At 60.8% G+C, this 815,704-nt stretch overlaps 323 protein-coding genes across 323 annotated transcripts; 155 read left to right on the top strand and 168 right to left on the bottom strand.

Annotated features, from left to right (window-relative positions):
* Window positions 1-2,687: 2,687 nt before the first annotated feature.
* Window positions 2,688-3,158, top strand: COLE_02241 (uncharacterized protein; the record flags this gene model as incomplete). Its single annotated transcript, XM_018426099.2, has 2 exons — window positions 2,688-2,923; window positions 2,978-3,158. 2 exons carry the CDS (start codon window positions 2,688-2,690, stop codon window positions 3,156-3,158), a joined length of 417 nt encoding a protein of 138 aa, XP_018275537.1.
* A 1,557-nt stretch (window positions 3,159-4,715) lies between these two features.
* COLE_02240 (uncharacterized protein) lies at window positions 4,716-5,847 on the bottom strand (the record flags this gene model as incomplete). Its single annotated transcript, XM_018419968.2, has 2 exons — window positions 4,716-5,573; window positions 5,677-5,847. 2 exons carry the CDS (start codon window positions 5,845-5,847, stop codon window positions 4,716-4,718), a joined length of 1,029 nt encoding a protein of 342 aa, XP_018275536.2.
* Window positions 5,848-17,891: 12,044 nt separating this feature from the next.
* On the top strand, window positions 17,892-20,308 carry COLE_02239 (uncharacterized protein; the record flags this gene model as incomplete). Its single annotated transcript, XM_018420338.1, has 3 exons — window positions 17,892-18,676; window positions 18,717-19,789; window positions 19,824-20,308. 3 exons carry the CDS (start codon window positions 17,892-17,894, stop codon window positions 20,306-20,308), a joined length of 2,343 nt encoding a protein of 780 aa, XP_018279453.1.
* A 191-nt stretch (window positions 20,309-20,499) lies between these two features.
* COLE_02238 (uncharacterized protein) lies at window positions 20,500-25,721 on the bottom strand (the record flags this gene model as incomplete). Its single annotated transcript, XM_065626199.1, has 7 exons — window positions 20,500-20,709; window positions 20,740-20,836; window positions 24,618-24,649; window positions 24,691-24,825; window positions 25,032-25,154; window positions 25,186-25,335; window positions 25,368-25,721. The coding sequence occupies 7 exons, from the start codon at window positions 25,719-25,721 to the stop codon at window positions 20,500-20,502; spliced, it is 1,101 nt and encodes a 366-aa protein (XP_065482468.1).
* A 628-nt stretch (window positions 25,722-26,349) lies between these two features.
* COLE_02237 (uncharacterized protein) lies at window positions 26,350-27,471 on the bottom strand (the record flags this gene model as incomplete). The annotated part of the gene is made up of 5 exons (XM_018422919.2): window positions 26,350-26,693; window positions 26,735-26,815; window positions 26,851-26,972; window positions 27,009-27,180; window positions 27,300-27,471. 5 exons carry the CDS (start codon window positions 27,469-27,471, stop codon window positions 26,350-26,352), a joined length of 891 nt encoding a protein of 296 aa, XP_018279455.1.
* Window positions 27,472-27,881: 410 nt separating this feature from the next.
* Window positions 27,882-29,146, top strand: COLE_02236 (uncharacterized protein; the record flags this gene model as incomplete). The annotated part of the gene is made up of 7 exons (XM_018426606.2): window positions 27,882-28,129; window positions 28,166-28,286; window positions 28,323-28,376; window positions 28,412-28,541; window positions 28,579-28,760; window positions 28,812-28,856; window positions 28,898-29,146. 7 exons carry the CDS (start codon window positions 27,882-27,884, stop codon window positions 29,144-29,146), a joined length of 1,029 nt encoding a protein of 342 aa, XP_018279456.1.
* Window positions 29,147-29,172: 26 nt separating this feature from the next.
* On the bottom strand, window positions 29,173-30,290 carry COLE_02235 (uncharacterized protein; the record flags this gene model as incomplete). Its single annotated transcript, XM_018422920.2, has 6 exons — window positions 29,173-29,408; window positions 29,448-29,530; window positions 29,584-29,734; window positions 29,968-30,077; window positions 30,162-30,235; window positions 30,267-30,290. The coding sequence occupies 6 exons, from the start codon at window positions 30,288-30,290 to the stop codon at window positions 29,173-29,175; spliced, it is 678 nt and encodes a 225-aa protein (XP_018279457.1).
* A 168-nt stretch (window positions 30,291-30,458) lies between these two features.
* Window positions 30,459-32,030, top strand: COLE_02234 (uncharacterized protein; the record flags this gene model as incomplete). The annotated part of the gene is made up of 5 exons (XM_018422921.2): window positions 30,459-30,760; window positions 30,871-30,922; window positions 30,993-31,162; window positions 31,217-31,294; window positions 31,334-32,030. 5 exons carry the CDS (start codon window positions 30,459-30,461, stop codon window positions 32,028-32,030), a joined length of 1,299 nt encoding a protein of 432 aa, XP_018279458.1.
* A 378-nt stretch (window positions 32,031-32,408) lies between these two features.
* On the bottom strand, window positions 32,409-33,091 carry COLE_02233 (uncharacterized protein; the record flags this gene model as incomplete). The annotated part of the gene is made up of 3 exons (XM_018425759.2): window positions 32,409-32,736; window positions 32,841-32,920; window positions 33,014-33,091. 3 exons carry the CDS (start codon window positions 33,089-33,091, stop codon window positions 32,409-32,411), a joined length of 486 nt encoding a protein of 161 aa, XP_018279459.1.
* Window positions 33,092-33,594: 503 nt separating this feature from the next.
* On the top strand, window positions 33,595-36,778 carry COLE_02232 (uncharacterized protein; the record flags this gene model as incomplete). Its single annotated transcript, XM_018422922.2, has 4 exons — window positions 33,595-34,194; window positions 34,227-35,445; window positions 35,479-36,435; window positions 36,477-36,778. The coding sequence occupies 4 exons, from the start codon at window positions 33,595-33,597 to the stop codon at window positions 36,776-36,778; spliced, it is 3,078 nt and encodes a 1,025-aa protein (XP_018279460.1).
* Window positions 36,779-39,007: 2,229 nt separating this feature from the next.
* COLE_02231 (uncharacterized protein) lies at window positions 39,008-41,340 on the top strand (the record flags this gene model as incomplete). Its single annotated transcript, XM_018425987.2, has 2 exons — window positions 39,008-39,677; window positions 39,713-41,340. 2 exons carry the CDS (start codon window positions 39,008-39,010, stop codon window positions 41,338-41,340), a joined length of 2,298 nt encoding a protein of 765 aa, XP_018279461.1.
* Window positions 41,341-41,777: 437 nt separating this feature from the next.
* COLE_02230 (uncharacterized protein) lies at window positions 41,778-43,135 on the top strand (the record flags this gene model as incomplete). The annotated part of the gene is made up of 4 exons (XM_065626198.1): window positions 41,778-41,823; window positions 41,912-42,385; window positions 42,418-42,673; window positions 42,724-43,135. The coding sequence occupies 4 exons, from the start codon at window positions 41,778-41,780 to the stop codon at window positions 43,133-43,135; spliced, it is 1,188 nt and encodes a 395-aa protein (XP_065482467.1).
* Window positions 43,136-43,160: 25 nt separating this feature from the next.
* COLE_02229 (uncharacterized protein) lies at window positions 43,161-45,417 on the bottom strand (the record flags this gene model as incomplete). Its single annotated transcript, XM_018422924.2, has 4 exons — window positions 43,161-43,442; window positions 43,477-44,057; window positions 44,104-45,317; window positions 45,395-45,417. The coding sequence occupies 4 exons, from the start codon at window positions 45,415-45,417 to the stop codon at window positions 43,161-43,163; spliced, it is 2,100 nt and encodes a 699-aa protein (XP_018279463.1).
* Window positions 45,418-45,664: 247 nt separating this feature from the next.
* COLE_02228 (uncharacterized protein) lies at window positions 45,665-48,477 on the top strand (the record flags this gene model as incomplete). Its single annotated transcript, XM_018421318.2, has 3 exons — window positions 45,665-45,759; window positions 45,794-47,996; window positions 48,070-48,477. 3 exons carry the CDS (start codon window positions 45,665-45,667, stop codon window positions 48,475-48,477), a joined length of 2,706 nt encoding a protein of 901 aa, XP_018279464.1.
* A 280-nt stretch (window positions 48,478-48,757) lies between these two features.
* Window positions 48,758-49,821, top strand: COLE_02227 (uncharacterized protein; the record flags this gene model as incomplete). Its single annotated transcript, XM_018422925.2, has 5 exons — window positions 48,758-48,851; window positions 49,044-49,133; window positions 49,200-49,277; window positions 49,343-49,445; window positions 49,503-49,821. The coding sequence occupies 5 exons, from the start codon at window positions 48,758-48,760 to the stop codon at window positions 49,819-49,821; spliced, it is 684 nt and encodes a 227-aa protein (XP_018279465.1).
* A 219-nt stretch (window positions 49,822-50,040) lies between these two features.
* On the bottom strand, window positions 50,041-50,559 carry COLE_02226 (uncharacterized protein; the record flags this gene model as incomplete). Its single annotated transcript, XM_018420800.2, has 2 exons — window positions 50,041-50,176; window positions 50,474-50,559. The coding sequence occupies 2 exons, from the start codon at window positions 50,557-50,559 to the stop codon at window positions 50,041-50,043; spliced, it is 222 nt and encodes a 73-aa protein (XP_018279466.1).
* Window positions 50,560-51,125: 566 nt separating this feature from the next.
* COLE_02225 (uncharacterized protein) lies at window positions 51,126-52,722 on the top strand (the record flags this gene model as incomplete). Its single annotated transcript, XM_018420336.1, has 2 exons — window positions 51,126-51,216; window positions 51,251-52,722. The coding sequence occupies 2 exons, from the start codon at window positions 51,126-51,128 to the stop codon at window positions 52,720-52,722; spliced, it is 1,563 nt and encodes a 520-aa protein (XP_018279467.1).
* A 94-nt stretch (window positions 52,723-52,816) lies between these two features.
* On the bottom strand, window positions 52,817-53,938 carry COLE_02224 (uncharacterized protein; the record flags this gene model as incomplete). Its single annotated transcript, XM_018421319.1, has 8 exons — window positions 52,817-52,957; window positions 52,996-53,026; window positions 53,096-53,130; window positions 53,166-53,233; window positions 53,287-53,438; window positions 53,699-53,759; window positions 53,794-53,815; window positions 53,864-53,938. The coding sequence occupies 8 exons, from the start codon at window positions 53,936-53,938 to the stop codon at window positions 52,817-52,819; spliced, it is 585 nt and encodes a 194-aa protein (XP_018279468.1).
* A 3,317-nt stretch (window positions 53,939-57,255) lies between these two features.
* Window positions 57,256-58,718, top strand: COLE_02223 (uncharacterized protein; the record flags this gene model as incomplete). Its single annotated transcript, XM_018426162.1, has 3 exons — window positions 57,256-57,621; window positions 57,667-57,790; window positions 57,826-58,718. 3 exons carry the CDS (start codon window positions 57,256-57,258, stop codon window positions 58,716-58,718), a joined length of 1,383 nt encoding a protein of 460 aa, XP_018279469.1.
* A 716-nt stretch (window positions 58,719-59,434) lies between these two features.
* Window positions 59,435-65,214, top strand: COLE_02222 (uncharacterized protein; the record flags this gene model as incomplete). Its single annotated transcript, XM_018427345.2, has 2 exons — window positions 59,435-60,062; window positions 60,095-65,214. The coding sequence occupies 2 exons, from the start codon at window positions 59,435-59,437 to the stop codon at window positions 65,212-65,214; spliced, it is 5,748 nt and encodes a 1,915-aa protein (XP_018279470.1).
* A 716-nt stretch (window positions 65,215-65,930) lies between these two features.
* COLE_02221 (uncharacterized protein) lies at window positions 65,931-66,488 on the top strand (the record flags this gene model as incomplete). Its single annotated transcript, XM_018427346.2, has 1 exon — window positions 65,931-66,488. The coding sequence occupies one exon, from the start codon at window positions 65,931-65,933 to the stop codon at window positions 66,486-66,488; it is 558 nt and encodes a 185-aa protein (XP_018279471.1).
* Window positions 66,489-66,923: 435 nt separating this feature from the next.
* Window positions 66,924-68,337, bottom strand: COLE_02220 (uncharacterized protein; the record flags this gene model as incomplete). Its single annotated transcript, XM_018420335.1, has 5 exons — window positions 66,924-67,101; window positions 67,134-67,229; window positions 67,267-68,096; window positions 68,145-68,182; window positions 68,214-68,337. 5 exons carry the CDS (start codon window positions 68,335-68,337, stop codon window positions 66,924-66,926), a joined length of 1,266 nt encoding a protein of 421 aa, XP_018279472.1.
* Window positions 68,338-68,816: 479 nt separating this feature from the next.
* On the bottom strand, window positions 68,817-70,596 carry COLE_02219 (uncharacterized protein; the record flags this gene model as incomplete). Its single annotated transcript, XM_018427347.2, has 2 exons — window positions 68,817-70,376; window positions 70,432-70,596. 2 exons carry the CDS (start codon window positions 70,594-70,596, stop codon window positions 68,817-68,819), a joined length of 1,725 nt encoding a protein of 574 aa, XP_018279473.1.
* A 1,799-nt stretch (window positions 70,597-72,395) lies between these two features.
* COLE_02218 (uncharacterized protein) lies at window positions 72,396-74,172 on the top strand (the record flags this gene model as incomplete). The annotated part of the gene is made up of 3 exons (XM_018425988.2): window positions 72,396-72,527; window positions 72,787-73,566; window positions 73,801-74,172. 3 exons carry the CDS (start codon window positions 72,396-72,398, stop codon window positions 74,170-74,172), a joined length of 1,284 nt encoding a protein of 427 aa, XP_018279474.1.
* A 95-nt stretch (window positions 74,173-74,267) lies between these two features.
* On the bottom strand, window positions 74,268-75,777 carry COLE_02217 (uncharacterized protein; the record flags this gene model as incomplete). The annotated part of the gene is made up of 4 exons (XM_018426607.2): window positions 74,268-74,882; window positions 74,965-74,991; window positions 75,138-75,384; window positions 75,743-75,777. The coding sequence occupies 4 exons, from the start codon at window positions 75,775-75,777 to the stop codon at window positions 74,268-74,270; spliced, it is 924 nt and encodes a 307-aa protein (XP_018279475.1).
* A 117-nt stretch (window positions 75,778-75,894) lies between these two features.
* COLE_02216 (uncharacterized protein) lies at window positions 75,895-77,938 on the bottom strand (the record flags this gene model as incomplete). The annotated part of the gene is made up of 5 exons (XM_018422926.2): window positions 75,895-76,586; window positions 76,804-77,275; window positions 77,408-77,570; window positions 77,783-77,800; window positions 77,847-77,938. The coding sequence occupies 5 exons, from the start codon at window positions 77,936-77,938 to the stop codon at window positions 75,895-75,897; spliced, it is 1,437 nt and encodes a 478-aa protein (XP_018279476.1).
* Window positions 77,939-78,222: 284 nt separating this feature from the next.
* COLE_02215 (uncharacterized protein) lies at window positions 78,223-81,004 on the bottom strand (the record flags this gene model as incomplete). Its single annotated transcript, XM_018422927.2, has 3 exons — window positions 78,223-79,562; window positions 79,607-80,171; window positions 80,207-81,004. The coding sequence occupies 3 exons, from the start codon at window positions 81,002-81,004 to the stop codon at window positions 78,223-78,225; spliced, it is 2,703 nt and encodes a 900-aa protein (XP_018279477.1).
* Window positions 81,005-81,604: 600 nt separating this feature from the next.
* COLE_02214 (uncharacterized protein) lies at window positions 81,605-82,640 on the bottom strand (the record flags this gene model as incomplete). The annotated part of the gene is made up of 5 exons (XM_018427348.2): window positions 81,605-81,756; window positions 81,791-82,028; window positions 82,061-82,204; window positions 82,242-82,577; window positions 82,617-82,640. 5 exons carry the CDS (start codon window positions 82,638-82,640, stop codon window positions 81,605-81,607), a joined length of 894 nt encoding a protein of 297 aa, XP_018279478.1.
* Window positions 82,641-84,386: 1,746 nt separating this feature from the next.
* Window positions 84,387-85,785, bottom strand: COLE_02213 (uncharacterized protein; the record flags this gene model as incomplete). Its single annotated transcript, XM_065626197.1, has 8 exons — window positions 84,387-84,653; window positions 84,689-84,796; window positions 84,830-84,930; window positions 85,007-85,128; window positions 85,184-85,459; window positions 85,497-85,604; window positions 85,675-85,717; window positions 85,749-85,785. 8 exons carry the CDS (start codon window positions 85,783-85,785, stop codon window positions 84,387-84,389), a joined length of 1,062 nt encoding a protein of 353 aa, XP_065482466.1.
* A 2,209-nt stretch (window positions 85,786-87,994) lies between these two features.
* On the bottom strand, window positions 87,995-88,678 carry COLE_02212 (uncharacterized protein; the record flags this gene model as incomplete). Its single annotated transcript, XM_018427350.2, has 1 exon — window positions 87,995-88,678. One exon carries the CDS (start codon window positions 88,676-88,678, stop codon window positions 87,995-87,997), a length of 684 nt encoding a protein of 227 aa, XP_018279481.1.
* An 808-nt stretch (window positions 88,679-89,486) lies between these two features.
* COLE_02211 (uncharacterized protein) lies at window positions 89,487-91,215 on the top strand (the record flags this gene model as incomplete). Its single annotated transcript, XM_018422929.2, has 5 exons — window positions 89,487-89,662; window positions 89,714-89,964; window positions 90,041-90,868; window positions 90,955-90,986; window positions 91,024-91,215. 5 exons carry the CDS (start codon window positions 89,487-89,489, stop codon window positions 91,213-91,215), a joined length of 1,479 nt encoding a protein of 492 aa, XP_018279482.1.
* A 973-nt stretch (window positions 91,216-92,188) lies between these two features.
* COLE_02210 (uncharacterized protein) lies at window positions 92,189-93,893 on the top strand (the record flags this gene model as incomplete). Its single annotated transcript, XM_018425326.1, has 2 exons — window positions 92,189-92,762; window positions 92,794-93,893. 2 exons carry the CDS (start codon window positions 92,189-92,191, stop codon window positions 93,891-93,893), a joined length of 1,674 nt encoding a protein of 557 aa, XP_018279483.1.
* Window positions 93,894-94,338: 445 nt separating this feature from the next.
* COLE_02209 (uncharacterized protein) lies at window positions 94,339-95,330 on the top strand (the record flags this gene model as incomplete). Its single annotated transcript, XM_018420337.1, has 3 exons — window positions 94,339-94,624; window positions 94,663-94,983; window positions 95,083-95,330. 3 exons carry the CDS (start codon window positions 94,339-94,341, stop codon window positions 95,328-95,330), a joined length of 855 nt encoding a protein of 284 aa, XP_018279484.1.
* Window positions 95,331-95,504: 174 nt separating this feature from the next.
* On the bottom strand, window positions 95,505-96,991 carry COLE_02208 (uncharacterized protein; the record flags this gene model as incomplete). The annotated part of the gene is made up of 3 exons (XM_018422930.2): window positions 95,505-95,690; window positions 95,730-96,252; window positions 96,291-96,991. The coding sequence occupies 3 exons, from the start codon at window positions 96,989-96,991 to the stop codon at window positions 95,505-95,507; spliced, it is 1,410 nt and encodes a 469-aa protein (XP_018279485.1).
* A 212-nt stretch (window positions 96,992-97,203) lies between these two features.
* On the top strand, window positions 97,204-97,757 carry COLE_02207 (uncharacterized protein; the record flags this gene model as incomplete). Its single annotated transcript, XM_018426608.2, has 2 exons — window positions 97,204-97,364; window positions 97,631-97,757. 2 exons carry the CDS (start codon window positions 97,204-97,206, stop codon window positions 97,755-97,757), a joined length of 288 nt encoding a protein of 95 aa, XP_018279486.2.
* Window positions 97,758-98,709: 952 nt separating this feature from the next.
* On the top strand, window positions 98,710-99,558 carry COLE_02206 (uncharacterized protein; the record flags this gene model as incomplete). The annotated part of the gene is made up of 3 exons (XM_065626196.1): window positions 98,710-98,842; window positions 99,013-99,082; window positions 99,276-99,558. The coding sequence occupies 3 exons, from the start codon at window positions 98,710-98,712 to the stop codon at window positions 99,556-99,558; spliced, it is 486 nt and encodes a 161-aa protein (XP_065482465.1).
* A 100-nt stretch (window positions 99,559-99,658) lies between these two features.
* Window positions 99,659-100,941, bottom strand: COLE_02205 (uncharacterized protein; the record flags this gene model as incomplete). The annotated part of the gene is made up of 5 exons (XM_018422931.2): window positions 99,659-99,813; window positions 99,857-99,983; window positions 100,023-100,162; window positions 100,201-100,541; window positions 100,658-100,941. The coding sequence occupies 5 exons, from the start codon at window positions 100,939-100,941 to the stop codon at window positions 99,659-99,661; spliced, it is 1,047 nt and encodes a 348-aa protein (XP_018279488.1).
* A 632-nt stretch (window positions 100,942-101,573) lies between these two features.
* Window positions 101,574-104,996, top strand: COLE_02204 (uncharacterized protein; the record flags this gene model as incomplete). The annotated part of the gene is made up of 5 exons (XM_018426610.2): window positions 101,574-101,613; window positions 101,688-101,825; window positions 101,866-101,962; window positions 101,998-102,118; window positions 102,153-104,996. The coding sequence occupies 5 exons, from the start codon at window positions 101,574-101,576 to the stop codon at window positions 104,994-104,996; spliced, it is 3,240 nt and encodes a 1,079-aa protein (XP_018279489.1).
* A 320-nt stretch (window positions 104,997-105,316) lies between these two features.
* Window positions 105,317-107,178, top strand: COLE_02203 (uncharacterized protein; the record flags this gene model as incomplete). The annotated part of the gene is made up of 2 exons (XM_018422932.2): window positions 105,317-106,774; window positions 106,822-107,178. 2 exons carry the CDS (start codon window positions 105,317-105,319, stop codon window positions 107,176-107,178), a joined length of 1,815 nt encoding a protein of 604 aa, XP_018279490.1.
* Window positions 107,179-107,622: 444 nt separating this feature from the next.
* Window positions 107,623-108,980, bottom strand: COLE_02202 (uncharacterized protein; the record flags this gene model as incomplete). Its single annotated transcript, XM_018422933.2, has 4 exons — window positions 107,623-108,258; window positions 108,294-108,628; window positions 108,661-108,802; window positions 108,837-108,980. The coding sequence occupies 4 exons, from the start codon at window positions 108,978-108,980 to the stop codon at window positions 107,623-107,625; spliced, it is 1,257 nt and encodes a 418-aa protein (XP_018279491.1).
* A 248-nt stretch (window positions 108,981-109,228) lies between these two features.
* COLE_02201 (uncharacterized protein) lies at window positions 109,229-111,890 on the top strand (the record flags this gene model as incomplete). The annotated part of the gene is made up of 9 exons (XM_018422934.2): window positions 109,229-109,404; window positions 109,440-110,104; window positions 110,153-110,379; window positions 110,413-110,739; window positions 110,774-110,879; window positions 110,922-110,983; window positions 111,184-111,262; window positions 111,441-111,526; window positions 111,567-111,890. The coding sequence occupies 9 exons, from the start codon at window positions 109,229-109,231 to the stop codon at window positions 111,888-111,890; spliced, it is 2,052 nt and encodes a 683-aa protein (XP_018279492.1).
* Window positions 111,891-112,583: 693 nt separating this feature from the next.
* COLE_02200 (uncharacterized protein) lies at window positions 112,584-114,095 on the top strand (the record flags this gene model as incomplete). The annotated part of the gene is made up of 3 exons (XM_065626195.1): window positions 112,584-112,716; window positions 112,858-113,045; window positions 113,079-114,095. The coding sequence occupies 3 exons, from the start codon at window positions 112,584-112,586 to the stop codon at window positions 114,093-114,095; spliced, it is 1,338 nt and encodes a 445-aa protein (XP_065482464.1).
* An 894-nt stretch (window positions 114,096-114,989) lies between these two features.
* COLE_02199 (uncharacterized protein) lies at window positions 114,990-117,041 on the bottom strand (the record flags this gene model as incomplete). The annotated part of the gene is made up of 2 exons (XM_018420801.2): window positions 114,990-116,793; window positions 116,827-117,041. The coding sequence occupies 2 exons, from the start codon at window positions 117,039-117,041 to the stop codon at window positions 114,990-114,992; spliced, it is 2,019 nt and encodes a 672-aa protein (XP_018279494.1).
* A 2,046-nt stretch (window positions 117,042-119,087) lies between these two features.
* COLE_02198 (uncharacterized protein) lies at window positions 119,088-120,704 on the top strand (the record flags this gene model as incomplete). The annotated part of the gene is made up of 3 exons (XM_018420340.1): window positions 119,088-119,853; window positions 119,889-120,303; window positions 120,413-120,704. The coding sequence occupies 3 exons, from the start codon at window positions 119,088-119,090 to the stop codon at window positions 120,702-120,704; spliced, it is 1,473 nt and encodes a 490-aa protein (XP_018279495.1).
* A 102-nt stretch (window positions 120,705-120,806) lies between these two features.
* Window positions 120,807-121,573, top strand: COLE_02197 (uncharacterized protein; the record flags this gene model as incomplete). Its single annotated transcript, XM_018427352.2, has 3 exons — window positions 120,807-121,032; window positions 121,068-121,275; window positions 121,522-121,573. 3 exons carry the CDS (start codon window positions 120,807-120,809, stop codon window positions 121,571-121,573), a joined length of 486 nt encoding a protein of 161 aa, XP_018279496.1.
* Window positions 121,574-122,475: 902 nt separating this feature from the next.
* On the top strand, window positions 122,476-127,296 carry COLE_02196 (uncharacterized protein; the record flags this gene model as incomplete). Its single annotated transcript, XM_065626194.1, has 12 exons — window positions 122,476-122,506; window positions 122,563-122,702; window positions 122,747-122,875; window positions 122,981-123,576; window positions 123,974-124,059; window positions 124,104-124,579; window positions 124,626-125,098; window positions 125,234-125,368; window positions 125,798-126,752; window positions 126,794-126,922; window positions 126,965-127,114; window positions 127,156-127,296. The coding sequence occupies 12 exons, from the start codon at window positions 122,476-122,478 to the stop codon at window positions 127,294-127,296; spliced, it is 3,441 nt and encodes a 1,146-aa protein (XP_065482463.1).
* Window positions 127,297-130,898: 3,602 nt separating this feature from the next.
* COLE_02195 (uncharacterized protein) lies at window positions 130,899-131,720 on the top strand (the record flags this gene model as incomplete). The annotated part of the gene is made up of 1 exon (XM_018422935.2): window positions 130,899-131,720. One exon carries the CDS (start codon window positions 130,899-130,901, stop codon window positions 131,718-131,720), a length of 822 nt encoding a protein of 273 aa, XP_018279499.1.
* A 7,952-nt stretch (window positions 131,721-139,672) lies between these two features.
* Window positions 139,673-141,429, bottom strand: COLE_02194 (uncharacterized protein; the record flags this gene model as incomplete). Its single annotated transcript, XM_018427354.2, has 4 exons — window positions 139,673-140,188; window positions 140,225-140,302; window positions 140,343-140,451; window positions 140,507-141,429. 4 exons carry the CDS (start codon window positions 141,427-141,429, stop codon window positions 139,673-139,675), a joined length of 1,626 nt encoding a protein of 541 aa, XP_018279502.1.
* Window positions 141,430-145,244: 3,815 nt separating this feature from the next.
* On the bottom strand, window positions 145,245-147,109 carry COLE_02193 (uncharacterized protein; the record flags this gene model as incomplete). The annotated part of the gene is made up of 3 exons (XM_018425991.1): window positions 145,245-146,319; window positions 146,359-146,843; window positions 146,975-147,109. The coding sequence occupies 3 exons, from the start codon at window positions 147,107-147,109 to the stop codon at window positions 145,245-145,247; spliced, it is 1,695 nt and encodes a 564-aa protein (XP_018279504.1).
* A 2,100-nt stretch (window positions 147,110-149,209) lies between these two features.
* On the top strand, window positions 149,210-150,206 carry COLE_02192 (60S ribosomal protein uL6; the record flags this gene model as incomplete). The annotated part of the gene is made up of 3 exons (XM_018421320.2): window positions 149,210-149,350; window positions 149,700-150,067; window positions 150,152-150,206. The coding sequence occupies 3 exons, from the start codon at window positions 149,210-149,212 to the stop codon at window positions 150,204-150,206; spliced, it is 564 nt and encodes a 187-aa protein (XP_018279505.1).
* Window positions 150,207-153,747: 3,541 nt separating this feature from the next.
* On the top strand, window positions 153,748-154,160 carry COLE_02191 (uncharacterized protein; the record flags this gene model as incomplete). Its single annotated transcript, XM_018425327.1, has 3 exons — window positions 153,748-153,940; window positions 153,989-154,072; window positions 154,120-154,160. 3 exons carry the CDS (start codon window positions 153,748-153,750, stop codon window positions 154,158-154,160), a joined length of 318 nt encoding a protein of 105 aa, XP_018279507.1.
* Window positions 154,161-155,892: 1,732 nt separating this feature from the next.
* Window positions 155,893-156,281, top strand: COLE_02190 (uncharacterized protein; the record flags this gene model as incomplete). The annotated part of the gene is made up of 2 exons (XM_018426611.2): window positions 155,893-156,100; window positions 156,133-156,281. 2 exons carry the CDS (start codon window positions 155,893-155,895, stop codon window positions 156,279-156,281), a joined length of 357 nt encoding a protein of 118 aa, XP_018279508.1.
* A 1,168-nt stretch (window positions 156,282-157,449) lies between these two features.
* Window positions 157,450-157,823, bottom strand: COLE_02189 (uncharacterized protein; the record flags this gene model as incomplete). Its single annotated transcript, XM_018426612.2, has 3 exons — window positions 157,450-157,487; window positions 157,519-157,599; window positions 157,646-157,823. 3 exons carry the CDS (start codon window positions 157,821-157,823, stop codon window positions 157,450-157,452), a joined length of 297 nt encoding a protein of 98 aa, XP_018279509.1.
* Window positions 157,824-158,401: 578 nt separating this feature from the next.
* Window positions 158,402-160,122, bottom strand: COLE_02188 (uncharacterized protein; the record flags this gene model as incomplete). The annotated part of the gene is made up of 3 exons (XM_018427355.2): window positions 158,402-159,435; window positions 159,611-159,743; window positions 159,862-160,122. 3 exons carry the CDS (start codon window positions 160,120-160,122, stop codon window positions 158,402-158,404), a joined length of 1,428 nt encoding a protein of 475 aa, XP_018279510.1.
* Window positions 160,123-160,289: 167 nt separating this feature from the next.
* COLE_02187 (mitochondrial 54S ribosomal protein bL34m) lies at window positions 160,290-160,649 on the top strand (the record flags this gene model as incomplete). The annotated part of the gene is made up of 1 exon (XM_018422938.2): window positions 160,290-160,649. One exon carries the CDS (start codon window positions 160,290-160,292, stop codon window positions 160,647-160,649), a length of 360 nt encoding a protein of 119 aa, XP_018279511.1.
* Window positions 160,650-161,072: 423 nt separating this feature from the next.
* On the bottom strand, window positions 161,073-163,073 carry COLE_02186 (uncharacterized protein; the record flags this gene model as incomplete). Its single annotated transcript, XM_018422939.2, has 5 exons — window positions 161,073-161,300; window positions 161,337-161,577; window positions 161,615-162,040; window positions 162,077-162,723; window positions 162,759-163,073. The coding sequence occupies 5 exons, from the start codon at window positions 163,071-163,073 to the stop codon at window positions 161,073-161,075; spliced, it is 1,857 nt and encodes a 618-aa protein (XP_018279512.1).
* Window positions 163,074-163,475: 402 nt separating this feature from the next.
* COLE_02185 (uncharacterized protein) lies at window positions 163,476-165,683 on the top strand (the record flags this gene model as incomplete). The annotated part of the gene is made up of 3 exons (XM_018425760.2): window positions 163,476-163,647; window positions 163,680-164,669; window positions 164,704-165,683. The coding sequence occupies 3 exons, from the start codon at window positions 163,476-163,478 to the stop codon at window positions 165,681-165,683; spliced, it is 2,142 nt and encodes a 713-aa protein (XP_018279513.1).
* A 653-nt stretch (window positions 165,684-166,336) lies between these two features.
* On the top strand, window positions 166,337-167,044 carry COLE_02184 (uncharacterized protein; the record flags this gene model as incomplete). Its single annotated transcript, XM_018422940.2, has 1 exon — window positions 166,337-167,044. The coding sequence occupies one exon, from the start codon at window positions 166,337-166,339 to the stop codon at window positions 167,042-167,044; it is 708 nt and encodes a 235-aa protein (XP_018279514.1).
* Window positions 167,045-167,260: 216 nt separating this feature from the next.
* Window positions 167,261-169,129, bottom strand: COLE_02183 (uncharacterized protein; the record flags this gene model as incomplete). Its single annotated transcript, XM_018425992.1, has 1 exon — window positions 167,261-169,129. The coding sequence occupies one exon, from the start codon at window positions 169,127-169,129 to the stop codon at window positions 167,261-167,263; it is 1,869 nt and encodes a 622-aa protein (XP_018279515.1).
* Window positions 169,130-171,407: 2,278 nt separating this feature from the next.
* COLE_02182 (uncharacterized protein) lies at window positions 171,408-174,479 on the bottom strand (the record flags this gene model as incomplete). Its single annotated transcript, XM_018427356.2, has 5 exons — window positions 171,408-171,640; window positions 171,683-171,916; window positions 171,952-172,259; window positions 172,295-173,737; window positions 173,791-174,479. 5 exons carry the CDS (start codon window positions 174,477-174,479, stop codon window positions 171,408-171,410), a joined length of 2,907 nt encoding a protein of 968 aa, XP_018279517.1.
* Window positions 174,480-176,184: 1,705 nt separating this feature from the next.
* Window positions 176,185-176,706, top strand: COLE_02181 (uncharacterized protein; the record flags this gene model as incomplete). Its single annotated transcript, XM_018426613.1, has 4 exons — window positions 176,185-176,220; window positions 176,255-176,291; window positions 176,348-176,416; window positions 176,603-176,706. The coding sequence occupies 4 exons, from the start codon at window positions 176,185-176,187 to the stop codon at window positions 176,704-176,706; spliced, it is 246 nt and encodes an 81-aa protein (XP_018279518.1).
* A 288-nt stretch (window positions 176,707-176,994) lies between these two features.
* Window positions 176,995-177,192, top strand: COLE_02180 (uncharacterized protein; the record flags this gene model as incomplete). The annotated part of the gene is made up of 1 exon (XM_018422941.2): window positions 176,995-177,192. One exon carries the CDS (start codon window positions 176,995-176,997, stop codon window positions 177,190-177,192), a length of 198 nt encoding a protein of 65 aa, XP_018279519.1.
* A 1,270-nt stretch (window positions 177,193-178,462) lies between these two features.
* Window positions 178,463-180,661, top strand: COLE_02179 (uncharacterized protein; the record flags this gene model as incomplete). Its single annotated transcript, XM_018422942.2, has 1 exon — window positions 178,463-180,661. The coding sequence occupies one exon, from the start codon at window positions 178,463-178,465 to the stop codon at window positions 180,659-180,661; it is 2,199 nt and encodes a 732-aa protein (XP_018279520.1).
* Window positions 180,662-184,089: 3,428 nt separating this feature from the next.
* On the top strand, window positions 184,090-184,842 carry COLE_02178 (uncharacterized protein; the record flags this gene model as incomplete). Its single annotated transcript, XM_018422943.2, has 1 exon — window positions 184,090-184,842. The coding sequence occupies one exon, from the start codon at window positions 184,090-184,092 to the stop codon at window positions 184,840-184,842; it is 753 nt and encodes a 250-aa protein (XP_018279521.1).
* Window positions 184,843-185,428: 586 nt separating this feature from the next.
* On the top strand, window positions 185,429-186,343 carry COLE_02177 (uncharacterized protein; the record flags this gene model as incomplete). The annotated part of the gene is made up of 1 exon (XM_018425328.1): window positions 185,429-186,343. The coding sequence occupies one exon, from the start codon at window positions 185,429-185,431 to the stop codon at window positions 186,341-186,343; it is 915 nt and encodes a 304-aa protein (XP_018279522.1).
* Window positions 186,344-186,610: 267 nt separating this feature from the next.
* On the top strand, window positions 186,611-189,460 carry COLE_02176 (uncharacterized protein; the record flags this gene model as incomplete). The annotated part of the gene is made up of 3 exons (XM_018422944.2): window positions 186,611-186,963; window positions 187,003-189,176; window positions 189,213-189,460. 3 exons carry the CDS (start codon window positions 186,611-186,613, stop codon window positions 189,458-189,460), a joined length of 2,775 nt encoding a protein of 924 aa, XP_018279523.1.
* A 204-nt stretch (window positions 189,461-189,664) lies between these two features.
* COLE_02175 (uncharacterized protein) lies at window positions 189,665-190,656 on the bottom strand (the record flags this gene model as incomplete). Its single annotated transcript, XM_018427357.2, has 2 exons — window positions 189,665-190,275; window positions 190,308-190,656. The coding sequence occupies 2 exons, from the start codon at window positions 190,654-190,656 to the stop codon at window positions 189,665-189,667; spliced, it is 960 nt and encodes a 319-aa protein (XP_018279524.1).
* Window positions 190,657-195,452: 4,796 nt separating this feature from the next.
* On the bottom strand, window positions 195,453-196,749 carry COLE_02174 (uncharacterized protein; the record flags this gene model as incomplete). Its single annotated transcript, XM_018424969.2, has 2 exons — window positions 195,453-195,647; window positions 195,886-196,749. The coding sequence occupies 2 exons, from the start codon at window positions 196,747-196,749 to the stop codon at window positions 195,453-195,455; spliced, it is 1,059 nt and encodes a 352-aa protein (XP_018279526.2).
* Window positions 196,750-203,918: 7,169 nt separating this feature from the next.
* On the top strand, window positions 203,919-205,141 carry COLE_02173 (uncharacterized protein; the record flags this gene model as incomplete). Its single annotated transcript, XM_018422946.2, has 3 exons — window positions 203,919-203,997; window positions 204,096-204,291; window positions 204,340-205,141. 3 exons carry the CDS (start codon window positions 203,919-203,921, stop codon window positions 205,139-205,141), a joined length of 1,077 nt encoding a protein of 358 aa, XP_018279527.1.
* A 104-nt stretch (window positions 205,142-205,245) lies between these two features.
* Window positions 205,246-206,013, bottom strand: COLE_02172 (uncharacterized protein; the record flags this gene model as incomplete). Its single annotated transcript, XM_018420013.3, has 2 exons — window positions 205,246-205,578; window positions 205,636-206,013. 2 exons carry the CDS (start codon window positions 206,011-206,013, stop codon window positions 205,246-205,248), a joined length of 711 nt encoding a protein of 236 aa, XP_018279528.2.
* Window positions 206,014-206,036: 23 nt separating this feature from the next.
* COLE_02171 (uncharacterized protein) lies at window positions 206,037-207,749 on the bottom strand (the record flags this gene model as incomplete). Its single annotated transcript, XM_018422947.2, has 1 exon — window positions 206,037-207,749. One exon carries the CDS (start codon window positions 207,747-207,749, stop codon window positions 206,037-206,039), a length of 1,713 nt encoding a protein of 570 aa, XP_018279529.1.
* A 798-nt stretch (window positions 207,750-208,547) lies between these two features.
* COLE_02170 (uncharacterized protein) lies at window positions 208,548-209,709 on the bottom strand (the record flags this gene model as incomplete). The annotated part of the gene is made up of 3 exons (XM_018422948.2): window positions 208,548-208,709; window positions 209,265-209,394; window positions 209,630-209,709. The coding sequence occupies 3 exons, from the start codon at window positions 209,707-209,709 to the stop codon at window positions 208,548-208,550; spliced, it is 372 nt and encodes a 123-aa protein (XP_018279530.1).
* Window positions 209,710-209,934: 225 nt separating this feature from the next.
* On the top strand, window positions 209,935-211,093 carry COLE_02169 (uncharacterized protein; the record flags this gene model as incomplete). The annotated part of the gene is made up of 4 exons (XM_018422949.2): window positions 209,935-210,222; window positions 210,315-210,476; window positions 210,515-210,821; window positions 210,858-211,093. 4 exons carry the CDS (start codon window positions 209,935-209,937, stop codon window positions 211,091-211,093), a joined length of 993 nt encoding a protein of 330 aa, XP_018279531.1.
* An 805-nt stretch (window positions 211,094-211,898) lies between these two features.
* On the bottom strand, window positions 211,899-212,507 carry COLE_02168 (uncharacterized protein; the record flags this gene model as incomplete). The annotated part of the gene is made up of 1 exon (XM_018427358.2): window positions 211,899-212,507. One exon carries the CDS (start codon window positions 212,505-212,507, stop codon window positions 211,899-211,901), a length of 609 nt encoding a protein of 202 aa, XP_018279532.1.
* A 283-nt stretch (window positions 212,508-212,790) lies between these two features.
* On the top strand, window positions 212,791-213,260 carry COLE_02167 (uncharacterized protein; the record flags this gene model as incomplete). The annotated part of the gene is made up of 3 exons (XM_018426614.2): window positions 212,791-212,882; window positions 212,926-213,179; window positions 213,214-213,260. 3 exons carry the CDS (start codon window positions 212,791-212,793, stop codon window positions 213,258-213,260), a joined length of 393 nt encoding a protein of 130 aa, XP_018279533.1.
* Window positions 213,261-213,423: 163 nt separating this feature from the next.
* On the bottom strand, window positions 213,424-216,173 carry COLE_02166 (uncharacterized protein; the record flags this gene model as incomplete). The annotated part of the gene is made up of 6 exons (XM_018426615.2): window positions 213,424-214,095; window positions 214,132-215,215; window positions 215,252-215,624; window positions 215,669-215,776; window positions 215,813-216,035; window positions 216,078-216,173. The coding sequence occupies 6 exons, from the start codon at window positions 216,171-216,173 to the stop codon at window positions 213,424-213,426; spliced, it is 2,556 nt and encodes an 851-aa protein (XP_018279534.1).
* Window positions 216,174-219,063: 2,890 nt separating this feature from the next.
* On the top strand, window positions 219,064-220,569 carry COLE_02165 (uncharacterized protein; the record flags this gene model as incomplete). The annotated part of the gene is made up of 7 exons (XM_018422950.2): window positions 219,064-219,204; window positions 219,236-219,375; window positions 219,411-219,583; window positions 219,616-219,967; window positions 220,000-220,045; window positions 220,078-220,152; window positions 220,192-220,569. The coding sequence occupies 7 exons, from the start codon at window positions 219,064-219,066 to the stop codon at window positions 220,567-220,569; spliced, it is 1,305 nt and encodes a 434-aa protein (XP_018279535.1).
* Window positions 220,570-220,774: 205 nt separating this feature from the next.
* On the top strand, window positions 220,775-222,668 carry COLE_02164 (uncharacterized protein; the record flags this gene model as incomplete). Its single annotated transcript, XM_065626193.1, has 9 exons — window positions 220,775-220,953; window positions 220,988-221,017; window positions 221,054-221,415; window positions 221,449-221,559; window positions 221,592-221,798; window positions 221,831-221,886; window positions 221,975-222,079; window positions 222,112-222,202; window positions 222,235-222,668. The coding sequence occupies 9 exons, from the start codon at window positions 220,775-220,777 to the stop codon at window positions 222,666-222,668; spliced, it is 1,575 nt and encodes a 524-aa protein (XP_065482462.1).
* A 178-nt stretch (window positions 222,669-222,846) lies between these two features.
* Window positions 222,847-223,776, top strand: COLE_02163 (uncharacterized protein; the record flags this gene model as incomplete). Its single annotated transcript, XM_018427360.2, has 4 exons — window positions 222,847-222,939; window positions 222,970-223,081; window positions 223,120-223,371; window positions 223,412-223,776. The coding sequence occupies 4 exons, from the start codon at window positions 222,847-222,849 to the stop codon at window positions 223,774-223,776; spliced, it is 822 nt and encodes a 273-aa protein (XP_018279537.1).
* A 197-nt stretch (window positions 223,777-223,973) lies between these two features.
* Window positions 223,974-225,562, bottom strand: COLE_02162 (uncharacterized protein; the record flags this gene model as incomplete). Its single annotated transcript, XM_018425329.1, has 5 exons — window positions 223,974-224,522; window positions 224,556-224,651; window positions 224,688-224,828; window positions 224,875-225,303; window positions 225,365-225,562. The coding sequence occupies 5 exons, from the start codon at window positions 225,560-225,562 to the stop codon at window positions 223,974-223,976; spliced, it is 1,413 nt and encodes a 470-aa protein (XP_018279538.1).
* A 2,024-nt stretch (window positions 225,563-227,586) lies between these two features.
* On the top strand, window positions 227,587-229,343 carry COLE_02161 (uncharacterized protein; the record flags this gene model as incomplete). Its single annotated transcript, XM_018426616.2, has 7 exons — window positions 227,587-227,690; window positions 227,959-228,003; window positions 228,053-228,141; window positions 228,197-228,376; window positions 228,412-228,807; window positions 228,843-228,945; window positions 228,980-229,343. The coding sequence occupies 7 exons, from the start codon at window positions 227,587-227,589 to the stop codon at window positions 229,341-229,343; spliced, it is 1,281 nt and encodes a 426-aa protein (XP_018279539.1).
* A 663-nt stretch (window positions 229,344-230,006) lies between these two features.
* Window positions 230,007-231,522, bottom strand: COLE_02160 (uncharacterized protein; the record flags this gene model as incomplete). Its single annotated transcript, XM_018426617.2, has 5 exons — window positions 230,007-230,291; window positions 230,324-230,592; window positions 230,642-231,228; window positions 231,269-231,330; window positions 231,364-231,522. The coding sequence occupies 5 exons, from the start codon at window positions 231,520-231,522 to the stop codon at window positions 230,007-230,009; spliced, it is 1,362 nt and encodes a 453-aa protein (XP_018279540.1).
* A 2,209-nt stretch (window positions 231,523-233,731) lies between these two features.
* COLE_02159 (uncharacterized protein) lies at window positions 233,732-234,211 on the bottom strand (the record flags this gene model as incomplete). Its single annotated transcript, XM_018427361.2, has 1 exon — window positions 233,732-234,211. The coding sequence occupies one exon, from the start codon at window positions 234,209-234,211 to the stop codon at window positions 233,732-233,734; it is 480 nt and encodes a 159-aa protein (XP_018279541.1).
* Window positions 234,212-238,095: 3,884 nt separating this feature from the next.
* On the top strand, window positions 238,096-238,883 carry COLE_02158 (uncharacterized protein; the record flags this gene model as incomplete). The annotated part of the gene is made up of 3 exons (XM_065626192.1): window positions 238,096-238,260; window positions 238,326-238,625; window positions 238,674-238,883. 3 exons carry the CDS (start codon window positions 238,096-238,098, stop codon window positions 238,881-238,883), a joined length of 675 nt encoding a protein of 224 aa, XP_065482461.1.
* A 142-nt stretch (window positions 238,884-239,025) lies between these two features.
* Window positions 239,026-239,721, top strand: COLE_02157 (uncharacterized protein; the record flags this gene model as incomplete). Its single annotated transcript, XM_018427362.2, has 1 exon — window positions 239,026-239,721. One exon carries the CDS (start codon window positions 239,026-239,028, stop codon window positions 239,719-239,721), a length of 696 nt encoding a protein of 231 aa, XP_018279543.1.
* Window positions 239,722-239,828: 107 nt separating this feature from the next.
* Window positions 239,829-240,743, bottom strand: COLE_02156 (uncharacterized protein; the record flags this gene model as incomplete). The annotated part of the gene is made up of 3 exons (XM_018421321.2): window positions 239,829-239,930; window positions 239,963-240,369; window positions 240,404-240,743. 3 exons carry the CDS (start codon window positions 240,741-240,743, stop codon window positions 239,829-239,831), a joined length of 849 nt encoding a protein of 282 aa, XP_018279544.1.
* Window positions 240,744-240,920: 177 nt separating this feature from the next.
* On the top strand, window positions 240,921-241,190 carry COLE_02155 (uncharacterized protein; the record flags this gene model as incomplete). Its single annotated transcript, XM_018427363.2, has 1 exon — window positions 240,921-241,190. The coding sequence occupies one exon, from the start codon at window positions 240,921-240,923 to the stop codon at window positions 241,188-241,190; it is 270 nt and encodes an 89-aa protein (XP_018279545.1).
* Window positions 241,191-243,276: 2,086 nt separating this feature from the next.
* Window positions 243,277-244,785, bottom strand: COLE_02154 (uncharacterized protein; the record flags this gene model as incomplete). Its single annotated transcript, XM_018423223.2, has 4 exons — window positions 243,277-243,510; window positions 243,549-243,765; window positions 243,874-244,275; window positions 244,358-244,785. The coding sequence occupies 4 exons, from the start codon at window positions 244,783-244,785 to the stop codon at window positions 243,277-243,279; spliced, it is 1,281 nt and encodes a 426-aa protein (XP_018278622.1).
* Window positions 244,786-246,222: 1,437 nt separating this feature from the next.
* Window positions 246,223-247,437, top strand: COLE_02153 (uncharacterized protein; the record flags this gene model as incomplete). Its single annotated transcript, XM_018425392.1, has 2 exons — window positions 246,223-246,504; window positions 246,553-247,437. 2 exons carry the CDS (start codon window positions 246,223-246,225, stop codon window positions 247,435-247,437), a joined length of 1,167 nt encoding a protein of 388 aa, XP_018278623.1.
* A 684-nt stretch (window positions 247,438-248,121) lies between these two features.
* On the bottom strand, window positions 248,122-249,560 carry COLE_02152 (uncharacterized protein; the record flags this gene model as incomplete). The annotated part of the gene is made up of 2 exons (XM_018427551.2): window positions 248,122-248,985; window positions 249,084-249,560. 2 exons carry the CDS (start codon window positions 249,558-249,560, stop codon window positions 248,122-248,124), a joined length of 1,341 nt encoding a protein of 446 aa, XP_018278624.1.
* Window positions 249,561-249,733: 173 nt separating this feature from the next.
* On the bottom strand, window positions 249,734-250,008 carry COLE_02151 (uncharacterized protein; the record flags this gene model as incomplete). Its single annotated transcript, XM_018423224.2, has 2 exons — window positions 249,734-249,810; window positions 249,846-250,008. 2 exons carry the CDS (start codon window positions 250,006-250,008, stop codon window positions 249,734-249,736), a joined length of 240 nt encoding a protein of 79 aa, XP_018278625.1.
* Window positions 250,009-250,986: 978 nt separating this feature from the next.
* COLE_02150 (uncharacterized protein) lies at window positions 250,987-252,983 on the bottom strand (the record flags this gene model as incomplete). The annotated part of the gene is made up of 9 exons (XM_018427550.2): window positions 250,987-251,293; window positions 251,330-251,348; window positions 251,388-251,558; window positions 251,609-251,831; window positions 252,121-252,272; window positions 252,305-252,386; window positions 252,462-252,577; window positions 252,643-252,813; window positions 252,863-252,983. The coding sequence occupies 9 exons, from the start codon at window positions 252,981-252,983 to the stop codon at window positions 250,987-250,989; spliced, it is 1,362 nt and encodes a 453-aa protein (XP_018278626.1).
* A 611-nt stretch (window positions 252,984-253,594) lies between these two features.
* COLE_02149 (uncharacterized protein) lies at window positions 253,595-254,713 on the top strand (the record flags this gene model as incomplete). The annotated part of the gene is made up of 1 exon (XM_018427552.2): window positions 253,595-254,713. One exon carries the CDS (start codon window positions 253,595-253,597, stop codon window positions 254,711-254,713), a length of 1,119 nt encoding a protein of 372 aa, XP_018278627.1.
* A 120-nt stretch (window positions 254,714-254,833) lies between these two features.
* On the bottom strand, window positions 254,834-257,247 carry COLE_02148 (uncharacterized protein; the record flags this gene model as incomplete). The annotated part of the gene is made up of 6 exons (XM_018420845.2): window positions 254,834-255,450; window positions 255,486-255,808; window positions 255,847-256,266; window positions 256,327-256,564; window positions 256,600-257,063; window positions 257,195-257,247. 6 exons carry the CDS (start codon window positions 257,245-257,247, stop codon window positions 254,834-254,836), a joined length of 2,115 nt encoding a protein of 704 aa, XP_018278628.1.
* Window positions 257,248-258,887: 1,640 nt separating this feature from the next.
* On the top strand, window positions 258,888-260,305 carry COLE_02147 (uncharacterized protein; the record flags this gene model as incomplete). Its single annotated transcript, XM_018420372.2, has 2 exons — window positions 258,888-259,203; window positions 259,239-260,305. 2 exons carry the CDS (start codon window positions 258,888-258,890, stop codon window positions 260,303-260,305), a joined length of 1,383 nt encoding a protein of 460 aa, XP_018278629.2.
* A 1,119-nt stretch (window positions 260,306-261,424) lies between these two features.
* On the top strand, window positions 261,425-261,670 carry COLE_02146 (uncharacterized protein; the record flags this gene model as incomplete). Its single annotated transcript, XM_018425393.2, has 1 exon — window positions 261,425-261,670. One exon carries the CDS (start codon window positions 261,425-261,427, stop codon window positions 261,668-261,670), a length of 246 nt encoding a protein of 81 aa, XP_018278630.2.
* Window positions 261,671-262,507: 837 nt separating this feature from the next.
* COLE_02145 (uncharacterized protein) lies at window positions 262,508-263,928 on the top strand (the record flags this gene model as incomplete). Its single annotated transcript, XM_065626191.1, has 5 exons — window positions 262,508-263,122; window positions 263,155-263,214; window positions 263,251-263,412; window positions 263,451-263,575; window positions 263,610-263,928. The coding sequence occupies 5 exons, from the start codon at window positions 262,508-262,510 to the stop codon at window positions 263,926-263,928; spliced, it is 1,281 nt and encodes a 426-aa protein (XP_065482460.1).
* Window positions 263,929-265,987: 2,059 nt separating this feature from the next.
* On the bottom strand, window positions 265,988-266,830 carry COLE_02144 (uncharacterized protein; the record flags this gene model as incomplete). Its single annotated transcript, XM_018420846.2, has 1 exon — window positions 265,988-266,830. One exon carries the CDS (start codon window positions 266,828-266,830, stop codon window positions 265,988-265,990), a length of 843 nt encoding a protein of 280 aa, XP_018278632.2.
* A 350-nt stretch (window positions 266,831-267,180) lies between these two features.
* Window positions 267,181-267,492, top strand: COLE_02143 (uncharacterized protein; the record flags this gene model as incomplete). The annotated part of the gene is made up of 1 exon (XM_018427553.2): window positions 267,181-267,492. One exon carries the CDS (start codon window positions 267,181-267,183, stop codon window positions 267,490-267,492), a length of 312 nt encoding a protein of 103 aa, XP_018278633.1.
* Window positions 267,493-268,642: 1,150 nt separating this feature from the next.
* Window positions 268,643-269,209, top strand: COLE_02142 (uncharacterized protein; the record flags this gene model as incomplete). Its single annotated transcript, XM_018427554.2, has 1 exon — window positions 268,643-269,209. The coding sequence occupies one exon, from the start codon at window positions 268,643-268,645 to the stop codon at window positions 269,207-269,209; it is 567 nt and encodes a 188-aa protein (XP_018278634.1).
* A 265-nt stretch (window positions 269,210-269,474) lies between these two features.
* Window positions 269,475-271,006, bottom strand: COLE_02141 (uncharacterized protein; the record flags this gene model as incomplete). The annotated part of the gene is made up of 5 exons (XM_018420374.1): window positions 269,475-269,764; window positions 269,809-270,203; window positions 270,246-270,426; window positions 270,471-270,881; window positions 270,913-271,006. 5 exons carry the CDS (start codon window positions 271,004-271,006, stop codon window positions 269,475-269,477), a joined length of 1,371 nt encoding a protein of 456 aa, XP_018278635.1.
* A 956-nt stretch (window positions 271,007-271,962) lies between these two features.
* COLE_02140 (uncharacterized protein) lies at window positions 271,963-272,226 on the bottom strand (the record flags this gene model as incomplete). Its single annotated transcript, XM_018423226.2, has 1 exon — window positions 271,963-272,226. The coding sequence occupies one exon, from the start codon at window positions 272,224-272,226 to the stop codon at window positions 271,963-271,965; it is 264 nt and encodes an 87-aa protein (XP_018278636.1).
* Window positions 272,227-272,285: 59 nt separating this feature from the next.
* COLE_02139 (uncharacterized protein) lies at window positions 272,286-274,117 on the bottom strand (the record flags this gene model as incomplete). The annotated part of the gene is made up of 3 exons (XM_018426178.2): window positions 272,286-273,386; window positions 273,419-273,847; window positions 274,010-274,117. The coding sequence occupies 3 exons, from the start codon at window positions 274,115-274,117 to the stop codon at window positions 272,286-272,288; spliced, it is 1,638 nt and encodes a 545-aa protein (XP_018278637.1).
* A 3,070-nt stretch (window positions 274,118-277,187) lies between these two features.
* On the bottom strand, window positions 277,188-277,739 carry COLE_02138 (uncharacterized protein; the record flags this gene model as incomplete). Its single annotated transcript, XM_018426011.2, has 1 exon — window positions 277,188-277,739. One exon carries the CDS (start codon window positions 277,737-277,739, stop codon window positions 277,188-277,190), a length of 552 nt encoding a protein of 183 aa, XP_018278638.1.
* Window positions 277,740-278,044: 305 nt separating this feature from the next.
* Window positions 278,045-278,305, bottom strand: COLE_02137 (uncharacterized protein; the record flags this gene model as incomplete). Its single annotated transcript, XM_018427555.2, has 1 exon — window positions 278,045-278,305. One exon carries the CDS (start codon window positions 278,303-278,305, stop codon window positions 278,045-278,047), a length of 261 nt encoding a protein of 86 aa, XP_018278639.1.
* Window positions 278,306-278,704: 399 nt separating this feature from the next.
* Window positions 278,705-279,622, bottom strand: COLE_02136 (uncharacterized protein; the record flags this gene model as incomplete). The annotated part of the gene is made up of 2 exons (XM_018423227.2): window positions 278,705-279,294; window positions 279,409-279,622. 2 exons carry the CDS (start codon window positions 279,620-279,622, stop codon window positions 278,705-278,707), a joined length of 804 nt encoding a protein of 267 aa, XP_018278640.1.
* Window positions 279,623-280,593: 971 nt separating this feature from the next.
* Window positions 280,594-281,377, top strand: COLE_02135 (uncharacterized protein; the record flags this gene model as incomplete). The annotated part of the gene is made up of 2 exons (XM_018425394.1): window positions 280,594-280,699; window positions 280,731-281,377. The coding sequence occupies 2 exons, from the start codon at window positions 280,594-280,596 to the stop codon at window positions 281,375-281,377; spliced, it is 753 nt and encodes a 250-aa protein (XP_018278641.1).
* An 81-nt stretch (window positions 281,378-281,458) lies between these two features.
* COLE_02134 (uncharacterized protein) lies at window positions 281,459-282,415 on the bottom strand (the record flags this gene model as incomplete). Its single annotated transcript, XM_018421382.2, has 1 exon — window positions 281,459-282,415. The coding sequence occupies one exon, from the start codon at window positions 282,413-282,415 to the stop codon at window positions 281,459-281,461; it is 957 nt and encodes a 318-aa protein (XP_018278642.1).
* Window positions 282,416-283,525: 1,110 nt separating this feature from the next.
* On the top strand, window positions 283,526-285,511 carry COLE_02133 (uncharacterized protein; the record flags this gene model as incomplete). The annotated part of the gene is made up of 1 exon (XM_018423228.2): window positions 283,526-285,511. The coding sequence occupies one exon, from the start codon at window positions 283,526-283,528 to the stop codon at window positions 285,509-285,511; it is 1,986 nt and encodes a 661-aa protein (XP_018278643.1).
* Window positions 285,512-285,857: 346 nt separating this feature from the next.
* COLE_02132 (uncharacterized protein) lies at window positions 285,858-288,035 on the top strand (the record flags this gene model as incomplete). Its single annotated transcript, XM_018420368.2, has 1 exon — window positions 285,858-288,035. One exon carries the CDS (start codon window positions 285,858-285,860, stop codon window positions 288,033-288,035), a length of 2,178 nt encoding a protein of 725 aa, XP_018278644.2.
* A 1,455-nt stretch (window positions 288,036-289,490) lies between these two features.
* On the bottom strand, window positions 289,491-291,150 carry COLE_02131 (uncharacterized protein; the record flags this gene model as incomplete). The annotated part of the gene is made up of 3 exons (XM_018421384.2): window positions 289,491-290,800; window positions 290,832-290,939; window positions 290,973-291,150. 3 exons carry the CDS (start codon window positions 291,148-291,150, stop codon window positions 289,491-289,493), a joined length of 1,596 nt encoding a protein of 531 aa, XP_018278646.1.
* Window positions 291,151-292,134: 984 nt separating this feature from the next.
* COLE_02130 (uncharacterized protein) lies at window positions 292,135-293,701 on the bottom strand (the record flags this gene model as incomplete). Its single annotated transcript, XM_018420847.2, has 2 exons — window positions 292,135-293,518; window positions 293,553-293,701. The coding sequence occupies 2 exons, from the start codon at window positions 293,699-293,701 to the stop codon at window positions 292,135-292,137; spliced, it is 1,533 nt and encodes a 510-aa protein (XP_018278647.2).
* A 1,042-nt stretch (window positions 293,702-294,743) lies between these two features.
* On the bottom strand, window positions 294,744-296,691 carry COLE_02129 (uncharacterized protein; the record flags this gene model as incomplete). The annotated part of the gene is made up of 5 exons (XM_018423229.2): window positions 294,744-295,053; window positions 295,084-295,901; window positions 295,937-296,181; window positions 296,371-296,538; window positions 296,586-296,691. 5 exons carry the CDS (start codon window positions 296,689-296,691, stop codon window positions 294,744-294,746), a joined length of 1,647 nt encoding a protein of 548 aa, XP_018278648.1.
* A 684-nt stretch (window positions 296,692-297,375) lies between these two features.
* On the bottom strand, window positions 297,376-299,460 carry COLE_02128 (uncharacterized protein; the record flags this gene model as incomplete). The annotated part of the gene is made up of 6 exons (XM_018423230.2): window positions 297,376-297,814; window positions 297,850-298,170; window positions 298,218-298,769; window positions 298,816-298,882; window positions 298,917-299,194; window positions 299,246-299,460. 6 exons carry the CDS (start codon window positions 299,458-299,460, stop codon window positions 297,376-297,378), a joined length of 1,872 nt encoding a protein of 623 aa, XP_018278649.1.
* Window positions 299,461-302,213: 2,753 nt separating this feature from the next.
* Window positions 302,214-303,174, top strand: COLE_02127 (uncharacterized protein; the record flags this gene model as incomplete). The annotated part of the gene is made up of 2 exons (XM_018423231.2): window positions 302,214-302,373; window positions 302,450-303,174. 2 exons carry the CDS (start codon window positions 302,214-302,216, stop codon window positions 303,172-303,174), a joined length of 885 nt encoding a protein of 294 aa, XP_018278650.1.
* A 574-nt stretch (window positions 303,175-303,748) lies between these two features.
* COLE_02126 (uncharacterized protein) lies at window positions 303,749-305,186 on the top strand (the record flags this gene model as incomplete). The annotated part of the gene is made up of 3 exons (XM_018426179.2): window positions 303,749-304,627; window positions 304,672-304,899; window positions 304,965-305,186. The coding sequence occupies 3 exons, from the start codon at window positions 303,749-303,751 to the stop codon at window positions 305,184-305,186; spliced, it is 1,329 nt and encodes a 442-aa protein (XP_018278651.1).
* A 364-nt stretch (window positions 305,187-305,550) lies between these two features.
* COLE_02125 (uncharacterized protein) lies at window positions 305,551-307,965 on the bottom strand (the record flags this gene model as incomplete). Its single annotated transcript, XM_018423232.2, has 1 exon — window positions 305,551-307,965. One exon carries the CDS (start codon window positions 307,963-307,965, stop codon window positions 305,551-305,553), a length of 2,415 nt encoding a protein of 804 aa, XP_018278652.1.
* Window positions 307,966-310,392: 2,427 nt separating this feature from the next.
* Window positions 310,393-311,443, bottom strand: COLE_02124 (uncharacterized protein; the record flags this gene model as incomplete). Its single annotated transcript, XM_018423233.2, has 4 exons — window positions 310,393-310,738; window positions 310,776-310,866; window positions 310,897-311,270; window positions 311,313-311,443. 4 exons carry the CDS (start codon window positions 311,441-311,443, stop codon window positions 310,393-310,395), a joined length of 942 nt encoding a protein of 313 aa, XP_018278654.1.
* Window positions 311,444-312,139: 696 nt separating this feature from the next.
* Window positions 312,140-315,382, top strand: COLE_02123 (uncharacterized protein; the record flags this gene model as incomplete). The annotated part of the gene is made up of 6 exons (XM_018425777.2): window positions 312,140-312,241; window positions 312,334-312,376; window positions 312,460-312,514; window positions 312,554-314,336; window positions 314,371-315,012; window positions 315,050-315,382. 6 exons carry the CDS (start codon window positions 312,140-312,142, stop codon window positions 315,380-315,382), a joined length of 2,958 nt encoding a protein of 985 aa, XP_018278655.1.
* Window positions 315,383-315,659: 277 nt separating this feature from the next.
* Window positions 315,660-316,973, bottom strand: COLE_02122 (uncharacterized protein; the record flags this gene model as incomplete). The annotated part of the gene is made up of 1 exon (XM_018423234.2): window positions 315,660-316,973. One exon carries the CDS (start codon window positions 316,971-316,973, stop codon window positions 315,660-315,662), a length of 1,314 nt encoding a protein of 437 aa, XP_018278656.1.
* A 560-nt stretch (window positions 316,974-317,533) lies between these two features.
* COLE_02121 (uncharacterized protein) lies at window positions 317,534-319,409 on the top strand (the record flags this gene model as incomplete). The annotated part of the gene is made up of 4 exons (XM_018423235.2): window positions 317,534-318,054; window positions 318,090-318,145; window positions 318,182-318,863; window positions 318,896-319,409. 4 exons carry the CDS (start codon window positions 317,534-317,536, stop codon window positions 319,407-319,409), a joined length of 1,773 nt encoding a protein of 590 aa, XP_018278657.1.
* A 228-nt stretch (window positions 319,410-319,637) lies between these two features.
* COLE_02120 (uncharacterized protein) lies at window positions 319,638-320,319 on the bottom strand (the record flags this gene model as incomplete). Its single annotated transcript, XM_018423236.2, has 3 exons — window positions 319,638-319,934; window positions 319,970-320,078; window positions 320,210-320,319. The coding sequence occupies 3 exons, from the start codon at window positions 320,317-320,319 to the stop codon at window positions 319,638-319,640; spliced, it is 516 nt and encodes a 171-aa protein (XP_018278658.1).
* A 353-nt stretch (window positions 320,320-320,672) lies between these two features.
* COLE_02119 (uncharacterized protein) lies at window positions 320,673-321,693 on the top strand (the record flags this gene model as incomplete). The annotated part of the gene is made up of 4 exons (XM_018423237.2): window positions 320,673-321,086; window positions 321,119-321,178; window positions 321,215-321,299; window positions 321,335-321,693. 4 exons carry the CDS (start codon window positions 320,673-320,675, stop codon window positions 321,691-321,693), a joined length of 918 nt encoding a protein of 305 aa, XP_018278659.1.
* Window positions 321,694-322,856: 1,163 nt separating this feature from the next.
* Window positions 322,857-323,925, top strand: COLE_02118 (uncharacterized protein; the record flags this gene model as incomplete). Its single annotated transcript, XM_018423238.2, has 2 exons — window positions 322,857-322,959; window positions 323,126-323,925. The coding sequence occupies 2 exons, from the start codon at window positions 322,857-322,859 to the stop codon at window positions 323,923-323,925; spliced, it is 903 nt and encodes a 300-aa protein (XP_018278660.1).
* A 796-nt stretch (window positions 323,926-324,721) lies between these two features.
* COLE_02117 (uncharacterized protein) lies at window positions 324,722-325,003 on the bottom strand (the record flags this gene model as incomplete). The annotated part of the gene is made up of 1 exon (XM_018423239.2): window positions 324,722-325,003. One exon carries the CDS (start codon window positions 325,001-325,003, stop codon window positions 324,722-324,724), a length of 282 nt encoding a protein of 93 aa, XP_018278661.1.
* Window positions 325,004-325,322: 319 nt separating this feature from the next.
* On the top strand, window positions 325,323-326,495 carry COLE_02116 (uncharacterized protein; the record flags this gene model as incomplete). The annotated part of the gene is made up of 3 exons (XM_018423240.2): window positions 325,323-325,560; window positions 326,193-326,410; window positions 326,445-326,495. 3 exons carry the CDS (start codon window positions 325,323-325,325, stop codon window positions 326,493-326,495), a joined length of 507 nt encoding a protein of 168 aa, XP_018278662.1.
* A 786-nt stretch (window positions 326,496-327,281) lies between these two features.
* COLE_02115 (uncharacterized protein) lies at window positions 327,282-328,676 on the bottom strand (the record flags this gene model as incomplete). Its single annotated transcript, XM_018426689.2, has 3 exons — window positions 327,282-328,509; window positions 328,545-328,593; window positions 328,631-328,676. The coding sequence occupies 3 exons, from the start codon at window positions 328,674-328,676 to the stop codon at window positions 327,282-327,284; spliced, it is 1,323 nt and encodes a 440-aa protein (XP_018278663.1).
* A 337-nt stretch (window positions 328,677-329,013) lies between these two features.
* On the top strand, window positions 329,014-332,333 carry COLE_02114 (uncharacterized protein; the record flags this gene model as incomplete). The annotated part of the gene is made up of 10 exons (XM_018427556.2): window positions 329,014-329,201; window positions 329,242-329,375; window positions 329,407-329,550; window positions 329,587-329,878; window positions 329,913-330,138; window positions 330,174-330,290; window positions 330,335-330,401; window positions 330,436-331,934; window positions 331,971-332,220; window positions 332,254-332,333. The coding sequence occupies 10 exons, from the start codon at window positions 329,014-329,016 to the stop codon at window positions 332,331-332,333; spliced, it is 2,997 nt and encodes a 998-aa protein (XP_018278664.1).
* Window positions 332,334-332,537: 204 nt separating this feature from the next.
* On the bottom strand, window positions 332,538-333,920 carry COLE_02113 (uncharacterized protein; the record flags this gene model as incomplete). Its single annotated transcript, XM_018423241.2, has 4 exons — window positions 332,538-333,477; window positions 333,521-333,607; window positions 333,660-333,760; window positions 333,804-333,920. The coding sequence occupies 4 exons, from the start codon at window positions 333,918-333,920 to the stop codon at window positions 332,538-332,540; spliced, it is 1,245 nt and encodes a 414-aa protein (XP_018278665.1).
* Window positions 333,921-334,563: 643 nt separating this feature from the next.
* On the bottom strand, window positions 334,564-335,331 carry COLE_02112 (uncharacterized protein; the record flags this gene model as incomplete). The annotated part of the gene is made up of 3 exons (XM_018421385.2): window positions 334,564-334,630; window positions 334,947-335,045; window positions 335,141-335,331. The coding sequence occupies 3 exons, from the start codon at window positions 335,329-335,331 to the stop codon at window positions 334,564-334,566; spliced, it is 357 nt and encodes a 118-aa protein (XP_018278666.1).
* A 2,125-nt stretch (window positions 335,332-337,456) lies between these two features.
* Window positions 337,457-338,547, top strand: COLE_02111 (uncharacterized protein; the record flags this gene model as incomplete). The annotated part of the gene is made up of 4 exons (XM_018426691.2): window positions 337,457-337,529; window positions 337,564-337,643; window positions 337,677-338,058; window positions 338,093-338,547. 4 exons carry the CDS (start codon window positions 337,457-337,459, stop codon window positions 338,545-338,547), a joined length of 990 nt encoding a protein of 329 aa, XP_018278669.1.
* Window positions 338,548-338,641: 94 nt separating this feature from the next.
* On the bottom strand, window positions 338,642-339,592 carry COLE_02110 (uncharacterized protein; the record flags this gene model as incomplete). Its single annotated transcript, XM_018423242.2, has 3 exons — window positions 338,642-338,971; window positions 339,005-339,124; window positions 339,173-339,592. The coding sequence occupies 3 exons, from the start codon at window positions 339,590-339,592 to the stop codon at window positions 338,642-338,644; spliced, it is 870 nt and encodes a 289-aa protein (XP_018278670.1).
* Window positions 339,593-340,197: 605 nt separating this feature from the next.
* COLE_02109 (uncharacterized protein) lies at window positions 340,198-341,643 on the top strand (the record flags this gene model as incomplete). Its single annotated transcript, XM_018420370.1, has 3 exons — window positions 340,198-340,529; window positions 340,569-341,374; window positions 341,423-341,643. The coding sequence occupies 3 exons, from the start codon at window positions 340,198-340,200 to the stop codon at window positions 341,641-341,643; spliced, it is 1,359 nt and encodes a 452-aa protein (XP_018278671.1).
* Window positions 341,644-341,724: 81 nt separating this feature from the next.
* COLE_02108 (uncharacterized protein) lies at window positions 341,725-345,940 on the bottom strand (the record flags this gene model as incomplete). Its single annotated transcript, XM_018426692.2, has 7 exons — window positions 341,725-342,693; window positions 342,727-342,917; window positions 342,954-343,427; window positions 343,463-343,788; window positions 343,822-344,682; window positions 344,718-344,911; window positions 344,945-345,940. The coding sequence occupies 7 exons, from the start codon at window positions 345,938-345,940 to the stop codon at window positions 341,725-341,727; spliced, it is 4,011 nt and encodes a 1,336-aa protein (XP_018278672.1).
* A 465-nt stretch (window positions 345,941-346,405) lies between these two features.
* Window positions 346,406-347,202, top strand: COLE_02107 (uncharacterized protein; the record flags this gene model as incomplete). The annotated part of the gene is made up of 2 exons (XM_018423243.2): window positions 346,406-346,836; window positions 346,869-347,202. The coding sequence occupies 2 exons, from the start codon at window positions 346,406-346,408 to the stop codon at window positions 347,200-347,202; spliced, it is 765 nt and encodes a 254-aa protein (XP_018278673.2).
* A 230-nt stretch (window positions 347,203-347,432) lies between these two features.
* Window positions 347,433-351,187, bottom strand: COLE_02106 (uncharacterized protein; the record flags this gene model as incomplete). The annotated part of the gene is made up of 5 exons (XM_065626190.1): window positions 347,433-347,644; window positions 347,687-348,026; window positions 348,059-350,611; window positions 350,665-350,755; window positions 350,799-351,187. 5 exons carry the CDS (start codon window positions 351,185-351,187, stop codon window positions 347,433-347,435), a joined length of 3,585 nt encoding a protein of 1,194 aa, XP_065482459.1.
* Window positions 351,188-351,457: 270 nt separating this feature from the next.
* Window positions 351,458-352,150, bottom strand: COLE_02105 (uncharacterized protein; the record flags this gene model as incomplete). Its single annotated transcript, XM_018423244.2, has 3 exons — window positions 351,458-351,856; window positions 351,893-351,944; window positions 351,996-352,150. 3 exons carry the CDS (start codon window positions 352,148-352,150, stop codon window positions 351,458-351,460), a joined length of 606 nt encoding a protein of 201 aa, XP_018278675.1.
* A 196-nt stretch (window positions 352,151-352,346) lies between these two features.
* Window positions 352,347-353,373, bottom strand: COLE_02104 (uncharacterized protein; the record flags this gene model as incomplete). The annotated part of the gene is made up of 3 exons (XM_018423245.2): window positions 352,347-352,568; window positions 352,603-353,016; window positions 353,062-353,373. 3 exons carry the CDS (start codon window positions 353,371-353,373, stop codon window positions 352,347-352,349), a joined length of 948 nt encoding a protein of 315 aa, XP_018278676.1.
* Window positions 353,374-356,946: 3,573 nt separating this feature from the next.
* Window positions 356,947-357,285, bottom strand: COLE_02103 (uncharacterized protein; the record flags this gene model as incomplete). Its single annotated transcript, XM_065626189.1, has 1 exon — window positions 356,947-357,285. One exon carries the CDS (start codon window positions 357,283-357,285, stop codon window positions 356,947-356,949), a length of 339 nt encoding a protein of 112 aa, XP_065482458.1.
* Window positions 357,286-358,057: 772 nt separating this feature from the next.
* Window positions 358,058-358,452, top strand: COLE_02102 (uncharacterized protein; the record flags this gene model as incomplete). The annotated part of the gene is made up of 2 exons (XM_018420369.1): window positions 358,058-358,273; window positions 358,318-358,452. The coding sequence occupies 2 exons, from the start codon at window positions 358,058-358,060 to the stop codon at window positions 358,450-358,452; spliced, it is 351 nt and encodes a 116-aa protein (XP_018278679.1).
* Window positions 358,453-358,663: 211 nt separating this feature from the next.
* On the bottom strand, window positions 358,664-359,443 carry COLE_02101 (40S ribosomal protein uS8; the record flags this gene model as incomplete). The annotated part of the gene is made up of 3 exons (XM_018423248.2): window positions 358,664-358,923; window positions 359,196-359,285; window positions 359,401-359,443. The coding sequence occupies 3 exons, from the start codon at window positions 359,441-359,443 to the stop codon at window positions 358,664-358,666; spliced, it is 393 nt and encodes a 130-aa protein (XP_018278680.1).
* Window positions 359,444-359,873: 430 nt separating this feature from the next.
* Window positions 359,874-361,122, top strand: COLE_02100 (uncharacterized protein; the record flags this gene model as incomplete). Its single annotated transcript, XM_018423249.2, has 2 exons — window positions 359,874-359,965; window positions 360,003-361,122. 2 exons carry the CDS (start codon window positions 359,874-359,876, stop codon window positions 361,120-361,122), a joined length of 1,212 nt encoding a protein of 403 aa, XP_018278681.1.
* Window positions 361,123-362,384: 1,262 nt separating this feature from the next.
* COLE_02099 (uncharacterized protein) lies at window positions 362,385-364,495 on the top strand (the record flags this gene model as incomplete). The annotated part of the gene is made up of 5 exons (XM_018426694.2): window positions 362,385-362,545; window positions 362,582-363,647; window positions 363,684-364,051; window positions 364,084-364,317; window positions 364,354-364,495. 5 exons carry the CDS (start codon window positions 362,385-362,387, stop codon window positions 364,493-364,495), a joined length of 1,971 nt encoding a protein of 656 aa, XP_018278683.1.
* Window positions 364,496-365,699: 1,204 nt separating this feature from the next.
* Window positions 365,700-366,398, bottom strand: COLE_02098 (uncharacterized protein; the record flags this gene model as incomplete). Its single annotated transcript, XM_018425397.1, has 1 exon — window positions 365,700-366,398. One exon carries the CDS (start codon window positions 366,396-366,398, stop codon window positions 365,700-365,702), a length of 699 nt encoding a protein of 232 aa, XP_018278684.1.
* A 514-nt stretch (window positions 366,399-366,912) lies between these two features.
* COLE_02097 (uncharacterized protein) lies at window positions 366,913-370,244 on the bottom strand (the record flags this gene model as incomplete). The annotated part of the gene is made up of 16 exons (XM_018427557.2): window positions 366,913-367,002; window positions 367,034-367,062; window positions 367,100-367,175; window positions 367,210-367,266; window positions 367,304-367,438; window positions 367,471-367,781; window positions 367,813-368,040; window positions 368,077-368,110; window positions 368,143-368,534; window positions 368,571-368,745; window positions 368,781-368,911; window positions 368,946-369,336; window positions 369,370-369,613; window positions 369,645-369,793; window positions 369,826-369,948; window positions 369,996-370,244. 16 exons carry the CDS (start codon window positions 370,242-370,244, stop codon window positions 366,913-366,915), a joined length of 2,814 nt encoding a protein of 937 aa, XP_018278685.1.
* Window positions 370,245-371,097: 853 nt separating this feature from the next.
* Window positions 371,098-371,439, bottom strand: COLE_02096 (uncharacterized protein; the record flags this gene model as incomplete). Its single annotated transcript, XM_018427558.2, has 1 exon — window positions 371,098-371,439. The coding sequence occupies one exon, from the start codon at window positions 371,437-371,439 to the stop codon at window positions 371,098-371,100; it is 342 nt and encodes a 113-aa protein (XP_018278686.1).
* Window positions 371,440-372,374: 935 nt separating this feature from the next.
* On the top strand, window positions 372,375-374,393 carry COLE_02095 (uncharacterized protein; the record flags this gene model as incomplete). The annotated part of the gene is made up of 7 exons (XM_018423250.2): window positions 372,375-372,500; window positions 372,621-372,679; window positions 372,729-372,746; window positions 372,804-373,141; window positions 373,180-373,341; window positions 373,383-373,638; window positions 373,679-374,393. The coding sequence occupies 7 exons, from the start codon at window positions 372,375-372,377 to the stop codon at window positions 374,391-374,393; spliced, it is 1,674 nt and encodes a 557-aa protein (XP_018278687.1).
* A 1,464-nt stretch (window positions 374,394-375,857) lies between these two features.
* Window positions 375,858-378,469, top strand: COLE_02094 (uncharacterized protein; the record flags this gene model as incomplete). Its single annotated transcript, XM_018423251.2, has 9 exons — window positions 375,858-376,214; window positions 376,333-376,406; window positions 376,530-376,561; window positions 376,597-376,675; window positions 376,742-376,793; window positions 376,828-376,877; window positions 376,914-376,982; window positions 377,026-377,313; window positions 377,347-378,469. The coding sequence occupies 9 exons, from the start codon at window positions 375,858-375,860 to the stop codon at window positions 378,467-378,469; spliced, it is 2,124 nt and encodes a 707-aa protein (XP_018278688.1).
* Window positions 378,470-378,778: 309 nt separating this feature from the next.
* On the bottom strand, window positions 378,779-380,236 carry COLE_02093 (uncharacterized protein; the record flags this gene model as incomplete). The annotated part of the gene is made up of 5 exons (XM_018419974.2): window positions 378,779-379,323; window positions 379,388-379,592; window positions 379,693-379,786; window positions 379,841-379,976; window positions 380,122-380,236. 5 exons carry the CDS (start codon window positions 380,234-380,236, stop codon window positions 378,779-378,781), a joined length of 1,095 nt encoding a protein of 364 aa, XP_018278689.2.
* Window positions 380,237-381,267: 1,031 nt separating this feature from the next.
* On the top strand, window positions 381,268-381,744 carry COLE_02092 (uncharacterized protein; the record flags this gene model as incomplete). Its single annotated transcript, XM_018427559.2, has 2 exons — window positions 381,268-381,472; window positions 381,527-381,744. The coding sequence occupies 2 exons, from the start codon at window positions 381,268-381,270 to the stop codon at window positions 381,742-381,744; spliced, it is 423 nt and encodes a 140-aa protein (XP_018278690.1).
* Window positions 381,745-382,917: 1,173 nt separating this feature from the next.
* On the top strand, window positions 382,918-388,835 carry COLE_02091 (uncharacterized protein; the record flags this gene model as incomplete). The annotated part of the gene is made up of 5 exons (XM_018420848.2): window positions 382,918-382,995; window positions 383,101-384,236; window positions 384,274-387,275; window positions 387,322-388,479; window positions 388,513-388,835. 5 exons carry the CDS (start codon window positions 382,918-382,920, stop codon window positions 388,833-388,835), a joined length of 5,697 nt encoding a protein of 1,898 aa, XP_018278691.1.
* Window positions 388,836-388,984: 149 nt separating this feature from the next.
* On the bottom strand, window positions 388,985-390,985 carry COLE_02090 (uncharacterized protein; the record flags this gene model as incomplete). The annotated part of the gene is made up of 4 exons (XM_018426695.2): window positions 388,985-390,110; window positions 390,161-390,317; window positions 390,350-390,371; window positions 390,407-390,985. The coding sequence occupies 4 exons, from the start codon at window positions 390,983-390,985 to the stop codon at window positions 388,985-388,987; spliced, it is 1,884 nt and encodes a 627-aa protein (XP_018278692.1).
* A 531-nt stretch (window positions 390,986-391,516) lies between these two features.
* Window positions 391,517-393,573, bottom strand: COLE_02089 (uncharacterized protein; the record flags this gene model as incomplete). The annotated part of the gene is made up of 6 exons (XM_018421386.2): window positions 391,517-391,710; window positions 391,748-393,106; window positions 393,143-393,295; window positions 393,337-393,376; window positions 393,409-393,487; window positions 393,521-393,573. 6 exons carry the CDS (start codon window positions 393,571-393,573, stop codon window positions 391,517-391,519), a joined length of 1,878 nt encoding a protein of 625 aa, XP_018278693.2.
* A 567-nt stretch (window positions 393,574-394,140) lies between these two features.
* COLE_02088 (uncharacterized protein) lies at window positions 394,141-395,440 on the top strand (the record flags this gene model as incomplete). Its single annotated transcript, XM_018425778.2, has 3 exons — window positions 394,141-394,225; window positions 394,462-394,610; window positions 394,652-395,440. The coding sequence occupies 3 exons, from the start codon at window positions 394,141-394,143 to the stop codon at window positions 395,438-395,440; spliced, it is 1,023 nt and encodes a 340-aa protein (XP_018278694.2).
* A 379-nt stretch (window positions 395,441-395,819) lies between these two features.
* COLE_02087 (uncharacterized protein) lies at window positions 395,820-397,146 on the bottom strand (the record flags this gene model as incomplete). The annotated part of the gene is made up of 4 exons (XM_018423252.2): window positions 395,820-396,336; window positions 396,374-396,712; window positions 396,762-396,851; window positions 397,118-397,146. The coding sequence occupies 4 exons, from the start codon at window positions 397,144-397,146 to the stop codon at window positions 395,820-395,822; spliced, it is 975 nt and encodes a 324-aa protein (XP_018278695.1).
* A 2,259-nt stretch (window positions 397,147-399,405) lies between these two features.
* Window positions 399,406-400,392, bottom strand: COLE_02086 (uncharacterized protein; the record flags this gene model as incomplete). The annotated part of the gene is made up of 3 exons (XM_018423253.2): window positions 399,406-399,749; window positions 399,788-399,895; window positions 399,927-400,392. The coding sequence occupies 3 exons, from the start codon at window positions 400,390-400,392 to the stop codon at window positions 399,406-399,408; spliced, it is 918 nt and encodes a 305-aa protein (XP_018278696.1).
* Window positions 400,393-400,633: 241 nt separating this feature from the next.
* On the top strand, window positions 400,634-402,283 carry COLE_02085 (uncharacterized protein; the record flags this gene model as incomplete). Its single annotated transcript, XM_018423254.2, has 3 exons — window positions 400,634-401,005; window positions 401,052-401,200; window positions 401,233-402,283. 3 exons carry the CDS (start codon window positions 400,634-400,636, stop codon window positions 402,281-402,283), a joined length of 1,572 nt encoding a protein of 523 aa, XP_018278697.1.
* An 84-nt stretch (window positions 402,284-402,367) lies between these two features.
* Window positions 402,368-402,984, bottom strand: COLE_02084 (uncharacterized protein; the record flags this gene model as incomplete). Its single annotated transcript, XM_018420021.2, has 2 exons — window positions 402,368-402,665; window positions 402,731-402,984. 2 exons carry the CDS (start codon window positions 402,982-402,984, stop codon window positions 402,368-402,370), a joined length of 552 nt encoding a protein of 183 aa, XP_018278698.2.
* Window positions 402,985-403,218: 234 nt separating this feature from the next.
* COLE_02083 (uncharacterized protein) lies at window positions 403,219-404,943 on the top strand (the record flags this gene model as incomplete). Its single annotated transcript, XM_018423255.2, has 2 exons — window positions 403,219-404,165; window positions 404,205-404,943. The coding sequence occupies 2 exons, from the start codon at window positions 403,219-403,221 to the stop codon at window positions 404,941-404,943; spliced, it is 1,686 nt and encodes a 561-aa protein (XP_018278699.1).
* A 796-nt stretch (window positions 404,944-405,739) lies between these two features.
* Window positions 405,740-406,851, top strand: COLE_02082 (uncharacterized protein; the record flags this gene model as incomplete). The annotated part of the gene is made up of 2 exons (XM_018423256.2): window positions 405,740-405,881; window positions 405,917-406,851. 2 exons carry the CDS (start codon window positions 405,740-405,742, stop codon window positions 406,849-406,851), a joined length of 1,077 nt encoding a protein of 358 aa, XP_018278700.1.
* A 703-nt stretch (window positions 406,852-407,554) lies between these two features.
* COLE_02081 (uncharacterized protein) lies at window positions 407,555-408,249 on the bottom strand (the record flags this gene model as incomplete). The annotated part of the gene is made up of 2 exons (XM_018427561.2): window positions 407,555-407,777; window positions 407,816-408,249. The coding sequence occupies 2 exons, from the start codon at window positions 408,247-408,249 to the stop codon at window positions 407,555-407,557; spliced, it is 657 nt and encodes a 218-aa protein (XP_018278701.1).
* Window positions 408,250-408,613: 364 nt separating this feature from the next.
* On the top strand, window positions 408,614-411,237 carry COLE_02080 (uncharacterized protein; the record flags this gene model as incomplete). The annotated part of the gene is made up of 3 exons (XM_018426696.2): window positions 408,614-409,076; window positions 409,112-411,152; window positions 411,195-411,237. The coding sequence occupies 3 exons, from the start codon at window positions 408,614-408,616 to the stop codon at window positions 411,235-411,237; spliced, it is 2,547 nt and encodes an 848-aa protein (XP_018278702.1).
* Window positions 411,238-411,613: 376 nt separating this feature from the next.
* Window positions 411,614-412,931, bottom strand: COLE_02079 (uncharacterized protein; the record flags this gene model as incomplete). The annotated part of the gene is made up of 2 exons (XM_018425398.1): window positions 411,614-412,179; window positions 412,217-412,931. 2 exons carry the CDS (start codon window positions 412,929-412,931, stop codon window positions 411,614-411,616), a joined length of 1,281 nt encoding a protein of 426 aa, XP_018278703.1.
* A 1,311-nt stretch (window positions 412,932-414,242) lies between these two features.
* On the top strand, window positions 414,243-414,497 carry COLE_02078 (uncharacterized protein; the record flags this gene model as incomplete). The annotated part of the gene is made up of 1 exon (XM_018423257.2): window positions 414,243-414,497. One exon carries the CDS (start codon window positions 414,243-414,245, stop codon window positions 414,495-414,497), a length of 255 nt encoding a protein of 84 aa, XP_018278705.1.
* A 150-nt stretch (window positions 414,498-414,647) lies between these two features.
* On the top strand, window positions 414,648-418,772 carry COLE_02077 (uncharacterized protein; the record flags this gene model as incomplete). Its single annotated transcript, XM_018427562.2, has 2 exons — window positions 414,648-418,242; window positions 418,276-418,772. 2 exons carry the CDS (start codon window positions 414,648-414,650, stop codon window positions 418,770-418,772), a joined length of 4,092 nt encoding a protein of 1,363 aa, XP_018278704.1.
* Window positions 418,773-419,065: 293 nt separating this feature from the next.
* On the bottom strand, window positions 419,066-422,348 carry COLE_02076 (uncharacterized protein; the record flags this gene model as incomplete). The annotated part of the gene is made up of 10 exons (XM_018426697.2): window positions 419,066-419,387; window positions 419,432-419,749; window positions 419,784-420,452; window positions 420,488-420,864; window positions 420,902-421,080; window positions 421,124-421,253; window positions 421,290-421,457; window positions 421,492-421,789; window positions 421,826-421,905; window positions 421,944-422,348. The coding sequence occupies 10 exons, from the start codon at window positions 422,346-422,348 to the stop codon at window positions 419,066-419,068; spliced, it is 2,946 nt and encodes a 981-aa protein (XP_018278706.2).
* Window positions 422,349-423,008: 660 nt separating this feature from the next.
* COLE_02075 (uncharacterized protein) lies at window positions 423,009-423,855 on the top strand (the record flags this gene model as incomplete). Its single annotated transcript, XM_018421387.2, has 5 exons — window positions 423,009-423,067; window positions 423,137-423,210; window positions 423,330-423,439; window positions 423,544-423,763; window positions 423,815-423,855. 5 exons carry the CDS (start codon window positions 423,009-423,011, stop codon window positions 423,853-423,855), a joined length of 504 nt encoding a protein of 167 aa, XP_018278707.1.
* Window positions 423,856-424,300: 445 nt separating this feature from the next.
* On the top strand, window positions 424,301-425,687 carry COLE_02074 (uncharacterized protein; the record flags this gene model as incomplete). Its single annotated transcript, XM_018423258.2, has 4 exons — window positions 424,301-424,625; window positions 424,660-425,232; window positions 425,270-425,372; window positions 425,408-425,687. The coding sequence occupies 4 exons, from the start codon at window positions 424,301-424,303 to the stop codon at window positions 425,685-425,687; spliced, it is 1,281 nt and encodes a 426-aa protein (XP_018278708.1).
* Window positions 425,688-425,792: 105 nt separating this feature from the next.
* On the bottom strand, window positions 425,793-426,870 carry COLE_02073 (uncharacterized protein; the record flags this gene model as incomplete). Its single annotated transcript, XM_018426012.2, has 3 exons — window positions 425,793-426,230; window positions 426,263-426,624; window positions 426,684-426,870. The coding sequence occupies 3 exons, from the start codon at window positions 426,868-426,870 to the stop codon at window positions 425,793-425,795; spliced, it is 987 nt and encodes a 328-aa protein (XP_018278709.1).
* Window positions 426,871-428,450: 1,580 nt separating this feature from the next.
* Window positions 428,451-430,457, top strand: COLE_02072 (uncharacterized protein; the record flags this gene model as incomplete). The annotated part of the gene is made up of 1 exon (XM_018423259.2): window positions 428,451-430,457. One exon carries the CDS (start codon window positions 428,451-428,453, stop codon window positions 430,455-430,457), a length of 2,007 nt encoding a protein of 668 aa, XP_018278710.1.
* Window positions 430,458-430,834: 377 nt separating this feature from the next.
* Window positions 430,835-432,033, bottom strand: COLE_02071 (uncharacterized protein; the record flags this gene model as incomplete). Its single annotated transcript, XM_018420373.1, has 5 exons — window positions 430,835-431,527; window positions 431,566-431,666; window positions 431,784-431,829; window positions 431,867-431,916; window positions 431,985-432,033. The coding sequence occupies 5 exons, from the start codon at window positions 432,031-432,033 to the stop codon at window positions 430,835-430,837; spliced, it is 939 nt and encodes a 312-aa protein (XP_018278711.1).
* A 4,460-nt stretch (window positions 432,034-436,493) lies between these two features.
* On the top strand, window positions 436,494-437,258 carry COLE_02070 (uncharacterized protein; the record flags this gene model as incomplete). The annotated part of the gene is made up of 5 exons (XM_018427563.2): window positions 436,494-436,559; window positions 436,614-436,691; window positions 436,762-436,792; window positions 436,846-436,935; window positions 437,152-437,258. The coding sequence occupies 5 exons, from the start codon at window positions 436,494-436,496 to the stop codon at window positions 437,256-437,258; spliced, it is 372 nt and encodes a 123-aa protein (XP_018278713.1).
* Window positions 437,259-437,681: 423 nt separating this feature from the next.
* Window positions 437,682-439,693, bottom strand: COLE_02069 (uncharacterized protein; the record flags this gene model as incomplete). The annotated part of the gene is made up of 5 exons (XM_018423261.2): window positions 437,682-438,367; window positions 438,399-438,928; window positions 438,963-439,279; window positions 439,311-439,450; window positions 439,507-439,693. 5 exons carry the CDS (start codon window positions 439,691-439,693, stop codon window positions 437,682-437,684), a joined length of 1,860 nt encoding a protein of 619 aa, XP_018278714.1.
* A 4,187-nt stretch (window positions 439,694-443,880) lies between these two features.
* On the top strand, window positions 443,881-444,873 carry COLE_02068 (uncharacterized protein; the record flags this gene model as incomplete). Its single annotated transcript, XM_018419988.2, has 1 exon — window positions 443,881-444,873. The coding sequence occupies one exon, from the start codon at window positions 443,881-443,883 to the stop codon at window positions 444,871-444,873; it is 993 nt and encodes a 330-aa protein (XP_018280662.1).
* Window positions 444,874-445,382: 509 nt separating this feature from the next.
* Window positions 445,383-447,578, bottom strand: COLE_02067 (uncharacterized protein; the record flags this gene model as incomplete). The annotated part of the gene is made up of 3 exons (XM_018422461.2): window positions 445,383-445,893; window positions 445,926-446,617; window positions 446,649-447,578. The coding sequence occupies 3 exons, from the start codon at window positions 447,576-447,578 to the stop codon at window positions 445,383-445,385; spliced, it is 2,133 nt and encodes a 710-aa protein (XP_018280663.1).
* A 1,166-nt stretch (window positions 447,579-448,744) lies between these two features.
* On the bottom strand, window positions 448,745-450,256 carry COLE_02066 (uncharacterized protein; the record flags this gene model as incomplete). The annotated part of the gene is made up of 6 exons (XM_065626188.1): window positions 448,745-449,035; window positions 449,217-449,505; window positions 449,538-449,584; window positions 449,616-449,850; window positions 449,937-449,956; window positions 449,990-450,256. The coding sequence occupies 6 exons, from the start codon at window positions 450,254-450,256 to the stop codon at window positions 448,745-448,747; spliced, it is 1,149 nt and encodes a 382-aa protein (XP_065482457.1).
* Window positions 450,257-451,591: 1,335 nt separating this feature from the next.
* On the bottom strand, window positions 451,592-452,788 carry COLE_02065 (uncharacterized protein; the record flags this gene model as incomplete). The annotated part of the gene is made up of 3 exons (XM_018424946.1): window positions 451,592-451,660; window positions 451,743-452,556; window positions 452,589-452,788. The coding sequence occupies 3 exons, from the start codon at window positions 452,786-452,788 to the stop codon at window positions 451,592-451,594; spliced, it is 1,083 nt and encodes a 360-aa protein (XP_018280665.1).
* Window positions 452,789-455,549: 2,761 nt separating this feature from the next.
* Window positions 455,550-457,007, bottom strand: COLE_02064 (uncharacterized protein; the record flags this gene model as incomplete). Its single annotated transcript, XM_018424947.1, has 7 exons — window positions 455,550-455,654; window positions 455,770-455,804; window positions 455,891-456,155; window positions 456,208-456,354; window positions 456,388-456,493; window positions 456,569-456,763; window positions 456,829-457,007. 7 exons carry the CDS (start codon window positions 457,005-457,007, stop codon window positions 455,550-455,552), a joined length of 1,032 nt encoding a protein of 343 aa, XP_018280667.1.
* A 393-nt stretch (window positions 457,008-457,400) lies between these two features.
* On the bottom strand, window positions 457,401-459,249 carry COLE_02063 (uncharacterized protein; the record flags this gene model as incomplete). Its single annotated transcript, XM_018421223.2, has 5 exons — window positions 457,401-457,633; window positions 457,668-458,402; window positions 458,441-458,691; window positions 458,758-458,870; window positions 458,977-459,249. The coding sequence occupies 5 exons, from the start codon at window positions 459,247-459,249 to the stop codon at window positions 457,401-457,403; spliced, it is 1,605 nt and encodes a 534-aa protein (XP_018280668.1).
* A 1,248-nt stretch (window positions 459,250-460,497) lies between these two features.
* COLE_02062 (uncharacterized protein) lies at window positions 460,498-461,478 on the bottom strand (the record flags this gene model as incomplete). The annotated part of the gene is made up of 3 exons (XM_018422463.2): window positions 460,498-460,842; window positions 460,895-461,032; window positions 461,167-461,478. The coding sequence occupies 3 exons, from the start codon at window positions 461,476-461,478 to the stop codon at window positions 460,498-460,500; spliced, it is 795 nt and encodes a 264-aa protein (XP_018280669.1).
* A 446-nt stretch (window positions 461,479-461,924) lies between these two features.
* COLE_02061 (uncharacterized protein) lies at window positions 461,925-463,658 on the top strand (the record flags this gene model as incomplete). Its single annotated transcript, XM_018422464.2, has 1 exon — window positions 461,925-463,658. The coding sequence occupies one exon, from the start codon at window positions 461,925-461,927 to the stop codon at window positions 463,656-463,658; it is 1,734 nt and encodes a 577-aa protein (XP_018280670.1).
* Window positions 463,659-463,813: 155 nt separating this feature from the next.
* On the bottom strand, window positions 463,814-465,242 carry COLE_02060 (uncharacterized protein; the record flags this gene model as incomplete). The annotated part of the gene is made up of 2 exons (XM_018420004.2): window positions 463,814-465,112; window positions 465,147-465,242. The coding sequence occupies 2 exons, from the start codon at window positions 465,240-465,242 to the stop codon at window positions 463,814-463,816; spliced, it is 1,395 nt and encodes a 464-aa protein (XP_018280671.1).
* A 2,549-nt stretch (window positions 465,243-467,791) lies between these two features.
* On the bottom strand, window positions 467,792-469,573 carry COLE_02059 (uncharacterized protein; the record flags this gene model as incomplete). Its single annotated transcript, XM_018421224.1, has 3 exons — window positions 467,792-468,744; window positions 468,777-469,361; window positions 469,405-469,573. The coding sequence occupies 3 exons, from the start codon at window positions 469,571-469,573 to the stop codon at window positions 467,792-467,794; spliced, it is 1,707 nt and encodes a 568-aa protein (XP_018280673.1).
* A 1,841-nt stretch (window positions 469,574-471,414) lies between these two features.
* On the bottom strand, window positions 471,415-472,566 carry COLE_02058 (uncharacterized protein; the record flags this gene model as incomplete). The annotated part of the gene is made up of 1 exon (XM_065626187.1): window positions 471,415-472,566. The coding sequence occupies one exon, from the start codon at window positions 472,564-472,566 to the stop codon at window positions 471,415-471,417; it is 1,152 nt and encodes a 383-aa protein (XP_065482456.1).
* A 1,509-nt stretch (window positions 472,567-474,075) lies between these two features.
* Window positions 474,076-474,294, top strand: COLE_02057 (uncharacterized protein; the record flags this gene model as incomplete). The annotated part of the gene is made up of 1 exon (XM_018422465.2): window positions 474,076-474,294. One exon carries the CDS (start codon window positions 474,076-474,078, stop codon window positions 474,292-474,294), a length of 219 nt encoding a protein of 72 aa, XP_018280675.1.
* Window positions 474,295-475,538: 1,244 nt separating this feature from the next.
* On the top strand, window positions 475,539-475,806 carry COLE_02056 (uncharacterized protein; the record flags this gene model as incomplete). The annotated part of the gene is made up of 2 exons (XM_018426482.2): window positions 475,539-475,566; window positions 475,601-475,806. 2 exons carry the CDS (start codon window positions 475,539-475,541, stop codon window positions 475,804-475,806), a joined length of 234 nt encoding a protein of 77 aa, XP_018280676.1.
* A 121-nt stretch (window positions 475,807-475,927) lies between these two features.
* COLE_02055 (uncharacterized protein) lies at window positions 475,928-476,579 on the bottom strand (the record flags this gene model as incomplete). Its single annotated transcript, XM_018425223.1, has 3 exons — window positions 475,928-476,028; window positions 476,062-476,488; window positions 476,520-476,579. The coding sequence occupies 3 exons, from the start codon at window positions 476,577-476,579 to the stop codon at window positions 475,928-475,930; spliced, it is 588 nt and encodes a 195-aa protein (XP_018280677.1).
* A 612-nt stretch (window positions 476,580-477,191) lies between these two features.
* COLE_02054 (uncharacterized protein) lies at window positions 477,192-478,283 on the top strand (the record flags this gene model as incomplete). Its single annotated transcript, XM_018422466.2, has 1 exon — window positions 477,192-478,283. The coding sequence occupies one exon, from the start codon at window positions 477,192-477,194 to the stop codon at window positions 478,281-478,283; it is 1,092 nt and encodes a 363-aa protein (XP_018280678.1).
* Window positions 478,284-481,751: 3,468 nt separating this feature from the next.
* On the top strand, window positions 481,752-484,906 carry COLE_02053 (uncharacterized protein; the record flags this gene model as incomplete). Its single annotated transcript, XM_018420734.2, has 7 exons — window positions 481,752-482,496; window positions 482,532-482,581; window positions 482,639-483,046; window positions 483,082-483,447; window positions 483,550-483,784; window positions 483,820-483,925; window positions 483,961-484,906. The coding sequence occupies 7 exons, from the start codon at window positions 481,752-481,754 to the stop codon at window positions 484,904-484,906; spliced, it is 2,856 nt and encodes a 951-aa protein (XP_018280679.2).
* A 257-nt stretch (window positions 484,907-485,163) lies between these two features.
* On the bottom strand, window positions 485,164-489,054 carry COLE_02052 (uncharacterized protein; the record flags this gene model as incomplete). Its single annotated transcript, XM_018420271.1, has 5 exons — window positions 485,164-485,193; window positions 485,230-487,572; window positions 487,614-488,312; window positions 488,351-488,557; window positions 488,701-489,054. The coding sequence occupies 5 exons, from the start codon at window positions 489,052-489,054 to the stop codon at window positions 485,164-485,166; spliced, it is 3,633 nt and encodes a 1,210-aa protein (XP_018280680.1).
* Window positions 489,055-490,397: 1,343 nt separating this feature from the next.
* Window positions 490,398-495,760, bottom strand: COLE_02051 (uncharacterized protein; the record flags this gene model as incomplete). Its single annotated transcript, XM_018422467.2, has 6 exons — window positions 490,398-491,276; window positions 491,313-493,130; window positions 493,167-495,060; window positions 495,205-495,326; window positions 495,358-495,467; window positions 495,574-495,760. The coding sequence occupies 6 exons, from the start codon at window positions 495,758-495,760 to the stop codon at window positions 490,398-490,400; spliced, it is 5,010 nt and encodes a 1,669-aa protein (XP_018280681.1).
* A 552-nt stretch (window positions 495,761-496,312) lies between these two features.
* Window positions 496,313-496,640, top strand: COLE_02050 (uncharacterized protein; the record flags this gene model as incomplete). The annotated part of the gene is made up of 2 exons (XM_018425224.1): window positions 496,313-496,538; window positions 496,582-496,640. 2 exons carry the CDS (start codon window positions 496,313-496,315, stop codon window positions 496,638-496,640), a joined length of 285 nt encoding a protein of 94 aa, XP_018280682.1.
* Window positions 496,641-496,723: 83 nt separating this feature from the next.
* On the bottom strand, window positions 496,724-499,098 carry COLE_02049 (uncharacterized protein; the record flags this gene model as incomplete). Its single annotated transcript, XM_018420061.2, has 3 exons — window positions 496,724-497,613; window positions 497,648-498,890; window positions 498,940-499,098. 3 exons carry the CDS (start codon window positions 499,096-499,098, stop codon window positions 496,724-496,726), a joined length of 2,292 nt encoding a protein of 763 aa, XP_018280683.1.
* A 127-nt stretch (window positions 499,099-499,225) lies between these two features.
* Window positions 499,226-500,025, top strand: COLE_02048 (uncharacterized protein; the record flags this gene model as incomplete). Its single annotated transcript, XM_065626186.1, has 4 exons — window positions 499,226-499,298; window positions 499,393-499,476; window positions 499,508-499,726; window positions 499,790-500,025. The coding sequence occupies 4 exons, from the start codon at window positions 499,226-499,228 to the stop codon at window positions 500,023-500,025; spliced, it is 612 nt and encodes a 203-aa protein (XP_065482455.1).
* A 251-nt stretch (window positions 500,026-500,276) lies between these two features.
* Window positions 500,277-501,221, bottom strand: COLE_02047 (40S ribosomal protein uS3; the record flags this gene model as incomplete). Its single annotated transcript, XM_018426483.2, has 3 exons — window positions 500,277-500,679; window positions 500,755-501,050; window positions 501,162-501,221. 3 exons carry the CDS (start codon window positions 501,219-501,221, stop codon window positions 500,277-500,279), a joined length of 759 nt encoding a protein of 252 aa, XP_018280685.1.
* A 681-nt stretch (window positions 501,222-501,902) lies between these two features.
* Window positions 501,903-503,086, top strand: COLE_02046 (uncharacterized protein; the record flags this gene model as incomplete). Its single annotated transcript, XM_018422468.2, has 4 exons — window positions 501,903-502,004; window positions 502,145-502,279; window positions 502,335-502,640; window positions 502,787-503,086. 4 exons carry the CDS (start codon window positions 501,903-501,905, stop codon window positions 503,084-503,086), a joined length of 843 nt encoding a protein of 280 aa, XP_018280686.1.
* A 247-nt stretch (window positions 503,087-503,333) lies between these two features.
* On the top strand, window positions 503,334-504,859 carry COLE_02045 (uncharacterized protein; the record flags this gene model as incomplete). Its single annotated transcript, XM_018422469.2, has 5 exons — window positions 503,334-503,372; window positions 503,461-503,634; window positions 503,672-504,034; window positions 504,124-504,422; window positions 504,454-504,859. 5 exons carry the CDS (start codon window positions 503,334-503,336, stop codon window positions 504,857-504,859), a joined length of 1,281 nt encoding a protein of 426 aa, XP_018280687.1.
* Window positions 504,860-504,938: 79 nt separating this feature from the next.
* On the bottom strand, window positions 504,939-506,709 carry COLE_02044 (uncharacterized protein; the record flags this gene model as incomplete). Its single annotated transcript, XM_018421225.2, has 6 exons — window positions 504,939-505,444; window positions 505,479-505,593; window positions 505,631-505,928; window positions 505,964-506,369; window positions 506,419-506,571; window positions 506,604-506,709. The coding sequence occupies 6 exons, from the start codon at window positions 506,707-506,709 to the stop codon at window positions 504,939-504,941; spliced, it is 1,584 nt and encodes a 527-aa protein (XP_018280688.1).
* Window positions 506,710-506,944: 235 nt separating this feature from the next.
* COLE_02043 (uncharacterized protein) lies at window positions 506,945-508,473 on the bottom strand (the record flags this gene model as incomplete). Its single annotated transcript, XM_065626185.1, has 7 exons — window positions 506,945-507,113; window positions 507,150-507,418; window positions 507,457-507,896; window positions 507,941-508,063; window positions 508,105-508,136; window positions 508,243-508,277; window positions 508,375-508,473. The coding sequence occupies 7 exons, from the start codon at window positions 508,471-508,473 to the stop codon at window positions 506,945-506,947; spliced, it is 1,167 nt and encodes a 388-aa protein (XP_065482454.1).
* A 474-nt stretch (window positions 508,474-508,947) lies between these two features.
* On the bottom strand, window positions 508,948-510,003 carry COLE_02042 (uncharacterized protein; the record flags this gene model as incomplete). Its single annotated transcript, XM_018422470.2, has 2 exons — window positions 508,948-509,579; window positions 509,652-510,003. The coding sequence occupies 2 exons, from the start codon at window positions 510,001-510,003 to the stop codon at window positions 508,948-508,950; spliced, it is 984 nt and encodes a 327-aa protein (XP_018280690.1).
* An 815-nt stretch (window positions 510,004-510,818) lies between these two features.
* COLE_02041 (uncharacterized protein) lies at window positions 510,819-511,484 on the bottom strand (the record flags this gene model as incomplete). Its single annotated transcript, XM_018420069.2, has 1 exon — window positions 510,819-511,484. One exon carries the CDS (start codon window positions 511,482-511,484, stop codon window positions 510,819-510,821), a length of 666 nt encoding a protein of 221 aa, XP_018280691.1.
* A 1,443-nt stretch (window positions 511,485-512,927) lies between these two features.
* Window positions 512,928-513,648, top strand: COLE_02040 (uncharacterized protein; the record flags this gene model as incomplete). The annotated part of the gene is made up of 3 exons (XM_018424762.1): window positions 512,928-513,270; window positions 513,332-513,476; window positions 513,510-513,648. The coding sequence occupies 3 exons, from the start codon at window positions 512,928-512,930 to the stop codon at window positions 513,646-513,648; spliced, it is 627 nt and encodes a 208-aa protein (XP_018280692.1).
* A 5,414-nt stretch (window positions 513,649-519,062) lies between these two features.
* Window positions 519,063-520,841, top strand: COLE_02039 (uncharacterized protein; the record flags this gene model as incomplete). Its single annotated transcript, XM_018422471.2, has 1 exon — window positions 519,063-520,841. The coding sequence occupies one exon, from the start codon at window positions 519,063-519,065 to the stop codon at window positions 520,839-520,841; it is 1,779 nt and encodes a 592-aa protein (XP_018280693.1).
* Window positions 520,842-521,091: 250 nt separating this feature from the next.
* On the bottom strand, window positions 521,092-521,784 carry COLE_02038 (uncharacterized protein; the record flags this gene model as incomplete). The annotated part of the gene is made up of 3 exons (XM_018422472.2): window positions 521,092-521,310; window positions 521,413-521,537; window positions 521,682-521,784. 3 exons carry the CDS (start codon window positions 521,782-521,784, stop codon window positions 521,092-521,094), a joined length of 447 nt encoding a protein of 148 aa, XP_018280694.1.
* A 440-nt stretch (window positions 521,785-522,224) lies between these two features.
* COLE_02037 (uncharacterized protein) lies at window positions 522,225-525,035 on the bottom strand (the record flags this gene model as incomplete). Its single annotated transcript, XM_018422473.2, has 1 exon — window positions 522,225-525,035. One exon carries the CDS (start codon window positions 525,033-525,035, stop codon window positions 522,225-522,227), a length of 2,811 nt encoding a protein of 936 aa, XP_018280695.1.
* A 315-nt stretch (window positions 525,036-525,350) lies between these two features.
* Window positions 525,351-526,335, top strand: COLE_02036 (uncharacterized protein; the record flags this gene model as incomplete). The annotated part of the gene is made up of 2 exons (XM_018420736.2): window positions 525,351-525,429; window positions 525,461-526,335. 2 exons carry the CDS (start codon window positions 525,351-525,353, stop codon window positions 526,333-526,335), a joined length of 954 nt encoding a protein of 317 aa, XP_018280696.1.
* Window positions 526,336-526,739: 404 nt separating this feature from the next.
* COLE_02035 (uncharacterized protein) lies at window positions 526,740-528,669 on the bottom strand (the record flags this gene model as incomplete). The annotated part of the gene is made up of 5 exons (XM_018422474.2): window positions 526,740-527,521; window positions 527,636-527,733; window positions 528,020-528,148; window positions 528,243-528,533; window positions 528,581-528,669. 5 exons carry the CDS (start codon window positions 528,667-528,669, stop codon window positions 526,740-526,742), a joined length of 1,389 nt encoding a protein of 462 aa, XP_018280697.1.
* Window positions 528,670-529,375: 706 nt separating this feature from the next.
* COLE_02034 (uncharacterized protein) lies at window positions 529,376-531,394 on the bottom strand (the record flags this gene model as incomplete). Its single annotated transcript, XM_018421226.2, has 6 exons — window positions 529,376-529,494; window positions 529,529-529,700; window positions 529,765-531,078; window positions 531,119-531,185; window positions 531,230-531,252; window positions 531,290-531,394. 6 exons carry the CDS (start codon window positions 531,392-531,394, stop codon window positions 529,376-529,378), a joined length of 1,800 nt encoding a protein of 599 aa, XP_018280698.1.
* Window positions 531,395-532,949: 1,555 nt separating this feature from the next.
* COLE_02033 (uncharacterized protein) lies at window positions 532,950-535,427 on the bottom strand (the record flags this gene model as incomplete). The annotated part of the gene is made up of 3 exons (XM_018422475.2): window positions 532,950-533,003; window positions 533,037-534,310; window positions 534,347-535,427. The coding sequence occupies 3 exons, from the start codon at window positions 535,425-535,427 to the stop codon at window positions 532,950-532,952; spliced, it is 2,409 nt and encodes an 802-aa protein (XP_018280699.1).
* Window positions 535,428-535,718: 291 nt separating this feature from the next.
* COLE_02032 (uncharacterized protein) lies at window positions 535,719-538,456 on the top strand (the record flags this gene model as incomplete). Its single annotated transcript, XM_018422476.2, has 5 exons — window positions 535,719-536,013; window positions 536,064-536,138; window positions 536,174-536,306; window positions 536,341-536,464; window positions 536,501-538,456. 5 exons carry the CDS (start codon window positions 535,719-535,721, stop codon window positions 538,454-538,456), a joined length of 2,583 nt encoding a protein of 860 aa, XP_018280700.1.
* An 803-nt stretch (window positions 538,457-539,259) lies between these two features.
* COLE_02031 (uncharacterized protein) lies at window positions 539,260-539,596 on the bottom strand (the record flags this gene model as incomplete). The annotated part of the gene is made up of 2 exons (XM_018420088.2): window positions 539,260-539,513; window positions 539,548-539,596. The coding sequence occupies 2 exons, from the start codon at window positions 539,594-539,596 to the stop codon at window positions 539,260-539,262; spliced, it is 303 nt and encodes a 100-aa protein (XP_018280701.1).
* A 664-nt stretch (window positions 539,597-540,260) lies between these two features.
* Window positions 540,261-541,327, top strand: COLE_02030 (uncharacterized protein; the record flags this gene model as incomplete). Its single annotated transcript, XM_018425225.1, has 3 exons — window positions 540,261-540,535; window positions 540,576-540,684; window positions 540,800-541,327. 3 exons carry the CDS (start codon window positions 540,261-540,263, stop codon window positions 541,325-541,327), a joined length of 912 nt encoding a protein of 303 aa, XP_018280702.1.
* A 1,945-nt stretch (window positions 541,328-543,272) lies between these two features.
* Window positions 543,273-545,259, top strand: COLE_02029 (uncharacterized protein; the record flags this gene model as incomplete). The annotated part of the gene is made up of 5 exons (XM_018422478.2): window positions 543,273-543,665; window positions 543,699-544,640; window positions 544,677-544,759; window positions 544,800-544,985; window positions 545,022-545,259. The coding sequence occupies 5 exons, from the start codon at window positions 543,273-543,275 to the stop codon at window positions 545,257-545,259; spliced, it is 1,842 nt and encodes a 613-aa protein (XP_018280704.1).
* A 111-nt stretch (window positions 545,260-545,370) lies between these two features.
* COLE_02028 (uncharacterized protein) lies at window positions 545,371-546,124 on the bottom strand (the record flags this gene model as incomplete). The annotated part of the gene is made up of 2 exons (XM_018420095.2): window positions 545,371-545,688; window positions 545,726-546,124. 2 exons carry the CDS (start codon window positions 546,122-546,124, stop codon window positions 545,371-545,373), a joined length of 717 nt encoding a protein of 238 aa, XP_018280705.1.
* Window positions 546,125-546,656: 532 nt separating this feature from the next.
* On the top strand, window positions 546,657-548,940 carry COLE_02027 (uncharacterized protein; the record flags this gene model as incomplete). Its single annotated transcript, XM_065626184.1, has 3 exons — window positions 546,657-547,561; window positions 547,596-548,141; window positions 548,178-548,940. 3 exons carry the CDS (start codon window positions 546,657-546,659, stop codon window positions 548,938-548,940), a joined length of 2,214 nt encoding a protein of 737 aa, XP_065482453.1.
* A 1,398-nt stretch (window positions 548,941-550,338) lies between these two features.
* On the top strand, window positions 550,339-551,129 carry COLE_02026 (uncharacterized protein; the record flags this gene model as incomplete). The annotated part of the gene is made up of 2 exons (XM_018420102.2): window positions 550,339-550,802; window positions 550,982-551,129. The coding sequence occupies 2 exons, from the start codon at window positions 550,339-550,341 to the stop codon at window positions 551,127-551,129; spliced, it is 612 nt and encodes a 203-aa protein (XP_018280707.1).
* Window positions 551,130-551,139: 10 nt separating this feature from the next.
* Window positions 551,140-552,784, bottom strand: COLE_02025 (uncharacterized protein; the record flags this gene model as incomplete). Its single annotated transcript, XM_018425226.1, has 2 exons — window positions 551,140-551,294; window positions 551,338-552,784. The coding sequence occupies 2 exons, from the start codon at window positions 552,782-552,784 to the stop codon at window positions 551,140-551,142; spliced, it is 1,602 nt and encodes a 533-aa protein (XP_018280708.1).
* Window positions 552,785-553,412: 628 nt separating this feature from the next.
* COLE_02024 (uncharacterized protein) lies at window positions 553,413-553,910 on the bottom strand (the record flags this gene model as incomplete). The annotated part of the gene is made up of 1 exon (XM_018420098.2): window positions 553,413-553,910. One exon carries the CDS (start codon window positions 553,908-553,910, stop codon window positions 553,413-553,415), a length of 498 nt encoding a protein of 165 aa, XP_018280709.1.
* Window positions 553,911-557,490: 3,580 nt separating this feature from the next.
* COLE_02023 (uncharacterized protein) lies at window positions 557,491-557,877 on the top strand (the record flags this gene model as incomplete). Its single annotated transcript, XM_018422480.2, has 1 exon — window positions 557,491-557,877. One exon carries the CDS (start codon window positions 557,491-557,493, stop codon window positions 557,875-557,877), a length of 387 nt encoding a protein of 128 aa, XP_018280710.1.
* A 720-nt stretch (window positions 557,878-558,597) lies between these two features.
* On the top strand, window positions 558,598-560,803 carry COLE_02022 (uncharacterized protein; the record flags this gene model as incomplete). The annotated part of the gene is made up of 4 exons (XM_018421227.2): window positions 558,598-558,720; window positions 558,818-558,934; window positions 559,280-559,944; window positions 560,107-560,803. 4 exons carry the CDS (start codon window positions 558,598-558,600, stop codon window positions 560,801-560,803), a joined length of 1,602 nt encoding a protein of 533 aa, XP_018280711.1.
* Window positions 560,804-561,440: 637 nt separating this feature from the next.
* COLE_02021 (uncharacterized protein) lies at window positions 561,441-563,114 on the top strand (the record flags this gene model as incomplete). The annotated part of the gene is made up of 1 exon (XM_018425227.1): window positions 561,441-563,114. One exon carries the CDS (start codon window positions 561,441-561,443, stop codon window positions 563,112-563,114), a length of 1,674 nt encoding a protein of 557 aa, XP_018280712.1.
* Window positions 563,115-565,493: 2,379 nt separating this feature from the next.
* COLE_02020 (uncharacterized protein) lies at window positions 565,494-567,749 on the top strand (the record flags this gene model as incomplete). The annotated part of the gene is made up of 5 exons (XM_018421228.2): window positions 565,494-565,565; window positions 565,609-565,700; window positions 565,903-567,233; window positions 567,276-567,667; window positions 567,708-567,749. The coding sequence occupies 5 exons, from the start codon at window positions 565,494-565,496 to the stop codon at window positions 567,747-567,749; spliced, it is 1,929 nt and encodes a 642-aa protein (XP_018280713.1).
* A 407-nt stretch (window positions 567,750-568,156) lies between these two features.
* On the top strand, window positions 568,157-568,739 carry COLE_02019 (uncharacterized protein; the record flags this gene model as incomplete). The annotated part of the gene is made up of 3 exons (XM_018421229.1): window positions 568,157-568,277; window positions 568,574-568,601; window positions 568,634-568,739. 3 exons carry the CDS (start codon window positions 568,157-568,159, stop codon window positions 568,737-568,739), a joined length of 255 nt encoding a protein of 84 aa, XP_018280714.1.
* A 130-nt stretch (window positions 568,740-568,869) lies between these two features.
* On the bottom strand, window positions 568,870-569,808 carry COLE_02018 (uncharacterized protein; the record flags this gene model as incomplete). Its single annotated transcript, XM_018420112.2, has 2 exons — window positions 568,870-569,062; window positions 569,189-569,808. The coding sequence occupies 2 exons, from the start codon at window positions 569,806-569,808 to the stop codon at window positions 568,870-568,872; spliced, it is 813 nt and encodes a 270-aa protein (XP_018280715.1).
* Window positions 569,809-570,033: 225 nt separating this feature from the next.
* On the top strand, window positions 570,034-573,706 carry COLE_02017 (uncharacterized protein; the record flags this gene model as incomplete). The annotated part of the gene is made up of 10 exons (XM_018420116.2): window positions 570,034-570,192; window positions 570,224-570,353; window positions 570,405-570,666; window positions 570,712-570,884; window positions 570,921-571,124; window positions 571,160-571,845; window positions 571,878-572,022; window positions 572,062-572,178; window positions 572,214-572,702; window positions 572,739-573,706. 10 exons carry the CDS (start codon window positions 570,034-570,036, stop codon window positions 573,704-573,706), a joined length of 3,333 nt encoding a protein of 1,110 aa, XP_018280716.2.
* A 236-nt stretch (window positions 573,707-573,942) lies between these two features.
* COLE_02016 (uncharacterized protein) lies at window positions 573,943-575,096 on the bottom strand (the record flags this gene model as incomplete). Its single annotated transcript, XM_018422481.2, has 4 exons — window positions 573,943-574,218; window positions 574,251-574,407; window positions 574,445-574,877; window positions 574,979-575,096. 4 exons carry the CDS (start codon window positions 575,094-575,096, stop codon window positions 573,943-573,945), a joined length of 984 nt encoding a protein of 327 aa, XP_018280717.1.
* Window positions 575,097-575,689: 593 nt separating this feature from the next.
* Window positions 575,690-577,695, bottom strand: COLE_02015 (uncharacterized protein; the record flags this gene model as incomplete). Its single annotated transcript, XM_018425228.1, has 4 exons — window positions 575,690-575,901; window positions 576,133-577,087; window positions 577,179-577,367; window positions 577,660-577,695. 4 exons carry the CDS (start codon window positions 577,693-577,695, stop codon window positions 575,690-575,692), a joined length of 1,392 nt encoding a protein of 463 aa, XP_018280718.1.
* A 795-nt stretch (window positions 577,696-578,490) lies between these two features.
* On the bottom strand, window positions 578,491-581,657 carry COLE_02014 (uncharacterized protein; the record flags this gene model as incomplete). Its single annotated transcript, XM_018422482.2, has 11 exons — window positions 578,491-578,621; window positions 578,776-578,956; window positions 579,030-579,167; window positions 579,669-579,975; window positions 580,203-580,544; window positions 580,899-580,966; window positions 580,998-581,128; window positions 581,170-581,370; window positions 581,418-581,442; window positions 581,477-581,548; window positions 581,598-581,657. The coding sequence occupies 11 exons, from the start codon at window positions 581,655-581,657 to the stop codon at window positions 578,491-578,493; spliced, it is 1,656 nt and encodes a 551-aa protein (XP_018280719.1).
* Window positions 581,658-581,969: 312 nt separating this feature from the next.
* On the top strand, window positions 581,970-582,687 carry COLE_02013 (uncharacterized protein; the record flags this gene model as incomplete). The annotated part of the gene is made up of 3 exons (XM_018422483.2): window positions 581,970-582,077; window positions 582,114-582,364; window positions 582,396-582,687. 3 exons carry the CDS (start codon window positions 581,970-581,972, stop codon window positions 582,685-582,687), a joined length of 651 nt encoding a protein of 216 aa, XP_018280720.1.
* A 240-nt stretch (window positions 582,688-582,927) lies between these two features.
* On the bottom strand, window positions 582,928-584,699 carry COLE_02012 (uncharacterized protein; the record flags this gene model as incomplete). Its single annotated transcript, XM_018426484.2, has 3 exons — window positions 582,928-584,318; window positions 584,386-584,567; window positions 584,605-584,699. The coding sequence occupies 3 exons, from the start codon at window positions 584,697-584,699 to the stop codon at window positions 582,928-582,930; spliced, it is 1,668 nt and encodes a 555-aa protein (XP_018280721.1).
* A 2,303-nt stretch (window positions 584,700-587,002) lies between these two features.
* Window positions 587,003-590,069, bottom strand: COLE_02011 (uncharacterized protein; the record flags this gene model as incomplete). The annotated part of the gene is made up of 3 exons (XM_018422484.2): window positions 587,003-587,058; window positions 587,091-587,522; window positions 587,564-590,069. 3 exons carry the CDS (start codon window positions 590,067-590,069, stop codon window positions 587,003-587,005), a joined length of 2,994 nt encoding a protein of 997 aa, XP_018280722.1.
* Window positions 590,070-590,360: 291 nt separating this feature from the next.
* Window positions 590,361-590,920, top strand: COLE_02010 (uncharacterized protein; the record flags this gene model as incomplete). Its single annotated transcript, XM_065626183.1, has 3 exons — window positions 590,361-590,394; window positions 590,439-590,590; window positions 590,645-590,920. The coding sequence occupies 3 exons, from the start codon at window positions 590,361-590,363 to the stop codon at window positions 590,918-590,920; spliced, it is 462 nt and encodes a 153-aa protein (XP_065482452.1).
* Window positions 590,921-591,757: 837 nt separating this feature from the next.
* COLE_02009 (uncharacterized protein) lies at window positions 591,758-595,125 on the bottom strand (the record flags this gene model as incomplete). Its single annotated transcript, XM_018421230.2, has 4 exons — window positions 591,758-593,145; window positions 593,181-594,678; window positions 594,713-595,054; window positions 595,090-595,125. 4 exons carry the CDS (start codon window positions 595,123-595,125, stop codon window positions 591,758-591,760), a joined length of 3,264 nt encoding a protein of 1,087 aa, XP_018280724.1.
* Window positions 595,126-595,811: 686 nt separating this feature from the next.
* COLE_02008 (uncharacterized protein) lies at window positions 595,812-596,757 on the bottom strand (the record flags this gene model as incomplete). Its single annotated transcript, XM_018420267.2, has 2 exons — window positions 595,812-596,469; window positions 596,603-596,757. 2 exons carry the CDS (start codon window positions 596,755-596,757, stop codon window positions 595,812-595,814), a joined length of 813 nt encoding a protein of 270 aa, XP_018280725.2.
* A 2,261-nt stretch (window positions 596,758-599,018) lies between these two features.
* COLE_02007 (uncharacterized protein) lies at window positions 599,019-599,207 on the bottom strand (the record flags this gene model as incomplete). Its single annotated transcript, XM_065626182.1, has 1 exon — window positions 599,019-599,207. The coding sequence occupies one exon, from the start codon at window positions 599,205-599,207 to the stop codon at window positions 599,019-599,021; it is 189 nt and encodes a 62-aa protein (XP_065482451.1).
* Window positions 599,208-601,525: 2,318 nt separating this feature from the next.
* On the bottom strand, window positions 601,526-601,810 carry COLE_02006 (uncharacterized protein; the record flags this gene model as incomplete). The annotated part of the gene is made up of 1 exon (XM_018420256.2): window positions 601,526-601,810. The coding sequence occupies one exon, from the start codon at window positions 601,808-601,810 to the stop codon at window positions 601,526-601,528; it is 285 nt and encodes a 94-aa protein (XP_018280727.1).
* A 674-nt stretch (window positions 601,811-602,484) lies between these two features.
* COLE_02005 (uncharacterized protein) lies at window positions 602,485-602,703 on the top strand (the record flags this gene model as incomplete). Its single annotated transcript, XM_018422486.2, has 1 exon — window positions 602,485-602,703. One exon carries the CDS (start codon window positions 602,485-602,487, stop codon window positions 602,701-602,703), a length of 219 nt encoding a protein of 72 aa, XP_018280728.1.
* Window positions 602,704-606,040: 3,337 nt separating this feature from the next.
* Window positions 606,041-607,487, bottom strand: COLE_02004 (uncharacterized protein; the record flags this gene model as incomplete). Its single annotated transcript, XM_065626181.1, has 4 exons — window positions 606,041-606,248; window positions 606,306-606,561; window positions 606,639-607,302; window positions 607,335-607,487. The coding sequence occupies 4 exons, from the start codon at window positions 607,485-607,487 to the stop codon at window positions 606,041-606,043; spliced, it is 1,281 nt and encodes a 426-aa protein (XP_065482450.1).
* Window positions 607,488-608,099: 612 nt separating this feature from the next.
* On the top strand, window positions 608,100-610,044 carry COLE_02003 (uncharacterized protein; the record flags this gene model as incomplete). The annotated part of the gene is made up of 4 exons (XM_018422487.2): window positions 608,100-608,342; window positions 608,376-609,265; window positions 609,302-609,707; window positions 609,742-610,044. 4 exons carry the CDS (start codon window positions 608,100-608,102, stop codon window positions 610,042-610,044), a joined length of 1,842 nt encoding a protein of 613 aa, XP_018280730.1.
* A 154-nt stretch (window positions 610,045-610,198) lies between these two features.
* On the bottom strand, window positions 610,199-610,986 carry COLE_02002 (uncharacterized protein; the record flags this gene model as incomplete). The annotated part of the gene is made up of 2 exons (XM_018422488.2): window positions 610,199-610,576; window positions 610,726-610,986. The coding sequence occupies 2 exons, from the start codon at window positions 610,984-610,986 to the stop codon at window positions 610,199-610,201; spliced, it is 639 nt and encodes a 212-aa protein (XP_018280731.1).
* Window positions 610,987-611,520: 534 nt separating this feature from the next.
* On the top strand, window positions 611,521-613,476 carry COLE_02001 (uncharacterized protein; the record flags this gene model as incomplete). Its single annotated transcript, XM_018422489.2, has 3 exons — window positions 611,521-612,625; window positions 612,675-612,959; window positions 612,998-613,476. 3 exons carry the CDS (start codon window positions 611,521-611,523, stop codon window positions 613,474-613,476), a joined length of 1,869 nt encoding a protein of 622 aa, XP_018280732.1.
* A 277-nt stretch (window positions 613,477-613,753) lies between these two features.
* Window positions 613,754-614,626, top strand: COLE_02000 (uncharacterized protein; the record flags this gene model as incomplete). The annotated part of the gene is made up of 1 exon (XM_018422490.2): window positions 613,754-614,626. One exon carries the CDS (start codon window positions 613,754-613,756, stop codon window positions 614,624-614,626), a length of 873 nt encoding a protein of 290 aa, XP_018280733.1.
* Window positions 614,627-616,177: 1,551 nt separating this feature from the next.
* On the top strand, window positions 616,178-617,017 carry COLE_01999 (uncharacterized protein; the record flags this gene model as incomplete). Its single annotated transcript, XM_018420269.1, has 2 exons — window positions 616,178-616,760; window positions 616,806-617,017. 2 exons carry the CDS (start codon window positions 616,178-616,180, stop codon window positions 617,015-617,017), a joined length of 795 nt encoding a protein of 264 aa, XP_018280734.1.
* Window positions 617,018-617,072: 55 nt separating this feature from the next.
* On the bottom strand, window positions 617,073-620,375 carry COLE_01998 (uncharacterized protein; the record flags this gene model as incomplete). Its single annotated transcript, XM_018422491.2, has 1 exon — window positions 617,073-620,375. The coding sequence occupies one exon, from the start codon at window positions 620,373-620,375 to the stop codon at window positions 617,073-617,075; it is 3,303 nt and encodes a 1,100-aa protein (XP_018280735.1).
* Window positions 620,376-621,302: 927 nt separating this feature from the next.
* On the bottom strand, window positions 621,303-622,510 carry COLE_01997 (uncharacterized protein; the record flags this gene model as incomplete). Its single annotated transcript, XM_018426485.2, has 5 exons — window positions 621,303-621,618; window positions 621,869-622,051; window positions 622,105-622,220; window positions 622,254-622,435; window positions 622,486-622,510. 5 exons carry the CDS (start codon window positions 622,508-622,510, stop codon window positions 621,303-621,305), a joined length of 822 nt encoding a protein of 273 aa, XP_018280736.1.
* A 172-nt stretch (window positions 622,511-622,682) lies between these two features.
* On the bottom strand, window positions 622,683-625,867 carry COLE_01996 (uncharacterized protein; the record flags this gene model as incomplete). Its single annotated transcript, XM_018420737.2, has 2 exons — window positions 622,683-625,501; window positions 625,534-625,867. The coding sequence occupies 2 exons, from the start codon at window positions 625,865-625,867 to the stop codon at window positions 622,683-622,685; spliced, it is 3,153 nt and encodes a 1,050-aa protein (XP_018280737.1).
* A 328-nt stretch (window positions 625,868-626,195) lies between these two features.
* COLE_01995 (uncharacterized protein) lies at window positions 626,196-627,609 on the top strand (the record flags this gene model as incomplete). Its single annotated transcript, XM_018426486.2, has 2 exons — window positions 626,196-626,912; window positions 626,944-627,609. The coding sequence occupies 2 exons, from the start codon at window positions 626,196-626,198 to the stop codon at window positions 627,607-627,609; spliced, it is 1,383 nt and encodes a 460-aa protein (XP_018280738.1).
* A 3,744-nt stretch (window positions 627,610-631,353) lies between these two features.
* On the top strand, window positions 631,354-631,847 carry COLE_01994 (uncharacterized protein; the record flags this gene model as incomplete). The annotated part of the gene is made up of 3 exons (XM_065626180.1): window positions 631,354-631,642; window positions 631,693-631,775; window positions 631,806-631,847. 3 exons carry the CDS (start codon window positions 631,354-631,356, stop codon window positions 631,845-631,847), a joined length of 414 nt encoding a protein of 137 aa, XP_065482449.1.
* A 240-nt stretch (window positions 631,848-632,087) lies between these two features.
* COLE_01993 (uncharacterized protein) lies at window positions 632,088-633,007 on the top strand (the record flags this gene model as incomplete). The annotated part of the gene is made up of 2 exons (XM_018420363.2): window positions 632,088-632,177; window positions 632,219-633,007. The coding sequence occupies 2 exons, from the start codon at window positions 632,088-632,090 to the stop codon at window positions 633,005-633,007; spliced, it is 879 nt and encodes a 292-aa protein (XP_018280740.1).
* Window positions 633,008-633,750: 743 nt separating this feature from the next.
* Window positions 633,751-637,462, bottom strand: COLE_01992 (uncharacterized protein; the record flags this gene model as incomplete). Its single annotated transcript, XM_018420274.1, has 2 exons — window positions 633,751-637,020; window positions 637,058-637,462. The coding sequence occupies 2 exons, from the start codon at window positions 637,460-637,462 to the stop codon at window positions 633,751-633,753; spliced, it is 3,675 nt and encodes a 1,224-aa protein (XP_018280741.1).
* Window positions 637,463-639,427: 1,965 nt separating this feature from the next.
* COLE_01991 (uncharacterized protein) lies at window positions 639,428-639,775 on the bottom strand (the record flags this gene model as incomplete). The annotated part of the gene is made up of 1 exon (XM_018420366.2): window positions 639,428-639,775. One exon carries the CDS (start codon window positions 639,773-639,775, stop codon window positions 639,428-639,430), a length of 348 nt encoding a protein of 115 aa, XP_018280742.1.
* A 1,747-nt stretch (window positions 639,776-641,522) lies between these two features.
* COLE_01990 (uncharacterized protein) lies at window positions 641,523-642,812 on the top strand (the record flags this gene model as incomplete). The annotated part of the gene is made up of 4 exons (XM_018424765.2): window positions 641,523-641,826; window positions 641,875-642,069; window positions 642,211-642,432; window positions 642,574-642,812. The coding sequence occupies 4 exons, from the start codon at window positions 641,523-641,525 to the stop codon at window positions 642,810-642,812; spliced, it is 960 nt and encodes a 319-aa protein (XP_018280743.2).
* Window positions 642,813-643,743: 931 nt separating this feature from the next.
* On the top strand, window positions 643,744-644,932 carry COLE_01989 (uncharacterized protein; the record flags this gene model as incomplete). Its single annotated transcript, XM_018420378.2, has 4 exons — window positions 643,744-644,329; window positions 644,402-644,564; window positions 644,666-644,721; window positions 644,754-644,932. The coding sequence occupies 4 exons, from the start codon at window positions 643,744-643,746 to the stop codon at window positions 644,930-644,932; spliced, it is 984 nt and encodes a 327-aa protein (XP_018280744.1).
* A 202-nt stretch (window positions 644,933-645,134) lies between these two features.
* On the top strand, window positions 645,135-645,308 carry COLE_01988 (uncharacterized protein; the record flags this gene model as incomplete). Its single annotated transcript, XM_018422492.2, has 1 exon — window positions 645,135-645,308. One exon carries the CDS (start codon window positions 645,135-645,137, stop codon window positions 645,306-645,308), a length of 174 nt encoding a protein of 57 aa, XP_018280745.1.
* A 302-nt stretch (window positions 645,309-645,610) lies between these two features.
* On the top strand, window positions 645,611-646,472 carry COLE_01987 (uncharacterized protein; the record flags this gene model as incomplete). The annotated part of the gene is made up of 3 exons (XM_018422493.2): window positions 645,611-645,698; window positions 645,808-645,930; window positions 646,150-646,472. 3 exons carry the CDS (start codon window positions 645,611-645,613, stop codon window positions 646,470-646,472), a joined length of 534 nt encoding a protein of 177 aa, XP_018280746.1.
* Window positions 646,473-646,876: 404 nt separating this feature from the next.
* Window positions 646,877-648,094, top strand: COLE_01986 (uncharacterized protein; the record flags this gene model as incomplete). The annotated part of the gene is made up of 3 exons (XM_018422494.2): window positions 646,877-646,903; window positions 646,950-647,733; window positions 647,871-648,094. 3 exons carry the CDS (start codon window positions 646,877-646,879, stop codon window positions 648,092-648,094), a joined length of 1,035 nt encoding a protein of 344 aa, XP_018280747.1.
* A 67-nt stretch (window positions 648,095-648,161) lies between these two features.
* Window positions 648,162-650,234, bottom strand: COLE_01985 (uncharacterized protein; the record flags this gene model as incomplete). The annotated part of the gene is made up of 3 exons (XM_018425229.1): window positions 648,162-649,472; window positions 649,526-650,168; window positions 650,209-650,234. The coding sequence occupies 3 exons, from the start codon at window positions 650,232-650,234 to the stop codon at window positions 648,162-648,164; spliced, it is 1,980 nt and encodes a 659-aa protein (XP_018280748.1).
* Window positions 650,235-650,468: 234 nt separating this feature from the next.
* COLE_01984 (uncharacterized protein) lies at window positions 650,469-652,094 on the bottom strand (the record flags this gene model as incomplete). The annotated part of the gene is made up of 6 exons (XM_018425733.2): window positions 650,469-650,617; window positions 650,670-651,172; window positions 651,343-651,624; window positions 651,680-651,737; window positions 651,783-651,857; window positions 652,052-652,094. 6 exons carry the CDS (start codon window positions 652,092-652,094, stop codon window positions 650,469-650,471), a joined length of 1,110 nt encoding a protein of 369 aa, XP_018280749.1.
* Window positions 652,095-654,037: 1,943 nt separating this feature from the next.
* COLE_01983 (uncharacterized protein) lies at window positions 654,038-654,775 on the top strand (the record flags this gene model as incomplete). The annotated part of the gene is made up of 1 exon (XM_018420449.2): window positions 654,038-654,775. The coding sequence occupies one exon, from the start codon at window positions 654,038-654,040 to the stop codon at window positions 654,773-654,775; it is 738 nt and encodes a 245-aa protein (XP_018280750.1).
* Window positions 654,776-655,112: 337 nt separating this feature from the next.
* Window positions 655,113-657,480, top strand: COLE_01982 (uncharacterized protein; the record flags this gene model as incomplete). The annotated part of the gene is made up of 3 exons (XM_018421231.2): window positions 655,113-655,910; window positions 655,943-657,334; window positions 657,367-657,480. 3 exons carry the CDS (start codon window positions 655,113-655,115, stop codon window positions 657,478-657,480), a joined length of 2,304 nt encoding a protein of 767 aa, XP_018280751.1.
* A 225-nt stretch (window positions 657,481-657,705) lies between these two features.
* On the bottom strand, window positions 657,706-659,994 carry COLE_01981 (uncharacterized protein; the record flags this gene model as incomplete). Its single annotated transcript, XM_018420738.2, has 2 exons — window positions 657,706-659,766; window positions 659,842-659,994. 2 exons carry the CDS (start codon window positions 659,992-659,994, stop codon window positions 657,706-657,708), a joined length of 2,214 nt encoding a protein of 737 aa, XP_018280752.1.
* A 1,013-nt stretch (window positions 659,995-661,007) lies between these two features.
* On the top strand, window positions 661,008-661,768 carry COLE_01980 (uncharacterized protein; the record flags this gene model as incomplete). Its single annotated transcript, XM_018422495.2, has 2 exons — window positions 661,008-661,183; window positions 661,342-661,768. 2 exons carry the CDS (start codon window positions 661,008-661,010, stop codon window positions 661,766-661,768), a joined length of 603 nt encoding a protein of 200 aa, XP_018280753.2.
* An 83-nt stretch (window positions 661,769-661,851) lies between these two features.
* COLE_01979 (uncharacterized protein) lies at window positions 661,852-662,804 on the bottom strand (the record flags this gene model as incomplete). Its single annotated transcript, XM_018422496.2, has 3 exons — window positions 661,852-662,018; window positions 662,123-662,391; window positions 662,488-662,804. 3 exons carry the CDS (start codon window positions 662,802-662,804, stop codon window positions 661,852-661,854), a joined length of 753 nt encoding a protein of 250 aa, XP_018280754.1.
* A 211-nt stretch (window positions 662,805-663,015) lies between these two features.
* On the top strand, window positions 663,016-664,214 carry COLE_01978 (uncharacterized protein; the record flags this gene model as incomplete). The annotated part of the gene is made up of 4 exons (XM_018422497.2): window positions 663,016-663,227; window positions 663,399-663,558; window positions 663,625-663,750; window positions 663,801-664,214. 4 exons carry the CDS (start codon window positions 663,016-663,018, stop codon window positions 664,212-664,214), a joined length of 912 nt encoding a protein of 303 aa, XP_018280755.1.
* A 383-nt stretch (window positions 664,215-664,597) lies between these two features.
* COLE_01977 (uncharacterized protein) lies at window positions 664,598-665,593 on the bottom strand (the record flags this gene model as incomplete). The annotated part of the gene is made up of 3 exons (XM_018424766.2): window positions 664,598-664,930; window positions 665,383-665,474; window positions 665,506-665,593. The coding sequence occupies 3 exons, from the start codon at window positions 665,591-665,593 to the stop codon at window positions 664,598-664,600; spliced, it is 513 nt and encodes a 170-aa protein (XP_018280756.2).
* Window positions 665,594-667,316: 1,723 nt separating this feature from the next.
* COLE_01976 (uncharacterized protein) lies at window positions 667,317-667,571 on the bottom strand (the record flags this gene model as incomplete). Its single annotated transcript, XM_018420273.1, has 2 exons — window positions 667,317-667,490; window positions 667,536-667,571. 2 exons carry the CDS (start codon window positions 667,569-667,571, stop codon window positions 667,317-667,319), a joined length of 210 nt encoding a protein of 69 aa, XP_018280757.1.
* Window positions 667,572-668,791: 1,220 nt separating this feature from the next.
* Window positions 668,792-670,525, bottom strand: COLE_01975 (uncharacterized protein; the record flags this gene model as incomplete). The annotated part of the gene is made up of 3 exons (XM_018422498.2): window positions 668,792-669,274; window positions 669,310-670,139; window positions 670,183-670,525. The coding sequence occupies 3 exons, from the start codon at window positions 670,523-670,525 to the stop codon at window positions 668,792-668,794; spliced, it is 1,656 nt and encodes a 551-aa protein (XP_018280758.1).
* Window positions 670,526-670,764: 239 nt separating this feature from the next.
* COLE_01974 (uncharacterized protein) lies at window positions 670,765-672,925 on the top strand (the record flags this gene model as incomplete). The annotated part of the gene is made up of 4 exons (XM_018422499.2): window positions 670,765-671,212; window positions 671,245-672,266; window positions 672,301-672,618; window positions 672,803-672,925. The coding sequence occupies 4 exons, from the start codon at window positions 670,765-670,767 to the stop codon at window positions 672,923-672,925; spliced, it is 1,911 nt and encodes a 636-aa protein (XP_018280759.1).
* Window positions 672,926-674,122: 1,197 nt separating this feature from the next.
* Window positions 674,123-675,828, top strand: COLE_01973 (uncharacterized protein; the record flags this gene model as incomplete). The annotated part of the gene is made up of 2 exons (XM_018420272.1): window positions 674,123-674,408; window positions 674,456-675,828. 2 exons carry the CDS (start codon window positions 674,123-674,125, stop codon window positions 675,826-675,828), a joined length of 1,659 nt encoding a protein of 552 aa, XP_018280760.1.
* Window positions 675,829-676,622: 794 nt separating this feature from the next.
* Window positions 676,623-678,044, top strand: COLE_01972 (uncharacterized protein; the record flags this gene model as incomplete). Its single annotated transcript, XM_018422500.2, has 3 exons — window positions 676,623-676,719; window positions 676,754-676,816; window positions 676,957-678,044. 3 exons carry the CDS (start codon window positions 676,623-676,625, stop codon window positions 678,042-678,044), a joined length of 1,248 nt encoding a protein of 415 aa, XP_018280761.1.
* A 278-nt stretch (window positions 678,045-678,322) lies between these two features.
* COLE_01971 (uncharacterized protein) lies at window positions 678,323-679,796 on the bottom strand (the record flags this gene model as incomplete). Its single annotated transcript, XM_018425230.1, has 4 exons — window positions 678,323-678,940; window positions 679,024-679,197; window positions 679,264-679,575; window positions 679,647-679,796. The coding sequence occupies 4 exons, from the start codon at window positions 679,794-679,796 to the stop codon at window positions 678,323-678,325; spliced, it is 1,254 nt and encodes a 417-aa protein (XP_018280762.1).
* A 773-nt stretch (window positions 679,797-680,569) lies between these two features.
* Window positions 680,570-684,139, bottom strand: COLE_01970 (uncharacterized protein; the record flags this gene model as incomplete). Its single annotated transcript, XM_018420739.2, has 2 exons — window positions 680,570-683,876; window positions 683,910-684,139. The coding sequence occupies 2 exons, from the start codon at window positions 684,137-684,139 to the stop codon at window positions 680,570-680,572; spliced, it is 3,537 nt and encodes a 1,178-aa protein (XP_018280763.1).
* Window positions 684,140-685,021: 882 nt separating this feature from the next.
* On the bottom strand, window positions 685,022-687,147 carry COLE_01969 (uncharacterized protein; the record flags this gene model as incomplete). The annotated part of the gene is made up of 6 exons (XM_018422501.2): window positions 685,022-685,639; window positions 685,674-685,859; window positions 685,927-686,052; window positions 686,086-686,652; window positions 686,905-686,979; window positions 687,091-687,147. 6 exons carry the CDS (start codon window positions 687,145-687,147, stop codon window positions 685,022-685,024), a joined length of 1,629 nt encoding a protein of 542 aa, XP_018280764.1.
* Window positions 687,148-687,691: 544 nt separating this feature from the next.
* COLE_01968 (uncharacterized protein) lies at window positions 687,692-688,545 on the top strand (the record flags this gene model as incomplete). The annotated part of the gene is made up of 3 exons (XM_018422502.2): window positions 687,692-687,788; window positions 687,889-688,138; window positions 688,275-688,545. 3 exons carry the CDS (start codon window positions 687,692-687,694, stop codon window positions 688,543-688,545), a joined length of 618 nt encoding a protein of 205 aa, XP_018280765.1.
* An 84-nt stretch (window positions 688,546-688,629) lies between these two features.
* COLE_01967 (uncharacterized protein) lies at window positions 688,630-690,315 on the bottom strand (the record flags this gene model as incomplete). Its single annotated transcript, XM_018421232.2, has 3 exons — window positions 688,630-689,964; window positions 690,186-690,219; window positions 690,251-690,315. 3 exons carry the CDS (start codon window positions 690,313-690,315, stop codon window positions 688,630-688,632), a joined length of 1,434 nt encoding a protein of 477 aa, XP_018280766.1.
* Window positions 690,316-690,648: 333 nt separating this feature from the next.
* COLE_01966 (uncharacterized protein) lies at window positions 690,649-691,317 on the bottom strand (the record flags this gene model as incomplete). Its single annotated transcript, XM_018422503.2, has 4 exons — window positions 690,649-690,710; window positions 690,747-690,819; window positions 690,852-691,103; window positions 691,228-691,317. The coding sequence occupies 4 exons, from the start codon at window positions 691,315-691,317 to the stop codon at window positions 690,649-690,651; spliced, it is 477 nt and encodes a 158-aa protein (XP_018280767.1).
* A 259-nt stretch (window positions 691,318-691,576) lies between these two features.
* Window positions 691,577-693,582, bottom strand: COLE_01965 (uncharacterized protein; the record flags this gene model as incomplete). Its single annotated transcript, XM_018426487.2, has 5 exons — window positions 691,577-691,614; window positions 691,646-691,721; window positions 691,760-691,966; window positions 691,999-692,139; window positions 692,179-693,582. 5 exons carry the CDS (start codon window positions 693,580-693,582, stop codon window positions 691,577-691,579), a joined length of 1,866 nt encoding a protein of 621 aa, XP_018280768.1.
* A 797-nt stretch (window positions 693,583-694,379) lies between these two features.
* Window positions 694,380-696,378, bottom strand: COLE_01964 (uncharacterized protein; the record flags this gene model as incomplete). The annotated part of the gene is made up of 2 exons (XM_018420270.2): window positions 694,380-695,645; window positions 695,707-696,378. The coding sequence occupies 2 exons, from the start codon at window positions 696,376-696,378 to the stop codon at window positions 694,380-694,382; spliced, it is 1,938 nt and encodes a 645-aa protein (XP_018280769.2).
* Window positions 696,379-700,029: 3,651 nt separating this feature from the next.
* COLE_01963 (uncharacterized protein) lies at window positions 700,030-701,351 on the top strand (the record flags this gene model as incomplete). Its single annotated transcript, XM_018425945.2, has 2 exons — window positions 700,030-700,672; window positions 700,708-701,351. 2 exons carry the CDS (start codon window positions 700,030-700,032, stop codon window positions 701,349-701,351), a joined length of 1,287 nt encoding a protein of 428 aa, XP_018280770.1.
* Window positions 701,352-702,215: 864 nt separating this feature from the next.
* On the bottom strand, window positions 702,216-704,107 carry COLE_01962 (uncharacterized protein; the record flags this gene model as incomplete). The annotated part of the gene is made up of 2 exons (XM_018421233.1): window positions 702,216-703,552; window positions 703,738-704,107. 2 exons carry the CDS (start codon window positions 704,105-704,107, stop codon window positions 702,216-702,218), a joined length of 1,707 nt encoding a protein of 568 aa, XP_018280771.1.
* A 1,209-nt stretch (window positions 704,108-705,316) lies between these two features.
* On the bottom strand, window positions 705,317-706,595 carry COLE_01961 (uncharacterized protein; the record flags this gene model as incomplete). Its single annotated transcript, XM_018422504.2, has 5 exons — window positions 705,317-705,337; window positions 705,416-705,517; window positions 705,654-705,840; window positions 705,885-706,025; window positions 706,186-706,595. The coding sequence occupies 5 exons, from the start codon at window positions 706,593-706,595 to the stop codon at window positions 705,317-705,319; spliced, it is 861 nt and encodes a 286-aa protein (XP_018280772.1).
* An 876-nt stretch (window positions 706,596-707,471) lies between these two features.
* Window positions 707,472-708,344, bottom strand: COLE_01960 (uncharacterized protein; the record flags this gene model as incomplete). Its single annotated transcript, XM_018421234.2, has 4 exons — window positions 707,472-707,693; window positions 707,749-707,926; window positions 707,964-708,013; window positions 708,228-708,344. 4 exons carry the CDS (start codon window positions 708,342-708,344, stop codon window positions 707,472-707,474), a joined length of 567 nt encoding a protein of 188 aa, XP_018280773.1.
* A 334-nt stretch (window positions 708,345-708,678) lies between these two features.
* COLE_01959 (uncharacterized protein) lies at window positions 708,679-710,094 on the top strand (the record flags this gene model as incomplete). Its single annotated transcript, XM_018420740.2, has 2 exons — window positions 708,679-709,935; window positions 709,975-710,094. The coding sequence occupies 2 exons, from the start codon at window positions 708,679-708,681 to the stop codon at window positions 710,092-710,094; spliced, it is 1,377 nt and encodes a 458-aa protein (XP_018280774.1).
* Window positions 710,095-711,044: 950 nt separating this feature from the next.
* COLE_01958 (uncharacterized protein) lies at window positions 711,045-712,669 on the top strand (the record flags this gene model as incomplete). The annotated part of the gene is made up of 3 exons (XM_065626179.1): window positions 711,045-711,403; window positions 711,436-711,824; window positions 711,855-712,669. The coding sequence occupies 3 exons, from the start codon at window positions 711,045-711,047 to the stop codon at window positions 712,667-712,669; spliced, it is 1,563 nt and encodes a 520-aa protein (XP_065482448.1).
* A 2,732-nt stretch (window positions 712,670-715,401) lies between these two features.
* On the top strand, window positions 715,402-717,234 carry COLE_01957 (uncharacterized protein; the record flags this gene model as incomplete). The annotated part of the gene is made up of 3 exons (XM_018426139.1): window positions 715,402-715,474; window positions 715,508-716,016; window positions 716,053-717,234. The coding sequence occupies 3 exons, from the start codon at window positions 715,402-715,404 to the stop codon at window positions 717,232-717,234; spliced, it is 1,764 nt and encodes a 587-aa protein (XP_018280777.1).
* A 292-nt stretch (window positions 717,235-717,526) lies between these two features.
* COLE_01956 (uncharacterized protein) lies at window positions 717,527-718,291 on the bottom strand (the record flags this gene model as incomplete). The annotated part of the gene is made up of 2 exons (XM_018420659.2): window positions 717,527-717,623; window positions 718,206-718,291. 2 exons carry the CDS (start codon window positions 718,289-718,291, stop codon window positions 717,527-717,529), a joined length of 183 nt encoding a protein of 60 aa, XP_018280778.1.
* Window positions 718,292-718,518: 227 nt separating this feature from the next.
* Window positions 718,519-720,019, top strand: COLE_01955 (uncharacterized protein; the record flags this gene model as incomplete). Its single annotated transcript, XM_018422505.2, has 3 exons — window positions 718,519-718,883; window positions 718,915-719,578; window positions 719,615-720,019. The coding sequence occupies 3 exons, from the start codon at window positions 718,519-718,521 to the stop codon at window positions 720,017-720,019; spliced, it is 1,434 nt and encodes a 477-aa protein (XP_018280779.2).
* A 126-nt stretch (window positions 720,020-720,145) lies between these two features.
* On the bottom strand, window positions 720,146-722,479 carry COLE_01954 (uncharacterized protein; the record flags this gene model as incomplete). The annotated part of the gene is made up of 3 exons (XM_018422506.2): window positions 720,146-721,333; window positions 721,639-721,820; window positions 722,239-722,479. 3 exons carry the CDS (start codon window positions 722,477-722,479, stop codon window positions 720,146-720,148), a joined length of 1,611 nt encoding a protein of 536 aa, XP_018280780.1.
* A 246-nt stretch (window positions 722,480-722,725) lies between these two features.
* On the bottom strand, window positions 722,726-724,025 carry COLE_01953 (uncharacterized protein; the record flags this gene model as incomplete). The annotated part of the gene is made up of 2 exons (XM_018422507.2): window positions 722,726-723,469; window positions 723,552-724,025. 2 exons carry the CDS (start codon window positions 724,023-724,025, stop codon window positions 722,726-722,728), a joined length of 1,218 nt encoding a protein of 405 aa, XP_018280781.1.
* Window positions 724,026-724,716: 691 nt separating this feature from the next.
* On the top strand, window positions 724,717-726,196 carry COLE_01952 (uncharacterized protein; the record flags this gene model as incomplete). The annotated part of the gene is made up of 3 exons (XM_018420741.2): window positions 724,717-724,834; window positions 724,890-725,209; window positions 725,255-726,196. 3 exons carry the CDS (start codon window positions 724,717-724,719, stop codon window positions 726,194-726,196), a joined length of 1,380 nt encoding a protein of 459 aa, XP_018280782.1.
* Window positions 726,197-726,429: 233 nt separating this feature from the next.
* COLE_01951 (uncharacterized protein) lies at window positions 726,430-726,747 on the bottom strand (the record flags this gene model as incomplete). The annotated part of the gene is made up of 2 exons (XM_018422508.2): window positions 726,430-726,611; window positions 726,669-726,747. 2 exons carry the CDS (start codon window positions 726,745-726,747, stop codon window positions 726,430-726,432), a joined length of 261 nt encoding a protein of 86 aa, XP_018280783.1.
* Window positions 726,748-729,351: 2,604 nt separating this feature from the next.
* COLE_01950 (uncharacterized protein) lies at window positions 729,352-729,823 on the top strand (the record flags this gene model as incomplete). The annotated part of the gene is made up of 4 exons (XM_018422510.2): window positions 729,352-729,490; window positions 729,521-729,617; window positions 729,658-729,741; window positions 729,772-729,823. 4 exons carry the CDS (start codon window positions 729,352-729,354, stop codon window positions 729,821-729,823), a joined length of 372 nt encoding a protein of 123 aa, XP_018280785.1.
* A 372-nt stretch (window positions 729,824-730,195) lies between these two features.
* On the bottom strand, window positions 730,196-730,750 carry COLE_01949 (uncharacterized protein; the record flags this gene model as incomplete). The annotated part of the gene is made up of 3 exons (XM_018422511.2): window positions 730,196-730,271; window positions 730,493-730,652; window positions 730,720-730,750. The coding sequence occupies 3 exons, from the start codon at window positions 730,748-730,750 to the stop codon at window positions 730,196-730,198; spliced, it is 267 nt and encodes an 88-aa protein (XP_018280786.1).
* Window positions 730,751-731,259: 509 nt separating this feature from the next.
* Window positions 731,260-731,848, bottom strand: COLE_01948 (uncharacterized protein; the record flags this gene model as incomplete). The annotated part of the gene is made up of 2 exons (XM_018420268.1): window positions 731,260-731,518; window positions 731,589-731,848. The coding sequence occupies 2 exons, from the start codon at window positions 731,846-731,848 to the stop codon at window positions 731,260-731,262; spliced, it is 519 nt and encodes a 172-aa protein (XP_018280787.1).
* Window positions 731,849-732,174: 326 nt separating this feature from the next.
* COLE_01947 (uncharacterized protein) lies at window positions 732,175-732,513 on the bottom strand (the record flags this gene model as incomplete). The annotated part of the gene is made up of 1 exon (XM_018420828.2): window positions 732,175-732,513. The coding sequence occupies one exon, from the start codon at window positions 732,511-732,513 to the stop codon at window positions 732,175-732,177; it is 339 nt and encodes a 112-aa protein (XP_018280788.1).
* A 614-nt stretch (window positions 732,514-733,127) lies between these two features.
* Window positions 733,128-734,537, top strand: COLE_01946 (uncharacterized protein; the record flags this gene model as incomplete). Its single annotated transcript, XM_018420818.2, has 3 exons — window positions 733,128-733,504; window positions 733,536-733,933; window positions 733,966-734,537. 3 exons carry the CDS (start codon window positions 733,128-733,130, stop codon window positions 734,535-734,537), a joined length of 1,347 nt encoding a protein of 448 aa, XP_018280789.1.
* A 35-nt stretch (window positions 734,538-734,572) lies between these two features.
* On the bottom strand, window positions 734,573-735,666 carry COLE_01945 (uncharacterized protein; the record flags this gene model as incomplete). The annotated part of the gene is made up of 4 exons (XM_018420742.2): window positions 734,573-734,672; window positions 734,791-735,038; window positions 735,266-735,429; window positions 735,588-735,666. The coding sequence occupies 4 exons, from the start codon at window positions 735,664-735,666 to the stop codon at window positions 734,573-734,575; spliced, it is 591 nt and encodes a 196-aa protein (XP_018280790.1).
* Window positions 735,667-736,045: 379 nt separating this feature from the next.
* Window positions 736,046-737,002, bottom strand: COLE_01944 (uncharacterized protein; the record flags this gene model as incomplete). The annotated part of the gene is made up of 1 exon (XM_018422512.2): window positions 736,046-737,002. One exon carries the CDS (start codon window positions 737,000-737,002, stop codon window positions 736,046-736,048), a length of 957 nt encoding a protein of 318 aa, XP_018280791.1.
* A 653-nt stretch (window positions 737,003-737,655) lies between these two features.
* Window positions 737,656-738,895, top strand: COLE_01943 (uncharacterized protein; the record flags this gene model as incomplete). Its single annotated transcript, XM_018422513.2, has 2 exons — window positions 737,656-737,921; window positions 737,956-738,895. 2 exons carry the CDS (start codon window positions 737,656-737,658, stop codon window positions 738,893-738,895), a joined length of 1,206 nt encoding a protein of 401 aa, XP_018280792.1.
* A 77-nt stretch (window positions 738,896-738,972) lies between these two features.
* COLE_01942 (uncharacterized protein) lies at window positions 738,973-740,262 on the bottom strand (the record flags this gene model as incomplete). Its single annotated transcript, XM_018422514.2, has 5 exons — window positions 738,973-739,455; window positions 739,490-739,726; window positions 739,761-739,912; window positions 739,997-740,074; window positions 740,115-740,262. The coding sequence occupies 5 exons, from the start codon at window positions 740,260-740,262 to the stop codon at window positions 738,973-738,975; spliced, it is 1,098 nt and encodes a 365-aa protein (XP_018280793.1).
* Window positions 740,263-740,548: 286 nt separating this feature from the next.
* On the top strand, window positions 740,549-742,091 carry COLE_01941 (uncharacterized protein; the record flags this gene model as incomplete). The annotated part of the gene is made up of 3 exons (XM_018426488.2): window positions 740,549-740,647; window positions 740,684-740,746; window positions 740,796-742,091. The coding sequence occupies 3 exons, from the start codon at window positions 740,549-740,551 to the stop codon at window positions 742,089-742,091; spliced, it is 1,458 nt and encodes a 485-aa protein (XP_018280794.1).
* A 284-nt stretch (window positions 742,092-742,375) lies between these two features.
* COLE_01940 (uncharacterized protein) lies at window positions 742,376-743,359 on the bottom strand (the record flags this gene model as incomplete). Its single annotated transcript, XM_018425232.1, has 3 exons — window positions 742,376-742,395; window positions 742,454-743,074; window positions 743,161-743,359. 3 exons carry the CDS (start codon window positions 743,357-743,359, stop codon window positions 742,376-742,378), a joined length of 840 nt encoding a protein of 279 aa, XP_018280795.1.
* Window positions 743,360-743,612: 253 nt separating this feature from the next.
* On the top strand, window positions 743,613-745,064 carry COLE_01939 (uncharacterized protein; the record flags this gene model as incomplete). The annotated part of the gene is made up of 3 exons (XM_018422515.2): window positions 743,613-743,688; window positions 743,740-744,345; window positions 744,376-745,064. 3 exons carry the CDS (start codon window positions 743,613-743,615, stop codon window positions 745,062-745,064), a joined length of 1,371 nt encoding a protein of 456 aa, XP_018280796.1.
* Window positions 745,065-745,319: 255 nt separating this feature from the next.
* On the bottom strand, window positions 745,320-752,100 carry COLE_01938 (uncharacterized protein; the record flags this gene model as incomplete). Its single annotated transcript, XM_018426489.2, has 11 exons — window positions 745,320-745,421; window positions 745,463-745,990; window positions 746,042-746,282; window positions 746,317-746,679; window positions 746,715-746,829; window positions 746,864-747,591; window positions 747,629-747,844; window positions 747,881-749,437; window positions 749,478-750,748; window positions 750,789-751,740; window positions 751,793-752,100. The coding sequence occupies 11 exons, from the start codon at window positions 752,098-752,100 to the stop codon at window positions 745,320-745,322; spliced, it is 6,381 nt and encodes a 2,126-aa protein (XP_018280797.1).
* Window positions 752,101-752,420: 320 nt separating this feature from the next.
* On the bottom strand, window positions 752,421-753,817 carry COLE_01937 (uncharacterized protein; the record flags this gene model as incomplete). The annotated part of the gene is made up of 2 exons (XM_018421235.2): window positions 752,421-753,458; window positions 753,566-753,817. The coding sequence occupies 2 exons, from the start codon at window positions 753,815-753,817 to the stop codon at window positions 752,421-752,423; spliced, it is 1,290 nt and encodes a 429-aa protein (XP_018280798.1).
* Window positions 753,818-760,476: 6,659 nt separating this feature from the next.
* COLE_01936 (uncharacterized protein) lies at window positions 760,477-762,506 on the top strand (the record flags this gene model as incomplete). Its single annotated transcript, XM_065626178.1, has 5 exons — window positions 760,477-761,372; window positions 761,442-761,767; window positions 761,867-762,055; window positions 762,089-762,136; window positions 762,169-762,506. 5 exons carry the CDS (start codon window positions 760,477-760,479, stop codon window positions 762,504-762,506), a joined length of 1,797 nt encoding a protein of 598 aa, XP_065482447.1.
* Window positions 762,507-763,411: 905 nt separating this feature from the next.
* On the top strand, window positions 763,412-764,065 carry COLE_01935 (uncharacterized protein; the record flags this gene model as incomplete). Its single annotated transcript, XM_018425860.2, has 2 exons — window positions 763,412-763,728; window positions 763,765-764,065. 2 exons carry the CDS (start codon window positions 763,412-763,414, stop codon window positions 764,063-764,065), a joined length of 618 nt encoding a protein of 205 aa, XP_018275253.1.
* A 3,132-nt stretch (window positions 764,066-767,197) lies between these two features.
* Window positions 767,198-769,819, top strand: COLE_01934 (uncharacterized protein; the record flags this gene model as incomplete). Its single annotated transcript, XM_018420569.1, has 7 exons — window positions 767,198-767,353; window positions 767,409-767,442; window positions 767,504-767,540; window positions 767,595-767,668; window positions 767,728-767,801; window positions 767,843-768,899; window positions 768,936-769,819. 7 exons carry the CDS (start codon window positions 767,198-767,200, stop codon window positions 769,817-769,819), a joined length of 2,316 nt encoding a protein of 771 aa, XP_018275252.1.
* Window positions 769,820-772,727: 2,908 nt separating this feature from the next.
* On the top strand, window positions 772,728-774,053 carry COLE_01933 (uncharacterized protein; the record flags this gene model as incomplete). Its single annotated transcript, XM_018420570.2, has 1 exon — window positions 772,728-774,053. One exon carries the CDS (start codon window positions 772,728-772,730, stop codon window positions 774,051-774,053), a length of 1,326 nt encoding a protein of 441 aa, XP_018275251.2.
* Window positions 774,054-774,385: 332 nt separating this feature from the next.
* Window positions 774,386-775,578, top strand: COLE_01932 (uncharacterized protein; the record flags this gene model as incomplete). Its single annotated transcript, XM_018419618.2, has 3 exons — window positions 774,386-775,007; window positions 775,114-775,265; window positions 775,348-775,578. The coding sequence occupies 3 exons, from the start codon at window positions 774,386-774,388 to the stop codon at window positions 775,576-775,578; spliced, it is 1,005 nt and encodes a 334-aa protein (XP_018275250.1).
* A 270-nt stretch (window positions 775,579-775,848) lies between these two features.
* On the bottom strand, window positions 775,849-778,226 carry COLE_01931 (uncharacterized protein; the record flags this gene model as incomplete). The annotated part of the gene is made up of 2 exons (XM_018426113.2): window positions 775,849-777,980; window positions 778,013-778,226. 2 exons carry the CDS (start codon window positions 778,224-778,226, stop codon window positions 775,849-775,851), a joined length of 2,346 nt encoding a protein of 781 aa, XP_018275249.1.
* Window positions 778,227-778,432: 206 nt separating this feature from the next.
* Window positions 778,433-779,576, top strand: COLE_01930 (uncharacterized protein; the record flags this gene model as incomplete). Its single annotated transcript, XM_018427041.2, has 8 exons — window positions 778,433-778,553; window positions 778,651-778,820; window positions 778,853-778,882; window positions 778,917-779,015; window positions 779,055-779,104; window positions 779,142-779,250; window positions 779,286-779,357; window positions 779,400-779,576. The coding sequence occupies 8 exons, from the start codon at window positions 778,433-778,435 to the stop codon at window positions 779,574-779,576; spliced, it is 828 nt and encodes a 275-aa protein (XP_018275248.1).
* A 34-nt stretch (window positions 779,577-779,610) lies between these two features.
* COLE_01929 (uncharacterized protein) lies at window positions 779,611-780,855 on the bottom strand (the record flags this gene model as incomplete). The annotated part of the gene is made up of 1 exon (XM_018424549.2): window positions 779,611-780,855. One exon carries the CDS (start codon window positions 780,853-780,855, stop codon window positions 779,611-779,613), a length of 1,245 nt encoding a protein of 414 aa, XP_018275247.1.
* Window positions 780,856-781,758: 903 nt separating this feature from the next.
* Window positions 781,759-783,219, bottom strand: COLE_01928 (uncharacterized protein; the record flags this gene model as incomplete). Its single annotated transcript, XM_018427040.2, has 5 exons — window positions 781,759-782,382; window positions 782,482-782,765; window positions 782,808-782,877; window positions 782,951-783,006; window positions 783,093-783,219. 5 exons carry the CDS (start codon window positions 783,217-783,219, stop codon window positions 781,759-781,761), a joined length of 1,161 nt encoding a protein of 386 aa, XP_018275246.1.
* An 866-nt stretch (window positions 783,220-784,085) lies between these two features.
* Window positions 784,086-785,553, top strand: COLE_01927 (uncharacterized protein; the record flags this gene model as incomplete). Its single annotated transcript, XM_018420571.1, has 2 exons — window positions 784,086-785,169; window positions 785,222-785,553. The coding sequence occupies 2 exons, from the start codon at window positions 784,086-784,088 to the stop codon at window positions 785,551-785,553; spliced, it is 1,416 nt and encodes a 471-aa protein (XP_018275245.1).
* Window positions 785,554-788,807: 3,254 nt separating this feature from the next.
* Window positions 788,808-790,357, bottom strand: COLE_01926 (uncharacterized protein; the record flags this gene model as incomplete). The annotated part of the gene is made up of 2 exons (XM_018427039.2): window positions 788,808-790,019; window positions 790,136-790,357. 2 exons carry the CDS (start codon window positions 790,355-790,357, stop codon window positions 788,808-788,810), a joined length of 1,434 nt encoding a protein of 477 aa, XP_018275244.1.
* Window positions 790,358-795,808: 5,451 nt separating this feature from the next.
* COLE_01925 (uncharacterized protein) lies at window positions 795,809-797,394 on the top strand (the record flags this gene model as incomplete). The annotated part of the gene is made up of 6 exons (XM_018421031.2): window positions 795,809-795,982; window positions 796,014-796,030; window positions 796,062-796,090; window positions 796,125-796,234; window positions 796,275-796,839; window positions 796,880-797,394. The coding sequence occupies 6 exons, from the start codon at window positions 795,809-795,811 to the stop codon at window positions 797,392-797,394; spliced, it is 1,410 nt and encodes a 469-aa protein (XP_018275243.1).
* Window positions 797,395-797,473: 79 nt separating this feature from the next.
* COLE_01924 (uncharacterized protein) lies at window positions 797,474-800,462 on the bottom strand (the record flags this gene model as incomplete). The annotated part of the gene is made up of 3 exons (XM_018419606.2): window positions 797,474-798,513; window positions 798,547-800,309; window positions 800,347-800,462. 3 exons carry the CDS (start codon window positions 800,460-800,462, stop codon window positions 797,474-797,476), a joined length of 2,919 nt encoding a protein of 972 aa, XP_018275242.1.
* Window positions 800,463-801,370: 908 nt separating this feature from the next.
* COLE_01923 (uncharacterized protein) lies at window positions 801,371-802,545 on the bottom strand (the record flags this gene model as incomplete). The annotated part of the gene is made up of 4 exons (XM_018424548.2): window positions 801,371-801,565; window positions 801,745-801,825; window positions 801,879-802,288; window positions 802,404-802,545. 4 exons carry the CDS (start codon window positions 802,543-802,545, stop codon window positions 801,371-801,373), a joined length of 828 nt encoding a protein of 275 aa, XP_018275241.1.
* Window positions 802,546-803,040: 495 nt separating this feature from the next.
* COLE_01922 (uncharacterized protein) lies at window positions 803,041-803,974 on the bottom strand (the record flags this gene model as incomplete). Its single annotated transcript, XM_018419595.2, has 4 exons — window positions 803,041-803,180; window positions 803,225-803,296; window positions 803,397-803,461; window positions 803,808-803,974. 4 exons carry the CDS (start codon window positions 803,972-803,974, stop codon window positions 803,041-803,043), a joined length of 444 nt encoding a protein of 147 aa, XP_018275240.1.
* Window positions 803,975-804,365: 391 nt separating this feature from the next.
* On the top strand, window positions 804,366-805,331 carry COLE_01921 (uncharacterized protein; the record flags this gene model as incomplete). Its single annotated transcript, XM_018424547.2, has 2 exons — window positions 804,366-804,856; window positions 804,998-805,331. The coding sequence occupies 2 exons, from the start codon at window positions 804,366-804,368 to the stop codon at window positions 805,329-805,331; spliced, it is 825 nt and encodes a 274-aa protein (XP_018275239.1).
* Window positions 805,332-805,665: 334 nt separating this feature from the next.
* On the bottom strand, window positions 805,666-809,328 carry COLE_01920 (uncharacterized protein; the record flags this gene model as incomplete). The annotated part of the gene is made up of 2 exons (XM_065626177.1): window positions 805,666-807,873; window positions 807,940-809,328. 2 exons carry the CDS (start codon window positions 809,326-809,328, stop codon window positions 805,666-805,668), a joined length of 3,597 nt encoding a protein of 1,198 aa, XP_065482446.1.
* Window positions 809,329-810,648: 1,320 nt separating this feature from the next.
* Window positions 810,649-813,726, bottom strand: COLE_01919 (uncharacterized protein; the record flags this gene model as incomplete). Its single annotated transcript, XM_065626176.1, has 1 exon — window positions 810,649-813,726. One exon carries the CDS (start codon window positions 813,724-813,726, stop codon window positions 810,649-810,651), a length of 3,078 nt encoding a protein of 1,025 aa, XP_065482445.1.
* Window positions 813,727-815,704: the final 1,978 nt, after the last annotated feature.

Below are 815,704 nucleotides of genomic sequence, written 5' to 3'. Positions count from 1 at the left end.
CCGGTCGGCTTTATCCGACACACCGAGATTCCCACGGCCCGGGCGCGCCGGGCGCCGTCCTCGATGGTAAGGACGAGTTCGTGATGATCAGAACGCACCGTGCTCCGACTTGGCCCGCAGATGCATTACAACTAGTGGCTCATGCGCAGGGACGCACGACAGATGGCGTGGGAATCCGTGCTTGTGACAAGAAGGAGGCGACCCCGCGACCCCCTGATAACGGGCGCGGGATGATGGCCGTGCTGGATATTCGGGGGAGTGGGTCAGTCATACCGTGATGGTCAGGGAGCCGGCAACTTGTTGACATGAACGGGATGAAGGAGTGGGCGATGTCGGGCCTATTGTGCAGTCAGTTGTTAGTCGGCCATCAGTGATAGTGTGAGAGCCACGTCTCGATCGCGTCGTGCATGATCGTCGTCTGCACTGCACAACGGCACGCTTCAGAGCTTCAGCGACGGGGTTTGCATAACTGTGCCTGTGGATGGCGAAGGGCATTGTGGCGCTAGCGATTGATCTGCACTGGAGTGCACACTGTGGGGTGCGGGGTGTGGTATGTGGCAGCGGTGGCAGCGCCAACGATCGTGGAGGGATTTGCGTGCGCCATGACTGGATGTGGCCCCAGCGTCGTGCAAGCGAGATTGACCCAGCATTCCTCCATGCGATCCATGCCAAGCGAACCGACGCTCGGTCAAGCTCGGTGTCAAGCGAGGTCACAGGTTTGCGTTGAGGTACCGCGAGGCATGTTGCGTCTAAGCGAAGGGGATCGCGGAATGCGCTGGGCAGAACAACAACAATCGGTGGCGTGCCGAGTTGCCACCCAGTCCGTGAGCACCGATATCCTGCATTTTGCATGCGTCACGCGCATGTCACGGAGAGAACAACAGCATTCACCAAGTCAGCTGTACAGCTGTGCCGCGGGCCAAATGATTCTGCCGATGCGCCGAGTCGGCTGTCTCAAGAGCCGTCACATCAGCTGCGCTATCTGAAGGCCCATTCACGAGATCCGGGCAGCTGGCCAGACCACCGAGATCCATGCCGATGGAGCGTAGTTGTGCCGAGACTATGGCCATCACAGGTGAAGCGATGAATTGGCCGGTGGCCACCGACTGTCGGCTGCGTTTTGCGCCTCGTTAACATCCGAGGCTGGTGCAGTGCGGGGGATCAACATGGCGATTTGCCGATCACCTGCCATCACCTGTGCCTGGGAATGATTTCGGCGCGCGCCCCCATTCAGTCGGCTACCAAGCTCGAAATGAGCTGTTCCCACGCTTTGCGATGCGAAGCCGCCATGGCCATGTATGCGGGCATGCCTAATGCCAAAAGCGTTCTTGGCGCTCTGCGTCGCACGATTGAAAGAGGGGTATGCTGCGCTTAGCTTAGCGATTGTATGCCTGCGCCCCGGGGACCGGGATGGGGCCCTCTGAAAGCGGCGTATACCCCGCAGCCCGGCGGTTAAACCACTGACTCTGCTCCACATGCGGTTGTTTTCAAGTGGGCGACATCCGCGGTCACGGGGCGCCCATCCGAGCCCGCCCCGCGTCACCGTCGCCGAACCTGTGGGGAGGGGAGTGGTGGAGGTGAGGGTGGGGGGTGGGCGGCGGGGTCGTTGACGAGACCACGAGACCGCTGAGAGTGACAGAAGTCGACGACGGTGGGGGAGACTTGACACGGGCAGACCATGCCTGCGACGCCTAACGTCATCGGCGTCTTAGTTTGCAGCTGGAACGTCGGCCCGCGCCGAATGCGAAGGCACCAAGAGGCACTGGGCCCATTCGCTGGGCCGTACCTGGCTTTGTGTTGCAGCCCAGTTGCCATCGCTAGCGGCGGCGCAGGAACGCGCCTGTGTTACATACATGTCGGGCTGATCGGGGACTGTTTGTAGTCGTGGCGGGATGTCTTGGCCAGCGTCGTAATACGGTGGCGGCTTGGAAGAGTGCGGGGGCGTGGGTGCGTACCACTACTTTGGGTTTCGGGGATCCGGATCATGGGAGGCAGCGCCCGACGCGGGTTGGAATCAGGAGGGGCAATCAAGTGGGTCGGGCGCCGGAAGGTTAAGCGGCAGAAGGTGTTGCTGGCACTTGGCGAAGGACAATGGTAGCGGTCGGTGTTGGTGACTCTGTGTTAGTCAAGTCCGTCGTTAGTCGTCGTTAGTCGTCGCTAGGCGTCGCGAGGCGATCGCGTGCTCGTGCTTGGGGATGATCGGCGTAGTGTCTCACTCAACACCGGCTTGTGCCGGTGATTGCGGCTGCGGCGCTGGGGTGCGGAGTGGCAGTGCGGCGAGCAGTGCCCGCTTGCCCGTTGGAGTGGGTTTGTAATGCATGATGAATGGAAAGCTTGGCCAAGAGTATCTGTCTCAAGCATTTGTGCAATATACAAGCGATAAGTGGAGAGATATTGTCGACTAATTGTGGTCTGTGCACAACACGAAAACAAGCATGTTTTCTGGCCTCTCCAGTGAATGTGGCAGCGGCGATCGTCTAGCCATCACCGCTCGCCGTGCGCGCCGCCATCGCCGAGCCATACAAGCGCGTGTGACGAATCCAGTAAGACGAAACGGCGGCCCGCGCCGCCTCTTATCAATGGATGCGGAATATCTCACGGAATGTCTCACATGAATGGCGGGAATGTCTCTCAGCGTCCACCTGTCTCAGTCGGTGTCTCGGACATGAATGGGATGAGTTGCGACAATGCCCTATTCCCGGAACTCTGAACTCTGTTCCAGCAGCCGGGCCGGCAAATGCTGGATCTCCGGTGCGCGGACCGGCGGCTCGCGCGGGTTGGGGTTGGGGTCGGGGTCGCGCGACGCGACGGATCGGAGCGCTTGTGCTGAGTCTGAGCGCTTGGCACCAATCTTCTCACGCACAACGCACGGAGCGCCGACGGCGCTGGCCGTCCGGCCCACGCGCGCCGAGCGTGCGAGCGTGTGAGTGCGAGCGTCCGCACGACATCCGCCTCGCACCATTGCTGACGAATACAGCCACCACGTCACCGACCCCGACTTGGACCCCGACCCCGACCCCGACCCGCCAGACCCCGGCCCCAATCTGAGTGCGCAGTTGCACGCTGCCGAGCCCGAGCTCGCGCGCGCCCGCCCGGGGCCGGTGCCAGTCCGCGTGGCGCCGTATATACGCCGAAATGGTAGTCGCCCGGGGTGGTGATGCGACATATGCTATGCATCCAACTTTGGGCTAGTGGTGACACACCGCCGATACAATGCCGAGGCACCAGCCACGGTGATGAAAAGAGCAGATCTACAGGTACCCATTGTTGGTCCATGGGCCGGCGGTCCAGGGTGGGCGCAGGGACAGGGATGCGTCATGGCATCCAGAGGTATCTGGTGCGTCATTCCTTTCACGTGGGGCATGCTGCGCTCGCCGCGGGCCGCGGGCCTCGTGCCGCCAGGCATGCAGATTGTAAGCATGGTCTGGGCTAGGCTGTGGCTGTGGCATATCGGCGTATGGGCGTATGTGCATATGGACAGATGGGCATGCTAAACAGCTGCGGCTACATGGGGATGCAGGGGCTGGGACTGCGCGCGCGTATGGAATTTCACGCAGGACCAGGACCCAGGTGAGGCGCCGGAATCAGTCGGCTCATTCACGGGCCGCAAGCCGCTAATGTCGCCTGTCGCCACTGCAAAGCTGCTGATCTGCAGTGGATGCTCTGGTGGCTCCGCTGGAGCTTGATACGACCTAAGACACTAAGAGAGTGGCCGACCCAGTGCCAATTGAGCCAGCCCCCCGCGCCGCAGCCCCAGCCCAGAAGCCCCAGAACCCAGAAGCGAGAAGCAGTCAGAGCCAAGCGCCAGACGATGCAACAATGCAAACGAAACCGAAAGCGAACCTGTTCCCGCCGCGCCCGCCGGTGTCCTCAGCCAACAGCCCAAGGTTCGGTCGCTCCACCGATGCGCCGACGCACATGCCCCCATTCCACGTCCTGCGTACCTCTCGTGCCAGACCCAGACCCAGCAGCTCGCACGCCCGCCGTGGCCCGCGTCATTCCTCGCCGATGCAAGGGCACCGGGCTCGACTACTGGGCACACATGCACATGCCGCATTGCGGCCTGCACCGCCCACCCCTGACAGCTCAATTCTGCCATTTCTGGCGGCATGTGCCACAGTTTGTACACACACGCTCTACCGAGGGGGGGGGGGGGGGGGGGACCCTACGACGAGCCCAAACCCCCCACTCTCCGACGTGCTTGTGCTTTGGGGGGTCGCTTTCCTAAGTGAAAGAGGCTACAAGACCAACCCTCTCCGTGTTTAGCGTGTGTCGCGCGAAACACAAGCGCGCGTGGCGCTAAACTAGCAAAATGATCAATCACCGTGTAAAGATCTCACCGGCCCGTGTGCCGTTTGAGGGGGCCTTGTTTCGCTTAGGCGGTTCGACACGGCTGTGGCTACACATCTGGGCCGAACGAACCCGTGCTCGCGGCATTCTCACGGCAAGTAGTGATAGTGGCGGCGAGCACCCAACAAGAGCCAACGAAATGGAGAGGGTTTGCAAGAGTTCATGTCATTATCGATTTGTGTGTGTCATGAATTTCACTATGTATGTCGATGCTGGAGATGTGGTAGTATGGAGAGATGAAAGGAGACCATGAAAGGGATGGACACGATATACAACTGTACAAGTCTGGTAGGCAGGGGATTATGCTCAAGAAAGGGGGGCGGGGGGAGGGGGGGTATCCCGGACGTGATGAAGGTGCGTCGCAGTTACCAGCCTCCGACGCTCAAGGGTGGTCCCCCAACGTGCATGGCGCGGACGTTTGATGCAAAGCCATGGTCAAAATCGGAGACCGACTTGGATGAGTGGCTGCGCATGGATGATGGCCGCTTTGGCTTTGAGACCATTGCCACTGGTGAAGGCGTCTTGCAGTCCTCTGAAGCGGGCGACGACGCAAGCGACGAAGAAGCCGAGGCTAGTGCTGGAGGCTGAGGGGAGACGTTGAGGTATGGGTTGCGTGCCGACGACGTTGGGGATGGAAAAGCATTGTGGGAGCGCTTGTACAATGGTGTTGGCACGGGGCGAATGGGCCGCGCAGCGGCAACATTTGGCGTAGCCTCGGGAGAGGGGTACGCGGCGGCAGCGGCCGCCGAGTGAGGAATGGACGCGACGCTCAGAGGTGCCTCGGGCACGGCAGAAGACAGACGCATGCTGGATCGTGGCCCGTGCTCAAGGCGAACCTCGCTCTCAAACTGAGCCACGTCCTCGCCGGATACGTTGAGGTTCCACTCGAGGTAGCCGCACATTTCGCGCTCCATCTGGTTGATCTCCTTGAGCTGGAACATCTTTTGTCCGACAATGCACCACGACTGGTTCGAGTACGTGTCGTCGCAAATGACCTTTGATGCGATCATAAATGCCGAGATGAAGAGACGGTGCCCTGATGACCCACGGGCGGCGGGGAAGCGAGTCTTGAGGCGCTGCAACAACAAGAGGGCCGCAAAGGTGACGACGGATGGAAGACGCGTGCGGTGAAGGGCGTATGCGACAAAGTGTGCCAACGAAGGCGTTGGCGCACCTGGGTGGGTAGCGCTGGGAATGTTGGGGCACTGGAACAGCGAGCTGATCTGAGAAGTGTCAGCGCATGACGATCAAGGCGGTGGGGGGGGGGGGGGGGTGGCGGGGGGGGGGGTTCGCGTAGGGAGAGGGAAGTAAAGTAGGACGACTTACAAAGCGTGCACACAACAGGGCGGTCTCCTCATGTCCGTAGTATGGGTCGACCGGCCGGGGCCGGGAGGAGGGCGCAGAGGAAGCAGAGGCTTTTGCCACCTTGCGCGACGACGCCGGAGATGGTGGGTTGGGGCGAGCGGCCGGGACGGCCGTGGAAGTGGATGCCGACATGGTAGGTTGATGTCTAGTAGGCTGGGCGGAGACTTGGGGTACTTGAGTGCGACGCAATGGAAACTGGAAAGAGTCAGCGAATGTTGATGGAGAAAGAAAGGGAGGGGGGGGGGGGGGGGGGGGGGGGGGGGGGGCGTAAACGAACAACCATTTTTGGGGGGTGACAATGACAGAGGCAGAGGAGATGGGTATGAGAGGGGGGATGGCGCGGAGGAGGGGGAGAGTTATGAGAGAAAGGAGATTTATGAGCGTGTATTGGTGGGATGGTACATTGGAGAGAAGGTGGGGAGCGCGAAGGGGAAGTGGGAATGGAGGATGCAAGAAGGGCGACAGTGTGTTTTTAAGTGGGGAGGGAGGGAGGGAGGATGTGAAGAAGACAAGAGCAACAGATGACGGAGACGAAGTGTTGAACAGATCGACTCTTTGTTGATTGTCTTTGCGACGAGGACGAGGAGGAGGAGATGGCGACGCGAGAGACAAGACAAGAAGGAGGAGGAGAAGGAGGGAGGGATGGAGCGAGTATGTATATGAGGCGAGGCGAACCCAACTCTAGGGACTAAGGAGGCAATAGGAATGGGTGAAATGCGGGTTGAAATAGGTTGCTGGCTGGCCATTGCTGGGCGTCGCGGTGGAATGCAACCCCATCTGGTGGCACAAAGCACGGTCGCTTGGCGCACCTCGCACTCCCATTGTCTACCACGCTACCACCACCCATCTCCCTGTTACCCCGCTTGTATCGACAACGGGGCCGTACGCCAGCCAGTACGCCAGCACGCCAGCATTTGATGCGACGTGCATGTTGCACAGACCTCGCTTCGTGGGAACCCATATCGAGGACGCGCGGACCACCGCTCGCCCCTCTCTCTTTCTCTTTCTCTCTTTCTCTCTCTCTCTCTCTCTCTGTCTCGCTTACACATCGTCACACGAGTGTGTGTGTGTGTGTGCACAAGAAAGAGAGGTGTGATGCCACAACACCAAACGCCAAGCATTCACGCATCACAAGAACAGATCACACGACGAAAACGAGACAAGACAAGGAGTGATGGAATAGAATGGTGGGAGGGTTACTCACTGTGTCGGACTGTTCGAAAGAGAGGAACAGAGGGGGGAGGAGGCTAGTTGTTGAGATTTGTGGGAACGGTGATTGATTAAACCGAGTGTGGCCGAGTGGTTGGCTCTGATGGGGGCAAGTTGTGGGAGAGTGCGACGTGCACGAGTAGTTTGTGCCTTTTTGCGTACAGTCGCTTTTTGGAGAGAGAGGAGATGGAGAGCTGGAGGAGAAGATTGCAGCTGGGTGGAGCGGCAGAGGGGAGGAGGGGGAGGGAGAGATGGATTAGAGGTGATAGCGTGAGGGGATGACGATTAAGCGGGTGGGCCGGAAGGGAGGTGAGCCTGGTGGAGCGGGTGGAGCTGTGTGTGGTGGGCTGGTGGGCTCGAGTGGAGGAAGGTGGGATTCGGGCGAGATTGTGTTGGGGGAGGGGTTGTCACTGTGGGAGATTGTCCTTTTGACTGATGTCGTGTGGTGGCAACTCGATCGATGAGGAGAAAGAGATCGTCGTCGAGAAGGATGTGTGTGAGGATGTGTGTGTGGGTGTGTGCGAGTTGTCGCCAGCAGATATGGGGGTTGATATAGATATAGAAGGGTGTGTGTGTCTCTCGGGATCGCGGAAGAAACGGAGGTCGGGTGGGGGGCTGTAGAACGAGCCGAAGGGAGTGTTTTATTAGTATGCACAGGCCAGCCAGGATGGACGAGTGAGGATCGGCTGGTTTGCGTCGGCAGCAGCGTTCTAACGTGAGCAGCAGCAGCAGCAGCGGCGAGAGACACAAGTGGACGGCGGAGTTGGCCCGGTTGTAGAGCGGGAGGGACGGACGGCGGTTGGAGCAAGGCAAAGTCGATGCAGTCAGCGGCGAGCGAGCGACCGGTGGCGGATGTTCCAAGGCTACTCCCCCTCCTTTCTCAGGGTTTACAGAAAGTGATGGGCGCGCGCGTGTGTACAGAATGTGTGTGTGTGTCTGTGTGTAGTACCGTGCACATGCTGCTGCTGCTGCGGGAGGAAGAGGAGAAGCGAACCGCTTTACTTCCCTAAACCCTGAACGTCTCTCTCTCTCTCTCCTCGAGTGCGATCAACTCGCATTTCGGCCCAACACTCAAAGTTGAGTGTCCTCAGGCACTGCTCATCCACTTGCCACAGCAAGCTGCCCCTGAGTCCATGAACCACCATCAACGCCCTGAGATGCTCATGCCCTTAATCAGGGAGTGCCTTCAAACCACCCCCCCCCTCCCCTTACCCTCCCTCCCCTCTGCTTCCACGGCCAAACTCCTTGCCACCCCTTCGGCTTTTGCTCGATATCCATCCGGCCCGATCCCACTCCCCTCCTCCCACTCGGCCCACTCCTCCTTCCCACACAATCCCACAACTAATCATCATCATCATCATCATCTCCGCCTCTTGCGCCCCTCTCCGGACTACGGCCGGCCGGCGGCCAAGATTGCGTACGTCTCTCCTCCTCCTCCCATCTCTCTCTCTCTCTCTCAACATCGGTGACTCACACCCTGAACCATCTCTTCCCATCCCCTCCCTCTCCTCGCTCTAGAGTCACCGTCCGGGCTTTTACTCCGTCCATCTTGCTTCAAGCCAATGTCATTTGGTTCACCCACCACTCCCTCCCTCGGCGTCTTGGCCATGTCCCATGCAACAAGTTTTATTTTCTCCCCCATGTCCCATGTACGCAAGCCCCCCTCCGTCCCCTGGGCTTCTTATGCCTCGATGAGCATGTGGCGTCTAAACCATCATGTAGCGAGATACCCCCGAGCCAACAGTCCCATACCCCATGCCATCACTTCTGACCCCTCCTCTCCTCCGGACTTCCGGATTACTACTTGACAGGTCTCCTGATCTCCTGCTCAACAGATCTACCGTCCCGCACCTTCATGTCATCACTTCAGCGGCCGCCATATCCGGATCATTATCCGGGTGTGACTCGGATGTAGCCTACCTCCCCCGCGGCCCCGTGAAAACTCTCTCGCCTTGGCTAGGAGCCTTGGCGATCTGTTCTGCCACAACTGCACTGTAGTACGCTTTCATCAGCCATCGCCGCCACTTGAAGCTTGCATGTCGTTCAGACGTCCACAGTCCAACCGAAAGTCTATTCACGTGCACGCCATCGCTACCGTCCCGGGTGCCACCCTCGCATGCATCCCGCATCTAACCCCGCCCCCTAATTGTTGCTTGCCACTCGCTTTGGGATCTCGCTAACTGATGCACAAGCCCGAGCGCCGGCTACTTTGACCCCCCCGTCATCGGACTGCACCGAAAACCGAGGCGCAACGCCGCTCGGCTGCATCCATCCCGACCCGTCGGCGGGGCACCCGTCGACATGGTGTGGAGATTCGCTGGGGCCGGCCGCCCAGACCCGCGCACCACACATGCACCCGCCATGACTTGGCCTGCAGCGCTTGTGTTGCGTTGGCGTCTGGCGTCTATGCGCCTGGGCGCCTAGGCGTGGCGGACGTTGCCAGCAAGAAAGAGGGGGCCACGCAGGCGACCAAGCCCGCGTGTCACGCTCCGTGGAAATAGTCAGCGACTCTTTGAGCTCGGGCCTACCGCACACTCGGCGTCTCTTGTCCGTCCGACGCCGCCGTAGCCAAGTCTGGGCCATCTCTTGGCATGCATGGCATTGCATGGCATGACACTACGGCATGGCATGGCTGGCATGGACGTGTCCAAGGCCTGCTCGCAGCACGGGCATCCGAGTCCTGATCGTCGCCGGAGCCTGTCCCTCGAGCTTTGGGCTCTCGGGCCTTGCATCTCTCGTCAGCATGGGCCGCATGGTGCTGGCCCATGGTGGCTGGCCAGCAGCTGACTGCGTCGACTGGCACGAACGGACCGTCGAAATTTCCATGCATGCATTCCGCTAGAACAACGACGCCTCATGCTGAAACGGGGGCACAGACCGCGTGCACCCTCGCGTCTTACTCGGCCTTGCGTCTGGTCGGCGTCCCCTCCTGAACTCATGCCACGACCCGACGATGCGCGGCCTGCCCACTCCGTGCTCCGTGCTCCGTGCTGCCCACTGCCACTCGCAAGCCCACCGCGAGAGCCGGCGGTACTACTTGAGGAGTACGCGGCCAGCTGCGTCCGCGTCCGCGTCCGCGCCCACGCCAGAGACGCGCGGTCGCGCGACCGGCATCCGCGCACATCCGAAAAATACCATAACAGGCCCTGCGTGCGGTGGGCATTGAGACGGGTCCATAAGCGCACGCCACGCCGCGTCGCCTGCGCCACGCACCCAGCTGCGTCTGCTGCCGCCCATGCTGCTCGACACGCCCGCCGCCACACCAGGGTGGAGGCGCAGAGGTATGATCATCGGACCGCCGCCTCGGTGCTTCAGAAGCTCGTTCCGGGTCATTCCGGGATCCAGAGCGCCACTGGCCTCGGACGCTATCATCAGTTGTTGCCGACACGGTGACTTGCAAGCCGGGCTTGTGACTCCCTAATAACCCATGCTCTGGCCCCCCAGTCGGCCCTATGCCCTAGCATGCATACAGCTCGCTCGGCGCCCGTTTTCGCGACTGCCGGACGCCTCCTCAGCCTCTGACAAACTTGGCCAGCTCCAATGTCAGCTCCACTCGATGGCTTGCCAAGTGATGCTTGAGGCTGATCACACCAGCCATCAGACGTTTGCGTCTAGTCCGAATAGTGAATTTTGGGGATAATCCTCTGCAGTGCGTCGTCTTGGATCATCCGTGCTAGGTCGCGCTTAGCTGCCACCAATCCCAGGAAAATGTCCAGGCGCCCTAGATGTTTCTGTGGACACGTGTACATTGAGTTGAGTTGCGAGCTGAACGAAAAGATGGACTGGATGAAAAGAATCAATGCCCGCTTCGGAAAGTTGGCACCTGCTGAGCTTGCTGAGTCGCAGAGCTTGAACTTGCGCCGATCTTCCCAGCCACCACCCGGCGCCTGGGTATGCCTTTTGAGCCCGGTCCCTGTGCCCTGTGCCCTGCGACCTCTACTTGTGCACACAACAGTCGACGCCCATGAGCCATAAACTATGAGCTCATAAGCTCACCCCCCCTGATGTCATAACACCCCTGGACCCGAACCCTGTAAACCCCGACATCACCGAGGTCGGGTGTCCCGATCCGACGTTCACCGCCACCCAAGACCAGAGTATCAACAAGGTCTTCGGGGGTCGGAGGATCCGAATCCTTGTCTCCTCGGTCGTGCCATTGGTGCCAAGCACATGTGCTCTCGTAAATGCTCGACGCCTTCAGTCAGGATTTACTGCTAATGTGGATAATTCGTATGCTTCTGCCTCATTGCACTGACTGCGCCTCAGGCGGCGGGTGCGTACTCCCCTGCATCCTTGTTCCGAGGCGATTTTCATTTTCGTATTCGTGCATGTCCATGTGTGTCGACGCCGTTGCGCGACTGTGGAGACGGAGTGGGGAAGGTGGCAGTGTGGGATCGGGTGGACGCAGTCGAGGCGTGACGTCCAGCGTGGCGCAGTGGCGGTCTACCCTGCTTCCAAAGTGGTAGTCACCTGTGGCTCACACTCCGTTAGTCATACGGAGGCCGATAAAGCGTGTCAGACTCCCCGGCGTCCGCGTGTGCGTGTTAGGCAGTCGACGCCGCGGACCGCGATTTCGGACGACGTGGCACAAGGCATGCATACCGCCCGAGGCATGAAGGCATGTCCGGTGCGTCGGCGACAGCGGCGGCAGCAATTCCTCCGGAGGGCCGCTCGGCCTCGTCTGAGCGTGCTTACATTGCCACCCACGCTCGATGTCCCCACGAATTTCAAGCTCATCCCGGACCCTCGTGCTCCTAGATCTGTGCGTCGTCGACGTCGACGACCCTGTGCACGCCGTCCGAGATCTCGGCACCCTCACGATTCGCACATCGTTCCACGTCGCCGTGCGCACAGGCTATGCCACCGCGTGCACGCCGGCAGAACGGCGCCCCTGTTCCATACCTGAGCTAGGGCGGCATCCCGTAAGATAGAGGAATATGCATCCCTGTGTCACAGACTACCGCGGCCGTAGTCGCGGTGGCGGTGGACATGTGAGTCGGATGCGTGGGAACGCAATGTCATGCACGGTGACCGACACATCTGGCGAGTCGAATGCCACATTGCCACACGCCAGCCACATCATGTGTGCATGTGAGCGGCGCTTGGGCCGCGATCTCCTCGATCCTCGCGCATGGGCACACACCGCCAATCCGATCTCCGGTGGGTGAAAACTTTGCGATTATCTCCGGCGTCCACCTGAGTCAGCTCGCCAGACCGTCAGGCCGTTGGGCATAGGCACTGCAGTCTCGCGGAGGTTTACCGACTTCTTGGATCTGTGCACAAGCGGCTTGGCGCGTCGAGCGCGCGCGCGTTTCTCACATGGCTATGTCAGCTCGCCGAAGCAAGACCGAGGAGCGGCCGCTGCTTGGCGTGCACAGACGAGATCGTGCCTGACCTTTTTTTGCGCGTCAACACTCCATTGTTTTGTGCGCCTGTGAAGCTCCGGCGCGCGCACTGTCCTCCCCAGATCTCGCGTCCCGCATCCTGCATCTCTCGCACCGCTGAGGGGCACCGTTCTCGCTCGCACTACAGAAACTTCCAACCCGAGCAATGCCGAGGTTTATCGAGATCGCGACCGGCCTGGCCGACGGGACCGACCAAGGAGGCAGGAGCGCAAGCTTCGCTTGCAGCCTCCGCATTGTTGAGTCGGACGGACCGGCCACGCTACCGAAACAGGCGAACGGCTTCCGCTCGCCGCGAGCGCTGCGTCCGACGCTGTTGGATGGGCCTCTCCCGGTGCCAAGACGGGGATAAACAACGCTCCGGTGGCACGCTCGCAGACAGATCTCGCTTGCGACCGTCTGTTCGGGATCGTGGGAATCGGGATGCCGTACCCCTCCGAGGTTATCCGGATCCCATCCCCGTCGTCCGCGAGTACGCATAACAGGTGTGCGACGCCAGTCGATCGCCGCCGCCCACTGCCCAGTGGCCAGTGGGTTTGGCGAAAAAAAAAAGGCCATCGGTGCCTGTGGATCAGCAGGTAAATGTGCCTGGCTGCGCCACACCTGACGAATTCGTACGCTCCTTCCCCCATCAGTGGCGCTCTTAGACTTTCACTCTCTCCCGGTTCCATGACGCCGGAACGCGCTGACGGAGGATCGGTGGCGCTGCGGCGTCATTTCTCGCCGCATGAATACGCATCATACTTTGGAGCAGCGCCGCATTGCGATGATCGAATCGATCCAGCCACATCATTCACCGCTGGCCCGTCACGTTGGCTGCAGCGGGCGCTAGCTGTGGCGCCGAAATGTCGGCGCCGCACCGCTGTCCGCAAGCAGATGAGGACACGACTGCTTCGGGTGTCCCGCTGACCGCACACTGATGGCTCCACACGTGACTGCCACTGGCATAGTGCAACCCCACGTCGGATGGCGACCTAGGTCATGCCCCACAGGTAATGATGCATGCATCGGGATGCAGTCTACCCGAATCACTCCACCGCAGGAGGTGACGACAAGAGTGCCCATCGGCAGAGTGGGGACCCGACGTGGGACCGTCAACGTCTATGGACGTGGGGAGAGTGCGGCCCGACTCGACAGCAGGTACAACTTGGATCTCCGGTGTTCTCGCACAGCGACTCGCCGACATCCGACGCACCACATGGGCCGAAAGCATCACGGGAAGCGTGGCGGAGGGTGTACGCAAGCCGCTGAGTCGCGCTGAAGTGGCGAGCTGAAGGCGTGCGTTCCGTGGCGCCCCGCCCGAGCTCGAGCGGTTGGGCACGCAATTGATGGCCAAGTAGTCGAACTCGACGGTGATCGCGTCCCGGCCATTGATGCCGGACCTGAGACTCGGGGCCACACACCAATCTCAGCTCCGGGTTGGACCTGCGGAAAGGTGGCTGGCGACGCGAATCTCGGTCCGCATTTCATCGAAATAGGCGAGCTTTGCCACACTGCCACAGTGGCACAGTGGCCAATGGAACTTGCCCCACCCAGCGCTTACGGAACTCACCCGAGGCCCCGCAGGTCTCTCCAGTCACATGATGTAGCGGATCACCAATTGGCTCGTATAATCTCGTGGCGCGTTAGAAACCCGAGGGGCAGATGTGGCGGCGTCGGACACGCCCTGCACTGGCCCTGCCGTGCCGCCACGAGTAACGAAGCTGGCATCAACGGAGATGAGATGAAGGCACTGATGCGGGAGATCTCCGCCATCAGGAGGTCGGCGTGATGTCCAATCGGTACGCCTGACATCCAAGCGCTGAGCATCGCCGCTACCCGACATACTGCTGCTGTTCCGATTACCACGTTACTACAGTGAATGAGAAGCTCCCGTCCGAATATCATGTTTCCCATGAAATCGCGAGCGCTCAACCCCCCCGCCCCCATTCCCTCCCGAGAGGCATGTGTCAATATCGCCATGTCCGCCAATCGCGGCAGAACTGCCAACAAGCTCGAGGAACGGACAGGGATGTCACCACGACGACGCCCTTTCCCACCCGCACGTCGTGGCTGTCATCCTCAGATCTAGGTCCGCTTCGGCGCGCGCTCGTCGAGATCAGCCTCCGACCCGTGTTGTATCCGTGACACGTCACAACCGTTCCGATGAGATCCGCTGTCCACGGCAGTACGCCTGGGCAGCGCGAACGTGCTTGACGGTTCCGCGTTCAATTCACGTCCCTCCGAGGCACTGCCACACATGGGTCGTTTTGGGATCTTGGGGTTGCGTGAGATAGTTAGACCTCTCCACACCTCGCCCCCAAATTCTGCAGAATGTTTCCGCACATCCCCTGGCGCTGATGGCGCGGAGCGGAAGCCTCCCGACACCGCTTACGCAGTCAGGTTACACGGTTCCCCGCGAGTCGCAGTCGCATGACCAGCACACGAGCTTCGGCAGCGAGCAGTGGCAGCACAGATCTGCGTTTCGGGTGTGAGACTTCCGTCTCCTTCGTCTGGCTCGTCTGTCGCGGACACTGAGCACGGCTATGGACCGTTGCGGCATCGGCGTCCACTCCTGATTTTCCGCTACATGCAGCCAATATCCAGCTCTATCCCCGGGTTTCCGCCGTCGGCTTTAAGCCTCGGTCAATTCCTCCTTCCACACTAATCAGGCCGTAACTCTCGCAGTGCCTGTTCCTCGAGGTGTGGGGCAATGCCGTAAACACTCAAGCATGTTCCCTGGCAAATGTGGGGGCCTGGTGACTTTGAGATGCACGCACTCTGTACGTATCGTCACTGCGCGTCACCGGCCGCGCGTCTAATAATTAACTGGCTGCCCGTGTTTCCCACTCCACAAGGAATGTCCCTGCGGCCAGTGCCGCATATCAGCCCATCTGCAGTCTCGCGACCTCGGCAGGCAGTCGGCACCGCGCTCCACGAGGGAACGATTATGCTAATGTTTCGATGAGGCGGAAGAACCCAGACCGTGTTGGAAGATCACGCGCTCAAGTTCGCGACCGACCGAGGCTTCGACTCCACTTCGAGACACCTGAAACAAGGCAGTGTTGATCTGCCGTCTTGCTCTCGCCGTTGCCCTTTCCCATGCTTCCCAGCTCCTGAGAACAGATCTCGTGAGCAACGAAGGTGAGGTAAGAATAGAGCGCCCCAAATGTGCGGGGAGGAGCGGATGACATGTCGTTACGTTCTGGTTGGTGGTCGATAGGACACACACATTCGAAGACGTCGGAACATCCGAAGGGCGGACCTGGTCTGGTAATTAAATGCCGACAATCCGAAGTGTGGACGGTGGGAAAGCTGCTCGCGTGGATGATAGCGGAGATGCCCCTCTTCTCCATCCATTCTGTTCAGAGCGGACATGGCCTTGTTGTCCGCTTGTTAGCTCGTGGGAACCACGATCCACATCTCTTCGCGACAACTCTGTTGCGACATCGTTGCTTCCAAAGCCTACCCCACGCAGAGCAACTGGCGGGGAGTGTGATATTCGGACCGCTGCTTCTCCATGATTGGGGAGCATCAAATTTCGTATGCATCTGAGATGCCATTCCGTCTCTAGCTTCTGCCCGGTCTGCCCAGATCGGCCCGAGGCCCGAGGAGAAGGATACCCAGTCAGCCCCAGTATCTGAATAATGCAGCGGCGCGACCATCGGCACCTTTCCTCGCTCCACTCCCTGCCTCCCCTCCGACACCTTCTCGATAATCACGGACTCTGCACACAATCGACGGTCACCGCTCAATCGGAGGGCGCGTCATGACAGACGGGCCGCCGCTCCTGCAACTCAGGACGACGGCCGCGGATGTCGCCAAGCGATGCGGTGCTTGACGCGTCTACTACTCAGCACAGAACATGGTTTAGAGCTTGCCAACGTGCACACCAGTGGAGTCAATGAGCGCTGGGCACGTAATAATGTGCCCACCGTAAAGCGGGCCGATTCCTTCAGTGCCGTTGGAATGAGTGCTTCCGTTGTTGTGGGTGGGGGGTGCAATTGCACTGCCACAGGAAGAGAGAACCAGCCAAGCCAGAGCCAAGCAGGACGTGCCAATCTCACGCGCTCACACGGGCCTCTGATGCGTCATTTGCGCACATGTTGAGTTGATAGACGGGCAGAGCGGGCAGAGCGAGCTGCATGGATGAAACGCTCGTTCGGTGACATACCTTGATTGTGGCACACGACCCGTGCGCGACCCTGCGACAAGCGACTGCGAGAGACGAAACCTTGTCTTGACGATTGAAACTTTTCTGTATTCCGTTCTAATCACGGTGGTAATGCTTTGAAACTCGCGCAGTTTTAGTGGAGAATCACGGGCCGATTCCTGCTGCGGACTGCCCTGGCACGCGCCATGTTAGGGTGGCTCCCTCGCGCTCTCGGATCTCTCGCCCTCCCAAACCTCCCAGGATCCGTCGGCATTGCCCAAATGCCCACAGTGCCTCCTTCTACACGACGCGCCGACCTGCGGCGTCGGCGCTCATCTTCCCCTGGCGGCGGGTTGTCCGGCACGCGTAGGCCGTCGCAACCCCCTCGGCGCGCGCAGCCAGAGTTCTTACTCTCGAACATGTGCGCAGTCGACCTTGGCCGCAGCGACCCTGCAAACGACGGAGAGCCAAGACTTCGGAGAGCGCGGCGAGGCTTCGAACCATCATGCAGACACCAGGCATTCAGCGCGCAGATTGCAGCCACCCCACAAGCCACCGCGCCCGCGCCCCCTGTATGACCTGCTCCTGCCCTCCTGGCCCTTGTCCTCTGCGAGACTCTCCCGCTCCATCACTCTATCGTCCACGGCCACGGACACCGAGCGACAACAATCCCTCTCACACGACTGGGTCGTGTGACGCTCGTACGCAACAACCACGTCGTCTTCACCACATTCCTTTCCTTCACGTCTACAGCTTTACTCTTGCCGACATCTTTGCGCCCGCCCTATAATCGCTCTAGCTGCTGGCAGCGCTTCGCAATCCCACCCTTGTGCATCCACACCTTTCCGGTTCGCCATAATACTGAGCGCTCAGCAGTCTACTGCGGCAGAGCCCGAATAACAACCTCTCAACACGCTGCAACGCTGCGGTGGCTGGCCACGCAACGCGCAGCATCTTAACACAGTCGTCTTGAGGACAGCGATAACACGGCACCAACAACTTGTCGAGATCGTCCACTACTTCAACACTCACGACAGTGTAGACAGCAGACGACGTCGCACCTCTCCCCTCGCCTCGTACTTGTCCTTTCCCTTCCCCTCCTCACCACTCGCATTCCACCTTCTCCCCCAACAACTCCGATGTGGCCGTGGACGTCGCGCGAACAACCATACCCCTACTCGCCGATCCGGCAGTCGAGCGGTGACGAGGCAGTGGGACCATCCCGAGGCTTCCGTGCCGACGATGGGGCCGACCTTGAAACGGGGTATGCCAAGGAGAGCACGTCGTCCACTTGGCGAAGCTATGCGGGGCACTATGTCGGACGAGCTCGCAGGCAGCGTCGACCACTGCTTGCTGTCAGCGCGCTCGGCGCGGTCCTGTGCTTCTGCGCCCTTATCGTCTTCTCCTTCACCGTCTACGACCGCTTCCTACCGATGCACGCCCCGGACTATGGCGACGTCGGTTTGATAGGGGTCGACGGAATAGGGGCAAACGACGCAACGTTCAACTCAAGCGACGGCATCCTCACCATACCCGACGACCCAACACACCTCCTTATTCCGACCAGGAGTCCAAGGCGCAAGCCTGTGTCCTTTCTCACGCCCTACGAGACGCGACCGCCGCTCGACATGCTTACCGAGTTCTTCATGACAGGCGAGATCAAGTACAACGACCCGTCTACACACCCAACGCCCAAGATGGATCTCGTGTACATGTTTGTCAATGCCAGCTCAGAATACTTCTTCGAGGGCAAGGACGCCAAGATGGCCGAGGAAGGTCTACCAAGGGCGACCAAGGGACACGGTCACCACTTCCGCGATAACGGCGAACTGCGTGGTGCGGTACGGTCTGGCGCACTGGCATTCGGCGACCGCATCCGTGATATACACCTTATCACAGGCTCGTTTGAGATCCCAGAGAAGAGCAGGCACATCATTCCAAGCAACGATGAGCTGGCACGGTTAGGTGTAAACACCTCCGACATCACCGGGTGGAAGGTCGGCCAGTTGCCCGAGTGGCTCGACTACGAGCACCGCGCAAACGTAAAGTACCACGTTCATGCCGACATCTACAATCTGCCGCGTGACGACGACGGACGTGTCCCGCCAGTGATCGCGGACGTGGACGAGGACAAATGGCGTGAGCTGTCTTTGCCGACATTCAACTCGTTTGAGATCGAGTGCCGCGTCAGCTGGGTGGAAGGGCTGGCAGAGAACTTGTGAGACACACGCTCGGTTGTTTCAGTTGCCTAACGCCAGCATCTTCAGCAATGACGACATGTTCTTCCTGGGCGGCCTGTCAACGTCAGACTTCCACCACCCGCTGTTGGGTCCTGTGTTACGCATCGAACCTGAGATGATGATCAAGCCTGAGGTTCTCCCCGACCTGCTGTCCGCCAGCGGCGAGTGGGGAGGCTTGCAGCACGCCGCCCTCGTCCTCGCGGACCGCTTCCCTTACAAGAGGCGCGAGTACCTCCACCACATGCCCAAGGCGTTCACCAAGACGATGGCACATGAGTCATCGATCATGTTCGCGGAGCAGATGACTACCGCGGCCACCCGAGCGTTCCGCGAGAGCAAGCGTGGGCGTGCCGACATCGAGATGGCTTTCGTCATGGCCCATCTTCAGATCGAGCGTTGGCGCGAGGGTTTGCTGTGGACGTACATCGTCGCCAAGCTGGGCGGACAAGACGGCCTACTGCGCGAGGATGCTCGCGACCAATTCCGCAAGACGCTTCGCGTTCCCAAGGGTAACGAGGGTGACGGGTTGATGTACCAAAAGCGCAAGCGCTCAACCCTACAGGATGTTGAAGACATGGCGTATGGCGCCGGGTGGGAGAATGCGCTGCATACGCGCATGTACTTCTCCTCTTTCGACGGACATATCCCAGCCTCGAAGAAAGTGTTGCACAACGGCGAGCCCAAGCACTGCATCTTCTCTGTCTCGCAATGCCTGCCCGAGAATTTCTTCTCGAGCGGCGAAGAGGTCAGCGCTGTCGACGTCTTCAAGACAATCGCCTTCGAGAAGCCTGGCTGCGGGGACTGCCTCATCGATGTGCTCGTCAACCAGAGTGGCGAGCGCGGCCTGTCAGCCTTCTTCCCCAGCGCCGACGCATTGTACTTCCCACCCAAGGACCAGCCACCGCGGATGTGGGAGCGGCCGGAACCTATTCTGCCTCTCACCCCGACGTGGAAGGAGGCCGACTTCAGCATGGCATACAATGTACGCACGGGACAGGACGCCTGGAAGGGCGTGCGCCCTCGCGCCGACGGCGCTGTCCGTATGCGCGAGTGGTGCGTCAAGCTGCTCTCACGCTACACATACACCTATGGTGAGTTTCACTGCACCCATCGCGCTAACTGTAGGCCGTACTCCCTCCCGCTTTTACATGGTGCACAATCCGCGCGAGTTTACACGCTACGCCAACGAGCTCTCGAAAAACGATGATGTCGTTTTCACGTGCATCAACGACGACCAGCCGGACGATGCAAATGGCGCCGTGCGCCAGCGCTTCCAGGCATGGATGGAGAAGCTCTTTGGCGGTGACAGTCGCTTCGTCCGGTACGAGCGTCCCGACGCCCCGTGGGGCGACGGGGAGGAGATCATTCCCGACCCCGTGGAGGAGGAGGACAAGAGCAAGGGGAAGGATAAGGACAAGGCGGCTGAGAAGGGGAAGGAGAAGGAGCCGGAGAAGGCGAAGGCGAAGCAGCAGGAGGGTATGGTGACGCAGGAGGTGGCGGAGGTTACGGAGAAGGTGCCAGAGGTGACGGAGAAGGTCACAGAGTTGGTGACAGAGACGGTGACGCGGACGGCGGATGACAAGGTGAAAGAGACCGGAAAGGTGGGATAATTTTGAGACAGCTGCAAGCCCGGACGCCTTCAATCTAGTCAGAGCACTGCAAGCGCACACGCGCTATATCCAGCATGCGATCGATACCCTTGTAGCACCAGCTGTACTGTCAAGCTGTAGACTTCATGCACATACACTTTTAATATCTACAGCACCGACCTGGACGCAGGCACATGGCGACACTGCTCTTATCACACACAGTTGCCACCGACACACCGCTTGCCTGTCCCACACTGGATCAGCATTGCTCGCGAGATGCAGCTCACCTCTGTGTCGCACACGCCGCAGTGCCGATTGTCGTTCTGCAGATTGATGCAGTCAATGCTGCACCGCACTTGGCCTGCAGGGCATCCAGCGTTGTCCTCGCAGCTTCTATTCACACAGTTGGAACCGGTGCGGCACTACCTCAGCGTTGTCTTTCTGGAACTCACTGTCTTGCCGCACATCCCGCAGTTCAGATTATCGTTTTGAGGATTGACGCAGCGACCGCCACAGAACAGCTGGCCGCCGGGACACCTGATGCACTTGCCGCCCACGCAACCCTCCACGGGCCCGTTCTCCCAGCGGAAGCACTATCGTCAGGACTACCTCCCGCAGCTCTTACTAAATTGTTACAGGCGCCGCACGCACGCGAGCTGTTGCTGAGATCTTCGCACAGCCGCTGGAAGCCGCCGGACTGGCACAGCGTTTTGCCAGAGGGACAGACGCACTCGCCCGCGATGCACCGCGCCTCACCGCACTGCCGTCAGGCCATCAGGGAGGAAACACGCACATGGTTGAAGCAGCTGCCGCAGCTGGCGCGGTCGTCCTGCAGATTGAGGCAACTTGCATCCCCGAACTCGTCGATACAGACCGTTTGGCCCGGTGCACAAGGCGTGCACTTGCTCGCGACGCATACCTGGCCCGCGGAACACTTCGTCAGCATACCCTGACTTCAGCATACCTTGTTTCCGCAACCGCCGCAGTTGTTCATGTCGCGCTCGAGATCAGGACACTCGGACGCGCAGCGAGGCCGGCCCGAGTTGAGACACAGACATCTGCCGCCCTCGCAGTATTCCCGGCGATAGAGGCATTCGGTGCCGCAGGCGCCGCAGTTCAGGATGTCGCGGTCGAGCTCTGCGCAGCCGTAGAAGCCACAGTCTGTTTGCGTGGGCGGGCACGCTGGTTCTTGAGGGTGCGCGGTGACGCGCAGTGCACGCCGGACTGGTTGTTAGCGATGCCACCGTGAGGTCGCACGAAGGAGGAGGCTGAGGGTAAGCCGGGGCATTGCTGACTGACTGGAGAGGATAGGATGGCGGCGTGAGGATGAAGTTGTGCGAAGGGCGGGAAACATGCGATCATGGTCAGCGGAGGGCTGGACACTGCTCCTGTGCCTTGGCTGCAGGCCCCGCTCGAGTACGCAGTCACGAGGTTGGCAGCATCGCGGATCCGCGGAATGTCTAGGCAGGATAAAGTTAAGCTTGATGTATATCGGTGCTGCATCTATCGAGTGCCTCAGTTCGATTGTAAGTCGCCGCCTACCTCTCGTGACGTGTCGCGGCGCAGCGTATGAATAATCTCGGTCCAAGGATGTGGGAGAGGCGGAGGGACACCGCAACCCACACTTTCGCTCGCAATCGCCTGTGAGAGGTTTGTGGCACTCTCGAATTGATTGGGGATTGCGGCAAATGATACGCCACAAACATGTTGCAGGCTCCAAGTGGCTGCATTGCATGTCTCCCGCTGTAACATTTACAAGCCTTCATTTCTGCGACGAGCTAGGGCAAGCGGGCTCGCGGATGCGCTTACTCGTTCTGAGTCGCATCGTGACGGTCAACGTTGTGTCCCAGACGTCGCTCTCGCCGCATAACTCAGGCAAACGCAGGCCAGTTCGCCTTTTCCCCGGGATTTCGATCAAGTGTGCCACGATTCTAGGGGTAGGAAGACTTGTTGATGTACCGCAAGCCATTGACGCCGCCAGGCTCACGGCACACCAGCAGCCCAGCGGCCCAGCGGAGCAAGCCGCAGACGTGGCTCATGCGTTCTTCGCGCGTCCTCGCGGCGGCGCAGCCCAGCAGATCCCGCGCCTCCTCGCCACGCAGGTTGTCATATCAATCTGTGTAGCACTCTGGACACCCTCGCAGCCCACTTCCGAACCTGGAGTACACCTTGTGGAAGGACGCGAGCTACACCCGCTCCATCGAGCTGAATCTCGGTCGATGGTCTCAAGCCCCTTTAGCTTGCCCAAAGGTAGCATGAGCCGACACACAAGCACGACAGGGGCCTGTTCCGTGCATTGTAGCGCCTCTGTAGGTTGCAGGGCGCGCTCCGCGGTGCAAAACGTGGCCATCGCTCTCGATATCATCGGCCGCTTAGCTCAGCTGGTTAGAGCATTGTACTAATACGCAGACGCGTATCAGCATATGCAAAGGTCGGCAGTTCGATCCTGTCAGTGGTCAGTCTTCTACTCTCGAGTCAAATCGAGAGTCGGGAACTCTTTTGCGAAGAGTGCCTTTTGAGGTTGCGAGGGTCCATCTGCGAGTGGAGGAGAGCAGCACCGGCGGAGGATCTCGTTGAAATTGCCTGTGCCTGAGGGAGTGGAGGCATATCAGGCTTAGTAAAAATGTGGTTCACTTGTCTTCCGAACCAGGCGGATCTCGCACCTGCATTTGCTGTGGTGAACAGGGAGGGTCCCCGATTCTGACAGTTTGTGCTGAAATGCGCTAAATTGTCCATGACCACTTGGGGGATACTGGTAAGGATGGAGTCTCCGATAGTCTGCTGGGCCAATTCGACGGGAGGGGAGGCTAGGGGGCCTGGGAAGGAGGGAATGGCATCACATACTGCGGGGAGTGGCAGGTGCACCTCAGCAACCCGGCGCGCCTCAATGCAAGCAGAACGACAGGTGAACAATGCGCTTAGACACGATGTCTCGTCGCATGTCAAGTTGGGAGTCTCGCCAAACCAGTCGACTGGGCGATTCGAAACCGCCTGAACTGCGGCTTCGGGATCCAGCGCTGCAAAGCTCTCCTCCCCTACTTTCACAGCCTGTCGCCTTGCCCGCCATGCCTGCCTGAGAAGGGTGTTCCTTGTCCGAGTGCTTGGACGTAAGAGGGAGAGCGTTTTCGAGAATCCTACGTCGTTGGGCCTATGGGGACGCCGATAATGGGACAAGCCGCACGTGGTACCCCGTGGGGCAGGCTATCGGCCGTCACCGTCGCGATCGATCGGTCCACCTCTTCGTGATGACTACCGCATCGCTTATCCTCATTCACCACATATCAGCAATGAGCGGCAACCTCGAATGGGCCTCGTCCCCATCATCGTTCTCTACATCGCGTGCCCCACGCAACGGGCAAAAGGGTGAGTCGACACGCCTGGAGCGGCTGATACCAGTGACCGCTCCTTTCACTCCTTCCGGGGCAGACTACACGCCGAGCAAGGGGTTTGCCGCACTGCCTACCTCCTTCCAGGGCGCGTCGACCGGTGTTGTCGAGACCGCGCGCCACTTTAGTGGAGGGGGCATAGAGGGCTGGGCGAGTTTAACCTATATAATGTAAGACTACGAGCGGCAGCGCTGACGGCAGCCTGCACTCGCTCACAGACCCATCGCGCACGACGTTCGCGGGGTTCATGAACTTCTCGGGCTCGGTGCTCGGAAAGCAGGGCGGGTTTTCCGCGCATGACGAGGGCACGTGCCAGCCGGACGGGACGATTGATGCGCGCTGGCGCATTGTAGATGGCTCAGGAACGGGTGCGCTTGTGGGAATTGCTGGCGCTGGCGCGTATCAGATCCTCAAGGCCAACCAGCCGGGGGAGGAAACCGTGCCGCACGCTGAGATGATTGTTCACTTGCCCAGTGAGGGCTACTTAGACTGATGTACACATACGCAATCTCATCCGAGCAAGGCCACAGACTGATTTAGCGATCACAGTCACCTGCTAAGACTCACTGCCATGTCGCCGGCGATACTCAAGGTCCTCACGCATCACGAGCAGAGACAATTAAGAAGACGAAGGTTCCGTCAAGGAATGACCTCTGAGCGATACTCTTCTCGTGCTTATCTTCCGTTGTGGAGCGGGCGCGGCGTTCCGTCGGCGTAGAGCTACAGCCCTCCCGCATTCCACGGGCCCCAGCGTATCCCAGAGACGAGTATGAGGTCGCATGTGCCCGCTCGTAAATGTCATAAAGCTACGACTGTCGTGATAGACTTTTGGGCAAACCTTGCAAGCAGTCACGTCCACGAAGTTACTCCGAGCGCAATTCATTTCATGCCGAGACCATACATGATTAAGCGACCGATTCTGGGCTTCAGAACCCTAAACGCACTTTCCGCTGATGCAGTTCTTGCCCACAACACACTTATGGGTCAGCTCTTCACGACGAGCGCTATGGAGCTCACTTTGTTGCCGCATTTCCCGCAGTGGCGGTTGTCGTTGCTTGTATTGATGCAATCTGAGCCACACCTCACTTGGCCCCAAGGGCAGCCGCTGTTCTGCTCGCAGCGGCCACCCACACAGTTCGACCCGGGCTGGCACTGAGGTCGGCACACTGCCTTTCACGTGACTCACCTTATTGCCACACCAACCACAGTTCTGGTTGTCATTCTTGAAATTGGTGCATCGGTTGCCGCAGAAATATTGGTTGTTGGAGCACTTGATGCAGATGCCTGCCACACACCCCTCAATGGGTCCTCCGTTCCAGCCGTTGCACTGCTCTCAGCTGGATCAATGCTCTACGTACAGTGTTTCCGCATTTGCCGCAGGAGTATCCACTTGTGTTGAGGTCGGCGCATGACTGTCCGCACAGGGTCTGTCCAGGGGGACAAATACACGCACCTGCGACGCAGGAAGCGCCGCTTGCGCACTTGATCAGCACAATCGGTAAAGCAACTTACATGGCGACTGCACTCGCCGCAGTTGTAGATATCAGTCTTCAGGTCGCGGCATACGAAGCCGGCCTGATCCCAATAGTCAGGGCATTTGGATAGTCCGTCTGAGCACGAGTTGATGCACTTTCCCTGTACGCATCCCTGGCCTTGCGCACACTGCGTTAGTCAACGCTAATGGCTTGAGTTACCTGAATGTTACATCCGCCACAGTGTCTCTCGTCGCTCGCATAATCAAAGCATTGATCCCCAACGCATGGCGGAAGGCCTGTGTAATCACACACGCATTTACCATTGGAACAGATAAAACCATCCGCACCGTGCCATCGTGGACAGGTGTGCGCACACTGGCCGCAGTTGAACACGTCCTTACGAAGATCGATGCAGCGACCGGCGTTCTCGCAGTAGGTCTCACCCGTTGGGCATGTTGGCGTGTCCCGGGGAAGCGTTGCGCCGCAACAGACGCCCGTGACTGTGGCTGTGAGCGAGGAAACGTGCCACTCACAAAGGGCTGCGATGAATGCGATTAAGGCGGAGAAATTCATGTTGGCAGGCGTGGATTGGGCGGATTGGGAGCAGATGACACGACAGCGAGAGTATCCCAGTCAGTGGGCGACCTTTAAGTCATGCCTTTGCGATCACTTGACAAGAGGAAACTTTGGAGTACGGCGCTCCACGCCTGAGAACGACGGGAGTGTGATTCCGTGATTTACGCTTCTGTTGCGTAACGAGTTGAGGAATGCTTCACGCGACTCAGCTGACATGACACGGTCTGCCCCATGCGCAAGTCAGTTGAGGGCTTGACGCACGTCGTTTGAGAGGCCAGTATACACGCGGACGTGATCGGCGGAAAACAAGAATCGTTGAGGTGTAGCCAGGTATCTGAGCCGTTGTAGATACATTGTCTCGCATGCGGCTTCAGATTGGTGAGGATCGTAACTGATGAGCAAAGCGATCTGACTATCTGTATAAAGTTGCCGTGAAACGTAGTTCTTCCACACCGCAGGTCGCACAGGTCAGATGCCCAGTTGCATTAGCCCCACGCATCACCTCCTCGACGAGTCGCACCGGTACCCGTTCTTCGCCGCCAGCGACGACGGCCGCTTTCCCTTGCGTCTAGAAATAGCTGCCGGGCCAGGGGCATGGCTGATGCATCGCACGAGTCGCGCATGCCTACTCCACTACCTTGGCGACTGAGGTGTCGACAAATGTCTCCAGATCCCACTGCTGTCCCTCCTTCGGGATGACTCCCGCCTCTTGGAGCATACCCAGCGTCTTGCGCACTACTGCCTCACTGACCTCACCAAGTCGGTGCTCCCATTTCACCGTCTTGAGCCATTCCTCGATGTCCGCGCGCTGCTGTCCAAATGTCTTCTCCACGAATTCAATGGCAGGGCCAGCACGGCTTGCCTCCGAGTCGAAGTCGATGACGTGTGGCTGCAACTCTGCGAGGAAGGTCTTGACAGCCTCCTTATCCGCGGCGGGCGCCGCTGCGATGGACCAGCACGGCCAAGGGGCTGTCATCAGCTTCGCGATCCAAGCCTCCGACAAGACTTACTGTATACAGAGCCAATAAAACGGACCTCACCCGAGTCCACGTACGGCTTGGTCGTGAACCACTCCCACAGGAAGACAGAGGCTATCGTCAGCTCATAAGGACTTTGAGGTGCGCACTGTCGCCAGCATTGACCGAATCCCGAAGCGGCTTGAATTGACCGTTGACCTTGAACTTGGGCTGCTCGTCCGGTCCCCAGCCCTGCTGCAGGCTGAGTACTGAAGCCATAACCTGCGATCCACTGCCATCAGTTCAATCGAGGATCGAGTGCACGTACGATCCGAGACGCGAGATGCCAAATGTCGTGCCTTTGAGCTGGTCCACCTCAGTGTACTTGGAATCCTTTCCAGTGATAATAGCCCAGCGTAGCGGCGAGGAAATGTAACGTCCTACGAGCTTGTAGTCCGTCTTGCCGTTCGCCAGGCCAGCAATGAGGGCATCCGTAAGAGCTGAGCGGGTGTAAGCGTGGGTGAAGGTGCCGCAGCGTAGGCCGGAAGGAGGTGGCGACGTCCATCGTACGCTGCATTGATCTCACAGAGCAAGGCATCGACTCTCTCGCATGACTTACCAATGCACACGTCAATTTCGCCATTCTTGAGCTTGACCTGCATCTCGCCGGTACCACCGGGGCATTCCACAAGCTGCAGAGATTTGCCAGCATCCTTGGCGACGAGCTGGAGGAGAGGCGAAAGGAAATGTTCGCGGTGCCACCCTACTCGAAGGAGGCGCGGGGCGGACATGGCGAGCGTTTGGCTGAGTGACGACGTCGAGATGGATCAGTCGACCAGCGCGACCAGGTGAACTCGGAATGCCAACGACTACTGGGTCGCGTGGGTCGCATTAGAGCGGAGGTATTTCCATTAGGGCATTAGCTTCTGCTATCTCTCCGCTGATTGCCGCTTTAACCGGCAATGCGGAAAGTGGAGGTCCGGATATGACCGCGGTTGGTGCGATCTCGACTCGGTTTCTCTTCTCATCATCTCTGATCCAATCTACCTCGCTGTCATCCACTCTTACTTGCTCGGCTTTGTTATCATAGCAGCTCAAACTGTGATCAGAGGCCTTTATTGTACACGGTCACCCATTGTCGTGCCTGCAACTTGGACGTCTGCCTCCACCATCTTCAACTGGGTAGTCACCAGCTACAACCATGGCACCCCCAATCTCTGCGACTGAGGATCTCGCGTCCGGTGCTTCCTCCGGCGTCGCGACCCCCACTCTTGCGCCGCTCAAGCGTACTGTTCTCCCGACGGACCTGGCGGCGTTTGTGGTTGACCCTTCCATGCCCAAGGAGTGGCCGATCGGCCTTCCTTCTCAAGACGCCCTGACCCACTTGAGTGCGGAGAGCCGGGCGTGCGTCGAGAACTTTGCCGCACACACCCCGGTGGAGCAGCCAGAGTAAGTTAATCTGTAGGATTTGAGAGCTGACAACAGGGTGGGGCAGGCGCGCCGCGCCGCCGTGCTCATTGCACTGTACCAACCAGAAGGGTCGGATGATCTGCGAGTGCTGCTAACCACGCGGGCAAAGCACCTCAGGAGGAACCCGGGACAGACGGTAACGTTGCATAGGAAATTAAGACGCTGACAAAAGGCTTTACCAGGAGGAAAGGTGGACGAGGATGATCCTTCACCTGTTTACACGGCGGTGCGCTTGCGGAAAGTCGATGGATCTGACGATAGCGCCGTGAAGCCTTTGAGGAGGCTGGTGTACCGCTTGCTAGTCCACACGTTCACGTTTTGACAGTTCTTGATCCTGTGCTCACTGTACTACCGATGAACGCTCACTTGAAGAATCATATTGTCGTCACGCGTACGTTCAGTCTCTCACTGCAAACGGCTGACATCAGCTGTCGTTGCGTTGATTTCGGACCCGGCACTTGTGACCACACTCCGACCCAACCCCGACGAGGTCGAGTGCATTTTCGATCACCCTCTTAAGGCGATTCACACAGGCATAGTGGAAGGCGAGCTTGCTGAGAACCTCAACCTGAGCGACACGAACTGGTGGCCTGGGCCCACCGAGTTCCATGTGAGTACACCCTGTAAAATAAAACAAGAACGACGCAGCAGCTAAGATCAGTCGCTTGAGGATGTCACCGGATCGACAGGGTCGTACAGGATGCACGTCAGTTCTTGGAGCTCGTTTCGGACGCCAGTTGACTTCAGCGCTTCCGCACCCGCCACACTCCCATTCGCGGGTTTACTTCGGACGTGCTGATTCGGGCGGCCGCCCTCGGCTTTGGTGGCGAGCCCGAGTACGGCCATTACGCGCCTGATCAACCAAGCTGGCCTGAGACAATTGATTGGGTGGTCCAAGGGCTACCAGCGGCACTCGAGGAGCCCGATACAGAAAAGCGACGTCTGGAGTGGCGCACGGCGACAGGCGTGCGGGCAAGCGGACAGCGCATCGAGTGATATCTAGATAATAAAGTACAGTACAGCTACTCGGCCTCCTCCTCATACTCATCGCCCGCTTCATCCCACCAGTTGGTCAGGCCGAGCCCCTGCTCACTGACGTTGGCGAGAATCACATACCCCGCCTTCTCCTTGGGGTCCTTCTCCTCATCTTCCTCGGTAGTCTGTGACCTGTCGACAGGCGGTCCGGGCTCGTGTTCGTGCCACTCGATTGTGTCGACGCGAAAGCGAATCGGCTCTCCTGGGTCATAGTAAAAGCGTTCTGACGTAAGCTGCAATCAGAAGCGGTGACTCGACATACCAGACTTGAGCGTATTTGCAAGAGCAGTCGCGTCCAAGTCCTGCTCCCCGCTATACCAAAAGAATCTGCGCTCGTTCTCGTCACTGGGGTGAGCTCATGGTGGGACGTGCTGCCGGCTGCCACTTTAGGCACTTACTACATGGAGTTGGGCGGTAGCAGTGACGGAGGCACATAGATGTCCTCGAAGAATCCCAGCGTGATACGGATGTAGCTTGGTGTGCACGAAAGCACCTTGCCGACGATAACTTCCCCGACAAAGGGTGCGAACAGCATGAGGCGGAAAGAGACTACTGTCAGCACAACTTGGCAAAAGGTGTGGTTGAACGCCGAAGAACCGGCGCCGCAAAGCGAATCCTCGTCAGCCGCCGCCGCCACAAACCACACTTTGTGAGGGCGAACCCGCGCCCCAAATTTAGGCATCTCAACCCCGCCCACCCAATGTATCTTTTAGACCTCGTCCACCTTCAGGCTCGTCTCCATGTCGGCCCAAGCATGCCGCGGGCATCGCAGATCCACTTACCCTTATAGTACATCTGACCGTTGCCCCAGGTGACGCGTCCGTCCTCGGCTGTCAAGATGTCGAACACGCTTAACCCCAGCCCGCGATCAGGTATGAGCTTGTTGGCAAATCTGTGATAAGTATGCCTCTTAATCCACACCAGAACTTCTACCTCTCGTCTCCTTCCCGTCTCGACACACATCCATTCTACTCACTTCTTGTTCAACGCATCTTGAATACACAGCGCCGGGTCAAGCCCAAACGCTTTGGGCGCAACGGGCACCGTGTCCTACAATTAGCCCCGCGTCATCAGAACGCACCTTGATGGCAATGAGGTTGAACATGCTATTGCATGCTCTGTTGTGGGTGATGACAGCTGACGAGGCCGCAACAACAACTCGGTCGCAGAAATCGTCCGACCTCCACCTTGTGGTAACATGATGATTTGAAAAGCCACGTCGTTTGCACGCGCGCTGCACGTGTACGTCATGTTGTCCAGAATTTCGGCCATCATGTTCCAGCGGCGGCGGAAGATCTTGTTTGCGTTTCACAAATCCTCGGTCTCACTCGCCGCCGCCGTCGCCGTCGCCGCGCACCGATTTATTGGGGTTCATCAATCTCCCCGACCTTTATCGGTAGCCTCCCCCTCCCACCCGCCTCGCACTCCACTGTCACCACCTCATCTCATGTCCTCCTCCACTGTGTCGGCCTCGACCTCGGGGCCATCACCACCCGGCGCGGGTGTGGGCAAAGCATTGCATCTCCCGAAGACGCACAAGCAGCTGCAGGGGTGGCAGCACTCATTCGCTGGATCGTGAGTTTGCTGGGGGCAGGTTGATGTGGTCGTGCGAGCCGGAGGTGGCGATGCCATACTTCTAGCGAGTCGTTCGAGAGGTGTGACGTGAAGAATGCGGCTAACCCCAGCCTTGGAGGCATGGCCGGCGCTATCGTGACCTCGCCCTTCGATGTCGTGAAGGTGAGCTTTGCCCTCAGACTCTATCCCACTCTTTCTTACTCCTACACCGCCAGGGCGCCGCTGACCTAAGACCCGTCTCCAGTCCGATCTGTTCAAAGGCCCGCATCCGGGGTCCGTCAACCAGGCTTCCGGGACAGGAGCGGCCGGCGTTATGCGCCACGAAGCCACTATGGCGGCGCAGAACTCGACCATGAAGCGCGGCTTTGTGTGGCAGTTTGTGGACACAATTCACCTCATCAGGTAAGTTGGTCACAATTTCACCAGCATCTCAGTTGTAGTTGCGGCTGACATCAGGCGGATACAGGTCGAAGAGGGATGGCGCGCACTTTACAAGGGCCTGGGGCCAAGCTTGGGAGGCATTATCCCTGCACGGTGAGTCATTTCTTGCAGACGGACCATTGCTGACCTCAGCGCGATCAATTTCTACTTCTACCCCACGTCCAAGGCTTTCCTTGCCAAGCAGTTTCCGAATGCGCCCACAGAAAAGGAGGGGCAGACTGCCGAGGACTCGCCGCTGATCCACCTTGGGGCGGCTGTCGTAGCTGGCGTCATGACGTCGACTGGCACGAACCCAATCTGGGTGGTGAAGACGCGTCTGCAACTGTCTGCGAAGCGTCGTGAGGAGACCCTCGGGCGGCGCGTGTCACCTTCTGCCTGGGCTGTAACGAAGGACATTTTGCGCACGGACGGCTTCCGTGGTCTGTACCGCGGTTTGTCGGCTTCCTACCTGGGTGTATCGGAGGGCGTCATCCAGTGGGTGCTGTACGAGCGGTTGAAGCGCATTGGGCGCTCCAAATCTGTCTCGCTGGACGACGAGAAGACTGGCATTTTGAGCTATGTTGGAAGCATCGTCGGCGCATCCGGAGGCGCCAAGGCGGTCGCTTCGCTCATCACGTATCCGCACGAGGTCATCCGCACGCGACTTCGTCAACCCCACAATGGTACGCCAAAGTACACCGGCCTTTTGCAGACGCTCAAGCTCGTGGTCAAGGAAGAGGGCGTGGCCAGCCTGTACGGCGGTCTTACAGCCCACATGTTCCGCGTCGTGCCCAACGCCGCGTGCATGTTCCTCATTTACGAGCTGGTCGCTGCAAAACTGGGATCGTAGACATTCATCTTACACACCCCTCATACACATACCCACTCTGCATGTATCACTAGCATCGCAAGGCGCTTCGGTGTTGGAGTCGACGTTTTGTGATGAGAGGAAGTGACGTCATTGTGCTGACTTTTTTGGCCTAGACGCTTCGTTGGATCGTCGGTATGGTATGCCGCCTCGTTTGATCGTCAGATCGCCAGGTCAAGCTGGTTTGTGTGCCACCTTCCGCACGCACTGAGTGCTGCAATGTGCATGCTGCATGGTATTACAACGGATTATTAGATATCCGATATCCTGCGTCTATCTATAATGCCTGACAGGCCGGGGTCCATGTTGGGACAGCCCGTCTCCTCATCTCTCTCCGCCCAACGCCAGTACGCCAGCCGCCTACTTCTTGGCCTTGGCTGCCTGCGCGTCCTCGTACACCTTGTCGTTGAGGCCATTGCGGTTGCGCACAATCTCGATGGCGACAAACTGGGCGCGGGTGACGAGCATGCTGTTCTCCTCCGAATAACCACGGTCCGCGTCCTTGCGCACAAGCGTGCCAAAGTTGTACTCGGTCAGGCTCTCCTGGTAGCCTTGGATAAATTCGCGCCACCGAACCTTGTTTGCGGGGCTCTTGAACTCGTCCTCGTTGATGTGGAGGAGTAGCCCGGGGTTCTCCTTGTACTCCGGGAAGCGGGTGTAGAGGTCGGCGACGATGTCATCGTCCATCCTGGAGTCAGCTGGTGCCCAGAGGCTCGAGAGAGGAGATGGGCAGCTGGCGGACTGCCATGGGACAGGACCGGAACAGCGCACGCGAAGGAGCCCGCAACTCACGAAGTAAGCTTGATCTTGCTTGGGGGAATGCCAGTGATAAGCTTCTCATATGCCTCGAGGTGCTCGACCGTCTTGACGGCCTTGGAGTCAGCACAAACAATGCTTCAGTTTCCTGCAAGGCTCCAGTGTTCAAGTAGTAGCAGCTCGCTAGCATGGCGCGCAAGGCAACTCACAAACTGCATCTCAATCTCCTGCATGTTGCCCGCCTCCTCGGGGTTGAACTCGTTGAGGTTCTCGATAGGGTGCGCCATGGTGTCTGTGTGCTTGGTGTGCTGTGCGGTGGGAGGGAGGTTGCTCGTGTGCTGCTTTTAAGCTACGCGTCTCGTTGCTGATGCGAGTGATGAGGAGAGCGAAGAGGGGAGGAGGTCGGCGGATCTGCGGCGGAGAGTGAGCTGGTACGCTGCAGTGCGTTGTGGAGGGTGCTGGCAAATCTCATGTTCTGCCACGCGACAATTTGATGCCGCTTCACACAGTGGCATTAGTAGCTGCCCCACTCCAATTGTGGAGGTGGAGGAGCGGAATCAGATGATGTTGTCGCCCTGGGATACGGAGTCGTGCCTGTTGTGATCAGTTGTTGTGGTGTGGTGAGAGGAGGGGAACGACACACGTCCACCTCATCCTCGATCTCACTCTCCCAAACTCTCATCACATTCATTGATCCATCTCCTCTCATCTCTCCTCATTCTTCCCAGCTATGCAGGGCCAACGCCCACTTCCAATACCTGCTCGCTCGTCCTCAAGAGACAATCCAGCCATGGCTGCACCACCCGCCACCCGAGCTGCCCCTTCCCCTGCCCTCTCCCATTCAGCATCCTTAGCTGCACCTGCGATCGTGCCCGAAGCCAGCGACGACGCAAGAAGCACATCATACTCGCGCTCGGACACGGCTTCCATCGCTGGCACTTCAGTATCAAGCAGAATGCCGTTTCCCCCCGAAGACGTGCCGCCAGTCCAGGCATACGCCGCGGCGTCCGTGCCCGCCGAGCCCCTGCCCGACTCGCTCCTATGCCGGTCTACCTTTACCGCGCTCGAGCATTCGGCAGGCACGCTCAAGCGCTTGGCCAAGCATGTGCTGGACCGTAGCAGTGAGGTGCTGAGCTTGCTCGAGCAGGTGGAGAAGGCGGAGGACGAGATGCTTGCGACTCTGGGCACGTTGGGGCGCTGGCTCGAGGGCGGCTACGGGGTGAAGGGAGAAGTCTGGGAGGACACAGTGGGGATGCGCAAAGTGGCGCGGGAGAAGCGCCGGCGCGAACGGGAAGAGCTCGAAGTCATGGTCGTACATTCCCTTGAGGCCGTCAAAGGCGAGATCAAGCGGCAAGGTCTCGCTGGGAACGGCGCACAGGCGCGTTTCGAGGTACGTCGAGATCTAGATCGCGCTCATGACAGAACACGGCCAAGCAATACTATGGTGCCACGGCCGCATATCTCAACGGCGAGCGTGACGCGACTGGAGGAGAACAAGCACAGGCTGCACGGCAAGCACAGTTCGACCTAATGCGGTACAACCACCACTCGACGCTGCTGTATGCTGTGCCGCCCAGTTCCGTCGGGTGTCTCGACCTCCTCGTGGGGTTGTACGGCTGGGTAGGGGCTGTGCTGAGCCAATCACCTGGCAAGCGCGCCGACACACACCCTCCATTGCTCGAGGAAGATTTTGCGCGGCGCGCCGCCAACGCGACCAGCGGCGCCGAGACGCCCACACAACGCGGGCGCGCGCTTGCGGTTAGCGAAACACCCGTTCGGTTGCTTTTACGCGATGACGATAGCGTGCGCGGATCGCACGAAGCGCTATCACGCACATTATCGCTCTCGCTTGCACACCTCGTCAACGTCCGCGGCGATCTGCTGCGCGGCTGGGCCGCGCGCGAAGAGCAAACGACGTTGCTTGAGGAGTCGGCGAGGCGCTTGCAGGGCGTGGCTAATGCCGCCCCAGTTCCGCAGCACCACCTGGCGCCTTCCTCCAGCTTCCCCGACCCACCTACCACGCCAGTGACGCCGACAGCCCGCGACAAGCCCAAGAAGCGGATCGGTGGCAAGATTCGCGGGCTGTTCTCGTCGGCATCGACGGTGACGATGCCATCTTTGGCCGAGCGAGCGCCGCCCGTCTCATCGTCCAACCTCGCGCAGATCGCCTCCAGAAAAAGCGTGGACCTTTCTAAGATTGCAGACGCTGGGATATCGCACATCAGCGATCCTCGTTTGATCTCTACGACCTCGTCGCAAGCCACGTCGTCGGCGCGGGCCGCAGAACAAGCGAGCATCCGCGACACGGCATCGGCCTTCCCCATGCCGCCCCCTCGACCCGCTAGAGCTGACGGACGTCAGTCAGTTGACGCGCGCCGCTCCTTCCCCATTCCTCCTGGACGGGGACCGTTCGTCGCCGTTGACGAGGCGATGCCGACACCATCCACCCCATCAAGTAGATCCAAGGTGTTGGCTGACACAGCCGCCAAGTTGAATGGCGTGCAGGTTGGCGGCGTCGGCGGACTCGACGGCACCGAAGACGAACAGCGCGAGCTGGTAGGGCGGAAAAAGGAGGGTGTGTTGTGGGGGACTGGCTCGTGGGAGGCGCTGGACCGTGATCCAGGACGGTCCAAGTGGGAGCGTAAGTTATGCAGCAGGGTATAGCTGACAGCAGGCTTCTGGGTTGTCTTGGCCAACTCGAGCTTGTACGAGCATCGTGATGCGACGCCTGGCAAACCCGAGGCATCTGCGACTATCATCGATCTGAAGTTCGCGAGCGTGCGCGAGGGACGTGGGACGGACCGTCGTTTCGTGTTCGAGGTGGTGACGCCGTCCCACGGACGCAGGATGTACCAGGCGACGTCTGAGGCTGAGATGCGCACGTGGATCTACACGCTCTGCAACGCGATCGAGTCGTGCATCAACGGAACGTCGACGATGCGCTCTTCTGATCGTCGCGCCATGGAGGAGAGCGGAGGCGGGAGTGTAAGCGTCGGGAATGTTGGCGCGGGCATCGGAGCGACCAGCACGAAGGACCGGCGCAAGAGCTCGGGGTCGAAGAAGAAGGCAGCCCGGCAAAGTCTTGGCGCGACGGCGATGGCGCCGCCGCCTCCGCCAGTTGAGGAACCGCGCAAGCGGCGCACGAGTTTCAAGAGTCGACTGAAGCAGGGCGCTGAGGCAGCGGGCGACAGACTGTCGACAGTGGTCGGTTCGAAGAGATCGTCCGTCGACCTTGAGCGCCCGGCCTTCCTAGCGCAGGGGGGGCGAATGCCGAGTTACAACACAAGCAGCGTCAACTCGACCTCGCGCAGAACGAGCTGGTACGAGGATGACGAGATTGAGCGGCGCGTCCTGGAGATGGCGGGAGTGGACGCGGCTTCGCAGAGATCGCGCTCGCGTAGACCTGGCACCGCACCGTCGGGCAGTAGAGCACGCTCGGATGACTCGGCAGGCAGAGGAGGCCGGTTGGCTGTTATAGAGCCAGGGCGCCGCCCGCCCCCCTCGCCGGCGCTGGATGTGGCTGAGCCACAGCTGAACATGGAGTACCTGCGTCATCTCGCGAGCATTGGCGCGAACGCGCGCTGCGCGGACTGCGGCCGAACAACCAAGACCAGCCGCTGGGCGACGATAAGTACGTTCAACGGTGGACATGACGGGACGAGCTAACGCCAGGCCTGCGCGAAGTGCCGATGGTCATGTTCTTGTGCATCCGCTGCGTGGGGTTGCACCGTGGACTGGGAACGCACATCTCGAAGCCGCGTAGTGTGGACCTGGACAACTGGACGCCGGACGCAGTGCAGTTGGCCCAACAGTGGGGCAACGAGCGTGCCAACGGGGTGTGGGAGGCGCTAAAGCCTGTGGGACACATGCCGGGCGATGATGACGTGGCCGAGTACATCCAGGCGAAATATGTTGAGGGGCGGTGGCTGGCGGATGAGAACCGCGCGCGGTTTGGTCTCGCGCCGAGGCATTGAGATGAGGATGGGTGGATGGCGGCATCCTGACAGGACGTCTAACTTATAATGTAGTTTAGCATGCCCACTCGGGCGATGTTGTGTCATAGCATATGCATGGGACATGGGGGTGTTGTGAGATGGCCTGGGGTGCGCCAGTAAGGGGTGCCGGGGTGCGAGGGCTGGATGATGCGTGCTGGCTGAAGGCTGAAAGTTGCACCCCCAACGATCTCCGTCATTGGTCGTGCCGCGTGCCGATGGCCGTCGGCGCCGAACCTGGGAGCGATTGTCCATATGACTGGAAACGAATCGAATCGGGCAGATCCATCGGCGAGCCGCGGAAAGTGGATGGATGGTATGGTGGAGTTGGGATGGGAGCTCACATCATGTAGCTCACATGAGATGGCAATGGCCGGCCCGCGGCATACTTGGTTGGCGCTTTACAGCCTGAGATGAGGGGCATGAGCGGGTCACGCTTAGCTCTTGAGCTCTTTAAGCTCTTTGCTCACACTTGCAGCCATGCAGTCATGTCTCGAGCGCCACCGTCACGCCCTGCTGCCTGCCATGGTCTCGCCAGCTCGCCACACCCTTTCTTGGCCGCGCGGCCTAGTTCCTACCCCTGCTGTACACCCTTTTGCCTTTGGCCTTTGACCTTTGGGCGTCTGCACGACCTGGGGCCTGCAACTGTAACCTGTGACCTGCGTTGGAACGAGCGTGAGCGTGAGCGTGGGCATGAGCATGAGCATGAGCATGAGCATGAGCATGAGCATGAGCATGAGCATAACGCAGGCCTGCGTTCGTCATCTACAGTGCGGCAGCGGATGAAACGAGCTGCGTCCCCAAGGCGGTGACGTAACGCGTCCAGGAGGGCGACGCACTTGCTGTCGGATTCAGCCGTTGACGGTCGACGGCTTGACGGCTCGACGGCTCGACGGGTGCAGGTGACAGGTGTCGCTACGGTCGCTACACGTTTCGAGTTGTACGCGCTGCCGAGCTACGGAGCGATGGAGCTATGGAGCTGGTCCCTCCTTGCCAATCGCAAATGGCGGCTGGACAGATCTAGCGCCGACATGTTTCGAGTGGGAGAAACTGTGCTTGGCCACTCCTAAGAATGCACGACTATGAATGTCTGTTGCAGACCTCCTACGTCGTTCACGACTCACTCTGAGACGAAGGCGTCTATATTCTCTACATTCTCATGCCTCTCTTTCATGATTTCATGAGAGCAGCAAGACCAGACATGACCAGTGCAGCGTTCCTGATGCAGGGAATGCCGCTCCCTTTCCCTGAGTCACGCGTCAACATTACATGACCAAATGACTCGACGCGGAATCAGAAACCCTTCTTGGCCAATCAGAGCGAACGATTAGCGTCCGCGTCTGACACGCGCGCCGTGTGTTGCTCAGGGCAGCGAGTCTGTTCAGGGAAGGATTACATGCCACGAACAGGTCTGTGCGACCAGGACTCAGCTGTCCGACATTTGCTGGTGCATTGCATTTATGAGATCCAAACTGCAGACTGCAAACTCAAGAGGACAACAAGAGATTGCGAGGGAGGACGAGGCCAGTAGCGGCCATAGGGGAATGCAAGCATTGGTTTGCGTTGCGCGCTGACCCGACATACTGCAAGTGGACTGCGGTGTGCTGGACGCGAGGCTGAGGCGAGTCTCATATGAGCCAGGCCCCAGGCCCATTGAATGCTGGCCCTAATAGTTTCCCTCAAGCCTGAATACAAATGTCCTTTGGTTTCCTATTAGTCCTGTCATCTGAGCCAACTCCGTCTACAGTATCCATCCTCGTCCTCTTGTTCATCTTGCTCTCCTCTCCATCTCTCCATCTCTCCATCTCTCATCTCTTCATTGTCGTCTTTACGTCCCCCATCACTGCCATCTGCAACGTCTCCTGTACCATTGTACAATCATTCAATCACTCTCTACACAGGCCGTGGTCACTGGCCCCTCCCTCCACCCTAGACGCGTCTTTGTTCCCTGCCCCACCACACCCTCGACAAGCCTTCATCTCGCACCCTCCCCATCATCCCATCCATTTACTCCATCCACTCCATCCACTCCATCCACTTCATCCACTCCATCCACTCTTAGCAGCTCTTGCTCCCGGTCGTCACGTAGCATCCCTCTTCTCGCGCTCTGTACACACCCGTCGCTTGTCGGTCCCAAATACCACACGCTTGATCGACGCCCAATCGCCCTTCCCCACCAATACCCACCCACCCACACACATCCCTCCTACCATGCCCGCCCCGAAGCGGACACGCTCTACTGCTACGGCTGGCGACCTTACAGACAACGAGGATGTCACCAACAACCACCGCTCCGACGCCGGTTCAACACGCGACCAGGAGTCTTCCCCGGCCACCACTCCCCGCGTCACGCGCAGCAACCCTCTCCGCCGCACCGCTTCGACTTTGCCACTGCGTAATGTTGACACCCCTCCTGGCCCAACCACGCCCACCCGCCCAACATTGCGCAGCGCCCGCACGACTCCTTCTACTTCTCCGGGCATATCGCGCTCGGCCTCCCTCTTTGGCACGGCCAGACCCCCAAACTACGCCATTCCCGTCCCACCATCCTTCGCTGGTCCGAGCACTCGCTCCGGGGGCGGCACATCCACTCTCGTACGCGCCGCGAGCACAAGTGCCATTCCTAGCCTCACTGGGCGGTCCAAGCAGATGGTCATGGGAGGAGGAAGTGGGCCTCCCTTGGTCAAGGGCAGTGCAGGGGGGGACGACTCATGTGGCGGAAACAGTGGTCGGCCTTACAAGGGCAAGGAAAACTACCGTCCAGGCGAGGACCCGCTTCTGCCGACCCCGCCCGCATCAGAGGCAAGTCGCAAGCGCGTGCGCATGACACCCTCCTCAAGCCGTACTCGAAGCCCCTCTACTGCCAGCGTGCGCAGTGAAAGTGAGTTGCGCAAGCGGCGTTCACTAACCCTTCAGGCATCGCACCCACCTTCGGCTCCGACTTGAGAACCTCGTCAAGTCTTCCATCGCCCTCGCCATCACCTTCGCTCGCTACATCCATCAGTACACTCGATGACAGTGCCACCGACGGCACCCCTACCAAGCAGAGAGCCAAGCAGGCTGTGCCTCTGACGCCGACGCCACCTTTGCCCGACGCGGCCGAGGTTGCTACCCACTTTGATGATATTTCCGCCTGGACGCGCGCAACTGTGCCATCCGAAACTGTCAAGCGCAGCGCTCCAAACGCGTACCGTGTGCTCAAGCACCGTCTCCGCCTGTCCCCATCACCAGACGATAGCGCCAACTTTGCCATCGTAGGACGCGACCACGAAAAGTCCGTCCTCGGCGCGTACCTCTCCCTTGTGTCGACTAGTGACGCCGGAATGTACGTTTCGGGACCCCCGGGTACTGGCAAGACGGCCCTCACGACCGCCGTCGGCCGCGAGCTTGCATCGCAGGGGTGGCAGGTCATCGAGGTCAGCGTGATGGGCCTCAAGGCGCAAGATGTTTGGACGCGTCTCGGAGCCGAGCTCGGCTGCAAGGGCTCTGAGAAGGACGTGACCGCGCACCTGAAAGCCAAGAAGACGCGTACCTTCATCATCCTTGACGAGATCGACTCGCTTCTTCCCCCGCCACCGGCGCTGCCTACGCCTGCGACCTCGCATGTTCTTTCAAAGTTGTTTTCGCTTCCCCTCCTCTCGTCGCAAGAGTCAACCATCAAGCTTGTAGCCATCTCCAACACTCTCGACCTCACTGTCCGCACCAGCATCGTGATCAAGGGCAATGCTATGCCCCAGGTCTTGCCCTTCAAGGCGTACATGGCGACTGACATGATTGCTATTGTCAACGCGCGTATTGCCGCTCTGGGTGACGGGCCTGAGGCGGTCAAGGTCGACGCAAAGGCAGTCGAACTGCTCTGTCGCAAGGTTGAGGTCCAGAACGGAGATCTGCGCATGTGTCTGGGCGTTCTCACTTCTGCGGCAGGGCTCGCCGAGGCTGACTGGGTCAAGAAGGGGTCGTCGCCCACGGCGCTCGTCAAGGTCTCACTCCCGCATATCCTCAAGGCGTTCTCTTCACACAACAAGCAGCTCCGCGCCGCTGCCGGTACCACCTCAACTGGTGCCTCTAACCCTACCGTCAACAAGATTCGCTCGGTACCTCTCAATGGCCGCCTTGTGCTCGTGTCGATGCTCGTCTGGTCCATGCGCACTAGGGTCGGTCTGGCCGGCTGCCCTGCCAAGGGCGCGAGCCTTGAGCTTCTAACCCCCTCTGCGCTGTACGCCACGTACTCGTACCTTCTCAACGACCCCTCGTCGCAGATCCAGCCGCTGCCCGAAAGCGACTATCACGATCTTCTCAATAATCTGGAGACTCTGGGGCTTGTGTCGCTCCCCAAGGTTCGCGGCAACATCCGGGTCGAGCTCTGTGCTCGCGAGAACGAGGTACACAGCGGCCTTTCACTCTCGGCGACTGTCAAGGCTGTGGGCGAGCAGGTTGTGGCGGAGGTTTATGCTCGTGAGGAAGCAAAAGTCGCGCGTGTCTGTGCGCGCGCCCAGGCGGCCGTTGAGCGCGCAGAGCACGGTCTGCCCATGGAGATGGAGTAGGGAGAGAAGATGAAAGGAAGACATTCAGCAGCCGTAAAATCGGAAGAGACGTCGTAGATAGCCTTCGTAGCTGTGCACACGGGCTTGGGCGCGTGTGGCAGTTTGACAACATGCATGCATTGCAGTAGCACTTTGCAGTACACACAAGAGGTCGCAACTGCGCCCTAAGTCCATCTTCCGCTGCGTTCCAGTCCGTTCCCTCTTCCTGCTCTTCATTGTTGTGGATCGGCACCACGACACAACTACGGGTGTTTGTCAAATAATGACGCGTCCAAACAGTCACGTGACAAAACGCGTCAACATTGCGTCCCTGAGATCAGTCGCGTAACCCCACACGGCCAAAGCCAAACATTATTTGTCACCTCGCACATCAATCAACCATCCCCTCGCAATCAATCCACATCCATCAACCACAATCATCCGCAACAGCAGACAGCATGACGACCTCCACAGAGACAAAAGAGCGCTCCAACCCCGAACATGGTGCGCACAACCCCGGTCAGACGATGGACGCCGCCGATGTCGACATCCACCACCCTCCCTCCCTCTCGTCGACCTCCACTAACGCCAGAGGAGTACCAGTACCTGGACTTGATCGCGCGGATCATCGCGACGGGCCAGCCCCGCCCCGACCGCACAGGGACGGGCACGCTCGCGCTCTTCGCGCCGCCCTCGTTGCGCTTCGACCTCACCCGCGGCTTCCCGCTGCTGACGACGAAACGCGTCTTCTGGCGCGGCGTCGTCGAAGAGCTCCTCTGGTTCGTCGCGGGCTGCACCGACGCGGCGGTGCTCCAAGCACGCGGCGTGCACATCTGGGACGGGAACGGGTCGCGCGAGTTCCTCGACCGCGTCGGGCTCGGCCACAGGCGCGAGGGCGACCTCGGGCCCGTGTACGGCTTCCAGTGGCGCCACTTCGGCGCTGCGTATGGCACGTGCGAAGACGACTACACCGGGAAAGGCGTGGACCAGCTCGCGGAAGTCGTGCGGAAGATCAGGGAAAACCCGACCGACCGGCGCATCATCATGAGCGCGTGGAACCCGAGTGGTGAGTCTCCGCAGGAGTGGAGCTCACCCCAGACCTTCCCCTCATGGCCCTCCCCCCCTGCCACATGTTCTGCCAGTTCTACGTCACGCTGCCGGAGACGCCCGAGGCGCGCCCCAAGCTCTCCTGCCTCATGTACCAGCGCAGCTGCGACGTCGGGCTCGGCGTGCCCTTCAACATTGCGTCGTACGCGCTGCTCACGCACATGATCGCGTTCGTGACGGGGTGCGCCGCGCACGAGTTCATCCTCCAGATGGGCGACGCGCACGTATATCGCGACCATGTTGAGCCGTGAGTAGCGAGCGGCCCGTCTCGTCGGCTGAAACTCGCACTGACGCCAGCCTCAAAACGCAGCTTGAGCGCGAGCCGCGGCCGTTCCCGACGCTCAAGATCGCGCGGTCACTCGAGGAGATCAAGGACATTGACGGCTTCCGCGCGGACGACTTTGTCGTCGAGGGATACAAGCCCATGGGCAAGATTGAGATGAAGATGTCGGTGAGTTGGCGTTTGAGGGGACGCCTCACAGGCATTCCAGGCGCGAAGCGCGCCCGCTCTCCCCGATCGCACATGACTAACACCAGGCGTAATACTAGAGCTACCCGTGGGGCAATTGTAAACTATGCATCATACATACAACGCGACATCTCTTCTAGTTCGTCGGCTTGCTCCGCGTGCTCGACTGCCGCAGCGGCACGAACATGCTGTTCCGCTCACGCTGATATGTGCGCATCCTGGGGTCAGCTAGCAGCTTGAAGTTAACCCGATCTCCAGCCTCCACTCACAGCGCTTCGATGCTCTCGACAATCTCCTGCGCCTGCTTGACGTTTTCCGCCTCAAACTCGTATCTCTTCCGACTCCCATCACGCCACACGTAGAGCTTGAACCCGCCCGCGCGCCCTGAAAGCTTGACGCCCGCCACGAGCGTGATATGTATCGACGTCGTCTTGAGGCTGTCGAAGAACGCGCGATTCTCGGACGGCATGATGTGGATATAGTCCCCGTCGATAGCGAGCTGCCGCTCGTGCCGCCCAATCGGTGTCTTACGCATAACCGTGTATTTCTGCCGTCAGCGTCTCCTCCTGCCGTTGACCCACCTTGTACGTCTGCCCCATCTCCCACTTCGCCGGCGGCTCGCTCGCGCGCTTGAATATGCTCGCGCTGGGATCCCCGCCGCGCATGTCCCCGCGCAACCCGTGCTCGGCCGCCCACTGCCCCCGAACCAGCGTGAGCTCATTCATGCCCTCGAGCGACGCGACGGTGCGGTCCGGCGGCAGCGCGAGGCTCAGATCAGCGAGGCAGAGCACCCAGTCGCTGGCCGGCTGCGGCAGGTTCTTGCGCGACACCAGCACCTCCGTCAGGTCGGCAATGTACATGTCTGACGGCGCAGAGATGGTCGTGTTGAACTGCACGTCGGCGCTGGCGCGCACGTACACGTGCAGAAGCACGGGGCGCGAGCCGGCGCTCAAGCCTTGCTTCAGCGGCGTGTCTTCCTCGGGGCTCATGACGGTCGGCATGGGCTGCGGGCGGCGCGGGCGCGTGTCCGCGATGATGCGCGACGGCCGCCGCTGGATCATCGGCGCCATCGCGGCGTTCTGCTTCTTTTGCGAGTCCGTTGCGCGCACCACGCCGAATTGGCCGTACGAGAACTTGGAGATGGCCGACTCGCGGTCGAGCGCTGTGGTTAGCTTTGCACCAAATGCGGACCTAGATTTTCAACTCACGAGGGAAATCCTCGTCCACTTCGCCGTCATCCTCGACGATCCGAAGCCCCCACCCGACGGTGGATTGCTCCGCATCGTCCAGCTCGAGATCCGGGCTTCGCCCCTCCTCGACGTACTTCCACAACCCGTGTCCAGTCACCTCCTCGACTGTCGCGTCCTTGCGGACGGTCGCGAGGATTGGGTTGCTAGGATCGTCTGAGTGAGGGAAGAACAGCTCAAGCTTGAGGCTCGGAATCGTCGGCGGCGCAGCTACGCTGGCATACAGCGATGCGAAAGGATTGGAGGCAGTCGGAGCCTCCCCATCAGGTGGTGCGCCGCCAGTTGACACGAGATGCGGCACGTGCTGGTTCAGCGTGGCTGTAAGTGCCGAAGTGTTGGGCACGCTGCCTGGGATAGTAGGAGGTATGGCGATGCGCCCGAACTCCAGCTTGGTCTCGAAGAAGGTATCTGTGGAGCTTCGGCGGTCCTCCTCATGGATGGTGGACGGTCGCCCGCCTTGAGCGGCCTCCAGCCGGATCTGACTAGGATGCCGTGCGTGCCCCGGCCTTCCCAAGACGGGCGGAGCCTCCGCGCCAGCCTCGTCGTCGTCGTCCCCTTCGTCGACATCCGGATCTCCCTCTGTGACCGTCATCGCCATGTCGCTTGGCAGCGCGCTTTCGGCCACGCCGATGCTGCTCCCGTCTGGGTCATAACCGATCGTGCCAGCTAGCGAGGGCTTGATGTCCTCATCTGGCGAGCGCACGTGGCTGGGCTCCGATGCTGTGCTCGACGCGCGCGGTCGCCCCTCCTCTGGCGGTGGCGGGATTGGTGGCCGTACCTCCATCGATGAGCTCTGACTGCGCTGCGCGCTGTGCCGCCTCCTCCCGCGAAAGGCCGCGCCGTCTCGTCCACTCACGCGCATGCCTGCGCCACCTATCCTCCCCGCCGGCATAATGGTCTGCGTATATCGCAGCCCCATCGCTCCGCCTCCGGAAGGAGCTGGTCGCCTCGACAGGTCCGGCAGCCCGTCGTCCGAGTCGATCGCTAGCGGCGACGGGTCGGGTGGGGGGCTGTCCAGCGCTCGCTTAAGCTCCGGCCACCGGTCGATGTCGCCCAGTCCCATCGCGTTCACGTAAGGGTTAGACGCAAACGCGTGGTCCATAGTTACTATCCGGGGCGTGACGCTGTCATCCGTCGTGCGCAGAGCGCTGAGCCGGATCGCGTGGAGCACGTAGCTGGGGTCAGCCAGAGGCGACGGGGAGCATCTCCGAGGATGCGAGAGCGCTGTTGCGCTCAGTACTGTGAAACGAACCTCGAATCCGATATCATCGCCATCTTGTAAATCGTTCTGTCATTGAGAGAAGTGGGAGAACGCGTCGAGAGCTTGTGGTAATGTCGAGGAAGGCACCGACGTTAGAGACCATGTTGTGGCATCTCCGCTCGATGCACCGCAGTCGCGGCCAAGCCGGGACCCCACACAAATTTCACACGTCATATGCCACGTGCCCCATATTTGCGTCTGGCCAGCCCAGGTCAATAATTTCAGAACCTCCACCCTCACGGCTGCATCACCCATCATATCATGGACGACGGCCTCGAACTCAACTTTGCCGCGCCGTCCGGCGACAGCCTTCGGAGACAGCTTGCGCCGAAGAAGGGCGGGCGCTGGACTGACCGGTATGACTACAAGGCACACATTGACTAACGGCAGCGTGAAGGCGAAGCAAGCCGCACGGCGGGTTGTCAAGGCGCACGAGAGCGGCAGGGAGCCACCAAGCCGGCCGCAGCAGCTGCAGACCTCTAAGCCATCAGTCGTAAGCAAGCCCGCACCTCGCTCCGAGGTCGTCACTCCGACATACGCCAAGACCAAGCCAGTCGTGCGACCTACCAAGCCGGCGCCGCATGCCCCCATCATCCCAGCCCCTAAGAAGGCAAAGGTGCAGGGCGACCCCCAGCCCGACTCGTCTCCAGAAGCCGGTCCGTCGCGTCTGCCCATGGAGGCTGCGTCTTCCATTCAGGCCGCTGTCGCGCCCAAGGGCTCGCAGATCATCTCCTCTCTCTTCACCGGCAACCCCCACCTTCCGCGGGTGAAGGCCTCCGAGGCTGCCGTCGGAGCCCCCTCCAACGCGCCGCTGGACACCACCACGTTCAAGGGTCTCGGTCTCGACCCTCTTCTTGTGCATCACCTCCAAAACAAGATGGGCATCAAGGCGCCGACCGGCATTCAAAAGGCCTGCCTGCCTTACATGCTCGCCCACCCTCTCGACATCGACGCGCGTGCCGAAGCCGACGACAACGACTATGAGTTACAAGGGCAAAAGGACGTTCCTGTGTCGACAGGGCCGCGCGATGTCTTCATCCAGTCGCAGACTGGTTCGGGTAAGACGCTGTCCTTTGTCCTCCCAATCATCCAGGCCCTACTCCCGCTCTCGAAGCTGTCCTACATTGACCGCTCGATTGGTACACTAGCGATTATCCTCGCGCCGACGCGCGAACTGGCGCAGCAGATCTCGAAAGTTGTTGAGAGCATTCTCACCATGTCGTTGTCATTGCGCGACGAGGAGGACAGGGGATACACGCGTTGGCTTGTCTCAGGGCTACTCGTCGGAGGGGGGACAAGGACGCACGACAAGGCGCGCTTGCGTAAGGGTGTCCCGATCCTGGTTGCGACACCCGGCCGTCTCCTCGACCACCTGCAGAACACGAGCTCTTTCCAGTGCGCCAAGACGATGTTCCTTGTACTCGATGAAGCAGATCGCCTCATGGACCTGGGTTTCGAGGAGACGATTCAGGGCATTCTCAAGGCATTGGATGGACGACGCCGGAACGAGATCAACGCTGAGCGCGAGGGCGAGGCAGGCATGATGCGCTGGCCTTACTGGAGCCGCGGGAGGCAAACTGTGCTCTGTTCCGCGACTGTGGACGCCAAGGTCGAGCGTCTTGCGGGCATGACCCTCCGCGACCCCGTCACGTTCCGTCCCAGCGAGAAGGAGAAGCGCCAGGACGTCGCCGTCATTAAGGCTCTGGAAGCAGCAGCCGAGATCGAGATTCCGGACGCCGACGAGAAGTTCACGCCTCCGTCGCAGCTAGCGCAGCGATACGTTGTCGCGCCAACAAAACTTCGACTAGTCACGCTCGTCGCACTGCTCCGCTCACTCGTGAGCAAGGCCAAGGTTGAGGCCAGTGAGGATGGAACCAAGGTCATTGTGTTCCTCAGCTCGACCGACGCAGTCGACTACCACTTCCGCCTGCTCGCAGGCGTGACGATGGGTGCACCGGCGCCGGCCGCCGCCGAAGATGAAGATGACGATGACGAGGAGCCAGAAAGTGCCGACGAGGATTCTGACGCCGGCACCGAGCAGCCCAAGCCCAAGCCCAAGAAGGCTAAAGCCAAAGCCAAAGCCAAGCCTGACTCTGACACCGTCACCCTCCACTCGGCACTGTTTCCAAAGACGACTGTTCACAGACTGCACGGCAGTCTGCCTCTCAAGACGCGTCTCGCCTCGCTCAAGGCGTTTGCGATGCCGTCTCCGGAGCCGTCTATTCTCCTCGCGACGTCGGTCGCGTCCCGTGGTCTTGACTTGCCTCTCGTCCGCGCTGTCGTCCAGTACGACCTGCCTACTGAGGGCGGCGCGAGCGAGTACGTGCATCGCGTTGGTCGTACGGCTCGTGCGGGTGCGGGAGGTGAGGCATGGGCGTTCGTCGCTCCCGCCGAAGCGGAGTGGGTGCCTTGGGTCGAAGGCAAGATGGGCACTGCGAGTGCATCCAAGGGCGAGGATGGAAACGTGCGGTTGCAGCAGGTCGGCGTGGAGGAGGTGTTGAGGAGAGGCTTCGGTGGGCGGGGACATGAGTACGAGGCTCGTGCCACCGACGTGCAGCTCGCTTTCGAACGATGGGTGCTAGGTGACGACAAGGTGAGTAACGGCTCTGAGCCAAGGCAAGCGAATATGATCAACGGCGGCGAATATGATCACGTGCTGACTCCAGAACGCGGCCATGGCTCGCAAAGCCTTCGCCTCTTTCGTGCGCGCTTACTCGACACATCCTCTGGAAGAGCGCCGTTTCTTCCATGTCAAGTCTTTGCACCTGGGCCATCTCGCGAAAGCTTTCGCGCTCCGTGAGGCGCCAGGCAGCATCGCGGCCACCTCTAAGCCCAAGAAGGAGAAGGCCAAGCTGCCGGGCGGGAAGCGCAAGCGCGCCGACTCGGACGACGAGGAGGAGCGCAAGGGCGGCAAGGAGCTGACAGCGCGCAACGAGACCGAGCGGCGCATGTACGAGGCTGTGCGAAAGCAGGGACGTCTCGTCAAGGCTGGTGGTGTGCTCGCGGCGACAGGCGGCGACTTCCAGGTGGCGGATACGCGTGCACTGGAGAAGATGGTGTCGAAGCGGCGCTAGCTAGTTCAGATGTATTGGTACTATTCGGCAGTGTCGGCTGGTGATGTCTCGCGAGCGAACTTGTCGAGCCCCTCGGTGAGATGTTCGAAATCAAGTTCGAAATCAGCAAATCTCGGACCGATCGGCCCACATGGTCCGCCCCGCACTGCCCAGCTGATCGGCGGTGTCCGGCGGTATCCAGGCCGAGACGGCCTCCACTTTGCCCCTGGAACCGGCCCGGCCCCATATAGCGCGCACATCTTGGCTCTCCACTCTTCGCTCCTCTCACATCCTCTCCATCATGTCTTCATTCTTCCGCACTGGGCGCAAGTGCATCGCTATTGGGCGCAACTACGTCGACCACGCCAAGGAGTTGGGCAATGCGGTTCCTAAGGGTGAGTGCGGAAACTGCGGGCCGGGGGTGCGAGTGGGCGGGTAGGACGGCGAAGGGCGGCCCAACGCGGATGTCGATGAGCTGAAGCTATGCCCACGGGTGTCGGTGTCATACCACTGCTGCTTGCGGAGCCTTCTTCAACTGATCTTTGCTTACAGCGCTCTGCCGCTACGAACGCGTGGACTGACTAAAGAACCCTTCTTCTTCCTCAAGCCCACATCGTCGTACATCGGCCCCGGCGACACTGTGGAGATCCCCAAGGGCGTGAACTGCCACCATGAGGGTGAGTTGGGTGTGCACCGTGGCCGTGCTCAATCAATGGGCAACTTGATGCGATGCTGACTACCAGTTGAGCTCGGCATCGTGATCGGCAAGAACGGCCGTAACATCCCCGAGTCGGAGGCTGAATCTTACATCGCGGGCTACAGTGAGTGGGATCAAGGGATCACAGACTACTATTCTTTTTATCGCCGTAGCCCTCGCTTACACCAGCCCTCGCCATCGACATGACCGCCCGCAACATGCAGGAGGCCGTGAAGAAGAAGGGTCTCCCCTGGTCGGCCGCCAAGGGCTTCGACACCTTCTGCCCCGTCGGGTGAGTCTCCACTTGCATAGCCCAATCTGGCCTCCCTCTGGCGCCAACTAATGCTAGCCCGTTCATTCCCAAGAACAAGATCGCCGACACGTCCAAGGTCGGCCTCAAGCTCAGCATCAACGGCAATGTCAAGCAGGCCGGAACGACTGCTGACATGATCTTCGATGTGCCCCGCCTCATCAGCTTCGTAAGCGGCATTATGAAGCTCGAGGAGGGTGACCTCATCCTCACTGGCACCCCGGCCGGCGTGTCTCAGGTTAAGCCGGGCGACACGGTCGATGTGAGCCTGAGCTACCCCGGGCTCGAGGGCGAGGTGCTGGACCAGTATGAGGTCAAGGCCGTGCAGCGCGAGGGCGGGCACGAGTTCAAGGAGTAGACTGGCCCAGCGACGGAAGGGCGATGTCGGCTGGAGGCAAATACAGAACCTCGCGGCTAGATCTATGCAGCAATGAACGGAAGAGGTGGCACACCTCAGTGAGTTACATACAAAGCCCAATACTACAAGCCGGGGTATGCACACGCCCCACCAGCGAGGCTCGTCGTGGGTAGGCGGTTAGAAGTCGCCGTGTCGTCTCGACGCCGCATTAGTCGCTGCCTAGTCGATCTGCCGGCGGAAGTATGAGCTTGACACCGCGAACCCGCAGCAGAATGCGAAGACGTTCTCGCCGATGCCAAGGTACGTGTCGAGGACGTTGCGCCACGTCGAGTCCTTCACGCGGCCCGTGTGGAGTCTGAAGTCAGCAATGTGCGCGCGACAGCGCCGGAAGGGAGCGAGAGAGGGCGGCCGGGGCGTGAGAGAGCACTAGCAAGGATGGAGTCAGAGGGACGTGGAGCAAAGGCAGGGCGAATATCGGAGAGGGAGGAGAGGCGAAGAGGAGGGGCGTGGGAAGGGCGGCAGTGAGTGGGAGATGTGTGATGAAGAGAGACCTGCGCCGAAGTGCGGGCTGTTGTCGCCGCCACCTACGTCTCGGGAGCGTGTAGAATGACAGGCCTCCCACGCTGTCCCAGATGGTTATCGCGCTACTCACGAATACCCCGTCGAGCGCTTGATGCCCGCAAGCAGGACGCTGACGGCAACCAAGTCGATGGCGAGACGGGTGAGTCTTCCGAACATGGCTGAGGGATGGTGGAGAAGGCAAGTGGACGAGGAGGATCGATGAAGCGCTCTACTTATATGCGAGGTTAAAGGGGCGCCGACGTGAGGGGCCAGGCTTATCGGGAGCGCGAGGCGAGATCAGAGTTGATATCGATGATGATGATATTGTTGTTGCGGGTCGATGAGGACACCTGCCAGCAGATCGGCATGGCACGCGCGGAAGCAAAGTGCGCGGAACGGCCTTTTGAAGATGAACCTAGATAACAATAGGACTGGGCGGAGGCAATAATTCGCTTGATTGCCTGACGGCCTGATTGCCTGGTGACACCCATCGCGCTGTGCCCATCATCAACACACCCATGGTCAAGAAGCGGCGTACATCAGGGTCGGCGTCGGCGTCGGCGTCCGGGCCGGCGTCACCGCACAAGTCCGCGTCCCCCGTCAAAGCCGAATCTGAGGGCGCGGGCATCGCCGTGCAGCTGCGTAACGGCCTTGGTGGGTTGGGGGAGGAAGCGACCGCCGTGGGGTCGAGCAGAGCTGCGAGCGCGAGCGCGACCCCGGCCCCATCAGGCGAGGAGCGACACATGAAAGCGCCTGTGCCGGCGCCGGGGAGCGGCGACGGCGGCCCTGCCGACGAGTGTTACAGCTACCCCGACCTGCCGATGAACAAGACTGGTGAGTCTCGGCCTCGCGCGCGGCCTGACGCCAGGCTACCGCTACTATGCGTGCACGCTGTCGCCGAACCCCGAAAGAGGACCCACAGGCCCGTTCTACCGCACGATACCAGGCCCGCCGTCGTGCGCGCCGGTCCACATCTCGTGGTTCGACCGCTCCGCCTTCCTCCGCATCTCGCCCGACGCCGCCACCGTCACCACCGACAAGGGGTACCGCTCTGGCCGCGCCAACGTCTCTGTCCGCGAGGGCTCGTGGTACTTCGAAGTAGTGATCGAACGGGGGGACGGCGCGGGCGGCGCCGGCGCAGGTACTGGCGGGGAAGCGGGGAATGCGCACGTCCGCGTCGGATGGGCGCGCCGCGAGGCCAACCTCGACGCGCCGGTCGGCGCGTGCGCATACTCGTACGGCGTGCGCGACGTCGGAGGGGAGAAGGTGCATATATCCCGGCCGAAACCGTATGGGCGGGGCTTCGCGACGGGCGACGTCGTCGGGTGCATGATCACGCTTCCGCCTCGGCCCCCGGTCGAGAGCGAAGACGAGCCAGGCTTCGTCAAGCGCTGGCGTATCCCGGTGCGATACAAGGGCGGGAACTACTTCGAGATGGACGAGTACCCCGTCGCGAAGGAGATGGAGGCGCTCGTGAATCGCGCGGGGGCGCCGGCGCCTGCCGCGCCCGTGGCCGAAGACCACGAGCCGAAGAAGAAGGTCATGAAGGGCGGGGACAAGCCGTCGGCCAAGAGAGCCGACAAGGCGGGTAAACCCGTTGCGCGCGAGCTGCGCACGCTGCCGGGCTCGTCTGTGCGGTTCTTCCTCAACGGCGAGGAGATGGCGGACGCACCAGCTTTCGAGGACCTGTACGACTTCCTGCCCCTCCCGCCAAACGAGGAGCATCGGTACGTTGGTCCGCGCCGGGGCCCCGTGAGCGTCGAGCGCGAGCGCGAGAGCTACCAGTACCACGACGATGGGACGCTGGGATACTTTCCCATGGTGTCGTGCTTTGGGCGCGGCAAGGCGCGCGTCAACTTCGGCCCGACATGGCTCAAGCCGCCCGCCGTGGAGGCGCGGCCGCTGATTGAGCGCTGGGACGAGTTTCGCGCAGAGGAGGTTGTGTATGATGAACGCGAGGAGGCGCGGCTCGCCCAGAGATACAAGGACATGGTGTCGGAGGCTGCACGTCCAAGAGAGCCGAAGCGGCCGGCGAAGAAGAGGCGCAAGACGCCGCACGATGGCGAGACGCCGACGAGCACGCCGCGCATGACCCCCGGAATCACGCCGGCGCCGTCGAGTCCCAAGTTTGCCAGCTCACCCGCAGCGGCCCCCTCAAGTCCGCCGAGCGAGCGAGCGCATAGCGAGGGACCGCAGCGCTTGCACCTCGAACAGCCGCTACTTGATCCCCGCGACCATCACGAGCCGGCGGAGATCAGTCCCGGTGAGGTCAAACCGGAGCCCACCGAGATCAAGATCGAACCAGGCGATGATCCTCATGAAGGTGTATCATGGTCATAGTGTTGTACGATATGCATGGTATAGGGGACCGGGGTAGCGTGTGTCTAATGGGGTATAGGATACGCTCGTATCTCTGGGGTCTGGGAGGTTATGATTAAGACATGGTGGCAAGCTCGGCCTTGCGCTGCGGCGCGGGCTCGCTGTCGTGACCCTTGGCATTCTGCAAAGAGAGGTACGTGTTGAAGAAGAGGTTGACGACGTTGACCATGACGAGGCGGTACTGAAGGGGAACAATCTGGTTGTCAGAAGTGATTGTTGGTACAGGCTACTAACGCTTTGGTTGATGGCCTGGACAGGAATGAAGCTGGTGTCAACACTCCCGCGGGGAGGAGGTGCGCAGGTGTACGACGTTCAGTGCATCCCTGCCACTCACATCGACCAGTTGGTGGTGAGCGTAGGTCGGATGTTCTGGTGTCAGTCTGGCAGATGACGACACGCCTCACCTTCTCCACCTTGTCCTTCGCCGCCGCCAAAGACTTGCCTTCCAGCAGGGTCATGACGGTGTAGAAACCTGGTGTCAGCTGGACGTGGCAGGTGAATAGGGGGAGACGAGGCGGGACTAACAAGAAAGGACAATCGGCGCTGCCACGAACTGATCCAGCCCGACACGGATGGCAGTGCCTTTGATCTTGTTGGTCATGGGGACCTTGTTGAGGACCTGGAACCAGGCGGTCGCCACTGGAGCGTAGAACGCGCCTCCCCATGTGACAGTGCGGCTGGAGGTTGAAGGTGGCAGGATGAGAAATGGTAAACAGCGGGGTGACAACGGAGTAACGGGAGAGCGCACGTGCCGACGCAGGCATGGGCAAGGAACAGATGTAGGTTGGAAGGTTGAGGGTGGAGAATGGTGCGCGTGTCGGTGCAGAGAAGGAAGGTGACGGAGAACGGAGGCCGGTGTCCCGCCATAGTTGAGTGCGTATAATCAAAGGTGAGTCACGCGTTAGCTTATCACAACATCGACATGGTAGATGCTCACCCAGTCCGCGCCCAGTCGTGCTTGTCCCATCCCTTCTTCTCGACGGCTTGTTGCGCGAGCACTGCAAGTCAGTACCACCACGCTAGCAGCTTTACTATCTCCAGCACCAAACAGCACCTGAGCGTCAGCGGCACGGCCATTCTCTACCGGATGTCAGATACGCACGATTGCGGACGCAATGTTGCCGAGAAAGGGCCTGCGGGTCATGAAGCCGCCATAGGAACGGAGGATGGAAGCCATGATGCGATGGAGCAGTGAGCGATGAAGAGAAAGAGAGAGAGAGAGAGAGAGAGAGAGAGAGAGAGAGAGAATGAGAAGACAGAAATGAGGATGCGCGAGATGCAGATGTCATTGTCAAGCTGTCAAGCTGTCAAGCTATGGCAGCATGGCAGACCGAGATCAACAAACCACCCCACGATTTTGCGCTCTTCCCCGCGTCATTCGACGCATCCACAGGCAGTTTAACAGTTCTACAGCGGCATCGGTCTCCCCGCTCCTCGCTACCTCTTTCGCCGCTGCCCTTCCGCCCTTCCGTCGCTTGAGGCCTCGGATCTCACTTCGGCACAACTGCTCATCTCATCTCTCTTTCACGCCGACACAAGCCAGTATGTAGACCGACACTCGTCCCCCATCACCGAAGCGCAGGACACAATCTAGCCCACCTCCCAGTCTGGCAGCTTGGCAGCTGGGGAGTATGGGCAGCATGGGCAGATGGGCAGATGGGCAACAGGTGATGCAGGGCGTATCGCTTGCACCCCCGAGGTATGTGACCCACACACCGCCGTCCGCCGGCCGCCGGGCCGCGAGCCGCCGTTCCTTATTAAATCGCTGGCTCCGTTCGCCGTGTCCAAGCACTGTCTCGAGTCGCGCTCAATCTGAACACACTAGAGCTTTCCACTCCGCAACTCGACTTGGAGCTTGGCAGTCGTCATCTTGAGCAGGACGATGACGAGCAATGGCGGCTTGGCAGATGTCCGCAGCTGAGGCGACCAAGCTGGAACCGCTCGCTTCCACCCATGCACCCGACTTTCCCAACGTCTACGGCCCTATCACACGTCATCATCCTCGACTCTTGTCGACAACTTGTCTTTCCGAACAGAACGCCTTGCACGAGGCGTGAGGCGCGTGAGGCATGCTACACCTGCATACCTTGGGCTGGCACTGGCACTGGATCTGGGGCCCGGCTGCGCGGCTGCGGGCGGGGGAGAGTGAGAACAGGCGAGGAGGAGGGCTGGACTCTTCATGTAGGCCCGACCAGAGCGCCCGCAAGGCACATTAAGAACGGCCTGCGCAATCCTCACAACAAGCATCCATCCGGTACCGAACAACATAACGGCGGTGCAGCAGCACGCACCCGAGGTTTCAGCAGGATTGAGCTCAGTTGTATCCTTCGCTGTGCACTGAGTGTCCTACGCAACCACAAGAGCGATGTGAAGAGATGCCAGACACCGAGATGGTAAGCTTTGGGAGACCAAGAACAGAGCCGTGACGCGTGTGGCGCGCGGAGAGGACATCCTTCGGCCTCCGGGACTCTTGCCCCGGCTTCAGGGTCAGGGTTAGAAGGCTAAAATTGGACCCTGTTGAACCATTTGTATTATGCAATGATAATGGAGCTATAGGGTTATTAGAGAGAGAATTGAAGGGGCCTTCGTCACCTCTCACCCGTCACTCACCATCACCGAACACGCCTTCCTCCCCATCCCATCTCGTCTCATCTCCTCTCTTCTCATCTCTCATTTATCCTTCACGCTCTCTTTCCTCTCGTCCCTCTCGATATCTTCTTCAAGAGTCTCCTCTTTGTTGCGCGGACACGCGCTGGACGATCGCACAAGTGGTTGATCGCGACATTGAAGCGGAGCGATCTGTGCGCGCCGAGCAACCCTACGCGCATCGTTTCGGACGTCTTTGCACCCAGACTGGGCGACACTAGATCCCATCGGATCCCCACACCTCCCCATCTCTCAACCCCGCCCCCGCCCCAGCCCTGTCGTCGTGCTCGTCACGTTGGGTGACGCCGGCCCTTCCACTCCGCTTTCCACTCTCCGCTGGAACCCATCGACCACCGGCCACCGGGTGGCTTGAGTACAGTAGAATCGCGGGCCCCAAGCACACCGTGCACTCCTTCCGATCACACCTCGCCTCCACCCTAGCCGCGACGCCTCTTACCACCCTCAGCACTGTAGACAACGATGGCGCCGACGCCTGCCGCTTGATTCTACCCCACCAGATTCATCTCGACATCAGTACTCCAGACTTCACCTCAAAACTCACCGCCCATCTGAATCTCAATCCTTCCCGTTTGTCGCGTTCACTGGACACCCATCTTCACACTCAAGTCAACTGGCGCCGAGCCGTCGGGCAACGGTCTGCCGTCCTTGTCCTCCGCACGCCCCAGTGACAGGTTCCGCGCACCTTCACTTTTGGCCTGGGATTTCACCAGCTTCTCACACGCCACATCTCGACGTCGTCCCACACTCCCACCCATAAACACTTCGGCCACTCGCTCAGCCTTCTGATCCAGCCGCCGTCTGCCTCCATTGGCCTCGGCGCGTCCTGGACACCCCTTTTCCTTTCCACCTCCCTCTCCACTTGCCACCTCGCCCAGCATGATGGCGAATCCCTCTGCGCTCCTCCTGGCGCCTCCAATCAAGGCGCCGTCAATGAGGAGCGGAACATCCACACCTCAACCTCCTCCACGGTCTGCCCCAGGAATAAGCCTTCCTCAGTCCAACGCCAAAGCTCTCAGCAGCCGCTTGCGCCATCTTGTGGACAATCCTTCGCGCACAGCGACATTCGCAGTCAATGTCACAATCCACGAGCTTAGCAATATCCCTCAACTGAACGGCAAGTTTGCTTGTCGGTGGAAATTTCGTGGTCACAAGCCCAGTAACGGCGACCGACTTCTCGAGAATCCTGAGCAGCGGATGCCGATCCCCTCTACGCGAAACGTCGTCAATCCCGCTCTGCGACATTCGAGTAGCATGATGTCTCTTCGCACACCGCATCCTCGCACCCCACAGCAGGCAGGGTCCGGAGCGTCGACGCCCTCTCTGCAGTCGGCCAGCGCGAAGCAGCGCTCGTTGAACGTCCTCGCACCGAGCGTGCCTTCTCCTTTTCCCATCCGCCCCCACTCTCAGCACACTTTACCTGCCTCTGTCGTCTCCCGGTCGGCCAAGTCGTCGACTTCACTTCCTCCCTCTGATAACAGTGCGATGGGCTCCGGGGCAACTGGCATTACCAGCTCCGCATCCACGTCTTCTGTTGCGCTCGACGATGCTGCCGAGCTTGACAACATTCAAGACGACGCTGGGTCACAGCCGCCATCCTCAACCCAGTCATCATACTCTCTCAATACCGCAATCACCAAACCGGGAGGACTGCCAGTACCAGGCGCACCGACCCGCCCACGCTCCTCATCTCGCTCGGGGACGGCCCCCCCGTCCTTTATTTCAGACGATCACCCATCTGCCTTCCCCTCTCGGGCGGCCAGCGTTTACTCGGTGGGGTCGACCGGGCCTCCCGCGTCCATCGACTCTGGCGCTCCATCAAACGCCCACATGCCAGACTCAACCGAGAGGAGGGGCATGACACCCATCGAGAAGATCCATGCACACACTGTGCAGTGGGAGTACGAGGTGCAATACGTGATCCGCATCCCCTTGGGGAAGCCTGTACCGGTGGCCAACAAGGGGCGGGCCGGCCAGTCCTCGCCAACTGGTCGCAATCGCACTTTGCCCATTCTCGGGGAGGGCCCTATGAGTCATTCCGGCCTGAAGCTGGAAATTGAGGAGCTGCACGATGGCAACGACGCCCACCCTCGGCCGTTTGGGTATGTCAACATCGACCTCGCACCTTTTGCCGAGCTGGGCCCGACTGCGCGAAAGTTTCTGCTCAAGGACAGCAAGACGAACGCGACTATTCGAGTGAGTAGCAGCCTTCACTGCCGCTTTGAAACGTTTTAACATCAGATCTCCATCGACATGCGCTTCATCGGCGGGCAACAGCACTGGGTGACGCCACAGTTGATTGAAGGCCACTTTGTCAACGACATTTCGCAGCTCACTGGTGATGATGGCAACTTGTTCAAAGAACGTGAGTTCAGCTCGACATACTAGGCTGACAAACAGTGCAGCTGCTCCCCACAGTGTCGCGGTCGTCCGACTCCGCAACTTCCTCATCAATGTCAGGGCGACCATCGACTCGTTCGGCAACCTCCGAGATCAGTTTGACGCGCCCTGTGTCGAACGCGAACGCTGTTGCATCGCAGCAAGCCAAGAATCGCTACAAGTCTTACGAGCACCACTTGAAGCCAGAGGCTCGGGCCGCTCGCCGTGACGACTCCATTCTGGGCGATGCGCACTCGCGTAGACTCCCTCCCAGTTCAACTTTCGGCATGTCCGAGACAGTGTCCACCATGGCGTCGACATGGACGGAGATGAGCTCTGCGTCAACCCGGGCAATATTAGCCACACAACCTTTGCACATGTCGCCCACTTCTTCCCCCATGGCAGAGCGGCCACCCGGGGGGTTCTTCGACGCGATCCCCGGCCGCGATGTCGCCTTGGAGTCGCCGGCGGCATTCATGCAAGAGATGAACATGACCGAAGAGCCACTTTCACCCAACGAGGTCTCGCTCACATCTCCCATCCTGCCTCCCCTCTCGCCCGACCAGTCCCCCCCTTCCATGGGCTTGTCGAAACATGCGAGACACCACAGCAGCCACAGACAATTCTTGCGGGACCAGCGAGGCCATTCAGATGACCTCCAACCCGATCTGGTGATTGAGCATGTCTTCAATCCGAGGGCAGCCGAAGAGGTGGGCCCTTTCACCTTTGTGCCGAACGAAGAGGATGAAGACATGCTGTTCGAGGACGAGCTCGACGGCTTACAACTTGAGGCTGAGCCCGAGATCCCGGTCCATCACCGTCGATGGTCCAGGATTCGCCGGCGCGTTATCAGTTCGACTCACCGTGGACGTACGACATTGGAAACGGGGGCCGTGCCGAGCACTGTTTATTAGATTTGGATAGCATTTCTCCAGAGAGTTCGCGGTTGTATAGCACAGCACTTGTATGCATGTAAAGACTTAACAGCCGTCCAGACGTGCAAGGCACAAACAACCATGCTCTTCTTGTTCATGAACGCAAAGCTGTGCTGACCAGTCGCTGCGGTCATTGCCCGATGCAACTACTAAACTTCCAAACGGTTGAAGCGGTTTGGGAAGTGTGGAGACTATTTGCTCTGTTGCACGCATGCATGCATGCATGCATGCATGCATGTCCTCTGAACCCAGGTGGTGTTTTGGAGCTGTGCTGCTTGACAACGGTGGGAAGAGTGGGAGGGGAAGCGAGAGCAGAGCGTGAGCGTGAGCGTGGGATGAGCCAAGTTGCAGGGCGAGGATGACGGCAGAGAGCGGAAGACGGCAGGAGTACAGGAGTATAGCAATATATCGGACGCGGTAATGACGCATCCACAAGAGATTACCACCCCTTCTTTCCAAGCTTCATAGCATGGCCTCCGCAGTTGTTCGGTAACTCGACATCTTCATCTTCATCTTCATCTCCATCTCCATCTCCCCCTTGCAATCTGGATCACAATCTCCATCGCTTCATACAATCTCTCCACCGGCAGCCAACTCTACTCCATTCCCATCTCATCCCTACTCCACACGACCACCTGCGCCGCCTGCTCCCCTGCGCTTGAACCCATGTGTACCCACCCTCGGCGCTAAAAGCGATGAACCCAGACGGTGAGGGCAGCCGTCCACGGGGTGCGCAAACCCCTTCCCGCCGCAAGCCCAAGAAGAAGCCCCGTCCAATTCCAGAGCCCTACATCGTCACCGCGCCTCCGAGCGCCCTGCGCGCCGCGGCGCCCGACGATGCCGGCCTCGTTCTCCCCTCCACTTATCTCCAGAGCATGCGCAATGCCCCTGCCTCGAGCAGCGGGAGGCCAAGCTATGCGGCCAACTTCATCTCCCCGCCGACCATCATGGCGACCCCGCAAGCTCCGAGACCCCCGCCCTCCCCAGGCCCGTCGCGGGGCTACGCGGCCAACCTCCTCTCGCCGCCGGCGATCATGCCTGGCGGCCGCGCAGGCGAGCCGCTCCAACAGGGGCAGGGGCGATCGACGCCCCAGCGTGGGCGTCTCGGATCGCATGCCCACGCTAGCCAGGCAAATCTACGCCCCGCCAGTCCCAATCTTCACCCAGAAAGGCCGACCACGCCAACGCGCCGGCCCAGGCGCCGCGTCGTTCAGGAGTCAATCCGACGGCGACAACGTTCTGACACCGTCAATTCGGTAGAGGAGGGGCGCGCGATCGGCCTCGCGCGCGGCGCGAGCATGAGGAGGGTCAACCTCTGGGACGGTAGGCTGTGTGACGGAGCAGGCTGATATCAGACCTTCCCTCTGAGGATGTGCAGGGCTTCGATCCGCCGCCACCATTTCCGTTTCCGACTGCATCTAATGTACGCTCGCCACCAACTTTTGATGGCCTGCCACCCATTCCGGACTCGCCCCCACCTTCCTTCGATGTTGCTCTCGCCGGGCCTCACGATGCGTCGGCCCAGCCAGCACCCAGACCCCCATCACCTCTCGCCCATCACCCAGCACCCGCAGGCATCCCAGCTGCGACATCCTCTACACCATCACACTTACCTCCAGAACCTCCTGCAGCCACAGGGTCAGCCTCGCGGCGCACTCTCCCCACGCCACCAGAAGTCGCCACCCCGTCATCGGAACACTCGTCAAGTTCTGATGAGGTAGAGGCGGACGACCGCGCGGATCGCCGCCAGTGGAACGCCGACATCCTCGCCGGGTATACCCTCGCCGAGCGAGTGGCGCGCGAAGCTGCGCGCTTGGAGGCACGCACGCCACGGCTCGACTCACCGCGAAACGAGGCTGATGCGCGACGGCGGGAGGCTGACGAGGAGCGGAGGCGTGAGGAGGAACAGCGAGAAGAGGAGAGGCGGAGAGAGGAAGGAAGACGGAGAGATGAGGAAAGGCGACGAGAGGAGGAGAGGAGACAAGAGGAAAGACGGAGGAGGGACGAAGAGGAGCGCAGGAGACAAGAGGATGCGCGAAGAGCTGCAGCTGAGATGGCTGAGCGCGAAACGCGTGAGGCTGATGCATGGCGGGCAGCGGAAGAAGCGGCCCGTAGGGAAGCGGAGGCCGTCGCGCGACGTGCTGAAGCTGAAGCGATACGTCAAGCAGAAGCAGAGGCCCAACGACGGCGACAAGAGGATATTGCCCGACAACGCAGGCAAGATGAGGAGGCTGCACGCCTTCGCCGGCGGCAAGAAGAGGATGATGCACGCCGAGCAGCTATGGCGGAGGAGGAGCGACGCGCCGCAATAGCAGCGACACTACGGCAGGCACAGGATGAGGCTCGACAGCGCGTCCTCCGAGCGGAGGAGGAGTTACGGCGGATCGCAGCTCATGAAGCAGCAGCGCGGGACAAACAGGAGGCCGAAGCGAAGGCTCGGCGTGCTGAGACAGCCGCGGCGGCCACACGACGACACGAGGTTGATGCGGCATTGCGCGAGGTTGCTAATACTCACCCTGTATCTGCGCCCGACTTTGACGCGGCCCGACACGAGGTGATGCAACGGCTTGGCGGTCGAGAGACTCCACGAGCGGAGATCGTCGCAGCTGCCAAGGAGGCGTTGACGAAGAAAGCACGCCTCGCCACTACGCAGCCAGAAGAGGGACTCCAGCCAACTCTGCCAGCGCAATGGTTCCATGGTGGCCTGATACGCAGCGAGGAGCCTGGTGTGGTGTACGACCTCGTACCCGCAGCTAGACCCAAATCGAGGTCCCCAGGCCATCCTGCAGCGAATCCGCCCATCACGACCACGCCACCACGCTCGGCGAGCACATCTCCGCGCGCCCTGGTCACGCCCACACGGCCGCTCTTCTCCTCTCCGGCCCAACCCTACACGCATCGTGTTCAGCCGTCGACCGAGATGCTTGAGAGTCCACCTCATAGCCAACGACCCAAGGAGGAGGGGCTGGCGCTCAGCGGCCTCGCGATGCCGAACCAGAGCGGTCATATCCCCCAGCAGGACCACCCTCCGTCCCTGCCGTCCCGCCCGCCAGAGGAGTACGTGAGCGAGTACCGCCCGCCCGTGGAGCCGACGCGCCTCAGCTCAACAGAGGCGGTGGCACCACCGGGACCGACTGAGTCGCCAAGACCTATCTTCACTCCCGTACTCTCAACCGCTCCGTCTGCCTTTTCGTCGTCCCCCGCCTCCCCATCTCTGGATGGCTATCCCAGAAGACGTACGACATCTTCATCCAGCTCGGGTCCACGACCGCAGATACAGTCTCGCTCCAGCTCCGGCTCGGCGGCGGTAAAGAGTGGGCGTCGACTGAGCGGGCCACGCTCTCAGCCGTCCCAGGAGAGAGTGCCTAGTATCCCACCGGTGCATGCCGCGTCGATGTCGCCGGCACTGCGTGCCGCCTCAACAGGAGCGTCGTCTTTGGACGTCATAGTTGCATCAGGGCCGCCGTCTCGAGTGACAACTCCTGTCCCGCCCCTGGCCGGGCAGCGAAGCGCGACCGCTCAGGAGGCCTCACCGGCTGCCGCATCGACAGCTATATCATCTTCCCGGGCGGACTCAGCTCCTGCACCTAGAGCTTCCTCTACGGCGGAGTCGGCCACCTCTCCTCGCCCTTATGAACGCAGACCTACGCAATCGCGGCGACAGAGCAGCATCGTCTCAACAGACAGTCACACGACACGCTCACGCTCAAGCTCAGTCTCCGGCCCCCGCGCCATGCCCAAGTCATGTAAGTCGTCTGGCTCCGACTCGATGACGAACAATATACCTCCTGTCCCTGCCATTCCGCCACAGCACACAACAGAATCAGGAGCGGCAGCAGCGCTTCAGGCGTATAAATTCCCTGCAGAACAGACAGAGCAGGCCCCGCAAACTCGCCATCCGCGCCTCCAACTTGGTTCGGAAGCAAACGTCTCTTCGCGACATGAAACGTCGCCAATACGGCCGCCAAAGCGGAGCGACAGCCTCTCAGCGTCGGACACATCGGGACACCTGCGCCGGTCATCCCAACCGTCGGGATGGATGCCGTCCAGGTCCCCTGGGCACAGGGCTCAGAGTAATCCTTCGCTCGACAGCCGCAGCACGTCCACTGTGCCGCCGCTGTCCTCTTCGTCGTCGCGCACGCAGTCGCCTGTCGTGTCGGTGTCACAAACGCCGCCTCTTCTGCAGCGTATGGAGCATGCGCACGCTCACACCAACAGTGATGAGGTGGGGCCACCAGTACCGCCGAAGGACGAGACATCCGTTGGCAATGGAAGACCCACTGCGAGCGCTCTCAGCTCCGCCCCAGGCGTGACGCACCAAAGTCAGTCTCAGTATGTGCGGAGAGAGACCAATGAACCGCGGGAAGAGTCGGGGCACTTCCAACGCCTGTCCGTTGCGCTGGGCCGTGACTCGCGCTACGACCTGCTCAAGCATGTGCTTGGCCCGACGGACGAGCAAGGGAGGGCATCTCAACGCAACCAAGCACCCCCTCATGCTGCTAGTGCGGAGATTCTGCAGGAGCTCGACCCGCTCGTGGACAAGGGGAAGCGCCCAGCGAACGGCGAGCGGCCCATGACCCAGGAGCTCAGCGGGCTCATGGCGTCGTCGTCGGCCCTCCTTGCTTTCCTAGAGGAGGGCGCAGAGTCGTCGTCGCAGGCTGCAGCGAAGGGACAAGCTCGCCGCGCTCTGGCAGCAGAGCTGGAGCAACAGCACGAGATCGAGCGCCGCATTCACGAGCGTTCAGCCCCAGACTTGGGCCTGGACCACGCAATCGCGCTGGCGCTGCAGGAGGCAGACCACCCGAATACTGTCAATGATGAGGCGCTCGCTGCCGCGCTGCAGGCGGATTCGGAGCAATCGCGCGAGCCGCAGGCCGCCCCACAGCCGCGGTGGAAGGAAGATTGGCCAACCCTCCCGTCCAAGGGCAAGGAGCGTGCACCGCCCCCTAAGCCGAAGCGTCCCCCTCCTCCGCCGCCGCCTCGTCACATGCAAGATGCTTCGGCCTCGGTCCAGAAGTCGTCTTTGGAGACAGGGAACGGTGGCGCTCTGCCCGAACCAGTCCAGTCAGAGCGCGAGCGTGTCCCGCCTCACAAGCGCGACACTCAGTACATGATCGCATCGTTCCCTATCCCCCCTGTGCCGAGCGGCTCAAACGTCCCGACACCACCAGCACCCCAGCTTCCGCCGATAACGCCGTCGCGCCCACTAAGCCAGTTTCCGCCAGCCCGACCGGAGAGCCAGTTTATCATCCCCTCAGATGCTCCGCCGCTCCCGAGCCAGCCTGTGCCGCCACTTCCAGCGCAGCTACCGACGCCAGTCGCTGCACAAGTGCCATGGCCGATGACCTTCACTCACCCGGCTCGACCTGCTTCCCGTCCCGTGCCTCCCCCGCCGCCGTCGGCACTCGCAAGTCGCCGCCCGCCACCTCCCCCGCCCGCGCGCCAGGGAGCAGAACAAGATCCCCCACAACCTCAAATCGCCCCCCTCATCGAGCTTGACGACAAGGCTATTTCGCAGAGGCCCTCGCATCTCCGCCACCAACCGCTGCATTCCATCTCCTCGTCGTCGTCCTCCCTCCTCGATGACCCGAGGCAGGATCAGGAGGTTAACGGTCCGGTGCTAGCGCCACTGCACGCTGCACATCGCCCTCGACCACGTGGACGCCGTGACCCTCCGCCCGTTCCGCCGCGGCCGTGGGCGCGGGTGGTTGGGGAGGAGTCATCGACGCAGGAGATGTCCACAGGTCCCGCCGTCACCTCTCGCCCTGAGGCCGAACAGGATTCACGACGCGGCTCTACTGCAGAGACTCACTTGCAAAGGAATTCCACTGCCGACCCCGATGCCCATCACACCTCCGCTGCCGCCGACCAGGGCCACAACCGCCTTAGTGTTCACCGGCCTTCCCTGCTCCGCACTGGATCGTCATCTTCGAGCATGTTTGCCGGCCTCAGACTGGACGCTCACGGTCGTCTCATCGAAGAGGACCGCCCTACCTCGAGACTCGCCGAGAATGCCGCGCCCCCCGCTGCGCAATCTGAATCCTCAGAAACTCGACGCGTCTCTGAGCCGTGGCTCGATGTTACCGACGTGGAGCTATACGCATCGCGTGTGATAGACGGTGCAAACGAGTACGAGGGTTTGAACCACATCATCGATTTCCTTGGGCCTGCTAAGGAGCCTGGCGCGACGCCTGATGAGCTCGCCACCCTGGTACCCGCGCCCGTGGTCGTGGATAGCCGTCGGGTCAACGCTGCTGGTAAAGTCAAGATCAAGCTGAGCGTGCTAGGTGTGCGGGTAACCAACTGCCCCGTCTGCCTCGCACAGTATCGCGGGGATGATGCGGCTGTCCTCCTTCCCTGTGGTCATATATCGCACGAGAGCTGCGCGCGGAGGTGGCTGAGGGAGAGTAACGCGTGCATGGTATGCCGAAAGAGGTTGATCGACGACGGCGGGTCTGGATCACGACAGGCATAGGGCATGTGCCAGGCAAGGCACGGTTATAATGAGTGTACCATTGTATAATTATTGCATGTACGCATAGTTGAGACAAGAGTGGAGCCCATAAACAGGAGACGGGCACTTTTTGCCGTACACGGGTGGTATTACCCCCACAGCAGAAGCACTGGTCTTGTTGTGGAAACGATTGGGGAACACCGCCTTGATCGCTGTGATCCACCGTCCCTGATCGTCGTGTATGAGATTCCGAGACAGGAGCCGTGTTCTGGTCGTAGAACATGAAGTTTCAGGAAGGCAAAAGATCGCCGCGGCATGAGTTTGGCCCCGCTCGCCCCAGACAAAACCCCCGGTAGGCCCATGGCCCCGCCTGCATTCCTCTCCATGACTGTGCCTTGGAGCCCTCCGAAACACGCGGTGCAGGAAGAACATCGCCACGCTCCTCCGAACCCCACCGGAAGCCGTAATGCCAGGCACGCATCTCATCATGTGCTCACTCGATCACCACCGGTGTAGAGCTGGGTGACGATCACTCTCCCGTGCCTCGCCGCCGCGTCGTCAAGCGATTAACTTTGACGCCGGAGGGACGCGGCCGGCCATCGCAGCCCGTTCACGCGTCTCTGCGAAGGTGAGCCGCAGCAATATCAGGCGCATGATGTCTCGAATCCCGAAACAAACAGAACCAAGCGAACCGAACCACGCCAAGCCAACTCAGCCTTCTACCTCTGAAGCCCGGCATGCCGCCCGCGCCCACGTCTGACACATACGCCCCGGTCGCGCGCCACGAACACGCGCACGCCGGTCGCTTGATCGGCGCGATCGCCTTCGGCCTCGTCGTCGGCGCGGGCCTCTTCACGCTCATCTACTTCCTGCGGCGGTGGCGCCGGCGGTCCCGCGTCCGCATCGACCACTTCCCGCTCCCGTACGACGCGGACCAAGGATATCCGCTCGAAGCCCTCGGCCTGTCCTCGGCCCCCTCCAGTCCCGTGGGCAACAAGTCGCCGCCGGCGCTCTATCCCTCTCTCTCACATCCCTCCCTCTCGCTACCGGATCTGCAGTACTCGGACCTCCGGCTGGATCCGACCCCAAGCGGGAGTGGAACCAGCGGAGGCGGGGGCGGAAGCGCGAGCGCGAGCGCGAGCGTCGAGCCCCCCTCGCCGTCGACCAAGCGGCCGAGACGAGAGCGCAGGCGGCGCTCGGAAGTCACAGTGCACGCCACGGACGCCGGGCCCGCAGACGCGCCGGGCGTCACCGTACTGCCGCCCATGTATGATCCGAGTTGGTCGCGCGATTAAGCGGGGAAGGGTGGGCGAGGAGCGCGCAAATCATAATAGTTACCGAGATCCATAGTGAGCGCGAGGAGGTCACGATAACCTGATGTCGGAAAGGACTGATGTCATGTCCATTGTACCTGAGATTAGATGTGATCAGGCAAAATTGTGCCCATTCACTGTACCCGAGGCTTGTCGCATTGTGTATCTCTGTTCGTATAGTGGCTAGTATGCTCGCTTGTCATTTGCGGTGACCGCGGGAGACCGGAGTTCAATTCTCCGACAGAGAGCATTACTCTTGTGTTTTTGGTGCCTGTTACTCTTGTGTGGATCACGGCAAATGCACCACACAAAACACACTGATTATCAGCATGCATCACACAAATGACGTCTCTGCCGGACTGCTGATGACTGCATGGGGCTAAAGTAGCGCGCTGGGACGGAGCACTCCCATCACACTCAGAATAGTGAGTATCCCCTCCTCGCGTCCCACATAGGCACCTTGCGGCGCGCGCCAAAGTCTAGCCCCCGTGTCTGGAGGTACTCGACAACCTGGACAGACGAGGAGAGCGCGTTGAAGTACGTTTTCTCTGGCTTGACGAAGTGGCTTTCCAACATGTACGCCAGATGGCGGTGGCTGGGGTCAGCTTCAGCCGGTGTAACACTCACAAAAGCGAAAAGATGAAGCCGTAATCCACCCCGAGGTTGACAAAGTTCTCGACGGCATGCACTGGCGTGCGGTCGTAGCCAGCGAAGAGCGCGGGGCTAGTGTCAGCGCGTTCAGGGCACCTCGGCGACATACTTGGCCAGCAACCCCCGCGCCGCCATGACGCCATGCACGCCGCACTGCGCCCTCATCCGCTGTGCGTCCGCGAGATCCCACAAATCGCCATTCGCGACCGTCGGCACTTCTCCACGCACACACTCGACCGCGAACGCGAGCTTGTCGAGGCTCACCGGCTCCGTGGACGCCTGGTGCCGCGTGCGGCCGTGCACGGTGACATGGCTCACGCCCGCCGCGAGGGCGGTGCGCACGAGCTGCTCTGTGCGCCGCAGGTCCGGGTCGACGCGGATCTTGATGCTCACGGGCCAGTCCCAGCCCATGCGGCCGTGCACGCACCGCACCATGTCCGCGACGAGCTCGGGGCGGCGCAGCAGCGCACACCCGATGCCCTCGGCGTACGCCCAGCGCTGCGGACACCCGCAGTTGATGTCGAGCCCGTCGACGTGCGGCGCGAGGAGCTCGGCGGCGTCCGCGAGACTCGCGCCGTTCGGGGACGCCATTTGCGCGACGAGCGCGCCGCGCACCAGCCTCGCGTCGGGGGACGGCGGAGTGGGAGACGGCGGCAGCCGCGAGGTGACGCGCGGCGCGTGCAGCGTTTTGGTGACGCGCACTGGCGTAGGTGCGGGATAGGAGGGCGGGCGCGGGTCGTCGCCGTCGTCGGGATCCCGGTCGGCGAGGCGCAGCGCCGCGAGCGCGTCGAGTGCGTCAGTGTCGGATACTCGTGGCGGGCGCCGCCGCGGCTCCATCCAGAACACGCCGCGCTCGTCCGCGCTCGTCGTGAGGTCGCTCACACGTGCCTGCTGGCTCCGGCTGAACTCCTCCGCGAGGATCATGGGGGTGTGGGTCACCTGGCGTCAGCGACGTAGTTTCTCCACCACCGAGTCCGAGTCCCTCACGTGCGTTTCGTACAGCGACACGAGGTGGCGGAAGGGCACTGGCGTCAGCTCCGCGCGGCCGTCGCGCACATTTCGAGCAGCGTACCAGCGGCGCTAGCACGTTTACGGTCTCAAACTCCTCCAGCATCGTGCGTACCGGCAGGCGCTCGGGTGTGGGCAGGTCCGCCCAGGCCGCGGCGACGTCCTCGGACATGTCAGCGGCGGCGGCGGACTCGGGAGACAACATGCTGGGCGAAGTGGCCAAAGTGGAGGTCACAACATTTTGCGGGATTGGCGGGGCCCATCCGACTTTGGAGACTACGCTGCCCCACGTCCAAATACTCCTCAATGTCGGAATGTGGCACCACCTTCCAGCGATTTCAGCGACGTGCAAAAAGCGTCTCAGAGACTCCAGAACCCCAATAAGGCAGTCAACAACACGCCGAAGGGCCCTGTCTCGGAAGACGGGAAATGCTGAGCGGAGCATGTCACTCGCGGTCTGCTTAAAGCAACTCTCGCCACCTCCATCTGCACCTCGATGCATTGACATGTACAACTATGCTGGTGGCGGATATCCCTGTGCTGTGGTGGGGCTGGGAAAGAAACTATGTTTTAAAGGCGCCAGTACGGCAGCCCGGTTCTACTATTACTCCTGGACACTCGTAATACTCGACAGCACATTCGCTCCCTCCATTACGCCTTCTCGTTAGGAGAGACACCCCGGGGCGTCACTGTGGCGGGAGAGGGGGTCAAGGAAGCGGGCTTCTCGTACACCTCGCTCATGCCCTTTTCACCATCGCTTGGCGATCCGGCAGTGACCTCGTCGTCGCGCTCGAGGTCGATGTGCACTTCGGGCATGGGGGCGAGGTGAGTGGGTCGGGAGGCGGAGCGGCCACGCGACTGCGAGCGCTCACGGTCGTGCTGCTGCTGGAGGCGATCGGCGATCTGGACACCGCTCATCGAGCGCCACATGGGCAAAGTCTCACCGCCCGAGTTGTTGCGGCGCCAGGTGTCGTACTCGGCGGTCATCTCGGCGTTGAACTCGAGGTCGCGGCGGAAGAAGGCGTAGTCGGCAATGTACTCGTCAAGCTCGACCTCGTCCATGCCGACAATCTCGGCCTCCTCGCTGGCGCGGAACTTGCAGCCGGGAATAAGGTTGATGACGAACATGATAGCGATAGTGACAACAAAGGTCCAGCCACAGCCGACGCAAACCCAGGCAAGCTGCTTGGCGAGCTGGATCCAGTTGCGGTCAAGCCAGCCACCGCCGATGGCGCTGAAACCGTCGTTGGCGGCAACTGAGCTCTGGGCGAACAGACCGGTCATAAGGGTGCCGACAATACCAGCCAAGGCGTGGACCGAGAAGATATCCATCGGGTCGTCGACGCGCATCGAGGCCTTGAGGCTAGTGCACAAGTTGGAAACGACGGCAGAGACGAGACCGATGAGCGCGGCGGCGGGGGCGCCGACAACACCGGCGGCGGGAGTAATAGCGACAAGGCCGGCAATGGCGCCAGTGCAGAAGCCGACCATGGACCACTTGCGCTCAAGACGGAAGTCCATGATCATCCAGGTCATGGCACCAACAGCGCCGGCGAGGTTGGTGTTGAAGACAGCGAAGGCGCCCTTGAGAGACGAAGCGAAGCCGGAGCCACCGTTGAAGCCCATCCAGCCGACCCAGAGCATGACAGTACCAAGGGTGATCTGGGAAACGTTCGAGGGCTTGAACATGACACGCTCAGTGCCGTAGCCGCGGCGCTTGCCGATGAAGTACGAGTAGGCAAGGCCACCGATACCGGAAGCAATCTCGACAGGGACACCACCAGCGTAGTCGATTACACCCCACTTTGCGGCCCAGCCGTTGATGCTCCAGATCCAGTGGGCAAGCACGTCGTAGACGAGGGTGGTCCAAGCAAAGATGAAGAGCATGGCGGGCAGAGTGCGGGAACGCTCAGCGGCGGCACCGAGCAGAATGGCAGGGACGAGGTTGGCGAACATCATCTGGTATGTGGCGAAGACGATCTCAGGGAGCTTGCCGTTGGACTCTGGAATGGGACGCTCGAGGACGCCGCGGAAACCGACGTTGCGACCATCACCGAAGAAGGAACCGCCGGTTTCGGAAAAGACGAGAGAATAGCCGATGAAGAACCACTGGAAGGAAACAATGGCGAGCGAGAGCATGGAAAGCAGCAAGAGCTGGAGGGCATTCTTGCGTCGCGCCAGACCGGAATACAGGTAACCCAGGCCGGGAATCTGAATGTTAGCCTGAATGTATATTTATAGGGTCACACGCCACAACTGAACTGACCATGAAAATGATGAGCACCGCGCTGGTCAGGACCCAGGCAATGTCTCCTGGGTCGTAGACGGACGTCTCTCCGTTGAGAGTGGAGACAATGTCCGTGCCAAGCTCATTGTAGGTGAAGGTCCCGTCCGGGTTGGGCGAGATGATACCATAGGTGAGGTTGACCATGGTGAATGAGTGTGGTGGGGGTAGTGGTGGGCGTTGGGAGAGGGGGGTCGACGGAGTCGATGGGGTCGGGCAACGGCGGGGAAGGCCGGAAGCGAGTGTAGGCTGGAGACAGGCGGTGGAAGGGGAGGTGAGCGACGTAGAACTAGCTCAAGGACTGCTTGGCAAGAGGAGCGGAGACAGCGAGGGGAGGGGAGGAAGTCGAGAGGGTTGAGGTGGGTGGATAGAGAGACAAGAGAGATACCGATAAGTGGGATAAGTGGGATAGTGGGATAGAGGAGAGGGGCCCTTGCTGTCGTGTGGCTTGCGAAGAACTAGTGGGCTATCGTCACGATCGTCGGCGAGCTGCGGACGATGATGTGAATGTGTGGTGTGTGAGGGATAAAAGATGATAACACGGCTGGAGATGTTTGATCCGTGGTGTTGGCCGCCTGCTTTAAAGCCTTGGTATCTCTTGTGATCTGGAGAGAGAGGAAAATGAGAAGAGCTGCGATTAAAGCACTTATCAGTGAGACGCCCAGCGCACCAACCTCTTCGCACCCCCGCGCCCCCGCCAAAGGCCGGCCAGCCAGCCAGCCAGCCAGCCAGCCGCAAGCCGCATACGCATCACGCGCACATTCTCCAACCCCCGCGCGCGCGGCCGGCCCGCTCGCCCGCTTGTACCCCTTGGAATCCCCCCCGACCCCGCATCGACGCGTACTGCGCCTGAGAGAGCTGAGAGGGCTGAGAGAGCAGAGTGAGCTGAGAGGCCCAGTGTGTCAGGAGAGAGGCCTGGGTGGGCTCGTGCTATCTATCTCGCGCAGATCCGTCCTGTTCCGAAATGGCGGTCCTCTGTCGCGCCAGCCACTGACAAGCGGGCATGCGATCCATCTCGTTGGTCGAGGGGTCGAGGGATCGAGGGTGACGTCTTGATAGTTCGGTCATCAATGAGCTCACGGCCTCACGGGGCCACGGGGGTGGCTTGAGGCCTTGTGAGTCGTGTGCCGGGTTCGGTTCGGCCCGCGCATGCATGGTGAGTGTGAGCTGTGCGGGCTGTGAGTGGCTCGTGGCACTCGTGGCGAGGACGGCTCTCGATCGCGTGGAGCAAGAGGCCAAGTGGAGCGGAGCCACCGGCCACCGGAGCGATAACGAGTGTAATTTCGCCACCCACTCTCTTTGCTTAGGGCCTGGGCGCACATCCGCGTGTATAGATTGCCCAATCAGCGTCAAGCAACCCAGATAAGAACTTTAGGTCCCGCCGACGGCCAATCTTGCCATCTTGACATAATTAGCATTGGCTCCTAATCCCTCCATTATACCATTAGTGTGGAGGTTAGTCGCTTGCAAGCCCCGATACAGAATACCAGAACGGGCCAAGAGGGGGCACAAGGGCCGAGTCTGGATCGAGTTGTGAGTGTGTATTCTTATCTCTCGTCCACATCCACCAATCCCATCACTCGAGATGTCCACCACCCCCCCCTCTCTCTTTCCGGCCAGTTCCGAAGTCCGCCCTCCTCTGTGCATGCAGTGCAGTCGATAACCGCCATTTCTCGGCATCGGCCACTCGGCGCGATATGGCCGATTCTACCCTGCCTCGCATCACTCCCACTGCCGTCGCCGCTCCGTCGCCCTCCACGGCCTCCACCTCCATTCTACCTCCGCCCTGGGGCCACCCAAGCAGATGGCAGTGATAAGCTCCCACCCCGGACACGTGACCGCCCTGGCCCATGGGCGACTGACTTCCCCGTACCTGTCTGTCTCTGCGCACACATGCCCTATTCTCCTTGGCATCGCACTTCCCCGCGACATCATCCCTCGCTATCATGTCCGACATGCCCGGTGAATCAAAGCTCGACGCGCGGTTGGGCAGCCTCTTATCTGCTCGCCAGAAGAAGGGGAGGTTTCGCTCCCTTAAAGAGTATGACACCTCGGCCTCGTCACGCCTCACCGACTTTGTAAGTCACCGCCAAGCGGGCTGTCCAGGTCGGAAGATCGCTTCATTTGCAAAGGTCCAACATTGGGCAAGTCACCCAAGCGTGCCAAGCAGCGATGAGAACTAGCACAGTGACGGTGAGAAGGACCTATGCTCAATTCTTCTTACGGCGCACCCTCGAGCACCCCCCGTCGCGGGCAGTGCATGCACGGCGCGGAGCACCGTTCACCTTCCTCGGCGACCAATTTGATTTCAACACGCGCACGCCCAACTGACAACAGTCGTCCAACGACTACCTCGGACTGACTACCGATGCGTCCCTGCGCGCGGCCTACATCGCGCGTCTCGAGGCCACTGAGACTGTCCTCGGCTCGACGGGCAGCCGCCTGCTGAGCGGGGGCACATGCGCCCACCGCGCGCTAGAGACGCGTCTTGCCGAGCACTTCGCGGCTCCAGCCGGCCTTCTTTTCAACAGCGGGTGGGACGCCAACGTCTCCTTCTTCAGCACGGTTCCGCAGCCCGGGGACGCTGTGATCTACGATGAACTAATCCACGCGTCGGTGCACGACGGGATGCGGGGAAGTCGCGTGCTGGCCTCACGCCGCGTGCCCTTCGCGCACAACGATCCAGCCGCCCTCACGGCGGTCCTGCAAACCCTCGACGTTGCGCCGGGTGCAACCGTCTTCCTCGCAATGGAGAGCCTCTACTCGATGGACGGGGACTTTGCGCCCCTACCCGCCCTGCTCGACGTGTTCGACGCCTTCGTCCCGCGTGAACAGCAGTGTGTCGTCGTCGACGAAGCGCACACCACAGGCGTGTACGGTTCGCGCGGCCGCGGCATCGTGCACGCGCTAGATGAAGGCAACCGGGTCACAGTCCGCCTCATGACGTTCGGCAAGGGCGCCGGCGCGTCCGGCGCCGTCCTTCTCTGCTCACCCATCCTCCGCAGCTTTCTCATCAACTTCGCGCGTCCGTTCATCTTCTCCACTGCGATGCCGCTCAGCACCGTAGTAGCCCTCGAGGCCGTCTGGGACTTGCTGGCCTCACGCCACGGCGACGCGGTAAGCGCTCTTCAGATCTCCCCAAAACTTTCGTCCCCACACGCAGCCTTTGCAGCTTTGGCGAGGAATGCGTGTCTCGGAACGCGATGAGCCGGTGTCCCGGCAGATTGAGGTGGAGGGCCGTTCCTGACTTCCGCTCCCTTCCGGGAGAGTTCCGTCCAACCGTCAGCATGTTTGACCCCGCTCATCCGGCCATCCCACCCTTCTGCATCCACTGTTCCGCACTGACACCAGAAACGCGCGGACCTCACCCGAGTCATCGCCAACCTCCATACGCACTTGGCGCCGCTGCTGGCGCGCACCCCGTCCTCGCTCCTCCGCCTGCCAGACCCAACGCCCGTTCCCTTCCCCGGCGCGACGGGACTTGATCCCTCCCCGCCCGCGCCCATTGTCGGCCTCCTCACCCCCACGCCCCACGCCCTGTCCGCGTACCTCCTCGAGCGTGGGTTCATTGTGCGCCCCGTCGTGCCCCCGACTGTTCCACCGGGTAGGGAGAGGGTACGCATCTGCCTCCGCGCCGGAGTCAGCGACGCGCGCGTTGCCGAGCTCGTCGGCGCCATTGGCGAGTGGGCCGAGCTGCAGCAAAATGAAAAGGCCCGGTTGTAGGGCCAGAATGTGATTAGAAACAGAAGAGCTGGAAGAACTACAGGTGTAACATTTTGTATGGAAATGTGAGACATCATGACAAGCGTGAACAACTACTATCGAGAAAACGTCCCGTACCCCTCACTCGTTTCGATGCTGCGCCCGAAGCGCGCACTTGCACTGCGTCGCACCACGCCAGCCGCTGCCTCGACTGCGCCCGCGAGCTCCGCCAGCCCCGAGTCCAGCGTGACGGGATGCAGCGGACGCGGCGGCGGAAGGTCAATGATGCTGCTGTCCGAGACCGTGGATGTGCTGTCCGAGCCGTCGGTCTCGTACCCCGTCTCGCCAGCCTCGACGTCATAGTAGTCTGCGTTGGTGCGGTATCCCTCCTCGTCCGTCTCCCAGGGCGCGGGGCTGCGCAATTCGCCACCATCCCACCGCGGCGAGCGCACCGTCGCGGGCCCGAAGGACGTGATGCTCGTCGCGATCGACATGGCGCCATAGCTCTGCCCCATGCCCTCGATGGGCGAGACAGCATCCGCAGCGCGCGGCGGCGAAGGGATGGGCGTCGTGAAGAGCGGAGCGAGGGGCGGGCGATCGCGCGCGCCGCGCCGTTGTGTTGGCAGAGGCGTGACGTGCGGCGTGAGGGGAAGGGAGGGGGTGCGGCCGGGCGGCGGGCGTAGCGTGTATGTCCGAATTGGGGAGAGGCGCAGGAGGAGGAGGAACAGTAGCTGGGGTCAGACTTGTGCGAGAATAGAGACAGGTCATTCTGGCACGGGAGAGCCCGATAGAAAAGCCCCAAAGCCGACTTACGAACTCGGAGATGGCGAACGAGGCGGTCTGGTGTCAGCCAAGGAAGAGGGTTGCCGCTGATGTCCCCTCATGGTCGTTCTGCTCTCCGCGTCTCTCCGGCACACAGAGCGCAAGTCAATCCCTTTGAGCGCCTTCCACCTCCCTTCTCTTCGTCTCTCGCCCTCGTCACTTACCACAATCAAGAACAAGCCCTCCACTTCCCGCCTCTGCCCATCACGGCTCAGCACACCGGCGCACACCTCCCACACACACGCAATGAGCGTGCCGCCCGTAAGCGCGAGAACCCATCCACCGCGCTGTCGCCACCGTGGATGGTGCAATGCGAGGAGGGCGGCGACGCGGGCGAGCGCGAGCGCGATGAAGGCTGGTGGAGGCGCGTCCGATGCGCCGAAATCTAGGCCAGCCCAGCGCCAATGCTTCCTTAATAGCAGCGAATTCGACGATAAAGGCAAGTTCGGGGACAACGAAGGAGGATGTGAGGATGCCGATGGGGAGGGGGAGGGGGAAGAAGGTGGTCCTGCCGATACACTCGCCACCGCCCACAGTGTGTAGGCTATGTCGGCCAGGGCTAGGGGTAGCAAGGGCCAGGGACGGGCGAGAGTAGGTCCGCGTCGCTGGAAAGGCGGGGCCGCGGGGAGCGGAGTTGGGCGCGACATCGCGCCGTGTCCGTCTCCGAACTGCAAGATGAGGAATTGGAGTGCAAATGAAGTTGTGGATGGAGGATTGATCCGAGGTCATGGGTCATTCATGTTGTTGCAGTCAGGCACAGGCCACCGACTTGGCACCGAGGGACGCGACGCGGCTAGGGTCCATTGCGATCCACAAACGGCAATCTGGGAGACGCGTCATGCCCTAAGTTTCATGTATTTTGCTTGCATTTATACATCTGGCGACCTATGCGCTCGATCCCAAACAGCCGCCAAACTTTCTCTAGTCCTTCTTCTCCGCGGCAAGCTCGTACAGGTACGAGCCCAACAGCTTGGTCCCATTGATGTAGTTGCTCTTGTCGATCTTCTCGTTGGTCGAGTGCGCGCCGTCATCTCCACGCCCCACAGGGAGGAGCAGGATGTTCAGGCCGAGAATGTTGGCAAAGTCCAGCGTGACGGGGATCGAGCCGCCCTCACGAGTGTAATCCGGTTCCTGCCCGTAGACGGCGACAGTCGCCTTGTGGGCCGCGCGGAAGTTGTAGTGGTTCGGGTCGGTGACCCAAGGCTCACCACCGTGCCCGAGGCTGACCTCGCAGCGGTTCTTCGAGCCAAGCTTCTTAAACTCATCGTTAATGTACTTCAGCACAAGCTCAGTCGTGTTCTCGACGCCGAGGTTGGGGGTCGTGCGGATGCTGAACTTGCCCTTCACCGAGCAAGGAATGACCGTCTTCGAGCCAGGTGCGGAGAATGCTCCCTCGATGCCGTGAAGTGACAACGAGGGGTTGCGCATGCGGCCCATTAGCGTCTTGATCGTGTCGTCCGTAAGGGTCTGGTCGCCACCAACAGCACCCTGGATGTCGCTCATCTGGAAGTGGATCTTCTCGAACTTCTCCTGCTCATCCTGGGTGACGGGCGCAATGAGCTCCTTGACGCCGGGGATAAGGATCTCGCCAGTGGGCGAAACGAGCTTGGACACTGGTGTGAGCTCAGGCGACGGTGCAACGCGAACGACGCAACCAGAGGGTGGGACCCGAGCAGCGGTCACCGCGCCAGCAAGGAATGCAGGTGGTCACCTAAATGTAGCCAGTGTGGATGAGAATCAAGAAACCCTCAAAGCACAGTCCACGGGGACTTCGTTCCAGTAGTCCGCTCATCGTGCCGCTGCAGAGGCCCACTCCTTCTACCAACTCACTGAGGAGGATCAGGTCAGTCATCGGCTCGTGGATGGTACCACCAAACACGCCCGAGTGAAGGTCACGGTCGGGGCCCGACACCTTAATCTCATAGTAGTTGACGCCACGCAGACCGTAGGTGAGGCACGGGGTCTTCGTGTCCAGCCAGTAGTTGTCCGAGATGCACATGCAGTCGAGGCCAGCGAAGAACTTGTCCTTCTCGCTCTCAATGAACTTGTCAAGGTTGACGGACCCGCTCTCTTCCATGCCCTCAAAGATCATCTTGAGGTTGACCGGCATCTCGAGGCCGAGGTCCTTGTGGGCCTCGAGCACGTTGAGCCAGCCCATCACAGGACCCTTGTCGTCTGTCGACCCACGGCCGTACAGCCGTCCAGTCTTGGGGTCGGGCGTGAGGGTGAAGGGCTCGTAGTCCCAGCCATCTTCCTTGAGGGCGGGCTGGACGTCGTAGTGACCGTAGACAAGAACGGTTTTCTGTTGTTAGCTGGAGTTGACAGGAAACGCTGAGTGCGGGCAGGAGAGCAGACGGAGGCAGGAGAGGACGAGACTCGGATGCAGGTGGGCACGACATGAAGCGAGAGCGAGGAGGCAGAAGGAGCTACTCACCTTGGCGGGGTCGTTGCCGATCGAGCCGATAACGACGGGAGGAAGGTCAACCTCTTTGCCATCGAGTGTGTGCTTGCCGATCCCACGCTTCTCTGCCTTGACGCCGAGGTCTGTGAGCTGGCCAACAAGCCAGTCGGCCATGCGCTCGACATCCTTGGCGTACCTGTGGTCAGCGGTGCAACAGAACAATGGCGGCGGTCGAAGAAATTGGGGGAGGCCAGACTGAACACGACAGGGAGGATGGCGGAGGGAGGGAGCGTTCCGAAGGAAGCGAGGGAGGTGAGAACCGCCAGGTAGCTACGAGAGGGCGGGCGATAAGGGGAAGTTGGAGCTACCCGTCCCGCTAAAGTCGCTCGTCAAGGTCTTTATACTCACTCGAGGTTACCCGACACGCTGCTGTCAGCTTGAGCCCGAAATAGCTGCTCGGCAGCTCACTCACGAAGGAATCTCGACGGCAGCCTTGAGGCGCGCGATGAACGCGTCCTCGTGCTCGTCGACGTACTTGAGGAACTTGGGGTCGGCAGCGGGCATGGTGATGAGGGATGAGCAAGTGTGAGGGATCGCGCGAGGAGGGAGTCGAGGAGAACGATGTGACGAGAACAAGAGCTACGTTCAGCCCGCGACCCGCATGGTTACCGCCGGCGCAGAGCGCGCGATGACGGGTGCGTCACGTGGGTGGAGGGGTGGGGCACCAATCGGCACGGACCTTCTCACGGCCATGGCCGAATGATATGAGCTGGAATTGGCTTTCCGCGCTCTCTGCTCTCAGGAGTCTGCATACAAGGCTACAAGCACGCGTCTCGACGCGCTGCACACTACGCAACACCAAACATCTTGAGCACGCGGTCAACCTGCGCGGGGCGCTTTGTGCCGGGCGCCTGCTTAACGCCAAAGAGGCGCACAGTCGTATCGCGCCACACGCCCGTCGCGATACCCGCGACGTAGATGTCACCCCACAGCAACGACGTGAGCCACACACAGGACTGGGGCGACCACGTGAATTTGCGGGGCACAAACGGAGGCGCAGGCGGCAGCACGTCGGTGAGATCGATCTCTTTGAGGAGGTTGAAGACCTTAGAGCTTGGGCCTGCGGCGCGCTGCGTGTCCTGGATTTTGGGAAGGAGCTCCGAAATGGCAACAAGCACCGGGTCCAGCGGCAGCCCCTTCTGCCAACTCGTCACCCACTCTTGCGTGGGAATGTAGCCGTTCGGCCCAATGCCCGCCTGGGCGACGCGCATCAGCTCTTCGTCATCCCCGGCGCTGCTGGATTCCTCGGGCGGTGGGGAAGTAGCGCGCATCTTGCCTCGTGCCTTCTCGGACATGTGGCCTGGCGGGGGAGATGTCATGCGCGCATGGCTGTCCTCAGACCCGCGGTGCGACTGGGACTGTGATGGGCGCCGCTCGTCATCAATCTCGTCCCCCTCAATCTCGCGCCCGAGAAGAGCTGCCTTCTCCGCGAGCATCGCCAGTTCAGAGTCCGTGCGCACAAGACCACGCGGCGGCGGCGTGTTGCGTTCCTCCTCCTTGGCGCGCAGCGCCTTCTTGCGCTGAATTTCGCGCAGTCCCGAAAGGAGCGTGAACGTCGCAAGGCGTTGGAAATCGGCGTGCGCGACAAGAATCGCGTACATCAGGTTCGGGTTCTCGTTGAGCTGGTGATAAATGACCGCGTTGAAAGTCTCAAGCAGATAGTAGACCAGCCGCGGGTGGCTATCATCCGCGAGAAGGAAGTTGGGCGCCGAGAATGCTTTGAACAACTGCATGAGCCGCGTCGACGCCTGCACGCCAATGTTACGCAAATGGGGTGCCGCGTTCGTGATGGAGATGGTCAGTGCGGGGAACAGCGTGTTGAGTCCAGGCGTCGTTGCGATGCTGTATATCGATACAATCATGAAATCCGAAGCGTTGCCCTGCACAGCCCACTTGGCAGGGACTGGTTGCCGAAGCGGCTGGTTGATGGCAGTCGCAAAGCCCGCGTCGGCTGAAAGTGTCTGCAAGAGGTACGCAAGAAGGCGCAACATGCCGTGCTGCGCGGGGTCGTTCTTGAACTCGAGGCAGCAGATGAGGATGTAGCCAATAAGGTCGATCGCCTTGCCGCTCTCAAAGACATACGCGCGGAATCGCTTGTTGAGATCAACAAGGCGCCACAGGAGCATGACTGGGGTAAGCAGGTGCACGCGGGTGCGCCCAACAGCCACTTACAGGCCTCCAATAGGTATGGCACGGGCTTCTTGCTTCCCGGGAGGTAGTTGTTGGTGTGAGCCATATGCTCCTCAAGGATGCCGATGATGCCCCCGAGCACGAACGCAAAGTCGTCCTTGCGATGCAGCTTGGAAATGAAGAAACGGAACGCGTTGTCGTCCTTCTCGGCAGCCAGCCCGCCAGGGGTACCGGGCGTGGGGGTGATGTTGTCAAATGAGCGGTAGTCGAGCGCGACGAGCAGCGTCATAAGACACATGCGGACCATGGTGCGGCGCTCCTCCGCAGCACGGAACACGAGATGGTTGTACGGCACGCCGCCAGCCTTGGGAGCGAGGGATGTATTCAGCAGCGAGCACAATAGCGACAGAACCAGGCGCCGCTCGAGCGCATGCGTCAAATGTTCCAGCGGAGCGTTGGTCGCTGTCGCGAGCGCGGTTGGCGGAGTGTACACTGTCTGCGAGAGGAGAATCACAAGGAATCGCAGCACCTCAATCTTGTTCCGGTCGAGCTCGGACGTGCTTCCGATGCTCACGGTCGAGCCCACGCCCTTCTCCCAGATGACGTACTGCCGTCAGCCAGTATCCCGACAGATGGGCTCACGTTGATCTTGTCGCCTTGCCCGTCCTCGCCGCGCACCGAGTCGGGAACGGTGAACCCCGCGCAGAACAACATGTCGATGACGCACGAGAACAGCCGGTCCGCGAGAGAGGGCAGTTCCTCACCTTCCTCCTCCGCCGGAGCAGGGTGCCCGTTGGTGGAGGGTCCTGCAAGAGGATGCTCCAGCTCGCCTTCGTCGACGGCGGCGGTCAGCACCGGATCCTCGTCCTTCTTCTCGTGGTCGTCGTCATCGTCGTCGTCCCCGAGCGAGAACTGCGCAGCGTCTTCTTCAATGCCGCCAACAGCGCTGCGCGGTGGCGCGCGACCCCGACTCCATAAGTACTTGTCGGCCCACGCCTTGCCAGCACCCTCTGCTTCACCCTCGTAAACGACAACCAGCACACGCCCAAGTACTCGCAGACAGTTGAGTGCCTGCGAGGATGGGCTGAGCCCGCCTGTCTCCGGGGCAGTAGAGGATGGGAACTCAGGCGACGGTAGGAGGGTGAAGAGGTGGTGCGCGAGGGCTTGGATAAGGTTGGCAACGTTGTCCGGATTCGAGCGAAGTGCCTGCCGTACGTCCTGCACGCTGAGAAGCGAGTAAACGTCAGCGGCCGAGTTGAAAACGCTCCAGTATTGGGACCAGTAGCTGGTTTCAGAGAGTGGAATAACGTCACCCTGCGAGAGGCGCTTCAGGCCATTGTCGCCGGCTTTGAACGCTAGTTGCGCGTCCTCAGAGGAGGAAAGAAAGGGGAGGCCGATTGCCTGCGGGAGCGATTTGAAGGTGGGAAGATTGCGAAACATGGTCTGTGATGGTGACGCGTCGTGACGCGGTCTAGAGGCGAGTCGGAAGAGACGGCGATGCCCACGAGGACAAGTCGAGTTGAAAGGCTGGTACGCGTAGAAGAGCGCGAGAGAATTGAGTGAGGAGAGCGAATGAGGAGTACTGGCGTACTGGCCACCGGCTGTAAGAGCGCGGGGATCTTTGGATGAAAGCGAAGTCAAGGAGGCGATGTTGGTGGTCACGTTCCATCTTGGCTGGGCACGGCCGGCTGGGTGGGTCTGGTCCACGTGGCCCAAGGAATCCGCCTGCCAATAACATGGCCCTGAGGTTGTCGAGGCCGAGAAGCCGAGAGCCTGTCAACACAAGGATAAAGGTGCTCGCGTTCGTCAAGAGCGTGGATGCATAGCCAACTACATGTACTGTTTGCGATGCGTACAACAATGAGTGACCCGAGGTCATGGGAGAAGGAACACGGACATTGGGAAACATGATACAGCCCACAAGCGGGCGAAGGGTCATGGTAGAGCGTCAAATATCTAAGAGACGTGGCGTCTGCTGGACCGAGACAGAGGACAGGGCACCTGATGTCCGACATGCTGAAGATCTGAAGAAGGGTGTGCTCAAAGCTGGATGGGACGCGCATGCTTACCGAAGCAGCTGTCAAACAGATCGAGGAGCTGAATTTTGAGGCGGAAGTCCGCGGCAAATATCGCAGAGTCCCCCTGGACCCGCAATGAGTCTGATAGAGCAATGAGAGCCCCCGACGCCACGTCTGCACGTTAGCTCCATTAGATGCGACCTCTCACGGAACAAGTCCCAGTAGGTAGGCGAGTTCTTGCCCTTCAATTTGCACAAGATACTCATCAATGCGTGATAGGGCGCCTGACGATACTTAATGTAGTGAATTTTGCCGTTGGTGCTGAGTACTGCTTGGAGGCGGCCGCGGCCCTTTGAGTCGATGCGCAGGGCGGGGGTGGGTGCAGTGAGGGTCGCCACACACAAGTCAAGAAGCGACACGAGTTCGGCCTTGCCGGTCGGGCGAAGCTGGTATCAGCTAGTCTTGCTTCAAGGCCTACTTCATTCAAGAGTTCTTCATGAGTGACGATAGAAATGGTCACAGCACGTTTGCGGCCACGAGTGACACGACCGCCGGACATGTATGTGTTCTGGCACTTCTGCAGTACCCGCCTGGCCGCCGCTCTGGACTGAACCTCGATGTACTGCGGTCAGGCTTGCAAGATGATGCAGCTTGCTCACCATGTAGTCCTTGGTCCGACCATCAAGACGATCAATGCAAATGTGGATTGGATGAGGGTGATCGGGAGGGAGTGAATTCGGCGGAAGGAAGGCCTCGACGATGTGAGGTTCAATATCCCAGGCGACATTGTCGATACGCATGACGATGGTGTGGCCAGGCTTGGAAGGCTCCTCCGCGATCTTGTTGCGCTTGAGAGGGCGGACACCGACGTGGCGACTGCCGTCGTACGGCTGAAAGGACGTTACAACCTCGAGGCACGCGGGGCACTTGGCCTGTCCACGGGACACGGAGACGGCGGCTACACTTGAAGAAAAGCACGACGGGCAGGCGAGGTCCTGATGTCAGTTGAGGTTCGAGAGCAGTGGTCAGCTCACCCCGCAAGGCAGAAGGTAAACCATGCGGCCGACAGTCGATTCACAGGCGGTGCACGATATGGTGAGCGTGTCTTCCTGGCGATGGTCCTCCGAGTGGGGTGTAGGACGCCGAGCGGGTTCGAACACAGGGATTGAAGCGGGCTTGAGCTTCAACTTTGGGGCGCCGGAGAAGGATTTGGGGGCTCGCCTGGGCTGGAAGGAAGAAACAGGGAGAGGAATGACCTTTGGCTTGAGAGACGGGCGTTTGGGCGACTGAGGAGTGTTCGGCTTGAAACGTTGCGGCTGGGAGACCGGGAGCTGGGATGAGCACAGCTTTGAGTTGATACCCACAAGAGAGCGGCTGTAGGTTTCCTGGCGGCTGGGGTGATAATTGGTACTACCTGCCTGTGACTGATTGAGCTGGGACTGCCGTATCTCGGACCCCTCGACGGGAGGCTCAGAGTCAGAGAAGGAAAGGCTACCCAAGTCGAGACCTTCCAGTTCCTCAGCGGGAAGGCCGTACTCGAGCCAATCTGGCTGGTCTGGCTCCGCGAAGTCGGGATTGAGCGAAGAGAGGTCGTGTCCGTGCCACGCATCTCGGGACATGCAGGAAGGCGTGATACCGGACGACGTGCCGAATGGTACGATGCCCGCTCCAGAGGCAGTACAGTCGGCGAGGGAAGGTCGGCCACCCGTCGACGAGCCGGACTCGCTGCTTGATGAGAAGTCGTAGACCTGAGTCTCAAAAGGTCCGACCACAACGATTCTCGAACGCTTCGCGGCATCCTGCGGCTTGGATGAGGAAGGTGCAGGGACGGAACTCACGAGGGGGGAGTGGACTATGGCAACCTGTTCTTGCAGCATCAGAGCTTCGCTGTGGGGGAGCTGGGGGCGGGGCTTGGAGCGATAAGAATCGCGTGGAGCCGGCATGGCGAGCGGGGAGGAGGGGTGTGCTGTGAGCAGAACCGTGCCAAACAAGAGGTGCTACTACTACGCTCCGGAGTGGCTGCTGCGTGTATGCGCTAGGGTTAGGGTAATAAGAGGAGAGGAAAGATTTCAGCGCTAATGACAGGCAGAGGAGGGAGTGAGAGGGGAGGAGGACGAGGAGGACGAGGAGGACGAGGAGGGAGTTGATCTGGAGCGTTGTGAGGAGGTGAGTGTGAAGAGAAGATGAGAATGTTGAAGAGAGAGAATGCGTGAAGATATAGTGATTGCTTGACTCAGAGGGGTAGAGGAAGGCGGGTGAGGCTTGACTCAGAGGGGTAGAGGAAGGCGGGTGAGCGCATGAGCGTTGAGAGAGCCGGTAGTTAGGGGGCGGCAAGCCTAGTCCACGCGACCGAGGAAGGTGTTGCACGAGGGAAGAGGTCGACACATCACCCACCGCTGTTGACGCCCTACAAGACATGGAGCTGAAGACTGCAACGCTGACATGGCCGGATCCAAAGATCAAACGTTACGTGCAGGTTGGACAATTGGACGGCAGGGATGATGCTTTGTTTGGTTCCACTGTCCAGACGTGCGCAAAAAGGTTGTTTTAGACTTCCGAGATGGAAGGGTTCTGTGAAAAATTCGAACAACGGAGATATCGGGGCGGGAACACTGATGCGCATAGTAAAAGGCGATGTGCATATAAGGTATGTGCTCACCCCCTCCGCTGATTATAAGCATGTTGAGCTCCATATATGCTGTCGGCACACAATGATGGGTAGCCAATGGGAGCGGTGAACGCAGTCACTCGCTCTTCGTCACACTATTGCATCCGCCGCTCTTCTCAGCTGCCTCTACATTGGCCTAGGTATGTCCGATAATCGCCTGCGGTACGTAGGGCTCGTCGATGTAAGCCTTCTCGTCAGGGGTGAGGCGCATGTCGACGGCATCGATGAGCTCGTCGAGCGCCTCCAGACGCGTGCTCCCAACGATCGGGGCGGTGACGAAGTCGCAGCTCAGCTGCCACGCCAGGGCAATCTGCGCCATGCTCACGCCCTTCTTCTTGGCCAGCTCGGCGACGCGCTCGTTGATCGTCTTCATGGCGTCCGTGTGGATGTGCAGCTTGCGCGCCTGGTATAAGCAGTGGTTACGGCTGGCCACTCCACCTTGAAGGCCGAGTCTGTCTTGGCGCGGATGCCCTCCTCAGCGGACCAAGGACGGGTGAGGAAGCCACGTGCGAGGGGCGACCAAGGGATCATCCCAGTGCCGAAGAGCTGCGGTTAGCCAGTACACAAGCGACTGTTCACCTTGAGGGTCGGCACCATCTCGCGCTCCTCCTCGCGGTACACGCCATTGTGGTAATTCTGCATCGAGATAAACGGCGTAAGACGATTGGCGATGGCGTAGTCTGTGGTTAGCCGCGGCAAAGGCCTAGCCAGCATGACAAAGCAGAAGCTTATTCTTCCGGTGACCCGTCAACTCACTCTGCATTTGGTGAAACTGATATGCGTGGCACGAGCTCATGCCGATGTACCGCGCGTAACCGGCCTGCACAACATCGTGGAGCGCCTGCATTGTCTCCTCAATGGGTGTGTCATAGTCGAAGCTTGCGTCAGCTGCCTGACCCAACTGAAGTCTCCTCTCAGTATGCCGCCACTCACCGGTGGCACTGCAGCACGTCAACATAGTCGAGCTGCAGCCGCTCCAGCGATGCCTTGATCGATCCAAAGATGTGCTTCCTGCTCAGTCCCGAGCCGTTCGCACCCTCGGGCGAGTTCTTGTCCCCCGATCCACCGACGCTGCCATTGTCGCCGGGCCGTCCGACCGGGAAGTAGCACTTGGTGAGCACTACCACGGCCTCCCGCGGGCAGCCGATCGCCTTGATCGCCTTGCCCAGAACGACCTCACTCGCGCCGTTCGCATAAACGTTGGCCGTGCTAGCGTCAGACGCGGGGATTAAAGGAGGCTACGCACTCGAAGGTGTTGATGCCGCGCGAGTACGCGTGCTTGATGTGCTCAATACCCGTCTTCTCGTCGAGGATCCAGGACTGGTAAGACGGCGTGCCATAGGCTGTCATCAGCCCAAGCTACCTTCGGAGTCGTACACATGCATCCCCTGCTGTCAGCTCAGCTCAAACCAGGGTGGACGCACAGGATGAGGCGGGAGACCTTGAGGCCCGAGTTGCCCAGGCGAACTAGAGTCAGCTCGTTCGATGTGATACGTACCGTACTGCATTTTGCTCGTAGCAGTGGAAGCGCTCATGGTTGAGAGTCTCTTGTATAATCGAGGGAGAGGTCCGAGCGCGCTGAGTGGAGAGTTGTAGAGACGGGTCGATGACACTTGTCAGACAGATGTGGGGGCTAGGAGGACACATGTGGAGGGAGGAATGCCGGAGTTCGGTAACCGAGGTGGCCCACAGGTGGGCACCCCGCATTCCAGCATCCCTGACGAGCCTGACTCATCGGAGCAACCTGAGTCGAATTTGAGTCACTACTAATACGCTGCAAGGGAGCCGGAGTCAAGTAGTTGGGCATACGCTACGATGAGCCATGGTTGGGTAGCAATGTCAAAGCCGAATCTTACAGAAGGCAGGTCGTTGGAAGCCCAGGAGAAGTGGGCAATTGTTGGTACGCTAGCGAGGCAGAGCAAGTCAAGTGAGCGTCGAGTATTGCCGCAACTGCGAGATCGCTTGCATCGTAGTGCACCGTAGTGGGAACGCCTAGCGTACATGTGGTCGATTGAGCTTCGCAACGATGAACTCGACAAGGTGGTTGGTAGTTCCCATTAAGTGGTCATTGTTTGCTCTGCATCCCGGCCAGCCGTCATCGGCTGATGCTAGCAGACCAGAGAGAATCTGGATCTCGGCTTTGCGGTTGAGATGGAGCATGTGAACGAGCTCTCGCCTGCCATTAGTGGGCGCACCCCCTTCCAAAGGTTGCACCCACCTCCAGGTAGGATTGACGTTTGCGAGGTCGGCGCACATCTTCTTCGCCTGCCAATCAGCTGCCACGTCGATGCCGCAGAAACACTCACTAGCCGCGCGTCACGGGGACTGAGTGGCAGAAGATCTTCATACCGAGCCACCCTGAAGATTAACCTCAATCGCCAGCAGGCAGCTTACGCAGACCACTCTGTTGCTTTAACTCCCAAATACTCAATGCGGTCGCCGAGGGGGAGCCCAGAATGCTGTTCGGAGTGGCGGTTCGCCTTTGAGCCGTACGCATAGGCGGATAAGATTGCAATGCCTGAGGGATCCGCGTCAACGAGGACGCCGATGCGAGCGGCAGGAAACTGATCAGCCAGTCGCCGGAGCAGCTGGAGCGAGGCCAGGTCTGGAAAGCCCTTCCCCTGATGTCAGTGAGGATGTGATGCGATAGCATACCGTCATAAGCACACCCGGTCCAAGTCGCTGGTCATCGAGTAAACGTGAACTGCAGAGAGTCTGCATCACAGCCTCGTCTGTCAGCTACGACCCGCCCAGGCATGTTCACGTCCTTCTCGACGACAAGGACCCAGTCCAGCCCATTAGCAGCCTCCAGGCCGCCGATAGCCTCTCCGCGAGGGATGAGTGTGGGCTATTCCAGTGAGCTGACGTAATGCCCCATCTACGCACTGTAGCAGACGATATAGACAGGCTGTCTCCGTTTGTCAAATTCACCTTGAGGGCGTTGGAGGCGATCAAGCCCTTCGCTGCAGCACACTGGCATCAGTCAGGCTTCAAACCTTGATGGGGCTCACGACATGGAAATCAGCGCGCCTCAGCCCAATGGTAGCGACGATGTCGTCAACGATCTGGAGATCAATCTACTTGGAAAGGGGCGAGGCTCACCCCATCGACAATTCCCTGGCGCCTGAAGAGTGCGACGTCACGGTAGAAGATTTCGCTGTCCTGTTAAGCCTTGCCACCGTGCCCACAGCCTTGTACACACCGGAGCGTCACTACACAGTTGTTGAGGATGGCTTCGTACAGAACTGATGCGACAAGGAGAATGCGAGCTATCGTCAGCTGGTGCTGGTCACCCGAGGTCACTCATTCGGAGTAGTACCGGCTGTTTGTAGGTGCGATGAGGCTCGTGAGGGTAGACGAGCTCGCGCAGAACACTGTGATGTCAGAGCCGAATGTGATGGAATCTCACCCCGTCTTACGGTTCAATATTTGCATCCTAACGCCATCCCGCTCACACGCATCCTTTTCCAGTGAGTGGCGCGGAATTCTGCCCCTCCAGCACCCGAGGTGGCCAGAGTGGCTGGGGCAGGCGTGCAATTGAGCGCAGAAGTCAGTCATCAGTGACTCGAGAAACAAGACGGCGCGACTCCTGATAATGAGTAAAGTCGGTGAAGGTGTAATGTACCGGGGGTCGTCCATGCTCTCGGCAGCCCTGTACGGTCAGAAATGCGCTGGCGTCGGTCATTGGCGCCACAGGATGGCCCTGTCTCCAACGCATTGCTCTCGTCACCGGAGGAACCTAACTTACTCTGAAACCGGGACAGCACTAGCGGAGTTCAGTTGGCAGCTAGCGATCTTGAAGTACAACCCTAGTGGGTCGTTGTGAAGCGGATTGTCAAGTAGCACAGCTGTCTCCCGGGCCGGCTCAGGCAGCGCGGGGAGAAGCTGGGCGTCGCGACGCTTCTCTCGCTGCTTCATGAGGAGCTTGAATACGGCAGCGTCATCATTCTCGTCGATGCCGGCTTCCGCGAGTGCTTGAACTGGTGAGGACGGCAACAACGGGTCAGGTGGGGTGAGAACGTCACCTGAAAATGAAGGCGGCGAGCGATATAGCGATTGGAGGGGAGTTTCGGCCTCGAAGCTCTCACATCGAGTGAAGGATTTGCTTGGCGCTGTGCAGGATGGCGGTCCTAATAGCACCTCCAACGACGGCAGTCCAAGAGTGTAGCCACCAGCGATGTTGTCGCTACCGTCCTGTCTGTGCGGCCTGTTGTTGTTATCTGCCCGGTTCATGTCAGGGGGAGCCTCAAGCGCGACTGGCGAAGAGGCAATAGTGAGACGACCAGAAGCGGAGAGGTAAGCGGAGCGTGATGATGCTTGGCAGGTTTGACGCTGGAGGAACTGTGTTCGAAGACAGCACCAACGGGCAACAGTTGAAATGAGAAGGAGATAAACTGGACGTGAGAGAGAGGTAGGAATAGAGGGCATCGCTTGCAAGGAAGGTTGGTATCATCGACCCTCTTGGCCACTTCCGCGGCATCTCACGCTCTGCATCCTCGTCTGCACCGTTTACACTCACTAGCTCATACGCGCCGTAAGATTACAGGCATTGCTCCGGCACCGCGTTGCGCCGCGGGTTCAAGCCGTCAGTCGGTGACAGTCATCCTTGCCTAGCTGCTCGAGGCAGAGCTGTGTCTGTACGCGCCGCGCGGCTTCTCTCTTTTCGGCGCTGCTAGTATGCAGCTCGTACTCAAGGCTTCTGCTCATCGCGGTCTTGCTGGTCGCGAGTTCGTGACTTTAGCGGGGACATGAAAGTGAAGTGGAGCGAGGAGCAATGCGACAGCGCGACAACACAGGCCAGTGCGTGATCAGCTGTCCTTTCGGCGTGGTGCATGTGAGCAAGGATTCCGCATCTCCACTTCGGCGGTCATCTCCGTATCCCCCTATTGAACACCGCGTCTCCACGCGCTCCACGGCCTCCACCCACAGCGCTTGGATCGCTTAAATCCCAGCCGTCGGACCAGCCCGTGGCTTCAAACCCGATGGCGACATGCATCGTAAGAAGTGGTAATCAGGACTTTGATCCCGCTAATCGCGGCGATGGTGGAGGGTAATCAGTTGCGAGTCGGAAATTGCCAGGGGTGGGCGAAGTCGGGTGGTCCCAAACCCGGGCAACGCGTTGCGGGCAATCTCTTCCACAAGCAGCCCACCGTACCACCGACTTTCTTCCACACTCTTACTCATCTCATTACCTCAGCTCGCCATCCTTTCTTGCCTGTCCCCCCGGCACTCTTACATGCTCTTCCGCCTCGCAAGAGCTTCCGCACGTCTCACTTCCTTCAACCGTCTCCCGCTTGTCCGTGCTATCAGCACTACTCCCATCATGGCTACCTCTCGCACCTCCGTGATCCCTCAGGCCGAGCGCATGTTCGATGGCGGCACCCACAAGCTCGATGTATGGACTATTTTCACGTGAGATCCTCTGACGCTCTCTCGGTAGGCTGGGCGTTGGCTGACTCGTAGCCCGGCCAACGTTCCTGCTGATTGCATCAACCTTGGGCAAGGTTTCATGAACTGGGCGCCTGCTGAGTGGATCCGCAAGGCAGCTCATAAGGCTATGGACGAGGACATTATGGTCAACCACTACGCACACCCCCGTGGCCGCCCCCGCCTTGTCAAGGCCATCAGCGACGTTTACTCGCCAACTTTCCCCAACCTTGAGGGCCGCAAGCTGAGGACGGAGGAGATTGTTGTGACTGCCGGTGCCAATGGAGGTGAGTAAGCTAAACGGGAAGCGGGATGCTTTGCGGGTCGAGTCCTGGTGGTGTAGACGTGGGCTGACAACCAAAGGCATGTACGCCGCGCTCACCGCCCACCTGGAGCCCGGGGACGAGGTTGTCCTTATCGAGCCGTTCTTCGACCAGTACTTTGCGACCATCGGTTTCCAGGGCGCCAAGCCCGTCTACGTGCCGCTTCACCCGCCCAAGGAGGGCGGCGGCAAGTCGAGCGGCGCGGACTGGACTCTCGACCTCGCCGAGCTCGAGGCGGCGTTCACTCCCAAGACGAAGGCGATCATCGTTAACACGCCCCACAACCCAGTTGGCAAGGTGTTCACCCAGGAAGAGCTTGAGGGGATCGCCAAGATCTGCATCAAGCACAACGTCCTCGTGATTGCGGACGAGGTCTATGACTGCATGATCTACGACGGGAAGAAGCACTTCCACATCGCCTCGCTCCCCGGCATGTGGGAGCGCACGCTCTCCGTTTTCTCTGGCGGCAAGTCGTTCGCGGCCACTGGCTGGCGTGTCGGATGGCTTGTCGGCCCCGAGGCACTCGTCTCGGCTACGCTCGCCGCTCAGTCCCGTATCGTGTTCTGCACCAACGGCCCCATGCAGGAGGCGATCGCCATTGCGCTTGAGGGTGCCGCCGAGCGCAAGTTCTTCGAGACCCAGGTTGCTGAGTACCAGGAGCGCCGCGACATCCTGTGCTCGTACTTTGACCAGCTCGGCCTGCCGTACACGCTCCCAGAGGGATCCTACTTTGTGCTCGTAGACATGAGCAGGCTCAAGATTCCCGTCGACTACCCCATTCCAGAGACGTGCAAGGGCCGCGGCAAGGACTTTGCCAAGTGCTGGTGGATGGCAAATGAGATCAAGGTCGTGTCCATCCCTCCTTCCGGTGAGTGTTCCGGCTCGGGAGCGAAGCCAGGCGCGTGCCCGAGGCCCTGACACTGCCACATGCTGACAACAGAATTCTACTGCGAGGACCACGTCGCCATCGGCGAGAACTTTGCTCGGTATGTGTCCTCCTTGACGGCATTTGCTGACCGTCAGCTTCGCGTTCTGCAAGGACCCCGAGCTCCTCCATGCTGCGGGCAAGCGCCTTCTCGAGCTCAAGCCCTACCTCCAGTAGACGCCGTCTCGGAGATGGGCTGCCTTGGGAATGTTGTACAAGAGTGGGGCTGTCATTTGGCGGACTGTGACTACGAGAAGGACATCTCGGCATTATTATCATGCATGATATAGAAGAACGGGCGCGAGGAGGGCACGAGGGCGGTGAATGTTTGGGGAAGTGGGGCAGAACGATATTCTGGGCCAGAAACCAAATCTTTGCTCTAGGAGTGGGGCGGCCACCGTATCGAAACAAGGTTGCATCCGTTATCTTTCGGGAAGGCTTCGAGCTCAGTATCGCCCAAATCCTCTGTTGATCTCCAGACGAGAAAAGCTCTCGACGTCTTCCTCGTTCTGCATTCACGGAGCGAGCTTACAGCAGGTCTCACGATGAGAGATAAAACTCCTGCACACCTGCACTGGCCAATGTCGACAACCGCAGTGGACTGGCTGAAAATCGGCGACAACCGTCATTCGGCCCGTTTTACATCCACCATTCCCTGCTCCAGTCCCACCGCAGACTGGCATGATATCAAGCCGTCAGCGCGCGCACAACATCGCCGCAGCATGGTAGAACACACTCGATTTACAGAGGTGCTCGGATTGCTTCGCGTATCAGACAGGAGACCGCGAAATCATAATCCCAGGCACCCAGCATCCGCCTGCTCTCTGCGCTCTATGACGCTGGAACGCTGGAACTCGTCCTACCTTGCAGAGCGCCAGAGCGATTGTTTGCTGGCCCTGCTCACAGGCCGACGACTTCTGGAACTTTGCACGTTTCATCCAACGGCAGATAGGGTCGTTGTCCAGAACACTTCCATCTGTTAGACGTTTCAGGGTAAAGCGGGGACTCTTAAGTGAAGAGATCGTGAACGTAACGTGCTCCATGAAGCACGTACTCCCGTCCTCTCTCCCCACCATCATTCACCTCCAAAGAGTCGTTGTCGCGTTGGTGAACACGGGAAGTGTGAGGCCCTGACGTTGCCTCGTCCAGGCCTGCTGGGAGCTGGGTGGAGACACATGCTCACTCGCCCTCGTAAACCTCGATTGAGTATGGCTGTGGAAGCGATACCGACTTATGTACTCACCACTCACTCCGCCGGCCACCATGCTGCCATTAATACCACCAATACTGGCGCTCCTTCTACCTCCAGCATTCGCGTTCGTTCTCGAGCTCTCCGACAGCTCCGCTGCGCTTGTCTACTCCCCCTCCGTCGTCACACCACTCGCCGAGCGCGCCGGAGAAACATGGGTTGACTGGTACACCAGTATGGACGGGAGCCCGCCACCCGGACCCTCAGACTTTGTATGGCCCAGGTATGGGAGCACGCACACGACGTCGCGCGCCGGCGCATCGGTTTTCATCTTTTTTGCTGGGACGCGTATTGAGTGGTGGGGCCGGGTCGGCGCTGGCACAGTCCTCTCCACGAACGGCGAACAGGTCTCGCCCCGGCCCACCAGGGAGAGCATTTCTCTCGCGGCGGCTGACTTTGAACTAAGCGTCCACAATGCGTCCCTCACCCTTGTGAACGGCAACGTCACGCTCACGAGTGTGCGCATCACTGTGCCCTCTACCGAAAAGTCGTGGACATCTGAAAACGCTCTTACAGAAGCCAGCGGCGCGGTGAACCCCTTCTTCAACGCGCCATTGTGGGAGACAGCACTCTCTCTGGCGGGGAATGGTGCGTATCCTACCAGGTCTTGCTGATACAGATTGGCCTAGCTTGAGAGGCCATGAGGTCAAGGGCGAAGCCCAGTGGTTGAACTTTAGTATCCCGGCTAATACGAGCCTCATGGTGTTGAACTGCGCCAGCGATCCGCGCGTGACGACGTTTGACCACTTCATCTCCCCGGGAGGGAGACTGCCTCGCGTCAATCTTCAGCGCTCTTTTGCCGCGCCCATCAACGCTACTGCGCTCTTCCTCGACCCCGCGGTCAAGTATGAGTACGCGTTGCTGCCCGTTAGCGAGAGCCTCATAAAGTTCAAGAGCGTGAGCTTCCTTACGGGCGACACTCCCGGATTGCCTGTCACTGCGACGAGCGGAGTTCCGGATGCTGCGTCGGCCGCCACTAATACCGACGCTGGTCCTGAGGCGGCTGGAGCAGGAGTGACAGAACACTCATCGCCTGAAGCGCCTCCGGTAGCGAAGACGGGCAACGTCGGGGCAATCGTGGGGGGTGTGGTCGGCGGGCTACTAGCTTTAGCCCTTCTGGCCTGCGGGTTATGGTTTTTTCGTCAACGCCTGATCCAGCGCCGCTCCCACATTGGAAAGAGGCTCGACCTCAACGACAGCAATATATCCGTGACGCCTTACGAAATGGAGGACAAACTCCCGGCGCTGAGTCTGCACCCCACGCTGGATCATTACCCGACGCCAGACGTAAGTCCGTTCCCGACGCTCAGTACGCACGAGAGCGCGGGATGGCACCCATCACAGTTCGCCCCGCCGCTCCCCATCCCCGCACAAGCTGTCGCCGAGACCGTGCACATCCGCACGCCTCCACCTGCACGACCAGCTATCAACACGTCGCTTGTCACCCGCCCACTATCCCCCACACTGGCGAGCAAGCGCGCAAGGCTGGCGCCCCTTAGCGCTGGACCGCTCAGCGCGGGACACGATCCTTTCAGCGCGACGTTCGACACCCCCGACGGCTCGGTGATTCCTAGCTCTGCGTCGAGTCTGGATTCAACTGACGGGCGTGAGATCACGGTGCATGCCACCGACGCCGGGCCGGTGCTTATAGATGTCCTCCCGCCCATGTACAACCCTGCGTGGACCGGGCCTGGCGCCTCCGAGAGGCCCAATGGATAGTTACATAGTTACATGCTGGTACCATGTATATTTCACTGTTACTGAGTGAGTCCCGACCTGCGCCACAGTTCTGTGCGTGTACTCTATGTCTGGTCTTGTTTTGCGGAGTGATCTGTGCCGCATCTCACATCAGCAGATGCCCACCCCGGAGCGGGCTTGATAATCACCCCTTGATTTCCGCGGCTAATCTCGGCTCCTGGCGACGATACGACTCACCCTCCATTCCTCTCATCCGACCCGACGCGCTCGGACGACATCTCCATCTCTGCATCTCCGCATCTTCCATCTCGCCACCCACTGCACTCTCGCAATGGCAGAACCAGCAGCAACGAACAGCGATGTGGCTGCGCTGAACGGTGCGCGCGCCGTCTCCTCCTCACCATCATCCTCGGCCTCGGCATCCACGGCATCTGCGGCGTCTGCGGCATCTTCGGCGACTCCGAGAATGCCCCCAGAACGCGTCCCGCCCCCTCCGCCCGGCGTCAAAGCCGCGCCGATCCTTAGCGCCGCCCCGCGCGAGGCCTTCCCGAAGCGCCTGCTCGCCCGATATCTGCGCGCCCTTGCGACGCGCCCGCTCCGCACCAAAATGATCACGAGCACATGTCTCTTCGCGACGGGGGACACGCTCGCGCAGTTCGGCATCGAGGGGCGGCGGCTGCCATGGCTTCGGGAAGAAGGGGGGGACAAGGATGAGGTGTGGGACCCGGTGCGGGCTGCGCGGCTCATGTTCTGTGCGTCAAGCTTGGGCTAGGAACGCCGCTAACGGCAGATGGCGGGTTCGTGTTTGCGCCGCTCGCGCATAACTGGATCAACTTGCTCGAGCGGGTACAATTCAGCTCGCGGTTGAAAACGCTGGCTGCACGCGTCGCGCTCGACCAGGTTGTGTGGGGGCCGTTTATCGTGTGCTTGTTTTGGACGACGAACGGGTTCCTCGAAGGCAAGAGCCCGTCCGAGGTCAAGGCCAAGCTCGAGATGGCCTTCGTGCCCGTCTACACCAAGTCGCTGATGGTGTTTGGCCCGACTGCGCTTATCAACTTTGCGTTCGTGCCGCTTCAGCACCGGCTGTTGGTTGGGCAGAGTGTGGGACTGGGTGAGTGGCAAGGAGGTGTTGCTGGTAGAGACTCTTGAGTCAGGCGCTGCGGAGGGCTGAGAAGCCACGACACCGGCTGGCTGGACGCGCTAACATCAGGCTGGAACACCTATCTCTCATATCTCAACCACGTCAACAACAAGCGCCTGGCAGCAGCTGCGGCCGCGCTGTCGAGCGCCGAGTTGCGCGAGGCGGAAAGCGTTGCTGCACACATCGATGCGTCAGCCGCACACGCCGACGTGGAGAAGCAGAAGGCAGCAGTGGAGGCGGCGCGCGCGCGCAAGGAGAAGCTGCTGGCTTCACAGGGCGGCGGCGCGACGGGTGTTGGGACACGCATGGGCGTGTAGCCGCACATTGCAGATGCTTCGCCCGTGACACCGTGCCCCACCGCATGACCGCAGCATCGCGCCGGCCGCACCAGCGCCGACATGCTCAGGAGTACCGATGCAACGTCGTGCCATGCAGTATTGTACATATCATATGGAGTGGTATTGTACACGCCCGGAGGCGTCTGTGATTTTCTATACGAGACGGGGAGCATCTTCCTCGAGCACGGGCGCCGACATCACCGGAGCTGGAGTTTGTTCAACGCGACGGACACGCGGGGCCGACGACGGCTGCGTCAGAGGCCCAAGGACCTCCTTGACCTGGCGCATGACGGGGTGCACGAGCTCCTCGTACAGCTCAGGTCCTTCACGGATAAGCAGCTGGTGTCAGTGTCACGTTCATCGGCACAGGATACCCACGAAAACAACCTCCACCGCGATGAGGAGGATAATGATAATCTCCATGCGGTGTCCGCTCGCCTCGGTAAGCAGCGCGCGCAATGTGTTCTGCACTTCCTGTGCATAGTCGATTTTCTTGTTGATCGTCTCCACGCGCTCCTTCATCTCGAACTCGTTTGCGATCGCGTCAAAGTACTTCTCGAGCTCGGGTTCGGACCAGTAGAACTCGGGCGTGTCCTCGAGGCCGCCGCCGCGCGTGTTGACAGCCATGCGTAGCGTCATGAGCTCGCCGATCTTGCGGATTACGTCGCGGCGGCCGAGGGGCTGCTCGCCGAAGCGCTCAAGGGCGCGGGGAAGAAGCGAGACGGCAGCAATGTGCTTGTCCAGCCGGTTCTCGAGAACGGAGAGGGAGGAGGAGCGCGTGAGCGACAGGCTGAGGGTGTAGCGAGCAAGGAGGGAGGCGAGTGCGGGCGAGCTGCTTGGGAACGTCGACAGCTCAGGTGGCCGACCCAAAAGAATCAGGTTGCCCATGATGTGTGTTTGGCTGGAGTCAGCTGATCTCGCCAGCTTAGCGAAACTTACGCTTCGGGGTCGACGACGAAGTCCACCTCCTCGACCTCACAGTCTGCGTCGGCGAGGCGGCCGTGCTCGACGCGGCTTCCCTTGCATCGGATAACGTCGCGGAGGAACGCGCGCCCCTCCTCCTCAGTCAGGCCCCAAGTAACGAAACTCCCCGAGTGGAAGACGAGGATCTCGCCTCGGTCACCATACTCGAACCCCATTTCGTCGCCTTCGTCCTCGGCCTCCGCGCGCACGTCCTTGCCACGGATAAGCCGCTCCGCACCCCCACGCCCCTTCCAAGGCCCAATCACGAACGCACGGTCCGGGTCGCCCTCCGGCACCTCGTCCCAGCGCACGCCCAAGCGGCGCAGAATCACCGCGAGTGCCGACAGGTCGTACTTCTCGGCCGTGGTGTGAGCGATGCACTGCAAGATCGGCCCGCGCGTTGGCGCTGTCTCGTTACGCAGTGGCAGGGACGCGGCCTCCATACGCCGCCTGGGCGGCTTGTGCGCCGCAGGCTTGGGTGGTGAAGCGCCGAGGCGGGCGCGCACCCGCTCCAGCGCCTGCTTAGGCTGCGTGGCAGCCGGCGCCTGCTTAGGCTGTGTTGAGGCGAGGCGGACGGGGTGGAAGTGGCGGCGGGGGATGGGGGGTACACGCAATGCCGAGAGCGTACACCGCGTGCTCGGCGTGCCCGTCACGCGCCAGAGGCGCGCTGTGAACATGTTAGCGAGGGACGAGGGTAAGGGTGGTGCTGGAAACAGCCAGAAATGAAGCTTGATAAAGCAGACCTCGGCCTCGGCAGAACTCTGCCGGAGACAGGTCCATCACGTGATGCACGGGAGCAATCCGCTCCGCCCCCCGTCCTCGGCATTCAGGCGAAAAGTCGAATCGCCACCCACCATTCCCCAGCACTCCAACACATCACTCAGTAATCATGTCCTCAGCAGTCGCCGTGGGTCTTGGCGCGCTCGGCGCCGCGTTCGCCGGTCGCGTTGCGTGGCAGATGATGCGCCGCGGCGCAACCGACAAGTGGATCAAGGGCGGCTTCAAGGCCAAGATGGACCGTTCCGAGGCGATGCAGATTCTTGCGCTGCGGTGAGTGCGGTTTTGGGTGCCAACGGGGCGCTCGGACATGGGAGAGATGGGATAGAGGCCGAGAGAGCGGGAAGTGCTAAGGACGGCGGGGACGACTGAGCGCGCACGAACGGAGTGCTCGGACTCGGTGCTTACCCCACCACTACCTGTACGCTGTTGCCACCGCTTCTCCCGGCGCCGCCTTCTCCTGTCCTGCCACTTTGGTCGCCTCCCCGTGTACTCGTGGTTATACCACCTATCCTTGCTGTAGCGATTGCTAACGACAGTGATCCCCTCACGGCCAATAAGCTCAAGGACGCGCACCGCCGACTCATGCTCGCAAACCACCCCGACAGGGGAGGGTCGCCTCTGCTGGCAGGGAAGATCAACGAAGCAAAAGCAATGCTTGAGTGAGTATGGCTTCGGAGTTGTCGCAAGTGCAAATGCTGACAGCGTAGCAAGCACGTGAGGAAGTAGATGGGTTTCTTGGATGATGCATTATGTATACCACTCCATGAGGCAGTGCGCCGCTAGCCTCGCTCAATCCCACTCACGTGATCCTGGTGTGAGATGGATCCGAATGTCCCAGCAAGAGATAACGCAACAGCGCAGGCCCGGGCTCGTGATCGAGATCGTGAACGTAAGTCCAGCGTTTCTCTGTCGCCTCACCCAGCCGATGTCGGATTCGATGACTCTGCGTACGGCCGCAGGGTCACGGCAATCTGAGGCCTGTTGAGGACGCCCCATTAGCTGACTGCGTGAATGGCAGCCATCGCTCGGGAATCCAGTGTTTGGTCGCTACCTCTGGCTGAGCGACGACCGAGCAACGAGGTTTGGAGTGACAGGCCAAGTTGAGGAGCTGGATTATGACTTTTGATATCCGAAGATCGTGGCGGATCCGAATGTTTCGATCGGGCGGCGCGTTATGTCGGACGATTCGAAGCAAGGAAAACATATTGAGATGTCAGCACAAAGTTATGGTATTGTCAGCTGCCAGAATCCATCGTCGCGCAGATGACTTGCACCATGTGAGGGCTGAAGACGAGGGGGACGTCTCGCCGCGTGCTTCACCAGGACATTAAGAATGAGGAGACCTCTCGACCTCATGTGCACACGATCTCACACATCGACAACACTGTCAAATGAGGCAGGTTGAAGGAAGGGGCGCGGAAGTGAAGTGGAGGTGGAGGTGGAGGTGAACGCTTCTTTAACATATGCCACATACACGTGGCAACTTGAAAACCCGAATACTCCGCCAAACGGACGGACACATTCCACCATCTCCGTGTGAATTCTCCCTCCCGGTCGTTGTCGCCATCGCCGTCGCCGTCTCTCACTCATCCGTCAAGGTCACATACAACTAAAAATGGCACCCACCAAGAAGTCCAAGTCCGCCAAGAGCTCGGAGAGCATCAACGCCCGCCTCCAGCTCGTCGTCAAGTCGGGTCGCTACACCCTCGGCTACAAGCAGGCGCTCAAGCAGCTGCGCAACGGCAAGTGTAAGTGAACCGGCGTCTGGAGCCTGGTCGAGAAGGCCTCGCGGTCCGGTGTGGTTCTACTACGGCTTGACCGCTGGAAGTAGGCCACACCGGAGAGACGCGAGTGTCCGGAGCCTGGCTGAGAAGGACGCCTTGCTGACGCATTTTCTTGGTCTGGATTCGTCCTGCAGCCAAGCTCATCCTTATCTCGCGCAACTGCCCCCCGCTCCGCAAGTCGGAGCTTGAGTACTACGCCATGCTGTGAGTAATTTGGACGGATGCCGGCGAGGAAGGCGAAGGCGGTGTGCGGATCAAAAGGGCGGACGAGGCTTCGTGTGCGCAACGAGTCGTGCGCGCCCAACTTTTCGCTGCCTCGTATCCTGCGCACCCCGCGCTTCTCCTCGACGGCTTCGTTTCTGCTTGTTTGGCCGTGGGAGCCTCGCTAACCCCACAGCTCGAAGACCTCGGTCCACCACTACGACGGCTCCAACGTCGACCTCGGCACCGCCGCTGGTCGCATGTACCGCGTCGGTGTCATGTCGATCCAGGACGCCGGTGACTCCGACCTCGTGAGTTCCCCGCTTACCCAGAAAGGAGCCTCGCTGACTTTCCGCAGCTCCAGGTCCAGGAGCAGTAAATCTTCTGATACTTGGGCTTCTTCCGTCTCGACGGTCATGCATTGTACTTTTACAGTCATGGCATGTTGCATGATGACCTACGATTGCGCGGCATGCTGATGGCGGATGGCAATGGCTGGAGTGCGCGGGGTGCGCGCGAACAACCAGGCGATGTGTGGGAGGATGGGTGCATGTTGGAGTCAGATGATATATGATGGGGCTATGTGGCCATGCTGGATGCTGTTGGAGGCCGGGATGGCGTCACGTGTACGATCTGTACACGCGTGCCCGCGTCGAGTGCAGTGTCCCAGAACGTTGGCGCAGAGGCATCCATCGGTGCGAGGCTGAGGAGCTGCGTACGCATGGCTCGAGAGGCTGGTGTCAGCATTGGTAGTTATGTGAGTTGTGTCAAACGGACCACATTCGTCAAGGAAGAGCTCAAATGTGTCCTCGTTCCGAACTGTGGCAGCCAGGACCGCGTGACTACCCTCCGCTAGCACGTCGATGGCGTCCACCAGGAGGGGAACCAGATCTGGATCGTATATCTGGCGTAAGTTATGTCCACATCTTGAGCTGCAACGTACAACATCAGCAGCCATGACAACTCGTCGCCTTCCCTCGACCGGCTCGAGTGCCTCTGCCCACGCGGGGGTGCGCTGGTCAGGCGACGCGGACGCATCTGCCCAATCTAAAGATCGCACCTTCGGTGGCTTGTGCAGCTCATCTGTTGTAAGTTGAGCACAGCGGTATACGGCTGCCTACTGAGAGAGATGTTGGCTTTCAGCCGCCCAAGGGGTGTGCGGAACGCCTGACCCTCGTCGTCACCATACTCGTCGCCGAGGTCTGTTGTGATCACGTCGGCGCCTAGTTGCGCCAGGAGAATGGAGAGGAAGCCTGTTCCTGCGCCGAGCTCGACCACTGGTGGAAGCGTAGCAGAGGAGAAGAGGGTTGATGAAGAGTGTAGGACGTGGTGGGCGAGATGGAGAGCAGCCGTCCACGTTCGCAGACCCGTGGTGCCCGCTTGTACAGCGACTTGTTCTTCACGGAGAGTGATCGCACGTTCCGGCTCGCCGTACAAAAAGGTCTTGAAAGACTGCGGTGGTCTGGAGTGAGCTCATGATGCCAAAAACCTACAGCCGCGCGAAGGTAAGGTGGTTAGTCCTAGTCGAGCTTGCGGAGGGCAGAAATTGTAGCAACCACCTTCCCTCGACAGACTTACTCTCCAAATCGAGGTGGTGTAGCCATGAGCTCGGCCACGACCTCGTAAACCCGCTCTTCTACACCGTCCTCGCCTGCCCCAGCCTCCAGAGCAGGAAGAGCTCGCTTCCAGAAGGAGCGTTGGTATCCTTCTTCCGGGGCTGGGAGTGGGCTGTCGACGAGGTTGTCTGCCAACCATTCTTGAGCAGCTGGAGGTAGATCGGGAATCAAGAGGAGATACGCAGGAACCAAAGCAAAGTACTGCCTTCGCAAGGTCTGGAGGGCTGGTAGATTGATGTCAGACATGTTCACTGAGGCGCCGCAGGTTACGCGTAGGTTGGCAGGTCGGCGGCGGTGGTTGAGAGCCAAGATGATCGAAAACAACGATTATGAGTTGGGGAAGTGGGGCAGTCTTTAAACCAGGGGCCGAATAACAAGGAATTGAGGGGTTATGATGGGATTGATGCACGCGAATGACTTTCCAGCTTGGAGGCTAAGTGGCCAGAAGTGCACCCTGAAATGGCAGGTCCAAGCTCCGCGGTCAACAACAACATCCCCCCCGTCACCCCCCATATCCCTCATCCCTCATCTCGCTCACTCCGTCCTCCCCACGCTCCTCTCGTCTCTATCATCCCCTCGTCCGCTCACTGCAACTGCACTCACTATCTCCTCCTCTCCTCCCTCTTTCCATTTCTCCTCATCGCTTCGCTTGTCAGTCTGGACACCTCCCTCCTCCAGCCTGTCGTCGCGGTGCCGCTGCCTCCTCGTCATCACCATCTGCAACGCTCCCCCTTCAGTCCCAATCGTCGCCCTTGCACGCAAAACCCCAAGACTGATCGGCTTTGAGCCTTTCTCGTGCCCTTCTACTCCTCCTTCCTCATCACTCGTCTTCACATATCTCCCTCGACCCCAACATCGCCCCCTCCTTACAATCCACCATGGCTTACCTTATGGACGATAATGCCATGCGCATCTGCGGTACGTTCATCAAGCGCTCTTCTTGGTCAACTGGCAGACCGAAGTCTCGTTCTGGATGCTGACGCACGGACCAGTGAGGCCACGGCCTTGGCATCCCACTAAAGAGGTGCCCTACCTCGCCCAAGATTGCGATCAGCCATTCTTCATAGGCAACGGCAACTTTGGACAGGCCAAGAAGCCAGCAGGGGGTGGCGCTATCCGTGAAATCGTCGGTGTGTCTTGTTGACTGGTGCAGTGATGACTTACCATCAGAGGTTATTGACAACCGATCACTCGACTTTGATCGCAAGCCAGATCGGACGGCGGCGCGGTACGGCGGGTTCAGCGGGAAGCGGCACAAGGACCGCCGGTGAGTTCTGTCGGCTTAGGGCGAGCTGACTTCAGATATGTGTTCGACCATGTGTTCAAGATGGCCGCCAGCCAGGAGGAGGTGTACGCGAGCACGGCTAAGCCGCTTTTGGACGGGGTACTGTCCGGATTCAACGCGACTGTCTTCGCATACGGGGCAAGTCCCGTCTCGCTTAAGATCTGACCATCAGGCTACCGGGTGCGGCAAAACACACACCATCAGCGGCACTCAGGAAGACCCCGGCATCATTGTCCGTACGATGAGAGACCTCTATGAGCGCATCTCAGAGTCTGAGGACCGCTACGATACCCATGTAGAGCTGTCCATGATCGAGCTATACAACGAGAACATCCGCGACCTTCTCTCCGACAACTTCCCACAGATGCCCACCGGAGGTCTGAAACTCCTCGAAAACGAGAAGGATCGGGTCACCATCGCCGATGTCACGATTCGGTCACCGAAAACGGCTGACGAAGTCATGGAGCTGGTGATGATCGGCAATGAACGGCGTAGCACTTCCTTCACCGCAGCCAACTCGGTATCTTCGCGATCACATGCCGTCCTCCAGATTAGCATCGCCCGCAAGAGTCGCAACCCAGACGTCAACGTGGAGCGCGAGGAGGTTCTTCTCGACACTTCATTCGCCACGCTATCAATTGTCGACTTGGCGGGAAGTGAGCGTGCGTCTGCCACTCGCAACCTCGGGGACCGTATGAAGGAAGGAGCGAAGATTAACCAGTCCCTCCTCGCTCTTAGCAGCTGCATCTCCGCTTTGTGCGATGCCCAGCGTAAGGGCGCGCGCCCACATGTACCTTACCGCAACTCCAAACTCACTCGTCTCCTCAAGTTCTCCCTCGGTGGCAATTGTCGAACAGTCATGATCGTGTGTGTATCGCCGAGCTCAAAGGACATCGAGGACACCGCCAATACCCTCACCTGGGCGGATCGCGCAAAACACGTCAAGACGACGGTCACACGCAACATCAACGGCACGCATGTCAGCGCGCGACAGTATGTCGAGAAGATCCAGCAGCTCAATGAGCGGGTCAAGATTCTCGAGGCTCAGCTGGACGCCAAGGATCAGGAGACGAGCAAGCTCATACAACTCAAGATTGAGGATGCCAAGAAGAGAATTGCTGAGCATGTGCAGTTCATCAACGCAGCGGTCGATGCGCAGTGTGAGGTAGTTCGCGAGGGCGCCGAGCATTGGGCCAAGTGGGACGTTGCAAACCTTGGAATCGAGAAGATCGAGAACCGCCGTAACGATCTCGAGGCCGACGAAGACACACAGGATTTGGCAAGAGAGACAGCCATGTGCAACTCGATCATCGATCAGTACAAGCACGAGTTTACTGAGTCGCGCCACCTGCAATCCAAGGTCAACCTCGGTAACGAAGCTGCCATCGCTCTCAGCAGACAGATCGAGGATCTGGAATCGAAGGTCTTCCCCGACGTTGATCCGGTATACGCGCAGAATCTTCGCCTCGAGATGGCTGCCGCCCGCGCCAAGATTAAGCAGGCAAACGCCAAGGGTTGCGAGATCGGGTACCGTGAGCGCCTTGCAAAACATGAGGACGCTCTTGCGCGGTCTGCCATTGCCTCGGTTCGTGTCGAGGCGCTATACACCAAGCACGCCGCTCGCATCGAGGCGCTGTGCGCACGAGGGCCTATTGATCCTTCCGTCCTTCGTCAAGAGATGAGGCTGCTCTCCAGCCTGCAGGCCCCTCTCTTCCGCGAAATGGGCAACATACACCAACTCATCCAGATGTCTGACGCACCAGCACCGGCCCCTGTGCCCACTCCAATCAAGGGCGCACAGCTTCGCCACAACATCTCCCCTGGTTCGCCCCATGTTAAACGTTTGTCGCAGCGCTACTCCATGGAGAAGAAGCATGTCGTCCACAAGCCCGGATCCCCTCGTCGATCCCTCCCTGGACGCGGTGCGATGCGCAGATCGAGCGCTGTGCCACCTGTTCCACGATCCGCGCGCTTTGCGGACGACGAAGGAGGAGAGCTTGCGGAAATTCGTCACTATAAGGCTCGCTCGTCGCAGTCGCCTGTCGCTGAGGCATCCACGGACGATGGCGCCGACTGGGAGGAAATTTCCAGCAGTGCAAAGCCTTTGCACGCGCCCGCTCCTCCCAAGTCCAAGCCAGGCGTCTCATTCAAACCCCACCCGCGTCTGAATGCGGCGTTGCGCGCCCCATCGTCGAACGGGTCTCCTACTGGACTCCCACGGTCCAAGCCTCCACCTTTGGCATTGACAACCGCATCTTCCCCACTCGCCACAGCCTCAGCAGCTGCATCCGAGATTCCGGCGTGGAAGGCGAATCGACTTGCCTTGGGTAAGCACGAGAAGGAGAAAGACAAGGAGCAGGTCAGTCCTGTCAAAGACACCAGTGTGACATCTACTGTTGCCGAAAGCTCGTTCTCAAAGATCACGATACCAATCGGCCTTGGCCGGCCGTCCCGGCCACCTTCGCGCACCACCTCGGTGCTTGGGGAACTGAGACAACTTCCTCCCTCACGACCCCCGTCCTCACTGGGAAGCTCTACCCTTCACCTCCCGACCGCTTCCAGCGCAGCACGCGCCAATGGCGACAAGTCACCCATCTCGTTCAACCACTCGCCCACCGTTCCAAACCCCCTCCGTGCTTCAGTCGCGCGGCGCCTGTCAGACCGGCACCAACGGAGAAAGCTGCATCAGGGTGCCGTCCCTTACCGACGCAAGCCGAGCCTCATTCCCTCCCCCAAGGGGTCGCCAAATGGATCGTCTCCGAGAGGTTCAACTGGCGGATTTGGGCTTGGGAAGAGCATCGGTCCAGGGGCGGGCAGCGCTGCCAGCAGTAGCGGCGGTGCCAGTTCAAGCACAGGGCCCAGCCGCTCCCCAATGGCTTTTACCATGAGTGTCGCCGGAACGAGCGGCGCAGGATTGCGCACTCGTCCCAGCCTCTTCTCGCTGAACGCTGGCGCCGTCACCAACGGCCACGACAACGGGGCCAACTCCTCCAGCGCGAAGCCGGCTTGGCGATGAAAGAACTTCTGTAAAATGTGTGCTTGTATTATAGCTTATGGGTGTCCACGATGCGAACGTCCTGTGTGCGAGGGGGTCGGCCTCGTCCCTGGCGAAACCATCTGCGTCATGCCAGCCTCAGCGAGGAATCGAACCGCCGCACAAGAACGGAAAAGAGCCCAGAGACACGTGGCCCGGTTGTGTGGGCCTGAGCGGTCTGACGTCGCCGTTGTGAGGTGCGGCTCGGCTACGCGTCGTCGCCCCCACATGCCTCACATTCGCCATCACTCTTTCTCATCACCGCTTCTTTCACCCACACACGCTCCTTCAACCTCGCCATCATGCCCGCAGGCGCGGCCGACCCCGTCCCGCCAGCCGGCCCGGCGCCCCTTCCACCTCCAGACCTTATGACATCGTTGCCCGCACCCGTCCTTCGCCTCCTGGTCGTCTTCGCTGGCCCTATCGCTGCCCTTCGCGCCGTGCTTGAGGTTCTTCTCTGGAAGCCTGAACGGCGTGTCCAGAGCTGGATGTTCCTCCTCGCGTGGTGGTTCGCCTGTCTCTCCGGCGGGTACATCTTCGCCTGGCTTGCGCCGCCACTACTTTTCGCACCACTCCTTCCTCTACAACGGCTGCGCCTTGGCGAGAGACGGATGCCCGTACAGACGACGCCAGCGCGCCCCGCGACCTCCGAGACGCTTCTTCAGACGCTCGGCGACGTGCACAAAATTCTTGCCCTCCTTCCGCCCTCTCCCCTTCCTCCCTTGTCGGCAATGTATGAGCGCTTCCGCGCTCTGGGGACACGTCGCTTGATTCGCGGCCTTGCTGTCCTCTGGGGCCTTTGGGTTGCGCTTGATCATGCGCTCGGCACCCGCGTTCTTGTTGCGCTTGTGGGTACTGCGCTCATTCTGGCCCCGTCCCCACCCCTTGCCCAAGTTGTGCACCTCGCCGGTAAGAGCCTAGCTGTACGTCGCACACTTGCCCTCACCTTTCTCCTCATCTTTGGGTCGCCGGACCGCGACTATCGCCTCGGTTCGCCTATTGGCTGGATAAAGAGCAAGTGGGCGAGCTCGCGACGCCCTTCCACCGTCCTCTCCTCGAGCCCCGTCAAGACCGCCGAGTCCGCCGCGCCCGCCGACCGCGCTGGCAACCCCATCTACTTCCGCTTCGAGCTCCACGAGAACCAGCGTTGGTGGATGGGTCTGGACTGGACGTCAGCCTTGCTGCCGCAAGAACGGCCCAGCTGGTGCGATTCCCATCTTCTTCCCGTCGCGCCGCCGCAGGCGTTTGCGCTTCCGGCTCCTTCCTCTATCGACCTTCCTGCGCACACACGCGCTGAGCCGCGCGGCATGGTGCGCCGTACCGCGACATGGCGCTGGCTTGACGATGACTGGAGCGTTGTCAAGAAGGTGAAGGGCGCGGCTGCGCCTGCCGATCCAGCCCCCATCCCAGCCCCGGCGCCGGCATCCCGTCCCACATCGGGCCTCTTCTCACCATCCGACTCACGTTCGCCTTCCATCGCTGAGACTGCGTTTGCCAAGGGGCTCGGGAAGCTCAAGAGCATGCCGCTCCCGGGCGCCCCAGCACCAGCGTCACCTGCTCAGGGGCGCGGGTCTCTGGACATGCGTCGCCAGCGCACGGGATCGGAGAGCACAGACGTATCACTGGAGGATGTGGTACCCCCGGTCACCGGACAGCCCGAGGGATCAATTCCCGAGGCGGACGACGAGACAGACGCAGATGGATGGGTGTATGGCGACAACAAGTGGGAGAACATGACAGCAAGGGGTGGGCTGGGCAAAGTACGTTGCGCGGCATCGACTGCTCCCGTGTCGTCGGCTAACATCAGTTCACTCGCAGGAGGCGGTGGACCCGCCGAGCTGTCTGCACTGAAAGCGTGCACCGCATTGTCGAGGCGCAGCCATCGAGCGAGGACATGGAGCCTGGGAGCGGCGCAGCCACGCCGATGGCGCGCCGGCGTTCGAGCGGCGGTGCGCCCCGAGCACCGTCGTCACCGGCGCCCAAAGCGGGAGCTGTAGTGGCGCCATCTGTCGCCAGCGACGAGCACTCCCACCGGGAACACCGGCCCGTTGTGGCCCCGGCGCCGGCACCGTCAACCATCGTGCCGCCGGCCCGCACCAGCCTCGACCGCGACCAACAGCTCAAGCAGCGCCTCAAGAAGGCCATGGGCAACATGGGCGCGTAGTGTACCAGTACTAGACATGCAACATAGATTCGAGCGCGTGGGCATTGGCCTGTCTGCCCTCCGTACCCCCCATATCTGCTTGCATTACAATCAGTCGAGGACTCCTGCCAGGGACAGTGGCTGCCGAATATTCATTGTGGCATTCCGCATCTCGGCGACTGCTCCGTCGTCGTTCCACTTGTTCGCATGCCGAGAGGCAGTGAGACTAGTCAACCTGACGACGAGATTCAATCCACATCCGCGCCGCGACTGACAATCGACGCGATCGGAAGTACGATATGTGCGGCAGCTCGAGAATTCTCCGAACCGCGCCCCGATGAGGGTCGACAGTGTGATGGAAGGCGAGGACCGGCAGCGTCGAAAGCACGGCCACGCATGCGGCACAAGCTCACTCCGAACCGTTGCGCACAATTCTCTCTCCACCAGATGTTGCATCTAGCTCTATCACACAGCCACCCACGAGTCCTCGGGGCCTGGCGCATGTCCCAGTGTCCTACCCTCGGTGGTGCCGCCCTTCTCGCTCTTCTGGCTCTCCTCGCTGCTCTCGTCGCTCTCCTCTGGTCGTTGCAGAGCACCAGGCTCGGCGCCGACGCGCCTTGCCTTCGACACGCTCCCCCCACATCGGAGACACTGCCACTTGGCGTCCTTGTCCGGGTGCTCGTGTGCGAACTGGGCCAGTTCGTCCGCTATGCAGTAGTAGCAGTAGCTACAGCCGCCCCAGCAGTCGGTCTGGGCGGGGAGGAAGATGCGGTCTTCGGGGTCGGCCTCGGGGTCGGCGTCCTCGAGTGGCGGCAGCTCGATGTCCGTTCCGCTCAATGCGACCGGGGCGCTCGTGCGTCGCAAGTAGCACACGGGGCACGTCTGCTGCGGGATACCGGCGCAGACGCCGGCGTGTGCCGCACTCGGGGCGGCCACGCCCGCCGCCTTGGCTGCGGAGATGCTCCCCTGCGCCGCGGAGAGCGCATCGTAATCGATCGTCGTCGGCTGGTTCAGGAACGCCTTCACGGGCCCCAGCACTGTGCCGGGGTTAACGATGGCCGGAAGGCTCGGGATGCGCGGAAGCGCGAACATGAGGAACTCCTGCCTGTCAGTGCGGATTAGGCGGTGGTTCGCACTGTCATGACTCCCCACACCAGCTGGCGGTTCATAAATTCGTAAGACACCATGCGCGCGAGATGTGGCGCGTCGGGGACGAGGCGTATTTTGAGGATACGCATCAGGAGAGACGGGTAGTGCCCGTCCCAGAGGAACCAGCCCCAGCCGGCAAGCTCCCATGCCTGCGCTAGCGCTTCGATGCGGGTGATGAGGCGCCACAGCTTACGCCGGATGTCGTGGGAGGGGAGGTCTGGCCACTGTCGCGACAGGGCTGTTGCGCGCGCACGCGTGAGCAAATACCGTGGGAGCAAAGGGGGGTGAAGAAGGATATAGAGAAGCAGTTTGTTTCGAGATGCTGCTGTCAGGTCTGAAAGCGGAAGGACGCACGCCGTGTGCCGCCGCTAGCTAAGCGGAGGTTTGAGAGGGCGAGGCCTGGGCTAGCTGTTGTGGGTCCGAGCACGCCGGCTGCAAACACGGCGAGCTTGAGGAACAGCTCGATCTCGGGCTTTGCGTCCGGTCCTATTGATGGCTGAGGTTAGCTCCGCATGTGGGGGGCAACGTACATGAAAGCGGGAAAAGGCGCGCTCAACGCCATCGCCGAGCAGCTGGGCAATGCCATCGTCGAGCTCCTCGGCATCGATCTGGTTAACGAGCGGTGCGCGTGGCACATATGGCCCGCTGTCGCTGGGGCCGGCTTCGGCGATCATGGTGGGATGAGTAAAGCGGAGAGGGTGGAGAGATGGGCAGCTCCGGCCCACATAGCCGGCACGCTCTCCGCCGAGATCTGGCCACTAATGCCAGAGCAAATAGCGGAAGCAGATCCGTATTAGCTTGCCAGGCTAATTTACACGTGGCCAGTCGCCACCGACCTCCACCTCCGCAAGGTGAGTGACGAGCATCGAGACGCGCCCAACGCCAGTTCATCTACCCACCTGCCAACTTTCAACTTCGCAAGATGCGCGCGGGCACACTCGCCCTCGTTCTTGCGTCTTTAATACCGGCCGTCCATGGAATATGGCCATTCAAACAGAAGCGCTTTACAGCGGAGGCGCTGTACAATGCCGGGCGCCTTGGATTGCCTGAAGATTCTGGGCGTGTCGTCGCGATCGGCGACGTCGACGGAGATCAGAAGTGAGATTTACTTATGGAATGGTGACTGACTTCAGCTCCGACCTTTTTGTTTTGAGTAAAGACAGGAAAACGATTCATGTCATGGTGTGGAAGCGTGACTCCTTCATGTACGAGGAGCGGGATAAGCTCGTTTTCGAGCACGAAATCACGAATGTCACACCAGCAGACTTCAACGGTGACGGGAGGATGGACCTTCTGGTGATGTGGGGGGGCAACAGTGGCGGTGGTTGGTGGGGGAACAGCGGCAAGATGTCGACAGACATGGAGATCGTAATGGGCCACAGGGACGGCTTGTCCAAGGGCGAGCGGTGGAAAATCCCCTCCGCCGCGATAGCACAGCCAATGCTCTTTGACGACGATCACAATCTTGCTCCTGCGCTGCTTGGGCTCGCGGAGACGCCCGACGGGCCCAAGATGAGGGCGTGGCGAAACACCGGCTCGACACTGCGCTTGTTCACCCCCATGTTCTCTCCACCCGACCAGGTGTGCCAGATTATTCACCCCCCTGTCGGAGCCCACTCGTCCGCATTTGTCGACATGGACGGTGACTGCGCGCCCGATGTTGTGTTACATTGTGGCGGAGCCAGAGCAAACCACCGCTCGCTCCAAATCTGGCTCAACCGAGGCGAGCAAGGGTACATCCTTAGCAACAGTTGGCCATTGCCAGTCGGGTCGCGATCAATCACGTATGCGGACATGAGTAAGTGCAGAGGAGACGTGCGTAAACACGATGGGCTGCTGATCGCAGATCGCAACGGCGCTATGGACCTAATCTTCTCGACATGTAGCAAGGCAAAAATTACCACGGGGTTGGGTGACAACTGCAAGATCCACGTTGCGTACAACAAGCAGGCGCGGTTGTGCGACACCAAGTCCTCGCAGTTTGCTGCGGGCGGCCGGTTGATATGCCGCGGCTACGAGGAGTTGTGCAGTGCGGACCCTCACTTCGACTTCCAATTCTGGGAAAACAGCCCGGTAAGGCTTATGTGGCGCCAATGCTGACCACAGGACTTCCCCACCGTGTCAATAGAGAAGCTATTCCCTGGCTTCAAGCTTATGATCACCGTCCCGGGTCAGAGCGACATCCCACTTCCGCTTCGGCCAGGCGACTTCGATGTCGATGGTTTCCCCGATCTCCTGATCACGATCAGTGACGGCAAGAAGTCTCTCGTCAAAGTACTACACAATGTCCCCTGCGGGAAGGGCGTGCCGGGCTGTGGCGAATACAGCGCATCGTACAGTCGCGGATTCCAGGTGCTCGGCGGAAAGGGGTGGGAGGCGCTCGAGGAGATTGAGGACGCCGTGGGCGCGAGCTGGATTGATCTTGACGATGATGTGAGTGGCGATCCAGAGACAATGCTCACTGCAGGGTTCGCTTGACATTTTGGTGCATCGCACAGGTGAACAGACTGGCGAGACTGTCACATTCATCCAAAACAACTTCTATCACGACGCCTTTTTCCTCAAGGGACAAGGTGCGTCCAGTTTACCGCCGCGTGCTGCGCTTACCCACGCAGTGCTCAACGGCGCGTGTGATAGGAGACAATGCGTCCCAGCAGATGGTGGCAAACCCTACTCCGTGAGTATTTTGTGACGTGCTATCTTGCACAACCCAATGATCCACTGGACTGTCGCGTGGTTTCACAGGTCTTTCGCACTTCAATGCTGTCCTTGTTTCAGTTGCGCCTCACGGGGTTCGAGATGATGCAGTTGCCGCGTTCGATGGCTTCTGGATGGGCCCATGACACACACTCTGCTCACCCCTATGGCTGACCACAGGCACTCGGTTGCAGCATTAGTGGGGCCACTTTCAAGTTCACGTCCTTTGATACACGAGGGAATCGACATGCCCAGAAAGGTGAGTATGTTGAAGCACTCGTGGGACTTGCTTTGCATGTTTTGCATTAGGGCCCATACGCTACGCGACAGAGGGGTGGATTGCTGTGTGCGATCACCTCCAGACGTTTCGGACGAATGCGTGTCAAGTGCCCTGACGACGGCCTGACGTTTTACCACAAACACGAGCTGATCATTAGTCGCACAGCTTCCCCAGACATGTTACCACTCGCTTCTATCGCCGCACACTTTCATGGGGCTGGGCCGTACGAACAACTACATCGAGGTGGGTCTGGACGCATGTTGCGGTGCCTATCTAACGTCAGAATCTCAAGGTCGGTACGTCACTCAAATCAGACGAGGATCGAGTAACGTCGCTGGACGGCGTGATTCCCAACTCGCAGGTGATACTCAACCCACCATGGGCTCGTGACCCGCGCAGCAATGAGTCAGTGCTGTACCGCTCCACGGAGTGGCGCACTGAGCTCTTCCTGCACCCGGGCGACTGGATCCCATGGGTCGGGGCGGCTGTTGTTGGGACGGTGGTGACCCTCGGCATGGTGGTGGTGTGGCTCGGCGAGCGCGAGAAGCGGGAAGACGAGAAGGAGCGGCGACGAGCGCTGCACGCGATTAACTTCCAAGCGTTGTAGCATACAGCTAGAAGATGAGGAAGAGTTGGGCCTCAAGGTGGAGCTTCTTCAAACATGCTTACAGTGCGGGGTAGGGCATCCGAGATGGTCCGGGATGTAGCCCAGACAAGCAGGAGAGTCTCCAAGGTGATGTGAGCGTGGCTGCACGACCACCATGCAATGAACGGAAGGTACACGTCATGCCGGCAGATTGGGTTGTCCGGGGTGTTGGACGCGTTTTTCACTGGCGGTAACGAGACACGAAACGCGTCCCCCTGGCCTCGCTAGTTGTGTGATTCACTATCTCCTCCCGTCAGTACGTCCGCAGGGTCACGACCCCAGTTTCGGTGCTGACCCGAACAAGAATGGCCGCTCCGTCGCGCCTTTGGTTTGGGGGTCTGCCGTACACATGTTCCGCAGGCCGAGTTCGACAGCGCTTTGGTAGTGAGGTGTCGACGCGGGCGCGACCTACAAAAGCACCACCCCCTCAACACTGCTCGCCCGTCACATATCGCCCTCTTGTCTCGTTTTTGTTCTCGTTCTCGTTACTCTTGTTGCGTTGGACTGCGTCCAACAGCTCATTCCTTTCACGCGCTACGCTCCTTACAGCTCCTTGGTTTTCGATCCGTTATACTCTTTCACGACACATACGCATCGTCTGGTACCATGCTCACAGCCCTTCTCCCCCTTCTGGCCGTCCCCGCGGCCGCCCACATGACGATGTGGCACCCGGCCATGTACGGTTTTGAGCCTGAGGACTTGCAGTACAGCAGGGCCTCGCAGCCTATCGCGCCTGGCTCATCTTTTAACACCTGGTGGTTCCGAGGTGACATTAACAAGCCCCCAGGTAAGTGTGAGCGACTTGAAGGGCGGGTGTGTTTTGGAAATGGCACGTCGAGCTTTGAATCACACCGAGGCAAATCTCATCGACGCTCCTGTCGATCCTACTCTAAGCCACAACCTGCCTGCCATTTGCTGACAACATCAGCCGAGGGCCAGTTTCTCGAGCTCCCCGCTGGCGGGGTGTTCACGGGCCAGATCTCAAATAACAAGGTGTTCACCGACTGGGGCAAAAAGCCCAAGCCCGATATTGGCAAGATGGCTTCCAGCGCCGAGGGCGTTGGGCTCCTCCACACCCGCGACATGCCCGGGATTCCCCCCGAGCAGACCAAGGAGGTCATGGGTTGTGGCCTGGGCATCGCCTATGAGTCGGACGTCCACAAGATTCAGCCTGAGGACTTTGCCATAATTTCCACCAACCGCTACTGTCCTTGGTACCGTGACGTTGACTTCGCTATCCCCAAGGACTTGCCCGCCTGCCCGCCAGGTGGCTGCCACTGCATGTGGGGCTGGATTCACAACGAACGCGGCGGCGGGCAGGAGATGTACTTCACTGGCTACCGCTGCAACGTTACGGGTGCGACGGGTGTCATCCCCATCCCCAAGCCGGCTATCGCGCGCAAGTGCCCGTACGACAAGAACAATTGCACCATTGGCGCCAAGCAGCCCCACTACTGGCTCATGGGTGAGCGCAACAACAACCATCAGGGATACTCGGACGCGCCCTTCTACAACGAAGCGTACGGATTCGCGCACGGCGCCCAGAACGATCTGTGGGACATCGACCTCGGCACCACATGGAACAACAATGCGTCTGAGCAGGCACCTATTCCGGACACGTACGGCAAATGGAACCTGCCGATCATTCAGCGCGACCCCAACGCATCTATTGGCAAGGCGACAGCAGCTGGTGCCGTCAACGCGCCAGACGCCAACGCCACTCCTGCCAACTCGTCGCCGTCTGCCTCAGCATCCAGCGTCGCCGCTTCCGGTTCCGTCGCTGCCACTAATTCCGTTACGTCTGCCTCCGGTTCCGTCTCCGCTGCCTCTGTCGCCTCTGCCTCTGGCACTGTTACCACTGAGCCTGCTCTCGTCGCGCCCGTCGTTGGTGGCGGCGACAGCAATCTGAAAGTCGACCCGGTCAACGGCACCATTCCGGAGTCTTCCACGGCGGGCGGCTCCGCTGGTGCGAGTGGCGGCTCGCCTATGGCCTCCCCCTCCGCCAACACGACCACTACCGGAGCTGGTGTTAGCAACTCGACTGCACCGGGCACTGGTAACTCCGCTGGCGTAACCGGCGCTGGCTACTCGGCGCCGCCTAGTGTGTCGTCCCACCCGAAGAAGTGCAAGCGTAGCCGCAAGCGCTTCGGCCGCCGTCGTCTGTAGTTCGCTGTTCACGTTTGTCTGCCACTGAGTGGCACTTAGTACCGGCCTGGTGTCGGATGCATCTGCCCATCATCCTGTTCCTTGGAAACCCATTCTCTCACAATTGCCCGCTCGATCTGCCATTCTGGATGGGCAACAATTTGGAGCTGCAGTCAGCTGCCAGGAACAAGCATCGCCGTTGACACCACCCTCACGTACATGTCAGTGCGAGGCACTACCGATCCCGGTGGTCGCACTCTAGCATACACACTACAGCTGGCGTTGTCGCTGTTGCTCAGCATCGACTAGATTGTGGCTGACCCAGCACGGGTTGCATCCGATATTTGCGGACCTGTCATTCCGTCCGTTGCCGTACCGCTGCCGTTATCCGGCAGCCTCTTCCCGTCTCCCCGTCCGATTGCCGTCGTATATCAACCTCGCGGATATGACGTGGTCCTCTCATGGTTGTTTAGGTTGTGACGGTTTTCCGAATAAGAGGACGATCTTCGTTTGCGAATGTCGGGGGCCTGCCGCATTCCGGACGTGCCCGCGCTGAGAAAGCTGACATCTTCCTTGACAACCAGAACTCATGCGCGTTGATCTCTGGCGGCGCGAATAATGCGCAAAACAGCAAGGAGGAGCCCTCGGAGACGGGTAGTACACCTTGTGGAGCGCGGGAAAGCTAGCGGATCCGGAGTAGACTGGAGCAGTTACCTGGCATACCGTGCAGCTGATGAGGATCGGCACTTCTGTCTCACTTCTCGACTCCCAATGTCTTACTTCCCCTCGTTTCGGGGCACAAACTAAGCACACTCTTGGTTGCTCTCCTCTTCTACGCTGACCCATGTCTTGCTAACTCTACAGCCTGCATGCAGTCGAGACTTCTAATGTCGCTGCAACCTGTGCTCGCTTTCTCTACAGCCGGGCCTGCTTCTTGCCCGAGTGCGCGGCTGTCCACGCCTCGTACCATGGGTACAGCTCGGGGTTTGACACTCCCGTGCGGTTGATCTTGGCGAGCGAGACCCCGTTGACAATCTTCTTGACGGACGGCTCGAGCTTCTTGCCGGTAGCAGTGACGGGAACGCCTGGGCACTGCGCAATGATCTCTGGAACGTGGCGGCGGGAAAGAGCAGTGGCAATGGCCTTCTTGAGGCGGTTGGTAACTTCAGGCGTAAGGGCCTTATCCCCGATCATCTTGACAAAGAGGATAACGCGCTCGTCGTCGCCCATCTTTTGACCAACGGCAATGGAATCCTCGATGTCGTTGCCGAAGTCCTTCTCGATGATGTAGTACAGCTCGCTGGAGCCGAATCGGACACCTGAAGGGTTGAGCACACCGTCCGCGCGACCGAGCACGTTCCAGCCCTTGGTTTGGGGGTTGACGTAGACACTGTCGTTCATGTTAAACATGGGTGGGTTCGTCCAGTCGGAGAAGTATGTCTCAACGTAACGCTCGCGCGAAGCCTTCCGTTCGCCGGCAAACTCATAGGGCATGTTCGGGAAGGGGGAGCGGAACACCATCGTACCCTCCTCGCCCTCCAATGCGCGCCCGTCTGGGGCGGCCGCGATCACGTCAACGCCGAGAACAGGGCCCATCAGCTCGCCCTTGTACATAGGCATGGTGTGGTTGGACTGGAGAGCGCTTCCGCCCAGCTCGGTACCGCCAGACGCATTGTTCAGGAACACCCACGGGATCTCGCGCTTGATGTATTCGTAAACGGTCGGAGTGACGGGTGCGCCTGTTGTGTAGATCTGCGCGAGCGAGGAGACGTCGCGTCCGCCGCTGGGCTTAAAGCCGTTCTTGTCCAGCGTCTGGAGGTAGCGGGGGGACGCGCCGAGCTGCGTCACCTTGTACTTCTCAATGAGGCGCCACAACACCTCCTCAGGGTAGAAAGGCGAGCCATCGTAGGCGACAACCGTGCCGCCGATCGTCGTCCACATGATGTGCATGTTCCAGACGATCCACCCCATGGTCGCGAATTGCAAGTAGCTGTCGCGGTGGTCCATGTTGAAATGCACCGTGTACACGAGCTTGCGCATGAGCATGACGCCGCCACCGGGGCCCATAATAGACTTAGGCTTGCCGGTCGTGCCGGACGAGAAGACGATCCACATAGGATGGTTGAAGGGCACACGGGCAAAGTCAATCTCCTTGGGCGCGTTGTTGCCCTGTCCCATAAAACCGTGCCAAGTGTGGATCGCTGGCCCGTCGGGATACCCCTTAAGCGCGTCGAGGGAGGGCTCGCGGCTCTCGTCCAGATGGCCAATGCAGATGACGTGCTCAATGCTGCCGAGACGGCGGACGACCTCGCGGGCGCGCTCCGTCACATCGTGCCTCTTGCCGTTGTAGCGGTACGCGTCGATCGTAAAGAGCACACGCGGCTTAATGATGTCGTAGCGGTCGAGAACGGCGTTGACACCGAACTCCGCAGGAGTGGACGAGAAAATGGCTCCAATCGCCACGGTCGCCATGAAAACGACGAGCATCTCACAGTTGGTCGCTGCAAAGCTCACGACGCTCTCTCCAGGCTTGACGCCCATCTTGCGCAGCGCGTGAGACGCCTTCCGCACCTCGTGGTACAGCTCGTAATACGAGATGCGGCGTGTCTCCTTTGGCTCCTTGCTGCCGGTTTCCGGGTCACCCTCAACAGTCGCAATCATCGCGTATTTGGTCTTGCTAAGCGCCGACTTGTGCCCAAGCAAAAGGTTCTCCGCGACGCTGATGTCAGCAGCGCGAGTCGCTCGAACTCACTTGATCCGCGCCGTGGGGAAGTAAGGCTGCTCCTGGTCCATGGGCGTCCCGGGAATGAAGGCGGGGCCATCGCCGCGCTCGCCAATGATGCCGAGGTAGTCCCATGCCAAGTCCATAAACTTGGCGTGCTCCTTGATGCTCCACGCGTGAAACTCCCAGTAGTCTTTCAGGTTCAGACCGTAGCGCTCGTTGGCCGCCTTGCGGAACTTGTTCATGAACGGCTCTTCGTCCTTGTCGTCAGCATCGCGCCCACAATGTCTGCCCTCGCCTCCCCCACACTTGGCACGCTCGCCGGAGCAGGTAGTCACCGCTGCATGCTTGCCGGTAGTAGCCGGTGGAGTTTATGTACTCCGCGCCCACTTTTAACCTCGACACGACTGTGCCAGTACCTCCCCTCGGATTCCTGTTCACAGATGGTGCACTCTAGCCCTTGTACTGCGCACACACCTGGTCGCGCGACTTCGTATTTCTGTTGCCCTTCTGACCCCAAGCTCCACACTCCCACCGATGCCTCCGCCGACGAGCGACTCACCGCATGGGGCCTTGCGTCCCCGGGCTTCCAGAACAGCTCAGCCGGCTTTCCGTTGTACGACATGCTGGTAGTATGTTAATGAGTAGTCGGACTTGTGCAAAGTAGAGAGGCTGATGAGTTATATTGAACGTTCCAGTCGTCTTGCACTGTGGAGAACGGAGACGAGAGCTCGGCATTCGGGAAGCCGGAAACGTTTCGGCGTTGACCGATGAACGATTCCGCCCGTCTAAATCCTCTGGTGTTACGGCCGAGTCTGCTTCTCGGAGCACCCGTTGCATGCGTGTATCGGGATTGGGTCAGCGCATGCATGGCCTGGGCGGACATCGGGGCTCCGAGGTCCATGGGGGGTAGGGGCGGGGTCGCGGCGTGCGGAGTCCCTCGCCCAGGCAAGGCTGGTATTCGAAACCTGAATCATTCACCTAACTGGCACGGACTTCGGAGGCGGGCGTTGCTCCGAGGTGCAGTGAGTTGGCAGTCAGTCTTGGGCACATCACACTCCCCAAGCTCTCGACCTCACGTCCTCACGATGCTGTTCCGATTGTCCCACGTGTTTCGCTGCTTGTGAAGCTGGGTGTATCCCGCAACTATACGGATATCAAACGGCATTTTGTACTCACCGAGAACCGCAAACCCCGAGCACGTTGTCGTCACGGCCGCTCGATAAGACAAGCTACCCCTGGCATGCTTGTCCAACTACCCACGCAGTATAACTGGCGAAGGATCTCTGATCAAAGCATGTCATCAGTAATCTCTTCAAACTCACCCCAGCGAGATAAAGCACATCGGCGCGGCGATGTGCGTGTCCCGAGAGAGCACGCCCCCCTCTGTCCCTGAGTCCATCTTGGAACTCCACTCTCCGCTCATCATAGCTAGTTCAAGTGGGTAATGCAATTTCACTTCGAAAGGCGGAGAGATGCTGATGTCCAGATCGAGTCTCAGGCTAGCACGGACCGTCTGACTTCCAAAACTGCGGGCAGCTTGGACACAATGCCGTCTCTTATGTCCCTACAGAGGGAAAGGAGATACATTTCCCAGCACAGCACCGGACGATGACTGAACAGGGATAAGGTCCTCTGTACCTTCCAGTCAGGCGGCGTCAAACAGAACTGCCGATTGAACTCGAGCTCCACAGTTGACTATTCCCAGAGTGTCCCAGCCAACGTGCCCAAGTTGTTAGTTAATCGCGAACACAATAATCATGGAAGCTTCCGTTGAGAAAACCCCATCTTGGTGCCACATCGGCTACTCCTTTCTCCCTATCCAAAGGCTCACATTGCGCCAATCTATGCTTTGACTTCCCGAACGGGTCAAAGACTGACGCTGGATGGGCGTCCTGTTCGAAGGGTGAATGGGGCAGTGAGATGTTGTATTTGCCACAAGTATCGTTAACATCAATCAGTTAAAGCTGTCTGACAACTCAGGTCGCTTCTCATAGCTGGATGCAGACTCGGGGTGGTTCTTCCAAGGCTGCAATCAGCTTTACAATTAGTCGAACGAAGTCATCGTCTGCCACAGCAGTTTGTGCTGCAGTTCATAACTCTCGAAACACAAACATGGAGAGGTGTTGGGGGTCACGTGACGTCCCACCCTATTGCTTCCGTGTGTGATCGCCATGTCGCGTATCGATGACGCGAGTGAAGCGTTCCTCCTTCTGACCCACGACACCAATCTATTCCGGTGCTGTAGCTCCCCTCTCTCGGACTGCTCTTGTTATAGATCCTGCTCAACCATGCTCACCGCGCTCGTCTGTCTCCTTCCCACCCTCGCCACCGCTCGCGCCCACTCGCTCCTCCTTACCCCCTCGGCACCCTCAGACGCGCTCCACGACTGTATCGCATCATCCTATCGGGGACACTATGCGGGCCAGCATGCTTATCTCATTACAAAGGGCTGCTCCTCCTCAGCATCGCTGGGCCTGCTCGACTCAGGCTCCTTGACGCCCTTGGAGTCAGAAGATCGCATCGTCTGGGTGGGTCCCTCCAACGTGCGCCCTTCCACCCCTTCCACTCTCCAAGACATGCTATCTGCATGGGAGATCATCGACAGCACGGCCAGCAGCCTCCTTTCCCAACATGGTGAGGACGTACAGACATCATTCTCCCACGACACGTATGAGGTTTTACTTGACCGTGTGCCCTCCCTCGTCCACGCAACGGAAACTGGCCTATTCCTCTCGGTTCCAAGCAGCATCCTTCCCGTGCTCGACACCCTTCTCCCGCCCCATCTCACACCCGTTGCGCTCCCGTCATACTCTTTGCCGCTACCGAGCTCCTACGGGAACCGGTGGGGAGTGCCAGAGGCGAAGGCGGCCCACCTCGCCAACATCACGAAGCATCTTCAGTTCAACACCAGGTTAGCGGCGATTGCGTCCACCATATCCGCAAAGGAGATCCTTGAGGATGTCCGCTACCTCACAGGTGAGAGGCAAGACAGCGACATTCAGTCGCGGCATTCGTTCCACCCCGACTATCTCAAAGCCTTCAGTTGGGTCCGCCGTGAGTGGATTCAACTGTCTAGAATCTTACCTCAGGTCAAATGGGTGCGTTGGGTATCGAGTGCTCTCCTTATCTGTACGAGGAGGGCTTCGGTCCCGGCCTTCTGTGCTCCATCTATCCTGAAACGGGCTCTGAGGATCACGTGATCATATCCGCGCATCTCGACTCCCGGGGGTCTTTTGGCAGCCTGCGTGCTCCTGGAGCCGATGACGACGGGAGCGGTAGTGCTCACCTCCTGGCTATAGCGCGGGCGATCTCGCAACACAACGTTACCTTTGAACACCCTGTCACTCTTGCCTTCTTCACTGGTGAGGAGCAAGGCCTCGTCATGTCAAGTCATTTCGCGCATACTCTCAAGAAGGAGAACGTCAGTGTGCAGCTGAACGTTCAAGCGGACATGCTGGGCTATCGAGTTCCCGGCGAGCCATTGCAGCTTGCTCTTCCCGCTACGTGAGTGAACAGACTTACATGGCGTTGCTTGGCCACAGAACTTATGTTTTGGCCAACCGTGACTCCAAAAGATCTACCCAATTGATACGGATGTATTTGCTGACAGCAGTATTGACCTTCCCGAAGCGTCATTCCTGGTCGCGAACCTCTCACAGCTATACGCGCCTGAGCTGGTAGTGGGACGTACGGCTGCGTGTTGCTCTGACCATCAGAGCTTCCTTCAGCTCGGGTTCCCTGCAACACAGGTCTTCGAGCGTAATGGGTGGATCGCGGACCCAATGTACCACAACAGTGGTGACTTGAGCGATCGTGAAGGTTACGACGCGGAGCAGATCAAGTCCATCGCCAAGGTCACCATGGCAACACTGTTTGAAGTTGCCGGATGGCAGCAGGGCAAGTAACTCTCACTCTGCTGCCGGGTGTTGTGGTGCACGACGAAGTGCGACTCGAGGGCGGGATAAACTTCAGCAGGCGGCGGGCAACGGCCGGGAGACGATGATCGCATGGATATGTTTGTGCACGACTTGAAAGAAGGCGGGCGGGCGGGTTGCATCTGCAGTAACCACAGGCTACAAGTCACAGGAACAATCCAGCTCACTCCAGCATACGTCGGCTGTGAAAGCGGGACGGCGTGCAAGGTCGTTACACCAGACCCCTACTGCTACAGTGGGCAATACGGACACCGAGTAACAGTTCAAGACAACGTCAAGGCAGAAGCTTTGAGCCAGGGTATGTGTTGCACGAGGTCGGATCCAATTCATTAGGCACCTCCCCGCCTTTGGGCTTCACGGCGGAAGATGGAGCATGGGTGAAGAGTGTGGAGACTCGAAATGCCGTGAGTCTCCAGTTGGTCATTCCAGCTGCAATCCCACGTCCCACCAGCGCAAGGTTGGCAGGCAACGGGGTGCCCAGTTACCACACTCGCGGGTGGACTTGGCTTCGCTTGTTACGAAAGGGGCGGAAGTGGGTGACGTGAGTTCGGAGATTTGCTGATGTCGGGCAAGAAAGGCGATGAGTGAGGCATGTGTTGTCAAGACGGCCCGCTCCGCATATCTCGCGCCTATCTCGGTCTCCCGAGTGCGCGGGATTCCGACCATCGGGTTCGCCACGCGGCAGCACCTGTTGCATCCAGGGGAACCTGAGGCGGGACCGTGTTTCGTTCCTCATCATCTCGAAATTACCCAAACAGGCAAGGCGAGGACTCAAGCTGAGACGTAGCGGCGCTGTGATCCACCAAACCTCCTGTCCAGCGGAAGCGGTCGTCACCTGACGTCGAATTGATCTAGGCGCTCACTATAGACGCTTCGGCTGTTGACAAGTTCATGAGCCAACGTCATCCACACTGGTATGTGGGCTACCGGTCCCGTAACCCAATCCATTTCCGGCACTTTCGGACCTCGCCCGTGGTCGGTCATGATCGCCTGCCTACCACCAGAGTACCTCGTACGATTGCTCGCGTCCGCGCCCATACTGTCGCGCCGTCATGAGACCAAACACCACCGTGCCCCTGATGATCCGGGACGCGGAACAGACGTTGTCAACGTACACACGGCATATGGCGGGCTGAGATAGCTTGCGCGGGTGCAATTGGTGCTGCGATCGCCAACTCATCCTTCCAGGCAGTGAGGTGAGTGCATTGCTTGTACGGATGTGTGAGAACCCAGCTACAGCTTGACGACAGTCGTTTTCGGCGTCATGGTGTTCCCGTCGATTACAGCCATCTCCGCTTCTGCATACCGTCGCGGGCCATCGCGAACTTCGTCCAACAGTCGCCATTGCATCTTCAAGGCCCAGCGCCGCGTTCTTACGCCCTCGCCCGCTGGTGCCTGTGCGGATCGTCTTCTGCAGCAACTGCTGTGTAAAGGCAGCAACCACAACATGGATCACCATTGCAGCCGTCGCCTTGCTCGCTCCAATAGGCACGAGCAATGCTCTCCCGATCCCTCTCTTGGCTGGACCGCCCTCCGAGGTTCACGACTGGCTCACGACTCTTAGACACAGCGCTCCTGGAGCGCTTCCCGTCGTTCCATTTGCAGTCTCCGTTTCCCCCCCCCCCCCCACCCACCCCGGCCTCGGCAGAGCTATAAGTAAGCTGACTCTCCTCGCCCCTGTTTGCTTCTTCTTTGGAAGCCCTTGTCTGACGGCCCCGCCTATTACTGAGTATCTGATATCATGAAGATCAGGACCATCCTGGTCGCCTTCGGTGAGTGGCTGAGCTCTCACTATATCAACAATCATACCACCACTGCTCACACCTAGCCACGGCGGCCACGGTCATGGCCAGCCCCACCTGGGGAGGAGAGGGAGGCAAGATCTGCCTGTGGGGTAAGACCTCTTGTGGAGGCTCCTGCGTAGACTGCAACAGCGACTACAGCCACTGTGGTGGCTGTGGCAACAAGGTACGTCAGGCAGCGAGCGTGCCTGTATACTAAACTGACTCCAGTGCCCGGACGGACAGGTCTGCAGGGGCGGCAGATGTGTCGTCGAGTGCCGGTGGGGCCAGACGCAGTGCGGCAACGACTGCGTTGACTGTAACGGCAACGACAATCACTGTGGCCTGTGCAACATCAAGGTAAGTCGCGCCCATTACTTTCCCACGGTGTATTTCGCAGACCACCATTCCAGAACGTGCCTGACAGAACAGTGTCCACCCGGTCAAACTTGCAAGCATGGCCAGTGTGTCGGCAGCTGCACCGACGGCCAGGTGCAGTGCAATGGTCAATGTGTGAACACCGGTACGGACAACAACAACTGCGGCGCGTGCGGTACCAAATGCAAGGACGGCGAGAAGTGCCAGAACGGCAAATGCATGCCGACCGGTCCCACTTGCAACGCCCCCGATATCGACTGCAACGGCAAATGCACCAACACTCAGACGGATGCTTCGAACTGCGGCGCGTGCGGTACCAAGTGCAAGGAAGGCGAGAAGTGCCAGGGCGGGAAGTGCACGCCAACTGGTCCGACATGTACGCCGCCACAGGTAGACTGCAGCGGCAAGTGTGTCGATACCTCCTCCGACGGCTCGAACTGCGGCTCGTGCGGGACCAAGTGCAAGGACGGCGAGAAGTGCAGCGGTGGAAAGTGCACACCAACTGGCCCGACCTGCACGCCGCCACAGGTAGACTGCAACGGCAAGTGTGTCGATACGTCGAGCGATTCGTCCAACTGCGGAGCCTGCGGCACCAAGTGCAAGGACGGCGAGAAGTGCAGCGGTGGAAAGTGCACACCAACTGGCCCGACCTGCACGCCGCCACAGGTAGACTGCAACGGCAAGTGCGTGGATACGTCGAGCGATTCGTCCAACTGCGGAGCCTGCGGCACCAAGTGCAAGGACGGCGAGAAGTGCAACGGCGGCAAATGCGAGCCCACGGGGCCGATTTGCAAGCCTCCTCAAGTGGACTGCAACGGAAAGTGCGTCGACACGTCAAGCGACTCGTCCAACTGTGGCGCTTGTGGCGCGAAGTGCAAGGATGGCGAGAAGTGCAACGGCGGCAAATGCGAGCCCACGGGGCCGATTTGCAAACCTCCTCAAGTGGACTGCAACGGAAAGTGCGTCGACACGTCAAGCGACTCGTCCAACTGTGGCGCTTGTGGCGCGAAGTGCAAGGACGGCGAGAAGTGCAACGGCGGCAAATGCGAGCCCACGGGGCCCGTCTGCAAACCTCCTCAGATCGATTGCAACGGCAAGTGCATTGACTCCTCCTCGGACGCCTCAAACTGTGGCGCTTGTGGTATCAAGTGCAAAGATGGCGAGAGGTGCGAGAGTGGGAAGTGCACCCCTGTCAATCCTTGCAAACCAGGTGAGACGCTGTGCAACGGCAAGTGCGTCAATGTTTCCACGGACACTGCAAACTGCGGGGCGTGCAACGCCAAGTGCAAGGACGGCGAGAAGTGCAACGGTGGCAAGTGTGAGCCCACGGGGCCTGTCTGCACGCCTCCTCAAATCGACTGCAACGGCAAGTGTGTTGATTCCTCCTCGGACGCCTCAAACTGTGGGGCCTGCGGCATCAAGTGCAAGGACGGGGAAAAGTGCGTGGGAGGCAAATGCACGCCGACCAACCCGTGCAAGCCCGGTGAAACGCTATGCAACGGCAAATGCGTCAACACCAGCAGCGATACTTCAAACTGTGGCGCCTGTGGCACCAAGTGCAAGAGCGGCGAGAAGTGCGAGGGAGGGAAGTGTCTGTCTCCTTGCCGCCCGGACCAGACCCTTTGCGGGGACAAGTGCGTAAGCACTGCCTCTGACCCGAGCAACTGCGGCGCCTGCGGAACAGTTGTGAGTATCGCTCGATACGTCCTGCGGATATCATGGCTGACGTCAGTGCCCCGCCGGTTTCATCTGCGAGAACGGCAGGTGCAAAGCCCGATGTGTTAACGGCCAAATTCAGTGCGGCGACACGTGCGTCAACCCTACCAATGATGAGGAGCACTGCGGCGGGTGCGGCAAGAAGTGTGAGGTGGGACAACACTGTGTCAACTCTCGCTGCGAGGGAACGGGCTGCCCCACTGGACAACTCAGGTGCGACGGCAAGTGTACCGACGTCTTCAACAACAACCAGAACTGCGGCAAGTGTGGAGAAGTGTGCCCACCCGGGCGGAACTGCCGGGGCGGGAAGTGCACGCTGGGCTGCCAGCCAGACCAGACGGAGTGTGGCGACCGCTGCGTGAGCACGGGCACCGACTCTAACAACTGTGGGGCTTGCGGTGTGCGCTGCAAAGATGGTGAGAAGTGCGAGGGTGGCAAGTGCACGCCCACGAACCCATGCGGACCCGGCCAGACTCAGTGCAGCGGCAAGTGCGTCAATACGAACACAGACGCCTCGAACTGCGGCGCCTGCGGCGTCAAGTGCAAGGCCAGCGAGAAGTGCGACGCCGGCAAGTGCACGCCTACAAACCCATGCGGACCCGGCCAGACTCAGTGCAGCGGCAAGTGCGTCAATACGAACACAGACGCCTTGAACTGCGGCGCCTGCGGCGTCAAGTGCAAGGACGGGGAGAAGTGTGAAGGCGGCAAGTGCATCCCCACGAACCCCTGCGGCCCCGGGCAGACGTACTGCGACGGCAAGTGCGTCAACGTCCAGTCCGACTCGTCAAACTGCGGCGCTTGCGGTGTCAAGTGCAAAGGCGGCGAGAAGTGCGACGGTGGAAAGTGCGTCCCGAGCGGTCCGCAATGTGAGCCGCCGAAGGTGAATTGCAATGGCCGCTGCGTCGACACATCAGCAGATGCGTCTAATTGCGGCTCATGCGGAATCAAGTGCAAGGATGATGAGAGCTGCAACGCGGGCAAGTGTACAACCACAAACCCCTGCGGCCCCGGGCAGACGTACTGCGACGGCAAGTGCGTCAACGTCCAGTCCGACTCGTCAAACTGCGGCGCTTGCGGTGTCAAGTGCAAAGGCGGCGAGAAGTGCGACGGTGGAAAGTGCGTCCCGAGCGGCCCGCAGTGCAACCCGCCCCAAGTGAACTGCAATGGCAAGTGTGTCGACACTTCCAGCGACAGCACGAACTGCGGCGCGTGTAACGTCAAGTGCAAGGATGGTGAAAAGTGTGACAAGGGCAAGTGCACTGTCTCAAACCCGTGCGGACCTGGCGAGACGCAGTGCAACGGCAAGTGCGTGAACACGCAGACTGACTCGCAAAACTGTGGATCGTGCGGTAACCCGTGCGCCAACGGCCAAAGCTGCAAGAACGGAAAGTGCGAAGTAACTACGCCCTGCGGACCAGGACAGATTGCGTGCAACGGGAAGTGCATCAATCCGCTGACCGACAACAATAACTGTGGGGCGTGCAACAACAAGTGCGGAAACGGCCAGACCTGCCAGTCGGGTACGTGCACCACGGCATGCGGGCCGGGTGAGACCCTTTGTAACGGCAAATGTGTCAACACATCTAGCGACGCTTCGAACTGTGGAGCTTGTGGAGTCAAGTGCAAGAGCGGCGAGAAGTGTGATGGCGGCAAGTGCACGTCATCATGCGGACCAGGCCAGACTCAGTGCAATGGCAAGTGCGTCGACACCTCGAGCGACGCTTTGAACTGCGGAGCGTGTGGAGTCAAGTGCAAGGATGGTGAACAGTGCAACGGCGGCAAGTGCACGCCATCATGCGGACCAGGCCAGACTCAGTGCGGCGGCAAGTGCGTCGATACCTCAAGCGACGCCTCGAACTGCGGAGCGTGTGGAGTCAAATGCAAGGGCGGTGAAAAGTGCAACGGCGGCAAGTGCACGTCATCGTGCGGACCAGGCCAGACTCAGTGCAATGGCAAGTGCGTGGACACAAGTACCGACGCCAACAACTGTGGCTCGTGCGGTGTGGTGTGCGGCAACGGAAAGACTTGCAAGAACGGCAAGTGCGAGACCTCCAGCCCATGCCGCCCCGGCCAAACGCTCTGCAACGGCAAGTGCGTTGACCTGAACTCTGACTCGCACAATTGTGGCTCCTGTGGCAACAAGGTGAGATACCCTGAAGTTATGCCCTGCGCTAACCGGACCAGTGCGCCTCTGACTGCGATTGCGTCGGTGGCAAATGTATCACCCAATGCAAGGACGGCAAGACGCTGTGCAATGGCAAGTGTGTCGACCTGAACTCCGACTCGCACAACTGTGGCTCGTGCGGTAATAAGGTATGTCTTCCCCTGACACTGGAGCCCTTGCTGATTCCACAGTGCGCTTGGGACTGCGCCTGTTCCAGCGGCAAGTGCACGCAGAAGAGCTCGCTCTGCTGCCCGCAGACGGACAAATGCGGCAAGAGCTTGAACAAGTCCTCCAACACCGTATGGGGCCACACGCTCACGTGCACCTATGGACACGGATGGGTAAGTTCCAAATCATGTACGACGGTCAGAACTGACCCCAGGGATGGCACCATAAGAAGGACCAGCTCGATGAGCGCACGTTCGGCAAGCTCAGCTCGTGCATCTACGACGCGAAGACTGGGAAGCTAAGTGCCAAGTCTTGGTGGAACCACTGTTGCCCGCAGACGCTTGCCCAGTGCTAAGCCCATCGGCAACCATCCCTCCGCCCGCCCTTCCGGTCTTGGGACCATGATGAAGCGGACAATGTTATAGTATCGCACATTGCGAGCGAGAGAAGAAATGTCAGAAGTTGTACAGCTGATATACGTTATGCACGCTGTCCGAAGTGTCGGTGGACCAAAGAGGGGTGCGCCAGCCTTACCTAACATAGTGATGGTGAGTGAGGTAGTTTCACGGACGGAATTAGCATGACCTTCCAGAGCCATCAACACTTCGTTGTCATTAATCCCGCCGGGAGAATCAACGGATCATCGTCCAGAAGTAGGATGCACAACTGTACTAACACGCACCCGGTGATGCCCCGGAACAGTATGTTGATAGTGACACGACACGCAGCAGGCGTCGCAGCAAGTGCCAGGCTCCAAACGCCTCGTGCTTCCTCAGACCACATGCGTTCTGTGTACCGGGTCTGATTCTGGACTCGACGACTAGGGTTAACGTTGCATAACTCAACTTACATAAGATGATCCGGGAGCTTGAAGACTTCGACTGTCCTCCGTGGGAAGCGTCCTGCTGGAAGCATCGCGAACCCTATTGGTATTAACGTCGTACATCAAGTCCCGCTCCTCCCTCCAAAGTGCAGCTTCGAGAGACGGGATCCTTTATACTCGTTCCTGCAGCACGCTTGACGAGATTGCGCTCAGCTCATAAGCATAGTGAATTAACTACAGATAAACTACGGTCATTCCACGAAGCCCTCTTCCCGCGTGCCGAGATCGCGGCTCCTCAGACGCATATTTCAGCATGATGACGTTTAGGAACTCTCAAATCAGCACAACTTTGCAGGAGGTCACGCGCCTTCTACAACCCTTACGGTAGAGAGTCGCACCTGTCGTTGCAGGATCATATGGGCTTTGAATCTGGCTTGGACCATTACTTCCGGTACTCTTGGTCTGTCGCCTCAACAACGTTCAAATGCTTATCGTCGTCGTCGCCCTCGCTGTCCTCTTCCATGGTGAGTAAAACGCCAGGCCGCTGGCGATGGAGAGCCGCTTGGTATTTCAGACATGCAGGCTGCTGACGTCTCGCAGCCATCCACGCCAATGCCGCTGTGGCGCTCTCGCGCCAGGTCGGTTTATCGTGCCCAGCCGGGAAGACTGCTTGCCCAGACGTGAACAATGTCTCAACGTGGACGTGTGTCGATATCACGACCGATAATGTCAACTGCGGCTATTGCAACGGCGTCTGTCCGCCTGACTCGAAATGCGTGGGCGGGAAGTGCATCTGCAACAACTCTGGTCGTCCTTGGTGCTGGTTGGGGTGCCCCGACTACAACACGGATAGCGTCAATTGTGGAACTTGTGGGAAGTCTGTAGGTTCCTTCCAGACGTCGCTGACTTAGTGCCAACTGTATGAAACTTGTCAGGGCGGTAGGTGCGTGGGATGCCCGCCCGGCATGCTGGGGTGCAGTGGAGGCTGCAAGGACCCGCAAAGCCACGTCGATCATTGTGGTTCATGTTTCTTCCAAGTAAGAGTCCTGCAGGCAAGTGCTTACCCAGTGTCCCCCAGGGGTTCCGTGCCGTAACGGCAAGTGCATCTGTCCAGCTCCCCTCACAATTTGCGGGTGGTACAGCCCAGGCTGCAAGGATCTGATGACTGATCCACTGAACTGTGGCGCGTGCGAGAGAGTGGTACGAGACTCGACTGACAAAAGCTCACGGCAGTGCAACTTCCAGGGCAAGACCAAGTGTCGAAATGGAGAGTGTATTGAGGATTGTCCCCCGGGTCAGATCGGATGTGGCGTGGGTGGGTGCGTAAACCCGTTGAACGATAATCAAAACTGCGGCAAATGTGCCAACAGCGTGGGTGACAAGTCTCGCGGTAGTGTACTGACGTAGTGCGCGGCGGGCATGACATGCCGAAACGGCAAGTGCGAGGGAAACGATGGGTGTGGACCGGGTCAGAAGCTGTGCAACGGCCTCTGCACCAATCCTTCCAACGACAACCGTCACTGTGGCGACTGCGGTGTCGCAGTAAGTATGCAAGGCGAGCTGGACTAATCATAGTGCCCGGTAGGCAAGAATTGCCGTAACGGGGCGTGTTCGTGACCGGTTCACTGAGCTTGAACGACTGCACAGGACTGAGAAGACATCTAAAGTGCAAATGTGATGAAGGAGTTATCGATATATTGTTTTCCACTCAATCTTGAATCAGTCGGGGCTGGTACGCCGTCAGTGCTTCTCGCCTCATGTGGGAGATAGTCAGATGAGGTCGCTTTGGGACAGTGCTTTCGGCTAATAGGGCACAGCGGTACTGCCTGCCGCATATTTCAGTGACAGCGCAGCCATCAGAGTCATGCACCGTGCGGAACGTGGTCCCTCCTGTCACATCTCCTTCCGCGAGCTCAAAGAACAGATCATCGCGCTCCAACTCTACCTACCAATGACAGCGCTGGTGTGTTGGACAGACACGAGGCGTGGTAAAGCGCGTTCACGCCTTGCCGGTCTCTTCGGCCTCTCCTCACCAAAGTTAGGTGTTTTCTCTTGTGGTTTCCGGAACGTCTTGCCGAGTTGTTAGGTTTTTCCGTGTAACCTAGAATGATAGGTATATTACCAGCAGTGTCGGAACGACCTTTCTAGTTGAACCAAGCTCAAAACAGAAGGGTGGGCGAAACGCTGACACCTCCAGCGTCGAGATTCGCGGAGTCCGATTCGCGAGTGAACCCCGTTCGTATCAGCATGGGGCCAGACGGGCGGAGTGCGAATCGACCGCGCGTTATATACTCGCCGCCGTGACCGAGGCTGACCAGAGCCAACAAAGTTGTGTTAGTCTTGACTGCCGATCTCCATTATCTGGCATGCGTTCTAATGTAGAGGTGACAGCTCCGCATGCAGCTGAATTCATGACACAGCTCCTTATTACCCTGCATGCAGATCACATCCGCAAGCCTTCAAGTTACCGACCGCTCCCGTGGCGCTCGCATCACTGGCAGAAGCATGAGCGAACGATCGGATGGGGCACGGCCCCCGGCCTGATAGCCTGGATCTGGTATGATAACGAAAGCGCCTTTTGCAGTGATATCGCATTGCGCCACAGGGCATGGCTTGATAAGTCTCAAAAGTTCGATGGGCGATATGGAATGTATCGAAGCGCAGCCACGTGTTTCAAGCTGAGCGTGTTATCAATTGGACCTTCAGCCCTATGTGTCCCGACACCCGGCGTGCAAGACTCGGCTGAGCGCCGGAGTGGGCGCCGTCACAGTCAGCGCTTTGGGCTGGGTGAGGGAGAGCAGGCAGGGGACAGCCTTGATATGAAACCGTTAGCTGATATGAAAGAGCTGATATGAAAGAGCTGATATGAAAGGATGATATGAAATGTACGTTCGCTGTCAACTGTACATGGTGAAAGTCAATGGTTGTCCGTCGTGATCGGGGAATGGGCACTGTTGAAAGCCGTGTTGATCGGACGCGGCATGCCGGTGCCTCGGCTTCCGCTCTGGATCGCACCCACATTGGCTCCCCCGCTTCCCCGCGAATGCCCACCCACCTCGAGACATTTAGTTATCACCGCGTCCACCTGAAGCGCGATCCCCATCTCGTTCCATTCACTGCATTTCACCATTATCATGCCCAACTCTTACTACGTTCCCAAGGGCGGTCTCCCTCCCCAGACCGACCTCACCACCGAGCGCGCCGTCTTCACTGAAGCGTATGCCGTCATCCCCCGTCGTGTGATGAGCGATATCGTCACCTCGCTCCTTCCGCACTGGCCCAAGACCCGGTTGTGGGTCATCGCCCGCCCTCTTTCTGGCTTTGCCGAGACTTTCTCACAGTACATCGTCGAGGTGCAGCCCGGAGGTGGAAGCGACACCCCGGAGGTGGATGCCGGGGCCGAGGGCGTTCTCTTCGTCGTCGGCGGCGAGCTGGAACTCACCCTCGAGGGCAAGGAGCACAAGCTGGCCGCGGGTGGATACGCATTCCTCTCCCCGGGCGCGAAGTGGAAGCTACACAACAAGGGTACGGAGAACGCGACGTTCCACTGGATCCGCAAGCGTTACCAGAAGGCCGAGGGCGTCGACGTTCCCGAGTCGTTCGTGACTAGCGAGGACCAGGTTAAGATGGCCGCCATGCCTGACACCAACGACACCTGGTGCACCCAGCGCTTTGTTGACCCTACCGACATCCGGCACGACATGCACGTAACCATCGTCACATTCCAGCCCGGCGGCTCGATTCCCTTCCCGGAAACCCACGTCATGGAGCATGGCCTCTACGTCCTCGAGGGCAAGGCTATGTATCTACTGAATAAGGACTGGGTCGAGGTTCAAGCCGGGGACTTCATGTGGCTTCGTGCCTTCTGTCCCCAGGCTTGCTATGCAGGCGGGCCCACACGCTTCCGCTACCTCCTTTACAAAGACGTCAACCGCCATGTGGGCCTAACCCTGTAGAAGCGCGCACGCCAGCGCAGCACGCCCTTGTAGGTTTGAGAGGATGATGACGACTCAACGATATCTTCCCGACTCTCCTGTCTGTAGCATTTGGTATGAATGGTATGTAGGTCAATTCGAACAAGATGGTGCGGCCATGTCATGCGTATATACTTCCGCTTTGCTCCCGCCCCAATGATTCAACACAGAGTCTCTGTCATGTCACACCAATTCCATCTCCCCACCCGGCCCGCACGATGTACTGACCGCTCTCATCAGCTGACGAAGAACTGTGTGCGACTCTTTACTCCCCAATAGGTGCTCGTCAGGGTAGTGCAGTTGCATCCGGAGCACTCGTTAAACTCAGCTCCAAATCCCTCCGACCCTTTGATGTCAAGTACGGCTGGCACATGATGCCTGCACTCTTCGTTGAGCACACGTTCCGAAGAGGCCCAAACCTGCTCGCAAGTATGGTAGCTTGGGGGAGGTGATAATGAAAGGCGAAGGGCGAATGGGTAACTTATGAGACTAGTCCTCACCATGACCTCTGCATCGGGTGTCTGGCTGTTCATGACATGATCGAAAGCGTTCTTCCCGTTGCCGTTCTAAACTCATCCAGGACTTGAGCGCCGATAAGCTCGCCACCACCAGCAAGCCAAGCCGGAATATGTGCCGCCCAGGGAATCAAGCTTCGAAACGGTTCTGCCATATATTAAGACACCTATCTCTGCGCATGAACTAACGCTCGGAATTGCGGCGGCATGCGCCTACTCGACCTATGACGATTGAAAAGCTGCTCGCTAGCTCAGACTCCGGGCGCGGTTACGAATGATGAGGCCGCTCGCCGAGGCATGCATTTGCAGCGTCACCCTGCCAAGCTTGGAGCGAGGCTCATAATCACATTACTGGTTCTCCTGTTGGTCGTTCTGACGTCGTTGGACTCATTTTAGGTCCATGGCCGCGAGTCTTGGGTTGATCGACGCACAGTAAGGTTCTGACCTGGCCCAGTTTCATCAGCTGACGCGTCGACCGGAGCTTCCTTTGACAGCATATAAATCATATTACAGCAAGGAACTCTCAGACCTGCTATCACCAACCTCTCAGCCATGCTTCGACTTTACCCTATCGACCTGCTCGTCCTTGGTGAGGCTCTTCGTCGGGTAGACTGATCGTAGCTACGCCAGCTTTTGGTGGCCTGATTCCTCGGGCTACGGAGAACTCACTTGTGGCGCGGCAGAACTTAACATGCGAGCCGGGCGAGACCGTCTGCCCCAACACACACTATTGCGTCAACCTGAACATTGATGCGGCCCACTGTGGCGCATGCGGCCGTGACTGTGGAACCCACTGGGCATATTGTACAGGCGGCGAGTGCATTTGCCGGAACACCATGGGCAGGCGCATGTGTTGGGACGACCCCCCATGCCGGGACTTCGACTTCGACGTCAACAACTGCGGAGCCTGCGACGTCAAGGTGGGTACAGGGTTGTATGCTGACGTTGACGCGGGGCAGTGCGCAAGCAACGAGATCTGTGAGGACTACAAATGTTCCACCTGCCCCGAGAACATGCAAATTTGTAATATCGGCAGCTTATACCACCCTGTGGCGGGGTGCGTAGACCAGAGCACCGATCCCTCGAACTGCGGCGGCTGCCGCTACCGGGTGAGGACAGAGCGAGAGCGCAGCTGATAATTGTGTGTTGAAAGCTCCGTGTGCGACAACGGCGTCTGCAAGTGCCCACCCGGCAAGGTTGCTTGCGGCAATGGGCTTGTCCACCATCCGGAAATCGGGTGGACGACTGGTTATTGCTCGGATTTGAAGAGCATATACAACTGCGGGGCCTGCAAGAAACAAGTGCGTCTTGTTCGAATTGGATTTGGCTTACTCAGTGCCAAGGCGATAGCGAGTGCGTCAATGGAGTCTGCCAGCAGTGTCCCAATAGCACAAAACAATGTGGCTCGGGATGCGTCAACACTCAAAACGACAACCAAAACTGCGGGTCCTGCGGGATCATAGTAAGTGTCGCAGCCGAAATGCTCACAGCAGTGCGTGGAAGGCTCCAACTGCGTTAATGGGAAGTGCGAGGAAAACGATGGCTGCCCGCCCGGTCAAGTTCGCTGCTATGGTGGACGTTGCATTAATCTTGGAAATGATAACCGTCACTGCGGCTCCTGCTCAAACGCAGTAAGCTGAATTACACGTGACAAAAGTCATGCTGATAAAAGTGTCCCCTCGAGACGAATTGTCGTAATGGGGTGTGTAGCTGAAAATGCGCCTAACGGCGCCAAGCCAAGATGATAGTGATAAGAAATCCAATAAAGTAGTGTTCTGAAAGATTCTGAACGGCCGACCCATGATACTGTGTCATCTTCACTCAACCCCTCACCTCTGTCTCAACACTGAAAGACGGAACAGTAGGAAGCGACAGACACTCAGACTTCTGAGACGGTTGATCATCATTGGAGGGCTGCGGAATGATGCCACTGTAATAGCGCCGGCCCTATCTCAGAATTCCCCTTGGGATGTTGTGCCGGTGGGATTTCACGGTATGCACGCCCATGGAGATCCTCATGAAGCTCTTGCTTCTTGCAACCGTAAACAGTGAGGGTTACCATCTGCACTTTCAGCGCGTGGAATTGCAACCTAATCAATGGACGCTAGAGTGTCAGCATGGCGAAACCAGCGTGACTGTCCTGTGTTACGTTCGCGCTAACATTTGGTTCCCACAGAGCACGCATCATCTCGTTATGCAGGTTTCATGCCTCCCAAACCCATTCATTGAGTTGAGGGAAATCACATGTGTTAAGCTCACCTTTCTCACGGAAGATGCCACTCGGGAGGCCTCCCAACCGTGGAACGCAGTCTGGCAGCATGCCAGGAGACACCCTCTCAAGGGATGAATACAGAACATTGCTTCCGCCCATTCTCAACCTCAAGCCTTCTCGTCCAACGCCTAAATAGGGCGGGAGAGCGGCAAAAGTGTAACCGACGTGAGGTGTGCGGGAGTGAGTACGGAAGCACTTTATGCTTCTGACCGTTTGCGTTTCCAAGGCAACTCGGTCATATTCCTCTACGACTGGATATAAAACGGAGGGATTGCGCGTCGAACTGGTGTTCAGCGATCTCCACTGTACATCTAAACACCGACACACCTTACTGCCAACATGTTTAAGGTCCTCCTGACTGCTGCAAGCTTCTTAGCACTGAGCGAGCGAGCCCAAGCGCTCCCGAGCGCCCTGGTTCAGCGCCAAAACACTACCTGCCCCCCCCGCGAAGCGCTATGCCCTTGGTTTGACGAGTACCGATGCCAAGACATATTAACAAGCATGAACCATTGCGGCGGCTGCGACCGGGCCTGTCCGTCGTGGGCTGAGGCGCGGTGTACCAACGGCGAGTGCCGCTGCCCTAACAGCGGAGCGATAGCGTGCGATAGCCTCGAAATGCCCTGTCCGCATATCAAGACCGACCGCGTCAATTGCGGCGGGTGCGGCATCAAGGTGAGTCCCAAGCGTGTCCCAGCTCATCCAGTGCGCTGCGAACCAGAATTGTGTCGATGGAAAATGCACAGACTGCCCGCCCTTCCAACTCGCATGTGACCAGGACCCCGACCCGTACAACCCGAACGCAAAGTGCCTCGATATACGCAGCGACAAGGACAATTGCGGGGGCTGCAACTACCTCGTACGTCACAGGTTGGCGGAGCTCTGACCCCAGTGTGCTTGGGGTGCGTCATGCAGCGACAGCACGTGCAAGTGTCCACCCGGCACGAGCGTGTGCGATAGCCGCATCGTTGCGCCGCCCGGGTGGTGGCGGGGCGCGTGCCAAGACCTCATGAGCGACAGATTCAACTGCGGCGGGTGTGGCAAGGTCGTAAGTGGCTCTCGACCATGTGGCGAGTCTGACCCAGTGCGACGGCAACTGTGTCAACGGTGTATGTGAGAAGTGCCCGCCCGGTCAGGTGCGGTGCAACAGCGGCTGTGTTCACCTGCAAAATGACAACTTCAACTGCGGGAGATGTTATGAATGGGTATGTCTGCATTTCTGGGCGCAACGCAGCTAACACTAGTGCTCTGAGGGTTCGAACTGCGTCAACGGTAAATGCGAAGACAACAACGGCTGTGGTCCCGGCCAGATCCGATGTGGGGTAGGATGCACGAACACAGACAACGACAATTCCCACTGTGGGGCGTGCGGGAAGACTGTGAGCCCACAACTTCTTGGCGCAGCTAATTTCAGTGTGCGCCGGGCAAGAATTGCCGCGGCGGCGTGTGTAGTTAGTTGGAGAGGTGTGGGCCAGGCCCAGCCACGGACACTCAAATGTAGAATTGGAAGTGCAGTCGCTTAAGGTCGATGTGAATGCTGTCAGCTCTCGCTGAGTAGGAGGAGCATGATACGGCATGAGAAAGGAGAAGGTTGTTCGGCTCGTCATAAGGCACGTCGCGGAAGCGGATGCTTAATGAAGCGGCGGGAAGTTGGCGGTCACGAGACACTGCCAAGGACGCAACCTAGAGCGCCGCTCGCTCTGCGGACTACCCCCGCACTCTTCAGTTGATCTGTTTGCGAAGGTTCGGCCTCACTGGGCAGGCCGCCAGGTATTTCAGGTCGACTTGGCGATGCCAAGCCAACAGTGTCCAACCTCGATTTATCCATGTCATGGGTCGACTCTCGTTTGTGTGCGCACAACGAATATGTGTCTAAAGCGGTCCGTTTTCAGTCAGCGGGACTCTCCTCAGCCTCCCGCTATGCTTCGACTGACACTAACACTGCTTCTGGGTTCGCCCTCCAACGGCCATGCTGACCCGCAGCACCTGCGCTGGCCTTGGTAGCCCGGCAAGAGGCCTGCCCGACGGGTGAGACCTCCTGCCGAATCTTCGGCAACTGGACCGGCGACCGGTACGCATGCACGGACGTAGCGACGGACAGCGACAACTGTGGGCGCTGCGAGCGCAGCTGTTACGCCGACAGGTTCAGCAGCATCTCCGTGTCGTGCGCCGGCGGCGAGTGCCTCTGCGACGGCGCCCCGGCATGCGATAATTTCTGCCCAAACTTTCAGACCAACATGCAGCACTGCGGCGCCTGCGACAACTGGGTGAGTGAAGACGAGAAGGCGCTCACTCAGTGCGGCGAGAATGGCATCTGCGTCAACGGGACATGTGAGGACTGCGGTCCTGGAAAGGCTATGTGCAACATCTACCCTGGGGATGTGACGCTGTGCGTCGACATTCTCAACGACCCCGCGCACTGCTCGGCATGCGAGAACGCCGTGAGTGCCCGCTGCGCGACAGCTCATCCAGTGTCCTGAGGGCGTGCCGTGCGTCAACGGGGCGTGCGCGTGCGCCGCCCCGCAGCTATGGTGCCCCAGCACGGGATGGTGCACGAATGCGACTACTGACCGGTCGCACTGCGGCGCGTGCGACAACCAGGTGAGTTATGGAGTGAATTAGTTGACTCCAGTGTCCTGGCCAGGGTGGGTACTGCCTTGACGGGAAGTGCACCAAGTGCCCCGGGAATCAGTGGCGTTGTTACACAGACGACCGTGGCGAGATCTGCGTCGACACGAAGACCGACAACAGCAACTGTGGCGGATGCGGGCCTGACGTGGGTCGTGGCTGGAAGGAGCTCACGTTAGTTTGAGTGTGGGTCCGGCACGTCGTGCAAGAACGGGATGTGTGTGGGCGATAATGGGTGTAAACAAGATGCTGTCAGGTGCAAGGGGGTGAGTGGGTTGAAAGCGCGGCTGATTCCAGAAATGTGTCTACCTCAACAGGTCGAAGGAGAACTGCGGGGCGTGCGGAAACAAGGTGAAGGCTGAGAGTGATGGTGCTGATGAAAGTGCTCTAAGGGCGAAGTTTGCCGCGACGCCCAGTGCATGGACAAGGATGCGCCTTGGCCGCCCGCGACGTCCATGACGCCCGAGCCTACGCCCGAACCTGTTCCCGAGCCCGCGCCTAGCACCGAGCCTTCGAAGCCTATCTCAGAGCCTAACTCCGAGGCTCCGCAGAACTCGTCACCCGCGAACTGCCGACGCAAGTAGATCGTCCCGCCGGAGGGCGATCGGACACTCCAAGCATAAGGCTGCATATCGATGAGTATTGTGAAGCTTAAATGTATGGCCGCGCTATGCAGTCCTGATGCTTGTATGTTCCGAAGGAAGTGCCTCCGTGCAGCACCGCCCTCGCGCTTGTCAGAGCTCGCCGCGGAATGTGGTTCATCACGTGCAAGGGTATATATGACTTTGGCAGCGTTCCGCCAAAGTCACAGCCGTAACGAGATCCGAGTGGATATCCCGCTCTTGTATTCTGCATCGTTGCGCCGACTTAGCGGCTCCACTGGGCGGAGGTGATCCCGTGAGCTCACCGAGGGGCGAAGCTTGTGGCTCCACTCTTGAACTGCCGACGTCGGCAAGCGCGCTACATAAGCCGACGTAGACGGGATGCACGCTCTCTCACCCTTGCCACTCCTACGATGCTAACTCTGTTCTTCGCCGCCGCTTTCTTCACCCACCTCAGTGAGTCGTGTCACAACATGCCTAACACCAGCGCCAGCCTTGGGCAACGCCGTACCCCGGGAGCTCACATGCCCACCTGGCGAGTCCTCCTGCTGGGAGTATCGCGGCAAGTACAATCGGGTCGAGGTCTGCGCAGACCTCCAGACTAGCGAACGCCACTGCGGCTCGTGCGGCAACTCGTGCTACGGCGTTACCGAGAACCCGGTGACGTGCGAGGCCGGCGCGTGCAAATGCAACTTCGGTGAGGTATGCTGGGGGAGCTACTGCCCCGACTTTAACAACGACAAATGGTACTGCGGCGGCTGCAGCACTTCTTGCTCCGACAACGAGATCTGCTCGGGGGGCAAGTGCGTGGGGTGCCCTTCCGGCCAGGATGGATGCTATGTCCCCGAGAGCAACAGATACGAGTGCCGCGACATTATGTCGGACCCGAAGCGCTGCGGCACGTGCTGGACCCAGTGCCCCGAGGGGGTGGCATGCGTCAACGGCGCCTGTGACTGCCCTGCCGGCAAGGTATGGTGCCCCAACATGTGGGACTGCATCGACGTCCAGAACGACGCCAACAACTGTGGCGCGTGCAGCAATTATGTGAGCGTGGCACATGTCTGCGCTAATGGCAGTGCGAGAGCGGCCCGTGCCGCAACGGCAAGTGCGTGGGGTGCGACGGTGGACAGACATGGTGCGGCTCGTGGTTGGGGTGCGTCAATACGCAAAACGACAACAACAACTGCGGCCAGTGCTGGAACTACTGCACTACCGGCTCCAACTGCGTCAATGGCGAGTGCTCGGGCGGCAATACTGGATGCCCCCCCGGCCAGATCAAGTGCAACTGGTGGGACCAGGATTGCGTCAACACGGCCAACGACAACCAGAACTGCGGTTCTTGCGGCGTTCAGTGCGACGTCGGTAAAAACTGTGTTAATGGCTCCTGTGTCTAGGCTGCATAACGACCATCGCGCGTTCGTGGCGCGGGGTCAATGGTCAATGTGGGATGCGTATGCGCACGACTCATAAATTGGACAATGAGCACCTTCAGTAGTGTGACGAATGTCAAAAGATCGGCAGCAGCAGCAGCGGGACGCCTGCTTCGTTGGATGTGGCCAGCAGCTCTCAACCTCTGGTTCAGGCCGCGCGGCATCATGCCGACGTAGTCTTCGGATCACCACGCACTGACTAGGGGGAGGGCCGGTGAGTTAGGTTCGCATGATCACAGGTCGCAGGCAGGCCGCGAGGCGGCGCACCGGTCTCGTTTGGCGTGCCGGTGTTTGACTGGGGCCTGAACGAGCGTCAACACTATGCAGGGGTATTGTCAGTATCTGCGTGAACGTATAATGAACATGGAAAGGTGGGCAAGGGGGATCAAATGACCGGACTGGCGCCATTGATACGAGGGCTCCTGCGGTGTATTCGCCCAGAAGTAGCACAATAACGTAACAATCGCGATGCGAGCTCAAAGCGCGACGATCACTTGACATGGGGAATCGTTGCATGGCTTGGCTCCACAGCCAAAACTGCCGGTGCGCGAGGTATGGGTGCTTGAGGCGAGGGGAATAATGACAGGGTATCGTCCACTGGAATCGAGACGGCGTTTTCGTATTGATATTGCATGCTCAAGATGGGGCGTCCATGACGATGTCCATCTGCGGTCAGTGCCGGGCCGCCTCTTACGCACGTCGCGTCGGCGCAACTCACAAACGAGATGTAGTCCATAGTCGCTTGGCCGACGTTGTTGGGGTCGAGGCGGCGGAACGCCTCGGTGTAGTGCTTGACCGTCACACACGCCATCAGGAAGCGGTCAAACGTAATGCCAGCCGACTGCCTCTCTCCTGGCTTCATCGGCGGAGAGAAGCGCTTCTCCAGTTTGGCCACCATGTCGGCAGGAAGCGAGAAGCCGAAGCCTTGCAATGCGGCCTGCAGCTCGCGGCGATCAATCAGGCCTGAGTTGTCTTGATCGAAGCGCTTGAAGATGCCGTGCCAATCCTGATGCAATCAGCGGATGCGGGAGGACAAACACACCTGGATGTAACGGTATAGGCCCTCAAACTCCATGAAGTTGATTGACCCACTGCGGTCGGTGTCGAAGATGTTCATAAGCTGATTTGTCAGAGACGGGTACTCGTCACTCAGCACTCACCATCTTGACGCAGTCCTCACGCGCCTCGACCGTGCCATCCTTGGCGAGGAGACGCTGAAGGTCAAGGTAGCTGAGCTGGCCCTGGCGGCCCGAGTCGAACTGCGCGAAGCTGAAGCGTCAACAAGGTCCGTGCAAAAGAGACGGGGGGGGGGGCCAACACTCACAGGTCGCGCAGCTCATCAACACCAGCCTGGGGAGGAGGTGCCTGGTAGCTCTCGCGGCGGTAGCTCTCGCGGTTCTGTGAACTCGTGGACTGGCGGTTCTGTTGCCGGAGGTCCTGCTGCCGTGGGTCCTGGTACTGTTGCTGCTGCTGCTGCTGCTGCTGCTGAGGCGGCGGCGGCGGCTGCTGCTGCTGCTGGCGAGGGGGCCCGTCGGTCAGCTGAACACCCTGGTGGCGCGGGGGTCCTTGCTGGTACTGCTGCTGCGGCTGCCCATAACCCTGCTGCTGCTGAGGAGGGGGAGGGGGCTGCTGCGGCGGACCGTAGCCATGCTGCTGAGAGTACTGCTGCTGATGGGGCGAGGCGGGGTGGTGCTGCGCCTGGTACTGCTGGGCATAGGCCTGGGCTGGGGAGGCGGGGGAGTGACTGACGGGTCGGTTGCTGCCTTGTGCCGAGGACGTTCTAGGCGGGGGCTGCGCATACGGAGCCTGTGGAGGAGCCTGCTGGTATGAGTCGCCGCGGGGGGGAGGGCGGGCGAACTGCGGTTGATGGTGAGGGGGAGGCTGGCCGTACGCCTGCTGGGGCTGACCAAGAGGGGGGGCAGGGGGAACGTAGCCGCCGTGCTGCTGCTGCTGATGCTGTTGCTGCGGAGGCGGGGGCGGCTGTTGAGCAGCGCGCGCCTCGGCTTCACGCTTTGCCTGATCCTCAGCGGCCTTCCTTGCGTAACGCTCTTCGTAGCGGCGGCGAGCCTCGTCGCTGACGCTGCCATAGGGACTGGGTGCGGCCATGGAGCCTGCTTGCGGACGGTAGGCCTGACGAGGAGTTGGGTTTCTCTGTTGAGGAGGCTGTGGAGATGAAGTGTCGCGCATGGCTCGGTCGGCGATGGCAAATGGAGATTCACCCTCTGAGGGACGACCGAGGTAGGCCATGATGGGAGCGGCGGTGTGGTTTTGAAGGCGTGGCCTGGGGCGAGGAGGGGGTGGCGCGTGCGTTGGGTGCGTGGAGTGCTGGGGGGGGCGCTGGAGGCGCTGGAGGCTCGAGGGCTGTGCGTTCCGATTCAATGGCTTCTCAAGCTAGGACCAATTCAGTCGACGCCCCAGGATAAGGGTACGGCTGCGGACTAGTAGTACTGGACAGTCGTCGCACTCGGTGATGGGTTGTCTCTCGGCTGACAGGCCTCGTGGGCTCGCGTGTGGCTGATATTTCTAGCTGATGGAACGACGTGACGGACCCGAAATCGCTGCGACTTGGGCTCCGATAGATACCAGCGGAATCTTGAGAGGTGGAGATGTTCGGTGCGACGGGGAATGTGGAGCAGTGAGGTCCGAGAGCGAGGAGTAACCTAGGGGAGAGAGGACTTTAGAGCTGGAGAGCTGGAGAGCTGATAATGAAGGGGAGAGGGAGGGATCAAAGCGGGTATGAGGACGCGTCGAGAGGGACTGTGATGGGAGCCCAAGCAGAGAGATGAGATGGAGATGGGCGATTGGAGATGAGAGAGATGGAGAAAGCGCGAAAGGAGACGCGTAGTCTGTCGATCGCCGATCGGTCTAGCTACTGCACTGGATGTAGCGAGAGCGGCACAATCTTTGATAAAGAGAAGAGGTGGCCCAGTAGGGAACGGGATGGAAGAAGCGCGACGGACGGGAAGAGCAAGGTGGAGGAGACTGTGGAAGAGCAGGCCGGACGGAACGAGGCTGCCACCGCCGACGGTGACAGAGATGCTGGCAGCTGGCCCGGGTGATGCCTCAGACGTGAGGGGCCGAGGGCCGACGGGGGCGCAAGAGGGACAGGACCGGAACTTTGCTCGGCTTCAACCCAAAGCTGTCCTCTGATGCACTGCCCTCTGCCCTTCATATCCTATCCTCCTCCCGTATCCCTGTAGCCGTCGCCCTGGCTTCCATCCTTTCCACCCACCCCCGCATCACGTGATAATGGCCGCGCGCCTATCTGTCAAGCCTAACACCCGAATGCCTATTTTGATCACTTAATCACGACGACACGTGGGAGGGTATAGGCGCATGTCAGCTCCGATCGCGCGGCTCTGCGGGATCAAATGACGCAAATGGTGGAGTGGAGTGACGCGAATGATCCCTGACGCCTGACGGCGCCGCCCCGCGCATATCTGCACCCAGGGCGCGTGGGGCAGCGGCGGCGTGGTGAGCCATGAGCAAGGGCGGGCTAATAAATCATGCCACGCCGATGTTCAGCCCGATTAGAGCTAATGAAATGCATTCTAATACAACCCCGTTACACTTTTGGGTCAATAACGCCTTGGAGCACCGAGCACACACACCGACCCGTGGCGTGGCCTGTGTTGCAACATCTCTGTCCACTTCGACTTGTCCTTCTTCCTGATCTCCGACTTGCATTTCTCTCGTCTCTCGATCTCGTCTCGACCGTCTACATCGATAATATAATCCCCAGCTTCTTCTTCCAGCACCCACCACACTCGTTGACCCCATCACATCGTCATGTCTGTAAGTCGCCGTCCCCATATCACAAATCCATCGCTTCCTCCAACGCGACACGACGCCACGCCCCCGGCACCCAGCCCTTTCAACTTGGACATTCCTCCACCTCTTTCCGCTGTTTCGGACTAACTTGTCTCACAGGCCCCCGCCGCCGCCGCCGCTACCAAGGACCCTCTCGCTGGTCACCCCGGTCACCTGTACGTTTGCTGGTTGTTCCCAAATTTGTCAACAATGTGTGCACACTTGCTGACATTGTTCGCGCTCTCGCTCTCTCTCTCACTCTCTCCGCCCCGCGACATCCCTCATCTTTCCGATGCACCTCCATCATTTGACCAACCATCGACCCACATGCCGATTGCCCCTGCCTTCGCCCCTGTGCCCACGCCATGGACAACGTTGAAACTGTGGTTTGTCACTCATCTTTGGCCTCCCGTCGTACTTTCGGCGGTTACCTCACCTTCCCTCGAGGCGTTTTGATCAAACAGCGATGAGCACCAGACGGAGGTCCTCGCGCAGTTCCGCAAGGAGCTCACCGAGGAGGGCTTGATCCCCGCCGACCGCGAGAAGACTGCCAACGAGATTGTCGGCTACGACCGTTACGATGACAAGACGCTTCTCCGCTTCCTTCGCGCGCGCAAGTTTGACCTCGCCAAGGCCAAGCTCATGTGGGAGACCAACGAGAAGTGGCGCAAGGAGTTTGGCACCGACGAGATCTCCAAGTGAGTTTGACGGGTTGCCGCGAAGTCACGGTGCGATCGAAGAGATGGTGGACAAGCCGAGGATAGGCGCCGGCCAGTGCCTTCTTCCGACCGACGCTGCCAGCATAGGCCAGTGTGAGAGCTTCACAGTGCGAGGCATCGGCGACTTCAGTCTGCTCGAGTCGGTAGAGGCACTCCATGGCGCTACCAACACTTTCCTGATCGTGATGCACTCACTCGGGAGGTCAATTTGTTTACCTGGCCTTCCTTCAGGCGCACACAGCCTTTCGTACTCATGAGACGCGCTGACAGCAGGAACGGCTTCCCCTACCCCGAGGCCGTCGAAGTCGACAAGTACTACCCTCAGTTCTACCACAAGACGGACCGGGATGGACGGCCTGTCTACATTGAGCAGATGGGCAAGCTCGACATTACGGCCCTTTACAAGATAACTACCCAGGACCGCCAGCTGCACCATCTTGTCGACGAGTACGAGCAGTTCCTGGGCAAGCGCCTCCCCGCATGCTCGGAACAGGCTGGCCACCTCATCGAGACGTCGTGCACCATCCTCGATCTCAAGAACGCCGGTATCTCGACTTTCTACAAGGGTGAGTTGAACCAGTGAAGGGGGGTCTGATTCGCAGTCAAGGACTATGTCTCGGCCGCATCGACGATCGGCCAGAACTACTACCCCGAGACCATGGGCTTCATGTTCATCATCAACGCCCCTTACCTCTTCTCTACCGCGTGGTCAATCATCAAGCCGTGGCTTGACGAGGCAACGCAGCGCAAGATCCACATTCTTGGCAAGAACTACAAGACCGAGCTTCAGCAGTACATTCCCGCTGAGAACCTCCCTGTCGACCTCGGAGGCACCTGCCAGTGCCCTGGTGGGTGCTCGCTGTCCAACGCGGGACCGTGGAACAAGACTCTTGCGTCGGCTTAGAACTGGGTATGATTTGTAGGCATGCAGACGATACTGCGTTAGCCGCTGTGTGGCATGTGGGTAGGTGTTGACATCGACTTCCACGATCCGCGATCCACTAACATCACTGAATCGCATCAACGCTCACCCTCCAACTCCAGTCCAAGCCATCACCTGACTTCCCGCGATCTCGCAATTATGTGGTTGCACAAGCTGTGTACATCTTATTGAGTTTATATGACCTGACATCTAATCAAACAATTCCACGCCGTATCCTGGCCGGACTCTACACCGGTGACTTAGCGCACAACAACAATAACGATACTACTCAACAATCATCGCTCAGGCTGGTACTCGTCGTCATCTCTGTCCTTGCGATTGCGGAACGCCCCCGGAAACGGCTTGTCACCATCACTCTTCCCCTCTTTGCGCTTCACGATGACGCCGCCGAACAAGGGGCGGGGGTTGAAGTGCAGGGCCGGCGAGACCGAGCGCTCCTTCTTGGATCCGCGCCCGCGCGACGTCATCATGATATTGTAAGTCTCCATCCGCAACTTGGGGTCGTAGCCCTTGCGCGCATCTCCAGGCCGGTGTGGCCGCGGCTGCTGGTGCGTGTGCTCGTATATTCCACACTTGTTACACAGCTGGAATCAGCGCTGTCGCTTCGGAGGGAGGAAACATACACTCGTGTCCTGTTGGATGTGGCTGCGGCGCCATGTCTTCGCGCCCGGCCGGTCGCAGTGGCACTGCGCGCAGATGCGGAGGCAGCGCATGTGCGTCTTAATCGTGCTGTCCCATGTCCAGAACGTGTCGTCCTCCCAGAACCCGCGCTTGTCGCGGTACTCGGGCGGGACGGGGGTCGCGGGGTCGATGACGACGGGTGCCCACTGCCGGATCGCGCCCGGGTACGACGGGTAGATGAGGTTGCTGGTCAGCTGCGCGAATTGGTTGAGCGCGACTCCCGTCGTGCTCCGCTTGCGCGGGACGGGCGTGTGCCGCGCACGCCCGTGCACGGTGCCCGGCCGCATGGGACCGGCGCTGGTGCCGGCAGAGGTGGATGTGCCAGACGGCCCGGCGTAGCTGGACGGCCCGGCGTAGGCGTACGCGTTGTCGTACAAGTGGGCGCGGGAGAGGGAGGGGCTCGGGTCCATGCTCCGCTCTGAGAACGCGGGCGACGCCGTGCGCGCGTGCCCCTCGCTCCATGGCGCAGCGAGGTTGTATCCCGCACTGCTCCACTGCTCGAACGTCGCGCCGGGCGGCACGGTGTGGTACAGCGCACGCTCGGGGCTGGGCGACGCGTACGGCGTCGGGATGTATGTGGGCGCCGAGTGGACGTAGGCCGGGAGCGCGCGCCGCTGGTTCGGCGGCGTGCATGGCGCACCGCCGGCCCAGGCATTTTGCACCGGCGGTGTTGGCGCCGGCGTCGGGAAGAAGCCGTCTTTGGGAGCCAGGAGCCGCGTGTAGTCGTCCGCAGGTGCGCGAGGGGCAAAGTAGCCTGTACGCGGCACGTCTGCGGGCGCCCAGGTGTTCGCCTGCGGCTCCAACTCCATGGGGCCTACGGGCTCGTCGTACACGCTCTCGGGCGCGGGGCTCGGCGAGCCACCGATCTGCCGCGGCGCGATACTTTGAGTGTCCCACCCGTTGTTCATTGTGCGGTACGGCCAGCTGCTTGGGGCCTGGGAGGAGTATGAGCGGCCGGGAGATGCATCGACGAGCACGTTACGACTGGGATTAGCCGTGTTCCATTATGGAATGCAAACTCACGCCGAGGATACATTGCCGCACCGCAGCGGGCTGCGGCCGGGAATGATGGCCATTGCGGGCAGAGGCATGTCGGGTGGCGTGTTGAGCGGGGTGGATGCCTCCGTTTCTGCGAGAGAGGGGTCGATCTCGAAGTCGTTGTTGACCAGCTGCTCTGTGGGCACGTATGTGGCGTCGGCGGTGGTGTTCTGGCCGGCCAAAGGGGTGGCGGGCTGAAGGGATAGACTGGGCACGCTGAGGGGCGAGCGGAGTGGGGGAAAGGGGGAGAGAGCGGGGAGGTCGCCGTTGAAGTGGTTACGCGCGAGGCGGGCGAAGGGGGAAAAAGGAGTCTTGATGTTGACGCCTTCGAACAGGTCACCGATGGATGGGAGGGGGGTGTCCTTGTGCTGAAGCTTGAGCGGAGCGGGCCGCTTGGACGGTGAGGGCGAGGCGACCGAGATCGCGGGGAGAGTGATTAAAGGCGAGGGACAGTCGTCGACGTCCATGGTCTAATGTAAGCCAGAGGGCGGAGGGGGAAAGGTGATGGTGCGACCGATGATGGGTCAGTCACGACTCAATCACCGCCACACATTCAGGACGATGGCCCATCGTTGTGGTGACCGCCGTGCGGTGTACTCACCATCTTGTTTGTGGGGTAAGGGCAGGGGCGCCGAGGGTATAGGTCTGAGCGGTAGTGGTAAATCGCTGGGTCTGTCAGCAAAACTACCGGACGAACGGGAATGCTTTTGCGCCGCCTGCGTAGACGGGGTAGCATGATGTGGTGATGGTATCCAGGTGCGTTGATGATGTATATAGCGACTGGTGGTACTGAGACAGGCGGGTGGGCGCATCATCGGACTCACAGAGTTACTGTCCGCGACGAGTGCGATTAGGTGAGCGCCACTTGTCGTGGGAAGGGTTCAAGTTGGCGCCAGTAACGATGCGAGAGGTGAGTGGCGTGGGAGGCGTGTGCGTTGGATCAATTCAGCAAGGTCCGACAGTGTTGGTGTCGGCGTCGGATAGTGTTCACACCAATTCGATCACAGAGAACAGACGTGTGCACAGTATGCGCAGGCGAGGTTGATGGGAAGCAACAAGAGACTGAAGGGCGGGGGTGATGGCCGATGATGATGCAGGATGGCGCTTTATACCTGTACCCATCCGGCTGGGCATCGCACAACGCACGTCCGGGCCAGCAAGCCACAATGGCCCCGCTGCGAGCCCCACGAAGCATGGTCAACACACTTTGTCCGGTCTGTGCATGGCCCCTTTGCGCCGCTGTCATTGTTCATCACGGGGCGAACGGGGTGTGGGGGTGGGTGGTCAGAGGCTGTCGCAGACTAGTGGCAGGCAGTCATAGCAGGGGGCAGGCAGCGGGCGAATGGCCCGCAAGCCCGGGCGCGACACACCGCTCCGCCTCCGCGTAACGCGGCATTGGGCCGAACCGGGGAGCCAGGCTGTCCAGTATAACCAGTTTGACCAGTTTCGTTCCCGAACAATTCTCCCTCGTCCGACGCACGGGCCGCTCACTGGGGTCTTGCGAGGGTCGCCGCAAGGATCTTGCGAGGCATGTGATGCGGCAATGGTCGAGGGGTGACCGTTCGAGTGGGCCGTGCTATGCTGAGACGGGGTTTAGTGTATCAATGGCGTTAGAGGTGCGAGTGTGTGATGATCATTCAGACGCAGGCGTCCCAGTCCGGTGCGAGAGCGAGTGCGAGAACACATGAATGGAGCGAGTGGGGGAGACACTGTGAATGGTAATGGTGGCGGGTCGCCTTGGCGTTGGCCGGCGGTAAACTAGTCCACGAGCCAGAGATCTGTGATCAGTGGCGGTGGCGTCGGCGACCCAACGGCTCACCAAAGGTGAGGTGGCCGAGCGCACGCCCAAGGCTGCCGCGTCCCCGCGACGCCCCGGCTGCCACTGCCGCTTTTCACTGTCCACTGTCCCACCATCCTTCATGCTGGGGCCGAGCGCGCAACGTGGCGGACGCGTCGAATGGACGTCATTATCGGGCACTCTCGTAAGAGCGTGCTTCTGTGGCGGTGGCGCTGATGGGTTGGCTTCTGTGTAGAGATTTGTATTTTTTCGCCCGGCACGGCGGCTGCGCGGATGTCAAGCTCAAGATGCAGGCCAGCAGGCCAAGATCAGCCGAGACGGGCGCTGCGGCTGCGGCATGTCTGGGCAGATTAAAGCAGATGAGCAGAGCAGCGGGGCAGAGTCGTAGAGCATCGGAGCAGCAGCAGCACAGAAAGAGATGCGTTTGAATGCTTCTGGGAGATGCATTGGCGAAGAATTAAGCGTTGCCGAGACAACAGAACCTCCAGTGCTCTCGGGTAGGAACGGAGAGGCAATTGATGTCTTGTAATAAGAGCTGCGCGCACAGGTAAGCCGCGCGACGCACTAGATGAATGGACGGAAATGCGCAGCACTCGATCTGAGAGACTGATACGCCAACCAAACAAACGCTGGTCAATAAATGTTGGGTTGTGCATGCCGCGGGCCGTGCCTCATTGAGAGACAACTCATGCTGCTCACGTGATGGCACTCCTCCGGAGTTATGGAATGCCGAGTTGTGGCGTGAATCGCCAAACGATATTGCTTCCGTCGAAATTTAGTCCCGTTCGTCGATCTGTGCCGCATGCTGCTGGTGACCTCGCCGTGTGCATTGAAGCCCTCTCCATCCATCAACAAAAGTCGTGCGTTCGCCGTCCCCGCCGTCGACAACCAGCTGACACAGCGCTCCCGTCGACCTTCTTCGCGTTTTCCCGCTCCTCGCTCGTCCCCGTCCCGCGATACCCGCTCCGCGATCCACCGCGGACTCCCTTCCCCCTTCCCTCGACTACCTCTTCCCACTCCGCGCACCATATACAGGCAATGAAGGACCTCACCTCCGTTGAGACCCTGGTCATCCCCACCGGCGTGAGCGTTGCCGTTAAGGCGCGCAAGATCACCGTCGAGGGCCCTCGTGGCACCCTTGTCAAGAACGTTCGCCACGTTGCGATGGACATCCAGGTCGTGAGTGGAACAAGGGCATTGAGGGCAGAGGCTGGATGACAGAGGAGGTAAAGAGGACGAGGGAAGCTGGATGGACCCAGCGCGCGTGTGTCGGTGACGCCCGCGCAGAAGAGACACGAAGGTTGGACACAGCGGAGGATGCAGGAAGAGGGGGGGCGAACTGTTGCGTGGAGATGTCCCGCGCTTCAAGACTGGCGGCGAGCGGAGACGCTGGCTTCTACCTTTCCAGTGTGCGCGTTTGCCCATTATTGGAGGCCCCTGTATCCATGTCGCCTGCACGACCTTTGAGCGCTCCCTCGCCTGTCTTGTGACGAAACAAACTTTTGCCCAAACCAGCGCTAACCTTCAGAACTCCGGCAAGGTTGTCTTCACCATCTTCCACGGTGGCCGCAAGCACGTTGCCTGCCTGCGCACCATCAAGTCGCTGGTCGAGAACATGATCACCGGCGTCACCAAGGGCTTCCAGTACAAGATGAAGCTCGTCTACGCCCATTTCCCCATCAACGCCATCCCCGCTGGCGACGGCTCCTCCATCCAGATCCGTAACTTCCTTGGCGAGAAGTTCGTGCGCGAGTGCCCCATGCTTGAGGGCACCACCGTCAAGCTCTCGGACGTCAAGGACGAGATCATCCTTGAGGGCAACGACATCGAGAAGGTGTCCCAGTCCGCCGCTTCGATCACCGACAAGTGCCGCGTGAAGAACAAGGATATCCGCAAGTGAGTGGCGCCCGGCGCAGGCAAACGGAACCCATTGCTTGCCTGCGGGCACACATTCAGATCCGGAGCTTTGCTGATTCTAAGGTTCCTTGACGGTATCTACATCTCGGAGCGCACCAACATTGTTCAGGAGGAGTAGAGGGCCTGGGACATGCTTGCCGGGAGTAGTGGCACGATGTACCATCATTCGCACTTCGAGCGGGGCAGGGAGAGCAGGCGCCGGGCAGAGGTAGAGGAAGTGGTGTGGGCGAACGAGAGGCGGGGCGGTGGGCTGCTGAAGTCTAAAATGAGGGGACGTTACTCAGTTCGGTCTCGTCGCTGGCGCTAACATGGATGTGTACCGCTGGGCGCGGGTTGACTGATGAAAACGAAAACACGAAGCTGTTGACGTTGGAGTGCAGAATGGAGACTCAAGAGGGCCGCAGGGAGGATCACCCGCAGCGTCTTGAACAAGGGCTTGGTGATCGAGTGGAGCCAAGTCACGGACTCGAGTGTAGTCAATGGCCCGTGCCGCTCTGTACACACTCCGCGGCCCGCTGTGGTGCGCGCTCACTCAATCACACCGCCACTGTGTAGTGCTGTCATGGGCGCCTTGTCATGCTCCCGCCGCTCGCGTCGGCCAAGCTCCAATCAGCAATCAGACCAGTCAACAACATCACCATGTCTAGCTATCTTTGGGGGGACCTTATGAGATGCGATTGTGCAGTCACTGATCACAGTGATCAACTATTATGCGCACAATGTTGTAAGTGACACCGCGGCATATTCTAATCGCTGCACGTAATAATTGCAGACGAACCCAGTTTATCGTGTCAAGGGCCGGGGCGGCCAACACTCAATCTAGGTGGCTGGCTTCACTTAGAGTCGGGGTGTGGAAGATTGGGAGTCCAGCCTTAGATTCCCAGATCTGTGGGCCGACGGCCGTGAATTGGCGAATTCGCTGCCGATGGGCCTGGCGGGGAGACCCATCGAAGTCTCGCGGTCAGCTCCAGGCAATAACTTTGAGTATCGTCAACATCCATACGCGTGTGCAGCGCTGACAGTATCTCTGACTGCCGCGCGCAAACATCGGAAGCTGTGCAATCCGCGCACTCCGATCCGGAGTGAGTGGACATCCTCCACTTTGAGGGATTCCACACTGGGCAGCCGCGAATTGGTGCCGCGCCTTGCCACGTGCAGCGGGAACGCACTGGAAGCACCTCCACCCAAACCTCCCTGGCCTCTCAAAAAATTGGCCCCGCTCACCCTGTGTGGGCATGACGCATGAATCAGCTCGTTGGCAGTACAAAAATCTCGGTGGCACCGCTCACCACCTCTCATTCACCCACCACCCCCTCCCATCATCAGTGAGTCCTTGTCTCCATCACCCGCTTCGCTTTCTTCATGATGTTCAATGTAATTTGCGTTTGAAGGCCTCGGCCATGAAACCAACCCTATGCCTAAACGACTGATTCCCATCCTTCCCTAGCTGTCTTGGGCAAGCCGCTGACAGTAGTGACTGAGCAGAAGGAGAATCTCTTCCCGACAATCAGCGACGTCGCTGCCCACACCGACAATGTCGAGGATGCCGACGAGGACACCAAGGCGATCCGCGAGGTTGAATCGCTCTGCATGCGTTGCCACGAGTCGGGCGTCACCCGCTTCCTTCTCACTACTATCCCGTACTTCAAGGAGATTGTCGTGTCGTCCTTCATGTGCGACAACTGCGGCTACCGAGACACTGAGGTGCAGCCGGCAGGCGAGATTCAGCGTAAGTGCACCATCGCCCCATGGGCCTCAGCTCGAGACTCCAAGCTGACAAGCAGCCAAGGGTTGCGCATACACCGTGCACATGCGCTCGCGGGCCGACCTCGACCGCCAGCTCGTCAAGTCAAATTGGGCGACCGTGACAATCCCGGACTTCCAGCTTACGATCCCTCCGGGGCGCGGCCAGCTCACCACCGTCGAAGGCATCATGCGCGACACCGTGCGCGACCTCGCGATGGAGCAGCCCGTGCGCCGCATCATGGACAAGGAGACGGCTGACAAGATCGACACGCTCCTTGCACCGCTGCGCGATGCACTTGGCATGGAGGAGGGAGACGAGGATGGTGAGGTTGGGCGCGACGGTCCCGCTGTTATGCACGAGAGCGAGCACGCCGACAAGCCGTTTAAGCCGTTCACCATCACCGTCGACGACCCCAGCGGTAACTCGTTCCTTGCCTTCAAGGACTCGACCAACGACCCGCAGTGGAACTTGCGCGCATACAACCGCACTTTCGAGCAGAACGTGCAGCTCGGCTTGGTCGCACCCAAGGAGGAGGGGACTGAGGAGACGACCAAGATTGCCAGTGCCGACGAGTTCTACCAGCGTCACCGTCCCAATGTTGTTGAGCACGACGTCCCGGTTCCTGAAGAGGTATTCTCCTTCCCCGCCACATGCAGCTCGTGCGGGCACGAGCTTGAGACGCGCATGAAGCAGATCAACATCCCCTACTTCGAGGAGGTCATCCTCATGTCTTCGACATGCCCCACCTGTGGTTACAAGGACAACGAGGTTAAGAGCGGCGGCAAGATCAAGCCGTTGGGCAAGAAGATTACTCTCAAAATCGAGGCGGGTGACGAGGACGCGCTCTCACGCGACATCCTTAAGAGCGACAGCTGTGGCTTGGAAATCCCCGAGATTGATCTCGTCCTCCAGCCCGGCACACTCGGCGGCCGCTTCACCACTGTTGAGGGCATTCTGAACGAAATTTACGACGAGCTTTCAACCAAGGTGTTCCGCACCGGCGACTCCGCCACGGCCGGTCACGGTCAAGGCGCGCTTGGCGAGGCGATTGTCGCCGGCGACCGCAACTTTGAGCAGTTCCTCCAGGGGCTCAAGGACGTCATGGCCGTCGCGCACGACTTTACTCTCATCCTCGACGACCCCCTGTCCAACTCGTACCTCCAGAACACAAATGCGCCCGACCCGGACCCGGACATGACTATCGTTGAGTACGAGCGCACCACGGAGCAGAACGACGATCTCGGCATCAGCGACATGAAGGTCGAAGGGTACAACCCCGAGATCAAGGACAAGCTCTGAGCGCCTTGACCGACGGTCATGTCCGCGCCGCATTGCCTCCTTTGTCATATTGTCAGCCAGTCAAGACTTCACTGCAAGTGCATTGCACATTAGGTATAATATAGAAACGCTAGACGCCTGTTGTATCATGCATGGATGCGTGTCATTATCTCAGTGGAGGCCCACCTCCCGGGTGCTCTCAGCGTCATTCATCGTCATTTTGTAAATCGGCATCAGTCAGTTCACTGCACATCGGCGGTGCGCTTGTGCCGGAACACACCTGGGCGAGGTTCAGGAGCCCACACAGTCTCCGGTCCTAGCCCTCCGGTCACTGTGTACTTGCGAAGACTCCTCCGTGCGTATTGTGCACGGGAATCCGGAAAGAGTAGAGAGGTGGGCAGCAATCTGAAATACTCAGTTATTCACACATATTGTGGCGAGCACCGCAGACCCGCCCCCCCCGGCTTTCATCAGACGAAATGGGGCGCAGCTTCAACCGGATCCGGTACCGCTCCCATGTCAACTGACCATCGCTTCGATTCTTGTCCGCACCCCCTCCTTCGATCGGCTCAAAAGGCGACCTGAAGCGAGAATTCCAGAAACCACAATCTCTCCATCGAAGACTACTGGAAACATGAAGCTCGTCCTCCTCCTCACCGCCTTCACCCTTGCCGTCGCCACACCTGTCCCCGAGGACCTCGACGTCCGAGCCCCGGACGCTGACGCCGACACCTCCATCCCATCGTCGCAGTGGCACGTCCGCCCCGTCCCCGGCAAATGCAGCCCAATCTATTGCATCCGCGCGCCGTGTCTTTCGAGCTGCTGCCGTGAGTTCATACAAAATCGCTCCCCCGACATGATAATGCTAACAGCAGCCAACCAAAAGCAGTACTGCCCGTGGGGCTTCAGCTGCTACGGCTCGCCGCCCAAGTGCTGCCCGCCCGGCTGGTGGTGCGACGGTGAGTGTAGCTGAGCCGGAAACAGAAGGGTCGTGGACTGACGACAGCGCCAAATGGCCCCATCAACTGCCGCGTGAATCAGTGCTAGGCGAACAAGGCACGATGGAACACCGCTCACAAGCTCAGTGTCAGCATAGTGTCGGCGCCAGACTATGCAATCGTTTATATGAATGGCGCGGCCTTAATTTGCGGCAGGTGGCGTTCCCATGACCATGCTCTTTATGCCTGGCGACACATTCCTTGGAGCTAAACCTTGTCCGTCTTCCGCCTTCCTATGCTTCTGTGCACGCCGCTGCCGACTCTGGGTGACGACTGTTCGGGACCGCTCATGAGATCGCGCACGTGAACTCGCTAGACGTGCCGCTACAGATGTGCCACGACAGGCTGTGCCGCGAAGCGTATTGTAGCCACATCGCCTCCGGATTGGAAGCTATATACCCCACCGCACTTGTGTGGCACCATCTCCTTGTCAACCGCCATGATGAAACTCGTCATTCTCACTCTACTCGCGCTCGCTACCGCTACTCCCCTCAAGGGCCAGGAGCAGGACCCATGGGTTCCAATCAACGGTGCTTGTGTCGTCGTCAACTGCCAGACAACTGGCTTCCCGTGTCTGCATGAGTGCTGCCGTGGGTATCCGTGCCCACCGCACAGCTTCGTGGCGCTAGCTGACGCCAGCAAATGGCCAGCAATTCTGCGCCGATGGACAGAGTTGCTACTATCAAAATGACCGGTACCGCTGTTGCCCTCCTGGGTGGTGGTGTGATGGTGAGCTGAACAGGAGGCAGGCAGCTGATAGTAGCTCCTGGCGGGCCGAGAGACTGTCGTATCCAGAGTTGTCGGACTGATGGTGCTGTGGAGATGTAAAGCAGGGGACTACGTACGTCGTATGCGGTCCGGACAGCGCTGTGGAGTCCTTAGTATGAGCATGACGTTCCCAGACACTGTCGCCAGGGGAGCGGCCAGCCGTGATGGAACACTGTTCTTCGGTGGAATCCACTGGCACTGCTGGGTTGTGGCCTCTCATGTGCTCGTGTACATATAAGATGTCGCCACGGCCAGCTTGTTCTACTTATCCACTGTCCGTCTCAGCCAATACACTGACTTAATCATTCTCAAGGCGCTTATGATCGCGATGCCCTGCATCGTGTCGGCAGTGTCCGCAGCCCAAAGCCCCGCCCTTTAAGCCCACTACAGTCAACCCACCCGACGCCGCAAGGCCCTCGAGGCCAGGCTCTACCTACTTGCCCTTCCCCAACTACGAATATGTCATACGCCGGTGTGAGCGCACGTACTGCCTCCATAGCTGGGGCCCATGTCTGCAGCGCTGTTGCCGTAAGTTAATCCGACGTTGAAGCTGACAGCAGCGAGCGGAAAGCGCAGCTGTCCGAAGGGGTGGCGCTGCGCCGCGGGCGAAATCTGTTGCCCGCCGGGATGGTGGTGCGATGGTCAGCTCTCACAGCGGAGCAGGCGCTCATGCAGCCCCCGGAGGACCGAGGGACTACAGAAAGGAGAATTGCGGGTACCGCGACGTATACAACAATGCGAAGTATGGGTCTAAGGCGTGTGGCTCACGCTCATCGTCCATTGGACATCAGTGACTGAAACGCACACTGAGATGGACATCAGATCAGTCAACCGCTCCCGTTTGTTCCTTGTAACGTTCTAGGCTTCTCGTAAACTTCTTAAACTCGTCCCGAAGCTTTACCCCATGAAACTGTGGGGTCAGATGCTCCCAAAACTCACGAGAATCGTTGCTGTTTGTGAAGATACTTAATGGTAAGCGCGAGCCGCTGGCCAACAGGCTCCTCATTCACATCATGAAGCTCCTCGCGTCCGTCCTCGCTCTTCTCTCCCTTGCAGCGGCTTCACCGCTCCCCAACGCCGACGCCGACGCAGCGCCCAGCCCTCTCACAGGCAACCCCCGCCCCACGACGCCCTTTGACAGCCCGCAGCTTCCCAAGCCCACGAAGGCCTACTGTCGGCCCGTTGTCTGTGTCCGGGCGCCATGCCTGGACAGCTGCTGCCGTGAGTACCCCGTCTAAAGAAACTGAAGCCAGCGTCCGGTAAGCGCTCCTGCCCAATGGGTTGGTACTGCACCAAGTCTGGAGGCGGCAGCGAGCGCTGCTGTCCGCCCAACATGTACTGCCCTCCTGACGGGCCGCCGCGTCCATGCGACCGCGAGGAGTGCGGCGGCGTGTACATGTAAAGGAGAAGAGGGCCATGCATCTGTCAATCTGACGAGAGAACCGTTGCTGCGCACATTAGAGTTTCGCATTTGCACTCTCGTTGTCACTTCCGCTGGAACAGTGCCTTTTATCTGCCGCAATAATGGCAGGGTGCCTTCATGATATGATTCCCACTAAAACCATCATACAGGCACGCTCCTCCTTATCGCCACTGTGGCAGCGTGCTCTTCATTCACGGGCTCCACGATCGTTTCCTGCCTCACCATTGGCGTTGCTTGCGCCCATCATACGACGAGGAGCCTATGAAGTTTCGATATGTCAGCTTATCTGAAGCTTAGTTATTTGTTAGGCGCCCAGTACGAATGTGTATGCCCTCTCCCCGAGCCAACCCCGACCAAACACAAGGTATGTACACCAACAAGCTTGTTAAACTCCCGCTTCACAACAACCATGAACAGCTGACCGAACCATCCGGCTCCGGTCGCTCAGCTTCACATACTTCCGCGGCACAAGTAATATTGTACATGCTCGAGCGACGACACTTGGAGGTGACAGCTGCTGATGGTGTGGGTGATTCACCTATCTCTAACCGTAGCTGCCAGCCTCGAGATGCCCCCAAGTTGTGGGTAAAAGACCAACTCGCCCGGCTCTATACTTGGCCATCATAACCTCGCGACTATGCGTTCGCTACCACTCACCGCCCTCATTTTGGCCGCCCTGGCCACCGCCAACCCCGAGCCCAATGTCACCGCGGAGCGCTCACTTCCCCCTACGCCGACGCCAGCCCGTTGCCCCATCTTCCGCTGCTCCAGCCCGTTCACCTGTGGCATTGCATGCTGTCGTGAGTACGACGTGCTATAGTTCCAGCTAAGTCTAGCTTGGGGCGGCAGGAAGTGCCCACAGGGGTGGATTTGCTACCGCAACAGTGATCAATTCCGGTGCTGCAAGAAGAACCACTGTCCCAAGTGGATTTGGGGGGACCGTGAGACTGCCGACTAAGGATAGTGCAGTACGGTATTTGTCGAATGTACAGTATGCCTACGCAGTGCAACAGAAATCGGCCAAATATGCCGCTCTCGGCATCTCTCTAATGCTGCGGCGTCCGCTTCTGACCATCCATCGACGTTGCTACATCGCCTGTTTGTTGTCCGCCCTAGCGACTCTCGCCCCTATAAACTGCACGCTCCATCAGTCGATAGGGGGCTTCGGGATCGTGTAGATTGGCCCTTGGGTCAGCCCCGATTTTGCGCCACCCACCTTTGATGCTGTGACACATGTATCCCTGTATACCCTTGTAGCAGGCGAAGCCTGGTGCCGGGCAGCCATGCAGCCCATCATCTGGGGTCAGTGCCGCCACCTTGCAGCGCTTGCTCCCACAACTCACCGCAGCAGCGGTAGCATGCGTCCTTGGCGCACGGTACGCGCTTCGTGTGGCAGCTCACACCCTTGGGGAGGAGTGGGGCGGGATAGTATTTGGCCACGTAGTCGTTGGGCGGCAGCGGGGCTGAGGGGGCCGCAAAGGCCATGGCAGCGAGAGTGGCGAGGAGTAGACGGGCGAGCATGGTGATGTGGAGACTACGGCTGGCGAAGTCGGATACAGGCAATACGATCACCAGATGTTCGTGACGCCTTTAACATTGCACAGCACTGACTTAGAGGCACTTGTCTCGGTGTGCGGGACCGAACTCATTGGGGTGCGATTACGACACGCATTAACCTTCTTCTGACGGGTCGTGCCTCTGATGTTCGAGAACGGCCTCTCGCTTCGCAGGGGTTAAGCGCCATACTTCCAAGTCTGTTGATCTTAATGACCTCGGGATACTAATTTTCCGAATACCCTTGGCGTACGCTGTGCTCCCCCAACCCGTTTATCATGTGAGCGCGCCACGCGCCCAAGCAATGTCGCTGTTCTTGCATTTCGGCTGAGGAGTTGGAACGAGACGACATGGACATTGCTTGGGCGCGGCGGACAGAGGGTGTTAGTAATTCCTGCCAAGTCAGTTGAGCCGTGGCAAGCGTTCTCGCCAACAGGCGCACATGGATCCTATACATGTGCGGTAAACGATATGCCGTCTGTCAAGGCGGCAGGCCATCTGCCTCGCACACCGCTCTTTCCCGCCAAATGACTCTCGCCTTCACTCTAGTACACCTTGGTGTTCGCGTCCAGGTCCTTCAGCACGTTTGTACTCCGCTTCGTGTCGAGGAACAACGAGCCGAGCTCATCGATGTCAGAAACGCCAACATCGGTGCGACCTGCAGTCTTGGCGAGGATGCTGGCGGGTGTGAGGAGCTGGAGAGCGTAGCGGAGTGAGCTCTTCTCGCCCTCGTCGGCCAAGCGGTCGAGCGCCTCAGGCGTCACAGCAATACCCTCAACGCGCGTGCGCGTGTCTACGACACTGCGCACCTCATCACGGCTGTAAGGCTCGGTCTTGACAATCATGCAGCGATCGAGGAGGTCAACGGGGATACCGTGAGGCGAGCGGATGCCAGCGCTAAAGCTACCATCGAACTCAGTGCCGCGAATCGTGCAGATGCCGCGGTTGCTCGCAAAGACGACGTATGGAGAGAGAGGCGACTCAAGCGCACGGTTGAGGTACGTGAAGCACTCCATGTCGAGCATGTGTACCTCATCGATGAAAAGCACGCCGGGGACAAGCTCGGCGACGCCCTGTTCGATGTACTTGTCGACAACCTTGTTGATCTCCCGACGCAACTTGTCCGTCACCTCCGTGCGACCACCCTTAACGAGCTGGCCCATTACACTCATGATGTCCTGCCCGCCTTGAGGACGCGCGTTCGCCATATCGAGGTCGTGAAGTGTCACATCCTGCACGAGCTCCTTGCGCTTGTGCACGTCGCCCTTTGGCAGAGGCACATACTCTTCCGCCTCGAGGTCGTACTCGGTGGCGTACGCATCCGAGCGGCCGACGCGCTTGACAGCTCCTGTGTTTGCCTCGATGTAGATGACGTCGCCGACCACCACGCGCTCCTTCTGAATCGCCTCGTATACGCTCGGGTCGAGGCGCAACTGCTTAGTACCCTTCACGGTCTTGAGGCCGACAATCACGTGCGAGATAGTTTTGCCGTAGCCGCTCAGAGGGTTTTCGGCCTCGGACGGGGTCAGCTCTGTGACCTCGCCCTCGTAGACCTCCTTGGTCTCCTTGATACGGAGGCCTGGGGTCAGCGCAGGTCTCAAACCCACACCAAATTAGTAAGGCAAGAGCTCAACCGCGCGCGGACGAAGAGCAGCGTTTCACTACGCTCATTGTACAGCAACGCTGCAGTACGCTTTGCTTGAGGAGGCCGCAGGCACCACGCATGCTTTCCTCCCACAACATTGATGACTTACCGATTGCTCGCCTGAAGCAGCTGCCCAGCACCTCAGTCTTCTTCACCTCGCCCGAAAACACCTCGGAGCCAACAACCGCACAGAAGGGGACCTTCGACCCGAGTTCTTGTGACAATGCCACGGCAAGGGCGGTCTGGAGTCAGCAATCCTAGTCGTACCCTCGCTTGTCGGCGCGCGACGACGTAGTCTTCTGCGGGAGTATGCCACCTCCCCTCCGAGGTATCCCGTGGATGCCTCATCCGCGCACTCACCTTGCCAGTCCCCGGTGGCCCGACAAGCAGCAGTGGCCGTCCCGAGTGCCGTCCTTGCCGCAGAAGCGCAAGATGCAGACCGAGTGCCTCGCGTGCGTTCCGCTGACCCACGAACCCCTGCGAGCTCTCCATCGCCGTTCCGTCATCCGCGAGACCCAATCCCTTAATGTGGGAGTGTGCCGCAATGCGGCTCTCGCGATTAGCCGCGGGGGGCGGGGGCTGGGTGATGATTGTGCCGGGCTGTGCGGAGGGTGCTGTCATGGCTGTGAGTGTGGTGTTGACCTCATCGATCACTGAGAGGTGACAATCGAACTTCGAGGTGGAGGTCGATTATTTTCGGCTTTTTCTTCCTTTCCTCCCGGACTCTCCGAGATGCAAAGTCCATCTCCGACCTCCGCCTCTACTTCGAACTCACAGCAACAGCGACCATGCCCCGCCTCCCCCGCGCCGCTCTCGCGCTCCGCGCCGCCACGCCCGCCGCGCCGCGCGCCCCCACACTTCTTCTCCGCCCCGCGACCGCGTCGCTCCGTGCTTCGCCGCGCCCCACCTCCCTCCTCGCCCGCCTGTCCCCCTCGGCACTCACGGCTGCACCCTCGCCCCTTGCGGCGCGCCTTTCTCCTGTGTTCGGCCAGATTCAGGCGCGCGGCGGCGCCATCGGCATGTCCTACCAGCCCTCGCAGCGCAAGCGCAAGCGCAAGCACGGTTTCCTTGCCCGTGCGCGCACTCGTCTCGGTCGCAAGATGCTCGCTCGGCGGAGGGCCAAGGGGCGCCGCTTCCTCTCGCATTAGGTTGATGGAAGTGAAGAGAGCACAGAAGGAGAAAGACGGGATATTGGGGGAAGACCTTACACGACATGTCGGCTCCAGGCGTCCCATCGCGGTGACAAGGTGCTCTGAGGAGCGCACATCGCGACTTACGACCGACAATAGACGACATACCAGCCAGACGGCCAACCACTCTGCATAGCATGCATCATATAGCGACTTCACCTGTGAAGACGCGTGACTAGTTTCTTAGTGGCGCCCATGGTGTGCTTTGGTTCACACGGGCTGCCTATCGCTCGGCGGACCTACTGTAGTCCACCCCTCATCTTCGTTTCTGGTACATGGGATCCATACTGCACAACTGGGATAGGCACGGCGAGGCATCTCCTGCCGCCAAATCCGTGAATGAGGGTCATATCTCATCTCGTACTTGCTGGGGCGAGAGCCTTAGCTGTGGTGTGCTCGCCGAGGGCTTCTACCAGGCGAGTCGAGGGTGAGGCGCGGAAGCCACTCGCTGGCACTGCGGTGCCGGCGCACTTCCTCCGGCGGCGGGCCGACGAGCTTGGAGATGATGTACGGGAGCTTGCCCGCATACGAGACGCGCATGATCTCGACGTAGCGTGCAAGCTCGAGGTGCAGCGTGGGATAATAAGTGGTTGATGCCCTGCGCATGGTCTGCGGCATTAGCTCTAATCAGACTCAGGTACGCACGATCAGGATGCGGTCCATGCCGCTCATCATCAGGTCCTGATGCAGTTGGTGTGCGTCTGCAGGATTCTCTTCAGCGAGGCTTGCCGCCAGTGAATTGATCAGCTTGAACTGGTTCGTGACGTAACCCATCGCCTCGAACTCGACGCCACCAGTCGCGCCGCCGGGGGCCACTGGCCGCTCGACGAGCTTCTCGTCCACCTCGCTCAGCTCCCACAGCGAGTTGTTTGCGTGACACATAATCCTGTGCGTAAGGCGTGAAAGAGCGAAGGGTGACTTACCAGAAGTAGTCGCGGGATATGTCGCTCAGCTCCTGAACCCAGGCTTTGAAGATGCGTGGACGATGAGCGACTTGCACAAAGTCGTGGTAATCTTTAGCCTTATTCTCCGCCTCAGGAAGAAGGAGCTGGCGCACAAAGTATGTCACGTTGAACGAAGTTGGAACTGGGGTTGCTGGGCGGCAGGTTGGCACAACAGGAGACGGCGGCTGCCTGTTATAAAGCTCAAACTGGAAAAGGAAGAGCTCGACAATGATCTGACGGCATGCGAGGTCACCAGGCTTCTTCTCCGAGAAGAGGAGTGCGGAGAGCGCAGGAAGTGGACGAGGATGGGCGGCCCGCAAGGCTTGCTTGCCGACCTCGGAGGTGCCGAGAGCCTTAACACAGCGCAGTAGCTCGTAAAGCATTTGATCATCGTGTTGCTCCTCGCTGAGGTCAGCAGACTCCTGTGACGTTCGAACTCACCGCCACTCCACATCAAGAAGATCTTGGAGACGGTCCAGGACACGAGCGTAGCCTCCTGCATCGAGGAATGCGGCAACCCAGCCGGTGGTCTCGTGGCGGAGAAGCATGCGCAGCTTCTTTGCCTTGTTGACATCCATGTTGATGTCGGTGCCCTTGAAGGCAGAGAGCCACTGAACATAGTCCCCAGGCTGCTCAGAGGGCCCGATGCTCTCACCCCGTCTCGAGGGGGACTGCGGCATGAAGATCGAACTGGGCCTCGACCGCGGGGTCGAGGGTCTACTGCCATATGGCGGGTTGGGAGATGGAAGATCAACACTGTACCCGCGCCCATGTTTGCCAGGCTGAGAGTTAAAGCCCCCAGCAACAATGACGAACTCCTCGCCCTGCACCTTGCAGGTGCTGCCCACTCCTCTGCGAGGACTGGGAGGTGGCGGCTGCTTGAGGGCGGTTGAGGACTTTGCCTTGCGTAGCTTGGCCGTCGAGGCCTTGTTTTTGGGCTGCTTCTTTCCGTTGGTGGGGGGAGGGAGACCCAAGGTGGCGAGCAGAGCAGGGTTGGACGTCATGCTCGAGGACAGGATCGATGCCTTGACACTCTTGTTGACCGTCGCGAACTTGATGCGCACCGAACTCGGCACCTCCAGTTGGTCCTGGCGTAAGCACGCATCGAGTAGTGGCTATTCACAAGGAGGTCCTCAAACTGAGTGTCTACGTCGACGTTGTCGGCACCCATGCTCTCCTGCAGCGGCGGCTTGGATCTCTCTTCGTAGCTCCCTGCCGGCGAGCGGCCGGAGTTGCGCGAGCCGTCGCTGGAGTGGCTTGGGCGCGCCGACGCCACAGGCATAGAGGGGGGCGGCATGCTCGAAGCACCGCGCTGCGGGGTGGTGGGGTGTAGGAACGCCTGCTTGACGGCCGTGGCACCCGCAGTGACGGGCAGCCCGGCAGGAAGGATTGGGGGTGGGCCCATCGGAGCTCCTGGTCTCGGAGTCACCAGCGGCATGTCGAGTGGAAATGAAAGAGTAGCGATATTGAAGCGTGACGGTGAGGAACAAATGTCAGATGGATGGGAATGGGGTTTGTCGAGTCCTCTTGAGAGGTGGAAGATGGAAGCGGAGAGGAGTGAGCATCCAATGTTTTGGTGTTGTTGCCATGTCCAGGCTCAGGGGCGGAGTCAAAAGTCATTCGCGTCTTTGAAGCTCCGCCCTGAGAATTCTATCATGGCGGCCGGGCCTAATAAACCTTTCGTCTGAATTAGGGAGGGATTAGGAACACTCCAACACGTGGCGACTGCCACGGAATCAAAGCGCCGAAAAATCCGCCCTGCGTCTCCACCGCGGCTCAACAACGAGTTTGACGTTGTTGGGTGGCAATCCCGTGCATAGTCGACTCCTCCATCCTCATCATGGCGCTCAACCTCCCAAAGCCCGTACACTCGTACGCAGGAGAGGATGACCTCAAAAACCTCAACGGCAAGGCCGCCGTCGAGGACGTCGAAGATGAGGGCGAATACCGCCCGCCCCGCATGTCCGACAAGTACCTCAAGGGCATCATCTATCCACCACCCGAAATGAGGAGTGAGTTACCTCCTAGGCGCCGCTGACAGCAGAAATCATCGACAAGACGGCTATGGCCGTCGCCAAGACGTCGAAGCCGCAGGTGCTCGAGGATAAGATTCGTGAGACGCAGACTACCGACCCGCGTTTCGCGTTCTTGAACGACGAGGACCCGTATCACCAGTACTACCGCTGGAAGCTCGAGTATTCGCGTGAAGAGCTTGAAGACCAGGCCAAGGGGCTCTCTACAGCCAACGGGACGCCCTCGGGCTCGACACCGGCGCCTGCTGCGGCGAAGCCCGTCCATCCGGACCTGATCGGATATGAGCCGAAGCAGTGGGAGTTCATGGTTGATATGCCTGGCGTGACGGCACAGGACCTCGACATTCTTCGGTTGACGGCGCTCTTTCACGCGCGCCGCGGGCGCTCCTTCCTGTCGGCTCTTTCAGTGCGGGAGGGTCGCAACTACCAATTTGACTTCCTTCGTCCTACCCACTCGCTGTACGGTTACTACAACCGCATGGTTGAGTCGTACCAGAAGATCATGCAACCCGCGCCGGGTCAGATTGAGGAGATTATCCGCGTAGACGCCGACCCAGAAGCCAAGTGGAAGACGCTTGAGGAGGCGGGTAAGCGCGCACTGTGGGAGGAGGGCAAGCGCGCACGCGACGACGTCAAGGCCGCCGAGAAGCAGGAGGAGGAGGAGGCCATGGCAGTCATCGATTGGCAGGACTTTGTGACCGTTGAGACCATCGAGTTCACGCAGGCCGACATGGAGCTTGACCTCCCTCCGCCAGCAAGCAACGACAAGCTCAAGGAGATGAGCATGGCGGAGCGCCGCATGGCTGCGATGATCATGGAGGAGCCCGCGGCGCAGGGTGCGGCCGAGGGTGAGGAGATGGAGCTGGAGGAGGATGAGGAGGACGAGGAGGCGCGCATCGAGCGTGTCAAGGCCGAGCGCGAGCAGCAGCGGACGCGTGACGTCCAACGCGCGGCGCTGGAGAAGAAGGGTGTCAAAATCAAGAAGGACTATGTGCCAAAGGGTAAGCACCCCGAGTGACAACAGGCTTACTTCAGGCATCCAACGCGGTGGCCCAGTGGCCCGCTCCACATGCCCGTACTGTGGGCAGTCGATTCCTGAGAACGAGTTGTCGGAACATATCCGCATTGAGCTTCTCGACCCCCGATGGAAGGACCAGAAACGCGAGCTCGAGGCGCGGCGGCAGCAGCAACAGCAACTGCAGGTGGGCGCGGACATTTCAACGTCGCTGCGCAACCTTGCGGCAGCGCGAACCGACTTGTTCGGTGATGAGGAGGATGAGGAGACACGCAAGCTGCGTGAGGAAGAGGCGGCGCGCAAGCGCAAGGAGCGCGAGAAGATTGTCTGGGACGGCCACACCGCATCGGCATCACGCGTGCAGGACACGTTCAAGGAGCGCTTCAGTGCCGAGGACCGGCGGCAGAAGGCACAGGAGGCAGCAGGAGTCGCTGACGGGCCCGTCAACACTGTTGGACCGCAAGTGGGTCCCGGGATCAAGGGTGGCAAGGCCTCTGCACCATTGTTGCCCAAGGCGCCAGCTACGGGCACGAGTGTGACGGGCGCTGCGCAGACGTACGCCACTGGGCCAGCCATGAACCCAGCGCGCGCTGCGATGATCTCAGGCGTTGGCGCCACCCGCCCCGCGCCGGATGCAGGCCTGCCTCCTCGCCCATTCAAGCGCGCTCGAGTTGAGAAGCTCCCAGGTGGTCAGCTGTACAGCGAGATCGACTGGATGAGCTTGCACCCCGCCCCGATTACGGTCGCGGTCCAGCTCCCCGCGATGGGTGATAAACCTGAGTGGCGGCTGGACGGGAGCGTTCTCGGTGTGCCCGGAGTGCCAGTGAACACCACCTTTGGAACGCTGCGCGAGCACATTAAGCGCACACTCGATGCCGACTTGCCGGTATCACGCCTGCAGCTGACATATGGCGGTCGGGTCATGAATAATTCGGCATCGCTGGCGAGCGTCAATTTGGGTGAGGGGGATGTTGTCGTCATGGCCGTTAAGAAGAAGTAGCTGCGCGGGGCCGGAGAAGGGTGAGGAGTCGTAGCATGGCTTGTACGGCATGTATCATTACGAACACTGGGCGCAGCTGAGGCGAGTTATATGTGTTCCAAAAGGAACTGTGGGGCAATTGTTTGCAACGGCGTCGCAGACTACTAACAAGATACCCCGTCTGAGAGGTCCGGCGTAGAGGTCACGTCGGCGCCACGACGCCATCGCTCAACGGATCCGATAACGTTAAAGTCAGCTGCCCTACACTCACTGCGCATCTTTGTCCAGTTATCTTTGCGTCTGCCTGAGCGGCCGGAGAGCCTGGAACAATTTCAACGGGTACGACACGCTCGGAGAGGTTAGATCACCTGAGGGCGGTGCTAGGCATGCTACATCCGGGTGGGCGGCGGAGGAATGCGGCCGCCGATCCCCTCCACCTCATCTCACTCCGCAGTCGTGGCACCCGCACCACCTTCCACGCAAACCGCAGTTCCAGCTCGTCACTGCCATCACTACTTAGCTGCGCGCCACGTCTTGCATCCTCTTTCTCGCCTCCCCAGCCCCGGCTGCTTCTGCACTGCTTGTCCACTCACAGGCTCCTCGCCGGTCCCGCAAGACTAAGTCCTGGCACCGCCGCCACCCAACGCTTCGCCAGCACCGCCCGCCAATCCACCATGGTCGCACTCGAGGACGACGTCCCCACCTGCTCGCTCTGGCCATTCCGGCGTCGCAGGCGTCTCGAGCAGACTGGCTGGGCGCGGCTCTCAGACAGCGACGAGAAAGTGGCCACCGCCACGCCGTCTCCACCAAGCTACTCTGACCTTCCTCCGCCCCACCCACCCCGCCCCGACGCATACGCGTCCCTTGCCCCCCTCCCCCTCCAGGCGGGACACACGGGGCGCTCGCACGCCTCCTCCGTCTCCAACACCTCGCTCCGCACCGCGTCGACAGGCGAGTATATGTCGCTGGACGCGGACCCGTTCGACGACCCCGAGAGCCCCGCCCGCGTAGCGTACCTCAGTTCGCGTCTCCAGAGCCTGCAGCACTACACGTCGAGCCGACCCATTGAGCCGCCCGCGCCCGCTGAGCAGCCACTCTCGCTGCTCGACATCCAGGACCCGAAGACGCGCGCACCCGTCCGCGTCGCTGCCACGCTGGGCGAGCGCAAACTCTCGGCCATGGCGCGGGACGAGCGCCGCCTCGTGCGAGCGCGCGCAGAAGCCGATGCATGGCGCCACGAAGCGAATCTCGTGTATCACCAGTTGTGTGCGGCGCGCATTCTCGCCCTCGAGCGCATGTACGAGCGCAATGCGTGGCGCGAGCGCTGCGAGGCCGTCGAGGAAGAGAGGCAAGAGGAGCGACGGAGGCAACAGAGGAGGTAGCTGACACGCGGAAGGAGCATGCCTGCTGAGCGGCAAAGTGAAAGATAGATCTCTCGGAGTCCATCTCTCGAGCTGGACTCCGCAATCTTTATTGTATTTCCTGTAAATAGTAAGCTAGAGCGCTGGACGCTAATGAATGTCACGTCAGAAGTTTACTCAAGCACAGGCTCACCGGACACAGTACAGTCAACATTGCATCACTACTACGTACATATTCTACGCTGTCCCGCTCCGCATAGCCTCGCGACTGGCCCCCCGGGGCGGGGTGAGCATCTCGCGCGCCCGCTCCCGTCCACTTTCGCTTGCAGGCCAGCCAACGGCTCTCGGGCGTGCATCGTGCTCGTGTTCCGGCACGCCGTTCGAGTGGTCGTGTGGCGCGGGGAAGCGGTGTGCGCCGGCATAGCTTGAGGTTCGGCTCTGGCGTCCCCAGCTACTCATGGGAGACACGGGGCCAGGCAGCCCCGGCGGGGGGAGAACGCCGGCGGGCGCCGCGCCCACGACGGCCATGGCGTCCGCGGCCGCCTCGGCAGCCCCGCTCGGCGCCCACTCGCGACTATGCTGCCTGCTGTGGCGCGAAGACGGCGCCCTATGCGCCGACGGGTGGCGCGGCTCGCCCTCGCGCCGCGTCAGCCCCGCCCAGTCGGACAGGCGCGCGGCCTCGCGCATCTCGATGTGCCGCTCGCGCGCGCGGCGTTCGCGCACGCGCCGGTCCAGCTCTCTCCGCTCGGCGGTTTCGCGTGCCTCGGCCCGACGCTCCGCTTCGCGCGCCGCGTGCTCGCGCCGCTCACGCTCAATGCTCGCGAGGTGCCACTCGCGCACCCGCTCCCGCCCTTTCTCGCGCTCGCGCTCCACCTCGCGCGTCCGCCGCTGCGCGTCGGATAGCGGCGCCGCTGCGGCCGGCAGAGTCTTGACGACGCACGGGGGCACTTGGACGCCGACGGCGAGCGCGACGCCGCGCCACCCGTCGCGCTCGCGGCCCCGCTCGAGCGCCTCCAGGCGCCAGTAGCACAGCTGGTCGTACAGAAGCAGCGCTTCGTGCCGCCACGCATCGCGTTCAGCCAGGAGCTGGACGGGGCTGGCGTTTGGCACGTCCTTGATGGTGACGGTGGGAGCTGGCTCGGGGGCGGAGGACTCGGGCGGAGTCTTGACGCTTTGGCTGTCGGACGAGAGGCCGAAGAGGTCGAAGTCGAGGTCCAGCGAGACGAGGCTCATGGTTGGTGACGGGAGCGAGTGCGATTTCTTCGGCTTGCTGGGAGAGATCGAGCTGCTCCGCTCCGGGAGGTGGGTGATTATTGTCGCCTCGGGCTTTGCTTTGGGGACGGGAAGGGAAGGGGCAGTCTCGGCCTCAAGCTTCGTTGGGACGGGCTTGACCTCAGCGCCCTCCTTGTCCCGTGTAAGGACCTCTTTGAGATTTTGCAGGCTCCAGCGGCGATTGCGTTTGAGCGGAGCTGGCGGCGCGGTTGCGTTCGCCCGGGCAGGCGTCATCTCGGAGGTGCTGCGCGTGTGGGTTGGAACGGAGGGAGGCTCATCCGGCACGATGCCAGGTACCGCGTCGCTCTTGATCACGCTCCAGCGTTTGAAGGCGCTGGGAGGACCGCGCTCCGCCTGCTTCTCCTTCTCGGGCTTGGGTGCCTCTTCCGCAGCGGACTTGAGGCTGAGCATGCTCCACCGCCGCCTATCCTTGAGCGTCTTGCCGGGTTTCACCGGCTCGTCCTCGCTCCGTTCACATTTCTCGTCCTTCTCGGCTTTCTGAGTCCCAGGCTCGTCTTTTACCGCCACGGGCACAGCCGCCGCCGGCGCGACATCGCGCATTACCTCCTCGACGCGCGCACGCACCCTCGCCCGCGGGTCGCGCCCGAACGGCAGGCTCGAGGGAACGGGCATCTCGGTGGGACCCCATGGTTTCTGGTCGTATGCCCAGCCGTCGATCTGCGCAAGGCGTTCGGCGAGATAAGCCTCACGGGCGGCGCTGGCCTGCGTCTCGACGATGTCGATGCGGACGGCGGGCTTCTTGGGCTTGTGCGGAGCTGGGACGAAGGAGGGGATGGCGGCGCGCAGCCGCGGGGGGGGTGGGACGTGGGCCATGGTAGAATGAGTAGGACAGAGATCAGATGTCAGTCTGAGATTAAAAGGGGACCTCTCAGATCCTCAATCGCTAGTAAATATCGACCAGCCTCGTTAAGGCTAGTCTGGCCGCGAAGTGCCTGGCAGACTGCCAGATGAGGTATCGTGCTATCTGCCAGATCCGCCAAGGTTTGGGGGTTGCTCGCGGCCTCGCAGACCACGACCTGGACGGTGCTCCGTTCCTGTCCTGGTGTCCTGGCGTTACGGCTTGTCAGAGGTCATTCTGCCCGTCGGTTTCCGGGAGTAGCTGAGGCTGGACGTTCTGATGCAGGGCGAGGAGAAGGCATGTTACGAGAGACAATATGGCAAAGACAGGAAACGACAGGGGTAACGCCGACGTCATGGATGCTGTGCTAGCCATCTCACTGCTGGCTGCTGCAAGGGCATGCAAGCGGCAGCTGGGCTTGGCGGTCGGCCGTGTCAGATTGTGCGGCCGCGGGACTGTGTGAAGGGATTGAGCTCATCTGTCGAGTGTGAGTGGCCTCCTGTGGAAAGATCAGAAGCGAGTTGCGTGGCAAATCTGCCGTCGCGTGCCACTTTGGCTTTCGCTTTGACTTTGACTCTGACTCAGTCGCGCTGGCCTTGGTGCCTTCACACGTGAATATTTTGACAGGGCGACAGTGCGTACGCGATGATATCGAAGCATACTGAGAGATGACATGTAGGTTGGGGATGTGGCAGACGCGTTTGTGATCAGAGAGGGTGTCCTACTTGGTACGGGAAGCCCAGTGACAAATGGCAACAACGTTCGGATGACCGAATACTTCATCGCCACGTCGCCAGAGTCATACAGAACCCATCTCCATGTCAGAGCGTTCAACGACATCATCCTGACCTCCGCCCCCTGCTGCGGTGAATACTGAGCGCGCCCAGAGGGCGAGACAACAAAAGAAGAAACTTCCTCCTAGCCGACTCGAACGACTGACCTCGACATGTTTCCTACGTGATCATTTCGTAATACTAGTGTCGCGCTCTACCAACTGAGCTAAGGAGGACGGTGTTGCACTGTATAAAATACGTGTATAAACCCAGCCTGAGTCACGAATCTTTCAAGCGAAAGTGGGGCAGCGGCTCGACGGGGAAGTGGAGGTGGAGGCGGGCAGGAAGTGGGCAAGAGTCGGCTCTTCACCGGAAGTCTCGTGAGCCGTCGTCCCGCACTAGATAAGGCCGCGGCCGCATCTCCCAGGTCCACCCCAACCATGTCGCAGCGCATCGCACACCACGCTGCCCAGCTCAGCATGTCCAAGTCACCCATCACCTGCCACAGTGAGTCGTGGTTTGGCGCACTCCTGCTCGAGCGTGAAGTCTCTGTCGCCATCACACTTGGGGTGCTCAATGCGATCTGCTTCTCCGCTCTCCTCTCCTCTCCGCTCGGCCTCACCTCGCTCTCTTCGCTCCTCCCTTTCGCACTCACTTCTTACTCCTTCTTCGTCCTACCGCACGATGTCTTCACTCCTATCTCCCCCTTCAATCCCCTCCGCTTGAGCCTCCCCGGCCTCCACTCGAAACCATACTTACACCAGTCCTCGACTCGTCCGTCGGCAAGCCCGCGCAGGGCGTCAAGGTCGAGCTGAGCCAGATCAACGGCACACAGGCGCAGGTACTTGCTACTGGGTGAGTGTGATGGGTCCGGTGTGGACGGAGCGTCCGCCGTGGTCGGCGCTAGTGCTTAAAGTCGATGGCTCAACTCCGACCGCATCGGGGTTCTGGTGTCTCAACCTCCACCTTCCTTCCCCGCCTCCACCCCCGCGTTTCCTTGTCGTCCGTGACCTCTTCGCTGACTCACAGATCCACGGACAGCGACGGCCGCGTCACCACCCTCCTCAACCCCACAACGCAGCTCCAGGCCGGCGTGTACAAGATGCGCTTTGAGGTCGGCGACTACTTTCAGTCTCAGAACGTGCAGGCCTTCTACCCCTATGTTGAGATCACATTCAACCTTGCAAACCCCGGGCAGCACTACCACATCCCCCTCCTCCTTGCGCCCTTCTCGTACAGCACCTACCGCGGAAGTTGAACCGCACATAATTCATAAACTCTAATGCCACGCCCGATGACAGGAAACATGGTAGGGGTTCTCTACTACAGGGGCAATACAATCTCTATGATACGAGCCGAAAATGTCCATTGAGCTGCTAGAACACTGCAATCGAATTGTCGTCGCTATTCGTGTGGCAGGGACAGAGAGGCGGCGGGTGCAAGTGACGCGTGTTGGAGAGGCGCACCCGCCGCGTCATCGCTATCCCTCTGCTTTGAGCACGTCCATGGGCTCGCGCTCATCTGCACTAACGTCGCCACTGACGCCGCCACTGCGTCGGCCTCCACGTGAAGATCCGCCCGCGGACGCGCCACCCTTATCCTTCATCTGCTGCAGTCGGTACGCTTTGTATTGCGATTCCGACATGGCAGAACCGTCCGGGTTTGTCGGGAGCGGGTGTGATATTGCACACTCCTGGCCTTGCTCAGATTTATCTACTGTCAGCGCAAGATGTCTCGCTTTCGACTTGGACTCACGGTGGCGGGTGAGAGCGTCGAGACGCGCAAACTTTTTCCCACACCCCTCGCACTCGAAAGGTCTGAGGCCTTCGTGTAGCAGCATGTGACGCTTGCAGTCATGCTGGCGGGCGAAGCCGACCGTCGCTTTTGGACAGCCATCGTACAAGCACTTGTAGGGTCGCTCGTCGTTGTGGCTACGCAAGTGGCCCTTGAGGTTGAAGTGGCGTGTAAAAGTCGACCCGCATCCCGGAACTGGTGTCAGTCAATCGCGCGGCAGATTCGCTCACTTGGACACTTGAAGATACCGTCCTGAGTGCGACGGTTCTGACTCGCCACCTCCGTGGCCAGACTCGTCACCCTCATCCTGGGAACGCTGCCTGCGGCAGCGAAAAGCTCGGACGGCACGCCATCGGGCATTTCCATGTGTGAGTGGTGGGAATAAGACGAGCCCTGTGACGAGATCGAGAGAGCAGGCGACGGCGACCGCACACTTGAGGCCGACGAATGACGTGAATGAGACATCGACCGGCCGCGGTTCATTGGAGGAAGAAGTGTTCCATCGTTGGGATTAGTCATCGCCTGCATGAAGGCAGCGCTTCTGTAAGCTTCAGTCTTTAAACATCAACTCACGTCGACGCCCCAGGCTGTCCAATGCCCCAGCCGCCCCGAGAGAAGTCCTCGCTTCGCACTTGACGATGGTGACCCATGTTGAAAGATCCGCCACGAATGCGGCCAGGAGGCGTGTTGACTCCAGGCATTGAAAACTCAACACCGTAACCAGGGGTGCCTGCGCCAGCCGCGGGGTGAGTGCCGTCGCCGAAAGACCGTCTGCGGATGCCGCCACTAGGAGCCTGAAGCGTCGAGCTTTGCGTGTGAACCGGCAAGGACGCGTAGAACGCCGCCGACGTGGGTGAGATCTCGTTGGGGTCGTACCGGAAAACTCCACCGCCGCTCATGTCGATGGTGTTGATTTGCTGAAGGCGGGCTCTCTGCTCAGCCTCTAAACTGCGCAACTGGTTTTGGAGATTGGCCGCTTCGTTTCCCGACAGATCGCGCGGATTCAACGTGGTGATGCCGGTGCCGGCTCGCCACGCGTTAATGTCGCCCCACTGGTCGCTGGTGCCCATACCCTCCTGTTGCTGCGGCTGCTGTAGGTGGTGCTGGAAGAACTGGGCCATGGGACCGCCCATGAGTTGAGTTGTGGCCTGGCGATCAAATGCTCCCCCATCAGTCATGTATGACTCAGACTTGGAGCGCGAGCGCATCTGCCCCTGGACAGCGAGACCACCAAAGTCTACGCCGTTCCACTGAGGGTCATTGGCGAACACTGCGTTGTCCTGCTCCAACGCGTGCTGGCTCATGCTGGGAGAGGGCATACCGTTCGAGACGGCAGACTGCTGATGGTGCTGCTGCTGCTGCTGATTCTGGAGTTGGTGCTGCTGCTGATGCTGATGCTGCTGCTGCTGCTGCTGCTGCTGCTGCTGTTGCTGTTGGTGCTGCTGCTGGTGAGTGGCCACGCTCTGATGCTGCTGGTTCTGTTGGTTTTGCTGCTGCCAGTTGGCACTGGCGCGACGGAGAGCATTGTCAAAGATGCTGGCATGCTGCTTGAGTGGAGAGATCGGAGTGCTGGGCTGAATCGTAATCATTGGGCCGTCGACGTTAGGAGCAATGGGGCTTATACCAGCCATTCCGGTGAGGTGTTCGAGCTGCGGGTTGACAGGAGGAAGGAGGGAGGTGCCAAACTTGGAACCGCCCCCAGAGTGCTGAGTCGGGTTTGTCGCCGCCGAGATTGACGGGAAGGAAGGTGAAGGAGCGGAATTGGGAATGATGAGCGCAGGTGGCGACTGCGGCTTCGAGAAGGAAGGCGATCCAGAGGCGCTCGTGGTTTGGAGCACGGGTGGCGAGGGCGCAGCCATGCTGCCGGGGGTGGCAAATGGAGAAGGAGAACGAGCGGCGCTGGATGTCGAGTCATGCCTGACGTGTCCGAGGTTTTGATGGTCGGGGGGAAGGAACGGCGACGCAACACGAGATCCAGGAGCGGGTGTGCCCGCGTGGGATGAGGCGTTCGATATGCTGAACGAGTCAGCACAGCTTACACACTCCACTGTGTGCGCGTTCTCACTCACATGCGCTGGATCTCGTCAAGCTGCTGCTGCTCGTCATAGCCCAGGTGCTGGCTCCCTCCCCACGAGGCCCGGCGGCTGTCCGAATCGGGGTCGCCGCCATTCTGCTGGAGAAAGTCGCTTGTGCCCGCCCACTCGTTTGTCTGTGTCGTACCAGCCATGCCCTGTGGGTCTTGGTAAAAGCCCTGGTTCTGAAACGAGAAATCTGGCTGCTGCGGTGGCGACACCATCTCTGACGGCTGGGGCGACATCGCGTGACTGTGCGGGGTGAAGCTTAACGATCCACCATTGTCAAACTGGCTGTAATGCTGCTGCTGGTGATGGTGTTGCTGATGAACGAACGACTTGGAGGGCGTGTTGGAAGCAGACGCAATGAGTGTGCTGCTCGACGTGGGGTCAAACGGTACGCTGTCCTTGCGCTCGACGTCAGCTCGTGGATCTCCCAGACCGTAGTGAGGCCGGAGGCCTTCGTGGCTCGAGCGGTGATTGAGCGTATGCGCCGACTCGTCAACGCCGAGGGATGCTGGTTCGTCTCCGAGCTGCTGGGCGTATATTGCACCAAATTGATGCTCGGCTCCAGACGCGGACGCGAAGGCGTTGGCCGTGTACTGGTCGAACGAGTTTTGTTGAGAGGGCATGTTTACGTCCCCTTGAGAGGTGTAGAACTGGTCAAAGGAAGGCGGTGTTGTCATAGTCCATGTGCGCTACGCGAGTCAAGCGTGCTGGGTTACTCTGCTAGCTTTGGGAGACTTTGATGGACGGCAAGCAAGGACTGCTTGCTGATTCAGGTCAGCAACGGAGAATGACGAGGAGCATGGTGAGAACTAAGCGAGCATGATGAGTCAGGGGGATGCGGAGGTGCATACACGCGCGTGCGGAGGAGGACATTGTCGGCAGTCCGAGTGGAAGGGGTAGGGAGAGGGGGGGGGGGGGGGGGGGGGGAGAGAGAGGAGGGGAATGGGAGGGGGTTTAGTCTACTCACGAGGGTTGTGTGGACGTGTCGAGACGTCTGGAGAGAATCAAGCACCGGAGGTGATGATAGCGCGGCAAGAGGAGGGATAGGATGTCGGGGGAGGGTGAGGGGGAGAGGGAGGGGGAAACAAAGGCCAAGGAGAGTGGATAGTGGGCGGACTGGATGATATGTAATGGGTAATGGAGATGAGGAAGAAACGAGCACTACTACTCGTGACGCCTGAAGGCTTGAAGACGCGCGACAAGCAATGGGCGTCTTGGGAGGTTGAGAGAAGAAGGGGGAGAGTCGGCAAGGTGCGTGTCTCGGACGCGGAGTCGAGGCAAGGGTGAATGCCGAGAGTGACCGAAGGGCCGAGGGGTGAGTCTGAGGGCTGAGGGCTGAGGGCTGAGGGAGAGTGGGGGTGTGTGAGAGTGGTGTTGAGGAGGAGATGAAAGATGGCGTCGGGAGGTGTAGAGGCGTGGTGGAGGAGGGAGTGGACGTGTGGATGGCCTGGATAGATGGTGTAATGGGTAAAGAGTAATGAGTAAAGTGGATGGATGGATGGAGGGGATGGAGGGGAGAAGGGGCCTGGGGGGGGGGAACGGCGGCAGGTGATCTGACGGACTGGACGCCTGGAGGGAGCTGGAGGGAGGGACGTGCGGTGCTGCTGGGTGGGCCGTGGGCGCGGTGGGAGGGAAGGTTGGTGACGGGTGACGGCAACTCGGTGCATGCATGCCTCCCCTAATGCCTACAAGTCCAGAGGGAGCTGGGTGGCGGATGCCTGACCTCCACTCTTCCTCTCTTCATCTCTCATTCGCCATCTTTCTCATGCTCAATCTCATGCTCTACCAGCGTCCCAACCGACCATGGGCAACTCGAGCATTAAACCACAACGTTGCCCGCTGACCGATTGACTGCCACAGTCCCTCCCGTTGAGTTGAGGCATGTGGCGATGGCCTGATCCGTGTCTCAGCGCACTATGCAATTGCATGCCGCCCATCTCCTATTTCGGTCTCAAGCTTACTTGTTACCCTCACCCTTGTCCATTCTCTTTTCGAGCTACTCCGTTCCTACCCAGCGATCAACCTACAGTTACTCTGGAGGGTTGCGGCATGCATGCCCCGACTATACCGATTAATCGTCTCCGAGGCTCAGCTCCAGAGGCCTCGGAGGGCGCGGAGGAAATAGCTCGGCTCCCGTGCCCCCGGCGCCAATCAGGGTGACACCTCTCTTCTCGGAGCCCTTGCTCGGCTGCTCGCGCGCCTGGGCCACGTGCCGACCCTGAATTCCTCAATTCCAGACCATCTGTCCGGCATTCTCGGGAATTTAAGATGGTGGCACTCTCTCGGAGTGGAGGTTCTCCATGTTGGTGATCTCTTGGCCGCTCAATCGCGCCCAGCTCCGAGCTCACTTGTCTCAGCCATTAGCCATCTCAAGCTTCAATCATGAACACCCCCCGATCAGTGGCTTACGGCTGGGGCGTGCGTTGCGAATCTTGACTGTGCTGATGGATAGGCTCTCATCGTCGCGACAGGCATCGGGTATTGGTATGGTAAGGCGAACCTTCCCCCTCCTCCCTCTTCCACTAGCTGCAGTCACTAACAGTAGCCAAGGGCGTGAATGAGCGGCGGTGGAACGACCAACGCGCGCGCGGACTTCGTGCCAATCCAACAGATTGTACGTTTTACTAACTCCTTCTCTGTGGTCAAGGGAGGAAGCCGCCGGCAGACGGCTTTGAGATGTACACCGTGTGACCAGTGGCACTGGTGCCCTTCTCGAGACCTCGGTGCGCGGGGCCCTGCCGAGCAGGCCGAGCATCGCCGCTGATCACTTTGCGCCACGCTTCGTAGCTGACTAGAATAGGGAAGGAGAAGGTTGCTGCCGAGGAGGCCGCCGCTGCGAACCCCGACGCTCCGGCAGAGGCAGGGGAAGCGGAGAAGAAGGGGAGAGGGAGGATCGTGTTGTAGCAGTAGCATTTAAAAGCACAATGTAACGACGAGGCGCATCCCTCTGTTTCCCCGCCTGCGGACCGAACCTCGGACTAGCTAAGGGGTGATGATGGCTGTGGCATGCATGACAGACGATACATCCGAGTTCCTAGAGTAGAGTCCAGAGCGAAGAGCGCAGCGGTCCTTGGCGGCGGAGGGTCAGGGTGCCAACCTTCATTATCACGGCCTCACCTCCACTTCGGCCACTTCCCTCTGCCGCGCCGACCGTTTCTCTTTGACATCCATCTCCGCGTCCCAGCCTCGACCATGCCGCCCCAGCCCCGCAAAGGCCCCAACATCCTCCTCATGCTCGGCCTCTTTGGCCTTTCCTCCGTAACCTTCCTCATCATGTCCGAACGCCGGCACCGGGATCCTCGAGTCTCGCGCAAAGAGTTCCCTGGCCCTCTTCTCGGCGACGGCGGCGTCAAGATCGACATCGAGCCGGGAAAGAAGGGTGTGTGGTAGTGCGCACCTGCGAGAGCGCGACGGCGCCGGCAGTGTCAACTTCGGTCTAGACGCGAGACGAGCTGGCGGCAGAGCTTCGTCCTCCCTCGGCGTCCACGTTCGCCCACATCCGCCTTCCAGTAAGCGTAGAACAGACATCAGTATGATCCTCCCACGAATCAGGATGTGCTGACATCAGTGTACACTATCAATGCATATCCTAGCCGTTTTTCCCGACGACTCTCGCGGTGTTACCCGCGGAGGAGCCACTACCCCTTCCGAGTTATGCCGCCTCTCTGACACCTCCCCACTCACGTCCGTCGCGGTAACATGTAGCCAGGCTGTAGCGCTCTCTGTCGAGGCCTTCGCCGCCAGGGCTGAGTGCATGCTTGTGGGTTTTTCTTCTCCATTGAAGAGGCTGACCTCTCGCCTGGCCCCACCCCTCTGCTGCATCCTAGCGATACCACGTGGACAGGCCAATGCACTCGCGGCTGACTTCTTTTTGCCTGACCCACTCCCACCCTTGACCCGATTGTTGACAATCGTCATGATCCGTGATGTCGCAAAGAACAATACACTCACTAGCTGTGCAGCCAACAGCCTTGGGTACTGTAAGGCGACACAGTGGGGGGCCAATCGCCCACTGCAGCCTGCGCATGGCGTCAGGGACGGATGCGGCGGTGTCGCTTGAAGAATGAAGCTGCAATCAATTAAATCAATGAATACACCCCAGCAGAGGAAAGGTACGATTCGAGTTCTATTGAATTGCGCTTTACACGCTAAGGAGGTGTTGCCTAACAGCATGCCTCCATTGTTGGTGATTTCGGACAAACACGAAAGGCATCGCCGTGACTTTACGTTGACAATACAGTAACTGTTGTCACACTGAATGTTACAGGTCTCTAGTATACGTCAGCTAGCCGCCCATGTGTACACCTTACCACTTCCTCGCCACCCATTCACGGACCAAAAGTCTGCGTCACGTGCATGACTCAACGCTCACCGCCTCTAACACCCGCAACACAGTGTCAGTAACTTTTCATCTTCACTCTCATCTCCTTCCAACATCCTCATCCTCATCGCATGCTCATTCCAATCGACTTTTGCACGTCTTGCTAGATTGTTTGCACCATTCCACCACTCTTCTACTCTCCCCACCAACTTGTCTCATCTTCGTACTCTGCCTCCTCTCTCTCTCTCCCTCCCCCTCCCCCCCCGCCCCCCCCCCTTCCATCCCACTTCCCCCCTTTTTCCACACCTTCCCTCCGCCCCCGCCACCCAACGGCCCACGATGTGCTTCGTTCACTTTATCAACACGTCGGGACCCCCCGACGAGTACTCTGAAGTGATGGGCAATGGCGCCGTCTCATATCTCCACAAGCCCCGCGCCCATGGACAGCCCGATGGCCATCGCCGTACACACATGATCCTCTTCCACATGACAAACGAGCCCACGTTCACAGTCACCCGCGCCGACATGCTCGAGGCGCATGACTCCCTCCAAATCATCAGGGACATGCTCCAGCCGTCTATCGACACCATCGGGAAGGCTATCACGGCTGCCACGACCGACAGCAGCACCCCCGCGGTACTCCTCGACCACCATCTCCTACTCGCGAGCACTATTGATGTCGCCTCCGAACGCCTCAAGGTTCTGCGTCACGGTCTCTCGTTCCTAGACGATTGCGAAATGATGGGTATCGTTCCTACACAGTTTGTCGATCGCCCTTCACAGCAGACAGTATTGTCTCGCGAATGCCCGCCGCGCGACACCACGCGCATCGCCCTTTGGCGCCGCGCTTTCGACATCGTGCATGCCATGACCCGCCCTGTCGCCGATCGCGGGCTCGCCAAGAGCGCGACTGCATTGGTGGCCCAGACGCACGGGTTATGCGCAATGTTCTCGTCTCCCATCGCGCGTAGCAAAGCGATTAGGCGTCCTGCGCGCAACCCACCTGCGACGAGAGGTAAAGAGAGGAGCGACAGCTCCTGTAGCGAGCAGAAGCGGCCCGATCTCAACTGGGGTGAAGAGCACCAGAGGACGGTCGACTTCGGGACTGCCGCCACCAAAGCCAGTCGATTTGTCGAGCAGCAGAGCTCCTCAGTGGTGGGCCACTCGGCTTCTGCCGCCAGCAACTTCGAGGCTCAGCATCTCGGCATCGCAAACAATGGCATCATCACGGACGCTTCGTGTGCCACACCTGTGGATGCGCAGGCGACCCTGGCTCCTGTCGCACAGGTCCTCCCTACATATGCCACTAAGGCCGCCCACGATGGGCGCAACAAGCGCCGGCACTCCTCTACCCAGCCGACCGAGCCTCACAAGCTTCCCCACGCCTCCAACTCCGTCCATATTCCGTCGGCCAGCAACTCCCTCCCTCCTTCGGAGGTGGGGCACAGTTCTCCTGCGAGCTCTTCGCACAGACACCGACGTCACCCCAGCGCTGCTTCCTCGGCGCATTTCTCTGACTCCACTGAGTCGCATGCATCAACGAGCACCATCAAAGCTAGCGCTTTCGAGCGGAACCGCGCTGAACGCGCTCCGCTAGCTTCCAGGGCCTCCGTGGTTTCAGAGGCGAGCTCCAACTCAAACTTTACCCAAGATGAGCGCAACCCCACGGTGGTCACGGGGACTCCCCACACTAATTCGCGCAACTCCAGCACCTGTGGGGCCAGTGATGGTTCCCGAGACTCTGAGGAGTATTACACGGCCTCAGCTCCTGGAAGCAGCTGCTCAGAGACCGGCCCTGCCTCAGGAAAACACGCAGTCCCATCGAGCGTTTCCACCCGCACTCAACGTTCTGAGGGATCCAGACACACCCACTACACGGTTTTCCCTCAGCCTACGACCGTTCTTCGGGGCACCACGGCTGCCAGCACCAGCCGCGCAGCACACGACCGGATGCTACCTCGCTCTGCTGTGGCAGTGCGCACTACACTGGACGGAGTTCGCCACACAGTCGAAGTCGAGGTCTCCAACATGGACACCGAGCCTCTCCGCCCTGCTCCTCGCCGCAACATCCGTCGCGGTCTCAAGGACGACCTTCCTTTGGGCAGCTCCCGTACACACGTTTTCACCAGCAGAGACGCCGCCCGCAAACCGGACAAGAACTTGAACGAAGGCGCAACCTCTCGTACTCGCTTCTCCCTCAGTGTCGAGACTGTCGACATGGACTCTAAGCAGCAGCTTGCTGGTGTCCACGTGACTGTCGACAACCACCTCCAGCGCAGCGACACTGTCCGCGCCGTGATCTCCAGCCATTACCCCCCGATCTCGAGTCGCAGCCCCAAGACTCCTATTGCAGCACCGGTCAAGACCAACTGCAGCCCATCCACCAAGCATGTGCCTCGCACCAGCGTTTCGGTTTGTACTGGGCACACCGGGCTCGACGCAGCCTCAAGCAGTTTTGACTCTCAGCTCGCTTGCTCCTTCGAGTCTGTCAGTTCGATGACGGCAGTCGTTGGAATGTGTGATGACGTGCGTCGGTAGCAACTTGATCCACGACGAGCGATCATATTTTGTAGTCTTGTATGCATCTTTCATGGTAGTGACGTCCAATGCATCAAACGGTGCGGCAAGTATCGGAGCTCTCTCAAATATCTCCCAGTACAGCTCAAGACTCTAGAAGAGCTTCCCCTTTCCCGGTCACGTGTATGGTTAGCCGCGGCTGTTTTCAATGGGACCACTGTGAATTGACTCAGTTGAATGTTTGGTGCCGCGTGTTTGTTCCATGCAACCACAACATATATATGAACCAGCGCTGATGCAAAACTCACTCTTACATTCTAACTCACTTTCATCCTACCTCTCACAACAGCAACCGCCATGATCACGGCTTCCACCTTTATCAAGGCCAAGCAGCCCCATCTTGGGGGGTTCAGAGGCAGCGGGGCCAGGACAGTGGTCACCGAAGCTGTCACTTACATTATCACTGCGCCAGGTACCCTCCTCGCCCCGCGCACTTTCATTACAGAGGTTCATTGCGGGGGAACGCACAGTCGCCAAGAGTTCATTGAGAGGTACACTGCGGCGTCCAGTCTTCTGGCTGAGCTCGAGGACAAGTTTGTAGAGTACGTCTCTTACAAAGGCTCTCCGTGGTATTCATCATTCTGGGAGTCCGTCGCGCCCAGGCACATTGGTCGGGGCCACGAGGCTCTCAACAAATTTGAGGCCGCGTTGACTGCCCTGGCACAGCTCGAAGCAGACGGCGTAATGCCATCGCGGTGGGCGACAGGTTCATTTCGCATGGAGGGAGATTTCCCCAAATCGATGGTCTATGACTTGGCATCGGAGTTGCGTTGCAACCTCGAGATCAAGAGTCTTCAACTCATCCTGAAGTACATAGACGAGGGCCTCGAGAGGATCGTACGTCGAACTCGCGTAGTTCCTCCACCTGCAGCGAACGCCGGTGGCAATCCCAAGCTTCCCCCGCCTGTAAAGCCTACCACTCCTCCGCCCCCTCAGCCGACCACGCCTCAGGCGACGCGCAAGCCTTCTCCGCCAGCGAACACCCCACCCCTGTCAACCCGCTCTACTCCGTCGACCGACAGCTCGCCGCGCACACCTACAACGCCGGACCTCCCGCCACCCCTGCCGCCCAAGGATGACAAGTACCTCGCGCCCGCCCCCGCCGAGTCGAAGCGCGCCTCCTACTGCAGCCTCCCCGAGGAAACATTGCCCGCGAGCACTCAGCCGCGCGTACTGTCTGCCAAGAGCAACATGAAGGCTGTTCTTGGCAATCTCTTCCCTCCGAAGCCGAGCTGCCAGCTGCCTGCCCGGCGCGCAGAGGCCCATGTGCCCGTTTCCGTTCCGCCTGGGATTTCCACTGCGAAAACCCCCAACCCTCCCCGCGGACCGAGGAAGGTACCGCCCCCCGCCAACCCCGCGGCATCCAAGCCCGCTACTTCCAAGCCCGTCAACATCTCTCGCACCGCCGGAGATTCGCACTTCGCCTCCAGTGCTCCTTCGAAGACTCCCGTCTACAAGCTCCCACCTCCCCCGCAGCCCCCTAAGCTCCGGGTGGCAGTCACGCCCCCCACCCCGAGCCATCTCCCCAACTCGACACCCTCCACACTGCACATGCCTGACCGCGATCGCCGCGGCGAGAACGCGCCAGTTTCCAGTCAGGTCCAGCAGGTCCCTCCCGTAAGTTTCCCAGCCTCTTCCACCACCGGGCTCAAACTGATGTCCAGAGCAACTCCGCTCCCGTCCGCCAGTCCGTTGCGTCGAGCCACGCTCCGCAGGAGAAGACGGAGCGCGCCCGCCCCACCTCGTACATTCACTCACAGCCCAAGCCCTCCACTCAAGCCGAGGCTCCGCCCCGTCCCGCCGCCAATGCGCGCACCCCTCCCGCCGCCAATGCGCGCACCCCTCCCGCCGCCAATGCGGATGCAAGGCCTGCACCTTCCGCCCGTGAGGAGAAGCAGTACACCCAGCCCGCCCCGGGTGCCGGCCCCTACTACGTCCCCCCTGCGCGGGAGTGGTACTGCCCCCGCTTCGACCCACACGCCGACCTGTCCCCCTCAGCCGCCATCTGGCTCTCTCCCCCGGCCGAGGACGAGAATCTCCCCCACTACACATCTGGCCACCCCGTCCAGAGCACCGATGGCGAGCCCCTCCAGCATGCGTATCCGCTGCGGAACGGAGTGACGTATATCACGGTCCCGCCCCTGCCGAACGGTAGGGCTCATGCTGGTATGCCGTCGTACACCTTCCGCGTGGCGGTGGAGCTCGTCGCGGCCGAGAACCCGGATGACCCGTCGCACGCGTGGCACCGCGACCAGCTCGCCTCACACTACCCTCCCCACTCATGGGCTCCCCAGCCGAACTTCTAGACGGCCCAAGGCAAGAAGCGAAGGTCACCTACCTGCATACTCTCAACACACAAAGACCACCCCGCATGCCCTCCCCCTCGTGACGGGCCAGTGGCAACTTGCATATTCCTCGATGTAGCACTCTCAGAAATAGTTCAATTACAATAGCATGAATCTTATGGGTCCTCCTAAACTGTGCCTTGCAATTGTCTCTATGTTTTCAGGTGGCGAAAGCTACCCAAACCTGAAAGGTGCTAGTTCTCAATGCGAAAGCGATGACCAAGATGCCTTGTGCGATGACTCCTGGGGCCCCGCATACCAGCTATCTGTGGCACAGTGTGCCTGGGCAGCGAGGACGGACAATGCACCACCAGAGATCAGAGGCTAGATCACTCGAAAGTTGTGGAGCGGCGATGAGTCGGGCCTCGCTGACGTCTGGAGCGAGCTCGCACACCAACTCCCATACCTAGTATACCCTTGTCCCACCAGCATCCCTGGCATTGGTACGTCTGCTCGCTTCACACACTGGCTTGCCCACCCCCGCCATGTTCACCCTGCTTGCGATACTAACCAGGTGGAGACGGTATCTTAGCTTCCAATACGTTACGTCTCATTCTCGTAAGAGGGGCTGGGACGCCTGCCCATCGTCCGCATGTATGCTCCTGATCGCTCTTTTGGGGGGTGGTGGCACCGTCACCGTAGAGGTGGTCTTTTACTGAATTGGTTGCATGCATGTAGTGTTCTTGAATAGCGTTTTGATGGGCCAATGTGAAATGTGGGGTGATGCCGAGGCGCTGAGAGGTAGTGCGGTGCTGATTGACGGACGGTTGGCGCGTGCTGTGTGCAGTGTGTCTCTCATTCTCAGCCTCCCACGGGGACCAACAATGGTAATTGGAGTGCAAAGCTCAAACATCAATTCAGACCAATCACAACAAACGTCCCTGAATCCCTTTATGAATGCCACTTGCGCTTAGTGCTTATGGCATTCACCACACGTCGCCTCGCTCCCTTCACGTTGCTCAACTGAACCCACATTTCGTATTGTCTATATTAATACCTACCGCAAAAGCATCTCCTCCCACACCATATTCCACCACCCTCAGCATGGTGTACGCCCTCGACCCCCTTCCCGTCTTCGTGGTCCCTTTCCCCTGGCCAGACCCACCGCCGACCCACAATGAATTCATCTACGCCACCAAGCCGACAAAGCGCTTCAAGCTCATCGAGACTCGGATCGCCACCTCCCTGCGCAGTGTCGAAGGTTCGTTTATAACCACCTTTAAGTTCGCCAGTGGCAAGACTCTCAAGCGAGAGGACCTCATCCAGACATACCTCCGTCTGGTAGACGTGTCCGATAGCGCCAATGCAGCATACGAGTGCATCTCTGAAGCAATCAAAGAATGCCCCCGACCCTCGTGCCAGGCGCGTTTGCTGCGCCGTCGGCTTCACTGTGTCATCGAAGACCTCGAGCCCCGCCGGGAGCAACTCCACGGTCTCCTCACCTGCCTCGCAAGCTGGGAGGCTGTCGCTCTCACGCCGACAGCGTTCATTTATCCGTGGGCCAGCCCCGACGACCCCCGTGGAGACCTCGACTACAGTTCCTTTATCGAGGTGACCTCCGCCCGGAGAGATCTTCTCCCCACAAGCTCATACATGGAAACCGTCAACGAAGGGACAAACCTCGCCAACATGCTCAAGGGCCACCGCACGCTCCCGGAACACCAGCAGCTAATGAATGTCCCACCCGCTCACACCCCGCAGGAGATCTTGGAGAACTACGGGATAATCTGGGGTTCATACACCGCTCCCAAGAGGACCATTTACGAGCGGATCGAAAGGGTTTTTCACCGACCATGAACTCCATCGCACGTGGAGCACTTATCCCGCAAAGCGGGGCTGATTTTGGGCCATCAACGTTGACAGCGGGACGAAGGTTGGGTTAGATTGGTGTGGACCCGACACGCAGTGGCAATAGCCGGCGCCGAGTGGAGAGGGTAGCGGTGGTCCCAGCCCCCACACCGAGTGGTGCGAATGGAACTGCCTTCGTGAAGAATCTGTGTGTGTCCTGGGACTGAGAAGAATCCGCTCTGTGTGTTTGTAGCATATGAGGTGCATCTATTTTCGGGGGTTTTGTGCTTTTGCCCACAGCTTCAGTACCAGCCACCCAAACAAACCGCACTGACATGTCCCACCCATCCCACCCCTCGCCGGCCGAACATGAATTACTGAGCACATCCATCTCATCTTTGACCCATGCTCTACGCCACTCGCAGACATCAATCTCGTCAACAACACCCCCTTGAGCACATTGAACCCGACAGGTCCCACCCATTCTACCATTCATTCTTCATCCCCAACACAACATTCTCTCCTCTCGGAACCTAACTCCATACCCCCGCCTCAATTCTCCCTCCAGAATCCGCATCGCCTTCTTCCTTTCGTGATGATCCTTGACGACCCGTACACCGAGCCAGAGTACGTAGACAGGCGCCCTGGTGGAGACGAGCGCGTGCGACGCATCTTTCGCTGGAGAGCGGAGCTCCCGCGCGGTACCACCACGCCATCACCCGCCCGGCGCATGCTGTTCAGCCCCATGGCCAAACAACACGAAGACTCCATCCACACCCCAACTCCCAACTCCTGGAGCAGGATCAACAGCCCTGGTGTCTCCGTCAAGGCCAAGACACACGAAGACTTCCTCAAGACGCCCAAACCTGCTGCCACCCACCGTACAGAGGTGTTCGATACAACTGTAACCTACGTCCTCTCGAAGCGCAGGGCCTATGTCACCTCCTTCAGGCTTCCCCACGGCACGATCTTCCGTGACGACATTGAAAACTCGTATCGCATGATCCAAGACCTCGCCGAGCGCTCGTCGCGCCTATACGACGCGCTTTCTCCTTTCGAAGAACACGACGACGCACGCCTCCTCACCGCCCAGCTCGGGAAGGAGATCGACAAGTGGGTGGCACACAAGTTCAGCCTCGAGCTCGCCATGGCCACCATTGCGCAGGCCGAGACGAGCGGCCATCCGCCTATTATTGGGGACTTCATGGACCTCCAGGCTTACAAGAGGAACGTCGCAAAGGTCGAGCGGGCGCCACTGGAGCTCGCGCTCCGCATCGCGCAGCACCGCCCCTCGACCTCGCACCCATTCATTTCCTACACCCAACTCAATAAGGTGGCCGAGATAATCGCCGCGGCTGAAGGGCTTGTGTTGGAACTCGCCCTCATGGGCATGGACGAGGCTCCCGCTTCAGGCAGCAGCCAGGTTGGCGATGGCGACAGCTTCTCCGACGACAGCGGTAAGAAGCACTCCCTTCTTCAACGGCTTTTGGGTTTCGGATGGGGTAATTAGAGCCGATGATAGGTATGAGAAAGAGGACGTTTTTACATGTTGTTATAGATATTGAGTACATGCATGTTTTGCAGCTCCTCCTCCGACATGATCGTCTTTTCGAAAGCGGCGCCATCCACTGACCTTGAAACTGTGGGCATGGAAGCATGCATCCGAAAGTATCAACGGAGGCAAACATCCGCCCTGCACTTGCTGCTCTCCTCGCATCCATGCTCCTCAACTGTCGCAGCATCCATCCCTCACTCTTCGGTCGTTTATGGATCCACCATGGGCCGACTTAAGCACTGTGAGGGCTCACCGAGTCTCACATCCTCGTTCTCAGCGCCCTCGCTTGACGCCCCATTTCATGCGGCGCGCAAGCCCCTCCCAACCTCACGGTGGGAAGCAGTCGGCCCCTTCCCCGCCGGCATGCGCGAGCATCCGCTCATGACCTCGCCTCTAGCCGCATTTTGCGGCCGCTTCTCTCCGTCGGGCCCACTCGCAGACCCCGATATTGCCTTCGCCCGAGCACCCTATGGCGAGGGCGACTGGCCGAGCGAGCTTCCCACGGGCGGACGCGCCGGTTGGGCGAATTTCGAGGAGAAGGAAGGCGTGGTCGAGATCATGTATCCCGACGTGCGGTGGGTTCTGCTCTGAGGCTCCGATGGAGCTGATGGCAGCTGGGGCCAGCTCCGCGCCGACCACGGCTGGGCTGCACTGCAGTATTCCGCTCAGCTGCGGACGCGGATCACAGTCCCCTCGGGCCATGGTGCGCTGACGCGTCTCCTCGTGGACGCGACACAGGTCGTCGAGTACGCGTTTGTGGCGGCTTCTCAACATGAGACGCCGAGGTGGTATAATGGCGACGTGTACGGCTTTGGCGGTACTCCCTCTGGTACGGCGTGTACCGAGGAGGGGGGGCCATCCAACTATGCCCGGTCAATCGCCTTGCCTCCCGGAGAGTACGTCTTTCTTGCGCGCGTCCTGTACGAGTGCCGCATGTTCGGTGATACAGGCAAGCATCCACCCGCCATCAAGCTCGGGCTGCATGTATATCTCGATCGCACCCCTCTCCGGCCCCATGCCACGGCCACCCTCCTACCTGGCCTCACCGTCGTTCCGGATATACTGAATGGTTGGGCGATGGGCCGCTGGATGAGCGTCACTGTGCGTGTGGCTCCACTCAACTCGTCCGCATCGACAGGTGCCCAAAACGGTACCGTTGAGGTGCAAGGAGCGGCGTTTGGCAACGGCCTGACCATTGGCACCAGGAGGAGTGTGCGCATTGTGCCCGGACAGACGCGCTCCATCCCGCTGCTGATTGCGCAGTTGGAGCCTTCGGACGCACGGGACATTGAAGTCATACTTACCTTCACCCAAGGCGAGAAGGAGTGGCAGATGGAGACCCGTGTGCCACTCAAGCACGTCTTGTTGCGCGACAGCGTGCCAGTGACGATGACGTTCCCTGTCTCCACTGATTCCCCATCTCTCGTCTCGGCCGCTGTCGTGCTCCCACCCGCATGTCACAACTCATCCTCCGAGGCCAACCTCCCGCCCGTTCTTCTCGCACTGCATGGTGCTGGCGTTCCCACGCCATCTGACGAATGGATTGATGCCATGCCCCGCCTGCCGGGGATGTGGGCCGTTCTGCCCTCCGGCCGCACGGAATGGGGGGAGGACTGGCATGGCGGCAGCATGAGCGATGCCTGGGTAGCGCGCAACGCGCTGAGCTCGTTGCTCAGCCTTGTCGGCCACACTGTGTCCGACGAAACAGTGCTGATCGGACATAGCAACGGCGGGCAAGGTGTGTGGCACCTGGCGGCGCGATATCCCGACCGCGTTCGTGGTGTCATCGCGGTGGCGGGCTATACCAAGATCCAAGACTATGTGCCCTACACGGAGTCCACGGGCGCGCACTACGCGGACCCAGCGCTGCAAGGTATTCTATCCGCCGCCCTCGCGCCATACAGCAACGACCTATATCTCTCCAACCTCGCGAGTATTCCTGTGCTCGCGGTACATGGCGCGGACGACGACAACGTTCCCCCGCGCCACGGCCGGGCACAGATGGCTATCCTGTCGGGGTTCCTTGGGGCGGCGTCCCCGACCGACGTGCGATTCGTGGAGGTACCGCACGTCGGGCACATGTGGGACGGCGTACTCCGCCATCCGGCAATCCTTGACTTCCTGAAGTGCCTCCCGCGCAGAAAGACCACCGAAGAGGTGCGTGCGGCTGGCTTCATCCTAGCCACAGCCAACCCCGACGAAACAGGTGCCAAGGCCGGCATCCGCATCGCCGAGCTCGCCGTTCCGGGCCGCCTCGCGCGACTTGAAGTGAACGTGAGGGAACGGCACCAATATGATCCGACACACTTCCAGCTGCACGGGACGAACGTGCGCAGCATCGATATTGCGTATCACGGCAGTGCAGTGACCCAAAGATTCAAGTGGTCCAAGAGAACCAAGACCTTCGTCCAACTCCAACAAGCGACTGCGCTACGACCGGCGAGCACGACCCGCGCTTACGGTCCCTTGATGCGGCTCCTCGACTCTCACGGCCCCCTGACTCTCGTCCTCGGAAGAGAGTGCAGTGAGCGCACGCGCGGCATCGCGCGAGCGTACGCGCACGATCTGCGCATGTATCACCGTCTGGACGCGGCGCTGATGGACGACGATGAGGCGCTGCGCGCCGTTGCGGATCGCTCGATCGGCGCGGGCAGCATCGTCATTCTCGGCGAGCCGACGGAGAACCGCTTCGCGGCATGGATGCTTGTCCAGGATCACATCCCCGTGTCGTTCCCTACAAGGGGGTTGCTGATGATCGAAGACCGCATCGTCTGGGAGAGCGGCACGGGTGGGCTTTTGTACAGACAAGCATGGCTGACGCCAGGCATCATCACACTGTGTCCGCACCCGACATATGCCGCTGCGCTGGCCTGCCTGGTTGCGGGTACTGATGAGCTCGGTCTCGAACTTGCAGCACGCCTCCTCCCCCTCCGCACGGGCGTGCCGGTGCCAGACTGGGCGGTTGTGTCGCCCCGCATGAGGTGGATGGCGGCCGGGGGCTTGATTGGTGCGGGATTCTGGGGGCCGGACTGGGGATGGAGTGAGAGCATGAGTTGGATGGACCGGGAGTAGGTTAAGACGGGTTAGAGAGTTGTACTATCTGAGGTGAACTGAAAGCGAGACTGTTAGTTCCGATGTTGTGTGGCATGACCTACCTGGGGTGTTCGGGAGGAGTAAGAGTGTAGGTCAGGCATGCTCTCAGCTTGTCAGACAGTCTCGGCCATCCTCGCGCTGAAGCCGAGTCACGAAACATGCATAATGAGTGGTGTTTTGTCGCTACCGCAGACGGATGCCGAAGAAGCGCGTGCGCTCGGGCACGGCGCCAGCCACCACACCGGCGTCCGACACGGCGCCGTCGACTGTGTCGGCCACGGCGTGTCCCGCAGCCTGCAGGTGGCCCTTGACGTCGCCTCCGGCCTTCTGGGCGTGGTGCACGACCGCGTCTCCCGCATCATGCACCTGCTGCGCGGCGGTGCCGAGCTTGCTCCTCACCTCGTTCTTGACGCTCTGCGCATCCGCACGCGCATGCTCGACGGCATCGACGACGGCCTCCACCACCCGCTCCTTGTCTTGCACGGCATCCGTGAGGACGCGGTTGACGCCACGCTCGGCGGCGGCCGCGACCGCGACTTCGGCGGCGCGCAGCGTCTCGGCTTCCTTAGCGGTAGCTGCCTCAAGCCCCTGCTTGAGGGGCGCGACGTCGTCGACGCGCAGCCCCTCCGAGCTGGCGGTGCGCGCGATCGCCGACGCCTTCGCCAGCCGCTCGCGCAGGTCGTCCGAGACCTCGAGCTCCTCCTCCTTCATCAGGAGGCTGTCGTACGCGTAGATCCCGAGGCCGAAGACGAAGAGCGTCGCGCCGATCAGGATGCGCTGGTTCGGCGAGAGCGCTGGTGTGAGTCCCGTCAGCCATCGCACTCACACCGGAAGCTGTCCATGAAGCCCTTACTCCGGTCTGTCTTGGGCCCGTTCGGCCCCGGCTGGGCGGCGGGGCGGGCGTCGGGCTCGCGCCGCCGGATGTCCTCCCATGCGCGCGCCTCGGATCCCGCGCCCGGCACCGCCTGCCAGTCCGTAGGGGGTACCTTGCCCGCAGGGCTTGACGGGGCCTCGGGGGCCGCGGAGGCCTCAGGCGCGTCGTCGTGCCCCGTCTCCGGCGCATTCGCCCACTGTTGCGGCGGGAGGCGGCCGGCCTTGGTGGGCTGCTTGGCCATGTGCTGCGCCCAGGTTGGGACGCCCTTGGGCGCGCGGAGGAGGCGGCGGGTGGCGTACATTGCGCGGAGGGAGGAGAAGACGGAAAGAAGGACGAAGCGGTCGAGCAGGTTGGCGGTAGGGTGGGAGGGAGAGGGCAGAGACTGGCGTTAGGTAAAGCCCGCGGCTGGAGAGACTGACTTGATGTTTGGGTTGAAGTCCGTTGAAGTGGTCGAAGTGATGGTGGCGAGATGGCGGTGGAGGGTGGTGCTGGCGGAGAAATGACGCACAGGCGGCCAGGCCAGTTGGATTGCGGGAGCTGACGTCGGTCAGGTCATTTTTGGACTGAACACGGCTTTCTCAAGGCCGTTAAAGACCACGGAGCGGAAAGCAAATGTGGCAGGCCCGCGGCGAGTGGCGTGACATGTACCCAACGTTCATGCCTAGCACTTGTACGGTCCATCGCCTTCATGGGTTTGCCTGCCTGCATTGTTCATGACGCTACGTGGATCGCCCATGACGTGCCCAACCCCCCTGCCACCTCTCAACCGAGCATTCCGCGACATTACTCTGGTGCGCGGTGCCTTGGTTGCGTTCACTATGAGCCTGCTGGCTCGAGCCTTTTTCTGTGCGACATCCACCGTCCTCACCAATCCCCCGCCTCTCGATGGATGCATCACATACACGAGACGGCCCAGTATAGTGTATATACGCGATAAAAGAAAACAAACCGGTAAGCCTCGCGAGACACTACGCATTATTCAATGTACAACCGACCTTTTAAAGAATCACGCAGCTGCCGCAGCAGCCCGGAGCATCATCCTCCTGAGGCCTCTCTGCGGGGCGGCCGCCAGCAATGCCAGTCTGGGTCTTGCCTGGGGCAGCGGGAATAGCACCCTGTTGGGGACCCGTCTCCTGCACGTCAGCAAACAAGTTCTGCACGCGCGCTCGACGACCGCAAGTCATCACCGCTTTCACTCACACGCTGGTACCGCCGGATGGCGCGAACAACGGCCACGAACGCGTCGTCAACATTGACACGCTGCTTTGCAGAGGTCTCAATGCACTGCGCACCGAAACGCGTGGCGAGCTCACGACCCTCATGCGGCTGAACTTGGCGCTCATACTCGAGGTCGCACTTGTTTGCGACAACCACGACGGGGAAGTAGTCTCTGTCCTTGACCTGGGAAATGTCAGCTTGCGAACCCTATGTCGCCAAGTCGATAAACACTCACGCGCAGGATCTGCTGGTGGAACGTCGACACTTCCTCAAACGACGAACGCGACGTGATCGAGTACACCAGAAGGAAGCCCTCGCCTGGAAGCGTCAGCTCTCATTCCTCGTACACTCAGCGATCAAAGCTCCAACTTACCCGTCCGCATGTACTGCTCCCTCATAGCGCCGTACTCCTCCTGGCCTGCAGTGTCGAGAACATCGAGGAGTGCGACCTCCTCGTCAATGATGCACTGCTTGCGGTAGGAGTCCTCAATGGTAGGGTCGTACCTAGAGTAAGCGGGTGGGCGCGCGCGACATGGCTCAGAGCGGCATGGAAACGTACTCGTCGACGAAATGTGACTGAATGAACTGGATGGTAAGAGCCGACTTGCCGACACCTGGGTGGCGTTAGTCATGTCAATGTGCGGGTGAAGGATGTCTCGGGGACGTGTGTCGGGGAAGGAAAGGAATGTACGAGGGAGCGGGTTCGTGCCATCGACACGGATCGCAAAGGGTGAAGTGGGTGGGGGGGGGGAGGTAAAGATGGCGCCTACGCTTGCCAGAGAGATCTCACGGCCATCGTGACCTATCGGATGCTCCGACTGGAGAGCCTCTGGGGACGCACGGGGATTGTGTATGCGATGCTCCCCTCCAACATGGCCAGAATCGCGTCACCTTCCCCGGGTTGCAGCCACCGGCGCGCTTGGTAGCACGCCGAGAACTGCCCGTCGCGCGCACCGAAAGCCCGCTCTGCAGCGGCCGCAAACATGCACGCCGAGACAACGCGGCTCGAGTAAGGTGCGCACGGACTCCTCGATGCGAAGGTGGAACAATCGCGCCTCCCAACCTTCTTCCCCACCTCACCCTGCGCCCTGCAGCGCCAACGGTTTCCCCAGCAGACAGCGCCGCCCACTCGTTTTGCCTTGATGACTTTGTCGGCTGGCATGTTCGGAAGAGATCGCGACACTCACCACCACCGCCGACGACGACGAGCCTGTACTCGCGAATAAACTGAGCCTGTTTGTGTGAGCGCGGGGCATTTCAAAGGGAAGGCGCATGTGGTGGTTGGAGAGGGTGCCAGCGACGACAGAAAGACATACCTTGGACATTGGAGAAAAGATGGGATGGAGAATGAGAGACGATGAGGAGGATGATCAGAGGAGCGAGTGTGGGTTTGTGGGTTGGGTGATTGGGAATGGGTGTAGGTGGGGGTGGTCGGACGAGGAAATCGAGGACCGTGCTGTAGCGCGCTGTGGGATGGATTAGAGGTGCACAGAAGCGATGTGCGATCGGGCGACGAGCGATGTAGTTGGGGAATGGCCGTCGAGGTTGAGCAAGGAGAGTGCTAGTGGAATGCGATGGCGCGATGACGAGCGAGTGAGTGGGGGGGAGGGGGAGTCTGAAGGTCGAAGACGAGTTGATGGAGCTCTTTGTTTGTAATAGAGTAAGTAAGAGATGATGCCAATGAGAGTGATGGCAGGAGGGGGAGGAGAGGGAAGGAGTGAGAGGAGGTTGACGATGTTGAAAGAGAAGGAAGGAGAGAGAGTGAGAGAGTGAGAGAGTGAGAGACACGCGGGAACAACTCACTTCCGCCCAGCACCTCCTTCCTGACTATGGCGTTTTCGTTGTTAGGGCCCGGTTCACCGTGCAGGGTATCCAGGGTGGACGAGTCTTGTTAGGTTTCTGGCAACGGCTTGACAGGCACAAAAGCCAAGGCCTGGCCTCCACCCAAAGTGGTTGGTCTTTGACTCCAATTTGATCCCGCTATAGCCTCGACCCTAACAAGCACAAACCTTTCCTTTTGATGCTTTCAACTGGCCAACCGGATGGTCATCTGTCGACTACTCAACTCGTTGCTGGTCTGTGCGTCCTTCTTCACTTGCTCCAATTCACTCTTTCCCATCTGAGATGTCGCTCTATGCCCTCCATGCCCTCCGCTCGACGCTCATCGTCGACTCAAGACGTCTTCGTATCATCTCTTTCTCTCTCAGTCTCATCTCTAACCTTGACAACTACTACTCTCGCATCCCAACTGACCCCATGGACCACCTCATCCCTCCAACCCCCCCCCACTTCCCTCCCCCCCCCCCCCCCCCCCCCCGCATCAAAGCTTCCTTCAACCGCTCACCCTGCACCTCTCCCATACTCGTACCTCAGTGGCGGTGGCGTCACGCCATGACCTGTTCCAACGTCTCGGGGCGTCGAGCGCACTGGTATCGACAGTCCGCAACACCAAAATGACGGATCTAGCACGATCGAGCGGAGCGGCAAGGAAAAGTGGCCCAGTGGACGGCACAGTAGCGGAGCGCGGCTAACCTTCCTCGCCTCAAGCCGCCACCCAGCCGCATCTACGCCTGACGGAGTTGGGATGCGGGACAATGCTTGCCGCCGGGCCTACCTTTGTGCACTATCTGCCAAGCGTTACAGGTGTGCGCCACCAGCCCCGGAAAGGGGATATCTATGTAGCCCACTGCATCCGCAAGAGTCAGCGGCCTACCACACTGAGATGGCGACACACTAGGGACGGGCTATCGCGGGCATGCTTCCCATTCCCCCCCACCCCACCCCCCGCCCGCGCCAGCATGCTCACCATTACAGTCTCTTTCGAAAGCTCCGAGGACAGCAGCATATTCTCAGGGTGAGAAGTGTTACGGCGCCACCCGACGCCACCTGACCCGGCCCAATTGTGTCCACATTCGACATGGACGCGTCGGGATCAGCCCCGTCATATCGGTAGCTCATTACCTCCCGTCCGAGGGCCGAGAGGCGTGAGGGCCCACCGCGGCCCTCGTGCCGTGGCTTCAGATGGCCCAGGTGTGGCGATGTGGCGATGACGCATGATCGGGTCTTGTGGATCTCGCCATCTTTGAGCCACGAGGTCGCGGAATGGCGCGGCGTGCAGTGGTTGGAAAGTAAAAAAAAAAATCGCGCATATCTGTTCGACTGACACCAACGCATTCCTCACGCATGCATGCCTGCAGGACGGGCGGCGTAACGCTCCCTGGCCAAACCTTCTCCGACGACGCGGTCTGCGCCGGCGCGCTGGACGCGCCGTCGCCGGTCAAACCTCGACATTCGCCGCGACGCCTCCATCGGCGCCTTCCCCGCCTTCCTTCATTGGGCGAGGAATTGGGGTGCGCAAAACTGGTGACTAACCATTCTCTACGGCCCCACACGACGCAAAGCTGCTGATGGCGGATGCTGGCGGCGGCATGGCATTCCCGCCGACAGTGGCTTTGGCGCTGGAGATCGGTTGAACGCCGTCATCGGCGTCGCCGATCGGCTCGGAGATGAGCCACCGACGCCGTGTGATCGGAAGATCAAGCGGGCGGTGCGTGGCGAGGCTGACACAAACGAGGGATGGAGGAGGTGAGTGGTGAGATCGGCGCCCAAAACTCTCCTCGCTGGCCCGCTAGACATCGGGCCTGTCGGGGGTGGCTCGGGCTGGCTGAACGGGCTTTCTCACGCCCACTTCACCACATGGTACCAAGCGCCGGAAGGAACGTGCTCAGGTATCAGGCATCGGCATGCAACATGCAAGCATGTACAATTGTCACGGATGAGACACGTCGTGAGTTGCGGACGTCAACGTGGGACACTCAGGAGAGGCCGCGATGAATTGTTTGGAGCGGCAAACGGAGCGCGGTGGGCTGCGGATGCGTGTTATGCCGGAGCTGGAACTTGACACGCTGACGAGTGTTTCATGCCCTGGCCTGCGGGTGGCGGATGGCGGATGCGGATCGCGGCTGTTCTAGGCTGATTCGACTGCGGTCGCAGCGCTCTCCACGCCATCGTGGGGCATCGTGGAGCGGCTGATGCAAGATGCAGTGCTGAACTACTTGAGCGATTGACGGTCTTCTTCTCTCAGCGCTCTCTTCTCTTCTTTCAGCGCTCACCTCATGACCAGCGCTCACCGGACCATCGTGGTCTCTTTTAGCGGTCATCGCAAACCGCTCAGGCAAGTTCATGATACATACACTGACTTCTACCAGTCTACAGGGTCAAGGCGCTACTTCTTCGGCGGTGTGGTGTGGCCTGGGCCGACGGTGTCGCGGCTGTTATCACTGACCAGCTGGTCCATCTTGAGACCCTCGACGCCCGGCTCCTCGTTCTTGCCGAGGAGCTTGGCCTGTGTCTGGCGCGCAAACTCTGCGCTCTCTTCACGCGTGAAGCCGGGCACGGAGCCGCGGATCTCGGGCGACGCCTCGGCGAGCGCAAACGGGTTGAAGTCGTACTTCTGGTCGAGGTTTGCCAGTGAGTGGTTCACGAAGCGGTGCGTCGCCTCGTCGGCGCGCACGGCGCGGATGACGTCGAGCAGCGTCGCGTCCGCTGGCATGCGCCAGTAGTCGATGGCGATCTGGGGCGCGGGCTTGTTCTTCCACTCGGGCACGAGCCCGCTCTCCACGTCCTGGATGCAGTGTGTGTATGTGCGCACGGCCTCTTCTTCGAGGGCGCCGACGAAGCGGTGCGCCGTCTTCGGGGCTACGAGGTAGGTGAGGAAGAAGACGTTCCAGAACACGCCTTGCGCCGCGAGGACGAGCGCGCGCGTGAGCCATGTCGGCTGCGACACGGTGAGGAAGGTGAGGAGGTGCATGCGCTCGTTCTCGGCCTCCTCCAGCAGCGTGTGGATCCAGCCCCCGTCGCGCCGCATCAGCCGCAGCGAGCGCAGGTGCCGCAGCGTGCCCGCCACCATGCCTGGCACGCCGGCGATGCTCTCGAGCAGGATGATGCGCAGGAGCCACTGCTTGTCCGTGAGGATATCCCGCTTCGCGCGCAGCTCAGCGACGGGGATGGGCTTCTGCTCCAGCACCTCCTTCGGGATCTCCTTGGCTACATAGCCGGTGAAGAAGTCGAAGGAACGGCGGAGGAGCTTGACGACGCCATGTGCGAGCTTGTCGCCCACCGTCTCGGGAGGCCGGTCCACGACCTTGACGCTGTCAAGCTCTTTGGCGCTGTACATGGGCTGAGTGAGCGTCCACGAGCCTTGGGACGAGGCGAGTGGGTCGGCTTGTGCGTCGCGCGCCGGGTCTGATGTCAGCGGCGTGGTGCGGTGTGAATGGGAACGGAGTGGAGACGGTGGGAACGAGGGTGGAGACTACGAAAAGGGTAGGCATGATGCTGATGATGATGACACCGGAGCATTCTAGTGCATCCGCTGATTATGATACTCACTGACGTGGAATCCGCCTTCGGTGCCAGGCCCGGCGCCGCCGACAACTATGGTCCCCTCTTCGCGCTGGGCGACATCGGGGCGCAGCGCATTGGTCGTCGGGAAGGAGGCAGAGTGGGCGGTGCGGAGGTCGGCGGGGCGCGCGCCGTGCTTGAGTCCCGTGTGCGTCTGGTCTGCGGGAGGAATAGCGAGGGTGTTCATGAGAGTTGAGTGTGCGCGGCCGGCAGCGACGGCCGCGAGGGTCGCACTCGTGCTCGCTGGGGCGAGGGGTGCGGGGCGCGGGCGCACTTCGATGGCGGAGGCGGACGTGGACTGCAGCGAGCGGATGGCGAGGGAGGGAGTGGGGATGGGGTGGGGGAGGGATGGGAGGCGCGCGCGCAGCGACGACGTCGCGCGCACGCTAGACGGTGCTAGGCGGGATGCTGAGAGGAGCGACATGTTGATTGTCTGTGGTTGGTGATCCGTGGCGAGGTCGCCGCGTCTTATAGCTCGAAGAACCCGGGAGGAGCCGGCGTCAGCCAAAGATGTCAGAGCATCAAAACATGACAGATGAGATGGAGGCTGACGCGCCCGCGCGAAGCAAGTCACCGGGTCGCACTCGCCGGCGTGCTCCGTGACTCACCGTAACGGAATGGCGATGACGTCTGTCGTGGTATTCGAGTTGGCCGGCCTTGCGACTCGGCCCCTGGCAAGTCCTTGCCGCCGGCATCCTCAGGTCCTCCATTCAGCCCTCTCCGCTTGCGTCCCCACTGCTATGCTATCGTCTCATTCATCGACTCATCCACCTCCATCCCCATCAATTGCATTGCATGCATCAACTCGTCGCGCAGGTTGCCGCTGTTCCGCGGTTTCCCGCCCCGCTGGACGCTGACCGCTGACCGCTGCAAGAAGCAAGCGCAGGCGGAGGCGCACGCGGAACCGAACCGAATCGGTCACGGGGGTCGGGAGGAAACGGATCGTCGTGCTCGGGAGTCCACGCTCATCTGGCACAGGCGGTAATCTGTAATGCCTATCTGGTATGCGGCATGCATGACTCAGGTTGCGCTTCGGAGACACATGTGGCGATGCATGCAGACACGATTTGGTTTGATTGTCGCAGAGGTGAAGGATGAACGAGTAGCACAGGCGTACGGGCGGTGGGGGAATTATCTAGAGTGGTTGTTGGGAGGAGTATGGCATCCGAGACCGCCACTCTTCGCCACAGTCCCCACAGACGTCCTAGCAAACCTCAGCGTTGCTGAGTGTACCCGCCGTCCGCATCGTGCTGAACGGCGAAGTGAGCCCAGTTCTGAACAGCATTCCCCTCTATTCGGAAGCTGCTCCGCTGATTACTGACGGCCAAAGTAATCGCCTGTTCCGTCACGGATAACAGATAGGCATTGCATCACAGATGCGGAGATACTCTCTGTGTCAGCCTCGGGGTATGAGCGGCGGTGTCTGCTCGGGGTCGGGGTCGGGGTCGGGGTCGGGGCCGGGTCAATGGTGCGCATCCGTCTCCTTCCGTAGCTCGAGAATCGGGCACAGTCTCTCTATCACGCTCGCTGGTGTGGTGTACAGAATGCATGTCCTTGCCATTCTTCCACCTCCCGCCTGCCTCCCTCTTGAAGTCAATGCACTACACCGGCCGCGCCCATCGCCCGCCACACATCACGCAGGCCACGGCCGCATCGAGCGCCATTTGTGTGAGCCCCTCGCTATCTCCTTCTCCCCAGGAAGCCGGCACGCGCGACACTGCCGGACACACTGTACAGACACGGTACTCGGGCGTAGTGATGAGCAGCTGTGTGACGCTGCATCTTTCTGGCCGTCAGCGAAAATTCTGGACCGGTGCCTATGCCGCATGCCGGCGGCAGTGGACACCCGCACGTGTTTGCTGCGGAATATCCCGCAACAACGTGTTCTTCGCGCGCCTTGCTAGTTCGCTTGATACTCACCCCAGTCGTGGCCTTTCGCGCACACCGCTGTGCCAGAGGTAAACTCAATCTTGTCGCCGCAGGCGGGACACTCGCCGGCGGCTACTGCGTCGTCGGCAAGTTGGGCGACGAACGTTGCGTCCGCCTCGCTCAACTCTGCGTCATCTGTACTAGCCCATGCAGCAGTCGCGTGCGCCAGTGCGCGCTGGATCGCGTCATGACACGCCTGCGCTGCGGCACGGAAGTCGGCAGCGAGGCCAGGCCACGCGCGCTGAAGTCAGCCAACCGACTACCAAACGAGGCGTGAGGAAACCCAAGCGAAAACATTCCGCGCCCACAGGGCGGCACGGGCAGCCGCCGAAATACGGCACGATAGCCGAGGCTTTCCACCTGTCACCGGGAAACCTCCACCCTCCACCTCCCCATAACCCCACAAGCTACCGCCGGCCCCAGAATTTGATAGCGATCGATCGACTCACCTCTCCCCACTGCGCCAGCACCATCGCCAGGCGGTGCGCGTCAAGCGCGCCTCCCCAGAAGATATGCATTAGCGCGCGCCGCCCGGTCCCGCTGGCGGCAATCTTCGGGACCTCGTGGGGAGACACGAGTGCCAGCACGGCACGTCCCATCCCTGCAAACTCGCGTAGAGCAATCAGCCCCAAGAGGTGGGGTACGAGAACAGCTAAAGGCGAGCGATGAAGCACTGCTGTCAGTTTCTTCAATGTATTCTCTCACGAAGCGTGTCACCATTGCTTTCGGGCGGACGGCCGCCCAGGCGGCCACCCAGCCCATGCCTATTGCTGCCCGCACCGGTCTCTCCACTGTGCTGCCCACCACAGCCACCACCACCACGGGCCTCGCTGCTTCCGCCGGACTTACAACTGGGGGGGTCCTCCAGCGCACGCTGCAGCCGCTCCATGCGCGCCTCCGCACCGTTCGCCGCCAGATCCGCTACTACAAAGTCGAAAGCGCGGTTCACCTCAGTCGCATTATCAAGGTTGTGGAAGTTGACGGGTCTGGATGGGTAAGCATATCATCTCTCAGATCACCACTCACTCAGCCATCCAAGCAGCAATCTCTCCAGGCGCATCTATGGCGGCGTAGCCCCCCGTGTTGGCCGTGAGCTCACGATCGGTCGGCGCGAGGAAAGTGCGGCGCCGCTTCTTCCGTCCATCGAGGAAGACGTCGCGCGCCGACAGCGTCAATCGCAGCGACTCGTCTGGAAGCAGGCGGGGAGTTGTAAAGATGTCCGTAAGAACGTGGTGTGTCAGGCTTGATAGCACAATGTGAAGGCTATGCGGAGCAACGAAGTGAATATCTGTTTGAGCGTTAGTCCCCCTCTGCTCGCTCACCCATTGCCTGGCCAAGGGCATTGCAGCCTGCCCAGTTGCCGACGCGCTCAAGGTGTATTGTCTTCACACCTTGGGACGAGGTCCAAATCGACACGCTCCCTGGCTTTGTCCACACAAGTGCGCTGTCCTGCTGTCAGCTCAACTGGTCCCACCACTCACCATGATCCATTTGAGAGCGTTGACTGTACGCTTGTCGGGCAATATGATGGTCTCAAAGGAGCCAACCGTGAGGTCCCATGTCCCACTCTCGGCGTCGGCCGTGCGCGTCACTGGCAATACACACACGCCGCCATCCGAAGTCGCGGCTGCGAGCTGTGCGACGCCTGCTGTCAGCCGCGTCGAGTTACGCCACTCACAAGTCTCGTCGTCGACCATGTCCCACGCTGACCACGTCAATTCCGTCGCGAATGGACGTGGCAGATATACCGTCGCAAGATGCGAGAACCTCGTGTCATATGCCCATAACTCGACACCACCAGCACGGTTGCCAAGGGCGAGGACGCTCCCATCAATTCCGAGCATTGATGGCAGCGAGGTCGGTCCCGACCACTCGAGCGCCGTCTTGCGCATTCGAAGCATGCCCGCAATTGTGGGACTGTCGTCCTCGATCTCGCCATCGCCTAGGATCTCGATGGTCTCACGGGAGAGATCGGCAATCTAGTCAGCGCCGTCTCAGAGTGCCTCACCTCGGTCCACGCCTGGTTGTATGCGTCCTCGGGTGCATGGACGCTCACAACGCCGTGGTTGCTCAGCGCGACAAGGAGCGCGCCACCTAGCGCGTTGAGGCCCGAGGGTGACCACACCGCAGCGCGCATTAATCTGTCGCGGTCCGCGATAAAGCCCGTGACTTCATCTGCGATCAGCACCTTCCCTCCGCCTCCGCTGCCTCAGCCTTCCGCAAACCCACCTCCGAGCCCTGTCCATCCGTATTCATCGTCGTTTCCCCGCTCCTTGGACACCGCAGCCGTTAGCCACCACCCTACGACGAAGTCGGAGCGCGCAATGACGTGCGTCGCCTCCTCCGGCAAGTCGACGTGGATCGCGTCGTCGTCCTCGTCTTCTTCTTCCTTTACGATGCGTGCGGCAGGATTTAGCGAGCGGTGAAGAGCGAGGTCGAGCTGAACCGACGGCGGGGCTAGAGTTGTAGTGAGGTATGGTGTCTGTCGTTAGCACGACTTCGGCGGGGTCGGGACAACGCACAGCGACAGTGATGGCCTGCCGTGTGACGAGGAGGAGCTGGCCGTCATTGTTCCACGCCATGTTGCGGCGCGAGTAAGCCGCGGCCACGCCGGCGAGGGAGCGCGAGCTGAGGATGCGCGGCAGCTTGCGGCTCTCCATGACCATGGTGGAAATTGTGTCAACAAAACAAGTCGCGAAGTGTCAAGAGCGGGGGTTCGAGCCATCCTCGCAGCGCATCGCGGGGACATTTGCGCTGACCACGTGTATGGAGCCTATGTGGGCCCTCCGTTTGTGAAAGTCGACGCGTGCAATCACAACTGCGGAAACAGCCGACGCCACTTACGCCCATCATCGTTCAGGTCGCCCTCGCTGCACAGCCTTGCCGTCTCATCGTGCACCGCACCGCGCACATGACTGGGCTGCAACCGCGGATGCACACAGACCTATGCATCCGTAACCGTGACATGCGACGCAGCCGACGTGCAAGGTGTGTGCGCTTGGATTGTTCGCCTTGACAGTCTAATTTGTAAGCTGTGTGGTTGGGAGGATTCGGCCCGATCACAACCAAACGGCCGCGCTCTCCGCGCCAGTGTCTGCGTCTGCACATTGCGTATGCTCGCTTGACGAAGATGACGATGAATCATCATGCCGTCGGGTCGGCGATGGCGAGCGGTCGCGGCGTGAGCGTACGCAGTGACGCCCTGCGACCTGCAGTCCCATAGCGCAGCGACGGCTGCGGGGATGAATACCATTGCCTTGGCACGCAGCCGGTTGATCGGTTGCGCAGGCCGCCCCTTGACCCCTCATAACTCTGTCCGGCTCCCCTCTAACTCTTTTATCTCTTCCAACTCGCCCACCTCTCTGATCACGTCGCCATGAAGCTCACCACCGCTGCCGCCGCCCTCGCCCTCGCCGCAGGGGCCAATGCGTAAGTAATTCGCTTCCCACGATCCGCACCCTCTGCCCTCCTTCACCCGTGTCCGCTGACCCACAGCCAGTTCTCCATCGCCGGCCTCTCGGCAGGCTGCACATCCACCTTTGCTGGCTTCATTCTCGGTGACCTCAGCTCGTGTCTTCAGATTACCGAGCTCTTGCCCGTCATCAACAGCGGCGGAAACAGCTCCGTCGTCGACCCCCTCAACGGCTACCTCACGTCGCTGTGCGCGAGCAGCACTCCGACCTGCTCCAACTCGTCTCTCACGAGTGCGGCGTCCTCTGTTCGGTCAGGTTGCCAGCAGGAGTTGGCCGACCAATCGAGCATCGCCAACTTGTTCCTCACTGTCGTGGAGAACTACACCCCAATCAAGACGGCGGCATGCTCGAAGAACGCCACGTGAGTGCAGCGGTTGAGGGGAGGCGAGATGGTCTTGTTTTCACGTGCTTCCATGCCGGGATGACGTTGCTTCTTGCTGTCAACGGTGCTCGGGCGCGTCGCAAGCCTGTGGTGCTTCTGTCGTCGCGTTGTTCAACTCCAACTGATCCGCTGACACCAGCAATAATGAATTTTGCGCCGCCGACGCCCTCAACACCATCCAGAACGTCTCGGGCGAGGTGACGTTCAACACCATCACCGCCTTGCTTGGCGGCGACGGTTCAGCCACTCAGCGGCTCCAGGATGCCTTGGGGACAGGCGAGCTCTGCACGGGCTGCGTTGCTGGGTGAGTAGCGCCTGCGATCTGTGCAACTAACATCAGCATCTACAACGCCGCGCTCCAGGTCAACGGCAGCATTGCCACCTCGTCTATCGGCCAGGCTGTGACGCAGCAGTGCGGCGCCAACTTTGCGTCGAACACCAGCGGCGTTGCCACTCCATCCGTCGCTACACCCAGCCCAAGTTCTAGCCAGGCCGCCCAGTCGACGACGAACAACAGCGGCGCGACCGCCATGTCGTGGAGCGCAGGGGCACTTGCAGCCGCTGTGCTGGCTGTCGCTGTACTCTAAGAGTGTCCGGTCGCGTTAGAGAGCCCGCATTGCCATGACTACATGTATTTCATCTAGTTTGACTTCTGCGTCAATATTGAGCATTTGAGAGTCGCAACGTCATCGAGGGGTGGAGTGATGCACTGAATCGATGACATGTGGGTGCTAATGGCGTCCATAAGACCTGTTACTGAGCGGCATCAGGCTGAGTTCCACGAGCTCTACATGTCAGCCTCGTTGGCGCGTGAACCGGGTGAACGACGCAGCTTGCGGTGCGTGGGTCACGCTAAGCCGAAGTACGACCCATTGGGGAAACTCATCGCTCTTGAGTGGTGTGTGGAAGTCTCCCGGATGAACAACTTACATCGCCAACGCGCCGTACTTATAACCAAGCACACCACCTAATAGCCAAGGATCGCGCATTCTCGCCAACACCCGCGTTGGCTATGCCACACCGAACCACCGCGCTCGCCCGTCAGCGGCGGCATCCGACGGCACCGGCCCGCCGGACCGGCATTACGCGGCATCGGCGCATCATCATTCCGTATATGTGCCCAGCTGCCCATGTTGATGTCGTTGCTCTTCGCCTCTTCCAATGTCCGACGCCTACCTCAACTACGACGCGCTTAAGCTGCCTGCGCACATCGAGACGGTGCTGCTCACAGGCGCCGGTGGTGAGTGGTGCTGAATACGGGTGCCTGCGGCGTCATATCCGACCCCATTGAAACCCTCTCTCCTCACGACCATTCACGCCCAACCTCGCTCACACCAGGCTTCGTCGGACGCGAGGTCACAAAGCTCATGCTCAACCTTTACCCTGCCCTCCGGATAATCACCACCGACATTGTCGAGCCGCCGCGCTTCACAGACGATGCGCGGCTGCGCGTCGTCAAGGCTGACCTGGGGGATGACGCGCAGATCGAGAGCCTGTTCAAGGGCGAGAAAGTGGGCGGCCTGATCGCGTTGCAGTGAGTTCGAGTCAGGTCTCTCTCGGAGGCAACAATCGCTCACACCAGCGGCATCATGTCCGGCGGTTCCGAGGCAAACTTCGAGCTGGGGTACGCCGTCAACGTCGACAGCCACGTCGCGCTGCTCAAAGCCGCACGGCGGCACGCGGATGGCATCCTGGGCCGTCCGATGACATACGTCTTCGTCTCAAGTCTGGCGGTGTATGGTGGGGACAAGTGCAAGCCGACAGACCGCGTGATTCCGCCAGACACCCCCATCATCCCCGGCACGAGCTACGGCGTGGAGAAGACCATCGTCGAGCTGTACGCGTACGACTACGGCCGGCGGGGATACCTCGACACGCGCTCGTGCCGCCTCCCAACGGTCGCGATCCGCACCGGCGCGCCGAGCACCGCCGCGTCGTCCTTCATCTCGGGGCTCATCCGCGAGCCGCTGCAGGGCATTCGCAGCGTCTGCCCCATCGCCGAGTCCGAGGACGACCCGATGCTCGACGGTATGCCCGTGTATCTCACGCGCGCCAAGACTGTTTTCCGCAATATCGTCTGGGGACTCTGCATGCCGGCGGAGAACTTCAACTTTGGGAAGGGCGACCGCAGCATCAATATCCCCGGCATCCGGGTCACGCCGAGGCAGATCCTCGCCGCGCTCAAGGAACATGCGGGCGAGGCGGGCATGCAGCTCGTCGAGTATAGGAAGGACCCCGCGGTCATTGCCATCTGCGAGACGTGGGCCGGGGACTACGACTCGAGCGCAGAGATCAAGCAGGGCTTTGTCGTCGACGACGTCGAGACCGGGTTCTCGGCCGCCGTGCAGGACTTCAAGGAGGAGCTGGCGGCGGAGAAGAAGTAGGACTGTATCTAGGAATGCATGGGTGCGGGCAGGGAAAGCGCTTGCGCTGGAGCGAGAGGTGGGGTGGATGAAGCTGCACCAAAGAGCGCGCACGAGCCCATCGACTACTTCCGCGCACCCCACCAGCCCTTCCCGTACGAAACGAGCACCTCGTCGCCCTTCTCGATCCGCCGCGTACTCCACACTTCCATGCGGGCCTCGCCCTCCTCTCCCCTCCCCAGACGGAACTCGGCATTAGGCGCGGCAGCCACTCCGCGAAAGTCATTGACGAAGCGCGCAGCGTTCCCAGCCTGAGCAGCATCGACGCCGATGGAGACGTGCAGCGCCTTCTCCTCCTCGCCTTGTAGAGCATGCGCGCCAAACGGGTTCCGCACATCGCTCGCGCTCAGCCGCATGAGGCTCAGGTCATAGTCGCTCCCCTCGTGCGCGCACGCCGTCTGCGCACCGTGCCTGTCCACGCGTTGCCCTGCCGCATCGCTGAAGTCGGCATGGACGATGCCAAGGTACGGTAGCAATAGGGATTTAGGCTCCAGGCGCTTACGGGCGACGAGTGATCGCTGCCCCAGCGCAGGATGGCCGGTCGTCGTGACGGTTTTGATGGATAGCGTGGAGGGGTGGGTGGAGGGGCGCGGGGCGAACTTCGATCCAGCGGAAAGGAGCGGCACGAGCTCCGGTGGGAAGGAGGGCGAGAGGCGCGGGCGCGTGAGGTACGCCACGTCCGCTGGCCAGTTCTGCGGCGGGGCTGCGTCGTTCTGTAGTCGTGGCAGCTTGATGAGTTGGTGTTGAAGAGACCAGATGTTAACTGATCGCGAGATTGTCGAAAGTGGAGGTGGGGTAGAATGCGGGGTGGAACGGCAGCTCGTAATGCACATCTCATCTATACATCTAGGATCTATTACAACAGGCTCTCCTCCTTCTGCTTGCCCTTGCCAGCAGCCTGGGCCTTGCGCCGCTCCTCCTCCCAGTGCTGCTCCCACTCGCGGCGCTCGCTCTCGCTCATCTCTCCCTGCGGCATGGTGCTCTGCTCCGCGATGGGGTGGGCCTTCTCTGGAACAAGTGCGGGCTGCAGCGCGTCCGCAGGACCAACCGCAGGGCTGGGCGCCAGTGGGGCAGGTGCGGAAGCGGGGCTAGTACCAACAGCCAAGTTGAATTGGTCCACGTCGTCGTCGTATGCACTATACGATGACGCAGGTGAGGCGACGGCAGGCGGCGCGAGGAGCGCCCCGGTCGGGGCGGGGGTGAGGTGGACGTTGGCGTCGAGCGGGAGGGCCTCGGCAACCTCGTAGCTCGGCGGCGCGTCCGAATGGTCCGCAGCCTTCTCGAAGTGTGCGACAGGGGACGTAGAAGTGGGTGAGGCGGAGAACGCGATCGCAGTCGGCGAGATGACCATGCTCTGGGGTCTGGTGGCAGCGCGGGGCGGGAGAGGGGGGGCGAGACGAGGGCTACCGTGGGGACTGGCTCCGACGCTCGCTGAGCCGAGGAGGTTCGGCTCCATTTCGCCTGAGCGCCGCGGGTGGCGTGGCGGCAGTGCGGGAGGCGCGCCGTCTCGGCGCGGAGGCAAGACGGGGGGACGCGAACGGCGAATGACCTCCTCCGTCTCCGGGTCCGACTCGTACTCGTGCCCATCGGTCTGGTCAGGCGTCGGTGGGAGCTTGAGCACCTCGCCATCCTCGAGGACGACAGTCTGCGCGAGCTCATCGACTGGCATATCCAGCTGCGAGCCTTTGCGCTGCTGGGCTCGCCCAGTCGCCGCGTCCACAAGTGCGGCTTGCAGGTTCGCGGCCTCGGGCGGCACCTTGACCCTGCCCGTGAGGATGTCGCCCGCCTTGATTCCTGGCCAGTGGTACATTTCGGCATTCTCGTCGAAGCGGCTCGCGAACACTTGTCCGACCACCTCAATGCCTGCGTATATCCCCTTACTCTTCACGTAGGAGAAGACGGGGGCAGCCTCGCGGCCCGCTTCCATGGCCGCACCGACACCGTATGGCCCAGCAGCCACGCCGATCTCAGTGCCCAGCGTGACCTTGTGCCCAAAGAAGGACTCGAGCGCTTTGCGCGTCCGGATGACGAGGATGCAATCATACACGTCGATGCCGATGAGGAAGCCCGTCGAGAGATTCTGCGGCGAGATGGACGCTGGCGCGGACCACGACCCGTCCTCGAGCCGCGCGACGACCACACCCGCGCCGCCCGCGCCGCCGAGCGGCGCGATGCCCGACCGCATGGAGGTGAAAATAGCCAGGCCCTGCGCGTCCTTCAGCACGGCTGGGGGCACCTTGCGCAGCACCTTGCGCTTAGTCTTCTTGTCGGTCGTCACGACGCCAGACACGGTGAACTCGCGCAGGATAGCGGCGGCCTTGTCCATCTCGGCGGGGAAGTCGCCAGAGGTCGGCCAGAATGCGTGCGTCCCGAACTTGTTCTCGGCGAACGAGTTAACCTTTGGCCCCACGTAGTCGTTCACCTTGATGGCGCGGTCGCTCGCCGCCTTGCCCCAACGCATGCCCGTCGCTTTCATCCGGCTCTTCCATGTTGGTTCTGGAGAGGCGGGAGCTGTGTGAGAGCCCGAGCCGGAGGCGGAGTGGCGAGGTGGTGGTTGCAAGGTAGTCATGGGGGAGGTGAGCAGAGGAAAAGAATGTGGAGTGGGCCAAGATGAAGAGGGGAGGAGGGAGATGGTTTCGTTCCTAGGAGCTAGCTCGCCGACGTGAACGAGGTGTGTGATATTGAGTTCTCGGATGCGGACTGCGGTGTCAACACCGCTTCGGCGCTAGTGCTGAGAAGGAAGCGAGGGGGACCGAGCGCTGTGCCAAGCCGTCCAAGATGTTGGCGTTTTGGAGTTTCACACGTTGGAAGTCCGACAAGGTGGGTGGAGAGGAGAGCGTGGCGAGAAACGTATGCACTCTTGAGATGTTGAGATGGGCGTCGTCGGCGGCGATAGTTGCTGATATTATCTAGGTTCAAGAATTATCAAAGGAATGGATGACGTCTGCCTGCGGCCTGCGCGAGAAGCGACAATCACCCTCGGCCTCGGACGCCCCCGTCGCGCCCCTCGGCGGCCGCCGGCCATCCCCGGCCACGGCCGCAGTGCTGACTACGCCGTCGTTCAGTGATCGCTGACTAGTTCCCGCGTCGTGCTGGCTCTGCAACTCTACAATCTACAAGAGGATACAGAGGACGTACAACAAGGCGAGAGGATTGCTCTATCTTCACTGATCTCATCAGGCACATAGTTGATTACCGCTGATCTCCGACCTGACGGCGGCGAACGGCGGTCAGGCTTGGATCACACCGCGGCAATCTTTGGTCATCATCAAGGGACACATCTCCGCACTTGGCATGCTAGTCCGCAGCCGCGCCGACGCCATCACGAGTGCTAACAGTGCCAACCTCTATGCATACAAACACGCCTTTACTTCTTCGAGTCGACCTTGTCCTCAATCGCGGCGAGCACTGGGTGCTCCTGGCGCCACTTGTAGATACGGCCGAGCTGCACAAGACCAGTGGTGCCGACGAAAAAGTTAACCGCGGCGAGCGCATAGTTAACGGGCGTGATGACCATGCAGTAGCGGACCTGGAGTCAGGAGAGATCACAAACTCGCGGCGGCAAAGTGGAGCAGAAGTGCGGACCGCCAGCCCTCCACCTCAGTGAGCGACTGGACATGCAGTGACTGCGGTCCGACTTCTCAAGAACAATGCGGGAACACGCATACACCTCCGTCGCCCCGCAGCGCAATCGAGATCTCGCTGCGCCGCGGAGCGAGGGGTCGCCGCGGCGTGCACTTGCGTCGCCTCCACGCCTGCCCTGCGGTCGTCTCCACGCCGGGTGAGGCAATTGCTTCCTGTTCATAACCTCGCTCTCGGACCAGAAGGCGTAATTACGCCAGGCCTCTCGCGCCTCGCACAGCTGCAGGCCGTACTCGCCACGCAACCGACACATGCGCCCTCCCACTGCCATATCCTTCCTGTCATGACGGCCTTGCCTCCGCCTCCATTCCCCCTCCATCACACACAAGCAAGCAACGTGCCCCGTGCGGCCAAGTATGATGTTCGTCGTGTTGTGGACAAGTCGTGGCGATGCCCTCTTCACGCCCCACCTTCCTCGCTACTCCCCTCTGTGTCGACTCACCCAGATAAATCCGGTCGCGGCAAGCGCGAGGTTCTGCGTCAGGGAGAGCTTGTCAGCGGGGCGCTGCAGGTCCTTGATGCCGGCGGCAACAAGGCCCCACTTGGCGACGGGGGCCCAGAAGAAGACGGTCCTGTCGCGTCAAGATCATAGGCGGAAACGAGGCGAATAGGAGGTAAGAGAGCGATAGTGTGTGATGAGGGTTGCGATGAAATCGAAGAACGCGCGGCCGATAGCCGAGGATATGCGAAAGCGTTGCAAATATCATCAGACAGAGCACAGCGATAGCGATGGAAGTGGTAAATGCAGACATAGGTGAGACGGGAGAAGGTGTCAGCACGCGCTCGCCACACAACGCCGAAACGTACTTTGGCCCGACTTCGTGGTTGAGGAACTTCTGCCACTTGGACATGCCCTGGTTGGCGGCTGCGCTCGCTGCTTGCGACATATTTGAGAGGTGAGTGATACCAAAGGTCGAGAGGTGGAGAACGACTCGGCCTCCTCTGGTGGGGAATGTCACCGAGCGGAGCGGCGCCCGTGACTGCCGCCGGTAAGTGTGCCACCCCCAAAACGCCGTATCTCCAGGGTGGGGACTGCGGCTGGTGGCGAGGTGGAGGTGCTCACATTCCGCCCATGCTGCCCACTCGTCCACCGCATCGGTTTAGCCGCCACCATGCTCATCGCGCAGCTGCTTCTGCTCGCCACGACGGCTGCTGGGGCGCCAGCGCCGGCGCAGGCCGTGCTCGGCTCAGCCGCGCCCAGCCCCGACTCCAGTGCCCCTCCTAGTCCCCGCCCAAATCCACGCCCGCTCGTCGTCTGGCATGGGCTGGGAGACACCGCGCACTCGAAGGGCATGGACCAGTTTGCAGATTATGTACGCAGCGAATTCCCGGGGATTTTCGTACACGCCGTCGTCGCGCCGACGGAGGGAAGTCCGAGCGACGAGCAGAAGGCTGGATGGGTGAGTTGGGCCAGGCTTGGATGCGGAGGGAAGACGTCGAGCGGGAGACCGAACGTGTTCTCATGGTGCCAAAACAGTATGGCTGACGGCAGTGGGGTGTAGCCGAGGAACTCGCACAAGGCGGCTGCGACCAGATCAAGGGCATCGCGGAGCTCGAGGGCGGCTTCGACGCAATCGGGTTCAGTCAGGGCGGCCTCTTCCTCCGCTGGTACGCGCAGTACTGCGACGGGCCTCCCATCAAGAACCTCATCACAGTGCGTCTTCCCTCCATGAGTCGCGCCTCTAACAGCAGTTTGGCACACCGCACTATGGCATCGCGGCCCTCATCCCCTGCCCCGAACCGCCTACGCTGACGTGCTCGCTCGCTGCGCGCGCCGCCAAGGCCGGCATCTACACACGATGGGCGCAGTCGCATCTCATCCAGGCGCAGTACTACCGCGACCCGGCGCGGATGCAGGAGTTCTTGGAACAGAACTCGTTCCTTCGTGACCTGAATGGCGAGGGGGGCGTGGACGAAGGGGGCGGCAGCGGGCGGGAGGATGGGGGTCGGGGGCTCGTGCGGCTCGAGAACATGGTCGCGATTGCGTTCCGGGACGACAGTGAGTTGAGAGGCGGTAAAGAGATGCTGACTGCAGCCACTGTCGTGCCAGGTCTCTCAGCGCACTGGGCCACAATTGACCCCCTGAACACGACGCACATCATTCCGCTCGAGGAGCAGGAGCTGTATCGCGGCGACTTTATCGGTCTCAAGCGCCTCAAGAAGGCGGGTCGCCTTCATCGCCTCTTCTGTCCCGGTCAGCACATGGACTTGGGTGGAGAGGGTGGCTGTGGCGACCGACTTGTACGCAAGTGGGTTGGCTGGGCAGCGTAGTGGCTTTTAGTTGTCTCTTCATGATATGTACAGTATTGTTTTGCGGCGCAAGCACTGAAGCCCGAACCTCGCGTTGAGCTTGCCTATCAAACTACCTACTCTTCAGACCAGTCGCTGCACTGCGATGCCCTCTCCGTCGTCTGGAGCGTTCACAGAAGTTCCAGACGGCACGAGACCAGCATGGCCCAATGGCCATCCATAGCCACGTCGGCAGTGACCTCTTTGAGGGCTGCCGTCCATCGGTCCGGTGAAGGACTTGTACCGCTCCGCCCCCGCCAGACAGTGGCCTTTTCTTCGGGGCAGCTGATATAGCTCATGGACGTCGCGCCCAAAGGTTCCGCAGCTAGACCATTACCTCATGTCCACTCCCACACCCATCCGCCCGTCTCCAGTTGCTCGCCCTCCTCACGCGGCGGACATGCGAATTCGGACTTGACGCCAGGCCGACAAGCAAAACGGTGCGTCTCGCCCGAAAGCACCAGCTCGTATCGGGTACCCGTGAGCTCTGCTGTGAGCTCTGCCCCACGCACGTATATTAACCCTCTTCAGCTTGAACAGGGCTTACCCGCCCTACGGTGAAGCCGAGGCGGCGCAGTCCGTCCGAGAGCTGCGCCGTTCGCGTCCGCTGGGTGGGAGGTACGGTCTCGTTGGCCGTCACAAGCAGGGGCAGCGCAATATCTCCGCCTGGTTCGAGGATCAGGATGGGGACATTGCCAGCGGCGCGGGCGAGGTCTAGCGCAGCAGCGACCAGCTCGAGGTAGCTCGCCAGTGTGACTCTGTGATCAGCTCATGTTTAGGTTATCGCTCACCCAGGACGTAGTACTCTGGCAAGCTCTGGCTGATCGGCCTCCGTTTCTTCTACATCAGGAGGCTTGTTCTCCTCGCGCTCCCCGGGCATGGTGAGCAGACCCAAAATGTCGTACAACACGACTAGGGATGGCGGAGCAACCTTAGCCCCCTCACTCCCTAGGACAGCGATGAGGAGTCTGAGATGCCCGAAGGAGGGCGCGTACCGAACATCAGTGCGGCGCAGGCGATCGAGCAAGTCATAAGAGTGGGAGCGGAGGAAGGGCGGATCCTGCTCCTCCAGTGCGAGATGGAGTTGTTCCCGCGGACCAGTAAGGACTAGCGCGTGCGGCCGAGGCTGGAGGGCATACAGCGCTGCGTATGTAGAAATAGCGGTGGAAGTATGCTCACTCGCCTCGAAGGCCGGGATGTCCGCAAGGGCGAGGAAGGCGTCTGCGGCGCTCAGCGGCGCGCTTGGGGGCAGAGGGCCGAGAATCGCGGTATGTTTCGGGAGCGGTGTCGACGGTGCATCGAAGCCGAGGAGGGCGCGTGCGGCTACCTCGCGCCCCTTCGTCGTGTCTGAAGGCGGTAGGAGCGCGGAGAGGGGGAGCGCGATGGCGCTGGCCATTGTTCCACTTGGGTGTTGTCGAGGAGATCGAATGAGGGGACGAGTGGAGGTTGACGAGGTGCGGGGTGGAATGCGGGGTAGGACATCGCCGGCGGTTTATCCGGCCCACCGCGGATTGGAAGCCGAGCTCCGCGAGCGGAGATGCCGGGGCCGAGCGGGCCGAGGGTTACTTCGAGCTTCGACGTCGGCTCGTCGCCTCTCATTCTCACAACGAACACTTCATCATGGGCAGTGAGTACTGGTGTGAGCGAGAAATGTGGCGGCCTCCCGGGCAAGCACGGCAATGTCGGGCGCCAAATCCTCGCCTCCCGCACCTGACGGGTGCTCTGCATCTGTCGCTATCCCCGCGATTCCGCTGACCGCAGAAATCATTCAGTGAGCCGCGCCATCGCCTACCCCACGCCGCCCCTAACGCCAGCATCGTCCTCTGGAAGCTCAAGCCGTGTGCCACGGACGCAGAGGCCGACGCGGCCAAGGAGTCGATCAAGCAGCTGCTCAAGGTGCCCGGCCCGCTGAGCATGCACATTGGCCCGCCTGAGATCGAGGCGAGGACGCAGGGCTGGAACTGGGGCCTGTACTCTGTGTTCGAGGACCGCGCCGCGCTCGACAAGTATGCCGTCAGTGACGCGCACATGGACTGCGTTCGCGACCACGTCCGCCCCCACATGGCTGGTGAGTGCCCGGCGAAGAGGTCTCTAATACATAGAGGTCATGGCGTACGACTGGGAGATCAGCGACAAGACAGGTTACTAGAAGAAGTATGCAGGCATTGCATGGTACAAGTGGAGCGCAGGCGGGTTGTGAGATGATTGACCGTCCTGACCACCGCCTTGCACCATTCCTCTGATTGACTGATTCCGCACCTTTTTGAACCGTTACGAAGCATATTGCATGTCATGATCTAGTACAGTCAAAATTACACCTTGTACACCGTGCCCTCAGTCTCCATCAACTCATTGAGGTCGGCCATCTTTCGCACGGCCGCCTTGCCCTCGTTCGTGCCGAACATGTCTTCGTTCGCCAGTCCCTCGTTGACGAGTGGGAGCATGTCGGTGAACGAAATATAGCCTTCAGCCATGGATTCGTGCTCGAATACCACGCCCAAGCGCTCCCGGAACAAGTTGAGGCGCTCTGGCGTGATGTTGCTCAGGTTGTCCGCCACAGCCTCTGCCTCCTCAGCCTCGGCCATCTCAATGTCACCGTCGGCCAGGGCCTCGGCGGCAGCAGCCTCGGCTTCATCCTCCGCATCCGCATGAGACTGGCCACGGCGTCGCTGGCTCCTCTCAAGACGCTCCGCCTTCTCTCGTGCACGCTGGCGGTCGATCTCAGTCGGCGCCGCAATCTCCTCCTCCAGGAGTTCCTCCTCGTCGTCGCTGTCCGATTCGTCATCGTCTCGCGCGCCGCCGCCGTTGAGCTTGCGACGCTTTCGGCGCTCATGGCGGACTACTTCCTTGAAAAGTGCGAAGCGGAGAAGTTCCTCAGCCGCGATAGCATCCCTCTCGTCCACCTCCCTTGATAGTCGTGCCTTGGCATGGGCTGTGGCCAGACGAATGAGAGTTTCGAGAGTACGAGCAGTCAAAGGCGATGTCTATGGTCAGTCTGTGCCACAAATGACGAGACTTACCCTTCGCTGGTTAGATGCAAGGTCGTCGTTGCGAAGACCCGCATACACGCCGACAATCCAGTCGGCGGCGCCCTTCGTGAGGGTAGGGTGAATGCGACTCTTGGCGTACTGGATGTACTTCTTCACAAAGGCGATCGAGAGCACCTCCTTCTTCTTGTTTGAGCCGCGACCGCGAGTGGTTGTCACACCACCGTGAAGGAGGGGGTTGTATCGCTCGTAAACCGGCGTCTCAGTGGTGGTCGTCTCGTGAACGTCACCACCGACGTCGAGGTGCTGCTGAATGTTCTCGACGGCAGGCGTGCCCTCCTGAACGCCAGGCTGGAGGTATCGGTGCATGCGAAGAACATGCTCCGAGATTTGGCGGTCGCGTTGTTCGTCCGAGTCGTCTGTGACAACAAACAGCAGATCGAAACGCGAGAGCAGGGAATCGGGCAGAGCAATGTTGCGGTGGGGGTCCTTGTGAACATCGTACTGGCCGTAAATGGGATTGGCAGCCGCGACGACGGAGCATCGAGCATTGAGGGTGGTGTGAATGCCAGCCTTGGCAATGGTGACGGTTTGTTGCTCCATGACTTCGTGAATAGCGACACGGTCCACATCGCTCATCTTGTCGAACTCGTCAATGCACACGACACCGCGGTCGGCCAAGACCATCGCACCGGCTTCGAGGCGACGCTCGCCTGTGTCCTTGTCAGTGGTCACAGCGGCCGTGAGACCAACTCCGGACGAGCCACGACCAGTGGTGGCAATTGCCAGCGGAGCCGTGTTCAGAACGAAGCGCAACATTTGCGACTTGGCGGTAGAAGGGTCACCGACCATCAGGATGTTGATGTCTCCACGGATATGGCCGCCGTTCTTGAGATTCTTCTCCTCACCGCCGAGCAGGAGCAGGAGAATGGCCTGTTTGATGTACTGGTAGCCATAAATGGATGGCGCTAAGCTCTCTGAAAGTAGCTTGAAGAGATTCTTCTTTCGTGACACGAGGTTGATGTTGCGGATGTCATCGTCGGTCAGAGGTGTGTGAGCGATACCGCCCCCCTGCTTGGACGACAGAAGAATGACGTTGTTGGCGATGAGTGCAGTGCTAGTGTCAGCTGGAGGTCAACGCACGGCAGCTCACTGAAATCCGCGGGACCCCTGACCCCCACCAGACGACTTGTATACGCCCACAAGCTGAATGCGGTCTCCCGGCTTGCAGACGTCTACCAGGTCGTCTGCAAGCACAACCTCGATACCTCGGGGCAGCTGACCTGGTGGTGCACGTTCCGGCATCTCCTGGATATTGATTGTCTGGCTGTCGCGGAAGGTGGAGAGACCATACTCCATCAATAGGGCGTGACCTTCGCCGTCGTCCGTGGGAATCACCGTGGTGGAGCCTGTGAGTGTTGAGGAAGGTGCGATCATAGTACCGTCGTGGTAAGATCGGCTGTGGAACTTCTTCGTTGGGGGGCAGTAGTGAATGGACTTGAGCATCTTGGGGCGAACAAGCGAGCCTGGTTATCAGCATCCGACTCATACTGGCAAGTGGACTGCTCACATCGGGTCACGATACCCTCAAGCGAAACCATCTTGCCGATCTGGTGACTCCTCAATGTTCGCGGGTTGCAGTGCTGCTGCCCAAACGACCCACGCAAGCCCACGTAATCTGGAGTCAGCCAAGGGCAAAGTATGGTAAGCTTACAGTCTTTGTCGCGGACGTTGTGGCGAGCCGGGTCGTGGAGCGCCTGGACCATTTGACGAACAGCAGCCTCGAGCGCAGGAAAGAAGGCGGTAGGCTGGAGCAGCAGCCCATCGGCGTACGTGCGGTCGTAATCGCGCAGGTCATCGAGGTTTACAATCAAACGCTGCTGTTCCATGTCGAGCATACGCTTGATATCGCCTCGGTAGTTGTAGTTCGCCTGATTCTACATGTTAGTGGCAGCCACAAATATGAGGTCCATGCTCACCTCATCATCGAGGAACTCGACAAACTGGCGCGCGCGGTCGCGCATAAGGTCGTCAGCCGCAACGAGCGCAGCATCCTGCGTGGGCGCCTCAGCCATACTGGATGGAGGTCAGAGGGGCGAGAGGAGGAGTATCGGTGGAGAAGAGAGGAGAGAAGACAATGAAATGATGTGGTTGGGTGAGAGCGACGCGTCAAATGACATTCAGGGTCCACACGCACACCTCACCCAGCGAGAATGAGACGCGTCGCGTGGATCGAGGTGCCAAGCTAAGTACACATAATACTTTGGGATTGATAACACCACGTGTACTGGAGTCCCCGCACTTACAGCTGGGTGCTTCTGGGAGGTTCCGCGTTCCTGACCACCAGCTCGTCCCTCGCCGTCATCACCCAAGTCGTCCTCGCCGCCGTCGTTGATTTCGCTCCTGCCGTACTTCACCTTCCATCTTACTCTTCACAACTCTTCACCCTACATCTCTTTTCAAAAATGTCTGAGGCAGAGCAGCTCAAGGCCCAGGCCAACAAGGCCTTCGCGGCGAAGAACTACCCCGACGCCATCAAGCTCTATTCCGACGCAATTGCTCTCGACCCCTCCAACCACGTCCTTTACTCCAACCGCGCAGCGGCCAAGTCTGGCAGTCGCGACTACCAGGGTGCTCTTGAGGATGCGGAAAAGGTGAGTCGCAATCTGTGCTCCCAGCATAGCAGCTCTTGTCACTGGAGTACACCGTTGACACCAGTGCATCGAGATCAACCCTCAGTTCTCCAAGGGCTTCCTGCGCAAGGGCGCGGCCCTGCACGGTCTCCGCCAGTACCCGGAGGCAGTCATGGCCTACGAGGAAGGTCTGCAGGTTGAGCCCGAGAGTGCACTTCTTAAGAAGGGCCTCGCTGAGGTCCAGAAGGTCATGGACCAGGAGATGGGCGGGCCGAACGATGGAATGGGCATGGGCCAGCTCTTTGGTGACCCGCAACTTAAGGCCAAGCTCGCGGCCAACCCCAAGACGGCGGAGATGATGCGGGACCCTTCGTTTGCGGCCAAGATCGACCAGATTGCCGCCTCGGGTGGCAAGACCGACATGACCCAGCTGTTTGGTGACCCGCGCATGCTTACCGTCCTGGGCGTCCTCATGGGCGTTGACATTGTGAGCAAACATACCGTGATGGGCTCGCGCTAATATCCAGTCCGCTATGGAGCGCCCAGAGGGCTCGAACGAGATGCCCCCGGGAGCGACACCTGCGCAGCCCTCGTTCCAGGAGCAGAAGGCGCCTTCCCCGCCCACGGCCCGCTCACCCTCGCCCGAGAAGAAGGCCAAGGAGGAGCCTAAGGAGGAACCCATGGATGTCGACGACGATGACGCCAAGGCTAAGAAGGAGGCCGATGAGATCAAGCTGCAGGGAAACGCCGCCTACAAGTCCAGGAAGTTCGACGAAGCGGTCTCGCTCTACAGCAAGGCGTGGGAGACATACCCCAAGGACGTCACCTACCTCCTCAACCTGAGCGCCGTGTACTTTGAGCAGGGCGACTTGGCAAAGTGCATTGAGACCGCTGAGAAGGTGATCGAGGAGGGCAGAGAGCTTCGCGCCGACTACAAGACGTACGCCAAGGCATACGGGCGCATCGGTAACGCCTACAACAAGCAGGGCGACCTGGTTAACGCCATCAAGTTCTACCAGAAGTCGCTGACCGAGCACCGGACGCCGGACATCCTGGGCAAGTTGCGCGAGGCTGAGAAGGCCAAGATCGAGGCGGACAAGCAGGCGTACATTGACCCCGCAAAGTCGGACGAGGCACGTGAGGTGGGGAACGCCGAGTTCAAGGCGGGCAAGTTCGCCGACGCTGTTAAGAGCTACACCGAGGCTATTAAGCGTTTGCCAAATGACCCTCGCGCGTACAACAACCGCGCAGCAGCATACCAGAAGCTGATGGCGCTCCCGGAGGCGCTTAAGGACGCCGAGGAGGCAATTAAATGTGACGCCACCTTTGTCAAGGCGTACATCCGCAAGGCGCTCGTGCAGCAGGCGATGCGGGACAACACCAAGGCTCTCGAGACGCTGCAGCGGGCCATGGACGCCGACACCGAGGGCAAGCACTCCAAGGAGATCAGCAGCAACATGAACCGCGTCATGCAGGAGCTCCAGGCGCAGCGCTCAACGGAGACAGACGAGGAGACGTACTCGCGTGCGATGCGCGACCCGGAGGTCGCCGAGATCATGGCCGACCCGATCATGCGCCAGATTCTGTCGGACGCGCAGCAGAACCCCTCGGCACTCATGGACCACATGAAGAACCCAATGATCTCTCAGAAGATCCAGAAGCTCATCAACGCTGGCATCATCCGCACGCGGTAAACGCATATGTAGAGGTAATAGGCTGTCGTCGTTCTTGTTCGTCGAGAGTAGAGTAGTGCATCATGTCATTAGTGTAGTCATTCCATGAGAGCGAGCTGCGGAGGCATTTTTCCATAGTGAACATGCGGGCCGGTGGAGGCGCGTTACTCGACTCTGATCACAACTTTGGTTTGGATCTCTAACCTCAACTAATCCCACGACGCGCCCGAGTGATCTTCTTTCTGATGCTCGGTGCGCATGTATGGAAACGAGCAAATTCCATTCGGACCTTGCCCATTGCTCGTTTCGCGCTCTCCCGTTCGGTCACCACGGCCCTCGGCTCGACCGATTCGATCAGCACGCAAAGCAGCTCTGAGCAACGACCAGTGGCGCCGAGCGGAGCTACGGAGTCCGTGTCTAGACTTCCTCTTGAATCTCCCGGCGGCGCATTAGAACCCTCCTCTTCTGGCCACACGAGGCCGCCCTCAGCAAGATGGTGGCTCTGCTCGTCCCTCCAGTCCATCCAGGCAACACATCCCCGTACGACTAGTTCTGTCACCTTCCTCACGCTAATGCCAGACTATCAGGAGATATTCATTCCCTCTCGCCTTCTCCTCGATGCGCTACTGGTCCCACTAAACAGCCGCGGCGGGGCGATAATGGCCGACGATCTGGCCAACGCAGTCGAGCGCGAGAACCCGGAGTATAGGAATGCGCGTGTGACGCTCGCGCAGCGTCTCCTTAAGGACGGCGACCGGCTGTTGACTCTTGGTGAAGTTGAGAACGCTATAGGCACGAAGGTGAGCCGGTACAGGAACGTGTTGACACCAGAACAACTTCGTGTGGACGACGATCTGGGCGCTTCTGCAGAAGTACAAGAGCCCGGGATTAGAAAGCCTCACAGAGGAGGAAATCTCGCGCGAGCTCTTCGACCGGTTACCAAGTCTGGGAATCAATAAGGCGCACGCACTGTAAGAGATTCTCGACCGCAAGTTGCTCATTTCAGCGCATATAGTGGACATCGGACGCTGGAGGACTTGTTGGAAGAACCGCGGGTCAAGCCAAAAGTCAAGAACTTCATCAAGCTTCTGAAAGTACAGGACCGTGCCATTTCGCGCGCCGAGGTAGAAGAATACCGAGAACGGCTAGGCCAGGCCCTCAGCAGCGCCGACACAAAGTGTGCGCCCGCATCGCGTGCGAGCTGACGGTAGACAACTTTGAACTGGTCGGGGCATACCGCCGCGGTGCTGCGTACTCGCAGTCGATCAACGTGCTTGTGTGGCACGACGCATTTGAGCGTCCAGAGCAGGAGTCGGGCATCCGGGACCTTTATCGCACTCTTGAGAAAGAGGGGATCTTCCGGCTAGACAATATGCTCATGAGCGGGCCGAATTCCCCCCCAACACACGTGCAGATGGGAGGATTTAGCTCGCTCGGAGAGGACCGTCCCCTTCGCCATCTGGAAATACGGATCGTGCCCATGGAGAGTGTCCCGTACCGACTGTTTTGGGACACTGGTGCGGAATGGCTTGTGAGGCACATGGTTTTGGAGGCGCGGAAGCGGTGAGTCTCTCGCATTTCTGCGCTGATAGCAGCGGCCTCAAGCTTTGGCCCGGCGGCATGCAGCCACTTGGACAAGGGGTGGGTCCGAGGTATGAACACAGCTGATATAGCGTCCCCCCAAGACGGCGATTCTTGTGGACGACGAACGCGAGCTCTTCCAGCTCCTCGACGTGCCATGGATCGAGGTGAGCTGAGCCGCGCCAAAGCGCCAAAGCTTACCGCAGCCCACACAACGTGGCTACAAGAACGTACAAGCGACGCTGCCCAAACTGCGCGCATGGTCGTCCGCGTCCCGCCCATCATCCGACTACCTCCGCCGCGTGCTCAGCCAGGCAACTGTCGTCAAGCCTGATCGCGTGCACCCCACCAACGTGTCTGAGATTGTCGCCGCCTCACGTCTCCCTGTCCCGAAGGAGCGGACGCACGACGTGCCTGCCTTCCCCAAGATCGATATCGAGGGCGCGACCGCCGACATTGAGATGGTGCAGAGACGTGCCGCTGCCAGCCTCTCTCGCGGGCGCTTCGAGAAGGGGAATCTCGCGCGTCTTCAGCGCCGGCATCGCAATGATGCGTCTGTGGATGAGTCTGGGTCGACGGAGTAGATCATCAGGTTGTTTTTAAGTCGTCACAGCATATGCATCATCCCCATCACAACGGATCATGACGGTGCCTCCACCTGCCAGGTCCAGACCCTGTCACAATCGATTGCCACCCAACCTGCATCCAAATCCGGACGTGAACTCGACTCCGCACTTTATTCCACTGCACACGCGCGTAGCAAGCCACGCTGTCAATATCTCTTTCACCATGACTGCGGGCTACGTCCCGCTGGCAACCTCGCCTCCGGGCGCAGTATCTGCATTAGCAGATGACCGACATGCTCCCGAAGTGGACGAGGCTGCTGTGGTCGTGGCGGGCGAGGACAGCGTCACGCCCTTCGTGTGGTGGCTCGTCAGCGCTGCAGCCATCTCCGGACTTCTATTTGGGTATGTATTACCCTCCCGTGCATGCTGACAGCAGCTACGATACCGGGGTCATCAGCGGGACGCTGTAAGCCTTACCGCACAGGAGCTAAGCTGACACCAGCGTTGTGATCGGGACCGACCTCGGCGCCAAGCTAACAATTATCCAGAAGGAGGCAATCACGAGCGCGACGACGCTGGGTGCACTCCTTGGTGGCTTGGGCGCCGGCGCGCTTTCGGACGCGCGCGGGCGCAAAGACATCCTCTTCCTCGCCAACATCGTCTTCATCGCCGGCGCGCTCCTGCAGGCCGCCGCGCACTCCGTCTCCATCATGGTGGCCGGGAGGTTCGTCGTCGGCCTCGGAGTGGGCCTTGCATCCTGCATCGCCCCGCTGTACATTGGCGAGCTGGCGCCGACACGCATGCGCGGCCGCCTCGTCACGGTCAATGCGGTCGTGTGCACATTCGGACAGGTCGTGGCGTACTGTACGTCTCTGGACGACGGGGAACTGACGGCAGCGATTGGTGCTCTATTCGCGCGCTCGCCCGCCGGATGGCGGTGGATGGTCGGCCTCGGCGCGCTGCCGGCTGCTGTGCAGCTTGTGGCTCTTGGCTTCCTCCCTGAGTCGCGTATGTCTGAACGAGAACCAAGCTGATGGCAGCCCGCATCCTACTCCTCCGCGGCGATACGCGCGCCGTCGAGCGCATCCTTTCGCGTGTATATCCCCTCGCGACGAAGGACGACGTGGTCCGCAAAGTCGAGATCATGACGCGCGCCGTTGCGCAGAGCGTCCAAGTCGAGCGGACGACGACAGTGCGCGAGCGGGCGGCAAGCTTGTTCCACGTCGGCGCGTACCGGAGGGCATTGAGTGCGTGGGCTTGGTTCAAGAGCTGACGACAGCGATCGGGTGTGGGCTGCAGGCATTGCAGCAAGCATGCGGCTTCAACACTTTGATGGTGAGCTGATAAAGGCGTTGGCATCTGACACGCAGTACTAGTATGTCTGAGACTTGAAGGCATGGGCGACATATGCATGCAGACTAACCATAGCTCGGCGTCCATCTTCGCTGCAATGGGTTTTAAGAACGCGACAGCGACAGGGCTGATTATCGCCGGTGTCAACTGCGCTTTTACACTCCTTGCTCTCAAGGTAGGTCTCTTGCTCATGCTATCTGACCGCAGATCATCGACCCCATCGGCCGCCGTCCAATCATGCTTTATACGGTGCCGCTCATGGCCTTCGCGCTGCTCGCCACGTCCTTCTTCTTCGGCCGTGCGTACTCCCCCCGTCGCCGCTAACCGCAGAGCTGACGCACGACACGGGCGGCATCCTCGTCCCCGGAACAGAGTACCCGCGCGCCCAGGCCCTCTTGGTGCTGGTGAGCATGATGCTCTTCGTTGCTGCATACGCGACCGGCAGCGGTAACATCCCATGGCAGCAGGGCGAGCTCTTCCCCCTCGAGGTCCGCGGGCTTGGCACGAGCCTGTGCACCGCCACGAACTGGTCCGCCAACTTGCTGGTGGCCGCGACGTTCCTTTCGCTCATGGAAGCGGCGACTCCCGCCGGCGCGTTTGCGCTGTACGCACTCGTGTGTGTGGCCGGGTGGGTATTCGTGTGGTGCTGCTATCCCGAGACCTCCGGGTTGAGTCTCGAGGAGGTGTCCGAGGTGTTCGCAGACGACTTTGGAATACGGAAGAGCGAGGCAATGCGGCGGGCCAAGCGAGGGGGTGTGGTATGATTGTCGAAGTGGTGTTATGTCCCACTATGTCATGGGTGCGGCCTACATCGCCAAATTTTGGGAGTGGGGCAGTCCGCGATGGTCGATCCCCGGGGATGAACGCCGAGATTCCGATCGGCCTACTCCGTCCGGCAACTAGCATTGGCGCGGTCTCAGCACCGCCCACTACCTTACTGCAATGGCAACACAGACACAGACACTGACCGCCACCGAGACTCGCCCGAGCGTCCTCCGCCTCCGCGGCGGCGACGAGGCGACCAAGCTCAAAATGGTGAACTGCCCTCTGGCGGGCTAACCCTAGCGCCAACACCTCAAAGAGCGCCTCGCGGGCGCCTTCCGCATCTTCGCTCTGCTGGGCTACGACGAGGGCGTCGCCGGCCACATCACGGTGCGCGACGTCGTCAACCCGCACGGTGGGTTTCGTCTCTGATCCACATCGAGCTGACCCCAGCCTTCTGGGTCAACCCCTACGGCGTCGCCTTCGGCCAGATGACCGCGTCCGACCTGCTGCTCATTGACCACGACGGGAACGTGCTCGGCGGCGGCCACCCGGGCGACGGACAGCTGTTCAATGCCGCCGGCTTCGCGATCCACGGGTCTATCCACCGCACGCGCCCGGATATCCATGCTGCCGCGCACTCGCACAGCTATTTCGGGAGAGCGTTTAGCTGTCTCGGCCGGAATATCGACTTGGCTTCTGTTGGTGCGTGCCGAAAGAGAGGCGTGGTGATGGCTGACCTCAGAGGGCGCGCAGTACGGCGACACCGTGCGGCTGTACGATGACTTTGGCGGTGTCGTCCTCGACGACGCCGAGGGGCAGGCGATTTGCAAGGCCCTCGGCCCGACCGGCAAGGGCGTCATTCTTCAAAACCACGGTATCCTCACAGCCGCGGGGACCGTCGACGCGGCCGTGGCATACTTTGTCCGTCTGGAGAAGCTCTGCCAGGCGCAGCTTGAGGCCGACGCCGCGGGCGGACCGCGTGTGCTCAACGACAGCGAAGTGCACGCAGTGTTTGCCGAGCAAGGCGGCGAGGAGGTGGCCTACGAGCAGGCGCAAGAGTTGTACGAATGGCTCGAGGCTGTCGACGGTGAGGACTATAAGCTATAGGGACGTAATCAGACCGTTGCACATGCGGCACATTTGTACATCAACGGGTGGAGTCTAATGAGCTTCTTACACACTGCTACTATCTCTCGTGTTCCATGCTGGACAGGCTCCTCCTCACTACTTTCTCACTACTTATTCACACGTCAAACTCCCAGCCGAAGCTACCCCAGGAAGGCGCACTGCAGCTCGAGATCGGGCTATATCGACTGACCTTCGAGGTACTCCGCAAGGCAGTCACAAGTGCACACAGCACCGTTAGGGAGGTGGCCGGAGTTGCACGTCCAGACGATGCGATCATACAAAACCTTGCTGAGTTTAGTACCCGGCAGCGACTTCTTGTTAGCCGACTGAAGAGCGGAAGCAAGCACCGGCGACACCCAATGCGGGGATGGCGAGGAAACCGCGACTTCGGGAGTCTTGCGTTTAACGCGACGCTTGGCCTTGAAAGGAAGTTTGGGTGCGTTGAGCCGCGGGCGAGCTTTCGATTTCGAGACGAGCCCGGCCGAGGTGCTTCCTGCCAGGTGATTGCCCTTGTCTAGTTTTCCCTCTACCTCATCCAAAGCTATGTTAAGGAGGTGATTGCAGTGCTCGTAGGTGAGATCCCTGTGAATGCTTTCGGACAAGAACCAAAGGCCTACCTCGACGCCGGCAAAGTTACCATGATTGAATGGACGCAGATTAACCAAGAGCTCGACTGCGCCGCAAACGAGGACAAGAGATCCAGAGGGATCAGTAGCGATATCGGGCTTGAGTTAGCTCGTTGAGCTGACAAGGCTTACAGCAATGATGAGGGTGTCAAGACTATCCGGAACATTTTTGCGGTCTGACCAACGACAGGCATCGCTGAGGAAGGCGTTGGCCACATGGTCCGCAAGCTGGCTCAATCAGTTCAACCTACAACAGACGCATACCTTCGAAACAACTTCAGGCTCCAGGCGCGAGTAGCCGGCAGGATCGTATACCACTAACAACTGGGGAGTGAAAAGCAGTACGAACCAGCGATTGTACATCTCGAAGACGAAAATGACGCGGTCGAGCTCGTGAACATTGAACTGTTTGTTGGGGTGAGCTCACGAATACTTATCCTTTCACACTCACGTTGGGGAGCCCAATAACCTCAAGAGCGATCCGCAGGAAGTCGTCCGCCTTGGCCTTGGAGTGACAAGTGCAGGCTGGATAGAGCGCGTTGGAGAACCGCGTCCCGCACAGGAGCACATAGCTAGGAGCGCAGATTGTACTGAGGAAGGTGTGGATGATGCGGGAGCCTGCGGCACGCACAGAGTCGACGTCGAAGCCGTGGCTGTGCGCAGTCACATCCGTCCAGAGTGAGCCGTCCCTGTCAGCCGTTATCGCGCGAGCAGAAGGGCTGGTGTGATCATCATTCTTGGTCTTGCCATCATCCTTGTGCTCTGACCTGGGGTTCGCCGAGCACAAGTCGCCTTCCTCGCGTTCTGCAAGAGACGCATGAACCGGGCCCTCCCAAACGCCGCTTGAGTACCATCTGTCAACAATCGACTGAGAAGTAGACTGCCGTTAGCATTACTCAACTATGAGCAACAATGTATCAATGCCTTCAAGGAACACTCACTTCAAGCGGAGGAAGAACGTCGAGGACGGTCTGGCGCCACATCTCAGCCGGAATTTCGGGCTCAGCCAACGATTCAGCCTGGACCGCTGCGCTCGTCTTGTCTGGATGGGGAGGTTTGATCTTGTTCTTGGCAAGCTTAGGCTTGGGAGGGGAAGGATGTGCTGATGACGAGGATGCTGCGCCCAACATATCCGACATTGTAGTGGAGGAAGAGGAGGTAGAAAAGAGGGTGCTAGGACCGGGTGAGTATGGAAGGGAAGAGGAAGAAGAGGAGGAGGTAAGGCTGGGGCCCGCCGAAGAGGTCCGCATCGTGAAGAGCAGAGATGTGATCGATACTTCAGAAGAGATGAAGAAGTGGTGGGGGATGATGAGAACGATGAGGATGATGAGGATGATGATGAGAAGAATGAGAAGAGGTCGGTGAAAAGGAAAGGAAGACTTTGTTCTGGGCGGTGACAAACAGCGTCTTGGGTGCTGGGTGGCGAGGCGCGAGGACGCGATCACACGAGTGATGTAATGTCACTCGCCCGCTCCTTAACGCCACGCGACGACGCGACACGCGACAGAGTGCGGATGTGTTGCCGCGCTCCGGAGTGCTGTATCAGTCTCCGCGTATGGCTGTGTGTGCGCGTGTGTGATGTGTGTCTGCCAGAGACCAGAGGCTAGAATTCGAAACGGGAGGGCCGTGCGGATTAACCTCCATTTGCGCCATCCTCGATTTGCTCGTGGCCCCTATCCGTTCGTGGCGCAGACACGCTGTCGGCGAGTCGGGTGGGGTGTACGAAGGTGACACGTGTATCGCCGTCTTCAAGAACTGTTTCATGCGGCTAGGCATACCGCCTGGATCAGCGGGCTCGATAGACCCACCGAAAGGAGTATCGACCTCAAAATCAGTCGCGTCTACCGACCCTCATTCCGCTCCTATGGTTTGGCACATGGACCGAGATACACCCGGAAGCATCAATTCATCATGGCTGGAGTGACGCCACCAACTCTGTCGGCCGCTGCCTCTGCCTCATAAACATAGTCTGCAAAGGCGGTGTATCGATTCTCGGGTCCCGCCTCAGCCCGAATAAAAAAATGGACGTGAAAGGCGCATCTGCGCTGATAGATACAACGGTGACGAAGTGCGAGGCTATCACTTGATAAGGTACCCCTGTCAAGCATACGCGATGTTGGAGTCTCGATCAGAGCAATGAGCAATAGGCGTGAGGCGTGATTCCCGGAGTTTCAACAAGGAGCACCGGCCACGATTATTGAGTCTGCGGAGTGTTGGTTCTGGGGTGCCCGGGATTGGTGCGATGCGAAGCTTCAGTCGCAAGCTCCCAAAAGCGGGCCGTGCATGCTTACTCGGTTGAGCACAGCTCCAAGGTGCGTGCGGTCAGCGCATTCCTTGAGGAATACCCTCTCTCAACGCCAGCGGCATTGCTGTACTTATCACCTCAGAGCAGGTCGTGGGAGATGGTGTAAACAGTGACCACAATGCTGTCTCCCAGCCTTCATGGAAGTGGACAGTCATCTATGGGATAGAGTAGGAGCGTGTCGGTGTGTGGGTGGTTTTGCATTGTTTAGCTCGCAACAAGGGGTAACGGAGCTGAGAGACACGGGAGTGAGCCCAGGTGTATTGAGTGAGATCCGTTGGCATGGAGGCGGCATGTCGCTTCGCCGGCTTGCCGGCTGCTTGGTGTTCGGGTTCTGGCGTTTTGGGCCGATGGCGTAAGGGCAGAAGAAGTGTGGCGCTCAGCGGTGGGACGTGCAGTTGTGAGATGTGAGGCGCATGAGATGGTAGCGGCATAATCCCGATAGCCGCTCTTCGCAACCAAATACGAGACCCCCTCAAACACGGGCTACAGACTTTGAATTTCTTAGTCCGCTCTAGCTCTACAGTGTTCGTGTTTTCCTCCTCCGCGCTGCACAGCCCAGGACAACTCTCACGTGCCGGCACGCAGACTGAACTGCTCACTCTCTGACCCACTACTCAAACCAGCGAGGGGAGGACGGACGGACACATCGCACACGCCTCAGCTTCCCTCGCACCCAGCCACCATGCACCCACCTCGCTCACAGCTCACAAAGGACGCCGTGCAGACCCCACTCCCTGCCGCGCCTCATCATCACATTCATTTATCGCGCTTCATATCTCCTTCTGCTCTCTAGAGCGCACTCTCACAACACTCTTTCGTCTGTTGTCTCCCCCCTTGTATCCAGAGTCAACAATTACCATGACCCCCTTCGCCCTCGCCCTCGCTGTTGCCGCCGCAGCGGCGCCCCTCGCCCGCGCCGGTGTCTACCCCATCGCCGAGTCCATGGCCGGCGACAACTTCCTGTAAGTGAGCGCTGAAGTGAAAGTGAAATGAACGGTGGTGGGCACCGAGACAGACGGTGCAGAGGTTGCTCGAGATGGCGTCGACATCGTATGAGACGGCGCCGGCATTGATCGAGCCGGCGTGGGTGGCGTGATGGCGCTAGCAACGGTTGGGATGGTTCCCACAAATTCACAGTCCGCACTGCTTTCAGGCCTGACGGTGCACCGTTCGCCGTGGCGTCGTCCATGCAATCCGACGGAAGTAGGCATCCGAAGCTAACCTCACCAGACAGGGGTGGAACTGGCCCGACAGCTTCTACGACAACACCACCAGGTGAGCACTCCGACGCGCACTACAGAGTGCCCGCGGCTGACGAGTGCAGCGGCGAGGTGTTCTGGTATGGTACCGCTGAGTGGAACAACTCGCAACCTCTTATTTATAAGACGGCGCGGAACACCACGATCATGAAGGGTACGCTGAGCCTTACCGATTCTCGGAGTGGCACCGGAGTCCTGGCTGACCGCAGTCGACGACACCTCGACTGTCGTCGCCAACCCGTGGCACACGACCAAGCGCTTCGCACCACGCCTTCTCAGCAAGCGCGCGTATGGGGTCGGCACCGTCTGGGTCCTAGACGCGATCCACATGCCTTACGGCTGCAGTGTGTGGCCCGCGTTCTGGACTGTCGGCCCAGACTGGCCCGTTGGTAAGTACCATCGCTCGTACGTTCCTGACGTATAGGCGGTGAGATCGACATCATGGAGGGTATCCACCACCAGGCTGTCAACCAGATGGCTCTCCACTCGGCAGAGGACGGCTGCTACGCCCCACAGACTAACCAGGCCCTTATGACGGGTAACTGGGGCTCGCACAACTGCTCCATTGGCTACTCGTACGGCTCGGGGTGCACGGCCCGCGACACCGACCCCGCGTCGTACGGTGCCGCCTTCGCCGCTGCCGGTGGTGGCGTCTACGTTGCCGAGTGGGCCGCGGATGCCATCAAGATCTGGTTCATCTCGCGCCCCAATGTGCCCGCGGCTCTGACTGCCAACGCCAAGACGATCGACACGAGCATTCTCGGCACCCCCACTGGCTACTGGGGCAACAAGGACTGCACCTTTACCCGTTACTTCGGCCGTGAGTTAGATTGCTGGCCTATCTGATCCTTCCAGCCCAGACCATGATTCTCCAGACAACTCTGTGCGGTGTCTGGGCTGGTCTTGCCAGCACACTCGCTTCGAACGGATGCCCTGCCTACCCTTCCGGCGAGGACTGGTATGTTTCTGTGTCTGCCTCACCCTGACTCCAGCTACACGACCTATGTCCATGGTGACGGCTCCAACTACCGCACCGCCTACTATGAGATTAACTACGTGAACATTTTCAGCGCAGAGGTTTCGACTACACCTGGTGTTGAAGGCGGTCTCCCCGCCGACGGCCCCGTCGCTGGTAACAACAACCTCGGCCGCCAGCAGACCACCGCGGTCACTTCTTCCATCATGACCAAGTCGGACGGCGCCACCTCCCTCGTCCCGGTTACCGTCACCCAGAACATCCCCGACGTGTCGGCTGCTCCTACTGCCGCCCAGAGCGCGCGCAGCCGTGCCGAGTCGCTCGTGGGTTCCGCCTTTGCCTTTGCTGCCTTTGCCAGCATTGTCGCGGCTCTCCTTTAGATTAGAAGCAAAGCTGCGAGCGCGGTGGTCTGATGTAGGGCTGGCGGCGAATCGCCAGCGGACGGACACGTTAATAGGACAATTGTCACGATCATGTGCGTATGGATATCTGTTGGGTTGTCTTGAGGATGTGCAGGACGATTGACATCGAGCCATCAGATTTCGAAGACATCGAACTATGTGTCTGTCTGTCGCCACTCGTCTCTCACAGTATGTGTAGTCTGTGGCCAAGCCTGTGAGGTGCAACAATGTTTAGGCTTATCGCTCTAACCAAAAGATTGGCTTTTAACTGCTTGTTCCCCGCCAGGGAGTTGAATCCTGCTCTTTCGCGGTGATTCCTGATCTGAGATCAGGCTCTCTCGGCTGAGAGGCGAATATACTAACCGATATACTAGCGAGGAGATGAAAGCAGGCGGTGCCGAGGGCCCTGTCGCGTGGAGCGCCTCTGCATGCATATCAACATTTTGAACGATTGTGATGAGGACAGAGACTGCTTTGGTGGTGTCGGCCATCGTTTCGGTGCCAAGGACTATGTTGCGGGTGGCGAGGACGTGGGCGCCCCTGTTCCTGAGAAGCGGCGATAGCCGAAACGGCTCACGTCATACCCCCTCGTAACCGAACCCCGGCAACATATGCTCACATCTCGCACATTGAATCTCACGTTTACTGTTTCTCGTTCTCAGCCAACACATCCGCAAACGCGCGGTCCATGATCGCGATTCCCTCGGCAATCTCCTCGGGCGTGATTGTGAGCGGCGGGGCAATGCGGAACGTGCCTCCCATGCCCTTCAGCTGCACGACATTGCAGCTGAGCCCGAGCTCCATGCATCGTGTGCTGACGCGTGTGCCGAGCTCGTCCGCCGGGGTCTTGTCGGCCTGCACAATCTCGATACCCATCATGAGCCCGCGGCCGCGCACATCGCCGATGCACGGGTATTTCTTTTGGAGCTGGTGTGAGCGGCGCAGGCGATTAGGCTTACACCAAGGAGCCCCTGCCTCAGGAGCTCGCCCTTCTTCGCGGCGTGCTTGTGCATCTCGTCACGCTTAATGATCTCGCACACCTTTGCGCCGACGGCCGCAACGAGCGGGTCGTTCAGGTGCGTCGTGTAGTAGAAGAAGCCGCGTTCGGCGCACACGCGCTCCACTTCCTCGGTGACGATTGTCGCGCCGAGTGGCAGCCCTGCGCCGAGCGTCTTGGACAACGTGAGCATATCTGGGACGACGCCCTCGTGCTCGAACGCAAACATGTCTGGCGTCAGCGGCCGCGCCTGCTCTCCGCTCTCGATGAGCCAACGCACCTCCGGTGCGTCCCATGCCCGTCTGTGCCTCGTCGACGATGAGCAGCATTCCTCGCTTCTCGCATCCCTTCTTGAGCTCCTTGAGGTATCCCTCGGGGAGGGTGATGATGCCGCCGGTGGACACGATCGGCTCGATCATGACGGCCGCGAGCGCGCCCGTGCTCTGTCGGTCGACGAGGTTCCACCCGTACTCGAGCTCAGTGCGCCAGTCGTAACTCCCGTCCGCGTGCCGGAAGGGAGAGCGATACGCGTACGGCACAGGAAGGATGAGGTTGCCAGGGAGCTGGGGGCCGTAGCCGCGGCGGCCGACCGAGAACGTCGCGGCACCTGCGCCGTGCGTCATCCCATGGTACGAGGCGCTGAGGGACACAATCTCGTGTCCGCCCGTGTACATTTTAGCCATCTTGAGCGCACACTCATTCGTTTCGCCGCCCGTAGATAGGAACATGCACTTGTTGAGCTGAGGCGGGAGCATGCTCGTGAGAGCCTCCGCGAGGTCCACAACTGGGTCGGAAATCATACCACTGAACAGGTGGTCGAGGTTGCGCATGTATCTGTCGACAACCGCCACGATCTCTGGGTGACCGCTGAGTGTTAGCTGGGCGGAGTGGTGCCATGTGAACTCACTGGCCGAGCACAGACGACATCTGTCCCGACGTCCAGTCCATCACGCGCTTGCCGTTCTCATCCTGCTGTCAGTTTTGCCGAGCGCAGATACTTACCCACATCACTGTACCCTTGGCGCGCACGATGCGGACGTCACTCCACTGCCCGCCATACCTGATAAGCTTAGAGTTGGCGACCTTCCAGAAGTCGGCGGTGGAGCGGGTGGGCTGTGGCAGCTCAGTTTCCGGGACATTTGGCTGTGTGTCGGCAGTCATTATCGCAGTAAATAACTTTGTGAGCAAGTAGAGTATGGGTTCCCACGTCGCTGAGAGTGGGCTCTGACCTCACGTCTATCGCTTAAGTACACTCATCTGCCTGAACAATACCACCACCCAAGTGACAGTGGAACGCGGGGATTGCCCGATAACGGGCAAGCGGGCAGCTTGCCCGCCCTACCGAGCTTGACGGGTCCACGGAGTTGAGCACAGCAACGACGTCAGGGCCATTCCAGGAGCGACCAGACCTCCTGACTGCCCGCAGTTGGCCGATATAACGTGGATAGAACCCGAGATGTCACACCGAGACGAGAACGAGGACATATATCGGGCAGGGCGGCGGGCAAGTGTGCTGGAGCCTGATAACGAACAGCCGTCTGCGCACCAAGTGTGTCGGTGCGGTACGACTGACAATGACATGTGCTGTGGCAATCACAGAGCACGGCAGGCTCGTTATATGCAGCCATTTGGCTCCGGCGAGAGCTCCTATCTGCAGCTCCTACCAGTCGCCACCCAGTTCCCTCTAATGGCTGAGAGCCCGTGTAAGGTTACATCGCGCTACCACCTGCTGTGGACTTATCGGGGCTTCTCACCGTTTTGGATACGGTTCCAACGGCACAAGCAAGCCTCGCAACGTGACAAACCGTTCCGCAAGCTATGCATGCTGGCAGTTATCGATAGAGGCTGTGAGCGGGACCTGAACCTGGGACCTTGCTTCATCTCGTTTCAGCGGCTGTTTCAGCTGCTGACGGCACTCGATCTCCTGCCTCATGATTTCCGTCGGCACCGCGGGGAGTGCGGAGTGCGGAGGACTCGATCGTCGTGCCCGACCCTCCGAGTCGGCTTGAAACAAGTTTCATTAGCTAGGTTCTCCTATCACATGGCTTTCTCCGAGATTTCCGGACCACGCTTTTGGGCCGACGCGGTCCTGTCAAGACAGGTCCGCCTTGACCGCCGGCCCAGCAGGGGCGGAGGGGCAGGACCTGATTGCGGTGACATTCATGAGGCCATGCGGGGCTAATCGGCGCCGCGTGTGATTTTTCTCATGAACAGCCTCAGCAGTAGGCCTTCCGCATACGCGATTCCCATGATTTTCGGGTGCGGATCTGATGTAGGTGCCTAAGTATGAGGAACACAGCAGGTGATGCCTCAGGCTGAAACGGTCGATAGTGGAAGGCTCAAGCCCTGAGACGGCTGTGGCTTGCCCGACAGTCCAGGTGGCTAAGTTACAGTCCGAATATCTCGGGATGTGGCAGATTGCCTTGTGGCACACTTCGGGCGCAAGTAGATTGGCGCTGAGTTCACAAAGAATAAGGTCATTCCGGGGATGCTGAGTGTCACTCCTTTTGAGGACAAGGTCCAACGCTTGGGACGCGCAAGTCTCGCTGATACGGCGCGGAGCGTGACTCACGCTGTGCATGAAAATCCCGTAACATCGTCATCATGCGGACAGAGTGTAGTCTGCTGGCTTGCAACGCGCTGCGGTGGGCATGCGGAAACTACCAATATCCTCGGAATGGACATGCAAGCGTACCCGTATGGATCGTCCACACGATGCGGTCGCGCAGGACCCGGCTCGCGAGTACGTTTTTAGTGTACAGTGCAGACTGGGCGGCGGCAGGGCGATCAAATGAGGGCGGGATAGCCAGAGTGATACCCTGCGCAAGAAGTTTACTCCAGAGCCCGAGATAGGCCGTCAGCGCGTAGTCCGCGGTAGATGCCGCAGATGAGCCGAACATTTCCAGTGCGGCGCAAGCAAGCAGGACAGTATGCCAATGTGGAACGCGGTCGGGCGGCTACGGTGTTAGCGAGGAAGATCGATCCGAACCTCATGCGTCTCGCCAACTCTCGTTCGGGCTGTGGGTGGCCTCGGGCTGCCACGTTTTGTGCTTACCCTAAGGTGTCTCGCCAAGACCCGCATGCGGTAGTCACTGGTCTCGTGCATGGCGCCCATGACTTCGTCCGCCACCTGAGATCAGCAGCGTCACAATACGGTACTCACAATATCCGCATCAGCAGCATCCAGCGCATGACCCGCGTCAAATATCAAGACCTCTCCGGTCGCAGTATTCGCGGCTGCGACGACCCAGTTCTGTCCAACAACAAGCGGCAATAAACCGATGACTGGGCCACCCTCGCGCTCTCGCCCTCGCTTGCGTGAGGGCGCAGCTCTTGCTTGTGTGAATTCGGGCGGCTCCCTAGCCTAGTATCAGTGTGTAAGCCCAGTAGCCGGTGATATGGTCTGTAGGACCCTTGAGGCTGTGGATAAACTGACGCTGTTCCTGGATGTATCCTCCCTCCGACGCTCCAAAGGGCCTCTTGCAGCGATGCGATCACCGATCTCTCGCCAGGAGGATACAAGATACGTGCACGGCATCGTGGAGTTGTACGGCGCCATCTGCGCTTGCAGTGCCTCGATGATGGCGTCGAGGCGGCGGACGAATGTCTCAACGATCACAATTTCAACGGCGATTTGAGCCTCAGAGTCCGACTTGGAACCCTCCGAGGCGGAGGTAGGCGCTCCTACGCGCAGATCGACGCCTTCCTTGGCCGAGCCCTTTTCGCTAGTCGCGCGGCTCGATGCGGCCTCTACGCGTTCGCCACTGTAAAACGCCATGATGCGTGCGTATGACGGCAGGTCGTTCGCGTGTCGTGACACTCCCCAAGTTTCCGCCGACTTCAGTGCCATCTCGAGTATTGTAGAGCACCATGACTGTCGTTAGCTTGCTTGCTGAGGTGAGGGCCACATCCGCGGCATGGAGCATAGGAATTAATTATCGGTCTGGCCATTGCGGGAGGCATAAACCAGATCACCCTTATTTGGTCTTGGTGTTGCACTTGGTGCCTTGGTTCCTTGTCGCTTCCGTAATGTCACAGATGGTTGTCCCTTCCTCACCTCTCCAGGCAGCAAGCAGCTGTGACGCTGCCACGCCGCATGCATGCATAATCCCAACCCCAGCCCCCTTCCACGTGTGGCTTGGACTCACGGACAGTGACGGTAAACGATGAATTGCGTGGTAGTACAACGTCGCGCTTTCCCAGCCATTGAACGCGCCCGGGGCAGGGCTGGCCGATGTCCCGGATACGCGCCCGGGCTGTGACCGATGTGAGCTGCTACGTTCGTTATCGTCGTCATCGTCGCGTTCAAGTCGTTCAGCCATCCGTACAGACTCGGCTCTCCCCTTGCCCTTGCCCAGTCTCTCCTCGCGCTCTCCTCGCTTGTGTGGCAACTCTTTGCCCCGACCGGGCGCATAGTTAAGCGGCGGGAGGCGGATTTCGTATTCTTCATAGTCCGGGGGGGCTCGGGAATTCCCAGAATCTCGCATCGGCTTTCCCGCCTCGTGACCAGGAGCGATTCGCTCTCCCTCGCGCACGCCGGGTAGCCTCTCTCTATCATATGATAGGCTACGTCCAGACCCATACTCGAGTGGAGGCTGCGCACCATACTTGCGGGGAGAACGATCACCATGATTTTGTGGCAAGGCCAGCCGATGCTCTCGAATTGACGCTCCTTCCGGATCCTTGACCTTGGCCGGGGGCGAGATAGGCGTGTAAGGCGGGCGATGGCACTGTTGTGCGTGCGCTGGTTGTGAGGTCTGCTGCGATTGTTGGACTGCCGACGCCCAAGCAGCTGACGTCGAGGTGGACGGCGTCGAGGCTGATACTGGGGTGGTGAGTACGGAGGCCGCGTGCTTCGTAACGTCGAGCCGATCTGGTGGAACGCGAGAGCTTTCGGTGCCTGCAGAAGGCGCCCACCAAGCACGACGGCGCGAGCTTGGGGGTGGGGATGTCATGCGGTCAAAGAGGTTGGAAGGAGGGATAGGGCGCTGGAAGATGGAAGATGGCGCAGAAGCGCCTCACCAATCCCGCGACCAGCCTAATGTGATCTTATAAATGGCGAGACAATCAAAACTTAGGCATTAGGCTGTGAAGAAGGCTGTGTCGCGGAGTGGGTGGTCAAGGGGAGGGCTTTGAGGGGTTCCGCAGGAGGGTTGGCAGATGTTGAGACGATGAAGTCGCTGAAGCGGAGGTTATCCGATCTTGAGTATGTTTTAGGTTATTGAGCAGCCAAGCGGGATGGAACAGGGAAGATAGGGTGGGGGAATGTGGTGGCGCATGCCCAAATGGGAGGGCAAAACGCGTCAATGATTGAGACGCGCAGATGAGGATGACGCGGTGGTCGACAGGCGAACTCCAGCTGAGTGTGATGTCGTTGTCGCAGGGGCGATTTCACTCGCTCGACGATCGCCACCAGAGCACAGACGAAAGGGCCAAATGCAGTTGATGTTATATCATAGCGCCAGACAGGTAGATGCATCGCCAGCGGTGGTTCGTTCTTGCTACAGCCGGCAGACACACCCGGAAGACCTGAGGCAGGCGGGGTCGAAGTTATTCAGTGGATTTTCTCTCACTCGCATGCCGCGCACAGAGGAACAGAGCCCCATATCGCGCTGTGTCAAGTGGTGCCAGCTACAATATATGCAGGAACGCTATGCGGCACGAGTCCATCAAGCCCCTTGACAAAGATCAGAAGGGCACGATTCCCAGGGCCTGGATCAGTGCCGTGTTGCTTGCTTGAGTCGGCAGACAAGCTGCAATCGACTACGCCATACATATCTTCTGCAGTCAGTACAGCAGAAAGCAGCCCAACACCTATTGAACGAATGAGTTTTACAATTGTAGTTCGTGGATCTCCGTTGGGCCTCTCCTCTGTTGATGGCCTCTGTAGATGGAGGGGCATGCATGCCGTTAAAATCGTATCGGACCCCTCTCGGGATCTCGCTTGCCCCTTCATATAGCCCTCGTGGAAGTTCCACAGCTGGAGTTTTGCGATACGAAGTAGCCTGGGACGACGGGAAAGCGCGCTGTGCCTGGCGTTCCTCAAAGCCGCATGAGGGGATTGCGTGAGTCACAACATCCAGACCAAAGTTCCTGTCTCCCTGTCAATAAGTCTTCGTTCAGGCCCCATCGCGTGAAAGGCTGACGGCTGAAGCCGTCCGATCGTTCGGAAGCATCTGTACCTCGAATGCACTTAACGCTACTCGGCCCTCCTGATGCGGTGCAGAAGGAACAACTCTTAGGCCCTACCTTTGGACCAAGCACCATCGCGTTTTGCACATGAGAGGTGTCCTGCGTGCACTCACATGTGAGGGAACGAGATGTGCTTCGCAGCCCTGACCTACGCCGCTGCGACTGCCGAAGATGTCGTAGACAGAGATGCTACGATCGTGTGTCACCTGATCTCCTCAGTTGGTCCCACGCACGCACACAAGTCGAATGAGCTGGGACAAAGTAACTGCTGTCCAACTGGACCCCGGAGCACTTTACCAGGGGTTGTGTTTATTGGTAGGCCTTGAATGCCACACTCTGGCGTTGTGGCGCTAGAGCCACGGATCGGCGGATTGTGCAGCCCCATTATGAACGTCCACTGTTGATGATCGTGGAGTGGTAACATACCACGCTTATTCTATGGGTCGATCGCACGACATCTAGCTACATGGACATTGAGTTTCAGAGTGATTGTGTGTTCAGACTCAAAACGCGAGTCTGCCCTTCTCCTCCGCACTTCACACAGCCATAATCAGCATCCGTCAGAAATGATCTAACGCCATCTTACAACAGATTGCCGTCAGATTCGATGCAAAAAGAAGGTCGACAACTGCATGATTCGAACATGCGCTCCCGAAGGAAATTTATTGAAGCCTATACTCGCTAGGACATTCGAGTCAATCGCGTTAACCACTCCGCCAAGTTGCCGCTTGAGAGTGAGGCGGAATGATCTGTACAGGACCCTTTATCTGAAAATTGCTTCCTACAAGTTTGCTTCCATTGGAACTCGAAATGTGAATCTGATGCACGATTGTCGAGCCTTCGGAGGCCCACTTGGATCCAACAATGCGCCGCTGGCCGAGAGCGAAGAACGACAGCGGCTGGTGAGCTTCCTCATTCTCCTCGCTAGTATATCGGTTAGTATATTCGCCTCTCAACAGAGAGTCAAGAAGGGCCTGGTCATGTAGGCCGGGAGTTATCGCGAAAGAGCAGGGTTCAACTCCCTGGCGGGGAACGATATCAACAGGAGCTGTTCTTTTGAAAGCGAAAGCGAAAGGAGTAGTGGGCTTGTCTGAGTCGGAGCGGAGGGCAGGCACAGCGGTGATTGATCGGCTTGACCTTACAGAACCGTACAATAGCAGTAGCTGTGAACTATCGGCTAGCTGGTCATTCAGACCTAATCTGCCGTAGTGGTGTTGAGACATGCTCGCGCCCGTGTGGCACTGATTGAGCCCAGACTCCGTCCTAGGACTGGCAGACATCATAAGTTAGCGAGCTCCACATCGCTAATGCACAGATGTAACACTTCGGTCTCTCTCACGCACGGCCTTCCGCACAGCACCTCGCCACTGGCTCTCTGACTACTCGTGCAGCGGCTGACGCACTGAACCTACCGCACGCTCACGTATCGCTGGTCGTCTCATCCTACTTCTCATCACACTTCCTGTATTCAAGCGGCTCATCCCACAACTGTATAGGGCCCTCACTACGTACTCCCTAACCAAGCGCAAAGTTGATATCACCATGCCCGCGTACAGCCCGTGCAGTGCGGCTCCGGGGCCGCAGCCGCGCAATTCGTTCGCCGACGAAGACGACGGGCACTCGGCATATCACACCCCGGCGGTGTGGAGCGACGACGGTGACGACCTGGCGGCCGCGATACTGTCCCACTGGTTAACGCCCCTCTCAGTACGTCCAACTGTCCGGAGAGCCAGATTATGCCCGTGTCCTGGGGTTCTTCTCACTGATACCAGGCGAAGCACACAGAGATGGTCGACCGTTGGCTCACCTCACAACAGGAGTGGAGCACAGCGCCTTTCGCTTTAAGCAGACGCTGGGCTACCGCGCGCAAATGGTACTACTCGCGCCATTCGCGATGGTACAACTACGTCCCTATCTTGCTAAACACGCACGTCCGTCGATTCGCGAAAGAGGCTGCTCGCCGACATGTTCTCCTGCTGGACTTCGAGTTCTGGGGTAATCTCTCGCGACATAGATTCAAGATCAACGAGTCGCGTGAGGCTCGTGTATCCAAGAGCTTCCACGGTATCATGGTGAGCAGAGTCTGGGTGGGGCTGACTCAGTACTCTGGCTCGCTGAAGGACTACGAGCATGTTGTTTTCCCAGTTTGGTGGCAGAATGCTTGGCTCACGATGGTAGTCGACCGCTCATCGGGGCAGCTTGCCGTATATGACCCATGCGGTGTCTCGGCGCGCGCACCCAAGCGGCTGGGCGTGAACTGGGGCCCGGATTGGCGCAAGGTGGGGGACAGTGTGAACTGGCTAATGCGCAGCTCCGAGAAATCTGTGTGAAGGTATTCGCCACGCCCGACCGCGTTCCCATCGACGAGGACAAGGTCCGAGTGTATGTGGTGAGTTGGGAGTCTGACCACGCTGAAGGCAGCCGAACCCAACCGCACGCTCGCGTGACTCGGTGGCGCTCACCGCTGCGGCGATGGAGGTTTTCGCGTACGGCGGACTTGACCCGGGGACCATTAAGGCATTCTTACACCTCACAGAGCGTATCACCCGCGGGTTTACCACCGCCGACGTCCTTTCGCATCTCCCGCAATCAGCCGGACGCCCGATGTCTTACCTTTCCGTTTACTCAGACTCCCCGCTCCTCTCCAATGCGTGGTCGCAGCCGGCCAGCGCCATTGCAGGGCCTGCGCTCGCATTTCCCCCCACCTCGTATCGCAAACGCATAACACCATCCACCAAAGGTCTGGCTCCAAGCCTTGCGAGCTCGCGGCGGCACAGTTCAGTATACGACGCTCGCTCGACGCGTGTAGGTAGCACTATGCCCAGCGAGCGCACCGCTGTTGAAAAAGGCGAGAGATGGGTGAGCTCGGACCTCGCGGACGAGCCCGTGAGCGAGACGGACAGCGAGAGCGAAGGTGGACTGTCCGCCACCAGAAACACAAAGGATCAGGGGAAGCAAAACGAGGGCGGAAATGTGGGGAAGAAGGGTAGCCGACGTTTCTGGTTGTTCAAAAAGAAGAAGGCTGAGCCAGCACTCAAGGTTCATGGCCCCATCAAGGACTTGCTGGACCGCGCAGTCTGGACAATGCAGACCGGCCACCGCGCGACGGGACTCGGGTGCTGCAGCCAGTGTTGCGATTGTGAGGACAGGGTTCGGGCCCATCAGTAGTCATCAAGAAGTCGTTGAGTGTGAAGATGTCATATTGGGAACTATCAGCGAATGTGGGCGTCCGATCCCGCCTGCTCTCATTGCTGACTGCCGACCACTTCATCCTTCTATATCACGAGCGCGCCCCCTGTGCGCTTATCCCAACGGGCATAGTACGGCATACCCATCATCCATGCGTGGTGCTCACTCCCAACGTTCTGCACTGTGAACTGACATCAGCTTGTGCAGCCAAATAGCGTACCTTGACTTCATCTTCGCCGACCTCAATCATCTTGCCCCCGCGCCCCTTGACGGCGGCCTCGACAAGCAACTGATTCCCGCACAGATTCTCTAGGCGGATGTACGTCGCGATGGCGCCTTCGATTGTCGCAGCCGTCATCAGAAGGCCCCGATTCTGCATGATCAGGCCTTTGCCGTCACCAAGACTGCTCGTCACACCCTCGGGATTCTTGGCGACATTCACGCCAGCAAGGAAAGGTAGGACGGGTACCCGGCCTGAAAAGAAGCACGAGTCCTGCCAGAGCATGCGGATGGTCTCACCACGTGCCGAGAACGTGCGTCCATGCGGTGTGTGGCCCGACACGATACCATTCACATCACGCCGCGCGCGATAGATTGCGAGGTGAAGGGGCACGTATTCGGGGTCATCTAGGATCAGAGTGTCTCCCCACCTGTCACTCACACTCGCGCAGCGTTTCGCTGGGCACAACGATGTTACCCTCGAGGTTGACGCCTATGAGGTCGGCGCTCACGATGGAGCACAACGGCTTGCGGCGCGGCAGCACCCACACAAGATCGGGATCAACCGCGTCACGCGCGGAGAGACCGCCCGAGCACCCAATGCCCCATCCTTGATCATCGAAGATGCGCGCCGCGATAGCCAGCCGACCCTTCTGGTACCGGGCGCGCTGCTCTTCACTGGAGAATGTGGGCGGGTTCGGCTTCCGGAACTTGCCGACGCGCGGGCGGTCCGCGCCCGTCTTATGCTCAACATTGGCGTCTAGATTCAAGAGCGTAGCCATGGTGATGTTGAGTAAGAGATGAGGGAAGTGCTGATGTGACGTGTACCGGAATCGTCATGCTTGGGTCGGAGATGACCGTGTCGGTTTCTTAGCCAGCCGGAATTGTGAGACACCGAGATCAGTCCTTCGCTGTTGGTCACGTTGGGGCCTACGATTTGGATATCAGGAACGGGGAACATGTGTCGATGTGCCGATGTGCCGATGCGCCACCCTCCCGCTGTCTTCTGCCTCTCCCATCCACTGTGTTATGGGAGTGGGAGTCAGGCTGCGTCGTTGTCCTTGCACGGGTTGAATCGTATAACGGTCAGTACACAAGATTCTGATGCAGGATCAGTTCTTGTAGCCTGGGTTCGACTCCCAGTTCGACCTGAGGTGCTGTACAAATGTTCAGCTAGCTTCGTTTTGCTACCGAGCCAGAGGGGTCGTGTCCCATCCAGTAGAGTCTGAATGTGACGCTGTTCGCCACACTTCTGGCCGTGAACAGGAAGTTTAGCTGTGCACAGTACCCCGCGTGTGACTGAGCATGGAACTTTCTGAAACCCAACTCAACCGGTGGGAAGGCCGTTGCTGTCAGCGACGGCATCCTGGATTCACAGCGTGGTTGCCCTTGTCATCTTTTATCCTCGTGATCACTGCCTCATGCCTCTGTTGATCTTACTGTGATGCTGTTCCAGTCTACGCAGCATAATAGACAGAATATGATCAGCAAAAGAGAAATGAAAGCTCTCTGTCGGAGAATTGAACTCCGGTCTCCCGCGGTCACAGAAAATGACAAGCGAGCATACTAGCCACTATACGAACAGAGACTGCGTTTTGTCAATGATGGATCATAGATATATCAGATTCCACACACCCCTCACCTACTGAGGTCGAAATCACCTGTTCTTCTCTCATGGTGTGCATATCTTACATAAAGCAGAGCTTCCAATTCGACATTCTCCGCGCGTTACAAGCCATACACACCGGTGGTGGCTACTCCTGATTCATGATGACCACCTTCATGTCGGTGCCCGTGGAAGTGCCGTTACGAGCGGCCTTGAAGGCGTCCTCGGCTTTGCAGAGGGGTACGGTCTTGGTGACGATGGGAGCGAGATTAACGAGACCACGCTCGACAAGATGGATGCCGTCCTCATAGCAACGCGACGTGTAGCGCAGCGAGCCGATGACATTGAGCTCCTTCGACGCGACCTCCAGCGTGGGGAAGCGGGTAAGGGGCCGACCCATACCTGCGAGGATAACTTCCGTCAGCACCTTTTAGCTTGCATAACTCACGCGTTCCGCCAGGCCGGAGCAGGGCTACGGCGAGCTGCATGCACGGCTCGGCGCCGGTGACGTCGATGACGACGTCGAGGCCGTGCTGGACGCCCCACTTGGGGAGGTGCTCTTCGACCCAGTTGTCGAGCCACGCCATCTCGTCGCCGACCAAGCGCAGCTTGCTCCCCCGTCCCTTTACAGCGACGCGCTGGCCGTCCGTCTCGGCCATCATGTCCTTCTCGGGGTTGACCGCCGAGTGCGTCGCAGCGTACTTGCGCGCAAAGGCTACGCGGCCGGGCACGCGGTCGATGCCGATGATCTCGCGGGCGCCGTAAGACTTGGCGACGGCCATGCATAGGAGGCCGAGAGGCCCGCAGCCCATAACTCCGACGGCAGCGTGGGCAAGCTGGCCCGCGCGGCGGGCAATTTGGACGGCAATCGCGAGAGGCTGGATGCAGCCTGCCTCGGGCCAAGAGAGGTTGGGTGGGAGCGGGACGCACGACGTCGCCGGGCAGGCGTAGTACTGGCACAGCGTGCCATCTGGTGTTAGCTGGAGGTGGGAGGCCGGGGAGGGGGGGGGGGGGGGGGGGGGGGGGGGGGCGCACCAGTCCCGGGTGTAGCGAAGTAATTGTCTCTCTCGCAGTAGTTCCACTGGCCTGAGCGGCAGAAGCGACAGGTGCGGCACGGAAGGGCCGGCTCGATTGCGACATGGTCCCCGACAGCAACACCGGTAACTTCGCTACCAACGGCGTGGATTATGCCGGCGCCCTCGTGTCCGAGGACAAGGGGCTGGCTCACGACACGCGAGCCAATACCCCCGCGAGTGTAGAAGGAGACGTCGGTGCCGCATCTGGAGTCAGCTTGACAGGGGCCAGAATACGCGCAAGCCGGTCGCCATGACCTTAACGAGGACCTCATGAGGCTTGATCAACGGCATAGGACGGTACTGCACCTCGATGTGCTCCTTGCCCATGAGCACGACGTGTTTGTTCGTGCCGGCGGGGTGAGTGTGTGGCATGGCTAGTGTCAATGAGTGAGGGGAGGAGTGGAGCGGCGAGGAGTGGGAGAACAACAGGTTAGTGCTTTTAGCGGGTCAGCTATAAGTTGGTCCCACCTTAGCGAGTGCGAGTCCACATACCCCGCGGTGCGCCACAAATCTCACGCCCCTCCTCATCAGGACACAGAAGGTCAGCTGCTCAAATGAGCGCCGCCGTCGATACCAAGCTTCCATAACCACAGTGATCCCAAATGTGAATGGTAACAAGACAATCTTAGCTCGCTAGAGCTTGGCGGAGCGCTTCGGCCCGAACCGGTGCGGCTCGAGTCCCGAGATGTCGGCGCTAAGCTGAGGCTTCTTATGCGCCAGATCAGCACGGATGAGCTCGGAGAGCACGATGCCCGACCCCGTTGCGAGTGTGATGCCCCACGGCCCATGCCCCGATGAAACATAGATGTCCTCTGCCCACTCGCCAATGATAGGGCACTTGTCGGGCGTGATGGGGCGGTAACACAGCTGTCGTCAGCACCAACACGGACAATGGTGGTACGCACGTCTGCTTCAACCAGCTGGGCACCCTTGTCGAGGTCCAGAGCGGGGGAGACCGCCTTGGAAGCCCGCACCATGCGTGCCACAAGTTCGTCATCGACGTGGGCGCGGCACCGGGCCGCTGTAGGCGGCAGACGGTTGAGGCGGGCGTCAGCTGCACGATCTCCAATCGTCTTGGGAATGGCATTCTCGCCAGCCACGTAGACATTGCCGTCGGCACGCCTGGCGTCAGTGGCGGTCCCCTATTTCCCATTCCTTCTCCAGTACCTCATTCCACGCCTCCCATTCCCACACGGAAACCAGCCTCCAGAATCACCTGTTCCAACTCACGGGAAGAACTCGACAGTCCGCGTCCACCCCTGGGTGCGCTCCCACGACCCAGGCTCGTAGTCCGGAATATCCGCCGCAATAGACTCAAGGATGTTCCCATCGCCGGCACCTACGCCGCAGAATAGCGACTCGTCCGGGATCACCTGCATGCCCTTTGGCATGGCAGGCTTGATCTGGATGTGGTGTCCGGGCAGTGACGACACCGGGACGCGGGGGAGGCCGAGCGTTTCACACAGGTCGGCGGTCCATGGTCCGGCAGCGAGAACAAGCTTATCGAACTTAAGCAGGCCCTCGGTCGTGCGCAGTGTCTTCCCGTCACGGCCCGTCGGCGTCGCGATAAGCGTCACAAGACCCTTGGCTGTGCACTCGGCCCAGAGGCGGGCACAGAACGCGCCGGGCAACCTGGCGTCAATCATCGTTGGTGGAACCTATTTCCCCGGATCTGCGGATCCGGCGGCTACCTCTGTCCTCCACCTCAACTCACAGTTGCCCACTGTCCTCGTTGATGAGCACGACCTTGTCGCCGTTGGCCCACCCGCCAATGCCCGACGTCGCCTCAAGCGCGCCCGCAACCGGCAGAGTTCGGTACCCGCTCATCTTGTCCTGGTTGCCGATCTTAACGCCGGTAGTGGTGACGCGGCGCCATCCAAAGCTCTCCGCGCCGTTCAACTTAGCCGCAAGGTCGGTGTAGGCGTCGAAGGAGAGCTTGGCAAGCTCGACGTTGGCTGGGGCATGCCAGCCCTTGTTGCCTGCAACGAAGCCAGCGGCCTTGCTCGACGCCGCGGCGGCGATGTGTGTGTTCTCGACGATCGTCACGCGCGGCGGCTCAGGCCCAGAGAGGAGGTAGTACGCCGTGTTAAGGCCGATGATGCCGCCGCCGACAATGACAATGTGGGGGCGCGAGGACGACATGGTGAGTGATGAGTGAGAGTGAGAAAGAAGAGTGGGAGATGATATTGCTGGGTCGAAGTCGGAGTGGCCGGGATTGCCGAGTGGCCGATTGGACTAGGGCAACTCCGAGATCGCCGGTGGCTCCGTACTAAGCGCCAGCCACTTAACGAGCCGAGGGATTTCTGTACGCGTTGCCTCTTATTATCAGAGACGACGTGTCGATGAGCTCAATCCAAAAGAAGTCGCGAGATACGCGTTCCCCGCAACACAGGCGCTGTCGGTATGCGCTCGATCTGTCGGTCAGCGCCGACATCTCATGGTGAGTGTTCACGTGACTAATCGCTCGGCAGAGCTCCGCTCTTGAGGATTACCCGGCTGCCGGCTGACGTCTCTCGACGTCGCGTCGACATCATGACAAGTCGATGTCTCTGCTGCCCGGACCGCCGTGACACGGCACCTGGCTATCTCCGGCCGTCCGATCGCCTCATCGTTTGCGAGTCCGCTAATAATCTGATTGTGAGAGTGATGATTGACCGACAGGAGGCACAAGGCAGGGTGGCAGATAGGCAAGGGCAGACAGTGAGGTTTGACTGATGGAAAGCGAAGTGGAGGTGTGCTCAGCGTCATACCACCTGCCGATGGCGCAACAAAGCGGCGGATTCATGATGATGCTGAGCATCCAGCATTTGTATAGGGCTTATCCACTGACGCCGACTATCAGAACGCGCCATCAGGCAAGGATGATAGCACAACGGGCAAGGCGGAGCCGTTGCCGGAATGTCGGGAGTTTGGCATGGCGTCCGCGATACCACGCATGACGTGGTGGTCAAATGCCTGGGCTCAATCACTCCACTGAGCGCGCGGATGGCGACACGCCAAGCCTCGGGTGTACTTTTGTGGGCTTTATTCATACTGACGCTGATGAGTCAGGCGTCACCATACCGCCAGAGTGGGGCCGAGGTCAAACAAGGCTGGCTGTGGTCCAATTTCGCAGGTGGTGGCAAATCCTGGGCTGGCTTTGGCAGATATTCTCACTTCCGCGGCCCAGGCCTGGATCGCGAGGCTGGTGCACGTCTCGACATGCACTGGAAGACGAATAGGTCGCCGGGGGGTTTGTATTAACAAGACTAATACCGAGGAGGGGTGATTACAACGCCTTTGTGGAGACCCCAGACACTTTGGCAAATCGGGGGCAAATGTGCCAATGTGGCGCCTGTCACCATCGCATCACGCCATCTTGATCCATCCATGGATCTGCCAACGTCGACTGTCTCCACCACTGACTCAGTCGACGCCATCGCTGGCGCTCTCGCCAGGTGGGGTGTACGTATTGGTTCCAGTGCCCATAAAGAGCGCGGGTCATGCATTCCGAACAACTCATCCCCTTCGTAAACTCACTGCGCACATCACCGCACTTCTGCCACTACCACTGCCACACCACTGACCGCCACATCCACCATGCCCGTCGCCGTCGCATCCATCCCTCCCCTCCCCGCGGCGCCCCTCAAGAGCTTCGACAAGGGCATTACACAGGGCATGCTCGAGCCCCTGCACGAGCTCGTGCAGCCGTACTCTGCCTTCCCCAAGAAGATCACTGGCAAGACTGTGTGGCGCCGCGAAGACTTCCTCAACGACGAGACGCTATGGAAGCGCTTCTGGACGCCTGAGAACGTCGCCTCGCTTGAAGCTTCTTACGACGCATGGGCCGCCAAGGGCCTCTCTCTGCCCGAGATTGACCGCGTGAGTCGCCCCGTCCTTATTGCAGCGCGAGCCACGCTGACGAAATAGGAGACCTTCCCGCTGTCAGAGGGCGTGCGTACTTTCCTCGCCGAGATCCGCGAGACGACGGTCCACGGCGCGGGCTTCATCCTGATCAAGGGCCTGCCGGTGCAGTCGTGGCCTGTGGAGAAGGCGTGCGCGGTCTACCTCGCCATCGGGGCGGCGATTGGTGTCGCGGTGTCGCAGAACCACAAGGGCCACATCCTGGGCCACGTCAAGGACTTGGGCAACGACCCGACTCAGATTGACAAGGTGCGGATCTACACGACGACGGCGCGCCAGTACTTCCACACGGACAACGCGGATATCGTAGGCCTCCTCTGCCTCCAGAAGGCCAAGGAGGGGGGCGAGTCGGACGTGTGCTCGGCCCACAACTTGTGGAACACGCTGCAAGCCGAGCGCCCGGATGTCGCCGAGCTCCTCGCCCGCCCAGACTGGTACTTTGACCGCAAGGGCGAGGTGAGCGCCGGCCAGAAGGAGTGGGTCCAGAAGGCCATCTTCTACTACCACGACGGCCGCGTCATCAGCCAGTACGACCCGTACTACGTCAAGAGCATCCAGCGGTTCATCGACGCCGGGCTCATTCCCGGCCACACGGACGCGCAGAAGGAGGCGATCGAAGTGCTCGAGCAGACGGCGCAGCGCCTCGCGCTCCACATGGTCCTCGACGTCGGAGACATCCAATTCGTCGGCGAGATGCACAACTTCCACGCCCGCACCGCCTACGTCGACCACGTCCCGCCCATCCCCCGCCGCCACCTCCTCCGCCTCTGGCTCTCCGTCCCCGAAGTCGAGGGCGGGTGGAAGCGTCCCTACCCCGACTCGGGCGCCTACAAGCGCTGCGGCATCCAGGTCAACTCGCAGAAGGAGACGTGCCCAATCGACGCCGAGTAGAGGCTCAAGGACGGCACTAGAACTCAGAAGGTCCACGTTGTTAGGGAGAATCCAGTTGTATAATAGCCGCATTTTATTTCATGGACATGTCACATAGATTTCATTTCGCGCAAGGAAAGGGGAAGTGCTGGGTGAGGAAAAAAAAAAGGGGGGGTGTTTGCAGAGTGAAGAGATGTAAGCCAAGCATCATCTCGTCACGCTCGCCTGCAAATGCACCAACCTGCCCACTTGCATTTGCCAACGTAATAAGACGCCATCGATGTCGAGTGCGGGAAGGGTCGGCTCGGCGAATACCCGCAAAGCCGCGATCTCGGCATCCATGATCGGCGTTTAAGGAAGGAAAGAATGCACGCTCGATCGGCCTGACCCGACGAAGACCAGCAAACGCGGATGCGGATGGTCGTGTACAGACTACTACTTGGGAGCAGCAAGTTATAACCTTGGCGGAGGCCTCTGGAAGTAATCTGGGGGCGGACGACGTGGGCGCATCCACGTCAGCGGCTCTCCTTCGTCCCCGTTACGCGCCGACGTCTTCCGGAGCGTGTATACACAGGTTGCTGCCCACCGGCGGTCTGCACGCCTGGCACTCGTACGCTACTCTCACCCAACAATAACATGCTCATGGGTATGATTGTCCTAAAATATAAAGTACACGATGGATAGTCATTGTTCGCCACGCCCCGCCTACGCAAAGTTGGCCGCGCGGCGACGCAGGCCGCCGGCGAGGTTCGAGGTCCAGATCTGGTTCTGGTTGGGGCCGTCGCATGCCCAGACCTGCACCTGGTTGCCGCTCTGGAGGTTGCCGTCGGTCACGTCCATGCAGAGACCGGGGCCATTGGCGATAGCCAGGTGGTTGTCGCCAGTGTACCACCAAGTCTGCTGGTAGAGGCCGCTGTAGCACGTCCAGATCTTGAGCTTGGCGCCATTGCCGGGGTTGACGCCGGCGTCGAGGCAGAAGTTGGTGCCGGGAACCTTGACCTGGCCGGCAGCGTTGCGGACAAACTCAAATTTCTGGCGGGCCGAGCCATTGCACTGCGCAACCTGGACCGGGGTGCCGTTGGCGTTGACGCCGCCACGAACCTCGAGACACCAGCCGGCATTGCCCTTGGCGTTGAGCTGGGTGCCACCGGTGCCGGTGGGAGGGTTGGGCGTCGTGGTCGTGGGAGGAGTGGTTGTCGGAGGCTGCGTGCCGCCGCCACCGACAAGTGTCGGGGGAGCGGTGACCTGGGGGTTGTTGGGGTTAATTCCGTTCGAGATGGTCGAGTAGCGGACGCAGTTGGACCGCCTGGGGAGGAAGGCGGGCTCAGCTGGAGTGGGCTCCATTCCCTGGTACCAGGTGTAATCGCCGTAGACACCGGGCGGGGCGGCGATGTCGCTGTCGCACGACTCGAACCCCTGCATGTTCCAGTAGTCGTCGATGGCCATAACAAACTGGCAGCCCTGCAGGTCGTAGATGTGGTTGCACTGTTTGGCAGTGGTCACTCCATTGACCTCTGCGGTGCAGATACGCACACAGAACTGGTCGTACGAGACGAACGACATCCACTCCTGTGGGGTCAGCACGGGGTACACATGGGTGACACGGTGCGCAAAGGGATGGTGGGAAGCTTGCGCCCCGCCCCGGTATCATCATGGCATCCACTTACCTCGTAGAAGACATCATTGCCGGTCGGGACGTTGGTAGTGACATTTCCGCCGACAGGGTTACCCTCGCCGGTTGGCCCGTGGGGGTCGAGCTCACCGCCATTGTCGCCGTTGGCAATGTTGACCTTTGTGCCGTCCCACCATCCCGAGACCTGGACGTACGACGGTGTGCGGAGGAACTGGGCGGCGCGGATGGTGCCGTCCGGGATGATGCGTGCGTTGTTGCGGGGCTTGGTGCACCATGCGACGACATTGTGCTCGTTGGGGCCGATGACAGAGTTGGGGTTAATGGGGCCGAAGAGACAAAAGTCGTCGATCGAGTTGACGGAGAGGAGGCGGGCGAGCGAGTTCTGGTCGACGGTGGTGCCGACCGCGGCGAAGCTTGGGCGGTCGGGGTTGGTGGGACCGTTGGGGCCGGTAGCGACGACCTGAGCTGAAGCGGGGGAGAGGAGGGAGGAGGCTACAAGGAGAGAGAACATGATGGGAAGAGGTTTGGGGGGGGAATAAAGAGAGAGGAGGTGGGAGTCTTGGAAGAGTTTATATTGAGAGCGACAAGAGAGGGAAGTGAAGGGCAGTTGAGGGAGACCCCGTGGGCAGAGGGCGACGAGGAGCGCCAAGCCGTTGCAGGTGAGCTTGATTTGGGACCTTTAGATCAGGGGAGGGAGTGTAGGAACTGACCCCTGGGACTGCGTTGTTTGGTCTCTGATGCAATTGAATCATAACAGGGTTCTGAATCAGTGACGTCCACGACACAGACGGCGTACCCTCGCAGACGACGACGGCTGTGCCGCTACAGTAGATGCTTGAGCGCTCGAGACAGCGTCGATGAACGGGCCAGACGGCAGAGACGCAGACAACTACTGTAAACAGAGTTGGAGCCGAGCGACGTGGATCTGGACTGATACTGACAAACTGGATTACCGGCATCCGTGATCTGCCTGGCTCACGTGCCTGCCTCCAACGCGTGTGACGCGTCCCCACCGATCTCTTACCTCGTTCCTGTGTCCCTCTGTCATCGGTTTGATTTTCAGTTGGCGGCCTGGCGTGTGTACGAATGTACGAGCTACAGTACCTCTCATGCCTCAAATCGAGGTCGAAGAGCTGAAGAGCCGAGGAAGAAGAGGACCCGAGATCCCGAGAATGACTTTGAGGCGCGATTGGGGCGTTGGGCTGAACAGAGTTCGAGACGCGCTCGCGCTCTGTGATCTGTGACCCAGGCACTCACCACCAGATGATCTCGAGTCAGGGGCAACCGGGACTGTCGGACGGAGCGCAGCGTGGGAACGCGTTTTCCACCGGAACGCGTCATGCGCTCATCTCAAGCGAACGCGCATCCCACCTCGCATCCTTGTTGTCTGCATTACGGCCGCGGTGCGAGGAGGTGGGCACAAGCAATTCGCAATCCGATCAACCCGAGAATCAAGCCTGGGTTGCGAGACAACGACCTACAACCCCGTTGCTGTATGTTCGGGCCGTCGGCCCGCCGGCCGGCAAAGCATGGCCCATGCCATCCAAGCTTGTTAACTGTGGAGATCTGAAAGGTTAGACGCCTGGGTTGGTCGAGACTTGAACCGCCGCTGCCTCACTTTCTCGCTTCGAGTGCACACGTGCCTAAGGGCAGGCCTCTCAAGCAGCGACGTTTGTCGATCTGCGTAGCGATTGTAGCACAACAGCTGATGCCGATAGAGTGTCCCCTACGTCGACCACGGCGCGCGAGGGGAGGCAAGAGTTCACTCGGAGGGTGATAAAAGCGGTGCGTAGCGTGGGCAAACACCCCCAACACGGCGTCTGTGACCGCAGTCTGATACCAATCGTCTGTAACGTGAGGATACTTGGCTGGGAGCCCAGTACATGCTCATCAAACATCGCCACTTATGCTGCTCCGTTGATCTGGGGCATTCCCAGCTACTCGGCATCTTCGACGCCCAGAACCACATCGAGGGCAACCTGGTCGGCCACCTGCTTCCTGGCAACAACAACTCGGCCGTCCTTCACGACACCCAGTATACCTCCTGGCGAGTCGAGGACGCGCACATCGTCCAGAGGGTTAGCCGCGAGCACCAGGAGATCGCCGTACGCGCCCGGCTTGAGCACGCCAATCCGTTCATCGTTCACATTCTTCGCCGCATTGGTAGTCGCGTGAGCGAGCACCTTGTGCGAAGGAAGGAGTTGTGCGCGCTGTGTGAACTCTTCGGACTGAAGATAACCCATTCTGTCGTCAGCTGAGCCCCTCGATCACCAAGCTGACCCTGCGGTGAGGTCCGTTCCTGCTGTCAGCTTTAACAGCACACGTGCACAGCACGCACCGTAGCAGATGCACACGCCCTCCTCGTCGGCAATCTGGATAGCTTTGCGGCCCGCGTCCCGGACCATGGCATTCTTCTCTCGGCTGTAATCTGGTAGTGTGTCGTTCCAAGGTGGTCGCCCTTTAGCCGTGGAGATCATAAGCGTTGGTGTGAGGAAAGCACCGGCCTTGGCTGAATGTCAGCTCTTGAAGTGTCCTCGGAGAGGAATGAGTGAGACTTACCCATCAGTTTGGCAGTGTCTCGATCCAGTAGGTTTCCATGCTCCACGCCGCGGACACCATTCTCCACCGCCCGCCGGATCGCTGCCGCTGTGTACGCATGGGTAGTGACACCCGTGCCGCCCATGTCACGGACCACTTCCACGATCGCGCGGATCTCCTCAGGCGACAATTGGATTCCATCGAGTTTGTCGGTGGGGGAAGAAACGCCTCCAGAGGTGGCGATCTGGAATCAGCAGAATCCCATCCCAAGCACGAGGCTGCAGGCGTGCACACTCCCCTCGGCCGATCGGCGCGAACATGGCCGAAGCTGGCATCCTCGGTCCCATCCGCGACCGAGCTACGCCTCGGCATCCACACCCCGAGGCTGGTGTATATGGCTGAATTGAAAGGGAAGGTCCCGAGATATCGCCGTCGGGCAGCGAGCACTGACTCTGACGTTCCGCACCACGATCGCGGCATGCGGAATAGCCAGACCAACGTCCCTCATTGTACGCTCTGGCAGACAAGCTCACCTTGATATGATCTGCGCCCTTGCGCATGAGGTTGCGGGCTTCGCGCGTGGCCTCCGTAACACCATCAACGAGCAGTCCGCCGAATCCCCCACCCGTGCAGCATCCGTCGTCCTCGCGAGCTCGCGAATCGCCGTGCCCACCAGTCTGCGACACTAGAGTGAGTAAGAGCGTATGAATGACCCACTCATCGGGCCTCCCTGGAACAGCCGTGGGCCGGGAGTCAGCCATTGCTCGATTGCCTGCTTCTGGAAGAAGGTCGCGCCGCCCTACTGTCAGCTGTGGCAACGAGTGAACACGCTTCAACGAGAGGCGCCAGCCTACTCCTACGGAGTAGTACTCACCACATCTCGCACTGTAGTAAACCCTCGAGCGAGCATACTCTTGAGTGTGTACGTAGCCCGCAGGTGTGGCTCAACATGTGGTTGCATACGACCATCTGACATATTAATGTGGACATCTGCTGTGAGCTTGCTCCCAACTACTTTGCGAATCCAAACCGTAAGGGCGCGGGAAGACACTCACGGCAGTCCACTAGCCCCGGGCACAGGTAGAGGCCGCTGCAGTCGACAACGCGATAGTCATCAGGCCACGAGGTGTGCGAGCTCTTCTCTACGCTCTTGATAGCGCCCTTGACGACGACAACGGTGTGATTGTAAAGCACGCGATTCGCATCAACATCCACAACGGACGCGTCTGCGGTCAGAGTGACTCGACGTCGGAGCGGGAGGGAAGGCGGAATCACTGGTGAAAGCGAGCGGGCGCGCATCGTCCAAGAGCCAGGGAATGGCGTTCACATCGCCCTTCGGCGGCGCGCGGGGAACATGCTTTGACGGTGGTGTCCACTTGTCTTTGAGGGCCGTCATTTTAGTGTAGCAGAGCGGAAAGAGCAGAGAGATGTTGAGGAGGGAGAGATGCGGAAGATGGACATCTCCGATCCGGCCAACGGCGATGACGCACGGCCACGCCGTCACCACGTGCGATTCCTAGTCGCCGCCCCCCGTCGTTCTCTTGCCGCCGACGGCCTATGCCGCCTGTTTCGGAAACGGAGGCACACATGGGGTGATGTGTACGATTGCAAGAACGCTGTACCGCTCTGATCGCTGTTAGGTGAAGAGCAGAGAAGAGTTGTGGGGAAGAAGCAACAGTCCCGAGTGACATCCGGGCGACATGTCTTTGGTTCTTCTGGAGAACCTCGTTGCATTTGGTTGGCCAATTGGCCGGGGAGTGGTATCCGGCCCGCAGGTGATGCCAGGCACGGCTGCGACAAAACATGCCCCTTCCAAGGATGCAAGTCACCTCGCACTTTGGCCACTTACTCCTTCTGTACTTGTCTTTGTACTCCCTCACATTGCCGTCGGGCTCGTCACTATCCACTCTCCTATACCCCATCATTCTCTTCTCCACTCTTCATCATTACACACGCCCGAAGCACAGTGAGCCAGCCTCCTCGCTTCGTTGCTCGACTAGAACGCAGATGACGCACGCAGGACCCTCCGCTGAGGTCGAGGACTTCAAGTCTGGCCACTGCCAGCGTATTCGCCTCGCGCCGGACTCAGCGACCATCACCGACGAGATGTACGGCGTGCATGAGATCATCGAGGCGCCGCTGCTTGCGCTTCTTTCGTCGGCGCCTGTGCGCCGCCTCGGCCGCGTCCACCAGCACGGCATGAGCGGCCTGCTGGGCCTCACGCCGCCCGTCACGCGTCTCGAGCACAGTGTGGGCGCCATGCTCCTTGTTCGCCGCGTCGGCGGCAGCGTGGAGGAGCAGGCTGCCGCGCTGCTGCACGACATCAGCCATACGGCGCTATCGCATGTTGCAGACGACATCTTCCCCTGCGACGGGTCCTACCACGAGATCCACAAGCATCGGTACGTCGCCACCACCTGCCTCCCCACGCTCCTGCCCAAGATTGGGCTGCCAGACAAGGTGCTGGACGAAGAGCTGTACGGGCTCGTCGAGCAAGACTCGCCACACCTCTGCGCCGACCGCCTCGATTACGGGCTTCGCGACGCCGTCGCGTTCAAGTTCCTCCCCCTCGAAACGGCGCAGGCTGTCTTCGCCGACCTCACCGCCTTCCCCTCCCCTTCGGCGCCTAAGCGCTGCCTAGCCCTCCACGACCCCAAGCTCGCCCTCGCCCTCGCCCGCGGGTACATCGCTACCGATTGCGCCGTGTGGGGCAATCCCGCCCATGCCGACATGTACATACGCGCCGCTGCGCTTATCCGCTCCCTCGTCGAGAACGGCCGCATGGCTGAGGACGACTTGTGGCTTGACGACGAGGTCTTCTGGGCCACCATGCGCGACGCATGTGACGAGGACGGACGTCGCGAGATGGACGCGCTTTACGCCATCCCCGATGAGCAGGGGCTGCGCCTGCGCCTGGAGGCCAAGGTTCGAACTTTGGACCCGGAGCTTGTGGTCGATGGCTCGCTCGCGCCCCTATCGCAGGTTACCCCGGAGTGGAAGGCAGAGAGGCAGGCGTATATTGCCTCGCGCCACATTCTATACCAGCCCCCCTCTCCCGTCCCCGGTGCCTCCACCCGAGCGAACGGCGTCGCAGGCGCGAACAGCGACGTCTGCCCTGGCGAATGAGGTAGGCGCACTTCGTACATCGAACGCATACAAATCTAACATTTTTGAGCACACCATCGACATCAGCATTACTGTCACTTATTAATGTACATGCATTGCCTATACAACCAAACATGCTACTCAACACACGCCTCCCGCGCCGCCCTGCAAACCGCTCGAGATGTCTCCAGTAAGCCAGTCGAACAAGGCAAGAATATCCACGTCCGGCTCCAAGTCCAGGACCGCCCCGAAGGCAGGCGGATCGGGCAAGAGAAGTGCCTGCACGCCTTCAATACCAGGAATGGCGGGCATGCTTTTAATAAGGCTGTTGATGCGGGGCATTGCCGAGCCAGCTACCTCCCACTGCGTGCTCACACCCTGGACCGCCGTTAAAACACGCTGCAACAGCGCAATCGTCTCCGCCAGTGCCGTGTCGATCGCTGCGTCTCGTATCGCTGGCAGAATGTTGGCAGGCACAGGTCCGCCATTCTGCACTACGTTGGCGCAGGTGTGCACTCGAATTGCCTGTTGCAGAAGCAATGTGATGGCATTGGTGAGCTGGTATGCCGACCACGGCGCCCAGAATGCGTCAAAGTCTTCTGGTCGGAGGCTTTCAATAAACACCGCCATGTGCTCGATGACGATCAACATCTGCTTGTTGGCGGCGATGAGATGGTGAGGATATTCAAATTCCTCCCTCTCGAGACCCAATCGACAGATCAGCAGCTCAACGCCCAAATGGGAGAGCTGGAGCGAGCCTGCCATCAGACGTGCGAAAGGAGGCTATACTCACGACTCCCAGGTCTTGGAGATGGCTGTGCAGGATCAAACAAAAGATCGTCCGGTAGGTCTCGATATAGCGTCTCAAGATCGCTGGCTCCGTGGCGCAGCAGAGATCGGTCAAGGTTGAGCCGCCGCGGATATGTGTCTCGGTCGAGCACAAGCGGGAGCAAACCCTCGAGGACGGAGCTCAACCTGCACATCGCCACAAAGACTGCAATCTCCGACTCTTTGGGCGTTGTGGCGCCGACACCGTCGCCATCTTCAAAGGACAGGGTTGGAATGGAGCTGCGCGTGGCCTCTATGTTGACCGGACGCCCATATGTGTACGCATTCCTGCTGTTAGCTGCTTCAGTAAATACATGCAGACCAACCACTTGTCCATCACGTAGAGATTCCACCACAGGCGCTTGCGCAGGGCGCGCTCCCACTTTGGCAGCTTCCATCGCGAGCAGTCGCGATGCAACCCAAGCAGCTGCAGAACACCCAGTGACCTGCAGATCCCCACATGATTCCCGCCCGGGTTCAAAATCGGCCGGCCAGCCAGGCATATGATCTCGAGCTGAAGTGTCTGCAAGCGAGCCTGGCGGTACTCGTTGTCAATGACGTGACAGCAAATGGACCACAACTGCTTCGAGTGGGGTCGCAGTGTGATTTCATGCACGGCCGCATGCGAGAAAATGCCAATGAGCAGCGCGTACGGGAAGGTCCCAGCACCTTGCCAGCCCTGAAGACACGCTTCGAACCGCTGCCTGTTCAGGATGGGGAGAGCGGGCAGAGTGCGGGTCATGAAGCTGCGAGTCAATGGCTGCATGGTCGCTTGGCATCGGCCGTTTGGGATAGGTGTGACTCACTGCTGAATAAGACGCTCGGGCAAAGTTGGGTCAACGCCATTGATGATCGCTAGGACATCCTGATAGGCTTTTTCTGCGACAAATGCGGCGTTCGAATGGCCATAGACACGCGACGGATTCTTGAGGAAGAACGCGGGATTACGTGGATCAGCAACCTGGCGATACGGCAGATCTGTTGCGCCGTTCTCGAGTCGTGAGTCCAGCGACACAGATGCAAGCTGGGCGACCGCTCCAGAGCCTGTGGATTAGCTAAGACGCACGGGCCTTTCCTACCGAGATAGTGAGACTCCTCCTCCTCGGTCACGTCCGCATCCAGGGACGAGTATCCAAGCGTATCTTCCTCCTCTTGCTGAGCAACACGCTCGTCCAGAGTATCGAGGAAAGCCCGCACCCCGCTACCAGGTTGTGGACGTGCCGATGAGAGGGTGCTGCGCTCGCCCATCCAGCATGACGGCGACTGGGACGGCCCACTTCCCAGGCCGGTCGTGCTTCCAAACCTCGAGGCGAGAGATGACGTGCCTGCCTCCGTCGACGACGGCCCATACCCATTGGTGGTCGAGGTCGGCGTTGTGCTAGACTTGCGGTGGCGGTTCAACGGAGGGGCTCGGAACGAACACTCACGACCGGCGCGGGCGCAATGCTCACATGCAGCTCCGCGGACGGTGATAAGGCATGAACGTTTGGATATGCGGCAGTGATCGCAAGGTCGATCCTTGCGCGAGCGCTTTGCGCGGAGACTGGGAGTCAGGTTGGATGGAGACGGCGGAGACTGGTTGGCCGAGGATGAGCTACGGTGCCCGATAAGGCGGGCAACTCTGGCATGTGGAGGGAAGGCGTAGGGCGAGAGGCCAGGCCGTGGATGACTCACTTGGAAGGCTTCTCAGACTTTTCATGGGTGGGCGACTGCTGGGCTGGGTCCATTGGACGCTGGGTGAGAAGGGAGGGAGGGACTGGGGAGTCAAGGATGGCGTGTGAGAGGATGTGGTTAGCGAGCACGACGAGTCATGGAATGGCTGAATGCAAAAGAGATGAGCAGAGGAGGGGGTGAATTGGGTGAGACACCATGTGCAGTGGAGTGGACGCATGGGCATGGAATGAGACTGAATATCATTTCACGATGGCGACAACTGATTGGTACGTGCTCTCCTCAAGGCCTCAATTCTCCTTCGCACTGCAAACCTCGCAGATAACGTTCAGCAACTGTCCTCTTGGCCTCTTGTCGCTCGTGGATCGCCCAAGCCGTCCACTCGTTGCTTAATCAGCACCTCCAGAGAGAACACGATTCACCTCTCATCCAACGCCGCGCTCCCTGTACTGTTAACATGACGTAGCATACCGCACCAGCACGGCATCACTCGCCGGAAGTCGATCAGCTCGCTTCCGGCGCGCGCCGTGGCACCATGCGTCGTCAGCGTTCCGCTTTGGTCTCCCGCCCTACGCATTACAACGCCGATATATCGATATAGCCTCCTCGGCTCGATATTGGTGCGCCCAAGTACACGGCCGCGCTCTTCGGAGCCTCCCAAAGCCTTAGCGAGGCGGACTGACATTCCGCAAGACGGCCACTGAGACGGCGAAGGTGCACAGCAACGTGCACAGTCCAGCTATTCGCGGCGTCCCGTTATCATTTCTTCCTCCGGCGGTGGGCCGAGGCAAGCGCAGCACCGAACTTGACGGGGTAGCGAGGACCGAGACCGAGGAGGGAGGCGGAGATCTGGCTGACCATTATTTGGCCCCTCCCTAACACGCACGCTGACTGAGGCCGACGGCCGCCAATACACACTTCCACGCCATCGCCCGCTACTGGCTTCATTATGCCGTCGTGCAATGGAGTCGTGTTCAAATTTGAGTACCCTGTTGCTCCCCCGGCCCAGCGCCCGACGGGCTCGCTCGTGCTTTCGCCTTCACTCCGATCGCGTCTTTGTCATGCCTGGGAGGCAGGGTGCAGTGTTCCGCATGCCTCATTCTTGACCGGCACGGACTCGGAAGCGAATCACCCCAGAAATCGCCAGCCCGGTCGCCGCTGCCACGCCGTCGGTCAAGGTGATGCTATGGACTGACGGTGGCTTCCGTTGGCGCTCACGAGTGGTACTTAAAGCACGGCAGAGGCAACCAACTCACATCAGCTCCTCCTCACTTCCACCTCCCCAGCCCTTCTCTACTCGTCGCCCTTGCCCACAGGTCCTCAGCTGCCATGAACTCCACCTCGGCTGATGTCACTGCCGCGTCGACGCCAGTACCTGGCTCCCCGGCGCTTCTTCCGCCCACGCTGGATGGCAAGACCGCTTCACGCTCTGGATCCTTTGCGTCCGCCTCTCAAACAATCACCGACTTTCAGAGTGTTGAGCTCGACAAGAAACTTTCGGATTCGGATGACACCGTCCAAGCCGACTCCATCGTCACAGCAGAAAAGGGTGGAGTCTCTCAAGACGTCGACGAGCGCACGCACAAGCCCAACGCTCTCTCCTCCCTTCCCCCAGTTAAGAAGAGCCTCTTGCTCCTATTCTTCGTGAGTCTGATTCCACAACTGCTCGCTCGCCTGCTGACCGCAGTGCACGGCCATGTTCATCGATGTCGCGGGCGTCTCTGCCACATTTCTCATGACCGCGCCCATCGCCCTGGACCTTGGTGTCTCGCAGGGCAACTTCGCCTGGGTTCTCGGAACATACTCGCTCGCGTTCGCTGCCACTCTCCTCTTTGCGGGCCGACTCTCGGACCTCTACCCTCCCAGCAAAGTGTACACAATTGGCTTCTTCGGCATGGGCGTCCTTTACCTCATCATCTCCTTCATGGAGAACCAATATGCCTTCTTCGTTCTACGGGCTGTCTCGGCACTGCTGGCCGTTCTCACGATCCCTTCTTCCATCAACATGATCGGTGAGTTATGACTCGCTTGGCACCACTGACTTTAGTTCAAATGTACCCCGAACCTACGGAGCAGGCGAAGAAGTTGACCCTCTTCGGCATGGCGGGAGCGCTTGCCAACACTCTGGGCTTGCTCCTTGCCGGCGTTTTCCTCCTCGCCTCGTGGCGCTGGTACTTCCGCTTCATCGCCATCGTCGTCCTCCCCTTTAGTGTTCTGTGCTGGTACATCATGCCGACCACCGAGGCCGTGGCCAGTGATCTCCCCGGCACTGAGAAGTGGAAGCGCATGGACCTCGCTGGTGTCCTTGGCTTGATGGCCATCCTCGTCCTCTTCATCCTCGCCTTTACCCAGGTCGAGCACGACGGCTGGAACTCGGCCATCTTCATCGCGCCTCTCGTCATTTCGGTCAGTCTCCTCCCAGCCTGGCTGTACTGGGAGCACCGTCTTCCGCGCGGATTCAGCCTCCTCCCGCACGACATCTGGTCGTACCCCAACATCTTCCCCCTCATTATCCAGGCCTCCTCCATCTTTATGTGGTTTGCGACTTACCAGCTCCGCCTCGCTACGTACTGGCAGGAGGTCGACCACGTCAGCTCAATCCTGGCCGCCGCTCGCCTCCTCCCCATGGGCGTCGTCGCACTGCTCGTCGGTGTCCTCACGCAGCCGTTCCCAGCGCTTATTCTGCGCCCGCGCTACATCCAGCCTGTCGGCTCTGCCCTCGCCTTCTGCGGCTCCATGCTCCTGGCCTTCTCCAACGGCGGCCGCGGCGCCGACTACTGGAAGTACGTCTTCACGGGCGAGATCATCGGGACAGCGGGCGGCATGATTGTCTTCATCGGTACCAACACGAACATCATCCAGTCGTTCCCCCTCGAGTTCGCCGGTGTCGGCGGCAGCTTTGCCCAGGTCATCTACCAGATTGGCGGCGTCGTCGGAATCGCGGTCCAGCAAGGCCTTCTTGGCACGGGTGAAGGCATCAGCGACTGGACGGGCTCGAAGAACGGCTATTTCTTCACCTCAGCGTACATCCTGTTCACAGGCATCGTCTTCGTCCTGTGGTACCGCCAGTCGAAGATGCCCGTCCGCGAGGGCGGTCCCGCCCCGGTCGCCTGAAAGCGGGCGAACAAAAGGTCTTCACACTGTATCATAGCTCGAAACGCCCCTCGAATTAATAGACTATATAGCTCTCAACAGTGACTGTAACTCTTAGATGAATCTAGGTCGTTGATCAGAGCCGCAGTAGCTTGCCTTCTCGTCAATCCGCCCCGTATCCGGGCTGAAGGAATCCCTCAAAGCAGCTCTTACGTAAGTCCTCGTGGTGTAGTGGTTATCATACTCTCTTAGGGTCTTGCTATGGGAGTGGCCCCGCGTTCGAATCGCGGCGAGGACCAGCCGGGCTTCAATGACCGGAACTTACGCCTTTTGCCAGGCGGCGGATTGGCTGACGTTTTGGCGAAACGACCAGGCAAAGAAGAGTTATGTGTGTGTACATGCTTGGGAGCGATATGCGGGTGAGCTCCAGTTAGAGAGTCAAGTCTGTTCGGAACCCTCCTCTGTGTCGAGGAATGGGAGGTGGGCCACTTTGAATGGAGGTCCGATCAAAGGAAGCCGGTCGAGATGTCGGGGAGATGGTCGACCCCGTCCTGGTTGTGCACATCTCACGGATGCGAAGACTACCGCACCGCTCACACGAGCCACACAATAGTGGGCGCAGCGCGTTCTCCGGGACAAGTAGCGTACACCCATGCGCCTTTCGTCTGCCAAGTGCGCGTCTGCGGATCCGCGCCGATGAGGGGGCGTGCACGTGCCGAGTTCTGGGCGGGCATCTCGACCTCCCACGCCGGTGTCATGACGGACGCGTTCGGCTTGATGCGCATAAGGAGTGTGGCTGCCTCCGGCGAAGAGAGATGGCGCATGTTGTGATATGGCAAAGGGTGAAAAGTTGTTCCTGGAGCGCTGCGTGCCTCCAGGCTCAGCGGCGTGGGTTATCTCCGGCTCCGCAGCTCCGCATCCATCCATACATGAGTGCCTCCCGACAGAGCTACGCAAGCCGCACGCCGCCCGCTCACTTGGCACAATTCACAGATCAGATCTCGTGGCGTGGTAGATTCCAGAGATCCGCGGGGATGACGACATCGCCGAGCCGTGGCAACAACATACCGGGGATGCCAGCTTGCCCAAGAGCGTGACCTCCGCTCAGGCGTATCACACATCGTCCATTTCGGCGTCACAATGGGCCTCGCCATCAGCAAGTTTCGCCGCCGGCACCGCGTCACGCGCACAATCTCGCCCGGCGTCGACGCGGACGCGCTGCGCGCGCGACTTGCCTCGCTTGAGCGTAGTACGCCGTCCCCGACGGCGGGATACGTCGCAGACCCCGACAGCAGGACCGGGGTATCTGAGCACGCGACGCCCACCTTCTCGGCCATGAGCTGCGTGACGCGGACTGCGCCCGACATTGCGCCGACAAAGGTGTGAGGCCGGAATTGGATCCCGACCGGAGACACTGCCGCGGGCGATCGCTACATCAGCCTGCTGTAGTACGGTCCTTTACGCTATACTCCCTGCCTTGGCGCAGTCCTCGCCACCCGACCCCGCACCCGACCGGTCGGTGGAGCGGGTGTACGTTAGTCCGCGTCGATCGTCAACTCAACTCGCACCGCGAACGCCAGCACCACTCATAGTGAGAACGGGTCCGCACACGATGGTGACAGCTCCCACGTCGACGTCTGCGCACCCAAGGACGATGTAGCCCCCTATCGTGCTGTTTCACTCTCTCCCCGACCTGCACGCACGCTTTCTGCGACCCTCACATGCCAGTTCGCCCAACACTTCCGAGTTGAGGTCCGGCTGAAAGCCTCGCAGAGCATGATAGTCGATCCCTTCAAGGACAATAGGCTCTGAACTTTACTTCGTCTCATATTGTCACAAGCTGTCAGCCAGAATGTTATTAAGGGTTTGTTTGACCTTGCGCGAACTGCCGGCTAATCCGCCGATTTAGTGACCTCCACATCGGTGTCTCAGGTCGATGCTGTCATAGCTCTGTGACCATTCGCCGCCTCGTGCCACTCTGGGCCACATCCGCCTCCGCAGCAGGTACTCTATCTCTCGACCTCACACTCCACCATGGAACACGCTCAAAGTCTTCTCAGTGCGCTCGATACGTGGCCCGTCCGCGTCGTGCTCGGCCTCACGCTATTCTACGTGTGTCTCCGCCTGGCGTTCTTGCCTCCCTATAGCCCCAAACAGACGCGCGAGGTGGCCAACCTCCCGGGTCCTCCGCCTGTGCCATACTTCGGCTGGTTGATTGGAAACATGGCCGACCTCGCAGAGTACCGCGACACCGTCATGCACCCCGACTGGGTAGCCATGGGCTGGACCGGACGATGCCAGCACATTATGGGGCAGGAGACGATCTGGACATACGACCCGGTGGCCATGGGCAGCATCCTGCAGAGCGCGGACGTGTGGGAGCGCGCGAAGAACACGGAGCGTCTGCTCCGCCGCATCACCGGTTCGGGGATGTTGACCGCCAAGGGCGCGGCTCACCGGCGGCAGCGGCGGATTGTGAACCCCGCATTTTCGACGACCGCCATCAAGGCCATGGTGCCCGCCATGTTTGAGAAGGCCGAACTGTGCGCCACGCTCTTGGGCCGGTGCGTTGACGACGACTCGCTCGAGAGCTTTGCCTCGAGATACCCACCTAAGCCTGAAGACCGCGTCCCAGGCGCCCGGAAGGTCGACATGCTTGCGCTCTGCTCCAAGCTCACGCAGGACGTTATCGGCGCCGCAGGCTTCAACACTGACCTTGAAAGCTTACGGCCTGCTGATAACCCACTGGACAACAGCATCCAGTACATGCTTAACACCATTTTTGACGACACGATTATCTCGATGGGTCAGAATTTGTACTGGTTGCTGGACAAGATCGTGAGGTGACTTGCTGGTGAAGCTGACCCAAGCCTACGCGCACTCGGCGAGCGATGAAGACTTGTCGTACCGAAATGGAGAGGGTCTCCGAGGTGATTCAATCCCATTCTTCCACGAGCTGATTTCAGCGTCTCATGACCGAACGTGCCGCCAAACAGGAAGGCTCGGTGGTTGATGCGGATGAAGACAAGGTGCCTGATATGCTGGACCTTCTCTTAAAGGCAAACTCAGCCGAACGCGAGGACCAGCGCCTCTCAGACGAGGAGGTCCGTTCGCAACTCTCGACTCTAGTGCGTCATTTCTGCTGTCGCGTGCTAGCTGACATCAGCTATTCGCCGGAAGCACGACGACTGCGGGCACAATATGCAGCCTGCTGCGCTTCCTGGCGCTGCATCCAGATATTCAGGCGCGCCTGCGCGAGGAGATTGAGGCCACGGAAGAGCGGCCTAGCTTGTGAGTGTACACGCGATTCTGTGGCTGACACCAGCGAAACGCTCAACGCACTGCCCCTCCTAGACGCTACGGTACGAGAGACGCTGCGGCTGGAGCCTGCCGCAACGTGCACCGTTCGCACAAATACGAAAGACACTGTCATTCCCCTCAGCGTGCCCGTGCGCGGACGCGACGGCACCATGATCGAAAAGGCGCTGCCGGTAGCCAAGGGCTCGTACGTCCTCCTCTGTGAGTTGGGTACGGATAGCGCTGATAAGCCATCTCCAGTCTCCAACGCCACCCGGATGTGTGGGGTCCCGACGCCGAGGAATTCAACCCTGACCGCTACAAGGACCCGAGTATTCCCAAGATGAACATCCCCGGCATGTGGGGCGGCCTGGCATCCTTCATCTCCGGCCCGCACCATTGCATGTGCGTACTTTACACCATCGTTTGCAGCTGACGACAGTGGGTGGCGCCTGGCGCTTGCTGAGATCAAGATCGTCACGTTCACGCTCTTGCGCCACTTTGCGTTCGAGGAGCTGCCCAGCAAGCCTGATATCTTCATCGTAATGAAGTGAGTTACTTGTTTCACTGACTATGTCAGACGCTGACAGCAGTGTGGCAAGCCGGCCTGAGGTCAAGGGTGAGAGCGGCGGTCAGATGCCGTTGCTCGTTCGCCGTATTGAGGCGTAAATAAAGCAGAGAATATATTCCGACATCAAAAGGCGCTTAAAAAACTGATATTCGAGTGATGTTGTGTGAAGACCATGCTATTTCTTGTGTACTTCCACAGCAAGCCGCATGGAGCGAAAACGAGCGCCTCGGGAACAGAATTCGGAGTCCCGCAACTGCCTCAGCTCAAGTGAGCAGAATTGGTTGTGATGGCAAATGTGCACCGCGTGTGTCAATCGCCAAAAATGCACGCTCAAGCATGCTGCATGGTGGATGCGGTTGTCTTCGTTGTTTTGGTATTGATCAAGGCCGCCCATCCGTGACGGTCACGCTTGCTCTCGTAATGACGCGAGGCCTCAAACGCGTCGGGACGTCTAGCGCGCTCTGAAACGCGGGCGCGGGTCGGGATACGCTGGCCGTTAGCTAAAACGAGCGACTTTGTACAGTGCGGCTGACACTAATGCATATACTCCCACGGGTTGTCTCACCATACTGTAGTTCGATGCGGGCTTCACTGACTCGGTCCCCGTGCGCACTCCGCTCCCGGGCTCCGTCACGGCGGTTCGGGACGGCACAGCAACTGAATTCCGTACTCCTGGTCCAGGCGGTCCAAGCGATGATGAGACTTCGGCGGAGAGATATTGCGAGATAAGAGTCAAGGCCAAAAGCTGAGGGTCTTTAGTTGCGGGGAGGCATGACTCCAGCCACCTGAGCGTGAGCGCTGTGTGTTCGGGTGGCTCGCATCCTCTCAGAACGTCCCCGGCTGCAAATCCAGCTGGACACATCTCTCGCATCGCTACTTGGCTCCGCTACAAACGTGCAGACACAGAGCTCTTGAGAGGGTGCGTTATCAGTTTCACGATGCCTGGGCATCATGCAGATCCGAGGAATGGCTCCGACCGCCACGGCACAGCGGCGCGCAATGTCTGCGCATTTTCAGGGATGGGGAGACGCCTGATCGGCGCAGCAAAGTTTGGGCGGCAACGGAAGAGGATCGGGTTGGTGCGGGAGCTCGGCGCATTGGGTGCCTCGGCCATGAAGGTCTAGCTAGCTTGGACGCGCCTGTGACTGGGAGGTAGAGCGGGTACGGCATGTCAGGTCGAGGTGTTCATTACGAGAGAGTTGCATTCCCTGAGCATACGAAACATATTGCTATCCCTCGAAGGAGGTGGGAAAACGAGAAGGACATGCACCCCAATCTCAGTCTTGCTAAAGTGAGACACTGAAGCCGACAATCACTCCCCGTTTGATGATGACGAGACGCCTCAAAACGGTGAAGAGGATGGTCCACAAGCCTGTGGAATGCGATACGACCTCTGACAATTTGTGTCGGGTTCGCTAACGTCAATACCACTGTCAGCAGTCGCTACCTGTCGTTGCGCATCCCCTATGCACGATATGTGTCTCTATCGGTTGCATTCCGCCGGCAACGACACATTGGCTGCCGAGTACTAACTCGAGGCTATGGCTACAACGGTGTCTGTACGAATCGCCAGCAGATGCTAGAGGCGGGCGGATTATACGATAGAAGGGGAGGGAAGGGGTGAACGTCCAAAAGGTCCGTGGAGATGGTGAGGGATAGGGGTCGGATGTTGAGTCTATGCCGAAACGATGATGCGGAAAGAAGATGATAGCGGCCGGCGCGCGGTAAGACGGGTCGACCGGGATCCAATGTTCTCGAAGACGTACACGCCGAAAAGGAGAGTGCTGATGCCCGATGGAGATGAGAAATCGGGGGACCGTGAGCGGCGAAGCTGCTTAAAGCTGGGCCGAGAGGCGCGGGAGGCACGACGAGGTCGAGTTCGCCTCGAAGCCTGGGAGGCACTTGGAGACAACGCACTGGCCAGCGACGCAAGCGACGTCGGCGGCGCCAGCAATAGCAGTGCAGTCACGGCCAGTGCCCTCAGATGCGCAGCCACCGCACGACTCAAGGTGAGACTGGGTGTCGAGGCACTCGTACTCGTTGGAGCCGTCGAAGAGGGGGCAGGCGGTCTGGGTGCCGCAAAGACCGTCACGCTTCCACTTCCACCAGTGGCCAGGCTTGCCAGGCTTGCCGCCGCCACCACCACCGCCATTGGTCGACTTGGAGGGGATAATGCACTGGCAGTTCTCGTCGATCTTGCCACCCTTCTTGCAGCAGGCCCACTGGTCCCAGCAGGTGCAGCGCTTGCGGCACGAGCAGTCCGAGTTGACAGCGAGACCCTTGCCGGCACACTTGCAGATAGCGTTGAGGTCGGTGCACTTCTCGACGACGGTAGGGGGCTTCTGGCACTGGCAGCGCTTGTCGCAGGTGTAGCCCTTCGACCAGCAGTTGGCGATGGCGTTCTGGTCACGGCACTCAGTCTCCTGCTCCCACCAGTTGTCGGGCTGCCATGGGCCGCCGACGCAGCGGCACGACGACTTGTCAAGGCGCTGGCGCTTGAGGCAGCACTCGACCGACTTGACGAGGAGACACTTCGACTTGCCCCAGAGGAGGAAGAGGAAGCGAGGGTCGATGTTCTCGCCACGGTTCTCCAGCTCAGTGACTGGCTGAATGTCCGGGCGGGCGGCGACCGAGGTGACCGCAGCGAGAGCCGCAGCCGCGAGGGCGAAGAACTTCATCGTGGTTAAGAGAATGGACGGGGAGAATGAAGGACGCGAGGGTTGGAGAGGCTAGGAAGAGAAGGGACTGGGGAGGGTTGGCGCCAGTCGCGTCTTCAGTTTGAGCGGCTCGAGGAGAGAGTTGAGGTTAGGAGGGACAAGAGCATCCTGTCGTCTCGGCGAGAGGATGTCCTTTTATGCATTCGTCGAGGACCTGATTGTCTTTGCAGAACCCCAGTGTGAATCATAGAGACTTCTTGCGTAAGAGGTGAGCCAAGCTACAACACCCCGCTCCAGTGCCGCCCGCGGGTATCCATGCGCACCACTTGACAACAGCGGGTCCCGGAATCTCGTACATTTCGTGGGCCGCAATGGCCCTGGGGACCTGCCCGCCCCTCGTCCTTGTCCTGGACAGGCCAGGCACATGCCTGCTTGGCCTCGTTGCGCCGCCGGCATCGAGAGGCAAGGTGACAGCTGGTGCAAGTTGTAGTGCCTTGCATGCCGGGAGCGCGCCGCGTGTCCTTGGCCGCGCTGGGGTGGGTATGTCCTTGATTGTGCCTGGAGGGCTGCGTTTGAGATGTAAGAAGTTAGAGTGGCCCGCTTGCAACCCGCACACTACTTGTCATCAGAAGGGAGTTGTCCAAGAGAGCTTGATGTCGCAGCCGGACGCACTGCTACTGTGAGTGGCGTTTCGTGTATGGCCTGGTTTTAGCCGCGAGGGGCAGGTGTCCCACCGTGGCCCGTCGGTTAAGCCATTCCAGAGCGGAGAGGCATTTCCCTACTCCGAAAAGAAACTACCGACCGCCTGACGGGGGGTCCGATCCAGCTCTAACAGGGGAGTTGGAACATGCCGTTAGAGAAACATGGGGAGGGAACATAGGGGGGAAAGGGGGGGAGGAAATGGGGGGGGGAGGTAATGCATGTACATGCTCAGTGCGATGTGGCTCCTCCCATGTCCTCATGCCAAAGATGTTGTGTTTGAATTGTTTCAAGTTAGGGAAGATTAACCTGTTTGCTATTCAATCATTATCCCAAACAATTCACCCCCTCGGGAAGCAATAGGTTTCGCCGTCCGGCCCGCAGACGAGTTTGGCTCGTTCTGCCGTAACCTAGCTGACCTCCAAAACCTACTCTACCTACTCTCATCCAAGGGGTGCCAACCGGAGTGCCTTGCCATGCCGCATCTCGTCGAACTTTGACAGCGCATTGTACAAGACGGGAGGCGACTCTCGACTTGAGCAGCGGCTGCACAGATTACCACGCGTTGGTGCCGCTCGCCTCTCATCTGTCAACTATGCGACTCCTCACACTCATGCAGGCTGGACGCCCCCATGTGAAGCGCAGGTTCGCGTCGCGTCCATGCTCGCTTTGACGGTGGTTTATCCTGTTGCGCGCGCAAGTGGACTCTCGCATCGCCGGAAACCCCGCGTGCTGAAACAGATAGATCCACCAGCCACAATAACACATGGCCGAGTGATAAGACGCGTAGTCGCCGATCCCGAGCGGGTACTGGGCCATAGTGTACAGCGAGGGGTAGTTGAACTGTCTCGGGCTGCCCATTGCTTCCCGCAGCCTTCTTCGCGACTCCTTGACGGTGGTGCAGAGGCAAAATGATCGGAAGACTCTGTCAACTCCACGATGGCTGGCTCGGGCTGGATTAGCGCGCGCTGACTAGTGCAGCCAAAGGCCGCTTGGCCACCCTCCGACTCAAGCTTAGGGACGTGCTCCGTCCCGTTCTCGTACATCCTCCCATGTGTACAGCCACACCTTGTGAAACGCGTCAAACGAACATGCAGGGTGCGTCAAGCCGCAGCCTCGAAACGTGGACTGTCGATGGTCTGGATAGTTGCTGATTTGCATGTTCGGTATGGGCGCCCCTCGTCACCAGGCCTGTCTGCCGTAGCAGAGCTGGCCGCGACGACATCCCCGCAATCGATAACTGGGTCATTTAAGCGCGTCCGTCGACTCTATGTTAAGTGCGGGCACCACTTCGAGGGGGAGGAGGGCCGATGGGAACTGGACGACCACCCGAGTCGAATTTGGTGCATTTCGTTGGACCACCTACTGTCCATGGCCAAGCTTGCCAAGGGGTGGGGAAAGAGGCGGCAGCCGTTCAATACACGCTTGCACTCTGGCTCACGCGGAGCAGGCACCCGCTGGCACCTGGGCAGGCCCGCCATCATGAACACTTGGCACGTCCGCCAGACTCGATGCATACCCACAGGTCCGTGTACCTGTCCCGAGAGCACGAGTCGCAATGTAATGACCACAGTTTCGCTCCGCTGGTGGCCACCCCCTCTTCTCCCCGCTGACTCCCATCTTGCAAAGCACAGTGAAAGTGCTTTTGAGAATGAACTACAGGCACAACAATCCAACGGCCATTCTGGCACTGAAGCGTAATAGAGCCCAATAGTGGCTGCGGATTGGTCTTGGGCGGCGGGAGGAACGCCAGCGATCGCTGAACAACCGGCATCACTGGGCAGCTTACAGCGCATTCTTCGCTGGTACCTGCTCTCTCCCACCCACCACCAAACCCCCTCAGAACTCGACCACAGCGGGCGAGGTTAAGGCGCTGGGGGCCCGAGCTCTCCAACACTGGATGGCGTGGCGGTGACACCATTGGCTGTCGGCAGCCAAGCTGCAATCGATTGTCGTATTGGAGTCGCTAAGGTCGTGATGGTTTCTCCGCTGCCGGAGACGCCAGCGGGCTCTCGATGTGCCGCGGCACCTCAAGCTTGGTTGGATCGGAGACCGTTGCCTCCGAGACTGCAGTCTCCTCGGTAGGTGCAGCCGTGCCACTGGTCTCTACGTCGTCGTCTTTTGCCTCTGTACGAGCATGACGGCGGAGGAACGCCACGGCGATCGGTCCGACCGAGAGACACCCAGAGAGGAACATGGTACACCCCGTCCAAATGCCGGCGTACATGAACGTATTGTTCCGTGTCTCGATAAGTCCTGGAGGATCAGCTGCGCTTCGGCTCAAGCCACATGTGACTCACGACCAGTTACGATCGGTCCAATGAGCATTGGAATCGCGATGCCGTTCCACATCATGCCGATGCGGCTCCCGATCTCCTCAATGGGGCTGATGGCGGCGGTTGCCGCGGCGGCCAGGGTGAACCACCCGCCCGAGAACGCGCCGTAAAGAATGAGGCCGATGATGGTCGGCGCGGTGCCGACAGGGCCGACCCAAAACGCGAAGAGCGTAAGGGACGTTAAGAATGGGATGGTGCCGAAGACAAGCCACACACCAAATCGGTCCGCGAGGCGGCCGGCGCCAATACGCCCGACAAATGATCCTGCCTGCAAGATCGCGACCGCGTAAGACACAATCTCGGGAGACGTCTTGTTGCTTTGTGCCAGCACGCCAGCGTTGAAGTATGGAGACATAATGCTGATGTCAGACCGTGCCCATGGCAGGCGCGAGTCCACTCACTTCATGGCGTAGCACGCCGTGCCGAGGCAGAGAAAGACGTAGCGACCTTCGCGCCACGGCTTCTTCAGTGACGAAATGGGTGGTGGCCTGCGAGGCGGTAGGCGCGCCTTCATCCAGAAGCAGGCGGGAAGCATGAGCACGAAGTTGAAGCCCATGATGATGAGGATAGTGTTACGAAACGCTGTTGTCAGCGGTGTCCATTAATTGTGAGCGCGAGGTACGTACACAACCGCTCCAGCAGCTCCTTGAGCATGATCGGGTAGACGACGCCGCCTAGGCCAGACCCAGCGACAATGAAGCCGACAGCTTCGGCGCGGCGCTTGAGAAACCAGTGGCCAGCGACAGCAGTGGCGGGCGAGTACACGATGCCACCAGACAACCCAAATGCTGTGTGGGAGAGGAGGATCTGATAGAACTCCTTTGAGAACGCCAGTCCTATGAGCGCAATGGTCGCGAGCGCCGTTCCAGAGATGACGAGAGTACGCGCGCCATGTACGTCAAAGTAGCGTCCCATGAACACACTGAATCCGAACACCATGAAGGTCTGGATGGTGCCGCCCCATGACACTGTGGAGCGGCTATACCCCGCCAGCTGGTGGGTGATGTAGTATGGCACGAGCTGACCGTATGATGTGACTGGGGTCAGATCATCTCAGCGACAACTTACTGAGGCCAAAAATGCAGAACAGATGGAGGAAGCAACCGAGAACGACAAGCCAGGCGTCGCGCCCACCATCGGGTGGCGGCCCGATGTCGAGCATCCCCGGCGCGATATTCGGTGGCAGCGCAGACGCCGGGACCATCGGCTCGGGCGTCGGGAAGCGCGGTCTGTCATCCCCATTGATGCAGGCCTTTTCGTCGGCGGAGTAGTAGTCCTCGACCCGTGTGGGTGTTGAGGCGATCGGAGATGGGGGTGCCGAAGGCATTATTGGGTGAGGCATGGTCGGACTTGCCTACGGGCGGCTGCGTTGGGAAGCTCAAAGATAGTAGGGGAGGCGACTATGTAGTCTTCATTGCCAGCGTCAGATATATCCGGTCACTGCTTGAGTTTAGAAAGGGAAAGTGGTGGCAGCGTTGGCGAGCAAATTGCGTGAGTAAGCTCGTTCTGTGGAAACGCCGTTCCGGGTACTACCCTGCCGCCGAGCGAGCGAACGGCATTTCCCACTTGTCCGATCATCAGCCTCAGCGCATCTGCCCTACATACCCTCACACTATAGTGATTCGAATGCTAAGTTTTGCATGGATAGCCCGCCGTCGAAGTGCATCGTATCTTCGCCTCACCGAATGCTTTGCTGCATGAGTATACCCATCCAAGCCGTGCAAACGCTGTTGCCATAATCTGAGCGCTGAGATCTGAATGAACACCGACGACTTGTCCCCGATTGCCGAACCGCACTCTCCGGGCCCTACACGGAATCTCCGGACGGCCGATCCCAGTCATTCCTGATGGCGGTGGTGAGCGGACTTGACCGTCAATTACCACCCCTCTCCCCCTCACGTGTGATGTGGGCCGCGAATCAACAGTGGAGGTGGTGGGAGGAGGAGGTGATGGAGCAGTATGGAGGTGGAGGCAAGGGAGAAATATACGGAGCGAACCCGGCAACGCGTGTGAGATCACTACTGGCTACATCAGCCATGAGCTGAATTGGTCGTGAGTGTGATAGGGTTTTGAGAGTCCCGCTGAGCTCATATTACCTTTTAACTCCAACTTCTTCATCTAAGACGGTGTGTGACTCCTTTGTGCTACTCCTCGTCCTACCTCAGGTGTCGTAGCACTCAAGTCGAACGAATGAGTGTGCGCGTGGCTCGTGCGCACGCGGCCCGTGCGGAACGGGTGCGAGACGTGGATCGGCTCACTCGCATGGTTGACTCGTGGAAGAGAAAGCGAAAGATAGAGAGTGATATCCGCGACAGCATACAGGTCAGAGTTCTCTAACAGGCAAACTGCGAGCGAGGCAGCCCGGTACAGCCCTTTTATCATATTCTACATATTGTCTACTGATTTATCAGTTACGTGACCATCATTTGCTGTGTTGAGGTCTATCTGTGAATAGGCTGACCTGGTGCGCGGCAGGAGTATGCTGTGGTGGCGCCGAGGCGATACGATTGCTTCGCAGTTCTGACGCCTGAGTAGATCCCGAGGCCAGCTAGAGTGAGAGATCCAAGGAATTGGAGTAGAAGGAGGAGTTTGAAAAACCACCAGCGCGCCATGCCGCGCTTCCACCGGCTCCAGTTCCCCCACGCGTCGATACGATTGGAATACGGTTCCATCCCTGGCTCCCATGGGACGTCCCCTGCTGCGGCGTCCACCTGCATCCAGTGTCCGAGGAGAAGGAGAGGTGGAAAGGTGAAAGTGAACTGCAGAGCGCAAACGGCGCCCACAATGACGTTGATATCGTTGATGTTCGGTATGGCGGAACCGAGTGCCCAGGCGGCGCAGTAGTACACCAGGACTGTGAGAGCCCAGTACACCCCACCTTTCCGCGAGGTAAGGGATGGTGCGCGGAAATATCCTCTCAACACCACACGATAGACCAGCTTGCATCCGACGTGCGCGTAGAGCGAGACAATGGCGAACACGCAGAACATGCCGATAATGTTGGTCACGGCTTGGAATGCGATGTTGGCCATATTGACGGTCGGCAGGATCGCAGAGTACTGCCCTTGCATCGAGTAACCGAAAATGCCAAAGAACATGTAGGTGGCGTAGCAGAGGAATTGAGCGCAGAGCGCAGCCTTCCAAAAGTCGGCGGGACGGCGCATCTCTGCGATAAACTCGACGAAAATCATTGCGCCACCATAGCTGAAGACAGCTAGCTGGCACGCAGCCACCTGTGTATGCCAATCCGTGCCAGGAGGCAACCAGCCATGCAGCCTGATTGGCTCCGAGAGGTCGACGTGCCCGCTTTGTCCTGGCACAGGGTCGTACAGGGCGATGCCTATGGCCGTCACGAACATGATGGAGAGGTTGACGAAGACGTTGATGTTCGAAAGCCATGCCATATTCCTAATCGTACGGATTTGGGTAATGAGCATTCCAGCGAGCGCAAAGAAGACGTTAAGAGCAATGTAGCAGAACTTGAAGTCGATGATCTGCGCGAGTGCCTGGCCTTGCATGACGATGAACATTCCCACGTTGAACTGGCGTCAGCGGGACATGTGGGGAGACTCACGAGAAGCTGCAGCGCCTGCAGAGTGTTGAGCAGAAACTTGCCTGGTGGTCCGTATGTTCGTTCCCCGAGGTCGGCATAGGAGCGCACGGGAAACTCTTCCGAGTCCACGTTCATGTACACACGCCACAACATCTGCCCGCCAGCGAAGGCGAAGATAAAGAAGCACGTGTAGACCAGAGCGCCTGGGCCGTATCCAATCTGAGCGAAAGCTTTGCTTGCTGTGAACCAGCCCAGCATGTCGGTTGTGATGAGGTAGAAAACTACCTGCCAGCTCGCCACTCTGAGGAGGCGATAAGTGGTCTCTCGCTCCGGTTCGGTTAAGAGCAGCTCAGGAGTGGGTGCCAATTTGCTGCACGTCTGCGTCGATTCCGTCAACGTTTCATCAGTAGTCGCAGTTGACGAGCTTTTCGAGTGGTGGCCTTTCATCGACTTAAGTTCGTGGGTGGTTCCGGTCTCGCGGATTGCCCGCCAACCGCCATTAATTGGGGCCGCATGGTCGGCCGTGCGTGCGGCCGCGCTCGCCACGGGATGCAACCGCGGCACTGGAACGATGTCGTCTGATCGCCCCCGCAGCCGTTTCCCAAGTGCGACCCAGGGAGCGTCCGGCGCTGGTCGTGTGTCGGCGTTCTCACGTGTACGCTCTTGCCGTGCGTAGTAAAGGTAAACCTCGATGGGCTGGGCGTTGATGCTCGCTACCATCAGCATCGGAGATCCTAAATCCTGAACAGAGGAGAGCAAGAATGCCGAGACTCACAGTCTATGGCGCCATCACGGTACTCCTCGCGATAGCGCATAAGCTCGGCGGCCGTAAGGTCGAGCTCAGCGTTCGGTGTCGCGGCGCCATTGCGCATGGTGTCGACAGACGCAGCCTTCTTGCGACTCGAAGAGCCAGGATCGCCGAGGATGTCCGGGCGGCCTTCCCTTTCTGTTAAGCCCGCTGTGACCTGTTAAGGAGAGTGTCCGATTTTGTCGCGGCACAGTCCTTGCTGCGACGTCGCTTGTAGTAGAACGAAGATGAAAAAGAACACGATTCCAGTTGCTCTCGTCGCTCCGAGTCACCTCGCCAAAGGCGGCGCTCGATCATGGCAACGGTGCGAGCGGCAATTGAGTAGCAACGAGCGAGTGTCGGCATGCAGGGCGGCTTTCCGCGGATACGTTGCAGAACAGGACGGCAGGGCACATAGGTAGATCACCGGGTTCTGGTGCTCGGGACCAGCTCTAGTACGTGATCCGCCTGCATCTGGCCCATGTAACACAGGGAATGCATGCAGCATTTGAGGGAGATGCTCCGTAAGCGTATGTCCTGGCAAAGGACCTCTGAGATGACATATTGTGGGACGCGTGGGAGCGTTAGGGAATTGTGGCGGACGGCGGGCCATGAGAGGCCGCAAGGTGTGAGCAGAAAAAGGTTTTATTCAGGGCCCGTTTGAAACGTCGGTCGTGAAGGTGTTTCGCACATTTCGTCCATTTCGTGTTCTGCAAGGCACAAGACATCCTACAGCCTTCGTCCAAGAACTTCAAGGGCCCTCAGAACTAATTTCGGCGTCGAGATGCACCGGCTGGGGATTGTATACATACTCAGCCTCGCCAAGTGAAGAGTCCTAGATTACGCTGAGGAGCTGTAAGAGCAGTAACCTCTCTGCCTTGGAATCACCACATCCCGCGTTACGCCCCTGGGCCACCTCGTTCTCCAGCCTCACCCGCCTCTAACCGCTGCCTTCCCCCAAGAAGCCGATCGAACATCCACCCCAGCGGAATGCGTATAAGCTCTGGTGCCCCTCCAAGTCCCTGGGCGCGTTGCACAACTGTACGTGTATCTCCGTCCCGCCCACTCAGCCACAGTGCAATATGTGAGCACTCGGCTTTCATGAGACCAAGGGCTCGTATTCCAAGTGCACTCCTTGTTCCGGTTCATTTGGTCTGCCCATCTGTGGGTCCAACAATTCCCAGCCAAGCGGTGGATAGGGTTAAAAGTAGATCGACAACTGCATGATTCGAACATGCGCTCCCGAAGGAAATTGATCAATGATGTCTAGCTAGTGATGCTGGAACATTCGAGTCAATCGCGTTAACCACTCCGCCAAGTTGCCTTGGTGTTGACCAGATCAAACCTAAACTAAGCCTGGCCAAACCACAGATACACTCCACAATCGATGTCAGGAACTGACTCGACTGACCACGACAAGCAGCGACGCAAGCCTGTCGCAAGCCTGTCGCATACGGTTGGGAACACGCGACAGCTCAGGCAGGCTATCTCACTACTTATGCAGTTGCTAACAAACAGTGCTTCCGACGGCATACGAAGAGTTATGTGCAAAGCTTTCTTACTTCACGACTCTCGCGTGTTCTAACGGGAGTCAGTGTGCCGCTTCCCATGGCGCCGTATCATATTCCACCTTCTGCGTGGCGGAATCACCCAGTCCCTTCAACTAACTCCATTGATCCACATAGCAGTGGCACCCAAAGGCGATGTCACGGAGAGGATGATTACCGACAAAAGCGAAGCGGGGTCGGCGATTACTCCAAAGTTGTCCAACAGACTGTCTCCACTGAACACTGCAGGGCAACTGACCTTCAACAAGGGCGAAGGTAGCTTGTTGCCCCCTCAACCTCATATTGAAGCGAACCACCGGCTGCGGGTCCGGCATCATCAAGCGAACAAGCTCTTTCTCCGCTGCACAGCAAAGCATTGTCCGATCTGTGGGGCATCGTTCCAATATTGTGATTGTATTGATGAGTGATCATCGCGCGCCGTGCCTTCACATGAAAATGCTTCGCGCTCGTATGTACAGGTTCGCGTGTATCGCGGCCGATATAACCCCTGGGCTTTCTATGGACCTGGTGATTATGCGATCATATCCGTCTTGGCCATCTGTATGCTTGCCGTCTTCACCGCTGCCGTAGCCGCCAATTCCCTCGGTGGGGCTGGACTCGATGCTAGCCAGTGATGGCTGGGCCAAACGACGCAATGTGTTGCTCCCACAGTGGAGCTTCCGTCTCAGTATCAATGGCGGCGCTCCTGGACATCACGTCGAACGGTTCGGGGCCGCAGTCCGACCGAGAGCCTGCCCTCGTCCATGCTACACCGCTGCCCCTTCATCCGCCGCCAAGGCACGCGCGCTCACATGCCAGTGCTACTCTCTCCGACGCCCTCTTCCGTACATACAGTATCCTAGTCGCTCAAAGTTTCCCGAGCAAGGAACGAAGCGATGAATGCTCCACCTGGAATTGCCGATTATGATTATCCAGCCTGCGGGGGGAGTCCTTCCCTTTATAGGTCTTTTCCGTGGTGTGACGTTGTGGCAATTGTCAACGGCAGTGAAACGGCCATCCGGCCGGCCCACAAGGAGGGGCTGAAGAAACCCGAGCCTATTGAGAAAACCATCGCGGTTTACACCTAATCAAGGCCGCTTAGCTCAGCTGGTTAGAGCATTGTACTAATATCCTGAATGGGATTTCAGTCATGCAAAGGTCGGCAGTTCGATCCTGTCAGTGGTCATTCTCTTTTGCTTTTGTCTCTCCCTACCTCTTCTGTATGCGATGCTGTTCGTTCCAGCATTCGGGCGCATGGAGTAACCTGTGGAATCTCGACAGCATCGGAGGGGGGCTATCGAGATGTGTCGAGCCACGACAGTCTCCCAAGCCCCAAAGCATGGGCAGGCGCCGAACTGCGTGATGCCTTCTGGGTCCGTTGACCATGATGCTAGATGATACATGTATGTTCTACAATGCAAAACCGACAGCACGCCCGCGCGCGTCGGCCCTAACACTATGAGGAGCACTGGGGAAAGGCCTGCCTGTTGGACGCGGTCCGGAAGAGAGTTAGCTCGGCGGCGCGCCGCCGCCTCAACCCCGGCAGTTCAATGTCGCTATTCTTCGCGCTCGTCCACTTTGGCAGCTCGGCTGCAGCAACGACGTTGGGGTCCTCGCCCGCGTTGAGGCGCTTGATCAATGTTGACGACGAGACGGCCGCGCAACCCTCGTTGAACGCCCAGCTCGCGAGCGCCGCCCACTGGTTGTCATTCAGTGGCTGTGCGCTGGCCGGGGACAGCGCCTCGCCGAGACACCATGTCACGGCGGGCATGTTGGCCTTGAGGAGGGCCGAGGCGGCGCGCTTCGAGAGCGGGAACGCGAAGGGCACGTCGTGGCAGGACGGGGCTTCGCACGCGTGTCCGTACCCCACTGTGGGGTGGCCGATGGGGTCGGGGGAGGGCGAGGCCACGAAGCCTTCGAAGTCTTTGATGAGGTCCATGCCCATGGGGTTTAGGTGTGCGCAGGGAGCCGCGAGTGCCGCGGCGGCGAAGAGAAGGAGTGCGAGCATCGCTGATGTCAGCCGCGTCGCGGGGTGTCGAGATCGCGGTCGAGGACTCACTGGAGAGAGAGAGATGGAGAGATCAACGGTGAAAACGATGGGAACGTCGACGCGCAGCGTCAAGTCGTGAATGGAGCCTCCTGGACTCTGTCACGCCGAGAGGAACGGTAACAGTGAGGATGGACGAGGCATGTTTGTATGCGCAAAGTTAGTTCGCTGACACCGGCGCGCTGCGCTGCGGCACTGCGGCGCTGCGGTACGGCGGTGCCAAAGTCAAAAAGTGTCAGCACAAGGGGGGGTGATGCCCAGGGCCGTCAGCTGGTGCTGTTGCTGGTGGATCGCGGAACTGAGTGCAAACGAGGTGCACAAAAGAGTTGAGACACCAGGGGAACGAGGGTCAAGTGTCGGGTGAGTCTGGCAGGAGGTGGGGGAGGAAGGGGAGGCAGGGGATAAAAGATAGGCACGGCTTGCGTCTGGACACTGGTGCCTATGGGCCAGGAGGATTGGTGCAGAGGCACGGCGTGTCGCGCGTACTCAGATATTCTGGACTCTTGGTCCTCTGATCCTCTGAGCATGCTAGCATCTGGATCAGAGATTTGCGTTCGTTTCACGGCACGCTCGGCCGAGCCACGAGCTAATTGTGTTCCTCCATCGTTCCTCCACCTTCGAGATTCTAGAGGATGCCGGGAGGCAGAACAAGATCGATTACCTTCAAGCTTTGTGGGTGTTGCCAGTGAGACCGCTGCCTCCCCTTTCACATATCTTCGGGGCCACCGAGAGCATGTTCGAAGTGGGGCACCTGGAATACGGGAGCGCATAATGAACCAAGCTTGGCATGCCGGCAAGTGGGTGCGGGTGCATCAACGGGAACTAGCAACCGGCCATCAACGAGATAGGCATAGCGCGATAATTGCCATGACGTGAAAATGACATGCTCAGGGAACGGGAACAGCATAACATACTTTCCGGACAGTCTACTCGCACTGAGGATAAGCCTGTTTGCTGCTGGCAGTGTTGAAGAGGTCGATCTCGGCATTGCGCCGACGCACGAGGCCCGGCAGCTGTTTTCCCCCGGCGTTCACCCACTTCGGCAGCTCTTGGCCGACGACCGTGGCCGGGTCCTCGCCGGCATTGAGTCGGCGGATGAGCGAGCTGCTGCCCGTCGCCCCGCATCCCAGGTTGAACACCCAGCTGGCCAAGGCTGCCCACTGATTGTCGTTGAGCGTCACACCGTCGAGCATATCGCCGAGGCACGCAGTGTATCGGGGTACATCGTCATTGAGAAGCTGGGTAGCGGTCGCCTCCGTGAGCGGGAAGGTGTAGGGAACTTCGGCGCAACCTGTGGTCTGGCAAAGGTGGCCGTAGCCTACAGTCGGGAGACCGATCGGGTCCGGCGCTGGCCGCGGGACGAACCCCTCAAAGTGCTTCAGAAGGGAGGTGCCCGCCGCGTTGAGGGTCGGGCAGGGCTCGGCTGTAGCTGGAGGGGCGGTCGAGCCGCCGCACTTCGGCGCCACGTATTCGGGTTTGCCGGTGGTCTGGATGTAGTGGTCTGTGACGAAGCAGTCTGGTGTGGGTGGAAGGAGCGAGAATGTGGTGCGGGAGGGTGTAGGAAGCAGAACAGAGCCAAAAGTGCCATGTGCCGAATGGGAGAAGGGGTTTAGCATGTAGCAATACTCACTGTCTTGTGTCTTGCCCCAAATCGTGTTGCCATTCACGCTGACACCTTCAGTCTGGCATTGCAGAGTGACCTGCTGGCCCTTCTGGTACTGCTTGACCACAGAGGCTGAGGTGCTAGGTCCCGAGCGGCAGTTGACACCGTTGGCCTTGATGGGGTATGGGCCGGCAGCGAGAACTGGAAGGGCCGCAGCGAGGGCAAGGACGGCAGCTAGCATGTCTGCGTGAGCTGCTATCTCGGCCCGAGCTCACTGAGTAATGTGTGGGAGGTGCGCGTGGGTATACGAGCTGAGAATGAAGCGGGGTCAGCTTATATCACACTTTCGAGGCTGGGCCGAGACTGGCATCCATTGGTGGGGGGAGTAGCGCCAGAAGCCGAGAACACTGACCCCGACCCATCGAGCAGCGCGTCTCGTGCAGGAAACGCAAGCCTTGCACTTGGTGTCAGAAGGGTGTACACGTGGGTGAATCAGGCTCCGCAGGGGACGAGAACCTTGAGGGCAAGCCTGTGAGTGTCAGTGATGTGACCGTGGCAGATGTGGGCGACACGCCTAGAGTAGGTCTCGGGCCACGCGCGAGATGAACTGGACGAGGCGCTCCAGGCCGTCTCCCATGCGCCGAAGGGATTGAGGGGCGTTTGTGAGCTTCTTCATATCAACCTGCCTTGTGATGCGTCGGGGGAAAGGCGCACGGTTTCATGTTGGCACCTCGTGTCCCATCGCCATCGGGGCGTCCTTGCTGCCTTGAGACCCAGCGACCCCGGATGTGCCGGCCTCGGGTCAGTCCTGATCTAGCATGTCTAGCGGGTCTTGGCGATGCGGCATGCACGTTCCGATTCTAACGTTCGACCTTGGGCAGGGCTTTAGTATCACGCTGTCCATCAGTTGCGGAGCTCCAACAAGGTGAATGTGACAAGCGGGGCAATGTGCGGTGCAGCGAAGCCTGTCCGAAACGTGTGGCGCAGCCTGACATGCGATGCATGCTCGGGGCGTCGGCGATGGCCGCTCTGATGTTGAGGCTGATGGCGGCGGCGGCGGCTAGAGATATGGGTGAACGGAGGAGGAGATAGGGGATGTGAGGGATGCTGGTTGGCTGCACTCCCTGTACGTCATGTCGGCCGACCACGCGACGGCGTCGTGAGGCGCCTCCATCGCTCTGCCTCCATTGCCTCTCGACCTCTTCATTTACCATGTCTGCCCTGTCAACACGAACACTCGCCCGACGGCTCGCGAGCGGGCCGGGCATCCGCGCTCCCGCGCGCGCCGTCGGCGCCGTCGCCCTGCGGCGGATATCCAGTGCGTCTCGCCCGATATCCACTGACGCCAGCGCTCCGCTCCATCCGCCCCCTCCCTGCGCTCGCCGCCCGCCCCCTTTCGCGCAATTACGCGCAGCCGGCCGGCTCGACGCGCGACGCGAATGCAGACAACACCGCGGAGCTGCGCGACGCGATCGTCTCTGAGCTGGAGCAGCTCGCGTCCAAGCTGTCGGCGCTGGCGCCGGAGCACGCCGCGACGCCCGGCTGGCTGCTGCCGCTCACGCGCGCCGAGACCGACTTCGTCAACATGGGCCAGGTGCCGTGTCCGGAGGGCTGCGAGGTGCTCGCCCTCCTCGACCTCAGCACGGGTCCGAAGGGCATTGAGCACCCCGGCGTTGGGCCCGACGGGAGCGGCGTGCATGTCCCTCTGCTTGCCATGGTCGGGTCCACTGAGCCTGCAGTGCCGTGTTACCCCGTCGGTAACCTTTTCGGGGACACGGCCGAAGGAGTGGCGGGCAAGATCCGCCTCGCTGTCGACGCGCAGCGCAAGGGCGCCGCCGACACTATCGCGCAGGGCTTGAGCGATGCGGGGCGCGACACGGGCGCCAGCCTCATCGCCCTTCTTGTCCCGCCTGATGGCAAGCGCGACCTCGGCCTCCCCCTCGCGCTTGCGCTGTTTCGTCTTGCCATGGCCGAAGGGAATGGATACACAGGCTAAGCGATCTGTACAGCGTGTGTAAGGGGATACAAAACAGCGCAAGAACGGCGCAGCCCCGCGGCCTATTATGCATGTAACTATCTATGTGTGCTTCGGCTCGCCAATGCGCTGCAGCGCGTCCACAACCAAGTCCCAGAAGCGTGGCACGTCGACCCCTGTCGCAGCGAATGTCCTACAGTCGACTGGCGCAGGCAGGCGCCTGTCAACAACCGTCATGCCAGTCGTGAGGCGTCCCTGGGTCTCGACGTCGATCGGCGCTTGCAAAACCTGCAACAATGCGCGGTCGATGACATACGCGACCGCCACGGGATCATGCACAGGCGGCGCATCGAACCCCTGCGTGCGCTTGTACGTCTCAGCGAAGAACGCGAGGGCCTCGCACACGAACGCGGCCGGCCGCGTGCCGATATCCCCGATGCGGCGCACGACGTCGGGCGTCGCGAGCGCGCTGTGCGTCACGTCCAGCCCAGCCATCGTGACCTGCCACCCGGCAGTGAAGACAATCTGCGCGGCCTCGGGGTCCACGACGATGTTGAACTCGGCCGCGGGGGACCAGTTGCCGACGCCGATGGCGCCGCCCATCACCACCACCTCTTTGACGGTGTGCGCAAGCTCGGGCGCCTGCCGCACCGCCAGCGCCAGGTTGGTGAGCGGGCCCGTCGCGACGATCGTCACTTCCCCCGGCCGCGCAGCGACTGTCTGGATAATAACGTCGACGGCGTGCCGCGCGTCCAGCGGCTGCGAGGGGGGTGGGAGGGCCGGGCCGTCCAGCCCCGTCTCGCCGTGCACACCGTCTGCGACGACGACGGGGCGCACAAGCGGACGTACTGCGCCCGCTGCGATAGGCGTCGTAATCCCTCCGACTGCCGCGACGGACTGCGCGTTGCGTGTCACTTTCGCCAGCGTCTGGTTGCCCCCGACAGTCGTAATCGCCAGCAGGTCGATTCTCGGCGAGCCCCATGCAAGGAGCATTGCCACCGCATCGTCGTGCCCTGGGTCGCAGTCGAGAATGATCGGAATGGGCGGCAAATCTGTCATCTCTGGTCAGTCAAAACGAGACACACTCGCACCTTGTCATGCACGTCGCTTTACGAGGAGTGCAGAGTGAAAGCACACTTGTTGATGGATTCTGTTGTGGTACATCGGCAGGGGGCCGACGCGTCCCCGGTCCAGCACCGATCACGCCGAGACGGGATCAAATTGCCCCGCAGCTCAATCTTCACTCCACACTGGGCTCGGTCGCTTTCGAGATCGACGCAGCCTCCAATGGCTGTGGGCCTGGACAGGGTGTGTAACGGCCTTGCCAGGTGCAAAAGGAAGAGTAGATGGACGAGTTAGGAATCGAACCAAAGACCTTGTCAAGTACCAGGTGCTAATGACACGCTCTACCAACTGAGCTACACGCCCTTCTGCGGGTGAAGAGCGGCGCCTGCCTCCTGCTGCCCCTCGCCCATGCAAGACTCGAGAGCAACGCTGAAATGTCTCTCCTTGGAATCTACAGACGCTGAAATATGAACGACGGCGGAGTGCACGGAAAGAGTGGCCAGCTAGCGAGGCGAGAGCGATAGTCTGGCACAGCGCACGATCAAACAACGAGTCTGCGGAAAAGGAGAGACTGCATTCCGCAAATGTCTTATCGGTCCCTGGGTCCTGAACAGTCCGCTCAACTTAACACGGTCACTGCTCGCACTGGTCCAGATGATGACAGGATGACAAGAGTACAACTCACGACACCTTCACCTTTTTCACTCCTACTCATCTTCTCATTCTCTCTTCTACCTTTTCACTCTCCTCCTCCTCTGTCCACTTGTGCCACCGCACAAGAGCAGCGCTTGTGCCATCAGCCCTCCCCCGGAATCCGCAGGTAAGCACTGCCCCCATGCCTCACAACGTGGCATGTCACAGCCTTCCAACCACGTCTGCTTCACAGCTTCACAGCTTCAGATGTCCTTATGACCTTATACTCAGTCCAGATCCCCTTTTCCGCCAATTCGCTGCACGGGCGACAAGTTTGCCACCCAACTAAACGCCATTGCTCCCGTCAACAACTGTGATCCCCTGCCTCGCTCTCCTGCTGGCCCAACGGCTGTAAGTTTGTCACACCGCCCCCAACCTGCATGGTTCGCCTCGCTCACCCAAGTCGCTGCCATGACTATCAACTCCTCCGACGAGGACGTCTATTGTACCATCGAAGATGGCGACGACGATTGGACTGCCTTCGATGAAGACGACGGAGATTACATCTTCAGTGATGGTGTTGACATTTCGCCTTCGCTACTAGGACTCAGCTCTCTCGAAGAGGACATGGCGGTCGCCAAGTGCATGCTCGAGGGTACGGGCATCGCACTAAAGCACGCCAATTATGAACTTGTCATTGCGGTTCCTCTCATGGACCTTCCTCCTTTACAATGTGCAGCATACGGACTCGTTAGCCTCGCCCCAATTCGTATCACTCTTCAGTTCACCAATGGGTATCGTCGAACCTCGCCGAAACCGATCGTGATCGTGGCGCACGAGGACAGCAATGGACACTGCATGGAAACCTCGTCCATCCGCGTCCACCCTGGTTTCCCTATCGGCCTGAAGTTAACGCAGACGGCTCTCAAGTTTCTCAACCAGCGGTGGGAGACCAACCGGGGCGAACATTTCCTCTCCGACTTGTCGCTGCGACTGTATGATCGGCTACTGCACGCGGGCAACACCTGCATGATGTGCGACGAGGATCTTCCTTTTCCCGGCCTGAAGCCCACCGTTTGCGACCGGGAGCTGTGCTCGTATCAACTGGACCACCTCGGTCTCGGCGCCGACTTGTCTCTGTGCGACACTGATCACAAGGTTGCAGACCTCCTAATCTCAGCGGCTGCTGCCGCGTGCAGCGACATCGCCCGCCAGTCTGTTTCCCCCATTGCTATGCCTTTCAACAAGGTGACTGGAGAGCACTACAAGGCACCCGAACTGAACCGCCTCCTCCAAATGCTGCCCTCCACCTCCATCCTCCGTCACTTGGGCCCCAAGCGTGTCAATACTCTTAAGCAGAGCCACCCCGACATACCTTTCATCATAGGGTGGGTGTTCGCCACGAACCGGGCGCATATCGTCTCAATCCCGGAGGAGAAGCAGATTGCAGCTATGCAAACTCCGCACCAGTTTCAGATTCACACCAGCACCCGCAAACACGCTGAGAAGTTCGAAGCTCTGCGCGCCAAGCACGGCAGCACTTGGGCCTTTCACGGATCCTCCATGGCGAACTGGCACAACATTCTGCGCCAAAACCTTAAGAATGCCAGCAGGACGCCCATGATGTCGGCAGGCGCGTCGTACGGGGAAGGAATATATCTTGCCTCCTCCTCGGCGACATCTTCAGGGTACATGCGCGCTTCCAGCGCATGGCACAACTCGGCATACGGGAGTCACCCACTGTGCCTTGCACTCGTTGAGGTCGCAAATTCGTCGCGAGTCCACCTTCACTTGAATGGGGCCGTTATCGTCGCCAACGATGAGAACTGCGTTATGCTCCGCCAGCTGTTCGTCTACTCCGGCGGAAATGTGCCCAGCGTGATCGCCAAGACCATTGCTCAGGCACGATACAAGAACGAAACCACGATCGCCTACGGATCTACGTTTGACGAAGTCCAGGAGAGTGGCAAGCTCCTTGTCACGTCCGATGAGTACTTCTGGGACATTGGCGAGGTGATCCACATCGTCAAGGCGAAGAACGGCCTCTTTATCAATCCCTACAACAACTTACCGTTCGCACAGCCCGACGTCAACCGCATCATTAACCACCCGAGCGGCGCGGGCCGGGAGCTCGTAGCGATTGAAGCCCAGAACCTCAAGCTCAAGCAGCACATCTCCCCCGAGGTCCTATTGCGTCTCCGCACGGTCGGTGACATCTGCATGCGAGACAACTCTGACGACTTCGCGACTGCGATGGGTGCGATCTCGGATCTCAACGAGTGGCTAAAGCTTCTCCCTTCCTACGAGCGCGACGCCCTCGCCCGCGTACCCTTTCAGGCAATTGACTCTCACACTCGCATGCCGTTCCGCGACACGATCATGCACGCCATCGAGCTCGTCATGGCGGGAGGCGAGTGCACGCATCGTTTCGGCGACTTTCTCATTCAGATCAAGTGATGTTGTAAGAAATGTCTACTGTGTTGTTAGAGCCCCCATACTTTGTCTACGTTCATGTATGATACGCTCCTGCTGTACTTTTATGAATACAGGACCATGCGCGAAGTCGAGTAGTAAGAATACTGTTTAGATGAGTGGGGCAGAATGAGTGGGGCAGAATGAGTGGGGCAGAAGGTGAGGGCTTCGGCTACCGCCGCTCCCGCATCAGCGATCGGCGGATCGGCGGGACTCAGACGCGACTCGTTTCAGACACGGACCAGTCCGGCTTGGCATGCCACCGATCCGCATCTCGCCACCCAACATCTCCTCGCTATCACTCTACCACACGTTCGCCTTTCTGCCCCCAATGCCACGGAAAGAGCCATACGCTGCGGCCCGCGCCCGCGCCGAGGCTGCGCACGACATCCCCGCCGCCGAGGCCGAGCAAGCGCGCCTCGCCGCGCTCGTCCATATACCCCCGGACGACGAGCCCTCGACCTTCCCCCGCACCATCGCCGGCCTGGACATCTCATACGACAAGACCTCTGAGCGCGCCATCGTCGCCGCCGTGCTCGTCTCTACGGAACCGCTTACGATAATCGACAGCGCACTCCTCTCCGGAACCCAGATGTTCCCGTATGTCCCCGGCCTCCTCGCGTTCCGTGAGGTACCCCTCCTCCTCGCGGCCCTCGAGAAGCTGTACGCGCAGACGGGTGTGCAGCCAGACATGTTGCTGTGTGACGGGCAAGGGCTCGCGCACCCCGCGCGCTGTGGCCTTGCGTCTCATATTGGCGTGCTCACCGGCATTCCCAGCATTGGGTGTGCCAAGTCGCACTATATTGGCGAGTATGACGAGCCGGGGCCCGCGCGTGGGGAGCGTAGTGAGATGCGCGATGCGGGCGAGGTCGTGGGACATGTGCTCCGCACTCAGGATGGGGTGAAGCCCGTGTTCGTGAGCCCGGGACATGGCGTGAGCCGCCACGAGGCGTGTGAGGTCGTGCTCCGACTCTGTAGGAAGTATCGCGTGCCCGACCCCGTGCGGTATGCGGATCAGGTGTCGAGGAAGATGCTCCGGGAGACGAAGGAAGAGGCAAAAGAAGTGAGTGTTGGCCAACCGTGTTGTTCTGACGCCAGTGAGCGACTGCACCCCCGCTACACTGACGGCGTAACAAAGGCTTCCGCCACTCGCCGCTCGCTGTTCATGGAGGCCTTGCGCGTGTCGCCGTCGGAAGCAACTTTGGCAGTCCATCACCAGTGGAGATTCCGTCCCGCGACGAAGCTCCCCACGAGCTCTCCATTCTCGTCCGACCCAGGAATACGCGACAACGGCGACCCGCTGAGATATGCCCACCCGGTCAGACCCGCCGTCAAGTCGATTCAGCAGAGCTGTGCGGCCTTGCTCCCGCCATATCATGAAAATCTGTGCATTTTTATTACAACCAGACTAGGACAGAGTCCGCGCCTATGCGTTCACCACCGCGTCGATCTTCTTGAACGCGTCCAGTGTTTCCTCCTCGTACCCGAGGTACCCGACGACCTGAAGGCACAGGGGAGCGCCGATGGACACATCTGCGTCGTACGTGTCGCGGACGTACTTGTCCTTCTCGTTGCGGGGTGTGTACTCCGGGTCCTCCTTGTCGACAGCTGGGTCGACGAACAGACCGGTCGGGAAGATGGCTGCGGGGTAGTTGGCGAGGTTCCAGTACGACGTATAGTTCCAGTACCTGGCGGTACCATGCTGAGGGGCGGGCGACGGCCCAACCGGGCTGAGCACGACGTCGACGTTCTGCTCGTGCCAGTATCTGGCGAGCTCGGCACGGAAGGCATCGCGCTTCGCAACGATTTCGAACGCCTGTTCCTTGGTGCGGTCCACACCACCAGCCTGCTGGATGATCCAGTCGGTGAGCGGCACGATGGGCTCGCCGGACGCAGCGATGTGGTCGTACACCATCTTGCCGTTGTCGAGCCAGTAGAGCTTGGAAATGATGTCCCAGTTCTCGGCGCTCTTGAGCGGCTTGTACTCGACGATCTCAAACTCGCCGGTGGCCTTGAGCTTCTCCACCGCGGTCTCAAGGGCGCGCCGGATGGGCGCCACAGGGAGCACGACACCGTCGTCCCGCAGCACGCCGATGCGGAGCTTGCGGGTCGTTGTAACCTCGCGCCACGGCTTGACGTGCAGTGTGGGATCGACGCGCCAGGGCTCAGAGGCAGCCATGATGCGCATGTACAGCTCCATGTCGCGGGCGCTGCGGCCCATCGGGCCGTGCGAGCCGAGGATCGCTTCGCAGCCTGCGGGGGCGATGGGCACGACGCAGCCACCGAACGAAACGCGACCGACGGAGGGCTTGAACGAGTAGATGCCGCATGCTGCGGCAGGCTTCTGTCAGCGTGGACCTGGTGTGAGCTTACCGAGCGGACGGATCCGCCAATGTCGGTGCCAACGCCGAGGGGCGAGCCCTTCATGCCGATGAGGGCACCCTCACCACCGCTCGAGCCGCCGGCAGTCAGGTTGTTGTTGTACGGGCTCGTTGTGATGCCGAGGTAGCACTCGGTCTCGAGGTGCATCAAGCTCTGTGGATTGGTCGTTTCTGGGTGTCAGGGGGTCCGAGCAAGAGTTACGTACTGCAGTAGAAGACGGCGCCGGCGGCACGCAGAACGGCGACGAGGTTCGCGTCCGTTGCAGCCATCATCTTGCCAACGAGCGAAAGGAAGCCGGACGGCGAGTCATGCCCTTCGACATCAATGTGGTCCTTGATGGACACGGGGACGCCGTGGAGCGCGCCGAGCGGCTTGCCGGCCGCCTGGTGTGCGTCGAGCGCGGCGGCGCGCTCGAGCGCCTCCTCGGGAAACAGCTCGACGAGGCAGTTCGTGCCCTGCTGCGCGAGCGACGCCGTCTTGAGGTACGCTGTCGTCGCCTGCACGGAGGTGTAGGTGCCGTCCTTGATGGCGGCCGCGAGGGCGGTCGCATCGAGGTCCACGAGCTTGAGCTCCTCGGGCGTCAAGAGGCCGCTGCTCTCAAGGATGACGGTGGCGTTTTGGGGTACAACGAAGCTCTTGGGCAGGCGGTAGGGCACTGGGATGGTCTCGTCGCGCGCGCGGCGCGCGGCGGCGATCAGCTCGGATGCGGGGGGCTTGGTGGCTGCGGGTGACATTGGGGGATGATGATGGTGGACTAGAGCAGAGCGCGCCTTTATCGGCGGTCTCACCTCAGCAGATCATCGCAGACAGATCACCGCGGCTAAGCATCCGGCACAGCGATCGCTGGTGGGCATGGTCTCCCGATAGTGCAGAGCCCGGAGACAGCCCGGAGATAGCGGAATAGACAGCTGGATAGGCGGCTTGACGGCAGGCACTAGCATTGCCGACTGCTCGCGAACAGCTGACGCGCTGACGACTCCTGTTGCAGGAACGCAGCGGCTGGCGTTTATCGTCGCTTACCGCTTACCGTCTAATCTCAAGATGCCGAGGGTCACCGCCCACCATCTGTCTTTGATCGGGTGGCTCGCCCAACGAGAATGTCCCGGGTCATCTCTGGATGTATGCATGCCTTGGAAGAACTTGCGCACATCTGCCATCTAATGCTGATGCTGGGAAAGAGTGTTCGCGGCGGGGATGTCGCCGCCGCCGCTGTCCGTGCTGATCATGCGGGTGTGGGGTAGATGCCGAGACCATCGACTGGGCGTGCTTGATAGCCGTATTTCCTCCAGCTCGCTTGCGACCGGCTTGTGCACTCCTGTGTTCATACCGTGCTAGGCTCACGTGCACGCGTCATAAACACAAGTGCATGCGTCCTAATCATAAGTCTCTCGCTGCTCAGCTTCAGGATGTGCATGACTCAAATCATCCATCTCGTTGACAGACCATTACTTCCCTACAGACAACGGCAGCCTCACTACAAGTATCACACAACTGCAAGCCCAACGCTACCCGTACACCCCCATCGATGGCCTCTCAAGCTCAGTCCCCCCACCTGTGTCTCCTGCTTGCCAGTGTCCCACACTTAGTGGTGCGGCATGACGCTCGACTCGACGTAGCGCCAATACGACGTACGGCTGTTTTTGCGGAACCTCTTGCCCCAAGTAGTCATGATAATGAACGAGGCGTACAGCGCCATGCCGACCATGGCGGCGGTGATGAACGTGTTCTTGAGACCCATGTTAAGCCAGGGTGTGATACCGTAGCCGATGGCAAAGGAGAGCGAGTTGCGGATGAGGATGGTCGTGAGAACGACCTCGCCACCCAAATCCTTGTACGAGTCCATGACGTAGTTGAGGGCGAACGCTCCACCGGATGCCGAAGTAAATGCGACGAGAAGGCCGCCGAAGACAAGCCCGAACCAGTGCACGTTGTTGGCAGCGCCGACGCCCCAGAGGATGAGGCCGACGGGAAGGAGGATGGCGTTGAGGGCGAGAAGCCAGAGACGGTCCTCAGGCTCACGCACACCGCCGCGCTTACGGGTGTAATAAAGCAGCCACTTGTCGGCAGCCCAACCCGAGTGTGCCGAGCTGAGGCACGCACCGATAGTGGGACCAAGGTAGAACAGGCCAACCATAGAGGCCGAGAAGCCGTAGTTCTCGGTGAGGATCATGGACGCGGTAGCGTTGAGAACGTTGTACCACACCAGCGAGCAGCCGTAGAGAAGACCCGACCAGAGGACGACGGGGTAGCGGAAGAAGATGATAGGACGGTAGACTTGAGCCCAAAGCGTCGACCAGGTGGTGTAGCGTTGGCGATAGAGGGCGATCTTGTACATGTAGGAGTACTCCTTGCCCTCGAGCGCCGGACGGCTGTCCTCGACAGTAACGGTGTGGTCCTTGTCCTTGTCGTCTTCGTGGGGCGCCTCGACGTCATCAGTGGTCGTGCCGCCGTGCTTCTCGCCGAGCTCAGTGGTGCCACGGTTATAGTTGGTCTCCTCCATAAAGAAGAACAGCACCACGATGAGCACGCCCAGCATGAGTGCGCTGAGCCAGAACACCCACTCCCATCCGAGAGTGTCGTTGGCAAAGCCTGCCCACACGGGCGCGAGGAAGTTGCCACCGTAGAGCGCCGTCGCGTAGAGACCCATGTAGAAGCCGCGCTCGTGCGCGAAGAAAAGATCAGCGATCGATACCTCGATAAGCATCTCGATCGGCGCCGTGAATAGGCCCTGTAGCACTTTGTTGGCGTGCCATGTGCCCTCGTTCGAGATGTACACCTGCCAAATGACGGTACCCAGGTGCCCGACTGTGCTGAAGATGAACATGGGGCGCTTGCCGAACGTGAGAGCCAGCGGTTGCGTGATCAGACCACCCCAACCGAGGAGGAGGAACACTGCTGTCAGCGCGATCCGGACGCGGCTCACTGTATCCGGTGCCTGCGTTAAGGGCGCCCAAGCTGATATTCTTTGCCTCGCCAAGCGGGACCAGCACCGAGTATACAGAGCACGCAGCGAAGCCGGAGAGGACGGTGTCTGCTGTCAGCAAAGGAGGTGTGGGCAGCTCACAAGTCATGAGCATCGCAAAAGCGAGCTGCTTGCGCCATTTGCTCCAATTGAGCGGGTCGTTGAAATCGCGGCTCGGCGTTGGACTGAGAATGATGTCTCCATGGTGCGCGCCGGTAGCGTGCTCGTCAACGAGCAGCAGCGAGCCGGGGATGGGCAGATTGTTGGGGTCTGTCGGCATGGTGGAGGATGTGGGGTGCACCAAACGACATTTCGCCGTCGCCCTATATACATTGCAGGCAATCGCGCAGCTTGCTGCGCGAATGTCTCAGTTGTGGGCGCGATTTCTGGGTGGCGGCGGATCGAGGCGTGGATGTACACGCGAGTGGAAGGGGTGGGTCTGGTGCATCGTGCCTGCTGATATCAGTTAAGCGGTAAGCGATAAACGGTGGATTTCCCTTTCCGGTGGGGTGGAGTGGGCACCGATTTTTGGTCACGAGATACCGCTTTCCGAGAGCTAGGCGGTACGCGGCTGGCTGGTCGCTCACACTGACAAGCCTCTGACCTTTAGCTCTAGATCTCGTCCCTCTGTCGTCTTGGCACGACAGAGGTGGAGTCAGTGAGAAGCAGCGGCATCGGGAGGCGTCGTCTTGACCGCGGAGCAAGTGGCGCACTTGGAGTTGGGTCCAGGGGTTGACGTTCGATGATACGTCGCGGGCTCGAAGCGTGGGAGTGAATCGCAGTCACCTTGAAAACGGCACAGCGCCCTTGTGGCGTCCGAGACGGGCGATCCGCGGACGGCAGTAATGCCGGGGCTCGCAGCTGATGAGGACGGTCTGAGACATCAGATCTCGAGTGCGGGACGCCCTGACTGCATTCTTCGATCAGTCACCAAAGAACAGACATCCTGAGATCGCAACATGAAGCATATCAGTCCCCTGACAGACTCAGACCGCACGTAATAACACTGCATGCAGGCTTGCCGATGGACGCCATGGCCCCGCGTCATCCCAGACGACGCTAATATGAGTGGCCGATATATTCAGACGACAAGCGAGAGTGCGGGATTTGATGCGCACAACTGTTGATAGCTTCTACTGCGACATGATTTTTCGCTAACAGTACAGTCGCTCGGCTGAATGAATATTATCAATAGCGACATTGCCGTCGGCCTGGGTGACGCCGGGGTATACCATGAGGGTATCAGAGTCGTGCAATGGATGGTTTACTCGGGGATCCTGGCCGTCTTGAGGGTAGGCGAAACATCGAAGGGCGCAGCGGTCTTCGCCTGAATCTCTTCGAGCGTCGCGCCGGGCATGAGCTCTGTGAGTGTCATGCGGCCAGCCCTGCGGTCGATCTCAAAGACGCCGAGCTCGGTGATAATCATTGACACGCAACGCGCACCTGTGAGAGGAAGGTCGCACTCGGCCTTGATCTTGGGCTCGCCCTTCTTGGTGCAGTGGTCCGTGACAATGATGATTTTGGTGTTGTCGGGGTTTGACACGAGGTCCATCGCGCCGCCCATGCCCTTGACGAGCGAGCCGGGCACAATCCAGTTCGCCAAATCGCCCTTAGACGACACCTCCATCGCGCCGAGGACCGCGACGTCGATATGGCCACCGCGGATCATGGCGAAGCTTTCATCGGACGAGAAGGTCGATGCACCCGTCGCCATCGTGATCGTTTCCTTGCCAGCGTTGATCAGATCGGGGTCGACCTGCTCGCGGGTGGGAGGGGGGCCAATGCCGAGGAGGCCATTCTCGGACTGCAGCCACACAGACTGCCCTTTTGGGAGGTGGGCGGGAAGTAGAGTCGGCATGCCTATCCCCAGGTTGACGTAGTAACCATCTTGGAGCTCCTGGGCGGCGCGTTTGACGATCATCTCACGCTTGAAGCGCAGAGACCCGTTGCCCAGAGGGTGCACATAATCGTCGCCAGGTGCGGGCATGAGGCTGAGTGTCTCGATGTCCTTTGGTTCGGTGGCCTTCACGATGCGATCCACATAGATACCTGGGAGGTGGATCTGGGCCGGGTCAAGTGAACCAGTCGGGACGACCTCCTCGGCCTCGACAATCGTGCACTTTGCGCCCTTGGCCATGGTAGGGCTAAAGTTTGTGGCCGTGTAGCGGAAAATGGTGTTGCCGGCCTCGTCTACCTTCCACGCATGGATGATAGCCACATCACCGGGCAGCGCCTCCTCCATAATATACTTCTTATCGTTGAACGTCATCGTCTTGCGGGGCGTTGGGAACAGGGCAGGCTTGGATCCATCCTTCGCCGCGTTGCGGTAGGGCACTGTCGCCTTCTCAATCGACGTCTCAACACCTGTGGGTGTAAAGAACGCCGGGATGCCAGCACCAGCGGCGCGCACGCGCTCCGCAATTGTGCCTTGCGGCGTGAGCTCGATCTCGATCTCGCCGTTGAGGTACTTGTTCTCAAGGAGCTTTGTCGCGCCGATGTGCGACACGATGCATTTCTTGACCTGCCCAGTCTTGATAATTGCGCCGAGACCCTTCTCCTCGACACCCGCGTTATTGGACACGAGCGTAAGGCCAGACACCTCGTCGACACCGCGGCGCGCGATAGCGTTGATGATGGTGGAGGGGGTTCTGCTGTCAACTGCGCAAGGCCGACTTTACCCACCCGCAAAGGCCGAAGCCGCCGGCCAGAATCACGTCGCCGTTCTTGACGACCTTGACGGCCTCGTCGACGCTGGGCCAAAACTTGGACTTGAATAGGACAGAACGAGAGGTCGCGAACCCGCGCACCAGCGGTGCGTGTGGCGTCCGCATTATGCGAGCAGCGGCGAACATGGTGAGCGGTGAGGTGAAGGGAGAGGGATGTGCGCGTCCCCAGCCTCCGGATAAGTATCTCGTGAGCATCAACAGCGGAGCTTAGCTTTGCATCGCGTCCCCTAAACTGCGGATGTTGATCCTCATCCCCACACCACACGGCCCCACTACCAGGCCCCATCACGCGTTGCCCGCGCGGCGCGCTCCTCGCGAGGAGTTGGGCGCTCGCGGAAGGGCTGCAAACGATCGCAAGGCCACGTCCGTTGACGCCCCGCGGCTTGACGCGGGGGCGAGTGGTGCGTGAGGTATGGAATGGGAGAAGCGGAGAGCAATTTGCCACGAGACGAGGCGTAACACCGGGCCGATTGGGTCTATTCCCGCCCTAACACCGCGCATGCCGCACAACTACTTGCCCGGCAGCGAAGGCAACCATTTCTAGATAACCGGGCGGCACTTGCCCGGCGAGTTTGTCCAGCTCTTCGCAAGTTGTGCGGAGACCAAGGCATGAGCGCCCTCGCGCCGAGAACGACCAACCGGGGACCAGGCCGATGTTAGAAACGACAGTAAGGAGGCCAAAAGGATGAGTTGGCCCCGCATAACTGTTCGCGGATTGCCAGGTGCCCAGCCGAGCCATCTTGCAGCACTCGGGTGTCTTAGAATGGACGTCTTGAGGCGTTCATGAGGCTTACAGGCCGTATAGATTAGCTGATTCTTCTGCCTGAACCCTGTCACAGCGTCGTGCTCAGCCTGTACTGGGGGGCATAAGCATCCATTACATGGTTGCGGAAACCCAGTGAGCGGCGTTAAACCGACGGTGTTATGGAACGGACTCGTCTGATAATGAAGACGAGCAGGGGCAAGCAGAGCCAATCAGGTGAACCATTCCGCACGGAGAGACCAAAATCGAACGAACTGCAGCACCTGCAACGAGAACGAGACCTGCTTCATCTCCGCGCAATCCCACCCCCGCATGTGCGATACCGCAACAGTTTCCTTTCTGAACGCTAATGCCACCGCATTGGGCAACACTCAGTGTACAAACTTAGGTGAAGAGTACGTTGGCCACCTTCATGAAAGCGTTTTTTGGAGGTGGCTCCTCATAAGCCACCATTTCATCGGTTGGGATGTTCGAAAACATGTCGAGCTCGGCGGGTTTGAGCCACTGGGGTCGCTTGACAAGCCAGAAGCCTGTGGCGAGTGTAATGAAGATGGGCACAGGAATGTAGGCGATGACGAAGTCGGACGGGCTCCAGTTGCCACGTGTGAATACCTTCCAGCCATTGAATAGGAGAATGACGGTGGCCCAAAAGATGACCCACAGTGCCGTGAACGGCTGCATGCGGTTGTAGTAGCTGCGTGAGCACGATCTCAATCCTACTCACTGGAAGCTCCGTCGATCAATACCATTGGCTTCGACGCCTGCCTTGAATCGAAGATATGTGATGCCAACCATCCCCCAAACGACGTAACCTGAGAGAGCAGTGAGATTCGAAAGCCAATTGAAGACAGTGGATGCCCCCTTGCTGATGCTCATGTATGCGAGTGGCATAAAGCAGTTAACCAGTGTGAGCGCGACAATGGGTAGACCTCTTTTGGTCGTCCTTGCGAAGAGGCGCGGGGCGTAGCCACGCAGTGCCATTCCGTAGATCATGCGAGAGGCCGAGTACATGAGCGAAGAGCCTGAGGAAAAAGCAGAGAGCAGCACACAGATATTGACAAAGTGCGGGAGACCTGTGATGCCTGCCCGCGTCATGGCCAGTACGAAGGGAGACGAGGCCGATGTGCCCTTCGATTGAAGAAGCTTGGGGTCGTCGTAGCGCACGATGAGTGATACGAGGAAGATCAGCAGAACGTAGAAGATGACGATGCGCCAGAAAAGGCGCTTGACGGCCTTGCGGAGTGCCACGCGGGGGTTTTTGACCTCAGCCGCAGCCACAATCACCATCTCGATGCCCATATAGCTTCCAGCCGCCTGGACGAGGTTGGTAAACCAGCCCAGGAAGCGCCCAACGTCGCTGTTGCCGTAGTAGGGCGCAAAGGGCCCGGGGTGGATCCAGTATCGGAACCCGATCCGGTCCTGCTGCGGACCCCCACCGAGGTCAATAACGAGGGCGGTCACAATGAGAATGATCACGAGGATGATCTTCATCGTTGCCATCCAGAACTCGAATTCGCCAAACCACGCCACACCGGCGTAGTTCTTTCCATCAGCTGACAGCAGGCACAGAAGCTCACGATCAGGGCGGCAACAACAATAAACGCGGTAATGTAGGCCGCTTGGTGAGCCTGAGAGAACCCCTCGTCCCAAAACGACACGAGGATGTTGGCCGCGATGATCTCACTCGGAGCTGAGATGCAGTATTGGATTGACACCTGCCAACCTAAAGCGAAGCCGATTGCCGGGTTAACCCAGCGCTCAGCGAAGTGAATGTAGCCGCCGGAGATGGGGGCGAAGATGGCCATTTCACCCAGGCACATGACTACTGTCAGCCTCAAACTCGCGCGATGCGCCGTTGACGATCTGCCACAAATAGCTGTAGGCATACACGTGATCATACCCGAAGTGGTCATATCCCCACAGGAGCGATCTGCAGATCTCCGTGGCGCTTCTGCTACGGGAATCAGAATCATGCAGAGCTACGAGCACGAACGCAGGAGCAGACACTCACGAGTTGAGTAGGCGATAGACCCCGTTAGGATGAAAGCGAGGAGGGCGCCCACAGGCCCGCCGTGCGCTATAATGCGTCCCGAGTTCAGGAACAGGCCCGTTCCAATGGTGCCAGCCAGCGCGATCATCTGCATATGTCGCTGCTCCATGCGGCGCTGAACACCGTCATCTGCGCCTCAGCTTGCCTACTCGAGATACAGCTCGTAATGCACTCACACAGTTGGGTGTGCACGTCAGTCTTGACCTCGCGCTCGTCCTGTATATGCTTGTCGTCCTGGTAAGGTTGCTCCACCGGTTGCTCCACATCCTCGATGTTCGGCATGGTAGGCGAGGGGGTTATCCGAGATTGATTATCAGAGATATCTACATTTTATGTGCTTCAGTCCAGCATCAACCACGCGGTAAGCAGTCTGATCACGTCCTCTTGTAGGCCTTCCGGTCCAGCCTCCGGCGCTTCCGGCAGGGGGGCCGTCCCCCGTTGAGAGCCTTGATTCGGGGAGCACGCCGCAGAAGTCTCAATAGAGTAGCCAGACCTCGTGCGACAGTGGGCAAGTGAAACACCTGGTTGGAAGCTGTGGGCCACATGATACATCGCGGCGTTACGGTGAGACAAAAGGAGTGTGGGAGGCCAAGTTGCTAGATATAGCATGCTCCACATGCCCCCACAGGATTGCACGCATTCCTTTGAGCAATGTAAAAGCCAAGTCATGCGCGCAAATGCAGTCTTTCGTCGAGCACGTGTGTCCTGCTCCAGCTTACCGCTAGTGAAGTCAGGTACTTGCAGGCCTGCCACTTTGATACGACCCATCAAGACCAACATGAGATGGTGAGTAGGCCCGCTCTGTTCCAAGAGAGCCGCCGCTAGCAAGGTCGTAACAGTGGAGATTCATCTGGGACAGTTCTGGGTCTTATACCCGTGAACCCTTTCTCCGTCCACCGTGCCCTAATGCACATTATACACCGTCACCCAGAACGCCCTCTCCTTTTATGTGTAAGGTCCTCAAGTCTAAGTCTTAGTCGCAGGCACGTCGCGCTTCTCGTCCTCAAAGGTGTTGAGCTCACGGCGGTCGTCAACGCCGTTGGGGCCAAGGTGACGAGGCTCGTCAGAGGTGTCCGACTCGGTGTCCTTGGCGAGGGTGGTGCGGTCGTCAAGGGAAACGTTGTCGATGAGGAAAGTGAGGGGGAGGAGGACGGCCATAAGCACCACGCCGATGATGCAGAGAATGTACTGCACGTCACGGTAGGCGGGGACGATAGCCTCGCGGCCAACCGAGTACGGGGGGTTCTCCTTAACGAAGGTGAGCGGGCTCCTGAAGACCTGCTGGGCGACACGGGCGGCGTTGGGAACACCGGCGGCCTCGAGACCGGCCCTGAGCTTGCCGGGCATGAGCTGAGTCCAGATGGCACCCGAGATAGCGGCAGCGATACCACCACCGGCCTGCGAACTGCGGATCAGCGATGCCATATACTTTGTGCTTACCCGACAGCCCAGCACGAAGTGAGGAGAAGAGCGTGCTCGTGGCCGAGCTTGGCCTGCATGGCAACAAGCGAAGGGTGCGACGAAAGACCGTTTCCGATACCCTCGATGATCTCACCAGCAATGAGACCAGCAAGCTGGCTCTTGCCGTAGCCGCCACGGAAGTGGACGAGCATGCCCTGGGCAACAATCTGGAGCACGGTACCGGCGATAATGAGGGGCTTGACAATCTTGTACTTGCGCACAATGAAGGCGACAAAGATGAGGGTCACCGAGCCGGCGAAGCCCTCAAGGGTGTTAATACGAGTGGCACCCTCGACACCCCTGTACATGTCAGCTCGGCATCTCGCGTAGGGAGGCAATGAACTTACTGGTTGAAGGACACGATGAGGGTGAAGTAGAGGTACGAGTCACGGGTAGAGCCGGCAATCGACTTGACGAACGAGAGGATGAGAATAATCATGACGTGACGGTCCTTCATGTGCTTGAAGGGGAAGATGGGGTGGCGAGCCCACTTGTGCTCCCAGAGAGCGAACATGGGGAGACAGAGAACACCGATCACGAGGGGAACAATGCACTCGGCCGAGCGCCACTTGGCGGCGACACCACCACCCAGCGAGAGAGGAAGAAGAATGAGGGCGAGGCCGGCAGCAAGGAAGAACAGGCCGGGGATGTCCATAACCCAGAAAAGGTGGACCCAGCGCTTTCCGGAAGTGAAGAGGCCCCAGGCGGAGGGAATGCCGCGCATGAGGCCGAGGCGGCGGGCGCGGAACGAGCCCCAAGCGAAGACAGCAATGACACCGATAGTGCAGATGGGAGCGGCGATCGACCACATACCAGCACCCCAGCGCCATCCGACGCCGTTAACGAACTTGGCGGCGATCACACCCGAAGACCAAACATTGATGATGGAAGGGAAAATGCTATCCGTTAGCATATGCTTATACTATCCCGAAGCTGGGTACTCACTAGACAAACTGCATGAACAGACGGTTGCGCAGAGTCGTGGTGTCAACGGCAAGAGCGTAGTTAAGAACTTGGGTCAGCAAGGCACGCGGCGATCTGCTCACTGTTTCCGCACACGTGACCGAGAGTGTAGATGAGGAAACCGGGCATGTAGGCGCCCAGGCTGTTGGAGGTAGCGACGATGACGGGACCGATGATCCAGAAGACAGCGGTGGCGCACAGAATGAAGGTACGGCCAACGTAGTCGGAGAGCTTGGCGGTGATGGGGAGGGTGGTGGCCGTAAGGACCTGGCGGACAGTGCGGACCATGCCGGCGCGGCCGGCCTCGCCCAAGTCGTTAAGCGCGTGGGACTGGTAAGTGCCCATGGTGGTGGCCGCGAGACTGCAAGTCAGGGGCGCTCCTTCCTGTTGTTGTTGTTGTGGAGCTACTCACGTGCGGGCGTAGGTCATGACCACGAGGGCACCGAGGAAGTAGACACGGTCCTTGATGGTCCAGGTCGAGACGATGGCCTCGATGCGGCGGACACCCGGCGAGTCCTTGTCGACGGCCATGATGGACGAGTTGTCGGCATCGTTGGCGTCCTGAGCCTGGAACACCGTCTGCTCGTGGTCGCGGCGCTGCCGCAGCTCGTTTTCGTTCTTGTCCATGGTGTGGGATGGATGCGATACGTTGCGAAGAAGAGGCGCCCAGCGTTATATACTAGCAGTGTCGGACGAGCACAGGTCGCACGAGAGTTTTGAGCGCCCCCACTCTCAGGCCAAGCAGCCGGCGCGGGACTGACCCCGGCACTCCATCCATCTCGTCTCGAATTGTCGGAGAGGACAGGGCCTCTTACTCCTGGCACAAAAGGAGGTGGAAAAAGTCGCTCCGAGACTGGTGCCCTGAGGCTCAATGCTGGGTGGTGCCGGGCGAGCATGTGATGGGTGTGATGTGGGTACGCTTGGCATCGGTCGCATCGGCAACTGTAGGTAGCAAGCGCGAATGAAACGGGAGCTTTATGAAAGTGCATCGGCCGAAATCTAATCAGATAAATCGGGCCAGCACATGTCTTGGCATCCGTCCAGGATTTTGGACCCTGCCGGCCGGCATGCCTCTGGTCCAGTTATTTTCGATCCAGCTTGCCTTGCCCGCCTGTCTAACACCTCTTCCGCCCTATGTTGGCGGAATGGGACGCGGCAACGCCTCAGCCCCACTTTGCACCTCCCTGCTCCTCGCGCTTGTAAGAGTGAGGGGGGAGTAGGCGTCTATGGCGCACGGCAAGCCCATGGCGTACTGGGCCAGGGCCCGACACTGAACGCCGACCAACTGACAGCCCAACGAGGGCCGGCCGGACTGGAGTCAGGACGGGAGAATTGGTAGCTGCCGAAAGGCCCCAGTCAACCATGGTGACAGCTTGAAACGCGGAAATATTGGCATGCCGCTGAGCAGACGTCCAAGGCACCACCAACCTTCGGTCGAAGGCACATCTGTGCATTTCATTGGAGGATAGTTCCTAACGAATCTCAGCATCCCGACCTGACGCGCCCACTGTCCTGCTTGGTGACACTGCTTTCAACACCGCTCAGAGGATGGAGTAGCCCCAGCAACTGGCTGTGAGCGGAGCGTCAATGGCCAGAGCGATGCCGACGTATTGCCGGTGGTTGATCAGCACCTAGGTATACTTGACACAGTGGCACCCAACTCCCATGACGGGGTGCTCAAGGAGGGCGGTAGCGTCGTACCTCATAGTTTCAATGATGCCACCGCCGGTCCCGCACTTCAGTTAACGCCGTCCGTGGAGCGTACCTAATCGGGTCCGTCTGCACCGCAGTTCGCGGCGCCCCTGCAGCCGGATCCGTCATGTGGGGCGTATGGCTGCCTTGGCACTGGCACGGCGGAATACGGGGGAGCGCAGTCCGTCCACCTTGCGTGATGGTTAGTAGCGTGATCCGTGCCGTTCCTCTCATAGAAAACACAGGCTCTCGTTGGCCAGGTGCCTGCCAACTACGGGAACCAACGACCCACGCTGAAATATGACTGACAAGTAGTTTGACACCTCGAGCTCACTCCTACCCACTTTCACTTTCGGCCCCGTCCCTGGGTTTGCCGCACCTAGGTTGGCCATGCCGAAATGATTCGCGCAGCGCATTATGCCTAACCGCTAGATTTATCACGATAAATTTGGAAGCTCACCTTTCAGATTCCTGTGACCTATGGGGTCTCTCGCATTTTGGTGTCCGACAAAGTGTGGAGCTGCGGTGGTGGCTGAGCGCCGAGACTTGGTTAAGGCTTCTTGGCTACACCGACTACTAGAAGGGCTACCCCGTCAGTCCGACTGCACAATCAGTGGCCCGGCTTTAGGTCAGAAGCACATTTGTATCGCCACGACTACGACGCAAACACTGGTGCCCGCCATGCCGGATCCCTCACCATTACACCGTCGCCTGGCCTGGCAGACTCCTCGGCCTACGTCTCACCGGTCGCCAAACGCAATTCGATGGATGCCAGCCTAACAGCAACACATGACCTCTGCGCCAAGCACGGGGTCCACCGCTTGGACAATGTCGGCGTTCACGGACCCTCGGCGCCGTCAGCCAACGAAATTTCGGAGTGGCGCACTATGAGCCTGACTGTGGGGCTCAAACTCTGCTGAGCTTGTGATCACGAGCGAAGGAGAGGGCTTGGCGTTCCATTCGTGGCCAGACCCATGTCTGTCGGCCGCACGCAGATGTGCAGTTCATGCTCGTGGAACCAAACAGACGAAGCACATGAAGGTTTTGCGACGACGGTTCAGCATATCTCCTTTCTTCACATTCCACTGCCGCTGCCATGTCCGCCCTTTCGGACATGCTGACAAGTAGTAATGCAAGTTGGAATCTCGGGCCCCCATGCCCAGTGTTCCGCGGCTGGATCTCGTCAGCCATGCTATGCTCGCGTGTCGGCCAATCCAACCATCATCGTGTCTCAAAATGTTCCACGAGTTCCACTAAAAAAAGCTCGAGCCTGTCTCACACAACCCCAAGCTCCAGCTTGTCATGTCACTTCACGCACCCCCAGCCACCCTGGTGGACGATGCATGCGCTCGGACCGCGCCAGATCCTCACTGCGCTCGGTCCTTCTGCGCCACCGCCACCGCGCGCGTGAAACATGTTCTGCAGCTTGTCCATCACTTTCATCTCGCTGCCCATCGCTGACGCTTCCGCACACTCATTCTGACCCACGCTTGATCTCTGACCCGCTGGCTCGACGCCGCCACATCGCTCCTTCACCCCCTGTCACTCTCTCCAGATCTTTGCACCCTTGCGCTCCCATCTTCGTCCCTTCGCCCTCTCATCCCCCTCGACCGCGACCAGCTTCCCCTGCCCGCATCTCTCGCTTCCCCGTCCCTATCTCCTATCTCGCGTCCGCTCGCGCACGCCCAATGCCAAGTCTCGACCCGATCCAAGTCACAGTTGCTGGCAGCGCAGCGTGCCTCGGCGTGTACGTCATCCTCACCGCGCTCGTCGTCTACAACTCGAAGAAGTGCGCGTACTGCGACCAGCGCCTCGTAGTGTGCAACTACCTGATCGCGCTATGTTCATGTAGGTAGCGGCGATAGGCGCGTCATGCCTGGACGGACCTGCTAATCTGCTCATCGGTCGCTCCCACTCACGCCAGTCCGCCTCGTAATCTTTGCACTCCGCATAGCCACAGCAACAATGGGGACGTGGGGGATAGTGCCCTTCTGGATCAGCTACGTCCTCATGCCCGGTGCGACGTTCTGCCTGGCTGAGAGCGGCGCGCAGCTCGTCTTCGACTGGCACTGGCACGGCGTCGCGCCGGGCGACATCCCGCGCTCGCAGCGTCTCGGCTGGGCCGTCCCGCGGCACCTGTTGCTCAGCGTCGCCCTCGTGCTGGGCATGTTCAACATCGTCACGCGCAACTACATCCCGCTCGGCTACCTCGCCGCGGGCATCTGGTGGTTTGCGGCGGCCGCGATGGCCGTCGGCTCCGTGTGGATCTGGGTGTGTCGGCGCCGGACCGACCCCGTCGGCGTCGGCGCGCTCCTCTTCGCGTGGGCCTTCACCATCGCCCTGTCCGCGCAAGCAGTGTTCGTGCTCTTCCTCGCGCTGGGACGGTTCCGCCAACCCGCCGAGGCCCTCGCCGCCTTCCCGTTGCTCGAGCGTGGCGTTGTGACGCTCAACGTCGTCCCTGACCTCCTCGTTCTTCTGCCCGCTGTCTCGCTCGACATGCGCGACCTCGACGCATTACGCGGCTTCCGCTTTGCATGGCACGAGACTTCGGGTGTGGCGGCATGCGAGCCGCACGAGACACATGAAATGCGCCGCCGCCGCACCCCGCCGCCGCCGCCGGACGGCTACGAGCGGCGCCGAGAGGTATGACGCAGTATGTTGATGCAGTTCGTTGGTCGGAGCGATCGGGGTGGTGCCGAAGCGCGCGCGCGACGATTAAACTCCGAGCGGGCACGTGCTAGCCACTCCGCGGTATGCCGGACGGGCCGTCGCTCATTTTGTCATCTCGGCCCCTCGCGTGTCGCACCTTGAGCATGGCGACTGAAAGGTGGCACCGGCGTCCCAAACTTCCGGGCCGCCAGGCCCCGCGAGCCACGCCAATGTCAGAGGCTCCGCTCATTTAACGAGCAAGGTTTGTTTGTGCCTCGTCCATCGAGGCAAACATTGCGGGGGTTGTTGTGTGGCCACAAGTGCCTGTCGGGTTCCAGTGCAGCTGGGCCGAAACAGCGATGAGCGTGCTTGACGGATACAGTTTCTAAGCAACAGCGTCAAGCCTCTTGAGATAAACAATGGTGTCAGTGCGAGTGGGGCGAGTGTGTATAAATGTGGCGGAAAATTGTGTTGGGCCTGTGTTCTTACAACAATCTCGTAAACACCAGGTAACTCGCCACGTCAGGACAGAACGACCGCTTCCCACTCTCTCCCCACCTCAATTCGAGTCAAGATGCTGATCAACGCAGCCCTCCTCCTGGCGCCTCTTACTCTCGCAGCACCCGCGCCCGTCCCCGACGCGCTGCCGGAACACGACCACTTCGTGCCCCTGGCCTCCCGCCAAATCGGGTGCGTCAGCAACGCGTCCAACGCGGATGCGCTGCAGCAGCTCCTGATCCGCGGCGGGTCGGGGTACGTGCTCCGCCTCTGCCCCGGGCAGGTATACACGCTGGACAAGCCCCTGCTGTTCAACAACACGCGCCAAGAGATATCGACGGCAGGCTACCCGACGGGCGCGGCGCGCGCTACGCTCGTCGTCGGCGGCGACCCCGCGGTGAACGTGAACGCGATCCGCGGCAACCGGAAGGGCATGGACGGGTGTGCGATCCGGCACGTGCAGTGCGACGGGAACCGGCGGGACGGGCGGCGCGTGCCCCGCACAGCCGGGATCATCGAGATGGGCGGCCCGACGAGCGGGCAAGTCGTCGAGCACGTGCACTCGTTCGACCCGCGCGGCTGGACGTGTCTCCACACCAGCGAGGGGCCGGACCTCAACTGCCGCGGCATGCGGGTCGCGCACAACCAGCTCGGGCCCGCGGGGTTTGACGATATCATGGCTGCCGCCCGGCCCGAGATGGCCGGATGGAGTGACGGGCTGTCGCATGCGTGCTCGAACTCGCTTGTCGAGAATAATTATATTGTCGACGCGACGGACGGGGGGATTGTGGTGTTTGGTGCGCCGGGCGGCGTAATCCGCAATAACACCATTGTCAACGTTGAGCGCCAGGCGCTCGGCGGCATCGTGTTCGCCCAAAGCCCGTGGCGCCCGCGAGGGAATTACCAGGGCTTGCAAGTATACCAGAACCGGATCGTGGGGCCTTTTGCGACGTCGGTGAGTCTTGTGGAAAGGTAGAGGGGGCGGATGGCTCACGCCAGTGTGGCGACAACGCCAAGCGCGTCGGGCCGAACAAGTACCGCGCCCTCACCAAGGTCGGCATCGCCGTCGGCTCGGGCGTGACGCAGAGCGCGCTGCAAGAAGACATCAAAGTGTTCGGGATGAGCATCTACGACAACGTGCTCACGGGCGGGTTCTCCTACGGGATCGCTGTGAGCCTCGCGCGCGACGTGAGCGTGCATGGCAACCGGTTTGAGAATGCCAAGTTTGTGAGTTCTGCGGGGAGCTGCGAAGGTTGCTGAGAGATGAGAATTGTGGGCGGGGCTGACGGCAGTTCGGCACGCAGCCCAAGCGGTGTTTCTGGAACTCGACAACAATCGACGGCGATGGGCAGCATCCCCACGGGCCCCTCCCGCTGATTTATTACGCGGGCTCGACGCACAACCTCCGCCTCCAGAGCGACTTCCAGCAGGCCGAGGCGTGGTATCTCATCTGCATTAATGCGCCGGAAAGTAACGCAAACGCGTGGCCGTACGCCGAGGGCATGAAGTGTTAGGCGGTACACTTTGTAATGACGACAAACGCGAACAATCTCATGAGTGGCTGCAGCGCCAGGCGCAAGTGGCGCACTCTTGGCAACACGTCCGCACAGCAGTCTAAAGATACAGTCGCATAGCATACAGCCGTGTATACAGATGCTAGCGGAGTCGTTCAATGCTAGCGGGAGACGCAATATACCTGGTACGGGAGGAAGGATTAAATCGCTTTGACGTGACTGCCGTGCAGCGCTTTCGTCCAGCGTGTGTACAGGCGTTCCAGACGAAGGAGTGCGGAACCGTCGTGGCTCGTGGCGGCACTATAAAGTAAGTGTCCAGTGAATCTAGATAGAAGCCTGAGATTTGCCGAGATTGGCGCGAGGTTCATCCTGGCCCGGCCGGCGCCCAAGACCACTGCTGCAGCGGTTGCGGGACTGGCTGTTGGAACTGCAGGAGAGGTTGAGGCGCGAAGGATGCATAATTCTGCACCTCTGCGCTTGCAGTGCCGTTCTGGACCGGCGCAGTCCCATTCGCGAGGGGATGGCTAAACGATGCTGGAGGCGCGCTGAGCGCCTGCTGCGGCACAGGCGGCGGAGGCATCTCGTTGCTCGCAGTGAACGATTCAAGCGGTGGGCCCAGGCTAGCGCCGCTGACAGCCGCGCGGTGCTGATCCCCCGGTGAACCGCTGGACGCGGTACTGCGTGACGTCGCTGAAGGCGCGCGCTTGGCTGTCCTCGTCGCCTTGGCGGCGATGGCGCAACGGCGAGCAATATCTTGCACCCGTGCCGCGGCGGCGGGGGCGAGCGCATGCGTGCGGTTCTTGCCCTTGGTGTAGGACGAAGAGGTCGTAGGCGATACCTGCGAGATTTCCGACGCACAGGCTGGTGGCTGAGGGGGAGCCATGCCTTGGTGCCCTTTCGCCTGGGAGACCTGTGAGGATTGTAATAACGCGCCACTCGGCGACCAGCTCGAATTGGAGAGGGAGTTGTTCAAGGGCGAGCCCTGAGCAAGCGAAATTGAGTAGGGCGAGGAGCTCGTCTGCGGCGAAGGATCCGGTGGCGGAACCGAGCTGTGAGGCGACGAGGTGAAAGAGCTGTTTTGAGAGAGTTGAGGGCGATGCGGGGAGGAGCTCGGGAGAGAGGACGTCGAGCTGAATGGAGTTGACTGGCCGGGAAGGCCGTTGGGCAGCGCGTTCATAGGTAGAGTCTGTTGAGCATAATTCGAACCTTGTGGATTCTGTGGAAGTGCAGGTTGAGCGAATGAAGGGGTCGATTGCGCGGAACTGAACGGAGGGGTCGACGACGCTGACCCAGCCGCGGTTGGGTTTGGGGCCAATGACGCGGCGGGTGCGAAGGGAAGATGTGACAGCGGCTGCGCGATCGTCGGCGTTCGCCCTCCAAGGTCGTGAGGTAGAGAAGCAGTGGCCACACTGGATGTGCTACCATTCATGTTGAGGCCAGACCCGCTGAAGGATGGTGTCGACCACGACTGGTTAGGTGGGGTTTGGTGTGATTGAAGTGGCTGCTGAGACTGTGATGCTGGTGGGTGCCGCGGATCCTGAGGGTACAGTTGTTGATGTTGTTGTTGTTGTTGTTGCTGTTGTTGATGGTGCTGTTGCTGTTGCTGTAGGTGGGGTTGCGGTTGCTGTTGTTGATGCTGTTGGATCTGCTGCGTTTGCTGCTGCACGGATGGTGAAGGAATTTGCTGCGCCTGCTGTTGCGGGTGCTGCCACCGAGATGGTTGCTGTTGCTGCTGCTGCCATGACTGATGCTGCGGCAATGGCTGCTGCTGCTGAGGCTGCTGCTGTTGAAGTTGTGCTGGGGGTGGCGGAGGCGGAGTGAGTTGTGGTGGCCGCTGTTGTGGTCGTGGCTGCTGCTGTTGGGGCTGGTACGAATGTCTTTGCGGCGGCTGCTGCGACTGGTACTGCAATTGCCGCGAAAGCTGCTGCTGCTGTTGTTGTTGTTGCTGTAGCTGTAGCCGTTGCTGCTGCTGCTGCTGCTCCTGCAACTGCAGCTGTTGTTGCTGTTGTTGCTGTTGTTGCGCTTGCGCTTGCAGCTGATTTTGGGCGGAAGGCGTTGGTGTGGCGAAATGTGCCGTCGCCGACGCTTGCGATACAACCTGCACGTGCTGCATTGCATGGGAGGTGTGCTGCAGCTGTTGGGGAAATTGCGCGGATGGCTGCTGCCCGCCATACTGCCCGTAGTCGGTCGACGGCATCGACCACGACTGTCGTTGGGCATAGGGTGACTGCTCAATGCCCCCCAGAGCCTGCCCTTGGCCTTGAATATGCCCGTTGGCGAGGGGAGGGGACGCGAGGGGCTGGGACCCGATCGGCGGCCGCGTCATGCCGTTGTGAGGTGACCATCCTGGCGCCGAGGGTGTCTGGAAGGAAGGTTGTGGAGGCGGCTGAGGCGGCTGATGGTGAGGTTGCTGGGACGGTTGGTCTGGAGTGTGTTGAAGCTGCTGCTGCTGCTGCTGATGTTGCTGCAATTGCGGCTGGAACGATGTCGAGATTTGTTGCTGAGCGTGTACGTGTGGAAAGGGCGCCTGATAAGCGTGGTGAGGCTGAGACTGCGTTTGCGGTGTGCGAATCACCGAGGTGTCTGTCACGCGCGCCGGTGAGTACCCAGGCTGCGCACGTTGCTGTACCACCAGTTGCGCTTGCGGCCATTGCTGAATCTGCGCCTGCTGTGCATACTGCTGCTGTTGTGGCTGCTGTTGGTGCTGGATCTGAAGCTGCTGCTGGTGTTGGAAGCCGGTGTTCTGGACCGACAGCTGGTTCAGATGATATGCCGACATGCCGCGAGGAGATGCGGCAGGGTCATGAGCTTGTCATGGGCGTGTTGGCGTTGGGACGTGCGAAGAGGAGCGGCGAGTGTGGACGAGCGTGGACGAGCGTGAACAATGGCTATGACTATCGGGGGTCGTGTCGTCGTGATCGAGTGTGCAGGAGGAACATGGTTTGCGAGGTGGCAATTGATTGCTCGCTCATGGGATGCATGGGTGGGTGGCGCTTGACGGGCTTGGGCAACGAGAGCGTCCCGAGTGGGTCGAATTCAACGGCCGCCGAGCCGCCGTCTTCCTGTGCCAGGTCCCTTGCGTGGGCCTACGCCGTGGGTGGCATGGGTGGGGGGCTCTGGATCGTGGGCCGAGGCGTGGGTGACCATGCCAAGTCGCGCAAAAGTCGCCGATGACGTGCTTTGGAACAGCCGCGTTTGCGGCACAGAATCGAACAGCGACCACGACGCGGGCTGTTCTTCGTGACCTAAGTTGGTTGACAGCGACCGTCTCGCGATGCTGTTTCCATCGTGCTCCAGCTATACACACACCGAGACGCGCGTTGAGCCATGCATCCAGTCGATTAGTCGATCGTGAGCTTGAATTGCATGAATTGTGTGATGGGGTATGCATGCCGCGCACAGGTCGGTTGTCGCCACATACCGGAAATATCGGCGTTATCGAATTTGGCCACTTTGCTTCCGCGCGAAACCTCGAAGTGGACCACAGCTCCCAGTTGAGAGTCTCAACCAGCAAGCAACCGCCAAAAGACGCCGCCATGGTGAGTGCCGACGACAGCAACGAGCACGAGGGCAGCATGCGCGCCGTGCGCCGCGCCGACTGCGCGTGATCCTGGAGCGCGGCGGGACGCGTATCGACACGTGAAGGGATCTGTGCAAGGATTGCGAGAGAACTGCGGTCGCGAGACCTGCCAGGGAGAAAGGATTGCTGGGACGACATTGAACGGCCCGTTGAGAGCGAGCGCGTGAAAACGCTGCACTGCGCTGTGCAGGAATCGTGGGGAGACTTGGATGGAGAACCAGAGAAGGACGGGTTGGAATATGGCTCGCAGATTGTGCGACGGCGAGTGAGCGTATGCGTTCGCGCAGCCGTGTCCACTGTTGTCTGTGCAGTTTGCAGTCTCCACCGTTCAGCTCGGTTTCCTTTCTGGTTGCGCTCGCCCGGCGCTGCTACCGGCATTTGGACTCGGTAGATGAGCCTGTCCGAGGTGTCGAATCCAAGTCTCGAGCCGCACCACTCTTCGTCCCTTCCTGTCGAAAGCGCATCTCACCTCCTCCCTCGCCGCCCACACGCCTTCCTCTCCACCGCCCGCGCCGCGCCCCGCTGCCCTCGTGCTCGTGCACCTCCCCCATCCCACCCACCCACTAACCCCAGCCCTCGCAGAAGACGTTCATCATCAAGCAGAAGCTTGCCAAGAAGGCGCGCCAGAACCGCCCCATCCCCCAGTGGTTCCGCCTCAAGACGGACAGTGAGTGGCTCGGCTCGTGCAATGCGGAAGAGCGCGCACTAACCCGCAGCCAAGATCCAGTACAACGCCAAGCGCCGCCACTGGCGCCGCACCAAGCTCAACCTCTAAGCGGCTTCCGTGTTTGGTTGGTAGATGGGACAGCGTGTACACTAGCGCATTGCGGCCCCTATGGATGGTGTCGTGACTTGCGAGATGGCGTGGGGATGGTGAAGAGTGAGCGGTGAGAGGATGGACAGAGAGCTGGGCGTGGGGGAGGGTGAGAGGAGGAACAGCGAGGGAGGCGCATGCTGGAGTCAGAGATTGGACTGGAGCGAGGGATGAGGGAGCGAGGGGATGTGAGTAGAAGACGTTGAAAACCCGGCGCTCGTACAGGTCAGTTTAGGAACTGTTGTGCTGCAGGCGGCCAGCTGCCAGGCGGCCAGGCGGATCGGCAGCTCAGTGGCGTGGAGAGAAGGCGGTGGTGGAGGAGCAAGCTGAGAGCACGTGTGTGACTGCGGTGGAGGTCGACCGCCGCGCGCCGCCGCCGAGCCAGCCAAGGCAATATTTGCGCATCCACCACTTCATCACCCCTCGTCCCGCAACTCTCTCCTCGCCGACCCTCGCTTTGCCGCCTCGCCGCCTCTCGCTCGCCGCCTGCAACCCCCGCTCCGCCCCAACATGTCCCAAGTACTCGAAACACGATGGATCGACGAGGTCGCCGCGCGCTTCGGCCTCTCCGGCCCCACATTCAGCGCCATCCTCATGGGCGTTCTCCTCATTGGCATGCTTCTGATGGGGTCGTTGCGCCCCGCCGTCGTCGTCGAAGCTGAAAAGGAGGAGCGGGAGCGGATCGCGCGGGAGCGTGCGGCGAAGAAGGCCAAGTAGTGGCCCACTGTATCTCGTGTGCACTAGCCTGCGCCGCACACCAACTCCCAGCCACACAATACCCCGCGGACAATGCCGCCACTATACATATACATCTATGCAATCTCCGCGACGAGGACGCGCTCCTCGCTCCGGCTGCAGACCTCGATGAGCTCGATGCGGCTCGGCACGCTGCTGATGGCCATGACGCAGCTCGTGCCCGCAAACGTCGTCCCTTCCTCCGTGCCCACGCGGTTCGCCGCGACGAACACGACCTCCCTTCCCGCGGCCGGCGTTCCCTCGTCGTATCGCGGCGTCGGGTCGTGCAGGGGCGCCAAGCGCGCCGCCCAGTAATTGAGATTAGACTCGGACGGGGCGTTCGGGTCGCGCGGCGGGACCGCGAGGCCGTCGTCCTCGTCGCTGTCCGAGTCGTCCTGTTCCGCCGGATCGAGCCAATTCATCCTGGCGTCAGCCCATCCCAGCTCTGGCGTGAACTTACGGAACGACGAGCATGTCCACGGCGTTATCTACGGCGAACGTGGCGAGCTCGTACGCATTCCACGGCGCGATGAAATCACGGGGATTCAAGTCTGGCGTCAGCGAGAACGCACTCTACGCACCCATGCATATGCCGACGCCGACCCGCCCCAGTGGCTGGGGGAGGTCGAAGAACGCAAAGCCATCGCCCTCGCGCGCCCACGTCTTGTCCGTGTCGAAACGGAACGTCTTGCGGTAGTTCCCGATGACACCCTCCGGTCCCGCGAGCACAGCCGAGTTGTACCCCACCCCCAGGTCGATGTCGGCGCCGGGGATGGCCTCGGGATATCCCGCTACGACGTAGCACTTGAGACGCGACGCGAGAGCCGTGGCCAGGCGTGCCGTGGGACCCCCCGGTGTCTCGAGGTACGGCGCGATGGCGGCGGGCGTCGCGAACATGTATCCGCTCAATGCCATCTCGGGGAGGACGAGGAGGTCGAGCGCGCCGGGCGCCAGGCTCTTTGTCAATGGATCGTGTAGATCGTGTGAAGCCACTCACCCCGCAGTCATGGCCTCGACCTTGGCCGCGTTCTCGGCCACGCGGCCCATCTTGACGTCGTACTGCACACAGGCGACGCGCAGGGGCTGGGCGCGGTACCGTGGCGGAAGGGAGGGGGGCGGGACGCTCATGATGAGCTTGCGCCAGGTAGAGGATAAGCGGCGAAGGATGGTGGCTTGGTGCTGCAATGCTGTGCGCCACTGCGCGGATGGCAGTCCGAGCGCAATCCGCAGTGGCCTGCTCTGATTGATACCCGTGCTCGATGCATGCTGCTTCATCAGGCTGCTGAAGTGTGGGGTCTCCACAATTGCCACGCGAGCGATTCCGCGGGGTTGTCGCGAAGTGCGGCTTGAATAGGTGCGCCGCCACACACGTAACGCCGAATCACCGGCCCTTGAGAATCGCCACCGTGGATGTTATTTCCCCCCAGGGCGCTCTGAGAGAGAGAGCCCACCTCCACCACGCCCATCTCTCCGCCCCCCCACCCTTTCGTTCCCTCCACTCGGACCGTACACCCACCCCCCGCCTCTCCCATCCACTCATTCTCGCCACATCTTCCATCCATCCTCTCCACAACACCGTCTCTTGCAAGTCAATCAGGAGCATCCCATCTCTCTTCCCACTCCGTCTGGTCGCTTCAAGCGTCACAAGGCGTCCCTCAACGTCTGTTATCAACCAGAGTGGAGGGCATCCATCTTGACTCTTACAACATCCCGTTCTCCCTCCACCTCCACCCCCCTCCACCGCACTCGTCCACCTCCATCCACCCTCACCAGGCATCCTCTGGCCACCTCGAGACACCCCCCCCACCACTCCTTCACACCGCTATGCCAGCCCGTCGCACACCCCAAGTAGGGCCCGACGGAAGTCCGCTTCCAGACACAAAGGAGAAAATGACCTTTGGCTGCGCCTTCCCTGGGTGCGGACAGGTGAGTCGACGCGTCTCGTCTCTCTCAGATGCCCCTCTGCATCCCCGGCGTTGCGCAGCCGGCTAGATTGTACACGCGCTGACACTTCCCAGACATACAGCCGCATGGAGTACTTGAAGCGGCATCAGCGAAAACGTACGTGTTGACCCCGGCCCGTCGCGTGGCAAGTGTCACGGGAGGCACCCGTCTCAGCAGGACCCAGCACTGACCTTTTGCAGACCAAGATGAACGCCCGTTCCAATGCAAGGACTGCACCAAAGCATTCGCGCGAAGGTAAGCTCTTTCTCGCGCGCATCATGTAGCTCACACCAGCGATGTTTTGCTGCGCCACCGCCGCCGCTGCCATCCCACGCCCCCGCCTCGGGACCGTTCATCGCATTCCCCCATGCCTCCGGTTCGGGCAGCCCACCCTTCGGTGCCTATCTCGTCTTCGCGGACATCCGACCGTGAAGCTTCCCCTCGTCGTGCAGGTGCAAGTGGGACTACCGCCGGTCGTAAGCATGCCCGCTCATCGGGCGGCTCGGCCAGCGAGCACCCCAATACCCGGCCCAGATTGAGACTCAGCGAGGAGGAAGAGGACGAGGATAGATACGGCTCAAGGCTAACGCGCAATGGCATGGGCAATGGCGGAGTCTTTGGCGTGTCCAACAACTACTACAATGGAAACCCTGTCTCGACAGATGACTACACGCCGGGTCTTCTGCCCATGTTCCAGAACGCCACTGGCCCTTACCACAACATGCACGATCCCAATCACCTCGAAGACGCTTCAGTCCTGCTCTCCATGGCATACCCCGGCGGAGTCCCCGGATCCAATTCAAACAATTCGGAAACCAGCCCCGCCGACGCCAGCACCAACTGGGAGAGCGCTGACGCTGCCACGCTCAACCTCTTGGCAGGCGACACCACCAATGGTGATGCCGCCGCTGCTATCGAGGCGGTTGCCGCCGCCGCTGCCGAAGAGGACGCCGACAAGCCCAACAAAACCGACTCGAGTTTTAACTCGGGCGCCGCCGATGACCCGGCTCGGCCGGCGGCGCCGGGAGCTTTGCTGCCCGAGTCGATGGGAAACGCGCTCGCTAATGCCATGGACTGGCTGGCTGGCGGCGCTGGTGTTGACAACTCGCCAGATGATTCCGCCATGTCTGATGCGTCGCGTCTACCCCACTTCAACATGACCTCTCTCTTCCCACCCAACTTTGGTTCTTCTGGGCTCAACTCGGGCTCGATCTCCAACGAGACCACTGCCATGGCTATCGCCGCCGCTGCGGCCGCCGCTGCCATCCCTGAAGAGCCAATCATGACCACCACCTTGACAACAACTAGCACCGACAGCAACCACATTGTCAGCAACAGCAGCAGCGAGGAGAATGAGACCGCCGCCATGGTCAGGGCCATCCTCGAACAGCTTTACAAGAATGAGGTCCCTGAGACTCGGTCGAACCCCCACCCCGAGCGTCCACTACTCCGGATCGCTAGTAAAGAGGTGCTGGTCCGCGCAGGTGATGAGTGCCCTAAAAGCTCGCGCTTCTACCTGCCCGCAGACAGATTCACGGGGTGCTACCAGATCCCTCACTGGGCTCTGCCGCCACTCCGCACGCTGTCCGTCATGGCGGCGCGCACGTACTACTCGGTTCTCAACCACTTCCCCTTCGTCCACGACCCGACCTTCCAGCTGATAGATACGGCAGCGTGCCTAGCCTTTGCCATCTGTACTGTCGGAGGCATCCGGCTGAGCAAAGCCAACAAGTCGACCAGCAACCTCCTGATCGGCGAGAGTCCGGCTGCCAGCGCGCCGTCCCCGTTGTCCGCTGGCGGCGTTTGGGAAGGCGTCGGCGCCGACTTTAAGGTTGCAGCTGACGCCGAGGATCCCGAGGACCAGCGACGTGTGCTGGAGTGGGAAGCTGGGCAGATCGTCCGCCACGAGAAGACGAACATGCTGGTCAAGTCGTTCTCCCTCGCACAGGGCGTGCTCATGACTGACTACAATGTTGCGCTTCTCCAGGCGCTCATCCTCTACCACGCCCCTTACTTCCTTTCTAACAACGAAAAGGAGCGCCGCCATGCCAACCTGTTTTTGGGCACTATTGTCAACGTAGGTTACATGGGCATTTTTCAGCTGATTGCAGATTACGCGCCAGATCGGCTTCTTCCAGACGGGCATGGAGCACACCGACCCGAACTCGCACCTTCCTCCGCCCGACTCGGCCCCGGCGGACCTTGACCGGGTGTGGCGTCGCTGGATACAGCTCGAGTCGCGCCGCCGCACCGCGTATTTGGTTTACCACCTCGACACAGTCTCAGCACTCGAGTCGTCTATTCCGCCTATTATTACGCCATCTGAACTCGCCAGCATCCCTCTGCCTTCGCCCAACACGCTGTGGCAGGCAGAGACGGCTCAGGCATGGGCCAAGGCGGTGCAAACCTACCGGCCTATGACGCTCGATGAGGCGATGCGCCGCACCTTTGGCCTCCCGTCGTCGGGCAGGGTAGACGAGGTTCCCAGCATCAAGGAGTTCCAGCGGGACGTATTTGCCGAGGGCGAGTACGGGCCATTCGCGCGCACAGCAGTCGTCATGACCCTCGTTCGTGGGGTCATGGACCTTGGCGAGGGGCGCCGTGACCGCGGCGACTGGAGGGACTTGACTGACCTGTGGTTGTCAACGGCACACCTCCGCCCAGCCGACACGTGCTTCTCTTCTGACGGCACCGACCTGGGTCCTTGCACGCAGGAGGCGCTGCGCGCCCGTTTTGCGCTAGCGCTCCAGAGAGTGAGCTTTGACGGGGGTGGATATGAGCTAACATCAGTGGCGTGAGGGCTGGCTGCACGACACGATGTGCAACAACCTTTCCGCGAGCACAAGCCCCTCGTCCGAGGTGCTCACTCCCAAGCTTACCCTGGAAGTGCTGAACGGCGACCACTCGCCTCGTCCACATGGTAAGCTCGCGTACTGCGAGGAGGCGATGCCGTTCTTCTTCCTCGCGCAGGGCTTGCTTAGCAAGCTTGGCTCGGCGCCGGGGCGGGACGGCAAGCATCGCCGTAACGCGTTTGCCGAGACGTCATACTCGGAGCTTCTCGACGCATCGCGCACCCTGGCCCGTGCGGGTGCAACGTATACCCCGAGCCCGACTAATCCGTAAAGTGTCTGATATTGTATGATTAGCAACGGCTGGTGATCTGGGCTCGTCGTTCGTAGTTGCTACCCATGTAGAGATTGATGGAGCGGTGTGTGGGTGCAGAGGCTTGCGAGTGACAGCAGGGGGGCGCATGGTAACGTTTGCCCAAGCATCCATCAAATCGGGCCCATCTATACATGCAGTTCTAAAGACACACAAAAGTTCGTCGCCATCATCGTTGTCCGTCATCGACGTCATCGTCGCGTCGTCGTCGCGTCGTCGTCGCCATTGTACAGGCGAGTTAAAGCTCATACTGAGGCGGGAAGAAGGCGCGGCGGCCGAACCAGGTGCCCTTGACGAGGTCGGAGAAGTAGACACGGGGGAAGACGTCCTTTGTGAGGTGGTAGAAGAAGCGGTTGGGGACGCTCTGGTTGGTCAAGGCCGAGAAAGTCTCGGCGAGCTCGGTGTTGTACTTGAACTCGGCGAGCAGGAGCGAGCCGCGGCCAGTGAAGAGGGGGCACGACGTGTATCCGTCGTAGCGTGCGCTGCCGACCTCGCCGCGCTCCATGAGTGCGACAAGGTTGTGGGCGAGAACAGGCGCCTGGCCGGTGATAGCGGCGGCGGTCTTCGACGTGGGGAGGGACGAGGCGTCGCCGAGGCCGAAAACGTTGGGGAACTTGCGGTGCTGGAGCGAGCCGTCGTCGACGTCTGTCCAGCCGACGCTGTCGGCGAGCGGGCTCTTCTTGATGACGTCTGGCGGGCCCATGGGCGGCACGACGTGGAGGAGGCCGAAGGGGAGCTCGAGCTTGGCGCCTTTCTCCGGGCCGTCGAGGACGTCGAAGACGGCCGTCTTGTCGGCCACGCGGACTTCGGAGAGGTTGGTGTTGAAGTGGCCCGCGATACCCTTCTCCTCGCGGATGGCGTTGAGCTTGCGCGCATACATCGGCTGCGAGAACATCGTGGGCATGCCCGTCACGAACGTCGAGTGGACGCTGCGGCCTTGGTCCTTCCAATACCAGTCGGCGAGGTATGCGATCTTCTGCGGCGCACCAGCGCACTTGACGGGCCCAAAGGGCTGGGTGAACACGGCTTCGGGGCCGCTAAAGTCCTTGATGAGGCGCCACGTCTTGTCCACCGTCTCGAACGAGTAGATAGACGCTACGTTGGAGCCGGGGTCCGCCAGCGCCTCGGGCAGGCCCTTGACGTTCCCCCAGTTGATCTGGATGCCGGGGGCAACGACGAGGAAGTCGTACGCGACCTTGGCGCCGTCGTCGAGCACGACCGTGTTCGTGCCCGGCTCAAAGGCGGCCGCATTGCGCTTGATGTGCGCAAAGTGTCGCGGGATGAGCGAGTCCAGTGGGCGCCGGAACGCGTCTTTGTTTCCCAGCCCGCCGCCGACCAGCGTCCATCCCGGCTGGTAGTCGTGGTGGGGGTTCGCGTCGACGATCGCGACGTCGCCGTCCGCAAGCGTCTGGTTGCGCGCCTTGAACAGGTTGTACACTTGGTTCGCGGCGGCCAGGCCGCCCGTCCCGCCCCCGATGACAAGCACCTTGTGCTTGCCGCTTGAGGACGCCGAGGTCGTGAGTGCGCGCGCGAGGGGGGTGAGGGGGGACATGGTGGTGGGCGAAAGCAAAGCGAACAAAGGTGTCGAAGCGCTCAAGTGTCTGCATGGCTGCATACCTCGCTCGGAAATCCATGGCGTGATTGATCAGACCTCCACCTCCTCGGCCTCCGCAGCTGGAACATGACAACAATCGCGTGCCTGCGGGCTTATCCCAATCACGTGAGAGACACGTGGGATGTAGAATTGAGCGTGAATCTTGGGGTTTCCGAGGATGAATCTGCCACGGAGGCATTTATGAGCCGGCACTGCTTGGGGGCGCGGACAGAGGCGATGCAGGGACAGGTGCGCAGGGACGAGAGGCATGTTTAATGATCCGCCCCTGTCAAGGTAATGATTGCCTAATGTTATTGTAATGTAATGACGATTCCATTCAATCAGCCAACGTCGCTCAATCAACACTTGTCACAAACAGCCCCTCCTCCTCCTCGCCGCTCCCAGTCGCGTCTACATCATCACTCTCCTCTTTCTCCACTCTCCCCACTCCACTCACTGTGATCACTGTCTCACTTACTCGCTCCCCCCCTCCCTCTCTCGGTCGCTCGTCATCCCCCATGGCAGACCCATCACCTCCGCCGCCTCCCGCCGGCGCACCACCCGCGGCCGCCTCCTCCTCGCCGCTCATGGCCAACCTCAACCGTCTGAGCCACGCCACAAGCCGCCCCGACCTCCCTCCACACGAGAGCTTTACCTCACGCACCATCCGCGCAGTCGGGAGCGCCCTCAGTCCCGAACAGGCGTCCGAGGAGCTCGACTCCCTCATCCTCCGAAACACAGCGCACCGCCGCCCCTCAGTTGCTGTTGACAGCTCAATCCTGTATCCCACGCTCGAGCAGCACGGGCAGGCCGCCAACGGGCCTCTTCTCGTCCTCAACCTTGCGGCGATCAGCCACGTCCCGCTGGCCATCAGCAACGACGAGCTCCTCGAGGTGCTCCTGCGCCGCCTCGAACCATGGGTCGGCGAGGACGGCGAGGGCGCTTACAGTCTCATAGTCCTAGCCGCCGAGGGAGACGGCGACCGCCCACTGCCCGGCGTTGCGTGGTGGCTGTGGCACTGGCGCCGCATCCCGCGCAAGTACGTCTCACCCGCACCAGAGCTGACTGACACAGATTCCGCAAAAACCTCAAGCGCCTATACATCGTCCACCCGTCAACACTGACAAGAAGTGAGCCACGCATGATCCTTTAAACCTAACAACCAGCCGTGCTCCCGCTCATAGTGCCGCTCGTATCCCCCAAATCCTACGGCAAGGTCATCACCGTCCCTTCTCTTCTGGCGCTCACGCACCTCAACATCCCCCTGCGGGGCATGGACCTGACGGTGCCCACGCTAGTAGAGGAGGCGCGTGTTCTCGCCGAAGACCCGAACGCCGCGCAGCGCAGCAGCGTAACCGACGCCGTCGGCCGGCGGGCGAGCACGTCGCTCGCCGCCCCGCCCGAAGCGGGTGCGAGCGGCTGGGGCGCCTTCTCGATGCTCTCCGCCGCCCTCGGCACCGCCACGAGCTGGCTGCACCCGAACGTGAGCGCCGCGCTCGCCGATCGCCCCCCGCCCCCCTACTGGAGCCGGGACATTGACGCGATCGTGTCCGAAAACAACGGGCACGTGCCGCGCGTCCTCGGCGCGATCGGCACGGCGATCCTCGCGCACTGCGCGTCCACAGAGGGCATATTCCGCCGCTCGTCAAACTCGCCCCTCGCCCCCGTTCTCCAGTCCTTGCTCGACCTCGACCTCGACCTCCAACCCCGCCTCGACTGGGCCGCGCTCGCGCAGCACGACCCCCTCCTCCCGCCCCTCATGCTCAAGCGCGTCGTGTCCAAGCTGCGACCCCCCGTCTTCATGCACCACCTGTACCCCACGATCCGCGCCTCGCACACTGTCGCCGAGTACGTTTCTGCGTCTATGCACCTGACACCAGCCTCGAGACCAAGCTCATCCCCGCGCTGTCGCAGGCGCGCGCGCAGCTCCTCGACGTCGTCCTCCACATCGCCTACCATCTGCTGCCGCACGAGCGCGCGACTCGCATGGGCGCGCGCCAACTCGCGCTCATGTTCGCGCCGTCGCTCATCTCCGGTCCTGACCCGCGCGAAGATCTCGCGTTGCTCATGGAACGCGGCGTGGCCGTGCCCGCCGGCCTGACGCCCGCACGCAAAAGCTCAGACTCGGACCGGACCGGACGCTCGTCCACGTCCGCGTCCGCGTCGCCGCAGGCGGCCGCCCTGCCCCTCCCCGACACCGAGGCGCAGACGCTCGTCGGCGTCCTCGAAATGTGGATAACCAACTTGCCGGCCCTGCATGAGAAAGAGGGGTGCGACTGCGCGATGATCGGCAAGGCGTCGCCCGTCACCCCCCTCGCCGGGCATGGGCCGCACGCGCTCCTCAACGCCCAGAGCGCTGGCGCGCGTGCGCCCCCCGTCGCGACGGCGTCTTGAGTTGGCTACTTCGTGTCTCCGCCAATGTACCACGGACGATCGGCTATTGTTGTAGGGTTAGGACTATGGATAATATCAGTGCCTGTCGGCGTGTGCGAGCCAGTGCGAGAATGTATCGCGACTTCAATGGTGCATCGTTCTAGCTTTCTGCGCCGGGTCTATCGGCGCAAGGGGTCCGGGAGTCCGGGAGAAGGTGGGGGCGGGGCTGGAGGGGACGAGGACTAGCGGCTAGTTGAGCACGCACTTGTAGTCGACGGCGGCACCCGTGTTGAGGATAAGCGCGACGATGAGGCCGTACAGGCCGAGAACCTCGGCGAAAATGAGGATCAGGATCATGCCGACATACAGGCGCGGCTGCTGGGCTGCGCCGCGCACACCGGCATCACCGACGATGCCGATTGCGAAGCCGGCCGCCAGACCCGCCAGGCCGACGGACAGACCCGCACCAAGCTGGATGAAGCCCGTGTAGAGCGGCATGGGGGACTCGAGGCCGCCCGAGATGAGCACCGACACGACGAGGCCGTACTGGGGTGAGCAAGCAAGCAAGGAGAGTCACTCACAATGGCAATAATACCGGCCATGACGACGGGGATCACACACTTCATCATCATGTCGGGGCGAAGGACGGCCATCGCCGAGACTCCGACGCCGGACTTGGCAGTGCCGTAGCTGGAGGGAAGATGGGCGACATGAGGGCAATTAAACACGGCGGCGGCGAGGCGCAAGGCGAGAGCGAGAGCGTCAGCATCCCGGCACGTGTTGCCGCGGTGTAATGTCCGTACACCGATCCGTCAACTCACGCAGCACCAATACACGTCAGCGCAATGGCGGCGGTGCAGCCCATGGCGCCGAAGAACGGCGCGTACACGGGGCACAACTCGGTGTTGATCTGGGGGGCGAGAGAGGCCATGGTAGTGTCTGGGGTAAGCGCTGTCTTTGAGTCTGGATGGGCCCGGACCAGCAGCGGGTGCGGCAGCGGCAGCACTCAAGCAGCAACGCACCTACGTCCGTGGTGTGGGAGATGGACACTGGGAGATGGATGATGAGTGCGAGGGTGGTGACGGTGACGACGAGTGACGAGTGGGGGCGGGCCACCCTGGCTGCCGCCGCCGCTGGTGACTCCAGGTGGCACGCAGCGGCGCTTCGGCATCTCGCGAGGTGGCACCACGTGGTGCGTGGTGGAGGTCCTCCACTGTCGCCACCCACTCCAACATTACATCTGCATCTGGCGCAGTTTTCTATCCAAATCACTGCCGCACCGCAATGGACGTTTCGGCAGAAACGTCGGCAGAAACGGAGCGCAAGCGCGCGCGCTCTCCGAGCCCGAGTCCGTCGCCGCCGCCAGAAGCACACTCCCCCACGCCACTAGATTACCACCACCGCCCGACCAAGTTCCACCGCGCGCCCTCCCCGTCCCGCGAGTATCTGTGCACGTTGCCCCCGACCTGCTCGCAGCCGGACACGGCACAGACGTTTGCAACCGAGGCCGAGCTTGAGGCGCACCAGGAGCGCCTGCATCGCTGGATGTGTCGCGTGCCGATCCGGGACAAGCCGGGGCGTGTTGGAGAAGGCGCGACAGTGCTCGTCCCCGAGCAGTTTACGGGGCGCGGGCCGCGCGCCGGGCAGCGCTTCCGCGAGTGTGGGAAGGTGTTCCCCAACGAGCGGCTGTTGGATTTGGTGAGCGACAAGGAGGGCGCGGCTGACCGCAGCACTATACCGAGACGCACGACCCTATCGCGCGCGAAAGGCTGGAGCGGGGCGAGAAGATCGTGCGTCATCAATCACACGAGTACAGCTGACGCCAGTACGAGTGTTTTCTCCCGCCCGACCGGTGCGATAAGGTGTGTCTCACGCTCAAGAAGCGCCGGCGACATCTCATTGACAAGCACGGTATGCGGACGCGATCGTGCGGCTGCTGACGCCAGGCTATCCCAACACCTACTACTTCTCCATCACGGCGCATGGGTTGAACCGGATCACGCGCGAGGACGGGCCCGGCGCGAGCCTCATCCGGCCATATCGCCCGGCGCCGGAGCACAAGGAGGACAGCGTTGGACATGGGCACGGGCACGTACATGGGCACGCCCACGGAGGGCACGCCCACGCCGCTCCGCCTCGCCGCACGAATCCGCACCATGCGCCGCCACACCCGCCGAGCGATATGGATATCGACGACCTCACGTCCAGGATGGGCGCGTTGGAGAGCAGCCTCGCATTCGTGCCTCGCAATGTGCGGCGGGCGGCGGCGCGGCGCGAGACGCGGGCGCCGATGGAGGTGGGGTAGAGGGAGGTGGGGGGGTGCAGAGGGGCGAAGAGACGGGTGCAGAGAACGTTGGGCAGGGGAGAGACGATCGGCGAGTGAGCTGTGTAAAATGGAGCCGGCGGGTGGGTATTTGTTGACACTTCTTCTGGAGGTTCCAAGCGGACGGACGCTGTGAATCTCGCAGCAAGACTCAATCCAGCGGTCAGATCACCTTGTATGCATTATTCCGTTGTCCAGACGGCAATTAACGGAGGAAGTGGTGTTCGATCGTCACAGCACTACTGTTCTCCAGCTCTCCAGTTGTCATGGGCAAAAATAGTACTCCCAAACACGTAATAGTCTTCCGCCGGCCACTCGGCCAGTCTCCAGTCCCGCAACCCGCCGCAATAGGCCGCACGCAACACTGCGACCGCAATACAACTTTCGTGGATGCAAAATCCCACGCGCTCGCCTACGTTCATGACGACAATGGCAGATTCCGCTCGCTCAAGGTCAGAGGGACAGGAACGAGCCGTGCGCAGTCGTCCAGGTCGGGGGCTGTGCTCGCTAGGCGTCACTGTGCGTTCCGAGACGTGCATGCCTCTGCTGAGGTGAGCTGGTGCGAAAACACAGGCGGACGGGAAGAGATCCAAGAGAGACGAGGTGCCAAGCTACGGAAGACCCGAGGGCGAGTGACAAGTGACACTGATGAGACTGAAGAGGCAGAGATTAGCACGCCGTGGGTGGTGTTTAGCTTCCAGGGGTAATTGAATTGCCCCAACTGGCATTACCCCAGGGTATGAGCCACTACTCGTAGGGTGGGCAGGGCAGTTGCCCCGGGGTGCACGACGTCATATCCGTCTGTCCCTGAATGGACGTGCCGCCCCCTGAGAAGACACACACGATTGACCAGCCGCCGGCCTACCCGTTGCGGCAAATGTGGCAGGTGATCGGCTGAAACGCGCCTCATCGTGACCCGGAGCATGCCCACACCCACAGCCAAGGCGGCTCAAAGACGAGGACAGCAGCCGTCCCGTGCCGCTTTGCTTGCCGGCTGGGAGGTAGTGAGTGGCGCCTGCGACTGTGGCATCCTGGCCGAAGACGGCGCGGGAATCGCGTGACCCCCCACCTCGAGAACCTACATAATAAACGCTCGCCTCCCAGCTTCGCGTCTTTAACCCCCATCAACAACTACCTCTGCCATCATGCTCTTCGCCCCTCTCGTCGCCCTCCTCGCTGTCGGTGTTGCTGCCGACAAGCGCCAGCTCAACCCCGGAGAGATTGCTGGTCTCGTTGAGAACTTTAAGAGTGAGTCACCATGGTGGAGAGGGCGTGGGAGGCGTGGGAGGCGTGGGAGACCGTGGGACGCGTCGTAACATAGACATAGTCTGTGGGCGCGCATAGACTGCCTCTGTCCGTGTCGACTACCCCCTTGTGGCTGTGCCTTTGCTTGATTTTTCCCCGCTCACACCAGACGCCGGCCTCGGCGACCTCGTCGGCGGCGACAACTTCAAGCCCGAGGGTCTTCTGACCGGCAAGTTTGGCACGGCCGATTGGACCGTTGGTGCCAACATGACGGTGAACCAGACGGCCGACTTCCCGTCCTTCTTCGTGCAGCCCAACGCTGGCTCTACGGCCTTTGACAACACGACTCAGATGTACACCGCTGCGCTTGTGGACGCGGGCGTCGTCGGCTCCAACTCGACGACCCAGACGCTCCACTGGCTCATCAACTCGATCCACGTCAACACCACCGGCGGTGCCCCCTACGCGCTCGCCTACGAGAACGGCACCACGATCACAGAGTACGCGGGCCCGAACCCGCCCTCGGGCTCCGGCCCGCACCGCTACGTGCTCGCGCTCCTGCGCCAGCCGGCCAACTTCACCGCGCCCGCCGCGTACAGCCAGCGCAACACCCCCGTCGGCCCCTTCAACATGGCCGAGTACCTGCAGCAGACGCAGCTCGGCCCCATCGCCGCCGCCAACTACTTTACTGTCTCGAACGGCCCCATGCCCGAGAACCTCACCTCCACCTCGGCCGTCGTCTCGTCCACCCTCTCGGGCTTCACCGGCGCCGCTGCGATCCCCACCGCCGCCGGCGCACAGGGCGGCGGCAACCCCAACGCCACGACCACCGGCAACGGCAGCGCCGGCGCCAACCCCTCCAACCCCGCCGCCAGCCCCTCCGCCACGGGTGGTTCGGGCGCCCTCGCTGTCCTCGCCCCCATTGCTGGTGTCCTCGCCTCGGTCGCCGGCGCCGTCTCGTTCTTCTAAGCGCCGCGATGAGCGAGCGCCTCCCCGCCCTCGCGCCGTAGCACTGCATCTGTTTTCTTCGAGCAACCCTCCTTAATTGGCGATAATGTGCGCACCTGCTCTCCCGCTCTCGAGCGGAGGTACGATGAATGCCATGATTTGAATTTGCGGGTCTGGTGGTGGTGGTGGTGTGTGTGCTATCGGCCATTGGGATGTGCTGATGATGGCCGATGGGGCGTTGTGTGCAGCGGTAATTGTTGATCGCACAGACCTGTGTTCTGATCGATGTTCTGAATGTTCTCGCGATCGTCGCAGCAAGCGGCGTGTGAATGATCTAGACGCTTTGGATTCTGCGCTGGTTTCAAGTGTACATGTACTGGCACAAGAGCTTATCACATGCTTGATGCTTGGAGATTATTAAATGAATGAAAGGTAGGTGTTGAGGTGATCGGCGCGTTGTATCACCCTTTGTCTGTGGCCTTGTGGACGGAGCCGAACAGTGATGCAACTCTCATCATGGCTCGGCATTGCTTCGGCCCCTGCTGCGTCGCGGTGCATCATCAACGCCTGCCCGATGCCGATGCCGATGCCAACACCCGCACAGACGTTCGGAATGGGCTCGACGTGAATGGCCGATCCGAATTCGGCGTGTTCGTAGCCCGTGCTGGACCTCGGGTGAGCGTTTGGCCTGCCAAATACGAAATGAGCCATGGCATGTCAATACCCAGCTGTGCATGCATGCATTCAGCAGAAGCACCGTTACATCGCTTTCACACGCCAGGCATGCAGCCATGGCGTACGCGTGCCCGACCCCGAGTCAACGGCGTCTGACTGTCTGACTAGAGAGCGCATCGTCATAGGATATTCGGGACTGGCGCGGCCTCCGTCCACCCATCCGCAGAACGCGGAGCCTGAGAGCACAACGAGCAGCGAGCGAGCACGACGAGTGTGGCAGAGCAGTCGTCCATAGCTTCAACTGCAGCATGTGACATGCATCCAGCGCCACACTCGTGTACAACAAGCCGACCAAGCTGATGGCGCACTCCTGCCAGGCCCATGCTGCATGCTGCCATCGCAGGCCCCGCAGGACGGCGGCCATGACACGAGCGCGAGAACAAAAGAGCAGGAGGGTGGATTGAGGTCAAGCCGATTGGTGGATCTCGATGCGAGTTTGGCCGGCCGCCACACGACGGCATTAAATTTCCTCCGCCCTGCCAGCTGCCAGCCGACCCCACCGCCCAAGCCCCACCACCCGCAGGCAGGCAGACCCCCCCCCCCCCCCTTCCTCCTCCCCCGGACCCAACCTCTCCACTCGCTAGCCTCAACCCTCTCGGCTCCATCGATTCCATCCCTCTCACTCTCACTCACCACTCTCCCTCCCCCATCCCCCGCCCCCGCCCCTCGGCTCCCCTCCCAAAATGTCGCTCCTCCGCATCGCTGCCTCCCGCGCCGCCGCGCCCCGCCTCATGACCCGCGCCGCCTCCTCGTCCGTCCACGTCGTGAGCCAGAGCACCAACGCCTCGGCCCCCCTCCTCGCCAACATCGAGGCGTCCTGGTCCTCCCTCCCGGCCTCGGAGCAGGCCGAGGTCTACCAGGCACTCGAGGAGGTCCAGAAGAAGGACTGGAAGGAGCTTACCGTTGACGAGAAGAAGGCTGGTAAGTGCTTGCGCCAGTGGAGATTGCAGATTGGAGGCAGGCGAAGCAAGGCAAGGACAAGCGTGTGCAAGCAAAGCATAAACAGAGGGCGTTAGATGAGCGCAGCAAGGTTGCACGCAGCAGCCAGGACGCAGAAGGCAGCAGCGACGCCTTGCTGCCGACACCGAAATGCCTCGTCGGCACCGTCCAACCGGCGACATTTCTTTTGGCGACCCAATCTCGGGTCGTGCCGGGCAGCGGATAGCGCATCATCGCAGATCGGCGCCTGTCGTCCATCGTTCCGCGCATCACCGCCGGCGGCGTCGGCGCTGCGCCGCGTTGCGCAACCTACGCTGCGCGGTACGCTCTGCAACCCAGCACACCCCCACTCCCATCCCACCATCACACCCAACCTCGGCACCAGGCAACCTCCACCCGAGGCGAGGCGCCAGCCCCTGTGCCATGCTGCCCATGCGTCCAATCCGCGCATCCCGTATCCCCCGCCGCTTGCACTGCGCTGCAAGCGCAACGCCGCCTGTCTTCTACCCGCCCGCTGCTCGCCTGTTTGCCTGCTTGCCTGCCTGCCTGCCTGCCTGCTCTTTGCCTGTCTCCATCTGCCCCGCTCCCGCCCCATCCCACAACGCTAACCCCAGCCTACTTCGTCTCCTTCGGCCCCCACGGCCCCCGTGCCCCCGTCCTCCCCCCTGGAGGCAGCATGAAGGTCTTTGCCGGCACTCTCGCCGCCGTCGCCGCCGCCTTCACCATCTTCGCCGTCGTCCGCTCGCAGGCGCCCCCTCCCCCCAAGACCTGGAACCGCGAGTACCAGGAGCAGTCGAACGAGTACCTCAAGGAGCAGAAGTCGAACCCCATCGTGCGTCCCGCGCCGCTCCACCCGCTAACCCCAGTCCGGTGTCTCGTCCGAGGGCTACAAGGGCAAGGGTATGGTTATGGTCTAAATGCGTCCAGGGCCGAAAGTCGGAAATGGATGAATCGTATTTGCATAGCGGCGCCGATGCATTGCACGCGTTGCGTAGGGCGTGTGGGGTGGGATGGAGTGGGGGTCGGTGTGGGTGTAGTGGGGTGTGGGAAGACGAGAGGAGAGTGTCAGTGACGCGGGTTGGCGGAGGTGAGCGATGGAGGCGTGCGGAGTGGACGGCATAGCGAGGACATCCTCGGCGCTACTCTGCGTCACAGCGCTATTGTCCGCACCTGTGGGACGTGCGCCAATCACCGGCCGTGAGACATCATCGTCAGAGAGACAGGTCGTCTGGCAGGCACATGACTGCTCTTCGAGCAGGCACAAGCTCGTGCCACTCACCGGTCCGCCACGAAATATGCCATGACCATGGCGGCGGCGGATACATGTTTTACGCATCTTTACGTACCATACTGTCTAGCGCACGGATCCCGGCCGCGGCGCGAGCATCGCGAGAGGAGGGCATCTGCAGATGTCGGAGCGAGGCGTGTCTTTGTCAGGATACGCTGTTGTGGCCACGTCTCGAACTGGAGAAAGAGAAGTGGATTGAGTGCTAGGGCTCAGCACGCCGTTTCGGGGCTCACATATGAATTGCGGGAAAGGGTGCCGTGGTGGTGTCAGGTCTGTAGATAGCGTGTCAGAGAATGGCATCGTCAATGCCCTCCTCAACCAGTCTGAAGCTCCATTCCCCACTCACTCGATAGTTGGTGGATTAGTGGTTACTCTGCTCGTTTTCGCTCATATGAAGTGTGATGCATGTCTATGGTTACGCGCCGACCTTGCGCACGTCGGGCGGGATGACCTGGTTCTTGGTCTCCTCGAGGGCGAGCTTCTCGAGCCTCTCGATCGCCTTGCGCGCCTTGCGCTCCTTGCGCGCCCGCTTGGCCTCGAGCTTGATACCCTTCTCGCCCTCGACCCACTCGCCGTCCTTGAACACGCGCCCCGCCGCAACGTGATACTTGACCTCGCGGCGTGCGAGGCGGATCTCCTCGTCAAACGCCTGCGCCGCTGCCTCGGCCACCTCGGTCTCGGTACGCGGCCGGATCTGCACGCCGCTGAGGTTCACGTACTCGTTCGCCAGCACGGCAGACAAGCCCTTGTCCTTGCCTGCGGCGGTCCACGCGTCCACGGCCTCCTTGACGGCCTGGGCGCGCGCCTCGGCCTCGGCGGTGCGGCGTGCCGTCCATCCGCTCTGCTGCTTCGCGCGCGAGAACCGCGGCGACAACTCTTCGGAGAGATACAGCGGCATAGCCGCCTGCAGTGCTGCCTGTCCCCGTGCGCCGGGCTGAAGGATGTACTTGTCCGCCCAGGTCTGGTCGGAGGGGGCAGGGGCGCGGAGCGAGTTGGGAACGAGAGATGCCGGCACATCAGAGGGCGCGGCGAGCCGCAGCGTCGCGCGCTGCACGACGTCCTTGCGCGTGTCCTGCGCCGTGGGCGGCTCGGGCTTGGACGCCTCGACGACGGGCCACGGGATGTGAATCTGGCCCTTGGCCGCATCAATGGGAGCCGCGGTCGGCGCACTCGTCTTGGCAGCAAAGCGCTCCCACACGAACCGGTTGGTCGCGCGATCGAAAACCGGCGCCGACGTCGCGATGCGCGTCGCGAACACGCTCTCGGCCCCCGCCTCCTCCACACACAGCTGCACGTTCGAGTACTGCACGGGACGCTGCGTCGCGACCCAGTTCTTCTGCTCTGTCCACTCCTTCTGCGCCTCGGGCGTCAGGCTGTCAAAGTCGGGCGGCAGCGGCCGCGGCGAGTTGGCGCGCTTGTTCGTCAAGCCCTCGAGGTACACGCGGTTTGTGGTCTTGTCGACGTCCGCCACAGTGTACACCTTGTACCCGGACTCGCGGCCCTCGTCGGCATCGTTGAACTTGTCTTTTGGCGCACCGACAAGGATGCGTACTCGGTCGCCCTTGATGATGTTGAAGCGCGGGATACGGTCCTTGAGATGCACGAATCCCCGCCCCTTGAACTTGGGCACGCGGCCTTGTGTCCTGCCGTCAGCGACGCGCTCGCGGGCACAACTCACTTGTGCACAAACTTGTTGGACGGCTTGGACGTCAGGTGCGAGAGCGCGACTGCGGTCAGCTAAGCGTACGCCGGCGTGGAACTCACTCTTGCGCGCGCGCTCGAGGTTGACGGTCCGCACGCCTGTTGACATGGTGCTGGAGGGTATGACTGGCGATGCCGAGGCCGGTGTCCGAGGATCCGACTTTTGCTGGACACTCGACATTCTCGTCGGGCGGAGGTCGGAGGCGCGGAGTGATACGAAAACGTCCGTAACGACAGGTCATTGTTGCCGGAGATGGAATATTATCTCCGGTGGGCCCCGCGTCTCGGCGCGTGAACGATCGCCCCCCCCCCCTCGCGTGTCACGTTCCCGTTGTGCCGTGCCCGTTGCCCGACATTACTCCCCTCCCAGACGACACCTTCACTGCCCTCTCCCGCTCATCACTCGCCTCTTCTCTCCTCTCCACTCATCACTCCGCTCATCCACCATGCCCCCCGCCGCGCCATCCACCCCCCCGCCGCCCGGACACGAGACGCGCTCGACCTTCGCGGACCTCCTCCGGGCTGGCGACAAAGCTGTTGTCTCATATACATGCCGACTCAAGACATCTCAGGGTCGGATCGACGCCGAAGTGGTCATCCTCGCTCGTGGCTCACAGACCATCAAGGAATCTGCGTAAGCTCGCCTCCGGCATGCCGTGCGCTGACCCAGTCAGTGTCTTGATAGTCACCGGAGGGCCGCAGCCGCGCATTGCACACGCGCTGCCCGTCACCCCGTCGCTGGCAGTCGCGCTCGAGCAGGCGCCACCTTCCCCGTCGACTAGCTTCTTCGCCCAGAGCTCCAAGCCTCGTGAGTGCGGGCGAGATGTAGCTGACGGCAGGAATCGAGGTGTCGCTGACAGGTACGCCGGTGTCGATGGCTGGTCCACCGGTGCCGCAGCGGATCGAGCTCCAGTTCCCGCCCGGCGACACGTTGCGCGTCTACGCACTGGTCAAGGAGATCAGGAAGGCCATCAGCACGTCCTGTAAGCTCGCACACACTCGAGTTCAGCTGACACAAGATTACTCGTCGTCATCATATGGCTGGCTCGCGTACTATCCTGTCACTGCGTTCGGATCACCTACAAGCTCTCGCACCAGCTCCCCAGCATCAGATCAGTCTGATGAGACTGCGGTAGCGGCGAGGCCTGACGGCGAGGCGCCGGCCAAGCCAGAATTAACAGAGAGCGAGCCAAAGGAGGGCGAGACGGAGCAGTACCCAAACCCCTACGTGGAGGGTTTCTCGCGGCCAGGCTTCCTCCGCAAGCGGCTCTTTGCCCGACAAGAGAAGTGGTCGGAGCGCACGCCCGTCAGGTGAGCTGGACGTTGCCGTCCTTGCTGACAACAGCATCCGCATTGTGACCTACAATGTCAACGACCGCGTCCCGCCAGCCGGGACGAAGGAGCTCGCCCCAATCCTGGGCTATGGCGCCGAGGACATACTCGTCGTCGGTCTGCAAGAAGCAGATCTTCGGAGCCAGTCACTGCTGGTGTCGCAGGGTGACGAGCGTGCAGCAGCGTGGGAGGTCGCCATCTTTAACGGGTTACGAGAGAAGGAAGATGCGTATGAGCAGGTGGGTTTAGAAGCGCGCCGTGCTTACCCTGCCAGGTTGCCGTGATGCAGTACGTCGGCGTCATCTTGCTCGTGTTCGCCAAGAGCGTGATCCGGCCACATGTGCGCATGGTGCAGACTGCTGCACGCGGGATCGGTATTTGGGGCATCGGGGTGAGTCTAACCGTCTTCGATGCGGCTGTCTCGCTGACAAGCAGGGAAACAAGGCAGGTGTGGCCTTGCGCATGAAAATCCACGACACCACTGTCTGCTTTGTCAACTCTCGTGAGCCTCCCACCCAGGGCACTGCTGACCTCAGACCTCGCAGCATTCGCGTCTCAGCTCTCCCGCAGAAGGCTCGACTACCAGGCGCTGAGGACGACATTGACGTTTGATCAGATGCCCGGGTTACACCCACCCACCGAGGCATACTACCCCGACAGTGGCCAATTGGCCGTGGACGACTGCGACGTCTTGTTCTGGTTTGGTGACCTCAATTACCGCCTCGAGCTCGAGCCTAAAGAAATACACGCCCTCCTCGAGGCGCGCCAGTACGAAACACTGTTGACGGCCGATCAGTTGAGGACCGACATGGCGGATGGCCACTCGTTCGTCGGTTTCTCAGAACCCGAGATCAAATTCAAACCCTCGTACAAGTATGTGCATGGCTCGGTTACGCTGGATCCGAAGCGCGCGCCAGCGTACTGCGATCGTGTGCTGTACACCGCGCGCAACGGTGAGGTCACGCCAAACCGCTACGCTTGTCACGATGTCCTGTGGTCCGACCACTTGCCGGTGACCGCGACGTTCTCGCTCGGAGCTCGGGTTGTCGATCAGACGAAGCGCTCGGACGAGCTCCTCAAGTGCCAAGGCGAGCTCGACCGTTTGGACGAAATGTACCGCCCTAGCCTGGTGGCCGACGTGGAGGACATCGAGTTCGGCGATATCCTCTACCGCCGCCCAGTGGTGCGTGAGCTGACGCTGCGCAACACGGGCCGCGTACCGGCAGGCTTCTCGTTCCGCGAACCCGCGCCAGGCAAGCCAATCTGCCGGCCGTGGTATTGGCCGTTCCCCGCCGCGGGCATCGTTCCCGCCGGCGAGGAGGTTGTGCTCAAGCTCACCGCATGCGTTGACGAGACATTGTCTGCTGGTCTGACATGCGGAGGGGAGATGAGCGACGTTCTCGTCCTGCAGGTCCAGGGCGGCAAGGACTCGTTTATCACAGTCCACGGGTCGTTTGTGCCCACCATCGTTGGACTGCCACTCGACGTCGTGCCCGAGCTTTCGGACGTGATCCGCAATGTGTCGCTGGCAGAGCGCAAGGCTCTACTTAACGACTCGGAAGAGTGGAACGCGCAGGAGGAAAACAGCTTTGGCGATGAGCTGCCGGTAGTGGAGATGAAGTCGCAGGACACGGAGCGGGGTGAGGACAAGCTGGCAGGAGACAGCGAGAAGGCATCGGGAACAGAAACGGAAGCCGAGACGGAGTCGGAAACCGGGCGCAAGTCGGCGTCGCTGGATCCCGCAAGCGCCCTTCCATCAGACGGGGCCTTGGACACAGACGACGCGGCATTCGACGTCGCACAGCTTGCGCTCGACGCCGATGTCTCCGGACCACCCTCCAAGGCCCCTACGCCCTCTCCCTCCACGCCCGCCCCCGCCCCCGCCTCTAGACCCAAGAACAAGCGCGGGCGTTCGGGGATCACACGCCCGCCGCGTGAGGTCTGGCGTCTCCTCGAACGGCTGATGGAGGCAGGCAGCGTCGAGCAACTGTGGACGACGCCGCCTGACTATCCCGCCGTTCTGTCTGTGATTGACGTGAGTCTCCTCTTCTCCTGCTCCCTCTAACCACAGGCACTCGACACCGGCGCACCCCTCCCGGACGATGTGCACGCGGTCGCGAATGCCCTCCTGCACATCCTGTACGCATTGCCGGAACCGCTTGTGGCGGAGAGTCAGAAGTGGGCGTGCCGCCTCGTCATGAGCCGCGACGACGCATACGCCGTCCTGGAGACGGTGCAGGGTGTGCATGCTAATGTGCTCATTGGGCTCATGAGCGTTGCGCGGCTGTGCGCCGGTGGCGAGGAACTGGACAAGGACTCAGGTGAAGCAACGATGACGGACGAGCTGACATTAGTGCTCGCGCTCGCCACGGCCATCTTTGGAGGACCGGTCAAGTATCGCGAGGGCCTTGTGTTGGGGCTGCTGCAGGGATGAGTGTATCTGTAGACATCTTGTAGCTATGCAATCCCAAGAACCTGAGAGACGGCGGGAGTTGGACTGACAGCCTTCCGTCCGCTGTTTCCGCCTCTCCACCTGCCAAGCTCTACTGCTTTACATGTCTTGCACTACGAGTGGCAATTTTGATACAGGTATGATTTTCGACATCTGACAGCTCGACGCACTGAACGCGCGCGACGCCTACTGCTCGTTGACAAAGCACGCGGCCATGCCCATGCCGGTGCCGATGCACATGGACGAGACGATGATCTTGGCCTTGGAGCGCTTGGCCTCGGCGAAGGCGGTGGCGATCTGGCGGGCGCCGGTGGCGCCGAGGGGGTGGCCGAAGGCGATGGCGCCGCCGACGGGGTTGACCTTCTCCTGGGGGAGGCCGACGTGGATGATCGACATGAGGGCCTGGGACGCAAAGGCCTCGTTGATCTCGTAGATGTCGACGTCCTCCTTGGAGATGCCGGCCTTGGAGAGGACAGCGGGGATGGCGAAGGCGGGGCCGATGCCCATGACCTTGGGGGGCACGCCGACGACGGCGTTGGTGACGTACTTGCCGAGGATGGGGAGGCCGAGCTTCTGGGCGACGGAGCGACGGGCGAGGAGGACGGCGGCGGCGCCGTCCGTGATCTGCGAGGCGTTGCCGGCGTGCGTCGTGCCGTCCTTGGAGAAGGCGGGCTTGAGCTTGGCCAGCGACTCCTTGGTGACGCCGTCACGGATGCCGTCGTCGTGGTCGACGACAATCTCCTTCTCCTCCTCGCTCTTGGGGTCGATCCACTTGGTCTTGACGGGCACAGTCTCCTCCTTGAACTTGCCGGCCTGCTGCGCCGCGTACGCCTTCTGGTACGACTTGGCGGCAAACTCGTCCTGCGCCTCGCGCGAGACCTTGTACTCCTTGGCCACGTTCTCCGAGGTGATGCCCATGGGCATCAGGCAGTCGGCCGCCTCGGGGTACGACATGATGTCCTCCGAGAGGGCGGCGGGCATGGTGCCCGCGCCGTAGTGCTCGGTCATGGACTCGACACCGGCGGCAATGCCGATGTCGTAGTCGCCAGCCCTGATGGCGTTGGCAACATCGACGACAGCCTGGAGACCCGACGAGCACTGGCGGTTGAGCGAGTGCATGGGAACGCTGGTGTAAATTGTGAATCTCCGGACTGCTGAGTTTCACTCACGTGTAGGGGATGCCGGCGGCGAGCTGAGCCATGCGGCCGATGGTCGCTCCCGAGCCGGGGGGCAGGACGTTGCCGACGACAATGTCGCTGCAAGTCAGCTTAGTCATCTTGGCGTTCAGCGTCAGCCTCTCGCACTTACCCAATGGCGGTGGGGTCAACCTTGCCGCGCTTGACCACCTCGACGAGGACAGCCTTAAGGAGGTCCTCGTGGAGCGTGTCCTTGAAGCCGCCCTTCTTGGCCTAAATGTCAGAGCGATCATAACCAGAGCGTGTTGGTACACACCTTGGTAAGCGGGGTGCGAACAGTCGAGACGATGACAACGTCATCGGCCGAGTTCATGAGGAGGCGGGCCTTGCCGAGGGAGGGGAGAGCGTTGGTGATGGACTGGAGGGGCGACATTGTGGTGGCGGGTAGAGGAAGAGGGAGAGAGAGAGTGAGAGTGAGAGTGAGAGATGGAGAGATGCAAAGATGAGATGAGGAGGCTGATGAAGAGTCGAGGACACGATGGAGGGAGCCGGGTCGAGCGGATAGCCGGAGAGTGACGCGCTCTTTCCCCTCACAACACGGTCATCCATCCCGCTCGACGAATATCCGCCTGCTTTTATTTCCGGCTTTATCCCTCCCTGCAGTCACCCCGGGCCGCGGGCTGCCATCGAGAGCGCGCGCCGTACTCGGTCAACGGCCGCCGCCGCCCCGCGCCTTCCGTCTGCATCTACGGTACAGTACGCTCGTCCCATCGCCGCATGGCTTGGGCCCTGTGCGATCTGTGAGCCGGGTGGCATGCGGCTCGCATCAGCCGGCTGCAAGTGGAGGTGGAGGCATGCTCGAGAGATCGCTTCGCCATCCATCCCCGCAAATGTTTGTGCACTCTCACGCCCCGTACAGGCCGTACATGTACAATCGAGACCTCCTTGCCTCTGTTCTCTTGACCAGCCTCCCTCCGCTCGCATCAACGCCGTCCTCACAATGGTACATACAGCAGCCCCAGGCCCACTGCAACATCTAAGCGCGTCCGCAGACAGCGTTCTACACTATTACAGGCTCATCCCAAGAAGTTGAAGCAGAACAGGTGCAGCGCGATCGACGCAGCGGTAAAGTCGGCAAAGGCGCTGTATGTCAGCATTCCAGCGGCTGGGCTGACCAAGACGGCCGCGTCGAGATAACCGGATGGTCGAGGCGGCTGAGATCGGCAGCGTGCCCGAGTCTCGGGCCATGATCGCGCCCGAGGTATTCAGTGGCAGTTGGAGCTCGACGCTGTGACCACAGGTCTCCAATCCAGGCCGAACAAAATGATAGAAATCAAAGGGTGGCAGGTGTCTGCGATTCCACGACCCATCCTCCAAAGCTCGTACGCGTCACGCGACGCTGCGATCTCGCTCCGCTCATTTGGCGCGGGCCATTCTCGCAGCCACTCAAAAAACTCACCGCTCTTGGGACACGGCCTTGAACTCAGCATCCCGCCCCGGCGCGACCTGGGCGCGCAGCCCAGCAAGTAGACAGAACTGGCCGACAGTGGACCCGAAGCTGGTGTTAGCTGTGCGCCAATAATCCTGCATTGCAACTTTGCGCGGCGCCAAAGCCCGGGGTGTGTGACGTGCAACAGCACCATCGAAACTCACCCGCCTACAAACGCCCCGTACGGGTGCGAGGTAACGAGAAGGCGGTAGGCGAACTGCGTAACGCCAGAGATGATGAGGAAGAGGAGGAAGCAGTCGATGAGCTTGACGCGCGCGGGCACCGTGCTCTTGTAGTTGCTAACGAGCGTGTTGACAGACGACTGGAGCTGCTGCGTAGGTGCTGAGGCGGGCATGATGGAGAACGAGTGTGGTGAAGAGTCGTGTCGCGTCGACGTTGTCGTCACTGAAACGTGGACGCCTATGTGGGGGCCGGATAAAGTGCTCAAAAGTGGAGGACCGAAGTCGACCTTGTCCGATGTCCACTCCGCATACCCATATTGCATCTATCACAATGGCCAGCCGTCCCCCTACGCTCCAGGAGGCTTCGGACTCGTATTACCCCAAGGGGATTGTGAGGCTGCGCACGCCAAAGCTGACCCCAGCACGAGTCGCCCGCGCTCAAGCGGGCCCGCCTCCCGTACCAGATCCGCAATGTGCTCACGGGCGGCGGCATCGTCGCCTTCATCGTCGGCGTCTACTTCTACTCCATCTCGGCGGTCAAGCAAGACGACTTTGTGAGTTTTGAAGCTAGACGGCTATGAGCCGGAGCGTTTGGGAGCCCAATGAGACGGCGGGTAACGCTGACACCAGTCCGATGTCGTCGACCTTCTCCCGCCACCGGAGGAGCGCGCGAAGATGCGCTCAATTGAGGACGAGCTGCGCGACAAGGAGCTCGGCGTTGCGCCCATCGCCAGCGAGCTGCCCAAGCCCGCAACACCAGTATCGGGCGGGACGGGCGTCATGGCTTGGCTGCCCAAGCGCCTCGACCAGGTCGAGTGGCTGCATCGCCGCGGGTGGGTCGAGACCGGCAAGGGCAATGTGATTGTGTGGGGTGCGCCGAACGTCGACAACATCGGCAACATGCGCGACTCGTTCCCTTCCGCCGGGCCTCGCCGGGTGTAGAGCGCAGGTCTGAGCGCGGCGCGAGCCAGTGGAAAGTCGTCCATCTCATCTCTGTATGGCGTACAATAGCATATGACACTTCTCTCCCTTGCGTATCGTGTGCGCTTCATGCGCACGAAGTCTGCAGTGAAAAATCTCCCCACGTTGCTTGTCGAGCCTAAACAGCTGGCTACGGTTGTCAGCGATGGAGCGAGGACGACGAAAGGAACACTCACGCGCAGCGCACGCAGGCGCTCGGCCAGACGCCCATCCTCCTCCATCGGCCCCTCAGTCTGCGCGGGTGCCGCGATCTGCTCCGTTGGAACCTTGGCCTCGCCGAGCCCATGCTGGATCTCGAGCCCCGCCTCGTCCGCCACCTGGTTGATGAGGCTGTCGACCTGGTCCTGTGGCGTCGTGAGTGCAGTCGTGTCGCTCATCGTCGACTCCATGTATGACGTTTGAACATCAAGGTCATTGAACTGCGATTCGAACTTGTCCATGACCATGGATATCTGCATTAGCGCACCCACGCAGCACACGTACCCGCTCGAGGTTCATGCTCTCCATCGCCTTGTCCATCCCGCGCACGACGTTGGCCATGCTACCCGTCACCGTACGCATCGTGACGGCCGTCTCCACGCGGCTGGCCACCGCGTCAATCCGCGACGCCAGGCGAAGAAGGTTCAGGCCCTCTGTCTTCTTCCGGATCGCATTCTGTGCGTAGATGCGCGCTCCTTCGGTGTTACCCTTCTGCAGCGCCTATAGTCAGCTTCCACGACACGCTGTAATCCTACAGCCTTCAGCTTGTTCTTCTCAGCCGCCTCGTCCTTGTTCGCCTTCTTCGCCTGCCGTTGCAGCGTCTTGGCAGTGAACTGGGTTAGCGGAGCGGACGGGCCGGAGTACCTTGAGCTGGAAGAGGGCCTCTGGATGTCAGCGCGCGGCTCGAGCTAACAACATGGAAAATAGACGCACTCTCAAGATTGCTCATCGTGTGAAGGCTGTTGTGAGTGGGGAGTGGAGAGATAGGAAAGATGGAGAGATTGAGATGCAGTGTCGGCCGGATGTTGGTTGATGGATGTTGCCGCCACCCAACGTCGTCGGTGGGTAGCGTCATCACTCAATTGAGATTTGCTTCCGCTCCACGCCCGCAATGTATTGACCGCGTTGATCCATGACCCGCCAGAAATCAACCTCTTCAACATCTCACCATCTCCACTCGCTCTTCTTGCATCAACCAACTAGTCGGCGTCACTCGCGCATCACAGCATCTTGGCAGGCAGGGCCGCCACTCCTCGCCATCACCCGCACCTGTCTTGACCAGCACTAATATCATCACCGACGTGGCCGGACCCGTCACCCCGCTCCCATATTCCCATCATGATCTCACTCCTCCACCTTCTCTCCTACCTCGGGAGCATCACCGCTTTCCTCTTCGTCACGCTCTCACTAGGTGAGTCTGTGTTCATCTCTTAATCTAACAGCAGCAAGCGGACTCCTCTGGATCGCCGAGCTCATCGAGGAGCACTCTCGTTATGCGCGCATCGTCGGCGTCCGCTCCATTTACGTGAGCTAATCGCACTGGCATACCTAACCTCAGGTCATTATTGTGCTGCACGCGCTGCTGTACATTGTCGACGGGTTGCCATTTCTCCACATCGTCTTCTCGATCTTCTGTCACGTCGTGTACCTGCAGCACTTCTCGTCTGGGTCATGGCCCTTCATCTCCCTCACCTCGCCGGTATTCATACTCAGCTGTGTGCTGGTTGTCGCGGACCACTTTCTCTGGTTCTTCCACTTTGCCGGCGTCGCACAGGAGGCCAAGCGCGCCCGCGCGGCACGCTACCGCTACTCGCAGCAGGTGGTGCGCGACGCCCCATCCTTTATGGACGTGGCCGCCTTCTTCGCGACTTGCGTCTGGTTCATTCCCCTCTTCCTTTTCCTCAGCCTGAGCGCGAACGACAATGTCATTCCGTCATTTGGTAAGCCAACCATCAACCCCGGTGCTGATGGCAGACACGTCCGCACCACCCTCGCCGATGGGGAGTACTGTCGACCTTACGCAGATGAACCAGCCCGCGTCGCCACGCCGAAGGCTCATGGGCGCGTCACTCGTCAAGACTGTCCTCGCGCCCATTGTCAGTCTGATTCCACGCGGGAGACGGAGCAACCACGGCATCATCGCCCCCCCATCACCTCGCGTCATGTCCCCTGCTCCCGGTCCCCAGGGTTACTCGCCATGGGGCGGCGACTCGCCAACTTCGACGCCGCCATCACGACCACCGATGACCCATGAGCATAGCTTCGGCGCTGCTTCTGGGAGGCTCACGCCGCCGCCAGCGTCAAGGCCACCCAAGTCGCGCTCAGCGAGTGCGCTTAACTTGAGAGAGGAGAACGGGTTGACGTCGCCCACGCGAAGCAGGTCGACCCTACCCGCTGTCGACATGGGGACGCGGAATAAGGCGGACTGAGAAGGTGGGCTGAGGGGAAAGGGTTTCCTCCTTGACTGTAGAACGATGCATAGACTGGATCCTGAGTAGTACCTCCTCTCGCGCATTCTCACCATTACCACTCCTCGGGCTCGTCGATCCACTCGCCTGTGCGCCGCAGCTCACGTTCTCTCTCCCGCAGCACGCGATATCCCTTCCAGCGCCCGATGACTGCTGGGTCTTCCATGCGGCTGACACCGAGCTCGCGGCGCAGCTCTCCGATCCCCTGCTCCCACCGCTTCTCCCAGTACACGCCGACGAGTGACCGTCCCGCGGCGCCAACCCGAAGTGCCCACGGCGCCCAGTCTGCGCGCCACATCTCGCGCCGCTTCGCACTGAGCCGCAATGGCCCGAAGGTGCTCGACAGCGCAGCGGCCGGCAAGCCCATGTTCGCCCACTCAATGACCTGGCGTCAGCAGCTCTCTCCCCCCTATTATACCTTGAGCGTAAGCTCGTGTGCGAGCGTGGGCGGCAAACAGAACAGGGTATGGTACAAGTCATGTGTCTGACGATACCGGAGCATGGTGTACGCGAGCGACGGCGAGTCGATATACCGGACCTATCATCAGCCTTGCCTGCACTCCTGCACTCCTGCACTCCGTCATACCTCCGTGCGCGAATCAGGCGTAATCCCATCCCGATCGAGCCACTCCACATACTCGCGCCCGACCGTGCCGCGCCGCATCCCGCGCAAGCTATCGAGGTTCACTGTGCGCGAGCTGACGACCGGGCGGTCGCGCAGGATCTGGCGCCCCTCGGGATGCGCGGCCATCGCGTCGTGCAGCCGCGGAAGAAAGGACGCGGCGGTGCTCTCGCTCAGCGTCGCGATGAGGTCAGGCCGGTTCGTGTAGTCCATGACGCCGACGACGCCACTCCCGACGGCGAGGAGGGCGTTCTGCGCCGCGTTCAGCGGTACGTGCGTCGGATAGTTCGCACCCGGGGGAGTAGGACCGGTCGGCCAGGACGCAGCGGACGGGGAGGTGGAGAGCGCGCGCGAGAGCGCAGGGACGGCGCGCGACAGCGACATGATATGTGGAGGACGTGCAGCGTACTGCGAGCTCACTTCCGAGATTGTCGGCCGTCATCGTCGTGTGCCTGAGGAGAGGCAATACGTGTATATCCCGCTGGGGATAATCAAGATCAAGCCGGAAATACCGGGAGCCTCGTTACGAGCATGCGAACCGCGCGGGTCCTCGTTCCCACCACAGCGTCCCGCGTCTTGGCTGCCTCGTAACGAGATCGATAACACTGTTCCGCCCGCCGCGACACTGACTTTTCTCTTCTCATCGCCCGCTCACTGGGCTTACGCCGGGGTTGGGCCGCATGCGTCCTAAGCGCCGGCCGACGAAAGCGGAGCACTGACGCTGAGCTGGACACTGAACCTCACCTTATAAGAGAGCACCCACCTGCCACACTGACCAGACTCACCCATTTGCGTTCAATATGACATCCCACACCATCGAGCTGAAACCGCTCGGCGCGCGCCGGCGCTCCAGCGTCCGCCGCGACCTCCCCTCACCCCCAGCCTCGGTCTACTTCCCTCCGTCGAGGGACGCAGCCCCTCTCCCCTCCCTCCCAACCTCCGCGACGACATCAGCCGCGCCCTCGGCCGCACCCTCGCGCTGGGGCTCCATGACGGACCTGACGGCCGTGTTTGACGAAGAGGCTGAGGTCGGCACGCCTTCTTCAAGCGGCCGCTCATCCCCCTTCGACTTGGCGGGCACGGAAGGCGTCGAAGCCGCGGCGGCCGCGGCCGCCCTGCATCCCCCGGACGTGGGGTATGGCGCATGGACGTTCCTCCTCGCCGGCACGGTCATCGAGCTCCTCGTCTGGGGCTTGCCATGGTCCGTCGGCGTGCTGCACGAGTACTGGGCGCGCGAGATGTTCCCGGGCGAGGAGAGCACGCTCACGCTCGCGGCGACGCTGCAAACCGGCGCGATGTACATGACTGCAGCCATCGGCCCGTAAGTCTTCCCTTCAGTCTTGACCTGACCTAACCCCAGCCTCTTCACCACCTTCCCGCAGTACACGAAACACATGCAGGTGCTGGGCATGATCGTGGCGTCGATCGGGCTGATCGCCTCGGCGTTCGTCACGCGCGCCTCACACCTCATCGTGACCCTCGGCGTGCTCTACCCCTTCGCGGGCGCGCTGTACCTCCCCTGCGCGACGCTGCTGTACGAGTGGTTCCACGCGCGCCGCGGCCTGGCGACGGGCATTATGTTCGCCGGCACCGGCGTCGGCGGCACAATCTTCCCGTTCGTCACGTCCGCCCTCCTCCAGCGGTACGGGTACCGGGCGACGATGGTGTCGATCGGCATCGCGTTTGCGGGCCTCAATGCCATCGCGCTCGTCTTCGTCAAGCGCCGCATTCCGGTGCCCCGTCGCTCCCTTGCTTCCTCCCTCAAGCGCGAGCACCGCCGTAAGACGGACTGGTCGTTCTGGCGCCACCGCTCGATCTGGATCGGCACAGCCATCATCCTCAGCACGAGCATGGGCAACTTCCTCCCCTCGCTCTGGATGCCGAGCTACGCCGAAGCCGTGCGTGCACATGCGCCGGACGGCACCGCTCTCGTCGCCATTATGAACGCTGCAAGCGTCCCCGGAAATACACTTACTGGATATTTGTCCGACCGGCTGCCAACACGCATCGTCGTGACCCTCAGCTGCACGCTCGCGGCGTTTGCCTGCCTCTGCCTCTGGGGGTTGGGCACAAGCGAGGGTCTTCTCGTAGGATTCAGCGTGGTATGGGGTGTCACGGCGCTCAGCATGGTCGGGACATGGAGTAAGATGATCACAATTATTTCCAGTAAGTCGAGCAAAGAAGGGAAAATGGTCAAAACAGCTGACAATTCAGAGGACGACCCCACCCTTCCAACCTTCTCCTTCTCCTTCTTCACCATCCTCAAGGGCGTGGGCAACCTGACCTCGGGCCCAATTTCAACTGCGCTCCTCTCAAAAGGCCCGATTGGGGGCAAGGGCGCTTACGGCGCCACAAACTATGGCGGCCTGCTCATATACACGGGTGTCATGGCGCTCGTTGGCGGTGTGCCCGCCATCTTCTTCCCGACAAAATAGAGACTCTAGACGCTAGAACGCTAGATCGTAGACAGTCCGTATCTAATGGCATGGGTACAACAGGGTCAAGGGTCAAGAGCACTAGTCGTCGTCTTCCTCCTCCTCGCTGACAGCTTTTCGCCGCCCGCGTCGTGCCCGCTCCTTGGGTGCAGGTGTGGGCGCGGCCGCGCCACGCTTGGCCGCTCGCCGTTTCGCCGCCTTGGTCTTCTTCGCGACGTCGGCCTCGAGCGCCTGCTCCTCGAGCCCCTTGGCTGCGTGTTCGTTCAGGATTGCCTCGAACTCTTTGAGCTCGGTCTCGGGCTTGCCAGCGCTCTTGTTTGCGCGCGCCTTCTGCAGAATCTCGGTGAATCGTTTGAACACTGTCTCCTCGGCGAGCTTGTCGGCGTAGAATGGCAGGCCCTCGATGAGCTTCTTCATGCTGCGCTCCGACTTGAAAGGCAGTAGTGAGAGACAGAAGGCGATGTCGCGCCACTGACGCTCGTCGCTCGCGAGTCGGAACCGCTGGCACAGCTTCTCGACGATCGCTTCGGCTTGCTGTTCCTTCTCGATGAAGCGGAAGATGAAGCGCATCGTTGAGGCAAATGTCGGCTCGTCGACGGCGTGCGCGCCAATCGACAGATGCGAGATGACGTCCTGAAGGTTGTTGTACAGCGCATTGTCCTTGGTGCTCAGCTCGGTGAAGAAGAGCTTGGCCAGGTCCGAGATGCGTGTGTCCGGGTCCTCAAGACACTTAGCCATCTCCCCGAGTTGGCCCTTGACCTTGATCATGCCGTTCAGGATCAAGTGTGTGAGCACCATAAGGGTGTTCTTCTTGACCACACCATCGGGGTCGGTCAAGCCTTGGTATAGCACTTCCGAATTGTCGTCAATGAGCGAGCCCCAGCAGACAGCAAGGTCGCCGAGCGCGATGACGATGTTGGAGCGCACGACGGGGTCGCGCACCTTCTTGTAGATCTGGAAAAGGAGCGGAAGGTGGGCCTCGCAGAACTCAGCGCTAACGCACATGAACTTTGTCAAGGCGAGAGTCGATGCCTGGCGGAGAGTAGGCGACTGCCATCAGCCTCCGACTTTCGTATGGCTTACCTTGTAACGCTTCGGGCTCGCGCAGATGCCAACAATGAGCGGGCCATAGACAGCAAGCAAGCTTTTGTCGCCGTACAGCAGCTCCTTCTCGCGAATACCCGAGATCAAGTCGCCAATGTCATCCTCTGCGTTGCCAGCGACAGCATCCAGGTCATTGCCGTCCTTGTCAGCCGCCTTGGCTGCGGCCTTCTCTGCACTGTCAGCGCCCCTCGTACAATGGAGCTCACCCTTAGCCTTCTCGTCCTTGCGGCGCTTAAACTCGCGCTCGACCAGCTCGAGGTAAACAATGTGCTTGAGCGCTACGTGGCCGACGAGGAAGACGAGCTGCGCCAGTGCATACGCGCTCACCTCGTCGCCGCTGAGGGATGTCACGGCAGTCTGCATCGAGCCCTCCGAGTTGGAGCGGGACAACGACGCCTTGGGCGAGCCAGCCTTGCTGGGCGACGTTGGATCAGCGAGCTCCTCAACGGCCTCCGCGGGCGAAGCCACCGCGGCCTGCTTGGCCACCTTGGCCGTCATATTGCGGATGATAGTACCGCACAATGCGTCGGGCTGCTCGCCCAGAAGATAGATAGTGTTGATGGCCTGTTCAGCCATCGCGAACCACTGAGGGGAGCGGGACGGCCTTTCGATGATTTGCTGGAGCTTAACGAAAATGGCGTTGTCCATTGGCAAACGCATCGTCTTGTCGGTGAGCGAGCCTGTCGTTAGTCTGAATATCCGGTCGATTGCTCACCCTTAACCTTCTTGGCACTGCCTCCCAGACGCTGCAGAGCGATACAGGTGTAACGTGCGAGTACCAGGTCGTTCTGTCCGTGCTGACCAAGACCAATCTTTAACAATGACTCAACACGCTCCGCCACAACGTCGCGCTTTGCGACAGCGAGCATGCCAAGGATGATGATGGCGCCCTGGCGCTGCGGTTTGGGGATCTCCTGGCTGGTGCTGTACACCTGCCACAGCTTGTTGATAACGTCGGGATGCACGCCACCATCAGCCATCATCGTGCGCATCAACTCCTCAAGTGAGGTGAGCTCGGCAAGAGTAGCGCCGTACGTTCGCCTGACGTCAATTGGATCTCATCGCTTCACTCACTCAAGCATGTTCTTGGCGATGCGGTTGACCTGCTGCTTGGGAGCCAGATCGGGAACGACGTCAAAGTACAGACTGCGGTACACCTCGATGAGGTTGCCGCGGATGCTGCGGCCGTCTGTGCCGTCATCAGTCGTGGCATTGTTGTCCTTGGTCCAGATGAGATGGAGCATAGTCTTGATGCCCTGCTCGGACGACTCGATGTTGTACTCGTACGCGGTGCGGAAAAAGCGCATTGCTTCGAGTGCCTCGGACTTGTTCGTGCTCACGAGCAGCTCGCAAAGGGTTGGAATCGCGCCCTCGATCTGCTTGATAAACTTGAGGGCATCAGAGTAGTACTTCTTCGTGAGTCGGAGGCGCATTATGGTCTCGGGGTTCAACGATGCCTGTTCTGCCTGCACGGCGGCAAGGTCTATCTGCGACTGGCGCGGCTTCTTGGCCCCAGACTTGCGTTTGGCCCTCTTAGGCTTTGGCGTGGCGTCCTCGCCGTCCTCGCCCTCAGCGTCTTCGTCAGCCTCCTCGCCTTCCTTCTCATCGCCGTCTTTCTCCTCGCCGTCTTTGTCCTCGCCCTCTGCTTCATCCCCCGTCTGCTCCTCTTCCTCGTCGTCCATGCCGGCATCCGCTCTAGCCTTCTCCATCTCGTGGGTGTCGACCTTGTCGAGCTCGGCACAGAGCTTCTCGTACCGCTCCTGCCACTCGGGGAGGTTGAGGGTTCCGCCGTGCAGCGCGCCAAAGGGGTGAGTTTCGAGCAGCCGGCAGAGCAGCTGGATCGAGTATCGTCGCGCCGATGATGTCTTGTCTGCCAGCGTCCGAATTGTGAGCTCGGTCATATGCGTCCGCTGCTTTGGGAACTTGGCAGGAAGGCTCATGTCAGCCACCATTGTCATTTTTCAACTCACTCGCAGAGCTTGATCAACGTTGTGAGAACCTTGGAGCGCACATAGGAGTTGAGGTCGAGATACCGCTCGAAGAGGATCTCGAAGAAGCGCTTGATCTGCTTCTGCTTCTGCTCATCCTCTCCCTCATCGGACATGGAGAGGTCCTTGATCAACAGCCCGATGACCTCGACAACGGCCATGCGCATGGGGTGGGCCTAAAGTTAGCCGCGTCAGAACATTCAACGTACCTCGCTGTCAAGGTGGGCGAGCAGCAGCGGCATCTGCTTGTGCACAACGCGAGGGCTCATCTCGGCGAAGCGAACGAGGAAGCGCTGGAACGAGCGCGGGCCCTTGGCATCATTGTGCAAGAAGGTCTTGGCGGCAACTTCGCGGAGCACCTCCTCCGCAAGCTGGGGGTAGTCGAACTCCTTGTCGAGGATGGTCAGGAGCTCCGCCATGGGCTCGCTCAAGTGCTCGTAGTAGGTAAGGTTCTGCATGATGGAGGTCTGGGCGCCGAAGCCGTGCCCGTGGAACTTGACGGCAAGGCAGATGACCTTGTAGATGCCGAGGCGCACCTCGTTGGCCTTGAGGTAGCCTTCGACCTCGGCGAGCTGGTATGCGGGCTTGGTGAAACAGCTAATGAAAGCCTCGCGCTCCGAGCTAGTGCGCCAGATGCGTGATGACGGGATGCGGAGGGCGCGGTGCATCGTCCCAAGGACGTGGGGAAGGTGGTCAGCCCACGCAAGACTGCTGGACTGGGCAGGACGGGGGGGAGCCTTCCTCCCGCGCCCCTTCTTCGCCGCCGCCGCCTGCTCTTCTGGCATGCGGCCGGCGCCGCGCTCGGCTGCAGCTACGAACCACTGCAGGAGGAAGGCCCAGCGCTCGAGCTGCGCTTTGTGCTGCAGCGGCGCGTCGAGGTCGTCGTTGCCTGGCGCAACGAGGACCATAACGGCGTCCGAGTGGTGCTTGAGGCCGTGGAGGATGGCATCCAGCGTCTTTTGGAGCACGGGGCCGGTAATGGGTGGCGCGTCGGCATGTTTCAACACCGAGGCGAAAACGTCGAACGTTCCGGCGGGGGAGTAGGTGATGGAGTCGGGTTCTTTGACGATCGCTTCGATCGCGCCGGAGAGCTGCGAGTCGATGGCGGCGGGCGAGAGGTCGGGGATCTCGAGCTCGTTCGAGATCGGGTACAGGGACGGGTCCTCGCCGAGGGAGAGGAGCTCCTCCTGCAAGTTGTAGTCCATTGCGGCGGACCGGTGCGCCGGGAGCGTGTCGGGTGTCGGGCTGCCGAAAGAGAGATGGGGGAGGAGATGGGCGATGTAAACAAGCGGGAAAGGAAAAGCAGGAGCGTGTTGTTGTTGATCTCGGATGTATTACGTACACAAGATGATATCACCACGTGGCTGTAATACCACGTCAGGATCGTGGCCGCGCGTCGCTCACTCGTCATCCGTTGCTTGCTTGTCCACCTCGCATTGCAGTGACATCCTCCTGCGTCTCCTCACCTCCCAATCACTCACTCCCTCTCCTCTCCGACGACGAGCACGGCCGATACGCAGTCGACTCTCCGTCCAGCATGAACCACGTAAGTCCACCCCGCAGCGTGTCCGAACCAGAGCTGACCGTGCCTTCCCTTCATCAATCTGTCCTTCTCGTCACAGCACCCCGCAGCCTGGGGCCAGCCCCTTACCGCCCACCAACAGTTCGACATGTACTCTACCTTCCCTATCGGACACACGGGCGCGGCGGCCGCGCCCGTCACACACACGCAGCAGCCGCTCGTGACGGGCACGTCGGTGATCGGCCTCAAGTACGCGGACGGCGTGATGCTGGCGGCGGACAACCTGGCGTCGTACGGCTCGCTCGCGCGCTTCCGCGACATCCAGCGTCTGCACCCTTTGGGCACGCACACGATCCTCGGCGCGGCGGGCGACATGTCCGACTTCCAGTGGCTCAAGAAGGAGCTGGACGCGCTGCTGCGCGACGAAGAGGCGCTCAAGCTTACGGACGGACACCCCCCACTCGCCCCGCGGAACCTGTACACCTTCCTCGCGAACCTGTTCTACAGCCGACGGAGCCGCATCAACCCGCTGTGGAACGCGTGCCTCGTCGGCGGGTGGGACTTTGAGAAGGACGAGCCGTGAGTAACCCCGTGGGCAGGAGCTGATGCAGATTCCTTGGGTATGTCGATCTCCTCGGCACGACGTACACGGCGCCCACGCTTGCGACAGGGTTCGGGATGCACCTCGCGCAGCCGCTTCTGCGTGAAAAGTTCGAGGCGAAGGCCGGCGTCGATGGAAAGGGCCCGCTGCTGAGCGCAGAGGAGGCCGAGGCCGCCCTCGACGAGTGCATGAAAGTGCTGTTCTACCGCGACGCGCGGAGTATCAACAAGTACCAGATTGCAAAGGTCACGAAGGACGGCGTGACGATTTCGGACTCGAAGACGGCGCCTACAGTCTGGGACTTTGCCGAGGGCCTGCGCGGGTACGGAGCGCAGGTGCAGTAGGCGTGGAAGTAGATAGACAGCATGCATGTGTAGGCAGTAGGCGGTGTGTGCCACGTGCTGACGCAGGCTGACGATAACGCCTGCCGATGGGACGTGTGACTGTGTGATGCGTCTGCACCTACTCCACCCCCCCCCCCCCCCCCCCTCGCTCCATGCAAATATGCCATGCTGCTATATGGATGATGCTAGATGATCATTAGGATGTGTCGTCTCTCCCATCTCGGTCTGTGCTACAACACGCCTTGGGAGTAGTACTGGAACGTGTCGTACAGCCGCGTGTAGTTGCTGCCCGCCGAGCTGACAATCAAGCGCTCGAGGTATGCGTCGACGGCAGCGGTGGTGAGGCCGAGCGCGAAGCGCTCGCGGAAGTGCGTGACGGTGTGCTCGCCGAAGAGGAGGAAGCAGTCGAGCTTCGAGTCCTTCTGCATGAGCTCGACAATGGCTGGGGTGAGCGGGCGAAGCGGGGTGAGGAGTGTCCACTCACTGATCAAGCTGTCCGAGTGTTTGCGCGCGGCCTCAAAGCCCTCCTTGAACAGTTTTTTGAAGTACGCATATCCCGGGCTGTCGAGCCCGCCCATGATCTCGATGTATTCGAGGGGAAGCTTGAACGGGGCCGCCTCGAAGCCCATGTTCCCGCCAGGCGAGTTGGAGAGCATGAACCCAAAGTCGATGTGGATGAGGTGCCCGTCGCGGTCCACGAGGATGTTGCCGTTGTGCCGGTCCTTGATCTGCAGGAGGTACGTGATGACGCTGTACCCGGCAAGCGACTTGATGAAGTTGCGGCGCGCGCGCGCGAACTGGCCGCTGTCCGGCTTGCCGTATGTCTGGGGTCAGCGTGGCAGACGGGCAGACTCACATTCACGTAGTGGTCCATGAGGCTGACGTGCCCGATGGCCTCGCCCTCGGCGAGGCGGCGCGCATACTCGCTCTTCTTGATCGAGTGGACGCTGACTGCGTCCGTAATGGTCTCGACGAGACCCGACGTCTCGCCCGTGATGAGGATACGGAAGAAGCGGGCCCAGCAGTCGCTCTTCTCCTCCTTCCAGATCCGCACGAAGCGCTCGATGAGCTGCGTCGCCAGCTGCTCCTGCCGCAGATCCGCACCCGTCTTCACAATGACACTGATGACGTCCCAGTTCGCGAGGTGGCCCCACGGCGACGCGGCGCGGATGCGGCTCTTCTTCGCCGTCCAGCTCTCCTTGAAGATCGCGGCCGACGGGTCCGCCTTGTTGATCTCGCGCCGCACGATGCCCTCGTCCTCCGCCGTCTTGCCCTCCACCAGGACGCGCGCCGGCGTCACCTCCACGCCCTCGGGAAGTGTCGTCATGCGCGCCACGCGCTCCTCCTCCAGCGCCATCATCTCCTCCATTATGCGCTCGCGGATTGCCGCCGCCTGCGCCGCGGCCAGTCGCAGCTTGCCGCCCGCGCCGCTCGCGCCCGCGGCCGAGTCCGCCGCCGCGTCCTTCGACGCGCCCGTGATCCAGCCCGTCCCCGGAATCCAGCGCAGCGGGCCGCTGCCGTGTGCGTTCTCCGGCGTCGGCGGCTGCACGCTCGCGTTCAGCTGCGCGAGCATGACTGCCGCTGTGCGCATGCGCTCCGCATAGTCCTCGAGCGTGATGACGCGTTTTGGCGATGGTTGCGGGTCGTCGACCTCTCCCGGCGTTCCCGGTCGCAGTGTGGGACTCGGGACCTCGAGCTCGCCGTCTCCGCCGATTGGCGTGCGTGATCGGCTAATGGGCGAGGCGCCGAGCGACGATCGTCGCGATCCGAAACCCTCGCCCGCGTTCCACACCTCAAGGTCGAGCTGCTTGTTCTTCGGTGCGCTCGGCAGGGGCAGCGCGTCCGTGAGGTCCGGCAGGTTATCGCGCACGCTGAGCTTGTTGCCGTACAGCTGCTCGACGAGGTCCATCTCCTCGAGGTCCGCTTCTGGCGGCTCCTTGACGGGCGACGCGCTCCCTGACTTCTCGTCCTCCTCATTCAGCTCCATATCATCGCTTTGGAGCGGGGGCACGCTCATCGGCGACGTCGCGAAGCTCTCGTTGATCGTCGGCGTAAAGCTCCCGTCGAGCGCGCCCTCGCGCTTCCGCCGATTCATGTCTTCCTGCATGACGATCTTCTTGAGGAGCTCGCGGTTCTCTCGCCGCGTCGGGTCGAAGTCGAGGTCGTCTTCGAGGATCTCCACATGCAGGAGATAGGGGGCGCGCTCGGCCGAGTTGAGGACGACCGAGTCGCCGGGCGAGATGCGCACGACGCGCGAATGCGCCTTCTTGCGCCGCGGCCCGCCCACGACGCGGTTGAGCATTGCCGTGTCTTTGCGGCAGTGGTCCGCGTTGCACCACAGCGGCATGCACACCTCGGCGGGGAGGTTGTGGTTCAAGCTCGTAAGCTCGGCTCGCAGCGCCGAGATACGCGCAGGCTTCGGGATGACCAGCAGCCGGTTGCTGATGTCCTCGAGGTGCAGGAGGAAGCGGATCTCGCTGCGGCTGTAGTGCGAGCGCAGGAGCTTGCTCTGTGCGTCGAGCGAGTATTGCTGCAGCAGGGACTCGCCTGACGGCGTCCGCGCCCCGTACCCTCGCGGAGTGGGGGAGCTGCGCGACAGCTCGGGGACAGAGTGGTACGCTTGATGCAAGGGAATGAGGTTGACGCGTGACTTTGTAGGCGGGAAGAGGTCTGGGGTTGCGGAGCTCTGCGAGAACGGGTCGCGCCCGCGGTTGTCGTCCATCAATGACGGCATGGCAGGGAGCGAGTCGTGCGCCGTGTGCTTGACGAGCGCCGGCGACGTCGCGGAAGGATGATACGCCCGCCCGTTTGGCGGGGTGTGTCCCCTCTCCCTCTCCCGTGGTGGTGTGCCGACTCCCGAGGTCCGCAGCTGTGGTGGCAGCGTCTGTCTCCGTGCTGGTGGGCGCGAGCTGGACGCAGACGCGGGCGCCGTCGAGTTGTCGTCGTCCGACTCACTCTCGGGTGCAGGCTTGCGCTCCCACCGCCCGTCGCGGGGAGCGTCCGCTCCCCCTCCCTGCTCGACCTCGACTCTTGCGCGCGACGCCTGTGCATCATCCATCGGCCGTCGGCCCTGTATCACGGCCCACTCGCCGGCGAGCGACGTGAGTCCCGGCATGCCTGCGCCCGCGAGCATGACTCCCATGCCGACGAGCGCGGCAGCAGCGTGTGGGTTCACCCTCACGGGCGGAGACGTGCTGTCGGCGGGGTGTGCTTGGAGGAGGGCCGCAGAACTCGACAGGTTCGGGCTCGACGGAAGTGATCGGTATGGGCTGCGGCTGGGCTCGGGTGGGTCGCCGAAGAGGATCTCGTGGCAGCGGTGCAGGACGCGCTGGCAGATGAGAAACGGGCGGGGGTTGGTGGTCCGCGTCGGCGTGAGATCGCGGAGTGCGCTCTGCATGAACCAGAAGGTCTGGGGTTAGTGGGGGTTGCCGCGGCGGGTAGCTCGGATGAGGAGGGACGCACCAGCATGGCGGCGTGGGGGCTCTCCTCCGCGCGCAGGAGGACGAAACTTTCGAGCGCATTGGACTCTGTCGGGCGCGTGATGAGGAGGTGACTGGCGTGAGTAGGCCTGAGTGCTGGTGTGCGTGGTGGCTTACCATATTTGGGGCCAGTAGAACTCGACTTCCTCGTAGGGCATCGACTTCATGCGCCAGCACAGGTAGTGGCTGATGCCGATGTTGTCGGGGTATGTTTTGAGGTAGTGGAGCGCGACCGAGGTGGAGAAGTATGGGCTGAGGAATAGCCGCAGCCTGGGATCAGCGCTGTTCAGGTGGAGGGGAGGAGAGGGGAGCTCGGCTCGGCGCGGCGCGGCGCAGCGCGCGCGCGCAATGTGTAGAGGAGTAGGAGGGAAGCAACGCTCACAAAAGTGCGTGCGACATGGCGCTCGTCGCCAGCCGGCACTGGAAGAGTGGTCAAGTGGAAGAGCAGGTGGAGGGCCAAGATGTCTGGGCGGACACGTTTCACGAATGTCACCCTCTAAGGGCATAGAGCGCGGCGTGCACGGGGTGGCATGCAACGGCGGAGACGTGCGGCGGAGAAGGGGAAGAGGGGTGAGGGGAGCGGGGCGGCGTGGGGTGCGGCGTGAGGAGAGCGGCGAGTGGTGAGTGAGCAAGTGTCGAGTGTGCGGACGATGGGATCGATGGGAGGCGATTGAATGAATCTCGGCACATAACTCCGGCTCGCTGCTGGCACCACCCTCAGGGACGGACGCGTGGCACGCTATTCATACATATGCTTTCGATTGACTAGAATGGCTCTATTCGCTGTCATCCTCGAGGCTGAACACTGTCTTGGGATTGGCGCTGGCGCTCGCGCCGGCAGAGGGAGGCGAGGTTGGCCTGCTCCAGTTCCTGCTGGAGCGGCGGGAGTGAGAGTGAGAGCGAGAATGGGAGGGTCGGGATGCGGGGCGCGGGCTGGGCGACTGCGAGCTGCGGGAGGGCGAGCTTCGCAGCGCTTGCGCGCCAAGCGGGTCCATCCCTTCGGGTCCCTCCTCCGCCTCGTCCCGGTACAGTGGGGTGGGTGGCGCGTGTGAGAGACCATGGGCGGCGGCTTCGGCCTCGGCTGCCGCGGCAGGAAGGAAGGGAACGTCTTGCTGCGCCAGCGCGGGCAGCGAGTCCGTACTTGCGTTGTTGGCTATGAACTCGTCTGCGGGTGGCTGGGGTGAGCTAGCGGCTGAGCGAGGGAGACTTACGCCGTCGTTTGAGAGACGGAGCGCGTTCGTCGACGAGCCCAGGTTGTGCAGTCTCATGTCAGCGAGCGCGCCGGGGAGTTGGGGTGGAGGCCGACCGACTCACTGGAACGACGTGTCGCGCCGCCGTACCTTGAACCAGTAGTAGGCGCCGCCTGCCACGCCGAGGAGTAGGAAGAAGAGGAACCAGAGGGCGCCACCACTGCCGCCGCCGCCGCCGCCGCCGCCTGCGCTGTCATCGTCGCGCGGGAAGGGAGACATGGTACAGTGGATCGTGGAAGTAATCGCCGGGTGTCGTCATGATGCGGCGCGGAACTATAATGCACGGCCGCAGTATCCTCGTTGTTATTGTCCAGGCTGCAGGGGTGTATGCATGTAACGTCTAGATGCTGTCTACGCGAAGCTCTCTGATACGGCGTCTCCTGGATCACTGGCCAGGACGTCTGCGACCTCTGCGCTACGTCGCCTTCGCAGGACGGAGCGAGTTATAGTGCTCGCCAAGCCCGTACATCCTGCGGTGGTACGTGATGCGCACGATGCGCTCGCCGGCGGCCGCGCTCGCCTTGGCGTCCATCGCTCCGCCGAAAGCATCCTCGCTCCCTCCATGCGACACGACGGTGGGCGGCCCGCGCTGGATGACGTGAATTGGCACGTTGAAGGCGCGCGACAGCGCCTGGATCTGGCGTTAGCGAATGGACTCTTGCGGCACTCACTTCTGGCTCGCCGCCCCACTCGCCCGTCTCCTCCACGCGGTGGCAGTACTCTTCGAACTGCGCGTCGTTCATGATCCCGTCGTCGGTCGCGCCGGGCATGTCCTCGCCGTCCACGCTGGGAAGGAAGGGGAGGAAGTCGTCCTTGTGCTCCCGCATGTACTTTGCCGCGGCATGGCGCGTCGTGTACGGGTTGTCGGCCTCCTGCGGGGCCAGGATGCCCAGAAGGCCCAGCTGGTCCGCGACTGCAGAGTACATGCAGTGGCCGTCGGGCTGGATCTCGTGGATTTCACGCCCGAGGACACCACACGCGTCGCTGATCACTGTAATCTCCTCCTGGCGCTCCTTCTCGAGCTGCGCGTTCCACGCGGGGTCTTGGGGCGGGGCAGAGTCGAGAAGCGCTTGTTGCTTACGAGCCTGGAGTCAGGAGGAGAGGTGAAAAAGGGAGAAAGAGAAACTCACCTGACGTTCAGCAAAGCGTTGTTTGCTGCTCTTCTTCCCCCCGAGTTTCTCCCTAATCGTGTCGCGCAACCCGTCCGCGTCGCTTTCAGACGCGGAAGGCGTTGCGATACCGTTCCCGGCCGTGGCTGAGCCAGTAGATGCTACGGGTGGGGGGGCAGATGACGAGGCAGCGGGCGCGGTGGGCTGGACAGGCGCACTTGACTCGTCATCGGACAGCACGACGAGGTCCTCGATTGCGACGTCTTCGTACTCATACACCGGCGTGGGCGCGGTGGGCTTGAGGAGCTTCTTGATCGCCTTGCGCTTGCCCATTGTTCTAGAGGAGGCGTAGGAAAGGTTGGAAGAGAATGCACTGAGATGAGAGTGGATGGGATACTGGGAAGTTGGATAGGATCAACAGGACCCGGTTCAAAGTCCGTCGTCACAGGAACGAACGCAATTTCAGCATTTCAGCCTGCCGCATGAGATCATCTCCCATGTCTCTCCCACGCCACTCAGCACTCAGATCATGTCGACAAGTTGATATTCATCGCGTGAAATAAGACAATCTTCCAAGAAGCGCTAGAAGCGCCACGCATCACTCGTCACGAACTATGTACGGCCACCACTATACGTATTCGGTAGCTACTAGGCGATGCCACGAAACGCGCTCAGAAGAAGAGGTAGGTGAGAACAAAGACAGCGAACACAAGACCTGCGCACACCTCGAGAGGGACGCCCTGAGCCTGCCCCGGTGCGGTCGTAGTGGCCGTCTTGATACCTGCGCCAGCGACGTCTGTACCCGCGCCACCACGCTTCCGCAAGCCCGAGGCGGCAGGAGCAGCGTTCTGAAGCGCGGCAATCTGCTGCTTGAGGTTGTCATTCTCCTGCAGGACGATCCGGAGCTTCTCAGAGTCGCTCGTCGTCGCGTTGAGGGAACGCTCAAGAGCAGCATTCGTGGGAGCGCCGCCAGCTTGGACATCGGCAGCCGAGAGGGAGGGAAGCTCGCGCGAAGTCTGGCCAGCGCCAGCCGACGGGCTGGAACCAGCGTTCAGCGCGTGAGCTCCACCAACGGCAGCGGCACCAGCACCGAGAAGACCCGCGGCGCCAGCGGCAGCGCCACCGTGCGACGGCGTGGACGGGAGGTCCTTGCTGCCGTTCGTCGAGTGAAGCTGCTGGGAACGGGGCGTGCCACCAATGTCGGTCTCGGCATGAGAGTAGATGCCCTGTAACAGTCAGCCTCGTCGGTTTAAGAAAGAGAAAGCCAGCTGTGGGGAAATGTCATGCACAGGACACGCGGGCAGAGAGGCAAAAGGAAATGGCACAAACGGAGAGGTGGTATACGCTCAGGCTCTGGCCATCGTTTTGGACCAAGGCCACGCTTCTGGGCGCCGGCCCCATCTCGACAATGGAGGGAACAATAACAGTTGTGGGGCGGGGTTTCGGGAGGGGAGCCGACGGCATGGTGGGCGAGATTGGCTTCTGAGGAGCGGGCTTCGGCTTCTCCAGCTCCCAGTGCGTCAAGCCACCGTTCACAAATAGAGCCGGGTCATGTGTGCGCTCCTTGACAGTCGTGTACTGCGTGAAGCCCTTCGTGTTCGCCAGCTGTTGAGACCGAGCATGACACAAGGAAGAACGAAACAGGTCAGAACATACGAGGACACACTCTCGACGGACTCGACAACTTTTGACGAGCTCGCGACGGCTGCCAGGCAACAAGGACTAGACCACCTAGCTGTGTCCCGCGCATCCTATGCCGACGACTGCGCATGACACGTCCACAAAGGCACCAGAAGTTTTAACTCACCGACTCGTCCATCTTGTGGTCAATAGGCGACATGCTGTCCTCGTTCTCCTCGGGGATACCGTTGGGGTTGCTCGCACCGTCCTCGGCGGAGAGGTACGCGCAGCGAATCTTCTGCTCGTGAATCGAACCCTTGTTAGTGCGCTCGACCTGAGCCCACTGCTATTAGTTGCACTGCCGGAAAACAGAGGATCGGCTCACCATCTCGGGGAGCGAGTGCATCTCCTCGTCAGGAGGAATGAATGCCGACTGCACGAGGAACTTGTCCTTGCACTTGGCGTGGGGGGGAGGGTCAGCTGAAAGGGCCTGCAGCACGACTGAGATGATCAGCGAGAGGCCACAAGGTGGGGGGAGTGAGCGGGGGGAGGCATGGGTCCACGCCCTCTTGATGGCGCGCGCGGAATTCTGCATTCCTTGCGGGGAGAAGACCTACTCTGCACTTCAACATTCTCGCCAGGCTCAACGCGGCCCTGGTTGGGACGGACGCAGTACTGCTTGGGAGCGGTCGTCTTGACCTTGAAGGCTACGGGCTGGGGGTTGGGGTTGTGAATGAGCAGCGAACGTTTGACGATTTGGGTCAGCGGGCCTGGCTACGTCAGCGGGTGGATCTTGCGGATTGTGTGGTGATTGCGTCACTTGTCGGTGTGGTAGAGGTTTGGGAACGGTTAGATGGAGGAGAGAGCGACGTCGACGAGCGGCGTAGGAGCGGGGGCATGGACATGGGTATGGGCATGGGCATATGGCAAAGCCGTGTTCATGAGCGGGAGGTAAGGGAAGGTCACGGTCGCGACGACTCTTCATCCTCCGCGCCGAGAGGAGGCTGGGCAAAAGCCATCCAGCCTTCTACACTGATTGAGCCCGATCACACGACTGTTGTCATGCTCGTCGCTGCGGGGCATTCATTGAGAGTGAAAGAAGGCTTGAGGAATCGACGAGGAGTGACAGACGATCAATGTCTGTGGTGCGCTTCGCCTGAGGGTCGGGGACGGAGCGCAGGACTAGAGGGCGGCGTTGTATGGCCGCTTCTGTTTGTGGGGAAGCTAGAGGACTCACGGGGAAAGCCCAGCTGGTTTTGAGGAGAGAGGTTGACCGCCATGTTTGGAGAGTGGTAAGAGTTGGCGTTTGTGGAAGAGGGATGTGGGGGAAATTGGAGAAATGGAATGGGTGGGATTTAAGTATTCGGTTGGGCCAGGGGTTGAGGGGAGTCGAGGTGGGCGGGTGAGGGGGATGAATTGATGGATTGATGGATTGATGGGGGATTGATGGATTGGGAGGGGTTAGAGACGACTGCAAGAGCGTGTAGGGGGGTGATGGAGGAGGTAGTGATGGAGTTGAGAGAGAGAGAGAGCAGTTGAGGAGAGTTGAGAGAGAGAGAAGAGAAAGAGAGAGAGTGAGGGGAGTGGCAGTGAGTGGGAGGAGGATGAGGAGGAGGAGGAGGGAGAGAGGCAAGGAAGGCCGATGACGAACGATGTGCTGGCGCGGATACTGCCGCTTCCCTCGTGGATCGTGGGAGACAAGGTCTATCAAACTCACCCTGAGATTAGGGGGGGCATTGGGTTTGACTTCTCTCTCTCGCTCTCTCTTGCCTCGAGCAAATGTCAGGGTGATGGATAATTCAATGACGTCGCATCCGCCCTCCTCCTCACCGTACTCTCTGTCTCTCCTCCACTCTACACCGCTCGTCACCATGCATGGTCATCTCCTGCCGCGTTGACGACCCGCGACCAGGCCTCCTCAGCCTCCTCAGCCTCTCATGCACAGACTCCCCGGGCCTGCTGCCTGCTGCCTTTATCAACTGCCATGATCATCTGAGGGTAGGGAAACGAACCACGACGACGCGTTGCACCGCCACACTTCGTCGATCACTCCTGTCACGCGTTCGAATCCTATCCCTGTCCTACGCGAGTTTCACATTCAACCTAATCCCTTCTTACGTTTCTTTTCAGCAAGCGATAGCGGGACCAGCACAATCTGACTGGCGAGCTGGCGATCTCGCGCTAGCGAGCTGGCGGCGAGCGTGAATGCTAGTCAGTGGATCAGTGGATCAGTGGGTAAGAAAGACATGCAACTCGGTACACATTACTAGGACTACACGTGAGATATTATGCGAGCAAGTACGCGCCTGCGCCTACACACACACCCAGCGCCGCCAGGGGGGCTGCGCGCCCCGCCCCGCTCGTCATGCTCGCGCTTGCGGACTCGCCGCTGGGGTACGCGGCTGCGGCGGGCGTCGGTCGCCCGGCCGAGGGCAGCGCGACCATGCTCACGGAGATGGACGAGGACTGGGGCACGGCCGCCGTGTTGAGGATCAGTGCCGTTTCCGTGTTGGTGCTTGAACTGGAGCTCGAGCCCGAGCTCGAGCTCTGGGCGAGAACAAGGGGGGCGAGGACAGCGAAGGCTGGGGTCAGCACGTCCGCGATGCGCTCACCGAGTCCGAGCATGTTGGGATGTAGAGAGAAAAACCGCCGAGGCTCTTGTATAATGTTGTTCGAGGTCGCTGGATCCCATGACCATGCCCATCAACTAGCGTGGATAGCGCAGGGCGCTGCAGCAGGGGTCATGTGGTGGTAGGGTGCTGGCCTGCTAGTCCACACGCTACGCCAACTGGGCTACAGCGGCCGTACAGCTACGAACGAGGGCCGAGGGGAAGGTACAGCGTCGTAGAGCTTGACAATGACGGACCTGATCGGGCGGTGGAATGAGAGTGCGGCGGGGCGGCGACGGCGCACGCAGGAACGCGCGAGCGCGAGCGCGTGAGCGTGTGAGCGCGTGAGCTTGGATTGTGGTCAACACTGGGTGCAGGGACGGATACACTCTACAGATCAGCAGATTCTGCATGACTGGCCGACCCGATGCTTCGGCGTGCCCTAGGGAAAAGACCCTCGGCGTCGGCCCTGCTCTGAAATAGCACTTGGGCACTCCGGCGACATGACCATGGTCGCCTGTTCGATCCGCCGTCACGACTTCTGGTATGCGACCCGACGCACGCGTCGCGTCATGCGATCGGTCCACGAACCCGACTTCAATCCACCTCCGCTTCTGGCGGTCTGGCCATCTCGATCCTCGAATCGCCACCTAACTAATCAATCGAGCTCATCAGCCCATTCACCAGTCTCCGCCTCAACTCTCGCTCACGCTCGAACGCCGACTCCCACCTCTACCCGTCTCCCGGCTCTTACTCACTCACTCTCCCCTCCACCCCGCTGCCCCACCATGGACACCCCCAACGGCCACGTCCCCCCCGAGATCGAAGCCACCCTCTCCCGCCTCTCCGCCTACCGCAACGTGCGGGGCGTCATGATCCTCGCGCGCGGCGCTGGGTGCGGCATCGTTCAATCCTCCGGCGCGGTATTCGAAGGCGACAGCGGGCGGCGGTACGCTGGCGCGCTCGAGGGCGTGGTGGCGGCCACTGCTGGCGCCGTCGGCGCTGTGGACGAGGGCGTGGGTGCACGCTTCGACCCGGCTGATGACAGGACGAGCTGCGCCTCATGCGCATCCGGACGAAGCGGCACGAGCTGATCATCACGCCTGGTGAGCGCAGAGGGAGGGGAGAGGGGCTGATGCTAGATGACAAGTACCTACTTGTTGTGCTCCAGGATCCGCAATAACTGCCGCTTACCGAACACAACCCGACGTTCAACGCACTCTGGGAATAACTGTAGATACGTAGACATGCACTAATAGGTACCCTCTCCCACCTGCTACTCGCGCAAACTCACAACCACAACACTTCCTCCATCACCATCGTCACCATCGACACCAGCCTCACGCACCGCTCCTCAAAAATGGATACGTATACATCCCACAACCCTAAGCCGCCTAGTAGACGTAGGCAAGGACCTTGCCACCGACGTGCTTGCGACGGGCCTCCTCGTGGTCCATGATACCAGCCGAGGTGGTGAGGATCATCTTGCCGAACGAACGGGCAGGAAGCAGAAGCGCGACCCAGTTCTCGATCTGGTCAACGGCGATGTTGAAGCGGGGCGAGATGACACCGCACTTGTTGAGGCGGCCGTTGAGCTGGATCACAATCTTGCCCGCGCGGTGGTCGTCGATGATCTCGAACTCGCCGATGTAGCCTGGTGTGAGCGCCGATGTCGACTGGACACCAGGAAGGAAAGGATAGAAGAGTAATGTCCTCCCCCAATCAGCCGCCCCGCCTAGGGCCCCGGCCGTGCGGCCTTGGGCGCGGCGGGGAGGATAAGTATGAGGAGGTCGATGTACCGGAGATTTAAAACTCCCCCGAGGTGGACTGTTCGAGAACGACACGGAGGAGTAGTTATACTCCGGGAGGAGTGGTGCCAGCGCCGGCGCTGGCGCCAGCTGGGCGTGGGCTGTGCGAGATACTAACCGTGCTTCTGGAGGACACCGAGGACCTTGACAACGACCTTGGACGAAGGGCGGATGAGGACCTGGCGCTTGCCGCGGCGCTCGGCGTTGACTGGGGTTAGACTGCGCTCGTAGTCCGGCGAGGGGTCTGTCTGCGTCTCTAATCCTGCCGCCGCTCCTCGCAAAGCAGGCGCAGCAGACGTAGCCAGACCCCGCTTAACACGCACCCATCGACTGAAGAGCGTCGGCGAGAACGGAAACGCGAACCATTTTGAATAACTGCGGGGTCAGCGCGTACCTCGGCGCGACTCACGTTTCGAGGTTGGTGGGGTTCGTAGAAGAACTAGTAGAATAAGCTATTGAACTCGATGCGGGTGTGTCGCTCTGCTCACGACAGCCGTAAAGAGTTGGATCAATAGGTACCTTTTGGGGAGGGGAACAGATGGAGTGGGAGACGGTGGTGAGCAACCCAGAAACGTCGACGAACAGCGAAGACTTGGAGGTCACGTGAGAGGGGCCAGGCACACAGTTTGGTGATGTGCCCAGGTGCCACGGAGGAAATGCCGAAGGGCCGTGGTCAACGGAGATGGGAGGTTGGCCGAGGGCGTGGAGCGGAGTTGAGAGAGATGTCCGTGCCACCTAGCATTTCGAAGTGACGTTCCTCGCCATGTTGCTGAACGCAGCGACAAACACAACAACAATGCCGCCAGCGCAGACGCACGCAGGCCAGACAATCAGGCAGGCCCGCGCTGTCGTCAAACCCGTCCTCGCAAACCCATACGCCACGCCATGGTGAGCCGCCTGACCCCACACCAAGAGCTCACACCAGGCCCACGCTCCCCAACCACCTCCAGAACGGCGTTATGGCCGCGCTGCCGCAGCTCGTTCCCGACTCCGTGGCCGAGTACCACACAGACAGGGCGCGGTGCTCGCAAGCCGCGAAGCGGGCGCGCCGCAAAGTAAAGCGGGGGATGGACGTAGACGCGCCAAGCGATGAAGCGCCAAGCGATGAAGCGCCAAGCGATGAGGTGCCAGGCAAGGAGCCGCCAAAGGATGACAACGTACCCTCCCGCCCAGAAATCCTCGACCACCTCGTCCTGGGGCTCAACGAGACGATCCGCGCCCTCGAGACGGCTATCTCCTCCCTCCGCCTCCGCATGACGCTCCTCGCCGAGGGACGTGACCCCGCTTCCGCCCGCTTCCTCCCCACCGAGCCGGGCGCCACGCCAGAACCAGACGCCGCGGGCATCACTTACCTCCTGATCCCTCACACGTCTGTGTCACCCCTCGCATTGATCGACCCCCTCCCGACGTACTGCGCGACGTACAATACACTGCTGCGACAGGCGTACAGCCTGCCCAACGTGAAGAAGGGTGCGTTGGGGGACGCGATCCGCATCGTGCCCCTCGGCAAGCGCGAGCCGGAGCTAGCGCTCGCTGCGGGCCTGCGCCGCATCACGAGCATCGGTGTGCGCGCCTCGCATCCGGCCGTCGGCGTACTCGAGCGCCTGCTGCAAGCCGCGCTGCCGCCACCTAGGCACAGCATGACACTCCCGTGGCCGACGACGGCGCTGGCGGTGCACACGGGCAAGGATGGGCAGAAGGAAACTGAGCCGGCGGGTGAAGCAGGGAAGAAGGCGGAAGGGAGGGCCGAGGGCCCATCGCACCCGCCCATCGCGTACGCTCCGCTGCACATCAAGGCCATCCACACGAGTGCGCCTGCCGACCCCGGCGCGCGGAAGGCGCAGCGCCTGGCCGAGGTGCGCGCAAAGCGCGTCGAGAAGAAGGCCAACCGCTTCGCGGCCCGCAAGGAGATGGAGCGCAAGGTGCGCTCCGAGTTGTCGGGTAAGTTCGTTGGCGCCGGCAAGGGGCGTGCTAGCCGGCGTGCAGCCAAGGCCGCGAAGGCGGAAGGGAGAGCCAAGGGGGCGGACAAGATGGTCGTCGCATGACCATAATCAGCATGGAACGTGTACACATCAATGCATTAGGACGTGGCTGTCAAGAATGGTGTCGTGACGCTACATGATATAGCTGGGCGGGGGGCGCGCCTTGGGTTTCGAGTCCACCGAGCTCGAAGCAGTCTGCACGGCGTTGCCGTATGCTCTCGGCGCATCTAATGTGAGGCTGGCGAGCTGCGCCATGGCATTGGCGTGCGCAGCCGTCGGCGGGGATGCAAGCGGGCCAGCGAGGACGAGAGCGATTTCCGGCGGCACGCTCTGTTCCACCTCTCCGTTCCCCTCCTCCTCTCCCTCCTTCTCCTTGTGCAACCTCAGTGCGCGCCTCTCCGCCTCCTGTCTCTCGCGCACCACCGCGGTACGCATCAGCGGATGCCGTGCCAACGGCCGAATCAGCCTAAATCTGGGATCAGCGCCTTCTCTCCCCGACGCACCCATCCTTCCCGTTCGAGTAGAACCGATGCAACCGCTTCTCGCGCACAAACCCAAGCGCCTCGTACAGCGCGAGACTGGGGGCGTTGTCGAACTCGGTCTCGAGCACAATCTCGTCCGCGCCCATATCATCCATCCGCCGGATCGCGAGCTCGACGAGGCGGCGCGCTGCGGTCAGCCACGCTTGCGTACACCCCACCAATGCTGCGCCGGCGCCAGCGCTTGTCCACGCTCAGCATGCCGATGTAGCCGCGCGACGTGCGCTCGCGGTGCGTGTCCAAGCGGCAGATTATCGTCGCGAGCGGCTCGGGGTCGTCGGCGGACGGGAAGACGAAGAAGGTCAGGTCCGGGCTGGCGTCAGACCGCGGCAGGAGGGACGCACCAGTCCTCGAGAAAGTAGCGGAAAGTGTAGACTGCGGTCAGCGGGGGTGGTGTGCGCCGCACCATTGTATCTGCCGTCAGCAAGCAGGCTCGCGCCGTCTCACTCCCACTCACGGCTCGCTCAGCTCTTGGCTGCACAGCCGCGTGATGGCCGGCAGGTCAGTGTCCTCGGCGGCAAAGGTTCGCAGCGCAAGCGTGTCCCCGCGCCCGTCCACAAACGGCTCGGTCGGATATACACGGCGGCGGCCCTGCGACGTCGACGGGCCCGCCTCGTCTGCGTCAGGCATGGTGGTGGTTGCAAGATGCGGGTCGTCGCGGCGTCATCAAGACCGCCCGAAGTTAAGTGTGTCACGTGATGGACGAGCCTCCACTCTTCCATCTCTCTTCGATTGTTGTCGCCCTTCCTCCCATCTCCCACCACCCACCACTGCCATACTACCACCATGGATATCGACCAGCCGAATGGTGACGACGCAGGATCCTCACGCCCCTCGCCATTTGCGGACGTCAAGCTGTCCGTTGATGCGTACACGCTGGACGCCGCGTCGGGGAAGCGGAGATTGAAGGAGATCGAACCCGATGGGAGCCTGACCTTTGAGGAGCCGTGAGTTGTCCGGGCCAACACCCACTTAACATTTAGAAAGCCACCGCGCGTGAAAGCAACAGAGGAGCTGGCCCGCATCTGGAACCTGTACCCCGGGGGCATGCCTGAGCTGCGTGAGGCGGATGTGCGTGCTGCCGACCCGTCGACAGAATACAACGAGCCCGAGCCGGAGGAAGACAAGGGCGGCGAGTCGCGCGAACCCGGCACGCTCATGAGCCCCGCTGAGATGGAGAAGCTGCGCTCGGAGGTGGTGCAGGATCTGAACAGCGCGCGCAACGAGCTGTGGTGGGTCTTGGAGCTGGCCAAGACGCTGGCAAGCAGCGCAAGCTTCACCGCCGACCCGCCGCCCGAGCCCATCGCTGCAGCGGGTCCGCAGCGCAAGAAGGCGCCGCCCCCCAAAACTGCCGCGGCCCCCGCCCCGCCCGCCCCACCCGGCGCCAAGACGGATGAAGTGCCCCCCATCCTCCCACCGGGGACGTACACGACTACGCCAGCCGCGCCGCCTGAACGACCGGCCGCTGTCGTCGCGCACGAGCTTGAGCTCGCCCTCGCGGCCAAAGCCGCGGCGCTGGACGACTGTGCCGCGCTCATTGACGCGGCGGTGGATGAGCTGCGGCTCATGAACGAGGCGGGGACGCGGTGGGCGGCGGAAATACGCGCTCTGCGCCTCGGCAACGAGGGCCGCGGGCAGTGGGCTGTCGTCCCCAAGCCCGACTTCGGGCGGACAGGCGAGAGTGCCAAGGACGTTGTCATCCCGTACGCGCTCGACGAGGCGCCGTCGAGTGTGCACGCGCGCTCAATGGCCGCGTTCGATCTAGACCCGCGCAAGGATGCGCTCGCGTTTGGCGCGCGCTCGTATTACCGCCTGCGGGTGGTGTTCCGCACCGGCGGCAGTGGCGGGCCCCAGACTGCCAGTCAGCCATACGACGCCAACGCTGAGACTGGAGGCGCGGCGGAGATGCTTGCCGCGGCGCAGCTGGAAACTGTCGATGAGGAACTCTTTAACGAGCTGCGCGTGGAAGCCCTCCGCCTTGACGTTGCGCTCGTCGAGCCGCAGAACATCTCGCTTCGCGTCGGCAAGGACAAGCTTTCTTTCCAGCTTGTGAGTTGAACTCATACCACTTCCAGCTGACGACAGTACGATTCCCGGGCGCCACACGACGACTTGCCCACTTCGGCGCGTTGCGACGCACTCCTCGCCGGCGCGCGCCTTGGCCTGCTGCACAAGTATCAGCGGCGGAAGCAGAAGCTGATCGACAACCCGCTTGTGCCGAGCCAGAGCATCCTCTTCCCGCTCGTCAACCTGCTGCAGTTCGCCGCGGCGTGCCGCACCGTGAGCCCTGTGCTCCAAGGCTTTGCAGATGCGCTCAGCGCCGCCGGCCGGCCGACAAAGCTCGTGGCGCGCTTTTCGGCGTGCGAGAGCCCCGACGCGGTCGTCGGCCTCCTTGCCGCGCGCACGAAGGTCGACGTCCTCGGCGCCGTGTACACGCTCGAGATCGAAGAATGGTGAGGGTTTCTAATGCAATAGCTGACAGCAGCCCCGGCCTCACTGTAACCGTGACTGCGCCGGCGGTGCTGAGCGTCACGACACCGCGCGCCACGTTCCCCCTGCGCGACGCGGACGGGCTTGCGCCGCTGGCGGCCGACGCCGTAGCAACGCAGCTGAGCGCGCTCGCGTATCCCGTCGTGCGGGAGGCGGCGGGCGGCGAGAGCGTTGTGTTCTTCGACGAGCTTGACCAGGTCGTGATTGCAGGCAGCTTGGGTCCGTTGTCGTGAGTTCTATGTCCGCTGCGTATGCTGACGTCCAGTATCACCCTACCAGCGCCGTACGACCGCGTACTTGCCTCCGTCGAAAGTGCTGCGGTGGAGGGGTACGACTCGGCTGACGCGTCGCAGAGCCTGGACGAATGGCTCGGCGACCTTGGGCGCGCAGCGGTGACGGAGTCGTGAGCGGCCATAGTATGCGACTGATTAGATGCAACACTCAGGTACAGATCACGTGACGAGCGGCTGTTGTGAGCAATGTGGCACTACCTGTGGCACTGCACAGCAGTCGTTGGCCGTGCTCCGACACCTCGGTGTAGTGGCTTGACCCTGCCAGTGCGCCCCGGCCTAGTTTATGACTCAGTCTTACTCCGCCGTCGTCCGCTTGTAACCTTCTCCGGTGTCACTCCGTACCCACTCCACCTCTATACATCACAGTCTGGTAACGTCCACGAACGCCTCATAGCCCTGTGCCATCTCGCGGCACAGCCCCGCTCCACTGAATCCCGCGTTGAGTACATAGCGCTACGCGTCCCAAGCGGCCAAAGCCCACCCAGGCGGCGGAGGCACGACGCGCCGCACACGTCAGAACGAACAATCGGAAGTGCGGCGCGCTGGCGGGCGGTTCGTCGGCAGTGCGGACCGAATCCAGGATGCCGGATGTCAGTTTGGCCGATGAGCAAGAGTATAGAAGAAGACGGGACTGAAAACGGGAAGGAGAGACTTGGCAGCACACCGCCCGGCTGACCCAACGCGGTGGACTGCGTCCTGTGAGGCGAAGGCTGCGATACGACGGGGTCGCGGTCAAGGCTAGCATGGTCGCGGGATACCGCGACTGCGAGGTGAGGTGAGCCGGAGAGCGGGAGTCTGTGGAGAGCTGAGCAGAGGGGCGGTGAGAGTGTAGGGTGATTCGCCGTGGGAGAAGGTCTCGTGCATCTGCTATGCATGCAGTACTCTCCCGACGGCGCGCGAGCTGCCGCCGCGTGGCCGCGTGGACGAGGTACTCCGGGACCTCGGCAGGCTCTGATTCACATCGAGCAGCCAGGCATGCTTGGGGCTTGGCTTGCGGCGTGCGGCGTGCCGCCAGAAATGGATGCTGAGATGGATTGAACACATTCATGATGGGCGTACTGTAGGAGACGGCGTGCTGCCGTCAGCATGTCCCTGATCCGGAATTGTAACCCGCCGTCTAAGGAAAATTGGGTGGCAAACATTCACATCGCGGTACAAACAAAATAGACATGGCAGACATGTGGTGTGCGAAGAGCGTGAGCAAAGGGGGTGCGGAGAACAGGAGCGAAGGGCGCAGAGAACGAGAGCGAAGCGGGTGCGGAGAATCAGAACGAGCGGGTGCGCTGGTCACTGGGCGGGTCATGATGGCGAGCTGGGTCTACACCTCGGGCATGCGGGGGAAGTACGAGCCGGTCGACGGCTCAGGGTCGCGGCGCGGGGCGAGCACGGGCGGCGTGTCGACGAGGTAGTCGCGGAGGCGCTCGACTTCGGCCTTGGTCTCCTGGGGAATGGCGGTGCGGATGACGCGGACCTGGGGCATGAACTCGAGGAGGCTCAAGTCTGCGCCGTCGAACAAGTCGACGGCGCGGACGTTGTTGCACAGGTGCACCATGTGGTCGCGGCGCGCTTCGTTGGCGGCCACTGCCGCGGGATCCGCGGGGACCTTGGGCGTTGGGTCTGCGGGGACGTGGACGTGGACCTGCGGGCGGCCGTCCTTGCCGGGCTCGCTGAAGCAGGTGGCGAACGCGGGGTGGATCGGCACCTCGTGCAGCTCGAGGTGCTGCGCGAGCTCGAGGTCCACGAGCATGCGCAAGGGCTTGCACACTAGGCGGAGCGCGAGGAGCGTCGCTTTGTCTAGGTGCTCGAGGGCGTTCTCGAAGATGAGCCTGTAGGAGATGAGGTTGCACGTCGCCCAGTCGATGACGGGGGGAGGAGGGGCCGCTTCCGGAACCTTGTAGTAAGTGGTCATGGGGGTCTCGCGAGAGGTGAACATGGGATTTCCGCGGCGAGCGCGCTTGATGGGCCAAGGAAGGATTTCCTCGGCGAGCTTGCGCTTGCGCCTGTTGATGATAGACATTGTAGTTGGAAAGACAAGGGACAGTTGAGAAGAGGTCGCTAAAATGCGCTGGGTGTGCTGTACAACTTGTACGAGGTGAGATGAAGATGGGGATGAAGAAGAAGAATGCAGCGCAGCGTCGTTTTGTAGTCTGCACGAGGTGGCTGGCTGACGGCCGTCCGTCACCGGGTCCGCAGTGGAAGCGGCGGCCGTGTGGCATGTCTCAGCTGGAAAGTCTTTGAATGCATGGCAACTCCTGAAGTCATTGAATATGCGTGACCCAACTCAAGACAACCGCGGCTATGAGTCATGAGGTGAGCTGAACTCTACGACATGATTGTTTGCGATAGGATTCAAAGGGCAGTGTGTGTTGGTGACGGAGTGCATTGAATATGCCTTTCCCTTCCAGGATCAAAGGGGAAGGCGGCGAGATACACGGCGAGAGATGCGGCGAGGGCCGCGCTGAGGAAGACGGCGACGGATGTCCGTGTCAACCAGCCTTTCGGTCAACATCCTAAAGCATCGCCGCCACCCGCTACTCCACGCCGAAGATCCGCCGAAGGTCCTCGAAACGCGCCTGCTTTTTAGCCGCCTTCGTCTCGGCCGAGCCGGACTTTGCAAACGCCTACGGTCAGCGGAGACTGACTCACACCTACGTCCTGCACCAGCGCGTCCTTTTGCTTCTCTGGTGGTCAGCTGTAGTTCTGCTCGTGATGACTCACGGATGTCGAGAACCTTTGCCTCAATGGTGTTCTCGGCAATGAGCTGGAACACGCGCACGGTTTTGCGCTGGCCCATCTATCGTTAGCCCTATCAAAGTGTTCGAACATACGCGATGCACACGATCCACGGCCTGCGCCTCAATTGCGCTTTGCCACCACGGGTCGCACTATCGTCAGCCAGTCGTCTCTCCTTGCCTTGCTTACCAGAAAGACATTACTAGCTGCCGTAAGGTTCAAGCCAACGGCCCCAGACTTGAGCGAGATAAGCATAACGACGGGGTTAGTTTCCGTGGTGGCGTCAAGGAAGGGCTTCTGGAATCGGGCGATGACCTCTTGCCGCTTCTGTCAGCTTCCTCTAACTATGCACCCACCTTCTTTGCTGGCATGCTCCCGTCAAAGCGGCAGTATTGGATACCCTCTTCTTGCAAGATGGCAGCAACGCGGTCGAGGAACGTTGTGAATTGCGAGAATACGAGCGTCTTGTCTCCCTTGTCGAAGGCTTTAAGGTAGCGCACGAGTTCGGTAATTTTGGCCGAACGCAATGATGGAACTATGGCTTGTTCTACAAACTCTGGAGCAGCATCTGGTGGTACCTCGAGAAGGGACGTAAGCGCAATGGGATGACGATCCATGGGACAAACAGCTTGCCGCTTGATGACCTCAGAAATACACTCGAAGCAGACTGGTGTGAGCTGGCTAATATGTAAACGTACATGGATGCCCGCAGTCGGTGATTCGCGGATCGCTGAGGACGTCAAAGCACACGGAGCACTCCTCCTGGTCGGCGATGACCTGTTTGAGTTTTTGAATCAACATTTCTCGCTGTTCGGGTGTCATCTTGGAGACAGTTACCGCAGGTGTGTTGGACGAGACATGCGGGTGGCGGATGTCATCAAGGAAAGACTGCGGGACGAGATCAGCAGATAAGCAAAGTTGCCGCACTGCGGTTAGTTACCATGGTGCAGACAACGACCTACTCCTTGTCAACATGGCCAACACGTTTGCAGCACTCTGAAGGTCAGCAGCGTTTTAGTCAGACACACCTCGCCAGAACGCAAGCTTTGCTCAAAACGGCGACGTGACTCGGCGTGCACCTCGTCATATGTGCGGCGAGTCTCCTCGTCGAGCTTGACGGGCACCTGATAATACTCGATTGGTGGCAGCGACACGATGGGCTTTCCAGTTGCGTCCTTCGTCTCCTTTGTACGGCGTAGAAGAGCCTGACCCACAATGCCTTGGAGTAGTCGAGCGGCCTCAGCGGCGCCGCTTTTGAGTGGGCGCAGAACCAGGCTGCGGAAGTACTCGGGCTGGTCGAGTGGTGCGCACATCTTGATGCATGTGAGCAGCGAGCCGAGGTCTGCCGGGCTGTTGACAATGGGTGTTCCCGTACAGATCCAGCGACGCTCGGCGTGCAGAGAGGCAAAGGCTTGTGTCACTTGTGGTAAGCGTTATCAGTGGGCACGGGACTAACTTTTCGCCTTTGGGTTCTTCATTACATGTCCCTCGTCGGCAACGATGCGCTTCCACTTCATCTTGAGCAATGGCCCGAGTCTCCCGGAGACCTTGACTTTTTTTCCCTTGTCGATACTTTGCGCGGCAGGTGTAGGTGCCTCCGCAGCGATGGTCTGATATGTGGTCAGGACGATCTTACGTCAGCAGGTAATCAAGTCTGGGTTCTCACATCGTATTGGGCTAGCGTAGTCGGCGTCGCGCTCTTGCCAGTACCATGATACACGTAGTAGCGGAGCTGACCATCCGCCACATGGTCCTCGATTTGCTTCTCCCAGTTGCTGAGAACTGACAGCGGGCAGACTGGGGTCAGCTCTCATCGAGCATCCAACGTTACCGATTAGTGTAGTTTTGGTAGAGCCCTGAGCCACATCTTGGGCCTTTGTCGCAAGTACAAGCGCCAGAGTCGTGAGGGTCTTGCCAAGCCCCATGCCATCGGCTACAATTCCACCACGCCCCAACACAGGCGTCTCGACCTGGGGTGTTTTGGTCGCGACGTTGAGCCAGTAATCCGACGCGCCCTTCCCCGACCCCTTTTGGCGAGTCCAGAACTGCACGGCGGTGTCCTCTGGCGTCTTAGGCAGCTTGGGGTCTTCGTGGTCAATCATCCACTTCAGCGCCTGCGACTGGTGGGGCAGCAGGTCGACGAGGAGTTCGCCCGATAGGCGTGACGGCGGGGAAGGGTGAAGTGGGAGCTTGGTGACGTCCATGCCCGCCGTGAGAGCCGCCTGGGGTCAGTGCGCCCCGAGGAGGATACTAACCATGACGCTGTCGGCGGCCTTCTCATCTTCGTTGACCTTGACGAGACCATCGAGGATTCGCTGCATCCCCTCGCCTACCCCACCACCACTGCCGCTCACCCCAGTCTCGCGTGCCTTGCCCTTGCCTCTCGCGGCCGCCTCATGTTGTCTCATGTAGTCGAAGCCGCGCTCCATGGGCGTCGCCCAGGCCAGTTCCGGTTCGAGGACCTCGCGGTGGGCTGCGCGCCCGTAAATGCTCATGTTCCTGCAGTCAGCTGTGTATCAGAGCAGCTCACATAGGCAGCTTGTAGCGATGAGAGCCGTCGAGGTTCTGGCCGATCATTCTTCCTTCGACTGTGATAAGCCTCCCGTCCATGAGCGGGGCAATACGCGCTGCGACGCCGCGCGGAATGTGGCCGACTTGAACGCCCGAAGCATTGAGGACCTATGGTGAGTTAGGTCGAGGGACGATCTCACCTGCACGGCGTTGCTGTCGTACTCGTTGTTGGGCTGGCGGCGGAGCATGACGTACTCGCCAATGCCGACGAGGCCTTCGTAGTACTGGCTACCGACAACATCGGTACGCAAAGTCACGTAGAGCTGAGATGAGGTGGGGAGGGGGGCAGGGGAGGTGTGGATGAGCTCACTTCATCGAGCTCCTGGGTGGGTGGAGGCGCGTCTTCCTCCTCCTCGGCGTAGTGGTGAGGTACATCGCCATTTGGCTGAGCCTGGGTGCGCCTGCCGTCGTCGGAATGGGCTGGTGAACGAGCCCGCTTCTTCCCCGCTGCCTTCTTGGGCCGCGAGGAGGAGGAGGAGTGGGATGAGGGGTGGGATGATCGGGAGGCGCCGGTGCGCCGTGAGGAGGGAGAACTGCCATGAACTTGATGATCCTCCATCTTGTGATGGAAATGAAAGAACGGGCAATGAGTGAAGAGGAGATCGGCGAGAACAGAGAAGGAAGGTGCAGTCAGTGAGCTGCAGACGCTCGGAAATCGCATTCCGTCTAGTTGTTGATGGGGCTCCAAGTGGAGCAAGTGGAGGTTGACTCATCTTCTCGCCTTCGTCATTCAGACATCTAAAGCCATCCATGACTGTCCAGACCCACACGTCACCCTCTATAGCTCGACATTACAAGTGGGTAGCAGCTGCTCATAACTATAACGCACGACTCAACGCCTAGTCGTCACGAGGGCCGACGCGCGATACGATGTACTGCCGCACACGACGCTGCTCCTCGCCTCCCACACCATCAATCTCCTCTGCCACCTGTCCTTCAGAGTTTGGCTACATGTCAGCGCATATACACGGCCACAGAGCCTCAGCGGTTCACGCTGGACTGTACTTGACACTCACCCTCTCGCGGTCGGCACCTGCTTCCAGAAGGATGACAGCAGCCTCGCCGTGCCCGCTCTCCAGCGCGAGATGGAGAGGTGTGTTGCCGGCGCGGTCAGCGGTGTTGAGCCGCGTCTTGGGTCGACCCTCGGGCGGGTTGAGGAGGATGTTCAGGAATGCGCCGTTGCCGGTCGTTGCGGCGCGGTGGAGGGGGTGCTGGTTGGCGCGATCGCGCGCATTGATCTGTACGTCAGCGCCGGTGCTGTGGGCAACACGGCTGTACGTACGTCGGCCCCACGTGTGATTAGCAGGCGACCCATCTGCATGTTAGCGCATTCAAGGAGTGCATGCTTGCATGCATGACATACCGGCACGTTGCCCTTGGAGGCCGCGTAGTGGAGGGCAGTCTGACCCTTGTCATTTGCAGCATCGACCTTGGCTCCGGCGTCCAGGAGGGCGGTGACATTCTCCATCTGGCCTGCGGCTGCAGCAATGAGAAGAGCCGTCCATCCTAATGAGTCGCGGGCCTCGACATCGGGGGAGTTTGAGAGGATGAGCTGGGTTACGCTGAGGTTGTTGGCTGTGGCCGCCCAGTGAAGCGGTGTGCGGCCATCCTGAAGGACAGAACAGGAGACAGGAACAGTGTTTGTTGTTGGTCAAGAGAGGATGGAGAGGTCGGGAATGCAAGGGTTGGACCGAGTCGGGCGGTGTAGAGTGAGCGGAAGCGCTGTAGCAGGGCAAGGGGCTGAAAACGTACATCGTCCTTGGCGTTGATGAGCTTTGGGTTGTCTGCGAGGAGACTTCGGATGAGACCTGGTTGGCCTGTAGGAGCGTGAGCTCTGAAGAGAGCAGAGAGGGAGAGAGAGAGAGATGCAAAGCTAACCTTCCTGTGCAGCGCGATGAATGGTGAGGTTGCTGCTCATGGTGATGGAGGGGGTGAAGGTGATGGCGAGAGAGAGAGAGAGAGAGAGAGAGAGATGGCCGAATCCAAACAAGCACCGATTTAGCGCATTAGGCATTAGCCTATTAGCCCATTAGGGGTCGGATACGTCAGCGTTCAAAGTGGAGGTGGTGGAGGTGGAGTATCAACAAGGTTAAACCTGGTAAATGCATAAAAGCCACGTGTCAGAAGGGTGAGTGAGAGTGACGCGTACAAGTTGGGTGCCAAGACGCGACAGAGTTGACAGCGGGTGCCTGGCGAGAGGGGATTTCAGGAAAACGGGCCCCAGGGTTGGTTGGAGGAGGCGCGGGGGGGCTGTGCGCAGTGTGGGGTAATGCCGGGTATCAGGGTGATTAGGAATATTACAAACGCAAATAGGAAACAAGGGTTGGGATCCAAGCACAACAAACCGAAGCTACCGAACAGCGAGCGCTCCCTTCCCTCCCTCGGCCCACTCCGGCGCACAGCCATCGACCTCGCAGTCGTCTTCACATCCTCCTCCTCCTCCTCCTCTCTTCTCTCTCTCCTCCTCTCCATCTCTCTCCATCTCTCTCTATCTCTCTCTCTCTCTCGTTCTCTTTCTCTCTCTTCTTCCTGTTCACGATCCTCCTCTCTCTTTGCTTCTCTTTGTCCACAGAAGCCTTATTCTCCTCCTCCTCCTACTCCTCCTCCTCCCCGCCCCTTCCAGCTTACACAAACTCCTCAATCACTCTCTCCTCCTCTCTCTACCTCACCTCCTCCGAAACCTCCCAACATGCGCTTCCTCCGTGCCCTCACGGTGGCCGCATCCCTCGTGCCACTCGCATCAGCTGCCGTCTCAAAGATCACTCGCAGCGGCAAGTACCTCTACGACGACGCCGGCTCTCGTTTCTACATCAAGGTGAGTCTCGTCCATATTTGCTTCACTTTCACACTTCCGTCGGAGCTGCAAGTTGGAAACTCAACCCCACCCCCAAACTCCCACGCTGCACGACGCGATATGGGCACGCGCTAACACCAGGGCGTTGCATACCAGCCGCAGGGTGAGCTCGCCGTCGAGTCCGAGGCCAACGCGGCAAAGTAAGTTGCATCCTCTTCAGCCCTTTGGACAGCTGCTGACTCGTTCCAGTGGTGGATTCCCCGAGCCGTAAGTTTGTTCGCGTCCTGTCGCGACTTGCCCATCGATCCGCCGCCCTAACACCAGATCGTCGTTCTTCGACCCGCTTTCTTCGGAAGCGAACTGCACGCGTGACCTCCCATACCTCCAGCAGCTCAACGTCAATGCGGTGCGCGTCTACAGCGTCAACTCGTCTCTCAACCACGATGCTTGCATGAAGCTCCTTGACGATGCTGGTATTTACGTTCTCCTTGACATCTCGCTCCCCCTCAACGGCTCCATCGACCGCGCTTCCCCTTCGTGGACCACCAACCTCCTCGACGAGTACATCAGAACCATTGACGCCTTCAACAAGTACCCTAACGTCCTGGCTTACAACATCGGCAACGAGGTCATCAGCACTCCCCGGAACACCTACGCGGCTCGTGCGTGTGCTCACACGAGGGCAGATGCTGACTAATAGCTTTCGTCAAGGCTGCCGCCCGTGACGTCAAGGCCTACCTCCGCAGCATCAACTCGAATGCCCTTGTCGGCTATGCGGCAGTCGACGGCGAGGCCGATTTCCGCGACGCTGTGGCTCACTACATGACCTGCGGCAACGAGACTGAGACTATCGACCTTTACGGTGGGCTGAAACGCGCATGGAGGTTGCTGACAGAGTTCCAGGTCTCAACAATTACCAGTGGTGCGGCGCGTCCAGCCTCACGGCGTCCAACTGGAACACGATCACCCAAGGCTTCTCTGACATGACTGTGCCCACTTACATGTCCGAGTACGGCTGCATCACTTCGCCTCCTCGCCTATGGACTGAAGTTGCGGCGCTCCTTGCCACTCCCGTCTCGGATGTCTTCTCCGGTGGTATCGCCTTCAGCTACTTCCCCACCAGCGACGGCTACGGCATGACTACTATCAACGGCAACACGTAAGTGACTCATACAGTTTCCAAACACTCATACTGCTAGTGTCACCCCCAACGCCGACTTTGCCCGCCTTGGCGCCGCGTACGGTAACGCCACTGGCCCCAACTCGCCCGCCCAGAGCTCGCAGGCCAACTCGGCTGCCACTTGCCCTCAGGAGAGCGCCACACTCCTCGCGACGACCAACCTTCCCCCTACCCCCAACCCCGAGGTGTGCAACTGCCTCGACAAGTCGGCGTTCGCGTGCCTGGTCAACGACGCGACGGCCAACGACCCCGTCAAGGTCGGTGCTCTGCTCAACATCGCTTGCGACATGCTTGCTCAGGCTGGCTCGACCGTTGATTGCACTACCATTGGCGGCAACGGCACCACGGGCACGTATGGCCCGCTCGCCATGTGCTCGCCCGACATCAAGCTGTCGTGGGCCTTCTCGGCGTACTACATGCTTAACCCCGTCGCTACCAGCTGTGACTTTGCTGGCAACGCGACGCGCAACGAGGGCGCTGATGCCCCCAAGACGGCCGAGGACGCCAAGATTGCGGCCGACAACTGCTTTGCCGGCAAACCCGCGGTTGTCACCCCCACTAGCTCGCCCCAGAGCACTGGCGGCGGTGGCAGCAACTCTGGCGGCAACGCGCCTGCGCAGAGCAGTGCCACGTCGAACCAGAACAGCGGTGCCCAAGCCTCGCTCTCTCTCCCTCCTCTTGCGGCCGTCGTCATTGGCGCGCTAGGCCTCGTTGCTGGCGCGGTCGTCGTCTAAGATAACTAATAGCGTGAGGCGTTCCCCGCTGCACCTGGACAATCCTCTCCCATGTGGTGTTTAGCATCTAGCATAGGCTCTGCATGTGATCGTAATAATGCTGGCGGTGGTCTGTGCGACTGTGATGATTTGAGCGGCTTGAGCAGAAGAGTGGAAGGGTGGATCTGATGGGAGATCTGGAGCGAGAGAGGTGGATGATGACACGGACGATGGCGTCTCTCCCGTCCATCGTGATCATCGCGTGGCAGCCGTTGTTCGGATTAGCTCCCTTGGGCACTGCACAGACCACCGCCCATCTGGATCTGCGGGCGATCTACACCCATCACCCGAGTCGCTATCCAGCCGAGGAGGTGAAGAGACGAGGCCGCGAGCGGGCATGCGTGCAGGCGTCGAGTCGGCCTGGAAGCGGGGACGCGTAGAGGCTTGAATGCCGTGTATGCCGAAGCGCCATCGACTGTCAGAGTGCACCGGTGCGCAGCTGTGCATGGCAGTGCATTCCATCCCTTACCACAAAGTGCAAGCGGTGTTATGGTTAATATGGCCGCGGATTGTGTGCCTGTGACCCAGCCGAGTCTGCTCCGAGCTCATGGTACAGTATTCCGCTTCGCCCCGGACGGTTGGGACCAAATGACCATCGCCAGCGCATGCAGCATTCACATGCACACCTGTACACTCCTTGCTCCTCGCCCAGCTTGAGTGCTGCGGATATGAGAGAGGCACAGGCTTCAGTCTCTCGAGGATCAAGGTAATGTCTTGGCGTGCCTGCCAGCCTCCCTTCCCAGACGACGCTCATGTCCGTCGCTGTCCAGTATGTCCAGTTCTCTGTCAGTAGGCGCATCGCCCTCGACAGCTGTCGCATGCTCACTCACTCACCCACCCACTCACCCAACCTCTACCTCGACAACTCTGCATCCCATCTTGATGCAGCCATGTTCCTGAATACCGTACGGCAGAACGCAACACGCCACCCCGCGCCTCCTCGCCGCCTGGCCTCCTGACCTCCCCGCCGGAAGTTGGATGTAGGATCCCAGGCTATAGGTAAGACATAGGAGGCATGCGAGACCTGCGAGACCTGCGAGGACGAGGAGAGAAACACGGCGCGTCGAATGAATTGTGTCTCACATAGCGTCCGTCACGTGCACCACAAACAACGCCCTCTCCTCCTCCTACCGTGGCCGCCGGGTCTTGCGCACTGCCACCGCCATGCGAACTCAGCTCGAGCGCTTCGCCCCTCGCGACCGAGAACTCGCACCTGTCATGCTTCTCACTAACTACTCTCTGTCTCTCTCTTTCTCTCTCGCTCTCTTTCTTTAATATCCCTCCTTCTTCGCTATCGCTTCGGCATTCAATCCTGCTCCTCCATTCACTAATACCTGCTCGTGATACCTTGCTAGCTATATCTAGCTTCTCCCCTCCTCTCCCCTCCTCTCCCCCCCCTCCCCCTCTCCCCCACTTCCCCCCACCATGGCTGAGAAGCCATACACGTCCCCCGCGGCAGCGCGCAGCCGCAAGTGGCTGTGGGCGTCCCTTGTCGCCCTCGGCGTAGTCGGCATCGCCCTCGGTGTCGGCCTCGGCGTCGGCCTTAACATTAACAAGAAGGACGCCGACAAGGGTGCGGCGGCCACTACCGCCCCCGCCGGAGCCGTCGCGACCACCGTGCCCCCCGCCAACCCGAGCACACCCGTTACAAACACCACCGACCCCGTGCACGGCGGCAGCGGCGGCAACGGCTCGATCGTCACCACCGACCTCAACGCGACATTCACGTACATCAACGAGTTTGGGGGCACATGGGCGTATGATCCCGTCAACCCGTTCAACGTGAGTGCGGTGCGGGGCCAAGGCCAAGGCGAAGAGGCGCGCTGTTCCCTTCCCACGTTCTCATGAGTCGCCCTCCACACGCACCGATTTAGAACGCAAGATCGCAATCTAACCACAGGTCTCGGGCCAGGCGCAGAGCTGGACACCCCCGCTCACGGAAGAATGGGTGTGGGGCAAAGACATTATTCGCGGGTGAGTTCGGCACGATGAGAAGGAGATGGAGGGCTGTGCCAAGGCGTCCATTCCTCCAACGGAGTGGCACACGCCCAAGCCCCCACTCCCTCCGCCGGACCCGACAACCTCGTTAACATTCAGTGTCAACCTTGGCGGCTGGCTTGTGACCGAGCGTAAGTGGACTTGGACCAACGGAGCTGACAAGCAGCATTCATCGTCCCTGCGCTCTATGAGAAGTACAACAAAGCCACGCCCAAGGCGATGGACGAGTACACCCTGTCCCAAGCGTGAGTCGCTCGGGCGTAGGCGTGGGGGTGTGCGCTGCGTGCCGGCGGATACGGGACTGACAGCAGCATGGGTGCCAACCTCGCCAAGGAAATGGAGGAGCACTACAAGACCTTCATCGTGAGCGTTGGCGGCGTGAGAAAGCTAACGACAGACCGAGAAGGACTTTGCGGACATTGCCGCTGCGGGCCTGAACTGGGTCCGGTGAGTGGTCACGCGCCTGACTTTACCTGACGTCAGCATCCCCATCGGCTTCTGGGCCATCGAGACGCAGGGCGACGAGCCGTTCCTCGCCAAGGTGTCGTGGTCGTGAGTCAGCAAGCATGCTTATGTAGAGCGCACCTAACCTCAGATACTTCACCAAGGCCATCAGCTGGGCGCGCAAGTACGGCATCCGCATCCTCCTCGACCTGCACTCGCTCCCCGGCTCGCAGAACGGATGGAACCACTCGGGCCGCCTGGGCGAGATCAACTGGATGCGCGGGTCCATGGGCCTCGCCAACGCCCAACGCTCGCTCGAGTACCTGCGCTCGTTCACGCAGTACATCTCGCAGCCGGGCATCAAAGAGGTCGTGCCCATGATCGGTCTCGTCAACGAAGTCCTCTACGCTGAGGTCGGCAAGGACGCCATGGGTTCTTTGTGCGTGCCCTCGCCCGCTCATGCTTACCGCAGCTACTTTGAGGCGATGGAGATGATCCGCGGCATCACGGGCAGCGGGGCGGGCAACGGCCCCCTCGTGGCCGTGCATGACGGCTTCCAAGGCCCGGCGAACTGGGCGGGCTTCCTGTCCGGCGCCGACCGCCTCGTACTCGACCAGCACCCCTATCTGTCCTTCACGGGCCCGAACCAGAACCCGTGGGCGCAGCAGACGCGCCAAGCCTGCGGCTGGGGCGGCGGGGTGAACGACACCTCCAGTTCGTGGGGCATCATCATTGGCGGCGAGTGGTCGCTCGCGACCAACGACTGCGGGATGTGGCTGACCGGCGTCGACGCCGTGGGCGAGTACGAGCGCGCGTACGGCTCGTGCGCCCAGTTCGAAGACTACCGCACGTGGGACGCGGGCTTCAAGCAGAACGTGCTGGACCACGCGCTGGGCAGCATGGACGCGCTGCAGAACTTCTTCTTCTGGACGTGGCGCATCGGCGTGTCCAGCGTGCGCGGGTACGCGCCCTCCCCGATGTGGCACTACCAACTGGGCTTGGAGCAAGGGTATATCCCGAAAGACCCGCGCGCCGCCGGCGGCTTCTGCAAGCGCAGCGGGTACTGCCCCGGCTGCGCCGAGTTCGGGGGCACGTACCCTGCGTCGGCGACGGGCGGCGCGTCGCACGCCATCAGCCCCGCCCAGTCGGCAGAGTACGGGAACATGGCACAGGCGATCGTGAGCCCCGCATGGATCGCGGGCAGCGCATCCCTCCTCCCCACCCTCACGCAGACGGGCACGCCGATTACGCTCGCCGTCCCCGCCGAGTCGGCGCAGTGGCTCTCGGGCTGGGCGAACGCCAACGACCGTGTCGGCGCATGGGTCCCCGTCGCGGGGTGCCCGTACCCCGACACATACGCGGGCACGGACCCCGGATCCATGCCCCGCGCGCTGTGCAACGCCAACGGCGTAGGACCCGTCGTCGCGCCCGCGCCCGTGCCCGCGCCCACGCCGGCACCGACCCCCGCCGCGCCTGTTCCTCCCGTTCCCCCCGCGCCGACTGACGACCCCTCGACGTCCGCCCCGGCGCCTACGACGGCCGCGCCGACCGAGGCGCCCACTACGCCGCCCGCGTCCAGCGCTAGCAGCGCGTAATCTGTCAGCTGAAGACGTAGACGCATGGCGTAGCCCCGGACATTCTCTCCTTACTCGCACTCGCATACCAACGGGTGCGCCAACACTCTCCCTACCTAGCCTCGTTGTGGTCCTGGTTATATCTCAGCGGACAATACCATAGTCATATGAACACTTTGTTAGTGTGGGAGACGGGTCGGCCTCACATGCCTCGAGGGCGTGTGGTCAAGTCAGCTAGTCAGCCGCGTCGTCAAACGTGTACATGTCCTGCATAATGGGCGGTGGAGATCAAGATCGTTAGCGGGTATCTGTCTAATCAAGCTTAAAGAATTACAGCGCGCCGGCTCTCGTGTGCGGCGCATGGTTGGCAGCGTGCGCCGACTCTGGGAACGCGGGGTTGTTGGCAAGGGCGCCCTCGACCTGGGACATGCCCGCGGCGCCGCGCGTATCGTTTGCCGTGGCAATCCCGCCGTTGCTGTACGTCTTATCGACCGCTCTCCCCTCTGAGAAACGGGGCTCGTACTGCTGCGGCGGGTATGAGGCGTATGGCCGTTCAACGGGCGAGTTAGTCATGTGGCTGGGAAGGAGGGCGTGTTCGTCGCGCGAAGCGGTGCGCCCGTGCGTCTGCAGTTCCGTGTCGCGCGAGATGCGCGGCTCGTACGGCCGCCACGACTTGCTGGCGCCCAGCGATGGGTAGTACTGCCTGTAGCTCCACCAGGCGACGATGATACCAATGACGGCGCCTGCAATCACATCGGTCGCGTGATGCCGGTAGTCCATAGTGCGAGACACCGAGACGAGCGTCGACGCTGAGACAGGGATGAGAAGGATCCAGCTCTTGATAGTGTATCCGCGGCGGTTCGCGACGCGCAGTTCTGGTGTGAGCGGGGGAGTGCAGGACCGGCTGTCGCGACACTGCTACGCGTCAGAAACACTCACTTGCCATCAGGTACATCTCTAGATACCACATGCCGCTCCAGGCAAAGCTCGAGTGGCCAGAAGGGAAGGAGCGGAAGCCTTCCTGGAGCTTGTCAGTGCGCGTGCACGCCGTCCATGCTGTAAGCCCATGAATGGGGTTGGACGTGAGGTCTTGCGGCAACTGGCACCGGGAAAAGAGGTCGGGGCGGGGCCTTCCGACAGTGATCTGGCGTTAGCTCGGGGAGGAAGACAGAGGAAGGCGAAGGGAGGCGTTGCTTGCGCGCGGAACGCCAGCGGGCACGCGAGCGGAATAGTTAAAAGCGCACCTTGATAATCTGAGTAAAAGTGACGCCGAGGGCGAGGCAAAGAACCAAGCCTAGTAGGCCGCTGTGAACGTCCCAGGGGGAACGCATCAATGAGCTGCCGTCAGCCAAAGTTGATAGATCTGGTTGGGAGATCTGGAGGCGCACTAACCCAGATGCTATGATGACGACAGCGGGGAATACGCCGGCGATGAGCGCAAGCGACCAGACTGGGATGCGCTCGTGCTCTGCATATGGGTGGGCGAGCGATGTGTCCGTCACAGAGAAGAGACGTCGGTACCCGTCCACTTTGTCCAGGAGGTAGAAGATGCCCTGGGCGTCAGCTGGGGAAAGGGGGCACGACGCGGCGTCGAGAAGAGGGGCGATGAACATGATTAGCAACACGACATTGCCTATACGTTTTGCCACCATGCTCGCCAACACGAAAGCCACGTACCCAGAGGAAAATGGTGAGTGCCCAGTCGGGAAAGTAGCTCCAGAAGACCTGCCAATTGTATGGGCGCTCACGCGCCGCGGCGCGGCTGCGGGGGGGAACCCAGTTTGGCATGAGGAGGCGGTCTGTGGAAGGGGAGCGTGAGCGTGAGCGTGAGCGGGGTGTGGGCGTTGGGGATGCTCGGGTGAGTGAGCTGTGTGATGGAGATGGCGAGTGAGCGATGTGAGGGATGGAGGGAGAAGAAAAGGTGGAGCGTGGATGATGATGGAGGGGCATTATTTGGGTGTGGTGGACGGAAAGTGGTGGTCGTGTGGGTGGGTGGGATTGGAGTGGTGGGGAGGAAGAAGGTGTGACGTCGGTGATTCAAAGTGTGCCAAGCGGCCAGGAGCCTCGAGATGCCCAGGTTGGTATGTGCCAAGGGGGGGGCAGTGCTTTTCCGTCGCCCCCACAGGTCCGCGGGACCCAACGAGACACGCTAACTTTCTCGATCGCGGGCCACAAATAGTGTTGCCGTCCTTGCCGGATGCTGCGTATTTCCGTGCGGCGGACTAGAATAGATGAGCAAGTGCGCAGTTTGTGGAGAGAGCGATGTTGAGGTGACGAGTGGCGTTTGAGCCAGAAGGAGATGCATCTTGAGAATTGAGAGGGATCCCTCGCCCTCGGCGCGCGCACAGGACGCCGCACGCCGTCGTGCCATTGCCATTGCACAAAGCGAGGGAGAGGAAAGATTGACACGAACATTCGTGTTCAAATGCTCTCATATGCTTGGACCTATTTTCGTCTCTAGACGATTGACAGCAGGCTGTTCCTACACTGCTGGCTTGGTCGCCGCCAGCTCATGCAGCTCATCAACAAGCAAGCATGGCAAGCCCTTGTCCAAGACATTGCACGTGATGAGTGTGTGCAGAGTGACAGCGCCTCTTCATTAAAAGAAACTGAGCTATAATTAAAATATACTGATAAAGCGCTGACTGTTGTGACTGAAGAACTGGATGACGGCGCAGGACAAGACACAAATGAGCTCTGAGCTCCATGCGTCGTCATGCGTCCGACAAGATTCGCGAGCAGTCCGGGTGCAAGAGTCTCGGCCTTGACGGCATCTCGCTTCGCTTGGAGGAAATTCCGGAAGCCGCACAATCGCCCAAATGGAATCTCCCTTGAATTGGAAGTGGGGCAGGCAGGTGAGAGCGCAGCGAGGAAATCTCGGAAAAAAGTCACAGAATGCACGGATCTATTCGTGTCAGCCAGCCATCCAGGGTTATGTTATGATGTCATTTGCTCCCCGGCAACCCCCCTTTCCAACCCAAACCATCACAGGCCCCACTCCGACTCCGACAAGGTCTGCCAGTGGTCAGTGGTCAGCTCGGCCCCAGCGATAGCGCCGGTCTCGGCACTGATGGTCAGATCGAGCATTCCCAACCTATCAAGTTATCTACCAATTCAAAACGGCAAGATCTCGTGCTTTCAATGAATGTTACCCTCACCCTGGCAAGTTTATCTCCGTTCTCTCATTCCTCCCCCCTCCCCCGGATCCTCGGCTCGGCGATCACATGTTGATAGATCGCGACACGCCGGTGTGCGCCGAAAGGACGCCTACTGGGAGATCTCATGAACAAACATGACATGAATGCAAAAAATGTGCAGGTCCGCAACATGCACAGCAACTTACAGCAACGAGCAAAATACGAGACTCTCCACAGGGCGAATAAGAACACAGTCAAGTTCCGACCCTCTCTTCTTTTCCTCCCTGGGAGTTTCCAAGGCGTGACTTGTCGGTCGCCTCGCCTCGCCACTCCGCTGATCCCGCTCACGCGCTCACGCGTCTCAACGAGTTCACCTCGTCTCGACGTCTGCCCTCGAGCGCTCTGGCGCGGGTATGAAGGTAAATGGTGCCAGAAAGTCATCGGTACCTGGACCCATATGTGTCAACAACTGCCGCAGTTCTGCTGGCTCTGCTGATATGCAATCATTTGCCTCGTGACGCATCCCCTTGATCCCCCCCCACCCACCCCTCGGCCTTAATCGCCTCCCTTCCCGCAGCCCGCTCTAGAACTTGGCTGTCGCAAGCGTCCGTCCCCCCGATAACGCTCCGCACATCCACTCGTCTCACTGTCTCTGGATGAAAAGATGAGAGAGTGGACACGGTAGTACGGTAGAAGGCGCCTAGATTTTATGGATTGAACATACCGCCTTGAAAGAGGTCATGCTCACAGGGAGGGTAGAGCACAATGATGTACTTGGGATGGGAGTTGTGGGTGTCATGCTCTTGTATGCAAAAGAACAAGGGAACACCAGAAGGCACACGTCAAATACGGCAGGCAGGCAGGCAGGCAGGCAGCAGGCAGCAGCCTGAGATGAGGTCAGCTGAAAGCACCCAGGCCATACAGGCCATCCACTGGCCACTCACCCAACCCCACCTTGCATCCGCAGCCCCTCACATCCCATCAGATCGCCATCCGCACCTCTCCCGATCTCTCAACAACTACTGTAGTACTAAATCAACTATCCACTACACTGACGCACCACGCACCGCATCGCGTTCGACTCTTTCCACTCTTCGACTTTGTCGCGATTGTCTCTCGTCCCCTCTTCTCATTCCATTTCTCTCCGTTCATTCCATTCCACTCTTGTCAATACCCCCCCCCCCCCCTCCACTCCACTCTTTAACTCCCGTCCTGTCCACTCCACCCTCCTCCCCCATTTCACCCCTCCTCGCTGACTGAGGGTGTCAGCCCGCCATCCACTCCTCCACCCACCCCCGCGCCCCTCCCGACTCGGATCGCGTAGACTGATCCATGAAGTGGGCCCCCCGAGACCTCGCCGGACCGGCGTTCGACGAGGCCATGGCTTCATTGCCAATCGCCTTCCTCGAGGTGAGTAGTGGCGAGCTCTACATCTACAAGCGAGCGACATGCCAGACCCCACGGGGCCGGCATGTACACACAATATTATCCAATGCCCTATTGTTGACTCCTCAGTCTTACCCATTACCCGCATTCGTGTGTTGCGTGCGAACAGGACGAGTACGCAAGGAGGCGTACGCCGCCGCCGCCGACAGGCCAGAGCGCCCGCATTTGTCCCACAATGACACCAACGGCACTATCGTCGGGAGCGGGTCGAGACGCGCCCGCTCCATGGGCCAGCACTCGGGATCGTCGTCTACCACGGGTGGCTCGTCGCAGGGCCTTCCGACCGCGACAGCAACGCCATCACCAACTCCAACACCCACAGGCGAGCTATATCGATGGAGCGCCAACGTCGCGTCGTCTCATAGCCCTGCGAACGGCTCTTACCCCCTTCCCCCGCCCTCCCTTGGGAGCTACACCAACGGACCAATGTCGCAGACAAGCACCGCCGCATCGAGCGCAAGCATGAGCCGGAGCGCAAGCCGGAATACGACAACGAGCGGCGCGCTGTGGAACTGGCGCCCGCCAATACGCGACGCGTACGACACAGACGAGGAAGACGAGCGCGACGACGACGTCCTTCCCCTCCATTCCGTCTCGTCCAGCTCGTCTCGTCTCGGCACGCGCGGCGGCTCGCCGTTCGCTGCCATGTCGACCTTCACGTACGACCAACCGCACGGCTCCACCTCATGCGTGTGGTACAACCCACAGTGGAGCAAGGTTGCAGGTGACCTCCCCCTCGCCGCCATTGTCGATCCCACCACTTTTGCCGCCCTCGAGGGCTGGGTCGAGTCCAATATCGAGACACGAAACAACAACAGCCGCGTCTCCCGCGACTCGGCACAGTTCAGCCTTGACGTGCAAGGAACAAATCTACAGCTCGTCAAGACGCGCCATGACAAGCATCCTCCAAATACCGTCCTGTGGATCATCACCTGCACAAAGTTGACAGAACGTGCGTACGGCGGCTCTGAACAGGGCTCTTCAGAACACGACTACGGGCATCCCATGATCGCTCACCTCGCAAAGTCGTTAGGGGCGGACGATCCACATTCCTGTGTAAAGCTCATGGAGACCATCGACTGGTCCAAGAAGTCTATCGGTCCCCGGTCAAAATGGGCTTCCGAGATCAACGCCATGGTCAGCCTCGTCCTCATCACCGTACCGCCAGTAGCCTTATGGATCTCAGACGATCTCATCGGAGTCTAGTAGGTTGGCCATCTTGCGCGCGAGCTAACCCACCAGCAACCAGGCGTACGCCGAGTTCTCTGACCACCCACAAGCTTTTGGGAAAAGCATGCGCGAGTTGTGGGATGTGGCATGGGACGAGGTCGAGCCTCTGGTCAACAAGGCACTGGCCGGCGAGCCCGCCGAGCGCGAAAAGGGGCTCATCTTCTACCAGCGCAACGAGCGGGGGAGACATATCGAGAAGCACCACTCGTTCAGTTTCCACCCCATCTTCGACAAGACTGGCAAAGTGCTGGGCATTTGGAACCCGACGCATGATCATACCGACACGGTCCTGGCGGAGCGTCGGCTAAAGACCACAACGAAGCTTGTCGAGGAGACGTCTTTCGCCCGCACACCGCAGGAAATGTACCAAATGACCGCCGAGGTCATGTCTCAGAATCCCACAGACGCACCGTTCGTTATGCTCTACAGTGTCAAGGTGGCCGGGAGCGCCGCATCTTCCGCGGCAAGCACCGAGGGTGGTTCGCTGGACCTCGACCTGCAGCTCGAGTCCAGCGTCGGCGTCCCAGGCGGGCATCCAAGTGCCATTGAGAAAATCCAAATCACTGGTCTTTCCATCGCTTCGGCCTCGGGATCCTTCACAGAGGAGTGCCTTGCTGAACGAATGGGCAGCGTCGTGGTGGACAAGGCGACAGATCCGGGCGGGAGTCACCTCGTCGCTGTCGACATGACACGAATGGCGTCCCCGACGACTTCGGTGGTCGGCTCGGTGTACTCGCGAGGCTCCGGCCACTCGCGAGGGTCAACGCATTCTAGCAGGCGACGACTATCCATAAGCTTTGACAGCTCGTTCTGGCCCATCCGCAAAGCCCTGGAGACAAGGCAATGCGTCCTCGTTGACAATATCCAGAACCTCATCAACGGCTTTCCGATCCGCCAGTGGGATGAGCTGCCAGACCAGGCCATCGTCGTTCCCATCAACAACGATCCCGAGAACAAGGTGCCGCAGGCCGTCATGGTCTTGGGCCTCAACTTGCGACGCCCATTCGATGGACCGTACGAGGACTGGGTCAACATGCTCCGAGGGTACCTTTCCGCGACCCTAGCCGCCGTCACAACTTTCGAGGAAGACATGCGGTTGCGCCTCGAGAAGGAGAAGCTAGAGCGCGCCAAGTCGGCATGGTTCCGTGGCGCTGCGCACGAGTTCCGCACACCACTCACACTCATCGCGGGACCACTCGAAGATATCCTACAGACGAAATTGAACTCGTCTCAACGACAACAGCTGCAGATGGTCCGTCGAAACATCACACGATTAGAACAGCTCATGACTTCGCTCCTTGACTTGACGCGCCTAGAGTCGGGCAAGGTTGAGGCGCGCTTTGTCCCTACCGACCTCGCGGACTTCATCACGGATCTCGCCAGAGTTTTCCGTCCCGCCTTTGAGAAGCACAAGATACGGTTCTGCGTGGAGACAGAGGCGCACGATGCCGTCGCTGTTGACCCGGTGCTGGTCGAGATTGTGGTTGCGCACCTTGTAATCAACGCCCTCAAGCTAACCGAGAACGGGACTGTCAGCATCCGACTGGCGTTTACGCACGACATGGCCAGCATCATCGTCAGCGACACCGGGACAGGCATGTCGGAGACCGATATGCAGTCGGCGACCAACTTCTTCCACCGTATCCAAACGGCCGAGAACCGCGGGACGGCGGCGACGGGCGTTGGCCTCGCGATCATCAAGGAGATTGTGCGGCTGCACAACGGCAAGCTCACGATTCGAACCAAGACGGCCGCCTCGCCTGGCGAGGACAGCGGGTCGACGTTCACCGTGAGCTTTCCGCTCAGCAACGAGCCGAATGTGGATTCACTCGTCACGGTGCCATTTGGCGTGTATGCCAAGCAGGTGGCCAGCGACATCAAAGAGTGGAGCAAGGGCGGCGACACACCTTCGGAGGATTCTCTGTTGTATGACGGAAGAACGTCTGTTCCGTCTGGGCGCTCAGCGTCGGAGACCTCGGGGAGTCTGACCTCAGCTGGCTTTACGGACGGCCTTATGTTTGAGCGCGAAGACGTGCTGCTCGTCGTGGATAACAATGCCGAGATGCGCGAGTATATCAAGACCCTCTTCGAGCGCTTCTGCACCGTCGTAGAGGCCGCCAGTGCCGAGGAGGCGTGTGAGCTTATCAAGACTGTCGAACCAAACCTCGTCATCTCCGAACTCGTCATGCACTCCATGTCGGGCATCGAGCTGCTGCACGAAATGCGACTCGTCGACAGGCTGCGTTTTGTCCCCATGGTCCTCATCTCCTCGACGACCGACGACGAGCAGCGCGTGGCCGCTTTCCTTGCCGGTGTCGACGACTTTGTCTCAAAGCCGTTCAAGCCGCGCGAGCTGCTCCTTCGAGCCCACCTGCACATGCAGATGGGCAAGAAGCGGAACAAGCTGGAGCGACTGTTCGCGCAGCGTGAGCAGGAGCTGTCCGTGCTCTCCGATTATTGCCCCTCGGGGATCATGCGCACTGACGCCGACGGCAAGGTACTGTACGCGAATGCGTCGTTCCGCAACCCGGCGGGCATGATGTCTGACGAGGATCCGCACCAGTGGTTCGAGTTCTGCGACGATGAGTCGCGCGGCCGCGTCGAGCACGCCTGGTTCGAGATCCTGCAGGGCCGGCTGCCCGCTACCACGCTCCAGTGGAAGTGGCGGACAGGGCGCACAATGTCGGCGGTGCTTATCCGTCTCGACGTTGTGCGGCCGGGCATGTCGGGCCTTCTGATGTGCGTCACGGACATTTCGTACCAGGAGGAGCGGCTGGAGGAGGCGCAGCGCCGCCGTATCGAGGCCGAGGAGAGCAAGCACCAGCAAGAGTTGCTTGTGGATTTGACGTCACACGAGATCCGCACACCCGTGTCCGCAATATTGCAGTGTTCGTCGCTCGTCAAGGAGAACCTAGTCGCTCTCAAGGAACAGTTACGTTTCGCGGGCGATGCGGGCTTCAAGCCGACCCCAAGCCTGCTGGCAGACCTCGAGGAGGATGTGGAGGCATTAGAGAGTAAGTCGTGATGCGGGCTGGCTTGGAACGGTGCTGACGGAGACAGGCATATACCAGTGCGGCCTGGTGCAGGAACGTATTGCGGGGGACGTGCTGTCGCTCGCCCGCATCCAGCTTGACATGCTCAGCCTCCACTTCGTCGAGATGGATCTGCACAAGGAAGCCAAGAAGGTGCTGTCCGTCTTCGCGAACGAAGCCAAGATGAAGAAGATTGAGATTCTTCTCGAGCTGGGCGGCTCGCTCGAGGCGCTCCAGGTGCGCGGGATCAAGACGGACCCCGTGAGACTGGGCCAGGTTCTCACGAACCTTACAGCGAACGCCATCCGCTTCACGGCGGCGGCCGAGACGCGACGTATTACGGTGCACTACGAGGTCGCGCTCGAGCCCCCGCTGCCCGGCACACTCCTCCCCCCGCCCAACATGCCACACCCCATGGTCACCCCGCTTGCCGAGGACACGCCCATCTACCTATATGTGAGCGTGACGGACACAGGGCCGGGCATGACTCCTGAGGAGCAGAAGATGCTCTTCCGGCGGTTCCAGCAGAGCAACAAGATGATCCATACGCGCTATGGCGGGTCCGGCTTGGGCCTGTTCATCTGCAAGAAGATCGTCGAGCTGTTGGGCGGCGCCATCGCCGTCGAGAGCGAGATTGGCGTCGGAAGCGTTTTCCGCTTCTGGATCAAGACACATACCGTCGCGCCGGTGCAGCTCGGCTCGCCGACGGTCGCGCCATCGCCGCTCGCCATTCCGCCCACGCAGACGCTGCGTGTTGGCGCGCCTGACCCGGCCGTGTCCCCGCTTCTACCGGTGCCGCGTCTCCCTGCGACCACCCCCGCGTCGCCGGACGCGCCTGAACCCCTCCGCCTGCTCATAGTTGAGGACAACATCATCAACCAGACGGTACTGAAGAGGCAGCTCGTGAAGGCAGGCTTTGTGTGCGACACAGCCAACGACGGGCAGGAGGCCCTCCTGCGCATCCACGAAGTCGACCGCGAGTGTCGACATGGGTCGCCGGGCGCGCAGGGCTACGACGCGGTACTCATGGACCTCGAAATGCCGGTCATGGACGGCCTCACGGCAATCCGGCACATCCGCGACGCTGAGCGCCGGGGCATCCTGCGCCCCCAGCTCGTCATCGCGCTAACGGGCAATGCGCGGCAGGGGCAGATCGACCAGGCCAAGGCGGCGGGAATGAATGACGGTGAGTCGCCCAACGGTACCCAGCTAATCCTAGTCGTCATCAAGCCATACCGCCTCCCGGCACTCATCGCCAAGATCCGGGACGCGTCACAGAGCCATCGTGCGCGCTGCGCCGACGACGGCTGCGAGGAAGTGCGTGCCGCGCCGCGCCTGCGGTACGACACGAATGCGGCGGGCCACGCCGTGCTTTCCGAGGCGAATGTCGCCCGGCTTGGCAGCAAACGGCGCGTCCAGCCGCAAGAGCAGCGGGGCCACACCGAGGGCCAAGGCGAAGCCAAGAACGCCAATGGCCGCTCGCCAGATGTGCCGTCCGCCGCGGCGGACATGGCGCGCGATATGACGGACGCATCAGAATAGATCGACATTGTACACTGTGACCTTACCACCATTTGCATTGCACTAGATTGCTAGCGCCCGCTCGGCGCGGCGGGCATGTATGTATATTCTGTCACGCAGTGTACACAACAGGAACATCGAATTGTGAGATCCAAGTCCAACCGTGCCGCCTACGCGGTAATCCTGCGCTGCAGGAGAACGCGCACGATGACCGCACACCCGCCCGCGCCGACGCCGACGCCCAGGAGGAAGAGCAGCGCCGGCAGATCCTGCAGGCGCGGCTGGTTGCCGTGCTCGTCCGCGAGCCCGAGGGCCGCGAGGAGGCCGCGCGGCCGAGGCTTGGGCTTTTCGCCGCCGGGCTTCTCGCCGGCGTCCGGCACCGAGCCAGCAGGCGAGTCGGCGGGCGTCTCGACGGCCGCAAGTCTGGCCTCGAGTTCGCGTATTCTGTCCGTGAGCGCGGCGACCTCGCGCGCCATGGCGGCTTCGCGGCGCCGCCGCAGCGAGCCGGGCGTGCCCGAGGCGCGCCGCGTCGTCGTCCAGTGCGGCTTGTCCGGTGCAGGCCGTTGGCGGAGGACGGCATATGGATCCACGCCGTTCGAGCGGTGCGCGCCCATACGCGCCATGTGCGACGGGGAGGGTGGTGAGGCGGAGGCGGGGGCGGAGGCCGAGGCGGAGGGGGAAGGGGAAGGGGAGGGGGAGGCAGGTTCGGGGGACGAGTCGCGCGCGCGCGGTGGCGTCGTGGGCGCGAAGGACCGCGCCGGCGATGGCGCGTACGGCGGCGGTGGCGAGTTGTCTTTCGCCAGGCCGGCGAGCTCTGCCAGCTCGAGCGCGGCTTTGGCCTCGGCTTTCGCGCGCAGCGGGGCAGTGGGGCTCGCGTTGCCCGCCGCGTACACGTCTTCGTCGTGCGTCACCCACACGGTGGTGCTGTCCGCGGACGGACGCCACCGCGCGTGACTCGCGGCACTTATCCCGCTCGCGATGCTGGCGACGCTCGCCACACTGTCACGGCGTGACCAGTTGCGTGCCTCGGGGCGGGGCGCTGCGCGCCCGAAGCCGTGCACGCTCTCGCCGGTGAGTTGTTCGCGGAGGACCGAGAGGGACGCCTCGTCGCCACTTGCTTCAGATGCCGAGGAGATGTGCTCGAAGGCGTGCGCGAGCCGGCGCACGCGCGTCACTTCCTTCTCTTCCGCGGACGCGTCGGTGCTCGTGCTGCATTCCGAGAGGCGGGAGCCTGTGCGCCGCAGCCGGCGGGAGACGACAGCTAGGACTGGTAGGAAGGGTGGCGGGCGGGCGACGCTGGTGTGAGATCATGTAAACATCACAACCTAAGCAGGCACACGACTCACCCTTGGTCAACACCAGTGGCAAACTGCCGCCCGGTTACCTGGCTACGGAGGACCCAAGATACAACGTCCTCGATAACAGGTGAGGGAAGGGTGGGGCCTTGCCCATCATTCCCGCCGGTGCGCAGCGCCCATGAGAGGTACTGTGCGAGTTCAGATGCTGGATGTTAGCTGATCCGCGAGAGGGCGCACGTGTCCAAACAGTAGGCGCAGACTGAGTGTGAGCTAGGCATCAAAATGGCTGCTTACGGGGAGATTGGGCTCGACAAGCTTGGCGCGCGACGGCGACTCGAGACCTTGCCGGCGCGCCTCGACGCTGGGGGAGACGGGATATGCGCCGACGCTGCGCGAGACTCTATGTGCTGGGGTTGAGGGCGCGGACTGGCGCAAGCCGGATCTCGTCTGCTCGCTCGTGGTTCTCGAGTGCGCGGGCTCGATGATGCGTGAGGCGGTGGGGAGGGGGGAGTCGACGGCCGCCGAGGCCGCCGAGATGGAGGACGCGCCACTCATGGGAGCAAGAGGGTGAATGGGCTGAGATGGGGTCGCTTGTGATGAAGACGAGAGGAAGGAAGTCGTAGGCGTCGAGTTTATAGAGCGATCACTGGCGTGATGGATGGGACGCAAGGATGAGCTCGGGTATGTCGGCCGGCTCGTCGAGGGTGTTGTAGGACGCGTAGGGGTTCCATGATGGGCAGGCGCCGGCGCCGACGCCGGCGCCGGGCGCGTCGGTGTGCCGAATGGCCGCGTGCTGGGTATGGGCAGACCGGGGATGGGCGCCGACGCCGTGCTCCGGTGTCTGGAGGGCGGAGGGGGCGGGGGCATCGACATTGCGAGACAAAGGCCGCGGTGGACAACAGGTCAAAGGAGGAGAGAGGAGGTGCAGGAACGGCGAGCGTGACGAGGGTCAACGGGAGGGAGATACTGTACAATATGCGTGGTAACGCAGTGGGCTTGATGGATAATCTGCGCGTGGATGGCGGTGAAAGGGTAGTGACGAGGCAGAGTCCAAGCTTGAGCGACGATGAAGAGGGCGCGACCAAGGTGACAAGTCGTGAGATCGTGAAGGCGGAGAGGGGAAGGTGGTGCAAGATGGAGACGGTGGAGGTGTCTTGTTGACGCGACTGATTTCCCCCTCCCTCGGCCAGTCCTGTTTCACCTCGCACCCCCCATCAGCGCCAATGCGCCACTCGTGCCTGTCAACCTTATTCCCTCGTGACACTCCGTCATCTCCGCCCATGCCTTGTCTCGCTCCCGCCTTCGCCGGAGAATGCAATAGAGCATGCCTGCCATCTATCACTGTACTGCATGTTTACAACGCTCAAGATCTCTTCAACGCCTCGTTAAATGCCACAGTAACGTCTACGACGATGCCTGTGGACACAACTTCGTTGCAACTTCGTCCGCGAGCTTACGAACGTCAGGCTTGCCCCACCGCTTGCCCGCGTCCTGAAGTGTTGCACGGACACCAAGGACCTCGAGGAGCGGGGCGACGCTGTCCTCGTACCCTGGCGAGAGATAAATGAGGAGCGCTGATGCGACGAGGAGGCGGTGGCCTATTGTCAGCTGACGTTGAAGGGTATTCGTACTCACCAACTTCTGGGTCCGCCTCGCGGCCGATACTCTCGAGCAGTGCAGAGAGGAGCTCGACTCCCCACTCAGGTTCTGGCCCCTCCTGCGCCGCCTGCCCCATCTCCTTGGCCACACGGTGGCGCCACGCTGCGGCGTTGACAGCCACATCGGCAGCAGCCTTGCGGACGCTCACTTCAACATGAAGCAGGGACTCAACAAGCACGCTCAGCAGCGGCTCCTGCATCGTACCAGTGAGAATAAGGTTGGCGAGGGGGAGTGGGGCGAGGGCATTCGTACACAGCCGCAGAGTAGTCAAGAGCAGCGGACGAGGAGTTGCGGCGCCCTGCGATGCGAGCTGAGAGGAGGCGAGGGTGAGGATAGGGGTGAGAGGTTCAGCTCCGGTGCCGTTGGGACCCAAGCGGAGGACGAGGGCGGAGACGAGGCGAGTGTTTGTCAATCCCACACGCCAAAGGTCAATAAGCGGGAAGGTCTCAGCAGGCTTAAGGCTGCTGAGAAGAGCTGTCGTTGCTGCCGTCCACTTGTCCACCAATCCTGGGAGCGCGGAGTCGGACACAGCCTTGCCCTCCAAGAAGGGAATCACATCGGCGCGGAGAACGCCAGCATGCTCTTTTGTCGCGCCAGGGAAGCTTTCGAGCTTCTTCAACAGCGCCGGATAGCCGGGAACGGCCGTCTGCGTGATTGGCTGCGTGGACAATTTCGATGTCGCAGCGAGATACATCTTCTCGTGTGGGTGGCGGGGGAACACGTCCTCGAGGAACGCCTCGATGCGCGACTCCAGGCCACGCTTGTCCGCGCCCGCCATCTCATCAGCCTTGACGCCGTCCTTAAAGAAGATGAACGTTGGTGTTGCGCGGACGCTGTACTGCGATGCAATATTCTGACCCTCACCTACACCCAACTCGATCTCGACAAACCGAACGCCCATCGCTCCGTGCGACGTGGCGTAAGTTTCAGCCATCGCCTCGTAGACAGGTTTGATCATGCGACATGGGGGGCAGCCCTCGGTGTTTGTGAAGTTTGCGACGACTGCGCGATGATTCTTCAAGATTGACGTCCAGTTGGCAAACGACGTGACAAGTGTGAGTGGCGATGTCTCGGGGTTTAAGGCCTGTGGGCGGGGTGCGTTTGCGCCATTTGCACCCATAGAGCCTGCGGCTTGCTGCGCAACGGCACCGAGAAGCATCGAGGCGAGGTTCTGTTGTGTGGGGTTGCGTGGGGGTGGAGGTGTAGGAGCTACCTGCGAGGAGCCGCCACGCGTGAACGCAGAGTGCTCGTTCGCGTTCGAGCCCTGGAACATCTGATCAATGCTAGGCTTAAGGGCTTGTCCCAGTGGCGTTGACAAGAACTCGGCCGGCAGACCTGCTGTTAGCTAATCGTCCAAGTGAGATAACTCACCTGTAATCCACGCAGGAATGGTTGAGCCGGTGAGGAAGCCGATCACGTCTGCTGTGAAGTTATTGCAGTTAAACTCCATAAGATGGTAGGCGCTGGGAGTGTACAGGTCGCTCAGCGACTGAAGGTACTCCTGGAAAGTATCGTCATCGATGTCTGGCGTGAGCTGTGGCACGGTCACATTCGCTCAAACGCACGCGTGTCGCCGCAATCGATGACCTGAACAGGCGTCCCGTGCTTTGGTCAGCGGTATCCGACGCAATTTGTACGTGTGTAGTTCCCGGGGTAGCTTCCATGATGCCCCGCCCATAGAATATTTCGCGGCCAAAGACAACGACTGAGGTGTGCCTGCTGTCAGCGCGTGCTGATATTCAGGCGCACCAGATGCCATCGAGTTGCTTGCCGGTCAGAGCGAGGGACATGGATCTGGCCATGCCCCGAGAAAGGTCATAGACATATAGCTGGACAGGGGACTGTGTGAGCGAGAGCTGCGTGAGAGGATGCTTACTCCAGACATGGTGAGGATGAGGGAGATGTGGGAAGTCCAAAAGGCCAGGCGGCAGGCGGGCAGTGTATTAACGCGTCGAAGTGTCGAGGCCGCGTCATGAAGGTCAAAGTAAAGTGGAGGGGGGAGGATATTTGGTTCCGCAAACAGATGGACAGCGGAAGGCCGATTGCGATGACGTTTGAATGTTCAGCTGTTCAGCAGCAGCGCCACCCAACACCCGGTGGGGCCTCTCCCCTTTCCGTTCAACATCTCTCTCTTCATATCCTCATCCCCATCATCTTCCATTGTCATTCTCTCTTCACATCGTCCATCGTCTTTCTCCACTCTACGTCGGACATCATCATCCTTCTGTATCTTCAATTCCCCCCTACTCAAACCGGCGCCCTCCTTACCTTCGCCACCCGGTCACCTCCGACGCGCACTTCGCGTCCACGCGTGACTCTTCCCTCTCCTCTTCCACTTTTCACCCTTGCCTCCTCCCAAAAGCACGACAATGACAGCCGAAATCCAGTCCATCAACATCACCGACGTACTCACCGTGCAAAAGCCCAGCCGGCACATCGCATACACCGTGCAGGGTGAGTGGCATAGTGTTCGGCCAGGGCGGCGGGGGCCGAGGGTCTGTGCGGGACGCGTGTGACAAGTCAATTGGACAAGTCAAGGCGGGCGCGCGACGGCCGTTGTTCCGCGCCGCGAAACGACCACGAAGACGACACGGACGTAGCATGTTGTTGTTGTCGTGAACCTGTGGGCGGTGTTGCGGAGCCGAGCAAGCGACATGCAGAAGCTTGCCGATGATCACCCCTGACTTTAGTGTCCACCCCAACGCGCTCCTGGTCCGTCAACAGGCGGTATAACGACTTTGTGGCGCTTGATGCTGAGCTCCGCAAGAGTACGGGCAAGGAGCCGCCAGCGCAACTCCCACCAAAGCACTGGTTTGCTCGGACGATAAACGACGAGGAAGTATGTTACCCGCATCCTCCGCGACAACCGCTGACCCTCAGAAGATCCGCCAACGTCGCGTCCAGCTCGAGCAGTATCTCCGTACCATTTTAACGACAAAGGATGCTCGATGGCGCAAGGAGTATGGCTTTGCCGACTTCCTCGCCGTTCCCGCGCCAACTAAAGCTGGGAGCTCGGGACAGCCATTCACCGCGACAACATGGGCGACTGAGCAGACGGCGGTCGCGGGCGTTTTGAGGCAAGCGCGGGCGGCGTTGCTGAAGCGAGATGCGCTGGCGCGTGAGGGGAATCCCGCTTCGCGAGCGAGCGGTGGCGAAGCTCGGCGCCTCCTTCGTGATGCTGGACCCCGTATCGATATGCTGGAAAAGTCCCTTCCCGAGCTCTCTCTCGCCGCAGGCGAGGAGCGCCGGCGCGAGGACATGGTCGCCAACCTGCGTGCCGAAGTCGGCAACCTTCTCCGCATGGCCGAGGCGGGATACCGCCCACCACACCGCACGCCGCCACCCGAGGCCAATATGCCCGGCGCAATGCCCGAGACCTCCTCCGCGTTTGCGCCCAAGGCGCGCGTGTTCGGCAAGAAGCCGCAGGAGACGACCGAGACGCGCGCACTGGACGACCGCGGCCTCGTCCAGCTCCAGCAGAGCAAGATGGGACAGCAGGACGAGCAGCTCGGCGTGCTCTCGGGCCTGCTCCGCAAACAGCGGAGAATGGGCGAGGAGATTGCCGACGAGATCGCCGTGCAGAATGAGATGCTCGACCAGCTCGATGGGGACGTGACGAAGTTCGGGACCAAGATGGCTCGCGCCAAGCGCGACTTGAACCGCTTCTAGATCATGACATGACGACCGGACGACGAGGATCCAGCTATCCAGGATGTATTGTAGTACCACGATTTAATAATACGACGACCACACTCATTCACATGATGCACTTTTGTCACGGGGCGTGTATCGCGGAGCATGTTTGGGGTGTGACTCGGGGATCCCGGGCCTCATGGTACATGAGCAAGATCCGCGTGGTGCCGTGGGGCGCAGGTCGAATTGCCCAAGATGGGACAATCGGCATCTCTGTACCTCTGTGAACACATGAGCACCCCCGTGTCTCGCCGACACACCCGCATCACCACCGTCACCTCTCGTACTGCCGACATACTGCATGAATCAACTACAATCTCTACACTTCGTCAAATTACGCCCTAATCTCGGCAAATTACGCCTTGATCTTGGAAGCGATGAGCTCGCGGAGGGTGTTGCCGTCCTTGGCAAAGCCGCGGATGCCCTCGTGGAGCTTGTCGAAGGCCATCTGGTCGGCGAAGAGGTCCCAGCGGAACTTGGCCTCGTCCGAGATGTACGAAACCTTGGGGATGGCCTCGGCCGACTTGGCCTTGTCAGCCGAGAGAACCTGGGGCACCTGGGCGCTCGAGTTCTTAAGCTCCTCGAGCAGCTTGGGGGCGATGGTGAGGAAGTCGCAGCCGGCGAGGGCGGTGATCTCGCCAGTGTTGCGGAACGAGGCACCCATGACAATAGTCTTGTAGCCGTGCTGCTTGTAGTAGGTGTAGATGCGGCGAACCGACTTGACACCGGGGTCGGTCTCCGAGGTGTACTCCTCCCCGGTGGTCTTCTTGTACCAGTCGAGGATACGGCCAACGAAGGGCGAGATGAGAGTGACGCCGGCCTCGGCACAGGCGACGGCCTGAGCAAAGCCGAAAAGAAGGGTGAGGTTGCAGCTGGCTGTTAGCACGATGACCCCGAGTCCAATCTCACTGGATGCCCTCCTTCTCGAGCTCGGCGGCAGCCTGGATACCCTCCCAGGTCGAGGCGATCTTGATGAGGACACGGTCCTTGTCAACGCCAACCGACTTGTAGAGCTCGATGAGCTGGTGCGCCTTCTTGATGGTAGCAGCCTTGTCGAAGGAGTACTTGGCGTCGACCTCGGTGGAGACACGGCCGGGGACGATCTTGAGGATCTCCTTGCCGAACTCGACGAGGAGCGAGTCAACAGCGAAGTCGATCTGAGCCTCGATGTCACCCGACTGCTTCTTGCCGGCGGCAACGGCAGCGTCGATCAGCTTGGCGTAGGCGGGGAGCTTGGTAGCGGCGAGGCTAGGTGTTAGCACGGTTTACCCGCCTGCCTCCGGTGAGAGCAACTTACATGAGGGAGGGGTTGGTGGTAGCGTCCTGGGGCTTGTAGGCGGCGATCGACTCGAAGTCGCCCGAGTCCGAGACGACAACGGTGCCGGTGCTGTTAGGATGAGTGAAGGGAAGGTGACGGAACGTGTGCGAAGACGGGGACCAGGTGCGGCATGGGAGGGGGACGGGGCGAGTGTGAGGTTGAGGAACGCGGGCGGAAAGACAGAGCGAAAGTCAGTGGCGAGGGATGAGCGGTCGAACAGTGAGGAACGTGAGCAGTGCAGATGGTGACGAGTGTGCACGGGCAAAACGAACGTTCGAAGAAGTAGATGTATGTGTGAGCGCGGTGACAGCCAGGGGGAAGCAAGAGCGACTTACGCCTTGAGAGCGTCGAGAGCGTTAGACATGATGAATGAGGATGGAGTGACTGTGATGAAGCCTTTTGACGACGACGAGAGAGAGAGAGAGAGAGAGAGAGAGAGAGAGAGAGAGAGAGAGAGAGAATGAGAGATGGAGGAAAGAAGTAAAGTGGATGACGAGGACGTTATAAAGAGACTAGAAGGGCGGGGCGGGGGGTGACGAGTGGGGACCATGACGAAACCCCCGTCCTTCGGCTTGGGGCGTTGCTTGAGGCGTGAGGGCGTGGGACTCGGGCCGTCATCCCTCTGTACCGCCGGCACTCACTTTGCTGCTGCACTGTGCGTGCCAGCCTCCATCGCTCCTCCGCTCCTCCGCTCCGCTTGCTAACGCCATTCGTCTCTTCATCCTCATGCATGCATTCTCCGCGTTGCCGCATTTCGGCCCCATTCCTGCCGAGCCTTGACTCCTCGCTCCTCGCTCAACCCCTCGGTCACCTCTCTGGCAGGGATCGGGCATGACGTTCCGCTTTGTCATAATCCTCACCTTTCGCAGGCAGCGGGACATGCCTTCCGCTCCGGTCCGATGCTCCGCGCCTTTCAGTTGGCTGTGGCGGACCCAATCTCGCGTGGACGGACATCCAGGATCTCCGTGACATACAGACAGGCAGGAAGATGCGCACTGCGACCTCCATTTGCCTTTTGACAAGTAACATATTCCCAGTGACAGCTTATCCGGAGACAACGTCGACGAGTGCGTGTCGCGCCCCCTACTCTGACGGACTCCAGTCGCCCGATCTCTCTGACGTTGCGCTTAGAGCCGTGAAGGGCATCCTGTGTTGAGAAACTGATATATTCACCTTCCTCACCCCGTTCTGACGCCAAGCAGCAGGATGAAGCACCACAGCTTCGGGTAGGGCGTGAGCAGCTTTTGCTAATACAGGCAATAGAAATTATTTCAGTGTCATGTTGTTGCTCGGTCCCGTTCTGGCCGTGGTGCATGGGCACTGCTACGTCCACACGGCCACACGCTGCTGTGTAGTTTGCGGATATGCTGGTTGGCCGACCCCCAAATTTCGGCCACAACTAGAGCAGAGAGACAAGCGGTACACGGCCTAATGATCTGTTGAGCGGCCCAGAGTGGCCAGAGCACTGTTCTTCAGCGCGACGAGGTCGGCCGCCCTTCGCGCGGCGAAATGTCTTCCCTTCACAAGCGACCAGGATCGCGCTGCTGAAGGACGTCACCTTGGGACCATGTGCAGACCCCCCTGGCCTCTGACGAGCTGACGATGTGCCGAAGCGCCCGGCGTCTCCGCATTCCCGCGATATGTGCCCCTCCCAGCGCTGCGGCGAGTCACGGGCCGCCGAGAGCCCTCGTCGCGTCATACTGGGCACGCGTAAAGGGGGACTGCTTCAAACGAAGGGAGCTGTGCGACATGTGTAGCATGTACAGCATGTACAGATGCGTTAATGGGTAAATGTTAAACTATTCCGCATGCACGTGGTTGTGCCCATACCCCACAGCGGAGGATTGTGGCGCGTCTTCCTGATTCTTGGCCCGCAACCGAAGGTGCGATGGCGACACATGACCTCCGAGGCTGCGTTTCTCAACATCTTAAGAGAGGCAGTCTTGTCGTACATCGTAAAGTCTTCACTCACCACCGCATCACATCTACTTCAACTTTACCACATCCCGCACCTCCGCGATCTCCATCCACTCCACACCATGCGCAGCCACCTCCGCCCAGGCGACACACCTTACCCTCCCCGTCCTCCCTGCCCACCCATCACACCCATTCCGTCCGATGACCGCTTGCGCCGCTAGACCGCGGCGGCGGCAGCGGCGGCGGCAGCGGCGGCGGCAGCGGCGTGAAACCCTCCACTCCCACGACTGTGCGAATCCTCGCCTACTTCCCATACCACCCCGCGATTGTGCAGACCCTCCCCTACTTCCCATGCCACCACGGCGCCGATCGTCTGTCCACTGCGCGGCGAAATCGAAATTCACAACGACGCGAAGATCACGAACTCGAGAATACGACGCTGCGCCGATCGCGCCGCAGACATCGCTTCCCACGCCCTCCCTCTCTCTACGCGAGGCTCATCGACCGATTAGCGCCGCAGAAGAGTGGTCGAGAGGGCGCACCACCCAACGCCGGAGTGCTTGAGCCCCCGGCCTGGCCCCACTTGGGCGCCACATTCCACCACCGCTCCATGCCCACCCCCACCACGCCAAAATTGTACGAACAACACGAGCCTGTATTAATACCTGTTAACGTAGACTGCGAGCCATGCATCACCCTTCTTGCCCTACTTCTTCGGCTGGATCTTGAGGCTGAAGTCGACGTGCCCGAGACCTTGGTGCACGGCGGACGTGCTGAGAATGTCAATGTCCGGCCCGAGGTGGCCGGCGAGCGATCCCTCGACAATCCCGCCCGATGTCTCGATGAGGAACTCGCGCTGTCCGCGCCACTTGTCCTTGAGCCGCTTCGCGGCCGAGTGCAGGCCCTCGCCCTCAATGTTGTCCAGCATGACAATGTTCGCGCCCGCCGCGATCGCCTCGTCCGCCTCGTCGTAGCTCTGGCACTCGACGTTCACAAGCAAGCTGAAGCCCGCGACGCGGCGCACCGCCTTGACGGCCTCCGTGATCGAGCCTGGCGTCAGAGCCCCGGCCCAAGCGAAGCCCACTCACCATGCGCCCAAATGTGGTTGTCCTTGAGCATGACCATGGAGCTCAAGTCGTGGCGATGGGGGTCGACGCCGCCGACAAGCATCCCGTACTTCTCCACGAGGCGGAAGCCTGCTGTCAGCGCGCCCCGCGAACAGCTCACCTGGCGTGGTCTTGCGCGTGCCGGCGACAACGCCGTGCCAGCCCTCCTTGCGTGCGATATCGCGGAACTTGCGCGACGCCGTAGCGATGCCCGAGCACCGCGCGAGCATGTTGAGCCCCACGCGCTCGCCGAGGAGGAGCTCGCGCGCGCGGCCGCGCACGATCGCCACCTTGGTCTTCGAGCCGGCCGGGATCTCTGTGCCCTCCGGCACGAGCCACTCGACGGTGCAGTTGACGTAGGCGAAGATGGCGGTGAAGAAGGGGACGCCGGCGACAATGCCGCCGCTCTTGCCCCACAAAATCGCCTCCTGCTCGTCCTCGCCAACGACGAAGCCCGCCCAGTCGAACGAGGGGGTGTCCTCCGCGAACCAGGAGGGGATCACCTCCTTCCAGCTTGGGGGGAGGAGGTGCGCGAGGTTCTGGCCCGGAGCGAGGTCGGTGGCTTTCAGAGCGAGCGCTTCGGACATGGCGAGTGGGTGATGCAGAAACGAAGCGCACAGTTCAGCTCAACATATCTACATATGTGGTCGGGATGACCGCGGCATTCACGCTCGGAACGCGTTGGGATAAGCCAGATTTGGTTCCGCCCGGTGCCCCGGTGCCTGAAGATGAGCAAGCACGTACTCGGTGGTGACCGAAGCCGGGAGGCAGACAGGTTTCGAGCAGCTTCGTCGCCCACCGCACTCTTGACTTGACAACAAACGTACCATGGCTCCCCTCCCGACTTGGCCACCTGCGCTGACGGACGCGCAGCAGGCCGACCTCGCCTTCCAGTCCGCGACGTATGCGCTCGCAAACGGCTTCACCCTCCTCCCCGTTCCTCCAAAGGGCGAGCGCGTGCCAGACATTCCGACGCAGGTGATCGCCGCGCCGCTCTCGCTCCTGCCCACACCGTTCCCGCGACCGGCGTATGTGCAGGCCAAGAGCATCCAGCGCCTTTACAATGCACTGTATGCGCGCGTTGCGCTCGACTGGGAGTTCCTCGACGGCATTATGGAGCAGGTTGCCCCTGTTGACGACTTCCAGGCCGAGCTGTGGAACCGCTGGAAGGCCATCCGAGATGAGATCAAGGTGACGCAGGTGGGTTGACTCGGCCGGATGGAGAGGGTACTGAAGCTTACCTCAGCCTATCCAGCTTGGTATCTTCCGTTCCGACTACCTTTTGCATGAGCACGGAAACTATGTCGGGGACAAGGCGCACATCAAGCAGGTCGAGTTCAACACGATCGCGGCGTCGTTCGGCGCTCTTAGCCAGAAGGCGAGCGAGATGCACCGGTGAGTTGAGACTGCTGCCCTCCTAACATCAGCTACCTCTCCGAGCAGACCAACTACTTCCACGCCCACGCGCAGCTGAACAACCCAAACGCTTTTGTTGACAACCACTCGCTCGAGGAGATCTCTGCCGGGCTCGCGGAAGGATTCAACGCGTATGGGAACTGCGATGCGGTCGTGCTCTTTGTCGTGCAGGAGGGCGAGCGCAACGTCTTCGATCAGCGCGCCCTTGAGTACCAGCTTCTGAAGCGGCACCAGATTCAGGTCGTGCGGCTGACGTTCGCGCAGATCGCGCAGCGCGGCAAGCTCGATGACGACAAGATGTTCTGGCTCGACAACCCGCTCGGGAAGGACGCGCTCGAGGTCGCCGTCGTGTACTACCGCGCGGCATACACGCCTGCCGACTACACAACCTCGGCAGAGTGGGACACGCGGGTTCTTCTGGAGCGCGCGACAGCGATCAAGTGCCCGTCGATGGCGCTGCAGCTCGCCGGCGCCAAGAAGGTGCAGCAGGTCCTTGCGGCGCCGGGCGTGCTTGAAGACATGTTGCTGGCGCGGGCACGGCCGGACGTCGGCTTCGGCGCGGGGCCGGGCTCGCTGGGCCAGCCTGACGCCGCCGCGCTCCGCGATACCTGGACAGGCTTGTGGCCGCTGGACAGCAGCGAGCAGGGCCAGAAGGCGCTGCAGCTTGCGCGCGAGCACCCCGAGCGTTTCGTGCTCAAGCCGCAGCGCGAGGGCGGCGGCAACAACATCTACCGCGAGAACATCCCGCCATACCTCGCCCACTTAGAGGAGGAGGACAAGGCGCGGCCAGGCACCGCGCCGCGCCGCGAGGCGTACATCCTCATGGAGTTGATTGAACCGCCGACAGGCTTGCACAACCTCCTCGTGCGCGGTGGCGAGGGCAAGCCGCGCTTGGCGGACGTCGTGTCCGAGCTGGGCGTGTATGGCGTCGCGCTGTTCGGGGGAGACGTCGCCCCGGTGAACAGAGAGGCAGGCACGCTGCTGCGAACAAAGGGGCGGGAGAGCGACGAAGGCGGCGTCGCCATCGGCATCTCGTCTATCGACAGTCCTCTGCTTGTGTAATATAGTGGCGTCTAATACATGCATGATTGCTCTAGCTCATCTGTCGTCTGGTATGTATGGGGATGCGGCGATATTTTACAAGGGCTATGGCTCGCCACCGCGGCCCCGCTTGGCGCGCGCCTTGATTTCGCGCACCTTGCGCTCATGTGCGCGCAACTTGGCCTTGCGCTTGCTCTCCTTGAGCTGCTCGAGCGCCTTCTCCTCCGCCTCGCGCCTGATCTTTGCCTCCTTCGCCGCCTTCTGCGCCGGTGTAAGCGGCACGTCCTCCTCTCTCACGCCCACCCCGCCGGGTGTTGCACCACGCAGCCGGATCCGCCCATCTTTCAAATATTCCGTAATCACAGGGGACGCCGCGGGCCGATACTTGAACTCGTCCGAGTATCTGGTGTCAGAACTGTCGGAGGTGCGGGGGAGCGGGGCAGGGAACCACACGCCAAACACACCTACCGCGTCGCGTAGATGACCTCGGGCTGCTTCGACTTGCTCGCGCCGCGACCGAAGCGGATCGCGCTCCAGCCGAGGAAGATGATGGTTGCGATGAGCGCCACACGCTTCCACCACGCCGGTGCGGGGCGGTTGAACTCTTCGAGCGTGGAACGCGAATGCGGGTTCTGGAGGTTGAGCTCGGTCTCGTGCTCGACCTCGACCTCGCGCTCGTGCGCAGCCGCTTCGGACGTGGGCACGCGCTGGTACGACGACATGGTGTGCTGGAGAATGCGATGGTCGATTGTCGAGGTGGCTGAGGTGGCCGAGATCGGCGACGGAAGCAGAGCCGAGGGTAGTGTTACTTCGTCCGCCCACTTAAAATTTCGGCCCCGCAGTGCTCATATTTTGCTGTTCCGCCGTTGTTGACAACTCTACTCAGCAGCATGGCACACACGAAAGCGGCACCACGAACGAGCGGCGCAGCAGACACACTCGACCAGGATGCGGTGATGCGCGCATTGCGCGAGGCGGCGGCCAACCGCGCTCAGGACAGCGGCAGCGACGAGGAGAGTGGGAGCGACAATGAGAGCGGAAGCGATGATGGGAGCGGAAGCGATGTTGGGAGCGGAGGTGGCGATGGCAGCGACAGCGATGCCGAGTCCGCCGTTTCCTCTACCCACTCCCCACGACCCTCTCCTCCTCGCCCCGTTGCCCGCGCCTCGGTAGCCACAACATCTCGCGTCAAGCTCCCTCCGAAGGCCGATGCGAAGGGCAAGGCCTCCACCGTCTTTGACACGCCCCGCGTCGCGGCAAATGCGACGTTCGAGAGCCTCGGGCTATCACAGCCCGCGATTCAGGCGCTCGCGACTCTCTCCATCAAGGCGCCTACCGAGATCCAGACCGCTACGATTCCGGCCATGCTCGCGGGCCGCGACGTGATCGGCGGCGCGAAGACGGGTTCAGGCAAGACGCTCGCCTTTGCCCTGCCCATTCTTGAGCGCCTTGCGCGTGACCCGTTCGGCATTGCTGCGCTCGTGCTCACGCCCACGCGTGAACTGGCGTACCAGCTCGCAGAGCAGTTCTTGGCCGTCGGCAAGCCGATGGGGTTGACCACCGAGACCATCGTCGGGGGAATGGACATGCTTGCGCAAGCGCAGGCACTCGAGCGGCGGCCTCACATTGTGGTGGCGACGCCGGGGCGACTGTGCGATCTCCTCCGTTCTGACGGCGTCGAGCAGGGCAAGCTCCGCCGCGTGCGCACTCTCGTGCTCGACGAAGCGGACCGCATGCTCACGCCGACGTTCGCTCCTGAACTCGCGTACCTCTTCGAGCAGATCCCCAAGTCACGCCAGACCTGCCTGTTTACAGCGACGATCAGCGACGCCATCATGGATCTCGCGAAGCGCCCTCCCCCACCGGGCAAGCAGGCGCCTTTCGTGTACCGCGTCGCCTCTGAGTGAGTCTCGCGGGCGATCTTCAACCATACTGACTGCAGCACCATGACTGTCGAGAAGCTCAAGCAGAAGTACCTCTTCATTCCATCGCAGATCCGCGACCCATATCTCTACTACCTCCTCCTGAACCCGCCGTCGGACATTGACGCGGTGCTCGCCGCCCCGCGCCCCAAGCCCAAGCCGAAACCCACGAAGCGCGGCAAGCGCGCGCGCTCCGCGACGCCGGAAGACGACACCCCGCACATCGTCCCCACCATCATCTTCACGCAGCGCTGCGCGACCGCCCAGCTCCTCCACCTCATCCTGGAAGAGCTCGACATCCCCTCGGTCCCGCTGCACTCGCACCTGACGCAGCCGCAGCGGCTGCTCTCGCTAGCGCGCTTCCGTGCCCGCGAAGTCCCTGTCCTCGTGACCACCGACGTCGGCTCGCGCGGCCTCGACATCCCCGAGGTCGCGATGGTGGTCAACTGGGACTGTCCCCGGCGCGCGGACGACTACGTCCATCGCGTGGGCCGAACTGCGCGTGCGGGGCGCGGGGGTGTCGCCGTCACGATCGTGACAGAGCGCGACGTAGAGCTCGTCCAGAGCATCGAGAAGGAGATCAAGGTCACGCTTGCCGAGCTCGAGCTGCCGGAGAGCACGGTGCTGGAAAATCTCAACCGCGTGAGCGCGGCGCGCCGCATGGCCGCGATGGAGATGTCAGACTCCAAGTTTGGCGAGCGCAAGGCGATTAACCAGGCCAAGGCGATCAAGCGCGCGCGCCGGGACGCGGCGAAGTAGGTCTGGACGGTGTGGTCGAAGCCGCTCAGCCGCCGCTGCGTAATGTATAGGCATCATGTATGATCTACTTGCACGATATGGACTGCAGTTTAGTTTGAGCGAGGATTCATGAGCATCAACAGCGATCACGCAAAGAGCCTCACCATGGTTGACGCAAGCCGTGTCCGCGGGCACGAGGCGCAAGTTGCATCTCGCCTGCGTCGCCCCTCGCCTGGATCGGTTCCTCCTCCCGTACGAACGGATGGCCTCGGACGTACGGGATTGCGACAACGCGAGATCAAGATTTGCTCATGTGCGAGAGCTATGCATTTGCCGCTGATTGGATCCACCACTCACTGGGCGGTGGTCTCATTCCAGAACAGAGTGCATACGTGATGGTGCCTGGATGCACGTGTACGGCACGGGCTGATCGAAAGTGGAGTGATCTTTTCACGATCAGCAATCAGCAATCAGAATCAGCATATCCATCATCAATGCTCGCTCCGAGCGCCACATGCGTGCGATGCAGCCAGCATACCTACCGAGGCGGGCACAGTTGTAGCGAGCCCAGCGTCCCCCATCGGCCAGTGTCAGGTGTGATAGTTACTAACGATGACGCAGCCCGACGGCCTGGGCTGCGTATGCGGAACCGTTGCAAGCCGAGGCCGAGCCGGTCGGAATGTTATCGCCAGCGGCGTATCGACTGCGTTGGCCCATGGTCCATGGCCCAGCCGTCCGCTGCGCAAACTTGATAACGAGATGCCTCGCCACCACGACTGCGCTGCTCACCGCCCCGTCCCCAGTTACTGGCATCCCCATGGTCCTCAACTTCCGGCGACACAAGCACGTCGCATCGGTTCTCGACCTGCCTGTAGAGCAGTACGACGTGGCGACGCAACTGCCCGCGCGCATTCAAGTAGGGCCGTACGCCGTGAAGCCCCTCGTACAGATTTCTGATGGTGAAGCTGCGCCTCGCACTGGACGCTGACCGCAGTCGTGGACCACCTCACGATCCTCGCGGCGTTCGCAGACGCTGCGCAACGCGAAGTCGACTTTCGGCGCTTTGCGAGCCACGCCGCGGGCGAGTACGAGTTCTGGGCACTCTCCGTGCTGCCGCATCTCCGGGGAGCGCGCAGGAGTGGGGACTCGCCGCGGAGCACGGGCACGCCCCCCATAAACGCAAGCGGACATCCCACTCCACCAATACCAGGCCGGTCGCATACCGTGCCGACGGCCGTGGGGACGCCGAAGCTGCACATTGCCACCGGGGCGCTCGTGCACTCGCCGACATCTTCGCCTCTCTCGAGCCCGTCCCTCCCCTCACCCACCCCGCGCACACCCCTGCTCACATCCGAGCTCCCGCCCCTCCCCGTGCTGATGGCATGGCACGCGCACCTCCTCCATCCGGCGCATTACGCGGCGGACACAGCACCCGGGGAAACATACGCTGCGCTCGCACACACCCATTTCCCACTCGCGGCCGTCGCGGCCGCGCTGCGCACCAACACGCTGCCGCGAGCGCTGCCGCACGCGCCCGAGCGCCACTCGCACAGCATCTCCGGCTGGCGCGTCCCCGACATCACCGTCGCGGTGCAGCAGGCGCGCGCGCTCTGGATCCGCGAGGGCGCGGACACGCCGCGCGTGCAGCGCGCCATCGTGCGATACCATGCCTGGCTCGACTTGTTCGCTGCGACGCGCGCGCCGCGGCTCGCGCCGACGCCGGATATCGAGATGGTGTGGCGCACGCACCAGGTGCGCGGCGCCGCGTTCCGCGCCGAAACGGCCGTGGTGTTGGGTCACTCGCTCGATCAGGAGGAGAGAGGGGACCATGAGCTCCGGCGGTATACGGCTAGAATGTGGGAAAAGCGCTTCGGGCAAAAGTATGAGAAGAGTGTGCCGCGCCGCCCGGTGCGCAGGAGCACGGTGTAGAGCTTGTAGCGATAGCAAGGATGTATAATAGGCTGTGAGTCGTAGCGGAGTGGCAGGCAGGGTGCCACACTCGAGTGCGAGGGCGGATGCACATGCACCGTCACGCCACGGCCCATGTTTACCTCGGTTCATAGCGAGGTTGCACCGGCACGAACAATGACAATGGCGGGCAGCGTGACGCGTCGCAAACATACGTGACGCCGTACCTTGGCAGCGACCCAGATGCTCGCACTACTCTTGTATTCCAGACACTCGCACGCCAGCTCAGAGAACAGACTCTCGCACTACTATCCGTGCATCGCATCCGTGCATGCAGCCGCACGGGCACCAGACCCCGCTCAGCAATTGAGTGCCACACGCCGCATTCCGTTCTCAGACATTCAAGCGCCACCATTAATAGATCTCGATGAACGTGCGCACAGCGATATCTCTGGCGGAGAGGAGGAGTACGCAGCAGTTCGGCGCAATCTCACGACGTTCGCTGGTTACAGTATCACACTAGTCCCTCCGCGAGGGCAAGGAACGCTCACATGCTGCGCTTGATGCCGCCGGAACGTGCGCGCCTGCTCGCCTGATCGCCTGTCCAGCTGCTCAGCTACTCGCATGAAACAGGGCGACATGGGGGCAAGATGGCAAGATGGCAAGTCGCACATGTCATGCGACGATTGTTGGGTCAAGTACTGCGTACTGCGTGCTGCGAGCGCTAGGAATCTGGGGCCGGGCGCAGATCCCCCGCACAGGTTATTCTAGGGCGCAGGGGGCGAGGCCCAGAAAAGAGAGATAGGATCAAGCTCTCGCGCTGCGGCGCTGGTGCGTCCAAAGTTTGCAAGTTGCAAGTTGAAGCGACCAGAGGAGAGAGGTCGGATGAAATGGCCGTCACGGTGGTTGATTTGAGCGCAGCCCGCGGCGCGTGAGGCGCGTGATGGCTTGAGGGTAAACACGGTGCCTGGAAAGGGCGACTGACTTTTCATTTGATGATGTGCGCTCATCCATCTGGCGTTTCATGCCGACCCCGGCCTGAACCATGGACCAAGGACCAAAAACCAAGGAGGGGAGAGCTTCACAACGCCTCGGTCGCTGGATGATCGATGAGATGGCCGAGACGGGGCCACGCAGGGAAAGTTGGACGTGGGGCACGGAGGCTCTGGACTCACAAGCTTGTGCGCCGAACGCTCGACCCTTCCGACCCTCGGGAGGAGGCACCGGGACTGCTTTGACAAAGCTCGGCAAGGCGAAGTAGGGTCGGACGCTCGTACTGTACACTGGGTTTGCATCCCCGCGGGCGACGACCAGGAGGAGGAGGAGGAGGAGGAGGAGGAGAAGCGATAAGAGCGCGCGTACGGCACGAGGGAGAGAGTGTTGTGGGATGATGGATAGAATCTGTAACATTCCAGACATTCCTGGTCCCCTGGGGTCTCCCCTGGCCACTTTCCCACACTTTGTGAATGGGAGATGCCGGGCAGGCGGACGGAGGAAAGAGTCTGAAGAGCCGCAGAGCGGCGGAGAAGCCAAGGAGAGAGACGGAGAGAGAGGGCGAGGGCTTGTTTGGTTACCTTCTCCCGCGGCTGTTGGAATCCACAAAACACGCAACAGACACAACACTCCGCCTCCGATTCTGTCATCTTGTCATCTCTTCTTCCTTCCTTCCTTCCCACCAACACGTTGTTGCTGTATCCTCTTCGTCACTCGACCTCCTCCTCATCCTCATCTCTCCCGCTGTCACCATCACTCTCCCTCGTCGCCTACCATCCACTCCTCAGCAATGTACCCAACAACCTTACCTCTCAGGCCTCGACCACCCGGTGCTCGCCGAGCGTCCCTCCGAGCAACCGCCGGAGAGGCCTCCCCCCTCCCAGCCAAGCACCCTCTCGACATGCATCAAGAGTCACCAGTACCGTCCAAGGGCAAAGGCTATGACATGTACACATCTCCCGTTCAAAGACCTGGCATGCGCCGTCGTCCATTGAGCCTCCTGTCCGAGAGCAGTGTCCTCTCGCCACCACCACCTTACGGAGGCGGCCGTGACGTCGCACCGTCCCCAGAAGACAAGGCCTCCCCCATCGGCATTCCTCCTCCTCCCCCTGAGTGCCTCGAGTCCGGTCCTTCCTCTGTCCGCAACAGCCTCTTTGATAACGAAGGCCCCGGTCTTGACGAGGACGATGGGCAGCCTGGGAACACTCTCACTCTCCGTGGCGTCCAAAAGCTCATCCGCCAGCATGAGTTCGGTGCGTCACACGATGGCCCCTCTTGCTAATCTCAGAAACCATGAGCGATACGCTTCAGGGCCGCTTGCTCGAACTCACGAGCTCCCCCAACGCGACACTCCCCTCTCATTTTGACCTCGACGCCGACACCTCGCCCATCGCCTCGCCGTACCGCGTTTCACCGCAGGGACGGAGACTGCGCTCTGTTCCCAGTGACCCTGGACTCGCTTTCTCTCGTCCCAGATCTCGAGTCGCTACCAACACCGGCGCCCGTGATCTCCGTCTAGCGGCCGTGCGCGCCGAGGAAGATGCCGCCACCATCGCTCAGCTAGAGGCCGCACTGGTCGAGGCTCGCGAAAGCGAAGAGTCCCAGCGAAAGGCCGCCGCTCGTCTTCGGCGTGATCTCTCGCGCATGCAACGAAACCTCGAGCATGCCGAGGGCGTCATCACGGACCACCAGCGCTACCACCCGTACGATGATGACCGTGATCGCCTGCGTAGCGTTGAGCGCGTCACCCAGTGGGCGTCCTTATCCACCTCGGGACTGCGGGCTCGTGGCAGCCATGGCCCACCACTTGATGACGATCCTGTTGTTTGGGGCGCAACAGCCTTCCCCGAGTTCCCACGCTACGGCGACACTGCGAGCGAGACAGAAACGGAGACTGAGACGGAGACGGCGGTCGCGCCGGATCGTGCAAGTGCAGTGCCCACGATCTCAGCCGCCTCAGACGCTCCACTGCAGACTGAGCCGGTCGCACCACAAGAGGCTTCATCTGCAAATTCCACGTCTTCAAATGAGTCGTCCGAGCCCCCAGCCTCGCCCATCGTCGTGTTGGAACGCGCGGCGAGACCCCGTCCGTTCATTACCGCCTCGACGTTCGCCAGCCCGGCCAGAGACGGCGCTGCTGCGCCTCAGGTGACTATCAATCCGGCCTCTGTTTCATCCTCCGCCTATGGAGCTCCTTTGAGCACTGGACCACGCCGGTCTCGCAGCGTGAGGGCGACAGGGACTGGCAGCACCCTCTTGAGGGAGAGTATGCGCGTGCGGACCAAGTCATTTACCTCTGGCTCGCAGCATCTGTCGAATCCAGGTCATGACCTCAAGGCGTCTGACGCGCCGCCGTCGCCCAGCACTGCCAGCCACACGTCAGAGCTCTCCGTCATCGACAGCGTGCGCTCCATGTTCTCGGCCGTGGTAGGCCCCCATTGCTCTCTCGGTAGCGAGCTGGGCAGCGGCTTCCACCCAACGCCAACCAAGAGCAGCCACGATATGGGCACATCCCCTACCCAGGCAAACGCACCAGTCCCGCTCACCCCGATAAATAAGGGGCGGCGGCCTGGTCATGCTCGCTACTCATCTAGCCCAACGACAATGTTCCACTTCCGAGGCACACTGGAGTCGCCCTCCCAGCGTAGCGGGTACGACAACGTGTACCCCGGTGCACCGATTAGAATGGGCCCTGTTGCAGCCAACTGGTCACCGGAGTCTTGGCCCACGCCTTGCCCCCCACCCCGCGACTCGATGAGCGAGGTGGACCTCGCCGAGACGAGGCAGATTCCCCAGCTTATTACGCCTGAGCCTCGCCACCGCGGTAGAGGTTGGCCGTCACAGCCTGGTGCAGGCCCTAGTCTTACGCCTTCCCCACACTACACCACCGGTCTTGCTCCCTGCACAGATCCGTGGGACGAGTATTCAGACCGTCTCACTCCAAGCCCTCGCGTGCGCAACTTGAGACCCCTACTGCTACTTGCCAGACCTTCTGCTCACGCGCGTACCTCATCGTCTGCGCTGGCAAGAGATCGCTCTGCAAACAGAGCAGGATTCAGATTCTCGCGTGTCCCACCCCAGCCTGTGCCCGAGCCGACCCCGAGCAACGCGGTGGTCGCGTACACCCGCAATGGCGGCAGAATTGTGGTATCGCCAGTCGTCGCACTAGTTCCCCGCATCCGTCTCCCGGTGACCATCCCTGGTCGCATCACGCATGATATGTTCTGCCTCATCCTCATCCTCCTCGATTACCTCGAGTGGTTCATTATCCTGCTGTACCGCTTCACGGTCGACCTCCGCGCTGGGCCCGCCGGCGCCGAGACTGCTTTGTGAGTAATTGTGAAATCTCGATCATTCAGCTGACATATTAGGGGTTTCAAACCTCGCGAGCACCCGCCGCGCTTCTACCTATAATCACTCGAAAAGCAGTGTGATCTACCAGTTCAGCGGCCACACTCCCTCTGCCGCTCCCGTTTATCCCCGCCCTGTAAAAGGTCCGCGCGCAGTTGCGCGGCACCGCTTCCTAGACACAACGCTTCCTCTGCTCTTTCTCTTCCCAGGCGCTCTAGTGCTGCCGGTATGCCGGCGACAACTCTCACTGTTGTATTGTCTCGACTCTTTCCTCGTCGCGTGTACGGCGTGAACACTCTTAGATAGATTATAGTGCGATGCAGCACCTGAACTGCGTCGCGGGTCCAAAATACATATTAAAGCTACTTTACACATGTGGCACAAACTACAGAGGGCCTCAATGTGGCCATTAATTGTCCTTATATTCTTTGTGGAACCATCATGTCTCGGTAATGACGCGCACAAACCGCTCCCACCGCTCGATGACGTCGACCACCAGACGCTCGTAGATCCGCGGGTCGCCCTCGAGCGGGAAGATCTCCTGGTGGACCATGCCGCAGTCCGAGCACGGCTTGCTTAGCGCCTCGTACTCCTTAGGCCGCGACGCCGCAGCGCGATCCGCGAGCTCAAGATGCACGAGCCGCTCCCAGCGCTTGACGGCTGGCACCATACGCGCAGCGTCGGTGCCTGCCTTCGTCGCGCCGGGGATGAAGGTGTGCATGATTGACGGCGCGCGCGCGAGGCCAGAGCCGGTGGGCGCGCGAGCCTTGAGTGGAAACACGTCGCGCAGCGTGGGGATGTATCCGCACTGTGCGGACCATTGGCCCATACGGCGGGGGACGTTATCGCTCCGCCCAACTTTGAAGTATGCGGTCTGCGCGCCGCTCCGCGTGCGCAGCTCGTAGGCATACAGAAAGCCGGGCATCTCCTTGGCCGTCAGTGGCGAGTCCATCGTCACACGTAGCAGCGCCTGCGTCTGCTGGCCCAGGTCAGACGGAATGTAGTCTGCCCGTCAGCGTGACATGAGATGGCGGGGACTTACCCTTGAAGTCGATGTATACACCCGCCTTGCCGCGCGCATCACGCCAATAGAACCCGTCTGCCGCGCACACCATGCCCGCATGGTCGCGGCAGTACCGGCCCACCGCGCCGGCGCGGGGCGCGTCCCCGTCGTTCGCCAAAGGCGTGGCAAGAAGAGGCGCACGGGCACGCACTAAGCGCTTGCAGGGCGTGCCGGCGCGCGTGTAGCCTGCGCATCTCACCGGAGTGCTGGCGAGCGGGCCACGGGGCGGCGTGCTAGACCCCGAAAAAGGCGGCGCCGGCGCCGGTCGCGTGGGCGTGATCTTGTGCTTTGCTTTCTTTCCCTTCGGGCTGTCCGTCTTCGTCGCTGTGGAGATGCCACTCGCCCCGCTCACTATCCACGACGTCCTTCGCGTGCCGTCTTCACCGGATGACTCGGGAGTCTCCTCGTCGCTGTCGAGTGTGAGGTCGATAACATTCCGCCCGCGCCTTGGTGGTGGCGTACGAAACGTGGCTGGAGAGGGAGACTGGTTGGGCTCCGAGGAGCTCTTCTTCGAGTTCGACGCCGCAGCGTATAACGGCGACATGAAGGACACGCCGCTGGGCGCAGTTGGGATAAGCTTCGTGAGTTTCTTCTTTGGCGTAGGTGTAGACGAGGAAGCAGCGGGGGTAGCGGCAGTGGCGGACGCGGCCGAATGCGAGAGGGGACGGGCAGGCTTGAGCGAGGGGAAGGACATGGTCCGGGTGCGAGCCGGGGCAGGCGGCGTGGCGTGTGCCGAGGTCATTGGCCTCGCTGCCGGCGCTGACACCTTCCTCGCCCGTGGCGGTGTGATGTGCTGTACGTGCGGTGCGGCATGCGCTGGTAGGGCTGGGGAAGGTCGCAAACTCGGCGCGTGGGTTGTGAGTGTCGGATTCGGCGCATAGAGTGACTGCGGGCGGAAAGAGGTCGACGTCCTCGGCACCGGCGCTGGCGGCTCACGCTGGGGGACAGCAGGCAGGGCCGAAGGCGGATAGTTGGCCTGAACACTAGGCCTGGGCGCTATCAACGACCGAGCGTTGTACGATGACACAGGAGGGTACTGCGGCGGGCCTGTCGGACGAGGCGGAACCGGGGGTGGTTGTGAATGAGCGCGGTCATCATGCCTGGCGGGTGGAACCGCCTGTGCGGAAGGGGTAGACCGGCGCCGATCCCCCACCGGCACCGCCGGGAGGGGTTTGTCCCTATCACCAAGGTCAAGGCGCGCCATCGCTCCCAGCGTGGGCATGAGACGACGCCAGGACGATCGCGAGCTGCTGCTGTCGTCGCTGTTCCCTCGTCGTGGTGGTCGGGGGATAGGCGGGTGAGCGGGACCCTCGTTAGATATATCTCGCACTAGGCGAGGCGGAATGGGCGGAGGCGCTGAGATGGTGTATGGAGGAGGCGGGTTGAGGTCGCCGGTGGGCACAGGGGTGTACTCTGGCGGTAATACGGGGGTCGATGTCATGGTGGGAACGATCAATGGCGCATGGGGTTGAGGCGGTGAGTGGCAAGGCAGCGCTGGATGCACAGTTGGAGGAGTGGAAGGAGAGTGAGGGGAGAGCCGGGAAAGCGAGGGGTGGGTGTAATGCAGCGTGGCGGGTGGGAGAGAGAGAGAGAGAGAAGGAGAGAGCGAGAGAGAGAGAGTGAGAGAGTGAGAGAGTGAGGAAGTGGATGAGATGATGAGGAAGCGTGAGAGAATGGGGGATGGGAGAATGGAGAAGAGGAGGATGCGTTCACCATCTCGGTCACTCGTTCATGCGTACAGCCACCAAGCCAAGACTCGCATGCCGCATCTGATCATCCCACATGCGAAGTCAGGCACGCGGCCTTCACCGGGTCGCACGCCTTTTCCAGTCCTCCCCTTGCCAGGCGCGCCAGTCGTTCAAAAAGAAGGCGCCTAATCACGTGGCCTAGCCCAGAATGTTGACACCAGCCGCACTCCGTCGCGATCGCGTTCGACTTCGAGTCATCCACCCACTACTCGCCATCCACCGCCTTCCCTCAGCCCGCGACACTTGATTCAACCACTATGGCGGGACGCGTTGCGCCAGTCCCGCCGTTCGTGGATCTTCCGTCGTTGCCCCGCCCACAGGTGGTCGACGAGGGCGGGTTCGAGCTCACCGACGAGCAGATCGAGGCGCTGGCTGCACAGGTCACTGGGGATGACAAGCACGCAGACGAGGAAGAGGAGGAGAAGGAGGAACATGAGTCTGCGCATGTTTCTGTTGCCGAGGGTGACGAACCCGAAGCACGGCAGCCTCTGCTAGGCCTGGACCAAAGGTGAGTGTCCAGCAGAACACGTCCTCTCCTGTCGCCTGTCGCACGTCGTGGGTGCAAGTATCCAGCCCGAAAGTATTTGTCCTGCTAGACCCCTCTTTATGCTGACTTCAGTCTTGTGCTCCAGTACTCAATCCTCCAAACTCGGCACCATCACATGCGGCAGCTCTTGCCGCTGATCTTCACGCACCCGCCAGTACCCGCGCATAACCGTCCGCGACTGAGGGTTGCAGGCAAGAAGGAGTTCGCGTTTCCAACTCCTCCGCCTCCACCTCAGCCTCTCCCGAGCGCCGAGTACCACGGGCCGAGCACCAAGAAGACTAAGAAGAAGGGCAAAGACAAGGAGAAGGAGGGCGATGCGGACGACAAGGAAGAGAAGAGCGGGGATGAGTCTGACGAACCTAAGAAGGGTCGGAAGAAGGAGCAGACAGCACCTGCGCACGAGATTGAGTGCATTGCCCGTGTCACGCTGCAAGTTGGTCCCATGAGTTTTCCCAACACGGAGCTGTGGGTCGCCCGGTTCGTACCCCCGCGCCAGGGCTCTGCTGGAACAGTCCGTGGGCGGTTGAAAGGTATGACGATGGAGCCGCGCAAAAAAGAGCCCAAGCCCAAAGAGCCTAAAGAGAAGGTGCGCAAAGAGCGTGCGCTGCCGCGTATGAGCATAGATGGTGGGGCTCCCAAGCGCCCACGAACCGAGAAACCAAAGCCCAAGCCCAGCGCACCTCTTGCCACACCGGCCTCCCCTGCGCCTGCCGCCGACGTGCCGCCTCGCTTTGCGTCTAGACAAGACATCCCACAGGCACTCATCCAAAGGGTCAACGCCGCTGCTACCCGACATCCATGGCTGAGCGTACTCATCCACAAAGCCGCGCGCAGCGTTGCCAGCAAGGACGAGCTGGCCAAGCTAGGACGCGTCGTCGCTCGGCTTGGGCGCGGCGAGGATGTCGGCGAGGGACCCGAGATGCCTGGTGTGCCCGTGCGACCGCCCATCGCTGCTGCCGGGCCATCGCGGCCACCAGTCGGAGTTCCTATGCGCCCGCCTGATGCTGTGGCTGGACCGTCGAGGCCCCCTATGCCTCCAGGAGCTCGTCCGCCCATGGCTGGAGTTCGACCACCCCCTGTCGGTGGGTTTCGCCCGCCCAATGCCGTCGCTGGACCTCCTCCGCGACCGGGTGCTCCACTCGCTCGGCCCCCGGCCACAGCTGCCAGTCCTCCGACACCTGGCGCTCCCGGTGCTATCGCCCGCCCACCTGTTGGAACCGTGCGACCTCCGCCTCCAACAGGTGCAGTCCGCCCACCAGCATCTGCCGTGAGACCAGCAGCTGTCGCTGCATCCGCGATGCCACGGCCACCACCAATTGTACCCTCAGGGACCCCAGCTCCAGCGCCTGCGCTTCCAGCAGCTCCCACATCGGCGTCCGCACCTGTATCCGCGCCACCACCACCAGCTTCGGTCACTGACAAGCCGGAGGATCCCGATTCTGATGTCGACATGAGCGGTCGACCGCAAGTTGGAGGCGGGTTGGGTGACGAACCTGAGTCTGATTCAGATTGGGACGCTGGTTTCGAGATGAAAGGCAGGCCACAGGTTGGTGGAGGCGAGGGCGAAGAGACACATGACGACAACCGGGAGGCTTCAACGCCTGGCCAGCCCGCAAGTACGCCTGCGTCAGCTCCTGTCATTGCCTCTCAGCCTGCTGAGACAGCGACTGCGTTAATTCCGACAGCCAGTGCGCAGGTTCCTACCCGTCCGACTGTTACAACTATCCCAGCGCCTACTGCTCCGGTAATGGCGTCCTCCTTGCCTTCAGCCACAGCTTCAGCAAGCGCGCACCCCTCCACGCCTCGTCCAGCGCTCCCGAGTGGACCGCACCCTGTTCCTCCGAGTGCTGCTCGTCCGCCTGTCGCTGCTGGTGTTCCTCCACCCGGTATGACCTCAGGTGGGAACGTGCGGTGGTTCCCAGTCGCAGGATCTCCCAAAACTCCTATATCTAACCCCGCAACGACAGGCACACCGCGCGGCCCAATCCGTGTCTCTGACCCTCGTTCACCTTCGGTACAAATGGTGCCGCCCAGTACGCCCGTCGGCACGCATCCACCACCGTTCCTTCTGGTTGCATTCAAGGGACAAGAAACAGAGAAGTTCCTCCTCCCGCTTGGCCAGCACTCTTACCTCTCGCGCGTTGGAGGTGACTACATCACCTCGCCACCGCCAACGCCAGCTGCTATTGCGGCGCCAGTGGCCTCCACAACCGCGTCGGCGACAGTCGCCTCCTCTGTTGCGCAAGCCCCTGCGTCGACTCCGGCAGAAGTGACGCCCGTGCAGCCTTCAGCTGAGGTGGAGCAGCCTCCTGTGGAAGAGCCGCGGGGCAAGAAGCGCACGCGCGCCTCGATAGCGAGAGCCGCACCCAAGCCGCCCACCAAGCCAGCACCCGCCCAGCCTGCCCCGACGCCCAAACAGGAGAAGGTGAAGGAGCCTACGCCGCCCCCTGTAGACCCGCTTGCGAACATTCCGCCAATGCCAGGCCAGCCCCCGGCGCCCGGTACCGTCTTGCTGTCCACATACATTCCAATCGAACCGTATATCAAGCCCGACTGGCCTAAACTTGCTGAGCGGCTGCCCTTCCACAACCCTGCGTTCATTGACAAGTTGAAGGTTGCGCCGATGGAGGCCAAGACCGAGCCACTGTCACCGAAGAGAGCCCTCCGCCACGTCAGAGAAGACAAGCGTCCGCGCGAGTACCTCCTCAACGTGGCCGCTGAGGAGTGGCTCCCGGAAGGCCCGCTCGAGCCCGTCACGATTCGACTTCTTGGCGTCGACGACCGCACGTGGGCGCGCATGAAGAGCGTTGTGGAGCAGGTCGAGAAGACGGAGCTCGAGGCCATGGTGCGTGCCGAGCCCAGGTTTGCGCCGGAGGTGGTCAAGGCCATGGCAGAGGCGGAGGCTGCGAGGGCTGCACCGCCTGCGCCTGCACCCGCTCATGTGCCATTACCTATACCTTCCCAACCTGCTGCGGCGGCGCAACCTGCAACCCCAGCAGCAGCTATTAGCGCACCCATATCAGGAGCTCCAGCACCGCCAGTCGGCGCGGCGCCCCCTACTGCTGCACTGCCAACTGCGGCCGGTGCGGCTCCAAGCGCAAGTGCTCCTGCTTCCGTTGCCCAACCTGCCGCGCCTACTACTTCGACCACTCCCGGCCAAGTGCAACCACCTCCCAAAGCACCCACTGCAGTCACCATCCCACCCCTGCCGCCACTAGTCCGCGAGACGTGGCTGGCCCGCAAGAAATCGCTCTTCACTGACCTTCTCGCGCGCGTCGGCCTCCGTCGCTTCCCGCGCTTCCGCATTGAGACCACAAACTCAACGCTGGTAGATTTCACGACGGACAAGTGGGCGCCGCGTCCGTACCACCTGACCACGCGCCCGCTGTATGCGCGGGACGCCGACTCGGACGACGAGCTCCCCGTGGTCCCACGCAGGGTCGAGCTCTCCCCCTCGCCCGATCTGGAGGGCCACACCAAGAAGCGGCGCAAGGAGGTCAGCGCTGTGACCTTCGAGATGCCGGTATCGCTGGACGCGCTGGACGAGCGTGTCGAGGCTGGCGCGGCGCGCGGGCTGAGCAAGCGCGGACGGGCGAAGGGCGCTGCGGTCGTGCGCAAGTTCCCGCGCGGGACGGCCGGCGCGCCGTGCGAGGGCTGTGCCCGGCGCGGCCTCAAGGTCTGGCGCCGCGGCCCGAACGGGCGCGGAACACGTGAGTACCGGAACAGACGTGTGCTGATTCTAGTGTGTAACGACTGCGGCGACAAGTTCTCGGCCGGAACGCTCGGCGAGCTGAAGGCCCCCGGCGCGGCTAGCCGGCGCGACTCGACGGGCACGCCCGGCGGGGACGACGTCAAGGTTGAGAGGGAGAGCGTGGCGCCTGAGGGCGAAGAGGATAAGGACGAGGGAGAGCCGAAGGATGGCAAGGCTGGCGGAGATGGGGAGGCCAGCACTCGCAATGGCAGGAGCGACGATCCGAACGAGACACAATCTCATAAGGCGACTGGTGACGATGTCGCTGAGCCCGACGCTGAGGCACCCGCCAAGTCGGCCGACCGCGCGGACAGTCCTGAGCATGAGGCGACCAGTACGCCTGCACCGTCCACCATGGTTGTATCCGCCGCTGCGTCGGCCGTGTCGTCTCCTGACCCGCTTGCCCTCGTTGATGACGACGCCGATCTTGCAGGAGGCTCCTCTACTGAGGCAGCCGCACCCAGCGACGCCATGGACATCGATCCGTAGCGAGTCGAGCTTGCCATGTAACGTCTCATGCCCATTCAATATTGCTGAGCCTCGAGTATCGTGGCACTTTGCCCTCTGACTCTTCTACTGAAGCAGTTAGTAATGATGCTCAGCTAACAGTTGCGGCTTGCTGAGAACACTGTGAACTTCCTGTGAGGTGGCGTCACCGAACCATGCGCGACACAATTTATGCATCGCATGCAGAGAGCCTGGAGAAAGATATGCAGTGATTTCGTAGCCAAATGTCTAAACAATCGTGTCACTGCTGTCAGCATAGGTCACTCCATCTGCACCTACCCGTTCGCGCTCATAGACTGAACAAACTCAGGCACCTTGCTGCCCTCGGCAGACTGCGCCTGCTGGACGAGAGGTGGCAGGACACCTGGGTGCTCCTTGCTGCGCCGCGCAAGCTCGCTGCTCGCGTACTTTTTCGTGTCGGGGATGTTCTTGATAGGGTCATGGGCAGTGCGCTCGGACGCTCCAAGCTTCGTAAAGCTCGACTGGAAGCCGGCGTCCTCCGGATCCAGCGCGGTGAGATCATCGGCGGTACCGGTGGAGTATGTCAGGTCCTGGGGGAGGGTGAAGAGGTCAACCAGGGCGAGGAAAGTAGGCGGCCTGGCTGTAAGCACATGTACTTTCACGCTCCCCGAATGACTTACCAGTATTGTACGCCAGGTTGCTGCAAAAGCGCATCCGACTTGGTGAGATATTTGATCAGACCGACCTCGATGAGGCGTCGGCTGCGCTGGGGCGCCTTTTGAGTGTTGGGGAGCACGACACCCTTGAGGAGCTGTCCGAAAAGGCCTGGCTGGATGCCGTCGATGATGGCAACAACGGCGTCGGGACCAACATTGTCGACCACTGCCAGGTAGCAGAGGAAGTAGACGACAGCCTGAGAGAACTGTGGTGTCGAGTTCGTCTGCAACCGGGTAAGGATGAGCATGAAGATCGATTGCGAATACTGCTGCATGTTGGACCTGGTGTAAGTCAGCAATCACAACGACGACTCACAAAGGGATGAATTCGTACATCGCCTGGAGGAGTTCAAAGGCAAACACGTCGTTAATCTTGGAGTTGATAAGACGCTGAACGATGCCGAGGAGACCTTGAAGCTGATTGTTGTCGACAATGACCTTGGCACCGCGCATGAGGAGGGCCTTCCACAGACGCGTGAGAGCGGGAATGTTTCCGCGCTGCTCCCACAGCTGAGCCGAGAGAAGCGGAGTGAGGAGCTGCTGGTACTCGCCCGAGAGGTCGTTAGGAGCATGCAGCTCGAGAAGCTGGGCGAGGATCTGGAAGATGAAAGGGATGAACTCAACGATGTCCTGGCTGAGAATCACCTCAGCTGGCCCGAAGATTGCAGCCTCGAACTTGGGCAGCGTGGCGGGTTGAGCTTCGCAAACGAAGCGGATGAGAGCCGAAACACTTTCGAAGGCGTACTGGCTGAAACGAGGGTTGCTCGGATTCTTGCTGATCTGACCAAGGATGCTCACCAGACGGTTGAGAACACCCTCGTACTGCGGTGCGAGTTCGCCGCGGGCAATGATGATGATGCGCATGGCGCACTTCATCAAGTAGTCGTTCTCGGCTATCTTCTCTGGAGTGGCTCCCTTCTCAATCTGCGTAAAGAGCGCCATCAGTGCGCTCTCCGCAAATGGACGGATGTCCACCGGCGAGAAGCTGGCGTCAGCCACTATCAGGTTGTTCCAGCTTACAGAGGCTGACGGTTGTCATCCTTGAGGAAGAGAATACGCTCGATCGCGATAGCTGCGTACGAGTAGATGACGTAGTTGTCTGAAGCAAGGTGCTGCACGAGGAGAGGAAGCACCGACGTGAGCTGCTCCTTGGTGAGTTGGTTGCGGAATGTGTAGAGGTACTTGATGGCGTCAACGGTGAGGATGGGGTGGACGGAGCCCGGAGGAGCCTGAAGGTCGGCGAAGACGTTCTTGCCGAAGAAGTCGACAATGTCGACAAGAACATTAACCGAGGTAACACCACGCTGTGCCGTAGAGCCACGCGACGCGATCGACGTCAACAAGTAGATGGCGGTGTCCTTGCTCTTCCAGTTCGCCTGCGGGTTCTGCTGATATTGCTGGCAGTCAGCAACACAACGATCGGGTCTACCATACGGCAAGGAAGGTGTTGATGTATGTCTGGATAATGTTCGTGACTTCAGACTCAAAGTGGGTCATGAGTGATTGGGTGAACTCAGTCGCGGCGGCACGACGAGTGTCACTTTCCGCGGAGGGCTCCAGGTCACGGCGAATGTACTCAATCGGGTCGTCCTCGAACATTTCTTCCTCATGCTCTAAAGCCATTAGTTACCGCTGACTGGCAATTGTGCCACTCACCGCGAATGGACATGTTAGGCAGGATGATCTTCTCGCAGAACAGCTTGAGCGTGTCTGGGGATGCGAACATGGCGCGGTGACTGCCCATCTTGACCACCACCGAGAGAAACTTGAGCGCACGCGAGACGAGCTTCGATGTCAGTTGTTGGCATACTGTCAGACTCACAACATCGTCACGAGTTCCCAACCCCACGTTGGTGAGCATCTGCCAAGTGCCATTGACAAACTCGCCCAACTGCGGGAAGTCCTCGCCATACTTCTGCGCGAACAGCTCAGCGACACCACAGATAGAGGCGCGGATCTTCTGCAACGGTCCAGGAGCATCATCGTCGTCCTTTCGTCAGCAATGACCTCCTAAGGCAACTCACGTCACCCTTCAGCTCTGGACGCTCCCAGCTGAGGTATTTCAACAACCAGCCCATGTACTGGGACATGTGGTCTTCGATAAATGGTGGGAGGTCCTGCGATGACAGGTCGTGGAAGAGCTGGATGAGGGAGAGGAGCGCCTGAGCGAGGAGCTGGGTAGAGGAATTGGGAGGAAGGGGCTGGTCAGAGGAGAGGAGAGAGTCGACGTGCTGGAAGAGCTGGAAGTGCGGCTGCATGAAACGGCCGAGCACATGGTTGATCTCAGAGAACAGCCTGTCCGAGCGGAACTGCGAGCGCCACCTGGAGGATCAGCTGCTAGATACCAAGGGAGCTTACCTCTTGAAGATCGAGTGAGCAGTCGCCAGCACGCCGTTGTTGATAACGAAGTTGTCCGGGGTCAGGCTGCTGACGAGCTCCTGTGAATGTTAGCTATGCACGAGCCATTGCTACTCACGTCAACAAGACCCTCCCACTGCTCGGGGAAGTCAATGGAGGCGATGGTCGAAAGACCTTCCCCAATCTGGCTTTGGAGACGAGCAGTCTGCGGTGTCCCGAGCGCAATCATCAAAGGTACCAGCTGCTTCTTAACCGCCGCCTTGTCAACTGGTGCGATCTGTACATCCTCGTCACCCTCCCAGAGCCGCTTGACTGTGTTCTTGAAGTAGACACCGGCCGCCTGACGGACGACCATGTCGGCACTGTCGGAGCGGACCAGCTCTAGGACCACTTGGAGGAAGCCGGGCTGGCCCTCGGCCTTGCGCAGCGAATCCTCAGCGGAGCGGCGGGCAGTAGCATCTGGAGAAACGGTGTCGGCGAGATACTTTGAGAGAGCGGCAAGGGACTGTTGGTCCGCCTGCATTTTGATTGAGGATGAGGATGAGAGGGATTTGGAGAAAGAGGGAGAAGGGGAGGAGGTGCGAGATGGCGATGGCGGGATGTCGCTGGATGGACGAAGCGGTCCAGGTGCAAGCAAGCAGGGCTGAGGGGCCGAATGTTGTTGTGGTCACCCAAACCGAAAGTCCACCGCCAGGCTTCCATGACGCAGGAATCTTGGTTTAATTGATCACTCCCCAAGAACCACGTGGAAGCAGCCTCTGGAGGATGGGATCAATTCTATAAAAATTGAATCATGTAAAGACAAATCTTCCTGGGTGAGGTCAGGACCTGGGCGGGGGCTCGAAATCTTGGGCGCATCTGGGCGTGGGATCCGTGCCGCCAGCACCCCGTGCGTGCAGTCAGCATCAGAGCGCCAAAAAGAGCGCATGCATGCAGATGGACTCGAGAGGAGTATGGGGCAGCGTCAGGGGGGAGCCGTGTGGGCGGCTGGACCGCGCGGGCGGGCGAAGACGGGGAGGCAGAGAAGCATCTTGGCACAGGTGTGTACATACGATCCACAGCCACCTGCCAGGCTCTGCCACACCCCACCCACCCAACACAAAACGTTTCCAACCAACACCTCTCCTCATCTCTCTACATCTCTAAAATCTAATTCAACCACCCACCAAAAGTCCTAGCCAACATGCTCGTTTTTGAGGACGTCCTTACCGGCGACGAGATGCTCTCGGACGCGTACGACATGTAAGTATCCATAGGGAGCGGAGCAGTCGCCCTGGACATTGCGGTAGACCAAGTTGGCTGACCTTACAGCAAGACTGTCGACGACGTTGTCTACGAGGTCGACTGCCAGATGATCATCGTCAAGGAGGGTGACGTCGACATTGGTGAGTCTGCGCCGACCGCCCACGCTGCTGGCCCTCGCCGGGTCGCATCATGCGCGAATGGCAGCGCAGCACAGTTATCTGTGCTCAACTACTCTTTGACTCGCAAGCTGACACCACAGGCGCCAACCCCTCGGCTGAGGAGGCTGAGGAGGCTCTTGAGGCCGGTGCCGAGCAGGTCAACAACGTTGTCCACTCGTTCCGCCTCCAGTCCACCCAGTTCGACAAGAAGGTGAGTGTGCATTACGCACTAGGAAGAGGGATGGACAGTCTGCGTGACATCTCGCCTCTTCCCAGAAGCTCAGAGACGTCCTCTGTGCGTTTGCTGACTGCAAGTCGTACCTCACCTACCTCAAGGGCTACATGAAGGCCGTCAAGGCCAAGCTCGAGACCACCAAGCCCGAGCGCGTTCCCGTCTTCGAGAAGGCCGCTGCCGCCTTCGCCAAGAAGATTGTCACCAACTTCAAGGACTACGAGTTCTACACCGGCGAGTCGATGGACACCGAGGGCATGGTCGCTCTCCTCAACTACCGCGAGGACGGCATCACCCCCTACCGTGAGTTTGCTCTGGCCTTGTCGACGTGTCCAGGATCTGAGTTGACATCAGTTACCTTCTGGAAGGACGGCCTCCGCGAGGTTAAGATCTAATCTCAATCGTCTCGTTGTTGTCTAGGGTGTTCATCACGTCGCGCGGGATGCTATACACTGTGCGATGAGGTTGTCTGGAGGCGTTTCTGAGGCAAGGGGAGGCAGTGAGGCTGCAGGGGGCTGCGGAAGCTCCAGGAGACCGACGGTGTGATCATTCGTCGCTCGGTTATGGTGCTGCGCTCCGCTTGTAGTCAGAAATGTTGAGGACCTCCTGCGTGTCAGATTTAATGTTATGACGGTGTCCAAGTGCACGCGGCGATCCATGCCGTAGGACGCGGGCCTGACTCGATTGGACTGGGAATTCAGGCATGTGGTTGGCGCCGCTCATACCACTTCTTTGCAACCTCTCAACTACCTACCACCTCCCTTTGCATTTTTCTCTCACTTTCGGCCTCGCATCTCGGCAGTAGAGACTCCTCCTGCTTGAGTGATTGTCGGGTCCGCAATGACCAACGCGCACCCGGCCTTCCGCCAGGCCGAAAAGCACTTCAAGAACCGTGCAACGCAGGCGCTGCCTGCTCTGCGCGACGTTCCGTCCACCTTCTGCCGGCCCGTGCTTGACTTCTCACGCCCCGACGCGTGCGAAGACGACGAGGTCTGGCGCGCGGGGTGGTGGGGACGGGTGTACGAGCCGCCCGTGGCTGGGAGGAGGCCGAGGAAGGCGAAGGATCGAGTCCGCGGCGAGCGGCCGCCGCTGCCTAATCTCGAAGAGGAAGGGGTACAAGTCGTCGCACTCGAGGACGGACGAACTGGATACGTTGTCGCCGAGGGTGCAGTTGCGATGTCTACACGAGCTGACGGCAGGCTGCGTATCGATACCTCGCTACTACGATGCGGGCGCCCAAGAAGCACTCCTCACTGCTTCTTTGGCGGAGTTCACGCGCCCACCGAACCCGTTGAGTCTCGACACACACTATGCCCTCCCGGAGAACATGTTCGAGCTGTACACATCGGCGCCTGATACGCCCGTGCTTCCACGCCATCTTGAGCTCGATGAAGCGGAACGCGCCGCACGTGCGGAAGAAGCACAGCGCACAGCTGGTACGCGCCCGCTCATCGACACGGCGCCTGCGTTCACGATGGGGATCGACGAGGTCAAGCGCCGGAATGCATCGTGGACGGGCGACGCCATGAGCTTGAGAGCGAGCACCAAGAGCGTTGAGACGCTCATGAGGGAGATACGCTGGGCAAATCTCGGCTGGGTGTACCAGTGGTCAACCAAGTCGTACGACTTCTCCACGGATACGCCCATCCCATTCCCACCAGAGCTGGCGGCGCAATGCCGGGAGGTCGTCGAAATTGTGCCATGGGACAAGGTGTATGCCAGCGTCAAGGCGGAGGACACACCGGACTTTGGCGCGTGGGCGAGGGATTATGGTAAGTGGTGACTGTCACCGTGCCGAGCTCACAGCAGAACCCGACACCGGCATAGTCAATTTCTACCAGCTGAACGACACCCTTATGGCACATGTCGACCGTTCTGAGCTAGACAATAGCAGACCACTGGTGTCCATCTCGTAGGGCATGAAACCCCCATGCGAGCTGACAGCAGATTGGGCCACGCCGCGCTCTTCCTGCTAGGATCCGGCGACCGGGCAGACCCACCTCGCCCCCTCATTCTTCGCTCAGGCGACGTTCTCATCATGTCTGGACGAGGGCGCCAGGCGTATCACGGCGTCCCACGGATACTGGAAGATTCGCTTCCTGCACATCTGTATCCGCGGGAGAACGACTCTCTGACTCTTGCCGCAGTCAAGCGCTGGATCTCGACTGCTAGAATCAACGTGAACGCACGCCAGGTCTTCCCACCAGGGTTTAAGCGCCCAGCCTAAGCTACTCGTCCGCCATCACGACGCTAATCATCAGTGTCCTCCATTACCTGTACTTGTTGTCTCCATATGCATAGCATTACAACCGTGGCTCGCCCACGTCATCGCTCATGGCGCGCGACACGATGCGTGCCACCTAACCCATCGCCCTTCTTTGCTCTCTTCGACCTCCTCCGCCTTCACCTTGCTGTCCCCTGCTCCCTCCGCTTCCTTCCCCTCCCCCTTGTCTTCGCCCTCCCCGTCTCTCTTCTCCGCCCCTTCGTCATCCTTCTTCTCCTCCCCATCCACGTCCATCCCGCCCGCCTTCCCATTCGCCTTCTCGGCACTTGAACGTGCAGGCGACGGCGGAATCCATCCAGACGCATTGAGGGGCAACCCATCGATGTCGGACAGATATTTGCCGCAGCGGTAGCACGGCGACTCGAGCATCTCGACCTCGTACGGGAGGCGGTGGAGCAAGCTGAGCACGTTCAAGCCAAGGCTCTTAAGATGTTCCCCGAACACGAGCGACGGGCCGAGCGGCGCTACGGCGTGGATCGGCGGCGGCTGGAGTAAGCTTTGCTGCGAGCGGTACGCACCCTCGCTTCGCGGCTGAGGAAACACCTAACGCCAAGCACGCGCGCGTCCCCCGCATCCTCGACGCCGAGCGTGCGCACGAGGCACCAGAGATATCCTTGTCCGCCGAGGCAGACGAGGAGCGCGCTGCCGTCATAGTGCGCGCTCGCGGCCATGCCGGGGTGCGCGTCGTTGTGCGCCTTCAGCGCCGACTCGAGGGTGTGGCTCCCGGACAAGTATGAGGATTCGGGGATGGGCGGGACCGGGATGGGTGCGGGCGCGCGCGACGCAGGTTCGGCGAGCCGCCGCCGCGACGAACCCGTCGGTACAGGGATGGGTGGGAGCGGCGGGAGGGGGTAGTCCGTGTTGGTGGGGTAGGGGTAGTCTGTGATCAGCCGACCAGTATACGACGACCCGCGAGATCAGTGGATGAGGCTAACTCACCCACAACGCCGTTGCTGGCGTTCTCGCTCAACGCCCGCATCACCTGCAGGCCCTCAGCGGCATTGACCTGGCCGCGCGGATGCAGCGGGTGCGGGAGCGGTGGAAGGCTCGTGATGCTCGACAGCGACGGCGGGCCGTTGACCGCGCCGTTGTGCGTGCCATCCGCGGGTGGGTGCGTCGTGGTCATGGTGGTGAGTTGTCAACAACAACTTAGAAGTTGGGAGTGATGTCGGTGCCGGTGGAGGTAATTTGCTCCCGCTCTAGCGCACAGTCAGTGGCAGTGCCAACATCTGCTTCTGTTCTTCCCCGTCTCAGTCCCGCGTCTGAATGCGTTCTGGTGGGAGATACTGATAGAAAATCCAGAACCGACTAGAGTGTTAAAGTGTGAGTGTTAAAGTTGACGAGCTTTCGCCCGCGCGAGTCGAAGCGCCTTCCCAACCTGTGATCTTCCCATCGCAATCGGCTTACCGGCGTCTCGTGGCCGTATCGTGATCAGTAATGCTGCTATTGTTCCTTTCCCTACATTATTATACTGAATGAGCTCCTATTGAATTAGCCCAGCCGTTTCCCGAAATCCATCTTTCTCATCTGTATACGCCTTGACAGCCTCCGTGATTAAAGGCGCCTCGATGGACCCAGAGGAAGTGTGAGGACGAGCTTGGAGACGAACATGGCAGAACATTGGATGCCGCTGCATCGCCAATGACACTAGCTCACGTCGAGCGCCAGTACCTTCGCTGGAGCAAAGGTGCCAGCCCTTAATCATGTCCTTTGTCTGAGATCACAGTATTTTTGGCAAGGAGCAGAAGCTGAAAACGAGGGCCCCAGCAGTGGAAGTATGTCTCTCACGCCTGTAGAAGTTTAAGTGAGGTATTTCTGGTTGGGCATCTGAGGTTAGGATTTCTTGGAGCTGCCTTTTGCTTGCTGTTGCGTGTGTATATTGGGGTGTAAGTTTGTTCGGCTGTTGCAGATATTTTTAACACATGCCTGACTCATTAACTCGTTGTCACGCAGCACTAATGGCTGAATTACTTCGTGGATACATTCATGCAGATGGCTCCATAAGCGCTGAGGCAATCCAGCCTGGGCAACAAGCCTGATGTCACGCGAGTCGCCATCAACGAGTGAGACAGTGGTTGTTCATCGAGCAGTCGCAAGTGCCCCAGCAGGGATAATTACTGAGCAAGAACGTAGGGCTAGCCTTTGTTTCTCACTGCAAAATCTGCGTTCGTCCGTGCGAGCCGTGCATCTGCGACGGTAGACCACAGACTCATTGCCGTTGGGATCGCCACAGTCCAAACACCGTCTCCACCTCCACTTCTGACCTCCACTTTTGACCTCCACCTTGAATTCCGGCCACGACTTGGGTGAAACTCGCCCTCCACACTTGCATCGCTCACGTTTCACTGTTCAATTCATCAGCACATTACTCACCATGGGCGTACGAGGGCTCCAGACCTTTCTCAAAGAGAATCGGCAGAGCCTGTGTCGCTCCATCGTGCTCGAAGCGGAGGGCAGCGTCGCACAGCCCCCGGTGCGCATCGTCGTCGACGCATGGGGGTGAGTTCATAGCTGTAGCAAGCTGACATCAGCCTCATCTACCAGCTGTATCTCGACGCGCTCCCATGGGCCAGCGGCGGCGAGTACCTCCAATTCTACAAGCTTACACGCCGCTTTGTTCGCGCATGGCGCGAGGTGGGCGTCAAGCTGGTGTTCGTGTTCGACGGAGCGCCGCCGCTCGAAAAACATGACAAGCTTATTAGCCGCATGCAGGCGAGCATCGACAAGGCCAGACTATTCTATACGACGCGGCCCGAGAGCCGCTCTTCTCCGGGCGGACAGAGGGGGGACAAGGCGATCCTGCCGCCGTTCGCGAGCCTGGCATTTGCGGCGGCGCTCGCATCACTCGATGTCGAGACGGTCTTCGTGCCCCGCGGCGAGGCGGATGGGCAATGCGTTGTGATTGCCGCCGAGATGGGCGGGTATGTCCTGGGGCTCGACTCAGACTTTGTGATCCTCGGCAGCGCAGCCGACATGAAGGGCTACATCCCCTTCGACATGGTGGAGTGGATTGAGCCGACGACGACACACGAAGCGGTGGGCGACGGCTTCACCACGACGTCAGCCAAGAAGGTGCGCGTGCGCTCCGTCTCCCGCCTTCTCCCACGCTCCAGCGGTGCGACCCTCATACTCCCCATCTACACGAGCGAGGCGCTGGCCCGCCGCCTGCGCCTGCCCCTCAACATGCTCCCTCTCCTCGCCGCTCTCTTGGGCAACGACTACACCTCCTCCTCAGATACGAACTACACGCTCGACCGGGTCGACCGGGTCGCGCGCACGCTGCGCGAGACCGTCGCGCGGCCGGGCAGCCACAACGCTGACACGGCTTACGAGCTCGTGTCGCGTGTTGTGCGCAAGCTTCACGCACAAGCGTATGTCGACGAACGCAAGCTCGCCGAGAAGGTCGACGGCGCCATCGACGCGACGATCCAGTACGTCCTCCCCTCGCCGCAGTGCTGTTCGCTGTATCCTTTCTGCTCCCGGCTTAGCGAAGGGTGTACAACGCGCGCGTGGCGCTTGCCTACCGCCCTTAGGTCCGAGGCGTCGGCGAGCGTCGTCGAGGCGTACGCTGCTGCCCGAGCCACAGGGCACTTGGATATCATGACGCGCGCATGGCTCCATCCCGGACGTGTGTATCTGCGAGACGCGCTCGAAAATCCCGCGGGACCCTCGGCGCGGGCGGGCAGGATATCGATCAATGCGCGGCGGGCGACGTACGCCATCGTGGATGCTGCGCTAGGCATGCGCTGGCCTGCGAAGGGTGCGCAGAATGACGAGGCGCTTGAGAGGACCGAAACGGCGCAGCTGATGGCCGGGCTGTCGTTACAGCCGTCAGCGGACGACGCTGACACGGTCGAGAACGGGGAGAAGTCGCAAGACGAGGCCGAGACCGTCGGGAACGGTGAGAAGCCGCAGAGCGAGGCAGGGACTGTCGAGGACAAAAGCGCGCTGGACGATGCCGAGGATGGAACACAGGAGGCCGCCGTGCGCCGCGTTGTGACCGAGTACCTGAGGCAGGGGAGCAGTGCGCGCGTCGGCTCGCAGCAGATCGAGCTCCCCGCTCCTGGAGACAGCACTTCACTTCTGGCGCCGCTCGACGAGCGCCTCGCGGCCTTCCGAGACGCGCTGGACGCGCCGGCCTCTGTCTCCTCCCTGCCCGTCGACGCGCAGCCGCTCGCGTGCGCGCTGCGCATGTGTATCCTCTCCGCGGCCGAAACAGACCCCGGCGGACACCAGGGGCGCCGCTGGCGCCGCAGCGAAGTGGAGGCGGTGGTGCGCGCCGCACTCGGATGCATGAAGGGGTGGGACGACGACCTCGACGATGACGTGGACGCCGAAGAGCTCTATCCGCTCCTGGAGACGCGCAATGCCGAGCTCGTCGCGCAGCTCTCGGCGGCACTGCTGGACACACTGACGCTCGCGCAGGCGCTGCTTCTCACCGACGGCGCGCACATCACGCCGTACGTCTACGTGTCCGGCACCGCGCTGCACTCGCTCTTGAGTGGTGCGGAGCCGCCGGCCGCTTGCGGGTGGCGCCGGTCGCGCGCGTGGGAGCAAGAGCTTGAGGACATTGTCGCGGCAGTGCTCGATGGCGCGGAGGAGGCGCTGGGCGTCGCGCACGCGCCGAAGAAGAAGAAGAAGAAGCAGCGCGCCGAGGCGCCCGCGCCGGCCAAGGGCGGCAGGTTCGATATGCTGCTTGATGAGATGATCTGATGCATTAGGCATTGCTGTGCTTGTGTAAGGCGAGTGTGGTCTGCCGTGGCAGCGCCACAGAAGTGGGGCAGGTGTGGCTGTGTCCTGAGGCAGTTATCTAAAGCACTCATCGTGCCAGGAGCACAGCTTGGCAGGTTACGAACTGCCTCATCCCACCGCCCCACCAATGCCCACAAATGCATAACAAATCTAGCCACAAGCCCTCTATCCCGCATGCACGCGACGCCCAGTGTCCTGCTGCCCGGCCCCGGGCCGCGGCAGAGCCTGGCCGCTTCTCGTCTCTCGTCTGTCTCTCTGGCCCCGCGCAGCCCATCCGTCCGTCGCCGGCCCACGCCGTGATATATGTACATAGGGTATGCAACTCGGTCCTGGCCTCCCTAGACCTTGTTGGGCCCCGGCATGGTCGCAGGATTGACGGGGTCGACATAGCCGCCGCCGGGCGCGTTGAACGCGTACGGGTTGCTTGGGCCGGGCGCGCCGGCGGCGCTGTCGCCGTAGCCGTACGCCTCGCGGCCGTCGCTGTAACCGCGCGCGTGGTTGTAGTATGCGCCGCCGGCTTCGGGGCCCGGCTCATGGCGCCCGCTCTCGTAGCTCGGGCGCGCGTCCCAGTCGTCGCGCGGCCCACCGGGCACGACCATCGAGTTCGTCCACATGACACTGTCTGTGCCGTTGTAACGCTTGCTCTGGAGGATACTCATGGTGAACGCCTCGGGGTTCTCGCTGTACACCGAGTGGTAGAGCTTGTGGTCCTTGACCTGGCTCTTGCCGTACTTGCGCGTGCAGTAGACGAAGTAGGACTGGGTCAGGGCGAGAATGACCCAAAGGCCGCCCATGAAGCCGATGTCGGCCCATGTGAACGCGTTGCACAACAACCCGCTCTCCTCGTTCAATGTCTGCTGCGCCTGCTGGGTCGCCGAGGACGATGGCGTGAAGTAGTCCTTCTCGCACTTTGCCATCGCGGCGTCGTGTCGTACGGCCGAGACGATGATGATGGCAGCAGCCACAATAAAGGCTAGGAGGGTGATGATGCCGTTGAGCGCAGAGTAGACGCGGAACGTCTTGGTCTTCTCCTGCATGTCAGCGAGACGTTGGGGGCGCAACAACGCACGCGGAACGCGCCGACGAAGCCCACGGGCTGCACTGCAAGCCCGACGAGACACACGACGGCAAAGATGTACGTCACAAACGGCGGTGTTGCGACACCCGGCACTACGCGTTAGCCAACTTCGGGATAGCGGTGCAGTGGCCATCGCTACGCGGCGCACTGCATCGCAACGCAACGGACCAAACTCGGGACGCGAGCTTGGACCGTGCGCACACACCCACCACTCGGCGCTGTAAAGCACAGCACGGCGGTCGCAACTGCTACGGCCTGGAAGTCAGCGCGCCGCGTCCAAGTGTGTACACACTGTCTGCTCGGCGATGATAGAGTAAATGCCCGCATTGACCATCGGCACCGCTGAATGTCAGCTTTGAGGGCTAGGGGCTAAATCCAGAGCAGAGGCCAGACGCAGAAAAAGCACGCACCGCAGCAGCAGTACCGTGGGTCGATGAGAGAGGTGGAGCCCTTTGCCATGTCGTCGTCGTCGTCGATCGAAGGCGGCTGGGTCGAGGTGTTGGGGGTGTTGGCGTCGCCTGGAGAGGTGACGGTGAGGGAGGGGACCTGGAGGGAGCGGGAGTTGTTGGCGGGGGCCTGGAGGGTGGGTTGACGGTCTGTGGATGGTCTAGCGTGTGCGATGGGGGGTGGGGATGTGGACGATGGATAGATGTGAGTGTTGTAGTTGTGAGAGGACGATGGATCTGGTGTTGTCATCGGGGGCGGTGAGAGGGCTGAGTCGGCTGGGCGGGACGGAGGTGCGGCGGCGAGACGCGTTCAGAATGAGGGGAGGAGGGAGAGGAGAGGGAAGGAAGGTGAGCCGAGGGGGCTGCAAACTGAGTGGTGGCTCAATCAAGCGCGCGCCAGGCGCCGGCGGAGGCTTTGCCCTGCTTCAAGAGGGCCCACGCGTCAGGCACATTGCTGCGCGGGGCCAAGCGCGAAGCGTGATGCGGTGCTTAGCCACGTGGTTGTGACCTCTCCTTGCTCTTCACGCTTCACGACGCGCCTTATGAATGCATTCCCGCGATGATGAGTGTGAGAGGTGTCCCAGCGGCAGCGGCGGGAGGGTGACGGCGGAAGGAAAGCGGAGAAGCATGCCGAGATGCGAGTGACGATCCGTCAATCGCCGAGGGAAGGTGCAAGGTGGTGGGGCAGCCTCAGCAGCGGGTAACATCGTCATGGTCTGCTGACGACGCGTCCAAGCGTCCTAGAGTTGTACGGGATGAGCATCGATTATATGGAAAGGGAATGGAGAAGCAACGCGAGGTTGACGGCGTCACGGCCTTTGAACAGCGCAGAACGATATACAGAATGCAGGGAAAGCCGTCCGACGCGAGCATGGAGCTCCACGCAACAGTACTCTAAGATGGCAGGGCGGTGGCCTTGGCAACCCTCCGCGCTGCCTGTGCTCTGTGACAGCACTGACGGCTCGCTGGCTTGGCAGTAAGTTGGCAGGAGACGCGGCCAGGCGTTTCCTTCTGAGTGGCAGCACGTCACTTGCACCGTGTTAGCACGTTGCCTCTCATAGTCAGCAGTCGGATCTATCCACCTGCCCGCGATCGGCGTTGCGACACGGTGACTCCGCTCCTCCGTCCGGCAGCTCCCCAGAAACCCTCCGTCGACATCGTCTGAGCCATAGACACATCTCGACGAGCGGTCACACTCCGACAATTGCCCACTCTCACGCCTCTGGATGCCTCTAGCGAGGAGAAGGACACAAGCACCAGTCGCCCACGCTCATCCGCTCCCCAACCCTCCACTCGTAGCGCTGGCCGTGATGCAATGAGCATGTCATCAGACTGCGCTCTACAAACGCCCAAGGGCGTGTCCCCATCTACCCATCGACGCCAGAAGCTTAGGCAGCGGCCTTGCGCTCCTTGAAGTGCGCCTTGCGGACGGCGTCCCGGCGCTGCTTCTTGGCAAGCATGATCTGGAAGCGGTCAAAGTCGGTCGCCTCCTGCGATGTTAGCGTGTGACTCGAAAAGACAGTTTTGGGAGGGAGAGAGGCGTTTTCACTCATGTGAATGTCACGGTGGACATCGACATGATCTTACACCCCTCATCGCGCGACGCCTTGAGACGCATCACGCTAGCGTGCGATGCGATCCGACAGGCGCCGCTCCTCCCGCACCGCCAATTGCAGTGCTCGGCGCAGCTCACCTTGCGGACCTGGCGGGCCTCGAGCTTCTTGGCCCAGGCCGAGGCAGCCCACTTCTCAGCGACACCCGACTTGTCGAACGCCTTCTTGACGGCGCCGGAGCCAGCGCCACGGGGAAGCTTGGCGATGGTGTAGGGGGTGAGGATGAGCTTGCGGTAGGGGAAGGCCTGGCGGGCGACCGAGGTCGAGGGGCCGTCGATAAGCGCGCGGTTGTGGTCAATGATCTCGGCGATCACGGCGAGCTTGCCGGCGGACGGGCCGTCGTTAACAAGAACGACACGGCCGACCTCGACGAAACGCTTGAAGGTAGAGGGCTGCGAAGACTGGGGTTAGCTATTGCGGCTTTCTTGTTGACACGACACGACAGCTTGACAGCGGTTTGGCGCGGCGAACTCGACTCGACTCGGGCTGGGACTTGCGGACGAAGCGGAACGGGCGCGCGCACTCTCCTACTCTCTTCTCGCCATCTCCTCTCCTTCCCTCTCTGCCATCCTTCCCTTCCCTCCTTGCGCACTCCGCCAACTCCCCCCAATGCGCGCACCCATCGCGCCCGCTATCCTGCCGTCCGCGAGTGTGTCGATCGCGAGGAGTGCCCGAGTCGAGTGCGCGCGTGCCGATGCTGTCGTCGCTGTCGTCGATGGGACTCACCATGGCGTCCACTCTATCAGCTTTTGTGCTTGATGGTTGATACAACCCGGATGGCCGTTGACCTTGGATGGGACGGCGAATCGCTCGTGCCACGTGCGCTGGACGATGGGGCCAGCGTTGGGGCGGGACCAATTCCATGGCTTAACACCGATGAATTTCTACGATTTGGTGCCTGTCAGTTTGAGTCCGTGAATGATGACGTCAGGTAGCTGTGGGCGATCTTTGCGATGTGAGGCGTGCGCGCGCGGGCCCTTCTTCTGCTCTCCTTCCATTGCAGAGAGTGGGATAACAATCAGGACATGTGATGACACGTCCGATCTGAATTCGCAAGGTCGCGCGTGACTCTCAGCCTCTGACTCGATTCAGCGCCTCTTGCGATCACTCAAAGCCTCAAGCCAAACTTAAGAGGCTCATCCCGATGCAGGCTCCGCCTTTATGCCCAGTTGCCTTGATGTTCTTCACCAATGGATCTAGGCGTTGGGTGCTGGGCGCTGGGCGCTGGGCGCTGAGCTCTCTGGGCGGCGGTGCACGTCCGTTGCACGTGACGATCCCGCAGTTGATGCCATTCATACCTCTTACGCATTCCTTTGCAACCTCGACGGCTCGCCTCGCTCGTTTCGAGGCTGACCACGGTCCGATTAGGCGTCGAGAATCTGGATAATGCTATCGACGGATGCTTGGTCGACGTCGATATGGCAGACAGGTGATGCAGCGACGAAGGCACTGTGACCTATTTCCGTCTGAACAGTTCCAAATGTCTCGGCCGTTGTGACGGAGCGGGATGGGCACGAGGACAGTTCAGAGCAGCTGGGCAGTTCTTCAGCCAAGTCTAGGAAGCAGCTGACGGGAGCGCCAGAGAACCGGGGCGGCCGCGCGGCCGGGGCCAAGCTTCGGCCCTCTCTAGCTGCACCATATACATTCCCCGAGCATAACGGTGGCGTGAGTGACGGCGACGACGTCAGCTCAGCAGTTAGGGGAGTACCGCGGATAAGAGTAATTGGGTTGACATGGCGCCATGACTGCCACGAAAGTATTGGCTGATGAGCTCATGGTGGTATGGTGGCGGAGAGCAAAGAATTGCCGCGAGCTGGAAGATAGCTCAACAAGCTGGCTCATGGCTCAAGCTGCAAGGTGTTGGGAGTGATGTGCCTGGTGTCATGATGAGCACTTCAGGGAAACTGGGTTGGAGAGCTGCAGAGTCGAGGTCTATCATACCAGTAGTGCTACCCTGGATCCCTGGAAACTATTCGTGCAGCCCTCGTCGTCGTTGCAGTCGTCGTCGACGATAGTGTCCTCATCATAGTCGCCCCTCCCTCGTCGTCAACATCCAGCGCCACTCACATTCCGTCTCTCACGCTCTCCTAATTCCATCAACATCTCCCCCCATCACACACACTTTGCTACTTGTCATTCTTCCACTTTCTGTCTCACCCCACAACACCCACCTTCTGCCCACCACCCGCAGATTATCCTCGTAGCCGCTAACTCGTCTCAGTTCCTGGGCACCAGGTCGACAGAACAAAGCTGCGCTATCCGTCTAGACCTCTTCTTGCATTGACCGGAGACGGACTCCCACCGATCCCACCGGCCACCGGGACGACCAACTCCAACGGCTGAGGCAGCTCGCAGCCCGCAGCTCCTAGCTCGCAGCTCGCAGCCAGCAAGTAGTCAGCAAGTCAGCATCCGGCAACCATTCACCTCGGGCGCCAAGAAGAAGAAACGGCCATACGCCGGCGGGCACCGTCATTCAAATCATCCGGATCCCTTCAACGCCCTCCCTCGGTTCCCTCCCACATCCAGGCCATCCATATCTCCCCCCGCCCTTGCTCCGCTCCCCGCCGCTCATTCGCTTTTTGCATCCCGTGCCGCCACCACCTGCGCACCCAGCCTCATCCCCTCGTGTTCGCCAAGCCCTCGGTTGCTAAGGGCCCCGCGCATCCCCGCAGTGCGCCAAGCACCGCCCGGCAATTCATCCTTCACTCCTCTCTCTCCTCCTCCATCCATCACTCCATCCACTCCATCTCTTCTTCTTCAACATCTTCCTTATCACTCGCTCCATTGATATCGTCTTCCACCTCCGCCTTTTGCTCCCTACACGAGACCCCGCCTCCGCCCCCCCCCCCCCACTATCACCATGACCACCCCCATGTCACAAACAGCGGCCTCTCCAGCCACTATGCCAGACGCCACGACTCCCAAGGTGCGCTCCCGCCCATCTGCGGGCCTTCCCTCTGTGTTTTACTCACCCCTCCAGGTCCACCTCCGTGTCCTTATCATCTCGGGGCAATATCACGTCTACTCGTTTGAGCCCGAGACGACTGTCGGCCGTGTTGTGAGTCTCTATTTCGGGCGGGAGCACGACTCGGGTTGCCCTTGTTATGCCGATCTCCTCTAACCGGCAGAAAGAACTCATTTGGAGCATGTGGCCTTCTGGTACGTCACCTTATGAGCAGCAGCGCAAGTATGCTCAGCACGCTAACACGCAGAATGGACCGCACCAGCACAACCAACCGCCCCGTCAAGGCTCAAGGTTCTCTACTCTGGTCGAGTGCTCGCCGACGACTCCACGTTGCTTTGTGAGTGCCAGCACTGCTCGGGGCACAAGGAACGGGCGTCACAAGCATGGTCGTCGGATATGGGGTCAAGCAGGGCGAAGCGAGGTGTGGCGCAGGAATGCACCTCGACGTACCGACGTCAATGGATCGTCGCGCACCCTCTTGTTTGGATCTTGCTTGTCTCATCATACCCCTTGCTCTTCCTCCGCTGGTTGAGTTGATCCTTGCTGACCGCAGCCAACAGCCTTCCAGTTTCGGCCTCGAACGAAAACCCAACAGTCGTCCACTTGAGTGTGCGCTCTTTCAGTATCAACGAGGCAGAAGGTACGAACCTCAACCCGTAACAGCCAGCTGATCTCAGACGACAAGAAGCACAGTGTCATCAAGCGGACGGCCACCCGCTCGTCTAATCGGCCAGCACACGCCGAGGAAGAAGTTGGCGGGTGCAAGTGTGTGATCCAGTAAATCATGCCTCCACTTGGACTTCCTCCGGCATCGTTTCCGCTCCGTTATACCCCTCGTCGACGCCCCGCACATTCCATCGCCCCGTTCGGCAGCCCGATCCCGTCTTGTACCCCTTGTTTGTCTGTACGCCTCCTCCCAGTTACGAACCATCCGGTCTTCAAGCCCATCTCGACTCGTGATACACGCAGCTCTGGCTGCTTAATGCATCTCCATGAGCTCGCGGCAGCTCGCGGTGGCTCCTGGGCGCATGCTCACGCTGAACTACTGATTGACTATGCTACACACAGGGACATACACTGTCGTTACGCCTTGGGCGGTAGCGCGCAATCGGCGGCGCATGAGTGCTTGGGCAGATCTGCCTCGACGCTTTTGCCCGACGCTGGGCTGCCTTCGCGCGAGCGTCTCGCCTGCTCTGCTGGCCCCGCGCTCTCGCCAGAGGCTGGGCTGCCTACGCGTGAGCGCTTGGCTTGCTCTGCTGGCCCCGAGCTCTCGCCAGAAGCTGGGCTGCCCATGCGCGAACGCTTGGCCGGGCGGGCCGAGGATGACGAAGGCCGGAGCCCTCCATCTCCCTCGTCATCTGCGCCCTCGTTCTCGTCTCCGCCCGCCCCTTCTTCGCGCACCTCAGCTTCCTCCCCCTCCCCCGATGCCTCTGAATCCTCCGAGTCGCTCGCACTCGCACTCCCCGACACGGACTCTCCGCTCACTGTCAGCCTGACAGTCTGCCCGCTCAGGGCGAGCGCGTCACGCTCCGCCCGTGAGCGCAGCATGTGAAAGTGGGAGAGCACGCCTTCTCCCGAGACCCAGACCGCGTCTTCGGGCTTGATAGCGAGCGGCTTCTCGCCCTCGGCGCGCGGGATCTCCCATCCGAGCTCGTGGCTGAGGTAGGACACGATGCTGTCGGCGTCGCCGAGGAGGAGGATGTCGGGGCGGACGTGCGTCACGGGCGTGAGGTTGATGAAGATCTGCGGGACGGAGTGGGGGATATGTGCTGGAGTCAGCGGCGCAGCGGTGCGGCTTACACAACACTTCGCTGACAGGCGCGACTTTGAGGCTCGTACCAATAATCACGAGGAGGTCGACCTCCTCGCGGTCGCGGAAGAGGCACTCGTCGAACGCCGAGTCGAGCGCCTGCCCGAAGAACGTAATGTCAGGCTTGATGATGCCCGGCTCGCCGCGGCGCCACGGATCGAGCGCGTCCGAGTCGCTGTCGCTGTCGTACTTCCCCTTCCCCTTTTCCTTCCTGTCGCGCTTGAGCGCGGCGATCTGCGCGCGGCGCTCCGCGGCGCACGTGGGGCAGAAGGGGATGCGCTGTTCCATAATGTACTCTTCTATCGCGTGGCCGGGGACGCGCGCACGGCAGCGGAGACAGGAGGCGGTGGCGAACGAGCCGTGGCACTGGAGGACGCGGGAGACGCCGGCCTGGCTCTCGAGCGTGTCGATGTTCTGGGTGTAGTTGCGGAGGAGGACGCCGCGGTCTTCGAGCATCTTGATCCAGCGGTGGCAGGGCGAGGGCACGAAGTTGCTTGGGTAGATCTGTTTCGCGAACGAGCTGGCGTTAGCGACCTCCGAGGCTGGGGGCGCACTAGAACACCTCGGGGTGTTCGCGGAAGTATGCGATGTCGAACATCTGCTGTGGGTCGTCGAGCTCGTATTTCCCCTCGGCTTGCAGGGTCGCGTACAGCCCCGTGGCGGAGCGGAAGTCGGGGATACCGCACGACGTCGAGATGCCCGCGCCGCTGAGGACCATGATGCGGCGCGCGGAGCGCAGGAGCGCAAGCGCGTCCGCGACGCTGTTGTGCGCCGCGAGCTTGGTGCGCCGGCGGAGGATGCGGGAGAGCGCAACCTTGGCGAAGGGGAGGAGGAGGATATCCGGCGTCGACGCGGCGCGGAGGTGGCGCGGCTGGGGTCAGGTGTGTGGGGGGGATACGCACAGGCACGATGCCGAGGCTGATGAGGAGCTTGCGCAGCGTGTGCGGGCCCGCGAGGTACGTGCGGAGGAAGGTGACGAGCCCGTCCTCTTTCAGGCGCGAGACGAGCGCCGCCACTTCGGCGTCGGTGAAGCCCGCGTCGGCTGGCGTTAGCTCCCACCGCGCCGCCGCGCCGCCGCGCGCGTGGCCGCGCACCCACCTTCCTGCACGAGGAGCTCGTACTCGTCCTCCGGGAGAGACTCGTCCGACGAGAACCCTTCGCTGTCGACTTGGTATGTGTCGCCGGGGGTGACGAGGGGCGGGGAAGACGCGGAGCCGGTCGGGCTCGCGTTGGCGCTGGCGCGACCGCGAGAGGGCGCGCGTGGCGCTGCGTGCCCGGCGTCCATGGTGTCGGCGCGCGGAGGTGGAGTGCGGTCGGAGATGGACGGAAGGGGAATTCGAGTGGCGGATGGCGGCCCGGGCGAGGCGACCGTGGGTGAGTTGATGAGGGGGCCAGGGTGGCGATGGGACCGGACCTGATTCAGATCTAGAGATCCATTCTGCATTGCGTTCTGCATTCTACTTTCTGCCAGCTGCCAACTGCCAGTTGCATGCGCACGGCATTTGGATATACGCAGCCAGCTGGGTCTGCGACTCAGCTCGCAGCCGCAGCTCGCTGTAAGCGCGCACGCGTGCACTAGCCGAGCGCAGCGGACATTCGGCGGGACGGGGCCGGGCATGGCACAGGTCTCGGCACGGCTGACGCCGAATTGCTTCGATGCCCTTGACGCGCCACTCGATGCCCGCCGCCCGCCGTCCGCCGCCCGCTGAGACAGTTCGCTTCGCCCTCGTAAACTGCACGATTACGAGGGCAATGTGTCACTGACACATGTGTATTGCTGTCGCGGGGGATAGGCGAAGGGACTGGCTCGTATTGTTGATAGCGCGCAACAGGCGCTCGACGCGGTCTCATTCAGTGCTCAAAGTAAGGAGGACGGAGGGAGAGGAGCTCGAGAATCGAGGCAAAAGCGCCGTCGGATGCATCGGAGAGTGCATGGGCTGTCTGGTTGAGGATGCGGGGTATCCATCACCGACCGCTGGTGCAGCGGATTGGACGCGATTGGACGGGCGAGATGAATTTGGGACCCTGCGACAACCGGGGGCGTTGAGAATTCCAGGGGCAAGTGCGCAGGAAGAGGCGCTAGAGGCGGAATAGGATCGGATTGAGATTAGGGTAGGATTAGATGGGAGCCGAGTCGCGTGGCGGCTCAATAAGGGAAGATCGACATGCGTCAACAAGGTCGTCTGTGTCAGATGGTCAGATGGGGTGGTCAGCTGGACACTTCAGGCTGGTCAGCAGTTCATCGGCCACAGAGTCCAAGTTGGTCTTGTATTCTTTCCGGTGGGTCGGTGTAGCGCTGAACGGCATGAACGGCGATGCGGAGGGTGGCTAGCGTGGAGAGACCTGGACTGGGGCGATTGGTGTGTAGGTGATGATCCTGTGGGGTCTTGTGTGTCCTGTGCTCAACCTGTGGTCACCTGTGTGTCCTGGATCTCCGTGTCAATCCAGTCAATCCAGTCAATCCGAGGATCCGAGGATCCAAGGCCCAAGGCAATCCCCGAGCCCCGAGTGTCGCGCAGTCTATGCACAACCCTTAGCGTCTTGTAGGGTATTGCAATCTCCGTTGGCTCCGCTCCCGCGGTAGCGGTTCTCTGGTTGTCTCTCTGGTCATGATCAGTCAACATTCACGTTAGCATAGTCTCCTTGCTCTCCGAGCTAACATGCTAGCCTCCTCGGCTCCAACATGCACCTCTTTCTCTTCTTCTCCCCCCTCCAATCCTCAATTCCTCCATAATCTCACTGACAATTCACATCCCCATCATCTCCACCATCTCCACCTCGTCTAGCTCATCTTGTAAATTGGAAGATCCACAATCCACAACCCTCACAATCGACCCACGTCAACCCCTGCTTGCTCTTGGCCCTCCTCACTTTCCCCCATCGCACCATCCATCTCCCACAACGTCGCACTCGACACCTTCCACATCTCTCCCCCATCTCGCATTACCACTTTCTCCTCACTCCCCTCCTCTCCCTTCTCCTTCCACAGCGATTCGCGTGCTTTACGCCGTGCGCCAAACCCTGTCTTCGCAGGATCGCGCGCGTTACGCCCATACGCCCACTCAGCCCCACTTGCACGCTGCGCATCAGTAAATACCACACCCAATCCCCGAGGCGGTCGGACAGAAACCTTCAGGCGAAACAGGCCGCCGCCGCCTAAAGGATAACAAAGCTCGGTTGCATCTCCCGGCTCCACAAACTCGGGGCAACACAGTTACGCAGACCATTGTCATCCGCTACCGCTTTACCGGCCTATAACAAGGCGCTCACCAACCTGGCACTATAAGCGTCGTTGGGGCTGTTCCATCTGCCCTGTGCTTAGGTTGCAATTGAGGCACAACCAGAACACTTGGTGTCTGCAGCAGACCCTGCCTGTGCCGTGTGTGTGTCGTTGGACACCACAAACTCGGACTGGCTTCCACTACTCCTGCCTTGCATGTCTTGCAATCTTGCGATAATCTAATAAAACACCTACGCACGCTCGCACAACTCGCACGCACGCACGCGACAACCTTGCTTCCTTGCATACTTTGAACCGATCCGTGATCCGCAATCCCGCCATTCACCCATTGTCGCTCTCGCGCTCTCCCTTTCTCACATCTCACTTGCATCCCCCAACCTTGCTTCTCTCCCCCTCTGCGCCACTCGGACTCATCATCGCACATCGCACATCGCCCACTACTACTCATATTATCCACACATCCCCCGCGCTCCCACACCCCCTCCCCCTCCCCAACTCACATCTCTCATCGACATCATCCCTCCTCCCTCGTCGCTTCCAATTGCTCCCCTTCATCTGCCCATTCGCCCGCTTGTCACGCACAACTAGTGTCATTTACCCACCCGCCACCTGGCCACCTACGTATTTCAGGTCATTGATCGCACGCCCCACCTAAGGCGACTAGCCCTCGTCACTGGCTACTGGCAAACGATCGATGACCAAACCGAAGCGTCTCAGCCTGAGCACACAGATACACACCCAGCGTACACACGGTCCAGGATCTGGAACAGCCGTCAAGCAGTGCACACCAACTTCGTTTTAACTCTCGAGCCCGAGCCATGCAACATAAGAGCACAACAGGCTAGCCGTTGAACACTCGCGCACTCGCACCTCGGCTCCCTGTTTGAGTCACGAACCGCAACCCACACAACTCCCCCACCCCTCCCTTCGACTCGGACTCCTCCCCCGCCCGACTGATCGTGACATCTTGCTCTTCAGCCGCCCGCCCCCCAAGTATCCCCCAAGAACACACCACACCCGACAGGCCTTCCCTCCTCGCCTCCCAAGCCCCCCCCCCCCCCCCCCCCCATAAGAGGAACCGCTCCTCCCAGTCTCCCTCCCACTCTTCTCCCACTCTCTCACTCCCCTAGCGAACTGCTCGAGCACCCCACCGTCATAGTCACCCCGCTGCTGCTACACCCACACCCAAGCTCTCGACAATAGCGCACTCCAACTGCCCTTAAGCTTGCGCGCGCGATGGGCAGCAACCCCCCTATCCAGGCCGTCCCATATACTCTCGCGCAACCAAAGGTCCACATCGCTCGCTTCCTCGAATCTATTCGACCTCATCGGCAGGAGCATGAGATTCGTGGTGCGGCATACTTTGTCCGCTCGCGAAGGGGCGGAGATCAGCTGTCCGAAGAAGACTGGAATCCAGACTTTGTCCCTCCCTCGGACCACGCAACAGACGTCACCGCCTTCCTCAACTCATTGTCCTCTACGCATCCAGCGCATGCATCGACTTCCCACCACCACCAGCTCCCAGACACGGCGGTCAGGGAAAGAGCTCTGGCAGATGCGCTGCGCTCACGTCTGCGTGACAATGTTAGGTCGGTCGACCACGAGCCTGGGCAGTATCCCTTTGGACGCGGACTCTCCGCATTGCGCATGTCGCCCTATCCAATGCGAGGCGGCGTCAACCATGGAGCATCGGCGCTCGGCGGCGATCACTACACAGGCTCGAGCCCTCCTTTGCCAACAAGACCACCACTATCTGCACAACAAGAGCGGTACTTGTCCGACTTGATCCACAACCGTGTTTTCTTCCCTGCTGGTAAGTCGCAGCTTCGTTTCGCTGCGCATTGAACCTACTAACGCACAGCTCCCCCACCAACACCACTCGCTCCACTGGGAGTCGAATACGAAGCAACCCATCCACTCGGTCCATCCCAGCGGACCGGCAATGTGCAGCCCCCGGCAGTGTCGCGAGAATTGCCTGAGCGTCTCGCACCAACTCAAGACGTGGTGCAAGCGGCAGCCGCCAATAGACTGGCAGTGCGTTCTGCTGCTGATCCATAGCCCCTCGCTGACCGCAGCATTCGCGCCCGGGAATCTTTGCTCGTGGCGTCACTTCTCAGCCGATCAAGGTCGGTGGAAGCACACAACAGTGTGAGTGAAAGAGATTTCGGAACTTGTTGCGAGGGGCGTCTGTGCTGATTGTCGCAGCCTTTACAGGATTTGACGCCCACCAGATGGACTCGAGGGTGTTGCTCGGCCTGACGTCGAATAGGGCACAGCAGCAGGCGCCACCGCCACTGCCACCTTCTCAACTGCATTATCTCCCCTCGCCGTTCGGCTACTTGCGCACAGGTACGCCGTCTCCCATGCCGTTCACTCCGTGGCCGCGCTGCCGCCCCTATCCTATACAACAGCATGTACAGCAACACCAGACGCCCACTCCGCTCGCTTCGTTCCCTCCCGAGGAAGCCCCACTCATCGATGCCATGCTTCCGTCCAACGCCTCGCGCAACAGGGGCGGCGACCCGTCATATCCGCAGCAGCAGACTCCACCATCGGCACTAGCGAGCTTTCTTCCCACCGATCTCTCCAATGTGGTGTCGCCCATCGACCCCACGTCGTCACCATTTGACGTGTTTGAGACCATGCACTCGAACGCGCCCCAAGCAAGCGAGCAAAGGGCGGTCTCAGCCGATCCCCCTCGCTGGGACACGTCTGCTGAGCAGCATGATTGGGCACGGCCAGTCTCTGCTCCACCGTCCAAGCTGGCTGCAACGCCACCCTACGAAGCGGCGCAATCGCGGATTCCCATCTCGACAGGTGAACCGACGGGGCCGGGACATCAAGATCTCTTTGCAGGGTACGGTGACGCAGCTCTTATGGGCAGCGGAACCTTTGCTTCTCAGCAACAGCCTGCCAAGCCTCCCGTCGAATCTTCCTTCGGGACGGCGCTGCGTCCCATCTACGACTTTGACTTCAAGTGGTCGCCGTTTCCGGATGCGCCCGAATGGGACATGTCGGCTGCTGCCACTCAGCAGCACCCTGCGCCGTACACATATGGGTATAGCCCCCCCGCGCAAGCCGAACCTGCTGGGTCTATGCTCCCGACCTTGGGTCCTTCTGGGTCATCCCCATTCCCATCGTTCCAGGACACCCGCACACCTCACGACTCGCCACGCGACGAGACACTTGCCGCACCGACATATGGCGCACACCCTAACATCTGACGGACATTCCTAGCGGTTTCTCTTATTCCGGTTGTGTGATATCGCATTCCCCATTGTGCCTGTTATCTGTTATTTGTACCACCCACAGCACTCAGCATTCACCGCATCGCCATGATCCGCATTACATCCATCCAAATCCATGCCTATGTATTGTAGCTGAAGCACAGCATCTTGACCCCCCGATACAACCCATCATGTTAGCGTGTCGAGTCCATTTGACTTGACGTGAAGACTCAGAACTGGACCCGCAGCCACCAATCCACCACTAACGCCCCGCGATCGTACATGGTCCTCATGATCTGCGTAGACACATGCGCCCTCCCATCCCACATTCCAGGCTTGTCGCGACTGACTTGCGTCGCTATGCGTCGAGCGCGCTGGCAGTCAACCGCGCGATTTCATTCTCGATTTCATTCAGTGCGGCCGCGAGAGACCGTGAATCGTCGTACTTGCGCTGCGCATGGGCCTCGGCAATAAATGATCTGGCGTAAGCCCCTTTCACCTTCCATTCAGCAGACATACTCGAGCTGCGCCTGCTGCTCCAACAGCGGCTGGAGCGCTCTAGCAACGTCTTCCGCCGCGTCTTCGCGTATCCCCTCTGCCTTGAGCACGTCCGGCAGCCGCTGCTCGACGACGACCATGGTGCGGGCTCTGGCGGCCGCGGCGCGCCGCTGCAGCCGCGGCAATTCCTGTGCTGTGACCGCCGCGCGGGCCATGAACTCGGCCGCGCTGCGCGCCAGCGCCCGCTGTACCGCCGCCTGACTGCCGCCGGGCTCGCACGGCGCCGCGGACACGCGCTTGGCAAGCGCGTCGTACTGACCCAAGAGGGCGAGAAGGGTCTTGTGCGACGCTAATAATGACGCCGAAGGCTCAGTGTCTTCAGACGCGCGCTGGAGAGCCGCCACGTCCTCTTCGAACGACGGGAGGAGGCCGGCGATCTCGGCCTGCAGCGAGCGGAGGGCTGCGTAAAGGCGCGCGAAGGGGGTGATTCTCGTCCGGTCTGCGATCTTCTGTTTGCGCCTGGGGTCAGTGGTGGCGGGGGATGGACGCACGAGACAGTAGCCCAGCACTCGCGGCACACGCGCACACCCTTAACCTGCACCTCCTGCGGTTGTTGCGGAAGGGGGATAGTGCGCTGCGGCTCGTCGCTTGTCGTGGTTGACGATGTGTCGCTCAGCACGCTGCCTGATCTATGCCGGTGGTGACGCGACGGCCTGATAGCGGCTGGCTCCTTCTCTTGGTCGAGGCTCATCCATCCCACGAAGCCTTCTTCCACCTCTTCGCCACGCCCTGTACGCCAGTCCGCCACAAGAAGGAGCGAGCACTTCTCCCGCCGCGTCCCCGGAGGAAGCTCGCCGCCCTCAGCGAACAACTGCATCTGCACAGCCAGAAGCGCGGGTGGAGTCGGCGGGAGCGAGCACACAATGCGCCCGCATAACCGGCAGTGGTGCTTGCGCGTGCTGAGGCTGAATGGCGCCGCGCAGACGCGGCATTTCCGCACCTCGCTATCTGGCTCCCACTTGACGATGCGCTGTTCTTCAGCACGCTTCCGCGCTTCTTCGGGCCCCGGGCCGGCTGCCGCCTTCAGCCCTTTCCACACCTGGCGCGGTTTGAGACTGTCCACCACGTCGTCCATGTGGACCTGCGGACGTGCGTTGACGATTGAGCTGAGCGAAAACGAGCTGCTGCCTGATCGTGCCAGGGGCGACGTCTGTGTTGACGGGTTGAAGTGCAAGTCGACGAGCTGGAGTCAGCGGATCCAAAGTGGGACGCACCTTCGCCCATCGCCGATTTAATCGCCCTTCCTCCTTCTCGCGCTCCGCAGCATTCTCCTTGCGCGCAGTAGTGAAGGCGGCAGTACGATCCCGTCGCACCCCGCTGGGCTGGAAGCCAATCTTGTATGGTGTCCCGCGCGCTCGCCGACTGCCCGTACTCGCAGCCGAGGGCGCGGGCGAGGTCGATAAGGGAATGCTGCCGGTGCGGTTATGTCCGGGGCGTCGTTCGATCGAGTTGGTCCGCTGAAATGCTGCGGCGGTGGGGGAAGGTGAGAGGGTGCGGAACACGGCTTCTGTGGGCGTGTCAACGAGAGCTTGTGCTTGAGGGGCAGGGGGCGCCGACTCGCGGCCAAGCCGGCGCGCGTTCGCAGGAGGTGGTGGGCCGAGGCGCCGCGTATTCGTTGGGGCTGGGGCGGTGGGAGGTGGGACGGGGGAAGCGATGGATGAGTCACGGCGGGATGCGAGCGAGTCGCGTCTGTTTGCACGCGGTGCGAATGGAAGTTCGGCGAGCGGCGGACTTGTCGTCCCATTTCCATTGCCGTTGACGTTGCCCGCATAGCTTCCAGTTCTGCTGTGTGCCCCGCGTGCTATCACACCGTTCAGTTCCTGGCCAACGGTGGTCGCCACATTCGCCACGCCGCTTAATGTGCTGGTGAGGAACTCGCGCCCGCGCCCCTCGCCGCGCGGTGCAAGCGCACTGAGCCACTGCTGAGCAGCAGCGACGGCGGTACCCTGCGCTACGGCGGAGGAAGAGCGCGCTCTCTGCGGTTGTGGTGCAAGTGGTGTGTGGGAGAGGGCGAAGGCGGAGTTGGACGCTGAGGCGGGGCCGGGCGGGGGGATAGTAAGGGAAGACGCGGAGGCGATGCTGCTTGGCCGTGCGCCGAAGCGTCGTGGTGGGTTGTTAGCAGCGCCGGGGGCGGGCTGGGCCATGGTGGTAGACAGTACGGAGATGGCAGAGGGTGGCGTGCATCGTGCAAGTGGTGAGGTGGTGGCTGCGTGTCTTGGGTGGAGGGCTTTGACCCCGCAGCCAGGCAGCCAGGCACCGGCCGGGTATGACGCCTGGGCGAGCTGCGCAAGGGAGAAAGGATATTTCGACGATTGCATTTTGTCGATTGCATCTTTCATCATGGGCCGATCAGCCAAGTTCATGAAGCGCCCGACGCAGAAGGAGCGCGAGACGCGTAAACGCGTCAAGGCGGCGACGAAGCCGCTCTCGCCTCCCAAGGAGGAGCCCGTCGAGGACAAGGAGGCCAATGTCAAGGCCAAGAAGAGGAAGATGATGCGCGCTAAGGCCGACAAGGTGGGTGATGCGCGTATGAGGGATGGATTCTTCAAGAATGAGATGTGGAATGAGAGAAGACTTGGGTTGCGTGTCCTCGATGGACAGCAAGAAGCGTTCTCATAGCTAACGCACAGAAATCTAAGGCTTGAGATCAGTCGGCGCAGGCGCGTTACTGATCTGTAAACACACCTACATACCCGGCATGGACACATATACCAGCATTGCCATTGTCTCCGATGCGTCATCAAGTCTGTTCTTGCCTCCTGGCGCTCCGCTCCGCCCTCGCGAGCTGAAGCGTGATCGCGATGTTCGCGGACGTGAGAATCTCGGGAATGCGAGCTGCAACGGCCGCTTAGCTCAGCTGGTTAGATCGCACGCTTCACACGAGACGCGAAGTGTCTGCCTGTGTACGCGTGAGGCCGACGGTTCGAGCCCGTCAGCGGTCAGCGTTCGCTTTTTGGGACGCGAGAGGCGCTCAAGAGCGTCGCCCGACGCCCAAAAGGCGTGTGCTCAACGTGGTGGCAGTGTGTTGTGTTGGTCACTCAGGACCTGGCCGGTTGGCGCGCTATGTGCAGTATCTGCCCCATGATATATACGACGCGCGTGGCACCCTCTCCTTCTCCACTGGGCCCCATAGGTGCCCCAACTTTGCAGACGTATACGACGCCTGGAATCGAGCGACATTCGCATTCCTTTGTGGCTACGAAGTCTCATCGCCCAGCTCAGAAATTCGTGTACATACACATTTATAGAAGCCACATCGTCAATAAAATTAAAGCACCTAGACCGTCCCACTTTGCTCGTTCTGCTCTGCTCATCTAGCCCTCCCCGGCTCGACCGAAACGCTCGGGGCCGCACTGTCCATCGATGTCTTGGTCTTGTGGGCGGCCGGGATGTTGTAGATGTCCGCCGCCGTGCGCACAAACGACCCGTTCTTGTCCGGCAGATCATATTGCCAGCTGTCCTCCAGGTTTGCGAACTTGTACTTGCGCTCCTCGATGCCGATGGCGGGTCCGAGCGCCACGAACCGTCGCTCGTACTCTGCCCGTCGCTTCTTGCAGACGTTGATGAGTGCTGGCCAATACGAGTTGTGCTCGTGCGACCACTACGCGTCAGCTCCTCGGTCGTCCTGCCGGACACGTTCATGCCCCATATGCTCGCCTGTCCCACATGGCAAGCCCACGCATGCCAGTCCACTGCTCAGGCTTCCCCTTGCCCTTATTGCCCACCGCATCTTCCTCTCCTCCTTCAGCCCTTCTGGCACCTCCAAGCGCATGCTCACTCACCTCGAGATCCCCGCCACACTCGCGCACCAGCGCGTGCCGCTGCACATCTTTCTCACTGATCCGGCTTGATCCCGAGATGATGCGCATTTTGGCCTTGACGATTGGGTCGATGAAGGGCCACATGACGCCGAAGAAGCCTCGTACGGCCCACGACATGCGGTACAGAACCACTGTGCCCCAGATCTCCGGGTAGTGCTGCATGAGATAATGAATTGTTTCTCTGCCGATGGCGAGCGATGTCGGTGCACCCTGCCGCTTCTCTCCAAAAACGAAGATGGCGACGATTTTGCTGGCGTCAGCTCAACGCCCCGACAGACTCACGTCACGCCTCCCGCCATGAGGTCGACTGAGCGCTCGAGCATCCAGATCTGCTGTCAGCGGGGTCATCGACATGCGCACCAGGTGGATCGCCTTGCGCTGCTCGATGGGGATGTGGTTGCGGCTCGGGAAGAAGTAGAGGACAGGCATGCCGGACGGCCCGAAGCCCTGCACCATGGCCTTGCCGGTGCGGCACTCCTCCTCGACGGCGGCCATGTGCGTGTCCATGTCGTCGATGCCCGTGGTGCGGCGCCACAGAAGGGTGCGCTCAAGACGCGCGATGGCCTCCCTCGTGGTCCCCGTCACTGCCGTCAGTCTCGTCGCCACCAATGCGACGCGTGTGCCCACCCTTGAGAAATCTGGGCGTCAGCGTCTGGGATACGTCAGTCTCCGGTGACTCACTTGAGGATTTGGTCTCTGCTCTGCGCGTCAGTGCGATCTTGTGGCGTACTCACGAGAAACATCATTTCGCGAATGCTGAGTGGCGCGCGGCTGGTCTTTCCCTCCGCGATGGGGAGGGTGTAGTTTGGCGCGCTGAAGTGTTGGATAATCGCGCTGAGTTGTGCGCCCTGCTTGTCGTTGAGCGGAGGCAGGAACGCGATCTTGGACGGCGCCGAGGACGACGCGCTGGACGTCTGGGACGACTTGGAATCGGGTTCAGGCGGTGCTGGCGACACCTGCGAGAACAGGTGCGGGTCGAGCAGCCACATGGGGAACGGCATCTTCGCGAGGCCGGTATGCGGGTGAGGTGGTCACTGAGGGTCGTGGCGGCCGTGATGGTCGCGGTCGTGAGCAGGCGAAAGGATAGAGCAGCAGTAGTGGACTGAGATGATATGAACGCGACCGAGGGAATATACGGTGCATAGATAGAGTTGGGCAGCCTGTTTACGGAGCGTGCGGCCTGGCAACCAACTGGCAGCGGGTGTTCCGTCAGGCGACGCAGCCGTGATGGGCATCGGAATCGTCGTAACTGAAAGCGCGGGAGACCAAATAACATTCAGGTCGGTCAGGTGCAGGGACGCCAAGACGCGAGAAAGTTGGGTGTGCGAGCCGAGGCCTGCGCCGTGAGCCAAAGATCGTCAAAGGCCGATCTTTGGGTGCTAAATGGCGCATAGTATAACCGGTCGATCCCTCCCTGCCGACCCCCTCAGTCTCACATAAGCACATCGCTCTCGAAAGCTCGGCACTCCCGCCGCCACCGCCGCCGCCGCCGCCACGCCGTGCAAACCATGTCATCCCCGCCTCCTGGCGCCCGAAACTGGCGCCCCGGGAAAGGGCCCGCGTCCTTGACAGTCGCGATATGAGGCGTATCAGCTCAGGCCACTTAGCTCAGCTGGTTAGAGCGCATGCTTAACACGTGATTCTCGCGCGCTTCAGACGCGTGGATATGAGTTACGCATGAGGTCGGCGGTTCGATCCCGCCAGAGGTCAGGCTTTTGCTTCCGAGCGCCTTGGGCATAAACAACAACGATTAGGAGTCGTCGCGCAACGTTTGGAAGGATGGACACCGGTTGGTGATGAGGAGGTAATGCGACAGTTGATGTGTGTGATAGTCAGGCACGATGAGTGTTGTGGCGTTGTCACGTGCATCACTACCGGAGGCTGCTAGGCTTGGAACAATTCCACGGCAGCTCCCGTGCTCGAGGTTGATTAACGGGAAGTGCGGGGGCAGGTGAAGAGATTAGCAGTGTTACGAGACCCCGTAACTATCAAGATGCCGAAGGCAGGGGACCTTGGTCAAAGGGTATCCTTGCCAACAGCTGTTGTGGCGTTCACGCTGCCGAAGTCTTACATTGAGACGCCGTCGTCATCAGTGTTTGTGCTGTTGCTCGAAACCACTGGTCAAGGAGTGAGGCGGCGCCCGATAAGGAAGGACAAAGCGTGCTAAAAGAAGAGGATTGAGGTGGGCTGATCGACTTGTCTGTCGGCCAGAGGTGAGTTGATGTTACCGCACTCCCGCATGCGGGCGAGTGATGTCAAATGGTCAGTGCATCTACACCTGTTGGCGAGCGACAAAGACTCAATACATGCCCTACTCCCAATACCAGAACATACTACTACACCTTGGTCGCCTTGGCCTGCAGCCAAATGCGGTACATCTTTTTCTGCTCCTTGCGGTTGACGAGCTGGTGTCAGTTAGTATATTCAGCCGTTGCTGCCTCAGCTGGCTTGCGAGGACCGCACCCGCCCCGCGCAGCTGCCACTCACCAAACGCCTGTCCTCTGCCAATTGGTGGATCTGGAACATGTTGCCAGTCTCCGCACCAAGTGGAGGTGCTGTGAGCATGTCGCCGAGCTGGTCCTTCTCGAAGAAGTAGACGCGTGTGCCGTCACCGCGGATGTAGAAGTTTGGCACATCGAGCAAGCGCTCCTTCTTGATGCGGAGCTGGGCGAGATCGTGCCTCCCGTAGTCACGAACAAGCAAAAGACCACCGGGCTTGAGACACGAGTAGAGGTTGTGGACGGCCTGCGCCCACTCGTCGGGATGCAGTGCGCTGAGGACGTACACGACGGTGAGGACGTCGACGGTACCAGGCTCGACTCCTTCGGGGAGCGAGTATGTAATGCCCTGGGCGGTGGCCTCCTCGCTTGGCCGGCTCGTAATGTCCCACACGGACGCGGAGAGCTCGCCGAGGCCGTGTGCCGCCCGCGGGTACATCTCGCTCGACTGGACGACCTTGACGGCCGTCTTAGAGTAGTCGGTGGCGAAGATGCGGAGGCCCGGGTTCTCATTGTGCATGAGCAGCGGGAACACGGTGTTGCCCGCTCCGCAGCCGACCTCGAGGACGGTCTTGGGCCCCGCGTCTGGCTCGCAGCACGACACGAGCTCCGGGAACTCGAGCGGCAGCCAGCGGCGGTTCTTGAAGAACTGGTCGGCGTGGTTGCTGTAAAACTTGTCCCAGTACTTTGCCGGGCGCGCGTTGTACTCTGTCACCTTCTCGTCGGGGACGGGCGACGCAGCGTGCGCCTCCATGATCTCGGCGGCGCGCTCTTCAAAGTCGTCGGGCAGCTCGGCGTGGTCCCTTACGTCAGCAACATATGGATGGGGGCGCACCAAGCGTTGTTGCTCCACACATCATCTTGCTCCTGGAGCTTGCGCGCGCCGAAGGACACGCCTTTGGGTGGCCCGTTTGGCTTGAGCCATTTGTCGATGACGCTGACGCGCAGTGTCGATGGCCCAGCCTCGGCGCTCACGGGGATGGGCGTCGTGCAGCCGGGCGTGTCGTGCGGGGTGGAGGTGACAGAGTCGGACATGGTGGATGACAGGCGGGCGGAAATTGAACGAGCGGCGGCGAGTGGCAGCCGGCGTGCAAGCATATGTTGTCAACAACGGAGGCGAGGTTGGTGGCCGACGCTTGGACTCGAACTTTTGCGAGCTGTGCCTGAATCTTTCTGGTAAAGTTTGCCCGTTCTATTAGGATTCAGTTGTAATGACCTCTGAATGATTAGGACTTCGGCCTCTTCGGCGATCCAAGGCGGGGTCACACGTGTAGATGGAGGGGTCGGATAGGGATCCAGGGGTTGGCGGACCCACCCTTGGTCAACTGCCGCCGGTACTGGCGGCGTTGATCGGCCTAGAACAGCGAAGGGGAGAAATGCGTTCACCACCACAGCTCAAGGCATGCGACATCTCTGTCAAACGGTCAATTTGCTTGATGGTGATTGTCGACGCGGCTGCGATCAAGAACACGCCGATGACCACTCTGCACTGTGATCAGTCGGGTGAGGCGCCGATCTTCCGGAGTGGCATGTGTCGGACTAATTGCTTGTGTGCACACAACACTCATCCTTGCGCCCCGCGCTCCCTCTCCCCACCCTCCACGACACGCAGCATCGGCGTTGGTGTTATCGCTCGTCGGGTTTCAGGCGAAGGAGTGGCCACAGAGAGAGAGAGAGAGCAGAGAGAGCAGAGAGAGCAGAGACAGCCCAGGGTATGCATGAGATATTTGGTAGTCTCGAGATGGTATTTCGAACTCGGGGCTAGGCGGCCTGGACGGCCGAATCATCTGCCACCGTTGACCCTGGCAGACGCAAGTTGCCGCATGGTGGGTGCACGGTGACTCAAGGCGCAGGGCCAGAGGACGCATTGGAGAATCACGAGGCACGGACCCTGAGGTGAGCAGCCACCACCCATCCTCCCCCCGTCATTGCTCCTCCTCCCTCCTCCGCCCCCTGCCTTCCTCCATCCTCCCTCCTCCGCAACTCGCATCTCACTTCATCTCCATCCTCCAGCTCTCGTCTCTTCCTATCTCCCAAAAGCCCTCTTCTCTGTCTTCATCTCCCCTCCCCCCTCCTCTCCGTCATGATCGCCCCCTCCATCCGTGCCTCCGCCTCGGGCGCTCTCCGCACCGCCGCCGCTGCCGCTCAGGTGAGCCCGACAATCATGTCCGCGCTAGATCAGCGCGCGACGCAAACAAATTTGTCCACATGCTGACCGCGTCTCTTACTCCTTTCGACGTGCGGTGCTTTCTTTCCCCCTCCTTCTGGCTATCCCTTATCATGCACAGCGCGCCCCCATTGCCCGGGGAATGGCGTCGGTCGCGATGGAGAACAAGGTGAGCACGATCAACAAGATGTGGGACCGAGCTGACGTATAGCTTCCCGCCAAGTTTGGTGGTGAGTGTGGCCCCGCGCGCGCGGAGAGGCGTCCGCTGCCCGCGACGCGCATCGGCGCTTTCTCTGCGCTCCTGCTTGCGTCTTGCTTCCCGCTAACGCCCAGGCAAGTACACCGTCACCCTCATCCCCGGCGACGGTATCGGTACCGAGGTCACCGACTCGGTGAAGGAGGTGTTCGAGACTCTCAACGTCCCCGTTGAGTGGGAGGAGTACAACGTCTCGGGTGAGACAACTGGCGACGCTGGTCTGTTCCAGGAGGCCATGGACAGCCTGAAGCGCAACAAGGTCGGCCTCAAGGGTATCCTCTTCACTCCTATGGGCGTTGCCGGCCACAACTCGTGGAACGTCGCCATGCGCCAGTCGCTTGACATCTACTCTTCGGTCGTCGTGTGCAAGTCGCTCCCCGGTCTCCCCACCCGCCACGAGAACGTCGACTTTGCCATCATCCGTGAGAACACTGAGGGCGAGTACTCGGGTCTCGAGCACCAGTCGTATCCCGGTGTCGTGGAGTCGCTGAAGGTGACGACCAAGGCCAAGGCCGAGCGCATCGCCCGCTTCGCCTTTGACTTTGCGATCAAGAACAACCGCAAGAAGGTCACCTGTGTGCACAAGGCCAACATCATGAAGCTCGGCGACGGTCTCTTCCTCAACACCTGCAAGCAGGTCGCTGAGAACGAGTACGGCCACACCGGCATCAAGTTTGACCAGATGATTGTCGACAACGCCTCGATGCAGCTGGTCGCCAAGCCCCAGCAGTTCGACGTCGTCGTCCTCCCCAACCTGTACGGTTCCATCATCTCCAACATCGGCGCTGCCCTTGTCGGCGGCCCCGGTGTCGTTCCCGGCTGCAACTTCGGCCGCGAGTACGCCCTCTTCGAGCCCGGATGCCGTCACGTTGGCAAGGACATTGCCGGCAAGAACCGCGCCAACCCCACTGCTTTCCTCCTTTCCGCCACCATGCTCCTCCGTCACCTCGGCCTCGAGGACCAGGCAAACACCATCGCCTCGTCTGTGTACAACGTCATCAAGGCTGGCTATCACCGCACCTACGACGTTGGAGGCACCACCTCGACGACCGACTTCACCAAGGCGGTCATCAACAAGGCTCTTGCGGCTTAGGCATGAAGTGGACTATTATGGGTGTAAGGCGTATCAATGCAAACATTAGAAAGTGCAGGGCGAGCGTGGTAGTGCGAGGGTGCAGGTGCGAGTTGGCCACGGGATGACCTGAAATCGAGTGGACTCCACGTAGAGGCGCAATGCGCTGAGGCCAGTCCTCCGTCGGCCACACTTATGACCTGATGCCGCTCAACGACCGCTGCTCATAGGCATCTACGTTGACGACCGCTGGCATCTACAGGGTATGTATACAGTCTATCATCCCAGTCTTGCTTAACTCTCAAGTCTCGAGGTTGAGGCTCCGTAATCCGGCCTGCGCACTCGCAAGACCCGCGGCAGGTAGACGAAGGACGTGCACGCGCCGCCCGAGCCCTGGCCACGGCTTCTTGCTGCTGCTGCTTCGTGAAAGGGGCAAGCTGGGGCGCGAGCCGGGCGATGCAGGCGTGCCGCGCGGCGGCGTAGGTGCCGTGGCCCAAGGTGCGGCTGTGGTCTGCGCCCACGGCGCTTGCGTGGTCGCGCGTGCAGTCTGAGTTGGCTGCGTCGGCGCCCACGGCGCCTGCGTCGATGGAGAGGCGCCAGCCGGTGCGGCCGCGGATGTTGGTGCCGGTGTCCCCGCCCCACCAGCTCCTCCCGCGCCATCGCGTTTCGCCGCGATCTTCTGTAGCACGCCGTACACCCAGTTCGGATCCGTGAGGGGCGTGAGCTCAGTGGGTTTCTCGAGGTAGGCCTTGACCTCGTCGTACTCTGCTTCGAGGCCTGAACACTCGCGCACGACCTCGTCCGTGTCGAAGGCGTGGTACATCCGCACATCGAATATCCGGAAGAGAACGTGGTCGACGCGCACGAAGAGGCGCGAGAGGAGGAAGAAGGAGTGGGGCATGACGCGCTGGTGTTAGGCCGCGTGGGAGGGAGAGACGAGGGAGCCGCGTAAGACTTACCAAGCGCACGTTCAGGATCGACTCGCCGTTGTCGTGCAGCTCGTCCTCGAACAACCCCACGTCCTCGTAGAAAAGGATGCGATCCAGCACTGGGTCCTGACGCGCCAGCAGCTTCATGGGGATCTGCGCGCTGTCTGAGGGCTCAAACTGGGGTCAGAAAATGCTATCTAACGGACATACACTTGACCCGGTGACGGTGCCACAGTAGGTGGTGCTAAACGTCCAGTCGTGCGGGCGCACAGGCTTCGTACTCAGCGGGACATCGGAGAGTGCAGAGGTTGCGGATCTGGTGTAAGCGACTACATCCCCCTCAGCCTTTCGAGGAAGGTCGTCACCGCATGCCGCCGCCTGCCCAACTCACCGCTTGCTCCAGCTATCGGCCATAGCAACAAGCACACCTCCGCCAACCCGCTCCTCCCACCCATCGCCGACCGCGACCTCACGCAGCGCGCTGATCCCGTCAAACGTGATGGTCACGCCCCCATCAAATGCCAGGTGCAACCCGTTGTTACCGAACGTCATCTCGGGCAAAGGTAGGGAGAGCTCCTTCTCAACGCTGGTGTCAGATGTGCATCTACAGCGGCCTTGGACTATCCCCACGTTCGCCGCAGAAGGACTCACGCATCGATCTCCTTGCCGTTCAGAATAGGGCGCTTGTAGCTCTTGATCAGCCAGCTTCCGACGCGCATCTCCGAGCCCGTCTTGCCCTGGTTCAGAGAGTACGGCGGCGCCGTAGCCGAGGGCATTGGCGCCTGGGCAGGCGCTGCGGCGGAGGGCAGGGCCCGCGGGTCGTAGGCCATGGTCGGTGTTGTTGAGCCGAGTTGACTGCTGCGTGAACTTAACTGCGTCACTGAGTGGAGGGCGGGATCAGATTGCGGCTAGGCCGGGTAATTTCGGTAGTGGCGCTTCATGTCCCCAGCCACGATCACCTCTAGCATCTTTCAGTGGTTTTACAGGTCGTTTAAGGTGTTCTTCAAGTGGATCCGTTTGAAGGTCATTCAAAAATACCACAAAACGCTGCTGGTTGTGGCAACCATGTTCATACTCGCTTCTACGTCTGAAACTCCTACAGTTTTTACCAACCACTGGCAACAAACAAAACAACCTTCTGGACGCCCCCTTGGCTCCCCAGCCCTTTCGTGTCCCACAATAGCTCTCAATCTCTGCGATACCTCCGTTTTCTAATACCCTCTCTAGCACAGGTAGCGGAAGTGCGGGTTCTCGCGGTCCGTGAGGTCGGTCTCACCAGCGAGACGGTTCTCGTGTTCGCGGCGCTCCATCGTGATGCCCGAGGCAATGAAGGCACGCTCGCGCTTCCGGTTGGTGCTCCAGTAGTAGTACCACCATGCGGCAAAGTTGACGACGTTGACCGCCATGACGATGGCGATGGCGGTGAGACCAGTGAGGTAGAGTGGGGCGTCCTTGGCTTTTGGGTCAGCTTAGATTTGCGTCTCACTTACGGCGCATGACCTGCGAGCCGATGATGTTGCCCACGCAGTATGCCACAAGAAGCATGGCGGCGTTGAAAGTCTTCTTGGTGCGACCGGCAACGTTGATCGACATGAGGGGCCACATCATGAACATGGGGATGGCGAAGAGAGAGACGAAGCAGAAGACGACGAAGCGCGCATTGTTTCCCACCTTGTCGGGCACCTTACCGGCGAGGCCGACGAAGAGGAAGACGAACATGGAAATAAGCTGGCAGATGAAGACGATGGGGAAGCGAAGGCTTGGCTTGAAGTAGACGGCGGTTCCCGCGAGGAGCACGACGCCCGACTGCACCGCGTACCCGGGGAAGAGCCAAATGATGGCCTCGAGGTTGCTGTATCCAAACGACTTCATCAGAAGCGTGTTGAAAGTCGTGATTGCGCCGTTGGGGATCGTGCAGAGCAAGTTGGCCAGGAAAGCCATGTAGAACTGCGGGTCCTTGAAGCACTCGATAACCTGACTCCAGCGCCACGGGTGGTGCTCGCCACCGCCGGTGGCGTTCGAGACAATGCGTGCGTGTGCCATGCGCTTCTCGCGCTTTGAGAGCCACCAGACCTCCTTAGGCGTGCCGAGGATGACGAGGCACACGATGCCCATCCCGACCGTCACGCCGCCGAGGAAGAGGTTGATCAAGCGCCATGGAGCGAGCCCGCCGTTCTTGAGCTGCTGCTCCGCAATCTTGTAGTTGCCAATGCCGAAAATCATGCCTGCGCAGGTCAGCAAGTGTCGAAGGGGATGGACTGACCGAAGAGCGTGTTCATCGTGTAGTACATGCTCTGGCGGAGTGTTTGCTCGCGGCGGAGATACCATGACGCGGTGAGGACGGCGAAGCCGGGCGTGACAACCGATTCGAACCAGCCGAGGAGGACGCGGACGATTGACAGCTGCCAGTAGTTGTTGCAGGCACCCAGGAGCATGACCATGCCGCCCCAGATAATCACACAGACGGAAAGCGCGCGACCAAGTGGGAAGCGCTGGAGAACCCAGCCCATAGGTCTTGCATCAGTCAAAATCACAGGCACAAGATTGTCGGCTCTTCAGCCGGTCGTGACCACAACTCACACTTGCGCCACAAGATAACCGATGTAGAAGTAAGTCGTAAGGTCGGCATAGTGGTTGCCGACGAGCTTGGTATCCTCGCGCAGGCCGAATACGACGCCTGCAGCCAGAGATGTCTGGTGTCAATTTTGCCCACTTTTCCGCCGATCGCCACTTTGACCCCCCCCCCCCCCCCTGGCACTCATTCACTCTGAAGCACAGCACATCGCGAACTCAACCCACCTTGTCAGCGAATTGCAAACCGTAGATGATCATGAGGACGGGCATGAGAATGAGGTCGATCTTCCAGCGGACGCGCGAGTACTCGGCGGGGGTGAACTCCTGCTCGGCGATGATGGCGTCCTCAGCCTCGTCAAGCTCCTTCTCATCCACCTCGTGCACGTCGATGTGACCCGGCCCCTTCTCGATCTGACTGTGCCGGCGACCAAGGATTTGCTCGCCATCGCGGCTCTCGGCCTGGACGATGACGCCCTTCTCTTCCACTGGGTAGGACATGTTGCTGAGAGTGGGGATGTGGAGTCACGATACGAGATTATAAGAACATTCTTGCTCTGCATCGGAGCGCTCAGACCCGGGGCCGGCCTCGGGGCCACAGCGGGGCTGCGAGGGGTCCCACGTTCGACACACTACTAAACGATTGCGCAGCTTTACCCGACGGACTGGAGGTCAGCCGCTTGTAGGTGAGCGCTGCGGAGTGAGGTCTATAGCTAGTTACGCGCCGAGGAATGGCAATTGCAATCGGGCACGGCGCAGGGCATGTGGACAGGCCAAGTTGGCGAATTGGCCAAGTGAACGGCAATGGAGCCAAGCCTCCCGCTTGTCCGGCACCATCCGTACATGCGTCACGAGACCTCCGTACATCCGCTCGCCAGACGCGCAGCGCTGATAGGACACACCTCCCCCACCTGTCCCTTGGCGGCTATTTCGAGGCTCAGCTTGCACGAGCTCACAGGCGGTATCTGCAGTTCTGCCCATTTGCCAAGATTAACCAAGTCCGTCCACATCCGTACATCCACCAGTATGCCTCCGTGCTGTCTGCCGTTCACTGCCGCCTGCCTCACTCACGTCCGCCCGCCCGAGCACCATCACTTGCCTTCGAGTTTCGGCGCATATGTGGGCATGGGCGGATGCTGGTGAAGGTAGCGCCGAGAGAAGATAACCTCGGCTGTCCTGCCCGTGTTCTGTAGCGGCTTCCACGACTGTCAGATAAGTGACGATGACGTACTAGTTAGTGCTGCTTTCAGCGGACGAAGAATACGCTTCTTTGATGCGATGGGGCGATTCGCGACCTCGGCGAGCAGCGAGCTCCGCAGCGGAGGTGTCGAGGAGTCCTCTCGGCATTGTCCATGTGCATGCAGCAGTTCACACTCCCGTCACCCCCACCCTCTGCCGATGCCTTCGGGTTATCTCTCGGTCCAGGAAAGGTTGTGGTCAGATGACGGCGGTCAGTCATGGGTCCCGCTATGTTGGTCACAGCAGTATGGAGGACTGCTATCCAGAGATCCAGAGCCTGGACTTTCAACGGTATGGTATGCGCTGTCCGATCGCCTCCACGAACGGCTAAAGCCGAACTGCGATTCCACTCCAAAAAAAGTGGAGATCAAATGGCGTGGTCCGTGCAAGAACCAAACAAGGCGCTGTGGGGCATGTGAGGGAACTAGTACACAGTAACATGAACAACACGGCAACTAATACACACAATCGAGAACTCTTTCAGATGGCCCAAAACTCTCCTCGCTTGACTCACGCGCGCGCTAAGCCCTCGAAGAACCGCTGCCGCTCCCTGATGCTGGGGCAGAGTGCGAGCAGCACACGCTGCGTGTCCTTCCAGATCCCGAGCTTCAGCGCCTCGACGAAGGTCCTCTGTCCCATGGCGCGAAGAGCCTGGCGCGCAGCATCGCGTGCACGCGCACGCTCGAGGGCGTGTGCGCGCGCCGAGATGGTCGCAGAGGTGCCACGCGGCAGGGCATGGAGGATGCCAGCTCGTACGAGGGCGGACCGCGACGGACGCAGATACAACGCAAGGCTGAGATGCCGGTGCAGACTGCGGCGCGAAAGCTTGTCGTGGATCATGCTGAGGCGCACCGCCTTACGTTAGCGGCGGGGACACGGTGGCTTGAGCCTGCTTGCGGAGACTCACAGAAGGGCTTGCCCAGTATCCGCCCGCGCGGACGCCGTTGACGATCGCCACGCCGCGAAGTGTGCCGCGTCGCACTAGTTCGAGAGGGTCGGGCCGTAGAGGAGAGAACAGAGCATGGCCTACACGTGAGGGGGCCGTCTATCATCAGCTACCGACAGGAGAACAGCTGCGGACTGCGAGAGGGGGCGATGTAGCTTTCTGCTCAGAGAGCACGCTGGCTGTGGACGAGGAAGCAAACACGCACACCCTTCCTTTCACACGCCCAAACTCACTCGATGTACCCAAACAGCCCAGAGGTACGAGTCGCGCTCCACGCCCTCGAGTGGGCCAACGACGCGAGAAAGGATACCGAGATCGTCGGGGGCGAGGTAAAGAAGGATATGGGTCAGAAGCTCGTGCGGGAGTGCGAGGAACGCGAGCGCGAAAGGTGTCAGGCTCGGTGTCTCCCGGGTAGCGGGCGTGGTTGACCCTCTGCTCTCGGGAGGAGCCGCGTCCACGCTGGACGAGCCTCGACCATGCTTCGCGGACAGGGGTGTTGAAGCACCTGGGTTAGATGAAAGAGTGGCAGAAGTGGCGTCCACCATTGCTGGATACGACGACACTCAAAGAGAGTGAGAGATGAGGTGGAGGGTTGGAAGATGTTTGTTGTTGAAACAAGAAGTGTGTCTCGAGACAAAGACTCTTGAGGGTGAAACGCACATTGGCGGGAGCGGAAGCCATCTCGCACATGACACACACCCGTTCCGATAATCGACGTTTTGACCTGCAAAGCACCCATTCGCCTGCCCTCTTTAGCCGCCTCCGCTGTCACCGGCACTCCCGTTTGGTGTCAACACAGATCTGGCCACGATGTTACATGTAATTATGTTGTGCAGACATAAACAAGGATCGTCATTTGCCACTCAAACCCTGGGGCTCCGATATCAGTTGTGAGGGGCTCGTATAAGATTGCTGTTTCAGAGCCAACGACGGGGCCGAGATTACAATGATTTTGAGGACCTTCGGCCATCACCTCGCCTCTCCCGCCACTATGCCTCGCATTCTCGCCTCTTTTGGGAGGATGCCCCGCTCGGCTTTGGCGGCACGCGCCTACGCCACTGCTGCCGCCGCGACCACAAGTCCCGCCCCCACCTCGTCGCTCGCGCCGAAAAATCGCCGTCGCCTCGTCTTCAACAACCGCCATGGACCGGGCTTGGCGCACTTCCTCTCCGAGTCGCTCGTTCCCGATCCCACCGCCCTGTCTGCGCGCCCAGACGAGGTCCCATACCTCTCCGTGAGTGACTGGGGTGAGGGCCGCCGCTACTACATCGAGGTATATGGGTGCCAGATGAATGTGAGCGACACCGAGGTGCTCATGGCCGTCCTCAACAAGAGCGGGTATCAGCGGACGACGGAGCTAGCCGACGCGGACATCATCTTCCTGATGACGTGTGCGGTGCGCGACAAGGCGGAGGAGCGCGTGTGGGGACGTCTCTCAGATCTCAAGGGGCGACGCACCAAAATGGGCAAGGGCAAGCCGCCGACCGTCGGCGTGCTGGGCTGCATGGCCGAGCGGCTGAAGGAGAAGCTCCTGGACCGGGGCGCCGATGTCGTTTGCGGGCCGGACGCATACCGCTCCCTTCCGCGCCTCCTGTCGCTGCGCGCGCTCGGTGCCGACGGCGTCGCAAACGTTATGCTGAGCGCCGACGAGACCTATGCCGACATCACACCCGTGCGCATGGACGACAAGAACCCACACAGCGCGTACGTGAGCATCATGCGCGGCTGTAACAATATGTGCGCATTCTGCATTGTGCCGTTTACGCGCGGTGCGGAGCGGTCCCGAGACATCGACTCGGTCGTGGCTGAGGTTCGCCGTCTCGCCGCCGCCGGCGTGAAGGAGGTCACGCTGCTCGGGCAAAACGTCAACTCGTACCGCGACACGTCGGAGAGCGAGGCTTACGCGCTCCCCGAGGAGAGCGGGGCGCTGTCCGAGGGCTTCAAGACAATCTACCGCGGGAAGGACGGCGGCCGTCGTTTCGCCGACCTCGTCGCTGCCGTCGCTGAGGTTGATCCTGAGCTGCGCGTGCGCTTCACGTCCCCGCACCCTAAGGACTTCCCAGACGAGTTGTTGGCCGTCATCAGGGACTACCCGAATGTGTGCCGCCGCGTCCACCTCCCCCTGCAGAGCGGGTCGACAACAACGCTGGAACGCATGCGCCGCGGGTACAGCCGCGAGGCGTTTGTGCGCCTGGCAGCGCACATCCGCGAGACGATACCCGACGTGGCGCTGTCCACGGACGTGATTGCGGGATTTTGCGGAGAGACCGAGGCCGAGCATGTCGAGACTGTCGAGGTCATGCGTGAGGTCGGCTTCGAGAGCGCGTTCATGTTCGCGTACAGCATGCGCGAGAAGACGCACGCGCATCGCAAGTACCAGGACGATGTCTCCCAGCCGGACAAGGACCGCCGCCTGCGTGAGATCATGGACACGTTCTTTGCGCGTGCAGGCGAGCGCAACGCCGCGCTCCTGGGCAGCCTTCAGCTCGTGCTCTACTCAGGTTTGAGTAAGGGCCGGCATGCGGGTACAGATGATGGAGGACGGCGCGTTTTTATCTCCGATGGCGACTGCCTTGACGAGATCAAGCCCGGCGACTATGTTGCAGTTCGTGTGCATGCCTCGTCGTCCACCAGCCTCACCGGCACCGCACTCAACATCACCACTCTCCAACGCTTCTACCAGGAGCACCCTCAGCCCGTTGGTGCGCCGCTCGCCATCTCATAACTCTTGCCCCTTTTCACTACCTATATCTAGATTGTTGTAAGCATATGCATAGCATCGCTCCACTCCGCCGAGAAGCTTGGCTTGCGGCGCTCTCAGGAGTAACAATTCATAAGCTGACGAGCTCTACGCTGAGAAGAGATGTTGGCCGAACAGCATTACCTGTTCAGCATTGCGAGAAGACTGCTGACGTCGCTGCCAGTCTTCGGGTCGTATCCCTGCTGCTGCTGAGGGGGTTGGGAGTTGTAGCCGGGCTGTGGGCGCGGAGGACGGTAATCAGGTGCACCGCCATAGCCTGGCGTTGATTGGTACCCCTGCTGTGGCGGGGACGCGTTATAAGCTTGTCGCTGGTCATAACTCTGCGCTGGAGGGCTGGACTGGTACCCCTGCTGCCCCGATTGCTGCGGCTGAAGCATCGCGAGAACCTGCGATGGCAGGGGAGTGCTGGATGCCACTGGCGAGTATGGCGGCGCGTAAGACGGCGCGGGCGCTGGAGGAGAATGCTGCGGAGGATACGAGGCAGGTGGTGGCGCTGGGGGGTAGTTCGAAAGCGGGTACGATGAACTAGGCGGAGGGTAAGAAGGGGAGTGAGAAGGGGGAGGAGCTGACGAGTAGGAAGGCGGCGGCGGGCCCGGAGGGTATCTCATGGGAGGCGGCCGAGGCGGCGGTCCCGGGGGCGGTCCCGAGGGTGGCCCAGAATATGAGCTCCGGCGCGGATCCGGCGGTGGCCCAGGCGGAGGAGGCGGTCCACCGTACCCTGGTCCAGGTGGTGGCGGACCTTGGGGATTCGGCGGAGCGCCGGAGCCTAGAGACGGGACACTTCCCAGCGTCGCGAGAAGATTCTGAACTTTTCGCGCCTCCTCTAAGCGGTGAGGGTCTTGGACAGGAGGACGCATTGCGTGCGTAGGCGCGTCATTATAGCGACCTCCACCGCCATATCGGCGTGGCGGGCTCTGACCACGCTTGTTGTCGTATTGATCAGGGACCTGAGGATACTTATGGCCGCGGCCCTCACGGTCAAGCAGCTCGCGACGGGTGACAAAAGTGGACGAGATCACTTCGTCGGCTCGCACAGGATCCGGGTTAACAATCTCGCCTTCGTCCCACATATAATCGAGCTCTAGGGTGCCGCCGCCGAAGGGTTTGTTGGCGAAGCGCGCGTGGAAGTCGACGGCAGCGCGGCTGTCATAGAACTCAATCATAACCTCGGACGGAACCCTCCCATCGCGTATAGTTTTGATTGCACCTGACTGCTCAGCCACGGGGCCGACCTCGTCTGGGTGAAGAGGGCGGGGCGGATGGATACGCGCAAGAAGCGTCCCTTGGTTCTTTGACTGGTCGCAGGGGCCCTCTCTGTCGTGCTCCTTGGGCAAACCAAAGTGCACATCGATTGCTCGACCGTAGATCTTGGTACCGTGCATCTCACGACGCGCTGCCTCGGCTCCGCGTATGTCATACTTTCGTCAGTCATATGAGGGATAACCCACTCACGTAGGTCACAAACGCCAGACCACGGCGCGAGATGGAATCAAAGAATTCGCGCAACTCCCCGAATCGCTCAAAGTCAGTGCGAAACTTCTCTGACATTGTCTCGTACTGAAGTTAGCCACGCTTAAACATGCACAAACAGCAATGTTGCGAACAAAAAGGGTGCGAGAGACGCGCTCGCGAGCCAAGCGCTCTAGGCGGACTTCCTTGGTCGGGTTAGGTCGTGCCGGGTTCGGCAGCGCGCGGAGCGGACCATCGGTGTCCGGGGTCAGATTGGTCTGAGAGAGCAACTTACGAGGCCCCCGGTCTGGGCGATCATGGTCACGATTGTGCAACGCGTATGGCTCGCGGCGATCTTGCGCAGCGAACCCACGGTCGCGATCACGACGAGGGCCGGGACCATCTCGACCCCGGCCGCCCCGAGCGGGACCGTCACGACGTCCGCGGCTAGGGCCTGCTCCATAATAACTGTCCTGGTTGTCGCCACCTCCATACCCTGCACTACCACCGGAGGGAAAGCCGTAAGGTGCAGGGTTGAACTGACCAGGGTCATCACGGCCACCGCGACCCGCATTGCGCTCTCGACCGCCATCACGGAAACGATTGAAATCCCTCCCACGTCCACGGAAGCTCATGGCTGTTGGCTGAATGGATGGATGGATATCTCAACTGAAGCTTAGAAGGCAGAAGGAGGGCCTGACACGAAGCTGAGATCGTGCAACTGGAGACGCGGCCGGAAGCAACGCGAGGGCAGAAAGCGCGTAACTGAGAGACGGAGGGACACTGGTCTTGCCGGGGTTCCCAGCTAGTGAGAGAGAAGCGAAGTGTTGCTGGACGGGTTGGACAACCACTGGGGCGTGTAGAAGGGCGATGGATGCGATTGACCGGAGGAGGTGGATTATGAGAATGAGAGACCAAAGTTGGTGCAAACTGGCGGTGATGTTGTGCCTTGATGAAACGGGAGCTAATTGTGGTCAGGTATCGCGTCAAGTTGCCACCCGCCGAGGATCGAGCACAGCTCCCCGCTCCGGCCGCTCCAGCGCAGTTGGCCTTGAAGCTCGAATCTTGTCAACAATCTTCCCTCCTCACCATCGCCCACTCCTCACTCCTCATCACTCTTCACCTCTCTCACGCCCCTCTTCCACAATGGTCAGGACAGCTTCCTTCAAGCTAGTGCTCCTCGGTAAGAGACGCCCTTGTTGCTTGGCTCATGGTCAGGCGAGTCAGCCGTTGGCAAGAGCTCCCTCGTGCTCCGCTTTGTGAGTTCAGCTCCGCCCGTCGTGTGAGCACCCCCCCCCCCCCCCCACTAACAGCCACAGGTCCGTAACGAGTTCTCAGACTTCCGGTACGTATTGTGTAGGTGCAACAGCGCCAGTACTGACGACCAGGGAATCCACCATCGGTATGCATCGCCCAGCTGATCTCGCTATCATACATACTAACTCGCAGGTGGTATGTTGACCAGCTCCTCCACCTTCTGCAGACCAGCTGATCCCCAGCCGCCTTCCTTACTCTGACTGTCCCTCTTGACAGCTCGACTAACATCAAGTTTGAGATCTGGGACACCGTAAGCTGTCTTGCTAGTGATGTGCTAACATGCAGGCAGGACAGGAGCGTACGTCCACGAGTCTTCCCACGACGCCACCTGCTCACATTAGGTTACAAATCGCTCGCCCCTATCTACTTCCGTAACGCGAACGCTGCCGTCATTGTGTACGACATCACACAGGCATGTATCACGCGCGTATCTTTCGCTGACCCCAGCCCCCAGAGGTGCGCAAGGGTATCAGTATTCGTATACTGATGACAGGGATCGTTCGACAAGGCCAAGGCATGGGTGCGTGAGCTCAAACGCCAGGCCGATCCGTCAATCATTATCATGCTCGTCGGCAATAAGGTCGACTTGGCGTCGCAGCGCAAGGTGCCGCGTGAGCTGGCGGCCGAATTCGCGCGTGATGAGGAACTGCTCTTCGCTGAGGCGAGCGCGAAGACGGGTGAAGGGGTTGAGGACTTCTTCATGGAGATTGGTGGGTGGCGTCGTTAGCTAGGATTTAGTAGCAGCTAACAGCAGCGCACAAGCTTCCTTTGGCGCCGGCCAAGGCCGGTGGCACTGCCGGCGTCAAGGTCAACAAGAAGCCGGCAGAAGAGGCCGCACCCAGCGCGTGCACCTGCTAAGCGCGCAACCGCTTCGACCTGCTAGACTGCACAATCACTGATAGACGCTGTGTGTTGATCTGCGCGTTGACATTATAATCATGTATGTGATAGACACGGCGGCGGATTAGCGGCAAGTACCTCTTGATTGGGAAGACAGTCGAGCTAATGTGCACAGATACTCCTATGTTGTTCTTCTTGCCCTCTTTCCCGCTCACTTGACGGAGAACCATGATCCGTAGTGAGCGGCTATGCCTGGACTTCAGATGCTTCACACTCTCTCAAGCACCTCGTGGCCACTCTCACTATACCATCATTAACTCTTCAATATCTTATTCAGGTTCCGAAACTACAACTGGACGCCGCTTACCTTCCAACGCCGTCTGCTGACCGACAACTCATATGCACTTCCCGGAGTTCCGCGAGCTTCTTCGACGAAAAGGCACAGGCATATGAACTGCGGCCCCTTGACCTATGCTCGCCACCGCATCGTTCTAATCTGTGAAGAACGAAGTTTGCGCCATCCGCGAGCGCAAATCATCGTAATAGAACCCGGGATCCACGTCCACGGGTATGTGTCCGTCTCCGAGCCATGCCATCGGGTGGTCGTATTCCGGCTCGCGCTCGTAGTCGTAGTCCTCCCACCGAGGATGACGGAGCGAGAGGACAGCGTGCTGGCTTGAGCCTGGCCAGAGCGTGCGGATCTTGGCGGCGCCTGATTTGCCGTTCTTGTACCAAGAGCGGCAGTCCCCTACAAAGGTAGTTCGGGAGAAGTATGCGTCGGTATACTTGAGGAACGAGGCCACAGCCTCCTCCTTGACTACGAGCGACTTGTAGCCCTCATTTGCGCACTTATTGAGCGCCTTGGCCATATACGCCACTTGCTCCTCCATGACGATGAGCAGCGACCCGGATCCGACGCCCGCCTGTGTCCCCAGAATACTGAAGAAGTTGGGCATGCCAGCTACGGTGGTAGCAAGGTAGGTCCTAGCCTCGTCCTTCCACGCATCCTGAAGATTGACACCGTCAGTGCCATATATCGGGAAGGCGGGGACACTGGACGTGTCAAAGCCGGTGGCGCAGATTATGGCGTCTAGCTCGAATTCCTCGCCCGCCTTGGTGCGGATCCCCTTCTCAGTGAAGCACTCGAGATTGTCGCTTACGAACGTGACGTTGTCGGCCACTAGCGCGTCCAGGTACCCCGGACCCGGGGTGAGGCGTTTGCACCCGATTGGGAAGGAGGGGATGAGGGAGCTCGCAATGTCCGGCTTGCGCTCGAGCTTGCGGCGCATTGTCGCCTCTATATCGGCGCGCACAGCTGTCTGAAGCATGCTCCCCTGATGCGTAATGTAGTGCACGCTGCCGAGGTCGCGCTCGACCATGCGCCTGAACTCGGCGTAGAACGCAGGATCCTTCAGGCGTTCCTTCTCCTCGTCACTGAATATGTCTGGCGTAAGCGCCTACCACTGCCAGACGTACGATTCATGCCCTCCTTGGTGTTGGCGCCGAGCTGAGCGAGAATATCGGGCGAGAACACGCCTGACAGCCAAGTCTTGGACCGGCCGAAGTTGACGACATGCTTGGCGCGCTTCTGCATCTCGGGCACGATCTGGATTGCGCTGCTTCCTACGCCGATGACGCCGACCGTTTTGTTGCTCCAGTCCATGCCGTCCGCCTCCTCCTTGGCAGTGTCCCACCTTGCCGAGTGGTGAATGACACCCTTGTACGTCTCCCGGCCTGGGATCTTTGGCCAGACCGGCTTGGATAGGCCGCCCGTAGCGTAGGCCACGAAGTCGGCCTTATCCTCGAACCGCATCCCCGTGACGAGATCTTGCACGCGCACGCTCCACTTGCCCTCGTCAGGCAGCCAGCGGAGCTCCTCGACTTCATGCCGCAGCTTCATGTACTTGCGCACGCCGTAGTGGTCCGCCACGCGGGCAAGGTACTTCTGGATCTCGCCGCCAGGCGCGAAGAACTTGGACCACTGCGTATTATCCGCGTACGAGAGCTGGTACGAGTGTGCGGGAATGTCGCACGCGATCCCCGCGTACCGGTTGTGGTGCCCTTGCATCAGTCAGGCTCGCTGGGCAGGGGCACAGCTACTCACAGACGCCGCCGACGTCGTCAGCGCGGTCGTAGACCTGCAGCTCGAGGTTCGGTACGTGCTGCGGAAGGTAGACGGACGCATGGATGCCGCTGAAGCCTGCGCCAATACACACGACGCGCAGCTTGCGCCCCGCGTTGATGGGCTGTTGGAGGAGCGGGGCGGCGCCCATCGCTGCAGCAGTCTCCCGCGCAGCCTGCGCGAAGGCTGCCGCGCGCGCGCGCGCCGCCTCATCGTACGGCATCATGGGGAGCAGAGAGGGCGCTGCGGGCACGGGGAGGGGGTCGGCTGTCATTCTTGAGAGCTGGCGAGGGTGCGGGTGCGCATGGTGGGCTGCAGCAGCTTAAGTACCCGAGTTGCGGTGACTACTTGACCGAGATGTCTTGTCTTGGTTCTGCCGATCATGATCTGGTGTCCGATCCGGGCCCCGTGGGTGCGTGCGGGGGATGCGGGGCGAACTGCGGCAATCACCGAGGCGGCGAGGGCCCGCTTCATGTGATTGAAAGTCGCCTGCTCACCGCCATAACAAGCATCGGGCGTGAGGATGCCGTCGGCCGCCGGTCGCCGGGTAGCGGCCTGGACAATTGGACAATTGGCCAGCTCGGGAGGGCCGACTACCACCAGCGGCCTTCTGCTTGATAGCAGATGTTCCCCTCCTCATCACGTACCTCCTTCTTACGAGGTGCATCCGAACATATGACAAAGCAGCCCATGAAGCCCATGGCTGCGTACTTGCATCCCCCTTTGGATGGTGGACAAGCGGCGCTGGATACCGTGGAATGACTGTCATCAATAAGCCACGCCATGCGCCCTCTTCGCTTACCGGACGAGGAGGCCTGCAGACACACTTTCTCACGGAGCGGCCATCCAAGATGCGGTGTCGCCAGTTCCAGTTCAGCTTCCTTTGCATCAGCCCAGCCACGTTCAATTCTTGGCGCTGGACCTTTCGCAGAATGCCGCACCGCTCCAACTCCTCCGCCGCAGACCGTGAGTCGTCCGATACACTGCTGATCAGACCTGCATTGGCGCCGGCTGCGCTCGTGAGTAGCGCGAACGGTTCATGCTGAGTGCAGCTCGAGCGAGTCCGAGACAGGGACCACGAGAGGTCTACGCGACAGCGCAACGAGCCAGAACGCTATAAGCCGGACGGTGACTGGCTACGAGGCAAACTTACGTTCCGCCAGATCAGCTGCCCAGGAGAGAGCCAAGGCAGAGACGAACGCTGAAGCCACGTACGAGCGTACCCTCAAGACTATTCGGGCGATGGACGAGGCATTTGCCCATATCCGTCACCCGAAGGGAGGTGCGAGCAGTTGAGGCGAGCTTATGTATGTGAGATGTCTACGTCTTGAAACGATGCTGGAGACGAGCTGGACGATACCTGTGCCATGAACCAGTCTTCGGCGTTGTGGTGAGGTCATCGATCATCATCTATTCCACTTCGGTTCCTATCTTGGTTTCCGATCTCGCCTCCATGACAATAATGCTTTGAAACAAAAGCAAAGGCACGCAGTGCCTCTCCCGACTGGGTTCAGGCATCGCACCCAGGCTCAGAGAGGAAGTGGGGCAGCCAGGCCTCTGTGATAAGCCGGGACAGGCTGTCGCAACTGTCAATCTCCAACGATTGCGTGCAAGTCCGACCCGCGGCTGTCGCTGGCCAATGGATAACATTACTTGTTGGCCGACGTACGACAAGCAGCTACGACGCTCAAGGTTCCACTTCCGCTTTCGGCATGGCCAACGACCAAGCGACGAAACAGGCCAGACTAGTGCCTAGCGTTACATCGTGCGTCACCTGACTGTTTACACCTCCGCACCGCCTGCCTGCTACTGGTGGCCACTGATAGCTCCGTCCTCCATCACTCAGAACAAGCTCAGTTGCCAGCGTGCCAGCTCGCATGCTCATGAGATCGTGAGATCGTGAGATTATCGTGCATAGTCCTATGGCCGCGGCCTACAACTCGTACATACAGACTTGTCGTGCTGGTTCCTGCGCCAGCGATTCCCAGCGACTCAGTAAGCGACGGCCGTGCGGCCACGCCCGAACGTCATATCGGCGTGCTGCTCAGGCGAGTCGGAGTAATCGTACTCGCCCTCGCGAGTGTCCGAGTAGTCGTAGGCGTCGTCAGATGCATAATCGTCTGCGGTGTGCTCATGGTCGGGCTCGTGTGCCAGGGGCGCAGAGGGGCGGCCGGGTGAGCGCGGCGGGCGCGGTGGTGAGACCGGGAGGCGGGAGGATTCGGCGGTCTGGGGCTCAAAGTCGGCATGGTGAATCGGCTGTGGCTGAGGTTGAGCCTCGTGGACGGGCTCGGGCTGGACAGCTTGCTGCTGGAAGAGGACGACGTGGTGCGGGTGAGACACGGGCTGGACGACCTGCTCCACGGGCTCGGGCTGCACCACTTGCGCCTGCACGGCTTGGGCGGGGGCGTGTTGCGGCTGGACTGGCTCGGGACGCTGGTGCACTGGCTCAGGCTGCATCACGGGCACGGACGGCGGGACCTCGTCGTGTGTGCTGTAGAACGCGCTCTCTTCGCTAGCGCGCACAGGGGCGGATGTCTCGGGCAACGCGCGCTCAGACTGCGACGCTGAGCCCGACTCGCCGCTCTCCCGCTTCGAGCTCGAGCTTGAGTCGGCAGAGCTCGCGGCGCTGACGCTGACTGGGACGTACGTGGTGACGCTGTAGCCCGGCATGTTCTGCGTCCTGGAAGCGAGGGTCTCGGATGCCCGTGTGGTCGAGTGCAGCTTGCGGCTGAAGCCAGGCGAGGAGGGGGAGGCGGGGGGGGCGGACCGCTGAGCTTCCGGGTGACCCGAGGATATCGGGGCGACGGCTGCTGGTGCGATGGGCAGAGGAGGCGGTGGCTCGCGCGAGAGTGCCTTGGCGTCCGGCATGGACTTGGACGGCGGGATGGAAGTAGGCCGCGGCTCAGTAGGCAGCACGTCCAGCGACACTGTGGACTGGCCGGCGTTGGCAAAGTTAACGTCGAGGCGGGAGGCCATCGGCGTTGTGCTAAGCTTGAGGTCGAGACGGGGCGGTAGTGCCGATACGCGGCGGTCAGCTCGAGGGTCGTACCGCTGACGCTTGAACACTCGGCGCCACCATGATGGCCTGGATTCGACAGCTGTGGCTGGTGTGAGCGGAATCTCGGCAGTGGGAGGCTCACTCATCGTTATCGTTTTCGGTAGAGGAATGGGGGGAAAAGGGGATCGAATTGTTTGTGAATCCCACGGCCTTATGACTAGCAGCCATGCTCTGCAGCAGCTCGCCTGATCGCCGGGGCTGGGGCTGCAGTGGGCCTGCAGAGCGTTACTTGGCTGATTTGGGGCGATGAGGACTGCAGAAGTGGCAGCGTGCCTGTCGTTGTTGCAGGGCAAGACGAGACATTTGAGTTGGCTCACCGGTCGTGGCGGGCAACACGTAACGCCCGAGCTTGTTACATGCCATGCATCGCGCGCCTCTGCCGTAATGCTTCGACGCTTTCAGCGTCCTGCCTATCGGCCTAACCTCACGGGGTCGTAAAGGCATCTACCAATCGAGAGCACGCCTTGTGCCTGGAGCCTGACAGCGTTCTTCGACAGTGGTTGTGCTCAGATGCGATGCCTAACGACATGAAGGCGCAGGTCATCTTGCACCCCCGTTCTGTTGAATAGAGGGTCTGCAGTTCGAATTGCGCCTCGTGAGAGCGTGGTGCACGCAAGTGAAGCGCACGTTCTGAGGGTTCCAGCGTACTGCGTCGCTGCGTCATGGAAGAAGCGCAGACGTTGCCTGCAGGGTGCAGGTGTTCCCGTTGAGCCGGTGCATTCCCGGCCTGATCAGGAATTTTAGTGGTTTCAGCTGACATCTGAAGCGCCACGCGGACTGTGGGACATGGCGATACCCTGTGCATGGGGCAGTTAGCTGGCCCCGCTTCTCCCCGGCTGCGAGCCTGCGAGTCATGTACTGCGGTGGCACGTGAGCAAGTTATAAGTACATGAATGCAGATTCGCATGGAGCTTGAGCGTTCGTCCCCGTGACTTGTCGTCGGAGAAGCGGTCCCCACGGACAGCTCCTCCTTGGACAAGTGAAGCGCCAAACTGCCCCTTGGGTGCGGCTTGTGGCGTCAGCATCGGCACGGTGCACGCGTCAGAAATCAGCCGTCATGAAGGCGGGCGAAGCCGCTTCGCAGTGCCTGCCATTCGCCTACTCGGAGTCAGACTGCAGCCGGGAGGAGGAGGAGGCGAGAGAGGGGGAAGGGCCAGTGGTTCTGTGCTGTGTTGAGAAGGTGAATTGGTGGAGGAGAGCGGAGGAGGAATACGCCGCTCAGACCCACTCCGTGAATGGACGAATCAACGCCGAGCAACAGAATTGTCTGCAACGACACTGTGCACAGGTGAGGCCATGCATACCTTATATGCCATGCACCTGCGCTCTGTCCTCTCGAGCGGATGAGAGCGAACCTGGCACGCCTTTCTCGGAAGGCCGACTGAACATGGAGAATACAGGACTGCCTGGCCCTGGAACCAAACAACTTCCAACGGTCATGGTTGCATTCCTTGTTTCCATATCAAATCGGACTCGAAGAGGACTCAGCTGCCATCCCCACCACCACCACCACCACCACCACCACCACCGCCACCACCTCCACCACCCCCGCTGTCCCCACCACTGGGGCCGGAGTAACCTCCATATCCGCTTCCATGGCCTCCTCCGCCTCCGCCTCCGTAGCCTCCCCCGTGTCCGCCTCCTCCTCCACTTCCGCCACCGCCACTGTGTCCACCGTCACCGTACCCGCCACCACCGCCATCTCCGACACTACCACCAGCGGTGTGGGTGCCGTTAAGGGTGGTGGCGACAGGGTGGTAGACCATGGCCGAGGAACCCCCTGCTCTGCCGCCAGACGCGGTAGCGGCCCTTGACTGAGGCTTCCGATCTAACATGGGAGGGGCGGCCTTGACGGGGGCCGGCGCAGGCGGGGGGCAGGAGCGGGCTTAAGGATTGCCGGGGGAGACGGGCCGCGTGGCGCAGCTGCCTTGGCTGCCTCAGACTGCTGAGGCTTGAAGACGCGCTTGATTCGGTCTGCGTGAGTGTACCTACCAATGAGCTTAGCCATATTGATGTGTTTCGAGATTGGTGAAGAGAATCGTGCGTCCGGGTGCCCCTTTTATGCCATTTTCACGGCACAGCCTTCTTTGCATTTGCGTTCATAAGCTTAGCTCGCTGCCGTACTGTCGTGAGTCCCGATGCCTCGCGAGGCCACTCTCGATGTAAGTTGGCGAAGAATCGCGGCATACCAGCGTTCCTGACGCTCCACTGCATGTACATGGGCCGCTCCAATTGGCGCTGAGACTCCATCGGTCTCTTATCTGTTTGCCATATCTGGAACAGGATTGGATGTAGGAGGCCGAGGCGAGAGAATGGCAGACTGTCAGTTCTGGCTGTTTGCACAATTGCACACTGTGGCGGATGATCCGCGGTAAGGAATGTTATGGGTGGCAAATCCGGGATCGACGATCCACCAGAGGCCGAAGGTCCAACTCCCACCATCACCTGTACTCGGCTCGGAGCACGGCTCGGGAGCTGCTTGCTCGTTCCGAGTCGCCAAGACATGCACGGCGTACTTGCACGTGCGCAACGGAGGCGGTGGTGCGGCGGTGCCAAGTGTTGCATCGTCGTATGAGTGGTCAGAGTCTTATCTGGCTTTCGGTTGCATTCCTCACGGGGATCGCCGATCCCGCTGCATACGTCACAATCCAACGGTTATCGTCGACATGCTTGACCGGCACCGGTCACGAGCCGCCAGCGCTTACTTGGCTCCGTGCTGCTCGCCATGCTCGCCACTGCGTGAACGATTGACCGGTGCCGAGGTCCTGCAAGCTGTGCGGTGTTGACTCTTTGTCCCCCTAGTCCGTTTCAGAGGTCACCGTGCGTCGGCTTTGACGGTAGTGAGGTCGCCGGTGCGTGTGGGCGGTGCTTTGGTGTGTGGTGAATGGAGGCTTGTGCGCCATGTTGAGGGGGGGCAAACGTGTGTCGAGAGCGAACTACTCGAGCTGCTCGCTGATCAGAGGGATCAGAAGGGATAAATACGGGCTGGAAGGCTGTTCAGTGCTCAGTACTCCAAGCTACCTCAGGCCTCGCCACCACACTATCTGAACGCACAACAATGAACAATACCAACACACCAATCATGAGTACGGTGTCTCGGAGAGTGGTCACTGACTCCAGCCCAGCGCAACTGGCTCGCGCGGCTATTCTCCCGCAAGCCCAAGGCTCCCAAGGCCGCCAAGCCCCCCAAGGCACCCAAGCCGCCCAAGGCCCGAAGGCGTCGCGGGAGCGGAGGTGGAGGCGGCAGCGGTGGAGGCGACGGTGGAGGCGGAGGTGACGGTGGCGGCGGAGGTGGCGGAGGTGGTGGCGACGGCGGTGGCTGCTAGGCATTCTTGCAGAGGCAGTGCCGCTCAGGCCGTGTTGGGCCCCGAATGATCTGTAACTCGTATTATGAAGTAGTGTTATGATGAAGTAGTCGTCTACATTGTGCGGGTAAAGGTGTCATAATTACGCAGGCCTTACAACGACCCGGGGCTGGGCGGCCTTTGGCGCATCTACCGCCATCTCCGGCGCCTTATTATCGTGCTTAGACCTCTCCTCATCCTCTTCTGCCCGTCAGCGACACCGACCGTCGCACTCACTGAACACGTGCAGCACCGCATGCCGCACCTCCATCCAGTTGTACACGCCGTGCTTGCGCCACCCCGCGGTCTCGCACGCCTCGGACCACGAGTGCACTCTGTGGCCGAAGTAGTGGCGTGCAATGCCCTCCACACGGGCGAGGTAGTCGTCGGCGCCGCCGGCGCCACGCACTCCCGGCGTCGAGGTTGGCGAGTGCAGCGTCGCCGAGAAGCGACGGAAGCGGCGTCCGTCGTACGGAATCCACGGGTGCTCGCCGCGCACGTCAAACACGATGCCCCCGATTCCCTCGTAGTCCGGGTCCTCACGTACGCCTGGGTCGTCCTTGTACTCTTTGCGCAGGTGGTGCAGGAATGCAGAGTAGCGCTCGAGGTCGTTCGGTGTCGTAAGTGGCGGCGAGAGGTCGAAGCCCTCCTCGATGTCTGCGGGCTGGGGTCAGCGGCGAAGCCATGGGGCTCACGGTCGGCGGGGCGGGGGTGTGGCTCAGCGAGCGGAGCGGGGTGAGTAGTGGTGATTTCATGATTCGTAGGGGACCGAGTTGTCAGAAAGCCATTATGTACCCCAGCCTGATGCGCCCGACATGGCGCAGCCAAGACATTATGGCGCAGGCCAAGAGATGGGGCGTAGGATGCTAGGGATTGGGCGATCCGTCATGAAGAGGTCACCGGGTCGATGCATGACAAAAGCGGGGGCGTGCTTGGCATCGCCACCCGCCGCGTCTCGGCCACTTGTCAATGTTGTCGTGATGTTGTCGATGCTGCCAAGAACGCCGAGATGGTGAGAACAATGCGGGCGTCGCGTGGCTGCGGATTGGGGCGGGCGCGATTTCCGGGCTACACCCGTGTGGGAGAGCATTGTCACCGAGCTACCAGCGCAACAGCACCTGTTGACTCATGGACATCTCCACCAAGTAGCCCTCGCCGACTTAACTTCTGAAACTACGCCAAACATGACACACAGTGGATTAAGCTTAGTAATGATCTGCGTTGATCTGCGGCGGTGGAGGTGCCTGACCAGACGGGCGGTCGCCTCGGCCAGTATGTGCTGACGTCAGTTGGTCGGAAACCTCCAACCGCTCGTCCGGCTTTTAAGCCCAACCTCATTCTCTACTCCAGACTCACCACATCCCAACATGCGCGCATCCCTCCGCCTCGCACAAATCGGCAAGGCCTTCGCCCTGCCGCCGCTCGGCAAGTCTTGGCCCGGCCCCGGGCCCTTCTTGTACGTGAAGTATCACCGTGACAACTATCCTGCGGGCAACGGCGCGCTGGGGCCGGACGCGGCGCTGCTGAAAGACCGCGTGCTGGGCAACGACTTCGCGGACAAAGACGGCTGGAACATGTACATGGGCACTTCGGTGCCGGGCTTCCCGGCGCACCCGCACCGGGGGATGGAGACGGTGACGATCGTGCGGGCCGGCATGATCGACCACGCGGACTCGACGGGGAGCGGCGCGCGCTACGCCGCCGGCGACGTGCAATGGGTGACGGCCGGTGCGGGGGTGGTGCACTCGGAGATGTTTCCTCTGTTGAAGACGGAGGGGGGAAACACGCTCGACATCTACCAGCCCTGGCTGAACCTCGCGGCGGAGGACAAGGACGCCGACCCCGAGTTCGTCATGCTGTGGGACGAGGCGATTCCGCGCGTCGAACGCGACGGCGCAACAGTACAAGTTATCGCGGGGGAGTTCTTCGGCGTCACGCCGCCTGCGCCGCCCAAGCGCTCATGGGCCTCGCGGCCCACGTCCGACATCGCGGCGTGGGTCGTGGAGATGGCACCCGGCGCGAGCGTCACCTTGCCCCCAACGAACACGCCGCGCACAGAACGTACAGTGTACGTGCACGCGCCGGCGCCGGGCCCCGCGGGCCCCGAGGCCAGCGACGAGCCCGTGGCCGTCAACGTCGGCGGGGAGTGGGTGCGCGACTGGCACGCGGTCGCGCTGGCGCCGGGATCGGGCGAGGTCGTGCTCCAGAACTCTGGGCGGGCTGCGCGCGTTCTCGTGCTCCAGAGCGTGCCGATTGGCGAGCCCGTGGCTGTGCGTGGCCCGTTCGTCATGAATACCGAGCAGGAGAATCTCGACGCATTCGCGGTCTATCGCAAGACCAAGTTTGGCGGGTTTCCACACCCGTCGGATAAGCCGACGTATGGCGACGCGCCTCGCTTTGCGGTGTATCGTGGCGGAAGGCGTGAGGAGCCCGGCAAGAAGTTCGCTAAGGCGGTTTAGTGCATAGCGGCTGTAGATAGGTATGTAGAGCTAGCATTGTATCACGCATGTCCTAGACAGGAGGGCTGGGTGTGGTGGTGGCACTGCATCGCGCGTCGACTGTAATGTCTGAGGACCTCGCTGTCGTGGCCAGATGCGCTCCTTGATCGCCGAAAGCCCGAGACATTGGCGCAACTCGTAGCTGTGGATCCACCATGTGCCGATCTGTTAGCAGAGCAGACGTATTGTTCCCGTCGCGGCCCTGCCCCACGCCCCAGACCTTGAGGCTGCGGGACTGCCGTACTGCCGGCATCGAAGCAAACGTCGGATCGATTCCGTGGTATCTTGAAGCTCCAACTCGCTGGATTCGACGCGCTGTCAGGGAGGGACATAGTGAATGGGTTCCGCCGACTCTTCCTCGCCACCGACACAGCGCTGGGCGACCAATACACTTACCCACGCGGCAAAGCGCAGGGGTCCTGGACTCTCTCTCAAGTGAGCAAGCGTTGCGTTCAGACATGCATCAGACAAAAATTTAGGACGTGCTAGGCTGGTCGTGGCTGCCGTTCGGCAATTCCTCGTGATTCACACGACCACAGTCCCGGCTGCCGTTCGGCAATTAATTGTGATTCACACAACCTGGTTCGAACCCCCACCAACCGGCACACATCTCCGACGATATGTGGCGCGCTTCCGGTTGAGCCACGTCAAGTTATGAAGGATATGGTGAACCGGGCATATATATGTTGCATGCGCAGGCATTTCAGCACTCAGGCGCCCCCCGAATAGGAACATGTCCAAAGGCTGAGAACAGGACACGCACGGGCCATCGGCCGTCGAACCCTTGACTAGGAGCATGGGATGCGACGCTGTACGCCCATCCTTCCTGTGCACAAGTGTCACGCTGGGACGCTGGGTAATAAAGCTGCTGGGATGCAGAGGTGCCCGTTTAAGCGCTTCCATGTCATGTCCTAATCTGGTCTCTGGGTTATTAGCTTCCATCAGGTGTCATATCACCCTTCGGACTTTGGGCCTTTGGACGTCCAGCGCGCGCCTAGCGCGAGCCACTTGCCTCTTCGGATCTTTGGACGCGACTTGGTCACCTCTTCAGGCACACAGGCACTCTACCTCCCTTGTCTGCCTTGATCTCGTAACCGATTAGCGCTCATCAAATCTCTTGATTGCGATCAGTTTTATACAGCTACATCTAGTTCTTCTTCTGCTTCTGAACACAGCCGCTCGGACCACCAAAGCCCCATTCCTATCCATCCACCCGTTTACGGCCTTTGCACGCGTCGACGCGTGGGGCGTGGGGCGGGGGGGGCGGGGAGCGAGGTGCGTTGAGGCCTACCTTTATGGGATTTGAGTTTGAGGTGACTCGCGTTGGCTTGAACTGACGAGGCCGAGGCTTGCGACATGCGACACGATGCATGAACGTGACCTTGCCCTTTATCCCTATCTCCCCCTTGTTCTCTCCCTTCCCGTTGCATCCAGCTTGATGCACCAGACTACTGCTGGCCAGCTGGAGTACATCTTTGGCTCAAGCTGGACGCGCGCTGGACGACATGCTGGACAGTCACTCCTCCCCCCGGCTCTGGCGCTCCGGATTGATTATCTCTCTGATCTCTCTTACCATCTTGCTCACCTCGTACACCTCGTACACCTCTTGATCACTCTTGTCATCACGCACATCTGCCTACACCCCGTTCCTCGCCCTTCCTCCACTCTTCCCGTTTACTCGATTGCGCACACACGCGTCAACACTACACACTGATCATCACCATCTCGACTCGTCTTCTTCTCTTTTCTCTGATCCTTGCAGATCACTCGTCGCTGGCCTCGCTCGCTCGCTCGCTCCTCGCCTCCTCGGCGATCAGCGACTGCGGACCCCACCTTGGCCCTCGGTCCCCCTTGAGGCTCGTGACTCTGCATTCGCAAAACAAGCCGCACGGATCGCATCGACTGACGCTCGAGCGCAGTGGTACAGTGGTCATCTGGCCATCTGGGCATCCGCGCATCTGGAAGTTCTCCAGCTTCCAAAGCAGCTTGACAACAACAACGCCCTGCACACGGCACGCTTGTACGCCTGCACGCGCGCACGCGCCCGCTTCCTCTCACCATCCTCCACCGCCCCCCCCCCCCCCCCCCCACGACACCCTTGCTCCCTGGACGCACGCACCACCACCAACTACCACTCCGGCGCCCCCGCACGCCCGCTCCCAACATACCAGCAGACCCAACAGGTTCAACAGGTGACTCCGGCGTTGCACTGTTGGCACGTTGGCACTCCTCCATCGTTCTCAATCCACAAGTCGTCGCACTCTACGCCCTTCCTTCCCTCCCTCGTCTGCCCACCAACTTGCCCAAATCGGTGGTCCATCTCCCTCTCTCGAGCTCTCAACAAGACACTTCTTCCCCTTTGAGGCCTTGGACATTGTCCCCTCAAATTGCACGAGGGTTGTGACGCTCAGTGATCAGTCTGCCACAGCAGACGTCTCCGTCACCGCCTCACGCAACACTCTGCTCTTCCCCTTATCCCAACACTCCTTCCCCCCCCCGGACTCTCCCCTATCCGACTCTCGCCCCTCACTCTCCGTTCTCCATTCTCCGTTCTCCGTTCTCCGTTCTCCTCCCACCCCACCCTCTTTGACTCATCTCTCTCTCCTTCTCTCCCCTCTTATCTCCATGTTCCGCAAGCCAAAGTCGCCCAACCCGACTAAACGCCCGCTACCTCCTCCATCACCACTTTCTGCCACCTCGCCCACCTCATCGCAATCAAGCACTCATCGCGGATCGTCTCTCCTCGACGTTCCCACTGCTGATAACGTTCGCTTTCCAGAGCCTTCGTCACCATCCTCCCCAGTTCCTCGCGAACGCTCACCTTCCTTGTCTCGCGTTGACCCCTTCGCTCGAGTCTTCCCACTTCCTCCCACCACCTCTCTCTCTCAGCCGACCATTCGCCCAGGCTCCGTTCGAAGCGTCACTCTCGAGCTCCAAGACGCTGCAGAAGACGCCGGCTCTATTCGGTCACGAAAGGGCTCCATCAAAAGTGTACACGGATCCTCTCCTCGGCCTCCTTTACCTACTCAAGCCGAACTTGACATGATGCCCACACGCAACGGTAACGGCACCTCGATGGCCCCACGCGCGCTCTCAGATGACGCGTCGGAGGCGGCCGATCGTCTCAGCGCGCTGGCCTCGCCAAACGACAGTGTCGGCGTTATCGGTTCCTTTGACAAGCGCCTCAATCACTCGGTGATGAGCCTCGGTGCAAAGGTCAAGGAACAAAAGGTTCTTGGGGTGGACCCCCAGCCCCGCTTTGCTTCACTCTACCTCGTGTCCGGATTGGGCAAGGTATGTTGACACTCGAGCCCTGTTGGTGGCGCTGACCGTCCAAAGGATCCCACTCAGTGGGCTCTGAGCGACAAGGATGCCACTCTGGGCGTCCAGCCTCTCGAAGACTCGCTCGGCGTGTTTTGGCGCCCCGACATGCTTGGTAACACGTTCAGCGGCGAGAAGGGGGAAGACTTCAACAAGAATGGTAAGCCTGCCGCTCGTAGCAGCAGTGCCACCCGACGCGACATCCAAAGCAAGACCGTCCCAGGGGCCGGCCCCGAGGGCGCATCGCGTTTGGTCGCGAGGACGATGAAGTTTGCTCACCCTCGTGACGTTGAGGTTGTCAACTCGGCCCTGGCGCCGCCAACGACCTGCCATACCTTCTCCTTTAGCGTCACACGCCAGAGCACGCTCACCGCTATCGCCGCTCAGGCGACCCGCGGCAACAAGTTTGGCCTTCCTCCCGAGTCGTACATGGCTGTCACCTCTGAACAGCCCTCCGCTGCGCCCGCTCCTGGCCAGGAGCATCTCCGTGGCACAACTCACTCCTCTGACCTCGTCTTCTACGGCGTCACGTTGACTGTTTGGTCACATGCCGACAAGGACCGCGCTATTCGCCTCAAGGAGTTTAAGCAGCGCACCCAGCGCATGCGCAACGAGTCGGCCACGTCAGAGTCGATCAAGAAAGACGCGTTACGTCGTCGCGGAAAGACGCCCTGGATACCGCCCAAGAAGGGGGCGACATCGGATTATACAGCCAGTGAGACCGGGTTTAGCGACTCGGATCTCGAGACAACCTTCACCTCGACGTATGACGCAGATTATTCGGCGGATGGCATGTCTGCTGCTTATGGCGAGTCGACCGACGTGTTCTGGCTGCCTTACGCTCTCACCCTGGGTATGTCCTCTGCGCTGAATCAAGCTGATGTGCAGTGTCGCGCTACCCCATCTATGATGTGATGCAGGACTACCTTCGCCTGAGCGTGAGTCATATGCTCATTATTATCAGTCGCTGACTGCAGTGGGCCCGTTACTCCAAGGATGCTCGTGCACACATGCGCCAAGTCTTCACTCTCCTGAATAGCGATGCGCCTCGCCCCGGTGACCTCTTCCGCCTGCCTGTCGGCACCCCCTCCGACGAGGAAGTGACCATCGAGGCGACCATGCCTGGAGGGATCGACTTTGAAAAGGGCACGACCAAGGTCGACTTCCAGATGTGGCCGCTCTTCCAGGCCCTCGACCTTGATCACATCTTGACCTGCATCGAGGTCGCGTTGGCTCACTCCGGTCGCGTCGTCTTCTGCTCTCGTCACCCTGCCTTGCTTGGCTCGGCCGTGGAGACGCTCAAATACATTGTCGAACTCCGCGGGTGGGATGGCATAGCGCTGCAGAACATCCACATTCGCGATGTGACCTTCCTCATCGAAGACCCAGGACCGTACATTATTGTGAGTCTCTCGGTTGAGTCTATGACTGACAACAGGGTCTGTCCACTGAGTGCCGCTATGTCATCACACCTCCCAATGAGGTCGTCGTGGTTGATCTCGACCAGAATACCCTTACCTGCAAGTCGCCACCTGCAGGCATTTCGACATCGCACAAACGCGACAAGCAGCGTCATAAGCTCGCTGCGGCGATGGGTCACGGATTCCCCGCCGAGCGTTCCGTGCCACTCGAGTACCGTGTCTCCTTCCCTAAGGGCGCTTTCCGTAACATCAACCGTATCCACCACGGCCCCACTCGCCCTCGTTACCTCGGGGAGCGTCTTACGTCCCCTGCCTGGTGGAACCAGTCAACGGTGATCGCCGTTCTGGATAAGATCCTGGCTGACAGGGTGAGTACCAGAATGGTGACTGATCTGACGCGTCAGCACAAGAAGCCCACCCTGTTCCAGCGTCTAATGAAGACTGGTAATGCTCGTGCTCAGGAGCAACTCACCATCAACGAGCAGATCGCCAAGGCCATGATGCGCAAGCGTGCCCTTCACTACGTGGAGAAGCGCGACGACTTTGAGCTCAAGGTCGCACGTATCACGCGTCGCCTTCAGAAACTCATTCAGGAGGGCGAACATTGGAAGCAGAAGTTTGAGATGTTCGAGAAGTACGCCGAGCGTCTCACTCAGGAGTCCAATGACCTGAAAGGGCGTATCGACAAGGAGCAGCGTGAAGCTCGTCGCTTATCGAACAGTGAGTCAGAAGGTCCCAGCACTTGCTGACCGCAGTCAACACGGAGCAGACCAAGCTCAACGCCGAGCTCCAGGAGAAGCTCAGTCAGACTGAAGGTGCCCGAGCAGAGGCCATGCGCCAGCTATCTGACATGCACCACTCGTACGTACGGCCATTCGGCTCTTTCTGACGTGTAGGATTCAGGAACTGGAGCGCGAGCGCAACGATATTATGGACGCTATCGAGATGCAAATCACGACGGCCATCGAGCGTATTCCGTGGGGGGAACATCACGACAAGGAGTCGCTCAATGGCCTCGAGTCGCCGCCCACGTCGCCCAAGGCGGGCGCCTCGATCCATACCGTCAAGCGCAAGTCCCGGCCCACCACGCGCGACTCGGCACAGACCATTGGCACCTTGGACTCGTATGCTCACTCCAAGACGGCGATGAGCATCATTGGCGCCCTCCACGACGGTCCCGTCAGACGTGGTCTAGGTTCCATCTTGGACAGTGATCAAGTCAGCAACACGGACCGCCTTATTTCGCACAACCGTCTTGACAGCATATCGCAGCGCGTGGCCATGATCCAGGCCAAGCTTGAGATTGCCCTTGCGCCGATCCGTGATCAGATGGAGGCCGAGGAGGAGGAAGCTGCCGCCGAGGAGGGCAAGGACGGAGACGACAAGGACAAGGAATCCCGTCCCGGCACACCTGACACTGTCACCACCGCCAAGCCGCCTATCATCAATGCGCCCGAGGGAGATGGTGTTGATGGCTCTGGTGACCACTGGGATGAGGCCACTCCTGTTACAGACACGGACAGTGCAGAGGACGTCGAGATCCCCAAGCCTCCCGTCCTTCGCAAGTTCGTGCTGCGCCCGCCGCCGCGCCGCGTTATGCAGAAGCGTAGCTACGAGTCGATCAAATCGCACGAGTCACCTATTACCGCAGCGCCCGTGAGCATGGCTTCTGCCGCCCGCGTTCGTGAGGACGTCGCGATTCAGCCGACCCCCATTCGTGAGGAACTCATAGTCACCTCCCACGAGAGCCCGGAGAATCTGCACCACGACGATGGCCTCAATGTTCACGCCAGCAAGGCGCGGCCCACGAGCGTCGGGACCATTGCTTTTGGCACGCCTTAAAAGCACCAATCCGCAACACTCCATGCCTAATCCATATACCCGCTGGCCGCAGGAGTGACGCCCCCATCTGTGTATAGCCCGATTAATACCAATAGTTTGATCCCCAGGAGGGATTCGATGCATGTGAGGAAGCCTACGATGTACACAAACGGTATTGGTGGTGTCGTGCACATGACAGGCAATGTTGGTCGTCATACATGATATGCGGGGGTGGAATGATTGTTGTATGCTGCCTTCTTCATCTGCCGAGCCCTCGCTCAGTTGAACAACGAGGCAAGCATTTCACTCTGGTACTGTCAGCACTGATGACTCAACAAACTCACCCGTTGCTGCATGAGCTCCGCTCTAGACATATTCTTGAGCGAGAGGTTGGCAAGCTCAGCCTTCTTCTGCTGGATCTTGTTGAGCTTCTCCTCCACCGAGTCCTTGATCATGAGCTTAATGGCAAGAACCGGGCGCGTCTGTCCCATACGGTGGATACGGTCGATAGCCTGCGCCTCAACCGAGGGATTCCAGTACGGGTCAATGAGGTAGCAGCGGCTCGCGGCGGTCAGGTTGAGGCCGACACCACCGGCGCGCGTTGAAACGAGCATGACTTCTATGCTCTTGCTCGTGCGCAGGCGCTCGATCTGCTCGGCACGCTGCTCACGCGTCATGGTGCCGTCCAAGCGGCAGGTCTGGATGTGGGCCTCGTTCAGCATGTCCTCGATGCGGTCGAGCATTGTCGTCCACTGGCTGAACACGATTGTCTTAGTCGCGAGCGGCGTCCCGTCGTCGCTGACCTCGACCGGGTCGTCGTCATCGTCCGGACCGACGCTGAAGGGGTCGTAGTTGGGCGAGTTGGGGTTGCGTTTGGAGAGCTTCATGAGCTCATGCAGCAGGTACTGCATCTTCGTGGACATGTTGACCGCCTCCAACGGGTTGCGCTCCCACTTCTTGCGCGTCACCGCCTTCTTGGGCGCCTCGTCGGCCATTTCGGACGGTGGGCAGACCTCAATGACGTCCCTGCCGAGATGGAGCATCTCATTGCAGATGACACATGGGCGCGCTTGCCCGTCCACAGCGCGAGGCCACTTGGGGTACACGCTACGCTTGAAGCACGCTGAGCAGTAAATGTGCTGACACTTGGTGAGGAGGGGACGCAGGCTTTTGGCCTTCTTCTCGGTCGGCTCCGACTTGGCGTAAACCTCGTCGCCGCCTAGTTCAATGGACGGGAAGGCAGGCCCAAAGTCGTGGTTGCACTCGCTGCAGAATGCGCCGCCGTCAGGCATGTCCTTGTACGTACAGATGACGCTCAGAGCACGCTGCTGGGTGAGACCCATCTTCTTGATACCCTCCAGGGCGATCTCGTAGTTCATGATGGTCCCGTCATAATCCTCCTCGACGACGGCACTGCTGGGCAGGTCGACGTGATCGCATGTCTGGCGCAGGCGCAGAAGCTGCTGAAGAACATGTGCGTAATTCTTTGTCAGCTGCTTGGTCGCCTTGAGCTCATTGATCTCGGAGCGCGCCTCGTCGCGACGCATGTCGTAAATCTTGCGCTCGTCGGGACGCAAATCTAGCCACATCTGCAACTCTTTGCGTGGTGGCAGGGAAAGGATCTTCTTGCCATTGTCAGTCGTGTCCTTTGTGCGACGCAGGCAGCAGGTGCGCATAATGAGCTGGAGACGTGCGACGCCGACCTGGTCACCGCTCTTGCACGGCGTCGAAATGTACTTGTTGAACATGTCGCGCTCATCGATCGGACTGACGCGGAGGAACTTGAACAGCGCCCACACGTCCTCAATCTTGTTCTGAATGGGTGTTCCCGTCAGAGCAATGCGACGGTCGGCCTCGAGATAGCACGAGGCCTTACACGCCACCGTTGAGGCCGACTTGATACTGTGTGCTTCGTCCAGCACGACTCGGAACCAGTCTATCGTTTGAAGAGGACTGGGCTGATCCGCCGCCGGGCCGCGCTTGCGTTGTGGCTTTTGCTTGCGCTTGAGTGCCTCAGATACGTCGGAGGGGTTGATGCCTGATCCGGGAGTGGTGGCCCCACGTGCGCTGTTCGTGCCGCTCGCGTCGTCATCCGAGTTGGCCCTCGTGTCTGCCGGTGTGGACTCGCCGTCCCCGCACGAATTGCAGTGCTTCGAGTACTCGTTCGCGAGGGTTGAATAGGATGTGATCACAATGTCAAATGTGGCAAGGAAGCGCGGGTCGGCCTTACGACCAGTTCCGTGGTAGATATACACGCGGAGGGTGTCCTCAGGATCGGTCTGCTTCTTGGTACCCTTCTTGGCCGGAGGGCTTGTTCCGCCGATGACTTCAACGTCACCATCCCAGTGCTCCTTGATCTGGTCTTCCCAGTTCGTAATGGTCGACATGGGACACACGAGAAGCGTCGCTTTGGAACGCTTGATGATCTGTGACCGGCGCGTGCGATTCGCGACCTGCTCCTGCTCATCAAGACGGCGCTTCTTCCCCTTGGGCGTGTCTGGTTCGGGGCTGGCCTCGGGCATGCCAAACACGCGTGTGGACATCGCGCTCAAAGAAACCTTCTCCTCGTCGGTCTCCTTCTCTGGAACGGCATCCACCTTCTCCAACTTCCGCTCGCCCCATTCCTTTGCAGCGCTCTTCGTTGCAGCAATGAGCGAAACGACCGACAGTGTCTTGCCCAGACCCATCTGATGTTAGAATGCCCGACACCAGTCGGCTCTGTACTCACATCATCGGCCAGAATGGCACCCTTGAACTCCTTGGGCCGCTTGGCACTGCGCTTCGTTTCGTTCGTGAGCTTGTTCTTCCAAACCCGCCCACGGGCCTTGTCATCGACATGTAGTTCCCACAATGAGCGAGAGCTATCCGCCTTAAAGTCTCGCGACGCTTTCTTGTCCTCCTTGTCCGGCCGCTCTTCGGGAGTCGCTGTTCCAGACGCGCTCTGGCTGCTAGCCTTCGCCTTTTTCAGCTTCTTGTCGGCCGCCTTGCGTGCGTCCTTTAGACTTGTCCAGTCCTGTTCGGCCTGGAGAAGGAAGGTGAGCGCCTTGCGCTGGTGAGGGAAGAGGTTTGTCTTGATCCAAGGCCCCGGATCTGACTGCTCAAGCTCGGCGCCGCTCTCAATGCTCTTGAACACGGCGTCGACCTGCTGGCGCTGGACCTCGACCTGACGGGCCTTGTCCTGCTGCGGGTTGTAGTGACTACCGCCGCTCGTCGTGTACCGCTGTTGCGACGCCAAGTACATCTTGTAAGCCCTCTCGCCGCCGCCATGCGCGTTCTGGTAGGCAGGGTGGTCGTTGTGGCGCATCGGGTCGTACGGAGGCATCGGGTCGAGGAGGAAAAGGTTGTGGGCGATAAGCGTATCGGAGATGTACTGGATGTTTGATGGCAGAGTGAAGAGGATCACATTGATACGGACTTCGAACATGACCTGCTGTCAGCGCGGAAAACGAGCCGGCAAAAGCTCACCCCGTCTGGTCTGAGACGCATTGCGAAGCCTTCCAGGCGGCAGAGGCCGCGAGAAAGCATAGGGATGAGAATCTCGGCAACATGGCCATCGATGTCGCCGATGTACGCGCCATTGGCACCGCCGGGGTACGTTGTGACCTGGATGGTGTCCTTGCTGACGCCAGTCCACGGCTCGTCTGGGCGTGGAGGATCGCCGGCGCGGCGAAGCTGATGTGTTAGCATTGCGACTCGAAACGGAATGGAACAGGGTGAAGGCCGACGCAGGCAGCTGACTCATCCACCTCCGCCACCCACTTCGGCGACCGCGAGCGATGCCTCATCCCCGTCCCTCCGCTCGTACGAGGACTCACACGTAGCTTGACATGGATCATCTCAGCGCCCTTGAACGTGACGACGGTCCAGCGCTGTCCCGGCTTGGGCTTGGCTCCGGCGACGGCGGCATCGTTGGGATAGAGCATGATAGCGCGTGTCATAAAGCCGCCGATGCACACCGGCTTCTTGGGATTGAGGGGTCGCGATTCGGGCATGTTGTCAACGTCTATGGGAGCGGCTGACGATCCGTCACCGGTCCCGGCCGCCGGAACTGGAGCCGAGGAAGACGTCGGGAGCGACGGCACCCAGCTGCCAGTGGCAAATCCGTTGCCGTTGCCGTTGGCGATGGTGCCCGCCGACGCGCCGTGCGATGAGCCGTTCGAACGTGCCATGTGTGCAAAGCCAGCACGGTGAGCAGCCTCGCTCGCGCTAGCTAGTGATGAGCCCAGCGTCGAGAACTGGGTGCCGCTCGGGCCAGCGACCCCCGAGCTCGAGGAGAAGCTGCCGAACATGGGGTTTGCGGGGTGTTTTGCGGGAGTAGATGCGGTGATGACAATGTCGTCGTCGGACTGTGTTGAGAGTAAGCAAAAGATTAAGATAGGGGATGAGGTGTGAGGTGCGAAAGAAGATAGGGTGATGGTGAGATGGATGTGTTTATGGGATGCTCGTCCGCCGATACGCCCCTCGACCCTTCGCCCCATTCCGCTTCCCTCCACCCTAGACACCTGCTCGCCCGCAGTTTCGCGTCGGCGTCGCTCTCACGCGGCTCGCTGGGAAGCCTCGGCTTCTCGCGTGCACGGCGTTGCATGGGTAGCGTCGGGTGCTGCTGAGTAATCCGCGATAGTTGATCGTGATGATCTGTGGAAGGGGCGAGGAGGGGCGCATAGCGCCGCTCACAGAAACCGCAACGACAATGTAGCATCCAAAAGTGCCCACTCACCTCCTTCGTACTCTCTCTCAACCTTGAACCCGGCCTCACAGTCGGCGCGCCCGGTCTCCGCGCCGCTAATCCTCCGACGGCTGACGGCCCCGCGGCGGAGATGGCGACCGCGCTCTCGTCGCTGTCGCTCAGGTCTGTGAGGTCTATCGCGCGCGCTCGCGCGCTGATCGCCGCGGCCACGAGCGGTGCCCGCCGCCGCCCTAAAGATGAGGGCGGGCGCGAAGGACCGGCCGACGAGTCGCTGGAAGGGGATGGGAGGGCTGGTGTGGCAGGTGTAGTTGGCGACGCGGGGGTCGCGGGCGTCGCCGGGGAGGCCAAGGACAAAGGGGTAGACATCGAGCCTGGACAGACGTGGAGGGATAGGCCAACAGTATAGGACCTATATGGTATCCTCTAGCGCCGCTCGCCGCTCGCTGCGGGGCTTTGAGCTCGTAGGCTGGAGGGAGAGAGGCGATGCGCAGTTGTTGTGGACACTGATGAGACGGGGATGGCTGATACGGAGCTGGAATGAAACCTTTTCAGGGTGACAATGCAGCGACTCATGTTGCCCGCGTGCCTGGATGGTCAGCTGACCACGGCCCACTTGAGATACCCCAGAGTGCCGCCACCCAGGTCGTGAGACTTCGCTGACTCATCACCGACGCTGCGCTCTCACGAGCACGCAACCCGTGATGTCCATGATACAACAATTGCATGCCATGCTACATGTCCTCCGAGGGCACTCTCCATCTTGGGCGTACAATGCAGGCGTGGTCTCAAGCAATGCAAACAATCTCTCTTGGAAAGGGAGCGCATTCACTGCTCCTGTCCACTCTTTCGGCGTCCCTTGACTTCCTTTCCTGATGTGCTCCTCACATTCTTGGCGGGAGCCTTGCGCGCTGGCGCGGCCTTGCGTGGTGCCTTGCCGCCAGTCACCTGACGCGTAGACCCCGTGGATGTTTTCGAGCCAGTGCGAGGGCGCTTGCTTGCAGGACGAGGCTCCTCCTCTTCCTCCTCGCTTTCGTCAGATTCTATTGATATAGGGTCGTTGTTGGTTCCTGCTCCCTTGACAGGTGTACTATTGCGAGGGTTCAAGCGCTTCACCTTCGCGGGCGTGGGGGGCATCACCAGCGTCGGTTGGTCGCCCACATTGCCGTCCTTGCGGGCATACAGGATTGTCGCGGCTTGACGTGCGGCGATGGGTTCGCCCCCAAAGCCGTTTCCGAGGTTGCGCTCCGAAGATGCGTACTCCCACGGATGTTCTCCTTCACGTGCGGCGTCGGGGACCTCGTCACGCACCAACTGCGGCTTGAACAGGGCTATAGGGATCGACGATGTGTCTTTCAAAGCCTTTGAAGTGAGGAACATATCGCAATGCTTGAGAATCGGCTGGTCGACCATTTGCTCAACCATCTCCCATGGTCTGTCCTCGAGGGCCATACCCATGTCGCTGTCTACCAGGCCAGATGAGCTGCACATTGACATGGCGCGGTAATCCGTCTTCGGTCGCGGGAGGGCGCTGGCGAATGACGGCGAGCGAGCGAGAAGATCTTGCACAGCGGGCGTTGAGGCCTCAAATACGCGCGCGTGATAAACGGCCGCTTGGCTGTTTGCCGGGACTGAGTCGACAAGGAATATCAACAGATCGCGCATTGATTCCATATTAGTGTATCCCTGCGAACGGGAACACAGGGCCTGAGGTGTGAGCGACGACATGAAGCGCGTGCTTACAACTGCAAGATGCAAGAATGCAACGACCAGAGCGCCGAAGTCAGGTTTGGGAGACGACGGGATGTGGATCTCAGTTGAAGGGATTGAGAGGACGAAGCGAAGGAGGTTGAGAACAGCCTTCAGTATCGTGCCGGGCTCGGGTGGCGTAGCGCCCGGAAGCATGTGCACGTCGTCCTCGTTGGATACGTGTCGTTCGAGCGATTGGAAGGCGTCGGCCAGGAGGTTGAAAAGACGGTCCCGAGCGGCGGCCGCGGCTGCTTCGAGTCGATCCTGACGCCCAATGCTGCTGATGACACGCAGCACAAGATCAATGCCGCTTGAAGTTTGCTCCACCTGGTGCTGGTCCTCAGCGCCGAGCAAGCGGCGGAGGAGGTCGCCGAGACGCTCTAGCCCTACAGCCAAAATCTCCTGCGCGACGACAGAGTCGGCGCCGCGGAACGCCTCAACGAGCAAGTCCGTATCATCGGGCGTAGCCTCGCGGTCCAACGACTGCTTGACAATCTGCGACAGTTGCTTGCGAGCCTCGTGCGGCTCCTCGTTGTTGGCGATGCGCATGGTCAGACGCTTGAACTCCACCCTCATCTCGAGCACGATGCGCGTGTACCGCCATGCGCTGTACTTGCCGCCGCCCTCGAGCGTGGGCAGACTCTCTGAAGACTTTGAGCGCTTGTCCGACATCATGAGCTTGAGGCCCTCGACCATGCCAGTCTCCAGCGAGGAGTCGTTGGAGCGCTTGATCCAGTCATTGGACAGGAAAGCGTCTTTGAGCACGTCGAGATTGCGGAATGCAGCGGTCTTGAACTGTGGCAACTCGGCGAGGCCGCGGAAGATGACGCCGATCTGGTTCCGCGTCTTCTCGGGAACGAGCTTTGAGCGCTCCAGGACGACGAGGACGGGTAGGTGCTGGATCAGGTTGGGGACGTTGGAGGCGTGGAAGGCGGCCGCCCGGGCCGTCTGCACAACATACGCCTCGCGTAGGCTGGCAGGTGGCAGACTCTTGTGGGGCGTACACAGAAGAAGCTGCTGAGCGAGGGTGACTGCCCACTCGACGGCATACGTGCGTTTGCTTGACAGTCGCGGATGTGAGGCCGAAACGAGAGATGCAGCATGCTTGAGCTCCGGGAAGAGGACTTGCTCAAGGAGTGTGTGTGAGCCAAGGAGACGCCTGACAATGAGCACGAGCAGCATGCGGACAACCGGCGGCACGCTGCGCCTGCCAAATAGGTCAACCCGAGTGCTCGGGGTAAGAGACGCGACCCAAGTGACGAACACGGGCCTCAGCGACCCGTCACCTGCCTGGTCAATGACCTCGGTGATGTGCGCCACCGCGGCGTTCACGGCGTTCGGCTTGCCTGCCTCGCCTGCCTGAACGGCTTGGATAACATTCTGCCACCAAGTCGTCGACCACAAGTCAAACTTGCCGTGCCGGGTGAACATCTTGGGGGCCAGTCCGACTGCTTTCTCGGTGTTGCCTGCGGTGATGACCTGCCGCAACCCCTCCATACTCTGGTCCATGTCGACCGCGATGGAAGGGGCCTCCGGCGATACGCGTCTATGTCGTTCTCTGGCTTTGAGCACCTCCGCCTCGGCGTGCGGGTCGACCAGACGGTGGTGCTGGACCAGCATCTGGAGAACGGCGACGAGCGGGGCGCAGAACTCGCCACGTCTCTGCATAGCGCGAAAACGGGCCACGAGCGCAGCCGTGATCTGATTCCACCTATCGATGGAGGTCCAGACGTCGGCATCGCGCTTGATCGAGTCCAGGATAATAAGGAGGATCTCGGGGTCTTCAGTGCCGGTGATGCCCTTGACGAGGAACTAGTGTCAACTCACGCCATCAAACCAGCGACTTACATCTGCCAAAGTCGAGTATCCTCGGCACTGCATGAAGACGTTCATGACGCGTGCGTACGTGCTGGCGTCCATGGGTGGCTGTGAGCCTTGACGCTTGAAGTGGTGGACAGCAGCCGCAAACAGCCAGAAGCGGCTGTGGACAAACTCAAAGCGCGTAATGCCCGCCGCCATGGGGATCTGATAGTCGATGCTCTCGCGGATAAATGCACTCTTGCCGTATCGCCGCAGGCCGAAGACCTCGGGTACGTACTCTTTCATCTCCTGGCGGAAGGTCTCGAGCTGATGGTCTTCTTCGGCCTGCTCGCGCTCTCGATTCTCACCGTCACCGCTGAGCACGAGGCGTCGCTGCTCGAGCAGATCGGGCGCCTCGACGAATATTGGCATTACGCGGAGGAGCTCGAGGTGGTGCGACGGTGGCCCCTTCCCCTTCGAGAAGCGGGCGCTGTGGCCATGTGAGATAAGGGTGTTTAAGTACCGTCCGTACGAGAAAAGGCCCTGGCGCGTGAGCTCGCCGAAGGAGATACCGATCGGCAGGACATTTTCCGCTTTGCGCGCCGGAACCGAGGTATCCAACCACTTGTACAGGATAGGAAAGAAGTCAAAATGGTCGTTTGGCCTGATCTCCTCGTGCCATTGCTGCCACTTCTTCAACATGGTGTACACGGCGTAGGGCCTGTGCACGCCCATGTGGTACAGGCCCATTGCCCAGTTGACGAGAATGAAAACCTTTTCCTCGAGCTTTGACACGTCGATCTTTGGGCTTGTTGGAGCGCAAGGCCCACTAAAGTATGCCTTACAGAGCGCAGACATGTCCGTCTCAGCGCAGATCGAGTCAAGCATGTGGATTTCGGCCATCTGTTGTCGCCTAGGGCTGGCCCCGGGGTCTACCACGATGGGCTTGAACATCAGGGCGTTGTTCCGGCGCTCAAGATCCGCCCAGAGAGGAGTAACTGAGTCGACGATCGATCCCACGAGTGGCGAGAAGCGAACCCATGTCGTTGGGGAGAGCATGACCTCGGGGTCGGTTTCATATAGAACGCGGATGATCGTGGTGAGCTGCTCGTCGACCTTTGTCATTGTCTCCTTCGCCGGCGAGCCCCGTATCTCCTTGAGCTTCACACACGCAGAACGCACGCAATGCCGGGATATGCTCGAGCTTTCCGCAACATCATTGAGGTTTTCGTGGATCAACTGTGCGACGAAGCCGACCTGGGCCAGGTTCGCTTGGCCAAGGAAGTCAGCGAGCCAGCCGACCAGTTGCCGTTGAGAAATTAGGCGTTTCCGGTTCAGTTGCTTGAGAAGGGTGTTGGAGTACTGCCACTTGGCAAGCCATCGTGTGCGGCTTTTCTCGTCGCCCAGAACGCCTGTGGGCGTCTTGGGAGGTGGCAGTGTCCCACCACCTCCTCCCGCCTTGGGCTTGGTGGGTAACACAAGTTGCGCTAATTGCATGCGCAGCCATGCAGTAAAAGCAGTGGTGAACTCGGCAGTGTACCAGTCGTTCGAGTTGAGCGGCAGCGGCACTGGGGCGGAGGTGGCTGTTGAGCTAGGCGTAGCTGCAGCTGGGCTGGGAGCCTGCACCGATGACACCGGTTGAGCTCGTCCACGATGTGCGCTGATCTCGTTTGCGCCGAGGATCCGGATGAACCACAGCGCCCTATCGATCGGGATTGGTTCAGGTGGGGGCTTCCCCGCAGCGCTGACGGTGCCGGGGCGCATCCCAGGCTGAGGGGGATGGAACATGGTCTCGAGGAGCTCGACACCCTTGAAGCCGTGGGGAACGGGATTGCGCATGAGCCGCGTAACTGGAATGGCAGGGTTGGCGAGGTCGGCGATGAACTGTGACCGCTTGGTATCGTTGTATGTCACACGCACGGGGATGCGGAACGCCCTTTCTCTGTGTGTGTTAGTGTGCGTGTGATGGCAGCATGACGTCGCGAGCCTGCCAATGGTCGCGACGCGATGAGCGACGCGGCGATGACCCGAGACGCACGGCAGCATCCGGCGCTTGGCGGACCAATGCGAGATCGTCGCAACTCACTGGAAAGAAGGCATGGCAGCATTCCGCTGCGCAATGATCTCGCGGCCCAACTCCATCAGCCGTTCCAGGCCGCCGGTCTGGAGCTGCTGGTACACCGGGCCATGCATGGAGAAGCTCTCCGCCTGGCATAAGCTTCATCCCGAGCGGTCTCACCGTCACATTAACAGCCGGCTTGAGGGAGAAGCCGGACTTGACAAAGGTGTCGCTCATCTCATCTTCAGGCTGGCCGAAACCGGGCCGTGATGGATAGAAGTCCGGGTATCCTATCTGTCAGCGATCGGGCGTCTGTGCGCGGCTAGCGAAACAACAAAGGGCGAGTGAGCGAGGTGAGATTTTGCCACGCTCGCCCCCCGCGTCGAGCTCACTCACCGAGGTCGGCACGCGAGTTGAGGACGGTTCGCCAGGCTGGCGGAGGAAACTCCTCGATGGGCACGGGGTCGGCGAGCGATACATCGGCGGTGGGCTGCCCGCTGGCACGCCGTTTGTGTGGAGCCTTGTTGCCGAGCGACGGATGTGCCGCGCGCAAGCCTGCCGGGGGGTAGCGCGGTGTTGGCATGGCGCGGCGAGATTGAAGGAATGGGGGTCACGGGATGTGGGGTGGCGGGGAGCTAGAGAGCGAGGAGTGGCATGTGGAGAGACGGAAGGAGGGCGAGGGTGTTGAGGAGAGAGTATGCAGTGACGATGCAGGAGAAGATGATGGAAGATGCAGTGGATGGAGAGACAAGATGAGACCAAGATGGTGGATGGATGCTCGGTGTTGTCGGCGACAGTGCTGCCTGCGAGTATCCTTCTCCACCCATCCACCGGCCGCCCAAGCGAAGGCAACGACCACTCACCGCACGCCCTAAAGGCACCTTCACTTTCAGGCACCGTCCACTAGTCCCGCCGCCGCCGCGTCCCCTCCACCACTCTTCTTGTCCGTCATCAGTCAATCATCACTAATCATCAAGAGGTGTCCCATCGACTTCTCGCTTCGCCCTCCGCCCTTTCCGGCTTCAGTCTCACATCGCGCTGCGCCCAGCCGCGTCACAGCCCCGTCTTGGCGTATCCATAGCCAAGGCATTCGCGCCTCCCCCTTAACACCCCCACCCCCATCATCTCCTCCAGTATGCCCATCGAGTGGCCAAAGGACTCGTCGCAGTCCGATATCGACGACGACACCTCGTCTCTCGGGTCGTACCTGTCCTCATCAGACGAGTCGTTTGACAGCGAGGACCAGTCCGCACTCATCCAGGAGGAGTGGGAGGAGAGCATGCGCCAAATCGAGGCCGTGCTGAGCGTCATCATTCTGCCCTTCTTCGGCAAGTGGTGGGGGCGACGATTTGCTTTCTGGGGTGAGTTGAATTGACGCAGCATGAGTGACATCGCTGACAACAGCGTATGACCGCTACAAGATCTTCGGGTGGACGCCCGCCATTGTCGGCCTCTCGCGGTAGCGCGCACAGTGTAACACTCCGGCATATGCATAGTAAAAGATAGTGGCAGGGTTGTGATGCAGAGATGTGTGTCTAGTACTATTCTATCGTTGACGGGAACCGACCAGCTTGCGCGCGCGGTCGATCATGCGTTTGAGAGAAGGTCGTTGTGTCTGGAACGCGCGGCGCTCCATCTCCCCCAGCACCTCCTTGACCTCACTCACGCGCTTGGCCTTGACCAAGGGGTCTAGAATGATGCTGTACGTGTCGGCATTGGGTGCTCCTCCCTCGCGCACCATCTGGCGGAAGACGCGAATGGCTGTTGAGCCACCGCCTTCTGCATCACCCATGCCAAAGAGCACGCGATTGTTGGCTTCAGGAGCGCCGCTCTTGGGCCCACGCGTCAACTGCTTGAGAATGATGTTGAACGCCTTGTCGTTCAATCGGTGCCCGCTCGCCTTCATCCGTTTGATCGCGTCCCAGCCGTCCAAGTCCCACCCGCCGCAAAAGTATCCACCGACGAGCGCCGTCCACATCGGTAGCGTCGTCTTCAATCCTCGGGCACGCATGTCACGGATCACGTACTCGGCGCGACGCAAACCTTCGGCCGTGCCGTCCGACGCCAGGTCAGCTACGAGCATCGACGCCATCACGTCGTTTGGCTCTATGCCGCGGGACCGCATGGCGTCAAGCGTCGCGCGGGCAAGGTCTGACCGTTCTGCTCGCAGCAGGCCGTGCACCATGGTCGTGTAAGTCACAATGTCTGGCTTGATCTTAAGTTTGCCAGCCGTAGCGATAACCTCGTTGATCATTTGAATATTGGCGAGGTGGGCTGCCCATCGCAACACCGTGTTGATGGTCACCACATCAGCGACGAGCGATGTCGAAGGGTTCACCGCTGCCTCGAAGAGCCGCATCCCCATCTCAGCTGGTCGGCCACCAATCATGAACGCGGACGAAAGTACTTGATTGAACACGAGTGTTGGAGGCCACACTACTGTCAGCTTCCATTTAAAGAGCCAACCCACCCATGCGCTCTGCTTCGGACGGGCTCCTCCCCTGTTCCGCCTCGAGCTCCTCGAGCCACAACTTGCGAGTTTCCTCGTTGCGGACGAGATCGTCCCAGATCTTGAACATATCTCCTGACTCGCCGTGATACCCCAACAGGCGAAGATATACCGAGTACGCCTGTACGTCTGGAATGACGCCCTCCATACGGACCACTTTGTCCCACGTCGCCTTCGCGCTAGCGAGGACGAAATCGCGGTCCGCTGCACGCGGGTTGACCTCGTCGGGGTCGATCTCGTCAGGGTCGGCTGGTCGGGAAGCGCGGAGCATCGCGTGGAACACGGGCAACGGGGTAGGCTCGGGGACACGCGCACGAGCTGCCTCCAGGATCGGCAGGAGAGCTGCGCGATCCTGCTTAAGTTCATTCCGCCACGGCGAGCAAGCCCAGATGAAGGCGCCGAGCGCCGCGCTTCCCCCGTCGGCCGTGAGCCCATGCTTCTCCTTGCGGTCGAGCATGCCGGTGAAAGTCTCCCACATGTTGGCGATGTGTGTCAGGTTGCCGTCCCCGCGGAGGAAGGCAAGGCGACCCTCGAGGCTTCTCGCGGTGCTGGGAAGCGTTGCGATCGCGTCGTTGGAAAAGAGTGCTCGCGCACTTGCCTGTACTTCCGGAGCGTCTTTTTCTCCACCGAGTTTGACGACTTGTCCCATCACTGACGCCAGCGATGGCATGCGGAGCCTGATTTCTGTTGGTTCGGCAATCCCCAGTCGGGCGCGGAGAAGGACCCACGCAGCCGCCTGGGAAGGGAAGACAGCGCGCCCGTCGCCCGCCTTATCTTCAGACGACATGGTGGCGAGCTGCCGCTCAAAGGCATCGAGGACGATGCGTGCACGCGTCTCGTCCCGCCCAGCCTCGGAGGCCATCCACTTCGCGTAGCGCACCACGAGCATGTAGTGCTTCAGTTTGCCTCGCGCCGAGGTCGCGTACACGCTCTTCGGGTCGCCGCAAATGGACCATAGTGCGTCGGCGAGCGTGGAGAGTTGCTCTTCTGGTGCCGCCACGTCCGTGTAGTAGCTGGAGAGGAGCGCGGAGATGGCGTTCCGGTGCGTGATCGGCAGCTCGGCACCCGCGTCGAGGTAGCTCCTCACAGCGGCCAGCACCTCGGCGGGGTCTGAGGTGGAGGCCTGTCCACCGTGAGACGGAGGACTAAGCGCCGTGATGAGTGCCGCATTCAGACGCGGGTTGCTGCCCCCGAAGATGTCCGTCTGCCATCAGAGAAATACCTCGAGAGGAAGGCTGTGAATGCCAACTCACCGACTTTATCTTCCCGAACGGATCGGAGTGCAAAGCGCTAGTGCTCGCGGCAGGCTGTGCCGCAGCCGCATGCGTCGCAAGCGTACTGCGAGCGCGGCAAACCGCCCGGGGTCGCTGCTGCGCGGCGCGCGCGGTCACCGAGCCCAGGCGACGGAACATTGATATCGGAGTCGGTGGAGGTGTAGATGGAAAGTGACTTTGCTAATGGAAATTCAGGATATCTCCGCGTCTCCGCCTGTCAAAAGTTTGTTTTCGACATCACACTTGCCACCCACCTCATACTGCCATGCCCAACAATCGCAAAAGCACGCTCAAGAAGATCAACGGGCGGGATGGTGTGCATCCCGGCTCGCGCAAGGGTGCGTATTCGCGAGTTGCGAGCTGGCACGGACGCTGGATCAGCTCAAACGTCGCCAGCGCTTCTGCGTCCTTGTAGAGGAGGACTGACCCCAGCCGCGCAGATCAACCGCGTGCACCTCCGCAGCATCAAGCTCAAGTCGCAGGCGCGTGATCGCAAGGATCTGAAGATGGGGAAGCGTGCGTTGACCCGTGATGCCACTGACAGCAGTGTTCCGCCCGCAGTTCTTCATGCACTCCCTTGAGAGCCCCGACGCGCTCACACTCCCGCAGCTGTGCGCGCTGATCACGGACACGTTCATTGCGCGGAACGACGAGCGGATTGCGGAGCTCAATGCTGAGCGCCGCCCGGGACGGCCGAAGGTCAAGGAGCTGCTTGAGCTTGAGGAGCTGCGGCGTGTCGAGAGCGCCGAGTGGGAGACCGGGTTCGGTGAGTGCCTGAGGCGGGGAAGTTCTGCTCGATGAGCAGGGAGACACCGTAGCTGACGGACAGAGGTGCCTAATCTCACCGACGCGCGGGCAACAAAGCTCATGTACGGGTGGGTTGAGTCTGGGACAATCATCAAGTCTGCGCACATCGACCTCCTGCCTTGGATCCGCATTGCGAGGGCGACACCGGACGTGTTTGTGGTGAGCCGCAAGGGCAAGCTCGATGGGATGGGGTTGGGAGACGCCGGGGCTGCAGCTATGGCTGTCGACGACGAGGGTGAGAGTGCTATGCAGGAGTAGATTTAGATGTTGTATGAATACCGCTAGACGCAGACGATTTACGCCAAGGACGGACGGCAACTATGGATGCAGGCGATCAGGATTGCGCTCTCAACGGCGTCCCCGCACGTACACCACAGACTCTCGGCTCTATTTCGTTCACGTCATCACACATCCAATCGCCAGCACGCAACCGCACTCATCAACTCAGCAGCGCTCGTAATAAGGGAATTACATCCCGACTAGTGTACAAGCGATAGCCCACCGGGCACTTAGTAAGCAGCCTGCTCGGCGGGGGCGGCCTCGGCCGCGGGGGCGGCAGCGGGGACGGCGACCGGCTGGGGCTCCTTGTGCTCCGAGCGGATCTCGATGGGGGCCTCGGCCTTGGGCTCGACAAGGGTGACCATGTCGGGGATGGGGCGCGAGGGGCCCATGCGGCCCTCGGGGTCGTGGGGGCGCATGATCTTGACCTTGATGCCGAGCACACCCTGGCGGAGGAGAACGTGGCGGACAGCGTAGTCAACGTAGTCAATGGCGGGCTGGCCGGAGTGGAGGAGGAAGCCGTCGGTGAACTTCATCGACTTGGCACGGGCGGCACGAAGCTTGCCCGAGACAACGACCTCGCAACCCTTGGCGCCGGACTCCATAACGTAGCGGAGGACACCGTAGCAAGCACTGGGAGTCAGTAACGAGTCAAAAGAAGAATAAGAAGCCGGATCCGTTCGACCGGATCCGAGGGGCGAAACTCACCGGCGCATGGCAAGGCCACCGAGGAGCTTGTAGCGGAGCGACTCGGCCTGGGCGACGGCCGAAAGACCGCGGTACTGGACCTTCTCGGCGTAGAGCTCGAGCGAGTTCTCGGGGAACTTGAAACGCTTCTCAACGAGAGCCTTGAGCTCACGGATGCGGCGGCCCTGGTGGCCGAGGACCTCCTGGGTGTGGGTGGCACGGATGATGATCTCGGTGCGGGCGTGGGTGACACGGACCTCGCAGCCCGAGTAGCCCTCCTCAGCGAGCTCGCGCATGAAGAACTCGCCGAGCTCGGCCTGTCTGTCAGCTTTATTCTTGCCGTTTTGGGATCGCCGCGCATCGCGTCGAGATGTTTCCTGTTGCTACGCAAGTTCCATCTAGGGGGCGCGCAGAGCAGCGGCACTAACCTGGAAGACACCGTCGGCGACGAACTTGCGCTTCTTGGAGATGTTGAGGGCGGAGGCCATTTTTGCTGGTCTTTTGGTGATGCTTGAAGAGCGAGGATGAGAAGTTGGCAGGACGAGGGTTTGAAGGTGGAAAGGCGGAAGCAAATTGGAGGATCAAAGAGTTTGACGGTGGAAAGTGGCAATCAATTACACATACTTTTCTCTTGTGATCGGCAGTCGTGCCTGCAGCCATCACCTCGACGTGATGCAACACACTGATCCGACAAGCGTACCAGAATGGATCATGTATCGTAGAGCTCTGCGACCACTTTGCTTATGAGGCCTTGTCTAGAAGCCGAAGGAAGTTACGCTAGATAAGCTCTCCAGAGCGTGGAAAGGGTTAGTTTATCAACTCGGGCTACGTGATGTTCCAAGCCCCCCCCATTGCTCGCTTCCCGCCAGCCGCAGTCTGCTGCTTTATTCGAGTATTGCCTTACAGTCACGCGCTGCAAAGAAGCTTAAGGAGTCGTGAACTCGCCGACATCAGCTTGCGCAAGCGGAGCATGCAGCGGAAGAGGCAGGTGTTGTCGATCTGCCACTCGCACGTGCCAAAGCTCGGAGATCTTCCGCTGTCCGAGACCGCGATACGTTCCTGACTGACGAACAGCGGGCGGTGCCAGCTCTTGGTATCGTGTTGGGTTCCACTCGCTCTTCCCATCTTCATCGTCGCTCATCTGCCGCCTCGGGATCCTCGGGCTCATCATGCGGCTCTCCTTTCGCCGCGTTCAGCCGGGGGCCGTCTTCTCCTCGTTCTTCGGCATCCTCGACATCAAGCTGGGCTGCGAGATCATCTTGCTCTTCGCTGTGAGTTCTGAACGGTGGCGCATGCCTTCAATGTTCTCCCCCGCCTTCCTTTCCTCCGCTCTCCAGTTGTCCATTATTGTTCGGCTTTCACGCCGGCTCTCATACCCATCGCCCTCCTTGTTGAGCTTTGCTGACTCCAGCTCATCAACAAGGTCGCCGGCGTCTATGGTCTCATCACGGTGATTGTCGGCGGCTCCTTCGCGCAGATCACCTTCTACGCCTACTCTGTCATTTCGCTCTTGGGTCTGCAATGGGGTCTCAAACAGGTCAAGGCTGTAAGTGTCCTCGAACCCTCTTTACCACTGTAGGGCTGCGAAAGGCTGACAGCAGGAATCATCCCAAAAGGTGCTCCTCGTCGCCCACCTCTACGTGCTCGACCATGTGATTCAGCAGGTCTTCCACTACCTCTTCTTCTACAACTACTGGTATATTCAGAAGCATGAGGGACAGCGTGATTTGAATTCGCAGGCGCAGAAGGACATCTTCAACCTGGCCGTCTCCCGCAACGAGGTGTCGGCCAGCGACGCGAACCCATCCGAGGCAGATGCGCAGCTGCGCGCCGGCCAGGCGATGCAGATCTGGAACCATGAGAAGGGATACGCGCTTGGCGTTATCATGCTCGGATTCTTGTTCAAGGTGAGCATGGTGCGGGAGGGCGAGAAGTCCGAGGTAGACCAGGATTGTCGGAGGAAGCGGAGCGGACAAAGCAAGAGTGTTTCTTGCGCCGTGGCGGTCCTTTGCGTTTGCGACAAGCTGTTCTCACCAACACCCGTTGACTCTAGATCTACGCCTGTATGGCCTTGTACTCGTACGCCGCGCACCTGCGGCAGAACACATACCACTCCCTCCCGCTCACGAAGGACGCGCACGCGGCTCGCGACGCGATAATCGCGAGCAGATCACAGAACGCCTCTCCAGTGGAGGAGGATGAGCTTGCGCTCGCCGAGGCGGAGATTGCGCGCGACCGCGCCCGCGAGAACGGGCCCGCCCGCTCGCCTCGGACTTCGCCAGCCGTCGAGGCATCTGCACTGCCCAGGACAGACAAGGGCAAGCGTGCCTCGGAAGACTTCAGCTGGGACTAGTCATCTCTATGCATCCACCACATATCACATAGAGCCTCGCGTATGTATTCGATATTGTGCGCAGAAGCCATAATACTATACAATGGGTGGAGTGGAGGTCATGTTTCACAGTGGATTCCATTTGCCACTAGCGTCGCCGGCAGCCGCCGATCCCACTCGACGTCATGTTTTAAGCGTGTTTGTAACTTGTCCGTCTCTCAATCTCCAACACTCCACATTTTCGCTGCCTCGCAAAACCACCACCACCATGAGGCTGGCTAACAAGCAAATCGAAAAAGACGGCTCGGTGAGTGGGCGCCAGCCGCGCTGACCGGCGCGCACCCACCTCGGCGCCGCTCGGCCACCACAGCCTGCGCGGCTCCAGCTAACGCCAGGGCTGGGTCGAGCTCATCCCCGAAGACGAGGAGGACATGTGGCACGTCTACAACCTCATCTCGGAGGGCGACGAAGTGCGCGCGAAGACGGACCGCAAAGTCCACAGTACAAGCAGCACAGGCACGACGACAAGCTACCGTGTGCAGCTGAACCTGACGATTCTCGTCAAGCGGGTGGGTCTGGGGAGGGGCGGTTGGAAGTTGACGCCAGACCATGTTCTCCGCAGCAGCGTCGACGGAGACGAACGGCGACCAGTCGACGCACCGCGCCGTCATGAGCATCACGGGGCAGGTGACGGAGGCGAACGACTATGTGCGCGTCGGCGCGTACCACACGCTCGAGCTTGAGCGGGGCCGCAAGTTCCGGCTGACGAAGGCGACGGGGTGGGACAGCGTCGCGCTCGAGCGCATTACAGAGAGCACGCGGCCGGGGCGCGGCGCCGAGATCGGCGCCGTCGTCTGCGGCGAGGGCACGGCCGCCATCTGTCTCCTCAGCGAACACATGACGGTTGTGCGGCAGCGCATCGACGTGCCTGTGCCGCGCAAGCGGAGCGGGACGAGCAGCCACGACAAGGTAAGTGTCGGAGCGGAGGAGCGGCGGAGCGAGTGGAGCGCAGGCGATAGTCGCGCGGCCGTTGCGGAGCACACGAGAGCTCACACCAGGCCATGGCGACCTTCTTGAGCACAGTGTACGCAGCAATCCTGCGCCTGATCCCGTTCGAGACACTCAAGGTCGTCGTGCTCGCCTCGCCCGGCTTCACCAAGGACACGCTGTACGACTACATCTTCCAGCAGGCGACCGAGACGAACAACAAGGCGCTGCTGGGCGCGCGCTCCAAGTTTCTGCGCGTGCACTCGAACACGCCGCACGTGCATTCCCTCGTCGAGGCGCTGCGCGATCCCGGCGTCGCCAAGATGCTGCAGGGCGCAAAGTTCGCCAAGGAGGGGCTCGCGCTGGACAAGTACGCCTCACCCCGGATCGCGCTGATACAGATTCCACAAGATGCTGAGTACGGACGAGCTGCGTGCGTGGTATGGCCCGCAGCACGTGGCACTTGCGGTCGACCGCGGCGCTGTTGGCACGCTGCTGATTTCCGACGACTTGTTCCGCGCCGCCGACCCCGAGAAGCGCAACCACTTCGTCCGCATGGTGGATGAGGTGCGCGCGCGGGGCGGTGAGGCCGTCATCTTCTCGTCTATGCACGAGACGGGCGTGCAGCTCAACCTCCTCACTGGCATCGCTGCCATCTTGACGTACCCACTCGACATTGAGGTTGTCGAGATGGAGGAGCGCGAGGAGCGTGAGCGCCTCGAGCGCGAGGCGGCAGAGGCGGCATCCGAGGGCTCTACCCCCGCCGCTAGTGGCACCACCACGCCATGGCGCACCGACGGCATCTAGATCCACCCACTGGCTCGTCCACATATTGCCTCTGTACTGTTGTTACTCGCCATGCATACTTCTAGAACACACACACTCTCTACACGTCATCGTCGAGGGTCTCGTCCGACTCCTGAATCATCTGGGCAATCTCCCTGTCGCGCTCGCGCGCGTCGGCCGCCGTCTCAAGATCCTTACGGTGCACATTGGCAGCAAAGCGCATGCCCTGCAGCGCGTCGTTGTGCATTTCCAGCGCATACTTGAGGCGCTGAGCGATCTGCTGCTGGGGCTCGTCTGTCTCATACACGTCCCTCTTGACCTTGGACTGCATGAACCCGCCCTTGTGGTCGATAGTGGCATCAATCACACGGTCCTTGATCGCCTTGGCCACAATGTACTCGGTGTCCTCCTCCGAGTCGAGGCCAAGCTTGAGGCACACGTCACGCAGCGAGATGCGCGAGTATGCGAGCGTGATTGTCCGCAGCGCGGTGCGGATGACGAAATGCCGCAGTCGGAGGATGAGGAAGTGAGTCGAATCAGCAAGGAACGCCTGCTCATGGGTGGTAAATGCGCGCTGGAAAGCCGCGACGTCGCCAACGCGGACGGCTAAAATCAGCTCGGCTTTGATACTATAGCTCACCCTGCACGATCTGGAAGTAGGGAAGGAGGGCGTGCTGCAACACCGGCCGGCGGAACATGGCGCGGTCGGGGATGCGGCCGGTGAGCATTTCCGTGACAATGTAGAATTTGTGGATCTGCGGGTCAGCTAGGGTTGTGGGAGGTTCAGCTCACAATCTGCACAAATCCTGGCGCAACCTCGTCCTTAGGCGCACGACGGATGGCGGTGAGGAGGAGATCAGCAGCACCAGCGTAGTTGAGCTGCACAGCGCGCAGGCGCGCAGTGTAGAACAACCAGCGGGCGGTTTGGGCTGTGTTGCTCGACGTAGGCATCTCGATCTTGGAGAGCAGCTTGTCGGCCTGGTCGTATAGGTTGGACTGGAGGTAAGAGCGAAGGAGGAGGTTGACGACGGTTATCTCGAGGTTCTCGTCCTTGCGGAGACGGGCCGACTGGCGTACGGCGAGAAGCGTGCTGCTGTCAGCTCCGACACTTCTCAAGACACTCACGGGCGGAGCTCAGCAAGACGGCCCTGCAGCTCGTACGTGCGCGCGAGGTAGAAGTAGACCTTTGCGGCGATCTGGTCCATGGTGCGGCGGTTGGCGGTCTGGATGATCTCGGTGGTGGCCTTGGCGAACGCGCCGGCCTCGGCGACCTCCCCGGCGTCGAGGGCCGCCAAGATAATTAGGAGGCGGAGGTAGACGATGCCCTCGGGAATAAGGTCCTGTCGCGCCGCGTCGAGCGGCACAACGTACTTCTTGGGCGCGGGGGCGGGCGTCGAGCTTTCCCCGCTCTTGCCCTTGTCCTTGTCTGCGTCCGTTGACGCCTCGTCCACCTCCATCGACTCGTCTGTGACAGGTGGGTCTGGCAAGGTCTTGAAGACGGAGGACGCGAGGAGCTGCTGGCCGGTTTTGGCTGCGTGTCAGCAGGGCGGAACGGGGGAAGGAGGTGGAGGACAACGTACACTGCTTGGGGAAGGCGCGCTCCAACGCGTCCTTGAGCGCCGGCTTGGTGAGCTTCTTCCGCAGGTGCGTGAGGGTGCGTAGAACACGCGTGGTGTACCGTGGCTCGGCGGTTGCGACTGTCCTGCCAATGAGAGCGATATTGTTGAGGATTTCTGGTATTAGTTAAGTTGACAGCGAAGCTCACCATCCTCGACGGTCAGCACCGGCGGCGCGGGCTCCGCCTTGGTCTCCTTGGAGTCGACGGCGGGGGTGGGCGAAGTCTCCTTCTCCTTCGCGGGTGCAGAGGTCATGGTGAATGGTTAGAGGAGCGAGATGACGAAAGGACGAAGATGTTAGAGGGAGGGCCTAGAGCAAGACAGGCGTTGGCTGGAATGGCGACGCGCAAGCAGGAACCGTCCACGTGGCTTTTCAAATCCCCGATGACCTCACTACAAAATCAACATCCACCTCTTTCAAACCAGCCCATGTTCTTCATCAGATGCATAGATGCAACCATTTTCTACTTGGCTACCAAGCGCTCAGAGCCTAGAGCTCCTCCTTAGCCTTTCCAATAACCTGCTGGCCGTCGTTGAACAGGTCGTTCTTGAGCTCCTCAGCCTTCTGGGCGACGAATGCGCCGAGAATGTTGGCCTTGACCTTGATCTCGTCGAGCTTGGTAGGCGCCATCGAAGGCGAGGCGAGGAGGTTGGCGAGACTGGGAATCAGCAATGTCCGCGCAGAGGCAACTCACCGAGCCTGCTCCTTGGTGAGCCACGCGTCTCCCTTGGCCTTGATCCGCTCCATCGCCTTGACGTAGTACGCGGCGGCGGTGCGCGCGCGGGTGTCGAGACCAGCCGACTGCTGGGTGACGTACGCCTTGGCGTTGTTGTACACCTCCTCGCGGCTGGGGAGCTCGGACCAGTACTTCTGGGCGAGGACGTCGAGGTCGTGGATCTTGCCCGCGATGTCGTTCAGAAGGCCCGAGGGAGTGCGGTTGGTGCCGCAGTTCTCGTTGAGGAACTGAGGTCAGCTGCGATCTCCACCACGCGCAAACTCACGTCGACAAACTGCTGCTCGCTGCGGCCAGAGTTGTACGCCACAGGCTCCTTGGAGCCCTTGGGGAAGAACTTGATGGTGGGGAAAGAGCGGACCTCGTAGCGCTGCGCGATGTGCTTGTTGGACATGTCGTCGGCGTTGACCTGGGCGACGATGACGTCCTCCTCGGGCGCAAAGGCCAAAGCAACCTTCTCGTACGCGGGCTTCATGTTCTTGCAGTGGCCGCACCAAGGGGCGGTGAAGGCCACGAGGACATTCTTCGAGCCGTCAACGACGTCGTCAAAGTTGCGGCCGTCGAGGACCTTGGCGGCAGGAGGGGGAGGCGGCTTGATGTTCGACTTGACACCAGAGTTGTCCTGGACGAAGGCGACGAGAGAGTCGAGGTCACGACCCGAGTTGTACTCCTGGGGCTCGAGCGAACCAGCCGGGAACCACTTGAGGGCTGATGTTAGATGGGACTGGGAGGAAGAGCAGCTGAAAACGTACTAGGGTACCCCTTGACCTCGAAGCGCGAGCCGAGCTCACGGCCGACACCGTCGGCGTCGGTCTTGGCGATGATCACCTCGTTGATGTCGAAGGCATCGGCGAGCTGCTCGTACACGGGGGCGACTGAGGTTAGTAGAGAGCTCCATCAGCCCCGGAAGACTCACGGTTCTTGCAGTGGCCGCACCAGCTGCTTGGTCAGCCAGAAACCCTCACGAATAGGTCAGTTAGTACGTACGGAGCAAAGCTGCCTATCAGCACACATTCATTCTTCAATAAACAAAAGCGGTCAGTTCAGAACTCACAATTCAACAAGAGCTGGCCTGTCCTTGCCAATAAGCTGTCAGAGTCAGCTCAGCACGCGTTGGTCACCAAACGATGAGACCGGAAAGGTGGAGGTTTAAACCCTGTCACCGGTCTGTTACAAATCGACACACCTGGTCAAAGTTCTTTGAGTCGAGCTCGACAACGTTGGAGGCAGTGACTAGGGCTGCGAGACCGAGGAGGGCCGCCGGGAGTTTGAAGGAGAGCCTCATGGTGAGATGAAGGAGAGCAAAGTTGGACGCGGATGATCTCGAAGGCAATATTCGTTCGGTGACGTGGCGACGGCGGGAAATGACAGGTGGTCAGGGCAACACCCTTCGCTCGGCGACGCGTCACAGGCTGCCTTCATCATGCGCCAGCCTGTAGCTTGCAGCCTGCAGCCTGCAGCCTACGCATGAATCTCCGCATCTTGTTGGCAAGCAACTCGTCACGATCGCCATCACCATCACCCATCACCCATCACCCATCACCCATCATCCTGCAACCTGCATTTCTTGGCGGATCAAATTACTGATGCACGAATACTCTCGGGGGCTGACGAAATATGAGAAAGATTACACACGTGCATTGACCCAGGTGACGACCTAGTCCCCGTTGTGGGAGGGATTAACAGAAATGATTACAACAGGTAGATGGTGAAGGCTCACAGAGCCAGCTAAGCGTACACAGGAGGCGACAGGAACTGATTACACCTTGACAGCCTCGAGACGCTCGGAAAGGTCGTCCTCAAGACGGGGGACCGGCTTGCGGCGGGCACGCTTGGGGGCGGTAGGAGACATGGGAACGGAGCGCTCAGCGCCAGGAGTAAGAGGAACCTGGGTGGGACGGGGAGACGGCTTGGGTGTGGGGTCGACGTCGAGATGGGGAATTTCTTCGACCGATTCGCCCGCGATGGTGATGACGCCGCGCTCGGGCGAGAGCGAGATGGGAGTCGTAGGCGTCGCAGGTGGGCTGGCGGACTGGACCGAATGGGCACTGCCGGGCGGCGAGTAGCTCGAACGAGAGGCGTGGGACGAGTGGGTCGATACGCGGGGCGTAGAGGGCACCGAGACGGGAGGAGATGAAGCGACAGAAGCGTAGATCAGACCGGCTGGACGAGGGTACTGGTTCGTGTGGTTTACGAGCTGGGACGACCTGGAGGGAGGGGCAACGGAGCTGTCACTAGACATGCGCTTGAACCCAGCAAAGGTGCGAGGACGCAGCCATGAGGAGAGCACGTCCGGCGAAGTAGGCTGAGTGGCCGAATCGGCAGATGGCGTTGGGCTCGGGTGTGACTGCGAAGGAGAAGGACGTCCGCCAGGGCCTGGGAAGGTGGAAGCTGCAAAAAGTGTCAGTAACGATAATCAATATCTGTAACGCGCGTCGCAGTGCGTAACGCGGGCCGACGTACGAGTGTAGACACCACTGGCACTTTTACGCGGGGGACGGTGGTCGCGGACCTTGAATGGGTCGCGATGGTCGTCGTAGCTGGCGCGCTTGTGCTGCGAGGCGCGAGCGGGGTGCTCATAGCTCAACTGGCGCTGGGGGCCAGGGCGGAAGTTGATAATCTCTTCTACAGGCTCGGCAGGGCCGACGTCGGACATGGGCGGGGCGACGTCGAGAACGTAGGGGCGGCTTGGCGAGCTGCGACCGGAAGCCATTGGGGAAGACGAGGAAGAGGCAGTTGATGACGTTGTGGCGTAGGTGCTGCGGAGGTGACTGCGGGGAGGGACGGCGGGGGCACCTGCTGCGTTGCGAGACATGGTGAAAGAGAATGGGCGGTAAGACTGGGGAGGGAGTGAGCGAGACGTGCTTTTGTAGTGGGTGTGGATGCAATGAGAAAGAGGAGACGAGTGTGTGGATGAGAGAGATGAGGGCGATGAGGGCGCGAGCAAGTGCGAGTGAGCGTTTGCGTGTGTGTGCGCGTGCGTGCGTGGGCTGGGCGGTGGCAGATGTTGTTGTGATGACGTCTGCGAGGAGATGGTGCTCCACCACAGGTGCCTCCCAAAATGATGATATTGTGGAGTGGGAGTTGGAATCTGAGACAGATGCAATGAGACGGAGAGAGAAAGAGAGATGGAGAGATGGAGAGATGAAGAGATGGAGTCGACGAGTGTTTGGATCATGAGGAGTAGAGGCAGCGAGGTGTCTAGCATGGTATGAATGGCGACACCTGCAAGAGAGCGCAAGGAGGGAGGAAGGAGGGAGGAGGACACAATTCGCGAGGACGTAGGCGGCGTATTCAACGCAGCATGGGCCTAATCCACTTGAATAGTCCTAGTCTAGGGCCCTGGACCCAGTGGCGCCTCTGCTGCTTCTCCTGAGACAACCAGGTGCACAGCCTAATCACCCTAATCGGCAGGGAGAAGGATTGTCATCCCTCCCATACACCCTAAATCTTCACCCCCTTACCCCAAAGACCCTGCCCGTCTTGACCGCCTCCTCTGCCCGTGCGCCCTCCATCCGAATTTGAGGCTTCTCGGGACCCTTGCTCCCCCTCGGTGCCTGCGCAGTGCCCGTGCCCCCCGTGCCTCATAGAATATCTTCAAACCCCCCTTCCGGTTCCGGAGTTCCGCATTCAATCTCCGCAGAGCCCCGTGCCTGGCCCCATACTCTTCCGGGCAGTCCCCCAATCTCCTTTCCTCCCCCCCACCCTCGATCCACAATGTCTCCAAAAATTCGGGCCTCGCTCTCGCGCATCCAGACCATCTCGAAACACGGCACTTACGTTGTTGTGCGCAGAAACATGCGGCCCCGAGATGTACGCGTCCAGCGACATGCTCATGCACCGGATTGTCGGCTCCCCGCCCTCGTCGGACCGGAAGTGGATCGAGGGACGCGAGAAGAACGCCGTGTCATTCAAGTCGTAGTCGAGCACGCGGCCCAGCATCGGCGCCGCCGCGCCGGGCGGCAGGGACATGGTTGTCTCGGGGGACATGGTGCGGCGGCCGGTGTGCTTTGTGCGCCGAGTTCCGATCGGGTGGGTGCCTGGGACCGTGCGCTTGTCTGTGGGAGCAAAGTTGGACGCCCAGCGTTCGATTATGCGTTTGGATAAGGAGCGAGATGCGCGAGTCCGAGGCTGTGGAGAGTTCGCGGTTGGAGAGGATCGAGAGGTGGCGAGGTGAGAGAAGGGGGAGGATGTAGACTTGCTGTCGAGCCAGTCGGGCAGCACAAGCCAAGATGTGGGGCGGTCGAGAGAGACGCGCGCCTTCTTATTAGGGCGCGGGAGGTGGAGGAAGCCCATTTTGGTGACCGCACGGGGAGGGTCGAGGCGGTAGGCCGGTTAGCTTAACGTCGGCGTGGCGTTCTGGAATGGGTTTGGGACCACGAGACCTCGAGTCTTGAGTCTTGAATCTGCGAGACTGGCACTGCGAGGCTGACAAACTGGCTCGGTGGCTGAGGCGCGCGCGCGACAACTCAACTCTCCGTTAGCCAGCCGAGGTGGACGTAGGCGCGGTGGAGCGTGAACGTGTGTCGTTCGCGTACTCGCGTGGTCGATCGGAATACACCGCAGAGCCAGAGTTAACCCTAAGCTCCAGCCGAGGATGCCGGAGAGGCGTAGGGAGAAGATCGAGGAGAGGTGAGGAGAGGAGAACGCTACCGGAGCGTTCTCTTGCTGTAGCGAGGGACTGTCACAGACAAGGTCGACCGTCTAGGCCGTTAGAGAGTGTCGGGTGGATGAAGATGCGAGCGCACCATCCACTTCTTTAAAGAACGCCATGACCGTCGTTACCTGGCCACCTGGCAACCCCATCCTGGCATGGCACACGATCCTAGCTCAAGGCAATCAAGGCAATAACGGGTCGCGGGGAACCAACCACGCTCAAGAATGACGTTAAGAACATTGCGGGTGCGTTCCTAAGCCGTGTAGTGGAGAACGCACATCTGCGTGCATTCTGGCACGCCCGCCCGCCGCAGTTCCCGCTGCTCTCGGAGGCGCCGAGAATATTTGTGGCCTGCATGGCCTGCAGCAGCAGTTAAGAACAAGCATACGAACATGACGGAGACGTCGGAGCGCAAGAGCGAGACCAGGGTAGAATTACGGCAGGTGCCCATTGAAAGTTCTGGCCAGTAAGAGGCGCAACCCCGGTTTTCACCTCGTTGCTCTCGACTTGCACCCACCCTCCCCCACCCATGCTTTGCATGCCATGACCCGCCTATGCGCCATAAGCTCAAATGCGCCACCCGCCGCACCGGGAGGCGTGGCGCCTTTCCGTCCTTGCCGTTTCTCGAGTTGCTCGACTGTGTGCTGATCTGATTCTGCGTGCCCTTAGCCTCCCAGGCCTCCCAGCTCCCAATGCACGAGGAGGAGGAGGCTCCAGCGGCGTTCTTTGCCGCTTTGGCCCTTGGTTTTCTGCTCCTTCCTGAGTGTATTGTACTGCTGAGTTTTGGTACGATGCGGGTGCGCGGGTGGCGAAGGCCTGATTGTTCACACAGGTGTCACAAAACGAAAGCCCATGCCACTGCCAGCCCTGCCCCACTCTCTTTCTCCCACGTTAAGATCACGTGGTACATCCCCCTGTCCGAGTGGGGCGGACCATGATAATTCCGCAGGAACCACCCAAGTGGAGGTGTTGACAAGCCCCAACCCACGACCTCCACTTCCACTCGTCAGTTCATTGTCCTAGGATTCCACTATTCCATCCATCCCATCATCCCACCATCCCTCACAACGGGAAGCGCCGCCATGTCGCGCTTCCCTCCACGCGCGACATTCAGCCGCAGCGAGCGTGTCGGCGGCATCGCACTCGCGCCCCTCGCCGAGTTCCTCTCGCACCTCCACGACGCCCCGCACCTCATCAAGCTCGCCGACATACTCGAGCGCTACCGCACGCCCAAGAGCTACCACCGCTTCGACTTCCGCATCGCCGACTCCTCTGAGCTTCCTCCAAGCCCCGGCGTCGTGGACGACGAAGAGGTGCGCAAGCTGTGGGAGCGCGCGCGCGGGAGTCCGATCATCGTCGATGACGCGACTCCGGGGGATGGTGTTTTGGCGTCGGCGGCGGAAGAGAAGGCTGAGGGCGATGAGGGTGAGGTGCGAGCCTTAGTCGCAAGACAGGTCGAGCAACGCGTGGACGACGTGACGAGGAGCGTGGACGGCGCCAATGGCGTCATCGCAGAGACAACGGGCGCAGACGACGGTATCGCGGAACATGATTTCGCAGGCGAGGCGAATGCCGCCCGGCAAGACGCTGTCCCAGCTGCATCTGGGTCTAGTGACGCCGCAATGGCACCGGTGCGTTCCGTCGTTGACGTGTGCTGATGCTAGCCGACTGCGCGTGATGGTCCCACGCCGCCTCGTGGCCAGGCAGATACGTGCGCGAAACTGGTGGCGCCAAGTGTCGACCTTCCCTCAGAGACCGATCCACCCCGTTGCTTCACTTTTCCCGCCCCACTTGATACTGTGACCGCCGCGGCCGTTGGTCCTCCGGACGCGACGCCCGCGTCGCTCGATAAACCTCCCGCGACGACCAACGCGTTCGCCGCAACGCCAGATCTGCTCTCCGCCGCTCCTCATGGAGAAATTACCGCCGCACCTCACGGAGAGATTACCGCAGCACCTCACGGAGAGATTACCGCAGCACATGAGGGCGCAGCACATGAGGCCCTCCACGCTACATGCGATGCGCCCCTCACTTCACCTCGCGGTGAGCCCACCGCTGCGCCTCACGCTCCCGCCGCTGCGTCTCAAGCACCCTCCACACCCACTGCAGCAGCCGATGCACTCGCTGCTCACTTTCCCGACGTCGCCGGCTCACCATTAGGTGAAGCCGCGGCTCTCACGCCCAGTGGCCAGCCCCACGAGGGATTAGAGCCGAACATCGACAACGCACCTCCATCACTGGGCCCAACAGCCCCAAGCAGCGGGACCTCAACGGCTCTCCTCACCGCCCCAGCTACCCTTGCAGAGGCAATAGCATCCTCCCACGACGGCTCGGTCTCTCTCACCCTCCCAACCTTCCTCGACACTCCACCTCTCGAGGCGAATCCCCAGCCAATCGCGCAAGTCACAGATGATGTCGTCCCCGTCTCTTCTGACCAGCCGCGGCCTGTAGCTCCCACTGAGCATGGTGACCCCGCCATTGGCGAAGCTGACTCTGGCGAGGAGAGCAGTCCTCGGTCGCGGTCGCCATCTCTATTCACCCCCGACTACCCGCCGCCACCGGGCGGCAGTGCTCACTGCGTGCGCGAACTGCGCCTCGATCTTCGCTCCCTCGATGTCGCAGCCATATTCGAACTCGAGATTTGGCGTCGTGAGGTGTTGAACCTAGAACCCCTCGACATGATCGTTCCCGACTCGAAGTGGTACAAAATTCCCAGCCCCCCTAAGAAGAAGCGAGGGCGACCTTCAAAAGCCATGACAGCTGGCGATGGTGCCTCTACCGCCAATGGAGCCGAGATCCGGGATGTATCCTCCTCCCGGTCATCCACGCCTGATGAGCTATTCCCAGACGTGCTGGACGACAATGCAGAGGCAGACCCAGACTTCATGCCGCCCAAGCCATCGCCGGGGCGATCTCGCGCAAGAGGACGAGGACGAGGGCGCGGAAGGGGTCGGGGAGGACATGCAGCACTGGAAAGCTTGTCCATGCCCACTTCTGCGGAGGGGGAAGGTATCGATAAGCCGAACATCTCGACACCACCCCTCTCTAGAGGCCGGCCGCGCGGCAGACCTCGCGGCAGTCGTGTCTCTCTTCTTGGTCGCTCTGCCGCAGATGTCGGAGTGGATGCGGCTTCGGTGATGACCACCGACGCGGTGTTCGACAGGTATCGCAATGTTTCTGACCCCTTGGAGGCCGGGTCCCCTCGCGGTGGAAGACAACCACGCGGTCACGAGAGCCGAGCACGCCGAGCTGGCGGCGGCGCTGTTCCACCTCATGGCCATGGGCACACGTCGTCCAGCTTGCCACTCGATGCTTCGGACTCTTCTTCTCCACCACCGCAACTGAACGGCCAGCTGCGCGCCCACGCCGCTCATAATGTCACTGACGAGACATCGAGGGTCGTACATGCGCCGAATCTCCATACATCCAGCCCAAGCGACGCCAGGAGTCTCGTGGATGCTGAGTCGACTGTCACTGACCTGCTGGCCCTCGATCGCTATGCGGCTGCCATCGCTTTCCAAGATCCAGACGCGATGGATGTGGATGTTCAGGCGAGAGGGTCCCCTTCCTCTCACTTGCCTCCCTCCCGTACTGAGGCCGACTTGCCCCTCCGCCATGATGTCTCTTCCAGTCCTTCCAGCCGCCGCTCCACTAAGCGTCGCTGGGAAGACCTCGAGTCAAACTCATCGTGCGATATATTCGCCGAATCTCTCATATCCCCACCAGCGTCAGACCCCAGCCCTGAGGGTGGGGCGCAGAGGAGGAGCAGTGAGGCACCCCGTCGCCCGCGGCAGGTCATCGACTGTATCTTGATACCTTCTCGCCGGCGTCGTGCGCCCTCTCCGGCGCCAGTCCCTTCTGCCATTGATCTCCCAGCATTGCTTCACGATCAAGCGCCGGCCTCTCGTAGAGCCAGTCGGGCGAAGATGTCGGCAGTTCCTCCTAACAGTTCTTCCACCCCGACCAAATCTCGGGCCCCACGCCGCCCGCGGCGACGCGCAGGGCCAGCTGTTCTGCTCGAGGCTGATGTGGACGCCCCCATGAAACCTCCTCCTGCACCCATCGCCTCCGGTTCGCACTCTCGTTCACGCCGGAGCCCCATCGAGTCATCAGAGAGCTTGGTGCCCCCTCGTGAATCGCAGATCTCCCCGGCGAATGTCCTCCGGTGGATGGAGCCAACCTCTGCCGTCGACGGTGAAGCTGAGCACGACGATATTGATGCCTCGGCTGATGCTGACGAGGAGTGGGGAGACTTCAGGGGTATGTAAAATCGGAGTGTACGGCACACGCCCCGCACCAGCGACCTATGCAGAGTAACGGCGTGAGCATCAGGAGGGACCTCCCGCTGTGACGCACTCACATCGCGTCCAGCAGCCATGATGAGACCCTTCTTAGGCAAAGTTGCGCGCTGGACATGTCCAGCTCAACCGCAGCAACATTCCGTGGCTTGGTAAGGGAGAAGCGTTATCCGGCGGATCCCGTGTCTGCACTCATCCACGGCCCGTTCTCGGTCCCCCACCTCGAAAGCCACAAACAGAGTGGCCCGAGTGCCCGCCCCGTTCATATCCCGGCCCATCTCCGCCATCTCCGCCGGCCCAGCCAACACTCCGACGTCACCCTCACTACCGTGCGCTCGTCACTATCTCCTCGGCCTCCACCACCAGCCGGATCCGCCGCCGCCACTGTGGTCAGCGGCATAGCGGCGATCCAAGCCTCGGCCGCATCATGGTCACGAGGGCTGAAGCGGCGGTGATGTATCCGGCCCGAGGCATGTGACCAGGCGTGTGGAGCCACCTTATTAGCGACTCGATGACTCGAATTCGTTCACGGCTTGCATTACAGCCAGAACCGCCGCCACATTACTGGTGGCAGAGGCGCGCTCCACCCGAGTAACCCCCCGCCCCTTCTCACCAGGAGCGGGGCTTGTGGCCATTTCGGTCTCAGCAATGCATGTGACCAGCTGTGGGAAAGCATCCCCGAAAACTTGCGCACCATTATGGCAGTGGCAGTCCTTGCAAATCAGTCGCGCAGTGCTAAGGAGTGTCTTCGTGGCCAGGCGTGGTTCTGCGCAGCGAACTTTAAGCTACAGCCCAGGCCTCCCCTCGCCTTGAAACACATCCTAGGCCTATCACCATTGACTGTACCTAACGCGCAACTTGGCCCTCGTCCCCGTACCTCGTTATCAGCCACGTTCTCATCCTCACCCCCGTCTTCGGTCTCAATCTCGCACTCGTACTCGTCCTCGCACTCTCGCCGTCAGCCCTGAGCGCCCCTCCTGCAACAGGCACCAACTTTCTCGATCTGCGACGAATTTAACAGATCCGAGAAGCATGAGGTCGCCACGCCCTTAGCGGCCCTCGGTGCTAGTTTGCGTGACGGCCGCGGCGGTGACTTTGCTTCGGTCTTGGGGCTCCGGGAGTTGCGCTGTTCCGGATTCCGAGCGCTAGCCGTTATCGCGCGCAGGGACGCGATGTTCCTGGTGTTCGCGCCAGAACTATCGTAGGGTGGAGGCCTGGACAGTGGCCGCGCTAGGCGAAGCAATGCCGAACATGCGAAGTTGTCACCTTCACACGTGAGAGGAGGGCCGCTATCTCATACGAGTTACTCTTTCGTTCAATCGGAGATGACTGACATCGATGCCCACCGCACAAGCAACAAGGATGACGCAATGTAATATGGCGCCGGGCATGCCCTGCAGACAGCCTCACCGGACCGACCCCGATGCGTCGTAAAAGCCATTTTCGGGCGCCGTGATGGAAGCAGGTGACGAGCAATGAGTGTTCTTGCAGAGCATCGGAAGAGCGGGTCAACGTTAGGAAGAACCGCGTGCGAATACCTGCCCGCGTCTACCAAACACGTGGAGTTCTGGAGAAGCCACGATGGCCATGCACGGCTCAATACGCACGGCCTGAAACAACTCATTAAGTGGCCGTGGCGTAAGCTTTCGCTCTCGCACCTGACTTGCAACTGTACATCAGGCAGATCGGTTTCTCTCTGAAGGCACGCTATCAGGCTGAGGGTCTGAGGTCTAGAAGATTGGACGAGTGCGTACCCCTATCTCCACTGCCTCCCCCGCAGCCCCGCGCCAAGTCGTAAGCCTGGCCCATTTCCGTCCGCCGGATCGACAATCAGTGATCTCCAGTGGGGTGGGGCGAGAGATGAGAAAAATGAGATTGATTTGATGGGCGGATGAGATCTTATGTCTCGGACCGCGCAGTCGGATCGCAGGATTGCAGGATCGAGCGCGTCGATTAACACCGGTTTGTCACTTGACGATGGCCTGGATCTCATATGCTTGAATCGCCGGCGAAACCCGAGAACGTTCGCTGCCTCCGCTTCACCGTCTCCGGGCGTGAAACGGGGTGCAAGAACCGAGGCTCTTCCAACGAGCTCCTCGGCGCGACGTGGTGGCTGCCTTGGCTGTCCGTGGGTTGGCGGCTCTCACGGGCGTGGCAGACATAAATGACTGCCACGAAAACGCCTCGGACCTCGTGACTTGAAAGGTATGTCACCTGTGGCGCTGGTTCTCGCAAGGATCGCAGGGCGAGACGGTGGCCGTGCCTTTTCCAGGAAGTTTATCAATAGAGTTAGACACAATATCAATTGTACCCACCCTGTGGCCCCCGTCTCCGACCCTCGCACACAAAAGCCGGTATTCTTGCTCCAGGCAGCGAGCAGAGACGTCGGAGCCACCAGAGCCACTCAGAGCCGCTCGTCATGCTTCGGACGCGCCTGCCCTCAACCCCATTTCGCAATGTTGTCTCATGCCCCGCCCTGCGGCGCCGCCAAACCCTCGATCAACTGAATACCGACACATGGGCGATTACCATTCACGCGCGGCCATTCACCATGTCTCTCCGCCGCCGCCGCCGCCGCTCTGCACCACAGCAATTGCGCGCTCTCGGTCCTCAATCCTCGATCCTCGATCCTCGATCCTCGATTCACAGGTACTGACTTCTGACCTCATCCTGCGTCGTGCTCCTGCACAGGACAGGAGTGCGCCAACGGGTGTGCGCCGCCAAAAACTGGGTCCAACTAGCTCATCCGACCTGCACTGGAAACAACACCAAGCATAAAGCCAGTCGAACCAGCTCTGCGCGCCCCTCCCCTATCAATCCAACAGGTTGTCACTAGTTTACGCCACTGTGCCTCACAGCTCCGACGCGACACTGGGCCTACGCAAAAGCAACACATCCCGACGCGCATAAGTAGCCCCGATGCCATTTGCCCCCCTCACGCTCTCGTTCTCGCCTCCTTCCACGCCGCCCTCGCTCCGGGCATCCTCCGTCTACTCCCAGTCGTCCGGCGACTCGATATTCCCCCCAGAAGTGTGGGGAACGCGCGCAACAGCACCCCCAGCACCCCCAATGATACCCATGTCCAGCAAGATGGCCGAGCGCCTGCGCGCCGTCGCCGAGCACGAGATGTCCCCCGCCCTCCCCGAGTCGCCCGAGGTCATCATGCTCGCCCAACGTCCTCTCCCACATGTGCCCACGAGCGGGACGCGTCCCGGCCCGGCGCTGGGACTAGCGCTCGGCCAGCCCGCGCTTCCCCTCACCATGCCGTCTGGCCTCCTCACCCCGCCACCGACGGAGCATGCAGACTCGCCGAAATCCTGGACCACGCACTCCACCCACGCAGACAGCCCTATGTCATGGACACAAGACTTCAGACCGATTCAGGCCGGGCCGCTTCCCCCGCTTCCGTCCACCCTGCCCCAAACTCGCCCGCGCTCCCTCGGCCGTAAATTGCCTCCGACTCTTACGGAGAGCCTTGAACTTCTTGTCCGCGTCCAGGAACACTGTCACAAGCTGGGTGCGAGCTCCAACCTCCGGGCCGTGCCAGAAGAGGTCTCCACCCCCTCGCCCCGCGACAAGCGTGGCAGTCTTCCACCAGCGCGTGTGGCGCGGCGTGCTACAGAACCCTCTTTTTCCTCATGCGTTAACCTGCACGCCGTCCCCGAGCACATGGAGGCCCGGCCACCACGCCGCCTTACAGCCCCGGCACCTCTGCAGCGTACACACTCGGCGTCCTCCGCCTCCAGCTCTTCCGGGGACTGGCCCGAAACACCAAGGACGAGCACGTACACCAGTAATGCCACTGAATCCGTGCATTCCTCCACGTACCGTGAAGATGTCCGCCCTCAGCGGCAGGCAATGCGCTCCGTCGTCGCGCTGGACAAGTACCCCGTCTCAGCGGCGACGTTGGCGTATGCAGCCGAGCTCGAAGTCTTCGACGAGACGGGAGTCCCGCTGCGCTTCGGCGACCTCCTCGCCGCGCCGCGCACGTTGGTCGTGTTCGTGCGCCACTGGCTCTCGCCCAGCTGCGCGACATATCTCCGCGAACTCATAGCGGCACTCACGCCGCCGCTGCTGGCGCGCGCGTGCGCGCGCGTCGTCTTCATCGGGCACGGCGCGGCCAACATGATCCGCGGCTTCCGCCAGCACCTCCAGTGTCCGTTCATGGTGTACACGGACCCGACGCGGCGGCTGCACGACGTGCTCGGCCTCGTGCCCAAGGGCAGCAAGGGCTTCCATCTCAGCAAGGCCAAGGAGCTGTTCTTGGGCGCTGCGCGCATCGGCCTCCGCAGCGGGAATAGAGCGCAGATGGGCGGCCTGTTCATTTTCGAGGGGCATGACATTGCGTTCGTGCACCGCATGCGCGCGGACAGCGACCACGCCCCCGTCCCCATCGTGCTCGATGCCATCGGCCGCCGCCCACCGCCGCCACCTCCGAACGCTCACGCCCCGCACCGCCCCAAGCGGAGCTCGGTGTATGTCCAGCGTCCGGGAGGCACCCATAAGCCGCGCGGCGCGCACTCGTGCACGTCTCTGGTAGACCCGCCTCCCCGTTTCGTCTTCCCCCTCCCTCCGTCGTCGCAGACGCGCAGGGACTCGCACAAGCGCATGACTTCGGCGTCGCGCGACTGCGTCGCCGTCATTCACCCCGACGACATTGACCGGATCAGCAGTGAAGTGCACGCCCTGCGGGTGTGAGAGTTGTACCTTGTATTTGACTTCTTGGTATAGTCTGGATACGTACCGCCCTTGTAATACTTGTTGTAACCGATTATGAATGCTTGCGAGCACAACTGCGCTAGAGTATGCCGCCCCAAGTCAAAGTCAAAGTTAGGGCCAGTGTCAGTACACGTGTCAGAACTTTACAAAACAGATACATCTCCCATTATGCGCGCCGCGCTGAAATATCTATGAAACACTAGTACTGAACCGCGTCCTGATGCAGCGCCTATCCCAATCCTCCCCACGGCCCGCGCAACCGCCGTGCAAGATGCATGTCCTTGACCATGAGCGTGACGCGCTTGGCGTGCACCGCGCAAAGGTTGGAGTCCTCGAACAGGTGGACGAGATACGCTTCGGCCGCCTCTTGCAGGGCGAGAATGGCGCTGCTCTGCCAGCGCAGTTCGCCCAGTCCCGCCGAGGTCATATTGACTGCGATCTCTCGAACCTGGTGTCAACATGCGCACACAGTCCCCATGCTTGCGTGAGGGGGCCTCTCCCCACGCAAGCCACGACCAAGGCATTTCCTGGACACTTTGCGGTGACTCACCACTCGCGAGAAGGGCAGCTTTTGCAGCAGCAAATCCGAAGTCTTCTGATACTTTCGGATCTCACGAAGCGCAACGGTACCAGGGCGATAGCGGTGCGGACGCTTGGGCTGTGCTACTTGTGGAACTGGGGTTAGTCACAGGTGTGATGGTCGCGCTGAGTAGGCGGGGGAGCGCAAGTAAGCAAGAATGGAAGCCATCAACTGCAGAATACGCGCCGAGCCTTTCAAAGGAGGACCAGAAAGGATGATAGCGGTCAAGACGAACTCACGCCGCTGAATCGCCTTGCCACCTGTACTCCGGCTCGCAGTCTGCTTGACTTTGCGAGGGCCTGCGTCTGGTGCGCGGCCGCCGATCGAGGCTGTTCGGGCCATAATTCCGCAAGTGGTGGTGGCCGGTAGAGACACAAGTGGGCCTTCAAGGAGGAAGTGGAGGTGGGTGACAGGAGTGGTGTGAAGGGGGATGCAATGTGGTCGACGGGCAAGTGCGACGCGCGCCGAAGTGGGCGTGTTTACAGTGGACGGCGCGCGGGCTAACTGTCGCGGGCGCGGGCGCACGGGTAGCGCGGGGTGGTGGGGATAATCGGCGGAGGTGTAGGATGAACAAATCGATGAAGAGAGGACAAGATGAGGAGGATGGAGGGTGATGGATGCAGATGAGTTGAGAGATCAGAGAATGTTTGGAGATGGCTGGTCGCGTCATCTCCTGAAGAAGTCATGCGCCCACCCAGCCAGGCACCTCCACCCCACGCCTCCACTTGCACTCTGAGCCACATCATCCATCGCTCAGCGACCCATGCATAGTACATCTACATCTACTCGATCTTCTGGGCCACAAGATCGAGAATCTCGCGCGTCGACTTGCCCACATTCGCGAGGTCCTTGGCCGTTGCTTGCCACACTGGACCGTGGGAGGGCGCTGCGGCCTCGGCTTCACGAATTACTGCCTCCTGCCGTTCCGGCTCGCCGTACTCGCGCTCAAACTTAAGCCACCATCCCCACGCGTCTCCCCAGTCCTTGTCCGCGGTAATAGCGTTGCGCATCCACGTCCGCGTCTTCTCGACTTGGCGCTCCATCCAGAACAGGCGTGCAACGGCAATAATGACGGCCGGGTGCTCGCCCGCCTTCTTGAGGGCATCGACCGAGCGGCCCTTGCGCTGCTGCCGGTTCTCCATGAAGATGGCCATGGACCAGAGGATTGGGGAAGTCGGGCACTCCTGCATGGCTCGAGACAGCACGGCCTTGGCTTGTTGCGGGCTGCCTGCACGCTCCTCGATTTTGATGCTCTCGGCCCACAGCTGATCGTTTTTCGGATTGTGCAAGCGCGCCTTCTCCAGCAGCGAGCGTGCCTTGATAACGACACCGGCCTTCTCCTCAAGCCGTGCAGCAAGGATCCACAGCGGGATCGAGTTGCGGCACTCACGACACCCCTGCGCATATGCGGCGCGAGCACCTGGGATATCGCCCTTCTGCTCCAGCACCTGCCCGCGAATCATGTGCAGCTTGTCGAACTTGGGGAATTTGGCGATGGCCTCCTGTAGCGTATTCAGCGCGTCGTCGAGCTTGCCCAGCTGGCGCTCGAGCACGGCCGACTTCATCCATACGCGCTCGGTGTTGGCCTGCGTGCGTGCTTTCTCGAGAATCTGTAGTGCCGCTCCTGTCTCGTTTGTCTCGGCCGCGATTTTGGCGGCTGCGAGGAAGATAGATTCCGAGTCCTCGTTCTGCTCGAACGCCTTGCTAAGAATTTGCTGGGCACCAACGACGTCGCCGCTAACCCACTTCTCCTTGGCAGCCATGAGCCAGAGAACCTCAGCGTGTGGGCAGTGCTCAGCACCCTTCATGAGAATGTCCTGGACCGCCTGCGGTGTGCCGTGGGCTTTCTCAAACTCGGCCGCTTTGCGCCACACGCTCGGCGAGTCAGGAAAGTTTTCGATAAGCACGACAAAGATGGCGCGCGCAACCTCGTAGAACTTGCCGCTCTTGGCGCGCTCAGCGTCCTCGAGCCAGACCATTTGGCGATCCTCCTCCTCCACGTCGAGATGAACAGTGGCCTTGACGATGGCCTGGGCGGTAAGGGGGCTGCCGTCCTGCTCGCACTTCTCAGCCTCCTGAAGCCACTGCTCGCGCGTCAGAACGGCCTGGTGCTTCGTAAGCGACGAGACAGCGTTCTTGATAAGGCGGTCCACTTGCGACGCCAGCTTCTTCCGAGCTTCAGGGTCGTCCTCCACTTTGACACCTGCAACGGCGGAGGGCGTCTGCTCGGCAACCCGACTAGCGGCGATCCAGATTTCGTGAGAAGTGGGAATCTTCTGGCGTGCAGAGTTAAGGACCTGTTTGGCCTTGGCGGGCGTCTCCAAGCGTGCAAGTGTGAGCCACAGCTCCACCGACGTCGGAATGACCTCGACAGCTCGTGTAAGGAGGATGCGAGCGTCCTCGTGGTCGTCCTCGAGATTGACAACCTCCTTCCACAACCTGACGGAATTGGGAATGAATTCGAGCGCCTTGCGCAAGACGCGGCGCTTGGCGTTGACGTCGGCCTCCAATGACGCGGCCTTCAGCCAGATCTTGACAGACTGGGGTACGTGTTCCACCGCACGCGCTAGGATGCGCTTTGCGTTCTCGGCAGTGTTTAGCTCAGCCGCGTGGAACCACACGTCCTCGCTCTTAGGGCACTTCTCGCAGCCCTCAGCGATGATCTTGCGCGCTGCGACCATCTTCTTCGCGTGCACTTCCAAAGACGCCGCAGCGATCCAGCCAGGCGCGTGTTTCGGGTTACTCTGGATGAGGTTCTGGAGCAACTGACGAGCTTGCTTGATGTCGCCGATCTGTGCGTCCGACTGAAGAACCTGGCTGTTGAGCTGGGTCATGTACCCACGCGGGTCGATGCTAGTGGACGTGCCGCCGGTTGCGTCCGCAGACGCCTGATCCAGCTTGAGTGACAAGACTTTGTCACGCGCATTGCCGATGGACACAAAGTCAGTCATTGTACCATCGGTCGCGGGCGTCTGGAGACCCTCCTGCATGTCGAGGTCGCTAACCATTTCGTTGCGCGCGAGTTGGCCAGCAATGACTGAGTCAGAGACGACGTACGAGCGCCCGTTCTGGTTCTCCTCGAGACGAAGGTTGTGCTTCCGCCTCTTGCCAGTCATGTTGCCAGCGTCGGGGATAGCGGCCCAGTCGCTGTCCTTGAGCTCGGACAAGCCGCGCTTCAGGTCGGCGAACTGCGTCTGCAGCTTCGGGTTGTTCGCCCGCTCCTTGGCGGCAATCTCGGCCTCCATAGCCTCTCGCCTCCGCTTGCGGCGCTGGTCCATGCGCTCGTCCACGGCTTCGTAAATGCGGTCCGCCTCCTCGTCGTCGGCCTCGTACACAGTGCCCGCGAAAAGGTTGCGCTCGTTCTCGGGGTCCTGAAACTGGTCGGGGTCGGGAATCTCCTCGCCGCGCTTGGCCATCGCCTCGCGCACCGTCTCCTCGCTCGGTCCTTCGCGGGCTGGACCGATGTCGGAGCGTGTGGTGAAACCAGACGCGCCTCGACCGAGACCCGCGACGTAGGACGCCGGCGCCTTCATGTTCAGGAAGGCATACCGGTGCTCCTTCGGGATCGACTTGACCGTGCCGATGTGCGACATTGTGATAGCGGAGTGGGGTGTTGTGCGCTGGCGCTTTATGTGCAGAAGCCTGCTGCGCTTGGCAACGCTGTCGCCGGTGAGGGGCTCGCGGACGACTTGGCGGCGTAAATATAATACGCTGGACTCTGCCTTGTGCAGTGTAGCAGATGGCGCGCTTTTAGATGTTTGGTTGGAATTAAGAGCGGACTGAAAGCTGGATTGGCTTGGAATGGGTGGCAAATTTGGGGGAGGCTCGATTAAGCTTCGACGAAAGTCCAAGAGTCGGTCATGACCAAGCATCTGCGATCTGCGTACACAAGCACCACCTCATCCACCATGTCTGACGCCCTCGAGACACCAGTATCGCGCCGCCTCGCCTCGGTGAAGAACATCATCATCGTGATTTCCGGCAAGGGTGCGTACACGCCGCGCGTAGCTGACAGCAGGCGGAGTCGGCAAATCCAGCTCCTCGGTGCAGCTCGCGCTGTCGCTGCTAAACCAGGCGCCCGGCACGCGCGTCGGCCTCCTCGACCTGGACTTGACAGGCCCCTCCCTCCCGCGCATGGTGGGCCTCGACATCCCCGGCGCGACGGTGCACCAGTCCTCGGCCGGCTGGGTGCCCGTCTACGTGGACCGGGAGCGGCGGCTGGGCGTCATGTCCATCGGGTTCTTGCTCAAGGACCGCGGCGACTCGATCGTGTGGCGCGGGCCGAAGAAGGACGGCATGATCCGCCAGTTCCTCTCCGAGGTGCGGTGGGGCGAGCTCGACTACCTCGTCATCGACACGCCGCCGGGCACGTCGGACGAGCACATTTCGCTGCTGACCCACCTCCACCCGCTGTTCACGCCGACGCCAGAGCGGCCGACGACACCCAGCGCCGTGGTCATCACAACGCCGCAGCAGACGGCGTTGAATGACACGCTCAAGTCCATCTCGTTTACGCGCAAGCTCGCCCTGCCCGTACTCGGACTGGTGGAGAACATGGCTGGGTATGTTTGCCCATGCTGTGACGAGATCAGCGATCTTTTCGGGTCGGGCGGCGGTGAGCGCCTTGCGGAGGAGCAGGGGATAGGGTTCCTCGGTCGTGTCCCCATCGACACGCAGCTCGTCAAGCTTCTGGACGCCGTGTCCAAGGGTGAGATTCCCGGCGCGGATACGGACCAGGGCAAGGAGGCCGATGGGAGCAAAGACGAGTTCCCGCTCTTGGACAAGTACAACGCGACTACATCGTCCAAGGTGTGGTCGGGCATTGCGGCGCGGGTCGTCGAGGAAATCGAGACAAGGCGGGCGACCATTGCTGTCCGCCTTACCACGGTGTGAAGTACATCATCGCATTGATCATAGACTGTTGTACACTCTTAGAGCATGCCACTGGTAGTAGAGCGCCAGATTGTCGGTGCTGTTCACACCATCAAACTACTCGCTGACCACATCTACCAAGCCATATCGTACCAAGAGTACATCCCAACCGATGCGGCTGCCTACAGCAGACCGCGAATATCTACCCCGAGAGGCGTCTACGACGTGGGGGTGCCGTGTAGGACGCGGTTTGGGTGCGAGCCTGTTCAGTATTACCCAGGCTTGCGGTTTCCCCCCGGGGCGTCTAGTAATGGGTATCACTCCCCCTCCCTCGACTCGTCTGGTGGTGCGTAATGACCGTGTTTGGACCTTTTAGGTGCAGCGTTGTATGCTGCGACTTGGTGCATTTCCCTCGCACCCCCTTGTCATGGGAGGAGGGTGAGCTTGTTGGTGGCGGTGGGCGAGCGCGGCGGGGTCCAGCCACGGCGCTCGAAGCACGCGAAGAGGAGGTCGTAGCCCTCGAACTCGTAGATGATGCGGTCCTTGCGGGTAAACGCACCGTCGAAGAGGTCGGCGCCAATGACCTTGGTGGCGGGGGCGGCAGCGGCCGGCGAGTCCTCGCCCGTCGAGACGAACAGCGTGATGGTCAAGCGGTTCGGCTGGAAGATGTCGACGACGCGGCGAATCAGCGACGGCATGTCGGGGCGCCCGCTGGGGTCGTTGGCGCGCAGCGGCAGCGGCACGTTGCACTCGAACGACGCGTACGACCAGCCGTCCTCAGGTGTGACGTGGATAGTAAAGTATCCGCCGTCACCCTTGTTGCAGTTGAGACCCGAGCCGACGACCGCGTTGGCAGAGTAGCCACAGGGCTCAAAGCCAAAGCTGTCGAGCGTCGTCTCGCTCTTGGGAAACAGGGTGTCGATGCCAAGCTGGGCCGAAATGTCCGTACCCAGCTCGTGCCCTGAGCGCGACTCGGGCGGCGAGCCCGCAGGAAGCTCGGGCAGGAAGAACGGCGCAGCTCCGGCTGGCGTGAGGTGCGACATCAGAATCTCGAGCGTCTGGTCGGGCGGCCCAGTGCAGGGTGGTGGGAGTGCGAGTGGTCTCTCAGGCCCAGCGGGGACGAGCGCGACGGGGTTCGCCCCCGTAATGTAAAGGAGCCAGTTGTCGCGGTTAATCGGGCCAACAGTGTAGGCGGAACCGGCGTTGCCTTTGAGCGTCAGCGAGTGCACTATTTTCCGGCAAGGTGGTGGCAGTCGAGGGTGGGCATTCCACATTCGGAGGAGTTTCAAGGCCCAAGTGGAAAGAAAGGCACACCACTCACCAAAGACATTGTCGAGGAACTTGACCTCTTCGGTCCAGTCGCGGTGCGGCCCCTGCTGGCGCTCGGGGAAGAAGAACGACTTGCGAGAGTAGAAGCACCTGTTGGATCAGCAAACAGATCTTGGCGTTCAGTGATCGTGCGACTGCGACCCGTGCGTCGCCGCACGGATGCCGCAAAGCCTCGGTCCCGCCGAGCCCCGCGTTTCCGCCGTCAAACAGTGTAGTCACGGTGGCTACACAAATGCGAGAAATCGGTCCGCAATGCTTGAGAAGTACGGATGCGCCCTTGTGGTGGCAATACACCGGTGGGAGTGGCGCCGGCTGCGCGACGGATGCGTTTGGGCGCAGCTCGGAGGCTTCACACGGTTCAGGCACTGAGACTCACCGGTAGACGCTGGAGAAGCCGCAGTACTCGCGGGCAATCTCGAGGATGCGGTTCAAGCCGAGGAGGTTGAGCGTGGTGCCGCATGTTTTGAGTATGACGACATGGGGAGCGACGAAGAGAGACGACTCGCTGTCATGTGAGCGGGTGTTGACACGGGCGCGCGGAACGGGAAATTTGGTCTCTTCCAGGGCGGATTGGTCGAGCCAGCGGTGTGTGTACTCACGAGAGGAGGTAGCTGTCGAGGTCGTCTCCCTCGATGACACTGAGAACCTTGCACTTGACAATGTCAAGCATCTCCTCCCACACTGCACGGGGCACGGTGCGGAGGCCCTGGAAAGGTTGGCCATTCGAGGAGACGCCCGCACGGCGGCGAGCGCTGGAGCCGTTGGCACTGTGGCAGTTGCTTACGCCGTTGCCGTTGGCGGTGGCATGGTGTGAAGAGAGGGGCGACCCATGGTCCACGTGGTCTCCGACAAGAGCGTCGGGGGTGGGTGCGAACCAAACCTCCAGCAACCTGGCTGTCAGCTCGTTTCGGTGAGAGGAGGAGGAGAAGGAGCTCACTTCTCTGGTCCTTCGAAGGGGCCAGGCGACGTGTCGGGCTCAGAGAGGATGAGCGGCGAAGGGGGCGTCGGAGCAATAGTCTGGGCCATGTCGGCGGCGGCGAGGACCCTCCCTGGTCACTGGCGGCCTGCTTTTAGGAGGTGTTATCAGAGGTTGCGGGAATGGGTGGCAGTGAGACGGCTCATGATGACCCCGGTTTTGTCCAGCCACTCTTCCCGCCAGCCCAAAATTGGGACTAGAGAAGACAGTCACGTGACTATTAGAATCCTGGCATGTTGTGTATTGCAACGGGAGCAAACCTGCTAATGAAGTGTCAGGTCGAAAAATTCTGGTGCACGGCCCCCACAGCGGAAGAATGGAGCAGAAGAGCAGAAGTTTCAATGTCGTCACACGACCTGCGCGACCTGGCTCCCCCACATTCTATCCACCGCAAGCGGAAAGAACATGCACCACGTTCTAAAAGCTGCTAATAATCCATTGACGAAGTGGATCAAAGGCAAGTAGTGGCAGCAACCTTCTGACTACTGCATAGTTCTCATCGACGGGTGGGCGGCGGCCACGCAGGTGCCACCCATATTACTGCAAAGCCATCACTCAGGTCCCATCAGGCCATCTCTGTTCATCCAGTCTCTGGCCACACACATGACCGCACATCGCCCACGATCTGCAAATGTGGCAGTCTCAGTTTGGAACTAGAGCTGCGCAGGTTTCGCACAAATTATTGCAGAGTTCATATAATGTCGGGTTCTGGGATACACAGCGCTACTGAATAACAGGATATACTCGACAAACATTCTACCGGCGCAGCTTGAGCAGGACCCAGAGTAGGATGCGGTAGACGACGAATATGCCGACGAGGATGCCGGCGTAGCCGCCGACGGGGATGCCCGCGTATCCGAGGTACTGGAGGACATCTGGATATCAGCTGAAACTTGAGAGAGAGCTCACCTTCGCCGGATACCTTGCATTGGCCGTACTTTGCGAGCGTGGCTGCCGAGGGCGGGAAAGTGCATTGGCACGAGCCGTCAGGCAGCACACCGGTGTTGCAGTTGAAGACCTCGCCCATGAAGTCGTTCTTGGCGAGGATCTCGAACGCGTACGTCTGGTAGTCGGCCCAGTGCTGAAATTAGCGCCGCAATCGGGCAGTCGTAGCGGTGCCCTGCGCGAATCATCGCAGAACTCACGAAGCTGTAGTACCAGAAGCGGGGGAGGGAGCGGGCGCGGATGAAGTAGCCTTGCACGCACATCCAGAAACCGTTCACAAAAGCGCTGAGGGCAAGCGCGGCGATGAAGATGGGGACCGCTCCGGCGATCAGCTGGGCCTGTCCGTCCGCCACGATGATAGCGAGGAACAGGAACGAGAGGAAGCGGAAGAAGTGTCCCGCACCAGGATGCAGGCCCACGGCCCAGTAGGTAATGACACTGAAGACGAGGGTGCAGGCGAAGAGGAACGGCAGCGAGATGAGCGTGTTGGAGATGAGGAACGCTGTGGGGCCGTACAGCCCGTTCCGGCGCTCGCGGATGAACACGGAGCGCTCCTCGAGGAACGCGGGGATGCCGGCAACACTCATAAAGGCCAGGAAAGCGACGGAGAAGAAGTGCACAGACAGGCGGTCGTTGATCTTGCCGTCAGAGTTACCGAGGCGAATCCAAATCGTCGCGAGCATCAAGCCCATCCCGAGATACATGCCCATGCGCACGCCGTATGCCAAGAGGTTGCGGGAGTAGTTGAGGACCGTGCGTTCGCAGAGCACGCCGACGACTGCAATGTCGTGGGTCAGCGGCTTCTTCTGGGTCTTGATGTGCTGGGGCTTGTCGTCCTCGCCTTGGACTGCCCTGTCAGTCGCTTCGACCTCCATCTGTGCGGTATACAGGGCTTCGATTACAGGTGTCTTGTCCGCACCAAAGTCGCTCGCCACTAGGTCGAGGAGGTGGTCCGCGGGGTTCTGGAACGGCGGCATTGGGTATCCGATGTCGGTGCAGCGCGCAGCCGCCTCTGCCATGGTCCCGCGGAACGCGGTACGCCCCTTTGCGAGGACCATCATCTGGTCGAAGAGCTGGAGCGTGTCGACGCTCGGCGAGTGGATCGTCGCGATGACGATGATGCCTTCCGCCTGCGCGATGCGGCGGATCGACGCCACGACCTCGCGCGCTGAGGCTGAGTCGAGGCCGGAGGTGGGCTCATCGAGGAACAGAATGCGCGGGTACGTCACAAGGCCGGTGCCGACGGTTACACGGCGCTTCTGGCCGCCCGAGATGCCGCGCTGGATCGGCGTCCCGATCTTGAGGTTGGCGCACGACTGGAGACCGAGGGCGTGCACGATGTCATCGACGCGCTGACGGGTCTCGGCTCGCGTCTGGCCCGTGTTCGTGAGCCGGGACGCAAAGCCAATCGTCTCGCGCACAGTCAGGACGCCGTAGTGCTGGTCGTCTTGCTCGACGAAAGACGAGACCTCGGACATGGTCGTGGCCGTAAGAGGTGTTCCATTGAGGCGAATCTGGGGTCAGGCACACGGCACACTTAAGCATGTAACTCACGCTGCCGCCCTCCATCGCTTTCTTCCGGAACGACATGATGTCGAGCAGCGTCGATTTGCCCGCTCCGCTGACCGTTAGCGATGCCCATGCTCTCCAGAGCCATGCACTCACGAAGGGCCGAGGATGGCAAGCATCTGCGTATGGTGAGCTGTGCCTGGCCAAATGACTCACTTGACCCTGGGCGACCTTGACGCTCACATTGTCGACGAGGCGCGCGGTGACGTTCTTGTTCTTGACCTCGAATGAGAGGTTGTCAAAAGTGGCGACGGAGCCCATGGGCGCCGTCAATGTGCTGGGAAGCGGGCTCATTTCCATGTTGGTTGGGTGGTGTATGATGAGCGCACCGAGCTTTTTATGTCAGTGCGATCTGGACGGCGTTTGACCGCCCGGCAGCTCTTCGGTGCGGTGTTTGCTTGCGCCGTTCCCTTGCTTCTTATTCAGCTGCTCGTGTAAGACTCACGGAATTCCGAACAGCCTTCGCCTCGGCGACTGGGAGCGGGGACGCGATTTGCGTCACTCGACGGGCTCCGAAAGGTCCAAAAGGGGTTCCGCTCAGCATCAGCCGGTAAACCGAGGTGGACTGCCGATCACTGCACATCCTTAACGTCATACACGTGCCACAGAGGCGAGAGCTCTTCCATGTACTGTACTGCCACTTCCCGTCCAAGAGGAGCGTAATGTAGAGAGCTTCGCAGGTCGGTAGGCTGGCCCGCTGGAGAGACTTTGGCAAGACAGAAAGGTACATCACGGGAGAGGAACCCGGAACCGGAGAGAGGCACAAGCGTCACCTTGATATTGAATGAGGAGTTCACTGTCAATGCCAGCCGAGGAGCACACCTCGGCATGCAATTACGCAACTAGCCAATGCTGTGACCCAAATAATGTTACATGCAAGGTTACAGGATGACCCGCTTATTGCTGGACGAGCCGTCCGGCGTGGCCGGCGTCACAGTTGCCACCACAGTTGTGTGGGTCGCCGCAGGGATGACGCTCCGCGCCCTCAGATCCTCGAACGCCCCAAGACCGAGCAGGTTCCGGCGCACGGTCAAAGGTCACTTTTGTTGCATTAGTGCGAGAGAGTCCCAGAGATTCATGATGAAGGGTGCGGGCGGCTAGTGCAACTCAGTCCGCCATCGCAATCATTGTTCACACGCTGGCGTCTGCGGCCCATCATCGCCGACCTTGCCGCTGTCACCGTGTCTGACCGAGTCGAGCAACTGTGCAGAATCTGTGCGCTGACTCTGGGTAGACTGTGAAAAGCTCGAGGCCCTGCCACTCCCCACCACAGAAGGATCAGGTTGAGCCGCTGATCGACGGAGTACATCGACGGATCCAGTGCCAGTGACTTTCTGAATGTGGCAGTCTCCGTGTTTCTGCGGCTGGAAGTGGCTCTCGTGGCCTCGCCGCTGACAATCGGAGTCCTGAAGATCGTGAATGGCGGTTGGCATGGCAAGGCTCGACGAACTGGGACATCTAACACTAACCACACAAGTCCAAACCGTATCGCCTAAGGCATGGCTATCGCGGCACCGCAGCGAAGTGGCCCCGAGAATCTGCGAGAGCCTCGGGGCTCAACACCATCGAGACCACACCACTTTGAGCATTCGCCGTCTTTCGGAGGCAGAGAAGCAGATGTCTATTCGCAGCATTCGGAGCGGAATGCCACCGACACGTGCCACTCGCACCCAATGCAGATGTGGCGCTGGTGCAAACGCCGAAAAGCAACACCATAATTCGGATACGCACTGTGACGCTAACATCCACCGGCCTCCTACAGGCTACAAACTCATACATTATCGCAACTTCACAATTGCTGCGCATGACGGGGCGCCTAACTCTGCTCGAGCGCACTGATGTGCACCCCTTGCCCGTGTCCGTCCAGCTCCTGCCCGTCAGCGCTGTCGCAAACGGTACCCACCTCGCGCGTGTCAAAGTAGAGCCCGCACAGGCGGTTATCGACAAGCCACTTACACTGCCACGCCTGTGCCTCCTCCGCCAGCGTGGGGTCCGCCGCGGGGCCCGCCGCGCGGTTGTCATCCGGCACGAGTGTGGGCATCGCGAAAGCGGCAGGCTCGTCGTCGTCGGACTCTTCGACCTTGTCGAAGGCGCCCATCAAGCGGCCACGCAGCTGCGCGATCTGCGCGACCAGCTCATCGTTGCGCTTCGACAGCTCGTGTGCACGCGTGCGCTCCTTGTGCAGGTCCATCTCGAACTGCGTCCTCTCTCGGTGGAGATGGTGGTGCTGCGCTGCCTTGCGCCGTATCGCGTCGTCCGTCCGCCGGTTCTGCTCGAGCAGGACATTGACCTGCCGCCGCGCCTTCTCTGCATCGAGGCGCGCCGTGGCTACCGCCGCCCTGTTGACCATGTCCTTCTGCTTGAGGCCCAGCGTGAGCTGCTCGCGAAGCTTTTTGACCTCAGCCTCAAGCTCTTTCGCGCGATTCACCTCGTGCACGGCGCTGGAGGAGGCGGTCTCGTACTGAGCGCGGATAAACTCAAGGTCTCCCTTAGTCGTCTTGTGTGCCTTCTTGCTGCGTTTAAGCTCCTTGCGAAGGTTGGTAATGATAGTGTCTCGCTCTACTATTTGCTCTTCGGCGGGGGCGTCTGCAGGGACGGTCACCGTTGTGCTCGCTGTCGTCCCAAGGTCGTCAGTGTCGCTCTTGGCGCGAGCCTTGAGCTCAGTGACCTGAGCTTCAAGCCCCTCAATCACAGTGTTGCGTTTCATGAGCTCAACCTCAGTCGTCTTGACCACCATGTCGAGCTCAACCGACTTCGCGATGCGCTCGTTCAGCTCTGCTTTAAAGTCCTCAAGCTCCTTCTGCGCCTTCCCGAGCTGCTTCTCGTGCTCGTCGATAGTAGCCTTGAGTTTCGCATCGAACTCAGCCTGCCTCTCGTTGAGCTGCTTGGTGAAGTCGCTGCGAGCTTCGGCAAGGGCCTGAGCTCCACGGATCTCGGTGCTCTTCACATTGTCGCGTAGCTCGGCGTTCTCGGCTTTGGTCCGCGTCAACATCGACTTCATTTGGGCATGCTCAGCGCGAGAAGTCTCGAGTTCCCCAGTGAGAAAGTCGAGAGTCCGCGCGCCATCCCCGCTCTGTGTCGACCAGGATGCCGAGCCTGCAACCGAGTGTCGCCTGCCCACCGCCACTGGGCTGCCGGCAGCCCCGTCTGCAGTTGCCTGGGTTCCATGCTTCTCTTCTGACAGTCAGCTTGGGTGGAGTAGCGAAAACTGACCAGGCTTCGGAAGAGGAGAGCTCCCCTTGCCCTGATCTTCCTCATCGTCGTCGTCATCAAATATCTCCAACTCCATGCCCTCATGAAGCACACGCTTCTTGCTCGGCGGCTCCATTTGGGTCTGCGGCCCGAGACTGGAGCTAGAGCTGGAGTCTGGATCTTCGATAGATTCAACCTGAGAGGTCTGCGGCGCTTTACCAGCGAGTCTGCGAAAAACGGCGGGCGAGGGCTGCGGGACCGGCTGGAGTTTCATACGGTTCCGCGACGTGCTCGGCCCAGGGCCGGCTGCGCCAAGCGATGCGCTCGAAGACACCACGTCCAGCACTTCGACTTCGCTGTTGCCGTTCTCGCTCTCGTTCTGGTTGGCCCGGCGCGCTGAGGTGCGGACACGAGGCGTCGGCTCCGGCTCCTCATCCAACTCGTCATCGTCATTTGCTCGGGCTCGTCGACGCCGAGATGTCCTCGGGGAATCAATGTCCACAGCCTCGATCTCAACCTCGTCCTCAAGGTCTGTGGGCGCTCGTCGCGCGCGATTTCTGGTGCGAGGTGTTGACTTGGGCTCATCATCCAGCTCATCGCCATCGTCGGCCTTGGGTCGTCTACGTTGAGATCTCCTTGAGGGGCCAATGTCGTCACTCTCATCATCATCGTCATCGACGTATATGGGAGACGAACGCCCGCGCCCTGAAGCGCGCGCTTTGGTTACCGGCTCATGTTCAAGCTCGTCGGTGAAATCGCGGTTGAAACGTCTAAGTTTGGGCTGCCTCGGTGGAATGATGTCGAATCGCGGTGACCGCTGGCTGGCAGTAGGCGGTGCTGGCATAGGCCGCCCTCCTGTCCGTCTCGCCATAGCCTTCTTTGGAGTCTTGTTTATCGGCTCGGGCGAATTCAAGGCCATAGATGTGGATGTAGACCGTGTAGCGCGCAGGTTGGTTGTGGAGGACTCGCGAAGACGATGGCTGGTCCGCGTCTTCATCGGTGGGGTCTCACGCACTGCCCAACCCGGCCGTTTGGGGGGTGGAGACGTCTCATTCTCCTCAGAAGATAGGTCGCGCACCCGTTTAAATCGACGAGGCGGCATAGCGGCGAGAGTAATGGTGATGTGAGATGGGCGATGAGGAGAAGCAACAACACGAAGATGCGGGTATTCCAGTTGGCCGAAAGGATCGACACACGACGACATTCCGTCTCTGTCACGTGATCCATTGTGTTGGCACGTGGCTTCCTTCTGAGTCGAGCATGCTCCTCCTAAAGTTGGAGATGGATGACTGTTGTTGAATGGCAACTCGACTCATCTCCTTATCTCCTTCACACTGCTCTCTCCCACCCACGTTCACTTTCTCTGGACATCCGTTCTCCTTTATCCTCCCCCATGCCACCCAAGTTCGACGCCTCCAAGCCGGAGGTCGCCGCGCTCATCAAGGAGTTTGAGGCATTTGGTCTGAGCACCAACTCCGCGACCGAGCTTGTTCGCACGCCCAAGGCCGGCAACGCCTTTCGCGCGCTCATTGACGAAACTGGCCTCACCGGCAAGTCGTTTGAGAACAACCAGGCCAATGCGATCGTTAAGCTCTCGGCCGTCGGCACCAAGCTCTCTCCTGACGCACGCAAGTATGTGCTCGACCGCATTGTGAGCGGCGACCTCAAGTCGCCCGACCAGGTAGCGGGTGAGTAGCAATGTGGCGTGGGAACCGATAAGACAAAGTTGACTCGATAGCTGCCGTCAAGTACCTCGAGAAGAACCCTTCCCTCCCCACTGATGCTGCCGCTTTCGACCGAGCATCCGGAGTCGGTGAGTGATCTGGCACAAAGCCGAATTGACACCAGGCGTCAACATTACTGCTGCCGATATCCCCGGGTTGCTGGAGGCTCATGTTGCCACTCTTTCCTCCCCACTCAAGTCATGGCTTGATCAGGGCCCCTTCATGGGCACTATCAAGAACAGCGATGGGGCTTTGAAGTGGGTCTCGACGACAAGGTTCATCTAACAGCAGATGGGCCCCTACGTCTGATCTAAAGGCCGCCGTGGATGCCTTCTTTACCGAGCGCTTCGGGTCTCGGGAAGCTGCCAACAAGGCTAGAGCTGAGGCCACCGCTGCCAAGGTCAAGGCCGCTAAGGTGAGGTCGCCGCCTGACGTCTGAACTCACACTCAGGAGCCGAAGAAGAAACCTGTGGCGGACAAGTCTGCTGAGACGACATACGAGGCATCCACTTCCACCTCCCCTTACATCCCCACGCGCATTTTCCAGGAGGGCTTCCTCTCAGAGTTCCATGAGGTTGGCGGTAACCCGCAGATCAACCCCAAGTTGAAGGAGGAGCATCTGAAATGGACTGGCGGAAAGGTCTACACCCGTTTCCCGCCCGAGCCCAACGGGTACCTGCACATCGGCCACGTGAAGGCTATCATGATCGACTTTGGTTACGCCAAGTTCCACAACGGTAGAACATATCTGCGCTTTGACGACACCAATCCCGAGGCCGAGGAGGGCAAGTACTTCCAGTCGATTCTCGAGACCGTGCGCTGGCTCGGCTTCGAACCCTGGAAGGTTACCTACTCCAGCGACAACTTTGACAAGTTGTATAACTTCGCTGTGGACCTCACCAAGCGCGGAGGGGCGTACGTGTGCTTCTGTGATGCCGAAAAGATCAAGGCGGATCGTGGCGGAGGCAAGGGCAACCCGGTGGCGTGCGAGCATCGGGATCGTCCCATCGAGGACAACCTGCGCGACCTTGAGAAGATGAAGAACGGCGACTACCAGGAGGGCGAGGCCTGTCTGCGTATGAAGATGGACCTGTCAAGCGGCAACCCATACATGTGGGACACGGTCGCTTACCGTGTCAAGAAGGCGCCTCACCACCGTACGGGGGACAAGTGGAAGATCTACCCGACGTACGACTTCACGCACTGCTTGTGTGACTCTCTCGAAAACATCACCCACTCGCTGTGCACTACCGAGTTTGTGCCCGCTCGCCAGTCTTATGAGTGGCTCTGCGACGCGGTTGAGGTGTACAAGCCTCGCCAGTACGAGTTTGCGCGTCTCAATCTTCAGGGCACATTCCTGTCGAAGCGCAAGGTGCGCCGTCTCGTTGAGCAGAACCTGGTGAAGAGCTGGGATGACCCCCGTCTTTACACCATCATTGCGCTGCGTCGCCGCGGTATCCCTCCCGGCGCGCTGCTCGCGTTTGTTTCGGAACTCGGTGTCACTACTCTTCTCTCCGAGACCCAGCTTCAGAAGTTTGAGTCGACCGTCAGGAGATACCTGGAGGACACGGCACCCCGGCTCATGATGGTGCTGAAGCCCATCAAGCTTATCATCGACAACGTGCCTGACGACTACAAGGTGCCCGTGCAGGTGCCGCTACACCCGAAGGTGCCCGCCATGGGTTCTGTCGAGACCATGTTCACCAAGGAGGTGTACATTGACGCAGACGACTTCCGCACCGAGGACTCGCCCGACTACTTCCGTCTGGCTCCCGGCAAGAGCGTGGGTCTCTTCAAGGCGCCTTACCCTGTTACGTGCACGTCGTTCAAGACGGACTCGGACGGCAACGTGACCGAGATCCACTGTAACCTCGACAACGAGGGTGAGTTCAAGAAGCCCAAGGCATACATCCAGTGGGTGCAGGCTCCTGGCGCAGTGCACATCGACGAGGTGCGCTACTTCCACCCGCTGTTCAAGCACGACCCGCCTCCTAAGGACTTCGAGAGCGACGTCAACCCCGACTCGCTTGAAGTGTTCAAGGGTGCCGTGGTCGAGCCGGCGTTCTACGAGCTCGCGAAGAAGGAGATCAACCAGGCGCGCGCCGAGGCACACGCACGTACCCAGAAGGCGGCGGCGGAGAATGAGGTTGCCAACGATGAGGCCAAGCCCGCGGATCACGCCCCCGCTGCCCATGGCGACGAGCCCGTCGTCACGGCTGATCAGCTTGTCGGCATGGAGAACATCCGCTTCCAGGCTATGCGCCTCGCCTACTTTGCTGTCGACTCGGACAGCAAGCTCCAGTGCCTCGACGAGGCGGCCGACGCCAAGCCTGGCAAGCGTGCCGGCGACAAGATCGTTCTCAACCGCATCGTTTCGCTCAAGGAGGACGCCGGCAAGAAGGCGTAGTAGATATTTCATGGTAGCTGTCGAAGTACATCACGACTATGCTATCGTGCTTCAGCGCGATTGCGGGCGTTGAAGCTGATGATGAGCAAGGTGACTGCGCCTGATCGGTAGTCTTCTCTCGTCGCTTCAGTCGATGATTAACAAAAGCTCGTGATTGTTAATGCACAGTTAAGATGTACTGTCCATAGTGTCTACCAAGCGGCCATCCTGCCTTCCTGTCTATCAATGACTACTGAAATTATAGGCATAGTCCTCCTTCGCCTCCCGACCCCCGTCCTTCCCCCGGCAAGAGAAGGCGAGAGTGGTGGGCCACCCTTTCATGTAGCATGTCGGGCCGTAAGCGTCTCAAACAGGAGTGTGAACCCTGGACGAGAAGCGAGAGCCCGTCAGCGGCGTCGAAGGCTCTTTCACGACTGTGCCAGCCGTATAGCCCAGCGTCAAGGCAGCGAGGTTTTTGAGTGCGCCCAAAGCCGCAAGTGCAAGGAACCCGAACAAGCCGTACGGAGGCGAGCCGCAAGGTAGGGAACGCGAGCCGCTGCGGAGTTGCTTCAACTTGGATGATGACGAGGCTGAAGGACCAGCGGCCGGTCCAAGGAGGTTACCGGTCTTGAGGCTGCCCGCTGGCAATCCGTACCCGATACAGACAGTGTCGTGCTGGACGAAGATGACCACCGGCACCCACGCCAGCGTATTGGTGACGATACCGTACTTCGTGCCAGCGGCCCACGCGTAAGCGGCGGCCTCAACAAGGAAGTAGATCGCCGACCGCAGCGCCGGGTCGCCGTTGTCCAAATGCGACTGGCCTAACGCGCGACGTAGAACGAGACGCGACTGTGCCACGCGTTCCGGAGTGCGACGAAGGCCTCGTCAGGCAGTCGTGAGTACCGCTTGACTTCGGCCACCGCACCCAGGTACTGCTCCTCGCCGGGGGTCGCTTCTTGACCTTCTGTCATGATGCGACTCGACCGAGCGATGCCGACGTCCGCGAAAGCCGTCCCGCTCCGTCCGTACTTCACGAGGCCGTTGCACCATACAGCTACTGCAGCTTCGGTAAGACCTGTATTAAACCCGCTCGTTGTGAGTCAGCGTACCTCCAAAATAGCCGGCAAGGACGGCAAGGAACACTGAAAGGTCGGCCATTAGTCGCCCTTGGGCCTGCGCCTCGTTGTTGACAGCCTTCCTCAAGTGGTGAGTTATGAGGAAAGTTGTCCTCAGGGCGTCCCGGTGACTGTCAAGGACGTCACCTTCAACATGCGCCGCAACCTCTTCAAGGTCCGCATAGACGTCGGAGGGGATGATCTCAATGGAAGGAGTCGATGCGGTCAGGTGTTGTCAGAGGAAGGCCTCTACGACATCTACGACAGGTTTCGCCTCTTCCGTCTTTGGGGAGGCCAGATCACTCGTCTGAATAAAAGGGTGTGGGAGGTATAAAAGGTCGCTCACGCGGAGGCGACCTCGGTTCAGAATGTTGCTGGCAACATTTTATGCCTGAGGAAGAGCCTCAACTCTGGGAGCGGCGCCCATGATGAGATGATGAATGCGATTGAAATGTGATTGACAGTTAGAGGAACTCACTGAATATGGGGAATGCGGAAACCACAAATGGTCACGTGCCAGGAGATTGCACGTGACACAACTGCGCAGCCACGTACGTAAGTGATCGTCACTCATCACCTGAGTCAACTTTGGTAGTTGACTACGCGACAACATCGTCTTCGTCCACTCCATCATCCCATCATCCTCTCCATCCACTATGACCATTAACCCCATCGACCTTTAAACCACTAATCATTGACCTTCAGTTATGCGCACCCCTGTGGTTCATGCTGATCACGGCTCGCGAAGTGACAGCGGCATCGACGAAGACGATGAGCGCCTCACCTTTCCTCGCGATGATTGGCCGCGCTTTACGTATTACATTCCTCGCGTGTTGGGAAACCGCATTTTCGACGATGATATCCTGTTTGCTGCGCAGCAGGCCAGCCGCAAGGTCGCACAGAGTATTGGTGCTGGCCAGCTCGATGGCCTGGTCGACGAGCTTGACTTAAACATGGCTGTGCTTGACGTCGTTATTCAGATGTAAGCGTGCACGGCGCGGAAGCATTGCTAACTCCCTCAGCAACGACGAGTTCCGCGACGAGTGCCGCGCTTCCCATTGCCGGGTTACCAACACTGTTGAAGAGTGGCGTCAGTTGCTGCGGGATGTGGCCAAGGTCGTGGTGGAAACTGTGCGTCGCTTTTCTTTCCCCCCTCTCTCTTCTTCACCTCTAGCCTCCTTGCTTTGCCCCTTTTCCCCTAACTACCACAACCCCCCTCCTCCCTCTCAGCCACACTGACGTCCAGGCGAGACAGACTCTCGGACATGCTCTCGGCGCCAGTGCCAGTGCCAGCGCCATCGCGACCCTCGACCACTGGCACAATGCCGCAGAAGCTCGCGAAGCGCTAATCGTCACTTGCATGGAACAGCTGTGGTCCCCGCGCGACACACTTGAGAAAGTCTCGTGTCCAGCACCGCGGAGCGCGGTTCTTCCTTTCATCGAGCGATACGGTCCCGGCGAGCTGGAGAAGGCCCATCTCTGGTACAGTTGTGATTACGACCCCGTAACCCACACGTTAACGAACTACACCGTGACCTGGGACGGCATCCGTTCCCCCGCCACCCCAGAGCCCATGGTACCGTGCCTTGAAGCAATGCCTGATCTGAGCTCGAGCGTCGAATCGTTCCCGTCGTCGGGCTTCCCCTCACCTCAGAACAGCAACGACAATGTCGATGACGACCATTCTGAGCAGAGTGTTGTGGTCAACCACAAGATCGAGGATGGCCAAATTGGATCCGCCCTCAACTCTTCCGCCGGCTCCATCACCCACTAGTTCGCTGTGGCAGTAATCCACAACCTAGAACCTCCCGCTGCCTCAGACTTCTGTAACATTATAATCAAAGTCGGGGTGCCGGCCTGATATCACACCCACGCCATGTTCAACTTGAATACGATCCGCCCCCCGCCCTTGGTTGTATATAAGAGTCGTACCCATCACCCCGTAGCTTTATCGATGATTTCAGTGGACTCATGTTTACCACCTATGCTACCTAGTCCACAGCCGGATTAGCGCCTGAGAGTCAAGCGCATTCTCGACTTTCTCTCCCGACTGAACTCCAAACGACATCTTCATATGCGCTCGCGCTCATCCTAAGCGGCCTCGCGCCCCCACTCCTCCCGGCCGCCACTTTGCCACTCCACAAGCTCTATACATGGGTAACGCATGCGCCAGGGCGAGACATGCACCGCCACAGTGGCCCTCCCTCTCCTCTCTGCTCGCCTATGCTGGAATGGCCGGTTGGTCGACGTCCATGTCGTTTCTAGGCGCTGCTGGGGCAGCCTGCACCGGTGGCGGGAGCACCGAGTTGTACACGTCCCCCGACATTGGCTGGTCCTCGTAGCCATCAGCCCCACCCGCAACCTCCGAATCCCATGGATTCTGGAATCTGATGTCAGCTGGTGTTGCGTCGCACCATGCGTACCGTGTGACCTTGGGCTTCTCGATCAGGACATTGCGGTACAGCTGGTCCCAGAGAACCTGCTTCGGCGGGTTCTCTTTGAGCACCTCATCCTCGTAGTACGTGTTGACGTAGTATCCGACGCGCACGAATTCCTTGTCACGATACGACGCGGTGATGATGATGACGGTGACACCGAGAATGTCCTCGGCGTCGACTGAGGGGAGGAGACTGTGCTTGGGCGCAGGGGCAATGAAGTCAAACGCGTTCACGCCTTGAGGAATGGGGCCGACTTGCCGTCAGACGTGCAGAGGAAGAGTGTACTCACCCATACATGAGTCGAGCTCCTGGTCAAAGTCCTCGGTGTTGGCCGAGCCGACGTAGATGAGACGCCATTCGAGGTCTGGCGATTAGCACGCGCCCATGCGACTGCATGGCGCCACGCCGCAGTATTACTGGCGGCGGTGCGTCGTCGCCTACTCACCCTCCGCAAGTGGGGCTATGGCCTCAAACTTGATCTTGAAGTGATAGTCTTCATCAAACTTTGCGGGGTTGTTGATGAGTTCGATGTTGCGGATGTTTACCTAGGGGTGAGCACAACGCTACTAGTGCTGTGAGCACTCACAATTGACTAGAAGGCGGAGACAACAGGTAACGTACGAGACGCGTCAGCAGATGGCATGGAGCAGGAAGGAAGGAAGGCGGGACGTACCATGACGCGTAAAGTCGCGTGTACGCGTTGGTGTGCAGGTTGCTAAGTGTGGATGGGATGTAGTAGCCGCGGGAAGGGATGATCGCGCTCTGATGGTTCGGTGATCGGTGAGGACGACGAGGGAGAACGATTGATGGACGTGGATGGACGGGAGATTGAAGGATGGAGGTGGATTGAGGGAGGAGGGAGTGAATAACAGGTGAATGTAAGGTGGAAGATGGAAGATGGAAGATGGAGGATGATCGTTTCAAGCCGAGAAATGCGCGCAGCTCATGTTGACGCCGTCACGTCACGGGATCACGGGGGGATGTCCTTGCTCCTTCTTCCAATCGCCCGCTCCGACCTTGCACCGTCCGCCACGGCCGCCACCCTGCACAGGCGCCCCTGGCTCTCATTTCGACGCGTTGGTCATGACGCCTTGTTCCCCCCACACTCCACGCGACGCGCCGCCACCACAACATGACAACAACTTCACACGTCATTATTCTGGCGGAAGCAAATGCTTCAAAAGAGTGGGGCAGGCAACTCTCGCCTGTGGCCGGTGGAGGCACTCAGGCGCTGGAATTTTGGCAACTTCACAACAGTCACTTGGGCACCCTCGACTGTTGATGCTCACGGCCGCACTCAGCTGCACTCGCACTCGCATTCCCACTCGCATCTCAGTCCTTGCTCCCCTCCTAAGACCAAGAGCTATGTCCACCTCTATCCCATACACCGTCCCCATCGACGGCGGCATCCCCGACACTCATCGGCCACACACCGAGCGGACCACCACTATCCTGGTCCCAAAGGATGATTCCGCTTTCCTCAATCCCGTCCAGGAGTACAACCGCGACCTCTCCGTGTCTGTCATCCGTGCGTGGAACGAGGAGCGTAAAGACAAGCTCGAGGCGCAATTCCGCGCGCGAATGGCCAAGAAGCGTGGCGAGCCCGCGTCTTCCAAGATCGAGAACAGCGAGACCTGCGAGGAAGATGAATGCAACGGCCCAAGGCCGCCTATGGTGATTGTCTCCGAGGTCTAAGGCTGACATCAGACCAAGTTCCGGGCACCTAAGATCACCATTCTCGAGGCGTTGTCCGCTACTGGACTTCGCTCTATCCGGTACGCGAAGGAGATTCCCGACGTCAATGTCGTGCTCGCGAACGACCTGTCTGCTTCTGCGTGCGACGCTATGCGCCGAAATGTTGCGCTTAACGGTGTCGGGGAAGGTTCGGCAGAGGAGGGAGAGCAACCCGACGTCGGCCGCCGTGAAGGCTGCACCGGTGTTGTGCGTGTGAATGAAGGTGACGCCTGCGCTCTCATGTACAACCACCGCGACCCCAAAAAGCGTGTTGATATGGTCGATTTGGATCCGTACGGCACTGCTGCGCCATTTGTTGATGCCGCGATCGGCGCCATCAAGGACGGTGGCCTTCTCGCCGTGACTTGCACCGACCTTGCTGTCCTCGCGGGCTCAAACTATCCGGAGAAGTGTCTTTCAAACTACGGCGGGGTTTGCTGCAACGCCGAGTACAGTCATGAGGTCGCGCTGCGTCTTGTCCTCAACTCGCTTGCGCAGGCTGCGGCGCGTTACGGGCGCACTATCACGCCGCTCCTCTCCTTCTCGATCGACTTCTACGTTCGTCTGTTTGTGCGCGTCGATACCCAGGCGATCAACGTCAAGAAGCTGCTCGTCGACACCGGCCCCGTGTACATTTGCACGTACTGCGAGTCGCCGACGGTGCAGCCGTTTGGGCGCGTGATCGAGAAGAAGACCTCCAACAACATCAACCGGGTGTACAAAAGCGTGCAGGCGCCCACCGCACCGCAGCACTGCACTGAGTGCGGACAGCCGCATCATCTCGCAGGCCCGATGTGGCTGGGTCCTATCCAAGACCCAGACTTTGCCGCGCGCGTCCTTAAGAGCATCGAGGGCGAGCAGGACAAGTACGGCACTTGGCCGCGCATGCACGGCATGCTCACAATCGCGCAGCAGGTACGTACTCAACGTTGACTGTCTTAACACCCGCAGGAACTGCCAGACCCGTTCTACTTCACTTCGAACAAGGTCCACGGCTTCGGACGAGCGACGTCGGCCCCGTTGAAGTCGGTTGTGTAAGTCTAGCCCAATGTCGGAAGCTCGTCTGACATCCAGATCTGCTCTCTTGAACGGTGGTTACAAGGTATCGCGGTCGCACGCTTCGTCAGGCTCGATCAAGACGAACGCCCCGCGTTCGTTTGTCTTCGACATTGTGCGGGAGCACATCAAGAAGAACCCAGTACGGATGGACAAGGTTGCCGAGAACTCGCCAGTGAGGGCGTTCGTCAACAAGCCCATGACGTGAGTCTGCTGTTTGGTGATGTCTAACTCTTCCAGCCACACCATCGACTTTACGAGGCATCCTGATTCGAAGGCTTTCGAGAAACCTGAGAAGACAGTGCTGTATCAGCTCAACCCGCTGCCTGGGTGGGGTCCAGCCGCGCGCGCCAAAGACCTCAAGTCCAAGCAGATTGAGGACAAGAAGCGCAAGTCGGAGGAGGTGAGCGAGCTGGAGGCCAAGAAGGCCAAGGTTGGCGAGGCGAAGGACGAGGAGGAGGCCGCATTGAACGGATAATCTGTCAGAGGATCAGAGGGGAGTAAGCGAGAGAGATCAGAGAGCATGGGTTCAACACTGGCATTACATAGATTACACTCTCTCACAACATGTACCATTATGGGGTAATCATCACATGCGCCCGCCGGCGTCCATGCCCCAAACCGTGGCCCAGTGAAGCTCGCGCCGATTGCGCGCACGCATTAGGTCGAGCTCGTTGACCACATACTCGAATTCGGAGCGCTTGTCGGATTCGTCGTCACTCTTCAGTCCGGCTTCCGCGAGCGGTATTGTGGGTTGCAGATGTGTCGTGCCAAGCATAAGATCGGGGAGGGAGGGTTCTTCATCTGATTCAAGCGGATGGGGCGGGGCGGGCATGACAACGAGGACGGAGAATGCGCACTCGGGCACGTTTGATCCGGGCGCATAGTACGGTGCGGCTGCGAGAGGCTGAAGTCAGCGCCCTTCCACTGCTCGCAGTACTAACCTGCGTCTCCTCCTTATCCATGTCGAACTCGTCTTCCGGCTGGAGCTTGGCGATGTCGACGTCCCACATCTTCGGCGGGGGGCCGACGGCGCGCCGACGCACACGCACCGGCGTCCACTCCATACCCTGTCCCGGCGCGAAGAGAAGGCCCCACACGCCGCCGTACCGCTGCCACATCGAGGCGAAGTCGGATGTCTGGCCTTGTGCGCGCTCGCGGCGCACCGCGCGCGTCACGACGACGACGCGGATGAGAACGACGAGGCCGACGACGAAGAGCGCCGCGCCAATAAAGCCCATGCCGAGCGCAACGATCGTCGTGCTGCTCAAGCTCACTTCCGAGGTGCGCGCGGGCGCGCTGTATGAGTGCGTGCGTGTGGGCGCCGCGACCGTCGATGTCATCTTAGGTCATTGCTGTCCACGAGAGTAAGAGAGAGAGAAATGGAAAGAACATGCACCGTTGCCACAGAAAGAGGAGCGGGCCATGCACTGCGATCGTGTCGGCCCTCGGGTCTGGTGCGGTGCGTGCTCGGCCTGGAACCGAGAAGCGCAGGCAGGCACATGACTCCCGGCAATCTATGCGAACGGCTCAGATAGTCACGCTGGTACGTACAACGAGCAGTCGTGCCAGCGCGACAGCACGCAAGAGAGCGCGCCACACGAGGGCATTGATCGGAGACCGCGCTCGTCCCCGCCTAATGAATGCTGACTCTGCGCATGTTCTGAAACGTCCCGGACGCCAAGACTGGGCCACTCGCCACCAACGTCGGGCAGAGCGGCGGTTGCCACTTGACCAAAGTAGCCGGTATAACAGCCGTATCAAGATAATGATGTGTAATACACGACCGTGGGAACACTCGGACACATTCATCCACCTCCGTCGTCGCGCCTGCGGAGATGTTTGTCACGTCTCCGTTGTTGACATCCATCGACCATGACCGACATGTTCGACAACGAGCATAAGGAGGACGACCGCGCTGCCGCGTCGGCGGCCCTCTCCAACCTATTCAGCAGCGAACAAGGATACAGCATCGAGCTGGGATCCTTCCCGGAGGGCGAGGCTGCTGAGTCGCGCGTGGCGACACCATCCGCCTCCAAGCCCGAGACGCTGGCCTCGGCATCCCCGGCCATGCAAGTGGACATGGAGACGGGCTTGGATCCCGCGCTCGCCGAGCCGATGGCAGAGCCGCTTTCCGAGCCGCTCGGCGAGATGGCCCAGCCGCTCGAGCCACTCGAGCCGCTCCCGATGCCCGGCGACCCACCGCGCCCCAAGCGCCCCGGCACATCAAGGCAGCACATGCTGACGCGCGGGGGCGCGTGCGAGTTCTGCAAGCGCCGCAAGCTCAAGTGCACGGCCGAGATGCCGCAGTGCGCCGCGTGCCGCCGCTCGAACCGCGAGTGCGTGTACTCGCAGAAGAAGCAGCGCAGTCGCATGAAGCTGCTCGAGGATAAGGTGAACGAGCTCGAGAGCCGGCTCGCGTCGGGCCCAGCGGCCCCGGCTCCGCCGCGCCCCGAGATGCCGCCGCACGACGGGCTGTTCACGGCACAGGGCGTGCAGGCGCACGCGATGCAGCACGAGGCGCCGAGCGCGGGCGTGGAGCTCGCATTCCTCGGCCTCGGCGAGCACTCGTCGCTCACGCTCGCGGACATGAGCCTCACGCCGGGCGGAAAGCACAATGAGGAGCCCGACCTCATGACTCTCGCGGACGTTGCTGCTGCCGACACTGACGGCCGCATGCCGTGGGATGGAATGGAGCCGCAGGCGATCGCGGACGAGATTGTCAAAGCTATCATCGGGCACGAGCGTGGCGGCGTCGGCGAGAAGATCTGCGCGCACCTGTACGTGTGCCGTTGGGAACGAACTAACACACAGGATCCAGATGTTCGTTAGCCAGCCCCAGTCTAACCTCGTGCACTGGCTCATCTCGCCATCTTACCTCTGGGCACGCCTCACCGGCCGTGGCGGCTCGCAACCCCACCCGGCGTTCCTCCTCGCACTCATGCCCATCCTTCTCCCCTTCTCCCCAAACCCCATGCTGTCTCACCACAAGACGATCTCCGTCGTGACGGACACGGTGTGTGTACCTTCCCGCGCGCTGCAGCAGCAGGCACTTTCCACACTCGACTCTCGTGTCCTCGACCTCGTATGCGCAGCCACGCTGCGTTCCCTCGCTCTGTCAAGCGCGGGCCGCTTCGTAGACGGATGGAACGAGAATTCCACCGCCTGCTCCCTTCTCTGGGCAACCGGGCTCGGCAAGCTTGGAGGTGTCGGCGAAATGTTTGTCGCGCCTGAAAAACGGCCCGCCGACCGGGCCATTCGTGTACAGCGCGAGCTGCGCTCCCGCCGTGTGCGTGCCAAAGGACAGATTGTGCCACCGCCCAGCGATGCTCAAGACGTTGCCGAGCGTATTCGTCTTTTGTGAGCTAATGAAGTAATTTTTCGAGCTAACCGCAGCTGGTCAGTGTGGATCAATGACTGCGTCAATGGCATCGGGTGGAACTGGCCGTGTGACATTGCGCTAGAGGAAACGACCACACCCCTTCCGCGCGATAGCTACGACACCGACGAGGATCTGTGTGACAATACCACACTGCACGACTTCCTGTCTGAGCGTGTGCACAGCTCGCCGAAAGATGGCCGGTTCGCAACTCTGGTCAAATGCCTCGCGCTCGCGTACGCGGCATCACGTCAGCTCGACCGGGCACCTTCCGTCGCGACGCCAGACACGACAGCACGCCTCCTGCGCATATGCCGACGCCACATGACAACGCTGCGGCCATTCAATCCCACGTCAGCCGAGGAGGCCAAGCAGCAAGGCCCCGATAACCAGAACTGGATGGCCATGTACACTGCGCTCATGCTGCTGTACGCCAAGGAGGAACTGGACGCCCCCTCGCCAGCAGAGGAAGCTGAAGCGCGGGACAAGATGATTGAGGCGGGGATGAATGCGACACGGTGTATTCAAACGGCCATTGACGCAGGCGACACTGAACTCGAAGGCTATGACGTGGTTGCGCCCAACTTTTGGTTCGTCGTCGGACGGGCGCTGCACCACGCCGCGAACCGAATCGAGGCGAGCGAGCCTCTTCGTGCTGCCGAGTTGCGCGAGCGCGTCCGTTTGAACGTGACTGCCACGGGCACCTGCGTGAGTTCTCCCGCGCGTCCCACCCGCGCGGATCGCCGTCTGGCTGACAACAGTGCAAAACACTCAAGCTGAACGACGTGTACTACCAGATGATGTTCAATGTCAGCATGGACCAGGAGGTCATGCTGGGCGAGTATCGGCGTCCGGACAACATGGACTTTGAGCCGCCGCATCGCGCGGGCGCCGCGTTTTGAGCCATTAATGTTTTTAGCCTCATGCGATGAATGCGCGCGTGCGAATTGGCTGACGCCAACGCCGTCAACACACCGGGCCTGATGGAAGTCTGTGCCTATCTGGATCCGGCGCCACAATCAGCGGCCGATCAAGCAGCGAACTGGCTATCTGGCCAGAAGCGCGAGAAGATGTGCCAGGGTGAGCGGACCTGGCAAACCTGGCAAACCTGGGAGCCGGCAGACCGGCAGTCCTCAAAGAGGATATCGTCGCGTCCGGCGCGTCTGGCGTCTCTCTCCTCCTGCCGGCGTTGCATGCTATCCTGGGGGTTCGGCGTCTGCAACTAACTCTTGCCTGACGTGATCGAGGGCTGGACACTGCTGGTCGCAGCATACCTCGTTGAAACGCGCCTGACCCAATGGCTCAATGAGTCTGTTCCTAGAACAGTGAGAATACTAGCGTCGCCGTCCCTGCTGCTGAATGGCAGGCCCAGTGAAACGCGCCAATCATGAGCCCTCACCCATGTCATGTAGGGCGTGTCATGTACACAGAGTGTCCACACAAGTAGTGTTCACAGCGCGACTGTGATGGACTCGGTAGCGACGGTTCTTTTCGGACTTGGCTCCCCCCGATTTTTTTCGGGCTTGGCTTCGCATCCACAGTGCTCCACACTGTACTTGCCCTCATCCCTCTACGTGCCCTCGACGTACGTACTACGAAAATTGGCCCGATGGCTCGCGGTTGGCGCGACTAACCCTACACACGATCATGAGCAGACGGAACATCAGAGGCGGCGCATCGCCGCCACATCCTGATCCGCCACACCAGCCACCTCGCCACCGCCCTCCTCAATTCGTCGGCTTCGTCGGCTCTGTTGTACCTGCAGCCCTTTCTAGAACTCCGCCGCAGGGCCGTGCCAGCGGTATTCCCGATGCTCTCTCGCTCACATTCTCGACGGCAGGGCTCGTCATCGCCTGAAGGCCCGACTCCTGTGGCGGTGGCGCACAGGCCGCTGCCTCCCTCTCGCCTGGACGATCCGACGGCGCTGGGCGCGCAGATCGCGCCGCAACAGCCCACGTCAGCGGCGTGCTGAATGGCAGCATGGGCGCCTCCCACAATCCCCCCCCCCCACGCCGAGCATGAGACTCGATGTCCGAAACTGGCCCATGCACCCCTCAATGCAACCTTACTGACAATCTTGTAAGCGGATAATCTGGTCGGCTGAATGCTGCCTGGCGTCCCTGGTCCAGCGATCTATCAGCCCTTGGGTCTGATGACGATGACGACGGTGAGTCACCGATGGAGGTGCCTGATGCGCAGAGTGGCAGTCCTTTCCTTGGGATTGCGGGGCGCAATGTGGCGACAACAACGACGAGATCTCGACAATTAGCGATTAGCGAAATGGCCCGACGCACAGTCGAGCGTCTGCGCTCGCTTGGAGCTTGGCCTCAAGCTCCCCGCATCCGTGCAGACCGGGACATTTCGTTTCGGCAGTGGTCGGGCATAGATCCGTCATTTGCCGTCCAGCGACGTCCGGGCCGTTTGCCTCTGCATTCTTCTTCTTCTCGTTCTCCTCTGTGCCCTGCAGGGCCTAGTCCTTCCCTAGTTGTGGTGTCAGTCTCCCCGAAAGATGTACGACGCTGCTGCCAAAACGCCTCCGACGTTAATCCGCTCTCCGGCCCGCTGCACTCCGCACCGAGACTTGGGACGCAATGTTCGCAGCGCAGAGCACGAGCACATGCTTGCCGCGTGCCGCAGACAAGGTTCGGGTCCGCAGCATGTTCTGCACAGTCTTCACTCCACGACTCCAAGGTGGGACAGCACATGACGGCTGCCCGTTGTGCCTCGGGCCTGGCACAAGCGCAAGTGGGCATGTGGTGCTTGGTGGTCGCCAGATCTGCGCTGCGCGAGCCGCGGCGGACCCGACCGGTTTCCGGCGAAGTTGGCAATTGGCGAGAGACGAGAGGCGGCGTGCGACAGACGATTTGTGCATTTGTGCAGTTGTGCATTTCTGGCATGTCGGGCCCGCCGTGGCCCAGGCATTGTCCCTTCGTCGACCCACGCGATATCCTGTCTCCTGGGATCGCTGAGGATCGGGGATCAGACACGGTGCTGGCGCGGATGGTGGCTGCTGATAGTATTGTGCTGCTGGTTATTTTGGTGGTGGACCTTGGCGTGACGCTTAAGGTTGGACTGGACGGAGAACTTGCGGCCGCACGATGGGTCTGGACAGACGTATGGGCGTTCTCCGGTATCTGCAATGTCAGCGACGATGTAGGCTAGTGGGCTAAGACGTACGGCTGTAGGTGTGAATGCGTAATGAACTGGGCCGAGTGAACGCCTTCTTGCAGTACTGGCAAGGGTACTTGGGCCCCGTCGATCCCCCAGATGCCCTTGCCGGGCTGCCGGCCGGTTGATCGTCCTCCATGCTGTCCTTGCGTTCCGCATCAGCCACGCGGCGTGCCGACTCGGCAAGAACCTCCATTCCGCGCATGCCGGGGTCGCCGTTTGTTTCAGGTTCATCTTCCGAGACGGGCCCGAACGAGGGACGGCGTGCCCCTCCAGACACGGGCGCAACCAAGGCAGAACGGCGGTCACGTCCATGAGCAGAACCCGTCCGCTCCGGTTCCGCTATCAAGTGGTTGACAAACGAGGCCGATGTGTTGGACATGATCGATTCCGTCGACTCGCGGCGGCCAATGTAAGGGACGTCGCGGTCGTGCTGGATATCGGGGGTGAAGAGACGCCCGCTCTGTGCCAGGGCGACGTCTCCGCTCTTGACCATGATCTGTTCTGCCAATGATGATCGCCGAGGAACCGGGGCAGTCGGCTCCGGTGAAGGCGGACGTGTCAGAGACAGGCGCTGACCCGGTTCCCCAGCGGAACGAGGGGCGCCGCTCGGCGTCTCGCGATTGCTGAGCTGGCCAACCGACTCATTGGAGAGCGACGGCCGCGGGAAAAGCGATGGGCGCCGGTCCGTGGGCGAGCGGGCGCGCAAGGGCGTCGATGCCTCTGACGGCGGGCTGCGCTCCCCTGCATGGAGGTCGGCGAACTTTCGCGACAGCGGCCCCGTCATTGGCGAGCTGCGCGACGACGCGTGGTGATCAAACGGAGAGTCGGGCGACATTGGCGACGACGCCAACGGTGTGCCGCTGATCGAGCCGCGCATGGTAGGCGGCGGGTAGAGCATCGCTCGGAGACCACCACCACCGCCGCCGCCGACGCTGTTGCTGGCGCCGCCCGGCAACGTCGCGGGATACGATGCGTTACGGCTCTGTGCCTGCCACTTGAGGCGGGCGATCTCATCAGCGTCTGGAGGGATCGGTGGGAGATCGGAGCGGCGGCGCTTAAAGTCGGGCTCTCCTCCACGAGCGCTGAAAGAGGATGACCGCGAGAAGCCACTCGAGCGGTCGTCCGGAGCCCACCAACCTTGACTGTCGGCGGCGGAAGAGGTCAAGGACGAGAATCGCGAGGTGCGCGAGGTGGGTGAGTCTAGAGGGGACGTCGTCGACTGCGCAGCCGACTTGACTCCGACAAAGAAGGAGCCCCCGAAGGGGGACATGAGTGAGGGCTGATCGGCAGCATTCAGCAACGCCTTGATTCCAGGGAGGCTAACGCTCTCGCTGCGCTCCTGGCGCTCGGTTTGAGGAGGAGGAGGGGGAGGCTGCTGGGGGTCCTCGCGGATGAGGCGGAGTGGGTGACGGGAAGTGGGATCATAACCATCTTCTTCCGGCGTCGTCTCCATGGGGTCGAAGCGAGACGCCCGGCGTTGAAACATTGATGGGGGACGGGCACCTGGGGGAGGTGCGGAGTTTGGGTGAATGGGAGCCGAGAAGGTGAACACCTCCTGCGACGGTGGGAAGATGGCCGTTCGGGTAGAATGCGTTGGAGACTGTACTCTGGATTGCATTGACGGATCCGCTGGGTGAGGTTTGAGGATGTTTGATGCGGTCGTCATCTGAGACGAGTCCAAATCTAGAGCCCGCTGTTGTTGGTTTTGGGACATTGCGAGTGTGGTTGAGAAAAGAGAGAGAGAGAGAGCGAGAGAAATGGGGTAGATGATGGCGGGCGGAGAGCGATGAGATGTCGATGATGGAGTGTGGAGGCACGACGAAGGAAAGCGAAAGCCGCACGAATCAGAGGTGGCAGCGGGGAGACGAGCGGGGGGATCGACAAACAGGGGGAATGCACCGGCAACCCAAAGGGGTTCAGAGACACATCGATGATCGTCGTCGGGGCACGTTGTAACGAGTCCGATGCAGCGTGCGCGTGAGACAACCGGCAGCGAGCGGCCAGCGAGCGAGGGCGAGGGCGAGGGCGAGGCGTAAAACGGGGGAGCGGGCGCGCGAAACAGCGGGAGGCGTCGGTAGACGTTAGGCGTTTGGCGTTTGGCGTTTGGCGTTTGGCGGGAGCAGGCAAGTAGGAGGGCCGAAGGGGAGGGGACGAGTACGAGACGGCGAAGGAGAGGGGCAAAGGCGAACGGAAAAGAAGACGGTGGTTAGCGCCGGTTGTCTCAGCGGTGGGAGAGGGGAGAGGGGAGAAGGGAGAGAAAGAGAGAGGAGCAAGAGTGAGAGAAGTGGAATGGATGGATGGAATGAATCGAGATGGCGACAGAAGAAGAGGAGAGTGGAAGCGCGGAAGAGAGTGGGGGCAGTGGAGTGGAGGGGCCGAGGCGACCGACGACGGACGAGACGAGATGAATCGAATGAGATCAATGAGAAAAAAGGGGCTCTCGATGATGATGGACAGGAGCCATCGGCCCTCATCATCCTTGGTTCATCGTCCTCGTCCTCGTCCTCGTCGTCGTGGCCTCGTCGTCTCTGGTGATCCCAAGTGACACTCTCACCACAGCCACTCCCTACTCTTTCCATCACCTTTCTTCCACTGGAACCAAGCTCCGTTCTCTTGCACAGGGAGTGGCGTGGAGATAGAGTGCGTGGCGCAAGCAAGCCCAGCAGGCGAGCCCCAAGCAGCAACACGCACAACCACAGAAGATCGGAGAGGGCGGTCAAGTCGCATGCTGTGAGGGTGGGCGCGCACGCGCGACCTATGGGCCGGACGATCGATCCACAGACCCAGCGCTCGACCTGTTTGGGTCCACTCTTCTCCACTCCCCTTTGTCAGCCATGCAGCCGGCCGCGCCACCAGCCGCCACCTGGCGCACTGGCAACGGGCTCTCTGGCTGTCTGGCTTTCTAGCACTCTGGCACTCGAGCAGACCTTGCGCTGCGGCCGCCGGCTGACGGGCGCGCTCGAGGTGGTAGAGGAAATGAGGCGCCTCGTGCTTGCACAGAGGTCCGTGCGACCGCCCACCCTTTGCAATATTGCCTCCAGGTGCGTCCAGGTTTGTCTCATCCTTCAAGACAGGGGATGCGCGAGCGAGGCGCGGCGCAGGAGCGCTCGAGTTGTGGCAGTGCCATGGTGCTGAGGCTGAGGGCAAGCGAGAGTGGGGGTGGAGGGGGGTCGGGGAGGTGGCCGTGCTCAACGCCAAGAACGGCGATTACCGCGCTTTGTCTGCGACGATCACGCCGACGACACCACCGATCCACCGACGATCGCCCCCACCACTTGGCCGCCCAGTGCCGCCGCCCCCGCCGCCGCCCCCGCCGCCCCCCATCCGGCTAAACTCGTGTGCTCATGTAGATCGCTCGCGCACATCGTTGTGCTCGAGCATGCACACAACTGTGACACCCATCTCGCCGACACCGATAACGACCATGCACGCGACATTCCGATTTAAGAAGCGAGAGTGGGGAGGGGAGAGGGAGGGGAGGGAGGGTGCGAAGACAGGGGATAGAGCTTTTGTGACTCACCTATTCAAGAGCGGGTGTAGATTCAAGAGGACTGAGTCGCGGGTCAGGCAAGTGCCGGCGAAGAAAGAGGAAAGAGATGGGCTGTCGGGGACCGGTGGCCAGAGGGGCCGAGACCGGGGTGGCGAAGACGGCCGGATGCGCGCGCGTGTGGATGGATGCGGCGGATGTGGATGTGGATGTGGAAAGAGAGTAGTCGGCGAGATGCGAAATGGAAGATGGCGAAGAGGCGGTGTTCGGGGGGTTGAGGGGGATGGAGGAGGGGAGGGGACGTCGGAGCAAAGCTTGGGGGGGGGTGGATGGCGATGTCCCCGAGGTGGGTCAAGGGCGGCGGAAGTAGGTACCGACTTGTGGGGGGGGGGGGAGGACGGAGGAGGGTGACCCGCGGGGAGGACGAGGGCGGAGAGAGGAGAGACGAGGAGGGCAGACGACAAGAGGCAGATGACGAGAGGGATGGATGCAGATCCAATGACGGAAGTGACCGAATGTAGTGACGATCGCTTTCGCACGATCTCTAGCCGGCACACCGATTTACTCTGTATAATAAAGTCGGCAGAGCCGTAACCTTAACTAGGCGAACTGGCAATCAAGTCTTTTGCCTAGTCGCAAGTCTGAGCTAGCTTGAGCTTAGGGTGCGACGATCACCACGAGGTGTCGAGGTGATGGGATCCAAAAGTTGGCGAAAGCGGGGAGATGTGGGTAGGGTGACTGCGAGGTGATCGCTGGTCTAGTCCGGGGGCGGGGCGGGGCGGGGATGGGATGCAAAGCACGGGCAAGGGCAACAAGGCTAATGCGAGACCGTGGCACCGACTAGATTAGGATGTAGCGTCGTACTGTTCGTACTCTTGCCGCAAAGCCGGGAGTGAGAAGGGAGTGGGAGGGGAGGGGAGAGCAGGGAGAGAGGGACGGGCAGGAACACGATCTCTTGGGCTGCCGTATTGTGTTCTCGATCGTATTCAACTTGTGCAGTCCTGGTGAGGATGGTATTGCCGATCAATGCGTTGAGAGAAGAGGGGGTGGGATGTAATCGAACGGCTTCCAGGGGATCACGTAGAGTTCTGCGAGATGCGCACAGCGGGGAGGGGCGCGGGTGCGAGCACAAACAAGTCTCGTGGAGTGGAGTGGAGGATCGAGTGACTGATGTGATCAGCACCAGGTAATGTTGGTGGGAGTGGGAGAGTGGGGCGGGGGGGTAAAAGATGATAGATGCTGCGGCGCCAGTGGCGAGACTGAGTGTGTGTGTGGGTGTGTGTCTAGATGCAATGTCGATGTGGTTGGGAGGTGAGGAAATGGGCAACTCGGACAACGTCGGGGCGGCGGAGGAGTGGACGAGAATGGCGAGGCGATACGGAGAGTGCGGTCGACAGTGGAACAGTCGGCGATGTGAGGCTGATGTTGGATTCCAAGGATTTCCGTGAGTCAGCGCACGGCGGCCTGTCCAGCTGTCGAGCTGTTACTTGAACAAGCCAGCGAGCCAGCAGATGTGACTGAACGCCAAAAGTCTGTTGCTCCTGGAGCTTGACGCAGCGACGATCCAGGATCTCGTGCGTTCTGCTGCAGTGGGTGTGACGGGGGAGCCGGCGGGCAGAAGCAGGGTCGTGGGGTCGACATGAACATCTTTGCATCTGGCATCTGGCCCATCTCAGCGAAGTGAACAGCACGCACGCGCGATGGTCGAGGTGATGCGTCCTACCTCTCCCCCTCTCCCCCTCTCCCCCCTAGAACCTGACAAAATATCTCAGCCACCTGCAGGGGAAAAGAGGAGCAGGTACGCAGCTACGCAGGATGCAGAATACAGGATGCAGGATGCAAAAGCCATGTCGGGCGATGTGCATCTGCAGGTGCGCGATGAGGACAAGGCAGCGGTGGCGGCAGGGAATACATGGATGCAGGGGTGGCGCAGGGTGCGGGCGAGGGGCTGCCCACGGGCCGAAGGAAAAGGGGACTGGGACATGCGGCATTTGCCTTGTACGCGGTGCTCTGTCCACCCCCCCCCCCCCCGCGGGACGCCGCCACACCTGTTTTTGCGCTTGGCCCAATCCGCGCAATGAATAGTCGTGCTCAGCGGCGTTTACGGCGGGGCACAACCCCGAAGATTGTTGCAGAACTGTCAGGGTGGCTGGTCCTCATCCTCGAGGGGCCGGAGTCCACGGCGCCGCCGCGCCATTCGGTTGTCAGTCTCTTTGATGCTTGCTGCTCGTCTCGTCGTGGGTCGAGGATCTCGATTGAGCAATCTGCGACCACGGCCAACCACAGGCTCGCACTGCACAGTGGCAAACGCTCACTAAACTGCATACATAACAGCTGACCGAGCGGTGTGCACATACCGCCGCTTCGCTGGCGAGCTCGCTGCACTCAGCCGACCCCCCCCCCAAGTCCCCAGTCGGCTCCACAACAATGAATGGAATGCCTCCCGTGGGCGTGGTGCCGAGCGCGTGCCGACGCAACCCCGCAGCCCGCAGCCCAGCCTCACCCCAGGCTCAGCCGCCACACTGAGCACAGGCGGGCGATCTGGCGCTCTGGCGCTCTGGCGGGCGCTGGCGCTCACGCCAGCCGTGAGATCTGCCCGATCTGCGCCAGTTGCATTGTTGTTGCAGATCGCAGATCATCTGGCCGTGCCTCCACCAGGTCCTCACGCGATGATGGGTCGCGGCCCACAACCCGGTGTCTACGGGTATCCAGGTCATCCTCATCCTGGTCACGGACCACCTATGCCGCCTCATCCGCACATGGTTCACCCGCCGCATCATCCTCCTGGTCCGTATGGTCCACCGCCGCCGGGGTACATGCCGGGGCCCGGCTTTGCCATTCACCCCGGCCCACCGCCTGGCCACTTCCGTGGGCCGATGCGACCGAACGACCACGGCCCACCCGGTGGACCGCCATACCATGTCGACCAACGGCGAGTGTCGCACTCGCACGATGTTGGGCATGGACCACCCCGCCCTGGGCCGCAGTCTGGCCCAGGCGCCGGAGATGGTGAATGGGAGACGGAGGAGGAGGAGGATGAGCTGGACGAGGATATGTAGGCGACGCGACACGTGGGACGTTTTAGGATGGGTAAAAGCCGTGGACTGTGTTGTTGATTCGGGGCGAGAGAGACGACGATTCGACGATTTGTTCAATTGTAGAGAGTTAGCACAGGGTCGCTGGGCGAGTCACCGTGCCCTCGTATCATTCTAGTGATCTTGGCATTTGCAGGCTCGCGTGCTGGCTCGCGATGCATCTTTGACGCGCGCAGAGTATGGAATGTGGTGGCGGACGCGTAGGCGTGGCCCCGAGTGGCACCCAGTGGCAACAAGTGGCACCAGTGGCGTGGCGTGGAGAGCATTGCACGATCCGCGAATGGCAAGAGATGGATGACACGAGAGGACTGATGGGCTGACATGTGCATGCAACTGATGAACGGGGTGATCCGTTGGGGCGATCCCTGAATGGGATGAACGTGGATAGAGTGGGGTGGGACGACCGGGATTAAAATCTCGTGTCATCTTTGTCCTCGGCGCCTCGGCTCTGCCTGGTGCTCCCCCATACCAGCGCCTCTAAATCTTGGAGAGCCCAGCGCCAACGTACGATGTCCCGGGCGCCAGGGAAAATGTGCCTTTTGTTTTCAGTGTGCTGGCACCCCACTCAGATTAACTGGCCTGCCTGCTGCTGCTGCTTGGACGCGACGCGCCACAGTCAAATCCACAAACCCACAAATCCACGCTCGCGTTTTATAACTTCGCCATCGCCCCGTCCTCAGCAGCATGGCCATGGATCCCTCCGCCGTCCTTGACTGGGCGCACGCCCTGCCCCTCCCCGTCAAGATCGTGGGCGCCGTCATCGGCGTCCCGCTCCTCGTCATCGTGCTCAACGTCCTGCGGCAGCTTGTGAGTGGCGTCGACGCTGCGCTTTGCGAGTGCTGCTTCGCAGTGCTCGCTCTCCTCGACAACCCCCCACCCCCCTTCAACTGCGCGCTAACCCCAGATCGTCCCCACCGACCCGACGGCACCCCCCGTCGTCTTCCACTACATCCCATGGTTCGGCTCGGCGGCGTACTACGGCATGGACCCGTACAAGTTCATGTTCGAGTGCCGTGACAAGGTGAGTGCGAAGATGGCGTGCCGGTGCGCGAGGCTCCGGAGCTACGGATTTGGAGTTCGGGCGGGTGTGCTCCGTGGCCGGCTGGGGTTTCTTACCGGGGTCTGTTGGATCTCGGACGGACATCCCACACGGACTGCCACTAATGATCGGCGCTGGTGATTCTCGCTCGTCCGACGATCGCAGTTCCGCCGGTCGAGCTGTGCTTTGACGGAAGCCATGGGACGGCTAGCGCTGCTGCGGCTGCCTGAGCACGCCCCGGGCTTCCCGGATCGCTAGCGCTGCAGCTCCAATCCCTGCTCGCAACTCCGCGGCATTGGCCTTCTCCTCTACTTCTGCTGACCCCAGTACGGAGACGTCTTCACGTTCATCCTGCTCGGCCGCCGCATGACCGTCGCCCTCGGGCCCAAGGGCAACAACCTCTCGCTGGGCGGCAAGGTCTCGCACGTTTCCGCCGAGGACGCATACACGCACCTCACGACCCCGGTCTTCGGCAAGGGCGTCGTCTACGACTGCCCGAACGACATGCTCATGCAGCAGAAGAAGTTCATCAAGCACGGCCTGACGACCGAGGCGCTGCAGTCGTACGCCTCGCTCATGCCCGCCGAGTGCCACGGCTACTTCAACAACGAGCTCAAGATCACCAAGGCGAACCCTGGGCCGAAGACGGTCGACGTGCTGCACGTCATGGCCGAGCTCATTGTCCTCACCGCGTCGCGCACGCTGCAGGGCAAGGAGGTGCGCGAGAACATGAGCATCCGCTTCGCCAAGCTCCTCGAGGACCTCGACAAGGGCTTCACCCCGCTCAACTTCATGTTCCCTAACTTGCCCCTCCCGTCGTACCGCCGCCGCGACCTCGCCCAGAAGGAGATGTCCGACTTTTACATGAGCATCATGGCCAAGCGCCGCACCGGCGAGCACGACCACGAGCCCGACATGATCCAGGCCCTCCAGGGGTCGGTGTACCGCAACGGCACCCCTCTGAGTGACCGTGACATTGCGCACATGATGATGTGAGTATAGCGATGGGTGGGGCGGGGTGGTGAAGGTGGCACAACACTGGACTGCCGACATGGAATGTGGCATTGCTGCTGCCGCCACTCCGGGAGCCTTTTGTTTCATTCATCCCTTGCTCTCCTATCACCTGAGTCCATTGGGTATGTGGCTGACAACAGCGCCCTCACCATGGCTGGCCAGCACACATCATCCGCCACCTCCTCTTGGTTCCTGCTGCACCTCGCGCACGACCAGGACATCCAGAAGCGTCTATACGAGGAGCAGGTCGAGTACTTTGGCAACCCCGACGGAACCTTCCGCCCGATGACATACGAGGACACGAAGAAGCTGCCGCTGATGGACTCGTGCATCCGCGAGACCCTGCGCCTGCACGCCCCCATCCACTCCATCTACCGCAAGGTGCTGCAGCCGATCGTGGTGCCGCAGTCGCTGGCCGCGCCGTCCGAGGACAAGGCGTACGTGATCCCCAAGGGCAACTTCATCGTCGCCGCGCCCGGTGTGTCCCAGATGGACCCGAAGATCTGGGACGACGCGCCGCGCTGGAACCCCCTGCGCTGGCTCGTCGACGGGGGCATCGCCAAGACCGCCAACGAGCAGTACCAGGCCGGCGAGAAGGTCGACTACGGCTTCGGCGCCGTCTCCAAGGGCACCGAGTCGCCGTACCAGCCCTTCGGCGCCGGCCGCCACCGCTGCATCGGCGAGCAGTTCGCATACCTCCAGCTCACGCTTGTCGTCGGCGAGGTCGTGCGCAACTACAAGCTCACGGCCGCCCAGAGGGAGTTCCCCAAGACCAACTACCAGACCATGATCGTCCTCCCGCTCGACCCCAAGATCACCTTTGAGGCACGGGTTTAATAGACTAGCCAGAGTATAGAGCGTGCGCGCGTTGCGTGCGCGGTGTGATGAATAGGTGTGATGGGTGGTGGTGTGGTTTATGGGTCCGTGTTCTGAGGACTGCTGAAGGACGGGTGGTTCAAGCACGGCCAGTCCGATATACTTCCATGAACATTGCAATACGACGAGTATCAGCGTAGGGCGATTGAGAAGGACGGGATGGGCTTGTTCCCTCATCCTGCCACACTGCCACACTACTTGGTCATCGATCACATTGCGACGATCGCTGGTCGCCGATCGTGATCGCTAGGCATTTACGATCCCGCCAAGGGTACATATTTCTTTGAAACCATACTCTCCCGCCGCCATGTGCGTGGACGAGTTGGAGTATAAACTCCCAACATCCAACCATCACCCAACTCTGATTGGTCCGTGGTTCGAATCGGTTGCTGGCAATCGGCAAAAAGGGTGCAAACCGCCGCTTCAACCATAGCACATGGTCTAGCTTTTGCAGGCTCCCATCGCAGGGGTAGCTGTACATCCCTTTATATCCTGCACATCACTGATCGTCGGTGGAGGTCATCGGGCCTGACACGTGAAGCTCATACATGCCAGCATCGTGCATCGTGGATCCTCCCTCTCTCATCGCTACACCCTCATGCACTTCCACAACCCATTCCGCTCCCACGACGAAGGAGGATCGCACGGAGCGCCACAGCCTCCTCCACAGCCTGCGCAGCAGCACGCGCCCTACCCCCAACCCCCCGGCATGGGCTGCAAGAAGCCGAGCGGGCCGGACGACGGCGACATCATCGGGCAAGTCGTCGCGGGCTACCAAGGCTGGTTTACATGCGAGGGCGATGGGTCGCCGCTGAAGGGCTACTGGCACTGGGCGCCGGACCGTCTGAAGCCAATGTGTGCGTCCAACTGTGCGGTGATCTCGTGGCCCGACATGCGGTACTACGAGCGGCAGCATGCGACGGGGTTTGCCGCCTACCCGAACGGGACGCCCGCGCGGCTCTTCAGCAACATGGATGCGCAGACGGTGTACGCGCACTTCCGGATGATGCAGGACGCCGAGATCCGCGCGGCCGCGCTGCAGCGCTTCGTGCCGTGCGGGCCTGAAGGCCCGCCGCGCGACATCACGACGGTGCATGTGCACAACGCGGCGCTCGCGACCGGCGTCAAGTGGTACTGCATGTACGATGTGGGGGGGTGGAAGAAGATGGGGAGCGAGCTGCCCGAGGACTGGCGCTGCAAGATGAGCCAGTATGCGGCGTCGCCGGCGTACGCGCGCCAGAACGGCAAGCCGGTTGTCGCGATCTGGGGATTCGGGTTCAACGACGACAACCACTACTTGTCGCCCGAAGAGTGCATCCAAGTCATCCGCGGGCTGCAGGCTGCGGGGGTGTACGTCATCGGCGGCGTGCCGACGTGGTGGCGCAAAGGCATGTCCGACTCGCGCGGCAACTATGCCGCAGTGTACCGCAGCTTCGACTGCCTCTCGCCGTGGATGGTGGGGCGGGCGAGCGAGACGAAAGACCTCGACTTTTACTTCAACGAATGCAACAAAGGGGACGCGGAGGAACTCCATGCCTTGGGGATAGACTACCAGCCGTGCGTGATGCCGGGGGACCTCGCCACTGGCCGGCGGCTGCACGGCGACTTTTACTGGCACCACTTTGCCAACCTCGCGCGGCTGGGCCGTACCGGCGTCGGGCTCTATGTGAGCATGTTTGACGAGTACAATGAAGGGCACCACATTGCGCCGACGGCGGAGACGCGGGCGGACCAGCCCGCCGACTTTGCGCACCCGGCGCTCGACGAAGACGGTGTGCCATGCACCGCGGACTACTACCTGCGCCTCACGCGCGACGGGGGTGCCATGTTCCGCGGCCGCTTGCTCTACTCGGAGCTGCGGCCCACGGAGCCGTGGCCCGGCCGCGGGCCGTGCCACCGCCCGCGCGCGGTCGCGATCAAAGCCATGGTGAATGGGCGGTACGTGTGCGCGGAGCGGGACGGGCGCTTGATCAACGACCGCGAGCGCGCCGGGCCATGGGAGACGTGGACGCTCGAGCACGCCCCCGGCGGCGTGCACTTGAAGGCGTATACCGGCAAATACATGTGTGCCGAGCACGAGGTTATTGTGGCCAACCGCGACACGGCGGGGCCGTGGGAGACGTTCACCGTGACGCGCCTCGACGATGGGCGCGTCACGATTAGGGCGTGGACGGGGAAATATGTGCAGGCGATTCCGGAGGGCACGGGGCGCATGGTCGCGGGCGCGGACGAGGCGGGGTGGTGGGAGAGCTTTGCGTTCGAGGATGTGTAGGGCGGAGCGGGGCACGCGAGTGTGGCGACAAGAGCAGTTGGAGGCGAGACCGAGTCGAGGTCGGACTCGGACGCCCCGGAGGGTCACGCCTACGCCCAATGTACGAGTGTGGCCGCCAGCACCTGCCCCGCCTCGCCGTTCCCCCTCCCCTCGCTCTCCAGCATTCCCAGCCCCGCACCAGCCACGACATGTCCGGCTGCGGCTGCGGCCGCGCCCGCTCCCGCCCCCGCCTTCCCCGCGCCCTCGACCACCAACACCTGCAAATCCGCAATCCTCCTCGCGCTGTGGATGCTGCGCGGGCGGAGATAGGCGAGAGCCGAGGAGACATGATACATGATACGGCCACGATACGTGAGACATGATACGGCTACCAGCGCGAGGGCTCCGCAGGGGGCCGTTGCAAGGGGTTAATCAGAGATGCACGCTATGTGCACATGTGAACGTACACGAGGACACGAGTACACGAGTACACGAACACGCACAGGCTCAGCTGCGCAGTTTCACATCCATCGCAATCTCGCGAGCTCTGCGCCCGAGTTCCCACGGCTCAATCGCCATGTCGTCAGCCGCAGTGCGCACGCAGGACGGAGGACGGGGGCTATCCGCAGATCCGCAGATCGCTGTCGCGCGTAGGTTAGTCGCCGCTGCTGTTCGCCTCGCTGCACGCGCCTGCCTCGCCGCTTGGCTTGCCTCGCTGCGTTGCTAGCTTGCTACTACGCGTGTTCTGTGCCGAATTCGCCCGCGGAATGTACTGAAGCACCTGGCACCCTGCAGCCTCCTGGGTGCCCTCGAGGCCTAGCGCCACCGCACAGTGCGTCCATTGTTCGCGCCCATTGTGCCCGGCGAGCGTCAACTGCAACAAGCAGACAAGCGGACAAGCGGACGAGTGAGCATGCTAATAATCGGCCCGGGCCATGAAACTTGTGACAAAGCCGCAAAGCTGCCAAGTGGACAACGTACGCCCACGTGTTGTTCAGCAGATTCGCAGTGACAATGAATGAATGAATTCACGGAAGGCGAGGAGAGAAGTGGACAGCAGTTGTACGATGTGAAACGCGCAAAGGTGCAGCCGAGTGCAACGTGGCGCGTGGCGGTAAGCGTGCGTCGCTTCTTTCGTATCTTGCCCTTGGCAATTCGTGTACGCTTTGCAGAGCTTTGCAGCCATGACTGCGCGCGATGATACACGTGACGCGACTGCATGAGTGATGCTGATGCTGATGAATGCATGCTCAAGAAGACGAAGCGACGGAGAGGAAAGGGCCAAGGGCGATCGCCGCCCTGCGCCACTGCCACCGCATGGACCGCCACAGCGCCCTTGCCCTTGGCTGCTTGACATGGCAGCTCCACCCCAGTACCCCGGGCGGCCCGAGCACTTGCGCCGACGCGCCGACGCCCCGCGGGCCGACGTCCATGCCGCGTCAGGAGGGGAAGAAGGAGGAGGAGGAGGAGGAGGCCCGTGTGGACGCCGCAGACGCCGGGGACGCCAATTGGCAGCAGCGCAGAGAGCAGAGAGAGAGGGCTTTGTTCGCGTTTCAGGTTTGTCTGTGCCATCCAAGTATCCAGGCCCATGCCAGGTCATGCAGGCGACCCCTTGACCCTTGACCCTTGGCTGCAGAGTATCAAGCAAAGGGAGGGGATAATTCGAGCACCCACAAGTCGAGCACGGTCCTCGCTCCTCGCTGGCCACTTGATACGTTGATGAATCCCCTCCAGATGTCCAGAGCCTACAGGATTACAGGATGACAGGAGCATGGAGCATCGCGCTCGACTCGCGACTCGGCCGGCGGCCAGCCCGTCATCGACTGCTTGCTGTATGGCCTGATGGCCTACAGCCAGCATCCAGTCGCCAGTCGCAAACTCGCGACATTGTTGCACGGGGCTCTATCTTTCTCTCTCTCTTTCGTTCTCGCTCTCCTCCCCCCTCCCCCCCTGCCTTTGGAAACGCCATCCCTATCCCTTGTGGCTTCTCATCCTCCTCCCCTCCCTCCCCTCCCCTCCCCTCCTTCGTCGCGTCGTCGTCTCCTCCTCCTCCTCCTTCTTCTTCTTCTTGTTGCTCTTTATCATCATTCATCATCTTCAACAGGTCGACCCTCCTCCTCCTCCTCCTCTCTCTTCTTTCTTTCGTCTCCGTCGCGCTCTACACGAGTACACACACACACACTCTCCATCATCATCAACCTCCACATCAGCCACTTCCCCCCGGCCATCACCATCACCACACAATCCTGGTCGCTGATTCACTCAGAGCAAGTCTCCACCCACTCAACCACAAGTCAGCTCGACGCCCATTGACCAACACCATCACTTTCCTTTAGGACTTCACCCCCCCCCACCGACACTCACACCCGCCCCCACCCCCCCACAGCGATAGGACTTACAATGTCCGGCCCAGTGTCGTCTCAGTCGTCTCATTTGATGAAGACCACCCGAAGGGGGAGGCCATTCGTCAAGGTAAGCTCCTCCTTCGCCCGCTCCCAAAAACTAACCCCACAAGGACACCCACGACTTGTTCGCCACAATGATCGTGTCTCTCCGTCTCGAACCGCACCGCTCCTTCTTCAAAACCTACCCGAACAGCTTTACAACGTGAGTCCCCCCGCACGGACCACTAGTCATCGGGTGGAGGTGGAGGAGGACAAAGAGCTTGGGCCACAACTCGAAACCCTTTGCTTGCCTCCAGCTTCCAGGCTGTCATGCCGGCCACCCGTCACCCCACCCATGCCACCCAATTTGCCCTGCCTGCCTCTACGCCACGCCATCCCAATGTAATAGTCCCCACTAATGTTAGCGACGAAGCATGCGTCAATCTCTCCTCACTCAAGTTCTCCCAGTCAAACCGTTCCGCAGACCCCAAGGACCCATCACGCATCATTACCACCACCACCACCACCACTTTCACAATGTCCCGAGACATGGCACGCGGAGTTGGACAGCACTTTATGGAGGCCCATCTGATCGAAAACGCCACTGACCTGAGCTCGAAAGTGTTCAAGGATCGTGGCGTCTTCATGCTCACCCCTAAGGGCCTGCACATCCTCGAGCGTTTCATTACCAAGAATGGTATCGCCGCAGACCACCTCCTCCGAGTATTTGCGACCCAACCCATTTGCATGAAGCTCCTCCATCTCGAACGCCGAACCCAGGATGACGAGATTCTTGTCACAAAGTCGGTCATCGAGGTCCTCTTCCGCCGTTTCGTCGGCCGAGAACCTAATGTCTCACGCCTCATGGATGACGAGCTCCAGGCGCAGTACCACTCCCGCCCTCATGCTCGTGCCCCGCCTCTTCCCCCAGGAGAGGAGTGCGACCGCACTCTCGGTATTATCGTGCGTCGTCTCCCCCCACCAGCCTCGGACAGAAAGAGAGGCGACGAGTTCCACTTTAGCGCCCTCCAGGCCGTTGACTGGATGTGCGACTTTACCACCATTATCGGCATGGACGAGGCTGCCGAAGTCATGGGCCAGTTTGTCCGTTATGGCTTCATTTCATTGGTGTCGGACAAGGGCAAGGCAAAGGAGAGCAATGTTGTTGTTCAGGTTCGTGCCGGTGGTGCCGGTGGTGGTGCCGGTGCTATCATGCCCGAGGCCGAGTTCCGTGCCACAGAAAAGGCCATCTACCGCATCACCAAGGAGGGTATCCAGGTCGCCAAGTGGGACCAGCCTCGCCAGGTGGTTGCGCGCGAACCGGTCCAGCCCAACCGCGTCGCCTCAGAGTCGGCCCAGGACATTAGCGCCGCGGCTACCAATCCGACAAAGTCGCTCGCATCGGCGACCGACATGAGCTTGGCACGTCGCACGTCTGTATCCGATCGCCTGCGTGCCGAATTCCTGGTCGACGGCGGCAACGACGAGAAGTCGAAAGACTCACACACCGCCCGTCTCAAACAGATTCTCGAGGAGCCTGCCCTCCGCTCCCTGTTCCGCGAATTCCTGCGTGCCAACTTTTGTGAAGAGAACCTCAGCTTTTGGCTCGATGTCCAAGATTTCAAGCGTCGCTTCAACACCTCGTCTTCCGCTGCGGCTGCGCCCGGCGCGCTTCCGACGCAGCGTGGACAGGGGTTGCAGGCCATGGAGAGGCATCAGCAGGACTTGATTTCTATGGCGTTTGTCATCTACAACAGTGAGCTGGCACTTCTGAACATCGGCAGCAACTGACACCCAGCCTACCTCGCTCCTGCCTCGCCTTGTGAACTTAACATTGACCACCAACTGCGTGGCGAGCTCATTTCGTACATGAACGAGATCCTCGAGGACAAGAACGCAGACAAGGCCGAGATTCTCCCCGGCGTCGGCAACTCGCTCCACGCCTCGCAGCTCCAGAACATGGTCTTCCTCTACGAGCGCATCCAGACGCACATCTTCCGTCTCATGGCCACCGACTCGGTGCCCAAGTTTGTCAAGACCGAGCGCTTCCTCAACCTCATGCGCTCCGTGTTCCAGTTCAACGAGGTCGACGAGACGCCCTCGCCCACGACTCCCACTTCGGTCGAAAAGGTGGCGGCCATTGCCAACAAGGCGCAGGACATTTCCCGGGCGTACTTGACCGTTTCGAATGTAAGCTGAAACGCCGCCTCTTTTTCTTGGCTGACGCCAGGCTGCGAACGAGAAGCAACACATGACCGGAACTGGAATGTAGATGACTCTACAGCCCTCCACCATACCCCTCCCCCCGTCACCCTCCGATACCGCCCTCGCCCCGCCCCCTTACCTCGCTGACGCCGAGGCGGACGGCCCCGGCCCTACCGGCGCCTCGCGCCATAGAGACGGGCGCCGTGGAGCCACGCATGCTTGCACTGTACATATAGCTGATCTTTTCGTACGTCCTCGTATTATATACAATCTGCCGATGTATGGGGTTGCCCTGTTGCAAAGAAAGGGTGGCGGAGGTGATGCCCAGACTGGTTCAGTACAATTTTGAGAACCGATGTGTATCGCTGGAGGATGAGAGCTTCGATTTTGGATCCGCCGTCACGTGATGCTATTGACCAAGCGGTTCATTGACGCTCGAGCTCAGTATGTCAAGTCACAACAATCTCAACAACCATGGCGTCCACAATCCTCCCCCTCGAGCTCGTCGACCGGTGTATTGGCAGCCCTATCTGGGTTGTCATGAAGAACGAGCGCGAGTTTACAGGGACTCTGATGGGATTTGACGACTACGTCAGTGAGTGCGGCTCGCATCTCGACCCCGCCATCTTGCTCGCGACTTGCACAGAACGGCGTGGACGCACGCACATGGGGGAGGCGCCGCCGACTACATGCTTGGGCGCTGCGAAACCTGCGCTATCCACTACCTGCGGCGAGGTCTGCACCACTTCGCTGTGCACCCTCAACCCTTGTCACACGCTCTCTCCATCTCCACCCTTCCTCTCACCCCTCTCTCTCCCTCACCCCGTCCTCGGCTCTCCCTCTCCTCTCACTCCCGCAATCCCCCTCTCTCCTCCAGACTGCTAACACCAGACATGGTGCTCAAAGACGTCAAGGAATAGTACGCCGCACCCACTCCACCACTAACGCCAGCGAGGTCACAGCGCAGGGCATCGTCGAGACCGCCCTCGGGCAAACGCTGCTGAACGGCAACAACATCGCCATGCTCGTCCCCGGCGGCAAGGGGCCCAAGGCATAATCTAGTGCGCGCAGAGGATGTACTGTAGACCGGATTAGATGAATGGTGTACCTCTACAATGCTATGCTCGCTTCCCGAAGCCGGCCCAGGCCTCCCCTCCCTCCTCGCCTCGCGGATAGGGGAGGCCGGCCTACTCAAACACCCGCGACAGACGCGTCTTCACGTGCTCCCAGTCGTCCAGGGCCGGGCGGACGTCGAGGTAGAATGTCGGCGCTTGGGGGTTCGACGGGTTCGGCTTGCCCGTGTAAAAGTCGATCACGTAGCGGATCTGCTTGCCACACCGGTCGACGATCCAGTCGTGGCGGTCGAACGGGGCGGTGTATCTTGGGTCAGCGGACTCTAGCAGTTGTCGCTTCTTCGCGACCCATGCCCACGGACCCACAAGCCATCGAGATGCTTTCCGCACCCTCACTCCTCTCCAGCGCCGCGCCCACCCTAATCCCACTCACCCAAACATAGTCTTGGCCCACGCCTTCGGGGACCGCTCCCGCGGCCGCCCAACAAAGCTGCTGAGCCGCACGCCACCACACCTGTCGCCGCCCTTGCCCGCCTCCCACATCAGCACCTCCTCCCACGCCTTTTCGTTGACCGCGTTGTGGATCGGCACAATCGTCCGCATGTCCGCCGCGCGCGGGTTGTGGTTCTTGCGCATCATGGCGTTGAAGAACTGCTGCTCGGACGGATACACCCAGTTGCCGGTATCTTCGCCGTCGGCGGGGCGCGCCGCCTGCTCCGGTGCGTGCGCGTACGTCGCGCTCGACGCGCGCGGGATCGACGACACTTCGCGCTCGGCGCTGAGGCGGCCCGTCGGGGATGGGGCGGAAGCGGGGGCGGGGGCGGGGGCGGAAGGCGCGGCAGGCGCGGCCTTGAGCGGGTGCGCGGCGTCCTCGGACACCTTTAGCCAGGTCGCGCGCGCCTCCTCGTCTACCGGGCAGGTCGCGCCCGCCGGCACCGGCGGGTGGTCGGGCGGCAGCTGGGACGTCGAGGCGCTGGCACTGGCGCTGGCGCTGGCGCTGACGCTGGCAGCACTGGCTGCTGGTGGCTCGGGGGCGTTGGAGAAGAAGCGCATGGACAGAGCAGAGAGTGGGTTGAGCAAATGAACGGTGCGGGAAATCTCAGCCATAATCTTGGGTGCGTGCAGCGACGATCTCCGATCTCCGACTTCTGGGCGAGGCCAAATGTCACGTGGCCGACGCAACGAGCGGAGGCCCAGCGTCATTGCGTGCCATCACTGACTGCCTCGATATCCTCATCCTTCCTTCTCCGACAACTCCCCCCTGCCTAGCCGTCCAAGATGTGGATGGAGAACCTGCTGAAGCCGCAGGAAAAGCCTGTGCTGGGGCAGAATCTGCGGCGGCGCTCTGGCGGCGAGGGCTCGGCGCCACCCCCGCCCGAGGAACAGGCGGACAACGCGGCCGAGCAGCAGGCCCCCCCGCCCCCCGCGAAGCAGAAGGTGCGTCCCGCCGCCGCTGGTCTGACGGCAGACACAGCTATTCGACTACCGCTACGACGACACGGACACGCTCATGAACGAGATCGACGAGTTCTACCCGTACACCGAGATGGCGCATGTCGCCGAGAACGTGAACCGCTTCGCGGGGAGTTTTGATGGAGGTGGGTTGGCGGAGGGTGGGGGTGGAGAGTTGGAGGGAAGGCTGACGATAGACTGGACGAGTGCGAGCCTCGCGAAGCGCAGGGCATATGTCGAGACGCAGCTCGAGTACCTCGAAAGTCCAGTGGACGAGAAGCGCCGCGCTGCGCAAGGACGCCTGCTCTACCTCCTCCAAGGCTGCTTCGCTGAGACCAACTCGGCCGAGATGCAGCTGCACTGGATCATCGAGAATACCAAGCTCATCCGGAGCGTCGATGGCGTGTCGACGCTAGTCTACAGCCTCCGCGACGCCGCGAGGCGGTATGATGCCGCAGAGTGAGTCGGCGGCACATGCTGAAGTAGGGTGGCTGTTGACAATAGCGTGATGGACCGCGCGCCGGCTGCCGCGCAGATGCGCGAGAGATCGGGGTCGTCCAATCTCGCCCCAGTCGACCCGTTTGACACCCACTCGTCGGAACTCATGGACGTCCTAGCCATGCTGTACTTCATCGTCGAGGTGTCCCGCAGCGACGAGACGTTTGGCGATGAACTCAGTGCGTCACCGAGTGTGTGCTTGCTAACCCCCCCAGTGGCATTGAATCCCCCTTTCCCCCTCATGCTCGTCAACATGGTCGCGAACCTCAAGGACCGCATGGTCCCGCGAGGATATCCTGTTAAGAAAGTGCTGTTGCTATTGTGGAAGACACTCCTGGCCTGTCTGGGCGGCATGCGCGAGGCGGCCAAGGCGAAAGCGCTGTCGCGTGAGCTCGCTGGTCTGGGGCCGGAACAGAAGGGTACGTGAAGTTGGCGCGACCCTTGCTGATGGCAGACTTTGCCAAGACTACGCCAATAGACATTGCCACCTGGCGCCGCGACACGTCCACGAAGTATCCGACCTTTGCGCCTTCTCCATCACAGAGCAGCGGGGTACCTGTGTCCACCGAGTCCCTGGCAGAGAGCATCAAACCTCTGCCGGCGAGGCCAAACTACCACTCGACGGAGATTCCGGCGAGCCACTCGAATCAGGCGGGCTCCATGAGCCCCACACACTCCTCCATGCCACAGCCTGGTACACCCGCCCCAACGCCTCCCCAGACGCCACAGCAGCGCCCGAAGAAGCTACAGTACCAGACTGACCCTACGCGGCCCTTCGTGTTCCCGTATTCGCAGTCTCTGCAGGGGTTACCGACCAGCCTTGTTCCCTACGCAATTGAGGAGGCCGACAAGCTCTACAACTCGCACCTCTTTGTCTCACTGGGGCTGTATCAGCTGTGGGAGGCGCGCGAAGAGTGCTTGAGGGAAGAGCGAGGCTTGGGTCGATCAGGTCTTATTGGTTTCTCCAGCTTGCGTCTGGATGACGACGAGGATGAGGCAGCTGAGGAGGCCATGCGCCGCGACTGGCAGTTCGGAGAGGAGGAAATGAAGGCTGAGGCCAAGGGCGATATCGAAGGCGTCAAGCTCGCGAAGGAAAAGCGGGCAGCAGCACGGCGGCTACACCGTGTTGAAATCCTCTACGTATGTGTCGCTCAGAGATGATCTGACCCCAGCGTTCCATGCTCCCAGCGATGCAGAACACTGTGATAGTGTTGCTCAAATTGCTCCTGGCCACCGTGACTGGCCACGGGAATCAGCCTCCACACCTCGCCCAGAGCATGGAGGGGCAAGTCTCATCGCCGACGCAAGACATGCCGCGTGAGTTGTTGCCAGGACCTGAACTAACGTGTGCAGCAGAACCTGTCATTCCCCCGCCAACAGAAGAGGAGATTGATGTCTCACGCCACCGCGAAATCACATCCAAGGCGGTCTCGGCCATTATCCTGCTGCTACTGAAGTGGTTCAAGGCATCACGTGAGCTACATCGCACGACTGACAACTGACAGTAGACATCCTCAAGTTCCACCACCTCACGTCGCTGCTTCTTGACTCGAACTGCCTCGTTCTTGTCCTCAAGATCTTTAATTTGCAGGAGACCTCGCAGATGGTTCAGTCTCAGAACGAGGTCCCCGGACGGGCTTTCTTCAGATACCTGCATTCCCGCGGTCCTGACGCCGATAGGCTGGTGGACGAGGCTTTGGACGCGAGGAAGGCGGCGAACAATGCTGAAGAACTCGAGGGAGTCGTAGGAGAGAATGGCGAGGAGGTCGAGGTTGTACATGACTACTCGTGGCGCAATTTCTTCGCGGCCATCAACCTCGTCAAGATCTTGCAAAAGATCACCAAGCACCGCACACATCGCATCCTACTCATGTGCCAGTACAAGAGCAGTTCCATTCTCAAGCGCGTGCTGCGCGTCAATCAACCGATGCTCCAGCTCCAGGTGCTCAAGCTCATCAAGTCGCATGTTGTTTACTGTGGGCGAAAGTGGCGATCAAGTGGGTACCCCGTTGGAGGAGTGCTAACTATCGCAGCCAACATGAAGATTATCACCTCGATTTACCTCAATTGCCGACCGGAGCTGCGTAACGACTGGCTTGTGGGAGTCGAGGCTGATCTCGAGGCCGAAGATCAGATGGTCGGAAAACCGCAGGAGCTCGCCCTCCGCTCCCTCATCGCCTTCTACAACAAGCGACACTACGCGGCCCACCTCATTCCGCCAGGTTCTGCTTTGGAGCCCGCTCACCGCCGGACTGACTCCACGAGCGGCGTCATGTTCGAAGACCATAATCTGCTGGCGAGTCGGCGCCGTTCCCGCCTCGACTCGCTCTCCTCGTCCGAACATGACCTATTCCCGCCGAATCGCACGTCGACCGACATGTCGTACAACCCCGACGGCATGATCGAGTTCTGGATGCACGAGTACGAGGACGTAATGCGCGAAGTCTTCGGCGAGGGCACAAGCGAGGACGACTGGGACGAGTACGGCAAGGTGCGGCCTGACGTGTCGCCTGGCGCGCCGGGTCCCGCTGCACGCGACGACGCCGCGTGGATCCGCCTGGGGGAGCTGATGCGCCGCGGCGACGACGACGCCATCTCGGACTCGGAGAGCGTTGTGTCGGTCGGCGAGCTGGGCGAGGACGCGCGCCTCGAGGCCGAGGAGGAGGGGCGGAGCATGTTTGCTGCGATGCAGGAGCGCAAAACGCGGCGGCCCAGCGAGGACGAGAACACATGGGAGAACATGTCGCCCACGCTCAAGCTGTTACCTCGCAGCCCTACGGACCGGCGGCGCTCGAGCTCGGGCGGCTCGCCGCTGCGGCCCGTCATGGGGCTCGGGCCGATGAGCGACGATCTTGGCGATGTCTTTGAAGAAGACATGGAGCTACCGGGGCCCATGCCAATCAACACGGGGACGCGGGATGAGATAGAGCGCGAGCACTCGGCTGTTGACGAGGTCGAGTACCTCTTTGTGAGTGTCGTCGATTTGGAAGGGATTAGCTGACCACAGAACGAATAGATCGCGGGGAGAGGTTGTCAATGTGTGTATTGCATCGCATGGTAGGATAGATAATCCCGTGGCTGGTCGTCATCAGTTTGATCTCATAGTTCATCGAATTGCACAATGCCGGTCCGTCGCATCTTTCCGTTGCACAGACAGAGCTCTAGCCAGTTGCTTACTGACACACACAAATGTCTACTTTACAGCTGAACGAGATATCACGATACAATACAATGTCCTCAAGCCTGCGCATGCTGGCTCGCCTCCTGCGCCGCACGCACGTCCTCACGCTGTCTGCGATTGGCTTTTGCGAGCTGGCGCGCCGCGCGCGCAAGTCCATCGCACCCGGCCTCGAGGTGCGCGGGCGTGACGCGTGAGCGATCGCGCGCCTCATACTCCTCTGGGCTGAGGGTGAGCGCGCCATCGGGCTTGACGAGGCTCAGGCCGGCGACATTCGCCGCCGTGGCGAGTGCGCGCCGCAGCCCCTGCGCCTCAATGATCTTGGCCTCGAGTTCCTGGTGTCAGCACGGCCATGGCATGCACCCACCAGTGCCATTTCGGAGAGGCGTGCCTCTGCCGCGACGAGGCGCCCGCGTGTATTCGCGAGCGCCATACTATCCAGCTCGAGCTGCTTGATCTTCTCCTCGCGCTTGCGCCGGAATATCTGCTGCGCCTTGCGGTTCTGTTCCGCGCGCGCCTCTTTGCTGCCGTCAGCACGATGTGCCTTCTGGATAGACGCACGACTTGGCCGGGCGCTTAGCCGGGCGCTCGTCCTCGCCGTCCTCGCTGTGCGCCTGCGCCTCCTCGAGCCCGACGAGCGTTGCCGCGGCCTCGGACGCGCCGTTCTCGCCCTTGCCCCGCTTCTCCTCGTCCATCTCGCGCCAGCCTGCGCGCTCGTGCGGCGCCTTGCGCCGCTTCCCGCCCATCTCCCCGCGGTCGAGCGTGTCCGTGAACGCCTCGTCCATGCCTACTGCCGGGGGAAGGGCGACGGCGAACGGCGTGTCTGTTGCGTTGGCTAGGGCCGCGCCGATGTTCGCGAGCGTCGTCGGGATCGGCACGGTCGAGTCCGGCGGCGAGGGCGGCGCCCCCCGCGGCGGCGCAGAGTACCGGTACGACGAGGAGGGATAGTACCTGTTTTGTTCTTCGACGGGGGGTTCGTAGGCGTCGCGCAGGTCTGGGGTAAGGATATGAGGAGGGATAGAGAAGGGGCGCACCGAGTCATGCGTGCGCGACGAGGCGGTCGACGCGGGCATCCTGGGCTTCGCTGCTACTCACAAGTCATTATGATCGCGTCCGGGTTACCTTCCTCGGCGGGCGGCGCTTGCGCCGTAGCCTGGTAGGCATTGGGGACTGTGGAGAGGAGCGACGCCAGGCTGTTGGGCGGGCTGTTCATGATGTGTTTGAACGCAGGAGTGGATGGTGAGGGTGGAGGGGACGATGTGCTTACGTATGGGGAACAAACCAAACAACGAGACGCCATGATGATCACACTCGAGGATTCAGCTGGAAGCAGCGGGAGTAAATCCACGTGGAAAGCTCACATGGTACTTCAGGGCTCTGTCAAGACCGAGGACGTGGGGTGAAGGCCCTTTGCTCGGTCCGCCGTCCCGGGTGTCCACCCCAGCACTTCCACCCCACGCCGAGCCAAGCGCTTTTTCCCTTCGTGGGCCACGTCGTCGCCGCGGTACCGCCGGCTGAGCGGGGGTTCATTGCAGACAAAAGGTCTCGCGCTGACAGCAACCCCGCTACGTCAGATGACAGGAGATCTTGCGCTGACAGTCACTCTGCTTCGTCAGATAACACGCGTCCGCTGCTCCTCGCCAACCGGCCCCTCGGCCCTCGTCGGTAGCATTACAGATCTCTGCATCCTCTGTGAATCATTACAGCACCAGCTGATTGCTTCTCCACATTTTGACAAATCACCACGGCATCCTCTGACTGCCTGCAGGCAGGAAGACCACCGCGGCGCTACGGTTCACCAACAGCTTAGGCCTTGTTGGCGAACATCTTCTTGATGTGCTCGGTCGAGAACGACTTGGGGCGCTCGAGGGGCATGCCGAGAGCACGGTCCCAGATGAGCTGCGACGCAACACCGAGGGCACGCGAGACACCGAAGAGGACGGTGTAGAAGTCCTGCTGGTTGAGGCCGTAGTAGGTGAGGAGGACACCCGAGTGAGCGTCGACATTGGGCCAGGGGTCTGCAGTAAGCATTCGCACTTCGGCAAGCCAAGGAAAGCGGACGCGACGGGTTTACACGGCGGAATGACAGGTCCGACCCCGCGTGCCATGCGGGAATGCACCCGGACCGGTCTCTTGGGGCCGATGGGGCCGAAAAAAAAGAGTCCCTCAGGCACAATCGAGGTGACAATCCGCACCGGGCCGGTGGTACCCGTCATGCAATGCTTGTAGGGAAGGGAGGGAGGACTTACTCTTGGCCTTGCCAGCCTCAAGGAGAATGTTGGGGACGATCTTGTAGATCTGGGCAACAAGCTTGAAGAGGGGGTCCTCGGGGAGGTGGCGAAGAGCGAACTCGCGCTGGGCGGTGTAGCGGGGGTCGGTCTTGCGGAGGACGGCGTGGCCGTAACCGGGGACAACCTGGCCGCCCTTGAGGGTAGCCCAAACGTACTCGGCAACCTTCTCGTCCGAGGGGTTGCTGCCGACAACGCTCTCCATCTTCTGGATCCAGCGGAGGACCTCCTGGTTGGCGAGACCGTGGAGGGGACCGGCGAGACCGTTAAGGGCAGCGGCGTACGAGAGGAAGGGGTCGGAAAGGGCCGAGCCGACAAGGTGGCCGGTGTGGGCCGAGACGTTGCCGCCCTCGTGGTCGGAGTGGATGGTGATGTAGAGGCGCATGAGCTCAACGAACTCCTCGGAGCTGTAGCCAAGCATGTTGGCGAAGTTGGCCGAGTAGTCCTTCGAGGGGTCAATGGCGGGGACCTTGCCGTCGCCGTAGACGTTGCGGAAGATGCGGGCGGCGATGGCGGGGAGCTTGGCAATGAGGTCCATGGCGTCCTCGTAGGTGGTCTGCCAGTACTCCTTCTTGTTGACACCGTTGGCGTAAGCCTTGGCGAAGGCCGAGTCGTGGTTGAGGGCAGTGACGGCAAGCGAGAACTGGCTCATGGGGTGGAGGGTGTTGGGGCAGCGGTCAAGGAGGTCCTTGACAAAGTCGGGGATCTCAGCGCGGGCAGCCCACTCGGCGGAGAGGCCCTTGACCTGCTCGTCGGTGGGGACCTCGCCGGTGACGAGGAGCCAGAAGAGACCCTCGGGGAGGGGCTCGGAGCCACCGGGCGCCTTGGGGAGCGCCTTCTGGGCCTCGGGGATGGAGAGACCGCGGAAGCGGATACCCTCGTCGGCGTCGAGGACGGAGCCCTCCCAGACAAGGCCCTGTAAAAAGTCAGCCACCGTGTCACACATGTGGGGCGGGCAGTTGACCCGCTTGGCAACTTGTTCCGCCTGCATTTTTCGCTCAACTCACCTTGAGGCCACGCATGCCGCCGTACATCTGGTCAACGGTGTTCTCGCCGAACGACTTGTTGCCGTACTTGGCGCGAACCTCCTTGACGTTCTCGATCTCCTTGGGGATGAGCTCCTGCAGGCGCTCCTTGAGCGACTGGGCCGAGACGGCCGACGACGCCGAGAACTGGCGGGTCGACTGAGCGCGGAGCTGTTACAGTCAGTACATGCTGCCGTTGCTTTCCGCATCTGGGAGAGCGAGGTGGTGCGAAAGTGCTCGTCTGTGCCCGTGGCCGTGGGTGTGTTGAGAGGCGCGTGGTACGACGAGCTGTCAGAAAAAGTCGATCGACTTCTTTTGACAGCCAAGGATACGCCGAAAAACGTGCTTTCGCTCCACGGAGGTTTGCAGCAGACAGCGAGGGCGAGGTGAGAGATGGCGTGGAAAAAGGGGATAGGAGGAGGCGAGGATTCGAGGAGGCGAGGGGAGAGCAGAGGTAACTCACCTGCTGGCGGAGGGCGTTGCGGGTCGAGGAGAGCATGTTGAGTGGTGTGGGAAGGGGGAGGGAGGATGAGATGGAAGGAAAGAGGATGAGATGGGGGCCAAGGGGATGGGTTTAAAGAATGCCGCCGGGTGACGACGATGCCCCACCGTACTGCTCTCCTCTCGGCAAACGAGGCGCAATAGGCACGGCCATATCACCACATCATCACTCTCCCTCCGGCCTCCGGCTTGTCGCTCTCTCACTCTCCCCGACAGACCGGCCGGTCTCTCTCTGTCTCCTGTCTCCTGTCTCTCTCAAGAGTGCGCTCTAATGCCCCTCAGCCTGCAGCCTGATGGACACCGGAGGTAGGGATACCGGATGGCGGGGGAGGATGGTGACCTGCTTGCTGGGTGAAGAATGTCCCTGTAATCCCCAGATAACCCCTTGCAAAGCCGACGGCGAAACTGGCGGATAATTTGGTATTGGTGTTGCCATCTTTCCAACCCTCCCGTATCCGTCCGATCCATCCAATCCAAGCACGACGTCATCTCTTTTTCTCTTTTGCTTGCTGGTCTTGCTGGTCTTGCTGGTCTTGCTGGCCTTGCTGCTTCAACAGCACCCTCCGGCCTCCGACTCCGCGCGTCCGTTCCTTGCCCAAGCCTTGGCTCCACAGTCCACACGGCCACACGGCCACACACGGCACACATGCTCCAACCAAAGTCCCTTGCTCTCGCTCCAACCCCGGCGCCATCGTTATTATAGCTACAGTCGTGTCCCCGCCGAGATCTCCAACGCCATGCTGCGACTCTAGATGCATATTACACCACGAATGATCCACTCGCTCCGCCCCGTCTACTCCGTGACATCGTCCACCGATGTGATCACATCGTCGACGCGCAGAATCATACGCACCACTTGCGTCGCCAACAGGAGCTGCTGGCGCTTCGAAATGAGGGGGTCGTAGACAAACTGCTTCTTCATGTCTGCTGTCAGTGCCTGGTCGCCGTTACCCCGCGAAGCCCCGCTCCCTGTCGTCCGCTTTGTGCCCGAACCGCCAGTGGTTCCTGCAACGTTGCGAACCTTGGCGTTCGCTCAAACACGGGGGAGCGGGGTAGGGTACCTCTGTTCTCTACTCACCGTTCTCGCCCTTGCCCATGCAGTCGATACCCAGGCGCGGGTTTGTCTCTGTGACTTGCCTCGACTTGACATCGGCCAGGGTGTCGATCGGGGAAAGACCGGAATTCTCAGCCAGCGCCAGAGGCACGGCGTCAAGAGCCTGGGCGAATGCCCTCATAGCATACTGCTCAATCGTGGGGATCTGTAGAGACTGTCAGCGCGGGGAAACCTTCACCTCCCTCCGGTGGGGAGGCTCGAGCTCCGTGGGGACCCACCTCGTCGGCCTTTTTGGACACGGCGATCGAGGCACAGATCTCAGCAGCACCTCCGCCGTACACGACACGGTTATCCCGGACGAGGTTGCGAACAACACAGATGGCGTCGTGGAGAGCGCGCTTCGCCTCGTCGATGATCTGGAGAGTCAGCGTTCTTTGAGTTCATGGAATCATGGTATCCGAGTGATCCGCAAGATCACCGACATGTTTCTCCGATGTTTCCCCTCATCACATCGCCATCGCGATGGGATCCGGGTATACCGAGGGCACCAATGATATCCAGTACGAGCTTGTTTCCGGCCCGGTAGGCTTACTGCCAAGATTCGATCTGGTCCAGCTGACCATGGAATCGAGCCTGGGATTTATCGGCCCCGCCCATCTTCTAATTCCATCCGAACAACAATGGCTCGTAGGCAGGGCCATCGGTGCACGGAGATCGGGGGCTCCGGGCGCCAATGAATACGTCGTAACGGACGAAGGAGTCCGTGGACGCTTCAGGGGTCTTGGTGTGGATGCACAAGCGCACATCCCTCATCACGTCACAGCTTGCAGCCACGTATCCCGCACATGTGCGTCTCCGCCACGCCCCGGGAAGGGGTATTGCAAGTGCACACATCTGAAGATCACAACCACACTCACCATCTTGTTGCTTCCGCGGACGAAAACGGTGACAGCCCGCGAGTTGGCACACTCCTCGATGACGAGCATCTTCTCCTTGGTGGTTCCGAAAGAGAGCTCGCGAACAAGACCGGCGTGACCAAGCTTCTCAGCGCTCAAGTCCTCAAAGCGAGGGACAATGCGGCCATTGGTCGCAATGGCGATCAACTCGATCTCTGGGCCGCCAACCCAGCGGACCGCAGGAAGGTCGTTCTGCATGAGGAGGTGGTTTGCCTCATCGTCAAAGCCCCACTGGCAGATAACAAGGTTGGCACCGGTGTCCTTGACTCTGGAGACGTCAGTTCCCGCATTCTAAGCTATCTAAGCGATAACAGCCCGCTCTGATCGTATCTCGGTGTCCCAACTTTGTCATCTGACAATGACGTTGAGTGGGCAAGATGCTTGAGAGGTGGGCAAAAGAGGACAATCTGCCGCGGCATAAGACCACGTTTCAGGCACGTTTTCACCACGTTGCCAGCGCGTTACCGACACGTGGAAAGAAGGGGATAAACTCACCGCCTGATCATCTCCATGAACTTCTCCTTCTCGTACTCGCGCAGCTTCTTGTACTCCTCGACGCTCTCGATGTCGAGCTTGTGCTTGGTCTTGGGACGAGGAGGCTCGAAGGGGCAGGTGAGGATGGCAAGCTTGGCGTCGCGAACAACCGTGGGCATCTGGGGGTGGGACATGTCCTTGTCGATGACAACACCGTGGACCAAGGCAGTGTCCTCCAGAGATCCTCCGACCTTGCCGTCAACCTTGATGAGCTCGAAGTCGACGTCACGACGCTTGAGGTCGGCAACCGAGAGGACGGCGTCAACGGCGATCTGGGCGAACTTGTCGTGGGCCATTGAGACACTGGAGTCAGCGGAGTGCAGGAGGCCCAGTTGCTGAGAGACGCGTGATGCGCGCGCGGTGAGGTGGACAGAAGTGTCTCGAAGTGTTTACAGGGCACGACGGTCGCCGACCGTAGCTCCATCTCAGGCGTCTCCGCAGCATTGTGAGAGAACAGATGGATGGTCGCGCGCGGCAGGAGGGACGGCGCTCTTCTGCGGAGATGCGGAGGCAGCGGAGAAGGAGGGACAGCAAAACGTCATGGTGTTTCCTTCCTTGCCCGAGCCTGCGCCTCAACGCCCTCTCCGCAAGAACAGCAAACCCCTCCGCGACAAGGGGCGCTCTCTGACGCGCACGACCGTCTCGCCAGCCACTCACATCTTCGAGCCGAGCGAAGTCTTCGCCGTCTTGAGGAGGTTGCTGGTGTCATCCTTGCTGAACTCAATCTGGGGTCAGCTCCTTCTCCGAGTTACGCACAGTCTCAGCGACGCGGTCGAGCTCGGCGACGGCGATCTCGCACGCCTTCTCGTACCCGTCCGCGATGCGGATAGGGTGGATGCCGCGGTCGATGAGCGAGAGAGCAGACGAAAGGAGCGCGCCGGCAAGCACTGTTGTCAGCTGCATCCCGCCTTCCCCGCCGAGGACGTACCAACTACACCGGTTGTGCCGTCGCCGATCTCGTCGTCCTGCGACTTGGACACCTCGACGAGCAGCTTGGCAATCTGGTGCTCGACCTCCATGAGCGAGAGGATGGTCGCGCCGTCGTTCGTGACGGTGATATCGCCGTCGGGGGAGATGAGGATCTTGTCGAGCCCGCGCGGGCCGAGCGACGTCTTGATAATGTTTGTGACTGTCATTAACCTTCCGCTTCCCTCCGTAGCGGAGCTGCGGACATACCGGAGCGCGCGGCGAGGATGTGGCTCTGCATGTCAGCGCGGCCTATACTCATGACGTACGCGGATAGCCTCGAGGCCGTGGGTGCGGACCTTGCGGCCCTGCTCGCGGACGATGATGAACGGCCGCCCGTTCTGCTGTCAGCGCGTCGAAACCGGGGCGCAGCCGCGCGCAGCCACCCACCTCGTCCTGCGCGTACACGGCCTGGCCGGGGTTGATCTGGTTGAGCTGGTCGACCGACATGGTGGTTAGATGCCGGAGATGCGCAGTGTGAACAAAGTCGAAGGCGGCGGAAGGCTGCTTGTGCTGGCACGTCGAGATTCTTGGAAACGCGCGGCGCGTGAACGTGGAGTTTTGGTTAATCCTCGGTGGAGGTAGTTAGGCGCGGGGGCGGCTGCTCCGCCTGTGTGAGGCATGGCATGCCTTGGTGACACGTGGGAAGGTGCCTGGCGAGAATGTTGACTTTGAGATGACCTGCACTCGCAGAACGGCGATCGCAAGCGACATACCGCCCAACTATCCATCCCGCCGTCTGCATAATCTGCGTTTCGAGACATGGGCGAGCCAACAGAACCCACCGCGTCCGAAGAACCGCACCGCATCCGCATAACGACGAGCGGGAGCACTGCCCCGCTGGCGCTCGAAGCCCTCACCTTCCTCAAGGTATGTTCCTCCGCGACACGTTCGATCTGACAACAGGACCACCCTTCCCGCCCACTAGTTTTGCACACGATCCCAGCCGAAGCGCCCCCTAAACCCGGTTTGCATCCCGCGACGCTCGCCGCGCCGCGCCTCGTCTCCCTCGTCGAGAAGGTGAAGCGGGAGTACATCGCCAGCCTCGTGCCGCGCGCCGAGAAGCAGGGTCTGTGGCAGTACACGGAAACGGGGCTGCTGGGGCCAGCGGAGGTGGAGCGGCCGAGTCTCGAGCGCGTGCTGGGCGGCAAGACGAAGTGCGTAGGTGCAAGGTTGGGCTGACGTTAGACCGAAGATGACACACCGGCCATACCTCCAAATCACGCTTTCGACGCGGCCCCTCGGCCTCGAGAAGGGACGGAACGTGACTTGTCAGACGGTGTATGTTGGGCGGCGGCGGGGAACGAGGGGCAAGGGCAAAGGCAGGGGTGGTGATAAAGATGAGGGAGGCGAGAACAATGCCGAGATCGCGGAGCCCATGGCAAGCTCAGTCACGGACGTCGGCGAAGTTGTCGCGCGCGTCGAGAAGCGCAAATCTGATGCGGCGCTCGTCTCATCTTCCAAGCGGGCTCGTACATGAAGGCGGCATATATCTCGCCTCTCCACTCCAGGTTTCTCGCCCGCCATCTAGTTGTATACTACTAACCTCATGCATACTATTTGTACAACAGGGCTCCTGACCCGCACAAAGCTGGGAAAACAGTGCAGTGTCCGAGCACACGGGACTGGTGCCCGATGCCTCAATGGTGGCGAGAACAAGGGGAGGATAGAACTATAGATTGCCCGGGGAATATTAGGGGGTTGTTGCGGGGGGTAACGATCACAATGTCAGGACGGCAAGCGCGGCAGCGCCAGCGACCAGCGCGAAGAGGGACGAGGGGGCGACAGCGACAGCGCCGGCGTTGCGGGTGTTGCCCGTAGTCGTGTTGCTGACGACAATACCCAGCTGATCGTTGTTGCAGATGCCGAGGTGGCGGGCGTCCTCGACGGTCGCAAACACGTAGGGAAGGCCGCCGTAGCCCTGGCGCGAGTACGAAATGGAAAGGGAGCCGCCTGAGCCGACAGCGTAGTCGAGGCACGAGAGGAGGTCGATAAGAGCCTCGCCGCGCTGCCAGCCCGTGTTCTGGATCGAGAAGGATGCGGCCTCCTCTGGCGAGCCGCGGTTCGTGAGGGTCATGAGGATGGGGCCCTTGCGGATAGCGACGTCGTAGGTCGTGTTGGCGACAATCTGCGAGCGCGACTGAAGGTACGTCTGGCCGTTGTACGTCGCATTGCCCTTGATGAAGCCCTGGCGGATCTTGTTGAGGCGGGTGACGGTCTGGACGGTGGTGATATTCTCGTAGCCGAGGGCCCAGAGGGCGCCACGGTTGTGCGGGTCGGCGTTACCCCATGCCATGTCCTGCTCCTGGCCGTAGTAGAGGACAGGGATGCCGTCGAAGAGGAACTGGCCGACCATGGCATTGTAGACAAGGCGAGGGTCCGCGGTGATGTTCTTGAAGCGGGGCGTGTCGTGGTTCTCGATAAAGTTGCCCAACACACCAGGGTCGGGGAACTGCTCGAGGGTACCAATGATGCGCTCGGTAAGTTCGGTCATGTTGCGGCGGGGCTCGACGCTGAACGCCTTGACGAGACCGTTGTAGAAGGGGAAGCCAAGGATCGAGTCCATCCACTTCTCCTTCTGGAAAGCCGAGGTGTAGTCGATACGGTCGTCAAACACCTCACCGATACAGAAGACGCCACCGGCGCCACAGAAGCCAGTCCAGAATTCGCCGGGGACGTGCTTGGCGGCGTCGATACGCAGGCCGTCAATCTTGTATGTCGCGACGTACTCGGAGATCCAGGAGCGGAGGGTGGCGACGACCTCGGGGTTCTCCGTGTTCACATCAATGAGCCAGAGGTTGGAGTCACCGAGCGAGCAATCCTTGATCTGCTTATCGTTGGTGAGCTCAGTAGCCCAGTCGATCTGGCAGAAGTCGTGGAACTGCTCGGCCTTGGTCCACATCGAGCCCTCTGGAGGAATGGTGGTGTTGCTCAGCGAGGGAATACCGTTGATAGCGACGTCGACCATGATGTACATGTCGCGCTTGTGGACCTCGTCGACGAGTTTGTGCAGGTCGTCCTCGGACCCGAAGCGCAGGTTGATCTTGGTGAGGTCATTGACCCAGTATCCATGGTAGGCGTAGTTGTAGGGAGTCTGGTAATCGATGTTTTCTGCGGTCAGCTGGACATGGTCGACGACGAGTGGGCCGGAGGAAGGCGGTGGTGAGTCAGGACGCACGACTAGTGGGAGAGATCCAAATAGCGTCGAATCCCATGTTCTTGATGTAGTCAAGCTTGTCGATGATGGACAACCATGTGCCTCCGCACCAAGTCTGATCGGCCGTGTTGCACTCGAGCGGGAGGGGCTCGGTGCGAGCGGGGGCGTTGTCGGAAGGGGGCGCGAAGCGATCAGTGATGATTCTGGTTTCAGCATGGGATGTGTGTGACGGGGGCGCACTGGTAGATGGCGCGGTTGCGCCATTCGTCGGCGGTGGCTGCGCTGACGAGGTTGGCGCCGACGGCCAAGATGGCCGTGAGGGCCGAGATGAGCATTGCTAGAGGTGGGCTATGGGGCGGTGGCCAGTTGGCGAAGGAAAGTGTGCGGGCGTGCGCGGGGGGGCGAGAAGAAGACGGGTCGTCTGCGGTGCCGTATGAGAAGAGGTGAAGTGAGAAGACGACAAGTCGTAGTGAGCGTGTTGAGATGGATACGAGCGCAAGATGGAGATGGGGATGGAGATGATGAGGATGATGATGATAATGAGGAAAGAGAGAAAGAGATTGATGTGGGAGGCAGCTGATGGGTTCTGTGCGTTCAAAGCGGTATGGGGGAATGGTCGTTGGAATCCTCGGCGATGGTCTCCTCCTCCTCTGCCTTGTTCTTTCAACGCCGCCGCCGCCGCCGCCGCCGCCACAATCCCCCTGGCCCTCGTCTACCCCTCCGTCCCTCTCCTCTCGTGACCGACATGCAATGCATCCTCGAGCGACAAGAGCGTCCCAAAATGTCTTCTATTTCAAACATGAGCGCGCGCAAACACCCGCTATACTCATCGGACTCAGGGCTACCCCGAGCCGGCCTTGATTCAGGCACACCATGTTGACACTTTGGACCGCGGCTCATGTGCCCTCTGGAACCTTTGGCTGAGCCTCAAAAAGCCCTGATCCGGCCCAGGGCAAGGGGGTGACTGAGGCACACACGGGCGGGCCTTGCGCGTACCTCACCCGGCACTCGTCTTTGCTCTCCTCATCATTATTAGCAAGCTAGCAAGCCCATAGCCAAGCAAGCTCCAGCTAGACCAGCTAGCCCAGCCCTTTGCTCGTCGAACATGTCCACGGGTAATCGGCAGAGTTTGGCCTCGTCTGCTGCGTCGCAGCTGCTTGTGGGCAAGATTACCTGTACTGCACTGTAGATCTGCCCATCCCGCCATCACTTGGCATTCAATTCACCAAGCCTGTCCAGCCTTCGTCTCTCATGTCTTGTCATGACCGTTCCAATTTAATCTCTCTCATGCGGCTGGTCAGCCTTCCATGCACATCTAAAAATGTAAACATGTAAACATGTAAACAAACAACATCCGACTGCGGACGCTATCTCCGTCCGAATGTGCGGCAGTCCACCATTTTCCTCAGTCAATTAACCCCCTCGCAAACTGCCGTCACGGAGAGCCGGCACGCGTGTGCCTCGCCCCGTTCCGCGCCTGCATGCGCCGACGAGCCTGTGGGGTGGGCCATGTTGGCTGTCTCACAAACCAGAGCCACGAGGCGGTGAGAGGGCATGGAGGGGGAGAGAGGGAAAGGGGGAAAATGAGGAAAAATCCAGCAGGACGCGTTGCCCGTGCATCCGACGGCACGCGTCCTGCAGGGCCGGCATTCTCAATTCAACGCGGCTGACGTTGGCCGAGGACTCTGATGTGCAGAATCGTGCGGCCCGCGGCGGCATCCGCGATGAGGCTGGCACACATCGATTGATGATTGCTTGCACCAGCACGTCGGCGACATGTCTGGTCGCATCTCTACTGTAGCACCGTTGGTGAGTGAGAGAGTGCTCGAGAACGCTGGTGAGAAACGGAGGAGCGTCCGTGGGTGATTCCTTGGATCAGGAGAACAGCGCCACTCATGTTGGCGCCAGGAATCCACAATCCACCGCACAGTCCAGCCCCCTGCACACGGAGGCCCCAGCCACGTCCCGCGCCGCCGTCGCAAGGCTGCAAGCCGCCGCGAGCCGTCAGTCGCGCAGTCGCCAGTTGCCAGTCGCAGCCCCGGGCCCGCGTGGCGTTGCGCGGGCTGTGCAGGGCGTTCCGGTGGAAAACTGCCGTTCTAGCGTTTCCAGCGGCGCGTCCAGCGCGTCGCGTGCATCGTCGGTGCCCCGATGGATCGGATGCTCAGCGTTGCACCGCAAAGGTGCATTGTGCGTTGAACCGCTCGGCCGCTCGTCGCATCCGCATCGAGATGTCAGATCTGGAGGGTGATTAGCCTGCCAAGGCTGCCCCGTTCCGTGGCGCAGAAGCCGGCCATCTGTTCTTGGCTCTTAGCTTTGAATATGGCCTTGTCAGCGCGACTGGGTTCATCGTTGATCCTGACCCTACTGGCTGCCGCAGCTCACGCCGTCGTAGCCGCTGACGATCGTCGGCGACCTGGACTCGACGGGCGCCGTGAGGCATCTCGGCTCAGCTTGGTCATGTCAAAGCCGAACCCCAGAGCTTGAAACGGGGCTGTTACGCTCCTCCGCCCGCGCGCTTACAGTAGCCTGTGCAGTGTTCTGTAGATGCGCTTCATCTCATGGCCAGCATCAGCCGAGTCCATCTTCCGCTTGTCGGACCACCACCCCGGCAAACATGCATACTTGTACTAGAACAACACTACGACAGAACAGCAATCAGATGCGAGGTCACAACGTCGACCTCCTCAACAGCGGCTGGAGTCAGCGCCACCTCACTAACGACTCACCCTTAAGCACAATCTTGACGAACATGGCCGCGGCCTCGGGCTGGTCCTTTTCCATCTTGGCGAGGGCGTGCGGCGCCAGCTTCCACAGCACGGCGTCACGCTCCGCGACGACCGTGGCGTTGCGGTGCGTCTCGCTCAGCGTGCTCAGGTCGCCCGCGACGGTGCCCGCCACCATGGTCTCGAGCACGCGGTCGTCCGCGTTGTACTCGTACGTCGCGCGCAAGCTGCCGCTTTCGATGAGGTACAGCCCGTCGGCGGCCTCGCCCTGCCGCCACAGCGTGGTGCCCGCCGGCGCGGCTACGCGCGCAAAGTACGGCGCGAACTGCGTGAAGAAGGACTCGGGCGCGTCTGTGTAGCTCCCGATCGTTTGGAGGAGGATGCCGAGCGGCTGCGCGGGCGGGCGCGGCGGGTCTTCCACGTCCGGTACGTAGACTGGTGTCAGCGAGCGCAAGCGCGTCACAGCGGGGACTCACCGGGCAGCGTGTCGTCGCCGGCGCGCGCGAGCAGCGTCCGCCGTGGCGAATTCTGGAAGCTTTCGGCCAGCGTGAACGGCATGCGCTGAACTTTGGGGAGGTCGATGCTGCGCGGCGCCGGCGTGTCGCCCTTGACCTTGACCTGGTTCTCGTAAAAGGCCGTGAGGTACGTGTTCTCGGTCCACTCGAGGGCGTCGTTGAGCGACGCGAACACCTCCACGCGGGTGCCCTCTTGGTCGGCCCAGAGGTCGACGGCGCGGAGCGCCGTCCCGACGACCGAGTGCGGCGCCGCGCCGCACAGAATCATCAGCACATCCTTTGCAGCCAAGAGGCGTTGGATGCGCACAAATGCCTCGGCGGAGCTAAAGTCCAGGCCGGCGACGAGGGCAAAGTCAATAATTAGGAACCGGATGGGGTTGTGCTCCCACTCGGCTATGTCGAGGAGCTTGCGGATCTCGTCCTCGACCACACCGATCGTGCCGAAGAACAGGAAGCCCTGGAGTTTCATAACGCTCGTCTGCGACCCAACGCGCTGGATGAATGCGCGCTGCGCTCTGGGCCGGCGCACCGTCGACTTGGCGGTGCTGCCGTTGAAGACGGTGCGGATGGGTCTGCGGCGCGAGCTCTGCAAGACGAAGAAGAAGCATGCGAGGATGATGCCGATGAAGAGGCCGATGACGAAGTCGAACACGGTCATGCCGACGGCGATGACGACGATCGTGATGTACTCGAGTCTGTTGACGCGATGGCGCGTGTCCCAGAGCGACTCGACGGCGAGGTCAATGCCAAGCACGTAGATGAGCGCAGCAACGACCGTGATAGGCAGGTAGCCGATGACGACGGGTCCAAGGTACATGACCACGGCGGTCGCCGCGGCGAGCATGAGGCCCGCGAGGCGCGAGTCGCCGCCGACGCGGTAGAAGAGGACAGTGTTGACGTAACAGAGGTAGTTGGGGACCGAGCCGACGAGACCCGAGGCGACGTTGGAGACGCCATGAGCGACCAGCTCTCTATTGAGGCTGACATTGTCCTCCGCCAGCGAGACGCCGAGGGCGGGGACGTTGAGAGGAACGTGGAGGATGCCAAAAAAGACGAGGGCGAGCTGAGTGGGCATGGCGCTCCAGAACACGCCCCAGTCGACAAGGGCGAACCTGAAACCCGAGTAGAACGAGTACCATGGCTTGGCGTTCTGGCCGACGTCAAACACCCACCCCTGGTCGCGAAGATACTGCCAGTCCCAGCCACCGATCGCGACGACGATGTAAAAGACGGCAGGGATGAGAAGGAAGTAGGCAGGAAAGATGAGCTGGTGGTGGAAGAAGTGCGTGATGACACGGAGGAGGATTGCGAGAGCGAGGGGCAGTGCCCACAAGACGACGTTGTGGAAGCTTGCGAAGAAGAGCTTGAGCGTGGCGAATGTGTACTCGAAGCTGTCCTCTGAGAGGCCGAGTGAAACCTGCAGGCCTGTGATGAAGAGGAACACACCCACACCGCCGATGCATCCCACAAGGATGTGGCGTGGGAAGTACCCGATCAGACTGCCCAGCTTGAAATAGCCCAGGGCGAAGAACACGAATCCGGTTAGTAGCGAGCTGAAGGCAAATGAGACCATGGTCGTGGCGACGATGGCGCCGGCGTCGTCGCCGAGCTCGGAGATGATGAGCGCACAGATGATGTGGTAGAAGGGCACGGCCTCGATCATCATGCTCCCGTTGCCGCCTTTGAAGATGCTTCCGCCGAGAGAGTACGTGAGCTGAGCGGTGATGCAGCTCACGAAGAACATGGAGACGCCCAAGCTTCCGTAGTCGGGGTAGTAGGGTGAGACAGGGAAGAGGATCATGCCGTACGACACGCCGTCGAGGACGTTGAGGAGGAGGCCGAGCACAACGGCAGGCAGGGCCTTGACGGGCTCGCGCACGGCGATGGTCGCCAGCTCCTTCGGAGAGTACTTGGAGAGTGATGAGCGCGCTGCGCGCAGGTCAGTGGCGGTGCGCTGGGCCCAGTTGTCCTTCTTTCCCAGGAGCGGGGTGCGTTCGCTGGGCGGCTCGCCGCGAGCGAGGATACGGCGCAGCTCGCTGTCGGCCATGGCGTCTTCGTCAACCTCCTGGACGCCCTCGAGGCTGACACGGGGATGGATGTGTGAAGAGTGAGAGCGAGCACGATCCTTGGAAATGGCTGTGGGTATATTCGTGCTGTCGGCAGTCGTGTGTTCGTCCGCTAGACTGGATGGCGCGGCGTGTGGCGTTGTTTCACCCGAGTCGCCGGCCCGACCGCGATCCACGAGCATTGAGAGTGCGCTGGGCCCCGCGTGCGGTGAAACAGAGGGCTGGGAGAGGTCGAGAGCAGCAGCTCCTGAAGTGCTGCTTCCACGCCGTAGGGGCAGACCGCCGGAGAGCAGAGACGGGCCGGTAAAGCTCATGCTCGCGAGGCGATTTGTGCTCTCGCGGATGGCGCGCGACGTGTGGCTTGACCCGAAGACCTCCTCACTGGCGTGAGCAATCTGCATGTTCGCTGGTCGAGCCGCGCGGGGACTCCCCGCGCCTGGGAATGGAAGACGCAAGGACGAGGGACTGGGACGGGAAGACAGTTGTGATTGTGGGAAAAAGTAGCGCACACCACAAATGTGGATGGCGCAAGGGGATGGCGGAGATCGCGTGCTCGGCCATGTCGCTGGTGATCTCTCTGCGCGCCTTATCTGGGCTGGCGTCGCTGCCGGATACACTTGTCATCCGCTGCTGCAGATTCCAAGCATCCCAGCATCCCGAACACGGAGAGCCTGACTGTCAAGTGACGAGCTATGCCAGCTAGCGTCACCTTGTCGCTGGGACGGTGTATGTAAATAGCGCGCGTGTCACCAGTAGAATTAACCCCGCAGTCTGTGCACGACGTAGGCCCACTACGGCACTCGCCGACATTGAACACATCTCGCGCACTCGATGTCCCGCCGCCATCTCCGCCGTGGCTGCGAGCTGCAGCGGCCAATCCCATTCGGGCCGCTGTGCACTCGGCCTCCACAGCCTCAGAAGCCTCAGAAGATGAGATCCAGCCACCGCCAGCTCTGATAAATCTTTGTACTCACGTATCCTCTTCTGTCTCGTCGCCCTCCTCGATCCCAACCCCCATCACAGGATGCTGGATGGGGTGGTCGTCATGGTCGACGCTGAGCCGGCGGAAGAGCTTGCTGACGAGCGCGTCGGGCGTGCTCACGCGTCTGCCAGCATTGGTGCCGGCGCTTGGGCCCATGTCGAGGCGCGAAAAGGCCGAGGAGCTGCTGCGCCCACGGTGCGCGAGCTCGCTGTGCGACAAGTGCAGCTCGGGCGACGTGCCCGGTGCAGGCGGCATGGTGGATGTGGATGAGATGGGAGGTCAGGTGGTCTGTTGGAGTTATTAGGAATGGGTGGAGTGGGGGCTTATCGCTGCCCCGCATCCGCCGGGCCTCATTGGATTAACCTCCGGAACGCCGTGCGCCCGCCTTGGCGTTATCACTTATCGCTCGCAGGGCATGCCGGGCGGACTTGCGGACTTGTGCATGTTGCGTCGGAGACGTACGATCGTAGACTTGCGGATGCACGCCGAGAGATGGGAAATGGCGCTGGCGCGCTGGCGCTCGGACATGATCTGCAGATCGCCAGGGGTGCGGCGGGCGCGCTGATCATTAAGGCTCCGCCATATTGTCACTCTGGCTCATCAACCCACTGGGCGTGTGGCATTGCCTCTCGTCCGAGTGTGTAGCAGGCATTTCGCACGTCTCGCGGTCGGACGCGGCCGCGGGTGGACGGAGGATGGGCGCCCGCCGACGCGGCATACAGCGCCGCGGGCGAGACTTAGGGATGGGCGTTGGTGACTGACATTGAACTGGGCGTCGGTGCGCCGGCTGGCGCCTGACAATGCATACGCCCTCGTGTTGGAGCTTGGAGCTGGGCATGCTGCGCAGCCGTTAGCGACGAGACATGAAACTGGGAGGTTGCGTGCGAATGCATAGCGCAGTTCCAGACGACGAAGCGACTACGCGCTTGGCGTTCTCTCGAACTGGGCCTTCTACCGTGCCCCCCCGCCACCGATTGCAGCAGAAGCGTGCCAGCGTGCCAGTGCCAAGCATGCATGTCTAAATATCTTACTATGCCAAGCACGGGGCCGCCGAGTATGGACGCCGTCAGGACTTGACCCCGTGCCCCCGCTCCGCTCGCGGCGCCGCTAACGCTTGAGCGTGCGCTGCTTCTCGGCAAACTCGACCATCTTCTTCTCCACAAACATGCCCTTACGCTTCCGCACTCCATCGACATACGCCTTGGCGACGTTCGCGCGGTCGGCCTTTTCGCCAAGGTCCTCGAGCTCCTCGACGGTGGTCGGGACCCAAAACGGGTCGAGGTCGAGCACCTCGTACCCGGCGAACACGAGCTGTGGGCTGGCAGCGCCGGACGTGCGCTTGCGGATCTCGTCTGCGAACCCAAAGCTCTCGACGACGGGGAGGAGGGCGCGCACGGTAAAAAAGTCCGTGCCCTCCTTCATCTCTTCCGCGACGATGCGGCCGCGGCGGCGCGCGACCACGCCATACACCTTCCCCAGCACCTCGGTGGACGCTTGGATGTCGCACGTGTACATGGCCAACTTGAGGCGCGGGGACCAGTCGAGCATGCCTGCGCGCGCGGCGTCGCGGACGCCCGAGATGAGCGCGCCGACGACGGCGGCGCCCCGCCCCTCGCTCGGCGTGTACACCAGCTCCTCGACCACCCACGCCATGCCGACGACAGGCTCGGCGCACAGCGGGCCCTGGAACGTCGCGAGCTGGAAGCCGGCTTCGATCGACGCGTCAAAGTCGCGCAGGCGGCGCGCGAGCTCCGCCTCGCTCTCCGCTGCCTCGGCCGCCGCCTTCTCCTTTTCCGCGGCGGTGCGTTCCGCATCCGCCGCAGCTTCGGCGGACGCCAGCGCCTCTTCGGCCGTCTCGCCGCGCTCGCGCGCCGCGGCAAACACCGCTTCGCGCCCGCGCAGCCGCAGCCCCCCCTTGCCCACCGGGTCGAGGAGGACGTTGGCGCCGACCTTTTTCGGGCCAAAGGACCAGACACGGTCGGCTGCGCCGACCCACTCGCTGCCGGCGGCGTCGAAGCGCGCCGCCAGCTCCGTCCAAAACTGCTCGGGGGTGAGCGTGCGCACGCCCGCCTCGGCTTCGCGCTGGTCCGCATCCTCCTCGTCCTCCTCTTTGCGGCGCACGAGCATGTCCCTGATCGTGGTTTGGTGCGCGAGGAGGAATTCTGTCACGGGCGCGGGCAGCGGCGCCGCGCGCAGCTTGAACGTCACCAGCCCGTCGTACAGCGATCCGAGAACGGTGCCGCGCGCCTCGCCCGCCGTCTTGGGCGGCGCCATGTCCGGCGCCTTCACCGCCGTCTCGCGGAACGGCACGATCGCCTCGCTCGCCTGGATCTCGCACTTGGCGAACCGCTCGCGCAGGTCTTTCAAGCACCGCTCGAGATGCAGCTCGCCCGCAGCGAGGATGACGTGCTCGCCTGTCTCTTGCACGACGTACTCGGCGCAGGGGTCCGCCTGGTTCAGGATCTGCAGGCCCTCGATGAGCTTGGGCATGTCGGCTGTCGTCAGCTTTTTGTTGCGAGCACAAACATACATGGGTTCATAGGCTCGAGCGCCACACGTACGATGGGCGCAGCGAGCATGTTGACGCCGGCGAGGTTGACAAGGCCGGCGGTGCCCGGCGCCTCGCCGCCAGCGTTGGCGGCACACAGCGTGCCGTTGCGGGGCACGATATTGTCCAAGCCCGCGACGGCGCACACGTGCCCGGCCGGCACGCTGTCTACGGCCACGAGGTCGCGGCCCATCATCATGTAGAGATCGGACACGGTGGCTGTGCGCAGATGCTTGGCGTTGCGGGGGTGGTCGGGGCCGAGCTCGGCGTCGTACTTTGGCAGGGTGACGGCGACGGTTGTGCCGCGGCGGAGGACGGAAGAGAATACGCGCGAGAAGCCGAGTAGGACTTCGCCGTCGGCGTCGGCGGCGGGCTTGGGCTCCTCCGGCGGCGCGAGCGTCAGGCTCTCGAGCGGCTTGGCGAGCTCGTTGGGGTCTACCACTTCGCCTTTGGCGGCCAGCGCGGTGCGGCGCTCGCGCTCTTCGCGCCCGCGCGCACGCATCTCCTCGGCGGTCATCTCGCGCGGCTTGAACTGCGGGAGGTCGCCGCGGCGCACGGCAAACATCTTGGAGACGTAGGTGACGAGCGGGGCGTCGGGGCGCTGGTCGCATGCAAATAGTGCTTTTTCGAGTGCGTTGACGGGCTGCAGGGGCGTCGAGGACGCGCGTGCCGCCTCAGGATGAAGTATGAAGGGGATGCGGATGGCTTGTGCCGCGTTCGGCGGCGGGACGACGTCCACCACGGCTTGGAAGGTCGCGGTGGAGAGCGGGAGCCACTGCTGCATAATGGTCGTGAGGAGGTTGCGCGTGTCCTTGGACTTGAGCTCGCGCGGGGCGACGCGCACGTTGAGCGCCTTGACGATCTTGCCCGTCGCCTCGGGATTGTACTGGTGCTCCTCGAGGACGACGTTGTACACTTTCCAGATGTTGTCGAGAACGAACTGCACGAACAGCGGTTTGAGCGGGCGCCCGTTCAGCCCCTTGCGGCCCACGACGCGCTTCGTCTTCGGATCCAAGAACCAGTCGCCCCACAACGCGCGCCGCAAGTTGCCCTCCTTGACGCCGAGCTTGTCGGCGTACAGGCGCGCAAACTTGCCCAGGCGGAACGCCCAGCCGTCGAGCGCCGACGCGAAGAGCACGTTGCCGCGTTCAGGCGAGAAGTAGATATCTTCGTCTTCGCGTTCCTCGAACTCGTGTTCGTCGTCGCCGCCGTCACCTTCTGGGGCGTCGCCGGCCGCCGCGGCGTCCGCGCGCTCTTTGAGCCGCTTTTCGCGCGCCTCGCGCCATCGCAGGTCGTCTTCCATGCGCTCCGAGGCGTAGAACGAGCCCATGACGGCGTTCACCTGCTCGATCAACCGCGAGATGTGGTGGTACGCCTCGATAGGAGATAGCTGCAGCTCGGTGATCAAGCGGTCCATCTTGTTAATGACAAGAAGCGGTCGGAGGCGGTCGATCCATGCCTGCCGCAGCACGGCGATGGTCTGGTGTCAGCAGCGGCAGAGGACACCAGCTTACCTGTGTACACACACCCTCCCACACGTCCACAAGAACGAGCGCGCCGTCGCACAGTCGTGACGCCGTAGACACCTCGCTCGCAAAGTCGACGTGCCCAGGCGTGTCAATGACGTTGCAGATATGCTTGGCTGCCACTGGGCCATCGGGGCCAGCGCGCATCATGTCGAAGCGCAGGGAAACGGCACTGCTCTCCATTGTAATGCCGCGCTCCTGCTCGTCCTCGCGCGAGTCGAGATACCGGAGCTTGCCTGCCATGCGGTTGCTAATGATGTTGTTGCTGGACAAGAGGCTGTCCGCAAACGACGTCTTGCCATGGTCGACATGGGCGACAATCGTGACATTCTGCTGTCAGAGAAAGCAGCACAAAACATACTCACTCGTGTGTTCTCTAATGGTGCTGCGTAAGTCGACATCGTGGGATGAGTGGGTGAAGTGGTGGAGATGGTGTGGATGGAATATAAGGATGACGAAAGTTGGATTTTCGGATCCGAGATTACCCAGGTACGACGCGCGTTACGGAGTCAACTGCAGGAGCCGTGCTTACAATATGCAGTATACATGCAGTCGGAGCTTCACGACTCATCATGAGATAACTGAGCCGCGTCAATCAACTGCCACCAACATTCACTGCACCCTCTGGGGGAAGACAACATGATACATGTGTAGAGCTATCGATGGCGAGCCACGACCGCTACCACTAGACACCCTGTAGCCCACTCACATGACAACGGTGTAGTGTAGTATGGCACGTACGGCGCTAGTGAGAAGGGAATGGCATACGAGCCAACGAATACGGTGTGAGACCAGCCATAGTGTGGAGAGAGACAATAAGAGCCTTAGAGATTGAGGAGAACCCAAAACGGAGGAGGAGAGAGACGCGGAGAGGGGGGGAGGGGGGCCGACATGGTTACAAATCGTGTTTATGCAGTTGGGTCGCTTCGACTGTCGATGCAGTGATTGAGCCGTATGTGGAGGCCATTGTAGGGCAGGATGCAGTATGTGTGGGGGTGAACTGCAAGGACGGGTGGGAGGAGGGGGGAATGTGGTGATGAGGGAGAGAAGAGAGATGATCGGCGAGACAAAGGTTGCTTGAAAACGCTTAGTAACGCGTCCAAGCATTCTCAGGAGAGCCATTGCTGCTGTTGTCCTTGGACGGGTCCTCCTCGTTGGCGGCGAGGTGATGCGAAGTGTTCGGCTGGTAGGACATGGTAAACATTGACCGACTGTCAAACAGGCCGCGACTGTCCATCGGTGGTGCCGCAAGCGCCGCAGGGGAGGGGAGCGTGCGACGGTAAGGGTGGTTGCGCGAGTCCTCCTTTGGCGACACACCGTAGCGCGAAAACGTGGAAGATGTGGCGCTGTCAGGAATGCCGATGGCGTCCTTGCGTGTTCCGTCAAAGTATGCGCTTGAAGGAGTCTCGGGATTACGGTCCATGCCGTTCGAGTTTGCACTGTCCTTGACGTCGTTGGGGGTCAAAAGGATCTGGGGGTCCGACAACTGACGGGGAGGAAGACTTGTGAGGGGAGGCGGGGCCTGAGGATGGTTGAAGCCAGGCATGTTGGCACCGTAGGCTAGCTTGGGACCGTTACCGGTGCTAGGCGTGGACGAGTTGTTCGAGGCGCCATCAGGGCCCGGCGACAACTCGGGAGGAGGTCCGTTGAGGTTGTAAGTCGGCGTGATGGTGGCGGTGGCGCCTTCCTCACCACGGCATCCCCGGACCATCCAGTGGCGGCGGAGGGCGTCCTTGCGAGAGAAGCTTAAAAAGTGTCAGCATTTGCGCCTGCGTCTGCGTCTGCGTCTACGCCCAGCGCCCTCATTGAGCTTAACCCAAAGATCGGCAGGATGTTTTTGTTTTTTTATTTTTTGACGCGGCTGGAGAAGTGACTCACGTCTTGCCACATGTATCACAGTTGAATGGCTTGACAGCCAAGTGAATTCTTTTGTGACGCTTCAAATCGTGGTTGCGGTTGAAGCTTTGCACACACTGGTCACACTTGAAGGGGCGATCGGTTAGAGGTACGCGGCTTGCAAAGGCGTAGGACATGGTAGGCGCCATGGTGGGGATCGCAGTGGAGGAAGCGTGACGGTGCAAGTTGGGAACGCCGTCGTTGGGGTTGATGGGCGCAGACATGGGCAGATAGTTGTGGTACTGGCCGTAGGCGTTCGGGTAGGTGAGAGAACGAGGCATGTCGATAGCCTGAGGCTGCATGTTGGGCTGGTAATAATAAGCCTGCTGCTGCTGCTGGGAGAGCGAGCCTCCGCCGCGAGGGGAGGGCTGCGAGGTGAAGGGGCTGCGCATGTTGGTGTAGCCGCCAGCACCTGGGTAGGGGCTGGTGGCTGTGGTTGGACTCGGGTGCGAGTTCATGCCGTTCTGAACGCTTGCGTAGGTGGGAACGGTGCGAAGGGGAGCTGGCGGGGGAGCACGAGACGAGTCTGTGGCGCCAGAGATGGTGCGATAACCGACTGGGTGACTGCCTGCGTAGGGGGGAAAAGTTGCACCACTAGCGGAAGGGGCTGGGCCCGCAGGCGGAGCGGTACGGTAGTAATAGTCTTGGTTGACGGGTGAGACACCAGACTGGTCAGGCTGGTGGTGCTGGTGCTGGTGCTGGTGCTGATGTTGGTGCTGAGTCATGGCTGGGTGGTGAGGGTGTTGTTGATTTGGATTTGGGCGCGAGGATCCGGGGCCGGGAATGCTGGAGAGCGGGGGCGGGGCAAAGGCGAAGGGGGAGGCTGAAGTGGGAGGGGAGTTTGGGTTTGGTGCTGCTGGTGGCGCAGTGGCGTACGACTGGGTAGTAGAGTACTGAAAGGTGTGAGTAATGGCGCTAGTGGAGAGAGAGAGAGAGAGAGAGAGGGTGAGAGAGTGTTTGTGGGAATGGGTTTGAAACAATGGCGGCGAGGTTATTCGGATGGATAGAGACAGAGAGAGAGTGTGTGTGGGAGACGTGATTGGCGCGTGGGTGCAATACGAGTGCGAGAGGACGAGGACAAGTGGGACAAGCGCGAGGCAGGGTAGAGTAGAATGTGGTGTCGAGGACGTCTAGAAGGATGGCGTGGAGGATGGCTTGGGAGGCGTTGGGGGAGAAAGAGAGAGAGAGAGAGAGCGAGTAGAAGAGGAGATGAGGATGATGTGTTGTGGAGAGAGTGGTCGCTGACATCCGACAAGCTTGTGCCACTCCCTTTCCAGGTCAAAGTGTGGTGGCTGCTACTCGACGCCGCCGCCGCCGCCGCGCTCGGATCCCTTCTCTCCTCTTGCTCCTTTTCGGCTACTCTGCTCAACTCTCTCTCTCTCCTTTCACCCCAGGGTTGTCCCTCTCCGCGCACAGACCAACCAAAGGGGCCCGCCAGTCTAGCCAGTCTAGCCAGCCTACAGCCCGCCTGCAGCCTGTCCTGGCCGCTCCATCGGCAACTTGGCATGCGTGAGCCGCGAGCCAAGTCTCTCTCGCCTCACTCAGTCTGCTAGTCTTCTCAAAAACACAAACCGAGGCGTGGCGAGCTGCGAGCATGGGAACAACGCGTGCGAGAGAGGGAGAGATAGATGGGGGCGAGGGGCGACACACACATTAGACATTGAGCGGATCTGTGTGCGCTCGATTCGCGGATTCGCACGTCCGTCGGGGGGGGGGGGGGGTGTGTGTGTGGGAGAGAAAGACGAGTAGAGTGGAAAGAGAGAAAAAAAAGAGAGACAAACGACAAAGAGCAATGATGACAATAGCTCGCAGCTCTCTCAATATCCTCCTCTCTCAATGCTTGTTGATTGACATGGACAAGCGCGCGCCGCCGAGGATGGCTAGATCAACTCAGAGGTGGCGATAAAGCGAGAGAGCCCAAAAAAAAGGCATCAGAGCAGAGGACGGCGAGGGACGCGGAATGGGACCCGGAGCTTCAAGGTAACTCACTCCCTCAGGAACGAGTATACTCTCAGGGGAAGGGATTTTTGGAGACTGGGCCATCCAGTGGGATGGACAGGGACGCCAGCGGCACAAGAGCAGAGGCGGAGACAAGAGCAAGAGGGTGACGCAGAGGATTTCAGGGTGAGATGAATCATGGGCCATCAAAGCGCAGGGCCCAGGCACGCTCACACTGTAATCCCTGAACCAATCCCCATGTCCTTTCCTACACGGGCAATAACCCAAATGCCGCTCGGACCCACTGGGCCACCTCGCTCCCACCCACCCAAATCCCCCACACCCAGACGTCACCGCCGACCTGGTCACCTGCTCGTGCAAGCCGTCGACCGCGTTGGACAAAAACAATCCAACACCATGCCCACATCCCTCCTCGGCCTCGCTCATGGCTCACGCCCGCTCAAGCTAAACACGTTTCTGCACGTGCTTTAGCAACAAGCGCCCCTTGCGGCTCGCGGCCGTCGGCCGTCGGCACCGTCGAGGTGTCATACGACATGGCAGCCGAAAGTAGAGAGCGAATGCCATACAGCCTCGCTTCAAACAGAGGGGATAGAAGGAATGCACTCGTCCACGACTGCTCGAGGCCCATGCTGCAGTCGAGTCCAGCGCAGGCCCAAGCGTTTGGAGAATGTGCATGGGAGCAAAGTGCTGCTACCCGGGAAGGAAAGGAATGGATCTCGCCGTGCACACAGCTGCGACGAGCACACCCCGGACAACGAGACGCGATCACGAGACAAAGAGAGAGGAGAGGGTGCCGGAAGGAGAGGAGAGAGAGAGGATGAGAGAGAGGATGAGAGAGAGGATGAGAGAGAGGAAAGAGAGGTAGAGAGAAGGGGAAGGAAGGCAGATCGCAACTCACCTCGTCGCGTGCGTGGCCGTGGTTCATAGTGTGGGGGCGCGTGCCTCTCGATGCAGCGTCCTCGATCTGATGGACGATGCGGGGTGCAAGGATGTTTGGGTCAAGGGGAGAGTGCGGCGTCGGCGGTAGTGGTGGTGGTGTGAAGAGTGATGGTTGTGGTTGTGGTTGTGATAATCAAGAAGAGGCGTGTCGGTGACAATTGGAATTGTGTTACACGAGGGGAAGATAGAGGGAGAGCCGGGGGATAGATATGGTCGAGATAATATTCAAGTGGCGTTTGGTGGCCGGGTGGTGGCTTGCTCGAAAAGGATCAAAACGATGGTCGGGGGGGCGCAAAGATAGCGGACGCCGATGATGTTGATGTAATTAAATCACGTCGATCCCAACACGCGCGCGCTTTGCTCAATTTGCTCCAACTGCTCCACTACTGGTCACGGATCACGGAACAAGTTGCGCAAAATTCTGGGCAGGGGCTAAGCATCAGCATCCATGCACCAGCACTCCGTCATCGCAAGCCAACGCCCGAGCCAAGAACAGACACAAGAAATTGCGTGCGCGAGTCACTCTGCCTGCTCCTGCGCCTGAACACCTGAACGCAAAAGAAGCAAACGAGCGGAAAGAGTGCGCGATCGATGTCTCGCGGGGAGAGGCCGGAGGTAACGGACGAGCAGAAAGAGCAAGAGCCGGCGCGCGGCACGCAAGCCAGGGGAGCAGGAGAAGCAGCCAGAGTTGGATTAAGCTCTCGAGTAGACGAATAACGGGGGCAAGGCAGGGACCATCCGACACTTACGCACTCCTCTTCCGCGTACCTGTGTACCCAGAAGAAGAGCGTTAAGCGGCTTGTGCTAATGCACGATAGGCTTTTGGTTGGTAGTACGACGCAGCGGGCTTTAACCTACGCGCAGCGAACCGGCAAGTAATCCAGAGTTCGGTGATTGAACTAGAGCACTCGGGAAGAGGGACGGGCTCGGGCTGTGTGTGTGCGTACGCGCGTACGCAAACATGATGTAGTTGCGTACTTGCAGGTTGGATCCGAGGGCGAGGGAACCCCTCGGGAGCAAGAGACATGAATCACACACACCCATGCGGGTCCACAGACGTCACACTTCATCAAGACTTACGTGCTCCAGATTTCCAAGCAGGGACGCAGAGTGTTCTCGGGGTATTAACTTGTCGGTGGGATGGCGCCTTGACGCGTTGTTGGACGCGGCGCGGTACGTCGGATCCGTCGCGGGATGTGTGGCTTGCTCTGAGGGGTCGCCGAAGCGATGATGGAATCAACCAAGGTTTAGCTTCGTCGGGCCTATGTACGCGTTGGCAGAGGGGGGGCGCGAGAGTCGCCGCGATTTGAGTTGCGGGGCAAAGTCTCGAGGATCAGAGGTTGAGGTTGAGGTTGAGGTTGAGGGCCGAAATAGCTAGGCTTACGGCCGACGAGGACGGGGCGCAAAGATCGACGAGAGCGATCGGATCGGGTGAGCTTGCTGCACGGGCGGCGATTGTTGATGGCGACGGGACGCAAGTGATGTGATGTGGAGCGGAGTGGGCTTGCGGGAACGAATGTGCACCGATAAAATGTGGTGCGGTGAGAGTGTGGTGAAGGGAAAGGAGGGCGATGGGAAGGAAGACGCTGCTTGTGCGTGCGCACGGCGTGCGATAGATAAAGGATGCCGCGGGGCTCGTCTCGGGGTGGGTCACGAGTTGCTCATTCCTATTGCAGCTCTGTGCGGCATTGTGTGCATGCCCGGCACCCACGCCCGGCGTCTGGCTCCGCCTTGCCTGTCATGCCTTGCAGCTCTCACATCAGTGCACCACGGCCAAGAGCCCCTTGGCCATCGAGCTGCTCCCTCTCTTCATCCCTCTGATCCCTCGGCCTGGCTGGGCCGCAACTGCAAGATGCAGCGACACTGGCACAGGAGCAGCACAGGAGCAGCGCACGAGCTCGATGAGTAGTGCCCTCGGTTGATCCAGGGATGATTATGGAGCGCTGGGACGCCGAGGTCACCGGACGACGAGGAGCGAAATGCAAATGCACAGGGATGTTTTCTCATCTAGTAGTCCTCTGATCCTCTAGCCCTCGAGGGCAAAATAATTCCTAGAGAACTGCCTGCGGGGAACAATTGGGGAGCGCAAGCTCTGCATCGGCTGGGTCGGCACGAGGAACTGGTCTGCAGGATCGCACAAAGTCTGCAGCTCGAGGGACGACCCCAGCAGCGTTTGCGTTTAGGTGTGGTGTGTGTAGGCATTCCCCTCGGTAGGGTGAACTCGAGCCTGTGCAGACGCTTTCTATGTCCGCTCGATCCTATACTGCCCTTCTGCCTCGCTTGCTTTCTCATAATTGGTCCTCTTGCTCTCGCTCTTGCTCTCGTTCTAGCTCTTGCTCAGGACGTCGGGGCTCTCCTTTGTCCTGGACCATGCTTGTTGAGAGGCGTCGTCAGCCTTGCCCGTTTAGCCTTTCCTCTCCTTTCATGCTTGACAGGGCACATCGGCACGGGATCCAGTAACAATTCACTCATGAGCTAATTGGCTGCGTCACCGATCTCTGCTCTTGTGCCACTAATCCTCTCCCTCACTGCCTCGCTGCGTCTTGCTGCTGCTGCTGCAGAGTGTCAGCTGCATTGCTTGGCATCTTTGCTATCCCTAGTGCCTGCCTCCACTCCATAACCAGAAAGCACAGGAGTTGTTGGGTTCTCGGCCCCCGCGTGTCTTCCCATCCTCGTCAGCATCAGCGGTATGCCAGTCCACATGCTCGTCGTCGCACTCCAGCCCTTGTGACTGCCGTAACGTCGCGCCGGCACGAAACGCTCCGTGCGTCCAAGTTCTTTGTGAATCCTGACGCACCTCCGGGACGCGGACGATGTGAGACCCCGCACCCGCGAACCCGTAGCCGCACCAGGAGTCATTTCCGCTCGTCCAACGCACATGCTCCTCACATGCCCACAACAAGCTCATCTTCTGCTTCTGGCCGCCAGCGTGCCGCTGCCTTGCTGGGCGAAGCACAGACCAGCGAATGTCCAAGGGACGCAACATCGTAAGGTTTAGATCCCTGCCGGGCACTCAGATCTGTGCTCTCGAGCGGGGTGGCCGATGCATGCCTGCCCGCCGGCCCGCTGTTGTAAATGCTGGCCTCGCATGCCCAACCGGCCCCGCCGGGAACGCACTGGCCTCTCGCTCCCCTGCGCGGCACCCTCGCACGCAGGAGCTCCGAGGTGCGCGGGGCTGCACATGATACAGGACTGGGCAGTACAAATCTCCTGTGCGTATTACAAGTGAGCATGACTGCGCAGCGAGATTATGAGATCCTCTGCTGGATTATAGGATCATAGATCGCAGGATCACAGGATTGTAGGACATATGACAAATTCCGGTTCAGGGCTCACCGCCACTCGCGCCACTCCAACTCTGTAATCTCCAGCATGGCGCCTCATCCCAATTGCTCTCTGGCCGGGCACCTTTCGGCTGATTTCTCCTCGACAGATGTCGTGAGACATTCCGGAACACACCTGACCACACCTGAAAGCGAGGCGCGGCCGCTTCCCACTTATCAGGTCGTTCCAGACCACGCCACATCGCCGCCGGACAATGCGCGGCTCGCGTTTAAACAGACCTAGATCTGCCTTGCAATGCTCCCCCACCCAACCCGTTGTGTATCTTCAGACTGAATCCCTCCATTGTTAATCAGGGAATCCCCTTCGGCTGGCGCCAAGCACACTGTGGCGCCGCGAGCCTCACCTTGTTCGCGCCGAACCAGGTGCTTCCGTGTGCTTCCGTTCGCATCGCAGGCCGCCGCACCAGGGTCCTTGGTTTGCTGCCGGCAAGTCCCACCACCATGTCTCTGCTCGGATCGCGCCCCAGCCCACCGCGTGCCCACAGTGCGTTCGCGGTCCAGCAAGACGGAGGGAGGCATGGAGCCGTGGTGGCGCCGCCACCCATCGCACACTCCGGTGTTTCGGCGTCAGCACAGAGCATGCAAAGGCGAGGCCAAGCTCGGATCCCCGCTGCTTTGGTTCCCTGGACTGCATAATTACGTGCCGGGCGAACGCTCATGCTGGCATCATCGACGGCACCCAGAAGCCGCGAAGGTTAGCGAATGGACGGCATGAGGCGCGAGCGGCGCATCTCGTGAGCGAAATTCGCCTACGTTATTAGCGCCCCAATCTGCTTCCAGCCGCCACATACGACGACGACGTCTGCATGAGTGGTGGGAAACAGCCCGACCTGGCAACGCTATGCTCCGTGGGATTAACGGCCCGGAATGGATCATGCAGAAGCATGCAGCGGGTGACATTTCAGCTATTTCCCTGGCCCTCCTCTCCCTCGGTGGCGGGAATGTATTCTACTAGCGAGTCTCGGAAGCTATGCGATCTCGCTCGGATCTCTAGTCATCGAACCCATCGCATGCAGCAGGTGAGCGGGGGATGCCGAGCCCGGATCCGTCGGTTACGCGAGGGTTACGAGACGGCGGCCCAGCAAAATCTCAGATCGTGATCGTGCGCAACTAGCAAGCGATCGGCCCTGGTCCGTGCTGCTTTCACCATCCAGTTTACTGGGACGTGCTTCTGCCGGCAGACGCCGTCATTTCCTTTGCTGGGAGCAGGATCAAACGTCGGTCGGGCCGAGTTTCCTCATCTCATACTCCAAAGTGACGATTGAAGGCACGCGGCCGGACTCTTATTCGGTTCGGCGCTCGAAATGCGGATAATGTTAATCAGGCGGAGACATATGCTCCGGTACGGTACTGGGATGCGATGGCAACCGTAATGGGCTGCAGCGAGGCCGAGGTCGACAGCCAGTCTCTGCGGGTGTGCAGGTCAACTGCGCAGGGGAGGCCCCAGGCCCGTCGGTTGAGACACGTGAGTCGGCAGTGACTCCCGCTGCGGCTCGCAAGCTCGCAAGAAATTTTGCTGCAAGATATTCTCATGGTTTTCGCGTGCTCGACAAAGTTCTGCTGCAGGGCCTGCTGAACTGCTGCCTGCCTAAACCTTCAGCTTGCTCCAACATTCACGAAACTCTGTTTTAGTCTACGCAAGCTCGTGACGTTTGCAGAGTCTAGTCTGACGTCTGGGGTGATTCCAGCGGTGCCCTACCCGAGCTGACTCACTGGAACAGGCACAGGGCGTTACGCCGGGCGTCCGACTTGGGCTTCATAGTAAAGGCACGCCGCGATATGCTTTAGCGCCAGGTGTGGCAGCCGTTTGTCGCCGCCACGGCGTCGGCGGATCGGCGGGCGTCGGCGGCGGGAGGGCGGATCGGCGGGCGGATCGACGCGGGGGAGGCGGCGCCGCTGGGCGGTGGCGGACGGATTGCTGTCTGCATCTGTGCATGCGCGACGCCAAAATGGCAGAAGATGCAGAATGGTAGAACGGCGAATCCGCGTAGACCAGGAGCAAAATTAGGACCGGAACGCCAGCACGCCAGTAGGACTAAAAGCTGACAGACTAGTGCGGTGTGGCTGAAATCGACATACGGAATAGGCGCCACTGGAATAGCTGCCGCACTCCGTTAAATGCGCGCCACACTATGGTCGGCGTGCTTACTATGCTCAGAGACGGCGCGGGGAAGACTTCCTGACTTGCGTGCAGATGCGGGGGAGGCGGCGAGGCGGCGGCGGCGGAGCACCGATCCCACTATCTGCTCCGTCTCGCCTCCCCAGGGTACGTTATGACGGCAGGAGGCGTGGCGATCACATTCAGTCGTGCACGCTCAGAGCCATGTCAGCCTCGGGTGGTCCCTGCTACACCGGACCGCCCAACGCCGCGATTTGACGGCATGACACGCCGTGACGGTCACGGTGCGCACCAACGCGGCATGCCGTTAAACCGGGAGGCGCGCGCGCTGCCGGGGGAACAAATGGACGGCCATGAGCCATCGATGGGCATACTGCTTTTGGGGATGATGTTCCCGAGATGCTTGACGCACAGGTAGAGAAGACACGCATGGACCAGCCGCTGAGACCGGAGGGAAGTCTGGCCGGAGAGCAGCCCTGTGTAAAGCACCGGTGAGACTAACACTCTGTAGCAGCAGGCCTCGGCAGCCGAGGCTTCTTCCTTCTGAGACACTTACTTGAATAAAGTGTGGTGGCACAACGCGGAGCTGCATGCTCGGTGCGGAACAGTGAGACAGCGGGGAGACTAGGAATCTAGTACATACCGTGCAGCGAGAGCAATGTTGATCACACCGCATGATCGCCGATCAATTGGGTGGAGCCATGTATGCCGTGTGCTCGAGGCGAACGCCGTGTTGAACACGATCGGGATCCGGGCAGCACGGATACGGCTGTGATATGGAAACCGACACGGCCATTCTCACCAGGGTCGCTGCCGTCATCGCACAATGCTGCGAGATGTGCCATGTGAGGCGAAAGATATCCTCGGCTATAGGTCGAGGGGCCAGTCTGCACTTACCGCTCCGGCTCAAGACACACAGCGGGCACGGTGCGTGAAAGGTCAGCTCGGCGATTAACCGTCGCTCGAGCCCAGTACACACGGACGTCTCGATCAGCAGTGGCAGTGTCGTAATAACAGCGCACTGCTGATGAGCGCAGTCAGAAATCAGTCCCACGCCCCCTAACGGCAGGACAATAAAACATAATATACTCTACTCGTACTCGTCCTCCACCGGCCCCGGCAAGGTGAACTGCACTTTGAGATTTGCCGCGTCCTGCAGGAGCTGGAGTTAGCCACGCTCACCCTCCCACATACTCGATCGACATCCAACGGTGGGAGGTCTAGCAGCATCAACTTTGCCTCGGACCCGTCAAGCTCCTCCAGCGTTCTGCGGTCAGCTTCGCGCCCTCCTCCTCAACAGCTTGCACGTCAATCCCACACTCACTCTTTGCACGTCAACAATACCGCTACACATACGTAGCAATGAAGGGCGAACATGTCCTCGGCCGCGAAATATGAGTCCCAGAGACGCAGAACGTCGCCCAGCCACATTTCGCGCGCGAGCAGAGTCGTCATCCAGCTCATCGCAACTGCTGTCATCGGCACTTGCTCGTCCTCGAAGTAGGCGTGCAGCTCGGGGATGGCAGCGCGGAAAAGGCCTAGCATAGTGCCGAGCCGAGAAGGCAGTGGAGGGAACGTTTCTGAGGTCAGCAAGGGCTGCCATCTAGCAGCTGGTCACTCGCTCTCAGCGCGAGCTGTTCCCGCCAATAAAACTCACTCAGCTTGGCCGCCAGCTTGTCGAAGGCGTAGTAAACTGAGATCGGGCGCGAGAAGCAGCACACGAACGGCGTGACGAGGTAGACCCAGTCCACAGGCTGAGGCCCTACACCCTCAGGCCACCGTGCTCGAGGCCCGATCGCAACGTCGGCGTCTACCTCATCCATCTCGGCCTCGATCTCAACACGCGATGGCTTACAGCCCACCCCGTGCCAGTACTTGCCTAGCACTTCCTCAAGCATGGAGAGATACGCATGACGCGTTGGGGGGGCGGTGGGGGCAGGTATAAGGAAGGTGCCGGCGCTCTTGGCTCTAAAGGCCATCGTTCCATCGTCAAGGGACATGGGCGGTGGCGCGGCATTACTCCCCGCCATGAGGTTGGGGCTGGCGGCAGGCCGTCTTGGTGGACCCGGCACGCTCAGCCTTTCTCCCCATGCGTAGCCGCCGCCCGCAGGTTCGGATGTGAGCGTGCTAATCAGACTCTCGTAGGTCGGGTTCTCGAAGCGACGGGTGTGGTGCGCCAGAGCGCTCTGCATGATCATGCTTGCTAGATCCGAAGGCAAGTCCGACGGCAGCTCTTGATATGCTGTGCGCAATGCCTTGAGGAGGGTCATCTCGGAAGTCTTATCCGACGACATCACGCCGAGGAGGTACATCCAAACTTCCTGGCGTCAGACTTGAAGGCGAGTTAACTCACGCCGCGCACACGCGGGGGCACGCCAGCACGAGCGCTCTCGCGTAACTTGTCGAGCTGGACGTGCTGCTCGGCCGTCAAGAGCTCTATGTAGTCCTGCATGTTGGTAGACATGCTGTTGACTAGTGAAGGGCGCTGGAGGCGGAACGCGGCCATGGTTATGTGCACATGCTTTGCGGAGGGGTTTGATGTTGTCACAGGGAAGCGGACAGACCACACCGGTGGAGGTTGCAGGTGGAGGTATGATAAGAGTGGGGCAGATAATTTATCTGACAGCAGTTTTATATCTTTAATCCTGAAAGGCCGTGGGCGTGCGCCCACAGTGTCACCGCTTCGCCGCCAACAACGCTCTTCTCATCATCACAACGCTTTCCATCCCACCTCACCTTGCTATTCCATAGTAACCCCTCCCCCCATAGCATAGGACTGTCAGTGTCGCACTCCCCGTGTCGCCCGTGTCGCCAGTGTCATTCTATCACAGGCCACAGGCAAGCGAAGAACAAGAAGGTGGACATCAGTCAAATTACACAGGCGCGACGGCTCTAGCCATCACACCTAGTCGCGGGGCGACTGATCACTTACCAGACCCAGCGCCAGACTCACTGTCTGCAGTGCTCTTGCTACCCTTCAACTCATAGCTCCTCGAGTGTTGCGTTGGCGACATCGTAGTCCCAACAGCTAGGTACGCTTTCATACACGGCCCCATCTCAACTTGCGTTTCCTACGCCACCGCACTTATTCCCGACTTCAGCCCTCCTCGCCCCCAAGATGGCCTACAGCTATCCCCCCCATCACCCCCATCACAACATGCAGAATGGATGGTACGGCGGTCCCCCACAGCCGCCTCAGGATCCCTTCCGCGCGTGGTACATCGACAAGCTTGCGACACTCACATTCAACTCGCGCGCTATCATCCAGGATCTCTCTATCGAAGCGGTGAAGCAGCGCGACATGAACAATTGGGCCGGGATGCAGGCGATCGCTGAGGAACTGGAAGCTGCCATTTACAGGGTGCGTCCACTAACCATTCGTAACTAACGACAGGCCTCACCTCAGACCAAACTTCCTTTGCTTTACCTGCTAGACTCAATCTCAAAGAACGCCGGGTCGCCTTACACCGACCAGTTGTTTGCGCCGTACCTCCCAGACCTCTACATAGCGACGTACCGTCAGGTTGACGGTGTGACAAAGAATAAAATGGTGGAGATGCTGCGTCTCTGGCGTACTGGCGCTGGCGGAGGCGAGTTGTACCCGCCAGGCATCCGTGAGAGGGTCGAGCACGAACTCTTTGGCTCCACCGGTTTGCCCCCACCCCCGCAGATGGCGCCGCCGCCTCTCACGCAGGCCAACGTTCAGGCCGAGTTGCGACAGTTCCTCCAGCAGAAGGAGGACGAGATGGCCAAGGAGTTTTCGACTGGCCTCGCGAAGACTGTCAACGTCCTTGTGCAGATCGACAAGCTCCTCTCTACCACGCAGGTGAACCGTGAAGAGCTTCTTGGCATAAAGCAGCAGATTGGCGCGATGAAGGGGGGCCTCCAGCCCACGTCTAGCCAGCTAAGCCGCCAGCCTCAGCCGCAGGTTGTGCCCGCCGCTCGGCCACCGATGCCAGCCTTCAAGCCCCGCGATCCATATGCCGCCCAGCAAGCGCGCCCGCCGTTCCCTCCATACGCCCAGCCGCCGCAACGCTACGCGACGCCTCCGCAAGCTTCCCACCCTCCTCAGATCCATGCACCGCTGCCCCAGCCAGCACTCCCTAAGGCCGGCGCCCTCCCTATGCCCGCTAACGTCGCCGATATTTTGGCCAATCTTTCGAAGTCGGGTGTCCTTTCTCAGCCTCTTACCCCTGAGCCTTCCAGCAGGAAGTCGAGCCTTGAGGAATACGAGGACATGATTCTCGCGCTGAACATGACCGTCGACGTGTTTGACCTAACCAAGTACGCTAATCTGAACGCTGCGGGAGCTGACCATAGGCTTACTCTCCCCATCGCGCACCTGCCCGTCCGTTGCAAGCAGTGTGGCGAGCGGTTCCCCGAGGGCGAGAGCACACTGCAGGCGCATATGGACTGGCACTTCCGTCGCAACCGCAAGGAACGAGAGACGGAGGGCCGTGGCGCGCACCGTCGCTGGCTGCCACGCGCTGACGAGTGGATTCACGAGAACAGCGAGGCAGGTCCGAGCGAACCCAAGCAAGAGACGGTCACCAACACCAAGCTCACCCCCGAGCGTCTGGCCGCCCTCAAGCGCAAGTGGGTGCGTGCGCCAGCCGATCCAGCCAAGGCGATGCCGTGCCCCATCTGCAAGGAGCAGTTCAAGTCCGAGTGGTCCGAGGACGAGGAGGAGTGGGTTTTTAAGAACGCAGTTAGCGTGAATGGAACGGTAAGCTTGCGTGCTGGCGATGTTCTAACGGCAGATATACCACGCGACATGTCGCGCCGAGAAGATGAGTAATGCTGTCGCGCAGCGTCTGCTAGGCAATGAGCGAGGCGTGTCGAGGAGCCCTGCGCCCGAGAGTGTGCCAGGCTCGCCGGGGCGACGCCTGTCCGCGTCGCCGCTCAAGTCGCCTGCGCGCCTTCCCGTCTCGCCGGGGACCAAGCGTAAGGCGGAAGACGAGGGCACGGAGGATGCGAAGCGCGTCAAACTTGAGCCCGGCATTGAGAAGGGAGGGGAGTTGTCTAGTGAGAACGTCGAGGTCACTGTCAAGACCGAGACATAGCATAACCACAATCATGATCGCGAGATGCATTGTTTTTTGTACGTGCTTACAAACTTGGAGTCTGCGTGCTACTGGTGACTGCATGAATCTTGCTGCCACTAAGCGCAAGTCTTGTCACCAGAATTGCTACAGATGCTCAGAGATCCGACCTCAACTAGTCGAGGTGGATGAACGGAAGGCCCCACTCCGTCGTGTCCAGCTCGGCGAGGTGCTCCAGCACCTGCTTCGCACCATACGTTGCGCCGGGCTCAAGGGCAAGCAGTTCCGGCTCCGGCACCCAGATGACGTTCATCCCAGCGGCAACGCCAGCACGCACGCCTGGCCGCGCGTCCTCAAACACGAGGCCGCGCGCCCGCTCTGCCTCCTGCTCCGGGGTCGCGTTCTCGGGATAGCCAACGTCGCGGCCCAGCTTGCGCGCCGCCGCCAAGTAGATATCCGGGTGCGGCTTGCCGCGGCCCTTGGGGACCTCGGGTGAGTCGGCGGTCAAGATCACGTCAGGGTGGAACTTGTCGAAGAGCTCAGGAAGGTGGGCCTATTGTCAGTGGTCCTCATAACTGCACCCCGAGGCGATCGCTTCCTCTTCCAGCTTCGGCGCTCGCGCCACTGGCAGGGCCTCCTCCCAAATACAAAAACATCATCCCACAGACCTCTCGCCACGCTTCCTCCTTGCACACCACTCACAGTCTTGACGTCAAAGTTGCGCCTCGTCGAGCCCGTCGCCAGCGCGATCGGAACGCCAGCCTCGTGCAACCCCTGTACGAGCTCGAGTGCACCGCGCATCGGCGGCACCTTGCGGAACAGTGCATCCTGCATGTCCACGCGCTCGGCAAGGTAATCGTCGACGGTGATCTTGTCCTCGAGCCCCGGGAAGAAGCTGAAGAGGTATTCGGCTGCCTCACGCTGCACTTTACCCATGAGACCGGCCTTCATGTCCCATGTCATCTCAAGCCCGTAGCGCGCCAAAATATCGTCTGCTGTCAGCACGCACGGCGGGGCGCGCACTTGTCACCTGCGTGTAGATGCGCTTAGGTTAGTTCAGCAGAGGTAGTCGCGCACCTCCGAGTCACTGCCGTCAGTTCCATCAGGAGGCGAATTGAACGACATACACTGCTGTCAGCGTGTTCTCGCCGCTACGCACTCAATAGTCCGTCCATGTCGAAGATGACATAGGCGATGTCGCCGCGCTTCTGCTTCTGCTTGCTCATATTGAAATGGTGTGAATGCAACCCCAACGTCGACGTTAGTCACTCCTCGAGATGAGCGCCGCGCAGCGTCAGCGGCGGCGGCAAATCGTTGTTGCGACGCCTGATTCGGAAGTCCCGGTATTTCCAGGTTCGGCATTCACCGGGCCGCGAGCCGTGTCAAGCACCCCGTATCGAACTACTTGCCATCGCCAACAATCTCCCCACTTGAGCCCAGCCATCCTCAGTGGCTCGACGGCTGCCCACTTCACTTCCTCTCTTCACCCATCCAACAATGAAAGGCGAATATATCCCTCTCCCGACCAGCGAGCTCGAGCGCGACGAGGTCGTGCAGCCTCGCACCGTGTGGAAGTGGGCACTACCCTTCCTGGCGCTATTCGCAGTGGTAGCCGTCATCGCGGCCACAAGCCCAATGGGATGCCGCAAGGACGGCGGCGTCAAGAGCCTCAAGGTGCCGGGCTATGCCCACCTCCTTGGGGGCGAGATCGACAACTTTGACGTGGACGATGATGACTACCGCCCGCACCACCATGGGCACAAGCAGCACGGCCACAAGAGCAGCGCAATCGAGTACACCTCTGCTACCTTAGCCGCTGCACTCAAAGAGGCTGCCTGTCCCGCCCAGCCGAAGCCGCTGAATGTTGGCCCCGAGTGGAACCCAGAGGAGGACGAGGAGTTTGCGCGCAAGGCTGCGGAGCGCCTGTCCAAGGCGGTCCAGATCAACACTGTATCGACGGACGACCTCCCTGCCGACCCGACCGACCCACGCTTCGACGGCCACTACAAGTTTGCGGAGTACCTTGAGTCTGAGTATCCCAGCATCTATGAGCACCTAGAGCACGAGATCATCAACACTCACGGCCACCTCTTCACGTGGAAGGGTGCGAATGAGAACCTCAAGCCTATCTTCCTAATGGCGCATGTTGACACTGTGCCCGTTAATCCCGAAACGGAGGACCAGTGGACATTCCCGCCATGGAGCGGTGAGATCAGTCACGATGCGACGCCTGAAACTCCTGGCACATGGATCTGGGGCCGTGGATCGAGCGACTGCAAGAACTCGCTCGTCGGCATCCTCCACTCTGTGGAAAAGCTTGTGGGCGAGGGCTTCACACCCGGCCGTACGGTGCTCATTGGATATGGCTTTGACGAGGAGATTGGCGGTGCTCGTGGCGCGCTCAAGATCAAGGAGGTCGTCGAGGACCGGTATGGCGCAGACGGCATCGCCTTCATCATCGACGAAGGCTTCTCCGGCGTTGCCGAGGACTATGGTGTCAAGGTCGCTTCCCTCGGCATGGCCGAGAAGGGCTCGGTAAGCGTCAAGCTCACTATCGACACGCCTGGCGGTCACTCGTCCGTCCCCCCCGTTCACACTGGCAGTAAGTTGCGCCGAATGAATAGCGACGATCGACTCTTGCTGATATCTAGTCGGCTACCTGGCTCGCTTCCTCTCTGCCCTCGAGAACCACCCGTACGAGCCCGAGATGAAGGCGCAGTCGCCTTACCTCAAGTACATGTCGTGTCTCGCTGAGCACGCGCCCAAGTTCCCCAAGAGCGTAGCGCGCCGTGTCAAGAACCCCAAGAAGTGGCCTAAGCTCGCTAAGGACCTCGCCAAGAGTGACCGCGTGCTCAACTCCTTCCTCTCGACCACGACCGCGATCGACCTCATCAAGGGTGGCGTCAAGGTGAACGCACTCCCGGAGAAGGTTGAGGGTGAGTAGTAGTAGGCTGAAGCACTCAGCTGACCGCAGCCACGGTCAACCACCGAATCTCGTTCGTTTCGTCTGTCAACGCCACGCTGCAGCACTACGTGGACCTTCTCACGCCCCTGGCGGACACGTACGGCTTTAGCAGCACGATCTTCGGTGCCGACCACGGCAAGAAGGGCAGCAAACATCTTACGGCTGAGATCGTGGGAAACGAACACAAACATGGCCTGGAGCCTGCGCCTATCACGCCAGGCGACAGCGATGCCTTCGCGTTCATTGCCGGCACCGTGAAGGCGGTGTTTGGTGAGAAGACCGTCGTTGCCCCCACTGGCATGTTTGCCAACACGGACACGGCGCGCACATGGTCGCTCACAAAGCACATTTACCGCTGGACGCCAAGTGACCTCAAAGAGGCAGCCGGCATCCATACTGTAAACGAGCGCATCAGTCTCCACGGACACCTTACCACTACCGCGTTCTACTACAAGCTGCTGCGCAACACCGAGGGGTGGGAGAAGTAGTAGAGATATAGAATCAGAAGGTGAACGTGGCGGTCATCAAGGATTACATCCATTGCAGTGCTGAGGCATGGAAGTGATAAGAAGGATGCATTGATCTGCATGGATCGATCAAGGAAGCGGCTCCGGAAGAGACCGATTGAGAGCGATCGGGAAGTCAGATGATGTCAGACCGGCTACTAGACCCGGTAACCCTTGTAGTACTTGCCCACCTCAAAGTGATAAGAGGCCGTGCACGTTGGTCGCGCTGTTCTCCCACCACTCCTCTGAGCTCAACATCATGGCGGAGATCAAAACGCTCGCCGGCAACATGACCTTCACCGAGTGCCCGCGCTGGCACGAAGGTCGGTGGTGGTTCTCCGACTTCTACACGCACGCGATCTACAGCATGAAGTCCGACGGATCTGACCTCAAGAAGGAGGTCGACGTGCCCGCACAGCCGTCCGGCCTGGGTTGGCTTCCCGACGGCCGCCTGATCTTCGTCTCAATGAAGGACCGCAAGGTTATGGCGCGCGAGGCAGACGGCTCGCTATCAGTGCACGCCGACGTGTCGTCGTACGTCACTGGCCACCCGAACGACATGGTGGTAGGCCCCGACGGCGTCGCGTACCTCGGCAACTTTGGCTTCGACCTCATGGGCGGCGCGCCGCCTGCGACCGCTAACTTGCTGCGCATCGCGCCAGACGGCTCGGTCAAGATCGCGGCCGAGGGCCTGCATTTCCCCAACGGCAGTGTGATCACGCCTGACGGGCGCATGCTCATCGTCGACGAGTCCTTCGGCAACCGCACCTCCGCGTTCGACATCACGTCTGACGGCCTGGGGCCGCGGCGCGACTGGGCCGTCTTCGGACCCATTCCCAAGCAGGCCCAGGATAGAAACTACGTGCCGGACGGGTGCGGTCTCGACGCTGAAGGCGCGCTGTGGATCGCCGACGCTGGTGGCGGCCGCGTCTGCCGCGTGCGCGAGGGCGGAGAAATTCTCGAGACTATCGAGCCCGGTACCGGCGTGTTCGCATGCATGCTCGGCGGTGAGGACGGGCGCGACCTCATCATGTGCTGCGCCCCCGACTTTTACGAGCACAAGCGCAGCGCCTCTAAGGAGGCTGAGCTGAGGGTTGTGCGTGTTAAAGTGCCGCGCGCCGGGTGGCCCTAACCGTGACATGGAGCGGGAGTTGAAGCTTGGGCGTCACCATGCTGCGCTCGCCATTGTATGAAGGATACGGGAGGTACAGCAAAGGGAGCATATGAAGGCAGTTGACAGTATCCAGGAGCTCACACGGACTCGTCTCGTTCAACTCGCTGCCCCCACTCACCACTGCTGCCGGTCCTTGATTAGGACCACTCGGCTCTTACTGCACTGACACTGCCGCCTTCTGGGGCGTCGCACTTTTCATCTCCCATCATAGTCTACCGGCGCTTCTATCAAAGCAGTTCTTGCAACCCGGTACGCGAGTCCCACGACTTGTTACCACACCAGGCGAAGTGGCGGAGTGGTTACCGCGATTGACTCGAATACTTTCGATCAATTTCCATTTGGAGCGCATGTTCGAGTCATGTCTTCGTCGCAATGCTGGGAGCGGTCCCAGCGCAATCCTTTTGATCCTGAAAGATGATGGGAGACTCGGCTTCTTCGTACACACTTCCAACATCGCCTGTCAACCACGGGCATATCGTTTTGGAGGTGACGAGCGCCGCCTAGTGGGTGTGGCAAGAGTGAGCGGACTGATCGGACATTTGCTCCTGCCACTGCTACTTCCCGACGTGGCGAAGAGCCAGTGCCCGTGATGTTTCGCAAGGCAGATAGATCAACTTCTATTCTCTTACTGTATCCCATACATGTCCCTGTAAGCACACATCTAGTCTCTCCGCGGCGGCTGCTGTCCAGTGCTGTGCAGAACGTCGCCGCTGCGCTGTCCGCACACCCTCAGTGCGCTGTGGCTGACGTGTCCAACCACTTGCGCGTTTACAGCTCCACTTGCGGTTGAGGCAAAAGAATTCCCAAATAAGTCGGGGCTGATCCTGTACGGAGACTCTGTAATCAGACAGACAGACACAACTTAGGGGGCTCGCCCATTCTCACGATCGTCGGCTGACGGATGAGTGACAGTAAGAATTGGGGACGGTGGTGGTGAAAGTGAGCACGCAGGCCGGATGCAGGCTTCAGTCTCGCTGCGGGACAACACTCCTGTGTCAGAATGCAACTGTTCGCACAACGACTGAGCGCATATTCGATTCCAAGGTCCCTCGGTGCTGATGAGACGTCCTGTTTGGCCTGGTTGAAACAGCTACAAACGAAGGCAAAAGATTATGCCTCCGGACGGGATTGAACCGCCGACCTCACCCTTACGAAAGGCGCGCTCTGCCACTGAGCTACAAAGGCGAAGACCGCTGTGCTATTGCTGCACATGCTCTCGATGCGCACAGCATTGACAGAGTCCACAACATCGCCTGTGTACACACGCATGACGCTGACCTCATTGCAATTCATTTACCACCCTAAGCTGCAAAACTCTGTAATATTCTCCTCATCCTCGCCTCTGTAGTCGGACCAGTACTGTGCCAGTATCATTCATCGGCGCCATGACGGCGCTCATCTCGGTCCCACAGATGACCTCACTACTGACCTTGAACCCCAATCGAGACGATCTCCACCCCGATGCGATATATAGCCCCACCCAACGAACGCGTCCACTCACCACTGATCATGTTCCGCCTCAGCACCCGCCGAGCCCTCCTGCGCCCCCTCAGCGCGTTCCCCGCGCGCGCCGTAGCCACCTCCACCGTCCACCCACCGCCGCCGGCCGAGGCGCCGCGCAAGACCCCCGCCGCGCCGTCGCCCGTGCGCGCCCCGCCCGAGACGCTCAAGCTCTTGAGCCGCTTGCACGCGCGCTCGAAGGGCGCCGGGGCCGAGATGGCGGGCGTCGACTCGGTCGCCGTGCGCGAGTACGACGGGCAGGCGGACCGGATCGTCGCGCTCAGCGAAGACAAGGCGTATTTCGTGTACTCGATCATCCGGGCGGCGCGGGGCACGCGCGTGGTCGTCATCGGGGCGGGATTCGGGGTCGGCACCGTGTACTGTGCGCTTGCGGCGCAGGACAATGCGCGCGACTTGGGGAAGGGGCGCCCGAGGGTCGTCGCGACGGAGTATAGGCGGATGAAGGTGCAGCAGGCGCGCGAGGTGTGGAATGAGGCAGGGGTGAGCGGGATCACGGAGGTGTTGGAGGGCGACTTGGCGGAGACGCTCAAGGATGCGGCGCTTAAGGACATTGATTTCGTTCTTCTCGACGGTGAGCCGATGGTCATGATGTTTTGGTGGGCACAGCTAATGCCAGATTGGACACCCAAGGCTCTCCCGGCGCTCAAGCTTTTGCAGCCGCATCTGCGCCCAGGGGCAACCATCGTTGCGAACGACACTGCCGTCGACGCCGACGCATACGCTGAGTTCTTGCAGTACGTCGATAAGGACAATGCCTTCCAGCGTATCAGCATCCCTTACCTGGGCGGGCTTACGATGATGACGTATTACCCGCAGCAGCAGAAGTAGCAGCATATGAAGATCGCATGTATAGTCTATAATCTACACCTACACTAACGGTACACTACTCGTCGTCCGTGTCGGGCTCGCGCTCTCCGCCGTACGTGAGCCAGTTGAGCTTGCGGATACGCCTGCGCTCCTCCTGTGCCTTGATCTCGTTACGAGTAGGCTTCTTCTTCTTCTTGGGCTTGAGCGCAAGCTTCTTGAGCTTCTCGATGTCGGCCGCCTCGTCGTCCGAGTTGTGCCTCGACGCCGCGGCAGAGGGCGCAGCGGACGTCATGGGCGTAGCGGTGCCGGGAGTGCTGACACCGGCCGGGGTGGCGGCGCCGCGGGGGGTGCCCGCCTGCGAGGGGACTCTGGACGGGTGGTCGTCCTCGAGCTGGGGTGGGGGAGCCTTGCCCTCGATCGTAAGGATACCCTTGTCGACGTGCCAGAGCTCGGGGCAGAGCGCGTGCACAAACTCGCGCGAGTGCGAGATAATGACGACGGCGCCGGCCCACTCCTTGATAGCGCCAGCGAGACCGCCAAGCGCCTCACGATCCAAGAAGTTAGTAGGCTCGTCAAGGAAGAGGATCTGAGGACGGTTGATCATCGACGCAGCAATGACGACCTTGACCTTCTGGCCACCCGAGAGACCCGACATCTCGTTGTACTGGGCGATGTCGCCGTCAAGGCCGACAGCCTCGAGCACCTCACGCACCGCGGCGGCGGAAGTGTCGCGCATACCAGCACCCTCACGGGCCGAGTCGACATCGTCGAACTGGTTGACGAGTTTGCCGAAGCCGAGCTCGATGAGCTTGTCACGGGGCATCCAGACGTTGAACTTGTGCGCATAGCCCTTGAACTTGATCTCGTACTGGAAGCCCTTCTTGAGCTTCTGACGACCAAGAATGGCCTCGATCTTGCGCATCTCGCCGTTGCGGCCAGCGACGGGCTTCTCCATCATCTCCTGTTCCTCCTTGGTGACGACGCGGGTAGTCTTCTCGAGAATCTCGCGGTCGTAACCGTCCTGGTAACGCCACTGGATGTACTGGACGGCAGTCTTCTCGAGGTGCTGGTTGATGTGGTGGAACGCGTGCTGAGCAACGTAGCCGACACGGAGAGCCGGGTGCTTGTGCACACTGCCCTCGTTGGGGACGGTCTCACCGGTGAGGAGCTTGATGAGGGTCGACTTGCCAGCACCGTTGGGACCGATGACACCGACACGCGACGACAGCGAGAGCGAGCACGACGCGTTGGTGAGCGAGGGCTTGGCGGCGCCAGGGTACGTGAACGTGCCGTTCGAAAGCTTCAGGATCGTACGCGTGTTCGAACGCACACCCATGAGCGAACCAGGAGGGGGGAACGAGAACTTGATCGAGGACGAGTCAAGGGTGTAGTACGACTTGGCAGCGGGGACCTTTTCGACAAACTTGGACAGGTTGCCTGGGTAGTAGACAACCTTCTTCTTCTCGTAGTGCATAATGTCCGTGCACACGTTGTCAAGGAAGCCGGAGTCGTGCGACACGATGAGACAAGTGACGTTGGAGAGGCCGTTGAGGTAGTTCTCAAGCCAGGCGACAGTCTGAACGTCGAGGTGGTTAGTCGGCTCATCGAGGAGGAGAATGTCGGCGCCGATGAGCATAGCTCTGGCGAGCTCGAGCTTCATCTTCCAACCACCCGATAGCGAGGCTACGGGGTCGTTCTGCTTCTCGTCGTTGAAGCCGACCTCAAGGAGCATGTCGGCAATCTCCTTGCGCTTACGGCCGGCGAGCTGAGGGTCGGCGGCAATAAAGTCGATGATAGAAAGCGAGGTGTCCTCGCCCTGGAGCGCATGCTCAACCATGATGCAGCGAAGCTCCTCCTGGGTCGGGAAGCCCTCGACCTTGCCGTCGCGGATGGCCTTCATGAGGGTCGACTTGCCCGCACCGTTAGCGGCGCAGATACCGTAGCGGCGGCCGCGACGGAGCTTGAGGTTTGTGTGGTTGAGCAGAAGCAGACCACCGTACGCGAGCGAGAACTTGATGTCACAGAGGATCTCGGCTCCGTCGTCAACCTCCTCCTCGCCGCCGTACTTGGCCTTGTCGGCGGCAACAAACGCCTCACGGATAGCGGTGGCAGCAGCCACGCCGGCGTCAGCGCCAAGGAGCAGCTTGCAGAAGCCGCCGAGCGCCTTGCCGTCCCACACGTCGTCGTCAAAGTTGCGCTCCTGAACCATGTCGGCAACAACATTGGCCGTGTACTCGAGGGCCGAGGCAATGACGGGCTTGCCGGGCATAGCAGTGGCGAGGGGCATCTTGACGCCCTCCACACCAAGGTCGAGGTGGGGCACCATCACGGCGAGGGCCTCGTTGACGCTCTGGATAACGTCGCGGGGCGGAAGGGGCGTGGCCGTTGCACTAGCACCTGCGTCGTGGAGGATGTCAAGAGCGGTCTGGGCGAACGCGCGGATCTCGGGGAAGGCGGCACCCTTGGCGATCTGCTCAACACCCGTGACGAGCGAGCCAAGGTAAATGGCGGCGATCTTAGGGTCGCGGACGAGCTTGACAAGGTTGCCGATGACGATGCAGGTCATGCGCTGGGTGTCGGTGGAGCGCTCCTTGAGGGCGCGGGTGAGAAGGGGAACCATGACGGCGAGAGTAGGACCGGTGACCTCAGCGACGAACGTGGTCGAGGACATGGCCTTGATCGTCTTGGGGACGTTGGAGGGCGAAGCCATGGCAGCGACAAGGGCGTCAACGTGCTTGAGCACGTCGGCGTTGGGAAGGGTGCTACAGAGGGTGGTGGCAGCCTTGGTGGCGGCCGCGGAGACCTCCGCCTTGGTGTCGTGCATGGACATCTCGACGACGGGGATAACCTCGCCGAGCATCTCGCCTACATACTCCTCGGCGCCGGGCTTGACCATCTCCTCGATGGCCTTGAGCGCGGCGACCTTGGAGCGCCAGCCCTTGCTCTCCTCGAGGCCGTGGGCAAGAGCCTGCATGAGCGGGCGCGTTGCCTCAGCGGGCGCAGCCTTCACGATAGCCTTGATGGCTGAGCTGACGCCGGAGCGCACGGGGGAGCCCTTGTCCATGGCGAGGTTGAGCAGGGTCGGGATAAGGGGAATGAAAGCGCCCTCACATCCAGATCCGAGCGCCTTAATGGTGCGCTCAACGAGGACGCCGGCGCTCTCGCGCTCATAGCCGCTCTTCGACTCGGCCCAGATCTTGACGACCTCGGGCAGCTTGGACGCCTGAAGCGTCTCGAGGGAACGGGGGGCCTTCTTGATCTGGAGGGCAAGGGCGTCAGCCGCGGCCTTGGCCGCCACGTTCGACTCGGCCAGAGCGATCTTGTGGAAGTCGTCTACCATGGGCGAAAAGGGGAGAAGGGAGGGAGTAGCGGCGGGCATGGTGATTGAGGTGGGACGGGGGATCGGAATCGAGAAGTTGAGGCAAAGTCTAGACGATTTGAGACCTGTTTTTGGGTTGTGTTTTGACGAGATTAAGTCGTAACTAGTAATTTACAGTGAGTGGTGTGTATAGTAGAGGGTGGGGGAGAGAGGCCCTCGAGAGGATGGGAGGATGAGAGGATGAGAGGGGAGAGAGGATGTGAGAGGAGATGAGAGGAGATGAGAGAATGGAGGAGAGATGAGGGATGAGAGATGACAAGCGATGGTGGCGGGGAAAGATTTGAATGGCCTGTCACCCCACAGGCGCTTGCCAGGCGCGTCCCGCGTCCTACAAATTCCGCACAGGTTTTGAAAACACGTGCGGGGCCGGAGATAGGGCGTCGTGCCTGAGCAATTAATCCGGGGGTCAGTGTCACGTGAGCGTCATTTTCGCAGGCCGGAGGGACCTGCAAGATGTCGATGGTTCGACTCTGTCCCGCAACTTTCCTGCCAGGTCGCTGTGATGTAGTCGAGCTGTCACTGGTGGGCGAGGGGTAGGTCCCTCAACATCGCTCCGAGTATACGTGAGTGCTGAGCGTCTTGTGCGATCTCGTAAAGTCTAAAGCTGCCCCAATGAGACATTATTGGATCCAACGACATCCAAAGCCAGACCCTTGCGTCATGAGGTGGCGACTGACAAGCAAAGTATCAGGCTGAAGCAACCCAAGGCCCGCAGAAGTCCATGCAAGACGCTGACTTGGGCAGCAGCTGTTGCAGATGCCGTCAGACCCCAGAGCCTCCTGAACTGGAGGTCAATCAATGCGCAGGCAGCCACTCGGCACCCTTCCGTACTTCTTCGCTGGCAATTGCCACTCTTCCTCAGCCTCTTCGACCCACACCCTACCTCGGCCCTACCGCGAAAGGTGATGCTTATACATGCTGCTGACTCTACACTACGGGCGGCTGCGGCGGCACCTGGAGCAGGAGGTTGCCGTTCTGTGCAGGAACATACGCAACGTTGCGGTTCTGCGAGAGCGACTGGGCGATGTCGCGCGCGGTTTCAATCTTCTTGAATTGCACAAACGCGTCGCCGGCCTTGCTCAGTGCGGCGGAGATGGTCGAGGCAGCTTCGGCCTCACCCTCGGCGCGGATGACCGAGGCCTGGCGCTCCTGCTCGGCCTTCTCGACGACGAACTTGGCGCGCTCGGCGTCCTGCTGCGCAATCTGCTTCTGCTCGACGGCGGTGGTGAACTCCTTGCCGAAGCTGGGGTTAGCAAGAGGACGTTGGTGTAGCGCAGGGCACGAGCGCACGCAAGCGTAGCCGGGCAGAGGGGTGGGTGATGGTATAGAGCAGAAACCAGGGCCCGAAAAGAGCAGGCGAGAATGTGGGGAAGGTCGGAGGGTGAAGCAGGAGGAAAGGAAGTGATGGTGCCGCAGTTCGAGAGAGGCCGTAGATAGGAGACGAGGCAAGAGCACTGCGCGGCTTGCCCGGCTCGTGCACAACACAAACTCACGTCATGTGGGTAATCGAGACGTCCTCGAGCTGGATGTGGAACTCCTTGGCACGGTTGAGGAGGTCGTCGCGGATACGCGCCGACACGATCTCACGGTTGGTGATGAGCTCGGATGCGTCGAACTGCGCGACAGTCGCCTTCAGCACCTCGTTACCAATCGAGGGCAGGACACGCTCGTCGTAGCTAGCGTCAGTCTGTGCTACGGGACCGCGATCGCGCAGAGGAGCAAAACGCACTCGAGTCCCAGGTTCTGGTAGATGAGCGGCAGAGCCGTGATGTCCGGGCGGGACATAACACGCAGGGTGAGCGAAACCATCTGCATGTCCTTGGAGCCGGTGGTGGTTGAGATGTTCTGTGGTTAGGGCCGGCGGGGCAAAGTGCTTACTCTCGGCTTGATGCGGCAGTCGTAGAGAATCGCGCGCTGCAGTCCGGGAATGAGCAGGTGTGTGCCCTCGCCCGTTGACGTCGGCTTGACACCGGTGAACCGGTCGAACATGACGGCACGGAAGCCGCCCGGCACATCGTACAGGGCCGAGTCGACGACGGCAGCGCCGAGCGCGAGGGGGACTGGGCGGCGTCAGCTCACTCCGCGCAACCAAAGGCAGGGCCGTACTCACTAATGTATCGCCCGAGGTTCTGCATGGTGGTTGTGGTGAACGGCGAAGATGAACGGAGCATGCGAATCGGCGAGACGCTGACGTCTCGAGGTTCGGTGAGCGGAACCAAATTCGACATTGCCATGCTTCTTCCCTGAAACAGTGCGAAATGCGGATGCATGCTTCCTTCTCGACACGACATCGATGCAGCGAAATGACTACGCTAGGAACTCGCGGCCACTCGAGGCCCTGCCAACCTCCCGCAGGCCCTCCAGTGTCCTCAAGCGCTCAACCAGCGCAACAACTTCGCCGGCCTGCCCTCTGACAACCTCGTCCACATCTGTGCCCGCAACATATCGCAGCACCGTGACAGTGCGGTCGAGCACTCTCTTGTCCAGGCTCAAGTCCTTTTTGGTCTCGGGGTGAATCTGTCCGGGTAGGCGGAGCTTAAACTCCTCTGCTCCGCTTGGATCCTGCTGGCTCTGGGTAGCCTCGATGAGTGATGCCGCAAGTAGGCCGAGGAAGACCAGTGCAGCGCGACGCAATGCCGGATGTTTAGGGTTGGCAGTGACCGGGTCCTCGTCAATGACGCGTAGCTTTTCCTCTAAGGCTGGCTCGGGCTCAGGCTCTTCGTCGTCGATGAGCATGACCTTCGGCCTGGGTTTGGGTTCTGACTCCGGTTTAGCAGGACGGAAGGCCGACGAGGTAACGCTCTCGACCTGGACGAGGTCGACAGCAGCCGACGCGAGCTCAGCCGCCCACGGCAAGAGTGCCAGATGATCCTCCTCTGCCGCCGTTGACAGTAACGACAGAGCGCTGGTGCGGAGGACGGTCGGCGCAGCCGCGTCGCGGAAAACGCCCGTCAACGGAGGAATGACGAGGCCGACATTCGCGGCAAACGCTTTCCCCGCTCGTTTGATGATCATCTCCAGTGCCTCTCCGATGCGCAACCGTTTGTCCATTGTCTCAGCTGTGTCACTGTAGACGCGACAGAGAGTGCGCAGAATCTCTTTGCCGAGCGCGTCGGCCATAGCCGCCAGTCCCTTCGCCGCGTTGAGGTAGATGTAGCTGTCGGCATCTTGGAGTGCCTGCATGTACACGTCGAGAATGGCCGGGGTGAGCGCTGTGTCGTAGTCCGGTTTGAAAACGAGTTCGCGAAGCAGGACCAGCCCATGCGCGCGTACTGGTAGGATGGGGTCTGCGATGAGGCCGAGGGCGCGTCGATAAGTCGAGACCGATTCCGATACCTTGCCGCCGGCTGTAAGACTGGCAGATCTACGCACAAGGAGGACGAGAGTCGCCTCGCGTGCTAACTGCCGCACGTGGGCGGAGGGCGCGGACTCCAGCGTGGTGAGGTGCGATGCGATGGGATGCAGGATCGGGTAAGTAGCAAAGGTGATACTTTCGTCCTCCAGTGTCGCGAGGAGTAGGCTGATGGCTGTCTCGAGCAAACCAAGTTGCTCCACACTGTCCTCGGTAAGTTCTGGAATTTCGACTTCGTCCCCGACTTCCTGGACAAAAGGTTTCTTATCTGGCAACGCTGTTGCCTCGTCATTCAAAACGCCTTCCACAAAGGCGAGAACGTGCCCAGGCTCCGCAAGTACTTTGTTTCCCAAAGTCTCCATCATCACCAAGGTGAGTCGGAGGAACAGAAGCGACTTGAGTGGGTCCCCATCGGACGAGGCGCGAACGCGCCACTCGTTCAAAACACGCAGGAACACTTCAGATGACATGTCGGCGCGCCCGAGCTTCTTCAAGAGGTCGGCGAGGACCAACGGATCGGGAGCAAGGTCGAGGTCGCCAAGCTGATCGTCGACTTCCATCGAGTCTGCTTCGGTCTTCAATGACTCTTCAGTATGAGGGTACCCGTACACGAGCTCAGCCCCATCGCCAACCCTCTGGAAGTGTAGAACCTCTCCATGCTCTGAGACGGACCACCCACGCCCGGTCGTGATGATCGACCAGACTCCCTTGACGCCGTCGTCCTTGCCTACGAGCTTGCCCCACGACGTAAGCACGAGATCAGTATCGGCGGCCAGGCCGCCTTCCTTCTCTTTCGCTTTCATAGTCGTGGGTTGCGGCTTGAGGAAGACGTAGAGGGCGAAGATCTGTGGCAAGATCGGGCCGACGACGAAGTTTACGAAGTCAGGCGAGGGCGGGGCGTGAAGCACAAGCTGGGCCGTCGCGCCTACCAGAGACTGGACGCCCTCAGCCCGGAGAACCACGCCCTCCCTTGGTGCCGGGTTCCATGGCTCATGGAGGTGCGCTTTGAGCCACGTCACGGCGACTGGGGAGTTCGCCCATAGGTGATGGACAACGTACGCCGCCGTGTGCGAGTACACCACGGGCGCGGCGGCCTCGCCCATGAGCCCGAACAGGGTTTCGAGAAGGTAGGGAATGTAGGTCTCCGGCGAGCTGCTCCTGGGGACGCGCGACAGCAGGCCAGCGATACGGTCGAGCTTGGGTCCGTCGACGCCCTCGCCCGCCATATTCCCAACTTCGCCGAATACGTTCTCCATGACCGCCTTGACGCCGCCAGGACGGAGGACCTGGTTGCTGAGCAGCGTGCCGAGCGTGCCCTCGACGTAAGCGGGCCATGTCCGCGTCCAGCCTTTCGGCGGGCGGGTCTTACCCGCACCGACAATTTTGAGCGCGGTGCTCAGTGCTCCCATCGCCTGGGTGGGCGACAGCTCCGAGAGGGTATGGAGGAGTTGCGCCCGCAAAGCAGAGTATGTGGCTGGCGGGGCCGACGGCGTCCACCCCACAACGATGCCGGCGAGCATCAACGGCGGGAGATGGGAGGAGAGGATGCTCTGTGTGATGCTCGTGTGGGGGATGCGGGTGCTGCCCCCGCTCGGCGGCGACGGGGTGTCCGTCAGACCGAGGAAGGTGCTCACAGCCTCCGATAAACACGGGTCGACCGCCTTCCGCTCGCGCAAGCCCGCCACATACGCCAACACGAGAGGAAGGAGGTAGGACACGAGCGCATGCTGCAACAGCAAGCGAAGGAGACGCTGGTCCGCGGTACCCAGCAAGACTAGCGTCAGCAACGACGGAGGACGGCCTCACAGTCCTTCTCGCCCATACCGTCCTTGTGCTCGGCCGGCCAGAACTCTTTGGCCAGGACACCCTGCATCGCGACGAGCAGGTCGAGTGCGCGCTGCCCGACGAGCATGACAAGCGCATCGCGGCGCGCCTTGCGCTTGACGGGGTCGTCACCATCGTCACCGACCGCTTCGAGCTCATCGTCGTCACTCCATCCTGGGCGGTCGCGCCAGGGAAGGAGGTCGCCGGCGGCCTTGAGGCGGGCGAGGAGCGCGGGCGGGGCCGAGGGCAGCGGGCTCGGCGGCTCCAGCAGCGCATTTCCTGCCGCGAGGAGCGTCTTGAGGTGTGGTGCGCTCATTCCGCTAGCGTCATGTCCAGCGTCGATTATTGTCCAGTTGAGCGCACTGAGTCAAGCGGAATGCTACAGAACATGACGCAGTCGTAACTGTGCACGTGATCGCACTTGAATGATTAACTAGATTAGCGGGACCAAATGCATGCGGCTCCACTTGCTCGGTCGGCGAACGGCGATGTGGGCCACGCCCTCCGCCGGCTAACGGTTAACCCGAAGCCAAGTCAAGTGGGCCGGGCCAGACGGCCATCTCTTTCAAACCTACACTCTCCTCACCATTGCGCGCCGCGACTTGTGCGACGGCCTGCCATCTTGGGGACGCCTACTGAGCCACATGACGCCGACAACCACGCGCCGCAGCTTGGGCGGCGAGACCAAGCCGGACCCGTACGAGGTGCTGTACAACACGGCGGTGCAGGCGTTTGTGCGGCGCGACCACGCCAAGACGCAGGCGAGCCTGGAAAAGCTCCTCGCCCTCACGCGCAAGCTCCCGCGCGACAGCGCGGCATGGCACGACCTGGCGGCTGCGGCGCCGAACGGCGAGACGGCCGCCGCCGAGGAGTGGGTGACCAAGACGCTCAAGCTCGCGATCTCGGCCAACGCCTCGCTCTACTCGGACCCGCCTAAGGCGTTTCAGGCGATGCCGCACCTCCTGCCCCCCGCCCCGCCGACGATGATGCTCGAGTACATCCGCGACCTGTGCACCAAGACGTACGGGCAGGCGCTGCTGCCGCCGCAGCTCGTCAGCACGGTGCTGTTGGCCGCGTTGAAGCTGCGCCCGGCCGAGCCCGCCCTGGCGTTTGCCCACCAACTGGCAGAGGACTGGCTCACCGCCCTGCCAGACAAGTTTGTGCTGGCGATCGCGCAGCCGCACCAGGGGGGAAACAGCGCGGCTGCGAGCGCGGCGCGCAAGCGTACAGACGCTGCGCGCGAAGGATACCTCAAAGTCGTGGAGCTGTTCGTCGGCGAAGTGCTGGGCCGCGAGGGGGAGTGGGAGATGGCGCGCGGTCTTCTCGAAGGCGAGATGGTCATGGGGTCCAAGAAGAAGGAAGTGGGTGGCCGCGCGATCACGCTAACAAAAGGTATTGTATCGCCACCTGCGGCAGTTGGAGCAGCAGCGCTCTGTGCCACCCTCGCCGAGCAGCTCTGGCTTCCTCCCCTCGCCTGCGAGCGACACGACGACTGGGGACGGGAAGCGGCGCAGCCGCGCACTCTCGGCGGCGTCGACGTCGTCGAGCGAAGCGACGGCGCGCCCCGCTGGCGGCGTCGCGGGCCCCAGCACGCGGCAAGTGAAGGGCAAGGAGCGTGCGCACGCGCACGAAAGCGAGGGCGGGGACTCGACGATCCTGCCGCCCAAGTCGGAGGCGACGGCCGTGCCCACAAAGGTGTACGTGCACCACCCGCCGCGCGCGCCGACGCCGACGCCGCCGACGGACGAGCGCGCGCTGTGGCTGCGCACGACGATGCGCCTGCTCCCCCCCACGCTTGCGCTGCGCTTGGAAGCGCTCGCCGCGAGCGGCTGGCTCGTCCCCGCCCTCCTTCCCATTCCGGCTGCGATTGTTATTGCGCTCTTTGCGATCCAGCGCCGCCGCCGCCGCGCCACCGGCCACGAGGTCATGGGCGTGCGCGAGCGTCTCCGCCAGGTCCGCATGCATGGCCTCAGGCCGTGGCTTGCGTACTGGTTCCGCTGGTGGGTCGAGAAGCTCAAGGGCGTGTGGAACCTCGGCACGACTATCACGTACATGTAGGGTAATGAAGGCGAGTGTGTGGCTGGATGCGGGGGGTGCACTGATGCAGCGTTGACACAGCGTGTGTTGACAGTGGCCCATGGCCCATGGCCCATGGCCCCGTGGGCGTCCCGTACGCTTCTGAACAGGGATGTACTCCGCGGAGGCTAGAGGGTTTGGAGCGCTGTGGTGACACTAATCTTTGCGATCTCATTCCGAGGCAGAACAAGCAGACTGATAATACAATGACTGATCTACTGATTGCGACATGTCACGCCCAGTGATCTCATCCGACATGGACAATCACCCCCTGCGATCACTTGGTGCGTTGGACTAATGACGGCGGTCACGATCACGGTCATGACCTGCGCTTCCCCTTCCCCTTCTGTTCCGTGCGGGCGTGGGAGTGCACGTTCGATGCCGTGGGACGCGAGGGGTCTGACACGTACGAAGCCGACTGATACTTGGGCCAAACGTCGAACGGCCGTGGAGCGGTGGAAGCAGCGTGCCGACGTGCGCCGACGTGCGCCGTGGCATGCGTGGTGAAACTGTGTTTCGCAGGCATGAAACGGTGCGAGTCGTGGGCGTCGGGGTAGGCGGATGCGGCAAGCAATGTGCCGGAATGCGACGGCGCGGCATTCGGCAAGAAGGTGGAGGAGGCTGAGGCTGATCCATGATCCGAGGTGACCAGAAGCTGGTGTCATAGTGCAAGCCCGCAGGCCGCAAGCTTGGCTTGCTGCAGATCAGCAGACGTACGAGATCACGAGAGGATGGCTTCTTGGATTTTGGTTCGCATACATGGGTACATGGGTACATGGGTGCATGGGTGCATGGGGCCAGTGTCTGACGAGCTGACGAGCTGACTAGCGCATGGGATCGACGGACTAACAGATGGCGAGTGTATGAGTATACCCTCCCCCCCGCCTGGCCGCCTGGAGTCAACAGCGGGCGCACACGATCGGGCAAATAGCCCTGATCGGATCAAAGTGCTCCTCTGGCGTGCGTGGAGGCTGGAGCCTGGTGGCCTGTAGGCGGAAGCCGAGAAGCTCGAGACCTGGGACTAGACGCCGGGATCGGAAGGGCCGCCACCGCTCGCTCGCCCCGACCGTGGCGTGCACACAGTGCGAGGCCGCACGGGCTGGTGAGCTGGTGAGTAGCAGCCGCAAGGAAGGAGGGCTTCGGTGTCTGTCCACCGTTGTCGGATCTGCGGATCTGTGCATCATTGGCCACTGTAGCCGGCATCCGGAGCGTCCGTGGTTGGATTGGGAGCCGGGAGCTTGGGCGCCTGGGAGACAAATACGACAGTCCCGACGCCGAGGCCTGTGCGCCACTCGGTGCGCATGGTCTCGCATCATCCCGCCCATTCTCGCCCGCCGCTCGGCCCTGTCTCGCGCCTCCCCATGCCCCATGCCCCAGTCCCAAGTCCCGAGTCCGGCCAAACGATGTTTGCGGGCACAGGGCGGGTGAATACCATACACATACACGCAACGATGACAGCGGCGGCGTTCGCGTGCTGGCATTGGCGCGCAAGCAAGCAAGCGAGGCGATGTGTCTTTATGTTTTTACGGGTGGGATTGGCGAAGGCGTGGTTTGTGTATTGCTCTCAGAGGGGAAGGGGCGGGGGCGGTGAGGGCTCTGAGGTAGATGAGTAGACCATGGATGGAATGTTGGGACGACTGTTGAGGTGTTGAGAAGACGCTCGGATCGTCTGCGTAGACTCTCAGATCCGCCCCGGATGTCCCAGGCCTTCCAAGCCTCAGAGGCCAGAGGCCCCGAGGCTCGTGGCCGAGACGACTGCCACTCCCCCTGGCTCTCATGGGGTGCTGGGGGCGCCGAGTAGACGGTACATGCGGTACACAATCACCGAGCAACTGGGTTCCGGGAGGGATAGGGCTGTAGCCGCCTGTGCACTGACTCGGCGAGAGCTAACAACGGCACGACGGACGAACGAGGTAGCAGAACAGACGAGCAGTGTGAACGGCGTGAACAGCGCGCGCGCCAGCGGATCGGGACAATCGCAAGTGATTGCAGACAAATGCAGTGCCACTCGTTGGATGTGCGTGGATGTGCGTGGATGTGCGTGGATGTGCGTGGATGGCATGGATGGCATGGATGGGCGTCTCATGAGCGCATGAGCGCATGTTGCATGCAGCATGTACACAATCGTGGTTGCATGCAGGTTGAAGACATGAGACCGGCGAATGATTGAAGTGGGATCATGGGAGTATAGGAGAGGGGTTACGACGTCGATCAGCACGCATGGAAAGGATGACAAGGGGCACGGGCGCCCGGAGATGTGCAGAGGGCGAGCGTGCAACAGTGCTGGGGCGTGGTCTATCAAGGGGGAGGAGGAAAAGGGAGGGATGAGAAGGATGAGAACGAGGAGGGAGTGAGGACGAGGGGGGGAGGAGAGGGGGGAGAGGAGGGGGCAGAGGAGGGGGAGGACGACGAGGACGGGGAGGAGGATGATGAGCGCTGCAAGGGCGCCGGAGGGGCGGAGGGGGGGGGGGGCGTCAACACGCCCGAATACGCTCTACAGACGTTGAGAGGTACACAAAGCGTACACTGCACACTGCACACTGCACACTGTGGCATGGCACAGCGCCAAAGGGGGGAGGGAGGGGGGAGGGCATCGGGAAGAGCGAGGCATGCAATGTATCCAAAGCAAGGCAGCGAAGAGGACGACAAGGGCGACGAGGGCGATGAGGGCGATGAGGGCGACGAGGGCAACGACTGCAAAGGAGGCGAGGCAAAATGCGACGAGATACGGAAAAGTCGGCCTTCCTTTGGGCCGTCGACAAGTTGTTGTCGACATTCTCATCGTCCTCATCGAGCTCCTCCTCGGACGTTCATCATCAGCCATCCGCATCATCATCATCATCATCCTCATCATCATCCTCATCCTCAACCCCGTCCTCTTCCTCGCTTCCTATTCCTCGTCCACAGTTACATCGACGTCTCACCCCTACCATCCTCACTACCTCCTCCCCCCCCCCCCCCCTTGCACACACAACACCGTCTCTTGACCACACTCATCTTCTTGCTGTCCCATCCCCACCCTCCTCTCCCCATCCCCATTCCCACATCATACAAGTAGCTCATCCATCCGCCTCTCTTCACTCTCCCCCTCTCTTCATCATCCTCTCCACTCCCACCTCTCTCATTACATCGACTCTCATCACCTCCCAACCCCGCCTCACCACCCTCCTCAACACCTCTCGTTCGTATCTCATCCCTCACTCGCACAAGCCTCAAATATACCCTTCCTCACATTTCGCCACCACCACCATGCCACACTCCGCCGCCAGTCGCTCCAACCGCACCAAACCCACAGACAGCGAGTCTGGCGAAATCCCACTCTCTCCCCTCTCCGTCTCGTCCTCCTCGCACCCCCCGCCGCGCTCCACACGCACCCTGCGTTCGCACCGAGCCCGTAACAAGCCACAGGCCCAACAGGCCAAAGCTCCAGCCACCCCGTCTCAGCCGGCGGCATATACCAAAGGCACCAAGCGCTCCAAGGCGCCGCTCACTAGGGCCATCAAGTCTGCATCCGAGACAAACGTACCCCAACCCGCACCCACCCCTCCTCCAGCACCGGCACCCCGGGGCCGCCGGAGCAAGCGTCCCCGTTCTCCTACCCCACCCGATGACGAGTTGGTCGATGATGAGGACGAACGCACAGGTATAGATGATAACGAGCAAGGTCGCAGTCCGTCCCGCCACCGCTCCAGGTCTCGTTCTCTCTCAGTCATCCCTACCGTTGACATGCCACCACTCACCCACCCCGCCCCAGACGATGCCGCCGTCCGCGCTCTCGGCTTGCCCCAGTCTTCCCGCCCCGGCGCAGCCACCCTCTCGCTCAACCGCGACCACCTCATTCGCATGCGCGAGGGCCACTTTACCCGCGCTCGGCCCGGCCGGAAGAAGGACGAAAACCGCAACTGGAGGAATCTGACAATGTCCGAAGCCGCCTGGATACGACTCGAAGAAATTGGGGCTGTCACCAAGGGCCGCGCTTGGACTGCGCGCGAGGGCTACGACGACGAGGGCAACCGTGAGTACAGCCTTCGAGCTCGCTGCATGCAAACCACTGACAAAACCCAGCCGTCAAGCCAGACCTCCCATATGTCATGTTGACCAAGCTCGTCATTGCATCGTCGCCCCGCAAGATTCTTACTCTTAATCAGGTAAGTGTGCTTTGGCGCCCGTACCAGCGTAGGGGGTTACCAAAGCGTGTGTGCATGAGAACGGTTCGCTGACGCTGAATAGATCTACCAGGCAATGGAGGAACGCTGGCCATACTTCAAAAAGCTCGGCCAAACATTCCGCGTACGTTGTCTTGATCCACACCCTGCGCCCTTTCCATCCTTCCCTCGCTCGAAGCGGGTGGCCGATCCACACCTCTTGCTCTTGCTTGGGCTTGGGTGCCAAATCCCGTCGTCCACCGTGGAAAGATCCACGCGCTGACCTTTCAGAACTCTATTCGGCACAATCTGTCCATGAACCCGGCCTTTGTCAACATCGAGCGACCGCTCAGCGAAGGCGGTCTAGGCACAGGCAAAGGCGGCTACTGGAAGGTGTCCGAAGACGTAAGTTGGATCGCCTCGAACGTTGTTGACGCCCCCCTTAGACCAAAATGTCTCACCGCGGACGAGGCAAGAAGCCCCGCTTGGAGTCGCCTGCCGACAGTCGGTCCGCTCGTGACCTCCGCAGCCCGACCTGCTTCCCAACAAGCAACGCGCCGCAGATGCAAACGTATCCACCACGTCCCCTTGTTCATCCTCAGACGTCATTCAATCCCTACCCGACTTACGCACATCCCTCGCACACAGCGTTCGCCCCTCCATCCCATCACCCAGGTGGCCCGATTCCGTACCCGATCCGGGCTGCACCCGCATTCCCCGACCCCTGCGAACGCGATCGCAGCACCGCATACCCCAGCCTTAGCGCTAGCGGCAATCACAACGTTCTACTCAGCCCTGCTCTCTCGCTTCCAGATTCAGCCGCTCGCCGCCCGACCACCCCTACTCCAACCCGGCGCACATCGAGTCTTGATGTGAGCCCCGGGCGTTCTACTCTGCCACGTAGTTCTCAGCCCCAGCCCCAGCCCCGCCCAGTTCACGCAGTCTACCCACGAGTGTCGCCACCTGCGCTCGTGCGCAGCTCGTACTATGCCACACAGTCGCCACCAGACTGCCGGATCGCTACCCCATCGTGTGATGGCCTGAGTAGTCTCATGCAGCTCGCCAATGCGGCTGAAACCGATCATGCCAAAGCCCGCCCTCACGTTGCGCCACAGTTCCCTGCTGCCCCGCATGCGCCCGTTCCCCACCGGCTGCCCAATGTCAATGCGCTCCTGAACGGCACGCCCGTGGGATCATCTGAATGCAGCTCATCTCCTCGCCTGATCTACGGATGACACTGTGTGTATTGGTGTAGATAGTGGCATATTCATACGCATAACCTGTCAAGTTCAGTTGTATTCGCGGTCCATAATGCGATGCATAGCCAGTCAGATCAACGAGGCTACGTTACGGGGACGGGGTTGAGAAGCCTCTTCGCGGGCCTCACACGGTGGGGCGCCCCACTTTGCCGTTGTCGGGCAGTGTCGCACATCGTATTTCGAGGGTAAGCTGCAGCCCGTACTGTCGAGCAGCACACCTTAGGGTGCCCACGACCCACCGGGACTTGTCCTACTCAGCACCTGGATGCGTGCACCCCGGGCGCGCATTCGGCCGCGAGCAAGAAGTAGTTGCGCCTGTTTCGTCTCCGCGCCGCATCTGGCAATTCCGGACCGGATTGCTAGCTCAGGCACCTAACACTGACAGCGTGCAGCCATGCCAACCGTGGCAGCCAATGGCCGGCGCGCCGATCCGACGTCCTACACCCTGCGACTTCTAGATCAGCACCGTGCATATCGAAGATCCCGGAAGAGTCCAAAGTCAGTTCTCTGCTTCCTCCTCCGCCGGACGACCGACTATCTGCATTCTGCTTCCATCTCTTCTGCAGTATCGATGTAGTACATATTCCCAAGGATGCGCATCTAGAGCGGAACAACGTGTCACGCGCGTGTGTGGAAAATGGGTGTACAGGGAATGGGGCGAATCTCTATAAGGTATGCAATGTAGTGTGGGAACGACAATGCGGGGCGGAGGCGGGGGTCTATGCCTTCTCGCCGCGGGCGGGGGGCGTGAGCCCGAACTTGGCGTACAATGGGTCGTTGGGGTCCGTGTCCGGGTGCAGCTGGACGCGGCCCGCGTACAGCTCGGTGGTAGACTGGCTTGCCTCGTGCGCTGTGGGGTTCGCGAGCGCCGAGGGGTGGCCGGCTGTCCTGGAGACCCAGGTGCCGCCGGCACCGACGGAGCCGCCGACGAGGGTCGGGACCATGGTGAGGAGCGAGGGGAGCTGGATGTCGGCCTTGCGGAGAGCCGAGCGGCGCGCACGCTGGACGATCGACGAGCCGTTCAGACGGCCGCCGCGGAAGCGGCCGTATGTCGACAGGTTGTCCTTGACCTTCTCAAGCGCGGGGTTGTAGATAAACGCGTCCTTGATGTCGTCCTCATCCTCGTCCTCATCGGGCTTGACAATAGGGAGCTTGTCCGGGTCGGGGAAGAGCTTCCACTTGACAAGGACACGCTCAATAGGCCGGGTGGGGATGGTGCGGACGAGGGCGCCGAGCGGGATGGCAAGGAAACCGACGACGATGGAGATAGCCCAGTCACGGCCAGTGATACGCTGGACCTGGAAGGCGGCGCCACCGACAAAGATGATGAGGATCTGGCCACCGACCATGATGAGGAAGATGATCTGGAAGTAGATGTTGCGGAAGAAGCCCTTGAACACGTTGTATTTCCGGTCAAGAACACGGCAGTTGAGCTGGTTGAAGATCTGGCAGAAGACGAAGCAGTTGAAGACCAGCGAACGGAGCTCGGCCTCGTTGTGTCGGCTGCGCTCGCCGTTGACAGTGAGCGGGAGGTTGAGGATCTTGCCACCAGCGAAGAAGAGGACGAGACAGACGGTGATCTGGTAGCAGGCCTGGACAACGATCATCTTCCACATGTCGACCGAGATGAGCGGGGCGTCCTTGCGGTCCGGCTTGCGCTTGAGCGAGTCGGGTGTGGCAGGGTCTGTGGCGAGGGCAAGTGCGGCGAAGGTGTCCATGATAAGGTTGACCCAGAGAAGCTGGACGGCGGTAAGAACCGAGCGCTTCTCCTCGGACGAGACGGCCGAGACGAAGGTGATGACGACAGCGGTGATGTTGACGGAGATCTGGAACTGGAGGAACTTGCGGACGGCGTCGTTGACACAGCGGCCCCACATGATGGCGACGACAATGTTGGCGAACGAGTCGTCCATCAGGATAATGTCGGAGGCCTCCTTGGCAACCTCAGTACCGGCGATACCCATAGCGAAACCAACGTTGGCAAGCTTGAGGGCGGGACCGTCGTTGGTTCCGTCACCAGTGACACCGACAACCTCGCCCATAGACTTGAGCGTCTTGACCAGCAGCTTCTTGTCCTCGGGGGACGAACGGGCAAGGATCTGCAGGCGGGGAACGATCTCAAGGCGGTCGGCGTCCGAAAGCTTGCGGAAGACGGGGCCCTCCATGATGATACCACCCGGCGTGAAGATACCACACTGGCGGGCAATGGAGCGAGCAGTCAGGACGTTGTCACCAGTGCACATCTTGACAGCGACCGAAGCACCCTGGCACTGGGCGACGGCCTGGGTGACACCGGGACGGAGCGGGTCCTCGATACCGACAACACCGATGAGCGTGAGGTTGCGCGAAGTGAGCTCGAAGGGGACATCCTCGGCGCCGACACCCTCGGCGCCCTGAGGGGGCCACTGCTCGAAATCACGGTAGCAAAGAGCGAGGGTGCGGAGGGTCTGGTCGGCGTAGAAGATGATAGTCTTGGAGATGTTTTGAGCGGCGGCCTCGTCGAAGGGGACAACCGATACACCGGGAATAGGCTGAGGGCGGACCTCGACGTACGAAGTACACTTCTTGGTGAGGACCTCGGAGGCACCCTTGACGTAGAGGCGGAACTTGCCCTCGGGCGTCTTGACGACAACACCCATAGCCTTGAGCTCGGACGAGAAGGGAATCATCTGAACGATCTGGGCGGTCTCACGGGTGGTCTTGTAGTCGGCCCAGCCAAGCTCCTGTGCGAATCTGAGCAGAGCCGTCTCAGTCTTTGATCCAACAAACTCCTTGACACCCTCTGGGTTCGTGTCCTCGAAGGCGGTCGAGTTGATGCAAATGGCCTCGTTGAACAGAGTCTGCAGCTCAGGCGAGGTGATGCCGTTCATCTCCTCCATGTCGAAGCCAAAGTCGGCGCGGTCGGCATCGCCACCGTCGGCAATGGAACGCTCCTGGTTGTCCTTGATGTTGCGAACGAACTTGCCGTGGACACCGAGCGAACCGGCGACGACGCTCATGACGTTCTGGGTGAGGGTACCGGTCTTGTCCGTGCAAATGACAGTGGCGTGGCCCATGGTCTCGCACGAGCCGAGAACACGGACGAGGAGGTTCTGCGAAGTCATGCGCTTGGTCGCGAAGGCCAGGGCAAGAGTGACGGCGAGAGGGAGACCCTCGGGCACGGCGACGACGACCAAAGTGATCGAGATAATGAGAATCTCAACAAACGACTGGGCCTTCTTCTGCGCGAGGTTCTCGTTACCAGTTGCCCAGAAATCGCGGGGCTTCTGAGCAAGCTGGACAAAGAAGCGGATCATGAGCGAACCGAAGAGGATGAGACCAGCGGTACCACCACAGATGGCGATGAGCTCGGCAAGGTTGTTGAGCTTGATCTGGAGAGGCGTCTCCTCGTTGTCGGTGCGCATAGACATCATGATACGGCCGTTGAACGAGGTGGTACCGACAGCGATGACGACGTATGCGCCAACGCCCTCGAGGACCTTGGCACCGGAGATGACGAAACAGTCGAGCTTGGCACGAGCACCGGGAGCGAGGTTGTCTCTCTCGGCGATGCAATCGTCGTAGGTCGACTTCTTGATCGCGTCCGATTCACCGGTAGCGCCCGACTCGTCGCAGCGAACACCGTGGCCGCGCAGGAAGACACCGTCAACAGGGACGACCTCTCCGGGCTCGACAAGGGCAATGTCGCCGACCACGACGTCACGAACGTTGATGACCTGCTCCTGACCGTTGCGGATAACCTTCATGGAGCGGTCTTCACGCTTGTCGTTGAGAAGCTTGAACTGGCGCTCCTTCTGCCAGTCGTTGATAGAGCCAACGAGGACGACAATGAGAACAGCGACGATAATGGCGACACCCTCGATCCAGTCGACCTTGGGTGGGTAGCATCCTTGCGGGCAGTTGTCGCTGTACATCAACTCGTGAACGCCGCCGAGATCGTTGTAAAGGCCGAGAGCAAGCGAAATAACAGCAACAACCGAAAGAAGAATCTTTGGTTAGCGAACGGCTCGTGAACTGTAAACTCACAATGACCTTGTCCTTGAAAGCGATCCACATGAGCTGCAGGAGCGTCTTGGACGGACGGTTGGGGAGGTCGTTCTGACCGTAGACACGGCGGCGGTCCTCGAGTGAAGTGCGCCACTGAGCACCCTGGCCCGGCATGTCCGACGAGCTACGGGGAGCACCCGCGTTCGACCCATCCGTGCACAGACCCAGGTTTGGGTCCACGCCCAGTCCATTGAGAAGACCCGAAACGCCGCCAATCTTCTCCAAGTCCTCGAGAGACTTGGGGTCGACGAGCATGGCGAGACGGGATGGCTTCTCAGCGTAGGGCGTAGGGTCGGTAGTGTCCTTTTCGGGGTCAAGATGCGACATGGGGGGAGGGGGCTTGTTCTTCTTGCCCTTCTTCTTTTTCCCGCCCTTCTCGTCCATGTCGTCCTCGAGCTTGGTGGTGGTGGGCGAGATCATTTCCTTGGAGTAAAGGCTGGACGCGCCGTTGGAGAGGCTACGCTGCTCCTTGATGGGCTCGAGGCCCTCTCCGGATGAGTTTGCGGTGAGGGTTGGCGAGGGAGGGGTCAAGGCGGCGGGAGAGCCGGTGGAAGGGTGAGCGCCAACGGGGGAGAGGTGGGTGGGGTCGCTAGCTTGCGAGGCGGTACGGCGGTGACGCTGGGGCGTCGCGGGCGTGCCAGCATCGGGCGTTGGCTGAGGACCGTCGAGGTCGGTCGTGACGATGACCGGAGGAGGGTTGGGTGGCATGGTCGCCAGTCGACGCGTCGCCGATGTTTGAAGACTACGGTGGCGTACGGGAAAGGGGAAGTGAGGCGAAAGGTTGAGGAAGAAGAGTGGCGAGGGAGCGTGTCTTGTAGGCTCTAGTCGAGAAAGGTGGACTGGTTAGAGACAAGTAGTGTATGAACTGTGTGTGAGAGATGGTCGATGGAAAAAAAGGATAGACGAGAGATGGCGCTGTTGATGAAGTAGTAAGATGAAAGATGGGGGGTGGAATGGAGATATGGGTTGGGAGAGGCCAAGATGTGACGAGGCGGTGCAAACTGGCTACGGTGGGTGTGTTTTGGTGACGCCGATGGGATCGGCCGGCTGTGTGTGGGCTGGAGGCCTGGAGGCCTGGAGGGGAGGGCTGGGCAAATGAAGAGGCGTTACCTACCTGGATGAGTGGCGCGGCAGGGGGGAGAGAGAGAGAGAGGCAGAGGCGAGCCGACGAGCGAGAGAGAGAAAGAGTTGTGGAGTGTCATCGGTCATGGCCACCTGCTGCGCTCCTCCTTCGCTCCTTGTGCCACTGCCAGTGATCACCCAATGCACCCAAACGAGCTTGGCTTGGCACAACATTTGCCTCCGCTTTTCCGTTGTGGGCTCTAGATCCGCATTGCGTCCCCGCTCGATTAGCTTGTAATCAAATAGCTATAGCTCTACCCCTATAGGTCTCTAGTCCAGGAGGGCCAGGCCCCAGAGTTTACCCCCGCTGCAATCGCACCCTGCGTGTCGCGTCATTGGCCGATTAAAATCTCTCATTCTTGGCTTCCCCATCTCCCCGGCCTTGGCACCACCACGGCCACTACTCTACGGCCACTGCGGCCACCACACGACACGACACGTACCACCACCACCATACACAGAGTGTACAGTCACCCCGGCCCGGACAGCACGCATGTCATGGCAGCGGCCGGACCTCTGCTCCTGTACAGCATGACCGAACTCAGTCAATGTCCTGCCGCAGCCAATTCTTGGAGAGACCGCGCACTAGGGTAGGTAATGTCGACGCGTCTCGGGACTTGGGTGATTATGCATTCTTGCCTTTCCACCAACATCCGCAGCAGCCCCCCACACGACACTGGCCAAAATTCGCCACCGTACTGTGCAGCTCAGAGCTCCCCCATACAAAGTGAGGCGGTGCAGTGCCTGACAGGGAATGACGCGTGAGGCATCGGGTGTGGAGCCTGACAAACACTTCCGCTTGGCACCACCCCTGAATGCCAGCTGCTCGCAACTCACTCACACGTGTGTGTGGCGTCAACACTACTTTGTTCTTCCGATGTGCTTCCGAGTCTACCTGAGCTTCGACGAACAAGCGTTCTGCGCAGTACAGAGCAACTCGTAATCGTGCCGAGTACCGAGTCGATGCCGACAGCGGATTCGAAGCTCCGGAGCTCGAGCTGCACAGCTACAATGAACTGTCGACCACTGGACAATTGGGCAAAACTATCGCGCGATCGACAGGGGCGGCCGGGCTCGCCGGGAGGGGCATTGCGGATCTGTGCGCCTTCGGGTATCCCCGTCAGGCCGTGACGTATGACGTAGTTGTCGCGTGCCTGTATTCATCCAGTGGCAAACGAGCAGCGGCCGAGCGGCCAGCCGGCCAGCTGCAGGAGCTAGGAGAGGCCGCTAGCGCGCCGAGGCTGCCGGCCTGCCGGATGGCCTCCGACTCGGCTTAGGCAGCTCACGATGGTTACTCACCGTTGCAATATATGACGTCCTGTCCGCGTTGCGCAGCTGCTCAGCCTGCTCATCTGTGCCGTGCAGTCGAACCTCTCGCTCCGCTTCCAACCCAGTTCTTGCATGATCTTGCAGCCGCTCCTTCCGCGATCTGCGATCTGCGAGCAGCTCCGTCCGGCCTTCGTTTCCGGCACGCATGGAATGCGCCAGCATTCTGTTTACCGAAGTCATGCTATTTCGGTCTTCCTCTAACGGGCATGACGGGAGCGCGTCCGTAGCTTCGTCGCAGGTTGTCATATTCCTATCATGTATGCATGGTGTGGATGCCACCTGTGCGCCTGGGGCCACAGTGGGCCAGTCACGAGACGATGGATGGCGCTCTCTCGACAAGACCCCTTGATTTTGTTCGAGTGTCACAAGGCGGCGTAGCAAAACCCAAACAATTCCAGGTTAGAGTTCCGGCTCAAATCCGGGTGGTCGAACGTTCGACCCCCGGCGCCGTTTTGTCCCAGCCGCCATCCGACTCTTTTTGCCCCTGCCGATGCTTGGCTTCGGCACACGCCGCAGCGCCGACCCGTATGCGTCGTGGATGGGCCCCATGGGCTCCAGCCGCCCGTATCCCCGTCCAATATCCTTCTTCTGCTCGAAATCGCGCGCCAAGACATTACCCGCGACGCGCCTGCCAAGACGCGCCACGCTGCGCCGAGAGCCTCAGGTCTCGGCAGATCGGAGGCTCGGCGTGAGTGAAGTCATCGATCATGTTCATGGGTGAGGCGGTGTAGCGTGAGACTCGCGTGGCTGCTAGACATGCTTGTGGGTGGCAAACGGGGGAAGGTGGCAGCTCGCTACGGTCGCTAACGGGATTCACAAGGGGGTCGCTGCTCGCTGAGTTGACTGCACAGGCAGATGAATTGATCAACACACTCTCCTGTGATCCCGCAGCACCTTCAGCTCAACGTGACGAGCCTGCGCCTGCGAACTGCGATCTTCTCGTCCTCATTTCCCCGATCTCCACCTGACATCTCCCATGTCCCACGCTGACTGCTGATTTGCGCTACTCTGGCGCTGGCGCGTTGACCTCAGCGACGTGCGCCACCCAGGCTGCTCGACCACGCGGGTGTCGGACCTTCCTCAACTAACGCGCTGATTCACACTCTCACGCACGCACGAACACAAGCCAGAAATAGACGGCCTAATAAGGCGACGCATGCTCGCCCGTGCAGATTCAGTGCCAAGTGGCAGCTCTGCGCGACGCATGTCCTCATCGTCTCCGAGTATGAAATGCCGCCCCGCATGGGTGATACTGTAGGCGAGTCACTGGGCCGCGCATGCCGCGCAAGGTGGCATGTGGCAGCATATCACAGCGAAAGGTCCACGCAACACGCAAGGGCGCCTTCAATGTCGTCTCGGTGTTGCTGCATTTAACAACGCAATGCCAAAGCCCTATGGGGTTGGTCACCTCCATGTTACTCGTATCGAGGCGCGTTGTGTCCCTGCTCTCGGTAAAGTTTACCGAGAGTAGCCCACAACCAGGAATGCAGGAAGCTGCATCGCGACTCGCCTCGTCATGACTCCTCATGCGCTGCAGGCGTTGGACTGAGTGCGATGAGACATCAACCTTGCTGTGGGTGCGGGGTTTGATGCGGAGACTTTGAGCGGGGTAGCCGGGGCCGATTGCCCCGCACGGCTCTGCGGCGAATTCCATACAAAGCTGGCTTGAGCGGACTCGACTACACAGCATCCTCTGCATGCATGTGACTCCTCAGGCAATCTCAACAACATCTCTTCTCTTCTCCAGACATCCGCGAACGCACCCGACTTCTGCAGTGTCGGAACGCGTCGGCGTCGGCGCGGACGCATGGTTGATCATCCCTCCCACTCATGTCTGAGAGTGGAGGCCGACCTCGGCTCACCGGCCCAGAGGACGCCGGGGTCCCATTCCGCCTCGGCCTCATGTCATCCTTCCCTCGACTTTCCATCATATCAAGACCATCACAGCCGCATCAAGCTCCCTTCATCCTCAACTTCCACCTCTACAATCACCATGCACATCGCATACCTCGGCCTGGGCAACATGGGCGCCGAGATCTCGGCGCGCCTCGCCGTCTTCGCCAAGGACAACGGCCACGCGCTGACGGTCTGGAACCGGAGCCAGGACAAGTACGCGGGCCTGCGCTCCAAGATCGGGGCGACGTTCGCGACGGACCTGAAGGAGATCAAGGGCGCCGACGTCGTCTTCCTCATGGTCTTGAACGACAAGGCGAGCGCCGACGTGCTCGCGCAGGTGCTCGAGGTCTGCCCGACCGCCGTCGTCGTCGACCAGAGCAGCGTGAACCCCAAGACGAGCAGTGAGTGCGAGGGGCAAGTGTATGCCTTAGATGGCTCGCTTACGTCAGTTGCGAATGAGAAGGCGGCGGCGGCGGCTGGCGCACGATACCTTGCTGCGCCGGTGTTTGGGCGCCCGGACGCCGCAGAGGCCGGCAAGCTCATCCAGGTCGTGAGCGGGAACAAGGAGGCGCAGGAGCTCGTCAAGCCCCTCTTTGATGTGTCGGCGCGCGCGGTTATCAACGTCGGCGAGGAGGTGTACAAGGGTGAGTCGCTACATCCAGTGCTGTGCTGGAGCGTGGGCTAGTCTTGCTGGAAGCAGCTGCTCCCGCGGCAGACAGCTCTTGTTGCCAAGTTAGGCTAGATGCGGCGCAGGTCCCCTGTTGACATGCTCTCGCTCACCCCAGCCACCACCGTCAAGCTCATGGGAAACGCCATGATCCTCGGCATGATGGAGATGCTCGCCGAGGTGTACGCCCTCGGCGACGCGACCGGCATCGAGCCCGATGTCTTCCAGCAGTTTGTCGAGATGTTCTTCCCCACGCCCAGCTATCAGGTGTACGGCCGCAAGATCGGCCAGGGAAGCTTCTCGGCCGCGGGCGGCTTCCGCTTGGAAGGTGGATTGAAGGGTGAGTCTGTGGCGGGGGTACAGTCGCCTATCAGCCGGCAGGAGCACATGCTTGGGTCATGCCTGCATGGAGGTGGACTCGCGCTGCTAGGAAGGTGTTCACTGTGGCTCCGCTTTGGCTCTTCGCACCCACTCACACCAGACGCCAACAACATCCTCTCGGTCGGCGCGGATCTCGGCCACCCCGTCCCGCTTCCCACGATTGAGCTCGCGAAGAAGCACATGCTCCGCGCAGTCGAGATGGGCGGGCAGGACCAGGACTGGAGCTCGCTCAGCGCGGCTGTGCGCGAGGAGGCCAAGCTCGAGCCATACCGGAGTGAGTGGGGAAGGGGGTCCGGGCACTACCCTTGCCTGGAGAGAGAGAGAGAGAGCAGCCTCTGAACTTCGAGCTGACTACCAGAGAAGCAGGAGTAGATGTACCGAGTGTGGGTATGAACCATGTTGTTTCGCGGCAGATGACGGGAGCGATGGTTTGGCAGTTTCAACTGAATGTCAGCCCCGCCTCGCAAATCGCTCGCAGAGGATGAGAGCGACGCTGGTACTGTATAGCCGTGCTTTTCCTTCACAGGAGCCTCACATGTCTGACTGCAGTAGGATGTGGCCGTTGTGGCTGCCTCGCTCATTCCCTCTCGTTTTCACTTCATTTCGTTTTTCACTGGAACAATGTCGATCCGGGGTTATGCTGGATCTCGCATTCCGATAGCCCGACATCTAGCGCCTCTTGCATCTCGTAACTTGTCCGCGCCGAGGCCAAGATGAAACGCGGGTCACGACCAGAAAAATGCTGCGGGACTCATGCAACGTCCTATTTCACCGCGCCTGGTTATTTTCGCCCCGTTCCGCTGTTGACAAGTGTGACCCTCTCCCGTTTCCGTAATCCCCACGAGCATTCCAGTCCGCTTCGGGCTGTGGCTCCAGTTTCTAGTTTCACCATCTAGCCTGTGACAATTCTGCTGCCACACAGCTCAGCTTGTGAACGTCGTCCACCAAGCAGCCCTCGATGTGTCTACGTGCTCGGCTCTCAATGTGCACAAGACGCGTCTTACTAGCGAAGGCACGCAGTGTGTCTTCACTCGTCACCCCACGCCCCGCCCCATCTCACCCATGGCCCACCGCGCTAAACCTTGCAACATTACCAGGCACGTCGTAATGGCAACGCAACCCGCCTCCTCTCGTCACGAAACGCACCCTATGCCGGGATCAAGGTAATGTCGAGGGCTGGGGCTGGTCAGCCCTCTATGACTATTGCAGTCTTGCGCAAGCTCAAGCTCGCTCTCGCTCTGGCTCGGGCTCCAGCCCAGCATTGACGGCCATGGGCCACGAACCACGGGCCATGGTTCGTGGCCGACTCTTATGCATCCCGCGACAGTCAGTGGAGCGCCTGTCGCTCATTTCCTCACTGTTCTCAGCACTCATGCGCCTCACTCCGTTGCTGCTCGCTGCGGCAGTGCTCGCGCTGCCCGCGCCGCCCGCGCCAACAGAGTCACTGAGTCTGCCGGCGACAATCAAGAACTTTGCCGAGCAGACCGTGTTCGAGCCGCCCACCACCACCACGCGGAGGCGGAGGACGACGACGTCAAAAGAAGACTCGTCTCCCACATCGTCGGCCTCACCCACAAACTCCTCACCGTCATCACAAGCATCCCCCTCCGCATACACACCCCCACTCCCCTCACTCACAAACCCGAACCCCAACACCGCCGTCGACCCCGCCACGCCCACCAATGCGACCGAACCTGCCCCCCGACCGTCTGTGACCCCACAGAGCATCATCATGAACGCGACGGCGGCGGGCACACCTGGCGTCGCCGTCGTGACAGAGGTGGTGACGGTCACGGCGAGTCCGGCGGGCGAGGAGAACGGGGCGAAGATCTACTTCCCCAGCGCGCTCAACTATTGTGAGTCTGGCGCAACGGAGATACGCCCCCGACGCTCCGAGTGTAACTTGCGTTTCTACCGCTAACGAACAGGGGTCCTCCATGCCGTCTCGGTTATTGAATGGGCGCCGGCGCTGCCCGTCCCTGTCGACATCCGGCTCACGCATGCGGGCACCGACGTGCTGATATACGACTACATTCTCAGCGTGAATGTGCCGGCGGGGTTCACCAGTTTGGCGCTGAGTGTGATGGAGCCGTGAGTGAGCTGGAGCGCGCGAGCGAGATGAGATGAGCCCAGCCTGAGCTCGGGGGATAGGCGAGACACGAAGGCGGGGAGACACAGACGACTAACTCCAGCGCATCGCCCGCCAAGGGGTACCAGCTCATCATTGCCGACCACGGAAATGGAACAAGTACGCCTCCCTGCAATGTCTGCTCACACCAGTCTACTCGACGTCGGAAATGTTCGAGATCAAGGAGGCGGGGAGCAGCGTGCTCGTCCCCGCGGGCTTCGCCGCGGCCACGCAGAGCGGGGGAATAGTTGCGCAGGCGTCCGGCGCGCGCCAAGCGACATGGACTACTGCACTCGCATCCGCCGCCCTCGTCGCCGCCCTGTGGCTGTAAATAGCATAACCACAAACATCACGGCTCTCACAATCTAGACTGCACCCCACATCACCAAGGACACTGCCGGACTGTCATAGACCTGTATCACCACTGTATTTGCACATAGAACGAAATCTCAGAGCGACAGGACGACCAGCGCCTCGCGTCGCTCGTATCGCCAGGGCGGTAATGTTCTAAATGAACTAATGAACGCGACGGCATGGCAACCCCCGCCTCCGAAAAGCGATATATCGGATGGAGCGGAGAGCCAAGACTGTGGCAGACACACATCCCATCCGATGTGCCTGCGACCCGCGTACGTCGCCTGCAAGCCACGGAAAAGACCGTCCGGCGGACCAAAACAAGCCCTCTTCGCCGCGGGCTGAGGCATTAGCGGGCGTCGTCGAGGCGGCGATGGTGACCACCATCACGGCGTATCTTGCTGCATGATGCAGCGAGTGTCACAGCACAGTGAAATGGAATGGCAGTGGGCAGGGCTGGGTGATCGACTTTGAATCGGCCAGGTGGCCAGGTACGGCCTGCCGCCCGGAACGCGTGATATGCAGCGCGTGCTCGCTCCCCGCCTGCCCTTGCGCCCTGCGCCCTGAATCCCCCCCCTTCCTCTCTCGCGCTCTCTTCCCACCACCCTCCTCTTCCTCTCTTGCCATCACTCCTTCTCCCACTCTCACTACCAACATGCTCTTCGGCGCCCTCGCCCTCCTCGCCAACGCGGCCTCCGCCCTCGCCGCCATCCAGGTCATCCAGCCCTCCAAGGACCTGTGGTGTGAGTTGTCTGGACCCGTGCCCGAGCTCGGTGCTGTGGTCGCTTGCCCCAAGACCCAAGCCCTCTCCTCGAGGCTATCGGCGTCTCGTCTCCGGCGTGCTGACTCCAGGGGTCAACAACGGCCAGAACACCCTCGCATGGACCGGCTCGGCGCCGCCCAACGACTTTGTCGTCATGCTCTCGAACCCCGACACCAAGCTGCTCACGGCTGACAACGCTATCGGTGCCATTGGTGAGTGTCACAATGCCCCCCCCACCTTCCCCGCAGCTGGCGACCGTCGCGCTAGGCCATGCTGTGCCACGCATCGCCCGATCGCCTTTTCTCCTCCTTCCGGCGGACTGCCGGAGCGCAACACTGTCTTCGCTGGTCGGAGAGCGGCAAGTCGAGAGCTTCACCCACCCATCACAAGCTTCTCCCGGCCGCCCTCCAAGGTTCCTGCTAACATTCAAGCCCAGACCTACATGTACTCGCTCACCGTCCTTCCCGTCAAGTGGAACGCTGGTACTGGGTACACCATCAAGCTCGTCAACCCATTGAATGGCACCGACGTGTACGCCGTCTCGGAGCCCTTCGAGATCAAGCCCGAGGGCTCTACCTACGCCACCGGTGTGACCAGCGCTGCGGGCACGCTCGCCGCGACGAGCTCGGACACTGCTGCGAACACCACCGCTTCGTCGGCCGCCGCCACGCCGACCTCTAACGGTGCCATGTCCAACGCCGTCCCCGCTGCTGCTGCCGTCGCCGTTGCCGGCGCCGCCTACCTCCTCGCCTAGGCGAGTACTCCCTGCTTTACTTGAGCGGGGCAACTTTCTATACTCTCGTGTCATGGACTGTGCTAGGCGTAGCGTAAATCGATGCATAATAGCCGTTAGCCGGTGTTGTGTTGTGTGATGGAATGTTGGGTGGCGGGTGCAGAGTGGCGTGTGCCCGGATTGTGGGCGTCATCAGGGCGGAGGAGAGAGAGAGTGGTGTGACGACGGATGCACCTTGCTCGTTGCTCGACTTGTCGTGCTCTTCATCATCAATCAATCGCACTTGCAGTCATCTCTCACCGTCATCTGAGGACACTCCTCCTTCTGGTACCTCTTTCGTCGTCGCCGCAGCCGACTCACCCTCCCCTCCGCCCTCGCCTCCCGCCACCGTGACCGGCACACGGCCAACCCCATCCCCGGACGCCATGGACAAGGCGCGGGCGTCCACTCTTGTGAGCACTCTGCACTCCCTGTCCAATCTATCCTTCTTAACACCAGCACGACATCGTCGTCGACTACGTCATCAACAATGCGTACGTCGGCACCGCGCGCGTCCTAGCCCACACTCCAGCGCCGGGCACGCCCTCGGCGACGCCAACGCCGCAGGAGGCGCACACCCCGAGCTTGATGGAGCAGCTCGCCGCGGCGCGGGACAAGCGCCGCGCGGAAGCGATGGACGTGGACGAGACGTCGAACGGCGCGGGCACCGGCGCCGACGCCCTCTCCCCCGCCACCCTCGAGGGGCTGGAACAGCGCCGCGCGATCCTCGAACACATCCTGAGCGGGGCGATCACGCCTGCCGTCGACGCGCTCGCCGCACACTTCCCCTCCGTCCTCTCCCCTCCCTCACCCTCGACGAGCGCATCCGTATCGCCGCCGACCCCCGCGCCGCGCGCACGCACCGGCCTGACGCACGCGACGCCGATCTTCGCGCGCTCAACGGCGCCCGAACACGTCGCGCTCAACCTCCAAATACAGCAGTTTATCGAGCGCTTCCGCGAGATCGTCCCGTCCGCGCCCAGCAGCCCCGCCAGCAGCATCGGGAGCCTCAACGGCGGGTCGGGGCGCAGCGCGCCGCTCGACGCCGCCATCAACGTCCTCGCGGCGATCAACGTCGCCGCGCTCAAACTGCCCGGCGCGCAGCGCAGCGAGTACCTCAAAGAACTGCACGACCTGTCGGGTCTCTTCGCGTACTCGTATCCCGAGGACAGCGAGCTCGCGGGCTTTCTGGACCAGAAGCGCCGCGTCGCCCTCGCGGCGCAGGTGAACGCCGCGATTCTGCGTGAGTGCCTTTGATTGAGGTGTTTCAGCTGGGCGCAGTGGGCGTGCACCTCCTATGTGGCGTACGGCGTCCTCCTGCCCTCTACGCCCCGTTCTCGCGCTGCGTGGCTTGCCTCACCGCCCCACAACTCACCCCAGACTCCGAGGGCCGCGTCACCCAGTCATACCTCGAGCAGATTGCGCGCCGTACATCTGCCATCTACGAGACGATCACGGACAGAAACATCGACCCGCAGCCCGTCTGGGCCGGCACCGATGCGCGGGGCGCCGGCGCCGCATACCGCATCTCGGAGCAGCTCAAGCGCCGCCCGTTCCAGAAAGGCGGCTTCGACCTGCACGAGTACGTCTACGAGATGGCGTAGCGGCCGCGTGTCGCGTAACCCACCCTGTTGGGACTGTACCTGTTGTAGATATGCATGCGTGTACATGCTAAGCCTCGACCCAGACGTCGCCGAGCGACTCCCACTCGCGCCCGACACTCTCGCTGTCCATCATGAGCACACGCGCGCCCCCGAGCTCCACCAGGCCCTCTTCGAGCGCGAGCCACGTCACCGGCACATCGTACACCGCTTCCCAGCGGCTCGCGCCGCCTCCGGGCGCTTCCGCGGCATAGTTGGTGCCGGGGCGCTCGCGGACCGCGGACCACTCCTTGGGCTCGGGCACGACGAGGCTCGGGCCGAGCCGCACCGCCGCGCCGGTCGGCACCGAGGGCGCGTGCGTCCCGGCCGCCGGCGTGAGTGTGGCGGTGGTAAGGCGCTTGGCGAGCGGCTGCGGGGGACGCTCGAGCGTCGGCAGCGGCGGGAACGACGCTTGTGGCGGCGCCGGCGCGGAGGGCGGGACGGGAGACGGCGCGGGCGACGGGCTCGAGATGTGCGCGACCGCGGCGTGCCGCAGCTGCGCCGAGACGGGGGTCATGGGCCGCGAAGGCGTGTCGCGCAGCGGGCTGAATGGGCGGCGGAGCTCGCGCTCCAGCCCGCTCGAGACGGACGGGGCGGGCGAGGCCGGCCGCGGCGTGCCCGTCCTCGACGGGGGGACGACCGAGACGGCGACGGGGGCTGGCGCGGGCGCCGTGATGGGGCTCAAGAGCTGCACGCCGATGCGGAGCGGCGGGGGCGCGGGGCCGGGTGGCGCGCGCACGCCGACGCGCAGCGTCAGGGGGATGTCGGACTCGGCGGGGGCACATCGCTCTCCAGCAACGGTTAGGTCGAACTCGAAGGAGCGGGCCGAGAGAGAGTTGCGCGCACTCCCAATCGCTGATGTGGGGCGGCTGGGCGGTTGAGCAGGCGTGCGCCGGTTCAGCGTCGAGGTTGTGAAGCGGCCTGGCTCGCCGCCGGCAACCCAAGCGATGTCCAGGCGCCCGAGGGGCAAGACCGTGCCGGGCGCGTACTGCGGCGGGAAGGAGGAGACTTCGGCGTCATCGTCGACTGGCGTGAGGGCGAAGAGACGCTGGGTTGTGTCGCCGGACAGAAGCGGCTCGGCAGGGGGAGTAGGAGGCGCATCTCCTGGGGGAAGCAGGGAGGCGTCGATTGCTTTGATGTCTTCTGGTGATGACCCGCCCAACGCGCGCACTTGCAGGCCTGTCGTAGGTTGTAGGACAACGGAGCGAAACTCCATCGGCGAAGGGGAGACGTTCTGCATCAGCACTTCAAGGTAGACTGCGTTTCGCCTGGCTGCGTCGAGAGCGGTATTCGCATTGGCAGGGAGGTGGACGCGGGTTTTGATCGCGAGGGGCGCGGTGACCTGTCACATTAGCTCGCACTCCACGAGATGGCAGCAGAGCGCAAGCAACTCACATTGAACTTGAGGAAGCGCTGGAATGTCCGCCGCCCGTCCTCCGTCTCCCACGCCACGCTCGCGATGAGGATATGCGCGCCGAGCTCGACGACGTCGTGCTCGACATCCAAGTCCACGCCCTCGCCGGGCGCGAGGCGCGGCAAATCGTCCCATGGCCGGTTCTCTGCGCTTGCCGGATCCGTCCCCGCCGCCCGGCCACCATGGACGGCCTCGCCGAGGCGTGTGCGCGCATTCGGCGACTGCACTTCGAGCATCATTTTCACGCCGCGCACATCGAATCCCTGCGGCGCCGCGGCCGAGCCGGAGCGCGAACGGCTCGACAGCGTGCCGGATCGCGAGCGGCCTTCAGCGGAGAGCGTGCCGGAGCGCGAGCGGCTCGACAGCGTGCCGGAACGTGTGCGGGCGAGGGGAGGAGAGGCGAGCGACGGTGAGGGCGGGCCGAGCGCGGGAGAGAGGCGCGGGGAGGGCGAGTGCCGCGGAGACGTGGGGAACGGCACGCCTGTCACATTGCGCAAGGAGACGGAGACGCGCAGCGTCTCGCCAAGCAACGCTGCACCGTGCGGCGCGGGATAGTTCGACGTCGGCGAGAGGTGGATGTCCCCGTCGCGGGAGGGGAGGAGGGGTAGTGGTGTGAGGCGTTTCCTGCTGTCAGCGGGCGCGGCGGCGACACTGGCAGACTTACACCTCGAGGCGGAGTGGGAGGTCCATGGCAAGATGAGTGTGATGGATGTTGAGACGACGAGATTCACCTCCACTGCGTCATTTCAGACGCCCGTGGCACATGGCTCTGCCCCAGTTCCATTCCGTTTCATCTTTCGACGCAGCTAGTCGTCTCATGTCTGGACCCACGACGTGCTGTGCAGTTGCGCACTACCAACAGCACCTGCTAGGAGGCAGAAAATGCATGCCTTCTTACATAGACACGGTGTAGGGTACAGCAGATTATGGAGATGCGGGTAGGCTGCGACAAGCGCGGCACTCGCCCAAAACTAGAGAAGACCGCACTCGCGCAAGTTGACCTGGATAATAACGTCGTGAACAGCAGAAACGACGAACGCAAGCGCGCGCGTGTCTGTGGCGTCGGTGTAATGCTGTAATGTCAGCGGGGCTCCTGCCACACCTGCCTGTCATGGCCAGAATAACTTACAGCATAGATCGACTTGGACGGGTTCTGGTTGAGTGCGACAAACTTCTCCAGCAGGAAAGCACATGCAGCGTCGTAGTTGGCGCCGCCCTTGTACTCGGGGAAAGTGTTTGCGAGTGGAGAATGAGGGAGCTTGGCGCGGAACAGGTCGATCTTGTTGAGGAAGAGGATGATGGATGTCTTGATGAACCATCGGCTGTTGGCGACGCTCTCGAACAGCGTCATTGCCTCAGTCATACGGTTGACTGTCTCGTCCTCGTACAGCATTTGGTCATACTCGCTGATGGCAATAAGGAAGACGAGCGCGGTCACATTCTCAAACACGCCGAGCCACTTGCGACGCTCAGATCGCTGACCACCCACATCAAAGAGCTTGTACTTGAGCTCGCCGATCTGGAAGTGCGTCTCGGTAATACCAGTCGTCTTGACACGCGCGCGCAAAATGTCCTGGTCCGTCGGCACGTAGGCCGGGTTGGCAAGACGCGTGATCGCATCAAAGTAGCTGATGTCAGGACCGATCGATCACACCTGGTGACAAATGCAACGTAACATGTGGCGCCGCGGCAGGCATCCACCAAGCTTGGGCACGCGCTCGGACCACCTCTTGCCCTCACCACACCACACCACCCAAACACGTTCACGCCCATGCCACTGCCACGCAGCACGACTCACTAGGGTGCCGAGTCGTTGAGCTGGAGCTCGTTGCGACGGGAAAAGGCCTCGCGCACACCTTCGTCCTGCCACAGCCCCTTGATCGCGTTCGCGAGGCTTGGCGGGAAGCGGTCGCCCTCGATGAGTGCGGGCGCTGCCAGAATGAGGTTGTAGTGCGCTTGGTTGGCGCTGGAAATGTCGAGGCCCATAGCAACGACTCCTTCGAGGAGCACTCGCATGCTCTGCACCGTGTTCGAGTACACAATCTCGCGATAGCTGTCTCGCTCCTCGGCATCGTACGGCCTACTATCAGCCACCTGTGTGTGCTCCTGCTTCCTCGCTGCGGAGACCGTCTCACTTGTTGTAGATCAGTCGCATCTGCTTCAACACGGTCGACTTGCCGGATTCTCCGGCACCTGCGGGTCAGAGCGCTGCACTGCTGGCAGGTGGCAGATGCTTACCGAGCAGCAGCATCTTGATCTCGCGCGCCATGTTCTGGCGATCGCGCTTGAGCTGCTCCTCAATCTCGGCATTGCCTGTGGATCTGTCAGCATCCCGTTGATCAAGTGGGTCCTCCGCAGGCACCGTAACTCGAAATCACGACTGCTGGGTGGCGGCCATGCCCACGCGCCCATCCCCGACCTTTTGTCGGGCCTCCTTTGGCCTCAATTGCGCCCATCTTCTCATCGCCCATCGCGTCACGGCAATCGCTTTGCGGGCTTTTACTTACGAGCCTTGGCCTCGGAGTCCTCGTGTGATTGTGTGCAGCCCATGTCGTCGTCGTCGTCGTCGTCGCGTCGATATGAGGTACTGCACTATACAACTACTGGACCGGATGAAAGCGCAAGTGGTCGAGGGATGGACGGGCTCGGGGGGCCAGTGCTTATAGGTAGGGGTCCAACGTTTTAGTCTCGGCGAGCGCGGGGAAACCCTTGATGAGTACAGGACCTCGGTAGGTGACTGTAGCGGCTCAGGGAGGGATGGCGACCTCGAGTGAGGTGCTGAGGAGCTGAGGAGTTTGAGGAGAGTACGAGGCGCGGACCGGGCGCGGCGGCTGGCGGCTGGGCGGTGGGACCAAGTCCAAAAGGTCGGTAAGAGGGCAAAGAGGCGTCGCGAACTGGGATCCAGAGGCCACTGGTCCCTGGATTGTGGATGGGTGGGTGGGATCTCTGCCTTGTGCTTGAACTGAGGATGGCGGAGCGGGGTGGGGTGGGCCAGTGTATGGCGCGCAGGTGCCGGGGTAGAGGCGGGGTGGGGTGGGGTGGGGAGGGAGGAGAGTAGAAGATAAGAAAGAGAGGCCAAGGAGGGGAGTGGAAGAGAGAGTGGATAGGATGGGTTGTTGGTAAAGTTGGGCTTGAGGGTACTGGACGCGAGTTGGTGGGTGGTTGAGAGATTGGAAGAAACACAAAGGTCGATTGAATGGAAGCGATGTCGACGAGGACGATGAGGGGGACGAGGACTCGGAGGATCGAGAACGAGGCAGCCAGGAAAGGTTCTCAGTTCAACAAGGGCGCCAGAGTTGGGCGTTGAGCGGGGCGTTTGGAGGGGTTGTGGGACGACATTGAGCGAGAACGGCTTTGACGATGCAGGACGTGTCAGCGAGGGCGCGGGCTGCGACATGCGACAACCGGCACCCTCGGCCCATGCCGCCCATGGCCTGCAGCCGACACGTACCGCTCGGCCCGCTCAGACACTCGACCGCGCGCCAAACCCCTTTCAGCCATGCAGCCAGTGTCCCATGTTCCACAACCAACACACGTTGTGCGCGTTCTCGTCCACGCAGCTCACTCTCCTCTCTTCTCCTCGAGCTCCTCGACGCCTCGGCCTCGACGCCCCCTCCCATCCCCCTTGCCACCGTGCACCACCTCGCGCCTCGACCCTCCTCTGCCCTCCTCCTATTCCCTCTACGCTGAGGTGCGTACGCTGGAACACTAAACGGTGGGACCGACAAAGCCACCGCACCACCGTGCGCGGGTGCCCTTCGGGGGGAGGGGGGGGGGGGGGGACGTGCGGGCCAAACAATGCTGTTTGCGCGCCTCTGCAGCCGCTCTCTCTCTCTCTGCGAGCTGCGAGACAAAGGATAGGCTCCAGGCCGGCGGCGTGGAGGCAGCGCACCCTTGGTCGTCCAGAAACCCAGAAAACAGTCCAGGATCGAACGTTGCGGCGTGATGAGTGGCGGAGAGTGGGCGAGATGAAGCGGGAGAGAAGGGGAGAGTCGGGGAATGGGCGCATGGGCGAGGGCTGTGGCGCCTGGCATTCTGCCTCTCCAAAGACCAAGAGGCCCGAGCTTGGAATGGGCGCTGTGTTCCTCAAGGGCTCCCATGCACGGTGCCATCGCCCGTTTCACCCAGTCCTAACCGAGTCGCCTCCACGGGGCTCGGGCCGCGTGAAACCTCGCGCGCTGCTCGTGATGAGCTGATGGAAAGAGCATGTACAGTGGACGAGCATCGACGAGGAGGAGGAGGAGGTGGAGGAGGAGGAGCACGGCAGAGGGAGATGGACAAGAAGCGAGAACAAAGACTCGTTAACGCGTCGACTTGAAACGCCACCTGACCCCACGTGGCAGCCCCGCGATCGCCACATGGCATATTACTGTGTCCGTGGGAAAGTTGCTTGTATGACCTCCACCTCGGCATCATTTATACCGATTTCCGCATGGTTGAGCGGATCAAGTCAGTCGCCAGTCACCATCACCAACCACCCACCTCCTACTACCATGCCGACCACCGACGACGTTGAGACTGTTCGCGTGGCAATTTACGACTCCTTCGCGACAAGAGGTCGTGCTCCTACCATTCCCGAGGTGGCCAGCTCGACTCGCCTCTCCGCTTCCACCGTCCGTGCAAGTTTCGCGGCACTACACGCCTCGCGCGACATCGTACTCTCCTCCTTCGCGCTGACAGCATACCAATGCGGTGACTCGGTCGCCGACACTGAACCCCGTGCCGTGCTCATGGCGCATCCCTTTGCCTCCGTGCCCCTGGGGTTCAGCGTCATGGGCGGCTCCGTCCTCTGGTGGGGCGGCTGCTGCTGGGACGCGTTCGCGCTGCCGCACCTCCTGCCCGTCCAATCGCCTGTTCTGGTCGCGACGCGGTGCCCCGGCTGCGACATCCCTATCGCGATGAACGTTGCTACCGACGCCCCGCCCAAGCCGACACCGGGCAACGAAGCCATCGCCCACTTCCTCGTGCCGATGGCGCGTGCGTGGGACGACGTCGTGCATACCTGTGCGCACCAGAACTTGTTCTGCTCCGAGGCATGCTTGGACAGGTGGCTGGAGTTGAGGGGTTACAAGAAGGGGTACGTCATGTCCACCGACACGCTGTGGCACTTTGCAAAGGACTGGTACAGGGGCCGCCTGGAGCGGGGGTACAAGCGCCGCGAGCCGGCGCAGGCCAAGTCCTACTTCCGCAGCGTGGGGCTGAAGGGCTCGTTCTGGGGTTTGGAAGACTAGTGAACGCTCGACGGACAGCGAGCATGGTCAGGCGGTCCAAGATACCATTAGTTTTACTATTCAAGTATGTATGTCATGTCACCCTATCCTCATTAGATCGCCGCGGAATGATGACGTCGGCGGGCATGTCCGAGGCGCGTCCACATGCGGCTTTCGCTCGTCATGCGGTCGCGACCTCCTCTCCATTGCCCACTCCATCGCCATGAAAGAGTCCTACCCCGTCGACATCAAGGACCCCGACCTCCCCGCGCCATCGACGGCGCGTCCGCAGCGCCGCGCGCCGCTGGGCGTGCGCCTCGCCCTCCTCTCCGCCCTGGGGTGTGCGGCGTATCTCGCCATGCCCCATCCCGGACCGGCACTCACGGCCGAGGAGCAACGCGTCCAAGCTTACATCGACGGGGTGGCGAACAAGGGCTTTGACTTACTCTGCACGGGGGGGCACCATCACAAGGGCATCCCCCCGCGCAAAGCTGAAGAGATCTTCCTCGGCGTACCGTCCAACGACTCGTGCGCCGCCGCTTCAGAGCGGTATACGGCCCACGCGCATCCGGGCGGCAGCGGGTGGGACTTTGTGACGGCGCAGATGGTCAAGGGCGACTGGGAGCGCGAGCTGGGGCTCACGGCGAGCTGGTACGACGAGAACGTGTTCGACGCGGGGTCGGCCGAGAGCCAGTCGCGCGTGCGCGACAGCCACAAGGCCAAGGATCCGTACGTGTGGATCGACACGTATTATCCCGTCATGAACACGCCCGTCCATGCCGCAGTCACACTCCTCTCCGACCCCCCGGTGCACGCCAAGCTCCGGGAAGCAAAGCTCGAGGGCGACCCGGGATCCGAGCTGGCGGACGAAGTGCGCGTCTTCCATGGCCTCTCTGTCTCTGGCGATGTCACAGCCCAGTTCATATACGCCGGCTACGGGCGCAAGGAGGACTTTGACCTGCTCCAGTCCCGCGGTGTCGACTTCACGGGCAAGATCGCCGTGGTGAAATACGGCGGCAACTTCCGCGGGCTGAAGGTCAAAGCTGCACAAGAAGCCGGCGCGGTCGGTTGCATCATCTTCACGGATCCGGGCGACGACGGGGAGATGACAGAGTGGAACGGACACCGGCAGTATCCCGCCGGGCCTGCGCGTGTCGTGAGCGTTCGCGCCGCGTAGACTGACAACAGCAATCGAGCGTGCAGCGCGGCTCGGTGCAGTTCCTCTCCAAGTATCCCGGCGACCCCACGACGCCAGGCAAGCCGGCATACAAAAACGCGACGCGGGACGCGGGTGGCAACTTTCCCTCGATCCCCTCCTTGCCCATGTCATACGAAGACGTGATCCCCATCCTGCACGCGCTGAAAGGACACGGCATCCCCGCCTCAGACCTCGGCGCCGCATTCGGCGGCGGCCTGACCCACTGGGGCGTGGAGTACTGGACAGGCCCGTCGAGCACGCCGCTGCGCCTCGTAAACGAGGTCAACCGCCGCGTCATGCCCGTATGGAACACGATGGCCTACATCCCGGGCCACGTCCGCGACGAAGTCGTGCTCATGGGCAACCACCGGGACGCGTGGGTCCTGGGCGGCGCCGACCCGAACTCGGGCACGGCGTCGCAGCTCGACATGGTGCGCGGGCTCGGCACGCTGCTGCGCAAGGGATGGCGGCCGATGCGGAGCATCGTCCTCGCGTCGTGGGATGCGGAGGAGTACGGGCTCATCGGGAGCACCGAGTGGGCCGAGGACTTTGGCGACTGGCTGCAGGCCAACGCGGTCGCGTATCTCAACTTTGACTCGTCCGCGTCGGGCAGCAACTTCGGGGGCGCGGCGTCGCCGTCGCTCGCGCTCCTGCTCCGCGGCGCCGCGGAGCAGATCACCACCCCGGACGGGCGCAGCGTGTGGGCTGCGCGCGCCGACGGCGGCGTCTGGGACGCCGCCTCCGTCCACGCCGAGGCGGACGAGAACGAAGAGAAAGGCAGCGGCATCCGCCCCCTCGGCTCGGGCTCAGACTACACCGCGTTCCTGCAGCGCTACGGCGTCGCCGCGACCGACTTCAGCTTCAAGGGCGGGCCCAAGGATCCCGTGTACCACTACCACAGCGTGTACGACTCGCACACGTGGATGCGCAAGTTCGGGGACCCGGAGTTCGCGCGGCACGCGCAAGGCGCGCAGATCATCGGGCTCGTGCTCCTCCGTCTGGCCGACGCGCTCATCCTCCCCCTCAACACGACGCAGTACGCCCGCGACCTCGAGTATTACAAGGAGCGGGTGGCGGGCCTTGGCGGCGGCGTAGACCTTGCGCCGCTCGGCGCCGCCATTGGGGAGCTGCAGCGCGCGAGCGCGCGCCTCGATGCGCATCGCGAGAAGCTGCTCCAGCGCCTCAAGAAGGCGCTGCCGAAGACGTGGTGCTGGGGCAAGAGAGATGAGGTGCGCAAGATCTTGCGCGAGATTCGCGCGGTTAATCTCAAACTGCGCGATTTCGAGAAGGGTTTCATCTCGGAGGAGGGGATTGTGGACCGCGAGTGGTATAAGCACAAGGGGACGGCGCCGGGGAAATGGCTGGGATATGGCGCGACGACGGTGGGTGTGTGGATGAAGAGGGCTGACTTCAGTTCCCCGCACTTACGGAGGCCATCACGATCGAAAAGGACGAGGAGCTCGCGCGCAAAGAGGCGCAGGAGCTTACCGACATGATCTCAAGTATGGCCAAGCGGCTGGATAAGTAGGACGATGCGGTGTAGCGCCCGTGGCGGAGTGAAGACGGCGAGGGAAGTCCCAGGGTCTCTGGACTGCAGCGGAGACAAGCCAGCTGCCAACGATGAGCAAATGTAGCAACGTGCAATATATGCGTCAGCCACTACACAACCTCACGCCCCTACTCCACTCCCAGATGACAAAGATGCAACCCAATAACAGACGGTGGATGGTACAAGACGAGTCACGATTACAGCCTACACCAGCTCGAGATACTTCTCAGGCGTGGTCAAGGCGGGGTTGACGCGTCGGTTGTCCTGGACGACATAGCCGGCGGCGTCGATCCACGAGGGGACCTGTGGGCGCCCGATGGACGCGCGGATAATGTTCTGCCAGCGCGTCGGCGCAGCAAATGGGTTGTACGGGCGCTGCGTCGCTCTGAAGAGGTTGGAAGAGGCGGACGCGCGGATCTGCTCAATCGTCGTGAGGTTGTAGAGGAGGAGGCGGACGTGGTACCAGAGCAGGAAGAGGACGGGGGCAAGGGTGAGGATGCCCAAGCCAAAGGAGACAGCAGCACCGGGGCTCTCCTCAAGCGCCTGCTTGAAGGAGATGCCGTCGTGGGCGCACAGCATGGAGAAATGGAGGGCGGAGAAGACGACCACGTAGATGTCGCTTACGGCCGTCGAGATGACGAACACCAGGAAGGCAAAGTAGTTGCGCCGCCCCACACAGCTGTGCAAATACGCGCAGTGGTGGTCGATACCCTCCACGCAGTTGCCACAGAGACGGCAGTGGGAGCAGCGAGGCGGTCGATAGCTCCGGCATGTCTCGCAGTACTTGCACTGGACCTTGTCCTTTCCGTCTCGTCCAACAAGGATTTCGCGCGGGTTCGCCTCCCAATATATGTCCACAGGTGTGTAGGGTGGGTCCATGTCGAGGTCGCGGGGGAGGATGCCCGGCTCGCGGAATGACGCGGCCGCCATGCTCGAGGTGGTCAACCCAAAGAGGTATACGAAAACGATTGTGATCGCAATGCCTGCGCCACGCGCCATGCCGTACTCGTGGGCGTGCTTCCAGAGCCATACCCCTGTCGTGCCGAGCCACAGGCCGCTCACGCCGAGTAGCAGGATGACGGAAAGGATGAAGGAGAGCGGAGTGTCTCCTCCCGTCATCAGGCGGCCACCGCAGAAGAATGTCGAGTTCTTGTTCTCAAACTCGGTGTATCGCCGCCGATTCGTGACAAGCATGGCCTGCTGCACGAGACTGGGAGACTTGGACGCCTTGGCTGGTGATGCTCTCCGCTGGCTGAGCCGCTTCTCGCCCAGCACGCCCAGCGTGTCGACCAAGTAGTCACTTGACAAGTCGTGGTGTAGGCTCGCGCCGTGCCCTCGACTTGGTGATGACGCGTCAGTTTGCCGATCCCAAACGCCCTCCCCGTGCCCACTGTCCGTTCCCGACGGGCGCGAGGGTGTGCCAGGCAACGGCTGGGGGTGTGATGCGCTGGGTGGCTCAGGTATCGTTTCCGTCTCCGTGTCGCGCGCAACCACGTTAAATGTGGGTTGGCGGATGGCAACTTCAGTCCCAGTCGTACTACCTGCCGCGTTCGCTGTTGCTGGCCTGTGTGAGGATGCGGTACCAGAGCCAAAGGCCGGTGCTTCGCGCTCAGCTTTGGGAGCCGTCTGTGGGCGCGAGCCGCGCTGCAGTTGGTTGCCGTACTGAGGTTGTTGCGCTGCAAGAGGACCTGGGGCGGGTGATGGTCCGCGCGACAAGCTGGGCGGGCCAAAACTGCTTGTAAACGGCACCTGGGGCGACCCAGCGGTAGCAGCCGTGTGGAACGTCGCGGCGGACATGCCAGACACGGCGGTGTGGAAGCTCGCACCCGTCACTCCAGTAGCTCGGGAGTCGTGGCTGTACTCGCTCATGTTGGGAGTCGCGGCACCACCCGAGGGGGGCCCAATTGATGCGTCGAAGGAAGGTCGGTAATCGGCGGAGGGACGCGGCGAGGGCCGCCGGAAAGTGTCGAGGGACGGTCTGTAGTCGGCACTGGGACGGACGTCGGTGCTGACGCGCCCGGTTGTGCTGACGCTGGTGTTGCGCTCGCGCTGCTCCAGGCGGCGCGCAGCAGCGGGCTTCTGCGGAGCAAGGAAGCCCCGCGGAGTCGGGAGGGGAACAGCGCCGCCGCGGGTCGGCGAGCGCAGAGCTGCGCCGATGGAAGTCTCGGAGGGGGTGTTGGAGAGAGGTCTAGGGTTTGTTGTGTTGCTAATTTTGCGAGCGCGAGCTGGTGATGCGCCACCACTAACTCCGCCATCGATGTTATACTAAGTGTCAGCGGTGTGATGTGGCACCCCCTTAGCGTGAGGGAGGAAAGAGTAAGACAAGGGGGATCGACATACGTATCGGCGGGTGCCCTCGAGCGAGTTTCTCGAAAGAGGAGCGACGGCATCGTCGTCCTCGTCTGAGTGGACGCTAAGGCGGCGGGTGACGGTCACGTTGCGGCGGCTGGGGAGGGAGAGGCCGAGCGCCTCCGAGTTGGACGGAGAGGTCATGCTGGCGAGCGGTCAGCGGCGCGGGGCGCGCGCTTGTCCGTGGATGAAGGTGAAGGGGGGTGAGGAGGAGGGAGCGTGAAGGAGTGAAGAGGAAAGAGATGAGAGATGAGAGATGAGAGATGAGAAGAGATGGAGAGACGGAGACGAGATGGATCGATGGTCGCAAAGAGAGCGCTGCAAGACTGTCGGGCGAGGTCAAAGCGGGAGTGCTGGCCCTGAATAGCAAGCAATTAGAAAATTCCTATGTGGTCGGTTACGTCGATTACCTTAAAACCTCTTGTTGTCACATCGGAACGACAGGGGTATCCAATGCCGCCCTCGTCGCCAAGGGGGGGGGAGAGGCAACGTACTGTACATCTCTCACGACCACCACTGTGCGTACATCTCTCGGCGCAGATAAACGCAAACCAAGAGCGATTCACAACGCACACGTCGTTGCTTCTGAACCGAAGACGAGCTGGATGTCACCAGGGAGTGAGATTAATGGCGGTTCAACTGGATCCCGCGGCGGGTGCCACCCTGGCCAGAGTCTCGACTTCCCAAAACGGCACATTCCAGTGACCACGTGGTGTACGTGGAGGACACGCGCCACACGACACGACGCCGGCATCCAATCCATCCAAAAGGTCCACTCGAGCAATCTCCTTCTCAGTCTCGTCTCCCGTCATCCATCCACTCTCCTTGAAATAATGGGTACGCTCCTCGCTCACGACTCCGCTCACTCCAGCTGCAAACATTATCGACGCGGTCACCGCGCAGGCGTCCTTCCCGGAATCCAACCCCTTCGGGCGTAAGTCTCCTCGATCTCCGAGCACTCTAGGACGGGGCATCATCGATCACCAGGAGCGTGACTACAGTACGGCCGGTGACGCAACATGCAATGGGGCATTGCAGAGTCAAAGATGGCGCTCCATTCTCTTGTCTCTCCCCTCCGCTCCTAGTCATGGGCCCGTTTTCCCCGTCACATCGGCACACGCTGACTTCTAGTCGTCACCAACGGCGAGGCCAACCCCATGCTCATCCAGATCACCAACTCTGGCGAGAACAACTTTACTCTCGTTTCCGCCTCGGCCTCGTACCACGACACCAACAAGCACTGGAAGCTTGTTAAGAATGCCACTGTCACTAAGCTCAACCTCCCCGTCAACGCCGGCGCCAACTTCACCGCCCCGTACAACCTGAACTCGGAGTGAGTGCCGGTGCAAAGAGTGGTGGGCGGTGGACTACCTGGGCTGGGGATTTGCAATGTTGCCCATCTGTTGCTCGTGCGAAGCCGACCCAACATCAGCGGAGGATGACCACCTCCACATCACGCCTTCAAGCGCCAAGCAATCCTGCTAACCCCAGGCTCCGCTCGGCTGAGCACGGCCTCACCGTCTGGGTCGACCTCAAGCACGGCAAGGAGCTACACCGCGTCACAGCCTTCAACTCGACTGTCTCGGTAGTCGAGCCCGCCACCTCGTGGTTCGACCCTCAGGTTATCCTCATGTACCTGATCGTTGGCGCTGCCCTCCTCGGCGCGGGTTACTTTGCCTTCACCACCTACTTCGCTCCTCCCAAGAAGACGCGCAAGGGCGCACGCAAGCACGCCAAGGCCGCCCCTGCTGTTGTCGAGGGCACGATCTCGGACACGGCCAAGGGCGCGTACGATGAGGACTGGATCCCGGCCCAGCACAAGCGCCGCACCAAGGACGGCGCGACGTCCGGCGGCGAGGCGACGAGCGGCGCCGAGAGCGGGCCCGAGAAGGCTCGCCGGAGGAGGGCGCGCAAGTAATTGGGGGGGGGGGGCATCATTGTCGCCACGGGAGCCAGAGAGGTACCGGTATGCATATGAATGGTGTTTAATGAGGGTGAGAATTAAGCATTGACAAACTCCTTGACGTCGGAGAGCCAGCCAACGTAGTCCTTCTGCTCCTTGTACTCCGAGTACGACACGATGAAGTTGGAGAGCGCGGCGTCGATGCCACGCTCGGCAAGGTAGGCCTGGAAAGCATCCTGGACGACCGAGTCGAGGGTGTCGAACTCTGCAAGTCAGCAAGCGCTCGGGAAGAGAGATGGGGAACGAAGGGTCACCCAACTGCGACAGGCAGGATGGAGAGGTAAAGGTGTCCGTCCGACTCAGACTCACGAGGACCCATGTAGCTCGACCGGCGCTTCCAGTCGGCCTCGACACCATCGGCCTCGGCAAGGCCCTTGTCGTAGATCGCAACATTGGTGACCTCAAAGCCGTCGGGCGAAGCACCAAGGTCGATGAGGAGCGCCTTCTTGGAGCCGCTCTTAGTCACGAGGAGCGAGGAGGTGATGTACGCGGGGTCCTCGACGACGTTGCCATCAGCGTCGACGCTCTCAACGGCCTCCGGGTTGTCGAGGTCCGAGATCTGGAATGTGAGCTTGAGGCTGATGTTAGCGGTTTGACAGAAGACGAGAAGAGCAGTGCTGGGGGCATTGCGCAGTGACGCCGCGCGAGTTGCCTTCTCCCTAGCGTTCACTCACGTCTCGTCACCGAACTTGCGCGAAACCACGACATCGTCGGAGTTGGCCGTGTCGCTCAAGCTCCAGACACCCTCGTCCTCGAGCTCCTGGAGGAATCCGGGCTTGCTCGAGCTGGCACCCTCGCTCTCGTACGCGATCTCGGCGGCAATAGCTGCCGCCAGCTCCGAGTCAGTCTCGCCCGAGCCATAGGCGGGGCGCGAGACGTGGAAGGCGCGCACCGCGGTAGCGCGGGGGATGGAGACGCGAGAAGCACGGAGCGTGCGGAGGGCGGGGCGGAGAGCGGAACGCAGGACGGGACGGAGGGCGTGGAGAGACATGGTGGCGGAATAGGTGGTTGTGGGAAGCACAATGTGAGTGAATCCTCTCAAGAGCTCGAACTTTCCCGACGACCACCGTGGGAAAGCAGTGCTTATCCTGGTGAGGTACTCATGTGCCTGGGCATTATCGAGACGTCATATCCCCTCCCAAGTCGTGTTGATCCTCTTCCGCAGGTGCCCATTTCTCGACTTCAACTCTTCTCATTCAGCCATGCTCACCCTCGCCCCACTTGCGCTTTTGCTTCCTCTTGTGAAGGCTGTTGACTGCACGCCCCACGTGAACACTGTCTCGTGCTCTGCCAACGCAAAGGGCGCCGACCCCTGCTGCGTCCCTGCTGCTGGGCGCTTCGTCTTTCGACAGCGCTTTGAGCCCGATGCCGACGACTCTGGATCGTGGCAGATTGAGGGGCTCGATGTACTTGAGTGAGTGATTTTGCTTGCCTTCCCAGGTTGCCCGTGACTCTGCGACGATACAGGCTCCCACTCCGCCTTCGTTGTGGATGAACCTTTCGCCCCCGCTTGCCGTTGAGGCTCTCCGCACTAGCCGCTCGCGCATTCACTGAGCCCCTCCTACACTATTAGAGCTGACAATAGATGTGACGGCTCACCAGCCACCCGCGGGGGACCCAAGCGTATACATGAGGAGATCGGTAGCCTCTGTGCGCGCACCAAAGGCTTCGACGTCGAGGAGAATGAAGGCGCATGGGCGGCCTCCGAGGTCGGAGAGGGTGTCGAGGAGGTGTGGGAGCGAACAGTGAGTGTAATAAAATGAATGACACACAACTTTTTCCGCCCCGCTCGCAGACACAGCTGACAACAGTGGAACACGGCAGGGCGCTTTGTGACCTCCTTCTGCGAAGGGAACCCGGACGTGCCCCGCTTCTTCGAAGAACTTCTGAGCCTGCACAAGCGCATGAAGATTGGAGCAGCACTTGAACACGCTGACGTAAGTTGATCTCACCTACATCGATGACTATGCGGAAACGCTGACACCAGATCGTGCCCTCCGCCGATACCATGTATCGTCTCGCGGACATTGAGTCCGCCCTCACTCCCTACGGCACGCCTATCCTCATCTGTAACAACGTAACCCTTACGCACGTGTACTGGCCGTTGCACGCGCGTGGCAACCTCGCTGGGTGGGTGGCAGCCGAACCCGGGAGCCTCAAGTCGACCTGCCCTGGAGAAGGCATCGTTTACCCGCCTGCGACAGTCGTGCTGCCAACCTCATCGTCTTGGGACCCGATCTATCGCCCATCGATGCGGCCAATTACGCTGAGCCACGATGAGGCAAAGCGTGTCAAGTACGAAGAACCGGGGAATCCATCAAAGAAGAAGCTCGGCTTTTTCAAGTACCACGACGCGCGCCGCGCCGACGAGGAGGGTGGAAACCATCGCGACGAGCTGTAAGTACAGGAAGGTAGAAGTCATACAGCATAGAAACATGTCAGCAGTACGTATACATTTTGACCGAGATTACTGTGACTAATTGCTTTCTCACATCATCACTGCCGCGAAGGCTGCACCGACGAGCCAGCCCGGCGAGAGACGCCCAGCCCCGGACGTGCCCCCTGGCGTAGGGCTTGCAGCAGGAGTGCTTGCAGCCGGAGCATTGGCGGCGGGCGCACCGCTAGCGGAGGGGTCCCACTCGTGTGTCGGGACTGCTCCGGCGGGACGCAGCTCGAAGTTTTCGCTCTCCGAGTAAACCTCTGAGGAATTGGTGCTGTCCAAGAGGACGAGGAAATACCCCTCGCCGGGGCGTGCGCTATTGTCAGCCCCCTTCATTTTTGTGCTCACCCTTCCAGCTGACTGGTGCCGCCCCACTTGCCCCAGTGCGCCCTGACGCTGGTGACCTTTACGGGCTCGGGGCAGAGGGTCGTGTCCAAGTTGTCCAAAATCAGGTCCATGGTGACCTCCTCGGCGTCCTTGGAGGGGTGGACAAACGTCCACTCGACCTGGTTGAGTGCGCCGACGACCCACCAGTCGAGCATGGTGGGAAAGTTGATGCGCGTGTCCGTGAGAGGCGACTCGCCCGCCAGCTCCGTGGCGGCTGCCCCCGGAGCGGCCGTGCCGACAGAGGGCACCAGGCCTTGGGTGATGATGTTGGAGATGTCGATGGTCGACGTCTGGGCGAGCGCCGGCAGCGCGAGGAGGAGGAGTCGTGCGAGCATCGTGAACAAGCAGCAATAATTGCGAGATACAGCGCCAACAAGAGAGGCAAGCTTTTAAGCTTGATCACGACCGGCGAGGCGAACTCAGCGAGTCGGCGAGCCAAGCCCTTCTCCAGTTCATCCCGGCACGTGAAGTGAGCACCATCCGACGGCATCGTGGGCCGAGGTATGCAAAGCGGTGACGCCCGGACCGCCTGCCCAGCCCACGCGGTGCACTGCACGGTGCGCCGCCATACGCAACACGGCGGCTCCGCTCGGCACCACACGACGGACTACGGGGCTGGAGACAAAGGAATGCAAAGCTAATATCCAGGATGAAAGGCAGGGACCAAGTTCTACAGAAGCATAGCAAGCAGCACGCCCGCCACGGCACCCGTACCCGCGACGGCGCGAGTGGCGGCGCTCACGGCGCTGGGCTGCGACGAGCCCCACGGCACGGGTATCGTCGGGTCTGCGCCGACCGCCTTGATCTCGAACAGCTCGGATTTTGCGTAGATGACTAATGTCAGGGCACTCTTGCACGCACTCACTCGAGTCGTTGGCAAAGTCGTGCAACCGGATGCGGTAGCCGTGGCCGGGCGCAGCTTGGAGAGTGCCGTTGTACTTTATGCCGAACATATTGGCGGGAACTGCGGTGAGCTTCTCTCACTCTCCGCGCAAGCTCTGGAGGCGGCGCCAGTTGTCTGTGTCTCGCAGGCCATGGTAAGATGACGGCTGACAAATGCGAGGGCTGCACAATCGCCACCTATTCACCTTTGTCGTTCACCACCAGTGGGCCGCGGAGCATGCTGACATCGCCATCGGGGCGATCCAGGACTATACGGATGCTGGGGTTGTGCGACTCGGCCCAGTCCCAAAGGACATAGTTGGTCGTGCCGAGTGTGACTGGCGTAAGTGCGAACGGGCAAGTCGGGGAAGACAGACGCACACCAGTCATGCGCCTGCGGGAACGCAATGTAAGTGGTGTTGCCTATCGGCTCGGATGTGTCGACGATAGGCGCAGGCTGGTCGATTTTCTCGCGGGCAGCAAGGTTGTGGGCGGCAGCAGTAGCAAGAAAGAGGAGGGCGGGGAGCATGGTGTGGTGTCGGGTGAGGCGGAGGAGGAGAACCGCGGAGGGGGTTGGCGGGTGCAGAGAAACGCTGATGTACAGACCTGTGAAGATACAACAGCGGCGAAGTCGTCGCCGGCACACGCTCACCGATGATGGTGGATGGTGGACAATGGCGGCGGAGGCCACGCGCCACTACCGCGTGCCCCTCGCACACCCCCGAAACACCTCGCTCCGACCCCCTCGGCGTTAGATCTGATGGCATGCCTCCGTGCGAAGCGTCACGGGAAGCAAGGCAGGCGCGCCCCTCGCATGCATCACGAACGCGCTGAGCGTGTTTGGTGCTTGCATGCTGAATTGTGCCAATGTGAAGTGTGGTGCGGACCGAGGCGAGGTGACAATTGCGCGGTATGGTGAGTCACCGGCCCCGCCACTATGATGCCAGTTCGGGCTCTACTCCGGTTCGTTGCCCTGCGCCGTAACAGGTGGAAACGACACAAAGAAATAGCACAAGCGTTAGGCAAGGCCACGTCCTGTGATCAGTTGATTCCAAGCGTTACTTCCCCGAAAGACGGAAGAGAGGGGGTCAGCTACGGACGGAAGCAACGGACTGTCGACGCGGCGAGTCAAGGCCGCAGAAGTGCTGAAGCTACTGCAACAACTGAGCGGCTCAACCAATAACCCAGCACACAAGTCAGATGACCGTGGTGAGCATATCGGGGGTTTAGTGAGGAGTGTGCGCACGTTGGGGTCCAGAGACGGCTGGCGTCAACAGCCTGCCGAACAACCTGACGAGCACGTATGTGCATCCGTCCCGCGACCCCATAATCCGACTGTCCTGACTCCTCCCCGACTTACCAGACTTACCACCGGACTTACCAGGGCCATAGCAACTACTAAGTGCGTCGCGTGTCATGACGTCTAATGCGGGATGCGGCGGAGACGCGTCGTGAGGTGTAAGGTCGTGTGGGCGTCAGGCTCAGGAGGGCAGTCGTGGCCAGGCCCAAGTGTCCAGAGCGCCGAGCCACTGGCATCCCGCCCCATTAGGCTGGGTATATCGCAAATATATCGCCTTGCTGTCGCGATCTGTCGGCGTCACAGTGACCTCCTTGCCACTGGCCGCCGGCATGGGTGGGAACGGATGCCCAGTTGTATGGGAGTGGGCGAGCCCGTGCCGGAGGACAGCACAAGTATCAGTGAACAAACAACACGCAAAGTTAGTGGTAGCACTCGTTCACGCTCGTTTTAGGTTCGGCTTCAGACTACTGCTTCATCATCGCCCAACTACAATATTAGATGTTGCGGTTGGTGTTGTTGCCCGAGACGGCGTCGCCGATCTTCTGGGTGGTCGACTTCTCCTGCTGAGGCTGGACAGCCGAGGCGACGGCGTCGGCCTTGTCCTTGACGAAGTCACCGGCCTGCTCGAGGTACGACTTCTGCGAGTCGGGCTTGGCGGAGGAGGCGAGCTGGCGTTAGCTGAGGCTCAAGTGGCTGGCCAGCGCGAAACTCACCTTGTCTCCGAGACCCTGGCGACCGATGTCAGACATTGTTGAAATTGAGGTGTTGGTGGTGGTGGTGGTAGAGTAGTAGTGTGCGATTGAAGGCGAGTGCGGGATGGAGAGCAGAGCACGCTGCACGCTCTGTTTATATACACTTCGAGAGTCAACGTCGTGCCATGAGACTGCCACCAGCCTCCACCAACTTGTTGCCACTCGGTGCATCGATGACGTTGGTGATGTCATCGCCGCGACATGTGCCTATCTCCGTCCCCGGCGCAGCGACGACCAGGCTCAACGCGCCCTCCGGCGAGCGCTCCGGTCACACTGGACAGGCCGATGACGCCATGCATATCCGCCGCAGTCCGTGGGAAGGGGTGAGAACGTGGACAATACTGAGGATGACACCGACGGCAGCTCATGACGACTGGGCGGCCACATGTGACCGACGTGGTCGGCGCCTGCTTCCACGTCGTGCAGCGGGGCGAGGTGGGCTTCCGGTGGCGGCAAGCGCGGCGCGTTCCCAAGCCGAGCAGTTACGCGTCGCGGCGCGCCTTCTGATAGGGTTGGTGGCATATGACGTGCGTTAATTAGCGAAAGAAGCTGCCCGGTTATGCGAGCCCTCGGCGAAGGAGCGAGTGTGCGTGATCGTGACGAGGCGCGCCCAGCAGGGGACAATCGAGCAATTCATGTTGGCGGTGGCGGGGGGCGGGGGGCGGGGGGCGGGGGGGGGGAAACGTGCTGAGAAGGACCGCCAACGTGCTCGAACATGAGCAGGACATACTTCCAACACGGCGTGGAGCGCATGAAGCGAAGAGGCGTTGGGTGCAAGATTAGACCCCCAGGCGGCAGCGGCTCCGCTTACTCCTTGGCGGTCGTTCCGCATGCCGGTTCAGTAGTAGCGGCTATCGATATCCCGCGCGCCGTACCTCTCGAGCTTCCACACACGGGTCGGTCTCCTGTACCCGTTATCAACCACCACTCACTCAACGATGGCGCCTCGATGGGATACATATCTCCTAATCCGCTAGTCCAGAGCCCACATGAACCTTACGAGATGTCGATAACCCACCAACCGATATCTAGGCCAGAAGCAATTTGGAGCGTTTGCTCTGACGTGGTTTGGAAGCATGTCATTTTCGTATGAGTTGTCGAAGCCCTCAAGGTGTCTCCTTTGGATGTATCACAGCGACTTTTGTGCGCCCTACTAATGCGATTGGCACCTCGGCGCTCGGGAAAATGCAGGTATGCATGTGTAGCGGGAGCCCAAACTACTCCTCCTCCTCGTCGCCTCCATCATTAACCTGTACGACACCCCCACTCTCCTTGATCGCGCCCATCTCCCGCCCGGCGCGCCGCAACCGCTCACCAAACGCCTTGCGCACCCCGGCATTACTCGCGGCGTCCCACACCTGCAGCGTCGCCTTGGACCCCGCGGCAGCGAGCGCGAGGGGCGTTTCGGCGTCGGGGCACCACCGCGCAGCAAACACCTTGCCCAGCCCGAGGTCGCGGTGCGCGACGAGCGACACCTCGCGCTTTCGGCCTGTCGTACCCTCGCTCTCGTCGTCGGCGACGTTCCAAATCTTGACCTGCTTGTCCATGCCCGCCGTGAGGATACACCCGCGCACGTGCGGGTTGATGTCCATGGCCGAGGCGGCGCCGTCGTGTGCCGACAGCGTGAACTTTGGCTGCGCGCCGCCGGCGCCCATCGTCCTTGCATCGTACGCCAGGATGAGGCCGTTCTCCAACGACACCTGATGTCAGCGTGCTTCATGACGGTTTGGCTCACATAGAAAGAAGTCGCGTCCCACGGGTCCCAGCGCACACACTCGATGTCCGCGCCCACCGAGACAGCGTATCCCTCGCCGTCCTTGGACTTGGCGTCCCACACACGCACTGTCCGGTCCCAGCCGCCAGAGAGGACAGCGCTGTCGGCTCCCGAACCTGACGAGCGGTTCCACTCAACAGCCTGCACCTTCTCACCACCGTGGATCTTGTCCCACGAGCTCTGAGCGGCCATCGGGCTCTCACGCGTCAGGTCCCACAGCTTGACCGTCGCGTCCGCGCTGCCCGACAGCAGCAGATTGCGGAACTTGGGCGTCCACGAAAGCGTGAGGACGGGCTGGACATGGTGATCGGGATTCGCAGCCGGCTGAACCATCTGCTTGCGCTTCTTCTTGCCCGTGCCCTTAGGCTTGGCCTGGGGCTTCTCCAGCGAGCCCGCGGGACCCAGGATCGCCTGGGGATACAGCCCATCGACGACATCGCAGTCCCAGATTTCGATCGAGGGGTCGAACGAACCCACCGCGACAAAGTTGCCAGTCTTGGACGAGTCCGAGGTGCCGGAGGGGAAGTCGAGCCATTCTACGCAGAGCGGGAACGCGGGCAGCATCAGGTCGTGGTGCGGGTAGAGCGACTCGTTGGCGTCGTCGTACACATGGAAGTCGAGGCCCGAGAGGTCGGCAGTCGTGCGCGCCGTGACGATCATGCTATCGGTTGCCAACAGCGCGAGCTCCTCCCGCTCCATCTCCTCGTCGTCCTCCTTTAGCGTGATGTATGGGTCCTCGTCGTTCGTGCGGTAATAAGACAGGCCCTTGACGTTGGCAAACGCGCCCATGGCTGCAGTCAGTGCCCGCCCACACGTCTTCGAAGCACAACTCACCTGCGCTCCCCGAAGGCTCATCGTCGTACTCGTCCATCTTGTATGCCGAAAGGTCGCTGGGGTCGCTGGGCTTGGCCGGAGTGTCGTCCTCCTCCATCTTATCGTCGTCTTCGTCCTCGTCCTCTTCCTCGTCGTCGTCCCCGGCGTCGTCCCCCATATCCTCCCACTCGCCGTCGTCCTGTTCCATCTCCATCATCTGTTCCTTGAGCTGCTCGAGTACGCCCGGCCCGCCGAGCTTGCCAACGCGCTCGAGCTCCGACTCGTCCAGCTCGTACTTTCGCGGCTGGAGGGCGGCGCGCCCGCGCGGGACCCACGCGAGGGACGAGATGAGCGTGCCGGACATGATTGTTGTTGCGGAATCACTAACTCTCGAAATCTTGCAGGCAAGGCATGCGAAATCTCCATCTTGATACCGATAGCACGTGACAAATGACGTGGGATGTCCTGGCTATGGCATTACGTCACTCCCAGCGGATTGGGCGAGTGAGGTTCAAGTCGGTGACCCCACTTGGTCTTCGAGGTAGGAGTGAAGTCCGTCACTTACCTCTCTGTCTTGAACCTACTCCGAAGCAGCTCGCAGCAATGGGCTTGTTGTCAGTAGCTCCATCGAGCTACTCCCAAGAGCAGCTCAACGCGCATCTTGTTTCACTCGCCACACTCCCGGTTACGGTCACCTCGCCCTCTGACCTTCCCTCCGACGTTCAGGCGCAGGATGACGACGACGATGCGCCCTTCTCGAAGAGCCTGCAAGACGCGCTCACACAGTTGACGCAGACCAAGCCGCCGACGGCCAAGGAGGTCGCGCACATGCTTACGCGACTCCAGGAACGCAGGCAGGACTTTGGCGCCTACTCGGCGTCCAAAGTCGACCGCGCGGCCGAGGCTGAGATCCTCACCCGCTCTGTGAGCATTATATGGGCCGAGGTACTGCGCGAGTTTATCGACTCGTCTCTTGCGCTACAGGACGACGAGGTGTGGTGGGAGCGAAGCATGTCGTCGCGCATCGGCGCACTCGTCTACCTCGTGCAATGTGAGCGACGCCACGGAGAGCGCTGACCTCAGCCATGCCCGAGCGTATCTGGCGCGTCATCAGCGCAGGTCTTGAGACGGAGAGCTGGCAAGCGAAAGTCAAGAGCGTGGACTGGCGCCGTGCGATCCACATGCCCTCGACATCAAGCTTGTCGCGCCTTTTCAGGCCGCTCCATAGCGGGGGTGGCTCCCAGAAGTTCACCGCCCAGCTTCAGGCTCTCGCCTCTCCACTCGTCCTTACAAGACGCGAAATGCTGTCCAATAGGCAGACACTTGGTGCAGCAGCGGGCCTTGCCGCCAGCCGGGTCGGCTTGCTCGCCAGCAACGGCCCCAATTGGTCGATCCAGCAAGTTGGCACCACGGCATCGTCGAACGACCTTGTGGACGAGGCGACCCGCATCTATGGCATTCTTGCGGACGTTCTTGGCATTAAGCCGGTCGAGAAGGCTGTCTCGTTCAAGGATGAAAGAGGGTCGAGGAAGTCTAAAAGATCTACCCAGCCTCAACCTGCCTCGAAGGTCACACCCGAGATGCTCGCCGAAGTTGTCACTAAGCATCTTCCGGAGATGCGCAAGGTTCTGCATAACACGCTTGAGGAGTACGGGCGACCAAACGTCTTCACCAGGTTCTGGTTTACTGTCCTCTTCCTCCCCCCTGCACTCTACTTCGGAGCGCGGTCAGTCGTCAATAACAAGGAGTGGATCACCGAGCAGGTCGTGAACGCAAAGGAAACGGTCAAAGGCTTCTTCGTACAATGGGTCTGGGAGCCTGTGGAGGACATATTCACCACCATGCGTGGTGGGGGTGAAGGTCTCTCTCTCGCTCCCGAAACTGTAAAGGCGGACGAGGAAAGTTTGCAGCGCATGGTTCTTGACTTTGGCCGTGACGTTTACAAGCTCGATGACGCCCAGCTCAAGGCCTTGCGAATCAAGGTAGAGGCGGGTGACATGGAGGAGGTCCTGAAGGCCTACGAGAATGAGATCCGCCAGCCTATCAAGTCGGCTCTCTTTGGCCATCTGGTCCGCACGCTCCTCATCCAGGTCCAGAAGACAAAGGTGGGTTGTCGATCCTCGCTGTAGCTCACGAAAGACCGACTTGTCCGTCGCCTTGCAAAGCCTCGACCAGCTGCTGCGCTCGCAACAACTGACCTTCGCGTTTGTTGGTGTGGCGCCCTCGGTGCTCCTTCTCTACGGTATCTGGGGTTGGTTGAGGCGCCTCTATGTCGGCGAGGGCCGGAAGAAGGGTCGCCGCCGCCGCTACTTCCACAGCCTGCGCGCGATTGAGGAGCTCCTCCTCAAGGCGCCAGAGGACGACGTCCGCATGTCTGACAAGGACCGCGGCCTGCTCATTGTCACCACCTCGGGTCTGCGCGTGTGGGCGGCGGGGATCGGCTCGGGGGTGCGCGAGGTGAGTTTCACGGCCGAAATCTGCTGGCCCATGAAAGGACGCGCGTTTCCGACATTGCGTCTGATCTGCTGGGCAGGGCGCGCGCCATGTCATGCGCCTGCCGCGCGCTGGGCTTGCCCCGTGGGGTGATCAGGGGCGGGGGGCTGGTCGTCGATCAACGCTTGGGAGTATTACTGACAGGCAGGCATTCCTGGACGACTTGCGGATGTTTGAGGACCAGACGCTTACGCGGGGGGACAAGCTGCTGGTTGTGCAGAGGATATGGAGGTGCTGGGGTCGGGATGGGAGTGGAACGAGCTCTATGTAGAATCCAAGCGCCAAGCAGCATAGGTATCAATTTATCAATGGGAAAGTGGGAATGACGTCGGCGTTGATTAGAAGAAGGAGGAGTTGCCTGATCTGGGAGGTATTAACGCGGCGAGAATACATTGGAGCTTGGAGATTAGCGGGATCAATTCAGTTAGTGGTGGTCGCCACAAGAGGAGGAGAGGCTGCCCAACCCCACAACATGGACCCTGGGCGCATGGGCGCCGTCGCCTCGGCCTGGCCGCCTCCGCCTCCCCGTATGGCCGCCTATGCGCCTGTCCGCCTGCCGCCTGTGGCCCTGCAGTACCCGGCCACACCACCCGCCACTTCTTACTCATTACCCCCCCCTTCTGCCTTCTCATCACCACCGATTCCTCTGTCCACCCCATCTCTCTGCCCCCTCTCCCCCCTCTCCCCCCTCGGAGACACTCACACTCTCAGCCCCCACATCTAGCAGATCCTCACTCGGTCGCCTCCACGTTCCCGTCTCCGAGCGCCCTCTTCCCCCCCCCTCTTCGCCCCCCTCATCGCCACCCACTCGCCGCTCGCAACCGGGTTGGTCGCCAAGAGTAACCTCCACCCATTCATTAGCGTTATCAACCCCACTGCCGCTCCCGCTCCACCTAGTCTCGTGAGTAGCAGACTCCGTTCGATCGAGATATGCCTTTTGGTCCGTCGAGCCGGCAGGATTTGTCTAGCATCGTAGAGTCACTGGCACTGTCCCACACCGTGGCTGCCGCCACCGCCTTCCTCCGCAGCGCCGATGGCTGGCTGACGGATGTCCAGGTCCCAGTAATCGCTTGCACAATCGCTCCTTCCTTGTCTCCTGTTTCCTGCTCGGCGTAGCAGCTCGCCTTCGGCGCTCATGGACACGTCGACCATCTCCTTTTCGAACGACGTACCCGACACACCACGCACACTCTCTGCATCCCCTGAGCGTCTCGAACCTGGGCTCCACCACACGCGTCTCGTCGAACAGGTCGTGCCGCCCACCAAAAACCAGGAGCTGGTGCAGATTGACAGCAGCAGCGCTGTAGCATCGCAATCCGGGTCACGCGCCGCCCGCGGTAAAGCCATCTCCCGCCTCGCCAAGATGCCAGTCAAGATCGGGCGGTACGAGTTCATCTCGGCTGTGCCCGGGGCGTCGGCTGCGACCTCAGCAGCCCCACATGCAATCAAGGTCGTGGGCGATATCCACATGCGTCCCAGTGACTTTGACTCGGGCGACGGTCCGTCGACTGTGTTGATTGTGTTCATCCCGATCCTCGTGGTCGTTCTCACGGTCCTTCTGGGCGTGCTGATCTTCCTGATCGCTCTGCTTTGCATGAAACGGCAGAGAGGCATTCGCCTTGCTGAAGACGGCGGGCCTCTAGACCTTTCCAAGGGCGACGGTGTCATCGGTGAGGGCGGAGTAGAAGGTGTGGAGCAACGCTGGCTCGAGACTTGCGATCCCGACGTACGGGAGGCCTACCTCCGAGCTAAAGGTGAGTTGGCCTACCTTTCCCCGAGATAATCTGCTGACGCGCCCCAGACTGGCAAGGCCAGTACCCGCCCTCGTCTGTTCCCACAGACATCACCCTGTCCCAGTTCCTCTCGATCCAGGAGAAGGGCGTCGCTGCGTGGGCATTTGAGCCCGACTACGAGGAGAACCTCTCGCTCTACGTCCAGTCGCGCACCGAGATCACCTTCCTTTCTGACGGCCCCGGTATGCCTGTCCGCGAGGGCGGCGGCAATTCGGTCATGGCCAACTTGCCACTTCCCAAACTCAACGAGGTCTACTACTGGGAGGTCAAGATGTACGAGAAGCCCGCGACTACCGAGGTTGCCATCGGTCTGGCAACCAAGCCATACCCGTCGTTCCGCTTGCCTGGGTGGAACAGATTTTCGGTCGCCTACTTCGCCTCGGACGGCTTCAAGTCGCACAACTACCCGTTCACAGCTTCCTCGTACGGTCCTCCTCTTGCCGAGGGTGACGTCTTGGGTGTGGGGTATCGCCCTCGCACGGGCACCGTCTTCTTCACGCGCAACGGCCGCAAGCTCGAGGACTGCTACACGGGCCTGCAGCGCCTGAATCTGTTCCCCACTGTTGGTGCCAATGGCCCCGCCACTCTGCACGTCAACCTTGGCCAGGCTGGATTCGTGTTCATCGAAGCCAATGTCAAGAAGTGGGGCCTTGCTCCGATGACGGGCACCCTTGCTCCTCCACCTGCGTACGGTAGCGAGCGCGGCAGTATCCTTCTCGACGCAGGCTACGGTACCCCCGGCTCAAGCCAGCCCAACCTGAGCGGCATTGGCGCTCTGCTTGAGGCTGCTCGTAACCGCGCGGCGGCCAGCCATGGCTCTTCGGGCACCACCCCCATCCCTTCTCGCTCCGTTGCCCACGCCGCATCTACTCCTCGTTCGTCGAGGCGGCATCGCAGGAACAACTCGCACCTCGCTCCCAGCCCCTTGCGCGACGGTGACAGCACGCATCCCGCGGAGGCCTCGTCATACCGCTCCCCGACCGATACTCCGCAGATCGAGGCGCGCGTGCCTGACGTTGAAGACCTCGAGTCTGAGGATGACTCGGACGACGACTCCACTCGTTCCCCTCCAAACCCGCCCACACCCAATGTTCTCGACATCTCAATGAACTCGCTCCGTGGTGAGCAGTCTTATTTCCACCGTCGCTCCAGTCCCAACGCTTCAGTCACGAGCGAGAGCGGGACCCACGAGAGCGAGAACAGTGGCAGCACCCTGCGGCCACGCGCGATGCGGCGCGAGCCCAGCCTTGGCCCGCCGCAGGACTCGCCTCCTCCACCGGGTTATGCCCCCCTCGACCCGCACGTCTACTCGGCCGGCCTGCCCGCCGACTTGCCCGAGGAGCTCATCAACCAGGCGATTGCGGCCATGAGCGATGCGTAAGTATGCTGGAGAAGGATTTTGTAATGGACGGGCTGACGCCCAGGGGTCCGTCGACGCCGATCCCCGCCCGGAGTCCGAGCCCAGCCCCACGAGGGCGGCTTGGGTGGTTCCGCGGTCTGACAGGTGGAGAGTAGCGGCGGATGAGTGTACGATTGTGTTGTCCAGTGTCTCAGCAGCATGCATGTGTGTTCGGATCATGCGGAGGCTTTGGGGCTGGTGGCGCGCGCCGCTTGCGTAAGGGCGAGGCTACGAGGTTGGTGGGCGTGCTGGGCTGCTCGACACATGCAGATTGTGAGGGTGCGGTGGTAAGTGGATGGTCCCAACGTCCCGAAGCAGGATGGGAGCCGAGTGCACAGCTCCACGCCTCGCGACCGCTTCCTCTGAACAACTTGACAACGACAATACTTGAAAGAGTGCTGCGGAAATCTCATCCACGGGTCTCAGCGTCATCCACATCAGCGCCACCTCCACCTCCACTCGTCTCGCTGACTTGCACATTACTCATCGCCACTTTCGCCTCCACGGCTGCATCAGCTCTCCCAGTTCCCAGAGTTCCGAGCGCCAAGCCGCACAGCCCGTCTGCACTCCAAGGTGTGTCGCCTGTGGCCACCCAGTACCGTGACAGCTTAGCCCACTTGGCAGGCAGCACTGGAATCGATTGGCCGATCGATCAGGCACGGCGTGGTGCGGGAACAGCTCAACCACGCGCCCATAAACGCGACTTGGATCTCGTCATTCCCTCTCTCTGATAGTCTCCTCGCCATCCATCTCCCACCCCCCACCATCTGTCTACCATGCCGCACCACCGGCACCACCAGTCTTTCTCGCGCGCCAAGCCCGAGTGGCTCCAGCTGCTCGAGGCTGAGCTGGCCCAGAACCCCCGCTCCACCGGTATGTCACAGATCCACGGCCGTGCTGATGCCAGTCTACTCGCTCGCGACCGTGCATGAGGGTGCGCCGCGCGTGCGCTCGGTCGTCCACCGTGCATGTGAGTGAATGTCCAGTTGACGAGGGGGTTTACATGTTTGCAACGCTTGAATCGGCTCGACACCGTATCGCTCGTTTGCTGACTCCGGATTGCTGAGCTACCTTCCGCTATCTCCTTTGGTGTGCAGGCGCTGACATCAGTCTCCCCTTCTGGCCTTCTCCTCACTACGACCGACTTGCGCATGCCCAAGACGTCGCAGCTCGCTGCTGAGCCTCGCACTGAGATTGCCTGGCTCCTCCCTACTCTCGTCCAATTCCGCGTCACTGGCCGCTCGTACATTGTGCCGGCCAGCGGGTCCGGCGGCGGCAGCCTCAGCCGCAAGAACAGCCAGCTCAAGGTCACGCCATCGCACTCCAGCCCACGCAACCCTCCCTCGTCGCTCCGCCGCTCGCCGTCCAACGCAGCCAGCCAGGCGAGCTCCAGCACGACGTTGAGCCCACACCCCACCCCGCCGATTAATCTGGAAGAGGCGAGCGGCTACCCGAATTCCACGAGGGAGAGTGTCTCGAGTACAGCGACGAGGTCGAGTCTGTCGAGCACGTCGTCCCTGACGCCCAACGACTCTCCGGGCGAGAGTGCGCCCGCCAGCGGGACAGCCTCAGGCACACTGTCGCGATCCAGTTCGAAGCAGGGTAGACCTAGGCTCCAGCTCACTCCTACGCCCGGAGACCTTTCGCCCAGCGACCGCCCGGCCTCAGGCTACATTGCGGCGCCGCGCTCGCCGCGCCCTTCGCCTCCTCTCTCGGCTTCCAGCACAAGTTCTCACCCTCAATTCTACCTCCGCCCCAATGTCGCCCTCAACCCGGCCGTCACACTCGGCGACTCGGACGCCTTCGCCATCCCGTCGCTGGCGGGCACGCTATCCGCGCTCGTGAGTTGGGGTGTGGCGCCGAATGCGCCCGAGTCGTCGCCTTCGTGGTGGGAGGCGGAGCGCGCTCGGATCTGGGACAGCCTCAGCCCCGCACTGCGTGCAACCTTTGCTCGTCCCGCTCCGCCCGGCTCGACGCTTGCCGACGCGCCCAGCCCCGAGACATGGATTACGCGCATGGAGGCGCATGCCAAGAACCCCGAGGAAGCTAAGGGTCTGACGGAGGCGTGGGAACACTTCGCTGTGATCGCGCTCGCGCCGGAGCGCGTGGAGATGCTCGAGCTCGCGTGCGAGCCGCACCGCCGCGCGTGCTGGGTGCGCGACGGCGATTCGTGGGTCAAGGAGGAGCTTGTGCCTTGAGCAGTGAAAAGGGCAGCGGTAAACGTGAGTTTCCTGGGGGCAATAGTAGCTCATTCTCCCGTAGATCGCATCCCATGGCAGTGGAAGGACGCCATAATTCAGCATGATGGATTGAGCTACTCCCTGCAACTGACCTGCATGCTGGAATTATGACCCTAGATTACTGAGACTGAGTTTACACGGTGGCCTGTAACCACCTACACGGATGGCCTGTAGCCGCCTAAATACTAATGGCCTGTGAGGCGGGATAGGTCTGATCGTCATGTCGTTACTGTGGGCTATTGGGCGTGCGCCGCCTGTGGGGAGTAGGTGTGGGGGCTCCTGGGGCTGGGCGGAGCAGATTGAGGTCGCTGGATCGGCGGTGGGGTATCAAGCGTCGCGTCGCGTTGGAGTGACGCCGAGCTATTAGAAGTCACCATGTACACGGTGCTCGGCGTGGCGGGGTTGAGGTGCACGACACTACTGCCTTGTCCACCGCCCGTAAGCTCCGTGACCTTGCTCGACGTGCTGTGCTCGCTGCGCTTCTCGTCCTGCGTCCCGCTCCCTCTCCCGCTGGCCTCCATCTCCCACTCCTCCGGCGGGAGGCGGTTCGTAAACGGCCGCTCGTGCGGCAGCCGGTTCGTGAAGCGCGGCTGGCGGCGCGGCTGCATCGGCTGCCCGAACATCTCTTCAAAGTCGACCGAGGACCCGATATCGATCGTCGAGACCTGCCCGTGCTCCCGCCCCGGGAAGTAGGAGCGGGGCACGCGCGAGACCCGGCTCTTGGCGGTGGGCGGGTTGGTTGCGTGGCTCCACGCCGTGCTGGACATCATGGCTTGCCGGCGCGCCTGCGAGCGGCAGGAGAGGATGCCGAGCCCGATCGCGCAGAGGAGGACGAAGCTGCACAGGGAGGACATCTGGGGTTAGTCCGCGAGGGGAAGGGGGGGCAATGGGGGAGGAGAAGGAGAAGGAGGGGAGGGAGAGGGGAGAGGAAACTTACCACAGCTTGGATGTTGAAGGCGGCGCGGGAGAAGACGACGGGCCGCATAGTGAGGTTCGTCGAGGCCCCGTTGGACCCGGGGTCGATCTTGGCCCCGATCGCCGTGCATGCCGCCGAGGCGTAGGAGAGCGCGAGGTCGAACGACGTCGCGTTGCACCGCATTGCCCAGCATTGCTGGCGTCAGTGGGAACATACTGATGGGAGCGGCGGTCTGCCGCCACTCAGTGGTCCAACACCCACCGTCACAGCGCCTTGGTACGCGTGGTTGCTGCAGAGACAGAGGTAATCTTGGTTACTTGCGCAAAACCCCGCGTTCGCAGACACCATGCAGCGCGTCACGCAGCCGGGGATGCCCACCATGCCCGCGGGCACGGAGGCGTACTGCCGCTTGAGGTTGGCGTGGTGGAGCGCGGGGCTGGCGTGTGTGTCGCCGTCGCCGTTGCCGTCGGGGGGTTCTGGGCCGTCGCCGTCGGGAGAGGTGGTGTAGCTCGGCAAGACGTACGCGTCCGCCGCAGCATCGTACTGCGGCAGCGGGATATACACTACGTCGGGCTGGCGTCAGCTTTTCGTCTCCCCTCCCCGTCTCCCCGTCGCCCCGTCGCCGCCGCCGTCGCCGCACTCACGTCCTGGAACGGCGCCATGGATGTGGATGTGGAGAATGCGAGTGGCGAGATACATTGTCCATCCTCTGCAGCACCAGCACCAAAGGCCCCCGACCCCCGATCGGATGCACCGGACGTCGCGACATGCGGATCAGGAATGGCAGCAGACATTGTGGCGGCGAGTGATTTGCGCCACTATTGTGCTGGCGCCCGTGCCTGGATACACACGCCACCGTGTGCTTCTCCGCCGCCGCCGCTGCCGCCGCCACACACATGGGTGTGGGAGTGGGTGGTGTGATCACGGAGGTGGGGGGTGGGTGGGGCGCGGCGAGAGGGGACAACAGCTGGCTTGATGCTTCAGCGAATCTGGGGGCCGAGTCATGCTGGAGAGTTGTGCGCGCTGTGTCATGGCACTCGCTTGGTGACTCCTCAGATGCATGATGGTGACTCGATGGCATGTCTGTGCAGTGGCGCAGTGACTGTCGCAGGGCCCGAGCTTGCACTCCTTCCCGGCGGCACCATGCGAATAACCAGATTACTGGATGCTCGAACAGACGGCCACAATGGTGCGACGAGCACATGCGCGCATCTCCGTGTGCCGTCCAGTCATCGGCGCTTTCTCCAAGGCCGCGTGTTCATGCTGCGTTGAAGGCATGCACATGCATCGCGCACTATAGTACAGGTCCAGTGTTCCCAGTGTTCCAAAGGTACAGGTTAGATGGTGGCCCACAGGTGGGCCGATGTACAAGCTGAGCTGATAGCGCTCTGAGCACCACCAAGTGCTGATAACCCAGCTGGCCGACAGTCGCATCAGCGAGCGATGTGTATGGCTGGAACGTCGCGGAAGGATGGCGTCCAGATCGACGCCACGGCCCTGCCGCACCGTCGCAGTGCGAGGGGTGGCGCAGCGTGGCGTGAGGTGCCTCGATGGGCTGGGCCAGCGCCTACTTGGCCATGATAGCCGCCATCTCGCGCTCGTCGGCGGCGTCGATGCCCTGCGCCCGCGCCTTAAGGCGGAGGTTGCGGTCGAACGTGACGAGCAGGACTTGCGTCGGCACGCCGTCGACGGGCCGCGCCTGGCCGAGGAGGGCGGAGCGGTCGACAAAGTGGTCGCGCTGGAAGGCGGCGACGTTGAGAATCATGTCGTCCATCGTTCGCACATTCTCGCGGCTGTGCAGGTCGAGCGTCTCGGCGCGTATGAGGAGGTCCGTGAGGTAGTTACCGCGCGATGTCTGGATCTTGAGGCACAGAGCGTGCGTGCGAATGCGTGCTTCGAGGTAAGCTACGGCGGCGGCCGCCTCAGTGCCCAGCGGCGGCGGGTTCTTCGACAGCCCGTCCAGCTCGGTGACGACCGGCAAGGGGACCACGACGGACCACTGTCCGCCCTCGACGACCTTGGAGAACAGGCTGAGCGAGGAGAGCAGCACGTTTGTGTCGAACACCAGAATCGTGTATCCCGGCACAACGTTGTGCGTGCTGCGCACGCGACGCGAGCGTGGCACCTTGGGCGCCGACGGCGCCGACGGCACCTGCAGAATGTCGCGGAGATGGCGGCGGCGCTCGCGCAGCACCGCGAGATCTGGGTCCTCGTCCTCGTCTTCGGACTGGATATCCTCCTCGCTCGGCACAGTCTGCGGCGGGCGTACATGGCGTGCGCCGTTGAGCCCCACTTCACGCTCGCGCGCCTTGCGCTCCTCCTCGGCGTCAATGGTGGCCGCCAGAGCGCCACGGATGACAACCTTGCCGCCCTCGAGATCGAAACCGTCCACGTGGGATGCCAAGGTCCCAGCCGCCCACGCGACACGGCGACGGCGGCGATCGTCCACGGCCACTGGGCCATCCGTCAAGTCTGCGCCCTCGACCTCTTCCACTACGCCCTCCGTGATGTCGAGCGCGGCATCAAAGCTCGCCAGCAACACGTCCATCTCGCTCGTGAAGCGCTCGCCGACACGAGGCATCGCCGGGCCACCATTCGAGCTGCGCGAGTTCGTCTTGGCCTTCCAAAATCCGCGCTCAAACACGCGCCGACCGACCCACTCCATGCCGCGGATGACCCAGTCTTCTGGCAGCGGAACACCGCTGACAAGGCGCGTCTCCTCCGATACTTCGATGCGGAGCGAGTTGACGAACTCGGCTAACCGGCGCCAGGGGATGGCAGGGAGAAGCGGCGCGCCTGCGATGGGGTTGCGGAATATCGTCGCGAGGAACGTCAACAGAATGGCGAGGTACGGGTTGAGCACCTGGTGCAGACCCTGCTGGCGGAAGGGGTGGACGAAAGTAAACTCGAGTATGGCAAAGGTGAGGGTGAGGGCGTTGATGAAAGTCGGTGGCGGCGGTGAGTCCGATGCAAAGGTCGGTGGGGTTTGCGGCTGGCTCTCGTCGTCCTGGCAAAACTCGTCCTCGTCACCGTCGCCGTTCTCCTCCGTCAGAGCTTGGCGGCGGCGTGCAGCACTTTCCTGCGCTAACCCCTTGCGGATGATGCCAGTGTCCGAGCCGTACTGCAGCACAGCAATGACGTTTACCACACCCATGAACAGCCAGTCGACTTGGGTGACGCATGCCTTGCGGCTCACGCCGTCGAGGCTCGCGTCTTCTTCGAGCCTCTCCATGAACCGGCTCATGACTGGGACAAAGTCGTCCAGCTCGATGCGCGTGAACAGCATCCCATGCAGACGGACGAAGAGGTCCATGGCCGTCGCTTCCGGCGTCGATCGCTGGAACTGCTGCGCCGTATCGAAGAGCTGCAGCACCGACTCGCGCGCTGTCTCAAATGGGTGTGAAGCCGCGAGACTCTTGGCAAAGTGGTACAATGCGCGCGCTTCCTGTCCACGCACATCGCAGCACAGAAGCGCGAGATGGTGATGCAAGCGCCCCTCGCCCGGCTTCTCGGAGATACCCACCGCGTACCAATCGCGCGCAGTCGTCCTCCAAGTCTCCTTGTCCTCAACGTCCCAGTTATCGGCCACCTCTTGCCCTATACTGGCCGTCTCGACCAGTGGTTCCTCATCGTCGTCGATGCGGGCTTCCACCGAACGCTTGCGCTTCGGCGCTTTAGACTCGATCGAGCTTGCCACTGCCATGCGGTAGCGGGCCAGGTCGCCCAGCGCCTCGATCCACGCCGTCCGGAATGCGGACATGATTTGGTCCTCGAACAGCTCGGTGTAAAACTGATATGCGTCGTATATGAAATCAGTGAGCAGGTCGAGAGCGATGGGGCTGTGTGAGATCCACGCGAAACGGAGCCGCTCGAGAATGGCATGGAAGCCGGTCTGCCACAGCCGTACGGGTATGTTGTACTTGACGGGTAAACCACGCAGGTCGCGGGGCGATTTGGGGTCAAGGGCGAGCTTGAGAAAGTTGGAGTGATATTCGGCAAGCTTCTTGTGCTGAGCTATAAGCTCGGCCCAAGCAACGCTTTCTTCGGACGCGCTGTTACTGTGCGGCGGCAGTGGCTTCTCGATCAACCAGGTGATCCCTGCCTCGGGATCCGCCTGCATCTTACGATGTATGGCGGTGAGGGATTGCTCTAGGGCTCCGATGTCCTTGTACGTGTGACGCAGCAAGTTCTTAGCGCCCGAGTCGCCCTCCCCACGTCCTCGCTCGCGGTCCTTGAAGCTCTCGCTTCCCTGGCTTCCACTGCTTCCTCGACTGCGCGTGTCCGATTCTTTGCGTTTTTGGCTTGAATGGACGCTTCCCCGTTCACTGCCTTGTCGGCGGCGCTCACGTTCACGCGCGCGATCAGCCTCCTCCTCGGGAGTGCGCATCTTGGGTGACGTGCGGCGCAATATTGAAGGCCGCACGGGCACAGCAAGCGTATCGGCGGTCGAAGGTGCATATGGCGGCGGGGCGTTGAAGGTCATGGGGTCATGGACTGCGGGGTCGAACAGCTTGTGCGTCGAGGGGCCTGGCCCATCATGTCGGCGGCGGGCGTCGTCGGGAGGGAGGGATCCCCGATGCCTGGACACAGGCGTGTGTATAGATGGTATGGAAGGGGCGTCGAGTTTGGGCGAAGCGGGGTCGAACAGAGCCCGCCGAGGCGATGGGACAAGATCGCGCCGCTCCTTGTGTGATGAGAGGGGGGATGGGGTAGGGATTGGCGGCGCGATCGCTGCCTCTCGTCGGGACGGCGCCGGTGCGCGGGGTACTGCTGGCCCCTTGGACGGGTCATACAGATGGCGAGATGTGGACGCCACGGGCCCGCGGTCAAACTCGTCAACCTTGTGCCTGCGTCCATCGTCGCGCACGCGTGGCCTGGCATCAGCGGACGCGGGCGACATGACAAACCGAGCAGATGATGACGGTGGCGGCTCGCGCCTGTGCGTCGACTGGCTCGAGGTCGAGCCTTGGCGGGCGCGGGATGGGGGTGTATGCTGGCGCTGGAGGGCGGCGATGCGGCTGGTGATCTCGTCTGCGGCGCTGTAGCCCGTGGTTCGCGTAGGCGGCGCTGGCGCCACCAGGCGTAGGTGCGGGTCGATGGGCTGCGGGCTCGTCGTCATGCGAGCTCGTAATTCCATGAATGCAGGGGGGCTGCGGGACACGTCTTAAGACCGTCTCATGGCCAGCGGTGGGGAATGGAGGACGATGGGGCACGGTGTGGTGTGGTGAGGGGTGTGGGTGTGCTCGCCGTGTGAGAGGGGGGTGGCGGTGGGGGAGAGGGGGGGGGGGGGGTGAGACTCGCTGTTGAGGAGAGGATGCGAGGGATGAGATGAGAGTGGTGAGAGGCCGAGATGTGCGAATGTGATGTTGATGTGTTGCGAGTTGAAGAGAGGATGAAGAGAGAGAGAGAGAGATGGAGAGAGATGGAGGATGGGCAACGAGCAACAAGTCGACGGTTGGCGATTGCTGCTGCTGCGGGACCCTGCGAGTCATCATCCCCCAGACTCAGGGTCCACTCGTCTCCGCAGCTTGTCAGGCCGCAGCTGCGCATGATTCAGGCACACGAGGTACAGGGGGGATGGCCTGCCACGTGGGTCATTAGCCCTCTTATTAGCACACGTCGTAATACATTTCGTATATTCCAAATTGGGACTGTCTCTGCTGTATTAAGCATACACCGTGGCATCCCATACCCCCCCGCATTCTGACAATTCTCTCGATCTCTCCAGATCTCTCTCATCTCTCATTCAACAACGCAGTCACGCGCCTGGTGGCCTCGTGGCCTCGTGGCATCGTGGGGCTCGACATGCCCTTGCATCTCGCAGCTCGCAGTTCCGCAATTTCGTTGGCTCCACACCTCTCTCTCCCATGTCGCTGCGAGTGGCGTCACGCGCATGTGAGACCAAAGCTAATATTTATTTATCCATCTACATCATGTCCACGATAACACTCATATTTGGCACATCTGCAGACAAATTCAGGTATACAACACGAGTAGCGCGTGCAAAGCAATATCAGCACTACGAAATGTACACCTTGCGTAGTCGCGAAAAGGCGCACGTCTCGCCTGTGCGGGGGCAGGTCACAACGTCAAAGTTGTTCTTGGCCATCTCAGTCAGGGCGCGGCTGGAATACACCGACCCGTTGGGGAATGCCATCGGCTCGTTGTTCGAGTCCATGACGTCGCCGCTGATAGCACATACCAGCGTCGAGTTGACATGGTGCGCCATCGGCACTTCTTTGGCCAGCACGCGCATGTCCTCGGCGCATGTCGGGCAGTCAACGACGGCGATATGCTGCGGCACAGCGGGCTCATCCTCGTCCACTTCGGGAACAACCGCATGGGGAGTCGCACGGCTCCGGCTCTCCTCAAGCAGCGTCCCGATCGACGAGACCGGGGCACCGGTAAGCTCGGCCGCTGGCGGGATGGGGAGGAGGGGCTGCGTATGTGCAGGCTGGTGTTCCTCCTTCGCGGGCATAAGCGGAGACGAAGGTGCGCACGCTGGAAGGCGAAGTGACGAGAGACCAGCGGAGAGTGATAGGGCCAGCAGCGACTGCGAAGGCAGCCCATAGATCCCTAGGAAGGTCTCTCGGAACTCCTCCCGTACCTTGTTCCACCGCGACGCGTCGTATAGTTTCTACTGTCAGCTCGTGCACGCTGATCTCGCTTACGCGGTAAGCCTGAACGCCGGTGGTCTCGCCGAACGCGAGCAGCGTCATGCTGCTCTGCAGCTGAGGCATGTGGGTAGCAGCCCACGGCGCGAGGTTCTTGCGAGCGTACGCGATGGCGCCTGCTGTATCGCGCCGTCGGCACAGCTCGATAAACTCTTGCGTGCGCAGCGTGAACTCGAGGTCGGACTGTTGTCAGCATACAGCCCACGTCCGTTATCCGCAGCCTCCAAAGCCATGGAGTAGTCCCACTCACTTCCTGCTTCTTGAGTGTCCCGCGATTCTCGCCACACCACGCCAGCGCTTCGGTGACCGAGTGCTTCTCGAGGAGCGCCGTCTCGATGCGGACGAGCTCAGCAAACAACTTGATGTCAACGAGAGACTGGTGTAAGTTGGTAGTCTCACACATACTCACTTCGATGCCCTGCGATGCGGCGAGCGTCTTGGCCGTCTTCATCCGCCCCGTCCGCAGAAGGTGGTCGACAATGTACCTGTCCACCGTGCGGTCTCCGGGGGCACGATTGTTCAACGCAGCGCTGGCCGAGCTCGTGCTCTTCTTCTCAAAATGCTCGGTGATTTCAGCCTTGGCCTTGGCTCTGGCCTTGGCCTTGAGCTTGGCAATCTCCTGCTCTTTCTCATCAGCCCCGTCGACCTCCATGGCATCGTCCTCACTCCCGTCCTCCCCGTCCTTGGCCTCTAGCTCTGATTCTTCCTTCTTGCCTGACAGGAGGGCCAAATCCCGCGCCCTCTCCGCCTCCTTCTCGGCTTCGCGTGCATGCGCGGGCGCCAGCAGCGCCCCGTCAATGTGGCTTAGGCGCTCGCGGAGCACAGCGGCGCCAGGCGCCCCAGGTGCGGGCTGGAGGTCGTCGAGCTTGCGCTTGAGACCGCGCACGCGTTCGCTACACGTGTCTAGGCGGGCTAAAGTCGTCTCCTTGTCTGCATCGGTGCCAGTGAGGTTCCTGAGAAGGTTGGCGAGTTGCGTCTGGTGTCAGGGGGGTGGGGTGCCGGGTGTGTGGGGTAGGAGGCCAGGGCGGCGGGGCGGTGTTATCGTGGTGGATGCGGGCGAACGCCTTGCAGCATGGTGTACGCGTGCATCGCACCCGTCTGCAACACATCGGTTTCCCATGCTGGGATGGAAACCCGACTGTCTCGCCGTATCCGACGGACAGAGTGCTGTTCGACACCACAGCCGAGGCTGGTCCGCAGCAGGACCAGCGCATCGCTCCGAACTCACCTGCACCACGGTAAACTCTTTCTCGACCTGTCGCTGAGCGCTACGGTGACTGCGTCGAAGGAGCTCGTAAGGAGTCTATCATCAGCCTTCCATCGCCTTGGCCACCCGCCCACCGTTGGAGACGGGCCGGACGGGTGGCCCTACCAGCCAGAGAGTCTAGCAATGGTCGGGCAGCACACCACTCACGCGCACAAGCGGCTCCTCGAGGAGCAGCGGTCCGTATATTCCTGTTGACGGGGGCATGGTGATGGATGGCGATGACGAGGAAGAGGGCGGAGATGAGTGGCGCGGGTGGAGGTAATGGGGTGGAGGTGGGTCACGTGCGGGGTGTGGCGGATCTGTGCTGATTGCAGTCGTAAGTAATTTGCGCTTTCCCAGCTTGCCAGAGTCGTGACTTTGTTGCCAACTCGAGCTCTTGGAAGCTGGCGCGTATGGGACAACTGCCATGGATGGGTGCTGCGATCTGACGCTCGGCGGAGTGGCCGGAGTGAGGAGCTGTTCCGCTCCCACCGGCGACTGATGGCATATCGCCCGCCTCATCCTTCCGCGCTCCTCAGAACACCACTATCACAATGCCACCAAGTGAAACATGTCTTCGGCCTTCGGCCCAGTGGACAGCGGCCGGCGAAACATCGTATCGCATTGTCGTCACCCCGAGCTGCCTGTCGACCGTCCCCGAGCCACACCGAGACATTTGCTCCCGCCTGACGTCAACGATATACCGGCACGGATTATTCCCAGCGACGTCGCTTTCTCTGTTCTTCCACACCACAACTTCTTTGGCACAATGGACAACTCTGGGCCGCTCGAGAGGGGATCGCTCCCCTCGAACATGTTCGAGATGGACGTCGTCAAGGATGCGCTGCAGCGCCGGATCGATGCTGGTGAGTCGAGGGGTGAGGGGTGAGGAGCGGAGGAGGAAGGAGGCGGCAGTCTGGCTGCGCTGGCAGCTTGAGATGGGATGCGACGCGGCGCTGACACCAGGCGACATTACGCGCGAGGACATCGAGACGCTGCGCAAGAGCTACACTTGGGTGTCGGCGTGCACTGCGATCGGCATGCTCTCCGGCCTGCCGATGTACATTGCGATGGGGCGGCGTGTGCCGCGCCTCTCGGTGCCGTTCAAGATCTTTTGCGCGAGCGGCACGAGCATGATCAACACGTTTTTGGGGTTCACGATCGGCGGCGCGGCCGCGAGCTGGGAGGTGCACCGCAAGATGCCGGATACGCGGCGGTGAGTGGGTGTGGGGCAGGCGTGAGATTGGGAGAGCTCCGTGGCCGGGGGAGGAGGTGCACGGTGCTGGAGATGAAGAACAGGAGGGATAGTGATAAAGCGAGCCGACAGTTGTCCCGACTCCCGCTGACATCAGCAAACTCGCCGTGTTCGAAGAAATCGCGCTCGACGCGCGCCGCGCCATCGCCGAGCACCGCGCAGGCATCCCGGACGGCACGGTGATCAGCCACCGCGCAGGCGTGCCCATGAACGACCAGTTCACGCCGCCGGACGAGGTGCGGCGGGCCGCGGGCAGCGAGATGGACCGGCGGGCGCAGGACGGCGACGACGAGCAGGCGCGCAAGCGGCGCGAGTTTGAGGACATGCTCGAGCGGGAGCGCAAGGGCGGCTCGGAGAAGAAGTGGTGATCTACATGCACATGCACATACACATGCAACATATTAGGCAGTGGCATGCTAACGATACGGAAGTCTATGAATGAGGATGGCAGCCTACTTCGCAGGCTCGGGCTTCTCGTCTGGCGTAGCGGGCGATGCGCGCCGGCTCTTCTCCTTCTTCTCCTTCTTCTTCTTGCCTGCGGCCGACGCGACGAGGCGCTCGAGCTCACGCCGCTCCTCGGCGTCCTCGTCGTCCTCGATCGACTTGAAGATGTTCCCGATGGCCATGATCGCCTTGGCGCGGCGCACCGCCAGGTCCTTGGAGATCCCGGGCTCGTGGAGGACGGCGTCAATCACAGGCCCGAGGATAGTGATGACCTCGATGCGCGTGGCGCGCCACGTCGTGAGCAGCATCTTGGCGCTCAAGTCCTCGGCGAGCGCGGCAATCTCCTCGGGCGTCGCCGTACCCTTGGCCTCGAGACGCTCCATCTCCTGCATCGCCGCCTGGACGTTGAGCGCACTGGACAGCATGCCAAAGCTCTCCTTGACGAAGCCGCCCTTCTCCTTGAGACGCCCGAAGAAGCCTCCGCCAAAGTACTTTTTGCTCTTGACAAAGTTGCCCGCGCGGGTGACGTAAACCGTGCCGATGGTGTGCAGGAGCTCGACGCCAAAGCTCTCGAGCTTGAGGTCCTCGGCTTCGGTGCGTATCCTCGCCTCGAACGCCTTGGTCTCCGGGTCGTTGGCCTCACCGGGGTGCTTGGCGTCGACGTACGGCCGGATACGCGTAAGAAGCTTGGTCGTGAGGTCCTTGATGCGGGTTTCACGGCGCTGCTGGTTCTCCTGCTCGAGCGCCTCGAGCTTGGCCTTCTGCTCGGCCGTGAGCTTGGCCTTGCCCGCCTCCTTCTTCTTGTCGGTGGCGGACGCCGAGGCGGGCGTCCCGACGGTCGAACCAACGCCCGAGCCGGCGCCCGAGCCCTCTGCTGTGACGGGCTTCTGCTCAGCTGCAGCCGCAGCCTCAGGCGTAGTCTCAGCCGCGCCAGTGAACGCAGGCTTGGTCGGCGACGCAGGCTTGGCGGCCGGGGGCACCGAGTCGCGCTTGCTTGGCGAAGCAGTCCCAGACTTGCTCGGCGAGCCCGGGCGCTCCTCAGCCTCGTTCTTGGCCGCCTCCATCTCGGCCCGTTCCTCCGGGGACATGACGACGTCCATCGTGCTCGTAAAATCCTTGACGAGCGCAATCTCGCCAATGTAGTCGACAAAGGCCTCGCCGCCAAAGAGCTTGGAGAAGATGGCCTCGGGGTCCTCCATCGCGCTCTCGGGCGCATTCATGGCCTGACGCCCGACCTTGTCGTAGAATGCGCGCTGGTCCGGGTCGCTGAGGATTTGGTACGCCTCGCCGATCTCCTTGAACTTGGCCTCGGCCTCCTCGGACGGGTTCTTGTCTGGGTGCCACTGATGTCAGCGCAGGTCAAAGGTGTGCGCAGCGGCAGCGGGTCGAGCGGGGCAGGGCGGGGGTAGACACAGCTAAAGCCGTGCAGGGTGGCTCAGGTGAAGTCTGCCAGCATATATCCAGCGCCCGGCGTCATGAGCTCGTTCAATGCTTGGTACGCATCCGTGAAGATGGAGATGGGGAGGAGAATGACACTCGAAAGATAAGCCGGGTGGCGACGCACCTTGATCGCCAGCTTACGGTACGCCTTCTTGAGCCTGTTGTCAGCGCTGCCAGACTCGCGCGCACTCAATGTCGGTAGCCTCGGGCTTGACGCCGAGGAGGTCGTACAGCTCCGTGTCCTTTGGTGGCATGGTGATGGATACAAGCAAACAAGTGGATGAGGAGGAGATGAAAACAAAATGCACAGCAGTTGTGTTGGCAGTGCAGAAAGAAGGCCAGGGGCGAGAAGCGGAGGTGCCTGCGCACGCCCGGCGCACGTGGCTTTGTATTGCTATAAGCATTACAACTCCTAATGCGTCGTGGCTTTACTCAGATACTCAAAGCCGCTTGTTTGTCGGCACTGTCCGTCGCATCTCTGTTGCTCCATCTCCGGGCAGCCGACGCGCCACGCCCGCGCCACGCCCTCGCCACGCCCATGCCCCGCCAAGCAGCGCAGCTGAATGAAACTGCATTCACTCTCTTATCTACGCAAGGAAGAGACGGTACACCTCGACGCCAACAACATACATCGTCGGGAAGATGAGGCCTGGCATCAGCTCCTGTTCCTCCCATCGGGACTCACCACAAAGCGCAGGGAGGCCGAGACGGCCAAGGCCGGCGTTGCGCTTCGCGGGGTCGCCGGACGAGTACCCGATCTGGTGTCAGCGCAGTATGGCGCGTCGCGCACGGTGTAGCTGAAGCGGCTGAGGGTCCACGCGAGGATGCTGCCGGTCGCGAGCTTGGGGTGGAAGCAGCCGAGGAAGGCGAAGAGCGAGAGCACGGTGGGGAGGTACTCGAGCGTGTTGGCGTGCGCGCGCTGCGCGCAGTTGAAGAGCTTCTTCTTGGGGTCGGCGCGCGCCTCCTCCTCGGACGCGTACAGCGCCGGGTACTTGACCCCGGCGGCCTTGCGGGCCTTGACGACGTTCTGGAGCTGGAAGACCTGGGGTTAGGGTTTGGGTGGGGGGAGAAAGACGAGGGACAAGCGCCGGGAGACGGCGAGGGCGAAGGCGAGGGAGTAGAGGAGTAGAGGAGTAGAGGAGTGGAGGAGTGATGAATGAGCTCACATTCAAAAACAGCAGCGCAACAACGCCCACGCCCATGACGGGGAACGTGGCGGGGAGCGTGAAGCCGGGGGTGATGTGAGCGGTAGCCATGTTCAGTGGTCAGTGGGGTTGAAAAGAGACAGTTGAATAGCATTTATATGACGTCGGGACGAGGCCGACGGGCATCGGCTGCTCCGGCTGCTCCGGCTGCTCCTGAACAAGCCGCGCGGCCCGCGATTTCTGGCCGCGACGCGCGCGGCGATCGACCGCTCCGCCGCGTCAAGCATACCTGCAGATCGCGTTGTACGGAATGGAACAAGCCCGGCGATCGCCGGCAACATGCATTTAAACGGATGGATACAGAACACCCTCACTCGTACATCGGCCGCAGCGGCGACGACACCTTGGCTGCCGTCAGCCTACCCCAATGGCGACTTACGTGTGTACGCGCGGAACGGCGCCTCGGCGATAGGCCCCAGCCGCTTGAGCACCTTGGGCTCCATGCTCTTCGTGCGCTGCCGTCAGTCGCCAGCCCCGCCGCCCAGCCACTTGCCTTCTGGAACACGACTTCGTGCGCAAAGTCGACCGTGTGCTCGACCTCGTCTTCGCGCCTTCCGGCTTTGAGGCTGTTCACGAGCCAGCGGAGGCCGACGACGTGCGGGCGCCGCGCGGCGTCCATCCGTCGCCAGAACGCGGCCGTGTTCGGCCGCCCGCCCTTGTAGATGAAGTGCGTACAGCTCTCCGTCGGGCGCGACACGACCTGGCGTTAGCAAGCTCGGAGAAGCGACTCACCCTCGCGCCCCCGTTGCGCAGCATCTCGACGAAGCTCGAGCCGACGTCGACGCCGTCTTCGTTCCGCACGTCGACGTATGCCGTCACGCCCTTGAACAGCTTGCTCTCCGTGTTCATCAGGCTTTCGAGGCGGCCCTTATCCTTTTGTGCGTCAGTGGGACGCGCATTGAGGTTACCAACGGGCGCAAGGGGAGGTCTGGAGGAAAGGTTGCGGGGTCGCGGGGTAGATGTCACTGCTGTAGGCGCTGGCGCGGGCGTGCTCGCCACTGTTGGCGTGGGTGGGCGTGGGCGTGGACGAACAGAGTCTGTCTCGCGCGCCTTGGAAGGAATGCGGAGGTTGGCGAGCGCAGCGTTAAGGGCCGAGAGGTTGCGCGCCGTGTCATCGTACCCTTCGCGGCGGGAGGGCATGCTGAGGCTGTCGCGCTTGTGGGCGACGTCGGGCCGCACGACGGTGCGATTGGGCTCGGACGCTCGAGCAGAAAGGCGGGGAGGTTCAGAGGCGGAAGGACGCGGTGTAGGCTCAGATGCAATTGGACGCGCGCTCGACTCGTCGATTTCCATAGAGTCTGGCTGGGTGGTGATCGGGTTCGAGACGACTCGGTTGGTCTGGCGCGCGGGTGGTCCAGAGCCTAGTGATGAGGGATACGACGGGTGGCGGCGGGCTGGGGCCGTAGTCGAGCGTGTAGATGGCCTACGAACAGGGAGGGCCGTCTTGCGAGCTGGAGTGGGGGCTAGACATTTGGCCTCGGACACCTCGTCAGCGGGAGCAGCAAGGGCTTTGTCTGGCCGCTTGGTGGACTTGAGTAGCGATGCAGCAGTGCTCTCGCCCACTCGTCCGCCGAAGGGCACGGGAACAGTCAGTCGAGGCGTCACTGGCGGGCGAGGGAGGCGGCTGTTTGGAGGCTTGGCGGATAGCGGGGGCAGCCGGGGGAGAGGAGCGATTCTGCGCTCCGCCGCCACCGTGGAAGGCAGCGTTGGGATATGTCGAGGTGGCTGAGGAGTGAAGAACGTCGAGAGCGACGTCTGGCGCGGACGCATGTGGTCTCCCTCAAGCAAGCGCGGAGCCTTGAATGTATCCTTCGGCGAACGGGGCGAGCGGGGGCGCTTCGGCGTGCCCATCCCGAGACCAAAGTATCCCTGTGCAGGCGTGCGTGCCACCGGCCGTGGCGGCGTCGGAGGGCGTGGGGTGACACGTGCCACCTTGCCTTCGTTCTCTGGGTCGGTGCGGAGGATGTCGCGCGCAGGGGTCGGGGGTCGTGTGGGTGTGCGTGTGGGTGTGCGCGCACTGGGCGAGCGGCCTGGAGTTGTTGTCCGCGAGGGCGTGCGGGAGGGTGTTGTGCTCTTCATGGAAGATGTGCGTGAGGGTGTTGTTGAAGCCATCACAGTGTCACCATCATCGGACTTGCGTGGTGTAGAGCGGGACATGGAACGGATTAGGGGCGACAAAACGGGGGCGAAGGAGGTGGATGGGAAGGCTGGTTGTGTTGGTGCGAGGGGATTTAGTGAGGGTGCGACATTGAGTGGTGGAGGCGGGACATCGATGGGTGCTGGGTTTGGCGGCGCCGGTACAGGCGGCGCGGGCATAGACGTCGATGGCACGGCCGAAGCTGTCGAGAGCGTGGTCAATGGAGGCGGCGGCGGCGGCGCGGTGGTTTGAGACGGCACCGACGGTGTGTCGTGCAACGCATCTCCCGAGTGCCGCTTACGCTCCCGCCCGCCGTCGCCGTCGCTCTTCCGTTTACCGCGCACGCTCTCCTCCTCGACAGGCCGGAGCCGCGTTGCGGTCGGAATTCGGCTGCGTGTTTGTGCGACGTGCGCGGCGTCGACGGAGCGGCGGGAACGCGTGCGTGCCGCGACGGGGGTGGTGGGTGAGACGGACATGGTCGAAAACAAGTCAGTCGCGCTAGCTCTGCAATGTCGGGGTGACTTTGGCTGCCTGGGGCAGCGAAACTAGTCGAAGAGCTATCCGCGCATGAGGCGCGGATGCACAAGGACACGGGAGGAGGACGGGGGAGGACGTGGAGGATGATGCGAGTGGAGATGGATAATGTTATGTCGCAGGATCAACAACAGTGATGCTTGCCCAGATCCTCATTTTGATCCCGCTCGTCACGCCTCACGCTGCGCTCTCCGTCACACTCGCTTCTCACCACATCCTACATTCCAACAACAACACTCCAGCCAGCACCGACTGCAGCATGCGTAAAAATTCACTGTATACATTCGCCCCCAGGACTCATGTACAATACGAAAGCTCGGTCGCCAGCACAGCCAACGGCCGAGGTACGAGATGGATCACGAAATGGCAGGTGAGATCTACTCGAAACAAGCGCGCATGCTGTCCACAGGCAGCCAGCTGAATGCAGACGTCACGAGCGGGCTTAGTGAAGGCGCAGGCCGCTGCGGCGGCGGCGGCGCGAGCACTTCTTGTGGCCACCGGCCGCCTTGGTGCCAGTGCTGGCAGGAGGCTGAGCGGCCGACGGGGCGGCCTCGGACGGAGCAGCCGAAGCCGACGGGTCAGCCGCAGACGGGACGTCGGCGCCGTCTTCGTGGGCGACGAGGTTGTTGGCACCGCCGGGGAGCTCCAGCGGCTTCCCGCTGGGAGCAGGGCCGGAGGCAGAGGGCGAGGCAGCAGGCGAACCGGCAGGCGTGCCGGCAGAGTCCGAGCTCGAGGTGTTCGCCGAGGGCTGCTCAGTGTTGACCTGTCCGGTGCCGTTGACAGCGTTGGGAGCGGGCGCGGGAGCAGGGGCGGGGGTAGCCTCCGGGTTGGATGCGTTGCCGGCGGCGGGGGTGGCAGCGGGGGTGGACGCGTTGGCTGCGGGGGTCTCGGCCGCGTTGTTCTGGATAGGAACATCGGTGGGGATGCCGCCGCCGTTGGCGAGGCGGGTTCCGACACCCGAGGGAACCTGGAGAACGCGGTGGGCGCCCTCGCCGACAATGGTAGGAGGCTGCATGCCGTTCCAGGCCGAGGCGTCCTGCATACCAGGGACCTGCGAGTTCTTGAAGACGGCGGTGTCCATGTTGAGGTTGTCGGCAACGTCCTGAGCAGTTCCGATCATGACGGAAGCCTTGTTGAGGAACTTGAAGAAGCGACCCCAGCCCTGGTCCTCACCCCAAGCGGAGAGCTTGCCGTTCTTGCCGGCGACCTTTGTGAAGTTGTCCCAGTTGGCCTCGGCACGGGGGTCCATCTCGACAGCGAGGGGCATGGTCTGCTCAAGGTGCGACTCGGACCAGAACGCGTTGGGAGGAGTGAAACCGGGGGTGGCCTTGAGCCAGGGGCAGTCGGAGGGCTTCTCGTCACCAGCGTCGGCGGGCCACTCGGGATTGCAACCGGGCAGGTGCTGAAGAGGCTCCTGGTAACCGTTCTGCTCGGCGGGGATCATACCCTGGAAACGGCAGTTGTTCTTGGTAGTGTCGTCAGTGCCGCCAGCCTGGAAGGCGGCGCAGGCAGCGAGGTTCTCGCCAACGTTGCAGGTCTTGAGGGCCTGAGCAAGGACCTCGGGCTTCCAGCCATTGACAAAGTCGGCGTGGTACGAAGTGCCAAGCATGTCACCGTTGGAGAAGATGAAGTGGTTCGAGCGAGTGCCCCACTCGGCCTCCTGTGCGGGAGAGGGGTAGTAGTTGGTCTCGATGAACAGGCCGGGGTACTGTTGTGTGAGCGGATGTCTAGGCGTCTGTGCACGGCACAAGCTGTTGTGAAACACTCACACGAATGGGGTGCGAGGCAGGGCACTCGAACGAGTCCGGAGCCTCCCAGATGGTACCACCACCAGTCTTGATGGGCCAGGCGAGGTGCGACCAGTGGTCGTCCGAGTCGAGCGACTGGTTGGCCCAGCCGCACGAGGGGAAAGCGATGCCGGCACGAGGGCCACCGGGGAAGCCGGGGTGGGTGGTGGTGTTGGGAAGGTAGATCTCCCACTTGTCGCGAGGGAGTGCGGCAAAGTCCATCTTGATACCACGGGTCTTGGAGCGCTGCATGTTGCGGTTCATGGCGTCGCCGGTGACGATGCGCATGCCCGAGGGCCAAGGGGTGACCTGGTCAGAGAACGTGTAGTAAACACGGGTCTGGTGAGCCATGCCCTCGTACGTGCCATCCTTGCGGATGTAGTAAAGAGTGGGAACCCAGTAGCTCGACTTGTCGTCCTGGACCTTGGCCGAGCTGCACTGAGCACGAAGTTGTTCCTCTGGGGTGTTGAGCACGTCGCGAATGTTGGATGCGCCCATGAGCGAGTGGACATGGCCTCCGATAGTACCAGGGTTGACGATGGGGTCGATACGCGTCGAGGCGAGGGTGGCGGCGGGAATGACGAACTGTGCCGCGTCGACCGGGTTGGCGAGGGAGAGAGCCGCGAGGGCGGCGGTGGCAACGCTGAAGAGCATGCTGGGTAGAGAAGACCAAGTCTAGTATTTGTATGTAGGTATAAGGGATACACTCAGTGTGTGTTTGCGTCGACCAGCGAACGCAGAGATGAGAGAGATGGTGAGAGAGAGACCGCGAGGCGAGCAAAAGAGTGTGGTGCCGGTGCGGGGGTGGCCTTGGCGGGTGTCGGATGGGCCGAGACGTGACCGAGGTCGTGAGGTCGTGAAGAGGAGAGAGGAGAGGAGTGAGAGGAGACCTCGGGGGGGAGGAGGATGAGTGGGGGATTAAGTATGAAAGACAATGAGAGAGAGAGGAGGAGGAGAAAGAGAAAGAGGTGTTTTGTTGGTCGCGAGGACGAGAGCGACAGCGTCAAAGGCCTCCTCTTGCGACTCAGGGTTCCTGCCATCACAGCAAAGGGGGGGAAGGAAGGCTGGGGCGCAGGAGGGGCGCAGGGGGAGTTGCGCCCCTCTTGGCGTCTGTGCACTGCGACTGCTGTACCAACTCTCCTCCTCCTCCTCCTCCTCCTCTCTGGGTCCTCTGTCAGCATGCATCATCTCCCCTCGTCCCAAACCCAGTATATCTTCAAGGTCCATCTGACGAGTGATGAAGCGCCCTGCAATCGTGCAATAAAGAGGCGGCCACTTGGTCCCAGTGTGGATTGTGCGGTGTACGTACACGAAACAGGCACGTTACCCCTCCCATCAAAGGGATCAGCTTCAGGGTTGGGGGTAGGCCGGACGCGACTGGTGTGCACTAAACCCTGAAGATGTCCACTTTGCCAGCAGCCCGCCTCCGTCCCGCATCCACCTCACCCCGTCCACGCGCGCGCGCGCTTCTGCATAATGCTCTCGTCAGACGGCGCTGGTCCGAGTCTTCCGGCTTGACAGGTCAACGGCGGTGGTCGCTGTGGGCTGCGGGCTGCGGTGCATCTGTGCAAAGGGTGGGATAACGGCACCCCGAACCTTGCTGAGACTCTCCAAGCGCAAGTTTTTTTCGCTCCAGACAATCGGAGAGCAGCGTGACTAGTTGAGGCAGGGATCTGGGGCATCAGATGTGCAGATGTACTGTACTGTAGCGTACAGTCCAGTCCACCCCACTCCGGCCTGTCCCGTGCAGTCCGCTCGAGCTCAGCTCGGTCACGGCGACCGCCACTGCTCGTGATGATGACTCAAGGCGCCACACCTAAAGCTTCCGGCACATGAAGCAATACACAGACATCAGGGTCCAGAGGAAAGCCCAGGGAAAACACAGGAGAAACGCGTCCACCGGCGCAACCGGCAATCCCCCGGGTGAATTGGATCTACATCCATCCCTATGTCCTATATCCTCTCTCTGCTCTCTGCTCTCTGCTCTGTGCTCTCTACTCCGCGTTGCACAACTCGCATCCTCTTCGTCCGCGTCAATTCAACGCTTGATGGAGCATCCACCACGCAACAGTTTCATGACAAACCCCCTCCCCCCCCTCGTGTCACATGTGATGCATGATGCGCGCTGTGTGGCGTGTGTCCGAGATGTGCACGCCGATCCATCCTCTGGCGACGATCAAACACGCGTGGGGCAGCTGGACTGTGGCAGGACTGTGGCAGGTGGCAGGCAGGCTCAAGGTCGCGTCGCTGCCGGCATCTCTTCCATTCATTCACTCGTTCAACCTGCCCGGCTGTCGCTCAGCAACCCCAGAGCCCCCCGGTAAACACGATCACAGAGCTAGCCCCTCGCATATGTGCCCGACCAAGTGCCCAACTGACGCCAAGCATGGGCCCAGCTCTTCCAGAACTGGGCACGGGTGTTTCGAGTTTCGACCTCGCCGTCAACTCATGACGCATATGACGCAGGCTGCCGCAATTGTCGGGCGCAGCGTGACGGCGACGGCGCGATACTGTCAGCGTCAACATCATCGCCAAGCAGGCCCAAGGCCCGCACCATCACTTTCGTTTAAACCCACCCCCAAACCATGTGCATGCTTGTTTACGCTCTCGTCGTCGGTTGGGACAACGCGTAAGACAATGTACCTCGGAAGCTTGTCTCGGGCCCAGAATGTCGCTGCCCATCCAACAGTACAGCCCACAGCCCCCACTGGCAACTGGCCCAACCCCTATCCAGACCGACTTGTCGACCGGAGCTTCCCAAGATCCTCAGCCCACCCGCGCTATACACACCACATGTCGAGCAGATCAAGCAGCGTCCGAGACGGGCATTCTCGCACTCCCCTCCGTCAATAAGCCTATCTTTCCTGACTGACGAGCGCTCGGCCTGGCCATGCCTCCCCCCAACCTGATACAGGCACGGGGCCCACAGCTTTGGCAAGCTTTGGCAAGCTTCGGCAAGCTTCAAGTGCCACCCGCGCTGCCGGCATCCGCGTGGCCTGTACAATTTTCCGGCTGCGACGCTCGACGCCATGCCGAGCCGAGCCGGGAACAAGACGGTTCGAGAATTCGAGAAGCAAATGTCGTTTGGCTTTGCGATAGGCTTCGGGGGTGCGGGGTATCTTGGGCGAAGTTTCGAGAGCCCGAGCTGTCTCGGCCGATGCGATGCGATCTACTCTTACCCATCCTTGCGACTGATGGCTCAACGACTCGTCGGCTGCTCAGCTTGGCAGATCCGAATCGCAGATGTTCAATCGATGCTGGCGCCTCTAACTACCCGACGATACGACCATCAGACGAGACGCAGAGTCCATGGCCCCGCCCGGCCCCACGACCGCCCGCCACGACTCATGTGCCTAAGGGACTGTGCCTGCCGAACGTCGCATCGATGCAACGTCCGTCCCAGGCCGGGCATTGTGCGAGCCGTCGGCCCCGGCCAATCTCAAGCGGAGGCGAGGTCGGCGTCGGCGTCACCGTCACCGTCGGCGTGATTACGCGTGTAGTGGGTCGGTGAGGACAAGCGTCGAGGCCGCCATAGCCGCCAGAGGAGATAAGCGCAGGTCGTTAAGATACGCCTCGAGAGGACGCAGCGTCGTCGCCGCGACTGTTTCATCTCGGCCGACCATGTGCATGAGTAGACTCTGCGTCTAAGCCCAGCAGATATGCTCCAAACCCTCCTGGACCTCCTGGATTCGAACTTCTCTTGCAGACGTCACATTGGGGAACCGGACCACGTACATTGCTCCCCAAGGAGCGAGTGAGTCAGAAGCTGCGGCGGACAATCGGTCAGATGGAGCGAGGGGAGTCCCATTGTACGGCCCGGGGTGCCGGGCATTCTGATCTGCTCAAAGTCGGCGACAGTCCGTCGCTTCTACACGGAGGGCGGGTATTGCACTGGCCGCGGCTTCTGTCGCGGGATTAACGTGAGATCTTTGTCCAAGCACCACCACAACATATGCATGAGTAGGTCCAAGGGAACCGCAGGCGGCTTCGTGTCATGGACCTGTTGCAGAGACTAGTGCACTTGGTATACCGAGTCACAGCTCGACCGAGTGGAGAATCTGCGAACCGCACTCCAAATACGAGAGTCTTCATGTCAATGCGTAGAGCAAAGTACTCGATCATCCAGCAGTGCCAAGCTGCGAGCGCTACTTGTGCTCCTGCTCATCAGCAGCGCCTTTCCGCTCAGCATGAATGGACAACCTCCACCTCCACCTCCACCTCATATTTGCTCCCGCATCGCAAGTCGCCACTCAACTCGATCAACCCGTCAACTCCAACGAATCCGAACCCAACATCCACCTCACCATGGACGGCAAGATTTCCTTCTCCTTCGGCGCCAAGCCGAGGGCGGAGGCTGCGCCGTCGGCCGCGCCCGCGCCCGCGCCCGCACCCGCACCCGCGGCGGGCATGTCCAACCTGGAGCTCCTGATGGCCCAGGCGAAGAAGAAGCCCGCGAAACCCGCGAAACCCGCGAAACCAGTGGCGTTCGACGACGCCGACGACGACATCGCTCTGCCGGTAAAGAAGGCAAAGGACACGCGCACACCCAACCTCTATGCCCCATCTGCGCCCGCCGCGCCTTCCGCCCCGCCCGCGAAGCGCGAGCTCCTGTCCCGCGCGGAACGCAGGGCGCGCGACGAAGCGCTCAAGCTCGATGCGAGCGTGTTCGACTATGACGGCGTGTACGATGGGATGAAGGCTGCCGAAGCCGCTGTGACGGAGGCGCGGAAGGCGGCGGCCCCCACAGGCCCGAAATACATCGACAGCTTCCTCGCCGCCGCCGCGACGCGCAAGCTCGACCGCTTGCGCGCGGAAGAGAAGATGCTGGAGCGCGAGCGCGCGGCCGAGGGCGACGAGTTTGCGGACAAGGAGAAGTTCGTCACCCCCGCATACCAGAAACAGATGGAGGAGGTGCGCAAGGCCGAGGAAGAGGAGAAGAAGCGCGAAGGTATGTCGGGGGAGGAGCTGGAGACTGACACGCAGAGGCGATGCGCAAGTCGAATAAAGGGCCCGGACTGACGTCGTTGTACGCGAGCATGCTGGACGACGGGGCGGCGAAGCACGCCGCCGCCGTCGCGGCGACGAAGCCGGCCGGGCCGAGCCTCGCGATCCGCCCCCCGCCCGACGAGGAGGAGTACGACCCGCTGCTGGCCGCCGAAGCCAAGTCGGCCAAGCTCGGCGCGGGCACGCGCACCATCCACGCCGAAACAGGCAAGGAGATCGAGATCAACGACGACGGCGAGGTCGTGGACAAGCGCTCGCTGCTGAAAGCCGGGCTGAACATCACGAAGAAGCCCGGACCCGTGCTGCCCCCCTCCCTCTTGGGACGAAGCACCTCGCCAGAAACCAAGCCGTACGTCTCACGCGCCGTCGGCGCCGCCGCGAGCTACCAGGAGCGCATGGCGCGCGAGCGCAAGCGGCTCGCGGAGCAGATCGCGGCCGAGGAGGAGAAGAAGCGGGCGGCCGCCGCCGCGCGGCGCGCCGAAGAGGAGGAGGCGGCGCGGCGGCGGCGGGAGGGCGACGACGGCGCCGCGGCACAGCGGCGCATGGGCGCTAAAGAGCGGTATTTGGCGCGTAAGAGGGAACGGGAGGAGGAGGCCGCGAGGAAAAAGCAGAAGGCGGAGTAGACATGTATCGCTAGACTGTATGGGGCTCAATGGCACGCCGAGCTCCGCTGAGAGGCCTTGGCATTGCCGAAGAGCGACTCTGGAAGCTCACGGCTCCGTCCAGCCCATCGAATACTGACGACGAGCTCATGTACCCGTGACATTCACGTTCTCCTCTACTCATCCCACTCAATCCTGGCCAAAGGCACACGGCCTTGCCGAGCTAGCCGGATGACCTCCCGACGTCGGAAGGAGCGATCAAGCACGCCACGCGCCGACCAGCCGACCAGCCGTCGACTCCGGACATGCACTTTCTGAGTGTACCAGCAACAGGGTGACACGGTACATGCGAGTCCGAGCGGTGGCGGTGGCGGAGGCAGTGGCGCCGAAGGACTGCGGTAGATGGACGGGTGGACGGTCACGGGCTTGGCGCCCCGGTCGGCTCGGCGTGGCTGCGTTGCCAGGTGGGGGATGGGCGAGCGGGGGCGGGCGCAGTGGCCGCGGAACGGATGCTCGTGGCGGCTACTCATCGTCATTACAGTGTTGCTCTCTGGGCGTGGTCGGAGCCGGTTCTGTCCACGTGATAGCCCAAGAGCGTGTACAGCCGTACATCCGTACACTCGTACACAGGATTGTGCGAACCACGTGGAGGGCTGCATGTCCCCACAGCATGGGCGACACGTCCGACGCCGGCGACAGAGTAGCGCCGGCCCGAGCGTTGATCGATTTCTGCAGTTTGATTGGAATTCTGAGTGGCACCTCCCGGAGTACCGGAGTGGCGCTTTGATTGAATTTCTGAGCGGATTCCACGCCGAGGCACAAACAACACCACCATCAGCTCAGAATCCACATGCATATATTATAACCGTCCACCGCTTATGCGGTCTACTGCCCCGCCATGGAGTTGAAGAGCTCCTCGAGCGTCATCGCGGGCGGGGGCGCGGGCTCGCACGCGAGGTCCCAGCTCGAGCCGGCGTCGCACTGCGCCACGCCGAGGCCCCACCACGCGTCGACGGCGCGCGCGACGGCCTCGCGCGCGCTGATCGTCTGCGTCTCCATCGTCGACAGCCACGGCTCCATCGCCGCGAGGTAGTGGAAGCCCGCGCGCGGCTGCACGGGCGGGTACACCGTCGTGGGCTTCATGAGGGGGTACGCGCCGTCCCACTCTTTGCGGTGCGTCCAGGTGATGGTGTCGCCGAAGATGTCGCGTATCTCGGTGTCGGACAGCGTCTCGTGCGAGAACAGAAGGACAATGCTCGACATCGGGTACGCCAGGTGGTACAGCAGGACTTGGAAGGCGGGGGCGTCGCCGCCGCCGCGCGCGCGCTCGCCCGTCGTCGAGATCGACTGCGCCATGACTACCTTGGACCCCTGCTTGAAGTACTTCGGCGGCGGCGTCGTCGCCGTGGTGCCCACGTACGTTACGTGCAGGCGCACATACTCCTGCGGGGGGATGGGCGTGGTGAACTGGAGTCCTTTGGCAACAGGGCTAAGGTGCCATGGATTGCCCCAGAACACTTCGTCGTAGGTCGTGTTGCTTGGCGCGTTGGCCGAGGAGACAATGTAGCCGCCGCCGGGAGCCGCAGTAATGTCCGTAACGGCGGTAGACAGGCGGACATCAGCGCCGCTGTCCGCCAGCATGGCCTGGAACATTTGGTTGTTGCCGCCGTACATGAAGAGGGCGCCCTCCGAGACCGAGGCTCCAGCAAGAGCGGCTATGCCGTGCACCTGGGTAACGTCCGCGCCAAAGTTGGAGCGCGTCATCGAGTCCATCATCTCGTTTGCCCAGCGGGCCGAGACGCCCACGACCTTGGTCGCCCACTCGAACGCCGAGCGGCTGGTGTATTCACTTCCGAGCTGGAGCGAAGCGACAAACTGCTCAATCGAGTTGACGGTGCCGCGCTGCGCGAGGAACGACGGCGAGTAGACTTGCGCCATGCGCTCGACGAACTTGGTCACAGCGGAAGCCTGGCGAAGCGGCGAAAGGAAACCATAACGAATGCCGCTGGTAAGCTTGTCCCACCACGCAACGCCCGTGTTGGAGTAAACAACCTTCTTGCCGTCCCACATGTCCATACGGGCAGCGGTTCCGCCAGGGGCGGCAATAAGGGGGAGGTGGAACTTGGCCGCGACCTTGCGGAGGTTGATGTTGGCATTGACCATCATCGCGGCGCCGAGCTCGAGTTTCTCGCCCATGAACGGCTCAGTCACGGTAACGGCGCCTGGCATCAGCGAAGCTCGAAGTGCAAAGGCATCCCAGCAGCCTCCTGAATGTCTCCACAGCATCCTGAATGTCTCAACAGCAGCACAAATGTTTCAAGATCAACCAGAAACACAAAGCAGCAAGAGTCAAAGTCCAGCAACTGGGACAATTCCAGCAACTGGGACAATAAGGCACACTGCAAACACTCACGGCCTCCAATATAGTCGTTCTTCTCGTACACAACGATCTCAAGCAGGGAGCCTGGAGCAAGACCGAGCTGCGCCTCGACGACACGCGCAGCGCGGGCCAGGAAGAACGCAGCGCCTGATCCAGATGCGCCAGCGCCGACCACGGCGATGCGACGCTTGCGGTGCGTGGTCGCAACGGTCGCATTGGTGCTCGACACCGATACAGCAGGCGGCTCGGCAGCTTCCGTGGCGTTGGAAGAAGGCTGAGCCGCAGGGGGCGTCTCAGAGACAACAGGCGAGGGAGTCGGGGAAGATGAACCCGCAGAGGCGGCCGGCGAGGCGGCGGGCTCCTCCTGGCGGAGGAGGAGGTTGCGCACAGGCAGCATCGTGGGAGGAATGTCCGGGATAGTCTTGACAGGAGTGGGGATAATAAACGAGCGCTTCATGCCCGGGTGGGCGGACGAGTAGCTCGACCAATAGCTGGCGTAGAACGAGGAGGTGTAAGACGCGTACGACGCCATGTCCGTGCTGTATCGCGCGTCCTCCGAGGTCCAAATGGACATGATGAGCCCGAACCACGCTTGCTCGTCCGGGTGGATCACGCGGTTGTCCATGAAGTAGTTCCACCAGACCTCGTACTCCTCCATGGAGGGCCACCAGGGGGCTTTGTTGTAGCAGCCGCCGGCCATGTTCCAGGTGCAGTAGTAGTCGGTGGTGACGAAGGAGGTCGGAGAGAGCGTGGGGATGTGCGAGGTCGGGGTCGGGGTCGGCTTGGGTCTGGGCTTGGGCTTGGGCCACCAGCGGCGAGGGCTGAGGTCCTCCGGGGCGTCGGCCTCCTGCAGCGGCGCGCTGGCCGCCAGGGGGGCCATCGCGGCCAGGGCCGCGAGGACCAGCGACACACTGCGCATGTAGGGCAGTGGAAGGGGAAAGGAGGAGAGGAGAAGAAGAGGTTCGAAAACTGTGGTGAAGGGGGTTGGGGGTGGGTTTTTTTTTGTGTTTGTCTGACTGGGTTCTTATATCTGACAAGAGGAATGTGGGAGGAAAATGAGAGTGTGGTGAGCTTCTGCTGGAGGAGTGGGAGTTGGTAGAAATACAGTGATTAGTGCTTGTCCTCGATGGTGAGCAGGTGGTCAAAGACAAAGCCGATGGGCGAGGACGCGGCTGGGCTACGCGAAGTCCGGTCGTCCACCCATTGTGCTTGTGTGCGTGGCTGTTGTGAGGAATGTCATGAACACTGTCACCTCCTTGCTGCATGGTGCGGAGCGAAACGCGCAACTTTGGGGGGCAAGCGAGCCCGAGCGTCGGTGGCGGCGGTTTCGTGGCGGCGGTCAGGTGGTGAAAGGAGGCGGGATAATCTTGCACGGTTGCCGGAGGGTTGCGGCTATAGCCTGCGGTCAGCATGAAGGCCGTAGTTGCGCTCGTCGTTAGCTCGCCCTTCTGTGTCACCTGGCGAGCGCCTCTCGGTGAAGAAGTCTGCTCGTTGCCCGCGGCATGGCGACTCTCTCGGAGAGAAGGGTTGTGACCGGACGCTCGGAGATCGAGTAACGAGTAACAACAGGTACATTATAAGCTTATACAGCGGAAGAAAGATCCATTCAGTAATACTCGATCTCAAGCTGGCGTCAGCGTGCCCTATCTCGGCGCTCGATCGGCGCCCGGGATCACGTCCGTACTCATCGCGGCGAAATACTCACATACTGCAGCGCCACGGAACGGGGCGATAGGATGTTGAGGCCGACGCGGTTAAACGTCGTCGTGTTTGCTTCCTCGATGATGTCTTCAGCCCGGCGCAATTCCTGCCGTCAGCTCTGCCCAACTGCCAATTCGGTCAACGCCAAGGAATCGACGACCGCGACCTAAACGGAAGTCACAGAACAATGCCTCGCGCACAGTCGCGCCGTCACCATCTGAAGTGCCAGGCAAGGTACCCACCTTTTCGAAATGGCTCGTGCGCCATAGTAGGGATGTCCACCACGTCAATACCCCAATGAGGTTGTCGACGACAGCCCCAGAAACCGAGTACGCCTCGCGCAATGGCGCATTGATACTCTCGATGAGCTTCGTATATGTCGCGGCATCGAGACGCGTCTCCAGCTCCAAGGGGAACGCAGTCGAGAACCTGATGTCAGCTGAAACCCCTTTCGACACGACCTGTTCACTCACTGGCAAATATCGCCAAGGCTCCATTCACGGTCCACGCGTACAATCTCTTTCGGGAGGTCGCGGCCTATAATGCCCGTTGGCGGCTGACCGTAGTACGTCGAGTTCGGCTGGCCGGGCTGGGGGACGGAAGAACGTGGTGTTCTGCGGTTAGACGTGTTCTCTTCTACCCAACCAGTGTCCCTTTCACGCCTCCAGGCGCGATTTCAAGCTGCATCCCGAGGTCGCGCACTCTTCCTTCGGAGGATGCGCTCAAATGCACACCGCGCAGAGGATTCCGTCCAAGCCAGCCACGTCAACTCACCCATGTCCACCGCGCCACCCGGCAAGGTCGCCCTGCACCTTTTCCTCCCACCGACTGAGCTTTCGGGGCGCCTCTGGCTCTACTGTGAGCCCGTCGGCCCACGACCTGCGCGACGCCGGGTCCGCCTTTCCGTTCGCCTCTGGCTCCATCGCCGGATCACTGGGACCAAGACGTGGTGAGCGCGAAGCCGTTCCGGGGCGTGGAGGAGGCAGGGGGGAGGAGGCGGAGAGCTCGGAGCGCACATCGGAACCTGAGGGCGTCGCTGCGCCCGCGCGTGATCCGGCACGTGTCGTGTTCGGGGACGGGCCAAGCGAGGCAAAGGTCGGCGCGTCGGGCGTGCTCCCGGGTGGGGATGGAGTGGAGCCGATGCGCTGGCGCATGAAGGGGTGGGAGGCGGGCGGAGATGCCATCGTGAAGAGGGGACGACGGGGGAGGATCAGATGGAGGGAAGGCCGAGAAAGGCCGAGAAAGGAGATGAGGGGACGACCGCGGAGTGGCGACGCGATGAGTGGGAGGTCGAGATGAGGACGGAGGATGAAGACCAAGACGAGGAGCGTGTCGTGGTTGAAGACCAAGTCGATGGAGATGGAGATGGAAGATGTTGTGAACGAAGCGCGACGAGCAAGGGGAGGGGGGTAACGTTTACAACGGAACGAACGGACAAAGGCACGGCCTTCCTGCCTTCCACCCTGCCTGCTGCCAGCAGCGCTCGGACGTATGTACTCACGCGCCCCGCCTTTCATGCCTCCCAGCACGGCCAGCACGGCAAAAACCTGCTCCTACGGCCTACGGACTACTAGTGCACACAAACACCGTGCGGGCTGGCGGGAGTGACGTCTAGTCGTCTGATGCATGCTCGAGTGGGGCGATGTGTGCTCTGCGCACTCTGGAGATGCCGAGTCGCCCACCCAGATTTGCTTGCGGAAGGGAGTGGTGGCGCTTCCCGACGCCCCTGATCACTCACAGGATGGCAGGATCAAAGTCGAGCCTCCCGGCTCCGGCGGTTATCAAACCTTGCCGCCGCCTTGCGCCGCTCGGCGCACACCGGCCGTGGCTGCAGCCTCGGCACCGAGGCGGAGGCGTTCGCGCCGAGCATGCCAGCTATAATAAGCTGTAAGATACTTGTGGGTCCGGGGATCACGGGATCACGGGGCATGGATAACGCAATTCAGTCCGACTTCTCGAAGTTAGATAAGATGCGCCGTCGCATCCGCACGACATTAAATCAACACAGTAACCACTCTAAACTGCCACTCTCTATAAACATATTTGGGTCACTCGAGTCATTACAGCGACGAGGGGCGGGGCTGGGCGAGCAGCTTCTCGATCTCAGACTTCATCTGCGAGGGCGTCGTCGAGGGCGAGAAGCGCCCGGCAACCTTGCCGTTGCGGTCGACCAGGAACTTGGTAAAGTTCCACTTGATGGCGGTGGATCCGATCGTGCTCTGTCCGGGCTGCGCCTTGAGCCACGCGAACACCTCGTTCATGTTGCTGCCGTTGACCTCAGACTGAAGTCAGCTTTACTGCAGCTAACTACGCCGGAGATCGCTGCCGTGTACTCACCTTCTTAGCCAGCGGGAACGTCACGCCGTGGTTGACCTGGCAGAACTGAGCAATCTCGTCGTCGGTTCCTGGGTCCTGGGACAAGAACTCGTTCGAAGGGAAACCGATAACCTCAAAGCCCTGCTCCTTGTAGTCCTTGTACAACTTCTCGAGGCCGGTGAACTGGGGCGTGAAGCCGCTGGGCGCGTCAGCTAAGCTTCTTAACTTGTACGCACCACTTGGAGGCGGTGTTGACGATCAGGACGACGTCACCCTTGAACGTGGACTGGAGTCAGCATAATGCACTGCGCATGTGCGGTGGCGACGAGGCATCTGTCCACGATGAGGAAGGCAGGTATCCAGCAACGCATGCGAGGTCGTTCGCGGATGTTCAGCTGATCACCGTGTGCAGCAGAGCGCACACGCGAACGCAGAGCCCCCCGGTCGCTGTACGATGCCACCCCCAACCCGGCGAACTGCCCGCCCCACATATCACTCACAAAGTCCAGGACGCGGTCCTTGCCCGGCAGCGTCGCCTTGAGGTCATAGAACGACTTGGACTTGACAGTCTCGGGAAGCTTCTCGCTCGTGACGAGGCTCTTGAGGGTGTTGAACATGGCGGTGTAGTAGCGTGGGGCGACAATGGCAACAACTGTGAGAGGAGCAGCGACAAGAGCGTAGTTGTACAATCCCATGGTCTTTTAACGATGTGGACCGACGTCGAAATGAGCAGGGAAGGCAGACCGTCGGCGACGGCGAATCAACCCCTTCCTTACGTCACCACTCCGCAGCCGCAGCATTAGGTCAGCAATCGTGGAGACCGCATGGGGTCTCCTTCTGAAGATCACGTGACCTTCGCGTGGCATTACGTTCACACATTTGCCACCAGAAATTTCGAGAGATGGCGGTTCCATGGCGAGCAGAATCACGAGCTGCTCATACCTCACCATCATGAACTTCGCCGCCGCAGCCGCTGCTGCCAAAGACGCACCTGCCGTGGCCGATGCCGCTGGCCCATCGAAGCCCGCATCGGGCATCCAGCACTTGATCCTCGACGCTGGACCCCTCCTCTCCCTCACACCACTCCGCCATCTCGCGCAGACGTTTCACACCACCCCGGCGGTTCTCGCGGAATTGCGCGACCCCCGCGCGCGCGAGCACTGGGAACGCCTTGCACTTCAGGGCGTAGATGTGCGCGTTGCCCCTCCGACCGCCGAGGCCGTGGCTGCCGTCACGGCATTCGCGAAGAAGACCGGAGACTTCAACGTCCTCTCCTCCACCGACTTGGGAGTGATCGCCCTTACGTGGCAGTGGGAGGTGGCGGTCAATGGAAAGGCAGGCGTGCGGACCACTCCGGGGCAGGTCCTCCCTCCTAGGCCGGGCCAGGCGGAGACAAAGGCGGACGACAAGAAGGTGGCCGAGGACGACGACGACAGCAGCGACGGAGAGGAGGTGGAGGTCGCACCCGCTGACGATGGAGACGAGGTCAATGAGGTCGCCCGCAGCGTTGAGGCTCTTTCCACCGAGCCCAAGGACTCGCAGACCTCAGCCACGGAAAGCGCCACGCAAGCCGAGTCGGCAGAGTCCAAGCCCGAGGCTGAGGCCCCTGTTGACGCCAAGGCCGCCGCTGCTGCCGCTGCTTGGGGGGACGACGGTGAGGGCGAGTGGATCACGCCCTCGAACGTAAAGAAGCACCGCAACCGCGACCTCGGTCTGCTTCCGGCCACGCCTGGCGCTGCCGCCGTCCCGCTCGCGGCCGCCGCCATGACAGGCGACTACGCGGTGCAGAACGTGCTCCTCGGCATGGGCCTCGGTCTGGTCGGAGAGGGCGGCAAGCGGATCTCGCGGGTCAAGTCCTACGTACTGCGGTGCCACGCGTGCTTCAAGCTCTGCAAGGACTCGAGCAAGCGTTTCTGCCCGAGCTGCGGAAACGCGTCGCTCCTCCGCGCGACCGTCACCACCTCCAGTGTGACTGGCAAACAGACGGTGCACCTCAAGAAAAACTTCCAGTACCGCACGCGGGGGACGAAGTACTCGATTCCCGCGCCCACGCCGGGCGCCGCCAAGGGCCAGAAGAAGGGCGGTAGCGGGCTGATCCTGCGTGAGGACCAGGCCGAGTGGCAGGAGGCTGTGCGCGCCGGCGAGCGCGAGCGTCGTCGTGAGGAGAAGCGTATTACGACGGGTGATGGGAGCTGGATGGACCCCGACGTGAGTTTTTTCTTGCGTGGAGAAGACTGCTGACCGCAGTGGCTGCCAGAGATCGTGACTGTGGGGATGAGCGGCAAGGGACGGCAGGGGAACCACAACATGCCTGCTATTGGACACGGGCGGCGTAACCCCAACGAGGCCCGCCGCAAGAAGAAGTAGGCCCCCTCATCGTCGGTGACACATGTATCATAATCACACGCTTCCAAGTGGCCTGGTACCTGCTCTGAGGTCGCGCCAGAAGTTGCCCTCAATATTCCGTTCTCCTTGGTCTGATTCTGCGGATCGCTCACTGCCATTCCATACCTGCCGCCTCAGATTAGCTGAGCCTGGTGAGCGCTCTTCCTGACACTTCCGTTATCCGCAGCACGGCTAGCCAGACATGGCCAATCGCACCCAGCAGATGCTCTCACTTTCTTCGGCCGGTATCTCATCAACGTGACTGTCGATGTCGGCAGATCTGGGTACGCGATGTTCCGTCTTGATGTCATGTCGTCGGCTCTGCGCGATCGACGCCTTGAACCGCTGATAACCGAGATCCAACGCCGTCTGCACCCACCATAAACTGAGGAAGCGACGGCCTGCTGAGGCCCAGACCTCCCTCCGGGCCTGTTCTAAGATCTCGGAGGATGTGGCGGAGTGATCCGGGCCAATACGCACCTTCCAGCGGCCGAATGATACCCCTGCTAAAATGAAGCCACATGAAAGCCAAGGGCGCTCAGCGCTCAATCCGTCCTCTTGGCATCTGCCTGGACATGGCACGTGTGACTCACTCGACTTCAAACACCACCATTTGCAGCCGCTCGGCGACTACGAGCCCAATCCCATCTCGAAACAGAAGAATATTTCGCCGAGGTAAGTCGCGTGAAGCCAATCAAGACGCCGTCGCATTGTGTCGCCCGAAATTATATTTGCCAAGAGTAGCCGGCGTATTCCATCGTCTCCTCGCGACCATATCGTTCCGCACCACAGCGAACTGCCGTGATGTTGAGACTCATTAGCGCCGTTCCTCAGCGCTCCACGAGCGGGCGATGGGAAAGCTTCATGGTATATAGTGGGCGAGGCGGTTGGCGCCCACTCCCATCCCCAGCACCATGGCGACCGCGAACCGCATGGCTGTGCTCGCCCACCCACACGAGCTGAACGACATTCAACGCACGCAAACCTCTGACACCGGCCTGCCTGTCGAGGGCGAGAAAAAGGAGGACTCGGTGTACGCCGACAATGTCACCCCTCTGCAGGTGACGGATACACCGCTCAAGTACCGCTTGATCGCGCTGTCGTGCATCCTGTTCTTCACGACCGGCGCGGCGTTCGCGGAGAGCACCCTCGGCCCGCTCAAGAGCACGTTTGTGCGCGAGCTCAAGATCAATAATGCCCAGTTCGCATCGATCAGCACGGCGAGCAACCTCGTCAACACCATGCTGCCGCTCATCGGCGGCACAGTCATGGACTACTACGGGAGCATCTAGTGAGCTCACTCTCAGGCATGGCTGACAGCAGCGGCGCGATCGGCGCATGTTTCTTCACCGTCCTCGGATCAGCGATTGCGGCGGGAGCGGCGAGCTCCAACAACTACCAACTGCTGATTGGCGGTCGTATCGTCATGGGCCTCGGTTCCATCGTCCTCGAGATCTGCCAGAGCAAGCTATACGCGCACTGGTTCAGCGGCAGCTGGCTGGCTACGGTCATCGCCCTTGACTTGGCGTGGAATTCCGTCACGGTCGTTATCGCGCGCGTCAGCGCTGTCCCCATGTCCCGCCTCGGCGGGTGGTACGGCTGGGCGCTGTGGATCCCCAGCATCGTGTGCGCGGCGTGCACGCTCATCGTCATCGCGTATCTCGTCTTCGAGCGGCGCGTCGTGCCCCAGCGCTACCGCCCCATCACGGGCCGGCAGGTGCAGCAGCAGCGCATTGCGGCAGGGCTCGCGACACAGGAGGGCGTCGTCGCGCGCATGCGCACGAGCGTGCTCAACGTCCTCCGCCTCCCCGTCTTCTACCTCATCCTCGCCGGCACGCACCTGTTCCAGAACTCGGCGCGTACCGTGTACTCCGCCAACCTCACCGACATACAGGAACGCACGCGCGGCACCACCGCCCTCACTGGCGGATACTATTCTTCGCTGCTCAACGTCATTGTTATCGTCGTCGTGCCGCTCCTCGGTATGTTCTTCGACAAGGTCGGATGGCGCATGCCCTTCGTCTCGTTCGGAGCCGCGATTTACGTCGTCGCCTTCGCCCTCATCGGCCTGACCAAGGTCAACGCCATCGCGCCCATCCTCCTCGCGTCCTTCGGCCTCTCCCTCAACGTGCTGCCATGGATCGCGTCTTTCCCCATCCTCGTCCCCGACCCTACGCTCATCGGAACGGCATACGGCCTCTTCTCAAGTTTGATCGCCTGCAACAACGTCATTCTCGAGGTCGCTTGCGGCGCCATCCAAGACGCGACGCCGGGGCAGACGTACGACCGCGTCATCTACGTCCTCATCGCCATCAAGGCGTGGCAGGTGCTTGAAGGGCCCGTGTTCGACTGGCTTGACGGGCGCATGCTTGGCCACACGTTGCGGATGAGCGAGAAGAAGCGCCTCAAGTTTGACGAGGAGCGCGAGGCCACAGGTCAGGAGCTGCCAGGTCTCAAGCGATACCGACCCGTCACCATCATCGTGGCGTGCCAGTATGTCTCCATGGTCATCATTTCGTGGGTGGTACGTTTCGTGAGGAGGGACTTGCCGAGCTGACACACAGCTTTTCTTCATCTACTCGATGTAGTACCGGCGACGAAGGGATTCTGTACGATAGTCGGGCGATGGACGATATGCTCGGTACGACGAATCGGTGGGGTGCTGTGGCGGCGGAGAGCAATCAGCAGTGATCTCAGTGCGCATCAGCAGGGAATGACTTTTCCGCCCGTCACATGGTATCGAGTGCGGCTTACGCCCCACAACTGACTTGTTTCCTGTGTCTCCTCTAGCTTCCCAATGATCATATCCTCTGACGCTCGTTGCCCCGTTCTCAGTGGGTGCTAGGTTTGATGAGTAGCGGCCGCTGGATCGTTTTACGCCCCGCTAGTTTCCTCGCGCCACCCTTACGGTCCATCAGGAGGTTGCATCGCACAGCTTCGTCCACCTTACCGCACTGCAACAGCAGCTCCGAAGATCTCGCGCCCGGGTGCGGCGGGCCCAGGAGGTGTCGATCCTCCCAAGCGTGTCGCCAAGCAACAGGTGTGCAGCGTTGGTCACCTGCAGTTCACATCCGAGGTAGCGCCCTCGCGTGTCCTCCTCTCGCCCCATAGCGTTTCTCACTCTCCACGTCACACTAATCTCGCCACTTCTCTTCATCGCTCTCTTCAATCTTCTCCATCTCTCTCAAGATGCGCAACACCGAGTCCCCTCCGCAGAGCCCCTCGACCACCACAACCGTCTCCACTATGAGTAAGGCCCCCATACACTACGATACACCAGCTGACACCAGGCTCGTCTGAACCCCCGACGGTCTCAACCGAGCCTGAGCGTGCCGCCTCCATTGTCGCTTCCATTGTCTCCTCCATTGCCGCTTCTATTGCCACCCTCGGCACGGCCCTTTCAACCCTCGCACAGGAGGGCCGCGCCACTACGCTCGAAGCGACCTTCCGCTCCCTCAGTGACACGATCACCTCGCTCGCTGGCGTCATCGCGACCCTCAGCACACCTCCTTGTGACATCAGAGCAGATATCGGGCGAGAATCGCCAGTAAGCCCTTTAGGATCTTCCTTGGAGCCCACCAACAAGAACGACGAGACATCGAAGTTGGCCCACGCAGAGGCGCGGATCAAGGCGCTGGAGACTGCTCTGACAGCCGTCGAGAGTGAGGCCAAGATCCGCACGCATCACCAGCGCATCGCCCTCGGAGCGAAGTACAAGCGAATGGCCGATCGCATCAAGCATAACTCTAAGTCCCAGCTGGCTGTCCAAGAACGTGCCAATTTCCGTCTTGAGACCGAATGCGAACTCGAGATTAATTTTGCAGTGGTACAAGAAGTGATTGTCGGCGCGCTTCGTCAAAGCGCAATCGACATGGAGATAGCCTGGAACACAGAGAAAGGCAGCCTGCTCCAACAGAACAAGCAACTCGCCACCGAAAATAAGCTTCTCACCGAAAAGACCGATGCCCTCATCAAAGATAACGCGCACCTCCAGAGTATAATCAGAGACATCACCTACGATAAAAAGCGCCTCCAGGAATCTAACGAATCATTCTCCGCCGATATGGAGCTGATGACGAGCAAGATTGACCATCTCTTATCAGAAAATGGCCGACTCACTTCTAAAAATGGACTCAAAGATGGCTTACTCTCAAGCCACGAGCCTGTCGTGAGGGCCAACGAAGATCTGGGCTGACAGTTACAGAGCCTAACTACTCGGAACGCGGCTCTCGCTTGCTCAGAGGCGACCCTAGCGGCGACAGACAGGAGCATATCTTCGGAGCTGGCCTAGCTGGCCCAGCTGTCAGAGCAGAATGAGAGGCATGGAGCGGGCACTAAAAACTTCGTCCTTCTGCGGGCTGTCCCCTCCCACACATTTGCATCGAGGCCACCAGTGAAGTCACATTTGCGAGCGGTAATGTCGTTATAGGAAGAAGGAGGGTTGGGTGGGCAATATGAGATCCATTTCAGGACCAGTGATAGCGAATAGACCGCCACACAACACTCCCTGTTTCATTGTGACAACGACGAGATGAAGCAGATGTGGGGCAGGCTGTTATACACTGGGAAGGTCGACAAGGCAGCACATAGCAATCCACAATAACTGTGGCGGATGTGGCGTCTCCGACAGCGGCACGAGTGGAAAGGGAACCGCTTTCACTCCTCATGCCCACGTGATTCCTGGCCACTGCCAAGTTGGGGGCGTCAATACTGGTTATCCGTGACATACAGGCGGAAGCATGCATCCGGTAGGCGAGGTTCGCAAACTCGGCGATTCCGCAATCCAACTCATGCCCCTATGATGCGCCCGCATGCGACGCGAAGCACGCCGGTTATACTCAACGAAGCAGGGGCGACACTTTCGACATCCTGGGAAACTGCGGTTCGTGACTTGCCACCTGTAAAGCGGAAAAGCTTGGCGACTTCACCGTAGCGCGTTGTGGCCGAGTTTCCGGCAGTTTTACTGAATTTCAAGAATGGCTCGTGCGAACGCGGAAATAACCAGTAAACAGGGTATGCGTGATGTCGTCTGGCCATTTGGCACTGTCTATGATGTCTATGACAGACGTGTGATCCCATGCAAAAGCATCACTGTTATGGATGCAGACTCCCTCCCATTTTCGGACACTTGCTTTCCGACGCCCCGTCGTTACGCCGGCGGCCGCCCGAGCTACGCCTGGCAATATCAAGATGCGCCTCGCCGGGTGAACATATTATCTCAAGGTGTCTTCCCGAGTGCAGCCTGCCCGCAGCCTATATCTATCCTGCTCTGAGGAGCTGTCTCCCACAATGTTCACCAGCAACGACATCCTACCCATCACAATGTCCCGGCCCCACACACCTCTGCATCGAGAACAAGGCCGTGCGACCGCGCGAGAGCATGCACTGATTCCAGCTGTGGCAGTGACCTTCCGCGTCTCCCCCAATGGTCCTCTCCTCTCGGACGGCAGCGACATATCCGCGCGCGCGTCCTCGGCCGATCTCCTCCCGGACAATGTGAGCTCTAGCGCGTCCTCAATTGCGAGCCACTCCACGCCGGACACGCAGAGCTCCAGCGCGCACATCGCCGCCAATCCGCTCGCCTCGACTCTAACCTCGCTTGCCACCACAATCGAGAGCATGCGAGGGCAGGACACGCCCGCCGCGCACACGACCATGGCGAGCTTGTCTAGTACGATGACGGCGCTTGCCACCGCCATCACATCACTTCACACTAACACCCCTACGACGCCGACGAGCTCACTGTCGAGCCAGACGAACCTCAGCAGCGGCCCTGTGATCGAGAAGTCGCAGCAGAACAACAGCAGTCCGCCCAATAACGACTCTTACCAAACGCTTAGCCAGAGCAACAGCCCATACCAGACAATCGGCACGATCAACAATCCCTACCGGGACAGCTTCCAGGTGAGCAGCCAGCCGGCTCGCCCGGATGCCCGGCAGTCGACGTTCAGCAACAGCACCCCCGCCGGTTCGCAGAACAGTCTCGACCATCCCTTCCGCGCCACGAGCCCTCGCGAGCTCGAAGGGGAGAACGCGCATTCCGCGGCAATCGACGAGCTGCGCGCCGAGCAGGCCAAGCTCCGCACCTTGATTGAGAGCACCGCACAATCGGCCGCCGGGGGAAGCACCGCCGCTCCCCGCCTGCCCGCGCGCCCGATTCCCAACTTCCCCGTGCCCGCGCCCCCACGCCCCATCGAGTGGCGCACCGACTCTCCGGGCGCTGCGCAGCCGCGGAACGGGGCAGCCGACGCGCACTCCCCACCCACATCCGTGCCCCTCGCGACGCAGCACCAGCTCTTCGCGCAGTCGATGGCGACGCTTCTCGACGCCCTCGACGGCATGGGCAACGACATCCAGTCGGCGCGGCGGACGGCGATCGAGCGCGAGGCCTCGTTCGGCCGCGAAGTCACGCGCTTCTTCCACGAGCTCGACGCGGCACAGCTCACCGCGCAGCGCCTCGAGTTCCTCTGCACCTTCGGCAAGCGCTGCCTGCTCGCGCAGCTGGCGAAGACGACGGCGGGGACGGCCTCGATCGAAAGCTTGGTGGGCCAGCACGAGGTGGCGCGCGAGCAGGCATCGCACCTCGCTGAGATAGCGAGCAGCCTCGCTAAAACGCGCACGCAGCTCGAAGCGGCTGCGTCGGCGAGTGCGGACCGCGAAGCGACGCTTGCGCTGGAGAAGACGCGTGTGGTGGGGGAGAAGGAGCGGATCGCGGGCGAGAAGGACCGCCTCGTCGCCCAGCTGCAGGCTGTGCATGCCGCCGCGGCCGAGCACGACAAGGCGGTCGCGAACGAGCGCGGGGAGAAGGACGCGCGCATCGCCGAGCTCAAGAAAGACCTTGCGAGCCTCACGGACACGCTCAACGCTTCGGTGGAGGTGCTAGATGCGATCCGGCAGAAGGGGGCGAGAGCTGAGAGCTGGCGTGCCGCAGAAAACATCCGCAGTCAGCTCCGCTGGGCGAAGGATAAGGTGCAGCGGAACAAGAATGACAACGAGCAGAGCCTGTCGCATACCATGGCCGCGCGGCTGGCGCTTGTCGCGCCGCAGCAGGGGGCGGATTCGCTCAAGGCACGCAGGCCGCGCGCGCCGGGGCGCCTGCCGCTGAGCACTGTTGATGAGTAGTGAGTTGCGGAGTCTCCATATACGTAAATCTAGGAGTTTAGTGTTCGCGGGCGCGGGGCACTTCGTCAGCATTAATTACGATTCAGCCGATGATGCCACTGTTGAGGTCTCGCAATAACGGAAGCGGGCTGGAGGCCCGACCTGTCGCGCATGGACACCGTGTCGCGCTTCTGCTCTCCAGTGGCAGACGAGCGAGCGTCTTGGTGAAGCCCGTCAGTTTGGGCCAGCGGCCTGAAGTGCGAGAACCACTCGACAGTCTGCCTAATGTTTCATGCTCTATGCTGCCCTACTCCTAGTGGTGGTGGTCCTTCTTGGGCGCGAAGTAGTCGTCGTAGACGACGTACGCGGCAAACGCGACGATGGCTGTGCCGAGGCCGGGGAACATGTTCCTGGGGTCAGCGGGGAGTTAGGGGGAAGGGAGGGGTGGAAGGGGAAAGGGAGGAAGGAAGGGAGGAAAGGGCGGGGAGGGAGGAGGGTCGGCGGAGGCGGAGCGAGGGACGGTGAGATGTGCAGGACGAAGCGCGAGACAGGCGCAGGAGGCTGAGCGGTGCCAACGGCGTGGCGTGCGGCGCGGTCGAAACCAGGTGGTGGCTCGGAGCGCACGCTCGGCGCACTGTCATCCAACTGTTCCAGCCAACAGCCTGTGATAGGTGATAGGACGTCGGCAACGCAGTGGCGAGCAAGCGCTACGCAGCGCAGCCTCCATCCCGCACGCCGCGCCAGCTCTGCTAACGATCACATTGACCTCGGGGCGGCGATGATGAATTCGGCGCGCGCAATTGGTCCGCCGAAGTCACCACTCCGCACCGTCCGCTCGCACCCAACTCGCCACCGCTTCTCGCCTCCCCTTCCATGGGCTCAAGCAGCCGATGCCGAACGCGCGCTCGCCTGCGCTCGCCCTCGTCTTCGATGCCGCGACATGTAGATGGGCCGGAGGGTCGGACAGGCGCCCTCCGCTCGGCGCGGCTTACCGGAACATGGCCTTGTTCGAGAAGATGGGGCTCTTGCGCCAGGCTTCCCGCTTGGCCCAGGGGTCGCGGTAGAGAGGGCCGGGCATTGTCGTTGGTGTTGGTGGGGTGGTCGGCGATGGTGAGGTGGTGGAGGGCGGGGGAGAAGGCGGCCTCCGAGGGCGGTGAAACCCTATCTCCGGGGTGTGGCGGGGTGAGCGAGTTCAAGAACCACGAGGTTCTGAAGCAGAACACACATTTGGTCCCGTAACCTCCACTCGAGAATTTCAGAAATCACACTGCGAGAGTGAAGTCACACACACTCACACCAGCAGCCATGAACCCCTCCGGCAGTACTGGCGCGCGCCAGATTCCCGTCAACCTCTTCACGCGGAGCGAGTATGCGATCCCCGCCTCGACGTACTTCATCCCGGCGGACTGGCGGCGGTTCCAGCTCTCCGAGCTGATCAACAAGGTGCTGGGGCACGGGGGCGAGAGCGGCGTCGCGCCCGTGCCCTTCGACTTTGTTGTCGAAGGCGAAGTGCTGCGCGGCTCACTTGACGCGTGGCTCAAAGCGCACCGCGGCGACGACGAGGAGACGGCCATCAACGTCGAGTACATGCAGTCCGTGCTGCCGCCGTCCGACGCCGGGCGGTGGGAGCAGGAGGACTGGGTCTCGGGACTGAGCGTCGCGCGCCGGGGGTGAGTGCTTGCGTGGGCCATCTGACGCCAGAACCGTCCTTGTGTCCTCGTACCTTTCGCATGTGCGCGTCCTCCCGCTCGCTGGCGGCATCGGAGACGCACCCACGCCGCTGTACACCCTTCCGCTGCCGACGGCGCTCGGCGCGACGTGCTGCACCTGGCTCGCGGACGACATGGTGGCGGCCGGCGGCGTGGATCGCGCGACGCACGTGTTCCGCCTGCCTTCGCTCGACCCCGCCGAGGCCGCGGCCGAGAACAACACCGCCCACGAGCTGTACACGCTTATGGGGCACACGGCGCCGATCTCGAGCATCGCGGCCGGGCCGGCGCGCGAGCTCGCATCGGCGGCGTGGGACGGCCAGATCAATGTCTACGCCCTGCCCTCCGAGGAGCCTGAGGAGCACGAGGTGCCCGCCGACCCTACGAGCTACCTCCCCGGGCAGAAGAAGCGGCGCAAGCTCGCCAAGGAGACGGGACAGGGGCCGCAGCCCATCGAGGGCTTGACGGACGGAGACGCGACGGGCGAAAGCGGGATGGGGTGGCGGCGGGAGCCGACGCTCGTGCTCCGCGGCCACAAGGGGCGCGTGGGCGGGTTGGTGTGGGATCACGAGGACGCGAGCAGGATTTGGAGTGCAGGATGGGATGGGAGCGTGCGCGGTTGGGACGCTGAGACTGGCGCCAACGTCGTCGTTAGGGTGAGATTGGGTGAGCGGGCATAAGCTGACAGGTAGCAAGGACCTTCGGACAAGGCGCTGCTCTGCGTCTCGCAGTTCGCGCCCACTGGCCAGCTCGCGGCCGGCAGCATGGACCGTACAGTCACGCTGTGGGACACGCGCGCGGCACAGAGCGTCATCGCTGGCACTCTGCATGTCGGCTCGCCTGTTCCCTCCATCGCCTGCCACCCCACGTCAGCGTTCACGCTCGCCACAGCGACGTATGCCGGCGCCGTGCAGATCTGGGATGTGCGTTCGCCCAAGCACGCCCTGTTCAGTGTGCGGCACACACCCGCGCGCGAGCAGACCAAGAACGGAAAGGCGCTCGGTGAGCGCCTCCTCGCCGTCGACTGGGACGGCGAGGTGCTTGTCGCGGGCGGTGAAGACGGCGAGGTCGGGCTGTGGCGTGCGCGCGGCGAATAGATGCGAGATGTATGTAATGCATATGCGAGGCGTTGAGCCTTAACCCTTGACAATCGGCCCCCCACCCCCTTCTAGTTTCACAGAATGTTGAGACTCGCTGTTTTTACAAGTTGAGCTGCCGCTCATCTACTTCTTTGAAGCCGCAGGGTTGTCCGACCCCAGCTCCTGTCCGACCTGGACCCTGTCGCCGGCCTTGACAGCGAACTGGAATGACTTGTGAGCCTCGAACACGAGAACGATAGTGGACCCCAAGCGGAAGCCGCCCATCTCCTCGCCGGGGAGCAGGGGCTGGCCCTGCAGCACCGAGGCGCGGCTGTACACGGCCTCGGTGAAAGTGTGAGCCGGGTGCGAACGCTCCTTGGTGTTGGTGCGGAGGGTGGCGTCAAAGTTGATGCGGATGGACCCGACGTTGGTCGCGCCAACGGGCACCATCGAGAAGAAACCGTCCTTCCAGCGGCCGAGGAGAGCGACGCGCTCGTTAAGAACAAACAGGTTGCGCAGGCGGTGCGCGATGTAGGGAGAAACAGAGAATAGGTCGCCGGTGAAGTGGCGGCGACGCTCGACAACCCACGCACAAGGCGAGTGGAAGCGGTGGTAGTCGCCAGGCGCAAGGTAAATGACGATGAAGCAGAGCTTGTTGTCGGGGCGCAGCTTGCCGATCTCCGTGTCCTTGTCCGTGGCGGCGCCAAGCGCACCCAGACCGAGATGGGCGGCGACGCGCGTGTCGTGTGCAATGTCCGAGGGGCCAGTCGACGCGTCGTGCTCGTCGCTGCTCGAGTCTTCGTCACCTGGAAGGCCATGGTGGGGATCGCGCACCTCTGCAGCGGAGTCCTTGCCCATGAGCGACGAGAGCGAGTACGGAATGTTGTTGATCTCGGCAAAGCGCTCATCCTCGACAATAGATGTCTCGCCGCCGCCGACGGAGGGCGACGCGTCCTGGCGGTCAATCTCGAGGGGCTCGCCGTGTGCCGAGTCACCGGTGCCCAGCAATGCCTCGAGCGAGTACGTAATGCCCTTGACCTGCTCGACCTTTGAGCCGCGGATCTCGCCGAGGTGCAGGACACGTCCGTCGGAAGGAGAAACAAGCGGCGCGTCGGCGATTGGACGGACTCCAGGCTTGAGCTCGCGGTAGAAGAATGAACCAAGCGAGTCGTATGCTGTCAAGTCTTCGGGGACCTCGTCGAGGTTGCAGCCAAAGATCCAGCCGTAAAGCCGGAAGCCGAAGGGACGGAACCACATGGGCAGCACGAGCGAGTTGAGATAGCCCCAGAGCTGCGACATGCTGCGCAGCGGGAGTGCGCCTAGAATGCGGACCTGTTTGCGTCAACGTATGCTCTGCTGTGCAGCTGTGCATGGGAATGACGGCGACAATGTGGTGCGGGCTGAGTGCGACAACCGCCGAGCATTGCTACTTGGATGCGACGGACGGACGGAATGAATTGATACGCGTCTCGACCCTGGTATGGGGGTGACGGAGGGAAGAAGTTCCAACTCAGGCGTCACACGACCAGCGACGTGGCCGGCGGAGAGCGGGATGCGGAGGCCGACTGAATTGGCGGCGTCGAAGACAATTTCGACGCGCCCGGCTCTGCAGCCAAAGCGTGGGAAATGCGACTCACCTGCCATGGCCCGTCGATGGTAGGTTTGATCACGGCGCCGTTCTTGCCTTGAGACGTGACCTCTGGCTCGTCAATGCCGAGAAGCGTGTGGCGGAACTGGACAGCGAGCAGAACAAGCGCACCGAGGGCGACTGGAATGGGCTTCCATTTTGTTGGAGTCTTCCAGGCGCGCTTGAGCTGGTCTGCCGAGTTAGAGGTGTTTTGCCAGACGATGCGGACGAGGGCCTGGACGACAAGGAGGAGGACGATTGGGCGCAGGCGCAGACGCGGTGGCCGGACAGGGAGGATGAGAGGCAGCGACAGGAGCATCTCAGAGCCTATGTAGGTGGATGGGGACGGGGGAGAGGGGGAGCAAGATGTTGTCGAGGTCGAGGAGAAGTGGGAAATGGATGAAGAAGAGGAGTGTGCGAGGATGGATGGAGGGATGGATGGTGGGATGCCTGGGAATGCAGTGAGGGACGCGGGCATTGACCCGCCGCTCCTGCTAGTGCGACCCACTCATCTTCTCACACATCCACCCAAACAAGCGCAACTCCAAGCCATCGCATGCGTTCCTCTTCTTTCATTGCCCTCCACGCCATGCACTAGACATCGACTCACCTCCAAGCGGCTCTTTTGCGCCGTCCTGCCGACCTGATGTCGACGAAGAAGCCTTGCCCTCCTTCTCGGATCCTTCAGAAGCCTTGCGCGGGCCAGATTGGCTCGCGTTCCCCCGTAACCCCAGTCCGAGTCGTAGCGCAGCCGGCTGGGGGCGCAGCCGCGGCGCAGTCAACAGCGCAGCGCGGGCGTGCACTCGTGCGCAAGGGACCGTTGCCCGAGAGAGAGGCCGCAACGAGAGCATGGTGATATGTGTGGTGAGGAATGACGACCGCAGAGACCGCACCACATTTTCGGCGACCCAATCGGCCTGCTCTCTGGCGCTCCAATCCCTCAACCCCCGCTCCGACCTCTCCCTCGCTTCTCCGCCTGACACTGCTACCTCCGAGAGCATGACCACCGCTCTTTGCTAATGTCCGTCAGCGCCGACGCGCATACATGCACAGCAATGGTATCCTATGCAACAAGATCTATGTATCCCCAGAGTGCTCTACGCCGTGGCCTGCAGGGGCTCTGCCTCAGCCTGCTCGGCGTGCTGGGCCGCAGCCTCCTGCGCCAACTGCAGCGTCTCCGCCTCGCGGGCCCTGCGCTGCTCCTCGATCTCGTCGAGGATCTCGCCAGCGCCGATCGTACGCATTTGGCGCGCACACTCCTCACCCCAGCGCTGCGCCTCGCGCCAGCTCGTCACCACCACAGGCCCAGGCTCATACAACACGTGCCTCGATCCGTCAACGGAGGTGACGCATGCACGGAGCGTCAGGCGCGCAGCGCGGGGCGTAATCTTGATATCGGCATCGGATATGGGCCACGGCGCCGTGGGCGCGAGGACGCCCGAGAAGTGCAGCGTCGGGGAGTTGACCGTGAGGGGCGGGAATATGTCCGCGGCATAGTAGCTCTTCTCTCCCTCGACCTCCTCGAGGTGCGTCTCGACGCCAACGGGCACGGAGCACCCGCCCTCGAGAACACGGAGAAGACCGCGCTCAGCACCAACCCGCCACTCCGTCTGCCAGTGCCCGATGGCACGGAGAGCACTGCGCGTAGCCGCGTCTCCTTGCCTGATCTCGACGGCGAGGGCGCCCTGTCCGACCGCGTGCATCAGCGCTGGTGCGCCCAAGGGCGCGGTAATGCGGTTTCCGAAGCCGAGGCGCTCCATTCCCGAGACAGCCAGGATGAGGGCGACGAAAGAGTTCTCGGGGTTGTCAAGCTTGGCAAGGCGGGTGTTGAGGTTGCCACGCTGCGGTCAATCTCCGCATTCAGGCCAGAGCTCCACGCTGTGCCGGCCATGGCAATCGGCAAGAGCTCTGCACTCTACTCACCATGTCCTCAAAGCGGAGCTTGGGGTACGCGCGCTTAAGCTGGGCGACGCGGCGCACCGAGCCAGTTCCAATGATGCTTCCCGCGGGCATCTCGTCGAGACTCTTGTACGGCAAGCCCTGCTTCACGACGAGTGCGTCGCGGGGGTCGTGGCGCTCGAGGAGGGCAGCAACCTCGCACCCCTCGCGGATGAGCGTCGGGACGTCCTTGCACGAGTGGACAAGCAGGTCGAAGCGGCCGTCGAGCAGCGCGCTCTCGAGCTCGTCCGTCCAGATGCTCTTGGCCGGGGTCGCGCTGTTGTATGGCGCCAAGAGATGCAGCGGTGTGCTCTGGTTCGCGTCGGCCTTGGTCGTCATGTGGTGCACGGGGAAGGCTTTGCCTGCGTTTGCGGCCGCGAGCGAGTCGGCGACATGCTGCGTCTGGATGAGCGCGAGGTTGGACTTGCGCGTCCCGACGACGAAGTCGGTTTTGGACATGGCAGCGGGGAAGTGGGGGAGGGCGGGTTTAGGGGTGCGTCGGGCTCGAGGCTTTTGGTGAGGAGAACTGCGAAATTCGTGGCTGCGGCGCTGATGATAACGACTACGAGGTGGAAATAAAAGTCGGTCGAGGGACGGGCGGCGGCGGCACGGGGACGCTGCGGGGAGGAGCACGGCACACGGCCTTGGCCGGAATGTCTCTTCCAATGGCCGACCGTGGGAAAGTACCACACGTGAGATGAGCACGCGTGAACTACGTGCTGCACACGTGTCTTAGAGACGGAGATCACGCGTCGTCCATTTCGAAGCGACCGACGTCACCGACGGCCGTGTGCGCGGAAATACCGGCACCCTCCCTGCTGCCCACATCTTCCAGTCCAATTTCCGCATCGGCAACATGCATGCTTGCTTATCAAGTGGTGCGCCGACGGAGCACCAGCGGGACACCAGACGGGACGCAAGTGATGGTTATTAATGGCCGGGGACATGGAGCTGGTTCCGAGCGTGGGGGGTGTCCGCGGCTTCACCGCGGCCGCCCAGGGTGAGTGCCTGGGTGAACATCGGCTGGCCCGACGATCTGGACAGCTCAAAGTGAGCTCTGGCGCGTCTGTCCCCCCCTCACTTTCTCGATCCACCAGGACACAGGCAAGACATCAACAGCCAGCGACTACCCCATACCCCACATTACACAATGACTGTCAACGCCCCCACCAAGGACCAGCTCAAGCAGTGGGACCAGGAGGACAAGCTCAACTGGACCCGCGGCGAGTTTGAGATCCCCGACGCCCGGAAATGCGGCGCCAAGGTCGGTGAGTAGCTCTTGGGTCTCGTGGAGGTGGCAGTTGGGAATGTGGCTGACGCCAGACGGCGACGCCGTGTACTTTTGCGGCAACTCGCTTGGCCTGCTCAACAAGCGCGCACGCGAGCACATGATGGAGGAGCTCGACGTCTGGTCCAAGACCGCGGTCACCGGCCACTTCAAGCACCTGTACGGCCGGCCGTGGAAGCACCTCGCCGACCCCATGCTCCCTACCATTGCTAAGCTCCTCGGTGCCAAGGAGAGCGAGTGCGCCCACTCGTCGACACTTACGACCAACATGCACACTCTCTTGACGACGTGGTACGCCCCCACGCCGAAGCGCTGGAAGATTGTCATTGAGCGTGGCGCGTTCCCGTCTGACTGGGTGAGTGCAGTGATAACTCTTTGCATTGAGCCTCACTAACCTCAGTACGCCGCCAAGTCGCACCCTGGGCTCCACCGCAACGTCCTGTCCGAGGAGCAGGTCGAGAACGCCATCATTGGCATTGAGCCTCGCGCGGGCGAGGAACTCCTCCGCACCGAGGACATCCTCAAGGTCCTCGAGGACAACAAGGACGAGATTGCGCTGGTCTGGCTCCCGATGGTGCAGTACTACACTGGACAGAAGCTGGACATCCCGCCCCTGGTGAAGAAGACGCACGAGATCGGCGCGCTCTTCGGCCTCGACATGGCGCACGGTATCGGCAACGTCAAGATGCACCTCGACGACTGGGGAGTTGACTTTGCTGTCTGGTGCACGTACAAGTACCTAAACTCTGGGCCGGGCGGGACGGGCGGCTTCTTTATCCGCGAAGGCTTGTCGGACAACGGGCGCCGCCTCGCCGGCTGGTGGGGCGTGAACCCCAAGACGCGTTTCGACATGACCGAGGAGTTTGACCCCACGCCGGGCGCCCAGGGATACATGCACTCGAACACGGGCGTGCTCGGCTCGATCCCCCTCCTCGCCACGCTCGAGCTCATCGACAAGGTCGGCTTCGACAACCTGCGCGACAAGGCCGACCGGCTCACCGGCGCGCTCGACGCCCTCCTCAGGCAGAGCAAATACTACATCCCCGCGGACAAGATTCCCAAGGACGGCGAGGACACCAAGCTCGGCTTCCACATCATCACGCCCGAGCTGCCGTACCGCGGCACGCAGCTGTCGCTGTTCATCCACCCGGGCACGAAGGGGATCATGCCGCGCGTGTTTGAGAAGATGGTCGACCGGGGGCTGGTGGGCGACGAGCGCTTCCCGTACGTGATCCGCCTCTCCCCAGTCGCGCTGTACAACACGTTCGAGGAGGTGGGTCGCGCAGCCGCGATCGTCGAGGAGGCGCTGGCCGAGGTCGAGGCCGAGGGCCTCGGCAAGTAGTCTGTATCTATAGCGGATGGGTTTAGTGATGCATATCATACAATGTACATGAGCAACAGGCAGGGTCCGGGCGAGGTTCGAGGCGATGGGTATCGAGGGTCCGATGACGGGCGAGGGACGGTGGCGTGAGAGCTTGCGAGCATGCGAGCGGAAAGCGGGGTTGGGTGCAGAATTACCGGATTTTAGCAGTCGCTTCAATAAGCGGCATGGCCGGGGTGTGCCACACTCGGGGACTAGGCCTTGATGGGGTACGGCGGAGGCGCGTCGGTGAGCGAGCGGGCACGCTCACGCGGAGGTGCGGAGCGTGGGCGCCCCCGGGTGCGTTCCCGGCCATCCTCGAAGTCGTCGCTTCGCCCGTGGCGGCGGCTGAGGTCATGCGCTATGGCGTAGAAGAGTACGCCCAAGGCGATGCCGACTGGGGTCAGCGCAAGGAAGAGGGGGGGGGGGGGGGGGGGCAGTGAGCGAGGCCCACCGACGAGGGAATATAGCCAGCATAAACTAGAGGCTAGTAGGACGGAGAGAGGACGAGGATACTTGACCTCACTCGGCATCACACCGGTTGTGATGTCCCCGACACTCCATACTCCGTGGCTGACGCCCTCCGCCGGATGACGAAAGAACGTTCGTGGACATTGGCAGACACTACTCACAGCAGAGAATAAGGAGGTCGGTCGCACGAGCACGCTCAAACACAGCAGAGCAGGCCGTAGTGTCGAGCGTGAGACGGGTCTCTACAAAGGGTGTGCGCGTGAGGGCGGGTGGCATGGCGACGGGGTGGTGGAAATAGATGGAGGTAGGGCTGAAAAAGGAGCTATAAAAGATGAGACAATATGGGAAATGAACAGAGATGAACTGCAGACGAGGAGGGAGTGTGTGAGAAGAGAGAGAGAGCGATGGGAGCGATGGGAGCGATGGGAGCGATGAGAGAGTATGGTGGACATGGCTGAGCTCGCCGGGTACTGCGTGCGGGTGATCCATCTCATGCCTTGCGGGCCGCCAGGGGCCCAGGCCTCAGCCCCTCAGGTGACACAAGCAATCGGAATAAACAAATCAGATCTAATCATAGTTCAAATTGTTTAAATACCCCTCCACAATTGCACACACGTGCGACCAGGCTCAGAGACGGAAGCAGAATTTCGTAGCATGTGGTGGGTGTCGTCATCAGCACAAATGTCAGCTCGTACTGCTTCGCGCTTGCTTTTATGCACTCTCTCGCTCGTCTCTCCACATCCACTCTCACAATGGCACCCTCCAAAGGTGCGTATTCGTGATTGCTATCATGCCATCGTCTCATCGCGCACGCCGCGTCGACCTCGCACTATTTCCAGCGCCTCTCCGTCTCAGGCCCGCACACCGCCTCGCTGCGGAGCCGCAATTAGACACTGCCACTGACCCCAGTTCTTGTCGGCGTCATCGGCGGCTCCGGCCTCTACCACCTCGACAACCTGACCTTTGTGTACGCGCCTCATCCCCTCTTCCTCTGACAGCAGGAAGAAGGTCGACGTGACGACGCCATGGGGCAAGCCCTCGTCGCCCATCACAATCTCTGCGCTCCCTAACGGTGCCGAGATCGCCTTCATCTCCCGCCACGGCCCCCACCACACCATCACCCCCTCCGAGGTGCCTGTGCGCGCTAATATTGCCGCCCTCAAGTCCCTGGGCGTGCAGGCGATTGTAGCGTTCAGCGCCGTCGGCTCGCTGCGCGAGGAGATTGCCCCCGGCCACTTCGTCATCCCCGACCAGATCATTGACCGCACCAAGGGCATCCGCGCAGACACCTTCTTCCGTGGCGAGGGCGTGGTCGTGCACTCGATGTTTGGTGACCCGTTCTCGGGCCAGCTCAACGCGTTCATCAAGCCCCGTGTTGAGAAGATCCTCGCCGAGCTCGGCGGCGGCGCCGCCCTCCACACCGGCAAGACGGTTGTCTGCATGGAGGGGCCGGCGTTCTCCACGCGCGCAGAGAGCCTAATGTACCGCCAGTGGGGTGGAGACATCATCAACATGAGCGTCATTCCTGAGGCAAAGCTTGCGCGCGAGTGTGAGATTGAGTGAGTTTTCCTTGATGTTGGATCCGGTCGGATCCGGTGTTGAAAGCGACATGTGGATCTTTGGAGTTATCAGAGGTCAGGCTTTATGGCCACCCTCAAACAACGTCTCCCGAAGCGAGGCAATTTACGATGAACCATAGCCTTGTCCAACAGGGGCGCCCGCTTACCCCAGCTACTCCCTCATCTGCACGGCGACCGACTACGACGCGTGGCGTGTCGGAGAGGCCCCTGTCACGGTCGAGGAGGTCGTCAAGACGCTCCACACGAACGCAGGCAACTCGCGTGCCGTCGCCGCGGGTATTCTCGAGGAGGTCTACGCGCACGTCTCGGCCGGCGAGCTCACTGAGATTGCGGGGTCGATGAAGTTTGCATGCATCACGCGTGCGGAGGTGAGTCAATATGGGTGCCGAGTGCCGTCCACGCGGCTTCCACTCGTCTTTTCCTGTCGCAGCTTTACATCTGCGAGAGCTTCAGGTAACTAACATCAGTCCCAGCCCAAGGCTGCGCGCGAGAAGTTTGCTTTCATCCTTCCAGAGTACTTTAGCTAGATGGCTTGCGGATGCACATTGGCGCATGGGGATTGGCATTGGCCCGGAAGTGGCGGGGAAGATTGGGCGCTGGGAGTGTACGGGAGTGGGCTGGGCGCGTGCAGTGGCTCATTGCCGTTGTACTGAGATGGTGCGTGGGCTGGAAGCACCGAGCACAGTTGGATCAGATCGAGGTGGTTGTGATGGTTTTCCAAGCGTCAGGGCTCTCTGAAAGCTGAACTTGAGGCCAGACTACCAGCTACTGCACTGCGTTGCTGCCGATGCAAGCGACGATGGACCCAATCGCCGATGCGAACTCGCCCACATATCACGCGTATGCATGCATCATCGCGGCATGAAGCCGAGGACATGTCATGCCAAATAGACCCCGGCGCGACTGACTTTTGTTTACGCAACACGTTCCAGCCATCCCTTCCGATGGGCCAACTCGCCACCCCCAGAAGCTCATATACCTCATTCCTCCTATCCAATCAACAACCCTCTCTCCCTCTCTCTCCAAGCAGTCGCCACCCCATTTCCCACCACGGCCTCGTTCATCACCACCACATTCTCACCAACGATGACAGACACCACGTCCACGCTCTCGTCTCTCTCCGCGCCCTCCGCCTCGGCCTCGCCCATCAAGCCGCAGCCGCTGCACGACCCCGCGCGCGCCGCCGTCGTCGTGGGCCAAAAGGCCCCGCTCGGCGCCAGCAACCGTACGTCCCCCCCCTTCCAGCTTACACCAGCAAACCAAGTCGTGCCGGGCCAGACGGTGGACCACTCGATCCCCGGCGCCGCGCTCGGCCAGAAGGCGCTGCTGGCGAAGAAGTTTGCTAGTGCGCAGTACGTCGCGCCCCGCCCCACTTCCCGCCGCTAATGCCAGGGGCAGCACCGTGTCGCCGACGGACGCGCTGCAGTCGCCGTGCACGGCCAAGATCGCGAGCGCGAAGCAGCGGCGGTTCGCCAAGTAAGCTCGGCGAGGGCGCGCTGACGGCAGGGCCAAGGCTCCCGGGCTGCGCTTGACGGACGACAACAAGGACAAGGCATGAGCCGAAACATGACATGTACCCCATGTAGGTCGGCGCGCGGGCGGGCTGACCCAGGCCACGCACGTTGTAACTGTCTCATACTTGACGCTTGTGTACCCTCTGTAGCTGCTGCTACGGCATGCATTGTGACGAAGACCCGGTAGCGGTGTTGTTGTGCTTGCTCATGGCATGTGGAGGCTGACACGGCCCCACATCGCGGCTTGCACGCTCCGATCACGGACCCTCGACGCCACCCAAACAATCAATCCTCCAAGTGGCCAAATGACAACCATGCATAAGCGAGCTGGAAGCTCTACAGTCCGTGTGTGCGCGCGGCGACGGGTCGAGCCAGCGCGGGAGGGTGTTCGTCGGGCGAGCTGTAAGATTTAAGATTTACAGCGGCGTGTCCTTCTTCTCGGCGCCGGCGCTGAGCGAGCTCAGCTTGGACGCGAGCGCGACGGGCTTGCCCCTGGGGTTAGCTGTCATATGAGACTAGGACTGTCGGACGGCATCGGGCGAGTAGACGATGGCCGAGGCCCGCGTCGCCCTCGCACTCGCCCTCGCCTCTCCACTCCTCTCTCGTCTCCTCGCTTCGCCCTCACTGGGCGCTGGCTCTGCGTCAAAGAGTGGCCAGCGGAGCCCTCCACCCCCCTCTGCTCACCACCCCCACCGTTCTCTTGCCAAACTCACTTCTGGAAATGACGCTGCTTTGCACCGTTGAGCTTGGCGGAAATCGGGCTCATGAAGTTGTCCGTGGGCGACATGGTCGATCCGAGGCCCTTGCCGCCCAACAGCCCCTTCTTCTGGAGGAACGAGGGGGCGGGGGCGCCGGTGGGGGCGGTGGGCTGGGCTGGGGTCAGACGAACGGCGGGGATGGATTGGCCGGCGAAGGGGGGGATGGCCCAATAAGTACGCACCGTTAGACTCCTTGAAGACGTTCTGCGGCATGTTGATGGATCGAGGAGAATTGAGGGAGGATCGAGACGGGGTGGGCGGTGGCGGAGGGCGGAGGGCGGAGGGCGGCTTGACTTACGGTCGAGAGAGATGAGATGAAAGAACAAGCGGGGCAAAAGCAGGCGCGTGTTGTTTTGAGGGATGGGCAAGTTACGTAAACTGCCTGGCAGGGGGAGTTTGATTGGTCGAGGCAGATTAGTGGCGTCCATGACGAATTGGCGAGTCGAGGTCTGTTTGAAGGACCGCTTTGGACGGACGAACTGGGGCAGCTCGGGCGGAGTCGAGTCTGATTACATGAGTGAGGGGCTGTGCTAAACCTTACAGCTGCGTGCAGGTCGTCATCACTCCAAGCCAACTCTACCAGACTACAAGCTTGCCCCAGGGGACGGACCGCTTCACTGACATCTCACATCCACGGCTCTCCCCCTCCCCCCCCCCCTCTTCCACCACCCCAGCCTGCCACAAAACTCAATGCATCTCATTCTCTTCAGATCGCTACTCGCTTAGAGCTTGGCCTTGAAGAAGGTAAGGAGGTCGGCGTACGCCTCCTGGTACGCCTTGGTGTGCTCGTTGCCCGAGAGGTCGCCGCGGGCAGCCGCCCAGCCGTGCACGTCGTTGTCGTACCACTTGAGCGTGTTCTGGCCGGGGTTCTTCTTCTCGAGCCGCTCGTACACCTCGTTGACCGTCTTCTTGTCCTCGTCCTTGGAGGGGAGGAGGCAGACGGGCACGTTGACCTTCTCGGCGTCCTCGACGTCGATGAAGCTTGGGTCAGCGAGGTCAGGCAGCGGAGAGACACCGGGCACGCCGAGTGTGTCGCTCGGCTTGTACTCACGAGGGGTGACAAGTCGCAATCGCGGTGAAGTCGTTCACGTCCTTGGCCGTGGTCGTCGCCTTCCAGCCCCAGCAGTAGCCGACGGTGCCGACGTGGGGGTACTTGGCCTTGATCTCGGCGAGGGCAGCACCGATCTGCTCAGACTGGGTGTGGGGGATGGCAGGGAAGCCCGAGAAGTACTTGTTCTTCTTCTCGTCGCCCTCGGGGGTGCCCGAGAACATGTCGGCGGTCGCGTACGAGCCGTGCAGGAAGTCGGGCATGAAGACGCGGTAGCCGCCCGACGCGAGGATGTCGGCGCCTGGAGTCAGCTCTGGCTCCTCCCAACACCGTAGGGCAGCATGTTATGCAGACGCGTCGACGTTGTGGTATCTGAGATAGTCGCCATCACAAGATTGGGGAATGTGGCAGAAAACGCGATGAAGATGTATGAATGCCGAATCCCGTCACCCTTCACGATCGCATGCCTAGTCATCATCACCATTGATGCTGATGCGAGCATCGCGAGGATGTCGGGGGCCCCTTTCTGACATGCTGGCGTCTAAACACCCAAAGCACCGTACGAATACGTCCTCGCTGCTCTCACATATCACTCACCCTGGAGAATCTGCGGCGAGTAGCCGAAGACGTCGTAGACCATGAGGACGGCGGCCTTGGCGTCCTCTGGGCCGACAGTGTACGCCTTAAGGCCAGCGACCTTGCCGTACGTGCCCTTGGGCGTGTAATCGGCCGAGACGGGGGGGAGGGAGCAGCAAGCTGTGGTCAGCGATGTCTGGCGAGGGGCATAGCTCAGCGTTGCAGGACAGAGAGTTGTGCTAGCCGCTGGTGCCGTCGACTTATACAAGCACCCAGCGTTAAGCGACCAACGCCAACAACACTGCGGAACTGCAATGGCGAAAATCAAAGATCCCGACTCACCCTTCGACATTGTAGAGTACGAGCGATGCCTGGGGTCAGAGCAATTTCAACATCAGTGATGTGCCAGCGCATCAGATTCCCAGCTACGGGGTCGCCCCGAGCGTGGCCCAACCGAAGCACATTGCGAGCTCGAGTAATCATATGCGCGGCAAGTATGGGACTTACGGAGAGACGTAGAGAGGTCGTGTAGAGTTGAGGAAAGAAGAGAGGAAACGAATCATGAGCAAGAGATGCGAGGGTCGTGGGGAGAGGTGGTCGGTGAGAGCCGTGGGGAGCGCAGGGTGATCGGCTGTCACTATCCGGATCCCGGAAACGTGGGCAAATCGTCATCACTACTGACCTCGTTTGCCTCTTGGCTTGCCATTTCAACATCAATGCTGAGCCGGCAACGCCATTCGGAGCTACGTCCTCGGTATCGCTCAAGCCGTCGTGCACGCTTGCTCCTTTCCTTGATGCGGCTTTGCAGCAGCTCGCGCACCTTGCTGCCCGCAATTCAATGTCTTTTGCTGACGTCAGGCCCACCGCACCACCGTGGGAGACCAGACGGCATCTGCCGGCCCTCGATGACGGTGGAGGTGGGCATCCTCCCCAACTTTCCATCGTCGCTGTCTACTGCCGATATTGATGCGACTGACCCCTCTCACCCGCATGATGCGCTACGCCCTCTCTCCAGCCGTGACGGGCACCGCCGCCCCCTGCATCCCCCAAGCCAAAGCGTGGGGCGCGACATACGCCGCGGGAGCCCAGCCCGCCGGCCCGCTCCTCGACCTCTCACAAGGCGTCCCCGGCGAGCCGCCGCACGCATCCGTCCTCGCCGCCCTTTCTCGGACCGCAGGCGACCCCGAAGCGGCCAAATACGGCCCCATCCTCGGCGAGCCGGACATGCGCGCCGCCCTCGCGACAGAGCTCCGTGAGCTGTACAAGCTCGACGACGGGCACTTGACGGCCCACGACGTCGGCATCACGACCGGGTGTAACATGGCCTTCCTGATTCTGCTGATGTGAGTCCGCGCCCGTCCACGCTCACCCCAGGTGTCTGTGTCCGCCAAACACGTCCTCCATCCTCCTCCCCCTCCCCAGCTACTTCAACCACGCCATGTCGCTCTCCCTCCAGTCCGTGCGGCCGGCCTACCTCCCCTGCGACCCGGCGCACAACTTCGCGCCGTCGCTCGACGCTGCGCGCGCGATCCTCTCCGCGCCCTCTACGCAGACCAAGCCCCGCGCCATCGTCTTGGTCACGCCCAACAACCCCACCGGGTCGACGTACACCCCCGAGCGGCTGGCCGAGTGGCTCGCGCTCGCGCGGCAACACAACATCCCCCTCGTCCTCGACGAGACCTATCGCGACTTCGCGTCGACCGGGGCGCCGCACGATCTCTTCAAAGACCCCGAATGGCGCGACAGCCTCATTACGCTGGGCTCTTTCTCTAGTCAGTCTGCCCATTGACAGTCCTGACAGCAGAGGGCTACCGTATCCCCGGACACCGGCTCGGCAGCATCACAGCCCACCCAGATTTCCTACAGCAGGTCGCGACCGTCGCGGACTGCATGCAGATCTGTCCCCCACGCGCACCGCAGCTCGCGCTCGCGCCCCTCCTCCCCTCCCTCCGCGACGATATGGTGCGCTACGCCGCGGCGCTGCGCAAGCGGCTCGTCGACTTTGACGACGCCGTCAGCAAGGTGCCCGGGTGGCGTGTGCTGTCCTCTGGTGGCTTCTATGCCTATGTCGAGTTTCCCGCAGCGTTCGCCTCCGAAAATGGGAGAAAGGCCCTCTCCGCCGCTCTCGGGACGGATGTGGCGCGCGTTGGCTCTGGAGAGGTCGGCCAGGCGCTCGCTACGCGGTGCGGCGTCCTCACACTTCCCGGCTGCTTCTTCATGCCTGAGCTCGACGATCCGGTCTGGGCCAGCGTGCAGGGCGGCGATGCGATGCGCGAGGATCGCTGGATCCGCTTCGCCGTTGCTAACGTGAGCGACGAGACGATCGCGGGCCTCTCCGACCGCTTGCACGCCCTCAACATGGTCATGGGCGTGTAGGAATAGAATATCATAGCGTCTACAAAGCCGGGATGCTACTCAGACTTGTCTACAGACAGAGGTGTGGCAGATGTGGGGGCTGGCGACGATGCAGCCGAGGACGTTGCCGACTTCTGCTGCTTCTCGAGCATCCGTCTGGAGTTAGTAGTGAGCGTTGTTGCATAATGCCGCTGCCGAGGCGCGTAAAAAGTAACGCCATGCGCCGCGCTGATATACACAGCGACACGCTGCGCTCCACACTCTGCGCACTCACCGCCGAGCCTCGAGGATCATACGCTCCTTCCGTGCGCGCAAGTCGGCCTCGCGACCCTCGCGCGTCGCCTCCCACTTGCCGGTGCTAGCGCCGCCCTCGCCCTCGAGGCGGGTGCTCAGCCCATAGCGGTCGATGAGGGAAGTCGCCTTCTGCGGCACGGGCGCTTCGGCGGCTACTGCCGTGGCCGAGGTTAGTGGGACGGTGACAGGGGGCCGGAGGCTGTTAGGAATGACAAAGTTGGCCGGAGGCTGGGGTCAGCGTGGTACACTTTCTCGAAGGGGGTCCGCGAGCGGGACGCGCAGAAGATACGCGATCCAGTGGTGGAGTAAAGTGGCAACGAGAGGAGAGACAACGGCAGAGTGTGATGGGCCGAGGACAGCATACCCAGACCACGAGCCGTAGGAGATCTCTCAGTTCCCTCGCGAAGCACTCGTGGCGCCCCGCTGAGGCTTCATACTCCCGCATCCTCACTCACGTTGGGCAATGAGCCGCGTTCCAGGAGCAGCTCGCTTGTGACTTGCGCGCTCCGCGTCCGCGACAGCGAGTACACGATGTTGGCGAGGGGTTCGTTTGGGAATGCAGATGTGACTGCCTCGACCATGTCGCGGCGCACGCCAGAGAAGGGGTCGGGTGGTGTACCTGTTGTTAGCCGACGCTCCACTAGTGGTGAGGTGAGGTGAGTGGCGGAGCGCATGGGAGCAACGGTGGGAGCCCGCCAGGCAGCAAGGAGAGATCGCGGTTAAGTGATATACCGGGCATGGACTGGAGGCGTGCTGTACGAACGCGCAGATACTCACTCGGCCCCGAAATCCAGCGGTAGACGGCGTAGAGAATGCCGAGGAGGATAAGGGTGGGGATGACGTCCTCGTGAGCCATTGCGTAAGGGAGTGTGGGGTACGATGCCGATGGGCGAGAGAGGGGTAAGTAGTGCAGGCGAAGAGCGAGAGTGGACGGATAGAGTAGCGACGGCTCGATAAATGGTGATCAGAGAGAGGGTGATTGATTGAAAGATGGATGATGATGAAGTCAGGCCGATTACCATGGGCACGCGATCTCGGCTCGTACGCTTGGCGGGTGACGGGAGCATTTTGGGTGGCGGTGGCGGCCGCGGACGTGATCCGCACCCGCATTTTCCGAGCACGCCCACAACTGCATGGAGGTGCTCTGGACACAAGTTACGATGCAGCGCACCCGTCTGCGTACCCTAACGTCCGATGCATACCTAACTAAGATCTATAGCCTACTTTTGCCCACACTACTTGCGCTGGCCGGGAAACACCATGGTCGGGGGCAAGCTAGTAACGGGGGCCAGGAGGGACGCGGCGTGAGCGCGCGCGTTCTGCTGCAGGACCAGGTCCATGATCACGATAGCAGCCATGGTCTCAACGATGGGCACGGCACGGGGCACGACGCACGGGTCGTGGCGGCCGCGAGTGGCGAGCACGCCGTCCGTGCCGTCGTACTGTGCCGTGCTCTGCGTCTGGCTGATGGTGGCAGGGGGCTTGAACGCGACACGGAAGTAGATGTCCTCGCCGTTGGAGATACCGCCCTGCACACCACCAGACCAGTTGGTAAGCGTACGCAGGCGGTTCTCGCCCTTGCCGTGGTCCGAGGTGAAGGGGTCGTTGTGTTGGGAGCCGGGGAACGTGGTGCCGCGGAAGCCCGAGCCGAACTCAAAGCCCTTAGTGGACGGGATCGAGAGCATGGCGTGGGCAAGGACAGCCTCGAGCTTGTCAAAGCACGGCTCGCCGAGACCCAACGGGCAGTTGCGGATCACACACGTGACCGTGCCGCCGAGCGAGTCATTGCGCGCCTTTGCCGCGCGGATAGTCTCCTCCATCTTGGCCGAGGTGGCACGATCGGGGCACCGCGTAATCTCCTTGTCGACCTCAGCGCGCGTCACGTTCTTCACGAGGTCCAGGTACTCCTTGCCGAGCACCTCGTCGTCCTCATGCGAAAAGGGCAGAGCGATAGGGCCAACAGACCCAACGAACGCCACGATCTCGACACCGTACGCCTCCTTCAGATACTTCTCGGCGATGGCGCCGGCGGCGACGCGCCCAATGGTCTCGCGTGCGGACGCGCGGCCACCGCCAGATGATGCCTTGACGCCGTACTTCGCGAGGTAAGTGTAGTCGGCGTGCGAGGGGCGAGGGTAGAGGTCGGTCTCAGTGTAGTCGTGAGGGCGCTGGTCCTTGTTCTGGACCAACATGCCGATGGGTGTGCCGAGGGTCACACCGTGCTCGGTGCCGCTCTGGACCTGGACGGTGTCGAACTCAGAGCGCTGAGGGTGGAAAGAAGCGTGTCGAGATAAGAGAGCGGGGTGAGCAGGAGGAGGGGCGCGCGGGTGAGTCGGCCGGGTTTGCGGGTCACACAAGTGCAGTGATGATCGGAGTCATGAGCAGAGGAGCGGTAGGAGGATCAATGTTAAAGTCAAGAAACAACATAATGAAACTGCGTCAGCGCCCATCCCGAAGCCTGCGGACGTCCTCCTCTGACTCACCGGCGTAGTAATGTCGCTCTGGCCCGGCCGCCTCCTGCTCAGCTGGACCTGGATGTCCTCGTTGGTGAGGGTGAGGCCGGGAGGGCATCCGTCGACGATGCAGCCGACCGACTTGCAGTGGCTCTCGCCGTAGGTGGTGACGCGGAAGAGTTTTCCGAACGTAGACATGATGATGGTGGAGACAAAGACGACGGCGTGCGGCTGGGATATGTCGGGCAAGCAGACTCCGACTTTTGGAACGAGTCGGGCAGGCGGAAGCAATTGCGTGATCGGGCAAAAGTCGGCTTGCGCCTGGATTCGAACTCGGATAGATCCAGAATGAAGTGGAGGTTGACAGAAGTTCTCGCCACCACAACATCAACATGGCGCGTCCGGGCCAGAAGCGCAACCGCACGATGGCTGCGCTCGCGCAAGAAGCGGCAGGACAGCAGGAAGAGGAGGCATTTAACGCCAGCGTCACGGGTATACAGGTCGATCTCGGCGACGAGGAGGAGGAGGACGAGGGGGACGAGGCCGACGACGGGATGGTGCAGGGCAAGAAGAGCGGGCAGGCTCTTCCCATTGCCGTCTTACCGGACGACTTTGACGGCGAGCCCGAGGACGGCGCGACATATCTTGCTCTTGCAAAGTAGGTTTAGTATCCTCTCCGTAGCTGACGACAGTCGCGCCAACGAGTCGCTTCCTTTCTACAAGCGCGTGGATGTGCCAGATCATCTTCGCCCCGCCGTTGGCCCCGTCGCCCCCCCATCACCTCCTACCGGCCGGCACCCTGCACTCCCTCGCGAGTCATGGGAAGTTCTTTTCGCCGTGCACTTCGCTGGATACCGTGCCCACCTAGAGGCGAGCTGGCCTGAAGAAACGCTCCCCTACCCATCCGAATATCCCCCCCTCCCGAGCGCGGGCGAGATGATCCCGTGGCTCGAATTCATCAACGGCGTGGGGGGCGAGGACGACATGGTACTCGACGAGGAGGAGGCGATCAACGAGGCGCCACCCGCTCCCGTGCCCCGCGAGCCAAGAATCAGCGTCCTCCAGCGCCTGAACTCGACAACATCAGTGCGCGTACTCAAGCACCTCAACCGCGCCACGAAGACAGCACTCCAGCGGCTCGAGGAGGAAGATCTGGACGACGACCCGTTCCCGCCTGCGCATGCGCGCTGGGCCTTCGCCCTCCTGGCCAAGCTGGACCGCCACCTTCCAGGCGACGATACTGCTGTGCTGCGCGACTTTGCACGCACCCTTGCGGCCGCTGCGGCGTGGCGGTGGGGAGCCGCCGTGAAGCGCGGGCAGTTGACCGCCGTGCCGGTCAAAGTTGGCTTCTACGGACAAGGCGGGGAGGAGGGAGCGCCTGTTCTCGGCGAGATGAACGGTCCCGGACGAGTGGGGTATGCCGTCGGCGCGCGGTGGAAGGTGGTGCGGGACGGGCGTGCGCGCAGCGAGGCGACGCCGCGTCCTGAAACGAAGGAGGCGGGTCACGAGGACGGACTGGACGAGTGTCTCGCGCGCTGCTGGATGTGTGCGCACGCCATCGTGGCAGGCTGGGCACAGTGGGACCTCGTCGATGACTTCGCAGATGCATTCCGCGGCGTTCCGCGCGAGTAAATGTAGCATAGCATGTAAATGTGCATAACGACAGTGATGGTGCATGGCTCATGACGTCCTCCTCTCTAACCAACGGGCTACAAGTTGTATGCTGCGATGAGGCGCTCCATCCGCAGCGCCTGCCTGCACAGGGGACACTCCATTTTGTCCAGCCCGCCCAAGCAGCCCCAGCAGAAGATGTGTCCACACTCCGTGACGGCGGTCGTACCACCGCTCCCCTCCCCTGTCCCCCGGCTCTCAAGGCAGAGCGTGCACTGCCGCTCTGGAAGGTCAAGTGCCTCCTCGTCGAGGTATGTGTTGGGCAGGTCATACTGCTCCTCGCTGGTGACAACCACGCTGTCTTCGGGTGCATTTCTAATGGGCGTTGCTGTCCCGCTGTAGTCGTTCTCCTTGACCTTTTCCTCCATGCTCCCGGCGACTGCACGTGTCGCTGATGCTCCCGAAGCACCGCCAGTGCTCCGCGGGAAGAGGCGGTAGAGAAGGGGCAGAGCCATGATAAGGCCGAGGGGCTCATACGACGCCGGCTTGTGCTCGGCGGGAAGTGGCGGCATGTCAGAAACCTGTTGTAAGCGAGACGATTGTAGACACACTCACGTAGACCATGCCGGTGGCGCGACGCGCAAACTCGTAGAAACGCCCGCCGAACATAAACATGACGAGGTGAATTTCGGGCAGACTCTGGCCCAGGGGACTCTCGATGAACCTCGCCACACGCCGCTTGGCGGCTGCCCACCGCGAGTGGTCGTACGGGTCCCCGCGGAGGTAGTGCAGCATGGAGGGCGAAGTAAGCGCTGTGGGGAGGAGAAGGAGTGCAACGGTGAGCAAGCGCCGCTGGAGTCAGCACCACTCTCGGTGTAGAGCTCACCCTTCGTGTTGGCGCGAGCTTGTTGGCAGTGGGCAAGATGTCGGTGTACTCTTCTCCCAGCGTCTGGCGCCCCCGCCCAAACGTGAGCATGAGGTATACGGCGCGCACGGCAAGATCGACAATCGTCTGCTTGTGGGTAAGCCAACGGGTGCCTGCGGTTAGTATGCAGATCAAACTAGAGTGTGAAGGCTCCATGCGGGACGCGCTTGGGCATTCGGGCGTGAGTGCCCACTTACCAGCCATAGATCGGAGCAGCTCGCTCACTAGCTCTGTCAAGCGGCCCACCTGCGCCGTGTCGCGCTGATACGAGCGGACTGAGGTCAGCGACTTGTCACTGCAGCTCAAGATGCTCACGGATGTGCGCCTGTGATGCCGGCTCGGGCTGAAGGCGATCAAACGCGTCTGGAGGCGTCACGGTGCCCGCCACGGCGGCAGAGGCCGTGAGAGGCTGCGCAACGCTCTGCCCCTGGATTGTATGTGAGACGGAGCGCGTCGAGTCCATGTTGGACGTGTGGGAGATGGAATGATCAAGCAAGCGCTATTGCGAGAGTTGGATGGAGCCCACTCGGCTCAGGCGGCCGCATAGCCGGACTCGGCGAAGGCAGACAGATGGTCTCGCCGGAATCAGATTTGATGCCGTCGCTGCGGTTGGGTGGCAAGTCGAGGTTGGGATTGACCCACCTCGCACTACTTTGCAACAATCCTCTTTGCTTGCTCATCCACCATCCATCCGCCCCTCCTCCCGCAAGTCTTGTCGCCGAAAAGCTCTCGCCGAGCGCTCCGGCACCATGAGCGCGCTTGTCGACTACCCCACCTTCTCGGACAGCCCGTTCTTCTTTGACAGGCGCAACTTACATATCGCGCAACCCGAGAGCGCGTTGATGCAAGTGAGCACCCTCGCGCGCGGCTGTATCTGACGACAGCAACACTCCGCCCCGAGTGTATCTTACTACTTTCCAAAACACGTCGGGAACTACCACTATGGCGTGAGTTGCGCGCTCTTGTGCGACGGCTTCGATGTGTGCTGATGCCCAGGAACGCCATCCAATGCGGCCGCATCGGCTGGAATTGACGAACAATCTAGTCCTAGGGTATGGCCTGCACGAGAAAATGGCGATGTACAACCCACGAAGGGCCACCGAGGACGAATTGTGCGAGTTCCACGACGAGGATTACATCGATTTCTTGAAGCGCGTGACTCCGGCGAACGCGCAGAAACTCACCAAGGACTATACGTTGTACAACATCGGAGACGATTGCCCCGTGTTCCACGACTTGTTCAGCTTCTGCCAGCAGTATGCGGGTGGGACGCTGGCCGCTGCGCGCAAGCTTAGCCAGGGCGGGACTGACATAGCGATCAATTGGAGCGGAGGACTGCACCACGCGAAGAAGGGCGAGGCGAGTGGCTTCTGCTACGTCAACGACATTGTGCTGGGCATTCTCGAGCTGCTCCGCTATCACCCGCGCGTGTTATACATCGACATCGACATCCACCACGGTGACGGTGTGCAAGAGGCGTTTTACCTCTCCAACCGCGTCCTCACCGTCTCCTTCCACAAGTACGCCGCCGACTTTTTCCCCGGCACCGGAAACCTCAGCGAGATTGGCGCCAACCTCGGCAAGCACTTTGCGCTAAATGTGCCGCTGCACGACGGCATCGATGACGAGAGTTACATCTCATTGTTTAAGGCTGTCATGGAGCCGACCATCACAACATTCCGCCCGGACGCCATTGTGCTGCAGTGCGGCGCCGACTCGCTCGGCTGTGACCGTCTCGGCACGTTCAACCTCTCGATCGCGGCGCACGGCGAGTGTGTCCGCTTCATCAAGACGTTCGGATTGCCGCTAATCGCCCTCGGCGGCGGCGGGTACCGCCAGTCCTCAGTTGCGCGATGCTGGGCGTACGAGACCGGTGTGTTGACGGGCACTGACCTGCCCGTCGCGCTTCCGCAGAACAACTACCTTGAGTTCTTCGGTCCCGACTACTCGCTGCACCCACCACTCTCTGGCCACATCCAGAACATGAACTCGCGGCAGTACCTCGAGCGCATCCGCATGAGCATCCGCGAGAAGCTGCGGTACCTGAATGGCGCGCCGAGCGTGCAGATGCAGGAGATCCCGCCAGATCTGCAGGGCCTGCTCGAGTCGGAGGAGCGCAAGAAGGAGGAGCGGGACGAGGAGGCGCACAACGGTATGGCCGGGGAGGATCGCAGTGACGGGCCGCAGAAGCGCAACGAGTTCTATGACACCGAGGTTGGGGGAGATGGGAGCGGCGCAGGTGCAACAGCTGCCGGCCTGGGACCGCGCGGAAAGAAGACAATACGCTTCTAGCGCGCCCAGCGCCGCAACATCTTGCTGTATTGTAATTGTCGGACTCGCGATACCCTGCATCGCCATGCCCTTGTACTTTCCCGTAGCACTAGTTCGTTCCTATAGTCGTCACTGTATGCACAAGTAGCAGCAGCCACAGCAGCAGTAAATATCCACATGATGTAGCGTGTCTCTTAAACTATACAGCGCGAGCTCATCTCTACTTCTGATCCTCTTGCGAGCCGCGGAATGGGAGCGGAAAGGCGGGTATTCGTCGGTGGCTGGGCGGCGAGGGCGCCATTGTTCTACACACCCCCACCCATGCCTTTGCCGTCAGCAGTGCCTTCCGGGTTCCTGTTCCCATGTGGTCAGATAAAACTCACCAGTGATGCCGACCTCGTCGCGGATCTTGGCCGTCTCGCTGGCGCTGAGGCGATTCTTGACACTCATGAGGAAGTTGTCGAACACGGTGTCGGCCTCGGCCTCGTTCCCAAACTCGTCCTGGCACAGCGCGTGCACCTTGTGCCAGAAGTCGGGGCTGCTGAGCGTGCGGTGGAAGTTTGCGCCGCTGACGGGCGAGGGCGGCTCGGGGGACACGTCCGAGGCGAACTCGGCGTCGATGTCCATCGAGTCCGTGGTGGTGATGGTGAGGCTGGGTGCGCGGAGGTGGGACGGGCGGGCGGGCGCGATCCTGTCGGGGCCCTTTACCTTGTCCGGGGCGACTTGGGAGGGCGCGGGCGCTGGCGCGGCAGTCGAGGCGGCCGGCGCCGCCTTGGCGAGGAGGTTGATGACGGCGCCGTCGACCAGGTCGTACTCCTTGAGGAGCTTGGCGTCTGCGAGCGCCTTGCCCTTCACGAGGAGGCGCTGGAGGTCGGGGGCGGGCGCGGCGGCATCGGCGGCCGCGACAGCCTTCTTGAGGTCGGCGACGCTTTCGGACAGCGAGACAGTCAGGGGGATTTGGAGGGCCGGCTTGAGGCTCTTGATGGTGATGGAGATGGAAGCGTCTAGTGTGAGCGTGCTGTGTGTGAACCGTCGAGGGCGGGGGCAACCGCGGAGCGGAGCGCAAACAAATAGTGGAAGCACAACCTACCCTGCAAAGACTCAGCGGCGGCCACCTCCGGTGGCGGGACGACGGGGGTGTGCAGGACCGGCGTCTTGCGCGGACGCGCGTCGAGGGGCGGTGCATAGTCGGCGGGGTACTCTACGGGGCGGGCGTCGAGGGCGGCTACATAGCGCGCCGCGAAGGCCTTCTCCTCGGCAATGCGTTCGCCAGCAAGGGGAGTGTCCATGATGTGAGATGTGGGTGAAAGAAGTGGGAGGAGGAGTGTTGAGAATGAAGAGGATGCGGGAGGCGATCAAGGCGACCAAGTCGCGCTGGACGATCGGATGCCGATGCGCCGCGCCGGCATTGTCCGCAGTGATTAGGAACGGGAATATTAACGTGTCGTCATCTTCATTAGCGGGAGCATATGCCGCATGGCTGATCTGAGCAAGGTACCAAAACACAACACGGCGCGAATGACTTCTTTGACATCCACCAACATGGCCACCCGCCGCTCCCGCCGCTCATCCGGCCTCGGCGCCGTCGAGCACGACGAGCTCGCAGAGTTCGACACCTGTAAGCCATCCATTTCCTGACCCCCACACGTACACGCGATCCTGACCGCAGTCCGCCGCAGACACGCCCGCCAGAACCGCGACATCATCGCCGAGAACATTACGAGAAAGGGCCTCATCCGCTCGCTGCAGGACCAAGTTGCGTCGCTGCAGGCCGAGCTTCTCTCTGCACAGCGGCAGAACGCGGCGCTGACGCGCGAACTCGCCACGCTGCGGGACACGAGCGGCGCGTTGGACGCGATCATTGCCGCCGTTCCGCACCTCATCCGGCTGCGCGGCACGCTCGTCCCTGCGCCCCGCCGCGCCAGGCGGAGCATGCATGCCGCGCCGCGCGCGGCGGCGTCCGGCCCGCCTCCGCTCGGCGTGCTCCCCGAAGTGGACGAGGACACGCCGCGGAGGTACTCGCACGCGAGCCAGGCGAGCACGGACTCGTTCGCCAGCCCGAGTCCGCGGCGCACGCCGCGGCGGCGGCGCAGGCGCGAGAGCGGCCTTTTCCCGCCCCAGCTGGCGGCCACGCCTGAGCCACACGATGAGGAGGAGGTCGAGGCCGTCGTCACGCCCGTCAAGCAGATCAAGAAGAGTCCTGTCGCCGTGGAGAGCACGACGCCCAAGGCGTCGCCGCGACGCAGGAGGCGCAGCCCCCGCAAGAGCCCAAGAGGTGGGTCGTTGGCGAACGCGCTGACGCCAGCGAGCACCACGCCCGTGACCTCGCCGCTCACGCCTGCGCCGGAGGAGCCCGGCGCAACGACTTTGCCCAGTCCACCACCCAAGCCTATAATAAGCTCCGCCCCCTCCTTCTCTTCGGCCGCCTCAGCCCTCGCAGCAGCGTTCTCACCATCATCGACGGTGACATCCGCATCCGACAACGCGGGGGTCGCTCCTGCGGCCGCACCTGATACTCATGACGCGGAGGAGCCTCCCGACCCGCCCTCGCTCGCGAGCTCTACCTCCTCCGTCACGCCGACGTCCCCCACAGAATCCGCACCAGAGGACGGCCGGGCGCGCCGAGCCCGCTCATCAGTATCGTACAAGGAGCCGTCGTTGCGCACCAAGATGCGCAAGCCCGACGGGGTGTCGTCCGAGGAGGCCCTCGGATTACGGCCGCGAGGGAGCATGCTCGAAGGCGTGCGCCGCAAGAGTGCGTTGCCGCGATCCACGGCCAAGCTGGACTTCCGCGTCGAGAAGGACGAGGAGGCACCGATACCGGAGCCCAAACCCAAGTCCCCGACCAATCCCATAACCACAACAGCACCGCTCGCACCCTCAAGAATCGTCAAGGAAGCACCGCTCAAGGAGGGGAGTAAGAAGGCACCTGTGAAGCGGCGTAGCAACGCTATTGCCACGACGGGTGCCACTGGCGCGACCGGCGCAAAATAGAGAAGCATCGCAACACCGCGTTCACATCCTGTTGTACTTGAGTGACCGATGGATCAGCTGTACAAATATGCGACTGCTCACATTCTGGATGTGCGTGCGGGGTGAATGTACAGTACATGACTCTTTGCAGACGGGGTGTGGGGTGTGATCTATGGGTGCAAATGCTAAATGCAGGGTGAGATGCGACATGCAGGATAGAGGTGATGCAGTTGACGTGAGTATGAAGCTTGGCATGCAGAAATGAGATTGGGTGGTCTAGGACGGACGAGGTGGTCGCCGCCCGCTCGCGACGTCGTCGTTTACGATTGCGCGCACGTTGACTGGCGGTGGTCCTCCCTTGGGACGTTGGACGGGTTTCTGCTGTCAGCCGGTGCATAGGGGAGGAGACGGTGACCCACCTTCTTCTTCATGAATAAGGCGTCCTCGCCTGCGGGGCGCTTCGGTGGACGAGGGCGAACCGGGGGTGCGCCAGCGGAGGGGCCTGAAAGGCCAGGAGGGCGTGGAGGGACGTTTGCATATGCAGCGGCGGCTGGAGGGCGCGTGGGGAGTGATGGGGCCACTGATGGGCGGCCAATCGGTGGGGGTGGTGGTGCTGCTGTCGGCTGGGGAGGCGAGGGTGAGGATCGCCGACCTGGTGTCGAAACGCGTGATGTTGCCGCTGAGCCAGTGACAGATGGCGCGACTGAGCCGTTCTTCGAGCTATTGTTGGAACCCTTGTTCCCAGTCGGCGCCGAAATTCGCGGCTTCTTGCTGGCCGGCTCCTCCGCCGGCGACGATTTGCGTTTCTTGATGGGATCGTCGAGGCCCTTAACCGTGCCGACCTTTGGGATGACGACCCCGCGCACAGGCGAAGCTTCGCGTGGCTTGAGTTTCCCGTTGGTGGCGGGCAGGGCATGCTTAGGGTTGGAGAACAGCGTGGGATCGTACTGAGTGTCAGCGGGCATCCAGATTGAAGCAGCTAGACCGCCTCCACTCACGTTGACGAGAAGACCACGCTCACGAGCGTCACCGACGATCGTGTTCCAGCGGGGATCGCTGCGCTCGAGCGTCGATGCGTTGCCCAGAACGAACAGCGTAGACTTGGCACGCGTCAAGGCGACGTTCATGCGGCGGAAGTCTTTCAGGAAACCGATAGTCGTGAGGTTCGGTCCAGAACGGACACATGAGAGGATAATAATGTCCTTCTCCTGGCCCTGGAAACCGTCTACGGTGTTGAAACTGCGCATCAGCAATGTCGAGCGCTGCCACCCACTCAATCTTCTCCACGATCTCGTCGCCGAACGCGTTCCTAAATTGTCGCTTGAGCTCGTTCAGCTGCTCCTTGTACATGGTGATCACGCCGATGCGCATTGTAAAGTCGATACGGTTGCCGTATTGGGCCTCAAGGTTGCGGTACAGGTCAACAGCGACCCTGGCCTCATCGGTGTTGCGCGTAGACGTGCCGGCCTTCGTCTCGTGGCCATTGACGTTGACGAAGTGGTATGGCCCGAAGATCGGGGTCTTGTGCCACATCGCCGCGGTCTTCTCGGCCATCCCAGGTCCATCCTTGAGCCGATTGTCGTAGAACAGCTTGGACGGCAGCTCCGAGATCTCGGGGTGCATACGGTACTGAATACTGCATGTCAGCGATTGCGGTCCCCTTAGACTTACCTGAGGAGATTCATGTGCGAGTCCCTATTCTGCGCGATGCGGACGAACAAACTCTGGTTGTATTTGTTCTTGTCCGCCTCGATGCTGAACGTAGTGGGAGGAAGCTGATTAGGGTCTGGAGTCAGCTCATGCGTCGCGTTAAAACTCACCTCCGACCATGATGCACCGCCTGGCACCGTACTTGAGCGGGATGAGACAGCTCATCTCGATCGCCTGTGCGGCTTCATCGATGATGACCGTTTCGAACTGGTAGGCCTTGAGCACCTCCTGGCCGGCACCAGACAAGGTAGCGCAGATAATGTCCGCCTCCTTGAGCACAGCATCACGAGCGGCACGACGGGCACCGTTGAGGTGGCGTGTGGCATCACGGGCAGCGTCCTTAGCGCGCGATTGCTGCTGACCGAGCTTGGTGCGTTTCGCGTTGAGAGTGTGGAGCTCAGCTTCGATGGCCTTGAGTTTCTGATCGTTGCCCTGTACGCGCGAGAGCTCCAGCTGCTTCTCCTTGATCTGGCTTTTGACAGCATCGAGCTCGGTTTGCACACGGGCGAGTTCTGAGCCTCCGCCATCTCGTCTCTGTGACTCCGTGTTGACACGTGCCTCCACAATGTTGTCGAGCGAGACGTCCTTGACGGCGACGTTGACCGATGACTCCATACCAATCCGCACGACCTTGGGGTGGATGCGCCCGCCGTTGGCTGACGGAACTCCGTCCATAAGACGCTTGCACACCTCGTCAATGGCCGCGTTACTGGGCGCGCACACCAGAATCTTGGTTTTGGCTGGAGCGTCGACATGCGAGGCGATGGGCATGTTGCGCTCAGATAGAAACTTGCCGACGAGACCACTGATAGTCTTGGTCTTACCCGTACCCGGAGGACTAGGATATCAGCACCACAAACGATCGCGCAACCCACCCCTGGATGAGAGCAAAGCCTTGCACGGCGAACGCGCCGAGAATGGCCTTCGCCTGTGGCTCGTTGACCTGGAACTTCTGCATGGCGTCCTTGACGTCGGCTTCTGAGACGGTGGGCGTGGCCGCGCTACGCGCAGCGAGGATGTCACGGAGGATGCCCGGCTCATAGTAAGGCAAGCCGCGAAGGGCACCAAACTCGCGTAACGCGGTGCCAAGTCTGGCATCAGCACACGCTAAAGGTAGGTATACTCACGTGGTGCGCTTCTGCACGACAAGCTTGCCCTTGACGCCGACGTTCGGGTCCATGTCGTTCAGGATGCGCAGCTTCATCGAGACCTCCTTGAAGCGGCGCACGAATACCATGACCTTTGCGAAGACCTGTCGGCCGCCTGGCACCTGCGGCTGGATAGTCACAATGTCCGAGTCGTTGAGGCTGAAGCCCTGCGGCAAGTTTCCAGCAACGACGGCCTGCAGGTCGATGAAGCTGTCCTCATAGTCCTTCTGCATGACCTCGACGGTCACGGCGCCCGACGTCTGCTCGTCCTTGATGAATTGGGCCCACAGCTCCTGCAGGAACATGGGGAGCATGACCTTGTCATAATGCTCTGCGCTGCTAAATGCCGTAGGCACAGGCTGTAAGCTGCCAATCTGAGCTGCCACTTTATCCTGGTACGGAGGCATTGTACCAGTGTGCGCCGGGTTCCAGCCCAGCACGTAGCGGTACAGCGGTGTCATATCCGGGTTGAGACGCATGCGATTCGCGTGAGCTCTCCGTCGCTGAGCCTCGCGCTCGCGAATGAGGTCGATGGCTGCTCCGCCCATCTTAGGACGCGACTCCGCAATGGTAAAGCGCTGCGGAGCAGCAGGAACCCTCGTCGCAGGCTTGAGCACGCCTTTCTGGCGTGCAAGTAGAGCTGTGAGACCCTTGTTATCGTCGTCTGACGACGAGTCCGAGTCACTCGTGTCGGAGGAGGCCGGCGCCGGCTTGGCAACTGGCCTGGGCGGGCCGGTGTATGCGCCAATACCAGTGCCAATGGCTGCAGCGTTGGGCAAACGAGTGACCGGAGGTGCGCCCCGACGCTGCTCAGACATCTGCGCCTTGTGCTCACGGCTCAGGTCACGCATAAACTTCGACTTGTATGATGTCGATGAAGGCTTCTTCTCCGGGTAGAACTTGGGCACGACATTCAAGACGAGCTTGTCCTTCTTTGGCTTGGGCGCCTCGGCACGCTTAGCGCTCGTGCTCAGAGCTCGGCGCTCCAGAATGTCAAGGTCATGGGCAGACAAGCTCTCGAGGAAGTCGTCCTGTTCCTCGAACTCTTCCAGTGTCATTTGGCGAGGCTTGGTCGGCTTGGTCGGCTTGGGGCGACTGGAGCCTTCGGTGGGCGTGTACGTTCCGCCGGCCTTCTTCATCATCATAGCAAACGCATTCTTCTGCTGCGTCGCGGAGATCGATGGTTTGACGTCGCGCTGGTCCTCGCGCTTGTCCTTGATGGCAACAGCCTTGAGCCTCGATGACATCGGCTCCACATCAGAGCTGCCAGCCTCGGGGGTCGTGGCTTTGACCTCCTTAATAAACTGAATGTCGTCGTCCATGGCCAAGTCGAACTGGCCAACCAGCTCGGACAGCTCTGCGAGCATGTCATCCGAGATACGACTCTTGTAGGCATTGGAGGAGCGGCGACAGAACTTGTCAAGCTCGAGAAGCGTAGCCTCAAGTTGCGGGTCGGTGTTGAGGTCCGGCTTGGACTTGCTGACGCGACCCAAGATCGTTTTGAGCAGCTCAAAGGCTTGGTGGAGCGTTTCCGCACTGATGTCAGCAACAGAAACAGATGGCTTGTTGGACTTACTCTGTCAGACGCAGCCACCCGACGAGATCAGCAAGGACAACCTGCAGCTTCTGGACGAGAGTCTTGCCAACTTGAGACATGCGCGCGGGAGACTCTGAAGGGTCGTCTTGAGGCACTTTCGCGTGGCTTAGGATCGCGGATTCGAAGATCCGGATGTTGTCAGTGATCATACGACCGAAGATGAGCGCGTCTCGCATCCAGTCGACCATGACCTCGTTGTCGTAATACGGTGCCCAGTCGGAGGTACGCTTGAAGATCAGAGCCAGCGAGTCCGTCATGAGCTGCCACAGGTCGCTCACGCGGCGCGTCATGCGCCGATTGTTGGCGTACTTTGACAAGAACGCGTCCGTCTGGAGCAAGGCGGGTGACAGGCCCGACGATTCGCACAGGGCATCCATGACGTCGGTGAAGCAGCGCACAAGCCATTTGGCGAGCCCGACCGCTTCTGGAACCAACCGTGCAGTCTGGATGAAGGACGAGAGGAAGGCGTAGAGTCCGTCCATGACCTCGACTGAGTGCTGGTTCAGAAGGGTGCGGATACAGTCCCCTCGGTCATCGACTTCGGTGTAGGATTGTTGGATCAGGTTGATAATGGGGTCGTGGATCTTCTCGACAGGCGACAGAAGAAGAACCATGACTGACTGTGCTACACCGGGAACTTTCCACAACGAACCCAGTACGAGGGGATCGAGCTGCGCCGCCATCGACTCGACAACGCGCGGAAAGTCCTCGCGCACAGTGTCGAGTGCCGTGTTGACGGCTCGCACGCTCAATTTCCATTCTTGACGTTCAACAACCTTGCCGAGATCGTCTGGGTTCCATGCCTCGTTCAAGTTTAGCTTTTCAATGTGAGCAAATGGCGCGACAGCGGCGATGATCAGCGCCAATCCAGAGGGGTCTGTCGGGTCGAAGGCTTCATATGCTGCCCTCCAAAGCTCGCGATGGACCGAGACGCGATGAAGCTTTTCGACACGGACGGCATCTGGAACAGGATTGTTTGGTTTGGCCCGACGCGCTCGTCTCAAGCGACGACGCTCGTTCATGGCGATCAGGGCCATGCCCAGAACGTTTTCCACAATCTCGCGCCCGTCCACCTTGAACACCACAGCGGTCAGATTCCGCGCAGCCTCGCGTGCCGACGCCCATCCTCGATCAGCCTTCAAATGGAACGCGACGCGGGCGATGAAACTGGCGTGTACTTCGAGTACAGACTTGATCGCCACAGAACCTAGGTCTGTGCCCGAGACATTCTCCTGCAGCGCAATAAGAGTCTGCACAACGTCAGCATCTCCCATCTGTACCTTTACCCACCTTGAAACCAGACTCCGCGACGGCGGCTCGCACCTGCACCTCGAGACGGTCGTGCTGCATTTCGGCGAAACAGTAGTTCATGACTTTGGCGAGGGCTTCGGAGAACCCCGAGCCCTCCTTTGCCTTCTGCGCGTCGAGGACAGAGACAAGGAAGGGTGTGATAAAGCTCAGTGGGCCTGTATCTTCTGTGCCCTCCTTGTCCTTGCCCTTAGGGTTGGATGGCCGAGCGTCGGCCACCAGGGCGTCAAACGACGCGTTCCTCTTGATGTCAGAGAAGAGTGTATGGGGAAGTTCCGGCGAGGTGTCAAACGCCCAAGCGTGGCGAGTGGGAGATATGCGCAGGATGGAAGTGAAGAGTTCGAGAACGGCGGGGAAGGAATCTGATGGCGTGCCGAGCTGGCGCGCGACAAACGCCATGACGGACTTGTCTGGGCGCGCCGCATCCTGCGTGTACTGCCCCGCGAGGAGGCCTTGTTGGATAGCATCGGGCGCAAAGCGGTCGGCGGAGACGAGTGTTTGGACGGAGGAAAGGAGCTCGGCTTGGGATCCGGGGAAGGTTGACCCGAGCAGCGCCAGCACCTCCGCCCCCACGCCGCCGTCCCGAAAATCTCCAAAGAAGACGGGCTTGTGCGAGATGAACGCGATCTGCGTGCGCGCCCACTGCCGGTGCTCAGGCTTGCGGGATGACAGCAAGTTGACGAGTCCGGCGGAAATGTGGAGGTCGGCCACGGAGGTGCGCCCGCTCCCGGCTGCTGCAGTAGCCTTGTCGAGCGCGCCAGCAATGGTGGGAAGGGCGAGAACGGCGGGCTCATTGAATGCGAGCTGCAGGAGCGCAGGCGGGAGGTCGAACAAGCCGCCTGGCTCAAGGTGAGGTGAGATCAGCTCGGCCAGCCACTTGTCGATGACCTGGGCAAAGTTCTGCCTCGTTGCTGCGGGGTAGGCGGAGAAGTAGCTGATGTCAGTGGGGAGGGGGTTAGACGGCGACGCGGCAGAGAGTCACTCACAGCCGCTCCCATGTCCGCCGAGCGCTCGCGAATCCGCGCGCGCACTTAGCACACGACTGAAGCACATTGGCGAGCGTGTCGATCCACGTCTTGCTCGTGCCCTGGCGCTTGAACGCGAACAGTACTATGAGGTACGTCGCCGCGCGGCGCTGGAGGTCGCCTGCAGCGGGGCAAAACCAGTGCGACGGGGCATCGGGGGTGTCAGCAAGGAGGAAGGTGTAGACGGGGGCGAGGTCGGCGTCGCCGGGCGTGTCGTGCCGCCCCTTGCGGCGGTCGAGGATGGCTTCGACCTCAGCGGGTGTCGGCATGGGGCATGAGGAGATGGAGAGATGAAGGGAGCTAGTCGCTGTGGATCTGTGGAGGGTGGTGACGGTGTTGTGGATCCTGGTAGATCCTGAAATTGCATGTTCGCACCAACGCGTCCCTCATCCCTCATGACGGTGGCGCACAACGCGTGGTGGCAAAAAACAATCCACATCAGAATGACGAGGAGCAGTTGCAATGCACTACGACCGGCTCAGATCCAATCTACATTCATAGATCTATAGATCTAGCATGTCTAGTCCCAGCACGACGTGTTTTCTCAAATCAACATGCAGTGTCCCTCCTCACTTCCCCACTCCCTCGCTCACTCCTCACACCTGTCGCTCGCATACCCAATCTCGACCGCCTCCTCCATCTCGCGCTCAATCTCCGAGTCGCTCAAGTCGCACTCGCTGTCCTCGCTCACCTCCTCGCGCTTCTCCCACAGCTGCTTCCACACGTGCTCGTCGAGCCGCTCGCCGCGCCCGTTGCGCTTGGCGCGGCTCCACATGCCCACATTGGGGTCTGTGATGAACTGCCATGTAACGTACGGCCAGCTCTTGTGGCTCGGCAGCGTGTCGTAGTACTCGGGCGCGAGGCGGCGGAGCGCAGGCAGCCGTGTCCACGGCACCGAGGGGAAGTCGTGGTGCTCGTTGTGGTATCCGACGTTGTAGCAGAAGATGTTGAGCCAGCCATAGTAGCTCGTCGTCTCTTGTGCGAGGCTCTGCACCGTGCCCGGCTCGACGGGGTTCATAAGGTAGTGCTCGGCGATGAAGTGCGCCGCCATGGGGTGGAGCGAGCCGGCGAAGAAGGATGAGAAGAGGAGGTAGAAGAGCGGGCGCCAGCCGGCAAAGTGGACGAGGACGGCGTCGAAGCCAAGCACGGCGGTGAGGTTGATCGCGTGCCAGTACGTGAACTTTTGGCTGCGGATGAAGCCGGGGCGCAGAGCGTAGAAGAGCAGTTGGAAGGTAGCGAAGAATGTCTTGCCCGCGACATTGTTGAGGATCATGGCCTCGAGGCGACTCGGCAGGTCCGTGTCGATGCCGTCCTCGCCGAGGAACTTGTGGTGCTCAATGTGGTAGCCCTTGAACGCCATGGCGTAGGGTACGGCGATGGCAAAGTTGGATACGATGGCAAGGAGCTTGTTCGCGCGTATGCTCTTGAACGCCAGATTGTGCGTAATCTCGTGGACCGCCAAGAACGTGTTCTGGTTGCAGGTGCCGCCGATCACGTACGCAGTGAGGAGAGTCTGCCATGATAGTGTCGGGAACCGGCGAAGGTAGAGCGCGAGGGATACCTGGAGGGATAGGACGAAGATGACAACGGGGAACGTCCACTTGGTGGGGCCCATGAGCTTGCGGACCTGGGTGTGAGTGCAAGAACAGTGGGGAGCAAGAAAGCACTGAGATATCCGCGCCAGTTGCTAGCACCCTCTTACGGCCCAGCGACGCCGCCAGAAGCACAACTCACCTCGGGGTGGTGCTTGAGGATGGCCATGCGACGGCTACGATGCGGCTCTTCAGTGTACATCCACAAAAAGTCGTTGGGGTCGCGGTCGCCGTTCGCGGCCGCGGCAGCGGGATCCGGCTCCTCTGACCGCTCGCTAAGACTCGGGGCGGACGAGACGGGGGGCGAGGGTGTGTCGGCGTCGACCGTAGGCGCCTTCTTAGCGCGAGGCTTCAAAGGGCGCGACGCGAGGGCGGTCACTGCTGCTGTCGACATTGTGAGGAAAAGAGGGGGGCTGGGGAGCGGGGGGAGGGGGGGAGAGGAGAGCGGTCGGAGGTTGGAGGTTGAGGGAGGAGGGAGGAGGTGTCCGTCAGTGTCTGGTACTCTGGTGCCGGTCCGAAACGTGAGACGATGGGTCGATCAAGGCCGCTGATCGGCTTGTCGGCGATCGGCGATGGGCGATGGGCGACGGTGAATCGTTGGCAGATTGGCGATTGGCGTACGGGCGTGATGATGTGAGTGATGGAGTGAGGTGTAGTCCAAGATATTTTGTGAATTGGGAACAAGCCCAAAGCAAAGCCCAAGACAAGAAAGAATGAGAGGAGGAGGGTGGTGGTGGAAACGGCGTGGTGCGTGGATGGTGAGGGCTGAGGGAAATTGCGGCGCGTGGGCACAACCCAGCGCCGGCTTTGTTGGGGGGTGGAGGTATCGCCTGTATCGCCTTGGCGATCTGCGCAGCGTCCTGAGCTGAGACTGAGACGTCAGGCACATTATAGAACAGCCGCGAGAACACGACGGAACCATTAGGTTTAGGCAGTGTACCCCTCCACGTCCACCGACAATGAGAGCCAAGCGAGGGACGTGAGGCTCAAGAGTGGGTGGGTGTAGGTGCCTTGACTCTGCCTCATGCCGTGAGGCCTGCCGTGAGGGCCTGGCTGCGGCGCATGTGGCGCACAACACACGCCGCGCCGCGTGCATACCAATCAGACGCGTCAAGCGCGGGCGTCGGACCCAACGCCATGCCATGGAATGCAAGCCTCCACCACCGCCTTGTGACAATCCTCTGGCTTCTCACAACCACACCACTCCACCCGTCATCGAAGTAGATTGCATAGTAGTAGTGTATAAATGTGCGAATCGATGATTGACGAGTTACACTGGTAATGACAACAAGCTGGGTGCGATTGCAATAAAGGAGAATATCTACCACGCTCTCCCTAGAGGTCGCGGGAGACGCGTAGAAGCAGGCGCAGCCTGCTTGGAGATCGTCGGGGTCGTCACATTGGTCATCGAGCTGCTGTTCTCCGACATGGACATGTCGTCCGATGCCAGGTTGTCGGGCGGCCAGTCGTCCTCGAGCAGCACTTCAGGTGCGCCCCACCCGTGCACGAAACGCTTGGGGCGAGGGAGCACGTCGCGAGACGCGTATTTCTGCTCAACCAGGGCAGATAGCAGCGCTACGGTGCCGTGCGTAGGCCTCGAGGTGCCGAGCGAAGTGGATGGGCGCTCAGAGACGCTGGGCGTCGGTGGTCCACCGGTCTGCGAGTCAGACGCGGTCGAAGGGGAGGTCTGGTTGGAAGCAAGGCCGCTGCCATAAAAGTCCGAGTGGCGATGCAGGTAGCCGGCCGGCAGGGAGGGGCGCTTGGACAGCTGACGCGGGGGCGGCATGCCGCTCTTGCGCCTAGCGATGCGGGCAACTGTGCGCGAGAACTCTTCCTCCTCGGACTCGCTGCCACTCCATCCAAGGCCGTCACGCTTTTCGTCGTAGGTTGCTCCCGCTCCCGACGGCTGCGTCATTTTGACGAGCAGCCGTGAAGACGACGGAATTACGCGCGAACGCAGCGCCGCGTTGAGTGGGGGAAGCGAGAGGTCTGACGGCGGGTTAGCTCAAAGTCCACGTTCCTCGGACCTAGGCACTTACCGAGGTCACTTTCGTCAGAGTCGGCATCATGATCATCTCGCTCGCGGCCTGGACGGGCACGAGTAAGCTCTGCAAAGGTTGGGCTTGGTGCTCGCGACACCCGGAAGCTGGATCGCACGCTGGATGGAGTGCCCGACGGTGCCGGAGCGTCGGGGGTTGCAGGCTGGGGCGGTCCTGAACGGGGAGAGTCGCGTTGCGCCGGGGAGACTAGTGGTTTGGGGCGATGAGAGGAGGAGGAGGAGTTGGGAGAGTTCCCCTTTGCTGAAGCTCGACGCTGCATGCGGAGATCGGCGAGCGAGTTCTGGAGACGGAGTAGACGTTCGCTTGCGCGAGGGACAGAGTAGGAAGATGGAGCAGACGAACCAAAGGATGCGGGTTCGCTGTGTCGAGGTCGGAGGCGCAGGGGCGCATGAACGCGCGGGTGGTGAGGGTCCAAGGGGTGACCCTGGGAGGTGTCACGCTGGTAGGAACCTCCACTTGCTCCTTCTGCTGCTGCGCGCTTTGCACGATACCCTCCGTCGACCAACAATGCAGCAGAGTCAACCTCGCGCTCCGTCGCCGCAGGCAGTGGCGAGACAGGAACACCATCTTCTCCAAAGGAAGGAGCAGTCGGCATCGCGGGGAGGTACCTGTCGCTTGGTGATGGGGGCGACAGCAACAAGCTCGTCATCGAGGGCGCTGTCAGCGTCGACGCGACCGATGCGCGGTGACTTGACGAGCTGAGCGACGGGCATGTTGACGACCAGGAAGGGATGGGCGAGCGAGGTTTGCGTGCTTTGCGCGAGGACGTCGTTTGTGTGCTGGCACGGTTGTCGCGCTCGGACTCGCGGTCCTTTGACGCAGCCGCCGCGGTGGAAGAAGCGTGTGACGGTGAAGGCGATGCTGTGAGTTTAGAGGTGGTAGCCTCGATAGTGGCTTGTTTGCGCCTGATGGCGCCGGCGGACCAGGTGTCGGCGGCGCCTGTCAGACTAAGGCCGCCGTCACTGAGGCGTGCGAGTGCGGGAGACACGCGAGGGTACCTGAGGGTCTGCGGCCGGAACGCGTCAAACGCGTCGTAAATAGAAGTTGGTGGCCCCGGCGTTGTTGTTGATTCCGAAGCACGACGCGCCGAGCTGAGAGGAGTGGAGGAGGATGCACGCTTCAGGACGGGGCGTACAGACGTCGCCTTGCGCACTGCGACCTCTGCGTCTGCAGACGGCCGCCTGGAGGGAGTGAGTATTGGGGAAGGTGGACCGTGCGATGTGGGTCGACGTCGGGGTTGTTCCTCGAGCGCATCGACCTCATCGCGGAACGAGACACGGGATCTGCGAGGGCGGATACGGGTGGTCTGTGATCCGGATGCCAGAGTCGAGGTCTGGGTGGTAGGAGGAGCCGACTTGCGAAGGACATTGTCGCTGGCACGGGGGAAAGGAGGAAGTGGAGGGAGTGGAGGGAAGGCGATGGAGTGGCCTGCATGGCCTGATAGTGGAGACGACATGATGGGTGTCGTCTGAGGGAGTCTTGGGACAGCTGCTGCTGCAACTTGTGCGAGCGAGCTGAGGTTTGGAAGGGAGGGTTTGCGGAGGATGGAGACGGGGTGGATGATGGGGGATGGCCTCTGGTCGTAGTAGGAGATGGCTCGTGTTGTTGTCGCTGGGAGTGCGGTTTTCTGTATTGACAAGGGAGAGAATGTGAGAATGTGTTGTGGTGGATCGGCGGAGTTTGGTGTTCGCGTTGGCGCAGCGGCGGCGAGTGGAGGAGTGAGTAAAGGGGGTGGCGAGCGAACGAGGGACGAGGAGAAGGAAAGGAGTATCACAGAAAGAGAGAGAGAGAGAGAGAGTTGAGAAGAACGGAGAGAGCGAGCGAGAGAGAGAGAGAGAGTAAGAGTGACGACGAGAAAAGCGACAATCCAAGGGAGGAGGAGGGAGGGATGTGATCGATGTGAGCGACGGCGGGGTACGGCGCGACGACGAAGATTGAGAATCCGAGGACGGTGGATTGTGCGTAGGGGTGGATGTAACGCAAACGTATAGGTAGGTTACAGGATGAACGAGGTCAGTGTCCTCATCCCACAAGACGTTCTTCTTCTTGAAGAACAACTCACCTTGTTTGCAACCCGACAAGATTGCGAGCTTGCATCAGCCGCGGTAGTCGTTGTCCGGCTCGTTGTCGCCGTAGCCGCGCTGGTACTCGACATTTTGATGGGGAATGATGGCTGGCCTGCTGGCCTGGCAGCAGCTGGCTGGATGCAGGGTCGGAAAGACGGCGGAGGCGGCGGAGGCGGCGGCCGGCCGTGCGGCGTGTTGACGTCTGAGTTGCAGGCGTGCGCAGGTGTCCAAGGGTCGAGGATGACCAAATGGAGGCTTATGGCGTCTTGAGGGCTCGACAGTATCGGTGGCGCCGGAGCTCAATCACCACGACAGGGTATGCCAAACAATCCGTGGCGCGTCCACTAAATGGTGAGACAAGTGAGATAGGCAGACACCAACAAAGGGCGCCCACGCCGACAAACCCAGTCTCGGACTTGTGTTGTGGGATTAAACTCTGAGGCCGAGTAGGGGGGGGGGGGGGGCGCCAGACTCGGCCGGTGTTCGGGCTGCGAGCCGGATGGACGATGGCAAACGTGTGGTGCTGCGAAGTGGAGTCGCGCAGTCGAGGTCGCTGATGAGCTGATAATCGATTACACGAGCAGGAGAGGCTGGCAATGGTTGGTGTGGGCGTGTGCGTATGTGCGTATGTGCGTGAATTTGGGGTCGTGAACGTCGTCTTCGTCGCTGTCGTTTGTCGTTTGGAAGGCAGAAGTAAGTAGTGATGGAGAGAGAGAGAGAGAGTAGAGAGAACGAAAACAGACTTTGCACGTTCTCGTGATGCAGCTGCAGTGTGAAGGATACCAGGACCAAGGGCGCGTGGGTTGCCAGTCGTCAGCGACTGTCCAGACCCGGGATGGTGGATGGTGTTTGGGTTGGACGGTTTGCTGTACGACTCTGGCAAGACGACTAGTCGCTGGCAGGGGAGAGGGTAGAGCGAGGGCCAGAGAGAGGGCTCAACGTCAAGCCTGGTGCCGCAGTGCAGTTTGTCCCGCATCCAGAAACCAAAGTTAACGTCACGCGGGTCCGACCCTTGATGCTGATGAGAGCATGCTGCGAGCAACAGCAGAACAAGAGAGAAAGAAGAGCAATGAACGGCATGAAGTGAGAGGTCAGTCACCAACTCACGCACAAAGCCCAGAGCCGGCTCTGCGGCCGGGATCTTTGGCGCACCCCCCCCCCCCCCCCCCCCCCACTTCCCTTTCTGTTTCCTCTCGCCGCATGCCCCCTCTTCTACAACTTGTGCTCTTCTGCATGCAAGGGCCGTACTGTATACGGGTCAGGCACACTGCACCGTATCCTCTCCTCTGGTACTTTACTTTGCCGCAAGAGTTGGAACGTTGCCACTTTCCGCGTCTTCTCTGTACCCAGCGATCCCCCGACCCAGCACGCCCATGCGCCCATGCGCCCAGCGCCCAGAATCGCGTCAATCACGTCGATCATCTACGGCCTCCCATTAACCCATTCCATCACATCAGCCGCATCATGGTGGCGCCGCCGTGCGGAACCTGCGGATCGCGTGCCCGCGTCATCGCCGCGGGCTCTTCCATATGCATGCACAGTAACGCTGCGCTTAATGCACATGGACGCTGCCGAAACAAGTGCGTTTCGTCCCCGTCCTCCATGTCGGCATCGATGGAGGGAGCCGTTCATCTGGGCCAGGGGAGCGCCAGGGAGACTCGGCGACTGAGTTCCAAATCTGACTAGGCCGTCATCCCGCGGCCTCGGGTCAGTCGGGCCGGCGCGTCCACTCGGGGCACTCGGCACTCGCCTCGGGGCACAGAGGGTATCGCGTACGATCGGGATCCTTGGCTCGCGGACAGAAGCTGGGCCGCATCAGCCTCACCCCACACGGCGCCCAACCCGTTTGTGTCGTTGGGTCAGCCTCATCCTCGAAACACCAAACGCCAAACATGGTCGATACAGCCTCTCGTAGTGATGACCACAACGTGGGAAGATGAGATATGCATACGTCCGCAGCAGGTAGTACGTACGGCGATGCGATGGTGATTTGAAGTGTTTGCTTTCGTAGCTTGGATCATTGTCTGTTTCGGCAGCTCACGTCAACTCGGGACGGCGAGGGTCCCGGATGCGATTGGGGTCCTGTCAGTTTGTATGGTAGCAACTCGAACTCCGCGTCGAGCTACCTCGGAATGGCCTCCAGCGGCTGCCTGATGGATAATTCGCAGGAGCTCGCCATCGAGTAGCGCAGGGAGAGCTCGGACCCCATTGCATCTCCCTATGCAAAATTACTGTACTATTAATTTCCGGAGTAGGAAGAAGACGGCCACAGAATGCAGGTATGCAGGTATGCAGGCTGGCCGGAAACCCTTCTCGCCGCGCGCCTTGCTGGTGTCTAACAGTCACTCAAGTTGACCGCCGCACGCCGCCATGACATCGTGAGAGTCTGCTACCGATACCGGAAAAGTGCCTTGTCCCCACAATTTGGCCCGCTGTTTGGATCTCGGAAGCTAGCCTGGGAATAGCTGCCGCTGGGCCTCGGAACGGCGGCTCGGACTTGTGCGCGCGGCCTGCGGACGTCCACACACTTCGACGGAGCCAGAGAACCGGGCCAACGTAAGTTACGGCAGGCAGCATCAAGCCGTCTAGGCCCGTCCGCGACACAGTCGCAGACAGCAATTCATTCTCGCATCACCTCTGGCCAGGTCCTCACCACGATCTGCAGGCAGCAGCGGGAACGGGCAGAGATGCCAATGAGGCGGCGGGAGACGATGGCAGCGGGAGACGATCGTCCAGTGTTCTGGAACCCGCGTGATACACGGGACTCGCGGCCGTAACCGCCACACACATCGCAAATCCATCAGGCACACTTTGACCCGAAGAATCTCCGCCTACGTCACACCTCACAACTTCCTCCACCTCCGTCTCTCATCACCACCACCATGCCCCGCCGCCGCCCGTTCTCCGCCAAGCAGAAGAAGGAGCAGATGCTGGCCAAGCGGGCGCGCAAGCGCGGCGAAGACGCACCCGCCTTGCAATCCCAGCGGCGGCGCACGCCGGCCCGCTCAGCTCCAGGCCCATCGCGTCTCGCCCTCGAGTCGCGCTTCGTCGCCCTCCCACCCGGCTTCCTCGAGCGTACACGCAACCTCGCGTACGCCGAGCCGCTTCCTCGCCCACTGCCCCCGTCCTCTGCCCTTTTTCCTCTTGACCTCCTCACGCGCCCGTCTAACCTCACCGTCCCAGCCCGCCCAAAGTTCAGGTACGGGCAGACGAAGAAGGAGGTCGAGCGGAACGAGGAAGGTGTGTTCCGCAAATGGCTCGCGGCGACGCGGGGGGAGGTCACGGAATGGATGGAGAAGTCGCTCGAGGACGAGGAGGGCTGGCCGCGCAGCCCGAGCTGGTTCGAGACCAATCTCGAAGTATGGCGGCAGCTGTGGCGTGTTGTCGAGGCCTCTTCCATCCTGCTACTGCTCGTCGACGCGCGCGCACCGCCGCTTCACTGCCCGCCTTCCCTCCGGACGTATCTCCGCGCCCTCAAGCCACGGCGGCAGTTCGTGCTGGTCCTCACGAAGGCCGACCTCGTGGACGCGGCGGCGCTCGATGGGTGGAAAGCGTGGCTCAAAGAGTGGTGGGCAGGGGATGGCGAGAACGAGGAGGACGACACCCAAGTCGTCGCAGTGACCAGCTACGACCTCGAGCTTATGTATGCCGACAAGCGGCGGCACCGTCCCGCCATCCCCTCGGCATCGCGGCGCGCACTTGTCGACGCGTTGCAGCGGGCGCACGAGCGCCTCCTCGCTCCGCCAGAGTGGGCACGCACAGACCCAAAGAAGTTGGAGTCTTGGCGGCCTACTGTGCGCTCGAGCGTGGACTGGGCCGAGTTGTCCGCGGAGCCGCTGGAGCCAGCCAAGAGGGGCAAGCCGCGGCGGGCGGCCGCTGGTGCGGACGCCGGGGAGGATGTGGAGGGCGCCGAGGGCGCTGACGAAGGAGATGAAGATGAGGCAGAGACAGAAACGGAGGACGAGACGAGCCTGCCCTCGCGCGACCCCGAGTCTGAACCCCTGACGATCGGCCTCATCGGTCAGCCCAATGTCGGCAAATCCTCCTTGCTCAATGCGCTGCTTGGCACGACCAAGGTCCGCGCTTCTAAGACGCCGGGCAAGACGAAGCACTTCCAGACTATTCTGTGGGGCGAGGCGCGCGAGGTCAAAATCGTCGACTGCCCCGGTCTGGTATGTCCAAGTCCGGTACCGATGGAGCTGCAAGCAATGGCAGGAAGTGAGTGTGTTGGCCGGTGGCCAGTATGGCGGCAGCAGCTGACATCAGTCCTACCCATTTCGCAAATCCCTTCCCTGCCCGCATGCACGGCGTTCGTAGCCCGTCACATGCCGCTCGAGGAGGTATTCCGCATCCCGCCTCCAGAGAAGGTTGTGGACGACATCGCGGCGCGGCGGACATGGCGCGGCCCGCGTCCCGACACAACCACTGCCACGCCAGCGGAGCCCACGCACGAGCAGTGGACGGCGGGGGAGATCATGGAGGCGCGCGCGCTCGACCGCGGGTTCTGTGAGTCGACAATAGGAGACAATCTGACAGCAGTAACGGCGAAAGGCGGGCGGCCGGACGCGAATCGTGCCGCAAACGCAAGTGCGTGCTTTTGAAGGCAGAGCTGACAGCAGTGCTGCGGACGGTGGCGGACGGGCGGGTGCGGTGGGGGTTCTGGCCGCCGGGAGACGTCGAGGCGCGTCGCGGTGTGGGGGTGTGGCTCGGAGGAAACCCCGATTTCGAGGCGCTGGGTGCGGAGAGCGAGAGTGGGAGCGAGAGCGAGGTGGAGGAGGAGGAGGAGGGTGAGGGTGAGGCGAGTAGTGAGAGAGACGAGGGGAGTGAGGGCGACGGGAGCGAGAGTGAGGGCGGATTCGCGAAGCAGAACCAGCGGAGCTTCTTCGCGGCGCTGTCGCTGGAGGATGGGAGTGAGGAGAGCGATGGGAGTGAGGAGAGCGATGAGAGCGAGACCTAGATGCTAGACTAGTTACAGGGCAGCGTGGATGAGTCTGCAGTGCCAGCACAGCTGCACGCCTGTACACCTGTATGGGGTTTGTAGCTGGTCGCAGGTCCCAGCAGTAGCGCGGCACCCTGTGCTGTACATATGCTTGTAATGAAGATCTGATTTGAACACCTGCGATGCCACGACGCTGCGCGCTGTTGTACATACATCCATCTAGATCTATCTCCCGCCATCCTGGGGTCAGTCCGCCCTGCTCAGCGACTAACACGCCGCGGGGTCGGCAACGTAGGTGTTCTTTTCGAGTTCAGCCTGCAGCAGCCCCTTGAGTTCCTCGACATAGACGGACTTGACGAGGACGTGGGATTCGTCGACTGGCGTGAGTGAGATAATTCGGCCATCTCCCTCCTCGCTTTCATCGCTCTCCTCGCCCTCCTGCCTTGTCTCACGATCTCCCTCCCTCTCTTTCTCCACCCCCCCCCCCCCCCCCCCCCCCCCAAACCCCCCTCTCCCCCGCCCACTCACCATCGCGCATCACAAACTTGTGCGTCCCCGGCCGCCCCTCGTCGAGATGCAAGATGATCTGCTTGGCCGCGCTGTCGCACGTAATCAACGTGCCGGACATGAGGCGGACGCCGTATGGATCCGAGCCGGCGTATGACATGTGTAGTGGCGGTCAGTTTGTCTTCGTCAAGTCGGAGAGGCGAGACAGATGACGACGGAGACCTGCGACACGTGACTTGGTTTGGGTGGCAATTCCGGCTTGCGAACGCCCCACTCCGTCCTCCACCTCCACCTCCACCTCCACCTCCACCTCCACATCCTGCTCCGCCTGCACCGGCCTGCCCAGCGTCCGATCACGCCGGAGGTGGGCACGACTACATATTCCGCCTGCCGACTCTGGCTCTGCACACTTCGCCATGTCCTGGCCCGCCACGCTCGACTTCGCCACGCTGACGGACAGCGAGCGCCTGACGGCGCTGCTGGGCACGCTGTTCGAGCCCACGCCGCCGCTGCGCCGCGTGCTCGTGCCCGCGGTGCTGTTCCGCGCGTCCACGGCCCCGCCGGCATCGTACGCCGCCCTCGTGGATCTCTGCGCGGCCATCGGCGCCGACTGGGACTGGGACACAAAGGCGCAGTTCATACAAGGCCACCCGGTGATTGGGGAGGTCAAGGGCCTTTCGGCGCATTCGAGTAAAGAGCAGGGATCGGGCACGCCGGCCGTCGTGCTTGACCGGTGAGTCCAGCTCGCTCACGCCCTCGCTCACACCAGCCTCGCCCACCTCAACGCCGTGTACGAGGCCGTGTGGCCCGGCCTGCGCTTCATCACGTTCGTCGCGGGCCGGCCGCGCGCCGCCATCGTGAATGAGATGGAGGCGAATATCGGGATTGCCCAGTCGCCGCAGCCGCTGCCCGACACGTATGACACGCGCGAGCCCGCCCTCGGCTCCAGCACCGTCCAGCGGCTCACGCGGGAAAAGTACAGCGACGAATGGAAGAGCGAGTGCGACAGGGCGCTCGTGGACGTGTGGCGTATCGGGCACGCGCGGCTGGGTAATATGGGCCTCGAGTGATTGTATTGGTATGCATAACAGGGAGTACAGAGGGTTAGCAGCCGCCTGAGCGGCTTGCAGTGTATGGCACTGCCATGGAAATCTAGAGCTAGTGCCCTTGGACGAGGTCCAGATTACTTGCCTTCAGTTTGGTCGCCTATAAAGTCAGCTTCGTCTTGTATAGTGGAAGATGGGAGGTTCAGAATATAGAAAAGAGTAGCCTCATAACGCGCTTGGCGTTCGGAATGAGCTGAGTTATATATATCATCATTTAGATGGGAGAGGGAACGGGTACTCACCTCGTCGCCATCGCCGACGCCTGCGTGACAGCAGCGCCATGTCTCATGTTGAGGTAGTAGCTGGACCTACGTACCTGCTCGCACTTCTCAGCAGGGCCGGCGTTCCAATAGTTCTGTCGCTTCCATGAGCACTCCCATCCGTGGTGGCCTCGACGGCCACCCACTTGGGATCTCTGGGTTTTGCAGCCCTCCCCCGCACACACCACGCATAGTCACGCGCAGCGCTCGCACGCACGCCCTACCGCAAAGTCGCGAGCACGTAGCTCTAGGCAAGGCCTCTTCACGGACGCAGGCGCACGCGGTTGGCGCGCGATACGCTACACGCGGAGGGTGCAGCTCACTCTCCGTACCCGACACGTGTACCGTCCGCGACGGCCACAACCCGCCGACTAAGCGACCGCCCCTCTGCAGGATAACACGAGACACAGGCAGCGCTGTCCTTGCCGTGGAGGCTTCCTGGCCCACCTCAAGGTGGCCAGCGGTGCGGATTACGCTCAGGACCTTACACCGGGATGGGGGTTCAAGAACTGGTGTGAGCGGAGGGCGCGGCGAGAGCGAGGGGCGAGGATCGTGCAAGGCGACGAGTTCGGTATCAATGGATGGGGGCATGGGGTTGCGTGACTCGTCACGCGCGGAGAGGAGAAAGCGAGCGGATGAGAAAACGCACCTTAGGGTTAGAAGCCTTGTTCGACTTGCGCCGAGGCGGGGCCAGTCCCATGCTATCCATAGTAGTGCATCTTCGGGGCTGGCGGAGATGCACAAGCCGGTGAAGGGCTGCGGTTTACGCCTGCGAGACGGCACAGTGGAGAGGGGAGATGGAAGAGTGAGCGATGGAGAGAAAGGAGAGAAAGAGAGAAGAGATAATTATCGTAGAGGTGCGAGCAGGACGCGTCCAGGGCGTGCCATGCGCGTGCGGTGAGCCTGATGTCCGGGGAAGTGTACCTGACAAGGCGCAGGGCTGGAGCTTGTTGTGATCCAGAAATGTGAAGTGCGACGCCTCGCAACGCCTAACTTTACTCGACTCTCCCACAACTTGTGCTCTCTCTCTCTCTCATGAGCAATGAGCACGGCACGCGACGCGTTGTTTCTCTCCTCGCCCAGGTCCACGTAACGTCTTTGTTTATCTTTGCGACGCGTCGTATTCCCCACTTGATCATCCAGGAACTGTGGGCATGCTGCGAGAGATCTCGAGGACGTGGATGAAACCGTTCCCAATCCCGGCGCCGACGCAGACGGACAAGGATCCAGTTTCAAGCTCAGACGTTGTAAACAACAACTGTTTAAGGAGGAGGAGGGGATATTGCGTAAGTCCGAGTGGGTTGGAACGGCATTACGGCCGTCTGAAAGCATGATGGCAGAGGACCTAGCCACCTGACCATGAATAGACCATCAGGCGCCGCCGGCTGCAAGCAGCATGCGGGAAGAGAGAGAGAGAGAGAGAGAAAGAGCAGCGGCTCAGGCGGCGGATAGCGGCTTTGCATTTCGGCCTATTCAGTCGGTGCCCTTCATGTCGGCGGTATTGGAGCAGAGGATTGAACGGGGCACGCAGTAGTGCTTGTGCTCCCCGCCTCAGAGAGAGAGGGAGGCCATGCACATGTGCAGAGATGAAGAGGAGGATGCGAGGACGAGAGAGAGCGAGAGAGCGAGAGAGAAAGAGAGAGAGAGAGAAAGAGATGCCAAAAGCAGTCTCCTTTCAATCTTCTCCCCGTCTATAGCGCCTCTCCTCCCTCGTCCCCTGTCCACCTTCCCTAGTCCCTCCCATCTCACTGCACAGCGCATCCATCAATCGTCTCGCTCCTCCTCCTCCTCCTCCTCCTCCTCCTCCTCTTCGTTCTACTCATCTACTCATCTCTCTCTCATCGACTGTCCTCTTCCACTTTCCTCCCCATCTCCCCCCTCTACCGATTCCAGCAAGCCGGAAATATAGCCCATTGTTCTCGGCATTCCGCCAGGGCGCCCTGGAAGCTCAAAGCCAGCGACGCCAGCGACGCCAGCTGAACCCCCCCAGACCATTTCTACCAGCTATCAGCTGCCCACGCTGCGCGCTCTTGCGCAAGCAACAGGCAGCGAGCTAGTAGTAGTCTGGTCGTGGGATCGTCGCCTCTAGCAGAAATCGAGACGAGAACTCATGGTGTCCGTCACGAGTGCTTTGACTAAAGGTCGACCACGCGATACCTCGTCTCCACCTGTAGCTCCTTCGTCCCCTGCTCCGTCCATCGGCCCCCCATCGTGCTTTGCCTGTGGGCCCATGTCCATGTCCTCGTCCTCGAAACTACACAAGCCTCCCACATCGCATCTCCCAACTCCTCCTTCAACTCCCAACTCCCCCTCCCTCCCCTTCGCCACCCACTCCCGCCGCTCCACCCTCCTGCCTCGAGCGGGATCGCTGCGCCAGCGAATCTCCATTCGACCATCTCTGGCCCTAGGTGCCGGCAACGGCAGCGGCAAGAATCCTCCGTCTCAGCCAGTGTCAATCACTTTGGCAATCGATCACCCACACCTCGTTGCTCCATCTCCACTCTCTCCTCGATCTCCTCCTCTTGATCCCGCCGACTCCCGCACTTCTTCATCTTCTCTCCCTCCTCCTCCCCCTCCTCCAACAGCATTCCGCCATCGAAGCAGCGTCGCATCGCGTCCTTTCTTCAACTCGCCAGTCGAAGAAGACGTAGACCACGAAGCCGTCCGCCCGCTCAAGGGCTCTGTCCACAAGGCCGCCGCCGGGCGCATCCTCAAGGGACACCGCAAGCCACCACAGCCCCCCACCACCCCACGCCCCCTCATCGCCACCCTCATGGCCACGGTGCAGGACGCGGGCGGCGTGACCCTAGCCGAGCCGTCTACGGCCCTACCACTGATGAAGGGCCACGGCGAGCTGGCAGAGGGGTCCAAGCGTCAAAGCTCGAGCGGAAGCTCGACCGATCCTATCGACGTCCGCGAGGAGCTCAGCAAGTGTGACGACCCCTCCATGGCGTGGAGTATGCAATTCTGGGTGACCATTGCCGACCCTCTGGTACGTGTACAAGCGAACCCAAACAATCCATCAATGGCGTCGCTAACGGGACCAGACTCACGATGTCTTCTTCGCGTGTCCGGCGTCAGGTATGTGCATCGTCCCCTGTGACGATTCGAGATTGGAGAATCCTGTCGCTCACCAACCCAGGTCAGTGCAGTTGGGAACCGCCCGTCGGAGCCTTTGTGTAAGTCAAGCTGCACCGATTTTGTGCACTGCAGAACGCGTCCTGACCCTCCAGCGTGCCTCGTTCGCCCGATGGGGAGTGGTGGGAGTTGGCAGACCCATCCCGTGGCAACCAGAGCTACTATTATAGTAGGTTGACTATTGTCGGACACACGCTCCGGCACTCTCCGCCCATGCTGACTTGATAGACACTCTGACCGGCGTGACGCAGTGGAACAGGCCAGATGGTGACGCCTTTGTTATCCCGCTGGGGTTGATACAGGTGGGTAACCTTGATCGGAACCAAAGCCCTAACAAGCTCAGCGCAACGCACTCTCGTCGCGACCCCCGTCCCCTCATCGCGATTCGACCGAAAATGGCACAGTTGACTCTACATCAAGTTCCATCCAACCCGCCACCTCGTCGTCTGGACACCGCGAGCAGCTGACTCTCCCCATCGCGACCTCGACGGCGAGCTCCAGCGGCCCTTTGACGCCCATTCCAGACGACGCGCCCATGCCCGATCGGCACCTCGACCCGGCACACGATCAGCAGGGCAGCTGGTGGGGAAGGCGCCGCGGAAGACGGCTACTCAGCCGCTTGAGCAAGACCAACCTCAAGACGCCAGATCGCAGCCCATCTCTTAAGAACGGCGGTCCCTCCATTCTCCATGCAGACCACTCTCCCGCGACTTCAAACACGAATGGATTCGTGGCATCACCCCAGGGCTCCCCGTCAGTCGACGATGGCAACTTCAATGACCCTGTCAACCTCATTCTCCAGCCCGCATCCCCCACATCCGCCGCATATAATCTCGAAAACTTCTCCACCGATAACTTTGCCGACCGCTACTTTGCGAGCCGCCGCTCGGGCGTGCTGCGCCAGCGCATGTCACTGGAGCAGATTATGGAATGGCAGCGCGCGCCCATCACATCTCCACTTTTGGTGCTCTCCAGGACGTCCGTACAGGATGCGGTTACCACGTTCAAGGTCATCCAGCACGTCATGGGTGATCGCGACCGACACGTTACGGACGCTAGACCCCAACACTTCCCAGCTGCGTCGGTGCTGTCTCTTCGCTCGACAGTGCGCCCTGGCGAGGGCAACGAGTCCAAGGACGAGAAGACGATCATCCTCGAGGAGATTCGCTGGATGATCCAGTTGGGAGTCGGTAGAGTCGAGATGCGCGACGAGCTGTATTGCCAGCTCATGAAGCAGCTCACGCGTAACCCGGACAGCGACAGCACCGTTCTGGGTTTCCAGCTTTTCTGTGTGTTCGTGTCCGCGTTTGGACCGTCCAAGTCGTTTGAACCATTTGTCCGCTCCTTCTTGATAGGCAAGCTGGAACGTACCGACTTTGGCATTGGTGTCATGTCCAAGTGTAAGCTGAACCTGACCTTGAATCAGCTGACCACAGTTTGTCTTACCCGCTTGGACACCTGGTCGCAGAAGGGCGGCCGTGGGCGCGTTCTGAGCACCGCTGAGATCGAGCACGCGTCGGACGCCGCGTTCTACCCGTCGGTGTACGCGCAAACGCTCGAGACGATCATGCAGCGACAGGAGGGCGCGTATCCCGAGTTGCGTATCCCAATCATCTTGCCCTTCCTCGCAGACGGAATTCTTGCACTTGGCGGCACCGAGTCTGAAGGCATCTTCCGAGTGCCGGGCGACAACGACGTTATACTGCAATTGAAAGCGCGCATCGATCGAGGCCAGTACCAATTGAGCGGAATCACGGACCCGCATGTCGTCGCGTCGCTGTTCAAGCTGTGGCTCCGCGAGCTCGAAGACCCGCTGGTTCCGACCGCGATGTACGAAACCGCCCTCTCGGTATCCAAGAGTGTCGACCACACGATCATCTTCCTCAAAAAGTTGCCGAACCACAACCGCAGAGTGCTGTTGTTTGTGATCTCGTTCATTCAGCTCTTCCTCGATCCAGACGTCGTCGCCATCACCAAAATGACGCCGCGCAACCTGGCGCTAGTGCTCGCCCCCAACATTCTGCGCACACCGGACGAGTCGCTCTCCGCTGCATTTGCCAACTCGGGCTACGAGTGCCAGTTTGTGCTCAACCTCCTGCTGCACTTGGACCCTCCTTCGGTCGACCCCGACTATGTGCCTTCACACGGCGGAGGTGCATCTGAGCGTGTGTCTCTCGACTCGCAGCACTCTGAGCGGTCTGAGCGTTCGGAGCGTACGACGGCCTCGGGCGCATCTGGCGCGTCGGGCGAAGCGTCGGCCGACAGTGCTAATGAGGCGTCGGGCGAGCACATGAAAGAGAACCAGTCACCTGATCATTGATTGTGTAGTTTCGTCTTGGGCTGGCCTCTGAGGCAGCCAGTCACACCGCCGTACGTATAAGCTGATACGCTGGCCGGGACCCTATGTAAACTTATTGGGATGCAGCTGCTCCTTTGGCACACGGTGGGTGAGCTGACAAGCTGACAAGCTGACGAGCTGACAAGCTGACGAGTTGGCAAGCTAATGGACTGAGAGTGTACAGGCACGACGGCTCCGTTGAAGTCGTAGCTTTAGACGCACAGAGATGCTCCGCCTCGGATGGACTTGCGACGTCGATGGAGTTGGCTTGCTAGGCACATGAGCGGCGGGTTGGAGGACCCAACAACGGAGGAATTAAAGAGTCGATACCTGTGCTCTTGACCTCATGTAAGCCAGGAGTGAAGTGCAGAGGAGGTGCGGCAGCCCCACGTTGATTGCTGTAGTTGTTGTTGTTGTTGTTGTTGCCGTTGCCCTTGGAAGCCCACCAGTCAACGGTCCCGCTCGCATTCATCTCGCCACCTCGGAAGCAGGAGACAACGGTAGAACGGTACGACGGGAACACTTGCCTGCCCTGGCCCGCTGCTTTTTCCAGCCATTGCCTCTTGTCTTTTATCAAGCTTGGTCGCTTGCAGCGGCTGACGGCCTGACGGGTGGATTGAGCGGCAGAAGTCATGGGCATAGCCTTGCACCATATGTCTCTGTAGCTGTGTGAATGTCCATTTCTGTGCACTCTGAATATGCTGGAGAGGGAGCAACCTCTCCGACTATGCTGCACCCGCCCAACATGCAGTTCCATTCCGACGACGCAGTACTGGAGTAGTGAGACACTCCCGTGCAATGTAAGGCTATCACTGACGACGCCTCGTGCGGAGAATAGCAGTTGCAAGAAGGCTCCAAGGATGGGTGGGAGATGGGAGATGAGGATGGGATGGGATGGTCATGTGCCATGTGCCATGTGGCCATGTGGGGAATGGGTGGAGGGCTTGGAGGCGGAGGGTTGTCAAGGGGCGGTTGCGGTGTGCGTTTCATGTCTTGGCCGGGGGGGAGAGGAGAGAGGGGGAGGGCGCAGGGGAAGTGGCGTAGGAGTAGGGGCGTCAGGGGTGAGTGTTACATTGCGACTGGACAGGGTAAGCTTTCATCCCCAGAGGCAATTAGGTGAATAGATTGCATTTTACAACGCTGCACTAGACTAGAACTAGAGATCTACAGTAGAGAGGAGGAGAGGAGATCGAGCAGAGCGGAGCGGAGTGCGCGGAGAGAGCGGCGAGAATGGGAATGGAGAGGGAGCAACTAGCGCCCCCACTACGTAAATGACGAGAATACCCCTCTGGTTGCATGCCGACGGCCCAGCAAAGCAACACGGAATCGTGCCTTGGCCCAGTCAACCTCCTCCGCCTCCAACGCTAACGGCGACGGCAACGCCCTCCGTCCCAAGTCCCGCGCTATGCACATGCACATGACCCCAGAGTGTACTCTACGCTCATTCACATCCCAAGAACAGCAAGAACAGCGACAGAACAGCGAGCACGACTTTACTGGGACAAATCTTGACTGGACCCTCCTTTGTCGGCCACCCATCCATCTGCCCTTCTCACATTCACATCATCACTTCTCTCCATCTCCTCCTCCTCTACTCTTCTCGCTCGACAGCTGGCTGTCTCTCTCTCCCCCCCCCCCCCCCCCCCCCCACTCCCATTCATTGTTCCTCTACCACGCTCTTCCTGTCATCTTCGTGTCCATCTACACGCAACCCTTCCATCTCCGAGGCAGTCACCGACCTCCGCCCGAGTTCCATCAGCCTCCCTCCTTATCTACGGACCCCGGACCCGGAGACTCGCCCACTCCAACCTCCAGCGACGCATCCTTGTCATCTTCCACATCCCCTCGCCATCCCCACTGGCCTGCTGGCTGCCCTCTCCCCTCGCCACTGGTGACATCCATCCCTTGTACAGCGCGCCGCGCCGCGCGCACGCGTCTAAAACTGTCAGCTCCACGCTGCGCCTCCCACGCGAGATATCCATCCACCACCACTTCTTTTCACCCCATCCCCACAATCACACCATGCAGGTCTACTTGCAAGCCGGGTGAGTTGCGGCGCAAGACATGCGAGAAGCATGCTGACACGTCCGTGTTCGCTTGGCATACCCTTACTCGGACCTCACACGACCAACGTTGTTCTCGCCTGCCTCTCCTTTATCTCCTCAGCTCGCCGCTCTTGCGGTACGGCCCATGCCGCGCATGCCCCGACGACCAGGGATGGATGAGCCAGTCAGACTTTGAAGGCGACAACTCGACCATCGCGACAGGCGGTGACTCGACGCGCTCAAATGGCACAGACCCAGGGTTCGTGACTACCGCGCAGAACGCCACTGTCGGCCTCAACTTTACTGGTGAGTCTGAGCGCCGGCCAGCAGCATTGCCTCGCTCGCACGCATTAGCCAGCCGAGACGCCTCAGCGCCTGAGCCGACGCGCTTTGCTTTCTTTGCTTTTCTTCGGGGCTGACTTTGTCTTGTTCGCGTCCGAACCTCGCCCCCTGTGCCTGCAACATGCGACAAAACCACTCCATCCCTGTTACTGCCGACGCCACATCCATCGTGCACAACATTCCTTTTCTTCAACCCCCCCACGAATGAAACGCCGACCATCACATCGCGCGCCCAAATCGTCACGCTCACAGGTCTCGGTGTCGTGTTTGATGTTGCCTTTGCACCCATCGAGGGCGCGTCCGGTCCAGGTGCCGGCGCGGGCGTCGCTGGTTCCACGCCAGACTGGACGACCACTCTCCTCGTCAACGGCTCGGCACCACCGGCGTCTGCCACTCCACTGTCGGCCGGCGTGATCGGGCTGCCTCTCGCCACGCACAACTTCCAGCTCCAGCTCTCGCGCAAACAAGGCGCGGGTAACGATACCTGGGCACGGATAGACGGCATGCGTGGGACCATCGGCGGCCTCATTCAGGCCAACACTGTCAACACGACCATTGACGACACTGCTTGGGCCAACGGGTCTGTTGCCCTTAGCCCAGGCTGGAACATGCTCGAGCAGGGTAAGAGCAACTACGTCAACGAGACCCAGTACCAGCAAGAGTTGAGGAATGCGGACCGCCACTTTAACCGCTCCATCTCTTGGACAACACAACCCGACGCCAACATCGCGATAAGTTTCAGCGGAAGTGCTGTGTGGGTGTTTGGCTTGAGTGGAGGGGAAGCGGGCACATTCGAGGTGCGGCTTGACAACGTCACGCAGGGCGTGTTCGATGCTGCAGGCGGGCCACGGACGTACAATCAAACCCTATGGCACGCATCGAGTCTGACGGACGGACCACACACCGTCCAGCTCCTCAACCAGCGCGGACGACTGTCGTTTGACTATCTCGTCTCAACGAGCGGCATCAACGATGCCACCATGGGCGAGGTCGCCGAGCCTACGCTTGGTACAAAGTCTCCTCCCGCGGGCACGCCAACAACAACAGCCGTGACAAGCGCTGCGAGCGCTTCCGCCCACCGAGGCGATAACACCGCCGTCGTTGTCGGTGCATCCGTAGGCAGCGTCCTTGGCCTGCTACTCCTCACCCTCGCCGCCTTTCTCATATGGAGACGGTGCAGGCGCCGTAACAAAACGCCGAAGCACCAGTGGCAAGAAACAAAGCCCTGGTACAAGTTCGGGCGGGACAAAGGTTGGGGCTTCGTATCGTTGGTCGACGAGCCGCACAAACAGATGGCGCATGCGGGCGTCTGGAACCGTGTCTCACGTAGCGATACGTTCAAATCGACATCATCGTTTGGGTCAAGTGGCAGCCACATCCGCCAGCCGGCCCCAGCACGCACGCGGCGCTCGCTCCTGCCTCTCGCCAACAACCTGTGGGCGAAGAAGAAGAACGAGGCGGCGCACCCAATGACGGAAGTGGGGAACTCGCTCAAGCCGCCCTCGCCGGATCCGATGGCCTTCGCATTGGGCGGTAGATCGTCCCCGCTCACCCAGCTGCAGCGGGACAACGCCGACGCGGCGCAGGCGAAGGAGGCGCCCGTGGGCACGCGCGAGTGGTACGAGTGGTTCGGCTTCAGCATGTACTCGAGTCCCAGCGTAAAGTCGGGCCGCACCGGCAGCACGATGCCGCGAGCGCCTCCCGGCGCGCGCTTCAACGATCCGGCAGACGGTTCGGGCGCCGCCGCAGACGGGTACGCGCTCGGCGAAGACCGGTATGCCCCAAAACACTACAACGATCTGCCCAGCCCACATAGGCGGTGGGACTAGGCAGCAGGCTTATATTGTACACTTAGGATTTTGTATCATGTCGATAGTCATACTCTGTGTGCGGTGCGCACCCCCGCGAGATGGATTATGTCTGGTGGACGTTGCAGTTGTCTGGTGAAGTGAGATAGGGTTTGCCGTTTGGGGTTAAGGTGTCAGACAGAGTGGGGCAGGGCTGATTTTGTTCCGCTCCTGCGTCATGTTCAGAAATTCGATGGTGACTTGCGGTTCGCAACAACCACTTCACTTCACTTCATCGTCCGACGCACGACTGCACTTTCATCCTCACCTCATCTCGCCTCTTCCATCCCGTTTCCCCCCACTCGCTCCGCACCATGAGCGGCCCCGATATCGAGATGGTCGCGGACTCGATTCTCGAGTCACCCTTCGGCAGCGAGAAGGGGGACGACATCGTGCCCGCCGAACTGACGGGAGACGCGCACGACGCCCCCGGCCCCTCCTCGACCTTCCTCCCCGCCTCCGAGCCCGGCCCGGACGTTCCCCCTGCTCCACCCTCCTCGCCGCCTCTCCCACCCCTCCACGACGGCGACGACGACGACGACGAAGTCGTCGCCCGCCTGCCCGTCTACATCTCGCCCTCGCTCGGCCCGAACCTCGCCATCTTCCAGTATCCGCTGCAACACCGCTCGCTGCGTGTGCCCAACTGGGCCGCGGACCGGGGCAAGCGCATCACCTCGCGCGTCAAGGAGGGCGTGGGGCGCGTCGAGGTCGAGGTGCCCGTCGACGCGAACCCCAGCGTGTGGCGCGACGAGCGCGCGCGCGAGCTCGGCTTCGTGCCCGCCGCCGCTAATGGGCGGGAGGAGGAGGACGGGAGGGAAGGGAAGGAGAAGGACAAGAAGAAGAAGAAGGAGGTCGGGTGGGGTGACAAGATGCGGCTGCGCAGCGAGATCGTGCCCACGAAGGAGGGGACGTACTTTTCGGGCATCGTGCATGAAGGTGAGTTTGGCGAGTTTGGCCTGCGCGGAAAGCATGGCTAGGAGAGGGAGAGAGAGAGTCGCCATCCCGTCGCTCGCGCGCTCGCACACGCCCTTGCTAATACCAGGCGCACTCCACCTCCACCCCATCAACCGCATGCTCCAGTTCCGCACGTCGCTCGCCTACCTTGACGACTACGACAACAAGAACCGCCCGCGCGCCGTCGAGGAGGAGGAGAAGAAGCGCGTTGCGCAGCGCAAAGACTTGCCGAAGGGACTCGTAAGTGGGCTCTGGACGGCGGATTGCGCCCCGCTCTCCGCGCCGACCCCTACAGCCGTCACCTCGCACCAGCTGACCCAAGGACGACCTTAACAATGACGGCTCGGGATCCATCAAGGACTTCCGCAACAAAATGTGGAGCATGCAGGCGCGCGAAGACGAGGACAAGTGGGTCCCGTACGAGTGGAACGAGTGCGTCGAGAACGAGACCGTCATCGAAAGCTTGGAGAGCCTGCTCGTCCACCCCGACCGCCGGGCCATGCTAGATTGCAAGATGCGTGCGCTCGACTATCTCGACCGGCAACACCGCTGAGCGGGGACAGTGTGACTCGGCGAGATGTACGGGCTGAGGCATACGCGGGCCGATGTCGCAGATGGATGTAGACACGTAGAGGGAGAGGAGCGCCATGTACTCATAACATCGACAGACGCCATCGTCGAGAAGACAGCAAGCATCACATACGGACTATGACTTGGATCTAACTCCACTCCACTCGACTTCTCCTTGCACTGCGCGGATGGTTGGGGTATATTGCACAGGCTACGCCCCTTGGGCATTGTGTGGTTCGTGCACACAACCCCTCTACTCGATCATGCTCGCGTCCAGCCCAAGACCGTGGAGGAACATGTTGACGTTGCGAAGCTTGAGCTCGGCGCGGGCCCGGTTGGTGTGCGGGTCACGTGCGGCCTGGACAGCGTGAAGGATCTTGTCCCGCAGCGCGCCCACGAGCTCGGTCTGCCGGTCCTCCGGCGCGTTGACGGCCAGCGCGGCCGCAAAGCCCCACGCCTCGGCCTCGCGACGCTCGAGCTCAACGCCCTCAAGCTGCGACGCCGGGTCGAGGAGGTACGCGCCGGGCCCGAAGGCGGCCTTCTGCGCCACCGAGCTCGGGAACACGCCGTTCAAGTGCGGCACCATGTGGAAGAGGAAGTAGGCGAACGTCTTGTTCCAGTGGTCCACCTCCTCGGCCGTCGGTGAGTGCTCAGGCGGCGCGCGGAGGAGGCTCTGAGCGCGAGAGAGGAGCGCAGTGAACAGCGCTACACCAGGTCGCGTCGCTGCCACCTGGCCAATGTCCATGCGCTGCGAGCAGATACCCAGTAGACCCGAGATCAGGCCGAGACCGCACTGATTTATGAGAGTGTCGACGCCGGGAACAACGTATTGCAAGAAGCTGTCCGTCTCGGCCTCGCGACGCGCGCGGTCGAGCCGGTCGGCCTTCGTGAGGAGCGATGCGTCAGCGACGGGCGGGGGAGGGGCGCGCGCCACCACGTCAAGCTGCGGGTACGTAGCCACCAGAAGGGTGAGGAGGGTGAGCGACTCGTTGCTTGGCAGGTGGCGGAGGAGACGGGGAAAGAGACGCTGGCCCTTGAGCGGGTTAAGCAGGGAGATGAAGGGGTGAGGTGTGCTGACGCCGAGCGGCTCCATGACCATGAGGGTGCGCCACATCTCCTCAACCTTTGCGTTACAGGCCTGGCTCCACGCCTCGACGCGCGGCACGTCGGTGGGCGGGGGTGCGTCGCGGCGCAGCTGCTCAATGTCGAGCGCCTGGTCGTACAACTCCTCCAGCGCAAACATGACCTGCTTGCGAGTAAGGGCGGGCCGCGTCTCGGAGCTGGTGTTCAGCTGCTGCATTGGGCGGTGGCGGTCGGCCTTGGAGTTGCCAACGTTAAGTACAGGGCGCGGGGTTGCCTGCGCGCCACGGCGGGCAGGTACACGGCCCAGCGCACCTTGCAGTGCATCGTTGGACATGTTGGCCTGTCGCTTGCTGCTCGATGCGACGAGCTTGCGAACCTGCGTCGCGAGGCGCTGCATGGACGCGTTGCCCATCTTGCCGAAGCGGTTGGCGGGCCCGCCCACACCAAAGCCCATCCCCGGTGCGGCCTGCACAATGTTCGGACCCTTGGGTCCCTCTGGCCCCTGCTGCCGCTTGAGTGCTGAGAACACTTGCGCGTAGAAGTCGGAAGTGTACGGGTCGCTGGTGGCGAGCTGCGACAACTGGATACGTGTGATGAAGTCCTTGTCCGAATTGCCCATCAGATTGTTGAACTTGCTCATGCTCTCGATCTTTGCGGCAATACGAGCCTCAATGGCGGCAAGCTGCTCGGGGGTCTTGTCGCGCAGTGCGCTCGGCATCGTTGGGACGGGAGATGGGCCCATCCCCGGGGGAGGCGGCGCATGGCCCTGCTGCGCCTGACGCATATCAGGGAACATCGAGTCAAGCACGGCCTGGGGATTATAGTTCCCCTGCGGAGGCGGGGTGGGGTGCGCCGGCGGCGTGCCCATCGGCATCTGCTGGTGCTGGCTGACGTTGCGCTGGTGTCCGGGAACTGGAACGGCCGCAGTTTGAGGTTGCGGGGCCGAGACAAGCTGACGCTCGATTTCCTCGAGTGAAAACACCTGCTTCGGCTGCGAGGCGCGCTTGTCACTGACGCGCGCGGCGGCCATGCCGGCCTCGATCTCGTCGATGCTCGGAATGTGCTGTGGTGGCCGCTGGGCGCCCCATGCATTGGCCGGGGATGCGCGTGCCCATGCCGGCTCGGGCTCCTTCTTCTTGGCTTTCTGTGCCTTCTTCGGCGCGGGGCGCGATGACGACGAGTAGAAGTCGTCTTCAGTCATCGCGAAGGGGTCCGCGACAGCCTTAGGGCCAAAGTGGCTCTTGGTGGAGGCAACACGGGGCTTCGAGGGTGCCGGCGCGGCGCTAAAGTTGAAGTCGGCGGCTGCGTTAACAGCAACATAACGGAGTACGCACCTATGTCGTCGAAGTCACCAAAAGTCTCGTCATTCAGCTCGTCGCCACCCTCCAAGAGGGAAGCGTCACCTTCGCCCCACTGATAGACGGCGAGGTCTTCCTCGACACCGGCTCCGCCTAGGTTGAAAGCGTCCGTGTTGGCATGTGCGTGGAATCCCGGGCCCTTGGCCCGGGGGTCGTCTGGAAGTGCAGTGTCGAAGCCAAAGAACGACATGGTGGATAGATGGTTGAGGGGGATTGTTGATTGTCCGCGCTCATGAATGGTGACGAACGCGCACACCCACCCAGCAGTCAGAGCGGAGAGTGGCGATATTGCCGGTGTGGCATCCATCCGCCCGGTGGAGGTCAGCCACCCCTCATTAACCGCCGGCATGAGATCATCGGCGACATCCACTGCATCTTCAACATCTACAACGCACCATGCTCATTAAAACGTCGTACAAGGACGTCGAGACAACGGCAGACGGCCGCTCAGGCAAGATGCGCATCTACATCATCGAGCCTAATGTGCCCGAGTATCCCGATGCCAAGTTCCCAGGGTGTGAGTTGCCTCCTCAGACTCGTGGTCTGCGGACGGAGTGAGATCCACTCTGTTTAGCGGACTCGGATGATCCTTTACAGTGTGTAACTTACTTTAGGCGTCGTGTTCTCTGAGATCTATCAAGTCACGGGCCCCGTTGAACGCTTTGCGAGCAATATCGCCAGCGAAGGTTACGTCGTCGCGTTGCCCTCTTCCTTCCACGAGTTTGAGGGTCCCGAGCCAATCCCCTACGACAATGAGGGCACCGACCGGGGAAACAAATACAAGGTGTGCTGCTCTCACACCCGGTCTAACGGCAGATCGAGAAGACAGTGGCGGCATACGACGAGGTGGGTTTGGGCTCACTACTGGAGCTGACTACAGGACGCCACCCTCGCTGTTGACCTTCTCACGTCCATGCCCAACTGCAATGGTCGCATCGCGGCAACGGGCATGTGTCTCGGTGGACACCTGGCTTTAAGGGTGAGATTTAAGCATCGCCGTCTACAAGCTTACAGCCAGTGCGCCTTCGACCCCCGCGTTTTATCGTCGTTCTGCTACTTCGCTACCGAGTGAGCTAAGATATGCGGTTACACCGACTGACACCAGCGTCCACTCGGCCACCCTTGGCAAGGGCAAATCGGACGACACGCTCAAACGCGTTAAGAACGGAGACCTTACGGGCAAGGGCGAGGTGACCCTCGTGTTTGGCAAGCAGGTGAGCTCACTGTTCTGAATGCTGGCTGACATTAGGACACACACGTCGACAGGGCCGGAAGGACATTGATCCGCCAGACCTTTGATGATGCAGATGTTACGCTCTCTGTACGTCGCATCTCCGCGCCGAATATCCTTAGCTGACCTCAGTTTATCGAGGTCCAGGCGCAGCACGCGTTCATCCGCGACGAAAGCTCCAAGGGGAGGTGGGACGCAGCCCTTTCACGGTCACTTTTCGCGATGATGATCGAGAGCTTCAACCGCTGCGTCGCGCGCGACCTCGGTCGTCGAGCGGGCGGAAAGGGTGCCATTGAGCACGTGTGCTAGCAATCGTATGTCATCTCAATGCTTCTACAACCATCTAAAAGTCCTTCTCCATGAGCGAGAGGCAGCTCTCCATGACGTCGACGGCGTGGTCGCACTGCTCGGGCGTGACGATCAGGGAGGGGATGCAGCGCACGGCATCAGAGCCAGCGGTAAGCAGAAGGACGCCACGCTCACGCGCGAGACGAACGAGCTCAGCGGGCGCCTTCTCGTTCTTGAATGGGATGCCGCGGATGAGCCCGCGGCCACGGCTCTCATCCTTGAGCAAGCTGAGGAACATGCCGGGGAGCGCCTTGAGGCGGGCATCGAGGTGGGCGGCAGTCTTCTTGAGCGACTCAGCAAAGGCGGGCGCGCTCAGACGCTGGAGGACGTGCACCCCCAGGGCGCAAGCGAGTGGCTGACCACCAAACGTAGTGCCGTGGTGCCCGACGCCAATAACCTCGGCGACGGGGTCACGCACAAGGATTGCACCGATAGGGAAACCGTTAGCGAGCGGCTTCGCCATGGTCACAATGTCCGGGTGCGCCTCCTTGGGCAGGGCGCTGTGCGCCCACATGTCGCCGGTGCGGAAGAGGCCGCACTGAATCTCATCGTAGATAAGAACAGCGCCGACGTCGCGGCAGCGCTTAGCGAGAGCGCTGAGGAACTCGGGCGTGGCTGTGCCGATGCCGCCCTCGCCCTGGATCGGCTCGACGATGACGCCGCATACGCTCTCGTCCACGAGGGCCGCAAGCGTAGCAGGGTCCGCGTCGTTGTACTTGCCCACGCGGATGTCGGGGACGAGAGGAGCAAACGGCGTCTGGTACTTGGGGTTGGTGGTGACGCTGAGCGCGCCCATCGAGCGGCCGTGGAAGCCGTTGTTGAAGCATACGATGCCCGTCTTCTTCTCGCCGCCCACATCCTTGCCGTACTTGCGCGCAAACTTGAGGGCGCCCTCGTTCGCCTCAGTGCCCGAGTTGGAGAAGAAGACCTTGGCGCCCGTCGTGTCGTCCAGGCCAAGACCGCCCGCCTTGCGCGTGTTCTCTACCAGCGTCTTGGCGAGCTCGCCCGCGTGCTCGTTCCAGTAGATGTTTGAGACGTGCTGCAGCTTGCCCGCCTGCTCCGCCATGACCTTGTTCAGCTGGGCGTCGGCGTGGCCCAATGCCGTCACGGCAATACCGGCGCTGAAGTCGAGGTACTCGCGCCCCGCCGAGTCGGTAAGCGTGCACCCCTTGCCGTGCGTGAAGAGGATTGGAGGGCGCGCGTAAGTGTTCAGCAGGTAGTTCTGCTGTTCCTTGATCATGGCCTTGGTGGGCTCGGGCGTCGCATTGTCGGGGTGCGTAGCCGATGTGTACGAGGTGTTGGGCTGATATTAGCGCCGGCAGCAGCAAACGCAGCGGGTGAGAAAGCGGACTGGCACCATGGGAGCGGGCAAGATCCGTGACAAGCCTGTAGCCGTCGCGCCGGCAGGCCGATATGTAGCCAAAGCATACGAGGAGGAGCACCGTCCAGCCCTCGCTCTCAGCCCACACTCCTACACTCAGTGGAACTTTACGCACCTTGGCAGCGGTGGCGTACGCGCGCGCCGCGCGGGCGGGCACGCGAAGGCGAAGGGTCGTGCGGGTGAGAGACATGGCGGAAAGAGGGGAGACAAAAGCCAGGCGGTGCGGTTTTATGTCTCTGTTTTGAGAATCGAGTCGAGATAAGGATTCTGCGGCTTTTGATTAACTCGACGCTTGATCTTCGAGTCGGTGGGAGTCGAGGCCGAACCGGATGAAGCCGAGAGCAGCCACGTGGCCTTTCCGCGGCGGGATCTGATTGATCTGAGGTTTAGTCTCAATCTTCCGCGGATTTGAGATGAGGCGAGCAGGGCTGGTGATGGCGAAAAATACGATGAAGATGGTTGTGAGAGGCGTCGTCGCACGCTCATCACGCCCGGCTCACTGGTCAGACCTTCTGCAAATATCATGCGTCGCCTCTCCGCACGCTGATCCGATTTAGGTAGATGTCACAACAAATACAGATACCCCAAAGATGCCTACAATACTACCTCGGAAGCTCACAGCGTTGAGAGTGGCCTCCGGATGCTCGTCGTCGTCGTCGCCAGTGGTCAACAATGCTCTACGAAAATGGTATATGCCTTGTCGTGGTGAGGTCCGCTCGAGGGTACAGCGTTGAGAGTACCCTCTGGACGAGCCTCATGCAATTAGTGGATGCCATTAGGAGCGCCGTTGGTGTTGAGACCAGAGCTGCCCTTGGACTTGGTGTTGTACGCGTCGTTCAGATCGCGGCCGATGATGCTGCGGATCGTGTTGTGCAGCTCGCTCGACTCCTCCTCGCTCTCGAGGAACCACGGCTTCGACATGTAGTTGCGCACGCCGTCCGGGAGCATGACAACGACGTTGGCCTCGGGGTCCTCGGCGATCTTGCGGCCAGCCTCCGACCGCAGCCACTTAAGAGTGGACGCCAGCGCCGTGCCAGACGACCCGCCGACACAGAGACCCTCCTCCTTGATCAGACGCTTGGTGGCTGCGAATGCCTCCTTGTCGTTGGACTTAATCCAGGCGTCGATCAGCTCGGGCGCGCGGTCCAGAACGTCCGGGAAGAAGTCGTACCCGATTCCTTCGACCTGGTACTGTCCGACATCACCACCGCCCAGGATGGAGCCCTCGGGGTCCGCCGCAAGGATGAAGGCCTTGTGCCCATCCGCCTTCTCCTTCTCAGCATCGCGGATAGCGCGCGCAAGTCCTGAGATGGTGCCACCCGTGCCGGCACCTGCGACAAGAAGCGCAATGTCCTTGCGAGGCAGGTCAGAGGTCTCGAGGGCGTACTATGGCGTCAGCATTCGCGTCCGATCTCTTCAAGGTGGCACCCCTGCGGGCGAACTTGGCTCCTGTTCGCCACCGGTGCCACCGTAGGAAGCACTCACAGCAATCTCGCCGTACGTGGAGAAGTAGTGAGCGAGAGGGTTCTGGGGGTTCGAGTACTGGTCGAGGATGACGCCGCCAGGAATCTTGTCGCGGAGGGTTTCAGCGACGCCGATGAGCGACTCGGGCGCGTCGTGCGCCGCCTCGGTAGGCGTGCGGACGACCTCAGCACCGAGAGCCTTGAGGAGCACCTCCTTCTCGAGCGACATCTTGGCGGGAAGCGTGATGATGCACTTGTAGCCCTTGATCGCGCATGCGAGGGCGAGGCCGATACCCGTGTTGCCGCCTACGGTCAGTGCTTGCCACCCGAAGCTGAGGCTGTGCTTACTCGTGGGCTCAATCACGACGCTCTGACCCGGGATAAGCACGCCTGTCTTCTCGGCGTGCTCGACCATGCGCTGAGAAATTAGCGACCCGCCCCTTGGTGTAATGCCAAGCCTCAGAAAATCCTGGGCCGGAAATTCTGCCCACCTTTGCGATGCGATCCTTGACACTTCCGCCAACAGAAAAGAACTCTGCCTTGCCAACTGGGACGTTAGCGCTTGCATAGAAGCGTTCCCCGAAGGGTGGGGCGCGATATAATGCGCCATCGTAGGCGCGTCGTGGGACTTACGGAGGTTGCACTTGAGCCCCTCGTTTTTAGCGATGCGGTCGAGGCGGACGAGGGGCGTGTTGCCGACCGCGTCAAGCGCCGAGTTGAGGACGCCCGACCAGTGGCTGGGGGAGTTGGGGGTGGACATGTTAGAGGAGGGAGTGGGTGAGTGTTGAACTGGAAGAGAGAGAAAGACAACAAAATGCGAGAGGGCGGAGGGAGGGTCTGCGAGGGCGGGAGTTGCGAGGATGAGGCGTGCGGCGGCCGGGGGAGCGGCGGAATGGGTGACTGGATAAACCTTGCTTGTCATCAAAAGCTTCGGCTGTCTCCGCGCAGGTCCCGCGCACCTCGTGCCTGCCATGCTCCGTCCGTACTCCGGCAAGCGAATCACGTGTTATCAGCGTGGTACCTTCGTGGATGTCGCGTGAGACTCGCGTGCATCGGAATCAGAAAGATCAACCCTGAATCCCACCTCGCGCCCTGTGATGAGTGTGTTTTGATCAGACGCGACTGGCCTCCCCAGCCTCCATCCCGCATCGAGCCCCCCACCACAGAGTGCGATCAACACGCGCATTCTCCCACATCCACAGCATCCTCTAAATCATGCCAGAAGACGACGGCAACACTTTCGCCACTTCCGAGACTGGGGAGAGAGGCACTTCTGTCCTGTTCTCAGAGCAGATCAGAGCAGATCTCGACGGCGGCTCATCCGCTCACAACACAGTCACAGCACCCTCTGCCCCCAGCACCAAACTGGACAGCAGAGCCGCCAGCCCCTTTTCGACATTATCTCAAGACACGGGCAGGCTAGCGGGGCCGGCAGGAATGGAGCCCTCAAACCGGGTAACGGCAGACGCGTTCGAGGAGGAGGAGGACACGGTTCAGGAACCTCCAGAAGACGACGTCGACATGAATATGTGGCTCGAGAGTGCCGAGGAAGGGGACAATCCGATTGAGGTGGGCCCATCGTCGCTGAGGTCACAGCGTGGATCAGACGAGGAGACGTCACCAGAAATGGCGGTAGCATCGAGCGATGGAGAGTACGAAGACGACCCGGAAAGCTATCACTCTGGCGACTCGGAGGAATACCAAATGGACCATCGTCCATGGCTCGAGAGGACCGCCGTCAAGCGCGACATTCAAGACCTCTATACCGTTAAAGGTCTATACAACCCCTCTCTTGGGCTCTACCGCTATCGTGTCGTGGACCGCCTAGGTGAAGGCACCTTCTCGTCCGTCTACCTCGCCTACGACAGCCTGCACAATCTGCACAACAACGTATACTGGTTGCCCGAGGAAACCAAAAGTCCCGTGGGCAATCTTTGCGTGGAGACGGGGCACCAAGTCGCACTCAAGAAGATTCTCGTGACGAGCTCGCCAGAACGTGTGGAGAACGAGCTGTCGATCTTGGAGAACTTGCGTGGATGCCGAAATGTCTCGCCGCTGGTAACGGCGTTTCGAGATGACGACCAGGTTATCATCGTCCTTCCCTTCCACGCCTGTGACGACTTCCGCTACTTCTACCGCCTCATGGACCCACCAAAGATTCGCGCATACATGACGTGCTTACTGCGCGCGCTCAAAGATATCCATGCGCGAGGGATCATTCACCGCGACGTGAAGCCGGCAAACTTTCTGTTCGACTATGAAAGCGGCCACGGGGTGCTCGTCGACTTTGGTCTCGCGGAGCGATATCAATCTCCAAGAGAAGCGACGTGTCAGCACGAGCCAGCAACACGTTCACACCTCCACGGCCAACGGTGCCGGACGGACGACACGCTGACTGTCGAGCAGGCTGTGTACGACGCGCGCAAGCGCTCCAGAGCGGGCGAGGGCAAGGTCGGGTTCCGGCAAGAGGATGCTAGGCCGGCGGTTAAAACGAATCGAGCCGGTACCCGTGGGTTCCGTGCCCCGGAGGTCTTGTTCAAATGCCCAGACCAAACCGTCGCGATCGACGTGTGGTCGGCCGGCGTCATTCTCCTCTCCATTCTCTCCCACAAGTTCCCCGTGTTCAACTCGAGCGACGATGTCGAGGCGCTCATGGAAATCGCGGCGCTGTTCGGGCGCAACTCGATGCAGCGCTGCGCTATGCTACACAGTGAGCCCGGGTCGCGACTTGGCCCCGACCCTCAGCCCTGCGCTTACCTCAGATCGCACGTTCATATCCAACGTCCCGACGCTGGACGAGCCGCCAGAATCGCTTGCGTCCCTCATTCTTCGTCTCAATCCACACCTGTACACGCCACACCAACCTGATCCGACTCCGGAGGAGGCGTTGGAGCACATACTCGCGGTTGACTGCGCGCTCGACCTCTGCGCTAAGCTGCTGCATGTGGACAGCACACGGCGCATTACAGCCGCGCAGGCGCTCCGGCACCGCTTTCTCGGTAATGCGGAGGACGATGGGCCGGACGAGCAACTGGACCCGACAGAGGGCAAATGCGGCTTGCTCCACCGATGGGTTGATGGCCAACGTGGGTGATTATTGTTGGCCACGCTGATAGCAGACCAGGCGCGATTTGGCAACATGTGGAGCGACATGCAGTTCGGTCAGGGCTATCCACCAGCGTACGATGCGCTATGCCCGGAGCACGAACACTGGCAGGAACGCTCAGGTATCAACCCGCTCGGCGCGGCGTGGGGAGCAACCGAAGACGAAGAGTACTACCGCCACGCAGGCTTTCACGTGGACGAGGAGTATGAGGGGTGGGACGACATGGGCGCCAGGGATGAGAAGGAGGGCAGAGAGCGCGCGTGATATCGCAGTTGAGGTCGGTCGGCAGCCGGCAGTTCAAAGTGTACAGTAGAGGTGCGTGTCGTGGGTTACAGTGGCTACGCAGCAGCGGCTACGAATCAAGTGTATCATCATGCATTACAATCAAGCATTCGCTGGCCGTGTGTCCGCTCGGCTGCCGTAGCGGCAAAAGGCGATTTTGTGCAATTGAACTCTTTCGCACGTTTCAGATCACTTCTGTCTGGCTCCTCTCCACTGAAGCGGCGGTATGTGGCGCAGACGAGACAGCGGGCGTTGCCACACTCAACGTCGCCCTGTTGCACCTCTCTTCATTGGAAGAGGACGTCCAGACGTGCCGCCCGTGCCCGAGTCTTTTCGTGGCACAGTTGTGCACTCTCAATACCCCGGTGAGTCGAGCCGCATCACACCATCACGCGGCTCGTGGCGCCATCTCACTGATAGTGGTGCAGGCCACAGCATGGCGCCCGCCGCCCACTCGGGCGCGGGCTGTTGATGCCGCGACGCTAATCATTGCCATCCCGTCTACTTTGCAATGTAAAGCTATAACTGGCGACGCGTCGTGGCACATGTAATGTTCTACGCCAACTGTTTCAACGCCAGAAGGTGTGTGCGGGTAGGTGGGGTAGGTGGGGTAGTGGGTGGCGGCGCCCGCCGCAGGCACACCTTGGGCACATGTGCATGAGTCCTTGTACTCCCGCGTGGGGCCATGTGGGGCCTAAGCGGACGCCTCACAGAATCTGGAGTAGATGTTGGGGCGGTGAACCACTACCGTCTACAGGGGGGGGGGGGGGGGGGGGCATGAGACGCGCCTGCCCATGTCTGTTGTCCTGAGTCGGTTCGCGGAGCAACCATGATGCGGCAACCCCCGCCTCACTAACCGCCACATCTATGGTTGTTGTCTTGATCTTCCGCGTGGCGCGCTAACCCGGGAGGTGATCGTACTGCCCTTAGATTTTTCTCCCCACTTCGCTATGGACGAAGCTTGCGGCATGGTGGCGCATTGGGATGGAAGCGAAGACTGCTCCATCGAGGTAGTCGTACGCGTTACTGCTTCGATTTTTCTGTTCATCTCTTCGGATTTCCGTGGCCACGCCCGTCATCTCGTCATCTCCCGTGTGGCGCACTCTTGCTTTGACCGTCTGGACACGGGGCACTGTGGCACGAAGCTGTTACAAGCTCAACGCGCTCAACACAACATTCCACCCAAGGATCCACCGAGCCCGCCTATCTTAATGAGCGGTTATTGTTTTGGATGATCCGCGCTTCAGATGGTAGAGCTGTCAATGCTTTGGACGTGTTATCAGGCTTTTCCTCCTCGTGTGTGTGGCGCGTGTGACACGCCACATGCCGAAACGCAGCGGGAGCGAGGCTTTCAGTTGTCTCGTAATGCATTCTAGCGGGCTACATGTGGACACTCATTAATAGAAGCCCTGCAACCTCGTGCAAAGAAGCTATGCAAAGTCACCGTATCTTCCGCCACTTCGAAATACAAATAGTAGAAATCGAAAAACACGTCCCGTCACCTGATCGCTTGGATACCCCGCCCTTCTTTCCGTTGACAAGAACGCTCCACTCGTTAAGCTTCCCTCTCCTGTTTACTGATTTACGCTGAATTTTGCGGATGAGAGGAGATCTGATCTCTTGAAGATCTCCTTTTATCTTCGAGAGATCTCCTCTTTCCTAGACCAGTTCGGGCGACCACATATGGCCGTCCGCAGTGTTCGTTCAATACCTGGGTTGCGCGTTATGCTCGGAAAAATGGGTTGCTGCAGCTGAGGGAGCTGGAACAATGTCTCAGTTGGCGCTTGGTGCAGCGACGGGGAGCTGCAGAAATGTCTCGGCTGACGGGAAACATGGTAAGACCGAATGAATTGCCAGTTACGCCGAGCTATGGAAAGATTGTGACCTCGACATGTGGCGGTCAGCTGATGTCGGGCGTTTTCCTGGTCTGAGCGGACGCCGGGTGAAAGGGTTGGTGACGTGTGCGGCAGAACCACGACAACGGCGAGTCAAAGCTTCACCAAGTCCGTCTACTATCTGGCGTAGCTTGTCTATATAGAAGCGCACAAAGTGCTTCTCCTTGCTCAACGGCGCGTCGAGTTCACCATCTCTGTGATCTTCAACAAATGTTGCCCAGAGCTCGGTCATCGGAATCTGATGCCAAAATCTGCTGTGGAAGAGACAACCTTTCCGGCAACCCAGCGCTCCGGAGTCGCTGATCCGACTGGGACGGGGCTTACTCGCTCCGTGATCGGAGACTTATGGGCTATGAGGCATTATAGTATGGGAAAGTCTGGGTATGCCAAGAACCGGGCCATGCGCCGTCACCGCTCCGCCATGTCTCAGCCCCGCACCACGTTCGTTGATGGCACACTTGAGCTCCAGCCTGGGCTCCGAGAACTCCAGAAGAGCAGCCCGATGCATCAGAGCCGTGGATCCGCGCTATAATCGCCGCTGCGGGGTACGCACCCCTGTCTCATCACCCCCACCCGTCCGCGACGTGCTACTCATTTGCCCCCACTCAATGCGCCACCTCTCTCACATATGTCCGAGCATTTTCCAGCTTCCCTGTGCTGCCCCGTTGGAAGGTCCGTATCTTCCGACCCCGGGTTTCACGGCGCTGCCGCGGTTATGAGCAACATCTTCTCCCAGAAAATTAGCCGCGGCTGGAGATAGGGGTCACAAATTGTCCCTGTGTGCCGCGCTCCACTTCCGACGTGATGAGTGTGTCTCAAGGTCGTGCGAGCAGAACTGGGCGGGCGACACAGGACCTGTACGGGAGAGTAGATTGACTGACGAGTCCAAGGGGGAGGTGCATACCTTGCGCAATCCCGTTTGAGGCAGCGCTGTTGTATGATTCTCCTGTCAGCAACCGGCAGTGTGGCACGCTCGCTTTTTCCCTCTCCCTCTCGCCTTCAGTCTCGCAACGGTACATGCAATGCTAAATGAAGTAGAGTACAAGCCGAGTGCTATGTTACATATTAGGCGAAAGTGGGAGTAGGAGGTACAAACATTGTTTGGAGATGCTTAGGAGTCTGCGACTCGTCCTTGACCACCGGGGTCCACCCAAGCGAGAGAGCGGTGACGGAAGCGTCCTCAAACGTGCCCTCATTCGGCATGCGGGGAGTAGGCGGCCACGATACGCACTCCTCGTCCCGCGAAGAGCATGTGTCGGTGCTTGGGGCCGGCGACATGGTGATGCCAAGGCCAATAAGGCCGGGCGAGCCCAGATTCTCATAACCGACGGCGCAAACGAAAGGACGGCCAGCATCCTCGTCTGCCTCAGGAAGCCGGGGGGAGGGGTAGGTGAACTCTGCGGCGACGAGGTTGAAATCCGTTGCGCACTCAGTGGCCGAAGCCCATGCTGAAATGTTGCTGTAGCCATAGCTGTCGGTAGGGAGAGGAGCAACGCTGCGCTGCCTCTCACGCGGGGCTTCCAGAAGATATGCCGGCATGGGGTAGGTGAAGGGCGGCGCGATAGTACGAGGAGCAAGGGCTGTGACAGCGGAGTCGGCAATGTGCGCGCTGATGTCGATGTGGAAGGGATCGGCGCGAGAGCAGCGCGAGCTAAAGTAGTCTTCGACGCGGGCGTTCGGGTCCTGAAGAGGAATGGGAGGAGCCATGCTGCGGGGTAGAGGAGCTGGGCGCTGTCCATCGTCGAGGGCGCCCTGTGCGTCGAGGTAGGCGAGGTCATAAGCTGACATGTCAACGCGCCAGAGGGTCAAGCTGCCGAGTCTTCCCGAGGGCGCCGGCCGGCCGGCAGCGAGAAGAAGGGCAACCTTGAGCTCGGCAACGGTCGCTGTGGGGGCAATGTCGACGAGAATAACCTCTTCGGCAGGATAGGAAGAGGAAGCACACGTGAAGCGCGCGGAGAGAGTCACGGGGACGCATGGGGACGAGGCGGATGACGACGCTGTCCGGACGAGAACATCGATGGCCTCGGCGTTGCCGCCCGCCGGGAACCAATCACGCACGGTGGGCGTGTAAGCAGCGGAGCTCCAGCGCACAGAGCGACGGGACCGTAGTGAACCCGTCCCAGGCGCATACGCCGGAAGTCGCAGGCCGCCGCTGGCCGACAGCTGTGCAGGGTCGTCAAGGCTGTGACCGGGGAAGACAGAGAGGAGGGATGCTGGCACCCCGTATCGTTCGGTGTAGGCTGAGGCCTGGTAATTTGCCTGCCATGGGATAGAAACCTGAGGAGAGTCAGTGGCTGAGGTCGATTGAGGATGATATTATCAAGGTATGGGCGGGGCGGGGGATCGACAGGGAATGGCGGCGAGCGGGGATGACCGCCAAGGGTCGGACTCACTTTGAAAAGGCTCATAGAGTGGTGACCGATCTGAGCAGTGACGGCTGAGCGGATCGCGTCGACGGAGTCGAACCCGTTGATGCTGATGACAATGACTTCGCGAGCATTGGGGCCTGAGTCGACCAGTACCCGCAGGCTAAGCTTATCGAGACGGGAGGGTGGTGGTGACATGGACTTGGACTTGGATACCTTGCGGCTACGCTGGAAGAGACCGATTCCCATGGTGAGGAGAGAGAGAACCAGTGCGAGGGAGGTGGGTATTAAGTAGGTGTGATGCAGTGGGTACAGAGTGGGGAGAAGGACGGTGATGCAATGATGTCGCCGTCGGCTTGTCGGAGACTTAGTGAGACAAGACCGGCAGCTGGCTGAGGGAAAGAGCGAGAGGCGTGTGTCGGACGAGTCTGCGGATAGAGATATGTGCGGAGAATGGGATGGAAGACGAGGGACGTGAAGATGTGGCTAGCCTCTGTGGCCGGCGTGATGTCGAGGGCTGAACGGGGTAGGATCGAGATGACTGGGGTCGACGTTGGCGGCACGGATGGCTCTTATATTTCGTCCTCTCAGAGACGAGCCGGTGACTAGCGTTCAGCTGGCAGCGAGCGCTCCCGCCAAGACACCCGTAGCCTGACAGATGGGATGGAGGATCCATCGACTACCGCCTGCCCCGTGCCGGCACCTTCTGCCGGCACTGTCCGCCAGCACCCTTGACCCCACACCCCGGCTCTTGCTACTGCAGCAAGAAGTGCTGCCGGGCCTCCTGTCTGTCAATGGGCGTGATCGACCGCGCGCTGCGGCTAGATGAGCCCGCACACCTCTTCATCAACCGTGGCGTGCGTTGCGGGACTCATCACTCTCACGCGGGGGTGGTCGATCAACACAGCCAGGGTCAAAGCCACGCCTAACGCCATCAGGTTACTTGGCTGGCACCTGCTTGCCGTCCGCCCAGGGACCTTGGACCTGGGCAGCAACGTGGCGTGGGGTGCAAAAGTCGGTCAGCACCGCACTTTGAGTGCGTCTGTCGTATACCCAAGCTCCTGGGTGTAACTGGGAGGTCACATCCAGTCGTCGCGATCCTGTGACATGGATGCCATGGGCCATCGACCAAGTAAATTTGTCGCCCTGAAGCGCCACCTTTCCCGTATACCTCAACCCGCGCTGGCCTGCAGATGGAAGCTCGCCCTGGACTTGCTCGGTCTTGGGTCACTGGCCGTGTACGGGACACAGGGATAGTGGTCTCGGGCCAGCTGCTCCTGCCCTGTGCACTCGCGACCCCTTGGCTTTTTCGTGCCTGGGTTGGCGGCGCCACAGTCGCCTCGCTCTTGCACTCCCTACCGACAAGCTGTCGCGTCGAACGCAGGAGGATTTGGCCAACTCTATTTGGGCGTCGTCATACTCTTCACCTCAATTTCCTGGACCGCTTCCAACCGCGTGGCCTGGCATACCGAGCGCAAGTGAATCTATGCACGCCTCGCGCCAATAATTATACTATCGTGAACCAGCCTCTTGTCGCGTGCATCACTAGTCATCCTTGCTTGCAGTCACTGCTATCGCGAGAACGACGTTTTGAGTCGACGTTCACGCAGAAAACCTATTTTGCTATTGAGAGCCCCAGAGGCTCAATTATTGTAAACGAGCTCAACAGACCCGCCCCCGTTTGGGTTCAGGCCACACTGTACTAAAAGCAAAGCCATGGACCGGAATGCCGGAACAGCCAATTTCCAGACTCCGTCTGCTACTCATCCCGATATTTCACCTGTTCTAGTTGGCTCCTCGTCTGTCTGAGGCGGAGATATGTATGACTGAACACCCGGACACGCGACAATACAAATCCCTGGAGTCCAGGGATAGCAGGGGCGCTCCACAGTGTTGGCGATCGCCACATGAGTTACCGCAGTCCTGGCCTCTCATGTCTGTGCGCTTGACGTCTTCACTGATGACGGTAGGCGAGTCCTGAAAGGCGCGGCGACGCGGACATGCGGAGGTGCTGAGACGCTCTGCTTTCTTCAAGTGTCAGGTACATACTATCTACCAATACGACGGACGGGTGCCCTCACAATATACCGTGGCTCTGCCTCACCTCCAACGTCGAGAAAAGGTCCTTTGACGACACACCGTCGTCCGGCCGCGGCCGGAGGGCCACGCCTGGGCACCTGTGATGAGACTTTGAGCCCAAGCGCAGAAGGCGGCTCAAAGCGCCGCCCGCTGCACGATGGCAGTGCAGGCAGATGCTATTACACCCTTGTGGCGCACGCCACGATACTCCCCTAATAGAACATGCAGAATGTCAGGACATGACGCGGGGGATTGGCGCGAGTACCTGTACGGGCTCTGTATGCTCTCGTAATCCTCCTCAGCCAGCGAACCGCCGCCCTCTGTTTCCAGCACAATCGCACTGGCCACAGTCGCTGCTTCTCCTGGCTGGCGATTGAGGCGTACGACGTGTCGGCTCGGCAAACGTTGTACGCACTCCTCATCTCTGCCTTCTTTGTCGTTCCAGGAGAACACGACGGGGTTCCAGGACAAGGCTTAAGCTTGTAGTCAGTGAATCTGGTTCGTCAGAAGCCACACCTCGGATCCGAACTCTCCGTTCGGATCCGGATGTGCTCTCCCGGATCCGGAGACGCTCCTCCCAATCTAGACTGGAAGCGTCAAGACGGAGCCGCTTCGGACGAGCGACAAGTGAACGATTGCCCGTCAACAACTGGCGTGCTAACACCTGACCCGTCTCTCTGCTTGCATACGATGCCCATGTGCTGGAGGGCTTTTGCAGCGCTTACATCCTCACGACCAGCAGTCGCGGAGCACTGGCCCACAGTGCGGTTACTAACCAGGGCTCGCGTAGCCTCTGGTGCGTCACAGCGCCAGCTAGCGCCCGAAGCACGTTTGAACTTTCCGTCCTCACAACTGCGTCCAGTTTAATGCACTGCGATTGGTACCTGACCCAACCCATGTGTTGGTATCGTCGCCCGCGTGGATGCACCTCGAGGCAGAACGCCCAGTACGCCACAACACGGCCGCATTTCGGTCCTGCGGCAATGCGAGTGCACCGAGGCGGGCAAGACCCCGACCCCGTTCTCGTGCGAGCTCGATCATGCGCGTCAGGAAGTATGCTGAAGCTCAATTGTGGAGCAGGGCGTCTGGATCCGAGGAGTTAATGACCACTCGGCCATGCGTCTGCATACGTCGACGCTCATTCCTTTGCGAGGCCGATCGGGTGAGTCGCCGGGGGTTAATGCAGCCCATACTTCATGCTTACGGTCAGTTCCGTACTTCCGAAATGAATGTGTCAGATCTGGATCTCACGACCAGAGCCCAGACTGTGGGTAACATGTGCTCGATGACGCAGAAGCAATAAGATGCGGCGGCGTCCGCCGCAACTTCACGGCTGCGACCGGGCGAGATTACGGCACAAGTTGCGGAATCCCGCCGGCTATGGCCGGGTTCCAAAGCTTCGAAATAGCTACAGTCATCTCGTAGCCGATGCGCCATTGTCCGCCCCTTGCATTAGCCAGTCCCTGCATCAGCTCCACTTTAATGGCACATGCACACGGGAAGAGTCCAGGAAATGCTATCCTGGTCGGGCAAGAGGCGAGGGGAGATCCCAATTCAGCTTGAAACGACTCGCTACGGAGACGCCTGGGCAAAGCCCGCTGCGCAGGGTTCACGCCGCGAAGTAAATCAAGGTGAGGGACTCGACGGCTTTGACCGCTGTAACCAATTTAGTCAGAGGTTAAGCGGCGAGCTCCGCCGCGGAAGTCACCGGATCTCCCGGCGATTTCATGATGGAGACTAACTCACTCGGCTTCGCTATCAGTCTCCATATGTGCCCCAGATTCAGTTAGGTATCTACATGAACTTCCGAGTCGGGACCTGCGGTCTTACCCGGAGTTCTGGGTATTGCCTTACGTCGGTACTACAATTTTGGAGAATCTAGCACTGCTGACGCGAAGGAGTTTGTTCTGCATTGAAAAGACGGCCACAGTAACCGTGCCAACAAGGGTGTAATCACCACAGCAAGCTATAGGCGACAGTGTCCAAGCTCACCAAGACTCCTGGTTTGGAGTAATCAGGCCCGTCTCCACTCTTTCGTCCGTGAAGTCTGACAGTGGATGTCGATCATTCTCCATGCTCCATAAGACTGTACGCGGGGCATAGGGGAGGTTTACCGGGGCAAATTACCGGCGGCCGGATATAATACGGCTTTGCGAGCCGCCGGCTCTGCCCTGCATAGTGGCGGTTTTGACCCGGTGCAGTGGCGGTCTTGGGTGCATCACTGTCGATCACGGGAGGCGGGAGATGCGCCTCTGCGAGACGCCATCCACCCCGCTGTCGATCCCCCGCGTCGGGCCCGTAGGGGAGGGAGTATTGCCTCACATTGAGTTTCTACTTACCACTCACGCCGACCCGCGTCTCTGTCCGACGTGACGCGTGCGATGGGAATTAACGGCACGTCCTCCATTTTCTAGAGCCAACATGGGACGACCATCGCCAGCTTGAAGAGGCACTGAACCTGTCGGTGTGGAGCAGGAGGTACTATTCAATCTCTGGCTGTGCCTGAGCGGCGTCATGTGCATGGTGAATGCACTGGGTTGGGACCAATGGACAGGTGCGCAAGCTAATGAATGTCTGAGACAGTGGGCACGTGCCGGATCTCCGCCACTCGGGAGGGCAATACAGCTTCTGCTTCCCACGAGAACAGTTAACAATCACGTTCAGTTGCACAACCTCGTTCAAAGGGCAGCGTTGTCAGAGACGGGCGGACATTCGGAAGGTGCAAAGACACCCGAGCGGTAAAGCCGGTCGGAGGAGAATGGAGGAACCTTGGCGAGCGGAGGCTTGGCGGAGAAACGTCGCAGCATTGGAGGGCATGGTCCATGTCATTCACGACTCGGCGCCCGTGTAAAGACGATTGGAATACACCCGGAGTAATGGAACGATACATCTTGCAAAAGCAGGAACAGAACGGTCGAAGACTCCAGAGTTGTGGATCAGGCAACCTCAGATACAGCAATTCAGTCACGTCAGCTTCACGGCATGTCGGAAAATTCAGGGGTCCTCTCCCCGGCTTTGTGGCCTCGGCAGGATTGCAGAATATTGCAAAGTCTGGATTGGTCCGCCGGGCCGCGAACGCGTGAAGGCTCGCCGAAGCATGCCGTGGTGATCGCCCTTCGTGGATGCCTCATGCCCGTGCGCACAAAGAAGCCACGCGCAGGAGGCTTGCTCGAACTGCTGCGGCGATCACAGGGTTACGGGAGCCGCCTCTCTGCTGAAGGGATGCCACAAGCGAGGTCACGTCACGTTGTGGCAGGGAATGATCTACCTGGGATGATCGCCATGATGCTCACTTGCCCTCTTGCCTCGTCTCAGCGCAAAGCTCACGCAGCTATGGGGTCGGCAGCACCCCGTCGTTCTTTCCCTTAGCCAGTGCGTTTGGCCTAATGCATATCTTTTGCGCGGCTTTGCGTCGCTTACCACGACTGAGCTGACCATGATTCGTCTGCAGACGATGAATGCTTCCCAACAGCTCACAGCTGATGAGGCTGATTTTTCTCTTCAGCATCGCTACATATCACGTGACTGTATCAACCTCCACCTCCACCGCCCATCTCCGACCAACCATGGTCTCTGGCACGCACGCTTGTATCCGGCCACCACATACTCCTCTTACACCTGATGGCTGCCCAAACTTACGCAGCCCTTCTGCGGCAACGCTATCCCTTTCGTTCGCCAACGGCGTCTGTGGACCACCTGGTAGTCGGTGGGGGCGTGCTAGGGCTTGCGATCGGCGCGGGGCTAGTGAACACTGCTGGTGCCCGCACGACATTTGTTGTCGAGCGCCGGGGACTGGTGCGTTTGTCGACTGCGAGGCTAACGACAGCTGGGGCAGGAGAACACGTAGGTCAGAGTGATACAAGGCTAATTGAAGCGCGCGCAACTCTGAAGTCATCCACTCTGGTGCGATCCGGCTCTCTGTCGCAGCTGACGGCAGGCATCTATTACCCCGTGGGCAGCCTGAAATCGCGCTTGTGCATCCGCGGCCGAGACTTGTTGTACGAACGCTGCGCTGCGCTGGACATTAGACACCGTAAAACAGGCAAGGTGGGTGTACTGCTCAATTAGTGCCGCAGCCTGACCTCAGCTGATTGTCGCGACCGACAGGACGCAGATCCCCTACCTCGACACCCTCTCGACGCACACTCAGCATCCGTCGTTCTCGACGGGGCGCGAACCTTCTGCTAGGCGGCCAGACAGCGTCATTCCTGCCTACTTTCTGAGCGGGCAGGAGGCACGCGAGCTTGAGCCTGACCTTAGCCCGGACGTCTGTGCAGCGCTTCTCGTCACAGAGACAGGCATTGTGGACAGCGCCGGACTCGTGGACAGTCTGGCGCGAGAAATTGAGGAGGATGACTATCTCTCCTCTTCTTCCCACTCTGGCGTAGGTGTGGGGTTGGCGAACTCGGGGAAGAATAAGATGGAAAGAGGAGAGGGAGTCATCGTTCGCGGAACCCGGGTTGTTCGAATCGATCCCGCTGAGGACGGTGGCTGGGTCGTCCAGCTTGAGAGCGGGTGGGGCGGCGCTGAGAAGGGCGACGTCGAGGCTGTCCACGCGAGCGTGGTGGTTGATGCTGCGGGCCTGAACGCGGCCTCACTAGTCAACGAAATCCTACCAGAGGAGGAGCGGTGGGAAATGTGGATCGCGAAAGGTGGGCACTACTCACGCAAATGTGGCCGCGCTAACAGCAGGCAACTACATGAAGTACACTGGACCTGGCGCCAATGTGCAGCACCTCATCTACCCGTGCCCGTCGGCATCGCTTGATTCTCTGGGAACGCACTTGACTTTCGACCTGGATGGCAACATACGCTTTGGTCCTGACGCCGAGCCTCTGCTTTCCGCGCAGCACTCCGCCGCGAATCCTGATTACTGGCAGGAGGGCAAATATCTCGCACCATCTGCGGGTAACCTGACATCCATTGCGGAGGCCGCACAGCGATACCTCCCAGGTATCGATGCGTCCAAGTTGGCGCCTGATTATGCTGGATTTAGGCCCAACATTCGTCCTCCAGGTGCAGGCTTCTTTGACTTCATCGTGCGACATGCGCCCACGCGCAAGGGGCTAGTCGAGTGTCTCGGGTTTGCCAGCCCAGGGCTGACCAGCTCCTTGGCCGCAGGCGAGTACGTTGCTAAGCTTGTTGGGCGGGATGTTTGGAGTAACAGTGCGCCCCTCGAACAGCTCGCGGAGGGGTGGGAGCTATAGTGCAGTGTGATAATGATGATGATGCCATGCCCTGCACTCTTATGTTGCTACAAACTCTTGACAGTACTAAACCCCACATCTACTCCATGGTTTCGTCGTCATCCATTATGACGTCTTCCTTGAATAGCCCTTGCGGGTCTTCACTTTCTACCTCACCCTGCGCGCTTGCCGTGCCACTACCACTGCCGAGACCTCCGCTGATCGCACTCGCCTCGGCGGGTCGGAACATATGCGTCCACGTCCCTATTCGTGTGCGCGGGCCCGGCTCGCTGTGCACCCTGGCCAGGCGCTCAAGCCGGTCGGTTATCTCTTGTGCAGACAGGCGGTCGCCCTCTCGCACGCGGTCGCCGAAAGCGATGCCCAAGCGCGTTGAACGTTTCGAGATGGACGGCTCCCCACTAGATCCTACCGATGTGACGCGTGAGCGGCCACGCCGTGCGTGCGCCGCCTGCACGTGCCGCTGCGAACGAACGCTCATCGCACGCCACTTCTCATGCGTTCTAGGCGAAAGAGCATCCTGCGTCCCAACGCAGAAGACGTCGTCGTCACACTCATCATCCTCGACCTGATATGTTTGCGGTTCACGCGGGTTGCCGCGCTCCCATGGTGCACGGCGCAGTAGATCCAGCTTAGCATCGTCGACGCTCGCGCGGTTCGCCCTGTCGCTGTAGCCGAAGTCGAATACGTCGAACACTGTGTTGCCGTTGCGGTTGGACGCCGCTACGAGCAAATCCCCATTGAAAGCGACCTGCCACACCGATGAAATGCCGGTGATCAAGTCGCAGATGAAACGGCCCGTCTTAATGTCCCAGAGCTTGAGTGTGCCATCACTGCCCGACACGACCTTCGTCTCGTCGTGTTGGAAGCAGGTGATCGCCGCGGCGTGCGAGGAAAGAGTGTGCTTGAGCTCGTACGAGTTGGCGTCCCATACTCTCAAAGAAGCGTCCGCTGCAGCGGAGACGATGCGGTTGGGAGACAGGCCCAGCAAGCCCACAAGTGACGTATGGCCAGTCAACGTCCTCAGACAATCACCGCTCGTTAAGTCCCAGATCTTGACCGTGTTGTCCATGGATCCAGAAGCGCATCGGTTGCGGAACTTGTCATAAACGATCGAATATACTGTGGTTAGCTGTGGTATAGACGAGAGCTCACCTTTGGCCTCGTGGCCATGCAGCTCATGGATACAAGTTCCTTTCACAATGTCCCACACTCGCACGGTTTTGTCGTACGAACCAGAAACGCAAATTCTGCCGTGTGCCGCGAGCGCACGCACGGCCTCGCCGTGACCCTCAAGATGATGGACGTGGAAAGGGTTCTCGTCAGGAGGCGGGGGCTGGCTGTTATCCCCAGTACCAAAGTACGCCGGCTCTCCCTTCTTGGGTAACTTCCAAACGCGCAGCGAGGCATCGCGTGATCCAGTGATGATGAGGGGGTACGGCGGCTGGAACTCGCCAGTCGCTTCGTCGAACACGGGCTCAACGATTTGAAGGCAGCGCACGGTCGAGGTGTGACCTACGAACGTGTGAGTCTGCGTGAGGCCCTCGAGGTCCCAGATTCGGACAGAACGATCAGTCGAGCCCGAGACCAGCGTGTCGCCTTTATATTCCAGGGCCCATACCCCACCCTCATGTCCGTCCAGGCGCTTCCGCAGCGCGCCCGTTGCCGTGTCGTAGATGTTGATCGAGTGGTCGTCGGACGCTGAGACAATCTTATCCTCGTCGAATTGGACACACGTGACAACATTGGTGCCGTGGCCTGCAAAAGATGTGTGGTGAGGCGTCGTATGAAGCCAGTTGCGACTGCTGGTGAATCGCCTACGGTAGACATGCTTGAGAGAGGTTGGGTGCTCAACTCGATGCGTTGGCGAGGCGCGATCAAAGATCCGAAGGCGATCGACGGACACAAATTCGTCCTCGTTAGGCGTCCCGGCCTTGGACACGCGCGGTCGCAAGCCGCCGCCTTTGCGATCGAGTGCTTCGTATCGTCGGCGAATGCTCTGCTCCTCTTCATCCTCAACGCCATGGCCGCACCACAGTCCGTCCTCGACAAGACGAGACCGCCAAACGGAGCGCTCCTGATCGATCATCTTGTGCCATGCTTTGCTCACGGTGGCGACCCCTGCGAGGCTCTTGACATCGAGCTTCTGAAGCACCTGCACTGCAATCTCACGGGGCAGGAGTGTAATAAAGTCACGCTTGAGCGCAGTCGATGCGAATGCGGAGATAGCTTGAATCGTGGGCATGCGCGACCTTCGGAACATGTGCATGAGCACGTGCTGCTGGACTTTATCGGGCAGCTTCTCGAAGTGGGTGAGGAGGGCTGGGAGGGAGAATAGCGCGGCGATCTCAAGACCCGAGCCGATCTGAGGCGACTCTGCCTTGATCCTCCCGTCGTCGTCCGGCGAGGAAGGCGGTGATACAGGCACGCCATCGTCGAGCATCATGCGTTCGCTAGGTCGGATCTTTTTGCGTGGCGGCGAGCGCGGGCGCGCCACTGCCGAGTCGATACGCAGGGGCGTGCTCGAGACGTGGGGGCGCTTGTAGCCAGACGTCTCTTTCTCCTTCCCCTTGGCTGTGACGTATTCCGTGAAGCCCATCTCGACCGGATGGTCTATACACTCAACGCGTTCCGGTTCGGAGCGCGCCGATGATAGTTCGCGCGTCCAGCCTGGTCCGCTGAGAGTCTTCTGGAGCACCTGGTGTGCCGGCAACACATGGCCATCCTCCTGAAGGATGACTTTGCGGTCACCGAGTTTTAGTTCAATCAACCTGAGATCTTCTGGAGTCGGCTCTGATGCGAGCGGATACCCTTCTTCCCACGTGAGGTGGGAGGGCATGGGGACGGACTCGGGGACGGGGACGCGGGGGAGTGGAATAGGCGCAAATGAAGTCGTAGTGCGGCGTGTATGGGTAACGCTACTTGTCAGCTGCTGGGAACGAGGAAGACACATACACGGTTTCGACGACGGCATCTTGCATCTGGAGTACAGGACCTCCAAGCGTGAAGATCACTCCAGAGCGGCCGGCCATGTCCTCGTTCGCCGAGCCTGGTGGTGTGTAGTGAGACATGTTGAACGGCTGTGGCATTAGCGACGCGAAATTATGATCGCAATGTAATAAAAGAGCTGACGCGCCTTGGCCACCCATGCTGGCGACACGCAGAGCATGTAATCACACTTGGGTTGCAGGTGCGCGATGGTGCGGGCCACAGGGCACGCAGCATGCACTTACTTGAGGACCTTGCTAAGGACCAGGTGAGACGAACTCGGAGCACGTCACGCGTCGCAGCGAGAAAGGCAACGCTGGTGCGAGGGGGAAGGAGAGAGCTGATGATGATGTAGGCGGGCAAGCCGAACCTCGACACAGCAAATGCGATGCGAGACAAGGGAGGCCTGAGACCGACGGACAGGTGAAGAGTGTCCGAGGAGACGGCGCCCGCGATGAACGTGGAAAGATATAGAGCGGCGGTACGACCAGCGACGCGTGATAGGCGCAGTGCCGCGGGTATCGCGCTGCGCGAACACTATGCACAGAGCTAGTGCTGCGGGGGGGATCGCTTGGCGGCTGCGGTGTAGAATAGAGGCGAGACGATTGCGTCGAGAAGGCGATGAATGAAGTAGAGAAGGAGGAGGTGTGAGCGATGGGGAGGACCTGGAAGGCAGGTTGGAGAAGGAGGGTGAGAGCCGAGTGCCGGAGTAGTTGAGAGGATGTTGTGGACAAAGCAACCGTGTGGAATGACCAAAGTAGTGCGATTCTTTCTGTTTCACTCCAACTCATCACAATAGCACACTACAACCTCACATCCACAGTGACCGTACGGAGCGCATCTACGTGTCCAACATCACTTGTGCTGCATGCTGGAAAACTCATGCATACTCGCTGTCTCACTGCGGCAAGCTGACCAAGACGCGTCCATCTCCCTCCACATCTGCTTCCGCTGCTCAGCCGTTGGAAGGCCCCTTGCCCCTTACACGCGATCACACGCTTGACTGCGCCTTGTTCTTGCCAACTGCTCCGCTTACCTTCCACGCAGAGAGAATGGCTTCAACGACCGCATCCACGCCATCGCCCTGCCGCACCGACGTGAAGAGGGTGCTGCCGCTCTCGCGCATGGTTGCAGAGTCGCGGCGCATGACCTCGAGCGACGCGCCGACATGTGGCGCCAGGTCAATCTTGAGTTAGATGTGGGAGCGCGCGGGGACAGCAAATCTGGACGCTGCCAGCTGCCGAGGTGAAGAGCCGTGGAGGAGGTGCACACCGTCGTTGCTTCTTGCCCTGCATCACAGGTGACACCAGCCCGCTCAGACGCGCTCGCCGGCTCTACATCACTCCCCACCGCATTCAGACTCACCTTGTTGATGATAAACAGGTCCGACTGAGTAATGCCAGGCCCGCCCTTCCTGGGCACCTTGTCGCCACCAGCTACGTCAATCTAGCGTCAACTAGGTTCGGACGCATTCAAGCCAGCGCCTAGATAGTACGCACAACATAGATGATGTAGTCTGCGAGCTCTCGCGAGTAATTGGCAGCAAGGTTGTCGCCGCCGCTCTCCACGAACAGCAGTTCAGTGTCAAACTCGGCCTGGAGCTCCTCGAGGGCATGGAGATTGGCCGAGATGTCCTCACGAATCGCGGCGTGGGGGCACCCTCCAGTCTCGATGGCGCGGATGCGCTCCTTCGGGAGCGCCTCGTTGCGAATCAGGAACTCTTGGTCCTCACGCGTAAAGATGTCGTTGGTAACTGCGGCGATGTTGTGCTTCTCCCTCAGTGCACGGCAGAGGGCCAGAAGGAGCGCAGTTTTGCCGGACCCGACGGGGCCACCGATGCCGACGGTAAACGCGCGCTCCCTCCAGTCACGGCCAGAGTAGTCGGGGAGTTCGCGCTCCGAGTACTTGCCTGCAGCGAACACGCAAGGGTAATCGGCAAACGTAGGAGGACACGAGATTGAGGGATGTTGAGAAAGGAGAGCGTCAGCTCCACCTCACTCCTTCAACACCAGCGAGACACTCACCGGCATGGTCGAGGTGCTCATGAGTATGCCCATGCTCCTGCCCGTGGTCGTGGTCGTGGGCGTGCCCATGTCCGCCCTCGTGCGCATGGGCAGGTGCTGAGGACGAGAGCTGGTTCTGGAATTGGCAGACGGGGGCGGCCATAACGACGAAGCGGAGAGATTGAGGAGGGGAATAGGACGAGGAGATGATGAGGAAACTAATTCACTCCAGTACTCAAGTGCAGGGCGGGCTCGTATTCATCGGCGGTTATCTCAGCTAGTTCCGGCTCGAACTTATCTCTACGTCATGGATCTGAGCCTTTTGGTTGGTTGGTTGTTCGCCCAGCTTCAAAACAAATGCCAATTGCGATTGGAGTGGGTAATAACCAGCATGACCAGCATGACCGGTGGGCGCGGTGGGTTTGGTCCAGACCAAATTGGCCTGCGGTTTGATTTATGGAGTACTTGGCGGTCTAGCAATATGTCTAATGCATATGTACTTATGCAGTAATCATGTATTGCCACCAGCGGAACCGATTAGCTGCATCGCTGTGGAGTGGTCCGGATGTAGCCAGCGTTCCATTCAAATATCCTCCCTGAGGTTCCAACTTCTAGTATCTAGGATCTGGCATGGAGTAGGGGTATGTAGTGTACAACATTACACAGTCTCGATGCCCTCGTACTCGGACTCAACACCCGGCTCCAGAAGGCCCGCGTGCGCGCCAACGATGACGCCGGATGCACCTACAATCCAGAAAAATGCGCTGATCGGGCCCCCGAGCAACAGAAGAGGAATGCCTAGGGTCAGTACCTTTCAATGTTCGCGTTCTGGGCAAGCTTACCAATGAGGAAGAGGCCGATGTAGAGGTTCTGAGGGGTGATCGTACGGCCCTGGAACTCGAACGGCTCCGAGACTGCGGTCAGCTAGTTGCGGTGCAGAGCGGTGCCTGGCTCTGGTGCGACACCGCGGCAAAGCATGCAATCCGACAGGACGCAGATGCGTCTGGCACTTACAGAATCGGTTGATACCGATGAAGCCGCCGATGAGGAAGACCAGAGCAATGAGCAGGAGCGGCGAGCTGAGGAGAGAGTACACCGACAGAAGGGCGACGATGATCGCGTAGTTGGCCGAGAAATAGCGGCTGGGATCAGCGTGCCTCATTGCCGGCGCGGAACGTGTGGGGGTAATGCGGATGTTTGCAAGACCTCTTTTCCGCCCATCGCGTGAAATTGTTGACGTGGCCATCAACGTGAATGCTGCCCACGGTAGCGAGCACTGGACATAGTGCACCGCACGCAGTAAGTAAGGTGCTGGTCTATAATGGCTCCTCCACCTGCGCCCTCTCCCGCTGCCACCCCCGCCACTTCCCGCACCGATTGGTCGTTTTCCAGTCACGGTTCACCGCGAAAGCTGGGCACACTCACATGTTGTACCCCGCGCGCTTCATGTACTCGCCCATGTCCTTGGGCCTCGAGACGCGCTGGTAGTCGAAGAACTCAGCCGGGTGCCGCAGCTGTCCGAGGCGAGTCTCGCGCAGATTCCGCACAGTGTCCTGTGCGGTGTTGAGGTATCCGACCATGTCCATGTTCATTATGTCGCCGGTGCGCGTTGGATACCACGAGATCGAGTTGGAGTGAATGTGAAAGGCGAAAGTAGATTCGCGTCAATTACATGACCTGGAGCGCGTCGTGGCACCTCGGCATATCACGTGTCTCCACGTGGATCTGCTTCCGATCTATCACCACTCGGTCTTTCACCCACCCGACTCTGACCGAGGTTGCCGCCACTCGCGCGTCGATGCTCCTCTCAAGACCCAGTCCACAGTAATCTCGTGTCCGAGTTCCCGCCTCTCGTCCTCGTCTTCGCCTCAATCCTCAGCATAGCTCGTTATCACCTGCACTCGTTCGTTCATTGCATACACACGCCGTCCACATCGCATTCAACTCGCGCCAAGCTCCCTGCACACTTTTCTACTGTACACCATGTCCGCCCCACCTTCCTCCGACCCCCACTCTCACCACCCATCTACCGACATGCTCCGCCAACTGCCCATGCTGCCTCTCGCACATCGCCAGCGCCGCCCCCGCATCCCCGAAAAGTGCCTTTCCTGGTGTTCTCAGCGCGACGGCGCACCGGCGATGTGCAGGATGCTCTGCCTCCGTCGACGCGACCCCCTGCTTACTCAAGCGCAGGCGCTCGCCAAGCTCTCCCCCGCTTCTGACCCCTCCTCGTCAACATCCTCCACCAGCTCTACCCCCTCCATCGCCGGCTTCTTCGACGCATGGCGCGCCCGTCTTGCCCCCTACTCGTTCATCTACGTCAAGGGCACACCGGAGGGCGTCGTGGGTCGATACATGGAGGAGTTGGATGCCGATGACGGACAGTACGACTTCGGGGCTGTGAGCCGCTGGGCGCCCGAGAAGCTCCGCCGACGGAGCGAGGGGTGGGAGTACATGGACTGGGGAGAGGCAGGGTGAGTTCAATTCCACTCATGGCGGTGGCCTGTCATGCGGCATGTGGCGCGCCTGGTTGGAAACGTGGGCCGTTGCAATGCTCCTGGGCATTACAACGTCTCGCAGTGCCAGTCGCCTCCTGCTGATCGCGCTAACGGCAGATGTCTTCTCCACATCCCCTTCACGTCGATCTTTTCGCCCTTCATCAACCTTCCGCGCAACGTCGAGCGTGTCCTTTCGCCACCTATAAACCTCGCGACACAATATTACCAGAGCTTCGAGAATGGGACGCAAGCTCGTGCCCTTAGCCGCTTTACGGATGAGGTTTATAAGCTCGGCGCGTTTGACATGGCTGGCAAGGTCTTTGAGCACTGGCGCGACCGCGCGGCGAAGAAGGCTGAGGCCGAGGCTGCGGCGCAGAAGGAGGCGACGCAGAGTGCGCAGGCGGCCCGTGAGGCCCGCGATCGCGTCAAGGAGAAGAACACGAAGGAGTAGGGCGATGCCTTACTATCGTGTCAACAATTGCCAAATCCCAGCATCATCATCACAACACTTGAGTCTCTCCCTCTCTCCATTGCACCACATTCCTCATAGATTGTACACGACACGAATGCATCGCATCCTGGGTCCGATGCGTTTTTACCAGCTGTGAGACAGGAGGTGACATGGATAGGCAGGCAGTGGAAGTGATGGGGGACTAGGGAATGGATTGGTGGGGGAATGGGAGGGTGCAGGGTGATGGAGTACATAGGGTAACGAGAGTGTGACGGGCATCATGTGTGGAGAATCGAAGTGCGTCCCGGACGACCGGAATGGTATGAGGTTGATGTCAATTTAGTGATGAGACGCTATGAGTGGGACACTTGGACGTTGGCGAGACCTGGTCATTAGCGCAGATTGAGGAAACGAAGCTCCGAGATTGCAAGTCACGCCCAGCCAACTCACTCTGCGTCACCCCGTCAACGGTGCCGGCGTAGCGCCGCTCGTAATTGCCAGGGCTCTGGGATGGGCTCGGCGGCACAGGCGCGAAGCTCGGTGCAGGTCCCCCGAGCGCGCGTGCAAAGTTGAGCTGCGTTATGTCGAGACTCTGTGTCCTCGCGCCCACGGCCCGAGCAGGGTTCCCGTGGCCGTGACCGTGCCCGTGACTCAGTGCGTGCTGGTGCTGGGGTGGCCCATGAGAATGCGAGTGGTTGTGCGCATGCCCACGCTTGTCCTCGACGTCGGACGTACGCTTTGGCTTGGGAGGCTTGGGCTTTGGTCCATCGGAGGCGGCTGAGGTGGGAGCAGCAGACGATGGCGCAGAGCCACTACCCACCGCCGTACCAGTCATCCCCACCGACTGCCCGTGGTGAGCTGAACCGCTGCCCGGTTGCCAATAAACGGGAACATGGAAGGACAGGGGGCCCGCGAAGCCTTGGTACTCGCTGTCGAATAGGGCTTTGACCCCACGTCGGTCTTCCTTACCCGTCTGTAGAAGCTTTGAGTCAAAGTGGGTGAAGGCGTCCGCAAAAGGGTCTGGTCGCTTCGCTGCGTGCGGCGGATACACCTGGATGCCGTGTCCGGCGAGGAAGTCGACGAGTGCGTCGTGCACGGTCGAGAGGAAGTCAATGCTACTGCGCTGGCAGCGGAACTTTAAGACAGCCTCGTCACCCTGCCCGAACCTTGGAGATGGCGAAATGGCAATCTGGTGGTCGCGCTTCATACGTTCGGTGAAGAGAACGAACTCCTTGCTGGCAACAAGACGAGTGAGCTCCGGGTTCGGGGGAACATGAAGGTCTGCCTCAAAGGGGACGTGGTCGAGGAGCATAGCCACGGCAATGTGGACTTGGCTTTCGGGGCCAAAGATGGTCACCGTGTCACTTGCTGTCTCCTTGTTGGGGAAGCGGATGGTGGAGTTGGTTTTACGCTCGATGTCGTGGATAAAAATGCTCTTCTCGCCCAGCAGAGTGCGGTGGTAACGCCGTGGGATCGTCACGCTGTCCACCGTGTAGTCCTTGTCCTTCGGCGAGACAAGATCCATTACGGCCGTCTTGAGCGACTCAAGCGCGATCGCGTTCTTGGCGGGTGTCCTAGCCACCACGTTGTCCTCGTTGTCGAGATACCCGCCGAGTTGAGCAAACTCCTCGGCATTGCTGAACTTGACGTAGACGCCGTACATTTTCATGATGCGTTGGATATTCTTGCCACCCACGCCGATGATGCGCTTGTGGTAGCTTTCGGGTACGTGGAAGGACACCTCGGCCGGTAGCTCCTCTTGAAGCATAGTAAGGCCCTGCAGTGCAGCCATGTCTTGCCCGCTAATGTCCATGAGGAAATTATAGTCGTTGAACGTCTCAAACTTGATGCGCACACCGCACACTTTCATGATTTTGTTGATTTTACCGTTCTTCTTGCCGCTGATGAACTCGCGATGCTCATTGGCCAACTCGATCTGGAAGCGGATCTCGTGGTGGAACGACTTGATGACGTCCAGCTCTAGAACCTGCACGACCGCGTCGCGCACTTCCTTCTCCAGGCCGTGCATCTCGAAGCAGTTGCTCTTGAACACAACCTCCGCACCCGTTGCGTGAGAGATGCGCTTGAGCACCGGCTGCATCTGCGGTGGGTTAAGCGTCGCCTGAGGCATGAGCACGTCAAACGACACTGGCAGGAGCCAGAACGAAGCAACGTAAAATTGGCAAGCGAGAGCCATGACGCTCCGGATCGTGCGCTCGATATTGACACGGTGGTCGCCGAAAACCGTTATCAAGCTGGCCTGCGATCCGACACTGGGAACCTGAATGTACGTGCCGTTGTCGCACATGATGTTGCGGATGTCGTCGATGCGCTCAGTGAGCAACCAGTCAAGCTTGCGTGGGAGGATTGCAGTGTCCCGTGAGATGACGAGCTTACTCTTCTGCACGGCGACGGAAAGGAGCATGTCACGAGCGCGCTGCACGCCGAAGAACTCGCCTGTAATCCAGATCTGGTTTGCTTTTCCAAGCATGCCTTGCTCGCCGCTGTGGACCGATAACCCCGGATGAGGTCCCTGCCCAAACTGACCCATCCCCATATCTCCAGGGCCAAGCGGCATCCCCCCCATCGGCGCCGTCCCCATGCTCACGTGCATGTGGCTCTGTCCGTAGCCCATGGGACCCATGCCCATGACGGGCTGACCCATGGGCTGACCATGCGCCATCGGCGTTCCCATTCCGCGTGCGCCGAAGCCGGGTCCATGTCCGTTCATTCCAGGCGCCATCTGCATCGGGCCTTGGCCATGCGGAGGTGGCGGGCCGTGGGGGTGGGCCCCGCCGTGAGGAGTGTGCTGCGGGCCCGTCGGCATTGACCACTGCTGTACGCCTGGACCGGTATACGGCATGCCCCTCGACTGCTGGGGATTGATGTGCAGAGGCTGCGGCGAGTAGGGGTAGTGCACGTGCTGCTGGGGGTTGTACACCGGCTGATTGGTGTTGCGTGGGTGGCCCTGGTGCTGGTGTTGGTGCTGTTGATGAGGCGGATGGGGTGCAGGCACGGCAGGCATGCCCATATTCATGCCGTTGTAACTCATGCCGGTCATTTGAGGCGACATGGCGGCGCCATACATGTTACCGCGCGAGTAGCCCATGCCCTGTTGCGAGCCCGGCTGGGGTGGGTTTAGAACGCCTACCAGTGGTGTGGGAAAGTAGATGTTGGTCGCAGTCTCCTCCTGGATACCCTGGATGACGCAGCGCTTGCGTCCAGCAATAATCGCGTGAAGCTTGTAGTCGATATCGCACGCCTCCGAGTGAAGGCCCGACAGCTCGTCGATCATGACAAGGAGGCGGACCTTGGCGAGCTCTACGCTTTCAACTGTGCCAGAGATGACAAGCTCGCACATGCGCTCCGTCTCAAGGCCGTACGACGCCTGCGCCTGGGCAGGAGGGGAGCTGCCGTCCTTGTCCTCCTCTTCGCCTGGTGGAGGCGATGCGTCGCGAGAGTCCTTCGTGCCCTCATCTGGGTCAGCGGTGGCGAGAACCTGAGCATAGCCGGGTGTCCCGCTGGCGTCCGAATTGAGCACGGTGATACTGGCGCGGGAGTCGTTCACAATGTTGTCGAGACGGCGCTTGACGTCGGCCTTGAGTGGGGAGACCGAGGCGAGAGGCTTCTCGAGGATCTCACCTCTGGGCACCTTGAGTGACGCGCGGTTGTCCCTTGGCGTTTCGCGGAGGATAGCACCACGCGCACTCATTACGGCCTGGTACGCGCCTGAAATGTGAAAGTTCCACAGGCTGGGTGGAGTGGGGGATGAGGGGCGCTCGTCGTGGCCATCAAGGTCGGAATCGCGGCTAACCGTAACGAGACAGCCCTCACGGCTAGTAATATCATTGCAAAGCTTCTGGACGGCTTCCCAATCGCGCTCAGCGGCGGCGGCGTCCTGCTGCAGGCTGGGCGGGGAAGCGGAGCCTTTGGCGGGTGTGCGCCCCTTGCGCGCCGGCAAGCAGTGGAACGTGAACGAGGTCGTATAGAGGTCCATCGTTGGTATCTGGATGCTGTCTGTGAGCATATACCTTGTAACGGGAAGGAGCTGCGGGACCGCAGCCGTGGTGCGTGGTGGGAAGCTGAGCGCAGCAGATCACCGCACACTCACGATGGTATTGGCCCTGTATGGGCTGAGGAGGATTGGGAGGAGTGTGGCCAGCCAGAAGATCACAGTACGAGGGACGGAGCGGTTTCTGCTCGCTGCTGCTCAAAGAGTGTGCAGCATGTGCAGCATGTGCTTGACAGTGACGGGAAGGGGGAGAATGAGATGGAGATGGGAGATGGAGAAATCAAGTCGAATACCGGAGGCCTGCGAGCTGCGCGGACGTGAGGAAGGTGAACTGTGGGAACATGAGGGCGACGGGGTTAGAATTGCACTTCAGGATTCTTGCCACGCGACGAAGCGTTTTCCAAATCGGCCACTAGGAATATAGAGTTGCGGTTAATCACCAATTAGCGGCAATTTACATTTCGCAATGCCGAACTAATGACGTACAATGTGCCACAGTGCCTGCGAGCTGCGAGCCAGTCGAAGCGAGCATCGTCGCCCTTGGTGGACAACGTCGACCGTCATGCTGCCAGACGCCAGAGTCTCACAGTGCGTGCATTGCATCATGCCGGGGCATGTGAGGTATGCAGCGGGGGCCTGTAACATGGAGGAATAGACCGGCATGGAAGCCATGACACGATTGTCTCGCGTCATTGAAGAAATTGACTGGGTGCGCACTTCGTTGACCTCGCGCCGCGCTTCTACACACTCATCGCATCATCTACATGTAAGCAATGCGACGCTCATCTGCCATCATTACTCCCATGTGCTGCAACTCGCTCACGTCAATATGTGCTTGCTCTCAAGATAATCAGGCCTGTCGGCGTGTAAGGCGAGAGAAGAGAATGAATGCAGAAACGGAGATACAGGCGTCAGCCTCCTAACGAGGGCCTATGACGGAGGAATGAATACGGAACCACGTGGCCTAGCCCGAACGGTGATATCGGCGATATCGGGGATGGCATCGGGAATGGCGTCAGCCACGTGGGGGGGGCGAGCACGTGACATGGTCGTCACGTGACAATGCAGGCGGGAAGGACGTGTGGTGGAGGGTCCGGTGGCGTGAGAGGGCTACACGACCCCCCCCCGCGAGGAGTCGTGCGACCACGCGCGACGGGGTGGAATTGCATACAGGTGCAGGTCAGAGGGGGCCAATGGCCGCGTCGGTATCGAACAGATATTAGTCGACGAGGAAAGGTTCGGAGAGGGAGGAAGGGTCCGGTGTGTCTGGGCGGGTCGGGGTATGTTGCGTTTCCAGGGCGTCTTTCACTCGGGGTATCCGGCGTCGTGGGCCTCGAGGATGCCGTCTCCGCCGTAGAACGAGAGCTCGGCGCGGTCGAGCCAGCGCTCTGTGCCGGAGGGGGCGTCTTTGAAAGAGACTAGCCACTGGGGCTTGCCGTTCGGGTATGCGTTCGTGCGAATCGTCTCGCGATACTTGAAGATTTTGTCAATCGTATGCTGCGCGGTCTCGTGCGGGTTGCGGGGGGTGTACTTGCGGACGTTGCGGGTGTTTACGCGCGGGTGGATGTCCATCGTGGAGGGGAGATCAAGTAGGAGGACGGTGGGGCCGCACACTTCCAGTACGCGGAATGGGCCGTAGAAGGTGGGTGTCAGTTTCTTGCTCACTGCAGCTTTGCGTGACGGGGGGTTGAATGCGCGAGTGCTGAGAAGCACCAGGTCGTCTTTGGCGTATTCCGTGAGCTGGTGGCGACTGTTGAATGCGCGAGCTTGTGTCGCCTGCGCGGCTTGGAGCGCCTCAACAGCGTCAATGACCGAGGTGTCGAGATGGTCGAGGAACGCTGCGGCGTCCGCTGTGTCGACACCGGGCGACGCAGCAAACGAGCTGCTCAGCAGGCGCGGGTGAAAGCCCAGATCCAGCTCAAAGGGTGTCTTGCCTGTTGACGCCTGGACGCTGTTGTTGAAGGCGATCTCCAGGAGGGGTAGGAGTTCGGCCCAGTTGTTCTGTCGTGTATTCACGAAGTGACGGAGGGCCTCTTTCAGCGTGCGGATCTGGCGCTCCGTTTGGCCGTCGGTTTGGGGGTGGAAGGATGTTGACATCAGGAGCCGTACACCCAAGGCCTTGGTGATCGCGCGCCAAAACGCGGATGTGAAGCGGGAGTCGCGATCCGAGATGATGTTTCGAGGGAGGCCGTGGAGTCGGACCACATCACGGATAAAGACTTTGGCGATGTCGCTGGCTGTCGCGTTGTCGGTCGTCGGGCATAGGTGCACGCGCTTCGTCAGCTTATCCACGACGACGAGGATTGCGTCAAAGCTGTTGGAGACGGGGAGCTTGACTGCGAAGTCCATGGTGACTGTGTCCCAGCGTGTCGGCGGAATCGGCATGGGCTGGAGCATGCCCGTCGGGGCCGTGTTGGCTGGTTTTGCTTTCTGGCAAGAGTCGCACGAGGCGACGTACGCGTTTACCGCACGGCGCATCTTCGGCCAGAAGTAGTATCGCGCCATGGACAGGTACGTCTTGTCGACGCCGTGGTGAGCTGAGACTTTGGTGTCGTGGTGGTCGTGCATGATTGATTCGCGCAGCTCGTGCGCGGCTGCGGGGATGCACAGCGCGTAGGTGCCGAGTGACGGGCGCCTGATGTAGAGGAGGCCGTCTCGAGAGAGGTAGGGGGAGTGTTTATGTTTGCTCACCGCTGCCATCGAGGTGTCGACGTTGTGCTGCTTGCACTCCTCCAGGATGGGGCCGAAGTGCGGGTCGTCGGGAAGGAGCTTGCGGACATGGCCTTCCAGCTCTGTGTCGTTGCTGCACCGCCAGGCCACGAAGGCGTCAAGCGCGTCGTCGGCGGCTGGTGCGGGGCGTGAGAGGGGTGTGTCGGGGGAACCCAGGGGGGCGCGCGAGAGCTGGTCAACGTGCGCGTGGAGTTTTCCGGGCCGGTGTTTGATAGTGAGGTGCGGCCGGAAGTGTTGAAGTGCCAGAGCCTGACGGATGAGGCGTCCGTTGTCGCCCTTGTAGTCGAGGATCCACTGCAGGGCGGCGTGGTCGGTGATCAGCTCGATCTCGTCACCGTCGATGTAGGGCCTGAATCGGTTCAGCGCCCACACAATCGCGGTGCATTCGAGCTCGGTGGCGGAGTAGTTGGCCTCCGCGGACGTGGTGACGCGGGAGATGTATGCGATGGGCCGGTACTTGCCGTCCGTCCCGGGCTGGGAGATGACGCCGCCGAAGCCCTTGCGGCAAGCGTCAACTTCGACGCGCCATTGATGTAGATCGTAGCGGGGGTGGGCCATAACAGGTTCCGTGGCGACGAGTGACTTGAGGAGCTCGAACGCGGCCAGCTCGTGGGCGCTCAGAGGCGTGTACTTGCCGGTCTTGCGGGACGCTGTGATCTTCTCAGCAAGCGGCCGATTGATCACGGCGTGGTTCGGGATACTGGTGCGGTAGAAGCCGGTCAGGCCATGCCAGCGTTCCAGCATGGGAAGGGTGGTCGGGGGGGTTTGGTTGACGATCGCCTCAACGTTGCGGCCGATGATGCCAATGCCGATCGCCGAGACCGTATGCCCAAGGGCGTCCAGACTCTGGTGGAAAAGATGGGACTTGGCGGGGCCGATGGTGAGACCTGCCTCGATGAACTTGCTCAGGGTCCATGCGACGTGTTCAAGGTGTTCCTCGAAGGTGGTTGAGAAGACGATGACATCGTCGAGATAGGCTAGGGTCCAGCGCCATTTGCCGACTGCAAGTAAGCTGTCCATCATGCGTTGGAAGGTTGCCGGCGCGTTCTTCGCGCCGAAGGGCATGACGAGGGGCGCGTGCAGTCCACGGTGCGTGCGGAAGGCGAGTTTGTCGACCGAGTTGGCATTGACCGGCACCTGGTGGTACCCGCGGTTCGCGTCGAGCGTCGTGAACCAGGCTTTTCCTTCGAAGCTGGACAGGATGTCGTCCATACGAGGTAGGGGGTATTGGTCTCCTTTGGTCACGGTGTTGAGTTTGCGGTAGTCAATGCAGACTCGGGGCTTCCCATTCTGGGTGACGACGATCACGGGGCTGGACCACGGGGAGGAGGAAGGTTGAATCTGCTTGTCGGCAATCATGCGATCGAGTGCTTCGTCAATCGCCTGTCGCTGGCGTGGCGATGCGTGGTAGGGGGCCTGCCCAATTGGCTCGGAGTCGGCGGTGTCGACTGTGAACGTGGTGAGGGTGGTACGGCCAACAGATCCGTTCTGGGAAAAGGCCGCCGAGTGTTGGTGGAGTAGTCGGACGACTGCCGCACGCTGGTCTGAGTTCAGCGCCGGATTGATGTCGACGTCCTTCACAAAGGTGGTGTTGGTCGGCGGTGCAGCGTCGACAGAGGTTGGGGGTGGGGGAAAGGTCGGGTCGACTGTCATGGCGCGACCCACGATCTCGCCAGCGGCCAGCCGGACGGGGCGATCACGCATGTTAACGATCTCACCCATGAATGTTCCAGTTTCCGCCACTACGTGCGCGGCACGCACGGGGAGGTCACTGCCGTGGATCGGCACCGGGTGCATGATGAAGGGGGCGAGTGTCTGGTTTGCTACCTTGTCAACGACAAGCTCGACTCGTGCGCGGTGGTTGGGTAGCACCACGAAGGCTTCGCGCATGCGTACGGCGTGGGCGTGGTCGGCCGAGAAGGGCAGGCGGGCGGCGGGGGCGGAGAACGAGATTGTCAGCGTTCTGTTCCCGCAAAGCGTTGCTGTGCCGCGCCCGAAGTCGATAACTGCCTTGGCGGGGCCGAGTACGTCGGAGCCGATGAGTAGGCCTTCGGGGGCTGCTGAGGCGACGTACAGGCGTACTGGGAGCGTGAGCGGCTGCGTGCAGGGGAAGGTAACGGCGCCGTCGATGTAAGAGAAGACGGTGGACGCGCCGATACCTCGCACGGTGAAGGAGCTGCAGTCGGTCCTCGGTGCGTCTGGGAAGAGGCGGCGGGCGTCGGCCTCGCCGATGAGGGACACGCCGGCGCCGGAGTCAAGGATAGCCCTGACGGTCTTGCCGTTCACGCTGGTCACCGTGTAGGCGGGCGTGAATACGACACCACCCGGGACGTCGTCGGGCTTGGCGTTCTCGGGAGGGGGCTCGGCGAAGTTGGCCTCGGCCTCGTATTTGCGCGGTTGCGCGGCGCTGGGTGTCGGCAGGGTCGGTTGGTCGGGTGGGTGGTCCTCGTTCCAGTGGCGGCCGCCGCATTTGGTGCAGGGGCGCGGGGGGAACTTGTGGTACTTGCCATTGCGGTCGAGATATCCGGTGGCGTTCGGTCCCTGGACTACCTGTCCGGGTTTGAGGGGGTATCGTGCGTCCTTGTCGGAGCGATTAGCGATGGGAATCAGGTTGGGGTTGGTGGGGACGCCGGGGGCGGTCTGGGTGTGTGGGGTCGCCGTGGCTGGGGCGTGGGGGGTGTACTGGGCCTGGCTGGGGAAGGTGCGCCCGCGCGTATTGTTGTGCTGGCGGTTCGAGTTCTGTTCACGAGTGTCGGTCTTCAGGAGGACGGACTTGCGGACGAGGCGAGAGTGGAGGTCGTACAGGGGAGTGTGCACGTCGACGTCGGCCATCTCCACAAAGTCCTCAGGCAAGCCTTCCAGGATGTCATGGGCTAACATGTCGTTCGGGGCGGTGGGATACGCGCGGCGTAGCAGGGCCAGCTTGTCGTAGAAATAGAGGGAGATATCCTCGCCTTTGTTAAGACGACGCTCTCGGGCGCGTGTCGTCAGGTGGCGCTGGTAGCCGTGCTTGCGGAAGGCTTTGCGGAGTAACTCACACCAGGCTTCCCATGTGCGGAGCGCGGTGCGGTCGTCATGCGTGAGGGTGTTGAGCCATTTCTTGGCTGCTCCCTTGAGGACGAAGGGAAGGCGTTGGGTGACCTCACGGTCGTTAACGCCGGACTGATCGATGAGGGTGGTGATGTCGTCGATCCATTCGTCGATGTTGGCATCGCCGCCGTAGTAGTTCGGGATGTCGCCAGTGCGGAGGTGGAATGTGCGGGCGCGGGTCGGCGGAGTGTCCGAGGAGGAGGTGCTCGAGTGCGAGTCCAGGGGGCTGCGGACGCGGCGTGGGGGTGGCGATTGGGGGGGTTCCGCACCGATCCGGTACTGCTCGTTCTCCTCGGCCCGGCGGCGAGCGATGGCGTCGTCCTCTTCCTTGCGGCGTGCCATCAGCTCCACGATGGCTCTACGTTGGCGGGCTCTGACGGCGGCCTCGGCGGGGTGGTGGCTGGAGTGGTGGGAGGTCCGGCGGGAGCCGGTTCGGGAGGCGGCTCTGCTCCGCTCGAGTTGGGCGCGGAGGCGTTCGTTCTCTACCTCGAGGCGTAGCCTGTCGTTCTCGGCCCTGAGGCGGGCGAGCTCGGATGCCTGG

Source organism: Cutaneotrichosporon oleaginosum (assembly GCF_008065305.1).
Source record: "Cutaneotrichosporon oleaginosum strain ATCC 20508 chromosome Unknown ATCC20508_contig02, whole genome shotgun sequence".
Lineage (NCBI taxonomy): Eukaryota > Fungi > Basidiomycota > Tremellomycetes > Trichosporonales > Trichosporonaceae > Cutaneotrichosporon > Cutaneotrichosporon oleaginosum.
The sequence above is the reverse complement of the archived record's forward strand: the minus strand, read 5'-3'. Positions and strand labels throughout refer to the sequence as shown.